We start from the raw sequence: 1,119,151 nt of genomic DNA, 5'->3' as shown, positions 1-1,119,151 counted from the left end.
TCTTTTTGCTTTGAATAACAAATGACTTGTGTGATACCTCTTTGAAATCACTATAAAATAGACAATTTATTGGTGTAATGTGCAGCAGTAGCTCGGTTCATTTTTTTTTCCACTACGATGGGCTAAACTTCATGAACAAAATAATCCACTACCAAAATTTCCAATAAAAATATTTCTCATAGCCCCCCTTTCGGAGCATGTTTTTAACGTAAACGTTGAAATCATTCTTCAGCAATATTTTACTGAAAAATTAACCCAAAAGATGTAAAATTGTACCAACCGTAAGGACAAAACTATTGAAAGGGGCAAAAATTCATTATTTTCAAAAAAAAAAATATCTCGAAAACGGTAAGACTTTTATAATGGGAATTTTGTCATAGCAGGTGGGTTATCCTTTGATCTACATTCTCCCTCGGTTTGACGTGGTCTTTACGGGACACCCAATAGAGTATGCACTGTGTCCGTAAAGTATGGAACAAATTAATTTTTAGCTAAACAGACCATTTCAAGAAATAATCCTGAAACACGTCGATTTTTTTTTTTAATTGACCGTATTTTAAAATAATAATCTAATATACAGGGTGCATTACTTTCGAGTAATGACGTCACCGTCATTTTTTTTTAAATGGAACACCCCCATTTTGTCTCAATTTTCCGATTACTCTAGCTGAGCTGATTACAAAAATGTATCACATGTTGATTCCAATTGGTACAGGGTCGACATTAATATAATAGACGAGATAATTTTATGGCAATCGAAAGCTCCTTATTTGGTAAAAACCCTAAGCCTTCGGCTTCGGGCTGTTACGATAGATACGAGTTTGAGAAATTTGTCATGAAATTATGAGGCATTTGTCAAAGCCCGAGGGATATTCGGGAAAATTTTCGACAGAAAAATTTATGACTTTAGTCTCTACTATAGATGATACCACCATTGCATTGTGGGCATTTCGGGCTGATTTAAATACTATATTGTTAAACGGGTCAATCATATTGTTATAGTCATTATAGTAGGTACTTTTTCTGTACAAAACGTTCCCCAATGTTGCTTTTTCATATTCGGTCCAGTCTTTCTTTCTCATATTGACCGCCCAATATTTTAGTATCAACGTCAATTCTTCTAAGCTCCTATGTTCATTCAATTCATATTGTCATTCGCAGCAAAAATCCATAAATATTCCCCAAATATATTTGTGAATGTTGTATTTCTTGGAATTTGTCTTTGATTAGCGCATTTATACTTTGTTATACTCTGAAGAGTTTGAACATCCGTATTGCCAAAAGGTGCAGACGTTTTGAAATTTATTTGGAATGAAGTTGTCAAACTCAATCGTGTTTTCAAAGTGATTGATAATTGTACCGAATGCAATTCATATGACACAAAATGAGATTGGTTATTAGAACTGTGAAAAATACCAAATTTTTACCCAGTAAATATAATCCCGAATGCTATTAGTTAAAATCATCAAAATGTCAGATTTCGACACGTGAAAAAAATAATCATGGAAATTGTGTCAACCTGAACCTGAGTCTGAGGATATAGTTGTTTCTGCTACTGAAAAATCTAGTTTGTCGGATTCCTTGGCGTTGATAATGAAAAAAAACTGTCAATGCTTGATAAAATCCGCAAGACATCTAATAAATAAAAAATTCTCAAACTGACCTATATCCTATGTAAACAGATAAAGAAATGTTCCGAATAGGTAGAGATAAATTCCAATTTATTGCGTGAACATTACTTCCGAGTGTCAGTGGAGTGCTAAAGATTTGCACAAAACTAACAATTCTGTTATGGTCGAAATCTCATCCCTAAGGTCAAAAGTTGGGGAAATTGGTAATATGATTATCAGTCATCACTGCGAGTAACTCGACTGTGAGAGGTGTTGCTTCAGGTAGTTCTGATGCTGTTCATTCGAGAGAAATCTTGGAAAGGCCTTAGAGATCCCACAATATTATATAGTTCAGTGGCGGCTTGTTCAATGAAGAAAGTGAGGCAGTGCCTCTCCAAATCAATTCTGGAAATTACACGTATTAATCGAATATTTCATTAATTCATTTCAACCTCAATTTCACATCATTCGGACATTCGGTACAGCACTGGGTCTCTGTTCCATAATATTCATCCCAATCTCACGATCCTTGTATATTCATCTCACTTCCTCTTCAAGAAGTAAATGGTCTGTGGGCTGTGGCATGCCTAACGCGCTTCCTGGTCTAGCGCTTCATCTACATTGGCGAGGCGAGAATTCGAGAATATTCCTAAGCCTTTGAAGACGGCTTTTAAAAGTAGATTTGCAATCATTCTGCACTATTCGTGAAAAGATAAATCAGGTTAGTTTTAGCTTTGTTGCCTCATTATTAATATGAACTTTTTTCGATAAGATTTCTCATTTTGTTAATCGGCTCATTTACTACCATAAGGCAAAATGGATTTAGCAGAACTGACTGAGTACCTAGTCTCAAATTACCAAAGTAAATGAAATAATTCGAAGTACTTGTGATTTTGTAATTTTTTAATAAATCAGCAACATTTTCCGAGTCATTCCTATGAGGATAAGTTATAAATAATTGAAGAAGTAAAGTGACCTGTTCCAGATCTAAGTGAAAGTCTTGTGACAATGGGTCGGGTTGGAAAATCAGATCGTGGGTTTCAACTTTTAAAATACATGGCCGTGCATTTGCAATGATATTAACTGTTGATCAATTTTTCCTGGTAATTATGAAACCATTCAATATAAATCAATCCTTTTGGTTGCTGTTGTTATGAATTAAAAAAATTGAAGAAATCTCAAAATCTTCTTTTCCTGAAAAGTTGATGAAACAACTGACATGAGCTGCCATTCACAATTTTCCGTTATGTAATAAATGTCCATCTTGTTGAGAGATTCATGTGATTTTTTGATGGGAGTTCTGGGCGTTCTGTTGAGGATTTATTTCAATTTTTGCCTAATTCGGAAAATTTGACTTGCATTACAAAAAATACATAAATTATACAGCACTCAGAAATGCTTTTAGGATGGAGAATTGGGAAAAGTTTTATTCTTTACACAATGTTGATGAAATGACAGATGAATTTTTTGAAAAATTCAATGTATATTGAGGAACATACCCAAAATATAAGGATAAAAAGGCGGAGTATAGGAAAGAAAAAATGGATAACATCTGGACTTCTTACATCCATTAATAGAAAACAATAGTGCAGCTGAAAGGAAGAAAATCTCCAGGACATGATGGTATACTAGCCGAAACTCTCAAAAAATATCTATAAATGAGATAAAGACTCCCTAGACCCACCTAGTTAATTGTTGTTTAAATAAAGGATACTTTCCCAGAGAATTAAGAATTGGAATAGTGAAACCTCTATATAAGAATGGCAATGGTTTGAAAATGGAAAGCTATAGGCCAATATCACTGATCTCTATTATTGCAAAAACTATGGAGAAATTACTAAAATCAAGAATGATGCAGTTCTGTGAGAAATATGATATTATTTCAGATCATCAATATGACTTCAGAGAAAAAAGGTCAGCCGAGGACGCAATCCATCGGTTGACATCTCACATCTACAATTCACTGGATAAAAGTAATCCTTGCCTGTGTATCTTCATTAATCTTTCCAAAGCGTTCGATACTGTTTCACATGAGAAATTATTGAACAAATTGTACAACTATGGTTTCAGGGGAAAGATCTTTTATTTACTTAGGAGTTACTTAACCGCAAAGAACAGAGAGTATGTATTGATGGAGAGTTAAGTGAACCCGAGTATGTGGCCTACGGAGTTCCTCAGGGTAGCGTTCTAGGACCACCCTTGTTCACGATATATATTAACAGCCTACTGGATGTCAAGATGAAGGGCAGAATCCTTAATTTTGCAGAAGATACAGCGCTTTTTTGTGAATCAGAAACATGGGAATCTTTGAGATCGGGGGCAGAGATATATAAGAGACTACCTTGACTTGAAACATCTCCGATTGGTATATTTTGCGTTGGTCCAGTCGCAGCTACAATATGAAACCATTGGCTGGGGTGGTGTGAATGACAATCACCTGGAAAACTGGAACGTAATACACATATGGATATTGCGAATTATGTAAAATAAACCACTTACATTCTCTAGCGAAAAACTGCACAAGGAATCCGAACTGCTCGATGTGCGGCAACTCTTTTGTTTAAATATGCTGCTTAACTCAAAAAATTCTAAAATAACATCTTGTCCCATTGCACACTGCTACAACTCGAGAAACAGGGCGAACTCTCTAAAGGTACCTTTTTGTGGAAAGAATATAGGACAACGGCACTGTGACTTTCTCGCCCCTAAGCTGTACAGTGCATCCCATTTTGGGTGAGACAGCCAGGTTTCTCGCTTGTTATTTAAGATAGAGCCTTGCGGTTTTCACGTTCCTGTCCTACTTTTTCGTGAAAATCAAGTTGGTCTAATCAGATTCTGCATAACTGTTTCCGTTCAAAAGATACAGGGTGATTTTGGAAATTGATACTTTTCGGACCCCTCATTTATCTCCGAAATCATTAGAAATAATGCTGAGCTGAAAACTACGTCTGAATCAGAATTCTGCGTAGAATCCAGTGGCGTACTCAATATTTTTTTTCGGGGTATGGTTTTGAAGATTCAACACAAACTTATGTTTTTTTTAATAGAACACCATGTGTATCATTACTTCGTTGAATTTGTTATTTTTTTCCCTTCAAAATGATATATGACACTATGTAGGTAGGATGTTCAGAAATGTTAAAAAAACACTAAAACATCAAATAATGATGATTTTTTGTTAATGGGCAATGGATTTCCCATAGAAAAGAAGAATCAATAATGATAACAATAATTTATAGCGATGACAGCTAGATCAGATTGGTTTTTTCCCTCCGATGCCTACTTGATAAAACAATGCTCCCAAATGCATAGTGGCCATAATAACGACAAGGATGTTTGTGTCATCAATGACCTACTACCTTTGAAAATCGAAAGTAATAATCCTCTTATTGAAACATAGAAAATTCATGGCCCATTTACAAAAAATCATCATTATTTGACGTTTTAGTGTTTTTTTAACATTTCTGAACATCCTACCAACATAGTATCATATATCATTTTGAAGGGAAAAAAATAACGAATTGAACGAAGTAATGATATATAGGGTGTTCCATAAAAAAAAATATAGGTTTGTGTTGAATCTTCAAAACCATACCCCGAAAAAAAATATTGAGTACGCCACTGGATTCTACGCAGAATTCTGATTCAGACGTAGTTTTCAGCTCAGCATTATTTCTAATGATTTCGGAGATGAATGAGGGGTCCGAAAAGTATAAATTTCCAAAATCACCCTGTATCTTTTGAACGGAAACAGTTATGCAGAATCTGATTAGACCAACTTGAGTTTCACGAAAAAGTAGGACAGGAACGTGAAAACCGCAAGGCTCTATCTTAAATAACAAGCGAGAAACTTGGCTGTCTCACCCAAAATGGGATGCACTGTACAGCCAACTTCCACCCAACATAAAAATTATCAACAACATAAATTTGTTCAAAAAGAAAACAAAGAAATTGATTATCTCTTACTGAGGAAAACAACTACATGGATTTGTTAATCAGAAATTATGGGTCTAAGAAGCAATAACAGGAGAAGAGAGAGGGTTTTTGTTTTTGTTGTGGGATTGATGATCGTCGTTTCTTAATATTTTTTTTTGTTGAATATTGTTCACTCGAAAATTGAAATTTATTTATTGTTCATATAATGGCATCACGTACAAGCGATGCAAAATATCTAGTTCAACTGCATCCAACGAATGAGGATCGCATCCACCTATAATGTATTTGAATTCAACGAGAAAACACGAAAATGGACTGGCTAGTGGAACTTCGTCGAAGGTAGGATTTGAAGTCATTTTACCATTATTTATACAGTCCACTGAAGTTAACCTACATAATATATAATAATAAAATATTTTCGTACTACCCTCTTAAGTTTCTATTCTATTCTGTTTTTCTATTGGGAGTTTAATCGTATTTGAATCAATATTGAATAACAGTTATTATATTTCTACCAGTTAAATAAAACAGCAGAATATTATCGTCAGGGCCGGCGCCAGTAATTTTGGCGCCTGAAGCAAAGAATTTTTCGGCGCCCCTGCTGAAAAAGTATCACCAAACAAGCTGAAAACATTTGATATTCAACAGTAACTAGTTTCAGATGCAAAATCGTAGGAATTTTCTATAAGTTGAATCAACTGCTTCCAAAGAATTAAAAAGTGAAGGTAGTCTTGTGTTTCGTCTTTGTGAAATACATAATGATTTCATTCCTCTTTCAATGAGGGTTATAGGGAATTCTGTTCATAATGGTTGGGCTGCCATATGTTATTTATTATACAGGCGGCTTAGTGAAGGTGATGTGAAGATTTTAATCGCAGGGAATGTTGAGAAACACAGCGGAATGGGAAAATATTATGTTGTTTTTAGGAATCAAGAAGAAGAAAGAAATATGGAAAAGTGACCAAAAAACTGTGACGAATTGCCGCCCCTCAAAAAGTGCCGCCTGAAACGGTCGCTTCTCTGTTTCACCTATAACGCCGGCCCTGAGTATCGTTGTAATTTGTAAATATCTCTACTCTATGGTAAAAATATTTGGTGGATATAGGGTGAACACTTTTTACGTTGTTTGCATTTCTTCAATTAAAGTGACATTTCAGATATATATTTCAATTACTAGATAAATTATTGAAAATACTCCAATGCCTGTTCTAATAAATGAATCATTACAAGTAATTTTTTTTAATATTCATTGAATATTTTTAGTTTGTGGTTTATAAGTCGTAATAGTATGAAGCTTGAATGATCTTGAATTCTTCCTGTTGAATATGAAAATATTTATTGGCGAATTTGATGGCTTTCCCAAACTTACTGGACGCATTGGATAAACTGAAAAATAAAAACCAATATTAATGTTTTGATTGCCCAACATAATATTTTATAATATGTATGTTCATAGGCTACTTAAAATTATATAAAATTAAAAATAGATGGGACTGATGTGAGTCGGAAGAAATGATTCTTCAGACATTTTCCCAGAATGAACCCACTAATGTAATGCTCAGCATGTCTTGAAGGCACATATAAATTACTTCTAACATCTACATTGGAAATCTATAACTAAATTATAAATCTAAACAAAAAAACAATACAATGATATTTCACTTTCCAGTCATATTTAGAACTTGCTTAAAATGAAACAACAAGAAATATATCATATCAATTTAAGATGAATGAATATGTCTTTTTCATTTTTCATTGACTGAAAAATGGAGGTGTGAATATGAAATAATAATAATGTAGTTTATTGTACCATAAACATTGAATTGAATAATAAAGGAATTTCTGAAAATATTTGGCCATTTGAAACTTATAGACTAATCTAAAAAATTACAGGGATACCGAGATCATTGCTTCAATAACGAAAAAAAATATCTAAAATGGTGAAATGAAAGTCGAATTTTAGGTTCAAGGTTGAATAATATCTACCCCTTACCAGACCTCATTCAATTTTTTTTTTGGGTACTAATTTCAAAGTTATAGACATCGTGATGAAATGATAAAATTATCTAAAATCCAAATCACTCCATGTTTACCATTTCATATACTTATTGGAAAATCTAGAAACATCATAAAAAAAAACTCACATTGCAGGAATTGGTTTGGCTTGGATCCAACAGAAATCACAGTGGGCATTGGATGCACAACTGACGCTGGCGTTTGTACAGGCAGTGAAGATGCTTCAGTTGTTGATTCTGAATTTGTTTGATCTGTGACTGTGTTATCATGTTCGTTACTTGAAACTCCTCCGGAGTGCTTTTTAATCCATCCTAAATACTTGGAAACATCTGTGTATAAACCAAGAACTCCAGGAGCTGCACATTTATACCCAAAGGAAACGATCCCTAGACAGAAAACTATTATGTTTAGATGTTAAGGTGTTTGGTGGATGAATTGGAATGAATAAATTACCTAAAAGCGTGTATCTTCCATCATTGCTAATGATCTGGAGGGGACCACCACTGTCACCCTAGAAAAATAATTTATCATTATGTAGGGACTCTGTCTGCTCACAGATGACGTTATAGGTTTTCGCCCCACACTACTTTGGCCCCGGTGGATTTAAAGAGATCATAGCGTTGCAACAGAGTCACCTCTCCACGATGGTGTGAGAGGGTGTGTCTTAGGAAGAGATCGCTGGATTGCCTAACTGAAGAGTCCACCAGCAATCTCGGAACGAAAGACCAAACCTCTGGGAGAGGGTGCACCTTGTAACTTGGCTTGAGAAAGACTAGCCAAAATTATAAAATGTTTAACCATGGAACTATAGGAGTAATCGTAAGAAAGTTTATTTGATCTTTGAGTTCTTGTTCCCTGAACTCAGTGCTATGTTCAGGGTCATTTTCACGGTGATAGTAACTATCGTGATAGTGCTACAGGACTCACGTACTATCACGATCGTAACTATCGAGTAGTTTACATGGTGACAGATGCTGCGGCAGTTACTAACTATCACACTATGAAAATGAGCCTTTGCTTCGTCACGAACTTTTCACTAATGATCTTGATAGTTTTAAATCTCTTTCATATAGACAGAATTGGATAATTCCGGGAATTTCAGCCTTGGACTATAGCTCTATTTTATGGTAAATGAGTTATAAATATCAATTCAATACCAGATAATATTAAAATCAGTTCAAACCCAAATGCTTATTCTAAGAAATTGTTTAGTTACTTACACAAGAATTGAATCTTAGTTTCAATAATATATTATCATATATATCGGGTGTCCCAAACTCGATGGCCTATTAGACGTTTCTGAAAAACTAATCATAATTTTGAGCTGAAAATTTGCATATTGGGGTTTGAGACAATGATCTTTCTGCCTAAAATATTTTCAGATCTCTACAACTTCCGGTTATACCGGAAACAGACTACTACTTCCTTATTTCAAATGGCACACCATGTACCTATATATTATTGCATCATTAGAAAGCTTTTTTGATGGCGATTTCGGCAATATGCCATACCTTCAAATTTTATTTTCTTTCTGTGTTTTACGGAAGTAACAGACAGTTATTCCCACAGGTTATAAATAGCGGTTTTTCTTCATTTGAAGTTCTTCCCCGATAACTCTTGAAGTATTCATTTTAGGTATAGGGTTTGCTGAAATAACCCCCACTATTTTTGTACGTAGAATCGACAGAAATAATAAAAAATATAGGTTCTAATTTGAAAATCTTGAGTTTTGATGAATTTGAGTTGTCCAAGTTCATGATCCTCTTATAAACACCCTGTACATTTTTGGTCCAAGCCGAAAACAGTCTTATAATACTACGTATTTGCGTAAACGAAACAAAACAAATTTTTTTCGAAAAAGGCTTTTCTGCTGAAATATTCAAAAAAATGTGAGTCCTCATCGCCACCTTTTTTTTCATAAGAATCCCAATAACTCATGAACCGTTGAATTTTTACCCAAGGTATGGCATATTGCCGAAATCGCCATCAAAAAAGCTATCTAATGATGCAATAATATACATGGTGTGCCATTTGAAATAAGGAAGTAGTAGTCTGTTTCCGGTATAACCGGAAGTTGTAGAGATCTGAAAATATTTTAGGGAGAAAAATCATTGTCTCAAACCTCAATATGCAAATTTTCAGCTCAAAATTATGATTAGTTTTCCAGAAACGTCTAATAGGTCATCGAGTTTGGGACACCCGATATACCTATAATAGTATTGCATTATAATCACTGGCAAATGATGAATAAAAAAGCTTTGCTGCCGAACTGCTCTTCTTATTCATGACGTGTCTGGATAATTAAGTGACATACGAGCTCTAGCTCAGTTCATCGTTATTAGATGTGAAATTTGAAATTATTATTCAAGAATTATGTCAGGATGAATTAACCTTATGATTATTATTGATTACTTTATAATTAACCGATAGATTTAACGGGCAAAATCTTGAATAAAAAGTTTCCAATAAAGTTGATTGCGTACATCGTTAATTATTTAACTTTGATGTCAAACTGACATCAGCTAAAAATGAGCCTCTATTAGGTATATATTTTCACCCTCTTTTGAGCGGTCGTTTCCTAAATAGAGTACTCTATTATTCAACAATTGGAACAGAGTATGAAACAAATACATATAATTATAAAAAATAACAACCGATATGGTTAGGTTGAAATTTAGTTTTTGAGCATTCGTTCCCCGCACAAATTGCTTAATTTATGCGCAAGACGTCTTCAATTTTTTAATTTTGTGCTGGAAATGAACTCAAATGGAGAGAATCAATTCACTGATGATGAATCATTCGTTTTTGTCTGTCCGTCTGACCAAAACCTTAGGTAGACTAAGAAGCAATGAAGTTATCACACTTTGTACTTACCTGACATGTGTCTATACCTCCCTGTATGTAACCGGCGCAGAAAGAATTGATAATGCGCGAAATATTTTTTTCTACTTTACTCAACATCGATCTACATTCAGCATCTGGATGAATGAGAAGTCTACTTTCTTGGAGAGTGCATGGAGTATTGCCGTCATATTTCAAAACTCCCAATCCAGGAACTAAACCTTCTCTGGGTCGTTTCGTTATTGCTAAAATATGAAAAAAGCCATACAGATTACAGATACAATTACATAAGTACTGATACTAATGTTCTATAGTAGAATCAGGATAGGAATATATTGATTAATTGATAATAATAATTAGTCGAAAATACACAAAAGTTGCCTCTACCAGACTACCTATAACTCGAAGTTAATAGTGAATTCCAAACCCCGCCGCACAAGTCGAAACGTGTCGGTGAATCGAGCATATTTAATGATGCAATAATTGCATCTGAAGGTTTTGAAGAAGGCCGTAGGAAATATAATTTTTTTAGTATTCTTATCCCGATTCTCCTGATTTTAATAAAATACTCCTGCGCATAAAATTGCAATAATTTCGAGGAATTATTGTCAGGTTGAAAAAATGTTGCCTGAAAAGTATCGAACAATAACAATTTGAATTAATTAACTTTTTTGACGTTTTGGAGTCTAAAAAAGATTCCTTCATCAGACAAACTCTTAAAATATTCAGAATTTGTCAACTGAGATCTGTCAAAACAGAGAGACGGTGGTCTATTTGTATGAAATTTTATATTCTTCAGTAAATTCATCAAATATGTACAGGGTGGGCAAATTTCGATGTTTTAGCACTACAACTTTTGAACCAGATGAGATAGACAAAATCTGATACCCCATTCTCGGTCTCTTTTTCTGAGAAACTAACAAGGGTAGTATTCATTTTTGGCCACCTTCTTTTGTTTTCGAGTTATAAGCGGAAATTGGAAAAATGGCGATATCGAAAAACATTTATATCTCCGCTAATCCTTATAATAGATCTCTGAAATAAAAACATTATAGAGGCACTTTTTCGAGTTGAATCCAGTGGCGTGCTCGTATTTTCAAAAGGGTTCTTAATTACGAAGCTATGACCCAAAGTTATGTTTTTTCGAATGGGAACACTAGATTTTTGTGCCATTTTCTGAAAGATTAAGTTTTCCTGATTTCAAAAATATATAACATCGTATGATTCGGATCGATATAAATAATAGAAAATGGTCAAAAACCTCTTTTCACCTAAGAGTCTCAATATTTCTATGGTTTCAACTGTTGATGAATACAGAAAAATTGAGCTTTCTATAACAAGAGCAGTGTCCTAATCAATCTGATTATTTCTATGCTTTTCACTTATTTCTACAAAATTCGAATCTAGATATGTTTTATAAATTTTTTATCTAAAAATTGATTTGGAAATAACGGAGAAACCACATTTCGAATTTTTCAATCGAAAGAGTTGTATTGAGATGCTTGTAACTGGAGATTATTTACATAGGTCTCCAGAACCAATACGCACAAGTACCAATCCATTTTAAACAGCATATGAAACAATACAAATATGATTGAACTCAACAATTTAATTACGAAGGGACAAACAAGAAATAATATTCAACCTAATAATGACAACAATTGCACAATGCACAGTCGACACCTCTTCTCGATTCAGAGCTCTATCATTAATATTAGCGGAGATATGAATGTTTTTCGGTATCGCCATTTTTTCAATTTTCGCTTATAACTCGAAAACAAAAGAAGTTGGCCAAAAATGAATACTACCCTTGTTAGTTTCTCAGAAAAAGAGAAAGAGAATGGGGTATCAGATTTTGTCTATCTCATCTGGTTTAAAAGTTGTAGTGCTAAAACATCGAAATTTGCCCACCCTGTACAATCTACTCCTTCTCCAGGGAATAAATTACACTGTTCTTTACCTCCATAACTTGAATTTTTATTTGTTTCACGTCTATGTCTTTATACCTTTATACCTTTGTAACTCGAATTTAATCAAGAACGTTTGTTTTTTTTTATCTGACATTCACATTTTCACTTGACACGTATATTGAAATTTTTCTATACGGGTCTGCAATTTTTTTGTGAGCGGATGGAGAATACGAAATCTCAGCAAAAAAATATGTCATTTTAACGAAAATGTGGGACTTCATACTTTCGGAATTTTCATGAATCACCCTATATACAGGGTGTTCCAAATTAAGTCGGCAGCATTGCCAACTCCGTTATTATTGGTGCTACGATGTCGGTTAAATGGTCAAACTGGTAGCTTTTTTAGTGGCCTTCTCGAGGCCGAATAATATAATATATTTCATAAAATGATATTTTTTCAATGGAACACCCTATATTTTTTCATGCATTTATAATAATAAAATGCCTTTATTAAAGAAAAGAAAAATACATATCAAGAGGCGAAGTTTAGCATAGCTACTTCAACTCAAACTCTATAAAAAAACAAAAATTTCTAATAACAAAATAAAAATACAATTCTTGAAAATAGTACGATAAATTAAACACAAAATTATATTCTGTTGAAAACATCAGGAAAAAAAAGGTAAACATATTACATACGCAAACTTATTCACCCTGCAACTGCAACAGTAATTTTTTTAAATTCTGTTTCAAAAACATCTCTGAGCGTGTTTTGTAACACTGGAACTGAGGAACACTGACTGCGTTGTAAGTGAAACCTCGACTCGAAACGGAAAGACGGAAGCTTGGCAAATCTAGAGTATGAGAATGGCGTATACAACGTTCATGCAAAACTCCCCTGTATATGATAGGAGGCCACAAGGACACGATAAACCAGCGAGCTTAAATGGTATTTATACAAGTTATCCACCCTGAGCCAACTAAGTTCATTTATTTTGGCTGATACTCGATCATATTTACGGAGGCCGAAAATAAATCTACAGCAGTAATTTTTGATCAACCGAAGACGATTTTTTGCTGTCTGAACCAAAAAAGAATAACACAAAACAAGGCTGTAATTCAGAATTGACATAACTAGGGTTTCACATAACATTTTCCTCAACTGAAAATCAATTATTTTCCTATGACTATAGAGATTTCTCAAAACAAGGTAGGATTTTTTGACCAAAAATGATATGTACTCCTCGAAACGCAGCCTACAGTCAAAAGTAACTCCCAGACTTCTAGCACTGGAGGAGATCTTCAAAGTCTGATCTCTAATCTTGAGTACCATGTCAATATCCCCACCATCCTCAGTCAGTCCAGAACGAAAGACCATATAGCAGCATTGTTCAGGGTTAAGAAAGAGATTATGGCTTCTTGAGTATAAATCCAAGGAAGCAAGATCGGCGTTGATGAGCAAATACGCATCTCGAGATTCATCCGGTTTATATGAAAGGTATAACTTGGGTAGGTGAAAAAACTTTCAGTCGAACTGCACCTAATACAAACTTTATTGATAACGTGGGTGTAGTCGGAGGACACACATCAGCACATTATGGGATATAGTCCGAAGACTTACATCAGTAGGGGATATAGTCAGAAGACTTACATCAAAAGGGACATGTTTCGAAGGAATAAACCTTCATCTTCAGCCAGAAAAAAGGTCTACAGAAAAGAGAAATATCAGTATTGTGATTAACAGTGAAATTTTTAACCTACCATATGTGGTGGAAAAAATAACTAAGAATATATGTGAATATTAAAAAACTAAAAACCAAGAGGAATTTAACCGCAAAACTTTGCGGGACCCCTAATGTTAGGGGTCGTGGTTAGATCAGGTGAAAATAACATTTTGTTTATATAGTATTAATTGATAAAATTGTGACCATGCACGTGTTGTTTTTGAAAGGGTTATGACAAGGAAGTGACGTTTGACATGACATGAAGTTTGAGGTTGACATCTGTCATCCGAGTGAGACGTCATGAGTCAAGGCGACAGAGTTACTGTCCCATGGACCTATGGTAAAGAGCAATAATCAATCGTACAACATCAACTGACCGTAAACTTGGGAATTTTAAAAAAAGTTGAACTAGAAAAACTGTAATGTGTAACCATGGTTGTTGAGCGAGTGTGAAGTAAATTTAATATAGAAAAGAAAAATTATTAACAAATCGATCAATCAAAACAATAAGGAATTGAATAGTTTTAAACTGTCAAAGTTGGTTTTGCTCGTTTATGCATTGAACTTCTGAATTTTTTTATTGCTTTATTTATTTTTAGGGTCTTAAGTAGATTGAGCTTCTACCCTTTATCACAAACATGTAAAATCTCAACATCAGCAAAAGACTGCACATAGACATGCTCAACTGAGGGCTGTAAATCAAAAACATATATAAGATATAAAATTGGGCCCAGTACCGACCCCTGCGGCACACCCGACGTCACCTCTGAAGCAACAGACAACTCACCATCCAGTTCAACTCTCTGCCAACAACTATTTAAATAAGAAGGAAAGAAATCCACTGCGATAGGTTCAAAACCAATGAAATCTAGCCTAGCGATCATAAGAGAGTGATCGATCGTGTCAAATGCTTTCGAGTAATCGAGCAGTACAACTGAAGTATTCTGGGAGAAGATGGTATAATCAGTGAGTTTTAAGAGAGCAGTAATAGAACTGAAACCCTTACGGAAACCCGATTGACTATTAGGAATTATTTCTCCCTCAACAACATATTCATATACCTGCCTTGCCACAACTTTTTCGAGTACCTTTGACATAACGGGTAAAATGCTTATCGGCCGCAACTCGTTGAACGAAACCGGGTTTGTCTCCTTGGGAATTGATTTAATAATTGAATGTCGCCAAAGATCAGGAAAATAACCGACCTCCAAACAACAATTCACGATGTGAGCAAGGTAAGGAGCAATGACTGGTAAACACAATTTTAACATTTTAGCAGAAATACGGTCAGTACCTTGTGCATTCGACTTTAAGCCCAGAACAATCCTCTCAACAGTGGAGAGTCTAAAAGAGAAATGATTTTGAGGATTGAGCTTATTCAGACTGTATCTATAGACAGTATCCCTGCAAATGTCCCTTGGAGAGAAGACAGAAGCAAAGTGACGAGCAATCTGATCAACATCACGTAATAGGCACGGAATCTCACAAATCGGCTTTCTTCTAATATTGAGAGAGTCAACGGACTTCCACAGCTTAGTGCTGTCAGAGTTTTTAGCATTATAACGAAGAAAGGCTGCTTTTTCTCTTTAACAGCTTCAGTGACAGTATTGCGCAATTTGTTATAGGATATCAAATCGGAAATAGATTTGGAACGTTTATACTTTGATAGGGCCGAGTTACGCAGTCTCAACATACATCGCAAATTATATGTCAACCAGGGAGCTCAGGCCTACGTTACCCTTCTTTTTATGAAGGGAGCATGAACATTAAATAAATGAGAAACAAGATCAGCAAGAAGAAGAACTTTGTGATCAATGCACTCCATGTAAAGTATGCCCTGGAAATGAGTGTCAAACAGGTCATCACGAAACAAGTCAAGAAGAACTTTCTGATCAATGCACTCCATGTAAAGTATGTCCTGGAAATGAGTGTCAAACAGGTCATCACGAAACAAGTCATGATCAAAATTAACAAAGACCCTGAGATTTTGATTGCCTCATTTTTCAGCACAACACCCTCAATATTACTTTTTCAATCCAAAGGGATTGGAAAAAAGGAAAGAAATGGATTCACAACAAATTTCCGGTTTTCAATGACAATCATGGACGCCTTTACGTTTTTCAATAATTTTCATTTTGCCCCCCTGAGAAAAATTTCTGCGGGTGCCCATGATAAGAACGAAAACATAAATATACCAGATTATCAACAAGTTGATTTTCATTCAAATTTCGATTCGTAATAACATTCTCAACAACAAAGCTAATTCGACTTTTTTCGTAAAGGTGAAAATAAGACAGTTGTATTAATAGGAAACATTTATAACAAACGGATTTGATAAAGCGCTATAAAACTTCGAGTGAATGTTCAAAAATACCGCGTTCTTGTTAAACACATATTTGGGCCCTTCTATTGACACTATTGATTCACAAAATGCATGCGGCTAGCGAAATGGCTTTAAGATGGAAATTATCGTTTTGTACATTAATAGCAAATAGCTTAGTGGTGTCAATTGAGTGGTGCAACATGATGATCACGGGTTTCATTCACGAGTTCACATCCCAGCGCAATTTTTCTTTTTACTGTCTTATTTTGTAACGAAATATTGTCATTCATGAAGCGTTATTCGCCGAAACAAATAAATTTTTTGTACTAGTGAAAGAAATATATATTTCAAAATGAGTCGCTCATTTTCCACTTTAGGAAGAAAGATGATATGAGCTTTGTTGTTGAGAATGTTATAACGAATCGAAATACATGAAAAAATATAGGGTGTTTCATTGAAAGAAATATCATTTTATGAAATATTATGACAACGCGACTGTCCATTTTTGTTTTGTTTTCGGCATCGAGAAGGCCACTAAAATTGCTACCAGTTTGCCCATTTAACCGACATCGTAGCATCAATAATAATGGAGTTGGCAATGGTGCCGACATAATTTGGAACACCCTGTATACTCTGAAACCAATATCCTTATGTTTGAGGCCCTCTATCTCCACTGAGCCTTTGTCCTTTACGTCACCAGTCACCCTGTTATAGATAACAATTTCAAGCTTAGTGCAAAAGTTCGCAATGAAAATCATGCAGTATTGTCGGCGATAACCAAGTACAGGTGTCAGGTACAGACAGACAAAAATGAAAAAATACATTTTTGTTTTCTGCTATTTTGTTTCTCTCTAATTTTTTCATGAATTCATACGAAAATGCGTCGAAGATGTTCTCGAACTGTGGTGAAACAATATCTATTTTAATACAATGAACACTTGCGGATAAAAAGTTTAGTTAAAAATAAATTCCCATCAGTTTAGAGGAAAACTGAACGTAATTTTTACTCACCATATTTAGGTAGACATATGGGGGTGAATTGTGAAGCATCTTCTTTGAGTGTAATTAGGGCAATGTCGTAATATGGGTTCTTTTTTGGATAGAGCTCGTGTATTGTTACTTTTTCTGCTTTGAACTCTATCTGCGTGCTCTCAGTTGTACATATATTATATACTCCCAGTTTAATAACGTATTGGTTTTCCAATTTAGTCTTACTAAAAAAAAGGAATATTTATTGAATTCAAAATTTTCCTGGAAAGTGAACATACCTGTTGAAACAATGCGCTGCAGTCAGAACCGTTCTTGAATTAATGAGTGAACCACCACAACCAATTATTTTATCGCTGATGAGGGCTACATACCAAGGGTATTTGTAAAAACCAAGGTCATAGCCCCCAACAATTCTGTCTTTTCTGGTGCCTACAGGAGAACCATAACCAATTGGTTCACCACACTGTGTTTCTGCAAGGAAAAACTTTGTTCCATTAAATATACGAAGTTAAGTTAAGGTAATTTTACCTGAGCACAAACGAGAACTAAGAAAGAGGAGAGCAGTTGAGATCACTTTCAGCATGACATCTGCGAATCTTTCAGCCACACACAACCATTGGAATGGTTCAGGTGAATATTGCATTATCTTATGTAAATTATGTTCGCATTTCAACCTTATCACTCAATGACTTGGTGGACATTCCTCAAATCATTTTGCGAAATTAATACAAGCAGTAAAATTGCTTTAAAGATGATGACACGAAAAATCTTGTTTTGAAGGTTGGATAGTCAAATATTAATCTCCATATTCCTAAAAATTATTCAGACAAGAAAAAAACAGGAATTGATCCATTGGAAACTTGCTTAGTATTATTGTCGAAATTTTATTCATCCCATCAACTGTGACTCATATAGAGTTTGAACGTCATCTGCCAGTTAGTTCATTCATAGTGTTGCATTTTGTTAGTTCATCACAATTCTATTTCGGGATTTCAACAATGGATAAAAATATCCTATCATAAATTTTGCATTGCAAATGGATTTTGCCTGCCGAAGCGAATAACGAGTTTCAGTTCTTGGGCACTTGTTCTTCGAACAGATCGCTATGTTTTCGGATGTGAATACTGTAAAAATTAATGAAAAAGAATATTTATTGAATATTCTACGCTTGTGATAATGAATTTTGCACGAAGCTAAAATAGGAGATGTTCAAATTTTGCATTTGTATCCCCGTTTTCGACTGCCTTCTTTCAACATTTTTGGAAATGAAAATTCAGACCAGTGTAGAAAATTTTACGCCTTTTTTATTTTTCTTAGAACATTTGAAAAGGGGATCAAAAACCACCAGATTAAATTAACAGTTGAACTATTCAAATATTGTCAAGAAAAATGTCACGGAATGTTCAATTGTTTTGGAACCATATTCTCTGTACGATTATGTCAAATTATATCTTGTACATTTTGTGATTTGTTACTATTTATGTACTTAATCCTATCAGCGTAGGAGAGAAAACTCCCCTCGCAGTCGGCTTTCCCATTCTCTGCTGAGGGGAACATTCACTCAATCCCTGACATTCAAAATATTAGGAAAGACCTTGATCGTGTCTAGTCCTCGTGACTCCTCTGGGGTTGACGTCGATCAACATACATTATAAAAACTACAAACCAATTTTTTTTTCAATTATAGGAGAACGAATCGATCAAAAAATAGAGAAATGCTTATTCGTTCAGCCCGAAATCCATTTTTTTTCAGTTTTCGAATAACGAATCGCTCAAACATGTACATGTAGTATTTTTCTTACAGTAATGGGTTGCTATGTCTATAAAACCTTATTAAAAAAATAAACTAAAATAATGGAAAAACATAGGAACAGAACATAATCACAAACTCTCAGATCTATCTACAAGAAATATCAAATTCTTCACATTGATAGATGAATTCAAAACTTCAATTAGCATCAACAGAACACTGCCTCCTGAAGAAATGTTTTTTCAAAATTTTTTTTCCTACGGTCCAAACTTTTTTTGGTAGTGTCGAGGCATCTAAAAACAAATGAACCAGATTATTATAGAGACATTGTTTTGCTATAGGGAATAAATTGAAAAACAAACATATACCTAGTTTATTGAAATTTATACGTGTAGAATGAGATCAAATTATGAATATCTAATGAATGCCTTTTGGCCTCTGCTTTTTTTTCCGTTCCACTTATGAGGAAAATAGGTTACCTTCCTCTAGTCTAGACATTAGGCCAAGGTAAAAGTGACAAATCTTCAACCTATTGCATGCTTGCCTTGCACAACGGCCTAAAATCTTCTGTTGCCTAAATTTTTGTACACTAAAAATGCATGATTGTCTTCAATGGTAATTGAAATCAATTGTGTATAAAGTCGTTATGCTTCCAGAACTGTCATCAGTGTCTTTTCTAACGTTACAGAAAATAAGTTTAGTGCAAGTTTATGAAATTGTTCCATTAATTGTTGAAAAGTTTAGAAAAAATTTTTCTATAGAAAGGTGAAAATCAAAACTCAGTTATTTCTTGTTAGTTGGAAATCATATCTCCAAAATTCGAAATCATAAACTCAATTAACATATTCACAATAATACAATATTTCATAATGATCTTATGTATCTATAGTTTTTGAAATGTTGACATAGAAATCAAGCTTTTTATGCTTTCAATAAGATAATGATTTTGATTCGAACGAAAAAACAAAATTAAATTAATATATTAGAGCTAAGTGATTCGCGTTTCCTTTTTGACCATAAATATTAGAAAAAAAAATTGATAACCTTGTTAGGACCGGTCAACAATGATAACTAACTAATTCTTCTTGGCGATCTTGGAGATCAATGCCTTTAAGTTGGGAGGAATTAATAAATGCCTGTGGCACTACCACTACGCTTCCTCGTCTTCCGGTTCTAAAATTCAGCCCACCACAGAGTTTACGCTCAGCTTATTTCAAAAACCATCCTTTTCGCCATATTTTAGTTTTTATTTCAGCTTGATATCTTGATTCCTTTTGAAGATTCACATATTCAAATAAGAGCATGGAAATGTTTTAGGCAAAAAATTCAATTGATAATGTTTCAATATTCAACAAAAATTTGAAACGAAAAGAAAAACATAATTGGCATTTTTCAATATTTCGTACCCCCACCTCTAGCGGATATACAGGGTGTTCTGATTTGTTTCCGACAAACTGAAACGGGTGATAGATCACATCATTTTAAGCAAAAAAGTTTCTATGAACATGGGTCCGGAAATGCTTCGTTTCCGAGATACAGGGTGTTAAAGTTGAAAAAATAATTCGCGTTTTCTTTAATATGTTTTGACTGCTTCGAAATCATTTCATGAAATTATTTCTATTCAAATATTAAATTTAAATTCATTTTGAAAATTTCTAAGGCGAAATGCATGCGGATTTTTTATTGCCCACTAATAAGTAGAAGTGGTATGCTATGTAATTGTTGTTTTTAAGTGTTCTGAATATTCTGTTTCCTGAAATATTGCGTTGTTGGGATGCTTTACGAATATTGAGTTTTTATTTTCTTCGAAGGTCTGTAAAATCCTATTTCTCTGTAGATGATTTCTTCTTTGTATGCTTCGTTCGGGCCTTTGGTAACCAATACCATTTTCCTGTATTTGTTGATAAGCTATTAACTTAGTTAACTATAATTATAATTAATGACATCTGAACCTAACACACTTTAAATCTGTCATTGTATATTTTGAATCTATTGCCGCAACAATTGTTGAATGTAAAACAATCAATCATTCGAAGATGTCATTTGTGCATTCAACAGAACGGTGGACATTTCGAACACCTTCTTTAAAAATTATTATGTTATTTTGTTTTGTTCTAAATTGTTACTTCTAAAAAATATTTAATTTAAAATTATTACAAATTTGTTTCTACATGTTTTAGAGATTACGAAAATATGGATTTGGCTTTAAATGCGTTTTTCTCTGAAACGGTTGCCCCTAGCAACTTGAATGAGTTATACCTTTTTTAACTAGAAAAGTCAGGGGAATCGATTTTTTTAGTCCAGAATGACGTACAGGGTAGCACAGAAAAGTTGCTACGGTTTAAAGGGGACGAAATGATTGCCAGTGGCGCCCTCTAGAAAATACAACCAAATCGACCACAAATTTGAATTTCTCACCTCAAAAAACCCTATGTACCAACTTTTATGCAATTATTTGGAATCAGTCGAAAGATATTTAAGCAAACGCGAATTATTTTTTCAACTTTAACACCCTGTATCTCGGAAACGAAGCATTTCCGGACCCATGTTCATAGAAACTTTTTTGCTTAAAATGATGTGATCTATCACCCGTTTCAGTTTGTCGGAAACAAATCAGAACACCCTGTATAACTGCGCGCAATCGCCGAAACATCGAATGGATAAAACGAATAATGCGATCTTGAGCAATTTCGTCATATCAATGAATCAATCAGTCGAAACACTCGAAACCATGATCAACAGATGCGATTGATTATACTGTGCTGTTATTTATACAGACTTATGTAATTAGCTTTCATTCATAAATTTCTTGAAATATTTGAGAATATTTTGAATAACAGTGCAGATTCCATTGTATCATCCAGTATTCATCAACTTCAACTATTTTATGTCACTTTCACACAATTCGAAGTTTTTGGATTACTTGAGCTCACTATATTTACATTGATTTCTAATCAAAATATAACCGATTTGAGTTAAGTGATTGCAGATAATTTGCCATTAAAAGAACTGATGAATACGCTTTAGAATAGAAAGTTACGTATTCTGTTTGGAGTGATGTTCCATCGAAATTTTCAAGATTCGTTTATTCGGGGTTAAATGCAATTCAAGGAACGTGCTCAAGGAGTCTGCCAGCTCAGAGCATTTGAAATTGATATAACCTAAGTATTTTAATTTAATGTTGATCTAAATATAGACGCTTATCTCAACCGGATCGGATATGTTGTCAAGGAAATATTGGGTAGTTTTTTTCAATATTTTTCTTGGTTTTTCTATGGTTTTGATGATGTGATCAGCTCAAAATTTTGCATGAGACTTGAAAATATTTTTTATATCAACACCCCAAATCTCAACCAGGGCCGCCACCAGACATTTTGGCGCCCCGGCAAAATAAAAGTTCGCCGCCCTAATTCCCTAATTGTTTAATCGTATCTTTATTGACTGCTATTAAATTGATACGTTTTGTTATTTTCCAGGAAAAAATTATTTTTAGCAGCTGCTGAGGACACTGTAGAACTACCATTCATTACTAAATATTTTTCGATTTAATGAGATACGTATACAGGGTGTTCTACCATTGACGTGAAGCCTTATTAGGATTAAACGCTGAGATTTACGAATTATTTTTCAACTCAGTAACATTAAACTCCATTAGAGCTACATTCTCAAATTCTTTGAAAATACTGCTTAAAACTTACCGTTTTTGTGATATTTCGATACTCCATAAATTAAAGAATCTTAGGAAAAACCTAATAACTTCAAAATTAATTTATTTGTTTGAATCACATTTTGAAAGAGAACGGAGGTCAGTTCTGATGATTTTTTGATAATCATTGAGAACTGTACTGGGTGTTCGTAATGAGACGATTCATTGATGACATATTCATTCGTTAACACTGGGCATACTCCAAATGGCACGCCCTATATTTCTCATATGGTGGAGATAATAAAATTTGCTACCTAATAAGAAATAGAATACATGGTATGCCATTTGGAATAAGCCCAATATTAACGTTTGAATAAGTCATCAATGAATCGTCTCATTTTGAACATCCAGTAGAGTTCTCAATGATGATCAAAAAGTCATCAGAACTTAACTCTGTTCTTCTAGTATCCACTTTCAAAATCTCATTCAAATAAATTATTACGAAGTTTTTAGTTTTTCCAAAGACCCTTCAATTTACTTATGTAAAATCAAAAAATCTTAGGTTTGCATAATATAAAACATCGAATAAAATTGAATTCATTTATTTCATTCCATCTGAAATTTCAATGAAAAACATGGTGTTTCCAAAAAAATATATAGTCATTCACACATTTTTGGTACAATCTGCTTGTTTCCAAACAATTTGATAATATAGTTCTAATGGAGCCTAATGATACTGTGATGTGTAGAAAAAAAAATCTAAATTTCAGCGCTTTTTGAAAATCACCTTGACAAATTTATCAAAGGACGATTTCATCGAAAACTCCCTAAATTTTTCAAAAGTAGAACGCTCTAAAACAAATAGACGAAGGAGTTCTGCATTTCTGTACCTACCTATTCGTATTTTTATAACTACATACTTTACAGCGCCTATTCAGCAAAATTTGAACTTAGTCGTATTTGAAATATTAGGTTTTTTTTCTGTATTCCACTTGAATTTTCTATGGATTTGATGTTAACCACACGAAATTTTGTACGTATCTTGAAAAAGTTGATCTTCATATACACTTAAAATCTTAACCCTATTGGATTTGTAATCACGAAAATATTAGGTATTTCTTTTCCAATATTCTTCTTGAATTTTCTATGATATTTGGATAATGTGATCAACTTGAAATTTTCATTTCATATCAACATCAAGAATCTCTATAGTCGGTTTTGTGGTCTCGGTCACTTTGAGTTCATTTCTAGGTACTTACGTTTGAAAATTATCGTATATAAAATATAAAAACGGCCACACGGACGGGCAGAATCGAATTTGAGGACGGCTCAGTGTATCAAACTTTATCGTTTGAGACTATTCAGTATTCACGTCTCGAAATTCTAAAATTACAAACATTGGAACGAAATCATTTATCAAACAATATTTATTTATTTATTATAATTTGTTCAGTGAACGACCGCCCAGAACTCGATTTGAATATGATTATATTACTTCAATCTGCTCCCAATACACATGCATTCAATGCAAATTATCCCAAATTCTAAATATTGTCAACAAGATACCCAATCGTGTTGAATTCACATTTGCATTTGATATTTTCTACGACAACCTTCATTCATTGATGTAGATAGAGGAAATTTATAAGAGAGGCTTATCTACAGAATAAGCACACATCACATCCACAATTAGTGAAGAAGTAACTCTTTGATCCTGAAGATGACAACATCGTTGTTGAAACCCTTGTTTATGTGGATAATTCAGTAAAATACTTTGTCCACTGTGAACACGAGCAACATGATCATCTTTAGTACAATGCTTACTTCCAGGAAGTCAAAATTTTTCCGTGTTGTATGAAATCTAAACTTCCTGGTCTACCTTGGATTACCAAATATTTGATAGGTTCAATTTGTGATTTCAGCACCAAGGGGAAAGGACATTCTGCATTCATGTCTATCTATTTTGGAAGTAATCGATGTTTTTTTCGAAATACATAAATTTTTACACGGCAGCCAGTGGCCGCAGATGAAGAATTGAGTAGAGAAATATGAGAAAGATAACATTCGGCAATATCTCTCATAACACACTGAATATTACCCTACCCTAGTATAAACAATTCCTTAATAAATATGTCTTTCATATAAAATATCAATTGAAAATTGTTTGTTTTTCTGTATTTTCCATTTTGGTTAATAACCGTAGAAAAGCTTGATTGAAGAGAATGAAATTACAAAATATTATTCGGCTAGATTCATTATTTCGTCATACGAAGAGAGAAAGCATAACTAATTCTTGTGATTTATTAGATACCCACTCACAACACTGAAACAAATAAAACTCTGATACAGACAATAAACAATTATTCTGAAGAATCAAACTGTTAAATTGGCTTATGAATTTGAGTGTTACGACGATAGTAAAATGTTATGGACTTTACTAATATTAATTCTCGAGGAAAAATAACATCTTCATTTGATACTACAGAAGTTTTATTGGAAAGAACAAAATGAATCTAGAAAATTAATCAATATTAATTTGGTTTCTTCATCTTAATATTTCTACACCACTGGTACATAGCAGTTTTTTCACTTTCTTGTTTACCGAATGTATTAGAAAGCATTGTTATCAATCTAATACACAATACACAAAAATGTACAGGTTGTTTATAAGAAGATCATGAACTTGGAAAACTCAAATTCATCAAAACTCGAGATTTTTAAATTATAACCTATATTTTTCATGATTCCAGTCGATTCTACGTACAAAAATAGTGAGGGACTTGAGCAAACCCTATACCTAAAACGAATTCTTTAAGAGTTATCGAGGACTAACCATGAGGAAAAACCGCAATTCCTTACTGTGTGGAGTAGTCTGTGACATCCACAGAAAAAAACTAAAATTCGATGTTTGGATAACTAAATTTCATGAATTATGATTAATTTTTCGTTGGGATTGTTGAGAAATCCATAAACCAATACAATTTTCAATTACGAATATTTCATTACAATTCTTGAAATGTCAAATTTAGTTATGGAAACATTGAATTCTAGTTTCTTTCTGTGTTTTCCGGAAGTCACAGAGTACTCCACACAGTAATAAAGTATTCATTTTAGGCTTAGGGTTTGCTTGAATAACCCCCACAATTTTTGTACGTACTAAAAACCTACGGAATGAAATAATAAAAAATATAGGTTTTATTTTGAAAATCTTGAGTTTTGATGAATTTGAGTTATTCAAGTTCATGATCTTCTTATGAACACCCTGTACATTTTTTATTCAAACCGCAAACAGTCTTATAATACTATAATCGAAAAAGAACAAATTTTTCGAAAAAAGCTTTTTCTGCCGAAATGTTCGAAAAATTGTGAATACTCATCGTCATCATTTTTTCATAAGAATCCCATTAACTCATGAACTGTTCAGTTTTTACCCACGGTATGGTATATTGGTGAAATTTTCATCAAAAAAGCTATCTAATGATGATGATGGGAGTGCCATTTGAAATAAGGAAGTAGTAGTCTGTTTCCGGTATAACCGGAAGTTGTAGACATAATGAAAATATTTTAGGAAGAAAGATCATTGTCTCAAACCCCAACATAAAAATTCTCAATTCAAAATAATGATTAGTTTTCCATAAACGTCTAATAGGGCATCCCGGTGAATACCAGTTATATCAAGTTGAGCGTGGTCTGAGAGTACTCCATGTCTCAAAATGTTGAAATTTGTACGAGACTATCAACAGTCCAAACAAAATAAACACATCAAATTCCTTTTAAATCGGTTGGAAACTGTGGAACATTAATCATAAAGCTTCCTCTACCTACGAAAGCATAAAGATGAGTATTCGAAAAATTCATGAACAGTAGTAAACTGAAATAAATGTAGTACCTATTAAGATGAATATAAATAAGAGACGTCGATATTTTCAGATTTTGAAATCGTTAAATTATTATTGAAAATTAAAATAGGAAGACAAATATTCACGGTTGGCATAGGAAATAATTCAGTAAAAAAAGGAAGGTTCATTTCGAGCTCTAACCAATTTTGACCAATGAACAGCATCAGCACGAAAAAATTCTCAATACGAAAAAAAATTGAATTTCATCATCAAGTTTTTTCTTGCTAATAGCCTCATCTATTACAGTGTTATAAACGAATTCAATTTTTTTCATCAAGTCCCCTCTTCGAAAAAATGAAATTGATAGGTTTCCCTTTCTCCAATTCATTGAATTATATCCGTGCTGTCCCTGTAAATATTAGAGTTGATTGTCCACTGTGTATTAGCACAGTCACTCTTTCTTTACGTAAAATGTGTATCTGAGGTAGACGAATAAAACAAACTATTTTTAAGGACATGTCAACAACAATGGTTCAAGAAGTAGTTCATGTGGGACCTAAACCTGAGGAAAAAGGTGTTAAGAAGTATTTACTACCAGCAGACATCGGTACCGATCCTAATTTCAAGAGGAAAATAGTTTGGAAAAATGTCTTGGGTTTCATCGTGTTGCACTCGGGTGCCCTTTATGGTAGCTATTTGTGTTTTACAGACGCCAAGTGGCTGACTGTTGCATTTTGTAAGTCTTTGATATTCTCTTGTATTTATTTATTTTATTTTTCAATATATTTTTTATTTCTTCAAAATTCAAATCGAGTAATGTTGAGAGGAGTAGCTACTCAAATAAACCCTTATTTGTATCTAAAGAATCATCAAAAATAACATGAAATTGGAATGGCTTAATAATTTTATTTCACGTGAAAATTCTGTAATTGAAATCTCTTTGTGTGATCGTTCTCTGAAGACCATTTCTTCAGAATGTCAATTCGTTTTTTTCAGTAATTTTTATGTTTTACAGTTTATATAATACTCATATCAGATAATAGAAATCAATTACCGTTTTGCAGATAGAGATGAGAGAGTTTTTTAAATGAGACATCTATATAGAGTAAGTATTTGATATGTACATATATTTCAACCAAAGATTCCTGAGGTCGAAGAAAACACTTTTTAACTTTGTCTTTTTTCCATTAGGCTCGATTGAAAAGATACGAAATAAAAAAATGAAATTTTTAGTTTTCTCTCAAATGGAATGGTATCGAAGGAAATGATTTTTGGAGTATAGTTTTTTATTGATGTGATGAATCTTTTGCGAACATAAAATTCCTTCAAATTTCGGCTACCTCCAGAATTTATGCTATACTATGTTAGAAAAAAAGGCAAATTGGAAAAAATAGTTTAGAAAAAAAATTTACTTTTGACCTCAGGAATCTTCGGTTGAAATTCATCTACAAGTCAAAAACTCACCCTGTATATTTTTCAACACAGTATTTTAGCCGCATATTTGTCGATTTTTCGTATTTAAAAAATGTTATCCGTTTCAAAGATATTGAGTTTCTCAATTTCATTCTTGAAATGGGATACCTTATATACATATAGATATATTTAATTTATTTCGAGGTTTTATTCATTTTGTGACTGTTGTATAATTGTAATCAAGTCATTTATAGGATGTGCAATTCAAAAAACATCTCCTCTCCTTGATATCTCTAAAACGTTAATTAATTTCTATGATCTGTTGTGAGTACCATATAAACCACAAAAATTTCTTAAAAAAACATAAATGAATTAAAATAAAATAACGCAATTAGGAATTGAAAAGTTCCTGATTTCACGTCAGTGCATTCTTAATTTTTTAAATTGAGAATTCCACATGTAAAACTGAAAAATAACATGACATATTTGTGCTGACTTCATATTGTCAGTATAGGAAAATTTATATTGTTTCACGTCAATAATTGGCTATTCTCTTCAATAACACCTAAATTAGACTGGAAACTTGTTTCGATAATTATCTGGTATCTCTTTGAATTATTCTTGAGAGAAATGCCATTAACGATAAGCCCTTGAAAATAGGAAAGTTTTCAATTAGGCGTTAATAGAATTATTCAAAATTATGTTGACTAATCGTAATAATCGAGATAAAATTAATATGATCCTCATTACCTATATGTGAAATTTCATAATTTATGCAATCATTTATTATTTTTTTGAATGATATTTAGTATACCTTAGTTGCTCTTTTGGAATTCTGAAAAAAACACAATTTTGTTAAATAAAATTATACACGTGTACCCAAATTGAAGATATCAAGGAAAATAATAGATTCCTTGGATGATTTTAAGAAAAAAGTCCTATAAACATGGGCCTGCAAACGCATTATTTTCGAGATGCAAGGTGATTCATTGTAGTCCTTTTTTTTGTAATGATTATACCGGCTTATCGAATATTTATTAATCTTCGCTGCAGATTCAGTAAATAAGTACCAAAACTATGTAATTTATTCATCTATCACAGCTCACTAACTGGATTTTTTCAATAATTTGGATTTTCCTAGAGAATTATTTCAAATATTTTTCTTGAGATCGGTAGCAAATACGAGTAATACGAGACAAAAATACAAGAAAACAAAAAGCCTAGTACGGGACTGATTTCTTTTTACATTTTTCTAAACTTCCAGTTGTCCATCAAAATAGAGTTCTGGAAAAAAGAAGCGGGCACTATTCCAATATCATCCTGTAGATGATATTGTCACATGATGGAAATTTTAAATTGGATTATCTATGATAAATTTAAGTTGAATACCTTGTGAAGAGAAGGTGCTATGAAAAGAAAACTGAAGAATTCAATATTCAGTATGTCGAAAACAAAGCCTTTGTGAACTTTTGTTTGTAGAAGTTTTTTTCTTGAAATAATCTGAGGAATCTGTCATTTTTCGTTTGTACCTCCAATTTAGGAACATCCTGTACCTATATTTTGACATATCGTTTTTTGTTACCTACATTGTAACTCTACAGAAATCAATTCAAACGTGTACTATGGATTGGTATCCAGTAGGAAACAACATAATTAAAAGTTTTGAAAAATATATTCAGAATTATCCAATTGCTTTTCAAATGATTTTTCATTAAAAGCAGGGGATGTTTAGGACATATTATTATGGATCACAATTCAGCAGGATGGACCAACTTGTCAAATCAGCGCAATTTTCACAAAATAATTACAATTTTGAAAATTTGTGAAACATCGCTTAATGACTTCGAAAAAATTGAGCTAATCTCTAGATAGTGGACAGGAAGCTTTTTCTAATTCACATAAAATGTTAAAATTTGAAGGGAATTTTATTTTCGATTATTAAAAATAATCAATCATAATTAATTTATCGAATTCAATAATAAACATTTGAAATTGTTTGAGGAAAACATTTTCAACTTTCCAAAAATTATCAGTTCACTTACGTTTTGGTATAATTAAAATCCTAAAATAGGATAAATTCACTTGTTCTTTTTCTAAAACTAAAGGATCTATTCGCTTTTAATTCGTTTCACTAAAAAAGTGAAACAGTTGCTCTCTTACATATCTTATATACCATACTTATTTGACACAGCTATCCAGAATTTTTCAAACCAAAAAATCAAATCATAGACAAATAACTCAACAAAATCTATTCAACATATACATTAACAATATTTGACTTCAAAGTGGATACTGCCCCAAATTGTTTGGCAGTCATATTATATGTATTTCATAGTGATAACCCGAAGTTCAAATATTGTGGAATCATTTTTGATTTTTGTTTTTCTCAGTCAAATCATGAAAACAACACTGACAAGAGATTTTCTGTGTTTTCCGGAAGTCACAAACTACTCCACACAGTGAGGAATTGCGGTTTTTCCTCATTTAAGGTTCTTCCTCGATAAAAATTTACAAATTTTTCAAATATATAAATCTTATTATAAAATACATTGTTAATTTAGCCTTAATTTTTTCGTCATTTCAGATTGGATACTGACATTCTTCACTGGAGTAGGCATAACTGGAGGAGCTCATCGCCTTTTCTCCCATAAAACCTACAAAGCAAAGTTGCCCCTAAAGCTACTTATGCTGATTCTGCAGACGATGGCAGGACAAGTGAGTTTGTATATTTGATAGTTCATGTTAAGAAATACTAGAAATCAAACATTTTACCCAATCGAAAGATATTTCTCCTCGTACCATATCTCAAGAGCAGATCAAACATAAAACGCAATCAGATGAAGTAAACACTTGAAGACCTGTGAAAAGAAGAATCTTTGAAGATGCAATAATTCTCCTCTCAATTCTACGGCTGGATTCGAAGATACAGGGGACAAGCAAAAAGTAACCGATATTTTCAAAGATTTCTGATTATTCAGGTCTTCACTAGACAAAAGTATCGGATGTCCCAAATTCATCGTCTAGTGAGGGGATCTCAGAATCCATTTGAGCTAGAAGAAAATGAATGGGCATTCTTTTGCTCGATTTTTGAGAGAATTAATTTGGTAAAAACCCCAACCTCGTGAATTCAACTGTTTTCAAGCTATAAGACAATATTGGATAATGACATGAATTGGATGATTACACCAGTGGATTCTACTGAAAAAAGTGCATGTAGAACGTTTTTGTTTCATGTTGATAGCAATAGTGATGAAGAAGTTATGAAAACTTTTCATTTCACGCCATTTTAAATTTTTCTCTTATAGCTTGAAAACTCAATTTCATGGGGTTGCGATGCCCGAAAATGTGCTAATTTTTTTCTAGCTCAAAGGGATTTTGAAATCTCCTCACTAGACAATCAATTTGGGATACATCTTAAAGTTATAATGAAAAAACGACCGTTCAAAAAAACAGCATTCTACTACGTTATTTTTATTCTACGAAAATTGTTTGGTGACATGACTTCTTCAAGTGAGTATTACTGGATAATGAACTTTGTGACTCAAAGAAATAGAAGAAACAGAAAGATGCATGAAAATTCTATAATTTTCTAAAAAAATTCAGTAGAGTGTGTCTGTTTAAGTCTGTTAGATTAGAATTTGTTTTTTATGATAGTAATATATCCGATATTTTTCTAAAAAACCGTCGGATATTTCATAAGTTGTCATACTATAATTATCATGGACATATACATTTCCAGATAGCAATCAACCATTCCAACAATTGTGATTTCTATCAAATTTCATTTCAATTGATCACTAATAAAAATAACAAAATTGTGGGAATTGTAATCATTTGCAAAACAATATCCTACATATATCATTATAAACAAATGAAGAAAAAATTATATGTTTAACTCGACAGCAAAGTAGAAACTGCCTTGGCTGAATTCCTGAACTATCAGCCGCTGTAGTCAATCTACTACCTTGCTGCCTAGTAAAACAAATATCTATTCTTTTGACTATATAATATTCCATAAATATTATTTGAATAATATCCTGTAGCTAATAAATGTATTGTGTGAGTTAAATTTCTTTTCTGGTAGCTTTTCTCGCGTACCTTGCTTATATGGTACAAAAAACGAAAAGAACATTTAATAGATACAGGACATAGCTAATTTGGATGATATTTATGAAAGTTTAACATTGAATTGAATTGAAAACATGAATTTCAAGTATACCTTATATAGAAAAGTAATTTCAAGCTTCAAAAATAATAATTCTTTCAAAACTATAGAAAATATCGGAAGAAAAATGTGGGAAGCACTGAATTGAAGTCAGGAAATTCTGAGGTCTCTTGGAGACCATATAACTGCTTAAAAGTATAAATGTTGGGCTTCAAGGCTCTAAGAGAGCAATTGACGAATAAATGACGAGCGCTCAAAAGCTTCCGACTCCCTGTCAGTGCTTTGCTCATTTTCAATTTGATTCCCTGTTCTTTTGCTTCAAATTTCATGGATCATGTTCTCGAACTAACATTGTCATTAATTCTTATAGTTCGTGAAGATCATTATCGTCTAGCTTCCAATTTTTGTACCAAATTTCCTGCAAATAGCTCTTTTAGTTTGAGATAAAAGTTCTTGAGGGCGGACGATTTCTATTTCCGTTTCTGATCATTCCAAATTGTATGTAAAGAATGTAAGAATAACATTCCAACTCCGAGTGAGTATGAATGACAGTTTTTACAAATCTGTATAAAAAGTATGATTTGTAGAAGATCATTTCAAAAAACATGACTAGAGTTTATATTTAAGAACAGTAAAAACCGGACTTTTTCACTTAACAACAAAAATTTTCAGAACTGCATGTACATTTGGGTGAGGGACCACAGATTGCACCACAAATTCAGCGACACAGACGCAGATCCACATAACGCAATGCGTGGATTCTTTTTCTCTCACATGGGCTGGTTAATGAGTAGAAAACATCCTCTGGTTATCCAGAAAGGAAAGACAATCGACTTGTCTGACTTGGAGGCAGATGAACTGGTGATGTTCCAGAAGAAGTGAGTTGAATCACTTGGTGCTTATTTACTATTAGTAGAAAAACATATTGGACTCATGCAATTTTGTGGGAAGAATTTGAATTAAATGTAACCACTCCACATTTTGAGGCTTTAAATGCTAATGTAGAGAAATGTTCTAAAAAACTGATCAGAGCCTTTCCTACAAAGTTTGCCAAAAATAGCTGCCTTCAGATCGTCTGTGGCATTTCAAATACTCGAAATCATTTTTTCTCTTGTTTACTCTAGAGTAACTTCAACGTTATTGTTTTGTAAATGGTTATAACGTCTGTGTGGAAATATATTGAATTAATTTCACGGCTACCAGACAAATTTTTCAATTCTGGAAAAAGTACCTTTTCGAGCAGGACTCGAACCCGCAACCTCCAATTAATTAGTCCGATGCCCTAACCACTAAGCCACCGAGGAAGCTGAAGATTCTTCGCAACGAGGAACCACTAATCCCAGAATTGAGTGTTAATATGTCTCACGAACTATTATATATAATTCGGTTATTCTTTTAACATCCTTGAAGGTTTGAACGCCGTGTAATTGAACTAATCGCAGGAGTTGATTCTTCATTATTTGCTATTATAATTCATTTTTGTCTTAAAAGTGTTTTTTTTAGGTACAAACGATTCATCCGACAAAATTATTGCAAAAGTCCCTTGAAAAATAAATTTGGTATTATGAAGAATAATTTCATCGCAATTCAACAACGGCATCAATAAAAATTCGACCATAGTTTGTAGTTCAAAAATGAGCCAATCTCAATAATAAATACATCTTATTCAATCTGCCTGCGAAATTCGTATGAAATTTGAATATTTTCAATCGAAACAAGGAATAAGTTGTCATTACCCCAATGTTTGTGAAGTCGGCCTGTTGAGAGCATATTTCTTGGAATCAAGTTCATGATTGTAATCTAAAATGTTTCCTCTTTTTTTCACAGATACTACAAAACGTTGTACTTCATTTTTGCCCTCATTATACCAGTGTACATCCCTGTGATTTTATGGGGGGAAACGGAGTGGAATTCATTGTTCATAAGCTACTTCCTTCGTTATGTTACTCTTTTACACATCACCTGGACAGTCAACAGCATAGCACACTTCTACGGTACCAAACCGTTCGACAAGTAAGTTATTAATGAGGAAATCTTTCTAATTTTGAAGAGAAAATTTCAGATTTTGGGATAGGTAGATTCACCGATATGCTCTTGTAGACTTTATTATACATATTTCAAGAATGCAAAGTCAAGTGGTGAATGTTTGATCGAAAATTGCAAATAATGTTCTTTTTAATTCGAGTTCTCTGAATGAATCGCTCTATTATTTCGTCATAAGGTCCATATAATTTTCGAATTTTGAGCTGAGAATAATCTCAAAGGATAAAAGTAGATTCAAAGATGTGAATCCGTTCTCAAATTAGAATTTGTCAGTCTAATCAGGATAAGGCCCGGTGCACACATCCGACTTTTGCAGTTACGACACCGTTGCTGTGTCGTACTTGCGGCCTGTTGTACAAAGAATCAAATGGGAGCATGCACACTACCCGCCGTGCCGTTGCGACGTCGTAACTGCCATCATGCGGGCTAACTCTTGATCGGTAAGATATAGAGATGGAGATAAAATTTTGCGTTTAAATGCAGGTTAACATTCTGAAGTTCCATGTAAAATTTCAAGTTGATTGCGTCACCAGAACCAGTTTAAATCCAATAAGAATATTATCTTATATTAATCAATTTTTTTTATTTTATTTAACTGGTGGAAATTCATTTCATTTCTATAGTTTTTTGTTTATTCCCAAGCTCTATTAGCCATAGTGTCGTTTTTCAAAGAATTTTTCACAAAAATTAAGTGTTTTATGTTTTTACATAACCCTTTGGTTTCAACATGACAAGGCCACTTGCCATTCAATCAACGTAATCATCGATATTTTGAAAATCGAAATGCTGAGGTCAATTGGCCGCCTCGGATCTATGATTTGTGTTCGTTGGACTATTTTGTGTGGGGATTCATGTTACGCCAACCATCCAGAAACGATTGATGCCTTGAAACACGAAATCGAAGTCGCCATTTAAGAGATTGACACAAATCGACAATATACAGGGTGTTTCCTAAACATGCGGCAAAAATTCAGGGGGTTGTTCCTTGGACTATTCTAAGAATATTTTGTCCTTTGATGATTTTTGAAAAACCTATTTGTTTCGAAGATATAGGGGAAACAAAATTTCAGATAATAACATTTTATTATGAAAAATTACATGAAAATTCAACTCAACCTACAAAAACTGTTGAAAATGACCACCTCTAGCCAGCATACAAGCATCCAATCTTCTCCTCATTGATAATAGTCATTCATAATAGTCAAAGATAAAATGTTAATTGCTAATACATCACAAAACGAATTCAAATGAAAACCGTGTTTAATCTGTATTCCTTTACCATCTGCACTTATCAATTTTTAGTCAAAAAACTGGCCGTTTTTAGTAATTGGAATGTTGTTAAACAAATTTAAAAATAAATTGTACCTACTTAGTAAACACAGTGCGGTACGCATTTTTATTTAAACTATTATTAATTTTAAAAATATGAAAAATGTTGTTCGCCCTGTATCTTCGAAACAAAGAGGTTTTTCAAAAATCATCCAAGGACAAAACATGCTTAAAATAGTCCAAGGAACAACCCCCTGAATTTTTGCCGCATGTTTAGGAAACACCCTGAAAGCATATCGAGAACTAATCATAAGATTTGAAGAAAAAATCTTTCAGGACTCCCGATAACTTTTTTGATAAGATATCAGAGAACAGGTCATAGATATTTTGATTCGTTCTCGAGAGTCATTTCTGAAAAACTACCATTTCAAATATTTCGCTAAACATATCTTGGTTTCTATTCAAGATTTTCGAAAAATTCTAGAACTTTTCTGTCAGTAATCTTTATGTATGGTACTCATACTTGTAAAAGATCAAAGGAATTATTTATCGTTTTGGAGATGTAGAGGAGAATTGATATCTTTTAAATGGGACACCCCATATTTTTCATCGAAGTTTTTAAGCGTAGATTTGTCGAAAACTAACCGTTTACCGGTTGTTCTTAAATGTCATCCGTTCGAAGATATTGAGTTTTTTGACTTAATTTTATCTCTACTGTATAATTGTAATCAAGTGTCCCATTTGAAAAACATCAACTCTCTTCTATAGGTATCCCTACATATGTGAAACGCTAATTAATGTCTATGATCTGTTATGAGTATCATTACAATAAAAATTGAACAGAAAGTTGGATACAATGAAATATTTGTAAGCAATTTTTCAGAGACGCCCTGTAACTTGAAAACAAAGTAAGATATTTACGATCTGATTTCTGATATCTTATTTCGAACAAAGAAAGCGGGGGTTATTGAAGATTTTTTCTCCAAGTGAGCTTTGAATTTTGGACATCCTGTACTGAAAAATTGGGTTGTTACTGTTGATAGGATGGGGTACTATATGGCCTGTCGTGGCGGTCATTTGAATGCTATTATATTTCCTCCGTAAATGTCAAGGCTTAACCTTTCTAATAAACTAACTTTTGAAAAAAAAGTCATTAATTTTTTATTTATAGGCGATCAAAAATGCAAATCCATTTCCACATTCGATATTGTTTCTTTCAACTGTATGAATAATAATTACACCCAAAATTGAGGTGAAAATTTGTCAACATATCAAGGATTCTCATGTGTGTGCGAATAATTAGTGAGCATTTGCATTTTAAATGACCGAATTTGCGAAAATCAGCACTAGGGGACTGAATCTTCTAAGGATACATTCGATATTAATTGTTTCCTAGATTTAATTTTTTTATGCAGAATATCAATTCTGTTGCGACCTGAAGGTCAGCAGTGGAAGTATCTATACACACCAGCAAAACTAGGGGAACGACACAATCTGAACGAAGTTTGTATATCTAGGTCATTCGCGCTCAAGTCCCTTGTCTCAATTTAGCAATTATTTTTCCTACAAGCGTTCCGAAAGTATTATTTTCCACGCGCCTTGACGTTTGGAAAGTAGTACCTACTTTTCCGAATTCGTGCGGAAAAATCCCCGCTATTCACTTTCCGCACGCATATGCATGCGGAAAGTAAATAGCAAAGGTTTTTCCGCACACAAATATAAAGGAGTGGCATCAATCATAAAATTTTGACATGTCTCTATGCGCCAAACATAAAATTCAAACCTTTCTCTATGCGGCTGAGCGCACAAAAATATAATTTCCTAAAAAGTCAGTCGGTATCAAGACGAAAACTCTCCGTGAAAGTGTTTCATTTACGCTAGTAGGAAATAGTATATTCTAAAACAAGTTGCAGAATGGGCTTCTATTCCAACACGAATGAGAAATTCGAACGCTTGAGTGTTGGAATTGCTTTCTGCAACGAGTATCAGACGATATTTTCTCTATTTCAGTCAAGGTTTCTGAAATATTGACGAAATTAAATGAAAAATTCAGATTATTCATCCTAGTGACTTTTTTATTGTATCTTGCCAGTTGGTGTGACTGTTACAAAAATTGACAGATTACGGAATTTGTATATGAATCGTACGTTTCGAATTTTGAAATAATTTACAATTACGCATTAAATTCGTGAATTATGTCTGACGAAATCGATTTAACATCACCAGAATTGGTAGAAATTGCAAATAATGTTGCAAATCATTTCACTATATCCAAATTATATTATATTGACTATTAATGACGTTTGTTGAAATTTGATAGGATTGGAAGTCAGCATAGACAACCACAAAACGAAAAATATAACTGAAAACGAAGCTGTAATGCGTTCATTACAGCACTACTTTTAGAACTGTAATGAACTCATTACAACACTGAAATAGAGAAAATATTGTTCCTAACTCATGTGGAAAGTATCTTTTCCGCACTCGACAGCTTGACCGAACGACGCGAAGCGGAGTTCACGTATCAAGTATCACTTTCCACACTTGTTAGGAAAATAAAATAACTATTTCGAATTGTAGCTTGATTTCCCAAGAACGTAACTGTTCAAATGACTTTGTTTTTTGATTAAGACAGGTGAACAAAAAGAATGAAACGTAAGCTTTTATTCAGAACACCCTATGGGGGACATTACAAATACTTGAATATTGCCTCATGTTCTCTGAACACATCCTCTTTTTACTAATTGGGATCTTATCTTTGAGATAAATTGAGGCACTTCGAATGGTTCCAGTTAGGGAATCCACTTCTGCACCATAATATCAATCCCGCCAATTGATAACAATATATATAATCCTTGTACTCAACCTATTAAACATGCTCAGAAAAAGGTCCTATGCTATTGAAAACATACTATAGTATAAAAGTGTTCATTTCATGGCAACAGCTGTCAAGTTTTGCCCCAGGTAAACTCGAAAAATCTACCGACAAGTGCTGTCTCACAGTTTTTCCAACAAGAAATTTTTTTTTTTAAATTGAGCGTTTGTGATTGTTGGAAATTAAGTCGATGGTCGGAGTTGTAAACAGCTTCCAAATATGTACCCGTACCCCTATTCCGACTGCATTCAAAAAGGGCTCTTCTAAATTCAAAGGCGATGGTTCACGTCTCGTTGCTGGATTAGATTAGATTATCCTCATCAGCATAAGTGAAATGGTCTTCGGTTCAGGTTTGTGTTTTGTCTTCTAAAGACGTCCCTATTTGCATCCTGTCAGTCGAAATCTTAATTTCATTTCGTAATGTCGATTTTCTATGAAGTACAAATGTATCTTTTTGGCCATTTGTTTTTTTTTTGGCCTGGGTTTTCTAAATACGGTACCATACTTGTCATTAATGAACGGCGCTCTTTTATTCTAGAAAATAAAGCTTTAACCATTTCTTTACTCAATGTCAACTTATAATAACTTTCCAATTTGGTGATCATGAATCGTAGTGTAGTTTCAGCAGTGTTGCATCTTCGTTCGTAACTTATGAGTTGTTTATTGCTTTCTGGGATGTTTCAGAAGACGTTTGTGCTTTTTTTGTCTAATATGCAATTTTAATATTGAATCCCGCAGATCAGCATAGAAAATCCCGCAAATTTGATCCCGCAGAATTTCGGAGGGATCTCGCATTTGCGGGATTGGATTCCCAACCAGAAATTTTCGTTTTTACTTTGGGTATCCAAAAAATCCAGTTACTCATTCCTAGTTCATCATTTTACACCGGCACTTACAAATGAATACTTATACCTCTTTTTTATTGCAGGAACATGGTATCAGTTGAAAGCAGATTAGTGGCTCTTTGGGCAGGAGGTGAAGGATGGCACAATTACCACCACGCATTTCCTTGGGACTACAAAGCCAGCGAGTTTGGGGCAGGACTCAACGCTACTGGTTTCTTCATAGACGTAATGGCACATTTCGGTCTTGCATACGATTTGAAAGAGGCATCTCCAGACATGGTTAAAAAGAGAATTTTAAGAACGGGCGATGGCACCCATAAGTATTTCGGACATTTAGTTACCAAAAATAACAACAACAACAATAACAATGAAAAATACTACGAAGAGGAAAGTACAAATATTGAATATGAAGCTTCAAAGATTCATTAAAGCAGACTAGCACTAGATTTTTTTGCACTGAAAATATGTTTGCTAATATTACAAATATTTAGTGTATACGGTTGTGATATTCTATATGTATAGAAACTACTATCTTATGATGTTTAATGTATCTAATTGATTTGAAATTGTTTTTTGTATTTTCAGAACGGCTAACTCTTTTGATTCAGTTTTTTTTTTATTTTGCTAGTAAGATTTTATATGAAAATCCATATAAATCTGTTAACATTTGCAGGAAATATCTTACTGGAAGTTTGTAGAATAATATTTATTTCGAATCTTTTTGTAAATATTGAAAAGTATATGTATTGATTAGTGTTAATGATTTAAAAAATAATTATTTGCATGTGAGCTACTGAAGTTTCAGGAAATAAATTTTTTAAACTCGTATTATAGTTTTTTATCGATCATTTGATGGAGACGACAATATTGTGAAGGAAACTGTTTTCCACAAGTTTTCCATTTGACCATGAAGACACGCCAAACCTTACACTAGCGTTTATTATTTTATTTTATGCGATAGAATGAAAAAACATCAACTTCAAACTGTGATCTTTAAATTAGTGTTTATATGTACAACCAAATTAAAATATAAATAGTCATGAATTCATAACACCTAAATTAACATAGCTAGGACTTAGCGGTAACATAGTTGATTCAATTACATCCTCGATTTTATCCTAGCAATATACGTTTTCAATTTCATGATACGTAGTTGTATTTTTGTGCTCAATTTTCATGAAAATGAAAATTTACACAAATTCAAAAGTTGATACGAAATCGCTAGAAGTCTGCCAGAGCATTATAATCGATTTTTAAAAATCATTTAAAAATTGTCTTGTTTTGTAGGAAATCAGTTTTAGTCAAATGAACCGTTAGCTCTTAGGTTATAAGACAAAAAAGGTTTAATAATAATAATAATAATAGATATTTTTTTATGATCTTTATAAATACCTTGGAATGAAACAGAATCGACGAATCAACCACCAAAGAATTCGTTATAGTTCCATGGAGCAAAACAGACATCGAAAACTTGCAACGTAAAATGAGAACGTCGATGACAAAAGCAAACAAGCACCATCCGAAAAGCAGCATTGAGAGGACTACACTACCGAGAAATATAGTTGGCATGGGTCTAACGGACATCATGGAACTTGCTAGTGGGCAGATAGAAAGCCTACGGGAATACTTCAGAGATCAAGCAAGTACATCAGAGTTCTACAAAATACTGTGTGAAGCAGACGAATCAACACCTTTACAACTTCACAAGGAGCAATTTTCATACAACCACCAGACAAACCAAGAAAAACTGCAAAGATGGAGAGAGAAGATTTCAACGAGGTAAACCAGGATCATGTCGACATTGAAGCGTCGGACTATTGGTTCACATCAGATGCAATTTACCCAAAAACGGAAGGTTCTCTTTTAGCCATCCAAGATCAATTGATCTCAACTCGATATTACTGCAGGCATATCATAAAGGATCGAACTATTACTGACGATCGATGCCGATATGGGTGTCCAACAAATGAGACAATCCAACATATCACAGGAGGATGTCAAATGTTTGCAGGAAATGAATATAAAGAGAGACACGATGCAACAGGAAATATACTACACCAACTATTGGCAACCATATTAAAACTAATTTTTTCTGAAAAATGCCATATTACAAGTATACCGACCGGAGACCATCCTAGAAAACGAACGCTATAAGCTGTACTGTGATCGTACAGTTTTGACTGATAAAACAGTCCCTCACAATAGACCAGATATATTACTAGTCGATAAAAATCAAAAGACAGCATTTCTCGTCAACGTAGCAATACTAAATAACAACAACCTGCGTCAAAAGGAAGTCGAAAAAATTTCAAAATATAGGGCACTCGTTTACGAGAAAAGTTGGACTTTTCCCTCTTGTTGCACAGTATACTATTGTGCACTGACCGGTTTTCAGCTCCTGATTGAGCACCGTGATTTTATCCGGTCTCTCTATTCTTTGTTGAAGGGTTCGGAATAGAACTACCTAAGTCCTTTCAGCGTTCAGAATCAAGTCATCTTCTTCAAACCAGTGCTGTATTTTTTCAAGCAGGATGTACATTTTTTGTAATAAACTGGGGTAGCCGAGTTAGACGTATCATCAGCAAATATGGTCACGAAACAAGATACACTGTATTCATCAAATATTCCTTCTATATCGTTGATAAAAATGATAAAGAGAATTTGACCTAAAATACTTCCTTGTGGAACACCCCTGTTATTTATCTTTATATCTGATTTAATAGGTTTACCGCCCTTTTTGAAACTTGAAAATTTGTAGCTTATGGTCAAATAACCTCCTTATTATTTTGTAGTATTATTGAAATTATTATTCAGAAGGAAAATACGTTAAATTCAGAAGAGCGGTTGAGACTTGTGTGAACTGATCTTATCTTAGAAGCAGGATGTGTTTATTTTCGATTATTGCTTTTCTTGGTTATCGTCTCACTGCGTTTGGTGAAATCGATATATTTTTCACGGATAAGAAAAATAATTTAGATACGGGGAAATCTTGACTTATCTGAGTTCGATACATATGAAGAACCGTTGTTCCCAAACGACACAGCAAAAAGTTCGTTAAGCAAAATCGAAGTATGGTTCTAGCTGAGACAGCATAATCTTGCTTGAGCTGAGGTTGAAGGTAGGGTCTATTGACGAAAAATGAAGAAGAATAAAAATGTTTCTAACCAATGATCTAATTGGCATGGTATCCTTGATGGTTTTTTTATCTTTTGTAGCCCTAATGAAGAATCAATAAGGTTTCGAAACGTTGGCAAGTTTAATAAAGGTTTTTTGTTTTTTTTTGCTGTTTCACCGGTCCTCAAGCTGATGTGATTACCTATTGTTGATTGATTAAAAGGTCGAGATTTGTATACCATAAATATTTTGAATCATAAATCATTGAATACTCATTTCGACTTCCTTTTCTTTATTCAATTTTCTCAGCGTAGTAATTCTCCCACGAACTTACATCGGTAATCTAGGCCTAACCATTGCGATTAGCGATTGTGATTTGTGAAGCTTTATCGCTCAGTGGTATAAGCAACTTTCTCAACCTTGGATTTATTGTATCCAGACGCAATTCAGCTTATTTCTACGAATGGTTTATCGACAAAATAAATACTATATCCAATTACCAAAACGGATAATTCTATCGTATGAAAGTAAGATTTTACTTCTGTTTTTCTTCGCACTCGATCTACATTCTACGAATTCTTTTATATGCATTGCTCGCACTGATCTTCAGTGGCGTATCGAGGATTAGATGCCCTTCAGCGCCCATTCAATCACGAATCGCTCAATGTTGATTTTTTTTCAATACTATTAACCTAATTTTAACTCTGAATTTAAACATTTTGATTCAATGAAATGCATTGATACATTCCTCTTTTTCGAATTTTTCCAATTAGACAGCAATACTAATCGACGTAGCAATACCAAATAACAACAGCATGCATGCGTCAAAGGGAGCTCAAAAAAATTTCAATATACAGGGACTACAGGGTAAGTCATAATAAAATTATTCAACAAACGAGTGGTTTTTTAAATGGAACACCCCTTATATTTTTGCATATTTTCAATGCTCTTCAATACCTCTATTATGATGCAAAATATAAGGGATATTTTTCCAACGGTATGGATCTTATTCAGAAAAAACTGCAAAATTTCGACGAAACAGTAGTTCGGTAAAAGCCCTTTACCGAAATTGTTTTTTCTCGAGTTTTTCAAATGTACCACCCTGTATTTTTTTCCATGATGATGTATGTACACAGTTTAAAACTTTACATTTTTTCAGAAGTAACCTTAGGATTATTTTTACTCCTGTGTCCAGCAGGTACGGAAAATGACATTTCAACCAAAAATTTCAGTAATAATGAAAATAATAACTAACGGATATTTTAAATGAGTCACACAATGAAACCAAACTGAATGACCAATTCTTGAAAAACTTTAAAACCCTTTCAAAATCATAATCCTTGAAGTTCAACATGAAAATGGTAATATTTGACCGAATAAGTAACACATACATAGGTATTATTGGTAACTTGGTAACGATTACACAGTTTGATCGGCACCAAAAAAAATTATTATTCATGAAATCGTTCATATGATTTTCATGTCGGAGCAGTGCCACAGAAACTGTTTTCAAGTATTGATCAAAATATTGTTATTCAGAGCTCAAAGTGATTTCCGAATACAATAAATTGAGATGAATTTTGATAAAGATGAAATGGTTGATATGATTTTCTCACAGCTCCTTCTGGGTGTTGCAGTTTCTTTGTCAGTTAGTATATAAATAACAAGTTTATTGTTGAAAGAATTTTCTGGACAGACGGATGTATTTTCATCAAGGAAAACAATCTTTTATTGAGAGCCGAAATGAACGTTTCTACTGATGAATAATGCATATCAGCAGAATGTCGCTCGGGTTTCAATACTTATCTCTGAAGGACAAAACTGTTATTCTGAATATAATATGGCTGTGCCTTATTATCTGAACTTGGATGGGAGTAATATAAATATTATATGATATAACGGCCATTAGGGTAGGCATATTTGATGATTTTATTACTTTCCTTTATGAAAAGATAATTCAACCCGAAAATGAAATACAATATTGATTTGAGGTTTTCAGTTCAGACAGAATGCCAAAAATTATAATAAACTTCAGCTGTTCCAGAAATCCTATAACTAGATATATGTAGTTTAAATCACGGGGTATCGATCTAGAAAAAAATAATGTAAAACTTTTTTCATAATAAAATTACAACTTCATCGATGAGATTTCGAAATCAATCAATTAATTCTACTTCAATATTTTTTTCGAATCAACAGCAATTTATAATCATTACGATTTTCATTTGATTATCTCTCTTGTCTAGTTAATATAATTCAAATGAAGGGTGTTTTTTTAGAGCGATAGAACTTTAAATTGCAATAAAACAACGATGGATAATTCGATTGACATGAATTTTATTTATCCGCAAGATAATCTTGTGGCATCACATTTTAAATATGATTTCTGGCATATGACCGCCACGGCTGGCTCGGATGTAGTCCAATCTGGACGTCCAATTTTCGATGACTTTTTCCAACATTTGTGGCCGTATATCGGCAATAACACGGCGAATGTTGTCTTCCAAATGGTCAAGGGTTTGTGGCTTATCCGCATAGACCAATGACTTTACATAGCCCCAAAGAAAGTAGTCTAGCGGTGTTAAATCACAAGATCTTGGAGGCCAATTCACAGGTCCAAAACGTGAAATTAGGCTGTCACCAAACATGTCTTTCAATAAATCGATTGTGGTACGAGCTGTGTGACATGTTGCGCCGTCTTGTTGGAACCTCAGCTGCTGGACATCATGGTTGTTCATTTCAGGAATGAAAAAGTTAGTAATCATGGCTCTATACCGATCACCATTGACTGTAACGTTCTGGCCATCATCGTTTTTGAAGAAGTACGGACCAATGATTCCACCAGCCCATAAAGCGCACCAAACAGTCTTTTTTTCTGGATGTAACGGTGTTTCGAAATACACTTGAGGATAAGCTTCACTCCAACTGCGGCAGTTTTGTTTGTTGACGTAGCCATTCAACCAGAAGTGCGCTTCATCGCTAATGGACGTAGTGCGCGATACGTATTCCGCACAGAACCATTATTTTCGAAATGAAATTGCACTTTCTGCAAGCGTTATTCAGGCGTGAGTCTGAAAATGATTAATTGCCAAACCAAACTGAGAATAAACCACTTGACAGCTGTTCAATCGATCGCCATCTTGAACAGTAATGCCAACTTAAAGTTGTATACCTCGAAAAAAACATCCTATATTTGAGCAACACAAGCATCATTTTTCAAGGATAACAAGATCCTTACAGGGTGAATAAGAATGTCCAATCTTTGAATAATTTAAGTGTATCAATCTAATAATCGGGAATTTTAGATTCTCGATTTACTCGATCTGAACGTCGTCGTGCGGCAGGTAGTCCCATGGCCGCCGCCAGGAGCGGCATACCGGACATTTTGCCGGGGCGCCAAATTGTAGGGGCGCAAATTCAGTTAATAAAACAAGACTTTTGGCCCTCTAAGACATAAATTTTGAAGGGCAAAAACGACCAGCATCTTTTGAAAGTACAACTCTATTCATAAAAAAAAAACCGTCGTACCTTCAAACAATGCAGGACATTTTTTGATGAAATCGACAAAACGTCGTTTAATAAATTTGGGAAGGTGATTTTGAGTTGAAAAATAACGATTTCATATGAAATTGAAAAGATGAGAGGAATAAAAGAGGCTCGTTTAAAGAAAATTTATATAAATAAGCCAAAGCAGGGCGGTGAAATTTTATTTTGCCGGGGCGCTAAAATATCTGGCGGCGCACACAGGTCAATTTTAACCATCTACGCGGCCAAAATTGGATTTTAAAAACTAACGATAATCATTTGAAACAAATTATCGTCGATCAGAAAACATTCCAGGTAATCCTAAATCACTCTTTATAACCACCCCAGGTACATCCTGAGCGTGCACAGATAGTTGGAACTTGACCATCAACCAGTGTGCTCTTCTTCGAGATCACAGAGTTTGGAACAACAACAAATTTGAACATAAATATTTCTTTACCGGTGTCAGTTTTTGGAGTGAAAGTGATGGATTTCGATAACCCTGGTAATATTCTTCATTTCTAATATAATTTACTTAGCCTCAATGCAAAATTAGTATATTTACGTAGTATATAACAAAGAGTGTTTTCTTAAACAAATTTTGAAGTAACTTTAAGCTGCAAAAGTTAATTTGTTGTAGTCCTCCGTAAACCCCGTGATTATTCTTTTTTTATCATGTACCATCCTTTCCTTAGTAAATGTTACAAAAATTTCCTGTGGAAATTTACAGATGATAAAAATAGGGCGATTTTTAACGACATAGTTTTTTTCAACAAAAATTTCAATTTTTTTATTATTTCGCTAATCATTGTTTTTCGTTATTTAAGAAACTACCGGAACATCAGGTGTGAAAACTGTTACCCGGAGTTACCTTTATGGAATAATGAAGGACCAAAATTTATCAAATTTTGAAGCAAAACTCGATTATCTGGAAAATCACTTACTATCGAACTATGTCACTAGTGATGATAATTTAAAAACAATTAAACAACGATTTTAATACATGGAGAAACTATCATTGAAAAAGCTTTGCTACCAATAGGTCAATTGTCGGAGGAGGCTGCAGAAGCGCGTAATAAACATTTCCGCTTATATAGTGAGAATTTCGCTAGAAAGATTGCTAGAGAACAATGCAACCTTGATGTATATCACAGATTACTATTGACTTCGGATCCATTGATAAGCAGTCTGAGGCCCAAAAAAACATCAATATCAAAAATTTTTGTCCTGAAACAATAGAAATACTATTGCCGGCAGATTCCAACTCGAACCCGATTCAGATTGCGAGGAAGATGACTCTTTAATTGAATAAAAATATTATTACTGCACAAAGATAATTATATGTATTTTTTATGCTATTTTGCGGAGAAATTGTTTCACTCAACGTGAAAATGAAATAAATCCAAAATCCAACATTTGTTTTGAATATCACGGCTTTTCATTTACGGAATCCCAAGACGACTTTTTTTTTCTATTCCAATGTTTTTTTATTTACAATTTACGAGATGAACTAATTAAAAAATCTTTAATCAGACATATAATACTGCATAGAAACGATAAATACCGAATATAAATGATAAAAGTGAGAAAATATTTTTGGCCACGCAGATCGTTAAAATTGACCCATGTGCGGCGGCCCCGGGTAGTCCAGATCTTTTTCGAAGACGATATGCACTAATATAAGCATATATGTATAAGCAGTATGCAGAGTCGTAGAAAAACTCAAGAATCTCAGTTCGGGAAGATAAGTTGTCGGGGAATATTACAGTATGTCGCGGAACTCTTAAAGAAAACTAAAAAATCTTGGTTGTCGATACGCAAGAGAACAGAAATACAGATATAAGTATTTTAAATTGTATAGTATATACAGGGTGGCCACTTTTTCAATGGGATTGTATTGGTAACTTTTAAACCATAAGAGTTAGAAGGTCGGTCAAATGAAGAAAAAGTTGCATGCATAGAAGCATTATCAAGCAGTTCAAACAAATCGAGATTATCAGGGCCGGTTTTCGAGATATCATGAGAAAATTAAATTATGTCATTTTGAATTTTCTTTTTTTCCCACTTCATTTCAAATATCATCAAAAAATGTTACAGAAATTTTTATTTGACAGTAAATCATCCTCAATTTGAAGTAATCAGATTTCGTTTTCAACGTTTCGTACTCTCTGGGCCACCCTCAACCTCATTTTTTTCAATACGGACCTGCATATTTTATGACATTTTTCGAAATAAGTTTTAACGCTGAATTCAACGATATATCATACAATGGCATTCAAAGTAGATTTTCAGGTGATTTTGATCCTTATCCAATTTTATTTGGGTCGGATCTGTATTACTTTCATTTAGTTTAATTAACAACATGCAATATGCAATGAATTTCGATAAGAAAATCAACTTACCCATCTTGAACTAAATGGAACATATTAGAATCCAAACCAAAAACCAGTATACTGGTTTCTTGGTTCTTCTTTTATAATAATCATATAAATATTTCAATTCATAATAATTAAACGAAAGTATCATTTAGTGAAAGAAAAATCAAATGATTATTCGAAAGTAAATGAAAATTAATGAAGTAAGTGTTCGAAATGTCCACCATTTTGTAGAATGCACTTTACGGTTCTGAAACCCATACTTCTTATACATTTGCTTGTTTGGTCTCCTTGAATACCTTCCAAAACATTCTCAATTTTCTCGCGAGGTATCACTATTGTTGTATTTGTCATTTGTTCCGTTGAAACAAATTACAGAATCGAACTTTATTTTGAGATCATTGCGATATAATTTTTGCAAGGCTTGGTATTCAAATTTAAAATCATTGTATAGGCGTCTCTTGACTATTTTATTAACAGCAGTTTTTGAAAAATTCCATTCACTGGCCCCAGTTCTCGTTTTTTTTTCTGGGTTCGATTGAATTTGGGTCAGAACATGGATATCGTTAATAGATTTTTTTTTTTTTACATACACACCATTAAATTTGGATGAGGGTCAAAATCACCTGAAAATCAACTTTGAATGACATTGTATGAGATATCGTTGAATTCAGCGTTAAAAGTTATTTCGAAAAATGTCATAAAATATGCAGGTCCTTATTGAAAAAAATGAGGTTGAGGGTGGCCCAATGTACGAAACGTTGGATACGAAATCTGATTACGTCAAATTGAGGATAATTTAATGTCGAATAAAAAATTCCTGTAATATTTTTTGATAATATTTGAAATAAAGTGGGAAAAAAAGAAAAATCAAAATGACATAATTTAATGTTCTTATGATATCTCAATAACCGGCCCTGATAATCTCGATTTGTTTGAACTGCTTGATAATGCTTCTATGAATGCAACTTTTTCTCCATTTGACCGACCTTCTAACTCTTATGGTTTAAAAGTTACCAATACAATCCCATTGAAAAAGTGGGCACCCTGTATACACATCGTTGAGAGGTTCGAATCATTGATAACTCAGACTTAGATCTTTCAGCAGTTCCTTTCTTTCGGACTTCAAATATATTGATCATTAATGCCACATAAGTTGAGTGGTTGACACGGTTTTCAAATTTGTTTTCCAAGGTCGAAATACGCAGTTATGATGATTTAATATTTTCGAATGGAATAAATCTTCTGAGAAAATATTTGTATACAACATGAAATTGCTTTTAATTTCCTCTACTAACAGATCAGTTTCGGAAAAGGAATAGAAAAATACGGCAGTATTGATCGGGTACTCGAGGAAGTCGTAGTAACGGAAAGAAAAAAGTATCGATCAAGAAGCGACTCAAGAAGCGCGCAACGGGAAAAAATATCAATCGGAATGTGATAAAAGTCGGTTGTACGTTTGGCACGTTTCCGGGGAAAGAAAAAAAATTAGTTTGAAGTAGAATCTAATATTTTTGGCAAAGTGAAAATAATTTTTTTTATATTATCTCGAGTGAACACGAATAAAAGGATTATCTTAACTGGACGAAAAGAACTCCGGCATCGAGGGAAAACAGGTCTGAAATTTAATTTCACTTTTTGGTATAATATTGAGTGGAATCCTCCAGATTTTAAGAGTAACAAAAAAACAAATTAGTATAAAAGTCAAAAGTTCTGAAATATCCCAACTATTAGACATATATTGATAAGTGTTTTGTTATTTTTTTTCTTCTTTTTTTTTGAATATCTGGAAAGAGTTATTTGTTTTGTCATAATATGAATACTAAATTCACTAGGCATTATCTGAGCCGAAGATTAGTTCCGATTTCATTTCATTATTAATTCAAAAATCATTCAGATATTCCCCTTTTTTAAACCTTTATCTCATCCTGTATAGAGAAAAATAAAAGACCAAAAGACCTAAAAGACCTGTCTCTAGTGCGACGGGCCGAATCCCACAATATTCCTCATACTGAGGAATATTATAATAACATAATTTTTTTTATGTAGTCACTGGAAAGCCGCTCTTCCATTGACACTATACCCCCAAAAAGAAGTGTCTATTACAAGGGTATAGTTTTGAACACAGTTTAAGAGGATAAGGAGGGAAGAGAAAACCAGTAACCAGAAAACGGAAGCGACATTTGAATTAATAAGTGATTCAGTAGCATGAGAGTTTCATTCTTAATTATTCTCAAGGGCGTAGAAATGGGAGGGGTACTGAGGCTGATTACCCTCCAAGATTTCCAAAATATAAAATTATTCCAAATTTTTCACGAAATTTTCTGCGACTCTTATGACGTGATCAACAAAAGGATCATTACACAAATACGCTTTTGTCGAAAATACAAAATATGATGATATGATATAAAAATGTTGTAATATTCCTCTTTCAACATATCATGAAAACCATACAAAATTGGCGCCATTCAAACATAAACCTGACCTTTGCTCAATATTTTTTGCTCTTTTCAAATTTCTATTCAATTTTTCTTTTTCTCATAATCTCATATACCGAGTGATAATAATGAAATTTTTCAGCTGATGGAGAATGCGATATAATAACAATCCTGTAGAATATCAGCGAAAAATTTGCTATTTAAACGAAGAAGTGGGAGTTCAGTGTCCGTGAAGTTAGCACCCACTTTTTCGAAAATCAAGAATTTTTGTTTTGCATTCGTTAGTAACTATTTGTACCACAAAAATTTTCGTTTGTACCACAAGGATATTAGTGAAAAAACATCGCATTTCGCTGGGGAGCCAACTTCACGTTTCTTTTCGATTTTTTCGATTCTTCCAAAAGAAAAAAATCAGTTAGAAAGTCCATCGTTAGTAACTGTTTGTAACATACAAATTTTCGTTTGTAACCCAATCTATAATGAAAAAAAAAAAAAAATTCCTAGAATGCGAAGTTAGCACCCACTTTTTCGATAATCAAAAATTTTGTTTTTGCATTCGTTAGTAACTCGTTAGTAACTATTTGTAACACAAAAATTTTCGTTTTTAACCCAACCAATAATGAAAAAATGTCACTCTTAAAATGCGAAATAAGCACCCACTTCTTTGAAAATTAAGAATTTTTTTTTGCATTCGTTAGTAACTCGTTATTAACTATTTGTAACACAAAAATTTTTGTTTGTACCTCAAGGATACTGGTGGAAAACATCGCATTCCGCTTGGGTGCTAACTTCGCATTTTAGGAATTTTTTTTCATTATAGATTGGATTACAAACGAACATTTTTGTGTTACAAACAATTATTAAAGATGGACTTTCTAATTAAATTTTTTTTTTGGGATAATCGAAAAAATCGAAGAAAAACGTGAAGTTAGCACACCAGTGGAATGCGATGTTTTTCTACCAGTATCCTTGAGGTACAAACGAAAATTTTTGTGTTAGAAATAGTTACTAACGAATGCAAAAAAAAAATTTTTGATTTTCGAAAAAGTGGGTGCTAACTTCACGGACACGGGAGTTCATAGTTTCAGCATTTTTTCATGGCTCACCCTATATGAATATCCTTATGGGACATTTTAACCAGAAGTCCTCATTCAACTCGAGGTCCTCTATCTCCACTGAGTCGTTGTCTCTTATGTCACCAGTCACCCTATAGATTACTAAAACATCGTCTGGTATTCATTTTGTCCGATACGTGAAAAGCCACGTGATGGTAATCCCTCTTAAATATTCAATTTAATGAACAACTTTGAGATTCAACCGGCATACGGAATCCCCAACGAACTACGGCATTTGAGATCCCATCTTGAATAAGGAACTTGAAAATTTTAAGTTCCAAGCCTTTTTCATGCATTATCTTGTTAACGACGCATGCTCATGTGCGCCCGCAGGGGAGGGCCAGGGGGGGCCATGGCCCCCCCTGAGATTTTGATTGCCTCATTTTTCAGCACAACACCCTCAATATTACTTTCTCAATCCAAAGGGCATGGAAAAAAGGAAAGTAATGGATTCTCAACAATTTTCCGGTTTTCAATGACAATCATGGACGCCTTATCGTTTTTCAATAATTTTCATTTTGCCCCCCCTGAGAAAAATTTCTGCGGGCACCCATGCGCATGCTCAGACTTGTTTTATAGAGTATTCAAGTGAACTTCATGAGCGTACATTTGTTTTTGAACATATTCATTTGAAGGGTGCTTCATTACATAACAAGTATCATGAAAATATAATTTTCTAAGAAAATTATAATTTTCTAAGTCATTATTATGGATATGCAAATGCTGATTCTATAAACAATTTAAAGGCATAATTCCTTGAACTTACTTTTGATTGAGAAATATGAAATACCTTCTGAAATAATTTTATTATTGATATTATTGGCTTGAAAGGAAATTTATGATATAATATGATGACCATATGAGGGATTTTAAGAATGGAGGTGGTTGTGCCGTAGGTTACTGTGGTTAACTCTTAACTTTGTATAGGCTCGTCCTTGTTTTTTCTCCAAAATATTGAATGTAATAGCTGATTTTCGCTGTCTAATTTCACCTACCTGTACATTTTTTCGATGTCTGCAGTCATTGCAATTTTGTGTTTTCGCCATCTGATCAGATTATCTATAAGATCTTTCCCTCATATGATCATTATATTATATCAAAATTTCCTTTCAAGCCAATAATATCAATAATAAAATTATTTCAGAAGGTATTTCATATTTCTCAATCAAAAGTAAGTTCAAGGAATTATGCCTTTAAATTGTTTATAGAATCAGCATTTGCATATCCATAATAATGACTTAGAAAATTATAATTTTCTTAGAAAATTATATTTTCATGATACTTGTTATGTAATGAAGCACCCTTCAAATGAATATGTTCAAAAACAAATGTACGCTCATGAAGTTCCTCGTGAAAGACCCTGTATAATTATATTATATGTATATAATTGAAATAGTCGCGCAACTGCCCTGGTTCGAGATTAGCCAAGCTGAGTTGCATTTTTTTTAATGGGAGTTTCACAGTATAGCCATGTTCGTTCCGTTGAACGGTGTTAGCATAAAATTCTTCGACTAGGGCATTATCGTGTGATGTTTCTTTCGAATTTTCTGCTTCTTCAGTATTCCAGAATTTCTTAAGTTGTGCATTCTCGTTTAAATTTGTGATTAGGCTGGTTATACATAGTTGTGGACTCTAGGGTGCTGTTCCACTTATTATCCATCCGAAGTGAGTGTTCTATGTCACTAGACCATCATTCAGCATTTTGAAACCAGCGTGTATGTATTTTGGGAAGATGCCGACATAGATAATTAGATAGATGTTTATTCCTAGCAGAACGTCGATCGGATCTGGTACATGGAATTGTGGATCTGCGAGTTGTATGTTCTCCCAATTGTTTTGTGTATATATGTAAGTAGATGGCATGTTATTTGTTACTTTGCCTATTATATTGAGCTCCAATATAATCATCACGAAGTCACTTTCGAGGATGGGTGTTATCAAGGGCGAAGATCTTTTTTTTCTTGGGGGCGGGGGTAATCGAAAAAAAAATGTTGACAACATTTTTTACTCATATCTACAGGGTGTCCCGTAAAGACCACGTCAAACCGAGAGAGAATGTAGATCAAAGGATAACCCACCTGATATGACAAAATTCCCATCATAAAAGTCTTGCCGTTTTCGAGATATTTTTTTTTTGAAAATAATTAATTTTTGCCCCTTTCAATAGTTTTGTCTTTACGGTTGGTACAATTTTACACCTTTTCGGTTAATTTTTCCAGTAAAATATTGCTGGAGAATGATTTTAACGTTTACATTAAAAACATTCCCCAAACATTTTAAAGGGGGGCTGTGATAAAAATTTTTCTTGAAAATTTTGGTAGTGGATTCTTTTGTTCATGAAATTTAGCCCATCGTAGTGGAACAGAAATCTACTGAGCTACTGCTGCACATTACACCAATAAATTGTCTATTTTATAGTGATTTCAAAAAGGTATCACACAAATCATTTGTTATTCAAAGAAAAAAGATATGGCTGTTTCTATCCAAAGGTAAAATAAGTACAAAAACTTATAATTAATTTATTTATCACAGCTACCTAACTGGATCTTTATAATAATTTGGATTTTCCTGAGAATTAGTGTAGAGAGCTGTTTAATTTTTTTTTCTCGAAATTGATTGCAGATACGACAAAACTACAACAAAACCAAAAAGTGTAATACTGAACCAGAGTTCCTTTTTAAATTTTTCTAAACTACCAGTGGTTCACAAAAAAATAATTCTGGAGGGAAGAATTGGACACCCTTCCAGAAAAAATTCACCCTGTAGATTTGCATTCAAAATTGATGAAAACTTTAAATTGGAATATCTATGCCAATTCAAATTAAATATCTTATGAAGGGAAGGTGCTATGAGAGAACAACTTGAACTCTAACATATGTATCTCAAAAACAAAGCGTTTGTGGACTCATGTTATGGAACTTTTTTTTTAAATGATCCGAGAAATCTGTTATTTTCATTTGTACCTCCAATTTAGGAACACCTATAGATATAAGCAATTCAAAACTGATGTCTTCACAAATAAATTGCAATGGCTCTCCTGTGGACCATTGAGATGTATTATTCATTTATTTACTTTTCGCTTCGAATCCTGGGTCATTAGCGATTTTGGTACAAAAAATTTACATCTCATTCACAAAGTTTATTTGACATATTTTACTGTTATATGTTGATAACAATTTTTCTAACAAATAATATTGTGTTGAAAGCCTTCGGTCTGTTGATGTTAAGGGCATCATCCATTTTGGAGCTAAGTACAGGGTGGGCAAATTTCGATGTTTTAGCACTACAACTTTTGAACCAGAGGAGATAGACAAAATCTGATACTCATTTCTCGGTCTCTTTTTCTGAGAAACTAACAAGGGTAGTATTCATTTTTGGCCACCTTCTTTTGTTTTCGAGTTATAAGCGAAAATTGGAAAAATGGCGATATCGAAAAACATTCATATCTCCGCTAATACTGATGATAGAGCTCTGAAATTAAAACATTATACAGGCACTTTTTTACGTAGAATCCAGTGGCGTGCTTGTATTTTCAAAAGGGTTTTTAATTACGAAGCTATTACGCAAAGTTATGTTTTTTCAAATAGGAACACTAGATTTTTGTGCCATTTTCTGAAAGCTTAATTTTTCTTGATTTAAAAAATATAAAACATCGTATGATTCGTATTAAAATAAATAACAGAAAATGGTCAAAAACCTTTTTTTATTTAGGAGTCTCAATATTTCTATGGTTTCAACTGTTGATGAGCCTTTCTATAACAAGAGCAGTGTCCTTCCGTCAATCTGATTATTTCTATGCTTTTCACTTATTTCTACAAAATTTGAATCTATATTTATTTTATACAAATAGTTTCGAAAAGATAAACGAACTTGGAAAAAGTTTCCTAGGTAGCTTGAACACAGTTTCAAATATTCATCTATTGAAATATCGAGAAGAGGTGTCGACTGTGAATTGTGCAATTGTTGTCATTATTAGGTTAAATATTATTTCTTGTTTGTCCCTTCGTAATTAAAATGTTGAGTTCAATCATATATGCATTGTTTCATTATGCTGTTTAAAATGGATTGGTACTTGTGCGTATTGATTCTGGAGACCTATGTAAATAATCTCCTGATACATGCATCTCAATACAACACTTTCGATTGAAAAATTCGATCTTGTAGTTTCTCCGTTATTTCCAAATCAATTTTTAGATAAAAAATTTATAAAACATATCATATCTAGATTCGAATTATGTAGAAATAAGTGAAAAGCATAGAAATAATCAGATTGACGGAAGGACACTGCTCTTGATATAGAAAGCTCAATTATTTTGTGTTCATCAACAGTTGAAACCATAGAAATATTGAGACTCTTAGGTGAAAAGAGGTTTTTGGCCATTTTCTATTATTTATATCGATCCGAATCATACGATGTTATATATTTTTGAAATCAGGAAAAATCAAGCTTTCAGAAAATGACACAAAAATCTAGTGTTCCCATTTGAAAAAACATAACTTTGGGTCATAGCTTCGTAATTAAGAACCCTTTTGAAAATACGAGCACGCCACTGGATTTTACGTAAAAAAGTGCCTGTATAATGTTTTAATTTCAGAGCTCTATCATCAGTATTAGCGGAGATATGAATGTTTTTCGATATCGCCATTTTTCCAATTTTCGCTTATAACTCGAAAACAAAAGAAGGTGGCCAAAAATGAATACTACCCTTGTTAGTTTCTCAGAAAAAAAAACCGAGAAGTGGGTATCAGATTTTGTCCATCTCCTCTGGTTCAAAAGTTGTAGTGCTAAAACATCGAAATTTGCTCACCCTGTACAAAGGATTTCCTTTGGTTTTCATAAAGCGGGCATTCTGTTAATATATGCTTGTTACACTTGGACATTACATGAAGTGCACTGTGGAGGGGGGGGTGTTCTTCCTTCAGTATGTACGAGTGGGTACATTTATGACCAATTCTAAGTCTTCTCAGCTGCTCAGCATTAAAAGTTCATTTCTTCTAGTCATGATGGGATAGAATTTGGCGGTAGAACGTTCAATGAACGATTGAGAAATATGAAATACCTTTTTAAATAATTTTATGTGAATATTATTGGCTGGAAAGAACATCATACAAATACCGATCATCATTCTCAGAAATCTCAACAATCCTTTTGAAGTGCGGTGCCGGTAAACCATAACTAATAACTATCGTTACTTTCGAACCGGTTATTTTACGATTGAGGAACTCGCGACAACGTTACTCTTGAATATCGTTCCAAAATCGCGGTATCGAAATAATGGCCCTTGCAAGTGGCGTTACTGTCCCATCCCATCCCTAATACTTATTGCGTAGTAGCCACAGATTACGTAATCTGTGGTAACCTATAATAACATTATGGTGGTAACCGGGTAACCCATAGACAAATAAATCTATGGGGTAACCTGTTGCACTTGCAAATCTTAGAACATTAATAATCTATCTATCTATATTCTAAGTTGCAAATAAATATCAGTTGACAGTTCAGACTAGTATAGAAGTCGTTGGTAATATGTGGTGGTAATATTGTGCCTGTGCCCTGTATTTCGTTTCAGTCGTACATGTCACGTACGATAAAAATGTGTGTAATGTGCCTGATCAAATTCTCTAGCTCACCAAGTGATTTTTTTGTAAGCAGCTAATAATTTATTTTTTTTATATCATGATAGTTCCTTGGAAGTTTGGTGGAATTGTTCAAGTACATTAAATATACAATGAATTATATGTGCTTTATTGAAGAGGAGGAATTCTGATGTCGATATTAAATTTGCCAAAATGTTTCCAGGTATTATATGGTTCTTACTAAAATTCTAGATAATATAAAACGTTCTAAACAAGATGAAATTTTAGAGAAAAATTTGCTTCGGATTATTATGTGATCGTCTAGACTCTAGATAATTACCTCAATATTGTGGGCAATTGATTCACAATTAATCAAAAATAAAAATTTATTCAAAGAAATGAGTTTAATCAAACAGGCAGTAACCAGCTAACTTTACTCCTATTGCTCAGCAGTACTACATTATTAAATTCATTACATGTTCTCAATCTCATTCTCTCCAATCGGCAATAACTGGATTAGAGCAGATATAGAAATTCCTATGCATTTTTTTCTTAACCGGAGACTTGATTAGTAAATCAGGATTTATTGAATATTTGCATGAATACACGAAAACTTAACATAATCATTGAAACAGTATAAAATAATTTGATATATGGATTCATAATAAATGTTCACAATATCCTCCCTTATTTTTTGGGCATTTATAAATTCTTTGTTGTTAGCTTTCAAATATGTTTTCTAACATTTTTGGATAAATATTTTGACAGCACATTGTTATTGCGCTTGCACCTCTTCAAGAGTATAATATTGTATTTATTTTTCAGATATCCAAAAATGCAATAATCTAATGGAGTCAAGTCTGAAGACTGTGTTGAGGAAGAATCCCAGCTGAATTTCTTCATCCTTCAGCTAGTTTATAAATGGTTCTAGCATAAATCTTCTGTACCTCTCACCATCGATGGTTGCTTGAAAAGAAATTGGTCCATGTATTCAATGACAAGAAAGTGACAACCACACACCAACTTTTTGGGAATGTACTGGAATCTCAATGAAATTGTTATGATTCTCAGATATCCAAGGTAATATGCAGTTTTGCTAATTCACAAAACCCGTTAAACCAAGCCTCATCACTAAAAAAAGGCAGGTTCAACAATTTAAACTAACAAGCCGAAACCAATACTATGTATAGTATACTGTCTAGAACAGCATACATATTTTAATTAAACTGAGGAATTTGCAGTAGGGCTGGGACTTTTTCACTTTTTTGTATTCAAATATTCATTGTGAAACTTTGATTAATTAAGTTGATATTTATTTGAATATTCCGCACAAAACACCTAATCACCCATGACAGGACTGAATCTTCTTTAATTTCTGGCAATAAATATGCATAAATATTCGACAGATCTATTTAACAAGCAGATACTACTGAACACAGCTTACTGTTATCCGATGCATAAATGTAAGAACGTTTGTTATTCTTGGAAAGTTGTGAGTGCCTTGGTTATATCGAAAAAATAATCATATTCTTAAAATCAAATTGTTGTTTGCAAAATCCAACAATTATTTCTTTTTACATGACAAGAGAAGATAATTATTGATCAATAAAATTACCCCTTGGTTGAATAGAAGAGGTGAAACCTTGGCTAGGATATGAACCCATTATAGGTATACAGGTATCAAGAATTCCTCTTTGTTTTCTATTAAATTCTTACTTTTCTAGAATTTACTTTATTTTAAAACCAGTTATGGAGACAAAGATCCTTGCCCCTGTTCCCAAATGTATTTTCCGAAATTTTGAGCAGTTGTGATGTCAAAGTAAAAAATCTAAAATTACAATGTCAAAGAAAATAAATATTTCAAAATATTAATAAATGAAAACCGCAATTATTCGAATAAATATTCAATTAATATTCGAAACTTTAAATCATTGATGATTTCTAGCCTTAATTCGAAGTTCACGATATACCTACCATACACTTAGTTTTTTATTGCAGAAGGTTTCTCCAAGTTCTTTGACATGATTCAAGCTGTAGAGAACCTTTGGATTATCCAGAGGTTCTCCCCATTGCATCTGGTCCAGATCCCCTTCAACCCTTGATTGGTTTGAGATTACTCAGAGTCTATGGAACTTCTCTTCATTGTCCACACAGTGTTTGAACAGGCTGATGAGTCTCTGGTCTTTGTAGATACCTACCTGCTGACGCAGGTACAGGAAATTAATGAAGGTAAGTGGGCGTACATTCTAAAGCAACTTTCATTTATCGAACTTTCTGAAGTAATATATCAAGTATGAAGAATGAAACTTACAGTTCTCTAATTAGATAATCCATCTCTCATTTCTTTGCTAGCCAAGGAGAGTGTTTCAAGCATATTTTGAATGGCTGGCGTTTTCCTCTTTAGTTGGGGTATCTCCTTAGCAGTAGAAGTGCTCTTCATTCTTGTCTGCAATTTTTCCCATGGAGCCATGGGTCTTCCTCCTAACTGCTTAAACTTATCAGCAACTGAATCTAGTGTTATACTACAGGCTTGCGACTCAGATTAATATAATAAATAAAATAAATAAATAACAAATAATGTCATCTTTTTCCATCAAATCATGTTGAAACTCATATTGTTTTGTTCTCATCAGCTCAAAGACTTGAAAGCTGTTCTATGGTGCTCTTGATCATCACCTGTGAGAGCTACATATAACCAGTCATACATTTCCTTTTGATTACTGATGGTTAGATGATATGCATCACAAAAGTTTTTAAATTGTGGCAGATCTAAACAGGTTGCAACACATACATTGAAAAATACTCAAAGGCTCCCAGTGTGTAGTAACCTGAGAGGATTCCTAGAATATTGTCACAACATGATGGATGCAATTCCTGCATTTTTGAGATTAGTTCCTTTTACTGGGACCTTTTTTTTGCTCCCGTAGAGATTTATCTTTCCGTAAAGTGGCTGCAGTGTCACGATATCTCACCTGCTTATTGACCACAGAAGGTTTATTAGCTTTCAAGGACTCTTGAACCATTTTCAATTGCACAGATAGTTCATTCTGTTTCATGATGCAATCATCAAGTTTCGACATTGTTGAGTATATTACATCATTATGTTGCTTTATTGAATCATTCATGTCGGCTATACAGAGTGTTCCAAATTAAGTCGGCACCATTGCCAACTCCGTTATTATTGATGCTACGATTTCGGGTAAATAGACAAACTGGTAGCATTTTTAGTGGCCTTCTCGATGCCGAAAACAAAAAAAAATTGACAGTAGCGTTGTCATAATATTTCATAAAATGATATTTTTTTTTCAATGAAACACCCTATATTTTTACATGCATTTCGATTCCCCATAACGTGCTCTCAGAAAAATTTATATTTTCATACATTTTTTTTTTCATGAGATTGAACATTTCTGAATCTGGAGTAAATTCGAAGATTCACCAGCTTCCTTTTATTGTATATAGAATGGAAGCAACATTTTTGTTCGTATATCTGTTTCCAACTTAAGTTTTTATTCTGTTCATTATGGAAAATATTCGTTCACATTTTATATTTAACAAACATAGCATTCGCTCAGCAAATGTGCGATTATTTTTCGATATTGCAGTTTTTAAATTGCCGACCATGGTCCAAAAGTTCACAGAATCGTTGGATTCGCTAAACTACTGTACAAAAATTACCTATTTTCATATCTAACTTAAATTCTCTATATTCATTATCTATCATTCTGATTTCATCTTCTTCCACTGAATTGGAAAATTTTGAAAGCAGAGAACGAACTGATTGAAAACCATGATAAATTGCCACTTCAGGATCTAAGAACTATTCTCATTCTAAACTCATTGAACATCAGAATATAATTGAACAATACCATGACGATGGAATAAATAAGTCAACAAGAAAACACCCTACACAAATTCTTTTGAAAATTTTGAATACCAATTAAATAATGATTATATGTTATAAAATGTATTATATTTAAGTATAAAAAAAAATGTAAATTAAAAGGCTGAAGGACCCTAGGTCGGTGGCCTTTTGTTTAACAATAAATTACAGTTACCACTACTACTAAAATTTTGCCTGAGTACTTCAGTTCAGCGTCAAGCATACTCCTCAAACCCATAATATGCTCGTTCGCATCCCCTACATACATATTGACCTTCAAAAAATTTCCCGATATCTTCATATGACAATCGAACACATTCTTTAATTTTGTACATACACATGTTCCACATTGATGTCTGTACGCATCATCGTCATTTCTCGGAGTCAAATCGAACGCCCCCGCAAGCCATCCTCTGACGAAGTTGGCGGAGACAAATCTGTTGCCATAGAAGAACCGCTTTGAACAGAAATTCATTAAACTCATACTTCAGCCGTTTGGTCCAACTAATACTTGTGAAAGTTCGCCCCTATCATCGAATGCTCTTCCAGAAGATTTCATGTCCTATTTCTGCATTAGCATGAGTATTCGCACTTACTCCTCTTTTCGCAATATTAAAGCCTGGATATACGTAACTGATTTGAACTACGTTGGATGTTCACGCCCATACCACGACATAACTACACCATTTGGCGGTCTACCCATTATTTGCCTAGCAACTCTTCGGTTCAGTAATCGAAACTCGTCACCAATTCCCTCATTATCGCATAACAATACTTCCTTTAATACGCCGAAACTATTAACCGTCAAAACTTCCTTCGGCATAACATTGGTAGGCACCGAGCAGCTGGCGAGGTCCAGCATGGTTTCATCGCTAACAACGTGGTTCGGATTCATCGCGAGCCCATTAACCACTAATACATTTGCTTCTATTTTCAACATGCATGATAATGCAGACAATTAAGTTGGATGACACAAACTTTGGGCTACATATTCTAAGAACTCTCAAATATCTTGAAATAGGGATTTCGGGATGTTCATCCTAAAACCTCTTGCTCTCTGGGACACTGAGGTAAAGGTTGGTTGCATATACAGGGTGGCCACTTTTTCAATGGGATTGTATTGGTAACTTTTAAACCATAAGAGTTAGAAGGTCGGTCAAATGGAGAAAACATTGCATGCATAGAAGCATTATCAAGCAGTTCAAACAAATCGAGATTATCAGGGCCGGTTTACGAGATATCATAAGAAAATTAAATTATGTCATTTTGATTTTTCTTTTTTCCCCACTTTATTTCAAATATTATCAAAAAATGTTACAGGAATTTTTTATTCGACAGTAAATTATCCTCAATTTGACGTAATCAGATTTCGTATCCAACGTTTCGTACTCTCTGGGCCACCCTCAACCTCATTTTTTTCAATAAGGACCTGCATAATTTATGACATTTTTCGAAATAGCTTTTAACGCTGAATTCAACGATATATCATACAATGTCATTCAAAGTTGATTTTCAGGTGATTTTGACCCTCATCGAAATTTAATGGTGTGTATGTAAAAAAAAACAAGTCTATTAACGATATCAATGTTCTGACCCAAATTCAATCGAACCCAGAAAAAAAATCGAGAACTGGGGCCAGTGAATGGAATTTTTCAAAAACTGCTGTTAATAAAATAGTCAAGAGACGCGAATACAATGAGATTAAATTTGAATACCAAGCCTTGCAAAAATTATATCGTAATGATCTCAAAAAAAGTTCGATTCTGTAATTTGTTTCAACAGAACAAATGACAAATACAACAATAGTGATACCTCGCGAGAAAATTGAGAATGTTTTGGAAGGTATTCAAGGAGACCAAACAAGCAAATGTATAAGAAATATGGGTTCCAGAACCGTGAAGTGCATTTTACAAAATGGTGGACATTTCGAACACTTACTTCATTAATTTTCATTTACTTTCGAATAATCATTTGATTTTTTTTTCACTAAATGATACTTTCGTTTAATTATTATGAATTGAAATATTTGAATGATTATTATAAAAGAAGAACCAAGAAACCAGTATACTGGTTTCTTGTTTTGATTCTAAATATGTTCCATTTAGTTCAACATGGGTAATTTGATTTTCTTATCGAAATTCATTGCATATTGCATGTTGTTAATTAAACTAAATGAAGGTAATACAGATCCGACCCAAAGAAAATTGGATAAGGGTCAAAATCACCTGAAAATCTACTTTGAATGCCATTGTATGATATATCGTTGAATTCAGCGTTAAAAGTTAATTGGAAAAATGTCATAAAATATGCAGGTCCGTATTGAAAAAAATGAGGTTGAGGGTGGCCCAGAGAGTACGAAACGTTGGATACGAAATCTGATTACGTCAAATTGAGGATAATTTACTGTCGAATAAAAAATTCCTGTAACATTTTTTGATGATATTTGAAATGAAGTGGAAAAAAAAGAAAAATCAAAATGACATAATTTAATTTTCTTATGATATCTCGAAAACCGGCCTTGATAATCTCGATTTGTTTGAACTCCTTGATAATGCTTCTATGCATGCAACTTTTTCTCCATTTGACCGACCTTCTGACTCTTATGGTTTAAAAGTTACCAATACAATCCCATTGAAAAAGTGGCCACCCTGTATGTAATTGCCAAGAAAGAAGAATACTCCTGAGCCAATGATGGACTCGCTCTCACGGATGAGGCAAGTGGGCCGCAGCTCACCTCTGACACCGGGGGTGCTATCATTAGCAAGTAGCTTGGGGACGTTCGATCACAATCTGCGATTGTGCTCCTGCTTCCGATGGAGAAGCGAAATCAACGGCTGTTGTTTTGAACGTCTTTGTCGCTGATAATATGTTGGATATCGCAACGAGGAATTCTAGGTTGAAGCCTAAGTTTGGTGGGTACGAAGGCATTTCTGCTTCGGTAATCCCGACTTCAAAAGCCAAGTGCTTGGCTTCTGAACGACGATAGCTTAAAAGGCGAAAACCTAATAAATTATCGTTTGGTTGGTGACCGTCGTAGGTCACAGCGGAAGGCTATCTCGCGCGTTTGATAGTGCTTGTCTGACTGCTTTGCCAGTGACACCTAGACAAGGTAATTCCTCGTATAGGTTGTGTAAACTATCGTTTACAGCTGATGCTGGTACAGGAGAAGGAGCTTGTGCTCCTAGGAGTCCTCGTGGTGGCTGGACAGGAGTAGTTGTCCGTAGAAACCTCCTTGGCCGTTCAGAACGGTAGTTGGCATCTCTGGAACCTCTGGGTATAGGTGTTGCTGTATCCTTCAGTTCCTGAATCAATTGAATTTTATAAACTTTTAAATGAAAATCTTTCTTTAAAATTAAATGCATGGGCGATTTTTTTATGTTCAACGATTGGCGGATTTTGACGAATCGACGCCTCCACTTCTCGAATCGTTTCTTATCTGTACCTGTACTTTCGAACATCCGGATCCATTTTCTTATGGAGTCATCACTTGGTGATGATTCTAAATTAATGAAAAACTGGATCAATCACTCCCACAGAACGTCTAGTGGTAACTTTAAGGTCAGTATTACATAATATAATATTCTTTATATTTTTATTCAGTAATAAATTTAACTTGGACAAAAATAAGAAACGTAAATGCTACTAAGTACATTTTGAATTTTTATAAATTATGAAAAGATTCATCAGAAAAATGATTTATATAAAAAGCTATTGATGTAGAAGCTGAACATTCCTGTGTATTTTCAAAAGAACTGGTTGATTTGCTGCTCATCTCCATAAACGCAGTAATGAACTTCTCGTTGTATTTTCATCCTTAATAACATTTTTATTTTTGGACTGAGTGTTCTTATATGAGGAAGAAGACTTTCAAAAAAACACTCATTTTCATCAGATTTCTTCTGTTTACCTAACATTCAAATTTTTTCTTCCTCTAACTTTATGAGAGCTGCTCCTACATTTGAATCATTGGTTACTTTTCTCTAATTTTTTTCGCAATAGGTGTGTGGCATTCATTAAACTCACTTTCTCTTTTCGTGAGAAATTGCTCTCCGATGGCATGCTCACCGATGGCATGTTTGTCGGTCGGAAGTAACTGAAACGATATAATATAATAATAATAATAATACTCTTTATTTCATAGCATGTCTGTACAGTGTACTATACATAAAAGAAATAGTGTCAAATTGCCAAAATCCACAAAAATACTAAAATTAACTCAAATAATCATAAAGAGAATATGGTTCCAAACAAATCAAATATTCTCTGACATTTTTCTTAAAATTCTTAAAATCATTCAACTGTTTAATCCTATCAGGTAGTTTATTATACAATTTAATACACATGTAAGATGGGTGCTTTTCTGATAGAGATAACCTATGTATAGGATAATGTAAGTTCTGCGATCTTAAAGGATAATTACTTTTAATTGTGCGAACTGAAAAAATATCTTTGTTCTTGAAAAAGAAAAGCAAACATTCTAATACATAAATACCAAAAATTGTCAACATTTTATTTCTCTTAAATAATCCCCTACATGATTGAATTGAAGTCATTTTAAAAATATACCTCATCACCCTTTTTTGTAACACAAACAATTTATTGACCTCTGAGCTTGATCCCCAAAATATAATTCCATATCTTAAAAGGCATTCAAAATTTGCAAAATAAACTGTTTTTAAATTATTTAGCCCCAAATACTTTGATAATGTTCTGATTCCAAATCCTACACGACATAGCTTCCCTGACAGGTAATCTATGTGATATGACCATTTAAGGAAACCATCCAAATATACCCCCAAAAATTTAATTGACTCTTCAATCTTGACATTACAACCATTTAAATCCAACACATTTTCCCTCATTTTCTGCGATCTGCTTGTGCTAAATAGCACAGCTGATGTTTTACTTTCATTCATTAATAATTTGTTCTCTGTAAACCACGATTTTAATTTATTATAAATTGAGAGTGTTTTTGCCTTGATATCATCAAAATCATATAATAAGGCTATAAGTGACCCTGTAATATAGAGGAAGTAAGGATACAAATAATAAACAGTATATTCTAACGTCGGACCTAATTTTTAGGATACATAACATATTAAAGGAGTAACGATAATCTTAATATATATATTTCTTGTGTGCGTGTGTATGTGACTGAACTCCTCCTAAACGACTGGACCAATTTTGATGAAATTTTTTGTGTGTGTTCGTGGAGATTCGAGAATGGTTTAGATTTACAGTTTGGTCTACTGGAAAATGTTTTTTCAATTAATTTCTTATTTATAAAGAGTTGTTGATTTTGGAATGTCAAACGATGACATTTTGTGGCTTAGACATAGAAAATCCGTGTTTTTCTCACGGCCAATTGTATGTTGCGTGTTCCAGAGTTGGAAAACCATCGAGTTTGTTTGTTTATACTCCTCATGGACTAACTAAAAATATTGTACATCCAATGGCATTACGATAAATTAAGTTTTTGTAAATTAAAAAAAAATAAATATATATGTTATAAAATGTTTTGAGTGCAAGCTTTTTCACCTTTCATTAAAATGAGTTAAAGTTTTCATTTACGATGCTGTTATTTATTTGACAAAGTAATAACTTTTCAATAATAATTTTCATCAAAGCGGTCCAGATTGTTTCAGCTCATTAAAAAAAGTATGAAATTAAAGACGTGTGTACAGGACAACGTCTGTCGGGTCCGCTAGTAATATAATATAATACTATGTTAGCAATCTGATTGCCGAGACTTATGTATTCCGTTCAAAAATATTATCTTAACTGCGTATTAACCTTGGAAGACAAATTCAAAAGCCGTGTTAACTACTCAATTTATGTGACATTAATGATCCATCTATTTGACGTCCGAGACAAAGAAACTGCTGAAAGATCTAATTATGAGTTATCGACAATTCGAACGTCTCACACTGCATAGAATTTGGTTCGATTTAATTTGGAGGGTTTTACCAATTTCCCATTTATTACATCTTTACGTATATATTGCTTTCATGTAGAGGGCTTTCGAAGCCTTTTACGAGCTTCATTGTTTCAATTTTATAGACAATCAACAAACCGGACTGTTACAGTTTTATATAGTTTAATAGTCAGTTGGCTTTTCAATCATAAAAATATATTATATTAAGGTTTCCATAGTAATAGTAAAAGTTGTTATTTCAAGTTAAACTGTTTTTGTATAAGTCACAGCATTAAAAGTTATTATTAGCCAAAAAATAGTAATTATTAGCCGACGTACAGTACTCTCAACTTTTCCTGAGTTTCTTGTTCATCAAGCTCCTTCTTCTGCTGGATAAGCTTGAGTTCCAGATATGTTTGAAATTTTCTATCTTCTTCTCTGATGTATACTCTGTGGAACATGTCTTTGATGTCTCCTGTGAATGCAATTTTCTTTTGTCTAAACTTGAAGAGTACACCCAGTAGGGAATTTAAAAAATCAGGACCTTTTAATAATTTTTCGTTTAAACTGATACCATTTACCTTAGAGGCAGCATCAAAAACTAATCTTACCTTTCCAGGCTTTTTGGGATTCACAACTCCAAAATGAGGTAGATACCATGATTTTCCATCCTGTATCTCCATATCTATGACCTTTCTTGCAAACCCATTGCCTTCATATTCATTCAATTTGTTTAAATATTCCTTGGAAAATACTGGATTCCGGGCTAATTTCTTTTCCATCATTTTGAGACGATTTTCTGCTGCTGACCTCGACTGAGGCATTTTAACATCATCTTCTTTCCATAAAAGGCCTATCTCCCATCTGTTTCCGACTCTCTTAGCTGTTTCTTCCATTATTTTCATTGCTCTAGCTTCTTCTACTGATATTTTCTCTTCCATCTTCACTCCAAGGCTATCAATTTTAAAAGACATTTTAACTAATTCATGCAATTCTTCATCCCTATCGACATGTAAAATGAATGCATTGTCAACACGACCACGGTGCATCATATTGCAATGAACAACCCAACCAAGCTTAGTACGAGACAATATTGGTGAATTTTTTCCACCCTCTATAACCTCACGTGCAATTATTAAATGAATATTGTCTTGCCCGATTAATATTTTTGGTTGCGCATCTATTAAATCTGGAAGGTTAATTGGTGGCAAATAATTCCATTTTTTCATGAATTTCTCGTAACTAATTGTCTGAGTTGGTAAATTCAGATCGCTGACAGTTCTTACGTTCGTCATAAAAAATTCTTTATTTTCATTTTTGCCTTTGATAGTTAAGTTGATCCTCTGAGAATCGTTCTCTTCATTAACAGTTGAATTTGTCCAGCGCATTCTCAAAGGATCAGTTGGACCTGTTGCTCCCAAAAATGAGGCTAAATCTTTATCTATCATGGTAATAGTGGACCCTTCATCGAATAACGCATATGTATGAACCTCGTTTTCAGGTCCTTTTAAAAGTACAGGAGCTATGCGCAATAAAACTTTCTTTTCTGTTTCTTTTGTATGATAACTCACATTTTCAGTCTCAGAAATTGGTGCTGTGGCAATATATTCTCTCGGAGAATTTGGATGGAGTAAGCTGTGATGGAATTTATCACAACCATCTTTGTTGCACACTTTTTTCTTTCTACAAAACCTAATCTGATGATTGTTACGCAAACAACAGAAACAAATTTTATTTTTCTTTACCCATTCCCATCTTCTGTCTGAATCCAACTGCTTGAAGTTACTGCAAGTATATGTCGAATGATTGTTCATTTTGCAGAACAGGCAATTGAATTTGCGGGTAGAGTTCTCCTCACTGGCGGCACATACGTATTTCTTCTTCTTTTCATTTTCAGTTTCCGGATAACTTAGAACACAACATGCTGCATTTGCTATCTCAGCGAACCAATTAGAAAAATCTGAAATATTAATGTTTTCAGTTTTGACATTTAGACAATTCACTTTTTTGCCCCATTCCAATTTCAAAGAGGTTGACAACTTTGAAACTAGTTCAGTCAGTAGCTGTGGATTGTAAAAATATTGTTGACAGTTGAGACTTGTCACTGTTACTGACAGATTCTGAACTGCTGTGGAGAAATCTAATATAGGTTCTAATTTATCGTCGCGCAATTGCGGAAACTTTCTAATAGAAGCTATCAAATCATTAATAATGAACTCCGACTGTCCATACCTCTTTTCGAGTGTTTCTATTATTTTATCTACTTCACAGGTAAAATTCAATAATGCTTGAACACTTAAGCATATTGATTATCCTTGAAACATTGCTCGGAGATATTAGAAGAGCTTTAACAGTTTCCCTAGCTTTTCCCTTGAGTGCTCTATCAAGACGAATGAGGTTATCCTGGTCTGATAAAAATTGAAAGGTTTTCATCTTATCTTCGACTCATAAGGTCAACTGCGTGGTTGTTGAAAGCTATTCAAGTTTTCAAAGGTACCATAATATCGTTCTCTGAGTTATTACCAGATGAAGTAGACAGAGCTGAAAAATTATGGTTTAAACTTGTACAGGAAGCATGTTTCAGGGAAGAAATTCGAAGTTTAATGAATAAGAAGCCTGTCGATAAAACGAGTAGACTTTATAAATTATCGCCCATGTTGGATAGTGAAGGAATTGTAAGGATCAACGGAAGAATAGGAGAATCAGAAGATATCTGTTATGAAACAAAATTCCCAATCATTCTTGATAGACAGCATTATTTTACACGTCTTTTGATCCTTCATTACCATAAAAGAGCCAGTCATCAGGGACAAGAGTTGGTTTTGAATGAGTTACGACAGAAGTTTTATCTCCATGATTCGGACAGAGGACGAGGGCCTGTGGAGTAATGCCTCAAAGATGAGCATAATGCGATATGCAAGTATCCATTGTCCAAATGCTGGCCTCCTGATTGACAACCTGAATTCAGATCCTTTATCATCTCTTCGACCGTTACACCCATTTCATCAGCCATTTCATTAATATCATCCTTACTGAAACAAGCACCAGCAAGAGGTGTCAAAAGTATGACATCTCTGTTTATTGCAATTGGCACCAGCTGATTGAGGATAACTACAGCAAGCATACTTGCAAGCCTAATGGTTAAGCAGATTCTCTCGTTCTGTATAAAGTTCTTTTTGTAATCAACCCCTCTATATGTTGATACAAGGCATGTTTTGATCCTTATAACATTCCCAGGGGCCTTGTATATAAACTTTAGTCTATATGTTTTGTTCTCTGTCCTTTTCCCCTTCCTTGAATCAGGTGCAATCTCGTAAATTATCCTGCTACAGAAATCTACTGCATATGATGCTTTTGCTGCATCAAGGGGTAGAAGATAATCATCGCAAATAGTAGAGAACTCAGTCTGCAACTCTGCAAAGTCAAATGCCATTGCACCATGATGATCTATAACAAGGAGCAGAAGGTGAATTATGAAGAAAAAATTAAAGTAAAACAAGAAGATCATAACTTATGCAAGTTTTTATCAAGACAGTCCATTCCCAAAGAACTACCAATATTTTCCGGAGATCCAACTGAATGGTTGCAGTTTGTAACAGCCTTCAGGGAAACCACTGAAATATGCGGCTTCAGTGATAGGGAAAATATTGCTAGGCTCCAGAAATGTTTGAGAGGAAAAGCTAAGGTATGGACTACTTTGGTCCAATGAATGTCACCATTGGCCGTCGACACGAAAAACGTTACGGGGTTTTATTTACTTGTATGAGTATTCGAGCCATCCACTTGGAGATTGCAAATTCTCTAACTACCGACTCCACCATTATGGCCATCAGAAGAATGATTGGACGAAGAGGTGGTCCTAAGAAAATATTTGCTGATAATGGTACGAATCTGAAGGGAGCCGAGAGAGAAATGAAGAAGGCGTTGCAGGAAATGAACGAAAATCAGATTTTAGCCGAAATGACCACTAAGGGAATCGAGTGGGTAAGGATACCACCGCTTACACCACACATGGGAGGTTGCTGGGAGAGGATGGTGAGATCCGTAAAAACGGCCCTATCAGTCACTCTCAAAGAGAGATCGCCAAAAGAAGAAGTTTTGTCTACACTTCTCATCGAAGCTGAAAATATAGTAAATAGCAGACCCTTAGTCCACGTTCCAATAGATGCCGCAGATGGAGAAGCTTTGACGCCGAACCATTTTCTTATAGGGACTTCAAGTGCTTCTCCACTTCCTTGCCTCTTGTCGGAAAGAGATCTAGTTACGAGAAAGCAGTGGAAGATATCCCAATATTTTTCAGACTGTTTCTGGAAACGTTGGATCAGGGAATATCTTCCAACTCTCACAAGAAGGACGAAATGGCACAAGAAAACGAAAAATTTAGCCGTAGGAGACGTAGTAATGATAATCGATGGTGACTTGCCCAGGAACTGCTGGATGAAAGGGGTGATCGAAGCTGTTTTTGTTGGAAAAGATGGACAAGTCAGAAGCGCCGACGTCAAAACAACACTGGGAACATACAGAAGACCAGCTGTTAAATTATGTCCCCTAGATATTCAATGAAGTTGTTGTTTTATTTATTTTTGGGGGGGAGAATGTTACAGTTTTATATAGTTTAATAGTCAGTTGGCTTTTCAATCATAAAAATATATTATATTAAGGTTTCCATAGTAATAGTAAAAGTTGTTATTTCAAGTTAAACTGTTTTTGTATAAGTCACAGCATTAAAAGTTATTATTAGCCAAAAAATAGTAATTATTAGCCGACGTACAGTAACACGGACTATAATTATTGCAAAGAAAACGAACTAAATTGACAATCGGAATTAGAAACAGATGATCTAGTACTTCACGATAACCGTGTGGCCAGAACGGACTAATTGTCCGCAAAAAGGGGTTTGCGGTCAATTTCAGATGAATTTTGCTAATAATATTGAATAACCCAAAAAATGTGAAATGCATCTTACCCCAACGGGCTGCAGAAGAAACCTAGGCGAATCACCGCTAAGCTGGTTCCAAAAAGGAGGTTCCAAGGAGGGGAATTCAGGGAAATTACCTTTGGCTTCACCTGCTTGATGACAAATTCAGGGCACTTCACGAAAAGTTGTTCAATATTATTTTGTTCACTAACACTAGTAGATGACGATATAGAAGATAGATGAAAATAAATTAAAATTAATTATGATGATTTATCAGAAGATTAATTGATTTGTCTCTTTTGAAACTTTCCTATATACAGAGTGGACCATTGAAAACGAAACAGCGGCTCTGAAGGTCAGCAGAACCGAGTTATATAAAAACGCTCGGACACATCAACAACATTTTTGAGGGGGACATCGTTCTCGATGAAATTCACCCGAAATACATTCCATCCCTCGGAGCTGTGACCGCCACCCCTAAATTTTTAAATGACACCATATGGCAAGTGATACCTCATTTGAAAGGTAGTTTCCTTCTTAATATCAAACAACAAAAATCAATTCATTTTATCGATTCATTTTCGAGATATAGGAACTTGAAGTTGGGAAATAAATTTTTATTCACTCAATCAATAAAAATAAGATCTAACATTGCAACTGTTCAAAGATAATTATCATTGTCAATGAATTAAATGTTCAAACTGTCTACCACCCATTTCCATACAATAGTACAAGTTCTGTTCAAAATGAGACCTCACATTTCGTAGCATTTCCGGCGTTCTTCGACGGCATTCTTCAATAATTCTACGTCGGAAATCTTCCAGAGATTCTGGTTCGGTTGCATAGATTTTGTTTTTCAAGTGACCCCACAGGAAAAAGTCGAGTGGGTTAAATCTGGAGATCTGACTGGCCACTCTATTCCAATTCTTCTTCCAATCCAACTTCCAGGAAACATTCTATCTAAAAACGCCCTAACAGGCTGTGCATAATGTGCACTGTGGAGGTGCCCCGTCTTGTTGAAATTTCAAGTGGTCTTCATGGTAACGATCGTCATTTTCAATGATGTCTACTAATTGTGGATAAACAAATTGATTCAAAAATTCCAAATAAGTTTCTCCTGTCAGGTTACCGTCGAGAAATACTGGTCCCATCAAACGGTCCCCAAAAATACCGGCCCAGATATTAAGTTTTTGGGGAGTTTGAGTATGGACTTCGTGGAAAACATGTGTATTAGCATCTGACCAATAACGACAATTATGACGATTCACAGTCAAATTCAAAAAGAATGTAGACTCATCAGAAAAGCAGATGTTGAAAAGGAAATTCTCATCAGCATCTATTTTCGTAGTCATAATTTCACAAAATTCCTGTCGCCTATCAAAATCATCTTCATTCAATTGGTGTACCAAATGTATTTTGTAGGGGTAGAATTTATGATGTTTCAGGATTCGGCGGATACTGGTTCTGCTGATATTGGTAACACTAGCCAATTTCTTTGTGCTCAATGTAGGGTCTGCATGAACTTGTCCTAAAAGTGCAACTTCAACAGGTTCATTTCTCACCGGAAATTCACGTTCTGGGTCTCGTTTCTTGTTGGCTACTGATCCAGTTTGACGAAATTTTTGCACTAATTCTAGAACGTATTTTCCAGCAACAAGTTTATCTGGATGCGTTTCATTTAACAAATTAGCTGTACGGTTACCGCACTTATCATTCTTAAAAAAAATTGTTATTATTTCAACTCTTTCCGCGATCGTATACACCATTATTGAGGAAAGAATTCAGCAGCTTTAATCAAGTAATTCATGTATGTTTATTTTTCGAATCTTGAATACGATGTGACTCCATTTCACTTGCATCGATTCTTTTGAACGCTGGGTCGAGCTTTCTTGTTCTCGGATTTTTAATATACGTTGGATTTTCATTTAAGGGACGATCAGCAGATCTCTTCTTATTTGTTTTTTCTAAACGGGCCAAATTTTTCTCTTATCGTTTTTCTAAATGTTTTGAAATATCGTTGAGATTTTCTACGTAGTTTTCAACATAATTTTGAATTTGTTCATTATGAGTTCTTTCAATGGGTAAAGAATAATTTAAATCGGCTTTGACGATTTGCATTGGAGTCATCTCTAGACTCGAATGATTTGAATTTAAATGCTTGCAAATGATTACAACCAGTTTCAGACGACAATAGTAGAGTATCAACACGGGGATCTAACCACTTTCGAGGACAAATACATGTAAATTACTATAGGGAAATCTAAGGTCGATTTTAGCGAAAACGGTTACCTTTTGAGATTTTCTAAGTTCAGTTCAAGGTCATTCTTTGAGATGGCAGGTCCGAATTGATGTAGACGTGTAGGCTGGGTTTTCAGGGTGAGGTGCTGCGAGTTCGATGCTTAGGTGTTGGATACTGAGAGGGTGGAAGGTAAGGGGTGTCAGAAAGCTCCCAGACCACCAGGGGGGCAGATCACCCCATTGACCCGGAAACCAGACCACCAGGGGGGCAGATCACCCCATTACCGGGGGTCCGCCGGGTCCCCCCGGGGGTGGGGTTGGCTCACATTGGGGGGGTTCTTGTCTGTCTGTCTGTCTGCCCGAGCAGCGGCGCGCGATCCTCAGCCTCTCTCTCTCCCCCACCCCCCGCCTTCTCCATCCTTCTACATACACATTTCGTACAGATATTACCGCCGTCGCGGTGTGGCCGAGAGATCCAACAGGCTGATGTCAGATTACAGACACAGGAAGTGTCCAAGTTCGAATCCGAACGGGAGAATCTCGAGTTTTTTTTTAAAAATTACATATCATCATGAAAACAAGGTGTGGTCATCCTTATCAGCGATTGCGCCTGCGGTCAGGTGTGGTCATCCTTATCAGCGATTGCGCCAAATCGCACTTTTTTGAAATATTCACCTAGCACGTATAGGAGACCTATTACGTCACTTCCGGACCACGCCCATATAAGTAGAACTCTTATCGACTAAATGGTAATTTCAATATATTGTGGGTAGGTGGCGCCACAAGGCTTAAACTGAATATAAATTAGTATCCTAGCACGTATAGGAGACCTATTGCACCTTCATATTCAAATTTTCCCGCCATTATTGCGTCACTTCCGGCGGAGAACCCGCTTTGCTCCTTTGTTGGAAGTCAGCGATGATATGTTGGAATGTTGGTCTATAGTTAAACATCATATACCATCGTCATTATCTTACAATTACAATATTGAATCTTCATTTCATTCATAAAAATTAGGTTAGGATTGTTCAGGAAGTCATTCTGATGAGACTTCAAACGCGAAATATAACCTAGATAAATAGCTTTGATATGAAAAAACAATAATATTTATGTGATGTGTGATATGGGTATGCAGGTTGATTATAGGAACTCAGATTTCAACATTTTACCTTCTAACCTCTAGACTATGCAAGCTATTGAAAAAAAAACAGAATTTCCACGTTGTGAGTATGATGTGTTAACCTCTAGACTATTCAAGTTGTTGGAAAAAAGAAAAAATATCGATGGAATGTTAGTCTATGGGAACTGACGGATGAGGATAATGATTGAGATTTAGTTTTTCTATTTACAGGATTAATGTTGAGTTTCAGGCACAAATCTTTAATTGTTACATTTAATATATCTTAACCCCTAGACTATTCAAGTTGTAGGAAAATTAGCGATGAAATATTGGTCTACAGATATTCGAAATGCATATGCTTAAACGTGAACGGAAATTCAACCTTGATTATTAGCTTATCTTTTGCAGTACGAGAAAAATCTAATCGAATATAAAGGCTGTGTAGGTGAATTGAAGCACTAACAAAGAAATCGATCGTTTTTATAAATACAGAAAATATATCATGTTAAATAATAGAATTACATGTCCCTTGAATTAATTCTAGAAACCATAGAGTGTGCCAGCTGTGTGTTTGATAAGCTGTGGCTAAAGTTTGTTATTGATGTTCAAGCTTATATTTGTACAAAAAAATAAAGAACAATTTTAAGAACATTTATTTTTATTGGCTAAACGTATAATGCTCATTATCTACATTGTTCAATACCTTGTTCTTACAGAAGTACATACATTCTAAGATTACATAAAACTTTCAACAGATATGGATTCATTCTACGCGGGTTTATCATCAACGTAGAGAATGTAACAGTGTTTTTCTCGCTGACGATACCACTGATTTATAATGGGATCATCTATGCCCAAGTTTATCACCGCTTTCATAGCTTCAGTCGCTTTGAAATATTTGATTCGCATTATCTATCAAAGAAAGAATAATATACTAGGTGTTTATGAATAGTATAAAAAAACATACCTGTAGAGATCACTTGAGATATTAGGAAGAGATGTCAACTCGAACTGATTCTGAATCGTAGAAATTTTTTCCTTTTTATATTTACTCGTTTTATTATCAACATTCAGTCTGATTACCATACCATCAGGATGTTATGCAATTCGCTCAAAAATTATTACAATGTGATTAGATGATCGTAAGGTATCATTCGACCTTAGATGTTTTGCAATCTTGGGTGCATCCTATTTATGATGATTATGATACGCAATACTAATCAACAGAACACCTCAATTTCATCAAAAAAAAAATATTACTTAGATTGATATGACCATACTCAAAAGAGTTTTTTGATTGCTTTAGTAATACGTCTATCTGACGTGGTAGTTTGAGTAGTGTATCTATTTCACAGCCTTGTTCGGAAATTCACTGAATTCATATCTTGAAATAGGTTGACTAGGATATGTTAAACTCTCTAATCATCTATTTATTATTCAAACCTACCTCATAATACCTGATAATAGGATTTATCAACAACAAACTATTAGCTGGGAATTTTCATATCTTGATGTCACAAACGGAAGCGTTATGATTGCTAATTATGAATATACAGGCTGTGGAGATCCAATTGTGTTCGGGAATAAAAGGCCATCCACTTATAATACGTTTATTCCATAAAGTGTTTTTTCATTTGAAGTAAGAGGTGTTTTACCTATTTACAAATAATTGAATTTGGTTATTTATTATACAATTAGTGGAAAACAATTACAGAGTGTTACATAGTTAATAGTGTTTCCAATATAGTAATCTTCTTCCTTGGCTCATCAGGTTCTTCTGTTTTTCGTTTGTTGATGGAATAATGGTCCCAGGGTAGTGTTTCAAAGGTTCCAGATACTAGATATCGTTTGTCATCGTGAGGGCTGAGAGCGATCTTCTCTTGGGTCAACGAATAAACGGCGAAATACTGCGAGTTATGAAAACGATTATTTTACAGATAAATGTAGAATGTGTGTCCCACCTTCTAAAAAAAAATATATATAGTAGTAATTACGCATTGCAGTTTTCGGATATCTCCCCATTCAATCGGATTCTATTGCGAAAAAATAGGAGATATACTCATATCCAATGAAAATGTTACCTTGACCTTACCCAACCCCACAAGCTTTTTTTTTAGAAAATATTATTTAAAACGACTTCAATCAGTGCTTCATATCCTGAACTATCATTCGAACGAAGCAGCTGATAATTTGTTACAATGTTGCATTTTTATCAGGAATAATGTGGTATCTCTGCATTTCCTTTTGCGGAAAAACGAAAGATCCCTATTATTCAAATCAATTACATTTCTGCACAAGGATAGAGTGGTTGCTTTGTGTACATATTTCTATCAATTATTAGAATAATTCGCTATGGAGTAATATTTTATCTAATAAAATAACTATTATATTATTATTATTACCAATCATTTCAGCCCCTTACTCTTACTATTTTGTGGGGATGGTCAGGAGCGCGAATTCCTGAAGGGGCACATTCGCTTAGTAGCTATGGAGGATATGAAATAGCTTTTTGTGATGGGCTGCTTGGTACCTTCATATTTTTAGTTTCAACTAACTAAAGGTATTTATCATTTTATTTTTGCCAACTTGACACTCTCATATTGTTGAAATTTATTTTGTTCTTCATATCTATATGATTACTAACAAACCTGATATAATCCTCTTCAAATTAATTAGATACATATTTAACAACTTCTACATATACCTTCTTAGATTTGAATCTTGGCTAAATTTAGATGTTTCGATGTTATGATAAGGCATTCGATAAAAACAAAAAAATTTTTAAAAATTTAACCCCTTCAGACGCTCTGGTCATAATTATGCACACTTATTTTATGCAGTCATATATGCGTTCCAAATATAAATTCAGCGCCTGCGACCGTTTAGGCAGAATAATGCACTCAAAGTTTAGTTGGTTGCATAGGTAGCACGTGCGGCTCAAACTGAAATCATTCAAGCTGAGGGGTTGAGTCGGGATAGCGTCGACCAGTGATGACCGTTACCGTGAGTACCATATATTTATCAAAAATTGAATACTTTAGTTCATACCAGTATGAAAAATGTATGTTAAAGTTGCCACATAAGTAAACGAGGAATCATTTAGTAAACATGTATGATTATTCTGTTTCATTGTTTTGATCACATGTCAGCTGATTCTTCGATGTTCATAATTATGCCCAATTGGTATCAAGCAATATATCTTTCAAAATTAAAAAAATATAAACTAATCAGCATCTGTAAAAAAAAAATGAAAAAAATTAATTAAGTATATACATAATTCATATAGTAACATACCGTTTAAGACACCATACCGTTATATTGACGTCTTTCTCTATGAATATGTCGTAGGGGCCCACCGACCCCAACGATATAAACCCCTCTGGGGTAGGGGACGGGTTTAAAACCCCCCCCTCCATGATTATGGTTTGTTGCCTCTGAAATAGAAAATAATTCATAATGAATTGATAGATGATAAAAAATATAAAGCATTACTGAATTTCTAAAAAGGTTGATAACTTTGTAATTATTCTATTGGAGATTACTATAGCCCAGCATAAAAAGGAATGTTAAACTTTCAGAGATGACAGGGATGACATCTGTGGAGGGTTGTAGCAAATAAGATGTGTTGGGCTATAGTAATAGATAACGACCAATGAGTATAAGGTATGAGAAGAAGGAGAAATTTCAATTTCATTCACATAATGGTAGGAGAAGATAATTATTACGAGATTAAGCAATTTGTTGAATGAATTTTGTGTGCACTCACCTCGTGAGTTGAAAGAGATGGTGTCTGTGAATTCACCCCCTAATCTGGTGGCAGAAGGTGGTTAGGTGGATAGGTGAAAGGGATGATTAACCTTTTCTGCACCGGCTTCGTGGTTATCACTTAATTCGAGTATCACACAGTTCACTCGAAATTGCTTAATCAATTTTTAACAGAAGAACAGGAATTGAAATATATAAAGATGATAGATGAATTTTTAAGTAAGCAATGAACTTAAGTTTGATAACTTTTCGAATAGATGAGCACAGTTCGATGCTTGAGAAAATTATTAATTAATGGTGATGTTTACTGACCGGGTTCATTCCGCGGCCGCAGGTGGCGCCAACAAACAACAAATTTTCTCCAGGAGCTACAGGGTACATTCACGACGTAACAGAATTGTTATAACTCAATAATGCTTGGGCTAATTTGTTTTGAAAAGTCAAATTTTTATTTCCAATTGTTCTATGAGAGTGGAATGAAATCTTTCAACTAATGCGTTTGAATTTGGGTTATAATTCGTGATATAATGTATTTCGATTTTATGGAAACTTAATAAATTTTCGCGTAATCCACGATGTGATTTTTTAGTTTCATGGAATTGTTTCATTCTAAGGAGTTGTTCCTCCTTGTCTTCAACATCTTCTACTAATGTTCTCGATATTTTCAAATCAAAGCTCTTATAATCGAATTCATCTTGTAAAATTCGTACAAGAGGTTTTTCTAATTCTAATGATTTAAAGTATAATGTATAAGGACTTTTTGGACGAAGATATTCTCGAATGAATCTACATAAATCTGTTTCGACAGAATTCTATTGGATATTTGGGTTATCAATACAGAGTATTTACTAATACACAGATAATGATTTTGATCGTTTATTCTCAAGACACTCTAGTAAGTCTAACTCTATCTCTAACACAAGCACAGTTCAGAAGGCAGAACAGAAGGGATGTTCAGAAGGACTTTAACACTAAGGTTATGTCCCTGACGTTCGCTCTCGATCATCGAAGATCTATTCTTGTTGTCTCTCTCGATGGCCCTCGATGGCCTCGCCACGCGCAGACTCGCCGCGCCACCGTACGACATGAAGTAATACTTTCAAGTGTAGGGTTGGTTGTCTCTCTCGTAATCTGTTCGGATGAAGTAATATTATAACAAATTCACTGATACAAGAAATCTTAATTTTTCTCCGAACAATTTAATTTTCGTAACATCATAATTCGATGCCTTTTTAAGTATGACCTGTAAATTCGCGGAGTTTATATTTCTCTCCGTATAAGGTATTTCGAAGATAGGATTTTCTACACTACTGTGAATAGTTACATCATCGTGTATAATCACGTTTGAAGTTTCGAAATCAATTATACTTTCATCTTCATTTTCATTGAAATCATCATTTTCACATTCACCTGCATTTAGTCATTCTAAACATTCGTCAAGTTCTTCATTAGAAACTTGATTAATTAATGACACTAAGTCATCTTCAATGCCATTATTTATTTCTTTTATTTCGTTCAAAACGTTCATTTGCATATTCGATGCTTCGATTTGATTTATTTCCATTTATTACCATTTTTATTTAGTGAATAGAATATAGTAACTTTTATACTCAAATTCAGGAAAATATATTTTATCATATTAAGAATTGTAGACCATTTCAATCGGTCTAATCCGCTACTTATACTCGGTATTGCTAAATATTTTTCATAATTTTTTTCACAAATTTCTCTAAGTTCCATTAGAGATTTAAATACGTTTTCGTAAGTAGGTTTATCATAATAATTTTCTTTCGTATAATAAATAAATAAATTATGTAATTGTATTATATTATAAGGTACCGGCGGGTTATAAGGCCCACCTAAGCTTCTGTGAGTGATTTTTTTTTCATTTTAATATATTTTACTGAAACGCTTTATGAAAACCAAACCTTCATTCTTTTTCTGTTCAAATATAAAAATAAAACTTTCGAAATTCAACGTGATAAATTAAAAAAAAAAAACATATAAGAAAAGTAGAATATTGGACCTTATTTCCGGTCGCTCTCGAAATAGGGCCCAGCTTGCATTTATGGAGCACAATCCCAACAAACGAAATCTTCATTATCTTCTGCAGTATATCCAATACATTCTTCGTGTGCCCAAAGATTGCAACTTGTGCATCGACGCATATCAGCCTCAAAATCTTCATGGCAGATGCTGCACATCCACGATTCTGTCACTTCTGGTTGTTTTTCAACATTTTTTTTCGAAGATCTTGAACTCAACGAAATGTTTTCTTCATTTTTATCAGAAAACAAGTCTCTACAAAGAGTCTGTGCCTTGTAATTGATTGCTTTTCTTCTAGGAGTTGAAGTAATTTTTTTCAATTTGCCCTCCGGGGTAGGTAAAATGGAATGAAATGTGTTTTCCTTTGAAGAACAGGCTGGTAAAATTTCCGATGATGAGCTCGGTAAAATTGAAGCAGGAAAACTAGATGATGCTTCTGAGGTTTCTGGAACTGTACCTGAGCCGCTTTCATATTCCCTGGATTTTTGGAGTTTGAGTTTTAATCTCATTAATAGCAAATTATCTTCTTCATCACTTGAGCTTGAAATGTCCGAAATGGGCGCATCAGGGTATGGATTCTCTTGATGTGTTGGTAGAGAAGGCGCAAAGGCAGTCTCTGCTATTGCATTTGGGTTGTAGGGATAGATACCTGTACTTCTGAAGCCATTAGTGATATTGTCAATTGACATACACTTTTATTCCAGGTTGGTGTGAACACGAGTCCGAATCTATCTTTCGTCATTCTTCGATCTGGATATTTGTCCCAGTAGAATAAGAGTTCTTGATCCCAGTTGTGTTCGAACGATCTGAACACTGACTTATCTAGTGGTTGCAATTCATGTGTGGTATTGCTTGGGAGACAGAAAATTGTAATATCAAATTCTTCAGCTTTAAGGACAATATATATATCCAAGTGACAAGAAGCTCCATCAAGAATCAACAAAACTTTACCTGGTGCTTTATAGGTAGCGAAATGTTCCAGCCACTTGACAAATATTTCAGAAGTCATGCTGCCTTTGGGTGCCATAGGGTACGGCCATGGTGAGCCGCTTCTCGCGTCTCGCTTTATCGCGTCTTGCTAGCGGGTAATAAACATACGAAGAAATGATCTGGTATGGACATAGTGCGCCTGCTCGCCCGCTTCCGAGTGCTCAGCCAGCTTCTTCTCGCTTTTACCGGAATGAATTACTTATTCTTTTCTCGCTTGCCGGTAAGCCCGCTTGATTGATTTCATAAAGGAATTTGGACGTAGTAGTGAATAAATATCGATAGGATGGACATTAATAGAGAAATTTTGATTTCTAAAGTGTTTTTAAATAGCGTGATATGGGATATTGTTATTTTATATTATTTTTTTTACTTATTCAATAATTTTAAGAGAAAATTTGATGTTTCAATTACAAGAAATTCATCTACATCTTTCAGTCGGTGGAAATTATATGAGTCGATATATGGCAAATGAAATAAACAAATATACTCAGGGTACTGAACCAATGAACAAAAATATGAAGAGAATTAGGGTAAATGCACTGGTTCTTGACCATTCCGTGATTTGAGATAAAATAATAATTAAAATATATCATGTAGTGCAAAATATTTTCGCGGTACGTGTTCTCGACCATTCTACCCTTCCAAGATAGTTTGCATAGTAGTGGTATAGGTCAAAGTTTTCGCGCTAAAAATTAGTTTATAATCGTCTTTCATAGAAAAGGGTTCTTTCTCGTCCTCTCTTAGAAAAGTGCTTTGTGATACAGTGAAACCTCCCAAGAGCGGACACCGTTGGTTCCAGCTTTTTTGTCCGGTCGTGGGAGGTGTACGCTTGTGGGAAGGTTCAAAATAAATACAAAGAGAAATAAAACGAAATGCATTTATTGAAATATAATATGTATATACTTTATAAAGAAAAATGAATTGCAAAGTATGAAGCTGTTACAGAAACAGTTTATGTACATTATGAATTTCATTCAGAAAAAATAAGTAATCTTGGATTGTGTCATTTTTTTTTCTCTTTCAGAAAGTAGACGTGTTTGAAAGTGGGTCTCCAGATTTTTAACCAGTCGAAAAGCCACAAAATCTTCTTGGGCAAATATTTTCAATTCGCCAATCAATTTCAGTGCTTCGCTATTGGTTTTTATTTTGGTGCTTTCGGAAATAATGCAACCTTCTATGTTGCTCTCCTGTTCAATTCGATCTTCGTCATCTTTCTCTCCATTTTTATCGACAAAATCGGAATGCTCTTCAGTAGTAATTTCTTCGTCTAAATCAATAAATTCTCTATCATCCACTGTGTTGCACACTGCTTTACAGTTTTTGAAAAAGGTGGCTAGTACTGACAAGGGTACGCAGTCTTCTTCGTCATATGCCTCTTCAGAGAGATTCGAAGAAGGCCCATTTTTCTTGAATCCCGCTTTAGTGAAGCAATTTTGGATAGTTCTCTGAGCAACGTTGTCCCAAGCTGTTTTAATGAAATACAGTGCTTCCAGAATATTTATTGATTTCGATAATTCTGAAGCTGATGAAGCACTATCCATTTTTGATAGAACATGTTTCAGTATCAAGTCTCTGTAGAAAAATTTAACATTTTTTATTATGCCTTGGTCCAAAGGTTGACACACCGAAGTGCAGTTAGGTGGTAAGAAACATAGTTTTATATTAGTTAGATTCACATCCTTCGGATGTGAACCAGCATTATCCAGAAATAGCAATATTTTCCTCTTTTGGAACCTCATTCTTCGGTCCATATCTATGAGCCATTCCTTCATTATGACGCCAGTCATCCATGCTTTGGAATTTGATTTCCATGTAACTGGCAGGTCTTTGATTGAAACATTCTTAAGTGCGCGTGGACAGGCGGCTTTTCCGATTACTAATAATTTTTCTTTTTGACCAGTCATGTTAGCACAGAATAAAATAGTGAGCCTCTCTTTTGACATTTTACCGCCAACGCATTTTTCTTTTTTGAGTGCCATTGTTTTATCTGGTAGTGCCCGAAAGTACAAACCGCTTTCATCAGCGTTGAAAATATCTTCTGGTTTATATCCTAAAAGAAGAGATGGCAAATTTTGTAGAAATTCATTTACATTTTCTACATTAACATCCGCAGATTCGCCAGATATAGCTTTGAAACTTATATTATGCCTTGTCCTCCATTTTTGCAACCATACATTTGAAGCACTGAATTTATCATAATTCAACATGCTTGCAATTTCTTTCGCTTTCGCTTTAATCAATGGTCCTGAAACCGGGATGTTCTGATTTCGCACTCGGGAAAACCAATCTAGACAATCTCTGTCAATTTTTTCTGGAATGTTTTTCAATCTACATAGTTTTTGCTGCAGACTATCACCAGATTGCCACATATCGCGAATTCTATCTTTCTGTTTCACAATTGCCGCCGCCTGAGTTTTACCTATGTTGAATCTGAAAAGATTCAAGAAAAAATTACACAACTTATCAAAATTTAAACTTTCTGGTTTGAACAATTGAACTTCTTATAACTTCGGAAGGAATGACTAACCTTTCTGCTAACTTGCGCACTGATGAATTCTCCTTTTCTGCAATATTTATCAGCTCCATTTTCTCTTTCAACGTCAGAAATCTTTTTCTAGGCGCCATGATTCTAATAACATGCGTTTCACTGCTAGCGGCACTGTGTAATACTGTGTATTGAAAACTAAGAACGTATTTGGGTTGTGACGATTATGAACGAAATGAAGGGGGTTCCCCGAAGTTCCTGTTTGCGCGGTTGGGTTAAAATTATACTACAAGATCGTCTTTGACTGGTGGGTACCAACATATTCATTTTTGGCCGCTCTTCAGAATTCCGTGTCCGTTAATGGGAGGTTTTTCGGCACCGCTGGGAAAATTGTGGTGTCCGTGTCCGTCCGATAGAGGTGTCCGCTTATGAGAATTCGTATAACAAGAAAATTGTCCCGAATTTCTCCGTTCCAGGGAAATTGTCCGTTTGTGGGGAGCGTCCGTTTATGGGGAGTGTCCGCCAAGGGAGGTTTCACTGTATATGACCAGAAAATAGTAATTATTTCTTATTTTAAATGAATTATGTGTGTATATTTTGTTCCATATCAACTATAAGATATATTTTCGAGTGTATTTCAATCAAAAAGCAAATAAATGTATATTTTTTTGTCAATATTCGGCGGTCGCGAACTGGTATTGGAAAATTTATACCTTTTATTTCTCGACCAAAGTGGTCGAGAACCAATATGTTACTTCAATAATTGTTTATTCCAACCGATATATTTCTGTTGATCATTTTCATTTTTTTTTCGATACCCTGATCCATTTATATCTACTTTTTGAATATTAGTTTGCGACCACCGAATTAACGTTGAAACACTTATTTCTACCCCAAATAATGTTGTATGAGTTGCTATTTTGAAATATTTATAGAAAGTGGAAATTTTTGCAAAATAATTTTTTTTTACGTTCCTAGTGTTTCTTAATTGATTACCTCATCTGAAACCAATCTGAGTGATAGGTAGTGATGTCGATGGTACGGTACGAAAGTAAGTACTAATCACTCATCTCGCTCTAAAGTTTTTTATAAAATTTTCAAGTGGAGCGGCCACTATTATTAGTGGTCGAAAAATAACACAAAAATGGTCGAGAACTCTGCGGCGTGGTCGAGAACCGAAGGTTATTGAGGTTTTCTATATGTTTTCACATTTCAAAGGTTAAATGCGGAAAGAACGCTTAAAATTATATGACAAATCATTTAAAACTCGCCAAAGAATCGATGAACACCAATACCATTAAAATTTGATAAGTTTATGTGTGAAAAAATCGTGCTCGAAATCGATGTTTCTGTTAACTGGTCGAGAACCAGTGCATTTACCCTAACTTACCTCAGAGTGACCGTAAGACGTTCTTCCGGCAGAATTCTTTGTTGATGAAAGTTGCACCACTGTTTTTTTGAACGATTTTCTATTAGATTCAAAATATACTTTTTTCTGGATGGGCCGTCAGCTGTGAAAACAAGGTATGATATTCACCAACTTTTTGGCGTGATCTATTTATTTCATGAACGTCAGTAGACCTTCCACGTTTTAGTTTCAAAGAAACACTATCACTAGCTATTAAGATAGCCAAAAGATCCTCACGGCATAAATTCATGATGAAAAATGAATTATGCTGCAGCGGCAAACACAACGAGACGTTTTGACGAGCGGTGCACTATGACCACCACCTGCTACAATCTAGCAGGTTCACCAGTCGCCGAGCGCTAGTCTAATCAGCCGCGATAAAGCGAGACGCGAGAAGCGGCTCACCATGGCCGTACCCATATGCACGACAGCTCCGTCAGGCAGATTATCTTTGAAAGTAGGTTTTAGACGCTGTCCTTTGAAAAGAATCATGGGTGGTATTGTATGGCCAACCGCATTTACACAAGCTACAATTGTTGCATTTTCAGCGTGTTCGTGAGCTACCAAATGAACACGGCGGGCACCTTTCTGAGCAAGTACTAATTGGGAATGATGGAGAGTTAACCTGCATCCTTTTTCGTCTAAATTGTATATTCGATGTGGGGAGTGGCGTACTTGCAATTTATCCATAATATTTCCGAGTTTTGTGAAATAATTTTTGACAATAACGGGATTGAGCTTTTGGGCCCTGGCAGGGTTCATACTTTGCGCCTTATGCTTCGACAGTGCAGGATGACGTTTTAGAAATCGCTGGAACCAATCTTTCCCCGCCATTTCTTTCTGAACATTAAACTTGTTTTCTATGGAATTTGCTTTTGTGAAATTGTACACACATCTTCGCAGTTGCTTTGGTGTTAACGGAACTCCTACTTCCGAAAGCCGTATTATACGATTTTCTAGTTCGTTCTCTTGATCAGCAGTCAGAAGTTTTTTGCGTCCAAGTTTCCTTTCTGTATTTCCAGATTTCAAATGATTTCGTAAGGTGCGCCTTGGAATACCACAGTGCTTTTCAACATAACGCTGTGATTTACCTTGTTTCAACAGGTCGATGGCTTCTTCCATCATTTCGGAAGTCCAATTGGCCCGTATACCTCTTTTTGCCCATAATCTAGAAAAATAAACGAAAAAATGCATATCATTCGAATAAATAAAGTAACTGGAAACAAGGCCCACTGACTGAAAATAAGGCCCAGTTGTGGGCCCTATTTCCAGAACAGCGATATTGATGATTTTTAGGTTAGTTTCAATAGAACCCAGGATAAAAACGATACTTACTGAGGAAGAAATTTCACTAGATATTCAATATAATCAGAGCCCTAAATAAAAAACTAGGAAGCATTCACTCAAATAAGTCTGGAAGCGAATATACCTAGAGCAGTATTTATAACAGCACTTAAATATTTAGCGTAACCGAATACAAATGGCTGCGGAATCGAAACAGTGTCCTCTAGCGGCAAAAAAGCAGCTGATATGAAGTTCTTTGTAAGTACTGAACCTATTTTTCGCTTTTGATCCGCTAGATGTCACTTTTTCAACAAAAAACTTGATCTGGGCCTTATTTCGAGCCGGGCCTTATAACCCGCCGGTACCTTATTATAATTAATTAAATAATAATAAATATTTCTATTATCTTTTCGAATCTTTGCAACTCGACCTACCATTTTATTTTGCGATTTCAGATTTTCAATATTTCCGTATTTATTTTTGAAACAGACGGCTATACCTGGACTCATGTGGAAGTCTTTAGAAACACAATGCGCTAATGCGTAATTTCTAGTTTGAATAAATTACCTTCTTTCTCTTTTATATTTGGAGAATCCGTTATTTCATTCATTTCATTCAGCTTTATGAAATTTTCAAAATTGATTTCGTTTTCTATAACAATTCTGCTTAATGCATCTGCATTATTCATTGAACTTTTTCTGTATCTAATTTCATAGTCGAATTCCTCTAATTTAAATCGCCATCGCATAAGGCGAGAATTTGGTTCTTTTAATGAAAATAACCAAGTTAATGGTTTATGATCCGATTAAATTATAAATTTTCTTCCGTTCAAATAGGGTCTAAAAAATTTGCAACTGAATATAATAGCCAAAAGCTCCTTTTCTATGGTGCTATATTTTGTTTCCGATTGGCTAAGAGTATGCTACAGGTAAATCACCTGGCGGAATACCTTGAGAAAGAACTGAACCGATTGCATATCCGGATGCATCTGTCGTAAGCACGAAAGGTTTATTAAAATCAGGGTAAAATAGGATTGGATGGTTTAAAAGGTTACGTTTCAGAACCTGAAAAGCTTCTAAATATTTCATATCATCAATATTAATTTTCGCTTCTTTTTTTAAACACGCAGTTAAAGGTTTTGCTATCTTTGCAAAATTTGGAATGAATTTTCTATAATATCCAACTTAACAACTAAACCGAGGAAAGATTTGATTTCTTTCGGTGTTTTAGGAATTGGAAATTTAGTTACTGCTCCTAATTTTTTTGGATTAGGTTTTATTCTTTCTGTGTCCTAAAAATTCTAGGGATAGAACGATACCGATATTGATATCGGTATATCGGCATATCGGCAGTTGTTGCCGATATATCGTATCGGCAAAGAATATCGGCAAAAATATCGGCAAATTTTTTTTGCCTCCTCAGTGCAAAAATGGAATACTTTATCAAACAAAATAAGATTTTTCATTTTAAGGGAAATATTTTTTATTAAAAAAGGAAAACAAATCAACATTAAACAACTATACTAACAAACATAGGTAGGAACTTTATATGGCAGATACAAAATACTGTACATTAATATATTCATATTCCTAATAACTGAAATTTAATTTCTTGATATTGTGATGTAAAAACACCAACATTTCCGCCCTTTCTTCATTAAGTCTTTTTCTTTTTGGTTCATAAATATTGCCTAATTCACTGAATAGTTGCTCACTAGACACACTGGCAGCAGGCGCTGACAGGTACACCGAAGCTGCGGTGAACAAACAAGGAAATTTTTTCTTTTCTGCCTCCCACCACTCGAAAGGAGATTTATCTTTCGGTTGTGTTGAACATTCCAAATATGTCATTACTTCATTTTCCCATGCTTGCATGTTTTTTGTTTTGGTGGTTTCGGTCGAAGTAGAGGCAATACTGTCAAAGGTTCCCCAGAATGTATTTTCATTATTTAAATCGCTTAAAGGAATATTATCATCTTCCGAAGATTCGAGATCCACTTCAGCTACAGTATTATACTTCCTTTTAATTGAATTTTTAATACAGGTTAATATTTGTCCTTTGGTATCTTTAGGGAAAAAATTCATTTTAAACATTGGGTCTAAGAATGTGGCAACATACAGATTTTCTCGTTGAAATATTGTTTCACCAAGTCTTCTTTCTAAACTTGTTAAAAGTTCATTCTTCATTGTGCCTACACCAGCAAAGATTGGCCCCTCTTAGATAAATATTCTTTTAATGTTACGACTAATGGAATCACTTCAGAAATGCAACATTGCTCTTTACTTGCAATTTTTGTGATTTCTTCAAATGGCCTTAAAATATTGAGGATGTTTTTCACCAATTCCCATTCAGAGTAAGTAAGGTTGGTGAGACCATCATTGTTGGTAATATATAATGTGATCGCTTCTTTTTGTTCCAATAAACGCTCAAGCATATAGTACGTAGAATTCCAACGCGTTTGAATATCCTGAATCAACTTTTTTTTTTTTAAATTCAACTGGTTTTGAATTTGTTCAAGTTTACCACATGCCAATTGAGAATGACTGAAATGTCCCACGATTTTCCGAGATTTTACGATTGCATCATTAATAGCTCTTTGACTGTTGATGCCATCATGAATAATTAGTTGAAGTGTATGAGCGAAACATGGTTCGTAGTTTATATTGACTTCTTGCATTGCTTTTCATATTGCCTGCGTTATCAGCAATTACGACATGAACATCTTTTATAGCGAGATTCCAACCTCTTAGCATTTCTGTTAAACACCTGGCAATGGTCTCACCACTATGAGTTCCCGGAAAACCTTTTGTGTTTAAAACATAGGAATCTCCCCTTTTCGTTTGTACGTTCAATTTAGGAACAACCTGTATATAGACATCTGTCCTTTATTTTGAACATGGAATCACCAATCACCAACTTAAATTTTTCAGACTTGTAATAATTCTGAATGTAATTTTTGAATGTTACCGATGTCATCTTTCAACTCGTGTTGACTCATTAATTTCAATAGTGATTCTTTAAATCTCACCTTCTGACCGCTCCCTCCTGGAAACATTTCCAGCAGAATTCACACATTCTTCCTCTCTACTTATCATTTCTGAGACAGAACCAACAGATATATCTTGGATTGAATTCTCCTTATCTAACTTCATTTTTTTTTGCATTTCCATAGGTCCGGTCATGTACGGTAACACCTCGTTTAGGACTCAAGACTCAACCCAAATGACGTAGAAGGTCCTATTTCATAAACGTCCTTTAGAGTTATATCATGAAATATTGTTTTTTTCGGCTCTCTAAAGAAAATGTCCTCGTGATCTGCAGTATACCCTAGAATATATTATCTATTAGAGGAGAAGGTGGTAATGTGACCCCCCACTTTGCTTTTGAGGGTTCATTTCTAAAATAAAGGAATTAAAAAGATGAAATGAAAAATATTGGGTTCAGTATTTATATGTGCATTCACATCTTACAATGAAATAAAATAAACTCGCTAAATGAAATACAAATTATCATTTATTCTTAAGTAATCAAATTTGGCATCTCGAGATCAGCTGATGGTTACGTGGCCCCCTGGGGGTCACATTAAATGTATTGGCACCTAACGACAGAAGTCACAAATATAATAGTCCCCTTCTGAACCTGCACAGGCAATATGAGCCCATAATTGGCAACTCTGACACTGTATCCATTTCTCTCCAGGTCTGTCATTGGTATAAATGGTTTCGCAAAAAATACAGGGTACATTTTCGTTGTCAGGAACCCTATTCAGATTTATGTCATCAAAATTGACGTTTGTTTCGTCACTGTCGGAACTACTGCTGGGTGTCACATCTCTCTTGCGCCGTACACTAACTCCACTTGTGCTTGCTCCATCATAATTATGCCTGACACCTTGTCCACGTCCGCGACCACGTCCTCGTCCGCACCCTTTTACACGAGTCTCTGCTACTTGTAATGATTCGGTTAATTGGTTTTTATATGGCGATGAAGTGATAACGTTCGCTCGAGTAGTCTTTCTTCCACGATTAGAAGTGCGAGTCTTTGCCTTAGGGATTGGTTGAATGTCTTCTGGGAGAATCAAACTACTTTGCAGCTCTTGTACTTCAGAGCTCACTACTGGAGTACTCTGGGATACTACATCAACAAGGCCTGTTTCTTGGTTATCAGGAGTAAGAGAACTATGAGATTCTTCCGTTAAAAAATCGACCTCACTGAAAACTTGCGGATTAAATGGATAAATGCCTGTTGCACGGAAACCATTTACTGCAATTTCTCCTGTCGTGCTCTTGAGATATGATCGTCCAAAAAGTTCAGCAATGTCGTAAGGTTTTAGCATTCTTTCAGAGTGCAAAAGAAACTTGCGAATCTCCTCACTGTAGTGACTCTTCAAGGCGCCCATGAAAGTCTTGTCCAAAGGTTGGAGCTTATGAGTTGTGTGAGGTGGAAGACTGATGATCGTAACATGGTTTACACGAGCAAGCTCTATTATTTCAATGTTGCGCGTGTGACTGTAATGGCCGTCAAATATAAGTAATATGGGAGACTCGGCACTAGGGTTAGTTTTATCAATGAAGTGTCTGAACCATTCAGTGAACAAATTGGACTGAATCCAACCAGATGGATGAACTTTGCCAATCGCTCCAGGAGGTGCACCTTTCATCAAGATATCCGTGAAGTTTTTCCTTGGAAAAATCATCATAGGGGGCACAAACATACCTGATGCACTCATGCAGCAGACAATAGTACACAAAGAACCTCGTTCAGCAGCAGTTAAGGCTCCTATCTGCCTTTTCCCATTTTTCCCTAACACTTGTGGTACTTTTGATTGCACGATAGTCAACCCAGTTTCATCGACATTGAAAATTCTGTCGGGAGGATAATTCGTTTTACTCATTTCGGCTTCCAAAATATTGAAAAACTCCTTGACTGCTTCACGGTTAAAGCCATTAGCACGAGCATATGATGTCCCCATTGGTCTGCGCAACGATAATTTATCTTTGTGTCGCCTTAAAAAGTGATCCAACCAAGCTCGCCCTGCTACATCATTCTTGAATGTATTCTGAATATTATTTTTCACCGCCAGCTGATAAGCCATTTTTCTAACATCCATCCTAGTGAGTCCATAGTACCTAGCCTCCATAAACAAAATATAATCCACTAACTTTTCTTCCAAGCTAAGTGGTAGTATAGGTTTTCGACCAAGAGGTTTATGTACAAGTAAATCTAAAGACTTTTGTGGATCCTTCACTAACCGTTTCAGTGTAGATCTAGGCACCGAAAACAATTTTTCAGCTTTTTTATATCCCATGACCTTGTGCCTCACTGCATCGATTGCTTTTTTCATTTGTTCAGGGTCCCACGTCTTTTGTTTCTTCTTCGAAGATGGAGATAATACGCTTTGTCTAGGCATCTGAAATCACAAAATAAAAATATGTAAATGCTTAACAAGTCTTATTTGTAATGTGGCCCCCGGGGCCATGATACAACCAATGTCGGGGGGCCAAATTAGAGTTATTCAAAATATTTTGATATACAATCTAAAACATTATGAAATATTAAAAAAATGCATATTTACCTTATAAGTACTGTAGACCACAGTGTCACGACACAATGTTCAAAACCACAGCAAATTTGATCAGTTGTTTTACCAATTAAGGAATAAAACTCACAGTAGTAAAATAAGTTTGGCCGGTACGAGTTTCTACTTGTTCAAATGACGAACGAACGCAACCGCCTCTAGCGGATTTATAGGCTATTAAATCAATAGTACACTAAAATGATCTCGTTGCGCCAAAATAATACTAGATGTCGTTGTGGGAAGTAACTAATATTGAAGGGGGCCAATATACCTGCGGGGGTCACATTACCACCTTCTCCTCTACTTTTACAAACTTCAATAAAACCAAAGCAGAATTTTGCGTTACGCGGTATAAAGCTCCTTCAGTTAATTACCTGACAAATCAATTGCGGGCAAAGAACCTTTTTTCAGCTTTCCATTGCTTTCCAAACAATCACTATGAAAATGGCACTGGCATATTCTAACATGCTTAATTTGATATTTCTCCAATTCCAAAAGTTTCCTATTGTCGATGCGCTCAAGCCACACTTTTCGAATTTTCTCATCGGTAGTGATGGCATATCTACGGAAATAAAATAAATATATTCTTTTTATAGGTACTGCAAATCTTGTGTTGACGTTAAAAAGTTTTCAATTGGGTTTTGAATTCATATTTTATAATTACCTTCTTGCATCTCGATTTTCACATCCAATAACACAGCACGTCTTCACTCTTGCAGGCATATCGAAATTTATTATATTTCAAAAAGAACGTGTCAAACCACTCCTTGTGGCAGTTGACATTTCAAAGGTTTTTTGATAATAATGATTATACATTATACTTACTATTTTCATACATCTCCCCACCCAAGCTGCATATAAACCTGGAGACTTTCCTCCCAATAGACCGTAACGTGTATGGGAGCCATTATTCACGAGTGATCTCCATGAATGCAACGACATCTTACTATCAAATTGAAAATAATTTTTTCGTGTATTAGTATCCTCCTCCGACAGATGGCGCGGAATATACGAGTGGCTCATCTATTTCTTTAGTTTGTCTATGCTCAAGATATCTAAACAGTCATTATTTCCATGATTTTTAGTATATGTTTCAATTTTAGTGTATTGGACATCCCCCACTCTTTTGCGGTTGATAGAGATAGTCAGTACCAATACTGTCTCCGAAAGTTTTTTCAAAGCTCCTAGATTATTTATGTCTGATTGAAGGTCGTTTTTAGCTCGATCGACAATTTGATAACAATATTTGTTGAATAGAATAAGATCCTTTGTGAGTGGCAGCTTCTGTATATTTGTAGAATGTTTTTCTGTCAGGTCTTTAAGGGCTAAGCTCCCCATTTCGAATTTCCAATTGGATTCAACTAATGTTTTGAAATTTCTGATATCTTTCAATGTTTTATTTATGTTATCAATTTTGATCAATGGATTTTTCTTGAGTATCATTGTTTCAGCGGTTGGACAAATTTGGACTAATATGGTTCTGAAATGTAATGCGAGGGAAGGAGCTTGAAAATTTTTTGCTGAATCATTATAACCAGTCAAAATTCTAGCAGCAGAGACCATTTTATCAAAATGTTCCGGTTTTAATGAGTCCAATGTCGATTTTAGGCCGAAAACGTCTTTTAATTGAATTTATTGCCATCCTAGCCTTTTGCATTGTATGTCTAATATCAGACCATACTTGTTTCACACTAAATGCTTGTAATAATCGTATATTTAAGTTAGTTATCTTCCTGGGTGTTATATTCTTTCTGAAAGGTGTATGAGTTGATATGAAATCACTTAATTTTTTCCAGATTCTAGATGGATTACTCTCTATCCATGGCAAGACTTTAAAAGTATTAGAATACACTTGAGATATCAGCGTTCCATATAATTTTTCACTATCTGTATCTAATAGGGATAAATGCACAGGACAAGTCTTCCTAAGGTCCAAAAGAAATTTAGGAACTTCTTTTGTTTCTAAACCTCTATTTACAAATAGAGATCTTAGATTTGACCTTATTGGATTTTGAAGATGAGAATCAGGCACAGATGAAAACTCTTCCATTTTAACGAACTTTCTATTCACATATGTAAAAGATCTTCTTTACTAACTAATTCTCTTATTTTATTGCTTACTAAATTTTTTATATGTGGTCTCCTATGTTGTTTTAAATAATCTTCAGCATATTGACATGCAATAGGATCTCTCATCCCTTCCAAAGCAATTCTGTCAGCATGCATTGTAGAAAAGACTTCTTTTTTCAGGCGCAATTTGTCCAAATATGTTTTTTTTGATTCCTCGAATGCGAGCATCATCAATCCTTCACTACAGTATCTATTTCTTTGACTAACATTCTCATTTCGCATTTCGCATATTTTAATATGTTTCCCAAGGGATTTTTTTTATAAAATCCTTTACAGTACTTACAAGGATAATAATTGAGATTTCCTGATGTCAAAGTTGAAGGCCTTTGAACAGGTCTTATAGTGTTTTCTATATAAAGACTGAAATTACCATCTTTGCTCAATGAATTGATTCATTTTTTTCTTTTTGAATGATTCTTGGGAAAGTTCAAAATTTTTTTGACGCATTCTTCTTCTGAATGTTTCCTGAAAAGAATACCCAGTACCCAATACTGCCTTATGGGCACAATCGAGTAGAACAAAGATTCTCTTGTTCCCAATGGACGGTACGATGAATACAATATCCAGAACTGTAGCCAAATTCAATTATCTCAGACTCAGTTTTTAAATCACAATTGAAAAAGATTCAGATCAGATTTTAGAAAAATGCAGATAATCATCCAATTATTTCTAATGAAGCCAATATGAATTCGCTTGAATAATTATATGATATAACATTTCAGACATATATTTTCTCACAAGAAATTTAGGTATGTTGATTGCATTTAAAAGGACCTCAAGTAATATTGCTTTATTTTAATAAAAATATCTATTCAATATTTACATATTTTATACCTACACTTTTCTGTTTGATGCATATAGAATAGATATTTTTCAACAAAAATATCTATTCAATATTTACATATTTTATACCTACACTTTTCTGTTTGATGCAATGAGTTCCCACCTCTCCAGTTAATGACCTTTGTTGTTGATGTTGCATTGCTGAATGAATTAAACTGAACTAAACCATTAATTAAAAATGAATCGAAACATCCACTATGATTTGCCCAATTTATATTCAAGTGATACGATCCTGGTGAGAATCCCTTAAAACATTTTTGACCATCATGTAACAGATTTCAACGCAGTTGACGGTGTAGTTTTGGGAATATGTGCCAGAATAAAATTTAAAATGGGTGTACCAACTCTTTCTAGAACATCTTTGGATGACATTCGCTCAAAACTCTGAACGAATTCATGATTGATCATGAATTGAAGCATATTTACTTGATTATTTTTACATTACATGAATGATAACTTCATGTACGTTACATTAAAAAAAAAAAACGGAACATATTATGAAAAAAAAATCGGAAGATCGAACATGAGCAAATATAATGGAAAAAAATTATTAGTGTTATCGACTTTTTCATTCCTTTTTGTATTGATTTTGAACAAACACTTTTATTTTCAGCCAATTCCTATTTTTAAATAGTTCCTTATTTTTTGAAATCAGGTCGTCACACTCTCCCCTCTTTGGAGTTCTTTTATTCTTTATATGAGTTTTAAAGTATTCGAGAACAACTTTCTTTTCTGAAGTTGTCCATGGAATGAGAACTCTTTTTTCTACTTTTTGAGTTTTTGGGGTTGCTCTTTGGATATATCAGGAATGTCTTCAATTACATCTTCGATATTATTTTCTTCAGATAAAACTGTTCGTGTTTGTTATCATCTGGTTCCAATATATTTTCTTCTAAATTCAGGTCGATATCGTCTAGCGATTTGCCTTTGAATTTGCCAGCTTCTCCCTTTTCCATTAAACTTGTGATCGTATCTATCTACAATTAAATTTATCTACATTAAATTTGTGATCGTATCTATCTACAATATTCAAACAATAAAGGATACTTACCCTTCTAATACTAAAACATGTGTGAAATCAACACTCTTAGAATCACTACTGACACTATGTAGTTGTTAGTTGTAGGCGACACTAAATTCCGGGAAAACCTCAGAGGCGTTCGGCAAATTCCGTTGACAAACGGTACTTTCAAATAGGCGGTAGATTTGAATATACGCTTAATAAAAGAGCTTGGCGGATGTTGGATCATAGTGCGACTATTCAGACTACATGAATAGAATGTATATATATATATATCGGGTGTCCCAAGGTGAGCGGCCTATTAGATTATTATGGAAAATATTGATGGTAAAGATTTCAAATTTTGTGGATAGATATTTGGCCATGTAAGGTACATTTTTAAAATAATTTCACATTTCCAGTGTTGCCGGATGTATGACAATTTGGCAACAACTTTGTTATTTTGAATGGGACATCCGGTATTTCTATTTTTTTTATGATACTCCATAAAATATTAAATCTATTCACTCTTACTTTTCTTCCCTATCTTTAACGGTTTTTGAGTTATTAATTATTTTTAGAAATTTTAGATCAAATTGGCGTATTACGAAAATGACTCTAGTTCGCTCAATATTTGAGATTCAAGTCAGAAATTTTGCAAGTCGTTAGATATTGATCTGATCTGTGTCACTGCTTTTGAATTATGGTTGTCAATAATACAGGACGGACCAAAAAAAATCATCATTTGCCAAGTTACAAAATTGTAAAAAAGTCTATTTTTTCAAATTAGACACCTAGTTTATTTTTCAATTTTTGGAATCGATACAACACACTCTACAATTTTTCTATTTACGTCCCTATACCTATCTCCACTGGATTCCGAGTTATATGCGTTATATGTGTATATCTTTCTTGAGCCATTATTTATAGAAAAACCTCGGAACAAAACACCTGTTAGGCAATAATTGTTTATTTTGACCTTTATGGATTGAACTGATTCATTGATATATCGATCTATGAACGACATAGAGAAAATAACAATACAAAAGCAATTAACGCTTATTGAATCAATGTGAAATCTAATAAACGCATATAACTCGGAATCCAGTTGAGATAGGTATAGGGACGTGAATAGAAAAATTGTAGAGTGTGTTGTCCTTATTCCAAAAATTGAAGAATAAACTAGGTGTCTAATTTGAAAAAATAGATTTTTTTACAATTTTGGAACTTGGCAAATGATGATTTTTTTCGGTCCGTCCTGTATTATTGACAACCATAATTCAAAAGCAGTTACACAGATCAAATCAATATCTAACGACTTGCAAAATTTCAGACTTAAATCTCAAATATTGAGCGAACTAGAGTCATTTTCGTAATACGCCAATTTGATCTAAAATTTCTAAAAATAATTAATAACTCAAAAACCGTTAAAGATAGGGAAGAAAAGTAAGAGTGAATAGATTTAATATTTTATGGAGTATCATAAAAAAATAGAAATACCGGATGTCCCATTTAAAATAACAAAGTTGTTGCCAAATTGTTGTACATCCGGCAACACTGGAAATGTGAAATTATTTTAAAAATGTACCTTACATGGCCAAATATCTATCCACAAAATTTGAAATCTTTACCATCAATAGTTTCCATAATAATCTAATAGGCCACTCACCTTGGGACACCCGATATATGTGAATACAATCAATTAGGAACGAAATTTTTTTCCTATCGATCCTGAATTATCTAGTTAATAATTTTAATTACATCTTTTTAAAATGATATGAAGAGTACAAGGAAGAAAGGCGAAATGTCAGTCAGATAACATTTCGAGGAAATCGAATTTGGATGTTTGAAAATATAGCATAGCAAGAACAATTAATGTCATTTTTAGGTATTTTATCCTGAGAACTATTTCGTAATATTTCACGAATTAACGCGCGGACCTTTCTTCCATGTACAACTTTTTCATTTGCGTTATAGCTTTGGCTTTTTCTCCGTTCTGCGTGTGCCTTATGAAACTAAAATACTACTTTTTCTCTACATATAGAAAATAATGAAAAATGGATAGTACTACCTGTCTTCCCTGGACTCTTCATGTCTTATATCCTCATGTGCTAGATTGGGGCTGGATTCATGAATGTCTGAATATAACTAAAGATATTTTATGCTGAAGAAATATATAGAGGATAGTTTTTGAGCAATATTAAAAATTTATCATATGAATTTTGAGCTCTCATCATGAGACCCAATAAACTCTTATTAGGTATTCACTTGACAATGTTGATTTTATTATTAATAGTACTACATGCTATATACTATTATTAATAATAAATCGTTTGTGTGGATATGTTACGGGCAATGTAAATAATTCGGCATTGTTTATAATGCCCGGGCAACCTTTTTTTGGCACACTGTGTTTTTTTTCGCAGGTCATACATTAATTTAGATATGTGACAATCATTTCCCTTGTAATGTTTTTATACTTTGAATTTACCTCTTTTTCCATACGGTTTCGACCACCGTGCCCAATTGCTATATGTGCATCATGTAAGAGTTGAAATATCTCTTCCCGATGTACGTAAAATCTTATCTGCTCTTTACCTTCCTCTACAGGAACTATTAACTTTTCCTTCTCTCCAATAGTCATTACATCAAACCTACGTAAACGCTGATAATCCTCAGGTTTTTTATTTACCACTTTGCTTCTAGATGTTTTAACCTTTTCTATTAAATCCAAATATTGAGGCTTTGTGAGAATTTGTGTATTCTGAGCTTTTGAGGAACATAATTCATCCAGACGTTCATTAAAACGATGCTTCATGTCACTGACATCAGTTATTGACTGTTCCTGCATTTTATTTTATAGAAAAATCACTAACACTAAATAGACAGAATTTAAGAGATATATCAATAAGCATTTGTCGCACATAAGCTAAATAACATCCAAAGGCAACGAGAAAACGTAAATAATGCGACGCAAGCCACAGGTACGGACACAGGCGGCGAGCGACAAAGAATGAATGCTGATTGGCCAGCCAAAATCACATCACACGCACGTGGTTGTCCCATTGCTGTCAATTAATCAAAGTGCCCAAATAAATAATAGCAGTATTCATAATGACCGGGCAATGTGAGAAGTTATCGTAAAGTAATTGAAATTTATCAAATTGCCCAATTTTAATGGTCATTATTCATAATAACCAAGCATTATGAATACTGACCTAAATAATTACATTGCCCGTAACAGATATATCATATCCACACAAACGTTTTTGAATACCATCAGGCAATTATTATATTTGTTTTCAATTGTTACCTTGTATAGGAGAGGATTTCGATAATACTGAAGGATAAAACAATAAAATTCGTTGTTTTGTCATAATAGGAATTTATTTTATGGAAAATATCTTTCGAAATTAAAAAAAAATCTACATTGTTTAATGTTCACAATAGCATCAACAGAATCTCAATTCACTGAACCCATTGCAATAAAAAGCCCCTTTATTAACAAAAGCACTAGCAACCAAGAGATTCTAATCCTTCTTCTCATGTACATTATAATTATCGATGATGTTTATCAATGATTAATTGAATTTTTCGAGTATGAAGAACCTTAGCATCGCCCTTCGAAAGGTTTCCACAATGAACACATATTTATTATTACCATTGTTCCTTAAACCATGTTATTACTACCTAATATTTCTGTTAATTTCTGAATGAAAACAAATACTACTCAGGCATTTTAATAAAAAAATTTAATCCGAAGTTTCTATTACAACCCATAAGAAGAAACTTCAAAGAAACTTATGAATGATTCTTGAACCAACACATAATGTAACAATTTACACACACACTTCATAATTTACATCTACATATATCTATATACAATTATATTAATACCAATATGAAACAGTCAAAAAAGCAAAATACAGTACCATCACCTTGTTAGATCAATCACTTAACTTAAAATAAATATGCATGCATGTAACACATATGAAAATAAAAAAAAATTTCACATCTGTCTATTTTTTTTTCTTTGATGCAAAAAATTCTTGCTTATCCAATTTCCTTTTAGTTTAAGCTTTATTCTCTCTTGCCATCACCATAATTTTATCCACAAACCTTATAGTATTTGAAACTCTATGTTAATCTATATGTACTATTTACACAATTATTAAAATTACCTATCAAATTCCTCATCATCCAGAGATCTCAGATAGTTGTTAACTGTTTCATGTTTGGCCTCCCTTTTTGCTTTTCTATCCAACACGTCTGTATCATCATTTTCACATCTCTTTCTCTTTATGAAGTCATGGATTTCTTCACTATTGGCCATTTTAATTTCTGAAGCTTTTTCCAAAGAAAGCTGCACGGCAACATCACCTAAAACAGAATCGCTTCCCGACCTTTGCTCATGCAAACATACCAAGTGTATGTGTTTACACATATTAGTTTTTATGGCAAAATCAGGACATTCACATCTATAACGATGCAAACAAATCTTGCATATCCTACAGAATGATGTTCGGCATTCCACCTCACACAATTCGTTATATTGTACCTTATAAAAAATTATACCTGCTGAAGATTTTACCAAAAATTCTCCGAATCCAACATCTATTACCTCTGTTTCATTCTTTGAAAGTAATTTTTCTGCAGCTTTGTGAGCCTTAGCAACGAGTCTGTCTTGGTAGTTATTGGAATGGGGTCTTTCTATCTATAAAGAATAGTAATGTCTCAAAAACTAAACAGAAGAAATGATTTTAGGAAGAAGTAAACCTTTAATATTCTTTGCCACATTTTGCCATCCACTAAATTTTCCATTTCGTCCAGAAGTCGATCAACTGGTATATTTGCTTTCCTTTTCAGTAGGTTAGTTTTGAGGATGTTATTGAGACTTTCCAGTGCCATATTAGTATTAATTCCTGCATATAATCTGTAGCAATGCGCCCACGTTGCTATCCTTTCTTTACTTTGGTAATAATATCTGAAAAAATAATTTCATGCTTAACAAACTGTAAAAGACATAGAAATTTTTATTTTGAAATATTTGGGGAACATTGCTAGATTAATATACTTTTTGAGATAATTGAGAAACATAAATTCTTCAGAATTTTTCAGTTTTTCAAAGTATTTCTGACTCTTTTCTTCAAATTTGTGAATGTCGGTTTCATTCAGTATTTTCCTCATTTCAATTTTCATTGTTTTCCTTATTTGCTCATTCTTTATCTGAAAAATATATCATATAAATATTTATCCATGGAAAATTATAATTTACATCTCATTACTAACCTTAGATCTGCCTTGGATCACCCTGTTTTTAATCACATGCCAGGTACACAAAAGTCTTCTTGGTCTATTTCCCATTACTTTTACCCATGCATTATAATATTTTGGGTCGTCATCACTCATGAAATATTCCGGCTCTATTCTATCCACAAGTTTCTCACTCAGTGCTTTCATGAAAACTTCTTGAGTCAACTGGTCTAATCTATTGCTAAGAAAAAAGGCCACTGGAAATCCCATATTCCTATCGTCTTTCACAAGCATCACAGTTAAATCCATTCCCTTCTCATTAGTACAGTGGGTTCCATCCATACATATTATTTTTGGGAAATCTTTGATTTTTTTTTTCCATTACCTCATTCATAAACCCTAGACAAAAGTCGTTAGGATGCAATAATGGATGTTGTTCGCCTGAAATAATATGAAAAAAACTATCATACCCTAATTATTCTTCAAATTCAATTTTATTATAACAATAGAAGAAAACACTGATTTTGGGAATAGTACCTTCCTGTTTAAAGAAAAAGCAGTAGTTTTTTCCATCAACGTTCCATTCTTTCACTCTGAGATTTACTGCTATCATGGTATTCTCATGTTTCTTTTGCAGTATATTATGCTTTTTTGACAAATAAGCTATATCTTTCCTATTTATCAAATTCAATCTGTGCAATTCTTCTGATTTCACTTTCCTTGCGTCAGAGATAATCCTTTCTACAATAACACCATCACACAATTTTTTGACAATTTCTTTCTTATCAAGTTTTGATAAGTGTTGTGTCCCTGTATCCTCTTCATGACCTACATGGGTTTTCCAAAATCTTGAAATAGTCTGCCCTATAATATGAAGATTACACTGATTACAATTTTTTAGGAAACTCCTACCTTTAAGGATATCTGTCATTAGAGCATTTTTTTTTATTTATAAATTGGAGAAGTGCAAATAATAAAGTATCTAGAGATTAGATATATTCCTATAAATATTCCAATTGAACGGATTACTGAAATTACCTGTTTGCAGAATCTTAGTCTCAATACGAGATGGACATACTCCATAGATCTTGATGGAACCGCTTGATTTCACTATTCGTTGCGAATTTTTACTTTCAAATCCTGTGACAATATTTACAGTTACTGATATGAAATGGGAAAACAATGTTAATCACCTTTCGAATTGCTTCTGTTACAAACATAAGACTTAAGTATATAATCCTTATATTTTTTCACTCCGTGGACTGCATATCGCACCCCGGCAAGAACAGTGACGCAACTCAAAAATGCAGTATTTGAGAAATAACAAATGAAAGAAAACTACAAAACTCATATTAAAATAGTATAAGCTCCTTTTAAATTTCAAGTAGTTATTTTTGGTAGTGAATTCAATTATAATCTATAGAATAATATCATGGACCTGTAAATCAGTTTTTGTTAAATATGTGGTTTTACCAGGTCAGGTTAGGTCAGGTCTCTGAGTTTTGTCACTTTTCTTGCTTTTCTAAAATCAGTTGTTTTGTGTTGTGACCCCTTGAGTAATACTTATGTCACTTTCCAAGCCCACTTAATTAGAATAAAAAAGGAAGTTTAAATTAAGTGCTTTATTAGCTTATTCAAAATACAAAAAAATTACATGAAAATAGAGTAGTACACAATTCATGCAAACATCGAGTCATAAATGGGCTTATACAACGTGGGAATACTTTTTGCTGAGATAAGTGATTTGATATGAGCTTTCTTTATGGCAGAAATCTCCATTTTTTTCTTATATGCCGGAACGCACTTTATTGTAGAGATGCCCTCTTGCCTTCTCCTGGTATTATTGACATTGATCTGCCCATAATCTTTTTGTTCGTATGTAGTTTTCACAAAAATAATGCCAGGATCAGTCTTCTGCACTTTGAATACTTTTAGTTCGCTAGTTTTTATTTGTTCGTTGTTTGATGTTTTGTTAAAATTTGATCCTATCTGTTCAGAGAGTTTTTTTAAGTCGACAAAATCCTCGTAACTCAATTCTGTTACTTTATACGGATTTCCAGTTTTCCTTGCAGACCGAATTAATCTGACGTAATCAGTAGGAATATAGATGGGACCCGATTTAAGAGCTCTTTTAATTGACTTCTCTATGACAGAGTGCACATTGTCTCCTTCATTTTGTGTGTGTCCCCTGATCAAAAATTTATGTGTGATCGATTTGATTTTAAATTTTTGCACAGCATACAGGTACATGCCCATTATGAATTTGTTCTTTTGCTGGCCACAACAATTATCGGAGTAGAAAACAATTTCAAGGTTATCGTCATTTCTGGTTTTAGCTTTTTCTTCTAAGTATTTCAGAATGCAAGTGCCGATTTCTATGGCACCTCGATTTCCTTGACCCTCATGCCAAAAAAAACACTCGACTTTATCTGACTGAAGTTCATTTATAGTTAAGTTGTAGCTGTTGATTTTGCTTTTATAATAAAAGGTAGACGTATCTCCTCTTGGTGCTGGTAGCACCGCTTGGAGATCGTAAGTGGCGACTATAATTTTTCCTTCGCTTTCTTTTGCCTTCTTTTTATCCTCTTCTTTTTCTGTTCTTGACAAAACTTTCTCCTTCAAATGTTTATCATATTTCTCTTGTATCGCTTCTCTTTCTTCTACCCTTGCGTTGTTATACGAGCTGCATAAGTCGCACTGATCTTTTTTGGGGGTGAAAAAAGAGATGTTAAAATTGGTATTGAAAATTCGGGAATACATCGTCAGATTTGCAAACGGAAGGTTTTTTTCAATGCACTCGTTTTTGTAGTCACGGTGTAAATCAGCCAGGCTTTTTCCACCCTCTATGAACTCCCGAGAAGTTTGCGCGCGCAGGTAATGACTGTCAATTCTTGGGATAGTATTAATATGAGCAACAACACCATCTTTTATTGCAGAATCTACTTTGAAGTGGTGTCCGTGTTTACCCCTTAGATCTTCTTGAAGAAATCCTTCGTTTAATTTGGTTACTACAGTTCTAATAACTCGGTTATTGATGTCCAGCGTGGCCATAAAGAAAAATTTGCAAACACGTACGTTTACTTCGTTGATTACGAAATGGAATGCATGGTTACATTGGCGCCTACTTCCTTCTTTCTTGTACTGATACTGAGGTCTGACGGCGGTCATACTTCTACAGATAAATTCTCGTTGGGATTTCAGACTTTCGAGTGACCAGTAGTTTTCAAATATTTCGAGCCTTTTATTTTCTTCAATTTTTCTTGAACATTTTAGCTTACATTTTTCACCACACGCTGGCCGTACCTTTCTTGCCTGCATTTCTGTTTTGCGAATTGATGATGATGTATAAGGTTTTCCAGCATTTCGGAGAAATTTTGCTTTAGTCTTCTTCCACTCAACTGGATTGGCTTTCCTTTTCTTACCTTTTCGCTTATTATCTGTTTGGGTATTGTCTGATTCGGCACCTTCTTTCTTGTTAGTAATAATATTTTCATTCTCTTCCAATCCTGATGACTCGGACGTGTTTTCAGAATTAGGAGATGATGTATAATGAAAATCTGGATCTATGTCTGAATCATCTGCACTTTCATCTAATGATTCTTTTTGTTGTGGACTTGGTTTGACCCGTTGGAGCCTCAATCGCATTGTATGCAGATTTTCAACACACTGCCATTTCGAATGTGATCCTTGATCTTCTGGTACTGTGTCGTTGTTCAATTCCGTCTCTTTCGTGGCACTTTCTTGTTCTGTGGTTTCTTCTGCACCATACTTTGGTCTAAAATGTGTCGTTTGATCTTCCTGTACTATCACTTTGGAAAAATCCGGCACTTCAATCACATTTTCTTGTCCTTCGCTTTCTTCTATATTATTATTCTCTTCATAAATCTGACTTTCGTCGTCGTTTGACTCAGTTTGCAGCCTTTTTTCGCCGAGGTCTCTGTTAGGTTTCACGCTTTCTAAAGTGTTCTCCACTTCACCAATCAAGCAGGTTTCTTCGACTTCCATGTCAGAAGTTTTAAGTTTTTTGCTTCCTTCCTCGTTTTTTAATTCACAACTCTGCCCACTCTTCGGGATTTTCGTGGAGATTCCAGACACTAGACACGTATGTTTTAATTGCTGAAATTCCCCATTTAGTCCTTTTTCAATTTCAGCAGCAGCAGCAATAGCAGCTGCTAGAATTTTTCTACCTCGGTATCCTTGCTCTGGGTTCATAACGAATCTACAACAAATAAATTTCAAGCTACATTATTGATGTTCATTTCGTAGAGTAATATTATTCGCAATCACAAGGTTAGGTGACTACAATGTGAGACGTACTTTTGAATTAAGGAAAGTGACAACACAAAATACCGATATTCTAAGTCAGGAAGAGTGAGACAAGTCGAAATAAAACAATACAATAACATCCATTTAGAGATAATTCATTCAAGAAAAGTGATACAACACCAAACACTGACCGTCTCCATCAGGAAAAGTGGCACAAATCGAAATAAAACGGTACAAATCAATAGATATAGTGATAATTGATTCAAGAAAAGTGACATAACACAAAACACTAACACTTTCAATCAAGAAAAGTGGCACAAATCGAAATACAACGGAACAAGAAAATAGATTTAGGGATAATTGATTCAAGAAAACTGACACTTTTATGCTTATGACAATATCAAAAATTATATTTCACTTACCTTACTGCACGAAAACTGTCACAACTCGAAATGTTACGCTTTTCTTGACCGACAACATGCACACCTTCCTGTAACAATACTGAAGTGACACTGTTCTTGCAGTGATGAACGTGAATTAGCTTGAGAGTAAAACTGGCACAACTGCCCCCTAGCGGATGGATTGGGACTTAGAGATGTGTCGTTTTTCGTGCACGTGAGGATACAAAATACGCATTCATTGCTGTTATAAGCTCAGAATTCGTATTTTTTGAGTTGGGACACTGTTCTCGCCGGAGTGCGATATATTGGAGTATGCTCACTTGGTGTGGTTCCCTATTTATGACTGTCATCTGTCGCGATTGGAGCGTGTTCATAGGAAATTTTTTAAATACGTGTTGTTCAAGAGAACAGGGCGGTATCCTGAGCGTGGTGCAGACCTTTCTGATGTTATGGAGGAGTTGAGGATATCCTCGTTACTTGATAGACATGAAGAACAATGTGCCAGGTTTGCCCGTGGATTGTTAGCCAACAGGATAGACTCACCATATCTTCTGTCCAGGATGTCTTTCAATGTGCCGAGACTAGCAGCGAGGTCGACACCAGTTTTCTATTTACCTACGGCTCGGACTAATATTTCTGAACGATCTCCAGTTAACCGTATTTGTAAAAGTGCTAATAAACTAAGAGTTAATGTTTTTGGTTGAGTTTCGGGAAGTGAATTTTCAAGTGGGTAATGCATCATGTTGATGTGTTGAATTATTTTGTGTATTCTGCACTGTATATTGTATATTATTTTTACCCTGTAATTGGGATATTCCTGTTGGGTAATAAAGAAATATTATTATTATTATTATTATTATTATTATATCATTTCCAATTTCTCTGTCTCAAACCAATGTTCATAGTTTTCTTCATTAGTGAAGTGATGTGTTTCAAACTCCAATTTAATATCATGCTCCAATGCTAAATGGGTTTCTAATTTCTTATAAGTTCCACACTGCAGCTCATTTTTCTTACAAAGCGGACAAATAATATGCGACTTCGAAGTCGGAGTATTGTTCACTTCATGAATACTTCGCAAATGCCTATTTTTTGAAGAAATGGTAGAAAACTCCACACCGCAAAGAGAGCAAACTTTTTCCTGGTTTTCCATATCTGCCATGTCACAAAATATATCCATTGAAAAACTTCCAAACTTAAAAAACTCAAAACTGCTAACACTGCTGTTTCAGTTGAAAATTCCACTTTGCCGCGAAATCAGTCTGGCAGCTGGCTGTCAATATCCCGATTGTCAACGAGACTTGCCGAAAGCCTCCGAGGTTTTCCCGGAAATTAGTGTCGTCTGTTAGTTGTGATACGATACAAATGATGAAACCGCCAATTTTTTGTTACCATTAATTGTGACAACACTGTCGGAAGAATTATCCACTGCAAAAAGGCAGGAGAAATATACGTCGGAGGAACTATCTATTGCACTTAGGATATGATTTATACAGTGGAAGACGCAAAGATGGTGTTATGGATAAAAGTATACACACATAGAGGAGCCAATGCCGGATTATCGATAGGAGGACCTAAATATAGGAAAGTGCGTTGAAAAAAAAATTTTTTTCTGTGACGGGAAAAAAATTTGACATTTTATCTCTGTTGACAGGTAACAAAATTTGACTTTTCACGAAATTACTTTTTTCCCCGGGAAAAAAGTGAGTACTTTTTTCCCGGATATATATATCTCCATATACAGTCGAACCTCTATAACTCAAACTTGAAGGGAAAGCGAAAAAAGTTCGAGTTATGGAGAGTTCAACTTAGAGAAATATCCAACACATACTTTCCAAAAAAAATTTATTACCTCATAATAATAATATAACAAACTAAAATTCATTTCTGATAACTTGAATCATCCAAACTAGAATATGATCTTAAAACAATAACGAATTAAAAAAAATCAGTTATTAAAGTTTGCCTAAATGTTTTATTGTTTAGACGATAGGCTTCAAATTTCTTGCTTATTTCGAATATGAGAGTTAAATCGTCATCAGTTGCAGCCTCATTCATTGAAAACGCAAGCCGAATGGTTTCAATTGCTTTAGCAACTTCAGCGTCAGAAGGCTTTTGTCTTGCAGCTCCTACACTGTCATCTTCATCGTCATCTTCAGGTATGGTCTCTGAAAAATTTTCCAAGTCTTCTTGTTTATTGTTCACATATTCCAAGATCTCATCCTCTGAAGGATTTTCACTTGTTATAAGATCCACGTCCACATTTATATATTCCTCCAAAGAAACCTTATCATCAGCATTCAATACCTCCAAACATTTAAAAACAGACTCTTGGAGATCTAAAGCTACCTTTTGTTCACTGGTCATAATTTTTTTCAATTCTGATAGCGGCAGTTCGTCTTCATAGTCATAGAAGTTATGTGTCCCAAAACCAGCCTTTCTGAAGCAGTTTTGAATAGTCTCCTGGGTTAAATCTACTCTCCACACTGCCGCCGACGTATGAATGCAATCCAAGAGATCAATTTTGGGGATAGTGCCATTGGACTCAAATCCATCTAGTACTGTTTGTAAGATCCTGCGTTTATAATGAAATTTGAAACTTTTTATAATTCCCTGATCAAGAGGCTGTAATTTTGATGTCGTATTGGGTGGAAAAAAAATCAACTTTATTGCCTTCAATCGATGATCGATATTTGGATGAGCAGGGCAGTTGTCAATCAGTAATAGAACTCTACGATTTTGAAGTTGGAAATGTTTGTCTAGATTCAACAACCACTTTTCAAATATCTCACTCGTCATCCAGGCCTTTTTGTTACTGTAATAAGTAAGGGGTAAACATTTCACTCCTGCGAAACATCGTGGCTTTGCGCTTTTCCCTATTATTACAGGTTTCAATTTCTCACTGCCACTCATATTTGCTGCTAATAAAAGAGTCACCCTTTCCTTGGATAATTTGCCTCCGTAACATTTTTCATTTTTGAAAGTTAAGGTTTTATCTGGTAAGCATTTGAAGAACAACCCAGTCTCATCTGCGTTGAAAATATCGTCAGCTTCGTAAGGAGCTAAAATTGTAGGAAGAACATCTCGAATCCAGTTATCACACTCTTCTTGATTAACAGCAGCACTTTCCCCACACGCTTTTTTTTGCAATACACCATGTCTAAAACGGGAAAAATAAACATGTACTCATGTATCGAACAGAAACAATAAGAATCATTACCTTTTTTTGAATTTTTCAAGCCATCCCGAGCTAGCCTTGAAATTTTCATCTCCCAATTTTCTGGAAAAATCTAATGCCTTCTGTTGCAAAATGGGCCCTGAGATTGGCAAATTTGCTTTTCTTGAAGCTTCGAACCACTTGATCAATGCAGTGTTCACTTTCTTCTTAGGCTTATTTCGCTTCACTACACAAGGGTTATTCACTTCTGCACCAAACTTAGCTATTGTATCTTTGTTTTTTATTATAGTGCATAATGTACTTTTCGGAATATCATATTCTTGGCAAATGATTTTTCTGTTGACACGATTTTCCACTTTTTTTAAAATTTCTAACTTCTTTCCGATCGTTAAAGACTTCAGTTTACGCGGCTTCGACATCTCACCAACTCCAAACATATTTCATTCCAGAATCAGATTGGTGTTATTGTTATGATGTTTCATTCGCGGTATTTCACACTTGGTTGGGGGAATACCCTAAAATGTCGGTAACGCGAGCATCTCAGCCAGCTACGCTGACACCTTGTGGCAAGAAGCCAAAACTCCGATTTGATTGTTTTCGAATGTTCGACTTAAAGAGATCTTTACTCTGAACGGACGCATCATTGAGTTCGAGTTGAAGAGGTGTTCGAGTTATAGAAATTCGAGTTATAGAGGTCGAAATACAGGGAATTTTCGAGAATGTGAAGGGAACGCTCAGAGAGTACGAGTTGAAGAGGGGTTCGAGTTATAGAGGTTCGAGTTATAGAGGTTCGACTGTAGATAAAGGAAGATATTTTATTTCAGAATCTTTTATTGAACATTAGTTACATTTCCTTTTTATCAAAAGTACAATTATTTAATGTGCATTGCGTAAATGACATGTTCCTTGAACTATTCGGTACAACAGACGAATTTTCTTGTGTTGAAATAATATTTTTCTCTGACATGGACACAACTGCTGTTGATGTACCTGGTCGCAAATCGGGTGTTATTTCAGAACGGCCACACGTTCTGAACACTTTATTAGCAATTTCTGTTCTGTGTGCCACTGATTCATCAACATACCCTTCAGCGACCGTTGATGATTTCCAACCGCCATGTTTCTTTAGTGTCATCAAGTCTCCCCCAGATTCAACTAAAAGTGTAGCAGACGATCTTCGAAATGAATGACCTGTATATGAGTGAGCATTTTCAAGTTGAAGAAAATTAGCTACTGTTTCAGGTACCTTATAAAACTGATTTTTACCCACAACCTGATTGATACATTTTCCATTGCGATATGCATAAAACAGGCGGCGATCTTTTGCTGCTGCTGGACGAAGGGCTATGTACATTCGGTAATACTTGATATATTCTTCAGTAACTACGAATCTTCTGTTTACATCGCTTCGCGTCGGGAGACAACATAACCTCGAGCTAAAATCTAATACTTTTTTCCCTTGTATAATAAATAACTATTTCACGAAATTACTTTTTTCCCCAGGAAAAAAGTTAGTACTTTTTTCCCGGATATATATTTATCTACATATGGATAAAGGAATAATAATAATTCGACCACACTGTTGATGGCTTTTGTTGTTGTACCAGTTCCGAAAAATAAGCCAATAACACTGTCTCCGAGAAAAAACTGCATCTTTTTCATTTTCCATTCCATAAATCTTGAATACGCGGTTTCGTAAATTTTCCGCGATTTAGCTGGCAATAATTTTCGTGACGCTACTTGCGCTACTTCTATCAACTCCGGTGGAGTCAGAGAAAACTCGGAATCAGACATTTTTCAACTTTATATTATTCAACAAAATAACTACTAAACAATTATTACTGAGATAATCCTGTGGCATTACATTTTAAATATGATTTCTGGCATATGACCGCCACGGCTGGCTCGGATCTAGTCCAATCTGGACGTCCAATTTTCGATGACTTTTTCCAACATTTGTGGCCGTATATCGGTAATAACACGGCGAATGTTGTCTTCCAAATGGTCAAGGATTTGTGGCTTATCCGCATAGACCAATGACTTTACATAGCCCCACAGATAGTAGACTAGCGGTGTAAAATCACAAGATCTTGGAGGCCAATTCACAGGTCCAAAACGTGAAGTTAGGCGGTCACCAAACGTGTCTTTCAATAAGTCGATTGTGGCACGAGCTGTGTTACATGTTGCGCCATCTTGTTGGAACTACAGCTCCTGGACATCATGGTTGTTCAATTCAGGAATGAAAAAGTTAGTAATCGTGGCTCTATACCGATCACCATTGACTGTAATGTTCTGGCCATCATCGTTTTTGAAGAAGTACGGACCAATGATTCCACCAGCAAATGAAGCGCACCAAACAGTCAGTTTTTCTGGATGTAACGGTGTTTCTACATACACTTGAGGATTAGCTTCACTCCAAATGCGGCAGTTTTGTTTGTTGACGTAGCCATTCATCCAGAAGTGCGCTTCATCGCTAATGGACGTAGTGCGCGATACGTATTCCGCACCGAACCATTACTTTCGAAATGAAATTGCACTATTTGCAAGCGTTGTTCAGGCGTGAGTCTATTCATGATGAATTGCCAAACCAAACTGAGAATAAATCACTTGACAGCTGTTAAATCGGTCGCCATCTTGAACAGTAATGCCAACTTTAAGTTATATCAGTAGTATTGAAGGATACATTAGTCATACTGTTCGCTCAATGATACTTACTATGGTCGGTTCATGGCAGCTAGTATGAGTGCGTTGGGGGTTGGATTCGCACTGCATTTCTTTCCTCTTGCGGTTAGGAATGCTTCAACTTCTACATCGAGTACCCCTGATACAAGGGAAACTGCAGTCTTAGCTCCGAGAGTGGCCTTATCTACTGTCGTTGCGACAGATGAAGACTTGTAGTTTGCCCAAGATTTGGCACCCAATGACTGTTGTTTTAAATGAGCGCAGTAAGCGACATCCGGATAGGAACTCGCTTCCATCCAAGCTGGTCGGTCATTAACGACACAATAATTGTGAAATGCAATGTCTTTCTCTTTCTGTTCCTCTTGGAGCTTGTCATAGTTATACCTCGAAAAAAAAATACCCGTTATTAATACACATATATTCATACATAAATTAACAATTCTCTCAAAATAAAAAACAGTGATTCATAAATAAATTTAAAAAAAAATCCTACAAAATGAATAGACTTTCTATATTAATTATCACAGGTCTTCTTTGGGGCTCATTTGGAGTTTGTAGATGGTGGAGATATGAAACAAAAAATCATTATGAATATGTAGTTAACTGGAAATTAATTTTCAATTTTTTCAGAGGTTTACTCCCTGATAAAATCCTTTGTTTCCGAAAATGCCCTCATTTAATGTTTTAGGGCTATTTCGTTCTTTTGCATACTTGTATAAAAGTAATCTTGAATTCAATTTTAAAATTTACATTAACATCCTTATGTTCATAACTTTAAATGAATTTTTGTTATTATTATTTATTATTATTATTTGCCTATACGCGTAGGATTTCTCCTCGCCGTCGGCTTCTCACTCCTCGCTAAGAGGAACATTCACTCAATCCCAGATATTTAAAATATCAGAAGGGTAGAGCTCGGTCGTGTCCGGTCCTTGTGGTCCCCCTGGTTCTCGTCGAACTTCTGGTCCTCTTACACGTGATCCTTGGACCTGTCCTTCGCTTCCTAGGAATTTTCTCACCGTCCTTGCAGTACCTAAAAGAACAGCTTTTTGCATTATATTACATATATACTCATTAAGTCCCAGTTGCTTGATATTCCTCTTGAGATTTTTGGGCACTATTCCAGTTGTTGAGATGATAATTGGAATAGTTTTCGCCAGGGGGAGTTTTGGGGGTTCAAACCCCCCCGTCGGGTATCGAATGATGAAATAGACTCAATAAAAACGATCAATTTATTTGTATTCGATAATAATTTCAATCGCATGTTGTATTGGATCGACTTAAAAAAATAATCATATTTCTTTGGGAACAATGGTGTAGGTATAATAGGTATACCTATGAAATATGATAAGTAGGTACCTATCCGTTGTGAACTCCATATTTTCAATTCTTGGCAATTTAGGGAATAATTCAATGAAAACATTGACATAGATAATCATTTGGATTTCTCTTCGACATCCACAGGCTAAATTCAATATCGCAATAGGAACTTCTTGACGATTGCCTAAAAGCTCAACTTGCTCAGAGTGACGAGGAAGAAAAATTTATTGTTGGATTTGTTGGAAAGGATCCGAAGCCTGAAATTCTCATGATAGCTGATATAATCTTCACAATCTTCATCTTCGCCAATTCAAAGTCTGGGGTATATTTAATTTATGATAATAAGTTGGAGGAAAAATTTTCAAACCTGTTGTATACCTAGTCCTCAGAATTAGGATGTTAACGCCGCCTATGTTTGTAGCTAGTGCTAAGCGTAGTTATTCTAAACTAAAATTAATTAAATTATACGTTAGAAATAGTATGCCACAAGATCGGCTTAGCAGGTTAGCATGCGCCAATTGCAGCTTTGGAGACCACATATTTTTTTTATTAATCCTTATCGACTTGCCCAAGCTTACACTAGGTATACCTTTTTATATTTCTTTGATTTGTTCGCATTGTAAAACGTCAGTTCTTCGAGAAATTGTATGACAACCGATCCATCGATTTTTTTGCGTTTTCATAGCTGTTGTAATTTTCTAGGAAAAGCCCTGAACAACGGTCAAACAATTTTTTTACCTAATTCTATTTCATAACTTAAGCTAGGTACTAAAATTGTAGGTTTCTGCAGGTAATAAAAATAATCAAAATAAGAAATTCGTTATCTTCCCTTCTAAATAAACAAGAGGATAGACGTCCTTTTTCTCATTTTTCCCCTTCTTTCATGTATTTCCGATGATAACCATAACTCCATTCCATTGGCGGCTCTGCTGTAGGTAACCGCCATGCTGGATCGATAAAACCGGTCCAAGAGTATTCCTATGGGGAATTCCCTTCCCAATTCAGTGAGTTGCGCACAATTGAATACTGTTGGAAGGCGTTTCTCCTTATCGAGAGAGGAAAGAGAGAGAGAGAGAGAGAGAGAGAGAGAGAGAATGTTCATTAGTGGCTAATGGTTATATAATTTTCATAATAGTTTTCATAGTTCACAATGAAAAAAACAATTATAGGTATGAAAGTAAAGGTTGTCCCAACTTCGATGGTTATAATACTTCAAACTAAGGATCATATCTTGAAAACCTGTGGAGATAATTGTACTCGTATGATTTATCTTTCAATGAACTATCGAAAAGTTTTCGAGTCTTTTCCAAATTTATGAATTACTATACAGTTGGTCCGAAAGGGAAAGACACTTCCATTTTTTTTTTAAATGACCTAGGTATAAATAATGTCAAAAAGTCCATTTTTTCAAATGACATACCCTGATTTTTTGCTTATCGGATAGCCTAGTAAATAGTTTCCATTTTTTGTCTATACATGTTATGCCCAAAAAGAATAATTTTCAAAAAACTTTGGATCTGCTCAGATATCCGAAAACTTTTTCAATAATTTCAATTAGATATTGAAATGAGATGCAGTTCGATTTGAAAAAAGTTTGAAGACAACAGAGCAGAGGATAAGACTTTTTCAGCTGAAAATATGCAGTAATTTGGAGCTCCTTGTTTGGAACTTCCAGTTTTCCCACGTGGTCTCTATTTAATTTTATGGAAATGAATGTTTCCAAATATTTTGATGATTTCTTTGGTTTGGTTCATCTTCAATTGGTATTATCAGTAATTATTAATTAGAGTTGAGTTATCTTATTTCTTTGAAGCTGTATGGTTGAGAAGTATACAGCCAGGGATGGTATTCTCGACAAGTGATCTTTCGAAACGTATACGTACTTACAGTGCTCTGAACACTGAATGAACGTATCTGTTTTGAAAGATCACTTGTCGAGAATCAGGGCATGCGTTTTGAAAAAAAGGACTTATAGACATTAAAAATCAAAATTATTATTATTATTTGAACTGGGGTCGTTTTGCTTCGGTGAGCCTTCCGGGAACTGCGACCATGCAGATCTTTTGTTCACTACCCTACTCATTCATAGAAACCCAGGGAGGTCGTCAACGACGTTAATAAAATTGACAACCTCCCTAGGGGCCTTGGCCATTACCTCTCTGGTATCCAGGACCGGCTTGCCCATGTGAATGGTTCTTAGGCCAGCCAGCTCTGGACACTTGCATATCAAGTGTTCAGAAGTTTCTACTTCCGATCCACAGAGCCTGCAAATCTCGTCTGCTGACTTACCCATACGGTACAAATGATGTTTGTACCGACAGTGCCCCGTCAGCAGTCCCACCATCACCCGAAGCTCCGCTCGTGACAGCTTCAGGAGTTTTCTGGTGTAAGTAGGTGAAATCTTCACGAATTTCTTTGCCTGAGCAAGTCTAGGAGTGTTAGTCCAGTGGATTGTCCTACTGTTCAACTCCCATAGCTGGACCGCAGCTTTGTATTGGTCTTTTCCTATCCCACAGAAAGGCTCAGGTCCAGCAGGTCTTAGCCTAGATGCACTTTTTGCAAGCTCGTCCGCTCTCTCATTTCCTTCAACACCACAGTGCCCTGGTACCCATAGTAGAGTCACCTTGTTTCCTCTGGCCAGTTGCTTTATGGTGTTACGGCACTCCCAAGTCAGCAGAGACCCCTGACAACACGATTCCAGGGATCTCAGCGTGGCTTGGCTGTCCGTGGTGATGTAGATATGCGCCCCTTTGAGGTTCATTTTGAGACACTCCTGGGCGCATACATAAACAGCCATTATCTCGGCTTGTAGAATCGAGGGCTCACTTCCCAGGGCTTTAGAGATCCTCAGTCTAGGTCCATATATCCCAATGCCGGTGCCCTTCTCTGTTTTTGATCCATCTGTAAACCATATGGATGACTTTTTGTCTAGACGATTTATGAAACTTATTGCACTATGACGGTCATTTATAACCGTTTCAAAGGGCGTTTCAAAATCGTAGGTGGTTGGCATAATATCTGATGGTTTTGCGAGGAGGTTTGAATCTAGTTGATTCAGTATCCTCATATGTCCAACCCAGTTCCCAGGAAGGAGCTTTCCATTATGGGAAATCCTTATTGCTTCGAGCAGGCTACATTTCCTTACATGTAGGTGTAAGGGAGGCAAGTCTAGTATGACCTCCAGCGCTGCCGTAGGAGCTGTGCGCATAGCTCCTGTGACACCAATGCACGCCAGCCTTTGCATTTTCTGCAACCTGATGCGTGTGGTGACCTCCTCGGTTTTTGTCCACCATGCTAGAGATGCATAGGTGACAATAGGGCGTACCACCGCTGTGTATAACCACAGTACCATTTTCGGTTTCACTCCCCATGTCTTTCCAAAGAGTCTTTTGCATGCCCACATAGCCGCCGTGGCTCTGGAAAGAGTCTTATCTATATGTTTCCCCCAGTTCAGTTTACTGTCCAGGGTAACACCTAGATATTTACACTCACTAGAGAAGTGCAGAGTCTGACCATTTAAGACCAGAGCTCTGAGGTCGAGATTCCTTCTTCTAGTGAACGGGATTATTGATGTTTTCGAGGGGTTGATAGTAAGCCCCTCTTCCCCGCACCAATTTTCAATAGTTTTGAGAGCAAGTTGCATTCGGCTACTTATTGGGCCCACATGCTTGCCTCTAACCGTCACCACTATGTCGTCGGCGTAAGCCTGGACGTTAAATCCGCCTGTTGTAAGCCTCTCCAAGAGGCCATCCATGACCAAGCTCCACAGCAGGGGTGATAGAACCCCTCCCTGAGGGCATCCCCTGCACGTCAGCACAGTCACTTCGGTTTCTCCCAGATAGGCTGTAACGGTTCGTCCTTTCAACATAGCTGATATCCACTTAACAGTGGAGGGTTCTATCCCTTTCCTTTTGGCTGCATTGCATATGGAGGTATGTAGGGTATTGTCAAAGGCCCCTCCGATATCACCGAACATTGCAAGCAGAATCTCCTTTGCGTTGAGGGTGCCTTCCACCTCTCTAAGAAGATGATGAAGGGCGTCTACAGTAGATCTACCCGCCCTATAAGCAAACTGTTTGCTGTGGAGTTTTACAATGCCTCGTATGTTGTTGTCAATTATTTTCTCCATGGTCTTCAGGAGAAAGGAGGTGAGGCATATGGGTCGATAGGATTTAGGCTCTGGGGAGCCTTTTCGACCCTCTTTGGGTATGAATACTACCCTCGCCTCCCTCCATGATTTCGGGATATAGCCCCTTGTAAAGCTGGCCTTGAAGAGCTCAGTTATCGGGGCTATAAGTACTTCAACACCTTTCTGAAGCATGGCTGGAAAAATACCATCCATGCCTGCTGATTTGAAGGGCTGAAAGCTCTTTATCGCCCATTCAATTCTTTCTGGTGTGAATAGTCTACCAGCTTTCTGAGAATCCCACCTGGTGGGGTTGTATACTTCCCCAGCGGGGGCCGCATCTTCACTGGTAATCTGCCTGGAGCCAGGAAAGTGAGTCTCTAGTAGAGCTCTTAGGCTCTCTTGAGGATCATTCGTAAATTCCCCACATGGCTTCTTTATTTGGCCAATTGGGTTTGAGTGATCCTTAGATAGTACCTTTTGAAGTCTAGCTGCTGGGGCCGTTTTATCTATTCCCTCACAGAAGCTTCTCCAGGACTGCCTTTTGGCTTTCCTGACCTCTTTGTTGTAGTTGGTCAGGGCTAGTCTGTAGGCATTCCAGCTGCCTTCTCGCTTAGCCTTATTGAAGGTTTTTCTAGCAATTTTCTTGAGGTTTTCAAGATTATTGTTCCACCAGGGGACGTCTCTGGAGATCGTTTTCTTCCTGAGTGGACAACTGTTTTCAAATGCCCTCTTCAGACATGATGTGAAGTGAGCAGAGGCGTTCTCCAGATCCTCATTGGAGCTGATGTTGTATTTCAGGCCCTTCAGATCAGAACTCATGTGGGCTATGTAAAGTTCCCAGTCTGTCTTCCTGGGTATCCTGCACTCAACATCAGCTGAAGCAGTTGCTTCAACGTTGAATTCTATTGCCATATGGTCTGACATGGATGGCTCTTCTGAGACCCTCCAGTTCTTGACCATCCCCGCAATAAAAGGTGTCGCCAGTGTAAGGTCAATTACTTCCCTTCTGATCGCATTCATGAAGGTTGGACTATTACCCACATTTACTATCTCTATGTTAGTAGAAAATAGAAAGTCAAGTAAATCCTCACCTCTATGATTTATATCTGTGCTGCCCCATACTTTGTGGTGTGCGTTCGCATCGCAGCCCAGAATAAGTTGTTTCTTCTCTATGCGGCACCATTCGATGAGGCGTTGTACTTCCTCCGGTGGTGGGCTGATGGCGTCTCCTGGAAAATATCCTGAGGCGATAACAAGCTGCCTCTTGATGTTCTCAGTTCGCACATCAACCAATGCCGCAGCAAGATCCCTTGTCAGGAACTCTGTAAGTGGAAGACAGGTTAGTCCCCTTCTGAGTATTATTAGGGCTCTTGGACTTACTGCCTTATCGCAGTATATCGTCTGATATACTTTGTTTGGTAGGCCTCTTACTTGGCCTCCATTGATCCAGGGCTCTTGTATCAGCCCTATGTCAACAAGCCTTCTAGATGTTCTCCAGCATAAGGCACTAGAGGCTGCCTTCGAGTGCTGGAGGTTTATCTGAAGGCATGTCAGACATCTATTCCTTATGAGGTAGGTTGTCCGCTAGGCTTTTCGGAAGGGACCGCCGGTTTTTCTCCGTCGGACCCCCCCTTATCACGCCCTTGCGGATCAGCCCTCCCCCCAGAGCTGGTGGTCAGTTTTATGGCCTCTTCATTTCCTGGAGGCTTCACCACCTTCTTCTTTACCTCCCCTTTGGGCCTTTTCGACGCCGGACCAGAGGTTGGGGCCTGAGAAGCTCCTCTCCTCTCGGCCATTGTCTTTGGTCCCTTAAGGCGGAGATTTGTTTGGCCGAAAAAGTAATTTATCTGCCAATTCTTTGCTCTAAGTCTCTCGACCGATGTTCTATCAGCCGAGATGACAATCTCGAGCATGGGTCCTGATGGTCCCCTTCGAAGGACTCTCCAGCTGGAGGTTTTGAGCCCTGCGTTCTGATTCTCTACCGCCTTGAGAATTTTCTCATTGGAGAGATCATGGCTGTCGGGGAGATATCCGACCAGGATCTCCGGGTGAGGCAGTTCTGCCTCTTCGGCTATCCTTAGATCAGCTCCCTCCCAAGGTTTGAGTTTTGGCTGAATGCTCTTCAGCCACTCCACAGTGGCTTTGTCAGAGCATGTCAGCCCAAGCCAGCCTGGCCTCATATGCAGTTGGTGGAACGTAGGCGTTATGGCGTCCTCGTTCCCCAATGCAATAATCTCTTCCATTAGCGATTTTTTGATGGCCATTAGTTTGTCCATTTCCAAAATCACCTCTGGAAATTTTTTGTGCATTATCCCCACCTTCAGACCAGCGGTAGCCTGGCTGTAGGTGGGCCCACCTGATGCGGGACCCTTGGGAGTTCCTAAGGGCTGAGCCCCGGAAGCTCCCGAGGATTGAACTTTGGAGGCACCCGAGGCCTGAGCCCCGGCACCTCCTGAGGACCGTGCGACTTTTGAAGCCTCGCATTTGGCACTCTTTGGCTGCTTGCCTTTAGGCGTGCTGTCCTCCGACCTATTTCTCTTGGTCCCTCGGCCTGTTTTCTGCTTTGGACCAATTGGTTTGGAGGCTTCTTTCCTGGCATCGTCAGGAGCCATCCCTTTCTTTAGAAGGAACTTCATCCTCCTTCTGGCGGCCCCGGAGAGTCTATTTCTCCTGACCGTCAGCTTTTCGAGGCCAGCTACGACCTCTTCATCGCTGCTCTTCAGCAGCATTTCCTCCGCCATGGGGTCAGGACTTGCGCCCTGTTCCTCAGGCTGAGCGAGGCTTTGCACTTCCTCGATTAGCACATTAGGGCTAGTGCTAGACCCTTCTTTAGTTTTTTCTATCTGGTCCATATGAAGTCCCACGTGCAGCTAGGGAATTTCAGTCACCAGAGGCAGAGCCCCGCATGCCCCTGGAAGGCCAATTAAACCAGAGGTCGCCTGGTATCTGGAGTTCGCATATTCAGGACTAGATCCTCCCACTAGCCACGCAGACTTCGGCATACGCTGTTCCACCTTGTCTTGGGGAAAGTTTTTATTGTGTCTTTCATACACTCGGTTCAGGCGGTTAAGCCAAATCCCCCGGCATGTGTCCTCTGCTCGCGAGACATGACCACAGACATCAGATTCCACATGTCGGTATATCAGGCATGAAGTGCTGATCCCTTGCATACCTGGCATCGTAAACCCCGTGCAATACCCCAAGCCACGACACTACAGCAGGGTATGGGGAGTCGCACCGCATTGGTCAGTGTCGGTCGATCACTGTCCAACTCTCGCCCCGAGGAGGCTGCGGTGAACCATGCCAGCACAGACCTTGGCATGGCTGGGGTCGACTAATCCCCCGAGAGCAAAATCAAAATTAAAAAATTGCATTGTCTTTCGGACCACCTGTGGACTGATCCGTAAATTTGCAGATTCGAAAAGTTTTCGGGGATTCAATAAAAAATAAATTGTACAATTATTTTAAATCTTGATATAAATAATATTTATATAGTTATGAGGTGTCCCATCGAAAGAATTGAGTCGAAAAACGCAATATCTTTGAAACGGATGACATTTTTGCAAAACCAGTAACGGATTGCTTCTCAAAAAATCTGCAGCTGAAAAACTGCGTTGAAATATATTGGGTGTTCCATTCAAGACACACCAACTCCGAAACGGTGTGATAAATACCCCTCGTATTATGAGCAACTGGGATGCAATCAAGAATAACACTTCACTCAATAAGACCCTATCGATTTTCAGATTTCAAATGGGTCCAGTTTTCCAGAGAATGTATTATAGGTATAACTGATCTAATCTTAAAGCTGAACATCAGAGGCTTTGGGGAAAGGGGTTTCAGATAAAGAATCAATAGAATAAAACATTTTTCCTTAGCTCATGATTTATTGATTTTTTTTTTAAAGTTGAAAAAAACAATTTCTACACAAACAGGTTGAAAAACAATAATCGCACATACAGTTGAAAAAACAATTTATACAATATTCAGTTGAAGACTACTACTAGAAAAAATATATCTACAAAACTATAGGTATGCTAATAGATGGAGATGAATCATTGAAAAATTGAGATTAATATCATATAATTTCAAGAGATTCAACCAGTGATATATTCAGAAAATAACATCTAACCAAGAATTACCATAAGAAAAGAGAGAATGAACAATTAAAGAATCAACTATCTATTTGATAGGATTCTAATTGATCTTTCCCAGCTTTTGTTATGCCATTCCTGATTTTTTTATGCTATCCAATGAATATAATCACTATCCCATAAAAACGATATTTATAAACTTCAATATTTTCTACCAAAATGATAGATTCCATGTATTAGCATACATACAACTTGGCGGTTGGGTTGGCTGTGTATTTTGTGGTGAAAAATACTGATAACTGTTGCATGCTGCATAGAATAGTACCTATTTTCTTGGGCCATGTTTGTGGGTGTCTCCATTATTTGCTCAGCAGGCGTAGGTTGGATATTTTCCGAATATATTTCTATTTAATATCACTATTTCTTTATAAAATAGTATCTTATATGAAAATATTCAAAAAACTTTACATTATTTCTCTAGATCATCTGCTAAAAAGTTTCGAAAATAAAGTGAGAGATGTCTTCTCTGAAAGTCATAAAACTTTACATTGTTTCTCTAGATCATCTGCTAGGAAGTGAGGAAAATAAAACGAGAGATGTCCCCTCTGAAAGTCATCTCCAAAACTTGTGTATGAAATTTTTCTGATTTGTATCTCAACTCAAAAAATCAAATTCAGTTTAATATTTACTTATTAATATGTTTATATATATATATATATATATATATATATATATATATATATATAAATATGTTTTATCCAACACTATCGGAAAACCTTCTCAGACTAACTGTCGCTAGTTTGGGAGATTCTTATTTATATACTCAAGAAGATAAACCACAGACTCATACGAAAATTCGTATAGTCGGTCCTTTCTCCTCAATGAGCTTAAAATGAGTTTTAGAAAAAAGGGCAAAGGAGTTGAAATTCATTAAACACAGATAAATTATTTAACGATAAGAAATTATGAAACGTTATTATAATGAGAAGAAGTCATATTCTCAATTAAATAAGATTCGCTAGAATGAGATTTACTGTAGGCATATCCATGATGAGATGAAACTCCCTTAATTATATTCTTAGGTTCAGATCAATTATTCCTTACAATGAAGAACAATAGGTGTTATCGGTATTTCACTTCCCTTTTCTTGTAGGGAGCGTTATTAAGAAATGAAAGACGATTTTTAATCCCTTGAATAGGATGCAGCACCTGCTACAAAACTAAATACCGCTGTCATTGAAGATACATTATTTAAGTACTCATTGTATACCACCTTACTTTCATCACACTTAGGTGTGATAATATACTAAAATTTTATCCATTAATATTTTCACTTCCTTTTTCATTGAATGAAATATCGAATCAGCGTGAAAAAAATTATAATGAAAAATAATATAAAATGAATTCGTGGTGAATAAATCAAAATTCTTATCTTTGAAACTACAAGGGGTAGTCTCTTGTTGGAAAATATTGAATAAGCACAGATACATATATACATTAACCATTGTGACTTATGAGAGAAATGAACAATCAGGTATTATAATGAGAAGGTCTTTGAACATGTTATAATGTCCCATTTGGTAATTGAACACTCAATTGAAATGGCAATGTTGGTACCATGTTGGTTGTAACAGGATCAGAGGAGTCATTTTCACAATATTTTTTCATGATCTCATCATACTGTGCGGTTTCTTTGGGTCCGCATTTTCCTTCTTCTAACTCACCTACTGTAATTGGTGTTAAGAATCTACGTTTCTCCAAAATAAAATGGACTAAAGCTTGTAGTTTTAATGATGATGGAGAATTATCAATATAAAAATTCTCAAAAGATGAGTCTTCCCATCTTGCAATTGCAGTTGCTACAATGGAGGCTGTGTGGAAGTTATTTCGATTTAACGCTGAGCACTCATCTTTATCGTGTAAGATCTTGACAAAATACTCTCTATCTGGGTCCAATTTGTCCAGTGTCTCCATAGCTCTCTGATATTTTGTAGGTAGATCTTGGAGGCCATTTAGATTTAAGAATTCTGGGTGCCTATTTATTAGATACTTTTGGATTATGAACAAGTGTTGAAGTCCATGCAACAATTTCTCTCATTCCTCCTTGTATGAATCCTTCTTCACCCATTGCTATAGAATGGATCTCCTGGAAATATGTAGAAAATAATGTTTTAGAGGAAGAGAATACTCCTTGGCATCTAGTTATACTATCTAGGGGGGGAAACATACCTGCTTGGATACAATCAGGTACTTCTTTGGCTCCAATTGCTCCTGAAAATGTTAGCACTCTTTTCCCACACCAAGGTGCATGATAAATCAAAAAAATACAGAATGCATTAAGCTTAACACAAGCCTACTTGTAAGAAAAAAACAAAAAATTGATTCACGGTTAAATTTTCGAAAATGATATTAAAAAATAACAAACAAAGGTTATTTAGTATTAACAGATCTTCGCGGAAGTAGATCATTAAATCTATTGAAGTAAATGCTGGGTATTTCGAACATTCACGTAGAAGTGTTTTAATTTTTTATATAGATACATTTTTATACCTATTGCCATACGCTTAGAGAATAAAATTTTTCATAAAATTGAAGTTCATGAACTGAATCCACTTAAGGGTACATTATGATAACTGAATTCGAATTTTTAACATCTTCCAATTAGGTATGGTGTTTTTGTTTTGATTTAAAATGTTTTTCATCGATTTAAATTTGTCCATTGTTTTCTAGGAAGAAAAAAAAGGATTTTTTCTGTGACGGGAAAAAAATTTGATATTTTATCTCTGTTGACAGGTAACAAAATATGACTTTTCACGAAATTACTTTTTTCCCGGATATATATTTATCTACATATAGATAAAGGAATTTTCGTGACGCTACTTGCGCTGCTTCTATCAACACCGGTGGAGTCGGAGAAAACTCGGAATCAGACATTTTTTAACTTTATATTATTCAACAAAATACCTACTAAACAATTATTAGTTCGCAATTTTTGAAACAAATCACAAAATCAAATTGACAGATATTTGATTACTTTGAAGTTTCCCTTAGCAACGCAGGTCTATTTGCAGCTTACTAGTTTAAAAATTCAAAATTCATATCGATAACATTCTGACTTTAATATATTGTAATAATATGTTCTTTCACTATGAAATTGTCGTTTTTCCTGTCACAGAAAAAAATAGTGTATTATACACGGGAAAAATATTAGATTTTAGCTCTCGGTTTTTTGTCTCCCTCCGCTTCGCGTCGGGAGACAACATAACCTCGAGCTAAAATCTAATACTTTTTTCCCTTGTATAATAAATAACTATTTCGAGACCAATATTAGTGCGGATTCATATTATAAACTCATCAAAAAACCAGTATATGCAGAGAAATCTAATATACATTCATTGGTTCTGGTAGACGACCTATTGCTGGATCATATGAGGAGGACCTATAGATACCGGGATGTATATATATATATATATATATATATATATATATATATATATATATATATATATATATATATATATATATATATATATATATATATATAGTACTACTAGTACTACATAATTAAATTCTATTTCTAACATTCTCCTCCAACATGCCTAACCTAAACTACAAATAACAAAAATTAAAAATTAAAAGTACCTAACTATAGGCATAGTCAGCATTATGCCAATCCAACTTAAGGGGACTGTGGGCTATGAGGAGCCAGGACACTTGACTGCATAGTTGTCTTGGTTTTTACTGTTGCCATCTTCTTTGCTGTAATCTTAAATGTTTCAGCTTTTTCAAACTCAGCCTCAAGAGAATTGAAGTCCATACCCTTTGGCAAGCCACCATGTGCATATCTCGCATATCGCATGGATATTGTTATGGATCGTATATGCAATCTGCGTTTACTTTTTTTGGTGATTTGATTCAAATTTCAATTGATTCGATCCAATATCTGAAAATTTAATACTATATTTTTAATTTTTTTATATCGACTCTTTCTCAGGTGGGTTCAATTTAAATTCAATTTGATTTAAAATTTTAATTAATATTCAAAAAATTTAACTATCCAAAAATTCCTATTCAATAACTAAATTCTAATTAATCTAATTTAATAATTACTTATCATCGACTTCATCCTTGTTATATGGTATCGTCTTCTATGCTCCTAACAGTTCTAACCTCAAATTGTAATCTTAATCTTCATCAATTTGTTTTGGTTTGGAATTATTTTCCATAAATAATGCTGCTTCACTCTTGCTTGAAACCAAGGAACTTTCTTCTTGAAATTGATTGATCGTTTTTTTAACTTCCTTACACAATGGTTATTTTTCAGGTACGTATTTGGATTATTTATATTTTCTTTCAGCTTACGTAAATAACTTCGTTTATAACTTTTCAATTGTTTCAGGTATATTTTCTTGATTCAAGTGATGTGCTCTTAACAATGGTTTTTTACTGACTGAATCGCTGTCATTCGGCTGGGCTTTATATAGTTTTTTTTTTCTTAAACAGTATTAACTTGATTTGACTAATTGTATAAAGTTAGTCATATCGTCATCATCTGTTATTTCAGATAAATTCTCAAATTTTTTGAATTTGTCGTTCATAAGCTTAATAGAAAACTTCTCAAACTCTTCAGCTTCTCCCTTCGTCATATTCCTCGCATCGTGTCCACCGGCAGCAAGGGTCATTTGGGCCTCCCTTATCGATGAATATTCTTCCACAAAGTCCTCTAGTGCTGCATGGAATGGAGTAGTTGTAATCTTGTAATTATCGAACGATGTAGTTTGTCGCCTCGCTATTACAAGCGCTATAGTGTGTGCAATATCAAAGTTCCTCCTATTAAGGACAGCCGTGTCATCTTTATCGCGAAGAAGTTTGACAAAGGATGCTTCCTCTGGCCTCAAACTCTGAAGATATAAAATAGCATTTCCAAAGGTTTTCTTGAACCCTCGAAGAATACTTAGTTTCAGAAACTCTGGGTGTTGTTGGAAGATATATTTATCAATCATAGTAATAGGACCTAAATTATGTCCTGCTAGGAATGTCATAATATCAGCGAAGCCACTTGATATGAAGGTCTTTTGTGTTCCCTTGGCAATAGCTCCAATTAACATGAATAGTTCCTTCTTTACGGTATGATTACCAGATATAAAGCTCTCAAGGTGATTCAATGCAGATAACTTAGGATATGTATTTGTCGTTAGATACTTTGTAGACTGCGAGTCGGGAAGAGCCCCTATAAATGTCTTAACTCTATTTTCAATCCACTTCTCATAATTCTCAGTAGATAGATCTTTGTAACAAGAAAGAATCACGATGCATGTTAATACAAACAAAATTGATTAATGCACTTTGATGTGTAAAAACCATGTTGGTTGTAACAGGATCAGAGGAGTCATTTTCACAATATTTTTTCATGATCTCATCATACTGTGCGGTTTCTTTGGGTCCGCATTTTCCTTCTTCTAACTCACCTACTGTAATTGGTGTTAAGAATCTACGTTTCTCCAAAATAAAATGGACTAAAGCTTGTAGTTTTAATGATGATGGAGAATTATCAATATAAAAATTCTCAAAAGATGAGTCTTCCCATCTTGCAATTGCAGTTGCTACAATGGAGGCTGTGTGGAAGTTATTTCGATTTAACGCTGAGCACTCATCTTTATCGTGTAAGATCTTGACAAAATACTCTCTATCTGGGTCCAATTTGTCCAGTGTCTCCATAGCTCTCTGATATTTTGTAGGTAGATCTTGGAGGCCATTTAGATTTAAGAATTCTGGGTGCCTATTTATTAGATACTTTTGGATTATGAACAAGTGTTGAAGTCCATGCAACAATTTCTCTCATTCCTCCTTGTATGAATCCTTCTTCACCCATTGCTATAGAATGGATCTCCTGGAAATATGTAGAAAATAATGTTTTAGAGGAAGAGAATACTCCTTGGCATCTAGTTATACTATCTAGGGGGGGAAACATACCTGCTTGGATACAATCAGGTACTTCTTTGGCTCCAATTGCTCCTGAAAATGTTAGCACTCTTTTCCCACACCAAGGTGCATGATAAATCAAAAAAATACAGAATGCATTAAGCTTAACACAAGCCTACTTGTAAGAAAAAAACAAAAAATTGATTCACGGTTAAATTTTCGAAAATGATATTAAAAAATAACAAACAAAGGTTATTTAGTATTAACAGATCTTCGCGGAAGTAGATCATTAAATCTATTGAAGTAAATGCTGGGTATTTCGAACATTCACGTAGAAGTGTTTTAATTTTTTATATAGATACATTTTTATACCTATTGCCATACGCTTAGAGAATAAAATTTTTCATAAAATTGAAGTTCATGAACTGAATCCACTTAAGGGTACATTATGATAACTGAATTCGAATTTTTAACATCTTCCAATTAGGTATGGTGTTTTTGTTTTGATTTAAAATGTTTTTCATCGATTTAAATTTGTCCATTGTTTTCTAGGAAGAAAAAAAAGGATTTTTTCTGTGACGGGAAAAAAATTTGATATTTTATCTCTGTTGACAGGTAACAAAATATGACTTTTCACGAAATTACTTTTTTCCCCGGGAAAAAAGTGAGTACTTTTTTCCCGGATATATATTTATCTACATATAGATAAAGGAATTTTCGTGACGCTACTTGCGCTGCTTCTATCAACACCGGTGGAGTCGGAGAAAACTCGGAATCAGACATTTTTTAACTTTATATTATTCAACAAAATACCTACTAAACAATTATTAGTTCGCAATTTTTGAAACAAATCACAAAATCAAATTGACAGATATTTGATTACTTTGAAGTTTCCCTTAGCAACGCAGGTCTATTTGCAGCTTACTAGTTTAAAAATTCAAAATTCATATCGATAACATTCTGACTTTAATATATTGTAATAATATGTTCTTTCACTATGAAATTGTCGTTTTTCCTGTCACAGAAAAAAATAGTGTATTATACACGGGAAAAATATTAGATTTTAGCTCTCGGTTTTTTGTCTATCCAAAAATTCCTATTCAATAACTAAATTCTAATTAATCTAATTTAATAATTACTTATCATCGACTTCATCCTTGTTATATGGTATCGTCTTCTATGCTCCTAACAGTTCTAACCTCAAATTGTAATCTTAATCTTCATCAATTTGTTTTGGTTTGGAATTATTTTCCATAAATAATGCTGCTTCACTCTTGCTTGAAACCAAGGAACTTTCTTCTTGAAATTGATTGATCGTTTTTTTAACTTCCTTACACAATGGTTATTTTTCAGGTACGTATTTGGATTATTTATATTTTCTTTCAGCTTACGTAAATAACTTCGTTTATAACTTTTCAATTGTTTCAGGTATATTTTCTTGATTCAAGTGATGTGCTCTTAACAATGGTTTTTTACTGACTGAATCGCTGTCATTCGGCTGGGCTTTATATAGTTTTTTTTTTCTTAAACAGTATTAACTTGATTTGACTAATTGTATAAAGTTAGTCATATCGTCATCATCTGTTATTTCAGATAAATTCTCAAATTTTTTGAATTTGTCGTTCATAAGCTTAATAGAAAACTTCTCAAACTCTTCAGCTTCTCCCTTCGTCATATTCCTCGCATCGTGTCCACCGGCAGCAAGGGTCATTTGGGCCTCCCTTATCGATGAATATTCTTCCACAAAGTCCTCTAGTGCTGCATGGAATGGAGTAGTTGTAATCTTGTAATTATCGAACGATGTAGTTTGTCGCCTCGCTATTACAAGCGCTATAGTGTGTGCAATATCAAAGTTCCTCCTATTAAGGACAGCCGTGTCATCTTTATCGCGAAGAAGTTTGACAAAGGATGCTTCCTCTGGCCTCAAACTCTGAAGATATAAAATAGCATTTCCAAAGGTTTTCTTGAACCCTCGAAGAATACTTAGTTTCAGAAACTCTGGGTGTTGTTGGAAGATATATTTATCAATCATAGTAATAGGACCTAAATTATGTCCTGCTAGGAATGTCATAATATCAGCGAAGCCACTTGATATGAAGGTCTTTTGTGTTCCCTTGGCAATAGCTCCAATTAACATGAATAGTTCCTTCTTTACGGTATGATTACCAGATATAAAGCTCTCAAGGTGATTCAATGCAGATAACTTAGGATATGTATTTGTCGTTAGATACTTTGTAGACTGCGAGTCGGGAAGAGCCCCTATAAATGTCTTAACTCTATTTTCAATCCACTTCTCATAATTCTCAGTAGATAGATCTTTGTAACAAGAAAGAATCACGATGCATGTTAATACAAACAAAATTGATTAATGCACTTTGATGTGTAAAAACCATGTTGGTTGTAACAGGATCAGAGGAGTCATTTTCACAATATTTTTTCATGATCTCATCATACTGTGCGGTTTCTTTGGGTCCGCATTTTCCTTCTTCTAACTCACCTACTGTAATTGGTGTTAAGAATCTACGTTTCTCCAAAATAAAATGGACTAAAGCTTGTAGTTTTAATGATGATGGAGAATTATCAATATAAAAATTCTCAAAAGATGAGTCTTCCCTGCAATTGCAGTTGCTACAATGGAGGCTGTGTGGAAGTTATTTCGATTTAACGCTGAGCACTCATCTTTATCGTGTAAGATCTTGACAAAATACTCTCTATCTGGGTCCAATTTGTCCAGTGTCTCCATAGCTCTCTGATATTTTGTAGGTAGATCTTGGAGGCCATTTAGATTTAAGAATTCTGGGTGCCTATTTATTAGATACTTTTGGATTATGAACAAGTGTTGAAGTCCATGCAACAATTTCTCTCATTCCTCCTTGTATGAATCCTTCTTCACCCATTGCTATAGAATGGATCTCCTGGAAATATGTAGAAAATAATGTTTTAGAGGAAGAGAATACTCCTTGGCATCTAGTTATACTATCTAGGGGGGGAAACATACCTGCTTGGATACAATCAGGTACTTCTTTGGCTCCAATTGCTCCTGAAAATGTTAGCACTCTTTTCCCACACCAAGGTGCATGATAAATCAAAAAAATACAGAATGCATTAAGCTTAACACAAGCCTACTTGTAAGAAAAAAACAAAAAATTGATTCACGGTTAAATTTTCGAAAATGATATTAAAAAATAACAAACAAAGGTTATTTAGTATTAACAGATCTTCGCGGAAGTAGATCATTAAATCTATTGAAGTAAATGCTGGGTATTTCGAACATTCACGTAGAAGTGTTTTAATTTTTTATATAGATACATTTTTATACCTATTGCCATACGCTTAGAGAATAAAATTTTTCATAAAATTGAAGTTCATGAACTGAATCCACTTAAGGGTACATTATGATAACTGAATTCGAATTTTTAACATCTTCCAATTAGGTATGGTGTTTTTGTTTTGATTTAAAATGTTTTTCATCGATTTAAATTTGTCCATTGTTTTCTAGGAAGAAAAAAAAGGATTTTTTCTGTGACGGGAAAAAAATTTGATATTTTATCTCTGTTGACAGGTAACAAAATATGACTTTTCACGAAATTACTTTTTTCCCCGGGAAAAAAGTGAGTACTTTTTTCCCGGATATATATTTATCTACATATAGATAAAGGAATTTTCGTGACGCTACTTGCGCTGCTTCTATCAACACCGGTGGAGTCGGAGAAAACTCGGAATCAGACATTTTTTAACTTTATATTATTCAACAAAATACCTACTAAACAATTATTAGTTCGCAATTTTTGAAACAAATCACAAAATCAAATTGACAGATATTTGATTACTTTGAAGTTTCCCTTAGCAACGCAGGTCTATTTGCAGCTTACTAGTTTAAAAATTCAAAATTCATATCGATAACATTCTGACTTTAATATATTGTAATAATATGTTCTTTCACTATGAAATTGTCGTTTTTCCTGTCACAGAAAAAAATAGTGTATTATACACGGGAAAAATATTAGATTTTAGCTCTCGGTTTTTTGTCTCCCTCCGCTTCGCGTCGGGAGACAACATAACCTCGAGCTAAAATCTAATACTTTTTTCCCTTGTATAATAAATAACTATTTCGAGACCAATATTAGTGCGGATTCATATTATAAACTCATCAAAAAACCAGTATATGCAGAGAAATCTAATATACATTCATTGGTTCTGGTAGACGACCTATTGCTGGATCATATGAGGAGGACCTATAGATACCGGGATGTATATATATATATATATATATATATATATATATATAAATCCTGGTGCTGATAGACGTCCAGTATAAATCTAGGCTTACAACGTCCATCAGAAATAGTCGGCTTTTTGTAAATTTCATCAGATATATAATGAAGTGTGCCCCTGTGGGTTCAGTAACCGTACTCAGTTTTTCTCATACACCAATTTTTTTTTCAGTTATTTCAGTGCTATCTCATACCCTTTCATCCTCTTTCAATTTGACGACCGAAAGTATATAATGCGTACATCCTGTGTATCTTAGACGTCCCACAGTGTTGCCTTTTAGCGTCTGCACAAGTTCTATTGACTCGGATACGTATATGCACCCAACTGTATTCAATGAGTTCATTTGACGACCAAACGTTTTATTTGTATTACGCATTCGGAGAGGTGCCTGCTTCGTTATTCTGATCCTTCATTAATATTGGGGGGGGGGGTGTAACGTTATACGATTTTATATGCAGGATATTTTTCTCCAAAAATGAAAACGAAATGCAGTATACATGGACGGTGCCGAGATTTTCACATCGAATTATAACGAATTCAGTTCTGAATGGTAGAAAATAATTATTGTAATTGATTATTGATTAACAGGTTATGTCATATTTACTTGGAAAGTTCCTAATTGTCATATTCCAAAAAATGAGGTTTCAGTTATGAATAATCATGTATTGTAAACATTTTATGAAATGATTATTATATTTCTGTCAGTTTGCTTTATTGATGAGTGATGAGATAACCGCCTATGAAGAACCAAGTTTTCAAAATATGAAAATGCATAAAAAAAGCTTTTCCGTGTGAAACTTCCTCAAAATTGAAGTTTCTTTCCCTCTAAAATTCTATTGATATTGGTATCTACTTAAAATACCTCTTTTTTATTATCAGTTCATCGAATTTTTTACTTTTTGAGGAAATGGGAATATATTTCATCTAATTTTTCAAATTTTTTCATTCTCGAAACCTTCAAAACCTCCATATTTTTATCAAGGATTCATGATTTACAAATTTCGGATCATTATTTATTATGAATATTCTCATTCTTTATGATGAATTAATAGGAAAAACATAAGTCAATCGTAATTCAATGACAACTAGACTTAGAGAGAAAGAATTAATGAGATGACTTCACCTATCGAGTAACCTCGATTTCAGTCTTCTTCCCTCTCAATTTCCACTTCCTTTGCTCAAGTCAGTTAAGAAAATATTAGGAATAATCATAACAGATAGATTTTATGGTCCATCGCAGGAATTTCTTTCATTTTCAGCTCATAATCAGTAGACTTTATTGAATTCTCACTTGAGAATCATGGAAATTAGGAATATGCTTTCAAACTTGTTCATATGTTCATATTGACCAGCCTAGCTTTCGGATGAACACTTTGCCTTCTTCAGAGCACAAAAATGAACATTGAAATATTACAGGCTGTAACAATGAAGAGGTTAATATGAACATCAAGCTCATTGACTGACAACCCGATACCTCCAGGGTGATTCGCAAAGACCGTTCGTTAGAATATTTCAGAGAAAGACTAAAGATAAACTCTTATATTTAAGCTCTGTTATAAGAGATAAATACTTGGAAATAATTTCAGATTCGTTCGACTTTCGGTTTAACTGGAATTGATACTAACTTTCATTGATCATTTTATCATTGATAATCAGATTACCCATTGAATTCTACATTGTTTTAATTTTATTTATATATTGTTCTCAGAAAAGTTGTGTGAAATCTGAAAAAAACCTCCAAAATTCCAATGTTAGATATCAATTTGCAGATTTTTGCATAAAAATTCCTAATTTTCTAGTTTCTATCAGAAGACATACCAATGCTTCTCCTACGTTGATTGAAAATTCTATTGAACATGCAGATTGTTTATATTTTAATGTCAGAGTCAGACAACCAAAAATTTTTTTCAAATGAGAACCCATTTTTTTTATTGGTCAGCTAAAATCTATGTTGAGAACTAGTGTGTAAGAAGTATACATAATACTACTAATTTGAAATGCTTATTCTCTAAAATATAGGGTAGAATATTATGGTGCTTCTCGTTTGTATTATTGAAGTTTCATCCATTTTCAGAAGTATGGTAAAGAAAAACAAGAATTCAATCAATAGTTTCATATATCTAATCTTATGTTCCATATGACCACCGTTTTTTTTTTTGCTTTAAGGGATGACATTTTGATTTAGGAAGGATTGAAAAATGTAAAGTGATCACAGAATATGAAATTGTGTTTCAAATAACAAATAGCATAAATTGGATTTTTCAATGAGAAAATTTATGTTCACCTTCATCGAACATATTCAGTAGGAAATTATTGAATAAATACAATAAGTGTCTCACCATCAACTGTCTAATTTTTTTTGTCCAATGACATATGACTTGTTTTCGAAGTATAAGCCAGATACAAGGGTTGAACATCATTCTTGAGAAATATTGAATTGAGTGGAGTCAGTTATGTGCAAGCTTTCAAGAAATATCAGATTCAGGTCATATCTCAGTATTTTTGTGTACTCAATACGGAAAGGGTGAGGATTTTTGAAAACAAAATCGAAATGAAAAAAAAGCTACAAAGTTTATGATTTGTTTTTGTTTGGCAATTTGAATTTCATATTTTTTTCTGAGATTTTCTTTGAAGAAATTTTTCTAACATGGAACACGATTTTTTTTTAATGTCTTCAGCACAAAATTTTTCTGTTATATTCCTCACGATTTTACTTTCATTCTTACCCAACAGGAACATGTACACAGAATCATTAAATATCAAACGGTTTCTCCATCGAAGCCATGCGAATAACTCCTTACAAATCCTAACTTACTTTTTGAAGCAAGGCTGGTTAGGTTAATAGGGCCAAGACTTTGAAAAAATTTGTCATAAAATACCAGATGTTGATATGAAATAATCACAAAGGAATGCGGTAATTTCATGTAGGTATATGAAATCGACGATCCCCTATTAATGCATAATTTTTCTATAATTATAACCAAGGTGAACCCTCCACAGAAATATTCAAAAAATAACAACATACCTAAACATAAATGTCTTGAACTTCGATTTTGTCAGATTTGTCAATAACTTGACGAAATTTTAATTTTTTCATTTAGCGATTTTTTTTTATATCAAATCAAAATGGAGTTGACCGAAAAACCTCTAGGTACTTGAATAATAATTTTCAGGAAAATAGGATTACACAGTCAAATTCTGTGAATAACTTAGCGTTGCTTGGTAATGAGAAAAAAATCCTCCATAGTTATTTTCATTACCAAGAATCGGTAAGTAATTCACAGAATTTGAGAGTGCAACAGAATTTCAACGATTATTTTTATGCAAGTTGAGGTTCAGATAGATGATTTGTATATATTTATAGCATAGGCGTAACGAGAAGTGGTTATTGGGGACATAACCTCACCATTGATTAGAAGAAATAAAAAAATTCTAAGTAACAATACAAAAATTTTTTAAAAAAGAAAGAAAGAAAGATTTTGCTTTTCCAAAGTGGGGTTACCCCTCCCATGAGTCAACTCTAGTTACGCCATTGATCTATAGTGAAATAATTCAGAAGGAAGAATTGCCCTAAGTACTAAAAATAAATACCTATATATCATAATATATATTATTCGATACAATGCAAAACCATTGGATGTTGATATGATATAATCCCCATTTTTATTCCCCATCTATCAATAGTTAATCTTCTGGAACGAGTATTTTCCTAATCTGTTTTTTGGAAAAATAACACTTATTTTCATTCGACTCATATTGTTTATTCTTCGGCAGTGTGAATAAATTAATCTTGGGGTGGAAAAACGATTGCTTTATATTGAATAATACTTATTCTCGAAGAAAAATTCGGATAGGAATATCAAATGTAATTCAAAAGAAGAATAATATGCCTGGTCAGCTCTAGAATCCCCAATATCCTGACTGAGGAAAAAGAAGAAGAAAAAATTAAACCTCGTCTATTCGTGAACCTTTATTCAAGAAAAAACTATTGAAATTGATACAATTTTTCAATTTTAACCCTTACATTTAAGGGTATATACATTCTGTATGAAAACCTTAATTTTAAGCCAGTCCTTGTTCTTCAATAATTCATTATTCTGGCTTATGAGTTTTTCACACTCGATTCTTTTGGGTGGTATCTACTTTATTTCGGATATTGGTTTGGAAAAATTCTTTAACAACCTTCTTCTGTTCCTCTGTCCACGGCGTTCTTTGAATTTTGTTGTTTTTTCTCTTATTCTTTCTTTTCAGAACCTCATCCTTCTGGTTTTCGTTCTCAGATTCTTCTCTTCTTTCAATGTTAATCTGCCTACTACTCCTTTCAAGTGTTTCGTAGTCCATATTACTATCATCATTCACATCGCTTGGAATGGCATCTTCATCTGGTTCTAGTTCATCTTCTAGGTTCTGTTCCAAATCAACTTCGATTTCATCAAGAGTTTTCCCTTTGAAAGAAGCAGATGTACCTGAAAATATTTCATGACATGCTATATAATTCTTGTATGAATTTAGCTCTGAAGTTTATTAATCTGGGCTAATGCATCTAGATTTAACAAAATGAATGAATGAATTCCATTGAATCGGTTTTTAATCATCCGAATGAAATTTTTTCAATGCGAAAATGTTTGAGTATTTCAAATTCATAAACAAAATTAACTGATTTGAAGGATGATAATCTTTCGAAAATCTGGCAAAATTGTAGACACTATACTAGATACAGAACTTCAGAGCAAAATCGAAAAGAGGACAGAATCTGAGTCTGACATATCTCGCTTAGGAAAAGAATTCAATAAATAATCTCAGATATGACTATTTTGTTTCGAAATTGGGTTACTACTCGTTTACCTTACCTGGTTTCAGAATGAAAATAGTTCATTCGCGCTCTTTTAGTGCTTTTTTTTTGGGAATTGAAGATAAACGGTACACACAACTTACAACAAAAAATCCATGAAATTTTTTTGAAATTCAAATTGCTCTGAAAAGCTCTCATTATTTTCATTCTGATAGCAAATACATTAATTCACCACCAACAATATTAATCATCATTATTTTACAAATATGCTTATGCATGCATGGTAGGTATAGATCAATTCTTTCTTTTTCATCATTTCTTCTTCAATCATGTTGCCATGTGAGAAGTACTGTATTATATAATACTATTTCTGGGATAAAATAATAAAATTCCACGTAGAGATTGTTTCGTAAGTGATTTCTGAACTGCAATGATAAGATAATTGACCAATTTAGTATTGGCTTACTAATAGTTGCAATAATATTTTCAATGAGTTATGTGTTTCAAATACATTACCTTGTTCCATGAGGAGCAAAATTTTCACAATTTTAGATGATTGGTAAACGTCATCAGGCAATCTATAAGAATTCTTATGGGTTCCAGGAGTGTGTCCCATAAATGTTGATAATTGCTCCAAGTCCGAATCTGTCATGCTGAATATCTGTGATAGGGTGGCTAGGTGCTTCCTTAGTCTCGTAGATGTAAGTGCATCGTGTCTTTCTGCCCCACAGGCTTTTGCATATTTCGCCAGAACCTTATAACCCACGATATGTGAATCGCTGTCAGGAAGGGCGAATAAAAATCTGTTTTCCTCTCTGACATATTTGTGTCTTATTTCATTCATTATTGAGATGTCTTTCTGAACTTCTGTGCTGAATAGGACAGGAACGCCGCGATTTCTCTTTCCTCTTATAACAATTCTCTTGAATCGATTCATTAAAAATTTTTCCGTAGGTGAAATAGCATCGGAAAATTCTTCATAATTTTGTCTTTTGGATGATTGATTATATAAATCGATTAATAGTCTCTGTAATTCTCCTGGCCTCTTTCTATTAAGTAATAACACCCTACAATAGACAGTTTCAGTTAAAACTTTGTATGCCGATTTGTTTTCATTTTCACTACTTAACTTTTGTTTGGCTTTATCAGCTTCAGTAGTCAGGTAATTTTTCATCAGTTTCAAGTCTTTGGCTAAGGGTATAATGGTTATTTTATTCCATCTTTTTATGTGCAGATTATTCGATGCAACGGTTGAGATATCATACCTCCAGTTGGCTTCAATGAGCTGTGCGAAAGTTTTCATTGCCGATTCAGCGTTTGCTGCAGATACCGTTGCATAAATATGTTTTCTTTTTAGAGCGAATACTATTGCCAAGTCACAACATTGCTTTAATGAAGTTGCTATGTTCATGGCGAATGTTGGCGACAGAAAACATTCTGTAGACTTATCATACTTAGCACAAAGTTTGGTAGCTGTTACAACTGTGTCATAATATTTAGGTTGGAGCATATCCATCATTGTGTTGATTGATTTATCGAGTTTCTTGGCTTCGATTAATAATCGGGAGAGTTCCCTCATTTTTCTTGAAGTCACATTTATGAAATGCTTCTCTCGGTGAACCCTCAAATAACGTGACCCAAAAGCACAAATAAGTGCATCTTGTTGGGCAACTATAGACACTTTATCAGGCCTCATTCTAGGAAATACTTTGTCACGTAAATCAGGATCTGTTTTATGATTTTTGAAGTATAATGCTGAAGTGGAGCTTATGTTATTCTCCAAGTGAGGATTTTCTGTGCACCTCTTCTTGTGTCGCCACAACTGCTTACGAGAGTAAAATCCGAGACAGTAAAGGCTAGGCAAATATTCACTGGTATCTCCACCTGGTGGTTTTTTCATCGGCTTGGAACAAACCTCGGAATTTCTCAAATAATTTCCTTTTTTTCTTAGGCTCGTTATTAGATTTTTTCTTTCCTTACTCTTCACAGGCTTCGCAAGTAATCGCTGCACCTCTATCTCAGCTGAGTGACATCTTGCAATGTGTCTACTAAAATTAAGAACCTCAGTCTCACAAAAGTAGCAATTGTCCCTCTCAGGTGCCTTCTTTTTATATTTTTTTTTCTGTTTCATATTTTTTTCTTTTTCCACAATTTCCAAGTCCTTTGCTTCAGAGGTCGTGTCGAAATTAAGTATATCTGAATCCTGGAAGAAGTACCAATGAGATAAGGTGTGTCAATTTGAAAAAGAACCACCGTCAATATCTCGATCCCCATGCAAAAACAGAAAAAACGCATAAAGAGATAAAGTTTAGTTCGTAGGGATTTTTCCAATCAATTTGTATCAGCCCTGCAAAAGTGAAGACATCAAACCCTAAAATTTTAAATGAAAAGGTGGTTACGTGTCACCTTGTTTCAACCATAATTATAATGCCTTCTTACAAAAACGAAACACTGGCCCTTCCTTGTCAGAACTTCCGAAAAATAAAAACGGTAGCATACCTAGTTACGATAGCAAAAGTTGCAATTACTATAAAAGATTTTGAAAATGTTGTTCATTATTTTGTAGACAAAAATTCGAACCTTAGGTTTTGAAAAACTTGAATTCCTCGGCTTGCAGTGCCTTTTCTTACATTGAATTCATTTACATCTCTGGGATGTGTTTTATACCCAACCACCTTCAAATGTCTCCGGAAAAAGAATTCTAAGGGTGGTAAAAATGGGGAGTGTAGTGAACATTCTACCAATCCAATTTGCTCAAAATTCCATTTTTTTTTTCGGAATTACTAACCATAAACGGGATCACCTTTGAAATAAAGTGACATTTAAAGCCCTTCCTATTCAAGATTTTAGCTGTTGCATGCTCACAGGGTTGATACAAATGGATTGAAATCTACCGTATAAAATGTTTCCCATGAAATCCTAACCTAGTTCTTTTTGCATTTTTTCTGATTTTTCATCATGGCCGAGATATTAAAAGTGGCACTTTATTAAATGGACACACTGTATATAACTTTTATTCATTTTGTGGAAACTCAGAAAGTTTTAATGATGAAAAATCCATTTTGGGAGATTCTAATGAAGTAAAGGAAAACTGGAATTGGGGGCATTCCACGTGAACGAGTCAGAAAAAAAAGAAATTTATCAATATTTGGTTCAATTCTAGTTGTTAAAAAAATTATGAGAAGTCCTGTGCAGAAAATTTTGAGCAATCGTTCATTGTACTATTGCCACAAAATTTTGTATGAGGCTGATGATTGGTGTTAAATATATGACTGTGAAATTTCAGCATGATCGAATTCACAATTTTATGATTATCTGAAAAATCGATAATTAAAATTTAATTCTATGGTTCTGATCATGCAATCCCTTTGATATTTTGCATGTGCCAATTGATTTTAGTTGTTAAAAAAATTGAATTTTTTTTCGATATTTCAATTGAATTTTCTATGATTCTGGTAAAGCGATTGCCACATAATTTCGTATGAAGCTTGAAATGGATATGGTACAAATGACCTCAAAATTTCAATTTGATGGGTTCAGTATTGTCTAAGATATTGAGGGAACAAAATTTCGAATGCCCACTTTCATGGAACACCCTGATTATTTTGGTCGTTAACGAACTCAACTGAAAATTTCCAGTCTCTAGGACATTTCCTTTGACAGTAATCGTGTAAACGGACGGCCCTACGGGCGAAATTGAATTTGACTACGGATTCTTAATCAGTGAATCGAACCTTGTTGTTTGAGATGAGACCATTATCGGTTCGAAAATCGAAAATTACAGACATTTAGGCAAAACGATTATAGCACTCATTTAAATAGAACGAGCACTCAGAAAGCGAAAACACAATTATTTTTTTCTCTGAGTTGAACATTTTGGGTATTGAGCTTTTGGAAAAGATCGTTCTTTATTCTATACAAAACCGCAAATGAACATTTCAAAACAATTTTTCGAAAATTTGATCAATATTTTTTTCTTTGTTGTATTTTGAAATCAGCTCTAAGTAATCTTGTAAGCTCGAAATACCACACAGGTTTTTTTCAAAAGCTCCTCACTCCACCGACTGTTAGAAAGTTTGGTTTTCGTATAGTCCGTTGTTTTCGTTCTTGAAAACCTCTTGGCGTTCATTGATCCCTCAGAAAAAATATTTTGTTTCTACTCACCCCATTTTACCAGTATGGCAGTATGGAAGTTTACATAATACAACTAGCACTTTTCGAGTGAGGAGTGCTAGTTGAATCATACTCAAAATATTAATATGTGCATATGAGAGAATAAAAATTACCATAATGAAAAAAAAATGTAACATGCTACAGAGAATGCTTCACTAACCTGGGAATTGCAATTATCCTCATTCGAGATCTGAAACATGAAAGCAGTCGTATGAAGTTGCAAAATCTCAAAAAATATTCATATACCTCAAAACTGGACGGAACGTAGTCAACGTCTAAATCCGAAAAGGATAAAGAATAAGACAAGTTTTCTTGGACTCCAGCATCATCTGCCTCATTTTCATTCTCTGGGATTTTTTCAACAAATTTCATCTAGAAAATCGAAGACTTTCAGTTCACATATAAAATCGATAGATCAATATAAAATGATCAATACAAAATTGATCGATTAATTTTTCTAGAGGATATGACAATATTGATACACTGTCACATTGAACTGAGTTCTGATTCTCGATTTAGTTCCATTTTCGAATAATGAATTGCAATTTTCTAAGAAGCTTACCTCTTTTGGTACTTCAAAGTCAGAGTTTTTGAAAGATTCTTTAGGGTCAACATTACAAAACTTTCTCCATGAATTGTTTTTCAATTCTTCATTCATTTTTAGGTCTGCTTCTCGTTCTCCTAAAGAAGTGAAAAGCCAAAATGAAAAAAAAGTTCCGAAAAAGAAAAATATGATGTGAAAATTATCCTTTCATTCTTCAGTAATTAGACATTCTCATTCCATTTTTATTTAGAAAATGAAAGACAATGCAAGCCGGCTAGACTAACAACTTCGTTTAGCCATTATTTGGTCATTTCTCCAAATTCAAAATAGTTTAGGAAATGAAAATTTGTCGAAAGTGATCATATTACTTTGCGAATAATTTTTCCATGTATAGTGTTTCCGAATACCACTCGAGATAAAATCTCAGCAGGTGAAATTTCTCGATTGTTATATTTCAAAATTTCGATAAAACGTCTTCCGCGAAATTGCTAAGCAATATTTATTGCCTATTTCCATATTAAAATCGAGAAACTTTGGGTATAGACTATAGAATTTGGTCTCTGTTGGTATTACATAATATTACTCTCCTATTATATGTTATTATTATATGTTTTCCGAAATTATAATAAAATAGCTACTTACCCAATGCGCTCGATAAAATTTTTCGTGCTCTGGTTAGGTGGCGGTTCATCTTGCACTTTCTTATACCTACACTCTCACAACAACACTGAAACGATATCATAGGAACTCCTCAATTCCAGATCTTTTCCCGCTAAAATTTCGCATTTTTCCGGTTTAGTCCGATCCAAATTAATAGGAATCATCGTAAGAATTCAAATGATGCAATGCCGTATTTGTTTCTTTCAAATGTTCTAGTTAAGGTTTGTTGTTCAATGTTCTAATATAAGAACAGTTTCTGTTTTGAATCATGTTTCCGTTTTCGAATATTTCTCAGAGAAATTCATCAACATAAATTAATTCATAATAACATTTTGTTATATATGGACGTCCAAAAAGCGACCCATGAAAATACACCCTAATGAAATGGACGTCGAAAAAGCTGACTCTGTACTGAGTATATACAGTAGTCGGACCTGTTGATACACTCATTCAAGAGCTGGTAAATTCCAATCAAATTAATAAGAGGGTTGTGAAAGAACAAAAAAGAATGTGGGGATGCATACTTTCTAAAATATTGAAATATTCATAAATGATAAGATTTTTCTGGATGAAAATATAGTATCTTATGTCAGTATATACTGCTTACATCAAATTCCATTCGATAAAATTCAGCATGCAGAGTTTTTTAATTCGTTCGGAAGATGTAAATCCAAAGTTATCAGAAAAAGCCGTATATATTTGACTATTAGGAATAGTGTGATAAGATATGTGTATAGTTACGCTAGTAACGGAATATCATAAAAAAAATAATAACATACGAATAAGTCAAAAGAATGTTTTCCCCAATTCTGATTAATCAAAATAAGTTAATATATAGATCTATACAAGTGCCTCTATAGATTCTTTGTAGTTTTGTTAAAAAACCCTAAATCTCTCATTTGGTTGCAATTATTGAATTGATGTATGTCGTCAAATTGAAATTGAATTGGAAATTTATTCATATTGGTCCCTATATTTTCGCCTAATGTTATTCCAAGAATTAGTTGTATCACATTTTTTTTTCGTGAATATGTATAAGCAATAGAATTTAATATATTGTGTTATAATTCATGACCGATCGGAGCATTAATGTATATCAATTCCAATGTGGGTTGAGAATAATGAGATACTAATTCTGAGACAACGTTTTTTTCGAACTAACCATTGAAGTTGATGAACTTTGAAATTTCAACGAGGAAAATATTATATGTAAAAATTCCGTGTTACGGTGATAATTTACGAACTTTTCCGAAACGACTCGACCAATTTTTATGAAAATGTAGTTTGTAGGTATGAAAATAGTCCGCGAGGTATACAGGGTGGAAGGAACGACTTCAAAACTTTCAGCGTAGAATTAAGATTCAAAAAGGAAAGATGAATTCATGAACGAGTAGAATCAAATCAATAGCCCTCAGGGTATTCAAATTGGATTTATCTTTTTCCCAATATAGACAAACGCGCAAAAGCTTCTGATTTCAGGTCAGTGCTTCTTTATTTTTTTTAAATTATCGCCATCAATAGATATGATTATTTCTATGTACTCCTCACACGTTAATTATATTGATGAATATGGATATTGCTTCAATAATATTGACCGTGTGAGGTAGCCTTCAGGAATAAAGGATATATTACTTTCGAAAATATCATACATTCAATCTAGAGAATCAATGATTCGAGTTGTTTGTTTTTATCGACGGTCATTCCAATTTCTGTGATAGATTTTTCTACCACACCCTTATTATTTGTTATTTTTCATTTAATATCAATAATATTTAAAAAAAATAATTTATATAGCAGATCAACAATTTCCATAAAAAACAAAGATATCAATTAAACATCCCATAACGGTTGGTCGTTATGAAATTCACGAAGTTAGTTAATCTATATACTATCATCTCCTTTCTGTCTCTCACATCATCATCACTTCATCACACGGTGATATGTGGATAGACGATTTTCGTGAGTATTCATAAATGCAGCTCCAAGCACTTCATCGAGAAGCGACGCTACGCATGGAAAACAGTTTTTTTTAGATAACAAAGTATAACGGACGTCCCTTGATCGCACTGTATAAGAATTATTATGAGACTATGTTGCCAAACTTTATGTCGTCAAATGCTCTCAATATGAAACGGGGAAGATGTATATAACATATACGCGAGAGGTAGTAGTCAGCGCTACGGTCGTTCGTTGTTTGAACTGAAATATACGATTTTGTACACGATGAGAATACCTGACGTCATCGGCAAAAATTGACATACGCACTCAGGACGTGCCATGAAGTCATAATACATTGAGAATTGGGCAAAACAATTCGACGTCCGTATATCGGACGTCGGATTGCAAGAGGACGTCGAAATGATGGTAAAACGACAATGTATGGCTCTCCAAAGGCGGTTTAATGTATATATATATATATATATATATATATATATATATATATATATATATATATATATATATATATATATAGTACTACTAGTACTACATAATTAAATTCTATTTCTAACATTCTCCTCCAACATGCCTAACCTAAACTACAAATAACAAAAATTAAAAATTAAAAGTACCTAACTATAGGCATAGTCAGCATTATGCCAATCCAACTTAAGGGGACTGTGGGCTATGAGGAGCCAGGACACTTGACTGCATAGTTGTCTTGGTTTTTACTGTTGCCATCTTCTTTGCTGTAATCTTAAATGTTTGAGCTTTTTCAAACTCAGCCTCAAGAGAATTGAAGTCCTTACCCTTTGGCAAGCCACCATGTGCATATCTCGCATATCGCATGGATATTGTTATGGATCGTATATGCAATCTGCGTTTACTTTTTTTGGTGATTTGATTCAAATTTTAATTGATTCGATCCAATAACTGAAAATTTAATACTATATTTTTAATTTTTTTATATCGACTCTTTCTCAGGTGGGTTCAATTTAAATTCAATTTGATTTAAAATTTTAATTAATATTCAAAAAATTTAACTATCCAAAAATTCCTATTCAATAACTAAATTCTAATTAATCTAATTTAATAATTACTTATCATCGACTTCATCCTTGTTATATGGTATCGTCTTCTATGCTCCTAACAGTTCTAACCTCAAATTGTAATCTTAATCTTCATCAATTTGTTTTGGTTTGGAATTATTTTCCATAAATAATGCTGCTTCACTCTTGCTTGAAACCAAGGAACTTTCTTCTTGAAATTGATTGATCGTTTTTTTAACTTCCTTACACAATGGTTATTTTTCAGGTACGTATTTGGATTATTTATATTTTCTTTCAGCTTACGTAAATAACTTCGTTTATAACTTTTCAATTGTTTCAGGTATATTTTCTTGATTCAAGTGATGTGCTCTTAACAATGGTTTTTTACTGACTGAATCGCTGTCATTCGGCTGGGCTTTATATAGTTTTTTTTTTCTTAAACAGTATTAACTTGATTTGACTAATTGTATAAAGTTAGTCATATCGTCATCATCTGTTATTTCAGATAAATTCTCAAATTTTTTGAATTTGTCGTTCATAAGCTTAATAGAAAACTTCTCAAACTCTTCAGCTTCTCCCTTCGTCATATTCCTCGCATCGTGTCCACCGGCAGCAAGGGTCATTTGGGCCTCCCTTATCGATGAATATTCTTCCACAAAGTCCTCTAGTGCTGCATGGAATGGAGTAGTTGTAATCTTGTAATTATCGAACGATGTAGTTTGTCGCCTCGCTATTACAAGCGCTATAGTGTGTGCAATATCAAAGTTCCTCCTATTAAGGACAGCCGTGTCATCTTTATCGCGAAGAAGTTTGACAAAGGATGCTTCCTCTGGCCTCAAACTCTGAAGATATAAAATAGCATTTCCAAAGGTTTTCTTGAACCCTCGAAGAATACTTAGTTTCAGAAACTCTGGGTGTTGTTGGAAGATATATTTATCAATCATAGTAATAGGACCTAAATTATGTCCTGCTAGGAATGTCATAATATCAGCGAAGCCACTTGATATGAAGGTCTTTTGTGTTCCCTTGGCAATAGCTCCAATTAACATGAATAGTTCCTTCTTTACGGTATGATTACCAGATATAAAGCTCTCAAGGTGATTCAATGCAGATAACTTAGGATATGTATTTGTCGTTAGATACTTTGTAGACTGCGAGTCGGGAAGAGCCCCTATAAATGTCTTAACTCTATTTTCAATCCACTTCTCATAATTCTCAGTAGATAGATCTTTGTAACAAGAAAGAATCACGATGCATGTTAATACAAACAAAATTGATTAATGCACTTTGATGTGTAAAAACCATGTTGGTTGTAACAGGATCAGAGGAGTCATTTTCACAATATTTTTTCATGATCTCATCATACTGTGCGGTTTCTTTGGGTCCGCATTTTCCTTCTTCTAACTCACCTACTGTAATTGGTGTTAAGAATCTACGTTTCTCCAAAATAAAATGGACTAAAGCTTGTAGTTTTAATGATGATGGAGAATTATCAATATAAAAATTCTCAAAAGATGAGTCTTCCCATCTTGCAATTGCAGTTGCTACAATGGAGGCTGTGTGGAAGTTATTTCGATTTAACGCTGAGCACTCATCTTTATCGTGTAAGATCTTGACAAAATACTCTCTATCTGGGTCCAATTTGTCCAGTGTCTCCATAGCTCTCTGATATTTTGTAGGTAGATCTTGGAGGCCATTTAGATTTAAGAATTCTGGGTGCCTATTTATTAGATACTTTTGGATTATGAACAAGTGTTGAAGTCCATGCAACAATTTCTCTCATTCCTCCTTGTATGAATCCTTCTTCACCCATTGCTATAGAATGGATCTCCTGGAAATATGTAGAAAATAATGTTTTAGAGGAAGAGAATACTCCTTGGCATCTAGTTATACTATCTAGGGGGGGAAACATACCTGCTTGGATACAATCAGGTACTTCTTTGGCTCCAATTGCTCCTGAAAATGTTAGCACTCTTTTCCCACACCAAGGTGCATGATAAATCAAAAAAATACAGAATGCATTAAGCTTAACACAAGCCTACTTGTAAGAAAAAAACAAAAAATTGATTCACGGTTAAATTTTCGAAAATGATATTAAAAAATAACAAACAAAGGTTATTTAGTATTAACAGATCTTCGCGGAAGTAGATCATTAAATCTATTGAAGTAAATGCTGGGTATTTCGAACATTCACGTAGAAGTGTTTTAATTTTTTATATAGATACATTTTTATACCTATTGCCATACGCTTAGAGAATAAAATTTTTCATAAAATTGAAGTTCATGAACTGAATCCACTTAAGGGTACATTATGATAACTGAATTCGAATTTTTAACATCTTCCAATTAGGTATGGTGTTTTTGTTTTGATTTAAAATGTTTTTCATCGATTTAAATTTGTCCATTGTTTTCTAGGAAGAAAAAAAAGGATTTTTTCTGTGACGGGAAAAAAATTTGATATTTTATCTCTGTTGACAGGTAACAAAATATGACTTTTCACGAAATTACTTTTTTCCCCGGGAAAAAAGTGAGTACTTTTTTCCCGGATATATATTTATCTACATATAGATAAAGGAATTTTCGTGACGCTACTTGCGCTGCTTCTATCAACACCGGTGGAGTCGGAGAAAACTCGGAATCAGACATTTTTTAACTTTATATTATTCAACAAAATACCTACTAAACAATTATTAGTTCGCAATTTTTGAAACAAATCACAAAATCAAATTGACAGATATTTGATTACTTTGAAGTTTCCCTTAGCAACGCAGGTCTATTTGCAGCTTACTAGTTTAAAAATTCAAAATTCATATCGATAACATTCTGACTTTAATATATTGTAATAATATGTTCTTTCACTATGAAATTGTCGTTTTTCCTGTCACAGAAAAAAATAGTGTATTATACACGGGAAAAATATTAGATTTTAGCTCTCGGTTTTTTGTCTCCCTCCGCTTCGCGTCGGGAGACAACATAACCTCGAGCTAAAATCTAATACTTTTTTCCCTTGTATAATAAATAACTATTTCGAGACCAATATTAGTGCGGATTCATATTATAAACTCATCAAAAAACCAGTATATGCAGAGAAATCTAATATACATTCATTGGTTCTGGTAGACGACCTATTGCTGGATCATATGAGGAGGACCTATAGATACCGGGATGTATATATATATATATATATATATATATATATATATATATATTGTCTCCAGATAACAGTCGTACTATAAATATCGTGAATCTTTACGGGAATTCGACTGATAAGAAGGATTTCAGTTTTACTCTTTATTCCTTCTTATCAGTCGAATTCCCTTAAAGATTCACGATATATATATATATATATATATATATATATATATATATAGTACTACTAGTACTACATAATTAAATTCTATTTCTAACATTCTCCTCCAACATGCCTAACCTAAACTACAAATAACAAAAATTAAAAATTAAAAGTACCTAACTATAGGCATAGTCAGCATTATGCCAATCCAACTTAAGGGGACTGTGGGCTATGAGGAGCCAGGACACTTGACTGCATAGTTGTCTTGGTTTTTACTGTTGCCATCTTCTTTGCTGTAATCTTAAATGTTTGAGCTTTTTCAAACTCAGCCTCAAGAGAATTGAAGTCCATACCCTTTGGCAAGCCACCATGTGCATATCTCGCATATCGCATGGATATTGTTATGGATCGTATATGCAATCTGCGTTTACTTTTTTTGGTGATTTGATTCAAATTTTAATTGATTCGATCCAATAACTGAAAATTTAATACTATATTTTTAATTTTTTTATATCGACTCTTTCTCAGGTGGGTTCAATTTAAATTCAATTTGATTTAAAATTTTAATTAATATTCAAAAAATTTAACTATCCAAAAATTCCTATTCAATAACTAAATTCTAATTAATCTAATTTAATAATTACTTATCATCGACTTCATCCTTGTTATATGGTATCGTCTTCTATGCTCCTAACAGTTCTAACCTCAAATTGTAATCTTAATCTTCATCAATTTGTTTTGGTTTGGAATTATTTTCCATAAATAATGCTGCTTCACTCTTGCTTGAAACCAAGGAACTTTCTTCTTGAAATTGATTGATCGTTTTTTTAACTTCCTTACACAATGGTTATTTTTCAGGTACGTATTTGGATTATTTATATTTTCTTTCAGCTTACGTAAATAACTTCGTTTATAACTTTTCAATTGTTTCAGGTATATTTTCTTGATTCAAGTGATGTGCTCTTAACAATGGTTTTTTACTGACTGAATCGCTGTCATTCGGCTGGGCTTTATATAGTTTTTTTTTTCTTAAACAGTATTAACTTGATTTGACTAATTGTATAAAGTTAGTCATATCGTCATCATCTGTTATTTCAGATAAATTCTCAAATTTTTTGAATTTGTCGTTCATAAGCTTAATAGAAAACTTCTCAAACTCTTCAGCTTCTCCCTTCGTCATATTCCTCGCATCGTGTCCACCGGCAGCAAGGGTCATTTGGGCCTCCCTTATCGATGAATATTCTTCCACAAAGTCCTCTAGTGCTGCATGGAATGGAGTAGTTGTAATCTTGTAATTATCGAACGATGTAGTTTGTCGCCTCGCTATTACAAGCGCTATAGTGTGTGCAATATCAAAGTTCCTCCTATTAAGGACAGCCGTGTCATCTTTATCGCGAAGAAGTTTGACAAAGGATGCTTCCTCTGGCCTCAAACTCTGAAGATATAAAATAGCATTTCCAAAGGTTTTCTTGAACCCTCGAAGAATACTTAGTTTCAGAAACTCTGGGTGTTGTTGGAAGATATATTTATCAATCATAGTAATAGGACCTAAATTATGTCCTGCTAGGAATGTCATAATATCAGCGAAGCCACTTGATATGAAGGTCTTTCGTGTTCCCTTGGCAATAGCTCCAATTAACATGAATAGTTCCTTCTTTACGGTATGATTACCAGATATAAAGCTCTCAAGGTGATTCAATGCAGATAACTTAGGATATGTATTTGTCGTTAGATACTTTGTAGACTGCGAGTCGGGAAGAGCCCCTATAAATGTCTTAACTCTATTTTCAATCCACTTCTCATAATTCTCAGTAGATAGATCTTTGTAACAAGAAAGAATCACGATGCATGTTAATACAAACAAAATTGATTAATGCACTTTGATGTGTAAAAACCATGTTGGTTGTAACAGGATCAGAGGAGTCATTTTCACAATATTTTTTCATGATCTCATCATACTGTGCGGTTTCTTTGGGTCCGCATTTTCCTTCTTCTAACTCACCTACTGTAATTGGTGTTAAGAATCTACGTTTCTCCAAAATAAAATGGACTAAAGCTTGTAGTTTTAATGATGATGGAGAATTATCAATATAAAAATTCTCAAAAGATGAGTCTTCCCATCTTGCAATTGCAGTTGCTACAATGGAGGCTGTGTGGAAGTTATTTCGATTTAACGCTGAGCACTCATCTTTATCGTGTAAGATCTTGACAAAATACTCTCTATCTGGGTCCAATTTGTCCAGTGTCTCCATAGCTCTCTGATATTTTGTAGGTAGATCTTGGAGGCCATTTAGATTTAAGAATTCTGGGTGCCTATTTATTAGATACTTTTGGATTATGAACAAGTGTTGAAGTCCATGCAACAATTTCTCTCATTCCTCCTTGTATGAATCCTTCTTCACCCATTGCTATAGAATGGATCTCCTGGAAATATGTAGAAAATAATGTTTTAGAGGAAGAGAATACTCCTTGGCATCTAGTTATACTATCTAGGGGGGGAAACATACCTGCTTGGATACAATCAGGTACTTCTTTGGCTCCAATTGCTCCTGAAAATGTTAGCACTCTTTTCCCACACCAAGGTGCATGATAAATCAAAAAAATACAGAATGCATTAAGCTTAACACAAGCCTACTTGTAAGAAAAAAACAAAAAATTGATTCACGGTTAAATTTTCGAAAATGATATTAAAAAATAACAAACAAAGGTTATTTAGTATTAACAGATCTTCGCGGAAGTAGATCATTAAATCTATTGAAGTAAATGCTGGGTATTTCGAACATTCACGTAGAAGTGTTTTAATTTTTTATATAGATACATTTTTATACCTATTGCCATACGCTTAGAGAATAAAATTTTTCATAAAATTGAAGTTCATGAACTGAATCCACTTAAGGGTACATTATGATAACTGAATTCGAATTTTTAACATCTTCCAATTAGGTATGGTGTTTTTGTTTTGATTTAAAATGTTTTTCATCGATTTAAATTTGTCCATTGTTTTCTAGGAAGAAAAAAAAGGATTTTTTCTGTGACGGGAAAAAAATTTGATATTTTATCTCTGTTGACAGGTAACAAAATATGACTTTTCACGAAATTACTTTTTTCCCCGGGAAAAAAGTGAGTACTTTTTTCCCGGATATATATTTATCTACATATAGATAAAGGAATTTTCGTGACGCTACTTGCGCTGCTTCTATCAACACCGGTGGAGTCGGAGAAAACTCGGAATCAGACATTTTTTAACTTTATATTATTCAACAAAATACCTACTAAACAATTATTAGTTCGCAATTTTTGAAACAAATCACAAAATCAAATTGACAGATATTTGATTACTTTGAAGTTTCCCTTAGCAACGCAGGTCTATTTGCAGCTTACTAGTTTAAAAATTCAAAATTCATATCGATAACATTCTGACTTTAATATATTGTAATAATATGTTCTTTCACTATGAAATTGTCGTTTTTCCTGTCACAGAAAAAAATAGTGTATTATACACGGGAAAAATATTAGATTTTAGCTCTCGGTTTTTTGTCTCCCTCCGCTTCGCGTCGGGAGACAACATAACCTCGAGCTAAAATCTAATACTTTTTTCCCTTGTATAATAAATAACTATTTCGAGACCAATATTAGTGCGGATTCATATTATAAACTCATCAAAAAACCAGTATATGCAGAGAAATCTAATATACATTCATTGGTTCTGGTAGACGACCTATTGCTGGATCATATGAGGAGGACCTATAGATACCGGGATGTATATATATATATATATATATATATATATATATATATATATATATATATATATATATATATATATATATATAGTACTACTAGTACTACATAATTAAATTCTATTTCTAACATTCTCCTCCAACATGCCTAACCTAAACTACAAATAACAAAAATTAAAAATTAAAAGTACCTAACTATAGGCATAGTCAGCATTATGCCAATCCAACTTAAGGGGACTGTGGGCTATGAGGAGCCAGGACACTTGACTGCATAGTTGTCTTGGTTTTTACTGTTGCCATCTTCTTTGCTGTAATCTTAAATGTTTGAGCTTTTTCAAACTCAGCCTCAAGAGAATTGAAGTCCATACCCTTTGGCAAGCCACCATGTGCATATCTCGCATATCGCATGGATATTGTTATGGATCGTATATGCAATCTGCGTTTACTTTTTTTGGTGATTTGATTCAAATTTTAATTGATTCGATCCAATAACTGAAAATTTAATACTATATTTTTAATTTTTTTATATCGACTCTTTCTCAGGTGGGTTCAATTTAAATTCAATTTGATTTAAAATTTTAATTAATATTCAAAAAATTTAACTATCCAAAAATTCCTATTCAATAACTAAATTCTAATTAATCTAATTTAATAATTACTTATCATCGACTTCATCCTTGTTATATGGTATCGTCTTCTATGCTCCTAACAGTTCTAACCTCAAATTGTAATCTTAATCTTCATCAATTTGTTTTGGTTTGGAATTATTTTCCATAAATAATGCTGCTTCACTCTTGCTTGAAACCAAGGAACTTTCTTCTTGAAATTGATTGATCGTTTTTTTAACTTCCTTACACAATGGTTATTTTTCAGGTACGTATTTGGATTATTTATATTTTCTTTCAGCTTACGTAAATAACTTCGTTTATAACTTTTCAATTGTTTCAGGTATATTTTCTTGATTCAAGTGATGTGCTCTTAACAATGGTTTTTTACTGACTGAATCGCTGTCATTCGGCTGGGCTTTATATAGTTTTTTTTTTCTTAAACAGTATTAACTTGATTTGACTAATTGTATAAAGTTAGTCATATCGTCATCATCTGTTATTTCAGATAAATTCTCAAATTTTTTGAATTTGTCGTTCATAAGCTTAATAGAAAACTTCTCAAACTCTTCAGCTTCTCCCTTCGTCATATTCCTCGCATCGTGTCCACCGGCAGCAAGGGTCATTTGGGCCTCCCTTATCGATGAATATTCTTCCACAAAGTCCTCTAGTGCTGCATGGAATGGAGTAGTTGTAATCTTGTAATTATCGAACGATGTAGTTTGTCGCCTCGCTATTACAAGCGCTATAGTGTGTGCAATATCAAAGTTCCTCCTATTAAGGACAGCCGTGTCATCTTTATCGCGAAGAAGTTTGACAAAGGATGCTTCCTCTGGCCTCAAACTCTGAAGATATAAAATAGCATTTCCAAAGGTTTTCTTGAACCCTCGAAGAATACTTAGTTTCAGAAACTCTGGGTGTTGTTGGAAGATATATTTATCAATCATAGTAATAGGACCTAAATTATGTCCTGCTAGGAATGTCATAATATCAGCGAAGCCACTTGATATGAAGGTCTTTCGTGTTCCCTTGGCAATAGCTCCAATTAACATGAATAGTTCCTTCTTTACGGTATGATTACCAGATATAAAGCTCTCAAGGTGATTCAATGCAGATAACTTAGGATATGTATTTGTCGTTAGATACTTTGTAGACTGCGAGTCGGGAAGAGCCCCTATAAATGTCTTAACTCTATTTTCAATCCACTTCTCATAATTCTCAGTAGATAGATCTTTGTAACAAGAAAGAATCACGATGCATGTTAATACAAACAAAATTGATTAATGCACTTTGATGTGTAAAAACTGATTTATTGCACAAAATGAATGATAACTTCATGTACGTAACATTAAAAAAAAAAAACTAAACATATTATGAAAAAAAATCGGAAGATCGAACATGAGCAAATATAATGGAAAAAAATTATTAGTGTTATCGACTTTTTCATTCGTTTTTGTATTGATTTTGAACAAACACTTTTATTTTCAGCCAATTCCTATTTTTAAATAGTTCCTTATTTTTTGAAATCAGGTCGTCACACTCTCCCCTCTTTGGAGTTCTTTTATTCTTTATATGAGGTTTAAAGAATTCGAGAACAACTTTCTTTTCTGAAGTTGTCCAAGGAATGAGAACTCTTTATTCTCCTTTTTTGAGTTTTTGGAGTTGATCTTTGGATATATCAGGAATGTCTTCAATTACATCTTCGATATTATTTTCCTCAGATAAATCTGCTCGTCTTTGTTATCATCTGGTTCCAATATATTTTCTTCTAAATTCAGGTCGATATCGTCTAGCGATTTGCTTTTGAATTTGCCAGCTTCTCCCTTTTCCATTAAACTTGTGATCGTATCTATCTACAATTAAATTTATCTACATTAAATTTGTGATCGTATCTATCTACAATATTCAAACAATAAAAGATACTTACCTTTCTAATACTCAACATGTGTGAACTCAACACGCTAAGAATCACTACTGTCACTATGTAGTTGTTAGTTGTGAGACGATGCAAATGATGAAACCGCCAATTTTTTGTTACCATTAATTCTGACAACACTGTCGGAAGAATTATCCACTGCAAAAAGGCAGGAGAAATATACGTCGGAGGAACTATCTATTGCACTTAGGATATGATTTATACAGTGGAAGACGCAAAGATGGTGTTATGGATAAAAGTATACACACATAGAGGAGTCAATGCCGGATTATCGATAGGAGGACCTAAATATAGGAAAGTGCGTTGAAAAAAAAATTTTTCGAGACCAATATCAGTGCGGATTCATATTATAAACTTATCAAAAAACCAATATATGCAGAGAAATTTAATATACATTCATTGGTTCTGGTAGACGACCTATTGCTGGATCATATAAGGAGGACCTATAGATACCGGGATATATATATATATATATATATATATATATATAATGTATAATGAAGTTGACTGATAAAAAATCACATTCTTTCGTGCTAATAAATATTCATTTAAATATCACAAAGTCAATGATTTTCCAATAAGAAAATCTTGAAAATAAATCTCTATGCATCACAGTGTCTAGAGAACTTTCGTTGATAAAAACTATAAAATATTTCAATTCATAAACAAAATAAAACTTTTCACTAGCAAAATGATAAAAAACTCCCTTTCATGATGCAAACATAATATTTATGTGATTTTCAGTACCACGACGACATTATGAGGCGGCTATAATATGCTATCAAATTATGCATTTTAATGGGAAGGTAAATATAAACAAAAAACAGATTTTCCTGAAACTAGCTAATTGACGGAAGTAATCGACGTAATAACTAGATCGTTTTTAGTCGAGAGGACTGAGCTCAAGAAGGCATATGAAAAATTTATTTATTCAATAATTACTCCGCAATCCGCTGTTATGAAACTTTAGCTTAACAAGACAAAGATAACTAAAAATATAGAAAAGTCCAACATCAATGAAATATTCGGTTCGACTATCAATTCAACTTCCTTATCATTGGTTCAAATCTCCATATTTAATATAGTCTGCAGAGATCACAAATCCCGTTCTTCATTTTTTCATTCAGGGTACATCCACGTGCTATTTCACCCGTTGTCAAAATGCATTTTTGATGACACGATCGTTTACACAACCTGCAAATGAAATCATCTTCGCGTCTTGGGTGTGCACAAAAAATGCAAATGAAATTGACTGGTTCACTCCTCCTCAGTAGTAACCATTTCAGAGAGTTCCTATATACGTCTATACTAACAGGTCCAAGAAGATGTTCATTTCTGACTAATTAAAAAAAAAATAAATGATATAAACACCACAGTTATAGGAATCCTTTTGGATTACATGGTCCAAGAATTCAGTACACCAATTTTTGTAATCGTACTTTTTTTTCTCAAGAAATTCATAACTTGGCCGAAATAGAATGAATATTTTTTGTTTTCGTCGCCTAACGGATCAATGAAAGTGAATTTCTTTTTTTTTATATCCAGTTTAATTAAAATGAAATGGTTGTTTCGAACTATGGGCAAAATTATTTCTGATTTGTCGATTGTTACATTTTGAACGAAAGATTCTGACAAATGGTCACTACAAACAATTATTGTTGATATCTCCAATGAAAATATCTGATATTTATTATCATTGAGCAGATGGAGACAATGATCAATAATGAAACTACTGAGGCACTGTTTTTCGGAAAGTGTGTCAAAATCTTCGATGAAAATTTCTCTAACTGGCAAATCAGAAATATTATTGACTGAAACAACATAGTTGCGGGAATTCTTTAAATTCTTATAGTAGTTGATATCAGATATCAATCCATTCGGCAAAAATTCAATTTCTTTAAATGTCGTCCATTTTTTATCTTCGATCGGTAAATTGGTATAGGGTCAGTTGTTCAACACCCGCGGTACACATTGAACCACATCTATGTACACAGTAAACCTGGACATAGATTACCAAGGATAAAATATATAAACAACATCTAAGAAACTTTATCAACTTTTACTGCAAAAATAAACAATATTTTTCTCAATAATAGAAAAAAAAATACAAAATACAAAACTTTTGATAACTAATTGCACCTTTATTTAAAATCTATGAACGACGCCATAGTCTAACGCATATTAAGTGCATTGAAAGAAACATCAAATTTGCAATAAGATTGTCGTCGAATTGTTCCGCCGCTAATCTGGGGGCTTGGAAGAAGACATTTAATATCCTCTTCTTTAACAGCAGATCTATCTTCAATCGGAGGCAAGTGGAATTGTTCACAATCCTTGGATTTCATCCGTAGAAAGCTAATATAATATTCTTCTTTCTCATTTTTAGATTCTACAACCTTTCCTACAAAATAGACAACTTGTTTTTTTGTTGCGAATGCAACCAGAACATATTGTCCTTCCGCAGGTTTTTGCGTTAATGGTGTAAAAGAATCAGGAGTGAGTACAGTCGGATAATCAGTATCATCGTCGATTTGATCACAGGATAAGTCATCTGTAGAGTGAGAAGAAAAACTTTCAATTGATTCTACATCTGTCTCTTCCTCCTGGAATATTTGACGTTTAACTGTTTTCTTGTTTTTTAGTTCTTTTCTGCGTTTAGTTGCATTTCTTTCGTCTTCGATAAGATTCATTTGCAATCTTACTTTTACCAGCTTTTCGTTGCTTTCTATTATTTCTACGAGGTCCTGCTCGCAGCGGAGGTCTAAAGTCTTCTGGTGATACAAAGGTGGACTGCCAAAATTCGTGAATGGGAAATTATTGCACAAATGAAGCTTCTTGTTATTGACATTACGTGTCTCAGAATTAAAGGAGATGGTGGCCATAGCCCTATTTTCAAATACCTGTGGAGTCCCAGTGATCATAATGCTAGTGCTACTGCAACAAGAAGTGCTTGCTCTTGCTGTGGGGACTTCGATTTCTGGAATATCACCTACTTCATCTGATACAGCAGAGGATGAAGATGCAGCAAACGGGTCGTTTTTTTTTTTGTTTTCTTTGTTTCGATGAAACCTATTAGAGTACTTTGTCTTTTGCTCATTTTGAAACTGAAAAAGCCCATATGTTTTGTTTTATTCAGTGTTATATTTATTTGAAATAAAAGTTATTCTTACCTCAGTAACTGAAAAGCGCTTCACTATAAATCTCACCAATACTGTAAAATTTTCAGGAGAAATACAGGCTCACGCCTTTGTCATAAATTATCAATAACTATAGCTATACACAAAAAATAATAAGAATGCGAAAAGCACTGATTTTATTCGTATGCGCGTTCGAATCTAAATAGGCTTAATTACTGTACGAGGTACGAGAAGAAACTGAAAAAAAATGTTCTCTACAACTTGCTGATGCCGAAAATTTATACGGATTATACGATAAGATTCGGCAAGTGTGTGCAATTATTCATCTGTGGCACTGAAATATCCAGCCCTCAAAGAGTCCGACGAATATTTATTTATTCTCCTTCATCTGGATGTAATAAACAAAAACAAACGATTCAGAGCAGACACCTTTTTTCGCCTAACCGTAGTCCACTCATCAGATTCTAGTTTATTTTCTATGAAAACAGGTGTCTTTTCAAGTGTTAAATTTTGTCCTTGTCTCTCAGCGATTTTAATTTCTGCTTTGTTTTGGTTCGACATAACCTTAGGTATTGTTCCTTTCGACTTTGACGGCTCTGACATTAAACTTTGTGAGGGATGCGTCGAATGCATAGATTTCTCAACCACAGATTTGTCAGTTATTTTCTTAGATGAATTTATGAGACTTACCTTATCTTGTTTACTATTTTTTGCCGATTTATTTTTATTCACCTCTGATTTACCGGTTTTTACAAGGATTTCTAGAGTTTGAATTTTTTCATGAAGCAATCTATTGTTCTCAATCAGGATTAAATTCTTACTTTGAGATTCCTGTAGAAGAGACTTCAGATATGCAAGTTCAATCTTTAGGATCTTATTCTCAATTTTGAAAGAATCTTCAACAGATGGTAGTTTTTCATCCAATGTTTCATGCTGGCACTGTGTTGCTTTTCGGGTAGCAGCTCGCTTTCAACATGATGGATGGAATAACTCATCACATTTTATGCACTTCACATATTCGGTTACCTTTCTTTTACAATAACTGCACTCAGTTTCTGGGTTATCATCTACGTTAGAATTAACGCAGCGCTCTTCAATAGCAACTTCACTCGTCGACATCTCGCAATATTCGTCTGGCACATCTGCTACATTTTCGGAGGAAGTCGAATCGAACATGGATTCCCCAAAATATCTTCTTTCGGGACATGGCTCCGGCAGTAAGGACAACTCTCATTTTGACTTGCCCATTTCGAAATACATTGACGGTTGAAGGAGTGTCTGCAGTTGGTTATGTATATATCGTTTTTTAATGGATCTAAGCAAATTGTGCAGTCTCCTTCAACCAAATTTGTACCAACTTACTCCGAGCATTGTGGACGTCGCGATATATTGGCCGACTCCGTGCTCAAACATTTTTTATGAAACTGATGTAAACATTTCGCAACAGCTACTGCTGGTAGTGATGGTACTAGACGGATTCGATGACGCATTAGGAGGTAGGAGTGGAACGAATTTAGAAGAATTCTTACTTCTGGCATCCATTTGAGAATTGGGATCTTTATCAGAGTCGTCAAAATCACATTCTTCGCTTCGGATTGGTGAAATATTATAATAGTTCGAAAAACTAGAATTTTGTTGCTCTGATGTACTCGGAATTGAATCATTCACGCTGGATAATGCGGCATAGGTTTCCACAGATGGGATTTCATCAAATGATGACATTGTAGGCTCATCTTCTAGGGGTGGAAAAATAATTAAAAGAGTAGATCAGTGACTTATGTATACGGGTTCTATACGAATATAAAATGTAGAGAGGAGTAAAGAGTGAGGGTCATGTATCTTGTGCTATTCATAGGATATGAGATTGATATCGGATTTATCCGAGCCTTTTTCACTCAGATCGGTTGATCCTGAACTAGCACTCATTTTTGTCAGACCATACAAGTGTCCAATATATTTATTATGCTTCTTATTGCTACGTTTTAGCATGATTATAACCACAATTAAGACTATAATTGTTAAGCCTAATGTACAATATATAATGTATCTATGACTGGAAAAAGATCTGTCTGGTAATGTTAACTCTTTGATCTCTTTTAAATCATGCAATGAAAAGTCTAATGTGTGTGTCTCTTGCATTTCATATTGAACAGGTACAGATTGATTCAGATGTAGAGATACATAATTATTAATTAGAAGATCATTGTGTCTTAGGGAATATGTTTTGTCATAAACCAATACAGAAGTTACATTGTGGCGAGTGTATATAAAGGGATTCTGTGTAAATAGAAAATAAAAAATCATTCTGTATAAAATAAAAAGCTGAAAAATTAAATGAGCCACATATCAAACTAATATCTACGACTACCAAGACATCTAAAAATCATAAGCTTCAACTCATACGCCTAATACTTCATTTCAAGTTGCAAAAAGCACATCTCAATTTTTTATGAATAAAGGTACCTCTCAATTAGAGGTAATAATGTGGTTTCGCTTCTATCAGGTACATCCACCATGAAGCACTTCTTTGACCGTCTCTCTATTCCGCCGAAAACCCAATGTTCTTCAACTCACCTTCCACGATGATACTTTCTGTGGAAAAACTTGGATTCATCTATTTCCACTATCTTCGAAGTACCATCTTCATTCACTCCACCTATTGTGACACAGTTGTTCGTCAAATAGGTTTCGCACACCTCCCGACAGAAGTTATACCAGTCAATTATGGTGTGATCTCCCGTTATACCTCCTTGTCGCGCAATATATTCTTGCGGTAATTCTTCTGCCCATCCGTGTATCATCACCAATATCTTCTCAAAGCTTAGTTTGCTTTTTTCGAAGAATGAGTTCTTACGCACAGTCACTAATTTCGTGCACCGTTTGCTGGACCACATATCCATCCACTATTAGTTTTGATCTTTTGGTGCAACTCATCCGAATGTTGCACCTTTCACAGTCACATGAGTTTTTGATCAATTTTCTCCTGGCACACCACTTAAGTGCTTGCATGGTACTAGCACACCCAGAAAAAATTTCTTTTAGTCCAATTTTCTCCCTACGAATTTCATCTGCAGTCATAATTGTAGAAGGGTCCGCAATTTCATTCAAATTGAATGTATTTTCGACTGCAGAACCCATTTTCTTCGGAAATTTAGTCACTAATCACTTCCACAAGTAAATTACTTCACTGCACGCACTTTACTACAATAAACTGCAATATTCTGAATACGACAGTTACACTCGAATTCAAACTTAAATTCAAATATAATTGATAGATACGACCGATGGCGGGAAATCGTAAAATATTTCTATATTCTATGATATACTTCAAATACCTGATTAATTCTTCATCTGGCAACGTAGCTGCCCATTTGACGTACAAAATCGGAAGTTTTTCGAGTGTCCCAAGGTCAAGTACCCAGTCGGCAGGATTACCGGATTCACTTTTCCAATAACATTTCCTCTTCGCTGGATAAAATGGAAGGAGGTCCCATTTTTCTTATAATGGGTGTTTTTCCTCTGAATTTGTCTGACAATGTCATTTTTGGTACCACTTTGAAAGCCTTCGTGGCTGAATAGATAGACATTCCATTTTTCTTGCGTATATCTGAAAAAAATCAGAGTTCGTCAGGTATAGGTCCCTATAATCGTCATAAGATTGTAAGCTTTTCAATTCGACACGTCATCCATAACACACTATGATGATTACTGATTCTCGTAAACTTTGGAATTTCAGCATAACTGTATGAATAAGAGCTAAGTTATTGTGTTCGAACAAATATGTTTTATGCAACTTTGATCTTAACGATGAATGTCCCAGTATTCGTCAACTTCGATGGTTACTGCCTTTCTACATCGATGAAAATAATTTCAGCTCCCTTTCATTTATGTGCTTCATTTCCAGATGTTCAGGTCTGCTATATACCCTTTACTTTTTCCAGTAAATGCAACAGTTTTTTTTTATGCCCCTTCCTCGTGCTCTTTCATTAGCATCAGTAGTTTTTAGTTGGTACAATGAAATTTTTTCAGTTGAAATTGGAATTGACTCAAAGAATGTCTCTGAATATTCTTCTTGGTAATTGTTATTGATTTCAGCAGTTTCTTCAACATTCAAAAGAGATTCTGATGATATCTCAATAGATGGCTGTGAGTTTGATGATGGCTCAATAAATGGCTGTAGATAAGCATCTAATTGATCGCTGTTTTTTTCACCCACACTTTCTTCAGAGTCAGTTGAGTTATCTTTTATGCTGTACGTTGGATCCTTATCATGGTCGTCAGCGGAAAATGGATTATCAACAGAAACTCTGTCTATGTTAGAATGATCTAAAAAAGTTGAAGTGCATTATAGTAAAGGCTAAAGCAAACAAACATTTTAATCATTAATCACATGCCATAGTCGGGTAAAAAGGTAACATGAATGAATTATAGATTTTGTCACAATTGGCTAGACTATAATATTGCAAACAATAGAGTAGCAGAATGTAATATTGTTGGCTAGAGACATATAAGTGTTAGAAATTTCTTGCCTCATCAAATTGATAGATAGATAGATAGATAATTTTCTTTATTTCAAGTTTTACACAACAAAAGCTACATAAAAGATGAAATGACGTCAGAATAAAGAACTTAAATCAACAAGTTTTCAGAAACAAAATAATCCCCATAATTGTAAGGTTCCAAATGAATTAACATTCTCTTAACAATTTTCTTAAATCTATATAAACTATCACAGCATTTAATATAATAAGGTAGTCTATTGAATATTTTAATACACATGTAATAAGGAACTTAACTGTATGCTTCAAAAAAATCATGTATGTTCTTGTACCTTGGTACAAAAGTAATTCACTAAATATTCGACTTCAATTGTTGTCCCTGATGTGCTGGGTGTAATTCTGATTGAAGATAGATCTGATCCGTGATGAACAAATCTCCTGAATTGTTGTTTCACATGGTACATTGCTTGGCATCCAGTTTCGTAAGTTCCAGCATTGTCATTAAAAATTCCGATCCATCTATGAGGATTTCATCCGAGTCTCACTTCGGGCCGGACTCCTATATTTGTGAATCCAGAAGGAGTGGCATCTTTTATTATCCTACATGCTTCTTCTTCAGCTTCGGGTGTGATATTTTCTGTACAAGGTAGCAGATTAGCCATATCAAATACCGGACAAAAAAAAAGAATATTAAAATTTGAAAGCATAGTTTCCACTAATTCTACGTAATTCTCTGCTTTATGATTGCCAAGAAAATTTTGTACTACTTGAACAAATGAACTCCAAGCGTTAGATTCACTCTCGTTCATTGATGTGGTGAATTGTGGATCTTTAACAAGTTGCCTTATTTGAGGACCATCAAATATACCAGCTTTTAGTTTTTCCGTGCTAATGCCAGGAAATTTACGTGACAAAGGTTCGTTGATCACGTTTTGTATTCCTTGAATCATGACATCTCTTGAAGGCCAATTTTTGTTAACCCAGTGCTCATTTTTAGCTCTGCTGTCCCAAAGGCACAAAAAATAAGGATATTTTGAAAACCACTCTGCTGTCCAAGGAGGAAGTTAACCATTTTTAAATCAACACAAAATGACCACTGATGTTCTTCGTATTTAATTTTTCTCAAAACTAATGCTATTGTTTCATATTCTTCCTTCATGGTAGTAGAATGACCAATAGGAATTGAGCCATATTTGTTACCGTTATGTAAAAGAACACATTTTAAACTACGTTTTGAACTGTCAATAAAAAGGCGCCAATCATCTGGAGTGTATTCAGGCAAACCCATTTTTTCTAAGAGCCCTTTTATATTGTTACAGAATACCAAGTCATTTTCCTGAGTGAAAAAAGGCAGCAGATCCTTATCTCTTTTACGATAAAATGTAATATTAGTACCTCGACAAAGTAGATTTTTTTCTTTTAATCTGGATGCAAGTAATTCAGCGGATTTGATGTCCTTTATCAGAAAAAAATATATCATTTAACCTGTAACGTGTATCTCAAAAACTAGAGCTGATAGAAAAAAACTGGTGGCATTTTTGGAATCAGCACATTAAAAACATCTAAAATTAGATGTTAGATTTCTGGCACCAAATTTTTTTTTTCATTTTGTTGGCCTGTGTAATAATTGTTCTGATCATCTGTAACCAAACAAAAGAATTGTTTTCAGCGAATATAGAAAACATTGTTCTTTTGATACTAAATTATTCCACAGAAACATTTAAATAATTCCTCATTATGCATATAAATTTTCGTGAAAATAATTAATGTACTAAATTCAAATTTATTCAATGAACTTACATTTTTGTCTTGATGGGTCAACGACAACACAAACTACTTCTGCAAAAAGATTCCTGATTGCTGCATTACGCAAATTTATATGGTCCGTTGTTCACCCCTCTCGTCTCACTATATAAGATGTCTTTCAATTTAAATACAACTTTACTTCCAACTTTTCCTTCTTGCAAATTTTTAGTATGTTTATCGTAGCACAATTTTTGTTAATGTTGACGTGGTTATTAACTGATTTATTGTTTATTTATTGAGGTTCAAGCAAGGTATCCACAGAAGGTAGATTGTCCTTCGAACGTCTATTATATAGTATTTGTGCTGGTGACAAGCCAATATCTGGAATCGGAGTATTTCTGTACTTTAAAAGATAAAAATCTAAATTTCCTCCCTCAGCGCAACACCTTTTCAACATATTTTTGCAGATATTTACTCATTTTTCCGCTAATCCATTGCCACTTTCAAGTTGGCCCTACCAAAAAGTTCGCAGACATCGAAAAGAGTAACAGCGCGCTGGTTGGTCCTCAAGAAAACTCGAATTTCTTCATTATAAAATGATTTTAAAGCGCCCATCGCTGTTTTATCTAAGGGCTGCATCTTATGTGATGTGTGAGGGGGCAGACATAAAATAGTGATGTAATTTTCTTTGGCCTTCATAACAACAGCCAGATTTCTCGTATGGGTGTTGTGTCCGGCAACAATATTCCAAGCAAAACAAGTATGATCATGATTTTTTATATTGATGCAAGCCTCATTTTTTTTATCGCATCAGGTAACTGAATCAAAGAGCTACCATTCCCCACTTTCGATGTATTTATATGAACTTCAAGCGATATTATTGAATGTAGTGCGTAACCACTGCCTTTGTCTTGAAATTCATGTAATTTATTCATGATCTCATCTAAAATGTATTCTGATAATAGTTTGCCAAGAAGTTAATTAGAATCAATACTGAAATTTTGCGTTTTCAAATGTTTGAAATTTGATTTCCGATTCATCAGATTTCTTGAGAAACTTTCCACAAAAATCTGTTTTAATTTTGAACATTTAGTTTTTTCAAGAGGTCGCGTATTTTTCTTGTGATGAGAACAAAGGCATCTGGTAAAAACCCATTTATATCAAAATTTTCGAGATTTATAACAACAGTTCTAACTCTACCAGAAAATTTTTATTGAAACTATTCCAACATTCTAAGAGAACGTAAATTTTCCCCCTCTTCAGATGAAACATTTGCTTTCAAATTGTTTTGTAACGTTTCATATAGGAATTTGAATGACATAAATGGTTTATGTCCTTCTGAATTGATGGCTATGATATATTCATTTTTTCATCATCTTGTTAAATACAGTGGACTCTCGATAAGTCGAACTCCCAGGGACCACATAAAACTGTTCGACTTATCTATAGTTCGGCTCACCAAACGTTCGAGTTATTGAGGTGGGAGTTCGACTCATTGAGGGAAAAACTCGAGGTAATACATATTGATCATCGTTAGTCAATGAGAAGCAAGCGTATATGTATTTTACATTTAATGAAAAATATGTATACATACATTGTACATATTCTAATCACATATCTTCATAAAATTCATACGGGTTTAAAAAAATCGTTAATTTTCATTTGCTTTAAACGTTTTTTTTCCAATTTGGAAACGACCGAAGATATTTCATTTAGTTTCCTGAAAATGTCGTATTCGATATCTTCAGAACTTTCCAGAAAACATCTGATCGTATCGATAGCTTGTCTAGCTTCTTGAACAGTTGGTGGTGTAGGTGGCTCAATTTCAGGGTCCTCCAAATTGTCCAAACCTGCATCGTCTTCTTCTTCCCTTCCTAACACTTCACGTACGATGCTTTCATCTGTAGGTGGAAAGCATACCGGTAGATCACAATCCACCTCCACAAATTCGTTAAAGTTTGCATCCACATCAAATACAGATGAAAGGATTCCCCATCCATCAATTTCCACTTCTTCTGGATTTTCCAGCGCTGTGTCTGATTCATCGGTGGTAATCACGTCGAATCCACATGCAGAAAAACAATTCTGAATTGTTCGAGGGCTCACTTTATCCCATGCCTTCTTGATGAAATGTAGAGCTTCTAATACATTTATTGGGACTACAGCACGATTTTCCTGTATTTGTCGAAGCACATGGTTTACTACTTCAGTACGGTATTTAACCTTAAAATTTTTAATGATTCCCAAATCCAAGGGCTGTAGTTTCGATGTCGTGTTCGGTGGTAGAAACTCTACTTTTAACGATATAAGAACAGGCAAGGGATTATGAGCTGGACAATTGTCTATGAAGAGAAGAGCCCTCTTCTTTTTTTTTGTCAACTCGTTATCCCACTTTTGCAACCATTCTCTAAAAATAATTCCAGTCATCCATGCTCTAGAATTCGCAGTATACTTTGTAGGAAAGGTTTTAACATTTTTGAAACAACGGGGCTTCAGCGATTTGCCTATAACGCATGGTACATGTTTCACTGAACCACTCATATTAACAGCAAAACAAAGCAAAACAGTTAAACGTTCTTTACTTTCCTTACCACCATGACAATCTGTGTTTTTGAAATCTAATGTTTTGTTGGGTAAACATCTGTAAAACAGCCCGGTTTCGTCTGCGTTGTAGATCTCATCGGATGTGTACGTTTCCAATAAATCCGATAGATGAGCTAGCCATTCAGCACAAGTGTCTTCATTAACGCTAGCACTTTCGCCTGACAAGGTTCTTCCAGCAATTCCGTACCTTTTTTTAAAATTGGATAGCCAACCACTACTCGCTGCAAATTCGTGGCCTAGGGAAGATGCGAATTCCTTCGCTTTCTGTTGAAGAAGTGGTCCATTTACTGGAATATTGTTTTTGCGCGTTTCCTGGAACCACTTTATCAAACATTTTTCAACATCTGAGTGCTGAGGCAATTTTTGACGGTACCGGTGTACTGATTTTCCTTCTGCAGTGGAAGCGATGATTTTCATTTTGTTTTTGATGATGGTTGACAGGGTAGATTTAGGAATTCCGAACTGGATAGCGATGAGGCTTTTACTTTTTTCGCCTTTCTCTACTTCCCGAATGAGTTCCAGTTTATCTGCTACTGATAAAATTTTGAGTTTTCGCGGAGCCATGACTTATAACGCTCTTGGCACACGATGGCTTCATAAACAAATAAGGAATGAATTGAACTAATGTCCCTCGACTCCTGAGCGGTTGAAGAACACATTATGATGGCTGCCACTTGTGGTGATTGGTTTGCGTAACGAATCCTTTTCGCTTTCATTCGTGAGATCAAAAAGTTCGACTCATTGAGGCGATGGTGGTCAGGAGTACGACTCATAGAGGTGGAGATTTCCGCGGAGCCCTTCCAGCAGTTCGACTCATCTATTAGTCTCTTTAGTCCCAAGAACACTGTTCGACTCATTGAGGTGAAATTACATAGGGTAAGATACGCAGGAATCGGGACTGGAGAAACAGTTCGACTTATCAAAGAGAGTTCGACTTACCGATGTTCGACTTATCGAGAGTCCACTGTAATTCAATTCGATTATTTGCAATGACAATCCATCTCGTTTATCTTCGATTTTTTCTAAATGTTCAAATGTTTTTTTCCCATTAACAATAAGTAAGTTGTCCCAATACCATTATAATCCTTGTGAAATAGTATTATATACAAGATAAAATTACCCAATGTGTGCTAGAGACAAAAGAATTAGTTTTTGATATTTCAGAAAAGTGAATTTCCGCAACTAACTATAGTAAGAACATTTGTCGGAAGTTCTTTCATGAGACATAGAGAGCATTTTAGTGTGCTGAAGAGTAACGTTCGCTTCTCTAAATCAGTCTATTAGATTGTCCCTGATAATGATTATTTCGTTAAGGCATGACTCCAATGTCTTATAATAGTGTATAAAAATTTTTTTTGACTCCCGTGGTATTTGTTTATGTCTGTTTTTATCATTTTATCATTTTTAACGTTGTGACGCAATCCCTTTCTTTCCTCCCTTGTACTATCATCATCGAATCGAATACAGGAGAGCAAGAAAGAAAACCTTGCAAGTGACAAAGTGCACCTGAATATGTCTCTTCCCGTTCCATCATTGGCCCATAGAGATCTGAGATCCTCATGTCCTGATTTAAAAATACCTGTTAAATAGAGCAGACCAATGAAAGCCTCTATTTCTTCTTGGTCTGTATTATGAATGAAGGAAGCAGAGAACTGCGATCGGCAATTTCTCCTTCTTTTGAACATTTTATATTTCAGTTGCATATTCTGTATTTTGGAGTTTGTATGTTTTGTGATTTTCTTGAGCATTGCGTCCGAAAAAATTAGTTTCCAGGCTTGCAAAACTGTTGAGGGTGGATTTTTTTTGCGTCTCCCTTCAAGCCAGGCAGTATTGTACAAATATTTTTCTTTTGGGTTTTACCTCTTGTTGGTGCATTTTTCGACCATTTCCTTTTCTTTGCCATAAAAAGCTTGACGATTATATTCGTCAACTTCTTTAGTCTTTCTCTCTGCACCTTCAGATTCTTGTTCGTTATCATGCCATTCAAGTTCGCTATCACTGTCATGTTCGCTTATTTCTTCATGATCACTCTCCCCAGGTTCACTCCTATCTCCTTCATCTAGAATAGCTTCAGTAGCAGCTACTCTGTCTTGCACTTCGAAAATATTTTCATCTTCCTCTGAATTTTCTGTGGAATTACAATTCTCCCAGAACTGTTCATCTTCAACAATTTGTAGGATTTCAGCTTCAGTGAGTGGCCTATTCGTACTGTAGAAAAAAAAAAACAAAATCAATGAATTGATATTGATATAAATTTGGAATGATTCATTCATCCAATTGAATATAAAACGTACCTCATATTCCATATTACACTACCGTTCAAACTACGCACGGGTCAATTTGACCCAAATACAGCAATATCAGCAAACATGGGAACGCACACAGCTCGACTAACACGTCAGAACAGAGATTATGTAGGGCTAGGAGAATTGGAGAATACTAGAAGAATCACCCCACTACTCACACGCGAAACTAAGAATATCGGCTCGTCTTATGTCGTGTGGGGTCAAAATGAACCGTCCGTAGTGACTAAGGGTTAACCATCTTACGTTATTTCTACCATACATGGGTCCTGCTCCAAACGCCAATACTAATCTCTTTCGCCTAGAAAATTTCTCCATCCACGCACGTAAATTGACATTATCTCTCGTTATATAATCCTGCGTCATCGTTTGCAAGCCGTGTAATCATGGATTCAATACAACAAGTATGAGATCGAACTGGCTTTTTCGAATAGAATACAATATCATTTGTAATACTTTGTTGGGACTGTATAATTGAAGGGTAATGTGAAATGATCAATTCAGATAAGTAAAAAAAACCTATCAACTAAAGTTTATTAGTCATGCAAATAACATGTAACATTTTTATTATGTGACCAGCATTTAAAACTTCTTCACCTTCATAAACACTTCCAGAAGTGTTTGTGCCTTTAAGATACCCCAAGTATTCTACTAAACTCAGTCTTGTCATTTGGAACTAAAAAAGTTCCAATAAAAATCCTGTAGTATAATAATGTTGATTGAACCGTTCACATATTATATGCACACGATTGTGATTCGTCATTTTTCGAAGTCTTCCATCTTTGCATAACTTTCAATATCACTATAGACATAGACTGAACTGAAACAAATGATGATACCTACCGCCTTTACCTAAAATGAAAATATTATTTACACAGTAACACACTTGTTCACTATAGAAGTCTGAAAAGTTTTTATATTTATTGTAAAATCAAATTTAAATAAAGCAAATACACACACAACTAATACATTGTCAACATTTATAGTTCTACGTCTGCTCACCTTGGCGCTGCATTCTTATTTTCAGATGCCTATACTCTTAGGCCACTCGTCCTCGGAGCAACTGGTTTCTGATGAAACTGTTTTAATACCGTAGTAACAACCAGTTGGACACTCATTTCTCGTACACGTAGCGACGCAAACGTTATTGGAAAAATATCAGTATCCCATAGTTTATTTTAGCAAAGTACTTTTTGGGTGTGTGTTGTGATAAATCATGGATGATTTAGATGAGATGGCTATTTTGTACTATTACAATCGGAGATATAGACATAGAAGAAGGCGATTCTGGGTTCATCCCTACTTAGAGAAAATAAAACTGTAGATTATTTGTAGCCGCCTCAGAATTGCAAATAGATGATGCAAAGTTTCATATGTTCTACAGAATGACTAAAGAAACCTATAATGAAAATATAATTGAATATGTTTACTTGAAAATGGAAACTACGTTAATGAAATGACAAATTAATTTTGAAATTGTAATACTGAATAAGCTTAAATGTGTGAATTTAATTTTATATGAAAATAAAGTAAGAACCTGAACTTTACAAACCAACCAACGTGTTTTTTCATATAAAACAAAAGATTGAACTGTAACAACCAAACTCCTCTATATCTAAAGGATCTTTAAATGCCGTATCCTGGTTTCTCCTCCGATGTCTTGGTGGATCAACCGTCTCCTTCTTCGCTTCTGGTAGACCAGGTTGGTCATCAGGCCTACTATTGTAGGTCCCGCGACTTCTTCCTCGCCCTCCTCCTCTGCGAGGGTCACCTCTGCCTCTCATTTTCGTGGCGAGTTTGTTAAAACTTTCGTTTAATCTTAACTCTAGTAGGATGGAATGGAAAAGATGAATCATCGATAGCTTTCATGTAAAACAAACTTCACGTTATTGAATGTGTTCAGCCGCCATAAAATGTTTCAATTTTTATCTCTCAAAAAACACTTGTCATGTTGAATAGTGAAATGAGCGAGCTTCAACGCAAAATCAACACGTAAACTCATATACATAACGAAACAAATTCGTAAAGGATAATGAACTAAATTTTAATTTTTTATGAAATAAAATTATCAAAATCTGTTTTTTTGAATTCCAAAGTAAACTATCCCCCCCAATCTCCTTGAATCAAGTGGTATATAATGTCGAGTAATAGTCGAGTATTTCTGGCAGAAAAAATCTTCTCTTATTGAATCTCCGCGTAATCTCATTTATTAAAACAAGAGATCTCATTACATTTCAATCAATTTACTTCCGATAAATGGAGTTGTAATTTTTTTTAACATCAATCATATATATGTACTATCAATATTAGTATTGCTGCTGTTGTAGGTAAACATGTATAGTATATACAAAGTCACTTGGAGGAAGCAAAAATATTTCGATTATACAAGGGTTGTTTTCAGAAATTCTTTTGGTGCCAGTGAATTTATTGCCTTACAATACTTTCAAATAAACCCCGGTATTTAGCGGATCGCAGTATCCACATCAAAGGGACATCTGGCCAAGCGTTTAATTACTAGTTCAAGTGACTCTGGATATACTATACAACGAAGCAATAACTCAGTTAATATGTTGATGAAATCTTCATTATGAGTATCCAACGAAACGCATGAAAAATTGTTTTACAGCTTCACATATAAGTAAATGAATATTGACCGAAGGATATAAATAGAAAGAAAGCGAATTTATGATTGAATATATAAATGAATTGAATAAAATAACCAAGTTTTCTTGTAAAAAACTTTATGCGATATTACGATGTGAATATCTTCCAGAAGACTTTTGGAGCATATCAAATACTCAGTATTCATTTTGGAGTAGTAAAAATATATTTAATTAACAATAGTTTTTCAACATTTACGAGATAGCTTGCAACTCCCAAAAGGTCAGTGAATCTCGTTAATAATCAACATTACTCAAATAGTGAGGAATTGCAAAAACACAAACAAGACAGTTAAACAAAAATTGGACATCTACAATACACGTTACAATATGGTTGATGTGCTGTTTTAATATTTTCATCTCATTATGCAAGCAATATGCGGACTGTAGACTTTTCACTGTAAAGAGTACTCACGAACATAAAGAAATTGTTATTACCAATGAGTAAACAATATTCTAAAGTCCCTATCAACGTACACATAAGGCATCCCTATACTAAACTAGTAAAAATAATACTCGGGAGTCTGTGTTAAATAACTTCTATAAAAAAAAAAACAGCATTGAGCAATGTGAATAGAAGTGGGCTACAATGAAATTGTTGAAGAAATAACTAAAATGATACCCCAGAATATGTTGAAGTGAGTCTTCTTTACTGTGATAGCAGAAGTTCGACTCTATTATTCTAAATAAATAAAACAGGTGAATTCACTTAAAACTTTGGTTATAACAGTTGAAGCTTCATACCGACAGCTTGTAATCCTCTTTTCAGTTGAAAGAACTGTTTGATGGATGTTCAATTTTTACGATATCATACCATCATGGATATTTATCCATCATGTTATTTTTTAGTTTCAGAAAAAACGACCAGATTGATTGATCTTATATTTGGTTCTAGTGGAACAAGCTTATTATTCCCATTATGTTCTGAGTAATTGCTGTGCTACACTTGTATCGGTAATTATTTTAGTTCGCATTCTTTACATCGTATTCTTTCTTATCCAATAGTAATACTACTAGTTATCGTTTGATTCTGAAAATGTTGATTACAAAAAAAAGTTTCAACTCTGTTGAATGGAAAAATTGAAATTTGTTGATCATGTCAACATGTAACAATTCTCTTGTTGTAGAAATGAGTTATTGAAAAACATTTCGAGAAATAATAATGACATTTAAATACTTTCACCAGTCATACCAGTTTTTTATTTTGATTATATTAGTAGTTACCAATATTATTATTGAGTTCATTATACCTTATTCGAATCAATATCAAATTGGCAATTCTGAAAGGATCCCGCGAATAGTAGATTGCCTGCAACAAATATGGATTTACGTCTCATTTTGAAAAAATTCCAGACTCGAGAAGTATGCCTGCAATCATTTCTAGCACCATATTGTTCTCTATAATATATCTCTTCAGCAAAATACTTACTCTTTGCAGGTGGTAAGAATTGCCTCAGAAAGGTTCCCGTGAGTAGACTCTCATCCCGTCCATAAACGTATTCTCGTTGAGGAACCTGTATTTCGAACGCCTCTTCTTCCTTCTTCCATACATAATCTTGGTTTTCACGAGAAGCTATAATATTATGATCTTGATCTTTATAATTTCTTCTCCAACTCCTTATCAACTTTTGTTATTATTATACAAAAAAGAATAAGTGTTCAGGTTCATAACCTATAAACTCAAAATGAATAATATACTGATTGGTACACTTGCACTTGTAACCAACTAAGTGTTTCTCCTCTCTTCAGAGATCTGTTACTTACTAGCTTCAGTGGGAGAGGTGGTCGGGGTTAATAGGTTGTAGCTAGCCCGGAACCTATTTTTAAAAATAGAAAGCAATTTCAAAGGCTTTGGTTCTCACACAAAAACAAATTTATCCACTTTCAGAGATTTATTAATAAGATGAAATGATCCACTAAATTGCTCAAATTGTAATAAAAAGTTAAGAGTGAAATATTGAAAAACAGCTGCTTATAATTGAATTTCAACAATGAAAATAATATGAATAGCTTCGAAGGGAAATGTCTCAAATGCAAAATGAAATAGAGCATACGAAATTATATGAATTGGATATCGAATGAAATTACAAAATACATAGCAAAATACTTCCATTAGCATATTAGCGTACGGTTGGCAACGCTGATTGCCGCGCTTCTTGTCGATGCCTGCCTTGTCCCCTCATTTCGGCTCCTCGCTCGCATCGATGTCTCGCTTGGGTTCAGCGGCGTTGCGGTGTAGAAGGAATGGGCTCTAACACCAATAGAAACTATGAATTATTAACTAAATCTCAAAATTTAATACCAAAAAATATCTATATCAAGAACTCAACTCTGATGACTTATCTCACCAGACAAAGCAGAAAAGAAAGAATAAAATCTTCGAATAACCGATTAATATCTTATCAGCTTGAAAACATGCGCCAATCTGCAAATCTGTATTCTTCGATACACGTACAAATGCAGTGGCGGTACGACAAATATATAATGAACAAATTTAAATTTGTTGTAAGTTGTAACGATCGCATCGTTACACACTTTAAAATTTAAAAGTATGTAAAAAAGATGAAGAAAAGAGGCATCACATGAAACGACACTAGAACGTTCCATCTACCAAAAACTCTGTTAGGAAATAAGATCTGAAGCAGAGTTTTTCTCAATTTTTTCCGCCTCAGTTTATAAACGTGACCTCTGAGATTTGTGCTGTTGAGCGTAAACATATCTCTGACCCCGTCACCCAGAAATCCGCGTATAGCTCGGAATGAAAATATCAAGTCCCCGCCAGCTCTTCTCTCCTCGAAGGATGTCAGTCTCATGGATTTAAGTCTCTGTTGGTATGAGGGTCGAGTAATTCCATAACCAATACGAGTGGCCTTATCTGTGTGGTCTCGAGTAAGTCAGCCTCGCCCCTTGTTATACACCACCAAGCCGGACCACTGTACTCCAGGGTGGGGCGAATGTGGGTTTGAATATAGTACCAAATGTTCTGTCACTGCAACCCTTCGGGTCTACCTTCATTTTTTCATAAAGGAGGTTATTTTGGCGGGTTGTGGAATGGGTTTCCTGGGTGGCGTAGTTTACTCAATGTTCCCAAACTGCTGCATTCAGCTACCTAAATGTTGTTCAGGGTTGGTCTTCGACAGTTACTATATTGTATTGTCCTTATTCCAATATCGGTCTGCATATGGCTTGGTAGATTCTTGATGCTGTATTGTGGTTTATACCACGGTTTTTGTAGGTGAGGGATCTGAAGTGCTTCGATCTAGCAATTATTTCTTTTTTTATTGTTGGAATGCAATTTGAATTTGGTCTTATTGTCCACTGTAATTCCTAGATATTTGGCGTGTTGGGCTGGTTTTATATTGTGCTGGAGTATTCTGATCGTTGGCTAGTTGTCTGATATTTTGTGTAAGCCATCATAATTTCTATGAAATTTGTAAAGTACAAATAGATGAGTATCTTCTACGTTGAATTCAGAAAATAAAGGCAATAAGACTTTTTCATTTGATGTGTTTTGTCTCATACACACGCTTAAAGTAGTTTCTTCTTGATGAATATTATGAGTCGATTCGTTTCCTGAGGCTATTTTTTGAAGTCGAAGCGTCGCCAAATACGAATTTTGTGGGAAATGGCTTTAATTTATTCGAATGATAATCATTTCTCAAATTTGAGGTTTTCTAAGGACCTCTAACATCTTGTTTATAATAACTCATTTCATTCGGACTTGAATCTAGTTGAGTTAATTCCTCAAATGTATATAATGTGATTAAATATCTTTCTGATTGGAATAAAAACAGCTGTGTTTCTCTGTAAATAACAAAGCTTTTATTATCAAATACACTATTTACACTTACAAACATGATCTAGCATATTAATACTACCTGTAAATAACAATATAAGAACATTCAATGTTCTTATTCACTAGGTTGTCGTTAGATAACTTTTACAATATTGCAACTCACTGTATTCGGAATGACTTCATCGATCATACTGATGATATGTTTGCGAATTCAACAATGTTCCGTATAGGTATTAAGCAATCTGATTCATTAACATGATAACGCGAGTAATTCAATCAGATCGAGGAAATTCCTCACATGTATAATTGGAAGTTTGTTCATTAGAATAAAATTTTTTATTTGGATTTGTGTGAAATTGAGCAGAATAACTCGGTCGTTTCTGTGAAAAGTTCCTAGTTTGGACTGACATTTTCTCATGTGATGTTTGAATACGTTGATTTGAATTAGGTTCGAAAACATTTTTTGAATATCCGAACACTTGTTTATTCGTAGGGTAATGATAATTATTTACTGGTCTTTGAGTGTATTGGATAGGTTGTGAAGGAAAGTTAGGAACGGCGTTAGGATTATGATTATTTCCGTAAATATTAGTTGAATAAAAATTTCTACAATTATTTGGGATATAATTTGTCTTATTATTATTATTTTTATTTTTGAGTTTATTGATTTATTATTTACCCTGTTCACTTTTAATTGTAAGGTGTAATTTGATTTCAGGGTTAATACTGAATATATTTATTGTTTATTATACAGGGTGTTTCCTAAACATGCGGCAAAAATTCAGGGGGTTGTTCCTTGGACTATTCTAAGAATATTTTGTCCTTTGATGATTTTTGAAAAACCTCTTTGTTTCGAAGATACAGGGCGAACAACATTTTTCATATTTTTAAAATTAATAATAGTTTAAATAAAAATGCGTACCGCACTGTGTTTACTAAGTAGGTACAATTTATTTTTAAATTTGTTTAACAACATTCCAATTACTAAAAACGGCCAGTTTTTTGACTAAAAATTGCTAATACATCACAAAACGAATTCAAATGAAAACCGTGTTTAATCTGTATTCCTTTACCATCTGCACTTATCAATTTTTAGTCAAAAAACTGGCAGTTTTTAGTAATTGGAATGTTGTTAAACAAATTTAAAAATAAATTGTACCTACTTAGTAAACACAGTGCGGTACGAATTTTTATTTAAACTATTATTAATTTTAAAAATATGGAAAATGTTGTTCGCCCTGTATCTTCGAAACAAAGAGGTTTTTCAAAAATCATCCAAGGACGAAACATGCTTAAAATAGTCCAAGGAACAACCCCCTGAATTTTTGCCGCATGTTTAGGAAACACCCTGTAGAATTGTCACATGAGGCAACGTTTCGGGCAGTGCCCTTTTTCAAACCTGTAAAATATTAAAAAACATCCTTAATAAAACATCACAATATAATATAACTAACAATAAACGGACAAGTTGTAATATAGATAAATTTCTTTCTATATTTTTTTGAATAGAGATCTAATTCCATATGTACAATTATTACCTTCTTATTTAGATATTTATATGCACAATCTATCTTTGTTCCAACAACTCATTTCGTCGGACGTTATTGTGTTATGAAGTGAGGTTATGATGTTTAATAGAGTTGGGTGTTGGTCAACTTCGATATCTTCTTCTTTCTAATGTCCGGTTGTATGTTTAATGTTGGTCAGTAGTGTGGAATAGATGTTTTGTGAATTCTTTATGTCAGTTCTGTCATTGAATGTTGGGGTTGCGTCACAACGTTACCTTGAGTTTGAAGATAGGGGATTTGTTAAGGACTCAAGGGTTATGACTGAAAGGCAGATCGTGTGTAAATGCACTTTATTTCCAAAACTAACAACTATTTATTATATAATTCTAGTGACGTCAAGACCAAGCCTAAATATGATGACAATAGATTTATTGATACAATACAAATTCCAGAGTTCACCGGAAATATGAAAGTAACTTGGTATTTCTCTGTTTAACGTACTTCGAACGGAAATGGAAATGCTGATTTCATAAACAAATTGAAGACACACATCCTTCAATCTACGTTTTATTAAGAAATATGAAATACCTTCTGAAATTATTTTGTATGAATATTATTAGAAAATTATGATATTAATAAGATTTTCTGTACGTATCGTACATATACCCGGCGGCCTTAGTAATGTGGTTGGAGTCATGACGTCCTCAAGGGTATTTTCTAAGCCAGGTGAGGGTTGATCGGTCTGTCATGGGGTGGCTGTAGATTGCCTGCAACTCAATCCCTTCTTCAATAGGCACAGGTTCATTGCTCGTCTGGACTGAGGTTCGTTGTCGGCGTTGTCGCTTCCTTAACCTTGAATAACATAATAATATTACGATGACAGTTATTATGATGACAGTAGCACTGTATGTAGGTGATTGTGCTTCCATTTGTTATTAGATAATTCGTCATCTAGGTCAGTTTCTTCGACTAATAGCTTGTTTATTTCTCCAGGCGTCTGCAGCTTTTGTTCGCTTTCCATATGCCGAGAGATTTTTGGGAATTCTGGTGCAGTCAAATTCATTTTCATAGGATGGATGTACGTATCAATGACGACTTTTCCGTTGTAATTGTCCGATCTCAAGATGCTCCTGTCGGTTTGTATCGTGCAGTGTGTAGATACTTGGACTGTTCCCGTGCCGTTTATTGTAATCTCGTTCCGTTCGCCATTACAAATTATTGATACTCTAACGGGATGGTCGGATATATATAGCCAAGAGTTCTGTTTCTTCAGTTTCCTCCACAGTATGTTAGGTACTTGGTAACTGTAGGAGGGACACGTGTTTTGATGGGGCTCCTTAAATATTTCGTCTATCACGCAGTTAGGATTTTAGCGTGAAGGAGAGCACTTCTAGTTATACAATTGTGGCAATTTATCTCTCACCCAGAAACTATACATTGCCATGTTCTTGGGTCCTCATCACATTGTTCCAGGAAATCACACAAGAAGGCTTCTTGATCATTAGTTCCAGTGCTAATTACTTCCCCACATGCTCTCACAGATATTCCCAATTCTCCATTTGTTCCTTGGCATCTTGAGGCTTTCTTTAGGGTACATGATACATCTGCTTTAGGATCTTGATAGCTGGTGTGTAGTGTGTTCAAAATAACTGCCAGGATTAGTGATGTTGTTTTCATCTTTTCTTTCTTTTATTGTACGGCTGTTATTTTGGTTTATTACAGAAGGTTAATTGTGGAAGGCACTTGTGATTTGTATTTGTATTGTACCAAGAGCATTTGCCTTATGTATATTATAAAAGAAACTGATACAGAAACGGTAGGGAAAGTGATCCCTAAAATTTAACAGGAAGCACTTCACCAAGAGCATCTTCCATATGTATATTATTAATTATGGTATCAAAAATTTTCAATTTGAGGCTTTGGAGCACATTCCCCTAATGAAATAATGATAAAAACAGCAAGTTATAAAAATAAGGTGAGGATTCCGTAACCCAGGACGGGAACCCTAATCAGGTGTTGGCTTTCTCGGGCCAAGGAGCCCCTGGAATAAAAAAAGGCACAATAATCTGACAAAAGGCATTTTTAGATAAACTTAATTTATATTTATTAGTTTCTGCACAGCAGTTTGTAATACAAAGAGATAACAATATACGAGTTTCATGATAAATTATCGATTAATAGTCCAACTCAACAATCTTCTTCAGGAGTTCTCGGGAGGAAGTTATTATCGAATCCTGCTGAATTCATGAAAGAACACATACCAATGAATCAATCTGTTCGTCACAAATACCGAAAGAGTATTCCAAAAACTAGCTAATATCATTATTCCACATCCGAATAATTTATATAAATGTAATACATTTAGTAAGTAAATCCAAATTTCGTATAACTATTGTCATACTTCCTCTTAGGCATTATCAAATAAACTCCGTTTATATTTATCAGGTGCTGCAAAGGAGTTTATAATAGAAAAAGATAAAAACAAACGCGTTTCATGATAATAATTGATTTAATCCAACTCAACAATCTTCTTCAGGAGTTCTCGAAAGGAAGTTATTATCGAATCCTGCTGAATTCATGAAAGAACAAATACCATTGAATCGATCTGTTCTGAATTCATCTAAATTTGAAAATATTGGAGGTGTGCTACTGGATATCATTCAAATTATCCAGATAAAATGAATTTCCAAATAAAACTATATAAGTCACTGAAACATCCATATCCCAAAATGGGGACTCTATATCAAGTAGTGGCTTCCTTGGAGGAAGGAGCCAAAAGAATCTCACGTTGGGCAGGCTCGACTCAATTCCCTGAGGGTCATGTGTCCCATGTTAGCCGTAAAAATTTCAAAATTGAAAACAAAACTCAGAAACAGAATTCGTTTCGTTTCCTTCCTTATCAATTCAACGTCTGCATTATCCTGTGAGCATTTTCTATATTTTATTTCGTAACCAAATTCTACAGGTTTTATTCGCCATCTTATAAATCTAAAATTAGTTTCTTCTAGTGAAAATAGCCAAATTAAAGCTTTATGATCCATATCAATTGAGAATTTTCTTTATCGATCACACTGTTTCGAGATTCAGCTTCATTTAACATTCTACTTGCGAAAGCAATTGGAAGATCGTTGGGTGGTTGATTTTGAGACAATACCGAACCTATCGCATATCCGGATGCATCGGTAGTTAAAACGAAAGGTTCATTGAAATCGGGTTCAATATAAATATCCTATAATATCCGATTAAACCTAGAAATGATTCTCTTTTATTTTTCGGGATTGGAAATTTACTTTCAGCATTTAATTTATAAGGATTAGGCTTAATTCCTCCTGGGGTTATATGGCCTAAAAATTCTATTTCAGTTTTAAAAAAATTGTCCATTTGTATTTCGAAATTCTCTTGCTTGAACGCTTCAAGAATATTATGAATGTCTGCTAAGTGTTTTTCCATCAAATCTGAGAATATAACCACGTCATCCATGTAAAAAGAACAATATAATTTCTCAATTCTATATAAATTTGTCTTTGGAATGAAGCAGGGGCATTTTTCAGTGCGAATAGCATTCGTAGAAATTTCTAATGACCATTTTCAATAGTGAAAGCGGTCTTTTCTATTGAATCATTATCTTATTCTATTTGATGAAAACCAGACGCTAAATCAAGCGTTGTGAAATATCTCTTTTCTCCTATCTTGTCTAAAACTGCATCGATTTGAGGTAAAGGGTATTTGTCGTCAATAGTTTTTTTATTTAATTTTTAATAATCAATTGCAATACGCCCTTTTTGTTTTTGTGATTTCTTTTCTTTGGAACTACAACATCAGGAAAGGACCATGGTGAAATACTCGGTCTGATGATTTTATTTTCTAACGTTCCATTGAGTTGTTTTTCAATTTCTTCTTTATGTATTTCGGGATATCGATGAATCTTACAATGAATGGGAACCTTATCTATAGTTCGAATTCTGTGTTTAATTTTATTGGAAAAATTCAAAGGTTAACCCGGTAATTGGATTGCATCTTTGTTAGTTTGCAACATTTTCATTGAATATATGTGTTCTCTTTAATGGGAGGAGAATGTTTTAGTCTCATAATCGCATTAGCCGTTAAAATGTGGTACAAGACATTACGATAGTTACATGTACCTAACCTTCCCCTTATGAAGCTCTCCTTGTCATGAGCTGTGCTTTCTTTGTGGATGGATGTATATTCTGCATTGTATAGATCTTTGTTATTTCTCTATTCTTTATTTTCGATTCTTTCTTGGAGACTCTCCGGATTTGACACCATAACCAGGAATAGAGCAAAACAAAGACAATAACTGTCACCAGATATATAATGCTTCCTATATAGAAGTAACCTTCAGTCACCTTCACCTCCCCAGGTAACTCTCTCAAGATGGCATCAAAGGATTGGTTGATTTCAGAGTCATCAGGACCAATATCATGCTTCCCTGCATCAACAAGGATATCTGTGTTAATATTAATATTAATATAGCTCTTATCGATAAAGGATATGTCCTTTCTGGTAGACAAGGATATATAATGTAGCCCTCCAGCCCGTTCACTCTCTAGCATATCCAATCTAGTGAATGTCCATTCATCAATCTTTAACCTCCGGTTGTTACTTGTTATCAGGCCCCTAGCTCCACTTCTTAAAATTTCAATTTTGTCGAACCCATAAGTTAAGACTCCTGAGGGGAAATCGGTGTCATTTACAAGCTTTATTATATCTTTATCAATACTTATTCTGTTGTCTGAGCAAACGTCGAATAATAATGGCCAGTTTTTCAAGTAACTTTCCTCCAAGCAGTAGGATCAAGTATTCCAACGAACATCCTGAAGCTATTGCCTCAGAGAAAATTGATCGCACAGCGATATCAAACACCCAATTTTCAAACTGACTCTGACTCAAACTACGTGTGAAGGGTAATTTGAGCCAGAGAAATAGAAATATATTCAATAATATATATTTAATAATAGTTTTTAATAATATGAACAATACAAAGTACTATGATATTTCGATTGATTAACATGTTTAAAAGTTACATGTATTGTGAGAAATAACAAAATAAAATGCACAATATTCAGCCCAAGCAAGCTTCAATGTTATTCAAATACAAAAGATGGAATTACTACCATGTAAAAAATACAAAAATTTCAATTCACAATAATATTATAATAAATAAACACTGTTTATTGTGTTGGATTGGTTTCTAAATTATAGAATATAAGAAACGAAAAACACTAACTAGTTCTCACCTTTACGTTGCAAGATAAAATTTTAAATGGATTATTATTGAAAACAAGTTGGTCCATGATGTCGGAAAAAATCTAGAAAAACGAATTGTTATTGTTTTTCTTTTTCTGTTACGTAAAATAGACATTAACGATAAAAAACAGCCAGAAACCGACCGATCTGTCACGAGTATCAATACACCGATACTAAAATAGTCTGAACCAATAATATGCCTCTAGTTGGGGGTCTATGAGATTAGTTTGTCTATGGTTCTGACTCCACAACCAGGCGTCGACGAAAATGCGTTGCCGGTTCCAGCTCCGAACCGACGCGACGTCCGCCTCTGTTCGCGATCGCACTACGCGGCAAAGAATACGCCATTGCATACGAGAATTATTACCTATTGCGCTTTGCTTCGAAATTTCATTTTCACGAATTTTTTTCTCATCCCTTTGTGTCATCCCTATCGCTTCGTCAACCCTTATTTTTCAACATCGTAATATAACTGATTTATTCCTTCTCGTTTTGAAAAACCCTTCGTTTCGAAAACCGCCTTATTTTCCACCTAAATACCGATATCCCTCATGACTAAATTTCTTTCCTCCTCATAATTTTCCGTCTAAATACCCATGTCCTTAATATTCGCCAACTTCCTATCAACATTGAATTTTTCCAAAATATCATCTTTAAAAGTTAACCTTTTACGCACCTCATTAACTAGTATTTCCTCGTTCTTTTCCTCTTGATATCTATCCCCTGTATATAATACATTCATTCAGATCTTTATTCAGAAATTTAAACTCTCTTCCGCAAATAATTACAGATGGTTCATATTCATAACTAATTTGCGCTTGATTATCATTGAGAAAATCTCTACCTAGGATAATATCAACATCCCCCAAAGTTTCATCTTCAACTGATATCATTGTCCAATTTGTCCTCAATTTCTCTCCTATTGGACTTACCGAAATAATGGCCGTACCCCAGGTACGTAAATTATGCCCTGATACTCTGGTTAACTTACATTCAACCCCGTATTGATTCACTTCCTTTCTCGAAATCAATCCCTTTTTTACAAGAGACACCGCTGCCTCTGTATCTACTAAACAAACACCTATATTTCCGTTAATATTTAATTTTATTAACTTAGGTACCTCTACATAATTTTGCGAAATGACCTTTTTTTCACATAATTGACAAATTTCTTTTTACTCTATGGTCGATATTTTCATATTTGCTAATCTCCCCTGTAACATTCTATTTGTCGTCTCGTATAAAATGATTAATTCTTCCGCTTTATCCAAATTTAAATATTTTTCTTTTAATAGTAATATTCCGACCTCTTTCATTACATCTTTCCGTAGTCCAATTTTGAACTGATTCAGGATCAAATCTTTATTTTTCTTTCGGAATCCTACTTCCTTATCCGCATTTGCACCGGCTAAATCTTCCCTCAATAATTCTGCGCCAATAGTTTTCAATCTGGAACAAAATGAGGGATACATCCTCATCTTGTCTTTGCATACATCCACTTAAATTCCACTGACATTCCCCCTCCAATATGTGTGACGTGAATTTTTGAATTAATCTAAACTTGAGTTCCGCATAGGTTAAAACATTTAAAGGTATATACGATTTAAAAAAGTATATATGCCTCGCCCTCTAATTTGAGTTTCAATAGAGTGAGGGTTTCGTCCTCACTCACACATCAGGTCATAAAATAGATTGATATTTGACACAATACACTCTCTTGTGCTCAGAGTAGTAATCTTCTTGATTGATACTTGGCCGACAAATTTGTCTAACAGTTCCATCAATTAAACCCCAGAAGTTTGGTACTGCTCCTCCCATATTGCGAATTGACTAAAAACAAGTTAATATATAAGTTTATAATCGAAACTACAATTCAGGTAATAGCTCACCTGTGCATATAGCTGATATATATTTCTATCAAGCCACTGATGTGCACTCAAATTGTCTAACAAATGTCCATGGTTTTCCTCGATGAAGTTTGCAGTTGCAGTAATAATCTGGGATAATGACTGAGATTTGTAATTGAAAAAAGCTTCCAAGTCAATTAGTCGATTTGTATAACTCAGCCGTTTCAGAAGTATGCACAGTGCTAGTTGTCTTACAGTCCTACAAATTTTAAAAATGTTAATTGGTGTCTGATGGAATCAGAACTCTATTTACCATCCACTGTATTTCTTGTTTTAGTAACTATTTATTGGGGAATTCTGAGCACATGTCTGAGTCTTCGCAGATCATTTTTTGTAAAACGAAAGTTATTCACATAAAACTGCTCGTCTATTATATTGTCGAAATCAAAAACATGTTCAATTGGTGTAGATGAATTTTCGACCCCAACGGCATTATGAAGAATCAATTCTTCAATATCCTCATCACTGGCCCCAGTTGAAATTGCTAATTCTAATTGCTCTTCCATACTCAATTTTGTACTTATCCCGATAAATTATTCGATTAATCAAATTACAGATCAAGATGACAAATGCCAATTTAAAGATCTGTCACTTTACTGACTTTCGTTAAAAGGGTCTTGCAATAGTTCCCTTTTAATGTCCACGATAGAGGATCCTTTATTACGGGATCCTTTAATAAAAGATCGCTTGTTTGTGCGTTGCAATAACTCTCTTGTCATGAACGGGTTGGTCGAAGAATTTTGACCAACGTCCACTTACCTCCGGTTGAGATGTTCTTTTAACCTCTGGAAGAGCGGCTTTCCAGAGGTCTCGGATAATTAATAATTATATAAATTCACAAGGTGTTATTTGTGAGTCCAGCCCGTCGTTTCAATGGACAGGTCTTTTAAGTTCACTTTCTTTCCCTAGGGACAGGATGAATTTTCTGGGTCAATGAAAGGCAATTGAAATTTTAAACTTAAATATAATAAAGAAAAAAAAATACCAAAATTACAGTATCCACGAAATTTCTATATTTTTGACTCAACGGCCAAAACTTTATGAATAAAGAAAAATTATCTCAAATAATCTATTATTCCAACAAAAGAAACAAAATAACCAACTTTGAACTTGGGAGAATCGGGACTACTCAACTGAACTTATTTTCATCGAAAAGTATTCAAAAACAAACAAATAAAAATTAAATAGCCAAAAGATTGTTAACTTGCCCTTATCCCGCGGTGCTAGGTGAATAATTAGGCCCTGCCTAAACCTAGTTTTAATTTCTTCAAACTTTTCACTCGAAACGTGTAATTCCTTTTCAATAACTTAACTCCCGATTCGCGCACTCCGATCTAATTTAATTTAAACCAATACAAATTCTAAACTTTATCCCAAAAATTCCCTGTTTTACTATTTCTGACCAAATTCAACCTTTCTTAGAGTTAAAACAATTCCTTCTTCTTTAAAAACTTAAAATTCCTTCAACTCTCTATCCTTTACTAAATTTCTTTATTTTTGATTCAACCTTAAAAAAAAATTACTCTGATCTTCAAAAGAAATTGTTTTAATCTAAGTCCGGTTTCGCGACCGACGCACAGTGGGGCAAGATACCCAGAATGTTGGCAAAAAATCAGAAAACTGTTTTTAACTTCAGAAATAATTTATTTATTCATTAATAAGGTACAATGAAGCCCATTAAAAACATAAAGTGTTAAAAACCACGGGTAGAGGTTCGATTTCCGGCAGAAAAGAATTCGAGGCTACTAAAAATTAAGAATTTTAATGAATGATTTTCTCCAATGAAAAACAAAAAAACAACTTTGATACATATTTTGATTATTTAGAAATCAGAATCGGTATCATTATAAATTTTTTCTTCCTCCTCTTCTTCTTCTGATGATGAATCAAATGGAGATGAAACTTTCAACAATTGCAAGCCCTTGGAATTTTTTATTGTTTCCCGGGTCACGATTGAACTGTGACTATTCATTCCACAATGCATAATTATTCGAGTAAGTTCAACACAACAGGTCCACACATGTCGTAATTTAATTTCATCTTTTTGTAATACTTTTATCTGAACGGGTTCACTTTAATAGGTTGTCTCTACGGTCGGACACTCTGCGACGTCACGAATAGACACCGCTGAAATTTCGGCATTTTTATCTGAACAATCGTAAGCTATTAAAGCTTGGGTACCAAGACATAAAGATAGGAAAAAGGTTATCCCTTTGACTAACGTGATCTTGGTGGCGTCTCGTAGTCCCCTATATAAAATTTAATTCTTTCAAAAAAAAAATTTTTTTTCGAATATCCAAACAATAAACTTATCTCAAGTTTTTAATTCAATAATAACTAAACATAACCACCTCAAATTATTCAAAATAAAACAGAAAAAAACATCTCTTTTTTTTTCGTTAAAAACAAATCATAAAAAAAATCCATATAACTATATCCTACACTGGGTATAAACTCTTATCGACAACCTACCATCTTTTTAACAGTTACTCTCTTCTACTATTCAGCTCAATCATCTGAGGAAATTGTTTGATAATAATCTTATCATTATCTTAAAACACTTAAAGAGCGTTCGGCTGCTGAAGGCCACTTCTATAAACTAATCGGTAATAGAAGAGGGGTGAGGATGTCGTCTCAATGACAACTATCATCACCCAGCCGAAGCCCGGACATGCCCACTCTATAGCGCTCAAAATCTCCAAAAGAAAATTTCTGTACGCATATACAAAGTATATGCGTACTTTATTATCATTTTGAGCAATTTGTTGCCTCTAAACCGAAAAATATAAGCATGGTTAAGACCAATTTAAGTCATCTTGTGTCCGAGACCAAAGACACAAGAATCAGGGCATGGAAACTTTTTCTTCAGGTCGAAAAGGTTCAAAAAGACCCCATCATCCTTTTTCATACAAGACGATGTCACAATCAATAGTATTTAAGTCAAATCCAGTATATTCAGCAAAAATCCGATAACCTTTACTTTTATATATATATATATGTCTCTCATATTATTTTTCATTTCTCATTTCTAATTTCTCACCAAAATTTTGAAAAGACTCATTATCCTCAAATCTAATATAATCAATTTATTCTTCTTACTTTATTCTATCGTCATTCCAAAGTTTTAATATCCATTTACTTATTATTCCATAGAAATATTACGCTATAAATCCGCCTTACTTTATTCTGTCGTTGTTCAAAATAATTAATACTCATTTACTTCTCATCTCACAGAAAAGGTTACACTATAAATCAGCTTTACTTTATTCTGACGTCGTTCCAAACATTTAATACTCATTTACTTCTCAACTCAAAAAAAAAAAAAAAAAAGGTTACACTATAAATCCACTTTACTTTATTCTGTCGTCGTTCCAAATATGTAATACTCATTATCGTCTAATCTCATTGAACAAGGGTACACTACAGATCCACTTCACTTCATCCTATGGCTATTTCAAATGTTCAATATTCGTTTGAATTTCCAAATAACACTTTGTGAGATTTCATTTTCTCTATAAATCTCCCGAAAAAAGGATAGAAGTAGATAGAAGTGAAAGTACAAGGGGGGGCATAATCGAAGTGGCGGTCAATATAGAGGTGGCCAACAAGGTGAAGGGCAGTATAGTAGAGGCCAAGGATCAGGTCGAGACAGGAAAGACCCATAAGGAGCCCAGAGGCCGTGGAAGAGCTCAACGAGGGGGACGATCGCGGGGTTCTAATGAACAATCGCAGCAGTCCTCTGATCGTCCAGGAAAGACCAATAAGGAGAAGGAAAGAAGGAGCCACTTGAATCTCACGTTGGGCAGGGTTGACTCAATTCCCTGAAGGACTAGTGTCCCACGTTACCCGATAAATTTCGAAATTGAAAGCAAACTCTGTTTTATATCATCCAAAAATTGCAAAAAAAATAATTATCTTATCTCCCGAACAGCCTACACTACACCTAACCTACAATTTTCACTTCGCTATACTTCCCCAAGTTCCCTAATCTGAAATAAAATTAATCAAATTTCACCAATATTATCAATTATCAATCATTCTACGCAATTATCAAAAGTCTCCAAAAAAAAAAACAAAGTTTCCATAATTCGTCAAACCTAAAAAAAAATCACCAAAATTTCCATTACCTATCCAAAATGTCGAAAAATTTACCAAAATATGAATAATCTATATTACAATGGATTTATCTGTATGTACCGTTATCTATTAATCCCAACCCCATCGATCCGGTGGGCGACGTACTCTAATCGATCTACGTAGAGGGATTTCCTCGTCCTCTATTTCCTCACTTTCTTCTTGTTCCTCATTTTCAAATTGCGCTCGGTTCCACATCGGAATCATCATTGGCGAAAATTCTCTTATCTCAGTACGCTCCTCATCTGACTCGGTATCGCTACCGTCCGTATCTACTTTCTCCGAAACGTTGGGTTCTTCTATATCCGTCTCAAATTCATTTCTAACTCTATAAAGTTTCAATCTATTTACATGAACGACTTGTTCATCTTTACCCCCGCATTTTCTTATTCTACACGTAACTGGGCCAAGAATTTCCACGATTCTATAAGGTCCTACCCAAGGTTTCGTCAATTTCTTTGATATTCCTTGTTTTATCGCTATTTCCTTCAAATAAACTAATTCTCCTACGCAAAATTGAGGGTCCACCGTATTTTCATTGAATTTCTTAACCCTATCTGTTTTCACTTTTTCTGTGGTCTGATACACCTTTCTATATACTCTTCTCAATCTTTCCGTTAATTCCGCTGCGTAATTATCGTCATAATCATACCTAACTCTATCAGATACTATGAAACTATCTGTAGGCAATACTTGTTCTCTACCATGCATGAGGAAAAAGGGACTATACCCTGTTGATGAATGAATATTTCCACGATACGCCATGACTACAAAAGGAATCCACTTGTCCCAATCTCTTTGATCACTACTTATAAAATGAGATAACATATCTTTTAATACCCTATGCATACGTTCAATTTGTCCGTTCGTAGTCGGTGCATAACTCGATGTCTGAATCTTTTTAATTCCTAAAATTTTACATACTTCTTTGAACAAACTTGAGGTGAAATTTGCACCTTTATCGGTTAATAATTTTTCTGGTGTACCATGTCTCACAATAATATTTTCTACAAATGCCCTAGCAATCGTATCGGCTTTTTGATCCGGTAATGGTATAGCTTCTATATATTCCGTAAAATAATCCTGAAACGTTAACAAATATCGATTTCCATTAAGAGAAGTTACAAAAGGCCCTATATCCATAGATGTTAATTCCCAAGGTTTGGTAGTCGGTGTGAAATGTTGTAATGGCGCTTTCTTATGATGGGGAGATGTTTTTCTTTCATTACAAGTCTCGCAACTTTTACAATAATTTATTACCTCTGTTCTCATATTTGACCAAAAATTCTCTTCCTCAAACTACTCAATGTTCTCTGTTGTCCTTGATGACCCGCCATAGGTGAATCATGAAAATCCCGTAGGACTTTTCGCACAAATTTCCGTGGTACAATTAACTTATCCCCATCTTCCTCCGTTTTGTAAATTATACTATCTTTCGAAAGATAAAAATTACCGTCGATATCTTCTCCTGAATTGAAATTTAATCGAACCCCTTGACAATAAGGGTCATTTTCTTGAGCATTCCTTAGTAATTCTCTATCCCATTCCGGCTCTAAATGTTCATTTTCTTTAACATGAATAGATGATACTACCTTACTACCTGTATATATTCGTACCTGAATATCCGAATTATAAAATATAAATTTAATCATTTCCGATACTTTTTTCCATTCTAATTTGTCAAGGCCGCACCCTATCATCGGCATGGCTAAATATCTATCCTCATTCTTTTCGCAACAAACCTTTAAATTTCGAAGTGCATTCCATATTCCTCTATATGATGGTTTTTCATAATAGCGATCTTTCGTTACCATATGAAAAGGATATACACGAATACGTCTACTATTAGGAGACTACTACACTAAGAGACAAAAAAGGAAAAAACCGCAATTATAATTAGACTATAAGGGAGCCTTACGACAAGGGGGCATTTATATCAGAGGGCTTGGTGAAGAATATACGGTCTCTTGAGACCGTCTAGCATCTATCAGATAGAATGCCGGAAAGAATGCAAAAAGGTCTCCTGGACTAAACGCTCTGATCCACAGAGGAATAATTGTTGATGGGGGAAGAGCGTTTTCTGCACAACATGACACTTCTTGTGAGGTCCAGTGCTTTTAGAGCAATTATCATTCTCACCAATATTGGAATTAGTCCGGTAACGAGTCCTGAGTAGAAAGCACTCTCAAAAAACTTAGGATGTGAGAGTGTATTGGTAACCATTTCAACTCCTCCAGGGGATGTATTTGACAGAGTCAACAGCTCTAGAGACCTTAGCCCTCCTACGAATATTTTTGGTAATGTTATTAGAATAACCTGGATAGGATCTCCATCTTCTGCCCTTCTTGAGTACAGAGAGATATTACAGATGTCAAATACAGACGGAATAAGTACCTCATACGGCTGTTCTTGACATGACAGATAGTCTGAGAGTCCTGTACAGTACAGTACAGAGTGAAGATATAAGGATCCATAGACTGAGATATTGTAGCTTTTGATACCTATCCGAGTTGGTTCGTCACATCCTGTGCAGCCGTAAGTATACTCAACCTGGAATTTGCAATAAGCTGTATTCACGACCATAGAGATATCTTTCTGGAATTGTGTTATTACTTGGATTCCCCCATATTGTGCAGGTTCTGTATAATGAAATCTTGGAGTTCCCACCTTGCCAAGTATTCTGTAGAATTTCTTTACCTTGAATAACTCTTGTCTAATTCCATGGACAATATTCCTGATTGGATCTGTAGGGATCTGGCACTCGGAAGCACAGCTTGAAGATGTACATTTAATATCGTATGAAGGAAAGATGTAATGGGAAATATTTTTCAGATCACGTTGTAGGCTGCCTATTTTCCCAAGTTCTGGGTACCCTGGCGAGCTCACCTCTACACTGACTGCCTCCCTTGGATGTGTAGATAAGAACGTCTTAGGAGGTGTTGGCATCCCCCATATAATAAATATTTCTTTCTGGAAGATTTAACTCTGCCACTTCCCCTATATTTTTATTTTGTTGTTTAAGCATCTCTACTGAACCAAAATTTTGTTTAAATTGCAATGCGATCCCAGCCCCCATAGCCAAATCCTTAGATACACAATGGGCCAATGCCCAATTTCCTGAAACTGAAAACAAATTTCCCTCTGATTGAAAAATTTTTCATTTCTGGGATCGTATGTAACCGCTTATATTCTTCAAATTCATCATATTCCATATCTATAAAATTGTCATCCTTACAATACATCCGACTCAACGCATCCGCATTTCCGTGTAATTTTCCTTGTCGATGAATAATTGAAAAGTCATAATCAGCTAAAGTTAATACCCATCTAGCAAGTCTAGATCTAGGATCTTTCAACGTGAGAAGCCATCTCAACGGTCGATGGTCGGAAATTACGGTGAATTTTCTTCCGTATAAATAACATCTGAATGACTGAATTCCAAAAATTAACCAAGAAGTTCTTTCTCTGTTGTTGAATAATTTAATTCTGCCTTTTTGAAATTTCTGCTTGCGAAGGCTATTGGCCTCTCATATCCATCTCTTAGTTGACTTAATACCGCACCTACTCCTAACCCCGAAGCATCTGTTGCTACAATAAAAGGTTGACTAAAATCCGGAAAAATAAGAATTTTATCCGACGTTAAAACAGATTTCAATTTTGATATAGCATCCAAAACTTCCGAAGTAATTTCAAATTTTACATCTTTTTTCGTTAAATTAGACAAAGGAGTTATTAATTCTGCTGCATTTGGAATAAATCTTCGATAGCAATTTATTAATCCTAAAAATGACCTCACTCCTTTCACGGTTTTCGGAATAGGAAAATTATGGATAGATTCTATCTTTTCGGGATCTGGAAGAACACCATTTTGTGTAATTATGTGACCTAAATATTTTACTTTTTTCAACAAAAACTGACATTTCTTCGGCTTAAGCTTCACATTCGCTTCTTTCAATCTATCGAAAACCTTCCTTATCCCATTCAAATGATCTTCCTTCCCAGTGGAATTGAAAATAATAATATCGTCTAAATAAACCATACAAATATCATTTGTAAGCCTTTTTAACGTAATATTCATGAACCGTTGAAATGTAGACGGTGCATTTTTCAAACCGAACGGCATCTTTGTATACCCATAGTGACCTTGAAAGGTACTGAAGCCCGTTAGAGGTATATTTTTTTCCTCCATATGAATTTGATGATAAGCTTCCGCCACGCCAATGACCGTAAACAACGCTTTCGTTCCTGACTGATAATTTTGAATTAAGTCTGAGATATTTGGCAATGGATAATACTCAGTTTTCGTAACATTATTAAGTCCCCGATAATCGATACACATTCTTATTTTTTCTTCCCCATTCGATGATTTTTTTGTAATCAAAACTACGGGAGCAGACCATGGACTAAATGAAGGTCTAATTATTCCTAATTCTAATAATCGATCAATTTCTTTTTGCAACACTTCCCTCTGATGATAGGGAATTCTATATGGAGCTTTACAAATTGGTTGGGTCCCTGGTTCTAACATTATACCATGTTTCACCTCAGTAGTACTAGTCAATTTATCATTGTCGTCCAAAAAAAGTTCATGATATTCTAAAATAAGTTTCTTAAGTTCTCTTTGTGTATCAGCACCTAAATGTCCGAAATCAAATCCGCTAAGTTCCCAACCTTTCTCTTCGAAATTTATACGACCTATTAATTGATCTTTCCGTTTTTTTTCTCGTTCATTACTTCGCAGGACATGGCTTCAGCAAGTTTCTGTCGTTTTTCTAATGTAATTTCCTCATAAGATATATTTACTACTCGAATCCACAATTTTTCTGATTTTTTCATCAAACAATTTGCAACGTAAATAAATCCTATACCTTGCTCCATTGGTTCACATACTATGTCTGTCCCTTCTATATCTCTTTTCAATTTTGCTGGTACTAGAGCTTCCGTACGCGCTCGTATACTATTAACCCTTTTTTCCGAAATAATGTCCGTCTCCCAAAATTTATTCTCCTCATAATTTCCAATCAAGTTTTCTTTTATTCCTTCGTATTCCCTTCGATTATCAATACCTATCGCGTTTTGCTTCAACATTTCATTTCCATGAATTTTTTCCTGACCCTTTTCTGTCATCCCTATCGCTTTGTCAACCCTTATTTCTTCAATATCACTATCTGACTGATTAATGCCTTCTCGTTTTGAAAAACCCTTTGTTTCAAATTCCGCAATATTTTCCACCTGAATACCGATATCCCTCATTGCTAAATTTCTTTTCTCCACGTAATTTTCCGTCTGAGTACCTATATCCTTAATATTCGTCAACTTTCTATCAACATTAAATTTTTCCAAAATATCATCTGCAAAAGTCACCCTTTTCCGCACCTCATCAACTTGTATTTCCTCTTTCTTTTCCTCCGTATATCTTTCCCCTGTATATATACATTCATTCAAATCTTTATTTAGAAGTTTGAACTCTCTTCCCCACATAGTTACCGATGGTTCATGTTCATACTTAATATGCGCTTGATTTTCCTTAAAAAAATCCCTAACTAGTATTATATCAACGTTCCCTAATGTTTCATCGTCCACTAATATAACTGACCAATCTATCCTCAATCTTTCTGTTATTGGACTCACCGCAATATTCGCCGTACCCCAGGTACGTAAATTATGACCTGATACGCTAGTTAACTAACAGTCAACACCGTATTCATTGACCTCTCCTCTTGAAATCAATTCTCTTTTTACGAGACACACCGCTGCCCCTGTATCTATCAAACAAACACTTATCTTTCCGTTGATACTCAATTGAATCAAATGTGGTACGTCGTGCATTCTTGCCGAATTTACATGACCGTACGTTCCCTAATTTCTCTACTAGGTAGCCGCCCTTTTGGCGAACGCAATTCGTTCTGCCTATTTACATATTTGGAGCCTCCGTCCCGGTGGAAGGACTTTGTTCATTGGAGTTTAAATTCTTTCTTTGTGGAAAAGGTGAAAATTTTTGTTTTGGGATCGCACCCGTTGACGAACTATTATTTGACCTATTAAAATCATTTTTTCCAAAAGAATATCGCCGGTCTCTTCCCTCAGCCCCTTGAGGCTTCTTACTTTCATTGTCAACACTTCTATTTTCATTTTCATCTCTTCTATTTTCATTATTGAAATTTTGTCGTTTACTAAGCCCAACTTTTCGGGCATTCCCGGGACATTCTCTCGCCCAATGTCCCAACTTATTACACTGAAAACCTTGAATTTGTTTCCTTGATTTATCATTATCCCTGCAATCTCTCGAAAGATGGCCTAACCTGCCACACGCGAAACATCTTTTTTGAAAATTTTGTCCTCCCTTCTCCCGATTTATCTGAATACTTCTACATACTTTCGCTGAGTGACCTTTCTTTTCACAAAACTGACACACTTCTTCTGATTTTATTGTCGATATTTTCATATAAGCTAATCTTCCCTGTAACATTCTATTTGTTGTCTCATGCAAAATGACCAATTCTTCCGCTTTTTCCAAATTTAAATCTTTTTCCCGTAATAACAATATTCCGATCTCCCTCATTACATCTTTCCGTAATACAATTTTGAACTGATTCAGAATCAAATCTTCATTTTTCTTTCGCAATCCTATTTCCTCATCCGCTTTTGCCCCGGCTAAATCTTCATTTAATAATTCTGCGCCAATAGTTTTTAATCTGGTACAAAATGAAGATAAATCCTCATCTTGTCTTTGTATACATCTACTCAAATTCCACTGACATTCCCCCGGTAATTTTTGCGACGTAAATTTTTCAGTTAGTCTCAATTTCAATTCTGCATAAGTTACTAAATATAAAGTAACATCCGATTTGAAATAGCTGTATGCTTCGCCTACCAACTTCAGTTTCAATAGAGTGAGGGTTTCATCCTCACTCCATCCCTCCAATTTTGCCCTTAGTTCCAATTTATCAAAATATCTCAAAACTTCTTTTCCTGAAAAATTTTCCAAGGTAGTCGACATCATTCCTAGCGAATAACGTTGCATATTTACTATTGCCGGATTCACAGGTGGGTTTCCGCCTGGCGCATTAACTGAACTTGAAGTAGCGCTATTAACAGTACCAGGTAGAGGAGGTGTAATCGACATTTTTAATTAAATTTGAATATCAAAAAAAAATGATAACAATGATACAACCAATACAATATTTTACCTTTACCCTTATATATTTGGTATCCCACGTTGATCAACTGTCTGACCTTTACCTGAAAATCCCTAAATTTCTTTCTAACACCGAAAACTGTAAATTCCAAAACTAGCACAAACCTGACTTCAATGTCTACTTGAACTCTTTTTCAAATTTTGAAAATTAGGGTATAAACCAAAACTTACTTGAAAATGATTTTATAAGAAAATCACTTCAATTAGAAAAAGTCTCAAAACAAATACCTCTAATGAATTATGAAAATTATTTATTTACTTCTACTTCTAGTTGATTTAGAAAATGAACGTTCAACGAAAAAATTAACTAAAATATGATTCAGGCCCAACAGCTGATTTTCTCCAACTCTCTAAATAACATACCAAAATATAAATTCATCAAAATCCAACACACTCCTCCACCTCAACAAAATTTATATATTTTCACTCCTGATATGAAAAATAACAATACGCTCAAAATAATTCAAATTCCAAAATATCAATCATACACAAAAAATACAAGGTCTATTCATCCGAAAGTCTCCCAATTCAACAGTTCCAATCTTAAACTTTATTCTAATACTTCAATGTTATCAACCCTCAAAATTTCAGCTACCAAAAAATAACTTTTTTGAAAAATATCCGATCCCAGACAGAAAAAAAATCAAGTATTATCTCTTAAGCTATCACCAATTTGTCATATTATCCCAGAGAAACAAAAATCAACTAATATCCCACTAAGCTGTCACCAATTTGTCATGAACGGGTTGGTCAGAGAATGTTGACCAACGTTCACTTATCTCCGGTTGGGATGTTCTTTTAACCCCTGGAAGAGCGGCTTTCCAGAGGTCTCGGAGAATTAATAATTATATAAATTCACAAAGATGTTATGTGAGAGTCCGGCCCGTCGCTTCCATGGACAGGTCTTTTTAGTTGACTTTCTTTCTCTAGGGACAGGATTAGTTTACTGGATCAATAAAAGTCGATTTAAATTTTAAGACTAAATATAATAAAGAAAAATGAAAATATTCAAATTTACAATATCCCCGAAATTTCTATGTTGACTCAACGGCCAAAACTTTATGGAAAAAAACAAAAAATGTCTCAAATAATCTGTTATTCAACCAAAAGAAACAAAATACCAACTTTGAACTTGGGAGAATCGGGACTACTCAAATAGACTTTTTTTCATCGAAAAAGCATTCAAACATCAACAAATGACATAAAAATCAAATAGCCAAAAGACTTGCCCTTATCCCGCGATGCTAGGTGAGTATTTTAGGCCCTGCCTAAACCTAGTTTTAATTTCTTCAAACTGTTCACTCGAAACGTGTAATTCCTTTTATAATAACTTACCTCCCGATCCGCGAACTCCGATCTAAAATAATTTATTCCAAAACAAATTCTAAACTTCATCCCAAAAAAAAAAAAATAATAATAATCCCTATTTTTCTATTTCTGACCTAATTCTTCTTTTCTCAGAGCCAAAACAATCCCTTTTCCTGAATACTTAAAATCTCGAAAACTCACACATATACCAATTCACCATCTATTTAACTTTTCCTCATTGAATATTACTCTGATATTGAAAAGAAATTGTTTTGCTCTAAGTCCGGTTTCGCGACCGACGCGACGTTCGAATTCTCAACCCTTCTCAATAAGAGACCCTAAGCGATACTGACTAAAAACTTAAGCCTCATCATTCCTTCTTCATTTTTCGTTAACAGACCCCACCAGCTCAAGCAAATTTTTCTGCTGTCTCAGCTAGAACCAAACGTCGAATATGCCTACAGCCTAACGGATTTTCTGCTGTGTCATATGTGACCAAAACGCATTTACTGAACTTAGTTGAGCTAATATTTAGTTTATTCTTTCTTATCCGTGAAAGATATATCGATTTCACCAACGTGGTGTCGAGACGTCTGGAGACGGTAATTAAGAAAAGCAATAATTGAAAAATAAAACATCCGGCTTCTAAACTAAGATAGGTTAACACAAGTCGCGATCGTTTTTTTGAATTTAACGTATATTCCCTCTGCATAATAATTCCAATAGTTTCAATAATTTCCAAATATCCGATTTACTATAGCTAAACTCCTTATTCTAGCGGTCATTCATTGGCTGATTCGCTGGGTGATTTTCTTGAATTGTAGAATTTTTTTCTTTCTGCGAACACTGAACTTTGTGCTCCGAAATGTTTCGAAAAAGTCTTCAGTAATTCGTCGAAGGGAATATTTTCTGGTTTTTCGGGTAAGCACAAGTTGAAGATGAGTCTGTATGAATCTTCAGATAATAAATTAAGGAATATTGCTCGTCTTCTTCCATCGTCTTTTATTTCATTAGCTTCGAAATAGTTGATCAAACGTGGTTTGAATATGCTCCAGTCGTTGGACTTTGAGTCGAATTCACGCAGATGACCGACTAAATTTTTCTAGTCTTCGCTCATTTTCCGAAATCCTCGTCGCCACTGTTATTACTTGGGTTTACTTATTAATTTGAATAAGTTGATCCTTGTAATTCACTACTTTATCTTTATTCACACTGAAGGAAGGTTGAAATAATTACTACGACGTTGCAGGTTGGAAGTTTAATTTGAAACTGAAACTAACATTCTATCGATGCACCACATGTGCGGTCAGATCAGTTTTTTACATAAAAATATAATAAACTCCTAACACTTGGAAGGATAAAGCGTTCAAATGAGCGGTGAATAAGTGCGGAGAGACCGTAGTTATCATGGAATGGTCGTAAAAAGCTGGAAGTGTCTCCTCAAAGGGCATGATACACCATTGCTCCCAGGGGACAGCATGTATTGCACCCCAATTCATGGTCCTTCGAACCGGATTATATTTTAAATCCAACAAACCAATATTGTGAACGACAAAATCAACGCTTCGCTAGGGTCCCATCTCAAGTGCACTTATGATACGAAGACGCCACCGCTGTTGCAATTTAGCAGCACAGGAAATCAAAGGTCAGTCCTTTCCATTTTATATTACCCATTTCTCAAATAAACCCATAATTTATCCTTCATTTATAACGAGTTTAGAGTATTACTGTTTCATTAATTTGATAAATTTCCATATTCGTTAGTCCATTTAAACAATTACACATAAAAAAATCACTCTTCGGATTTTACTGAATATTTCTCCTTAACACGTTCACTGCGACGATAAATTTTGCATTTTATAAATTACATGCGGAACATGCCCCTGGCGGCATGTCACAATCCATGATCACTGTGCGGCACATGCCCCTGGGGATACGTGTGCCAAATTTTCTTTGAGCTCCATCTAACCAACGGTCAGTGAATTATTCAATATACCAAATAGTAAAAATCATTTATATAGTAGTAATCTACGTATAGGCACAACCGCACATGCCTCCGGTGACCTGTGCCGCACTAGGAAAAGGTTAACTTTATTATCTTTATTAGTTCGATTTCTAGGCAGAATGGAGCAAACATAGAGTAGTTTTTTCTTCATTCAAATACAGTCGAACCTGGATAAGGGAGAGTTCAAGGGACCGCAAGGTTTGTTTCGCTTATGGAGGTTTCTCACTAACCCGAGTTTCTAGCTAATGAAGGTTTCTAAGTTACCATTATCACTCATAGAGGTTGAATAAAAAAATGTAAAACATGTATGTATGTACATATGTGTAATGTATTTCATTCTACTTACAAATAGGAAAAAAATCTCACACATTTATTCAAAGAAATCTTTAATTTTCTTCTTACAAGTACATAGTAAATAATGAATCTTACACATCTTTTAAAAAAAAATCTGTTGTTTTTTCTTACAAATAAAAAATAATGAACCTCGCACATCTATTTAAAAAAATCTGTTATTTTCTTCTGTTTTTCCGTATTCAAATTGTGAACATGCTTTTCTAATTCGTAAATATTATCGAATATTGTTTTATCAACAACCGCAGAGTATTCAAAAAATTTGTGTATATTCTCCAGTGCAATTAAAATTTCTTGCTTCTTTGGAATGTTTTTTACTTCTGTATCCAAAGTCTGCAATTGGTCGGCTTCATCTTCACTGTCATTTCCGTCAGTACACGTTGTAGCGAAATTGTGCACGATATCGTCATCGGTAAATTCTCCAGCGGTAGCCAGGAGGTCGTCAACTTGTACAAAGTCTTCAAAGGTTGGCGTTAACACATCACCAGTATATTCGTGACACACAAGCTTGGCCCAATCCTCATTGCTAGGTCCAGCTTCAACTTCATTATCCTCAGGTATAAATTCCTGTTTATCTGTGCTGATACAAAATCCAGCCTTCTTGAAACAGTTCTTGACAGTAACGTCACTTACTTTGTACCATGCTTTCCTTGCAAATTTCATGGCTAGGAGTACGTCAATATCATGGTTATTGCTTGCTTCGAGACACGTAAGGGTGTGTTGAACAACTTCTCTGCGGTAAAAGCGTTTGAATGTGTGAATGATACCTTGATCTAAAGGTTGAAGTTGACTGGTGGTGTTGGCAGGCAAAAACATGACTTTTACGTTTTCGAATGTTGGTAAGTCATTGTGGGCAGCACAGTTGTCAATGAAAAGCAGGATTTTTTTGTTTTTCATCATCATTTTCTTGTCGACGTTTTTCAACCAATCCTTGAATAATATCTTGGTCATCCAAGCTTTTGTGTTACTTGCATAATCAACAGGTAAAGTCTTGACACCTTTGAAACATCTAGGTCGTTTTGATTTCCCTATCATTAAAAGAGGTAGCTTATCAGTACCGGTCATGTTAACGCATTGAAGAATAGTAAGACGTTCCTTACTTTGTTTACCTCCATGACATTTTTCGCCCTTAAATGTGAATGTTTTATCAGGAAGACACTTGAAGAATAGAGCTGTCTCATCCGCATTGTAAATGTCGTTTGGATCATACCCCTTCAAGAGACTTGGCAGTTCTTCAGTCCATCGGTTACACACGCTTTGGTCTACAGATCTACTTTCTCCAGCGGCTTTTTTGAAAGCTATATCATGACGTCTTTTAAAACCTTCTAACCAGCCATTACTAGCCGAAAAGTTCTGATATCCCAATCTTGTGGCAAAGTCTTTAGATTTTTGTTTCAACAGGGGTCCATCTATGGGGATGTTCTTGTTAAGGGTTTGTTTGATCCATTCTAAAAGGCAGTTTTCAATGTCGGGGAACTCGGAATGTCGACTCCTCTTAATATTTCCGTGTCCTTCAGAGCACTGAGACTTTATAGAGTCTCTTGACTTGATAATTTTATAATAGGTTGATTCTGGTAGACCAAACTCACTCTGAATTTCATTACGCGATTTTCCACACTCAAACGCATTCACGATCTTAAGTTTTTCACTCAGAGATAAAACTCGGATTTTTCTTTTAGACATTGCGCTAGACTTAAGCTTTCTTAGCACTTGATGTCAACTGGGGTAAGGTAGTTACATCGATTGTATTAAAAGTGAGGGCCAGATTTCCACAAAGACAATGTTAGGTAATTCCCCGAAAACATGTGTTTATGTTTTCGGGGAACTACCTCCATGCCAGACTCTCGCTTATAGAGTTATAGACAAATAGCAGTCTTAGTTATAGAGGTTCGAACACAAATATATCTGGCGGTTCACGACTTTCTCTTATAGAGGCTTCTATTTCTCACACATAGAGGTTTTAGGGGCTAAAAATGACGGGACCAGGCAATTCCACTCACTTAAAGAGTTTTCTCGCTTACCCAGTTGTCACTTACACAGGTTTGACTGTATATTAGTAAACTTAACATTGTCATTCTGGTAATTATATTATTAAATGTTAATTTCATCAAAAAAGAGTTATGAATGTGCTGAATTGAAACATGTTAAGCAGTATCCAGGTTGCCCAGGACATTCTGAACAAAAAGAAATAACCCTGCGAACTTTTTTGTCTATTTCTCTATATCCAAACATGAAGATTTCAGAATCTGGCGACATCCCTTGCAAAGCTTTCTTCGTTCTCTACCTGGACCTTCAGGTTTGCAAAAATTATGGGTCCTTCTCCTAGGGGTTTTTGGTTTTTCAGGAGGTTGGATCAGAGAATATGCCAGTTGTCGCCTGAATTCTGTTACGCTCAGCTTCGTCCTTGCACACATGTTGTATATTATCAACGAATTGACAACAGCTGTGCCAAGAATTAGTTCTAACATCACCTTTCTGAAAAATAAAAAATGTGAATTTCAGGAAAATACTGTAGAAAACAGTTCTCACCTATACCATTTCATGCTTTTGCGAAGCACGCTATGGTAGGAAGACATTTGGTCCGAATAATCGACACCTTTCTTAGCAGCATTATAATCTGTTATGCATTTTGGTTTGAGGACATCTTCCCCTTTCCTATTTTTCTTTCCAACTGGAAAAACCTTTGTGTTGTGATCCGAAACGCTTGATATCATTAGTACTGGACGCTTATCCATCCACTTGATAATTTTCACCCCGTCCTTCTCCTCACCAAAAATTTCTCCTGATTTCATCTTCTTTTTCAATTTGAAAACCTTGGGAATGTCTCTCCGATTAGCTCTAAGGGTTCCACAATACATCATGTTTTCGTTCTGCATTAAGTTCTTGACAAGCGATATTCCCGAATAAAAATTATCGGCAAATAATAATTTACCGGATTTGTTCTCTACACATTGGAGCAATTTGATAACAATGGACTGGGAATGTCCTAGATCAGGATTTGTTTCACCTTTTCCAGTATAAATTATTGTATTGAAGCCTTCTGGTGAACAAAGTTTATACAACTTTATGCCATATCTATGAGTTTTGTTGGGTATGTATTGTCGAAACTTTAGTCTTCCTCGAAATGGCACCATTGACTCATCAATGACAAGTATATTTCCAGGTTGAAGGATAGTTTGGAAGTTTTGGAGTAACTTCGAAACTACTTTTTCGATTTTGTACAAACGATTGGAAATGTCACAGGTTTCGTTGTTTTCAAAATGAAGTAATTTCAATAGTAAAAGATAACGATCCCGACGAAACGTATTTGAAATGAATTTGTTGTAAAAAATGTCGTCTTTAGACCAGTATAAATTGATGTGGGGTACTTCCGTCAAGCCCATAGCTAGAGTAACACCCAAAAAAGCTCGGATTTCGCCCCAATTCGTTTTAGTCCATGCATTTAACCGAGACTTTCTTGAATGGTTAGTATTGAGCAGTTGTTGAGCAGCATAATTGTTGGTTTCTGTAACTATGATATCTAATATATCATCTGTGATGAATAAATTGAATATATCGATCGGATTTCTTATTTCACTTGCGTCAATATTAGCTAGAGTACATTTTTCAACTCTGAACTCAGAATTTTCCTCACCTCCACCAATTCTGTTCCATTCTCCACTATCAGATTGAGTTGTTTCAACGTCGTTTGTACTCGGTACTGCGTCGTCAGAGCTGAGTGGAGTTTCAGAATCACGGGCATCATTTTCCCTGATATCGCTATCCGTTGAAGAATCTGGAGAGTAGTCTTTGTCAACTACAGAGTCATCACTCCCAAAAGGTTCATTTGCACTGTCAATGTCGGAAAAATCTAGTTCTTCGCCTTCCATTTCATGTTGTCCTTCTTCCTCATTCTGATAAGTATTTCCTTTCGTTTGCAATTCATTTTCACAAGAAATCCCCGCTTGTATATCATTGCCACTATGGAGATTATTACCTTCAATACTTACAGCTATTTCTGGTACATCATTATTATTTATCTCTGCTACTGAAATGATGGTTTCTTCCCTGTTTCTATTTGTCACTTCTCCATAACATACATTTTCTTCTCTTTTCCTTCTTGCCATTTCCACAATAAATCTCGATCTTTCAGACTTTTTGATCACACACTATTAGGCAATACCCGAAGAACACAAACTACCTAACCACACAGACGCTAACTACCGAGGAGAAATGATACATACGCACTATTCTCTTGCTGTTTGGTCTCAGAATGAACAGGAATAAACAAGAATAAACTCACATGCCCTAGGAGGCATGTGTCGCACTGAACTTAGAAAATATCATTTGTGTGCGGCACGTATCCCCGGGGGCATGTGTGGTGAAAATCATTGAAATAAGTTGGATTTTGAAATAGAAATCCATAGGTCTTTGTTTCGTGTAAATCGGTCAAGAAACAACTTGTTTATGGCTTTCGCACTGGAGTCTTTTATTCATGCATTCCAGACCGCAGTAGCTTTAAGGCACAATACATGCCGCCCGGGATACGTGCCGCAGTGAACGTGTTTAATAAAATGACTGAAAATATTTTTCCGTTGTTTCTCGAGCGAAAATGAAATTGTCTAAGCCCGTAACATCGACCGCCAGTGTCGTATCAAACATCCAATGACAAATGTAAAGCTACCTGACATTAAATTGATAGAATTTAACGGTAGTTATGACAAGTGGACTCAATTCCAAACAACTTTTGATGCTCTTATCAATCAAAATGAAATGCTCACCGATATTCAAAGGTTTTTCTATCTACAAAGTTCTCTCAAGGGTGAAGCTGCTCAAATAATTGCATCATTGAATGCTACCGAGGCGAAATCCAAAACCGCTTGGGACTTCGGGAACGCTATCAAAATAGGAAAGCTATTTTAAACTCGCATATGAAGGCAATTTTCGATTTACCAAATATTCCTAAGGAATCACACTCACTCTTGAGAAAATTTTTAGATGAATTCCAAAAACATTTTAGATGTATGAAAAGCTTAGGTGAGAATGTTGATGAATGGCATACTATCTTGATATTTATACTTAGCTCCAAATTAGATTCGTCAACCAGAAAGGAATGGGAAATCTTCATTAATGACAATAATACCCCAAAAATTGAAAATTTCTTATCATTTCTCACTCAACGCTGTTCTCTCTTAGAATCTTTGGACACAAAAGCCTATACATCTGACCCAAATAATCTATTAAACAAGAAATCTATAAAAATTCGTTCCTACTCTCATTTATTCATGTAAAGAATTTCTAGACACTCCTATAGAAAAAAGATTTGCTGAGATTAAGCGTTTCAGGTTGTGCTCGAACTGTTTAAAACCTGGACATTCAAATTATTCCTGCAGATCAAAATAATCCTGTCGGTTTTGCCGGAAAAAACATCACACTCTACTTCATGATAACTCGAATGATAGCAGCAAAACTCAAATTAATAATCAACCCTCCAGCAATCAGTCTCATACACGTCAAGAGTCTAATTTGAACACGGAGAATATTTCCGAAAATTTGTATACTCATTAAGTGGCATCTCAAGTAAGTCATTTTTCTCACACAATTCTCTCCACTGCAATCCTTAATATTTTGATCTAGACTCAGATGCAGTAAGAATATTCGCATTTGCCGCGCAGGTTTGTGGGAACTTATGCTTTCTATTCTTTGTATGGGTACACTGAGATGAATCCATATTTTTTTTATTAATAAAGCACTTATTTGGTCATTTAGTCACAACTATTACAGCAGATTTATATTTAATATATTCATTAATAGTTAAATTATGTAGTCAAAAAAGTTTATTAATAGGGAATAAAATATTTGTTTACGAGGTATTTGATAATATTTAATATATTTCTGGTATAAATAATTCATATGAACTTACGTTATCTCCACAAATAACATAAATTCATTATCACCAAATTTTCAACTGGTAGTTAACGAACATTTGCTTTTTATAAATAAACTCTTACAAGAATTCAATAATTTATCCACTCAAAATATAGGATTTATTCTTCTTCTTCAACCTGCATTCGTCCACTTCTGGAGATAGGTCTCTTTCAACCGCTTCCATGTCTCCCTATCCTGTGCCACGCTTATCCACCTCTTACCAGCAATCCTCTTAATACCATCCACCCACCGTTTTTGGGGGCGCCCAACACTTCTTTTGGTTTCTCTAGGTCTCCACACCGTTATTCTATGAGCCCATCTGATCTCGGACATTCTTGCCACATGACCAGCCCAACTCCATTTCATCTCTGCCACCTCCTGAAGAACGTCTCTAATTTTGGTACGTTGCATTCGTGCTATGGAACGCCGAATGCTGGATATCTCTCTAGGATTTATTAATAATTAACAAACTAACATAACTCTAGCGATCTCATCTGTGGAAAAGTTTAGGGACATATCCCTCAAAGAGAAGCGCATCTCCTTGAAGGATCTGTCCTTCAATTTTTTCTTTGATTTGAATTTCCTTTTTGAACATAAAATCTGTGTTACTATGGGCTTATTGAACGCCGCTTAGCACATCTGTACTGAATTTTGGGTTTAAATTGTTGTAATTAGTGATGTTGGCAGAACAGTGGTTAGAGGGAACGTATGCGATCAAAATGACTAGGGTTCAAACCCGGATACTCTCAATATGAACTCTAAAAAAATTACCTAATTTGGCAAACAGTTCTTCTCAGACCCTAACAATCGGAAAATAGAAACAACCAAATAATTATCAGAGAAATACGTTAACCATTACTGAATTGAAATATTATTTTTATTCAGCATTGATTCATATTAAATAGTATAAACAAGGTTTATTAATTACTCAATGATATATTAACCTCAACTATATTTATTTCCTTCAAATGGATATTTCTTCAGCATTATTAATATAAGTTATGCATAAATGAAGTGTAATAATATAATGATGATTATTGGTGGGATTTCAAATATATTATTTATTTCTATGAAACTAATATTTGTTTGTCCATATATCCAATAAATTTATTTATTTATTTAAATTAACGTCTCTCGACAGCTATGGTCATTGACACAAGATCACATTGAAAGTAGTCAATATTACATCAAAAAAGATTTAAATAATAGAGTACAGTTCATTATCTTTGAGAAATCGTATGGTTGCTTCGATCTGGGTGGGTGAACTTAGTACATCATGCAGGTGCTCTTTGATACCATATCGTCGGCGTGCATCTTCATAGTATGGGCATAAAGTTATTAGGTGTTTCACAATCAGACGTTCGTCGGGGCAGTGTTCACATTTAGGAGCATCTCCTGAAGACATAAGAAAGCCGTGGGTTAGCTTTGTGTGTCCCATTCTAAGTCTTCTCGCCACTATTTTATCCTGTCTCTTCATATCTAACTTTATGGGGTCGTGCACCATTGGTTGGATAGCGTGCAGTTTTAGATCGGTTGCATCCCATTGCGCCTGCCAGGCATGAAGAGCTTCCAACTTGATTTTATTTCTCAGATCAGTGTGGAGCTGCATATCTATTACAGGGGAGTCAGAGGTTCGCGCTAAATTGGCTGCTGTGTCTGCTTGATCATTTCCAAGTATGCCCAGATGGGATGGAGTCCACACAATAGTGATTGTGTATGACACTGTTCTTGGATTTTTTGCACCAGTGGGTTCTTGGAGAAAATATTGGTGATGGACTGTATTGAAGACAGCGAATCTGTGAGGATTCCAACTTTGCTACCAGATGTTATAGGCGTAAAGAGTGATTTGTAGATTGCATACAGCTCTCCTGTATGTATACTGCAGATGGGTGGTATCTTAAATATTTTTGAAGCTCCTAGGTTATCTACAACTGAACAGGCTACACTATTATGATCAAGTATGGCGGGCGATGACGACGTGTTCTCGGATGCGTCCGATAAAAGTGAAAATGAACAGCAATTCTTGAAATGCTGCTCTACAAAAACGTATAAATTAAAAGTATGTGTGAGGTGCTTCGCGATATTCCATATCGCTTGTGCTAAAAGAAACCCAAACGTTAAATTCCTAAATGGAAACAAAGTGGTGTGCTGTGAAACGCCGAACCATCAGGAGGAAGAAATTAAGAAAGTCCACGAGACAAAAATGGAAAGTCTTGTATTACAAGTAAGGTACCTACAAGAATTATTGGAAGAAGCAAAGGATAAAAATAATATTTTGAAGCAGAACAACGGTCTTCTGTTGGAAAAAATCGAAAATATAGTCGAAATAAATGGGAAGGATGGAAAAAAATATGTAAACAAAGCTGATAAACAACATGGAAACAAAGTCACTAAACAGAGAGAACCATTAGAGATTTCTTCCCCTTCGTATGCAAATATAGCAAGTTCGTCAACTTAACAACAGGTGGAAGCACATGATCAACTAAAGATTACTACAATTCAGGAAACGTCAAATCAAAATAAACAAACTAACCAAACTAATCGTACGACAACAAGAAACAGTCAGAACAGAAATATTATGAAGGAATCAGGAACTCAAGACAATGAATTTATTGAAGTCAGAAACGGGAAGAGAACAAGAAACAAACCAACACAAAAAAACATAGGAACAGGTCAAGAAGAAAATGGTTTCTCCGGACAGCAAAGAAAGGTATGGCTCTATATTTACCGGGTTAATAGAGGCACTTCAGAAGCTATGATTAAGGAATATTTAGCAAAGAAAAACGGCTTTCAACTATCCAACATAATGGTAAAAGAGATTCCCTCGGAGAAATCAAGATTAAAAAGATTTGTGGTATCAGCACCACTTGAAAAAAAAGATGAAATGTATAAATCTGATTTTTGGCCATCAGGAGTTGGTATTAAGAGATTTGATTTTTCCAGGCACACTGAATTTCTTCAAAAGGATTCGGTTTTTTTATAAACTCTGAACCAAATAAGCAAAAAAGTCCAACTGCAGAGGAAACAGAAAAATTCACTGTATTTCATCAGAATATTAGATCGATTGGAAATTCAATGGAACAATTAGAAAACGACAGCACAAATAACAGGGATATCAAGATTATATGTTTGTCAGAACACTGGAAAACAGAAAATGAATTGAAGAACTATAACATAAAAAATTTCATACTTAAAGCCCAATTCTGCAGACTACATGGTGAGCATGGTGGTGTAGCTGTCTATGTTCACACATCTTTGAAAGCAAAGGAAAGAAAGGAAATAAGCTATGTTTCTGTAAAAGGCCTCATGGAATGTGCAGGAGTTGAATTTCGTATTGGTAGAAACAAGGTAATTTGTATGACAGTCTATAATAGTGGTACAACTGATATTTTAACTGAAAAACTGAACGTGCTTCTCAATAAATTTGAAAATGAAAATGCTCAAGTTATAATTGTTGGAGATTTTAACATTGATCTTTTAGGCGAGTCCCAAAGGAAAACTGAATGGCTTATGTTCTTAAGCTCGCATAATATGAAGCGAACAATATTTGAGGCAACTAGAATCACTGGTACAACAGCAACATGTATAGATGGTATTTTTACAAACCTCGACATGCCATACTATACCAACATTATTGACAATCACATCTCGGACCACACAGCTCAGACCATCACCTTAATGAGCCCCCGAACTAAGCAAACTTTCACATGGAAAAGAATATATTCCTCACATAATCTCAACCAATTGAAAACAAATCTGAGAACTTTAAATTGGATATTTCTCAATGACTTAGATGATGTTAATGAACAATTTAACTATTTCCATGATTTATTTATGCAACATTTAAATCAAGCTTGTCCTCTAAAAAAGTTTCCTATACAGAAGAAACATAAGTGTAAGTGCCCAAGTGAATTACAGAGGAGTATGAAGAACAAATTAGATGTTCTATTAGTTTGCAGTAGATCAGACAGGAGATTTCAGGAGCAGTACAAAAAAGCAAAATATGAATATGATAGAATGCTCATCCAAAACAAAAAAGAAGCATATCAAAAAATAATAGAGAGGTCGGACAACAAAAGCAAAGCAACTTGGTCAGTTGTAAATTCCATCAAAAGTCAGCCTGAAAAAAATAATTTCCCAATTGAAGGCAATATTGAAGAAATCTCAAATAGACTGAACAAATACTTTGTGAACCATGCTCTAGATATGACAATGAACAACCCATATATAAATACAAAAAGAAACATCAATATAAAAGCGAATGAATCAATTTATTTGAGGCCTATTAGTCTGCAAGAACTTGAAAATATTATCAAATCTTTGAAAAATAAACAGACAAGTGGAGTTGATGGTGTATCCAACAGCATCATTAAGCAGTGTATGAAAGAAATTCTGGAACCCCTAAGAATAATAATAAACAATTCAATAAAGAAGGGACAGATTGAAGAATGCGATAGTAAGACCTATATTCAAGAAGGGAGATGAAAATGATTTTGGAAATTACAGGCCCATCAGTATTTTACCATCCTTTTCTAAGATCTTTGAGCTGGCTTTTTGTGGACAAGTCATGACATTTCTCTTGAAAAACAGAATATTCACCAAAAATCAACACGGTTATTTGAAAGGAAGATCAATTCAAACGGCCATATTCAACTTTGTGAAAAAAATAACAAGTGCTTTTGAGAACAGAGATCTATCTATGGGACTGTTTCTGGATCTATCGAAAGCTTATGATTGCCTTGATATAGGAAATCTTATAGAAAAATTGGAAAGTTATGGAATTGCAGGACCAGCCCTAGATTGGGTAAGATCGTACTTCACTAAACGGACTCAGTTAGTAGAGATATATGCAGATGGATGTACAATAAGATCAGAAACAGAAGAACTGAAGCTTGGAGTGCCACAAGGAAGCATAGCGGGTCCCCTCCTCTTTATAGTGTATGTTAATGATTACCCATTGAACCTTAATTGGAGTGAGGATAGAGTGAACTTTGAGGACTATGTTGATGATAAGAATCTGCTGGTTATAGAGTCTCTGTGGCCAGATCTCAAGAAATTGGTTGAAGAGGTACTGAAATATACCGAAACTTGGTTTGCTCAAAACAACATGGTCATGAACAAGGACAAAACCAACTTGATTGTATTCCATCCTCCAAATTCCAACTTAGAAGTTCCCCAACATGTAACTCTGAATTGCTGCAAATATGGGGTTTCAGAGGCCACTAGATTCTTAGGCGTACACATCGATGAGGAACTGAACTGGAAACAACACATAGAACATCTGAGTAATAAAATAGGTCCATCCATTTATGCTTTGAGAGTAATTGCCAAATATCTGAGTAAAAAAATTATAAAGACTGTCTATCATGCTACTATAGAGTCAAAATTGAGATTTGGTGTTATTTTCTATGGTTCGGGAAACATTCAGCCTTTGTTTATATTACAGAAAAAAGCTATAAGAATAATAGAAAAATTTTCATTCAGAGAATCATGTAAAGGATATTTCAAAAAGAACGGCATTTTAACACTTTATGCATTGTATATTCAAGAATGTTTAATATTTTTTCATAAACATAAAGATCTGTTTTCTCCATATCTGAATCTCAAGAAAAATTATGACACAAGAACTCTATCATACAATTTACCAAAACATAGCCTTTCAACAACTCAAAAGCAAGCAGAGTACCGATGTTTAAAGTTTTTTAATAAATTACCTAAAGATATACAAAAGATTGATCTACTTAAACCTTTCAAAAAAAAAGTTTTTAATTTATTATTGAACATGGAACCATATAGTATGGAAGAATTTTTTGGATGATTAAGAACCACATTTCTTTTTTGACACTGTTTCATTTCTCTTCTTTTTTGTAACTTGAATTGTTTTGAAATAAAGATTATTTATTATTATTATTATTATTATCGTCTTTAGAGGCATCGGTATATATTTCCTGATCGAAAGCTTCATTATTGACCAATTCAAGGAAGGAGTTTTTCAGTAGAATTTCAGGAGTTATATGCTTTTTATATCTTTGCAGGGATGTGTTGATGTTGATTCGGCGTCTGGTCCATGGGGCTTGCTTTGAAAACGACATGGGAATTGTCTTAGATAGGTCAAGTGAACCAATATTTTGTAGAACAAGTTGTGTAATCGATGAAAGCGTTCTAGGATATATTCTATCCGGGTTCTTAGCTCCATTAATGAGGTGTGAGACTGTAATCCAATAAATGATTTATTAACTATAATGCATTTTCGATAATATCAAATAAACACTTCTCTAAGTGTAAGGCGGCTGATACTTGTAGTTGACGAAGAGAAGGTGGAATTTGCTTCAAAATTCTAACTTGACATTCGCACTATTTATGGAACGCAGACGAGCAGTTGTTATTAGCTGTTGGATTTCTCCCTGTAGTGTTATTGCATCTTCCAATGGAAGACATTGAAGTTGAGCAGCAACATGTTTTCCAAAACTTGTGAACTCATTGGCAGTACTGGATGACGCCATCTGATTGAGAACTGCAACAGCATTGTCCAAAGAGTCATCCAATTTTCTTTTTCTTGTGCGATGACCAGAGCCGCTAGGTCTATCTTGAGAAGCTTGTGACATAATTAGGGGGCTGACCGGACAGGTAATTTGAGTATCTTGCGATTGCAAAGGGTCTTGCTCATCAGTTGTTTCTGAGTCTGCATCTCCTTCATTTGTGTCTTGGAAATAATGGCTTGTCAAAGTCTGCAATACAAAATTATACATATATACAGGGTGTTTCCAAATTAGACGTCAGCCTCAGAGGAGGCGTAAGCATCTCTCATTTGCTGTCATTTGAGCCATATTTATTGATATCCAAAAATCAACAGTTGTGTTTCTTAAAAGATTTCCCACCTTACTTCATTTTTTGTCAATTTTTTCTACGTTGACCAAGTTTGATTATAATTTTGGATTATTTTCATCAGAATAGGATGATTTTGCTTTTTTCCTACATGTCGTACGCTTTTCTGATAATCAAATCTTTTATAAAACACTCAAAAATCAAAATATTTCGAAAAACTGTTGATTTTCGGATATCAATAAATATGGTTCAATGACAGCAAATGAGTCATACTAACATGTCCTCCAAGACTCACGTCTAATTTGGAAACAACATGTATAGTCAAACTTAACAAAAATGTTCAACTTTGGAAAGATCGAGTTGAAGAAACGCCTAACACATATTTGAAAAAAAAAATTATTACTACGCACGAAACAATGAACTAAAATACATTTTGAACTGCTTAATGCTCCAAATTTGAATATGAACTGAAAACACGCAGAAAAATCAGATATTAATCTTTCCTTAATTTTTTTTTTAAGACAGTAGGATTCGAATGTTTTGCTCATTCGTTTTCCTACTGATCATCAATTTTCTCCAATCCAAATTCTCATGCTATTTTTTCCTCAGTCTCCTCTCGTAATATTTTGTTTCTTTTTAGACGTAGTCAATTTAAGACTTTAGTACCTAGGCAATAGTCAACTGCACTTTTTATCTTATTTAGGCTTTGTTTTCTCTAATGAATCCCACTTTTAATAAAATCCAATTCAAGACAAAATAATCTTCAAAAATCGAAATTTCAACTAGTTTATGCGTATATCACCGTTTGTTAATCAGTCCACAGAGCGATAATAAGAGTAGAATAATCAGAAATTTAGTAACTACTTGAAGTTTCTCTAGGTTTTATTCTTTCTGGAGTTGCTTTTGTTTTTTTTTGTTTTGGAGAAGTGACATTTATCTAACTGTATTTTCATATTGTCTTTCACTATAATGTTTTTGAAATTGTATATGGATATCAGCTTAATGCTCTATATTTATATATTCAATTATTTATCTATAAAATAATACACGCCAGTAATTTTCTGAAAATGTAATTATATCACCGATAATCATAAATATGACAAATTTTGCCATAAAATCTTTCAAAACATTGTTCATCAATTGTTGATACCGTTCAAACTGGATGACATTCTTAAAAATTCGTAATGGTCATTATCTACTGTAAAGTCGTCTTTTCTATGAATTCTTCGTCCATTACAATTCAATGAAATCCTGATGCTAAGTCGAGTTTTGTAAAATATGTTTTGTTTTCATATGTATCTATAAATTCATCAATTTGGGGGTTACTAATATCATCAACAACAGAAGGAACAAAATCATCAATAAATTATTTTGTGTCCATTCATCCATGGCTTAGTTACTTCACAATCATACAGAAAATCATCAATTCGAACACAACAGAAAGATTATTTAGAAGTGACTATAAAACAAGAATATCAACATTTTATTTCATTGGCAGTTTAGAATGATTGAATAATAATTAATTTGTAACAGTAGGGGTCTCCGAAATACTGCCGGTTTTACACACTCATAATGACTTATAATGATACACAGGGTGATCCAAAAGTACTTTGACAAACTTCAGGAGTTGATTCCTCACAATATCCATAATCGAAACAAATTTTTTGACGAACGTTTACTCCTATCTGTAATATGAGAAAAAAAGGGTTGATAACGAAGTTTCAACCAAAAATTACTAGAAATACAAGCATTTTTTTGATTTCCGAATCAATTGTTCCTACTTTATACTGGGTGTTCCTTAACTGGAGTTACGAAGAAAAATGAGAAATTCCTTGAATACTTTTAAGAATGAAAAGTCCTATCTTTACATGGGTCCGAAAACGCTTTGTTTCTGAGATACAGGGTGTTTCTTGAAATCCTATTTTTTCGTGATGCTTAGGTATAAAAATTAATCGAATCTTTATTAATCTTCCCTACAAATTGGATAATGAAGTACCAAAACTTATAATCAATTTATTCATCGCAGCTTACTGGATCTTCATAGTAATTTGAATTTGCCTGAGGATAAGTGAGAATTTTCATCAATTTTTTTCTCGAAAGCGATACCATATACGATAAGAAACCAAAAAGTGTAGTCCTGGATAAGAGTTTTCTTTTATATTTTTCTAAACTACCAGTGGCTTACCAAAAAAATTTCTGATGGGAGAAAGCGGACACTCTTCCAGAAAAAATATCACCTTGAGTAGATTTGCATATCACATGACGAATATTTTAAATTAGAATATCTATGCCAAATTTAAGGTAAATATGTATGAGTGAAAAAGTTGGATTTCAACATCTATATCTCGAAAACAAATCGTTTTCAGATCCATGTTATATGACTTTATATCTTAAAATGATCCGTGGAATCTGTCATTTTTGTTTGTACCTTCAATTTAGGAATACCCTGTATAGTCATTTAAATTTTTGGGGTGATTATTACCCCTTCCACATTTCTACGCCCTTGTAGAATATTGTGAGGAATCACCTCCGGAAGTCTGTCAAAATACTTTCGAATCATCCCATATAATTCAATAATAAGAATAATTCAATGAAACTTACCAAACCTGATTCTGTATAGTCTTGCTCTAAATTCTGCCTCAAAAAACTATCTGCTAAGGAAAACCATACTAGCTTAGGTTCATACAGATCTGATCTCGACCTCATGGATTTCTTTCTTTTAGACACTTCTTGATTGTATGTACATCTAAGGCTTCTAATTTTCTGACGAAGTTCTTTAATTGTAGAAAGCCCCGATAACGGTAACAAACAATCTTCTGCCTGGTTTCTTTTCACCCTGTTTCTAAAATCGGCATCGTTTTTTTGCCACAAACATGGATACTTTTGGTATTCTTCTAAAAATTTCACTGTATCAAACTTTTCCGCCATTTGATGACAATAATTTGTTGCAAAGTTGAACGCTTGAATGCACGGAATATAATATACAAACTACACGAGTTGTAGTGGAGGTAAACGCGCTGTCGCCCTTGCATGTATCGACTTATATTCAAGGCGAAATCAGACACGAAAGTTTCCGAACTGTCGCGAGAGTTCTATCAACTATCCAGTCACGACGAGATAGTGAAAGAGCGCTGTCGCGACTAGGGATGCAACGATACCCAGAAGGTATCGATACCATGTACTCATTCGATACTTCACACTAAGGTATCGATACTACTTGAATACTTGTTTCAAAAGTATCGATACCATGAAGTATCGAAGTATCGATACTTCAAAACAAAATTCGCAGAACATACAATAACATATTCTATGATGAAAGTTATCCTGCATTATTTATTATTTAGATCTAACCTCATTCCTCAAATGATCAAAACATCGAAATTCTAAATATTAAGTTGCTCATTGCTCAAAATCATCTCTTTTTTACCTTTGGTTATAATGTTTTATGTGGGCAAGAAAGAAATTCATTAAAGTATTATGAATTTTATTGCAAAAATATAAAAAACTGAAAATGTGGTAGGTATATAATAGAAATGAAAAAAATTAATGAAAATATGAACTAACAAGTTTAGAACTCAAAACCATTCACTTTCAGGAATAGAATTTAGAAACAACAGTTTTCCTAATCGTTTTCCAAGAAGCCTGTTTCTATTTTGAACTAAAGTGGCACCAGCTTTTGAAAAAAGCCTTTCAGATGGAACCGAGGTTGCCACCAAACACATGTATTTGATTCCAACATATACAGCTTAGGAAATACATTTTTAGTATCCTCCCAATATTTTACTGGATCCTTTTTTGAATCAATTGGAGTCAGAGGATTTGATAAGTACATTGCTACTTCATCGGTTTCCTTTCTTGTCTCTGTTTGGCTTGAGACAAGGGTTTTGTGGAAGCTCCAAAAGTCAAATCCTTCTGATGTACTCTCAGCTTGTAAATTATTCCTTTCAGGAGTTTCAGGCATTACATCGTGTTTCAATAGCCTCCTCACAAAGGAAATTGCATTTGCAGCTGCTTGCGAATCTTTAAAATGTATATTTTTGAATCTAGGATCCAAAAGTGTAGAAACAGCCAAAACAGGGATATGTTCTGCTTTGCTCAGTCTTTTTCTCATTTCAGTCAATATGAGATTGTTGAGTAACTTGGACTCTTCCATTTCGAATATATTATTTTCATAGGTATGCATTGCACAATTAATCATGGGAATTACTCTAGAGGCTGTTATGTAATCCTCCCCTGATAGTTCCTTGGACATATATTCCAGAGGCTTCAGAACTTTCATGATTTCTGCAATTGCTTCCAATTCCCCAGCATCGACCATTGGTGGGGCATTACGTCTGCCAAAGTGAATTTCGCTTATAAGCGAGGATAGTTCTATGAACCTTTCCAGCATATAGAAGGTGCTATTCCATCTTGTTTTTACATCAAGAATAACTTTTTTCAACAATCCCTCCTTAACATTATTTTGCCTCTGTCTATTTCTGAGATCGTCACATAAAATCACAGAATTCTTTATCCACTTGACAATATTTCTCACCTTATCTATCAAAGTGGATATTTGTGGGTTGGATAAGGGTGTTTCTGCTATCAGGTTGATGATGTGAGCAAAACAGGGTATATGCTGATTTCCCTCCATCAACCTTACTGCAGCAACCATATTAGCACCATTGTCTGTTACGATAGCAACAACCTTTTTTTCATTGATGTCCCAACTATTCAAAATGATTTTTAATTGTTCTGATATGTATGGCGGTCACATAATTCCTTCACATCCAACGATATTGAGTTTCTTCTCGTTTTGTGGATAAAATGGGCAGTTACACCTAAGAAACTCCTTCCTGTCATCATTTCACTCCATATATCCATAGTCAGACAAAAATGCTCAATCTCAGACATTTTCTGTTTATATACGGAATGCATAATATCATACTTCAGGTCAATATTGCTTTTGAAATATTCTCTCGATGGTAATTTGTACAATGGGCAAACAGTTTTCATTAATTTTTTAAACCCTCCTCCTTCAACTGTTGAGAAGGGGCGGTTATCTGCGCAGATGAAATAAGCTATGGTGTTACTTATCTCACTGTGTTTCACCCCACCGACTACAAATGAAGAAATATTCAGTTAAAAAAATGTATAACAATATCATTTTTATCCTACCTTCAAAACTTTTGATGGTTTTAAATGATTGTAATATATCACTGGTTATAGTAGTGGTACTAACAGAACTAATAGAATGAGTTTCGCAGCCTTCATTGAGGGAGTCTTGTTCTAATTTGGTTTCTTCATTTAAAATAATATCAGCATCTTTTGATGTGCTTGGTCTTGGAGTATCATCTGAATAACATCCTTTTGCTTTGTGGGTTCGTGTATCGATTCCATGACTCTACAAAAAGATATATAGCAGAAATTTATTTTTGTGAAATTTTCTGAATTGAAAAATTGTGAATCTATAAGAAAATTATACATATAGCTGAAATTTATTTGATGAAAATTTTTGAGTAAGAATTGAATGTAACATGCATAACACTCACCTTCAAATGTTTCATCAAGTTGGAAGTATTTCCACTAGTTTTTAAAGATCTACTGCATTGTTTTCAAATTGCAGTAGAAGAATTTAATTTTTTAAAATACGTCCAAACGTCGCTTTTAGGCGGAGGCATTCCAAAAATTTCGATTAAAATTAAGTCAGATGCTTCACTAACGCGGCAACAGAAAACGAAATCGTGAAATATCAACGACGAAAGTATATTGCAAGTGCGGTATTTCCCCTGTTTGTTCCTCCGGTTTTTCCCCGGTTTGAGAAGAAATCTACAAGTTCAAATGTTATTATTATGCCGGTTCTCTTACAAAATAACAGATGGCGCTTTTTAGTGGAAACCTACATTACCGAGATAAGGTACTTAACCGATACCCGGATTTGAAGTATCGATACCAAGTAAGTATCGCATTCAAAGTATCGATGCCAAAATTACTTGGTATCGAAACGAAAGTATCGATACTTCCGAAGTATCGATACTTTGCTTGCATCCCTAGTCGCGACAGTACGATAATAACAATTATAATTAGGAGGGCGGTTTGATAAGTCCGTGACTTTTTGAATTTCCCGGGCAGTTACTTCCAATGCAACAGTATTTCCGTCATCTGTGATATATCAGTGGACAACATTCTAATTTTCAGCAAGTTACGACGTGCAGTTGCTGTTTTATAGCCGTTCAAAGCAGACCACCTCGTGAATTTTTAGAAAATGGAATAAAGTGAATTCCGTGTGCTGATTAAACATTACTTTTTACGTGAAAAATCGATTACTGGAACTAAGGAAAGGTTTGATAAATATTACAAGGACTCGTCACCATCAATTTCAATGGTAAAAAAATGGTTTACAGAGAGTTCCGTTGTGGTCTTACCAGCACTAGTGACGCCGAACGTTCAGGTCGCCCAAAAGAAGTGATCACCCCGGAAATCGTCGATAAAATCCATGAAATTATATTGGACGATCGGAGAATGAAAGTGCGTGAGTTGGCTAATGCTGTATGTATCTCAACTGAATGGGTACGTCATATTTTACACGAATATTTGGACATGAAAAAACTCTTCGCGAGATGGGTGCCGCAATTGCTCAAACTCGACCATAAGCGCAATCCTGTAATCACTTCAAAATAGTATTTAACGATGCTCAGCCGTAGTCCGAAGGAGTTTTTGCGCTGTTTTGTTAATGTGGACGAAACATGGATCCATCACAACACTCCAGAGACCAAACAACAATCGAAACAGTGGGTTGCAGGGGGTGAACGTAGACCAAAGAAGGCAAGACAGAGTCTGTCAGCCAACTAGGTCATGGCCACAGTTTTTTGGGATGCACGCGTTGTCATTCACATTGATTTCCTCGAGAAAGGTAAAACGATCAACGGCGAATATTATTCAAAGCTTTTGAACAGATTCGACGTCTATTTGAAGCAAAATCGGCCGCATTTGGCGAAGAAGAAAGTGCTGTTCCATCAAGACAATGCACGTGTGCACACTTGTCTAATCACGATGGCCAAAATCCACGAAACTGCTACCTCATCCAGCCAATTCTCTAGATTTAGTCCCCAGTGACTATTTTCTGTTTCCAAATCTCAACAAAGGGGTGGGAGGTAAGAGATTTGAGTCGAATGAAGAAGTCATTACCGAAACAAACGCCTTTTTTGAGAGCCTCGAGGAAACCTATTATTTGGGGAGAATGAAAAAATCAGAAAGACGCTGGACTGAATGTATATATATATATATATAGCTTAAAGGTGATTAGGTAGAAAAACAAATTGTTTTTTTGTCGAAAAAAAATTGTTTTATTCAAAAAGTCACGAACTTCAAACCGCCCTCGTATCATTGCATAGCCACCATCACCTGAAAAATAATTAATTGTTTAGTAATGGATATATAAATATTTGAACTTTGTGGGTTCCGGATTGACCGCGTCTAATATTTTGTGATGTTCGACGTTTCGGCTCCGATTTTGGAACCATTCTCAAGAACCGTTGACTTTACGCCAGTGTCTCAATTTGCCTACACCCCAGGTATCATCAACGACAGTATTCTCGCAGGTGTGGATATCTTCCGTCCTGCGAGACGACATGAAATATATTTTTCTACTGTAACCTCTTTGTTACAACTCAAAATGCCCGAGAACAGTCGTTTGTTTGAGTCGTGGTTCAGATCTCTGAATTCACCTAATGAAAGGGACAAAAACCCAGGTCGATCAAACACCTCTTATCTAATATATAAAATTCTTCTGTCACGGGGTGCGTAATCGAACTCCTCCGAAACGGCTCGACCGATTTTCGTGATCCTTAGCGAGGATATTAGTCAGGGGGGAGAATCGGAAAACATCTATTTTTCATCCCCCTAAATGTTAAGGGTGGTCCACCCCTTAATTTTTTTTTTATTTTTCAGACAAAATTTTTTGTTTTTATTTTTTTATGATACATCATACAAAAATACATGCAACCCTAAATTTTCACCCCTCTACGATCAACCCTTATTTTTTATTTGGTAATTAAAAAGTTTTATTTTTTTTGCAAGAATTTTTTTTTATTTTGTCATGACTTATAATGAAAAATCTCATATGACTCTCAATTTTTCACCCCTCTACGTTCAACCCTTATTTTTTATTTGTTAATTATAAGCTTTAATTTTTTGGCAAAATTTTTTTTTTATTCTATCATGACTTTAAATGAAAAATCTCATATTACTCTCAATTTTCACCCCTCTACGATCAACCCCTATTTTTTTTCGTGAATTATAAACTTTAATTTTTTGGCAAAAATTTTTTTTTATTCTGTCGACTTAAAAAAAAAATCTGATTATACTCTCAATTTTTCATCCCTCTACGGTTAACCACTTTTTTTTATTTGTTAATCATAAACTTCAATTTTTTTGGTAAGAATTATTTTTAATTTGTCATGACAGAATAAAAAATTTCATATCTCTCTCAATTTTCACTCTTATACGATCAACCCCTATTTTTAAATCCCGATTTTTATCGTTTTTAATCTATCCACAGATCTGCAATAAGGTTGCAAGATGGCAATCAAATATTATAATTGTAGTACGATAAATTCTTATTCAGAGTGTATAATTTCAAGTTCCTTTTTTTATTTTCTGTTGAATTTTGTTTCTAAAGATGCCGGCAATTAGACGTACAAACTTAAGTCGCAGAACCCGTAATGCTGCAAGTCAAAGAAATACAAAAGCAAGTCAAACTGATGAGCAGAAACGCGGAATTAAGTTGAACGGAATCGATGGAACCGGAACCAACAAAATAGAAATGTTGCGTTTAACCCCTATAGAGCTGCATTTAATTATAACAAAGAAATTGACTACAGTACACTGCATATCGTTGCTATTGGACCAATGAACTTTATTTGTCAATATTGCAAGGCATTTAAGTTTAAAAATGAAGCCCCTGCATTGTGTTGCTCGAACATAATAAAGAAATTAACTTAATTCAGATGAAAAGGTAAGAGACATTTCTTGATTATAGGGCGGTACGAAGTTTGCCGGGTCGCGTAAAGGCAAAGGCCTGTACAGTTCAGAGCGCGAGGTCCGCGCGGCGCTCTCGATCACTCGTGGCTTTGTTTATGAATACGCTGCATGGCAGACGACAAATTCCAGTGTAATACAGAGCCAATAAATTATATATGTCTTTGTGTCGTGTTCATATTTATACGTGCTTAATTAGGTATTTTGCAACACTGCATTTTCATATTATTTTACATAAATTTGGCATATGATTCTGAATTAAAATTACTTTTTGTTTAATTGAGAATATTGTGGCGAAATACCCAATTGAACAGTATAGGTTTGTCTCGTGAATTTTAAAATCTATTCATTCCTACCTTCATCTTCCTGATGAATGGTAGATATTCGTACAATAAAAGTCATATATACATGGGTCATTATATATTTTAAATAACGAAATACAGAATTAAGTTCAATGTAACTTAGCATTTGGTAGGTTATGCGAAATGTTGCTTCCAAGGCTGTGCTTCCGTTTTAGTTTTTCAATTTTGGAAGGCCTGCCAGCTTGAATTCTCCCAGATTGAGGCAATGCTTTGTTTTTACGTCGCGAAATTGACGTTGGCTGCACTCGAATTTTTCTAGATTTTCTCCCGCATATTCGACTTTTAGCTTCCAAAAAGTTTAAAATTTGGGAAGGGGTTTTCAGGCTGTTCATTACTGCATTAAACTTAATGATGGATAAAGTAGCTTCTGGGCTTTGATTGTCTTCGAGCGTACTTGTTATGCGCTCAAATTCACTGCGCATTCTTTTAATTTCTTCTTTAAATCGGCTTTCACATTCTTCGGCGTTCATTTGTAAATCCATTGATGTTGCTAAGTCTACTTCAGCAGGAACAGAATTAGTTGATTGAACTGAGTTTTCAAAGTTTTCAAGATCAGTTGTGTTTGAATCCATATTTTTATAAAATTCCTCTGGTGCTGAATGCCCAACAGCTAATTTGGCTAATTGTATTCTGTCATGAACGCTTAGAACTGGAGACGTTTTAAATAATATACCAAATTTTTGTTCTATTGCGCATAGGTGCTTACAGAATTTGCCACCTGTGCCTGATGGACAATCACAAAAAGCAATTTTAGCATTCACTGTATAAAATAAATTGGAATCTTTTTCAGATGCAACATGGAAAATTGTATTGTCCCTTTGATAAATAATGTTAATATCTTTTGCTCTAAAACACATATTTCTATAATCAATTTGGGGTTTAGATCTTCTTGAATTTGCAAATTCCAACAATTTTCGCTTATAGTAGTTTTCGAACACATTGATGATAAAATCAACCAATGCACAAGAGTTAAAAACCTTGCACCTTTGCAAAACTATATCTTTAAAAATCCTAATTGAAGCTTCAGTGTAATTATTAGTATTGTTACCTCTTGTTATTATATTATTTCTGTACGAAATACACCATTCTTTTCTGCGGACCCACAATTTCTCCAGATGATCATATAATGCTTTGTTACTTTGCACTATATTATTACTCATCAAGAAATCATAATTCTCTTCTGAATCTTGTAATGTTGGAGCGTAAAGTATGTTCCTAAACATTTCCATCACTGTTCTTCTGTCCTCCTTTTTCACGTTATGGTCAGTTTGCCAGAGCCATCTCCATAAAGCTTGACAAAGATGGAATGTACATAGAAGTAATATGGAGTTCGGAAATACAGCTGATAACGCATTGCGCTCGGATGCACTGTCATCAGTCATAAACACTTTTGGATCGAACTTTCTATTTTCTACTTCGATTGCTTCAGTGGCAGACGCAAAAGCTAAAGTATAATTCGCTTCAGTTTGGGATGTGTGAAGAATGCATGCGATAGGAACAGCCCCTGTTTTGTTTGAAGTGAATAGAAATGTGACACAAGTATTTGTCTGATCGCAAGATCCGCTGGAGTCCACGAAAACCATTTCAGTGCATAAATTTTGAAGAAATGCGCGTCGCATTATTGGAGTAATAACAACTGCGATAAAAGGATTTTCTTTGATGACTAGTGTACCGCCGGATTTCTGCAACAAGGACTGTCTGTTCTTGAGAACTTCTATCATACTTTTTTCTTCTCGACTACCGTACTGAGAGAAACGCCACTTATCATACAAGTACTTTATCTGCCTCTCAGTAGGATTTTCTCTAGCATTAGCAAGAAGATATGCTGTACTTACATTCTGTATTTCCTTCGTTTCTTCAGAACCAGATTCAATTATTTTCATTTCATGATAAAATCTAGCAGCTGACGGAGTCATTCCCGAAATAAAGTATGACTCAAAAATGTCTTGTACTGTCTTGTTCACACGCAAGTATCGAAAAGCTTGTGCCACATTTATCCTATGGGAATGTTGAAAATTTATTTTTATCACTACGTTAATTCCGTCTTTTAACAGCACATCATTTTTTATTGTGTTTCTATTAATTTTTTTGAATTTAATGTCTATTTGTGCTTTGCAATTTTTGTTCCTAACTTCACACGACTGCCGTTTTCGTTCAGCTACTTTATTCAATGATGAGTGTTGACACACGTATAGCTTTCGGAATTCATAGCGAGTTGCATTAGGATAACGTCTTAACGTTATCCAGTTTGTATTGGTCGAGTATGAAAAATCTTTTACCCAATTGTCACATTTTTCATCCACTGTGCCCACTCCTGAAAGCTTACACTGCACTAAAATACTGAACTTTTCGTTGTTGTCCACAGCTGTTATATTGAGAATGTTTACATTTTGGCACAAACGCCCGAACAATCTTTTTAAGGTTGATTCATCCATGATGCACGCGATAGAATCAAGAGAAAATAGAAATTATAACCTATAACAACGTGAACGTGTAATATGCAACTAGTAACTGGTCAATATTACGATTCCAAGTGAGGCGGACGAGGAATTGCGACAGTTGCTCTGTATCGTACTGCGATTTGTCAAGGATACATTACATCTCACATCCTCCTAGCCAATAAGAATACTTGAGGCGTGGTCTATTTGGCGCGAATTCAAATTTCGTTTGTTTGAATTTGAGACGATATTATTGTAAGAATGCGAATCGAATAATAATAGACTAATCTATAATCTTTGATGTAAATGAAATTTTGTACTTAACTATATTTAACTGAACGAATAAAAATATTGATATTTTTACTATTCAAATTACTTTCATGCCAGACGCTTTCTAAGGTAAAGGATGAACTAGAACTAATAGATATTGAAATTAATAAATATCATTATTCTTCAAAATGAAACCAGTAATTACGAATTGATAACAAAATGGAGATTTACATCACCAGTATTATGAATGTAAGATATGGGAGTACTTCGGATAAGTATAGATAGTAAGAAGAACGCAAATGATTAAACTAAGACATTTAAAGCTATAATGTTATGAGTGTATCATTGGAGGTGAACATAAAAAATATGTAATTATTTTAACGAGATATAATAAGTTGATTTATTTAACAGAAATGAAATTTCATTGGATTTTGGTAAATTACAAAGTATAGAAACTAGCGATTTCATCGTTAATTGATTAGGAGTAAGGAGATAGGAATATATCTTTGCTTGCAAAATATACTAGGAAAAAATACAAAGAGTAAATTATAGGTTTTATTCATCATATAAATACTTTATTATACATTCAAGAGTTAGTAACTCAATACAATTGAACATATAAAAATGTAACTATGTACAAAGTAACTACATTAATAATTCCTACAGTTATTCATTTTGAAGATATACCTTATAATAGTGGCAATATTTATTAGATAATTTCAGGCTCCCAGCTCCCCTACACCTGAACCAAAATATAATATTTGTATAGGTACAGTACGCGAATCTGTAAAAAAAAATTGATCTTGTTTCAAAAGTGAAAAGTTCAGAGAGTTAATTTTCGGAATGTTATCAAGCCTTCACTAGAATGTTTATTTGTGTCTGAAATTATTTAGAACTATAACTATACATATATCACATTACCACACCATTAAATACAATTGAACATTAACAAAAATTAAACTATATGTACAAAGTAACTACATTAATTATTCCAACAGTTGTCCATTTGAAGATCTATCCGAAGATAAACCCTATAGGAGTTGCAATTTTTTTTAGATAATTACAGGCTCCCAGCTCCCCTACACCTGAACCAAAATATAATATTTGTATAGTAATCTCTAACAAAAAATATTGATCAAGTTTCAAAAGTGAAAATTTCAGTGAGTTAATTTTCGGAATGTTATCAAGCCTTCACTAGAATGATTCTTAGAAAATGAAATTATTTAGAACTATAACTATACATATATTACATTATGCCACACCTATGAATACAATTCAACATATAAAATTTACCTATTTACAAATGAGTAACTATTATAAAAATATTAGCTAAATATAATTACATTATACCACACCCTCAAGTACAAAGCATCCTGCAAAAATTTAATTCTGTTCAAAGTATTGAATAATAATCATAGAATTAACTACTTCAAAAATAAGCAAACAACACCATCACCTTTGATTATATATCAGCAAACAACTGAGAAAAATTTAGCAAATAGTTATGTATATTACAATATAAAATAAGAAGCTGTTATTTTTTGTTTGGAAAATAGGATTGTTTCTCCATTTTCCTTTTTTTTGAAACATGCTCACTACCATCTAGTCCCATATTAGTTCTAAGTTTTGATATCTCTGCCAAGAATTTATAAAGTGTGTCATCATCTAAACTTCTGATAAAATTGGTATGTTCCATTATTGCAAACTGCAAAGCATATACTGTCAACATCTAACAGAAACAAAAGACATATATGATTATGGTCCGTAAATCAACCAGAGCTACTGGACTGGTAATGTTGGTTGTTTCAGTAATTGATTATGCACAAACTTTTTAGCAGTTACGGAACCCTAAAGTAACCAGAGTTGATATACAGAACATCACATATGTATGTATATGATACCTCTCGTCTTTCTTCAGAAGTAATGGACTTATTATTTTCTCTGCTCTCCTGAATAAAGTGATTTAGATCTTCCTGGTATCGCAATTCGGTTCCAGAAGGCTCGTTCACTTGTAATTGATTGTCATCATCTGAATGTGAGGAATCTACAACAGAATCGCTTCTCGCCTCAAACAAAGATACAGCATGTATATGTTTACATAGTACTTGTTTCACCGCATTTTCAGGACACTGACACTCGTATCTATGTATACATATTTTACATATATGGCAATATCCTGCTCTACAATCATCATCACAAAGTTCTTTAATACTTACAATATAAAATTTATCATTGATTGAACAAGATGTTACCTTGAATGTTCCCAATTCTTGTGGCTTTACCTTACCTTCCATTTTCTCTGCCTTTTTGTGTGATTCCACAGTTACCTTGTGTTGATAATTATTAGCGTTAGGTCTCTCAACATTTATTATTTTGGTCCACATCTTTTCTTCAACCAGCTCATCTAATAGATCCAATAATTTCTCAACCCTGTTAACATTATAGTAAATCAATTCCATTTATACAAATAAAAATATAACATACCTAATATTACGTTGTGTTCTCATTTTATTATATTTAAGTACTTTATTTAAGCTTTCGATAGCCATATTGGTATTTATTCCTGCATTAATCCTATGACAGTGGGCCCACATTTTTATTCTTTCTTCATTCTTGAAATAAAAGCTAGAAGAAAGTAATACTCTTTAGATTCATTCTCAATAAACATTTAGAGTAGTTAGTTACTTACCTCTGCAGATACTTGAGAAAATCATTTTCCCCTTCCTCCTCCAAATGTTTGAAATAGGTTTCTTTCAATTGTAAAAATATTGAGGGATCTGTTTCTTTTAGAATTGCTCTCATTTTTTTCTTCATGTCCTGTTTGATTTGTAAATTCTTGATTTTGGATCTCCCTTGAATATTCCAATTTTTAATAACGTGCCATGTACAAAGAAGTCTTCTAGGTTCTTTGTCCGTCTTCATCACTTTGGTCCATGCATTATAATATTTTGTATCGTCATCACTCATAAAGAACTCTGCTTGAATGGATTCACCTAGTCTTGATTTGAGTGCAGTAAAAAAATGCTCTTGTATAGTTTGGTCCAATCTATTTGAGAGCAGAAAGGCAACAGGAAAACCCATGTTTTTCTCATCTTTAACTAAAACAATTGTTAGATCCCAGTTATTCCTGTTGGTTCCATGTGTACCGTCGACACAAATGATTCTTTTAAAATCTCTCAACTTTTTTTCCATAACTCCGTTCATGTAGGCCAAAGCAAAATCTTCATCCCTCAATCCAGGACAACATTCACCTAAAATGATATAAAACATTCAGCATTTTGTTAATTCATTATATAGATTACCTCACCAATTCTTTTGAATAAAAACGCATAATTTTCTCCTCGTCCATTCCACTCTTCTACTTTCAAGGCAGTTGCTACCATATCGTCAGCATCCCTTCTTTTGTCAAGGTTAAATTTTCTCATTAAATATGCTAGATCTCCCCTCGTTATTAGATTTAGTCTATCTAATTTGTCATCTCGTATGATCCTAGCATCTTGAATAATTCTTTCAGTTGATACACCGGCAGTTAACTTCTCAACAATAAGGTTTTGTTGATACTCAGTGAGTCGTTTTGTTCTTAGCTCATCATTATGACCCACATGTGTCTCCACAAATGTGACTGTGACAATTCCTAATAAACAATAATATGTAGAATATTAATTTAGATACTACTATTTATATGTATTGGATATGTTCAGTGAATCAGTCACTGGATTCGTATGCTGGTTGTTTCAGTGGCTGATAATCCACTAAACTTTAAGAAATTTGACATTTAAGAGACCCCAACGTAACCTAGTAGATAAAGGCAACATATACTGTATCCATAGTGTTAATATAGTTACCATTTGTTGCAGTTTTAACTAACATTCTTGAAGGACATACTCCTTGAATGTGAATACTGCCTCCGGACTTCATATGGCGTTTCTGACCTACACATTCGTATCCTTAAAAATAAACAGTTATTTTCTTATAATAATCCATTCAATCAGGTCTTACCTCTATAATCACTTCGGTTACAGTTGTAGTTTACTATTGTTTCCCCATTCTTAGTTTTCAAAGTCCTGACACAGACATAATCAACTTCTCTATTCTCCTTTCCTCGCCATGCTTTAAACTCTTCATTGCTCTGAAAACTTAACATACTTTCTTTAATATTTACGTCATGGCTCGTTGCTAAATGTTTGTCCAAATCATTATAGCATGAAAACTTCTCTCTGTTTTCCCCTGGGCAAACAGAACACATTATATGCTGCTTCCTATTCGTTTTTGCCGATTCGTCATTATGAATTTTAAGAAGGTGCCTCTTTTTGTTCCATACATTGGTAAACTCCTTTTGACATACTTCGCAAATTAGTGGATTCGCACTGCAAAAAATACGTGCATTAATGCTAAAAAACATTTAAATAAGGAAGCTTACCTAACTGACTCCATAATTGAACAATTTAGAATTCAAATAAAGGTATATTCAACTTAGCAGTGAAAACTGCTTTTTTTAAATATTCACGTTGAAGCTTTTCCTAGATTGGTGGTATAGAAAACAGTAATAATATGGAATAACTTTCTTCTGGACACAAGTCAATTCGCTCTAAACAATAGGTGCAATAATTCTGAAGTAGTACAGAAACACACTGCTAACAATCGTTAACTGTCTGTTTCTAAATGGTTTTTGTATAAATCCCGCCAGAAATTCTCCCTCGTCGATTGACAAACGACTTCACACGATCACAGTCGAAGACATGGCGCTGTTGATTGGCTAGGAGGTTGTGAGGTTTAATGTATGCTGATTTGTCACACGCAACGCAGCATATTCATAAACAAAACCACGAGTGATACAGAGCGTCGCGCGAACCTCGCGCTCTGTACTATACAGGCTTTTGCCTTTACGCTGCCGGGTCAGCTAGTATTTACATAAGTATTTTACAATCCGAATCTTTAAAATATCTGGTACCAGAAAAGTCAACATACAAAATTTACGAAATGGAAATATATATATGTGAATTCGAAATTTATAAATGTACAAAAATAAAGAATGAAATTTTCTGAATTTACAAATTACTTCCCTGAAGAGGTAAAAGTCCTCGCTCTTTACTGAGCCAATCTTCCTCCACCGAAGTAAGGAGAGTAAATACTTCGGCTTGTAAACTGACAATTGACAATGATGGGCTCTCTTTTGACGAAGGACTCTCAATGTAATCATCAAACTTTCAACGTTTATCAGGAATACCAATCAGGAATTTAGTGAAGAAAATATACCCAAAAAAAAAACCCTTTTTTTCAGGGTTTTATGAATAAAATAGAGAAAAACAATTATAACAATTTCGCAGCGATAATTATCGATATACATTCAAAGAAACCAGAAAAAGAAAAAATTAGACAGTTTCACTGTATCGGGTACATATGCACGAAGATACGCATTAGCGTACGCCCAGATTTTCATCAACTTTTCTGTTTAGTTGAATATTATTCAATTTACAATGTAGCATGCTACACTACAAACGTAAAAAAATGACAAGGTTCGCGCATTGACAACAATATGCGAAGTGACCCTTTTTTCATTTTCCTTCTTTACCATGACACCGTGCGCGAAATACTTACTTCGCACACTGCATGTAAACTATATGGGATTTTTATATTTTAACCTTTATGTTTCTCAATCAAGCAAATACCTACCCAAGAAATCATTTATTTATTAATGTATAACAATAAATGACTTAAAAGCACAAATACAAAGTATATTTTAACACTAAATTGCATCTAATTTGAAAAAACATTTATATAAATTACCTGTGCCTAAGAAAAATTTATTAGTACCTATTATGTTGACATTAACTATGGAACCATCTTCTTTAAGGCTTAGATCCCCAACATTTCTCCAGTTGACAGTCCCCATTTCCATTTTCTTTCCATTGGAAATGAGATCTTCTCGTAGAGTTGACAAAACATCTGTTAATGCAGATATGAGCTGTGGAATTGATTTTGCTGCAGACGTATGACCGGTTCTCCTATAATTAAGGCTTTCAAATTGTGATAAAATTTAGCACTACCTAATTCTATTTATTATTTACAATGTTAACATTAATGGTGCAGCCAGTGCACGAACCAATATTTATTCATAAACCAGATAACTCAAATTCAGCTCGTGATATCGTAGTTTTGGGAGTTGGAAGACTATCCATTTTTGATTTGCAAGCAACTGCCGTAGAGGTGACAGCACTTGATCCTGAAATTTCACAGTCTGAAATTTTATTTGATATTTGAATTTTATTGTTGATAGAATCTTCCACATATCCTTCGGCCACAGTCGAAGATTTCCAACCTCCATGTCGCTTCAAAACACATATATCGGCCCCCGTATTAGCAAGAAGTATGGTTGATGTTCTCCGCAAAATATGCCAACAGCAGATTTTCGGATATTTTTCTGGCTTTATTTGCTCCACACTACTCTTTAAATTGCTGATATGTATTTTCATATTGGCGCCTCGATTTCCCCGGTCAAAGATTTGATATTGAATTGGCCGAGGAATTGGCCGCATCTGTCAAGTTAGGTGGGATACTGCTTACTTCATCGTCGCTCGAAATTTCCATTATTTTACAGTTATAAATATCACGCACGAAATTAAAGCGAATAAAAACAGTTTGAGCCAGTTCAATACTATTTTTCATATCAAGCTAAGCATGTTACTTATTTTAAAACAATATTTTTGACGTTTGTAGAAAAAATTTTGTTTCCATCTCATGCGCGAAATACTTTGGTGATCTCGACTATTTTCTTTAACTCGGCTGCGCATCTTAAAAAAAAATCAGTGCTCGATCACCGAAGTAGCATTTCGTGCACTAAATTTTCAATTTTTTTTCATTTTTATTTTTTTTTTCATTTTCATTTTTTTCATTTTTTTTTCAACATAAATAAATGAAAAAAAAATTTTACAAATAAAGGGAACGACTATTTACAATAAAAAATAACTTTTTTCTACAAAAATAAATAAAAATTTTTTCAAAAAAAATAGGAGAAAACTATTTACAAATCTCCCATCTCCGAAACTTACTCCATACTCCTCCTCTAGTAACACATTATTTGACAAAGAATTGCAATGGACTAGTTTAGTGATGTTGATAATACTATATTTGACACGATAGAATTAAATATATACAATACAAATATAACTATTATATCTATCTAAAAAATGCAGTTTGGAAATTCATTATTCTCAAAACGTGCTCTATGGTTAGAGTTATTGAAAACTGTGAAATCATTGGCTGACCCAGGCCATCGGGCAACTACATCTAATAACTTCTGGTTGCCGTTACTTACAGCTTGCACATTTATTGAAAAGTATCAAGTAGCAATACGATAAAATCGATGTTTGTTTCTCTTATTTCATTAGGACCAGGCATCTTAATGAATTGGGGATAAAGCCTACCAATAGTAAGAGTCACCTTAACTATAATTCTTGAAGCCGTTGAAAGATCCATACCAATGAAATCTGCAACTTGACTCAAATGTCCAGCACTTGCATAATATCTCAAGGCTGTTAAAAGCTGATCTATTGCAAATGGAAAGTTTTCAACCATGGAAGATATAAAGCAAGCTTTCCACTTAGACAAGACAAAAAGCAGATATAAAATTTTCATAAAAAACCACATGTGTAATACACAGAATACAAAAATCATAGAATAATGTTATTGTGATATATGGAACAGTGTTTCCAACTCAATACACTACAAATACCGCACTTCATAGATTCAAACGTCTTGGAGGCTTAACCATCCTTTTCGGCCTTGACCCTACATTATAATCAGATTGCTGAGAGAAAATATTCTGTCTATCACTTTTCTCTCTGGTATTATTCTCATTTATGTTAGGTTTATACATCATATTATACTCAGAATGATCAGATGAAAGCTCAGAAACAGCTTTTTTGTCATCAAAATCAAACCAACTTGGATCTACATTAACTGGTGATTCCATATGTGTTTTTTGTATAACGTTCTCAACGTTCTCTGGGTCATCCACAGCTTTATTCAGCAACAATTGGTCAACATGTCTTTTCTATATCGTCTCATTATTTATCTATTTACATAAATATGTTTTTGTACCAAGTACTTCTACCACCACAGCAGATTGCCAACTACGTTTATTAGGATTTCTATAATCTCCACACAAGACTTTATCCTCCACTAAAAAGGTTACGTCCCTACTGTTCTTACATTTTTCAATGTATTGACGTGTTTTAATTTTACGATTGAACATTAACTGTGAAGGTGTACCTGTACTACAGTGAACAGTGTTTCTTACACTAAAAAAAATCTATGAGGTAAAGTATCTAAGGAAACTTTTTTATTATTCTAGTCTTTAAGCATCTTCAGAATGCCAACTTTATAAGTTTTAACTGTATTCTCTGCCTGACCGTTCATAGATGGGTGAAATGGTGTTGGTGTTTTGTGCAAAATAACAACGATAACAACAAGAAACATCTTTTCTAACACAGGACCAAAAGTATGTACATTTTCAAAAACACCTGTCTCTCTAGCCCATGGAGTTAGTGTTGATTCACATAGTTCGCTTCTGAAATTTCTACAAACCCGCCAATTGTCTACCATTCTTTCAATCTCATTATCGACCAGAAATACGACCTAGCCACCGATTTCATTTTTACAATCCCTTCATGACAACTATGCAACACTTTCAACAATTGAGCTCTTAGCTTTATTGGAACAATTACACGATACAGTGAGTTCTAGCTTAATAACTTCACCATTGTAAGTACCCAATTCATTTCTGAATAACTCTTCGTAACGGTCAAACAAATCAGATAGCTTAAATTTATCTAAATTCCATACATTTTCAACACAGGCATTCTGAACATATTTTTCAAATAGTGAATAATTGAATTTATGAAACAAATCTCTACCAAAAAGTAATCGTGTAGCTTCCTTTAGCACAGCACAATAAATCTGCACTTTTCAATTGACTTAGTATCTACTTGTACATCAAGAAAAATTTCACCTGCTGGTGTTAATATTTCACTACTTTATGTTCTTAATTGAATATTGGAAGGGGTTCAAAGGAATATGTTTTAAATTATTTGTCTACCAACCATAAGGAATGCATGATATTTCTGCACCAGTGTTCACTTCAAATTTAACCGGTTGTCCATGTAACTGTAGTTCCACATATTAAAGTGGTGTTGAACTCTTACAAACGACAATCTTACACATTTCAACCACTTCTACCTCGTCTGCCAGCTCCACCAAATTATTCTCTTTGACCTTGGATTTGCACACTGCTACTAAATGTCCTTTCTTCCCACAATTTGAACATTTGAAGTCTTTATATTTACACTTTTTGAAATTGTGATCTGTTTTCCCACAACGGAGGCAAAGTAATTCTTTCGAGTTTGAAGACTCTTAACCCTTTTTAGGTTTCTGACTCTGCTTCTTGGAAGACTCCTTACTGAATTTTTGTATGGATTTCACTTCTCTTTCAGAACGCATCTCTTTTAGAATGATCTCATTTGTTAAGGCAATCTCAAATAAATCCTTAAAAGATTTGGTGACTTTTTTTTTCACACAACCTTTCTTGAATTGGTCCTGCTCGTAAACCAGTCACGAATTTATCCTTAACTCGGTCCTCGAATTTATTTCCAAAATCACAGAGAGATGCTACGTTTTTAACTTCAATGAACCAGTCAACTATGCTTTCATTTATTTGTTTTGAATTATCGAATTGAATTCTTCGACGGAATCCTGAGACTGAGTTTGTGTTGGTTTGAGAGTAACGCAACTAATTGATCGAATGTCTTGTTTTTCGGTAGGTCTGGATGACATAATGTCTTCATTGTTTGGTAAACTCCCTCCGAGACATTTGTTATTAGAGCAGCTATTTTGCGTTTATCATCGTCCACACAATTTGCAATAAATTGTTCCAATCTTTCTGCAAATACTTCCCAACCATCTCCTTCTTTGAAATTTTCGATAGAAGAAACATTTCCCAGGTTTTCAATTGACCATATTCACTGTCGCCATTTTGTTGTGCGACAATACCAACTACGCAGTGTTCCCAACGGAGGGAGAAATATTGAGTTTACTAGTTTGTGGCCAAATTCTTTTGATCAATTCATCATTAATTTCAACTCTTTTGTTAATAATTTCGTGAAAACGGCTGGATGTAATTCTTTTCCTTCTCTCTATATACCAGGCTGGACAATCACTCTGTAATCTAGTTCTTTTTTCTAGTAGTTTTGCATTTTTTAAGGAAATACTAACGTTTTCTATTAAATCAATATTAGGAATTTCATCAGTCAATAGGCTATTGATGTAAACATTAGTCCATTTTATTCTTGTTGGAATAACCAATATATCATTTTGCATTTCGTCTGTGGATGATCTACATAAATTGTTGACTGGAAGAGGATTGTATCCATTGCACTTCAAATTTTCACCAAACATGGAGAAGTCATTTTTCATCATTATAATTGCCAATTGTTGGATATCAGTATTTTGTACAGGATTTTTCAAATGTTGTTCGAGAACTATTCGTCTTGTATCTATATTTTTCCATCTTCTTATATTTATTATATGGATCGGGTTTTATAAAATTCGACATTTGAAAAGGCTGCCTGATGGGGTGCCTTCTTGGAACCAGTTCCCCAAAGTCTTGGCTGTGGAGTTGAGTGGATATCTATTGGATCAACTATATTCGATTTTCTTCTCTAACGTAATCAAGTAACTGCCATAGAAGTGCATAAACATGTTTTTCAACGACCTGAGACTAAAAAACAGAAGCAGGCACCTTTTAATACTTATCCATGGCTTCTCAAGTGAACATTACACTTATATATAAGTTTTTTCATTGCCGCTTTCACCTGAGCTTTTATGATAACACCATCGGCACTATAACTTAGCAAAACATTTCCAACTTTATTTGCCTTATACATGCGATAACCCTGTACGTGATGTTTAACACTGCCTTCTGTAGATTTCTCTTCGAATTTCAAAATATCATCTTCTTTATATGTTTTTGGAAAATCCAAAAGGTTTTTTGTTTACGGCCTATTAGGTAGACTCATAACTATTACTTAGCGTTAATAATATAATTCAACTTATCAACTTATTCCCTCTCACCTGATATTTTTTCAGTAAACGAATTTGGAATGCATTTTACAAATATTCTCATTGGTGTACAAACACTTGTGCCGTTCGTGTCGTGTTTTGTTCGTTACACGATGACTGAAATAACTCACTATATACATACATATAAATTACTTTTTTCTCTTTTTACTTTTTACTCCTCACATTAATATGTTTTGCCATTGATAGACTTCAACAACCAGTACTCACCTACAAACTGTTTATGAAACGTTTTTCAAATAAATCATCGTTATAACATGTTTCACCAAACATGGAGAAGTCATTTTTCGTCATCATAATTGCCAATTGTTGGATATCAGTATTTTGTACAGGATTTTTCAAATGTTGTTCGAGAACTATTCGTCTTGTATCTATATTTTTTTCGTCTTCTTATATTTATTATATGGATCCGGTTTTATAAAATTCAACATTTGAAAAGGCTGCCTGATGGGGTGCCTTCTTGGAACCAGTTCCCCAAAGTCTTGGCTGTGAAGTTGAGTGGATATCTATTGGATCAACTATATTCGGTTTTTCTTCTCTAACGTAATCAAGTAACTGCCATTAAAGTGCATAAACATGTTTTACAACGACCTGAGACTAAAAAACGGAATCAGGCACCTTTTAATACTTATCCATGGCTTCTCAAGTGAACATTACACTTATATATAAGTTTTTTCATTGCCGCTTTCACCTAAGCTTTTATGATAACACCATCGGCACTATAACTTAGCAAAACATTTTCAACTTTATTTGCCTTATACATGCGATAACCCTGTACGTGATGTTTAACACTGCCTTCTGTAGATTTCTCTGTGAATTTTAAAATATCATCTTCTTTATATGTTTTTGGAAAATCCAAAAGGTTTTTTGTCCACGGCCTATTAGGAAGACTCATAATTATTACTTAGCGTTAAAAATATAATTCAACTCATCAACTTATTCTCTCTCACCTGATATTTTTTCAGTAAACGAATTTGAATGCATTTTACAAATATTCTCATTTAAACTTTCGCGGTCCTAAGAAATTAGTAACTTTCGTTATTCGATGTTGAGAACCCTGGATAGTGGATATTGTCGCACAACAATATGGCGACGGTGAATATGGTCAATGGACAAGTTTTCATTTTTTTGTTAAGGATTTATTCTAAAAATTTAAGTAAAATGAAACAAATATGTGGAAGAATCATTGAAATATCTCTAGAAATGAAAAAGTTATGGGACTTTGAAGTTGCGCTTGGAAGAATAATTTCATAGTACGCAGCGTCTAGTGTGTGACGTCACGCCACTTACACGAGGCGACTGGTATTCGCAGAGTGCTTACGAATTCATTGGTGTACTATCACTTGTGCCGTTCGTGTCGTGTTTTGTTCGTTACACGATGGCTGAAATAACTCACTATATACATACATATAAACTACTTTTTTCTCTTTTTACTTTTTACTTCTCTCATTAATATGTTTTGCCATTGATAGACTTCAACAACCAGTACTCACCTACAAACTGTTTATGAAACGTTTTTCAAATAAATCATCGTTATAACATGTTTCACCAAACATGGAGAAGTCATTTTTCGTCATCATAATTGCCAATTGTTGGATATCAGTATTTTGTACAGGATTTTTCAAATGTTGTTCGAGAACTATTCGTCTTGTATCTATATTTTTTTCGTCTTCTTATATTTATTATATGGATCCGGTTTTATAAAATTCAACATTTGAAAAGGCTGCCTGATGGGGTGCCTTCTTGGAACCAGTTCCCCAAAGTCTTGGCTGTGAAGTTGAGTGGATATCTATTGGATCAACTATATTCGGTTTTTCTTCTCTAACGTAATCAACTAACTGCCATTAAAGTGCATAAACATGTTTTACAACGACCTGAGACTAAAAAACGGAATCAGGCACCTTTTAATACTTATCCATGGCTTCTCAAGTGAACATTACACTTATATATAAGTTTTTTTATTGCCGCTTTCACCTAAGCTTTTATGATAACACCATCGGCACTATAACTTAGCAAAACATTTTCAAATTTATTTGCCTTATACATGCGATAACCCAGTACGTGATGTTTAACACTGCCTTCTGTAGATTTCTCTTTGAATTTCAAAATATCGTCTTCTTTATATGTTTTTGGAAAATCCAAAAGGTTTTTTGTCCACAGCCTATTAGGAAGACTCATAACTATTACTTAGCGTTAAAAATATAATTCAACTTATTCCCTCTCACCTGACATTTTTTCAGTAAACGAATTTGGAATGCATTTTACAAATATTCTCATTTAAACTTTCGCGGTCCTAAGAAATTAGTGACTTTCGTTATTTGATGTTCATAACCCTGGGTAGTGGGTATTGTCGCACAACAATATGGCGACGGTGAATAGTGAATATGGTCAATGGACTAGTTTTCATTTTTTTGTTGAGGATTAATTCTAAAAATTTAAGTAAAATGAAATAAAAATGTGGAAGAATCATCGAAATATCTCTAGAAATGAAAAAGTTATGGGACTTTGAAGTTGCGCTTGGAAGAATAATTTCATAGTACGTGTAAGTGTCGTGACGTCACACACTAGACGACTGGTATTCGCAGAGTGCTTACAAATTCATTGGTGTACAATCACTTGTGCCGTTCGTGTCGTGTTTTGTTCGTTACACGATGGCTGAAATAACTCACTATAAAACAAAAGTCATGGTATAAAACATCTATATAAACCACAACAACTGTTATGTTATATTACTGTATTACGCTAATTGATATTTCACATATCAAGTTACATTCATTAGATATATGTCGTCATTTAGATAAATTGGAAAATAAGTTCATTGAATCTTTGAATAGTGAATGTGATGAGTTCACTTTTTGCGGTACTCATGATGTAATAAAAAAGGTTACCAAAATGTGCATAAAAATTAACTGTTTTCGAATATGTCAGAGAAAAATCCATGACACTTTCTCTTCTCCACAGTTTCTTTTGATAAGTTATTAATATTTTGTTTTTTTTTTCATGAACACTGAGCGAAAACTGTTCAAGGATGAGGCAGCCTAAAGTACTGATGACTAAAGGACTGATGTGATTACTAGTACCTTTTTGGATATAATATGTTTTTTGTTGTTGTTTTTTGAGGTTTATCTATAAAGCAATTCTATGATATTGTTCATTTGTTGTACATAATTCATTTCTTATTCATTTGTTTTAAATATTTTATCACTTGTTCATTTCTTGTACATAATTTATTTCTTGTTGAGTTTTTGTGTTATTTTATATGATGTTTTTATAATTCTTTACTGACATTTTTTGAGTTATTTCAAAAATGTGCAATATTTAACTATATATTTTGTTTGTTTAAAGTCACCGATTATTTTAGAAAAAAAAAATTCAAATAAATGATTCGCTCAAATCAATTTTGTTCATTTCTTGAGGTTGTTCGATGTGATAATTTATTCTTAGAATGCCTAGTTAGAATTATCGATCTTCACAAGTTTGTTCTTATTTTACTTATTCATATTTTTTATTAAACCCACCCACCAAATTCTTGTCTATTATTTATATACAGGTCTTCTTGTGTTTCCTTCTTCCTGTGAAGGTTAAAAAAGAATTTTAATATTTAATAATGGAAGAAAATCGGAACCTAGCTTTGGCTCAGATATTGCATAGTAAATTTAGCATTCAAATTATGACAAAATAAAAAACTCTTAACAAATTACCAAAAAACAACAAGAATAAAAATTTATTTAAACACTTATCAATAAATAATAATAATAATAACTCTTTATTGCCTGAATTATGTGGTATTTACATGACTTGTACAATGAGTGCAAAAGGTGGGCATATCGCTAAAGCGATATCTTCCTGCCAACCTCACAATGTTGAAAATAAATAAAATTAAATTAACATGCTTTAAGGCAAAATACAAAAAAAAAAAAACAAATGCCAGACTACTGAATCGCTCATGGTTAAGGAATTGGGATGGATGGAATATATGGGGGGATGTATGGATAGGGGGAAAAATGAAGACAAAAATGAACCTACGAAACTCACATAACTCAAAGTTCGGCGGTGAGCAATTGCTTTCTGACGGCAACTCTGAAAGATGACAAAGAAGGACGACTTTTGATACTGTTAGGGAGGCGGTTCCAAAATTGGGAAAACCTCAAGAAAAAGCTATTGTTTGCGAAGTTAGTCGTGTGTGCAGGTATTCTCAGTGTAAAGTTTGAATGGGCCCTCGTATGATGATGCTCACCACCAAGTTTCTGGAGACCTTCATATAGATATGCTGGTGACTGTGCCGAGATGACCCTGAACCCCAGTGATAGCAGACGCCAGGAACGACGTTTTTTAATTGACAACAAGTTGAGGTTCTGTCGAAATACTGACACATGATCATATTTCTTTAAGTTGTATATGAATTTTATGCCGGTGTTCTGCAAACGATCAAGCTTGTTCAGCTGCTCCGAAGTCAGTCCAATGTATGAGACATCCGCATAATCGATAATTGGAAGTAACAATGAAAAAAAGAGTGTTTTCCTTGTCTGAAATGGAAGGAAGTTCTTAAATAAGCGTAGCTGATGTAGAGAGTAGTAAAACCTTTTATTTATCGCAGCAATTTGATTATCCCATGATAAGGTTTCATCCATGATTATACCAAGATTTTTGACTGTTTTCGAATAAGGTATTTTACTACCATTTAACTCAATCTCACAGCACCTTCCATCGAGTCCGCTCAACGTTCTGCGTGTGCCAATAATTATACACTGAGTTTTTAAGGTATTAAGAACTAGACCCATACTTGAGGCTTTCTTAGATATCAGAGCCAGGTCAAAGTTGAGTTTATTAACGTCTTCTGCAAATTGCTCCGGTGAGGTGTGTACATAAATTTGCAAGTCATCAGCAAAAAGATGGTACCTACAACTGGTGCGATCGAGCAGGGTTTGTATGTAAATGGAAAAGAGGAGCGGCCCCAAAACGCTTCCCTGTGGTACTCCCGTCGACACATCCATCCAGGCAGAGGCCCCCTGAGCAGTGTCTACCCTGATCTTTCTCCCCTTGAGATATGACTCGAAAAACCTTCTGGTATTCGAAGAGAAGCCTAATATTCGCAACCTAGCTATCAATATGTCTAAGTCGATAGTATCAAAGGCTTTACTAAAGTCCAGAAGCACCAATACTGTGAGCTGCCTCTTATCCATAGCTTCACCGATGTCACTGATAACTTTAGTGAGAGCAGTAGTTGTGCTGTGTCCCCGACGGAAGCCCGACTGATATGCATTGTGCAAGGAATAAGTATCCATGTACGAAACTACTTGAAAATAGATTATCTTCTCGAAAATCTTTGATAAGGTGGGAAGAATGGAAATTGGACGGAAATCAGCTACGTCATCGGCATTCTGTTTTTTGGGAATGGGAATTATCTTAGCCTGCTTCCATAATGAGGGAAAAACACCATTTACTAAAGATACATTAAATACATGATTGAGGACCGGAAGAATTTCGTCGATAATCGGTTTCAGAAGAGCTGTTCCGATATCATCGCAGCCAACTGATATCGAGGTTATTTCATTCAAAGCCAGCCTGATGTCGTTGTCAGTAATTGCCACAAACTCGAAAGAAGGCCTGCTAGGTAATGGTGATGAACTGAGTGATTCCAATGTGGATTTTTTGATATCTCTATCCAAGGGGATGCAGGGTGAAACAAAATGCTTGGCCAGAAGATCTGCATCAAGGTTGCAAGTTGAATCAAGTTCCTTCCTTCCAATTCCAACTGAGCGTATAGTTTGCCAAACTTTCTTAGGAGGTACGTTAAGAAGATTCTCATGAAAAAACCTTCTCTTCTCATTCCTGCACAAGTGATTGCAAGTATTTCTCATTACCCGGTACAATTCCCTATTATCAGGAGTGGGGTTTTTCACGTACAATGATTTCAATTTATCACGTTTCTTCATCATCTGCTTCAAGTTTTCATTTAACCAGGCACACGAAGGACGCCTCACTGTCACTGTCCTCACCGGAGCCAAATCATCATAAATTTCCAGTATCCTTTGGTTTAAAAATTTCACTTTCTCATCAAGTGTAGGCTTCTGGTATACCAACTTCCAATCCACCACTCTTGCCCTATTTGCAATATGGATATCATCCACTATGTTCAAGTTTCGGAACGTGATAACACGTCGCCTGAACTTAGGACGTTTGAAGTTAAGAGCAGCATAAATCAAATCGTGGTGTGAAAACTGATAAGCATCGTGCTGGCCAAAGGTGAATATTTTGTTAGGCATTGATGTTACAACTAAATCAAGCAGTGTATTGGAGTTAGGTAAATGATGGATAGGTTTTTTGTTGATCAATTTCAAATTATAAGAATCGAATATGTTATGCAGAAGTTTGGACCTGCTTGAGTCGCGAATCATACACGTGTTAAGATCACCCATCATAATGATCCCCGAATAAATGGGAACCAACTCTGCCATTACAGCATCAAATTCCTCAAAGTAGCTACACATAGGGGGTGAATAGAGAACACCAACTAAAAACTTCTTGTGTAAATTTATTTCTATGAAGAGGTACTCTAATGAAGGTGTTTTATCCGAACTTGAATGCTTTACAATTCGACAAGAAATGTTATCTTTAACGTAAACTGCAACACCCCCACCTCGACGATCAACCCGATCGCACCTCAGAAGCCTATATCCCTTCAAATCTACCGCCGATGACTGGAGAGATGGTTTAAGCCAAGTTTCACTAACAAGTATCAGATCATGCAAGCAACTGGAGAATGTATTTACCAGGTCATCTCGATGGGCCATCAAACTCTGAGAATTTATTTGACAAATTAGGAAATTGTTTGATGCAACTTCATCGAGCCTATGACCTTCATCTGACATATGCGATGTTACATCTGAGTCGACAAGATTCAATAATTCCTCCTCAATGTCTTCACTTTCAGGGAAATATGTAGGGGAAACAGGATAATAAGAGTAATCATGAGCATTCATAACAAAAATAAATAATTGTAAACAATAAAAATAATAAAACCAAAACCAGCAACCGCATACAATATTAAATGAACACGACGAAAAATAAATCAAACAAATATTAGACCTTCATGCTCCGTGAAATATGAACAAAAGTAATTAAAATATCATCTGCTCACGTTTTTACTTCTGGTAATTGGCCCCGGCAGGGGACGCTGAGTAGAGGCAGGGTCTATATCAATCACTGCAGAGCCCTTCAACCCCTCTATCTGCGACAGAGAGGTAATCCTCATCTTTTCCTTTCCCACAGCAGCGTGAATACTACCATTATATGTCCATGCATTACGTGGGCCAAAGGCAGCCCTTGCCTCATTAAATAGGATCATTCTTCTCCTGGTTAAAAACTCCGTGATCAGGATCTTTGTTCCCTTCAGTTCCTTCTTGGCATCCCAAACTAAGTTTTTATGTCTGTTGTTAGTGAAGGCTACTAGGAGAGGTCTAGGTTTCTTCCTGCTCTTATCCGTTGATTTACCAAAGCGACGGACATCGCCGATACATCCATTAGTGAGTAAACCAGGATCAAGCTTCACCATGGTGATAAGATCCTCAATAACTGAAACGGGATTCTCCTTATCCTTCTCTGTTATGCCATGTACAAGTAAACAGTTCTTTCTAGACTCGTTCTCTAGTTCGTCCGTTCGATTATCAAGATTAGTGAAAATATTATTTATGTCGGCCAGGGCGACCATTATACCATCCTTGAAAGCGGTGAAATCTTTTTGAATGTCATTCAGTGATGTAACATCATCAACTGTGCCGACCGCATGTTGAAGTTTTGTATTGAATCTGTGGATAGAACTATTGAAATGTTCTTCGAGTCTTTTGAACTCCGCGGCGAAATCCATAGTGAAGTATCAATATCCGATGAACGGATAATCCCAAGGAAGATCGTAGTACTGCGATCTCACAGCAGATTCTGCCAATATCCGATGAACACACGGGAACCTCCTTATCTCTTGGTTGATAAACACGAATGTTGATATTTATTTATTTCTAACAGGAAAACTCATAAATTGCAGCAAAAAGGGTCCAACTTTATACGCCAATACAAAGGTACTCACTAGTGAAATTAATTCTAATGGATTTTTAGAATTAAGAGTTTGATGATCAGGTTAATTCACAATTTTTCACAGCAACAAGATAAACGTCTCATCTGTCCATGTCATGAACATATATGTATTATAGTTCGGAAAATTCAGAACTTTGGACATATTTTCAATTATTTTTTTTGTTTGTGGCTTTCAAAATCAGGAGAATCTCGCCAAATTAAAAAAAAATAAAGTAAAACTTTTTTGATCGCCTGGTTAAGATAATCCTTAATTTTGTTTCACTCGAGATAAATAAAATTAAAAAAAAATATTTTCACTTCGCAAAAAATATTAGATTCTACTTAGAATTGATTTTTTTTCTTTCACAGAAAACCGAGCCAAGCGTACTACAACCGACTTTCACGAAATCCCGATCGATACTTTTTTCTTCCCCTTACTATTGACTTCCTTGAGTCTCCAGTAATTAGATTAATTCACGATCCATCATCTCCTTTGATAATACCATGCCTTACAACTATCTTTGAATATTTCTGACTGATATAGATCTATAAAAAATACTTTAAATTGGTATGGTGGTATGTTTCCTCATTCACTACAAAACAACTGAATTAATTTTGCGATATGGGTAATAATGATACAAAAATTCCTCAAAACAAGTGATAAAAAAAAACTATATAAAATCAACAAGTATCAATCACTTCACTTTCCCCAGCATGGAGAATATTCAGTTTTCGGTTTTGACATGCGCCTATTAGAAAAATTTGAGGTCGGAAATAATTCCAACCTCCACAACTCAGGCGTATTATCTGTTGATATTAACTTTTCTCTAAAACCGTAAATTTTAGCAAAATATTACATGAGATCTTATTTGTTAAGAATGGATAAGTCTATCCAAAATTAATTTTATTATTGTAAAATATGAATAATGAAAAGGTTTTGCGAAAAAAGTTTGAGGGGTGGCTTTTTCTACCCTTTGGAATCATACAGGAACACCACCAACAATTTTTTTGAATGCCTTCTCTCTCTCTTAAAATGTCAGTTCAATTTCATTTTTGTGAATTTTTTGGTTTTCAAGAAGAAAAATTGAAAGGCTAGCAATATTTTAAATATTTTCAGATTCCTCGGCATTGCTCGTTGCGAGGCGTATGAATACATGAAAACCATGTTGTGATCTTTCAAATTATTTCGCCTGGTGCTTCAATATTATTTCTTTTGATAATTTTGGGCGCCCCTACAGACGTGGCCGTGGCAAGTGCCACCTTTGCCACGCCCTAGACACGGCTCTGGTGAGGTGTGCAAACCCCAGGCGCATATTGAGAGAGGCCCGATGCCAGACATTGCAAAATACTGCATTTGGGTAATAAATACCTCGTAACCTCGGATTCACGTTCGCATATTGAGACAGAGGTGGGATCGGTGTCGGTATTCTTTGTATTGAAGCTCAGGGGTTGTTGTAAAACACTCATTGTCTTCTTTTTCTTATTTCGAAATGTTGGAATACCTCGATTCGCTTTCTGCATCTGAATCTGATTCAGATGCCGAACTGGAAACTATATTGTTATATCTACGTAAATCAAAAAAAAAAAAAAAGCCGAATAGTGAGTACCTTAAGAAAAGAAATACTCATGGAGAATTTTCTTTAAACAAAGAATTGTGTGATGAACGGTTCATAAACTATTTTCGTCTAAACCGAGAAGAATTCAAAGAAGTGCATACCTTGATTCAACCAATTATTCACTCCGAGGGATGTAATGCTCAGAAACCTATAGGAACTGAAGAAAAACTGGAAGTATTTTTAAGGTGAGCATATGTTTCTCAAATAAATTTGGATATTGAAATTGAAAAAACATGTATGTCATTGTATAAACAATAGTGGAATTACAAAAAACGCTGCAAATTTTCGACTATTCTTTATTAATCGTCTTTCGACATAAAATAATATGGCGAATAGTCGAGAAAATATAAATTAAAAAATTTTTCAAAAAAAAAATATTTTACATAGTATAATCGTGGGAATATAAATTTTCAATTTCATAATTACGTGTTGATTTCGTGAGAAAATAATTTTTTTGACTTTGTTTTTTTTCATTATTTGCTCAAAAATTTCATAAAAAATGAGCTAGGAGGATCAATGCGTTAGTACAACAAATTTCGTGCAAAATTTTCTGTTGATTGAAAATGTCATAGTTTTTATGAATGATACAAAACATTTTGCTCTGAACAATGAAATAATTCATTTTTTATTCGATTTTCGAATTATATACATTTCGAAACGTTATCTTTGAAAACTTCAGGAATTGTTGAATTTATTTTTCTTGGGCCGAATCCAAATTTCCATCAATGAAGATGTGAAACGAATATAATCGCATTTATATGGGATCATAGAAACATGAGTAGTAATTCAAAACATATTAAATTAATTTCTCTAATTCTGTGGTTATTCCGTTCATTCTTCCACATCTTGTAGAACAAAATCGTGCGAGAATATAGCAGAAACGCACAGTTTTCATGGTTATATTTTATTATTCTATGTTGGTTCTCTGAACTTTCCGCTACGGCTTTATCTGTCAATTCATCAATTTGCCTTAAAGAAATCAGTTCTGCCAACCAACATTTTTCAATACAAAAATCACTAAATTGTATTTATGGAAATATTTCATTAATTTCAATGAAAATGCAATGAATTAGAGAAAATAATGTATAATACTCGTACAGAAGGCTCATTCTACCACTCGTTCATTCCAAAACTCGCCACTTCGTGGCTCGTTTTTGAATTTTGAACTCGTGGAAGAATATCAATGCCTTCTGCACTTGTATTATAAATAACTATTCAGGGCATTCAGACAATTTTTCAATTCTGGAAAATGTACCCCCCGAGCGGGACTCGAACCCGCAACCTCCGAATTACTAGTCCGATACTCTCGCCGTTGAGCTATCGACGAAGTTGAAAAAGCTTCGCATTGAGGAACTACTAATCCCAGAAATGAGTGTTAATATGCCTTACGAACTATATATATAATTCGCAAGGGTTGAGGAAAGTTGAAATTGATGGAAAGAACATAATAATAACAACGTCAGTGATCATTACGATTCAACATTTCCTCACTTGTAAATTAAAACGCAGAACATAAATTGAATATAGATCTAATAAAAATAACAGTGAAATTACAACATTTTGTAATTCTAAACATAAAAACATTTGTATATTAAACTGAAACAAAAATGATGAATAATAGATAATGAATGATAATAATAAACATAGAATCATACAAAATAAAAAACAAATCATAAGTAAAATATAGATAACACGAAAGTGAACTTAAATCTATATTTAAGCACAGAACATGAAATATATAAAAAAAATTAAATTAATTTGAATAATGGAATTGTGAAGTCCCAAGCTGAAGTCATTTGATACCTAGTCTACTCGACTGTCGAGGATATGGTGGACTTGTTTTAGAACATTAGTGTCTCCAGGAAAATAGTGTTGAGTTGGGAATGTTGTTTGAGGCAAGCTCAGCACTGGTGCTTCCTCTTGTGAATCATTTTGAATTAAATGCTGAGATGAGAGGCAGTTTTTTGTCATCTCTCAGAAAGACATAAAAAATAGGTCTAGGTCGTATTTTTGCCCCATTTTTTCTTCTAATTTTATCTCGCCTCCCTCCGTTCTTACGACCTCTGATCTCCCTGTTCGAGAGTTTTATGCAGGAACTGTTCAATATCTATTTGATTGATACTTACTTCAGCCAGATCTATCATTTCCACATTTCCTTGGTTCAATTAATGGCTCCATTGGAGGTTCCTCATCTTTGATGGTGAAATTTGTTTCACGTTTCTTATTGACCTCATGCTTAAGAAGAAATTCCATCTGCGCTGCGATTGAAACTTCCATGATTTCAGGTGTGTTGCTGATGCACCACTAACACACTACCTGTGTATATTGATGAATCATCTTAATATTCCCACTTTATTTGTACAGTACATATTTCAAGATTTATTCAAAATAAATAATTTTATTGTTTCAGGTATTTGGCATCTGGTGATAGCTACAAAAGTATTGCACATAGTTACAGGATGGGAGATAGAACAGTATCTAAAATTGTAAACGAAGTTTCCAGAGCAATATGGAAAACAATTCAACCGATGTATCTACCACAACCTACAGAAGAAATGTGGATATCGATTGCCTCCGATTTCGAAACAATATGGAATTTTCCACATTGTGTGGGGGCAATAGAAGGAAAGCATGTGGTTATTAAAAAGCCAAATAAATCTGGATCCTTACACTATAATTACAAAGGCGATCTCTCCATCGTCTTGATGGCAGCTGTAGATGCAAAATATAAATTCACCTTCATTGAAGTAGGACCCATGGGAAGATTCAGTGACGGAAGTATATTTTCAATTTGTGAATTGGAAAAAAAAATGGCTGGGGGAAGTCTCCATCTTCCATCTCCTAGTGAGATACCCAACTCTGAAAATATATTTCCTTACGTATTTGTGGCGGATGAAGGTTTCCCATTACAGATAAACGTGATGAGACCCTACCCAAGAAGAAGTGTAATGCAAAATTTTGAAAATAAAGTTTTTAATGATAGGCTTTCACGAGCAAGGCAAACTGCTGAGTGTGCATTTGGGATCCTAGCCTCACGATTCCGCGTATTCAGAAGACCATTTGAAAATAAAGTTACCAGTGTTGTCGATATCGTTAAAGCCGCTTGCGTATTACATAATTATTTAAGAAGGAATTCTACCGTGACTAGTGATATTGGACAAAATGAATCGAATGAAAACTTATCATCTGAACAGCTAGTTCAAATTCAAAGAAATCTATCTAGAAGTTTGAATGCTGCTTTTTCCGTTCGAAAAATATTCACTGAATACTTCAATTCTGTCGGAAGTGTACCATGGCAGGAAGAGAGTGTATCGCTAAGGCATAATTGAAAGGTATACAGGGAGATCAAAAACATTTACATTGTATTGTAATAAAATTATATCAGTAAAAATAATCATGTGAAATTTATGAACATGTTTAAAAAAATCCTTTATTGTCTAACAGGAGAAAACCCAATTACAAGACAATATGTTGTTATAATAATAATTTTTGTCTATCACACATTTTCAAAAAAATTATAAAGAATAACAAAAAATAATGAAAAATAGAAACTTACCTAACACAATTTTGGATTTTTTTTTTTTACTAAATCATAAAGATTAACAAAAATAATGAGAAGTACATAAATACGAGTACGTTACATGGCAAAATTTTGAAATAAAGTTGATTTTACTTTATATTTGAAATGACCAAAGCAGTCCACACCGATATCTGTAAGGGAGTACATTTCATTTTATTTTTGACATATTGTATGGATTGGGGATTTGGTGCCTATGTTTGTTCTGAGTGAATGTAAATAGAAGCAAGACTTCCTTCTGCCACTCAGGCGTGGAATATGAAAGTAGAGTTTGTACAGCAGATCAGGACAGTCTACCAAACCATGTATAATCTTCATTGCTACATCCCTGCTGGGGGTACACACCATCCAATTTGTAGGTCATATACTTCATGAATTTTCTTTGTCATAATTCCACCAATGGGATTTGTACATTATATCTAGGTGCCCATACTAAGGAACCGTATTCTAGTCGGTACTTACAAAAGAATTGAAAAGTTTGTTGAAGCATTCGATGTTCCGAAAGTCCTGACAAGTGCGGAATATTAGGCCGAGCATTCTTTTGGCTTGTAGTATAGTTTTGTTCAAATGTATGCCAAAGTTCAGCTTAGGGTCAAATCAGATACCCAAATCTTTGGTTTCTGAAGCTTGAGTTAGTTGATGGTTATTTATTGCATAGGAATGTTGACTAGTATTCACTTTTAGAATAAAAGTCATGTATTTACATTTCTGTATGTTCAGTGGAAACTCTTTGGCAGTGCACCAGCTGAATATATGATCAATGTCTTTTTGAAGCATAAGGCAGAGTCATATAATGAAAGAATGGGTAGAAATAAATTCAGATCGTCTGCGAATAACTGAACTCGAGTATTCTTCGCATATATCATTTATAAAAATAGAAAAAAATAAGGAAGCTAAGACGCTGCCTGAGATGGTCTGCTAGATGCTGTGAAGGTATTCTGATTCTTGATTGTTATTGTATATCGGGTGTCCCAAGGTGAGTGGCCTATTAGATTATTATGGAAACTATTGATGGTAAAAATTTCAAATTTTCTCGATAGATATTTGGCCATGTTAGGTACATTTTTAAAATAATTTCACATTTCCAGTGTTGCCGGATGTACGACAATTTGGCAACAACTTTGTTATTTTGAATAGGACATCCGGTATTTCTATTTTTTTATGATACTCCATAAAATATTGAATCTATTCACTCTTACTTGTCCATCCCTATCTTCAACGGTTTTTGAGTTATTAATTATTTTTCGAAATTTTTGATCAGATTGGTGTATTACGAAAATGACTCTAGTTCGTTCAATATTTGAGATTTAAGTCAGAAATTTTGCAAGTCGTCAGATATTGATCTGATCTGTGTCACTGCTCTTGAATTATGGTTGTCAATAATACAGGACGGACCAAAAAAAATCATCATTTGCCAAGTTACAAAATTGTAAAAAAGTCTATTTTTTCAAATTAGACACCTAGTATATTTTTCAATTTTTGGAATCAGTACAACACACTCTACAATTTTTCGATTCACGTCCCTATACCTATCTCAACTGGATTCCGAGTTATATGCGTTATATGTGTATATCTTTCTTGAGTCATTATTTATAGAAAAACCTCGGAACAAAACACCTGTTAGGCAATTATTGTTTATTTTGACATTTATGGATTGAACTGATTCATTGATATATCGATCTTTGAACCAAATAGAGAACATAACAATACAAAAGACATTAACACTTATTGAATCAATGTGAAATCTAATAAACGCATATAACTCGGAATCCAGTTGAGATAGGTATAGGGACGTGAATAGAAAAATTGTAGAGTGTGTTGTACTGATTCTAAAAATTGAAAAATATACTAGGTGTCTAATTTGAAAAAATAGACTTTTTCACAATTTTGTAACTTGACAAATGATGAATTTTTTTGTTCTGTCCTGTATTATTGACAACCATAATTCAAGAGCAGTGACACAGATCAGATCAATATCTAACGACTTGCAAAATTTCTGACTTAAATCTCAAATATTGAACGAACTAGAGTCATTTTCGTAATACGCCAATTTGATCAAAAATTTCGAAAAATAATTAATAACTCAAAAACCGTTGAAGATAGGGATGGAAAAGTAAGAGTGAATAGATTTAATATTTTATGGAGTATCATAAAAAAAAATAGAAATACCGGATGTCCTATTCAAAATAACAAAGTTGTTGCCAAATTGTGGTACATCCGGCAACACTGGAAATGTGAAATTATTTTAAAAATGTACCTAACATGGCCAAATATCTATCGAGAAAATTTGAAATTTTTACCATCAATAGTTTCCATAATAATCTAATAGGCCACTCACCTTGGGACACCCGATATATCATGGTAATACAAGTTATACAACAATTGATAAGTGGTGAACCTTGTGGAGTACCTTATTGTGGCACAAATGGGGCTGAAGTTTCTTTTTTCATTTCAACCTGTAGAGTTCTCCCCGAAAGAAATTTGGAAATTATTTTTGGGAGGTATGTAGGGCATTGTAGTTGGCGTTATTTGAATAAGAGTCTATTGTGCTAGACACTGTCCAATGCTTTTTGGATGTCAATAAATAGGGCTGCCGACTCTTTTCCATTTGCCTATTACATTGAATATTTGATGTTAAAATTGTAAGGAGGTGAGTTGTAGAGGTTTGGCTTTTGAATCAGAATTGGTATGAATGGAAGTAATGATACTGGTCTGCAGTTTTCTATTTTAGAGTGGTCTGTATTGGCTTTTTGTAAGGTGATAAGAATATCTTCTTTTCATTCATTGGGGAAATAAGAGTTGGTGATGCAGAAATAATATAGAGCGTGCCAAAAAATTCGCGTAACTCGTCAATAATTCCTGTACGAAGAATTATTAAGGAAAATCCTCGCACCCGTCGATTTTTAATTTCAAAAGCAATTTATCTTATCCTTTTATGATTTTGATATTTCTCAATGTTCATGATGAAATGTTGAAATTCTTCCTTCGCGGGCGTTCCAATTCGTATTAGGAACATATGAAAAAACACGAAAATACCATCCAAACACAGAAATTCTTATTAGGAACATATGATGAATGGAGGAGGTATCCGGATAGCAGATCTTTTCTTGGCAACCAATCATACACGATAACGTTTTATGTGTTGCCTATTCATCTGTACTCCTGCTTCCTGATATACCTCCTCAGTCTCATATGTTCCTGTTACTAAATTTGGCACCAAATTCTTGATTTTTCGTTCGAATTTATTACACGAAAATACCATCCAGACACAAAAATTCGTATTAGAAGAAAAATCAAGAATTTGGTGCCAAATTTAGTAACAGGAACATATGAGACTGAGGAGGTATATCAGGAAGCAGGAGTACAGATGAATAGGCAACACATAAAACGTTATCGTGTATGATTGGTTGCCAAAAAAAGATCTGCTATCCGGATACCTTCTCATTCATCATATGTTCCTAATACGAATTTCTGTGTTTGGATGGTATTTTCGTGTTTTTTCATATGTCCCTAATACGAATTAGAACGTCCGCGAAGGAAGAATTTCAACATTTCATCATGAACATTGAGAAATATCAAAATCAAAAAAGGATAAGATAAATTGCTTTTGAAATTTAAAATCGACGGGTGCGAGGATTTTCCTTAATAATTCTTCGTACAGGAATTATTGATGAGTTACGAGACTTTTTTGGCACGATCTATATTATTTCTGCATCACCAACTCTTATTTCCCTAATGAATGAAGAAGGAATTCTTATCTCCTTACAAAAAGCCAATACAGACCACTCTAAAATAGAAAACTGCAGACCAGTAACATTACTTCCATTCATACCAATTCTGATTCAAAAGCCAAACCTCCACAACTCACCCCCTTACAATTTCAACATCAAATATTATACTATAATAGAATATGCTAAAACAAGTTGCAGATTGGGCTCATGTTCCAACACGAATGCGAAATTCGAAAACGAGCGACGAAGGAGCAAGCATGTTGGAATTGCATTCTGCAACGAGTATTAGACGATATTTTCTCTATTTCACTCATATTTTGTGAAATATTGTAGAAATTCAATGAATTTAGATTATACATTCTCGTGACATTTGTATTGTATCGTGCCAGTTATCATGGTGTGACCGTTACGAAAATTGACAGACTACGGAATTTGAATCGTACGTTTTGAATTTTGAAATAATTTATTATTACGCATTAAATTCGTGAATTATGCCTGCCGAAATCGATTTAACACCAACATAATTAAGAGAAATTGCGAATAATGTTGCAAATCATTTCACTCGATCCACATTATATTGTCTTGACAATTAATTTTTGTTGAATTTTGATAAGATTGGAAGTGTAGACAACCACAAAACTAAAAATATAACTGAAAACAATGCTGTAATGAGTTCATTGCACCACTCTTTTTAGAACTGTAATGAACTCATTACGATACTGAAATAGAGAAACACAAATACATGTGCACCTTGATGGGTCGAATGAACCTAATTGATATAAGGTATCTCGAATTCAGACACTGTCCTATATTTAGAAATTATTCTGTTTATTCAGCTTAAATAAGATATTCACAAATTTCGAATCAAATTATGATATCTATCGAGCCAAATCAACATTACTATTATTATCAAATCGTCAAAAAGATCAATCCTGTAAGTAAGATTGGTCTAATAACAATAAGAATTATTTGAAAAATTTGCGCAAAAATAAGTGATCATGAAGATTACGGGTCTGTAATTTTCTATCGAAGTCATTGATCCTTATTTATTATACCCGGGAGTTATCACATTTACTTCATTATTTATGTATTATTCTTACTTTACCTTATTAATTTTACTTTTTTTTTTCTCAGGTGCTGAAACAAACATAGGCTAAAGGAGTTATAAGCGAAAATTGGAAAAATGGCGATATCGAAAAACATTTATATCTCCGCTTATACTGACGATAGAGCTCTGAAATTAAAACATAATAGAGGCACTTTTTTACGTAGAATCCAGTGGCGTGCTCGTCTTTCCAAAAAGGGTTTTAATTACGAAGCTATCACCCTAAGTTTTGTTTTTTCAAATGGAAACTCTAGATTTCTGTGATATTTTTTGAAAGCTTAATTTTTCCTGATTTCAAAAATATTCTGAATAAAACCAAACCAGTGTATAACAAAAAAATATATGTATGAACAATTATGTTCATGAGGAATCATCAAGCTACAATGCAAAAAAATAGGTTCAAGAGAAAATGAACTAAGACAAACTATGTTGAGATTTAAGATAATAAATTTAAGAATGGATATTCGAATACAAATAGGCGCAAAAGTTCCAGCCCTAATTCGAAGTAATATCCAGGTTAAAACAATATAAAATCCAAAGCAACTTACTGTTCATGCATTCAATTTTCAAAAAATCAATATTCAAATCACCACACACAAAGAGAACATCAGATGAATTAATGCAATAATTCAGAGCAAGTGAAATTCTGTCCAAAAAAACCTCAAATTTACCCGAACAAGGCCGATAAACACTCTAGATTCTCAAACTCTTAGTATAAATCAAGAAGTTTCAAATACTGCTAATGATTTTCCTGGAAGATCTACAGGTGAAGAAATAATGAAAACTAATTAATAATTACTCAGACACACCCATGGAGTTTTTCGTTAAGAAAAATGAAAACTGAATATATTTCAGATTCCCCTACTAAAAGTTCTGACAGTGAAATGAGAACAGAGAAAACGAAAAAGAAAACAGGTGCACACATTGTGCAAACCTGCATGTCTCTTATACTGATCAAGAAATACAACGTAGTTGGAATCCTGTACATTCTTAAATTCCTAATACTAATCAAGCAGGTATACATTTAACGGGTTCGAATACTGCCAAAATGATTTGCCTGGAAAATCTACAGGTGAAGAAATAGGGAAGACTGTAAAGATTTTTGATTCCCCCACCAAAGGTTCTGATAGTGAAATGAACAATAGAGAAAAGTTTTGAAACAACTTCTATTTCCGAATTAGAATGAGGGTAGATAATCATCAGACTTTGAAATGATTGATTCTGGCAGCACTTAGTATGAAATCATAGATGAGAATAGGGATAACAAAAAATAAAATAATGCACATCTTCTTAAAAGCTACATATGTTGTCTACGAAGACATCTATTGCACTCCTTTTGTTGATTTTCAAGTTCCTGAAGCTGAACACACAATGCTAAATAGATGCACTCATCTAGATTTACAAGTTCATAATGGTAATCATTCTTCAGGGCTCCAAATCTTCAAGCAAAGAGAAGTATTATGTTTCTGTGTGGGTTTCTCCCACAGGATGATTAACAATTTTCACAATTCACTTTATAAATTAGAATTGGACTGCAATAATTTTGGAATATTCATTTTAGAGAACAAGGATGTTATTGTTCTTCTGTAATAGCAAATGTTTTCTCCAATTCAATAAGGCATTAATGAGTTGTTTCAATGTAGTTGGAACAATAGATCAACTTGTATTATTCGAGATGGTTCAGTCTAAATATCTTCAATATTAATTGAAATTTGGATACCTGGCGCAGAAAATATGTTTTATATTAATAGTTACTTGTGAACAGTTCTCTTAAGAAAATTTTTGTCAATAAATAAGAATTATTCCAGTAACCTGGGATGACAGTCTTAACTTTTTTTGTTCTCTATTATCAACATTTTGTGTTTGAACTTATGAGATGATTTGTAATAGAGATTTCTATCAAAACTTAAAATTCATATTTGAAGTGTACAATGAGGGTGCCATCCCTTTTTTTTTATTCATTGCTCATCAAAGATAACAGAATAATCGTTATCAAAAACAGTTTCAGGAAAATTCTCAATTGCAAATCATTTAATGAGTTCAAACACAAAATATCGATGGTCAACATTAGAACAAAATTCAAGACTTAATCATTCCCGCTTTCACCAGAAAAATTTGATTTTTGTGCAAAAATGTTACTCGAGATAGGTTAGTGAACACTCTTAATGAAAATTATATTTTACAATTCATGTATTTGCGTATTTTTGTCAACTGGTTTTCAAAATGTTCAAAAGTTTGTCAATACCTTAGAATCCTCCACATATGTACAGGGTGGGCTAAATTGGACACTTTTGAATGGGAAGTCCTATTTCTATACTAGATAGACGAAAACTGTGTCTAAGGAGCAATTTTCATGAGAAACATATCAACGAAATACCTCAACTCTATAACTATTACCGTTATATATTAACAGGGTGTTTTTAGAAATGTTGCTGTTACTGTTGAAATGTTTTCATTTTTGTGAAAACAATCTTGTAGCAACTTTTAAAATATAATTCAATTACGTTAAATGAATTTTCTACAAACTGATATTTCATGAGATATCGCCATGAAATTTTTGTTTCAAATATATTTCAGATATCAGACACAACCAACTTTTCTAAAAGATATAATCTTCACCATAGACGTTAGATCAGGCGACCTAGCTGGCCATCTTTTGGGACTTCGAACATGACTTCAGAAAAATATCAAGTATGCTAAATTTTTGGAATGGTAATTTTCAGCTCTATTGAAATATGTAGAAAAATACGGAGTGTACCATTTGAAAAAAAAAATTTCATAGTAATATCTTATGAAATATCAGTTTGCGGAAAATTCAATTAACGTCTTTGAATCCTATATAATAAGTTGCTTCAAGATTATTTTCACAGAAATGAAAAATTTCCAACAGTAAAAGGTTACAGCAATATTTCGCAAATGAACATTTTCGAAAAACCCCCTGTAACTATGTAACAGTGATAGTTATGGAGTTGCAGTTTTTGCCAGTGAGTTTCTCATGTAAATTGGTCATCAGATACCAACATCAGTTTTCGTCTATCTAGTATAGAAATAGGACTTCCTGAAAATTACTAACACCGAAATTTATCAATTGAAAATTATACAAATTTTAATCAAAAAGGATACTAAAGATCTAAAACATTTTCTATTTTAATCCATTGTGAACTATCAGAAGTAGAATTTAAACATTCTTTCATGAGAACATATTTTTTATAGTTCATAAAGATTTTGTCACTTGTTTGTTACAGTAATAAATAATCACAGATTTCAGAACTTATTATTTTTATTTTCACATTATATAAGTAAAATCATTTTTTTCTTTCATACCTCCAAACATAAACTGGAGCTCTAAATTTATTGCCTTTTTTCACCTTTTTCGGAGGTAGCACATTACTTTTAGATGCTAATTTTTTTTTAATCGCTAGCTTTTCTGAAATAATGGCCAACTCCTTTTCTCTGTTAATCCTTTTCGCTAATTCATCATACAACTGCTTTCTCTTATTAGTGCTTTTGACTAGAGCATCTACGTCAAGGTCGGGTAATTCCTTCTCCCATAAATTGCTATTTTGTCTGTTTCTAAATGCCTTTTCATCTTCTTTATTGAAAAAAGTATGTTTATTGACTGGCTCCATATCCACACCAATTAAATGTAATTGTGCCTGCATCTTCTCAATTTTCTTGCGCTCTTGATTCCTTTTGGTATCGATGTATTTTAAATCTTGAGAAAACAATTTTGTTTGTTCTATGCTGTCTTCATCTTCATTGTCTTTTTGCTTATCAAAATGCATTCCATTTTTCGTCTTTGAATTAATCATATGATGATAGAATTCATCCGGATTTTTGTTTAAGGCTCTTTTCTTGAGTACTTTGAGAGTTTCTTTCTTTTCATTTTTATCTTTCGCTCTCAGAATATAATCTTTTTTCTTCTCTAATATTCCCAAATGCTTCCTCTCTTCTGGTTGATGCCGTTCGGCATGAATTCTCTGGTGCGCTTTTTGGGCTTTTTTCCAAACTGACATGGTGAATCTGGTTTAGGGAACAAACTTCAACTTTAATAGATACACTTGATACAGGAAAACACTAATTTCTGAAATGCCACTAACGAATTATGTTATGAAATTTGAAGTAGGGTTATTGTAATAAATTATCCATCTATGACCTATAGTCACAGAATATGAAGAATTTTGACAAGTCATTTCTATGACTAGTTTTTTTCTTAATGAAATAGTCTATATACATTTGAAGGCGTGAGAGATTGATAATAAATTAAATGAACAAGAAAGAAATTTATTGTGGATCCTATTCCGTCATGATTTTTTCTTAATTTTTAATAGCTCAAGGTTAGGTGGTGACATCAGGGACGAACTACTCTAAATGGGTAATACCAGTTGATGTTGTTGTATAATTGTATATACTAAGGAACAATACAAATTTTAAACAATTTTTCCGATTGAGCTGGTGAATTTTTCTCAAAAGAAGAAAAAATGGGGGTAAAACAATGACAACGATGTGTCAAAAATTAAACCACAGATTACTAGTTAGTCTGTGATTAAACACCGTGTTTATTTATTTTCATCAGATATTGATCAGCTGTGTTGTAAGGAGTTAAAATTGGAGTCGAATAAAACATAATATGAGGTGAATACAATTTTCATAATAAATATCTATGCCTAACACGATATTACTATACTAGAGATGTTATTCCTGAGAAATTCTATTCATTTTACTGGAAATTACAAATCACTCTTTAATTTTACAGTTCGTTGAAGCTCCAAAAGAGGCTAGCAGCCTCTGTAATGAGATGCGGTAAGAAGAAGGTTTGGTTGGATCCGAACGAAATTAATGAAATCACCAACACAAATTCTAGTGAGTTGAAGTTTTGAGTAAAATAGAAATTTTCGGCCATAAAGACCCTAACCCCCCTAGGATTATTGAATCATATTTGTTTATATCCTTTATTATGTTGTGACATAAAATCGCTTTTGAAAAATATTTATATTTAAAATATATGAAAGTAAAAACTTTAAAATTATTAATGACAACATTTATCTGATTTCCATATTATGCAATAGTATAAAGAATTCTTAAACAATAGCAATAGTGTACAGTCTACACTTCACAATTCGAAATCTTTTACCTAACTGGAAATATATTTGGTTCTAGTTGGCCTAACTTCATGTTGAGACTCTGCATATACTTCTATTTTTGTTGACTCATGTACAAAGTACTCTAACATTACTTCGTGGTAAGAAGATTTGGAAGAATATCAATAAGCTGATGAAGTCGAAGGTATATTTCCTTTTGGGTTTCATATCCATCAGAATATCAAGTAGTATAGGGTCATTCTCAATTTGAGAACACTTGATATATATTTTCTTCTGCTTGTTTGTATGCTCTTTGGGAATATTGAGGGATAGTTCATACACGACATTTCCAATCTCGGCAGTAATCCTTCCAGGTTTCCATTGGTATCTATTGTTACATTAAACTTGGTAATAAACCACTTCACCAACTTCAAATAATTTGGAAGATGTAGCATGATTGTTGTTCCCACATTTCTACTTTGTTTTCTGGTTCAGCTGGAATTCAGTGATACTTTTGCCCAGAGTTTGCAAACGAAATTCTTCACTTACTTCCATAGTTTTGGATGGCACTTGACTTGATTTGAAATTCTGATTTAAAGAAATTCTTGCTGATTTTTCATCCATTGTTTCTGCTGCAGCTAACCTGGACTTCTTGAGCTTCAAGAAATATGGTGATGATTTTCTGGAACTGGTCTGACATGGTTATTCACTTTATTGGGTCTTTTTCAAATTCTTGTCACAACTTTAATGATGCTCTGTATAGTATGGAAACTCTTTTGTTTATATATTATATTTCAAATGTGTGAAAGTCTTCTTCTTCTTCCTCTTTCGATAGGACTGTGTCCTGTTTCTTTCTGCCTTCTTCCTGTTATTGTTCTATGTATGAAAGTAACTTCAATATTATTATAATGACAACAATATCATATTTCTGCAAAAAAAATTAGTACTATTAATAAAACTATAATTTCGAATTGGTAGTTTATTTATGGCCTTACATGGTGTGTTTTTCTATCAATAACGTTCTACCTGGAAAGAAGTTTCTGCAAGATGATAACATATTTTCTAATGTCTTCATTTATTCATGTTTTTCCAGGACAGAACATAAGAAAGCTTATCAAAGATGGTTTCATTATAAAAAAACCCGTAGCTGTTCATTCTAGAGCCAGAGTACGTAAAAATGATGAAGCACGTTCGAAAGGACGTCATTGTGGTTTTGGTAAACGTAAGGGTACCGCAAATGCTAGAATGCCAACAAAGGTTAGTCTAATGACTAAACTAACTAATTGACCATATAATTATGGCCAATTTTATTATTCAATATTGCTAATCAACTTCTCAAGAGAACCTATGGTCATCACTAATCACTCTCTGTCCTATATAATAACAATTTATTCCATTTTTCCATATACATAATAATATAGGACCTTTAGGGGGCTATATTGCCTCTACATAGGATGGCCCTTACAAACTGAATTTATTTAATATATCATTTTATTTCCTCCCTTTTGCACCTTTTTATGTGACCCTGGTTCATGTATTCACTTTATACACTTTTTACATTTTTATTTCAATTATGTCTTTAGGCTTTTCTATCACAAAAACATCATTGTTCAATGTTCCAATGGTTCTAGTGCTGTTTTATGTAATCATCCCCGTAACATAACTGTAACAGTTGGTTTTTTGAAAACATATGTCAATTCTCATTTGATTTTTGTTCTAGGAATTATGGATTCAAAGAATGAGAGTGTTGAGAAGATTTTTAAAGAAAAAGAGGGATATAAAGAAGATTGACAGGCACCTCTATCATACCTTATACATGAAAGTTAAAGGTAATGTTTTCAAGAACAAGAGAGTGCTGAATGACTTCATCAAGAAGAAACATTCTGAAAACAAACGTTCAAAGCAGTTGACGGATCAAGCTGATGCTAGAAGGTTGAAGGTGAAGGAAGCAAGAAAACGACGTGAAGAAAGAATTAAAATTAAGAAGGCAGAAGCTATTCAAAATTATGCTAAAGAAGATGAGTCCACTGCTGCATTGAAGAAATAATATGACTTCCAATAAATTTTTGGAAATTAATAATTTCTTCATTTCAGTCTTTCTTCATTCCAGAAATTCAGAACATGTAATTTTTACTATCTTGAAATAACTTTTGGATTTGCCACGGAGTGGTAATTTGAGTTTTGGAAGTAGAAGAAAATTGGCTGGTACGATATCTGGGGAAGAGGTTGTTTAAGATTTTGTTCCAAAATTCGTAATGTAATTTTTCCATTGTAATGAAATTCCAATTGCAAATTTTATAAAAATTGCAAAATATTAATGAATTGACACAATCTAAACGAGAGGTAACTGAAACTCCCCATCAGTACAGAGGATACTTTTGTCAACTTAGTGTCTAAAAGAATATTGACGATTCTTTTAGGCAGACTTTTTGAATGATGTTACAAGTCACCCCCAGCAGCCAATTGGACCATAGGGTGTTGACACTGTATTGTACTTTCAGAATGTAATTTTTTTATAGTTCATTAAGGATTTATTGACATCGAAGGAGGCCTTGAAAATTCAATCACCGCTTTATTTCTGGTTACAAAATGTCACTAAAAATTGCTGTGGTTTTATCATTGAAAAAAATATAAAGTGAATAATACAGATGTCAAGTATTATTACAAGTCTCTTGTCATGAAAGAATGGCAACATGGGAACAGAGTATTGCAAAATTGAGAGAAAAAAAAACATCAGTACTAAAAAACAGACATATACAAATTCATGCCGTCGAAAAAACGTAGCACTCAATATATATCCACATTGCAATGAAATACTGTTGAACATTTTCTCAATTTCAAGAAATTCGTAATGAATTGAGCACCAGCAATAACTTGGAATACTTACTGAAATATGAGGCTAAATCTAAAAGGAAATTACTAGAATTTCTTGATCTAATATAATTATTTGAAAAAAAATAATTTGCCCCCAAAAATGAGTATTGAACTATTCAATCATATACTACATACAATGTTTTGTGATATATTTTCATGTTAATTTATTTATTTATTCGTTAAGGTTTTTTTGTTACTAATTTATATTCACATGTTTCATTTTAATACCATTTGTTACAATTTTGTTTTTATTTTATTATTATTGTCCCATTTATATTTTTGTGTTTTCACTTGTATTTATATTTTTTGTATTCCTTCACATTCAGCATGCTGGGAATTCATTAAAAAAACATCTATATAATTTTTTTCTGTAGATTTTTTTTTGTATACATAATATGCATGAGATGATTCAGCTATCCCTCTAGGTGCCTTAATTCTAAGATTGGATTTTATATATCTTGCCTATCTATAGATATTATCAATACAGATATTTTAGTTTTGGGTTTATATGACCAAAAATCTAAAAACATAATGAATTCAATAGATGATCCGTTCTCTCTTTAATCACGTACATCATACTCAGTGTGAATGCAGTTTTACATCTGAGTTACTATTCTAAAATTTGGAATATTCTTCATGATGATAATCAAGAAAAACATTTATAATTTCAATATCTAGATATTCTAGATGCTAGGAATACTATGAGATGTCTTTAACTGGTAATAAATTATATAGGCGTCTCTGAAGTCAAAGTCAAGCCGGAATAGGGTAACAACAGGCTAAGTCATAAGAGTTATCAGAAAAATATAAGAATCTAAGTCGTGAATTTTTTCAAATAATTTTGCATTTTTCTTTATTCTAAAAAATGCAAATCCTGTGATGGATCTTTTAACTCCTGTTGCTCCAAATTCTTACTATTTTACAATTTTATTTCTCTTATATATGTTATCCTAAATAGAGCTCCTACAACTGTTAATTTTAAGCCAACTGCTCCAGCTTGAAATCAAGTGTTAGGTGTGTGGCTCAATTTTGTTTCAGTATTTTGTGATTAGGTCAACAAAAACTTCTGTTGGTATTAGTGTCGGCGCGAGTAATTTTGGCGCCTGAAGCAAAGAATTTTTCGGCGCCCCTACTGAAAAAGCATCAATAACAACCTGACCTCCCTCAGAATCACCCCACAATAAAAAAGCATCTGCTACTATGATAATACGGAACTTTCCAAAGAAGAATCTTGCGTCTATGGGGCCTTTTTTTAACGATTTCATCATTTAAACGATCCAATAACGCTAATAATAGCTGTTGAAGGTCTGGCTCTTTTGGAGGTAAAAAATGAATATTATACCTTGCGCATCCCAGAATACTGATGCCATAATCTTGCCAGCTGACTGTTGTGTTTTTCCTCGCTTTGGATTCGGTTCATCATCTTGTGCAGTCCACTCAGCTGACTGTCGATTGGATTCCGGAGTGAAATGGATGGAGCCATGATTCATCCATTGTCACATATCGACGCAAAAATTCAGGTTTATTGCACTAAAACAACTTCAAGCACTGCTCAGAATCATTAACACGTTGTTGCTTTTGATCTATTCTGAGCTCGCGCGGCACCCATTTTGCACACTGCTTTCTCATGTACGAATATTCGTGAATGATATGATGTACACGTTAAGATGATATCTTCACAATGTCTGTTATCCCGATCAACTTCATTTTACGGTCATTCAAAATTATTTTGTGAACTTTTTGGATTTTTCGTCGGTGACAGCTTCTTTTGGGCGTCCACCACGTTTGAACTTAGCATACCAATCAATGATAACTGATTTCCCTGGTGCAGACCCCGGAAACTCTTCATCAAACCAAGATTTTGCCTCAACTGTATTTTATCAGCATACGACATTCTTTTTTTTTCCATCTTTTTTCAAATAACAAAAGTAGCTAGACTCACAACGCAATATCTTACAAACTAATGGTCGAACTGCTGTCAAATTTTGACACGTATCGTTTGAAGGTTGGTACTAACTAAAAATCATATGGATTCAATAGTAGCACCGCCATCTGTGCATCAGACCGGGAACTTTTCAATTGGCCTAATACTTTATGTTTTTGTCGCTGTATGTATCTTAACTTATTTCTGGATTTCTTTGACGCCGATGAATAATATGTAGGTAAGTACTATAGGCTAAAGGTATTCGATTTTCACATCCATATGACACTGCGTACGATCGAAGATACGAAGTTTCAGTATCGCTTCGATTCCCATTTGGGATTACTCTGAAAACATTTGGCATTCAACAGTAACTAGTTTTGAAAGCAAAATCGTAGAAATTTTCCATATTTTTCCATCGACTTCCAAATAAGTCTGAAGCGAAGGTAGTGTTGCTTTCCGTCTTTGCGAAATACGTAATGATTTTATCCCTCTTTCAATGAGGGTATTAGGGAATTCTGTTTGCATAGGTTGAGTTGCTATGTCTTATTTATTATGCAGGCGGCTTAGTAAAGGCGATTTTAAGAATGTTATAGCAGGGAATGTTGTCAAACGCAGCAGAGTGGAACAAACTTATGTTATTTTTAAGAATGAAGGGTGAAATTTGAAAAAGTTGCAAGCTGTTCCGAATTGCCGCCTTTCAAGTAGAGGTGCCATTTTTAACCAGATTTTAGGTTATTTCATGTCTCTCATATCCATTCATGTATCGTTCTTCCCACTATTTTGAGGTCATAGCATTTTACGTGTTTTCCAAATGAACAATAGGTAGGTTAGGAGTCAACTGATGATGTAGGTCACCTTTTATATCTATTTTATTTTGGCGAGCCCAGTTTATGTAGGTCTCTCAAGGCCAAGGGATTACGGTGTTTCGTCCCGAGATAGTTGGTGGATTCTTCAGTTAGGCAATCTAGCCATCTCTGCCTCTCACACCATCGTGGAGAGGTGACTCTGCTGCAACGCGGCGGCTCCGTTAAGACCGCCAGCGCCGCATTACAGTGTGACGCGAAGCCCATAACGCCACCTTTCGAGCAGACAGAGTCACTACATTATTTTAATTTTTTTTGTGTGATATTGAGTTTTAGGATGTTCATAATTCTCAATCATAATTCAACTAAGTTCATTTTGTTTCGGGAATGTTATGTAACATCATTTGGTAGATTTATTCTTTTCAGAGCCCCGAGGATGATTTAAATATAATTGAAACGTCGGCAGATTTCCATCTAATTGAGTTCTCTCACCCTTGACCTCTTCCAATTAATTAATTATCTAATATCATAGATATTGAAAGTCATTAAACTAAATACTGTGAATACAAATATTTTTCTGATTACCTACCGTTATGTTATGACCTGTTATAGCTTCCCCAAACATAGGCTTTGCCGTTTCGAAGAATTCATTGAGGCCTTATCATAAAATTATCCCTAAACACTTGGTCCGCACGGTACCTAACTTATTCTTTTGCTCCAAACTCTTACTATTTTCCAATTTTATTTGTCAATTTTTCTGTATTTTATTATCAAAGAAGTTAGTGAACTCAAGGTTAAACCTTCCAAGGAATTTATTCAATTTTTGATAATCTATACTTGAACGCGGTGGAAACGTAAAACCAACAAGAATTCACTTACGTAAATTTAGCCTACGTAAAAATTACTGAATGGTCTTGGCGGACCATTTGTTTTGGGATAGTTTTATGATAGGGCCTCAATAAACTTATTAGAATGGCAAAGCTGTAAAAGATCGTAACCACGGTATATCTTTAAGGCGGCCACTCACGAGGCTACCATGTTCGAGCGTTCGGATAATTTTACAGTCGGGCAGCTCGGGACACGACCGCACGACTGTAAATCAGAGAATGAACTTGACTGCCCGACTGGAATCTCTTGAACGCTTGACGTTCAAAGTCTCGAAAAAACGCTTCTTGAGTGGCGGGCTTGAAGGAACCTACAGTGCCGCTGCCAGACATTTTGGCGCCTCGGCAAAATAAAATTTCGTCGCCCTGATTTGCCTCATTTATCTGAATTCTCTTTTAAGGAGCCTCTGTTATTCCTCTTAGGCATATTCTCAATTGAACATAAAATTGTCTTTTTTAACTTAAAATTACCTTGTCAAATTTATTGGAGGACGTTTTATCGATTTCATCAAAGAACGTCCTGGATTGTTCAAAAGTACGACGCTCTATGAGTCTATATTAAAAACACGACATAGCTTTTAAAGGTGCATTTTAGTATCTATTTGTATATTCATACTATAGTTGAGAGCGCTTATTTGATTTCGAAAACATTGGTCATTGAAATTTTTTTTTTATTTTAATACTAAGAAAACAGTTTTATGTCAAAAAGTATGTCTTGTTTTATCAACTGACTTTGCGCCCCTACAATTTGGCCCCTCGGCAAAATGTCCGGTTTGCCGCTCCTGGCGGCGGTCCTGTGAACCTATACCCAATTCTGGCTTGACGTCGACTTCTGGGTCATTCTGTATGATCCTTTGTGGTCTTAGAGAACCGTTTCGAATGTTTCGATAATAGGTTTGATCGGCTTCTTCAAAGATTTCATTTTCTAGGTACCTACTCTACGTAAAAATATTATAAATACTATAACAAAAATAGGCTCTAACTTTCGAAACAGTCAACCGACCTAGGTGATTTTTTAAATCAGGAATGTCATTTTTTTTTTGACAGGAAAGATAAAAACATTATGTATTAGTGTTCAGGAATATTCGAATGCAGATATCAGAAGAACAGAGAAAAGGGTTTCAAATCCATGTATCCATCAAAATGGATGGCATAAACTTCCATTGTTATTTTCTGACCAGTAAGTCAATATTTGTGAGTAGCATGCTCTCTGTGATTTTCAAATTATGAGTTGAAAATAGTCTCAGGATTGTAACAATATTTACCGCAATAATTTTGCTGATTCCAAGTTTTCTCGAGGAAACTCATAATGGTTTCAACAGTCCTAACTCCTGTATTTTTTCAAAATAACTACATTTTTATATTTTGATATTTTATTTGGTCCACATAATTAAATACAATGATATAGAATAATACAAATTTCAAAATAAATTACATTTGTTGAATATTTCGATTGACGATGTAGTAATATATATTCACTCTGATAAAATTATAATAACTATACATATGATTATAGTTACATATTTTTATCGCTACGGAAATACAGGTAAGCATCATTTGACAATCTTACTGATAAATAGTTATATTTGAAGGACAAAGGGAGAATCCAGTAATTAATTTATCTTAAACTCAACTTGGAATTATTTGTGTTGGAACTATTATGCATTACTTAATTTTGAATTGTTTTCTCTGGGCCCCCTTATATACCTATTTACCTTTCAAATAATTTTAGTTTTTGTATTCTCTTTGTAACACAGATTTCATCATAATACAGTTGAATTATTTTAGGAAAATATAAAGTTAGGCAGTTTCCTAACTTTTGACACTCTCATTGAAATCATAGAATTAAAAAAATATATGAGTTATATTATATAATACAGTTCTGTTGAAGATCAAATGGTTCTTTGAGTTGATACATTTTTTACTTAACACGAAGAATTGAAGAATACGTCCACAATGTTCCTTTCTTGAACTCAGTAGATGGATATGGCAAAATCTTGGAGTATCTGAAAGATGAGAATTATATGGTGAAACATCGAGAGTCAAATAAAAACAGAATGAAATTTTTTTCGCATATTGGTTTATTATTTCCAATAAACTTTTGAAATAGTTGAAGGAAAAAAATCAGCCTTGTTCTTGGTCAACGAACTCCAGCAAAATTTCAGGTGGCTGAGTTTTTTTTTGCCGTTGAGTGTATTTAAATTCCCTAGATGACCGCAGATACATAAAGAATTGCGTTATCCTGAGTTTCTTGGTTCTTGATTTTTATGAAACAAAGTCATTTGGGAATTGCAGAAATTATAGTCTGGTCCGGCATTATCTTATGATGATATATATTATGAACAGATTTGCAAATATTCAAAGATTGCGAAAAATTATGTTTACTCCTTTTAGAAAGTTGAAAAATTTTAAAAATCCAAACAGTCATATTTGAGAAATCCCTAGACGGTTTTTATTTTTTTTTTAGCGAACTTAACCTCACCATTCGAGATCTGAACTTATAGTATAGGGTGTTTCATTGGGAAACGGAAATACTTCACAGGTGCATTGGTGGCACCAAGGCGGTTCTAGAGATACCCCATTTATTGGGTCTTACTGTCTTCGTAGTCGAGATACAGGGTGTTTTATGAATTTTGCCCGTTTCTTTCTGAGGCCATATCAAACGAATCACATGGTATATTTTCTTCATATTTGGCAAATATGTTCCTAATTGAGAGCCCAAACGTATTATGCAATAACCGCCTTGAAAATCCAGGTCCGGGTTAACAAAACATTATGAATCGTTTGAATCCTCGAAACAACACCCTGTACATCGGAATTTTGAAAATCTGTTTCAATATTCGGAAACACCACTAAAAACTAAACTGAGACGTGTACTTCAAATTTTCGCGTAGATAGTTTTACTGCACAAATTTTCAACGTAAAAGTGAAGTTTTTAAGAACTTGGATAACTGAAAGTGGTTTGAAGTGACTTTTAACAATGAATTATCAAAAATATTGAGTCCATAATTTTTTCAACATTACTTTGTAATTCAATTTTACATTGATTTTCGTTTTTATAGCTGTATACTATTTCAGTTTCTATTTATTGAGAATTGAGTTGCATTAGGTTGATATCGTATATTTTGGAACACTTATGAACAAAGAAACATAATAACAAAATAATTAGCTAGCCAGAAAATGAAAAACTATCGAGATGTGATTTGGAAAGCAGCTCGAGATATTCTGAAACGAGCAAGAAAATGTTCAGATCAAAATGGAGGTAATTTCGAGCCGTTTTTGTAGTAATTTTTCGAATTATTTTTTTGTTCATTATTTATTCAAAATATACGATATCAACCTAATGCAACTCAATTCTCAATAAATAGAAACTGAAATAGTATACAGCTATAAAAACGAAAACCAATGTAAAATTGAATTACAAAGTAATGTTGGAAAAATTATGGATAATATCGCTACAAAGCATTGATCTATTTCAAAGATATTCGTGAAAAATATCCTACAAAAAATCATTAAAACGCAAAACCCTAATTTTGTGGAAATTTATAAAAATACTAGTAAAGTACTGCCTTTCGACGAGAATTGGCATTATTGTAATAGTCCTAACTTCTGCTGATTAAACAATCGTTCTGGCAACAACGCGCATTATTTTTGTTTATATTGACAGGTGGTGTTCCTTCTTAAAAACTATAATTAGATGTACTGACCATTCGGTAACTTTGAATACCTCTTCAGGGCATGATCGAATCTCTGTTTGGAACAGGCTCATCTGGACTTGGACTATCAGCTCTTCTCGATCTCACCCTCACCACCTGACGGTGACTACCCTCATTAGGATCTGGCAAAACGTTGCTGCTGGCCCCGCCATACTGCATATTCATACCGGATCCAGCCAGAGGCTTCTTCTCTGAATTCTCAGAGTTGGATGTGAATAGAAATCCGAGATTGAGCTGGGGTATATCGTAGAAGACTGCCAGAGTCACCATTAGGTAGGTGATGCCCAAATATAAAAATACTGAAACATAAAATTTCGGATTATTGAACTGTATTATTTGCATATTGCAATACTCTTCAATTTGCATGGCCTATTAGAATAATCTGCAGGTTGCTGCTCATTTTTTGGTCTCCCTTGATGTTCATTAGGAAAAACGAAAAAATTTGTTATAAGATGACTAGCAAAATACTAATTTGAGGAAAGATGTGAAGGACTCCTCTAACGAGTTGGTGAACACATTTGCTGAAAACTCCTTTGAAAAGGTCGATGTGTGTATTGCTGACTAAGCCCGCTTAGGCGATATAATTTTCATCATCTTGGAAAGTTATGACAGTCAAGATTAACTGCTTTTGTTTCATAGCAATAAGGTCTGTATATAATCTTCTTTTGTACACATATATAATCTTCAAATTTCGCACGCAGTTTGATCTATACGCGTGGACTGAAGTTAAATTGAGTATGATAAAAAAAATCAGTAGACTTAAGGGGCCTAGTAATGCTCAATTATAAATTTTGACTTATTTTCATATTTATATTCACAATAACTTAGTCATTTTTATTGTAACTTTTTTGTGGAAGATGAAAAACCTCAAAGATGTGTAATTATAACTTAGTCATTTTTATTGTAACTTTTTTGTGGAAGATAAAATATCTCAAAAATGTGTGATTATAACATTGACCTTAATGGTTGAATAATTACTCACCTGTTGTTCCTATTTTATAGAGAGGCCTGTAGGGCTGATTTGGGGAGTCACCAGGTATGTAATCTCCTAGACCAATGGTGGTGAGTGAGATAAAGCAATAATACAATGAGTCCATGTAATCCCAATTTGGTTCTATTCTAGCGAAAACGGCTGCTGGGAGCAGCAAGAACACCACAATCAGAATTATAACTGAAAGAAAATCGGTGTTAGACCAAAAGATAAACAATCTGGAACAACATAAGTTGGATATTTGTTTAGTTGACTATTTTATCAATATCATTGGAAAATGGGATGGGTAATTTCGAATGCCGAGAAAAAAATGTATACGGTTGTCGGCAGATGCTGTCAATGCTGTCAGCAAAGCACTTGACCAGTGTAGTGGAATATCAAAACCTCAGCTGAAGCTTAAGGCTTCTGTAAATATTTCGAAAATAAGTGAGGAAGGGGCTTATGTAGTATTATTGAACATCCATATAACTACTATATTAAAAGTCTTAGGAAGCTGAAATCCTATGCATCATGTACGTGTTGCGAAAGAGGCTTTTAATTATACAGGGTCATTCAAAATTCGATGAGTTACCGAGATCTACAAAAAAGGTTGAAACTGCATTTTTTCAAATGGAATTTCCTTTCGAATTAGAAGCGAGTTTCTATGAAAGTTACATTATTTTGCAATATTTTTGTATTAGGTATCTTTGAAATGAACTAAAATGGATGGTAACGATTCAAATGAAGTTTTGATGAAATTGTTTATTTTTCATGGACAATGTGACCAAATTTCAGAGAGAACATGCCAGAATGTTCAATGAAATGTTTCCCGATGAACAACCACTGAACGAAATGGTATGCTATGATTTGCTGAGAATGATTATGCGGTAAAAATTACCAAATCATAAATGACATTTTAGAATATGTTTATTCTTCGAACGATTCGGTGGTACTAGCCAAAAAAGAAAAAAATTTAGTCTCTGATGCATGCACAGTGGCGGAAAACGAGAACGACTCTATAAGCAAGTTTTTGTTGTTTTTTTTAATTGACTGAAATAGGCTTTGCTCATCTTATTAGAAATGACCTCAATAAATTCCAGCGTTTTGGTTGTCAACGACTTTGCGATACAGCCATAGATCATAGATCAAATTAATGATACGCCTTTGGAAAAACGCACATTTACATAGAACGTTTTAAAGTTGAAGTGAACAACAAAAACAACAAAATGGGACTGCTGTTTCCAAGTTATGAATATCAGAAATTTATGCCAATTTTCATGTATCACCCTCATGGCAGGTGCGAGCAATTTTGGCGCCTGAAGCAAAGAATTTTTTGACGCCCCTGCTGAAAAAGTATCAATAACAACATGATTTCCTTCATGAACACAACCGCCCCCCCACCAAAAAACATCACCTGCTCGGATGATAATACAGAACTTTCTACTTCCGATGAAGAATCTTGTGATCGCGCTTAAAAAAATTGAATTCTAGTGAATGAAAAACATCGAAATATTTAAATATATAATATTATGCCGGGTTTTTCAAGGTTTTTCAATTAAATAAAACAGCTACTTCCGCTGTTGGTATCTTGATTTATTCCTGGATTTCTTCGACGCCGATGAACAATGCGTATGTAATATATCTGATTTTCACATCCACAAGACACAGCGTACGATCAATGAAAGATTACCTATCACAATACAAGATACAAAGGGCGGTAGGACATGCAAAGCTTCGAAAACTAAATGGGATTAGAAACATGTGTTCCGCTGAAAACATTTGGCATTTAACAGTAACTAGTTTCGAATGCAAAATCGTAGGAATTTTCTATATGTGGAATGTGATAATTCGAAAGGAAATATAGTGGTGTTTTTCGTCTTTGTGCAATACATTTCACCCCTCTTTCAATTAGGGTGATGGGCAATGCTGCTTATATTGGTTGGGTTGCCATTTGTTATTTATTGAACAGGCGGTTTAGTAAAGACGGTTTGAAGACTTTTATTGCAGGTAATGTTGATAAACGCAGCGGAGCGGGCTAACCCCATGTTGTTTTTAAGAATCAATCTTTTAGAGATATAAAAAAGCAGCCACAAACTGGACTTAATTGCTTCACCCCTAACGCCGGCCCTAATCACCCTGTATCTCCGAAACCTGCATTCACCACTAGTCAACCACTCATGAAATACCCTGTATTTAGGAATAAATCATATAAATCATATTCTTTCAGCCAAACATTTTGATTTACAGCTCGAAGAGGAATTTCCATAGTGTGAATATTGAATGAACGTCAGTCGGACATTTTTCCATCGATTTTCTGCATACCCGAGTAAGAATATACTTTCAAGCTCGCACGCACAACCTCTAAAGGGTAACGATTCTGAATTGTTGAATATCTTTCGTTCAAATAGGGACGCCAAAGTGGTTTATTCTATGGGCCGTCGTGTCCCATTACCACTTGACAGCTTTTCCATTCTGTCGACAGCACGCATGATTTATATGTGATTAATCCGAGCTGGAAAAATCTGGAATACGTTTCCTTCCACAAATTGAACATACGACAGAAGGATTTGAGGTTGGAAGGGTTTTGATATATAGATGTTAGGAATAATCCTTTCGGGGTAACTGAAAATTTGAGTAAAACTACTGTCCACTTCACGAAATGAAGAATATTTCGCTAAAAAAATTAAATTATTTACAAAAGAATGATGATAAACTATACCTACACACCGGCAAAATTAGGGAAACGAGCAAAATCTCAACGAATGTAACGGGTGTTTTTTTTCGAGGTATATAACTTTAAGTTGGCATTACTGTTCAAGATGGCGACCGATTTTACAGCTGTCAAATGATTTATTCTCAGTTTGGTTTGGCAATTCATCATGTATACTCACGCCTGAACAACGCTTGCAAATAGTGCAATTTTATTTCGAAAATAATGGTTCTGTGCGGAATACGTATCGCGCACTACGTCCATTAGCGATGAAGCGCACTTCTGGTTGAATGGCTACGTCAACAAACAAAACTGCCGCATTTGGAGTGAAGCTAATTCTCAAGTCTATGTCGAAACACCGTTACACCCAGAAAAACTGACTGTTTGGTGCGCTTTATGGGCTGGTGGAATCATTGGTCCGTATTTCGGTATGGAGCCATGATTACTAACTTTTTCATTCCTCAATTGAACAACCATGATGTCCAGGAGCTGTGGTTCCAACAAGACGGCGCAACATGTCACACAGCTCGTGCCACAATCGATTTATTGAAAGACACGTTTGGTGACCGCCTAATTTCACGTTTTGGATCTGTGAATTGGCCTCTTGTGATCTTGTGATTTAACACCGCTAGACTACTTTCTGTGGGGCTATGTAGAGTCATTGGTCTATGCGGATAAGCCACAAACCCTTGACCATTTGGAAGACAACATTCGCCGTGTTATTGCCGATATACGGCCAAAAACGTTGGAAAAAGTCATCGAAAATTGGACGTCCAGATTGGACTACATCCGAGCCAGCCGTGGTGGTCATATGCCAGAAATCCTATTTAAAATGTAATGCCACAAGATTATCTTGCGGATGAATGAAATTCATGTCAATCGAATAATCCATCGTTGCTTTATTCCAATTTAAAGTTCTATAGCTCTAAAAAAACACCCTTTAGTTCATTTTCTCGTGAACCCTTTGTCCTATTTCAGCAAATATTTTATTGAATCGTAGTTTGATTTCTCGGGAACATAAATGTTCAGATGCCTTCCTTAGTTACTTTGTATTATGTTATACATGATGAAACATGGGTGACTGACCATGGCCTAGTGGTGAATGCAGGCCATCCAGGCCTTTCAGAAAAGTTGCTTGTTTTGTATCCTAAGACTGTTAGTTTCGGAGGTACAGGGTGATTCATGAAAATTGACCTAAATTTCTGATCTCCATAACTTGGGAATCATCAGTCCAATTTTGTTCAAATTTTGTGGGTTTATTAACTACGTGCAACCCTTCGAAACGATCAATGTAATTCCAATCTTTTCAGGTCAGTATTCAGATTATCGACTTTTTCCTTCAGACTTCGAAATCTATAGTTTTTACACGTTTTAGGGAAATATCGTTACTGGTATGAAAAAATACATAATTCAGTCTGAAGAACTCAATTTTTACTTTGGATGGCACACTTTTTTCAAAAGAGTAGCAAACGAAAGAATTCATGTGCTACGTAAATTTTTTGAAATACGGTCTTGTTTTTTCTTTTGTGATAATATTTGATGTTATCTGATAATTTATTCGGATATTATAGCTTTCTGTCCAATTCTCTTCCTTTGTAAACCCTCAGCACCTACTGATTGTTATACCTAACAGGCTGCTTAAAATAGTAATTAGAAGTATTCTTGATGAAATTGTAAATCCTTTTGAAACTAGATATTGAATTGAAAACAATTTGATGTAAACGATATTGAAAAATGTGTACCGTAAGTGTTTTATATAAAAAATAAGTCTTAACAATTATTTTTTGAGAAAATTTATAGCTATTCATTTTATTTCATAAGAGTAGGTATTGAATGAGAAGTATCGAAAGAAATTCTGGAAAAGAAATCTTTTCTGGATATTTCCTGGCTCTCATTAAGATATTATTAATATGCCTTCGCCAATATCGCATTTTCTCTTAGATCTTCCCCAGGCTTTTTTCCGTGAAGTGATTTCAGTGGCATATAACTCATCTTTTAAATGACTTCACAGAAAGTAATCGAGAGGAATTAGGTCCCGTGACCTTGGTGGCCATTTATTTGCATAGTTGTCATTCAGATACTGGGTTACACAAAATCCTTTCGAAATACTCATTATTGGTATTATTCTGAGCCATATGGTTCAATTTTTTATCAAATTATTTGTTTTGACAGCTATGTTGAGGAGCATAAAATGTCTTTCCTTTGCAGTTTTCCGCCGAAACATCACAATAATGGCGCGATACATGGCCAACTACGTCCATTTCTGTTCCTGGTATCATATTTTAATATGAGACACAATCCTCAGAATAACAGGAAGGATAATAAATAATATCTTGATTATAGAATATGAAGAAATTAAAGTATTTCATTTCCAAAATTTCTTTTGATACTTCTCTTTCGATATGATGTTATGAATTGAAATAAATATGTATAAATTTTCTCAAAAAACTGGACTCATTTTTGCTGTGAAGCAAATATAATCAGGGTTGTTACATTTTTCAAGATGGGTTACGTCATTTTGTTTTAAATTTAATATCTAGCTATTCACAGATTCATCAATCATACTTCTAATTGATATTTTAAGCAGCCTGTGCAGCCTCAGTAGGTGCTGAGGGTTTACAATGGAAGAAAGTTTAACAGAAAGCAATAAATCCCGAAAAGTTATTAGATAACATTAAATACTATCACAAAAGGAATAAAAACAAAACAGTATTTCAAAAAAGTTACATAATAATTACAAAATTCCTTCGTTTGTTACTCTTTTGAAAAAAGTGTGCCATTCAATGTAGAAATTGAATTCATTAGACTGAATTATGTATTTTTTCATGCCAATAACGATGTATCTCTGAAACGTGTAAAAAATTTAGATTTCGAAGTTTAAAGGAAAAACTCAATAATCTGAGTACTGCCCTGAAGATATTGAAATAACATTAATCGTTTGGAAGGAATCCATTAACAATGATGAGTGAATTCATCAACACAATTAACCTCTTCATGAAATTCGTACACTTTTGGTTCAGTGAAACAAGTGAAATTAACTTCAAGAGCTTTGTGATTCAAAACATTAATTTCTCTTTCAACAATGGGACTATATAAAATACTGTAATTTTTCTGATTACTAACTCTTTGCCGAGCTTAAAAAAATGCTCCAGGGAAAATACGAATGGAGTACATGCACCACTTTTGAAGGTGACTATGTTGACGAATCAAGATACATTTTCAAGAAAAAATATGTTTTCACTGGTTAGGCCCGGGAGTAATATAATGTACAGGGTGTCTCAAATTCGGTGCTCACTGAAAGAATTTCAAAAACTTTCTCGAAATAATAAGATATCAGGAAGCAGATCATATACAGGGTGTTTCCTAAACATGCGGCAAAAATTCAGGGGGTTGTTCCTTGGACTATTTTAAGCATGTTTTGTCCTTGGATGATTTTTGAAAAACCTCTTTGTTTCGAAGATACAGGGCGAACAACATTTTTCATATTTTTAAAATTAATAATAGTTTAAATAAAAATGGGTACCGCACTGTGTTTACTAAGTAGGTACAATTTATTTTTAAATTTGTTTAACAACATTCCAATTACTAAAAACGGCCAGTTTTTTGACTAAAAATTGATAAGTGCAGATGGTAAAGGAATACAGATTAAACACGGTTTTCATTTGAATTCGTTTTGTGATGTATTATTATTATTATTTGTTTTTGAAAGGGTTCGGCAGTCAATGAGGAGAAGATTGGATGCTTGTATGCTGGCTAGAGGTGGTCATTTTCAACAGTTTTTGTAGGTTGAGTTGAATTTTCATGTAATTTTTCATAATAAAATGTTATTATCTGAAATCTTGTTTCCCCTATATCTTCGAAACAAATAGGTTTTTCAAAAATCATCAAAGGACAAAATATTCTTAGAATAGTCCAAGGAACAACCCCCTGAATTTTTGCCGCATGTTTAGGAAACACCCTGTATATCTAGATTCGTTCTCGAGTTACAAGGCGTTTCTGAAAAACAACTATTTCAAATATTTCGCGCTATATCTTGGTTTCTGTTTGATATACTGCAAACATTGTTAAACTTTTTTAAAGAAAATTTTATGATTTATATGATACTCATAACATATCATTTAAATTAATTTTACCGTTTTAGAGATATAGAGCAAAGTTGGTTGTTCTTAAATACCATATTTTTCAACGCAGTTTATTTATTTCGAACAGAAAAAGAAGATATAGCGAAATATCTGAAACAGCAATTTTCACTCGAGAAGATATATTTATGATCTGCTTTCTGGTATCTGATTAATTTGAAAAAAGAACTCGGGGGTCCTTGAAGATTTTCTCTCTATGTCTTATAAGTATAGTTCTCGAGATGCTTTCAGTGATCATCGTCTCCCTGTACTATTAGGGATCACTTCCATCCCTACCAGAGGATACACGTTTATAATTGAATGTCAAAAAGAACTAGAAATATCTTCCCGCATATATTTCATTTTCGGTTCACTGAATGACACAGACAACGTGAATTTCTGCTGTTGGCAGATAAATTCGATAAATTCACGTTGTCAGTGACATTTAGTAAACAAGGGGTTTACATTGATATTGATATTTGTTTATTCCCTCTAACTTACCCATTACGGAGAGATGCAGCAACCGAATATTGAAAGGCTGATATAAGTGTCCTAGTCTTGAATTCAACCACTGCAGAAGCCATATTGTAGGAACTAGTATTCTAGTTACCAGAGCTGATAACAAAACTAGCGTCAGAGGTATTCCTATCACGGCATAAACGATACAGAATATTTTTCCTGCTTTGCTGAGAGGTGTGACGTGACCATATCCTGGAAATTAAATGAAATTATTAAAACGCAATTGTCAATTCTCTGAAAGTATTTGAAATGCTTTTTATATGAGGGTTTTCGACAATGTTTTGTTTACCCGCCAGTATGAAAAATTAATATTTTGGCTTTAGAAATTCAATCGGCCAATTCAATTGATTGAATTCAGTTGAATTCATTCAAAATATCCCATGGTTTTGATAAAAAAAAGGTCAGTTATCTGGATACGTGTAAGCTTCATATCTTATCAATATTATTATATTATTATATTATGTATAGGTAGTTGAATATCTATTTTAATCAGATTATTTTAAGGATAAAAGGTATCTACCTAAAAGTACCTTTCGAAATGTATACTGTGAAAATTTCAGAAGTTGAATAATTTTTTTCTCAGACTTGAATTCGATAGAGATGATGAAAGAATGCAGCTAGAATGATATATTCTCGCACGATTTTGTTCTACAAGATGTGGAAGAATGAACGGAATAACCACAGAATTAGAGAAATTTATTTCTCTAATTCTGTGGTTATTTCGTTCATTCTTCCACATCTTGTAGAACAAAATCGTGCGAGAATATATCAGAAACGCACTGTTTTCATGGTTATATTTTATTATTATATGTTGGTACTCCGAACTTTCCGCCACGGCTTTATCTGTCAATTCATCAATTTGCCTTAAAGAAATCAGTTCTGCGAACCAACATTTTTCGATGCAAAAATCACTAAATGATATTTATGGAAATATTTCATTAATTATTATTATTATTATTATTTCAATAAGAATGCAATGAAATAGAGAAAATAATGTATAATACTCGTACAGAAGGCCCATTCTACCACTCGTTCATTCAAAAACTCGCCACTTCGTGGCTCGTTTTTGAATTTTGAACTCGTGGAAGAATATCAATGCCTTCTGCACTTGTATTATAAATAACTATTTAAAACTTATTTGAATTGATACGAAACAAGTGAAGAATTTGGATTTTGCTTTCAGTCTATATGCAAAACCTTCTTGAACTTTTCTCTTTTTATATTCTGCGCGCACCTACATGCAATCAAATCTCATGAAAAGTTTGATAGGAAGCCGAAGATTTCAAGTGCTGAGACGCGATGGGGAAAGTTTTGGTATAATCCTCTAACGATGAAATTTTTATCTTACTCATCCGTGGAATCGTCCAAAAATTTAATTCAGTTGCACGTTGACATAAGACACAGATGTCAAAGTTACGTTGGTCCATCATTAGACATTTTTAAATGAACTAACGTAATAATATTATGGAATAAAAGTAATTCTGTGAAACCATTTGTATAAGAAGGCGCTTGTCCAGCATTATTTCTGTTCAGGGTAAAAAGGATCTGAATTCACGATCCTCCTAAAATTTTGCATCAATATTCGAGTGATTATTTCGCATATTCTAACTGAATTTCAACCTAGGCGGATGGTTGAGGAAATATTGTTTTTTTCGGGCATAAACATCGATGGCGCCTACCTCAATCATCTGAGATTCGCAGACGATATAGTCTTGTTGAGCACAGACATTCAAGAACTGAACACCATGCTAAATCAGCTCAACGAAAAATCTAAACGAATAGGCCTAAAAATGAACCTAAATAAGACCAAGATAATGAGCAACAATGAAAATAACATTACCATCGATAACGTTACCATAGAAAATATGGATCATTATATATATTTGGGTCATAAAATCAAATTAGGCAAAGAAAATCAAAGTGTGAAAATAAAACGCAGAATCCAATTGGCATGGGTGGCATTCGGAAATATGAAATATATCTTTAAAGACAAAGAGGTACCCATCAACCTAAAGAAAAAAGCTTACCACAGCTGCATCCTACCTGTTTTTACCTATGGCTTGGAAACCATGGCAATAACCCAAAAAGCAGCAGAACAACCTAGAGTTGCACAAAGAGCCATGGAGGGAATAATGTTGGGAGTTACCTTGAGGGACAGAATTCGAAATAGCCAGATACGTGATAGAACCAAGGTAACAGATGTTATTAAAAGAGTAGCAAGCCTAAAATGGCAATGGATCGGCCATGTGGCGAGACAGGAGCCGGACAGATGGACCCAGAGGGTGATACTATGGAGACCAAGAGGGACAACAAGAAGTGTGGGCTGACCTTAAAAAAAATGGATTGATGACGTCAGAACAGTAGCGGGAGGACAGTGTATGAGATTGGCAACAGATCGTGTGGCATGGAAAAACCTGGAAGAGGCCTATATCCGACAATGGATGGACAGAGGCTGAAGAAGAAGATGTTTCTCTCAGGATGTTCTTCTCGTTATTCAGGTTCTATTCTCTATGGTTCTGATTTCGCATGAAGCTTGATACTTCTTTTTCATTTCTACATGCGAAAATTCAACTTGGTGGGATTTGTGTCACTATTGAGTACTTTTTTCTGATATTCTCTTTAAATTTTTTCAGGTTCTGCTGATATAATCTATTTCTAAAATTGCAAATTCCCAGGTTTTGCTGTTAACGTGTTTCCGGTCGAACGATAACATTGAATTTAACCATGGATTCGTCATATGTGCGTCTAACCTTATCGTTTGAGGCCATTTTAGGCTCAAAATTAAACATTGCAGACATTGTGAATATTGTGATGAAACAGTAAGGCTATGTTCGTTTTTTCAACCTTTTTCAAGACTTTTTGTATAATATTTTATGTGAAAATTCATGAGAAAATAAATGCTTGTTCGGAAAGTTATATCATGCATATATTTATTCTTCAATAAAAATTCATCTGATTCTTTTTCTTCCATTCCAAGAAAATTAATAAATAATGACTTACCGCAATGACAAACTCTTCAAAATGAATAATAGTGAAAACCTCACATTAGGCCAATTGAAAAATCCCCGGTCTGATATGATTTTAAGTTAGTTCCAACCTTCAAACGAGTCAAAATTTGATAGCAGTCCGACCATTAGTTTGTGAGATATTACATGCTGAATGTAGCTACTTTTGTTATTTGAAAAAAGATGGAAAAAAATAATTTCGTATGCTGATTGAATATTGCTTTTTGAAGGGAAAAATACAACTGAAGCAAAATCTTAATTGGCTTGATGAAGAGTTTCCGGAGTCTGCACCCCTGCAACTATCATTGATTGGTATGCTAAGTTTAAACATGGTGAAATGAGCACTGAAAACGGCGAATGCAGTGGACAACCAAAAGAGGCTGTCACCGACGAAAAAATCAAAATAGTTCACAAAACAATTTCAAAAGACCGTAAAGTGAAGTTGATCGAGATAGCAGACATTGTGAAGATATCATCTGAATGTGAACATCATATCATTCACGAATATTTGTACATGAGAAAGCTGTGTACATAATGGGTGCCTCGCGAGCTCACAATCGATCAAAAGCAACAACGAGTTAATGATTCTGAGCAGTGCTTGAAGCTGTTTAAGTGCAATGAACTTGAATTTTTGCGACGATATGTGAGAATAGATGAAACATGGCTCCATCATTTCTCTTCGGAATACAATCGATAGTCAGCTGTGTGGACGAGCGAGGAAAAACACAACAGTCAGCTGGCAAGGTTATATCATCAGTATTCTGGGATGTGCAAGGTATAATATTTATTGATTACTTCCAAAAGGGCCAGATCATCAAGACAATGCGCCGTGTCACAAATCAATGAAAACAAATTGCCAAACTGCATGAATTGGGCTTCGAATTGCTTCTGCATCCACCGTATTCGCCAGATCTGGCCCCCAGCGACTTTTTTCTGTTCTCAGACCTCAGAAGAATGTTCGGTGGAAAGAAATTCAGCGCCAATGGAGAAATAATCGCCGAAACTGAGGCCTATTTTGTAGCGAAAGACAAATCGTACTACGAAAATGGTATTGAAAAGTTGGAAGATCGCTATAATCGCTGTATCGCCTTCGAAGGCAACTATGTTGAATAATAAAATCAAATTTTTTCAAAAAAATGTGTTTTACTATGGTTGTTCTGGGACTTTTCAATTGGCCTGTTAAATAGACACATAGACGCAAGATTGTAAGATTCTTCTTTGGAAGAAAATAATTCCTATTACTTTTGATACACCCTGTATCCCCTGAAGTAGGTGGATTTTAATCGAATTAAGGTTTTAAAAATTTCTTTATTTATACTAATGAGGTCAATTTGTTAATTGGAATTCTGCGAATGAGGAACTTCTTCATTTGAACCAATCCGAAAGGAATTGAAATATTATTGCGGTGTTCTTTATCAGATTATTCTACCCGAGTCTCTTCGTCAAAATGTAGGACAATGGACAATTAATTTCTTGCAGACTATTATTCATCTATCGAATTACCGCCCAGAATTGATGAAGTCATTCCAATTAGGTCATTTTGTGATAAATCTTTATCAAATCTTATAATGAACCTATTATTATTGGCGGTAGAACGATTTCTATCGAAGTGTGGACAAAGACTACATCGGACGTTCAGAAAAAAAAAACCTCTCACCGATGCCTAGGAGAATTAGAATAAAAACTTCCAACAAAAAAAAATCATTTCAAAAAACTATCTTCATTTTCGAAATATGTACAAGGTTGATAAATAAGTGAGGTAAGCGGCTATATCTCAGGATCCACTCATCGTAGAGACTTGCGGTAAAAATTTTTACCACTAAAATGTACTGTACAGAAAACACACTGGAAATTATTTAAAGTTCATACCTCTACCGCTAAGGGGAGTAATAGCTATCGTCGAGTAGAAAAATGAATTTTACTAGAAAATGTTTCAAGTCAAGTTGAAGAAAAAATATCATCACTGTAATCCTTGGAAAATTCTCTATCTTTTTTAAATTATCACTTTCGATCACTTTCAGACGAGATCTAATTCGCTCAAAAATTAAGCCAAACTGAAGTTACAGGCATTTCAATCAGTCAGATTTCCCCCTTTCCCCTACCCTTATTTGATGTCGTCAAATCGAAAGTGATAATTTAAAAAGATAGAGAATTTTCCAAGGATTACAGTGATGATATTTTTTCTTCAACTTGATATGAAACATTTTCTAGTAAAAATCATTTTTCCCCCTAGCGGTAGAGGTATGAACTTTAAAACAATTTCCAGTGTGTTTTCTTATACACTTTAGTGGTAACAATTTTTATCGCAAGTTTCTACGATGAGTGGATCCTGAGATATAGCCGCTTACCTCGCTTATTTGCCCACCCTGTACAGTGAATTTAAAGAAAAAATTCATGGCTCTATTTTCCAACAGAATTTTCGCTCAGAATTGCGGTAAATAGTGTCGTGAACTTGTGACGCTCTTAACCGCAGTTCTGAGTGAAAATTCAGTTGGAAAATAGATCAATAAATATTTTTAAAGATTCACTTTAAAGGGGTACTAGAGGGATATCGAAAATCATTAGAAATACAAGGTGGCTGAAATTACAAAAAAGTTGCGTTATTCAGAGATGGGTGTGTTGGTGCAAACAGATCCAAAATATTTCCAATGGTTCCTGAGATATCTCGAAAAAACTAAAAATCGAGATTTCCTTTTTTTTTCTGTATAACTCATTTGTTTTGGAGATAACTTCACGAAATTTGGTTTGTAGCCATTATCCAATATAGAGATTCTAATGGCGTCTTCAGATTTTTCCGTTTTTCATTGTTCTAACCCTTTATTTTAAAATGAAGTTATTTAAAATAAATGATTTTTTCTCTTGAAAATTTTTCATTCTGATTCTCCTGGGCCTCTTTGAAGGATAACGTTTTTTGTAAACGGTACCATAATATTTCGTGTTCTACTAATTTGATTTCGATCGAACTTGGTATGAGTATATGCGTTTAGATATCAATGGTTCTATAGAAATTTCAGCTCTTTTGAATATCTATCTATTCGGTGTGCGTTGTGCATGCATAAATTAGTTCTTCTCAGTAAATTACAATTTTACAATACCAAAAAAACGTATTATAAAGGGGAAAGTTTTAGGAGTCACACCCATTAGAAGATTTTTTTTATTTATAACCCGTTTTTTCAATATTCTATGAGATACGAATAATCAACAAACTATAATTCGAACTTTACATTCTTTCATTGAATAAAATAGAAGTTTCCTACTTTTGTTGAAATTTTAATATATTCATCTCGGTTACCTCAATCAAATATGAGACTTCAAAAAATGTAACTCACCTATTGTAGTCACGACAGTGCTAGTAAAGAAGAAAGACTGCCCAAAACTCCAGTTAGATTCTCCAGTAGCATTTTTTGTAGCAGAGACCCCCCTATTACTGGCTGCGACAACCTCGCCTATTAGTTCTTCTAGTGCTTGATCTGAAATATTGAAAAAATTGAATATACCACGCCATTCAAGTAGTAGTACTGAGCTTCAAAAGATGCGTGTCATCTAGTCTAGAGTTAAGACTGGATCGAAATATTTAAGGTTAAGATATGCTGAATTTGTTGTTATTTGAAAAAATGAAGTTGCTATCAATATGTTGCCCTCTCTATATATATTTTGTTTTGTGAAATCATTTTAAGAAACACTAGTCCATTTCGTGAAACTTTTGTAGAAATAGTAATTTACGTAACAAGTCCGGAAAATAGGGTTTTTTTGGACGAATAGACAAAATCGCTTACGCTCGTCCTGGAAGTCTGTGAGTCCAAAAAAACCATTTTCGGGCGTGTTGCGTACAATATTTTTTCGGCAACCATGTAGAAAAACACTATCGCTGCTGCTTTCCATATTTTATTGCGATTGCGATCAAAAAACATGCAAATTTTTGACAACTAATTTCATATGAACTGTCAGCCGTTATCTCGGTTGCTATGGATTCTATGATTCTTTCCCGGCCTAGTCTGGAAAGTACGTACTTCCCGGACTAGGCCGGAAAGGAAATGCTACTTTCTCAGAGAAAGAGCGTCCGGGAAGTGAGCACTTCCCGGACGGTTGCCGAAAAACATTTTTTTGTACCTCTTTCTATTAACAAAGTTAAAGTTAAAGGGGGGGTCAAATTATGGTGAAAAACCCAATACATTATTTTTTACCACAAACAAAATTTTTAGAATAGACGAAGCAGCGAGAAGATTGAAGGTAAATTTTAGGCGGAAAGTAATAACTGGAAAAAAAAAGGAGAAGGCACGAGTTTGAATAAGGAGTGGTGGAGTTTAATTGCAATGAAAAAATATTCAATTCATTACTTTCCTTTCTTTACTTCTTCACCCTTTCTAATAAAAATATGAAACAAAACTAATGCCTGTATTCTAACGAAATTTTTTTTAAGGGATGAAGAAGGAATTCGGCAAATTTTTCGAATAATTTTGTCATACATAAATAGTGGAATTCGAAACTTGTAGGCAAATTTATATTAGAAATTTACTATTCTTTTCTTTATATACCAACTTTCAAATCATATTAATTCTTATTCTTATTCAACATTTAATACAGCATAGTTTTACTTTTTTTTCATACATACAATCCTTTTCTAATGAGAATAATCCAAAATTCAAATCAAACTTAGTCAAAGAAAATTGACGAAGAATCAAGTGAGGTGAGAAATTTTTAAAACAACACAAAAACTCCAATATCACGTAAACTATTAATTTTCGGTTATCAATAAATAAATATGGCTCAATCGACAGCAAATGAGTGATACACTAACACCTCTTTCAAGGTTCACGTCTAATTTGATAAAGAATATTTATGAGAAACAGATTATGTATCTTTAGCTTCTAAGGGTTGTAAGTTGTGAAGCCCTTAATGAGCGGTTTTGGACATACTTATTTAAAATATTGCTCGACATTTCCGACTCACATTGTATATTAAGTGAGAGATAAAGAAGGAAAAGAGTTTAATTTGTCGAGTTTCGATAGTGATTCATCCACAATGTTCTATTAGACTTTGTGTAAATTGTTCCAAAAATAAGAAAATCACATTCTATAGAAATTCTATCTTATCGAATAAGTATGTATGATTTGTTTTCGGTATGATTTCTTATGATCTACTCGTGATTGGTACTAATTAGTTTCTTTCTATAACGCATGATGTGAATTTGCAGATATGTTATCTCAGTGCGTTAAGACATTCAAGCAATTTTACAATCGGTCATTTCACAGATTGTCACATCTATTGATTTCACTAGTTTTGAGGAATGCACTTTTGAAATAACATAAACATAAGATGTAGGCTTAAAGTGCCAAAATTTACGGGCCGAATTTCAAGCTTTATCAACAAAAATCCCATGAATACAAATCCAAAACATCGGCTGAAAATGTAATTCTTTTATAAACAACTATGACAACAATGAAGGTATGAAGACAAATTTAACATCAAAAACCATCAAAGTTGACGCAAAATGCATTATTCTCATAAATAAATCTCAGATCTCAGGCTTATCGGTGTTCTCTTTGATAAACTTTTTCTACTTTCATTCCATTTTTTGGGCGGCTCCTTCATGTTTCAGGAATAATATTCATTTTCAATTCTTCAATCAGAATGTTGATTCCTTAGACTTCAGAGTTCAGAGGAATGCAAAATATTGGAGAAACGATTCCTTTATATACTTTTTCAATTTACCTCTGTATTTGAGAAATTCAAATGGAGTTAATGAAAGTAGGCTCTATAATTTTTATACTTCAAGCATTCTTTCGACACTGGGTAATAACTGTGAAGTAATACGTAGAAAAGATGGCTTTTATAAAACAGATTTGTGGATATACCGAAGAGTTCTACAAATCATTTTGTGAATAATGACGAAAAAGTAAAATGAAAATCACGGGGTATTTTTTAGGATATCTTCCTTTAGCAAAAACGACTGGAAGTGACTTGGAAAAATTAGCTAACAAGAAAAAAATGCCTCCCAAAAATATGAGAGTACAGAAAAGGAAGAATGTTTATTATTTCTTACCAATCCTAAAATTTTTAGGTGTACAACTTTGCTTCCGCCGTTTTGCAATAGATAGCTGTAGCGGTAAGTGGTAGCCGAAATGAATTTATCGAAGATGTCGTGCAATAAGCTTAGATATTTGTAAACATAACGTCATCGAAATATTAGTCGATTTGTGTCTGCATCATAAAGTTATTCTCGATTAAACATGTCAGCTTACGAGCCAAATTCTTGTCATTTGCGGGAGATTTTAATTTTCTGCTTCAATATGAAGTGATCTGGCCGGCTAATGCTCATCGAATGCTCTCAAATACCTATTGTGAGGCCGCAACAGAACACGACAATTAGAATAGGACCTGATAACAATGAAATGACAAGTGTATTTACGCTTGTTTTAGAGCGTACACATATCAATAGACACGAATGAAACTTTTGAATTTATTCCCTTGAATAATTGAAATTGGACATAATTATGTACTAATATTTTATGCTGTACTTTATATAAAAATACATATGATATATTTCTGCCCATCAAAGACATGAATGGAATGATATAATCGCCTGTTTAGTAAACACTTTCTGAATATGTTTTTCTTCGTTGTCACTTGTCAGAGCTTTCATTTTCTACTATTATAGAAGATGTAATTTTGGCAAATTAGCGACTTTCCCAATTGTTACCACCTATCTTAAAACAAAGAATGTTGGTTATAGAGCAAAGAATTAAGGAATCAGATATTTTCGTTAGCATTTAAATCAACAAATAGCAGATAATGAAATATATTTGATACTAAAGGTAATTTTAACATAATATTACGATTGCATAATATTTATAAATATCAATTTGATTTGTTTTATTTTCAGGCAGCAACAATTATTGGGTTAGACGTTGCATGTATCGACGGAAAGAAATAACAAAACTGTCAATTAAAGATAACAAGGATGACACATGCTTGTGAGAATGCCAGATCCCAAAACAAAGATTTAGGACTTTTGTTTGTAATTGGGCAAGAAAACTTGCTATTGTTTAGAAAAAATATTTATCTTTACGGCCATCCCATACTGCACATAAAAGATTATATTCGTGAATTACAAAAATAAACAATATTCTATCCAATCTGTTTGTATCCACAGTTTTGGGAATCTCAGATTAAAAATCGACAATGTTTGATTCAGCATGTTGTTATCCACAGTTTTGAGAATATCGTATTAATACTCACAGATAATGGTCGAAACATCACAAATTTGCAGATACCTATACGGTGGCTGGATGTCTACCAAAGTAGGTAACTGAAGGATATATAGACACTTCACTTAAAAACAGAACTTAAATTGCAAAGACCATTCAAAAATCAGATGAAAACAATCAATGTGTAACGCTAACTTCACCTTGTTGTTCTGTCTTCAACAGAAGGATTTAAATATACCAAGCATTTCAAACGAATAGATTCCCTTCAATATTAGCAATTGCTCGAATTTCAATGCCAATGTTAATATAAATGAGAATTAGATTGTTTCTGTTAGTACAGTATCTTCTGTTAAAAAAATAGAGTACGTAACACGTTCAAGAACAGTTTTTTTGGACTCGCCAACTCCCAAAATTTTATCTTCTCGTCCAAAAAAACAGTATTTTTCGGATTTGATACGTGAATTACTATTCCCGCTAGGGATTCATCAAGCCAAGTAGCTTGACATTACAACCAACTACTTGAGTTGAAAATTAAGTTCGTGAAAAATTACATACTTGAGCTTGACTTGACTTGATTTTATAAATTTAAGCCTTGACTTGATATCAAGCTACTTGATATTACTTGAGCTTGATATGCACGCGTTGCAGGGCATATATTTCTGTAATCTCGTTCGCGCTTAGACTAAATAAGGGGATTCCTCGAGCGCCGAGAGACTGATGCATTCGCCAGTGTGACTTTATTAGAGTTTTCTCACATTTCTATGAAATCTGTGGGTAGATTTTGGTAGTTTCAGAAATATCTTTTTCAAACTTGGTCAAAATGGCCAACGATTTTTTATCAACGCCACTAATTCAGCTCCTGTTGAAAGACAATTTTCCAGAGCTCTTACAGTTGAAAAAAAAACCCTCAATAGGTAAGGCGACAAATCTATAAGATGCCTATGTGTCTTACATACTGGATGGAAAATTATGAAATCAAACAAAGCCCGGCGGTTGTTCAGTATTAATAAACTTTATTATTTTATTATTTTTATGTTAATTACTGAGAGAATAAACTAGATCATTGTTGTTATAACTAACCTGGAACACTAGGATACGTCCTCAGGAAAGTCTGGACGACAGATTCAACCTTCATCTTAAGAGCAACCTCAGCTGGCTTCTCGTAGAAACCAAACACTAAAGCACCACATATCAAAAACACCAAATACAAAATCACGTAAACAAAAAAGTATATGGATGTTTTGTAGAACCCAAAAATATACAGATTATCACTGTTAGTGACATCCTCGACTTCTTCTTGTATAGGCACCAGACACTCAGTGGACTGATAGTTGTTGTTGTTGTTGTTGTTTTCTCTCGGCAGTTTCACCGTGTTTCCACAAGAACCGTAGTTGTTAATCACCATCTTCAACCGAAATATCGACACGAGAAAAATAATAAATTACTCAATACTGGGGTAAGATTTTGACGTTGGTTATAAGAATTCGTGAAAAAAGTCCAACGAGCATTTTTCACTTAATACACTTGAGAAAGTCCGTATTTCCATTTTACAACTTCAAAAAAAGAACTGAAAGCATCCACTCCCCAACAACTCTACGAACGGACTCACGAAATGACTGGACCGAGAAAGATTGCTACCATTTACTTATATATATAACGGAGATAAAAATTCTGAGATAAAGGCGTTATTTACTTTCAAATGCGAGATATGAATGCCGGTTGTTTACCTATGTATTTTCCTGTTAATTAGACGTGAACGATTGCTGATAATTTGTTCGTTAGTTTCAAGTGTTTCATGACCGTTGTATTTTTGAAAATATTTATTTTGCTATTTAAAGATTTCGAGATATTTCTCACTATTATCGTTTTATACATTATGGAATAGTTTTCAATAATGCAATATGGATAGTTTAGAAAATCCATCATGAATCATTTACGGATAACGAATGAGAAAAGGCAATAATGTGAATTCAAGAGCCTTTGTTTTGCTCGAAAAGAATTTGTTTTTGGGACATTTTAACCCCCAATCCTCATTCAGTTTGAAGCCCTCTATCTCCACTGAGCCGTTGTCCCTTACGTCACCAATCACATGCTACAAGTGGCGAAACTTCAACTTTCCTCACGAGTGAGAAAAAGGACTTTCTCCACATGTTGCACACTAGACTTTTCGCACAACAGCTATGAAAAGTAGAGTATTCTTCATACCTTACTCAATTTCAAAACTATGTATTGCTCATACTGTGGGAAATATTATTTCTCACGGCACTTTGCCCACACCTCGTTTGGTAGACCAATGAAATTGGGCTTTTGAGTCATTTTTATGGAAACGTATCATAATAAATTAGCACATACTGTCAACGAAGGCCATTTTGATTTGGATCAAGTCCATTACTTGAATTATTGAAATTTTTCAGTTGTAGTAAAAGTATAGTGTGCAACATGTAGAGAAAGTCCTTTTCTGGCTCGTGTGTTCGCAGCACTCGCCGTTCAGGCTCGTGCGGCAAATTCCACACTCGCGAGAACAGTTGGACTTTCCCCACTTGTTGCACAATATACTATTTCCTACTACTGCACAAATTTATAATACAAGTGATCAACCTGATCGAATTCAACATGACTTTCGCTGAGAGTATCTATGCATTTCTTGCATTTCCGTAGAAACAATTTTTCAAAAGCTCAATTGCATATTGGCATTATTGAAATTCAACAATTGTCAAGATAATATAATTTGGATTTAGTTAAATGATTTGCGACATTATTCGCAATTTCTCTTAATTCTGTTGGTGTTAAATCTGTTTCAGATATAATCCACGAATATAATGCGTAATTATAAATTATTTCAAAATTCGAAACGTAAAATTCAAATTCCGTAATCTGCAATTTTCGTAACAGTCACACCAACTGCCAAGATAAAATATACAAATTTCACTAGGATGTATAATCTGAATTTTTTATTGAATTTCGACACTATTCCACGAATCTCGACTGATACAGAGAAAATATAATAATAATAACAACACCCTTCATTAGCAAAATATACCATTCACAAACAATGAAATGACAGTGATACCTGAACAATAATTCAATCATAATGCTTCTTAATGTAAGAAATCAATAATTTTCTAAAATTATCACAATTTTTTATTTCATCTGGCAATTCATTATATAAAGTTAATCCTTTTACAAGTGTTGACCCTGATGCAGAACAAGTACGAAAAGAATCCACATAATAGTTATTTCTATTTCTTGTATTATACTCATGCACTTCAGATATATACTATATATTTTCAGACAAATAGTTAGGCAGCATTTTATTTTCAATCTTATATATCATTTCTAATATTCTGAATTTAATCCTTTGCCTTAAATTCATCAAATTCAACGCTTCTAACATCAAATCAATTGGAGTTCTTTCATTACACCTCAAGACTATTCTCATACCCCGATTCAAAATTTATCTATGCTATTCGATTTCAAGTTGAAAAATAATGACGCGCAAAAGTCCAAATGAGGTAAAACGATTGCCCTAAATAACAACGATCTAGTCTTGATATCTATTTCGTCACTAATTCTATTTATGAAATGAATTTTTTGTGCCAGCTTCCCCGCAATATACTCAACATTTAAAAATTCAAATTTTGCTCCATTTTTACTCCCAAGTATTTGATTGAAGTTGCTTCTTTTAATATATTTTTGTTTATTAACACTTTTACATTTTCTTCATTAATTTCCTTTAGTCTAATTTCGCAACCAAAAAACATATATTGCGATTTATTTGAATTCACTATTAGTCTATTATCTCCCATCCAGTCATTTATTGTTTCTAGATCTTCATACATAATATTAACCATATGATTACTATTCTCTCCCGTAATATATAACATGGTATCATCCGCAAATGCTAATATCTTACAATGTTTTTTATGTTTTATAATGTCATTTATATATATGAGAAATAACAAATTTCCCAATGTTGTTCCCTGAGGTACACCATATTCATCATCAAATATCGTCTAATACTCGTTGGAGAAGGCATAATTCCAACACTCATGCGTTGGAAAACTCGCTCCTTCGTCGCTCGTTTTCGAATTTCGCATTTGTGTTCGAATAAGAGCCCATTCTGCTATTGTTTTAGAATATACTATTCTCACAGTATGAGCAATACATAGTTTCGAAATTCAGTAAGTTATGAAGAATACGCTACTTTCCATAGTAGTTGCAAGAAAAAAAACCATTTCAATTTCTCACATAGTTGGGAGTTGAAAGCTGAATCAGAACCATAGAAAATTCGAGACGAAAATTGCCCAATAATTTCGTAACCACAAACCGACGGAATTGAGATTTTGGGTGTTAATATGCTCAATTTCAAGCTCCGTGTGGAATTTCAAGCTGATCAATATATCAAAACTACAAAAGATCGAAGAAAAATAGTTGAAAAAGATATTGAACGTAATCACAAATTTGATCTGGTGGAGATTTTCCGTGTCTGCAAAGAATAATCATTTCAAGCTTCGTGTAAAATTCGGGAAGGCAGCGCTATAATAACCATAGACAATATTGAAAAAAAATTACCCAATAATTTCGTTACAACAGATCGGATCTAGTTGAAAATACATTGTTATATCAACATGATGAATGATAGTAGGATGGAGCGAAAATTGTCGAATAACTTTGTTGACAGTTGTTATGTGAAAACATCACTTGTTTTTTTAAATTATGTAGAACAATTCCTTTAGACATTCGCAGTTGTACGCTATGTACTTATCAAACAGGATTTAGGTTTTTACAAAAATGAAGGGATGGTTTCACAAAACAACTGAACAAAGTAACAAGTTATTTGACAATTCTGGCACTAGCCTACTACTTAAACAAAAAAATAAAGAGAAAGTTCAAATTTGCGTAGCTAGACTCGATATTTTTATAGAGTGTGATGAATTGTTGAACTAGTAATTTTTTTTTCATCACCTGAAAAAGAGAACCATAAAACAAATTGACTATAGTGTCTCGGAAACAATGGAAAACAGAAAAAAATTGACGATACCATTAGATCTATTTCGGATAATGGCTACAAACCGAATTTCATGAAGTTATCTCCAGAAAAAAATGAGTTATACAGAAAAAAGAAAATCTAGAGTTTCAGTTTTTTCGGGATATCTTGGGAACCATTCGAGATATTTTGGATCTGTTAACACCAACACACTAATCCTTTAATAACGAAATTTTTTTGTAATTTAAGCCACCCTGTATTTCTAACGGTTTTCGATATCCTTGTAGTCCTTATAGTTCTAACCCTGTATACTACTATGGATATAGAGTTCTATGGTTTTCAAGGGCGCAATAGGTGAATGGATGACGAGCGCTCAAAAGCTCTGGACACAATCACAGTGTTTTTTGGAATTTATCTCTTTTTAAATCGATTCTCATTTGGAAATCATTACATTTGGAATATTCTTCGAACCAGAAGGAAATTGTGTAAAGTTTTTAAAATTTTTTTTTATGAAATATATTAGTTCAATTTTTTTTGTTTTTACTAATTTTTCAAGAGTTTTATAGTTTATACTCAACTCTGTATTTATAGTAATAGTAATAATAATAATAATAATAATAAACTATCTCATCTTCTGGTCATGACCAACAAGGAGATTATACCCAAGTATCTTTCTGACTACCATGATCTCGAATCATTACACCTTATTGTTAAACAATAATATGTCAGCAACACCAGGAAGTTATCCAACCGTCGAGGATATTGAGAATTTTTGGACAGATCAACTGGCTACACCAACCCCCTACAACTCCCAGGCTGATTGGATAAGAAATGAAGAGAAATCCTGTGAGACAATGGAACAAATGCCGCATAACGCAGTTTCTATAGAAGAATTCCATGAAATATTGAAAAACACACACAATTGGAAATCACCCGGCCCAGATGGAATCCACAACTTTTGGTTGAAAAAATTTTGGTGTATACACGGCAGGCTAGTTGAAACTATAAATGATGTTATAAGTAATCCAACGGAAATGCCCAAATTTTTAACAACAGGGACCACTTACCTCTTACCGAAGGATATGCAACACACAGCGGATCCATCAAAATACAGACCAATTACATGTCTACCAACAATATATAAAATCATCACATCATGTATAGCATCTCGTATCTACAAACATTGCGAGACAAATAATATAATGACAGCACAGCAGAAAGGATGTTCCAAGAATGCACTAGGATCGAAGGAACTGCTGATAATAGATTCCATCATATGCAACCAAGCCTTCAAAAAACACAGAAATCTTTTTATGACATATTTTGACTATAAGAAGGCCTTCGACTCTATTCCACATGGGTGGCTGACAAAAATTTTGGAAATATACAAGATCGATCCAATTACAATAAACTTTCTGAAGTATGCAATGTGCAACTGGAGAACGAATATCGAACTCTCTACGGCGAACATAACTACTAAAGATATTCCAATAAAAATGGGAATTTTCCAAGGAGATTCGTTGAGTCCCTTATGGTTCTGCTTGGCGCTGAACCCCCTTTCTAAACAACTGAATGCTACTGAAAAAGGTTTCAATGTGAAAGGAAACAGAAATAATATTGCACTCAATCATTTGCTATACATGGATGACCTCAAACTTATAACAGGCAACAAAAACCACTTGCAAATTATGGTCAAACTGGTGGAAAATTTTTCGGAAGACGTGGGGATGCAATTCGGATTGGACAAGTGTCGTACTATTAGCGTAGTGCGTGGAAAAATCCAAGATGAACCGATAGCTCTCTCCAATGGACAGGAGATAGAAGCAATGAAATCGGACGATCTTTATAAATACCTAGGAATGAAACAAAACCGACGAATAAACCATCAAAGAATGAAGGAAGACTTAACAACTGAGTTCATTAGGAGAATCAACAAAATTTTGAAAACAAACCTCAACAGCAAGAACATGACGAGAGCTATCAATACATATGCATGTTCAATTCTTACATACTCTTTCGGTATCATTCCATGGACCAAAACAGATATGGAAAACCTGCAACGCAAAATGAGAACCTTGATGACGAAAGCACACAAGCACCATCCGAAAAGTAGCATTGAGAGGACGACACTGCCGAGGAATAAAGGAGGCAGAGGTCTGCTAGACATCATGGAACTTGCCCATGGTCAAATTGAATGCCTACGAACATACTTCAAAGACAAATCAGGCACGTCAGAGATCTACAAAGTACTGTGTGAAGCAGACGAATCAACACCTTTACAACTGCACAAGGAGCAATTGTCATACAACCACCAGACAATCCAAGAAAAACTGCAAAGATGGAGAGAAAAGCCCCTACATGGACGACATTTCAACGAGGTGAACCAGGATCATGTCGACATTGAAGCGTCGAACTATTGGCTCACATCAGGTGCGATGTATCCAGAAACGGAAGGATTTCTTTTAGCCATCCAAGATCAAGTGATCTCAACAAAAAATTACTGCAAACATATCATAAAGGATCGAACTATTACTGACGATCGATGCCGTTATGGGTGTCCAACGAACGAGACAATCCAACATATCACGGGAGGATGTCAAATGTTTGCAGGAAATGAATATAAAGAGAGACACGATGCAGTAGGAAAGATACTACACCAAGAAATGGCAACTAAATTAACACTAATTAATTCTGAAAAAGTGCAATACTACAAGTACCGACCGGAAACCATCCTGGAACTGTACTGTACTGGGATCGTACAGTTTTGACTGATAAAACAGTCCCTCACAACAGACCAGATATATTGCTAGTTGATAAACAACAAAAGGCAGCAATACTCATCGACGTAGCAATACCTAATAACAACAACATGCGTCAAAAAGAGGTCGAAAAAATTTCAAAATATAGGGACCTCGAATTTCAGATAAAGCGCCAGTGGGGAATGATATCAACGAGAACTATTCCAATTATCATCTCAACAACAGGAATAGTACCCAAAAATCTCAAGAGAAATATCAAGCAACTAGGACTTAGTGAGTATATATGTAATATAATGCAAAAAGCTGTTCTTTTAGGTACTGCAAGGACGGTGAGAAAATTCCTAGGAAACGAAGGACAGGTCCAAGGATCGCGTGTAAGAGGACCAGAAGTTCGACGAGAACCAGGGGGACCACAAGGACCGGACACGACCGAGCTCTGCCCTTCTGATATTTTAAATATCTGGGATTGAGTGAATGTTCCTCTTAGCGAGGAGTGAGAAGCCGACGGCGAGGAAAAATCCTACGCGTATAGGCAAAAGTCGATAATAATAATTAGTTAGATCAATGATTTTTATATCTATTCAAAAATAATTCGGAAAATATTAATTAAAAAGTCCAAGGAAATAATCCAGTAACAGCATGCCGATTCAAATCGACATAAAACTGCTCTAGAAGTTGTTAACGCGCTACGACCTAAAGATATTAATCTTGCAATATCATCTCAATTCATTCGTTTATTTCCTGCTATCCAGAGAAGTTAGTCTCATAAAATTGATTGAGAAATTTAATAATATACGAAACGAGCTGAAATTCATCAGATTTAATCAAGCAGTTACACACGAAAATGGGAACGTATCGTTGAGGCAATAGCTTGGTGGCTGAGTAAATACAAGAATTCCCAGATGAGCTTTTAACGCGTTTCATTCGAACCATCTTCTCAGTATTCGCACTCAGACGATGAGGGTTAAGTTTTGTTGATGATCACTGCAGATTATGTCAAATTGAAATGGTTATTTGCCTAACAAGAAGAGTGGCATTTTTCCGTAAGAGTGCAGATCGGCAAGTTCGCTTATGAAGTCAAATACGGAAAATGCGGTATTTTTACACATTTATTTAAATCAAATCAATCTTCATTAATTCCTTAAGACATATTATAACGTATAGGACATGTCAACATAAGAATAATTACAATCGAAGTAAAAAGCACATTATTATGAAATTTAAAATAAAATAATTCAAACAATATAAAAAAAGAAAATTACGAAAATAAACAAGTAACTGAAAGATTCAGAGAAAAATTACTTAGTACTATTGAAGCAATTAATAAACAAAAAAAATAAATAAATTGATCTACTTCTTAAATGTTTTATCATCTAACGATTTCAATCCGCTGGGTAAGTGATTGAACAACTGAATAGCGGCAAAAGTGGGAGATGTTTCATATTTACTAGTATTGTGTCGTGGTATGCATAAAATTCCATCATGTCGAGTCTGGTAGTGGTAGTGATGAAAGTCATAACATTTCATCAACTTGTACAGTTTAGATTTCACATGTATAAGAGAGTTCAATACGTCAAATATCCCTCTTTTGAGTTTTTCTATGCTCAACTGATGATTTTTTACCCCTATATTTACGAAACGTGACCCATTCTTATCAAGACCTTTACAAATCGTTTCATTAGGCCCAACTTCATATGTAACGGAGAAAGTATAAACATCGTCTCTGAAACAATGTAAAACAGAAAAAATCTGAAATTAGTATTTTTATATTGCATAATGGCTACAAACCAAATTTCGTGAAGTTATCCACAAAAACAAATGAGTTATACAAAAAAAAAATAAGAAAATCTGGATGTTCAGTTCTTTCGAGATATCTCGGGAACCAATGGAGATATTTTGGATCTGTCCAGACCAACACACTCATCCCTAAATAACGCAATTTTTTTGTAATTTAAGCCACCCTGTCTCTCTAACGGTTTTCGAAATCCTTGCAGTGGCCCTCTAAATAGTTCTAAACCTCTATTTTTCTTGTTTCTAATATTCCCCTTTTCCGAGTCTTTTTCATATTGAAAAAAAAAATTTCAATAGTTTTTCAAATACAGACAACATAATTGAAAACCCCAAGAACTTCTCGTCTTTTGTGGGATCATTCAGAAGAAATGAAAAAATTCCGCACGTATTGGAACACAACAACAAAATTCTCACCGATGACATTGTAAAAGCAAATGAATTTAGTGGATTCTTCTCATCCCTTTTTGAAGATCCTTATAAGTCGTTTACAAAAAAAAGATTGATAATAACTCTACCATATTTTTCAACGACATTTCTGAGGCAGAGATAGAGGCAAAAATAACATCTTTAAATGTCAGCAAGGGCTCCGGTCCTGATTTGATTCCACTTTTTTTATGAAGACCTGTGGTGCCAGCCTGATGAAACCTTTGCACATAATTTATAATAGATCCCTTAAGGTAGGATTGTTTCTAGACAAGATGGCCAAGGTGGTTGCTATACATAAGTCTGGCAATAAGAAGAATATCAACAATTATAGACCTGTTTTCATTCTCGACCAGTTTGGCAAAATGTTCGAATCCTTGGTGACAGACAGACTCTTTCATTTGTCGAACAGTAAAATTTCCAAAGATCAACATGGTTTCTTCAGGGGTCGTTCAGTATTGACCAATTTGTCGCCATATGTTGATTACCTATCAAAGTCAATGGATGATGGTTTTCAAGTAGAAGCCGTTTACACAGATATGGCAAAAGCTTTTAATAAGGTGCACCATAGTACTTTATTGTCGATATTGGAAGATTTTGGGGTCACTGGATCGCTTCTTCAATGGATCGCATCTTACTTGGATGGGAGAAGACTGTACGTGGTGTCGAATACGGAAAATGCGCTATTTTTACACATTTATTTAAATCAAATCAATCTTTATTAATTCCTTAAGACATATTATAACGTATAGGACATGTCAACATAAGAATAATTACAATCGAAGTAAAAAGCACATTATTATGAAATTTAAAATGAAATAATTCAAACAATATAAAAAAAGAAAACTACGAAAATAAACAACTAACTGAAAGATTCAGAGAAAAATTACTTAGTACTATTGAAGCCATCAATAAACAAAAAAAATAAATAAATTGATCTACTTCTTAAATGTTTTATCATCTAACGATTTCAATCCGCTGGGTAAGTGATTGAACAACTGAATAGCGGCAAAAGTGGGAGATGTTTCATATTTACTAGTATTGTGTCGTGGTATGCATAAAATTCCATCATGTCGAGTCTGGTAGTGGTAGTGATGAAAGTCATAACATTTCATCAACTTGTACAGTTTAGATTTCACATGTATAAGAGAGTTCAATACGTCAAATATCCCTCTTTTGAGTTTTTCTATGCTCAACTGATGATTTTTTACCCCTATATTTACGAAACGTGACCCATTCTTATCAAGACCTTTACAAATCGTATCATTAGGCTCAACTTCATATGTAACGGAGAAAGTATGATTTTTTCTCTTTCAACCAAAACGTCCTTAATGACTTTCTTTTCCCCAACGGCCATGTTTTCCCTCTGAGGCCAATCTTTTCTAACTCAGTAGTGTGTTTTGTCCCTACTATCACAAGAAACATGGATATTTCATGTAACCACTTTGTAGCCCAAGAAGAAAATTCACCATTTTTAAGTCTACACAAATCATCCATCGATGTTCGTGATACTTTATCTTCAGCAAGACCAAAGCTATGGAAAATTCAACAGAAATGATAAATTTAACTCGGCTTAAAAAACAATCTTGGACTACATTCTCTAGTACACACGGCTGTTAGAGACATTTCAGCGTAGTATCAGGATCTGAATATTCTTGTTAAGTTCGTTAACTGACAACAGATATTTAAACATTCTCGAGCGATCCTCTCATATTTTATTCGTTTTTTAACGATTAAATATAAATTGTAACGTGAAAATTTCGAAGTGGTTCAGAAAAATTTCACCTTGAATGTTTATTGCCGTAAATAGCTAATAAAGACCAAAATATAATATATGTAAATCAAAAACTTAATCCATTTAGTTGATGCATTTTATTTGCATAACCAAAGTTTACCTTTTGATTGTCAGCCCTCTGAATAAACGATTAACTGATAAACAATGACTCAGAAATAGACTTTAAAATGTCCATTCATTTCCAGAATCGTTTTGTCTTAAAGACCAAGATCTGACCGAATTCTATTTACGGTTCACCTGATATGACTTGTTTACATGAGGAAATTGATTTTTCAAGCAACATCCTCATTGTTGAAATACTCTGATCTCTGACTTGCGAACCAACTGATTTAGTTATCTTTATTTATGGACCAGTTTGAATCTCGTGAGATTCTGGAATAGGTTAGCAAATTCTATTACTATCAATTACTCAACATTTGAAACTGCTTTTAGCGTGATAAATGTTTTTGTTAGAAAGAAAAGAATACTTTATGAGATATGGTTCTGACGATGCTATCGATACGAAATATCGCAAGATACTTGGCATTTTTATTTATCTATTTTAATGTATGCTCTCAACCCGATTGGAAATATTGGATATTTCTTTTCGTATATTCTTCTGATGGGGTAATCAGTTTAAAATTATTATTTTATGTGTATCGGGTGTCCCAAATTCATTGTCTAGTGAGAGGTTTTCTGAATTCCTTCGAACTAGAAAAAAATAAATGGTATACATTTTCGGGCTCGATTTTTGAGATAATTAATTTGTTGAAAACCGTATCTTTATAAATTCAAATGTATTCAAGCTATAAGAGAAAATTGGAGAATGGCGTGGAATAAAATGTTCTCATAACTTTTTTATTACTGGTGCTATAAACATCGTCTCTGAAACAATGAAAAACAGAAAAAATCTGACGACACCATTAGTATTTCTATATTGCATAATGGCTATAAACCAAATTTCGTGAAGTTATCTACAAAAACAAATGAGTTATACAGAAAAAAAAAAGAAAATCTCGATGTTCAGTTCTTTCGAGATATCTCGGGAACCAATGGAGATATTTTGGATCTGTCCAGACCAACACACTCATCCCTAAATAACACAATTTTTTTGTAACTCAAGCCACCCTATCTCTCTAACGGTTTTCGAAATCCTCGCAGTGGCCCTCTAAATAGTTCTTAACCTCTATTTTTCTTGTTTCTAATATTCCCCTTTTCCGAGTCTTTTTCATAATGAAAAAAAAAATTTCAATAGTTTTTCAAATACAGACAACATAATTGAAAACCCTAAGAACTTCTCGTCTTTTGTGGGATCATTCAGAAGAAATGAAAAAATTCCGCACGTATTGGAACACAACAACAAAACTCTCACCGATGACATTGTAAAAGCAAATGAATTTAGTGAATTCTTCTCATCCCTTTTTGAAGATCCTTATAAGTCGTTTACAAAAAAAAAAGGTTGATAATAACTCTACCATATTTTTCAACGACATTTCTGAGGCAGAGATAGAGGCAAAAATAACATCTTTAAATGTCAGCAAGGGCTCCGGTCCTGATTTGATTCCACTTTTTTTATGAAAACCTGTGGTGCCAGCCTGATGAAACCTTTGCACATAATTTATAATAGATCCCTTAAGGTAGGATTGTTTCTAGACAAGGCGGCCAAGGTGGTTCCTATACATAAGTCTGGCAATAAGAAGAATATCAACAATTATAGACCTGTTTTCATTCTCGTCCAGTTTGGCAAAATGTTTTCAAGTAGAAGCCATTTACACAGATATGGCAAAGGCTTTTGATAAGGTGCACCATAGTACCTTAATGTCGATATTGGAAGATTTTGGGGTCACTGGATCGCTTCTTCAATGGATCGCATCTTACTTGGATGGGAGAAGACTGTACGTGGTCGTTAATGGTCAATCATCAGAGCAGGGTGATGTCACGTCAGAAGTCCCGCAGGGTTCCCATCTTGGACGGCTTCTTTTTTCAATTTATTTCAATGATGTCTCAGAATGTTTTCTTAATGCCCACCATAGCTTATATGCCGATGATTTGAAAATTTATCAAAAATTTGTTAATATGGGAGATGTTGTTGCCTTCCAGGAAGAGATATTTTACGTTGAATGTCAAAAATATGTCAGCATATAACTTTCACAAGGAACCTTAATGTTATCAGATCGTCTTTTTTTCTTGACGGGCTTGAGTTGAAAAGAGTAGATATTGTTAGAGATCTCGAGGTCTTATTTAATAGAAAGTTGTCTTTTGAATTTCATATAGATGCGGTAGTCAAAAAAAGTTTCGGGATGCTTGGTTTTGTTTTGAGAATTACTAAAGATTTCGAAAACGCGAACACATTGAAAACCCTGATAAGAAGCAGCTTAGAGTACGCTACCCAAATCTGGAACCCTCATTACCAATAAGTACATTGACCGAATTGAACGAGTCCAAAAAAATTCTTCGAAAGTTTAAATTATAGATTCAATCCAACCAGCTCACCTACAGGCTGTAAAGGTTTATTAATTGAACATAAATTTTTGAGCCTGGAGGGGAGGAGGGCGCTGCTTGATGTTCTTGTACAAGAAAACAAATAACTTTTTCAGTTATCCGTTAATATGCTCACTTATGATAAATGTACCACAGTATCCTGGTCGTACCAGAGCTTTATTTTGGATTCCTGAATCTAGAACTAATCTCTATTATAATTCAATTTTCCCCAGAATAATGCGATTTTACAACTGGCATAATAATGATCTTCACCTTTTCAATCTTGGTTTGGAAACTTTCAGAAGAAGGCTGTCGGCATATCTGTTCAGAAGTTACATGACTTGATTCCGATTAACATTAATATTCGTTTTGTATGTTTTCAACTTTTATGAAATACTTAATTTTTTTGTCTGTTGGTGTTATGCTCGATGCTTTATATATTATTTTTTAATGATTTTCTCATAGAGTGTGAAATTTTCTTTATATATTGTAATCATTGTGAACTTCTGTTATTGGATTTTCTGTTGAGGTTTCTGTTGTAGAAATAAATAAAAAAATAAACACATAAAACCTACATTCTCAATGTGGCTCCAGCTTTTAGATTTCTGAAACTACCAAATGCCACCGATAGATTTCCTAGAAATGTGAGAAAACTACTAATAAAGTCACACTGGTGAATGCTTCAGTCTCTCGGCGCTCGAGGAATCTCAATTAGTCTAAGCGAGCATGAGATTGCAGAAATATATGCCATGCGACCTTTGTGTATCAAGCTCAAGTAATAATCAAGTCAGGCAATAAATATCTAAAATCAAGTCAAGTGAAGCTCTAGTATGTAATTTTTCGCGAGCTCGATTTTCAAGCCAAGTAGTTGGTTAAAATGTCAAGCTATTAGGCTTGATGAATCCCTAGCTTTAATGTGTACCCAACGACACTAGTCTAACGTGTGGATCTAGAAAATAGCATTGTTGACCGTTGCTTGTCTGTTCCAACGTCGCGATCAGTCCACATATTGGTGACAGTGTTGGGATTTAAGTTGGAGCCGGGGAAAGGAATATGTGCCAATGTTTCTGAACATACTGGTCATTTGTTGGGACCAAAGTGTAGAGCCGGCGTTACAGCTACGAACGATTTTGATTGCGCTTCATATTTCAGCTATTGTTTATCCAAAATTGAAAATGAAATTCTACTTCATGAATAGTGAATAATTTGAATTAAATCTGAAGAGAACTGTGAGATAGAAGCTGTATTGTAGGAAATAATACTCAATCAGGTAATAAATCTAGCACCTTCTGGGTATCCATTATACCTATAGAATGCATATAAATGATCCGTGTATTATTAGCGACATTCATCCGATCAGTCAATTAAATTCAACTATTCAGTCTACCTGATGCCCCTATTTATGGAATAATTGTATCCCGTAATTGATGCCACTGGTGCGTTAACCGAGTTTCTGATAACGGACTGAAAGTTCTCCCATGATATAATTCATGGTTGGCTCCAATCCGTTCAATTAGTATTGGATCAATTTGGTGAACCAAGTGCTCCACAATGGACTTTGATGATTGAAAATTATGTAAATTATGAAAAAAGGTATCCAACAACATGTAAAGAAACACTAATTTTTACTGAACAATAAAAATGCTTTTCTTGTTAGATTCACACTGTTTGTTCACAATTTGTAAGATAATCACGAAGCTGTCTTCCTCGTTCTCTGCCAAGAGGAAATTTCATTCATCCACGATATTTGAACTATCAGAAAGATTGGGGTTGATCTTGTCCGGATCTTATTGCCCTCTAGTCTGAGTTGACAGTACTTGAGACTGTATATCGAATTTTCTCACTCCACTGTCTCAACCTAGAAGAAATTACTTCTGACTTGAGATAGTTTAGCTTTGAGTTTTGAATAAATTCAGTATCTACATGGGTTCTAGCCAATACCCAGACAGAAGCTTCCGGCTCAGGAATTAGATCAAGAGGGCAGCTTTTCTTTGAGTATGTATGCAAACACCAGCGGACTTGGTGAGCTGAACAGTAAGCGACAATATTTAGTTTTAGCCTCAAGTCTTTCCAAAGTTACTTTAGCGATTGTCCATATGTTTTCTTCACTTGAGCCTTATGTTCATTGGTATACCTAAATATTCGTACTGACTTCAGAATTTGATCACTCAGAAGAATCCTCCATCATTTTTCAATGATATTGAGGGTTATTAGAATTCGACATCCTTTATGCTCTATCCATACATTTTATACTGTACGACTAGGCTCGATAACAATTGTAATAGAACTTTGTCTTCTGGTCATCTCCGGCAGATGAAGCTACTTCAGTTTTCCCTATGTAAATAGGTTGAGGTAACCTCAATCCTCCATGAAATCTCAATTCTTGTTTAATACAGTTTCGACAACGATGTTGTCATCTTCATATGTTTGAAATCACTGATGATTAACCTTCAGTTTCTGATGTTTAAAGTTCTGTCAATAACATTCTAGTGAACAGGAAGTATTTCAACTCCGTATTCTATTATATGCGAATTAGAGACCGATTTGCGACAACTCGATCTTTGACTGATGGGTGCTTAGATGAACAAGGCCATCCTGTAACTGTCCGAACGGTTTACCGCCGGATGAGGTCTTTTGGACTGCAGCATTATCGACCCCAACTTGTGTTACCTCTGACGGTTGAGCATCGCCGGCAACGATTACAGTGGTGCAGAGAACTTCAATATTGGAATGTGGAATGAATGGTATCAGGTCGTCTTTTCTGATGAATCTCGATTATCCTTGGGTGCACATGATGGTCAAAGAAGGGTTAGACGACGTCGGGGAGAAAAACTTGAACCTCAGTTTGATGTTGAGCTCCTATTGCACATGCAAGTAGGGCTTTATTCGAGGTAACATGACAGCGCTGCGTTACATTCAAGAAATAGTGGAGCCATATGTTCTCCCTTACCTTAACCGGCTCGAGAATTCAATATTTCAGTAAGATAATGCCCGACCTCATGTTGCTAGAGTTAGTTAAAACTCTTTCGAAGCGACCCATGTGAATCTCTCGCCATGGCCGCCCAGATCCTCCGATCTTTCGCCCATAGAGCATGTTTGGGAGATCATGGGTAGAAGGCTTGGGAATTTACCCCAAAACACACGGACTTTGGCGGCTCTGAGACATGAAGTACAGGTATCTTGGGCTAGTATTCCTCAAGAAGAAATAGACCATCTTATTGCATCACTGTCGAAACACATTATTGACAAATTCATTGAACAAAAATTGTAAAACCCTCAACACACAGGACAGTTTGTTCTTTTTTGTTACAGTTCCTTCGATAAGACCATTTTCCGTTTATTGGCGAATATCTTTTAGGTGGCCGTTATATGAATCCCACTGTCGTTGCCAGGCACAGTATATTGAACGCGATACTGCTGCTTTGAGGTCTGAATATGTGATAGCGGAACTATTATGTGTGGGCTTGTGTGTTGCTCCAGACAAGTGAATATATAAAATATCTTTGTTGTTTGGGGAAGCAGAGCTAAAAATGAACACATAAATACATTAACAGAAATTGGCCTTCATGAGATGTAATGATTCAAAGAAAACAAAACGTAATCAACGAATCTTTGATTGATAGAGAAAAAAGAGAGTTGAGGACGATGAAGTTGTTTGTGAAAGCTTCAAATCGAAATGGAAATTGTTTTGGGTACTTGTCAAAATAATTTCCTGGTATTAGCACGGAAAAAATTGAAGCCGGTATATACTGGCTTTAATTTTGATAGTTTTCAATTAAGGCAACTTGTTGAAGATGAACAATTCAACACGTGAATGAACGACACTAAGAACATTAAAACTATGGAAAAACTATATCAATAACGACCAACGACTATTGTTGGAGCCTTCAGCAAAACTACCCTACTTAGCTCAATGCTAAAAGTCATATAAAACGAAATTGTTCAATGATAAGTGACTAAGGTATGTGAATTTTGCAATAAATACTTAAATCTCTGTGTTAACGTTAATAAATACGTCACTCTATTCGTTCGTTTCATTTTTGAACTGAAAACAGTAATAGTTATGTCGTAAAATGTTCACAAGTTGAAAATAAAAAATGCTAAATGCATCATATCTCAAAAAATTGAAAAATCAAATTCGGGAGTTATTCTAAATTTTGCACTAAAAGATTAATAAAAACCACACCATGGGTTCATGTTCATGGTAAATGGAAGGAACTATTCACTATGAGCAGTTTCAATTTTATTATATCTAGGATCCTACGATATATTACCCAATTTATTTATATTATTCCTGGATTTTGGGATTGCTAATAAGTATATGTAAATTTTGTCATCTTTTGCAGATCACGAGCTGCTACTGCAGTAAACATAGATGCTTTCATTGCTGTTATAATAGAGACATATCTGGTTTGAGTAATGGTGCTGAAAATTGACCTCAACAACAATTTCCCACAAGAATTATGGCCTCTCCAATAGAGGATTTCGCATGTTCCGTACTTAATTGCATATAAAATTTAATTAAACTAGGAATTGAAACCATTCGCAACGTGGCAGAGCGGCTAGTTGTATTATGAAGATGAATTGCAGATATTTGTGATTTTTGAAAAAATATTTCTAGACTGTAAAGGTACGAAAAGTCGTTGTCACGCCACTGTATTTTGTTGATTCGAACCGTTTAGTTGTACGTAATTTTACTATTTTGATACTGCGAATAAGTTCTGAATCTCCTCTATGGTTTCAGTACCCGTGTCTATGGATAATTTCTAACCTGAATTTGTGAGTGGATTTTTCAAGGTTTTATTTGAACATTATGTTTTCTGCAGAAATGTTCTAAATGCAAACAGATTTTGTGTACATGTATAGAATAAAAATTTCAAGCAATGTGAAAAATTTCATGTATTGATAACGTCATCATAAACCATAAATTCAAGCAGTATGGGGAGAAAGATACCTAATATTTTGATAATAAGGGATCCTACTGAGATTAACTTTTTTGAGTGAATATAAAATTAAACCAAGCATTTTGCCAACTTTCCTGTCAGCAAAATAATAGAGTTCCGTTCATCCGCGCTCCAATTGAGCACTTGGAGACAACAGAACTGTGCAAGGCTGCAATTGAAATTCCAAGTCAGTGCTTTCTTTATTCCTTTCTAACAGAGAGGTATTTCAATATAACACTTATCAAGCCATTGCCTTGCTTGTACAGTATTTTATCTTATCAAAAAACAGTGTTTTATTACTTCACGAAACTTGTTTTCATCCATTCACCAAACAACAATGAGTGCACACTATATGGTCCAATTCATTTCAACAATACCATGGAAGTGAGTGAAGAAATGGGCAATACATCAGCTGGTCCAGACGTCATTAAAGACTCCCGACGTAGACGAATTCCTGTGCAGGTGATGGAGTTTACCTTTAACATGATGGTGTTGATGGGGTATGTTCCTGAAGTATTGCGAACCAGCAGAACTATTCTAATCCCAGAAGGAGATCAAAACAGGGAAAATGTTGACAACTGGCGCCCTATTGCTGGGGCATCTATCCTCCTTCGTGTAATTACTAAGATCAGAGCTAGCAGGTCATCCGCGGCTATTGAGTTGGATGAATGCCAAAGAGGCTTCACTAGCGTGAATGGATGCTTCGCAAATACACTGCTCAACAATTGATAGGGATCACTTACTTGTTCTAAATTTATTTCTGAAATATTCGTTCCAAGATTATAAATTTAGTCAGATATCAGAGTATTTTCAGTTGATAATATGGTTCACTTGAGAAAAGAATGAAAAAATGGACAGTTGGAGAGAAAATAGGACTTTATTAGGAACACTCAAAATTCTGTGTTTGCATAACATAAAAATTTTATGATGAAACCACAAGAAGGCTGAAGTTTCGGTTAAGCTAGTACCTAGTTGGTCCCCCACGAGCTCGTCTCAAGCATTCTACCCTACGAGGCATACTTTCGATCAAACGATTTATAAAATTTTGGGGCAAATTCGTCCAAATATCCCGTAAAGCGTTAGAAAGGTCCTCCAGGTTATTGATCGGTTGTTCTAAGGTTGACAATTGCCTAGACATCTCAGACCAGACATGTTCGATGCAATTCATGTCTGGAGAGCGAGCTGGCCAGTCCATCCTATCAATAGCATGAGTTTCTAGCGCTTCATTAACCAGACGACTACGGTGTGGACGGGCATTATCGTCAATTAAAATGAAATTCTCGCCCACGGCAGCCGCAAACGGAACAATTATGGGTTCAATAATCATATCGTGCTATCTCTGGCTGGTCATGATGGTGTTCTGAAGAACAACCAACTCTGTGCGTTGGTTCAAACAAATGCCTCCCCATAAACATATAGAACCTCCGCCAAAAGCTGTTGTGGGTACCATAAACTGTTCTGCATACCTTCGACCTCTTTTCCTCCAAGCAAGAATACGACCATCGGAGTTGAACAAACGAAATCTAGACTCATCCGTAAATAAACATCGGATCCAATCTTCAAGTGTCCAATTGCGGTGCTCCTCAGCCCATTGCCGTCGATGAACCCGGTGTTCCCTATTCAAACGGGGATGTTGTACCCTCATACATGCTCTCAAACCACGAACATGTAGTCGTCGTCTTACAGTCTGGTTCGAAATTAGAACTCCTGTTGCAACTCTCAGTGATCTATTGAGCCGCGACGCCGGGAAAGTGGGATTTCTCCTAGCATTGAGGATCAAAAGACGATCTTGGGCAGCTGTTGTACTGCGCTGCCGACCTTCCCCTTGAACATAAGCTACTGAGTCGTTTTGGATGAACCTATTCCAAGCCCGACTCACGACACTTTGCGAAACATTCAACCGCCGGGACACTTCTCGCTGGGACAAACCTTCCTGTATCCACCGTATGATTTGGTCCAGTTGCACAGGAGCCAAACGTCTTCTCGGCATGACTGATAAGCTGATATTGTTCTCATTTCTTCAATTATTGTCACCTTATTTGTTTGAACGAGAGAAAAAAAACAGATTTAATAACAAATACCACATTGCTTTTCACTCCACCTGTAAAAGCCTACAGATAATTATCGATTTTGTGAACAAGAGCCGATGAAGTGAGGAAGACTTTGATATAATCAACTCAAAACATCTTACTTTTTCCTTAGATAACATATAATGTACAGATATTCACGAGATAACTTGAAAAAAATACAAATGAAGAGAAGTTCATAAGTGATCCCTAGCAATTGTTGATCAGTGTAATATCACACTGAAATCGAGACTCAAAAATAGAAAGAAAGCCGGGAAGTTCACTACGATAATAACTCTCGCACTGACCCATCAGGAGAGTGCTTTGTAGATTCAACATGGACAAGAGCATGGCAGCTTATATTACGGCCAAGTATGAAGATCAGAAGACAACGATCTTCTGTGAAGAGGAAAAAGTAGGCTCAATAAATATTCGCAGAGAGGGTCAAACAGGGTAACCCCCTTTCACCCATAATCCATACTATTCAATATGGTTTTGGATAAGTTGCTGGCCTCTCTGAGGATAAAAAATGGTATTCAGGTCGGCGAGGTTGACATATCGGTCCTAGGATATGCTGACGACCTTCTTCTGATGGCCGAAAATAGCTGCTTAAATATCTTCCGAAATATTGACAAACATTTTATGAAGCTTGGAAGTAGTCCTGGGACTAATTAAGTGAGGTGATAAAAACTCACCTTAAACCAGTGCAAAATAGGTATTGATAATGCAAAACTATGGTTCGAGGTGAACTATTCATTTGGGAATGTTAATTTAAAGAAACTGATAACATTTTGACAAGTTTCTTCAGTTTCTTTATAGCAAATTTCTGGTATAAGAGCCTTTGGACCTTTTATCGAACATACCCTACACTTTCACAATACAAAAGTACATATTCCAATTAAAATATTCCTAGTCAGACTACTATGGATATGGTTATCTCATAATCTACTATTGATTTTTCTCAGACCTATTAATTCTAATTCGAGAATTCCCACGAACTGTTCAATAGACTCAAAGACCACGGTTGGACAGCGTGAAGTTCTAGCACAAAAAGTGCCAAAAATAGACGGTTGATAATTTATTCAAATAATACTTCAAAAGTATTATGGAGTGTTTTAAGTAGCCAGTGAACTTTCTCTGTTTTCTCAATATACTCAAAAACTGAATTAATATCCGCGTTTTTTTTGTATTCACCTAGCATTCCTATGATGTTCAAACTTAGGGAATATGTTTCCATCATTATTGAAGTTGATTTCAATGAATTTTGTTCCAAACTATGGTAGAAATTTTTGATTTCAATTTATCGAATAACCATCAGCGACTCAGATGAAAAGTAATAACTTCTTCTTTTCCTTCTTATATTAGGCCTTAGGCCTGTTCCTTATCGATCTCTATATTTTGTAGGCGTATTTGTGATGTAGTGATGTTACAAGTCTCTGGCCACTCGTGCTAGTCTCTTAGGATTCATTATGCTAACATGCTGGTTCCACTTCCGTCTTTTCTGTTTTCTTCATCGCACAATATCCTGAATGTTACAGAGGTTTCCTATTTGACTATTTCGTATTCGACAAAACAATGTTTTTCTAGTTATCGACACCAACGTCTTCATTTCTGTTCTTCTTGAAATCCTCTTCGTTTCCGCTGTTTTTGATGGCATATGTCTTTGACTTGCACATATATTTCAACCGAAGATTTCCGAGGTCAGAGGAAACACTTATTCTTCTTTACCTCTTTTTCCGATTCGATTCGATTCGATTGAATGTTGTATTCAATAAGATGGTAGTACGGTATTTACTAGGATATAGGAGTAAAAACTCAAATTGAATGAAGTGTTTTCCATATAGAATTTTCAGCTGTGGTTAGCTGACAAATCTATTTGGAAAACTCGTACAGGATTCAAGCCTTTGAGAGTTTCCACAGAGTTCTAGGAGTCTGGAAAGCAAAAATTTAAAATATCGAAAAAAGTAGGAGAAAGCACTGAGGTCTGGAGCTTTCGAGCTTGCTTTCATTAATTCATACGTCAATTGAGATCATAGAACGTTACTTGATTGGTCTCCGAGAGCACAATTGCTCCAGCTTCAAACTTCAAGTCACTGCCTTCCAACAGAGACGTATAAATGGTAAAATAGTTATTTGTTTTACTAGGCAGCAAAGAATGTAGTAGATTGACTGCCTTGGCTGAATTCCAACTATCAGCCTCGGCAGTCAATCTACTTTGCTGCCTAGTTAAACATATAATTTTTTCTTCGATAGTATATAATGCTATATGTGCGATATTGTATTTGCAAATTATTACAATTCCCACAATCTTTCCATTTTTTCTGTCGTGACAAATTAAAACGAGATTTGATAGAAATCGTAATTGTTGGAATCGTTGGTTGCTTTGGAAATGTATATGTGCATGATAATTATAGTTTGACAACTTATGAAATATACGGAGGTTGCGGGTTCGAGCCCCGCTCGGGGAGGTACTTTTTCCAGAATTGAAAAATTGTCTGAATGTCGTGAAATAAATTTGATATGTTATTAATGTACAGACGTGAAACCATTATTCATCTTATGAAATATATGACAGTTTTTAGCAACTAAGTACTTCACTCCTCCAAAAATAAGGAATGTGGGAAAAAGTATTGATTGCCAGAAAATGCCGAATGTTTTATTCGCATTGAGAATAATCACTTTGCTGCCTAGGCATTAAAGTAGTTAATTAAAAGTGATACTTTGCCGATTGATATGTATCTGCCATTCTGCCAAATCAATATTATCTGTCAATCTGAGAAAAAATATCAAGTACCTATTTTAAACAGTTTTTCCAAACGAAACTTTCTCCATGGGCTAACTCTCCGGTATCTTATGAATTATTCTAAATGCATCCACTCTTGCCATTACCATTATCCCTATTTCCATAGGCAGCACAAAGCAATCACGAAATTATTTTCAAAATAACTAAATCCATCAATACGACAAATATTTTTATTTTACTTGACCTTGACGATGGCCTGTCGAGTCATACACGTATCCCCTACTTACTCAATTCTTATCGCTTGTAGTAACAGGCATATTTAACTTTTCACTATCTCTTTGTTGAATAGATGCATTATCGATAGAATTGTTAGTCGTCTATCAATTTTAATTATGCGAAGTTATCGCCGCTCATTACGAATATCCGTCCTACAATGAAATTCGTGACACCGTCTGGCAGGGATCGCGAATTATTTTTGTTGTGGATGGAATGGATGATGGATCGCATGCGGAAAACATGTTTTTGTCGGTTCGGTTTTCGTAATAACCATATGTTATATCATAGTTCGTTGGTGATCGTTTCAACTTGATTCCAGAGGTCAAGCAGACTTTCATTCCATATCGCATTCGTTCGACCTACATTGCCGAGTTGAAAGAACTTATATTTTTCTATGAAAAACATGCGATAAACGTGGCTTTCTGCATAACTTGTTGAAATTACATAAAGTCAAATGAAAATTTCTCAAGGGGATATCGTTGGGTTTAATTCGTTCTTTTTCTTTTAGTGTCTCTTCTAGTGATGATTGGCGAAAACCAAGGCAAATTCGTTCCTCTTTTGTGTGGCGTGAAACAAAGTTTGGATATTCATCCCTGTTCGGTCTCTTATACAGGGTACGTCAATAGTGCTCGATCGATAACTCTTTCAAATTTTGGGCTAGAGGTATTACTCAAATTTTGACAGAATCGATAGCACTTTTTTTCTGGAGCCTGGGATTTTAGAGCTGATTTCAATTACATTTGGGACGCTGAATGGCTGAATCTGTACATGCAATCTGTTTTTCTCTATCAGCTCTACTTTTTTAGATACTTCAACTTATCTACCAATGATCTGAATTAATTGATTTTGAAATGATTATTTATGTGAAACTAATGCAAAAAATATTTTGCAAATTACTCAAAATACATTTTATTAAATTATTAAGTTTCATGTTGGAATCTCTCTTCTTTTGATATTCGAGATCACGCTATTTTTGGAGTTTTTTCTGAATTAAATGTGGGTTTCATTCAGTATATTCATTTATGAGAGTTCTGAAATTATTATATATTCATTAATGTAGGTACAATGGTTTTGTATTGTCAGTCTGTAATTGAGTCAATTCCAGGTTAATCTATAAATAGTGGAACCATTACCTATCAGGTACCTAAATTGACCCTTTTAACTTTCTTACTCGGGTGAGTAAGAGAAAAAATGTGTGCTTAACGAAGTAATTTGTAAAGGCTAAGGCTAAGAATTGGTCATGTTTTGCATATATAGGGGTGAAAATACATCACCTGAGCACAGAAAACCTCAAAGATATTTGACGGCCCACAAATAAGACAAATATAGTTAAGGATCCTGCCTTCATAAATTCAATGACTCAAGTTGAACGAGAATCTTGGACATCATTTGTTGCAGTTGTAGAAAATTTTTTAGGCATACAGCTCAAAACTATGTTGAAATGGTTAACAAGATGCTTAATAGTTTCAAATCCTTAGGGTGCAATATGAGTATTGAAATACACTATTTACACAGCCACGTTTTCAAGAAAATTTAGGAGATATGAGCGCGGAAACAAGGTGAAAGATTTCACCAAGATATTGAAGTTATGGAGGACCAAGGAAGATGGGACATGCACATGATGGCAGATTACTGTTGGAGTTCAAAAAGGGACTGTTTGAAGAAACATTCAATAATGTCGCGGAAAAAAAGCTTTCGAAGTGTTGCGTGACAATTTGATTTCTTCAATGTTTTTTTTTTGTTTTTAAGTACGACATAATATTGTGTTCTGTATAACCGAAATAAAAATTTCGTATCTCCTTTTGTTTACTACACTTACGGATTTGTGATAAGAGTTGAAATAATGTAACTTATATTTCTATAAAATTGTATATCTTAAAAATTCGAGCTCCTAGGTGATATAATAAATATATAAAATTGATATAAAATCAGCGAAGTACGATGTATTTTTTTAATTGCCTATAGCTCACTATTGTTATTTTATATTCCTTTACAAAATCCCGACTCGATCGATTCTATATTGTTATAGAATTATTTTGAGCTCTGAAGATCACATAATGAAGTGTATATGGATATTATAATTCAAAATAAAAACGGAATTATTTTTTGATATCAGTCAAAAAATGTATCCTGATGAAACCACATTGTGATGGAACAATTGTCACAGACAATAAAATATTTTTGAAATTATTTTGTTCTTATCTTATTTAAAATGAAGGAAGGACCGAATCCATTAAATATTATATTTATATCCAGGTCCAAGGCTATAACTAGCGCTAAAAAACTTCTGACTTCACATCAGTACTTGTACCTTTTTTTTAAATACCTAATCATTCTACCAAACAATTATAAACTGAATATAAAATTACTGATTTTGTGGTTTTCATTCCATTCAATGGTCTCCATACTATTAGTAGCCTGATTGTAAAATTAATTTAAATTCGTACGTTAGTGGAATGAAGTAAGTTATGCAGATGCATTGTATGTCATTCCAACGTATTATATTCATGGTGGATCAGAGACAAATGAAAAGGAATACACCGTTTATTCAGCGAGTGAATATAGTGGAGAGGCTTTTGTTCAGATCTGGTCTCAGTCTTCATTTGTTCAGCCCGACTGTTGTTCTCTGGTTGACATCACTCTGAATGATTCAGTTTGTGTCAACATAACCACAATATAACAAAACGAAATGGGAGATAACGAACAGTTATAGAATAATCGTCAAATGCAAATGGCAATACCATAATCTCTTAGATAGTAAAAATCAAGAGAGCCGTTGCTAATGTTCGTAAACAAGGATTCCAGAATTTCGAGTAGTTTCCAATTTGGTGCTTCATAACTTTCAATTTAATAATGCATGGGTTGTAGCCTTTTACAACGTGTGGCTTAACATTCCTTTGGGAAATGTTGAGCATGCGAACCCAATTAAGGTGATAAAATTATCGTGGTGCTTGTAACCTCATACTGCGTCGTGTCTTCACCTCAATGGAAGCCGGATATTTGCCGGTATTGAAAATGAGGGTGTTTGAATTTTGGTTAGTGGTAAGACGAAATTAATTCGTATTTTACCGATATGAAATTTCAGTACCTATCTCAAATTACGAAGTTTACAGGATGAGTCGAACTCGAGAAGAATATCTTGTTTATGAATTGGATCAGTTTTGGTTTGAATATGGGCGTTTGAGGCAGGCGATCAGCTAAAAGAACCAGGCAACCTAATGAAAAAATTGTCTGTTTGAATTTTTCGTATTTTGTAGAATATGACTCCTGAGCAATAAAGTCTGTGGGTCCAACTCTATCATATGACAAGTTATCGAGATACAGGGTGTTGAAGTTGGAAAATTGCATTTCTTTAAAGTAACATTTCTGGTAGGAAAACATCTTGAATGAAACACTTTTGCTCGATAAATATTGCTCACCCAGAAGATAATAATTTTAGCTGGTTCAAAAAAATATATTAGATTAGATATTAAATACGGGGTGAGTTTAAACATTATTCAAAATGAAATTCGTTCAGTTCATAATTCACCCTGTAATTGAAAAAGTCGTACACTATTATAATGTCAAACACTATTGGCCTTGCTATGCCTAGTTTTTGAGATACTCAGGGTGGTATATCGAGTATTGTGTTAATTTGGGTCCTTTTTCTGTATCATTATCCTCATTCAGGATAAAGTATATTTTTCATTAGATGTAATTTTACAAAGTGTATTATGTATCATGGTAATGAGTAGATAGTTTAGATTAAGTCCTTATCTGTACATGATGTATTATTATTTCGTTGTTCAATTTGAAGTAAGTTGTGGATATTGTTTTGGGATTATATCCTGTTGATATCCCTGAGTCTGAATAAATAAATGAATAAATAAAAAAATAAAAGACCGGCGACCATTATTACAAAAGTTCTTCATCTTTATAGACCTCTTTTTTCGAAATAATAAGATAAGAACTTACAAGTTTTTTCAAATTATTTGAAATATGCATATTGAAAATATGCATTACCAACAACCTTTGATGCATTACCAGAAACAATAATATTGTAAAATAGATGTCAATAAATACCCAAGAACTAGGACTTTGGTATGGAAACCATGATATGGAATATATTATAATAAGCACGGTTAATCTTCTTGCACACATAATCCACATACGACCCCAAAATGTTTCTCGAGCAGATGTTCAAGTTTGTCTCAATTCGAAGGATGGTTAATTCTATATATGAGATGTTGGTTTACCGAAGTCCACACATTCTGTTTTTTCAACATATACCATTAAATCATTTTTATTACACCAACTGATGAATTTTTAGGAAGTATTCCAGTCATGCTATGAGATCTGCATATGTTTCCTCTAACACAACTAGCGTAGTACCATCGGCGAACATTACAGCACTTTTAGACATTTTTTGGACACTACACTTTTGGACGAATATGATCCGGTTGATCATTGACAAAATTGAAAAACTTGAGGGGTCCCAATATGGATCCCTGAAGAACACCAATAAGTCAGTCAAAAAAACTGGATAGGACATTGTTGATTTTGACTCTGAAAAGTTGTTCTTGAGACACATCGAAAACACAACACGATATCTTAGACGTCTCTGACTTTCTGACGAGAAAATCGAAATTGAGGCAATCTAAACACGCGAACGGACAAAACACTTGCAGCCGTATGCAGACAAATGCGTGTAGCTGACCTGGTTGATTTTAACATTCTCTTAAAGGCATACAGGTGTAGGTTCAAATGAAAATGAGCGATTTCTTAGATAATTTTCAGAAAAAAATCCCATAAATATGAGCTAGCAAAAGATTTGTTTGTGATATACAGGATGTTTTTTGTATTCCTACTTTTTCGTGATGATTATCTTTATTAATATTTGCTACTTATTGACTTAATAAGTACCAAAACTTATAATTAATTTATTTATAATTTATTATCAGCTTATACTTCTTGAATCTTTATAATAATTCAATTCTCTTGAGAATTAATAGAAAATTTTTCGAAATTTTTTTCTCGAAATAGGTAGCAGATATGACATGTTTTCAAGAGATCAAAAAAAGTAGTACTGGATCAGAACTTCCTGTAGTCTACCAAAAAAGTTCTGGAGGTAAGAAGCGGGCACTGATCTAATACAAATATCACCCTCTAGATTTGCGCATCACATGATATGAAATGGAATATCTATGCCAAATTTAAGTTCATCATCATCATTTATTCACCATCAACTCAATTACATGGCAGGTCAAAAAATATACAAATTGTTTACAAAATAGAATTAACAAATTATATATAGTATAAATAGAAATAATATAGTAAAATCTAAACATAAATAAGGTAAAGACCAGTTAACACAACGTCTACTCATTCAAACTCAATGTCCCAGAATTCTTCAAAACTATACATAGCATTCTGTATCAATGCGCCGTTTATCCTCTTCAGCAATATATGTCTTGGAAGCATCTGCAGTTTCGAGGGAAGTCTATGATAAAATTTAACCCCAAAATGGTTAGGTTAGGTTAGGTTAGGTCTACTCATTCAAACTCAATGTCCTAGAATTCTTCAAAACTATACATAGCATTCTGTATCAATGCGCCCTTTATCCTCTTCAGCAATATATGTCTTGGAAGCATCTGCAGTTTCGAGGGAAGTCTATATGATAAAATTTAACCCCAAAATGGTTAGTACCTGTTAGGGTTTTTTTGAGTCGATGGAACTCAATGCTGAGTTCATTTCTGTGTCTTGTAATATAGTGATGATGGTCGTTATTTTCTCTGAATTTACTTCTATTGTCGTAGAATGCAGTATATAGGTAAGTATAAATACAGAGGTTACGGTGAGTATACCCAATGAACGGAAAAACTCCCTGCACAATATCGTTCTCGGGACTCCAGAATGGCTCTGACAGCTTCTTTTTGTTTGAGGAGAATACTCATCAATCCGGGACTATGACCCCATAATATTATGCCATATGTAGCCGTTTGGTGGAAATTGGCATAATAGGTCAATACAGATATGTCCGATCCTGCAACCTCTCTCATCCTACGTATTGTGAAAATTGCCGTTGAAAGCCTTTTCAAGAGTGGTGTTGTATAGGTGTTCCAAGTAAGTCGGTTATCTTAAGTTATACCCAACCCTTTGATAGACTGAAGACGTTCATTGCCTGCTACTATCAAACGGCAAGACTTATCCACATTGAGCTTCAATCCATTCGTAATAAACCATTTTCAGCACTGTCCAAGGTCTCAGCCCCTCTGATTTCAAGATCTGTTCTGCTAAACGAGAAATGAAGTTTGCTTCTTTGAAAGAGCGAAAAAACATAATTTTTCGTGAAAAATTATTTGAAGATGGTGTTTTACAGTTTTTTTCCCATATGTATACATTTTGCGCACATTCAATGGGTTTTGAAATGGAAGATATATGAAGAACAAACAGGGCCGTCGCTAGCCAAACTGCTGCTCTAGACAGATACCAATTTGCCTCCCTAACAGAAGCTAACTAAGCAGAATGCTAAAAATTAATATTGGATAATCGGGGTCCAGCGCCTGCTCAAGCGTTTCTTTAGTATTTTAGTAGTTTGTGAATTACATTTTATTTTTGTAATTTTGAGTTTATGGGTGGAAACCCCTACTCTATTCTTTTGTGAATAATAATAAAAATTAACTTTTTGCTTTATTTGCTCGGGAAGATTTTTGCAATTTGTGGCACACAATGTTTTGAAATGTTTACTTACCCCGTACACAATCAAACGTCTTCATGAAATTCGCCCTCAAATTCCTGAGTTCCTGAATTTTTTGCTTCTCTTCCGGACTCTCGATGCTGGAGAAAATCCAGGCCCCGAATGCCAAGAACATCAAGTAACCCCATATGAACAGCAGAAAACGGACCAGTCCGTGATTCAAAATTGACATTATTTAACTGTAACAAAAAGATATTCACAATGGTAATGAGATTCGATAGCCATAGGTACTTATCAAATTTCTGAGGATTTTGTTAGGTGATAAAATGAACGACATTTGCTATCAGGTACAACAAAAACGTATCCACCCCAAATATAATGGGGTGGATTTCTCCCCTGAGATTATTTGACAACTAAGAATGTTCGAAATGTCTATTGACGTTCCTAGAAATGTTGACGGTGAATTCTATGCGATATTTATTGATAATTGAAACCTACTGGTTGGAATAATTTGGTTGGAATAATTTGATGACTTTCAGTTTTCTTATAACGGAATTTTGTTTTTATGGAAAAAGACAGGGCTGGAGCGAGCAATTTTAGCGCCTGAAGCAAAGAATTCTTGCGCCCCTGCTGGCCTCCTCCATAATGCCGGTGTTTATTTGTATTGTGGTATTGTAAGGCAATAAATACATTAGCCCCAAAGGAATTTCTGGAAACTTGGACAATCCTTGTAAAATCGAAATATTCTGACTTCTTCCAAGTGACTTTGGATATACTATACCAGAGTGTCATGCTAAATTTTATGCTCTCTTTTGATATCAATAAATTAGCTTATTACAAAAATCTGAGAGCAAGCATAGAAAATTCATTCATAACAGAACCCAGAATTTTATTTCAAACTTGTTACATAATTCTCAATACAATTTTTGAGAATATGTAAACTTGCCGTTCAGTCAAATTAATTGTAGAAGTAGAAGAATATTTTGTGCACATATCCTTCCATTGCTTTCTGATAAAATAATTCGAAAGTCAGCGCATTCGCCATTTTGTGTATAGGTATACAATTATTTATAACTAAGAAGTAGATTCTTTAAATAAGAATTATATGGGTAGAGTACTATCCAAACAAACATGAAATTTGGTGCATCACCTGAAATTGTCATTGTACATTTAAACACAAAATGTCAACTTGGTAATATCTATTGTCTTTGAAATATTAGGTTTTATTTCTTTCATAATTTGCTTAAATCTATTTTTGCTATGATAACACGATCGCAATGAAATTTTTGACAAAGATCGAGAATTTTGTGATATATTTCTTGCAGAACCTAAATTTCGTCGAATTTGTTGTTACTTAAGTAACAGAGGAAGTAAGGACGAACGGAAATATTTGAATTTAACCACGAATTCGTCATCACTGTGTATGTGTCATTGCTGAAACCTTTCCCGGGTTAAAATATTAGAATAACAGACACCGTGACTGAAGGATATAAAGCTCTATTCAAAGAATGAACGTCCTCTGCGAATTAAAATTTTATCATTTGATTTCAGTGTAAGCATATTGGGTATTTATTTTTTAATAACAGGCAAGCGGGAGGTTTTCATATCTCCCTAAACTGAAATAATGAAAATATTCATTGCCTCAATTCACTGTGGTTTGTAATTAAACCTTACTTTCAATAGACATTCAAAAACACTGCACTTTAACTTGTTTTTATGGTTCTCGCAAATTATAAAGGATGGTTCAGATTTTAGTTCAATGACTTGAGCGTCGGATATAACAATTTTTTTCATGGAAAAATTCCTAATAACATATATCCTAACAAGCTTCGTTTTCGAGATGCAGTGTGATAAAGTTTGGAAAAAAAATTTATAACTTATAACTCTAGTATTATTATATTCATTTTTTTCATTTTATTGATGTCTACATAACGTAATGTTTTGAATTAGGCAATTCTCTCCTGCCCAAATGATCCAGTGGCGTAGGTACAGGGGTGCGATGATCCTTTTCCTATTGAAAATACACACAATTCTTTTATTTCTGAAATCAACAGAGCTTTATTATTATAACAGAGCTTCTTGAAAAAAGGTCTCTTGAATTTTTCCCATAGACCATTTTCCAAATAATCGAGTCCAAAAAAACACTATCTTTGCGAAAATAACGATAACTGTCAAAATATATAAATAAACGAAGCTAGTGATATATAAACCACTGATGGTGACAACAATGGGAATATGTAAACATGTAAAAAAAGTTCCAATCTTCTTTTCAATAATGAAATTCAATTTGATATTTCAGAAATTTACGCCATATTAGAATTGAGAACCAAAATATACTAAGTAAGATCTAACCAGAAAATTATATGTCAAAAGTCACAAAACTCACCATACTCAACCAAATAATGACAAAAATGACATTAAACATCCCATATCTGCATCTTTATTCGTAGAGTTTATGGTGAAATATCCTGTATATTTAGTATAATTCCTTTTTAATATCCTGAGTGACCTCTAAATTCTCACCAGACAGCTCTACCAAAATGACACACTCTGCGAGATTGAAATGTCAAAATCCAATGGCGATGTCTACAAAGTACCATTCAGCTGGAGATTAGCAAGCTTTTTTTAACATTTTAATCTACTTGAAATTACCGGGAGTTCACTTGAATCAAGTCCATGTCTTGATGTTCTGTTCTGTTAGAGGTGGAAGAGAGGACAAGCTCCAGGTTAATTCTCGCCTTTTGCGTGAAGCTCTCAAATCTCTGTGGCCGAAATATTCGAGTTGTCAGCCTGTTTAGACGGAAAGGAAATGGATGAAAATGAAAAGTAGGGTTCTTTGATGAGATTAATCTCGAAGTCGAGTGAAAACTCCAAGTTATTCAAGAGCGAGCAGTTTGAGGAATTTGCGTATACAGCTAGTAGTGTAGTGTTTTTGATTGAACTTGATTGAATTAAAATGAATGTCTGTATGTCTGTATATTCAGTCAGTATACATATGCTACTAAAATCACATAAGGAAACATTTTTGTTGAATCTGTGTGATATCAATCTGATGCCAAGATTTGAGAAAAAAAATGAGAAAAGTTTTGTCGAGGTCTTCATTTAAAAAATGGCAATAGGCATTCGAATTTGGAACAGCCTGTGTAGTATACAAAATTAGTGGAACAAATTTCTTCTTTATATAGGTGTATGTGTAGACCGGCGTGAACTTGGCAGCCACTTTTCAGCAGCCGAATTCATTCCAGCAGCCAAACGACCAGTGGCGTCGGTAGAATTTAAAACTAACGAATCGGTTAGTTTTTGGGGTGGAACGCAAGAATTTGCTTTATGAGTTCATTTGAACGACTTCAGTCAAGTTCTTATGACATTTCAATGCACAAAATAATATTATAGATGAACTTGAATTATGCTCATCAATGAAACGACGAGGTATATACAAGTATTTTTACGAATGAAACCTTGAAAAATGTTAAGCCAAGTTGATATTTGGAATACTTACTCTTCAATAGAAACAGAATAATATATTCGAAGCACATTGATTTGCAGGCCGTCTGAGGGATATTTTACACTTGTGAATTTTTAGGAATTTTTGAGAATGACCCTGTCAAAAATGTTGATATTTAGTATAGTTAGTTCGTCTTTTGGTATCTGAAATAAGACCAAGAGACGACAGACTGACTTTACCTTTCCCGATGGCACCTTCCCTTTGACTAACTCCCAAATCACGCGGGCAATTTCCAACCAAGAACTATTAGTTCCGTATATTCGAAAATATTGTAAAAAACAAGAAGCTTCATTTGTGCAATAATTTCCCATTCACGAATTTGGCCTTTTAAATTTAGCTCCAGTTCGGCCGACCATAAACGTAATATTTAGGACACAAGTTTGAAGAAGCTCGTTAAAACTCCTGACTTTCTGTTATTTTTTTTCTGGAATCTTCTGTGTGATATTTTCCAAAATTCTAAAACAACATTTTTTTCCGCTCCTAGCATTACAGGAATTCTTTTTATATATTCAAACAATTCAGTATGTAACTTATATATGAATAAAGCTCAGTCTAATTTCATATTTATATTAATATCTCTCGCATCAGCTTAATTATCGTTTTAGAAATTCAACCAAATTTAAATAATATTTCCATCAGATACAGGGAAATATAATGCCCGCCACTCACGAGGCATTTTCTCGAGCATATGGAAGCCAGGCACCCAAGAGATTCCAGTCGGGCAGTCAAGTTCATTATCTGATTCATAGTCGGAAAATTCTTCTAACTAAAATAGCTACGAATGACTATTCTGATGAGAAATTGTCACAAGAAAAATGGGATCGAAAGCCTAAGAAAAACAATTCTTCACATTTCAATGCGAGATATTTGAAAAATTTTGCATGTCCAAAAAATATTCAAGAAACGTCCATAAAAAAATATAATTTCGTGAGTTTAGAAGAAATTTGTGAGAAATTCTTAATTTCGTTGGAAATTTCGAAAGAAGAAAGGTTTCAACTGAGCGATTCTACGAAGACACAAAGACTATGTGAGTTGTGGAAGCAGAATAGGAAGATCAGAGTGACTGCTTCTTTATTTGGTAGAATCTGTAAAGTAAGAAATGAGAACTCGTACAGGGGCATTGTTGAGAGAATTTTGAATTCTAAACAAATCCGATCACCAGCAATTTCTCATGAAATACAGTTTGAAGAAGTAGCACGAAATATGTATATTCGTGAAACGCGAAACAGTGTTGTTGCGTCAGGACTGTTAGTTCACCCTAAATAACCCTTCGTAGGTGCATCTCCTGATGGATTTGTTGATGGTGAAGGTGTGATCGAGATAAAATGTCCATTTTCCTGCAAAGATATCAATCCATTTGATCATAATTTCAATTTCCTCAATAAGGACCAAAATGGAATTTGTCCAACACATATCTACCATTATCAGATTCAAGGAATACTAGAAATTTCCGATCGTAGTTGGTGTAATTTGGTTATATATACCTTCGAAGGTTTAAAAATTATAAGAGTACATAGATCAACCTCGTTCTGGAATAACATGATAGAGAAATTAAGATATTTTTATTATTTTCATCTTCTTCCTAGCATAATTTCCACAGAATATACCAATTTACCGATCGAAGATAAAAAGTGGACCATTTAAAGAAATTGAATTTTTGCCGAATGGATTGATATCTGATATCAACTACTATAAGAATTTAAAGAATTCCCGCAACTATGTTGTTTCAGTCAATAATATTTCTGATTTGCCAGTTAGAGAAATTTTCATCGAAGATTTTGACACACTTTCCGAAAAACAGTGCCTCAGTAGTTTCATTATTGATCATTGTCTCCATCTGCTCAATGATAATAGATATCAGATATTTTCATTGGAGATATCAACAATAATTGTTTGTAGTGACCATTTGTCAGAATCTTTCGTTCAAAATGTAACAATCGACAAATCATAAATAATTTTGCCCATAGTTCGAAACAACCATTTCATTTTAATTAAACTGGATATAAAAAAAAAGAAATTCACTTTCATTGATCCGTTAGGCGACAAAAACAAAAAATATTCATTCTATTTCGACCAAGTTATGAATTTCTTGAGAAAAAAAAAGTACGATTACAAAAATTGGTGTACTGAATTCTTGGACCATGTAATCCAAAAGGATTCCTATAACTGTGGTGTTTATGTCATTTATTTTTTTTCGAAATTAGTCAGAAATGAACATGTTCTTGGACCTCTTAGTATAGATATATATAGGAACTCAGTGAAATGGTTACTACCGAGGAGGAGTGAACCAGTCAATTTCATTTGCATTTTTTGTGCACACCCAAGACGCGAAGATGATTTCATTTGAAGGTTGTGTAAACGATCGTGTCATCAAAAATGCATTTTGACAACGAATGAAATAGCACGTGGATGTACCGTGAATGAAAAAATGAAGAACGGGATTTGTGATCTCTGCAGGCTATATTAAATATGGAGAGTTGAACCAATGATATGGAAGTTGAATTAATAGTCGAACCGAATATTTCATTGATGTTGGTCGTTTCTATATTTTTAGTTATCTTTGTCTCGTTAAGCTAAAGTTTCATAACAGCGGATTGCGGAGTAATTATTGAATAAGTATATTTCTCATATGCCTTCTTGAGCTCAGTCCTCCCGACCAAAAACGATCTAGTTATTACGTCGATTACTTCCGTCAATTAGCTAGTTTCAGGAAAATCTGTTTTCTGTTTATATTCACCTTCCCATTAAAATGCATAATTTGATAGCATACTATAGCCGCCTCATAAAGTCGTCGTGGTACTGAAAATCACATAAATATTATGTTTGCATCATGAAAGGGACTTTTTTATTATTTTGCTAGTGAAAAGTTTTATTTTGTTTATGAAATGAAATATTTTATAGTTTTTATCAACGAAAGTTCTCTAGAAATTGTGATACATGGAGATTTATTTTCAAGATTTTCTTATTGGAAAATCATTGACTTTGTGATATTTATCAGTCAACTTCATTATATTTTTACTTTATAGTTTTATATATTTGTGTTCCGAAATTATATTTTTTTGTCCTGAAAAAGTCGTATATTTATCTCATACTTTTGATATGTGATCTTCATTTTATTTTTGTTTTATTTTATCTTACATTTTTTATATGTGATATTTATTTCATTTTCTGTTTTATTCTATCTCATATTTTCTATGTGATATTGATTTTATCTTATATTCATTAATGTGATGTTCATATTATTTTTCGTTCAATTATAAAATATATCTTTTTTTTTTCTTGATATGTTTATGAATTTAAGCATTTGAACATTTTTTACAGGTTCATTCGTTGAATTTACGAAAACTTCACAAGTGTAAACTACCCCTCAGACGGCCTGCAAATCAATGTGCTTCGGATATGTTATTCTGTAGATATTTAAGAGTAATAATACCAAATATGAACTTGGCTAAACATTTTTGACAGGGTCAATCTCAAAAATTTCTGAAAATTCACAAGTGTAAACTACCCCTTAGACGGCCTGCAAATCAATGTGCTTCGGATATGTTATTCTGTAGATATTTAAGAGTAATAATACCAAATATGAACTTGGCTAAACATTTTTGACAGGGTCATTCTCAAAAATTTCTAAAAATTCACAAGTGTAAACTACCCCTCAGACGGCCTGCAAATCAATATCCTTCGGATATGTGATTCTTTAGCTATTTAGGAGTAATAATACCAAATATCAACTTGGCTAAACATTTTTGACAGGGTCATTCTCAAAATTTTTTTAAATGATGAAGCAAATCATTTATAAACAACAGAAATATTAACGGTCCCAGCACGGAGCCCTGGGGAAAGCTAAGGTCCACATCATACTCTTCCGAAAAACGATCATCCACTCTAACCGACATGGTTCTCTCGTCGAGAAAACTTCTGAGCCATTCCAAAATTATACCCCTGAATCCTAAACTATAACATTTGTCTAGAAAGAACTGGAAGGAAAGTGTGTCGAAAGCACAGGTTACTATCTAGACACTCGTAGAGTCGTGGACAGATTCTACAAAAAAAAGTGCAGCTGTTGGGTTGGCCGACCAGTACAAAAACCATGCTGAGCCGAATTGAGCAATTTGAATTTATTTAAAAAATCCATTATTCTTGTGAGGACAATCTTCTAGGAAACTTTGGAGGAGACACTAAGTATAGATATAAGCCGGTAATTTCCAATGAAGCCAAGTGCTTTTTTTAGAATTACATAATGAGTATTTCTAATTCCACTAGATCGAATCTGGACCACCTTGTAGACTGAGAATACCTCCAAATTCCCTCATAGATAGAATCCCTTCATGGGGATGATATTGGATTAGGTTATTCACCGTGCCAGTATGGAATAAATTGAATAAATTACTTCTGGATCTAATTATGTCTAGTCAGGTGCTCATTTACAGGGTGAAAGATACGTGATAACATCATAATTGAATATTCAGATGCCTGAGTTGGAGCACATATCGAGCCATCGCTGAGTTTATTTCTATATGTAAATAAGGATGTTTTTCCTCAAATTGGATTCACCCGACAGAGGTGGAAATATACATCTCAAGCTTCTTCAGAAGTATATCTGTAGCAATTTCATTTATTCAGTAGTCAGTCTTATGAACGAACAATACAAATATAAAAACTAATATTCTCGAGTTATTTCAAGAAATTTCAAGGATATTGCGAAAATGAAGAGAATTAAGGAAATAAAACTATAAAACACATAATGATAAAATTTCAAGACGGTACTGTAGTAATTACATGGTGGTATTTTCTAATGTCATATAAAATATACCACGGGCGTAGCCAGGGGGGGGTTTGTGGGTTCAAACCCCCCGAAATATTTAAGATGTCAAAATTTATTAAAACGAAACATCAAGATAACAGGAGGATAACTTACATTCGTAAGTAAATAGTAATGAGATTTTCTAATTTCTATCAATTCTAAACATGCATTGTGGACTCTACAATTTAACGAATTTAATTCGATCTAATTCAACATACTAGTTCAGATCGTTCACTTTGAAACTTTTTTTTCGAAATCTCGAAAATATTTCTTTTTGTAAAAAGTGAATGAAATTATCACTCTCAGTTTAATTCATTTGTAATCTGAAATCTGAATTGAATTACCTCTACGTAATCCAGTCAATTTGTGCTCACATGTGCCCCTCAAGGGAAAGTTATGGGGTAGTTTTGATTTCTTCGATCGAATGTGTTTTTTTTTTTTGGGTGCTGAATCCGAATCTGAGGTTGAGCACCAAAATTCCGTGTAGGAACATTGAAAAAAATACGAAAAAAAAGTTTTTTGTCCGATAAACCTGGCTCAAACGATAGTTCAAAATTGGCGTATTTTATCTATCTCTGCTAAAACCCAGTTGATAGGGTAGTTTTAATTTCTTCGATTTATTTTCTTTGTTTCTGGGGTACGGAATTCGAATCTGAGGTTCGCCACCAAAATTTCATGATAAAACATTGAAAAAATGCAAAAAAAGGTGAAAATTTTATTCCAGTTTTTTGCATATAAACTTTCTACACATAAATTTGAATTTGAGTACTCTGTTGTATAAATACTACGACGGTATTTATTTCCCAAATATATTCATAAGAACCGATGTGAAGACATGAACTAAATTTCAAAAAGTGATTTTGAAAATGCTTTTTTTCTTAGAACATACTCAAGAAATAAAACTACTGAAAATAGACTGAATTGGTTGGCTGTCATGGAGTTGATGTTGATATATTCAAAAAGAAAAACAGAAGATTTTTTTTAAAATACCTATGTAAATTAAATTAAATGTTCTTGTTCTTTTTGTTTTTTTATATGGCTAAGTATATATTTTATAATAAATATGATTATGGTTATGTCAAGCACTTTTATTCGCTTTATTTTCTTGAACCAGTCGCATATACAGATAACGAGTTTGTTATTTTTGCTATACCATGTACATGTAAGCACAATCCAAACAATCTTTTATTTTTATGAAAAAAATTCTTATTTCGCCCATTATCCTTTCTGTATACGCCTTTGTCTTAAAACCCCCGCCCGAAACTGAAACCTGGCTACGCCCGTGAAATATACAATAATCATCACAATATCAGATGTAGTAATATAATCAATTAATTATTTTTCCAATAGATGGCTTTAGTTATCAGTATCTCACGTTCTTTAAGTCCAACGGATTTCTGCGGATTTCGTACTACAAAATCTGTTTGACAGTTTTGTGATTAGAGTTGTTACAGTACAGTTACAGTACAGGCGAAAATACAAGCCATGCTGAAAATATAAATATTGTTTATGATCCTGATAATGTAATATAGTTTCAATAATCAGTAGCGCAGGCCCAGAATGAGAAAATTATTCTTTGTATAACATCAAGTAAAAACTTAGGAAAAATGTTGTTCTATCCAAAACCAAAATTATTGAACTAAAATTTGGGCCACCCTGTATGAATGCCTCATTTTGGGGAGCAGCGCTTTTTATAACTATGTCAAGGAGTCCTTAATGAGTTCTTCGATTTAATACTCTATTCAAGTTTGACTTTTAACGATGCCTGAGACATGTTCAGAAATTCGAATTCGAAAGTTTAGTTCGAGATCAGATTAATATTCGAAACGAGGCAATTAATGAAAATTCATAGCTGTGTTGGAGCAGTACTAATTTCGACTAATTGGAAAGCATAATTTCGAAACCGTTTCATTTCGACGTATTTTCTTTGATATGAAGTATTTAATGGGAATACACTTCAATGGTTCTACTGAAGGAAGTATTGCTCATTAATTCACTCCACGAAAACAATTTGAAATGTAGAGAAGGTGACCTTCACAGGCTTATTTTTCAATGAGCCCTCAAAAGCTTTTGACTTTGAGTCAGTGTATTTCTCATTCTCAAGAGGGATTGCCACAACGTGGTTTTCTGCCTTGTCAAACCTTGGTATCCATTCATTTCCATTCTGGCGCTCATGCTTTGACCAAATTTTGTAGGTTATAGTTTTGTTGGGTGTCCCAAATTCGTTGTCTAGTGACTAGCTAGTAAAGAATGAATGCCACGTTTTTGGGTTCGATTTTTGAGAGAAAGAATTTGGTGAAAAACGAAAATGTTTTCAAGCTGTAAGAGAAACGTGGAGAATGTCATAAAAACCATTTGTTTTTAATTGCAATAAGTTTTTAAGTTATGAAACTAACTTGTGTTTTTTTGTACGTAACACAAGTAATAAAGAATTTATGAAAACTTTTTATTTCATCCATTTTCCAATTTTCTCTTAAAACATGGAAACAGTTGATCTTATGAAGTTGCGGTTTTCACAAAATTAATTTTCTCTAAAATCGAGGTCGAAAATGTGCCATATATTTTTTTCTAGCTCAAAGAGATTCTGAGATCCCCTCACTAGACAACGAATTTGGGAAAAATAAATAGAGGGCGGCACTGTACGACGGTTGATTATTTTTTTCACAAAATTATAGTTTTAGGTATCTCTCTGGTGATGTTCTTTGGTAGTTTTTTTTTCACGAATATTTTAAAGATATATCAGTGTTTTGTACAGTGTACATATCGTCAATTGTTTTGCGAAAAACGAAAAGTTGCACTCATTGACAAGACATTTATTCGTATGGAGATATTTCACGATAAAAGAGGACAAAACCAATAGCATTTTATTTGTATCATTTTAATATTGAAAAGCATCCAAATACGCCTTAACAAAATGAGTTACAACTCTGCAAGTCAACAGCATTGAACACAAATAAAAATTCAGTAGACAAGAGTGTGGTTACATCAATTTGAAACACCAGAAAATCACATAATATCTGACACGAAACTCTATACCGTTCAAAAAGTTCATCTTCAACAGACTGAAAGAACTTTGGTATCTAACTCAAACAATGATTAATAGAAAGTCAGAATAATCCAGGATAAATTCTTTAATCTCGATTATGTGCCCTTATCAGTTCGGAGAAGTTGAAAACTCCCAATTTTGACAGCTAAGGATCATATAGTTGATAATGTGGATGATGAAGAACAGTTTTCCTGAAGTTGAATCAGTAGTCTGATCACACAAACGCTGTCAGAAAATTGGGTTCCTGATATAACCTCGTGATGTTTATAATTGGATTTCAGTCCCAGAAAGATCCATTCTGCTAGGGATGTCATTTGTCTTTCGTTTCACGCCAAAGTTTCCGTTTTCATTTGATCACGAGCGAGCCTCAACGTTCCTTTGTGTAAGTTTGTCTTGGATATGACTGGGAACTTTTATGAAGCGACAAACGGTGTTTATTTCACGATATTCAATTTCTTTGGACGTTTTTTCTTCCATTCGATGCTCGAATCTTCGATTCTCTAGATTGAATAGACGCCAAGATTTATCTTGTCTTGTTCGACTTTCAGTTGGTTTGCTCCAATTGAGTTGTTTCTTTCTTGTTTGGGCACAGAGCCGTTGCTAGCAAAACTGCCTTCCTAGCAGAGATCCAGTTTGCCACAATATTCACAAATGTTTTTACCCATTTATCGAAAATCGAAGCTTCAACAATGTATACAGTTGTGTACCTTTATGAAACAATCTACATCACACAAGGAACTGAGATTTTATACATCGGAAATTCTTTCAGAATTGAAATATTGCTGGCAGCTTGAAATTGACATTTACATTCAAGGAGGATCAATTCTCTTTCGATATTCTTTATCAATTTCTGATGGCTCTAATAAATAAATAATAAATCTGCATTGGCAGACCATTTTTTATAAAGTGAACATGCTGCATCCAAAAGTTCGTTAAAACTGCTGAAGAATAGTTTTTAGGCGCAATGGAACTTATTGGAATGTTAAAAATGAAATATAGTTTGCTAATTTTGACAAAATACTAATATATGACTAATCGTTTACGGTTCTCTGTGTGAAAGGGAAAGCTTTAAACTAGTTGGAATGACGATAGTGGAGTGTTTAGCTATTATGTATTGAGCACTCTTGTTAATTTGAGACCCATTGGTAGATATTTCGGTAAATTATATAAGTAACTTTTAATTTCATAGTATCAACGATTCTGTGGATTAGAGTGTGGTTACCAGGACTCCAATAAAATAGTGTCAGAAAACTTTTTCGAAACGACTTTCGTTAGTTACCGCGTTTGTTGCTTTTATCGGTAGATTATTTTTACTGGTTGCTAAGATAAACAGAACAGTTAGTGAATCACTTAAGTACCGTTCAGCGAACGCTAAGTGAGAATGATTAAATATTCATTGAAATCTCGATTGAAATAATGATATAAATTCACAAACAATTTCAACTTGATTCATTTAATTCGTCGAACGAAAAGTGCAAGATATAATTCTTCATTGATTTGGCTGCCTTTTCCCTGAATTCATTTCTTAAGAAACTCTTATTTGTACCCTAGAAACGAAGTTTCGATTTCACGAGAATACCTGCTGAAAGCCGAAATCCTAGGGTTTTTGAATTTATTTTTCTTCAGAAGATTCAATATATCTCATTTTTGAAGTACCTAAATTCAGTTAATTATTGTCAATTTGACATTCTACAATCAATAAGCTTTCATCACCAATACAACTCCTATTATATTCCTACTCAGCATTGACATTAAATCCACGGCCCACGAATGACTATTTCAATTATTTGATGATTTTTTTGTAGTTTAAGTAAAAAGTGTGTCTATCGTGCAAAGAACGCTATGAGTATCACGCAAGTTAAGGACTACCGATCTCCGACAAAATTGAATTCGTTGTTGCGCTCCACCTCCTATTGTCATCTATCGGTAAAATGTCCTTACCGTTTTAGATACTTGATATACTATATAATAAATTACCCGGTGTGCTTCCATTACCCCAGATTCATTTCCCTCAACTTAAGGGCCGGGAAATTTGAGAGCTTCATCCATATGAATAGGGAATCTTGTGAGGAAGTCGACTTCGAATGAAATCTGGATGAAACTATTGATATCGTTAGTTTTAATTTTTTGGTATTATATCATGTATACACTGTGTCCGTAAAGTATGCAACAAATTCATTTTCAGCTAAAAAGACCATTTTAACAAATAATCCGGAAACACGTCGATTTTTTTATTTTAATTTACCGTATTTTTAAATAATAATCTAATATACAGGATGAATTACTTTCGAGTTATGAAGTCAACGTCATTTGTTATGGAACACCCTCATTTTGTCTCAATTTTCCAATTCAAATTCAATTCCAAAAATGTATCACATGTTGATTCCAATTGGTACAGGGTGGACAAAAATACAATAGTTTTGTGTGTGCTCATAAAGTAACGCGTATCATTCTTTATTAGTTAAATTAACAATATTATCAAAAAAACTTTTTGTCTAGCGGCAATAAACAAATTATGACATTTCACAAAAAACTAGACGACTATTTTTTTTTTAAATTGATAATTTCTTTCATATTTTGTCTGCTTACCACAAGTAGGTACCAAACATGTTTGGAAACAGCTCATTTTTATTAATCTAAAAATGTAACAAACAAAGGGTGTTACATTCAAACCAATTGCCGCTAGACAATCAGTATTTTTGATAATATTGTTGATTTAACTATTGAAGAATGTTACGCGTTACTTTAGAGCACACACAAAACTATTGTATTTTTGTCCACCCTGTACCAATTGAAATCAACATGTGATACATTTTTGGAATCAGCTCAGCTAGAGTAATCGGAAAATTGAGACAAAATGGGGGTGACGTTATTACTCGAGAGTAATTAACCCTGTATAATAGATTATTATTTTAAAATACGTTAAATTAAAATAAAAATCGACGTGTTTCCGGATTATTCGTTAAAATGGTCCTTTTAGCTAAAAATGAATTTGTTCCATACTTTACGGACACAGTGTATACATGATATAATACCCAAAAATTAAAATTAACGAAATCAATAGTTTCATCCAGATTTTATTCGAAGTCGACTTCCTCACAAGATTCCCTATTCATATGGATGAAGCTTTCAAATTTCACCGCCCCTTAAGTTGAGGGAAATAAATCTGGGGTAATGGAAGCACACCGGGTAATTTATTTCGGAGAGTGCGGGAGGTCCTGGTTTGGCAACAACTCCTGGTCGGTTACGGAGATCCACAAAGAGGTTTGAAAGGAATTCCGCTACTTGCTCCGTAGAAACAACATTTTTACTGCAAATTCCGGCGACGTTGAGATATTCAAGGAAACAAAACTTTCCATACAAATAGACTTAGCAATAAAGCGTTTTATTCTTTCATTATTTCTTATCGATGTTTCTAATATAACATTCCGATTCGCCAAATCAATGTTTTCTATCCTTGCTTGTTATGGTGAATTTGTAGTGTGCCTTTGTTCAGGATATTCCATATTTTCAGTCACAATTTCTGTCTGTCAACTGCTTCAGTCTGCCTAATGTGATCTAAATTCTGCAGTTGGCATTATTCAGAATATTATTTTCACTTTCAAAAATTGTCGAAGAACATTGGATCTCTTTCGAAATTTTCCAAAATAGCAAAAACTCCAATGAGGGCTCTTGGTTGAGCAATTCAGTTATCAAGACACGCTTCTGGTCAGTGTCATAAAAGTAACTGCTTTACTAAAGATCCTCAAACTTATTTTAGAATATCAGTAGCAATCTAAGACGATCGTAGGTGTAGATCAGATCAGATGCAGAGATTCAGCGACTATAATGAATTCTGGGAACAGTGAGTGTATAAAAATATGGTCGCAAATGTTTTTGAAAGGAAATATGGAAAACTATAAACCTTTCTTCCTACAACTGCTATGAAAAGTTGAGTCTTCTCCATAGCTTATTCAATTTCAAAACTATGTATTGCTCATACTGTGGGAAATATTATTTCTCACGGCACTTTGCCCACACCTCTCTTGGTAGACCAATGAAATTGGGCTTTTGAGTCGTTTCTATGGAAACGCAATAAATTAGCACTTACTGTTACTGTTTTTTTTTCTAAGGAATTTACATAAAATATATCTACGAGTCAAAGTCTCATCCTGTATATGTTTCTATTATTTTCTTTTTACCAATCCTAAATTTGAAATTGTTGGTTTTTTATTAATGAATAATTACTCTAAGTCATTATCAAGAAGATGCCTTCAATTTCATCATCCTACAGTTCAAATTGAAGCCCTAACAAAAGTGAACTCTGTAGAATACAAAAACTCAGCCAATTCGTGTACACTACTAGATACACTATGACGTCATTTTACAAAGAATGCAACCAAAATCGATTCATGAGTTCGAAACGAACTAGTTGCTATTATATAACTCCATTAGCCTTCATTTTTCAGTAACTAAACATATCTCCAAATGTTTCTGCCGAAATATCAGATTAACAAGCATTATATGAATCTAAATACCTAGTCCGACAACAAAACTCTATAGGGTTTGAAACGGAAATTCATTATTCTTCTCTGTGATCCTCTTATAATTCATATGGCCCCAGGTGTAAGCAAGCAGAGGGCCGTAAATCTCATAAAATATTATGATATAATACCGGGTTATCAGAGGGATCCCAGCTATTAAAAGGGAAATGTTTGAAGGAAATTTGATGTATTAGTGTTCAGAAGCAGTGGAAGAATATTCCTAATAATTTCAATTTTGTCAGATCCTAATATGAAATACAGGCTGACTCAGGTGACAGGACGTATTAGGCCAATTGAAAAGTCCCCGGTCTGATGCACAGATGGCGGTGCTAGTATTTAATCCCTATGATTTTTAGTTAGTACCAACCTTCAGACGATACGTGTCAAAATTTGACAGTGGTATGACTATTAGTTTGTGAGATATTGCTACATTCGTTAATTGAAAAAAGATGGAGAAAAAAGAATTTCGTGTGCTGTTAAAATATTGCCTTTTCAAGGGAAAAAATACAGTTGGAGCAAAATCTTGTCTTGATGAAGAGTTTCAGGGGTTTGCACCAGAAAAATCAACCATTATTGATTGGTATGTTTAAACGTGGTGATATGAGCACCAAAGACCACCCAAAAGAAGCTATCACTGGCGAAAAAATAAGAAAAGTTCACAAAATTATTTTGAATGACCGTAAAGCGGAGTTGATCGAGATAGCAGACATTATTGTGAGGATATCATCTGAACATGTACATCATTTCATTCTCGAATATTTGTACATGAAAAAGCTGTGTGTAAAACAACGTGTCAATGATTTTGAGCAGTGTTTAAAGCTGTTGAAGTGCAATAAATCCGAATGTTTGCGTCGATATGTGACAATGGATGAAACATGCCTCCATCATTTCACTCCGAAGTCCAATCGACAGTCAGCTGAGTGGACTGCACACGATGAACCGAATCCAAAGCGAGGAAAAACACAACAGTCAACTGGCAAGATTATGGCATCAGTATTCTGGGATGCGCTAGGTATATTATTCATTGATCACCTCGAGAAGGGCCAGACCATCAACAGCGATTATTATATAGCGTTATTGGATCGTTTAAAGGATGAAATCTTTAAAAAAGACGCCCCCCCATTCGAAGAAAAAAGATGCGACTTTTTCCTGACCTCTAAAGAATGCTCGCTGAAAAGAAATTTAACACCAATGAAGATGTAATCGCCGAAACTGAGGCCTATTTTGAAGCGAAAGACAAATCGTTCTACAGAAATTGTATCGAAAAGTTGGAAGATCTCTTTAATCGCTGTATCGCCCTCGAAGGCAACTATGTTGTTTAATGAAATCGAATTTTGCCAAAAAATGTGTTATGTTTTGGTTTTGAAGGACAACAATAGGTATTTATGTACCAAGAGTATTAAGTAGATGTTTTTATACCTCGAGGGCGATGACTTAAAAACCCAAGGCCTCTGACCCGACGGTTTGTAAATCGTCTGAGGGCAACATTTCTTTAATACTCGTGGTGCATAAAAACTCTGTCAAACCAGTTAATCACGACATCCACAACTTAGAGAATTTAATGTGATTCTATCATAGAGTGAACGTATTTTAATTTTCCTTGAGATGCACTATCTTTGTTAAAAAAAAAACTGTAAAACTTCGTTCGGAATAAATTGAATGAATGTAAAATTCCCGAAATAGGAAAAAAAGGAGTTGAAAACTTATGGCCAAAAAAGTCATGAATGTATTATAACAGAGAGTACGAAAAGAACCAGGCAGCAGCCTAATGGAAAAATTCTCACCGGTAAATGTTGTAGAAAATTACCTCCTGAACAAGAAAGTCTATGGGTCCAACTCAATCCTATGGCTACTTCTCGAGATACAGGGTGTTGAAGTTAGAAAATGGCATTTCTTTGAAGTATCATTCCTTATAGAAAAACATCTTGAATAAAACACTTTTACGCGACTAATATTGCTCACCCATAGGTTGATAGATATTCATAACAATTGGCGCCCAACGTGGGGCAATTTATATGACGGTCGCCATTCTTAATATATTACCTTTTGTATTTCAAAAACTGGTGGTAGCAAAGCCAATACTGTTTGACATTAAAATAGTGTACACGAACATAGACTAATGACAAAAATTGGAAAATTTTAATTACTCTTTTTTTAAATTTTTTAATTACAGGGTGAATTATGAACTGAACGAATTTCATTTTGAATAATGTTTTACTCACCCAGTATCTCACAATAATTTTTATTAAAAATCAGTCTAAGATTATTACCATATAGGATGCAACATTTGTCGCGTAAAAGTCTTCCATTCCTATGAGAAATGTTACTTTAAAGGAATCTAATCTAATCATATGATTGTTTGGAGTCGTTATTATGTATAGATGTAGAGGATTGTTTTTATGGTATGGCAGATTGTAAGAGACAATCAATATTTAGGAATTCCAGCTAACCAAATATACTATATTCCATAATCATTAACTTGCGTCCTATCGCTAATCATAAATTACTGGTAAAGATTTCATTGGCCCTTATGCTGTTAATAGGAGTAAATCATCGAGAGAGGGGGAAATACTATAATTTGAATCATAAATTCAAAGCTTACCATATCAACGAAAGACTTATGTTTTAATATTAGAAATAAGAATTTTTTCTAAGACTGCATGCCCATTTATAGAATATTCTAAAGCTCAAGTTATGAACCTATCTCAAAAGAATATTTACTTATCTATATTCACTCAGGTGCTTAGCACTGGTATTGTAATGGTATAGATAAGGTATGTAACACCTTAAAATGTACGCTCACAGCACGGAAGCTAGGTCGATATCATATTTATGGTTATTGCAATGAGAATACCTACTGACAATGAACTGACAAGTGTATTAACGATTTGTTTCTAAGTACACATTTTTATTATTAATGAATTATGTCAATAGACATGAATGAATCTTTTGAGCTATTCATTTCTTTGTATAATTGAAAATTATTTTTCCATGATGTTTTTTTTCCTTAAAATTATAATATGACCTTTCATATGAAAAAGTTTATTTCAAGAGATAAAACAGCACTTTTGAATGGCTTCAGTACACTAAAAAATTTGTTCATTATATTAAAGAATGGCAATAATCAACCTGATTTCATTGATACAATATTCATTTCCATCATAATAATGAAATTTCATTCTTTAACATACCCCTATTCATTGATATAATGAATCCCTGTTCGTCAATTTTACTATTCTGAAATTTATATTGAGTGTTATTTCGAAGAATTCTGTTCATTTGTGTTCATTAGATATAAAGTTGTACATTAACTACTTCGAACAATTCCAATGAACACTATAATAGGTACATTTATTGATACATAGTACTCATCGAATAATTAAGCGAACATTGTAATAATGAACATTTCATTGTTTCAATGGAAGTTATTCTTTGATTCAATGACAATTCATCAATATGATGATCGACTTTTTGTTGTATTAATTTTTCTGTTCATCAGTTGACAGATGAATTCATCAATGAAATTCAGTGTAATTGAAATGAACATTAAGAGCTTTGCGATTTTAAACATCCGGTAATTCATTATCCAACAACGGTACCATAATATGAAGTGCTGAAATTTCTCCTAAAATAAAGATATCGCAATAAATAAAAGAAGGAAATGTTCAGAAAAGATCTGAATGTTCGGAAATCCTCTAGTCTGTCAGAGCATAACTCCACAGGGTGTTCTGATGAAACCTCACCTTTCATTTTTTCCCTGTATATGACGGAAAAAAAAGTAAATGAGAATGTCATATGGGCAGTTATGTTTCCGAGCAATCAAGCTGAAATTCAAGTAAAATTGCTGAAACAGGTCATAGGGTTTTAGAGAAAATGAACTGAAAATTTCGTTGAGATTTTGTTCCTTCCCCTAATTTTGACGGTGATTAGAGATTGAATTGAATCTAGATTCATTGAATTTGACTCACGATAACATAAAATAAAAGATTTCTGTCCAAAACCATAATTTCTGATGAATTATATATGTATATTTTGTATGTGGTATCTTCTATTTGAATCGATTTGATATCTATGTATTTGAATCGATTTGATATCATACAATGTTGTTGAATTTGAGCGAATGTATATAACATGTTTAATCTTTGAGGATGAAATACATAATATTTTTAAGTCTGGAGAGATAAATAACGTTTCCAATTTGATATCAAGTCGTAGTAACCACACTCCAATCCACCAACGTTTCGATAACGATGTTGTCATCTTCAGAAACGAAAAATTTCCTAGTATCATTCTGTGTCTGAATGTGACAATAACGTGGTCGATAAGTTACTCAGTAACTTTTTGTTTCTGAAGATGACCACAACATTGTCGAAACGTTAACTGAATGCTTTAAGCTCTGTGGATGAGCGTGTAGTGCACTGGTACTACAATTGAAAAATTAATGAGCATCTTTCAAAGAAAGATTGTATGGTTGAAATGTAGTTTGATCTAAATTCCGCTGCAAGAAAAGACCTAAAATAAAATCTTTTTCATAAAATTTATTGTGTCTTCTTGCTGAAGGTTCAATATAAATATCAAAACATTGGCTTTGTGTCTATTCCTTCACAATAATATGACCTTATGATATATTTGGTTTCTGTTTGTCTTGGAATACAGTTTCAATTTTAAAAATGACAAAATGAATAACCAACCAAAAGAAATTTCAAAATAACTAACACTGTACAAATTGAGTAAACGATTAACAAATTGAATAACTAAATTAACATGACAGACGTAAGTTTCGGAATTTTTGTATTGAATTCAATAATACAATTTTTCCTCATCAGTGTCTTATAGTTTGAAAAATTACTGAATTTGCCAAGTCACCACTTTTATACCTACTTCACACAAATTGCAATTGGGGAACTTCAAACGAACTAAACATATATGTTTCTCTAGTAAGAATTCACAGAGAAAACAGATCAACTGAAGGATAAATTTAAAATTGTTTATTCAATTGTTAATGTCAATTTGTATAATTGGTTCACGAGATTAACAGATAAATAAATAAGTTTATTGAAGCAGAAAAAATATAACAAAAAACAGTTTCTGAAATACAATTAATTTGTAAAGTCAAGAAAGGAATCTATGACTACCTGATGTAATTATTTTCTCTGTGAATCCTTACTAGAGAAACAGTCATGTTTTGTTCATTTGAAGTTCCCCAATTGCAATTTTTGTGAAGTAGATATACAAGTGGTAAGTTGGTGAATTCAGTGATTTTGTTGAACTTAAGGCACTGATGTGGAGAAATTGTATTATTAAATACAAAAATTCCGAAATTTACATCTGTCTTCTTGTTAATTCAGTTATTCAATTTGTTAATCATTTATTCAATTTGTACAGTTTTAGATATTTTGAAATTTCTTTTGGTTGGTTATTGATTTTGTCATTTTAAGAATTGGAAGTGAATTCCAAGACAAAAATAAACCAAATAAATCATATATTATTGTGGAGGGAATAGATAAAAAGTTGTCAATTTTTTGATATGAAATATTTTTTACTAGACTTCCATCGATTAATCAAAATTGTTGCGTTTTTTGGAAGTGGGTATATATTTATAAACAAAAATATCTTCAATAACATAACCTCATTGTCTGGAAAAAAACCGTGCATATAACATCAACAGTTGGCCAACCATGGGCAAATTGAAATAAATGCAGAAGAAACATTCAACAGTGATAGTCTAGAACATAGTGTGCGTCCCAATAACTCATAAAGCTCACCTCAAGGCGACAATTCATACCCGGTAGAATCAACCGAAAATATGCATGATAGCTCCTCGCGAAGAACGACAAAGTTCGCAACCGCACAACCGAAACTACCGGAAGTGTTCGGACTGAGCGCCGAGACGTTCAGGTGCGATTGTGCCGAGATTGCCACACAACGTCGCAAGAACCTGTAGCTTGTGTGATTGCGCATGCTTGCTTCGCTAGAGTTAGATCGCGGGGAGCTGTAAGTCTGGATCTTAAAAAATGTATTCAATCCTCTCGTACGAGGTGGTCTTAACCAGTTTTGATAGCGCGCTCTCTTTTGGGGGATTGCGGGTTTTCCTCCCAGGAGCACTTATTGACTTATGAGCACGGAAAGTCAATGGTCCCTTACTTATAAGCCTTCAGCCATCCAGAGCGTGGTGACTTTGCCAGAGAATGGTTGGGTTATTATGAACCCAAAAGGTTCCGTTCTGGCTACTATTGTGCAGCTTGCGATACCATACTTTTGGCTTGCACTCCCCTACCAATGCCTAGGACGTACTAGAGACAGAGGATAAATGAGGATAGGAGATGTAAAATCCGGTAAGGAGGATAGTCATCAGAGGTCTATCAACAATTCTCAAGAAAGAGGAAATCTGCGAGATCTGGGATTCACCCTACCAACAAGCAAGAAGGGGAAATTCTTCAAGCTGACGCGTTTGTGTGAATCAGTTGTTGCGTTTGATAAACCACTACAAATCTGCCAAAACACAGCAGTGCCATAGATGTGAGGGATACCACCACGCAAAGGGAAACTGTACAGTTGACCCAAGATGCGTCAAGTGTGGATGTAAGGACTCAAGAAGAGAGTGCAAGAACTTAGAAGTCGGTAACTTCACCAGTAAAGTGTGCCAACTGCAGTAGTCCACACCCAGCCAGCTAGAGAGGATATCCTAAATTTCCGGAAACGGGAGAAAAGAGGCTCCCCTGGAATAACGCTTCAAAACCAAGAAGGCCAACGACAACTACCCAGAAGTCCTTATCTGAGAATGCCCCAGACAAAAAAGGCTTCCAGTGAAAAAAAAAAGAGAAATCAATCTTCATCAAAAAGAAGAGCCAAGCACAAGACCAGCTTACCCACATAATCAGGAAATGCCTGCTCATGTCACAAACTGGAAAAAAAGCCATAAACATAAGTAAGAAATGTTAACTATAAGGAATAAAACAAATTCTCTACAGATCGTATTCTGTAATGAAAACGGACATATCAGCGAGAAATGAACTAGAGCAAACTTCCAAGACCGCCGTAACAGAAGCAGAAGCTACCAGGACCAGCGAAGATCAGCCATAGACGGACCATACCCTACCGTATCTTGAAATTGATTCAAGAGAAGAAACCTACAAGAAGAAAAACACGCAGACCCAGAGATACTGTCTACAAAACAACAGTCAAGCAACTCCAATGAAAAGTTGAAAAGGCGTTGAGAGAGTTAAGAAATGAACAATGGCAGCAAGAGATACAATCTTTAACGAGCAAGGAGAAGTTGATCTGGAACAAAACAACAGTCCAGCAACTCCTATGAAAAGTTGAAAAGGCGTTGAGAGAGTTTAGAAATGAACAATGGTAGCAAGAGATACAATCTTTAACGAGCAAGGAGAAGTTGATCTGGAACATAGCGACCGACAGAATGTTGTATGCAGATGAAGACAAAGCTGACAGCCTACAACTTCAATGCAGACAGAACAATGCAGACCTAGACCTCATGGAAAGAGCGGAAAAATACAGGAATAATCTCACAGATAATGCCTGACCAAGAAGACATCATAACACCAAGTACCACGGAGGAAGTTCAAAATATCATTTCGCAACTCACAAGAAAATAGCGCTAGGGCCCGGTGGTATCTTGAATAATACTTTGAAACGGTTACGAGACAACATCGTGAAAGCTCTCAGGTATTTGAAATCATGAACTAAAATACAGTAATACGCGAGGGTCTCATCTTTAAACTTCATAAAGTTAATGTGCCCCTTCCGATGTGTCAACTCATGAGTTCTTCATTTCAAAATCGCTGCTTCAGAGGCTCTCTGATCCTTTGTCTTTTTTGACCATTGGCGGCCGCTCACGAGGCACACATGTTTGAGCAGTCGGAGCACCTTTCAGTCGAGCAATCAAGTTCAGTCTTTGATTTACAATAGGGCGGCCATGTTCTGAACTGCCCGACTGTAAATAGACTAGAAGATGCTCTGAATGCTCGAACAAGGATGATTGTGAGAGGCCGCTATAAGATATTCATTTAAAAAATAAAATGAATAACATTCATTTTCAATAATATAGGTGATAAGCATTAGGTCTCACTAACAGATGTGCCTCCTTTCGATAAAAAAAATCAGCTTATCTTGTGTTAGAATGATATCAATTCTAGACTTCGTATATTCCCTAAGAAATAGTGTGATTATCGATGGATTGTTGTTTATGTACCGTGAATATCTTCATCAATGAAATTCAGCATTGATCAAAGTTTTTTCTTCTCTAATATAATGTATACCCAACAAGTCTGAAAAAAAATCAAGGTTTTTCTCAGAAGATTGACACGCCTACTTGTAACTCTCTTTCCTCGAAGTGATATTGGAAAAAAAATATTGAAATGACCGCATCATACTAACTTTAGTTAACTAAATAGAATTTATTTCTGTTCCTTGCTTTAGATATCTGCTCTATCGAGATGAATCTTTGCCAAAACTGTAAACAGGTCTGCGGTCTGTAAAGACGCGAATGAAAGAACGCTCAAACGCTCCTGAGGTCGTCATCGCTTATCTCTATTTTTTTCATTGTTCTTGGAGTCTCGTCCATTTGGAATTCTTATTGCTTCAATAAAAGTAATAACGTTAATATAATAATAATAAAGTTAATAACGCACCAGAAGAAGCTCAAGAAATATATCAAAAACAGATACATTTCTTTTCGGATATCCGAACTTAAGTTCTGCATGGAACACATAACGGCAGCTAATATAAAGATTTTACATTTACATCAGCAACAAATCGATAGAGCAAAGTATTGCCCTAGAACAGAATGTTGCGCTTCCAATATATATGTGATTTTTCTCCGATTTCGATAGCTCGGATGTCAAAAATATCAATTCTAATTAGCGGTTTGCACTTTTATTTGGTGAATTTTGTATGTACTATTGCACATTAGTGAGCATTGGAGTGTTTTCGCCTTCTTTGGATACCTGATAAGATCTCAAAAAGCTTTCTTGCCTACATGTGGAATCCCTAGCAAGACAGGAGAGATCGCAACAGGAGAATTCCATTCTCATCAATCACTTTACTTTTTAGATTTGAGACGCAGACGAGGATTTAATACATCTCTCGACATCAGAACGACGGATTCAGCTTTGTGCTCTAATGATACTTGGTTTTCATATAATAAAGAAGAGGGTGTTTTATATAAATACAAATGGATCCGAAGTTGTATTATGATATAATAATTATAATGTAGAAAAACCAATAATGTTGTGCATACTGATCTGTAGGCAGTATATATAGGTTGGTCAGATGGATTTGTTGGAACGTGAGTTCGCTGACAAGGAGAGGAGTTGTTGGCAAATTATATCTTTGTAGACAAAATATACAGGGTGGCCATTTGAAAACGAAACAGACGATATTACAGACGAAATAAAGTTTTTCGATAGAAATGCTCGGACAGGTCGATTTCTGTTTCGAGGGGGACAACTTAAGATGTAGGTTACGGACGCATAGCGCTCCAACCCTTGCTGCTACAACCCCCACCCCCAATTTTTGAATAGGGAAGATGGGGTGAGTGATACCTCAATTTAAAGGTATTTTTATACTGATTTCAGCACAGTAATTGTTTTTTCATTTTATGCATTAGTTCTCGAAATATTCATGCGTTAGTTAGTTAGGAAGGAAGCCACAGTCATGGTTGTTTTGAAGCTCAAAATGTCGATTTTTCACAAAACACTACAAGTGCCATGAAAACACCACTTCATTTTCAAATACTTAGTTAAGAATATTTCGAGAACTAATGCATAAAATGAAAAAACAATTACTGTGCTGAAATCAGTATAAAAATACCTTTCAAATGAGGTATCACTCACCCCATCTTCCCCATTCAAAATTTGGGGGTGAGTGTTGTAGTAGCAAGGGTTGAAGCGCTATGCGTCCGTAACCTACATCTTAAGTTGTCCCCCTCGAAACAGAAATCGACCTGTCCGAGCATTTCTATCGAAAAACTTTATTTCGTCTGTAATCTCGTCTGTTTCGTTTTCAAATGGCCACCCTGTATGTATATGTGTGTAAAGACTCAAATACATGACGCGAGTTTACAAGCTAACAAACCGGTGATTGCGGTTGTAGTCTAGCACACACGAAATTGCCGATTTGCGCAGGTCCCAACTAGATGTCATGTGGAATCCACGTGTTGTCGTCTGCTCTAAGGTTAGGTTATAATTTGATAAACTAGTGGTGGTTTCCCTAGAAACTCCAACGTAGAACCTCTTTCAAAGATATTCTGGAACACGACTTATGGAATTCATAAATAAATAAGTCTTTACTTGTCAGGGAGAAGGCGTCGTGGAATGCGCATCTCTCGAAAGACCTCACAGATCTGTGCACAAGATATATCTGTAGGCTATTTAGATCTGTGAGCTAAATATATAAATAAGGTTAATTTGTGGGAAATGTATATCTACCGATTATGTAGATCTACCACCAGATATTTCTATAATAAAGTATATAAAAAAAGGTAAATCTGCAGGCTCAGTAGTTAATTCAATAATTGAAATTTCCATATAATATCGAGTACTCCAAGCTTGTATCTGAAAATTATTGCATATAAGTTCTTAGCATCTTTTCATGGAATTCATAAATAAAGTCTTTGCTTTCCGGGGAGAAGGCGTCCAGGGATGCGAATCTGTCGAAAGATCTCAATTAGATCTGGAGGCAGGGCAGATCTGTGCACAAGATAGATCTGTAGGCGCTGTAGATCTGTGAGCTAGATAGATGGGTAAGGTTAATTTTTGGGATATGTAGATCTTCCAATTTCGTATATCTACCCCCCAGGTATTCCTAAAATAAAGTAGATCTACAAGAAAGGTAAATCTGCCAGCTTAGTAGTTTAATCAATTATTAAAAATTTCCATATAATATCGAGTACTCCAAGATTGTTTAGAAAAATGATTGCAAACAAGTTGTTAGCATCTTTCCATGGGATTCATAAATAAATAAGTCTTCGTTTACTCGAGAGAAAGCGACGTGGGATGCGCATCTTTCGAAAAATTTCTGGTAGATCCGTAGGCAATGTAGATCTTTGAGCTAGATAGATAGGTGAGGTTGATTTGTGGGAAATATAGATCTACCGATTACGTTGATCAAGCCCCCAGATATTTCTTAGATAAAGAAGATCTACAAGAAAGATAAATCTACATGCTTAGTAGTTAACTCAATCATTAAAAATTTCCATATAATATCGAGTACTCCAAGGCTGTATCTGAAAATTATTGCATATAGGTTCTTAGCATCTTTTCATGGAATTCATGAATTAATAATTCTTAGCTTGCTGGGAGAAGGTGTCGAGGGATGCGCATCTGTCGAAATATCTCTGGTAGATCTGAAGGCAGGGCAGATCTGTGCACTAGATAGATCTGTAGGCAATGTAAATCTGTAAGCAAGATAAATGGGTAAGAATAACTTGTGGGCAATGCAGATCTACCGATTGAGTAGATCTACCCTCAGATATTTCTGAAATAAAGTAGATGTATAAAAAAAGGTGAGTCTCTCTTTCACCGTCATGCTGGTCTTCGATGTCAAAATCACCGTTCTTGAAGCGTTAAAACGACTCTCAGCACGTTCTTTCAATTATAGCGGCCACACCATAGATATTTGAGACCAATCAATGAGCCTTCTTCATATTAAAGCAGAAAATTAAAACGTCCCGGAATGACGAGAATTTGACTCGTAAGCTGACAAGTTTAATCGAGAATAACTTTATGATGCAGACACAAATCGAATTCTATTCACAAATACCTAAGCTTATTGTATGACATCTACGATCTATTTATTTCGACTACCACTTACCGCTACAGCCATCTATTGCAAAACGGCGAATGCAGTTATTTTAACTGATAAGTGTTCCAACGTCAGATATTCCTTCCGAAAAACCACATAACGACTAACATAACTAATTATGTATAGTTCATGTTCATCAAAAGATATGACTAGTAAAAAATTAAGCGAGACAACTGTCCGATAACAACACAAATCACATGAATGATGTTTTCAGGAACATAGAAGATTGTGAAACGCCTCAAAAAGGATGTGGTTTTCTGTGGGAACAAGAACTCTTATCGCTAATATCCTAAATGTCGATGTTCGTGAGATTACAATAGAAGCTCTCGTACTGTACAGTGCATCCCATTTTGGGTGAGACAGCCAGGTTTCTCGCTTGTTATTTGAGATAGAGCCTTGCGGTTTTCACGTTCCTGTCCTACTTTTTCGTGAAACTCAAGTTGGTCTAATCAGATTTTGCACAACTGTTTCCGTTCAAGAGATACAGGGTGATTTTGGAAATTGATACTTTTCGGACCCCTCGTTTATCTCCGAAGTTATTAGAAACAATGCTGAGGTGAAAACTACGTCTGAATCAGAATTCTGCGTAGAATCCAGTGGCGTACTCAATATTTTTTTTCGGGGTATGGTTTTGAAGATTCAACACAAACCTATATTTTTTTTAATGGAACACCCTATATATCATTACTTCGTTGAATTCGTTATTTTTTTTCCTTCAAAATGATGGCATACTATGTAGGTAGGATGTTCAAAAGTGTTAAAAAAACACTTAAACATCAAATAATGATGATTTTTTTGTAAATGGGCCATGAATTTTCTATGTTTCGATAAGAGGATTATTACTTTCGATTTTTAAAAGTAGTAGGTCATTGATGATACAAACATCCTTGTTGTTATTATGGCTACTATGCATGTGGGAGCATTGTTTTATCAAGTAGGCATTGGAGGGAAAAAACCAATCTGAACTAGCTGTCATCGCTATGAATTATTGTTATTATTGTTGATTCTTCTTTTATATGGGAAATCCATTGGCAATTATCAAAAAATCATCATTATTTGATGTTTTAGTGTTTTTTTTAACATTTCTGAACATCCTACCTACATGGTATCATATATCATTTTGAAGGGAAAAAAATAACGAATTCAACGAAGTAATGATATATAGGGTGTTCCATTAAAAAAAATATAGGTTTGTGTTGAATCTTCAAAACCATACCCGAAAAAAAAAAATTGAGTACGCCACTGGATTCTACGCAGAATTCTGATTCAGACGTAGTTTTCACCTCAGCATTATTTCTAATAACTTCGGAGATAAAGAAGGGGTCCGAAAGGTATCAATTTCCAAAATCACCCTGTATCTCTTGAACGGAAACAGTTATGCAAAATCTGATTAGACCAACTTGAGTTCCACGAAAAAGTAGGACAGGAACGTGAAAACCGCAAGGCTCTATCTTAAATAACAAGCGAGAAACCTGGCAGTCTCACCCAAAATGGGATGCACTGTACGTGGTCTAGTTATCCAAGTTCAGCCACCACCTTGCTCCTGTTTTAATGAAAGATTTAATGGGGTATTATTGACCCCGACAGACGAACGTCATGGCCATAAGGTGGTCAGTTGGGGAAGATCCTGAGACGTGGTAGGCTAAGGGTCTCCAGATTGATTTTTCCTTTTACGGTTGACCTTCTATGCGGCATAAACCATGCTCTTCACCTTCGCTGATGGAAATCCCAGATTGCTAAAAGTGATATATTATAATGGGTTGTTTGTTTAATTTTGGTTCTAATAATGGCTGGGAGTTTTTCGCCTTTTTGTATTGGAATATTCATTCTTAAATTTATTCAATTATTCGAATAATTCATTGAAACGAATATTCATGTTTGATTATAATCAAACATGAATAATTATTCATGAGTTGTCATGGATATTCAACTATTCATCGAATATTAGTTGAATATTCAATGAGTATTTATTGATTATTCAATGAATATTGATCACCTGTCTTCAGAGAGAATTATCGAGTTAGGCGTGCCGCAGGGCAGTATCTTGGGACCATTGCTCTTTGTTATATTCATCAATGATCTCCCTAACATAATTCTTTCTGATTCCATCAAGTCCTTGTTATTTGCGGATGATGCGGACATCATCATCTCTCATTTGAACATTTTTAGTGGTATAAGAATTTAGAATACTATGGATAGAGTAAATAAATGGTGTATTGAAAATCAGCTTGTGTTTAAAAATGATAAGACCCAATGTATTATTTTCAAGACTGAAAGAGCCAATCGTTACTACCCAGAAAGCATAACCTACCGAAATACTGTAATATCAATCAGCGAATGTGCTAAGTTTCTGAGAGTTCATATCATTCATGAAATATCATAGCCATGCAGAAGAAGTTAATGAGAAATTAAAATCGTTTTTGGCGAGTCTGTCTCGAGCCAAGTTTAATGTGCGCCCTCTCCAGGGGGTTTAGTGTTTCGTCCCGAGATCGCTGGTGGACTCATCGGTTAGGCTATCCAGCGATCTCTGCCTAAGACACACCTTCCCACACCATCGGGTGAGAAGTGAATCGGTTGCTTCGCGTCGACCCCTTTAAATACGCCGAGGCCGATGTTTTGTGGCGCATTACCACCATAGCGCCATCTATGAGCAAACCGAGTCACTACACGTTCATTTTTTGCATTAAGATTCTTAGAGATCAAGTTGATGTTGATGTATTAAAAACGGTTTACTATGCTATTTTTCACTCACAATTAAGTTATGGCATCATATTTTGGGGGAGCAGTTCTGGAGCTCATCAGATTAGGAGAACGCAAAAATCGGCCTTGAGAGTAATATTCCGTCTAGGTTTCAGGAAATCATGTCGTAGTAAGTTCAAGCAAAATAACATTTTGACTATCTATGAATTGTACATTTAAAAGATCTTGATGTTCATGCATAAACACCAGCATTATTTCTGTAGTCATTTTAATGTTAATAACACTAGAAGAATACATCCATTTAATTTTCCGGTTCATTCTTTGTCTTCAACTGATGTCAAACTTTTCAATTGTGTAAATTCTCTGATTAATCAATGAATATTCAGTAAATATTCAGTGATTGAACTCACATGAGTTCAATCACTGAATATTTTATTGGTTCATTAAAACATTTTAATGAACCAATAAAATCCGCGAATTTCCCATAGTTACGGCGTTTTGATGAGTGAATATACCCTTGGCGACGTGGTATAGTCGTTTTGGTGTTTCGCCTCCCGCCATATTGTGATATTTTCCTCGGCTTTGAACGTTCGCCAAAAAAAAAAAGAGTAAAGATCAGTGAAATGTCATTGAATTTCTCCAAAGGCAGCGCTTCGGATATAGTTCTATCGAACAAATAAGGAATTATATGAACCTCTTCACTCGACGTATTTCGCGAAACACCACACGAGTTGCGCTCTCGTGACTCGGTGTATAATCCAATATTGTCTATGCTCTCATGATATTATAACTGATTATTCAATGAATATCAATAAATATTCAATGATTATTCAGCTCATCCTTTTTCGAATATTCCACTCGAAAAATCTAGCCACCGATGACTCGACTAGATCTTCGTTGATATCTAGCAAAAAATATGCATAATAATTTAAAAGATCTATTTAACGAACAGTTAATACTCAACACAGTTTACTGTTATCTAATGCATTAATGTGAAAAAGTTTGTTATTCTTGGAAAGTCGCGAGTACTCTGGTTTTACCGAAAAAATTGTCATATTTTTATAATCAAATTGTCGTTTGGAAAATCCAGCAATTTTTTTAAATTATTTTAGTAGAAGCAGTAAAACCTTCGTTGGGAAACTACAATCTATATTGCCCAATACAGGTACAAAAAGGATGATCAAACGGATTATGAGAATGAGAAATTATTAACTACTTCAAGAATACACATCGTGTTCAATTCTATTAAATATTCAAAAAACTTTGTTAGGGGAGGATGTTGATCCAGTTGATGTGTGTACATTTGTAGATCCCATATTTAAAAGAATAGAAAGATTCGTCAGTTAGCAATTCAGAATCAAACAGTATTTGACCGCTGAAATAGGGAAATGTCTCGAAATGGCAATGCAAACGGAACAGGAAAGCAAAGTTTTAAATGAAAAAATTCTGGAATCGATTAAAAAGACGGCATTAGATTTAGAATGTAGAATCTTATATTATAATTATTATTACTCTTTATGGCTAAATTCATATGTTAGATAGAATCTTATATTCAATTGTTATATTTTTTCATTGATAAAGTCCCAATTCTATTCATGCTTCTTAGGATGAATACTATTGAATAAATAATTTCGATTCAATTGTATCTATCAATTTCAATATATGCAACAATTTCCAGTAATTTTAATATTGATAAAACGATTTGTCCATAGTAAATTAAAAAACTTTGTTTTAATTATTCCTGAATAGTGAGTTAAGTGATCATTCAAACTTTCATTCATAACTTCGCCAATTATTAATAGCTCAACTAACTACTCGTCACCAGTGAATATTTATGAATAGTAACGAATATACATAAACATCCAACTACTCACTGAATAATGCTGTACCATATCTTTTGCATAAAATTTTTCATTACCAATTCGCACATTTGCGGTTGTTTGTCCTTGATAACTTCTCGAAAAATTACACGGCCAAGAAACTTTTTTAGCGAAATTACGATTATTTCGTTGCTTGTGTTGGACGTAGTGCTATCTTGTTGAAAATAAACGACGTCCTCATCAATATCTTCCAATTCCAGCTATAAAAAAAAAGACAAACAGCCGCAATACAACAAGAGACATGATGAAATGATTTTAGAGCATGAAAATGCTCGATTCCATGTTTCGAAAGTGGTCAAGACATACTTGGAAACGTCGAAATGGGTAGTTCTGTCCCACACGTCGTATTCTCCAAACGTTGCTCCCTCGGACTATCACTTGTTTCGAACAATGACACACAGCCGTGCTGACCATCACTTCCGGTCTTATGAAGAGGTATAAAACTGGATCGATTTGTGGATCGCTTCAAAAGATGACCAGTTTTGTCAACGCGGGGTTCGTACGCTGCCCCAAAGATGGGAGAAAGTAGTGGACAGCGATGGACAATACTTGGAATCATAAATTATAACCAGTTTTTTACAATAAAGCCTCGAATTTCGGAAGAAAAAGGCGGAAGCAAAGTTTTCCGCCCATGTGTAATTTCTCTATTTGTTATAGAACAAATAAATCCCAATTATCTTCATCGTACAAAACAGGATTCGAATAAATCGAAAATTCACGTGCGGCAACAAAAGAAATCCAAACATCTCATTGATTATTCGGCTTCTTCGATCTCTCTTTCAGCCAATTTTCTTCCAATTTCGATTGTAAACAGAGCAATTTATCGTCTAATTCGTTCGAGTGATTGGTTGAAGAAGGTTTCTTTGTTTCATTCATACACCAATCCTTCTGGAATTGGTTCCCACCCTTCATTATATTTCGGCTAATTCATTAATTTCCCTTTATTGATGAGTCTTCGTGGTTAATAATTGGGTCACTGAATAATTGAACAGATCTTTTGTAGGAAGAGAGTCTATATTTGTGTGGCCTGAAAAGTTCCGCTCAATATGTATTATGATGATTGTAAGGAAATGTCTTCACCAGACGTGATTAGATTAGATTGGTTTTGTCTATGTCAAATTATTCACTATAGAGTCTGAAATATTGGCTGAAATATAATCAACGATATGTGCTCATCCAATACATAGAATTTTTAGTCTACATGTTTTATCTGTACTCACAACATAGTATTAGGCAATTTATAGAAAAAACTGTGTGATGATCTGCGATTCTCTACACATAACTCATTTATACCTAGGCTGAGGACTGCTAAAGTCCATGGGAAGAAGCAGCAAGTACAACAGCTAATTACATGCTGTCTTATGAAGATAAATTAATCCTGGTAATCTAGTAACCTTAATAGCGATAGCATTCGCGAAGCGCTATTTATGGAAATTTCATAGACACAACTTCTGTTGGCTCTGCTCAGAAACAATGAAAGATATTTGCATGGAATTAAAAACAATTTCACTTATCATACTGAATTGATCCTTCCAACTAGTGACCACTATCCATTAATCTTTAAAGCAAAAAATTTAGTATTCAAATTTACAGACCTTGGTTATAAAAATCAATGAAATTTCAAACATGTAATGGTAGGTATTCTTATAGTGAAAAAAATTTTTTTTACCGCAAGGCTCTAACTCAATCAGTTTCGGAGTTATACATTTTTCAATAATGCCTTTGAATTTAAGGCTGATATTACCAGCATCACAACTATGTAAGTTAAGGGTAACTTGTTCTACAAATTTTGTATCAGCATGTTCGAATGTTTTTTTTCATTTCACAATTCGCCTTTTTTTTAAGAATCTTTATATCTGAATTATATTTTTAGCAGATTGAAATAATAAACCAATTTGTGTTTTTTTTTATTAAAAAGTCGAATCCCATACATTCTGTGAAACCTCTCTTCATTCAGATCAGAATGCAAAAATTCATATTCTAATACTGAGGTTCTCAGTAATTTATCTCGTTGAATGGATTGAGCCCATCAGACTTTGGGTACAAAAGGGCCTCATAAAAGATAAGAGCCCAACTTTGAAATTTCAAAGTCGGGCCTCTTTGCATCTTGATCTGAATAAACGCCCCCTGATTTTTGAACAAAAAACGCTGCATAGGGCTCAAAAAAAGACGAAAAAAATTTGGTTTCAAGATTCAACCAATTCGGATGTAAAATTTGCCGCTGAATTCGAATTTGTAATAAAAAAGATGATTTTGCATTTGAAATTTCAAAGTTGGGCCTCATATCTCGTATAAGGCCCTTTTGGGTCCCAAATCTGATGGGCCAATCAATTCCTTGAGCGAAATTTAAACCCCAGTATCAGATTTCCGATTTTCCACATGTGCTCGAAATAAATTCACCGTTTCCAGACTTTTGAATCACTCGGTATTCAAAATGAAGTATTTCTCAAACTTTATTGCTTATTCAAATTTTTGGTGTTGCAGCCCCCCTTCGTAGGTTCGTATTTAAGCCTTTTGAATGAGACAAAATATGTTCCCTACGATTAATTCATTGGAATTATAATATAGTTTTAACTAATTTTTTATGATCATTCAGTCGGATCAATGTGATGAAAACCGAATCGAATGTAGGTATCTGTAAATTTTTTTCATTTTATCCCTGATATCAAAAACGACAAAAAATGTGTTTTATCATGTCTGCATTCGATATTCCTTTCAAGTTTTATTAGGCTTTCTGATGTCCAACGAAAGGGACGGATAGAAAACACGCGTCGTTTTCATCAAATGAGATCGAATTCAAGCGAATCGAGGATTCTCGAATGCTCATTGCTCTCGAAGATTCACGTCAAACAACAAGCGGAAACTTACCATCTCATCCGCTTATTCGGCTTTTGCGATCTTTCCTTCACCCAATTTCCTGTGATTTGAAAGGTAAACAGAGCAATTTATGGCATAATTCGGTCGAGTAGTTGATTTAGAAACGCCGTTTCATTTCTTTTATCGAGTAAGCCTTTTCAAAATCGTTGCAGTGCTTCCAGCCTTCGTCAGTAGATTCCAGCTTCGAATTTTTATGCCTCGCTTCTTCATTTGATTTTAAATGTACTATTTATACTGCTCCACGAAAGTTAGGGAAGTTCAGAGATTTTGGGACTATTTCAAAAGGTTCCATTTTTTTTCTAAAATTTTCTAATTGTAATAGATCTTCATGTTAACTCACTTATCTAAATCATTTTTTGCCCATTCCTCTATGAGTTTCCTAATTTCAGTTGAAGATTTTTATCAAGGATTTGTAGTAAAAAATCAGTTCACTCAGAAAATTGAAAGGAATAAAGCTAAGTAAAGAGTATGGCCTCCTCAAACATCAACCACAGTTTGACAACGCCTTTGCATACTTTCGATTAGATTGTTGAAATAGCGGTAAAAGCCGTCTAAGTTCTTGAAGCGTTGAGGAGGTAGTTGGTGAGAATCTAAAGCTCTTTGTAGCTGATCCCAAGAGTGTTCAATAGGATTGCGGTCTGGCGACCAAGGGGGTAAGGCCAAATGCAGAATATCATGGATTTCCTGAGTTTCATCAATAATTCTCGAACGATGGGATGGCCCAATAGCAGCATGAAACAATGGAATAATATTGTCAATAACTTGCTCTATGTAAATTCGTACATTCATGGTAGCAACAAGCACCAACAATTCTGTACGTCCATTAAAACAAATGTCTCTCTAAACAATAAGTGTACCACCTCTGAACAGATGAACTTCCTGAACTGGATAGGTTCATACCCGAACACGCCGACTATCCGAAAACCGTCCATTCTTTGACCTCCTCATCTGTTGCAGGGAAATATTTAAAAGGTACCAAATACTCACCATCCCAAACTCATTTATACTTGAGTGTCTGTTATATGTTCACGGAAATAAGGGGCAGATTCCGAAGCACTCTGATAACCACGGCTATGCTACAAGAAGCAGGTATAATTATGTTCCGCCAAGACATCGCCTGGAAAAGACCAAGTAGACATTTTTGTTTCTAGGTACAAAAATGTATGATCACTTACCAGCTGAGGTGAAATCACTAACACCAAACCGATTCAAGCAAAAAATGAAAAAATACCTGAGCGACAATGTGTTCTATAGTATAGAGGAATTTTTGGTGCACGATAATTATACCTAGTTGTCAATTTATTATTTATTATGTTGGTTGTGAATTAAGTATTGTCTTATACACAGTGTATGTTGGTTCACATAAATATTTTTGACAGACCTTGTAAAATTGAAGGAAAAATAAATATATGATATGTGAACAATACAGACCTCCATTGAGCGTTCCAATTCACGTGCTCATTGGCCCATTTCAGTCGCAGTCGCATATGATTTTGAGTTAATAGAATCCTCCTCAAAAGAAGTCAAGAATGTAGGTTAATATCTCGAAGTCTTCGACGAACTGTTTCAATCGAAACCAAAACACCAGAAGCGTTCAAAAGCCGCTGTTGCATCATTCGACAAATACTCAAAGCCTCTCTACGTGTAGGCATAAGCCAGAAACCGATCTTGTGCATGAGTGGTAGATCTTAGGCATCCACTTCTAGGTTTTCCGGTCACGTTTCCAGTTTCTCGATATCGATGGAGTTGGGAAACTACGCTTTCACTAACTTTGAAGAAATTCGCAACATGTCTCTGATTACGTCCCGCCTCGATCATACCAATAGACCTTTTAGCTTTATCCGCACTATGTTTTGAATCGAATTGATTGTAAGAACTCAAAACAATAACTGATTCAAAATTCATAGAAACACAACAGACAAGAACATGCCTAAAATTGAAGAGTTATCAGACGAGGAGCTGAACAACCTCTCACATACAGGGTGGCCATTTGAAAACGAAACAGACGAGATTACAGACGAAATAAAGTTTTTCGATAGAAATGCTCGGACAGGTCGATTTCTGTTTCGAGGGGGACAACTTAAGATGTAGATTGTAGCGCATAGCGCTTCAACCCTTGCTACTACAACCCTCACCCCCAAATTTTGAATAGGGAAGATGGGGTGAGTGATACCTCATTTGAAAGGTATTTTTATACTGATTTCAGCACAATAATTGTTTTTTTCATTTTATGCATTAGTTCTCGAAATATTCTTAACTAAGTATTTGAAAATGAAGTAGTGTTTTCATGGCACTTGTAGTGTTTTGTGAAAAATCGACATTTTGAGCTTCAAAACAACCATGACTGTGGCTTCCTTCCTAACTAACTAACGCATGAATATTTCGAGAACTAATGAATAAAATGAAAAACCAATTACTGTGCTGAAATCAGTATAAAAATACCTTTAAATTGAGGTATCACTCACCCCATCTTCCCTATTCAAAAATTGGGGGTGGGGGTTGTAGCAGCAAGGGTTGAAGCGCTATGCGTCCGTAACCTACATCTTAAGTTGTCCCCCTCGAAACAGAAATCGACCTGTCCGAGCATTTCTATCGAAAAACTTTATTTCGTCTGTAATCTCGTCTGTTTCGTTTTCGAATGGCCACCCTGTATAAGAAATAAAACATTTATTTCTCATTAATGAACATTTGATGGACAAGAATCGTCAATTTTTGAAACGGTCACAAAATTTTCGAACTTGCGCAACTCTATGAAGCTGGAATTTATTTCTCTCATATGAATTAACTTCTTGATAGGAAATGTGACTAAACTTCAGTTACAGAGGTGCTTTTGAGTAGGGCGCTTTGTAATACTCCGCGATTTTCTTTCAGATAGCACTCAATGAAATTCGCTAATTTCTGAAAGAAATTTAGATTTCATGAAAAACAAATTTGATTCATTTAGCTATTTCAATACTCTTCTCATATACATATATCTCAATATCTCTCTTGAGAAAAATTGAAAACGCTTTATTCCCATAGCCATTTAGCTATTTCAATACTATTCTCATCCGAATAACTCAATATTTCCCTTGAAAAAAAAATAAAAATGCGTTATTCCTATAGTCAATTCGTATGTTTTGCCATTAATTAATCCATCCTTCACAAATCTCCTTGATAGTCTGCAAAGCTTAGCGAGTGGAAGCCACGTGAGGGCCAGTATATGTTATTATATGTTCATGTTTGGCTCGGAAAGCTGCGATCACGTTGGAACGTTGAGGCGACTCACTCCCCCGCTCAACGTCACGGCTCCCAGCGTGTTGATCGAACACAAGCTCGCTGAGCCTTGCATTTCCTCCCTCACAACTAGTTAGTGCTCTCCCCCCCCCCCAAGTTTACCTGGGCTCCTTCCCCTCTAGTATGTCGTCGGTACTGGAGGGGAGTATGTAGTAACTTTGTTTGCTCGAGAGGTAGCGTTATGGGTAACCGCGTTGCAGCAGAGTCACCTTTCCATGATGATGTGATACGGTGTCTTCGGCAGCGATAGCTGGATAGCTCAACTTAAGAGTCCACCAGCGATCATGGGACGAAACACCGCAATCCCTAGACAGAGGGCGCACCTACGACATTTAGCTAAAGAAAAAAGACTCGCCAAAACCTTATCAATTAGAATTATTCCAGAAACTCGACCAAGATGAACGCCACACAAAAAAGTCTTGCTGTCCTGCTCAAGGGAATGATCGTACACCCACAAATTAGAAAGTGGGATAAGATACACCCCTCCAAACAAACATTCACTTGTCGCAATGTTTATCGGGAAACTCACTGAAAATGTTTAATTCATCACACATACATATTAAAATGAGCACTTAATACTTATTGACAGCATATGCCGTTCAAATACTCATTTCATTAATCAACAACGTCAAGTTATTAAACCATTCTAAATGATAAAGTCGCCATGATAATGTTGACCAACGATAAATTCCATACAGAGCTTCTCAATGTGATCAGATTACTATATATGTGGCCACCTACTCAACAAAAATCTGATGGCTGCTCTAAGACTTTCAAATACATTTGTTCAATGTACATCATTATCTCTGCAGCATCGTTTTTCTATGCTTCCGTAGGAAGATTTGAAACTGTCTACATTAAGACCGACTTGAAATTCAAAATTTTTTCGATATTGGATCAAATTTCACACACGGTGGTCCATTGTTCCACTTCAGCAGTATGTCTTTATATCTCTTTCGTAAAATTCAAACCTTTTTTGGAATTGTTCGATAAAATTAAAGAATTCAGAAGCATTCTGTACAACGATTGGTATCAGTCGAAGAAGTTGTTCTGGATATGCATAATTTTTCAAGGCTTTATGATGACTGGCTTAGCATCAAATGCATATATTATTGTAAATGAGTTCGGTCTACGGCGATACCTACACTGCTTCTTGAGAGAAATCGAATTTCTTCAATGGTCGCTGAATGCCATTTTGATGTTTTCTTCTATATTGTGCATCAGAATTATGTTTAGAGAATTGAATAATAGGATAGTGGACAAAATGGAGCTCAAACTGAAAGGGAAATTCACTATATATCAAATGGGAATGATGATGTGCAATGAAAATAGGCCACATAAAGTCACTTCTGAATTTTCAAATTCTTATGTTGCTTTACATTATGAACTATCAAAATTGGTGACTCAGTTCAATGAAGTTTTCGGATTGAATATTTTGCTTCTGATTATTATTTGCATAATTGAGCTACTGATCAGTTGTGATGTTTGTGCAATTTATGGATTGAGGTCTAAAAACTTATTCGATGACTTTTTATTTCAGTCTTATTTGTTCATTCCGAGGTTCCATAGAATAGCTTTGTTTTTGGTGAGTAACCCAAACCTTTTCACATTTTGTTTAGTTAAATTATGATTGGCTGATGAGCGGAGAATCTTTTTGGAATCAATTTTTTTTTAAGAAGTTGTAGTTAACATGCTTCAATCCACAAAACCTTTATAGGCGTTCAATGAACGATTCGACAATGTTATGGTCTTCAGAAGAAACAACTGAGAATTCAAGATGATGGAATCATTTTCAAAATGTTCGTTAAACGCTTGTAAAGATTCTATCTTGATAATAAACCCTTGCATTTCTCTCAGTGTGATAACAATTAGTAGAATACTGGTTCTACTTCTTGAGATGCTATAAGTGAGCATCGAATTTGGGAAACCCTGTACAATGTCGTTCATTTCTCAATCCAAAGGGCAAGGAAAAAAAAAGTAATGGATTCATAACAATTTTCCGGTTTTCAATGGAATTACTATACATATATCCAATATCCATAATATACTATACAAATATCCATAATCGGCAGAGGTATTATTTGAATTGAAAACTTTTTTAGGCGCGTTGAGCACTTCTTGGATGAAGAAAAATCGTGGAACCGAACGCAATCCATGCGTGTCAATTTTTTTTAAAAATCAATCTTATATGTACTCTCCTATTGTCTTTAATAGATGAAGGTAAGAAAAAAAGTATTGGAGAAAAAAAAATTACAGATTATAAAAACAATGGATTTTGCGGAATTCAAGATATGTCTATACGAGAGAGCAACAAGAACTCTGGTAATTTCAGTAATCTTTTGAAATTCAGAGTAGACGCTGGAGACAAAGATTTAGAGATCCATTCATTCAACGCAGCTGGTTTAAATTTGGACAAACTTGAAGCACAAGGTTATGATGGATGCTCAACAATGGCTGGTGAAATTCTCAGGGTTCAAAAAATCAAAATATCATAAGAGACAAGTACAAGAAAGCAATTTATTTCCGTTGTGCCTCCTATAGGTTGAATTTAGTAATAAATGACATCAGTAAACTAACTGAGATTCGTAATAGCATTGGCACCGTTAATGACATTATAGTCTTTTTTCGAGAGAGTACCTTAAGAAGAAATCTGATTCCAAATATTCCTTTGTTTTGTGAAACTCTTTGGTCAGCTAAATATAAATCTTTGCGAGTTTTCCCTGAAAACTTCAATACTATATTTAATTTTGCTATAAAATCTGGAGAAATTTCAATGAGTTCTTCATCAACAAAAAGAGCTGCTCAGTTATGGGCTGCAATAAACTCTTTCACTTTTGTGATTTGTTTGACGGTAGCAAGTAAATATTCAAATATATTGGAACCAATAGCAAATACACTACAAGGTGTTTCTATTAATTTTGTAGATTTTCACCTTCATATAAATTCAATCATAGAAATATGTGAAAAACATCGCTCAAATGATGCATGCTTCACAGAATTTTTTTCCAAAGCATCATCTATTGCTCAGAGTCTCAATATAGAGATTGGAAAACCACGAATTTGCGGTAGACAAATGTAGAGAACAATTATTTCAGATTCAGCTGAAGATTACTTCAAAAATCTATATTCATTGGATATTTAGATCATTTGATTTCAGCCCCTGAAACGAGATTCTCGAAAAAACATGTAATGATTTTTTCTTTGTTCAATTTTTTGCCAAAGAATTCAAAATTACTAGATATTGAATCTTTCGCATCTAAGGTCGGCAATATGTATAACATTGGAGATTTAGAAAGTGAATTGAACATTTGGAATGAGTATTTATCTAAATTACAAATGGATGAAATCATAAAAAAAAGATCTTATCGGACAATGTAAATTTTCTCCTGCTATCAAAGAATGCCTTATTCTTCTCCTTACATTTCCATGTAGTACTTGTACTATAGAGCGTAGTTTCAGCGCAGAATTAAATTTTAGTTCAGAATAAAATATGCCTACTCTGTTGTATTAATATTATTTTTATGAGTTGTTTTTATTTTGTTGTTTTTACATTCTGGAGCAATTCTGTGTTATTTTGAATCATATTTTAGTATCATGTTTTAAACTTTATTGTTTGCGTCATTCAGTGTATATATTTTTTATTTCGTTATTACTCGATGATTTTTCTTTATTTATTAGCAATTATAATAATTATTTCATTCCGTTCTCCATATTTTTTATATTTATTTTTTTGTAAAATGTTCCATTGAATGTGACTTGTTTTGAAAACAGTTACCGTATTATTTTCACATCACCCTATGTTGTTGATGTTAAAAAAATGTTGAAGTGGAAAACTTCATAATTTTTATTTTGCACAGTCCTCTCCCCACTTATGAATATAAATACAGAAATAGAAAAAAACGGAATACTAATATCGCCAACGACAATCATGGACGCCTTATCGTTTTTCAATAATTTTCATTTTGCCCCCCCTGAGAAAAATTTCTGCGGGCGCCCATATTCATTGTACAATGACAAAGTAACAATAAGTAAACGTCACTATGTCTCTTACTGTTACTCTGTATGAAATGTTCATTGTAGATATACAACTTTTTGATAGTTTTTGTAATAACGGTCGCCCCTCGCAATATATTGCCCTGTGTATCTCAAAAGGCTTTTTAAATTGGAGGGTGAATTCACAGGGGAACAGCTGTTTTGGTGTCGAGGTTTTTTGAGCTGATTCTATATCAATTCGATGTCCTGAATTCAAATAACGTATTCATTTCTACCTAAAAGCTCAAACTTTCATGATATACAATTTTAGAGAAATATAAGTTACATTAGTTTAACTCAAATCCGTAATTGGAATAAACAAAAGTAGATACGAAATTTTCATTTTAGTTATACAAAATAGAATATTATGTGGTACTTACAAACAAAAATAAAACGTTGAAAAAACCAAATAGTCACTCAACACTTCGAAAGCTTCATCTCCGCGACATTCTTGAATATTTTTTTAAAAAGTTCATTTTTAAACTCCAGCAGTAATCTGCCATCATGTGCATGTCCTATCTTCCTTGGTAGCGGTCCTCCATAATTTTAATATCTTGGTGAAATCTTTCACCTTTTTCCTCACTCATGTCTCCTGAATTTTGGCCGTGTAAATAGTAAATTTCAATACTCATATTGCACCATTAAGATTCGAAACGACTGAGCATCTTGTTAACCATTTCAAAATAGTTTTGAGCTTTATGTTTGCCTAGAAAATTTTCTACACTGCAACAAAAGATGTCCAAGCTTCTCGTTCAACTTGATTCATTGAATTTATGAAGGCAGGATTCTTAACTAATGGTCTTATTTTTTGAGCCGTCTAATATCCCTGCTTTTGTTTTTTTTTCTGTGATCAACTGATGAATTTTTAACCTTATATATCCAAAACATGAGTCATGACCCATTTCTATCGAGAGCCTTTAAAAACTGCTTCATTAAGCCCAACTTTATATGGAACGGGTCAGTTCAGGTACCTGATAGGCATTGGTTCCACTATTTGAAGATTTTCCTGGAATTTACTCAATAACAGACTGACAATAAAACCATTCCACCTAAATTAATGAATATATACAGTCCATTCAGGAATTATTGACATCGAAGTAGGCCATGAACGTCTAGTCGCGGCTTTATTTCTGGTTACAAAAATATCACTAAAAATTGCTATGGTTCATCATAGAAATAACCAGTTTAAATTATTTTCATAATTTTTGTATCCGAAAGATCCTGAATTTTCGAAATTACGATTATTACGAAGGGACGCATACAGTCATGATTCCATAAATTGAAATTCAGATTATATAACGTAAAAATATAGTGAAATGCTATATCATTTCAAGGAAATCCAATGAAGAGATATCTATTCATTTAAGAGTCGCCCATGAAAGATCCCATTGAAGATCATTAAAATATGCATATTCCTTTTCACCAAAGGCTCTTCAAAAATTGTTGCATTACTGATGGACACTGGATACCAACCTGCTTGCAAAATTCTTATCAAATAACTCTTATGGATCATTTTAACTGTGGTGTCTCAACTGGTGAAGAAAACAGAAAAAACTGGTTGATAAATTTAAATATTGTAGCTTAGTGAATGGAAGAGCCATATCATAATGAGACAGAAATAAAATTCAAAGAATCCATTTAGTATATGAAAAATTTTGACATCACAGTTGTACTGTAACTTTCAAAATTGGAACCAATTTATCAGCCGATGTGTGAATTACTTTCTAAAGTCACTATTTATTGAAACTGTTCATAACATGAATGATTGATTAAACTTGTATGAGAAATATAGGTACTATTTGTACTCAAGTTTTCTGTTTTTTATTGAAATGCTTTTATACTAGTTTCTGTTAAATTACATAAATTATTTTGCCCATAACAGCTTTAACTCACTCACTAAAAGCATTTTTGCATCAAATCATTTTTAATTTGTGAATTTCAAAATTTTATTGCATTCTATTATTATCTTCAAGTGGGTAAGAGGTGAAGAAATTCTTGGAAGTTACTCTTCTGAATATATTTTTTGATTAAATACTCAGTAAAAATTCTATAATTGGAATTTATTAGATTTTTGGATTACTCATTGAAGAACAAAAAACAGATATAACAATGCTTAATTTCAATATAGAATATAAATAAACTATAGATGCAATGCCAAGACTTTGTTTAGCAATCCAATTATAAAATAATTCTCTCTTCATAGATTTATATAATCCTCATAATCACCACTGTCAAAACAAAACATCCAGGTAAAAATCTAAATATCCAGCATTCAAAATAGTGCTCCTTCTACTTTTACCCTTGAATATACTTGAAAAACATTCTGTTTTCTTTCTAGAGTCCACTGTTGAATAATGTTGGCATTTTCAAATAACCAAGTTTCGGTAATTCTTTACTTTAACGCCCCCTCGTATTTTTCAGTTTTTTGTTATTTTTCATTGAAAATGTGCATTTTACAATGATTCTTGATGTTTATCAATAAGAATTTTCCTTTTATTAACTGTTTGAACTTGTCACCAATTAAGTTTATGTAATGTTGTCTTTGATTGATTAAAATCCAGATGCTTTTTGGTCAAATTTCATCCAGGCTGATATATAGGTTGCTTTTGGCTCGGCTTCTGGTAACAATAAAATCATTCAATGATTCTTTGAAGGTGAAATCGTATTGCACAGGTTTTCTTCCACTAATAATCCAGGTTGTAATGACTTGCCTTTTTCTTTTTTCAAACAGTACTGTGAGAAATACTCAAATAAACTAATCAATGTGTGTTTGAAATTGATACAACTTTTAAGTTTCAAAATTTCTTCGATCAAAACCATTAACACAAACAAACTGAAATCTAACCTCCTGTCAATGACATTTCCAATGCCAACCCGAAATCTGCAATTCGAAATGTTACTGAATGAGCCAGTACCAACTTAATTTCGATTTTCCAAAGCCACCCGGGATGTCAATAATTCCTGAATGGACTGTAATAATTTAAGACCTCCCATAATTGAATATTCTGAATGGAACCCACATTGGCAGATAAATTGATGTATCTAAGAAAGTAGAGCTGATAGAGAAAAACGGATTGTATGTACAGATTTAGCGTCCCAAATAAAATCCAAATCAGCTCTAAAATCCCAGGCACCAAAAAAAAAAAAACTTTTTTTGCCCTGTGTTATGAACTGAACCAATTTCATTTTGAATAATATTTGACTCACCCCGTATCTAACAATAATTCTCATTAAAAACCAGTCTGAAATTATAACCTTATGTTTGAGCACACGTGTGAGAACATCGCTATCAACAAAATATTAAGAATAGTTATTGATCTTGAATATACACATCAATGTGGAAGTCGATAGAACACTCTGTAAATCTTGAAATTGAAAAATTAAACTCTTTCGAAAAGATCATCTAAACGCGGACCATGGTCCGCTTTTCTCAGATGTTTATCCCTTTCTTATATATCGAACACCCTTTGTGTATATCAATCATAGTTCATTGTTCATAACATATTGAAAACGTTTTCAGATGATACCAGTGATGTTGGCATATGCATGTGATTGCGTGGAAACTGAAGCTAGTAAAATAATACCTATATCACTGACTTACCTGAATGAACTACCGCCTCTGCCTAAAAATTCGGAGGAAATTGCACTCAAAGAGGAACTTACAACTTTGTTTGAGCAAAGCAGTTTGAGGCCACCCATCTTCACTGCAGCAGGTTTCTTCACTGTGAATTACACCATGCTTGGATTCATCATTGGCAGTGTTACTTCCTATATCATCGTTACATTGCAGTTGATTGGAGATTGAAGATTTCCTGGTTAACAGGCCAATCGAAAAGTCTCCGGTCTACCATAGTAAAACACGTTTTTTCGGCAAAATTCGATTTTATTATTCAGCATAGTTTCCTTCGAGGGAGATACAGCGATTATAGCGATCTTCCAAGTTTTCGATACCATTTTTGTCTTACGATTTGTCTTTCGCTTCAAAATAGGCCTTAGTTTCGGCTATTACTTCTTCATTGGCGTTAAATTTCTTTCCAGCGAGCATTCTTTCGAGGTCTGAGAACAGGAAAAAGTCTCTGAGGGCCAGATCTGGCGAATACGGTGGATGCAGAAACAATTCGAAGCCCAATTCATGCAACTTTGCCATTGTTTTCATTGATTTGTGACACGGCGCATTGTCTTGATGAAACAGCACCTTTTTTTCAAATGGGGCCGTTTTTTAACGATTTCATCCTTTTAACGATCCAATAAAGCTAAATAATAATCGCTGGTAATCAATGAATATTATACCTTGCACATCCCAGAATACTGATGCCATAACCTTGCCAGCTGACTGTTGTGTTTTTCCTCGCTTTGGATTCGGTTCATCGTGTGCAGTCCACTCAACTGACTGTCGATTGGACTCCGGAGTGAAAAAATGGAGCCATGTTTCATCCATATTCACATATCGACGCAAAAAATCATATGGATTTAATACTAGCACCGCCATCTGTACATTAGACCGTGGACTTTTCAATTAATCTTTCTTAATCTTCAAAAATACTAACCAAATATTTTTGTTTAATGCACCAATTTAAAAGTATGCACGTTATGTGTTGTGAAGTAGATTAAAGATAAAATTTAATTCAAGAAATTCTGCAGACACGGATATTTCAATTCATTTGCAGTGAGCAAATTGTGTTTTCAACAATCATAACAATCAGTAGATTTTCAGAGAGAGTTTGAGAGGCTTTGTCAGATATAATTTTTTTCTTCGATCGGAAACAAGGTAGTGATATAATATTTCCTATGAATAATTGTATAATAAACAAAATTGCATCATATGTCTCTTTTTGAATTATTTTCCTCGTAGAAATTTCACCTATGGTGCCGGTTAGTAGAGGTCACTCAGATTAATTTTCAATGAATAGCATATTATGTTGTGTAACTTTTCTGACTTCATTTAGAACCGATTGTCTTTCGTTTTACTTCTGCATACAACTTTTTCATTCATAGGGTTCTCAGAAAGATACAATAAAGAATATCTTTCCTCTACCCTAATTAGTGTGCAGGCACCATGATAACATTGCGCAGGCATACAACTTAGAGAATAAGAAAGGAAGAAGAAATTCATGTGATTTTATGTTGGTAACCCATTTCAGGAAGAAAATAAGGAGGTGATGACCAGTTGAGTTATTAGAGGATGTTTCGAAGTGCTCTTCCACAATAAAGTTCTCGTCTGTCGCCCATCAGTGTTTCAATAATCCCCACGAAAACACGATACCGCAATGATATTTATGTCTAATTTTTCTATACTTCTGTGTACATTGACTTGTGGATACTGTTTCGGGTTCGTCCCGAAGTATTAAATAAAAATAAATAAGCACAGCAGTTGCGAGCAGGAAACTATCATTTTCAGCATTGGAAAATATTTCTGTGTATTGCAGGCATCATTCTGTATATTTTCTGTTTATTTTTGATAGAAAGCATCATTCTTAACCCAGCATATTTTTTATATTACAGGAATTGTATCTGACAACCTATTGATACCGTATTGAACTATTTCCTGTGTATGTTATTTTTTCATAAATAATCAATCCATAAATATTATTAAGTATAGGTATTCGAGAAATATAGGAATTGAATTCAATGTTGAAATCCTTACTATTTCAATAAATCCGAATGTTTGTTTGTTACTTTTTCATACCCCAAAGGTTCATCCGATTGACATGAAATTTTGCACACAAATTGAGGTCGGCTAAAGGAAGGAGATTATTTCAATTTCAACTCTGAAAATCTCTAAGGAGAGATAGAGAAATGCTCAATCATTGGAAAATATGTTGCTGTGTCCCAATTGATTACCTGCTCAATTCGTTTATAAAGATCATTTCTCCATTTAAAATCACTCGAAAGTTATACACTAATGTGTTACCATCTTTATTTTACTCATTCTCGAAGATATTTCCGTTTTGTTCAATTTTTAATGCTGAGGAAATGAATAAATGGTTGCGTTGAAAGTAAAATAAAAGATCATTTCTTCAACTGATTAAAGTAGCGAAATAAAAGTTTATTATATCTGTTAAGACTTGAACTTTAAAATGTTCATCTTCACCTACCTTATTATTAATGTTTAAAATTTCCCTCAGAATAAAAAAAAATGAATAGCAGTGATATTGAAATTAAAGTAATTTCTCCAAGTGGTAACTGTTGGATGATATTTAAGGCCGGCATATACCATCATTTCATTATAATTTTATAATATTTTTCTTTGCGAAAACCTAATGTATTCAGAGTAATTAGTTGTGCCTTTAACCACATGAGTTCTTCATTTAGATAGAATAGGTGGAAGTTATTTTCAAAATTCGAATCCAACAAACCAATCCAATTCACTTATATTTTACTACGATATATAATTTCTGAAAAAAACTTTGTAATTCATGGACATTTGATATTCAAAGATTACTTAGTTTTCTGTTATACATTTCTTTTTGACATTTTATATCAGAAATCATAATTAATATTTTTATAATGCCTTCTAGACAGAAACAGATGTTTCATTCTTTTCAAAAAATGTGACTACGCGAACAAAGTTGAGGTTAAAAGCTAATGTAGAAATAAAAACGTATCCTTAGACGAAACACTACATTGAGCTCATCTTCATAATGAAGCCACGTTCCCACGAGGCTTGTCACACGTCACGTGTAATATGTCAAATTTCTGTACACTTGTCTCGACGGCGCTGGGCGTCGGATATGTGGATCAATAGCGGCGCCCGCCCCTGCACCTGCAACGCATGCGTTGCATCCCTCAGGATCAATAGGATATTATCCGAATTTCATCCCCGTGTCAACAGGGTGTCGTCTAAGTACAGATATAATTATAGTTTTGTGTTTTTTCTAGTCGCAAAGGTATGTACAGGTTGTTTTTTTGTTTATATTTATGTATACAGATCTTTTTCAACATTAGTTGATGATTTGAAGGGATGAAGTGATGTAATCATCAACATACTAGAATCAACATACATTAGAATCGTTGAAAATTTCATGGTTTCAAGTGGATAAACAATAATGAAAATACAAAATTTTTATTGATTGCAACTTCATTCTACAATAAAAACTTTCTTCGAATGAAATGTTAAAAATATGAGATTTAAATTTGAGTTTAGACTAAAAAAAGAAATATTTTGTGTTATGACCACTTATTTTTTGTAAAAATTGATACGCAATAGTTTCGCCAATAATGAATAACCATAAGGATATTGGTCAAATCAATTCCTTTGATAGTTACACGTTACATCTTTCAATTTCACCTGGAATGTCAATAGATTTTTTTGCATTATTGTATTCCAATCATCAATATTCGCTCGTCGAATGAGATTTGGTCACTATAAAAACCCATAGACATTATTAAATCATGACATTGGTGATCAGCTACATTATTTCTTCTAAGAGTTATTATCTAATAACTCTTAGAAGAAATAATGTAGCTGATCACCAATGTCAAAAAATTTGCTTCTTAAATTATTTTATTGAGTTTTTATATTGCTGTATGAGACATTTTGTGGGTATATCGCTTTTTTGGTTATCGTGTTGATTGTAGGTATTTATTGATGATTTTCGATGATTATGAAGATATAGTAGGAATGAAATTACAACATTTTAGGAGCCGGTAGGTAGTCACTTATTAACCAAAAAAAAATTTATTTATCTAAAAACGGTCTCTTCTGAACTCAACACTTCGAAGCTTCTTCCATAATATGGGACACTTTCAAGAAATTCTTCGAGATAACATCGCTTAATTATATATTTTTTTTATTATTTCTCATAGATAATGCTATCTGCAAAATATTTAAACTTCTTATCTGAAATTCCGCAAGTAATTGCTATTCTGTTCTAATTTCTTTGAACTTTAACGACAACAATTATTATTTCTGATTAGTACTTTCGATCTTGGATTTGCTATGCGGATAATATTCCATTTCTAGGAATAAATTATTTACAAAATAAAATTCTTCATTCCATTAGTCCGAAATGAAACATACCTAGTTTGGAAAAATTTTAATGGGAGATACAGGACAGCTGAAAGATTCCGCAAAAAACCTCATAATAAGTAGAATCTAAGAGCACTACATTCTCATTTACAGGCTCTTTTTCAAATTTGAATGAAACTTGAAACTACTATATCTCCAGAGTAGAATCACCCATTCATCACATGGTATAAAGATATCTCCCATTAAGTTCAAGAAAACTACAGTCAAATATTCGATTTGCAGGACATTATAACAAATCACCCTGTATAGAATTTTAATGATTCATTCGATATTTGTGGAAACTGTAGTATCCATTTATACAATTTTATCCAAATATTTTCGGATAGCACCATCGAGGTTACCGATTACAAATTTTTCTCATCATGGAGACAATAATTTTTTCTCTTGGACCGATATTTAAAAACTATTCATCTCAAAATGAAGTGAATTTTGAATCTTAATGAACTTCATCAATCGAATATACATTATTGAATGTTAATTTCATTTTTTATTTGACCAAATACATCAATGTTTCAAGCATAACTCAAGGACTAATTTTGGATAAGTAAATTAATTAATATGCATTAAATTAACATGTACCTATGTATATATGTATATGTATCTTCGAAACAAAAGCCCTCCACTTGAATACATTCCTCAGCTTTGTTATAGGTATATTATGTTGATATTGTTTTCTATATCAACATAGGCTCATTCTTATTATCATCTCATATAGTTTGAATTTTTAGTAGAACGGACTCTCCTTTATTTATTTCTACGTTATAAATTTTTGTTCTTCATATAGCAGAAATCCACTAGTCAAATTTCAAACAGCTAACGTGAAATTTTGAGTAGCACCATCGTGTTGAAACCACATACCCTGCCTATTGATGTTTTGAAACTAGGGATTCATGGCTTGACTTGATATTCAAGCTACTTGAATTGATATTTCAAGCTAACTGACTTCAGCTTGACTTGAAATCAACTCAAGTTCAAGTCAAGTAGTAGTTTTTCAATATCAAGTAGTTGTTTATCGATGTCAAGTCAAGTATTTATTTATCAAGTACTTGACTTGAAATTGAAGAACTTTAACTTGACTTGAGTTGATTTCAAGTCAAGCCCAAGTCGAGTAGCTTGAATCTCAAGTCAAGCCGTGAATCCATATTTGCAACATATTAGGAAGTATATCGCTAGAAAATTCAATGCTATACCTTGAAAATATGTGATCCAACAAATATCAGAATGAAATATTACTAAAAATCCAAAACTAAGAAACGATAAAAGATACGACTTTTTCAATTCAATTTTTATGTGCTGCCATGTTTCTGAGGAATATATTTTTCTTTAATGCTTGTTCTTGATCTTAGAGGATCAATGCTTACTACAACCGATTTTTTAAATAGGTAAATGTTTAGCAAAAAGCTTTCCGAGTCGACGGACGAACGATTTTTTTTCAATTATATATAATACATTTTTGGATTCTGTGCATTTCGACACGTAAACTTTCAAGGGGTGTTCCTCTCAAAGATTATTATGGAGAATAAGAAAAAAAAAGAGAATAGTTAAAATACAAGTGCAGAACGCATTGATATTCTTCAACAATTCAAAATTTTAGTTTAGTGATTTTTTGCATTGAAAAATGTGGTTTGGAGAACAGTTTTCTGTATCACAAATTCGACAGATTATAGATAAATCCGTGACAGGAGAAATTCTTCGAGTACCAAAATATAATAATGCCATGATATATGGGTCAAACTAAGATATTCCCATCCGTTACCCGATTATGTTCTGTGCACAAGTTCCTAATCAAGAACTTGTAGGTACCTGCATCTCTTCAATATACTCCAAGACGATATGTACAATCATAAAAAATTTCCTTAATTTGCGTGTTCTCTGCATTCAGTACATTGAACTATCGAATGTTGGCACTCACAAACACCATTAAATGATATCACCCTGCAAATAAATGGTATTGAAAGTCTTCATTTCCTAAAGTCGAATGAACTTATAGATATTGGTGGTGACCCTTAAAGAAGATAAGAAAGATACATCGTAATTATACCTGATGACACAAGTGTTATCGTCAACGAAAGTGTTAACAAAGAAAATTTCTGGTTTTGTAAACAATGATAATAACGAGTTCAATCTCTATCTTGAACTAGTCATAAACTATATTCGGTTGAATATTAGAAGAGAAACAATACTTAATTTCCAATTTTGTTCACAAAAATTCTCTTTATACTTCTTCAATTGACTAATACTGAATACTGGAATGCTAGAAGTGCTAGAACATGTCCCTAAACATACTTTGGGAATGCTGAAGTATTATATAGCATATAACCATTCGATGACGTAGTATCATGCCCAAGTATGTATTAATTAACAAATTTTTTCATTCGCTATAATGCTGATTCAGCCTGTCAGTTATCTAGCTTGCGAAGTATTTGATTTTGTTCACTTGTTCTAGTTAATGGACTTCTAGAACCATGTTGACATTATTGGTCTTTGAGATTCAGTTAATAATGAATAGAATTCAACATAAATTTGTATGTTATTCTAAAGGCTAACACAATTAGGGCATTCGAGTCTGCAAAATTATAACCATGTAGCTGTTGAACATCTGAAATGGATCTTAATACAAAGGCGTAAACTTTGCTTCCGCTGTTTTTTTTCCAAAATTCGAGGCTTTATTGTAAAAAACTGGTTATACATTTATGATTCAAAGCATTGTTCATCGATGGCCGCTATATTCTCCCATCTTTCGGGCAGCGTACGAATCACGCGTTGAAAAATTGAACTTTTGAAGAGATCCACGAATCGATCCAATTTTTAACTAGTTCATAAGACTCGAAGTGCTGGTCAGCCAGGCCGTTTGCCATTGATCAAAACAAGTGATAGTTCTAGGAAGCAACATCTGGAGAATACGGCGGGTGGTGTAGGACTTCCCAGTTCAACGTGTTCAAGTATATCTCGACCATTCATAACATGAGGTCGAGCATTGTCATGCTGGTAAATCACTTTAACCTGTCTCTCGTTGTATTGCGGCCGTTTGTCTTCCAATGCTCGACTCAAACGCATTAGTCGCGTTCGATAACCATCACCTGTGATTCTTTTAACAAATCATAATACACTACGCCGAGCTTGGTCCCACCAAGTACTGAGTATGACATAAAACTGTTAATAAGCGTGGAAGCATAGGCGGGATATCCCAATGTTTTTCTGCAATTGGTATTATCGTATTGAACCTATTTTTCGTCTCCAGACACAATGCGATGCAGAAATCCCTTCCTTTTTTGTCTTGCAACTGTTCACAAGCAAACAAATTCCGGTCAACATCTCGGCTTCAACTCATACGGCACCGAATTTCCTTGTTTCTGAATCATTCCCATGACTTTCAGGCGTTTTGAAATAGCTTGTTGTGTCACTCTCAATGATCCTGCCAATTCTTATTTCGTTTGACACGAGTATTGATCAAGTAATGCCACCAATTCTGCATCTTCAAAAACCTTCTCTCTTCCACCGCCATGCTTCATGGTCTTCGACTTCAAGCGTTGAAACCACTCTCGGCACTTTCTTTCACTGATAGCGGCCTCACCATAGGTAGTTGAGAGCATTCTATGAGCCTCAGTCGCAGATTTCTTCATATTAAAGTAGAAAATTAAAACCTCCCACAAATGACGTGAATTTGGCTCATAAGCTGACATGTTTAATCGAGAATAACTTTATGATGTTGACACAAATTGACTAATATTTCGATGGCGTTATGTTTAAAAATACCTAAGCTTATTGTATGACATCTACGATCTATTTATTTCGACTACCAATTACCACTACAGCCATCAATTGCAAAACAGCGGAAGCAAAGTTGTACACCTAATATTTTTTCTTTTTCAGAAACTATGAGCTGCATAGGGGAGTGTTTGGACTTAGGACCTCCACCAGACTCTATCCTTTTTCTTCCACCACCACCAGCACCCTCGATTCTGCAACATTCCCTGCCAGATCTTCTTCTTAACACAACACCCTGCTCTGCAGGACAATTATGCGATGCCTGGGTACCCCTGAACAAGTTTCCGGACAGTGAAGATTATGTTGAACTATCAAGAAAAGGTAAAATATGGAAAATATAATAATAACAGCAATAATGGTGAAAACTGTTCTTATTTTTGCAGAGGCTGAAACATGGTCTACACTCGATGATACATGGCTGTTGGTTCTAATTGTATCATCAATAGGTGTGCTGCTTCTTGGAGCTCTTTTAGCAATGTTCCTCCTCAAATGTAGAGAGTGAGTATTCAAGTAAATTCATAATTTTTAATATCTGACTTCTTCTATTCTTGAATTTGTGTTCAGTGAGTTAAGTTGTTGGGACATGCTGTACTTCATTGTTTCATGCTTTACATGTTATATTTTTTGTAGTGTGTTATTGTCATTATGACACAAGATTAAGTTAGAACGAAGTTGTCAAAAAAAATCGTCACAAAAGGTCACCTTCCAAGTATTTATTTTATATAATTAGAAAGCAACTCAACATAAGCCATTCAAACTTGATACTCCGATACAAGCCTCAAGAACGTTCAGAAATGGTCAAATCGTTTTATCAAAATTAGTGATCATTTTTCAATACTGAGAGAAATAAAAAAAAATTTTATTTTACGGAAACCATGGAACATACAATTATAAAATTGATCACATATTTTGTTTACATCGATAATATAGGAAGACTCAAACTCCATATTTTTTAATTTTTCCATAAACAGTGCTATCGAATCAATAACTTTTATGTTATCATGAATATTATATAAACCCCCATGAAGCAAAACGAATGCTCTAAGTCTACTATTAATTTCCATAACATCTTCGAATGCAATGATATATTTCTTACGATTTCAATTTCATTATGACCATATATCCAAAAATCAAAAATTGCTGACAGCTCCAGTATTTTGTTTCTCTCAAATTTAAATCTTCGTTCATGACTTGAAACAACATTAACGATATTTTTCTTGCAGGATGAATATGTTCGGCAGTAATGATTGTTCTCTTCACAGCAGAGAGCCTAGACCTATGAAAATATTAGAACAACGTGAATGTACCTCGTCGAATGGTATCAATGGTAGCAAAATGATACATCCAAATGACCCAACTATGTACAATGGAAATGTTGGTCTACAAGATAATCGTATGGTATGGGCTGCTCTTACTCCTGGTGGAGGAACTCAACATTTCATTTCGGAGAACTATCCCAAAGAATTCGTAGACTACAGGTAGGGTTTATTAAAATTTGAATTAGTAGTTATTCAAGTTGCCGCTATAGGTAGTGTTCACCGATAAAATAAGCAGAATATAGTAAAAGTAATGAAAGATTATCAAAACAGGTGACCAGAAGTGAATGAAATTTTCAGGAGTAATATCACAAGAGATTTTTCTAAAATGATTTCTTCAGACAATTTATTGAAACCTTCTTCATTGAAACTTGTTGTTTTTTATAATAAGTAAGTTTCAATTTATCAAATCGGTATATTTCAATTTCTGAAACATAATCAGAAAGTTTCTATGCATTTTCCAGACAGTTATCGTGTTTACGGATGGACCTTATCAAATAACCAAGGTTGATTCCATAAGCTTACAGGAACGGACGCGAGTAAAAAGAACTTTTTTCGATATTCTTCTTGAATTTTCATCAGATCAATTAATGGGATCGAAATGAAATTACATTTGGAGTTTCAAAGTGTTATTCTACATCGAAATACTTACTAAATCTTCGAAGAATTCGCAGTTTTCAAATCGAAATCAAGTTTATAGACGGATCGAATGAAATTTGACGATAGATTCGACATTAGATTATTGAACTTCATCATTTGATACCATAACCTGCTGAAAATTCGAAAATTACCGACATAATTACAAAATGATAGGGTGACCTGTTCGGGGAACGACCGTTCCAAATTCTGGAATACCTAATGAATATAGTGGAACTAACTGACGAAAACTACAAAATATGAAAGAAGAAAAAAGAAGATAACATATACTGTATAATTGAAAAGCATAACTGAATCTCCGTACAACGTAGTAGTTTTAATGTATTGTCGCAGTCACGCTGTACATTTCATAACCTCCTGTAAGCTAGCAGCTGGTTGATATCGTGTTAAAAAGATATCATTTAGTATTTTCCGCCTTCATTTCATTTATCAACTAACAAAATTTACGGCATTGCCAAATTTATCTGAGAATAATAGAGATAACATAAATCAAAGAGTTGAAGAGCAGAATTTCATTGTATATTTCAATTTTCCAATATTTCAATAATAATCGATCCCATCGATTGAAAACTTTGCGTGGTATTATAAAATAACGATATCCAGCCTCGTACAAAATGTAGAAAATAAAGGCAAAAAAAACACAATATATTGATGAAAGGAGATCCAACCGAATTGACATTCACTTACGTGTAGATGTATGAAAACATTTTCAAGCTTTATGCAAAATTTCATGTTGATCTTGTGACTAGAATATCGAAAAGAAAACAATAATTTCTTGAAAACATATCCGACGTGGTTGAAATTTAATTTATACATACCGGGTGTCCAAGTTATAAAGATAATATATAACTCATTTCACATAATAATAAAAAAATTGCTTGGAATAACATCAAAGTACCTTCACAATGATGTATTAAAATGGTTCTTACATTTGACATCCCTGTGGTAGCTACCCCTAACTTTTTATTCTCAAATGGCACCCCCTGTATATTGTCAGTGAAAATTGCGTGTCATTCTATTTGGAATACAACGATAGCACATACCTACTTGGTATTTTTTCATTAATAACAATGAAGAATTAATTGCAACCAAAAAACCTACTATGCAATTCAAAAAACGAAGAAACATTTGCAACAAGTGTTCAAAATTATTTATTATTATTCGGAAATGAGGGCAATGAGGCTATTACAACTGGAGCCACGTAAAAGACAATGTCTATGACAATACTCCACAATCGATTCAAGAACTCAAGGATATGGTGATGCCACCGTAGCTGTGGATAATATAATTTTTCATCGTTAATGGCATAATTTCCTTTTTACAATATTATCAAAATGAAACCTCTCTTTGGAAAACCCTTTACAATTCTACATAGAGCTTTTTTAATTTTATTTCTGAACATCCAATATAAAAATTGAGTTCCACAGCTCCTCGGACTTTCCTGAAAAATCTTTTCGAGCTCTTTGTTCAATTAAGGACCAATTCTCGATGAATGCGGATGACACGTCAGTTCAACATGAAACGTCAAAAATCGTAATAAAAGATATTCATGACGAATTCCAAGATATCAGTTTAGGATTTGTATTCTTCATAGTAACAACAACAACAACAACAACAAAGATATTTATTTCAGAATTATTATCTACATAGTATTTTCAGCTTAATCAGTTAAATTTTTGAACTTTACTGATCGAGCGTGCATATACCTTGGTTTCTGATAGCAATATTTTTCAGGGAAGCGGACGATCACTACGAGACCATAGATAATATTACCATCAAGCCAGCTGTTGCTCCAAATGTCTACCATTCGTATCACAAAGGGATGCCTTATCACACCAACGAGAGGTCCAGTTTCGACAATTCCAACTACGAGTACGAGGAGCCAATGCCACTCATCAAAAGCTACCAGTACAACAGCTTCGACGACTATCAGTATACTCTCCCTGGAGGCAATACGGACATGAGGTGCATCAGCATGGCCTACGCTTCTAACAGCATGCGCAGACACATGCCAGTATCCAGACCAAGGGTGTCATCACCAACGCGCATCGAACATCCGAATCTGCCACCATTGAATCTGTATCCCCTGAAGAGCAGCACGTTGAAGCGGAACAGCAATCTGAGCTACAGAAATGTGGATACAGGGACATTGCCCAAGTATACTTGTTAGTCGCTTAGACCTACAGGTTTTGATTCTTCAGACACAAGACGCGACCCTTACATCACCTTCAGTTCATTTGTAACAAATAGGGTCCAAGCACTTCCATAGCTGCAATATTATATTCTTTTGAAGGATATCTTTAAGAAAGATAAATACTCAGTTTCATCCCGATTCTGTAAATCTTCGTCGAAAAGCTCGTTACACACAATTATTACAATTAGTTGTGATAAAAAAATTAGTTGTGGAAAAAATATTCCCAAAGTATAAAATATATTTTCAAAACATAGTAGGTATCAAAACTATGTTTTTTAAACATCATAGGTATCATTTTAGAATTGTTTTAGGGGGAATATAGGGCCAGGGAACCTAATGGTGTATTCTTACATGTTGCTTGATCTAACTCAGAATGAGAATGAGTGAGTACTTCCTGAGGTTTTGTCATGCCGAACTAAGAAAATTCAGATCTGAATGGGCCCCGATTGACTCTTTGAGATAACCGAAACATTGTTTTTTACATTTCTCGGCATGTCCCTGAGAAGCATAAACCTTGAAGCACTTTATATTCCAATGTCGGAGTTTTATACCCAGAAAAATCTGTAACTGAAATTTTGAAGTGATTCATCTTTCTATTTCTGGTTTCTGAATGCCTTCATGATCTAATATCACATGGGGAGAAGTGATTGTTGGTGCAATAAATGCACACGTTTTTACGACTGTGGTGACCCTGATCTTATATTAAGGAGGGCAAGCTAAAGTAACTCTTCTAACACTTTAAACTTGAGCTATTCTGGAATGATGAGACAACTTGGTCTGCATCACATCTGCAAGTAAGGGTTGAAAACAATTCTGTTCAATGGAATTTAAATTATCAGAATGAGTTTTTCTTTGGAATATATTTCGCGTCGTGATTTCTGGGTTACACATCTACGAGGAAATTACGAAGATCTCTCCCTTGGAATTGGGAAAAAAAATTGGATAAGATCTAATGCATCGGAGTGGAAAGAATGAAAATACGAAGCAGGAAACGCCATCTAGCAAGTGGTAACGCAACGTTTAGGGTAGAGACTCGAATAGGCCGATGCCAGCCCTATCAACCACCTTTACAAGATTATCTATGGGTATCATTCGGTAATGATGTAATCAAGCTTTCATGATTACCTTGACCTGCAAATCAAACATATGATAGGTTAACGACTGGATGCTTTATCTGTACCACCAAATGACCTAGTTAACCTTAGTAGACGAATTCAAGGTTATTTATGTTTATTCAATATATTTCTATCCTGATTCGGCTAGGCCTAACTAACTATATGCCAGGTTTTGCTGAAATTTGATTTAATTATATAGAGCATCCATGAAATGAATATTCCAGAAATGCATCAGTACAGAGATCTACTGGTTCCTACTACGATATTTCTTCCTCTGATCATACCTATGAAAATGAAACTAAAACTTGAGAATAGGGAATTAAAAGATGGAATAAAATATACCACATTCAGCGTATTGTAGATTCCGAATCCTTGCGTCCTAATACATTTTTTTTTTAATCATAAGACGATAATCTCTCAGTTTTCACCCCACTAAACGCACAAAATTTATTTTAATGAATCATTGAATTATAATGATTGATCTATTTGAATTCGAAATGGAACAAAAAACAATCCCAGAATCATTCAAACTGCTGCATTATTTAATCACAGCACTTCGATGTCGTATAATCTATTGTATATTTATCCCTATTTATTTAACTTATTCGTCATTGTTATCATAATTTAATGAACTCTTGTTATAGAATATCATTAGGTATTTGCTCAATTAAACTCATGAGTTTACTCTGAATACTTTCAAGTTCAGCTCCATTATTTTGTGTTGGTTTTTATTTTTGAATATCCATAGATTATAATAATAATCATTCATATGTTATTATATTGTTGATATTTTCAATTCAGTTCCAGTGTGAACAAGAGACCAGAGAAAAATCATTCGATGTTATTGTTATTGTACTACCTTTTTTGTTATTTATTTATTATCTACATTTAACAATAAATCTGTTTTTCCTTGATTGTTTTTCATATAGGTAAGATGCCTATTTCGTTTGTTCGTCATCTTGGGTTAAGTTATGCGGTACTGATGATCCCTAATAAGGGTGAAACCGGTATATCGCTACTCTCCCTTGATGACATACATTTTCCTTGGTTCACTTTCGATTATGATTCCCATGAAATAGCGTGGAAATCTTCTGTTTGTCAGTGGTTTTGTTGATGGCATTTTTGTTGATACATTAACCAGATAGATAATTAATATCGTTTGATATACACACTTGGAAATCATACTTCTTTTTATTTTTGTATTTTCATCGTTTATAATAACTTCTATCTACAACATAATGATTATGATTCGACAGTCATCTTAGGTAACGTCTTAATAATTTTTATTAGGGCTTTTTCGAATTCATTGCCGCACAACTATATGGTTATGATATCTAATAAAATCAAACTCATGTGTCAGTAAACAATTTGAAATTAAAAACATTCTGAATATCTACGATTAAATAAAAAAAGTTAATTCTAAACATTAACAACAAAATAAATTAATGGCAGATGCTAACATGCTTAGCACAAAACTAAAATAAGAATATAATTTTTTGCCAGGATTGTTAGATAAATTTGGGCTAAGGGTCGCCGCCAGGACCTGCAAACCGGACATTTTGCCGGGGCGTCAAATTTTAGGGGCGCAGTCAGATAATAAAACAAGACATCTTTTCTGATATAAAAAGTTTTCTTAGTGAAAATTCCACTGTTTGTAGTGAAATAATAAAACTACCAGGAGCCAATTTTTTTAAATCGAATAGGCGCTCTTAACTATAGTTATGAAAATACAAATAGATACTAAAATGCACCTTCAAGAACTACATCGTCTTTTTACTATAGACTTATGGAGTGTCGTATTTTCAAACAAGGACGCTTTTTGATGATATCAACAAAACGTCCTTTGATAAATTTTACAAGGAGATTTTAAGTCAAAAAATACCTTTCCATATGAAATTGAAAAATATGCCTGGGGGCTATAACAGAGGCTGCTCCAAAGAAAATTCAGATAAATTAGGCAAAGCAAGGCGGCGAAATTGTTTGTTTGCCGGGCGCCAAAATGGGTCCTGTATGGGCTAGGTTCTGTAATGATATGTTTGTCAAAATATTTCATTTAAACAAGTAGATAAAACGATTGATTCGATTTGACGCTATATAATTTTGGAAGACCTCCACGATAGCATTATTTACAGCGTTATGGACTCTACCCAAGATTAGGAAGCAGTTACGGACCATTTGGCTATTTTTGTACGATATGGCTTTCGAGGAAAAGTTTATGAAAGACTTTCAGAAATTAGATACTGTAGTTGAAGACTGGAAAGGACCCGCATTGTACAAACGCGTAACTTCAGAATTAGCTAAGTATGGAATTCTGGAATCAAATATCGTTGCATGTTCATCGACGGAGCCAATAACATGAAAGGGTGTTATAAGAGTCTCCAGGCTCACTTTAAAAAGGCAAATGAAAATATGACGTATCTATCACGTCTTAACCTAGTAGTAACTGATTCAGCAATAAAATTGCTGGTAGGAGAAAACTTGTTTGGATTGGAAAAAGAACCTGCAGTTTTTCTGAGATCATCTTAGAAGTAGGTAAATGGCAGTATGGGAAAATAAACAAAAAAAAACAACATATCGCACACGACATGTGTTAAGGAGCGAGGAAATGGCCAAACCATCTGCAATAACACAAGTTGGAGTCGATAATGCTGCAGTCCAAAAGACCTTAACCGGCGGTAAACCGTTCGGACAGTTACAGGATGGCCTTGTTCTCCTTACCATTCATCAGATCGAGTTGTCGCAAATCGGTCTCTAATGGCCATAAGTCTTAGACGTCGATCTTGAACTTCATTTGTGCCCCTTCGACGTCCAGTGCCTACTCTTCTTCATTTAGGTACTCCTTGCTATACTAGCTATGTTCTACCGAAAAGAAAAAAATTGAACAGCCCCTTCTGGATGTTGCAGTTTCTTTCTCAAATTCAAGCTGTTGCGACAAGTTAGTAATGTGAAACTCTTTGCGTCGCTCAAGAACATTTGGCCGAGTGATTCGACGTCATTCGAAAATGAGGCTGTTGCAAACTGTCACGGTGAATAGATTGCGATACTATTATATTGATGATTTTTTATGGCCGGAATTGGGAGATATTGATAATGTTTATTTTGACAAGACGGTGCTACGTGCCACACAAGCAATTCTTCAAGAAGTTTCCTTGGCGTGTTATTTTTCGGAGAGGTGATCAAAATTCGCCACCGAGATCTTGTGATTTAACACCTTGAGGCCACGTGAAATTCAGGGTTTATGCCAATACTCTTTATTGAGGTTCAAATAATCAAACTTATAATCGAGAATTTTAATTTGAATTAGGGACGTGCAACTAACTAACTTCTGAGTATCCGATACTATCAGGTACTGAATTATTATGTATCGGTACATTCATTGGATACTTGGTATCCAAATGTGTACCTGAAAAAGCCACACTGAAAATATAGGTTAAAAAAACCATTGAATTGAATTCATTTCTTCATTCAATGTGAATAAGATGATATTAAAGATAACGAGCAAAATATATATAATTTATTCGAAAATGTGAAATTATGGTTTTTTCTCAGGAAAAAAAAACAAAACAAATAAAACAAGTGTAATGAAACAAAATGAATTATTTTTTTGAGAAACATAACTTATTGTATCAAAATATAAATATGTAGATATCAATCATGATAATTCATGATTCAATAAATCTTTGATTTCCATTTGAAAACTCAATTTTTTCGCACTCTATACGATTTCAAACGGGGTCTTTTTTCTGACACAATCTTACTAGTTTTAGAAAAAACTCTCTCACTAGGATCTGATGTGGTAATTATACTAAAATATTTCTCTGCTAGATGAGGATAAATTAGTGTTCTCGACTTCCTCCACATTGAAATATTTTATTGTCTGCAAACTGTTGGTTCTTCATTATACTTTCTAAATTCTATAACGCCACCTGATATTGGGTTTTTTTATACCTACTATTTTTGGTAGAAAAATCCATTCAATCTGAAATAGACTCCGTATTCCTGGATGGCAGATCTTCGTTAATTCCAGCCATCTCATTAGATATTTTATTTTTTTCAATATCGAAGTATCTGAAAAAGCATATTTTTTAATCTAGGATCCAGATATGTCCAATGAGCTAAGATATTATTATGTTCATATCTTATGAATCTGAAGGAGATACCTTCTAACAATGCATTTTTGAATCTGTAGCTATAGGTACATTGGCACTGTTCTCACACATATTTTCAATCCATGAATACAGGGAAAAATTTTTGATATGAAGTCACACTTTTCTCTGTACTCAGTTCCACAGATATTTCTCTGAATGGTTTGAGAAGAAAACATAATTCTCTCAAAAAAGCGTATTCCTCAGCAGTGGGTGGATCAATTGGATTATGTAATCAGCAACCACAGGTTTCTGAATGACATGAATTCTTTCAAACATTTCATATGTTGAGTTCCATCGAGTTCTCACATCATTGATCAATTTCAAAGTTTTAGAGATTTGATTTGATTTTGAAAAAGATTCAATTTTTCAGATCTTACTTTGCTTCGATGGAAGTATTCTACAATAGCTTTAACTTTCACCTGAATACTTTCTATTTTTTTATCCCATTTTTTACAATGAGGTACAGAACATATGCCAAGCAAGATAAATTATTGAGATTTGTCAATTTTATTGCATTCGTAATATTGTGTGCATTATCAGTAGCAATAATGTGCACTTTATCTGATACTTCCCCTTCCCTTAACACTCTTGAAATTTCCCCTTTCAAATTTTCACTGGTATGTCCCTCTGGAAAAATAAAACAATCAATGAGAATGAAACACGAATCCTAATTATTACAGGTATCTATGAATTGAGCAGTAATGGACATGTAATTTGATTAATTTGAATATCACGTGGTGATGCACTGATGAACGAATAATAAATATGTACCTCGTACCTCAACGCATGAGCATGCTTTTTTATGAGCATTATAGCCGAGAACTAATCAGGCAAATAATATGCCAATAAAACTACTACACATATACGAATTGTAAACGTCGACTACGGACTACAGAAATAGGAATACAATCGATACCGTTTGACAACATAACTCATTGACTCATCGGTGTCGCTTTTACTTGACGTAAAGAGTAGGGTTAGTTTATTTCTGCTCCCCACTCCTGAGTTGAAATAGTTGGTGTTATCGACTTGCTGCATCGTCGTCGAGACTAGACGAAGTTTACCCATGACTCCGAACAGCTGATCGCATGCACCACGTGTAGTGTTTACCCGGTTGACAAAACCTCAAAAAGTGATGTTCTAAATCCTCAAGAATTCAATAAAGTCAAGTTCAAATTTCAGCAATGGTCGACTCGACGGCAAATAACAGTAGTGGCGATAAATGTAAAATTAAAATAATTCAGAATGGTGCTAGCGAAAAAAAAGATTATTATGACGAATTCACACCCCCTGACGGGGGGGCCAGAAGTTGGTTAGTGATGTTGGGTTCGTTTTTTTGCAATGGAATACTTTTCGGCGTTATCAACTCCTACAGTATATTATATGAGAGTTTCCATGACAATTTGAAAAAGCAGAATGTAACCGACCCTACCAGTAAAGCAGGTAAGGCATTTGGACCTAAATTTCTAACCTGCAATGAAACTACAAGAAAACTGAATGTTTCGTAATGTCTTGAAGATACAATATTTGAATAAACATTATAATCTATGCATTATTCAAAGAATTCGGAGAAAGTACAAGTTAATGCCTTTTGAATAACCAAAAAGCCGAGGATTAAGGTGGAACAGTATTCAGTTTCATTCATAAATTCGGATTAAAAGGACACAAATTCGTATTATGTAAATGGGGAATTCCGGATGTTTATCTAGTCATTGGCGCACGTGAATTCCAGGCAATTAGGTCAGAAAGCCGATTCTCGTACCTACACTATGATTTTACCAGTCGAATTTTTGCCAACCACTTATCGAATTTAATTCAAGGAATTTTTAAGTGAGTCAAATCAATAGATGTAACAAACGAATCTATTGCATCATCGCTTTCATTCACGAAATTATTTGCATTTTTGAAACGTATACATATTGTATTTCATTGTTTATGCATCGATCATTATACCTACAGCTGCAATTTCGAACTTGGTGAATTATATTTCAGACATGATAATAATTCCCAAATGGGACATGCATTGGAAGAACAAATTTGAAATGTTGAACATCGTAACGAAAAACTAGCTTTAAGAACTTCAAATAGGTATATGAATTTAAGGAATTAGTTCTCAGATCTACAGTAAAATGACAACAACAGTAACAATCAATTTTGATAGAAACTTGTTCTATAGAAATCTTAACCTAAACTGTTCCTCCCGAGGTTCCTCCTTTAGGGATAAGGGAATAGGAAAAGGAGAGAAATATTAAAAAAAGTAGTAACACCATTTTAAATCGTTGAAGGATATCTGAAAATTTTGGATGAATAGAATAATTCGATTTGTAGTGCAGCATCGACATATTGACCTTTCAAAATTCAAATGATAACAAGTCATCAAGAGAAAACAATGTGATTTTGGATACTATATATTTAAATAGGTGGAACGAACCGATGGTAAAACCTTTCTTCTTCTGAAAGCATTGTTCTACGTTTGCCTGTTGAATAGCACCCTAGCACGATACCTGAAGCTTGGAATAATGCTACCTGTTCTATATTGATTTATACATCACACTACCACTGTATTGATTCGTCAAAAGGATCGTATATCTGAGCTGGAGAACTCTAAACTAATAAGTATTCTAAGCCATCTATGGAAATTGTTCACTAGGATCATAATAACCAGAAAAAAACTTCTATTAACCAAAAGAGCAAGCCGAATTTCGTGATCGTTTTGGAACAATAATCATTTGCAAAGCTTGAAGACACTCATTGAAAAAAGGATGGAGTGCAATCAACTACTCGCTTAAGTCTTCATATTAGTTCATAACACGAAAATACCTAATTGATACAATTTAACCGTTAGTCCAATACAGTTCTAAACTATCGGTAACTCAATTGGGAAGAAAGAGGCCAAAATCAACACACTGAACTACAATTTTATCATATTCATAATTTTGAAAGGTGAGTAATCTGAAATTCGGGAGAATCAGAAAAACTGAAACAAATCTGAAAACAACGAACTTGACAGACCACTCGAAATCAAGAGTCAAGTTAAGTGTTATAGATAATCCGAGTTTGACTGAAGCTCCTGATTGGTTCATTTGATAAGTGCTTGAAATAACCGTTTAAATGCAACACGTTCATAAGCGTAATTAGATAAGACCGCAAACAAAAGTTTATACAGATTAGATCAGCACTGCATGAAGGCTAATGTGGAAGATGTTTTGATGATCAAGCTTGAAACGCTTTCTAGTGCCACCATGATTACAGAAAAATGGATAAATGTCAAATAAGTCGGCAGTCTTCAAGCCTCCACGCAATCCTTATTTGAACCTTATGGATTTTTTCTAAGTAGTTATTTGAAATTCAGAGTTCACTCCAGAAAACAGCTTTCTCTGTTGTATTAAATGAGGGCGACTTATTTTCGAGACCATTGCACAAAATGATCTATGCCCAAAATATCGATATTATATATATATGATACCGATATTTTGGAAAAATGAATGAAAAAAAAAACGAATGAAAAGTTTTTTGCAATATTTAGTCGATATTGACTACATATTGCAAAAAACTTTTCAAATAGGAAAAAATATTCAGCAACACTTCTTCAAATATTGATAACAACCTCAGTCTCGTTATTTTTATGCGTTTTCCTTCATTATAGGAAATACTATTACTATCAACTACACCAATACGATAAAAAATTGTAGCCCCCTTGAATTTCAACACGAGGACTGGATTCCACAATTAAATTTCTGCAATCAGTTAATTTTGCATTCCTTCCTTGATTATTAAAATAAATAAGATACCCAGAATTTAGTTACTGATTCGATCTATTATTCTCTATGCATTTGCTATTCATAACTGTGTATTCTGTAATTTGAGGAGCAGCTGTATTAACTGTGAAAAAACAATGCTCAATTAATGAAATTAAAATGAAGAATTTTTAACAATAATCGTAGAAACTATAATGGCTATTCCACCAATAGCTGTACATGTGAGGAAAAGAAGTTTTCAACGAAGTTTGAACCAAATTACTCGAAATAATTTTCTTTATTACCAATTTGGTTGATTTTGCCTCATACTGGGTGTTCGTAAATTAAAGTTATGGAGGAAAAAAGAGATTACTTGGATGATTTTAAGAATAAAAAGTCCCATAAATAAGCCCGCAAACGCTTTGTTTTCAAATACATGGTGTTTCTAGTGTGTCGTACTTTTTAGTGATTTTTATATCAGTTTAATAAATCTATATTAATCTTCGCTACAGAGTGGGTAAATTAGTCCAAAAATTATAATTCATTCATTCATTACAGCTTACTAGCTGAATCTTTATAATAATTAGGATTTTCCTGAGGATTACTAGAGAGCTGTTTGATATTTTTTTCGCGAAATCGATAGTAGTTACGATAAAACTATAACAAACCAAAAAGTGTAGCACTGGAACAGAGTTTCTTTTTACATTTTTCTAAACTAACATCGATTCACAAAAAAATAGTTTTGAAGAAAAGAATCAGGCATCCTTCCAGAAAAAATATCACCCTTTTAATTCGCATTCAAAATTAGCATATAACATGATGAAAACATTAAATTGAAATATCTATGTCCAATTCAAATTAATTATCTTGTGGAGGGTCCGATTTTCCATGGACGTGTGGATTTCGAAGAAAAGTAAAATGATTATTGGTTCATTTTTTGGAAAAACTTTCGTTCTTCGTCTTTGCGAGAGTTCGCAATTTTATATTTTGGAAATCTTGGGGGGGGGTACCCCCATTTCTTCGCCCTTGCCATTTTGACACACTTGTTTTAATTCGACAATTAGTTTGCCTCACAGTTTATGATATAGGAGAAACTAAACTAGGTGCAAAAAAAACGTAACAAGTTGCTTAAATTTGATGTCTTATAGTTTTTTATTTTTAGCTTAATTTTAAAAATTTTTCAGTTAACTGTTGATGAAATTATTAACTTCAACTTGCGTATTCACTTTTTTGTTAAATGGTGGCTTATTAGTCACTATACAGGGTTAATCCGAAGTTAGTTGTTAAATCCGAATTTTCCAAATAACCAATTTTCACCAAGAACTATTCTTGTTCAACACTTTGTTTTTCAGTTCATTTCAAAGGACAAATAAACTCCAATAAACAGTATACCAAAATTAAAGAAATTAACAAATTTGGACGATATGGCTTTGCTCATTGGGCCATAATGTCAGTGCATGACTTTATGAGTTAATCAATGAGGAGGCAACAATATGTTGTTCAGTTATAATGATATAATCAATCAGTTCGAAATTTATTTTTACAAACTTATTGAATTCAAGTAAAAATTAAACTTCAAAACAAATCAATTCAACTGTAGCGTAGATAACCTACGGATACGTTTTTTTTTCAATTCAGATTCTTATTTTATATACTCCCTCCATCTCTCATTGCCTCCATACGTCGGTTCATTCTGTCGAATAAATTTCGAATAGCATCTTGAGGAAACTTTCAGTCAAGTAAACCGTTGATGGCCTGTACATTTTTCCCTTGAAAATGAACTAGTGCACATGAAGCCATGAACAAAAAAACATAATAAGAAAAAGGAATGGTTCTTGATCAAAATTGGCAGTTTAAAAAAAAATTGAGCAAGAAATTATTCTTCAGGATGTTTCAAAATTAGGGTCCAACAATAAACTTCTGATTAACCCTATGTAATTACTAATGAGTCAGCATTTAACAAAAGAGTGAATAGGCAAGTTGAAGTCAATAATTTTATCTACATTTCACTGAAAAAAATTTTGAGAATTGACTGAGTAATAAGAAAACTATGGGACCTTTTATATTTATATTTTGCCAAATATAAACTTGTAGTGTATTTTCAATATCCCCGTTGAGATGAGGTTTCAATGTTGTCGCATCATTGCGGAACACCTGTATATATCTCGTTTCCATCTCATTGTCGGTCAAGAATAAACATTCAACTTCTGCTTTACTCATTGTTGACATATCCGCACAAACTTCAATTTTAATATAACAACGAGGAAGAATTCTATTGTCTGGTAGTTGAAGTCGGAGTTTAGATGGACAATGTTTGAATTGTTCATCTTTTGATATGGAAGTGATCATTGTTGAATCAATAAATACTGATTCATACGTTTAACAAATCATTCCGTTTCTTCATTAGATGTAACTATTATTTGAATACTTACTTACAACATGCAGATAAACTGAGGATACTAGAGATTAATTGCTATCAATTGAGCTCGCAGCGACCAAGTCCAAAAAGCTTGTTGATATCGAACTAGATCATTATAATCGACTATAAATTAATGTGTTCCTGATAAAGATGTTCGGTTTCAGAAGCTCAGTATAAAATGTTAAATCTGGAACGAATAATCGTAAATCGTTGGTACGCAATCTATCGAACGATAAATTTGCAAACAATAAGAATAATTTAAAATATTCAAAATTTCTGAAAACATCGGCAGAACTCTGAACTTTGAATTTACTCGAATAGGGAATATTTCCCTCCATAAAAGCTCTAGTGATTTTTTGAATTTTTTTTGTTTAATAACATGATTTTTCATGAAACTTGAAATTGTTGTTTTATATCATCATCCAAACTCTAAACTGCGTAACTTTTGTATTCACGGAAATATTGGGAAATTTTATTTTTTAATTATCTTCTTGAATTTTCTATGGTTCTGATTATGAAATCAACAAGAAAACAAAATTTCATATTGATCGCATTCTCATAACCAGGACCATAGAATGTTCTATAGAATTTTAAAAAAATTGGGAAGAGCACGGAAATTATGTCATTGTATCATTCACGCGCTTATTGCACCATTGGAGACCACAGAACTTATATAGATATACGTGGTCTCGAAGGGCGCATTGGGTGCATGAATAAATGAGCACCCAAAAGTTCTTAGCGCCAATGATTTCCTCATTTTATAATTGGCTTCTAATTTTCATCAGAATTTGCTTTACATTGAGGTAAGGGGAAAAAATGTTTACTGAACTATTATTTTGAAAAAAAATTTCTTCTGTGTTTTTACCCAGAGCTCATCAAATCAATTTAAAGAAATATTATGACCATATGCATAATACAGCAAATTAGTGAAGAAAAGTTTCACAAATAGTACCAAAAAAAGCCCCTCAGTCCATAATTTTTTTTTTAATTTTCTGAATGAAATCCCTAAAATTGAGGATACCTAATTCTTCCTCTGTCCTGTTACGGGGTTTTCTATTATCTGTCAAATTTTTGAGACATACAGCAGTTATGTGAAATCACAATTTTCAATGCAAAAATCACTGAAACATATTCATGGAAATATTTCATTGTCGGTTTGGGAGACGGCTGTGATGCTGAAGGTACCGGGTTCGAATCCCGGCTAGGTCATGGATGTTGTGTATGTCTGGTGGAGGTTTATGAGTTTGATATAGTAAAATATGAAATGTTCGCTGTGTAGATGGCCTTAGTAGCCAAGCACATATAAAGGAGAAAAAAAAAATATTTCATTAATTTCAATAAAAATTAGAAGAATTAGAGAAAATAATGTATAATACTCATATAAAAGGCCCATTCTAATACTCGTTCTTTCAAAATGTTGAACTCGTGAATGCCTTCTGCATTTGTATCCTAAATAATCATGATGTTATTTATACAGGGTGTTTGATGTGAAAATTGAAGGACGTGTTAGTATGACTCATTTGCTGTCGTTTGAGCCATATTTAGTGATAACCATAAATCAACAGTTTATGAGATATGTTTTTGAGTTTTTTGAAAGATTTGTCACCTCACTTCATTTTTCTTCAAGTTTTTTCTACGTTGACCAAATTCAATTATAATTTTGAATTTTTTTCCTGGCCAGCGAGAAATCCGATTTAACAGCGTTAGAATAGACGAAGCAGCGAGAAGATTGACAGTAAATTTTAGTCGGAAAATAAAAACTGAAGATATAAGAAAGATGGGCACGTATAAGAATAGTGGAGGTCATTTCAAACATAATTCTTGATACGTTTTCTACTGAAACTTCGAGTTCAATTGCAATAAAAAATATTTGAATCATTACTTTCCTTGCTTCTTTCCCCTTTCAAATCAAAATCTGCTGAAACAAAACTAGTGACAGCAGTCTAACGAAAACTTTTTCACGGAATAATGAAGGAATTTGGTAGATTTTTGAAATAATTGACATAAATTGTAAAATTCGAAAGTTGCAGGCAAATTTAATTCATAAATTTAATATTCTTTTCTTCATATACCAACTTTCAAATCATAGGTACTAATTCTTATTCAACATAATTTGGAGTTTAGTATATTATTTCTTGTCTGTATTGGAAAGTATTGAAATTGTATTTTGAGTAGCACTCCCTTGATTTTTAGGCATAGTTTTGCTTTTTTTATAAATATTATATCCTTTTCTGATGAGAATAATCCCAAATTTGAATTATACTAGCTCAACTTAAAAAAAATTGACAAAAAATTAAGTAAGAGTAAGAAATTTTTTGAAAAACACAAGAACTTAAATATCTCGGAAACTGTTGATTTTCGGTTATCAATAAATTTGGCTCAATCGACAGCAAATTAATAATATAATAATAAATTATACTAGCTCAACTTACAAAAAATTGACAAAAAATTAAGTAAGAGTGAAAAATTTTATGAAAAACACAAGAACTTAAATATCTCGGAAACTGTTGATTTTCGGTTATCAATAAATTTGGCTCAATCGACAGCAAATTAATGACACTAAAACTTCCTTCAAGGTTCACGTCTAATTTGGAAACACCCTATTAACTTATTGTTTATGGGAACAACGCGATTTCAATCTGGATATATCTCCGAAAATGTGTCTAGACAAGATTTTTTTAAAAGATAGGTCAGCCTCGGTTTCCATGGCAGTTCGCAAATAGATGTTGCATCGCCAAAATAATTCAGCTACTCCGTCTAGGAATCGGTGACGTTTCATACCAGAAATAGATGAGCGCAAAATTGCGATTACGAGCACTTATACGACCTACTATAACATTTTTACGCTTCGCGTCCCTCTGTAATATGATATACATTTCTGAAACAAATCCCGATGTGTTGGATCGGCAGCAGGTAACAAGATAAGTATTTGTTTCAACAATTTAAGCACACGTACGCGATATAAGTGGGTCAAATCGGTTAGTTTTTCATGGTTTGTGGTACGATAAATGATCCGAATTGGGGCTTCACTTCTTACTGTAAAGAATGAGCTTAATAGGATCACATACAGGTTATACGAAATTCATGATCAACTTCGTTAATCTCTAAACCGTGTTGAACATACTATTGCTTTTGGGAAACTTTTTGATCACTTGGAATGATTTTTTATTTCCGAAGATGTCAGAAGTTTGATTTCTATAAAAACTTAGTGCGAGGCAACCCTTGTGGCAAGTTGGTACTTTTAGTGCCACTCAACCCTTCATTCAAAAATCAAAAATTCAAAAAAGTAAGAGGGAGAGTGTTGTGGTCTCCATGTAGCATGAATGATAGATCACTAAATGCTCCTGATTTCACTTAGGTGCTTTTTATAAACAGTTCAGGTGTAAATACACATTAAATAACCAAGTGTAGTCTAACTTATCCATCATCCCTTGAAAAACATAGTCATAGCATTCTTTCGATTAATACCCTTATTTTCATACTGTTGGCTTCAAAAATATTGAACTGAGTGATGTAAATCTTCTTCTTCTTCCCCTTACGTTAGGACCAAGGTGCTGTGTTTGCATCAATGGTTTTCCAGGTGGAGTTGGGATGATGGAGACCAGCTTTCATACCATCTTATAGGTGGTCGTCCAGGTGGTCTAGGAGTATTGGGCCTTTTTTCTTTTACTATCTTAGCTAACCTGTCATCTGGCATTCTATCTACATGGTCTCTCCATTCTCTTCTTCGGTTTCTTGACCATCTTACCACGTCCTGAATCTCACACATTTCTCTTATTTCCTCGCTTCTCTTCCGGTCAAATAGCGTATGTCCTGTTATTGATCTTAGTGTTCGCATTTCGGTTGTTCTTAGTTGTCGCTTAGTTACTGTGTTCTCGGCTCTGGTTTCTATTGTATAAGTCATAATCGGTCTCACGCACGTCTTATAAATTCTGACTTTGCTCCTTGTACTTATGTGTTTATTACGCCAAATTATATCTCTTAGGTAGCCTGATATTAATGGTGCCTTTGTTGTTTGGGCTTTGACTTCTTCTTTCAGATTTCTGTTGCTTGTAATATTCGCCCCTAGATATTTGAATAACATCACTTGCTCTACACTCTGCAGAGAGTTTACATCTCCGTGGTTCTCTAGCTTCAGTTAGTGATTTTGTTTTTTTCAGGGATATTCCTATGTTCAGCGCTTTTGCTGTTTGTTGAAACTTATACAGAAGCCTTTGCAGGTTATCTTTGTCTTCTGAGATGATTACTGCGTCGTCGGCATAGCATATTATTTTGATCTCTTTTCCTCCCATTCGGTAGCCTCTTCCAGCTTGCTTTACTTCGTTGATGATTTCATCCATTATGATGTTGAACAGGATTGGGCTCAGGCTCTCCTTGTCTGATCCCGGTTGTCATAGGTATTTTCTTGCTCAATTTATCTGACGTGCTCACATATGAGTAGTTTTCGGTGTTCAGCTTTTCGATGATTTTTATTATGTTGGGGTATATGTTTCTTTTTTTTTAGGATGGTTATAACATCAATAGTGATGTAAATCGATATATTTATATAAAATAAATGTAACAACACTGAATCCAGACCTGAAAGGCAATTGGGATTGCATGTCACCTTTCGAAGCATTTGGAAACGATACATCGGCCGAATGGAGATACCCTGTACGTCTTTTTCATAAACTGATATCAAAACGTAGTAACAATATTAGATCATCACGACTGTTCTTAGAACCGAATAGACACTGGAAAAGTTAAGCTGACAAATAATAATAATAAATAATAATAATATGGTTTATTCTGTAAGCTACAGGGTATAAACATATAATCACAGAGGCGTGAGCCTGTACATTTTACCTGTTGGAAGAAATACCATAAATGGATGGACTAAATCTGGTGCTGAGGCAATCGGCTTAAATGTAAAGAACAAAAACATAACAAATCACTCTAATAGATCAACTGTTATTAGCGAATTGGCAAAAAGTGATGTAAAGGGTGTTTTTTTTAGAGCTATAGAACTCTAAATTGCAATAAAACAACGATGGATTAATCGATTGACATGAATTTTATTTATCCGCAAGATAATCTTGTGGCATTACATTTTAAGTATGATTTCTAGCATATGATCGCCACGGCTGGCTCGGATGTATTTAAATCTGGACGTCCAATTTTCGATGACTTTTTCCAACATTTGTGGCCGTATATCGGAATCAACACGGTGAATGTTGTCTTCCAAATGGTCAAGGGTTTGTGGCTTATCCGCATAGACCAATGACTTTACATAGTCCCACAGAAAGTAGTCTAGCGGTGTTAAATCAAAAGATCTTGGAGGCCAATTCACAGGTCCAAAACGTGAAATTAGGCGGTCACCAAACGTGTCTTTCAATAAATCGATTGTGGCACGAGCTGTGTGAGATGTTGCGCCGTCTTGTTGGAACCACAGCTCCTGGACATCATGGTTGTTCAATTCAGGAATGAAAAAGTAAAAAGTAATCATGACTCTATACCGATCACCATTGACTGTAACGTTCTGGCCATCATCGTTTTTGAAGAAGTAGGGACCAATGATTCCACCAGCCAATAAAGCGCACCAAACAGTCAGTTTTTCTGGATGTAACGGTGTTTCGACATACACTTGAGGATTAGCTTCACTCCAAATGCGGCAGTTTTGTTTTATTGACGTAGCCATTCCACCAGAAGTGCGCTTTATCGTTAAACAAAATAAAATGGACGTAGTGCGCGATACGTATTCCGCACACAACCATTATTTTCGAAATAAAGCACTATTTGCAAGCGTTGTTCAGGCATGAGTCTATTCATGATGAATTGCCAAACCAAACTGAGAATAAATCACTTGACAGCTGTTACATCGGTCACAATCTTGAACAGTAATGGCAACTTAAAGTTATATACCTCGAAAAAAAACACCTGTTAGAAGAACACCAATTGTTGATAATTCTGGTCATAACAATCAAAATTCTCAAAACCATACTCAAATCTCGATTGAGAACAGCACAAGCTCATAAATATTATGCATGGCAATATATCTTCTATACCTAGTAGAGAAAAGCAACAAATCCAGTATTGAGTTAAATTAATAATGTTACTTTCACTACCTAACTGTGGATTACAATCGTAATCCACGCGCCTAACGAAGGGTTAATGAATGAATAAAAGTCTAAACTTTTATTTAACGCAACTTATTGTGTTGAGGTATAATTTTTTTTTGAAAACATTTTCCGCCGAATATTTCTCGGACATTGACCAATGCCTTATAATTTTATGACAAATTTCTTAAGCTCGCTGCTTGGTAACAGCATTCAGCTTTGGGCTGTTACTAAGACGTCTAAAATACTGGTGTTGTGTTCACTGATTAGATTTTGTTTGAGTTAATTCTGGCGACTAGGCTAGACATGGATCCCTTTTCTTCCTTAAGGTGGCGCTATACAAAAAAATAATCAATTTTCAACGGCATCATTTCAAAATTTTCATTTGGTCTGTACAAGTAGTTTATTGTTGATTCAACCTCAAAACGACATTGACAGAAAGACGACGTGAAACGATGCAGAAATCAAGTGAAGAGAGACCAATACCATTGAAATCCAAGAAGGTTGGCTCCTTCAAAAAGTCGCTACTTTCAAAAAACTTAAGAGGCTTTTTAAGGATATGTGAGAACACCTTTGTTTTAGACATCTTAGCTGTGTCCAAGGAACGAGTTTTTGATTCTCATATAATAATTATCTCGTCTATTATTATCATTACCATAGGGATATTACTACTGACAATTGAACTGTTTTCTTTTTCAGGTTTGATCGGCTCTCTAGCCATGGGTACCGTCTTCTTCGTCTCCCCAGTATCCGGCGTCCTCACAGACTTTGCCGGGATACGGACTACGACATTCCTAGGTGGGCTCATAGCTTCCAGCGGGATGCTTCTGTCGTCTTTCTGCGTGGACAACGTTGTCGCCCTCTATTTCACCTACGGCATCATGTATGGTCTCGGAGGTGCCCTTGCCTACACACCATCCCTTGCCGTGCTGGGCCACTACTTCAAGAAGTACCTGGGTTTGGTCAACGGCCTAGTGACAGCCGGCAGTTCTTTGTTCACCATCTCGATGCCCTACCTGATATCCGCCTTCTTGCACCGATTCGGCATCGAATGGACCTTGAGACTCATAGCCTTCATGTCCAGTTTCATAATGCTGTTCGCCTTCCTCTTCAAACCCGTCAATCCGACGTTGAAGTTCAAGAAGGTGTCCCTCAAGGACGCGTTCAACATGTCCCTGTTCAGGAACCGGAAATACGTGATATACGCGAGTACCGTGGCATTTTCTCTTTGCGGCTACTTCGTCCCCTACGTGTTCATGGTGGCCTTCGTTGAAAAGGTGTTCGGGAAAGGAGTGGACGCCAAACTTACCGTTTCCTGTATCGGTATAGCCTCTGGGTGCGGGAGACTCATATTCGGCTTCATCGGCGATCACCCCAAGGTCAACAAGATATTCCTGCAGCAGTTGTCGTTCCTGGTGATAGGGGTCAGCACCATACTGTTACCCTCGGCCGGAGGTTCTTACACGTTGCTGATCGTCCTGTTGCTGTTCCTGGGATTGTTCGACGGCTGTTTCATCTCCATTTTGGGCCCGATCGCTTTCGATATTTGCGGCGCAGCCGGTGCCACCCAAGCTATCGGCTTTCTGCTGGGACTGTGTGCCGTCCCTCTGACTTTGGGTCCTTACGTGGCCGGGTTGATCTACGAAAGGACGGACTCGTACACGCTCTGTTTCGTTTTGGCGGGTATACCTGCTGTGATCGGGTCGGTGGCTATGTTCCTGACGAGGTGCGTTAAGAGCACACCGAAGACTTTGGATCCTTGTGCCGAAACACTGAATGGGAAACCTGATGAAGGCACAGGTGAGTATGGGTTGGGAGGGAGCTTTGCTTGAGCTTTGGTGGAATGTATTTGGATTAATTAATTTGGGAATCAGCAGAGGACCAGTCTATTGAATGTATGAATTATGGATTATTATTTAATGTTAGTATTGGCTTTTGTAGACCTTCATGCCCTTAATGAGAAAAACTGAACAGAGGACTCTAGTTAACACAGGTTCCCAAATTATAGTAGGGTGTTCAAAGTAGACACATTTCGATAAAAGCTACAAATGTATTTGTGTGCAAGTTTTCTTCCGCCGTTTTGCATTAAAATAACATAACGCCATCTAAATATTAGTCGGTTTGTGTCAGCATCATGAAGTTATTCTCGATTAAACATGTCAACTTACTAACCAAATGTTCGTCGTATGCGGAGGTTTTAATTTTCTGCTTTAATATGAAGAAATCTGGGGCTGAGGCTCATTGAGTGCTTTCAAATCCCTATGTTGAGGCCGCTATTAGTAACAGAACATGCCGAGAATGGTCAGCTGCTTGCAAGCCCAGAAACGGAAGGGGTTTCTGCATCGCATTGTGACTGGAGACAAAAAATGTTCCCATGTCGACGGCCAAACCGACTATTCACGGTTCCAAGGCCATGCTCAGTATTTGGTGGGACCACGTCGGCCGTAGTGTCTAATGTGTTTTTAAAACCGACTGAAACAATCACAATCGATCGTTATCGAACGCAATTAATGCGTTTGAGCATTGAAAAACAAGAGGCCGCAATACAACGAGGGACATGAAAAAGTGATTTAACAGATGACAATGCTTGACCCCATGTTGCGAAAGTGGTCAAGACATACTTGGAAACGTTGAAATAGGAAGTCCTACCCCACACTCCGTATTCTCCAAGCGTTGCTCCCTCGGACTATCGCTTGTTTCGATCAATGGCACCCAGCCTGGCTGATCAGCATTTCTCGCTTATGAAGAAATAAAAAATTAGATCGATTCGTGGATCGCTCCAAAAGATGACCAGTTTTTTTCAACGATGTATTCATACGCTGCCCGGAAGATTAGAGGAAGTAGTGGCCAGCGATGCACACTAATTTGAATCATATATGTATAACCATTTTTTTACAATAAAGCCTAAAATTTCGGAAAAAAACGGGGGAAGCAAAGTTTTACGCCTATGTAATATTTTCATAACTTTCGAATAGAGAACTTATTTGAGTAGTTTTTCCGCTATTTTGCAGCTAAATAGTTATTTTCCTAACAAGTGCGGAAAGTGGTACTTTCCCGCACGAAACTGCCGTTGAGTGCGGGAAAGACACTTTCCGCAAGATTTACGAACAACATTCTTTCTACAAGCGCATGAAATAAATTGGAACTCAAATGATTTGATTAATTATTCACATACACATGAATGACATACATAATTCTGCATATCGTGACCATTGTTATCTCATCCTTGACGTTTATTGGGCGTTCAGTGCATAGAGACATGACATTATTCTTTGCATGCGAAAAAATCCACTGCTGTTTCTTTTCCGTACGCATATGTGTGCAGAAAATAAATAGTAGGGATTTTCCCGCACTGTGTAGGAAAGTGACTCTTTTAGACTCAAAATGAGTGTGGAAAAAAGTTGAAAGCGTGCGCTTGTAGAAAAAAGGATATTCTTTATTGATCGCTGAGGATTTCAATTTGTTAAGGGTATTTATCGTCTTTACTAATGAGTAAGATGACTAGGGTGAAAACGTATCTGCTTAAGCTGTTTTGTTTATACAATGTTTGATTTTTTTTTTTATGTTTTCGGCCTCGATTGCTAGGATCATTAGCCGTTCAAATAACAAAATGATTATATGTGCAAAATTACAAACATAGAACAAGTACAACAAAGCAATTATTCGTTTATTATTTAGTTATTTCATTGGAATATTGAAGGCAAAACAATATAATAACAGTATTCTTGAATGACGCACTAGCAAGTCACTTTGATCTGAAGCAGGGTTCAGCCAGTATCGTCGGCTACAAAGTTGATATGGGTACTTTTGTTTCTTTTTAATCATTTATTACTGTCATGCACTCATACGTCGTCTTGCACGGTGTATCGTGAGGTTGCACCTTCAACTTTTCCAGCAGAGCTGTGCTAGGGTACTTCGTGTTCAGTTGATGACGCATCCCAGAAACCATAAAATGCTTGCGATATGAGCCCAGGTTTCCAACATTCTGGCTCCTGGTTTACCTGTGCAGTAAAAGGCTTCCACTGGATCTTCGATTATGTCTTGACTAGGCCTGTACTGTAACCATAGCAGATGGTTTCTGCGTTTTGTGAAGTGTGCAGTACCCTAGCACAGCTTTGCTGGAAAATTTTTGAAGATGACACCTCACGAAACACCGTGCAAGTTGGTGGCAATAATAAATTATCAGAAAGGAACAAAATTACCCATATTAATTTTGAAGCTGATGATACTGGATGAATCCTGCTTCATAGCAGAGACTTGCTGGAAATTGTGCCATTCAAAAATGCTGTTATTATATTTTTCTGCCTTTAATATCCCAAAGAAAATAGCGAAATGAAAAACGATTAATAAAATTAAAACAGTGTATATGCAAAACACCTAAGCAGTTACATTTTCTGCATAAGTAAAGACGAGCCCTAAAATAAAGAATAGTCTTTATAGCGGCAAAATAGCTAAAAAACTATTCAAATATGTTCCCTTGTTCGAAAGTTATGGTAATATTATACTTATTTGTAGCTTTTATCGCTGTCTAATTTGAACACCCTATAACTTGGGAACCAGCGTTGACCAATGTATTCTGATCAGTTTCTTTTTTAAAATGGCATAAAGGTCTACAGAAACCAATACTAACATTTGAAATTAATCGGTAACCATTTTTATATATATTCAGGTGCCTGGCCTTCATCATTCAGAAAACAAGCTTAAATGGATTATCGAAATTCTACCTCTAACCATTTTCACTATAGGGTTCAGACATTGGAGTTCCTGCCGGAAATAAATTCCTGAATTTGTGAGATCATTCAACAATAAAAAGTGTCGTGTGAATTAGCCATGGAACGTAGTTTATACAGATTCAGTTTTAAGTATGGGACGCCTCAATTATCTCCGAAACGCGTCGCATGATTTTTATTGCTGTACAAAGATCTTGTAATATGGCCGATATTATGGTGGTATTGACATTATTGTCAGATTTTTCCTTTTCCGGATTAATACTGAACTTTGTTAATTCAGATGGATCATCCTGTATAGTTTTTGCTTAGGAAATACTGAATATTTTTCATGGTATGTTCCCTATACCTAAATGCCATCATTTCGTAGTTATACATTATCATCGCCTAAGTTTGAATAATACAGTTGGCTATGACTGCTAAAATATGTTATCTGAAATTCCTGATTTTTCTAGTTGGTACTGAAATGTAGACATACCTCCAACATGAAATAAACATTTGAAAATTATTCAAGTTTATTCAATCATAGCCATCTAAATGTATTATTTATATTGGGCAAAGGGAAAGTAAATGTAGCTTCAACTCTGAAACCTGACATGAAAAATATCCAGTACTCTTTAAGGATTTCAAAAGGCAAAAAATATACGGGGTGATCCATTTGAAAGATCTGACAACAAAGTAAATACCACCAAATCAGCCATATCACCAAATACTTGTACACCAAAATCTAGAAAAATTGTGCCATACATTTTCGAAATAAATGAGGCCTTCGATACTTGAAACTCGCTCTGTATATTATATTCATTTCAGAAATGGCATTGCAACTATTTTGGACCCAGCTAAATATTGTTTTTTACTGCTTGAAGCGTGCATATTATGCTCGCTCTGCTGGTGGCATCAATAATTGACAACGTTGCCGATGCGTCATTCTGATTGCAATTCAAATTTTACGTTTTTATTTCATTCTTTCTGGAGTGGTTTGGTTTGGAAATTTTATTTTTGTTCGTTATGATTAAGTTCTCTCTATCAGTTCTTTACAGAACCAACAAAATCTCAAAGCGTGATAATATTTTTACGACCAATTGTTGATTTTATGTTACAATCGAGAAGAATCCACTTGCTGGAAACGATGCTAAAAAAAATTTCATGACGTCATGGCACTACTGAAATGAATGTAGAGCATAATATAGGGTGCGGCAGCAATTTTTGAAAATTTAATAAAACCCATTGTATGAAGCAAAAAATTCATTTTTTTTTTGTAGGCACATAATCAAAATTTGTTTCACTCAATTTTTGAAGTTCAAATCAGGTGAACTCAAGGGTAGACCTGAGATTTCCGGCGTTTGTCAACATATCAAACGTTATATGTTAGCAATTTCTTATAGAATATTGGTCTTCAAATACAACGTATGTTTTTTCCATGACAGTTTCACAGGAAACTGAAGCCTAATCAGCTTTGAAAATCGATTTGCCTAATCTATAAGAAAGATCTTCAACTGTTCTACCTCCTGTCAATCTCCGTCCGGGAAACTGGGTTGGACATATGGAGATATTGAATCAATTAGATTCAAACCTCTTGGCAAAACCCTTGAATTAGATGCCATCTATATTCGGTTTCGAAGTACCTTTTGAAACGGTCATTGATGACCATCTCAGTTCAATGAACTTCGTAAATCGCGTAGACAAAAAGTCCTCCATAAGGTATACCGATGGATCAAAATCAGAAAGAAGCACAGGTTTTGGAGATTATGGGTCTAAAACGAGGATTTCTAGATTCCTGGGAAGTGAGGCCTCTATCTTACAAACCTGTCCACACTTGCGTTCAAGAGTGTCCCAAAAAAACTTCAAAGGGGTGCGTATTTACATCACCACGGATAACGAGACCATGCTGAGATCCCTGGAATCATATAGTTAGGGGTCTCTACTACATGAGAGTACCGTGATACCATGGAGCAACTGGCCAGAGGGAATAAAGTAAGTCTACTATTGATGGGTACCGGGGCATTGTGGTATTGAAGAAAACGAAAAAGCCGATGAACTTGCAAAAAAAGAATCAAGGTTAACACCTGCTTCTGTGGGCTTGGAAAAGACCAATATAAGGCAGCGGTTCAACAATGGGAGTGGGACATTAGAAAAACCTGCTGGAGAAACACTCCGGGTCTTGCTCAGGCAAAGAAATTTGTGATGCTTTCACCGACCAATATCTGGAAGCTTCTGAAGGTACCACAAGCTGAGCTTCGGGTAATGGTGGGACTGCTGACAGGAGACTTTCGGTGCAAATACCTTTTGTATCACATGTGTATATCAGCAGATGAGATCTACAGGCTCTGAGGAAAGGAAGTAGAAACAGCCGAACACATCCCGGGCTGACTGGCCTAAGAACCACTCACATGGGAAAGTCAGTTCTGGATACTCACGAAGTAATAGCCAAGGCTCCTAAAGGAAGTCGTCGGTTTCATTAATCGTATCGACAACCTCCTTAGGTTTGTATGAATAGGTTGGGTTAAGAACAAAATGTCAAATTGGTCGCAGTTCCCGGAATACCTTCTGTCAAAAAAATAGACTCGCCGCTGAATACTCCCCTTATACACAAATAAAACATTTGTTCTAATACTCAATAACGCGTACATGACTTCCAACTCTAATTTGACCCTAACCATATTTTTCTTTTCTTTGCAAAACCAACATTTTCATTCTGTAGAAAACATGAATTATTCGAGGCAAGTGTTCTTGAGCCGATACCAAAAAAAGGTTTCCAAAAGTCTTATGGTTGGATTACTCATTTTAACAATTTTCATGAACAAACTGGTAGGATTTAAGATTCCATAATTCTCAAGTGCCAACAAACAATTTTTCGGGTAAATTTTCGGAAATTGGAAAACGCACTACAAGTCAGTATCGAAAATTGATATAATCCCGTTTAACTAAGAAATATCATGCATTTTAGTTAACTTCATAATACTTAGCGATAAATAAAAATATAGGTAATCATATGCGGAATAGTCCAGGAGGAATCGGCGCATGAGTACCGAAAACTATTCCACCTCAATTTTTTTGTGTGATCCTCTTCAAATTGTCCTACTGATAATATAAATGCATGTTGTCATGGGGCAACCCCGGGCCATATTGTTTAAACCGAAATTGTTTAAACAATTGCAAGGAATTGTTATTTTTCAAACGGAAATTCTTTTTTATATTCTGTATTGAAATACAAATGAAAAAGGCCCCTTGACTTTTTACGATAAAGTTAATATTTTTAAAGATATGAATTTTTAAAGGTTCGAAAAATTTCAAATTTGGGTACTTTCGACCCATGAAAAATATATTAAAAAAAAAAATAAATATTAATAATATTTTTTTCTTAATTCTTCATACAAGAGTTAATAATATTGTAAATAGGGATCTTAAAAAATTTCATTGTTTATACCTGTTTTTTAATTTTTAATTTCGCGCACTCACAAGTATGCGTCGCTTATCTTTAGGTATCGCCGTCTCTCTCTGACTCATGCGCTGCATCGGCCTCTGTGTCTTGAATCATTATTTATCATCTATCTTAAAAACTATCAACTTTATCAAGATTTTTAAATAGAGCAATGTTATTATCAATTAAATTTTCTACAATTTGTTTTGTATAAATTTTTTTCTGAAATCAATTTTTCAAAAGTTAAAATTAAAAATGACGTTGATGATAAATAAATACTTATTTTTAGATCTGGTTTCATTATTTCATAATTCACCATCTATAACCATCGTTTAAAGAAATTATTTGATGTAATTATTTTCTGTTTTACCATTAAAAAAATAACATAAACATATAAAAAAGTAATTTTAATTACATGTTCCGATTTATGCTTAAATAACTTTTGAAAAATTGATTTCAGAAAAAAAATTTATACAGAACCAATTGTAGAATAGTTATTTATAATACAAGTGCAGAAGGCACTGATATTCTTCCTCGAGTTCAAAATTCAAAAACGAGCCACGAAGTGGCGAGTTTTTGAATGAACGAGTGGTAGAATGAGCCTTCTGTACGAGTATTATACATTATTTTCTCTAATTCATTGCATTCTTATTGAAATTAATGAAATATTTCCATAAATATCATTTAGTGATTTTTGGCTTGAAAAATGTTGGTTGGCAGAACTGATTTCTTTAAGGCAAATTGATGAATTGGCAGATAAAGCCGTGGCGGAAAGTTCGGAGGACCAACATATAATAATAAAATATAACCATGAAAACTGTGCGTTTCTGATATATTCTCGCACGATTTTGTTCTACAAGATGTGGAAGAATGAACGGAGTAACCACAGAATTAGAGAAAATATATTAATAATAACATTGCTCTCTTTAAAAATCTTGATAAAGTTGATAGTTTTTAAGATAGATGATAAATAATGATTCGAGACACAGAGAGGCCGATGCAGCGCATGAGTCAGAGAGAGACGGTGATACTTAAAGGTAAGCGACGCATACTTGTGAGTGCGAGAAATTAAAAATTAAAAAACAGGTATGAATAATGAATTTTTTTAAGATCCCTATTTACAATATTATTAACTATTGTATGAAGAATTAAGAAAAAAATATTATCAATATTTATTTTTTTGTTTTTTTTATATTTTTCATGGGTCGAAAGTACCCAAATTTGAGATTTTTCGAACCTTTAAACATTCATAACTTTAAAAATATTAACTTTATCGTAAAAAGTCAAAGGGCCTTTTTATTTGTATTTCGATACAGAATATAAAAAAAAATTTGTCCGGTTGAAAAATAACAATTCCTTGCAATTGTTTAAACAATTTCGGTTTAAACAATATGGCCCGGGGTTACCCCATGGCAACATGCATTTATATTATCAGTAGGACAATTTGAAGAGGATCACACAAAAAAATTGAGGTGGAATAGTTTTCGGTACTCATGCGCCGATTCCTCCTGGACTAGAAAAATTTCTATCATCTAACCATTATTTTATTTATTACAGAACGAACATGTCCTGCCGAAGAAGAAGGGCGTTTGTGACGACAAACACATCACTCCCATTAACATCATCATTATTAGTAATAATTAATACCTGAAACTAAAAATGGGGTTACCTTTGTCTAATTTGCTAACCACATTGGTGCCACATTATACTAGGAACCATTGAGATTCATACATATCCTATTAACTTATTTGAAATAACAAATTGAAGTGATCTCAATGATGCTCTGTAGTTAGGTCAATTATGAGTTTTTCTCGAACAGATAGCATATATTTTAATGTAGGTATTTATAATCCGATATAAGCATGATTGACTGTACTACACAGTAGTGAATACTTATAGATTCACTTATGATTTCAAAGAAAGTTTGACAATACAGAATATCAATACTGCAGACTCAATTCTCTATATTTAAGGGTACATTAAAAATGCTCTCATGCTTGGGTGTCAATTATGCAGCATAAACACCATAAGCAATATTTTTGATAACACCTGTTTTTAGGAATCTTGTGTTGGGTTCAAAAGAATGATCAGTTACCTAAGGAATACAATTCAATGCTCTCTGTTGACCCAAGAGAATACGATGTTTTGTTGAATACATAAATGAAGGATGTATCAAAGTAGTAAATGGTTATTAATGAAGTGATATTCGCCAACATATTTTCGAGTATTTGACAACCTAGTGCACCAACATGCTCTATACACCTGGTTAAGTTCTGCCAAGTTTACAAGTTCTAGGATGAATTAGAAAAAGAAAATTTTGATTCAGATATTCTGGGGTCAAAAGAATTCATTCAGAAAGTTGTGAATAGCAAAAATTTATTCATACATTCTGGTCATGTATCAAAAATATTTCATTTCAAAATATATTTTTCATTTCATCATATGTAGGTCTCTTTCTTTACGGTGTAGTTATTTTTCGAAAAAAAAAAATAGTGTAAATTTATTTGGCAGGTTTTCACATAAATTGAAATTATCATTGTTTCAACTGCTAAATAATAATTTTAGTGAAATATCAAGAAAATGAATTTATTTCAACCATTCGATTCTTATTTTGGGAAGTTACTATTGTATTCCTATCTAACTAAAATACGAAATTACAGGCAATGATTCGTTAGATCGTTTGAAAGAAACGGTAGATATTTATTTATAAATAATTATCGTAATTTTTTTTCGGATTTTTTTTTTTGATCAACTAAAATACAACTTTTTGGTCTACCATGTTATCTTCATATCAGGATTCGTTTTCGAGAAAAATATCACCTTATTATGCTTTATCTCTAAAGCAGTTGTTCATGATTTCCAATAGAGTTAGGGCTAAATGAGCACCTTATTACTTCGAGTAACTAACAAATATCAATCAAATCGGTTTAAGAATTTTCACGATAATTTATAAATGACTACTGGTTTTTTTGTAACTTCAACGGAAACGAAGCAACTCCGGACACATGTTTGTAAGACCTCTTTTGCTTAAAACCCCCCCACATATAATATTAAAATAAATATTTATTTGATGAAATATAATGTTGGTGCAACAGGTCATAATTGAACAACAATTATTGAAAATTGCAAATATGATGTCCTGTTTTTGCATTTCAGTTACTGTTTTTCATTATTAACGAGTGACACAAAGTACCAAATAATCAGGGAAATGTTTCCGAGTGTTTTATGTATTTTACCTGCATTTTAAAGTTCAAACTAAAATAAACGCCAGAAAAGTACATACACAAGAAATAATATTCTTTAAAATGAAAAAAATGTTCATTTACCTACCCGATGCGAAATTTTATATTCAATTATAGTTATGTATTCAATTTTTCTCGAATAAATAAAAATTAATATTTATGATGGCGATTTAGTGGAATTCTCCAATAGGTATTTATTTTTCCGATTTTTTATAGTTTCTGAGTATTTTTCTCATAATTTATAAGTTTTTTAAGCATAATCATTTTTCTTTTGTATCGAATATTTTCTATTACTGAATTTGTAATTTTATATTCATGGAAATATCTTCAATGATTAACGAGATCAATACATTTTGTATAGAATAAGAGACTGATAATATGAATTACTGTCAATAATCACATTCCTGAATTTCAAACTTTCATCCATTGAATCAATCTGAAAAAAATAGTTTAATATGTAGATTTAAGTAGAAAATTACATTTGAGACAGATATAATGTATATTCTTCATATTTATTTTTCAATTTGTTCTGTCAAAGAATGTTCCTTTGAAAGAATTTTATTTCTTTTATTCGCATAATCATTTAGGAAATGTATAGTTTGTTGAATTATAAAGTAATAGATGAAAAATAAAATATGCTGTTGTTTATATTGTATATTGATTTATTCTACCTCAACCAGTTTTACCACGAACTAAAGAAAAAAAAAACAGATTTTGTTCACACATTTCTGAAAACAGAATTGAAAATGTATTTAATTCCAAGCCAATTTTGGACACTATTTAAAACACTGCAGATTTTACGATATGGTTTATGATTCATTAGTAAAATATCTCATATTATAAAAAAGAAAAGTAAAAAAGTATGAAAAATGGATTTGAGAATCTACATCTCCCACTTAAAAGGTTCGTATGCACACCCCTGAGCTCTTCCTAGTAAGATGCGTGATGAAAAAAATAAATAAATGATATATTCAAAAATTCATAACAATGAACATCATTGGCGTACCCAGACATAAGCCTTGGGGGGGGGATAAAGAAAAAAAAATTTCAAATTTTCCTTCTTTTAAAGAAGTTTTCCAAAGAAATTTGCTAACTCATAATGAGATTTTGATATATAATGTAGATACATATAATGGATATTCCTCCAGGGGGGGGGGGATGTATCCCCCCCCTTGGGTACGCCACTGATGAACATACCTATACATGATATACTTTTTGGAAAAAATATTTTATTCAGTTTTATCAGAACTTTCCTTGCTTCTTTGCTTTAAGAATTCATTGATCGTATTCTTGAACTAGGAGGATCAATACGATATAGCATTTTCTTTCATTTAGGAGATAAAAGGAAGAATTGAAAATTTCCAATTTTCATCGAAGCATCGTAACTATCACATTCTTCATGCTATCGCTATGAATCCGTTGAAAAAATAAATTTCTCTCAAGTTTTTGTGTTCTAACACTAGGTCATGTTTTTTAATGTGAACTTCGATATTATTTCGTTTTTATTTTATGAAAGAATATTTTTTTCTAATTTTAAAAATATACATCAATTATATCTAAAAAATGAAGATATTTTCGTTTTAATACATTTATCTACCTATCGTATAATTCAGGTTTTTCCATATTCCCATGTTAAAAATCTATTTTACATTATGTGAGAATGTGAGTATTTACAGAGAGCAGAATTTACTAACGAAACAGTAGGATACCGAAATAATAAGATTCATAGTGTTTTTAAAATGCTCAGAATGAATATTTAGCTAAGTACAATTGGTGATCAACTACCAAACAATGGTATTCTCCTGTTATTCTCCTCCACTGATGGGATTTCGTAGACCTTAATTTCAAATATTCCTAGAGAAAGGCGTCTAGTGATCTAGGTGGCTATTCTGTTGGCCCTTTCCATCTCTCAGGAATTATTTCATTGAGAGAATGGAAACTTTACAAACGCGAGGTATATCAGATATACAAGAGGTTTTGCTTCAATTAAGTCATTCCTTAGCTGTGACGTACCCAGACAAGCCTTTGGAGGGATAAAGAGTTATAAACGAAAAAATATTGGTTATTCGTTTCTAATATCCTTTGAATTGGAAGACACTTCTTGAGATTTATTTTCACCAGTAGAAGACGAAGTGACCGCTGTTGTATTCAAACGCGAAAAACTTGAAGATTCGCCTGCATCAATTTCCTTCTTTTGAAGAAGTTTTCCAAAGAAGTTTGCTTGCTCATAATGAGATTTTGATTAGTATTGAGATCATGCAACACATATTAAGATTTAAACACGGAATATAAAAAAAAAATTCATTCACCTCAAACTAATCGACAGAACCTACTGACCCATCTTTGCCAGTGAAAATGTTAACGCAGTAATTAATGGAATCCGAAGTGCTGACAAAGAGGTTCTTTGCGACAAATCGATAATTAAATATAATATGATATTATTATTATTTATTTACTTCAGGGTCCTAAAAAATGAGAGAAATTGCCACCGATTCAATTCGAGTATTTCCCAGTTTTTAATTCATATTCCCATTAATTTTTACGCGATTGTTGATCTTCAATTTGGCATTTATATAGCCCGTATATAAATAATGATTGTGTACGACGACAGTCGGGACAGATCGAGCCTTTTGATATAATCTCTGGTTGATGAATTCGTTGATTAAATTATTGAACATTGTGACTTATAATGGATATTCCTCCTGGTGGGGACATATCCTCCTCATCCCGCCCTTCGGTAAGCCAATGATTCTTGGGTAATCGACAGTTTATCTCAATAATGTATTAGCGTTTCCATACTTTTGATGAGAGACTTTGGTTAGAGTATACTATCCAGTAGAAAAACCTATAAGTGGAGTGCAGAGCATCGACTCCAACATTAGAGAGAAAAAGATTAAGCCCTGGGTCACGTGACCACGAGGAAATAGGATAAGGATATTTGAACTTCAACCAATGATAAAGGAAGCCATATCATGTAATCTCAAATCCATTCTATGGTCGATTGGTTCAACCAATCAAAATGCGATTGGTTGAGCCCTGGGTCACGAGGTGTAAAAATCATACGTCTCACCTTTATGTTCAAGTTGATATTCTCCTCTCTCTCGATCTACTTTTTATTAGATTATTGCTGTTTACAAATGAGGAATAATGAGTACCTACGTTCTCTGTGAACCTAGACAATTGATGAAATATTGAAATAGGTCGAACATAAATATATTTTAGAAAAAACCAATGGGAAAACACATAATCCAATTTTGATAAATTCATTATGTGACAATACCCACCTAGGTCCGGATTATGTTTCGCCACCTTGCTTAGTTCTCATTAAATTCAGTCAAATAACTGTAATATGTCATTGCGGTTGCAGTCTCGTAAACTTCAATTAATCCAATTAATTTTAGTACCTATTCATCACTCAAAATTCTACAAGGTCAAGAGCATCATTTTATATATGTTAACATGACGAAAAAAATAAACTAATAAAAATCTGATTAACATAACATGACATAAGTACTCTAATGAAAGGTTCATTTGACTAACCCATTTCCCACAAAGCTAGAAAAATTTTAATATTACTTTATGCTATCGGTCAATTAAGAGAGTACCGTTCTAGCAGGTATCTCGCGGTTGCATCATGAACTCTTAAATTTTTGAAAATATCAAAAACTCCAGCATGCAGGACATGTAAATCAAAACAAATTAAAATTTTAACCATGTTTAAAATTTCAATTTAGTGTAGTATACATATGGTTAATTGTGAAAAGGTGTTTTATCAATACACGAAACTCGGTTTTATCTATTTTTCAAACAGCAAATGTGGTTTCATTTAACCTTTAATTCTCATTTGACACGAATCTTTTGAGGCTTGGTACTAATGAGAAAAAAGTGGTATGCCGGTTACATACCACGGCCTGCCTGTTGCCTAGGTCGGGACTTTTTGAATGGCGTTTGTAGCCAATTTGGAAGGTGCATCCTTTCGCAGAAGATCACGGTGTTTCACCCTAGGAACATTGAAGGAATCATCATTATGGAACTCACTATTCCCTGCCACATACACCTTTCATCTGCATAGCAGAGCATGGTGACTTGGCCGTACAATAGTTGGTTTTATGTTCTAAATGGTAGCGTTCTTCTGAGAGACTTGCAGTCGACGACACCATCTCTGGCAAAGCTAGAAAAGATTCACTAGACTTGCCTGCCAGTATCGACAACGCCATAGCGGAGGAGCAGAATGAGGAATCATGAGCATAGTAATCCTATTTTAATATTCAACATACCCAAAATTGTAAATTTATCTGAACTATTTCACAATATGGAAATAAAGTAAAATTTGATCATTATTTTTTATTATGTACAAAATATAAAAAATTCAACGAATAAATTATTTGAAAAATGATGTCCACAAAATATTCAAATTTACTATTTCTTCTTTTTGGGTAAGGGAGAATATTTTGGTTCTGAGGTTATATTTCCAGGAGATTCTGTAGTAAGTATTTCATCTCCCTCCATAAAATTCTGCAAACTGAAAAATAAATCAAGTAAATATTTAATTTTCAATCACGAAAAAATATTTTGACTAAAAAACGAAAAAAACTTATTTTACAGTTAAGTTGGATATTTTATATGTAAAAATTTCATGGAAAAAAACGCTGCAGACCCAGTTTTTCCAATATCTGACTAAATATCTAAGAACTGAACGTTCAATGCTAATCATCCCCAGAAAATTTCAAATCACGTTTTGGATGTGAAGAATCCAAATTGAATTGAAATATTTACAATATACGTAAAGTTTTCATATTTTTGTTTAATTTCACATTTTGATTGCCATTCTAAAAATTAATTCACAACAATGCAATTCAATCAAATGAAAAATTTGAAAATGGACTTCTGATATTTTAGTTAATTTGAACAAAAATTAAAGAATTAGCGATAGAAAAAAAATTCTTTCACTTACTTGGCTTCTTCAAGACTATTCAACAGTTGGAAACCAGTTTCCAGGGATGAAAGCTCAATTTCACCATCTAATAAATGCACTTCTGGGTTTTCCTCAATTTCTTCTTTTTTGATTTCAATGCCCATCACTCTGGAAATAAGAAATTGAATTAATTTGTAGAATCGATTTTAGTGCTAGTTCTCTGAACAAACTGCTCTATCCCTTTTTCCCGATATCTGTAATTTCTTAATTTTGAGCCGGAAAAGGTCTCAAAAGATGAGCTTCTACTCACTGATGACAAAATCGTCTAAAAATTCTATTCTATCTGGCCGGCTCTAAATACAATAACTCTCGAGCGAAAGACTATTAGAAACCTGTAATTTTCAGGGTAGGTTCGGATCTAGAATGCCGCTGTTAAGAAATCTTTATCTTTAGTAATATCAAAGATTATTTGAAATTGAACTCCTTATTATACAATTACGGAAATATTCGATTGGACTGCTTTATAGGGCCACAGGAAATCGAAAAGGTCAATCTTGGATTCAATCAAAATCAAAACAACGTCTACATAATCAGTCTCACCTCCAAAGATTTTAAACATTCTCCCTACAATGAAAGTTTTGAAACTTACTTTCCAAGGTCATCAACATCAGATGGAGTTTTTTCGGCAAGCAATTGATTGTAGTGGTCATTCAAAACTTGACATCTTCCTCTCAGTACATTCACATACTTAATAACTCTGGATCGGTAGTAATCGTGAAGCCCCTTTACACCTCCCATCCCTAATTCTACCAGGACTCTTTCAATAGCATGCTGTGAAATATATACAATTTAAAAAGTTGAATCAAGAACCTTGGTTAATCCATGGAAGTGATGAGAAATAGAAAGTAAATCGGAAACTGTAACCAGTGTAAAATTTTTTTTTAGGTGAACGTAAATAAGCAGACATCGTTTTATTTGTCCACATTAATATGAGAAAAGTGACTAATTCAGTAGTACAATAAATTGGATAAAAATGTATATAATGATAACGTACTGTGAGTTCACTTATAGTAGGTTTTTTCTCCCTTTCCTTATAACTCTTCTGAAGTCACTGATTAATAAAAATTCCCTTTTTTTTTTCTTGATCTAGGCATAATTGGAAGTTTACAGATTTCACATTAGTGTCCTTTTCTGTGAATACAGAAAGGGGAATAACAACAAAAAGAAACTCACAATATATTCAAATTTGTTTATTATACTTCAACTTGAAACCAAGACATACTTATGAGGAAAATAGATTTCTTATTTCAAAATTTAATCATAAGCAGCTTCCATTTTATATAATCATTGATACAAATGATTTTTCAATCACATAGGTGATCAACCTCTTTAATGAAAAATAAAATAAGTGTTTATTACTTACAGGAAAACCAGAATCATTATGCATCTCGTCATAAATAGCACATTCTAACTTTGAACAAAATATTTTGTAAAATTCTTTCACAACATCAACAAGAATATTTAGTATACTTTCATGGGTGGCTAAAATCATATTTAATTAATATCTTGAAGGTATGGAGGAATTAAAACATACATTCATATCCTAGATGAGAAAATAATGTACAAATGCTCCTTCTCAATACTTTTTGTACTATTGTTTCACTTAGAACAGGTACTTCTACTTCTTTGCCTTGAGTAAAATCACTGAAAATAATATTATATCATTATAATTTATTCTGCTAAAAGTAGATGATTAAATAAGTACAGAGTTATCATAAATTTTTAATGATCAAGTTCATAGGAACATATAAACTTCTATTAATCCCTAAATATTTTCCAAAATAATTAATACAAACTGCGATTTTCATAAGGAACATTAATATACCATAATATTATTTGTTTCATCACTAAATATCCCCATTTATAAGTAAAAATCAAAGGAAACATAAAAAACTAGCTAGCCAACTACTGGCAGGATTGGAATCTGATATTTTTAGTTTTAAGTAATAATGAAATTTTCGGAAATCCAAAAAAAAGTTTATCCTGTTGCTCAAATATCGCTTGAGCAGAGAAAGGATTCAGAATTCGAGGAAATTTATCTGTCTGTCAAGAATCATGATTCTATTCTTGAATGAAATATGGTAGAGATTTTGACTTTTCAAGGTAGGTTTGGGGTCCAAACATTTAGGTTGAGTATATTAATTGGCAAAATCTGTTAGTGGTTCCAGAAAAACAACTATATGAATAGAATAGAATTTAGAATATAAAATAGAATAGAATCGTTAGGTTGGAATATTAAAACAGATTTTTGTAAAATTACAATACGGCAAAACTCAACTGTTAGATTAAACAAAACTTTATGCATATTTGCTCATTGATAACACAAATTATCCAAAAATTCAGCTATTCAAGCTTTTTTTGTATATCTAATGGATTACCATAAGGTTATCGATTAGATGTTGTTCTTAACCACAAAGTATTGTATACAGAACAGACTGATTTGTTACTTAACTTTTTTTTCAGTTTTCAATTTCAAATTATGCTACTTACGTTTCATTTTTAGGTATAAAGTTGAGACAATTAATTCTATGTTTCAACTCAACATTTGGAAGTGGTGGAACTGGAGGAGCCGCATCTTCAGATGGTCTAACATTATTTTCAATAGCAAGTTCAGCTAAACGAATAATCTCTGACATGTGAGTCATGTGCTTATGAAGAGAAATTGCATACATTACTAAAGGATCTTGAGGCATCAAACTAAAAGAAATACATTATTGAAGAACTAAATATTTCTTAAAAGTTGGTATAGTATTAATCAATATCTTACACAATAGAATTATCTGTATTTGGCTCCTTTTCACAATTGGAATTGTATTCCAGTAGAAAAAACTTATCCATTGCCTTCTCAATGTCAGCATCCACATTTGGTATGGATTCTGTCGCAACAGTTGGTATTTCTCCCCAATGCCGACCGTGTGAGCTGCCGATAATATAAATTAATGCTGTTTTCATACATGAGATCACAATATCCTATGAAGTTATATAGAAATTCATAAAACCTTACATATTGCAGCGATCTGCGGTGAGTTTACTGTTGCTAGAATCAAATTGGGATAAGGACATTCTATCTATAGCATTTTTCATATCCGTATTGACATTTGGTATCACTTCTGATGTAGAAGGCTGTATTTCGGCCCAATGTCTTCCATTCATATTCTTGCTAGAAATATAAAATTAAAACAAGTTTTCAACGTTTAGCTATAACCTAAAAATATTCAAATACAAGTAAGTCAAAACAATAACAAACTTAAAGATCTACTACTAAGAGTGTATATTATCTACGACTACCACAGATACTTGAGAACTACTTTCTTGAAATTTATTCATACTACTGATATGTATTCACTCGATGAGTATATTCAGTGATGAGATAATTTTAGTCGCAATAGTACTAAAAATTAATATTATTTCATTCGGATGATATTAGATTTATACTTGGCGATTCAAGGGCTGATTGCGACATTAAAGCCGAACTGCTCTAAATGGGTAATGTGAGCTGTTCTCTAGTAAATACATGACATAAGTGGAATGGGCCCTTGTAGGGATGGCAAGGAACAGAAAACTATCGATATATATATCGTATCGATATTTTCTGACACTATCGAAATGTATCGAAATATGTTCGAGTAAAAATATCGATATTTATCGATATATATCGCTGTAATATTTTAGTGTGGGAAAATTTTGTTGAATTAATAAAGTTTTTCTACCATAGAGGAGAATAAAAGGATTCAGATGACGGGATTCAGTTGAAAATATATATTTAGTAGTTTTCATTATTTCGCATTATGATTTCGACCACACGAAACATATTTTGATCTACTTCCATTAGTCGAAAATCCAGATTTTTAGTAGTTTGCTCCCATTTCATGGAATATTTTCGGTATGCAGAATTTCTGTTTTGCCATTTACATTTCGATATTTAGGTATTTCAGAGTTTTAAATTCGATATTTTCAATATGTCGCATTATGATTCATCGTGACCAGATTCAGTTGAAAACACATTTAGTAGTTTGCTTCCATTTTTATAAAATATTTTCAAAATGAAGTAGGTACTTTCTACATATCGAAAATACTCGATATTTATTTGAAAGTGTCAAATTCGATATTTTTTAATATTTTGCATTATGATTTTGACCACACGAAACATATTATGCTCTAATTCCATAAGACGAAAAATCAGTTTCATCGTGACCAGATTCTGTTGAAAACATCATATTTAGTGGTTTTGCCATCTTTCAATATGTAGAATTTCAAAACTGAAAATGCTTCTTATTGTATGGGTTAATATGGGGTAGGTAAAAGGCAAGATCTATAGATTACACTAAATCTATAGACCTTGGGTAAAAGGGATCTTCGAAATTCCAGCAATAACCAATAAATGGTTCAGGACGTTTATGTACAGAAAGAAAGGTATTTAACAACAGCCGTTAAATTTTATTACAATTTTACTCTCTTTTTTTCTTGAGCTTTCAGCGAGATCGAGACATAACTTTTTATTTTCGATGAGTAGAATTTCAAAACTGCTACATATATCGAAAAAATTCGATATTTATTTTATAGTCCGCTAAATCAGGATTTTCGACTATTGGAACTAAAGTATAATATATTTCGTGAGGTCGAAATCATAATGCGAAATATAAAAAAATATCGGATTTGATACTCTGAAATCTATATAAATATATCGATTATATCGGTTGCAAAAATATCGCCCATCGATAGTATCGAATTAGAAAATATCGTCGGTATTTATCGAAAATTTTCGGAAAAAATATCGATATATCGATATTTATTGCCCATCCCTAGGCCCTTGAGATGAGCGTTTCAAAGTCACTGACATCACGTCAGTGTTTTCCTGATTTAACTTTTTCGATTTGAATAGGGAATTGTCGTGTATTAACATAGAGGTCTCCTAATTTTTTTCGATGTACTCTCTTATGTTAATTTCATATTTTTCTTTATTAACATATAGAATGTTTGCCCCTGATTGCTAATATCAGGAGTATAGTTGAAAATCAAGGAAAAATACTTGCACCATTTGGGACATATAAACCCCTACGGCAAAGTCACCACGCTAGAGATGGGGTGTATATGGCTGGGATCAATGTGTTGCCGAAATAGTGAAGATTCCTTCAGTGAGAGACCTATAGGATAGAATTGATCTAGCGCTCTCTTCAGGGAATGACCCATTATAGAATGGTAAACAGTTTTGTCAAAACAGTTTCAGTATCGACTGGCAGTTCAAAAGCGAAAAAAATAACATTGATGTATTTTTATTTGATTTATTTTATAATAATTATTTTTCCATTCTCAGTTTTTTTGTTTATTTTTGAGTGAATACTTTTCAAGAAGCCTCAAGTTTCTAATGTTTTATTGAAAGATTTTCACAAAGATCCTAGTGAATATATATTTTATGATCGTTCAAAATCATCATTGAATATAACATCATCTGGACTCAGATCTCGTTTCAATACAGAACCAATGAGACCATCATAAAAAATAGCATTAACTCCTTCTGGGTTGGAAACTTTTGTTTTCAGATCTCCCTCTTGAATTATGTCACCCCTTTTCAAGTTTTTAGAGGCGACAAGGCATTTTCCCAGTTTATTCCAGCATGGGATCTCAGAAGGAGTGAGAATTTTCTTTGGTACTCCCAATGAAATTTGAACATTTCTTATTTTTTCTATCATATCTCGAAATTGTTCAGGCAATAAAGAGCATCTATGATCAGATCCTTTTAGGTGTTGATCCAATGTTATGTGTCTTTCTATTATCTGGAAAGGCATTAAGCTGAATTTCAAATTGATAACATATTCGATAAATTTTATTGCAGAAGTTATACATTTTTTGTTCTTACCTGAGCTCCTATAACTGTGGCAGCTATAGATACCTCAATACCTATTTCGTGCCCAGAATAACCAATAACAATGTCAGGAAATCTCCTTTTATAGAGTTCAATAACGCGCAAGTTGATGTCTTCTAAAGGTGTGGGGTAAGAAGATATGCAATGCATTAATGCAAAATTTCTTTTTCCATTATGTTTCATGAAATCGTATACTTCTTTGACGAGTTCGAATGGCTGCATACCTAGAAAACAATTACCTATTATTTATCTTCGACATCGACAATTTCTGTATACCTATAAAAACAAAAATTTAAGGTGAAAGATTTGAAAAATCATGAACAAGACAAGATACGAAGATTATTCGAGAGAAATAGGTACCTACTGATTTGGCGCCATAAGCTTTTGAACGCTAATTCATCAATGAGCATATTGTGCCCTTGGATAAGATATACATAAAAAACTAAATTTCAACTTAGTTGGATCTGTTTTATTGGGAAAATATTGGGTGTTTGATTTCCAATATTCTTTTCCAATTTTATATGGTTCTCTATATGCAACAACTTGAAAGTAGGCTCGAACCTTAGAATTGTTATTGTTTTTTGCATCCAAACTCTTCACGCTGTCGGTTTTGTGGTCACACAAAATATTATTATATTTTTCTTTAATTTTTTTATCTCACAAATTGCAAAATTTCATTTGAATCTAATCGATTATTTCTAAATTATCAGGAAGAAAAATGTTGGTCATGTTCAAGTATCTCTTAGTTGGAACTCAATCGCGGCATTAGAAATCCGAATTTACCTTAAAAATTTGTAGATCTTTCCCTTCTAGAGTTATCGTGTTGACAGACGGATGGACTATAGTCCACAAATTCCTCAAAGTATTTCATCAACAGTGAGTTGAACCCTATCGTTTGAGAAAAATAAAAACATCTTAAGAAAATTTCCTGAATTCCAAAAGTAGAGATGAACTTTTTACGGCTCTAAAAGAAACCTGGTAGAATGTATAGTTTATCCAAAGTCACTTGAACTAGTCCATAAAAACGCTTGGCCATAGATGTCCCTTTGAAGTGGATACTTCGCTCCGCCAAATACTGGAGTCTATTTGAAAGTATTGTTATATAATAAATTCACTGGCCCCAAAGGAATTTCTGGAAATTTATACAACCCTTGTATAATCGAAATATTCAGCTTCCGCCAAGTGACTTTGGATATACTATAGCACTGCAACAACTCAAAGTACCGGGTTTTTCACCATAATTTGACCCCCCCTTCAACTTTGTAACTAAAAGACGTACAAAAAAATGTTTCTTACAAAAGTTTCACGAAATCGAATTGTGTTTTTTGAAATGATTTAAAAAAATGAAATGTATTCAGGGTTGGCAACTTCATTTTTTCAAATGGAACACCCTGTATATTTTTCTATATTTGACTAGCTCTTTTTCCCCTGATTTCGAATATATAACATATGTTTGGTCAATCTCTCTTATTCTGAGTACCACAGAGTTTCAAATTTTCAAGAACCACCTGGCATGCTCAGTAATCAGTTTTCAAGTGGTAGGCTGCGATAACTCAAAAATTTTTTTTTGAGTTATATCGTTGGCAACGATATGATATACGTTTTTCACTATAAACTAAAATTGGATGATTTGGATGCAACTCCATATATTCTCCCCTTGTAGCTTTCTTATTTTTATTGTTCTTTACATAAATTGAAAATATTTCAAATTTTTCCTCTTTCTGTGTATGAAACGTATATCGTTGCCAACGAGATAACTCAAAAAAGAGCATTTTGAATTATCGCAGCCTTCCACTTGAAAACGATTATTTAGCTTGCCAGGTGGTTCTTAAAATTTGAAACTCTGTGGTACTCAGAATAAGAGAAATAGACCAAACATATGTTATATATTCAAAATCAGGGGAAAAAGAGCTAGTCAAATATAGAAAAATATACAGGGTGTTCCATTTGAAAAATGAAGTTGCAATCAATATGTTGCCCACTCTGTATATTTTTCGTTTTGTGAAATCATTTTTGAAAACACTAGTCGATTTCGTGAAACTTTTGTCAAAAACATTTTTTGTACCTCTTTTAGTAACAAAGTTGAAGGGGGGGTCAAATTATGGTGAAAAACCCGGTTCATTTAGACAGTGTTGGGCTGTGATAAATTCTAAAGGGTAGCATACTTTCTACTAACCTACTGAAACTTTTCTTATTGGGATTTTTCGTTTACTTCCGTTTCTAAAATTTTGAAAGCAAACTCCGCATTTCATTAAAGAAAGTGGCCCCCTATCAAATTGGCTGAATTTTTGATATAATATTGTCCAAGTCATTCCAAACAAAAAGTTCAAAAGCACAAGTTTTTGTAAATTATGCTAGTTTTGATGCTAGAGGCCCTGAAAATTCTCATTTGTTTTCCATTGTTAAACAATACAAAACGTTGCCTGAATATTCCTCACTATTATGAGTAATCAAGATGTGAATAATCATTTAATATGAGAGGGTCACTTTCGATCTTCAATAAGGTGTACGGTATCCTTTATGATTATAATTTCAATATTAATTTTGTTTCTAGAGGTAGGTACTTCCATTTCTTTAATTCTCACACAATCATGAAAAAAAATTTTGATTGATATAAATCATATTTTGATATTTTAACTTCGTATTACCAATTATCATCAGAATTTAGATATAGACATTATTGCTAGATTTTTTCCATATCTGTATCTTACCGGTGGAAATAACCAGAGGTCCTGAATATTTCGTGGCCTCCCTTAATAGCTGTATATTATTGGCATCTCCTGATCCAATTTTTATGAATGGTACATTGATGCTCTTCAAAAAACGGAAGGATTCAATATCCATCGCTGAAGCAGTAAAGAGGATATCTTTACTAATTGCATATTTTTGTAACTCAAGAAACTCTTCATTAGAAAACTCGAGGTGTTGTTTGTGCTGACCATAGGTATTGCCCCAAGAATTCGAACCTTCATATGGTGAATCTAGAACGCTCTTTGTGAATTTTTCGTTGATATCAGTTTTTTGGAATTTGACACAATCTGCTCCAGATTTCTAAAAAATGAAAATTTTTCAGTTTATTAATAATTGTATACAATAATTGTATACAATAAAGGCAGAAACATACTTAGTCGCCGCAGATCAGACAGACGTTACGCAAGTATATCTAGAATTCCAGGCATCACTTGAAAAAAATGATTTGACAAAAGTAGGTATGAATTACTATTTCTTCCTATTCCGAAAGATTTCGAGTACTGAATACTTTCTGTGGGGATATTGCTTCTTCTAACTCCTAAGAAAACTCACCAGAAGAACTCCTGCATATTTTGATTATTGTATAATCGTATAATAATTTCACTAATTTATATAATTCTTATATTCGCCCTTCACTTCGATTCGAATGCTCACAAAAGTGAATTGACGCGTCAAGTGGCTCTTCACAAGTATGCACAGTAGGCCAATCGACGCGTCAATCTAGCCATTGTTCCGTCGCGTCGACTGTAGTATGTTTCTGCTGAAAATACCCAGCTGAAATATTCTTAAATTAACAAATTCTTCACATTTTTTAGTTACAATGCATACGTTTGGTTAATTTGGGTCTAACTGATTAAGATATTTATGTATAATGTTAAGAAGAAGTGCCGACATCTAGTTATATACAACAATTTAATAAAGAATAACTTTTACCTTGGCTTCATCGATCAATTTTTTAGCAATGCTGATATCTCCTTGGTGATTTTGTCCAATTTCTGCTATAAAAAACACAGGATATTTATCACCAACCACCTTATTGTTGATTTCAATAATATTTCCTTTTTTACGCAGGGACATTATGTTTCATTTACGAGACTACTAGATAAGTAGACAGAGAAATGAATTAACATGCTTTCATTCCTAATTCACTCTCATTCACTCATTTGTAACACATGATTAAATAATTTCAACAGAGACGGACTTGGCGAGTAATAGTCGAAAATTTTTAAAATTGAGAATTTTCTTTGATTTAAGAAGAAGATAAGGAGAAATTAATAGTAAATGAGCGAATTCAGACTATGGACAAGGGCAAAGGTCATTTTTTTTCTTGGGGGGGGGGGTAATCGAAAAAATTTTTTTGATGACAGCGTTAACTCATATCTGTAATGTGAGAATAAGAAGTTTGAACCAAATTACTCGAAATAATTTTTTTTATTACCAATTCGGTTGTTCTTACCTTATACGAGATGTTCCTGAATTAGAGTTACAGAGAAAAATAAAATTCATTGAATAATTTTAAGAATAAAAAGTCCCATGAATATGAGCCCGCAAACACATTGTTTTCGAGATACAGGGTGTTTCTAGTATGTCGTACTTTTAAGTTATGCTTATATCAGTTTATCAAATCTTTATTAATCTTCGCTGGGTAAATAAGTACCAAAACTTTATATTATAATTAATTCATTCATTACAGCTCACTAGCTGGATCTTCATAATAATTTTTCATTTTCCTGAGGATTACTAGAGATTACTACTGTTTGAAATCGATAGCAGATACGATAAAACCATAAAAAAACAAAAAGTGTAGTACTGAACCAGAGTTTTTTTTAACGTTTTGTTAAACGTTTCACCAAAAAATAGTTCTGAAGGAAAGTATAAGGAAGCCTTCCAGAAGAAATATCATCCTGTGGATTTATATTTAAAATTAGCATATTAAATGATGAAAACTTCAAAATGGAATATCTTGTGAAGGAAAGGAAACTTAAACTTTAACACCTAGATATATCTCAAAAACTGAGTGTTTTGGGACTTTTTTTCTTGAAATGAAACTTGTCATTTTCATTTGTACCTCCAATTCAGGAACACCGTGTAGATATAGTCAATTCAAAACTTCTGCAATTCTGCAATTTTATATTTTGGAAATCTTGGCTTAGGTAATTACCTTCAGTACCCCCCCATTTCTACGCCTTTGGTCATGGATGTACCTATAACCGCATGGATATGATGCGACTATTGTCGTAAAAATACGATGACGTTTGAATTTCAGAGCAATAAAAAGTAATGTAAAAGGTTTTATAATAAGAGGTTTTATTACTTTTGAAGCCATCATCTTTTGACATTTGACAAGTAAAAACTACTCCATCACCAAAATTGGAACAATACACGCTTCAACAACGCGTTGAAGCAGTTGAAATTCACTACAAAAATGGCGAAAATATTACACTGTTATCACTGTTCGCAAAAGTAAAGCACTTCTAGGTCATTGCATCTTTTTGGTCGACAATGGTGAAACTGGTGGAAAATTGAGCTGTTGGGACAAGTGAGTGATGTGAAGAATCGAAGAATAGAAACCGTGTGTGTCGCTCAAGAACAACTGAGAAAATTGCCTCAGTGATTGGACTTCAGTTACTCTAAAATGAGGCTGGTGCAACTGTTACGGTGAATAGATGGCGCTATAGGTATGATTAATGATTTTCTTTTGACCGGAATCGGAAGATATTGATGTTTGATGTGAACTTTTAGTACATAAGTAACGAAACAATCGAAATTTCGCAAGAAAAGTTTCCTGGTCGTGTTAATATTCGAAGAGGTGATCACAATTGGCCATCGAGATCTTGTGATTTAACACCTTTAGACTTTTTTCTTCAAAGTCACGTGAAAGATCAAATCTATACTAATGCTCCACAATCAACACAAAAGACCTTAAAAAAAAGAAGTTACAGTCGCAAATGTGCGTATTAAACATGGAATTCATGAAAGGATATGGTGCTGCAACTGTAGCCGCGGCGGCCATTCGGGTGTTATTCTCTTCACAACGAAATGAACATCCATTGATTTCTCTTGAAATTTAGAGTCTTTTTTTATTCAAATGAAACATCATATTGAGAAACCACTTATTTCATAAGTATGAGGTTCAAATTCAATTTGAACGTTCATCTAGGAAGGAGTGGTCACATTATTAGAATATTAATTCGTACAAAGTACTCATTTTTGCGAATTCCATAAACTACCTAAAAATGGGTACTTACCATGTTTCTAAGCATTTACAGTTACAAGCAGTGAATTTTAGTTCCATAGCTATTCACCACTGTTCACTGGACTCGAGCTAAAAATAATAATTTATAACTAAATTTAAAACTTAAAGGCATTTCCAATTGGCCAGAAATCGAAAATGCTAAAAATTTTCAGATTTTTATTGTTTATACTCTGCAAAATATGCTACGAATGCCGAGTGCTCAGTATAGTGAGAATGCAATTTTCTATGAATTAAACTATAAAATTCTTTTCTTAAGTTTGTTAGTTTGCGACAATGTTTGAACGAAGAGATGAAGAATTCGACCAAAAAAGTCGTCAAGGTTATTTTCTGCAGTAGGTAGCTAGGTACTGTTGATGCAAACTTCATTTATTTTGGCTTGAAATTGTAAACCTCCTGGAAGATTTTTTTGAAGACAAAAACAGAAATAAAACACGAGAATATGGTCCATTTCATTTTAAAGTGTAGCATCAATTGAAATCGAAATAATAATTTTTACAGCGATGTATTAAGTATATACAATAGGAATTTTCAATCTGAATTACAAATTGAATATTTCAACAAGATTACATTATAATATGTATAATATATTTCATGTCCCGATTCAGATTCAAGACAATTTTAGACTTATAATTTACATCATGTATCAACATTGTCATTTTTACAGAAAACATTTAAACTTACATAATTTTACACTCATTTGGTCATTTTTTGTGAAAGAATGAAAAATTAAAAAAGATCTATATTTAATTTAGTCATGAAAGACTTATAATATATTTATATGGTAACGATCTAATAAATGACAACTAGTAATGTACAATAAATAGGTAATTATATATGAATTAACATTTTGTACGTTGTTTTTACATAAAGAATTTTCTAATATTATGAAAACAAAAGGTGAACCAAAATATAATTACTTTCGAAATTTCCAATGACATGAATTTTCCATTTATGTAAAAACTCGAGGAATATACAACAATTGAATTATTTTAGAAGAAGAAATAAGCCACACCTCAACATGATCAAGCAAGTTTATGATATATTGGGTAAATGTAGGTTGTTTGTAATGTTTAATGTTTTCTTATGAAGGTATTTTGTATTAAATATTTCTTGATATCATTTATATTAATCACGAAATTGCTCAACATTTATAAACATATTTCAAGCGACATAACGATCACGTTCTTCAGAAATATGATGATGGAATCAAAGGCATAAGCACCTATATCAGATATGATTGAAGCACTATCTTCAATACAAAGATTAGGGCATTTCAGGTTGATGAATAATAAAAAGGTATTTTGGATAAATTTGGAATATTCAACAATGAGTTAGAAACAATCAATTAGATATTCAATAATTGTATATTGAAATATTTCTGGTTCAGAAATAGAATATGAAATTTATATTCAGCAAATATTTTTCCATGCTGACGATCATACGTTTATATGAATTTTTTAGAATTTTTTTGTCCACTGAACTCAACTCATTAAATTAATGTTAGGTTATTCTTCTTGCATTCGAATTGAAATGAGAATAATTTGATCTATGATAGTTGAATTAAGTAGTCAACGTCACCAATAAAATTAAGATTGTGAAGATATACACCTACCATACATATAGGTACCAAGTTACAAACATATTACGATGAAAATAAGGCATTCATTCTTCGAAGACTGCAAAAATTTTCAAAGCAAAATTATTTGGTCTATAATATCTTTCGAAGTTGCAGAAAGATAATTATTCAAAAAAAAATTATGATTGAAAAAAATATAATAAATGAAATACAGAACATTCGAAAAATTCATCTATTGATCTTTTTGGGTAGGTGAACCGATGAAGAAGTTTCAGAGAATATAATATTCACGTTGATTATTTGAACAATTATCTTTTCCCTTAATCGTGACGGAGAAAATTCAATTACTTAATTAAAAATTGGTTTACCTGTTACAAGACATAGTTATAACAATATTTCGAATGGATTTTATTTCATCGAATGTTCATCAGTTCATTTATATTTCAATAGGAAAAATAAAAGCTGCATTAGAAATAGTTAATCGTTAATTTAAATTCATTACCAGTGGAGAGTTTTAGGATGATGGACTGCTTTTATTCTACTTAAGAATCATTTCTTCAGGTTTTGTTTATCTCCAGTAGTGAGTTCAGCGAAAAACTATTTTTTTTCTCCATCCAAAACCATTTGCAAATTAAATATTTCAATATGTTTTTTGAGAAGACATTCCGAATGAAATGAGCTATATTTCTAGAGAAAAAAATTGGGACATCAAATTTTTTGAACTAAACTAATCATCAAAATTTATTGAATTGATATATTTTAATCCATTTCATTATGATAAATGAATAGATATACCACGATTCCATAAGATAATGGCACAAGATGATATAAAGTTTGGTTAGTGCATTCGAATACGTTCAAAATCTTCAAAATGCCGATTTTAAACTTGAAGTTAAAGTGTTTGATTGAATAGTATACGGAAAATTTCATATTTCATAGGAGAATTACCCTTACAAGTTTCCTTAGTTTCATTCCAACGAGAAATGCACTCAATCTTCAATTTATTCCCTTCCATTCTGTCTATTTCTTCATTACTTCAGATATGCGCCTTTCGAAAATTTCAATGAACTCTTATAATTTCTATCCTATCTAATAATTTCATGATACTATTTCTTCAATTTATAGATGATATGTATGTGATTTGTGTTGGAGATGTGAAGATGATAAGAGTCTGTCGAATTGAGATTACAAGGATAATTTGATTGTGAATCTGAACTTGATTTTCGCTATATGCATGATAAAAAAATTATCATATGAATTGGTGATCGTCGAAATCATGTTGGTAGTGTTAGTGGCTACCTAAAAACTATGATTTTGCAAGCAAGTAATTACATATTGTCCAATTAAAGTCTGTTTGATGATCCATATGATGAATGAGCATTTGAATGAATTTGCAGAAGGAAGTATTCATAGGAAGTATAACACACAAACCAACTAAAACGGAACATATTGCTTCCACCTGGAGTTAATATTTTTTTTTGTAACCAGTCTATTCTGTTCCATTGTCGACGCCAGCTTTCAAAAAAAGGAGGGGCCAGGATTTTGTGAGCTGAGCCAACATTTCCTAGTCCATCTAGTTTTCGTTGAATTCATGTTGTATTTTTTTGTTCATGCGATATTTCAGGGGGCCAGCAAATAATAAGGGAGAACCTACCTCCACCTATCGACACCACTGTCAATTATTTATACGAGGTTATCTGTATAGTGTAGAAACTGGTCGATTCAATTTCATTGCTAGCGTCAGATCTTGTCCTTTTTCTGGTATAATTATAAATTTTATTATTCTAAATGAATCACCCTGTATCTTTTGCTTTTTGAAATCCTTGGGAAATACTGAATATTTTTATGTATCTAATATTTCCTAATTCTTCTACTACTCAAATGTGGACATACCTCTAATATGAAACAATTATTTAAAGATTATTCAAATTAAATGAGTTTGTTCAATCATAGTTATCCAAATATATTATTTTAATTTCGGCGAATAGATTGTTGCTTTTGCTCCGAAATTTTGGAATTTAGGTATAGGGAACATTACATGAAAAATATTCTCATTATATTTATCGAGGATTTTAAAAGGCAGAAAATATACAGAGTGGATTCATTTGAGATATCAAAGTTTATTATTATTCCAGAGAAAGAAAAAATCTCACAACAGTGGGAATACCACTATAATATCGGCCATATGAAAGAAAATTCCCAAGATAAGTCAACTTCCTGATTATGAAAAAATGAGAAAAATTTCCCAAATGTGATCAATTAGCCGATTTTTATTTTGGAATAATTGTGAAAAAAACCGTATTTTATTTTTTTTTGCTGTCGTTAAAATCATATTTTCATTTTATAGCTGAAAAAACAGTTATTCTAGAGATAACTCACAGTTTATTTTCTGAGTTCAATTTGAACTTGTTCTTATTGTATTTGAATAAACTCATTTATTATTATTATCACAAGATCCTTGCACACAATCACTAACAAAAACAAAAATGCAGAATAACAAATATCCTACTCACTTGGTTGGGACAACTTTTCATGCCATTCTTAGATTATCTCCTACCACCGTTTTGGTAAATAGGCTGGATTTTCATGAATATTAACTCCAAGGGTAACATCATCACAGCGAAGAATCATTTTGAAAAAACGCACATTCACATCAAAAAACGCAGTTGGAATAAAATAGATATATCTTGTGTGTAGTCGTAGTATTCAGTTATTAAAACTATTATACACCACAGTAAACAGCCTGAAAATTCTTATAAGGTGACTTAAGCGAATGGATCCAATCGAAGTTTTTTTGTGCAACTAGAGTCTAATCCGAATGTCAATGCTGATCATTCGGATTACTCTGTATGCTTACAAAAATAATTGTTTGTCAATATTTCAATACACGAATAATCTTAGTCTAGTTGAATCACATTTTAAGTATAATAATATTGAATGTATAAGGATTCATAAGAAGTGAAATCCTCGAATATTTACAGTTTCGTGTGTGAATTTTTGAAATTTGATTTTTTTATGGATGGGTAGATATTATGAATATACTGATGCCTCTTTCACACCACCTGAGTCAAATTTGAAATTTTCACTTTAGTCTCGACAGTTTGGTGGAGACTAAAGCAATCAAACAAATCTAAATCCAGAGTAACAGCGACTGAAGTAAGACAAATTGTTCAGTGGCCGAAATCTCTAGATAGGCAATTTTAACCCAGTTGAAGTATTTCTTGTTCTTGTCGAAGATGAATATCACGCCTTTAAAAGACAATTAAATTAGCATTTGTCAATAAAGTTGCATACACTCGAAAAAGCTTGGAAATTGGTCCAGTCGAATGGTATATTGTAAGCTGAAGCAGGTTTTTCAGTGAAGTAATTCTTTCATTTAAAATTTTGTACCTGACAATGAAAAAGATCAAGTGAAAATGTTATAATGTGTTTTGAGCAGCATACTTTTATATGGCCTCTCACCTTCAAGTTTCAAAACTGTCCTTTATAAGAACTAGGTATAGGTAGAACTTTCAAAGATCTGACATTTCTACATATTCGAGAGATCGAGTGTTTGGACAATTTCGACAAATGTCGAGTAATTGATCATATTCACCGTCGCCATATTGTTGTGCGACAATACCAACTACCCAGTGTTCCCAACGAAGAAATATTGAGTTTACTAGAAAAATACCACAATATAAAGTTTATAAGTGAAGTTTATGTGTACCTTTTCTGGCTGCTACGCCAGATAGGCTTGTTTGATAAAATATTTCGCAAAAATTTCACCTTTTGGAAATAAAAACATTAGTGAAAGGTGGTTTTATGAACAAATGACTGTGGCCGAGTGTATAAATGAAGGCTTCGCTCCATTTTTGGAAATAGTCAGTGGAAGAATAATCTTTATCGCTTATAGTATTTTTGATATTAGCGGTATTTTTCTAGTAAACTCAATATTTCTCCGTTGGGAACACTGGGTAGTTGGTATTGTCGCACAACAATATGGCGACGGTGAATATGGTCAATTGGATAAATATATTTGATTCTGCTCTAATTTCAAACTGTTTCCTATCCTGTTTGGCTTCCGGCGGAAGATTTTGCTGACAACGTGAAGTAAAATGAGGGAGGTGCAAATATTGGACCTTAGAGTCGCTTATCCTGTTATGGTATACCCAAAGTCACTTGAACTAGTGACGCTTGGCCAGATGTCCCTTAGGAGTGGATACCGCAATCCGCTAAATACCGTGGTTTATTTGAAAGTAGGTAATATATTGACTAGATCCAAAGGAATTTCTGGAAACTTAGACAACACTTGTATTATCGAAATATTCTGGCTTCCTCCAAGAGACTTTGGATATAGGAGTATACCATTGTTGTTCAGTGAAATTGGCTATCAGGATTCAGAAAAATAATCGTTTTGACACGGTGGTGTTAGTATTTGGCAAAGAAAGCATAAAAAATGTTCAATTTCTGAAGGAATCACAAAGGATTTGCAGCGAATATAACGAACCGAAATAGATATTCGATCAAACTTCCTTGATTCTGTTATTGCGAGATTTATACAACAAGAATATTGTGTTAAGAGAGAACATCATCAATAAGGTTAATGATTATAAACATTTCAATAGATTATTGTTCATACTCATTTGAGGAGGCACATTAAATATTATTTAAATCACGGTGATATCGAACAGTTCCATGTCGTTTAATGAACGTTATATCGAGTCAAATCTAAGGACGGTCCGATCAATTTTTTTTTTTGTTGCACTGTTTCTTACAGCCATGAACACAGTTGTTACTTGTCACTTAATTTAAGGAGCTTGGAATCGGGATTTTACTGGTTTGGAAGCGGATTTTCCTGCCTTATATCAGACTTGAGTTTGACGAATTCTTTTGCAACTTCGTCGTTTGTGCGCTGAGATAGAATCCTGAGGATGGTCCATCCCGTCTCATCCATTTGTATGCGTTTGCCTAGCATTAGCCAGCACGCGCGGGTTCCCTGAAAACATGAAGGTGTTAAATTCAGACTATTCAGAGCCTATTTAGAATTATTGAGATGGAAAAGGCGTCAATTAGAATCCCCTTCTTATAGCCTAGAGCCTTTAGAGTACTTAATATGTTCAATTTCTAGTCGAAAATTAGCGCACTTTTTTTTGTTAGGACTGATTAATAATAAAGGGATTTCCAATAGCATATGATACAATTTAAAAAGGGTTATAATGACAACACTGTGTATTATTTTTTGCATTTCTTATGTCATTTGTTTTCAGTAGGTTATGGCATTTAATCATGGAGAGATACATGCTTCAACTACGTCTAAAAATTGTTGAAGTATTTCATCAAATTCAGTTGCTCATTATTCATTCAATTGATTTACTATTTGTTGTATTGTAGACAAATGTGGAAGAACATTTTTTTTCACGACGCAATAGTTCCAGTCATTTGTGTTCCAATTGTATACTTGGTTGGTACCACTTCAAAATTTGTCTACAATACGACGAAAAGTGATTGAATCAAATGAATTATGTTGTCTGTGAGTTCTTTTTGAATTCCGAAACTCACAGACTACTCCAAACAGTCAGAAATTGTGGTTTTTCTCATTTAAAGTTCTTCCTCGATAATTCTTAGAGTATTCCTTTTAGGTATAGGGTGTGCTGAAGAGACCCTCCTTTTTATACGTAGCATCGATTGAAATAATAAACAATATGAGTTCTGATTTGAAAATCTTGAAATAAGGAAGTAGTAGTCAGTTTCCGGTGGCAACTATTAGATGTTATATCTTATTGGTTATTCGCCGTGCATTCACTTTACAGATGTTACTGTATTGGTTGTTGATCGTGCTCTTTGTTTACGGTGAAATAAACCGCACAGTTTGTCGTACCACAGTGCTTGAAAAGACAGTTACAAAGTTGGCCAGAGGAACAATTTTCGTCATTTTCTGTAAGGGGAGTAGAAAAAAAAATATAGCGAGAGTGTTGCCATTATGACCATTCTAAATTGTATAATTCCTGATCGAAAAATTGTGAGCTTCTCAGATTACAATAAGATTAACTTCCTGATTTTAGCTCTCTGCTAGTATATTTTTCAATTATAATGTTCTTCACTCCATTCATGTGATGATTAAGCGAATGGCTTTCTCGCGCTCTGTTGATCAAGATGATAGGTTTTTCAGATACTTCACAATCACTTCTAAGGCATGAGAGTAGAGTGAGTTGACTATATTTTGATTGAAGTATAATAATCAACATAAAATATGAGGAATACTAAAAACAAACCACTACCAGATGCGATGCTGAATATATCAACATGAAAGAAATAATGACATAATGATAGGTGTGGTTTCATTTTGTGTACTTACTAGGAAAAGGAAAATTTTTATAAAAATACAAATATTTCTAAATGTAGATCAGTTCTAATGATGACGTTTTCATTCGATTCATTAGCTGTTTTTTTTTAATTGCAATTTTTGATAATTTAATTTCATTTTTTTGATTGACGTATCTAATCATTCTGTAATTGTTAAAATTTCTTCCGTACTCATTCGAAAAAAACCTTCGGCCTATTTTCATTTAAATTTTATAACCAGGACAATGTTCACTGACTCAATGTACTGAATTAGTGACTAATATTACATAATGGTTCACATTTCAAACATTCACTTCAATTTTATTGTATGATAAAATATTTTGGTGACCAAATGGTAGAGTTGTTCCAATGAAAATAGCACCTAGATTATCATTTCATTTAAATCTCGAAAAGTAACTCATACTCTGAGTTTGAGTCAAGGCAAATTGAAAACAAAAACAAAGCTTGCTTTAGCTTACAGACCTACGTGTTCACTGAATTTTTTGCTGGAATTAAATATTCTAAAAATTATTAAAGCTATTTGATGGAAAAGTAGGCCAGTACGAAGATAATCTAGGGGACTATGTGATGTCTTGCTATTTGACAACCAGAATCTATGGGAAATTGCATATGCTGAGAAAAGTTCAATGAAAATTTTGCATTATGGTGTACATATATTATTTACAAAAAACAAATTATCTCCACTAATCATAAAACTCTCAATAGTGAATTCAATCTTGTTCTTAAGATTAACTTATATTTATATTATTTACCTTGTCGACGATATCCTTCAATTGCATGACTGCTACTCCAACTAATCTATCTTCCCTTAATAAATAATAATCTTTGACACATATGTGCAGTTCATAGTAGTCCAATGTTTCTTCATTGCCAATCATACTGGAAATTAAATTGATGAATTTAATAAAAATGAAGATTAAAAAACACTACGATTTATTGCCCAAAAATTCAAGTGTATATTTGTATTCTCTTTAGATTTGCATTGAAAAATATCTAGTTCTGGAGTAATTTAATGGGAGGGATATCGTTATCAACATTTTTATCGTGAATCCTTTTCGAATCATTCTTTTCCTCTTGTTGTTTACATATTTATTTGAAAAAAAAACACGTGTTGCTTGTTTTTAAAATAATATCTTCTGCTTAAAATGCAAAAACATTCTATTTTTGATATCTGACCTCGAGATCTTTTACAAAATAGGCGATTAAAAAAAAATTATTGAATAACGTAGTAATTTTTATTATTCCATGCTATAAACAAAGTAACGAACTCCTCCATTCAAAATAAATGGAATTAACGCAGCATCAAGATTATTTACTTCATAAATATCATACTAACTAAATATAGGTACCTACTGTATTTAATTCATTTCGTACCCAGAACTAACGTGTAATTTTAATAATGATCAAGAAATAAACAAGGAAATTATGCGGAAAATTCTCATATTATGGAATTATCAACTTCAATGATCAATCAGCAGTTGATCTTGCGTTATATTTAGTTTTACTTATATTTCGCTATTTTTCAGAACTTGATTTGAATTTTTAGGTTTGCCAATAGAAAACGGATGAAAATTAAGATAAGGGTATACTCACAAATGGAAAGTTTCATTGTATCTAGGTGACCAGTTATTATTTTTCGTCTTGGTTGCATGTTTTCGCTTTTTGTCAGCTAGATGTGGTCCTATAAGGTTTACTTCAACGAATGGCTTGAACATTCCGGAAGTAGCTATCCATTTGAGGTCATTGCAAGCGACAACTAGAAAATATTCATGATCATTTAGGAGATGATTAATGATATACCTACATGAATCAATCAGAAAATTGCGCTAAGCTATAGAAAAGTGGCCGAAAAACAAAATTTTCATTTAGAACATTATCCTCATATAAGAGTATCTTAGTTTTGTCGTTAAAAGGTTAATATGAGATATATTCTTTGCTTGAGCATGAATAAGGATTTTCAACCGATATACTTATCAAATAAAATATAAATTGAATTTGAACTAATTTCAATGGTGGGAGAGATTTTCGAATTTATTGATTTCTTCTGGTTGGATTATTCAATTTTATAGATTTTCATGAAAGGTCTGATAAATAGGAATTATTATGAGATTTTTGAAGTGAAAACTTCCTTTAAAACAATTTCTACAACAGAACATTTAATTTTTTTCACAAAATTTCAATCCGAATTTTTTCACTACAATCATCAATCTGGCGAAAATAAAACTAGGTTTTGTTTGTCAAACTATTTGAAAGAACACTTTGAAAATTCATTAATAAAATTTGAAAATAAATTAATCAATGTGCAATGTTGAGTATGTATACTTAAAATTATTAAAACTTCGGATTTTTTATTTGGGAGATCCAAAGAATTGATCTTTTGGTACAAAATTTAATAGCTTTTAGAGTTTCTATGTTATTCGATTTTTGGATTTTATGTATTCCAAAACCGGAACTGTGAAAATGCCACTTCTTATCGAAGGATTTTGAAAGTTTATAATGAATCAAAAGGTGTGCTGCCATAAATATCATGATACTTGTGAAAATCTCTACACAAACGTTTCATGGAGATGGTAGTGCTCACCTTTAACGGTGACCTTATTCTCTGCAGTACCTGGATGAGTGAATATTTCTACTTGAATTGAAAGTTCTCCTACACAACCTTCTTGTCCCTCAGCAGCCAAATCTGAAAAGAATATGTATGAGATCAGCAGTTCATACTCGATTTCTTTTACCTCCTCTCAATATCTAAGCATTTGATAGAAAAAAAAGGTGATTTCGAAGAATGTCTTATTTCGTTTTGTTCTTGCGATTGTAAATTCAAATGGTGAAGAAACCGAAGAAATCAAAGATAGAAGGTGCAAATTAACAAAGTTAGAAGTTAATTCTGAATCTATAAAAATGAAAATTAAGAAGAGATGTTCAACGGAATCAGGAGATCTTCATCCGCTAGTGATGCCGGTTTAAATCTCTACCAGCTATTCTGGTTGTAAAGAAGAGAGCAGAAGTAGAGGACCAACGGTATTCCCTCTAGGGATCTACATTTCTAAGTCTATAATATGTTCTATATTTTTGTTACCATGCTTTCTATTCTCTCTTATCCTCTTTGAGGTAAATGATAAATATTTACATAGGATTTGCGATTGGTCAAATAATAAGAATGTCTTTTAGTTCAATTCCATCAAAGTTTGTGTAATTGGTGCAGGAAGAAAATTAAAAATAATATATCAGTGAAACTATTCCGGATATAGGTGAATGCTATTAGTGACAAACTTTTGCAGATTATTCGTGAATGAATGATGATAATTTGAAAATAAAGAGTCGTCTGGAAGAAATGATTAGATTTTATTGTTTATATTAGATATGAAAAAGTACAAATGATTTGAAAGAAACATAGATTTTATTTTGAATGAATGGAGAGAGTTTTGATTCATCTGAATGAAACGATTAGTCTAAGATCCAGTGAACAGCAGACCATACATATTTTAGGAAAGCCTAAAATTTCCTTGATGAGTATGTTGTACTGCACCTATAAACCATGATGTGAGGGCTAGCTAAGTGCGGTTGCGGTGGCCTCAGCTACAACCAATAGCGACAGGTATGATAATTTTATGAAATATAAAGTTGCCGTTGAGATATTTCAAAATACACTCTTATAGTTATTCAAAAAAGAAACGGCAGACGATTATCACGGTTCTGAAGTGTCGGCAGAAATTTTCAAAATAATTGAAAAAAATTTTCTCGAAAGTATTTTAGGAAACTTGAAATTCATATACATACAAACATTTTTCTTTGAAGTTTAAACTTCTGAACGCAGACCGGTACGCCGGTTCCTTCGACCTGGCAGACCCGTGAGTATAGAAATACAGGTTGGTCCAGATTTAAGTTCAATAACTTGATAGTCGCATAGAACAACCCTTTTCATAAAAAAAAGTTTATTTAAACATTCTAACAAGCTTTTTTTCAGAGATACAGGGTGCTTAAGTTTAGATAAAAAAATAAAAAATTAGACCTTTGTCAAACACTCAATAAAACATTTTTGTGAGTATTTTTTATTGTTCGAGTATCTGATAAATGTTCTTTTTGAAATGTTCAACTGAATGCCATCTGAATGAAGCGTTATAAAACACTACGGTCATTTTTGTACTTTCATTTATTTCTAATGGGAAAATTTGAAAAAATAATTTTTGTAGATTTTCGTGGAAGGAAGATCCGTTTTCACTACCCTATACCTACATGGTCTGATTTTAATAGAGAAAAAACACACAGTATTATGTGTATAAATATTAATAATAAACTACCTGAATTTATCTTGAATATAATCAATTTTAAACTATTCGAACGTAAAGTCACTGATTTAAATAAAGAAGTTGAACTTTATTCTATTTCGGAATTCTTGAATTATTCTTTTTGAAATTACAGTTTGTAATCTGAGTTTTGTTTGACGGTTTCTCATTTCCTTGTTGATCAATGATTAAAGTAGCTTGTTTATGTTTTCATAAACTATTTTTCATGAAAAGTGTTGTCCTATCGAACGCCAAAGTTATTGAACTAAAATCTGGACCAACCTGTATTTTATACTCGCGGGGAAGAAAAATTTCTCTGTCTTCCTTCAGAAGTTCAAACTTCTGAAACTTCAATGAATAATATATATTAAATATATAGTATTTATGAATTTCAACTTTCCTCGAATACTTTCGATCAAAAATTTGAATACAATTTTGAAAATTTCTGCCACTATTTCAGAACCGCGATAACCGTCTGCTATTTTGCTTTTTAATTTTTTTGCTATATATGTGCTATCTTTACTATTTTGAATAGCCATAAGAGTGTATTTTGACATCTCCAAACGCAGATCTCCTAAAATACTTCTATAGTTCATAAAATTTTCACACCTGTCGCTCCTGATTGTAGCTGAGACCGTAAACGTGCTTAGCTAGCCCCAACATCATGGTTGGTAGGTACAAGAGACCCATTGAGGAAATTTTAATCTTTCCTAAAATAAATGTGGTGGGGGCTGTCCACTGACTCTCAGACTAGATTAGATTAATGACCTGCGGACAATATCATTGAAGCTTTACATGCAAGAAAAATATTCTATCGCTTCCAGCAAGTGGAAGTTGACTTTTTGCTAGGATGTTGCGTCTATTTATCATTATACGAAGCCATAAAAAATTCACACATTGTTTTCGATGACGAAAACGTTTCTGTTCGAAGCTTGTAAGCTATTCAGTATAATATATTGACCATTGAAAATGCATTTGCAATAAACTTGTCAGCGTTTTCTGTATTATTAATATAAAGCATTTATCGAATAAATACTCAAATTTTTGAAATTCAATAAAATCAATTGCCAGCGTTACAACTGCATTTTCAACGCGCCATCTACTTTTCTCGATGATCTAATCTCAAGAAAGCCTTTGAGCCAATAGAGTAATCCACTGGTGCTACGCAGCTCGTTAACTAGCAAAAATTTCGTAAATCGCAATACTCTTGTACCTTGTCGACTTTCCCTTCTCTTTTTAGCCTTAAGGGGCTCTTCTAGAGCTTCCATCCCTGCTTCTGGCTCGTCTCTCTCGAGCGAGAATTGTCTTTGTAGCATTGTTTCGTTAGTGTTAAGCGGCACTTAAGAATAGTAAGGTCAATGAGTTAGGGTGTGGCGTACATGTACGGGGTGATTATCGATGAAATTCAAATATTACTCAGAAATTACTTTGAAAAATTCAAATAAGTGATCTGACATCCTATTGCGATGACCAAACATTATACGGCGTACGAAGTTGTATATTCACTCATCTTCTTTGTTCGAGGCAAATGAGTAGAGGGCAGCACTGTACGATGACTTTCACGAAATTATAATTTTATCTCTTTTGTAATGATTTTTTGTGGGTTTATTTCATGAATATTTTAAAAGTATATAAGTGCTTTATCAGAAGTACATATCATCAATTATCTTGCGAAAAAAGAAAAGTTAAGAAAAAAATTTTTTTCATTCGCAAAAACTATATTTTCAATTTCTTCCATGACGATTATTATTTAAGGAGATTATGTGAAAACCGCATAAAAATCAGTGATTTGTAAGAAGGAATATCTCTAATTTCGTTCAAAACTGAGCAACCACGTGGTGGTGTTCCCTCTAAAATACGTTATCAGTCTTTTGAGGGTAGAATGAATTCTTTTCGGCATGTCGATAATGGTAATGTACAAAATATTTTGCGTAATTTAGATATGTTGGGAAATAACTGCACATCATATTAAAAAAGTACCAACATTGCACTAACTTCTAAATCGGTAATTCTCATCAATTCATTTTTCGATATCTTTGTTTCGCATTCAAGGTTTATTCGTTGGCTGTCTCAATCCATTTCATATAATTTTGTACATTTTTCAAGTCAAACACGTAAATCATGATAACATACTAAAGTACAGAATGTACAGATATTATTTTTGCCGAATGGGCCTCTTGGCAGATGAAATTTGCAGGTTCCAAAATTCGAATGGCAAAACTGAACATGTGCTCTGCAAATTTTTTTAATTGGCTTGTATAGGGACCACGCAGTCAGTTCTTAATCCTTATAAGCATATGAGGATGTCAGATATGCCAACACTATATGTATAGAAGATCCCCTTAGAATCAGCAGATCAGCAGGGTATTAGAACAAAGATAAAAAAGATGGCATTTCTAAAACGCTAAGCACTCGAAAGCTTCAGTACTTCTACTTATTTTAATTGAACTTGTTCTCATTCTATCAACAATATAACATTTGGATTATATTGATACACCCTTGTTATTTATGTTGTGAAATGATTTAATTTTCAGTCATTTTTTTTCGTTTTGTGGAATTCAAAATGATCAATTTCCGGTATTACTAAAAGAATGCAAGAAAAATTCTGTATTGTTCTTTAGAAGTTAAAACATTTAGAGAATGTTGTGCGATGAAAAATTTTTTATTTTTTTTAAGTAAAACAGAAAAAATAGGAATTCCTCGAAAGTCAGTGGTAGATGAGCTTCAACATGATATTCTTTACTTCGTTCATTAATAGGTTGCAAAGTCTATAGAAAGTTTAATTCTTTATAAAATAACTGTTTACGAAGTCACCTTATTATACCTTACTATTGATTTGAAGCGTAAATATTTGAATTTCATCAATAAGTACACATAAAGCAATTCTACCACTAATATCGATTCTCCAACCGGATATTCGGACTTACCTTCATTGCATTGAGTTTGTACGAAGGTCTTGATCAACGTGTCCGTCGTCTGCGTATACAAAGACAGTGCGTATCTCAAGCTCTGGAGCTCTGCGCTCTTATCCAGAAAAGCTTTTTTCAGACCGTTACCTCCAGCGTGGAAGTACTGCTTGATGGTGTCCAGAGCGACTTCCAATACTGCACATTGTCTCGGCGATAAGTTCTTTTCTACTTCTTTAGAGATGTCCATCACGCCGCTGAGCGCTTGTTTCATGTCTTGCTTGCCGGTCATCTTATTCTTGAAGATTCTGGACATGTCTTCGATTTTAGTATTCGCCGCCAAGGTTTTGGCATTGTCGGTGATGCTCTTGAACATCATCTGGAATAGTGAGACATTGATTCAAACTGTTCCTATTCGCACATGATACACATATCAATCAATAGGACAGTATTTGAGTGACACAACAACAGGGTGTTTTCGGAAGAAGGTCCAGAAATGTTGTCAGTTTTAAGGGAACAAATACTATACTGAAATTATCATTCCGGTATTCTTTTTTTAAAGAAAATGGAACATTTTCATTTGAAATATCATTAAAATTGTAAACTATCCTACTCTTATGAGGAAACACGCTTTTGGGCGCTTGTTCGAATTCGTATTCATGTAATTATTTCAAATAAATCTTGTGGTCGTCTCAATACAAATCTGAAGTTACAACTTGGTTGTCGGAATAAATAAATCGTTGATGTTATACTATTAGCTTAGATATTGGTTAACATAATGATATCGAAATATTAATCAATTTGTACCAGTATCATAAAGTTATTCTTGATTGAACATGTCAGCTCACGAGCCAAATTCTCGGCATTTGCGGGAAGTTTTAATTTTCTGTTTCAATAAGAAGAAATTTATGGCTGAGGCTCATCGAATGCTCTCAAATACCTATGGTAACGTAACAAAAATTGGCAAGATCATTGGGAGTGACGCAACAAACCATTGCAAAACGCCTGAAAGTCATGAAAATGATTCCGAAACAAGGAAATTGGGTGCCGTACGCGTTGAAGCCGAGATATGTTGGAACAGCTGCTTGCAAGGCGAAGAGGAAAGAATTTCTGCTTCGCATTGTGACTGGAAATGAAAAATGGGTTCATTACGATATTACCAAGCGTAGAAAATCATGAGGATATCCCGGCCATGCTTCTACGTCGACGGCCAAACCGAATACTTACGGTTCCAAGGTCATGCTCAGTATTTGGTGGGACCAGCTCGGCGTAGTGCATTTTGAGTTGTTAAAACCGACTTAAGCAATCACAGGCGATCGTAACGAACACAATTAATGCGTTTGAGTCGGGCATTGAAAGACAAACGGCCGCAATACAACGAGAGACATGATAAAGTGATTTTACAGCATGACAATGCTCAACCCCATGTTGCGAAAGTGGTCAAGACAAGCTTGGAAACGTTGAAATTGAAAAGTCCCACCCTACCCGCCTTATTCTCCAGTCATTCCACCAAGATTTTTTTAAATGGTCCAAGTTAATAGAAGTTTTTATCATATTTTTGGACGAGCTATCACATCCTGAAGTCCTGCGCAAATACTATGAAACACCCTGTATCTACTTCACTTAAATTCTACATGTCACTCATATCAAATTCCGTTGTCGTTTCTATGAAAAAATGATGGTCATTTTATGGAATGGCGGAAAAAAGGAACTATCAGGAACTTGAGTTCTAGTCGCCCGATTTATCCTAAACAAGAATCAAATCAGTGGATAGACCAGTATTTTTAGACATATTAAGATAACTTTCAAGTATCGTTCAGACAAAAACTAACTTAAACGCTTTGATATACCCATATCAAAATTGAAGGGAAACAGAAAGTGTTAAATGGCCTACACATCACATCAATTACAGGCAAAAATAGGAATGTGAAGAATTCACCAATGGACGGACTCGGGTTGTTTGGATTCTGTGGTTTTATCTCTGGAAATCATTGGAGGGGGTACGTTGAAATTTAGAATATGTTCTTCTTTAAAATTAGAAATAGATCAATTAATTTCTCATTCATTACTAAGTATGTCAAACGAGGTATTTTTTTGATTAAAAAAAAAACAAAGTATCTGTTCTAGCAATTTTCTCTTGAATTTGAAACACCTACTTCAAAAATCAATCTCAACACTCAACATCTAACAGTCGTCATGATGTCAATTACTAATATTCTTCAGATCCATGAAACGAGATCATTCTTTTGAACTAAAATAGTTCATTCATTTTGCAATTTCAAATGTACTTGATATTTCAATGAGATTTTTCTTGATAAATTGAATGCAAAAAAAATTCTCCATCATCAAAATGAGGTGTGAAATTTCGAAGATTTACTTCATATATTGATTAAAAAAAAACTATATATAAACGAAGTAATGATAAGATGAGGTAGTTCAAGATGAAGAAAATAATTAAAATCTTCACATCCCTATGAACAATCAACATAATCCAGGATAGTCAAAGTGAAGCTAGGTAAGAGCTTTGTGCATTTCTGAGGGATCGACATTTATTTCTCATGCTAACACAGTATCTTACTATTAAATCTGGGCCTTCTCTGCATAAGCGAACCTATCGTGTAATAATCAAAAGTTACATAATAAGATTCTACGTTATTGTTTCAATAACATAAACATTATTTTCATCGATTTCATTATAATACAATTATTCTGTCGTCACACTCTTCCTTTATCAGTTATTCATTTCAATCAATAAAAAACTTGAAACTAATAATCATTCATATGCACAAATTCAGTAAAAAGATACAAGGAGTAACCAATGAAAAAACAGGAAATAATGAAAATAATAAGTTCACGGCCTGCCCGAAATATTCTAAAATTATCAAAAAAGAAGATTAGTTTACATTCACTTTTTCATTTTGAAGAATATTCATTATGTCGGAAGACTCGAGGAGACTTAATTTTAGAATTTTATTTTTTATATGGAAAAAAGAATTATTCCGAAAAAATGATTTTTTTGTTGTTATTTTTATTTTCAGGATTAGATTGACAATAATAAACTTTGCGTTATTCATAAATAATATCGATAGCAGCTTTGACAAAGTTATAACAATCAATTTGTATATACGGACACAAATAGCATTAAACGGAGTTGATTTGACATCCATCTCGCGCGATTTTGGGTTAAGAAGGGTTTATACCACGTGACTTTGTCGTGATCTGCCAAAGTTCAACTACTCCTGTCTCCTCAGCGTTTTTGAGATCTCACCACTTTTTGGGTCGAGTAAAGGAATCTCAAACGTTTCTCTGATTTACCGCCTTTCCTACCATATGCAAGAATTCAAAATACATTTTTTAGCCTTTATTTTTAATTTCAGAAAAAACGCATTTTCAGGCTTCCACGAGACTTTTCGTATAATATTGTTATGTGAAAATTCATTAAAAATAAAAGTTTGTTCGTATCTTATCTTATTCTTTTCTTCTATTTCAAATAAATTTATAAAAAAGCACTTTCCGCAATGACGAACTTTTTAAAATTTGATTAATAGCGAAAACCTTGTGGTCATCAGCGCAAAATAAAGCGTACTAATTTTTGAATTGATCGCTGAAACTTAACGACGACATTACAGAATTGTTTAAGGGCCAGTTCAATCGTTTTTCATTTATTTCGAGTTTTAATTCATTTTGTGTCCATTGTATAATTGTAACCGAGTCATATATAGGGTGATCCATTTAATTATAGAGGTGTGTGAATAAGTCTTTCCCGTTTTTTTTCAAATTTTGAGCCTTTACATGGTTACAAATGAATTATTGAAAGTATTGGCCATCGCTAGCTACAACTTTTCCCCATCTTTCTGGCAACATACGAATCCCGTTGCGAAAAAATTCGACCGGTTTGGCCTCTATCCAGTCATCCACCCATTTTTTGGCTTCCTCGTAGGAATGGAAGTGCTGGTCAGCCAGGCCATGCGTCATCGATCTGAAGAGATGGTAATCAGACGGAGCAATGTCTGGACTATACGGCGGGTGGGGTAGGACTTCCCATTTGAGCGTTTCTAAGTATGTTTTCACCGGCTGTGCAACATGTGGGCGAGCATTGTAATGTTGCAAAATAACTTTGTCGTGCCTGTCGGAGTATTGTGGCCGTTTTTCTCGCAGTGCGCGGCTCAAACGCATCAATTGTCGTCGATAGACCTCGCCTGTGATCCTTTCATTCGGTTTCAGAAGCTCATAGTAAACCACACCTAGCTGGTCCCACCATATACAGAGCATGAGCTTGGCGCCATGAATATTTGGCTTGGCCGTCGATGATGATGCATGGCCGGGTAGTCCCCATGATTTTCTTCGCTTCGGATTATCGTAACGGATCCACTTTTCATCGCCAGTCACGATACGATGCAGAAAACCCTTTCTTTTATGTCGCTGAAGCAGCTGTTCGCAAGTGAAAAAACGCCGCTCGACGTCTCTCAGCTTCAGTTCGTACGGCACCCAATTTCCTTGCTTTTGGATCATTCCCATGGCTTTCAAACGCTTGGAAATGGTTGTTCGGTCAACTCCCAATGCTTCAGCAAGTTCTTCTTGCGTTTGACACGAATCTTCATCAAGCAAAGTCGCCAATTCTTGATCTCCAAAGATTTGCGGCCGCCCGGAACGCTCCTTGTCTTCCACGTCGAAATCGCCACTTTTGAAGCGTCGAAACCATCCGCGAACACTTGAATCATCGACACAACCTTCTCCATAAGCTTCCTGAAGCAACCGATGCGCCTCGGCAGCAGATTTCTTCAAATTGAACCAATAAAGTGAAACTTCCCGCAAATGACGTCGACTCGGCTCAAATTTCGACATTTTCACGATTTCAAAAATTTATGATGCGAAAAAATTTCAACTAATGTGTTAGTGTGGAATTGTTGACAGATGAATAAGCTTTGATTATGACATATGTAACCATTAAATACTCGCACAGTATTGGTGGCGCCATCTCTTACAAAAAACGGGAAAGACTTATTCACACACCTGATAGAAGTAAACTATCGTTTTAAAGATAAAGAGAAGAGTTGGTGCTTTCAGAATGAGACACACTATATTACTTGATTACATTTATATAGGATCCATTTTATTGTTCCCTGTGAATAATTGAGATGGTCAACCGGATGCTTGGAGACCTATTAGTCTCTTCAAGTGCCAAGGGCATGACAAATTCAATGAATTTACAGGGAACGAATTGTTATTGTACATAATGTAAAAAGGATGTGTTATTCTTCGGGGTGTCGAAGAATGTGTCATGTCGGTTGTAAAACTTAAGATATTTATGGGGTTGGGAAAGTTCCAGAACAAGACGGTTATGCCAGATGTGTTACATCTTTTTCTCAGGTTCTAGTCCTTCTAGAATATTCGATTTCCACGAATCCGCGAAGATCTTTGGGGGCGGTACGGCAAAAGCCCTTATTGGACTAGGGGGATGGTACCTTCCCCTAAGGGTGTGGTCAAACCGAGAGAGGTCTATATTCGAGAGAGAGAGTAGTTCCAATCAGCAGAGAGCACAGTTCAGATTAAACCGAAGACGGGTACAGACGGTACAGTTTAACTTAAGTCTAAGCCGGGAGACAGAACAAGTTCGGTCGGTCAACTTAAGACGTACGACGTAAAGACGGTTCGCGGACTAGATTAAGACGAGTCGCGAACAAATCAAAGACGAGACGACCGAAAACTTGAAGTACGACGAAGACGTAATAAACGAAGACGTTTCGAGTAATTAAACTAGAGTTAAAGACGAAATTCAGTACCGTAGTAAGAAACTTGTTATTAAGACGTAATTAGGATCTTCTCAATACTGAGTTTGTACTGTATAAGTGTGGCTTTGTAAATGGATGTAAATAATTGAAAAGAGTTTAGTTATTACAAATCCAACAAAGTCACGGAGAAAAAGACGAAAGGCCAGGTAATCGAATCATACCTCTAGACGATCGATTAACCTAGCCTACATTTATACAATGGATACAAAATGAATAAAACTCGAAATAAATGAAAAACGTTTATATACGATGACCCATTAAGAAAAAGTCGAAGAACTCATTACCTGTATCTTCGAAACTAACAGTCTTAGTACACACAAGCTTCTTTTCTTAAAGGCCTGGCTGACCTGCATTCACCACTTATCTATGGCCAGTCACTGATGTTACACCCTGTATAACTTGTTTACTTCTTTTCATACCTTCCCAATTAATATCTACTATCTATGAAAGAGTATTAGCAAATTCTGTTTTTATCAGTTGAAATGTCAAATGACTGATTGAAAGCCACAGTGTGGTGGAACAATTGTTGTCTTATAGTAAAATTTGTGGATATTGAGTTTATAATTATTTTATTTGAGATGAATTTTTATTGGGTGAGAACCGAATCTTTAGAATTTCGTTCAGGGCCTTCCGTTTCGTTTTGGAACTTACCGTTTTGTCAGTCATCGGAGGAAGAACAACAGTTTTCTCCAATATCCTCATGACGATTTTCCACAGCTCCTTCAGCAGTCTTTTGAGTACAGTCTTTTCGCATGATTGAGCATATAAGGAGAGAGAACCATCGAGCAGATCCATGAGTGGCGTGAGCACCGAATCAGCTTCGTTGGCCACAGCGTTCTGTTGGTTTACGTTGGACTGTTGACTTCCGCCTTTGATGGATAGGAGGAGATCGCCTAGTTCCCGAACGCTGGCAGTTATCCTAGGTTCCAAACTGCGAACAAAATTAGTTTTGAATTAGGATGAGAACAAGAAGTATTCAACCCCCCCCCCAAGAATTTCCCATAATGGAAAGCTCCTTCCTGGGAACTGGGTTGGACATATGAGGACACTGAATCAATTGGATCCAAACCTCCTCGCAAAACCATCAGATATTATGCCAACCAGCTACGATTTTGAAACGCCCTTTTAAACGGTTATAAATGACCGTCATAGTGCAATAAGTCTCGTAAATCGTCTGGACAAAAAGTCATCCATATGGTTTACAGATGGATCAAAAACAGAGAAGGGCACCAGCATTGGGATATATGGACCTAGGCCGAGGATCTCTAAAGCCCTGGGAAGTGAGCCCTCGATTCTACAGACCGAGATAATGGCTGTTTATGTATGCGCCCAGGAGTGTCTCAAAATGAACCTCAAAGGGGCGCATATCTACATCACCACGGACAGTCAAACCACGCTGAGATCCCTGGAATCGTGCTGTCAGGGGTCTCTGCTGACTAGGGAGTGCCGCAACACCATAAAGCAACTGGCCAGAGGAAATAAGGTGACTCTACTATGGGTACCAGGGCACTGTGGGGTTGAAGGAAATGAGAGAGCGGATGAGCTTGCAAAAAGTGCATCAAGGTTAAGACCTTCTGGACCTGAGCCTTTCTGTGGGATAGGAAAAGACCAATACAAGGCTGCGGTCCAGCTATGGGAGTTGAACAGTAGGACAATCCACTGGAATAAAACTCCTAGACTTGCTCAGGCAAAGAAATTCGTGAAGATTTCACCTACTTACACCAGAAAGCTCCTGAAGCTGTCGCGAGCAGAGCTTCGGGTGATGGTGGGACTGCTGACGGGGCACTGTCGGTACAAACATCATTTGTACCGTATGGGTAAGTCAGCAGACGAGATTTGCAGGCTCTGTGAATCGGAAGTAGAAACGGCTGAACACTTGATATGCAAGTGTCCAGAGCTGACTGGCCTATGAACCATTCACATGAGCAAGTCCTGGATACCAGAGAGGTAATGGCCAAGGCCCCTAGGGAGGTTGTCAATTTTATTAACGTCGTTGACGACCTCCCTGGGTTTCTATGAATGAGTAGGGTAGTGAACAAAAGATCTGCATGGTCGCAGTTCCCGGAAGGCTTACCGAAGCAAAACGACCCCAGTTCAAATAATAATAATAATAATAAGAAGTACTGAAAAAAAGTGTGTCCACGGTTAGATATTGATATATACCTCAAACGTATCAGTAATTAGTTGTTTGTTGTATTTTTATTCATTTGCAATCTGCATATTCGATTGGTATTTTCCAAAATTTTTCAAGTTATGATAGTTGTTCTAAAAATTAGTTTGATTTTTTTATTCAGTAGTTCCTGGTCATAAAAGGAGAATTGTAACACCATTCTTTGAATTTCTCACACGTGTTATGTTGTCCAGTGATTGGTTGTGCTTATGTTTTATCATAAACTTTTCGTATTCTTCATTAAGATTTTCTTCATGGAATGAATGAAGTCTCCCAAATGATTCGATAGCACGTTCTGATGAATTTAATCAAAGAATTTTTATTCCTTCTCAAGTTATTGAGGGAAACTCCAATATGTGTGCTATTTTTATAACTGCTTCTCTCAAGAATTTAAGGGTGATATAACTCCTTTGGAATCACATACCTTGATGCAAATTGAGAGGCCAACTCATCTAGACACCCATTGAGTGTCTGCTGAAGCTCTTTCAGAATGTTTGCAGCATCTTCTTCTAACCTTTCTCCACCCATCGACTCGAACATCCTCTCAAGTTGAACCCTCAACTGTTGGATGTTATTCATCAGTGTACATGCCTGTAAAGTGATAATGTTAGAATGGAATGCTAAGTTTTACCATCTAGTTTTTGTGGATGTTAATACTACTCACTATTCTCTCTTCTTTCAGATGATCCGCAAACTCTCTCTTCACTATATCAGCGTAGGCTATTAACACCTTGACGATTGTTTTGGCAAAACGTTTCATGTATCTCTTCATGATTTCAGGATCGGGACATTCAAGTTTCGACACAACGTCGAAACATTGCGTGAGTTGGGTGAATACATCCACTACAGAATTAGAAAATAAGGAATGTTCGCTGCTTTTTTGAAACTGAAAAAGAAATAATCATTTCAAGAACCATATGAATGTAGGGTTTTTATATCGTTGTCTAGGGGTTTATATATAAAGGCCGCCGGTACTAAACTATTGTTTATTTACACTACAATTCAACGTCAATTGAATGTACAGCTACTGAACTTTCGTCTATCGAACTATCGAAGCTATTTTATTCCGTCTAATTGTTAATAGTCTAATTATCGAATTATCTAGCTCGCTGCGTCTACTATATTTTACGTCGAATCATATGCGTCTATCACGTCGAATTCTTTAACCTTTTCCGTCTAATCTCTAACGTCGAATACCAACTATGTCCGTCTACTATCTTACGTCGAATTCCACCCTCGTTCGTATGTATCGTACTCCAGTCTTCAGTCTCAAGTACCTCTTCCCCTTACGTCTCCCTATATCGATAAGAACTGCCTGGTCCACCGGATTGATCGCGTAGTTTATGTATCGTCAAGTCAGTAGCGTATGATTCGTTTAGGTTGATAAGAATTTGGATTCCACATAAATTCTAAGAATTGAAATCTCACTTATAACACAAAGAATTTTCATTCATTTTCTTCTTCTTCAAGTGCCCTTGAAAACTACAGAACTGTATACAAAGTTTCTACTTTTAAAAGGGCCAAACTTCAAGGGGAGATCATTTAAGTTATTTTCAACAGAAAATATCATATAATACATGATCGAAATGTTGATGGTTATTCTTCAACTTAACATATCTTGATATAACGATTTACTTCACTTTAGTTTTTCTTCAAAATCAATTTTATTTTAATCATCTTTCTAGTCACATAAAATTTGATCACATATCAGAAAAGGGCAGCAAATTTGCTACGAGATGAGAAGTTTTGTGCGCCAAAAAATTCTTACCGAAGGCGTGGTAAAGAGATGGTTATCATGATAATAAAGTGAACAATATCGTTTATATTTTTCCAATGATTTTATCGATGAGAAATTATGAATTATGGGCATGTTTTCTGTTTTCAGCAAAAAATACCTCATTTAGGGTGCTTTCGAATGACATATGAGCTTTCGTGATAACTGCTCGTTCTCTGTCATAATATCATGGCTAACAAAATAACAAAAAACGTTGAATTATCCAAACCTGAATTTTTTCAAACCTGAAGCTCTTTATGATTGAATATCAGTAGTAATTCTAATGGAAATCATGAATTCATCTGTCAAATCAAAATAATTCAAACGAATGTTATCTTGTTAGCCATGACATTATGGTAGAAGAAGCTAGCACAAAAGTTGATATGTCATTCGAAAGCACACTTAATGAGGTATTTTTCGCTCAAAAAGAAACATGTCCATATATATTAATTTTTTATCGATATTACCATTGGAAAAATATAACTAATATTTTTGTTCACTTCAATATCGTGATATACATCTATGTAATGTATATGAAAAGTTATCTAGCACAGTAGACTAGATCACGCTTAAAATGCACGAAACTTTTCCAATATTATTAGATACTTACGCCCTCTATCTTATCTCTATCGAAGGCACCGTGTAAATACTCCAAAGACACGTCATCATTCTCGTTCAACCACTGCATAACGAAAGGCTCGAACCACGCCGGGTACTCAGGTACAGCTCCTTTGTACGGTGGTACGTCCTTGACGTAGTTCGAGTACAACCACTTGACCTTGAAATGTAGATTCATGTAGTCTGAAGATTTGCACAAGCGATGCTGCTCATGCTCTTCTAAGGCGTATTTCATATCTACCGCAAACAGGGACCACATTGTAGAAGCAGAAAGCTAGAATGAAAAAAAAAAATCACTGGTAGTCGATTTGACACAGAGATTTTCAATAGGTTCAGGTTGAATTTGCAGTGTCGGCACTTGAAATCATTGATGTTGGCGACTGCCAAGGGCCTCACGCCTTAGGAGACATTAAAAAAATTGAGCAATGTAATTTTTGAGTTTAGTTTATCATTATATAATTGATATAATTCTCCATAGAAGTGAATGAAGTTCTCTGAATGTTTTTATGCTCCTTGTTCAGTTAACATAAGAACTCAAGCCGATTAATGACCAGCAACGTCTTATCTTCGCTGATTGGGTCCATGAAATGCATGAGAATGATCTAGATTTTCATCCAGATCATCATCCTGATGAGAGCCATTGTCGCCTTGAAGCCTACGTTGATAAGCAGAGTTGTCACATTTGGGGCTAGGGTAATCCAAAAATGATTCGTGAAAATCCTTCCCATCACTGTATGGTGTGGTTTTTGGGCTGGTGGTGAGATTGGACCTTAGATTAGATTAGATTTAATTTAGGAGGTTTCGTTTCACTGCGATCTATTGTGCCCCTCATCAGAGTTATTCTCTCCATAACGTGATCTACAGCTCGCTTTTCAGTTCCAGAGTTCTGATGAAGAGATTGGACCTTACTACAAAAATAAGTCTGGTACAACTGTAACGATGAATGGCTTGAGCTACCAAGCTACGATTAATGATTTTTTAGGTCCAGCATTGAAGGATATGTATATTCATGACATAACTTCCTCGATACCATAAAAGGAACATCTATTGATTTCTCTTAGAATAAATTTTTTTATATCAAAATGAATCCTCTCATTGTAAAGCCATTCCTCTGTTGCATATAAATTATTCAGCAATGAAAATCGACTATGAAATATAAAAGAAATTACCGTAATCAAAAGATCAAAATGATATTGAAAGGAGAGATTATTAAATGATTGATATCAATTAAATTCAAATAAGGAAGAGAATCTAGTTCGAGCAAACAAAAACTCTTCATTATTTCTTTTATTAACATGCAATAATACAATTATTGCAGTATGACCTTTTGTTTTCTATTAATAGAAATTTCAGGATTGTACTTGACGTTCGAAATATCTGAATAATTGGAAATTCAAAATGGCTGTCAGATCCTGGGCTCCGAGTTAATCTGTTCTATTCAGTGGTATAGTATATTTTAGATATTTGACATCAGGCTTTACAGGTCACCATTACCTCAGTAGATACCTTTAATCTTTGATATTATTTATCATTTATCTGATCTTTATCATTTGAGAGAGGTTTTCAAGAATAAGTGAGCACACCAGTGTTTTAGTCATCTTAGTTATATCCTAGGGCGCCATAGGCGCATGAAAGGGCGAAGGCTCAAAATCTCCAAATTCAATGTCAGTGTTCACTCCATTTTTTCTTTGGAAATTCAACTTGAATTTTCTGTTTTTGACGACGCTATTGATGTGAATGTTATTCATAACAAGTTTGCTCCTATATCAGTTTTCAAGTGGAAATTCGATATTTGGTTTCTATTCAATGATTTTTTGAAAAGGGTACGGAATATGCTGAAAAATTTAATTGAAGTTATACCTAGGTCTGTACGAATAACAAATTTCGATTATAATCTCACGACAACTGATCATGTGGAAGCATTTCGTAGTATTTGTTAAAACTTTTTCATTCAAAAAATTGTTTCATTAAGTATTCATTCCATATTTTCAAATAACATCGCTTTATAAATTCATAATAACTCAAATTGATGGAGTGAATTCGATTAGGTAAAGTAACCTATACTCATTTAACTCGAATCTGCATTATTGGATGATTAATGTGAAGCTCTGATGAAGAGAACTTCTGATTGCATTACTTCAATTAGCTATTTACAATTACCCCAATTGTGAACTTTCAAGATTGATGATGTTCTCGACGAAGAGTTGAAATGGATTTGCTTTATAACTACAGAGGAATAAATATGAGGTTTTGCTCCAACTTCCTCGATTATATGAAATAGTTCAACATGATATTGGTCATTAGTGATAAATGTTATGGACAAAAATATTGATTCAAACCTTGTTCTAAGTAATATGGCATATGTAACATAATCTCACTAGTACTTTTTAGATTTTAGTGGTCGCGAACCTCAAAATTATTCCATAACATTCCCAGTTTAACTGCTCCTCTTATCTTTTCTGGAGAATATTAAAACCAAGATAAAAACAGGAAATTATTTGTAACAAGACGAAATGATCTTTTGAGTCATTCCATCCTCCTTGATGTAGCCAAATGATGAATATTTTTGTTGATCATTTTTGTTTTTCATGAAATCATAATTTTTTTTCACTTCGGTATTTATTTTAGTTTTATTTTCAATGTTTGCTATTCAGGCTCTCCTATAACTCCATGACATCTAAAGTTCAACTAAGAGAACCACAGCATAATTAATATATAAACCACTTGTTTCAATTTCAACTGTCGTTTTTGATCTAATTCGCTAAGAGTTACCTATTCAAGATAAATAATTCAATATTCCATTCAATTTCCAAAAGGACTTCGAAAAAGCGTAGTTCGAAATAAAATAGAATTTATTGAAATCAACTCGAACATTCTACGAATGCCAGATAATTTAATAGAATTCACGGAAATTTTTTCAGTTTTTAGGAGAAGCGCGATAACAGAATTCACTGAGTACAAATAAAAACTGAAAAGTGTTATTTGAAGAAATATTCACCTGCCCAATGTTGAGCTCTTGGGGGAACTGGTTCAGAACTGGTCCGTAACTATTTCTATCTTCTTCTATCACCGAAACAATCAGAGCTATGAGTTTGTGCCAGAACTTCACGGTATCCAGTCGTGGTCCGTGATCTTCTGGCTCTTTCTTAGGCTCGTTTGGTTCCACCATGAAGTCTCTATTGAACAGTTCGTGGGCATTCTCGAATAAGAATTGATATGTCGATCTGAAAACAATCAATAGTAGATTATAACAAGAACCATAGGAGTAGGACTAGGAATATGTTAATTGAAATATGCACTTTTGAAAGAAGTGTAGTCTAATTCTTTTTTCCCAGAAGTTCTTGATTATTAGATTCCACCATATTCATAGAGAATCTCATATGTATATCAAAGATGAATAGATTAACTCGAGAGTAGAGCAACGGAATTCTCTCTTCTATGAACAATCTGAAATCTTTACTACTTTACTAGGGTTCTTACCTAAGGCATGCCTTGACGCAATCCTTGACGACCGTACTGGCCCTAGGAGGACAGGATAGTTCTTGCACTTTCATACGGAAGAAGGTTATGCTAGTCAGGAGATCTACTGTTGATTTCAGGTCCATGAGCTTGTCGGAACTGGATGCTGGGAAGTTGTTTCTGTACATTGATAGATCTATCCTAAGGGAATTGTGAAGCTGATCGAGAAGCTTGACGAATTTTTCTTTCTGAAAGAAAAATACGAAACACATCATCATGTAAGTATGAAAGGTAGGTTGATGCCTTATAATATTCCATTAGAAAGAAAAGATATTAACGGTCCCTATTCTGTTCTTTCTTCAACCACAAAATATCTAAGATCAGTGTTATTATGAAAAAGAAATGCCAGTGCCAATGTGTGTTTGTATTGAGTTGGATAGAATTATATTTTTTGGTATGTGAATCTTTTTGAACTATCACTCTTATTTTCAAATTTAATAGAACAAATTTGAAATGGCTTAAAAAAATAAAGTGAAAGTCCTACTCAAGATTATTTCTGCTGACAGTATTAGTACTCATGAACCAGAAGGAGAATTGAATCTCTAAATAAACCTCAACTGACTTGAGAAAGAGGTGCACAATGAAAAATAGGTCACACGTCAATTTAGAACAAAATGATAATGTGTAAAATGAAACAAATTCAGAGTAGATTATGTTATTTGTTGAATAAACGTAAAGAGACTGTTCATTTGTGTGTATCGAAGCGTCAAATCCATTGGTAGGTTAGGTACCGGTTTCCTAATTTTGAATAATTTTGCTCTAATTCATCATAATATTGAAACTAATGAAGTGAAATGGACATGGTACATGCTCATTCAGCTCGAATTAACATCAGATAATGAATAATGAGCGGTTATAATGAAGAGACCTTCGAAATACGATGAGTTATCTACGAATTAACTGCTGAAGTGAGGGTGTTTTGGCCATGCAGCAGGATTCCAAAAATATTTCGATAATAAAGTACATATAAGAAAAAACACTGAAAATTCACACAAAATTAAGATCGGTCGCAAAGCTGCATATAAATGAAAATAAAATAAGCAGGGAATTCAGGAGCTTTTAAGCGTTGGTTCATACTTGCGCCAATCTCACTCTTGAAGAACACATAACTCTATATAGGTATACTATATCTATTCTCCAAGTGCAATTGGCATAATCTATGATCTAATTATAAAATATTATTCATTGATGAACGCAAGGCCGGCGTCAAGGGTGAAACAGTGAAGCGACTGTTTCAGGCGCTTTTTTTCATAGGGCGACCATTTAGCCCAGTTTGTGGCCACCCTTCCATATTTCTGAAAAAATATAGTCTTGATTCTCAAAAATTACATGAGGTTGGTCCGCTTTGCTGCGTTCATCAACATTCCCTGCAACGAAAATCTCCAAACCGTCTTTACTAAGCCGCCTGTTCAATAAATAACACATGGCAACCCAACCACTATGAGCAGCATTGCCTATTACCCTAATTGAATGAGGGATGGAAATGTATTTCACAGAAGATGAAAAACAACACTTCGAATCACGTGGAAATTGTTTACCTACACATTCAACATACGGAAAATTCTCACGATTCTGAATTCGAAACTGGTTACTAATGAATGCTAAATGTTTTCAGCGGATCATATGTTTTTAATCACATTCAGTTTTCGAAGCTTTGCATGCCTTACCGCCCTTTGTATCTTGTGGTCTGATAGGAAATCTTTCATTGATCGTATGTGATCGATTGTGAATGTGAGTATTAGATATATTAGTTATGAATTGTTCATCGGCGTCGAAGAAATCCAGGAATTTATTGTAGGTAAAAATGTCCGACAACAAAAAGAAACCCAGTGGAAACGACTTTAGAAAGAAACGATTAGCAAAATTGTTAGAGAAATCAAAAATTGCGAATAATCATCGAGGCAGGTGATATTTTTTTTTGGTGAGGGGTGGGGGTGTTTATTGATTCTTTTTCAGCAGGTGCGCCAAAAAATTCTTTACTTCGGGCGCCAAAATTGCTCGCGCCGGCCCTGGATGAACGTTAGTATTATACTAATGAGTCGACTTTTAACCATGAACATGTAATGTTATAATGATGATAGATCTTATTATTTGTACAATAACACTATTAGCTATATGGAGTGACATCCACGGTTACAGTGGAGAAACAATAGTACTTTTCTACAATATTGCCAAAGATATACCTTGATATTGTAGATATATTATGCTGATGAATAATGAATAAAAAATTCCCTTTCTAACATCGCTTTGAAGGAGAGAGTACAAGTAGGCGAAATAGGAATGTTTCGATCTGGATTGCTATGAGTATGATACTGACACCAGAGAGAAAGATTCGCAGGGGTAGAGGATGTACTTTCCCCTTTTCACTAATTGCATTTGCACTATTTATGAAAGGGTATAGGAGGGACAACGTTGTAGTTCTCCGTTTGACTCTCGAAATACTATATGCATTTTCTCAACACATCGAAACAAATACCGACTTCCCAATACCGAATATGCAGAATTGAAGAAAATTGTAGTTGAATAGTTTTATTCTACTTACACCAAAATTGGATGCAGCAAAACGATCACTCGCTGATACTGCTGAAAGACCTGTGGTGTGAGCATAGTAGGCGTTGATATTGGCTAGCAGCATGCTCATAACTGCAGGCACGCCTGGACAAAGGTACTTGGTGGAGAGACAATGAAAGTGCCTGAAAAAAAAGGAATTAAGAATGAGTAAAAACGAACTGAGCTGGATGGTATCATGTCAAATATTTTGTAATGTATTGTTGGATATAATGTTTATTATTTTTATTGTCTGCGCCAGCCGACCGAATCAATAAAATTCAGATTTTTCAATCATCTCGATATATTTTCTGAGTTGGAGAGAAGAGTTGAGTTCTTGACAAAATATTTAAATTTTATGCTTTCTTGACCTAAATATTCATAGAACTGAAAAAAGCGATTTCAATTTACGATTAAAGATCTGTGGACAGATTTCGGAAAAATTTCTCTTAATTGAATTGCATATCTTGAATTGACACATGATTGGAAAACACTACAAATTATTTTTAAATTATGGCTTACTTCTCGATGCAAAATATTTCGAAATTGGAAAAGAAATTTGAAATATTAATGAAAAAATTTGAAGAATATTTCGAAGCGAGATTTAAACCAGACATTTATTATTAGCAGAAATCATTAAATATCATTCCGACAGATGAAAATTTGATAAAGGAGGTAAATAGAATAAATGTTAGATGACACATCAGTAGAGAGGATATTTGGTCTAATTCAGAAAGTTAAGATTTCGGTTATTTTGAAGATCAATTTCTGATATTGTGTTGGTCCCTTGTCTATTACCATTTTTAAGCTGTTTTCTTATTATGGTTTTGCAATTATCTTGATAGGTAACATAAATCTCATTATCATGATAAAAAGTCCCTTCCCCATCCGCTCAAGTATAGTACGTAGGTGCTATATAACAGCAGTAATTGATATTCTTGAGGCGAGCAACATATTTTCCATGACTCTGGAAGCTACACAGCGATACATGGCTTGAATTAAAAATAATCTGTTATAATTTCCTGATATGATACCAGTATATCTGAAACTGGGACAACATGAGCACCAATAATTCATGGCTTTTCCTGGGATAATTATATTAAATCACTCAGATATATGGAGCAGTAACAGAAAATTCAGCCATATATTTTTTTCCATTTTTACTGCTATCAGCTCCACTATCTGCAACGTGCAAAATAGATAATTATTCCATCATTTGTCAGCATGTTCTAAAAGCAATTTAGCATTATTAACGACATTTTCAGGGAGTCCTTGTGAGTTTGAGTTGGGTTGTTTTGAAACTAAGCGGAAACTTTCAACAATACAATCAGATGTAGAGGCAGGTTAGTTATTTGTTCGGGTTTTATTAATGGTCAGCTATCTTTCGTATACAATTCTATTCAACATTCCTTGTGAAGAGATTTGAATGAACTGGAACTGGAATATACGTAATAATTACGTTGGTTGGGAATTAATGTAGAGAAACTATAAACATCTTATATTCAATTTCGGCAGAACATGACTAGAATCTTGAAAAGTAGGGACTATCCAACATTAATGCCAAAGAATAGAGTAGTAAACATAGAAAAAGTACACGCAATTTTTACATGTCTCCAACATGGTTAGATTACGTCGTTGGATTGTGATATATTTTCAAATCCACAATTTTACTATATGGTTATGAATGTAGGTATATTATATTGAATGAAATATATTTGTTTGGGTGATTCCCGATTATGTATGCAAGTTTGAATATTTGGAATCTGATATTCTTCCTAATTGTCCTGATTTACAATAAGCAGAATATTTATTATTTTCTGTAGGTATCTATCAGCTGCAATCCATGGTTTGGCAAATTTTGCTGTCCTAGTGTCGTCAGTTGTTTCAGGTCGTTTGGCGCGTTGAATTTCTGATATATTTAGGTATTCATTTCAATATATTTTGGGTTAATATGAAACGCTGATTCACTTTGGCACATAAGAATTGTGTTCTTTGTGGAGAAACTCGCGAATTGAGTGAAATATCGTATCACTGATATGTTTTCATTTCCGTGAGCCACATGCCAAATTTGATAGTTCATGTTGAGTACAAAATTTGCTTATCGAAAATGACATATGATTCTCCTATGTTTATTACTAGTGCCAAACACTATTTTTTGAATGTCAGTCAACTGATCTCCTATATTCGGACAGCCTATATATGACAGGATAAAAATTATAAATTGCACACCTCGAATAGGAACCAGGATATGGCGAAATATTTGAGAGAGTCATTTTTCAGAAACGCCCTGCAACTGGTTGATGATATGGTATTATTTTTAGGAAAAAGATCGGGTCCTTGAAGATTTTTTCTATAAATCTTATAGTTTTTGAGATGCTTTGAGTGAGCATCGAATTTGGGTCACCCTATACTCTTTTTACAATGATTCGGAAAAGGAAAGGGTCTTCATCTAGATAAGATGGAGTTATATAAGCAACATTTCAAGACTTTGAGTTCATCAAAAATGAATTGAATTAATATGAATGAAATAAAATGAAGCATACCTTCATGTATTCATTACGATATAATTATATTAATTATTTCATTATAGAAACGAATTCCGCCAAAAAATATAATTGTCAAAATATTTATCTTGCAACATCTTCCTTTAACATCGTATTCATAAGTGTTACAAATTTATAAATGGATTTTTCGAGATTTACCCTATTTGCCTTACAAATTGATTCGATATTAACGCGAGTTATTTCCGCATTCAGGTCGTGATACGTCCAAATCTGACCCAAAGAACCAAAGGCGTGATATCAACATCGTGTACAAATATTTGCACTTCGATGATGTGCATTAATGGATAGTATGTATAATCCTGAATAGTTTGACAAGTTTCGCGCTAATTAACCTCTCGTTGAACAAACTGACAGCAGAACGTCGATATTTAGGTATCATGTTATGTTACAAACGTAAAATTCCGATTTCGAGCAAATATCGTATGACATAAATGTCTTTTGCAGTAATGTTTTCATGAATGTAGGCTTGGTTAATCGATCGTCTAGGGGTATGATTCGATTACCTGGCCTTTCGTCTCTTTTTCCGTGACTTTGTTGGATTTGTAGATAATAATTAAACTCTTTTCAATTATTTACATCTATTTACAAAGCCACACTTATACAGTACAAACTCAGTATTGAGAAGATCCTAATTACGTCTTAATTACAATTTTCTCACTACGGTACTGAATTTCGTCTTTAACTCGTTTGTTGATTACTCGAAACGTCTTCGTTTATCACGTCAAGTCAAGTCAAGTTGAACTGTACCCGTCTTCGGCTTGATTTTAACTGTCTCTCCGCTGATTGGAACTCACCCTGTCTCAAATATCTACCTCCCTTCTTTCGGCTTGACCACACCCTTAGGGAAAGTACCATTCCCTAGTCCAATAAGAATTTTGCCGTACCACCCACAAAGATCTTCGCGGATTCCTGGAAATCGAATATTCTCCGACTAGTACCTGATACACAGATTTAACACATCTGGTACAACCGTCTTGTTCTCAAACTTTCCCAACCCTAATAAATCTCTTAAGTTTTACAACCGACATGACACATCTTCGACACCCCGAAGAATTACACATCCTTTTTACATTATATGTACAATAACAATTCGTTCCCTGTAAATCAATTGAAACTGTCATGCCCTCGACACTAGAAGAAAACTAATAGCTTTCCAAGCATCCGGTTGACCATCGCAATTATTTACAGGGAACAATAACTGGATCCTTCATGAATATGAAAGAGAAGGAATTTTACATCGAATTTTGCATAATTTTTTTTTTTTAATTCAGGATATAACTCATGGATTTTGGGGAGAATTGTGTATTATGTCGATGTTAATCTAAACAATGGTCTTATTCTTTCTCCTGATTTCACTAAATCATGAAACTTTGATATTGTGAGAACCCTTCAAGGATTTCTTCATAAATTTTGAACCAAAATTCATGATATTAAATAAATTCATAAATATTAAATTCTGTATAACTCATTTGTTTCTGGAGATAAATTCACGAAATTTGATTTTTACTCATTATTCAATAAAGAGATTCTAATGGTGTCGTTAGATTTTTTCTGTTTCCCATTGTTTCAGAGACGTCAATTTTTTTTATGAGAAATCATCACTGGACTATCGCGTCTCTAAAACAATGAAAAACAGAAAAAATCTGAAGACACCATTATTATCTCTTTAATGGATAACGGCTATGAACCAAATTTCGTGGAGTTATCTCCAAAAACAAATGAGTTATACAGAAAAAAAAGGAAATCTTGATTTTAAAATTTTTCGGAATATCTCGTGAACCAATGGAGATATTTCGGATCCTTCACACCAGAACACTCATCCCTAAATAACGAACTTTTTTAGTAATTTTAGCCACCCTGTATTTCTAACTGTTTTCGATATGCTTGTAGTAGCTCTCTAAATAGTTCTAACCTTGTTTATTTATATATTTTTTATACTTTTATGGATACATGATAACGAATCAAAGAAATCTGTTAGTAACTTATGATTTCAGTATACTCATACGATTCTGCAAGACAGTTTGATTAGGAGAGATGGGTATTAGTTGGGGAAAAAAACCTTTTTGAGTAATCCAACTTGACATTGCTGAAGCGTTCCATATGGTAGTACTTAAAAATTTCTTCTTTCATTTTTGTAAGTGATTGACGTGAGGCTTTGAATGGGCTTGTTTCTAAATAGATTTTGATCAACGGGATTACCTTTTCCGAAATAGCTTATTTCCAGGAAATATCTGGTTAGGGCCACTCCGTGTAGTTACCGAATAATTATAATTATCTTTATCCTAGCGCTGGACGCCCGCCTTGAACCGATCTGCATTAACGAAAATCAAGTGTATTATAAACTGGAGTAATTCCGTCTCTATTCCAGGTACTGAGCACCGTGAAAATCAACAACAGGGACGACTTAAAACGACAAATACCTCTTTTCCGAGCGCCAAACGCCGGCTGAGGTGCAGGAAGCCTGATTAAATAGGAGTAATTTCTCAGTGAAATTCACGAAATTCGAGAATATACTCTTCTAAAACGAACGTTGAAATACGTTATTTATTTGTCGAATCAGAATTTTGACGAATACATGGTAACGAATGAAAAAAATCCGTAAGTAACTAATGATTTCAGCATATCTATACGATTCTAAAACACAGTTCGATTATGTGAGATGAGTATTTGTTGCTTGTTGGGGAAGAAAACCTATCTGAGTAATCCAACTTGACATCGCTGGTATATGGTAGAATTTGAGAAATTTCGGTGTAAAGAATTCTTTGTGAGTTATATAGGAGAAGCATTGAATGGTCTAGTTTCTGAATAGATTTTGATCAACGAGATGATGTTTTCCGAGAGAGCTTATTTTCAAGGAAATATCCGGTTGAGGCCACCCCAGGAGCTTACGATGTCTTGAAAGAGAAAAAGCGTGTAATATTGTGGTTACAGCTTATTAATTGCATTTGAAATTACACTTCTCCAAAACGAACGTTCAAATACGATATATATATTTGTTGAATAAGAATTCTCACGAATATTTGGTAACGAATGAAAGAAATCTGTTAGTAACTTATGATTTCAGTATATTCGAACGATTATACAAGACAGTTTGATTATGTAAGATGGGTATTCATTGGAGAAAAAAAACCTATTTGAGTAATCCAACTTGACATCGCTGAGAAGGTACATACAGGGTGTTCTGATTTGTTTCCGACAAACTGAAATGGTTGATAGATCACATCATTCTAAGCAAAAAAGTTCCTATGAACATGGGTCCGGAAATGCTTCGTTTCCGAGATACAGGGTGTTAAGGTTGAAAAAATAATTCGCGTTTTCTTTAATATGTTTTGACTGCTTCGAAATCCTTTCATGAAATTATTTCTATTCAAATATTAAATTCAAATTCAATTTGAAAATTTCTAAGGCGAAATGCATGCGGATTTTCTATTGCCAACTAATAAGTAGAAGTGGTATGCTATGTAATTGTTGTTTTTAAGTGTTCTGAATATTCTGTTTCCTAAATATTGAGTTGTTGGGATGCTTCACGAATACTGAGTTTTTTATTTTCTTCGTCTGGTCTGGAAATATCTGGTTGGGGCCATCCCAAGACCTCCCGAAGTCCTGAAGTTAAAATTACATGAAATATTGTGGTTACAGGTTATTCATTGCATTCGAAATTACACTCCTCTAAAACGAACGTTGAAATACGATATATATTTATTAAATCAGAATTTTTACGAATACATGGTAACGAATGAAAGAAACCCGTTAGTAACTTATAATTTCAGTATATTCATATGATTCTACAAGACAGCTTGATTATCTGAGATAGGCATTCGTTGGGGAAGAAAAGCTATTTGAGTAATCCAACTTGACATCGCTGATGAGTTACGTATGGTAGTACTTGAGAAATTTCGGTTTAAAAAATTCTTTGTAAGTGATATACCAGAGGGATTGAATGGACTAGTTTCTGAATAGATTTTGATCAACAAGATTACGTTTTCCGAAATAGCTTATTTCCAGGAAATATCTGGTTAGGGCCACTCCGTGTAGTTACAGAATTATTATAATTATCTTTATCCTAGCGCTGGACGCGCGACTTGAACCGATCTGCATTAACGAAAATCAAGTATATTATAAACTGGAGTAATTCCGTCTCTATTCCAGGTACTGAGCACCGTGAAAATCAACAACGGGGCCGACTTAAAACGACAAATACCTCTTTTCCGAGCGCCAAACGCCGGCTGAGGTGCAGAGAGCCTGATTAAATAGGAGTCCTTTCAGCGGGAAAATGCGATTATTCGGGCGACACGACGATTTCACGAATCTCGAGTAATTTCTCAGTGAAATTCACCGGCGAATTTCGCCTACACAAACACCGAAACGATCGCAAAATTAATTACCGAATGCGCTGAGTGCCTTTTGGTCGCTCTATGGCGGCAGATACCGAAGTTGCGACTTGGCGGCATTGTTTCTACGTACTCGGGCTGAATTTCCATCGCGGTGAGTTTCTCGAATCGAGAACTTATCACGAAAATTTTGTTTTCGAAGAGGAATAATTTCTGAACAATGAATTCCTGTGTTATGAATCAAATAAGAAATGGGTATTTCGTTCAACTCGGCCTATTCTTGATGTAAATCCATTTGGATTGATATTGATTATTAGATGAAAAACATTTCAATACTGTGGTTATTTGATAATTTTGTTAGTAAGTTCAGATAAATAACAATTATTTCGCCACATGCAGCGCTTCAAGTCGCGAAATAATGGTTACTTATCTGAACTTATTGTAACTGAGTTAATATTGCAAAGAAACGGATTTGAGCTCTTCATTCCATAAATATGATTTGTCATAAAATAACAAGTTTTATGTAAAAATATGTGCTAATCGCATCATCAGCACATAAGAAAGCCCAATAGTTTCATAACAAAAGACAAATTGTGTTGAATTGTTGAGCAAAATGATCAAATGAATGTTTACACAAAATTTAAGGAGAATCTTACTATCCGATTTCCTCATCGACATAAAATAATCGACAACCATGACATCATAATGAATAATATGGTCTCATATATTACATACAACAGTTCAGATGCATGAATAACCCTAAAAAATATTGACAAGACTGCACTTTTTTCAATTTTTGTGAAATACTGCTATGAAGCAAAAAAGATAGGTATATGTTCTTAACGAGGAATGATATTCCAGCTATAAATTATATCAGGAAATCTCGACCAGAAGAAAATATTCGAAAGCAGTGATTTGTTAATATCTACTTGGTTGTTTAGTAATATTTCACTTTTATTATGCTTATTTGGTCAACTGATTGCTAAAATTATATTATATACCTCTAAAGTTAAAATTTTTCAATAATTCGAAATAATCACCACTTTCCTTAATAGCCCTAAAGTTTTAGAAATAAAGTATAATAAATTGGGAAATTATTAAAGATCGAACAGAAGTATTCAGAACATTGAATATAAAGATCACAGCCTTGTACTTACGCCTATTATATCTAGTGAAAACATTAAAATCTTTCACCATGGCTTGATACGTTATTCTAAATGGATATTCAATGAAATTTTTCAAGTGCTAATATCACAGAAACATCTTTTGGACTCTCTCAATTTTGTCTATGTTGGTGACTGTAAATGGCATCCAAACTCGAATATGTCTCAGTAGGCATATTCTAGATGAGGTCTTACATATTCTGTAAGGCAGAATTGTAGTAGAACAATTGAAATATTTTGAATTCCTCAAGACCAATCCCAAATCCTGTATTCCCTACCTGTCAGGAATTCAAAGTGACTATTGAATTTGAGATTCGGTTGAAATATGACTACTTAATCTTTGCTCTGTGATTTGCTCCCAATTATTTGTGAACCGATTGTATAATTGAATTGTATTATATTTATTTTCCACGTGAAGCTTACAACACTTTTCGATATTTAAGGACATTTTGTTCATCCCAAACCATCGTTCAACTTCATTTAGATCTTTTTGTGAAAGATTGCAATCTGACAGATTGAAAATTTTTCTGGTTTAGTTTTCTAATTAGTTTTAATAGTAATAGAAAAACTAATTTTCGAAGGTCTATATTTTGGCGGACATTATTTGAGAACTTCGGGAAATATTCAAAACTGATCATATCCTTGATTGTTCCCAGATTGTAAGGAAATTCAAGGAAGATATTGAAAGAATATGAAAAATTGGGTACACCACTGAACTGAACTCAGGAGCTTTTGAGTAATCTATCATTTAAGCGTCAATTGCTTCTTTGAGTACCTATACTCATAAACAGTTCTTGGACTCCAAAGGCGTGAGTGTCTTATGAATGAATGATCGCTTGAAAGTTTCACATTAGTACTTTCCTCTTCCTTCAGAAATCATTAAGGTTATAAGATTAATTAATCAAAGCTCACTGACAATAATTCAAAAGAGGTCCAGAATGCTGAAAGAACCATACATATACATATTCAATCTCCTCTAACTTAAAAATTATGGGGTAGCCCAATTTCAAACCTTTATGTCTCGTTTATCGGAAACATATTTCCTAGACGGTATATTCCTGAGGAACACATCAACGTCACAACAATCTGTCATATTCAAAGTCGTCGGCTATGAATACAAATAAAGCAATCTTCCTCCCATTCACGTGCAGAAGACGAGGGTTCTAAGGCGTCTAAAGTCGAGGTGATTTCGTTGCCACATATGCTGACAATGTACTCTACATATTAGACGAAATCTTCTTTTGAAACCAAGGATAAAAGCAGATCGTTCCGCAAATACGGTGAGGTTTTATGAGGGGAGAATAATGACCGTTTTACTCATTGAAACCTGTGCCAAGAATTGATGGATGTTTTCCATCTAACCTGTTGATATGTCTGAAGGTATTGATGGATTAATTTTGTTGTTATGAGGTAGAATCATCGGAAAAAATATCATAAGAGTACTGACACCAGCTCAAACATTTTGGGCCTTCATTCCACTCATTGAGATGTCGTTACCCGAATAAATTTTTCGAATATTCAGCCTGACATGATCTAAAACTTTGAGGTTTCACTCCACCACGAACAAACCTGTTCGTGAGCCTATTTAGCTGTGAACACGATAAATCTCGAAAGGAAAGGTTGAAAAACTTGAAATTTTTACTATACGTTTGGATCTCGAATGCCGCTGTTGGGTTCCTTGATGGGCATAATCCTACTAGGACCGTGAATATGACCGTTAAAAATTTTGTTAACAGAATAATTTTGAAATGACACATTCGATTGAAATGAAACTGCGTTTGTATATGAAATATAAACAACAAGCTTCATTGGAAATTTCATGCTAATGACGTCACCAGAAACAGAAAAAATTGAAAAATATCAATGGAAAATTATGGAATATGTTCGTTGGCACCTCAGAGTAATGAACATAGATAAAGAGAGCATTTATGTCACTTTCAGTAAGCAAATTTTGTCCCCAATATGAACTATCAAATTTGACATGAAGCGCGCGGAAATGAAAACATATCAGTGATACGAAATTTCACTCAATTCGCAAGTTTCTCTACAAAGAACGCACTTCTTATTTCCCATAGTGAATCAACGTATCTTACTCGGTTTCTTATCAACTCAAAATATATTGAGATGAATACCTATATCAGAAATTCAGAAAACAAACTTCAAGCGCGTCGAATGACGTGAAACAACGGATGACACTTGGAGAGCAATAGTTGCCAAACCTTGGATTTCTGCAGGTAAATACAGAAAGTAATAAATATTCCGCATACCATAAATTTGACAATTAGGAATAATATCGGATTTTAAATATTCACATTTGCATATTTAATCGAGAATCACTCAAATATTATATAAAATATATCAAATATATTCCATTCAATATAATATACATTCATAATGATATAGTAAAATTGTGGATTTGAAAATATATCACAATCCAACAACGTAATCTAACCATGTTGGGGACACAATTGCGTATACTTCCTCTATCCAAGTTCATGACTCTATGGTTGCCACAAATTGACTAAGTTAAAATTTAGGGTGTAGATATGAAATGATCATTTCTAGCTCATATCATTTTCAAATTCAAAAGGAATATTGGAAGATATTGAAGTTAACTCCGAAAAAAAACTTATATTAATCAATTATCCTTTTTGCATCGTTCTTTCCCTTTACAATGAAATAGACATCCATTGATTCCTCCCAAAATCTACTTATCTTTAAATACAAATTAACCACCTCATTAGGAAAATTGGAATCATTAATGATATCACTAATTATAGGCCACTTTCTCTGCTGAACTCGTTTTCTGAAGTTTTTGAAAAGATAGTCCTCAACAGAATGATGAAATATATCGACAAATATAATATGTTGAATAATTCCCAGCATGGCTTCAGATCTGGCCGTTCAACCCAAACGGCAGCTGTTCAATTCACTGACTACATATACGATTGTCTTGATAACGGGTTTCATGTTGCTGGATTGTTTTTTGACCTTTCAAGGGCCTTTGAAAGTCTCTCTTTTGACGTTATAATAAAAAAATGTTATAACTTGGGTTTCAGGGGTATATTTCTGGAGTGGTTGAGGAGCTATCTCGTGGGAAGGCCAGCAAATGTCAAAGTCGGGGATACTCTATCATCTGAGTACATATTGAAATTAGGAGTATCACAGGGATTCGCCCTTGGACCTCTGTTGTTCCTTCTTTTTATCAATGAACTTCCTGCAAGTTTGAAAGATGAATTGTTCAGTTTTTGTTCCCAAAACGAGTTACCATCATTCTCGAAGATGTGTCTGATTATTTTGTTTGCTGACGACACATCGTTTGCTGTTAGGGCTTCTTTTTTCGAAGAGCTCCAAATACTGTGCGAGTTTCTACTTGATTGTTTTGTAAAATGGTTCCGTACAAATAATCTTGTAATTAATATCGAAAAGACTGAATGTATTCATTTTTCATTGGGTAAATATAGTGAGAAACTTGTTCTTCAACATCTAGATACTCTAGCCACATCTGAAGATTGTGTAAAATTTCTTGGAATTTCTCTGGATGAAGGTTTAAGATGGTTCAGTCACATTAATTTGGTCTACGGTAAATTGAAAAGTTCATTTTTCGCTTTTTTTTTTTGAGTAAGACACTTGTTTTCCATGTCATCGTTGATATTTATTACAGCTTAGTATATAGGCATTTATTTCACAACATCCTACTTTGGGGAAATTCTTCAGAGGTTAGTAGGGTCTTTATTATTCAAAAGCGGATTTTGCGCATGATATATGATATAACACCAAGGACGTCTTGTAGACCAGTTTTTTCACAAAATGGTATTCTCACACTGTCTTGTATTTTTATTCTTAAAACCTTATTATATATTAGGGAAAAAAAAATAGCATCACAAAATTATCTAGCTTTCATAATTACCATACAAGAAGTGGGGAAGTGCTGTTTATACCAAAACACAGAACAACAAAATTTGAAATGTCGCCCACATATCAGGGCATAAAATTGTTCAATCATTTACCTTACCATATCACGTCTCTGAATCTTAGAGAATTAAAGGCCAGTGTGAAAGCTTTATTGTTAAGAAATTGTTATTATACTGTTGATGAATTTTTCAACGATACATTTGATAATTATTTGTGTTAACTTTATTCTTTTTTTGTGACTTATCTCACACATAATTTCATGTCTTATGAGATCAATAAACGATTATTATTATTATTATTTATATTCTATATCCTCTTACGAACACATAAGTAAATTCGCTTTTTCATATTCTACGAAAATCATGTTGATGATATTACAGTGACTTCTGGTGACACAGGAGATTCTCTTTCTAACTACGGAGTGAGATTGCTATTTGCGGTTGCCGAATGCATTCGAGAGAAAACCATATCATACAACATTTTCGAGTTCCAGATGCATCTTCTGAATATTAGATCATTACATTCGAACCACGTGATATCACTACGGGATTACGTGATCTCTGACATGCAGCTTCTCATTCTCCTAATATCGCTTCAAATCCCCCACATCTCGTCTCATTCCGTCCTTTGCATAAATTTCCTCCTGTTCCAGATGCATTCTCGTCCCAATTCGGACCAAGAATTCAAATTAAAAATTTCTCGGGTATTCCCTAATGTACACGCTATTTCTCCCTTCCTACCTCCACACTTCCGGTCGGACTTCCTTCAATTTTCCTCGGTCGTAATCCGATTATTGTTCCGGTATCTCGGAGAACGGAGACAGGAATGGTGGACGCTTGACTTCTGCGAGTCCTGGAAGTCGAGAGCGGCAGAAAAAATTAGAATTCTGTCGCCGGTTTTATTGAAGTTTGTCGGCAAATGCGACAATTCACATTCTTGTGTATTCTGACTCGGAGAATGAATGGATGTCTTTTCAAGGGAAGATTCTTTTATTTGCCAATCGGCCTTATTAAAACCATTCTGAACTCGGAAGTTGTAGTAACCGTACTCCATTACACATATAGGAAAACAGGGAGAGATGACGCACCTTTTGGAAAATGCGCTGGAAATCTAATGTTTTGAACTGATCGTGGTCCTAAAATCATGAATATTTCATTGGTTATTAATCTATTACATTATAACATCAACATGAGAACAAACTCAAACATTTTTCAAAAATAAAATAAAATACAAAATTCTGATTTTGGCAATCTCCACCGCATCCCATGGGTGAGACGACGCATTGGGTTTGGGAGAGATTGCTTAAGAGGCTCAACACAACATGCTTACTTTTCGGCTATTGTTTCATTCCCACAAGGCATACAGTAGTTTTTTAAGGATGTGCACGTGTCATAAAGCCACCTGCGTCACTCCACGTACTGAATTCATTCCACTGTAGATTTGGTAATTTCGTAGCGCTCCAAGCAACCTAAGCATTCATTTTCGTCAAAAGTTTCGTCGTTTATGGAATTGTTTGTAGAAAACGCATCATTTTCTTCAGAGGAAGAACTTACCAACGTTTCACACGTTTTATTCTAGCAAGGTTGTTTGCCATCAACTTCTTGGGTTTGTTTTTTCTGATGTCTTTTGTAATGTTTTTCTAATTATCTTTTCTGACATTTTATTCTTCTTACGGTTTCCTACTTTTTACCTTTTCAATCTTTTTTTTATCTGCAGACAAAAGCTTGAAATATTTATGCGCCCTTCTTTGTTCATACCTTCAGCTCGGGACATGTATAAATCTTTGGCCTTTCGAATGCTCAAAGTGGGATTTCTTTTTGAAAAAAGTGTAAAAATTCGGTATTTTGGGTCTGAAAATAAAAAGCTTTTATGCGTCATCTGTCCCGAAAAATCATGCGTCATCTATCCCAAACCCATGGGATAGATGACGCACTTGTTTAGGTTACAAAAAATTTCAAAAGATAGAGTTAGCTTAGTGAATATAGCTTTATAATAACCCAATTTCAAACTAAATTCGTCAGAACGCCCACTTTTAGCGGATTTCTAATTAATAGTGGATCTAACTAAACACCTTGCAATCTTTTTAGGTACTTACCAACTATATATCACCAAATATCTTGTAAGTATATCTCAGTTTCAACATGACTTTTTTCCAACAGCAAGAGTAAACCGTCTATATGCACCTGTCTTGGGCAGCCGGCGCTGCGTGTACCAAAAACGCGAATTATCGAATTTAGTCTTCTCTCCCGCCGCATCATGTCTCCCTGTTTTACCCTGATACTCATGAGAGTTTGATGAATGATATTGTCTTCTTCAGAAACTAAAAGATACTAACAACATTCTCCAAATCATCTTCCAAGGTATCTCGAATTATCAAGACTACTCATCAATTACAGAGAGCAATAGTGCTTGGGATTTAAGAACTGATTTTAACTATATTTGGGACGTTAAATCTGTACCTGCAATCTATTTTTCCGAATTAGCCCTACTTCTTTAGATACATCAACTTATCTACCTATGTGGGTTTCATTCAGTATATTCATTTATGAGTGTTCTAAAATTATGATATATTCATTAATGTAGGTACAATGGTTTTATTGTCAGTCTATAATTGAGTCAATTCCAGGTAGATCTTTAAATAGTAGAACCATTGCCTCTCATGTACCTGAACTGACTCTTTTAATCCCCTAACTCGGGTAAGTCTTGTCAGTTTGTGTGTTCTTACTAATGAGAGTAGATCGAATTCGGCGTGTAATTTTATGTAAAAGCTAAATGAAGCAATTTGTAAAGGCTCTTGATAAGAATGGGTCATGTTTTACATATATAGGGGTAATAATGCACCCATTGAGCACCAAAAAACTCAAAACAGACATATTTGACGGCCCGCAAATAAGACAATTAATTAAGGATCCTGCCTTCATAAATTCAATGAATCAAGTTGAACGAGAAGCTTGGATATCATTTGTTGCAGTTGTAGAAAATTTTCTAGGCAAACATAAGCTCAAAACTATGTTGAAATGGTTAACAAGATGCTTAATAGTTTCAAATTTTATGGGCCAGTTGCACCATTTGCCTAAACATTGATTGAAAATTTAAACATTGATTACTCTATGATTTCTTAAGAGAAATCAGAAATTAATCGATGTTTAAATTTTGATCAATGTTTAGGCAAAGGGTGCAATTGGCCATTAGGGTGCAATATGAGAATTAAAATATACTATTTACATAGCCACTTAGACCGTTTCCCAGAAAATTCAGAAGAAGAAGAAGTAAAGAACAAGGTGAAAGATTTCACCAAGATATCAAAGTTATGGAGGAAGAGGGAACATGCACAGTTTAAAAAGGGACTGTTTGAGAAAACAAAACATTCAAGAATGTCGCGGAGAAGAACCATTCGAACTGTTGATTTGATTTCTTCAATGTTTTTTTTTGTAAGTACGACATAGTATTGAATATTTCAATTACTTTGTTTAGGTTTGAAAATTTAAAAGTGAAGCTCAAATTGTATGAATTTAGATGTTTATAGGATAAGGAGATGTACCAACGCGTATTTGATCTTTTAGACGTGATCTTCCCTTAATGAACACTGTTGTTCTATTATGTTTCTTCCAACCCTACAACAGGGTTAACTAATTCAATACTGTTTCCCTCAACTACAATCTTCTAACAAATCAATGTCAAATTATGAGGAAGCTCCGTAATTCAGTTAATGCTTGAAACCTTCAGCAATCGCTGAAAGGAAAAGCAGGCGATGGCTGAGGTTGTATGCATCCTAACAGGGTGGATACATCACATTGGGACATAACAGTGCGAAATGCTCTTACACTTGACCATAAGAGCAACCGTATGAGTGTTTTGGGATGTTCAGTCGCAGTTCCTGGACAGTCCATTTCGACCTACAGGCGTTAGAAGTTGAAGGTTGTTAACTTTCAAGCTGAGTTTGTAGAAATCACCTTTCTTTGTTAGATTCGTGTGAATATTAAGCTGTTTTTAGGTTCTCAAATCTGAAGCAAAACCTAGAAACCGTGGCAAATTCAGATAGCCATTATTCTTTTGAAAGGGATTAAAAATATTTCCACCTCCTGTTAGGGACTCTATTCCTTTTTAGCACTAACTTTCCTGGGCTTTTACTTATATTTCTAGAACAACAATGTGGTTACATTCTTATTCAATTTTCATGACAATTTAATGACCGGAAATTTAGTATTCAGATCTTTTAAAAATATATATAAAAAAATATTCCTACGCTGTCAGGCAGTATTTACCATCAGGAAAAACCACTGACCTATCAAATTAGCCTCGTGTTTCTCAATAAACATATTCAGATCACATTCGAGACCAATCGTCGAACATGTCGAATAATTGAATATCGACGTCGGGTTCGAGACCCCGAACAAAACAATTCATCTTCGTCCCTAGACCGGACGTGAAAATCTACTCACGTCATAGCCTGATAGATCCCCTCGATGCCGTAGCGCATCGCGAACTCGTCCACGATATCCTCGGCAGCCTCGTCGAAGTAGATCCTCCAGGCGTCGTCCCCCTTGGCCTGCGGCAGGCTCACAATCCCGCTGTTCATCTCGCACAGGTGATGGAACAGATTCTCGTGCAAACAGGTGTATTGCACGTGGTACGGTGCCACCTTCTCCTCGCCCTTGATCTCCACGGAGATGTGCAGCCTGATGGCGCCGGAGACGGCGGACTTGTCGGTCCTCTTCTCCAGGTTGTACCAGACGTCCATCTCACCGGACAATGTGCGTACCTGGAACAGATAACGATTTTGATGAAGATCAACTTTGGGGAGAAATAGGGCTTTTTTTACCCCGTATACAGAAAATCACGAGAATCGCACAACTCGCCGACTATATAACTGTCTATTCAAACTCTCTGCAACGTAGAACTGTGCGATTCACTTCAAGGTACACAGAGAACACGATCAACTACCAATACGATAGCAGCTTTGAAGTGAATCGCACGGTGAATAACCAATAAGATAAAACCTTTAGTAGTTTCCATGGAAACGAATAACAAACAGCCCGCGTAGCCGACTTTTTGACGTTTCGTAATGCTATCGCGATTTGACACCATCTTTTGGATTTGCCTAAGTTTGTATGGTAATGAATGCGGTCGTAGAAGAAGAATAGTACACAACTCGAGTTGCAAGGCAATTACGCACTCTAATTATTATTTCTCTATAATTTAATTATCTCTAATTACGCAACTATGATATCATTGTTTTAATAAAATTAGGAATTCTTCATTTTGTAAAAATATATTCAGCTCGTTCTCATATGAAAGGTTCTCAAATGAGAGATTTCACTTTTAAATTGAAAAAAAAGATTACATTTTGGAAGAAATCAATGGTTGATTATTTCATTGTGAGGGAAAAGGAATGATATTGATGATGGAAACCGATATCAGCCAAATGGCCACAACGGTTATGGTTGGCATATCCTTTTTATGAAATTGCCCATGACCAATTCGCAAATTTGTGTCCGTATATGCTTGATAGCTCCACGAATTCCAACATTAAGACCATGAATCGATTGTGGAGCATTGGCATAGACCTTATTTTTCACTCGGCCCCAAAAATGTGAATCCCGGTGGCCAATTGTGATCACCTTTTCGAGAAATAACACGGTTCGAAAACTTATCTTGCAAAATTGTCACGTCCTCAACATCAATATCTTTGAATAGCGGCCTTAAAAAATTATTAATCATAGCTCTGTAGCGAAATGCATTCACCGTAATAGTTGCACCAGCCACAATAGGGATATTGCGTCATATAATAAAATCAAATGAATTTGGGTTTTCCACATTAAAATACGTTTTTAAAATACTAAAATACCATTTTCATTATCTCATTCCTCGAATTCAATTTAATAAAATCGATTTAAATTGTATTAATTCTAACTATTGCCTATCAGGGCAATTTGACGTCATAGCACTGAAACGTTTAGAACATAGACAAATAAATCTTATCTAGAAGTAGTTTATCTTAGTTTAGAACGTCAGATGATATAATCAAACCGACTTGACTGTCAATATCAGCAGATATCAGTTCAGTTCGATAGACTGGTACGTGGTAGATAAAGTTAGTTTGTCTATGTTGGTGACTCTTTTATGCAGTGCGCTCACCATGATACTGTGACAGAATGGAGCGTTTCAGCGGAAATTTTGAAAACTTTTTTATTTAGGTATTTTTGATTGGTACTTTCTATATTTTTCCATGAAAATATTTTTTACATGTTTATGTAGGGCTTATCTACAAATTAAAAGCAATTTCAAAATATAGACAACATTTCTATTATGTTAACACCTATTTAAGCACTCTTGGAGTTGAACTGTGCGATTAACTTTACCGTGAATAGAGAGCACGATTAACAACCAATACGGTAGCACCTGAGAAGTAAATCGCGAAGACAATAACCAATAAGATAAATCCTTGAGTAGTTTCCACGGAAACGAATAAAAAAAAGCCCGCGTAGGCGATAACTTTTTGACGTTTCGTAATTGTAACGCGATTTGCCACCATCTTTTGGATTAGCCCAAGTTTCTATGGTAATGAATGCGATCGTAGAAAAAAAAATAGTACACAACTCGATTTGTAAGGCAATTACGCACTAACCAGCAGTAAATCGTGATATACTATGTCATTGTTGTATTAAAATCAGGAATGAAATTTGAAAAAATGTTGAATCTGACAATTTCGTTAGCCAATTATGATCATCTTTTCAAGAAATAACACGGTGTGGAAACTTACCTTGCAAAATTGTGACTTTTTTGTGGCTCATGTAGTAGCTAGCACGTCTTGTTGGGAATGAAAGTCGTCAACATCAATATTTTTGAAAAGTGGCCTTAAAATTATTAATCGTAGCTCTGTAGCGCAAGGCATTCGCCGTATTAGTTGCACCAACCACAATTCAGAATAATTGAGGTCTAATCACATCACCAAAAAACCGCACCAAACACGTTGAGGATGGAGATACTTTTCAATAATAATTCTTGTATTCTCCGAACACCATATGCAACAGTTTTGCATATTAACATAGCTTCGAAGTGAAAATGGGTCCCATCACTGAACACGATTTTTCGAATGAAATTCGGAATATTTTGATGCATTTCTAGACTCCAATCAGCAAAGATACAATGCTACTGGTGTTCGATTGGCTTAAGTCCATGTACTAACTGAACTTCAAAAGCCTTAAGACCTAAGTCTTCATGCAAAATACTGTATAATATCGTTTGCAGAATGTCCAATTCCTAAGATCCACGAGGAATCGACAAAACTGGGTTTTCGATTCTTCTTGAAAGACGCACATGGTTTCGATTACACCAACTTATCCCAACGTCGCTTGTCAAAATCCTAAGAGGTCTAAAATAAACTCACGCATTGGTGACCAAGACAAACAGAATACAGTGTTGGATGACTACAGCTCAGCGATTTTAGGGCTCAGGCATCAAATCAGATGGCACAAGACAAGCTAGAATGGAGATATGTTAAGAAGGCTTATATCTAGGGGTGGATGAACAATGGCTGAGAAGAAAGAACTTGTCCCAACAGCTCAAATTTTTCCACCAGTTTCGATGACCATCAGGACCAGAACTTGCAGTAAGAGGTTTCATTTAGAGTATCTGGGCAGCTCTCTCTTCTGAAGCTGTCAACTTTCGACAATATTGAGAAAGAAGCGATACACCATTCCACAACGCATTTCAATTGTTAAAATTCGCTACTGAAATGATGAAAATGTTGCAGTCACAGTCGCAAAAGTAAAGCATTTTTGGGTCGTTGTTAAGCACTCTATATACCGGCAATAGTGAAACTGTTGGAACATTTTGAGCAGTTAAGACAAGGTAATGATGTGATAAATTGAAACCGTGTGCGTCACTAGAGAACAACTAAGAATATATCTGCTGTAGCCTGTAGTGTTGACAGAAACCCTGGTTGGTCAATCTTTGTCATTAAACTTTCCACAAACATAACAAACAAAAAACATAACACCATATTCTGTATAAAGGCTAAGGTCTCAAGGCTTTTTGAGTTCAGTTGATAGTGAAGAACTCAAACTGATCGATTTCCAGCAAACGAGATCTCAGGATTTTGAAGTTGAAACTGGTCGATCTTCAGCAACGTCGTATATTCGCTGATTGGGCTGCATCTTCTACTTGTCACTATTTGGGCTTGTGGTGTGATTGGACCTTAATCATTCGAAAATAAGGCTGGTAAAAACTTTATGGTGAATGAATTGCGTTACAGAGCTATGATTCCATAATGTCGAAGATATTGATGTGAATGATGTTTATTCTCAGTAAGCACATAAGCACCGAAACAATTGCAATTTTGCAAGAAAAGTTTCCTGGTTTTATTTCTCGAGGAGGTGGCAACCGACAACTTGTGATTTAACAGTTTTAGACTTTTTTCTTTGATGCACGTGAAAGATAAAATCTATACCAATGCTCCAAAATCGATTCAAGTACAGATGAAATTCGTGAACATATCGAGGACAAAGAACTGCAAATGTGTAAATTGGTCATGAAAAATTTCATCAAAAGGATATTTATAATATGGTGCTACAACAGTATCCATGGCGGCCATTTGAATGATATCATTTTCTATCATTCATGGAATAACTTCCTCTTTACAATAAAATATGATAAACATCCATTGAATTCTCCTAAAGTATACTCAGTTTTTTCAATATCCAAATGAGACTTTTTATTGGAAACCTATTTATAATCGAAGGCTATGTCGAAATGTGACTCACCAAATCAATAGAAACTTATAGTCGAGAGGCCTCTCCCGACAGATATTGCCAGAGGCAAATATTCTGGGAGCCTCTATTTGATGTTGACGTTGGTTTATCTAAGGCATAACTCACCTCTATGATTGTTTGACCCAGAAAATCGTCTGATTCCCTTGTGAGTTTCTGGCGAAGTTTGCTCTTGAGGTCGTTATCCTCGTCCCAAACTCTCACTTTTATCCGATCAGATGAGTTATGGCATTCGCTGGAAAGGATAAGAAATCTTATTTATATTCCAAATAGATGCAATAAAAAGGTCACAAAACGAAAAGCATGACCCACACGAGAATTCGTCCGGAATATTTTGCTATTATTTCGATATGAATTCACACAGCCTCCGAAGAATTAACCTCAAAAAAGGTTTTATGGCGTCTTCCTCTGAACTATTCAGGACAGGGAAGTAAGTTGAAGGGTTACCAAAATGTTTCAATCACACTTTTTTTTTCAATCTCTGCATTTCTCCTCATACTATATCAATGCTCAAAACATGGTCTATATAGGTACTTGTTGCAGATAAAATTGAAAATTTTTTGGAGTGATTCGAGGTTGAATGTTAATATATTTGTTCAACCTTATGGGGTGACATCTCCTAAGTTATACATCAGCAAACATATAAATTTCAGTTGACTGTTGAAAAGTTAAGACCAGCTTCTGAGATAATCTGAAACGCGTTATTAGTTACAACACTTTTTTAGAGGTCGTTCCCCGAACATTAGGAAGAAAAGAAGGGACCTTTTAAAAGATTAGAAAATAAATTAAGAATAACTTGAAAAGAGTAAAGTTTGGTATATTCCAAGAAAGATGTCGAAGAAATTGATCATTCGAGCATCGAAGAAATTCGTTTATAAAATATGTTATTTTTTTATTTCAAAGTAGGTACTCTATCCCAATGAAATTTTGGCTTGCAATTATGGAAAAACTTGTATACTTATAAGAAGAAACAATTCATGTGAAAAATTGTGCCTTTGAAGACCACAATGGTCAAATGGTCCACAATGGTACAATTGGCGCATTGATGAATGATTGGTCAAAAGCTTCTGATGTTTCCATTTTTTTTCAATATTTCTGATTACGCGATCCCCACGGAAATTCTCAAAAACCTTGAAATTGTTATTTTATATTCATTTCTATATAATCTCAACTCTGTTGGATTTGCTTCTATGGAAATATTGATTTTTTTTTGGTGATATTTCGCTTGAATTTTCTGTTTCTGATAAGAATATGTTTGCAGTCACGAAAATATTAAGTGAGTAGTTTTTTCAAATGCTTTTTGAATATTCTGAGGTTCTGATTACGTGATCAAGATGAAATTCTGCACGACACTTGAGATTTTCCTTCAATATTCAAATGAAATTTTTCAATTTGAACGAATTGTTTTCTCCAAACTGTCAATACAAAATTTAGGACGTTTGGAACCAATCCTGGCTCAAAATTCGAAAATTACAGGCATTTTGACGGAAGGATAGAGCGATGTGCTAGGCGAACGAGTGCTCAAAAAGTAATATTTATCATCAAACTTTGTATCAACGAAACGATGGACGATATGTTGAGGTCAAGAGTATGCCCTAACCTCATTTCAACGGGTGCTTCATTCGAGGCTTCATTACACTCCGGGGAGGAATTTCTTTAGTGGGTCGCAGAAACTTGGTTGTAGTGAACTGAAGGACACTTTCTGTAGAAAGATACCGAAGGGACATGTTTCAACCATACGAGTATAAAGAGGTGTGATGAAAGAACTTTATACGAATGTATGAAATTGTATCTTTATACAATATATTTCAAGGCGAATTCCTATCCCTTATAGATTTTATAGCATTGTGTGACGATCAAAAAAAGTATGTGTCAAGTATTTTGTTACAAATTTTTTCATACCATTTCAAAGAGAAAACATGATTTTACGGCAATTTTTCAGAACAGTGTTGAATGTTGGTCGTTTTCCACTAGGTACCTTTCCATCGTTATAAATTTTTTTAGACACAATATCCCAGAAATCTGCAATTGGCCGAACTTGCGCTAAATTTGAGGGTTGTCGTTTTTGAACAGAAAAGGGGGTTGTAAAAATCAACCTATTTTGAGTGTCACGTTCAGGGTGGGCAAATAAGCGAGGTAAGCGGCTATATCTCAGGATCCACCCATCGTAGAGACTTGCGGTAAAAAATTTTATTACTAAAGTGTACAAGAAAACACACTGGAAATTGTTTTGAAGTTCATACCTCTACCGCTAGGGGGCGTAATAGCTATCGTCGAGTAGAAAAATGAATTTTACTCGAAAATGTTTCATATGAATTTGAGGAAAAAATATCATCACTGTAATCCTTGGAAAATTCTCTATCATTTTGAATTGTCACTTTCGATTTTACGATATCAAATAAGGGTAGGTGAAAGGGAGAAATCTGACTGATTGAAGTGCCTGTAACTTCAGTTTGGCTCAACATTTTTGAGCAAATTAGATCTCGTCTGAAAGATAATATTGATTGAGGACAAAATGTACTCATGATAAATTTATTTCTGCTGGTTTCGATAGGGCGCGCTAAGTCATAAATTCATTGTATTGTTCATTTTACTCCGGAATTTCAAATGTAATGATAGGATTTTCTTGACAGAAACAGAAGTTCCATCAAATTTGCATGAAAAAACCTGAAGGTCGCAAAGCGATAGCTTCAGGCAATCTAGAGTTATGACCGAAAAAAGATATTCTTCAACTGATGCACTGCGAACAATCAAATTATGTCTTTAGGTTCTGACAAAAACAGAAATCCCATCAATATTTGTATGAAAAAACCAAAACGTCGCAAAGCGATAGCTTCAGGCGTTCTGGAATTATGGCCGAAAAAATGTGATTTTGTTTAAAATAAAATCACGTCAATAGTAAAAAAAAAAAAAAATATATTCTTCAACTGATGCACTGAAAAACTAAATTGTGTCTTCTTTCGGCAATAACTCCAGAACGCCTGAAACTATCACTTCACGACCTTTTGGTTTTTTCATACAAATTTGATGGGATTTCTGTTTCTGTTGAGAAAATCCTATCATTCCATTTGAAATTTCGGAGTAAAACAATGAAATTTCGGAACAAAACAATGAACATCTGACTAAGCGCCCCCTATCGAAAGTAGCAAAAGCAAATTTATTATGAGTATATTTCGTCCTCAATCAACAAGATATTATCTTTCAGACGAGATCTAATTTGCTCAAAAATGTTGAGCCAAACTGAAGTTACACACTTCAATCAGTCAGATTTCTCCCTTTCACCTACCCTTATTTGATGTCGTAAAATCGAAAGTGACAATTCAAAAAGATAGAGAATTTTCCAAGGATTGAAGTGATAATTTTTTTTCTTCAACTTTATATGAAACGTTTTCGAGTGAAATTCATTTTTCTACTCGACGATAGCCATTACGCCCCCTGGCGGCAGAGGTATGAACTTGAAAACAATTTACAGTGTGTTTTCTTGTACACTTTAGTGGTAAAAATTTTTACCGCAAATCTCTACGATGAGTGGATCCTGAGATATAGCCGCTTACCACGCTTATTTGCCCACCCTGTACGTCAAGTACGGCAAACATATAATATCATCTTGATTCTGGTAGATTTCACAGATTTTACGAATTTTCTTGAACAATTGTGAATGTTACTTTGACTGTCCACAGTTTATCATCTAACTTGCCACACATAAGGCTTCGAAATCCCATAAGATGAATGGATTCCTGGATAACATCTTGAATCCTTTTTTAGAAAGCGCTTATGAAAGATTCTACTTTATCGTACAATTTGAACTTTATACTATACTTATAGTTACAAAGTAAATATTTTGCTTACTCGATTCGAAATAACTACTCCCAAATTTCAGATATTCTGTTAAAAAAGATCACCTTCGATTGAATCGATGAACTTTCTGTTGTCTGTAAAGGTATTGATAATATTTTGTATCTTACTTGTCTTATTGGCTATTGAATTGGGTTCCCATGATCCCTAAAATTCGATTCCCCTTTGATCAAAGCATACTCAAATCGGCCCTTCCAATTATTCACCCTGTAAAATGAAATCTGGAAAGCACAAATAAAATCTTTCCATTATAAGCTTTTTTCTCCATTTTAATTACCAGAAGGGGATCTAATTTTTCAGTGTACCTACTGACAAATTAGTGCTTGCTCGTCGATTTAACTTCCGAGCTTCGTTTCCGTCACAAAGAGAACTGCGTTCAGAATAGAATCAGGCAAGGCCGCAGAAGAAAACTTGAATGAATGAAGGATATTTGAAAGAAATGAGGCACCAGCTGAAAATAACTTGCTCTTGCGAGATAATTTTTGAATGCTGAGTCACTTCAGTTTCATAAAAAAAGCGACCAAATGTTCAATTAGAATATTAGTGTCGTCCTAACAAGATTCGTCATGATCGGGTGCCAAACTTCTGATATCAATTTTGGTCCATCGAAAAATAAGTGTAATTGTATCTTTTTGAGTGCTTACTCATTTAACAACATTTAGCCATGATGTTAGTAATTTTCGAATTTTGAGCTAGAAATGGTCTCAAACGATAAGGTTTGACTCGAAAAATGCATTTCCGACCTCCAAAATCAGCAGTTTATTTCTTTTATAATCTATTGTGGCTATTTCAATCAAATTCAATTGGTTATTCCGATCAAGGAATCTGTCTGATCGAGTAATAAACATAGATAGAGGGAGTATACGCAATTTTTACATGTCCTCAATATGGTTAGATGACGTTGTCGGATTGTGATATATTTTCAAACCCACAATTTTACTATATCGTTATGAATGTATGTTATATCTAATGAAATATATTTATTTGAGTGATTCCTGATTAAATATTCAAATTTGAATATTTGGAATCCGATATTTTTTCTAATTGTCGAATTTATAATAAGCAGAATATTTATTATTTTCTGTATCCTAGTTTGTTTATTGTTTCCTGAATTTCTGATGTATTTAGGTATTTATTTTAATATATTCTGAGTTGATATGAAACGTTGATTCACTATGGGAAATAAGAAGTGCGTTATTTGTGGAGAAACTCGCGAATTAAGTGAATATCGTATCACTGATATGTTTTCATTTCCGCGCGCTTCATGTCAAAATTGAAAGTTCATGTTGGGGACAAAATTTGCTTACTGAAAATGACATTTGTTCCCTCTTTCTATGTTCATTACTCTGTGCTCTGCCTTATTATGTAATAAACTATATATTTACAATTTCTCAAGTTAAATCAGTGAAAAATATCAAGAAAGGAGTCCACTTATGCTAAAACCTCGTCCATGTACTTCACCTTTTTGGGGGGCTGGGGTCAATTTCAGAATTTCAAAAGAAAATGCATGTTTTTTATTGCAGATTCGTATTCTACGGCAAAAATAACGAAAGTTCGTACTCACAATTTTCACAATTCGTCACAGATGGCTCCGCAATCTAATTCGAATTTTCCATCGGAATGAACATTTCACTAATCATTCACATGAAACTCAGACGTTTCCTGTTGAACTGTTTCTTTTCAGTACATGTATTGTCATTGATAATTTTGAAAAAGCAAAATTATTTATCCTTGCTGTTTTTCATTCAACACACTTCCCATTCAATGAAAAAGATAAAATATGAATAAAAGAAAAAAAATCGAAATGGATCTCTTTTATGTGGAATCTAGTGGAAATCGAGCAGTCTTTTTTATACCCAAAACATTTTCTATTATTTCAGAGGATAGTTGAACAATTTACTTCTAAAATTTCATGTGAATGATAGGTTCTCCAAACGAATTCAGTTCCGACTACAGAGCATCTGTGACGAATAGTGAAAAGTTGTTCGTGGAAAACTTTTTTTTATCATGGAACATCTAGTTTTCGTTCGAAACTAGAGTTTCAATTGAAATTCCCCCCTATGGAAATTAAATGGCTTGTAGTAAACCATTATTTCTTCTGTTCGAAACATTTTTGCATATGATGTTTACTTGTCGAGATTCTTAACTGATTCAACTCCTGATTCCTGGCGGTTAACCTATAGTTCAATCTATTGAAAAAAAATTATATCTCCGATATAGATTAATTTAGTATTAAAATCGACATTCAAAGAAATCCAAATGCTTTATTGAGACGGGACGCCAAAATATATACTGCTAGAAGTTTTCTTTATATTTCTTCCTCAATAATTACACCCTGAAATATATTAACATTCAATCTGAAAAACCTGTAAAATCGAAAAGTATCAACCAAAAAAAATTCTACCAATAAGACCTAATAGGATAACACCTTTTTGCGAACTAAGTAATATTGCTGTGAAAACTTACAAGTAGAACTTTTCGTCCCAGACGGGATTCAGCTCCTGGGGCATGGTCCTTGTGCGTTTTTTCACCTTTCCAACCTGAACTGTGACATAGGGATCCGAGGTCCCGCTCTTATCCTTGGCGATTAGACCTTGTGCGGACTTGACTGGAACATTCAATTGCATCTTTATCGAATTATCTCGGGGTGAGGGATGGCAACAAGAAGGTTTGTGGAGTTTTGAAAGCCGAGTCGAGTCGGTGTCGGAAAAATTGGGGCTAACTTGGTTCAGTTAACTTTTTACTTGTTCATTATAACGATAAACGGAGAGCTTGAAAACTCGTGCGAACTGTAGGAATAAATTTTGCATTGCATACAACTAGATTCGTTATATCGAAGTTACATTTTCTGTTAATTCAACCTCTGAAAAATGGGGGTTGAAATGAATTTATGATTTGAGTAACAAATATAGCTCAATTTTGTGTGATTTGGAATACTTATTAGGTGTACAACTTTGCTTCCGCCGTTTCGCAATAGATGGCTGTAGCGGTGAGAGGTTATCGAAATAAATAGATCGTAGATGTCATACAATAAGCTTAGGTATTTGTAAACATAACGCCATCGAAATATTAGTCGATTTGTGTCTGCATCATAGAGTTATTCTCGATTAAACATGTTACGTGCCAAATTCTCGTCATTTGCAGAAGGTTTTAATTTTCTGCTTTGATAAAAAAATCTGCGGCTGTGACTCATCGAATGCTCTCAAATACCTATGATGGAGCCACCATTAGTGTAAGAAAGTACCAAGAGGGGTTTCAACGCTTCAAGAACGGTGATTTCGACGTCGAAGAAAGCATGGCCATGAAAGAAAGAAGGTTTTCGAAGATGCGGAGTCGGAGGCATTACTTGATCAAGACTCAAGTCAAACGCAACAAGATGGGCAGGATCATTGGTAGTGACGCAACAAGCCATTTCAAAACACCGGAAAGTCATGGGAATGATTCAGAACAAGGAAATTGGATGTTGTACGAGTTGGAGCCGAGATATGTTAATCGGCGTTTTTTTGCTTGTGAACAGCTGCTTGCAAGGCAAAGACGGAAGGAATTTCTGCGTCGCATTGTGACTGGAGCCAAAAAAAAGGGTTCATTACGATAATCCCAAGAGCGAAAAATCTTGAAGATATCCCGGCCATGCTTCCACGTCCGAATATTCACGGTTCATGCTCAGTATTTGGTGGGACCAGATCGGCGTAGTGTATTATGAGTTGTTAAAACCGATTGAAACAATCACAGGCAATCGTTATCGAACGTGATCAATGAGTTTGAGCCGAGCATTGAAAGACAAATGGCCGCAAATCAACGAGAGACATGATGAAGTGATTTTACAGCATGACAATGCTTGACCCCATGTTGCGAAAGTGGTCAAGACATACTTGGAAACGTTGAAATGGGAAGTCCTACCCTACCCGCCGTATTCTCCAGACGTTGCTTCATCGGACTATCACTTGTTTCGATTAATATGGCACATGACATGGCTGAGCAGAATTTTCGATCTTATGAAGAAGTAAAAAATTGGATCGATTCATGGATCGTTTCAAAAAACGACCAGTTTTTTCAACGCGGGATTCGTACCCTGCTCGAAAGCAGTGGTCAGCGATAGACAATACTTTGAATCATAAATGTAGGTATAACCTGATTTTCACAATAAAGCCCCGAATTTCGGAAAAAAAAAAAACGGCAGAAGCAAAGTTGTACGTATATGTAATATTTAATTTGAATGGATATTGATCAATATTTGTTGAAAATCTAAACATTCTCTTCAAAAATCATATGGACATTCTGATCTATCAGTTTCATCTAATTTATATTAAGATTAAGATATTTAAGATATTTTTAATTTTTTTTTATTTCTAATATATTTTAATAAAATTCCTCAAATTACAATCACATATTTTGATTCAGGGCTGAAGGACTTAGGTAAAATGCCTTAAATACAGTTATTCTTTTTTATTTTTCATTTTGTATCATTAATTCTTATTCAATTTTTTTGAATTTTTTGATGTCGAAGGAAATTTTGTCGGATGCAAGCCACTTAATTTCGTGAATTCGAGGGGTAAATCATCTATTTTTTATACTACAACTAGAATGAAGCACTCGATATTCTCTTCGGAATAGGAATGATAAGAACAACCTCCTTCTTGTAAGTTAATGAACATCCTCCATTCTAGATTTTCTTCTCATTTCGCTAAACTTCATTTGAAACTATTCTAGCATGCCCCTATTTTCAGAACTTCCTTGAAAATAAAGTGCTTCAGAGATAGTAGACAATGTATTGTTTTACTCGAATACTCAAGTCTCTAGATAACTATGAAGACCAACCCTGCATACAAATTGCGTAGATTCAGTAAGAAATAATGAAACGAAGATTTCTTCTCAAATTAGGGCAGAATGGCTAGAGCATAAGTCCCTTTGTTCGGTATTTTCATATAAAATATTAGTCAAGTTATTCTTTGGATAGAAGAACTCTTTCCATTAGATGTATAAAGTAGTTCATCAAATGCTTTGTTCAATTTCAATGAACAATATAGTACATTATTGATACAAAATGCAACCGATCGAATAATGAACTGAACATTGTTATAACGATCATTTCATTGGTTTGAAATTTTGGCGCTCTAGGCGGCCGCATATACTAGTACCCTGCCTACCCCAGTAGTGTTATTTCTTTCAATAGTGAAATATCGCAATGAATCAAACAAAACATTCAAAAAATATGAGGCATCTGTTAGTTCGTAAATATTCTCGCTTTTCAAAGATTCACTACACAGGTTGATCCAAATAAAGAATAACTTTTTACTTTTTTGTTCACACCTGTATATTACAAAGAACGGAGTGAGTGAGTACGAAATTTGAACAGTTTTGTTCCTGAGAAATCAAGCTACAATTCAAAAAATAATTTCTTAAATCGGCCAAAGAGTTCAAGAGAAAATGACCTATAATCTTCCCTTGATATTGCCGGGTGTATGTTATTTTTAGTTTTCATTTAGTTTTTTTTGTAGAAAACCATCGACTTTGAAGGAAAAATCGATAGACATCTTATCTCCAAAATGTTATGATGATTCAGAAAAAATTGTTTCCTTCTTTACCTCAATAAAAAAAATTGGATGAACAAATAGCTGCCGTCAATTTGTAACCTATTGATTCATTTGACGGAATAAAGCATGAAAATGGGGCAACATTGGACGTTACCAGTGGTGAACATCCGATTGAACATTTGAAAGAAAAAAAATTTAAACGTAAGAATTAGTCCATAATTTTAAAAGAGTATCACTTGGAAGGAAGGCGAAATTATAGGAAAAATATTAATATACCTTTATTTTGATCAAGGAATTACTTTTGATTATTCGACATATCTTTGTCAAACTACCTTCATAGTAATCAATCAATGTTTCGACTTTATTTGACAGAATTACACAAAATAAAAAATTAAATGAATATTATTGAATTAAAAACAATCCTATGTAAAATTTTTGCTTCCCAATTTTTCCTCAAACTCGACTCAAGAATTATTTTAGTGATGAAGCAGTTCAAGTAAAGGGAGATTAATACTTACTACCCACTATACTTAATTCAATTCAACCCATGAAGCACCACAAAAAATCAATCAATATTATTGAACATGCATGAAAAATTTTGACCACATGCATCGAAAAAAAAAAGGTAAGGTGAGAGAAAGCAAGAGAATGAAGCGAAACTTTTCAGATTTGGCAAATTCGTTGCCGATATGTTTTTATTTCAATTTTCTGAATCGGTAATTGTATCCGGTTTATCCATTGGTTGTACCGATCCTGTGTTCCTGGTTATATATTTGAAGACCAACAATCAGATCGTTTGAATGAATCTTATTCGTTCTTTTTCATTGAATGTTGTTTTCGCTGAAACTGTCTGGAAATTTTGAATGGAAAAGATTTGATCCCATCTTTTACTAGTCGATAAAATTTCAATAAGCTGGAGTTTTTAAATATAAAATAGATATTTTGACGTTATTCAAACTCATTATATTCATCCTAAGTTTAAAAGAAGAATACTTTGGAAGTTTTCACTTTAATAAGGTCTATTATCGAAACTTCAACAATCATTTGAATTAAGATACTCAGAATTGATGTTTTTTCAGCTTTTTTTTTCATACATATGAGAAATCTAGATCACTAGTCTTTTGAATTCATATTAATGAATTTACCTCAATCTTACATAAATTATAAATTCTTCTTTCTTTCTCTTATTTATCTCTAAATATGTCTTACGTAATCGAATATTGCGATATTCAATAAGATGAAATCAAATCCAGTCTCTATTATATAAAAAATTCAAATCTGAAAAATAGAAAAAATCGTTTGTGTGTGTGTCAGAAAGTTGAAAGTTTATATAAAAGTGTGAAAATTGTGAGATAAAACATTATGTCAAATGAGTGTTTAGTGCATGTGTTGTGAATATATTCATCGATAGTGTTCCAAATTTTTCACTGAAAATATTGATTGAGAAATAAACAAAATTTTATCTATGAATCATACCAAAGTGGTTGTTGGGGTAAAAACTAGAAACTAAGTTATATAAGTTCATACAAAATTTCCTGTGATACAGAGTTTGGATCGACCCCAGATAGTTGATATTATTATTTAAGAATATCCAAATTGTTTCATGAATTCCAAAAACTCCAAAATTCGAAAACATCGATGAAACTAATTATTGAAGAAATAATATACTTACCTACTTCAAAAAAATTTAAATGAACAATAGGTCTTGTTTTCTCCATTCTGTATCACAAGAATGATATTGAATTCATCAATTTTTGAAGTTAATCTATGGGTATTCTATTGATAAAAATTTTCAGAACTAGCTAGTACTACTGGATTATGAAAATTTGGAACTAATGAGGGCTTTGAACTGAAGAAATAAATTTCTTGCTTATAGTTTTAAACGATTAAGGGTATTCCTTTTTAGGAAAAAATCGCTCACATTACATTTATGTATTCTTCAACCACATTATTTTTATATATAATAAGTGAATTAATCAAAATGATTAATTCACCTATACACCTATTCATTTCGTAGAATGAAAAAGTCAATCGGTTCCAACAGAATTTTCTTAATTTCAAGATAAAGAAATGCCCTAGCGAAATAGAGTTCTTCAGTATTTCACCCAAAAGAGTGTGATAAAGTGGAAGATAAAATCTGTTCTTCGAGCAGAGGATGTGGTTCACTGTTGAAGATCAAAAAAGTAAGCGGTTCTTAGTAAGGTGCTTCCCAACTGTAGAGTTGTCTACTAAATATCGGCTTTCAGGCAGGTCAATTGCTACATTCTATGGGTAAACTTCCAGTGCATATTTTTCTCAAAAAATGACCTGTTCAACAATTCCCGATAACCAGCTGAGTACAGAGCCTTTCCGATTCCGATCTAATTCAAGAATTCAATGAATAAAAACAAATTTGTGGTCAAAGATAATATGAATATTTAAAATAAGTTTACTCTCTGTATTTCAGATGAATATGGATCGAAATTATATTTTTATTATCGTCCGATGAGAATTCTAGCAGTTGTTCACTCCTTATTCTGAATTAATAAAGAATTTCTAACCAACCGAAATTCGGGTGATCAAGAATACGAATTTAATTTAATGAATTTCCATTCAATTGAAGATCGAATCAAAAATAAGCGGATAAAGAATATAAGATGATTTATGCTACATCTGGAAATGAATAATGAGAAAGATTAATTTTCTGGAGGTAAAAACGGTCTCGAATTTTAACGTTGTCATAATTCGTAACCAGTTATATTTCAGTTTCTCGTGAAAATATAGAAAAGAGAAGAATGTACGATTTTTGTTTTTGAAAGTTGATGAAAAAGACGAATATTCGCAAAACGTATACGAGACAATGACTCATTTCAATCAAAAACATAAAAAATTTTTATCTCCATAATTTTACATTTATTTCAGACCACATTCATCTGGAAAAAATTCCCTGAAATTTATATTTGAGATGAATCTGTTTTCATTTCATATTGTGTTGTAGTTTTCAATTTCAGGATTGAAACATGCTAGTAGGGACATGCATGTAAACCTTTTAATATGAGAAGAATCCATTTCTTGCAATGTACAAAATCCAGTACATCCATAGATTGAAAATTTAAGCTCCAGATAGAGATAAAGCTCAAACTACAAAGAGAGTTTCTGTGTTGTTTGGTGTTGAAAATTCGTTAAGTGATTCCACATCATTTTTTTTCATGTACCTTCTGTTGTGTATTTATTTGGTGAAGAAGAATAATCAGACAAGCTTGAGAAAGGCATTCGGTACTTAGCAAGTGTTGTAGTTTTGGTGCATAATGCCAAGCAACTGCTCACAACTGTATGATCGCTATTGATTTTTGTATATTGAACGAAACGGAACTTTATTAATTTTTCTGAATGGATCATTAATTCATATTTTGCGATTGTAAAGACGTTTATCTCTTTTTATAAGAAAGAAGAGCCGAAATGTCAGAAAATAAACGAATTGAGTTAATTTATGTATCATTCATAATGGATGAATAACGCTAGCGTCTGAAAAATGATTCCAAGAATGGAATGGGATACAAAAGAAACGCATAATGTCTCATTAATTTTAGATGAATTTTCAAGGTTCATGTTCTCTAAGTTCTATACTTCATTTTTATCACATGGAGAGAATGAGAATAAAAGGAAGGAAAGAAAAGCAGGTAAGGAAGTTATGCATAAATTTCCGCTGCTACATTTGCAAGATAGTACCTCGGAGGATATTGCATTAAGATTATTTCATTCAAATATTCTCCCTATAGTTGGCTATGTTCCAAACATGGCTGGAAATGCATTATGGAGCATTGAACCTACATGGCTGGAAGGATTCCAGCTTCAATCTGAATGAAGCCATGGAAGATGTTAATTGTTGGAGGAATTTCCGAGGTACGAGTAGAATTAAATTATAGTGAATTGCCCAATAAAAGTTCATTATTAGATTCTAGAATCTCAATTTATATCTTTCTTGATAACAATTATTTAAGATACTTTAGGGACTTCTGTAGCATTTACTGGTTTTCTTAATTATACATTATTATATTGTGTTAAGATTGGCAGAAATATAAATCGAAACTCTTTGTGATTCTCATACAGTTCCTCTATTGAAGCTCGTAATTTAAAAGGCTGATTAGTTAATAGTACAGTGCATCCCATTTTGGGTGAGACAGCCAGGTTTCTCGCTTGTTATTTATGATAGAGCCTTGTGGTTTTCACGTTCCTGTCCTACTTTTTCGTGAAACTCAAGTTGGTTCAATCAGATTTTGCATAACTGTTTCCGTTCAAGAGATACAGGGCGATTTCGGAAATTGATACTTTTCGGACCCCTCCTTTATCTCCGAAGTTATTAGAAATAATGCTGAGGTAAAAACTACGTCTGAATCAGAATTCTGCGTAGAATCCAGTGGCGTACTCAATTTTTTTTTTGGGGTATGGTTTTGAACATTCAACACAAACCTATATTTTTTTTAATGGAACACCCTATATATAAATATCACTTCGTTGAATTTGTTATTTTTTTCCCTTCAAAATGATGTATGATACTATGTAGGTAGGATGTTCAAAAATGTTGAAAAAAAAGACTAAAACATCAAATAATGATGAATTTTTGTTAATGAGCAATGGATTTTCCATATGAGAAAAAGGATTAATTGGATAATTTTAATTTGTGATTTTATTTATAGTAGAGTAAGCAAACAAATATAATACACTCATCACTAATATGAAAAACAAAACGTAGGTACCTACCTAATAGCAACAAATGAATAATACAAAAATTCATAAACATTGCATAATATCTTACAGATGAAACTGTTCAAATTGCTGTCCATTTTCCTTAATACATAAAATATACTACAGTACAAGAGTCAACAGTCCCGAAGAACTTCGTGCATCAACAGAGGCAGTTTTCCAGGATTTATAAAACCGCCCTTTTATAATACTAAATGCACTCAGGCGTATTGAAAAGTTTTGTCAATTATGTATTAGGGGAAAATGGACAGCAATTTGAACAGTTTAATCAGTAAGGTATTTTGCAATGTTTATGAATTTTTTTATTATTTATTTGTTGCTATTAGGTAGGTACCTACGTTTTGTTTTTCATGTTAGTGATGAGTGTATTATCTTTGTTTGCTTACTTTACAATAAATAAAAATCACAAATGAAAATGATCCAATTGATTCTTTTTTATATGGGAAATCCATTGCTCATTAACAAAAAAATCTCATCATTATTTGATGTTTTAGTGTTTTTTTGAAATTTCCGAACATCCTACCTATACATAGTATCATACATCATTTCTTAGGGAAAAAAATAACGAATTCAACGAAGTTAGTGATATATAGGGTGTTCCATTAAAAAAAATATAGGTTTGTGTTGAATCTTCAAAACCATACCCCGAAAAAAAAATTGAGTACGCCACTGGATTCTACGCAGAATTCTGATTCAGACGTAGTTTTTACCTCAGCATTATTTCTAAAAACTTCGGAGATAAAGGAGGGGTCCGAAAAGTATCAATTTCCAAAATCGCCCTGTATCTCTTGAACGGAAACAGTTATGCAAAATCTGATTAGACCAACTTGAGTTACTCGAAAAAGTAGGACAAGAACGTGAAAACCGCAAGGCTCTATCTTGAATAACAAGCGAGAAACCTGGCTATCTCACCCAAAATGGGATGCACTGTACAGTATGATGAGAGCTGACAACTCATCGATATATCATATCCATGGATGAATTAATTATAAATCCTAATGTTAAACCCAATCCTTTTTTTTTCTTCTTCTATTAAATCCCTAATTTCAGTTATGAGATTTATAAGTTATAAGGATTTTCATTTCTGAAGAAGTGTTATTAGTAAGCAGGGATTCACGGCTTGGCTTGATATTCAAGCTACTTGACACAAGCTTAAGCTCAAGTAGCTTGAGCTTGACCTGAAATCAACTCAAGTTCAAATCAAGTAATAGTTTTCCAATGGCAAGTCAAGTATTTATTTACAAAGTACTCTACGTAACATTGAAAAATTACTATTTTACTTGAACTCGAGTTGATTTCAAGTCAAGATCAAGCTACTTGAGCATGAGCCGTGAATCCCTAGTAGTAAGTTGTTGTCAAAAAGCGTTCACTTCTGTGTTGCCTTCAGAATAATACTTATATGCGTATAGATCTAAGTAACTGGCTGGATAACCTATCCGGCAGATCTATTTCTAGCCGGTAGATATCTCTATTCTCTAGATCTTTCTAGCTTATGGGTTTCGATCTACCTAGGTGGCCGATCTACCGACATATATAGACGACATTCTCAATTATTTTATTGAATTTCAAGCATTCCTCATTTTCCGAATTGAACAATAATTTTATATTCCGTAAATAGAAAAACTGATCCATTCAGAAATATTCATTTATCAACTTTAGAATCCTTCAAATGGCGTATCTATGTTGCTTGGCATTGAGCATGGTCACGTACAAGAGTTCTTTGCGGAAGATAACAAAGACAATAGGTAATATAGATCAAAATATGAACAGAGCCTCCCGATAGAATGCAGCCAGCAATACCTGTAATAGCAATCTTGCACGACCACTTGGAGGTGCCTTCAATGGTCATTTGCTCCGCTTGCTCTATTGAATCAATGTGTGTGTCTGGGTCCACAGAAAATGTAGTTCTGCGCGTCGAAGGAACCGGAAACAACAGAATACCGAATACAACACATCTGAGCACAGCAGGCAGGAGTTAGAAAAGGAGTTATTTTAGTTGGCATAGGCTTTAAGGGTATTTTGGTTTGCAGTGAGGTAGGATACATTTTCGAGGTGTTTCAGTTGGAGCAAGTTTTGGTGTTGTGGGGGTTTCGGTATTTGAGTGATTTTGACAAGGTTGTAGATTTGGTTGGAGGATATCAAATTATGGTCAGTATAGTGTCTGTTGTCAGTGTTCAATGTAGAGTTTTGTGGATGAACTATTTGATCGTATAAGTTTCACACAATTTAGCAAGAAGTTTTTTCGCAGAATATAGTATCGTCTTATTGATACTTTTGAGAGGATGTTTTATATTTGCAAGAATCATTCATCATTTTTTGGAAAAGATCGACTAGATTATCTCGGTTCTCATTGAAAATTTTCCTACAAATTTTTCATTTTTGCCTTATAAGATTTCATCGAGAATTCTTCGGCTAGGAAGAATCTGAATAGAATTATGAAATTTTATTGAACATTCGAACAAGGTGCCTCAAGAGAAAAAAATTTGCTGTTTGTCGAAAAAGTGTTATTAATTATGAAAATACACAACTTCAGATTTAAGGAGAGGCACGAATAAAGTCTATAGGCATCAAATCAGGCCTACGGAGGACATGACTGTAAATTCTCCTGGAGATTAATTTGCCTAGCGAAATTTTACGTACACGTAGCAGATTGGATATGAATGTGATGTGAAGTTCTAACCTCCTGGAATCATGTTCTTTGGTTAGAGCTAGGAAAGTTATGCAGTTCAGACTACATAAACTCATATAACCTCCTCAAAAAACGCTCTGAATTCACAGAAAGTGCACACTACTCCTTTTCATTTACAAAAAAGTGAGGGCCGATAATAACTCAAGGTGATATTGGATCCCATAGAGTCTAATTTGGCGATTGAAGAAGTTTCTGGAGCTTGTGTTTTCGATTGGTTGCACTCCAGTAATGACAGTTAGTTTCATCTAAATACCCAATAAGCTTCATCCAAAACTTGGAAACGTTCGTAAGTTCTCAATTGAATGATTTACGAGCTCTAATCTCTGAATTTCATCTTGGGATGTCAATTTCTTTCACCAATTGCATTTTATAATTTTTGTGAGTAGCTTTAGATATTAGTGTAAAATTCGTTGTAACGATGATCTATGGACATTCAAAGAACTTTTATACTTCCGAATGAAGAGGTAGGGACCATCACGAACAGACCGATTAACCCGTTCCACGTTCTTATCCGTTTTCAATAATCTTGGGAGCCTGGGTTTTGGTTTGAAGAGTGTTGAAAACTTTTCACCTATTTCGAATTAGATTTTTTGGCGCATCATTTGAGTGACGAAATTCGAGCTATAGTGGTAGAATTAGTATTTTTGTGAAATTTGCATACGCAAAATGCGGGATCCGATACCGGGAAACGCTCTATAACGACTAGATTCTTATAAGCCAGGCTAACGATATGATATTTAGGATAAATTTTGTAGAATCAAGATGTTACTCGAAAAACAAAGAAGTTCGTAGTACATAAAGTCATTATTCATCGTCAGATATTTACAGAAATCTTCTCATTATCTTGAATTTCACTGAAAATAGCATACTCATGCGAAAACTTCATCCGAATGATGGAGAGAACTACATTTTAACATTACAAAAACAAAACATGTGAAATAGGTGAAGTTATCGAAAAAAATTTATCCCAGAGGAACGAAGCATTTTCATTGAATATAATCCCCCGTAATTTTTGTATAGTTCGATCGTTCTTAGGAGGTCAATAGGGCCTCCACACGCTATAGATATCGCTTTGTGGTGGTTCTAACATCGATGGAATTCCTTGTGAAAAGCTCTCCTAATTTCCTTCAACGATGAAAGGAATTCATTAGGAAATATTTCAAATTCCAGCAGCATTCAATAAGGGATGTTACTGGCATGGCCGGAAAATAATGAATCTTTGGGGCCGATGGTTAAACAGGAGAAAAATATACCATTTTGGAGGTATTTTCCATCTCACAGTGGATAATGAATGGAAATGCCAAGAAGGGATTTTTATTGCATTCTCATCCAGATTATGCTTATGAATATTCCAGTCAGGTTCATCTCTGATATCTGGTCTGGATACCTATCAGTGCCTAAATCGCAGACGTGGAGTATTATACAGATTGGCGCAGATAGAATAGCACAGCTGAAAATTTTCGTTTCAGTTTTTCCGGAAAACGCCGAGTTTAATCAATTTTCATTTGAATCGGGACATTTTTTGGTTGCAAATTCGTGGGTGTACCATCATTTTCCGTCTGGCAATCAGTTTGCTGTGAAAATCTCAGTGGATATCATCGAACAATCGAGTTTCAGAACGAATTTTAATTATTATGGTATTTAAATTACCACCTGTTTATTTTTAAATACTGATAGCGTTTATGTCTAACATTATATCTTACGTTCTGTAATATTTCTGTCAATGATCTGTTAAAGTTTGATTTTTTCTCATAGCAACTTTCTTTCACATTCCATTGTCAAATTTTCATCATGTGATATGCTAATTTTGAATGAAAATCTATAAATTGATATTTTTTCTGGATCAGTGCCCGCTTCTTTCCTTGAGAACTTGGTGGACCACTGGTAGCGAAAAGAGTAACTCTGGTCCAGTATTTTTCTGCTGCTGAATACTGTTGTTCTGTTTGGTTCAATAGTGCTCATGTTCATCAAATTGGTTTACAGCTTAACGTTTCTATGAAAATTATTAGTGGAACTATTAGATCTACATCTTTGGATTGGTTACAAGTGCTATCACATATACTTCCACCATTCGTAGACAGGTCTCAGTCAAGAAATTTTGGAAAAAATTTCATTTCTACCAGAACTTTTTTCCAATTGTATCTTACCTCCCACATTTAGGTTTAATTGAGGAGGTAACGTTTCACTGAGACCTAATGGTCTATTGTGCCCCTCATCAGAGCTATTCTCATCATAACGTGATCTACAGCTCGCCTTCCAGTTTCAGAGTTCTGTTGAACTCCAATATCGGGGATGGCTTCAAGGAGGCTAATTCCTCACTTCTATAAGTTTCGTGTCCAAGGCAGGTTTTGCGTTGGTAAGCGATGGCGAGGCATTCCTCCTCCCCACAGTATCTGCACTGGTCGTTTTCTGTTAGACCCATTCGCATGAGGTGTTTCCTAAGGCGGCAATGCCCTGTGAGGAATCCAGTGAGGAGGTGTAGCATATTCTTACTAAGATCCAGATACTTCTTGGATCTTGTAGAGTCAATGTTTCAAAGAAACTTTTTAAAGTGAAGCAAACCAGGAAGATTCCGCCAGTTTTTCTCTTTCGGTTACCTTCTTATCCTAAAACACTTTCTTGTAGGTACATTTGTCTACACCACAGAAAGGTTTCGGGCCGATGAAAGGAGTTTGTGCTCCTTTTCTGGCAAGTGTGTTGGCCTCCTCATTCCCTCTGATTCCCGACTGGCTGGGAACCCAGAATAAAATGACCCTGTTATTTTTAACCATTTCAATAAGTTTTCTTCGGCACTCCAATACCATTTTAGAATCGATGATATGTGAGCTCAGTGCTTTAATTGCAGCCTGACTATCGGAATATATCGCTATGTCTCATTTCCGATAGCTTCTTGCTATGTTAACCCCCAGATACTAGAACTGCTAAATTGAAGTCACGCAAACCTTTATGAGTTAATACCTTCCTTCAATCTAATGAAAGTGACAAAAAAATTTTGCGTTCGGAATGGAGTTCTTGTAATGTCTTCAACAAAAGTCTTATTGTTGATACTTCAGAGAAAGTCCTAGGTTTCAATCTTCCTAGTGAAATTTGGTGTATTTTAAATCGACTTAGGACTGGTCATGGTCGTTGTAATAGTATGCTCTTTGAATGGCATTCTATCGATAGCCCACTATGTGAGTGTGGTGTAGAAGAAGCCATTGAGCACTTGGTGAATACTTGTACAATTTATAAATTTCATAGTGGTTTCCAAGCTATCCAGTCAGTTTCAGATTCTTTTTTAGAATGGATCGCTAACTTCAAATCAATATAATGGAAACTAATATTTAGTACTCCTTTCTGTTTTTTTTTGTTTTAGGATTTAATTATGAAGTCGTCAACCGTTGGTGAAGAGAAAGGATAGAGTAAATTTTGTTTTGGATGAGGAGGAAGCCCTTCAATATAAATAGATTAGCTTATTCTGTAAACGTATACACAAACCAGTCACTACACCTATACGGAGAGACAGAGTTTAATTATCTTTGCCAGACCTAGAACATAAAACAAGTTTGTTTATTATTGAAAGCATGAATATCAACCCAATTTTGGATTCTGCTTTTTGAGGCGTAACATATTTCGGTTTCTTGCTCTCCACATTTACTTCTTTCTTCGAACGATTCGGTATCTCCTAAATCTTGTCGTTCTTTTAACTCTGCTTTTTTTAGTTCCATTTCTTTCTGAATGAATGACTTCTCCAATTGCACGATCCGGCGTTGGGTTTCAAGTTCTATTTCTAGTTCTCGTCTTCGGATTGGGCTGGTTCTCGTCATCTTCGATAAGGCTTTTGAAGATACTGATTTTCTCTCACTCGAAACCTCTTGATCTTTTGGAATTTTTTCGGGTTCATTTGAACGTCGACGAATAATACATGGTTCGGACATTGCTTTGGGTTGGCTATCATCCCCATATTTTACTGGAGGTACTCCTTAATTCTTCCTGTTCCTTCTACTGACAGACATGATTATTTCCCGAATTCTTTTCGACTACTTTCCACGGACTAGGCAGTTTTTTTCTCGAAGGACCAAATGTTATTGTATGCTATAAATTGGTTAATAAGTACTCTTTTTTGGCTTATAATAACTCTTTTACTGCTCTGACTTATACAAAACTGTTTTACTTAGAATGACAAATTTAACTGTAACTATGGAAACTATATAACATAAAATATTTGAACGATTGAAAGCCCACTAACTATTGAACTTATATAAAATAGTAACACGTTGAAATGTATGATGCCCCGTTTACATTTACTCTGCAGATACTGAGATTACATCTACATATGCTTTGTTGTTTGAAGTTGATAATTTTTTGTATTGCTCTCAAAGAAATATATAATTATCTATCACAAAAGATTAGGAACGAAAACAAAGCGGCGCATATTTATGAAAAATTTTTCTCAAAATTATCCAAAGAATCTATCATTTTCCTCTGTAGCTTCAATTGAGGAACACCCTGTATAATATTGTGCATTTAAACTGATATAAATTCTACAATTCTGTGATATAAAACCCACCAGATGTCTCAAGTTTATGGCACTTGAGAATACTTCTTGTCCGACACACATACAAAGACGAAATCTATCGAGCGGATGCAAATGAGAACCACCACAAACTACACCTCTAGCGGATATCTCGTTACCTGGAAGATCGTTAAGTTTCTAACTGTACCCGATAGGGAAGGTTCGACAATTGGCAATTTCGACGAACAAAACAAAGTGTATACACGTGAAGATCTACTGTTGCCATTAGGATCCGTGAGGTCATCGGAGAGCGGAAGTTGGTATTGTCGAAATTTATCGACTCCCTGGAGAGATTCTAATTGGTGCCAACTTTCAGGAGCTAAAAGTTACTGTACCGTATGGATTTAAGGGACAAATGGAGCACTATATCGAGATTTGAAAAAGGTAAGCGTTTATTGGGAATCAATCGATTTTAGGTACAGGTTCTTTTATTTATCTCATTTTCACTGGCCTGAAAAATGGACTGATGAATTCTTGATTCGACATCGTTCTGAGTTAATACTTTTTGATTAATGTCTCTTAATATTCATTCACGTTTTTGGGAATATTGAAAGTTATTGCGGAAGAGAAATTTATCCCAGTGAAGCTAGCAGCACCACTTTAAATTTCAGTTTTTTTTTTTTGGCCATACTTTTTTTTGCTATTGAAAAACTTTTTGCCAAAAATTGGCAAAGAAATCGCGGGTTCTACTAGCGTAACAATGAGCTAGTGGAACCTTAAAGCCTAATTATGTAATTAAACAGTGCTTGGAAGTTTTTCAATATAAAGAAACTCTTCCTTCCATATTTTTCATTTTGTGTTTCCATTTTAAAATAGTTGATTTTTTCCTTTCTTTTGGTTCAATAAATAAAAGAGTTTTATGCAAGGTTTCTTCTCATTTTGTTATTGATCAGCACACTACACAATAAAACTGCGGAAAATCAAGTAGCTTGATAAAATGTACTTGAGTATTCGATGAATGAATACTCGACTCGATAGTGAAAAACTACTTCTTGACTTGATTTCAAGTCGTGAATCTCTAGGAAGACTCAAAATGCCACCAATATTAGTAATATATCTGTAGGATCCAGTCATTGTTTCCTGTAAATAATTGACATTGTCAACAGGATGCTTGGAGACCTATTAGTTTCTTCAAGTGTCGAGATCATGACAGTTTCAATTAATTTACAGGGAACGAATTGCTATTGTACGTAACGTAAAAAAAAGTGTTAATTCTTCGAGATGTCGAAGACATGTCAGGTCGATTACTCGATTGTAAATCTTCGGAGATTTACTGGAGTTGGGAAAGCTGGAAAACGAGACGATGGTACTGGATGTCACATCTGCGTATCATCTGTTGGTCCTTCGAGAATATTCCATGATCCATGGCTGATGAGATTTCCAGGAATCCGCGAAGAGCTTTGTGTGGGTGGAACGGCAAAACTCTTATTGGACTAGGGGTGGTACTTGGTACTTTCCCCCGATATCGGAGTGGCGCTAAGGGTATGGCCGAGCCGGAAGAAGGGAAGTCGATAGCCAGGGGAGGTCAGTAAGTTGCGGTCGGTGAACAGTTCAAGTTAAGTCTAAGATGAGTTAAAACTAAGTTCAGGCGGTCAAGACTTAAGACGTTCGACGTAAGACGGTTCGCGGACTAGAATAAGACGAGTAGCGAACGAGTTAAAGACGAGTCGAACGAAACCTATAAAGTGAGACGAAGACGTGATATTCGAAGACGTTTCGTAATTAACACTCAAAAATAAGACGAAATTCAGTACCGTTTAAACTATGTTTGTAGTGTAAGAGTGGCTTTGTAAATATATGTGAATAATTCGAAAGTGTTATTACAAACCTGAACAAAGTTACGGAGAAAAAGACAAAGGCCAGGTAATCGAATCATACCTCTAGACTATCCAAGCCTACATAGATATGATGGTTATCGATCTCATTACTAGGATCCATTTTGAAACTCGGCATTCTTATTGGAATTCCATCCAGTCCACCTTCAGGGGTAAGTTATGGGATCCGGATCGGATAATGACATGAGCGTAATGGGATTTATATTACCCGTATTCGCGACATGACTGCCTATGATTGATGGCACTCGAATACGCCAATCGCATCGCTTAGGGTGCAATTGATTTGTACCCGTTCGCAGAGACTAGATGTACATGTGTTTTATGACGGTTGTTGATCCTGTTTCTCATTGAATATTCAAAATTGGGTGGCCGAACGCACGGAACGAGTATGGAATAAGACCTACAAGTATTCAATTACTTTTCTATGTAGCGTGATGGTTCATGCAGCTGATCGAAATTGACGATTTGATACACGTTGAAAACATTTCGTGTTACACGAAGACTAAACCAATTGAAACTTTTGTTTTTGGAAGATAAGCCAGGAAATTTTCCAAGGTTGAGAAAGGCGATGCAAGAGATGAAATAAGATCATGAGAATTTTATCAGTTGTCCAACTTTTGTGGAGTTGCGTCCATGATTTTCGAATTGTTTACAGCACTTCGACGTTTGTTGAGATATCCTGACGGATTTACTTCCGGAGCATTATCGAGAAAATGACGTAGTTGTTCCTTACGATTTATGGTTTTTGATCTGAAACTCGCAATGTTCAGACGAAATTGAAAATTTTTTATATGTGATACGAAATGAATAACTCTGATTACTCTATCTCATCCATTTTCGAAATCTTTAAATAAGAGATGATTTGACGAAATAAGGAAAAATTCTTTCCAGAACTACTACTGGAGGTTAGATCTGAAAACAGCTGTACAATTGATCAGAACGGGCTAGCCCAAAAAGAATTAATCTGGATAAAACAGAAGATCTTCACGATGATTGAGACTGCTAAGAATATTATCCGATTTGTAAACATGATAGTCGATATGCTGAGGACTGATTGAATAGGGTATTGAATTCTAGCTAACAGATCCAAATCTTAATCATAATCAAATGTAATTCAATCTGGAGTGGTTAAAGGATGATCATCAAGAAATATTCTTTCAATATTGAAAAGCCCAAAACACCTTATATATGAGAGGTGAACCTGTCTTGAGGATAACATTGAACAACTCCGACTGAGTGGAGTGTAGGGTAGTGAGACTTGAAAAGTAAGTAGAGATTAAACTCAGATGTTTTGTGCTCAAAATTCTCAATAATGGTTTTGGACTTCATTAAAATACGTCTAATTATACATAATGAACGAGGAAGAAAGCTGCTCTATAAAGCTGTAGACTTCGTACAAGAAAACCAATTAGAGCGCCTGAGGTTTCAGTTCGCTAATTTGGAAAAAATCCCTACATTAAAAAAGAAGATAACGTAGAGTGGGTGGTCGAGAAATCAAATCTGTGTAGATCTTACAACTATGATGACATTTTGTGAGCATGTAATATGGAGCCGTATGGTGCATAATACTCAGCAGAACTTAACCGCTTGAGGTAATTTTCTTTGTATTCCATTGTATTGTAATTTCTTATTTTCCGTTGTTATCATGTGATCCATGATATTGGAGCAGAAAACAAGCAGCTAGTCCAAAAGTTGATCAGTCATTCGAAATATCACTAAATGGGGTAGTTTGTGCTGAAAAGAAAACATGTTCACAATCATTCATTTTTCATCGATAAACCTATTGGAAAAATATGATTGTTATTGCACACCTAAGAATAGTTATGCTTATCTGCTTACCACGCCTGCAGTATGGAAATTTTTGGCACAAAAAAACTCTTGTGTTATAGGCTGATTTCATGCTTTTTTGAGATATGTAATTACATTTGATGAGGCCAGAAGGATAACTGGAGTGTGATTGATTCATTAAAAAAAAATTGAGAATTTCGTAAAACACAAAATGTTGAATTGAAGAATTACCGTCAATATTTCGACCATGTGTTATATGGAATTTTTTGTTGGAAATCATATGTAGAATCTCGTCTAAAAGATTTGGACTGTTTAATGTAGACACCCTGTATAGCATAGGGAGACTCACAGCTCCCACATTTGGAGGAATGCCGAACGCACGCCAATCTTTGATTCCCCCTATACAGTTCGCTGTCCTCACTCATCCCTTCTTACTTCCTCCTCTGGTGTACTGTTGGGGAAGTGTGTGACGACTAGTAGAATGGCCTCGTATGCTGCACAATAATCGACAGTACTACGCCACTCAGGATTAATCAGACCATTCATTACGTTGAGGGAGAGAACACCATGTCAAACGAAAAGTATGAAGTAACCAACGTAAAGGTAGCAGTCAGTCAAATTCAGATTCTACTAAATGAAGAATATAGAACCACGAAATACATTATAACGTTCCAGGGTTTTTCAATTATCCACTTTTTCCGTTTTACTTCCAGAGCACTTCGGAACGAAACAGGGAATATGCCTCTAAACTAACACTAAATGATGGTGATACGGTGATCCTCGTAACCAGGACCACCGGACATAAATCCCGGCCGGATTTACGGCCCATACATCCTACATCCGGTCGGCCCTTTTTTCGCGAACGGCATTTTTCACCGTCGAAGTTACCGCGATACGGGACGCAGAGGACGACGCCGCGTCGTATTAAATGGCGAGATCGCCGTCGGTATCAACGAGGGGAAAATTCAACGTTCTTTTTTTACGAGTTTTCGCCACAATACATGCACACATCTGGGATTTTACAGGGCCATTGTTGTTAGCTGGCCCGCGGAACTAGGACGATGTGAGAATTGTAACTAGATGAGATTTACTGTTCGATGTGACGAGTTACGGCGTTCGGAAAGTTCTTCTTTTTCGTTTTGTCCTGTTTTCAGAGTACCGACGCCGGGTCACCAGCTTCTGTTCGCATACTAGTAATAGTTGAATGACTTTCAGTCATTTGTTTTCTATTGACTACTTAAATATCAGTGTCTGATGATGAACTTGAAATTAGTTCGAAACTACGCGGTTACCCAATGTAATACCCAAAGCTGAAGATAGTTAATGGCAAAACATTGGTTTCGTGAATTGATTGTGTGTGTTTTCTTGTGGATATTCCTCACCGATTTACTGAGTGTTTGTTGTAATTCTTCTGCTTATTTTAGTACTAATAAACAATTTTAAGTATATTTGCTTCGTGTGTAGCTTATAATTGTGTTGTAATATCCAAGAGAATGGTTGGACGTGACATTTCATAGATAAGAAAACATCAAGTGATGTATCGTTTATTTTATTGAATCTTCTCACAGGCTTCCGAGAAATTAAATGAATTGGGTGATGACAATGAAGAGGAAAGACTACAAACCTTCTGCCACAGCCGTAATATGTAGTAATCATTTCAAGACAGAGGACAATTATGTCAATCCCTATGGAACCAAAGTTTTCAAAGGAGCCATACAATTATCATATTGAGAACATGTGTTACTATAATGGTAATGAATACTTTAGGGGAGACTTACAAAATTGTTACTAAAAATTTTGTGTTTAACATTTACCAATCCATTTATGTCAGAGTGAATTTCATGGACTTCGCTCTAACGTTTAGCAATATTTATTAACTGAAAATGGATAATTGAACCTTGATTATGAGTTCTTGAAATTGCCGGTACAAAGTGTCTCAAACCTCCCTATACATGGGAGGCTTGATACACTAAAAGGTAGGTTTGATACAATAATAAATAAGGTACAAGTAATAAAAAGAAATTAATCTTTTATTATCATAACACTACCTAATTCCTACCTAATTCCTACATAATTCGCAAGTAAACATTTTTATTTTACCACTAACACTTGCACAGACTGAATGGCACTTCATTTTCTGATGAAGATCACGATCCAGCTTGCATCTACTGTAATTCATTATTTTCGGCATTCATCAGAAAATTGATCTTTTTAATTTTCGTCATCAGGATCCGAGTCATCAAACACTCTTTATTTTTGTTTTTGCATTTCTGTTTAAAACTTTTCTTTTTAGGTGAGATTTACTGTATCAAACCTTCCTAGCAGACAAATTTAGAAAATATAGGCGTAGACAAATGTGCCTACAAGAACGAGTTTCAGGAGAAAGAAGCAACCGAAAGAGAAACACTCCGGCGAAATCTTCCTGGTTTGGATCACTACAAAAAGTTCCATCGAAACTTTGAATCTGCGAGATCCAAAATGTATTAGTAATTTAGCAAAAATATGCTACATCTTCTCACTGAATTCCTCACAGAGCATTGTCGCCTCAGGAAACACCTCATGAGAATAGGTCTAACAGAAAATGATGAATGGAGATTTTGTGAGGAGAAAGAAGAAACTCCGGATCACCTTGTGATGGCAATGCCCTGCCATTGCTAAGCAACGCAAAACTTGCTTTGGACACGAAACTTGTAGAAGTGTGAATTAGCCTATTTGAAGACATCCCAGATATTGGAGTTCATTAGAACTCTGGAACTGGAAGGCGAGCTGTAGATCACGTTATGGAGATAATAGCTCTGATGGGGGTACAATGGACCATTACGTCGCAGTGAGATGGATCCTCCTTAATTGAATCTAATCTAATCATCCAAAGAAAAAGGCGGCTGAAGATCATCGGAAGCTCCAAAGACGGTGATTCTGGTGTTGACGACCATTCTCGTGAAAGAAGGACAAGAACCTTTCCAAGACACTGAGTTGGAGGTATTGCTCGATGAAGATCCGTTCCAAATGCAAGAAAAGCTTTCTTCACCATTAGGAATTAATTATTTTTTGCTACATATTGTATTATATTTTAGTTTTCGATATTGCACCAAATTTCACTATTCACTTCATTTTATTCTCTTATATTTCGATTTTTAAAATGAAAATGAACATTTTTGGATGAAGAATGAATAGACCTTCCACAGGATGTATCATACTTCTCATTGAAAATTTGAGGGTTGTATCTGTCTTTCGGAATAGGTTCTCCTTTTTACGAAGAACAATAACAATTTGAAAATTAAATTTGACTTGTTTCGAGATTTTCCATGAATATGTTCAGTAACTAAGATTATGAAATTATTCTATTTGGCTTTTTCACATTGTACAAACAAATATGTAATATACCCAATGCCCTTTTACCTCAATTAATTCCCGAATATGTGAAGTAGAAATTTTCATACCTCAATATGTAGTTTTTTATGTCCTGAGGATCAAGTTGTTGATTATCCAAAGTGCCAATGAGATGAGAACCAGAATACTCCTTTCTGGAATATCTTTGTGGAAAATGATAAAAGCCTTCTTCATTAAACCATGAGCTGTTGATTATCCAAAGTGCAAATGAAATGAAAACTAAAATATTCCTTTCAGAAACATCTTCAATAAAATATGAGTATAGTCATATGTAAAGTCTCCCTCATTTAAAGTCGTATCTATTGAATTTTCATACTCGTACTAGATTTTGTTGTGATTCTTTTTCGATTAGGTCAAAATGTACGCTCAAAGCGTATGTGTAAAAATTTCGTGGTACTTTCACCAGGGGGTTTCGCTAATGTAAACGTAACTTTAGGAAAAGGAAACATCAGTGCAGCAGAATTGAAGAGGAGAAAAGGGGGTAAAATTTCAGTCGATGCTTTGAGGATTGTCAGAGGAAGTACTGAAAATGAGTTTTGCCATTGTTAGACCACAATTACCACTTGAATTCTTAGACTGGACCTCGCAATGACCCTTTGGGTGACATCGAGTATACAAATTGATTCTCTCAGAAAAAGGTAGAGCATGTAAAAAATTGGGTAACCATTTTAACTGAAGAGTAAGACTTCAAACAAGCAAGGTTTGTTTTTAAAATTTTGGAGGTGATCATCTTTTGAAATCACATCAGAATTACTCAAGAGAATTCAGATAAATGAAGTCTTACATAGCATCCTGAGCTTGATACGGTTCCATGAACAGATCTCTTACAGAGGAATCACGTACGTTTTCAGATACGTTAACAACCATCATTCCGAGACCTGTTTCTTTTCGGGTTCAGGTAAGCGCAAAATAGGATTTCCGATCCAACAAAGAATTGAATTATTACATCCAATTTTCACGGCGAATCTTGCGTAACTTGTTGTTACGAGAGTCTTAGTGGATTCGAATGAGACGAACTTTTGTCCCACGATACCATAATTATAATTTTGGAGCTAGAGCGGAGGAAGTATGGTTTTCTTTATGAACTCGATTGTTTTCCTTCGCTATTTCTCGGCATCGTAAGATTCGATTTGACTTCGTCTCCTCTTGAGATTCTTCGTTATTATGTTATTGAAACATTGAGAAATACAGAAATTGCATAAACGTTATAATATTATCTTTAGTTGAATACTACAATTTGTCTTTGTTAGTGCTAGTTTTCCAAGCAGATCATTTTTGATCTAGGAATGGGGTCAAGCAATAAGGTTCGACCCACTGTTGACAAATTCGTCCTCAAATTGGATTTTGTCTGGCCCCAAATGCGTTGAGTGATACACGACCATATTATTTTCTGGGTTGCAGAAATCGATGCAAATAACATTCCTTGTTTTATTGATGACAAAATTTGACATTTGTAACGTTAAATTATTGGTTTTGAATGATAAGAAAAAGTTCTTCTTATGTCTTGACCTTCTGGATTTCTAGCTCTCTAACGATTTATTCGAAAGATTTCGAATTCCTTGAAATTCAGATACACTTTCTCTTTGTAAAAATATTCATTGAAGAAGTTCGACGAAATTTCAGTTTTCAAAGATGCACAATAAAAATATCAATATAAGGACATTTGAACTTTGATGAAATTCATATTTTTCATGGAATTTTGGCCCAAAAATCATCAGAATATGCATAGAAAAAAAACAGAAAGAAAACTACCAATATGAAGATCGCGAAATTATTGACAATAATTTCTTGAAAGATTCTATTAAAATGGACTTTTAATGGACATGATTTGGTTATTCTTAATTCCTTTGATTCACATTCAACAAGATCGTGGTGGGTAAATCGATTTAGAGAATTTTCTTCATTTATTATGGAATTCGGGGACGATTACCTACTAAATCAAACGAAATAAAAATATATCGAACGAAATAACTTTGAGGGCTGATTTTACTAGTTGATTCACCAGATTGAAAAACTTTTTTAGTTAGAAATGAAATAATTTTAGGTCCTGAAAATTGACATTCATTACAATTGAATTCTATGGTCTTATTCACAAGAACAATCAGAGCTCATAGGTGTTTGTTTCATACCTCTGTCAAAATAAAAAACATTCTGAAATCCGTTTCAGGGGACATGGATATAAAATCCGTTAAATAATTGGCCAGTGTTTGTAAATGTCTAGTTTATATATATCTACCACTACCTCAAATTTTGCGCCAATATGGCGGTCTACGGGTTTCGAAATCCAATTCGAAATTCACGGGTATTGGAAAAAAGTTTTCGCAATTCTCAGAAGTTTTGAGCCTTTTTTGATCATTTTCGGTCTAAGTTAACTGTGGGTTGTAATTTTCAAGTAATCGATGGGAAACCAGGAAGATATCTGCTCCTTTAAGATCTCACGGAGTCGTGCGATATTGGCTGGAATGCTACAAAGGGTTTCCGAGTTATCCTAGAGTAGCTGCCCGCACCGGCTTCGCACGTTCTGTCAGGCAACCCAGAATGCATCCTTCGATGTGTCAAATTATACTCTATGATTGTTCGCTCGGTCGGAGTAAAAAGAAAGCCTTTTTTTCCGTACGATTTTTTCGAAAATATTTTATTATATTAACCTCTTTATGTTGTAATGAACACAAAAAAAAAAAAAAGAAATATCCAATTTGGTGCAGTCGTTTGAACGTGAGGCCCTTACATAATATCCATAGATCCTCTTTTATATATAGATTTGCAAAATTAATATTTCCAATAGCTACGGCTTTGGTTCATGAAGAAATAAAAATCCCTATCACAAGAAAATTCCAATGATGATACGTCTAACAAAAATGTTGAAATATCAGGAACAATGCGAATTGACCGAAATTTATCTTTATTTGTGCTTAATATAGATTGACGCTTGTCAATCATCTGGGTTGAAGCCAGTGCTTCTTAGGTATACAGGGTGTTTCCTAAACATGCGTCAAAAATTCAGGGGGTTGTTCCTTGGACTATTCTAAGAATATTTTGTCCTTTGATGATTTTTGAAAAACCTATTTGTTTCGAAGATATAGGGGAAACAAAATTTCAGATAATAACATTTTATTATGAAAAATTACATGAAAATTCAACTCAACCTACAAAAACTGTTGAAAATGACCACCTCTAGCCAGCATACAAGCATCCAATCTTCTCCTCATTGACTGCCGAACCCTTAAAAAAAAAAAAAAAAAAAAAAGAGGTTTTTCAAAAATCATCCAAGGACAAAACATGCTTAAAATAGTCCAAGGAACAACCCCCTGAATTTTTGCCGCATGTTTAGGAAACACCCTGTATATCGACTTTCTGATTCACTTTCTGCGCTTCTTGCTTGAATTGTCCTTAGTGGACCAGATATGTGTATCTGTGTGTAGTATTTCAAGTGTAAGGATTGTCTGGGAGCAGTGAAAGGATAAGATGTCAGTTTGAATATTCATAATAGCAAAAGCAGCATTTACACATTCTGCACTGAAGACCCATCGTCGAAACGAAAAAATGAACGTCAAAATGATTCGACTAAATCGCGCATGCAAGCTCAGTTGTCGTTTCGACGTGAGTCTTCACTGAAAAAAATAAATATATACATCGACAAATCTCCAGCTCTAGATCTTCAATACAATTTGTCGTGAACAAACCTGTGATGACTATCTTAGCGGACCACTTGGAGGTTCCATCCAAGACCGACTGTTTCACAGCCTTCATGTGGCCCGCGTGGCTCTTGTCCTCCACTCCGAACACCTCCCTAAGTTACAATAATACAAGAAACAAGTTCATATCTTTCTACGGTAAGATCAGCCAGACAACCTGTTCGGTATGGTTTCGATGACTGTGGATATTTCACTGTTTTCGATGGTTAACTATGATTAATGGATTATGAATTATAAATGTAAGTATATACAGTCCATTCAGGAATTATTGACATCGAAGTAGGCCATGAACGTCTAGTCGCGGCTTTATTTCTGGTTACAAAAATATCACTAAAAATTGCTATGGTTTATCATAGAAATAACCAGTTTAAATTATTTTCATCATTTTTCTATCCGAAAGATCCTGAATTTTCGAAATTACGATTATTACGAAGGGGCGCATACAGTCATGATTTCACTCATGAATTGAAATTCAGATTATATAACGTAAAAATATAGAGAAATGCTATCCCATTTCAAGGAAATCCAATGAAGACATATCTATTCATTTAAGAGTCGCCCATGAAAGATCCCATTGAAAATCATTGAAATATGCATATTCCTTTTCACCAAAGGCTCTTCAAAAATTGTTGCATTACTGATGGACACTGGATACCAACCTGCTTGCAAAATTCTCATTGAATAACTCTTATGGATCATTTTAACTGTGGTGTCTAAACTGGTGAAAAAAAGAAAAAAATGGTTGATAAATTTAAATAGTGTAGCTTAGTGAATGGAAGAGCCATATAATAATAAGACAGAAATAAAATTGAAAAAATCCATTTAGTATATGAAAAATTTTGACATCACAGTTGTACTGTAACTTTCAAAATCGGAACCAATTCATCAGCCGATGTGTAAATTACTTTCTAAAGTCACTATTTATTGAAACTGTTCATGACATGAATGATTGATTAAACTTGTATGGAAAATAAAGGTACTATTTGTACTCGGGTTTTCTGTTTTTTATTGACATGCTTTCATACTAGTTTCTATTAAATTACATCAATTATTTTGCCCATAACAGCTTTAACTCACTCACTAAAAGCATTTTTGCATGAAATTATTCTTAATTTGTTAATTTTAAAATTTTATTGCATTCTATTATTATCTTCAAGTGGATAAGAGGTGAAGAAATTCTTGAAGTTACTCTTCTGAATATATTTTTCGATTAAATACTCACTAAAAATTCTATAAAGAAATTGGAATTTATTAGATTTTTGGATTACTCATTGAAGAACAAAAAACAGATATAACAATACTTAATTTCAATATAGAATATAAATAAACAATAGATGCAATGCCAAGACTTTGTTTAACCATCCAATTATAAAATAATTCTTTTTTCATAGATTTATATAATCCTCATGATCACCACTGTCAAAACAAAACATCCAGGTAAAAATATAAATATCCAGCATTCAAAACAGTGCTCCTTCTACTTTCCCTTGAATATACTTGAAAAACATTTTGTTTTCTTTCTAGAGTCCACTGTGGAATAATGGTGGCATTTTCAAATAACCAAGATTCCTTCAGATAAATGAATTTCACATTTTGTTGCAAATATTCTCTGCATTCACCATAAAATCGTACTCAACTTATTATATTTTTCTGTTTATCAATAAGAATTTTCCGTTTATTAACTATTTTGAACTTGTAATCAATTAAGTTTATGTAATGTTGTCTTTGATTGATTAAAATCCAGATGCTTTTTGGTCAAATTCCGTCCAGGCTGATATATTGGTTGCTTTTGGCTCGGCTTCTGGTAACAATCAAATCATTCAATGATTCTTTTGAAGGTGAAATCGTATTGCACAGGTTTTCACTAATAATCCAGGTTGTAATGACTTGCCTTCTTTTTTCAAACAGTACTGTGGGAAATACTCAAATAAACTAATCAATGTGTGTTTGAAATTGATACAACTCTTAAGTTTCAAAATTTCTTCGATCGAAACCAATACACAAACAAACTGAAATCTAACCTCCTGTCAATGACATTTCCAATGCCAACCCGAAATCTGCAATTCAAAATGTTAATGAATGAGCCAGTACCAACTTAATTTCGATTTTCCAAAGCCACCCGGGATGTCAATAATTCCTGAATGGACTGTACGCACTTCATCTCAGTTAACATAAAAAAACAACCTTTTTTCGTAATGCCATAATTGAGACAGGCCAATGTTGAAAAGATCACAAAAATTATGCTCCTTGAATGAGAATGAAGCGAAAATTAAAAGTAATGGAAAACAAATCTGGGGTTCCAGGAGTATTTCGAACAAATCACAGAAAATTGAAAAAAAAATATGTCGTGGTTTGTTCGGTCATTGGTTGAACATTATCACATCAACTATATAACTGCTATTTTTTATTTATGATGAATAGTTTCTTCGAATAGAATATATATTGAAAATTTCATTCTGAGTAAAGGCACATTAACTAGAAAGCTCCAAGGAGGAGTAATAGTAACAAATAAAGAAATTCCAAAAAGTATGCTAGTCTTTGTTTTCATGCAACTCCACCTAACATATGTCTCAGTCAAAATGAGATTTCATATAAATTTCTAATTTTGATACATCCACTATATCTAACAACAAAGTAGTTATAAACAACTTTCTTCATTTGGATCTTTGAATCCAATGCATACTTTTTAGAAATATGAAAATTGGCATGTTTCTCCACATATTGACGTTAGTATATGAATTGATTCACTGAAATATGTATACATGATCGCTGGTAAAACCGGTAGATTAGATACTGCCATTTAGGAAAAAAGTTCATTCAATCAAAAATATCACTTATACTTTTATGCATATATTTTGAAGAATTATCTTACTCTGCCTATTCATGTATCTGCAATCTGATGATTTGATTGAAAAATGTAATATGCGAGACTACTGAAAAACTCGGCCTGATCGTCAGTAAGACGGTACATGGGCAGGCACCTTTAGTGTATGCAGAGCCGCCGCCAGGACCAGCAAACCGGAAATTTTGCCGGGGCGCCAAATTTTAGGGGCGCAGTCAGATCATAAAACAAGACATATTTCGTGACACAAAAAAGATTTCTCATTGAAAATACCACTCTTTATAGTAAAATAATAAAATTAGCAGGAGCCCATTTTTTTTTAAACGAATAGGGGTTCTCAACTATAGATATGGAAATACAAAAAGGTACTAAAATGCATCTTTAAGCACTACGTCGTCTTTTTACTATAGAGCTTCGTAAATTTTCACTATTTTTGTAGAGATTTTTAACAATTTCAAGTCATTGTCGAAGGCTGTAGTTTTCATCTCTAGTAATGGTGTAGTTTTAACTTGTCAAATTCAAAAGATAATAGCTTCAGAAGCAATAGCTGCTTAGATAACGGGCTATTCAAAATGAAACCTCTTGTTGGAAATCTTTTTATATTTCCCAAAAACCATGAAATTTTGACTTCATTTAAAACCAATGATACTGAAAAAATTCACGGTCAGACTTTCCTATTGATAAATGAGGATATCATAAAAAATTAACGCCTTTTTGTGTCCAGAATTTAAAGTATGCATTTCACTTTTTGATTCAGTAGAGTAATACAAAAAAGGTGGAAAAAATTCCGAACTTAATGAAATTTCTACAGGTTGTTCGAAGGTGTTGTGGGATGACTCTGTCAAGTTATCCAACACGAGGACCCTGTGCTAACTTGAGGACGGCCGAAGAACCTCAACATTTCCGGACTTTTTCAGTTTTTTGCTCATAACCTCTAAACTAAGGAATTTCGACCTAAACGTTTATTTTCAAAGTTGTGGATAATTAAATTCTCTACAATTTTGTTTCCACAAACTGTTTTGTTAAACTAATATAAATTGAGATATAGTCGATCAAATTTATAGTCCAGTAGTCAAAGCAAAAAAGTGGGGTATGCTGGAAAAAATTCCGACTTGATGAAACATCTACAGATTTAATATAAAAACTTTTCAGGTTTGTGGACAATGCTTTATTTCATTCTCACAAGTTTACTTTTGCCAACGTTTCGAGGTGATTTCCTCCTTCTTCAGGGCTAAACGTGATACGCAACAAGGAAATACACGTAGACTATAATTTTACAAAAAGAAAAAGACCTATCTATGGATGTAAAACTTGATATTTGAAATTTCATGTTTGTCTATGTTTTTGTGTTTGACATTTCTGTTTTGATTCTGGCGACGTTATACCTGTTATTATTCAATCCAACAAAGAATTTATGAAATATTGCTTAATTGCTGTTTTCTCGAACACTTGATATTCTTGAGGTTAGTTTCAGGAGCTGTCCTTGTTATTGTTTGTTAAATGTCCTTTTGTTTTTTAGCCCTGAAGAAGGAGGAAATCGCCTCCGAAACGTTGGCAAAAGTAAACTTGTGAGAATAAAATAAAGCATTGTCCACATTCCTGAAAAATTTTTATATTATATTGTTTATCATGGACGAATACCAAACTGACATCTACAGATTGTTCGGGGGTGTTGTGGGATGACTCTGTCGAGTTATCCAACAAGAGGACCCTGTGCTAACTTGAGGAGGGCCGAAGAACTCCAACATTTTCAGACTTTTTCGGGTTATATACAATCACTATTTTCAATTAATTCTTGGTTATTATTTATTGATTTAACCCAGTTGATCTGATTATTATGGTTCAAAATAATTATGGGTAGATAGGAATTTACAGTAAGGTGATAACATGCCACGATAACATTGAAATATCTACTCTTCACATAAACATACGCTTTTAGTCAAAGCTTCCTCCCCCTTCCACCTCCCTTTGTTCAATATGTCGATATTGAGGAGTTGTTTCTATAATCACCATTGAACGTCTGGTATTTCTCAGTTAGAGGGTCAAAACCTTTGTTTTTTGCCATTTTTTGACATTTTGAGAAAATTCCTTTAATTTTGATTGGCTGTATCTCGGTTGATAGAAGTTTTAGAAAAATTTTCTGGTGACAAAATTATAAGAAATTCAATTATCTACAACTTTGAAGATGAACATTTCGGTCGAAAACTAATTAAGTTGAAAGTTATAAGCAAAAGACTAAAAAAATTCCGAAAATGTTGAGGTTCTTCAGCCCCTCCTCCAGTAAGCAAAGGTTCCTCGTGTTGGATTACTTGACAGAATCATCCCACAGCACCCCCAAACAACCAGTAGAAGTTTCATCAAGTTCGGAATTTTTTCCAGCAGGCCCCTTTTTTTTTGCTTTGTCACTGGATTTTTATTTTGATCGGCTGTATCTTGATTGATATTAGGTTTATGAGAAAATCTGTGGACACAAAATTGTAGAGAATTTAATGGTCTACAACTTTGAAAATGAACCTTTCGGTCGAAAACTACTAAGTTTAGAAGTTATAAACAAAAAACTGAACAAAGTCCGAAAATGTTGAGGTTCTTCGGCCGCCCTCAAGTAAACACAAGGTCCTCGTGTTAGATAACTTGACAAAGTCATGCCACAGCACCCCCGAACAACCTGTAGAAGTTTCATTAAGTTCGGAATGTTTTCCAGGTAAAATGTATTTATCTACTGGACTATTCGGAACAACACAGTGAATTTACGAGGTGTTCATCCTACTATTTCGTGTTTAGCTTCTTCATAAAATCCGATATTTCTGAAACTCCTGAACGCATTCCATCCGACGAACGATGAGAGGGAACGACGGAATGATTTCATGAACGTCGAACGGTGGATTTGAATATAGCCATCGGGAACATAAATTATTTTTGGCACACAGTCAAGATCGATGATTCTGCTCTGGTTTCGCATACAGTTCATCAGGATTTATGGATGTTCGGGCGAATTTGAAATTACTGCGAGCACTAACGAAACATCGATGAATTATTATGGGGTACTTTTTCATGTGAGAACGAATAATTCAACATCATTCTGACTGGTTGAACCTTACGTGATATGACAGAGTCGAAGGGGAAGAACACTATGAATTAAATTGCAGTATGCTTATCAAAACTTATACGGAGAAAATGAATGGAAGTTGAATATATTGTTGAAGCCGAATGGGAATTTGAAAAATTCATGATTTTTCGTGGATTCTTTGGATAATATACAGAGGCGTACAACTTTGCTTCCGCCCTTTTTTACAAAATTTGAGGCTTAATTGTAAAAAACTGGTTGTACGTTTATGATTCAAAGTGTTGTCTATTGCTGGCCACTACATTCTCCCATCTTTCGGGCAGTGTATGAATCCTGTGTTGAAAAAACTGCTCATCTTTTGAAGTGATCCACGAATCGATCCAATGTTTCACTTCTTCATAAGGCCGGAATCGTCAGCTAGGCCGTGTGCCATTTATCGAAACAAGTGATAATCCGAAGGGACAATGTATGGAGAATACGACGGGTGGGGTAGAACTTTCCATTTCATCGTTTCCAATTATGCCTTGATCACTTTCGCAACATGGGGTCGAGCATTGTCATGCTGTAAAATCACTTCATCATGTCTCTCGTTGTATTTCGGCCGTTTGTCTTTCAATGCTCGACTGAAACGCACTAATTGCGTTCGATAACGATTGCCTGTGATTGTTTCAGTCGGTTTTAACAATTCATAATACTCTACGACAAGCTGGCCAAACCAAAAACTGAGCATGACCTTGGAACCGTGAATATTCGGTTTGGCCGTCGACATCGAAGCATGGCCGAGATATCTCCATGATTTTCTGCGTTTAGGATTATCATAATGAACCCATTGTTCGTCTTCAGTCACAATGCGATCCAGAATTCCTTTCGTTTTTGCCAAGTAAGCAGATGTTCACAAGCATCTCTCGGCTTCAACTCGTACGGCACCCAATTTCCTTATTTCTGAATCATTTCCATGACTTTCAAGCGTTTTGAAATGGCTTGATGCATGACTCCCAATGATTCTGCCAATTCTTGTTGCGTTTGAAACGAGTCTTTTGGATCAAGAATTGCCATGCTCGTCTCCGACGTCAAAATCACCGTTCTTGGAGCGTTGAAACCACTCTCGGCACGTTCTTTCACTAATAGCGGCCTCACCATAGGAATTTGAGAGCACTCGATGAGCCTCAGCTGCAGATTTATATATATCAAAGCAGAAAATTACAACCTCCAGTAAATGACTAGAATTTGGATCGCAAGCTGACATGTTTAATCGAGAATAGCTTTAAGATGCAGACACAAATCGACTAAAATATTTCGATGGTGTTATATTAACAAATACCTAAGCTTATTGCATTATATCTACGATCTATTTATTTCGACTACCACCTATCGCTACAGCCACCTATTGCAAAACGGCGGAAGCAAAGTTGTACACCTTATATTAAACATTTCTCTATTGATCGCATTTTCAGAATAATAGAAAATTCAAGCGAAAAATCGAACAAAACGGATGGAAAACACTGACATTCATTCATATATGAATACCTTTATCAAGGTTTTTAGTCTCCAAGGAACCAATTGTGGCATGGATGTACGATCCCTCCTAATCTGCTGATTTCACGCTTTCCTCATTTTTTGAATTCATGTTTTTTAATGTTTCATGATTCACGTCTAAATAAGCATTCGGACCATTCGTTTTGTCAGTTGTCACCGAAACTGTTTCGGAAAATCACAAAAAAGGGCGCATTGAAGTCGAGCGTGATAAACATGGAGAATGCCCGAAAAAAAAAGGACATCAGAAATTGGTTGTATAAAACGGGCGTATAATTAAAAAACAATATACGAAATGGTAGAACAATAGCGACCGAGAAAATATCGCCAGGAGCCACCCAAACGTGGTATACGCCATTCAACAGCGGTAATAATTTTAATATGTTGTTGCGCTTATTCGAATCGAACGCAATTCGGATCTCCGGAGTTTTGTGGTGTGTAGCGTTTGGAGCATTTTCATTCAGATTCGTTAGTTTTATTGGGAGGAGGAATGATAATTTGGCCCGGAATTCATCTGCAGCAGCATAAAATGTGGGCGGATTAGCTTCATTTGGAGAGCCTGGTCTTAGCGAAATTAATTTATCAAACGATATTTCATCCGTGCCAACCGATGTAGCTTATCTTTGTGGATTATGAAACATTCTCTCTTTAGTTGATGATATATTCGCCGACTCCTGCTACCAGTTTTGGAAGAGGATTGCCTATCTGCTATGACAACTCTTCAAAATGATTCAACTAATGATAGAATTTTGCGTTTCAGATATTAAGATATCTTTAAGTGTGATCCTTCATAAGGGCGTAGAAATGAGGAGGGGGGTACTGGGGGTAATTACTCCCTCAAGATTTCCAAAATATAAAATTCTCGAATTCAGAAAATTCTCGTAAAGACTAAGAATGAAAAAATGTTTGAATAAAATGAACCAATAATCATTCTACGTTCCTTTGAAATCACATGGAGTTAAAAAATCGGACCGTTTTACGGTTTATGAGTTTATTATCGCTTTCAAGATGAGTATCTACTTTTATTGCACTACGACCAATTCTATGTCCGAGGTTTATTATTTTCCTTCATCTATCCGCTTTGTCGGCCTCTTATTTGCAATCTGTGATTTTTGCATTCGTCATCGGTATACACTTACCCGTTGTTTTCGGTTTTTTGTATCATTCTAGCCAAAAAATTTCAATACTGTAGTTATCAAAGAACTGTACTCAGTGATTCGCATAGAAAAACTCTCTACGATGTGTTGTACAATTTATTGTGTTTAAATCAGATTGCAATTTATTTGTCAAGACATCAGTTTTGAATCGACTATATCTACACGGTGTTCCTAAATTGGAGGTACATATGAAAATGACAGATTTCTCGGACCGTTTTTAGAAAAACTCCTATAATATGAGTCACCAAACACTTTGTTTTTGAGATACAAGATTTGAAGTTCTTGTTTTATCTCTTATAACCTTCCCTTCACAAGATGTTCAATTTGAATTGCCCATAGATATTACAATTTAAAGTTTTCATCATGTGATAGCTATGCTAATTTTGGATGCAAATCTACAGGGTGATATTTTTCGTGGAAAGGAACGTGCTTCCTTCCTCCAGAACTATTTTCCAGTACTACACTTTCTGGTTTGTTACAGTTTTGTCGTATCTGCTATCGTTTTCGAGGAAAAATTTCAAACAGCTCTCTATTAATCCTCAGGAAAATCCAAATTATTACCAAGATCCAACTTGTAAGTTGTAATCAATGAATGAATTATTAGTTTTGGTATTTATAACAGTTTTGGTATTCATAACAAGGATTGATGAAGATTTGTTAAACTGATATAAGCATCACTAAAAAGTACGACAACCTTTGTCTCGAAAACAAAGCGTTTTCGGTCTTCCTATTAATGGGACTTTTTATTCTTTAAATTATCCAAGGAATCTTTCATTTTCATCTGTAGCTCTAATTTAGGAGCAACCAGTATAAGGTAAGAACAACCGAATTGGTAATCAGAAAAAAAAATAGAGTAATTTGGTTCAAACTTCGTTATCAAAACAAATGAAATAATTAATATCGTATGATATTATTACTCTATTGGAAATTGTACCTATTTTTATTTTCGTTATCAAACTTATTCTTCTCACATTACAGATATAAACGTTATCGTCAAAAATTTTTTTTCGATTCAAAAGAAAAAAAAAGATATACGCCCTTGATCTGTCATCGTTTTTATTTATGTTAATGCTCAAACTTTCTCTGACGTATTATCCAGGCGTTTTCGTCTTTCACTAGTGAAAAGCATTAAAATCACTTCGAGCTTTCGCAACACGCCGGGATTGGGGTAAGGAATATATCGTGTGTCCCAAATTCGTTGTCTAATGAGGTGATGAATCCCTTTGAGCAAAAAAAAAAAAAAATATGCCACATTTTCGGGCTCGATTTTAGGGAGAATTAATTAATTACTTAAAATGTTGAAAACCGTAACCTCATAAATTCAACTGTTTTCAAGTTATAAGAGAAAATTTGAAAATAGAAAGTTTTCATAACTTCTTCATTACTGGTCCTATCAACAAAAAACATAAAAATTCTGGACGCACTTATTTTTAGTAGAATCCGTAATCATTTGTTTTTTACTGGAATTAATTTTGAAGTTATAATACGAACTTGTATTTTTTTCAGATTTCAACCATAAAAATTTCTACAGCAAAGAATAAAAACATCAGAAGTTTCAGTTATAATCGACAAATCAACCAAGTGCTTAGCTTTGATAATCTATAATCCTAAGATAATTAAAATATTCGGTCTCCGAATGAAACATCGTTAGATTTTTTCAACATTTTCAAAATGATAAATGTTGGTTTTGAATGTGACCAGGAAAAAATCTGATGGTGTTGAATCCGGAGTCCTTGATGGCCACCTATATTCAAATGATGTTCACAGAATGTAATAGATAGGCACAAGGTTGTTTCGTCATGAGAATCTTAAACTTTTGATCATTTCTATAGAGAAAAAAAGCGACTTATTTTTGTTTCGAAAATTTTTACATTTGATAAACACAGGTTCTTATTATAACTTCAAAATTAAGCGCAATAGGAAGTGAATGATCACAACAATGAATCCTACTTGTTTGAATTAATTTGCAACGATTCTGCACGCTTCATTCCATGTTACACTACTGGAATTTTTGAAGACGCAGTAATTTGTCAATTAATCGTATCATATCGTGTACCATCGGTCGGAACGCAGATGCGCGGGTCTGGAGAGAATCTTCTGAAAGATTTTCAATGATTATTGAGACTTCAGCAAGAATACGTACCTAAGATATAGATTTCAGTCATTATTAATTTAATTTGAGACTCGGAATCTTATTTATCGGCGAGAATTGTGTCGGGATTCTCGCACCTCCCGTGGGATTTGAACAAACAAAACCTCCCGTGGGATTGGAACAAAGAAACCTTCCTTGAGATACAGAATTTGGGATAGTACGTATGTAAGACCACTTAAGTTCCTGAATCTGAAAGAATACCTGCGAAATACCTGGCATTATCACATCAACTTCGTTGAATGAGGATTGGAGTACTATAGCTTCCTGATAAGAACTGGTGTTCAGAAGGCTGAAGATAATTTACAGAAGAGGTTCCAACATAGTAGCAGAGTAACTCCTTTAAAATCGTTTTAAGTTAAGTTTCTATTTTATTATTTGTTTAGAGTGAAAAGGATCGATCATTGTATATTTTAATTTTATTAAATTTGTAAAAACCTGGGTAGGAGTTTTGTTGCCAAATAAGCCAAACCACCCCTAGAAATTAGTCTTTAGAGTCTCATGGGCAATTGTAACGTTACAAATTCTTGATTAATTGATCTGATTTGTTTTCCTCTACGATTTCGTGCCAACAATTATTTACTGAAGAAATTGCCTCAAAAATGTTTTTGTGGTTTGTAGCTCCAGTAATATAATAATGTAATAAAAGAGTTATGAGAATTTTCACGTCATTTTCCAATTTTCTCTTATTGCTTGAAACTAGTTCAATTCAATTAATGGGGTTGCGGTTTCCACCAAATCAATTCTCTTTCATGGTTTCATATCGAAATATAATTGAACAAATTGAATATATCGAAAGGAGAATATTCAACTCTATAGGGTGCGCCATTTTCGAGATACAGGTATTCGGGATTGAAAAAAAATTATTTTTTTTTTGAATAGTTTCAGAATCATTTATTTTACAGAAAAATGCTTTCGCGAGCATTTTCTTATCATAATAAGCTAAGTTATGCGCTCAATTTTTTTTTCATGTCATAATGGGTGAAGGTTTTGAAGGTATATTGGGTGTTTTTCTCCACAACATCCGCGCTAATGAAAAAAGCTTTTGAAACTTCTTTTATGATATTGTGTTGAAGTATTAAGTAATGTATGCCAAAGTTTCCTATTCATATTGTGTTTAGAAGACTAAATCATGTAAGTATAAAATAGCAAAAATCAGTGCCTTTCTATATGGCCTGCTATCATATGGAATTAGGTACCTGCATATCCATATTGATTAAAGAATAGACATAGGAGTTCATAAAAGTTATCATTAGTTAACCATCGAAAAACAGTGAAATAATACAGTTCTAGAATAACTAACACAAAGCACAAATAAAATTTGAAAAAAAAACATTCAATGTTATATACACTTCTTTCTTGGATTAAGTGGCACAGCCGAGATAAACCTTTTTATGTTCATTATATCAATTATGAACATTCTGATGATTCTTTCGAATTTCCTAAATACAGTATTGGAAGCTACCACCCACTCCATCGAACATGAAACCAAATCGCCTGTAGCTACCTTGTGAATACGTTCGAGAGAGCAACTGCATGTTCATTTTCACCACCTATGGAGCCATTCGTTCGTTAGCAGAGTAAATATTTCTGGCTGCATCACGGTTAATTAACTAGATTTAAATTGGGGCACTTATTCGAAACCCAACTTCAGTATCGCTGTTATATGGTAGGAGCGTTTTACTCAACGAGGTAGCTGGAATAATTATGTTTCGTTTATATTTAATGGTTCCACATGCGAACTGGCTGTTTTCGTATGTTATTTTCTCTGAGATGGGTTAACATATTCCGAAGAGATAATGGAAGTAACGAAATTTGTGAACATCTCATGGCTAATTAATACATACTGCTTCAATTGATCTTTCAGATGGGTTGTTTTTCAACTAAAGAAAAAAAATATTTCTATAACCAATTATGTAACAAAAAATAGGTTAAACTGTAGGATCCAGTCATTGTTCCCTGTAAATAATTGACATGGTCACAGGATGCTTGCAGACTTATTACTTTCTTCAAGTGTCGAGGGCATGACAGTTTCAATGGATTTACAGGGAACGAATTGCTATTGTACATAACGTAAAAAGGAAAGTGTTAATTCTTCGAGATGTCGAAGACATGTCAGGTCGATTACTCGATTGTAAATCTTCGGATATTTACTGGTGTTGGGAAAGCTGGAAAACGAGACGATGGTACCGGATGTGTCACATTTGAGTATCATCTGATTGTCCTTCGAGAATATTCCATGATCCATGGCTGATAAGATTTCCAGGAATCCGCGAAGAGCTTTGAGTGGGCAGAACGGCAAAACTCTTATTGGACTAGGGGTGGTACTTGGTACTGTCCCCCAATATCGGAGTGGCGCTAAGGGTGTGGCCAAGCCGGAAGAAGGGAAGTCGATAGCCAGGAAAGAGTAAGTTTGAGTCGAGAGACAGTTTGAATATAGTCTAAGTCGGGTTAAGTTTGAGTTGAGTCTAAGACGAGATAGGAGTAAGTTCGGTACGACGAGAAGACGGTTCGCGGACTAAGATAAGACGAGTCGCGAACGAATTAAAGACGAGACGACCGAAACTAGAATTGAAGACGAAGGCTTGATATTCGAAGACGTTTCGAGTAATTAACACTCTAATTGAAGACGAAATTCAATACCGTAGTGAAAAACTTGTAATTAAGACGTAGTTAAGATCTTTTCAATACTGAGGTCCATACATTCTTTGTTGTTACTTTGTTGTCTTGTTTTACTTCTCAAAAGCGAGAAAATGAGAGAAACAATGACTTCAAGTTAGGAGATTATGCTTCAATGCCACTCTCGAAGATGACATATACCTATATGCAGTTCTGTGGTATCTTAGTACCCAATATGAGCATGAATGAACGCTCCAAACCTCTTGACTTCACGTGAGTATTATTATTTTTTTTTTCGATGTTTCGCCTGAATTTTCTATGAATCTGAAGATTTGGTTGAAGTTGAATATTCTCAGATATATTTCGATTGAAGTTTAAAGAAGACCTCGAAATAAACGTCCTCGTGTCAATATGATACGAGAAGATGCATTATATATATATATATATATATATATATATATATATATATATATATATATATATATAGAAAAATATCAGTTAGTATACCGGCACTGAGATATCAGTTCCAGAAAACGTATTGTATCACCTTGTATTTTCCACTGCGACAATATGAGGAAAAATTTTGGAATAAGTATATTGCTAGCCAAAGGTCTATAGGAGTTCTTTTTTCACACTTCCTCTCCAAACTGTGTTGGTAGTGAGGAAGAAATGATCAACTCCCAATTCTAAGATTTTCGAAGAATTCGATCTTTGGTGACGAAACACAGATTAGGTTATCGAATATGAAGAAAAGGAGAGGGAAAGATACTCGAGATGGAAGAGTTGTAAAACCCAAATGCTTTGAGGAGGCATAATGTTCGATAGAACAACTCCACTTATGAATATACCAGTAGTGTATCACCTCCAAAACATTAAGCACCTTCAAAGCATTAACTCGTTAATGTCATAATGTCATTCACCTAATATGAATCCAATGGATCATAAATCGAATTACCCATTAAGGGTAATTTTCAATGGGTATAATCCACCCTGCTAACATTATTGCTGATACCGATAGAGGCTTAAAATAGAGCTTTTCAGAACTGCGACAATTTGATCTACTTCGCCCACACTCACTCAATTCCCAAAGAGATCCTCGATCATGTTATAAATCTAATAATTTCCTTTGGAGCTTTCACAATCACATCGTTGGGATAAAGATCTGGCTAACCCAAGTGTACGTTTTTGAGGCAGGTAAGCCTAGATATTTGAACTAATATTATGTTTAGCAGCTTTTTTATTCGATTCATAGAGCCTTTGAATTCCATATGTTCACTCAATAGATTACAGAAGATCTTTTCTCCTGATTTAGTTCTGAATTTTTTTTTCAGAGGTATAACTTATTTTGCAGCCTCATTGCTGAGTGGCTGCCCGATAGTGGTTTTTTCCAAGACCACATAAGGGTTCAGGAACAATAGGTTTTCCTTTGATGCTTTTCTCAGCGAGTTCATCAGCCTTCGCATTACCTTCGATTTAACAGGAGAGATTCTTTTTTGCCTTTATTCAGTTGCTTCCAATGAAGCAACTGGTGGCATTTCCAGCTCAACAGAGAGCTTTGACTGATGCGATATTGGTGCACATCTGTTTGAGATCTTTTTTTTTAACAGTCTTTTGTGCATAATTGGACGCTTACAGAAAAAAGTGTGCATGCCCCATGGGTAGATTCAGAGATACTTTATTTCAGTTCATATATTACTCCAGATCTAACTAACCCAAAAACTTATTACTGTTGCCTCGATTTGTCTTTCTGTTGTAAAGAAGTAGGGGTTGAAACACAGGATACCAATGAATTGTAGTGTGTCTCTTTCACAGTTATTTTTTTCCATATCCTGATCTAGTGGAATTAATCTCTGAAGATTAAAAATTAGAATTATATCTCAAGTTTTTATAGCTGTTTCCCATAACATTTCACATTGAAGTTTGAAAGGCTTTAAAAAGTTTCACATAATTCTGCTATAAAGGGGGTGCGAGACTTTTGAAATATAGTGTATAGAAGTGGCTATAACGTTGAAAAAACCATTTTTCAGCACCATGATGGCAGAAGATAAATTTTTGAGTGGTATCGAGGGAGTGAAAATGAGTTCAATAGTCAAATTCGTAAACTTCTGGAAAGTTCAAGTTTAATCGAACGAACTAAAACTTCCATATTTCATGTTCGGAGATGTAACCTTATTATATAGATGCCTCAGTTTTTATTTTATCTCTCTTAATGAAAGTGAAATAACGTTGCTATTTAAAATGAAATCATTTTATGACTTCATCCGAACTTTCAAAAACCACCTTATACTGAAATTAATTTCAGTTCCGTTTGTTCTATTTTGACAAGGTGATATCAAAAATTCAGGTTTTTGGTTTTTTATAATTAAGATTCTCGAACTCGCCAAGGGTGAATTGTAGAATTATTATGTAAGATAAGTATGAGGTTTTTCATATTTCAACCTCCGAATCACATACTGAAATATGTTAAGGTTTAATCTGAATCCCTTGTATATCGAGCAATACAATCCATATTATATACTCATTGGCGGTATCACACAGTGTCATTCATTCAATTCGTGTTGGAAACTGGCAAAATGGATGTAATTCGGGACACAAACATGTTGACTTGCGTGTATGCTTTTATGCGAATGCAACTCGAGAAGCTGTTTTTGCTCTCTTTTTCCCCTCTTATAATTTTCAATGGCATGAAAAGATGCGAAAACGTTCTCAAAGGTATGGTATATTTTCAACTTCCCTTTGAAATTTGGTTGTATGCATTCATTCGTTGAAATGTTCCCTTTCCTCGTGTACCTACCGTAATATTTTGTGGTTTTTTTTTCTGAAAAAACTAACAATATTGAAAAAGGCACGGATTGAGCTTTTGAACATTTTGAAATTTTAATTCGAATTATGATATGGAAAAAACTATACTTTCTTTAGGCAAATTTCACCAAGCATTCTCAATGGAAAAAATTGACCACGATATACTTCATATTCGGCTCTATAACAAGTTCAGAGAAAAATCGATTACAATCAGCCATTCGAAAAATAATTTTTTGCTTTTGCTTATGACTTACGTTGCTCAATACCAAGAGGCTCTTTACAATAACCATGGGTGTAGATTTTCCAAAAAAAAAATGGTGTCATATTGAATATTCCGCTATCTGGGCAGCTGTTACTTTTGTGGCTGTCATCTTTTGACATTTCACAAGTGAAATTATGTCAGTAATAAAAATGAAACGAAACACGCATCAACAACGCATTGAAATTGTTTTATGTTTTTGTCACTACTTTCTACAACCTCTGCTCGAAGAAATGAAAATCAACGCGAGTTAGAACATTTTTTCCACCGTTAAAGTCGGCACATTTCCTTCCATTCTACCTAATCTACCATTCTACCCATGTTTTCATCGATCCTTTTCCAGTTTCACCGAAAAAATCCTTAAAAAAACTCTCCATCCAATTAATTCATGATTCAACCTAAAGCATCTGGGTTATAAGGTTTCAAATAGGGAAACACATAATTTCACCAAACACCGCGATGTTCACTGAAAAATTGATGGGATTCGGAATTGAGCCAATAAACCAACTTCCATTTCTTCATCGACAAACACCCCCAAGTTCTTTGATCGATCAATAAGAAGACGGTTTTAATAAATATATTTCCTTTGCCTTTGAGAACGTAATCCAAACGAAGAAAATGAGTGATGTTCGCAGTGGAAAATGTTTCAGGACTTTGTTTGCATTTCTGGAAGTAAATGCTCATCTAAGATGCTCATACTTAAATGTCGCCCGAATCAGACTTTCGTTGATATGAAAAACTTTTATTCTTTATGAAAAAATTGTGAACGAATATGAAATATTAACAGTAGCTGTTCCTATAATGGGGAGTCCACTTCACGAAAGAACGAAAAATGGAAGAATGCTGTTAGCAAATCTCGAGTGGAAGTCGCGATTCAATATTTAGACGTTCCAAATGCAGGAATATTCAAAATGAATCTCTGATTCGGGCTCATCCACTGTTTGGATAAAAGAACAGGAAAATGTTAAGATTGATAATAATGAAAGATAAGAATAATCAAATTAGTCATTTTAGAAAGAGGTGATTTTATGCAGACAATATTAGAAATATACAGCAATTCTGAAAAATCTTTACGTTCTTCTTCTTATTCAGTGTTGTCTGACAAAAACTTAACACCTCGATTTTCAGACTTTAAAATGAATTATTGATCTACGAGAGGTGAAGTTGTCATTTCCAGAAATCGCTAACCGTACGAACAGAAATCCAACTACCTACTGTTATGAGATGTTGTCAAGCGGACGTCGAAGGGGCACAAATTCAGTTCAAGATCGACGTCTAAGACTTATGGCCATTAGAGACCGATTTGCGACAACTCGATCTTTGGCTGATGAGTGCTTAGGAGAACAAGGCCATCCTGTAACTGTCCGAACGGTTCACCGCCGGATGAGGTATTTTGGACTGCAGCACTATCGACCTCATATTGTGTTACCTCTGACGGTTGAGCATAGCCGGCAACGATTACAGTGGTACAGAGAACGTCAACGTTGGAATGTGGAATGGCATCAGGTCTTTTTTCTGATCTCGATTCTTCTTCGGTGCACATGATGGCCGAAGAAGGGTTAGACGACGTCGGGGAGACAGACGTGAACCTCAGTTTGATGTTGAGCGTTATGTACACCGGACAGTAGGCGTTATGGTATGGGGTGATATTGCACACGTAAGTAGATCATCTTCAGTCTTCATTCGAGGTACCATGACAGCGATGCGTTACCTTCATAGTGGAGCCGTATGTTCTCCCTTACCTAAACCGGCTCGAGAATTCAATATTTGTCATGTTGCCAGAGTAAGATTGAACTTTTTTGAAGCGACCCATGTGAATCTCTTGCCATGGCCGCCCAGATTCCCCGATCTTTCGCCCATAGAGCATGTTTGGGACATCATGGGTAGAAGGCTTGAAAATTTACCCCAGCACTCTCGGACTTGGCAGCTCTGAGACATGAAGTACAGGTAGATTGGGTAAGTATCCCTCAAGAAGAAATTGACCAGTTCATTGCATCAATGCCGAGACGTATTGGAGAGTGTATAGATAATCGCGGACATTATTAACAAATTTATTGAAAATAAATGTAAACCCTTCGTTTTCTCCTTCAAATTTCAATCATTTACTCCTTGCTATACTATTTATGTTGCACAAAAAACAAAATTTGAATTTAAACAGCTCATTCTGGGCGTTGCAGTTTCTTCTTCAGTTAGTATAGTAATGCGGAACACATTCACTTTTTTTTGGCAAATATCGGTAAATATCAAGAAGTTTTCATCCATTTTCATAAATTCTCTTGAAACGTTCAAAATCATCGTGATTCAATTACTCCTAAGGTTGAAGACATTTACTATGTGTCATGCCTCGAACAAGAAACCAACCAGTAAGATATTCATAGCTTAGAACTATTTTTGAGAGTGGCAGCAAGTTTTAATTGAAAGTTCTTAAAAAAAAGGGTTTCAATAAATATTTCAAAATACCGTATCGACAGAAAATCGAAAGAATCATCACAATACTGAGAGATAAAATCAAGTACATTTGAAGAAAAAAAATAAATATTAGGCAGTATCTCGGCTTGTACCTTTTCATCATGTATACAGTCTTTGGAAACTAAATATACAGTATCAACATCTTATATGTTGGAAATACACTCGGAATGGAAAATGGAAATGAGGTTACCTGATAAGTTCGAATATCTCCGGTTTGTCACGCTCTCTCTGTTTCATTCTGTCTTTCATGGCCGTTATGATGCTGATCGCCTTATCTTCGGCGCCATGTTTGGTGCTCTTCTCAGCGGCTCCTGCAAATTGAAGAAGGTCATTTATTTGATGGTAAAAAGCTTTTCTGCATTTTTCATGAAGATGATAGATTTCTTTGAGGCGAATATAACGTGTGCGACTTCCATTTGAAGAATGATTCCTGGAGAACTCTGACCCCGAGTTCAAGCTTTTGCCTCTTAGTTCATTAATCATTCAATAAATCTTATAATAAATCCAACCCCTCCCAGCTACACTAGTGTATTACAAAGTGATCAAGCAATACAGTATAAAAAGTTAGATTTCTATCTTTTTTCCAGTCGGAGATATGTTAAATCGCGCCAGGTCTTGTTTTTGATATTTTAAATCTTATTACCTACATGAATTTTTATTGGAACAACTTGTTTCTATTCGATTCATATTTTTGACTGGCGGAAAAAATACAGTATGAAAGTATAAGTAAAAATAAGCCAAAATTTCGTTACCCATCTTATAGTTGTCATTCTGAGCGTTACAGCACGTTGCATTCAGTTTTTTATTAAATTTTTTTTATTTTTTTATTACACAATTCAACAACTTGAGCCAATTACAGAATGAGAAAAAATATACAATAAATGAAACCTTATCAAACTAAATACATTCCATGTGAAAAATAAAAAATCGGAGACAAGTGAGAGCCATGAAAATGATTACACAAAAAAAATTAGAAATAACGACACACATTTTGTAATCTAATTCAGACTATGATCCAAGAATAGTCCTTTTTATAACAGATGGTCTACTATCGAAAATATCAAAGAAATCCTGAACAGAAAGGTAGCTCTGACATATCCGATACAGAGGCGAGAAGGGAAGTACATTAATGCGCGGAAAAGACATGTAAAAGTTAGTCGCAACACTCACTGGCAATCTGGGCACATGTAGACTAATCAGAAAAAATAAGAAAGGGCAATCAAGCCCTGAGCAAAGAATTTTCTGAAGAAATACTAGACCCATATCGGCCTATCCAAACTATCTACCTTAAATCTGCACAGCAACCGTTCATGTGCTATACCACGGTTCGGGTAGATTCCATCAAGTCTGAAACTAACATATTTCAAAAATCGCCTCTGCACTTTTTCCAAACCAGAAATGTGAATACCGTACCCCGGTTTCCAGACAACGCACGCTTACTCAAACTTTGACCTCACGAGAGCGTTAAACAAAATGAAGAGCGTTCCAGAACTCCTCCAGAGTGCGTAACCAGACGCACGTGGGGTGTGAAAATCAATCTAAAATCAAATACAACATACACCCAAATCTCTGTACTCTTCCACCCTGGAAAGAATGTGACCCTCAATACCATATTGAAACTCAATTGGTGCCATCCTTCGACTGAATGAAATTAAGCAACAATTATTTATGATGACAAGAAGTGAATTTCTCGAGCACCAACGATTCAACCCATAAACATCACCCTGAAGTTTCCAATAATCCTTAACCGACAGAATCCGCCGAAACAACTTGCTGTCGTCAACGTAAAGTGGACATTCACTAATCAGGAAACGGTAAATGTCATTGATGAAGATGACAAATAAAAGGAGACCCAACACCGACCCCTGAGGAACACCAGATGATGCCACAAACTCCAATGAAGTGTAATTTTAGGTGAGAGCTTTTTCGAATCTAAATACCGAATCATATTCAACCAATTCCAATGTGTCGAATATTTCTCCATACGTGTATTTCTAGAAGCACCTGCAAATCGAGCCGGTCTTTACAGGCCAGTCCGAGTTTTGTGGAGAATAACAGGCTTTTAAGGCTTGTTATGTCGCCTCTAAAATGGGAATAAGATCCGGATTTAGGGAACGATTCTCGTCGAATACCTAGCTATAAATCAATCGAAATCATTTTTGTAGGGAACGGCAATTTTTTATAACGATCAAAATGGATGGAAGGAATCAATATACGACGTCACCCAATAAGTCCCAGGCCATGCCCACAATTCGAAACGCCAATGTCATACCCCTTTTTTCTCGTAAGTAACAAGTTACAAAATATGTGTATCGAAATTTCATAGAGTTAAGTGTGGATCGAGATATTGAAGGTTAAGTGAAGTTACATTTGTTTTTTTTATTTTTTTTTTTTTTGTTTGAGAAATGGAGAAACGATTTTCGTCCGACTCCGTTCAATAACTCCCAGAACTCATGTTGAGTGATATATGCCTTATTTTTGAATATCAATAGTTTCTTCGATATTCTGTTGTTTTAACGATTTTCGTCCGACTCTGTTCAAAATAACTCCCAGAAATCATGTTGAGTGATATATCCCTTATTTTTGAATATCAATAGTTTCTTCGATATTCTGTTGTTTGCATTGAAGAAATGCTCCTTGGAATGAAATATTTTTTTTTCAGATTTGACCGCTAAGCAAATGGAGAACTCGTGTACTTGGATAAAACAAAATATGTCCTGATAATTATTACATCATTTTGTTCAATAATATACTTTGTTGAATTTCACTTCAATAGTACCTTCAGTACCTCGTAACCAGTGCCATTGTTATATCAAAAATATTATTCCATCAAGTGGATATGAAAATTTTGTGATATTCCGCTTTCAATATAACATTAGAATCATACAAAATTTGCACCATTCAAATAAAAACCCGATCTTCATTCAATATTTTTCGCTCTTTTGAAATTTCTATTCGATAGTTTTTGATCTCATATACCGAGTGATATTTTCCACCTGACACGTAAATTGAAATTTTGCGATACCGGCCTGTCATTTTTAATTTTTCTTTTGTGAGCTGATGGAGAATGCGTTTAGTAACAATTATGTAAAATATCAGCGTAAAATTGGTCATTTTAACGAAGATACACCGTTAACTTCAATAGTGTATTGTGTAGGTATTTAGATTTGTTGTTTTATTTTTTGTTGAAATTGAATTATTGTTGTTCAGGAACTAGTATGTAAACTTAGTCTTTGATATCAGTAGATTTTGGAAAACGGGAATTAATGAATAATTAAATAAATATAATTTCAGCATTTTCATGAATCACCCTATATATCTGAAACCAAAATCCTTATGGGACATTTTAATCTCCAATCCTCATTCAGTTTGAGGTCTTCTATCTCCTCTAAGCCGTTGTTCTCTACATCACCAGTCAACCTATTTAGCTCATTACAGATCAGCGGTCTCCAAGGGCGCAATTGGTACATAAAGAAGGGAACACTCAGAAACTTTTGACATCATATCAGCGCTTTACTCATTTTAATCAAATAATGTTCTGTCGAAGAAAAACCATTCTTAATAGAAACTTTTGGGCGAAAGAACACATATTCGTTATTACAATATGATTATAGATAAGTGATAATATAGTGGATTTAGGTGAAGAAAACTCGAATTCAATCAGAAAAACAATCAATGAAAAATGGAACGATACAGTCTTAATCGACTATTGAAAAAAATGCACTTTAAACCATTTATCAATCAAAGAACTTTCTGCACATTGTAAAGTATCTCCAGCAAAAGAATCGAATCAATAATTCAATTTAGATCATTGACGATTCAAGAGTTAGATAATATTTTTTATCGATATGCTATTTGATATATTTCGTGCGATATAACGTCTCAAAATGGTCAGTTTGAAAAATGATTCACGATGAATCAATCAAAAAAACGACCAACCCCGTCTATATAGGAAACGCGAAAATAAAAATATGAATGACGCCTTCTGTAATCGCACATAGCTTCCTGTGTTGCTTTCGAACTTGTCCATGTCAACCGTTTTCATACGCCATTTGAGGCATCGAGAATCGTGAAATGGATTGGATACGATAAACGATGGAGTTTGTTTGGTCTTTATAAATCATTGTAATATTTGAGTGCACTACGTTGTTAAAATGACATTTTGAATGTTTTTAAGTTATTCATTGCATGTTTGAATATCACCCCGAATATCACTATATTTCATAATATGAAATTTTTGACATGAGTTTGAAATTTCATCTTAGAAAAAAGTTGGGACTGTCAGCGAAGAACTGCAAAGCCCACGTTAGTGGATAGTGGGTTGTTGGTACTTCAAGATAAACATGTCAAGTAGTTTTCAAACAAGAGTACCTAAGGATAATCACCCTCAGGGGCCTCAGGCAACTTTTTAGTCTCGGTGATGTCGCCTGAAATCTCTAAATTTGGTTCCGTGTTAGGGATGGCCACTGAGTTCATTCCCTGCTTGGAGTTGATTTCTGTATTTGGATTTTCAGAAAATACAATTTCAGAAAGATAAGTTGTTGGAAAGGGAATAAGAATCCTAAGCGCTTTGACTTAGAGAGTAGTCGTTCGGAAGCTCAGTCCAGAAGTTTGGTAAAGATTTAGATTCATTAACAAAATTCGACCTTTGTGAGGTACTCGATAAAACATCTATCAGTTGTTCTTCTTCTTGTAGTCCAATAGGTTTTAATCTCAAATGGAGAGTAATTGTGTAATTTGAATACGTATCTAACATTTACACTATTTTTTTTTCAGGAGGCAAACAGTAATAGGCTGAAAAGAAATATTGTATATAATTGTAACTCATGGTTTGAAGCTTGGTGTTACATTCCATAAATTTCATAACAAATAGATATCTTCAACTTCCATATTTACTCCCCTGATACTGATGAATCCTATTTTCAAGCTCAAAGTTATAGCACAGTCATTAGGAAACACAAAAGCTGAAAACAACTAATATAAGGATTTTTACTGACCATTTCAAAAAGTTTTGGACTCAAAGAAAAATTTTGCCTTATTCTATTCGTTCTCATTGAAATAAACATAAACAAGTCACAGAGATAATTACATATATAATTTTCTGTACGTGACTAAAATAAATATAATATCTATTTGGAGTCATTCTTGGAAATATTAAACCAGATACAAAAAAAAAACATTAACAACATAATTTGACAGAAATAGTGAACAAACCCAGAAATAGTGAACAAACCCAGAAATTAAATAAGCACTAAAGGCAAATAAATGAATCAAGAAAATTGAAATATTTAATATTGAAATATTGTTACCGATAAGCTGGTTAGTTCAAGTTGAAAATATGGCATGCTAGAAATCGAAAATATCTCAAGAAGTTCAATTTATTCGCTTATGACATCGAGTAAATTTTTTCTTTTTCACTTGCAATATTTCTTCCGACATCTGCTGCTGAAAAATGCCAATATTCCGATATTTATGCCGGTTCAGCCGTTTCATGTTTCCCATAAATATCTTGGAATATTGAAGATTTTCGATATCTATAAGTGATATTTCATTTTGACAGTCTGGGAGGAATACATTGATTTTAGTAAGCCTCAAAAAATTTCAATTTTATTCGATTATACGACATTCGCGCACAGCTATTTGTTATCTCACTTTTCTGGAAGGAGACAGGCGAAAAATGGAATTACAATGGGATGCAACAGTTCTTTCATGTCCTGAATTGACGAATATTCTTCTAATTGACTTTAAACGAATTCTGCTCGTATTATATCACCACGAATTTAATTTTAATGAATATCCATGAATTATTAGTTATTAATTAGTATACTGTTGATTTGGCGTTCAAAATTTCAAAAGCAAATTGAATTCTGATACATGTTGGAATTACAGTTTTTCATAAAAAATTATGAACATTATCTTTTGAGTTCAATTGCTATCTAACCCTGTTCGTTGATCACAGTCAACCTAAAACCCATATTTTGCAATCTGACATCCACTACCAAAGTCCCATAAACAATTTTTACGTTTAATGCCAAATAATCCATGACGGAACCCAGGAAGACCATTTTGATGATGAATATGTAATTATCAGATTATAAAAGCTAATTGAGTGTACTTAGACTTCATGCAAAATACGGAGTAATACCGTTAGTGGAGAATACCTAATTCTCAAGCTTCAACAGGAATCGGCACACCTAGGTATTCGTAAACACTACGGGCTACAGAAGAAATATTATTAGTTCTATTATAATTTGTTCCACCAGTTTCACTCTCTATCGCTGACACAGAAGGTGCTTCACCCATAAGTTTTTCGTTTTACGAATTTTCAGCATTTATGCAGTCAATTTTAACAATTTCAATAGGTTGTTCAATTGTGTATCGTTCCAGATTTAGTTATCGATTAGATGTACATGTCAAATGTCAAGAGATCACAGCTTCAAAAGTGACAACTGCCAAGATAGCGTGCATGATATCCTAAATGAAATATCATATGTGAAAACCCTTTATTTTGGAGATTTAAAACTTTTAGATTTATTCGCCCTGTAGTCATCTTATTGACGGATAGCAGGACAGACTAACATATATAAATTTGACCAAGAATTCCATCAGTGAAATAAACTATTCAGTGAGTTCGAACCGTTCAAGACCACTTCCTGCTCGAAATTCTGAAATTATAGGGTGAACAAATGAGCAATCTATTCGGAGAATGAAACTTCTAAGACTATAAGAACTGGTGAGACTTTCTAAACGATTCTGAAAGACTAATCATCAAATCAGATCAATAGACCCTACAAAAAATATAGAACAAGTGTTCATCACATCCAATTGGGATGTTTATGAAATTGATTTAAATTATGTTAATTCTTATCGACAAGCACGTGACTGCGAACGTCAATCAGGGCAATTTGACGTCATAGCCCTGAAACAAACTAATCTTATCTAAAATTAATATATCTACGATTTAAAACGTCAGAAGATATAATCAAACCGACTTAACTGTCAAGTTCAGTTTGACAGGCCATTAGCACGTAGTGACCATAGATAAACTAGTGAGTTTGTCTATGGTGGTGACTCTATTATGCAGTGACGTCACCATAACACCGTGACATAATGGAGCGTTTCAGCGGGAATTTTGAAAACTTTACGTACTTTTTATTGGTGCTTTCTTTAATTTTCCATGAAAATTTTTTTTTCGTGTTTATATACCTAGGGCTTATCTACTAATTAGAAGCAATTTCGATATTGATTGGCACAAATCGCATCAACAAGGTCGACGAACGAGCTTTAAAACGCCACCGATCTCACCCCGCATTTCATTAATTTCGGGATACAAAAATTGTTCAATTTAGCACGTGTAAATAGACGAGACTGGAACAGACACGTCTCTATCGATCTTCGTGAACCGACGCTTCAATTCTCATCCCGTAAACAAGCGAATAACCAATCCATACGAGTTGTTCGCCAACTATTTATTGAGTTTCGAGAAGCTCGGTCTTACGGTTGTTGCGTTATGCAAATCGGAGGCCTTCTTTGCAGTGAACCAATTCTGGATATTCTTCCAGGAATTCGATGCGGGGGAATATCTGGGAAGTTGCGGCATTTGCATAGAGCGGAAATATGCGAACTATATATGAAACTTGTTGAAGTGAAAACTCCTTTAGGCCCACGTCGCTCGAACAGACAGGAGCTGAACTGAAGGGTCTGTGTGCGTTCAAGTTGTCATCAGCAACGTTTGCTGTCCCATAGACAGTGAAACCATTCTCGAACAACGTTTTGTTCAACTATAATATGGCATTCTGATTAATATACTTTGTTATCAAGTTAATCTAATATCCAAAATGCTTTAGAAAAAGCACTGACGTGAAAAATCTGGAGCCTTTGAATGCGTCAGTTGCATCCTTGAAGACTACATAACTGTATATAGGTATATGTGGCGTATATGTAGGTATATGTGGCGTTATGTATGTATATGTGGTGTATATGTATGTATATATGGGGTATATGTATGTATATGTAGCGTATATGTATGTATATATGGCGTATATGTATGTATATGTCGTGTATATGTGGCATATACAGGGTGTCGCGTAAATACCACGTCAAACCGAGGGAGAATGTAGATCAAAGAATAACCCACCTGCTATGACAAAATTCCCATTATAAAAATCTTACCGTTTTCGAGATATTTTTTTTTTTTTTTTAAAATAATGAATTTTTGCCCCTTTCAATAATTTTGTCCTTACGGTTGGTACAATTTTAGATCTTTTTGGTTAATTTTTTCAGTAAAATATTGCTGAAGAATGATTTTAACGTTTACAGTAAAAACATCCTCCCAACATTTTAAAGGGGGGCTATGAGAAATATTTTTATTGGAAATTTTGGTAGTGGATTATTTTGTTCATGAAGTTTAGCCCATCGTAGTGGAAAAAAATATACCGAGCTACTGCTGCACATTACACCAATAAGTTGTCTATTTTATAGTGATTTCAAAGAGGTATCACACAAGTCATTTGTTATTCAAAGAAAAAAGATATGGCGGTTTTTATACAAATGGCTACGTTTCTGACAAAATCAAGTTTGTCAATTTTGTTAGGAAATCTTCGAACGTCTGAAATAACATGAAAGACAAATCCAATGGTTTGAAGTCAATTAGGTCACCCACGCCTGAGATCTAGGAAGAAAATTAAGTAGGATCTTGAAACATTGGGGGACACAACTGGAGCCCAACAATTATGAGGGATCGAATCTGATCGAGAAGAAAGGGAGCTAATTGTTCGGTCATTCAGAACCCATCTAGCTTTCAAGAGTTGTTAGAAGAGGAAAGGTATATTCACGTTTACAACTTTAGAGCGCTATATTCATTTTATATTGTATTGAATTCATACCTATGTTGTAAAATCTGAAAAAAATTTATTACATATGAAGGTATAAAATATATCGCTAGATAGTCAAGAATGACATCAAAGATTCAACATATATTTCCAATAAGGCAGTTATCAACAAGCTATGCGCTCATGTCGTTAAAAATGTGTCCTAGATTTTATATGATAGACAATTCGATAAAATTTTAGGACGCACGAGAAATAACCACTAACGAAATCGTTATCCGACAAGTAATTTTAACGGCTCTCATGAAAATATGTTTTATGTACCTATAATACTATCTGGAAATGAAAATTCTTGAAAAATTGGGTGAATCTTATCACCTTCAATAATTTTCAAGTGCAAATTATCTACTTTTCCAAAATGTGAACGACATTATTCCATAACTAATTTTGTCAATTCTTATTTCCGTTTCATACATTCTTTTTGAGGTGAAATTCATTCAGAAAAATATCATGCCATCATCATCAAAGTTGTTTCCTTCAATTTACTTTTTCACTCTGTTGTGCTGAATTCAGAAATTATTGATATGCTAAAAGCTTTCTTTGCAGACTTGAACCCAATCAATTTGTTTTCACTAATTAATATGTAGGGTGAGCATTTCCAACTAAATAGAAAATCCAAATCTACTCAATACCTGCCTGAAATATTTCTTATCAGTTCTTATAGTGTTACGCACTGTACAAAATTTGGTTGAAATATTAGTACTGATGATGTTGTTATTCTCTTTGTTGACAAAATGTTTATATAATTAGTACTAATAAGTAGAGATGTCGATGGACATCTCACTTTCAATGTTTGACTGTACATCACATTTACTCAATACTCATAATGATGTAGATTGTAAAGTAGCAAAAATAAACAAAAAAAAATATAAGTTGCAGTGTTTACAGATGAATATTATTTATATGGAAATGAGAGATTGAATGCTTATCTAAGTCTTGTTCGAAATGGAATACACAACGAAAATGAATTATATGGGATGAATATCAAAATAGTGGTGGTTGCAAGCTGAATTCGTTATTTTTGAAAAATGAAATAGAAATCACGAGAAAAAGAGGAATTGAATTCCTTTATCGTATTATGAGTATTATATTATATATAATTATAAATATTATAAGATTGTCAAGAACAGGCCTAAGGCCTAACATAAGAAGAAGTATTATAAGTACAACTTCGTTCTCCAAAACGAATGAGAAAAGTGAAATTAAGCTGATTTCCAAGGTTAAAATGGTATATGCTATGCTTCGAAAAACTTCAGTATGCAGGTTTCCAGAGGTAGCATAGCTCATTATGACAATTCAAAAAAGATGGTAAAGGAAAAACGTGTTTCAGGTGGGTCAGAAGCTTCTATTGAGATGTTAAACAAATCATAAACTCACAATATATACTCCACTAAGTTATATTAAATTAATTTTTCTGACTACTACCAGAGGCGTACGACAGAGACTGGTTTATCCCCTCCAAATTATACACCCCTGGCGGAATTGCAATTTAATCAATATATAATACATATTTTGAGTCTCCAATTTCAACTAAGTGAATATTGTACGGTTAGTTTATTCAAGTCAAACATGAAGGCACCCTTATTTCGTCTATATAGTGTATTAATTATGACGATGTTTTGGATTATGCTTGGTGTTATGGATTGTTTGAATACGCAAATCAACCTTTGATCCATATTAAAAAACACATCAAATTATTCATCAAAATTTCTTGAAAAGAACTTTATATATGAATCCTCATGACTTAGACATGACACACAATTTATCTAGGTGATATCATGATTTGAGTTCAGGATTCTGCAGTTTAGTTGAAATATTTCCAATTAGTATAATTAATAACCCTGTAAACAAAGTGTAAATACTTGATTAAGATAACCAATGCCTGAATTCCCAACTGTATCGATACAATTTCTGTCAAGATTAAATGGTTGAACTGAGAATAACAGTTGATTGCCAATACACTATCTATAAAGCACTACGAGATGAGCTTCACGATGATGGAGGTATTAACTTGAATCGGGCTAACTTTCAGTTTATCAACGATCCACTTACAGTCTCAACAAGGTACCAATTGTTCCATTAAGGAATGGCACCATCTTGCCACTGATAGTATTTCATACCCGATGCAACGCTTTCAGGAAGCTTCCATTTCAAACGGTTCACATGAATTATTAATTAATTAACTTTTGATTACCTCCATCTGTTTCCAGTTCCTCTAATCGTATTCCGTGCAGCACTAATGCTGAATAATTGAATTATGACAACATTCATAGCTGGGGAAGAATAAACTTCGAGAAAGCGGTCGCAGCGTTGGAGGGATAGTAGGGGATAGTTTTATTTCCGTATATTTTACATATTTCTTGATAGAGCAACATTCAAGATGATGCTGACGGGATTGTAAGGGTGATTTGTTTTTTTTTATGGCTACATACTGGGACGATACCCAATTCCAAAGAAAAATTGCAGCTGCTTCAATGCAATATTTCTTGGCATGTCCCCAGATATCTAAAACATATGACGTTCAGAGTTTATATTTTGGCAAGATTGAAGAATCATTATTTTATGAAATTGATACTGTTCGCCTAATCTATTGATTTTCATATCAGTGGAATTATGATAATTTGCAATATTGCAGTACAAGATATAATCGGTTTTAAAAAAGTAATAAAATCGAATGAAAAAGAAAGAGTTCTATTCTTTATTTCCTACTGTATATTTTTCCGTTTGTTCCATTAATGATATTTCCATTTTTTTTAATCTCGAATTGAATGAATATATTCATGGAGTGTTGCCATTTATTTCAATTACAATGTGAATTGTACTTTTAATATGAGTTATAGCTGATAATACACTTTTCAATACTGCCATTCTTGTAATACGTACACCTTTTGAAAGGTTATTCATCAGACAATAACAATAATGAATCTTTTTTTGACATATTTCAATTAAAGGAGGCTTTCTTCCTTATGGTTGGGTGCCAAAATTTTTAAAAATTCACAAGTTAAGGATAAGGACAACCATAATAAACTTTCTGAAGTATGCAATGCATAATAGTTGAACAAACATCAAACTTCCAACGTCAAAGATAACTACTGAGCAGATTTCAATTAGGAGAAGAATTTTCCAAGGAGAAACAGTACAGACGCTGTACCTTCTCTTCTTACAACTGAACACTACTAAAAAATGTTTCCACATCATAGGCAATAGTATTACTATTAGTCACAATCATTTTCTATACATGGACGATCTAAACCTAATAACAGGCAACGAGAATCTCCTGAAAGTTATAGTCAAATTAGTAGAAAACTTTTCGAAGGATGCAGGGACCTTGAAGAAGATATTTCTAAATGAACCAAGCGGTCTTCAAAATGGAAATAAGAGATGGAAACAATAGAATCGGTGGATCTTTATAAATACCTTGAAATGAACGACAAATGAAAAATCAATCATTAAGGACTGCAAAAAAGTCTAATCGACTGAGTTCATTAGGAGATGCAGAAAATGTATTGAAAATAAACCAGAACAAACCCATTATAAAGAGATAAATCAATAAATATTATGCATGTATTCTAATGATAGGCGATAAACATCAGAAGACAGCAATACACAATCTCAAAAGATTATCTATAGTTCTGACCTGAAATGTTTTCGGTTTTTAGATCCACAAGTTAGGTCCTTCTCCTTCTCATCAGTGAAGTATGGCTGAAATCCATTTCAATATCCCTCGTTAAATATCTCCCTCACCACTCTCTATTATGTTTCTTCATCGTAAAATCATTAGCGATAACTCGGGACTTCGTCCCTTTGTTCTAATGAACTTGAAGATTTCAAAACTCGGAGTAACATCAAGGCAGCTCCTCGACTGAACATAGAAATTATACAGGAGTATAACTGTTCGTTTTCGCTCACAATGGGCAAGAAATGACGTGAAATAAATGGAATGGGGAATGCAAGCAACAGGATCCATCATTAGGCCTGCCTCAATTTGGAAGAAAGAGGAGCTGTGCTTGGGGAATTTCAATAGAATCCATTGGTATTGAAAAGAAATCGACACATTTTTGAAGATGTTTGCATGATGATCAGTTACAGTAGTTACAGTGAATGAATATTCTTATATGCTCTTTTCATATAGGCTCGATAAACACGATGAATTTGTTGAAAAATGAAATTTTTGTGCATCCTCCGAAGATGCCTACCGCAGTTCTAGGTGGAAAATCAATCTGCAATACAGTATGGGGTCAGAGAGATCGCAGTAAGCTAGTTTAATAAATGGTTATCATTAGTTATCTCCCTTGGATAATAGATAATAGTCGAGATAATTTTATGACAATCGGAAGCACCTCGGGAAATTTGTCACAAAATTGTAAGGCATTTGTCATAGTTCGAGGGATATTCAGCAGAAAATTTGTTGAAAAACAAATTTATCACTTTATTAGTTCTTATATTTTTTATACAGTTTATATATGAGTGTATATGTACCTATATATTTTTTGATTTGATGTTGCAATGAGCTCGCATCTTTTCAGCTAATGACCTTAGTTGTCGATGCTTTATTGCTGAATCAACTAAACTTATGTATTTATTTCGATATTATCAATTCTTTGTGTTACCGTAATTCTTGTAATTTATCCCCTATTCCAAGAGATTATGTGAGACGAAGTACTCTAGCGGTAGATGTCGTTGAAGAGCAATGATTAGAGTCTAGTTAGGATTATTCGAAATATGACAAATTCAAAAATTTGCGCTTCAATTGCTTGACCACCAGCTAATTTTCCAGATCTCACCTTCGAAGAAATTTGGCTCTAATGAAGAAATGGTTGCCAAAGTTCAACCCTATTTCTGAAGAAAAGACTTCCTACAGAAAACGTATTGAAATTTTAGACCGTTAAAATACATGTAACATTCTTGAAGGTGACTATGCTGACGAATAAAATCCAACTTCCAAGTTAAAATGTTTTTTACTTGTTAGGCCTAAAACTTGAGCTGAGCTGAAAGGGGTTAACACTGCTGAACGCCTGGCGATTTACTGATTTGACTAATCCTTCACGTTGACACCTCGCCTGCAGTTCTCCAAAAGAACAAAAGTGAGTGGTTTGAATGTGTATAAGCACTGCACGTTGCTTCAAATACTCTCTACGATGAGCATAAAGCTTTAGGGGCTAGGTTTGGAACAGCAAAGCCTACGGGGAAAATCAGAGAAACAAATATGACTATGCCTCCTGACTACTATATAAAAAAACTCCACCAGTTAACCCTAAAAAGGGAACACCTGAATAATAAACAGCTTTCTATCCAACCCGAACTGGGTTACATCCGACTGTTCAACTATATGGTTACAGTTCATTATCCTTCTCTACACTAAACGACGAACAGGAGCGTTAGTAACGTAATCAGGACGCAGTTTGTTCTTCCATCATGAACAGAATGTGAATAGGCGCTTTCAATTTCCTCCTCGTATTCCAGAACCCTTTTGCATCGTTGGTGCTGCGTATGGAGGTGGAATTTTGAAAACGGATTTCATCAATTCCATGTAAAATTGCAGTAATTGGAATAAGTTTTGAAGAAAAAAATATTTAAGGGCCTTAAGAATAATATGTGCTAATGAGATTACTTTGCTTCAATTTGAACACATAGATTTTAGAATAGTAAGATTTTCAATATTATAAAAGTAGGAAATGCAGCAATCACCCAAGTTATTTGGAACATCAATAAAAGCGAATGACTCCACTTCCAAGTGTAAACCATAGACATTTGTATCTCAACAATTTATTCTGTGTCTACGATATTACCTCTTCCTTGTAGTGGTGTTCGCGGTTTACTAGTGGATTAATAATTGTGGACTAGCAGTTTATTTTGTTGAATTCATTGAACATATATTTAAAATACCTTATGAATGGTTTACTGAACCGTTGAAGCGTTTCCTTGTTAGATTGCTCAGATGGCTAGAGCGTCGAACTAGTAATTCGGAGGTTGCGGGTTCGACTTCCGCTCGAGGAGGTTATTTTTTCAGAAATGAAAAATTGTCTGAATGCCATGAAATTAATTCCATAACGCGAATAATGTTGCAAATCATTCAACTATATCCAAATTATATTATAGTGACAATTGATGTGATGAAATTTGATAGGAACGGATAGATCGAATCAGTGTTGACAACCACAAAACGAAAAATATAACTGAAAACAATGGTGTAATGAGTTCTTTACAGCACTGTTTTAAGTACTGTAATGAACTCGTCACGATACTGAAATGGAGAAAATTCCTTATTGCTATTCTTTTCCACCTGCTATTTGTCGACAATACATGGAATTTGGTGGTTTTAATTGGCATTTCCTCTCAGATTCATGATTTATGTATTACATTTGAAACACCGTGTTTCTTGGGAGCAGCATGAAAATATCTTCGTGTCTCCATTTTCCTTATGGTAATCGAGAAAAATGGATGCTCTGATTGACGTTGAAACTGGCACATTTGTAGTATGAGTTCGTTGACAGGTTCTAATGACTTCGAAGGAACGTTACAAATTATTCAGAGAGTATTAAATTCAGTCCGAGGTTTATTCCACCACAACTTTCTGTTGTTAATTATTCATAGCAATAGCATTTGCATATCTTCGAAATTAACGTTAGCATTGTTATTAACTCGAATGACTGACATGAATCCAACTCATTCGAAACAGTTTAATGGCAGTAATGAAATTCGATTCAAATTGTAGTCATTTTCTGATGGATGTAGTTGGAGCCATACTACAAGAACTCCGTTAGAGTTGTTCGAAATTTATACCAATGTATATTCCAAGGTATTTTCTTTGAATAATACAGACTTGAATTGAGGAATCAAAAATGTAAAACTTGAATAAACTCATCCTCATCTCTATTCTCATAACTCACAATAGCAATTTAATAGCATCGATTTTCAATTCATTTGTTTATCTGAAATCATGTAAAGTAAATTGTGTTTGTTGTTTGTATATATTTTCAAACCTTACGTTTGAAGGAACATTTTTCTAAATTTTCTGAACGAAGAATTTATGGTTGAATAAATGTGAATTTCAATCATCTATGAGAAAATCCATTGAACTGGAGCTTAGTTTTTTACACAAATTCGAACTTCACAGTGAAAAAAGGCGAAGCCCAGTGTTGAGATATATATCTAGGCACCTAGGCACACATCCAGCCCTACTCAACCCTTTGAAATGAAAAAAATTGAACTATGATTTTTAAATACAATGGCATTTATGTAAATTTCAAATATTTACAAAGAATGTATTTGTCCTAACACATCACTCCATTTCCGATAGCATTCCGAAATATAGTGAAATTATCCAGAAACTTTAATTTTTGTACAGACAAATATTATAATATGTGAAAATATTCGTCTTAAATCTACTGACGTTTTCAAATTATGTTGATACCTAATTATTGTGAATGTTTTGCGGGAAAAGATTAATTGAGATAATGAAGATGAAATATTACATACAACTCCAGGAGATAAGTAGCTAATGTTACCATACATACTTTCTTGACAGAAAAATTTAAAAAAATAAAGGAAAAAAAAAACGAGATTGGTGTAGCACTGAGAACATCAATTCATCGTTTACAGAGAATTTTTGTTTGGTATATTTCAGTGAACTTGGCACTAAATATAAAGCATCGTCTCTATAGAATTGCCAAAAAGCGTAATCAATATGAATATTGGAATCAATATAGAGATTTCTTTTAAATTACGTGCACTTATAAACGTCAATCAGAGTAACTAAAAAAGCAACAACCTTAACTAGTTGCTCAAAAGTTATACTTAATTAAATCAATAAACAAAATGAGTAATTACAACTGAAATTAATATAGCACTGTTATTGGTAACTATTGAGGTTCATAGAGTTCTTTTTCTGTATAAAGTAAAGTATTTAACTTGCGGTAATGGTCACAACTCACTTGATGAATTGAAACCGTCGCGGAGACCTTTGAATATCTGGGACACCACTATACCCAGGCCGGAGATACACCCTGCAATTCAACCATTCTGGACTACCAACTGTCCAAAATAATAAGAATGCCCCTCAAGCCACAACAAAAGGTAGATATGGTAAAACAGAACCTTATCCCGCTTACATCCATACACCTCAGTTGCCATCGATCTATCTCAAGATACTGAAGAGAGCTGACAGAATGATTAAAAGATCTTTCAAGAAAATTCTTGAGTTGTCAACGCACTTAACTTAGACTGGAACTTACTGACTCCTCTGACCATCGACTGCTCTTCTTCCAACTTAGCCACACCCGTAGCATCACTCCGATATCGGGGGAAAGTACCAAGTACCACCCCTAGTCAAATAAGAGTTTGGCTATACCGCCCACAAAACTCTTCGCGGATTACTGGAAATCTCAGCTGTGAAATATTCTCGAAGGATCAGCACGTAATACGCAGATGTGACATCCGGTACCACCGTACTCGTTTTCGAGCTTTCCCAACCCCAGTAAATCTCTTAAGATTTACTATCAACATGACATGTCTTCGACACCTCGAAGAATTAACACTTCCTTTACACATTGTTTACAACAGCAATTCGTTCCCTGTAAATCCATTGAAACTCTCATGCCATCGACGCTTAAAGAAACTTATAGCTATCACAGCATTCAGGTAAATGTCAATTATTCACAGGCAACAATAACGGGATCCTTCACCGATAGTGAGTAAAGTATTAAACAGTTTCAAAGTAAAATTTTCGATTGACATATACATTAAGAACGATGATAGAGAAAATATTTCGCCAACAAATTTTGATACAAGGGAAAACCCTTGTGTGAGGGTGAACGTGAGAATTTTCCGCTCGAATGATCGAACCCATTTCAAACAACACCCTGTCAAATTCCCCATATTTCAGCAAGAGGCCGAGCGACAAAATTTCTGACCCAAAAAATGCGGGGTTACTCTACGAACAGGCGATATTTCAACATCTCACTTCACACCAGAAATGAAAGCAAGGGATAATCGTCTGGTGGCATGTGTTCGCGAACGCTCAAGATGGCCATTCAGCAAAAATTGATGATTCTCGAGTAGACAACCTGCCTATTCCAACAAACACAGGTCACCGACAGGCAAAGCCTTCCACTCGGGGTTGATATCGATTCTGGGAACTCATCGAAAGTTTGATATTAGGAAGTTTGCTAAACGACAGATGGACTGTAACGATTATTGGTAGACGACACTCTGTTCATCAAGTAATACCCTTGTGAAGATGATGAATTGAATGAAAACGTTGAAATTATCTGTCGGAATACGACAAGTTAGACCGATGGAGTGGTGAACTAGGTATATGTGGGATAATGCTTGATCTATATTATTCTAGGTGACCCAGCAGCCCCTTGGTATGAAAAGTACGAACTTATTATTAAGGATCATGTTTTGCTTCAAGGAGAAATTGGCTTTCAGTGAATTTGCTGGAATTTCTTCATTGAATCATCGCTATGAAATCAATTATTCAGATTATATACGGTGACGAAAATAACTTGTCTAAATTTCAAAAGGCCATTGTGAAGAAGGTTGTTGGAATATTTGAAACAAATCGAGTATAAGCATATGAATTATTCCTACAATTGATTGAAGTCTGCTATAGAGAGAAATGATTCTTTCATGCATAGAAGATATACAGAGTGAGTCCAAAGATATCAAGTTCTTCAGTGATTACCAAAAAATTGAGCGGTGGAATTTTGTTCATTTTCAGATATTTCGTGGTATATCGATATCTATTGCGATTGGCTATGTTAACATCTCGTGAATTAAACTGACATTAATATTATGTATGTATTTCTAATCAAACTGATTTCGTCCTGCTCATCAACAGTCGACCACAAACTCGATCGTTCACGGTGAAAGGTCACTCGGCAGTAAGGAACATAAAATATGCAGAGTAAATAAAAAATAATATCTTCTACTCATAATTTCCTCGAGATAATTACGTTTGAATTCAATTTTATTGAAACATTCCCACACATATATTTTCGACACACATCTGTTGAGAGATTCTGAACAATTTTCTCTGATATATTTTAATTGATAAGTAGAAACCCATACATACTACGCCTAGGTAGTAGAACGATTCGAGTAAAGGTAAAGGAATCTCGAAAAATAACAACAAAAACATGAAATCATTGAATAACAATATTGAACTGAATTTGCTCATGATTCCTTACAAATACATACATAACAGATATGTCAGTTTAATTCAGGAAATGTTCAGAGGGAACACCACTACGTGGTTGTTCTGAGATATTTTTCATTATTTTTTTATGCAAATATCTCAAACAAGGTGCCTATGCACCTTCGAGGCATTGATTTGCCTCTGTAGATTTTGAATGAATTGTATTGAAATATGCTTGGTGTAAAGAAGTGTACTCTGGAGAATATGTTATTTTTGTCCAATAAACTAATGGTAATAATAATATCACCGATTTTTATGGGGTTTGGGTTTCCACATAATTTCCTTGAACAAAAAACCACATGAAAAAACCACCAAAATTAGTAAGAAATTTTGGTCATCGCAGAAGGGGAAATGAAAGGGTGGGGTACCAAAGTTTGACTGATACACGGAAAACCACGTGTTGGTATCCATCTTAACATTATCAATCGCAATTGATATCGATCTCCTGAGTAATATGTCATTTTTGTTTGTACCTAATTTTCTGATTTAGGTTCACCCTGTATAGGTGGTCTCCAAGAATGTAATTGGCGAGTAAATAGATGCAAACATTTTTTCTCATTTTGTTTTTCAAATTCAGCATCAATTTTCGATGATTTTGATGCCGCTATTTTAATATATTATTATTGAGTCCTACTTTTCATATGTTTAACAAGACAAAACCGTATCAAATATCACATCTTTTGAATACCGTCGTCTACGTCTAACTTTCAATTCCGTCACATCTTCTTGTTCAACAATTCGTGACTTGTCTGATTATAATCCTCAACTTATTCTTGGGTGACTTCAACTCTTAAACTGCTAACCACTGACAACTCTCTCGTCGATACTTATCTATTTTCCCCATCCATCTATCAGGGAATAAAAACAGAAACTGGGAACAGGAACAAGAACAAGGAACAGTTCAAATAACCATCCTAAACTTTCGCCATCCCGCCAAAAAAATAATTCGTAGTTCCTAGAAATTAAGATGGTTTTCACTATGGAATATTCTCGATCCAAGGATGTTCTGCACGTGGTACTTCTATACCATGCATAACTTACTAAACCCTTTTTTAAATCTGCAGTAAATCTTAAAGATTCACAGCAGAAATTGTTTATGTTCTAAAATTGAAACGACGATTTAAAACGACATGTTTTCAAAAATTTAAGGAACTTAATATATTTTCAGGCATATTGATGACCATATGTAAACTATTCACAAGGAACAATAATTGGGATCCTACACTTGTTCTTTTTATATTCACTAGTGAAGCTGTGCCACCTCAACTTCCATGGTGTACACTCCTCCCCTTTTATACTTCCTCACACATCTTCTGTCCGAGCGATTCCAAACAATGCTCAAACTCAACGCAAGCTCTCGGCCCTTCTCGTCGACCTCCTTCCGAAAATTCACAGATTGTTGATTGCGGACATTGTTCCCGAAATAATTAATGCCCAAAGTTGGGGCAGGACGAATTGGCCTCGACGGGACAACAAACACCGAGGCCACCGGATGAATGAATCGGAAAAAATCGGGCAGATATGGAGATCAGAAAATGAATGCGATGAAATGGTGTTTCATTAAATTTCGCGTCGAGTGGGGAAACTCGTAATTCGGTGTCGAAAAATATGGTTGGGTTCTCGAGGGGGTCACGCCGCGAATTTTAATCATGCGAATAATCAACCTCTTTTGCGCCACTTCCATTTGAATATTTTCGGGGCGAAATGTTTTTCAACAGAGTTGGAAAATTCGTGGTGGTCTAGTCGGTTTTCCAACTAACTATGTTTCGGCTACTACTGCGGTAGCATTTTCAGAGGTTTCTAGAACGTAGATTGTATCTGGATTTCTTCAAACTGTATGTCGATCAGGGCCGGCGTTAGGGGTGAAACAGTTAAGCGAATGTTTCAGGAGCCACTTTTCGAAGGGCAGCAATTTAGACCAGTTTGTGACCGCCCTTTCATATTTCTGAAAAAATATAGTCTTGATTCTTAAAAACAATATGAGATTGGTCCGCTTTGCTGCGTTTATCAACATTCCCTGCAATTAAAATCTCCAAACCGTCTTCACAAAGACGAAAAACAACACTTCGAATTACGTGGAAGTTGTTTACACATTCAACATAATGGAAAATTCCTACCATTCTGCATTCGAAACTTGTTACTGATAAATGCTAAATGTTTTCAGCGGAACATATGTTTTCAATCCCATTTAGTTTTCAAAGCTGTGCATGCGTTCATGCCCTTTGTATCTTGTTGTGTAATTGGTAATCTTCCATCTATCGTACTTCTTGTGAATGTGAGAATCAGATATATTACTCACGCATTGTTCATCGTCGTCGAAAAAATCCAGGAATTCATTTAAGGTAAAAATGTCCGAAAAAAAAAAGAAACCTAGTGGAAACGACTTTAGAAAGAAACGATTAGCAAATTCACTATAGCAATCAAAAATGGCGAATTATCATCGGGGCAGATGTTTTTTGGTGGGGGGAGGGAAAGTTTATTGATTCTTTTTCAGCAGGGTCTCCAAAAAATTCTCTGCTTCGGGCGACAAAATTGCTCGCGCCGGCCCTGATGTCGATTGTATCCGGATGAGATATTTACACTTTCTTCATAATAAAAAGATGGCGGAAATGTTACCTACCAATTTTCAGAATTAAATAAGGGTGACTTAGTTGCTTCAATTGGGGATTCACGGCTTGGCTTGAAATTCAGCATTATTCTATACCTTCAAATCGAATAGAAATGGTATGGATCGAATAAAAATGCACCAGAATCGTTTCGAATTTTTATTCTTTGACTCAAGTGAAATTACTATAGAATCAATAACAAATTAGATTTGGCGTTAGAAGGAGAATTGGATACAGAATACAAAATTTGAACGCGATAGAAATGAAACATTTCGATTTCTCATATTACGATCGGGTTCGTTCATTTCTATTCGAGTTACATAATAGGGCCCATTCAATCTACTTGCAAGTTCAAGCTCAAGTAGCTTGAGTTTGACTTGAAATCAACACAATTTCTACTCAAGTAGTAGTTTTTCAATATCTGTTCAAGTATTTATTAAGTACTTGACTTAACATTGAAAAACTTCTACTTGACTTGAAATTGAGTTGCTTTCAAGTGAAGCTCAAGCTGCTTGAGCTTGAACTTGAGTCAAGTAGCTTGAATATCAAGCCAAGTCGTGAATCGCTACCTTCAATTGTTAACGGAACATTGCCGAACCGAAGTTATGAGGAAGTAGGAAAACATACTGTGGAAGAAAAAAATATTTTAGAATTACAGTTCAGATGATCTAATTTTCTTTTATTCAATTATTATTTTCAGTCTGTATCGCGAGTCGAACATTTCTACTCATAACATTTTGACGTACGAGCACAATTTTTGTTGTTTATAGTAAATGAATAAAAATTATTACTTTCGAAGTGAGCTATTAAGAAAAATGCATGTATCGACTAAATTCAACTTTTGAGATGAAGCACGATTCAAAGCCACTGTATATCGCTGGTACACTGAATTCAAACGTGGACGTAGTTCGCTCATGGACGAAGTTAAAGAAGATCGTCCAAAATCAGTCGTTGTGCCGGAAAATATTGAAACTGTGTGTTGGATTCCACATTTGTTGAATTATGCTCAAAAAATTGCTAGTGTCGATTGGTGCCGTAACATGAATTCGAAATACAACTGTGGTGCATCCAAATCGGTATACAAGATCGTCACAGGTGACGGGTCATGAATTTATGCATACGAGCCAGAAAGAAAAGGCCAGCCAACAAAAATTGTTCGTTCTCGAAGCGTTAAAGGCAAATAGTGCAGTCTTTCTTCACAAAAACTGGTCCTGTGATAATTATGGCTCTTGGAAATCAAAAGAACGTTAATTCAGAATGGTATGAAACCATTTGTCTGCCTGAAGTTTTCGGTGAATTCAGAGAAACAAATCGAAAACGACGAATTATCTTGGATCATGACAATGCGAGCTCACCCACATCAAATGCAAAGGATGAGTATTTGTACACACAAAAAATCAAATTAATGGGTCATCCGCCTTATAGCCCTGACTTGACACCGAACGACTTCTTCCTATTCCCAGAAATTAAAAATAAACTTCGTGGACAACGAGGACTCGAAACTATGATATTCAATTACTTGAGAGTACTTAAATTCAGTTGGAGAGGTAGATAGCCGCCTAGAGCTAAGCAATTATATCAATAATTCTCCACTATATCCATTCCAACTACAACATCAATGCAAATATTTTCATAGGTTCACTCACGAAATGCTTTGATCAAAACTTTGGACGTAAGAATTCAATGCAATTGAAAACAAAAATTGAAATGAATTGACTTCATTGATGGAACATCTCTGATCGAAAAATCCACTTGAAATGAATATGATGGTAAATTTGTACTAACCTAGCAATAAAAGCAAATTCGAGATAATTAATTAATTGCATGTACTCCATGATTTGATTTTGATTCAGAATATCGACCTAAACATTCCATGCCTAATTCAATGATAACAATAAAATAAAGATTTTCATTCTGCACGATATATATCGTGTCAATAAAATATCACGAAAGATAAATTAAGCCTTGCTTAGATATTGAACGTCTATTCTCAATATGGAAACTAACTTTCGATTCCATGAATAGTTGAAACTGTTCTATCTCCAATAAAGTCTTATATCATCAGTGCTGACTTGGTAGTTGGATTGCTCCATCGCCAACTATGGGGATGAATGGAACATTTATAACTGAGCTCATTTGATATGTCTGCAAATGAATCCAACATGGATACCGTATCATCTGCCAATTTGCCTACCACTTCCCAGCATCAAATGGTGAAGGGTTAAATAATTGAGGGGCCAAGTACAGAATATTATATAGCGGTCGCCATAAATACTAAATACAGCATATCTTGTTTGTGGGCACAACAGGTTATCAGTCAGTTCATCAGCTTATATAAGTAATTCATATGCGAGCAAATCTGGAGTTTAAGGGTTTCACTAGAATATTATGAATTGCATGAAAATTTAAATGAGGATATTATGGAAAAAATTGAGAGAAGCTCTTGCTTGGCATCGGAAAATTGTAGGCGCCCTTCCATTCATACGCCTATGCCACCCTTTCACAACACTGAATATACATATTAAATGAAGAGTAAACAAAATTTCAATCAATTCTAATCTGTTCTAATAGAAATTTTGGATAATTTTTTCGATATTCTCCTTGAATTTGCTATTGTTCGAAGGTGGAATTTTCATTTCATAATACCTACTTAAAACTTGGACGGATCTGTTGTCGTCAAAGTATTGATTTTTTCTCTGATTGCAAAGCAACTAATCCGACTTCAACTATCAAGATCAAGCCGCACCTCATCCCTATGAACATCCCCACTCCGACATTGAAAGAGAACACGCGTTCATGCGATATAGTATCAGACACATATTCTGATTGTTGCACTGTTTCACTGGACTATTTGTGTTATCTGATATAACGTTGAATATCCTAACTTTCCAAATGTATTTTCCAAACCTGTATATGTGGTCTCCAACGATACACTTGTCGCATGAATTCACGATTCAAATTGTTATTCATCATTTGTATTCGAAATGTTATTCCGATCTTAACTGTTATGCAGAAAATATGTAGGACTTCTTTTCCAATATTATTCTTCGATTTTCTTTGGTCGTCCTGATGTGGTCACCTTGAAATTGTCAATTTATATCTATCCTCAAAATCTCAATTTCGTTGTTCTTATGGTTACGGAAATATTGAGTAATTGTATTTACATATAAATGCAGAATTTTAGTCCGGAGTAAAAGTGTTTCAATTATCAGGAAAACAAAATCTTGAGAGGTTATATTTACAGATTACCTATTCGGTTTACCCTTTTTAGGTACTCTACACTGGCATTTGAATATATCTTTCAATTTTCTATCAACTCTACTCGATTTAATTCTACAGGTTTCACGTAGTGAACGGTTGAAGGCTTGGTTAATCGATCGCCTAGAGGTATGATTCGATTACCTGGCCTTTCCCCTCCTCCTCCGTGACTTTGCTCGAGTTTGTAATAATGAAACACTTCTTACTATGTACATCTATTCACAAAGTCACACTTACAGAACAAACAGAGTATTCACGATAATGTTGATTACTCGAATATCGCGTCTTCGTCTTTAATTCAAGTTTCGGCCGTCTCGTCTTTAATTCGTTCGCGACTCGTCTTATTCTAGTCTGCGAACCGTCTTTTCGTCTTTTACGTCCTATTCTGATCGACTCTTGACTTAGGCAGAAACTTATTCTTGACCGACCGACTCTGAACTTACTTCGACTTAGACCCAACTTAGACTGACTCTCTGACTGGAACTCACTGACCTTTTCTGGCTATCAACTTGCCTTCTTTCGACTTGGCCACACTCTTAGCATCACCCCGATAGCGGGGGAAAGTACCGAGTACCACCCCTAGTTCAATAAGAGTTTTGCCGTACCGCCCACAAAGCTTTTCGCGGATTCCTGGAAATCTCAGCCATGGACCAGCACGTGATACGCAAATGTGACATCCGGTATCACCGTCTCGTTTTCGAGCTTTCCCAAACCTCAGTAAATCTCTTAAGATTTACAATCGACATGACATGTCTTCGACACCTCGAAGAATTAACACTTCCTCTACACATTATTTACAACAACAATTCGTTCCCTGTAAATCCATTGAAACTGTCATGCCCTCGACGCTTGAAGAAACTTATAGGTCTCCAAGAATCCCTGCTGACCTTGTCAATTATTCACAGGACACAATGACTGGATCCTACTTATATATATTAGTTTCGGATTCTACATACAGCGAATATTTTTTCATCCAACCAGTACAAAGCTATATTCTCTATCTTCCTATTGAAATATTTTCATATTATTGAAATGTGGCGATTCTTCAACGGTAAAGTTTTATTGAAGTTGAAAATTTCGTACTTATTGACTTCAGGCATCATTCGAAATATTACTTTATATTGAGGACATGAATAAAGCTTGTTATTTCCATTCGGAATGAAATTAGGGTTGTCGCAAATAAAATTGGAACTTATATCAATTGCGACTGTTTCCGTGGTATTCGTTGTCTGAATACGAGAGTCTCAGCATTATGTAAAACGATCACTGTTGGACGCATTTCCATTGACATCTAATTATACGGACCGTCGAATTATACGAATACCGGATGCAGAATTCCTCATCCAAATCGGATTACTCCGCATAACTTCGTTAAAGTCGGAACTTGTAACGAGGTCCCGCAAACTAAAAGATGTCAACGAAACCATTTGCATCCTGCATTCTTCTGGACCCGATGAAACATGGGAAGAGTAATTTGGATTTTTACGTTTCCACGCATCCAAAGTATGGTGCAGAGCAATAATGAAATGGATGATTTGATTTAGAAATTTCGATAACTATTCAGAGCAGGTTTGTTATTGTTTTTGAATGTTTGATTATCATGTATAGCTTACGGAACGGAAATCGTTGATTCGAAATTGAAATATGTTATTGAACTTCAGAACATTATACAGAGGTAGTATAAAAGATCCCTTGCCGTGATTGTGAAAAGTGCTATATATATAGGAGAAACGAGACAATATGTAAAAAAAAGAATGAAATAGCATGAATCAGATCTGAAAAACGCACGCGAACTAGACAAAACTGCTCCCACAAACCATGCAGTTGAAGAAAAACATCCCTTCGAAATAACACCATTCTAGACAAAGAAAAGTTTACACAGAAACGTGATATCAGTGAAATGTTGCATATAAAATTAAACAACTCAGTAGACTTCAGAGGTGATGTGTACAAGAACCTTAGCTTAGTTTACAATTTTTCATTAGATATGACATGACTCAGTTTTAGCTGTATGATCATAAGTTCCATAGTTCATGGTCAGATTTCATAAGTCTTTAATATAATAGTTTTGACAGTAATTCGCCTCTTGTTTTCTACTTCTATGTTGTTCAATGTTAGTTTTTTTTCAAAAAACAGTGGTCCAGACCACTGCATTAGTAATTTGTGAATTTGTTAGGTTATTTTTATGGTTCCGGCCTGCATGTGCATTTTGAAGATTTTTTAGTTACTTACATGTTCTCAATGTTTTTAATTCTAAATTGTTTTCAAAAGTACAAAATATTGGTAATGAGGGTAACATTTCCTTGTATACTGTTTACCTCGAACTTAGTTTTTTGTTCACAGCCTTGAAAAAGAGGAGAAAAGTCCTCGAAACGTTAGCGAAAGTCCACATTCCCGATAACCTTTTCATTTATCATAAAAATGGATAAAAATCTTGAACCGAAATCATACAGGAGTGTCTCATTTAAAAGTGTCCACCCTCAATAACCCAACAGCGAATCAGAATTTGTGAACACTCAGACAGGTCGATTTTTGATGACAGGGGGGCAAGATCTGGGAAAGAAAGCTTGTTTCTAGTAATAACCCCTTGGAGAGGGTTGCAACCCCATCAGGAATTAGAATAAGAAATGAGGGTAGTTTTGTAGCACGAATATATGCATGGATTCATATTTCTATGAACCTGCAGTTTTTGGTCTATGAAATGAATATTCACAAAGTTACATGGTGTTTTCAATGGAATCATGGTACCGATAAAACTGAATGAAACAGAGATATTCTAATTGATCGTATAATTTCTATTGAAAGAGAAATATTTTCAACAAACTGTATTAGTAAAAATTTACCGCAAATGTTCAAGTGCTCGCCATTAGATTGCATGCAGTGATACAATCGTTCTTCGAATTTATTTCGCACACTTTTTTTCTCAATTTTTAATGGTTCTTATTGAAAGAGTATAAAGGCATAAAAGATTCAGTCAATGCTCTTTGAAATTCTTCATTATATTATTATGGCTGCTTTTATTTTTCGCAGAGATTCCTATCTGGGTAAGGTACATACTTTAATGTATTGAATGCTACATAAATTGAGATTTTTTAATACCTCTTGATGATGGAAAAACCCAAAAATAATAATCATTACCTGAAAATTCCGCCTATTTTCAGACATATCTCTTCAGTTTTTTCGAAAAAAGTAAAACAAATTCACATAACTTGGAGTAATGGGAAGTCATTAAATTTAGAGTAATCAGTGAATATAGTTTCAAATGGAAATATAAAGCCATTGCGTCAGGTGAAAATTTTCGACAAATTATACACCTTAGCCTATCAATTATGTAGCCCAACAAGAAAAGTTCATAATTTTGTAATTAGGTAATGAAATACCTAATTTGAGTGAATTTGCCGATTTTGCACAATACAATGCTCCTAATTACCTAGGATGAAGTTAGAAAATGGCGAAATAATTCTTTAGTATGACACAACATTTCGTTATTTCATATTTTTATACTCAAATAATTTCACCCATAAAAATAAATAATTATGGAACCTTATAATTATCACTAACAGCTTTCACATCTGAAGATATCAAACTCGTTGTGGCAGCGCTCCCTTCAGACCATCCTGTTTGGGACATTTTATCCTGGAACCAGATGAATCCTGAAGAAAATAATCCGTTTTCCAATTCCGTCAAGGATTTGCATTGTTTTCCCGAGAAAAACGAATATATTCGTAATGGAATATGCCATGCGAGTTTGTTCCTAGGGAAATTTATTTCCTACCCGATAGGGAATATTTTTTCCTCCCGACTGCCACTAGATTTATACGAATACATTAATAAGAGGCGGGTCACCTTCGGTTATCTCCAGGGGAATTGATGGAGACAATTCAATAGGAGGATGGAAAGATCGTTCTAATTTTGGGTGGGCTAGATCCTTTATTCAGTGTTTAATGAATTCTACGCTTCGGTTGGTCATATTAGATGAATTTTATAATAATGTGTTCGAGAATTTGAAATGAATGAGTTTTTTAGGATTTTGGCATTCCTAAGATGAATGTTTTGCCCAAAACTTTGTTACGTGCAAAAATTCATGTTCATATACAGGGTGTTCCATTGGGAAACGGAAATACTTTTCAGATGCATAGATGGCACCAAGGCGGTTCTGGAGATACCCCATTTATTGGGTCTTACTGTCTTCGTAGCCGAGATACAGGGTGTTCCATGAATTTTGCCCGTTTCTTTCTGAGACCATATCAAACGAACCACCCGGTATATTCTATTCATATTTGGCAAATATGTTCCTAATTGAGAGCCCAAACGTATCATGCCATAACCGCCTTGAAAATCCAGGTCCGGGTTAACAAAAAATAATGAATCGTTTGAATCCTCGAAACAACACCCTGTACATCGGAATTTTGGAAATCTGTTTTAATATTCGGAAACATCACTGAAAACTAAACTGGGACGTGTACTTCAAATTTTCGCGCAGACAGTTTTACTGCACACATTTTCAACGTAAAAGTGAAGTTTTTAAGAACTTGGATACCTGAAATTGGTTTGGAGTGACTTTTAACAATGAATTATCAAAAATATTGAATCCATAATTATTTCAACATTGAAATTAATTTTGACATTGGTGTTCCTTTTTGTAGCTGTATACTATTTCAGTTTCTATTTATTGAGAATTGAGTTGCATTAGGTTGATACCGTATATTTTGAAACAATTATGAACAAAAAAACATAATAACAAAATAATTAAAAAAATAACTACAGAAATGGCTCGAAATGTCCACCCTGTATTAAATTGATTTTAAATCGATTATTTTCTGAAATTATCGACCAATTATGAGGAATTAATGTGACGAATATGATTGAACAGTAAAAAAACGGTAGTTAATCATTTAAAATGGAATCCTGATAACATTGCCCCTTTTTGTTGATAAATAGAAACAACAGTCATCTTTATTCACGTAAGGTTTGAAAGTAATCTGTTAATTAGTTATATTGCTGCATCGTGTCATTGTGTTGGGCGATTTTTGAATTACAGGGTGACTCATTTAAAAGTATCCACTCTAAATAACTCAACAACGAATCAGAACTTATGAAAACACGGTACCATAATTCCATAAAAAACGTCCTGTAATTTTGTGAATATTCACTTTATAGAACAGACTAGCTCTGCTCGCCGAAGGGGCTCCGCCCCTTGGACCCCGTATTATGCCGGTAGATCCTTCACTGGGTATCCCTCTAGAAAATAAAAGATTTTTTTCGGAAACCTTGTATCGTTAGCTGATTTCAGACGATTCACTCGGTATACTATGCTGATTCTAGGGTGGAATTCTATATGATTTTTCTTCCTAGAACATACCGTTTGGCCCTTGCTCACATGAAAATATTTGATGCAAATAACTTTCCATGACGACAAATCAAGGGCGGTCCTAGCCTTAAATTTTGAGGGGGTTCGCCGTTATGAGCTTCGAGTATTTCTATGGGACCAAATCCCAGATTATACCGATATCAAGCCTTACCTCTCAAAAATATTTATATTTAGATATTCATATGAATATTTATATAAGGCGTACAACTATGCGTCTGCCGTTTTGCAATAGATGGCTGTAACGGTAAGTGGTAGTAGAAATAAATATATCGTAGATGTCATACAATAAGTTTAGGTATTTGTGAACATAACGCCATTGACATGTTAGTCGATTTGTGTCTGCATCATAAAGTTATTCACGATCAACCATGTTAGCTTACGAGCCAAATTCTCGTCATTTGCGGGAGGTTTCAATTTTCTACTAAAATATATAGTGAGAACGATATTGGTGGAAGAACGTACCAACGATATTGTTTATGTCTAGGTTTAGTTATTTTCTGGTACATCAGTAAAATGGCTTGTTCCGTTTGATTAAATAAATAAAGAAATAGATGAGTGGTTTCAACGCTTCAAGAATGGTGATTTTGATGTCGAAGACCAGCATCGCGGTGAAAGAGAGAAGTTTTTTGAAGATGCAGAATTGGAGGCAATAATTGATCAAGACTCATGTCAAACGCAACAATAATTGTAGGATCAATAGGAGTGTCACTAAAAGCCATTTCAAAACGCCTGAAAGTCATAGGAATGACTCAGAAACAAGGAAATTGGGTGCGGTACGAGTTGAACGACGTTTATTTACTTGTGAACAGCTGCTTGCAAGACAAAGACGGAAGGGGTTTCTGCATCGGATTGGGACTGGAGACGAAAAATGGATTCATTACGATAATCCCAAGCGCATAAAATCATGAGGATATCCTGACAATGCTTCCACATCGACGGCCAAACCGAATATTCACGGTTCTAAGGTCATGCTCAGTATTTTGTGGGACCAGCTCGGCGTAGTGTATTATGACTGAAAGAATCACAGGCGATCGTTATCGAACGCAATTAATGCGTTTGTACCGAGCATTGAAAAACAAACCGTCGCAATACAACGAGAGAGAAGATGAATTGATTTTACTGCATGACAATGCTCGACCCCATGTTGCGAAAGTAGTCAAGATATACTTGGAAACGTTAAAATGGGAATTCCTACCCCACAACCCTACCCGACGTATTCTCCAGACGTTGCTCCCACGGACTATCACTTGTTTCAATTAATAGCACACGGCCTGGCTGACCAACACTTCCGATCTTATGAAGAAGTAAAAACTTGAATCGATTCGTGGATCGCTTCAAAAGATGACCAGTTTTTTCAATTCGTACGCTGTCCGAAAGATGGGAGAAAGTAGTGACCAGCGATGGGCAATACTTTGAATTATAAATGTATAACCAGTTTTTTACAATAAAGCCTCGAATTTCGCAAAAAAAGTTGTACCCTTATGTATTTGTTGTATTATAATACCATTATTTACTTATCAGGGTTTTAACCATTCAGGTAGAAATTTAAAAAAAATTACATTGTTTAATATGAAAAAAAGAAGACAACATGGGCGCCCGCAGGGGAGGGCCAGGGGGGGCCGTGGCCCCCCCTGAGATTTTATTTCCCTCATTTTTCAGCACAACACACTCAATATTACTTTCTCAATCCAAAGGGCATGGAAAAAAGGAAAGTAATGGATTCTCAACAATTTTCCGGTTTTCAATGACAATCATGGACGCCTTATCGTTTTTCAATAATTTTTTTTTTGCCCCCCCTAAGAAAAATTTCTGCGGGCGCCCATGGAAGACAATTGGCAACTACATCACAAAATCTAATTTGGTCTTTAAAACTTTGAACCCTTTGAAAACCTTGTAATCACAGCGTCCTCGTCAACATCAATGTCCCTATAAATGTTCAGGAGGACAAAATACTCCATAAAAATGGAAGCAAACTACTAAATATGTCGTTTTCCACTGAATCTTGTCATCTGAATCTTATTATTATCCTCTATGATAGAAAAACTTTATTCAAATCAACAGAATTTTCTCACACCAAAATATCACAGCGATATATATCGATATTTTACTCTTACATATTTCGACACATTTCGATAGTCAGAAAATATCGATACAATATATAGATATCGATAGTTTTCTGACCTTTGCCCATCCCTAGTGTGGATTTGCCGAACGCAGTCATAACCATAAACAAAGATTTCTCTATGAACATAATTGTCAGTCACACGCATGTCTTAAAATTTTGTTGAAATATAAATCGTATATTGTATTCTTTAATAATGAATAAAAAATAACCGATATCAACCAAATTCTCAGATCTCATTTTTCCAGAAATGGCAATTTCTTTCTTTGAAGAATTTGGGAGAAATGAATAATCAAAATGTGAGCGTCAGTCTTTCAAGAAAGTTATTCATGCGTATAGGTTTGTAAAAAAATTTTAGAGAATATTGAATAATAATATAATCCCAACATTAAGATTTTAAATTAGCACATTTCTTCTTTATAGAGACATGTATGATGCATAAGTCCAAATTTAATTGATGATTGGGTGGGAAAAATTGACAAAAAAAGTTTATGTTTGTTAGTTAAGTTGTAATCCTTTTTATGGTCCTTTTTTTTGTTTATTTAATAGTTACAATAGACAATTATTAGCATATTTTTCTCTGAATTTCAACTTTGAAAGAAAATTTGTCGTTTTATGTCTTGCCGATGAAAATATTGATATTCTTGTAAGTCAATTCAAAATGAATAGTAGATATATTTTAAGGGCTATCATTCCATTGGATATTTACTTGTGGGCCCTAAAATGAAGTTACATTTATTCAATTGACTCATTAATAGAAATACTACCTGAAATAAAGAAATTGCATTCAATGTTTATTTTCAGTTTTGACAAATATGGAATTTACATAATCGTTCGATAAGATCTATGAAAAGACCTACAGTGAGATTTTTGTTTTAGGAATATTCAGTATAGCTGTAATAAACAAACTGAAAAGAGGCAGAATGAATAATAGATCTACCTTTCGGATACCCATATCTGAGAAATCAGGTTATAAGAAGTCCCTCATTTCCAAGGTTTATCAATACATTTTTCAGTTGAGCAGCAAATTATTCTTCTATTCCATATTTTGTGAAGAAATACAATATAATTGCAACAATTTGAAGGACCTATTGGAAATTCCTGACGAACTAAGGAGTTTTTTAGTATCTGAAGATTGTATTGATGCTATGTTATAGAACGAGACTTGTGGCTCTGGGTGAATTAAACAGGGCAATTTATGTCCTATATAGTAAATAAAATTTTGATAGATAAAAGTTTCAAAAGATCAACAATTGATCATAGTATTTACATAAATCAAAAAATAACTGGCTTACTATTGTTGCATTGTACATGGATGACTTTTTTGTTTTAACTAATGTTAATTCTGAATGAATTTTCTGATAGGAAATTTTATGATAAAGAAATTAGGGGAAGCTAAAAAATTATTAGGGATGAATATTACTAGAAATTATGGAAAAGGTAGTAAAGCTATCGATTATATTCTTCAAATATGTATTGCAATAATTCAACATGTCTGATTGTGAACATGTGAAAACTAAATTGAATTTTGATTCAACAAAAGAGAGTTGTAATGATGAACCATATAAGAAATTAATATGTTTATTAATATCTTCAGCAGTATTAACTAGTCCTGATATAGCATACTCTGTTAATTTCTTGAGTCAATTTAATAATTATCTCATTGTTGAACACTGGAAAAGTGCAAAACTCATTTCAAGATACAAAGATCATTGTTCAATTTTTACTTCAGTCAAAAGGAACTGAGTATTTGAAATCGGTACTAAAATTGTATCGGCCAATACTATTGACCCATATTAGTGGGTTCGAATAACTACATTGACTTGATTTTTTCAAATGTTAACTTCGGATCTGAATCAATGAATAATTTAATTCTTACCAAAATGAAAAGCAATGAATAAATCAGTAGGATAGCATTTTTGAAATGGCCATATAGCACCTATTCCTATAACGATTAAAAAATTGGAAACTTTAGTGAACAAATAGGTAGGTATCTACATTTTTATACAAATTTGATCATTCATTCATGACATGGAAATTTTCAATAAATAGTTGCTTTTTAAAGTATTTTATACCTTCATTGAATTGCTGGAAAATTGATACCAATTTCGAAAGTGACTGCCATGTTAAAATTCTTCATATACTGAATGATCCTTCAAAATTTATTTCTGTCGTAACATTTTGACTAGTATTTCAACTGATATATTCCATACGTCATTGAAATCAATATCTTCAAAGTACTATTCGAAAGACTTATAATGGAATTTAGAAGAATATGTCTTTCTCAATTTCATAGTCATATATGATATGATGCATAAGTCCAAATTTAATTAATTCACATCTGAAGTGAATGTTATTTTTAAAAATATTCAGTATAGCTATAATAAACCAACTAAAAAGAGACATAATGAATAGACTTGCCTTTCAAATACCCATGGCCTATGTTACCTCATAAGCAATTACCTACAATATCTTATCTTGGTGAAACCTTTTTGAGAAATCAGGTCTCTAATTTCCAAGGCTTGTTAATACATGTTTCAGTTGAGTGGAAAATAATATAACAGGGTATATATAGTTGAAATTATTAGTATGAAAGATTTGACTTATTCATTATAAATTCAACAGCACTGCACTCAAATTCTTCAAAAACGGAGTGGTCACTTATATTTTTGCACTCCTCTGTCGTAAAAGTGTATATTTTAGATATTCAAAAAACTCATGCAAACTTTTGACTGTTATCTGACTAACTTGGCTCTTTTTTTCCAGTAATAAAGCCAATTGTGAATTATCTATAAGGAGTCTTTCTATCTGTTTAATGCTGTTTCATAGTAGCATAACTTTTACTCCAATCCAAGACTGAATTGATGAATGAAGCTTCTATTCTCTTTGGTAGTTCCATCTTCTGTCGCAATAAATTAAAATTCTCACGAAAGGGAATGTAGTTTTATAGATTGTGGAAAATAAACGAAAAATTCCTGAAATAAAGTAACATTCATCCAATTAATTCCAAATAATACAAACCCTTCAAACAAACCTGAATTGAGGAAAATGCATTCGATGTTATAAATGTTCATTTCCAAATTTTGACAAATATCTATCGAATTTTAGATTCGCCGAAGACTTTGCATTTTATCTGTCGGCATTTATTTAAATATTGAATAACAATTTTGGAAACTGCAAACTTTTTCAAGAACTTTCATATATCGAAATGGAATATTCATTATTAACATGACACTGACAGTCAAATTGTCCACAGATACCACAGAAATATGGGACTTGAAATGTCAAAATGATCCGAAACACCCCGTATACTCGAAAACCGCGGGGAGAATCGAAGGTTTGGGATTTTTCCCGGGATCTCCAGACGATTTTGAGGGGGGTCTTATTCTTGTCATTTTTGCTCTAGATGGTCCCGTTTGGGCTGTGATTTTACGTTTAAAGTTTGACGTATATGTGCAAGCGGTTTTATATATACTTAGAAACTCCAGGTTCACACAAATTCAGATCCATGCATACATTTGTGCTACAAAACTATCCACTTTACTTATTTAAATTCCTGATGGGGTTGCAACCCTCTCCAGGGGGTTGCTAGTAGAAACAAGCTGTGTATCCCAGATCATGTCCCCCGTCATCAAAAATTGACCTGTCTGAGGGGTTTCACAAATTCTGGTTCGTTGTTGAGTTATTGAGGGGAGACACTTTTCAATGAGACACCCTGTATATGAGAATATCGATTATGAAAGCCGTTTCTCTATATCTTTCTATTTAGGTGTGAAGTTCTACATTTGTTATTTTTAATATTGGCTACAACTGAATCTGTTGATCAAAGTGAAGGTTGTATAGGCATTTTTCACTTGAAGCATCGAAGCTAAGACAAAATATTTCAGTGTATTATTGAAGTTTACTTTGCAAGATTTTTTATTACTCTCAAGAGGCGGATCCAATCTATCAAATTAAATTGAATTCATGAAGCTGGAGCATCAGGCATCGAATAATGAAAATAATATTGTTTATAGAACATTCTCTCAGTGGATGGCGGAATGATCAGTACGGCACCACAGTGATTCCTGCCATGTTTATCTTGCACTCCCATAACGGAGCATGGTGAATTTAACGTAGAAGGGTTGGCTTACAGTTCCAAGTGCCGTTCTGCCAAAAATTGCGTTGTGTACAACACCATCTCTCGATTTGTCAAAGAACCATCACGCCCTCCCCTGCCAGTACCGACAACGGCCCAGATGAGGAAGTAGAAAAGTATATACTAGGAGAAAAAGCGCGAGCGAGTTGTAAGAGCGTAAATGCGCTGCATATGTTGGTCGATTGCATGCGATCAACACGCCAGGAGCCAGTGATCTTGAGCTGGGTATTGAGTCGCTACAGTATTGTGCAACGTGGTCGAAACTTTCTTGTTCACGTCAGGGTCACTACTCAGGCGAGGAGTTCTCAATCAATTTCAGGAGATTACGGTGTTTTATTTGAGGACTACTGATGGAATCATCACTATGGAAAATCAGTAGTCTCTACCATATGCACCTTCCTTATTATTGATAATGAAATGTGCCTAACAATCAACGAATTATATAATAGAAAAAGTATGAACTCATTTTATGAAAATGTTTTTGTTGCCACTGTTTCTCACATAGGTTCCAAAAAACTCAATTAATCTTCATGCATCTTATTATGAAGGCGATAATAACTTATTCAAAGCAGTATATGAATTGCACGACTCCTAGTTTCAATCTTAGGTAAGAATAAGAACCATATTACTCGCAATATGGATAGTAAGAATAACTTTAGAACTATTTCTCGAAAATGAAAGATATCGATCATGTCATGGTAAACTCTGCTATCACTAAACTGATAGTATCTATTCCAGAGGTTCAGTTTCGCTATTGAGTCACCATCACATCCAGCATCGTCATCACAATGCGATTCGATGGAAAAAATTCGACAGATCTCGTGACATTCTGACCAACGAGGTGAACCTCTACTAGGAATGTCCGATTAGGGACCACCCTGAGAGTAGAGTTCATGCCTCGGGCAGCAAAAAGGACGTGAATCCACAGCCCTTTCGTCGCAAAATCGAATGTTAATGCATCAGAGCCCTCTATCGACGGCCTAGCAACCCAGTAATTAATCCAATTAGCATTGTTCTTGGTACGGTACATTTCCGGAATAGACCGCATGCCGGATGTGACGTTGTCACGTGATTCTGTCGTGGAGCGGAACGTATTATCGCTGGAAAATCGCCACACCTTCGTTGCAGTTTTCTTGGGACGTTCAACAGTAGCGTGCTCTTCATGAAAGCTTGGAAGGCGAGCGTCTTAATTTCGAAATGTACAAAAGCAATAATAATACATAATATTGCTTTTTTTCTTGTTTTGCACTGATGTTTATCCTATGAGCCCTTTTACTCGCTGTTTTGGCATGAATGTGAGCTATGATCTTAGAGCTCATTCCTCGAAAAACTTAATACTGTTCAACATGAGTGGTTGGCAATACGCTCTATTAGGGTGACGTCACACCGCCATATTTGGTTCTCCTGTCAGTGTTCGGAATCCAAACAAATAAATTGTCATTCAAATTAGTACGGTCTCGTTGAAGGAATTGGCTTGTTTTCATAAATAAGAGTATTTGAGGAACGATTTCAGTATCAATTGATAGACAGAAGGAACGAGGATAATACCAGTAAATTTGAATCCTGTATCAGATTTTGTAAAAAGCTGTGTTTATTAGTTGAACTTCAAGTTCGAACTTACTGCCATTAATCTCGTGCATTCTGTCTATCAATTAATAGTAAAATCGTTCCCTAAATACTCTTATTTATAAAAACAAGCCAATTCCTTCAACGACACCGTACTAATTTGAATGACAATTTATTTGTTTGGATTCCGAACACTGACAGGAGAACCAAAAATGGCGGTGTGTGACGTCATCACTAATAGAGCGTATTGCCTAGTGCTGAATACCGGTTATTCAGAAAAGTAGCTTGTTCTGTATACTGAGACTAAGAACTAACCAATCAACGGCATCTATCCGAAATTTTCAATGTTTTGTCGAAAGTAGTTTATTGTTGATTTAACCTCAAAACGACAAACATACAGAAAGACGTCGTCAGCGCCATCTTGAGAAACGATGTGAAAATCAATCAATCCTTGGAAAGGATCCAATACCATTGAATTCCAAGAAGGCTGGTCCATTCGAAAGTCGCCACTCAGGGTTTTCCAAAAGTTAGTGGACACCAGACATAGTTATATCAACATTTCCTGGGCAGTACTCAGTTTTTTCTTTTAAATTTCTAAATATATATTTTTTACACGTTTTTGAAGAATGTTGTTATTGCCATGAAAAAAAAAATATTCAGTGTAATGATTTCAATTTCCACTTTGAATGACACACAATGTTCAAAAGAGTAGGGAACGAAAGAATTCATATGTTTCATGTGAATTTTTCGGAATACGGTTCTGTTTTTATTCCTTTCGTGATAAGATTGAATATTATCAGCTGAGATTTTGAATTTTATTGCTTTATATTCAACTTTTTTCTTTGTTCGAACACCCTCAACATCTACGGAGGGTTGTAATATGCCCCAACAACCGCGAAAAAAGTAAACTGCTTTAGCAAATACACTAACAGTTCGATCATGTATATTTCTGATTAATATTTTAGGTAGCGTATTACGACACTAATTTTGCTGTTTACTTTACAGCAAAATAAGTGTTGTAATACGCTACTCATGAGATGAGCTATGGAATTCAGTTTAGTTGTACAGAGGGCACTTGATTCAACATATGCCAAAGAAAAAGAAGAAATAAAAAGACTCGAAAAAATACTTATATCCTCCTTCATTTACAATAAACTGATAAAATCGTTTTATCAACAATGAATGTGAACTCAGACATGAAATTTGAAAAATTGATAATTGTGGAACATTTTCCCTGTTTTCCGAGCTTCAGATATGCCACTGACGTTCTTAAATATTTACATCGGAAAAAGAAAACTCTTGGCCGTTGGACTAGAGTCTGATACTGGAATTTTCGAGCAGGCTAAATCCCCTGGATTTTTCGAGTTCTGGGTAGAATCTTGATTAGAATTTATGGATTCTGAATACAGGCGGAAGACTTTTAGCACCTACGAGCTGATAAGCTATGGAGTCATCTGGGATCTTCAAGATTTTAGAATGGGAAGTTATGGAAATTGATGTCACAAGGCTTGGATATGATATTCCCAGCGTTCAAACGAAACAAAACCAATTTATGTAGAAGTTTCTATTCGGTGAATGCCATATTGAAACTATCGATTCATACTCTCTGGAAATATTCAACAAAAAAAAAAAAAAAGATGTCGCAAGTCTAGTAAGGGGATTTCAGAACCGCTTTGAGCTAGAAAAAAAAGAATGGCACATTTTCGGGCTCGATTTTGATATAATTAATTTGGTATAAACTGTTTTCAAACTATAAGAGAAAATTGGAAATTTTGTGAAATGAAAAGTTCTCATAACTTCTTCATTATTGGTGTTATTAACATGAAACAAAAATATGCTACAGGCACTTTTTTCAGTAGAATCCATTGGTATAATAAATTATTTTTTATTGCCATTATTTCGAAGTTGAAATAAGAACTGCAATTTTTTTCAAATGTAAACCATTTCAAATTCTATAACAAACAAAATCATTCAATTTTTTGCTCTTCAAAAATATATAATATAATATATAAATTTTTTATCAAACTATTGCAATCATCAGAAGTTTCACTTTCACATGGCAAATCAACCAACTTTAAAACTAATGGCAAGATAAAAATGAATTGTTGAATTGGATTCTACTAAAAAAAAGTGCCTGCAGGATGTTTTTGTTTCATGTTGATAGCACCAATAATAAAGAAGTTATGAAAACTTCCCATTTCACGCCATTTTCCAATTTTCTCTTGTAGCCTGAAAACAGTTGATTTTATGAGGTTGCAGTTCATAACGAATAAATTATCTCAAAAATCGATCCCTCAATTCATTTCTTTTCTAGCTGAAAGGGGTTCTGAGATCCTCTCACTAGACAACGAATTTGGGACACCCGATAAAAGTCAAAGACTAACTCTGTATTTGTGTTCTCTCCTTTTACATTCGATATTAATCATGACGCTTTGATAGTTATCAATCTGATAGATAGAAAGGCCTATGCTCGTGAGATGTAAAGCAATAGAGAAGCCGATAGTTATCTGCGTCCCATGTCCATTGCTCCATTAATATCAATGTATTTCTGCCTATCTGGGTTGAAAACTATCGAAACGTTTCGATAACTTTGCAGCTCATGTGTACATGTGTAATGATGTTCTGATGAGAATAACACGAAATCTACGCCTTCATCAAGTGGACTCAGTTGACCTTTATATTTTAAAGTATTCAAATATTGATTAGAGTCAACATCAAACAATAGAAAAAATCAAATTCCCCAAAATTGTTATTTCAATTGAGAATGTTGATTTGCATATCCATTTCACAGAAGAGTAAAAGAGCCGATCTATGACTACTTGCTGATATTTATCTCTCTTTTTATGTTACCAGAGAAACATTTTCTTTAGTCAATCTGAGGTGTTCTCAAAGAATTAAAGTTAGTGAGATGAATATAGGATTGACATAAGTTATTGTTCTCTATGAATAATTATCACATTGCCACCAGTTATGCTTGGAAATTCATCAGTTTTTTACAGCTTCCAGGGCATGACGTTTCCGATTGATTTACAGTGAAACTCATTCATTTCTATTGTACATAATTTTCAAGATATTTTTCATTAGTTAGTTCTTCAAAGTCGTTTACAATTGAGTTACAGCAGAACAAAATTCGTTTTATAAATCTTGAGAGATTCACTGAGGATTGAAAACGCTCGAGGACCATATGTCTACCATAAATGCATTACGAGCAAAACACCTTTGGGTTGAGAATATTTGATGGTGGAAACCACCTAAATTTCCCGGAGCTGTGCAGTATTTTATGGGCCCCAAAAATTTTTATTGGACTAGAGGTGATGCTTAGTAATTCCGTCAGGGGTGTAGTCCAGATCTAGGTGGAAAAATTAGATAATGATAGTAGAATGAGACGAGGGGGCAGTGATCGTTCAGTCAACAATCAAGAGTTAAGGGTTATCGGTCAGTCAAAAATTAATATGTAAGGGGAAGACGAGTCGCGAATTGAGTAAGACGAGACGACCGAAACAAAAGTAAGACGTTGATGACGGAACACTGAAGACGTGATATTCGACGACGGTTTTGCTTTATTGACAACCAACGAGTGAAGACGAAAGATGTATTGTAATTAAGACGGGAACATCTTCTCAATACTGTATACTGTAATATTGTAAGAATTTGTAAATAGATGTGTATATAATTGAACAAGTGTTATTTAGTACAACCTCAAGCAGAGTCAACCAGAAGATAACGATTGGTCAGGTTATCGAACCATATCCCTAGGCGATCGACAAACCAATCCTACATGAATAAGCAAGTTTGTTGTTTAAACTTTAAGACATTGATGAGAAAAAAAATGTAAACAAGCATTATGAAACATCTCTCTGTCTTCATATACTAATTAAGTTATTCATTTTATCAACCGTTCACTCAATTTGTACAGTTTTGAATAATTTATTTTTCTTGTAGTTGCTTTCAATATTTTGTCAGTAGGAATTGAATATATGCAGGATCCAGTTATTGTTCCCTGTAAATACTTGACATGGTCACCAAAATGCTTGAAGGCCAAGAAGGTTCTTCAAGCGTCGAGGGCATGACAGTTTCAATGGATTCACAGGGTACGAATTGCTGTTGTAAATAATGTGTAAAGGAAGTGTTGAATTTTCGAGGTGTCGAAGACATGTCAGGTCGATTGTATATCTTGAGAGATGTACTGGGGGTTGGAAAAGCTCGAAAACGAGCACGGTGGTACCTACCGGATGTCACATCTGCGAATCACGTGCTGGTCTTTAGAGAATATTCCATGGCTGAGATTTCCAGTAAACAGCAAAGAGTTTTGTTGGCGGTACGGTGAAACTCTTATTGGACTTGAGGTGGTACTTGGTACTTTCCCCGAAATCGAGGTGATGCTAGGGGTGTGGCCAAGTTGGAAGAGGGGAAGTCTAAGTTGAGAGTCAGTAAGTCTAAGCCAAGTGCAGAGTGAAGATTAAGTGCGGTCGAGATTAAGACGTGAAAGACGTGAGACGGTTTGCGGACTAGAATAAGACGAGTCGCGAATTTAATGAAGACGAGACTACCGAAACTTAAGACGAAGACAAGATATTTTAATACATTTCGTGAAGTTAACATTCGACGAGATAAGAAGAAATTCAGTACGGTATTGCGACATTGTAATTAAGATGGTAAAATCACCTCGATACTGTGTTCCTACTGTAATAAGTGTGACTTTGTAAATAGATGTATATAATTAAATATGTTCAATGATTACAAACCCGAGCAAAGTAACGGAGGAGAAGATGAAAGGCCAGGTTATCGAATCATACCTCTAGGCGATCGATTTACCAAACCTACATATATTTAATCAGATAGTGGAGAATTTTGATATTTATCTTAGTGAATTATTCTGATGAAAAGTATCACACTGCAAAAATGTTTCTTGCGAACTGGTTATCAGAACTGATATTGTTAATTCTCAGGAAAGTAGCTTAAAACTCTCTTAAAATCCTCCAGGAGCTCAATTCCAGAATAATAAACCAGGAAGCCCCTCCAGCATCTACCAGTATCCGCCATCATTCGACCGCCCTTCGACTTCGACAAACCGCATCCACCGATATCCAAACAACCCCCCTGGTCGTCCGCCACTTAGCAGGGGGGGCGGCAGACCCTGCAAGAAGCGGCAAACGTCGCGCGAATTTCCATTCGTATCATTTTCACGACCCGCCAGCCCTGGGGATCGTCTCCCACCCCAAAACGATCAATCTGTACCGGGTAGGCAGCCGAACTTGGTTCCCAACAATTCAGAACGGTTATAATTCAATTAATCGTTTTCGATTAGACGGCTCGAGTGATTTATCAAGAAACGGAACCGAATGTGCCGTTTCGACGTTCGTGGCAATTCGGAAGATATCGGGGGTAGTTTGGATTAGGGCCGGATGGAGGTCGACTGGATTGAATGCACTCGTGGGTTATAATTTCAAGAGTTTAGGCTTATTTTGACGTTTCTCTTCGAATCTTCATGGATGAATATTATTGAGGATATTGAATAATTTCGCGGCATTCAGACAATTTTTTTCAATTCTGGAAAAAGTACTTCTCCGAGCAGGACTCGAACCCGCAACATACGAATTACTAGTTCAACGCTCTAGCCAACTGAGCCATCGTAAAATTATTCAATATGTTAATGAATTAAACTTAAACTATTATTTAACTATTATTGAGGATATTATACATTAGGAATGAAGGCAAAAACATGTTGAAAAGGAATGGTTCTTGATGAAAATTAGTAATTCGAAAAAATTCAAGCAGAGGAAATTGTTTCGTAGGATATTTCAAAATGAAGTGTTTAAAACAAGGTTTTGAGTAACTGATTAGTGACTAATAAGCCAGCATTCCACAGAATATTAAATAAGCAATTGGCAATTGGAAATCAATAATAATAATAATAAAGCGTAGTGAGCGGTAAAATTCAAGATGAACCGATCGTTCTTTCCAATAGACAGAAGATAGAAGCAATGACATCGGACGATCTTTATAAATACCTAGGAATGAAACAAAACAGACGAATAAACCATCAAAAAATGAAGTGAGACTCAACAATTAAATTTTAAAAACAAACCCCAACAGCAAGAACATGACGTGAGTCATCAACACATCAATTCTAACATACTCTTTCAGTATAATTCCATGCAGTAAAACAGATATAGAAAATCTGCAACCCAAAATGAGAACCTTGATGACACGAGCCCACAAGTACCATCCGGGAAGTAGCATTGAGAGGACCAAACTTCCGAAGAATAAAGGAGGCAGAGGTCTGCTAGACATCATAAAACCTGCTCTTGGGCGAATAGAAAGCCTACGAACATATTGCAAAGACAAATCAGACACGTCAGAGGTCTACAAAATACTGTGTGAAGCAGACGAATCAGCACCTTTACAACTGCACAATTGCAGCAATTGTCATACAACCACCAGATAATCCAAGAAAAACTGCAAAGATGGAGAGAAAACCTCTACATGGACGACATTTCAGCGAGGTGAACCACGATCATGTCAACATTGAAGCGTCGACCTATTGGCTCACATCAGGAGCGATGTATCCAGAAACGGAAGGTTTTCTTTTAGCCATCCAAGATCAAGCGATCTCAACGAGAAATTATTGCAAGCATATCATAAAGGATAGAACTATAACTGACGATCCATGTCGATATGGGTGTCCAACCAATGAGACAATCCAACATATCACGGGAGGATGTCAAATGTTTGCAGGAAATGAATATAGTAATAGTAGGGATTCACGGCTCGGCTTGATTTCAAGTCAAGCTCAAGTCAAGTCGGATTACCCATACATTATTTCATTTGATTTTTTGCAGTTTTATTGTGTAGTCTCATATCAATTGAAAATAATGAAATGAGAAAGAACCTTACAAAAACACTTTTATTTATTTAACTTATTGTATAACAGAACCGAAAATATCAACTTTTTTGAAATATAAACATATTCAAAAAAAAAATCAGCGATATTTCCTCTTAGTTTCATTTTGAAACTACATAATGAAAGTCCACATGAAAGTCAAGGCTGAAGTTGTAGTTACCTACTTCTTGCAATGAAACCGTATTCTATAACATGTCGACGTCCTCATTTGAAAAATATCGTGGAGTACTTGAGATTATCGATTGGATTGGGGTCGACTGGATGGAATGAACTCATACATAATATTTAAGAGCTTTCGCTGCATTCGCCTTGCGTTTTGCGAACATCAACAAGTGAAGGGAATGGTTGGAGCAATGCCAGGATTAAATGAATGGGTTCACATTGAGCAACACACAGCTGGTATTTTAATGCTAGGTTAAATGAAACGTGATAGTTGAGGTGCCTTTACAATTTCCATTCATATACCTTGGAGGACGTTGACATTCAAATTGAATTTCATTATTTACACTATGCATGCGTTTTACCAAGGATTATATCCTAGCAAAAAATACCTCAGTATTAAAGGCAAGAGGATAAAAAAATAAATGGACATATCTCTTTGGATAATATTTCTTGGAATACATCTCGTACTCTAACTAATCTTTGAGGAGTTATTGGTAGTTTAGGAATCAGATTTTGAATATAACTCTGGGTAATTTTTGAGAAATTTAGATTTATCGAATGAAAATACCAAATTTCAGTTTAAAAAGATTAATTGTGAATATTTGACATCCTACATTCAATGAAATGTATGAGAAATCTGAGATTGCTGAAGTCTGAGGTGGAAGCTTGGGTAGCAAATTTGAAACACATTTTATTGATACATTGTTTTCTAAAACATATATTTTTCTAAAATATCTCCACATTTATTAATATAGAACCATCAAAGAGTCTTAAAATATATGTTATCTCCATTTATAGACAATTCAATTTGAATTTTGATTTTTGGCATATAGTTTTGTGATTGTAAATGACTTGAAGACTAATATGTCTTCATCAACCGTCATTGATTGGTATGCTGAATTTAAGCGTGGTGAAATGAGCACCGAAGACGGCGAACGCAGTGGACGCCCAAAAGAGGCTGTCACCGACGAAAAAATCGAAGAAGTTCACAAAATAAATTTGAATGACCGCAAAGTGAAGTTGATCGGGATAGCAGACATTGTGAAGATATCTTCTGAACGTGTACATCATATCATTCACGAATATTTTTACATAAGACAGCTGTGTGCAGAATGGGTGCCACGCGAGCTCACAATCGATTAAAAGCAACAAGGTGGTAATGATTCTGAGCCGTTTTTGAACCTGTTTAAGTGGAATAAACCTGAATTTTTGCGTACACATCTAACAATTGATGAAGCCTGGATCCATCATTTCACTTCAATCAGCTGAGTGGACAGCACGATGAACCGAATCCAAAGTGAGGACAGTAACAACAGTCAGCTGGCAAGGTTATGGCATCATTATTCTGGGATGCGCAAGGTATAATATTCATTGATAACCTCCAAAAGGGCCAAACCATCAACAGAGATTATTATATAGCGTTATTGTATTGTTGAAAAGATGAAATCGTTAAAAAACACCCCATTTGAAAAAAAAAGGTGATGTTCCATCGAGACAATGCGCCGTGTCACAAATCAATGAAAACAATGGTAGAATTGCATGAATTGGGCTTCGAATTGCTTCTGCTTCCACCGCATTTGCCAGATCTGGCCCCCAGTGACTTTTTCCTCTTCTCAGACCTCAAAAGGAAGCTTGTTGGAAAGAAATTCAGCGTCAATGAAGAAGTTATCGCCGAAACTGAGGCCTATTTCGAAGCGAAAGACAAATCGTACCACAAAAAATGGGTCGAAAAGTTGAAAGATCGCTGTATCGCCCCCGAAGGCAACTATGTAGATCAATAAAAATCGAATTTTGCCAAAAAAATGTGTTTTACTATGGTAGACGTTTCAATCGGCCTGTCACTCTTTTTTTGGGGAATCTACCGCGTATCATTTTATTATTTCGGGTATGTCACTTATGATAACTGGATGACTATACCCATACATATCAATCTCAATAAGCCTAACACGAATATGCACACGATCGCAATCAGGTACAAGCGATTCAATCAAAATCGCAAACCTAATACACCAATAATTTCCCGTTATCGTAATACGAGCTCAAATTTTCATATTATCCCTCGTGATAGACAGAACCGCGAATATTTTGACGCGTATGAAATTTTCGCCCCTGCAACTATTCAACGCTCCTGTGGAATTCGGCAACGTACGGGGCGAAAACAAATTCACCTATGGCGCATAAAAGGGGATGATTGTGTCGTAACGGAGCACGAATTTCCATTAAGTTTAATCAGGAATAAATGGGCAATCCGGAGCAGCTCGTGTTTGGACGGTTATGCACGAAGCGAATGGGTCGGCAACGATTAAGGTTTCGTGGATACGCTACTGGTTTCCCAGATGGATGTTTGATAACTGTCATTTTCTAGTTGACGATTTCTGAAACGTGTCGCATGTTTGGCGCGTTTAAGATCGTTTCGGCTCAGTTTCCGGCTATTTTGTGTGTATGGTTCAAACGCTAGAAGTGCGATAATATCAAGTATTTACTGCAACAAGGCTTCTGGTATAAATTGACAGGAAATTGGTTGGAATTGGGGAATTAGTTTATGGAATACAAAAAATGGAGAGAGCATTGGCGTGAAACTACTAGTAGACCTTGAGCGCTCGTTCATTCATTCGACAATTGAGCTGTTCAAGAATGTAAAGGGTGTTTTTTAGAGCTATAGAACTTTAAATTGCAATAAAACAACGATGGATTATTCGATTGACATGAATTTCATCTTGTGGCATTATATTTTGAATATGATTTCTGGCATGTGCTGGCTCGGATGTAGTCCAATCTGGACGTCCAATTTTCGATGACTTTTTCCAACATTTGTGGCCGTATATCGGCAATAACACGGCGAATGTTGTCTTCCGAATGGTCAAGGGTTTGTGGCTTATCCGCATAGACCAATGACTTTACATAGCCCCACAGAAAGTAGTCTAGCGGTGTTACATCACAAGATCTTGGAGGCCAATTCACAGGTCCGAAACGTGAAATTAGGCGGTCACCAAACGTGTCTTTCAATAAATCGATTGTGGCACGAGCTGTGTGACATGTTGCGCCGTCTTGTTGGAACCACAGCTCCTGAACATCATGGTTGTTCCATTCAGGAATGAAAAAGTTAGTAATCATGGCTCTATACCGATCACCATTGACTGTAACGTTCTTGCCATCATCGTTTTTGAAGAAGTACGGACCAATGATACCACCAGCCCATAAAGCGCACCAAACAGTCAGTTTTTTCTGGATGTAACGGTGTTTCGAAATACACTTGAGGATTAGTTTCACTCCAAATGCGGCAGTTTTGTTTGTTGACGTAGCCATTCAACCAGAAGTGCGCTTCATCGCTAAACAAAATAAAATGGACGTAGTGCGTGATACGTATTCCGCACAGAACCATTATTTTCGAAATAAAGTTGCACTATTTGCAATCGTTGTTCTGGCGTGAGTCTACTCATGATGAATTGCCAAACCAAACTGAGAATAAATCACTTGACAGCTGTTGAATCGGTTGCCATGTTGAACAGTAATGCCAACTTAAAGTTATACCTCGAAAAAAAACACCCGTTATAACTGGTTATAGGAGGAAGTTTAAATGGGGGAAAAACCGCAATTTCTAGCTGTGTGGAGACGTCTGTGACTTCCGGAAAACAGAGAAAGTAACTTGAATTCGATGTTTCGATAACTAAATTCGACTCTTTATGAATTGTAATCAATTGTTCGTTCAGATTATTGAGAAATCCATAAACAAATTAAATCTTCAGTTACAAATAATTGATCACAATAATACAATTCATAAGAGACTAATACACTCATTAAAACATCAAATTTTAGTAACTTTATGTGTTTTCCGGAAGTCACAGACTACTCCACACAGTTAGAAATTGCGGTTTTTCCTCATTTAAAGATCTTCCTCGATAATAATTTGAGTATTAATTTTAGGTAGGTATAGTGTATTCATGAGTTACTTCCCTGCTTTTATACGAAGAATTTACTGAAGTAATGAAAAATATAGGTTCTAATTTGAAAAGCTTGAGTTTCGATGGATTTGAGTTTTCAACCTTCATGATTTTCTGATGAATTCACAAATTCGGACAATTTCACAGGACGATAATACATTATTGATACAAAGTACAACCGAACATCATAATAATGAAGATTTCATTGGTTAATGTCTGAAAAAAGATAATTGGATTCAATAATACAATCTTCAACTTTTTCAAAAAATTTATGAAAACTTTTGGTTCAGTGTATTAATTTGAATTAACTTCACGTTACTTTATCGTTTTATACCATGTGAAATGTTGTAATTTCTCTCAAAATTAAGATACCAAAGCTTATGAACAGTTATGTTTTCAATGAATCAAGCTACAATAAAAAAAAATAATAGCTGAAATCAGCCGAAAGATTCGAGATAAAAATAACTACAAATTTCGTTGAGATTTTGTTCGTTGCCCTAATTATGCCAGTGTGTAGATATTTCAAAGTAAATTAGTATAAAGCCAGTCTTGAATTTTTGAAACAAAATGGCAAATGCGCAAACTTCCAGTTCTTCAACGATAAAGTCAGGCAAATTATTCCATAATATATTACCTACACTATTTCATTGAATTAAGTCTCGTATGGAATGACATTATTCAGTTTTGGAATAGCATAGTGACCATAATCGATCAATACTCAAAATGAAACGACAAAAATCTTTCACCTTCTACACATTTCTCCACGTTTTTCTAAAAAAAAAAAAAGCTATTGAGTAGAAAATTGCGCATTCGCCATTTTGCAACGTGTCATCGTGCAAAGTTGCAAGATGGTGAATGCGCAATTCTCTACTCGATAGCATTTTTTCTCCCTTCATATAAAATCTTTTTCTGACGAAAAATTCACACAATAGACATACAGGGTGTTCTGATTTGTTTCCGACAAACTGAAATGGGTGATAGATCACATCATTTTAAGCAAAAAAGTTCCTATGAACATGGGTCCGGAAATGCTTCGTTTCCGAGATACAGGGTGTTGAAGTTGAAAAAATAATTCGCGTTTTCTTAAATATCTTTCGACTGATTCCAAATAATTGCATGAAAGTTGGTACATAGGGTTTTTTGAGGTGAGAAATTCAAATTTGTGTTCGATTTGGTTGTATTTTCTAGAGGGCGCCACTGGCAATCATTTCGTCCCCTTTGAACCGTACCAACTTTTCTGTGCTACCCTGTACGTCATTCTGGACTAAAAAAATCGATTCCCCTGACTTTTCTAGTTAAAAAAGGTATAACTCATTTAAGTTGCTAGGGGCAAGCGTTTCAAAGAAAAACGCATTTAAAGCCAAATCCATATTTTTGTAATCTCTAAAACATGTAGAAACAAATTTGTAATAATTTTAAATTAAATATTTTTTAGGAGTTACAATTTAGAACAAAACAAAATAACATAATAATTCTTAAAGAAGTTGTTCGAAATGTCCACCGTTCTGTTGAATGCACAAATGACATCTTCGAATGATTGATTGTTTTACATTCAACAATTGTTGCGGCAATAGATTTAAAATGGCTATACACAATGACAGATTTAAAGTGTGTTAGGTTCAGATGTCATTAATTATAATTATAGTTAACTGAGTTAATAGCTTATCAACAAATACAGGAAAATGGTATTGGTTACCAAAGGCCCGAACGAAGCATACAAAGAAGAAATCATCTACAGAGAAATAGGATTTTACAGACCTTCGAAGAAAATAAAAACTCAGTATTCGTAAAGCATCCCAACAACGCAATATTTCAGGAAACAGAATATTCAGAACACTAAAAAAACCAAAAATTACATAGCATACCACTTCTACTTATTAGTGGGCAATAGAAAATCCGCATGCATTTCGCCTTAGAAATTTTCAACATGAATTTAAATTTAATATTCGAATAGGAATAATTTCACGAAAGGATTTCGAAGCAGTCAAAACATATTAAAGAAAACGCGAATTATTTTTTCAACTTTAACACCCTGTATCACGGAAACGAAGCATTTCCGGACCCATGTTCATAGGAACTTTTTTGCTCAAAATGATGTGATCTATCACCCATTTCAGTTTGTCGGAAACAAATCAGAACACCCTGTATATTACCTACACTATTTCTTTGAATTAAGTCTCGTATGGAATGACATTATTCAGTTTTGGAATAGCATAGTGACCATAATCGATCAATACTCAAAATGAAACGACAAAAATCTTTCACCTTCTACACATTTCTCCACGTTTTTCTTAAAAAAAAGCTAATGAGTAGAAAATTGCGCATTCGCCATTTTGCAACGTGTCATCGTACAAAGTTGCAAGATGGCGAATGCGCAATTCTCTACTCGATAGCATTTTTTCTCCATTCAAAATAGTAATTTACGTAACAAGTCCGGAAAATAGGGTTTTTTTGGACGAATAGACAAAATTCCAGGACTCGCTTACGCTCGTCCTGGAAGTCTGTGAGTCCAAAAAAACCATTTTCGGGCGTGTTGCGTACAATATTTTTTCGGCAACCATGTAAAATAACACTATCGCTGCTGCTTTCAATATTTTATTGCGATTGCGATTCAAAAAACAAGCAAATTTTTGACAACTAATTTCATATGAACTGTCAGCCGTTATCTCGGTTGCTATGGATTCTATGATTCTTTTCCGGCCTAGTCCGGGAAGTACGTACTTTCCGGACTAGGCCGGGAAATGCTACTTTCTCAGAGAAAAAGCGTCCGGGAAGTAAGCACTTCCCGGACGGTTGCCGAAAAAACATTTTTTTCTGAAGAAAAATACACACACTAGACATATATCAGCCATCAAAATATCGTCTTACGAGCAAATTCGGATGAACACGCGTCAATAACGCTTTCCCGGACGCGGATGAAGATAAATGAATAAAGACAATAGCTCAAAGGAAGTGTGACTTACTTTGCAGGCAATCGGCGTTAAGCAGCTCCTTGCACTTCTCGTGGCACTTGACCCCGCATTCAGTGCATTTCACCCCCTGTCTGGCGATGCCCCAGAGCAACCCCTCGCACTCGTAGCAGTAGGTGGGCGAGGTTGCCGTCCAAGGGATAAAGCTGTGCGGTGTTGTGCTGCTGATCGGGTAGATGAGGGCCTGAAGGGTCTTCTTGTACACGTGCATTTTCTGTGGGATCAAAGTGGTTAGTTATGTTACCATTTGGAGTTAGGGACTGGTCCGATGTTTCGATTATTGCTTCGGTGAACTCTATTAGAATGATGAAGAGATAATTCTCAAACTTCATATGTTGACTTCTTCTTTGGTCGATTCGTAGTATACAGGGCGTCCTGATAAAGGAATTATGACTGCTTATCTTGATTAATGGTGACGGTTTTTTTCGTTTTAGGGTAAGAACAATTTTTGGTATCAATCTCTGACGCCACGCACTACTTTATTTTTTTTCGATACTGTATCATAAGGTCACATCAATACTACAATTTCAAATTATTTGTAAAAGTGTGAATGACCAAACTCATATTTCTTCTCATGGAACATCTTGTTTCTTATTCAATTTACAGATTAGACACAACATATTAAGAACGTTAAAGGAAGCTGCTTGCACACCATGAATATTCTTCGAACATTATCACACCACCAGTGGGGATGTGACGAAGATGTTTTGCTGAAAATATGAAGATCTCTTATCCGTCCAAAACTCGATTACGTATGTATCCTTTACTCTACATCCAGCAAAACCAACCTCAAAATACTCAACACAGTTCCCAACACAGCAATACGCATTGCCCTCGGCGCGTTTCGCTCCACTCCGTCAGAAAGCCTCCACGTAGAAGCCCGAGAATTTCCCCTAAATAATCGCCGACTGCAGTTTCTTCTATCATACTCAACGAAAGTCTCAGCTTCCCCTAATCATCCAGTCTCACACCTCATTAATGAAGCTAAGAACCCGGATAGAATATATCCTAGAACGCTTTTATCGATTCCACAACTTGTTCTACAAAATATTGGTTCACTTGACCTATCTAAGACAATTCCCATGTCGTTTTCAAAGCAAGCCCCATGGACCAGATGCCGAATCAACATCAACACATCCCTGCAAAGATATAAAAAGCATATAACTCCTGAAATTCCTGAAAAACTCCTTCCTTGAATTGGTCAATAATGAAGCTTTCGATCAGGAAATATATACCGATGCCTCTAAAGACGATAATCGTGTAGCCTGTTCAGTTGTAGATAACCTAGGAGCTCCAAAAACATTTAAGATACCACCCATCTGCAGTATACATACAGGAGAGCTGTATGCAATCTACAAATCACTATTTACGCCTATAACATCTGGTAGCAAAGTTGGAATCCTCACAGATTCGCTGTCTTCAATACAGTCCATCACCAATATTTTCTCCAAGAACCCACTGGTGCAAAAAATCCAAGAAAAGTGTCATAATATTATGGAAGACAGAAACGCCTCAATCACTATTGTGTGGACTCCATCCCATGTGGGCATACTTGGAAATGATCAAGCAGACACAGCAGCCAATTTAGCGCGAACCTCTGACTCCCCTGTAATAGATATGCAGCCTCACACCGATCTGAGAAATAAAATCAAGTTGGAAGCTCTTCATGCCTGGCAGGCGCAATGGGATGCAACCGATCAAAAACTGCACGCTATCCAACCAATGGTGCAGGACCCCATAAAGTTAGATATGAAGAGACAGGATAAGATAGTGGCGAGAAGACTTAGAATGGGACACACAAAGCTAACCCACGGCTTTCTTATGTCTTCAGGAGATGCTCCTAACTGTGAACACTGCCCCGACGAACGTCTGACTGTGAAACACCTAATAACTTTATGCCCATACTATGGAGATGCACGCCGACGATATGGTATCAAAGAGCACCTGCATGATGTACTTAGTTCACCCACCCAGATCGAAGCAACCATACGATTTCTCAAAGATAATGAACTGTACTCTATTATTTAAATCTTTTTTGATGTAATATTGACTACTTTCAATGTGATCTTGTGTCAATGACCATAGCTGTCGAGACACGTTAATTTAAAAAAATAAATAAATTTGTTCGAAGTTCCATATGCTCAAAGGTTTTTGAGATAATTCAATCTTTCATTATTTGGATAGTCTCTGTAAAAACCTAATGACTCCCAAATGAATGAATTTATTTGAATGAGACTTTGAAGGTGAATACTAAAAGAACGGAAGTAAGTACTCACTATTTGAAAATCATTAGGAACACTACTGGATGTTAAAAATGAGACGATTTTTTGATGACTTATTCAAACGTTTATATCAGGCTTATTCCGAATGGTACACACTATATTTCATTCTCTCATTTGGTACAGAATTTTTCGAAAGTAATCAAATATACTGCCTAATATAAAAATGAAATGTAGGGTGTGCCATTTGGAAAGTGGCATCAATGAATTTTGAATACCCACTCAATTTATTGATGATTATCAAAAAGTCAATAATTCCACTTTTAGTTTTCACTTTTGAACTCTCATCTTAATGAATTTAATCAGTCATTATGTTTTTCCATAGACCCTCAAATTTAAGAAAAATTGAAATTTCACAAAAACTATAAGCTTTAGCAAATTGAACTTGGTTTCATTTATTCGATACAATCTGAAAATTCAATGAAAAAAGGAGTTCTGTTGGAAGTATAGTATACAGAGTGCCCCAATGAAAAAAAGATCCCCCTGATATTTCTCATAATATAATGAATAACGGAATATACATATTACTATAGAGTGGATGCTTGAAAATGCAGCCCCTATGAGGTGGTACTACAACCCTAAGAATTTGAATAGGGAACAAGGGTCGAATGATACTTCATCTTGAAGGGATTCTAATTCCCTTTGTAGAAATCCTAGCCAATAGTTCCAGAGAAATGATTTAGCCAAGAGAACGAAACTTCTATATGATATTTGCATTGTATTTAGTGAACATGAAGAGACATTTATTCAAATGTAAAGTTCAAATTGAACGCTATTCGCTTCCATAGAATAAAATAAACGCATTGGGAATATGAGACTTACATTATTCGGGAGTTGACCACATTTGTAGAATACTTCAAGACGACCTCAAGTCTTCCAAAATGTTTCAATCGCGTTTGTATTATTTTTTGAAAGCAAATGGCGCTCAATTTAAACATTCAATTTGAATAAATGTTGCCTAGCGTCACCAAATACAATGCGAAGGACAAACAGATATTTCGTTTTAGTGGCTAAACCACTGGCTCTGAAAATATGGACTTCAAAGGAAATTCGAAACCCTTTAACATGAGGCATCATTCGACTGCTTTGACCTTTTCAAATTCTTGGGGTTGTGGCACACTCTTATAGGGGGTTGCGTTATCAAGCATCCACTGTACATTAACAGGTGTCCTCGTATGAACGTCAGTGAACGTATTGATGTAAATTCCGCTTTTTATTATATTATGAGATTCAAGGTGGCCCCTTTTCATTGGAACACCCTGTATAAGCCGTATTTCTAGTGGCCAATTCAATATTGTAAATCTCGGAAGAATTGAAATGTAGAATTGCAAAGGGGACAATTGCTAATATTGGAAACACGTGTTATCACGCCATCATATTAGCGAGGAAACAATATTATTTATTTATTATAGAGATATTATTGCAACCAATCATATACTTAGTCTTAATAATATATATTACACTGAATAACAAACTAGTTTCGGTTCAATAAATGTGACCATACAACACATGTAAACGTGAATTTCCCTTAGTTACAGCGTATTGATAATATTAATAATAATAATAAAGTTTATTCGAGAACTTCAACAAATAATAATATGATGAGTGAATATACTACTTGACGACGTGGTATAATCGTTTTGGTGTTTCACCTCCTGCCATATTGTGATCATTTCCATAGTAACTATCTTGGATGTTTGCCGAAAAATAAAAGTCAAGCTCAGTGAAATGTCATTGAATTATCAAAATGCAGTTCTTGATTATAGTTATTGAAATTATTCGTTATATAATTGTAACGAATACCACTCGAGCATGGACAATACATTTCGATTATACGAACCTCTTCACTCGATGTAGTTCGCGAAACACCACTCGATCTGCGGTCTCGTGATGTCTCGCGAACTACGTCTCGTGAATCAGTGTATAATATAATATTGTCTGAGCTTTTGTGCTATTATAACTGAAATTTGAATTTGAAAAAGTACCACCCTCAATATCTGGACCCTGTCCGAGGTTCATTATTTTTCTTTATCTATCCGCTTTCTCGGCTTATTTTCCATCTGTGATTTTTGCATTCATCATCGGTATACACTTACCCGTTGTTTTCGTTTTTTTGTATCATTTTTGTCCCAACTTTACAAAATGTAGTTATCAAAGAACTGAACTGAGTAATTCGCATCGAAAAATTTTCTGAGCTGTGTTGTGCAATTTATTGTATTCAAATTGCAATTTACTTGTGAAGACATCAGTTTTAAATTGACTATATCTACAGGTTGTTCCTGAATTGGAGATACAAATGAAAATACAGATTTCTCGGATCATTTTAAGAAAAAAATCCTATAAGACGAGTCCGCAAACGCTTTGTTTTTGAGATATAGGTGTTGAAGTTGAAGTTTTTCTCTCATAGCGCCTCCCCTCCATAAGATATTCAACTAAAATTGACATAGATATTCCAATTTGAAGTTTTCATCATGTTATATCCTAATTTTGAATGCAAATCTACAGGGTGAATTTTTTCAGGTAGGTAGTTCAGAAAAATTTAAAAAGAAACTCTGGTTCAGTACTACTCTTTTTGGTTTGTTGTAGTTTTGTCGTCTCCGCAATAGATTTCGAAAAAAATTCAAACAGCTCTCTGTAGTAGTTCTTAGGAAAATCCAAATTATCCAGTTAGGTAGCTGTGAAAAATAAATTAATTATAAGTGTTGGTACTTATTCACCAACTCTGTAGCGAAGATTAATAAAGATTCGATAAACTGATTAAGCATCACAAAAAACTAGGATACCCCCTGTATCTCTAAAACAAAGCTTTTGCGGACTCATGTTTATGAGACATTTTTTACTGCAACTCTTGCTATTGTTATTCTTTTATTTGTTCGTTTATCGGAAATACTTACTGGCAAAAAATGTGCAGCATTTTGAAAAAAGAAAGATACTGAACCTCTCGTCTGATCTTAGGTGTTGCTGTCATCACGCTCATAGCGTTGATACAAATTGATTGCAACCTACCGTATAAATCAACCTTGTACTTTGCTGATTTTGCATGGCGCCTGAGATATAAAGGGTGGTAACTTTTCAAATTGGCACACTATGTTTAATAAAATGCCAATAAACAGGCGAATAATAGATGAGTGGTTACAAAGAGGAGTGTATGCTATGTTGGCGAATATTTGTTGTCCAGTATTTCGAGAAAATGCATATTTTGGTCAAATTCTAGAACATAGTTTCTCTAATTCTGTGGTTATTCCGTTCATTCTTCCACATCTTGTAGAACAAAATCGTGCGAGAATATATCAGAAACGCACAGTTTTCATGGTTATATTTTATTATTCTATGTTGGTACTCCGAACTTTCCGCCACGGCTTTATCTGTCAATTCATCAATTTGCCTTAAAGAAATCAGTTCTGCCAATCAACATTTTTCAATGCAAAAATCACTAAATGATATTTATGGAAATATTTCATTAATTTCAATGAAAATGCAATGAATTAGAGAAAATAATGTATAATACTCGTACAGAAGGCTCATTCTACCACTCGTTCATTCCAAAACTCGCCACTTCGTGGCTCGTTTTTGAATTTTGAACTCGTGGAAGAATAACAATGCCTTCTGCACTTGTATTATAAATAACTATTCACGTATGAGCTCGAACATTTTGTAAAATATCAGTATTCCGTCTCCGCTCTTAATCTAGATAACACATTTTTATATTTCGATGTATTTTGCTGAGAGGGATAATATAACAGGTTTGCCTCGAATGAAGACGTTGCGGATATTCTGAATCCCTTGTGAATTCCGTAGAAAAATTACGAGTCTAGAGGACTTTACTTCATTTTAGAGTCATTCAGAACCCATAAACTTGAAAATAGCTGTTTTATGACTCGACTCCTTCAGAAATATTTCAGGAGATAGTTCCGACAGACTTGCATATAATCAGATAATATGTTGGAGTTGTTCTCATCACCCTAAAGATTTCATCGAATAAAGGAAATGGAACAAATCTTTAATCATTTGAAAGTGGTGTAAAGTTATATGGGTGACTATGAGTTTAGAATATCGTGACTTTTCGATTAACATTTGAATTTCATAAATTACGCACGAAAACATATTATGAGTAACTGGCTCAAGGTTGAATATTATGCTGAAGTGTGAGAGAATCAAATCATAGCGTCTCATAACATATCGTCCGAGACGATACCTGGCTAAAACTTCAAGAAGTACAGACATTGTGACCAATTGATAAAGCGATTTGTATTGATCTGAACTGATGTTAAATTATAATCTTACCAAAGGTAATACCACGAGTGCTCCATATATTATGGATAATATTTTTTTCCACGAAAACTTGTTTATTTGGCAAAAATACGAAAATAAACCAATTGATACAATCACGAGTCCGTAAGGACGAGTGATTTTTCGGTTTTTGAATGGAAATAATGCACCATAGTGTAATATTTGCAGTTTTCTCATTTAATCAACGACAGAAATACCTCTTTTTTCCTATTCATATAATGATATATTCAAACGTACAATAACAACGTCATATTTTGACTGACAGGATCATCGAAAAGTTCTAATTTTTCATCGCCGGCGCGCCGGAAGGAAAAGTGTTGCCTAGCAATGAATACTATCAACTATTATATTCATGTCTGTCATTATTGATTTAGCATGACAACCGTAACTGGTCAATCCTCCCATTATATAATAGCGATCCTCAATATGAATATTATTCGAAGTTGTATCTCCAGATTTTTATGGATTTCAAAATGTCTGAAAAAAAAACTATTTTATTGGGAACTAGTGACATTTTACGCCTCGCCTTGTGTTAAACCGCCTCACACAAGCTCGACATGAAAAGTGACACTTCTCCTCCTTATGAAATAATATACCATTAATTCATTCTGATCAATCCATTTCTGTAGTGATTTTGTAATAACGTACGATGTTTTTAAAAAATTTGAAATTTCCGAAGTATACATATAAAACTATTGAAACTATCACGTTTTACTGATTCATGACAATATAAAATAGTTTGTTCTTTCATTGAGCACCATTTCTCCATATGTGTTTTCGTACAGATTTGTTAAATATCCTTGAAAACGAAAATAGTTGCAAAATGGCGGAGGACCGCTTCCCGCCTTTTTCCGTTCAAACATCGATCTTGAAGGTGCATTTCAACGAAAAAAGTTATGTTTACACCACCTCATGCGACGCATTTCCTCACATATTTATAAGTAGAGATGAGCACTATTTCACTAACTGTGATTCAATCACTGATATCTCCAAATGACAGGCATTCGCAGTAACTCGGCTATAACGTGCAACGTGATCGAGATCACAGTTTAGAGCTGTGATATCATATCCTAGTCGGCTAGCGCTAGTACGCGAGACGTACGAGGGCGATTTTCCTATATCACCGAAAGAATAACATGTGAGATTCGAGACTTCGCGCCTTATTGTAACGGTCTAGCTCTAATACGCGTTTGGTATTAGTTATTTTCCTTACTGAATACTGTGAATAGTGAATCATGAACTAGTTGTGAATCGTGATATTGTGATATATTGATAGTATAAAAGACTAGTGACCAGATACTTAGTTCTTCAATAAGATTGTGTGTTTTTGGAAGTAGGAATAGTCGCAAAACTAGCGAACTTTAGACTTTCTTCACACAGGTCGATGGAAATTTTGCAACCTGTAATTTATACAGAATTGAATAATCCTTCCTTTTTATCATTAGGGTATTTATTCTACAACTCTTGAACTTATTTATGCATATCTTCATCATTGATACAAATAAAAACAAATCAAAAATTTCTTCGATTTTCATCAAATCCTAACAACAAAGCCTTAGGTAGGTTTATCAGAAATTATTTCGAACCGTGATCACATCACGGTTTGTAATCACTGATATTGAAAAATCACAGTAACGAATCACAACGTGATTTTCAAATCACGATATCGCTCATCACTATTTGTGACCGACACAGTTCACATATTCGAAGATGATACTGCGGAGCCAATTTTATCTCCAAAGCTCGCCGATTTCCAGAGCGATATTTTTCCCCAAGATAACATGCCCGGCGGTAATAAATTTGCCGATAAAACAACCTTGGTGTCTTATGGGACGTTAAGTAATTATCGGACGGGATAAGGCGGATTGACATCCCAATTTATATTCAAATCCGTGTCTGATTCTGCCTTAATTGTGTGTATTGGCGGCCTTGGGGAACTGTTTTCGTTCGATTGGAATAACGGATCGTCTAGTCGTGTCACGTACCAGATCTCAATAAGGTTAATGTATCGAGATAAGGTGCGATTCTGGACTTCTGAGCTCCAACCGGGGAGTATACTGAACGAGTTCTTGTTGTTCGAAAGCCACAGGTATAGGAAACTTGGTCTACTTGAAACGAGAAAGGATTGTGAATTGTATATGTATAAAAACATGTACTCCCTGATTCCAGGGTTTAATGAAAGATCAATAGATAGCGTAGATGGAATATAGTTCGGTTACTATCGAACACTTATAGATTTAATTAAGATAATATGCACTAATATTACGAATTTGACCATTATACTAGATTCACAAAAAATCTTCGAGTGAGATAAACGAAACCAAGTCATTCCTCCGAAATTCTATTGTATAAGATTATCTCTGAAATTGCCTATATTATTCTGTAGTTATAAGGGAATAGAAAAAAAAAACAATTTGATTACCATCTTCAAGACAAAGTAAGATAATTCCAATAAAGAAAACTACAGGCCTATTAGACTTCTACATACATTGGGAAAAATTTTAAAAGAATATTGGGAGAAAGAATCTGCAATGAGATGGGAAAATATACTAACGGACAAAGTAACTGCAACACTCAGAAGGAGCTGTTTAAATTAATTTTTATAGTATATAGTATAGCAGAGGAATAAATTATTGAAATTTTGAGGAAAAAACGAAGAGTTTAAAATTTCTTTCAATAAATTTGTTAATAATGTGTTTGCCTACCGCGATTATCTAAACACTTCCCACCACCTCTCGGCATTGATGCAATAAGATAGTCAATTTCTTCTTGAGGGATACTATCCCAAGCCACCTGTACTTCATGTCTCAGAGCTGTCAAAGTCCGTGGGAGCTGCGGTAAATTTCCAAGTCTTCTAACCATGATGTCCCAAACATGATCTATGGGCCAAAGATCGGGGGATCTGGGTGGCCATGGCAAAAGATTCACATGGGTCGCTTCGAAAAGATTTAAACTAACTCTGGCAACATGAGGTCGAGCATTATCTTGCTGAAATATTAGATTCTCCTCTATTCTTCTATTCTTCGTAATATGTATATTTAATTATTTACGTTGTTTCTAATATTATTTTCGTCTTAGGACGTATTCCGGCTGTATAAGACATTATTGGTCCCACTGCGGTCTTATACAGGATAATTCACTGCGATGACCTAGTAGACATTTATGGAAAACTAATCATTATTTTGTGCTGAAAATTTGCATGTTGAGGTTTGAGACAATTACTTTCCTTCTCTACTCTACAACTTCTGGATATACTGGAAACAGACTACTACGCTATTATTTCAAATGGAACACCTCGTATATTATTCTATTCATTACATAATTTTTTAATGACAATTTCAGCAATATGCCATACCTTGGGTAAAAACTCAACGTATTACATTTTTATGCCTTCTCAGCTTATCACATCAGAGTAAATTTTGAAACACGGAAAAATGGTGAGTCCAAAGAAATCATTTTTCAACAGCAAATGGTTGAATTGTAGGTGAAAAACAAAATATGATTCAAATCATTTTATTATTTATTTTGATTTTACATAAGGAATTTGTGGGAAGTGATGAAAAAGCATATTCCGCTTCGATTTCTAATGAAGGTAGAGGTTTTTTTCTAGTCAGCATATAATCAAGTTAGAAAAAGATGACAATACAAAACTTTCCAAAAACTAACGTTTTGACGGATAGAAATTTAATTGATGTTGAGGAAGATATTCTTCAACTCCAAGCAAACCCCAAATTTTCCAATGATCATTTATTTAAAATTCATTTTTTTCTTCGAGGTGAAGTGCCAAGATAAAATCAATTTTTTCAAAGATCATCTTTCAGAATCTGTGAAAGATAAAGTGACACGTATTACATTGAATCTTTGAAGATTACTGAATTGTTGATACCAACAGAAATGCTTAGTCAAAAGTCATCGCACATGCGTGGCAACCAATAATTTGCACTGAATTCATGAATAAGTTGCTATCGAATCATCGAAAACAAAATTTTGTGTATCGTTTTATTAAGCATAAGTTTCATAGTAGCCACTGTCGTGGTTGAAGAAGAAGAAGAAGCATAAGTTCAGATAGTCATGTCATCAAAAAGAATTATTACACATACTCTTCAAGGACAAGAAGAATCAGCTAAAGCACTGTTTTCGCCATTTCCTCGATCCTCCTTGATTGAATACAAGGACGGGGTGGAGTTGAGAGATACTCATTTGTCCGAGGACTACCGAAAACAAGGCCAATCCTATCCAGACGGCGACTCGTTTCTTGCATGGGGCATTAGCACACTTCGAAAGCCGTTCCTTCGACATCGTTGACATTTTTATTGGTCACTTCCGTCGCGAAACGTCCATAAGTCCTCCAGTTCGGAAATGAGGCCGAGCTCAACATGAATTTTTCAGAGTATCGAAAAACCACTGTCCGAGATTGAATGGAATGGCTCTCGAGAAGGCTGAAGGTTTCACCCTCGAATTTATGTTGTATTGGGAGCTCCGAGCGTTTTGACATAATTGGAATAATAAATCGTACTAATGTATATGGAGGTATTCTTGAAAAGTTCACGAAAACGAGGTTCAATTGGAAAAGTAAACGCATAGATCATCTTGACTTTCAGTAGTGAAAAGATAAATTCAAATGATGAAAAAACGCAGCGACTGATTCTGAGCTTGAGAAAACGGAGCCTGGACGGCAATGTAGTGCACTCGGTTAGATTTCTTGGTTTGAGTTTGGATTCTACGCTCACTTATATGGCTTGTGTGGATGAACTGACATCCACCCTTAAAAGGAATATTTTTGAATTGAGGGTGTTAGGTAATCCATTCCCTCTCTGATGCAGTTTTGAAGATGGTTGATCATGCATTGAGTTCAGGCTAAAATATTGTGTGTTTAGATTTCCGAGACGGGCCATCAGGTTGGTGGATATTCTTGGTTCTTGGATACAGAGAATGTTGCAAGAAATCGAGTAAGAAATTGAGTATACTAACCTTTCCTTTTATTCTCATTTCAACATTTCGATTATAAGAAGAGACTACCTCAGACTGTGGAGATCACAGCAGAGTCCAGACTTACTGCACAGATTCTCTTTATATTAGGATGCCCGGTTGGATGAGAAGATTTTCCGGGTCTGAGTCTAAAGCAAGTTTGTGAGCAATTTTGTTGGATAAAGCTCTTTAATAACTGGAGGAATTTTGTGATTTCAAGATGATGCAGAATTGAACTATTTTATTTTTGAATTGTTCTTGCTCTGTGTGGGACCTATTTGTCACTTTATTATGTTGGTATATTTATCATTTAAATTATACAATATGTGTTTGTTGTGTCGGATTAACTGTATACTTAGACTTGTGTAGGCGATTTGTGTTGCATTGGCACTAATACATTCTTTTCCTCCCCCTCTCTTTTCCTCTCTAAAGTATTCTCTGGTGCTAATCTGTTCAGACGTTTTCGAGTTATAATAAAACCAACTGTTCATTCCTCGTGATTTTTCTTTACTTCCTACTCTTCTAGCGTTAATAACTATAACAAAGGGTGGTATGAATTGGAACAAAGTAAATGGTTATGCTAAATATCTAGGATCTTAGGATCTACTTCGAAGTTTTCACCTCATCACACACTATCTTATTGGTTCCGGTAGTAGTTCCTGAACGTCGAAGCATGAACCCTTCTTATAGCATTTATCTTTACAAAGATATGCTCCAATATATGTTGCATCTATCCCATTTCGACAGATCAGAAACTGGTTATGACTAGTTTAATGGATTATTTGTTTCATCGTTTTTGTTACATGTCGAGTCAGCCTGGAAATCATTCAATATTTTGTTGCTTGTGTGATTGGTAAGTATTAAATCGGTTGTCTATTCGTGGTTATGGAATAATAACATTATTTGAAGAAACGACTCACTTTTTTTCGTATGTTGTATACTTACAATTCAATATATCTTATTATTCAATTAATCTAACACCACTATTCATTTTACCAATAAAAGTCTTATCGGAAAGATTCTTGAGGGGGGAATATGTAATGGCTCAATTAGAATTAGCCAATTATACTCAATGGTTCAAGGAACAAGTTACGTAGAAGATATCTGCGATACTCTGTGAGTGCCACCATGCCATTCATAACTCTTACATGAGACCTATATCGGCCAGCAAAGATTATCTAGATGTAGAGCTCCGAAAGCAGTAGCCCGTAACAAGAAGATGAATCGGGTAGTCTGAGGCATTCAACTTTTATGTTTGGGAATCCCCCATAGGAGTTTTTACCTACTGGCTGCATCAAGAATCGAAAATTTTGAACGGAGTCAATCCTAAAGTTTTCTTTGGAGACTATCGTACCATTAGTATAATTTTTAGTGGAAGTCGTGAAATGTTTCACCTTCTCGGCACTCTGTATTAGACACACTCTAGTAATGATTTTCATGTATTCGTTTCATCAGATCTTAGCAAGAATTTGCTACATCTCCTTGAGGGAATTGATGTAGGGCATTGGCGCCTCAGGAAGCACCTCACGCGCAAGAATAAGTCTATCAAAAAACGACGAGTGCCGACTTTGCGAGGAGGACGAAGAATCTGGTGACTAAATGGCTCGTTATTGCTGGTCAACGCAAAAAAATACTTTGGACAAGAGACTTATAGAAGTGAGGAAGTAACCTTCTTGATGCTATCCTAGATATTGGAGTTCATTGGAATCTCTGGAACTATAGGGCGAGCTGTAGACTACGACGACTAATGGCTCTAGTGGAGGGCGCAATACACCATAGAAATAGAAATAGAATTTATTTGCTCTTAAAACATCACAAATAAATAAAATTAACCTTCAATAATTTACAAGGTGCGTCAATATTTAAAAAAATTGATACAATAAATATCCAATACATAATAATAATAAGTCACATTAAAAACTTCAATAATAAGTCACAATAAAAACTTCAAATAAAAAAACCACAATAAAAAACCACAATGGCAACTGGCTTACCGATAATAAGTGAACTGCATTATAAAATTCAAAATCTGAAATTTATAATCTAAAAATTCTTCAATGGAATAGAATACATTTTTTGTCAAAAACCTTTTCATTTGATGTCTGAAGGAAACCTTGCTCAGTTCCAACCAGCCTTGAGGAAATTTGTTTTAGCAACATAAGATCGTTGTGCAAACATTCGGAATGGAACCGATGAAATAGTAAGATCTCACCCTTTCTCTTAATGGAGGCTATGCTAATGGTGAAGACGAAAACGGCCTGGATGCTCATAAAACCTGGCATTTCAGGGCCAGAAATTTATTCAGTTCAGTCTCCGAATATCGACCATATCTCCTTCGAGCTTTCAACAACCAGCAGTAAAAACGTATCTCCAACAACGAGAAGATCGAATATTTTAACATCTGTTCTGAATTTGATACGGCTAGATACCGAAAACTACCTGAATCCAAGTGACCAACGTCGATGAACTCGTTGTTAGAAAGAAAATCGATTACGAACATATCATATTTCTTAATTGGCGTCAAAATAAATTACAGAATTGCCTATATCTGTTTTATTTTCCTTTTTTTTGTATTTCGCTGTGTTCTCTCGTCAGTAACAGTTCAAGGACACTCAACCCAAAGCAAATTTGAAATGTCATGTTGACCATTGTTTGATTCTTTCTTAGATTTTTTTCGATTGAAATCTCTAGTAACTTCAATTTAGTCTTCAGACTTTTTTCTTCCGCTGAAAAATCTAAATAACACATACACAAAACGCCTTAGTCCAGTTGCCCCACATCAATCAATCGAAAACTAACAATGTGAATGGATAATGACACAGTCCGACATTTTTTCCGAATTCTGTACAAACACAATTAGGAAAATGCACGCTCAATGAAATGAGCATAATTGTGGCCTGTCAAGCGTAATAACCTAACATTTGCAGATCGATAAACCGCAAGGTTTGGTCGGTAGGTTCCTTATTTCCATGTTGATTTCGATTCAGAACGCGCTTCATCGGCGAACGGTAAATATTGGACTTCACCCGTAAAAGAGACATTGGAAAATGTTTTCGGTTGTTGATAAAGCTGGATAAACATCGATATGACCTTTGAAAGCATCCTGTGTCAATTTTACTTTACATCTGACTAGGTAGCAAGGGGTTGATAAGGGTAAAAATTTTACATTTGGAAATGGACGTGAACTGAAACGATCTCAATGCTGGAAATATCCACAGAGCTATCAACTTTATATTCAAACAGTTCAATTATTTAATATGCTTATTTTCAATTTTTTAGTTGGATTGAATTACGTTAAATGAACAGAGTCAATTTTCTTTCAAAAAAAGTGCTCTTAAATTGCTTCTTTGTTTAATTAAATTCTCTAAACCACTCATGCTTTTCGACGAACTATGGAAATAAACATCTTCAAGATGAGAATAAACAACTTCCGTAAAGAATGCTCTTTCACAGAGTCAATACTCTTATATGTTGACACTCATATCAGAAATTACTGATATGGATTGTCTGAAAGTAAGAGCCGTTTTCAAATTCCTCCAAATTTTCGAAAACATTATATACTCCCAAAAGGATTATTGTTCTAGTCGAATACCAGACTATATTTTATCCACGACTATTGAAATTTAAAAAAAGAGAAAACGTTCTCATTAGGGGATAACAATATGAATTCAAAAATATATTTCAAGCGTCGAAACTCATTATGTTTGTATGCGTAGTATATGAGGTTGGGGATTATCCAACACAGAGCTTGAAGAGATCAACATATTTGCTATGTTCATCCGATTTCGCATTGAATTTTCAATGTATGCTTTCATTTCATTGATGATTAATCATGAAAATATACCAGAAACATCCAACCCATCAAATCAGTATACTTTCCATATATATATTCTTTGATTTCCGACATAGTTGTTATACTTTCGGTTTTTACATGAGCAAATTCAATAATTTCAGGTAGAGTATTTTGAAATTCCAGAACTGATTCGCTTGATGCATTCATTTTATTTGTTTGAATCCTAATTGAGGTGATTCAGTAATGAATATGACGTTTTGAAAACTGAAATTGATATGACGATTATAGATTTTATTCTCTAAGTTATACAAATAATTTTATTATATTCATTTCATAATAACAGTCAAAATGCTTTTACGAATGCAATACTAACATATAATTGTGATCAATTTCGAAATGAAAAAAGTAATATTCTATTACCGTTGTGGAGAAATGACTATCAATTCCCTACTCACAAAGATGTCTTCTATCTTTACCTGAGTTTTGTGCCACTGGTCACCGGACACCCTGTATATTTGGTATGAATAATCCCGTATGATTTCCATTGAAACATTCAATACTAAATGGATCTCGAAGAAGTCAACAGATGAATAATACTCAATGACGACATATGTGAATTTTATACTTTGAGTCAATCAAATGTTGTAATATATAATGTAAAATTGAAATATGTGAAACTATTAACTCACCAACTCCTCGTCGTTGAGGGTAGCTCTAGGAACGGCTGAAGTCAATCCGGCATTTCTCTTAGTGGCAGCCATGGTCTGCATAATAGATTATCATCAAATTCTATTTAAAACACAGTTATGATAAATCGTCTATGAAAGGTTGCAAGATCTACTTCTATGTATTACAAAGCGAATTCAAAGCGAAAAAACCTATAATATCTACGAATTCTCAGTGTTTGAATTGTAGTATTTTGGTTGTTAACACAATATTTCAATTATGTGAAAATTCATTCGTGGGAACGAAAAGTGTTTTGGTCCTGGAAAATTCATTTTATGAAATATTAAGGAGACTTTTGGAACTGTAACAGATGTGAAATGGCCTATTATATGAGCATCACGTAATATTCAGAGGATATTCAACGGCATGTTTCGACCCTTCGAAATGCTTTGTTCCTAAAATAAATGATGGAACTTTTCCCTTTATTTTACGAGGAATATCTGGTTTCATTTGTTCATTCGAATTTTGATCAATAAAAATAACACTCATTTCTTTTTACGTGTTGATAAACTGTTCATGTTGTTGAAATGGTCAAAAATTGAAAGGAAACCTGGTACTTTGAGGTGAAAATGAAATTTGTTATTTCTATTAAAAGTTGAGAAGACAGCAGTGAAATATCGACTATAATTTGAAATATCCTTCAATATAACACTTTTAGAATGCAAGTCAGTATGAAACAAAAACTTTCCAGAATCTCAACAAAGCATTTCAGTAATTTTAAGAACCAAAATGAAATTATACACTATCGATAATAATAAGAAAATACTTCCATGATTTCCGAGGAAGTGGAACTTGCATGAACAACCAATAATTTGAAACAATTTCTGTATTCAAGTCGTCGATAATTCTAGCGATGCACTATTCTAAGGATAGTTTTCCTGTAACCTTCCATTATGTCGATTGAGTGTATATTTGCTGAAGCTATCATTTCGGCACCAGTGAGCCTTACCTGTTGCTTTTGCGATGGGTATTTTAGATGTTGTGGTGAGAGTTGAAATAGCTACGAGGAATCATGCCAAATTCTAAGATATCTACTGGTATAGGTGAGAAAAAGTCTATTTGAAATTGGAAAGCAAAATGCCTGCATTGTTTTCATACCACATGTTAGGAACATGCATCTTGAGGTTTGAGTCGAATGGATTTTTTACATACTCATTTGTCTCAACTTATTTTCGTCAATGAGGACATTTTATAGATTATTCCAAATCTTCTAATGACCAGTTTACAAGGTTGAGACATTTATCAAACTGGGATTTTGTGCGAACCAAATCGACACAGGTACATAAAAGCATGTACGGACTGTCTTGCATAAAACAGATATTTATAATGATCGTCAGCACTTGTTCCTCTGTATCTAGTGCACAAGAAAAGAAGTGTCAACTGAAGAGGCGTCCAGTTGGATACTGGATACGCTGGGTAAAATGTGTCATTAGGGTGTAGTAAGAAGAAATCCATTATTTTTGCATGAAACACAAAACTTCAATAACATAGTTAGAATGATACGATTTAGGCCAGATATGCACCGTTCTCTTCAATGACTCGTTGCTATTTTGAAGGTTATTAGTTATATATTCTTTTGAGAAAGAGCAATACAAAATATTAATTTCAAACAATCAAGCATATGTGTCGATGAATCTCAGTATTAGCAGAGGAAATGTAACGGGGCATCATACATTTCAACGTATGATACAAGAGAACAGATAAAAACCTCAGCAAAAACTCTGTCTCCCCGTATCGGTGTAGTGTTATTAGTTATGCCCCCCTCATAGAAGCTCTCGTCCTTTATGGTAATAAACTGAGATAGTCGATTTCCACAAGACTCCGTTGAAGCAAATTTTTCACAAGCAAAATTGTTGGTCATGGACAGGGAAATAGGCATTTGACTAGGCCAGGACTAGAAGGTGGATGCATAAGAACCTCTCAACCAAGCTCTCGGAGCTTCTGGCGAGTCACTATCGATATATGTTGTCCCGTGGGATCACAATTTTTTCTCCTATTGGCCAAAGCTGGCCTCTTCTGGGCGATTGTTTCCTGTGGTACCCAACATCGAGCTTCTTCTTCACACCAGCCTTATGCAAATGGTTCCAAAAGATTTTTTGTGCAATATTTAGCTCTTGGGCAATCAAAACAGTGTGCACATGACGATCAGACTCGATAATGTCTGTGATTTCATCGACATTTTAGACAATTGCCGGAACGGAATAATCGGAACCAAAATTGCGCATAATTGGCTGTTACAGTATCAGGAGCATAAACACTATTCCACATTTTCAAATACCTGGCTTGCATTTTTGCCTTTATCGAAGAAAAATTGTGAAATATAGCGTATTTTCTCTTCGCTTTCTCTTTGACCGTCATGACGGACAAACTAGAGAACTAATCACAAAACTGTCAAAGAAGATTCTGTAGTACGAATAATCATCTTCCTAATGCTAAATAGTAGAACCCGATCGGACTCTTAAAAAGTCTGATACAGATAGCTAAAGCCATCTATTGGAAAAATAATGGATTTCTTTTTACCACACTTGATATGTTGAACGACTGGAAGAATGGTGTATTTTCCAAGATCATTGTAAATCCAATGATCCGAGAAAGATTTGACGAATCTATATACCTCCAAATTATGTCTCAATATTCAAGATAAGGTCCTATAATAGTTTTCGAGAAAAAATCAATTACCCTAGAGAAAGTCTCTGGAGCTTTGATTGGCACATAAAAAAATAGAAGGAATAGGTTATTGAAAATTTCCATAATTTTCTCTGATGAATTCAATCTTTTATTGAAATATAGTATCTTTTATGAGCAGATTCGAGTAAAATGAATGTATTTATAGATTATTTGATAGGAAAATATGTCTTAATCATGAAAGCACGTCATCAACCCGTTAAATAAAGTAGGTACTTCAAATCTTCTACTACCCATAATTATTATCAAACGAATAAAGTGTTTAAAACTAATGTTTCTATGAAATGCATAGCGAATCAAGCCTATTCTATTGGGTAAACAAACCATAATATTCAGTATGTTCATCAAAATATGCATCACTAGTTGAACTATCCCTTCCGGAAAAGTTTATCAGTTCATCTCTTATTTTGCTTAAGGGTGTGTATAACATGAACTCATCTAATTATTTTCAATTAATTACAAATATGAATGAGCGCTCTCAAAATAGACATGTTGTATGTAAACAGGGCAAGACAAGAATAAATCTCCTTCTGAAAGCGATCCATTACAAGAAAAGCAAGCACGAACTGGATACTCGCTATGTTTGAAAATATCATAAATGATGAATATTTCAAATTTCGCATATCCAGTCCTTTTTCTGGAACTAAATGGAAAATATTCATGTGAAAAAATGATTATTAGGAACTTCTGCATGTAAACCATAGTTTTTAATTATGTTTTCTCAGGTTATAAAGCTTTTACTATCTTTCAACTCTGGCTAAGTGTCGATTAATCTTAGACTAAAATTTTCTAATCAGAGTCCAATGAATGAATCGTCTCGTCAATGAATAATAGATCTGTACATATTTTATTACTTTCTCTTATTTCTTGAGATGTTTGTAGAATCGCCTAGAGTTCTATAATGATATAGTCAGTGTATTTCTGCAGTAAAAAGAGGACAATACGCAAGATCGAAAGTTTTCTGAAGCTGTTTTACACTTTTCTCGTTTTATGATGCTTCTAACCTCATCGTTGGAAACGAGTCATACGAATCAAAACGATTTAATATAGAATTTAATCCTTCCTGTTCAACAACAAGTTATCATTCAATTCAGAAACATAATAGTAGTGAAAAGAAGAAAGGATGAAAGACAAAGATGTAGTTCGGACGACCAGCATATTATGACAGTATGCTGAAAATAACAGTATCCTGAATAGGCGAGTTGTATTCAATGGCACCCAGTATAATTTGGGAGATTCTCTCTGAATGGTTATTTTGTAACTTTCAGACTGAAGGAGTGCTGGATATGAATATTCTGTGAATATTGCGAAATTGCGGAAGTTATTAGTTTTTATTGTCATTTATTCAAGCAAAGCAAGAAATACAGTGAATTGGACATCTTTCGTATTTCATTGTTTGAAATATGAGATTCTGGTTAATAACGGTCAATAACAACTTACTTTCAGTTGTACCAACCTATTTCAAAACGAAGTAATATATTCACCAACAATGCGGAAAAATTGTTTAGGATTCTTATTAATTAACTAAAATTGTTCTCTTAATTTCATGCAAGATTTTTAGAACATGAATAATTTCCATTCAATTCTGTAAGCAAAGTACAGAGTAAGAAATTATGGTGTTCTCGAAAGAAATGGAAAAACTAGTAGGAAGTTAAGACCAAATACCTTGAGCACCTGTAGAAGCGGCGCAGGGCAAACCATCAAACAGAGAACAAACGACCATACACATTAGTAAATGAGTCAGTGGAAGTGGAGAATAGGTACACATTCAACACACAAAACAAAGACATCGGGCTGGAATGAATGTGAGGGTGGGATGTACAGCGTCTTTCACAACGACTTGATTTTTATATTCAGGTATGTGGAAAAGCAGCGGGATCAGTTTTCTGAAGAATATATTATGATTTTCTCAGCATTATTAACTTTGTTACTCTATATGGAACTTTCTATATGTAATAACAATGTTGAAATATGAAAAATAACTGCTTTTTATGAGTTATCATAACTTTCGGTTATTTTGTAATTTACCTATAGGTAAATTAAAATCCAAAAATTTTTCACATGATCACCTCCAATAGCAAAATTGATTTTCTCCGATAGCAAAATTGATTTGAGATGCTTTATACAGCATCTCAAATCAATTTTGCTATCGGAGGTGATCATGTGAAAAATTTTAGGATCATCAGCTTTCTCATTTTGCAAACTCGTTGAAAGCTTTCAGTAGCTGCCTCCTCTTCTTTCAGACCAGAAGATTCTACGTTAAAAAGTGGAGATACTTTATTGATACAACTCTGTGTTTCCAAGTAAATGCTAATGTAAAAATAAAAAAATTCCAATATTTGAGATCACTTGAGAATAACGGATAACAATATGAGTGCCTGCCTTTGGAACAATAATAATAATTGAATATATGCACTATTTTCTCAAGGAGTTACCCAATATGAAAAAAACAATCAATAGTCCTTTAAATGATCATTTTCAACTTGTGATTTATCAATTAGTTTTTTTTTTTTGGAAAAAGTGGAACATTCTCGCAGCATCAGTGAAGAAAACATTGATAATGACGATTGATGAATTTGGTTAACTATACACAATGGCAAAAATAGAAGCAAAGACAAAATCTCAACGAAGTTTATTTTCTCTTGAATCTTTCGGCCAATTTTTGCAATTATTTTTTGAAATTGTAGCTTGATTCCTCATAATATATTTATTCAGATGTCATCCTCTTTTACCTCCTTCTTTGTTATATACAGGGGTGAATAATGAAATGTAAGGTTTTATTCAGAACCTCCTGTGGAGTGATTCGTTGTCAAACATAATTATTCACGAACACTCAAATATTCCGTCACTTCCTCTGAAAATTTCTTTTCTTATTCATTGCGTTATCTTCATTCCGAGATGAGATAAATCACAGCATTTCATATAGTTCTTTCCTACAATGGAAAATCTATGTCTTGAATCACAAAGCTCTGGTCAATTAAAATTGATACATTGAAACAAAAAAGTACATAAATTCCAAAAAAAAAGTTAATTGTATTGATGATTATTTTTAACCGATTGAGAGGAACATCAGTTCCAAGAAAAGTTGTACATATTGATGAATTTTTTTGATTGAATCAAGGAACAACTTCCATTTAACCCATGAAATATTCATTGTTACAATGTTTGGTTCATTATTACTATTTATTGAAATTGTTCGAAGTTTTTATGTGAGATCTTAGGTATACATCTGATGAACAAAATTATTTTATACAATGAATATTTTATAGGAACAAGGGAAGCTCAACATTAATTTCAGAATCCTGATATTGATGTTGGGATTCATTACATCAATGAATAGGTGTATACTTTGGAGAAAATGAAATGTCATTATATTGTTGAGGAAGTGTATTGCATCTATGAAATCAAGTTGATGATTCCTATTATTTAATGCAATGACCATTTTTTTTCAGTGTACTGAAATGATTCAAAGTGCAATCCGTAATTTTTCTCATAGTTAAGATTTCTCAATAAATGAAGAGAGGAAATATCCAGAAAAGATGAAGCAAAATCAGAATTTTCGTCAACATCTTAGTCTTTCAACGAATAACTCCTCAGGGTGTTCGGAATGAAAGCTTACTTTTCACTTTTTTTTTCACCCCTGTACATAACAAAAAGTATCTGAGTATCTGAGGACGGCACTTGCAGTTGAATTCCTGAGGCATCAACGCTGAAATCTAAATGATTGTTTGAATTGACCCAAGGGGTGAAGAAAAAACTACAAATTTTTTTGAGATATTATCCGTTCCCTGATGTGGTGTGTATTTTTTAACTCATTTTGAATAAGTGAAATCAAAAAATCCAAAAAAAATATCCAGTTCTTACATTCACCAGATATTTGCGTGGGAATTATTCAAAAGACTTATGATGCAAATCAATGAACATTCCGATAATAACGAAAATAGTATATAACCAAAAAAATTCTTGCTGAGAAAACCATATTTAATTTATCGCTTATAATTGAAAAGGTAAGAAATCCGATCACACTTTTTTTCACAGATCTTATAGTGAAAGACCCTGTATACTTTCGACCAATCTGCAAGTTCGACTTTTCAATAGTTTTCATGATCTCATCTCGTTTATACACATATATGTATGCTATTGCGGAATTCGAGAAGACACTAAAGGTTAAGCCGATCCTGAATAGGAAACCACTTGCTTAGAAGGTCGAATAACACAGGAAGGAAGTTAGGTATGGAGACAGAGGAAACATTTAACGAATGATATGATACAATAGTCATGATGATAAATGGCACATTGAAAACATGTTCCTAAACTGAGCCTAACTGATCTGTTCGTTACCATTTTATCAATATAAATTAGGTGGAATAATCAGCTTTTGCTACAAATTTTTTGATAACAACCCAAATCAGTTGGACTCAATGGGATTTTAACATTTGTGGTTGCCAATTTTCCGTTCGGAATAAGAGGAAAGAGATGGCATATCAATTAACTCCTAGGATCAAACTCCTGATAGGCTCTTTGGAGTTACTTTCAGAACGATACTTTTCATACCAGAATCCTTCTTCGAACTTTTGGAACTTTTCACAATGGCCAAAGTTACTCTTGAAGATGAGATTCAGAGGATGAAACAGTTTATGAAGCAGCGCGTCTAGTTCTGAGAATTTCAGGATCGTCTCCAGTTTCCGATTCGGAAATAACGAAGTCCTACTGAATGTTGAATAAATTTTGGCAGCCTATCAGGAGTTGATCCATCGAAAACTTAAATCATTCTCTTCCATTGGTTGAATTGAAGAAAGTTTATTGTGATTTTATCCCAATTTATTTTTTACAACTTTTAGCATACTCTCAGTTCAGTCTTTATATTTTTTTTCCACAAAAAAACTTTTGGAATTTCCCTGAATTCTTCGATTTCACATATTTTTTGGAACGAACAAAAAATGGAAGAAAAGATAAAAAACATCGGTTTTGTCGTTTTTTTCTTGCATATTACTCGAGAAAATATCAATTTTTCGTGAACGACTTTCCCAACAAAACCTACAAAAACCAAGAAAATTAAATTCCCTACAAATTACTTCCATTAAATTTTTTTCGTCCAATAAACCGTTCTCGCTCAAACAATAGTAGAAAATTATCACATTTTATCGGTCTCTGCAAAAAATACTTCTTGTGGTAGTTATTCAAGTTGCTGAATCCGAATTTGATGTTTTCCACCGAACTTCCTTGATAGAACATTAAAAAAAAATGCAAAAAAAAAGAAAAAAAATTAATTTTTTTGCAGTTTATTCCATATAACTTGGAAAATATGAAATGTCCTCTCCAATGAGCAAAAGTGAAAAAAATTCCCTACCAAATCCTTTATTCAGGTTTTTGTTCGATGAACCGTTCTAGCTCAAACGATGGTTGAAAATTGGCGTATTTTACCTGTCTCTACAAAAACCCACTTTTTTCCATTCCAAAACTTCAATTTATTATAAATAGCATGTCTTCTACTCAATAATTCTTTCTTCCAATACGAATGGGTTAAAACTATAAGCCATCATAAGTTTAGAATAAACCATTTTCATAATCCCTTTTTGAATTTTAGTTCATTTCTTTGTATTGATTTCAATGAAAATATTGAGGAAATGATACTGTCGTAGTATTTATACCAAAGAGTACTCATTATTATTTTCTTTTAAAGAAAAGTAATTCACGAAAAATTAATGTTCTCCTAGTTATATGCAAAAAATACGCCAAAAAAATCCTTTTTTTTAACTATTATTGTAATTTTTTTCCATGTTTTTTTTTGTGAAAAACCTCAGATTCCGATTGTGCGTTCCCAAAACAACTCATGTAATCGAATAAACTAAATTCATACGTCAATTTTTTTAATTGATCTGAATGATTATTTTATATTGGGATAAAGTCAAAATAAACTTTTTACACACATCAAATTTTTATTTGATATGTACTTCCTTGGATAAACAACTAATTAAGTCCTGTCACAATCCGATAAACCAAGAAAATTGTTTTTTTTTTTGATAATTTCAACTAGGAGGAACAATATACTTCTCAATTCCATAATAATACCATGGTTGTTTGGAAAAAAACTGAAATAATTGAATAATATACTTATATACTCTCGTGATTCGAACTAATCGATTGAACACTCAGCAGAAGTTCAAATCAACCACGAACAGTGCAATTCCCAGATGGATATGAATTTACGTAATTAGTTTGCTCCTGGCTGAACTTAAAGGGAGATTAATGGTCGCAAAACTATTTGGAACACATTAAGAGGTATTTATCTGAAATAGGTTCTTGTATCTAAGCGGTTTTCCATTAGGAATTATACAATTTAAAATGGCAACACTGTTTGATAGTTCTTGACATTTTTATCATTTGTGTTCGAAAGATTATGCTTTTTAATCATGGAAAGACACACGTTTCAACAACGTTTAAAAATTCTTAGAATAATAATAATTAAAATGTTTATTTGACTCAAATACAAAATTTCTCACTATCTGTTCAATATTAGGTACTTTATTGAAATAACAAGAGTTTTTTAACTCTCAAAATGTCAAAAAAAATTTGAACAAAAAATATATACCTTTCTCGAAGGCACATCCATTGGCAAGCCACTGGATCTGCCTTGTGTGGAAAATTATTGTTTCATTTACTCAACAACAAAAAGAGACTCAAAGATAAACAAATCTAAATGATATAGAAAAACAAAAAACACCTCATCTTGAAAGGAAAGAAAACCTGAGCGAGCAGGCACATTATCTAAACATGAACAAATTAACTTTTTATACAGAGCATTTCTTCGACCAGTGCTTCTTTGTACAGTCAAGCCACGGTGTATAGAATTTATAACGTGGTCAAACATGATTATTAGATGTGGCGCCACTGTGCTCAACATGGCAGCCTGGCAAACCCCCTCCCCCCTGTCTCAACAATTACACCCCTAGTAGGAGAGACTGAGAGAGTCCTACGCTCTCTCTGGTCCCAACCGTCAGATGATCAACACGTCTCGTTAAGTAACCACGCGCCGCACACCACATTAAGCAATTCAACAATTTCTAAACTTTCTTGAAGGGTGCATCTGTACATCATTAAAGGGCATAAACCATTGAACACAAATCACATAAAATTGTAGAAGAATAACACGCAGTGTTGTCTTTGTAACTGATTCCAATTGTATCTTTTCTATTGAAAAACACTTTATAAGGACTCTTTTGTCTTCTTTGCACGACCAAACCTTTTTTTGCCTGGTTAATTCAACAACAAAATTTCAAATGACAAAAAAAAACAGTAATAATATAATGTCAATCACTTAATAAAGAGATAAAATATTTTAGAGTCCGTTTCTCCAAAGAAACATAGGTGAGCCTCACAACGAGAAATGTTGTGATGAGAAAATAAACCAGTTATACGGTAACTAATAACCGAAGCTTAAGGCGTAGTCAGGGACCGTTTAGGTAATATATAGTTCCTCCGATGCCCCCTACACTCCGCAAAACATCTTACGAACTCTCCTTACATACAGATTCTCATCCCTACACTAATGGGTTTTATATCGATGACACGCAGAACGCTGTACAATGATAAATAATGCTACCTACCAAGTCCGATACGAGTGGAATAGACTTCCTCCTGGGCCTGATATCCGGCATACTGTCGATATTGCTGTAGAACGGATTGTCCCCTGGATGCCTGGAAAAACGGAAGAGAAAACGCCATTAATAACATGTGGTTTTGGACATGATGAATTATTATTTGCCGAGTGGGACAAAAGGATTGAGGTGGTTTTGAAACTTGTAGAAAGACAACAGTGGCGGCTAGTGACTTCACTTCAGAAAAAAATATATTATTCTTGTAATCTACATATAGGTATATTTACAGAGGAAGTTTATTTAGTGAACTTTACTTTGTCAGTTGCATAATATATTCATGAATATATATAAAAAAATATATCACTAATAATTGATGATAATATGAAAATCCTGAAAGGTTTGGGAAATAGTTATTCGTTTTACTAGGCAGCAAAGTAGTAAATTAACTACTAGGAATTCAGTCAAGGCAGTCAGTCAATCTACTTTGCTGCTTGAACATGAATGTAGAATCCGTCGTCGGAGCTTGATCAAATTTCGTCAAATCAGTTCTATTGATGATATGTGAAAGATGAGCACATAAGAGCACTAATAAGAACGACCGAATTGCCTTGTGGCAGCCCAGGTATTATTCTGAGCAATGAAAGTGAACAAATCCACGCATAGTATTTCGATAAACAATCAACTAGCATACTGGGATTTATTCAGAAGAACTGGTAAGCAAAAAATTTCTTGCCACCTAAAACATTTCTGTGAACTTGGAATACCCTTGTATATTAGAAATATTTTGGCATAATTCAAGGGACTTCAACTATAATTTATCCAAATAGGACGAAGAAATCAGTTACACAACGAACTAGAACGAGTAAAATTGCTCTTTTCATTAATCCTTCTACGGACCCAACTGGTCTATATGAAACATAATAGCTGCAGCCAATGAAAGTAACCAAATCGGTACCCGGACGGAACGCGGACTATGTGAGCCAATAGAAACAACCAAATCGACACATTCTGGTTCTATGGACGATCAGCTAAATGTTAGGCAATAAATTCTCTGGTCCCAAATGAATTCCTGGAAACTTGGATAAAGCATGTAGGTATAATCGAAATATTCTGGCTTCCTCCAAGTGACTTTGGATATACCGTAGACTCTCTTAACTCGAAACACCACGGGGCCTAGATTTCTCTTGAAGGTACGTATAATTGCAAGGTATACAAGTCATTCGTGATTGAATTCACCTTACAGAGGTTATCAGATATATAAGTACACCAAATGGTAATTCAAGTCTTAGAGGTAAAAAAATAGTGATATTCATTCCATATAGTAGAAGTAGATCGTACATGATCTATCTGGATGAATTTACTGAAAAATTACTACTACTACTTGAACATTTCAAAATGAAGTACATCAACGTTTCTGTGTGTTGACAAATGTAAATTGGCAAATTCTGAATATTTCAAGGGTTTGTCTGATTCAGATTTCAAAACGTGAAATGAGTAAAAATTTAAAGTAACGTTATTCTTTCTTAAATTTTACGGAACATGTTTTCAACTGATTTACTCCTGACATAGCACTCCATTCAAATCTTAAAGTAAATGGTAAAATATATTAGGTGTACAACTTTGCTTCCGATGTTTTGAAATAGATAGCTGTAGCGGTAAGTGGTAGTTGAAGTAAATAGATCGTAGATTTCATACAACTAAGTTTAGGTATTTGTGCACATAACGCTATCGAAATATTAGTCGAGTTGAGTCTGCATCATAATGTAATTCTCGAGCCAAATTCTCGTCATTTGCGGGAGGTTTCAATTTTCTGCTTTAATGTGGAGAAATCTGCGGCTGAGGCTCATCGAATGCTCCTGAATACCTATGTTAAAGCGACTATTAGTGAAAGAACGTGCCGAGAGGGTTTTCAACGCTTAAAGAACGGTGATTTTGACGTCGAAGACCAGCATGAAGCTGGAAGAGAGAAGGTTTTCGAAGATGCAGAATTGAAGGCATTACTTGATCAAGAGTCGTGTCAAACGCAACAAGAACTTTCAGGATCATTGGGAGTGACGCAACAAGCCATTCAAAAACGCTTGAAAGTCATGGGAATGATTCAAAAATAGGGAAATTGGGTGACGTACGAGTTGAAGACGAGGGAAGTTGAATGGCGTTTGCTTGCTTGTGAATAGCTGCTAGCAAGGCAGAGACAGAAAGGATTTCTGAATCGAGACGAAAAATAAGTTCATTACGACAATCTCAAGCGTAGAAAATCATGGAGATATCACGGCCAAGCTTCCACGTCGACGGCCAAACCGAATATTCACGGTTCCAAGACAAGTTTAGCTCGGCGTAGTATATTATGAGTTGTTGAAACCTTCTAAAACAATCACACGATCGTTATCGAACGCAATTAATGCGTTTGAGCCGAGCATTGAGAGACAAACGGCCGCAATACAACGAGAGACATGATAAAGTAATTTTACAGCATGAAAATGCTCGATCCCATGTTACGAAAGTGGTCAAGACATACTTGGAAACGTTGAAATGGGTAGTTCTGTCCACACGTCGTGTTCTCCATACGTTGCGTACGGCCTGGCTGACCAGCACTTCCGGTCTTATGGAGAAGTGAAGAATTGGATCGCTTCGTGGATCGCTTCAAAAGATGACCAATTTTTTCAACGCGTGGGGATTCGTACCCTGCCCGAAAGATGAGAGGAAGTCGTAGCCGGCAATGGATTAATTTGAATCATAAATGTAGAAGCAGTTTTTTACAAGGAAGCTTCAAATTTCGGAAAAAAATCGGCGGAAGCAAAGTTTTTCATATTGTATATCGAATTCTGCATGGTTATTTTTCGAGGGGATTGAAATCAACTCGAGTTATCGAATATTTTGAGTTAATGAGAGTCTACTATACTATAAGTTTGCTTTTGGATAGCAAAATGTATGAATTTTAATTCCGAAAAAAGTACCTCCTCGTGCGGGACTCGAACCCGCAACCTCCGAATCACTAGTCCAGTCCTCTACCAACCGAGCATATCGAGAAACCTCTTCTCCCAGAATCAAATGTTAGTAGTGCTATCATAATTGATTTCAGACGTTGAAAACCAATTTTTATATCAGATTTTCAAGTTTATTTCTCAAGGTTGCCAAAAAATATAAAAGGCAACTCTCGTATTTATCATGAACTAGGTGAATTCCTCGTTACCGACATCTATCACCGAAAAAAAAATGGTTTCGAAAAAGAATACGCCAACGACTGTCCAAAAAATAATTTCTACCAATCTCAATACGCACTAAGTCGCTATATTGCCTGAGAATTTTTTCGAGAATCATAAAAATCCTCTGTCATTTTCGTCCATGTTTGATTGAATTTTATCAAACCAAATCTATTGATGAGATGTGAAATATGAGCACAACTCCCACTGATAAGAGCGACCGAATTGCAGCATGGTGCTATTTCGAGCAATGAAAGTGAACAAATCCATACATGCTATAGATAGACAGTCAACTGGTATATTGGCATTTATTCATGAGAACTGGAAAGCCAAAAATTCCCTGCTACTTAATACATTTTTGGGAACTTGGTATGTATCTACTTTATCCAAATAAAAAAAATATCAGTCACACAACGAACTAAAACCGAGTTAGTTGAATGTTCCAAACACATATCGAGAAACCTAGACTCAAATGTTGGTAGTGTTATTATAATTTATTTCAGGCGTTAAAATCCAAGTTTTCTAATAGATTTTGGCAGTGTTGCCAATTTCCGAAATATAAGAGACAACCCTTGTATTTATTATGATAGGTAAATTCCTCGTTACCGATATCTTTCACAAAATAGTTTGAAAAAAAATATTTCAACGACGGTCCAAAAAAATGATTTTTCATCAATTTCAATACGCAGTCTTGCCGGACACATGCCAAACGTGGCGCGACCGAGGGCCGATAAAATCGGCGTCCTTTCTACCGCATTTCGGTCGGCGTCGAGATTTTAACACGCGCGGAAAGGCTACGCAGAGCCGACAACGAAAATGAAAAGCTCAAACTCGAATTTCGTGGCGGATTTATGGCATCGCGTGACGTTCGGTCGTGATTTCGACGGGCGCATTAACAGGTGACCCCTTCAAGTTGCGAATGTCGGATGTGGGAGATTCGACGCGTGGAAATAAGAAGATGCTAATGAGCGGTTTCGGCGACGTTTTTATTTCGGTATATTAAACCGCGATTCGACACGTTAACCCGAGCTATTCGAAGTCGTAAAATGAGTAAAACGACTCCCGTTGAAAAGTTCGAGAACGTTAGTCACCTTGCGTTAAGAGCTTTTGGCGCTCGTTATTTTTTCGCCGAGCAGTTTCGTCGATTACTGATTGCTGTTGAGAGGAGACAGTACCACGTGACTTTCTCGTGATCTGTCAATATTTTGCAGAGGAGGGATGTGGGGCGTTGTGCAAAAGATTGAACGATCAGTAGAAGTTAGGAATATCATATTAGTTTCAACTTTCGTCGGAAATTAATAATTTATTATTTTTTTATTATTATTATTATTTAACGACAAAAGCTGAGGCTATGCCTTTGAAGCTTAGAAACGAAATAATCGATACAGTATGTAAGTAAGGACGTATATAAATTTGCTTTCCCGTTCTTTTACGAAATTCGAGACTATATTTTGAAAAAACTGCTCATAAATTTAGGAATCAAACTATTGTCCATCGCTGACCACTACTTTCTCCCATATTCTGGAAAGTGTACGAATATCGCGTTGACGAGACTGATAATCTTCTGAAGTGATCCACGAATCGATCTAATTTTTACTTGTTCCATTGATCGAAGAGTCCGAGAAAGCAACCTATGGAGAATACGGGGTGGGTAGGACTCACCATTTCAACATTTCCAAGAATGTCCTGATCACTTTCGCAACATGGGGTTGAGTATCGTCATGCTGTAAAATCACTTCATCGTTGTATTGCAGGCGTTTGTCCTTCAATGCTCAGATCGAAGGCATCAATTGCGTTCGATAACGATCGCCTGTGATTGTTCCAGTTGGTTTTAACAACTCATAATACTCTACGCCGAGCTGGTCCACCCGAGTATGACCTTGAAACCGTGTATATTCGATTTGGCCGTCGATGTGGAAGTATGGCCGGGATATCCCCATGATTTTCTGCGCTTGGGATTATCGTAGTGAACCCATTTTTCGTTTCCAGTCATAATGCGATGCAGAAATCCCTTCCGTCTTTGCTTTGCGAGCAGCTGATCCCAAGCAAACAAACGCCGTTCAACATCTCCTGACTTCAACTTGTACGACAATCAAATTTTCTTGTTTTTGAATCATTCCCATTACTTTCATTGGTTTCGAAAAGGCCTGATGCGTGACGGGATTAACGCATCAGGCGAGCAAGCAACAAGAATTGGCAGGATCTTTGGGAAATGATCCTGCAAATTCTTGTTGCGTTTGATACGAGTCCTGATCAAGTATTGCCCAATATCTTCGAAAATCTTCTCTCTTCCACCGCCATGCTGGTCTTCGACGACAAAATCACCGTTCTTGAAGCGTTGAAGCCAGTTTCGGCACTTTCTTTCACTAATAGTGGACTCACCATAGGTATTTGTGCATTCGATGAGTTCCAGTCACAGATGTCTTCATATTGAAGTAGAAGATTAAAACGTCCCGCAAATGAAGAGAATTTGGCTCATAAGCCGAAATGTTTACTCGAGAATAACTTCAAGATTCAGACACAAATCGATCAATATTTCGATGGCGTTATGTTTACAAATAGCTAAGCTCATTGTATGACATCTATTCATTTCGACTACCACTTACCGCTACAGCCATATATTGAGAAAAGGCGAAAGCAGAGTTATACACCAATATGAAAAAATTTTAGAAGTGTATTTGTCAAATTATATTGTTCTTGAAGGCACTGAGACACTGGGAGCACAAACCACATCTATGGGCAATCTGTCCAGGTTGAAAAAATTTGTCGCTATAGGGATTCTTGGAGCTCTCTTTTCTCAACTTGTACATGTGTCCTCTTGAGCTATTAGTGTTGAGGGTAAAAAGGGATGATAGGTCGACACCAATCATATCATTGACAGTCCGGAAGCTAAATATGAGATCACCTCTCATAATCTCTCTTCACTTGGAACTTTTTTCTCTTCTGCAGTCAGGCTATTAGCCTTCTGATTGCTCAATCTCAATAAAATTTACCTCTGGTGGCACTATGCCACTCAAAAGATTTGTGTAATCATTACACAATCTTTATGCCAGTAGAAGTTTGGCTTTAATACGCACTTCCTAGGGAAGTGCCATCTTTGGTTTCTTGTGTTTCCTCTGGACTTTTTCGTCATAATCGCAAGCCTTTCTTTTAAGGAGTTTTGAGTGATTTTTGGCTTTGTTGAAGGTCTTAATATTTAGATCTATTATATGATCATATAATAGACGATCGTCCAGGAATAGTATTTGAAGGTCTTCATGTATCCTTACATTGCTGAGAAACCATGGTACTTTACGGCTCCTCTCACGATCGTATTCGGCAAGACTTTAAGTTTCTGCAGATTGGCCTTTGCGGTGTATCCTCAAGCCGGGCCTCAACCTGATAGGACCAGCAAATTCAAGGATTGATCGTATATAAGTGTTAATAGTTTCATATAAGCTAAAACAGACATTGGGGGAATAACCACGAATCACTTTTAGAAAATCAGACCAGTTTTTGGGACAAGTTATAATGATGTGAAGAGTCGCAACCGTGCTGAGAATATTGCTGTTATAGCCTGTAGTATCGACGAAAACACAGGTTTGTTTATTCCTCGTCCATCTGATGTGATTAATGATTTTTTTATGGCTAACATTAGGAAATATTGATAGAGGAAGAATTTGTCATCCATGAGTCAAACCATTCCAGTCAGAAAATTTGAAAATTACACATAGATATTGTCACGAAATTATAGAGTGATCGGTTCGGGGGACGAACTCCCAATAACGTAGATATCGTCCCTTGTCAGATCCGACAGAACTGCAGCATCAGTCGAACAAGACAAGAGAAAACTGATTGAACTCTGAAAGCGAGGTAGATTTTTCGTAATTAGAACATCATCAATGCGGGGGATTCTCCACTTCTTTCCTTACCTTTCTCAATAATTACATTCCCACTCTTTTCCTGATTAAAATACCGCCTTTCGATCTCGCAGAACGTGAGAGTGCAGAGAAAGCGCAGGTATTGGTCTCATCAAAATGTTTCCAATCAGGCAAGCTTCGGAATGCTAGCGTGATCAGCACGGGAAAGATTCGTTAGATCAGTCCGTGTTTTCTATTGTAAGAGAGAATGGGAACACTGGTTTCAGCAGGGGTTTGTTATTCTACATCTGTCCGTATTATGAATCAGGATTGGGTTGCTTCAAGTTATTTCAAAAGAGTCGAGGTGGTTTTTTGTCAAAACAGTTTTTTTTTTGTAGGAGAAGAAACACTGTTCACAAGAGAGTAGTAGACGGTCGATGGTACTCCGTACTGGACTTCAATCCAGAACGGAAGGGACGATTTTCTTAAAAATTTGGGTTCTTCTATCGAACTAAAATATTTTCTACAAAACGGTGTTGACGCTTCGATATTTGAAATAGAACACCTTTTATATCATTACTTTTTTTCGGTTTGCCGTCACTTTTTGAGTGTTTATAGATACAGTTACTTTCTTCTTCCTACTTCCTTTACTACGCTACTACGCTACTTACTTTAGCGGTTTTCAGTAATTGATCAATTTTTTTTATACAAAACAGCATCCATTAGATAGACCACTTTGGTACTTGGAATCTTTGGAAGGTGAAATTTCGGGTATGAATTACAAATATACCGTGTATCATTTACGTGTAATTAAATCAATTCCGAATTATAGAGGAAATTGTTCAAAATCACAGGCTTCAACAAGACATGTTTTGTTTTTCAAATGGAATAACCTGAATATCATAAAAGGTATAGAAAGAAAATGAAATTTCCTTTCAGATATTCTTCACGGCCAATACGATCAAATTGTAGTAAGAACATGCAGAATGATTACTGAAATTTGTACCTATCCTGTCTTAGAAGCAATCAACAAGAGGTAATTTATACTCATTGGCAGTGAAGCATGAATCGAAACCTCATTTGAGTATTTATTGCTTTCCATTTGAATCGTCTGTAACACTTACTGTATTACTGATTGTCAGTTCGTCATAATTCAAAAGTTCCATGGCATTTCATGCATATCTGAAATAAATATATCACAATATTGCTACTGGGATGAAAACTTGCTTTTAATTAGGAAACCTTCAATTTCATTTTTTTTTCAAACATCTTATTATATTCAGGGTATTCCATTTGAAAAGCTCACTTTTAGCATTTTAGTATGTCTCGTTGAGGCCTGTGGTTTTGAACAACCCTGTATGATTAGGTACGTACTTTATTACAGGTGAATGATACACGGAATATTGATAATCTATTATTAGAGCTTTCTTGGATGAATATTCAATTGAAGCTATATTTGGCACAAGAAATAAGTAAACCAATCGATCACTTGAAAACCGCTAGAGATAGAAATAACGAAGTTGATACATATTTAATCCAGAGGCTACAGCAAACCGAAACACGTAATAATATACAGAGTGTCCTATTTGAAGAACTACTTTTTGATATAAGCGGCAAGACTGCAGCACTGATAATATTTTAGATCGAAAGAGCAGTGGTTCCTACCGAAGAAATCAAATTTTCAATGAAATTGTACCTTCCGTTCTCCGTAAAGTCTAGGGTAGCATCGACCGTGGCTCACTCTGTATAGTGACAGTGCATGGATTTTTGTAAGGCTAGAGAATATTTCCTTGACAAAGGGACCATTAGATTCTAGGGAAAAGATAAATGGACTGGGCATTCAATATGCGAGAAAAGAATGTTATATGTAGAATATAAGAAATACATAGTGAAGACAATTTGGAATGTGACGTAAAAATAGTGATGGCAAAGTATTAGAAGGCGTTTGGTATCATTTTCATCCACTCACCGATATGCAGATGATCTTATCAGCAAGGTGCATTACATAAAAATAGAGAAAACAGCTTTAAACGATTCCCGTAAAGAAAATGGAGACTTCAGTGTTTCCCAAAAGTGGCGAATACAAAAATTTTATTCTGAATTGTGATGAAATCATATATTCTGAAACAAGTTGCAAAATGAGCTTCTATTCCAGAATTGCCTTCTGTAATGAGATTTTGACGATATTTTCTTTATTTCCGTCAAGTTTCGTGAAATATTGTCGAAATTCAATGAAAAATTAGGATTATACATCCTAGTGACTTTTGTATTGTATCTTGGCAGTTGGTGTGACTTTTACGAAAATTGACAGATTACGGAATTTGAATTTGAATCGTACGTTTCTAATTCTGAATTAATTTATAATTACGCATTGAATTCGTGAATTATGTCTGACGAAATCAATTCAACACCACCAGAATTAAGAGAAATTGCGACAAATGTTGCAAATCATTCCACTTGATAGGATTGGAAGTCAGTGTAGACAACCACAAAAGGAAAAATATAACTGAAAACAATACTGTGATGAGTTTATTACAGCAATGTATTTTGTACCGTAATGAACTCACTACGATACTGAAATATAGAAACACATTAAACGGATTGCAAAAAACAAGATTTCTCATTTTTCAAAGGAAAAGTGTGAAATAATATAAGAAAAATGGAAAGAATAATTTATAGTCCCATTTTTTCATGAGCAAGGTGGGAAAATCATTAGTCCCATTTAAATAGTTGAAAAAATTAAAACGAATACTGATTCGAGTCCTTGATGATTGTAACAAAGATTTAAAATGGAAGCCGGAAGGTATTAGGTCAGATTTTTTTGATAATTTTTTTGCTATTTCTCGAATCCGATTGAGGAAAACTCAAAAGCTAAGATTTCAAAAAGTTGTTTTTTGAAATTCATAGGTAGCATCACAATGTATGCAATGGAATATTCTCAAATTCAATATAACGTGAATTAAATATAAATTTCAATCAACTTGATTGATACATTCATATTTATTTTATTTATTTACTCATTCCGCTTCGATATCTAGGTCGCAAATGATGAATATCGGTACAAATGGTACATCCAATCAACAATTCACCTTCGGCATCGTTTTATATTTCACATGTTAAGATTCACTCAAATATGCATCTTCGCCAACTCACGAATAAATCAATGAATTCAGGTGGTTGCGAATGGATTTACGAGTATTAATACTGGAGTACTGAATGTACGCTTTAATGAGCTGGTACCATTCATTATATAGCCCATTATCTGAAAATTAACAGAGTCCTTTATGGAGCTATAAAATGTAGAAACAAATTTCCATCAATCTTGAGCACGAACTGCTACAATCGTTGTAATAAAAGTTCACGAAAAACACTAGTTCAGGGAGAATTCTCTTCGAGGAAGATTTACTGTGATACTTGTCATACACTTTCAATTTGCTTTTTTTTTCTGTCGTTTTCAACACCATTAAATCTCGCCATTTCGAGGGGAAAACATTATGTATCAACAGATCTAGAAAAAGGCGAAGTTTCAGCGCCGCTCTAACGACTAGGACGCGCTTCACAATCGAGAATTATTAAAGCTCAGATTAATCTACGAAGGTCTTGGCTGGGCTTCCGCTTTTAGTCTTAATTAGAATAAGTTTTCCGCTTGGCATAGTTTCTAACCCGAGAGCGGTCGTTGATCGAATTTGAGGATCCGGGATATTAATTTCGAGCTTACACATTATATTTAGTGAAAAATTGGAGGTGCCGTCATAGGAAAATCTATGATTCATATACAGAGTGCTCCGTGAAGAATGCGACAAACATGAATGAAGTCCATCATGGAGGACTCGTATCAAAAGATTTCAATCGTCTGAGTGCCTTCGTTTGGGATATACAGGGTCATGTTCATCTCATGAGTGAAATTTCACAGTTCACAAACGTGCGCTTTCAACACTTTTTCCACACGCATTTTTAGTTTTGTCACACTTTACTATCCCCTTCCCTCGATATTCCTGAAATCGAATAAATCAGATCTGAAGTAGGTAAATTCATTTTTTTTTAATTTTCATAATAAACCCTAATGTTTAGCGGATCGACGCTGGAACCAGAATGTTTCATTGGCTGTATCTAACACTTCGTAATCATTCTTCTTTTGATTCGCATAGATCAGTTCAGTCCATAGGCGATTAATGAAATGAGCATTTCAGTTCGATGTGTGACTGATTTTTGCCTTTTTTTTCGATTAAGTATATTCAAAGTAACCGTAATATTTCTATTATATAATTGTTTTTCAAGTTCCCAGTAATTTATTAGGGAGCAGGGAATTCATTGTTTTACCAATCGTTCGGAATAAATTCCAGTTTTGTCTATCGAGATTTAATGTATCGATTTGGTCACTTTCATTGCTCGAAATGGTACTGTGCTGGCGCGTGGCAATTTGGTTGAGGGTTGGACTTATCTAACACAACTCATCAATAAAACTGGTTTGGGGAGTTATTGAGAGCCGTTTTAAAAAATAATAATCGAACACTGACGAAGGATTCTACATAAAAAAGAGCTTTTCAATGATTTCGAAGATGAAATTAGGTAAAATTCAATGGCACATGTTGAAAACACGGAAGATGAATATTTGCAACCCGAATTATTCCTCCAATTGAAATTTTGATAGGCCAAGTCCTGAAGAAAATGATTTCGCACCCTCATGGACGTTTATACCACTAAAAAAAAATTTTTGGTGGAATACGAAAAGGACTGGGTAAGATTAAATAATGTTATTTCCACTACATTTTCTGAATTTATCAATATTACTAGAGTGGCATAATATGACCTTGAGACTCCCTAGTCTGCTACGTCAAAATGGCAGCTACGTTGCCATATCGAAAAAATAATCAGGTATTCAAAGTATTTTATACAAAATAGAATTATTTCACCAATTCCTGCTATCAGTCGGGACAGTTATAATAATATTACCTATATCTTATAATTATTGTGATTTTGAATACGACTGCTACTCATATCATCTTTTGACTATTGCACACCTTTTACTACAAAATAATTATCCAACAAATTCGTGGCTCTAATATGAAATATGTGTAGGAATATAACTAAAATGGAAGGCGTTCTCTTGGTGATGAATGTTTATCCATTGTAGATTATGAAAGTAAAAGTAATGTCATAATTGTCTTCTTCGTATCCTCAGATCGAATTGCAATAAAAGGTTTGTGGCTTGAGGACAGCTTGAGATCCTCAAAGCTATTTTTCCAATAATTTTAATGACAAAAGTCCTAAGGGGCCTTTTGCACCCAACTACTTTTAACATTTTCACTCCACTCTTTTGAATACTAAAATGACTTACATTGCACGAAAAATACCAGAATCGATATGTCAAAAGTAACAGAAATGTTGCAAAGTGATTTGATGCAAATGAACTTTTCTTTGCTTGAGTCATATTATTGTTACTTTCCCAATGGAAATAAAAAAGTGCAGAGTAATTTAGGCGATAAGACCTTGGTTTAAGAAAATAAAGAACAGAGACAATAATGATAAAACAAAGGTTAGAATGTCCAAGAAAAAAATGCAGCACTCACCCATTGGTCCTGCCTGTTGAATCACCACCGATGCCAGATCCATTCTAAAAAAAAAAAAAAAAATACATTAAAAAAAGCAACAAAGTGACCTCCTATGGAGTCAAAAATACAGGTTTATTCAATAAATTCTCAACAACAGTTATGCACAGTTACAGATTGAATAACATACTATCAAAAATATCAGGATTGCCACACACAAAACTGTCATGAATGTAAAGAAATATGAGAACATTATTTTTAACAGATAACATGTTGTTATGAGTGAAATTGTTAAATTAAAATTCGACGTTGAATGTAATGGACAATCAATGAGAAATTATGGGTTTCAACGAATAACTTTACCCTAAATATCTCCCAAATTGTAGCAAATACGTAATTGAATTGAATTTGCTGAATAAATATTAATTCGTGTGATATTCAGCTTTATTTTTATTAGCGAAATTAACGACTTTGCTTGGCTCTATAAAACCAAAAGCTGATATTCAAATTGGATTATTATTGGATGTTATAATCATAAGGTAACTTCTTCCATTTCAATACATTCGTGATAGTTTTATGTGGTTCAAATTTTTCAACATAATTGACGTCATCTTGAAGCTTGAAAATAATACTGCTTACATTGTTATTGTGGATAATACTCAGGAATATTCGAATATTCACTATTTTTTATTATGTTGGTGCATGTGAATAGCATTAAGACAAAAATATCGATAGAGATACATAACATTATTATTTTAAATTCAACATACTATTTAGTATGGATACTGGTGAATGAAAGATTTTGTAGGATATTATAAAAATGTATTTGAGGTTGAACCAAACTGAATTTACTGTTGAGAATGACGAGGCAAATTTTTTCTTCATCTAATAAAACACAAGAAGCTCCCTCTATGTCTATTGATTCTGAGCTGATTCTAAGCAAGAAAACTATTTACTTCAATGAATTTTTGGAAACCCTGTGGAGAGATATATATCATTATCTTAGAAATAGTAGAAACCTTGGACACTGCATTGCATTTAGATATAATTCTATTCACTCATCGATTTTTCCTAATGCTATTTCCATATTCTACTTTATCATCGAAAAAGGACATTTCTATGCCAGCAATATGAATTGAAAATATGATGTGCTGTTTCAAACAATGCTACTCACTTGTGATATGAATAATGATATGATGATCAAAATGATTATGATATTATATGCAAGTATTACATGGGATTCAGGTAATTTATTAGAATAAGTATCGATAATCACCCAGAAATGATGCTAGATTACATAATAACACCCTGCGATTGTCTTTCAGGAATTTTTTATACTTATTTTCGAGATTGAGGGTAGGTCAGCTGAGATTCATTTCATTTCGATGATGCATTGCATACAAAACGAATGACATAAAAAAGACGGTTTTCAATTTCTTGAAGTTTGCTGGTTATTTTGGTCCCACAGCATTCTTGGATTGTTTATTCGCTCAAAATTTAACCCTGTCTTTAAAAATGAATTTTTGTCTCGATACTTATGCAAAGTTCTCGAGATGTTTTCCAGTGAGCATCGAATTTGGAACACCCTGTACAGGAAAATCATAGAATAAATTGTTCAAAATTTCAAAATTGTTTCGAAATTTTTATTTTTTTTCGTCACTTTGTGCTGATCATCTTTTGAATACCTTGAAGAATGTAGATATGATGGATACTCATTTTACTATTATATTTTCAATAGTCTTATCAAATTCAAAGTCCTCGTCTCATTATTCAAATAGAAAAACTAATTTTAATAACCTCGATTTTATAGATATTTATCTGAATGGTGAACTCAATCCAGGGCGATTTTGATGATTTTGTAAACTTTGGGGGAACCCCTCAAAAAATGTTTCGCAGACTTCTAATATGAAATATGTAGAGATTTTTCACAGCGATTGTTTAATTTGAATAATTTTCTAACCCGAATATTTATCTGAAAAATTTAGGAGAAATTACATACTTTTCAGTAATACAGCGTTAGTCTTTAAGTTGTACAATAAAGTCAACAATAGATTGAATGAAATATTTTTTCAATTCGTAGCTTTCACTTGATTATACGGAATGAAATTTATTTGTGTATGAAGTCTTGTATAAGTAGGACGTATATTCTCCAGTTATAATTTTTTTAAGCTTCTAGGATACTGGCTGATCCATGAAATTGTCCAAAACTAGTATAAAAGAGATAATCTGAACTCACTTTTGGAATACTCAACGATTTTTCACGTTGATTCTTCTTTGTTTGTTTAAGCGCATAACTTTTGAAATATTCAAGATTGAATCATGTGAAATCAGTGAAAATCTCGACAAATCAAAAATGTGCTTTGAAATAACAACATCTAAATGTTGTTCTTGAGCCTACAGCTATGCTTTCGCGCTTTTATTCTATAATCAAAACTAAACGATGATTTACTCCGTTCCAAATGATATGCAAAACAAGATTTTTTCATTACTGTTAGAGAATATAATTTTCACAATTAAAAATTCCGCAATATTCACATTAAATGAGTAGTGTATTAACAGCATTATATTGCATAAACATCAAATGGAGAGGAGTACGGTAGCCCATTTTTACCTTAGCCGAATCAAGAAAAATGGTAAATGAAGAAAGTAGGTATTCCATGCGATGAAAATAATTTATATTTGAATTTAATGTAAAACTGGTCGACTCACTCTGTAAAAAGTTGTATTTACTTTGTTGTTTTCCAGCGAATGAAGCTACATGAAATATATAGGGTTGATTAGATTCCAATTAAAACTTAATATATTAATAAGTTGCTTATCGATCTCTGGGTGATTTTCGATCAGTAAAATAATTAACTTATTCAATTTTTCACGCCCTAGGAAGTAGCTATACTTTCAAGCATTAAAAACGTACTAACAAACTTACTTTATTGTTATTGTTATTATTGTTTTGGATAGCAATAGGCGATTGTGGCTGTCAGAATAGTTAACTATCACATATCTAATACAAAAGCGGTTTTTCTGATTACATCAATCTAGCTTTGAGTGTTTATAATCTAAAATAGCAACAAGCTATTTTTGTTCTTCCACATGGTTCTAGATTTCAATTCGGTATAATTTTAAGTTCTAACATGGATTTCATAGAATTTCTGCATGTACCCCAACATACTCACTTTGTCTTTTTCTGTTGGGGTTTCGGTTGGTTTCTCGACGATTTTCTCCTTTTCCTCGGCCTTCTTCTCCTTGAGCGCCTTCAGTAGTTTCCATTTGCTACCAAGTGGTCCAGAGTCCTTTGCGCCCTCCGTTTTCGGTGGAACTGTCTCGACTAGTATCTTGGGTACTGTTGTGGGTTCTTCTGGATGAGGAGGTGCGATTTCCTGCCGCCTTTCTTCTTCTTCTTCTTCCTGTTCTTTCTCACGAATGCTTAAGCAACGCGCAAATGCTTGGTTGAAGGTTGCTTCATTCTCTTCATACTCATCAGTACTGTGGTGAGGACTATCAGGACCAGACGTATCGCCAGATGAATGTTCTTCATCTTCATCTTCTTTTTCTTTTGTTTCAGTGGTAGTGGTTTCAACTGTTTCTTCGTATGAATCTTTGAAATCCAGAGTACCCATTCTTTGAGGTTTGACCCTGGCAAATACCGAAGAATCGAATTCATTGGACATTCTCGAGCTTTCACGTCTTTTTGCAGATTGGACAACATGTAAATTATTGTCTTTTTCATCCAAAACATTTTCAACAACTTTAGCTTTCATTCTCAGTTCTCGTAATACAAAAGACATTTTTTCCTTAACATCCTCCAGAGGCTCGTAGGGTTCATCTTCCAATTCCGGTTCTTCTTGTAGAGCGTGGCCCATCTCAGCTTCTAATTGTGACTGTCTCTCCATTTCTTCTAGTTTCTTCAACTCGTAGCAGTACCACTCATCTTCGCTATCTATGCTATCTTCAGTACTCTGTCTTCTGGAAGATACTCTTGAAGTACTTCTCCAGGAGTGGGTACTTCTATTATCGTCTTCTTCGTGACTCATGCGATATCCTGGTATCTCTAAGCTCTGCTGGTGGCGCGGAAAAAACCTGTTGAATTGTGCTTTCATCGTGACCGCGGAAGGACTACTTTCAGGAACGTGATTTTCAATTTCATGCGATTTACTCGGTTCACTCGATTGACTGTCTGACGACTTCTGGCTGTTAAGATTTTCGTTTTTCTGAATGACTTTTGGTTTATTCGAATTTTGATCTTCCTCCGGTAATGAAACTTCACCATTGCTATACTGATCATCAGATGTAGTTGAAGTTTGTCTCTGTCTGTACTTTCCGAGAGCTCTAGAAACGGCGAACTCCATGGAGGGGTTGCACACTGGAATTTTAATTTTTGTTTCAGGGGCAGATGCATCATCACTCTTTTCAGATGGAGTGGAACTTTTTTTGTTATCCCCTATTTTCGGGAATAAGGAATCTCCATTTTCAGTTGCTGCGTCATCATCTGTTGCCTTGTAAGGAGGTGATGATTCTTTTTGACCAGAAACGCTGTCTATTGTATCTTTTTCATTCGGTTTATCGTTGATCTTCTGCTCCGCTTGAACCTGAAATTGATTTTGTAATTCGTGTGGACTACTTCTCCTAGTACTATGTCTGCTGGTGGACATTTTCTGGAATACACTTTCTCTATCATAAGTATTCTCCGAGAAAGCACTACTGCTATCTTCACTTCTCTCCCCATCGACATCTGTTATCAAGGAATTCGCTCTCTTCATAATCCATTCGTGTTCAGTTTGTTCTGGATCCGATAACGACTGGGTTCGATGTTGGTTGTAAGCCTTCTTCTTAGCTTTTTGAAAAATTCCCGAAACTGTAGAAACAATGGCATTTTTTTTCTTTTTTCTAGGGCTTTCGTTCGATTTAAATGTTCGACGTGTTTTATCCAAGTCTTGACGATGAGCCCCAGGTGGTAACGAGTACGATCTATTTCGTTTGGGGAGATGGAGATCAGGCAACCAATGAGTTACCGAATTCATAGCCGATTTGAGGGTGTTATGACGTTTAACTCTTTTTCTATCTGATTTAGAATCCGTCATACCAGATGATATGGAAATGTATCCCGACTGTGTTATAATGACGTTGTTAGTTTCGGAGCTTTGAATATTCTGAACATAGTCAGGCACGTTTCTATTCCTCAAGTCGAGCTCCAGAAACGGAATCTCTTGTCTTTGGTTCCACTGTTTATTGTACTGGTCAATTTGTGACTGATTCTCGTATATAGGCTGTTCCTGATATCGAGAATCTTTCTGATTTTTATTGTCTCTGTAAGGGCTGTCATTATAATCTCTCATATTTTGTGTTTGATAGTTGAATTGTCCATCTCTATATTCTAGGTTTTCCTGATTATGAGACCAGGTTGTCTCTGTATAATCCATTTTTCTGGCTTCATGTGAATCAGCATTATAACGCACTGGAGTTGTGTGATAAGTTATGTCACCAGTTGGCAAGGCAGATGGATATATACCTGGCTTGTAACTTTCATGATTGTGAAGTCTTTCGGAATCATAAGGATCTGATTGCGCTCTCATCATCTTCATGGGACTTTCAGAATATTCTCCGCTTATATCTGGGTACTGGACATTCGTTAAGGAATTATATACTTGTAAACTTTGGGCGTTTTGGTATTCGTTGTTTTCATAAGGCTCAATTAGGTCAGGATAGTTAAGAGTCTGATTCAAATAATCAGCGCTATTACTCGTATATACAGAAGTGTACGTTTGGGAATGATTACCTGCTACGGAGTAGATTGCAGGTTGATCATTTCTGTACATATATTCACCGAAGGAATTAGCTTTTGTCGCTTGTTGGTGTTTCGATTTTTTCCTCGGACTGACATTGATGTCGGAGGCTGGAGCGGGAGCAGGAACAAATGTTCCATAACCTTCAGAAGTCTCCAGACTGCAAGGAGACTTAACAGAGGTAAAGGCTGATAAATGATGACCACCAGGTAAAACTGTACAATTTGAGTATTGATCTGATGATATCACGGAATCAGTATTTGATTCCATATATTGTCCTCTCATTGAAGGCGCAGGTGATACGTTTCTATACTGCATATCGAAACTAGAATGCCTACTGTCTCCGTAATTCATGTAGGATCTCAAGGAACCATTTTTCGGGGATCCTGGTGATTTTTCAAGGCTCGACCAACCACTCATCGAAGACAGACCGGAGTCTGATTTCGCTGCAACAATATTAGCAGAGTTGGATTTGTGTTTTTTCGGAGAAGTTTTCGGAGATCTAGGTGAGTTTGGAGCTTTCGGACTCAAGTGACCACGATCTTTACTATTAATTGACAAAGGCTGAACCATGTTATGAGTTCCAAGGAAGACTTGACTGGACGCTGACTGCGACTCATTGGTACCATATTTTGGACTGAACGATGAACCGACTTCCCTTGATACCGAATTGGGAGCCGGACTAGCCCTTGAAGGAGGGCGAGTTGATTCATCTTTTTTATCTGATGAACCTATATAGCCATCTTGTCTAGTTCGTATACTACATATGGAAAGTGTCGGTGAGTTTGCCTTTTCCGGCCTGATGTTATAAACTGTAGGAGATTGGTTGGTTCCAGCCTCGTATGTAGCAGCTATCATCGAATTCAGTTCAGATGCACTGCAGTAAAAAGGATTTTTCGAGTTTTGTATGGCTGCTGCAGCCTCAGCATTCTCGGCTTGTTGCACAGCATTACTATAGGCCAGCCTACCGGTCACAGTGGTGAAAGGTGTAGTACACGTATTTATATCTAGGGTTCTTCTTCTTGGTGATGTAGGCGTTCTGATATTACTCGAGAAAACCTCAGCTACTTCGGTATCGGTACCTATGACGCTATCAGAAACTGACAATCTCGAGCTGGGTCTTGAACTAGGTCTTGTATTGTAGGCAGCATTGGGGATTGAATTAGGTAGTTCACATTTAGCGACCGAAATCAGATCGCCGTGATTTTTCGCCTCGTTTGAAAATGTCCAATTTTCAGTAGCAAACATTTGTCGAATTTTATCTTCAAGAAGTTCAGCCTTTTCTTTTGAGTCGGAAATATCTTTCGGTAGGCCAGCCACTGACAGAGGTGATTCTAGTAACTTCCTCTGGAGTTGTCTGATATTAGCCGAATCTTGTTGTAATTTGTTACTCAGTCTATCTAGTTCGTTGAGTTTTTCGATAGCAACGTGATCTAAAGAATCTATTCTAGTTAGTTGAGCTAAATCCTGTTCGCTTACACAGGGTGAGTCACCCTTGTATTCCCTATAATCCATTGAACTGTAAACTTCTTCACAGCTGTTCGGGTCCTGGGACGAATCTGCTTTGTCGCCGATCTCGTCTCCATCTTCTTTCTCCTCCCATATAAGACCTAACTGACTATTCTGCACGGTAGGATCACAGCCGACTAAATCTTCCCTGTAAGCTTGGTTTAGGCTCCTGTAAAACGCCTCGTCGGGGATGTTGAACTCATCCGCGTCTGATTCGTCGAGTTCTTGGATCGAGGCCGTTTGAGGATGGGAGGTTGCACCGGTGACATCAAGACCTTCCTCCAACCCGTCTTCAACGGTACCATTTCCAAGGATTTCGCGGATGACTTCCAATTCGCTTAAGCGTCCTTCTAACAAAGCGACTGCACCACTGGCCATCGGACCCATGTGACTTCCACCTCCAGAGGTGTAGTGGTCGAGTAGTTGGGAGATGACGCTCTGCTGTTCGTACAGAAGACTCTCGAGCTTCTCTAACCGCTCCCACATCTTGATGTATTCCTGGGATAGGAGGTCAAGAGCGCGCCACGCGTACTTCAGTTCCGTCTCTAGAATGTTCAGACGAGTACCTAGACGTTCCATGTACTCGTTTATGACGTAATCGTCGTTACTCTCGTATTTGTTCTGTGAGATCGCAGGCGCCATGGCTTCCGAAGCATGGTCAACTATACGTCTTATTTCGTCACTCATCTTGCCGCGAGCTGCACCTGGATCGAACTGACGTACAGTTACAGACAATCTCGTTACAAGACGCACTCATACTCGCGCACTTTCTTACGATTCGCGCGTCGGTTCCGGAGCAACAACGTTTTCGCACTCTCACGACCTTGGCATTATGTGGTATCTTGGGATTGGTACTTCACCGTTGGAAAGAAGGCCCTCTCCCTGCCGTCGCCATCTGTAACTCGTCCTATACGCATTTTGCTTTTCTACGCGAAAGAGTCTGTTAGACAATCGATACTTTTGTGTTTTCTGATTGAGTTAGTTATCTGCTTGGGAAATATCGTTTGTGCCATCTGTAAGAGAAAATTCCGCTGTTAATATCAATTTGACTTTTTTTGGAGAATACCTCAGTCAGAAGGCTCAGATGGTTCAATGCGCTATGTTTTTTGAGCAAGCAATAATGTCAAAGCTCCAATCGAAACTTTGACACCAGCGCTCAAAAATACCGGTAATTCATGATTTTTTTTTATTTTCAATATAGTTAAATCTTTAAAATAGGTTAAATTTTGTATTGGATGTATAACTCACGCACAGTTAATTCCTTCTGTGGAGACTAAATCTTAGTTTGTTATGGTGTTATGGTAATATTTTATTCTCTTGTCGTGGAAATATATAGCGAAAAAGTATAAAAATAAGTAAATAAAATACTCTTGTCACTTTCAACGACATGAAGGACTTATTGTCGAAAAATAATTGATAAGAATAGCGAAATTCAAAATTTTTTAAGACCGCTGTCATGCAGGTCAAATTCCAATATCCATGTCAGTAGCGATATTTCCGCAAGGTAGCTACAATTGGAATTCATTGTTGAAATACCAATTATTTGTTACTATGTCGTTAATGATTATTTTTAAACTATATTCTGATCGGCTTATATGCATAGTTATCAAAAACTATGCATATAAGATCGGCTTATATGCATAGTTATCAATAACTATGCATATAAGCCGATGTAGGCAGTTGCATAAGATTAGTGCTATAGAGAGTTCTAGATTTGGCATCATTGTTCTTCACGCGATAACTTATGTATTTCGTGTAATGTACAAGTTGGTGATTCTATGAATAAATATTATCTGATACTTCCATGAGTGTATGTCTTATTTACCCGTGGATGTACTGGGACCTGGTAAGAACATCACACCCCATTAAAAGCCTTCGGATATATTATACCTGAAGAAGGGGACGCGTCTTATTTGTAATGATTTATTCACGAACTGATGATGCAAAAGAGAGATTCAAAAAAAAAAAATTCTTCGATCATACTAATGTAGCCTGCTACGTGAATATAGCGAAAATGATGGGCGACATTAAATAAACGAAATCTATACAGTTATATAATAATCATAATGTTTATTCAAAATAAACATAAAAAAATACATGGGTACATGTAGACTATTCAGAGGAATGTACAACACTATACTTATAATTTTCATATTTTTTTAATCAAATCTTTTATTGATTTGAAGTGCGGATAATATATATTGGAAATGACAAAAGTCAATCAACATTGTTGTTTACATTAATGATTAAGAATTGTTCTAGCTATGTCAGTTGACCGACCATTTGGTTTTTGTTTTGAGTAGCGATTGGCTCATTCCAGAGTATTTATTCCTTTGAATCGGATGGAAAAATTAGTAAAGCATTGACATGAAGTTAGGAGCTTTTGAGCGTTTGTCTTTCAATTGGACCACTGAACACCACATAACCATGTATATTCAAAAGGTCTAGAAAAGAGCAAGGGGGGTATGAATGAAAGATTTTCGATATCCAAACGTAAATTTTTATGACGATTCGATATGTATTTCCGATATTAACAGGAAAACCAATTTTCGAAGGACCATATTTACAAAACCCCTACTCGAATTATGCCTTTTAAAGAAAACTTTTCAGGTCTTTCCCTTCGAGAGTTATTATGTTTACGGACAGCCGGAAGGACAGACCGTCATCAGTGAACAAAACTCTTCATTTGGACGAGCGATCAATAAAATTACCTGTTTTGTAAAGAGAAACCATCGCTTCATTTCCATTTCCAGTTGATATATCGAATTATAATCACGATTATTTCTCCACAAATGAGTGTTTCGAGACAACAAAGTGTCATACATAATTCACCTTGATTATATTGTTTTGTCATTTCAGTGATGGAAATGCATTTTTGTCGTGAATAAATGATCGCGATAATGTTATTTGTTGACCTATATCCATTTTTCTAGCCGATAGTGAATTATCATCGATAAAGAGCTATTCGTTTGATGTTGTTTCAACTAATGGCTTTCCGGAAGCCACGTTTTTGACCTCTCACCAACTATCCAACCTGAATTCCCTTTTGAATTGAACTCAGATATTTTGTGGGGTAGATTTGTCTCAATGTTATAGTCATTACAGTACTTTTTTGCAAGAGTTTGCACAAAAGTTCCACATTGTCTTCACTGTTGCTCCTTTATATTCGGTCCTGTCTTCTTTCTTCATATTAACCGCCCAATCTATTAGTATCAAAGTCAATTCTTCTAAGCTTCAATGTTCATTCAATTCATATTCTCTTTCGTAGCAAAAATCCAGAAATATTCCCCAAACATATTTGTGACTGTATGTTGTATTTCTGGGAATTTTTCTTTGATCAACGCATTTCAACAGGGTGCGGCAGAGCCGACTGACGAGTTTCGAAGGGCTATTTGAAAGAAATAGGCGGGCGTCATCAGCGACACACCGATGTAGTCGATTTTGGAAGTTGTTGACCTCTTTTCGGCATACTTCGAGCGTTATGGCCCGGATTTCTTCGAATATTGGTTGCTTGAGTTCTGGCAGGGTGTGTGGACGATAGTTGAAGCAAGTTCTCCCAATTCAGGCTGCAGGAAAGTCTCCAACATCGACACATAACGCTGGGAAGTTTTCCTCCTCGAAAAAATAAGGGCCTATCGCTTCGAATTGAGATACAGCACACCAAACTGTGACTTTAGGTCTATAAAGTGGTCTTTCATGAAGTTGAAGAGGATAACATGCAGCCCAGTATCGAAAATTTCGCGTATTCACTAATCCAGAAAAAGAAAAATGTGCCTCATCACTACTGAAAAAAATTTCTCTTGGGGAGATGCGCTGATTCATTTCCTCAAAACGATTTTTCGGTTCACGTAATCAGCACCCCTCAACTCTTGAACAAGCATGATTTTACACGGGTGGATTGATGAATCTTCATGCAGAATCCTCCTCAAATATCGGCCTGACATTCCCAGAGCTATCGCATGCCTTCGTGCAGAGCGTCTTGCTGAATTCTCGACTGCTACTCGAACAGCCTGCACATTTTCCTGTGTTATTACCGCTCTCGGTGGTTCCGTGTCCTAGCCCTCGTCATGTACTTCCTGTTTACTTAAGTTGAAGAGCCCAAATTTTGATTGTGTTTGCAGAGGGGACTGAAACGTTGAAAAGAATGCCGAAATGCCCGCTTGGTCGTGCACAGAATGGTTATATTCGTAAAACATGCGAATAGCAAAGCCTCGATGCACTCCGGTCCGAAACATGGTGCTGACTAAAAACTAAAAACTCTAAGGAACACAAAAACCCCTTCCACACCTACCTGCATCAACCACATCCCGAGCAATGACAAGTCAAAACTCGTCAATCGGCTCCGCCGCACCCTGTATTTTGTTATACTTTGAATATACGTATTGCCAAAACGTGACATTTCGAAATTTATTTGGAATGTGGTTGTAATTGCATTGAATGCAATTATCAGTTTATTGTTGACATGATTAGGTGAAATTGTTTGATATGACACAAAATGACAAAATTTGATTGGTTGTTGGAAAATTGTTGTTGCTCAGGAAAATTCAACTGGAAAGGCCATAGTACGAAGCGCCTATTGGAATTTTGTCTATTATCGTACTTGAGGAAGCATTTGTCATCAATGAGGCGAATTTCAGCTGGCTTATCTTTCCGTCTCAAAATTCTAAAATTACAGACATTGGGACGAAATATAGTTCGGAGAACCATCGAGTAATTTTCAAAGAAACAACAATTCTTGTAGGAATGAATCATCGGAAATTGTGCTATGTGCTTTACGCTGAAAAAGTTTTGGGATACCTTTATGGATTACCCTGTACAAGTAAAATTAGTTGAAGAATCATAAGAGAAGCCTGTCAAGTAAGCATCCATATAAATTTCCATGGAATTCGGACAGAGATACGGAAACAGGAAGGGATGGACGTTTCCAAAACTAGCCGTAATCAAAACAGAACTAGCGAAGTGAACAATCCCGACAAGTAAATCACTTGATGGAAAGGCGGCTTTGGGAAAAGGACGCAGAAACTCAAACTCATGCAATATTGATGGCTACGTCAAAGCGTCGCTTGCAGTCTGCTTGGCGTCGAGATACACTCCGCATATTTGTGGTTTTTAACGATCGGGTAGGTTTGAACGCACGATTTGATGCCACCCTCATTTTCTACGTGAATATGGGGGCTGCACGACGAAAATTATGTAAATGGCTTTCATAACATCAATCACATACTCAACATGCAATTCCCATGTACGACGACTACGTTGTTGCGCCTTGGCGAATATATTGTTAGCCCCCTTTTTTTGGGGATCGTGTATTTCTTGGAGAAGCTGCGTATCTATAGTGTTCTGTTCTCCATGGAATAACAATTCGGTTCACTCTTATATCCGTTAGATTCACCGTGTTAGGTTTTGTTGCTCTCGTTTCAGGTTGTGGAAAACAAACATTGTCAGACAGAGGAAGTGAAAATTATAATGAAGAACATAAAGTGTGATAGACTCAAACAAACAAGATAATTCAAAGTACATATTCTTTGGAAAATGAACATATGTTATCGTAGAAGATTGCAATAGAATTCTATCTAACACCTTATAAACAAAATTTGAGAACAAGACGAACGTGATACAGTTTGTTCCTAATTTGGAGACATAAACGAAGATAGTTCACTACTTGTGTGATCACAAGAAAAGTTATGCTACACTGTTAACGCTTCATTTGCGATATACGGGAAGTTGAAGTTTGATTGATATCAAATACAAGTTATTCCAATTCCCACTATTTTGCTATGTTATTCAACAATTTTTTCGCTACATAGTAGCTTCCTTAGATTTCGTACATAGGCGTACAACTTTGTTTCCGCCTTTTTTTTTCCCGAAAATCGACGCTTTATTATGAAGAACTAGTTATACATTTATGATTCAAAGTATTGTCCATCGCTGGCCACTACTTTCTTCCATCTTTCGGGCAACGTACGAATCCCACCTTGAAAAAACTGATCTTTTGAAGCGATCCACGAATCGATCCAATTTTTTACTTCTTCATAAAACCGGAACTGCTGGTCTCACCAAATACTGACATTACCGTGGAACCGTGAATATTCGGTTTGGCCGTCGACGTGGAAGAATGGCCGGGATATTCCCATAATTTTCTTTGCTTGGGATTAGCGTTATAAACCCATATTTCGTATTCAGTCACAATGCGATGCAGAAATACCTTCCGTCTTTGCCTTTCAAGCAGCTGTTTACAAGCAAACAAACGCCTGTTTCAACGGCATCCAATTTCCTTGTTTAGGCGTTTTGAATTGGCTTGTTGTGTCACTGTCAATGATTCTGCAAATTCTTTTTGCGTTGGACATAGGTTTTGATCAAGTAATGCCTTATATTCTGCATCTCCGAAAACCTTCCGTCTTCCACCGCCATGCTGGTCTTCGACGTCAAAATCACCTTTCTCGAAGCGTTTACTAATAGCGGCCTCACCATAGAAATTAGAGAGCATTCGAAGAGCCTCAGCCGCAGATTTCTTCATATTAAAGCTGAAAATTGAGAAATCTCCCGCGAATAACGAGAAATTGGCTTGTAAGCTAACATGTTTAATCCATAATAATTTTTTGATGCAGACACAAACCGACAATGTTTCGACATCTACGATATATTTATTTCAATTACGTCTTGCCGCTACTGCCATCTATTGTAAAACGGCAAAAGCAAAGTTGTACACCTAATACATTTCAAATAACTTCAGGTAGAAGGTACTGTGGTTCAGAACAGTTGTTATCTACAAAATAAATTAGTCGAAATTGAAGTCACTCGTATTCAGTATCAATTGAATAAATTTCTATTATATGAAAGACCAAGTCAAATACTTTGAAAAAATATATTAATTTCGATTTTTTCTTAAAAAAATCGGCATAACTCAAGATAAACAGATACAAACAAAGATTCACTGACATCTTGCATTCATATGGATTATGTCACACCTTTTCTCAACCTACTAGATCATCTACATGTATTGATAATATACTCACAAACCAGATGGATTACCAAACCAAGATGATTAATACAAATATGTGTGACCATAATACCGCACAATTAATAAGCATAAATATTTCAGGTGGACTGTCCAGGACAAATCAGTCATGTAAAAGAATGTTGCAAGCTCATAGATTAGATGAATTGAAGCAAAAATTAAAGGTGATGGATTGGAGCCCCATGTATGAGTTGGATGATCATGAAGTCAATTTACAGTGGGAGGCTTTTCTGAGATTATTCACCTCCGAGTTCAATGGAATATGTCCTTACATGAAATATCGACTAGGCATGGTCCAAAAAGAGCAGCGCTTTTTGCTGATAATGCACTTAGTAATTGCAAATCGAGGCTGGACATTCTTTACACCTGTCAACTAAGAAATCCCATTTTTAGGGAGGCCTATAAGAAAACAAAGAAGGAGTATGATGGTTTACTTAAAGGTCTAAGAACCAAAATATACAAGGATCAGATTTTGCAGTCTGACAACAAAAGTAAATTATTTCAAAAGTCCTAAAGAACTTGCCAATAAATTCAATGGACACTATACATCCAGTTCTAGCAAACCTACAGATTATGGTGATTGTACTCAAGTTTCAGAAATTGAAGAAAACTTTGTATTTGATGAGGTCACTGAATAAGATATTTTGGAAATCTGTAAAGAAATGAAGAACAAGAAGAGTGCTGGTCCTGATGGTGTTCCTACCACTGTTGTAAAACACTGCATTGATGAGATATGTGAGCCTAACACTTACATAATTAATAACTCCTTGAAGTATGGTGCTTTCCCGGATGTTTTGAAGGAAGCAGTGGTGAAACCTTTGCATAAAGAGGGTGATGTCAATGAAATTGCGAATTACAGGCCTATAAGTATACTGAGCACTTTCTCCGAAACTTTTGAGATGGTGGTATGCAAACAGTTGACTGGTTTCTTTTACAGGTACAGTTTATTCGCTACCTCTCAACATGGTTATATGAAGGGTCGCTCTACACAGACTGCAATCTATGATTTCATCAAAGTTATTATTGATGCACTTGAATCATCTGAGATGATTGTTGGCCTTTTTGTTGATTTGAGTAAGGCATTCGACAGCCTTGACCTCAATTTGTTACTGAAAAAACTCCACAAATAGGGGGTTAAAGGTACAGCTCTGAAATGATTCAAATCTTTCCTACTGAATCGTACACAAAAAGTTGTGATTTCCGACCAGACTCGAGAAATTAAATCAGATCCAGCTAAAATTCATTCTGGAGTACCCCAGGCCAGTATTCTGGGTCCTCTGCTCTTCATTATCTTCATGATTGATCTTGAATACATTATCATGAAATTTAACATATTCATGATGGATTATGCTGATGACACTTATCTTCTAATGAGAGCTCTAAGGTATCCCGAGATCGTACGGTTGGTCAATGAGGTTATGGTTGAGATTTTGAGGTGGTTTGCTGACAATGGCCTCTCAGTAAAAGCTGACAAGACAAAGGTAACCCTCTTCGAAACTAGTCATGCTGGTTTTGATACTCCACAAGAACTCAAATTGGAATCAGAGAACATCTCCTACTCCTCTTCAGTCAAGATTTTAGGAATGATTGTTGATCAGTCATTGAACTGGGATGACCATATTACTGAACTATGTAAGAAACTTACTAATATATGCTATTCTCTTTATTCTCAGTAACTATCTAGAGACTGATTCACTCAAGTCAATCTATCAAGCCGTCTTCGAATCAAGGATTAGGTATGGTGCAATGTTTTACGGCAGTTCATCTGGCCTAGAGTATGTTACTAGATTGCAAAAAAGAGCTTTAAGAAGAATTTTAGGCCTAGGAGTGAAAGAGTCATGCAGGAACAAATTCAGACAAAATGCCTGCTTTTTCTTTTCAAGAATAGGAATAAGTCCATTGAACTTTCCACTGGAGCTTATAACACAAGAGCAACACTACTAATGTATCCCAAACATAGATTGACTCTGACTGAGAAAAATGCTGAGTATTGCAGCATAAAGTATTTCAACAAGCTTCCAGCCTATATTAGAACTGAATCCAATCTACGGCGCTATAAGAAAAAAGTTTTTGAGTTGTTATTAGAAATTGAACCTTATTCAGTTAGGTAATTTATGGAATATCATTTATGATATCTTTTTGTTTTTTTTCGGATTGACACTATTTCTTTTCGTGGTTTTACAATCATTAAAATATGTCATGTATACCTTTATTAGAAATAAAGATGCATTATTATTTTTATTATTATTATTTTATTGTTATTTGGCTTGAATATTACCAACACTTTAATGTTCACAAGATATGACCTGTCCGAAATTTCAACTTGACATTTACATTAGTCAATATCGAGTTTATTGGTATGCTGATTATGAGCACAAGGATTAAAAAAAAATATTTGAAAGAATAACTTCAGAAAATATCTAGAATTCAAAGATTTTTCAGTAAAATGTATGTATGTACAATATGCTCATTGTATATTTTATATTGTGATGAATAAATTCGAATTGAATTTGAAAAAAAAATTAACTTTCATAGACCTTCATGTCGATAGGATTCGATATTGAGTAATGCAATCTCAAATGTATTGCAGTAAATAAAATCAGGGAATTTTAATATTCGCTGACCTACCAAGAAAACAATTAAACTACCTCATAAGTAGCGAAACATAGTAGAGTGAAATGTAAAGTCCCTTGTCCAAAAATAACCTCCAGCGTAATGATAAATAAATAATGAAACAGATAACCCTCACTGACCCTGATCGAATTGTATATAGTACTACCACAGGTTCAGAGATGTAAACCACAACTCATTGATAAGAATGGAAAAAGGTGAATCCCAACAAATTGAGTTAGGTCATCGTTTCTAGAAAATATATAAAATGTTGAATGAATGTTCGACTTCTTCAATTCAAAAGTTCTATCGATTCTATCGTTAACGGACTTCTGTTCTATCAGTATGATGTTGAAGGGTGTATTTTTCCTTTTTGGAGTATTAGCATTGGCTGCTGGTGACACGTATCTGGTTGAAGATCAGTTTGGATCAGAGTATCTTATGGTTCCAATGCCTCTTCAGCGACAACGAAGGTGAGTATTTCATGTTTGAATAATTTTTGTTGTTTGTGTAGAAATCCTATTCGCTTTGTTTTTTTTTAAGAAAACAGGTTATATTTATATTATCCTCTCCTCAAACCAATGAATAACACCGCCAGTGCCTCATCATTGGTACCGCCAAGCTTCAAAAGATGCATATAGAATTTCGGGATACAGAGTTAAGTTTGGATTGAGATATTGAAGGTTGTGTGACGCTTCATTTGTCGTTGTTTGAAAAATGAATAAAAAGGAGTTTCGTGTATATTGACAGTGCTCCTTATCGCAATCTGGAGAACATATAAGAGAACAAGTTGTTTCAATATTTTACTTTTTCGATATTGCCATATTCGGGAAAATTGACTATAAACCATTGATTATTATAGTTCATAGATCTTAACTATCTAAATCTGTTGCATTGAAATGTATGCAATTCAAACATGACCCTTATAAATCTTTTATATGATACAAGTCACAGGGTATTTTCATCTTTCAAAAATTCAATTTTTCAGACAGACATCAGTGGATATCAACAAGAATCCAGGAGGTACGCAGGTGACTTTAGGACATAAAGGAACTATTTTCGAAAATGACAATCATCTAGTTAGTGGAGGAGGTTTCGTTTCCAAACAATTTAGGCCAACTGGTCCAACAACATTAGGAGGTGGTCTTGGATATGAACATAAACCATCAGGTACACAATTATTTCATACATAAAAATACCGAGAAAAATACCATGGATATCATTTACCTTTATAATTTCCTCCATTTTTTTTCCAGGTTCTGGAATAAACCTGAGTGGTTCTAATACTGGTGGATTTGGAACTGACTTTTCTGCCACAGGAAATGCCAATTTGTGGAGATCCAACAATGGAAATACAAGATTGGATGCCTATGCCAACTACGGCAGACATTATGGAGGACCATGGGGTACTGGAAGGCCTAATTATGGAGGGGGATTACAGTTTTCACACAGATTTTGATATATTAGAATGAAAAATAGTCTATTATATCTTCATTCATTAATCTTTCTGTAAACACTGCCATAAAATAAGTATATTAAACCTATTCAGGAATTGATTTTCAACCAAAGAATAGTTTAATTTTCACCTGAATCTGAATTTGTAAAAAAAAAAGAAGGTAAATGAATTGCATGAACACATTACATTACAATACACAAAAAAAATAAACACACATTTAGATTTGTGAGTTAATATAAATTTTAGGTTTCAGTTAGATTTCGATTTAATTTAGTTTGGGTATTTCGGTAGGAACAAGTCTCGATATTTCACAAGAGCCGAACTGACGTTCTTTGTGTTCTTTTTCTGAGTGCTATCATTTCTTTGGCGAAATGATATCATACAAAAATAAGAATGACTTGCGTAAACTCAACCTAATATTCAATACAAATTCTCCGCGAATTTAGCAAATTCCATAACTAAGCGACATATCCAAACGAATTATTTCCATAGCCAATAGCGATGTAATTTTGTTTTATTGTCGTTTTAACCTATTAGCAATCTCTGATTCGTTGAGTTTCATTGAGAGGATAAACAGATTCATATACAGTTTGTGAATGAAGTGAGAAACCAAATTCACTCCGCTTTCAAATAAAACGCTCGGACAGGTCAATTTTAATTTTCAATGGCGTTTTTCATTTTTATATTGAATACATTTTGGGAACTTTTTCTACAGAAATATTTTGAAAAGTATGCAATATTTCATAAACAAAGCATCGTAGGCGCATGACGATATTCAACATTCATAATTTCCGAAAGATACGCAGCCCATCTCTCTGGCAAGCCAGAGAGTCACTACAATTTCAATGACTGATGTTATTTTAAATGATTCATTATGTTGAAATATTCAATGAAATAATAGTATATTATTCAACGAGCGGTAATGTAGGTCATAACTCACGCAGATGAAGATTGCAGCACTCGCCTGCGGCTCGTGCTGTAATTCGTCAAGTGAGTTATGACCATTACCGCAAGTTGAATACTATACATTATCTATGACTATAACAATAAATACTATGAAATAAATACAAACTAAGGAGAAACAAAAAGTAAATATTTGTGCTCGATCCCGAATACAAGAGAGATGGAAACTTAGTGTCGCAATCGAACTAGCTTCGGCTAGCTTGAATCCAGTACAGAGTACAGAGATAGAATTTTATTGAAAAACCTTAATAGTTACACTATAACTATACTATACAAATTTTAGATTGTAATTAGTCGTTAAGTGTAAATTTTGAACAACCAGTAAAAATTTTGGTTTTTTAGTGTCTGTGATAGACGTTTGAGGAATTACGTAATTTTGAATTCTCTATATCGATTCCAACATTCATGTTGAGTGTGCTTCTTAGCATGGAGTGGAAAGTCCATAGAGATTGAAGACGATGCTCTATATTTAGTGCTAAGTGAACTAAAATATACCAAAAAACATTCCCTACTCAATTTGAAAACGTCAAAATTATTAAAGTGACATTCCCTCGGACATTTCTCCCCTTAATGACAATAATGGAATGTTCCCTTTCGGCAAATCGAATAGAAGCAGAGAAATATAGAAGCACAGATCCATCTTTTCCGATTTATTATAGTGAGTTATAGTAGTGAGTTATTATAACTCACGCTGTTTGTTAATAGATACTATTAATTGCTCAAAAGTAGTTGATGAATGAATATCTAATTCAATAGGAGTAGATAAACAAATTTTATATAAAAACGTTAACACATGTATCGAAAATCGTGTTCGTACGAAATTCATTATTTCCAGACATCGATAGCAATATGTTTCCTGCAATAAGCGCGCAAAAATCGGAGATATAGAGGTGTTTCCATAAGTCCCGACTGTTCCGACTCAAATTTCGATTAACCCCATCTCCGATTCCAAAGCGTACGATCCTCCTGCTCCCTTTAAATTTTTCATGCTAGTTTGCCGTCTATATTTAGACCAGGCGCACGCGCGCCGTTCGCAGAGTGAGACGTGCAGGGAGTTTGTTTGGCAATTCTACGTCCTAATTTGATTCTGTAGGCTCACCTGGAAGTTGTGACAGATGGTAAGAGCAAATAATGAATATTCATTCGTCCGCACGTATGCATCTTCCCTTCCAGATTCGGAAGATCTCCGAAAGAATTGAACGGGGAAATCAGATCATACGTTTCGTAGCTGGATTAGAGAACTCAACCTGCATTATCTAGCTAGCTGGACACTGATGAAAAAATGCGAAAAACACTGAAAAACTTTTGCGCGTTCTTTTATGCGCCAATCGCAAACTTGGAGCTCGCATATATTGCTATAATAGAATAGAATAGAATAGAATAGAGTTTATTCAAATATTACATTGATTGTTTAAACTCTAGGAAAAACTGTGAGTTATTTATAATAACTGTTTACAGTTGTTTAAAATAAATTTCACTCTAACTAAAACAAATTTATAAAATACTAAAATAAAAGTCTTGTTCTGTCCCAGCTTCCTCTCCTCGTCACGCCGTTTTATATATTTCGTCTTCATCGGGTTCACAGTCACGTTCGGGAATATCTGTCACAATCGGGATATTTTCATTTTTCTTAATTCATATTTAATTTTTTTTTTTTTTCATTATCATATTATTATGGTTATTATTCATCACTGGTATTCCTGTCCTCTCTGCCACTACATAGTTGAATATTATGGTTATTCTTTATGTTGAATTTATTATTCTATGTATCATGGACCTATCTTCTGAAGTCAACCAGTTCTTTATTTCCTTCTTGAATTTCTTTATGTTTCTTTGTTCTCTTATTTCCGTAGGCACGTTTGGGTACAATCTAGAAGCTAGGTATGTGCAACTTCTCTGTCCTATTCTTTTTTCTGCCCTCTGTCTTTTATAGTTGACGTTTCTTGTTCTGGTCAGGTAGTTGTGTTCTTTGATGACTAATTTTATCTTCTTCTGTTTGATATTGACTATAATTTTATTGGCATAGATTTGCCTTATATCCAATGCTATAAATAGGTATATGATCCAATGCTATAAATAGGTATATGATCTCCAATGGTGAAAATGTATACTAAAAATCATTTTTTATTGTTGGGAATTCTTCCAATACCGTTATAGTCATTTATAATACAAGTGCAGAAGGCATTGATATTCTTCCACGAGTTCAAAATTCAAAAACGAGCCACGAAATGGCGAGTTTTGGAATGAACGAGTGGTAGAATGAGCCTTCTGTACGAGTATTATACATTATTTTCTCTAATTCATTGTATTTTTATTGAAATTAATGAAATATTTCCATAAATATCATTAGGTGATTTTGGCATTGAAAAATGTTGGTTGGCAGAACTGATTTCTTTAAGGCAAATTGACGATGAATGGACAGATAAAGCCGTGGCGGAAAGTTCGGAGTACCAACATATAATAATAAAATAAAACCATGAAAACTGTGCGTTTCTGATATATTCTCGCACGATTTTGTTCTACAAGATGTGGAAGAATGAACGGAATAACCACAGAATTAGAGAATAGTTATTTATAATACAAGTGCAGAAGGCATTGATATTCTTCCACGAGTTCAAAATTCAAAAACGAGCCACGAAGTTGCGAGTTTTTGAATGAACGAGTGGTAGAATGAGCCTTCTGTACGAGTATTATACATTATTTTCTCTAATTCATTGCATTTTTAATGAAATTAATTGAATATTTCCATAAATATCATTTAGTGATTTTTGCATTGAAAAATGTTGGTTGGCAGAACTGATTTCTTTAAGGCAAATTGATGAATTGACAGATAAAACCGTGGCGGAAAGTTCGGAGTACCAATACATAATAATCAAATATAACCATGAAAACTGTGCGTTTCTGATATATTCTCGCACGATTTTGTTCTACAAGATGTGGAAGAATGAACGGAATAACCACAGAATTGGAGAAAATATGTTCTAGAATCTTTCTAAATTAGACACATCAATTTCTTCGAGAAGGGACTGGAAAGACTCTGGAGTATGTTGGGATCTCTCTTGTGGATTGATTTCCCGAGATTCAAAATCGAAGAACTTATCCATAAATTTCAAAGTAAGTCTGATTTCTGACGTTTTTATATTAGAACTTTCACCATCCTAGCTGTAGCTGTTGTAATAATTTTTTTAAAAGAATTCTAGATTCCTCTAGATTGACACTGGCTATTGCCACAAGTATGAATTGAACCTATTGAGGGATCAAAAATGTTATGCTAAGATAGCATTTTTCCTAGCCTCAAGAAACGATTGGAACACTCTGTTTAAAACTTCAATGCAGGCATTCAGAATAGATTTAGCCGATTCTGACTCAATTAAACTGGTTTTCTTAAGCTTTGTCGTTTCAAATTTGACAGCTAATCAAGGTATCCATAATAACAAGTATTTTTCGATTTGAAAGATATCCAAAGCAGAGCCAATTGGAGCCAATATTTGAAAACAGTTTTTCAGATATTGTGTTTCGATCTTTCTAAAGGCAGACTTGATATAAAACTTCTGAAGTAAATCATTCAGCTCTTCAAAGTGCTTCAAAATTATTTGTAACATATTGAATCAAACAATGAATTCCATCTGGTACCACCTGGTTTATTAAAAAAATTACCTAGAAATTCTTTAAACTGCTCAGCAGATTTCGGCTGATATTCGTGTTATGTAAAAAAATCGGAATGGCTCATAGCTGATACGCATTAGGCTAGTATTTTAGTCGAGGGGCTAATAATTTGATAACTAGAATACTCGCTTCTGCCAAAAATATTTGACACTTTGCTTCAGTACAGTCCACACGTGAGTAGTGTTTTGCAATATGAACAACCTACGTAATCCTACAGATACAGGCAAATATTTAACCATTGAGTAAAATCTGTGCGTTTTTATATTTCATTCATATTTTCCACGAACATTCCGTAGATTTTAACGAACGTTTGTTGGTTATATATTCGTAATCGTGTCAGTCCAGGAAACATACTCATTTTCCAGAAAAAAAAATCCGTGGAACAATGCACTTCTCTATAACTAAATCTTATAAATATAGCTAATAGAACTTTTTGAAAAATACTGAAATCAGATCAAGTATTTGAAATAAGAATGAATATAAATCACCTGATGATATATCCACTTTCTCAAGCTTCATATCACTCATTGAAATTCACATATTTAGTTGTTGATAATGAGAACCTGTGAACAAAAATCGAATCTAAATTTTTTTGTTATGAAAAAGGACATCAAAACTGAATAAAAGAACATAAGAGGTCAAAATCGTTATTGATGATAACAAAATCGACCAGTCAGCTTTGCGGTTCGGAGATCTCACGTGAATATCCAAAATGAATTGGTCAGAGGTGAGAGAAACTATGTTTCACCGCTACGCTGTATTGAAAATAAATGTATTGGAAGTTGTACAGAGGATTTCTCATTCAATAATTGAATATAAGTTCCTGACATTATTTATATTTTCTGTTTAATCGTAGATACTTTAGTATCGTATTTCATATTCTTCCTAATTGTAGTATATCCTATATATTCCTCCTTCATCTTCATGCCTTCATCCTCAATCAATATTGATGTTGTCGCTCCATATTTCTTTGAGTCTCCAAATGCTTCTTGTCCCAGATGGGGATTTGTTCCTTGCTGCCTCAATCAGTCTTTCTCCATCCATTCGGATTATGTATTATTTTTACTGTACATTGATGATCTATTTACTTTAAGTGCTCAGAATCAAATTGTAAGCTTCGCTGACGACACGGTAGTCCTTTATACAGCGCCCACATGGAATTCATTGAAGTGAAAAATCGAGGAAGATTTTACAGAAATACTAGAATTCCTCGACTCCAGAAAACTTACTGTCAATATGGATAAAACCAGGTTTATGTCGTTCACTAGCTTATAAAGCGGAAAGCCCACGTTTCAAATACTCACAGTTAAAAATGGTGATGGGTTACCTTTTCAAGTACGAAGTGCAGAAAAAATTAAATATCTAGAAATAATGGTAGACTCACATTTAAAATGGCAAAAACAATCAAAATTAGTAGTACACGAAGTAAGATCACTTATAAGCAGAATTAAATCCTTGAAAAACATATGCGAAGATGAATTGATGAAAGTGTATTATGCGTTAGTTGAACCTCACTTGAGCTATGGTGTACTGGTATGGGGCGGAATGGCGGATTTTTACTACAAACAAGTGGAAGTAATACAAAAATGGATAATAAAAATCATTTACGGAAAGCCAATCACCTACCCAACAGAAAAATTATATGAACTATCAAGAGTATGCTCCGTAAGACAGCTCCATGGACGTGCTTTATTAAGTTACCAACACAATCAAGGGATACCTCCAAAGGATTATATGGAAATAAGAGGAAATCATCTTCAATTACCGAAAATAAAAAAAACAGTTGCACAAAGATCATTCATATATCTCGCACCACTCCTTTATAATCAACTTCCAGTAGATATCAAAGAAACAAAAAATAACAGAACGTTCAATAGAAGAGTTAAAACCTGGATCAAGAGCAAACCTAAGTCGTTTTGGGATACATTCACGAGCAGAAATAAGTTTGTTTAGTTGTGTGTTCGTCTGTCCATAGAATTGTTGTTAATTTGAATCACAACCCACGCACAAGTGTCATACTTTTGTGGGAGATTTATGTTTGTTCATTCATTAATTAAGGTAGAATTGATGTTTATTATTTTTTTGTATTTGGGAATGAATAAACATTATTATTATTATTATTATTATTATGTGCTCATTCCATTCACACTTCCTCTTCAGCAGCAGCTCATTGATGTTTTCAATCTTGCACTCTTCCCTTCCTAATATTTTCACTGCGTTTATCACCACCAGAGTATTTTCGGCTATTCTGCGTAATACTTTGATTACTGCTTTATCTAAATGCCTCTTGGTTTTAGACGTATATCTGGAAGATCTGTCTCTTGTTTGAATTAATTCTTGATTAATTGATCTGATTTGTTTTCCTCTACGATTTCGTGCCAACCTGGAAGACGTATATGTTGATGTATGCTAATATTGAACTTATAACGGTCTTATAAATTCTAGACTTCTTTTTTTATTATTCTGTTGTTTCATATTGTGTTTTTCAAGCACGTTGCAGTTCTTGTGGCTTCCATAGTTTGATGTCTGATCTTTGTTTCGATATTTCCAAGTTTTTAAAATATTTTTTGAATCTCTGATGATTGTTGTCATACATTCTGGTTTTGTGTTGTAGATATGGATGGACATATTGAAAAGTTCCACAGTGCAGTGAAATGTATAAAGTAACCTGTGAAGGTCATCCCCATTCTTTGCCTCCAACATTTCGATTCCTCATTTTGTAGCCCTATCTAGTCCATGATGAAAATGAAAAGTATTAGGCTTAGAGAATCGTCCTGATGATTAACGTTTTCAACTAAGATCGGGTCTGTTAATTCTTCATTCATTTCAACACGATCGAATATGTTGTCTGTTAGATATTGGGAATATTTTCATAGACGGATTAGTCGTCTGTGAGTAGAGGATTACATTCAGACAATTGCCGGCTAAAATTAAAAAAAATGATAGAGCGATCTGTTCAGGTAACTATGCTCAAAAAAATGTCATTACTTCCACACTTCATAGTAGTAATTATTTACCTAAAAATCGATGTAATTCAACATAATCGAATTGATAAAGTAGATCCAATATTTCCCATATCAAGTAAAAATGGGAACGGAAATATTGAATGAATGTTTCTTAAATGGCTGAGTGCGATCGAAGATAATTTGTAGATTAGAATCGTGAATCAAATTTGGCAATTGAATAATATCTATTAATATTTCCTATTCAACAAACACCAAAACCGCAATCCCATATTTATTCATGTTAATTGTCAGTTATCGATAATCGGAAATTGAAAGTGATTACACAATAGGATTATCCTTCACAATCTCAAACTAATATCCTACAAAATCAGACGAATTTGCGCATTAAATAACGGAAGAAAAAAATCATAAGCAGTTTTTTTGTGTGTCTATAAAAATTTGTATGGGAGTCAGTGGCGTACCCAAGGGGGGATATATCCCCCCCCCCCAGAAGGAATATCCATTATATGTAACAACCTTATATATCACAATCTTATTGTGAGTAAGCAAAATTCTTTGGAAAACTTCTTCAAAAAAAGGAAAAATTGAAATTTTTTTTCTTTATCCCCCCCCCAAGGCTTATGTCTGGGTACGCCACTGATGGGAGTCATTGTTCGCACGAAATTTCGCATGTAAAGAAAGCGCAATTGTCTTGATAATGGTTAGTTTTTCCGGATTTCAAACAAGTACCTATATCTTTTTCACCTAAAATTGAATGGAGATTCACTCTTTCAAGATGAACTGAAATTAAGTATATCCTTCAAGGGGTTCGATGAACTTGACTGCCGAAAAATTAAGTAGCATTGGGAATTAAAATTAGGTTTTTCTGGAGATACAGCTGAATTGGTTACATTCTGTATTCAGATCGTAATCATCACTTGAATGGCTCAGTAATATACGATATTGTCATGGTTTTAACAAGCAATGGGTACAAGGACAAGCGTGAGAAAGCTTCTGAGTCCAATAGACTGCTTTCATCAACTGGTTACAATTTGAGGTTTATTTTTCGTTTCACTACTCTCCCGGAGGTGAAAATATATAAACACCTGAAGAAGTCAATATGTCGTTCACGAAAAAACTGTTGTGATGAATAACAAAAAATTCGGAAATGAACTTGTTAACAAGATCAATTTTTTGTAGTACTGAAACAGTCGAATAAAATAGACCAGAAATAGTGGTCAATCAATAAATCATTATTCTTTGAAAATAGCCCGTTCAATATAAAACGTTTCAGATGGTTGAAAATCATGAAATTTGGTACGACTTCTGTTACATAGGACCTCAAACTACTACTGCGGACAAAGAATATCAATCTAGTGCGTCTCAAATTTCATGATTTTTATTGCTTTATTACCAGTGAAAATAAATAATGGTATATTGTGCAACAAGAGGGGAAAATTCAACTTTTCTTACCAGTGTGGAAACAAACGAGTCAGAAAATCTCCACATTGTGTACACTGTACCATTGATATATATTCATTTCCATGGAAACTCAAGAATTGCATAGGTACCTACTGTCAAAGAAGGCCACACACGTGAGAAAAGTTGAACTTTCCCCATATGTTGCACACTATACTTTTCCTACAACTGTTGTGGAAAGTAGCGTACCTAGGTATTCTTCATAGCTCGCTCAATTTCAAAAATATGTATTGCTCACTTCGAGAAATATTATTCGTCATGGCACTTTGCCACTTCATTTTTGATAGACTAAGGAAATTAGGCTTTTGAAATTGCAGCACTCGCCTTTCAGGCTCGTGCCACAAACTTCCACACTCGTGAGAAAAGTTAAACTTTCCTCTATACTTCTTCTACAACTGCATTATTTTAAATGAAAGAAGTACCTGATTTAATTCGAAATGGCCTTCGTTGACATTATCTATGCAATTTCAAAAGTCCAATTTCATAGGTCCATCAAGAATGGTGTGGCAAAGTGCAGTAAGAAATAATATTTTTCACAGTATAATAATAATAATAATAATAATCTTCATTAATCCTTAAGATTAAGAACATTCAATATAGTCATTAAACAATTATTTTATAGGTGATACACAATTAATTAAATCCACTATCATTCAAGAAATCATTAACATGATTATAACATTTATCCAGTAATATATTTCTCACGCTTTTTTTGAATGCAGAAATATTCTTCAGTTCTCCAATGGAGTTTGGTAGCTTATTGTATAGTGATATACCAAAGTAAGCTGGATTCTGTTAACAAATACTGAGATTATGCCTAGGTATACAAAATTTCTCAAAATGCCGTGTGTAATAGTTATGATAATCGCTATTCCTCTGAAACTTATCCAAATTAGATTTAACAAATACCAGAGTTTCCAAAATATGAATACAGGGTACTGTGAGCAATCTTCACTCAATAAATATGTTCCTACATGGAGTATATCTTTGAACATCTGCTATTATGCGTACAGCTCGCTTCTAATGTTTAAACACTCTCAAACTAAGAGAGGAACATCCCCAGAAAATTACAGCATATTTTATTCTGGAATAAAAATGAGAACAATAATAGGTCATTAATATATTCGCATTAGTTAATTCCCTTAATCTATACAAAGCATAGCAAGTAGATGCCAAGCTATTACATACAGAACTAGTATGGCTTTCCCATCCCAAGTTGTTCTCAAGCCATACCACCAAGAATTTAGTTTCTGAAACCTGCTGTATACTCTTACTATCAATTTTTATCAGAAATGGTTCCATGCTGAGTTTAGTTCGAGGGGTAAAGTTGATAAATACCGTTTTTTCTATGTTCAGGTACAGTCTTTCATCTTTAAACCAATTGACGAATCTCTCTAATATTTTTTGAGCATACATTATGAGTTCTTCCTTATTTTCATGGCTACATAGGTAGCTGATATCATCGACAAACATTTCAATCGAATTTCTCTCATCTATATCTGGTAGGTCATTTACAAATAGTAAAAACAATAGGGGCCCCAATACAGAACCCTAAGGAACACCAAACTCTATATTTTTTTTTAGATCTTACACCATCTATCTCCACTACCTGGGCTCTGTTGGTCAAGTAGGATCTCAGCAGATTATTTACTTGCTCTCTTAATCCATAGGCTATCAATTTTTCGAGAAACAATTCATGATTAACCAGGTCGAAAGCTTTTCTCAAATCCATGAATAGAGTTTTCATGTTTTTACCTATACTGTCATATAGTTTGCTAAAAAAGTCGTGAATGGCTGTAGTTATGAGCATAACGTAGTTTTGAAATTCAGTAACCTATAAAGAATACGCTTCTTTTCATGGGAGTTGTACCAAAAATCCATTTCAAATACCGTGACCTTGAGAGTATGTGGCAGTAATATTTTCTGGAAAAATATTATTCTGACTCCTCTGAGCACTAATATCGAACTCCCTGTTAATAATTTCCACTCAATTCCAGTGGAATTCAATTGCCAATAGAAAGCCATTTATCACCTCCTCTGATTAAAAATGCTCTAGATGGGCTATAAAGACCAATACAAAACCAATTATTACCAGCCAACTAATATCATACCCAATAACCAACACCGTATGTATAATAAATATGGCAATAAGGTACTGGATTCTCATATACAGCGTACTCATTTTTATCGTAACCCTAAAATGGCCAAACACATCATACATTTTACCTAACAAATGGGCTGTCGTTAAGTGGTCGTTAGCAGGCTTAGAAATATGGCAAGCAATATGAAAGTAATTCGTTGTGAAAACGAAAGTTCGGTATTTTTATAGCCACTCGGTTGATACTGATATTTTATGATGAGAATGTGAGGAATAAACCAGTTCGTTCGCTATGTAAGGGAACGACGGATATAATATTGAAACAGCAAAATCAGCTATCACGTTCGAGCTTTAGTACTGGTGATTTGGAATGAGGAAAATACTTTCCTTGTATCATGAATCCAAAATCAAGTTGTCGAGAGAGATGGTGAAGATATAAATCAAGCCACAAGTGTCATGAATATAAACGAGCAGCAGAGTTTTTAACCTTAGAAATAGGCAAAACTAAAATTGAATGGCAGAAGAATACTTGAGTCCTTGCATAAAAAGTCCAAGTATTGTTAAAATGCAGTGAAAAAATGCACTGAACAATGAGCTGTAACCTCTTTGTTACAATTCAAAATGCCCGAGAACTGTCGTTTGTTTTGAGTCGTGGTTCTGATCTCTGAATTCACCAAATGGAAGGGACAAAAATTCAGGTCGATCAAACACCTCTGATATTTACACAAGTATTTCACAATCTGAATCTTTAAAATATCTGGTACCACAAAAATTGACATACAATATTTTACAAAATAGAAATATTTATAAGTGAATCCGAAATTTATAAATTTACAAGAATAAAGAATATAATTTTTCAAATTCACAAATTACTTCCCTCAAGGGATAAGTCCTAGCTCTATACTGAGCTAATCTTCCTCCACCAAAGTTGATAAGAACTTAGGTCTGACAGTTCTTCAACTGCAAGGAGAGTAAAATACTTCGGCTTGTAATAACGTAATAATCAAACTTTCGGCGTTTATCAGGAACACCAATTAGGAATTTAGTGAAGAAAAAATACCAAAACAAAAACCCTTTTTGAGGGTTTTACGAATATAATAGAGGAAAACAATTATATAAATTTCGCTGCGATAATTATCGATATTCATTCAAAAAAACCAGGAAAAGAAATTATATGACAGTTTCACTGTATCGGGTACATATACACAAAGATACGCATTGGCGTACGCCCAGATTTTCATCAACTTTCTTGTTTCGTTGAATAAATTAAATTTGCAATATAGCATGCTACAGAGCATACTGTATCACCTCTGAATAAGGATTTAAGTCGAAATATTGATGAGGATAATGCGCCGAACGAAATAATGAAATCCTGAAAAGTTGAAAGTGGGTTTTGGTGATTGGATATTGGTCCCCTTAATTAATCTCATACGTGCTCAATTGGATTAATGTCTGCTGAGTTTGCTGGCCAGTTCATTCTCTGGATATAGTTCTCTTGACGAATGTTTAGAACCCTTCGTTGCGCCATTGTGGTGAAAGCCAGTCTTGGTGGTGTTTTGCCCCATGGCCGACGGGTAGCTCTATTTCAAGGTGATAGCCGAGGTACTCTTAAAGATCTTCTTGTACCAAAATTTGAGGAATGCAACCATTTTCTTTGAGTACTGGTTGAGACCACTCGTCTATAGGTCCTCAAAAAATAACTTCGAAGGTCTGTTACAGATACCGTTCGATTCTTACGAGTAAAATTTGCGATATAATGGTCTTCTCTTGCAGATCTCACTTTGGGTCGACCAGGCAACGGTTTCCGAGTAACGCTGCCAGTTTCCAGGAAAAACGCAGCTATGAGCCTTACTGAAATCCGCGGAATATTCAAACGATGCGCAATTTGGTGCGGATGAACAAACTTCATTCTTGAAAAAATGTCCTTATGAATGTTATGGACCAAAATTGTCAGAAACGAAAATAATATTTTTTTTGCAAACAACAAATGAATCTCTCCTTTTTGTTGAACAATTTTCTTCCGAAATATTATATCGAAATGATTAGACAACGACATTAATAGCAACATATTTGAATCAGATAAAAGTGGACAAACTATTGAGACATAGAGTAACCACGTTCATTGAAAATCTTATAATTCAGAAGATACTTTGAACTTATCAGTTAATTCTACCTTGCTGGTAGAATAAATTGGTTCAAGGGAAAGCGAGGGAGAAAAGGAAATACCACACCGCTCAGAAACTGAAGGTTGCGAACACTTACGTTTGAATTACATAGTTGGATAAGATTAGTTTAGTTAGTTTCACTTTCTGATGACATTATCTTGAATCTCAAAACATCCAACGGAGAAGAATTTTTGTTTGTGTTTATGTTTTCGATAATCGAAGGAGTTGTTTGATAAAACGAATCGTACAAGATGAATATTTATTTTGGTTTGATTTATTTTGGGGAAATCCGATCCAAGCACTCATTTTTAAAATTATTATATTTTGACCTTGGAGTTATCATTTATTGTAGACAGTGTTTTTATATTAACAGAATAATATATCCATAGAAAGCAAACTTTAGCTACTGTAATAACTTGATCATTTCATTTGTAAATCAAGTCGAAAATAGTCCTAAAGATCAGGTTGAATTAATTGATGGACAATTCGCAGTAAAATCGAAATAAAAAGGCCTTCCTATAGATTTCAATTTTCCGAGCATTTTCCAGGTCTACATGCGGCGGTTGTGATGATTGCTCGGATATGTCAATAATTTCGAAGCTATAGGTCCTCAAAATCTATTTCAAAAATAATTAAAAAAATTCAATGGAATAGAATTGTGGTTAAACCAAAAAGGATGATTTCGTGAATAAGCTCTCAATAAAAAAATTATCCTTGAATATTGCTTTCTCAGAGATTATTGGTTATGAAAATTGAGTCAGTAGCTTTCCTATCAGACAGGAGAGAAGTAATTTTCCAGAAATCGGAAGAAGAAGCTAAAAAAAATTGAAAGACATTCAGAACTCACACCAATATGTAACTATCCTTTAAATCATGTAAAATAAAATCCGGAAATTTTCACTCAGATTGACAGTTGAAGTTCAAATGGGCCTGTTTATTTCTTGAACTACTCCAGAACAACAACTATTATTTGCAGATCCGAACAAGGATGCCTTTTCCAAATTACCTAAGGAAGACAATATAATTCTCAATGACAGTACTAGGCGAGGATGCATTTCGATTGGAAGGGATTGAGCGATAACATTATCATATTATGTGATTGTTTCAATAATTGCGTTAGTTGTATCAGTGCACGACGGTAACCAATTCAAGGAAGATATATTGAAAATGTATTCGGTGTTTTTTTTGGTGGTTATCTGTGCTTCTATAGCTACTTCCACCAATTCTAATCTGCTGTCGATTGTAGTGGTGAGTAGTGAAAGATTTTGAATGGACGTACATTACTAAAATATACCATAATTTGCTCATAGATAAAATATTAATTGAATCTAATGATCAATTTAATTTATAAAATAGAAATTGAGTTGAGCTTCAACGCATTTTTGAAAGAATACAATAGTGTTATCTTACTCTGTGCTGGTTCCATCAAGTTTTTTGGTTTTAACCGTTACTGAATAGAAATTTCATTTATTGAGGGATATAGTAAATTATTCACAACAGGTGGTTTGTAGTTTGCTGCCTGGGATTTACGACCTATATCTGAAGAACTGTTTATATCCAGGGGTGATCCATGAAAAAGACCAGCTGATGAATATGTCCGCAAGCTACTTAGGGATTTTTAGAATAATGCCATGTCTGATCAAATTTTTTTTTGGAGGGAAATATCTCATGATTGCAAATTCGTAAGTGTACAATCAATATTATAAGCGGGGTAGCAGTCCCCCCCAGCATCACTAATGATTCATAAATATGCTGAAGAAATTCTGTTGGCCCTTTTTTACGGTGTAAAAAACTTGTTGGAAGTGATAAGCAGAGAATAGTAAGGTTTCTCAAAGAATCTCAAGTCTTAAGATTATGAAATTGACTGTGATTTGCTTCTATAAAGTAATTGGATTGAATACGGAGAGTTTTCAGTTTATAGTGGACCTAACATTATAATTATTATTTTTATTATTGAAGTTGTAGTTCCCAAACTGAAATCACCTCAGTAAAGTTAGCAAAACCACTTTGGAATCTTTCATATTTTTTACCACAAATTTGGCTGATTTTTAGGCTAGTTTAACACCTGATTGAAGATTTTTTGGTCTTCAATTGTGGAAGAAATTCGCTGATTCTGCTAGCTGGCAGAATCAACAAGTTGATCGACCATTTATGGACAATTTAATTACACAATAATTTAAGGCTGACGTTAGAACCGAGGTTGAACCCCACTGTCAAATTTCTGGATAAACGTTTTTTAAAAAATCCTGGATTATGCTCGCTTCATTGAAAAGCTAGCAGAACCCAATCATCAGGATACTCCTAGGAATAAATTCTGTTATAATGTAGTTTACAGCTATATCAGGCTAATTCATTAACCTATTATGAAATTTTTTGCTCTTCGGTTTAAAGAGATACCACCCTAAAATGGCTGTACCAAATGAGAATCAAATATCTATGCAATAAGTGATTGTAGCATCATTTTAAGCTTATTTGAATCTCATATTTGAATCCACTATTAAATTTCTTGATTAATGTTGTCAAAAAGATATTTTTAAAACCTAGTTTATTTTAAACGTAAATTCAGAATTTTGGCAGTGGGTTCAAACGTAATAAAATTATGGCGTAATCAGATTGTCACTAAAAAATACATTGCTTTTTGTGTCTGCCAGCTTGATCTTAAGCTAGCCAGAACTGCCGATTTGTCATTATATTGAAGATGAAAACAATTTGCAATAGGAAAATAAATTAGCCGTAAATTTTGGCCAAAAAATAATCGAAAATTCCAAAGTGGTTCTACTAGCTTTAGTGGGGTACTTAACCCCCACAGAATCTTCATCAGCGTTTAACGAACGTTTAGAAAACGATTTGGTCATCTGCAGAAACAAAAAGTCACTAACCAAATCCAAAAAAATATTTACAGGGTGTTTTCAAACTACTTTCACTACTTGAAATTTCACGTTTCACCCGGCAACCTGTTACAATATTCAAATCATTTTCAGAAAAGTATTCGATTCCGAAATATGGCATTTTACCGTAATATTTCAAGTTCATCAAATATTAAACCCAACTTTTTCAAGATATTCTAAAAGCGTTCATTCAAAATTTTCAATTTTGAAATCAAATCAAGTTTGTAATTCTTTATTCATTTATCAAATTTATCAAATCAATCAAATATTTTTTCATATCATAGCCACTGGAATATATATAATTCGAATCCTGAAATCTTGAAGTATGTTCAATATTTCCGTTGGATATTGAATATTTATAATTCACGGAGAAGAGGTTTGGGAGTGGTTGATTATTCAGCAATAATTGATACTTTCCCCAAATCTTACCCTCAATCTCTGAAATTTTCATTCAAAGGTACAATAAATCCAAACGAACATTGCTAGATTAATAATTCAAGGATCTGATCGAAATGATGATAGTTCACCTTTTTCTGTCAGGGGTTGATCGATCTATTCAACAAATAATCTTGAGCAGTATTTGTTCTTTAGTTTTTTCCTTGCTTTAATCATAGAAATTACGCGGGCATAAGTCGCCAGCTGAAATAAAGGCGAAAAGAAATAAACTTTCAAGTTTTTTTCACTCTTGATGGTAGCTCTCGTGAACGGTGAATAATTCAAGTGATTATTTTTATTCGGTTTCCGTCACGCGAGCATAAACATGACACGAATTGTGCCGTGAATAAATGAAAATTTGCAGAACTTTTACCTTTTATTTCCGAACCTGAACAATATAGCTTTTGCTTTTATTTTTTACCGCAGATTGCCAGACATGGAGATCGAACTCCTACAGCATTTGCGCCACTGGATCCTTATAAAGATGCTAAATATTGGCCAGCAGAACGAGGGGAACTGACGAATGTAAGTATAAACACTTTTATAGAACTCAAAAGGTTGAACCTCATTGTTTCAGACCATTTTCGCCTAAACACTCCAAAATACACTCATTGCGACGAAATGAAATACCTCAAATGCGTAATAAATAATTTATATTAATCAAAACTGTCATCATAATTATAGAATTGGCAGATTGGAAATCATTTTCTCTATTTCAGTATCGTAAGTTCATTACAGTACTAAAAAGAGTGCTGTAATGAACTCATTACTGCAATATTTTCAGTTATATTTTTTGTTTCGTAGTTGTCTACACTGACTTCCGATCCTATCAAATTTCTATTTATTGACAAAATAATATAATTTGGATACAGTGAAATGATTTGCAACATTGTTCGCATCTCTCTTAATTCTGGTGGTGGTTCGATTTCGTCGAAAATTATTCACGAATTCAATACATAATTACAATTTTTTTCGAAATTCGAAAGGTATGATTCAAATTCTGTAATCTGTCAATATTCGTAACAGTCAAACCAACTGCCAAGATGCAATACAAAAGTCACTATGTTCCATAATCTGAATTTTCGACAATATTTCACAAAACTTGACTGAAATACAGAAAACATCGTCTAATAATTGTTGGAGAAAGCAATTTCAACACTCATGCGTTTGTTCGCCTTTGTGTTGGAATAGTAGTCCATTCTGCAACTTGTTTTAGAATATACTATTTTGTAAAATTTCGATATATACATTAGTTCCACCAGAACTTCTGTCTCCATCGACAAAAGTGAGTTATCGAAAAATTCATATTCATATTCAATATTTTGTGGATCTAATGGGTTGAAAATAATAAATAATAATCTTTCGAAAATAGGAAAATCATAATTTCCTTCACACTAATCTATAAAGTGAGTCCTATTACGATTGAGGTGAAAATGAAAATCGAAACATTATAGAGCTAATTCACTTGTAATTTGCAGGAACCAGCTTCTGCAAGGCAGGCTTCATGTATTATGTAATAATTGATTGCATAATAACAACTATGTCATTGTCCATTCTTGAATACGTACCAGTCATCATTAATTGATTTTGTTATTAGGTACATATTTGTTGAGAATCAATAATTTCAAAATATCTTACTGAACAAAACATATTCCAACGAAGTACGAAGGTGGGCCATACTTCACCTAACCGAAAATTAAAAATAGTTCATTATTTCTTGGAGTCATAGAAAATATGTCAATTTTCTCATGGAGAATAACGTGATAAGAAGGAGAACTGAACTCTGATTCGCCTAATATTTAATTCTGAATTTGGTTTTCAATGAATTATAATTCCGAAATTATATTTATGTATTCAATGTCATCGTATTAATGAACATTTTGCATCTCTTGAAAATTTGAATTTTGAGTTTTTTCAGTACTTATTTTGAACATAATATTAATTCAATAATGTTCATGCCAATTACTTCTATGGACCAGAAGCACATTCCTTCAGGGCTTATGTTAATATTAATATGGAATCCCCCTAATTGATGATTTGCCATTTTTGTAGATATTGAACTTGAATCGAAAAATTTAAGCTAAGTATATCCTAAAATCCAATAGCTGTCATGAAGAAGCCAAACTTAAGATTTGCATTCATATTTGGCTCCCACCAACTTGCAGGCTCTTGACATATTTAGAAAAAATCAGTATTAAAAATTCTAGAACAGTAAAATGAAATGATATGATAAAATTCCCAAATACTAGAAAACGAAATATAATCCTGAACAAATTCTTCTCATTAATTATATTCGCTCGCCAATTACCGCAAAATAACCTTGGTTGATAAGGCTTTGAAATAATATACCTTTTTCCCTGAATTTTCCCTATTATTGATTTAATTGATGAAGCATCCCTGAGGTGAGAATAAGGTTCAGTAATTTCGGAACGGTCATTCTCCAAATAGTACTTTCTATCATTTCGTCAGAATATCTATACTTAACGGATTTTAATGCACGAACGATCTCAAAAGATTAATTTTGACTGTCTGGTGACGAATTTGTGCTAAAAAGACTGGCTTTACACACGATAACTCTCGAACGTAAAAACAAAAAAATATTCACATTTTCTGGTTAGGTTCAGATTTGTTGAGTAATTTAATGAATATAATCTGAGCAGTGGTTCCGCAAATTTTTCTTTTCGGAATAAGGCTTTTCTAACAAATTGAGAACTACAAATTTCTTCTAAAAGGGAAGTTTTATATGTAAAATGATAATTAGAAGCTTCATTCGAAATTTCATTTTGATCGCATTACTAGAACCAGAGATAATTCAAGACAAATATCGAAGAAAATTACCCAATATTTCCGAGCACACAAATCCGATGAAGTTGAGATTACATTCGAATTACATCAACATAATCATGAAATTTTCAATAAGATTCATGGGGAGAAATGAACAATTTTGCCGTGACAAAAAATTCTCTCGATTGGAGTTGTGTAGTTTGTGTAAAATTTCAATTTCAAGCCGCATAAAATGCGTATAGAATTTCATAAAATTAGAAGAATATTTCAGAGATCATTCAAATTTCATATACATTAATTTATGGTTCATCAAAATATAGTTTTATAGGTCGGAGCAGGTACCATATCTTCCAATTTAACGTTTCCCATTTTTCAGAAAGGAATTCTCCGAGAATACCACCTCGGCAAATGGCTAAGACAAAAATACTCGGACTACCTCTCGCCGAAATACATGAAACACGACATCTACGTCAGAGCCTCTTCGATGGATAGATGCCTCATGTCAGCAGCTTCCAGTATGGCGGGATTATATCCACCCACGGAGGACCAGATGTGGAACCCGAAACTGCACTGGAGGCCGGTACCGATCCACTCTCGACCGATGCAAGAGGACACGTTACTAGAAATGGCCATCGCGTGTCCCAGATTCGAGGAGATGTACCAGGATTTGCTCCAGACAAAAGATTTCAAACGGATTGACACTTTAAACGCCAACCTCTATTCCTATCTGAGCAAGAACCTCGGTGTTAAAATCGAAAGTTTCACGGATATTGAACCTTGGTACGACACGCTGAGAGTTGAAGCACTGAACAATATGACCCTGCCCAACTGGACTAAACCGGTTTACCAGGAGATGAAGAAGTGGTCGGAGCTGTCCTTCCAAGTACCCACGTACAATAAAGACTTGGCTCGGTTCGCTACAGGCCCGTTCTTCAACGTGATAACCAACCATTTCCTCGCCGTCAGCTCCAACAACACCGAGGACACGATGGCCAAGAACCTATTCTTCACCGGACACCAGACCAATATCTGTGACATAACGAACACTTTGGAGCATTTCAGGTCGGCACCTTATGCTAGTGCGTTGATTTTCGAGCTTCGTAATAACACCGAGACGTCTAAGCCGTTCGTTAGATTACTGTATAAGACGGAAGAGGGCGCGGAAGTTTTGGGTATGAGGGACTGTAACCTTGACTGTGACCTTCAAGATTTTTTGAAAGTTGTGGAACCTTTTAGAATGAACAAAACCCAGGTTGAGAAAGAATGTTATGCTATGAAGAGCATTTAAATGTTTTGATGTTGATTTTATTTTACATCCCTTACCAACTGATCCTTTTCGAGATTCCATCCATGAGAATCTGTTAGCTAGGGAGCTTAGGGTACAAATTTAGTTTTGGAAGAGCTAAATATGCAATATCTAGCCTCTTATTCTAACAACATTAGCAATATTGTCATTTTGGTATTTCAACAGGTCATATCGATATTATGACAGTTTCCTAAGTGGATTATGAAATCATGATGAAGTGTTTAATTTCAATAACAATAATGCATGTAGAAACTTCATTTAATTCGGATGTGGAGATATATATCAACATTAATGAGACGGAATTATTAAAACGATTAGATAATTGTATAATCAATCGGAAATAATTTTCCTCCATTGATTTCATCAGATGTGTTTCAATTTGCACACGTGTCACAATTGTCAATTCCTTTTCTAGATAACCTACAAATCTATTTTCCGAAATTCATATATGCAGTGGTAGCAACTTTCATAGGGATTTCGTGAATAATGATGTTCGAACTTTTGTTTTCCTGATTATTACGAAACTATGAATTCGATGAAATGTTAAACAATATTTTCAATCCTCATGCAACATTTTTTGAGGATTGCTTCTTCAGAATAAGTGTAATCAAAGATGAAAATCAGAAAAAAAATATTATCATTATATCGGTGTCAACGACTAGGATGAAATTTTGCATGTCACTTGAACCATAAACAATTCAAGCAAAATAACGAAAAACATTCTCAATATTTCCGTGATAATAAATCTGAATAGATTGCAATTTTATTTGTGTTTGTGAAAAAACTACTGGATGCCGAATTTTGTAGCATTCTCCAAAACTAATTGTTCAATAGTTAAGGGAAGAACTATAATATTTTGGAGATAATGTTAATATGAAATTTACATGTTGTCTATTATTTAGAAGAGTTATATATGAAATTATTCAACTATGTGGACAGTACCATACTGAGTTATAAAAGCTCAATTCATCCAGTACCTACAGTTACTGGATGAATTTTTTCAAGTGGATATTATTCCAGAAGATTTTCCCAAAACTTCTGATCGAATAAATCATGGCATTCTTCTTAGGAAGCTGTCTTGCTGAGGCTGACTCCCGATTTTGTGAATTTTTTGTCTCATTTTACGAACAGAAGACTTTGGGTTCAGTGTTTCGGTTTCAAATCTGCTCGATGCATGGTATCCTATGGTGTTAAACAGGGGTGTATACTTGATTCAGTGCTTCTCATTATTTTCGTGAATGATTTGAGTTTGTATTTGTCAAGTTATTCCCTTTTGAATATTTCAAAATGTATTGATGGAATACTAAGGCAACTATGAATTCGGAAATCTCCATATTGCACTCTACTCCTTAGAGTTACCTATTTATCTCACTGTTGAATAAGGAAAGAACAATGCATGAAACTGCTGTTGTGACAAATTTACAAGATTCGTGTTTTCAACGTGAAATTTATCTCTTTTCTTGATCGGGTCATATCTGAGAAGTGCCATAACATAATACTCTGAAAATGGAGCTTTTCAGAATGTTTATAAGCGCACCGCTTTCAGTTTCATCCAATAAACTGAACGAACATTATCATAAATTTGGGAAGTAACACACAAGCGGTATTTTTTATGAGGGTAAACGTATAAATGAAGCAGAGATATGCAATCATATACAGTCGCATGCTTAACCCACAAGATGAAATTTGTGGATAAAGTGATGTTTATCGTATAAAAAATGTACATTGTTGACTCGATTTTGTTGATGGGCGACCTTCAGGGTTATGTATGGAAATGAGAGTGTATAAAGATTAAGGAGAGTGAAATTATTTTTTAATCTGAAAAGACCATCACGCTGAAGACTGAAAGTGAGGGATCGGAGTTTAGTAGCGCTTCGAATTCGTCTTTAGTTTTTTTCTGATTTCACCAAACGCAACAATATAGCTGGACAGTTTTTTATTAGAACCCGATATCGTTCATTGATGCAATATTTCTTGAATATTTGTTGTTTTAAAGCAGAAATACTAAATTGCGGCGAGATAACAAGTTTGATCAGGTTGAGATTTGGCATGAATATAAATAAAAGCATTAAGAGCTTCATGTGGAGAGCATTATCAGAACTATAGAAAATTCAAGAAAAATATAGAAAGAAAAAATTAACAAATCCTAGTTGAATAAGATGTAGATTTAGATGAGACCGTCCGAAATTCAACTTCTCTGTGAATTCCAAAACTTTTGAGCAATTTGCAACGTAAAATTGTGCGATTTACTTCACCGTAAACAGGAAGCACGATCAACAACCAATACGGTAGCACCTGTGAAGTAAATCGCACGGCGAATACCCAATAAGATGTAACTTTCTGTAGTTGCCACGGAAACGAATAATCACCACCCGCGTAGCCGATAGCCATTTGTTATTTCGTTATTGTGTCGCGATTTGCCACCAGTTTTTGGTTTTGGAGTTTTTATGGAAATGAATGAGATCGTAGAAAATAGTATATTCTAAAACAAGTTGCAGAATGGGATCCTATTCCAAGACGAATGCGAAATTCTAAAACGAGCGACGAAGGATTGAATTTTGGAACGCGTGAGTGTTGGAATTGCCTTCTGCAACGAGTATTAGACGGTATTTTCTCTCTTTCATTTAACTTTTGTGAAATAAACTATAAATAAATCCTAGGTACATTTGTATTGAATCTTGGCAGTTGGTATGACTGTTACGAAAATTGACAGTTCACGAAATTTCAATTTGGATCGTACGTTTCGAATTTTGAAATTATTTATGATTACACATTAAACTCGTCAATTATGTCTGATGATATCGATTTAACACCAACAGAATTAAGAGAAATTGCGAATATAATGTCGCAAATCTTTTGACTCAATCCAAATTATATTGTATTGACAATTGATGTGTGTTGAATTTTGATAAGATTGACAACCACAAATCGAAAAATATAACTGAAAACAATGCTGTATTGAGTTCATTACAGCACTGTTTTTAGTGCTGTAATGAACTCATTACGACACTGAAATAGAGAATAGTATATTCTGAAACAAGTTGCAGAATGGGCTCCTATTGCCTATTTGAATATTTGAATATTTTCTCTATTTCAGTCAAGTTTTGTGGAATATTGTAGAAATTCAATGAAAGATTCATATTATACATTCTAGTGACATTTCTATTGTATTTTGGCTGTTGGTGTGACTGTTACGAAAATTTACAGATTACGGAATATGAATTTCAATCATACGTTTCGAATTTGGAAATAATTTATAATTACGCATTAAATTCGTGAATTATGTCTGCCGAACTCGATTTAACATCACCAGAATTAAGATAAATTGCGAATAATGCTGCAAATTATTTCACTATATCCAAATCATACATTATATTGAAAATTGTTGACGTTTGTTGAAATTTGATAGAATTGGAAGGCAGCAGAGACAACCACTAAACGAAAAATATAACTGAAAATAACGCTGTAACGAGTTCATTACTGCACTGTTTTTAGAACTGTAATGAACTCATCTCGATACTGAAATAGAGAAAGTATAGTACACAACTCGAGTTGTAAGACAATTACGCACTCCTAGAATAACTTTTTCGAGTGGTGCGAAATATGCTTCTTACAACTCTTATTATGTATTATACTATAACGTTTTCGTGACATAACGATCTGGATGAGATTTTCCGAGTAAGTCAAGAACAACAATTTCAATTTTAAGTTTCTTGCAAAATATAGCTTCCATAGCATCATCAGAATCATAGAAAGTTGATTCCTGATATCGAAGAAAAACGTAAATGTTACGCGTAATTTGGTGTTCAGCGAAATTCAACCAGAATATTCAGGAAAACATTGAGGTCAAGTCAGGTTACGACAGGAACATTGAGAGAATTCACAAAATCTGCTCGACTCGTAACCCGATCGAAAACATCCAGGAAAAAAAACGAAAATGGCCCGTAACTTTTCCCTTTCATCCCCTTCGAAAAACACGAATCGAAGACGCCAGTTGTGATCGCGTCACTCCACCCTCAAAGGAATCGCCTCAGCGGAGCAAAACCTTCGGAAATGAAATCTCCATCGGACCGCCCTTTGAGGGCCAAAGTCTCCGGCTCAACGTCTTCTCCCGACCTGCTGCATGTTCCTCCCATACAAAATCGCATATCGCCATCAGGACTCCAGAGCCTTGGGGACCAGGGACCTTTCAGGGGTCGCAAAGCAGGGACATAATTCGAGAGCTCTTCGAGCTGCCAAACTCCATTGGAATTCAACTGGCAAAATGGCAACGAGACATCGGGGTGCGAGAGAGACGGAGAGAGAGGCCGAACGAGGCGAGCTCACGTGTTCATTTATTTATCTGAGAGATCCGGAGTGAGGTGCTTGTTGCGAAAAAGGACAGGGGTTCCGTTCTGAGGCTAATTGATGGTTCATTACTTCCTCGGGGCGGGGGCTCTGTTGAAATAGGAAAGTTCTGTTTATGTTGCTTTGGTTTGAGAGCCGGCCGGCGTTAGCGGGCTTTGGTAAAAAAACGGCTCGTGTAGCGCTTTTGTGCGAGTAGAAACGTGTGGCCTCGGGCTGTTGGATGAATGCTCAAGCGATCGCCATTTGTGGAATTCAACTGTTGGCGATTCATCAACAGGAGGGAAGAAACGAAGAATATTTTCACTTCAGCTCACGCAATGCTTTTCACAAGATTTTAACGTTTTTTTTGTTTAACTGCATGATGGGTCTTGTTTATGGTTTGACAGTTGGGAATGTTCAATAAGGTTGGTGAAAATTCATCGTGAATCGTTTTACGTCAAAACAACGTTTCCAAATTATGGAAATTCACTTTGTAAAATATAAATCCATTTGCGAAGTTCATAGAGCACTTCGTGCGTTTTACTCTTAGCATTAGGGATTCATCAAGCCAAGTATCTTGACATTTTAACCAACTGCTTGACTGGAAAATCAAGCTCAAGAAAAATTACATACTTGAGGTTGATTTGACATGATTTTAGATATTAATTGCTTGACTTGATATCAAGCTACTTGATATTACTTGAGTTTTATATGCAGGCGTCGCACGGCATTCTCGTGTGCGCTTAGACTAAATAAGGGGGAGCGCCGAGAGACTGAAGCATTCGCCAGTGTGACTTTATTAGTCGTTTTCTCACATTTTTATGAAATCTATTGGTAGATTTCGGTAGATTCAGAAATATCTTTCCAAACTTGGCCAACATGGCCAAGGATTTTTATCAAGGCCGCATATTCAGCTCCTGTTGAAAGAAAATTTTCCAGAGCTGCTCTTCCAGTAACAAAAATCTGAAAGATGTCTCATGTGTCTTAGATCCTGGATGCAAATTTATGGAAAGCCTGGAGGTTTCTCAATGTTGAAAAATTCAATTTTTTAATTATTTTGTTGTAATTTCTACTGCTGCAATTCATGTTTCTATTTCAAAAAAGTTGATTTTTCGGTTCTTCAATATAATGAGTTTAATAAATAAATGTGTTTTTTGCAAGGTTCCTTTTGATTTCATCACTTTTTCATCGATGTGACACTACACAATGAAACTGCTAATAATCGAGTAGCTTAATCTGACTCAAGTACTTGATAAATAAAGACTTGACATGACTTGAGATTGGAAAATTATAACTTGACTTGAGCTCGACTTGAAATCAAGTCAAGCTCAAGCAAAGTAGCTCGAAAATCAAGCCAAGCCGTGAATCTCTACTCAACATAATCGACCTTCTTCAATTGTTGGCCTTTGTCCTATGTGGATAGTTTTACGTAAGCATCTCACCTTACGTGTCTATAAAATACAGATTGTGAAAAAATTAAAGCCAAATGACTATAGTTTACGTCGCATTTTTGCTCATTGGCTAATTTCAAACTGTTCGAACACGAGCATTTTTACCGAAGAATTGTGTAACGTTACCATTGCCCATGAGTCTCTAAGACTGATTTCAAGAGTCGGTTTGGCTTATTTGGCAACAAAACTCTTACCCAGGTTTTTACAAATTCAATAAAATTAAATATACAACGATCGATCCTTTTACCCTCAACATATAATATTGAAATAAAAAATTAACTTGAAACCTCTTTTGAAGATTATTTTCAGCCTTCTGAACACCAGATCTTAGCAGGAAGTTACAGTTCTCCAATTCCCATTCAGCGAAGTTGATGTGATAACGCCAGGTATTACGCAAGTATTCTCTCAGTTTCGGGGACTAAAGTGGTTTAACGTACGTTCTATTTCAACTTCTATATCGTTGTACTTCTTGATATTTTTCAATCCCAAGAGAGAATTCTGTTGTTCCAATCCCAGTCCCACCATCTCCAGCTTCAACAGCTTTGTGGCGTAGGTAGGTGAAATCATCACGAATTTCTTGGCTTGAGTAGGTCCGAGAGTGTTTGTCCAGTGGGTAATCCTGTTGTTCAACTCTCATTGCTGGACCGCATTGGTCTTTTACTAGCCCACAGAAAAGCTCAGGTCCAGCAGGTAATAATATAATATATAATGTTTATTCATTCAAAGCGAGAAATAAACATGGTTTATAAACAGGTGTTAACCTTGATGCATTTTTTGCAAATTCATCAGCTTTTTCGTTTCTTTCAACACCACAGTACCCTGGTACTCATAGTAGAATGGATTCATTCCTCGGAGCATATACAACAAAATGTTTTGTTAACAAAAAAAATTTTCTTTTGACATCCTGACCTTAAGATTCTCTTCGTCGACTGAATGGATATTGATTTGACATGAAACTGAATTATTTCATTACAATTGAATGAATTGAATTAATTTTTGGCCTCAGTATAACGTCCATTCTATACATAAAGAACAAAGCAGAATAACAGCTTCGGTAGACATATTTCTATCGATTTTTCACACGTAATAAACATAGACCGAATGCGGTAAAACGAAAAGCTTCGTCATCGTTCATCCGCACACATTTACGACAAATCGAGAGTTGTTTTTCGCCATCAAGCACAGAGTTTACAATCGCATTAATCGATGGTGAATCATAACGCCCCCATTCGTAATATTCAGCGTGTTGTGGTTGGAACATTTGAGGCACTTCGTATTCAATCCGCCCTGATTTATCATTTATGAACGGTATCTGAGTTTGATTGATTAACCTCGAGCGCTCATGCGAGGCGGAGTGACATATATACGTCACTATTTTGACGTATTAGTCCCGCGTTGGAAACTAGTTGCGGAACATTAAAGCGCCTTTACGGCCAACTATAGTTTCGTATCAATTCGAACGTGAAATCGGATACATTACGAACTGTTATAACGACAGCCATAATATGTCGGAAACTATTTGCGCAGCATGTCTTGAAATTGGTCGATGAGACTTTCGAGGAGAACGGCTATAGTGGATACTGAACTGAATGAATTGCATAGTGATAGTAATGTGATGTTATTTACCAGTAGGATTCGAAAGTTCAATGATACATGGTTTTTTGTATTAAATCTGCTATGTTTTGATGTCACATGAATATCCTTAGAAATAAAGAAAATCATTTATTATTATTATATTGAGTCGAGGTCGTTGTGGAACTGTGATCACATGAATTTTTTGTTCTCAACCCTACCCACTTCTACAAACCCAGAAAGGCCTTCGATACTGCTAAAAAAACCTTCAACATCATTAGTACCCTGTGGGTATCTAGGACTTTCTCATATAATTGATTCTTAGGAGAGACATCTGCGGACATTGGATATCATGTGTTCAGCTATTTCTATTTCCATTCCACATTGCCTGCGAATATCATCTGCTGACTTTTCCATGCGGTATAGTATATCCAAAGTCACTTGGAGGAAGCTTGAATATTTCAATTATACAAGGGTTGTCCAAGTTTTCAGAAATTCCTTTGGAATTTATGAAAATATTGCTATCAATACTCTCAAATAAACCCCGGTATTTAGCAGATCGTCTTGGAAACAAGAATGTCCCGATTTGATTGATCTTATTGGCTGAATATTTCCCCTCGTTTTCCCCTTTCCACTTTGAGAGCGTTTTTGGTTACACTCATCGGCTGCATCTGTCACTTCTTAATTACTTTCCAATAATTCGCATAGACCAGTGTGGTCCATAGGGGTATTATTGAAATGCATTTTTACGTAGTTTTAGTTCGTTGTGTGACTGATGCTTTTAATGATTTCGACTATGATGTTTGGCACAATTCTATGGCTTATGTAAAAAAAGATGAATATTTCGCAATCAAATCTATTTCTCCATTTACTTTCAAAGTCAGAATTGATATATGACGGAATCTGAAGAAAATGATTTCGCATCCTAAATATTAACCAACAAAATTTTCATTAAATTTTCTGATTTTAGCAATGTTATTACTGGTTTGAGAAATCATATAGAATAGGCATATGATGTTGAGGCTCTTAGTACGTCAAATTAGCAGCTACGTAGCCAGATCGAAAAATCAATCAAGTATTTTATAGAAAATAGAAATATTTCACCATTTCCTGCCATCAGTCGGGACAGTTTTAATAATAGGTTACATATATCTATCGGGTGTCCCAAGGTGAGTGGCCTATTAGATTATTATGGAAACTATTGATGGTAAAGATTTCAAATTTTGTGGATAGATATTTGGCCATGTAAGGTACATTTTTAAAATAATTTCACATTTCCAGTGTTGCCGGATGTACGACAATTTGGCAACAACTTTGTTATTTTAAATGGGACATCAGGTATTTCTATTTTTTTATGATACTCCATAAAATATCAAATCTATTCAATCTTACTTTTCCATCCCTATCTTCAACGGTTTTTGAGTTATTAATTATTTTTAGAAAATTTAGATCAAATTGGCGTATTACGAAAATGACTCTAGTTCGCTCAATATTTGAGATTTAAGTCAGAAATTTTGCAAGTCGTTAGATATAGATCTGATCTGTATCACTGCTTTTGAATTATGGTTGTCAATAATACAGGACGGACCAAAAAAAATCATCATTTTCCAAGTTACAAAATTTTACAAAAGTCTATTTTTTCAAATTAGACACCTCGTATATTTTTCAGTTTTTGGAATCAGTACAACACACTCTACAATTTTTCTATTCACGTCTCTATACCTATCTCAACTGGATTCCGAGTTATATGCGTTATATGTGTATATCTTTCTTGAGCCATTATTTATAGAAAAACCTCGGAACAAAACACCTGTTAGGCAATAATTGTTTATTTTCACATTTATGGATTGAACTGATTCATTGATATATCGATCTATGAACGACATAGAGAAAATAACAATACAAAAGAAATTAACGCTTATTGAATCAATGTGAAATCTAATACACGCATATAACTCGGAATCCACTTGAGATAGGTATAGGGACGTGAATAGAAAAATTGTAGAGTGTGTTGTACTGATTCCAAAAACTGAAAAATATACTAGGTGTCTAATTTGAAAAAATAGACTTTTTTACAATTTTGTAACTTGGAAAATGATGATTTTTTTGGTCCGTCCTGTATTATTGACAACCATAATTCAAAAACAGTGACACAGATCAGATCAATATCTAACGACTTGCAAAATTTCTCACTTAAATCTCAAATACTGAGCGAACTAGAGTCATTTTCGTAATACGCCAATTTGATCTAAAATTTCGAAAAATAATTAATAACTCAAAAACCGTTAAAGATAGGGATGAGAAAGTATGAGTGAATAGATTTGATATTTTATGGAGTATCATAAAAAAAATAGAAATACCGATGTCCCATTTAAAATAAGAAAGTTGTTGCCAAATTGTCGTACATCCGGCAACACTGGAAATGTGAAATTATTTCAAAAATGTACCTTACATGGCCAAATATCTATCCACAAAATTTGAAATCTTTACCATCAATAGTTTCCATAATAATCTAATAGGCCACTCACCTTGGGACACCCGATATATGTATATATTGAATATATATTCTGATTCTGAATACGAAAAATTATCGAGGAAAAACTTGAACTGAGGAAATACTACAATTTCTAACTGAGTGGAGTAGTCTATGACTTCCGGAAAACATAGAAACTAATATCGAAATTTGGATAACTAAATTTGACATTTCATGAAATGTCATCAATTATTCGTAATTGAAAATTTTATTGGTTTATGGATTTTCAACCATCTTAACGAATAATTTATTACAATTCATGAAATTTCGACTTTTTAGTTTCTTTTTATGTTTTCTGGAAGTCATAGACTACTCCATTCAATGAGAAATTGCAGTTTTCCTTGAGTATTGCCATATTGCTGAAATTATCATCAACCAAGCCATCTAATAATGCAATAATATACTGGGTGTGCCGTTTGAAATAAGAAAGTATTACTCTGTTTCCGGTATAAAAGGAAATTGTATAAATTTCCTGCACAATATTATTATTCGTTTTCTATAAACGTCTAATAGGCCATCGAGGTGAATCACCCTGTACATCATTATCATTTAGCCTTCTGCTTTCACTGAGGGACATAAATTTCGCCTTACAATAACGAAGAAATAAAATTCAATTCGGCAACGTAGCTGCTAATTTGACGTAGAAAATTGGATGTCATTCAAGGATCTCAAGGTCATGCACCTATTCTACCCTAGTTTGTCTTATCTTCAGACAGAACATTTCCGAATTCATCTCAAACATTTTCGTGCTCTTATAATTCTATGCAACGATCAGTTCATCACCGCTGATAACGTTCCTTGATAGTATATTACAGGTCGAGAACAAAGAATAATCAAATTATAACACCGTAGAATGACATAGTATTATTTCTGATGTAACAGCAAAAGGTACTCACGTCACCAATTTTCTGAAAGAATCGACATCTGAGTCCCATACATACGCAAAAATATTATTTTCAAATCAAGGGTTTGAAAATTGTGCGCCTATGGTTTATGACTGTTTTGCAATTATCTCTGACCAAGCGTTTTTATAGACTAGTTCAAGTGACTTTGGATATACTATACAATAGTAAATTGTGCAACAAGTGGGGACAGTCCAACTTTTCTCGCGAGTGTTGCAAACACACGAGCGATAGGAATAATATTTCTCACAGTGTGAGCAATACATAGTTTTGAAGTTGAGTATGCTATGAAGAATACGCTACTTTGGATAGCAGTTGTAGGAAAAAGATATTGGCTCCTACAATGGCCTGTCAGCAGTTCCATCATTACCTCAGCTCGTGACAAGTTCAAGAGCTTTCTGGCATAGAACCGGGCGTATTTCTTCAACTTGTATTGTTGGACTACTGTCCTATATTGGTATTAACAAAGCCCACAAAGAGGCCCAGGGCCAATAGGTGGTAACCTTGATGCTTTTTTGGCAAGTTCGTCAGCTCTTACTTTTCCTCCAATACCACAATACCCTGGTACCTATAGTAAAGTTACTTTATTGCCTCTGGTCAGTTGCCTTATGTTATTACAACCCTACCTTGTCAGCAGAAATCCCTGGCTATGTGATTCCAGAGACCTCAGGGTCATCCGGCTGTCCGTAGTGATGTAAATATGGAAAACACTTACTTTGCATCAGAAGATTTTGAACGCTCGTTCTTTCATTCGCCAATTGTACCTTAGAGCCTAATTACCTATACAGGATCAATCAGGAGTAACTCCAGGAGATATTGTTTACGTGAAAATAATTCAAAAAACTCATATATCATTCTTATACGATTCTCATTTATTTTCGAGAGACAGTGTGTTAAAGTAAGAATTTTCTTGAAGTTTTTCTGTAATAGTACCTATCTACACTGAAATTTGGCATAAATATTTACATTGATAGTTCACACCATGTGACATGCCAATTTGATAGAAAATCCACAGGGTGATCTTTTCTCTGGAATACTATCCCCTATTTTCCCCCAGAACTTTTTTTATAACCGAATGACAGTCAATTCAAATTATCTCATTAATTTTGGGCCACCTTTTACATCATTCTATCCAGTGAAATCACAAGTGAAATTTATCCACCAAGAAAAAATTAAATATAAGCCTGATCGAAGAGAGGTTAGTGAATGGTGGTGCTATTTCAAAGCTAGAAAGTGAAAAAAATTATGAGAACCTTAAAATGCATCCGCATAAGTTCAACTTTCCAATCTCTAAGCAGTTTAGTGAGGTTATGGAGTTCATGGCAGTAAATTCTGTTTATAATACTGAGCGACGCTAACAGCAATAATCATCTTTTGCAGGACACGGAAATAAAGAGCTTGAAGAAAATTATATTCCTCCATTTAATGAAATACCCCCAAGAAATTTATTGAAATAAGCTTCTTTCGTTGGAAACTGAATTTCATTGTCGCTTTAATTGGAAAACCAAAATGAACTCCGACATGATACTCGATATCAATGAACTCATTGATGCGAAACTTGAAAAGACGATTACAACATTGACTTGATCTATACAAATATGGAGGATAATTTGCTGACGGGCATCACAATGGATTGGTCCCTGCGAATATGCTGAAGGCATCCGACCAGAACATCATACTATATAACAAACATATGCCAGGGATAATAATCAAATATTCAACTAGATCACTGCACATTGATTTCCCTCCGCTTCTAGCTATCAGAGTGTTAATGCTCGATGCAAAGAGCTGAAAGAAGGGAAAAAAGGAAAAAAGGTAGTCCAGTGTTATAATTGATTAAGCATCGCTCATATCTTTTTTCATAGTTTGTATTGGTCGAAGAGTAATATTCAGGATTTCGGTGTCTATGGGATATAATTTTCGATTCCAGCAAATATATTTGAAAAGTAGAAAATTGTATTTTTTATCGCCATCTCATCCTGACATTGGCGAATTAATGGAAATTCTCGAATAGTATCACATCACGTACAACTTCACTTCTGCCGTTTTTTTTTACGAAATTCGAGGCTTTATTGTCAAACATCTATGATTCAACGTATTGTCCATCGCTGGCACCAACTTTTTCCCATCTTTCGGGCAGCGTACCAATCCCGCGTTGAGAAAACTGGACATCTTTTCAAGCTATCCTCGATTTAATTCATACGAATCCCGCGTTGAAGAACTGGTCATCTTTTGAAGCGATCCACAAATCGATCCAATACTTACTAGAGGCCTATCCCCATCTATAAAAACTACATCATATAATTATATCGAAATAGTGTAAAGTGCAAAGTGTACAACTTTGCTTCCGACGTTTTGCAAAAGTTGACTGTAGCGGTAATTGGTAGTTGAAATGAATAGATCGTAGATGTCATGCAATGAGCTTAGCTATTTTTAAACGCCATCGAAATATTAGTCGATTTGTGTCTGCATCATGAAGTTATTCTCGTAAGCAATTAATAATAATAATAATAATATTTATTGCCATCAAAAAAATTGTAATTACATGGCTCGTCAATAAGAACGTAAATACAAGTATATAACAAACAAATCTAAAATCTATACAAGATAACTAACACTTTAAAATCTAAAAGGAATTTACAATTATATTATATTACCCAGTCAAAAAATTCATTAACATAATATATCGTTTTCTCCAACAAGAGGTTCCTAACTTTTCGGGTGAAACTTCCATGAGGTAAGTTCTTCAGATTGTCCGGAATGCTATTGTAAAATCTTAAACACCAGAAATTAACTGCGACTTGCGTTGTTTTCAGTCGATGATATTCTACCACCAAATCATTCCTCTTTCGTGTGTTGTATGGGTGACAATCGCCATTTCTCAAGAATTTTTCTCTATTGCCATGGACGTATTTCAGACACTCCAATATATATACAGACGTTACGGTAAGTATTCTTTCTCTCTTAAAATATTCTCGACAACTTGTTATCTTAGATATGCCACATAAAATTCTAAGAGCTTCCTTTTGTTTCAGAAGAATTCTACTCAGTCCAGGACTATGTCCCCATAATATAATGCCGTAAGTCGCAATTGAATGAAAATTGGCATAGTAAGTTGTCTTGCAGATGCTTCCTGTGCTGATCTCCTTCATACGTCTAACAGTAAACAGAGCTGTTGATAATTTACCGGTCAAAGTTGTTATGTGGCCATTCCAGCTTAGGTTATCCTGAAAAGTTATCCCCAACAGATTCAAAGATCCCGCTTCGTTGTCACCCAATACAAACTTCAGCTTTTGTGTCTTTGCCATGTTCACTCTCAGTCCATTGACGTCAAACCAGTTCTCCGCCGATCGCAAAGACGCTTCCGACTGCTCCCTCAAGACATCACGGTTTGGTGCGAAATTTAAAATGCTGGTATCGTCGGCGTATAGAGAAATAGCACCAGAGGAAACATTCGCTGGTAAGTCGTTAATGTATATCACGAAAAGAAGAGGCCCCAGAATGGAGCCTTGTGGTACACCCATATTAACACTTCTCTCATCTGAAATACCATTTTTCCATGTAACAATTTGACTCCTGTCTGTCAGATAAGAATTGAACATTCCAAGAGCCATCCCTCTCACTCCATAGTATTCCAATTTCACCAACAATATCTCTCGCACAACACAATCGAAGGCCTTGCTGAGATCCAAGGCCATCACTTCAGATATTTGTTTTCCATCCAGAGCCTCCGAAATTCCCACCACAAGCTCAATCAATGCTGTAGCAGTAGATCTTCCAGGTCTAAATCCATGTTGTGAATCACTGATTGCCCCCTGTTTGTCAAGAAACGCAAGCAATCGACTCTTCAATACCTCCTCCAATATCTTCGACATGGCCGGTAAAATGGAGATCGGCCGATAATTGTTACAGTCATTTATGTTTTCTTTTTTGTAAATTGGGACTACCCTGGCCACCTTCAATCTTCGAGGAAATACACCCTGAACAATACACATATTAAAAATCTCGCAAAGAGTGGATGAAACAATGGGAAATACCCTCTTCAATATTTTAACGTTCATCCCATATATATCTGAAGATTGTTTATTCTTGAAATTCAAAACGATTTTCGTCAACTCCTCCAGTGATACAGGTCTCAAAAACAAGGATTTATATGTTGGTGAACTCACTCTATGAAATTTGAGTAATCGCCTTGCCTCCTCCTCTGAAGATGCACATTGGGCAGAAACTGTTTCACCAACCCCCGCAAAAAAGTCATTCATTTCATCACTGGTCAAAGAACTCTTATTTTCAACATTCTGCCTAGATTTACCGGTATTCCGTCTAATTAGCTCCCAGATTGCCTTCGATTTATTCTCTGCAGCCTCTACAAACCTAGCACTCCTAATCTTTTTGGCGTTCCCATAGCTGTTACGAAGGGCCTGTTTGAGAATAGACAGTAGTTCGTAAGAAGGTTTATCCTTTTTTACTTGATGTATCGTCTGGGCGGCATCAACTGCCCTCTTGAGACCGTCAAGGTCTGATTTGGTACGGGGACGACTAGGACTGTGGCCACTTTGGATGGTAACTTTGGGAAAACACATATCAAAATTGCGCTGAAATTCGTCATGAAAGTTTTCATAGTATTTTTCAGCATCTTCGTTTTTCAGATTTCCCCAGACAATGTTACTCAGGCATTCACAGAATTTTTCAACATTCTCATCAGATATTACATGTTTCACTACAACTCTTTCTACCCTTTCAGGTTCCACGTGATCCAGCACAATCTCCTGAGCCATATGGTCAGAGAGATATGGCTCAGTAACTTCAAAACGGTAAGTTGAATCTTCGAAATTGGTGACAATATTATCAATACATGTGCGTGAACTAGATGTAACTCGACTTGGCTCATCAAAAACAACACTGAGACCATATGAACGAAGTAACTCTATTAGTTCCCTTCTATCTTTACTCTCCTTGAGGAAATCTACATTGAAGTCTCCCAAAACACAAACAGGACTATGATCTGTACTCTGTACCTGGTTTAAGCTCTCGTTGAGTATAGAGAGGAAACATTCGAAATTTCCTCTTGGCGGCCTATAAATTCCAATAACGATCAAATTCCTGTCAGTCACTCGAACTCCAGACACTTCTGCATGGCCCTCCTTAGAAAGCAATTTTAGTGACGGTATTTTCTCAAATTGAATTTTTTCTTTTAGGATAATGGCAACTCCACCATATTTACCTGCCTCTCTAGAAAAACTCTCTGCAACAATGTAGTTTGGTAAGTTTATTCGCTGAAGAATATCGTCAGAAGCCCAATGTTCCGTTACACAGCAAACACTGACATTTCTCTCGCTTAGATATGCAGAAAACATGTCAATTTTATTATTTATAGACTGTACATTCAAATTTGCGATAATAAATTTTGAAATTTTACCTTGTGTTTTGCTACTTTCATTAATCTGTTCTCCCTTGTGGCCGAAAAAACCGAAAACGCCTGACAGTAGTATCCCTCGGCCAATTTTCGCCCCTATATAATTGTTCAATCATCTCCATATTGGCGCCAACCTTAAATGCTCGACTTTTCGCAGTTTCTTTCTGCGGTAATTTCTCGACAGAAAATCTTTTATTAGGAAATTTATTTTCAAGATGCTTGAGAACTGTATCTTCCGTTGTTTCGAGGCTTGCTCTTCCAACGTAGATCCATGCCATCCTTTTGGCACCCTCAAATGTTGATGTTGATTCGGTACCTTTTATAATGTGTTTCCTATGGGTATTTCCCTCTCCCTGCGACTCGGATGATGTGCGTGCCAGTTCCTCCTTTTGGCGACTAACATCTGCGGGCTTAGAGGTCTTACTTGATGAAATATTAACAATATCGACATTCATAGATTTAGAAGTCTTACTTGATGAAATTTTTGGATTATTGGCAAGGGCGTTCAAATTTATTGCCTTATCATTTTTATTCACATCCATTATTGATTTCTGAAGTTCAATAATACTCTTTTGATGGATGATTATTTCCTGTAAACTACTCACATGTTGATTCGCGGATTCCAACTTTACTTTTACTACTTCCATATCACTTTTTAGTTTAACATAATGAATGTTATTTTCGAGGATAGGATGAGGGATTTTCCCGGTTGCATCAAGAGAACCATCTCCTGTCGAATCTACAATATGGTTTTTAACCTTTTCACAAATAGTCACACCATCGGGTAATCCCCTATGAAAAATTATTTCGATTAACTTATTTTTAGTCAATTTATTTAGTTCGCTGTAAAATTCATCCAAAGTTGCCATGGTTGTTTGTATGGTACGTTTATTAATTTATTCAATACGATGAGAAACCTGACGTGTGTGGAGAACTTTAGGATGTAATCGCCTTGCGTCCGTGCAATGAGCAAGAAATTTGGTGCGCCGGAGAAACAATAAAGAGGTGGACGACGTTGAGATTTAGCGGCCTAAAAGTAATGGAATGGAAACAATAAAATACTATTCACTTTCTTGGACCCGTAAGAAAGACTTACACAGAAATGGGAGGGCCACGGTAGTAGGAATAAGTGAAATAAAGGATAAGTTCTATAAAAAAATAAGATCAAAGCTGCCGAATCAGCCGAATGGAACCCCCACAGACGTCAACGTGATCACCAGTTGCCGCAAACGTTAGCAATCCAACCGGTTCGCAACAGTTGACACTTGAGGAAAAACAGACATAAACATAAACAAAGAAAACCGAACTGCAATATCAGCAAGAAAAATAGACAAAAGTCGAAAAAAAAACATAAAACCAGCTCAAGGAGAGCTGTTACCTCGGTGCAGGTGTAGAAAAAAATTATTTTCAAAAGCACAAACAAATGAAACTCAAAATGAAGGAGCACTATCAGAACACGTCCTCTCAACACAACGTAACGTCAAAAGTGCATCACAAGTGCATCAAAATTACCGATAATTTTGCATGACAGCGTGTTGTCATAAAAACTGCATGAGTTCATTTTCATTTTTGGAGAAAGAGCCCGACACCGAAGGTGGAGGGCTCTTTCTCCAAAAATGAAAATGACCGAATGCAGTTTTTCAAAGAAAACACGCTGGAATGCGAAATTATCCGGTAATTTTGATGCACGAGTGTAATTCGGAGGAATATTTCCCGAATAAACTGTTACATTACCTGTCAAACTGATTTAGAATGGAATTGCCATAGATTCGAACTGTGTAAGATGCATAGAAACTAAGCATCTATGAACAGAACAATTATCACAGTGCAGTTTCGCTTCCTACAATGCAATTATCGCTGTAATTTTCGATAATTGTTCTCCAGATACATAGAATTTTCGACAGGAGGGAAATATTCGATTAAACATGTCAGCTTACGAGCTAAATTCCCGTCATTTGCGGCAGGTCTTAATTTTCTACTTTGATATGTAGAAATCTGCGGCTGATGCTCATGGAATGCTCTCAAAAACCTATGGTGAGGCCGCTTTTAGCGGAAACGCTTCAAGAACGGTGATTTTGACGTCGAAGAACAGAATGATGGTGGAAGAGAGAAGGTTTTCGAAGATGCAGAATTGGAGGCATTTCTTGATCAATACTCATGTCAAACGCAACAAGAATTGGCAGGATTATTAGGAGTAACACAATAAGCCATTTCAAAACGCCTGAGAGCCATGGAGATGATTCAGAAACAGAAAGGATACAGTACGAGTTAAAGCCGAAAGACGTTGAACGGCATTTGTTTGCTTGTGAACAGCTGTTTGCAAGGCAAAGACGGAAGGGATTTCTGCATCGCATTCAACAGGAGGCAAGAAATGAGTTCATTACGAAAATCCCACGTGCTGAAAATCATGGGCGGTCCCGGAAATGTTTTCACGCCGACGGCAAAATCAAATAAACATGGTTTCAAGGTCATGCTCAGTATTTGGTGGGACCAGCTCGGCGTAGTGTACTATGATTTGTTAAAAAAGACTGAAACAATCACAGGCGATCGTTATCGAATACAATTAATGCGTTTGAGGGGTGTATTGAAAGACAAACGGACGCTATACAACGGGAGACATGATGAAGTGATTTTACAGCATGAGAATGCTCGACATCATCTTGCGAAAGTGGTCAAGACATACTTGGAAACGTTGGAATGTGAAGTTTTAATTCACCCGCCGTATTAGACGATGCTCCCTCGAACTATCACTTGTTTCGATCAATGACACACGGCCTGGCTGACCAGCACTTAGTGTCTCATAAAAAAGTAAAAATTGGAAAAGTTTTTTCAACGCGGGATTTGTACGCTGCCGGAAAGATGGGAAAAAGTAGTGGCCAGCAATGGACAATTAATACTTTGAATCATAAAAGTATTACCAGTTTTTTTTTACAATAAAGCCAAGAATCCCGGAAAAAAATGGCTGAAGCAAAATTTTACGCCTATGATCCACATCTTATATGTTTTGTTCTGGAGTCAGTTCACAGGCGCATGAATTAACGAAGAGAATGATGAATTTTATTAAACTTCTCCTCCACCAGACGCAGGAAAATTTTTTGAAGATGTGAATATACATTCCTACATAATCATTACCTTCAGCAGTCACGAAAATAGTATCTATAGACTGATTATACTTTTTTCAAAAAGATATTCCACCATTCCTGGTTTCATAACTACCGAAAGTAAAATTATGTGACGAACTTTTGAAATGGAGAGAATTATCTGAATAAGTCACAATCTAGGTACCTTATTTTCCAGCGAAGTTCAGATAATAAGATAGCAGATATAATATATCGTATGTAGACATGTCAGGAGAATAAAGCTGTGTAAATCCATTTATTATCACATCTTCATGAAGTTCGTCTAGCGGCTAGACTCTAGCCCCAAAGAATATTTCCCCTGGTACACTGCTCTACTCTTAATAGTTCCTGCATTATGAATGTCAGATCTCAGATGAGGGAATTCGATACAAAAACGTTGAATACCACCTCGTCTAAAACCACTTAGGAGAATTATTCTTCTTCGTCGTTAGACCTACTTCTCGCTGGCGTCTCTTGAATAGACTAGATGTAAGCTAACATTACTTGTGCAGGTCCGCAACGACTCAAGATTAAGGAGTTTATGCCCTGGCGTCACATACTGTTAATGTTCCGGGAATATTTAGAGTACATTTCTTCTCATTTACATAGCTCGCCGTAATTTAATACACCTCGCAGAACTTCGTCTCCAAATCCGAGAAATAATGACTGTGGGATCAAAACTAAAGCGATCCATCTTACGATCGCATTAGTTTCGATTAGGGAAAGTTGAATGGCGAAGTTGACAAGTCCAAACTCGTTGCACGAAATAAATTTGTTGGTAAGCTATGAAATTTCGTATCACACGGGAAACTTCCAGCAGACGTACCATATTTCATGATCAGAATGCGACAGTTTTATTTCCCAATCATTCTTATTGCCGCTGTTTCTATCGCCGAGTTAAATTGAGTTCGAGGATACGTCATTGCGAATTCAATTATGAAGCCACGAAATAAAGCACTGGGTCCCTCTGATGTTTTATATCGGAACTAATCTATACTTCAGTGGAGTTTCGCGAGATAAGATCATAAAATTCGAGACGAGCATTGAAGAAAGTCGATAGTTTTTGCGAACCTGTCTTCTTATTCCTCTTTTGAAACGCTCGTCATTCCTTTCATCCTTGAAGCAATTGGTTGGTCGTTTATTTTGAAATATCTTTAATCGACTGGCAATGAGATTGGTCGTTTATTTGGGAATATCTTAAATCTACTGGCTATAGTGAACCTCTTTTTGATTGGAATATTCTCAATTTTATATTTTTGAAATATTGTTTTTCACGTCGTAAAATGAAAATTGAACAAAGCACTGATTTCAAGGCTTGAGCCTCTGAAAATTACTGCTTGGAAGACCACATAACTCTCTATAGGTATATTCATGGTATATGGGAAACAAGTGCTTTGCACTTATCTCAAAACCACTTTATTCATATCCAAAATGTAGCCATTTCTTCTTTGTAACCATATTATTGTTTATTTATTCTGAATAAAGTTATATTATAGTTATATTATTCAAGGGTGTAATTGGAGCATGAATGAACAGTTGCTCAAAGGCTTATGGCTTACCGTCACTGCTTTCCTGATTTTCGATATGCTTCTTGAATTTTCTATTTTTCTGATGGAGCTATGAATACGAAATTTTGCACGAAGCTAGAAATTGTTGTTCTATTTATATACAGAATGCGTCGATAGTGCTCGATTGGTTGATAACTCTTGGAAATTTTGGGTTAGATGAATGATTCAAATTTTGACGGAATCGCATACTCAGCACATAAACTTAAATTATTTTAACTCTACATGTTGGTCCGAGATGTATGTGTACTAAAGAATGTTTCGAGTTTTATGGACGTAAAAGGCTACCAACAAAGAAGTACTTCAACGTATGGGTAAACACAAAGAGCTACAACACCATCAAGGAGAGGAAGATTTGGGCCATGTAATGAGAGGCGAAAGATATGAATTACTTTCACTCATCATAGAGGGTGAAATTCAAGGTAAAAGATAGGTGGAAAGGCGTTCAACTAGTGTGCTGAAGGATCTCAGCGGATATTTTTGCCGTTCATCAGCGAAGCTCTTTCGCGCTGCTGTTTCTAGGAATACGATTGCCATTTAGATCGCCGACCTTCGGAAGGGGAAGGTGCAATAAGAAGGAGAAGGCTGGTCCGAAAGTGGTGAAACACGATACCACCCTGTTTTTTGAATGAGGATGCCGAACTTTCATAGCATACTCCAAATCTTCAAGAAATTTTTGTTTCGAAATAGCCAGCCCATTTATCTGTATTCCTTTTGACGTAGGCCACTTTTTTCCAAAAATTGTATAGTTATAATGTCTCAAACTAGAGATGATATCTATTGATGATATTTATTTTTTAAATTCCCAAAGAGTTTTCAAGTCTCCTGCAAATTCACAGATCACTGCATAGATGGTTCGAAAACCACAACAATTTTTGAAAAATTATCTCAACAAGTCAAATGGCATGCCCTGATTTTTTTCCTCTTGGATAGCCTAGTCAGGAATCTTTTTTGTTAGACATGTTGCGCCTACAATGAATAAGTCTCAAAACGCTTCGCTTTTCATGTTTTCTACTGGCGCTGGCAGTATACTTTTCATACAGTGACTTAATAAACCACAGTGGCGACACAAGTGGTCTCGTATTTGATTTGCTGAGCCTAAATATGGCAGGTTTTTGTTTCCATTCTTCGTTTATCTGATATTTAGGATTTATTCAAAATGTAATTACAATAATAATAATAATGTAATAATTAATAAGTCACTGTAGTATTCTTCAGTTGAATAAATTTGTTCTATAAACAATCAAACACTATTAGGCCCAATAATGTTTATTTTTGTAGGATCCAATTATTGTTCCCTGTAAATAATTGCGATGGTCAACCGGATGCTTGGAGACCTATTACTTTCTTTTAGTGTCGAGGGAATGACAGTTTCAATTGATTTACAGGGAACGAATTGTTATTGTATCATACATATAATGTAAAAAGGATGTGTAATTCTTCGGGGTGTAGAAGAATGTGTCATGTCGGTTGTAAAACTTAAGAGATTTACTGGGGTTGGGAAAGTTCCAGAACAAGACGGTTGTACCAGATGTGTTACATCTGTTTATCAGGTTCTAGTCCTTCTAGAATTGTGGCGGCTTCTCATGAAGCCCACGTGTCTGTGACACGGCACACACAATTATACCAAAGTCACACTGATGAGTCCGGTGTGTGTGCCAGGGACGAAACGCATAAGTAGGTATACGTGAAATCCTACAGAATATTCGATTTCCAGGAATTCACGAAGATCTTTGGGGGCGGTACGGCAAAAGCTCTTATTGGACTAGGGGATGGTACCTTCCCCTAAGGGTGTGGTCAAACCGAGAGATGGGAGGTCCATATTCGAGAGAGGGTAGTTCCAATCGGCAGAGAGCACAGTTCAAATTAAACCGAAGACGGGTACAGAGAGGACAGTTTAACTTAAGCCGAAGTCGAGTCAAGTTCGGTCGGTCAACTTAAGACGTGAGACGTGTATTCAACATTCGTGAAATATAGACGTTCTTGTGGTGCTCCGAATATATTGTATTATTATTGCCTAAAAAGCCAACATTTTCAGACTGTAAATATTGTACAGAGTGAGTAGTCTGTTTACATTTCATCAATTAGTTACACCCGAACTCTAGTTTTGAAAATTAGTTCGATTTTCGGCTGATTTAGTTTGTTTTATTTACATTACTTCGACTGCGTGACCTTGACCCATACCGCTGTCCAGAAGCAACATCCCGAAACCGGCTTAGCGCTCGCCAGTCACCTCCAGTGGCGGCGTCAGCAACACTGTGGCTCAGACTCCCGGTGATTGTTCAATTTATTTTTTTTTATTTTTTATTCAAATGAATATTAATTTTCCTTTTTCTTTTCACTTGGTTCTATGAATGTAAGGCTCCTTCTCCCATAATTATTTTACCCATCCGTGGCCTTCCCGATCTGTGTGAGTCTTCCTTACGGGCCCAAGGAAGTGAAGCTTGTTGTTTTTGTTTTCCTTTGAACCTTTATTTTAAGACATTAAAAACAATGCCGAATAGTTGCTCCAAATGTACTAAACCGATTCCAGCCGGTTCTTCTCCCATCAGCTGTTATAAGTGCAGGGGAAATTTTCACCCCGTTTGTGTCAACGTCGCGAAGAAAGATCAGGAGTATTTGAGCGAGACCAATGCCAAATGGGTGTGTCCCTCTTGCACCACCTCCGGCCGTTTGCTTCGTAGCGGTTCCACTTCCACTGATGCACGATCAACATCCCCATCTTCTCCCTCAGTTTCCGCTACAAACGATCCTATTACGATCGTTCATTTCAATGCTCTCATGGAGCAGATGCGAGCTATGAACGCTGGTCTGGAGAGAGTCGGAAAACGAGTAGATGATCTTTTCACTAAGCTGGATATCTGTACGGCGACATTGAACGAACATTCTAGTACTTTGGCGGCTCACGAATCCTCTATTCAGGCATGTAAGTCGGACATATCGTGTCTCCAGGACGCTCACACGTCCCTCTCTAACAACATAACATCAATTGCTGAAAAGATGGAAAATGTGGAGTCAACACTTTCTCTTACCCGAAAAGATGTTCCGGCTGACGATTTGCCTGAGATCTTGGATAGGGTGAAGAAGTCATTCAATCTTATCATCACCAATCTGCCCGAAAGAGAGGATAATAATGATCTGCCTGTCGTTGGTGAAATTGTTGACCTTATTTCTGCCAACTCAAGTCGATATCTAACAAATACCATGAGAATTCAGTCAAAGGACAAAAGAAAACCTCGCTGGACCAAACTTACTTTTTCCAACCCTGAAATAGCTTCAACTATACTGAGAAACAAAACTTCCCTACAAGGCAACCAGAAATACCACAACATAAGAATACAGGATGATAAAACTAGAGCACAGATTTCTACGCTGAATGCTGCCCGCGAGGAGCTCAAGAGAAGACAGGATTTGGGGGATACTGATATTACTATCAAATATATCAAGGGAACTCCAACTGTTGTATCACTACCACCTGGAAGGAAGAATGAAGATTCAAAAAACTAACACCTCTCAATAGCTGGCCCATTTTATATACTAACATACAATCACTTTCTTCAAAATTTCCAGAACTACTCTCTTATGTCCAACTACATAAGCCAGTCTTGATGTTTGTTTCTGAAACTTGGCTGCAACCTTCCATACCAAATTCAATATTTGACATCCCTGGCTATGGGCTCTTTCGCGACGATAACTTAGACTGTCTTGGTTATCGGGGTGTTTGCATCTATGTGAGTTCACACATATCCTCTTCCTTTGGAGTTGATGTAATTCATCATAATTGGACGGGTATAGACAACCTTTTCCTAAAAATAACTAAACCTTGCTTTTCCTTGCTTGTAGGTTGTATTTACCGACCTCGCCCCAGCTCTGCTGATTGGAGCTGTGCTCAGTTCATGCGGCAGTCATCTTTAGATTACAATAACATGTTGATTACAGGAGACTTCAACTGCCCTTATATTACCTGGCCCATAGTTCAGTTGCCTTCAGTGAATTCCCCGTCCTTTCCTTATGCAGAAATAGTTTCTAACTCAGCACTTCAGCAGTTGGTGGAGAACCCCACCAGATATCGCCTCGGACAAAATCCATCCACATTAGATTTATTTTTCACATCAGACCCAGACACTGTATCAGAGATCAAATATTTAGCACCATTCGGAAAATCTGACCATTTAACTTTGGCCACTGAAATCCAGTTACAGGCTCCCACTTCCCAAAATAATCAATTCAAAACCATAAGGAAAGTGAACTATGACGGCATTGCTGCGGAACTGTCATCGAAGAACTGGAGCTTGATCCTTGCAGACGATCAGATGAATGCTATATGGTCTACCTTTCTCTCAATTGTTGAGACTGCTATTGCAGCCAATACGTATACAAAACAGGTTAAATTTAATCCTTTGAGACCCTGGATTGATGATCGTATTTTGGCACTAGTGAGAAGAAAGAAATCTCTCTGGCAGAGATTCTTGAGAACCAGAGCTGATTCGGACTACATAAATCATCGTAACCTTTCCAACTTCGTCAGTAAGGAAATCAAGTCATCCAAGGCAGCATTTGAGAATAATTTGGTCTCGTCCAGGAACCCTAAACGGATGTTTAAATACGTAAGATCCTTCCTCAATTCTAAGGTTGGGGCACCGATTGTTAGAAGGCTTGATGGTAACATGTGTGGGAGTCCTGTGGAGTCGGCGGATGTACTCGCTGATGTCTTCTCTTCAGCTTTCACCTCAGAGCCACCTGGACCTATCCCGACTTGTCAAACAGAACGGTCTATTCCTGGGATGTCACATGTTTGGATTGATGAAGAAACCGTTGAGAAATACCTCTTGGAACTAAAAGTTGATACCTCTCCCGGACGTGATGGTATTACCTCACGTTTACTTAAATATTGTGCTAAGGCTATGGCGGTGCCTTTATCCACCATATTCTCCAAGTCATTCCGAGACTCTTGTCTTCCATGTGACTGGCTGTCTGCCACGGTTACGCCAATTTTCAAGAAGGGTGATAAGCTCTCACCACTGAACTATCGTCCAATAAGTCTAGTCTCATCAGTCGCCAAAGTTCTAGAACGCATAATCTGTGACCAACTTATCAAATTTGCTATGGAACACTCTATCATACCGCGGGAGCAACACGGCTTTATTCCCGGCCGCTCCACTCTTACTAATCTTCTAACAGGTCTGTCTGCTTGGACTGAGTCGTACGACCGCGGCATTCCGGTGGACGTTTTGTATCTTGACTTTTCTAAAGCCTTTGACCGGGTTCCACACAGGCGTCTCATTTCGAAGTTGGATCATCTCGGCGTTCGTGGAAATCTCCTGAGCTGGATTTCAGCTTTTTTGTCCAACAGAACATTTCGTGTGAAAGTGGGTGATGCTTTATCTTCATCCAACAGAACAGTTGGGTCAGGCGTGCCGCAGGGATCGGTTCTTGGGCCCATTCTCTTTCTCCTGTACACATCCGATCTGCCATGTATTTTAAAATCCCCTTGCCTCCTCTTCGCGGATGACACGAAGTTGTACAACAACCCTCTTTCATCGTATAGCACTCTTCAGGAGGATTTAGACCGGTTGGTTCAGTGGTGTTCTGATTGGTTGTTGCCTTTGAATGTTGATAAGTGCTCAGTTCTACACATTGGCAAAACAAACCCATCTTTTCACTACCGTCTTGATGGTAAAACCCTTCCTTCTGTTTTGCATCAGTGTGACCTTGGCGTGACTGTCACGACCGACCTTTCGTGGTCCAAACATATTGCGCATATTACTAGCAAGGCAAAGCAGACTGCTTTCATTCTGTCAAAATCCTTTAACGACTGTAACAATGCTACGCTCAGCAAACTGATAAAATATTATGTGCGACCTATTCTGGAATATGCAGGACCAGCGTGGTGGCCTTCATCTCGAGCAGACGCAGCTCTTCTGGAGTCGGTTCAACGGTGGGTAACTCGATTTCCTTATGGACCCATTAGACCCTCTTATGAGGAAAGACTGCAACTCTTCAGTTTGCCAAACTTTGAAGACAGGAGAACAAGAGGCGATATCATTTTTACCTTCAAAGCCCTTCGCAATCATTTTGGCGACGATATCCGTCGCTTGTTTTCCAGAAACTACAATCACCTCAGGGGCCATTCACTTAAGCTTAGGAGAGAACAGTTCCGCACGCCTCAGAGACAGCAGTTCCTCACAAATAGGGTGTTCCACTTATGGAACAGTCTACCGAGTGATCTTGTAGATGCAGCCTCCACCAACGCCTTCAAGAATGGATATGACCGATGGATTACCCAACCTCGAGAATAATACGTCCTAATTTTTTTGTCATTGTAAACCATAATTTTTGATTTGAGTTATATTTAGTTTCCGAATGTTATTTTTTTTTTAAGTTTGAGTTTATAGGTATTTGTACCTCTACTCTTATTGTAACAATAATAATAATAATAATAATAATAATAAAAGACGGTTCGCGGACTAGATTAAGACGAGTCGCGAACAAATCAAAGACGAGACGACCGAAATCTTGAAGTACGACGAAGACGTGATAAACGAAGACGTTTCGAGTAATTAAAACTAGAGTTGAAGACGAAATTCAGTACCGTAGTGAGAAACTTGTAATTAAGACGTAATTAAGATATTCTCAATATTGAGTTTGTATTGTATAATTGTGGCTTTGTAAATAGATGTAAATAATTGAAGAGTTTAATTATTACAAATCCAACAAAGTTACGGAGAAAAAGACGAAAGGCCAGGTAATCGAATCATACCTCTAGACGATCGATTAACCAAGCCTACATTTTGACGTGTGTCAGTTCAGTTCAGTCAATTTTTTTATGGTTCTATGTCCCCATTCGCCATTTTAAGGCTCAATTTGAACGAATTGAAGCCACTGTGTTTAATTAAGTCACTGTAACTGTTCACGCATACAATTTCGAAAGAATAATATTACTCAACTCAACTACACATCAACTAGTAATATCAATAAATGATAAGCCATATAAAAAATTCATCAAAATATTTGGAAAATTCATTTTGAGAAAATGAAAAGAAGACCACGTGAAAAAACAAAAACATAGTCTAATAATTCTCTTTGGGAGTTCGAAATGACTGCATATTTTCAGCTTTAAAAGTCTTATCAATATTTATCAGTCATATGATCTGCTTAGATGTCTGCAAACTTTTTTCAACGTACCAAACAGAAGTTGCTTTTTCTTTGAAATTTTGTTTTTAAGTCTTCGTTACTAGAGTTCAGGGGGAGTTAAATTGTAGTTACTGTATTATAACCCAATGTATAATGGGTATTATAGATTGCTCATTCGAAATTGAGATCGAACATCACCGATAGCTACGCCGACAGTGTTTCGGTTATGCAGAAATCATCTAATGGTCTAGTTAATCGATGGAATAATGCGGGTCCGTACAGCAAGACGTAACACAGATGATTATAGGTGAGTTATATTTGCTCCCCTGGGTTATGCAGGGACAATAGGGCTGTTTGCTGCGGAAATCAGATTCACGGTTGAGTTATGGGTCTGTGATTCGTGTTGGGGAGTATGTATATCGCTCTCTTGTTTTCCAACGCATTGCACGGAAAGAATTTGCTTCTGGTGTGTTATTGGATGACAGGAAAATGAGGAATGATGAATATAATTCTCGTAATTGTTGATAATTCTAATTTTGAATATCCGCAATAGAGGCTCTGTGATTTGAAATTCGATGATTATACAGAGCAGTGGTGTACACAGACAGAAGCCTTGGGATCCCCCAAAGGTTGTAAACTAAAATAGAAAAATTTTTTATTCAGATATAGGTACTTTTATATAACAAAATAATCGTCTAGGTCGTTTTCTGCAGGTTCATCAATAATTTCATGTTTGAAAATAGGCAACTTTCTATGAATAGGCCTCATTGCTGGTTGAGGAATAAGTGGATTCGATTACAGGATTAAATTATTGAGCAATATATTCATCTTATCCTCCTCCTTGGGTACGTCACTGACACAGAGCCTTTCAAATTGAGTTTTGAGTATAATCAAAAGACATGAAATTTAAAATGTAAGAGTTCTTATTTATTTTTGAAATAAAGAACTCCATAAAATATTTGCCGTTTTTACTGTGAAATTTCTCACCAAATAAGATTCACATCATAATTTTCAACATTTTGAATCACATTCTGGCATAGTTGCGACTCCACCAAGAACTCGAATAATTTTTGCTTCAAAGTTTCGAGAATTAATCTTGTAGACCTGTGCTTCCAAATGGTTCCAGAGAAAGAAGTATGACGGTGTCAAATGCAGAATATTTGTTCATTGTGAATTCTCTGCAAGAAGTTATTATAGCATTTTGAATGTAGTTGGTAGTGTTGGTACAAAGGTACTGCTGAAATGTTTTGATTCGATAATTTATGTAATCTCCTCCTTTAAAAGTTGGTAGCTCAAGCAGAAGCAAAGAAAATTCAGCAATATATATGAATTTAAGAAAATTAATATCCACAGACATCTTATCCAGCTTGTGGTATTAAAGGAAATTAAATAACAGATGAATTTACGGATCAGAGCATCAAGGTTAACACCTATTTGTCCTGATCTTTTCTGTGGGCTTGGAAAAGACCAATATAAGGCAAGGGTCCAACAACGGGGGTTGGACAAAAAATAACTCTCTGGAGAACACTCCTAGTCTTGCTCAGAGAAAAAAATTCAAGTGATTTCACCGACCAATATCTGAAAGTTGTTTAAGCTGCCATGAACTGAGATTTGGGTGAAGAGGAGACTGCTGACAGGCAAATAAGAGTATGTACCGCATGAAAAAGTCAGCAGGTATGATTTGTAGGCTCTGTGGAAAGGACATAGAAACAGCTGAATACATGAGGTCCAAATTTCCGGGTTTTATTGGCTTAAAAACCGCTCATGAAAAAGTCAGTCCTGGTTACTCACTAGGCAACAGCCAAGGCCCCTAAGTATCCTTTTACAGTTCTGAGGTCCTCCCATTGTTCGAATGGGTAGAGCTAGGAACAAAAGATCTATGTGGTCGCAGTTCCCAAAAGGCTTATAGAGCAGCAACTACTCCGATTAAAATAATAATTATTTTGGCTTAATATCATGCGTGTATACAAATAATAATAATTTGAAGCTTCGTACGGAATTTCATGTTCAAGCGGAATATTGAAAAAAAATCCTAATATTAAGTGATTGAAGATCTCATTAAGTGAACCATGTAGATGTGAAGGTAATAGTGATTCACCTGGATGCAACTCAAGCAAAATATCAACAAGAATGAGGACAGCACTGACGTGAGGACAGGTGAGTTTGATCCGATGTATGTAGAGTGGTTTGATGTCCAGGGGCGGGATTGGAGCATGATCGAACTAGTTCTTGAAAACTCCTGTCTTCAGGTCGGCTTTATTCTAAATTTTTTCGATTGCATCATTCCCAAAATGCCATCCCTTCACACAAAGAAAACAGGGGCCATGTGGAACTCAAGATTTGAAATATATTTCATATAATTATTACTTTTTTCACCATGACTTTTCAAGAATGAATGAAACTTCAATAATATAAACGAGAATCAGACCATTCTTTAAAAGAAAATGAGATTTTGCCTTATATCTAGGTAAATAAGCATTTAAGAGTAGTATGTATTACTTTTCTACACTCTTTGTGTAGATGTGACGTAGATTTCACCTGATCATTGAATAGTATATTGTGCAACAAGTTGGGAAAGTCCAACTTTTCTCGCGAGTGTGGAAACACACGAGCGGGAAAAGGACGTTCTTCACATGTTGCACACTACCCTTTTCATACAACTGCACAAATTTCATTAATTCAAGTAATGGACTTGATTCAAATCAAAATGGCCTTCGTTGACAGTATGTGCTAATTTATTGCGTTTCCATAAAAACGACTCAAAAGCCCAAGTCTACCAAGCGAGGAGTGAGCAAAGTGCCGTGAGAAATAATATTACCCACAGTATGAGCAATACATTTGAAATCGAGTATGAAGAATACGCTACTTTTCATAGAAGTTGTTGGAAAAAATAGGTTTCAATTTGAAAAAGTTTCGTTTTGAGGTTTTTGTCATGACAAACTTTGAAATTGAAACACCAAGATGTTCCATTGAATTTTTAACGGAGAAAATGCATTGATAGGTCTTTTGAAGGAAGTTGGAAAATTAGAAATTTTCATGCAAAAATCTCGAAAATAGGGGATGAAGATGTTTTTTCAGATCCCAGACAAATTTTTGGGAAAAATACCCCAATAATACATTGTAACAATGTAGAAATCAATGAAAAATCTGATTATGAATGGAAAACTGGGTGTTAAATTTAATAAAATGAGGTTGGTATGAAAGTCAAACGAATCTGGAATTTTTTCCCAAGCTTTTTCTCGAGTCTTTCCTTGAAATATCCTAACCAAAGATCTTCGTGAATCAACCTGTATACAACGAAAAACACGTGAGTGAGAGATTAATTCATTTGAAAATTGAAAATGAACCCTCTCGAAAGGGCGATAAGGAAACGTTTCCGTGCTCGTTTCTGTCACCATCTTCCGCACAATTTTCCACCCCCCAAGACTGCAAATGTCAGCGGATTCCAAGATCCAGCCGAAATTCATTAAAGTGCTAATGAGTATGACAGCTTCCAATTATACTTTCAGCGTTATGCGAAACGTCTATTTGTTCAAAGGATGTGAGAGTAAAATTGATAAGGCTGAACAAACTCGAGCTGCATCGGAGATCGTTTTTCCTGCTGCTAGGAATATCCTCTTCCTATTTCTGGCTGTCGACGACTTGCGTCCTTGGCCTGACGTCCCGATGAAGGGGGAACAGAGACAGTGAAACAGTCGATAAGTTTAGGGTGTATATGGCTGAACACAAACTCGGGAGCTGCTCGACGTTTTGTTGGGTTGTTGTCATATTTAATCAACAGCAGGATAGCTGTAGTCGGCTGTAGTGAAATATCCAAAAACTATTGGCCTTAGATGATAGATAATATATGTTAAGATGATTCTGAACTAAAAAAATCATTTGAAAATGAGCGTTTATTTCGATGCTTTCAAAAGGATAAAATAAGGATCAAATCGAATAGAATCATCCATCAATGTATATATCTTTGTTATGAAAGTTATAGAATATAAATAGCTTTTCGAGTATTCATAAAGTGAAGATTGAATATACAAAACCATATTTGAGTCTTGTAGGTACAATCTCTGAAAAACAAATTGCGACAAGCTTTTATATCATATAAATTTCATAATGTGAATGCATTTATGGATTTTCTTCGATTCAAAGCTTAGAAGCTCATTTTCGAAAATTATTTTCAATGATTTATTTATTTTATATTTTTCATTCATCGTTTCTTATCCCATTCAATTTTTTCAATGCCTCAATAATACATGGCCGTTTGCCAGTTGCTTTATTACAGTTTAGCTCTTCAATAAGGATTATTTTCGTTCGATCTAACCTGAGAGATTTTTTCTCGTATTGCATCTAAGCGAACCTCTCGCTATTGAGTGACATCGTTTGCTCTAATTTGAGAGTTACTCTCGTTAGCTACTCAAACGAGCCAGTCATTGGTCAGTAGTTCTGCCTTCTCTAACTTTAGGGCAGGGTCGCTGCCAGGACCGGCGAAGATGACATTTTGCCGGGGCGCCAATTTTTAGTGCCACAAAGTCAGTTAATATGAAATAAGACATACTTTTCGATAAAAAAATGTTTTCTCAATAACGTAATAATGAATACAATTTGTTGAAGTAAAAAAAAAATAACGATTTAATTGAAATCGCTCTCAACTAGTTATTAAAATACAAATATGTACTAAAATGCAAAGTAAAAGTCTTTTTGTCTCAATTTTTTCTCAAAACTTCGACAACCAACCTCTGATTATAATATCATATAAGTATTTCTGTTCTCTTGTTTACCAAACGAACCGAGTGTATTTCAAGCCCTCTTCAATTCGTGTGAAAAAAATATATTTCGTATTCCAACGACCAAATCCTTTTTGTGATAGCAGTATCTCAATTCTAAAAATGAAAAACGACCAAGTCAAAAGTCAAGATCATAGTTTTATTCTCATAAATTGGAAAGATTTTCACCGAATACAGCAGCACGTACACTTAAGCCATCAGACATTTCTGTATATAATCATATAATCTCTCGAGCACACTCGACATGTTCTCACAGTGAGGGAATACGAAAATTCCTCCCTCCATTCGTTAAAATATATAGTGAACTTTGCTCTCTAACCCTCCGAGTAGATAAGCATCCTGGATACCCCAAAAACGCCGTAGAAATAATGTGCTCGAGGGTTCCACCACTTGGATCTTTTTAAACCCCGCTCATAGTTGATTTGCATAGTTTCAGGACTGTGTAAAAACAAACACCTCCATACGTGTTATTTCATTCACTCTGTCCCCATTCGATATTTCAATAATAAATCTAAAGAAGAAATAAATCCAAACCCTAAACTCCTAAAGTTTACGCTTGTTTTATGTAAAATCAGAACGTCCAATGAAAAAATCCCATCGTTGTTGGTTATCCGGGGATTTTCTAGAAAGCAACGAAAGCTAATTGCATGCAAATTTTAAACGAAAATTAATCTGCATCCAGTTTTCATCAGATCCGGCTGGAGAATCCGACAAATTTGGTTCGGAAAAGTTCGAAGTTGAATGAGAGAATTGGAGAGTTCAATACGTAGCGTTTCTTGAAATAATCAAATATAATATGAATATTTGTTCCACAAATACCACTCTTACTTTCAATAATTTGGTCGTTATGGAATTTTAGGTATTAGACTCACCAATGTAGGTACCTACTAATTAGAAAAATTGGTTAATGTCTGAAATTAATTATAATGGCAGAATACATGACGAGTGACAGACAGTTTTCAATTCTGGAAATATTACCTCCTCGACCAAGACTCGAACCCGCAATCTCCGAGAAAGTTGAAACTTCCAACGGTAGCTCATTTGGTGAGAGCACTGAACTGTTGATTCAGCGTTTGCGGGTTCGAGTCCCGCTCGAGGAGGTACTTTTTCCGGAATGAAAAATTTTGTGTGAGCCATCATATATTATTTTATCGTAGGAACTAATGAAAATCCTCTTATTCCAGTGCATTCCCTTCAAATCTTCACATTTTGATGATGCTGTATTGAAAACTAAATAAGGATGAGAATATTATTATTGCTTCTGAAAGCACGTTAGCCAAAGAGATCACTCTATTATTTCGTCACAATTTCTGCAATTTTAAAATTTTGAACCAAGAAAGAAGCGGTTGAGTTTGTCGATGAGCAAAATGCGACTAGAGGTTACATTAATATGACCATTGAAAACTTCGATTTCCTGATAATAAGTCGATCGAGAAAAAATGCATTCAGATGTGAAATAACAATTCTAAGATTCATTGAAAGCGTCGTCAGAACTATTGCAAATCCAATCAGAATATCGAAATAATAAGGAAATCACTAAAGAGGGAATCTTTTCAACGATCATCTCATTCATTTTCCAATTGCGTCCTCGCAAACAACAGAATATTGGTATATATGTGGTTGCCAAAGGCTAGTGCTTTCCATTTTATTTGCTGTAAGTTTTGTACAACAGCTATGAATAAAATTTTGTTCATTATATTTGCCTCTTCGCTGTCACAAGACCAGTTGCAGGTTGTCCAATATAAAATATGATACATTATAGGCAATAAAGAATCTTGAATTCAATTTTACCTCTGTTTGAATTGTATCTCCCACTACCCACAAAAGCAGAAAAGACGACGTGGTGCGTCTTTTCTGCTTTTGCTAATTCTTATTCCTTCAAAAACCATTGAGAACCATAATCATGCTATCCTGATTTCGCCATTCAGTCAGAATAATATAAATAAAGTTAAAATAACCTACGATGTTGTTCACGAGATAAAAAGGTCTATATGTTAGATAACTTGAAGGACACTCTATCTCAGTTCAGCTTTCTAGACTGTTTGAACCTTGTGCTAGATTGAATATTCTAAATTGAAACTGAAAGGGTTTGGACCCTGTACTAGCATTGCTGAATCTTTAATAAGTCTTTCTTGTCCACGCAGCAATACAGGTTTCGGAAAAATAGATTGCCAAAACCTAAATCAAACCACTACTCGTGATATCGATATGCTGAGAAAACGATACCTGATTAATATATCTGAAGTTTAAACTGTTCTGCATACTCATGGGGAGTTTAATAGGTAGAAGTGAATAATTACAAGCGAATAAATATGAATGTGAAAACTTGTGTATTTTCAAGTAGGTATCTAGTTACTTGGACCACTATCAAACTTGTTAAACCAAAATTCCAATTATATTTCATTATGTTGGACAAACAGCTTCCTCATTATTTTGTGATGAATTGGAAATTCATGAACTATTGCCTATTGAACAAGAGGCTGAGTGCCATTGAAATACATTGCATTCTGAGGATCTGGCGCATCACGGTAACCTGAACTCATCTTAGCTGCCGGATATGCATTAGGAGTTATTATTATTTTTCTCAGTTATCTCTTTTAGACGTCTCACGAGAATTTTGGCTTATCGGTGTCAGTAATCAAGTTGTATAGTTTTCGGCTTCAAGCTGAGGTAGAGGCTCAAACCAAGTTGAAGGTGGAGACTTTGAAATTGAGAGGTGACAAAAATTAACGAATGATCAAAGTCGGGATGGTATTCTTGTCACTTTTAGGCGGACTTGAGATAAGCCAAAAGCTCATCCGAAGTTACGTTTAAAAAAAAAACATGAAGAAGGGAGGTATCGCTCAGAGTATCATATTGAGAGGCTTAGAACATATACATAAATAAGAGCAGAACAATTTCTTTGAATATTTGAGTAACAGTTAGATTGAAAAGTAGGAATGATGACAATTATTTAATATCTCACATTCTTAATATATTAATGAACAGTTCTGTGCCTTCTAATAGGAGCAAGAATGAATGAGCCTTCAAAAACTCCTGACATCAAGTTAATGCTTTCTTGAATTCAAATTGCTTAGAAGGTATCTAATTATTTTGTGAGACAATTAGTTGCTAATTATGTCGCACCAAATGAATCTCACAAGCAATGGAAATACCTTATCAATGAGATATTGACAGATTACAAGCCGAAATTAAGGTTGAGTCAACTTTAGAGTCGACCAGTTGAATTCTTCATTATTTTTTGCGTGAAATATGGACTTGCGAACTCATAAATTCCTTAGGCACTTCATGAATCTCATGATTAACGGTGATTTTTCCAGTCTGCATTTGAGAAACATACAGAAAGGTCACAAACTTGAAATGAAACCCCCAACCAATGATAAATATCAAGTAACACCACTCAATCTCACATATAAGTTCCCACGAAACAGATGCTGCTCAGGAAGCTCCCTCTCCGGGGATGTAGCACATCATGCATTAGCTCTCAGGCCACTCCACAAATAAACGGATATTGCCTGCTCGAAATCCAATAGAGAGAAACTCAAATCCATCCTAGGTCGAGACGCCGGGTATTTGCAGATTAATAGTTTCGTATTTTGCAAGGGAGGGGAGATAAGGAAGAGAGATAGGGAGAGTGAGAGGAAGAGAGAACCACCCCAAGTACACTAACTGACAAAGAAACTGCATCACCCAGAAAGAGCTGTTTAAATTTTAATATTTTCTGGTAAAACACAAATAGTATAGCAAGAAGTAATTTATGTAAACAGTTTTTGTAACTTGAATATTGTAGTCGTTTTTTGCAAGATTTTTAAATTTTACAACAAACCAGCTGTTCGAGGAGATCCAAAGTCGATGTTTAGTTGTTGTTAAAATGCCTACAGCACGTATACGCGCAATTTATCGCCAGCTATGTGAATTTGAAAGCGGTCAAATTATTGGTCTACGGGAGGCGGGGTTGACATTTCGAGAAATTGCTAACCGTACCAATTGAAATCCAACTACTGTTATATGATATATTGTTATATGATATATTGTCGAGCAGGGTTTGATAATGCCCAAAATCGAAGAAGAGTAGGCACCGGACGTCGAAGGGGCACAAATGAACTTCAAGATCGACGTCTAAGACTTATGGCAATTAGAGAGCGATTTGTGACAACTCGATCTTTGACTGATGAGAGATTAGAAGAGCAATGCCATGCTGTAACTGTCTGAACGGTTAACGGAGGATAAGGTCTTTTGAACTACAGCATTATCGACCCCATCTTGTGTTACCTTCGACGGTTGAGCATAGCCGCAACGAATACAGTAGTGCAGAGAACAACAACATTGGAATGTGGAATGGCAATTGGTCGTCTTTTCTGATGAATCTCGATTATCCTTGGGTGCACATGATGACCGAAGAAGGGTTAGACGACGTCGGGCAGAAAAACGTGAACCTCAGTTTGATGTTGAGCGTCATGTACACCGGACAGTAGGCGTTATGGTATGGGGTGCTAATACACATACAAGTGGGTCACCTTTAGCTTTTATTCAGGTAACATGACAGCGCTGCGTTACTTTCAAGAATTAGTGGAGCTATATGTTCTTTCTTACCTCAACCAGCTCAAGAATCAAATATTTCAACCAGATAATGCCCGACCTCATGTTGCCAGAGTCAGTTTAAACTTTCTCCAAACGACCCATGTCAATCTTTTGCAATGGTCGCCCAGATCTTCCGATCTTTCGCCCATAGAGCATGTTTGGGACATCATGGGTAGAAGGCTTGGAAATTTACCCCAACCTTCACAGACTTTGACGGCTCTGAGACATGAAGTACAGGAAGCTTGGGATAGTATTCCTCAAGAAGAAATAGACCATCTTATTGCATCAATTCCGAGACGTGTTGGGGAGTGTGTAAATAGTAGCGGTGAACTAACACATTATTAACAGATTTATTGAAAAATAAATTGTAAACCTTTCGTATTTTTCTCCTAATTTCAATCACATACACCTCGCTATCCTATCTATGCATCACAAAAAAAAAAACAAAAAATTAAAACAGCTCCTTCTGGGTGTTTCAGTTTCTTAGTCAGTTAGTATATTTCGAATGAAAGACGCGGATGAGATCCTTGGAGAGCGTCAGGCTGAAGGAACGCCGGATAAGCCACAATGTCAATCGATCCAGTCGCTGAATATTCTTCACAAAAGGTGGGCACGTGACGTAGTGGTCGTGAGAAGAACTGGCTTATTGAACGCTCCTGACCCCTGAGAATATCACCGCGGACCCACTTGTTACGAAAACCACTTCTCCTACGTCAATCGGCTTCGGGGTTTGACTCCAGTGTTGATGGAACCAATAAAAGGAGGATTTCCTGTTGAGATTTCATAATGTCACGTTTTTGCAGAGGGAGGAGGACTTTGGATTATCTGATTGAAATATAGAACGGCGTCTCATCTCTCGGTACGTCACTGAATTGTATTACATATTCAGTAGTTTTAATGATCTCTTGAAGTTCGCTTTAAAAGATTTTCCTTAAAGTTGAAATAAACGAATAGTTCAAGCAATTTGAATGAAATTTAGTTTTGTTCAGTAAGCCAGCTGATCTGCCTTATTGGTAAATCTGACTTGCCCACAAATCTATATAATACGTAAAATTTTATTTCAATAGATATTGCAATCATAACTCGTACAGAACGAGAACTCGTACCTTCACAACCACTATGTCATTCTATGAGATTAATTAACTGCTGAATATTCCATATATTTTTTCCCTCTCTCAAAATTTTACAATTCCGCTATAAATAATTATTCATCACATTTGGAATAATTTTTCTTTTCCTCCTGAGAGATATGTTCTCCCAAGAAACTTTCATTTCATAATTTCATCTCAATGGTGTTTAAAACATGTTTTGAATGTTCCATTGTGAATCAAACTTATTGCTTAAAAGTGTATGAAAGATTAGGCTCACCATCCAAAGCTCAAGTAAAGTATCGGTACAGTGTATTCACAAAAAAAACGTCAGCGTTGATTCAGGAAGAAGGTGCCATAAGGTTTCTTTATGCCTGTAATCGCTGTGTTATGCACCCAGTATTCTTACCATTTGGCGGAATGTTGAAGAAAAGTACTAATTGTTGATTTCAAGCTTTTTATACAGCAAACTGTTCCCGAAAGGTCAGTTTTAAAGAGGAAGAACTCATGAATTTTACGCCACGATGATGCACCATATCACATGGTTGACAGAAGTGATTAATTTCGTCTCGAAAAAGTTATTTCTGACATTATTCGAGAAAGGTTCCATAATAAATTCATTATCATTAGCAAAAATGTCCTCCACTCACAAGACGATAATCTGAATGTGGATGCAAAATAGGTACTAGTTATTATTTCAAAATTTGGCTGATTATATAACTCATGTTTTGATGAACCAATAGAATCCGTGAATTTTCCATAGTCATTGATACGTGAATATACCTCTGACAGCGTGGTATAATCGTTTTGGCGTTTGGTCTCCTGCTATATCGTAATCATTTCCATTGTAACGCCAAATTAAATGAAAATTCAAGCTTACTGAAACGTCATTGAATTTTTCAAAATGCAGCGCTAACAAATACTCACTCGAGCATATATTTCGATTATACGAACCTCTTCACCCGACGTGGTTCGCAAAACAACACGAGAGAGCAGCTCGAGTGGTGTCGTGACTCGGTGAATAATCGAATATTTTCTATACTCTTGTGATATTATCAGTTATAATATCACAAGAGCATAGATAATATTCGATTATACACCGAGTCTCGTGACTCTCGTGACGTATATAATCGAATATTGTCTATGCTCTTATGATATTATAACTGTCAATACGGGCTATAGGTTTTTTTTTGGAACGATATTAAAATCTCTATAAATTTGTATTTCTGATTTTATTTGATGTATTTGGTTTTTACTGTTGTCTGTTCAAACATAAGACGGAGCAAAATAAACAGAGGGAATGGTTTGCGTATAGGCAACTACTATTGGTCAACCGGTAATAAATCTTATCCCTCCATCATCATCCTCAACAGAGTACTCGCAACAAAATGTGTATATCAAATATAAATTGATGATTTGTATATCCATTTCACCGAAAAGTAATACAAATAGTTCATTGCTCTATTCGTTGAATATCTCTCATGTTAGATATTCCGTATTATTTGTAGATTAATATAGAGTACAAATTATACGATTATCTGAAATATTCTTAGTTTGACTCTGGACAGACTTACCTCTTCCTATTCAAAGACCCTTCTGTTCATGCGCGAACTTGTTCATATTACTACGTCATATATTTGAGAAGACTATACATGGAAATGTAAAAGTTTCGATTAAAATGAAACAAGAATATATTCTCACGTCAAATATAACAATTGTGGTTCTGTCAGGTATTTTAAGTTTCAACTGATTTCAGTTAGAATTTAATTAACTTTTTACTTTTCTCTCCCAATAAATATACAATACACAATTTATGTAGTCCAATTATAATTTCGAATTTATAATGAATTGAATATAATTTCGAATTTATAATGAATTGAATAAGCTAAACACGTAACGTTGTTTAGAAGCGTACACCAGCATAGGAAAATTCTCATTGCGCGGTTAATTCTGTGAATATCTGCTGTTGTTGATTTCCGTTTAGTTCAATTCCGTATAACAAAGCTCCCTTCCGTTTGTGTATTAATTACTTCGTCGAACATTCAGTAATTAACGTTAGATTTTGGTTGAATCATCACTTCAAGGAATGTTTACTCGAGTCCCTGAACAATATACTATTCTTGAATGGATTTAGTCCTCACTTGTTAGAAATCCATTATCAATAATAATAACTGTTCTTTATTGGATATCGACCGTAGTCCTTCAGCCTTAAATTATTAATAAAATAATAACACAAAGTTATTTCCAAAAAACTTTTGGAAATTACTTTGTCTTATTATTTTATCAATACATGGAAATTGGCAATTGCAACTTCCTAGTCTTAATTCTTGAATTCTCCTCTTGAATTCGAATTTCCGATTTCATTTATCGCATTAGCGAATTGGTATTCCAGTTGTTATTGAAAAATTTCGGTTATGGAAGTTATTTGCTTCAAAATTTTGACACAATATTGGAAATACCGTTTGATGTTTCTTGAATTCAAAAACTGCTAAATTCCCGATGTTCAAAGTTCAAATATTTTCTTCAATCGATATTTCGAAAAATGCAACAGTTGAAATTATAAAGGTGAATTTACCTTTACAATTTAATGTGATCAGATATTGATTAGAGTCAACATCAATCAAAAAATAAAATAAAATTCTCTGAAATTGTTATTTCAATTATACATGAGGATTTGCACATTCATTTCACAGAAGAGTAAGAGAGAAAAATCTATGTATATTTATATTTTCAGTTATCTTACGGTATTCTCTGATGCAATTCATTAGTCATTCAATCAATTTGTACGGTTTTGGACAATTTAAGTTCTTTCCTTCGGTTTTAATATTTTTTCTTTGAATTTGCCATCCTAGAAAAGAAGTATCCATCAAAAAATATCAAAGAATGAAGGTTTTAGCACAATGAGGCCATAATTTTAATATTTATCCAATAATTTGAAACATAATTCAATTCAAGACAAAATCAGAAAAAAATTTAATGACGTTTTCAGAAAAAAATTTAATGACGTTTTCAGAAAAAATATTTTAATCTCAATATAATCGGAAGTATTCAGGTTTCAAAAATATTCTAGATGTGTAGAGAATATCGAATTATAATATCATAAGTATCAAACAACTCGGTTTCTTTGATATATCTAAGGAAGTTTTGTTATCGACAGTAAGAGGATCTTGAATGAATGAATTCTGAGAACTACTGCTGCCGAAGTCTTATGTGTATTCTTATTGACGAAATTAATTGCATGGCATTCACACTTTTTCAATTTTCAAAAAAGTACCTCCTCGAGTGGGACATGAACCCGCAACGTCCGAAAAACTAGTTCGATGCTCTAACCACCTGAGCCATCAAGGAAGCTGAAGAGTTTACGCAATGAGGAACCACTAATCCAAGAATCGAGGAGGTACTTTTTTCAGAATTGACAGAATCATAGCTCACTGTGTCATCGAAAATCAGGATGATATTCAATTTTCTCAAACGAAATGTCAAAAAAAAACTTTTATATATAATGAAATTATTGTTCGATACCACTAATGTTACTACCGCATACTTTGTCGGCTTTTATCAGAGTGTTTATTCTTTCGATAGTCGTGACAGAAATACAAACTCAATGAGAAACGTCATATATCAATCCCTGTTTTTGATTCCGCTCTCGACAAAAGGATTAATGTTCCGGTCTGAAAAAGAGATTTCTGTTCGAGAACAGAACAGCTCTGAAAGCATTAACAATGGGAATGGTCCCATTTTTCTTCCATCCAAGCAGAATCCCGGATTCATAAGAACATCCAGTTTCAATATAACACTTTCAGTACGAGACACGTTTCCCGGCAATTTAGAAGAGATCATTTATTTCCCGTAGACGTCGATGTAGCCTTTGAGTGTTAAGCTCACGTTTGTTCGAAAGATGGCACAATCAGACGGAGAAGGGTCAGTTTGTCGAATCAGCAGGTTTGTGGCGTTTTCTGTGAATTAATCTATGGACTTGGGGATGCGACCATCTGTGCATTCGATCGAGATACGTGCACAGATTTCCGTCTGTTTCTCACGTTAATCGGAACATAGATTCTGAAATGGAGTTCAGACATTCAGAAAGTAAAGTCAACAGAAATGCACTATAGTTTGAGACTATGAGATTGCTTCAATTCTCATAAATAAATGATAGATACTTTTATTCTAGTTTTTCGTTGCATGTTACTCTGCAGATTGAAACGGTAATTGTATTTCGTTTTTCGTATTTCATTTTTTGAACTTCGGTGAATATGATGTTTTGACAAGGATTGGTGAGATTCGACTTTATTCAAAAAGTGAGTTTAAATTTTGTATGCACATATGAAATAACAAGTCTAAGGTGAGTGTTAAAGTTCTTGAGCTTGACTTGATTTCAAGTCAAGCACAAGTCGAGGATATATTTAACAAGTACTTGAAATATACCAAGCTACTCAATTTTAAGAACTTTTATTGTGTAAAAAAACACTTTTATATATCAATTTCATTGTATACAATAACCGAAAATATCAACTTTTTTGAAATAGAGACATAAATTAAATCACTATAAATCATAACAATATAAAAAATAATAAAAAAATGAAGTTTCTTAATATTTAGAAATCTCCAGGCTTTGTTTGATTTCATAATTTTCTATCCAGGATCTAAGACAAATGAGGCATCTTATAGATTTGTCACCTGACCTGTTGCGGATTCTTGTAACTGTAAGACCAGTTCTGAAAAATTGTCCTTCGACAGAAGCTGAGGATGCTGGCGTTGCCAAAAAAATCGTGGCCATTCCTGGTTTGAATATATATTTCTGAAACTACCAAAATCTACCAATTTATTTCATAGAAATGTGAGAAAACTACAAATAATCACACTGGTGAATGCTTCAGTATCTCGGCGCTCGAGGAATCCCCTTACTCAGTCTGAGCGCGCACGAGATTGCAGAAATATATGTCGTGCGATGCGCGCATATTAAGCTCAAGTAATATCAAGTAGATTCATATCAAGTCAAGCAATAAATATCTAAAATCGAGTCAAGTCAAGCCCAAGTAAGTATAAAATGTCGAGCTACTTGGCTTGATGAATCCTTACTAATAATTGATATGAAAATTCAACGACATATATCTCAGATGCGGAAGAAATATTTTATTTGATTTAAATTGAATCGTTATATTTTGAAATATTTCCAATCATTTTTGATGCACTCTGTATAACGTACTAAATGAACATTTTCCTGATTCACTTCATTGAATTGAAGATATTTATTACTAAATTCCTATAATGTAAGGAATCAATCAAGACATGACAATAATATACTTATTTCTAAAGCATGGATATTATCCATAATTTCACTTACAAAGAATGATCTTCAGGAATTCAAAGAATTGCTTTCCATACCAAATTCGTTTTGTTGAAAGGAATAGCGAACATAAAGATTTCTGTCTAGAGGTTCTGACCCGACCGCAATTTCATTAATATTGATCAACCTCCAACACTGCAGAGTCTGCATTCAACGTTGCTCTGAAAGCCATGTCTATTGATAATAGATGTGAATGTTTTTTCGATTCGAACTTTTCTGGAGATTTTAATTCTCTTTGGACTCACAGAGAATTATGGTAATATTTCCTTTGAAGTGGGGAATTATAAAAGGGAAAGAAGCTCTGCATAACTTATAATTGTGGATTATTCAATACACTCAAGTCTCGGTTTTCAAGTACTTTTTAAAAAAGACTAAATCGTATTTATGAAAATTAGTACATTTCACAACGACTTCAACGATTTCAAATGACGGAAAGTCTTGAAGTATTTCTGTTCGGACGATTCTATTGATTACCATCTGCGAAATTTGGAGGTACAATAAAATTAGGATAGCATTGATGTGATGCCAAGAGCTTTTGAGCGTTCGTTCAGTAATGCGTCAATGGCGCTCTTGGAGATCACAGAACTGTATATAACACCATTCAAGGGTACATTTGGCACATTAGAAGGCTCACAGGCTATCGAATTCACGGAAGTGCTTTTTTCATTTTTCTCGAAAATATGTTTGAAAATTTCATAAATCTGATGACGAGGTCATCACGAAATGTTTTATTCAGCTTGGAAAGTCTCAATACACACAGTAGGAACTGTAGTCACTCAAATATCAGGGTTTTCGTTTTGATCATATAACCTAATTGGAAATTTTTTAAACATATATTGTATTATTGGATAATGAATCACATACTTGGTTAAAAAATGTATTATTATATTCGATGTTGATGCTGGTAGATTTATTGACGAGAATCTATATCAATTCAACATAAACATGGTTTATCGGATTCACCTTTATCATTGAGAAATAATCATATAGTTTGTATAACTTTATCTTCTCTAAGGAATAATTCCTTATTATTAGCTTTTGTTTAGTATGTATTCCAACATGGCCGTCAATTTCTGAGCACTTGCTTCCAATTGTTCGGATTGAAATGAATATCATAAGAAACTCCGAATTTATCTTCATTTAACTTCATCTGATTCAATTCCGAGTATAGGCAGAAACATAATTCAAATAACGTGACGAAACGCTGGCTAGACCCGATCGACGCGTCGATTGGCCTTGTGTGCACATTTGTGAAGCATCACTCGAAGAGTGAATTCCCTTTTGTGAGCCCATTAGTTCGTCCCACGAAATAGATATAAAATAATAATTATTAATTATGAATAAAATTAATACGAGTACCCAATAATCAAAATGTACAGTAGCTCTTCTGAAGAGTTTGATCTGGAGTTAGAAGGACAGCACGAATATTTTTTGTGGATACATAGTAGTAACATTACTACTATGTATTCACAGAAAATATTCGTTACACGAAAACTTTCAGAATAGAAAGGAATGTTGTGAATTCAATACTCTTGCCAAATGAATGAGGAAGAAGAATAATTATTAGGGAAAACAGAGAATGCGGATTTATTGTTGATATATTAATTGTGTAAGCTTTCAATAAAACGCGTGTATGACCTCGGCGAATCTACGAAAAGCTGGATCCTCCAGATCGGTAGCCGACAGTAGCCGTCAGTCAGTGTCAAATTGTACTACTTGGTTCGCTTATAGGAAAACTAGTGCTTCTGATTTACATGCAAAACGTTGGTGTGCTCTGCGTTAACTTATGTATGTTTCTGCCTCAACAACAGAATCAACGTATTCAATGAATTCTTTACCTAGATGACAGCTGATAGTCAGGCTACAATTGAAGCACTGAGCTCACATATCATCGATTCTAAGATGATAATGGAGTGCAGAAGAAAACCCAACGAAATAGCAGGAATAATAAGGTCTCTCTAGTCTGGGTTCTCGGCCACTCGGTAATAAGAGGGAATGAAGAAGCCAACAAATTTGCCCGATAAGGAGCACAAACTTCTTTCATCGACTCGGAAACTTTCTGTGGCGTACAAAAATGTACCTACAAGAAAGAGTTGCAGGAGAAGAAAAAAATCGAAAGAGAAACTCCCTGTCGGAATCTTCCTGGTTCAGATCACTCCAAAAGGTTTCTTCGAAATTTTGACAATGCGAGATCCAAGAAGTATCTGGATCTTAGCAAAAATATACTACACCCCCTCACTGGATTCTTTACAGGCCATTGTCGCCTTGGGAAACACCTCATGAGAATGGGTCTAGCAGAAAATGACGAGTACAGATTCTGTGAGGAGAAGGAAAAAACTCAGGATCACCTGGTGACGAAATGCCTCGCCATCACTAGCCAACGCAAAATCTGCTTTGGACACGAAACTTGTAGAAGTCAGGAATTTGCCTCCTTGAAGTCATCCCAGATACTGGAGTTCATTAGAATGCTGGAATCGGGAGGCGAGCTGTAGATCACGTTATGGAAAGAATAGCTTTAATGGGAACACAATAGACCACGAAACTTCCTTAATTGAGTCTAATCTAATCTAGATAACAGCCCTTGGTAAGGAATTTGGACGAGAATTCAGAATGCATTAGTGTCGAACTGTAATGGACAAAAGATTTTTGGCGTGGCGTTCTCAACTAATTTTATTGGTTACCTTAAACTCTCGGAGGATCTCGGGACCATTGATGAAATCAGTAGTATATTAACTCAATGGCCATATACAACTTTCATCATCATATCCTTAGAATGATTGAGCTTATGTCCTTTGTAGTGCCGTTGTGCAGAGTATTGTGCTGCCTATGGCGCCATCTCTCGGTCTAGAATGGAGTCATTACAGATTTCAAACGGAATAGTCGCATCGCAAAACCTTTCAGTAACCTTCCGAAACCAATGAACGTATAACGCAATTCAGTAGCCCACTGAAGAAGGGAACGCGAATGGGCTCGGTCCCGAATCCAAATCAATTTGCAATCATGATAACACTAACGAGGCGACGTATTTCCATTAAGGCAAAATAGAAGACACCGAAGGAAACCGAATTCTAAAGTAGGTACATTCGGCGACGTGGCCTCAAACGACCCGTGCTGCTCGAAGGAAATTATATCGTCGGAGGCCTATTCGGTCCGCCCTCTTCCAAATTTCGACCCGCGCTCGTTCCACCCGATACTTAACGGTCCCGAACGCTACTACGTAAACTGATAACCGCACACACTCTTTCTATAGCCCTCCTGCCCTGCATTTTGCATGAATTCCCTGTAATTCCGCCCGTTTTATGATTGGCCCGGGCTCTCTCAGCTGCTTTCTTTAATACATTTACGGCGCACTGACGTCTCAGTGGGAGCCATGATAAAAGCGTAATATCATTATTCGTGCTCTCCAGACTTGTAATACCCAAAGAAATGTGGCGCATGGAGAGCCGGGGCGGATTTGCTGCCGGAGGCTGTGGACTAATTGGGTGGGTGAATTGGACGAATTAATTCCGTTTGGAAAAAATTTCACACCGGGGTTTGAACTGAACGCGAATTTGATGAATGGACGACGAGGAAAACACCGAAATACTCGACTTTGCGAAACTTTCTTCAGCGATCCGTGTGGTAGTTAAATTGAATCAACGTTCAAGTAGAATTTTAGAGTGAATGGAATAATGTTTCGACTCTTTTGATGCTGACATTTGCCCGAAGAGGGAAAGTTCAAGAATATTCCAAATGAAAGTGAGGTTTATACAATTTTTTTTGCTGATCGCATTTGGTTGAAAAGATGTATACAACAATTTAAAAATTTTTGAGAGTTGTTGATTTCATTCGCTCTTAGTTTGTTCAGCATCTCTTACTGATTTGATATATAATATCTGTTAGATTTGGTATTTTTTGATCCTTGCTTGACTTTTTCCCTCCATCAATTGTTATGAGCATTCAGTAAAATATTTTTGGACTTGGATATTTATTTGATATTGTAAGGTGTGAAGGGCGAAAATATGTTTTTTCAACAATATCAGTTTCAATCTTCTTGGAAGCTTTTGTGGATTATTAATTGAATTTCATGATTTCAGTTCTTGATGCCAATCCCTGAACGAATTTTATGTTGTCTGTTATTTTTTCAAGAAAAAAAACGAAACTTTCCTAAATTAGCAAACTCGATTGGTATTCTACGTGGAGAAATCTCATACACATAATTTCGAACAAAGTCTGGCGAAATTTTCCTGGAGATGATGAGGTTCTGAAAAATAAAGTCTTCCTTTCGATTCTCGCCAAGTTTCTATTTAGATTTACCATGGATGTTCTTCACTTGAAGGAATTTGATTTGAAATGAATTGTTGAATTTAACAGATAAATTGTTTTCACAGATTATTCAATATTTTATATTTTTGTGCTATTTTAATTGAGTTCTTTAATTTTCCCTTGTCCTGGATCATTTTCACTTTGTTCTGGATTTTTTGTTTTTGATGACACTTTTTTCTTCTTACTGTGATAAAATCCCTTGGCATCCACCCACTTGTCTCCATATATTTTCTCTAAGGCCTTTGCCCGGGCGAAAGCTATATTTCCTCTAGGAATGCTGAATATGGATACTTATGAAAACTATAACACCATTTCAATATTATTATTATAAAAAGAAAGAGTTGGCTCTTTTGAATACGGTAGTAGATTGTATGGAAGTATTCGAAACACTGTTGCTGCCAAATAAATTCATAGCAGTTTATATAATTGACAGATACCCTATAACTAGTTTCAGTAGTCAGTTAAAATTCGAATAACTTATGAAGCCACATAATAAAAAGCGAAAAAATTGTTCGCATCCATTCTGAACTAAGTGTTTTTCGAAATATTGAGAATAAGGGAATATCATTACTTGGTAATTAACAGAAATTATTTTCAAATGTACTGTTTTCCAAGTTTTTTCGTAGAACACGAGGAAAATATTTATGTAACTATTTGCAAAATGAAGATATAATTCTGACCGAACGAAAAACAATTTTTTTTCCAAAACCCATTCCAATTCATAATCCACAATATACCTTTTCCATTTGTATGTAATTTTTTTTCTCTAGTATTGGTATTTCACAATGCTTTTTAATTTATTTTCAAGGTGAGATTTTAGAGTCTTCATTTCTCAGAAAGTCCTGCCTCCTTACAAGGCAGATAGAAAAGTTGTTCTGAAACTCTGTATTTTCTCCTCATCAAGGATCGTCAGCTATTTCAAATGTCATCATTGCATGGTTTTATAGCTCAGTTCAACTTCACATTGAAGGTAATAAAGACGTAGGAGAAAAGTAATTCCTTTATAGCCATTCTGAACGAAATTTCGTAGACGATTATATAAGCCTTATATCGAAGGTAGTAAAGTTGAATCGTAATTCATATTTTCTGATTCGCATATAACGTAGACGCCGCTGTCATAAGACTTTCCATAAATTCAGGATAGTACAATAGAGAAAGTTCATTATCTTGCACAACTGAAACTGCCAGGTTTGGATATCCACAACCAATTCCCTGTCATTTCATTATGTTACGATTCTATTGATTTTTCGGCTTGGATATTATTTCGTGTTGTTTGATTGGGTAACTGAATTCATTATTGCTTTAAATTTATCAGTGAAACAGAATTGATCAAACCCATTGAAGCTTGCGAGTTTTTCAAAACTATTCGGATTGTAACATATAAATTTGAGTTGCAAGTAGATATTATGTACTTTTTGAAATACATAGAGCAATGAAGGTATTCAAATATTTGATACCGAATTGTGAACACTGGAATTAAGACGCTTTGTATGATACTTTTCATTTCCAGTTAGTTGAGAATTTATATTGGCATCATTATGCTGTATATAATCAGTGCATCCCATTTTGGGTGAGACTGCCAGGTTTCTCGCTTGTTATTTAAGATAGAGCCTTGCGATTTTCACGTTCCTGTCCTACTTTTTCGTGAAACTCAAGTTGGTCTAATCAGATTTTTCATAACTGTTTCCGTTCAAGAGATACAGGGTGATTTTGGAAATTGATACTTTTCGGACCCCTCCTTTATCTCCGAAGTTATTAGGAATAATGCTAAGGTAAAAACTACGTCTGATTCAGAATTCTGCGTAGAATCCAGTGGCGTACTCAATTTTTTTTTCCGGGGTATGGTTTTGAAGATTCAATACAAACCTATATTTTTTTTAATGGAACACCCTATATATCATTACTTCGTTGAATTCGTTATTTTTTTTCCTTCAAAATGATGTATAATACTATATAGGTAGGATGGTCAGAAATGTTAAAAAATACTAAAACATCAAATAATGATGATTTTTCGTTAATGAGCAATGGATTTTCCATATAAAAAAAGGATAAATTGGATAATTTTCATTTGTGATTTTCATTTTTAGTAGACTATGCAAACAAAAATAATATACTCATCACTAATATGAAAAACAAAACGTAGGTACCTACCTAATAGCAACAAATAAATAATACAAAAATTCATGAACATTGCATAATTGAAAATCTTACAGATTAAACTGTTCAAATTACTGTCCATTTTTCTCTAATACATAATTGACAAAATTTTTCAATACGCCTGAGTATAAAAGGGCGGTTTTGTCAATCCTGGAAATCTGCCTCTGTTGATGCACGAAGTTATTCGGGACTGTTATGTCTTTTACTGTAGTAAATTATATGTATTAGGGAAAATGGACAGCAATTTGAACAGTTTAATCTGAAAGATATTATGCAATGCTTATGAATTTTTGTATTATTCATTTGTTGCTATTAGGTAGGTACCTACGTTTTGTTTTTCATGTTAGTGATGAGTGTATTATCTTTGTTTGCTTACTCTACCATAAATAAAAATCACAAATGAAAATTATCCAATTGATCCTTTTTTTCATATGGGAAATCCATTGCTAATTAACAAAAAATCATCATTATTTGATGTTTTAGTATTTTTTAACATTTCTGACCATCCTACCTATATAGTATTATATATCATTTTGAAGGAAAAAAAATAACGAATTCAACGAAGTAATGATATATAGGGTGTTCCATTAAAAAAAATATAGGTTTGTATTGAATCTTCAAAACCATACCCCGAAAAAAAAATTTGAGTACGCCACTGGATTCTACGCAGAATTCTGAATCAGACGTAGTTTTTACCTCAGCATTATTCCTAATAACATCGGAGATAAAGGAGGGGTCCGAAAAGTATCAATTTCCAAAATCGCCCTGTATCTTTTGAACGGACACAGTTATGCAAAATCTGATTAGACCAACTTGAGTTTCACGAAAAAATAGGACAGGAACGTGAAAACCGCAAGGCTCTATCTTAAATAACAAGCGAGAAACCTGGCAGTCTCACCCAAAATGGGATGCACTGTACTTATTCAATGCGAACTTGACAATTCTGAAGATCATCTTATGGTAATACTCCCCAAAAAGTGGAAACTTACACTTCAATGGATGATGCTCTATTTCTGGCCTTCCAACTTTTCATGTCTCAATTCTGACAAATAAACTTCGACAGAGTCAATCATGCTGGAATCGCTGGAATCTATGATCAATTATTCCTTCTCACTCACGATTTACCTCATATCATTTTACCCATACTGTGTAGCTTTAGCGCTTTCAATTGATTTTCACTAGGAGGTTAATAAGACGTAATAGAATTCTAGTTGAATGACATTCAACACCATGACATAAATAGGTACTGATCCATCTAGAGGATTTTCCGATAGAATAATAGAAATGAAACAACTTCACATGGGTACTTATATTGGCAAGTGTGTATTATATTTTGACATTTTTTATGTCAGTGTGACAGTCACACGCTTCAACAAAGTTCAGAAATGGTTGAATCAATGCTTATTTGTGAATACTGAGAGAAATGAGAGAAAATTATGGACGACATAATTCTGTTGATCAAATCAATGTTCATCGTTTTGTAGGAAAACGTGAAAGGGATTTTTTTTACACGATACAAGAGTACCAGTATCAAGTACTAAGTCGTACTTGGTACGACTGATGACTGGAATAACTGTGTTGCATGAATTATTCCTAAATTTTCCACAAATTAGCACATATATGGTGAAATAATTCAACAAATTCTCAACGTTCCGAAGCGTGTATCATTCCATGATGAAATGGAAAACTACCGAATACAGATGAACTAAGAAATTTCAAAAAATAGTACACAGTGTTGCCAATATAATATTTTCAGATTTTATCATTCGTATATGAAAAGTCTCTACATATAATGAACTTCAAAATATTCTCACAAGTAGGTACTTTGCTCAACTTCGACTTCTCTGAAATAATCTTTTTTCATCTACTATATCAATTGAAACAGTTAATAGAGATGGCGAAATGTTCTACGAAGTGGCGTGGAATTGATTGGACACCAAGAATCAGTTTTCCTATTTGCATAACTTCTAATTTATTCAGTTTCATTGGCGCCACGGCGTTACCACACATAAGTGCGTGAAGTTACTCCAACCTTAACTTTCCTTTCAAGTTCAAGACGAAATATACATCATACTCTATTGGCTTACTGCAGAAAATGAAATTGTTAAAGGTTGAAGCAGATGACATTGTGGAATATTAGCCTGATTTCGCAATTTACCTGCGACTATTCTTTCTGAAGCAGTAATTTTTTTATGACCCGAGGGTATATGAAGCTCTGAATCGAACGATCGTAGATCCAATAAATCACCCCACACAAATCCCCAGTATGTTAAACCGTAAAGCCTGAATATCACTCAATACCTTAGGGCATTTTAGTTCTGGAATAATTTCTCGAGATCGCTGTATCGCTCTGCAGCAGTCGATACCACCTTTCTGCTATTATCGTTCATACGCTTCGATAAACCTTATTTTATATCCGGGAACAGAAGCCTGCATTTCAAGATTGTACTCGCGATATTTAGAAATCTTCCTGAACGTTCGTTTTTTATTTTGCTGGAACTTGAAGTTGATTTATGTGCCATTTGGATAGACTTTAGAGCATGTGTGCCGTATCTGTTTCTTCTCTGTTAGTCTCGTTCGAATTCTATCACGTTCATGATGGGTGAGCATTTGAATTTAGGCGAAAGAAGATTAGAATAAGATCGATTGTTGCCACTTCCATTTTGTTGAGACCTTCTGGAAAATGTGTTGTAAATTTTTTCAGACTAAATGTATATATTTCCGTTTATGAGAATGTCACTAGAGACAAATAGAGATGAAGAAGATTTAGGATACGCCAGCGGCAAAATGCCGCAAATTTTCCTTTACTTGTTACAATTCGTTAGATTTGGTCACCCCTGTTATATTGTGCTTCTAGGTATTCCTTGTTTATGTTATTGGCTCTGTCCACCTACAGTTTTGGCGCCGTATATTTTTTCCGCTCAGTCGGAACTTTTATTGAGTATTGAACTTTTTTGTGATGTGGAGTAATGTGTCATTTTAATTCATTTGCGTTCTTACTGTTTTGTATAACATGTAAATTTCAAAGCACAATTTTATTGACGTATGAATCACGTGAAGGATTAACACAAGAAGAGTTGAAGAATGCTGTAGGAGACGTTGTTAGGGAATTAGCCAAAGAAAAGGAGAATGTGCTAAGGGAAGAATCAATATATGAATTTGATAGTGACGGAAATGTTAGCCTCAGAGACACAGCAGAGCAGATTACATAAAACATATAAAGCAGTTTCACTTTTGTGGTAGTCACAAAAATAACAGAACAAAATTTTTCAAGCAATATGAAGTAAAATGTGTGTAAGAAACACAGTACCATTATCGTCAAGTGTTTAGAATGTGATGATTTACTTGAAAGATGTCAAAAAAATATTTTCGAAAAGTATTTGGTTGTTTACTTTACGTCAGATACAGAAACTTTATGTTTCAGTTTGTATTAATTTCTTTATTATATATTTCAATGGAATGTTTATGAACTGTAAATGGTAAATTCCCTCATTTTACTAAATGAAATATATTTCCGTTATTATTCGTGAGCTAGAAACATAAAAAATCCAATGCGGTGTAAATGCTGCGGTGCGCCCGCTAATTTAATTCTGAAAAACGTATCTACCCTCCAGAGAGTTGATATACAAGGTGTCTCAAAGATAAGTTTATATTTGATCAGCTTACAACATTAACTCAACGATTTAGATTGGGGTATGTCAATCGGTAGCCTGGCTGTCAGGAATCTAGTCTCTATTGAGCGATTCTCGGAAGCGGCTCGCGCGTTGTGCGTACGCTAATTTCACAAAAATAGTAGTTCTGAGAAATTTCTCCGATATTCGAAGTAGTGGTATCTTAAATACTAGGCAATTCCTCAAACTGGAAAATAGGTAAAAAAGTTTAAGGGGGAATTCAACTATAAATAAACTATAATATGATGATGAAGCTTTTCGCCCAAGTTCATTGAGAACGAAAAAGAACGAGCAAAGGGTTCATCAGTCTTCTTGGGAAGATCACGACCTCTTCATTCGGAAGCGTGCAAATGCTTCGAATGTACACAAATCATCGCTACACCACATCTTGCATGAAGATTTAAGTCAATGGGTGCAAGAAGTGAAACCCTAAAATGGCATTCGAAGGTTAGAATTCGTAAACGCAATTGAGCGCTTACAAATTCTCACCAACATCTCGTTTTGGGTTGAATCTCATTTTGAACTCAATGGCCACGTTAATAAGCAGAAATTACGCTATTGTAATGCAACCAATCAGAAACCTCTCCATTCGTCAAAGTAGACCGTATAGGCTGCAATGTCATCACGGTGAATTATCGACCCCTAGTTTTTTTATGATGAAAGGGAATTTGCACTTACTGTGAATTCAAAGCATTATATGAGTATATTAGATGGGTTTCTATTGCCTGAACTCCAAACCTTTCCTGGATATAACTAAAGAACATCATTCGAGCAGGATGAAGCCACTTCATAATACACGTTCGATGTGTTTCAGTTACGAGTTCGTGAAATTTTCTCATGCAAATTAATCGCCAGAAGCGATGACATTCATTGAGACCTCTGCAGTCCTGGTTTGACGCCTATGAACTTTCACCCATGAGGTTTCCTCAAATCTGAAGTTCGCATTAGTGAACTTCCATTAAAACAACATATTCGCCATGAAATGGGAATAATCAGGGAGAACACTTGCTAAGCCTTCATCAGAAATTTTAGTGTTAGATTGAATGAGTGTCGTGAACGCGAGTGTTGACATTTGTACGATTTTTTTTTTGTAAATGAATGCTTATGATCTGCCATGACTAACAAATAAACGACAAAATTACTGAAGATTAAGTTTCAGAATTCCTCGAAAAGAAAACAAGATATAGCGGTGTTTTGTTACTCACAAATACTTTTTTCTTCGTCTCTGTATATTCTTACAATCATTGTTGATGTTTCAGTTTGGGTTTTCATTATATAAGATCATGTCATGTGTAATATTACCATAGGCTAAATAAATGAATAACAGCGGAATATTTGAGCTTTTTCATGCCTTTTTTTAATTATGTTTTCAGCATCGATTAGATCACTGTTCTTGCCATTCTCCGATAAAAATTGATGTATAGTGTACACATTATAATGTATTCCGATTCACTATTTCGACAAAAAAAGCGAGGATTCTTGAAGATATTTCTATTCTATAGTTCTAATAGTTCTTAAGATACTTTCAAACTGTATGAAATTTGATACATCCTGACATAAAGTGAGTGATCAATTCGGTTAACGAACGCTCAAAAAAAAAGTTAGGATTTTGTGCGATCCATCAAGGACGCAATTGGCTGATAAAAGAACGAGCACTGAATTTCATCGGTTGTAATCTTAGAACAGAACGGAAATCGCCTTGCATTTGTTTTGATGCCAACATTCGTCACTCCTTGTCTGACGGTACACTATAGTTGTAGCGTAGCATAATTTGATTAATTTCGAAATTATCATTCATGCTCGGAAATAGTTTACAATGTGATGCACCCATAAAAATTCTTTCGTGTTTCAAAAGGGTCTATGTTTTTCTCAGTTTAATGATTTAGCTATTGTAAAGTTATGAAAAAAGGATTTCTGATAAAGCATTCAACAATCAAATCAGTATTCTCCACGCCTATGGCTCGCACACACAATCGGCTAGCTCGATTGTGATTGGTGACACTAAACTTCCATCTCTCTTGTATTCGGGATCAAGAACCTTCTATCTATATCCTAAGGTTGTAACTAAGTTGTCTAAAATACATGTCTATTCACTGATTATATTTTGTTTAAGATAATTCTGCCGACTCAGTTCTGCATGGGTACCTTTTCTCTTTTCTTCTTTAAAGTGGAGCTATACAAATAATTGGCCAATCAACGACATCATTTTGAAATTTTCATTTGTTCTGTCAAAAGTCGATTAACTTTTGATTTAAAATCCAAGAAAGCTACTCCCTTTATAAGTCGCTACTTTAATCTTTCAAGTGATATATTTTTTTCAACTAGAGCACTGGTGTGCTCACTTACTCTTGAAAACCTTAAAGGGTCCTTTTTCACTTGATTTCCGCATTGTGTCTTATGGTGGCGCTCACGTCGTCTTTCGACACAACAAATGAAAATTTTGAAAGGATGCCGTTGACTGGTTAATTCTTTGAATAGCGTCACCACAGGAACAAATGAGATGAAGGACCCATGCAAAGCCGAGTCACCAGAATTATCTCAAACAAAATCTAATCAGTGCTCACACCAGTATTTTAGAGATCTCAGTTGTAACCCACTGGATTTTCATTTCATGTAGATACATAAATGTAGGGTTTTATATCGTTCCTAGGGGTTATATAAAGGCCGCCGGTACTTAACTGCTGTTTATTCACACTTTGTACATTCTCAACGTCATTGAATGTACAGCCAACGAGCTTTCGTCTATCGAAGTTATTTTATTTCGTCTTATTGTTAATCGTCTAATTATTCGAGTAGATCCCTATATCTAACGTCGAAATTATCTAACTCGCTGCATCTACTCTTTAACGTCGAATCATATGCGTCTAATCCCTCAAGTCGAATTATTTAACTTTTTCCGTCTAATCTGTAACGTCGAATCCTAACTATGTCCGTCTATTCTCTAAAGTCGAATACCACCCTCGTTCGTCTGTATCGTACTCCAGTCTCCGTCTCAAGTCTCAAGTACTTATTCCCCTTACGTTTCTCTATATCGATAAATCTGCATGGTCCACCGTTTTAGGATCGATCGCGTAGTTTTCGTATCATCAAGTCAGTAGCGTATCATTCGCAGGGTTGGTTAAGAATTGGGATCCCACATAGATATATGGAGACGTAGCTAATCAAATACAAATTTACGATAATACGAAATTCCATGCTGAACAACCCAACTCACATTCGCCAAAAGTCGAAAACTAGGTGAAAACCACGTTTGCAGTAACCAACTCTGCGCGAAATAAGAAAGGATAATGGAAAAACAGGAGAAAGGCAATCAATTCATCGATTCCACCAGAGAGAAGATCTCTCCGTGCTCTGGCTCCGTTCCCCTAACATATCATAATGCAATTTATGACAGAAACGTTCAAGCCCGGAACCCGGTTCTGTTCCCCAGACAAATGAAGACAATGGCAATTTACGAAGTGGGTTAATATTCATTCTCGCTGGGAAGCATGATACAGAATTTGTCACACATTTCTAATTACCCGAGAAGGACAATTGAGGGGCTCATTGCTGCAATTATTTCCTTCCACAGTCTCGGGTAATATGGTTACAAGATGACATGGTTATTTTTGGGTTTATTAATTAGAGTATTTTTGCAGTCGACCTTTATATAACAAGATTGTTTAATGTGCATGAAATCGAATTAATGATTGGGAGCTTGGTATAAATGGATGATTTCCTATTATTGTAATGGATTTGGTAATACTCAATAATCGTTGAAGATTCAGCGAATTTCCAAAAAGGCGTTATATATAAGAATTCAAAGAAAACATCACTTATCAGATGAAAAGGAAATATGAAATAAATATACAATGTGGATGATTAACATACAGGGTGTCCCATAAGTGGCACGTCACAGTGAAACCGGAGGTAGGTAAGCTAAAGAGGGACCTAACCAGCCTAACATGACCCCAGTAAAAGTTGCATGGTTTTCGAGTTATTACCAAATTACGTTTTTTAGTGAATTTTCACCTTTTTTAACATTGTCAGGGTCAGAATTCTGCTGGAAAGCTCTCGAAGCTTATTTTTGTTGTTGTAATGGAATCTTAAATAGTTATTTAAGATGATATGAGTATGATTCTGTCAAAAAGTTATGTGGATTTCCGTAAATTAATGGATAAATCTTGATTTCAATTGCTAGCAAAACGAGAACTTCGGCTTTGGACACCTGCTATGAAAAAAAAATCCTTGAAACAAAACGAGCAAGTAACATCAAAAAATTGGGCATTTTAGACAGATTTATAAATGGTACAATACACGAATCTTATGCCCATAAAACTAGGTATTTTCATCATTTTACCGATGCCCTACTTAACTAAGTTGAAACTAGTAACCCCGCTATCAGGTAATTTTGCCGCTTGCTATGACATTACATTTGATACCGGGCTTTGTTATTATTTTTTAAAGTCACAATAGGGAAAAAGATGGATTAGGGGAAGCGAAAAAGGAATATTATTGAAAAAAAAAGGTAAATTAATTAAACACAGACTTAACTTTCGATTATTTATTTAATTCTTAAATCTAACTTACAGTAAATGTTCAAACTGTTTCCCTCGGACTCTAATGCATAAATGACACCGTTTTATGAAATTACTCGCTCGTTTTGTTTCAAGGATTTTTTTTTCACAGCAGGTGTCCAAAGTCGAAGTTCTCGTTTTGCTAGCAATTGAAATCAAGATTTATCCATTAATTTACGGAAATCCACATAACTTTTTGACAGAATCATACTCATGTCATCTTAAATAACTATTTAAGATTCCATTACAACAAAAAAAATAAGCTTCGAGAGCTTTCCAGCAGAATTCTGACCCTGACAATGTTAAAAAAGGTGAAAATTCACTATAAAAACGTAATTTGGTAATAACTGAACATAATTCATTGAAACATTGAATGAATTCCAATAAAAATTCATCGAATCAGAGATAATATTAGGCCAATTAAAAAGTCCCCGGTCTGATGCACAGATGGCATCTTTTTGAATTTCTGAAGGTTATATTCCTCGGGGAACACCTCCCTAGGCAATGTGTTCCAGAGCCTTGCTGTTCATTGGATGAACGAGTCTTTGGAAAGAGATGTTCTGAAGGTCTTCAAAGTGACCGAAGAGAGGTGTGAAGACTGAGCTTGACAATCGATCAAAAGCAACAACATATGAATTATTCTGAGCAGTGGTTGAAGCTGTTTAAGTGCAATAAACCTGAATTTTTGCGTCGATATGTGACAATGGATGCAACATAGGTCCATCATTTCACTCTGGATTCCATTCAACAGTCAGCTGATCAACCGAATCCAAAGCGAGGAAAAACACAACTGTCAGCTGGCAAGGTTATGGCATCAGTATTCTGGGATGCGCAAGGTGTAATATCAATTGATTACCTTACAAAGTGCCAGATCGTCAACAGCGATTATTATATAGCGTTATTGGATAGTTTGAAGGATGAAATCGTTAAAAAACGGCCTCATTTGAAGAAAAAAAAGTTGCTGTTTCATCAAGACAATGCACCTTGTCACAAATCAATGAAAACAATGGCAAAATTGCATGAATTGGGCTTCGAATTGCTTCTGCGATCACCGTATTGGCCAGATCTGGCCCCACCGACTTTTTTCTGTTCTTAGACCTCGAAAGAATACTAGCTGGAAAAAAATTAAGAGCCAATGAAGGAGTAATCGCCGAAACCTGGGCCTCTTTTGAAGCGAAAGACAAATCGTACTACAAAACGGTATCGAAAAGTTGGAAGATCGCTATAATCGCTCTATAGCCCTCGAAGGCAACTATGTTGAATTTTGCCAAAAAATGTGTTTTACTATGGTAGACCGGAGACTTTTCAATGGCCGCTGATGAAAACTATGAAACTTGCGAATTGCTATTAGATAAATGTTATTTGTTTTCGATTGCATCAATAAACACTAAATTTGCGGACAACCGAAAATTGAGAATTCCAAGAAATTCCAGCTGATTGGATTGAAAAACGTGAAGTGAATTGATTTAGAACAAAATTTCACTCAATCATCACCAGTTCAGAGCACAATTTTATCAAATTGATATAATAAATCAGTTTCACTGGATTGATCTCGATTCAAATGACCTTGAACGAAAGCAAAACTTTCAGCATACCTATCCTATTCTTAAAGGTTATGCCGGAAAAATACGAGAAAGTAATTTCCTAAGCCGTTCGGCCAAAACTAACTGGTGCATCAAGTTGATCAAACTTCTCCCTTTTGTACGAACTAATGCGATTCTGTTAGGATTTCGCAACTTCGGAACATTTAATTATTTCGTTAACATTTGCTACGATACTGATCAAATTAGTTTTGTTGCCAGAGGAAACTTGGAATAAGTTTCGCGGTCTTGGGGCTAGCTTTTTTGCTATAAGTTAAACACTAGTTGACATTCATTTCATGTAACTGGATTCCTTTCGTTTAGAAGAATCCAGTGTTTTACATATATAAATTTTCGAATGAATAAACTTTAAATAATGAGGAACTCTTAACGAAATTCCAACTTTTCTATTCGGAAGAAAAATAAATTACTGTTCCGTAGAATATAGAAATTCATGAGAAATAGTCAGTTCAGTACTCAGAAGTCATGAACTTGAAGAAGAAAGTAAGGGAAATAGGTTCTCTGAGGTCAGTTCTCAGTGGAAAAACTCCACCAATAGGTGTGGCAATATTCTCCCTTGTTCCTATGTTTGTTTTGCTCGGTTATTTCCACATGCCTTAGGGAAATATAATACCCACAGCTGAAAATTTTATGGAATCATACGTAATGTCATCGAAATCGTACTAATAATACGCGAATATTGCTACCCTGGAAATTTCAAGTTTGTGAATCAATAATATACTGGTTGTGCTATTTGAAATAAGGAAAACGTAGTCTGTTTTCGGTGAAACCGGAAGTTGTAGAGATCTGGAAATATTTTAGGAAAAAAGATCAATGTCTCAAACCCCAATATGCAAAATTTCAGCACAAAATTATGATAAGTTTTCCATAAACGTCCAATATCGACAAAAATTACGCGATAAGTAAATCACGATTTTAAGCTTCATCCGAATTTTCATGCAGAGTACATCATGAGAATCAGAGAAATCCCAGCAAAATATCGAAAAAAAATATAAATAAAGCACTATCGTAAGGTCAGGGGCATTTAATCATTGTTCGTTCATGCACCGATAGCGTCCTTGAAGACCACATATACCTCTAAACAGTTCTGTGATCTCTAAGGGTGCAACAGGTACACAAATGACCGAGCGCTCAGAAGCTCCTGACTTCACATAAGTGCTATCCTGTTTTTTTTTTTTTAATAAATAGATTTTTCATTGGACAAGTTCATTTTATGTCCTCAGAATGCATGGTGCGTGTTTTCAAGATGGTATTGAAATGACTTTTATACGAATTAATTGCAGCCAGTTTGAATTCCAGAAGCAGAATATTTCATATTAGGTAGACTTCAGTATTAATTTTACGACTCGCTCTGCTCGCCGAAGGGGCTCCGCCCCTTGGACCCCGTCACTATGCCGGTAGATCCTTCACTGGGTATCCGGCTAGAAAATAAAAGCTTTTTTTCCGAAACCTTGTATCGTTAGCTGATTTCAGACGATTCACTCGGTATACTATGCTGGTTCTAGGTTGGAATTCTATATGATTTTTTTCCTAGAATATACCGTTTCGCCCTTGCTCACATGAAAATATTTGATGCAAATCCTAACTTTTCATGACGACAAATCAAGGGCGGTCCTAGCCTTAAATTTTGAGGGGGTTCGCCATTTTGGGCTTCGAGTTTTTCTATGGGACCAAATCCCATATTACACCGATATCAAGCCTAACCTCTCAAAAATATTTATATTTAGATATTCATATGAATATTTATATAAGGCGTACAACTTTGCTTCCGCCGCGGCAACGGCGCGCCGTTTTGCAATAGATGGCTGTAACAGTAAGTGGTAGTAGAAATAAATATAACGTAGATGTCACACAATAAGTTTTGGTATTTGTGAACATAACGCCATCGACATGTTAGTCGATTTGTATCTGCATCATAAAGTTATTCACGATTAGCTGCCATACGTCCCGGTACGACGGGACATGTCCCGGTTTGGACCATTGAGTCCCCGTGTCCCGGTTAGTTATTCAATTGTCCCGGTCAGTAATTTGATCGTTATGAGATTCATATTTCCTTATATAGTGTAGGTGAGACAAAATTTGTTTTCATGGAATCTCAACGGATTCCAGTAATCATAAATCTGAAATGCTGTTTCCGTTGCTCAAACATTATTTTTCAGAAACCGAAGGATTGAAAATAAAATTATTAAAATTGTTCAAAAAAATAGTCTTATGCAATCACTTTATTTTATATTGAATCCTTAGAGTACCTTAATATTTCCATATAAAATATTTTCGCTGTCAGTGCGGTACTTACTTCGAAGTAAAATAAAGGCGAGTTTTTTTTTAATTCGACAATGAAACTATCGGTTGTCCAGCGCATAGACTTCACAATACTGCTTCCACTTCCGCCGATATGATTTTAATTTCTGTGCATTCTATTGGTCTTAAAATTTTCAAATATTTTTCGATATTTTTTGTAAGGGTCGAACGATGAAAGGTTTTCGTGAGTATGCAGAAACAACTTACAGCAATGTTCTTTCTTATTCTAGAATTCGATGGCTTTCACTAGTTCTAGCTATTGAACGCTTGCTGAAGCTATGGGTGCCATTGAAAAAAAATTTCTTAGCTGAAAAAAAGGCCTTAAAAGCTGTAACCGATTTTTTTTGACTCTTTATTAGAACTTTATACTCTATTTCTACACAGTCAAGCATTTCTGATTGACAAACCGATTGAAAGTATTGAAAAATCATTAATTACTGTTATTAAAGATTAAAGTAAAAATTAATTGAGAGGATAGGTACTAAGAAAGAGTTGAATGGAAGATTACTAAATAACTATTTCGGAAACCAAACAAGACAAGTCTACAGGGTGGCCACTTTTTTAATGGGTTTGTATTGGTAGCTTTTAAGCCATAAGAGTTAGAAGGTCGGTCAAATGGAGAAAAAATTGCATGCATAGAAGCATTATAAAGCAGTTCAAACAAATCGAGATTATCAGGGCCGGTTATTGAGATATCATAAAAAAAGTAAATTATGTCATTTTGATTTTTCTTTTTTTCCCACTTTATTTAAAATATTATCAAAAAATGTTACATGAATTTTTTATTCGACAGTAAATTATCCTCAATTTGACGTATTCAGATTTCGTATCCAGCGTTTCGAACTCTCTGGGACACCCTCAACCTCATTTTTTTCAATACGGACCTGCATATTTTATGACATTTTTCGAAATAACTTTTAACGCTGAATTCAACGATATATCACACAATGTCATTCAAAGTTGATTTTCAGATGATTTTGACCCTCATCCAAATTTAATGGTGTGTATGTAAGAAAAAATAAGTTTATTAACGATATCAATGTTCTGACCCAAATTCAATCGAACCCAGAAAAAAATCGAGAACTGTGGCCAGTGAATGGAATTTTTCAAAAACTGCTGTTAATAAAATAGTCAACAGACGCGAATACAATGATTTCAAATTTGAATACCAAGCCTTGCACAAATTATATCGTAATGATCTCAAAATAAAGTTCGATTCTGTAATTTGTTTCAACGGAACAAATGACAAATACAACAATAGTGATACCTCGCGAGAAAATTGAGAATGTTTCGAAAGGTATTCAAGGAGACCAAACAAGCAAATGTATAAGAAGTATGGGTTCCAGAACCGTAAAGTGTACCTATTTTACAAAATGGTGGACATTTCAAACACTTACTTCATTAATTTTCATTTACTTTCGAATAATCATCTGATTTTTCTTTCGTTAAATGATACTTTCGTTTAATTATTATGAATTGAAATATTTCAATGATTATTATAAAAGAAGAACCAAGAAACCAGTATACTGGTTTCTTGCTTTGATCCTAATATGTTCCATTTAGTTCAAGATGGGTAAGTTGACTTTCTTATCGAAATTTATTGCATATTGCATGTTGCCAATTAAACTGAATAAAGGTAATACAAATCCGACCCAAAGAAAATTGGATAAGGGTCAAAATCACCTGAAAATCTACTTTGAATGATATATCGTTGAATTCAGCGTTAAAAGTTATTTCGAAAAATGTCATAAAATATGCAGGTCCGTATTGAAAAAATTGAGGTTGAGGGTGTCCCAGAGAGTACGAAACGTTGGAAACGAAATCTGATTACGTCAAATTGAGGATAATTTACTGTCGAATAAAAAATTCCTGTGACATTTTTTGATGATATTTGAAATAAAGTGGGAAAAAAAGAAAAATCAAAATGACATAATTTACTTTTCTTATATCTAAGTATATATAAAACCGCTTGCACATATACGTCAAACTATAAACGTAAAATCACAGCCCAAACGGGACCATCTAGAGCAAAAATGACAAGAATAAGACCCCCCTCAAAATCGTCTGGAGATCCCGGGAAAAATCCCAAACCTTCGATTCTCCCCGCGGTTTTCGAGTATACGGGGTGTTTCGGATCATTTTGACATTTCAAGTCCCATATTTCTGTGGTATCTGTGGACAATTTGGCTGTCAGTGTCATGTTAATAATAAATATTCCATTTCGATATATGAAAGTTCTTGAAAAAGTTTGCAGTTTCCAAAATTGTTATTCAATATTTAAATAATGCCGACAGATAAAATGCAAAGTCTTCGGCGAATCGAAAATTCGATAGATATTTGTCAAAATTTGGAAATGAACATTGATATCATCATCGAATGCATTTTCCTCAACTCAGGTTCGTTTGAAGGGTTTGTATTATTTGGATGAATGTTACTTTATTTCAGGAATTTTTCGTTTATTTTCCACAAACTATAAAACTACATTCCCTTTCGTGAGAATTTGAATTTATTGCGACAGAAGATGGAACTACCAAAGAGAACAGAAGCTTCATTCATCAATTCAGTCTTGGATTGGAGTAAAAGTTATGCTACTATGAAACAGTATTAAACAGATAGAAAAACTCCTTATAGATAATTCACAATTGGCTTTATTACTGGAAAAAAAGAGCCAAGTTAGTCAGATAATAGTCGAAAGTTTCCATGTGTTTTTTGAATATCTAAAATATACACTTTTACGACAGAGGAGTGCAAAAATATAAGTGACCACTCCGTTTTTGAAGAATTTGAGTGCAGTGCTGTTGAATTTATAATGAATAAGTCAAATCTTTCATACTAATAATTTCAACTATATATACCCTGTTATATTATTTTCCGCTCAACTGAAACATGTATTAATAAACCTTGGAAATTAGAGACTCTCAAACTTATAACCTGATTTCTCAAAAAGGTTTTACCAAGATAAGATATTATAGGTAATTGCTTATGAGGTAACATAGGCCATGGGTATTTGAAAGGCAAGTCTATTCATTATGTCTCTTTTTAGTTGGTTTATTATAGCTATACTGAATATTTCTAAAAATAACATTCACTTTAGATGTGAATTAATTAAATTTGGACTTATGCATCATATCATATATGACTATGAAATTGAGAAAGACATATTCTTCTAAATTCCATTATTAAGTCTTTTGAATAGTACTTTGAAGATATTGATTTCAATAACGTATGGAATATATCAGTTAAAATACTAGTCAAAATGTAACGACAGAAATAAATTTTGAAGGATCATTCAGTATATGAAGAATTTTAACATGGCAGTCACTTTCGAAATTGGTATCAATTTTGCAGCAATTCAATGAAGGTATAAAATACTTTAAAAAGCAACTATTTATTGAAAATTTCCATGTCATGAATGATCAAATTTGTATACAAATGTAGATACCTACCTATTTGTTCACTAAAGTTTCCAATCTTTTAATCGTTATAGGAATAGGTGCTATATGGCCATTTCAAAAATGCTATCCTACTGATTTATTCATTGCTTTTCATTTTGGTAAAAATTAAATTTTTCATTGATTCAGATCCAAAGTTAACATTTGAAAAAATCAAGTCAAACCCACTAATATGGGTCAATAGTATTGGTCGATACAATTTTAGTACCGATTTCAAATACTCAGTTCCTTTTGACTGAAGTAAAAATTGAACAATGATCTTTGTATCTTGAAATGAGTTTTGCATTTTTCCAGTGTTCAACAATGAGATAATTATTAAATTGACTCAAGAAATTAACAGAGTATGCTATATCAGGACTAGTTAATACTGCTAAAGATGTTAATAAACCTATTAATTTCTTATATGGTTCATCATTACAACTCTCTTTTGTTGAATCAAAATTCAATTTAGTTTTCACATGTTCACAATCAGACATGTTGAATTATTGCAATACATATTTGAAGAATATAATCGATAGCTTTACTACCTTTTCCATAATTTCTAGTAATATTCATCCCTAATCATTTTTTAGCTTCCCCTAATTTCTTAATCATAAAATTTTCTATCAGAAAATTAATTCAGAATTAACATTAGTTGAAACAAAAAGTCATCCACGTACAATGCAACAATAGTAAGCCAATTATTTTTTGATTTATGTAAATACTATGATCAATTGTTGATCTTTTGAAACTTATATCTATCAAAATTTTATTTACTATATAGGACATAAATTGCCCTGTTTAATTCACTTCTGAGTAAAACCCAGAGCCACAAGTCTCGTTGTATAACATAGCATCAATACAATCTTCAGATACTAAAAAACTCCTCAGTTCGTCAGGAATTTCCAATAGGTCCTTCAAATTGTTGCAATTATATTGTATTTCTTCCCAAAATATGGAATAGAAGAATAATTTGCTGCTCAACTGAAAAATGTATTGATAAACCTTGGAAATGAGGGACTTCTTATAACCTGATTTCTCAGATATGGGTATCCGAAAGGTAGATCTATTATTCATTCTGCCTCTTTTCAGTTTGTTTATTACAGCTATACTGAATATTCCTAAAACAAAAATCTCACTGTAGGTCTTTTCATAGATCTTATCGAACGATTATGTAAATTCAATATTTGTCAAAACTGAAAATAAACATTGAATGCAATTTCTTTATTTCAGGTAATATTTCTATTAATGAGTCAATTGAATAAATGTAACTTCATTTTAGGGCTCACAAGTAAATATCCAATGGAATGATAGCCCTTAAAATATATCTATTATTCATTTTGAATTGACTTACAAGAATATCAATATTTTCATCGGCAAGACATAAAACGACAAATTTTCTTTCAAAGTTGAAATTCAGAGAAAAATATGCTAATAATTGTCTATTGTAACTATTAAATGAACAAAAAAAGGACCATAAAAAGGATTACAACTTAACTAACAAACATAAACTTTTTTTGTCAATTTTTCCCACCCAATCATCAATTAAATTTGGACTTATGCATCATACATGTCTCTATAAAGAAGAAATGTGCTAATTTAAAATCTTAATGTTGGGATTATATTATTATTCAATATTCTCTAAAAATTTTTTACAAACTTATAAGCACGAATACCTTTCTTGAAAGACTGACGCTCACATTTTGATTATTCATTTCTCCCAAATTCTTCAAAGAAAGGAATTGCCATTTCTGGAAAAATGAGATCTGAGGATTTGGTTGATATCGGTTATTTTTTATTCATTATTAAAGAATACAATATACGATTTATATTTCAACAAATTTTTAAGACATGCGTATGACTGACATTATGATCATAGAGAAATCTTTGTTTATGGTTATGACTGCGTTCGGCAAATCCACACTAGGGATGGGCAAAGGTCAGAAAACTATCGATATCTATACAGGGTCTTTCACGAGGAACCTCACCCATATTTATACGGGAAACTACTGAACGTATTTTCATGAAATTCAGCAGTTATTAGTATTTCACGATGCTGATGAAATCTAAAATATTTTCAAGGCATGAGCACCTCCGGTTTTTCCGGAAATGACGTCAACTTCCGATTTTCAAATTAGAACACCATTTTTTTATTGCAGAAATAGATTCCTTAGAAAATTTCAAGTTATTTTGATGTAACATTTTTCAGTTTTGGTTGGAAAATTCTCTCTGAGCGGGAAAATTGAAAAAAAAATCGAAAATAGAGCTCCGCTGAAACAAGAATAACTTCGAGGTTTTTGGATGGAAAATTTTCATTTTTGGGATTTTTCAGGATGTAAGATTGATGTATCCACTTTAAAAATCGAAATCGCGATTCATGATACAGGGGATGAAAAAATCGCTTTCAAAGTTAGGGATGACAAAATCGTGAAAAATCAATTTTTTCAAATTAGAACCCCATTTTTTTATGGCCGATATTGAATCTACGTTAAAAAATAATGTGAGTGTATACATCACACCCTTGCCCTAAAATGGATATTTTCTGAGTTATTCACAAAAAACTGTTTTTCGTCTTGAATTTTCAGCTATTTCTTTTCCCTTCACGCCAAAAAGTTGAAATTTTCAGGAACTGTTATCTGAACCATGCTGTAGATTTTTCACCCCTTCTTGAAACCGACTTCAAGTTACTATTAGGAGAACCAGGGCAAACTCTCGCAGTTATAACTAGAGAATTTCTCAAGTTTGTCATGGTTCTGTTAATGGTATCTCTCGTTGGTCTGGGTCGGTCAGGAAACCTCTCAATGAACAGTCGAATCGTTCTATCTACAACTTTATTACATTCTCCATGAAGTAGAATGAGATTTAAATAATCTTCATTGGTAACATTAGGCATAGTGATTGATTTTATAACTTAATACGAATTATCACCAAATTAATAGTAAACACAAAATGCTACTGAATAGAGAGAAATTTGGCAGATGTAATTAATGATACTATTATTAAAAAAAAAGAATGTAACATGGTAAGTTTTTGCATATGGTTCATAAGGAATTATTTATTTATCACTGGAGAGAAAACCGATGGCCGATTAGTTGAAATAAAGAGGTTTCCGATACAAATTCGAATCAAAATTCGCCATCTATTTAGGAACAACCTGTAACTTTTTTCTCTTGCATATTAGGGTAGTAAAATCTAAAATATGGTTTAAGTAACAGTTCCTGAAAATTTCATCTTTTTGGCGTGAAGGGAAAAGAAATAGCTGAAAATTCAAAACAGTTTTTTGTGAATAACTCAGAAAATATCCACTTTAGGGCAAAGGTGTGATGCATACACTCACATTATTTTTTAACGTAGATTCAATATCTGCCATAAAAAAATGGGGTTCTACTTTGGAAAAATTGATTTTTCACGATTTTGTCATCCCTAACTTTGAAAGCGATTTTTTCACCCCCTGTATCATGAATCGCGATTTCGATTTTTAAAGTGGATACATCAATCTTACATCTTGAAAAATCCCAAATATGAAAATTTTCCATCCAAAAACCTCGAAGTTATTCTTGTTTCAGCGGAGCTCTATTTTCGATATTTTTTTCGAATTTTCTCGCTCAGAGAGAATTTTCCAACCAAAACTGAAAAATGTTACACCAAAATAACTTGAAATTTTCTAAGGAATCTATTTCTGCAATAAAAAAATGGTGTTCTAATTTGAAAAACGGAAGTTGACGTCATTTCCGGAAAAACCGGAGGTGTTCATGCCTTGAAAATATTTTAGATTTTATCAGCATCGTGAAATACTTATAAGTGCTGAATTTCATGAAAATACGTTCAGTAGTTTCCCGTATAAATATGGGTGAGGTTCCTCGTGAAAGACCCTGTATATTGTATCGATAATTTCTGACACTATCGAAATGTATCGAAATATGTAAGAGTAAAATATCGATATATATCGCTGTGATATTTTGGTGTGAGAAAATTCTGTTGATTTGAATAAAGTTTTTCTATCATAGAGGATAATAATAAGATTCAGATGACAAGATTCAGTGGAAAACGACATATTTAGTAGTTTGCTTCCATTTTTATGGAGTATTTTGTCCTCCTGAACATTTATAGGGACATTGATGTTGACGAGGACGCTGTGATTACAAGGTTTTCAAAGGGTTCAAAGTTTTAAAGACCAAATTAGATTTTGTGATGTAGTTGCCAATTGTCTTCTTTTTTTCATATTAAACAATCTAATTTTTTTTAAATTTCTACCTGAATGGTTAAAACCCTGATAGGTAAATAATGGCATTATAATACAACAAATACATAAGGGTACAACTTTTTTTGCGAAATTTGTAATTTGTAAAAAACTGGTTATACATTTATAATTCAAAGTATTGCCCATCGCTGGTCACTACTTTCTCCCATCTTTCGGACAGCGTACGAATTGAAAAAACTGGTCATCTTTTGAAGCGATCCACGAATCGATTCAAGTTTTTACTTCTTCATAAGATCGGAAGTGTTGGTCAGCCAGGCCGTGTGCTATTAATTGAAACAAGTGATAGTCCGTGGGAGCAACGTCTAGAGAATACGTCGGGTAGGGTTGTGGGGTAGGAATTCCCATTTTAACGTTTCCAAGTATATCTTGACTACTTTCGCAACATGGGGTCGAGCATTGTCATGCAGTAAAATCAATTCATCTTCTCTCTCGTTGTATTGCGACGGTTTGTTTTTCAATGCTCGGTACAAACGCATTAATTGCGTTCGATAACGATCGCCTGTGATTCTTTCAGTCATAATACACTACGCCGAGCTGGTCCCACCAAATACTGAGCATGTCCTTAGAACCGTGAATATTCGGTTTGGCCGTCGATGTGGAAGCATTGTCAGGATATCCTCATGATTTTATGCGCTTGGGATTATCGTAATGAACCCATTTTTCGTCTCCAGTCCCAATCCGATGCAGAAACCCCTTCCGTCTTTTTCTTGCAAGCAGCTGTTCACAAGTAAATAAACGTCGTTCAAACACCTCGCGGCTTCAACTCGTACCGCACCCAATTTCCTTGTTTCTTAGTCATTCCTATGACTTTCAGGCGTTTTGAAATGGCTTTTAGTGTCACTCCTATTGATCCTACAATTATTGTTGCGTTTGACATGAGTCTTGATCAATTATTGCCTCCAATTCTGCATCTTCAAAAAACTTCTCTCTTCCACCGCGATGCTGGTCTTCGACATCAAAATCACCATTCTTGAAGCGTTGAAACCACTCATCTATATCTTTATTTATTTAATCAAACGGAACAAGCCATTTTACAGATGTACCAGAAAATAACTAAACCTAGACATAAACAATATCGTTGGTACGTTCTTCCACCAATATCGTTCTCACTATAGGTATTTGAAAGCATTCGATGAACCTCAGCCGCGGATTTTTTCATATTTTAATGGAAAATTGAAACCTCCTGCAAATGACGAGAATTTGGCTCGTAAGCTAACATGGTTAATCGTGAATAACTTTATGATGCAGACACAAATCGACTAACATGTCAATGGCGTTATGTTCACAAATACCTAAACTTATTGTATGACATCTACGATATATTTATTTCTACTACCACTTACCGTTACAGCCATCTATTGCAAAACGGTGGACGCAAAGTTGTACGCCTTATATAAATATTCATATGAATATCTAAATATAAATATTTTTGAGAGGTAAGGCTTGATATCGGTATAATCTGGGATTTGGTCCCATAGAAATACTCGAAGCACATAACGGCGAACCCCCTCAAAATTTAAGGCTAGGACCGCCCTTGATTTGTCGTCATGGAAAGTTATTTGCATCAAATATTTTCATGTGAGCAAGGGCGAAACGGTATGTTCTAGGAAAGAAGTCATATAGAATTCTACCCTAGAATCAGCATAGGATACCGAGTGAATCGTCTAAAATCAGCTAACGATACAAGGTTTCCGAAAAAAATCTTTTATTTTCTAGAGGGATACCCAGTGAAGGATCTACCGGCATAGTGACGGGGTCCAAGGGGCGGAGCCCCTTCGGCGAGCAGAGCGAGTCTCAATAATAATGCTTCTATGCATGCAACTTTTTTTCCATTTGACCGACTTTCTAACTCTTATGGTTTAAAAGTTACCAATACAATCCCATTAAAAAAGTGGCCACCCTGTAGACTTGTCATGTTATGAGTTTCCATATAGTTTTATAATACGTCATAATCTCAAACAATTTATTAATATGAATTTCTACCAAGTAAAGACCGATCCCATCAAGAAGATCTGGGCATACTGGCAACGTTGCAGATTATTTGGCATTTGACAGACGTTACGTATTGAACATAATTGCCGCCACCGGATATAAACAATGAATAAAATAGTAGTTTTTGACGAGAAAAAGCCATTTTTCTTTAGGGAAAAGCTTGAAATGTGATTAATTAATCATTTCTAACGAGAATCAGTTGATAAAATACAAGAAAACTAGCTATTAATGTGGATAACCTTACCTTCATCAAGCCAATTTTACAAATTTTCAAAAAAAACCAGCAGGATTGAGGAATTTATGTCACCGGATTCGTGATCTAATACCCAAAATTAATAAGTAAGCAAAATTTCATCACTTTTGAATCATTATCAAAATTAATTCTATATAGTAAACATTCACCTGTTTTTCTTTTCAGAAGATGGATTATTATACAGGATTTGGATGGATAATTATACAGGATTTTTATTTGTGGAATATCAATTAGAAATATCTAGAGATGTTGGACCAATTCAAGTCTGAAAATTGAGATTAAAGCTTCAAATTATTAACTAATTTGTAAAGAAATACACAATATTTGATCAACTATTATATAGGGTGTATATATTTGAAGTAGTAATTAGTCATTTTTGGAGAAATGAGACATTTTGAAATCTGAAATTCTCATTTCTCTAGAAATGGCAATTTCTTTCTTATTTAAAAAATTTGGGAAAAATGCATAATCAAAATGTGAGAGTTATTATCAGTCAATAGAAATACTACGTGAAATAAAGAAACTGCATTCAATGTTTATTTTCAGTTTTGACAAATATTGAATTTACATAATCATTCGATAAGATCTATGAAAAGACCTACAGTGAAATGTTGTTTTAGGAATATTCAGTATAGCTGTAATAAACAAACTGAAAAGAGGCAGAATGAATAATAGATCTACCTTTCGGATACCCATATCTGAGAAATCAGGTTATAAGAAGTCCCTCATTTCCAAGGTTTATCAATACATTTTTCAGTTGAGCAGCAAATTATTCTTCTATTCCATATTTTGTGAAGAAATACAATATAATTGAACAATTTGAAGGACCTATTGGAAATTCCTGACGAACTAAGGAGTTTTTTAGTATCTGAAGATTGTATTGATGCTATGTTATAGAACGAGACTTGTGGCTCTGGGTTTTACTCAGAAGTGAATTAAACAGGGCAATTTATGTCCTATATAGTAAATAAAATTTTGATAGATAAAAGTTTCAAAAGATCAACAATTGATCATAGTATTTAAATAAATCAAAAAATAACTGGCTTACTATTGTTGCATTGTACATGGATGACTTTTTTGTTTTAACTAATGTTAATTCTGAATGAATTTTCTGATAGAAAATTTTATGATAAAGAAATTAGGGGAAGCTAAAAAATGATTAGGGATGAATATTACTAGAAATTATGGAAAAGGTAGTAAAGCTATCGATTATATTCTTCAAATATGTATTGCAATAATTCAACATGTCTGATTGTGAACATGTGAAAACTAAATTGAATTTTGATTCAACAAAAGAGAGTTGTAATGATGAACCATATAAGAAATTAATAGGTTTATTAATATCTTCAGCAGTATTAACTAGTCCTGATATAGCATACTCTGTTAATTTCTTGAGTCAATTTAATAATGATCTCATTGTTGAACACTGGAAAAGTGCAAAACTCATTTCAAGATACAAAGATAATTGTTCAATTTTTACTTCAGTCAAAAGGAACTGAGTATTTGAAATCGGTACTAAAATTGTATCGGCCAATACTATTGACCCATATGGGTCAATAACTACATTGACTTGATTTTTTCAAATGTTAACTTTGGATCTGAATCAATGAATAATTTAATTCTTACCAAAATGAAAAGCAATGAATAAATCAGTAGGATAGCATTTTTGAAATGGCCATATAGCACCTATTCCTATAACGATTAAAAGATTGGAAACTTTAGTGAACAAATAGGTAGGTATCAACATTTTTATACAAATTTGATCATTCATTCATGACATGGAAATTTTCAATAAATAGTTGCTTTTTAAAGTATTTTATACCTTCATTGAATTGCTGGAAAATTGATACCAATTTCGAAAGTGACTGCCATGTTAAATTCTTCATATACTGAATGATCCTTCAAAATTTATTTCTGTCGTAACATTTTGACTAGTATTTCAACTGATATATTCCATACGTCATTGAAATCAATATCTTCAAAGTACTATTCGAAAGACTTATAATGGAATTTAGAAAAATATGTCTTTCTCAATTTCATAGTCATATATGATATGATGCATAAGTCCAAATTTAATTAATTCACATCTAAAGTGAATGTTATTTTTAGAAATATTCAGTATAGCTATAATAAACCAACTAAAAAGAGACATAATGAATAGACTTGCCTTTCAAATACCCATGGCCTATGTTACCTCATAAGCAATTACCTACAATATCTTATCTTGGTGAAACCTTTTTGAGAAATCAGGTGATAAGTTTGAGAGTCTCTAATTTCCAAGGCTTATTAATACATGTTTCAGTTGAGCGGAATATAATATAACAGGGTATATATAGTTGAAATTATTAGTATGAAAGATTTGACTTATTCATTATAAATTCAACAGCACTGCACTCAAATTCTTCAAAAACGGAGTGGTCACTTATATTTTTGCACTCCTCTGTCGTAAAAGTGTATATTTTAGATATTCAAAAAACTCATGGAAACTTTTGACTGTTATCTGACTAACTTGGCTCTTTTTTTTTCCAGTAATAAAGCCAATTGTGAATTATCTATAAGGAGTCTTTCTATCTGTTTAATACTGTTTCATAGTAGCATAACTTTTACTCCCATCCAAGACTGAATTGATGAATGAAGCTTCTGTTCTCTTTGGTAGTTCCATCTTCTGTCGCAATAAATTCAAATTCTCACGAAAGGAAATGTAGTTTTATAGATTGTGGAAAATAAACGAAAAATTCATGAAATAAAGTAACATTCATCCAATCAATTCCAAATAATACAAACACTTAAAACAAACCTGAATTGAGGAAAATGCATTCGATGATATAAATGTTCATTTCCAAATTTTGACAAATATCTATCGAATTTTCGATTCGCCGAAGACTTTGCATTTTATCTGTCGGCATTTATTTAAATATTGAATAACAATTTTGGAAACTGCAAACTTTTTCAAGAACTTTCATATATCGAAATGGAATATTTATTATTAACATGACACTGACAGCCAAATTGTCCATAGATACCACAGAAATATGGAACTTGAAATGTCAAAATGATCCGAAACACCCCGTATACTCGAAAACCGCGGGGAGAATCGAAGGTTTGGGATTTTTCCCGGGATCTCCAGACGATTTTGAGGGGGGTCTTATTCTTGTCATTTTTGCTCTAGATGGTCCCGTTTGGGCTGTGATTTTACGTTTAAAGTTTGACGTATATGTGCAAGCGGTTTTATATATACTTAGATTAATCTATTAGTTACTTGTTGCAGCTTTTATTTTTGGTCTCCTTATTACAAACTCATTCCTATCGAACTTTCATAACAGAAAGTAATTGATGATGCAAACAAAATCGACGTTCACTAATACAAAAGGAAGAAAAAGCATCCAAGACCTACTTCAAAAGTTTGAATGTAATTTATCGAGCCGTGACGTCATTTGTTTTGATGGATACCCCAAGTGAACAGTTTTATTTTTCATGCCTGTAGGGAATACATGTCGGAGATATTAATCTTCCTTCGAATATAAAAACTTTTTGTATAATACACTTAAAGTTAAATTATAACAGGTCAATTTATAAAACTTCGGTTATTAATAATTCTCGAACCACTAATTGAATTTGAATGGATTTTTAATAAGTCTCTGATAAAGGTCAATTACCGGTAGCGAGAAGTGGTAAGAAATATTGAATATTCATTGTACAGTTCGAGATAATTTCAGGAAGGAGTTGAGTTTCTTAAGGTTATTCTATTTGTTCGAAAATATTATAGTTGTAGTCAAATTCGATAGATTACAATTTTCGAGAATAATTCAGGACTTAATTTTGTCCACATTCAAGGGTTATATGTTGGCAATTTACACTCTATTCGAGCGTTGAATTCCATTGTGTTAATGATAACAACATAGTTTCTGGTTCCTAGACTTTCTAGTCGTATGCTGGTTAGTTCTTTGCCTAGGGATTTGATTACTTCATACTCATTTACTTCTAGAATATAATTGTCATCTAGTAGAATATGGTGAACAAATGAAATTATGCTGTGATGTAGCTCTGTATTTCGTAGATATTCTTTTTATTTTACAATCGTTTCATTGTGATTTTCATCTCATATATTCTTTCAAGTGAAAAACAAATAGCAACGAAGATAAAATAGGGCAAAACTCGAATACCACCAATTTGTATGAATTCCAAATCAGGACCAATTTCATCAAAAAGGTATACGTATACATCAAAGATTAAATGTGTACCTCTTTGTTGAAATTACCGTATATTTTAGCATCTTTACTAGCTTCAAACTTCAATATTAGTAGGATAATGTATTATACACGGTGTCCATAAAGTATGGAACAAATTAATTTTTAGCTAAACAGACCATTTCAAGAGATAATCCTGAAACACGTCGATTTTTAATTTCAATTTACCGTATTTTCAAATAATAATCTGATATACAGGGTGAATTAATTTCGAATAATGACGTCACCGTCATTTTTTTTTAATGTAACACCCCGATTTTGTCTCAATTTTCGGAATACTCTAGCTGAGCTGATTCCAAAATGTATCACATGTTGATTCCAATTGGTACAGGGTGGACAAAAATACAATAGTTTTGTGTGTGCTCATAAAGTAACGCGTAACATTCTTTATTAGTTAAATTAACAATATTCTCAAAAATTCTAATTGTCTAGCGGCAATTGGTTTGAATGTAACACCCTGTAGTTTGTTACATTTTTAGATTAATAAAAGCAGACAGAATATGAAAGAAATTATTTCTCATTTTAATACATTTTTATTAATCTAAAAATGTAACAAACTACAGGGTGTTACATTCAAAGCAATTGCCTGTAAAAAATAAGTATTTGTGATAATATTGTTAATTTAACTAATAAAGAATGTTACGCGTTACTTTATGAGCACAGACAAAACTAATGTATTTTTGTCTGTTAAGCTAAAAATGAATTTGTTCCATACTTTACGGACACAGTGTATATTATCCTACAAATATTAAAATAAAAACGATTTGTGAAACCTAAAATATGCACAAAATGATGTCAGAAACTATCATATATACACTCATAGTAGTATAGATGGTAATAATAGATGACTATCATTTGAAATATGAGAGAATATATTATTAAGATGATCTTGTTAATTATTGAATTCAAAGATTTTATGTATTCATATAACTCGAAATACATCATGAAAAAAAATTTCATTATTTTCGACAAGAAAAACAGGAATATTCGTTTTCCAAAATGAAGATTTGTTTACTGAAACCGTGAAAAAATCAATCCATTTTGAATAGAATGTAAAATTTGTTGATGAAATAAATACAGGTCATGATATTCCAGGATAATTGGAGAAAGGACGCACCCATATTCAACATTTTAAGAACTTTTTGTTACGCATGACCATCACGTTCTATAGTAAATATCGCAGTTGAAAGAATTATTCATATTGAATACAAATACAAGCTCAGTGCTGGTTCAAAAACTGAAGAGATTCAAATTGAATATGTAAAGATTGTTGTTCTCAAAAATCAGATTCACTCAAAAATACTCAATCATTCATATCTACAACACAGTCAATACTAAAGTTAAGTGACCCCATTTGAACGATAGATTAATACTAAATAGAAAATATATAATCATAAATATGACAGAAAAAATAGCTTCCAATCTATATATTATTTGAAAATGTTCAATTCTAAAAGCCAGCGATCAGACTTTCGATATTTTACGAGGTATTTTAGTAAGCTACATTTTAATGCTAGGTATACTATTTGACTAGCCGTAAGTGTAATAAGAAATCACTATCCCCATGCTCAATCAAAATACGTCAAAATTGACGTGTTACATAATTCTTGATTCATAAAGCGCGTTTTTATTTGACAATTTTATTTCTAAAGAAATAAAAGCCGTATTAAGAGTCCAAAACACTATGTAACAAATTGAAGAGTAACTGAACTCTTGACAATGTAATAGAGTATCATTATTTTCATCGAGGAAAAAATTTCCTCGTTGAACCATAAAATAAACAAACAAGACAAGTAGGGGGGAATACTGATTCGTAACCAACCTCAAAAAACCTCCTATCTCATTAACATTTTCCCGATGTGCTTACAAAGAGGAAAGAATGTGAATATGGAGGAAATCCAAATAAAAATAAGAATACCAACACTTTTTCCTTCTAACGAATTCCTCTGGTAGCTACGCAACCATAATTCTGTGGAATGAAAGAATATTGTTTTATCTCCCGAGTAATTAATTCTTTTTTCATTCGTGTTGAGGATAATTTAATTTTCAGCATGCGCCGAGAATAATTGTTTTTGAATTCTTTCGGTTATTTTCCTCTTCTCAGATTATGAGATCCAACGCGCAGCGCAGTTCTTTGAAACAGTTGCATATAGTGTGTGGTATTGCGACTCACTGGCTATGAATAATTTAATAATTTTGTATTCATAAGTGAATATAATCTGTGTGATATCAGATTCATATCTGTTGAACAATAATATTTCTATCGTTTTAGTGAATTTTTACAATAGAACTCAATATTGATTTTATACCTAATCGAATATAGAAATGACGATTTCAAAGGTATGTTAAAATCGCCGACCAATATCTAGAGTAGAATGTTATTGTTATATGATTATGTAGGAACAAAGTATAAGTATTAATAATATAAGTTATTCAATAATCAAAGTATTCAACAATGAGTTTGTTTTTATGGTGTAAGAAATTACTGGAGCATGTTGATTATTCTAGGAATTATTTTCTGAAGAAGTGTATGTAGGTACCTGTACAATAGAGTAATAGTGATAATGGTATATCGAATCTGTATGAAAAGTTTCTAAAATGCAATGATTCCAAGCTTTTCATATTAAATATTTTTTCGACAACCGTCCGGAAAGTGCTCACTTCCCGGCCGCTTTTTCTCTGAGAAAGTAGCATTTCCCGGCCTAGTCCGGAAAGTACGTACTTCCCGGACTAGGCCGGAAAAGAATCATAGAATCCATAGCAATCGAGATAACGGCTGACAGTTCATATGAAATTAGTTGTCAAAAATTTGCATGTTTTTTGATCGCAATCGCAATAAAATATGGAAAGCAGCAGCGATAGTGTTATTTTACATGGTTGCCGAAAAAATATTGTACTCAACATGCCCGAAAATGTTTTTTTGGACTCACAGACTTGTCTATCGTCCAAAAAAACCTTATTTTCCGGACTTGTTACGTAAATTACTATTTTCGTCAACCGTCCGGGAAATGTTCACTTTTTTCTCTGAGAAAGTAGCATTTCCCGGCCTAGTCCGGAAAGTACGTACTTCCCGGACTAGGCCCGAAAAGAATCACGTCGTTTGTGTCATTGTGTCATGACTCGCTTACGCTCGTCCTGGAATTTTGTCTATTCGTCCAAAAAAACCCTATTTTCCGGACTCGTTACGTAAATTACTATTACCTTTAGTAAGGCCCTTTGTCTGTACGAAATTCTATCAAAGAAAATCCACAAAATTAATCGAATCGAAGTTTCCACATTCGAGTTTTCCACATTTATTAAAACTGTTCTGATTATTTTTGGAATTCGAAACCGAAATACACAATATTTTTCATTATTTTAAGGGCAGTTCATCTGAATGTCTGACTGAGGTATTCATTAGATTCATCTTAAATTACTGAAAAACTGAGAATGGCTGCACTCTTGGGTACTAATATAATGATCTACAACATATAGCGAATAAAAATATTCAGTATAAGAATATTCAAAAAATATTTACAGGATTTTGATTTATCGAAATTCAAAATTCATCAAAAAAGTATTGGTAACTAACCAATACTTCAAAGATGATAGGCCACAAGGACTCAAGTCTTCTAGTTATATGCATATAATGCAAAATTCTATCATGAAAACATTCTTGTAGTATCAGATTGAGAGCCTGAGAAACTGCCAATTCTGTTATTAGTTTGCCACTCTGCAATTCTTAACCGAATGTTAAACAATATACAAAATATCATGCCAAGAGTGCTCTTTCCATCCATAATAACATCTGAACGACTGACCTGAACAGCCAATACTGAATCTGTAGAACACGAAAACACATCGTATCTTCACACTAGTTCTTAAGTATTTTACACCACTTCATTTTATCGACGTAATATCCTTTTATTTCATTGTGCAAGTGTTCAGTCTTCATTTTCGACACTCATATTTGTAGGCACTAAAGACCACTTCGTTTTATTCCTGAAATAAAAAGTCGGCGATTCTCACACTAAACATAACGTAATGGGAGATGAACTTAAAAGCCTGAAGTCGAACTGGGGATCAAGAGATGACTCAGGGAGAAGTGAGAAGAGAATGCTTTCAAGGAGGATATATGGGTCGTTGATATCGAGCTGGATATCCAATTTCGTAGCAGAAAGCTGTAAGAAACTGCGACAGCTTCGCCAGGTATAGTATCTTTTTTGAATGGGGTGAAACATCATTGTTTTCAATTAACAATTTTTACCATTTCAGAGTGAAATAATGATAGATTGGAATTATCTTCCCTATGATGTATAGAATCCTTGAATGATGGTGTTCAAACGTATTTACCCTGTTAGAATGGTGGGATGAAAGAAGAGAGTGAAGATGCACGAACTAGAAGGAATGAAATATTCAGTTCCCTAAGAATTCTCCGAATGCTGAACGCATTAAATCTTGATCAAGGTAGTTGTGTAATGTTCTGTGTACAACAAATGGCATACTGTGAATATATTTTTGTTCCAGAGAAAATGGAATCCTTGAGAATAAAGTTGAGTAGGATAACAAATACTAGATAAAACGCAATTGAAAAGAACCTGTATTTTGCAACTTTTGAAAGACTGAGTTTGCAACGAATTAGTTGAACTATATACAAAAAAAAAGCATTTCATCATTGCGATTTTCGCTTTTGATCCAACAGCTGCTTTCCTATTAGAATTCCGTGAATACCAATTTTTCTGCAGAATTGAATTGAAGTTCATCAATCTCTAATTCTGTTGAGTTATATCACGTCTAAGCCGAAAAATAAAGAAACGTTTTAGTGATGATAACAATTCATTCTTTATAATAATCAAAGCTAGATATACAGATCAATTTCTGAATTGATGTATGTAGTGAAATTTTGACGAAACCAATGACAAATTATCATTACTGTGACTATGCAATGTCATTAAATTTCATTGAGAGGTCAGAAAAATTGATATATAAAGTATTTTAGAAACCTTCTGCTTTATTTTCATTCATTTTTGAAGTTTTAATTTATATTTTCCTGTCCAATCCTGATCAATAAATATTTCAGTTATTCATTTTTGAAATGTTTATATTCTTTTTTTTCAATTCAATGAAAATGGAAGTGATATTCAGTATTTTATTGTTCAAGTATTATTTCTGACAATACCTTGCAAAATAAATATCCACAAGTGGATCATGCGATTGTAGAAATGTTCAATTTGGTCCACTTGATCGACTTCCAGATTCAACTTAATGAAGTCTCAAATCTTTTGAGAAGTTTGAGATTTATATTCAAAATATTGTAACCGCGAAATTATGAAGATTGATGAAGAATATCATGCTCAAGATGATTAGACAATGAAAAAACCTAAATATCAGGTTTGAAGTTATCTGAAATTAAAACGACAGTTTCTAAGAAAAAGCTTTGGTATTCAATGGATCAAGATACAACAAACTAATTGAAAGGTGTGAATGTGTTGACCATATGATGTGGAGGAGGCCTTAGAGGATTGTTTTATAGTAAAGATTGGAAGATTGGAGAGTTTAAACAGTGGTAATTGAAAATTTCAAGAGAAAAAGTTGAAGTTATTATGAATATATTCCATCCCAAGTTATTTTCTATTATATTATTATTACGACATGGTCGACATCTTAACATTCTCATTTTTTCTCCACATATTTTTTTTTCAGAAGGCTGGGGAAAACACTTTTCATGTTTAATATTTAAGTGTGTTTGCTTTTCAATTATCAATTTGTTGCTTTTGATTCCAGTTTGCATGATTGGCTTTCCTGTGTTTCATTAGTAAATACTCAATGAATTGCTCTTTGATAACCTGTTGAAAACCAGAATTTCTTTCGATTCAACTCGTACAGGAAGTTCTGAACATGGCTTCAAGCCAAAAGAAATTGGCAATGAATAGACTATATGCATTCCAAAAAATTGAGCTCTACGGGTTCATTCTACAGGTTCTTTATATATGTTCATGACTCGTGACTGTAAATTTTTGTTCGTTCTTGAGTTTACAACGAGAATGCAGTTTTGTATATTGATTTGAAAGTTTATCAAAGAAATATTCAAGCTTTTTAGGCGGCTAATTATATAATCGGATTTAAATTTCGGAACTGATTTCAGCAGAAGTTCTTCATCAAATATCAAGCAATTCGTCAAATCTCATTGTAGCTGATTTCATCAATTTGAAAAAGAATTATGTATGAAAATTGGAACTGAAAGATGGTATTATTGGAATATTTTGAATTCGAAATATTTCCTATGTTGAACTTCTCTTGTACAAGTACACAGAACACCTAGAGATATAGATTTCAGTGAAAAATGTGGCTCACATGGGTAGGTAGGTACATTTGGGAGGGGAGAATAACCATTTACAATATTCATAAGAGGAAATCTTGCCAACGAAAATGAAGCTGACAAGGAAAACTATAAATCAGCAATATATAGAAGAGCTGGAATCTTATGAAACTGATAGATAGAGAATAACAAATTGAAATAGTAACATAAGAAAATAATGAAACGACGAAACATTCACGTCCTTCAGATTATCATTTCTGTTGAAATGAAGGGGACAAGTTTCAGTCTCGAAAAATTTGGATCGAGATGCTCATAATGGATTTCTTCGTTGAATCTCCTCAAAGTCAGCTAGATTAGCACCAAACTTTTAGATATTTCCTTCTTAGCCCATTGATATTTTCAAAAAACTCCCAACTTGAAAGCATTCCCACAAAAACAAAAATAACAACGTGAGTTTTAGTCAAAAAACCTTAGAAACCACGTCTAGAACGATACTCGGAGTTATCCTACACCAACAGCACATTGACGCGTGAATCTGGGTTACACGTGACAGCCGAAGACGTGGAAACGTAAAACCAACAGCTATCTCGCGACACCCAAAGCACACAGAACTCACGGAAGAACGTCTTCAGCTAGTTGGCGAGCGTCTCGCAGCAGTTGGCCGAGCGGCCAAAGAGGTCCCACGGCCGCCACGACTGATCTACGATTTTCCCGACGACGAGGAGGCTCTCACTCCTAGCACGCGCTTGTGAAGTGAGGCGGACGCTTACTGGCACTCTGGGCTCGAGGGGGACCGGGGCCTGCGCCCCTAAAGCCACCCCTCATATTGATTTTCGGCCCGCCCGCGCCTCCCCGCTCGCACGAAGAATTTCCACGTTTATTGCACGATGATAATCCGTTACAGGGAATTTACGGGCGGCCAGGTGCGAGACCGACGGCGGTTTCTGGAGCTGCAGGTCAAGAAGTCGCTGGTGGAGACGAGGCCAGACGTCGGCGAGGAGGAGATTCTTGGCGGGTCCCCGGTGGTGGAGAACGGTGCCAAAATAGATGCGCAACAGCGTTCCGTTGTTTTGGAACGGTGTCAGCGGTGGAGGAGTTCCATTGAGGCGTATTACTACGACGGCATTGACTGAACGGGCTATCAATAGGGATTGCCCAGTTATTTATGCCGGTATTGGCCACGGTCGATTGGAATTCCACATGATTGTTTCTCTTTGGCGGTGCCGGCGATGGCTTTGAAGTTTTTAGGGGGGGGGGGCGTCATATCTCGTCAATGAGTTTATTTGGGATTCAAAATTCCGCACTAAAACATTGAAGTTCTTTGGCAATTTTGTGTAACATTGGGGAAAAACAGGATCCCAATGTTACACAAAATGTGTGAATTATTTTGAGCAGAAAACGGATCATCTTTGTTGTAATTTGAATTTCATTCAGCGCCCTCAAATAAGAGTTTAGGTAGAAATTGATTCAAAGCGGTAAAATTGTTTCGATATAAACTTGACAACAATGAAGACTCCAATATGTTGAAACTTCAGTAGGATATAGCGAAACAGGCTTAAAAAATAATTGATAGTAATTGGGCGATAGCGCAGTTACTTATGCGATATTGGCCACGGTCGATTGGAAATCCACATTATTGTCTCTTTTTGGCGTTACCGTTAGCTTTGAAGTTTTGAAATAGCCGGCATATCTCGTCAATGAGTTCATTTGGGGCTTATAATTCCGCAGTAACGCATTGAACTCCGTTGACAATTTCGTAGAACTTTGAAGAGGATCCCAATTTTAATCGTGAATAATTTGAGCAGAAAACGGATCATCGATGCAGTAATTTGGGTTTCATTCCGGGTTTTCACATAATAGTGTTGGTAGAAATTGATTTCAGGCGATAAAAACGTTTCAATATTAACTTGACAGAAATGAAGACTTCAATAAGGTAGAACTTTAGTAGGATGAAAAGAAAGAAGCTACAAACATTGAAAGGACGCAATTTGGCGGTAGTGAATAATATGAATTGTTCCAATAGGTATTGCTCAGTTATTTATTCGGTTTTGGCCACGGTCAAATGGAATTACACATGATTGTTTCTCTTTGACGTTACCGACGATGGCTTTGAAGTTTTTAGAGGGGGCGTCATATATGGTCGATGAGTTTATTTGGGACTTGAAATTCCGCAGGAACATTGGGGAAAAACAGAATCCCAATTTTTCCTGTGAATTATTTGAGCAGAAAACGGATCATCGATGTTGTTATTTAAATTTCATTCAGAGCTCTCAAATAAATGTGTAGGTAGAAATTGATTCAAACCGGTAAAATTGTTTCAATATAAACTTGACAGCGATGAAGACTCCAATATGGTAGAATTTTAGTAAGATGTAACAAAACAATCTCAAAAAATATTTGATAGTATACAATTCGGCGAAAGTGCATAATTTGATATGTTGCAATAGGAACTGACAAGTAATGTATGCAATATTGGCCAGGGTCGAATGGAATTCCACATTATTGTCTCTCTTTGGCGTTACCGGCGATAGCTCTGAAGTTTTGAGAGAGGCGGCATATCGCGTCAATGAGTTCATTCGGGGCTTAAAATTCCACAGTGAAACATTCTTTGACAATTCTGTATAACATTCGGGAGGATCCCAACTTTTCCTGTGAATGATTTGATTAGAAAACGGATAATCGATTATGTAATTTTAGTTTCATTTCGAGTTTTCGAATGAAAATGTTTGTAGAAATTGATCCAGAGAGGTTGAATATTTCAATATTAACTTGACAGCAATGGAGAGTCCAATATGGTATAACTTCAGATGAAGAAAGTGAAGCAAACTTCAAAAATTGATACTGCACAATTTGGCGGTGGTAGATAATTTGAATGGCAATAAGTACTTCCCAGTTAATTATGTTTTGTTGGTCACAGTCGATTGGAATTCTACATGATTGTTTCTCTTTGGCGTTACCCGCGATGGGTTTGAAATTTTTAAGGGGGCGTCATATCACGTTAATGAGTTTATTTGGGACTTCAAATAACGCAGTAACATTGGAGAAATACAGAATCCCAATTTTTCCTGTGAATTATTTGAGAAGAAAACGGATTATCGATGTTTTTATTTGAATTTCATTCAGAGCTGTCAAATGAATGTGTAGGTAGAAATTGCTTCAAACCAGTAAAATTGTTTCAATATTAACTTGACAGTGATGAAGACTCCAATATGGTAGAATTTTAGTAAGATATAACAAAAAAATCTCAAAAATTATTTGATAGTATAAATTCGGCGAAAATGCATAATTCGATGTGTTGCAATAGGAACTGACCAGTTATCTATGCGGTATTGGCCACGGTCAAATGGAATTCCACATTATTGTCTCTCTTTGGCGTTACCGGCGATAGCTTTGAAGTTTTGAGAGAGGCGGCATATCGCGTCAATGAGTTCATTTTGGGCTTAAAATTCCGCAGTGAAACATTGAAGTCCTTTGACAATTTTTTATAACATTGGGGAGGATCCCAATTTTTCCTGAGGAGGAATTGAGTAAAACACGGATCATCAATGATGTAATTTAGATCTCATTTCGTGTTTTCGAATAGAAATGTTAGTAGAAATTGATTCGAGGCGATAAAAACGTTTCAATATTAACTTTACAGCAATGAATACTTCAATATGGTAGAGCATTAGTAGGATTAAGAGAAGGAAGCTTCAGAAATTGATAGTACATAATTTGGGGGTAGTGAATAATATGAAGTGTTGCAATATGTATTACCCAGTTATTTATTCTGTGTTGGCCATGGCCGATTGGAAATCCACATATCTGTTACTTTCTGGCGTTACCAAGAATAACTATGTAGTTTCCAGAGAGGCGGCATATTACGTCAATGATTCATTGAAGTCCTTTGACAATTTTGTGTCAACATTGGGGTAATACTGAATCCCAATTTAGCCTGTGAATAATTTGTGCCGAAAACGTATCTTCAATAATGTAATTTGGATTTCATTTCGATATTCCACATGAAGGTGTTGGTAGAAATTGATTCAAAGCTCTAGTCTTTCCGACTCACTTATTTGTACACTCACTTGAGATATATATAATATAATATATAATAAGATAGTAATAATGGTCAAAAATTAGCTTGACAGCGATGGAGTCTACAATATGGTAATAATTTGTGAGAGGTTTCAAAAAATGTTCCAGCAATTGCTACTACCTAAACAATATAACAATAATGGATGAGAAAAATACTTCAATGAGAACTGACCATTCATTTATTATATTCTGGTTCATTTGAATTTCACATGACTGTTTCTCCATGGAGTAACTGGCGATAATATTGTAAGTATTTAGGGGGGCGGCATATCACATAAATGGGTTCATTTTGGGGGCATAAAATTCCCAACAGATTTGAAGTGAAACATTGGAGTCCTTCGACTTTTTTGTATCAACATTTGAGGAAAAAAGGATTCAAACTGGCCAGTTAATAATATGAATAGTAAATGGAGCATTGATGATATTATTTGGCTTTCAAATGAATATGTTGGTAGAGATCGATTAAAATATTAACTTGGAATCATTGAAGAATCCTAAATGGAACTGCTTTAGTGGTAAGTGATGAAACAGGCATCAACAATTGCAGGTATCTACAGAATAGAGCAACAGTAAGTAAAACATATTACATATGTAACTGTATCATAGCTGCTCATTTTTTTCAAAACAAGAGTTAACGCTAAGTTTATACGGGCGAGACTCGTGGTAATTACACATTCATTACTCATTTACTTACTAAGATTGAGTTACAAAATGTCAAACTTATCTCCACGCAACCAACTTCGAAAGGTGTAGAATTCTAAACGATACCATTACTTTCGCACAGAAAGAATAGAGATGAGTATCTTGTTTTTTCGAGATGTTAATAAAGAAACTGCTTTGACTAGATCTGCAAAAGTAGTGTGTATATGTGCGTCAAACCGTTAAAGTATGGAAGGGATAAGATAGAGCTACGAATTTTTTTTCTTCCAAGCCTTGTGTCTCCGTTGATTTCAGACCATTTTCATCTGAAAACGACGGGATTTGGAGACATTTTTATGAGCCAAATTAGGTCGAATTCCATTATAAAATAAAGAGAGTAAACAACATGTTATTCAGGGTATTTGGGTGTTGACGTGATCCTTTGAAAAGGTATTTTCAGCGGACATTCATAACAAATTAAGTCAAGGGGGAACAAAAGTGGATGGAGGGTCAAAAGTGGATGGTTACTGAGGTATGGTGAATTTCCAATTTTTCAGATAATCTCTCAACAACTCAGAGTTGTTTCGGAAAAGCATTGATTGTGTAAAAATTATTATACTGTGAAAATCCAACTTATACTTCATTGAAAGCTGAAAAATGATGTTTGACTTCAGATAAGTGAGGGTTCTTCTAAAACTTATGAATTTTAGAAATAATTTGCGTTAAGTGGTCACAATTTTTTTTTTTGGAATTATCTTTGTAGCAGTTGTGTATTACTTCATGAGACTTGGCCCACATGGCATGCTATAATCATAAAAAAATTTACGAGGTCAATTATTCCTAATTGAACTCGCAATTTTCATACTTTTTGTTGTTTTTTAGTTGAGCAGCACCTGAATGTCCCATTTTCAGTCGCAACAAATAGTACCGTAATGAGGAAATAAACGTTGCTAAATGGCGAATGCGCCGGAATTCGTTCATTAAAATAGTATATTCTAAAACAAGTTGCAGAATGGGCTCCTATTCCAACAAGAATGTGTTGGAATTGCCTTTTGCAACGAGTATTAGACGATATTTTCTCTGTTTCATTCAAGATTTGTAAAATAATAATAATAACTCTTTATTTAGTGAAAAACACTATTAACGGAATTCAATGAAAAATTCACATTATATATCCCAGTTACTTTTTTTTTGTATCTCGGCAGTTGGTGTGACTGTTACGAGAATTGACAGATTACGGAATTTGAATTTGAATCATACGTTTCGTATATAATTTATAATTACGCATTCAATGCTAGAATTATGTCTGACGAAATCGATTTAACACCAACAGAATTAAGAGAAATTGCGAATAATGTCGCAAATCATTTTACCAAATCCATCAAATTATTTTATCTTGATAATTGACGTGTGTTGACTTTTGATAGGATTGTCTGTGTAGACAACCACAAGAAGAAAAATATAACTGAAAACGATGTTGTAATGAGTTCATTACAGCACTGTTTTTAGAACTGTAGTGAACTCATTACAATACTGAAATAGAGAAATTTATATACGTCATGTTTAAAAATCTCTCTTTGAAACAAAATACGAGTAGCTTGTTGCGGAAGACATAAAATGACCCGCTGCAAATGTCATATCCGTTCTTCCTCAAAACGTTCAGTTAGCTCTTCGAGCGATACAACCCTCAGTAAACCAAACCTGAACAATCGCCCCAATCTCGGAAAACTGCTATCCGCAAGTGTTCATTAAACAAAATAGCCGTCCCTTATCCTATGCGTACAGTCACTCCCACCATATCATCTCCGACGAAAAAAAGATTTTCGGAAAAAAAATCCCACAGACGCCCGGGTCCGGAGTTGTAATCTGGAGTAATTTCGTCCGCCTAATTGAGATTTGTTTTTTGCCCCTATCTATCCGCATACATAAAAAGATCCCAGGCAAAAAAGGATTATGAGGAGTGAGATGACGCGGAGAGACATGAAAGGGAACTTCTCCGATATATTCGGGGCGATAGTGAACCGCGAAAGTTGAGCAAGCCTTGACGTGATTTTCTCAGAGGATCGAACCGTTCTGTTCGTTGAATACGGCAACTCGTCCTCAACGTGTGAATTTTCATAGAACAAACTCGAAATAGATTAATGGAATGTTCGTAATATGATTGTGGGGTCTATTGCTTCATTCTGTCGATAAAGATCAACTTTTATGATACCCTTTAGACTATGACAACCATTGTATACATGGTGTTTCATTATAAAATGGACCAACATATATAGTCGCGTAGATGACACCGTGAGAATCTTTTTTGTCCTATGACATATACCTTGTTCTCGAAGCCTAAACGAGATACAGGGTGTTCAACGTCATTTCTGAGAAATACTATAAGGTCGATAGAATATTGCTCAAAAATGACGTTGGACACTCTGTATCTCGATTTAGCTTCGACAACGAGGAGTATGTCTTAAACCAAAAATTCATCTATACGACTATGCCCAAGCTGATACACATACTCGTTTATTTCCCTCAGAACTATACAGTGTGAGTCAATAAAATGTAACACAAAAATTACAGATCTCCTGAACTCGTCTAAGCACATATAACATATAAGTACATAAATCATAAATATATATAATATATATACACATACTAACAACTAAGATTATTGATGTGCAATTTTGTTTATATAAGGAAGAGTGGAATTCCTTTTTACTAACCTGACATCATGTAGGATTTAGTCAATAAACATTATTAGGATTATGATTATCATATACAAAATTTACTAAAGAATACAATGACTAGAATTAATGATTCATGAATTGGCGAAGTTAATTATTCTTCATTGACCTCAAAATATTCAAACGATATTCTGTTTTTGAGTTATGCTTCACAGAAATGTCTAAATTTCAGTTGCAACAAAAAGTAGCGTAATGAGAAATCAAACGTTGCTAAATGGCGAATGCGCCGGCATTCATCTTCATAAAGGGTATATACACTTTAAAATGGTTATAATGACAACACTACGAAATGATGTTTTGACCTGCACGATGCTATTTTCGATAGGATACCTATCATTCTATTATTCACAGATGAACAATTTCTCCTCATATTTTTGTATCAAAAATATTTGAATTATATTATTACAATTCTTCCATTAGACAAATTATTTTTTTCTTATATAAAAACAATAGAACTCTCATTCAAAAATTGTGGAAGTGAAGTTGATTTTTTTCCAGAGGTTATATACTTGAAAACTTCCCCAAAGTTATTGAATCAACTATTCGTTATTTCCATATCAAATTCGATGAAAAATATCAGGAACTTTTCTGCAAACAATATGATTTGCATATTTATAATTGTCTAACAGCTCTCAAAAGCGAAATTCATAAACAATCCACCAACGATACCACATAATTGCCAAGTAACATAACTCAAAATCGCCCTAAAGTACAGTCAAAACATGGAAATCAGTTATTAAAAACTTACCCTTGACAAAATCAGGCTTTAATAAAATAGGTATTCACTCACCTGAAACAAAAAGACATAATTACTAAAAAATTCTTTGTTAATGAATATTTTGTAAAATATAGAAATGAAAAACAACAACGTAATAATTTTTTGATTCAAATCACTCCAACGGTCCTTGTTTGCTGAAAAAAATAAAATCTCGATTTTCAGTATAATCGAGATATCTCCGGAACCATTGGAGATAATTTGGATCTGTTTACACCAACACACTCATCCCTTAATAACGCAACTTTTTTGTAATTCAAGCCACCCTGTATTTCTAACGGTTTTTGATATGCCTGTGTCGTCCTTCTAAATAGTTCTAACCCTGTATAAAATATTTTTAAAAGCACTTAAAAAAGCATCTCTTTCCTCTCGCGAATATTTCGCTTCAAACAAATTACGCCAGTAAAAAATTCCCTTTAATCAATGAAGAATCCTTTACAGTCCCGCCCGGAATCTGAAAATCGCATAACAAAAAGAATACTTCACTAACGGATTCCAAGAGATTGAAAATCCGATCCGTTGCCAGGATCAACAGTTACATTTTCACACGGACTTTTAATCCTACCTGTTGAAATGTGGAACACAAAGAGATGACATGGCGGGTGGAAAGTACCTATCTGGGAATTCCGTTGGTGCGATGCCGAACAAAGCTGACTTGATTATTCTTAATTTTGGCCTCCTGCAGGGATAGACGGGAATTAGCGAAGAAACACGGCGGGTATTTCGTTCGGAATTCAGGAGATTATTATGTTAATTTTTTACTACAGGAACGAAGTTTCTCTTTATTCTAAAGTTAACTGTTTGTATTCATTGATGTTGAGATTAATTCTGAGATGAAACCACTCAGATTTTGTTCTACTGTATATTTGACGAGTGAATATGAGTATTTCACAACAATTATTTACGTCGTTTTAAAAATTTTGAGATCAACGCGAAATTCAACGAATATTGTATCGGGTGTCCCAAATTCGTTGTCTAGTAAGCAGATCTCAGAATACTTGTGAGCTGGAATGAAATGATTGTTACATTTCAAGGCTCCAGTTCTCAGAGAATCAACCTCATAAATTCAACTGTTTTCGAGTAATAAGGGAAAACGTGCTCATAACTTCTTTGTTGCCATTTCAATCAATCTTAATCAGAGATTTTACGGGCCCTTTTTGCAGAAAAATCTATTGGTGTATTCATTTGTTTATTCCTCATTTTCATTAGTTTTGAAGTTATACTATAAACTTTTAATTTTTTTTATCGATAAAAATTTCTATAATTTATAAAATCGATTTTTTCCTTTTCAAGAATATATAGAATGATGTATAGAGTTTCCATTGAACTTTAAATATCATTAAAGTTTCAGTTTCATGCTGCAAATCAACTAGGTACCTCTTATGATAACCTGTGGTTATCGGTGGTTATTAAGGTCTCCGAATTCAACACCGTTAGATCTTTACGAAATGGTATACAACTATAAAAAGGAAAACCAATGTAGAAATGCATTACAAAGTAATCTTGAAATAATTATGGGTTCAATATTTTTGATAATTCATTGTTAAAAGTCACTTCAAACCACTTTCAGGTATCCAAGTTATTAAAAACTTCACCATTACGTTGAAAAATTGTGCAGTAGAACTGTCTTCCCGAAAATTTGAAATACACGTCTCAGTTTAGTTTTCAGTGGTGTTTCCGAATATAAAAACAGATTTTCAAAATTCCGATATACACGGTGTTGTTACGAGGATTCAAACGATTCATAATTTTTTGTTAACCCGGACCTGGACTTTAAAGCGGTTATTGCATGATACGTTTGAGCTCTCAATTAGAAACATATTTGCCAAATAAGAAGAAAATATACCAGGTGGTTCGTTTGATATGACCTCAGAAAGAAACGGGCAAAATTCATAAAACACTCTGTATCTCGGTTACGAAGACAGTAAGACCCAATAATGAGGTATATCCAGAACCGCCTCGGTGCCACTTATGCACCTGTGAAGTATTTTCGTTTTCCAATGAAACACCCTGTATATCACGTTATATATATGGTTTACATGAAAAAAACACAAATTCGTATTATAACTTCAGAACAATGAAACACAAATGATAACATCAATGGATTCTACTGAAAAACTTTACTGTGGAATGTTTTTGTTTCAGATTCATGGCACCATTGATAAAGAAGTTAATAGTATATTGTGCAAGTGGAGAAAGTCCAACTTTTCTCGCGAGTGTGGAAGTTTGTGGCACGAACCTGAAAGGCGAGTGCCGCAAACACACGAGCGAGAAAAGGACTTTCTCCACATGTTGCACACTATACTTTTCCTACAACTGCACAAATTTCAATAATTCAAGTAATGGACTTGATTCAAATCAAAATCGCTCTCGTTGACAGTATGTGCTAATTTATTGCGTTTCCATAGAAACCACTCAAAAGTGCCGTGGGTAATAATATTTCCCACAGTATGAGCAATACATAGTTTTGAAATTGAGTAAGCTGTGAAGAATACGCTACTTTCCATAGCAGTTGTAAGAAAAAGAACTTTTTATTTCACATCATCCAATTTTCCCTTATAGCTTGACAATAGAAGAATTCATGGCACTAGAAAACAAATTTGAGACACCTGATACATCAAGTAATGGTCAAGAGTCATAAAATCAACCAAATTACGTATGCAGGTTTCCAAGATGGTTGGGAATTTTTAATTCAATCATATAATATTTCCAATGCTACAAAGAAATAATTCTAACGAATATAAATGGGGGATAAAATAATTATAAAACAAAAAATAGATACTGCACTCTTTTCTACAAGCAAAAAAAAGAAATAAACATTGAAGTGAAGTCAGGCACTTTTTGGTACTCATTTGAACAGTTTTTTTGCCTCAGTATCGTCCTTCAATTCAGCTTTTCGAATGAAAATTAAATTCGATTTCGACATTTCCTATCCTATGGTATGCCATGAAAACATGGAATGACTTGATACCACAGAAAAAGGTCATTTTTCAAAAATTCAAAAATTTCCCGAAGGATCAGAAAAGATCATAAAGTTGTGAGTCTAGTTGTTCCTGAGTTATCCATGGAATTAAAAAAAAATAAAGGATTAAACTGCGCCATCAGTATCATAAAAAGTCTGGAGATTTTGGAAGATTGTTCATCCATGCGCCAATTACACCTTGAGAACTACAGAACTGTATATAACATGAACTCAAAAGCTAATTACTTCACAGGAATGCTCTTTTTTATAGAATCATACCTCTTCAACACTCACGAAGTAAATTCATAAATTATCTCTGTTTAAAAAAAATATTTGGCTGAAAACACATTGAGTCTGTGATATTCCTCCTATTGAATTTTTCCAACGATCAATATTTCTCGGAAATACTTTTTAAATTTTTCCTTGTTTGCATAAACTCTGCTATAACTACTTCAAGGAAAGCAGAAAAATAAACATAATGACGAAAGTTGAGCAATAACTATTGTATGGAATTGTAGGAAATTTTCTTTGTACACAATATATCCTAGTTACGACCGGCAATAAGAATGATAAAGAGCAATAATAACCGACATCGTGGAAAGAAGAATTCTTCCATTCTCTTTGAATCCCAACGTGAGGAAAAGATGCTGCGAGGATATGAATGGGAGCGATGTCCCCCTCAGAAACAGCTCTTCAGTGGAATGGCGCCATCAAAGGAAATGGCAAACAACTATACACTTCAACTGGCGCTTGAATCTTATCAGAAAATCCATCTGATGATGCTCGACAAATGGATCGGCAAAAATAAATTCTCCGCTAATGGAAAAATCTCATCGGAATTAATTGCAGGTACACAGACGAACTCCTTATCTGAGATGAAGAGGAATATCGTTATTGCATTAGGCCATTATAATATAACAAACCTGTCATAATTTTTATACACTGTGTCCGTAAAGTATGGAACAAATTCATTCTCAGCGAAACAGACCATTTTAAGAAATAATCCTGGAACACGTCGATTTTTGATTTTAATTTATCGTATTTTAAAATAATAATCTAATATACAGGGTGAATTACTTTCGAGTAATGACGTCACCGTCATTTTTTTTCAAATGTAACACCCCCATTTTGTCTCAATTTTCCGATTACTCTAGCTGATTCTAAAAATGTATCACATGTTGATTCCAGTTGGTACAGGGTGGACAAAAATACAATAGATTTGCGCGAGGTTTTGCGTGTGCTCATAAATTAATGTGTAACATTCTTTATTAGTTAAATTAACAATATTATAAAAAATACTTATTGTCTAATGGCAATTGGTTTGAATGTAGCACCCTGTACTTTGTTACATTTCAGATTAATAAAAATGAGCTGTTTCCAAACACGTTTGGTACTTGTGGTCTAGCAGAGTATGAAAGGAATTATTTGTTATCAATTTGAAAACATGTAATGAATGTAACCAACAACAGGGTGTTACATTCAAACCAATTACAATAAGTATTTTTAATAATATTGTTAATTTAAATAATGAAGAATGTTACGCTTTAATTTAACACGCTGTAGTTTGTTACATTCGTTACATGTTTTTAAATTGATAAGAAATAATTCCTTTCATATTCTGTCTGCTAGACCACAAGTACCAAATATGTTTGGAAACAGCTCATTTTTATTAATCTAAAAATGTAACAAATTACAAGGTGTTACATTCAAACCAATTTCCACTAGACAATAAGTGTTTTTGATAATATTGTTAATTCAACTAATGAAGAATGTTACGCGTTACTTTATGAGCACACACAAAACTATTGTATTTTTATCCACTCTGTACCAATTGGAATCAAAATATGATACATTTTTGGAATCAACTCAGCTAGAGTAATCGGAAAATTGAGACAAAATGGGGGTGTTCCATTCAAAAAAAAATACGGTGACGTCATTATTCGAAATTAATTCACCCTGTGTATTAGATTATTATTTTAAAATACGGTAAATTAAAATGAGAAATTGAAGTATTTCAGGATTATTTCTTGAAATGGTCTGTTCAGCTAAAAATGAATTTGTTCCATGCTTTACGGACACAATGTATGAAACAAAATTAATAAGTTTCAGTGGCCGTTTGACCATTATCAAAACAAGTTTTATATGTTCTATGTCGTTTTTACCAATGAAATTGTCTTAAATAAAAATATGTGAGGATCAACTCAAATAAGTTAAGTGCGCTTAGAGAATGTTAACCCCATTTTATTTATATCCAATTTTATTGATAGTACAATCATAGAAAGTAGGTAGGCGTACAACTTTGCTTTAGCCGTTTCACTCCAAAATTCGAAGATTAATTGGAAAAAACTAGTTATACATTTATGATTCAAAGTATTGTTCATCGCTGGCCACTAATTTCTTCCATCTTTTGGGCAGCGTACGAATCCCGAATGAAAGAACTGGTCATCTTTTGAAGTGATCCACGAAACAATCCAATTTTTTTCTTCTTCATATAATCGGAAATGCTGATCAGCCTGGCCGTGAGTGATAGTTCGAGGTAGCAACGTCTGGAGAATACGGTGGGTGGGGTAGGACCATTTCAACATTTCCAACTATGTCTTTAGCACTTTCACAACATGGAATCGGGCATTGTCATTCTGTCAAACCACTTTATTATGTTTCTCGTTGTATTTCGGCCGTTTGTTTTTCAATGCTCGGCTCAAATGCATTATTTTCATTGAAAAATGATTGCCTATGATTGTTTCAGTTGGTTTTAACAATTCATAGTACATTACACCGAGCTGGTTCCACCAAATATTGAGGATGAACTTGAAACCGTGAATATTACATTTGACCGACGACGTGGAACCATGAACAGTATATCTCATGATTTTCTGCGCTTGGGATTATCTTAATGAATTCATTATTCGTCTTCCGTCACAATGCGATGCAGAAATTCCTAGGTAACAATGGTCGTAATACTGTGTTCAGGCAAAGAAAGTGATACATGCTACCTACGGTTGTAGGTAAAGATTATATTTAGATATGAACTTCTGTGATTTTAATATCCAAAGCTTATGGATTCCAATAACCCTCTTGTATGTTTGAAACATAACTTGTTTTCTCATTGTGAAAGAGAAATTGAGATTGTCTCAGATATTTGACAATTTGATTGCGAACCATACAAAACTGGAACTAATATCTTACTTCAGGTTTCTATTGAAGGGACCAGATAAAACATATAATGTATCAAATATTTATCAGACTTCAGCTGTGATATAGGTCATTTTCGAATATCAGTGTTATTTATATTTCCACGAAGTGGCCAATTATTTTATTCATTGTTGATGAACCAATATTTGTTATATGTCTTCAACGATAATTTATGATTTTTTTGTTATTGTATATAAGCAGATAGATTCAGTTCAGTTTAGTATGCTGAATGCAAAGCCGTTATCGTTTTGTACGAGACAACTTGCATTATTGGTGATTCTGTTAATTGGTAATTCTGCTATTAAATCTCCTTTGATACTGTAATGAGTATGTGTCTTTTTTTTTCTTTTACTGAGCAAGTACGAAGATAATGGGGTAGTTCATCGCATCACAAATTTTAAACCATTTTAAGTAGCACAAAACTGATTGATTATTGAGGTTTTTTCGATGAATTGGATTCCTTATAAAACGTCCAAAACATAAGGCGACAGATTTCGACGTATTCTGCACAATATCGTCAATTATACTCAGTAATTACTCGCTTCTGTTAGTTTCATGCTGCTTATGACACGACAAGATAGAATAGAATGTCAGGAGCATTTCCCGAGACAACTGAAGAAGTAATTACATCAACCGCATAGAAAAACCGACCTACATATAATCGTGAGCTATAAAACGAAAACGAAGGATTGTAGCTGGAACATGAAACAAAGTTTATTTCGTCAACCGCAACAGAAAGCAGGGACTTCTGGGATCTATCCACTAATTTGTTACATTTTTTCGTGTTGAAGTGGAAAAACCCAGTTGTTCGTTGCCGTGTTGATTCAACTTTAGGACATGTGAATTGGATCTCGGCAAAGTAAAGTTCTGATGAGTTCATCTCCTATGCCCTGTAGATATTTATAGGTTGAAAAAAAAAGTGGTAGTATTTGTAGAAACAATTGAATAATTAATGAATGATATACAAATTCATCCAAGTTTATTATCTTTCCTCAAAATATGTACAGTTTTTTTTTTAGAAATTGAAGGTTTTATTGTAAAAAACTGATTATACATTTCTGATTCAAAGTATTGTCCATCGCCGGCCACTACTTTCTCCCATCTTTCGGCAGCGTACGAATCCCGCGTTGAAAAAACTGGTCATCTTTCGAAGCAATCCACGAATCGTTCCAATGTTTTACTTCTTCATAAGACCGGAAGTGCTAGTCAGCCAGGCCGTGTGCTATTGATCAAAACAAGTGATAGTCCTAGGGAGCAACGTTCAGAAAATACGGCGAGTGGGGTAGGACTTTTCATTTCAACCTTTCCAACTATGTCTTGACCACTTTCACAACATGGGGTCGAGCAGTGTCATTCTGTAAAATCACTATATCATGTCTCTCGTTAGATTGCGGGCATTTGTCTTTCAATGCTCGGCTCAAACGCATTAATTGCTTTCGATAATGGTTGCCTATAACTGTTTCAGTTGGTTTTAACAACTCATAGTACATTACACCAAGCTGGTCCTTCCAAATATTGAGAATGACCTTCAAACCGTGAATATTCGGTTTGGCCGTCGACATGAAATCATGGCCGAGATATCTCGTTATTTTCTGCGCTTGGGATTATCATAATGAACCATGGTCTTCAGTCACAATGCGACGCAGAAATCCCTTCTGTCTTTGTCTTGCAAGCAGCTGTTCACAAGCAAACAAACGCCATTTAACAGCTCTCGGCTTCAACTCGTACGGCACCCAATTTCCTTATTTCTGACTCATTCTCATTACTTCCAGGCGTTTTGAAAAGGCTTGTTGAGGCCCCTCCCCAATTACCTGCCAATTCTTGTTGCGTTTGATACGGGTTTTGATCGAATGCCTCCAATTCTGCATCTTCGAGAACCTTCTTTCTTCCACCGTAATGCTGGTATTCTAAATCAAAATCACCATTGAAACCATCTCGGCACTTTCTTTCACTAATAGTGGACTGCCAATGATTATTTGAGAGTATTCAATGAGCCTCAGACGCAGATTTATTCATATTTGAGCAGAAAATTAAAACCTCCCGCAAATGACAAGAATTTGGTCCGTAAGCTGACATGTTTAATCGAGAGTAACTCTGTATGCATCGAGAGTAACTTTATGATGCAGACACAAATCGAATGATATTTCGAGAGCGTTATGTTGAGAAATATCTAGGCTTATTGTATAACATCTACGATCTATTTATTTCGACTAACAATTACCGCTACAACTATCCTTTTCAAAACGGCAGAAGCAAAGTTGTACACCATATTTAAAAATATTCCTCAATCAACTTCTTCGATAAGTGTGAATTCTTTTTCATCGATTTATTGATTGAAAATTGTCATATAGAAAAAGGAGGTTAAAGGAAGAAAATGAATTAACCATGTCAGCAAATTAAACTATTTCTTACTATAACCTGTCATATGATATAATTTTTTCCGCTATACAGATTTCTGGTTTATTAAGACACATTGTCGACACACATCAACATTCACATTTGTCGAATAACTCTTTGATAACCAAAATAAAACTATAAGGTTCTTTTGAGAACTCGCCCATATGCGATAATTTCTTGCGAAAACCCAAAAATTATCACTAAACATAGATACTCGAAGCAGAGCAGACCGACGTAAAGGCTCATTTTCACGGTGATAGTACTATCACGATAGTGTGAAAATCTAAATGATTTATTTCCCCATAAGCGAACAAACTAGCACAACTTGACGCTGACGGCGAATTTCGGCTACAAATCTGGAGAATCCAGATTTTCTTCGATTCACGCGCAGAATTAGAAGCATGCACATGAAAAATTTATCAGCATTCTCTGTTTTCCATGCTAAATTTACAAAACTATGGAATTCATCGTATTACTTCCTTTTTCTGATAGGTGTACCGTATATTTCTTTGGGTACATTGTAACACTATAACATAGTAACATAGCTACTGCTGGCTACTTCTTATCAAAATCACCAGAAGAATTACCTTTTGATAATTGTGTACTCGTAATAATTTGAAAATTCCATGCAATCATTTTTTTCACTCTGTACCACGAGGCGAATTGGTGTCTCAAAAAGGTGAATTGATGCGTCGAGTGAGCTATAGAAGTATGCACACAAGGCCAATCGACACGTCGAACGGATCTAGCCAGCGCTTCGTCGCGTTCCTGTATGACCTAGTATGTTTATGGCTTTACTCAAACATATTGCTGGTTTGAAACATATATTTTATCCTATCTGAAGTCTATCCACGAAATCGGAACTTACATAGGAATGAGGTCGCGAAATAAAAGAAAATAAATAAAATGGGCTGTGACGACGGCTAGACGGTGAGCATATTATGAAAGAAAAAAATAAATATAAGAAACTAAGATTACCATAGGTATATAACCATATAAATGACTGTTTTTCACGTCCCATAAATAAATATAGTAACAGAAAGAGGATTCAGATGCGTTATTACAAGATTTCTCAGCGAATCCACCGGAAGACGGTGGACCAACGAGGAATAACCACTTCTGTAAGATGACCCTATTCGAGGCTCAAGGAATGGTTTTATAAAAAATGTTAGTTAAAATGTCTTTCATTCACAGAATATTGCTACATTGATATAATAAACGAATTGATGTTCACTTGTTGGGATTCAGTTGAGCAGGGTTTCGAGCTGGTTATCACCACTACAGCCATCTACTCAGCTTACGTAGAAAATAAATAAAAAAAAAACAAATGAAAGTCGACGAGGATTGAAGAAAGAATAATGAAGAATTATAGGGAACTGAAAAGTATTTCAATAAATTCTAAAGAGACATCGCAAGTAATTCCCAGAAAACAAAACAACGCCAAAGCATTCGGTATCGCATAAAAGAACCCCAAAAATCAGCGAAGTGAAATCTGTGAGAAGATACGTCGACAGTACAACTAAAAATTTTAAAAAAAATTTCGACTTATTGATCCTGAAATTCTGTTTTACATATTCCGCAAACTGATTTACATAATCCTCAAAATGAAAAGAATGTCTTCATCATTTACCATAAAATTTCATTGTTTACTGAGACTGGTTTCACCAGAACTTCGAAGACATCATCAGATACAATGGATGTAACAAACTCTCAACTTTCAAATAACATACATGTAGGCTTGATTAATCGATCGTCTAGAGGTATGATTCGATTACCTGGCCTTTCGTCTTTTTCTCCGCGACTTTGTTGGATTTGCAATAATTAAACTCTTCTGAATTATTAACATCTATTCACAAAGCCACACTTATACAGTACAAACTCAGTATTGAGAAGATCCTAATTACGTCTTAATTACAAGTTTCTCACTACGGTACTGAATTTCGTCTTTAACTCGTTTGTTGATTACTCGAAACGTCTTCGTTTATCACGTTTTCGTCGTACTTCAAGTTTTCGGTCGTCTCGTCTTTGATTTGTTCGCGACTCGTCTTAATCTAGTCCGCGAACCGTCTTTACGTCGTACGTCTTAAGTTGACCGACCGAACTTGTTCTGTCTCTCGTCTTAGACTTGAGTTAAACTGTACCGTCTGTTTCCGTCTTCGGTTTAATTTGAACTGTGCTCTCTGCCGATTGGAACTACCCTCTCTCGAATATAGACCTCCCTTCTCTCGTTTTGATCACACCCTTAGGGAAAGGTACCATCCCCTAGTCCAATAAGAGCTTTTGCCGTACCGCCCCCAAAGATCTTCGCGGATTCCTGGAAATCGAATATTCTAGAAGGACTAGAACCTGATAAACAGATGTAACACATCTGGTACAACCGTCTTGTTCTCGAACTTTCCCAACCCCAGTAAATATCTTAAGTTTTACAACTGACATGACACATTCTTCGACACCCCGAAGAATTACACATCCTTTTTACATTATATGTACAATAACAATTCGTTCCCTGTAAATCAATTGAAACTGTCATGCCCTTGACACTAAAAGAAACTAATAGGTCTCCAAGCATCCGGTTGACCATCGCAATTATTTACAGGGAACAATAATTGGATCCTACATACAAACTAAGAGTCAATCTTTCACCAATAATTCTTCATTATTAGGTCGAAATTCAAATTCTGGAGGATATTGAAAACGACATAATATGTCGTTCGGTAGATGAGAAACCAAAGTCACATGAACATAACATCAACTGCAATGATGTTTTCATTGTTTCAAAGTCATGTTTGAATATACTCGAATTCAGTAAAAAGACCGAATAAGACGGTAACTAATGGAAAAGTTCGGGTTCTGGTAATAAACGAACTAAACTTTGCCTCTTACTACTTCCCGGAATGACTCAAATAATCTTCAGAACGATAACTAAAGATAATGATCAGAATATTCAATTTCCACTCGGTAAATATAATGCCTAACTCGAACATCAAGTCCATTTTTGAAACCTTTGAACGAGTGGAATGAGTACGTGAAAGTAAACACATTCAAATTGGGAATTAGTTTCAAATTGAGACGGCATTTATTGCTGTTAAATTTGATTTTTCCTATGAAATTCAGGCATCTTTCAATGTCAAAAGGGTAGAGTAGCGAACGAATATATGTAGGCTTGGTTAATCGATCATCCAGGTATGATTCGATTACCTGGCCTTTCGTCTTTTTCTCCGTGACTTTGTTGGATTTGGAATAATTAAACTCTTTTGAATTATTCACATCTATATACAAAGCCACAATTATACAGTACAAACTCAGTATTGAGAAGATCTTAATTACGTCTTAATTACAAGTTTCTCACTACGGTACTGAATTTCGTCTTTAACTCGTTTGTTGATTACTCGAAACGTCTTGGATCATCACGTCTTCGTCGTACTTCAAGTTTTCGGTCGTCTCGTCTTAATCTAGTCCGCGAAACGTCTTTTCATCTTACGTCTTAAGTTGACCGCCCGAACTTGACTCGTCTTCGGCTTAAGTTAAACTGTACCGTCTGTACCCGTCTTCGGTTTGATTCGTACTGTGCTCTCTGCCGATTGGAACTACCCTCTCTCGGTTTGACCACACCCTTAGGGGAAGGTACCATCCCCTAGTCCAATAAGGGCTTTTGCCGTATCGCTCCCAAAGATCTTCGCGGATTCCTGGAAATCGAATATTCTAGAAGGACTAGAACCTGAAACAGATGTAACACATCTGGTACAACCGTCTTGTTCTCGAACTTTCCCAACCCCCGTAAATCTCTTAAGTTTCACAACCAACATGAGACATTCTTCGACACCCCGAAGAATAACACATCCTTTTTACATTATGTACAATAACAATTCGTTCCCTGTAAATCGATTGAATCTGTCATGCCCTCGACACTAAAAGAAACTAATAGGTCTCCAAGCATCCGGTTGACCATCTCAATTCGTTACAGGGAATAATAACTGGATCCTACATATATACCAAAGTTCAATATGAAAAAATGCCCTATATCAAAATAAAAGATCCAGTTTATTTGCAAAATTACATTATTGAATAATTTTTACAGATACACAAAGTGAAATAATTAATTTAACATGGAAATTAATGTTGTCCAAATTTGAATTTGATTATTCTCGATTTGAATATATTTATTCCCAAGTTCAAGTTTGAACGTGTTTCATCGCCATTTGAATTTTATTATACCCAATTTTAATTTGTTAAGTTGAGTGTCAATTTGAAGTTGAAGGTATAGTACAGTAAGATCATTTTAATTCGTGGAAGAACATCAATGCCTTCTGCAATTGTATTATAAATATTTATTCCGAATCTGTTCAACCAATAAACGGCCAATATTCAGCAACCCCTAAAAATAGAGACCTTTTATTTAATCTCACCCACAAAGTGGAATTCCATCCATCACCAGAATGCCAATAATCTTAGCGAATTTCGAGCTACCAGAAAAGCTGTCTCCTCCTTTGAGGGAACGACAAGGATTTGTCAATGAAATTCCGAAATGACAACAGATCGGTTCAGAATTCTACTCGAAACGTCTCCTGAGTGATGAGATCTTATTGCCGCCCGGCCTGCTGCGGTTCCGTTTGTCACCTCCCTTGCTCCCAGGATTCAAGAGAGACAGCTCTTGCGCTGCACGGAAGGACATATATCCGTTTCGGGCCTCTCAGAGATGAAAAAAGAATGCTAGAGCGCTGCGAAAGACTTTTTTAGTGGAGGATCTATCGCGAAGTTTCGTAAGAGATATTTGGTTTTGGATGTTGAAAGGCTTTCAACGTCAAGTTATGAACGGTGGTGGAGTTCTAAATGAGGACGGAGTGGGCGGATAGGATGGAAAGATGTTAAAGTTGAGTGTTGCATGTAACAATCGCAAAAAAAAAATTGTGTTCGGGTTTCGAACAAGTTGTGTAGAAAGTTGTTCTTGAAGTTTGCTGGATGTTGTGAATTTCTTCACTGATAGGAGTATTGGGGCTGAGAATAGCTCCACTTAGTTGGGGTAGTTGGGGTTGAAATTAGGGATTTCTTAGGAATCAGTTGAAGAAGACCTTGAGTGATGGAAGTAGTTTAATATTTCTGGTTTCCCAGTACGTTGTATAACGTACTCATTTTATTCGATTGAAGAGCCCAGTGGAATAACATCTCGCTGTGCCTACGTAAATGCGTTTTCTTTATTCTCAGATCCGTAATTGAATTGTGCATACTCTAATATAAGTATATATATATATATATATATATATATAATATAAACGTTTCGTCAACGAAATAGTCTTCAAAAACTAAAAGTCACTGAATGTAGTGATTGAGATTTGATTGTAATTATTCCGTTGAATGATAACTTTAACACCTCTTTTCCATGCAAACCCCCTGGAAAATGGGTGGTTATATTTCGTTTTTCGGTTATCTATTTCTCATGATTATTTGTTCAAAAATAAATTTTTCTCCTCAGGAGTTGAGTCCGTAAATGGCTTGTGGCGACAAAAAGCAATTAGACATAATGTCTGTGTGTAGCTAAATTTGTCGTCACAATACTAAATAAAAATGTACCTGCAATAGTGTAACAATGGTCTTTCGTGGTACTTTCCCATTCATAAGGTTCTCAGAAAGATATAAGAGAGTTTGCTAACCAACAATGACAATAAGATGGGCTTGTTACTATGCACGATTACTTTTGAATATTTGAGTGACTCGATTCGAATTGAAAAGAGCAGATGTGTACTGCAGATAAATCAGAGACCTACGGGAAGTGATGTAACCTTGCAGTGTTTTCTTGAAAGAGCATGATTAAGACAGTTTTCATCAATAGTAGTCGATTATAACACCTCAAGAAACTTTCTCGAAAAACCACTGTTCTATTTGTACATACAGTAATGCAATGCACGTCTCCATATAGCTCATCGAATTTTTGTCTTTCTTCTCCTAACACCATCCTTGGCAGACTCGTGCACAGTCAGTCAAAGTATTTAAAGAATTGCCAACACTACTTATGCCCCTAAAAATACTCGTTGTGCAGGTGATTCAAAACGTACCTTTCTTCTCAAAAGTTAAAATTTCAATTGTCCCTCATAGCAAATCATTTCCGAATTTATACATTCACTGATGCTCTTAAATAAAATTTCTTCACTTATCATGGAATTAAGTATTCCTCAGTACGTATTTATTCCCTATAATCAATCAATCTATGTGTCTCTTTGTTATCTTCTTTTCTTTGTTGGAGCCATGTCGTATGCCTGTCATTTTTTATTTAGTACACCAAATGTTTGTGTGCTTTCTATGAAAGCGTTTCTAATTCAATGCATTTCACGAGTGCTGTTTGATGAATTAAACTGAACTGATCTGTTTTCGTTTCAAGAATTTTCATACACAAGTTATATAGACCATAAGCAGTAAATAATTGCATATTGAATTCATTGGACTACTCAATGTAAACATTAGTTCGTTTATTTCTCAAATAAGGACAGATCAATTGCTATTTTTCTCCCTAAAGAAGAACAGATGTTCATTATGTCCATGCTCAGCTGGTCATAATTCATCATAACCTCTTCAAAAGATATTGGAAAACATTTCAAAACAAAAAGTTTATATATGCGTTTTTGGTACATTTTACCGTTTCATCACCACATCCTTTTGATTGGAAGGTAAGTTTATCAGGGTGGAATTCTTGTTGCCCTTGATTCCTATAACTTTTGCCTCATCCTTTATTTCGGTCGCCATACTTTCCTATCTCTCAAAGCATCTTTATTAATGGCTCTATCTTTCATAGTTTCCATAACATTTTCAATCCAAATTGTTGATGGCCTTCCTCGATTCCGTTTATTCCTTGGGATTGGAATTCTCGCTTCGGCCATCTATTCTCGTCCTCACATTGTACGTGACCATACGATATCAACAATCTAGTTCCTATCTTTTCTGACGTTCTATGTATTCTATTTGTCTTTCGTCTTATTCTACTATTAGTATAATATCTTCAGTTCTTAAAATTTCACACGTTCTCCTCAAATAATCAATTTCAATGGCATTTTTTCTCAATAATCGATAAGCGTTCTATTCGCCATCATTCCAAACTATATGTGAGGCTCTACGATTGTTTTATAAATTGTTATTATGATTTTCAGCGTGAAAAGATAAGACCAAAAAAGAATTTTGGTGATCCTCGAAGTATTCTTTCCTTTTTGAATCTTGTGCTCCATATCTTTATCTGTTGATTATACTCGCTGAACATTCTGGATCTCGATATTGAATTTTTTCTTATATAACTCCCCAAAATACATATACTATTCAAATCATGTTTCTGTTTTGTTGAAAACTTTTGACTCATCCAAAGAATGTTTTCTATACTTTTTTCGAACGCGTTCATCGAATGAATATTTCAATATTATGTTGAATTATTCATATTTCGATTTCAATCCCGCACTCAATAAATGGCAAAATCTCACAGACTCCGTGTCACCAATAACGTTACTTATCGAGTGTCACCAGTTTAGGGCTTGATAAGCACATTACTTCGACACAATTTCATTTCTAATTGTTCACAATGTCATATAGTCAGAGCCGTTGCTAAGGGGTAGGCAGGGTAGGCGGTCGCCTAGGGTATCAAAAATTATGAGCGACATTTAATAACGATAAGACTTGATCAACAAAAATTACATGTGTAGAAAGTCAAACTACCGAATGATATTCAATTAGGTTGGCAACAACAGGAAGGAATATTCAAATAACATCAAAAACGATCAAAGATGCCGCATTATGCTTTATACTCATAAATATCCAGATTCCGCGTAATCCCCTCAGAGTGCTGTTTACAAGTTATTGAGGCTAAAAAAAACATGCACTTATCAGGCTTGTTGGCGTTCGCTTCTTAAACGTTCCGAATTTTATTGCTACTTGGGGCGGCTTCTCGATCATTTTTTTTTCAATTCTCCGTTCTGAATGTCGATTCGAAATGGAATGCAAAACAAACGAGAAACAGTTCTATTTTACTATTTATAACTCATCCTTCTCGAGAAATAAAAGAAGTTCGATTATTTCATACCACATTTCATTATCTCATGATATTTTTCATTTTTCATATCAGATTAAGTACCGTTGGGCGTGGGCACTTTCTTATTTGAAATAATGATTCATCCCCATAATCCATTTGTTTCAATCGATAATCTTAAAAAAAATAAAATGTTCAAGCTTTTTATCAAGGCAAAACTCAGCAGAAGAACCTAAACCCACAGGGTACGCTCTAGTGAGGTGACAAATAAGAGAATAAATAATTCTGGTTCAATTTCACAAATGATTTTTTTATGAAATTCACTAATCTCGAACATCTTTGCATCGAGAGTATCTGCAAAATCTATTCGAATTTAAAATAATGGTTCATTCGCGTCATATCAGAGAAAAAAGGAAATGTTCGAGAGTTTTCTGAAGTCGAAGCTCAGCAGAAGAATCTGAATCCTGAATTCAATTAATATATTTCATCATTTATTCATGAGAATTCAGTAGATCACATTAATTGTTCATTACATTCCACGTTTCCTGAATCGTCTAATCGATTACAATTCGAATCCATAAAAATTATTTCCTCTTGGAATAGATGAAAAATGTGAAGTTTCCCAAACTAAATCTACAATCCAACAAAACAACCCCCTTCCTGGCTCTTTAGCTTAATACAATACCTGTATCAACTGGCCTTGGACCCCGATAATCCAATATTGATTTTTAGCATCCTACAGAGTTAGCTTCTATTAGGGAGGCAAATTGGGTCTCTTTTTAGGGCGGCAGTTTGGCTAGCGACAGCCCTGTATGTTTCGTCTCCAAAGAACAACTACTCGTTGAACAAAGACGTCTAATATGGAGAATGGTAAACAAATATGGTTCCAAAGGAGGCTTCAAACAACTTTTTCTCATAAAAATATATTTAGGAAACTGACAACATCAAAAATGTAATTTCTTCAAAAATTGACAAGGTCAAAAAATTATGTTTTTTATATACAGAGCTTCAAGAGGCAGAATAAAACATTTTTCTGGGTTTCTCCAACCCTGCATATAGTATGATGATTGGCATAAAGAGCATTATTAATTTCTTGATTCTGTTTAATATTTTTTATTTTTTTCTACATTCCTTCTTTGTGACTGATACTTCACGGAACTGACGGAACAAAACCGTGACGTGACTGATGTGTGTGAAACAACCTCAATTTCAAAAAATCTTATACTTTTAGCTTACAGACAATGTAGACATTCATTTCATAAATCACAAATCAGCCAGAGCAATCCTCGAAATGAAATAATATCGTAAAGTTGAGAAAAAATTGATATCGTATATACTTCCGGAAAACATTCCATACTCATACGATACCGTTCCGTGTATATCTCTTCCATACCTAAATGAGATACAAAGCGACCTCAGTCGCGGTAGATGAGGAGATACTGCGGTTTTATTATCTTTCGCAAAATCTCGCCATAAAATTAAACGTCAACTTCGCTTTATCCCGTGCGGTTAGCCGTACGGGCGCGAGATATTAGAATTCTGTGGCTTTCGGGATTCCTGGATTTACATTCGAATTGGGGGGGGGGGGTTTGGAGGGCTTCGTGAAGGGCACCGGGCGAAGGGTCCACAAACTTGTCCCGTTCGATGTTGTTGTTCCCTCGAATTGTGAAGTATTGAATTAGTTTGATTGTTTCGATTGTTTGGGGAGTTGGAAGGTCGACCGCTGCGATCTCCGTGTGTACTTAAGTGGTATTCAATTATATCAGGCCATCCGATGAATTTATAACTGTCTCTCGTTCTTGAGTATACCACTGATAGCAATTATGCATTCAGTGGTTTTGTCGATTAGATATATTCTGTAACAATGTGTATCTTGTAGAAAAAATTCCTTCAAAATTATTGCCGAAATACCCTGTACAGTCCTACAATAAACGCCATCTTAATAATATACCGGTTTGAAAAATAAATTTGGAAAGATAAGATATTCAATGTTATACTGGATAATTCTAGAAAATACTCGTAGTTCAGTCGAACAGTGAAACAATCATAAGTTCTGCGAAATACGATATAGAATTAACAAGTGTTCTCTTTCAATGGCGAAGTAGGGATGGTCACACTTGCAGCCTGTGATGCAGCTTAACAGTAAAATTACTCGAATTAGGCGCTGTCCAACCGTAGTATGCGTTGTAAGACCGTATCGGTTGAGGACGAAGTAGATTCCTCGTAAATCGAAATGTTAAGTGAAAAAAAAACCGAATTATAAAATTGTATTTAATATATAAGTTTAGTGTTTTCTTGCAATTTAGTGTTTTAATGGGTTTAAGGTGTGAAACGACAAAAACCAATTCTTTAGTTGCCGATAGTTTCGATAACTTTCATTAACATCATCAGGGCTCTGAAATGGTACACGTTATTTTACATCCTGGTTTTTGTCATCTTCAGATCTTAAACCCATTAAAACACTGAACTTATATTGAACCAAGGTCACATAATCCAAAACCACGTATAGGTATTATATATGCTATTCAATTGAATAGATAAAAAATTCATTTATTGTAGCCATTGAAAGCCAATACTTTCAAATTCCGATATTTCCGAAATTATTACAAAATTCGAGAAATTCGAAACAAAATTTTCACCATCTTGGTAGATGTGAACTGTAGGTCTATTTGCCTCACAGCAAAAGTAATTATCGAAAATTATATCTTTGAGAAAATTCAATTGCCATTAATGAAATAGTGTCTGTGTGGCATGGACACCAAGATCACCAGTTTCAACTCCTCTCGACTATTTTCTGTGAGGTTATTCAAATGATAAGATATATGCCATTGAAAACATTTACCGAGAGCAGTTGCAACACAGGACAAAAGAAGCTTGCGCAGATGTGATCCTATACACTGAAATTTTCCAAGATGTCTAAGTCCTTTTCTTTAAAATTCAATTTCTAGTCTTAAGAGAATTCACAGTTTGATTATGCATACTTCTTTTCAGTATTCAATATTTTACGCTTATTCAGGATGTGTTGAGGGTTTTAGAAGGAAGAAAAGTTAAACAGAAAACTATAAAATTCAAAATCTCAGCTGATAACATCAAATATTTTCACGAAGGAAGCAAAAACAAAACTCTGTTTTGAAAAAGTCAAAACGAACATGAATTCTTTTGTTCGATACTTTTAAAAAAAGTATACCATTCAAAGTTGAAACTAATTTCATCAGATTGAATTTTGTATGTTCTCATGTGACTAATGACTCTAAAACGGGTAAAGATATATATTTCGAAGTTCAAAAGAAAAAACTCAATAATCTGAGTACGACCCTGAAAATATTGAAATTACCTAAACAATTTTTTAGGCTGTATGAAGTGAACTAGCTCACGAAATCTTAACAAAATCTGATTCTGATTTCCAAATTGTGAATATCAGAAATTCAGGCCACTTTTCATTATGTATCTCTGAAATTAACAGTTATAGGATACCTACACAACAAACTGCTTTTCATAAGGGCCTGGATGAAGTCATCCACACCTTCATAACTAGGCTATGGCCAGCCACTTATGTTACACCCTGTATAATATCAAGTTGTGCAATATCAAGATGGGAAGCATTGTTGTTTACAAATGAGGTAACCAACAGTTGAAAAATCACTACCGTGTGAAAAACACTAAAAGATAAAGAGGGAATGAAGAATATCGATATCTTTTTCCTGACTCGTTTCTCATGTTGTTTCTCAAAAATACTCTAGAATTGATTAAGGTCTCGTGGAATTAATGAAATCGGGCTTTTTATTTCCGACCAACACCAGGTTCGCGACATAAATAAATTGAAATCTCTCTTCATCTCGGTCACACGTAAACTTTAACTGGCACGTAAACTCGATCATACCAGATGAATAAAATAAAGGGGACGCCATTAAAGGAAAGGGTATTTCCAAATGTCACAGAGGGAATAATTGATTCCATTAGTCGATTATGATTCCACTACCCTTCGTTTTATGCTTTCCTCGAAGCAGTTCCAACATGCTGTCAAAAAGTTTGGAGTTAACGTTGATTCAACATCAATTCTGCTGATTTGGAGGAGTTCTGCCAAAATGTCATTAGGAAAGCGACGAAGATTTCCTTTATATTTTAATTATCATCTGACTGTTTCGAATTGATGTCGAGTTTCAGTTATTCGCAGGTTTTAACTGATTTCAATTATAAAAATTTGATTTAAAATTGTAACTACTTCTTAATTGTTATAGCATTTTATGCATTGCTGTCGTTGTTTTCACTGAAGATCACATGAAACTCATAACTATAAGAAAATAATTATTTCGAATTCCTTAAGTGTAGATCATTTTCACCAATTTTTTTTCACTTATTCGTTTACATTCATATTTAAAAAGAATTGAATATTATGTAGTTTTTGTTCAATCTTCTAATTTTTCTGTGGGTTGGACGATGAGTAAATTATTGAAACGTCTGAATGTTGTCTGAATGTGATGGTTGTACCTAGTCTAGCGATCAACATGAAATTTTATATTTTCAAATAACACGAACATGAATTTTTGTACGAGACTTTGAATTATTAGTCGGCATCCAAATGAACATTTCTATTTCAATCGAGTATGCAGTTTTAAAATAGGAGCAGAACAGTTCCCCTAGCCCAAATTTGCCCATTTACGGAGTTTGAGATTGGTATCTAACCTTGAAATTTTTTTTGGCTCTTTCCATTGGAATATTATTGTCTATAGGAGAACGAACAGAATCGAATTGAGGACGAACTTGTCAGTGAGACAAAACTTATTCTATGACATTCAACTTAGAATATTCCGAGAGAAAGCTATTGGGCTATTTCCATAAGAGCCAATACGAATTTTCGTCGATATTGTGTTTCTGCTATTCTTGCATTCCAATTGCCACAATATTCAAACTGGAATCGATTAAATATCTCGATTGAATAGCTACACTTTCGATACACTAAGAGTCAAAAAACATAACCATAACAATAGTTTGAATGGCAGATCAGACGCAGGTTATATCCCTTTGTTCAATGATTTTACGCTAGTAAAATAAGCAAAGAAAAAATATAGATATAAATGTTAAATAATTCAATTTAATTTTTTTGTTGAATTAATCAGTAGAAAATATGCTATTCAATTTAATTTTTTTGTTGAATTAATTAGTAGAAAATATGCTTCTTTTGAATATTGAAACTTTTTTACAGGGTGTCCAAAATCCATGATCATTGAAATATCTTGAGAACTGGATAAGATTCAGAAAAGATTTTAAAGGACCAACTATCTCTTCTGTCAAAAAAATGAGATATCTGAAAGCAAATAATAGATATCTTGACTCGTTGTCGAGTGTTCCTGAAAAATGGCTTCTTTAAATATTTCGTTATATCTTGGTTTCTGTTCGAGAAAGTTGAAAAATTTTAAAGCGTTTTTTTCAGTAATTTTCCTAGAAGTGGTATGTGATAAGTAAAACTTCATTTATTGTTGTCAATTTGAGACTGAATTCTCATCAACCATATCCTCATAGATGCTCTCAGATATCTGTATTCGACTCCGTTTCAATTTTGAAGTAATAAAAGTAAGTATATTGCCAGTAATTCTATTCTGCAAGCTTCAATCAATCTCTCCCATTCCGCCCTTATAGTTTATTATTCACTCCAAGCACCAACAATGAAGCTCTTAAAAATTTTGATATCATCCGAGAAGTGTTGGATTATAGCCTCTGAAATTAATTCTGAAAGTTCGTCGCGAGCAGGCTATGATTTTCCGGAAACTTTCAACGCTGGCTATGCTTTCAGAGGGGTGGTGGGCGAATTAACAAAACAATGCGGAACTGTCGAGTTGTGAAAAAAAAAGCCCAACTTCGGTTTTTCCAAGATCATCATCAATAACGACAACGTGCAAGGAATAAGTGGATATTTGTCATTCGCAGTAGGTGATTTAGGTTGAATGAAGATAATTATGTTTACGGCTTCGAATCACGCAATATTTCAGCTAAGTTCGGGAGTTATGTATCACGCTTATCATTGGACCGAAAGAATATACTTTGTGGAAACAATAACCCGCGTTGTAATAGATGGTTCACGATGGAATTGAGCCGAAGAAAATTTATCGAGAATCAATGGGTAGCCCAGGTAGCAAAGGCTTAGTTTCATTGTACTGAATTCGCATATACTGTTTGTCGAGGTCAATCGACAGGCGATACGGAAATAATTGATTATTTGATTTTATTCGGTACTTTTTTTCTCTATTTAAAATGGGTCTGAATTGTTTTTGAATTTGTTCGATTTTTTATGATAATTGAATGTTAATACAATAAGAGAAAAACGTATTCCTCCGATGGTATGTCTCACGAATCTAAGGTGTTGGAAATGAGGCGATATTATTGATATCTACAACTGAGGTGCTTCGCCAAGATGAAGTCACCATTCACCAAGCATGTCATGATTATTTCACCCAATATAGAAATTTCGTGATAACATTTTGTCGGCAAACAACTCAAAATTTTGAATCACAACATCTCGGTGTTCAATTGCGATTGCATCGTTGCTTGTGTGTCACTTAGCGCCGTTTTGTTGTTATTAATAAAAAATTTTTCACCAACATAAAAGACAAAACCCCTCCTTCCATGCAATCTGGCCTAGTATATAAAATTCCATGTCAGGATTGTGATAAAGTGTACATGGGCCAGAAAAAACAATACTTAAAAGATAGGGTTAGACAACACAAGAATGATGGAAAACATTTAGAAGCCGAGAACAAAACTGCCCTCTCACGGCATACAGATAGAGAGGGACAAAGATTTAACTTCGAAAATGTAACTATCCTAGATAGAGAAAAACATTACTTTAGACGTCTTTTAAGTGAAATGATATACATAAGAAGAAACAAGAGTGTAAATTATAGAGAGGATACAAATAACTTGAGTACTGTTTATGATTACATGATATCTAGGATAACGGTACCTAATGGATAGCAATTTCGTGTTCGTCGCCAGATTAATGTTCGCCTCTTGTGTTCGTGTTTGTTTTTATTTTTGTGCTGTGTATTTGCTGGTTCGAATAGTTGAATAAGCCGAGGCTAAATTTGAAAATATGTGTCAATGATACATCGCACCAGAACATATGTAGTCCCGATTTTTGTTTTTAATCTATTGACTGACATACGTCGAAACCGTTTGTTTATTATTCACTTTGACTAACTATTTCAAATATATATTTTATTAATTGTATGATGAGGTATGAAATCCAATGTTTAATGTTTCTATTTATGATTTATAAATGCTTTATTTTCAGCCTTGAAAAAGGAACAAGACGTTCCGAAACGTTGGCAAAATCATAGTTGATTATTTATTTCTGACCAAATTCCTGTGATAAATTGCTTAATTTTTAAACACGGACGTGAATAGTACAGAATTATCAGTTTTTTTTGTTGTATGGTGAAATTTGAAAAAAGGCACTGCCCGAAACGTTGCCTAGCAAATGACAGTTTGAATCTTTGAAGAATAAATATATTCAAAAACAACCCTGAAATCAAATTTCACCATACAATAAAAAGTGAACAGGGTAAATAATTAAATCAATAAATATTATGAGTTATTCTCACAGACGGTTTCTTCACCAACTTGGCTCTTTTGGAGTTTCTATAGAAACGACTTTTCAAATGCCCAATTTCTGACACTATGAGCAATACAAAAATTTGAAACTCAGTAAGCTACGCTACCTTTAATAGCAGTTGTAAGAAAATTATAGGGAATAACATGTGGAGAAAGTACTTTTTCTCACTCGAGTGTGAGGCTCGTTGCACAATATACCAATTCTACACAGCCTCTAAGTTGATAAATTCAAGTGGAAATTCATGTTATAAGTATAAAATGAACAACAAATGATATAATTTCAACATCAGCTTGAAGCATTCAGGAAATAATTCAGCAGAATATCAACTTGAACGGATAAATCTCTGGTCTTATATGAAATAACGCACAAATATTGAAAGCAATTCGAGCTACATATGACTTCAATCAATCATTGATTACAATGAAATGTCCAATAATTGGAATCAGTGCAGGTTTATCCCCTTAGCGCTTGGGGCGGCGCCTAGGGACCCGAGGCCTGAAAAAGCCTTCACTAAAACAGAATTTTTCGTTATAACTTTCGATACCCGAGATGAAAATTTTTCAGGATGTTAGTGAATGATTTGGCTATAATATTCTGCGATTCCCTTGTTTACGCTCATATCCGCATTTGTCATAAAATTTAATAAGTGACTCAATACTACGCCAGTTAGCCAATAAAAAGTCCCGAAGGAGAATTTTATGAATTTCAATTTTCTTCAAATGATTTTGAAATTTTATTTTTCATTTTTATAATTACTTTTGATAGAAGCCATTTTCTTCATTCTTTGATATTTATTTCCACAATAAGAATTGGTTATTCAAAAGACCAGTATCAAGGCATTCCATTTTCAGGGTCCAGTCCAGAAAGACCTTAAACTGGCACTGATTGGAACACGATGTACGGATGTAGTAGGTATTCTTGAAACATAAACCAATTCCAAGTTGTCTTCCTCAGGCAAAAAGCGAATAAGCTGAAATTCGAAATCTCCAAGAATCAAACATACATTAGCAATTGTGCAACAAGTGGAAAAAGTAGTGCATAGCTTAGAGCTGAGAGTCCTTTTCCTACAACTTCTATGGAAAAAAGCATACGTTTTATAGCTTACTCAATTTCTCTCGCAATTTCAGAACTATGTATTGCTCATACTGTGAAAAATATTATTCCACAGGGCACTTTGCTCTCACCTCGCTTGGTAGATCAATGAAATTGGGCTTTTGAGAAGTCATTTCTAGGAAAAAGCAAGAAATGAGCAGATACTTTCAACGAATGCCATTTTTAATAAAATTAGGTATAATACTTCAATATTTCAAATTTGTGTAGTAATAGTAAAAGAATAGTGTGCAACATGTGGGGAAAGTCCTTTTCTCACTAGTATTTTTACGGCACTCGCCTTTCAGGCTCGTGAGAAAAGTTTGACTTGCCCCACTTATTGCACATGATAAAAATTTCTCACTCGTGTGTTGGCGGCACTCGCCTTTCAGGCTCGTGTCACAAACTTCCACACTCGTGAGAAAAGTTGGACTTTCACTACTTGTTGCGTAATATACCATTTCCTACAACTGTATAAATTTAAATAATACTAGTAATGTACCTGATTCAATTCAAAAATACATTCGTTGCGTTTCCATAGAAACAACTTTTCAAAAGTCTTATTTCATTGGTCTTTCGAGCGAGTTGTGGGCAAAGTACGGTGAGAAATGATGTGAGCAATACATAGTTTTGAAATTCAGTGATCTATGAAAATACACTACATTTCATAGCAGTTGTAGGAAATAGTATATTGTGCAACAAGTGGGGAAAGTCCAACTTTTCTCGCGAGTGTGGAAGTTTGTGACACGAGCCTGAAAGGCGAGTGCCGCCAACACACGAGTGAGAAATTTTTATCATGTGCAATAAGTGGGGCAAGTCAAACTTTTCTCACGAGCCTGAAAGGCGAGTGCCGTAAAAATACTAGTGAGAAAAGGACTTTCATCACATGTTGCACACTATTCTTTTACTATTACTACACAAATTTGAAATATTGAAGTATTATACCTAATTTTATTAAAAATGGCATTCGTTGAAAGTATCTGCTCATTTCTTGCTTTTTCCTAGAAATGACTTCTCAAAAGCCCAATTTCATTGATCTACCAAGCGAGGTGAGGGCAAAGTGCCCTGTGGAATAATATTTTTCACAGTATGAGCAATACATAGTTCTGAAATTGCGAGAGAAATTGAGTAAGCTATAAAACGCCACAACACAAGAGCGAGAAAAGGAGTTTCTCCACATGCTGCACACTATACTTTTTCTAAAACTGCACAAATTTTAATAATTCAAGTAATGGACTTGATTCAAATCAAAATGGCCTTCGTTGACAGTATGTGCTAAATTTTTCCATAGAAACTACTCAAAAGCTCAATTTTATTGGTCTACCAAGCGAGTTGTGGGCAAAGAGCCGTGAGAAATACTATTTCCCATAATATGAGCAATACATAGTTTTCAAATTGAGTAAGCTATGAAGAATACGCTACTCTTCATAGCAGTTGTAGAAAAAAAATATTTCTTACTACTGTCCACCATATTTCCCCACTAACTTTTATCACTCATGCGAATAAGCCAATGTCCCCTACCCGAAGAAACTTTCACAGGGAGTTTGAGCTCCAGTTGGTCATCTCAATGAATTCAACTGGGATAAATTGCGTCGTTACGATGGCAGAATGGCAGGGAACGCCAGCTATGAAGAAGGAAGGCTATAATTTATGAACAGTAAGTTTGCTGCTTGCGCATACTGGACCAGAAAATTTATTCGACGTCCATCTCGGCAACGGTGTGAATATTGTAGAGGGATAGAGATGAGTTATATGTGAAAAGGGTTGTCTTCATTGTTTAAATTAACTTTGTTGTGGAGAACTTGGATGAAACTTCCCAGAAAGTGCTTTTCGTATGACGTGAGCAGCGTTAAACGAGAGAAGGAAAAAATTATAATTTTGAGAAATCGTTGAGATAACTTGGTTACGCACTCTAATGGAATCATAACTCTACTTCGCATATCTTTTCATCTTGAAATTTGTCTACTGTATCTAAGATTCAACATTGAATGTTTTCTTAAAACTATGTCGATTAAATACGTTAATGTATTGAATAAAACACAGAATATGCATTATTGATTATTCATCGTATAACCTGTAAAGTAGGTCAAATTCAATATGATACACATCTACTACCCAAAATCCAAACACTAAATCAATTCTAGCACCTCTTGAGAATTCACAGCAGTACAATCAGAGTATTTTTTTTAGAAGTCAACTGGAAGCGAATCTTCCGCTATTTCAAGTTTTGCAGTAGATAATTGCTCGATGTTTTTTGGAGGATTCATGAATTTTTTCGAACACATGATATCATTTTTGAAAAAAAATTTAAGTTAAAGAAGTTTTCATTACGTTGGAATATCAGATACCATATTTCTTACAAACTGAGAATTTTTTGAACATTTATCGAAAATCGAAGCTTCAAAAAGTACACAGTCGTTTACCGTCATGAAACAATTTTTATCGCACAAGAAATGAAGATTATATGCATCGGTACTCCTATCAATGTAATCATAATTAATAAAAATAAAAACATATCATCTAGACCGCTCTTAAATATACTAGACCTCTAATGGTTAACTACGGGATTTTAATGAGCTCCTTAGGACTTTCCTCTAATCATAGAAATCCATTGTTGATATATGTACCAGGCAGCTAACATAAATCAATTGCTTTGAAAGAACTGAATAGTTGACAATTATTTGCGTGAAAAATATTTAAGAGAAATCGTTCCAATCATTCTCGATGTGAAAAATTCAATCTTGAATAGTATATTCTCAGTAGTATCATGAGATATGATATTTTTGTTTCGTTTATAAATAAGTAAATAATTATGAAATTTCGTTGAGTCTACCCTATGAAGGTTCAATATAAATATAAAAAAATGAGAACTTTGTGTCTATTCCCTTCACAATAATTTATCTCCATAACATATTCGGTTTATTTTTTCTTGAAATTCCCTTCCAATTCTAAATATGACAAAATTAATAACCAACCAAAAGGAACTTTAAAATAACTAAAACTGTACGAATTGAGTAAACGATCGACAAATTGAATAACTTGATAAACATGAAGACAGACGAACGTTTGTGTATTCAATAATACCATTCTTCCTCATCAGAGCCTTATAGTTTATAAAATTACTGAATTTACCATCTCATCACTTGTATACCTACTTCACAAAAATTTGCAATTGAGGAACGAACTGAACATAACTGTTTCTCTAGTAAGGATTCACACAGTTATTCTCGTGAAACAATTATATAAATCGACATTTACAATTGAAAAAACAAATTTAGAAATTTTGAATTTACCCTCTGGTTCTTAATGACTCTTAATAAACGATAACTTCTATCGCAATTTTTGTGAAGTAGGTATACAAGTGGTGAGTTGGTAAATTCAGCGATTTTTCAGACTATAAGACACTGATGAGGAAAAATTGTATTATTGAATACAAAAATTCCGAAACAAACGGCTGTCTTTATGTTAATTTAGTTATTCAATTTGTTAATCGTTTAGTCAATTTGTTCAGTTTTAGTTACTTTGGAATTTCTTCGGGTTGGTTAATAATTTTGTCATTTTCAGAATTCCAACATAAACATTAACCAAATACATCATGAAGATATTTTATTGGGAAGGGAATAGACACAAAGTTGTCAATTTTTAGATGAGAAAATAATTCAATGTAGGTCCAACCATACTGATCAATAAGGACATTCATAGGATTCACTGCAGCTGTTTTCCCCATTCAGTTTGCTACAAAAATATTCTGAAATGAAAAACTATTGATACGTTTCCATATCCTGAAATTCTAGACTATGAAAAATGTAGGATTAAGGAAGGACACTGACTCTATCATAAAAATTATTCAAAGTTAGGAGCTTCATGCGCCTTGTGCACTCTTGGATAAAACAGAATTGTTTTAAGGGGTCACGGAAATATCAGCTAATTTTGTTCTTAGATATTCTACTTGAATTTTCTATGATTTACTCTACGCAATCAATATGAAATTTACACGCGACTTGAAATGGTCCTTTTTCCTCCAAAGGCAATTATAGTTTTGAAATAGAAAGGAAAACAACGAACAGCGTTAATTCACCAAATTAACGGACAGAAGTACCACCACAATTCGTGTGAACAATACGGGATCCATATATCCCAAAGATCCGGCCCATTATACTCGCAACAAAAAAACAAAAAGAAACAAACAGTTTGACCTATTTACAATAGGAAAATATTTTTCCAACTAAACCCGAAGACCGCAAAAAATTCGCCGAAATTTCAATGTTCCCGACCGGCGAGTTTTCCCTATTTGCCGGATGTTCAGAGCAGATATCTGTGTTTAATTAAGTTGAAACCGATGTCGGAGCGAAATCCCCTTGATGGGGAAAACAAATCTGGACGATAATGAACATGAAACGGCCAAAACAGGGAGTTCGACCACCCGGATCGATGAGAGGGCTTCCGAAAACCGTCCAGACATTCATCTTTATCTAGAAATACGCTTTTTATCGGGGATGATCCGACGAGAACGTAGGAAGCCTCTGTTTTTTTTCTGCTGGGAGGGAATTAGCCGTATCAGACGTTTTCTCTCTGCTTCTATCTGGTTTCGTGTCTCGACAAAGAGCGTGGGCTCCGGGGAAAAATATATTGCAAGCAGAGCATTGAGTTTTAGTTCATCATACCGAAGAGTAAACATTTTCTCGTACATAGAAATCCTAGAATTTACTTGGAACGGGGGCAGTATCGCAGACGAGGATTTCTTACTGTATTGAGGAACAAGGAAAGTAAACAATTACGTCTGCATCTCTATTGATGAAGAAATTTAAGAGGTTTTCTCCATCCTCGGGTAGAACAATTGAATGACCTATTAATCTTCAATTAATAAGTGGAATGTATTTTTGAATGATAGAGATATATTGCACAAATATTGGCTAGTGTTGCTAAATCTTCATCTTACTTTCCACGACCAATACGCTCTATTAGTGATGACGTCACACACCTCCATTTTAGTTCTTCTGTCAGTGTTCGGAATCCAAACAAACAAATTGTCATTCAAACTAGTACGTTTTCGTTAAAGAAATTGACTTATTTTGATGAATAAGATCATTTGAGGAACGATTTTACTATTAATTGATAGACAGAAGGAACGAGATTAATGCCAGTAAGTTCGAACTTGAAGTTCAACTAATAAAAACGGCTATTTACAAAATCTAGGGAATGATACAGGATTCAAACTCACTGGTATTAACCTTGTTCTTTCTGTCTATCAATTAATACTGAAATCGTTGCTCAAATACTCTTATTTATGAAAATAAGTCAATTCCTTCAACGACACCGTACTAATTTGAATGACAATTTATTTGTTTGGATTCCGAACACTGACAGGAGTACCAAAAATGGCGGTGTCACACAAATATAGCGTATTCCTACATCTGCAGCTGTATCTCCTCGATAACGAATTCCCTCTGCAAGGTCTTGAATGGATTGTGGACCATTGGATTAGACGTTATTTTACATGAAGCCGAAAAAAAAGTCTCGAGGTGTTAAATCACGAGATCTTGGTATCCAATTTTTCCTTTTCCAGAAATAACACCACCGGAAAACTTTTTATGTGGACTTGCGATTGTTTCGTTGTTTATATGTTGTTGTTGTTGATATTCAACGTCTTCCACATCAATTCCACACACACACATTCAATTTCAACCCTAAAAAATAATTAATCATAGCTTGGTAGTGAACTTCATTCGCCATAACAGTTGAACCAGTCTCATTGTCGAATAACTAAGGTCCAATGACACCACAAATGAGATAATTCTGCTTATTAGCCTTCAAGGTGGAAATTGGCCTCTTCACTTGATATGATTTTTAGATGAATTTCAGGGACCAAACGGCTAAAACAAGTTGCCGGTGATCGACTGGGTTGAGTTCTTATGTCAAGTGAGCTTCAAAATCCATCAAACCTATATAAGTTTTCATCCAAAATGCGTAGTAATGTCGTTCGGGAAATACCTAATTCCAAAGATCGACGAGGAATCAACAAACCTGGTTTCTCTACAATACTATGGGCTACAAATGCAAATATTTTCAGTTTTTCTTGAGCGACACACAGAGCTTCAATTCTTCACATCAGTAACTGCTCATATTATTTTTTCAGATCCAATATTGCCGACCGAGAAAGTGCTTGTCGACGCCCCAAAAATGTTCTACATTTTCAAATTGTGACTGGAAAATTGTCACCATTTCTGGTGTTAATTCAATGACAGCTTCACAGATAGCAGTCAATCCAATATAAACTCTTTCATTGAAGAACCTTACATCAACCAAGAAAAACAAATATTTTTCGAAATTTTTTGTCTTCAATCTCTTACTAATGATTTGCATATTCGTTCCACATAAAAATGAAAGCCACAATTCATCACTATCCTCAATGAAGACAATTCAGACTATCATCAGTCATCATTTAGTTAGAATAGGTCCGAATTTGTGGTACAAATGTACAAATTAGTTAAGTTCCACAATTGTTCTAAAAAATACGTAATGTTTTTCCATCATTCATTATGTAAATTAATTCATTCAATTTATGTCTTCAATTTTGTCTGTTGAAATTGCAGTTTTAGACAAATCAATGCGTATACATCAAATACATATATTCGAAATTGAAGGTTTTACAAATATGATGTGATAATTAAATTTGATATTTATTCATAACATTGGTGCTTGTTCGGTATAGAATCACAGTTAACAATTATCACTCGATAAAAACATTTTGTTTATTGAAAAAACGTTACTGATAGGATGAATTCGAATCGCGTCACAGCTTTGAAATATATATTTGTATTTATATTAGTTTCGAGAGAAGGTAATTCCGTTTTTCGTGCTCTTTTTTCGAGTAAATATCGCTGTTATTGGTGACTTCATTGGTGAATCATACGATACGGAGTTGTAAAGGAAATTCAAGAATATATTTCTTTATATTTATCTGTGATGTCCTAACATTCACACATTCAATTGAGAGGTTTGTAATGATTCTTTGCTAGTCCAGCAAAGTCACCCATAACACGCTGAAATTGTCAGTTCACGTTAGAATACATACTAAACTCAAGTAACGCTGAGCGCGGTTAGGACTTGGATTGGTGACCAATTTGGAACACCGCGAGCTGTAAGCTTCACCGTATAATGTGAACTATATTTGCACTGAGTGCCAAACTGACAGTTCTATCAGTGATCTCAGGATGAAACAACGCAACCCCCTCAAAAATTAGCTTAGATTGAGTACGACCAAACATTGAATTTTTGGATTGTATCAGGAATATAACCACAACAATTCATACTTATATAATTTTTGTTATATAAATAACTTGAATATATAAACAACTCTTCATATATTTAAGTGTTTCATTAACATTTCTGTTGATAAAAACCGTATTTGTACCTTCAAAGACAACTTCGAGAAAATAACCGCTATGTCCTGCGACATTTCAAATGATGAATAATTTTTGGGGACCCAGTCATTTCACAACGTTATATCAACGTACCAGTGCCCATTTGGCTTACATCCAACCTAAGTTTTCTCTACAAAGATGACTCAACCATCCAGTAAACTATATTTATACTTCAATATATATGTAGGATCCAGTAATTGTTCCCTGTAAATAATTGAGATGGTCAACAGAATGCTTGGAGACCTATAAGTTTTTTCAAGTGTCGAGGGCATGACAGTTTCAATGAATTTACAGGGAACGAATTGTTATTGTACATATAATGTAAAAAGGATGTGGAATTCGTCGGGGTGTCGAAGATATGTCATGTCGGTTGTAAAACTTGAGAGATTTACTGGGGTTAGGAAAGATCGAAGACAAGACGGTTGTACCAGATGTGTCACATCTGTGTATCAGGTTCTAGTCCTTCGAGAATATTCGATTTCCAGGAATCCGCGAAGAGCTTTGTGTTCGGTACGGCAAAATTTATTGGACTAGGGGATGGTTCTTTCCCTAAGGGTGTGGTCAAGCCGGAAGGAGGAAAGGATATTCAGAGTGGACGGGGTAGGTTGCGGTCAGGAGACGAGGTAAGTTCAAGTCGAGAATCAGTTCAAGTTAAGTCGAAGACGAGTTCAGTTCGAGTTCAGTCGGTTGAAACTTAAGACGTAAGACGAAAAGACGGTTCGCGGACTATATTAGGACGAGTCGCGAACGAGTTAAAGACGGGACGACCGAAACTTGTAATAAGATGAAGACGTGACATATCGAAGACGTTTAGAGTAATTGAAACTAAAGTTAAAGACGAAATTCAGTACCGTATAAACTGTGTTTGTACTGTAATTGTGGCTTTGTAAATGAATGTAAATAATCAAAAAGAGTTCAATTATTACAAACCCGAACAAAGTCACGGAGAAGAAGACGAAAGGCCAGGTAATCGAATCATACCCCTAGACGATCGATTAACCAAGTCTACATATATAATGGCCAGTAACCTTTCGAAGTACTTCGTTATAATTATGCGAATATTCGCGTCAGAATCATCATTGTCCCCCATTATCAAATCGTCATCCAAATTCCACAGTCTCCAATCTCGCCCATCATCCTCACGGTGAATACGCGACAAAAAAAGCGCGGAATAATTTTCCGACTAATAAGAAAAAATCACGAATGAAATATTCCCCCGGTTGAGGCGACGTGAAAAATAATGAGGCCTCCGAACGATCCGTCCAAAGATTAAATTGAGCCTCCCGACAAGGGCACAATAAGCGAAAATGGCGTGTGATCCAATTAAAAGCGAGACAGAATTGTTCATTCTGACATCTCGTCCTTCCGGCGCACTGTTTACGGAATACAAAAGACCTCCTTTCGGACCCCGAATGCCATCCCAGCGGCCGAGGAAGAATTCGAAATGAAACCGCGGTTCGTGCCATGTGGAAAGTTCGGAATATAAATGATTTTTTCCGACTGACGTCCGACAAATCGCTAGACGACAACAAAACGTCCAGGAATTCCGGCCGAAGATGGCGTGTGCAGAAATTTCTTATCAGCATCCGCCGAACGCTTTCTTCGGGGTATTTCCTTCTTCGAGAGTAGAGCAAAAACGATTGTAGTGTCGTTTAATTCGATTCTGGCCCATCTGAAGATTGACGAGGAAATGAAAAATAAAATGAAATTGAAATATAAGGGAAGCACTGACGTGAAGTGGAGAAATTCGAAACCCTCTCTCATGCGTCAATTGTAGCTACTTATAAAACCGCATAACTGTTGACCGGTTGATTTTTTGAGTTGAATAAGTCGAAAATCTAGGAAAAAAAACATTGAAGGAAAAATTTTTCGAATAAATGATGATTTTGAAGGGGAAGTCCTTTCTTCAATTTTATAATCCCTTAAGGGAGATACAGGGGTCAACTTTTAAAGGGAACTCTTATTTTTAATCGCAAATTCGTATTCTACAACAAAAGAGGAATCTTGCGTTCTGGTGGACAGTAAATGCTCAAAGACAGGCCAAGTCACTTCTCTCCCACTCGACAAGCTGGACAAATAGTTTTCTCATTCAGTAAACAGCAAATGAGGAAACTGACCTGTGAGGTATCATCTGAAAAACATGGGAAAAGCTTCTGAGGACACATTTTGCTTCTATCAAGAAGCCATTGATACATCCAAACACTTGCTATGCGAATATGAAGCTGTTAACCGAAAAACTATAACTCTCTGGCTCTTGTTTTTTAAAGTCGAAACAATTGATGTATGTAGCCCCCAGAAAAGTAATAAAGTTCATTGAGATATTATTGCCGGATTGGTAAACAGTGCGGAAGTGCACAATAGATATTGAGGTCAAGGTGTTTGCAGGGTCGAATGATCTAACACACCTCCTCCGATCTAATCTAAAAGACATGTATTAGGCCAATTGAAAAGTCCCCGGTCTGATACACAGATGGCGGTGCTAGTATTAAAATCATATGCTTTTTAGTTAGTACCAACCTTCAAACGATACTTGTCAAAATTTGACAGCAGTCCGACCATTAGTTTTTGAGGATTTGTATTGTTAGTATTAGCAGACATTGTGAAGATATCATCTGAACAAATACATCATATTATTCATGAATATTTGCACATGAGAAAGCTGTGTGCAAAATGGGTGCCGCGCGAGCTCATAATCGATTAAAAGCAACAACGTGCTAATGATTCTGAGCAGTTTTTGAAGCTGTTCAAGTGCAATAAACCTCAATTTTTGCGTCGATATGTGACAGTGGATGAAACATGGCTCCATCATTTTACTCCGGAGGCCAATCGACAGTCAGCTGAGTGGACTGCACACGACAACAGAATCCAAAGCGAGGTAAAACACAACAGTAAGCTGGCAAGGTTATGGCATCAGTATTCTGGGATGCGCAAGGTATAATATCCATTGGTTACCTCCAAAAGGCCCAGACCACCAACAGCGACTATTATAAAGCGTTATTGGATCGTTTAAAGGATGGAATCATCAAAAAACGGCCTCATTCGAAGAAAAAAAACTGTTTCATCAAGACAATGCGCCGTATCACGAATCAATGAAAACAATGGCAAAATTGCATGAATTGGACATCGAATTGCTTCTGCATCGTTATCTATTGATAAAGTTGATGATTTAGTAGGATTCAACCACTGGTTAAATTTCTAGGACTTATTTGGTACAAGTGGAAGTCGAAGGTATAGTTGCCTTCACAACTGCTCAACAAAATTGGTCAATTTTATCCACCAGAATCATGCTCAAGATAATATTGTTTTGGCCGCGACACTCTGAATTGGTTGAATGCTCACATCATAATTTTTGTGCCAATCTCCTATTTTGTCATCCCAAATTTGACGGAAACGCGGCATAGTTCCAATTTCTATACCGCGTAGTTATCATCACTGAAGGACCACAAAAACTTGGAATATCTATGGAGTTTCCGCTGCGGATGACAGACGCCTGAAGGTTCAGGCTTACCTATCTGCCTGCATTGCCTCATGTCGTTAGGTACGTGAGGGAAATAACTCAAGATGTTACTGGTGCTTCGAAAGCTGAGTGGTAACTTGGAATTTAGCGAGGCGCCAAAACCGGAAGTGCGAGATATTGTAGGTGGGTTTCGATAACGTAGTGCCGCGGATATTGACGGTTTTACCCCAATTCGGCGCTGATGGAGGGTGACATGTCGAAATGGATACGTTGGATTAAATCCTGCAGACATACATTGGAGGAAGATGAAACGCTGATGATTTCCCTATCGGATAAATAGATCATCAGCATGTCTGATGCTATCTGTAGAAGTTTCCGAAAGTCTTCGAATAATCGAGACGGTTCGTTGAATGAGTATGTCTTACGAAATGGTGAATACGAATTATTTTGATCGGTATAGTACATGAAAGAGAATTGACAAGAGTTGTTTTCAAAGATGTTCCTGTTACCACAGTTCTTATCATATTATTCGAGTTATATCATGTGAACACATTTGAATATTTTATTTACAAATAATGAATACACGAATATGTTTGTATCAGTGCCACAAGTCTTTCTTGGTCTCTAGCATATCACATGATGAAAGCTCTGAATTACAATATCTATGCCAAAGTCATTGAGAAAAAAATCTCGAACTAATAATCAAACTTCAAAACCCTGTATCTCGAAAAAAAAAATGTATAGGACTTTTTTGTTTAAAATGATCTGAGAAATCTGTGATTGTTGTTTATACCCCCACTTCAGGAACTATGATTTAGATGCGATATTGAAGTACAACAAAATTATGAGAGGAAGTGGAATCCTCCAAAGTTTTTTTGTGCCTTGTGTGTTTTATGAAGATCTAACAGAATAACTGTTGTATACACGATCAGGTATATTGATAATTTTTTCACGAATGAGCAAATCCTTATTTGCCATTTTACATAATAATAATAATATGTATCTGACTGATTCGTAGATAAATGATACACTGTGAATTCTTTGAGTATTTAAATAAGCTATAAAAAATAATATCAATAAGTATGAACGTAGTACAAGACTCTTTCTTTTATAATGCATTCTTCCTATCCTTTACCGAAAGACCGTTCTTACATCTGTGAAATACTCATGACTCTGCCAGTGGCGTGTGAATAATTAATAATTATACAAATACATAACAAATATGATGAATGAAGGCGAATGCGTTTTGTTGTATTTTCAACAGAACTTAAGAAACTGCAGGGAGATGTGCTTTGGATTATAATTGTTTAATCAGTTTTCATTTTCGAATATATGGATGTAAAGTTCTTCAGGTTTTGAGGAACCTAGCGTAAGTCGCCAAGATCAGATAAACTGTTTGGTCTTTCGAGAAGTAATGATGTTTTTCAATGATCCCGATGACATAATAAAAGTTGAGTTAATAGTGCTCGATCATTCACTTAAGCTCAAATTATTTTTGATTGTACAGGCTGGTCCGTAAGTGATGAAGAAACACGATACCAACCGGTTTTTCTAAATCAAAATGCCCAATTTTCGAATCATAATAATAATATTTATGAAACTCTTATTTCGATATACACCAATTGTCAATGAATTCTCGAAAAGTCTTCTGCATATTTACGAATCTCTCTCCAGGTGTTCCGAAAAATTTGCATTTTCTTAAAAATGAACCTCAAAAATGTCAAGTCCATCTATTCGAATGGCATACCATAATTTTTTTTTGTCTGTCGGATACCTTATTGGGAAGTCAAAAAGGACCACAGATAAATGATGACAAGAGGTGTATTCTCATATCATAATTTCATGGAGATTAAAAATAAAATATAAGAATTGAGCATTCTCTTCTGAAAAAACAGAATGCTATCGTGTTTCACCATTTTATACCACCTTACAGAGTCAAAACAACTTCAAGGATAAGCACCGAGTACTGTCGATACCGTCAAAATTTGAATCATTCTCCTAGTAAAAAATTTCAAAGAGTTATCGACCGATAAAGAACTATCTACTTACCCTGTATAATTATTATCATGCAGAACAGAGAATGCGAAATCTTTCATTCGGCGGAAATTTCTAGTGTTGCATTTAAATAAATTGTAAATGTGTTCGATTTATGTCCTGGAAATTCAAAACTCTCTAGGTTTCGAGAGACCTAACGTTGATATAGCAAATCAGAGATTTTTACAAATTGATTATCAAAATATCCTTCATCTCTCGAAAACTCTCTAAAGGTTTTTTTCAAGACTAATCCCTGAACAGATACTCGATGCAAAATGGCGAATGCGTAATATTGAGTGTGGAGAGAAAATTGATTGTGTTTTGTATTGACCAAGATTTCTAGCAGTAAACTACAATTTTTGAAAATCATTTTCTACGAATTATATACTTTCTAGAAGGAAAAACCTAACCCTACAAAAAAAAATATGCTGATGTTCTTTTTGTCGAATGAATAATCAGGATAGTTTTGAAATAAACGACAAGGTTCCATTAAAGTTGCTAAATGGCGAATGCGCCAATGTCTTTTTATGTGTGAAATGCGCAGAAATGAGGTAGATGGCTTGATTCGGTCACTTGAAAGACTCAGAAACTTTTACTCTATAATTTAGCAAATCAAGAATGTTTAAGTTGTTAGAAACTGTGTGCCTAAACAGTACACTCAAAAATCCTGATTTCACCCACTATTGCAAACCATGAAATACTGTAAGTGTCGTGAAATACAAGAATACATAGTTAATAGTTGCTTTGATTTCACTTTCAATCTCACAGCCACAATTAACACATGTAACAAATTGTAGAAAAGCTTTCATTGGCATCAAAAGCTTTTAGAGACATCTTCAGTCATGTATTTATTACGCTCTTGGAGGCCACACAAGTGTACATAGGTAATTGGTATCTAATATAATTGCTATCTTGAGCATTTTTTAATTCTTGCCGACCTTTCTATAATTTACGTGAAGCGATGAACATAATTTTCCGCATTTGGACGATTGTGTTCAATTCGAAAAATCAATTATCATGAAATAATTCAAATATGTTTATACAGCTAATTTGTTTGCATATTTAACAAAATTTCGTATCGATGAATGAAATCATTCGAAACATTAATTAGTTTCGGCGTATAATCCTGTGATACAATACAATAGGATTCTGCAATTTCAATGTGAAATTGTCTGTTCATAATACCAAACAACCGTGACTTCCACGCTGCCGAATCATCGGCGATTGTTCACATCTGATGTAATAATTATTATGGGAACCGGCAGGCATTTGGAATAATTCCTGGAACTTATATTCAATTAACCAGGATTTGTCATTATGATTTATACTTTGCGTATTATGTAGCTTTGGATATCATTATTTTGAATTATGAAAGTAATCTGCCAGTATTATGGGTATATCTAGTTGAAATAGAATATTCAAATTGAGGTTAAATAAATTTTTAATGTCTATTTTTGTATGTTGTGAACCATTTTGAATTCATTGAAATAATATTTTCGATCTTTTCAATTTGCAGGTTTCATTTAATTACAAACACAATAAATTTTCGGAGTTATGTTCCACAATTTTTCCATGAACTCATGGACATAAAAGTCTAGCAGTAATACGAGGGCTACTATTTATGTATTGAGAATTGGCAGAACTGATATTGCCAGGTGAAATCTGTTATGGACATCGTAAAATTTGATATTTTTTGTATTGAAAGTACTCATAACGTTTTGACGTACAAGCAGAGTTTTTGATGTTTACAATAAACTGAAAATTTCATCTCTGCCAAAATATGGATTCTACTCGTGAAAATTTTCGAGCTATGAAAATTATGACTTTCGACGTGGTCTAACTTAAGGAAAATAAATTCATCAACTAAATTCAACTTTTGGCGATGAAGCCCGATTCAAAGCCACTATACAGGGTGTTCCTAAATTGAACGTACAAACGAAAAGGGGAGATTCCTTAAGTGAGTTTAAGAAAAAAAAGTCCCATAAACATGGGGTCGCAAACGTTTCGTTTTCGAGATACAGAGTGTTAAGTTTGAATTTTTTTCAAGTTTTTTTCTCATAGTATCTACACTTCACAAGATATTCAACTGAAATTTGGCATAGATATTACATTTGAGAGTTCTCACATCGTGACATGGCAATTTCGATAGAAGATCTACAAGGTGATATTTTTTCTGGAACACTGGGATAGCGTTCCATGTAAAGACGCCTAGCTTCCCTTGAATTTCCATTTGCAAGGCCATACATGAAATGCATATCAGTCATTTCGGAATTCATGAACTCCGGCATGTTTTGATATTGAATTATGAAGAGGTTCTAATTTCTGATCAAATACTATTGTTGTGGCAGTCATAAAAATCGTAATGAAAATAGTAGTCTAACTACATTAAAAAAAAATGAATAGCCACAAATGCAACCACCTTCACTTAAAAAAAAAAACAAACGTTCAATAATTTGATGTGTCAAAACTGGCACTGAATTCATTCACCACAGATTACAAACTGGCCTTCCTATCATAGTTACGAGAATTTCGAGAGAATTGTTCAAATTTTTTTTCTCGAAATCGTTGGTAGATACGGCAAAACTACAAGAGATCGAAAAGTTTAGTATAAAAACAAAGCTTCTTTTTACATTTTTTCATATTAACAGTTGGTCACCAAAAAAAAGTTCTGCAGAAGAACAGGTGGCAGTGTTCCAGAAAAAATATCACCCTGTAGATCTCCTATCAAAATTGCCATGTCACGTGGTGAAAACTCTCGAATGTAATATCTATGCCAAATTTCAGCTGAATATCTTATGAAGTGTAGATACTATGAGAAAAAAACTTGAAAAAAATTCAAACTTCAACACTCTGTATCTCGAAAACGAAACGTTTGCGACCCCATGTTTATGGGACTTTTTTTTCTTAATCTCCCCTTTTCGTTTGTACGTTCAATTTGGGAACACCCTGTATATCACTGGTATACTGAATTCAAACGTAGACGTAGTTCGCCCACGGTCCACGGACGAAGTTAAAGAAGGTCTTCCAAAATCAGTCGTTGTGCCGGAAAATATTGGAGCTGTGCGAAAACTAATTGGAGAAGATCGTCATGTGACATATGAGAATATCGAAAGACGTTTAAGCATTAGTATAACTAATATTCTTGAGATTTTGCACGAACATTTGTGTGTTCGGTAGCTTTGTGCAAGTTGGATTCCACTTTTGTTGAATGATGCTCAAAAAATTGGTAGTATCGATTGGTGCAGTAAAATGATTTCGAAATACAAATCATGGTGCATCCAAAGCGGTAAACAACAACGGGCCAGAAAAAAAAGCCAGTCGGCAGTTTAGGTGTTTCAATGTGAAGCAAAGCCAACAAAAGTTGTTCGTTCTCGAAGCGTTAAGAAGCAAATGGCGGCGTCTTTCTTCACGAAACTGGTCCTGTGGCAATTGTGGCTCTTAAAAATAAAAAAAACCGTTAATTCAGAGTGGTATGAAACCATTTTCAGCCTGAAATTTTCGGTGAATTGAGAGAAACAAACCCAAAACGACGAATCATCTTGCATCATGACAATGCGAGCTCAAACACATCAAATGCAAAAAATGAGTATTTGGGCACACAAAAAATCAAATGAATAGGTCATCCGCCTCACAGCCCCGAATTGGCACCGAATGACTTCTTCCTCTTCCCAGAAAGATGCGGTTGAGGCCTTCAAAACGCATGTTCTAGAACTACTATCTTCTGACTGGAAAAAATATTTCGAATGATGGTTCAATTAAATGCAATAGTGTATAGATTTTTGAAGCATTTATTTTGGAAAGCAGTAAAATTTTTTTGCATCAAAATCGCTTGTTTATTTTTTGTACTCTCAATACATAGTATAGTAGCCCTCGTACAGGTTCTCAATTAAAGGTTCTTGTAAATATTTTTCTCTAATTCTGTGGTTATCCCGTTCATTCTTCCACATCTTGTAGAACAAAATCGTGCGAGAATATATCAGAAACGCACAGTTTTCATGGTTATATTTTATTATTCTATGTTGGTACTCCGAACTTTCCGCCACGGCTTTATCTGTCAATTCATCAATTTGCCTTAAAGAAATCAGTTCTGCCAACCAACATTTTTCAATGCAAAAATCACTAAAATATATTTATGGAAATATTTCATTAATTTCAATGAAAATGCAATGAATTAGAGAAAATAATGTATAATACTCGTACAGAAGGCTCATTCTACCACTCGTTCATTCCAAAACTCGCCACTTCGTGGCTCGTTTTTGAATTTTGAACTCGTGGAAGAATATCAATGCCTTCTGCACTTGTATTATAAATAACTATACTCAAATGGTCACCAGTATGCTTGGAACTTTATAATTTTCTTAAAGTGTCGAAGTCATGTCTTTTGAATTCAACGGAATCAATTTATGTTGTGAATCTTAGAGATTCATAGAGAGTTGAGAACGCTCGAAAACGAACGTGATACGAACCACATGTCTGCCATAAAAGTACCACGTGCAAGACACAACTAGATCGAGAATATTCCATGATGGACACCTTAATTTTTAGCAACCACGAAATATTTTGTGGGTGGGTAGCAAAAGCTTGCTATCGGATAGGGTTGTACTTGGTACTCTTCCCCGACACCGGATGATGATAAGAATATGGCCCAGAAGAAGTATAGCCGCGTGGAGGAATGAGAGGAGAGGGAAGTAAGTAGTCGGCAGTTAGCAGTCTCTCAAGAGTCAGTCAAGGCTTCTTGTTAGACAAGGCGCGAACTTAAAGTCAGACGAGTTGCGAATTAAGTACAAAACGAGAAGGCAGAAATTCAACTGTTAGGCCCAGTTTCACCAAATGCTTTAATCTTGACTTGGCTCTTAAGTGAGGCCTAAGATCACGATTAATGTAATGTAGCGTTTCACCACACTCCAATGCGCCATTTAATCGACCAATCGCGATTTAGCACTAATCGGCCATTTTTGGAGGATTATAACCTTTCAAGTTGAGATTAATTATTATTTATCAGTATGGAACTCTTATCTATGTAATTATTCTTCCGGAAATTTCTAATTTTTGGGTCAATTTTATCAAAATATGACTATATCTATAGGCTCAATATTTCCCATTTAAAATACACGTAAACTTTGTTTTTGTGTGTTATGAAATTTATTGCAAAGAATAATTTATTGATATGTTTGATTGAAATATTATTTAAGAAGCAGTTAAACTTGTTAATAAAAATAAATATGTTAATAAAATTACTTATATAGTTTTTTTCCAGAATGTGTGGTTTTGTGAAATGGGATAATTCCTTTTTAACTTCTACAAGTTTCCGACATTTTCGGCAAAAATTAACTTTGTTTTTTGTTTACAAGATGACAAATGATTTGAAATGTTATGAGTTATGAATGAATGATACCTGACACCTAGCGCCAATGGTGGTCATCACTGCTAATACGGTACAGAACACTATATAACTTTTTGTTCACAATGTTGCCAAATGGTTTGACTATTTAATCGCGATTTGGTTAATCGCGATCATCTTCGGACGGGTTGATGCATGGTCAAACAGAAAACACTGTTAAGCCTGCTTTAGTAACAAGCGGAGTTTAATCAATCTGGGATCAAGTGCTGTTTGGTGAAACTGGGCCTTAGAAGTAGACGGCAATTCTGCTTTATTGGCGATTAAAAAGTGGGGACCAAATTCAGTACCGTATTGAGATATTGTAATCAAGATGAGAATATATTTTTTCTACAACTGCTATGAAAAGTAGCGTATTCTTCATAGCTTACTCAATTTCAAAACTATATATTGCTCATACTGTGAGAAATATTATTTCTCACGGCACTTTGCCCACACCTCGCTTGGTAGACCAATGAAATTGGGCTTTTGAGTCGTTTCTATGGAAATGAAATAAATTAGCACATAGTGTCAACTAAGGCCATTTTGATTTGAATCAAGTCCATTACTTTAATTATTGAAATTTGTGCAGTTGTAGGAAAAGTATAGTGTGCAACATGTGAAGAAAGTTCTTTTCTCGCTCGTGTGTTTGCGACACTCGCCTTTCAGGCTCGTGCCACAAACTTCCACACTCGCGAGAAAAGTTGGACTTTCCCCAATTGTTGCACAATACACTATTAAGTAATGTATACTTATAGATTGAAAAACTGAATAGATAAGAACCTGAATCAACCAAAAGACGACGATTGTCCAGGTTATCGAATCATACCCCTAGGCGATCGATAAACTAAGCTTACAATAATTTCAACGTCTTTTGCTCTTTTTATCAATGTCAAAATGGAAGGAAAACATTCAATATAATAATTTAATCAGGCCATGAAAAAATGTCACTTCAACATTGAGCTCAATGATTAATTCAAGTAATATTGGGAAACTGAAGAAATAAAATGGAACTTTTTAACCCAACCTTTCGAATAATTCCTTGAAAGCGTAACAGTGCCTGTAATTCTATGGAAATGACAGCTTCATTGTTATCTGTGTCAAAACTATAATTAATTATCCATAGTTGAGGTATCGATCTATTTCAATGAAATAACATCTGCTTTGTTCATTTGAAACAGAACATACTTCTGGTGATAACAATGACAAGCGGAAGGTAAACAATTCGTTTGTTTCTGGTTCTCGCTATCTACAAAGAAAACATGGATGGAACGACCGTTATGGTTTGTTATTTCCAATAATACATACATTCAAAATTGTTCAAATGTATTTTCAGTACTTTGATATGTTCGGAATTCTTAGAATAACCCTAGAATCGAATAAAAATATAACTACAAATTGAATCGAACGGTCTATAATTTCCTCATATCGAATATCTCAATGTGTTGGTGAGATATTACTCGAAACAATAATTTCTACTGACTTAAACGGCCTTTCCTTAAATTTTGAGTCATAATGTCAGTAATTTTCGAATTTTGAGCTGGGAATGGTCTCAAACGATGAGGTTCGGCTCACTGATGAAAGATCCATCGTCCAATTTTCGTCTATCCGTTCTACAAACTTGAAAGATTCAATTTAGATTCGGATCTCGAATGCTGCGACTAAGTTCGTTGATAGGTAAAATTCGACTAGGGGCTACTGGAAAATTTTGTTTTCTTGATAATTTTGAAAGTACGAATTCAATAAGCATGAGATATTGTACTAATTTGTCAAATAACAGTTTCAAGCTCCATGCGATATTGTATGTTGATTGATACATCAAAAGCAGAGAAAATTCGATAATAATGTTTCCTATTCAATAAACCCCAAATGTAGTTGAGACTCTGCAGTTAGACATTGAATTACTTTTTCGAGCTTATTTCAAAATTTCAAGCTAATCACATAGGTAAAAGCATAGTATATGTACATGTGTATGAGAGGGTAATAACCATTTCAATTTTTGTGTAAATTATTGAGTTGATAGCGTTGTCTTGACCATAGAAATCTCAACCAGAATCGCTAAAAAAAAATTATTTCAGTGGAAAGCAATCCGACCAAGTCGACTTTTTGCGTGTAAATATATATAGAATAACAATTTCTTATTGTGGTACTGGGAAGGTCAATCAGGGCAACTGAGAAGATTTTAAGCGTTCATTCATGCATCAATGGCGCCTTTGAAGAACATATGGACCCCTACATACATTTATGTGGTCTGCCAGGGCACAACTGATGTATGAATGAATGAGCGCCCAAAAGCCCGTGCCTTCATGTCAGTTCTGTCCTCATTTTCTTCACTGGAAAGATTTATAGTACTAAAATACGATAACAACATTTATTTTTTTTACATCTTCTGCTGATATTACTCGAAAGAAATGTTGTTAAAATTAATGATCAGTTGATGAAGTTAGTTTTGTTGTTGCTGATGAGCAATGAAGTTCACCTCATGAAATTCTGTCGTCCAAACTTGGTTGGTATTTCGAAGAAATAAATAGTTTCGAACATCTCATTACGTCTGTCCATGCAACCTAGTGTGGAATGGTCTAATTTCATATCTAGCCACACAATTTACTATTGTTCGATTTAGTTTCATGAACATGAACAAAATGGCCAAAAACAGTCGTTCTGATTGATTTCTCGAAAAAAAATCAAAACTTCAAACTTCCCTGGTTTTTATGAAAATATGAAAAGAATATGAATATGAAAATAAGGATGGTTCTCTGAAAAGTCTGATTCTGATCAATATCTCAAAAATGGAAATAAATACCGACATACGATTTTCACTTTCTTTTATCTAAAAAAAAGAGCTCGAAAATGTACTATCCCGTTTTTATATCAGCTATCAACATAGGGTGGCCACTTTTTCAATGGGATTGTATTGGTAACTTTTAAACCATAAGAGTTAGAAGGTCGGTCAAATGGAGAAAACGTTGCATGCATAGAAGCTTTATCAAGCAGTTCAAACAAATCGAAATTATCAGGGCCGGTTATTGAGATATCATAAGAAAAGTAAATTCTGTCATTTTGATTTTTCTTTTTTTCCCTCTTTATTTCAAATATTATCAAAAAATGTTACAGCAATTTTTTATTCGACAGTAAATCGTTCTCAATTTGACGTAATCAGATTTCGAATCCAACGTTTCGTGCTCTCTGGGCCACCCTCAACCTCATTTTTTTCAATACGGACCTGTATATTTTATGACACTTTTCGAAATAACTTTTAACGCTGTATTCAACGATATATCATACAATGTCATTCAAAGTTGATTTTCAGGTGATTTTGACCCTTATCCAAATTTCTTTGGGTCGGATCTGTATTACATTTCGGTACCTTTAGTTTAATTAACAACAAGCAACATATTTCGATGAGAAAATCAACTTACTCATCTTGAACTAAATGGAACATATCAGAATCAAATCAAGAAACAAGTAATAATTATTTTCATATTTCAATTCATAATAATTAAACGAATTATCATTTAATGAAAGAAAAATTGAATGATTATTCGAAAGTAAATGAAAATGAATGAGGTAAGTGTTCGAAATGTCCACCATTTTGTAAAATGCACTTAACGTCTTCTTGAATACCTTCCAATACATTCTCAATCTTCTCGCGAGAAATCACTATTGTTGGATTTGTCATTTGTTCCAGAATCGAACTTTATTTTGATATCATTACGATATAAGTTTTGCAAGGCTTGGTATTTAAATTTAAAATCATTGTATTTGCGTCTCTTGACTATTTTATTAACAGCAGTTTTTGATAAATTGCATTCACTATACAGATCCGACCGAAGAAAATTGGATAAGGGTCAAAATCACCTGAAAATCAACTTTGAATGACATTGTATGATATATCGTTGAATTCAGCGTTTAAAGTTATTTCGAAAAGTGTCATAAAATATACAGGTTCGTATTGAAAAAAATGAGGTTGAGGGTGGCCCAGAGAGCACGAAACGTTGGATACGAAATCTGATTACGTCAAATTGAGAACAATTTATTGTCGAATAAAAACTTCCTGTAATATTTTTTGATAATATTTGAAATAAAGTGGGAAAAAAAGAAAAATCAAAATGACAGAATTTACTTTTCTTTTGATATCTCAATAACCGGCCCTGATAATCTCGATTTGTTTGAACTGCTTGATAATGCTTCTATGCATGCAACTTTTTCTCCATTTGACCGACCTTCTAACTCTTATGGTTTAAAAGTTACCAATACAATCCCATTGAAAAAGTGGCCACCCTCCTGTATAACATCAAATTGGACCACCTTTCATATGCAGAAAAAGGGGATGGGATTCATATCCTGTTGATTTATACAGAAAGTTAAGGGGCTGTGTGAAGCAACATTCGTCATATCCCCCAATAAAAACTGACATTCTGAAGGAAAAGAACAATAATCCCGCGTAGAAAAAAGCGGACCATATTCACGCTTTCCTGCACTCCAACTCTTATGCAACCACCTGCGCCATCTCTTGCTGAACCGTCAAACCATCTGTTACATAAATCGATACATTCAGTTTCCTCGGAATCTGTATAACCGCAGTTCACCCGCTCCTCTCGAAGGAGTGTAACCCGAAACAGGCTTCCCGGCGATGATTTTTTGATGAGTAAGCGTTCCCGAATAATAATCACTTCCGGCAATGAATATTGAAATTGAGCGAGAGGAATTTATTTCAGAAAATTATGTATCCGCTGAGGAAATTCGATTTGAGAGACAGCGATCAAGTTTGAACCATGAATATAAATTGAGCTATCATTAATCTATTGCAAATTAAAAAAAAATAGAAAGGAGCACTGACTTGGCATGAGGAGTTTTTGAGTGCTCATACATTGATGCGTCGTTATATACATATTAGTCTTTGTTTTCGAATAAAATATCTAGATGAGGTGTTTTGAATACGATCTTATTGAAATTCAGCTTCAACATTTGGATGACATTTAAAAACTTAATTTCATTCAGTTAAATGAATTGGATATTGAGAATTTCATTAATGGATTCGAAGTTTTCATAAAGATAATATAATGACAGGGTTGAAATGATTGAAATCATGCGTCCAATTTGAACTAAACCACTTTCGTCTAAATATTTCTGTAGGATTCAGTTACTTATTGTTTCCCTGTAAATAATTGCGATGGTCAACCGGATACTTGGAGACCTATTAGTTTCTTTTAGTGTCGAGGGCATAACAGTTTCAATTGATTTACAGGGAACGAATTGTTATTGTACATAATGTAAAAAGGATGTGTTATTCTTCGAGGTGTCGAAGATATGTCAAGAGTTGTAAATCTGGAAGATATTTATGTGGGGTTGGGAAAGTTCCAGAACAAGACGGTTATGCCAGATGTGTTACATCTTTTTCTCAGGTTCTAGTCCTTCTAGAATATTCGATTTCCAGGAATCCGCGAAGATCTTTGGGGGCGGTACGGCAAAAGCCCTTATTGGACTAGGGGGATGGTACCTACCCCTAAGGGTGTGGTCAAACCGAGAGAGGTCTATATTCGAGAGAGGGTAGTTCCAATCGGCAGAGAGCACAGTCAAGATTAAACCGAAGACGGGTACAGACGGTACAGTTTAACTCAAGTCTAAGACGGGAGACAGAACAAGTTCGGTCGGTCAACTTAAGACGTACGACGTAAAGACGGTTCGCGGACTAGATTAAGACGAGTCGCGAACAAATCAAAGACGAGACGACCGAAAACTTGAAGTACGACGAAGACGTGATAAACGAAGACGTTTCGAGTAATTAAACTAGAGTTAAAGACGAAATTCAGTACCGTAGTGAGAAACTTGTGATTAAGACGCAATAAGGATCTTCTCAATACTGAGTTTGTACTGTATAAGTGTGGCTTTGTAAATAGATGTAAATAATTGAAAAGAGTTTAATTATTACAAATCCAAAAAAGTCACGGAGAAAAAACGAAAGGCCAGGTAATCGAATCATACCTCTAGACGATCGATTAACCAAGCCTACATTTCAACTTCTCAATTATGATATAAATATGATTCATACTTGGAATTTGATTGAGCCTTAGAATATAGATAGATGGTATGGAAAGTAAACATTTGTGCTTTATCCCGAATACAAGTGAGATGAAGTTTAGTGTTGCCAATCACAATCGAGCTAGCTGATAGCCGCAAGCACGCATAGGTGTGCAGAACCCTGATTTAATAGTTTAATGTTTTATCAGGTACCCTTTTTTCATAACTTCTCAATAACTTTATCATTCAACTGAGAAAAACATTGACCCTTTTGGAGCAAGAAAAAATTTTCATAAATAAATCACATTATAAAATGTTTACAATAATTTAGAAATAAATCAAATTAGGTTCCGCTACAGCTTTAATGTTCTGTTAGACAAGGAGCTACGAATGTTGGCATTTAAACAACGGCATCAGTTACAAGATGATTTCCGTTTCTCTTATCAATGATCTAAGAATTGGGCCAAGATTGTATTAAATGCCATTTTGACCTTCAATGTCTAAAAATTCCAACATCGAATACAATACTGATGGGTTAACCGCTAATGAAAATTTTGTTGAGAAGCGTATGATTTCTTCAACACTTATAGACATATATCTTCCCGTTGGAAGATCTATGCCCATAAGCCACCCTCCTCAACTCCTCAACTTCTGAAGAGCTATTTACAACGGTAAATAGCTCTTCAGAAGTTGAGGAGGGTGGCTTCACCTCTGAAGATTTAGAGTACCGTTGAACAATAATTATAAAATACGTCTAGGTACAGCTTTGAGTTCGTATTTTTTTAAATTGAAAACTTTGCAGTGCAGATAACACATCAGGACGTGTTTCATGCTCATAGATATACTATTAAAAGAGATCTTAGCATCCTTACAGTACCCCAAGAGGGAACGAGGATCCAAAATATTGAAAGCCTAGGTATCCTATACTGGTGTTAAATTCTCAGTCAATATATTAGGCTCGCCCTCTCTTTGGAGAATGCTGTATAGAATTCCAGGGCCACTAATTGAATCATCGTAACACAATTCAGTGGTTTTTGCCTTATTCATTTTCACACATCGATACCAAAGCTTGTTGAAGAGAACGCCAGAATTTATATTCGAAGTGGCGCCGATCTGCCGAGTATTACGCTTCGTTCAGCGCCATCAGTCGGTTTTGCAGGGTCACCACATTTCAAACTTCCACTGAATACATGTCACAATTTTGAAATATTGTGAGTTATACAGATACACTTGCTATAATTATATGGATCCTAGTTCGATTCTTTGAAATTTTGTTGGTCATTGGTAAAACTATGATCATGAAAACTTGCATATACAATTTGTCAACCCAGATAAAGAGATATACAGGGTGGCCATTTGAAAACGAAACAGACGAGATTACAGACGAAATAAAGTTTTTCGATAGAAATGCTCGGACAGGTCGATTTCTGTTTCGAGGGGGACAACTTAAGATGTAGGTTACGGACGCATAGCGCTTCAACCCTTGCTGCTACAACCCCCACCCCCAATTTTTTAATAGGGAAGATGGGGTGAGTGATACCTCATTTGAAAGGTATTTTTATACTGATTTCAGCACAGTAATTGTTTTTTCTTTTTATGCATTAGTTCCCGAAATATTCCCAACTAAGTATTTGAAAATGAATTGGTGTTTTCATGGCACTTGTAGTGTTTTGTGAAAAATCGACATTTTGAGCTTCAAAACAACAATGACTGTGGCTTCCTTCCTAACTAACTAACGCATGGATATTTCGAGAACTAATGCATAAAATGAAAAAACAATTACTGTGCTGAAATCAGTATAAAAATACCTTTAAATTGAGGTATCACTCACCCCATCTTCCCTATTCAAAAATTGGGGGTGGGGGGTGTAGCAGCAAGGGTTGAAGCGCTATGCGTCCGTAACCTACATCTTAAGTTGTTCTCCTCGAAACAGAAATCGACCTGTCCGAGCATTTCTATCGAAAAACTTTATTTCGTCTGTAATCTAGTCTGTTTCGTTTTCAAATGGCCACCCTGTATATTTCTCTCCAGCCTCCTGATTTTTCTACCGTCTCCCAATACGTACTCGTTTTAACGACTCCTGGTCATCACAGACCTAAATCCAAATTGTCAAAAATTCAATAATCGGTCCCCAAGCTCGGCTCAGATCTCAGGATGCGCGTGATAGAAAAACGGCCATACGAAAATTGGCAATTCGTTCACGTGATGGGTCTCGAAACGACGTTTTTCATCCTTTAATGACACTGGAAACTCAGAAATCGGCACGGCATTCGAGCCCGGGCATCGCCATAACTGAACACCCTAATGACAGGCTTTTTCCCCGGTAACTCCCCATAACTTACGACGTGCTTCCACCGACTGGAGGAAGCCCATTGGCGTAAGCCTGTATGGGAATGGAAACGTTCTTGTCGAGGTGAAGCAGGCTTTTTGTTGATAATCTCGTATTGTGAAGAACATGAAAATTATTTAGATTTGGCGATGCTTTTCGGGTTATGCTGATGGTAGTCGGCCAGTCGGGTTGCAAATATAAGTTTTAACTGGAGAAGAGGTTTATACAGGGTGATTCCGGAGGAAACCGTCAGATTTGAGGAGAACTTTAGACTAGTCAAGGCAGTGTCGAAACAATGTTTGGTTTATGGTTGGGGGTCTTTATTGAGAGTCTACAGGGTGATTTGTCCGATTTGACCGATTTTTCTTTTATTCATAATATTGATGAAATTTTCAGTGTAGAACAATATGATCATCTACTTTCAATAATTCCAACACTTCTTCAAAAATTGGAAATTATGATGAGTTCAGATTAAATTTGAAGATTGAAAAAACACCCTGTACATTCCGTTTTCAAAAATTCGCTACCTGTTTCAGATTTAACCATAAGTTTTTATGTTTCTTGGTACACGTCCAGCTTTCCTAGAAAAATTTTTTAAAGATGAACATTATCGTTATTTCGCTCCAAGGCAGTGAGAATATTCTGAACTATTCCGAATTAATGAAAAATAGTTTTTATCAAATTGAAAATTTTTCATGAAACTTAAATCTCAATTTAAATCAAGTTCGTTAAGATCCATGGTTACCATCACAGTGAACCACAGAATAATAATATTAAATAAATAATCTGTTACAAGAGTATTTAAATAAATAATCTGTTACAAGTGTATTTCAACATACCCCAATTATTTACTCATGCGGATTATGCAGATTTGATTTTTGTTTATGATTTTTGTAACGGAAATGGAAATGAAGCCAGAATGGAATACCAAAGACGATTTCCCAACTGACGTCAACCAAATAAAGGTACTTTTGTACAAGTATTCCAAACATGAACATGGGCAATATCCTAATAAGGCAGAGCACATTGATAGGCCTACTCAAAATGACATTTCCAATCAAATTGTTGAACGGGTATAAAAGGAACCGTCTATTAGTACTCGTCAAATTAGTTCCGAATTAGGAATTTGAGGTTGAAATTAGAAGTAGAGCGCACCTAATTGGAAGAATTTTCGAGGAATGTAATATCTTAAAGCAAAATCAATTCCTTATCAGAAGGTCAATTGGAAATTCAATGAAAAGGTCGCGAATATGTATTCAAAAAAGAGGAAATAATTTCGAATATTCTATGTAAATTTTGAGTCAATCCTTAGTTCTGCCTTTCATAATATGTTTCGAATGTTAATTCTGTATTAGTTGTTGTAGATTTTTTGATTTACTTAGGTACTTATAAAAATATTTTCTGGATGAAATGAATTTATATATATATTATATCAGAATATGAGAGATGAAAAACGAATTTCGAATTTGGAAAAACTACTTTAGAACTCAGAAAGAGCTTTGTATCATTGGACGATACAGCTTTACTATCTAGTGCAGAATATTCTCACTGCCTTGTAGCGAAATAACGATATTGTTCATGTTTAAAAAATTTTTCTAGGAAAACTGGACGTATGCCAGAAAAATGAAAACGTTTCAGTAATGTACACTTATGGTAGAATCTTATGTCAGTAGTGAGTTTTTGAAAACGGAATGTACAGGGTGTTTTTCCAACCTGCAAATTTAATCTGAACTTATCATAATTCCCACCCTGTATTTTTGAAGAAGTGTTGAAATTATTGAAATTAGATAATTATAATGTTCTACACTGAAAATTTCATCTATATTGATCATGCCATAGCAAACTTATAATTAAAAAAAAAATCGGTCAAATCGGACAAATCACCCTGTAGACTCTCAATAAAGGCCCCCAACCATAAACCTAACATTGTTCCGAAACTGCCATGACTAGTGTAAACTTCTCCTAAAATCTGATGGTCTCTTCCGAAATCACCCTGTATATTTAAACAATTTATATTTTAATAATGAGCCCATGTCATACTGAGATCATAAAATACAAGGCAACTCATGCCGAGGCCATAATTGTCAGAATCAATCACGCGCATGATTCTCTATGATCGAACCCAATCTGCAGAGCAGGTACATAGGTACTGTCGCTTTAACTAGGACACTTTATTGGTATCACTTCGAATCAGATTCTGTAGAGTAAGTTAGTTCAACTATGTTTCTTATAATAAACTCTGCATACTGGATGCATTATGTATCTAATATTTTTTAAATTATAAGCTTTGAATAATTTCACTTATATTTATTCCGATGAATCAACTAGAAATCTTAAAAGTCTATTTGGTTTTAGGTGTTTCCTTTCCTGATAAATTGAATTAAGCACCTTTGTTATCATTGTGTCAATCACAAATTCGGAAAGTTGTAAGATATCGTTTGTGTTATTTCTCTTATTGAAGCATTCAGTTCAAGAGAAGTCTTATTGGTGTTTGATGAACAAAATATATCCATTCCGAACTAATGCCTCTCATTCTGGAAATTCAGATTTGGATTGAATTTTACGTTCTTAAAGATTGGAAATAGAGTCACAGTGAGTTCCGGGAATAACTGTACATACTCTTACCAGAGCATAAGTAGGACTACGTATTGACTACAAAAAATTAATTTCTGCCTTTTCTCAGAAAGGAACAGAATGAGTTATCATATTCATGAGACTATCATTAGAACCAAATTTATCGGCGGTATTCATTAAAGTTTGGGATGTTATTGACACATACCGATGTCGAGTCAAAGAGGTGTCAATATTTCAGCACCGGACGCATTATACCTCATTCGAAGTGTTCGTGTCAAAAATTATCACTATGTTTTCAATTCATGGTTCAGATTTCCAAAAAAAAATAATTATTTCAGATTAAATATGCGTTAATACCCAAAGTCGTCACATTTAACTTTTTTTTTCATGAATATTCAAAATAGGACAAATAGGACAAAGTTCGAAAAATCTGATCAATTCACATAACAGGAGTGGGATCTCTGGTAATTGAATATCAAACGTGAAATTCTTCCTAAAAAATCATTAGGGAATTGAGGAGCTTCAATAAACTGGTTTAATAATGAAACAACAAAATTAAAAACATCAAAATACCGTAAATACCGTAGTAAAAATAAAAGAGAAAGCAAATGAATTGCTCACATTGGAATGTAGAAGTTATTTAAGAAGTAGTTCAAATTGAAAACCATTTGCTCAGACTCATTTTTTTTTTGTAGAGTTTACAGAATGGATGAAGCATATCTCCATTATTTCTCAATTTATCGCAACAATTAATAATTTTTTTATCAATTAGTCTCTTGACTGGATGTATTCACCATAAGCCATATCCTCCAATTTTGCCCACAAGAAATAATCAAGTGGGTTGAAATCTGGAGATCTGGAGAAAGCCATGAAACGGGTTCTACTCGTAATATCTCACTTCTAAACCAAAATGGGGTCCAGCCCGATGGGGCATGATGATGTTGATCATATATTACGGTGTATAATACTGTAATAATGCAATGTAGGATGCCGGGTAAAATATTTCGTGAGAAGTCAAGATGAACCGAGCTTGCCAAACGATCGTCACAAATCTGAGTATCAAACACACCATCTTTGGTGAACTGAGTCTTCTTACCTTCCACATAACAAATACACGAAAATAATGTCAGGATATTCTCTATTTCTCAAATTCGATAATTCCAATATTATAAAATACTATTGAACACAATTCTACAAATCATCAATACATGGATGAATATGTTTAATCGTGAAGAAAAAGCTATCTCGAATCCTAGTGAGCATCTTTTCAACATAGAAAATGACCACAAAATGTATTTCGAGGAATATATACTTTGTGTTTCGGAAAAGATTTTTTTTGCTTGCTTTTCAATGCTGCTTCTCTAATGATTTATATCATATATTATCAAATTCTTATCATCTTTTGAACGTTTACTTCTTGAAGGTATCAAATTTTTAGAATTTTCAGTGAAATTCATAGAAAGAATGTTAGATCTGACAACTTTGGGTAATACCGCGTATTGGAGCTGAATTTATGCTCTTTTTGGAAATCTGAACAATGATTTGAAATTCAAAATACAAAATGATAGTTCGAATGAGGAATGATGAGTCCGGTCCTGGATAATTGAAATGATTCATAGCTCTGTGATGTTTGATATAATTTCTTATTCAACAAAAGTAAGCTCTACTGCACCTGCCAAATAGACATCAGTTACTGTTATGATTAGAGCTGGTATTGATTTGATATCACCACGTTTTAAATTCCAACAGATACTGAATAGAAAATGCATCATTCTTCATAAAATGTAGTAGATACCGTTGAACCTTTAAAGTTTTCTATGAGAAATATGCATGCTTTTTGTCACCTAATTATTTGAATGAGTTAGTGGCCTAAACTGAAGAGAAGCATATAAAAATATTCGATATGCCAACATAAAAGAAAAGGCACCACCTGCATTCAAACAAATACACAACAATACACAAGCCATTTCCTCCTAAAACAAAAACTCTTTTCTGCCAATTCTGCTTTTTGTTGGTACCAAAACATCACACCCTAATGAACAATTCATTGTTGGGAAATAACTGCGACACGTCCCTGCTTCTGGGGCGCATTCCGAATCAGGGTTCACACCCTAATTATACAGGACTCTGAACGACATTGGATTGGAACAGAGGACATCCTGAATGGATGCGTGTTCAGCGTTGCATCAATAATAGATTTCGGAAATGTTCATGGACGAATGAATTTGGGTGTAAAGGAGGAATTGCCAGGAATTATGAGGAGCAAACTGGATTTACTCAGTGATACTCCCACGCGGATATCGAGAGAAGGTGGAGGTTCTAGATAGAGCCTATCCCGAATAAAAACATATAATTTTATCTTCTCGGCCCTTTACTTTTTTCACTTTTCTTCTAAAAAGTAATTCAGAGATAGTCCGATGGAGCAACGTCTGGAGAATAGGACGGGTGGGTTAGGACTTCCCATTTCAAAGTTTTCAAGTATGTCTTCACTACTTTCGCAACATGTGGTCGAGCATTATCATGCTGTAAAATCACTTTATCATGTCTTTCGTTGTATTGCGGCCGTTTGTCTTTCAATGCTTAGCTCAAATGGATTGATTGTGTTCGATAACAATCGCCTGTGAGTTGGTTTTAACAACTCATAAAACACTACGCCGAGCTGGTCCCACCAAATACTGAGCATGACCTTGGAACCGTGAATATTCGGGTTGGCCGTCGACGTGGAAGCATGGCTGCTATATCCTCATGATGCGCTTGGGATTATCGTAATGAACCCATTTTTCATCCCAAGTTACAATGCGATAAAGAAATCCTTTCCGTATTTGCCTTGCAAGCAGCAGTTCACAAGCAAACAAACGCCGTTCTGAATCATTCTCATTTCGAAATGGCTTGTTGAGTAACTTCCAATGATCCTGCCAATTCTTGTTGCGTTAGACACGAGTTTGGATCAGGTAATGCATCCAATTCTGCATCTTCAAAAACCTTCTCTCTTCCACGTCTTCATCACCGTTCTTGAAGCGTTGTAACCACTCCCGGCATGTTCTTTCACTAATAACGGCCTCACCGTATTTGAGAGAATTCGATGAACCTCAGCTGCAGATTTCTTTATATTAAAGCAGAAAATTAAAACCTTCCGCAAAAGACGAGACTACCTATCTTTTCAAGAAATATAGTATCAAATAATAAATTTTGGATTATTCGAAACATTCTATACACGTTGAGAAATCATTGCTGCCTCAAATTTTGATTTAGTTTACATACTCTTGGTATATGTATTTGGCCAGTAGAGTCGATATTTTTCGATTTAATCAGCAGGCTTCTTCGCGAAGTGAGGGACACCTCTTATAGAAAGAACCGTAGAGGACATTTCATTTCAGCTCTTTACTTGGGATTTCAATTTCCTATCGAACAAGTAATTGTCAGATCAACCATCTGATCATATTTGAGAACATAATTCATAATAATCTAATTCTTAAGGAGTTTGTGCTCATTGAATGACTTCCACGTGCGTTGAACAGGATAGATTAATCATTTTGTGATACAGCTTTGGACCACCTCCAGTGGACAGTGAGGAGAAAAATCTGAATACATCGTTGACATCTTGTTGAAAGTAGATAGACACCCCTTTAATAATGATAATACTGAAGGTATTGAAACTGACAAAGGGTTGACTGGCATCAGATTTGCTAACATTTTGTCTTATGACGAAGGAATTCATCGTCTAGAATTTGAGATGAAGCAATCAAGATTTTTTGTACCAGAAATGGATGAAGGAAAATCAAAAGACCTCCTCCACCAAATGAGGAAACGGGAGTTCTGAATGACGTCAAATTATGTATGGTATTTCGCCATTTTCGATTCAGTTTTTTAGGAATGATTGATAACGTAGGGAGTTTTTGCGGCTTCATTCTTGTCGGATTTTCACAGAACTCAATTTCGCTGCTTCGATAGAAGCGAAGGAGCATTTGTCACGTTAGACGCATCCGCGTGTAGAGTTCGACAATTTATAATATTCTGGAAGGTTATCGAGAGAATATAGGAGATTATTATCACTAAACGCAAAATGAATATACAGGGTGATTCACCGGGATGGCCTATTAGACGTTTATGGAAAACTAATCATAATTTTGATCTGAAAATTTGCATATCGGGATCTTTCTCCTTAAAATATTTTCAGATCTTAAGTCGACACAAACTTCCACACTCGCAAGAAAAGTTGGACTTTCCCCTCTTGTTGCACAATATACTATTCTGACAGTTGAGAATTGTTGATTTGTTTCACCATCGTCAGCCTTGATGATACAATAAGCTTGAAAATACAAGTCGAACAATGTGCTAATTAAAATTCTCGGATTTTTTTAATCGATCATTACGTAATTTTGAATAAGATTTCGTATCATTATTTCAAAACTAACTATAAATTTCTATTCAGATTGAAAAATAGTTCTTCCAGTTATTGAAAAACTTAAAAGTTCAGATCGTTATACATCCGAAACCGGTCAGCAGATTAAATTTCGAACTCATTTTTATAACTCAGAACAATTTTATGGGACTACGGATAAGAAGCTCCAAACGCTTCAACAATCAGAATATATATGATATTAGTATTCATCGAAACTATGTCAAGATCATTATATCCCGTATATGACTAATTTCCACGACCACGTGAGCTGACAGAATCCGAAAATAAAAACTCATCAAGCGATATTGCTGGGTATTCCCGCAAACAGTAATGAGATACATTTCTGTATTGACAAAAGCAACACGGAAAACGTATTGCAGAACATTTTACAGGTTTATCTTATCGGATTCCATTTGCGATTTCGCTCGTGATTGTTTCGATATCCCACATGATATATCTGGAAATGCAATTACGCACAGGATAGTTCCTATTTTCTCGCTTTATCAGCCTGATTGACGGAATAATCTGATGGTGGATTCGGATCCGACGGTAGTGACCTGTCTCAATACAACAAATAGAGCTTTTCAAATAGGACTGCTATATAGGGATGATAATGAAGCAGTATTCGAATGAATATGTTTGTATCAATTAATTAGTCATGCTGCTCAATTTGTTAGGGAGAATATAATAATAATTTTCGTGTATTCCGTAAAGACTAGTGAAAATTGAAAAAAAATGTACATCAATGTCGGCATAGATGAGATTTTTTTGAAAATAAACTTGGAAATTTGATTTGAATTCTTTCATGGTAGATATAACAAAAATATTTTTTTCCTTTCTGGTTTCTGTATATTCCGAAAACTCCTTGAAGTTTTTCCGAAGTTATACAACCGATCTTTTTGCTTAGATTATATTCGGGCTCTATTGATGTACAGATTTGGGAAATACATTGGTAAAGAAAGGATGTTCAACGTTATTCCAGAGAATACTCATGATCCAGTGAAACAATGCAATAAACACATTTACATGATTATATATCGAATAAACCAGTTTTTTCTTTCAATGGCGAAGAGGGAATGGTCGCACTTGTGGCCTGAAAATTTTTTGTTGAAGGACAACAAGAAATTGAAAAACGACGAATATTAACCAACTGAGATTGTAAATAATTCTACTTTGTAGCAAAATAGTAACTATGTCGAATCGACTCAGAGATATGATATTATTTCTTTGTGATAGATTTGGCCACTGTAAGGGTCAATAAGATGAATTACCTGAACATTTTGAATTCGTCATTCTTTGTTTGAGCACACCAGTTATAGCGAGGAGGAAATTATTTGTACCATTCATTGTTTAAAGGAAACGCCTCTCATGCAATGCAATAAAATTGTAGATTTGGTTATTATGATCTCACAACCCAAACCACGGGTTGAGTGAAACTAATACTAATATAAGACTATCAAATCACATAGCACGTCCCAAATGCGACCATCCCCACTTTGTCATTGAAAGAGAATCGTATCACGGAGATGTTTTGATAGTTGCACTTTCTCACTGGACCATTCTCTGGATTAACGTTGAATATCCTATCTTTCTGAATGAATTTTGCAAACCTGTATAAATTTTTTATTTCTACCTCAGCTCCAACAGATATATGAATTATTATTATATCAGTTGCTCCTTTATCAAATTAAAAATGGGATAATGTATAATATAACCATTGATTTGTATCATTTTCGAATCACCTCCCATGAATTCCAATGAATTCCAAATTCAGTTTTATTATACGTGGTTGCTTCACGAGATGAGTCTGTGAGATATTGAATTTTCACCCCCTTGGGGGCGAAAGGGGTCATTGGTAACAATTGTTCTACAACGGAACCACTTTCCGTAACTCTAGGAAATTGGGGTCTCTGAATTTTTGGACAGGTCATGAAAACATTTCAGTAACAAATATGCTGTAATCGACACCATATGACGGCAATAAAAATGTTCAAGTCAGGCAAAATAAGCAAAGATTGGTCAGAGTAGTACTCATATTTCTGGGCTGTAGGGGGGTGTGGATCAGTATCGAGAGGAAAACAATAGATAAGGTTATCAGAAAGAGATTACTAAGTATCTTCGAAGCCAGGAAAGGATCTAAATTTCTCCACAAACCACTGATCAATCAGCCTCTTTTCATCAATTCTGAAAGGAGCTGCATGAATAATCCACTTTCCCTTGGACCACATCATCAGGCTCAATAACATTCTCTCAGACGAAAAGTTTCGATTTCGTCCCAAGCACCCCACCAAGGAGCAGCTGCTTAGTCATGGAATATCCACCAGCCGGTTTTGAATGGAAACAGGTAACTAGTGCACTAATTTTCGATATTCTAGAGCTCTCGACATTGTATGGCACGAGGGTCTCGTCTTCAAACTTCATGAAGCGAAAGTAACATTTCCGATGTGTCAACTCACTGGCCCGTTTCTACAAAATTGCTAGTTAAGGTCAAAATCTCCAAAACAATTTCTGACCTTAGAGATCTCAAAACTGGAGTCCCCCAAGGTAGATTGCTCCCTTCTTCTATATTCAGCATGAACAGCAGACATCCTTCAGTCTAACTGAACTTTTCTAGTGATATGTGCAAATGACACTAGTATGATAGCCAGATCAAAATCATCCCGATTGGCAACCAAATACCTTCAAGATGACGTAAGCCCTCAGGAAGAATGATAACGCAAATGACTATTCAAGGAGAACCCAAAAAGAAGCGTTGCTCTTCTATTGTCAAACCATTTGAATAAGTACAAATGTACGGACGTGATGTCCCCTGTAAATCCCAAGAAAATCATTGGGAATCATCTTGGATGGGAAGCTAACATTCAAAAAGCATCTCGACTACGCCGTACGACACGGTTCTAGCTAAATTTTATGTACTGCTCTGTCTTCACAGGAGCTTCTGCCCTCTAAATATTTAACCATACCGAGAACTATTTTCCGTTCCACTGTAACTCACACAACTTGTTGGGCGTTCGAGTCCTCCGCAACGAAGTTCTACCAAATGATCCCAAATAGATTCCCCAGGGTTAGCAATTACTTCGTGGGTATCCAACGACTTTCCCATATAAGTCACCTTAGGCAAGTAAACCCCGGACATTTGGACTCTATGTGTTCGGCTGTTTTTACCCCCTTTCCACAGAGTCTGCAAATTTCATCTGCTGAGTTACAACGATACAAAAGGTATTTGCACCAACAGTGTCCCGTCAGCAGATCATAACCAGAAGCTTGGCTTGTGGTAGCTCTAAGAGCTTCCTGATATAGGTCGATGAAAGCACCAATAATTTTTATGCTATTGTTACTATTGTTCCACTTCCATTGGACCACTGCTTTATATTGATCTTTTTCAAGCCTACAAAATCACTCTGGACCAATAGCTGTTAACCTGGATGCTCGTTTCGCAAGTTCATCGGCTTTTTCGTTGTGTTGAATATTGTACTGGTACCTCATTGTTCTGAATTACATATTACATTATCTGAAATCAAATTGATAACCTCTGAAATACAATTTTCCTATCCTGGAAAATATTTTGCTATTTCTGAAATTTCAATTAACTATTCTGAAATACAACTTTGTTTTACTGAATTCTTACTTGCTAATCCTAATCTTTAGTCCCATTTTCTTGAAATTAAATCAACTATTTAAAATCCAATTTCTCTTTTCTGAATTATACTTTCCTATTCTGAAATAAAAGTTTCATCTTCTGAAATTCGACTTTGATTTTCTGAACTACAATTGTAAAAGGTGTAGAATCGAACTCAGAAATGATTTGATTCTAACAAAAACCCATAATAAGTTCAAACATATTGTTGTTTACTGAAGCTGTTTTCATTTTCCTCACAATTTTTGTACGGTAAGATAGTTAAGAGTTTTTTATTGTGGAATTAGTTGGAGTTAGAGAATTCGTAGACCAAAAGAGATTAATGACCAATCATAACTCATATATTTCAATGGAGTTTTCTCCAAAAACACTTCAATTAATTCAAGTGAATAGTAACATAGCAAGAAAGAAAGAAAAAGCATAAAAGCATAATGATAAAGACATAATCTCAAAAATACCTACCCTATTGAGCACGACCGACCTCTGCTGCTTAATCAGCCTGGAAAGCTTCTGAGTCCTCTGCGCCACCGTCAACGGTCCCAAAGAATCGAACTCCTCCAAAGTCTTCTCTATGGACACATCACAAGAAACTGCCGGCGGTGAATGTCTGGGCGTGACGGTAGAAAGAGGCACCGTCTTAGCTATCAAAGTCTCGCTCCTCACGCTCCACTGGCTGCTCCCAAACTTCTTCTGGTTCATCAAGTCGCCTATGCTCCCCCTGATCGAGGTCGCGTTGCTGCTCATCAGCGACCTCGAAAGGTAGGGGCTGTGAGGCAGCGAGGCTGGGCTGAGCGACAGCTGGTGCTGAGCCGTGGTGGACCTGACCAGGTCGGGAAGCGAGCTGTCGGCCAGCTTGTCGAGCTCGGAGAGGCTGGAGCCTCTCCGCATCCGTATCCTCTCATTCTCCGCCACCTTCTTGGAGTTCGTCTTGCATTTCAGACGGTCCGTCGAGTGACTGTTCGAGGACTTCATCGAGAAGAGGCCGGTTTTGAGGGGGAAGAGCAACGCCCACTCGGTGGTGTGACTGCGTTTTTCACGGCCGGTCTCCATCAGCGGTTCTTTAGTTCGTTTAATTACAAGTTCTCGACGAGATGAGTCAATTAGGCCTATTGAGTGAAAATTATGAGCCTCGAGGTGTTCGTTAGGTGTGGGGGGTTGGCTGGGAAGGTTGACTTCGTTTACGCGCGCGGTGAAGATATATTTTGAAGACTTATTGAAAAGAAACAACGAATATCTCACGTTAGCACTATTTTTAAATGCTGTTACTCTTTCAATTCATGAAATACCTAGAGAACCAATTCCTTCAAGATTTGTTATGTAAAATTTCCAACATTTTTTTCTTCATTGCTCCTTCAGGTTTTGTGATCACTTTTGGAACACATGTTACGCTTTTAAGGTTTATATCATTCAGTATGTCGAGTGATTATAAGAATCAACAATATTGATAGGTATCATATTATTTCAAGTAATAATCCCCTTTTCACCCAATAAATAACCAGTACTCCACCAAAAAAATCTTCCAAAAAATTGTAAGAATCTATCAAGCAATTTCCGCACAGCATCTGCACTTGAGAGACCTAGTGAAAAAGGTAATGTACACCCATAAATGGAAGGAATAACAATAGTATATTGTGCAACAAGTGGGGAAAGTCCAACTTTTCTCACGAGTGTGGAAGGCGAGCATGAAAGGCGAGTGCCGCAAACACACGAACGAGAAAAGGACTTTCTTAAAATTTTGGACTCTATACTTTTCCTACAACTGCAAAAATTTCAGCAATTCAAATCAAAATGGCCTTCGTTGACAGTATGTGCTAATTTATTCCGTTTCCATAGAAACGACTCAAAAGCCCAATTTCATTGGTCTACCAAGCGAAATGTTGGCAAAGTGCCGTGAGAAATAATATTTCCCACAGTATATACATAGTTTTGAAATTGAGTAAGCTATGAAGAATACGCTATTTTTCATAGCAGTTGTTGCTCCTACCGTGAGGAGGATTATTCCACACTGCACTTTGCCCATACCTCGCTGGGTAAACCAATGAAATTGAGCTTTTGAAAAGTTGTTTTCATGGAAACGCAAAAAAAACTATCAACGAATGCCATTTTGAATTGAATTAGGTACATAACTTGAATTTTTTAAATTTCTGCAATTGTAGGAAAATTGTAGTGTGCAACATGTGCAGAACAGTATATTGTGCAAAGAAAAGTCCATATTTTCTCACGAGTATGGAACACACGAGTGAGAAAAGGACTTACTCCACATGTTGCACACTATACTTTTCCTACAAATGCACAAAATTAAATAATTCAAGTAATGAATCTCATTCAATTCAAAATGGTCTTCGTTGCCAGTATCTGTTCATTTCTTGCGTTTCCATAGAAACGACTTCTCAAAAGCCCAATTTCATTGGTCTACCAAGCGAGGTGAGAGCAAAGTGCCGTGTGAAATAATATTTCTCACAATATAAGCAATACATAGTTTTGAAATTGAGTAAGCTATGAAGAATACGCTACTTTCAATAGCTATTGTAGGAAAAGTCCTTTTTTCACTCGTGTGTTTACGGCACGCGCCTTTCAGGCTCGTGTCACAAATTTCCACACTCGTGAGAAAAGTTGTACTTTCCCCACTTGTTGCACAAAATATTTTTTTTTTGTCAAATACTAGTGAAAATCACCGGAGACAAACAAGTTCATAAAAATATATTTATATAATTAAAAAATTTTACTTTTCAGAATTCTTTAGCTGGACGACAGAAACATTATTATGGAGGAAAAAAGGACTTGACTTCAGAATGCATATTCTTCTGTTGATTATTACAATCACTCAGCTCGTTCCGAGGCTGATGTAACAGTTCTGTGAGCATCTGAGTTCTTTTACGAAGAGCAGGTTGCTAACCTCACCCTTCAACCCTCCTCCAGGACTCCGTCCTATTACAAGAGGAAGAAGAAGACTCGGCACGCTGAATGATGTGATCCACCAAAGATGTAAGCTCAATTCAGAATAAATATCTTCAAATACAATATTCCGCAGTTTTGTAATGAAGCGTTAAGCGTTAGGCACAAGTATTATGCAGAATTTCATGATGATGTCATCATCAAAACCAAAGAACTAAAGAAGAATATTGTAAAGAATCTCATCAATATTTCCATTACAGTAGACCCTATCTAGTTGAAAATGTTAAGATTTCGCATGTTAATAGATAATAACTATTTCGAGCATTCCGTAAAATTTCATGTAAATACTGTAACTAGAATCATCGAAAATTCAAGCACATTATGGAATGAAAATACCCAATATTCGCATAACAAAATAAAGGTAGTTTGTATTTAAGATGAAAATGCAATATATCCAGGCCTCAATTGTATCGGTATGTTTGAAATTACCAGAAAAACTTGTCGTTGCCGCTCAAAATAAAGAGGTTCATACAAAATCAACGTTATCGGTAAAAATGCCCCTATATCATTCGGAACGATACATTTCCTTCCCTTCATTATCATAAATAGCAGTCAATTGTATGATAATAGAAGAAGCAGAGCTGCAGTTGAATCTGATAAAGCTGTTGGGAATACTAAGTAGAGGCCTACTTTAACATTGACCTAGTTGTTGAACAAGGATGGCGCCAAGAAGAAAAATGCACAGTATGCAAGGAAAATAATCTGGTTTGTGGACACTATACGATATCTGTTGCGTTTCCGGAATATTTATATGATCAAGTTGATGTGAAGCAATTCTGTTTGAAGAGCCAAATTACGTTCAACTGTATAGGTTGTCCCAAATTCGTTGTCTAGTGAGGGGATCTCAGAATCCCCTTAAGCTAGTATAAAATGAATGTCACATTTTCTTCGGGCTTGATTGTTGAGAGAATTAATTGGGTGGAAACCGCAACCTCATAAGTTCAACTATTTTCAAGCCATACATAAGATAAAATTGGAAAATGGCCTCTAATGAAAAGTCCTCAAAACTTCTTCATTACCGGTGCTATCAACATGACTTTCTAGTCACTTTTTCCCGAAAAATTCATTAGTGTAGAATTTTTTTCTTATAGCAATCAGTTTTGAAGTTATAATACATTTTTGTGACGAATGTAATCGCTTTCTTTTTCCTTTTCAGAAATATATAACATAATATATAAATTTCTCGTCAAAATTCTTAAATTGTGATGAGTTTGAGTTTTACTTAAACTTTTACTTTTTTTGAGATATTTAAAATATTCGGTAGTCATTAAACTCTCCCGATTCAACATCGTTCAATTTTTTTCTTTGGACATATTTAAAAACAACATTTATCAATTTGAAAATGTTGGAATGTTGAAAAATCGAACGATTTCGAATCAAGATACCTTGGTGGCCACCGAATATTTCAATTATCTGGCTAATTTGCTCCGATACTTTGATGAGAAATGTATTTATCATGTTATATATTTTTGGAAAGGGAAGAATTGAGCGATTTTATTTTTTATTAAAATTTGTAAGGTTTAAAACAATCTATATTTTTTATTTCTTCAGTCAATTTCACGTATAAAAAAATGGCGATTACTTCGGCAAACCAAATACCTAAAATGAAAATTTTGAGAGTTATCGGGGAAAAACTTGATATGAGGAGAAAAACTGTAATTTCTAACTGAGTAGTAGTCTGTGACTTGAAACTTGAAATAAGGAAGAAGTGGAGTTGTATGTGATGGACAACATAGAAATAAACTAAAATTGGATGTTTCGATATAGTTATTTTTCTAACGAGTGTGGAAAGTGATACTTCTCCGTAAGAGACTGCAGAGTGCGTAAAAGGCACTTTCCACGCATGAGTTAGAAATAATGTTTTTACTACCAGCGTAAATGAAACACTTTCACTTTCCTCTTGATACTGACTGACGTTATATGACGTTATATTTTTGTGCGCTCAGTCGCATAGAGAAACGTTAGAATTTTATTATTGGCGCATAGAGACATGCAAAAATGTTATGATTGATGCGACTCTTCAATATTTGCGTGCGCAAAAAATTTACTTTCCGCACGCATATGCGTGCGGAAAGTGAATAGCAGGGCTTGTTTCCGCACGAATTTGGAAAAATTCTACTTTCCAAACGTCAATGCTTATGGAAAGTAAAACTTTCGAAACGCTAGTAGGAAAATATATTTGCCATTTCATGAATTGTAATTGATCGTTGTGATTGTTGAGAATCGATAAACCAACAAAATTGATTTCAATTCATAAAATATCTAATTCAATAATCCAAACATCGAATTATAGTTTCTTTCTATGTTTTCCATCAGCGACTATTCCACTTCTTCCTCATTTCAAGTTTTTTCTTGAAAGCTCTTAAAGTTAAGTATGAGTAATCCTCCTTTCTTTTATACATAGAATTGACTGAAAGAATGTGAAATATAGGTTGAGTTTTTATGAATTTGAATTGTCCAAGTTCATGATCTTCTCATAAACTCCCTGTACGTTGTTGGACCCAACCGCAAACAGTTTTATGATACTACGTATAGGCCGAATCGAAAATGAAAGAAAACAAACTTTTTCTGCAGAAATATTAAAAAAAGGGAGTCCTCATCACAACACTTTTTCGCATAAGAATCTATTCAACTCATGAACTATTGAGTTTATACCTACTCAAGGTATGGCATATCGCTGAAATTGTCATCAAATAAACTATCTAATGATGCAAAAATATACTGGGTGTGCTATTTGAAATAAGGAAGTAGTAGTATGTTTTCGTTATAACCGGAAGTTGTAGAGGTCTGATAATATTTCACGGAGAAAAATCATTGTCTCAAACACCAACATGAAAATTTTCAACACAACAAATTTGATCAGTTTTCCATAAACGTAATAGGCCATTGCGGCGAATCGCCCTGTATAGTGAGCACGAACATGGTACCCGCCTCCTCCCTCACAATGCGATCTTTAATTGAAATTGCCAGCCACTTTGGTCGGTGAATTGATAACGCGGTCTCGTATTCGGGTTACAAACTCTGCTCTTCCGGCGGCGCGGCCTCCGATAAAAGCCCGATGTGTGCTCATTTCGATGCCCCTTTGAAATTCAAATTTAGCACTGCGTCGGTTATCGTGCAGCCGAATTACTCCGTTTTTTTTTGTCGCTCGGTTATCGGAACCTAGAAACTTCCACTGCGTCATATCTCTGGTGCTGATATCCGAAGTTCATTGTTGGGAGTCCCGGCCGAAGACTGTTCGAGGATTTGATTGTATTTTTTGTCGTATCCGAGCACATTATTTTTCTCGAGACCAATCCGTCTTGTCGCGCTGGAGAGTCGCAGGAATTGAAGTCATTCAAACATAAGGAAAATGAGGAAAGCTGATGTGAAGTTTGGGCCAATTGCGCTTTTTGAGACCTGTCTATTGATGTGATATGTGATTTATTATAATGTCATTGCTGTTTGTTATTTAGACGAGCGCATCTGATGAAAACTTTTCGAAAGTTCTAACAGCTATTCAAATTTTGTCATTTTGTGTTAATCATGTCAACATTACGTTGAAAATTTTTTGCTCTAGTGGAAATTCGATGGAATCAGTTAATTTGAGGTCATTTTATTGAACGCAACCAATAAGAACAACATTATAGGTACTAAAATTTTTTGACAGTTCTAACAACCAAACAAATTTTTTCATTTTGTGTCATATGAAACAATTCTACCTAATCATATCAACATTACACTGAAATTTTCATCCTGCGATTATCAACCATCAGGACAACACGATTGAGTTAAACAATCTCATCCAAAGTATCTTCTTCTTCTTTGTATGCTATCTGTTAACGGATTTTTTGCGACCACATTTTCCATTGCGTCTCTATCCCTATCCCTATCTATTTAATTCAAAGTATAACAAAGTATAAATGCGCTAATGAAAGAAGAACTCCCAAAAATACAACATACAGTCATAAAATTATTTGGGGAATATTTATGGATTTTTTGCTGCGAGAATATTAATTGAATGGACATAGGAGCTTCGAACAATTGACGTTGATACTAAAACGTAAGGTAATATGATAAAGAAAGATCGAATATGAAGTTGCAACGGTGAAGACAATGTGGAACATTTTGTGCAAACTATTGCAAAAAAAGTACTTCAGTGACTTTAATATTATGATTGACCGTTTCAACTAACAATATAGTATTTAAATCAGCCCGAGATGCCAACAATGCAATGGTACCTATTACATCTATTGTAGAGAACTTCAACGAACCTAATGCCTCATAATTGTATGACCAATTTCTCAAGCTCCTATCTCGGTAACAGCCTTTAGTCTTCGGTTTCGAGCTGTTACTAAGAAACGAGCTTTCGATCGTCATAAAATCAACTCGTCTATTATTACCAATATCCTGAGGATATTACTACTGTCAAAAACTATTTGACTATTTCAAATGTCAAAATCTGATATTTTGGTGATTTCAACTGATAGCAATGCATTATTCCAGCCAATCATTCGGGATTATACTGATAATACTACCTCCTCATCGATAACACCTTTTTCACATTGAAACGTCAAAATTTTACTTTGAATTCATCATCATTGACAGCTTAAAGTGCATTAGTGAGAAATGAACACAAACCGATTCAGTGCTATTACACAATAAAATATTGAACATTCAAATTGTTGGAAAAATAATCCTCTCAAATACAACTCGTTCTTCAAATCAGATGATTTTTATTTTTATCACTCAAACTTGTTTATTTGAGGCAGAAACATTTCAAACAAGCCGAAACTCGTCCGAACGGACTCGTGATTTTATCAATCGGTTTGTTTTCATATTTTTGCCAAATAAACAAGTTTTCGTGGAAAATCGAAAATTTTCGATAATATTTGAAGGACTCTTGGTATTATCGTTGATTATTGCATTCAGTGCAATTCTCAATCACTACGACAACACGATTGAGTTTGACAACTTCATTCCAAATAAATTTCAAAACGCCATTCTTTGGCAATGCGTATGTTCTAAGTATAACAAAGTATAATTGCCAAAAATACAACATAGGGTCGCAAATATATTTGGAGAATATTTATGGATTTTTGCTGTGAACGAGATTAAGAATTGAATGAACAGGAGCTCAAAAGAATTGACGTTGATACTAAAAGATTGGGCGATCAATATGAGAAAGGAAGACAGGACCGAATATGAAGAAGCAACGGTGAAGGCAATGTGGATTGTTTTAGGAAATTTTAGCAAAAAAGTTCAATAATGACTATAACATTATAATTTGCCCGTTTAATAATATAGTTTTTAAATCAGCCCGAGATGCCCAAGCCGCGATGGTATAGTCTTATATCCAAAATCATGAAGGAAGCCAGAATGTTTCGACTATACAAGGGTTGTCCAAGTTTCCAGTAACTTTATTGCTTAACAATACTTTAAAAACAAACAGTATGTAGCGTATGTAGCGGGTCGCGGTATCCACTTCAAAGGGACAAAGCGTTTTTATAGATTAGTTCAAGTGACTTTGGATATACCATAATATATCATCTATAGCAGAAACAAACGACGAATGTTATGTTCAGTTGAATTTTAAAAAAATTCATAAATTTTTTCATCAAAAAAAATATATCCTTCGAGCAATGGGAAATGCCTCATAATTTTATTACAGAATTCGTAAGCTGTTATGTTGTTGAAGTATATGTTTCACTCTGGACTGTGATGATGATTAAAGTCGAGGTTTCGAGGAATGTAATATCTTAAAGCAAAATCAATTCCTTATCAGAAGGTCAATTGGAAATTCAATGAAAAGGTCGCGAATATGTATTCAAAAAAGAGGAAATAATTTCGAATATTCTATGTAAATTTTGAGTCAATCCTTAGTTCTGCCTTTCATAATATGTTTCGAATGTTAATTCTGTATTAGTTGTTGTAGATTTTTTGATTTACTTAGGTACTTATAAAAATATTTTCTGGATGAAATGAATTTATATATATATTATATCAGAATATGAGAGATGAAAAACGAATTTCGAATTTGGAAAAACTACTTTAGAACTCAGAAAGAGCTTTGTATCATTGGACGATACAGCTTTACTATCTAGTGCAGAATATTCTCACTGCCTTGTAGCGAAATAACGATATTGTTCATGTTTAAAAAATTTTTCTAGGAAAACTGGACGTATGCCAGAAAAATGAAAACGTTTCAGTAATGTACACTTATGGTAGAATCTTATGTCAGTAGTGAGTTTTTGAAAACGGAATGTACAGGGTGTTTTTCCAACCTGCAAATTTAATCTGAACTTATCATAATTCCCACCCTGTATTTTTGAAGAAGTGTTGAAATTATTGAAATTAGATAATTATAATGTTCTACACTGAAAATTTCATCTATATTGATCATGCCATAGCAAACTTATAATTAAAAAAAAAATCGGTCAAATCGGACAAATCACCCTGTAGACTCTCAATAAAGGCCCCCAACCATAAACCTAACATTGTTCCGAAACTGCCATGACTAGTGTAAACTTCTCCTAAAATCTGATGGTCTCTTCCGAAATCACCCTGTATATTTAAACAATTTATATTTTAATAATGAGCCCATGTCATACTGAGATCATAAAATACAAGGCAACTCATGCCGAGGCCATAATTGTCAGAATCAATCACGCGCATGATTCTCTATGATCGAACCCAATCTGCAGAGCAGGTACATAGGTACTGTCGCTTTAACTAGGACACTTTATTGGTATCACTTCGAATCAGATTCTGTAGAGTAAGTTAGTTCAACTATGTTTCTTATAATAAACTCTGCATACTGGATGCATTATGTATCTAATATTTTTTAAATTATAAGCTTTGAATAATTTCACTTATATTTATTCCGATGAATCAACTAGAAATCTTAAAAGTCTATTTGGTTTTAGGTGTTTCCTTTCCTGATAAATTGAATTAAGCACCTTTGTTATCATTGTGTCAATCACAAATTCGGAAAGTTGTAAGATATCGTTTGTGTTATTTCTCTTATTGAAGCATTCAGTTCAAGAGAAGTCTTATTGGTGTTTGATGAACAAAATATATCCATTCCGAACTAATGCCTCTCATTCTGGAAATTCAGATTTGGATTGAATTTTACGTTCTTAAAGATTGGAAATAGAGTCACAGTGAGTTCCGGGAATAACTGTACATACTCTTACCAGAGCATAAGTAGGACTACGTATTGACTACAAAAAATTAATTTCTGCCTTTTCTCAGAAAGGAACAGAATGAGTTATCATATTCATGAGACTATCATTAGAACCAAATTTATCGGCGGTATTCATTAAAGTTTGGGATGTTATTGACACATACCGATGTCGAGTCAAAGAGGTGTCAATATTTCAGCACCGGACGCATTATACCTCATTCGAAGTGTTCGTGTCAAAAATTATCACTATGTTTTCAATTCATGGTTCAGATTTCCAAAAAAAAATAATTATTTCAGATTAAATATGCGTTAATACCCAAAGTCGTCACATTTAACTTTTTTTTTCATGAATATTCAAAATAGGACAAATAGGACAAAGTTCGAAAAATCTGATCAATTCACATAACAGGAGTGGGATCTCTGGTAATTGAATATCAAACGCATATGCGTGCGGAAAGTGAATAGCAGGGCTTGTTTCCGCACGAATTTGGAAAAATTCTACTTTCCAAACGTCAATGCTTATGGAAAGTAAAACTTTCGAAACGCTAGTAGGAAAATATATTTGCCATTTCATGAATTGTAATTGATCGTTGTGATTGTTGAGAATCGATAAACCAACAAAATTGATTTCAATTCATAAAATATCTAATTCAATAATCCAAACATCGAATTATAGTTTCTTTCTATGTTTTCCATCAGCGACTATTCCACTTCTTCCTCATTTCAAGTTTTTTCTTGAAAGCTCTTAAAGTTAAGTATGAGTAATCCTCCTTTCTTTTATACATAGAATTGACTGAAAGAATGTGAAATATAGGTTGAGTTTTTATGAATTTGAATTGTCCAAGTTCATGATCTTCTCATAAACTCCCTGTACGTTGTTGGACCCAACCGCAAACAGTTTTATGATACTACGTATAGGCCGAATCGAAAATGAAAGAAAACAAACTTTTTCTGCAGAAATATTAAAAAAAGGGAGTCCTCATCACAACACTTTTTCGCATAAGAATCTATTCAACTCATGAACTATTGAGTTTATACCTACTCAAGGTATGGCATATCGCTGAAATTGTCATCAAATAAACTATCTAATGATGCAAAAATATACTGGGTGTGCTATTTGAAATAAGGAAGTAGTAGTATGTTTTCGTTATAACCGGAAGTTGTAGAGGTCTGATAATATTTCACGGAGAAAAATCATTGTCTCAAACACCAACATGAAAATTTTCAACACAACAAATTTGATCAGTTTTCCATAAACGTAATAGGCCATTGCGGCGAATCGCCCTGTATAGTGAGCACGAACATGGTACCCGCCTCCTCCCTCACAATGCGATCTTTAATTGAAATTGCCAGCCACTTTGGTCGGTGAATTGATAACGCGGTCTCGTATTCGGGTTACAAACTCTGCTCTTCCGGCGGCGCGGCCTCCGATAAAAGCCCGATGTGTGCTCATTTCGATGCCCCTTTGAAATTCAAATTTAGCACTGCGTCGGTTATCGTGCAGCCGAATTACTCCGTTTTTTTTTGTCGCTCGGTTATCGGAACCTAGAAACTTCCACTGCGTCATATCTCTGGTGCTGATATCCGAAGTTCATTGTTGGGAGTCCCGGCCGAAGACTGTTCGAGGATTTGATTGTATTTTTTGTCGTATCCGAGCACATTATTTTTCTCGAGACCAATCCGTCTTGTCGCGCTGGAGAGTCGCAGGAATTGAAGTCATTCAAACATAAGGAAAATGAGGAAAGCTGATGTGAAGTTTGGGCCAATTGCGCTTTTTGAGACCTGTCTATTGATGTGATATGTGATTTATTATAATGTCATTGCTGTTTGTTATTTAGACGAGCGCATCTGATGAAAACTTTTCGAAAGTTCTAACAGCTATTCAAATTTTGTCATTTTGTGTTAATCATGTCAACATTACGTTGAAAATTTTTTGCTCTAGTGGAAATTCGATGGAATCAGTTAATTTGAGGTCATTTTATTGAACGCAACCAATAAGAACAACATTATAGGTACTAAAATTTTTTGACAGTTCTAACAACCAAACAAATTTTTTCATTTTGTGTCATATGAAACAATTCTACCTAATCATATCAACATTACACTGAAATTTTCATCCTGCGATTATCAACCATCAGGACAACACGATTGAGTTAAACAATCTCATCCAAAGTATCTTCTTCTTCTTTGTATGCTATCTGTTAACGGATTTTTTGCGACCACATTTTCCATTGCGTCTCTATCCCTATCCCTATCTATTTAATTCAAAGTATAACAAAGTATAAATGCGCTAATGAAAGAAGAACTCCCAAAAATACAACATACAGTCATAAAATTATTTGGGGAATATTTATGGATTTTTTGCTGCGAGAATATTAATTGAATGGACATAGGAGCTTCGAACAATTGACGTTGATACTAAAACGTAAGGTAATATGATAAAGAAAGATCGAATATGAAGTTGCAACGGTGAAGACAATGTGGAACATTTTGTGCAAACTATTGCAAAAAAAGTACTTCAGTGACTTTAATATTATGATTGACCGTTTCAACTAACAATATAGTATTTAAATCAGCCCGAGATGCCAACAATGCAATGGTACCTATTACATCTATTGTAGAGAACTTCAACGAACCTAATGCCTCATAATTGTATGACCAATTTCTCAAGCTCCTATCTCGGTAACAGCCTTTAGTCTTCGGTTTCGAGCTGTTACTAAGAAACGAGCTTTCGATCGTCATAAAATCAACTCGTCTATTATTACCAATATCCTGAGGATATTACTACTGTCAAAAACTATTTGACTATTTCAAATGTCAAAATCTGATATTTTGGTGATTTCAACTGATAGCAATGCATTATTCCAGCCAATCATTCGGGATTATACTGATAATACTACCTCCTCATCGATAACACCTTTTTCACATTGAAACGTCAAAATTTTACTTTGAATTCATCATCATTGACAGCTTAAAGTGCATTAGTGAGAAATGAACACAAACCGATTCAGTGCTATTACACAATAAAATATTGAACATTCAAATTGTTGGAAAAATAATCCTCTCAAATACAACTCGTTCTTCAAATCAGATGATTTTTATTTTTATCACTCAAACTTGTTTATTTGAGGCAGAAACATTTCAAACAAGCCGAAACTCGTCCGAACGGACTCGTGATTTTATCAATCGGTTTGTTTTCATATTTTTGCCAAATAAACAAGTTTTCGTGGAAAATCGAAAATTTTCGATAATATTTGAAGGACTCTTGGTATTATCGTTGATTATTGCATTCAGTGCAATTCTCAATCACTACGACAACACGATTGAGTTTGACAACTTCATTCCAAATAAATTTCAAAACGCCATTCTTTGGCAATGCGTATGTTCTAAGTATAACAAAGTATAATTGCCAAAAATACAACATAGGGTCGCAAATATATTTGGAGAATATTTATGGATTTTTGCTGTGAACGAGATTAAGAATTGAATGAACAGGAGCTCAAAAGAATTGACGTTGATACTAAAAGATTGGGCGATCAATATGAGAAAGGAAGACAGGACCGAATATGAAGAAGCAACGGTGAAGGCAATGTGGATTGTTTTAGGAAATTTTAGCAAAAAAGTTCAATAATGACTATAACATTATAATTTGCCCGTTTAATAATATAGTTTTTAAATCAGCCCGAGATGCCCAAGCCGCGATGGTATAGTCTTATATCCAAAATCATGAAGGAAGCCAGAATGTTTCGACTATACAAGGGTTGTCCAAGTTTCCAGTAACTTTATTGCTTAACAATACTTTAAAAACAAACAGTATGTAGCGTATGTAGCGGGTCGCGGTATCCACTTCAAAGGGACAAAGCGTTTTTATAGATTAGTTCAAGTGACTTTGGATATACCATAATATATCATCTATAGCAGAAACAAACGACGAATGTTATGTTCAGTTGAATTTTAAAAAAATTCATAAATTTTTTCATCAAAAAAAATATATCCTTCGAGCAATGGGAAATGCCTCATAATTTTATTACAGAATTCGTAAGCTGTTATGTTGTTGAAGTATATGTTTCACTCTGGACTGTGATGATGATTAAAGTCCAATTTTTAAGAATGAATGAGTTTTTGATCGTTATGCTAGGGACTCATTGGGCGAAGTGTTATAGCGTGCCAAAAAATGAACGCAAAAAGCTCATAATTCTTGTATGAAGAATTATTAGAGACAATCCACACACCGTTAATTTTTATGTTTAAAAGAAAGATACGCTGAGCATTTTTCAATTCGATATTTCTCAACATCATGGAAATGTTTCACTACTTTGATATTACGATAATCAGTACTTCATATTACCCGATTCTGGAACTCCGAGGAGCCGTTTCTCAAGTTGTTTTGTCTAACTGTCTATCAAATTCTGTCAACAATCTCGCATCGCTTTCATTGACCCAGACAAATTTTTCAACAAAACCAATCTCCCTCATTCGAAAGACCCTGAAAGTTCCAGGAAACGTTGAAAAGGATGAAATGCTTAAGAGGTTTCAGAATGAATCAAGACAGAGGAATGGTAACGACAGACGAGTCATCAGCTTTCCAGGGGGTCACATAACAACTTTTCTCCTAACACAGTTCAATAAGCAGACAAGAACTTTTTCTTGTTGTTTTCATACCCTAGTGAACGCTCGAGGATGTTTCTTCTTCTGAAAAATCTCGACGGCACGATTCAAATTACTCAAGTGGAATTCATGAATATTGAGGTTTCAGATAGCATAATGTTCCGATAAAGGTGTAGATTTCTCCTTTTCCATCGACAATTTTAAGGTGTAAATGTATTCTTGCTGTTCCATTTCTATTCTCACTAATGACCTAGCATATGTAGAGGTAATTTTATGTGTTTTTATGAACCGCTAATTTGATGTATCAATAATGTTTTCATTTTCCACCTGGTAAGTGAAGAAATACCTTTTTAGAACTACAGTTCGCAGAGACGTTCAACTCAATGTATGAAAAATTTGAACTTCTGTTGCCAAGAATGTCTCATGCAATTTACCTGGAGGTCCAACGAAAACTTAACACCTCGATTTTCCGACTTTGAAATGAAAATGTGAAAAATCGCTTGGACCTGTCAATTTCTGATTTTGAATCTGATTCATTTTCTTGATTTTGAATAGGAATGAAAGGTGGTAAAATAACTAATTTTTAAGATCGAATCGAGTACTATCTGACCCTCAAGTTTCACTCTAAAATATCCATTGATAATGAAATAACAAAGCAAATAGTAAAAGAGGCAGTGAGGAATTTATCTCGAGATTATTATTCGTATCCGACACATTTCAAAGGTATTTGGTATTTATGTTGTTAATTTCTTCTCCGAGAAAGTAGACGGACCATGTTTTTCTTCTTCTTCTTTCTTATATGAGCTGGTAGTTCATATAGGTAGGCGTCTGCCTGTTGATAAGAAAATAGACGTACCATGTTTTTGATTTACATTATTCTATCGTGAAATTTTAAGAACGCGATTCTAAATTTGTTGTGAAATGAAAAGGTTGGAAATGATTTATTCAACGATATCTCCGAAAAAAAGAATCCGCTGCTGATGTTGTGCAATTGTTTGCCTAATTTGACGCTAGTGGTTCAGTCGGAAACAAAAAGAGGGTGCATGAAAGAGACAAAGCGAGGGACGTGGTTGTCTTTGGTTATGTAGCAATGGATCTGATCTTGAGTACTAGGAAATTGTCCGATGTTCCTGATGTTTCACGCACAACAATCATAAGAATCTTGAAACAACATAAGATAAATGGGCGAGTATTTATGGTAGTCACATTATCGGCTCTTTTTTTATATTCTCACTGGCCACATTTATTTAGATTTATTGGAGAACGCTTTTTATGAAGCCCTCGTGCAAGTATTAGAGAATGCAGAAGACCATCAAACGTTGATTTTCCAACAAGATGGCTCACCACATTCTTTCGTTCAACCGGTGCGGCAGTTCTTAGATGAAAACTTTTCTCACGCCTGGATCAGAAGAACTGATTGGTCACCCAGATAACCTGATCTGGCTCCCACTGGACTTTCTTCTATAAAGTCACCTGAAATCCAAGATTCACGCTACCCAGCCTGAGTCACTGGATGATTTGCGAAGTAAGATCATTGATGAAAGCCGTCAAATTACACCAGAAATCTTGAGTAACGTACATGAACGTTTTCAGCAAAACTTACATTACTGTATGGAAGTAAATGGAGCCCATTTCCAGCATTTAATGAACTAAAGTAAGTACTCTTCCACTATTTTATTTTTCATTTTCATTTCGTTATTGAAGAGAAATTTCAGGATCAGATAGTACTCGATAGATTTTCAAAATGAGGTATCGCAACACCTCTCATCCCAATTAAAAACCAAAGGATTGTATACAACTCTGTTAGGGGGTTGCAGTTTAGGGGTTGCGAAAAACAGAAATTGACGGGTTCGAACGATTTTCCACATTACCGAAAATTGAGGAGTCAAGTTCTCGTTGGACCAAACTGTATAGCTCGAGCAATATAATATATTGCATGTGTAGACGCTCCAGTTCGGGTGTATAATATATAAGTACAATACTTTGAATATGTGAAATAGTTCCCGACATGCAGAGTCAGTTTTAATAATCCTTTTAGAATGGCATAGGATTTATCATGTCTATATAAAGGACACTATGAATCTGGATTTTTTCAGAGCTCTTTCATCCAAGGGCCGCCTGTACGGCTTCAGATTTTGTCAACATTTGTAGACACATTTTTCGAAGTAAAAATTTCATGTTTTTGCCTGAATGACATTTGTGATTGAAGCAACAAACTTTTATAACAATCGAAAGTTTTACCTTCAGAATTTCCTCTCTTATAACTTACGATATAACTCGAACTTTGTTCCTGTTTATTCCTCAAACGCGACATGGAAACAGTGTATTGCTATTCTTCAACCAGCAAAAATAGGGTCATGATGTTATGAATGATCGCTACCAGCATGGACATTTCCATTTTGGTTGCCCATCGATTTCTTATGAATTGACGAAATTGCGTGTATGTTTTCATGTCTTACTCATCTTCGTGTTATCAAGCACGTTGAATAGGTCGAATATTAAACTGTCAGAAATAGGGTCAAGAACACAATTCACCTGTCGGGTTCGACATGGTTTCAAATTATGGTGGCTTATTAATTGGAGGATTTTCACGATATCGATTGGGAATCGCGAGGTTGAATTGTTTGTCGGAAATTTAATAGAAATGAATATATAAGCTTATTTGATTCATTATTCAATGAGGTTTTGTACCTCGCCAGTAATCAAATAAACTTCAAATGGTGAATCTATTAATTATTAATTTAATTATTCATTGTTTCTGCGTCTTTCATATTCCGACAGTGAAGGAATAACTATATCGGGTCTTCCAAATTCGTTGTCTAGTGAGGGGATCTCAGAACCCCTTCGAGCTAGAGAAAAATGAATGGCACATTTTCGTTCTCGATTTTTAGGAAAATTATTCTGGTGAAAACGTCAACCTCACAAATTCAGCTGTTTTCAATTTAGAAGAGATAATTGGAAAATGACGTGATATGAAAAGTTCTCCTAACTTCTTCATTTTTGGTTCTATCAACATAAAACAAAAACATCCTAAAGGCATTTTTTTATTAGGATCCATTGGTGTAGTAATTAATTTTTCATTGCCTTCTTCTCGAAGTTATAATACCAACTTGCATTTTTTTTAAATGTTAACCATAACAATTTCTTCAACAAAATAAAAACGCTAAATTTTTCCCCTTTCAAAAATAACTAACATGATATACGAATATCTTCCTAAACTATAAAAATCATCGAAAGTTTCAGTTTCACACATCCAATCATCCTAGTGTCTATCCATAATAATCTGTAAAGTTCAAATAATTAAAATATTCGGTGGCCACCAAGGTCTCCAGATCTACCTACCACCGTTCACCGACTTCTGAAAAATATCAAGTGTGCTATATTTTTGGAATGGTAATCTTGATCTCCATCGGACCATGAATAAATATATGGGGTGTCCCATTTGAAAAAAATTCATAGAAGCATCTCATAAAATCAATTTGCAGAAAATTCAATTAACATCATGGAATTCTAAATTGTTTTTACAGATGTGGAAAATGTTCACCATAAGAAAAGTTACGGCTACATTTCGAAAATGAATATTTTCCAAAAACACCCTGTAACTATGAAATGGTGATAGCTATGGAGTTGCGGTTTTCTCCAATGAGTTTTTAATGAAAATTGGCCTTCAGACACCGACATCAGTTTTCGTCTATCTAGTATAGGAATACTATTTGACACTATTTCATTTCATTTCATTTTGTAAACTTGAGAAGATTCTGAAATAAAGAGTATTTATTATTATTATTACTACTTCTCATTTAGAAATTCTCCAATTTGGCCCACCCTGTACTTATTCAAGTTTTTGAGGAATAAATTGTTTCGACTTCTGTCAATCTTGAAATTCGCTATTCAAGCGTTGATGAGTTTTCCTATTTAATAGGATAACTTTGGTATAATAATAGTTATCATTATCATATTTCAGGAAAATAGCTTCCATACTATCCGAGAAAAACTAGGAAAACATGTTCAATGATTTATCGGTCAAGAATATATGTCGGCAATATCCAAGATTATTGAGGGTGTTCCCCAAGGAAGCCATCTCGGACCTGTTGTTTTCGATCTATACCAACGAAATGCCAAACATCATACCATCGATCAAGGAGAATTTTGTGAATTATGCAAATGATACTAATTTCCTTCATCGTGCGAAAAATCATAGAAAACTTCAGAGCATTCTTTCACTTTAAAGAAAATATCAACAGACATACGATTGAAAAAAAAACTGGTATTGATGTCGTTTGAGAGCTCTTTGATTTAAAAATTTTAAAAAATATGAAAAATTCTCGAGAGCGAGGAAAACGAAATAACGCAGCTCTAACGGAATAAAGAGTATTTTCAGAACATGCCTCTGTATGACTTTGTAAGATATATAAAAACACCCAATATATGGTAAACACTATTCAACAAGATAACGAAAAAACTGGACAAAAGGTCACCAAGCTCGAATCGGAAACCACACCACCTTCTTCTTCCAATTGAAAACCACCTGTTGCCCTCCTGGTATTCGTAAAGAACACATAAATTTACAATTCGGATTTTGTGACTTGAAAAACAATATGATAATTTTCGACTCCATAACCGTAGAATGGTTTAATTTCGAAATATTCTCGCATATGAAACGTCCAGGGAAAACGAAATCGGTAACAGAATTTAGATGATAATTATTTGGTATCATGCATGTGTGCTCTTCAATTTATATCATATTACTAAAGTTTTACAACCTACTCTGACTCCAGTTATGACATTATGACTGGAATTGTTGAATAGGATGGTAAAAACTTTGCTGCAATATAACGGGGTTACGCTAGTTATGAATAATTTTGATTACCTTAAGTTTATAGTTATTGTAACCTCAAAGTATTAATGTTATGAAATGAATTTACCTTGGCATGATATGAGAATACATAAAAGCATAAAAGCTTTTATTCAACACGAATTATTCAATTTGATATGTAGAGCTCAATCAAACTAAGAGTCAAAGTATTGACAAAAAAAAACGGTGACAGGAACTTTGCTTGTTGGTGATTTGAAAGACTATGATTTTCCTTAAATTCTCACGAACCTCCAATGAAATGTGTAAAATTTAAAAATGCTTTCATGAACTGTTCGAAGCTCTTCTGTGAAAATATAAGAGTTATTTGAATGAAACTCAAATTCGTCTTGGAAGCTGGGATTCATAAATTACGTGGGTGTCAATTATCTAACATTCAAATGAAATAATCGGAATGCAATTATTTAGGTTAGGCAATGATGAATATGATTAATATGTGTGATTTGTATGAGACACACATCATTGTAATTTTTACAGAGTATAATAATAATAGTCATACCTCACCATAATGACTGAGTTTAGCTTATCAAAGAAAGTCAATATTCTGCACAATTTAAATTCATTGTTCAAGAACCAGTTTCGTAAGGGAATTATGAATCCAATGAATATAAGAGGCATATGCTCTAATGGAAAATTTTTTCAATTTAATGGAGTAGGTGTATATTTAGGCACCTAACGAATTTAATGAACAATCGATTATGCAAGTGACAATTCGGAGTACCATGGAATTGTATTTAATGAACCGTAAAAGATGTTTGATATCGTTTTTATTGGTTAATGGAAGTTCTGATAATAAAAAAAAAGAATACTACATTCTTTTGTCTGATAACAAATTGGCGAATGCGCAAGGATGCTCAGGTAAACAAGTGTCCCTGAAAATATTTATTGATGATGAATTATTTGGATGAATTAAAGCAGTTCATGAAATAGAGATATGATTTGAAGAATTCATCTAAAAAACTTTCACCTCCGTGACAATTATAGCCGCACGTCTCAACCATAGAAATATTATATCGGTCGAAAAATTTCAATAGGCACAAGTTTTTCTATAGACTAGTTTCAACGCTAGAGGCTCCTGAAAATTCTCATTTGTTCTCTATTAATAAAAACTAAAAATTTTATCCTGGATAGTCATCACTATTATGAGTAATCTAGATGTGAACAGTTATTAATATGAGAAACTCTCAATATTCGGTTCTTTGACGTTGTCATTGCACATAACACTCGAAAGTGGTTGACAGTCCATGACAACCCACCAAAATTACCGCAAGCTCAGCTATTTGAAGAGTTCTCCGCTTTTTCGCACTGAGGCGAGTCAGAATAACCTATATTTAAAGGGTCTATCTCTCCTTATAATCAAGATACAGAGTGTTTTATTGATTTTGCCAATTTCTTCAATTACCCTTAACTTTCGAACCACCCTATATATTCTCATGATATATAGTGCGTTAATTCTCTGTAACTACTTCTTCATGCATACATAGCAACTGAATGTTTTTTTCAGGTCCGGCATAGGAAAAATTCATAAATAACACAACCCAAAAAGCACTCTGTATATCAAAATTTTCTTGAATTCGATAGGACATTCGAATGAACGAGAAAAAACTGAAGTCAGCAAGATATTTCTTGAACTTCCGCATGCTTTTTTAATATTCAATAAATCTAGTAATAGTAATAGCAAAAGTTCAGAAGTTAGAGTTAGACGATGAAATCGCTTGACAAGTTTTAGGGAGTATATTGCGAAATCGAAGAATTTTATACAGATCTTCATTTATCGATGAAGCACCAATCATCAGAGATGGTATTAATGATTTTAAAAAATCATACGTCTGCGCCGAACCAAATCCTTTTGCTACAAAACAACCTCATTCCCAATACAATGTTTTCAAGGTTTTTCATTGAGATGTTAATTTATTCGATAAAAAAATTCAATCCTCGATGTTATCGTTTTCAGTGGTGATATCAAACTCAAGATTTTTTATACATAGGATGTTTTTTATTTGAGTTGAATCTTATTTATCAATTTTTTTTAGACCGGACCTGAAACAAAATTCAGTTGTTACGTCTGTACGAATTAGTTGTTGCAGAGAATAAACGCACCAAATATGGAAATATATAGAGTGGTTCGAAAGTTATGGGTAATTAATTCTGACTCGCTTCAGTGTCCTGTATCTACCTTCAGCTTCCGCCCATTTACCCTTTATAAATGAGGCTTGTAAATTAAAAAAAAAGCAACAAGATGCGAATTTTGTCGAATTCTGAAAACTAATTTTCGAACGGTCCAAGGTTTGATGCGAGATGTACGCAGAAGATATTTCAGATGTATATGCATATTATTGAAAAACATGAACCTTAACATTCAATCTAAGATGAAAATTTTGTTGTTTATGAATCATTTAATTGAATATGCCCTGACAAATTGCCGTAAAACTAATTATACAGTATGAAGAAATTTCAGAGATACGTTTCAACTTAGGAATTAAATGAAAAAAATCATTAGACCTGTGAACAGAATGAAATGGTAGTAAATATATAATCAAACATAACTGATCGAAAAGAGAAATGATACTTTGAAACATTCGTTTTACAGATAAACATAGGTAATTACGAAGTAATGAGATTCTGAAGAACTTTTGAAGAAGTGTGGGGTAGATAATCTCAGGTCAAAGCACATTCGAAAGATATTCTTTTATTATTGAGCTTTTCTGTGTTGAGCTAAAGGAGCAATAATATATTTTCATCCAATGAACGTCAACAATTTTTTTAGTACGAAATCTGTAGAATTGGTTTTCTAAGGAAGGCTCATAATTCAGAAAGTCCCTGTACCTTGACTAAAAAAAAATGGGAATACTAAAAGTCCCCCCACACCTTTGTCACCCCGAAACGGCTCATCTCAAGGACGCCACATTATCTTTCCACTTCACAAACTAATCACAACGGAAAACAAACGATAATCGACGTGTGTGTATCACTCAATCACGGTGCGCTCTTAGAGGGCACGCAGCATATACCCAACAAAAACACCGACGATGACTAGAATGCTTCAACCCACGACACCTTCGACATAATGTTTCGGAAAAGTGTGTATCAGGATAAAATAATATTGAGCAAGGATTTCGCCCCACTCTACTCACAACGGTGTTCACTTTAACTGCTCAGCCAGAGACTAATGCGGTTATCGTTCGCCGTGGTCATAGGCCGCTTGATACCGTGTTCTCGTCATCAGATGCGGATACATGTTCGGCATCAACATTCCTCTTTGAGGTTATGAGATGAAACAGACGCTGATTTTTTTTTTCGTATTTATACGCAGAATTTTGTATGTGGTGGAATCTCTGATTTTTTCATCATTCGACATGAAAAAACCTTTTGTTTTATCTAGAATTCAGCAAAGAAGGGATTTCAGCAAAACAAAATCAAATTATTGAATTCCAAGAAATTCTTTGATTACTGATGTTTCAGTACTCAGAATAAAAGTGGCACCGTCGCAATTATTTTGTTAGCTCAGAGTAATAAACAGAGATAGAGAGAGTGTATGTCATTTTCAGTAAGCAAATTTTGTCCCCAACATGAACTATGAAATTTGACGTGAAGCTCGCGGAAATGAAAACATATCAGTGATACGATATTTGACTTATTCGTGAGTTTCTCCACAAAGAACGCACTTCTTATGTCCCATAGTGAATCAATGTTCATTTCAACTCAAAATATATCGAAATAAATACCTAAGTATTTCAGAAATTCAGAAAACAAACTTCAAGTGCGCCAAACGATGTGAAAAAACCGATGACACTAGGAGAGCAAAAATTGCCAAACCTTGGATTTCAACTGGTAGATACCGAGTTTAATAAATATTCTACCTAATTAAAATTTAACAATCAGAAAGAATATCGGATTCCAAATATTCAAATTTGCATGTTCAATCGGGAATCACTCAAATAAATATATGTCATTTAATATAATATACATTCATAACGATATAGCAAAATTGTGGAATTGAAAATATATCACAATCCGACACCGTAATCTAACCATGGTAGGGACATGAAAAATTGCGTATACTCCTTAAGACTATGTCCTTACTGTGCCGGTTGATAAATTTGATCTAAGTGTTGAATATAGTGTACTTAATATGTTTGAGTATGTGAAGGGTATATGAAGGGTGAATTAATGAGATTTCAACATTGAACTGAGAATCGACAAGGACCTATACGCAGATATGTAAGTAAAAATGAATTGTTAAAGAAAAAAAACAATGTCACTGATATGATTCTTGAAAACAAGGAACTCCACTCATCCAACTTTCAAGTGGATTCGCACATGTCACATCGATTAATTGAAAATTGGGAGCTGCAATTCGTTCACAACGAAATCACAGGAAAAAGTTGGAAATGGCTTCCATTAGAGACTATCTACTCTAATTTGCGTTAAATTGTCACCCACAAGATCTGGAGTCTAACTAAAATATGAATACATCCAAAGACGGCGCGAGTAATTTTGGCACCTGAAGCAGAGAATTTATCCCTGCTGCATCCATGACAACATCAACTTCCTCTTAACCAACGCTTCTCACCAAAAAAAAAAAAAACAGAACCTGTTCCGATGATCATACAGAACTTTCTTCTTCCGATGAATAATCTTGAAATAGTGCGTCAAAAAAATTGTATTCTAGTGAATGAAGAATATTGAATACCGATGAATAATCCGCTAGTATTATATCTGATTTTTAAATCCACATGACAAAAGATTACCTATCACACCACAAGATACACAGGGCGGTAGGGCATGCAAAGTTTCAGTATTGCTTCGAAAACTAATTGAGTTCACAACCATGTGTTCCGCTGAAAACATTTGGCATTTAATAGTTCCTAGTTTCGAATTCAAAATAGTAGCATTTCTTCATATTATCGGCTTCCAAATAATTCGAAACCGAAGGTAGTGTTGTTTTTCGACTTTGTGAAATACATAATGATTTTACAGTTACAGTTGGGCTGCCATTTGTGTAAAGGCAGCTTAGTAGAGGTGGTTTGGAGATTTTTATTGCAGAGAATGTTGACAAACGTAGTGGAGAGAAACAACCATATGTTGTTTTCAAGAATCAAGATTGAAATATTAAAAGGCGGTCAGCAAACTGGATCGAATTGCCGCCCCTAAAATATAGGTGCCCGAAATGGTCCCTTTACTGTTTCACGCCTAACGCCGGTCCTAAATATATTTATTATTATTAACCAACATTTCAAAAAATAAAGGGAGTGTAACTTCGTTTTGCGCGAAGAAAGTAATACAGATTCGAATCTGCTTTTCATACAGATGAAGTGAGACAAATATTTATGTTTTATTCATGAGGATACGATTCGCAAGACCCTTCATTCGGCCAGTCATCTGACATGCAAAAAAGGGCATAGGTCTTGTCAGATAGCAGGAGTATATTTTTAGAAAATCGCTCAGACAGGTCGAATCTATTCACGAGGGAGGCACCTTTTCAACCATGAAAATTTCATCTCTTTTTAATCCCTCAGTAATTTGAATAGGGGATAAATAATATATTCTTATAAATCCGTGGTTGTCTGTCGGCACTATAATGAGAATAAAATTGCAATTTACATTTTCTTTTCAGAATTTTCGATAAAAAATATGCGGAAGCTATAATGGTTATCATGAATGAAATTAATCATTATTTATTTATTTCATACGTAATGAAGGTTGAGCGTGGTTAAACCTTTAAACCCAATACACGAAGTAAATCTAATAAAAAAAACAATGAAATTGGTACCACCCCAAAAAAAGTAATAATAATAGGTAGCAAGCTAATTAAAACTGAATACATATCTACATAACAAACTTGAAAATATTTCTTGTCAATCAATATATTTTCCCACCTTCCTTATTTCTGGAGGAGAAAGTACTTCAGTCGCTATCACTGTCCTTAATATGAATATATCCGATATTTTTCCAAAAAACTGTCAGATGTTTGATAAGTTGTCAAAATATAATCATCATGGACATATACATTTTATAGCAACCAACCATTCCAAACATTTCGATTCCAATCCAATTTCGTTTCAATTTATCACTACAGAAAAAGTAAAAAAATTGTGGGAATTGTAATAATTTGAAAATACAATATCCTACATATATCATTATAAACAATCTAAGAAAAAATTAATATGTTCAACTCGGTAGCAAAGTGGATTGACTGCCTTGGCTGAATTCCAGAATCAGCCCCGGCAGTCAATTTACTACTTTGCTGCCTAGTTAAGCAAATAGTTATTTTCTTTTTGAATAAATTTATCATTCTGGCGATTCAAAAGAGCACGTTTTTTGGAATATTCTGAATTCAGAATTCACTTTTTTAGCATGGACTAATTTAACTATAATATATTTTAAATGATGCTTTTAACATCCTTATCGCAGTCCGTTTCGAATATTTTTGGATGATAAGTAGACATAAAAGCAAAATAAGTTATTATTATCTGACTTGTACCTCAACGATAAACGAGTCGAAAAGCTTGAAGAATTATAACGTAAACAACTTGTAAAAAAGTGAATTGGCGACCACTCTTCCAGAAATTGCACTCAGATAGTTTTAGACAAAAGTGAATTTTTCAGTATCGGTTTTGTTTCGGATTTAATTGTTATTTCATTCAGTATACCGGAATTTTTCAACATGTGATTTTTTTTTCAATTTGGCGAATTGCATACCCAGACTCTTTTTCGTTGAACGATTATTTGGAATTTGGAACACTTAGGGGGGCTTGACCTTGACCCCCCAACTGAACCGTCAGTGACTTTGCTTATTTTATGAAGTCCCACTGTCATATATTGCTCATTGTTATATACAGGGGGATTTTTTATGACAATTTCGGCAATATGTCATATCTTGGGTAAAAACTCAACTGCTCGTGAGTTTTTTTACAAAGAACCCTTTTAATTTTCGAATCTGCCAATACGTAGTATTATGAAACTGTTTGCGGTTTGGACCAAAAATGTACAGGGTGTTCATCAGAAGATCATGAACTTCTTGAAATGTATAATTTAGTTATCGAAACATCGAATTTTAGTTCCTTTCTGTGTTTTCCGGAAATCATAGACTACTCCACACAAGAATTTGCGGTTTTATTAAAGTTCTTCCTCGATTACTCTTGAAGTATTCATTTCAGCTGTAGTGATTGCTCATGTAACCTCCTATCATTAAATTCGTAGAATTGACTGAAATGATGAAAAATATAGGTTCTTATTTGAAAATCTTTAGTTTTGCTGAAATTGAGTTGTCCAAGTTCATGATATTCTGATAAGCACCCTGTACATTTTTCGTCAAACCACAAACAGTCTTATAATCGCAGAATCGAAAACGAATAAGGTTTTTTCGAAAAAATCTTGGTCTACCGAAATATTCAACAAAATGTGAGTCCCCGTCGCCACAATTTTTTTCATAAAAATCCCATTAACTCATGAACCCTTCAGGTATGGCATATTGCTCAAATTGTTACCAAGGAACCTATCTAATGATGCAATAATCTACTGGGTGTGCCATTTGAAATAGTGGAGTAGTTTTCGGAATAACCGGAAGTTTCAGACATCTGAAAATTTTAGGGAGAAAGATCATTGTCTCATACCCTAACAAGCAAATTTTCAGCACAAAATTATTATTAGTTTTCCATAAAGGTCTAATAGGCCTTTGCGGTGAATCACCCTGTATATCTTGTTAATGCGAAATTTAAAACAGTCAAATTGGTGACGTTACACAGTTGTTAGAAATAATTGGTAAATAGTTATCGAATAAAATATCAATGAAAAAAAATGTTATATCTGTCAATCGTTATGATTATCATTATTGAAGGTATGATGATAATTTCAACTTGGACCAACTAAGAATAATTTCTTCCTATATCTGTAGGCTTGGTTAATCGATCGTCTAGAGGTATAATTCGATTACCTGGCCTTTCGTCTTTTTTTTTGTGACTTTGTTGGATTTGTAATAATCAAACTCTTTTGAATTATTTACATCTATTTACAAAGCCACAATTATACAGTACAAACTCAGTATTGAGAAGATCCCAATAACGTCCTAATTACAAGTTTCTCACTACGGTACTGAATTTCGTCTTTAACTTTAGTTTTAATTACTCGAAACGTCTTCGATTATCACGTCTTTGTCGTACTTCAAATTTTCGGTCGTCTCGTCTTTGATTTGTTCGCGACTCTTCTTAATCTAGTCCGCGAACCGTCTTTTCGTCTTATGTCTTATGTTGACCGACCGAACTTACTCTTACTTCGACTTAGACCGAACTTTACTCGTTTTCGTCTTAACTTGAACTGACTCTCTGACGATTGGAACTTACCCTGTCTCGAATATCGACCTCCCTTCTTTCGGTTTGACCACACCCTTAGGGAAAGTACCATCCCCTAGTCCAATAAGAATTTTGCCGTACCGCCCACAAAGATCTTCGCGGATTCCTGGAAATCGAATATTCTCGAAGGACTAGAACCTGATACACAGATGTGACACATCTGGTACGACCATATTGTCTTCGAACTTTCACAACCCCCCCGTAAATCTCTTCAAGATTTACAATTCCATGACATATCTTCGACACCTCGAAGAATAACACATCCTTTTTATATTATATGTACAATAACAATTCGTTCCCTGTAAATTCATTGAAACTGTCATGCCCTCGACACTAAAAGAAACTAATAGGTCTCCAAGCATCCGGTTGACCATCGCAATTATTTACAGGGAACAATAACTGGATCCTACATATCTATATATAAAATTGGTAGACTCGTTAAAATCATCACCACTTTGAGTTCTGAGCTTAGAGATGTCGTCCAGAGATCTTATATAGTCGAAAAAATAAATCAAAATTTGAAATGATCATTGTCATCTAAAGCAAGCTAATTTCAAATATCGCACAGAAAGCTGTCCAATAAAATATAGGTGGTGATGAAAAATTGAGATATCATCACGATAAGAAGCGAACAACAAAACTTCGACCGAAGGAAATCCAAATGGCTCCCATAAAATCGAGGCATTTCCACCGTTCGCGAGAACTATCGTAAAGTGGAGCTGGCTCGAGTTCACAATATTTCCGTTTAAATTCGGTATTATGAATTATTGCCACCAATTCTCCTTCAGTTTCACCGTTTTCGTCCCAATTGAATTGTGGCGGCAGTCCATCTCGTTCTAGAAAACTTCCGTTGATTGAATTTCATTTATGAGAAAACTTCCACTGGGAAATTCCGCAAACAGATTTTATGGCGCAAAAGCGACGCTCTGGGTATCAAGTGAGCTGACTGAAATATATTGAGGAATTTAAATTTTTGCCACTTACGATCCTCCGCAATAAACGATTCCTGTATATACAGGGTGAGTCGAAGATGGGTAGCGAGCTTTCTGGGGTGATAATACATTGAAAATTAAGTACGAGTATAGTTTGATGAATGAACTTATGGCCCAGAATGCATATTTAGGGAGATATATCCTTCCAAAGTTGATAACATTTGAAAAAATTTCTCCGAATAACTTCTAAACGGTAAATGACACCAGATTTCTTGCATAAATGTATGTTGTTAAAATACATTTTTATTACACTTCTACATTCCTGATATTGTTATAAGGGTAAGATGTTTTTAGAGGGTAAGTCTTGATTTTTTTTGGACCTAGAACTTGTAACACTCTGTAGAGTTTCATTATCAAGTTGGAATTGAACTTACACTCAGCATAATCATTTTTCAACCATTTTTTCCTGATTCTAAGCATTATCTTTTTTATTACTAGAGAAACACCATTTTTTGGCATAACATCATTTTATTGAATTTAATTAACATTTTCATCACGAAAGTGGCAGCATATATCTTGACATCTAGACTTAGTAGCAGGCTATGGAAAAACAGAGAGTACCAGTAATTGCCAATTGCGAATGCTTAGTGTCAGTGTAGTATATGTTGCGAATTCTTTAATTAATTAATATGCATCGGGGTACACTAAATCTTACACACGAAGAATGCGCTCTAAACAGTAATATTGTTTGAGGAAGGTTGCAGTTATCGAATATTTGGTGAAAGATTTCATGCTAGTCACACAACTGTTCTATTTCTTTGACTGGTCGCATAGAACTTGTCATCGTCAATGGAAAACTTACAATTACAAAAGGAATGTAACTTGAATACTTTGAAAGACGTACGGTAGGGACAGATTGCAATTTTGGAAACCTGGACCGCAATGGCATAAAGTCCCTTATTTTAAGCATAGACCGTCGATGCCAAGAAGTTATTCGTACCAGAGATGGAAATACTCGCTAGTGACATTTTATTGTATTATTATTATTTTATTGTAAGTTAGGTATTTTCGTTGTTAAATTTGAATCCTCATTTTACATAAAATCATGTTATGCTATATAATGGTGTTTCTTGAGTAATAAAAAAGATAATAAAATAAATGAAAAATTAAAATGTTGAAAAAAGATAAGGCTAAAGTAATATACTAATCGAATTGAGTGAAATATCGTATCACTGAAATGTGTTTTCATTTCCCCCCTCATGTCAAATTTGATTGGAGACTAAAGTGACATATGCTTCCTCTATCAATGTTTAATACTCTCAGGGTGAGCTAAAACCATTCTTCAGTCATAACTTTGTTCATTCGGCTTTACCCCATACGGATTCCGATCCGCTGAAAATCCAATAAATCATCCGTATTTTTCCGCAAATCATTCAAATCGACATAGTAGGTACTCGTGAATTGAGCATCGTCAGCAGTCGGACTGCCCACCGTACAGGGAATTACTTTCGCCTTGAAGTAGGCGGGAAGCCAAGCTTCGGCTTTCAGTAACCAGCGTGTGGTTTACAAGACCCCGCTGTCGCCACTTTAATCCAGTAACAGTCTCCGCAATTTTCAACTTTCCAGGACACCGACACGAGGACAGGTTACTGGTACAGGGTGTCGTTTATATGCATAAATCTAAATGGATAACTAGATCACCTCAATTCGGCAATCGTGGCCTGAATATCATATAGGTCAATCATCGCGAAAGTTGTATTTACAAAATTGTTTGTTCAATATTGAGGGGAATGGGAGGTACAATAGATCACAAAAATCACAAAATATTTCAATTCAAAGATCATATATGCACATGGCGGTCGCTAGCCAAACTGCCGCCACAGGCAGAAACCGAATTTGCCACCCTTTGCAGCATGCTGAAAATTTTCTGTTTCTGCCGCCCCGGCAAAAATAAAAGTCGGCATTCTTACAGGTTTTGGATTTTGCAATAAGCAAAAGTGCAATAGTGAGGATGGATTGATGAATTAGTATTCGTTAATTTAGTGTGGAAAACTCCACATTTTTTTCATAAATGTATTTCTAAGAAGATAAAATGTATTTTAAGTGTAATTATTATTTATGGATTCAAATTTGAATCGAATAAATGATTTCGATAATATGGAATGTAACGAACAATAAAAGTGATCAAATGATTTTTAATGGATAAATGATGAAATACATGAATTCAATTCAGGTTTCAGATCCTTCTGCTACGTTTCGACTTCATTATAATAATAATAGAAATTTATTCTCAAAAAATCGCTAAATATATATAGAGAACACGTCAACAATAGATAATTTAACTAGAATATTATAACATAGGTAGATTACATACTAACGAAGTGTTATGTTGTGTTGCAAGGAACATAAAACGCTCAAACATTCGTTTTTTTTTTTATATGAGTAAATGAAACAACCGGATGATGCGGACGAGCCGATATTTCCGATTCGAATATATGTTGCAGATATCCTCTATGAAAAGATGTTTAAGATTAGTTAATTTGATGAAAAAAATCATACGTGAAATTCGTTAAAATTAAGAAAAAAAACTTCTCAATTCCGGTAATCAAGGTTTTTCGTAAAAAGTAGATGATGCTGCCCTCCATTATTTGCCGTATTTCTAGAGCGGGCGACGTGGTTCATGAAAAGCTTGAAGATTTTGTTTTTTTCTTCTTCAAGATTTTCGAGTTGAACAATTGTATGAACATTATTTTAAAGTTGAATGTGCCCACACCCATTACTAGTTAATCAGATTCAGATAATTATCTGTGAAATTCCTTGAAATGAAAAAAAAAAATTCAATTCATTTTTCTAGGAATCCAGATTTCGCAGAAGAAGTAGACAATGCTGCCTTCCATTATTTGCCGTCTCTTTAGAGCGGGACCAGCGTTTTAAGATTTTTCTGCTGAGTTTCGACTGTTCAGCTTTTATTGAGTAATAGAAGAATATACCTATCCAATTCAATATTTAAATATACATTGGATATTTATTCTGCTTTGTACTCAAATTGTACATTATATGAATGTAAAACCTTCCTTGGGATGATACTCTTCATTCTTTTTACCGGCATCACCAGAATAAGTCATCATTCAAGGTTTACACGTCCAAGATTGATGTATTGCAGGTATTCTAACCGTATTTTTACCTAGAAGATCATTGGTGACAACCGACATTTATAGTCAATTGACAGTGCTGAGGAGTCCTATGTGGTACTACTTCATAACCTGATATTGAATAACTACTCGGCAGTATAGAAGGGTACGATCTGGTATGATTTCTATGAGATATCATGGAAAAATTCCAGAAGAGGTGAAACAATGACAGAAAACTTGAAATTCATATTAAATTAGTGAAAATAAGCCACCCATAAAAGATCATTTACCATTAAAAGAGTTAAAGGATGGAAACCTCCAAGATGTGCTCTAATTCTGCAAAGATAATCGTGGTTTCAATATTAAAAACTAACGACGGTCAAAAAATATATAGTTCGTACTTCGGCATAAACGGCGATTTCCTAGAGTCAAGAGACAGTTAAGGTTAACTTTCAACCATTGTGAATAACTGCCACTTTTCATATGTCTTCCCTAAATGCATATATTATCCATCAGTCTTGTGCCGATGTCGATCGGTTACAGAGACTTGTTTTTTGAAAATGCTAGCTACACAACTTTATGAACCACTTTCTCTTGAATGGCATCAAACAATTAATTCACGAATTTTGAAGATTGCCAATATATTAACTGTAATGTTCTAGAAAAATGTGTATCCATTGTATTGAAAATGTAATGTTAAGCCATGAAAATTGCTTCCTCTCAAGCATTCTTGAACCTTTGTCAATTTATTCAATCATTTGAGAATTAAAATATTTTTTTTTACTCCTAGTTCGAACACTGCTCACCATGTTCTATGTACGATGAGTTTAAATTTCTTCTTTGTTTCGAATTATAGATCAACTAGAAGTTCATTGAGTAGAGTGGAATTTTAATCCTTTTTTATTATTTTTCGATCCTCTTCTCTTGAGGTTGTTATCGAGAGAATTCCAAATATAAACGCTCATTCCTAAACATATGTGTTATTGGTTGCACAACAAAACTTCCTTTTTTATTGAAATCAAAGGCAAAGAGGGTCAAAAAGACGTTATTCAATGGAGATGCTGTTTTTATAATAGAATAATCTGCCTTTTTGTTAAGGCGAAGTTTAAAACCTCTGGTATGAAAGATGTAAATATTGAGGTGAATAATGATTGCACCATATTTTCATCTCCTTTTTTCTTTATACCTTTATGAGATGTGTAGAACGAGAGGAAGTAGTTGGATTTATCATATCATGCCCCTAGACAAAGGGTCCATATGTTCGCGACTAGATTTCAATTATCTTTGTAGATACACAGTACCTACAGACGAAATACCTATAGGAAAATTTAATACTCACATTAAGCTGCATTATAATCTTGTTGTACGCCCATAACCACCTCTGTTGCGCCGTCACCTGGGGCCTCTTCTGCTTGTCCTCCTCCCCGTACGGAACGGTCTTCGGTTCCGACGATCCGACAATCTCGCCCGTCACCGGAGCCGTCACCTCGATCGTAGGAGGCTGTTCCGTTATGGTCTCGTTAGAGGGCGACTTTTGTCGTATCGACGATCGTCGCTGGACGACCGAACAATAGCTATCGACCGAAGGCTTCCGTGATGCCAACGCGTTCGAACCGTCATCGTAAAGTTCCCCGGAGATACGCCGGTTGGAGAGCTGCGGATAGGCCTCCGGCATCATCGAACCACGTCTCGATATCGGCACGTAGGCTTCGTCCGGAGGTCTCTGGACCGACGGATGGTAAGGATCTATCACTGTAACCTGGGACGACCCCCGGCGAAGACTCTTATTGTCCTCGAAACTATCTACATGTATCACAGACACGGGAGAGTCGTGGTTTATTGCTATTTTGTAATCCTTGAAACCGTCAGACGTCTCCTCCACGTAGGTCTCCACGGACTCCTGTGGAGGCAGGTAGGCGCTGATGTCGTCTTTGTCCTCGTATTCCTCCTCCCTACTGTAGAACTCCTCCTGTATGGTCTCCTGCTGCTTGAAAAAACCTTTAGATTGAACGCTCACAGTGTTCTCGTTGTGTATTTGCGCTACTGTTACACTAGCTTGTACATTTGCGCTATTCGCTAAACTAATCTGCTGTGGTATTGCTTTTGGTTGTGATAATATTTGGTCCCCTTGGTATTGCATCAGATTCTCTGTCTTTGAGTCTAAACTACTATGCGCATAATAAGTGGTATTTGTCATAGCCGTGTCGCCCGCTGTGGCGTAATCACTGTACGTGGATTTGTTGAACATCGACGTGCCACCGGAAGATATGGCGGTATCGAAGGAGTTCCTGAGGTCGTCATCACGCGATTCTAAACTGTCCGTCTTCTGCTCCTGCAGCTCTCTGCGTATACTGATGGATTCCTTCTTGGAGACTTGCGAAGGAGGATCGAAGTAATCCCTATCGCTGTACTCCTCTTGAGGGCTGAAATACGCGTTGTCGTAAGATTCGTAGCGAATGTGATTATCCTTCGGTTTGGTATTATCTACGACAGCCGTCATCGGACTGTCATTCGAATATGGTAGGGCGATATTAGTCACAGCATCTTGTTGATTGGGCAAGTTATCTTCTATACTCTGATATGCGTAATTATAGTCTTCGTTATACATCTCATCTGCGCTGTTCGCCCCGGGTCTCGTATAATAAAAAGTGTTGTATCTATCCAAGTCCTCCGCGCATTCGGCTGAACTGGTGCGCTTGATGAAACCGTTTCTTTTCGACTTGGCACTGCGGTGATTGAGATTTGGCTTCGGCAACTGCCGCCCGGGCGTGGGCGGCAGGCTGTTAAAGTTTTGGGTCGCCTTCGGGGTCTTCTTGATGATCTTGGAAGTCTTGGTGGGCGTTGGAGGAAGACTGGCTCCCCTGTGCGACAAGGTTTGGTAGCTATCTAAACGGTCGATGGAGGATTGCCTGGAGCTGCACTTGGTGGGTATTTGGGGCATTTTCCTCCGAGGCGTTGGTGTGGTCGACTTTCCCTCGTCGTACACCGAGTAGAAGGAGTCGTTGTTGACGTAGGAAAGTCGAGGTTTGGTTGCGGTCTGGGCGGGTATGGCAGGAAGTTTTTTGGAACCAGGCGCTTTCGTTGGTGGCAGGTAGTCGTACCCTCCGGAGTCCCATTGGCGATCCTCTTCGTCTTGACCGTACATCTCCTGCTGAAAAGGTGCAGAGGATGTGTCGTAAAATTCATCGTAGCTGCTGTTCTGGTAAAGCTTGTTTGCTGGAGGGCTGAAAGTATGATTTACGTTAGATACCATTTATTTCAGGACTATCAGATATATTTCAATGATAAAATAGAATAGAGTTTATTTAGTACAAATACAAAAAAACTACATTTCTATCGAAGTCTTCTGTTTGAAATAATAATGAAAGCACAATTTCACAAAACCAGCCGTATTATTGTTATGCATTCAGTTCGAATTTCAAATCGATTAGATTTAAAGCTAAGGATATCAGAAGCTATAAATGATTCTTAAATGCAGCACCTCTTCTGAGCCCATTATTTCGAATCTTACACTCTGTACCTCAGCAAAAACATGCTCCTCAATTTTCTACTCTTCCAAAGAAATACCCTGCATAATATAATTAGAGATCAAATTCAATTTCCATATTTCTGATAGAAGATACAAGTATCCTCGAAACATGACGAGTTTCATTTTGAAATAGCTTCTCTACAAATATATAGCCTATTTCTTTAGAACTGCAATTATTAATTTTCAAAATAAACAGTTACTAGAGATACTCCACGTAAAAGTCATATCCCAAATCAACAGATTTCAGAGCTCGATTTTCGGTTTAATAACAAAAACTTTGGTACCGTTCTTCTTGGGTAAAGGATTAAATTCTCTCTTAGAGTGAACATCGTACTGTTTCTTCCAAAAATATATGAGTATTTGAATAAATACCATGAATAAGTTTTCACCCAACCAATACATTTGTTGAGTAAAAACAATTATTTTGTGAATTTATTTCCAGAATATATCTTCCAAAACCAAACATCGTTTAGAGATGGTGGTTTACTTTCATACTTGAGTTTTAAAATTTTATTCGACCTGAAATTTAGTTATGGTACATCACATCATTCTAAAATGAGTAGCCGAGTTATAATACGTTATAATTTATTCATTATGATATATTGATTCAGAAATAATGCATAAACTACTTTGTACTGAAGAGTCTTCATAATACTCACTTGTAATGAACATAGTTCACTTGGGTTATTGTGGGATTATGATAAATATTATCAGTTTCACAGTATAAACTATCATCATAAAGTGTTGTTTGTCTTTCTAAGCTTGGTCTGCGGGTACCTGCAAACAAATTTATCATATTTAATCAGGATAATCAGGATTTTGATTGTTCAAACATCATAAGCATTAGCCCAATATAACAACGGGTTCGTTAAAACTTTGATTTACCGATTAACTCGTTGATTGTAGTTTGAAATAGTGTTAAAAAAACTGAAATTGAAGATAGAATTTATTTGATCGAGCAAACCACCAAGATAATAGTTCATAAAGCCCACCATAAACCTTTTTTGTATATACTTCTGAGCTTGACGAAGCATGCTCTTCAAATGCACATACTTGAAGGGCTAATTTTGAGCTTGAAGGTGAGAAATTCAAAAGGATTGTTTCCTCCAAAATTTCAATAGCATGTTGTGTAACATAATTTTTATCTCTTTGGCAAACACGACTTCATTTTAAAAGGACAATGTTTATAAAGCGTCCCAGACGTATAATAATATTGTACAATGTTGAACGTGTGTTTCTGTTATTGAAACATGACGCAATATATTGTACGAGACCAAAATAATTAGATAATAAATGGGCAATGCGGAAAAATTTCGCATCATCTATGGGTAATATTGTGCAATGTGGCACACACGTTAAATATAGTTGCACAACTCTTTATATTGTAGTATATTATTGTACGTCTATGGGATACCTCAATTTTTTTTGTGCAATCTCTGTGCACAATATTATCATCTCAAGCCTCTTTACAGTCATAATTTGAGCTTGCACTACAAGAAATTTAATATTGAGCGATCATACATTAACAAACAAAACATAATCTGAAGAATCACTTGAACTTATACCTGAAACAAGAACAAAATGTAATGGAGCCAGATATCTGTCAGGAATTTACTCAAAAAAAAGTTGTCAAATTATGTACGACATAGGCTCAGAGTTATACGGGGTTTTATATCATAAAACCAAGAAAAGTTCGAGTAAGAGAGAATGGAAGCAAATTGATTTGAACCCATTCGAAAACCGTTATATTTTGGGGCATATACATGCTTTGAAAAATGTCATGTTCTCTTTCCTTTGAGCTGTCACAGATAATAAATTCTAAAGAACTCTTCTAAAAGACTCTTTCCAAATTCATTTCTTATTCAAATTTCACGGAGATCCTTGAAAAACTTTCACAAATTACTTGAAGTTCCTTTCATTTCGTATATTGAAATGAATCAATATGAATCATTATGAATCAAATGATGAAAATATATTAAAATGAATCACACTATTATGTACCTATTTACTTTCCAATATTTTTCATTAAATCTCTATGGAACATAACTTCAAATTGTTATTCGATAGCTTAAAATCTCAACTCCATCGTGTTTGTGATCGCGAAAATATTGGATGATTTTTTTCGATATTCTCCTTGAATATTCTATGATGAACTGAACCACGGCATTCGAGCTGAAGCTACCATAAAATTTTTCAGTTTGAGGACTCATTCGTCATAAGTGAATCTAATTCTTTGGTTTGCGATGGGAAGTTTAACATCTCAAATTTTGAAGATAGCATTCATTAGGACGAGATGATAGGGCGGTCGGTTCAGAAAACGGAATCTCAAAAAACCCATTTGAATCGAAATCCTCCAAGATATAGTGACTGAATAAACCACAGTGGCGACAAGCGTGGTCACGTTTTCGATTGGCTGAGCCTAAATATGGTGGTTTTTTGTTAGAATCTCCATTTACCTAATTTTTATTCAAAATGTAACGCCCATTTTTTTAACTCACTGAAGTATTCTTCAGTTGAATACATTTGTTCTTTATACAGGGTGGCCATTTGAAAACGAAACAGACGAGATTACAGACGAAATAAAGTTTTTCGATAGAAATGCTCGGACAGGTCGATTTCTGTTTCGAGGGGGACAACTTAAGATGTAGGTTACGGACGCATAGCGCTTCAACCCTTGCTGCTATAACCCCCACCCACAATTTTTGAATAGGGAAGTGATACCTCAATTTAAAGGTATTTTTATACTGATTTCAGCACAGTAATTGTTTTTTCATTTTATGCATTAGTTCTCGAAATATTCATGCGTTAGTTAGTTAGGAAGGAAGCCACAGTCATGGTTGTTTTGAAGCTCAAAATGTCGATTTTTCACAAAACACTACAAGTGCCATGAAAACACCACTTCATTTTCAAATACTTAGTTGAGAATATTTCGAGAACTAATGCATAAAATGAAAAAACAATTACTGTGCTGAAATCAGTATAAAAATACCTTTCAAATGAGGTATCACTCACCCCATCTTCCCTATTCAAAATTTGGGGGTGAGGGTTGTAGTAGCAAGGGTTGAAGCGCTATGCGTCCGTAACCTACATCTTAAGTTGTCCCCCTCGAAACAAAAATGGACCTGTCCGAGCATTTCTATCGAAAAACCTTATTTCGTCTGTAATCTCGTCTGTTTCGTTTTCAAATGGCCACCCTGTATAATCAAATACTATCAGGTCCAAAAATTTTGATTTTGACGTGTGTCAATTCAGTTCAGTCAATGATATTCTTAAGTTTTATGGTTCTATTGTCGCAACTATGTTCAATTGAGTCACTATACTCCAAGAGCACAACAGAGACATCTATTTTTCAGGAGCAAATTAGACTTCAACCTAACTATTGATTTTCTCTCGCCATCTGGTGGACAGTTTCTCAACCAATCCGGGCAGATTCATGGAATCAAAGAAAAAAATCCATACTTTGTAATTGTTGAAGTTTTCTTCGTAAGCAACAGTTATAGGATAAATACATTATTTTGATAAATTTTAAATGATACCGATAGAATGGATATAACAACAATATTTCAGAAATTTGTAAAGAATAATGTTCAACAGAAAAGATGCGGCAATTTTTTTGATATTGTCGATATATTTTTGTAACGCACTAAAATATAAAACTTTTGGTTGGTCTTCAGTTGATCAGCTTCTCCTAGAAGAATCTATTTACGATAACGATGGATTATCTTATTATCAATTAGGTTGAAAATTACTATGTATAGAAATGTTTATCTACACTGTGAGTAATATAGATTTTTTTCTTCAAATTGAAGTTGTTAAGTAACCTTTGTTGTTTCATTAGGTTTATCATTCAATTTTGAGGTTCATATGAGCTTCAGAAGCTTTTATGACGAAAGCTTGTTATTTAAATTTACAGAAATTCTGTACATAGGCATCAATTCATCATATTGTGAGATAAACTTGGAATAAGTCATTTTGAAAGCTTTTTAAACTATGAGGAAATTTTTCGAAGTATCTGCACGAATAGAATTCCTAAAAGTGAAGTTATTTCAATACACAACCAAATATGCACTCAAAACCAATTCAATATAAACATAACAATACATCTTGAACAGTTTTTACTGTTTATTCATCAGATGAGTATTATCGAAACATAGAAAGTATAAAACTTGTTCTGATCGCTACACATCTGAAATTTTAGAATCTATGATCCCATTTATTTTCACTCAAAATCAAACAACCACACATCAAAACTTGTCACGTACAACAAAATTCACGTCCCTCACATTTCAGTCCAAAAAAAATATAACATCATGACGCGAGGAAACCAACGAGAAGTAGCACGATCCAAGAACCTGAAGAAGAAGCAGGACGGAAAAAAGAAGAAGGTCGCCGAAGACGAAATGTCCGTCGAGAAGAGAAAAGAACGAGATGCCGAAAAGATGAGAGAGAAGCAGACTAGGAGCGAGGAGGGAAAACAACCAGAAGCAGCAGATAAAAAGTAATTAAAAGTCATCATTTTCACAAAGGAACCATTTTCGAAATGATTTGTGAATTTATCGAATAAAATTTTTTGGACTGACAGTTGTTTGAGTAAATGTCGAATGTTTTTTGAACGATCCAATTTTAGCTACCTCGAAAACTGAGTACAGTGAGTTTTTTGCGACTATGGGTTAAAAAAATAGCTCACTTGAAGCAGATTATTTCATCATTATTTTTCATTAATTCACACATCTATGGATATTCTCCACATCTTCACTCCCAATGTAATAATATGATGTTGAAAACGTCAAAATTTGAATTATAAAATTTATATAAAATCAAAATTCTTTTCGTTATTGTGTTATTTAATTGAAGGAATGCAATTTCCTCAAAGAACAAATATCATCATCATCATCATCAACCAGCCCTTTGCATCCACTGCTGGATATAGGCCTCCCTCATTTCTGCCCACTGTCTCACATTCTGAGCACTTTGCATCCAGATTGTGGTAATCCTCTTGATGTCAGTCCATCGCGTAGGAGGTGTTCCCCTGTTTTTTTTGTCGGCTCTTGGTCTCCACTCAAGCAGCCTCTTTGTCCATCGTACAATATAACAAATATAAAACATGAATTTTAAAATTTGAGAAACCAAATTAAAAGAAAAATCCCAAGAAAAGACTAAAAGTTTCAGTAGAATTATAGAGAGTATGTCCCCCTCTTAAGTTCTTCATCACAGCTCTACACCACCAGGAATTCTTGAAATTAAATTCTGGAATTGGTGTTGTGTTATTTTCTACCATGCTTATTGTAGAACAGTAAAGAGTTATTCTCTACTAAGAAATTTATTTTGACCGTGAGTAACTCTTCTTTTTATCATATCTTATGCATCCTCAGTCGAAAATGAATCTGGGGTCCACGGCAAAACTGGATACCTGGGTTATCTGGAAAATTTACTGTTAGTATATGCTGCATTCAGAAATCCTTTCAAATAATGTTTCAAATATGTTCTACCATTAAATGAAATTTCGTCCCAAATAACAACAGTTCCATCACTAGAACTGTGAACTTCTTGTATCAGGTGTCCCAAATTCGTTGTCTTATAAGGGGATCTGAGAATTCTTTGAACGACAAAAAATGAATGGCACATTTTCGGGCTCATTTCATTCTTAATACAAACTCTTCAGGGTTGGGTCCAAACCTTGACTAATCAGAAAATAAAACGTTCGACCAATTTTCAACCAGTTTGTTATTAAATCCACTGTGACCTAGCTGCGCAATTCTCTCTTGTTGAAGGTTAACTTCTCCAAAACCTTCTGGAGTACAGGTGAACCTATAATTGGTTGCCAATGGTTCTACGTGAAACACTTGCTGATTTTTGGCTTAATCTATTATGTGCTGCTGTTTTGATACTAGGACAACCAGGATTATGCTCTCTCACTCCTTCGGCTCCTATTTTTGTCTATTGAGAGTGAGATAAAAGCCTGACTAGTGTTGAGAGCTCAGCCTACATCTTCCTGCTTGGATCTTAGATGTAGTTCTATTCATTTTAGCAGTATTCAGATGGTTGCAAAGCAATTATATAAGGGATCTGCATTGCAACTGTACAAAACATGAATTATCGAGTCGTATTGTTATTGAATAATCTGCAGAAATGAGTGTTTTTTTTCAAGAAAACATCATAATTTCATGACTACAATATGGAAGCAAAATATTGTCAACAATTGGTCTGACTTAGGATAGCCCAGCATACAATGATATATCGATCTTAGTACGGACATGCTACACCTCCTCATTGGCTTCCTTGTAGGACCACTGCCGCCTCATAAACTCAAGAAACCAGATTCTTGCAGGTAAAAAACTCCTGATAACAAAAACTGCCTCGCAATTGTATCAAACAAACAAAAAATCTTTGGAAGAGAAATTTATAGGAGTAAGAATTAAATATTCCTGGAGTAATCCCAAATATTAGAATTTATGATTAATTTCGATACCTTTCCTCAAGAAAGAATCATCTTTGCTTTCGAAATAGGATTCAACTTCGGCAATCTTAGTGCCTTATTTCTTACCCTGAAACATTTTTTTAGGCTTGCAAAAATCCAGCAATGGCTAGGAGTTGAATCTGGAAAATGAGCTGGACGGTCAATAATTAGTTGGAAGCGCAATTTTTTCAATTTGACTATGGTTTTCATCGTTTCATGACAGACAGCATCAACTTGGTGAAAGAGAATTATTGTTTCATTTGCAATTGATAACAATTTCCGTTGATTTCTGAACTGAATCCATCCACTAACGTTATAAAGTTTTCTTTGTTGAAGGTTGTACCTTCGTTAGGGTAGTCAATATCAAATCATTCACGTCTCAAAACATGAATACCATATTCTTCCCAGCCAGCCAGCCAGAGATTTTGGCTGGCTCTCACCGACTGCTCTCAGCTGAAGTTCTCAGTGTCTTTGGAAGTTCAATGAATTCATGCTTTATCCACTGTCGGAATCGACTATTTATTGTTGCTTTCGATCAGTGGTGTTCAAGAGCGGCACCCATTTAGAGAAAAACATTCTCATTAACAAATATGTTCAAGGAATACACTGATGATATCTTCAACTCCACTGCTATATCAAACTAGGATAAATTTTTCAGATCGATGTTTCAAATTATAATAATGTAAGGGAAAATCGCTGCCACACCTACTAATTAAGGGTACTTAATGCTGGATAAAATGAAACTGATGAACCAACTGTTATCATCGATGTTTCGTATTCAATCAAATAGTTGCAGATCTATAAGAATTTTTCTTCAAAACCATTCTCACCTCATCAGTTGTAGAAAGTCTTTCTATTTTTTTTTCATTTGAAGATCATGGTTATAATATAAAAACAATTAACAAAGTAGTGATTCATTTTTTTCAAAATATTTGATATAGGGTAATGTTATAACACAACCTGATTCTTTCGATTCACTGTTGGATACACAATTGAATATTTAAGGTAAATTGCTTTTGTCATGAATGAGAAGGACATATGTGTTTAATGAATGATTGACAATTTCATATATGATATATTGTGTGTTATTATTGGCGTGGTTGATCTCACTTTTTCCTTATGATTATAAATTAAATGAAAAACATTAAAATTTAGCAGTTTTATAACGATATTAATTTTTCAAATTCTTGTATAACTATAATAAAAATATCTAATATAATGGGCTAGTCAAATAAAACTTTATCGATCCTACCTATTCTAGTGGACGAATAAAAACTCGAGTATCATTTTTCCTAAATTGCTATTCAAAAATGTGTTTTGTCCGGATAGCCTGAAAAGAATTGGTGAAAATCTAAAGTGAAAGGACTTATAATTCACTGATTAACTGAGTTACAAGAAAATACGAAACGGTCCAAATTTGTCCTGAATCCACTTTTATTATATCAGGAGGGAATGTAGTTGAATAGCATTAGGAGTTTTGTTGCATACCATATTCAGTTAGAAAAGAACTCGGAAAATTCAGTAATTTTCCAAGATACAAACCTTTATTGATCTTGTTTTGTGAATAGTATTCTGTATCTACGGAGTATCCAACATCAACGCTATCTGCACTCTGATTATAAAAGCTGCTCTCACAACTGACCCAATTGTCTTGACTGAAAAAATAAGGAACTCATTAACATTTTCAATTAAAATGGGTATGAAACTAAAACTCAAAATAAAATTACAACTTTAAATATTCACTCAAAAGAAATGTAGGCCGAAAATTTGATGTCATTTTCCATTTCATAAGATTGTTGTTTTCACTTTCCGCAACATCCTCAAGAATTTAACGTTGAAACTATTGAGAATGAGATTCATTCATATCTTTTTGGGCAGACTATATATTTCACCTATTTGGATTTTGGAATTATGAGCTCATGAATGCGATGAACTAGACAATCTAAACTTTGAGGTTTTTTTGATCATGGAGTTGTAACCATAAAAAACGCGATTTACTCCAAATTTATAATAGTGCTGGAAATTTTATTTTATAATTACTTGCAAAATATCGAGGTATGTCAGATCATTCCCAATAGGCACACGTTCGTTGGTTCAAAATTGTATCATTGAAATTTGTTTGTAATTTTTGTTCAAAATATAACGTATTTCAGATACGTATAGGAAAAGTTATATTCAACGTATTTCTTCAACGGTTAATTTTGAAACTAGTTTTCTTATAACTATAATACGTTCTATTGTTATTTGTATAGATTTGCTGATATCGGGCGTTATTTTATCTTTGCATTGGAAAGATTCAATAACCATCACATATCAACAGTACACGGTAATTTTGAGTTTTATAACTACTAAATCATATAACATTTTTATTTAACGTTGATATAAACATATTCAAACTTTCTTTCGAGTATGTAAATCTGGATATGGAGGAAAAATTTTGGGTGAGAGCGTCTAAAATGTCGGAATATGATAGGAGCATTAGTTAACATATTGAAAATTACACCTGACCCCTAAATAATATTTCTGCTTATGTGAAATAAAATGTCTATAACTCGGAAACGAGTAGCCTAATTTGGATGCAATGAGGGCCATTTCAAAGCTAAAGTCAGGAGCCTTTACACCGGAAAAAAAAAAGAAAATATCTGCCGCGGCCTAAAAATGTCTGATTCGAAGAGTTGAAGTCACTGTGGAATTCTGATAAGATTGCATTGGCCAAAATAACATCTGAACATGGTTGTGACGTTGTTGGTAGATTGAGTATCAACATGAAGAAATCACGTGTTCCCCAATTATACGTCGACTCCAGGCGCTGCATCCTTCCTGGGCTCCTGTGTTCTGAAAATTCAAAGAGGAAAACTTCAAAGATGACTCCGAGACGGTATTGCATACTGTAGTATAGCGAAGGGAAGTTGGTGGAATCAACCTAAAACGAAGAAGGCATTAGAATTCATTATTAAATAATGCTCCACTACCCCAAACCCTTTCCTCTGCACTCCACCATAAAAATTAAGCGAAGACAAAGGAAAGGCTATGCATTTATAACATTCGACATCCACAAAGCATTCGAGATCCTGACCCACGCCACTTCAGAAAGAGTCCCGAAGAGAAAAGTTGTGGATATCAACAGTCCTGTGCACCATGGAAAATTTCACTGATGCAATGACAGTCATCAGCTGCGCCGGTGAGGAAATCGGTACTGTTCAACTAAAAAGAGACACCAAAAAGGGAGACCCCATGTCGCCAATATAATGATGGAATAGCTGATAGAGGAGCTGGAGGGAATACCAGGAATTTCGGTTGAAGACCAAAAAATCAGCTCTTCAGCATACGCTGACGATCTGATACTCCGCGCCGACGACGTCAAAGTGGCCAAAAAGCTACATTCGAAAAGTCAAGATTTCTTTAATGGGCGTCACATGAAGCTAAGCGTTGAAAAGAGCCACACAATATCGGTCGGAAAAGCTCCCGGAAGAAGGCTATTCGTCCACTTCACTTTCCAGTTCTTCATCCCCGGTATGCCAATCAGACAGTTGGACCGTGGAGAGACGATAGAGTACCTGTATGAAAAATTCACATCCATGGGGATCACTAAATGTTCGTTTAACAACTTAAGAATAAAGATTGATAGGATTCTCAGGACACCTCTGAAACCGGCGCAGAAATATGAACTCATAAAAGTGCACCTAATCCCTAGATATATCTATGCGCTCCAGATCCCCCAGATGCACATCAAACCACTAAAGTCAGCGGACAGGGCAATACGATGAGCAGTCAAGCGCTCTCTTCGCCTACCAACTCACGTCAGCAATCACAGCATACATGCCCTTCAGAAAGAATACTAGCTTCACAGATAAGAAGGTCCCATCATCAATACCAGACTTGACAAACTAATGGGACAAAGTTCTGCCCTCGTCGCGGTGCTTCGAATCTCGAAACCCTGGATGGAGAGAATAAAAAAGATGTTCAAACCACCTAACTCAATAACGACAATGAAAGACAGCGCCAGGGCGAGAAACTTACATTCGTCCTTCCATGCAGGTGGCCTAGGAGAGATGAAACACCATCGAGCCTCGAACTATATCGATTCTCCACCCAGATATTGGTCGGGGGAGGAATAAGTGAAGGCCTTCCAACTAAGGTCCCATGTACTGCCAACAGCCGGCCTATCTTATAACAGAGGGCCGAAGGTGAGATGCAAAGCAGGCTGCGCAAGACATTAAACCCTATCTCATGATCTTCAAAAATGCCCCATAACACACTGGGAAAGGATCAATAGACTACGTAGTGACCAAGGTCAAAAATATTGTCCCAAAGAAGAAGTGGCACACATAAGGGACTCTAAAGGAATTCTCCTCAAGTCGCATCTACTGCTTATTGAGGAAGATACTAAGGAACTAGTCATATCTGATATCCCGGTCAATTGGGAGGCACCTGAACCATTGTGCATGAACTATAGAACGAAGAAGGCAATTTACAGAGTTCCAGCCTTCGTGGAAGCCGTGCGTGCGAAATATCCAGGGAAAACGGTACGCGTGTGTCCGGTAGTGGTTGTGCGAGAGATGGTTGGTGCCCGGAAAATAGTGAGATGGTTCTGCTTCTCGGAATATCGCATTCTGATATCGTGGACATTATCCATACTGCCATCAGAGGAGGATGCGTGATACATATTAGTTAAATCAGCTGATCTGGCGCAGATCCTGCAGGGTCAACTAAATCTTGTACTACTCCAGAAATATCCCAGTTGTATAGCTTGCGATCGGTTGCATACACGAACATACACGTTCGTGTTTGACATTATATCATCGCTCATGTTGAATATATCTTTTAATCGACCTCTCAATCTTTTTTGACTCAAATGGTTGATAGTGTTAATGGAATTTCCGTTTTCAATCGATTATGAAACTACGATCGAATAATGTTACTGTACCACGCTGATACATGCGCTATTATATTTACATTATCAATCAAAGTTATTTCCCCATCGTCACAGAATCTTTCAACAAATTTTCCATTTACGAGAAAACCGGAAGTCCAAATGAAATAAAATGGTTAGAAATTGTCTCTAAAGCATTTGATTTCAAAAACCGGTCCACTTCGCAAAAAAATTTTGTTGTTGTTGAAAAACGGGTTTTTTCCAATAACTTCCCATGCATGTGCTCTGTTCGATAGTTTTCCCGATGAAATATTTGGATAACCCATAGAAAATACTATCATATTGATGGGTCACTTTCTAATTCTGCTTGAAGAATTATTTACACAATCCGCTTACGTGGACCACTCAATAATAAATTTGAATTTCTATTATGTTTCTTATTATGAAGAAATTCTATAATACAGAAAGCTTTCTTGGGTACAAGAATGATATTTCTTCATATTAACAAACATATACCTTTGTGGTAACTCTTTGCTAGTCCAGCTAAGTCACCCATAACACACTGAAATTGTGAGCAGCATCTGTTTTCACGAAATTATTAGGAATTTGTTTTTTAATCTGGTCCTTGAATGTTTTATCGTATTGAAGACGCTATCATCCCGAAATTCCGCTTGAAGATTGAAATTCTTATTCCCAATACTCAAGTAAATTCTCATTTGTATCGGATCTCTGGAAATATTACGTATTTCGTTTCCAACGTTTTATTTGAATTTTATATGGATCTTATGATGTGTTCAGATTATACGGAGCTTGGAATTATTTCTATCGGTTAAGCGTTCACATAAATATTGGATAATTTTTTCGATATAACATTCGATATTTTTATGGTTTTTGTGGCTCGATCAAGATAGAATTTCACGAAGGGCTTGAAATTATAAATTATGTTGCATCCGAGTGAAAATTTTCGGCTCGATGATAAGTTCTACAGAACACCTAGTCGAATTATGCCCATCAACGAACACAACCGTGGCAATCGAGATCCAAACCTATTCCAGAGAATTTCAAGTTTCTAGGTCTTTCCATTCGAGAGTTATCGTGTTCACAGAGTGATGGTCAGACGAGAAGACGTAATCGAAGTTGAAGACCATTTCGTCATATATGACTGAACCTTATCATTTGAGACCATTTTGGACAGAAATTTCTAAAATTACATACATTATGATGAGCAGCGATCTGTTGAGAGAAAGAGCGCTCAAAAATGAACGATTAATTCATTGATTTTTGTTTCAAATATATGGAGTCACCCGAAAGTTGGCTCTGGCATATTAACTGTGCAATGTGATGTGAATGAAGTAAATTATGGGAAAAAAAACAGAAAAAAATATGGATCGATAAAAATGTTTGAATTTTGAAAAATTTCATTACAGGGTTTAGTGTTGAAACTTCTTTCTGGGGCTGCGCTTATCCTTCAAATTTTTCTTTTCGGTATACCATTATCTTCTGTAGAAAGCAAAAATGATTTTATAACGTTTTAATGATAATATTTTATTCATTTTTCTCTCTTTTGTTCCAGATAGTATAACACTTCTGCAGTGTACCCTAAGAAAACAAATAGCGATTTCGTGGACATTCATACATAAAAAAATCTTCCTTGATAGAAGCAGGAAACCCTCACCCCCAGTTACGTAGATAGCAGTTTTGTGCCGTCAAATTGAGGCAATTTCACCTCCCATAAAATGACATGTAACATCCTTCCGCCATTTTGCTGAAGGATTTGTTCAGTGTTATGTATGCGGAATGGGTTTACAAACATCGATTTGAATATAACAAAGTACGTGACGTCGTTAACGTCACGCTGGAGATTCATTGTTACCTACTCCAGATTTCTGACTTTGTATGTCGGAATCCGCGCAGGAATGAGAAGATGTGGAATCATTCTGACGTTGGAATTTATCATGCCGTTGGTCAGGGTCCTTTACGACGAGCTCGACGGGTATACAGGGTCTTTCACGAGGAACCTCACCCATATTTATACAGGAAACTACTGAACGTATTTTCATGAAATTCAGCACTTATAAGTATTTCACGATGCTGATGAAATCTAAAATATTTTCAAGGCATGAGCACCTCCGGTTTTTCCGGAAATGACGTCAACTTCCGTTTTTCAATTTGGAACACCATTTTTTTATTGCAGAAATAGATTCCTTAGAAAATTTCAAGTTATTTTGATGTAACATTTTTCAGTTTTGGTTGGAAAATTCTCTCTGAGCGGGAAAATTCGAAAAAAAAATCGAAAATAGAGCTCCGCTGAAACAAGAATAACATCGAGGTTTTTGGATGGAAAATTTTCATTTTTGGGATTTTTCAAGATGTAAGATTGATGTATCCACTTTAGAAATCGAAATCGCGATTCATGATACAGGGGGTGAAAAAATCGCTTTCAAAGTTAGGGATGACAAAATCGTGAAAAATCAATTTTTTCAAATTAGAACCCCATTTTTTTATGGCAGATATTGAATCTACGTTAAAAAATAATGTGAGTGTATGCATCACACCCTTGCCCTAAAATGGATATTTTCTGAGTTATTCACAAAAAACTGTTTTTCGTCTTGAATTTTCAGCTATTTCTTTTCCCTTCACGCCAAAAAGATGAAATTTTCAGGAACTGCTATTTGAAAAACGGAAGTTGACGTCATTTCCGGAAAAACCGGAGGTGCTCATGCCTTGAAAATATTTTAGATTTCATCAGCATCGTGAAATACTTATAAGTGCTGAATTTCATGAAAATACGTTCAGTAGTTTCCCGTATAAATATGGGTGAGGTTCCTCGTGAAAGACCCTGTATATGTTCTGGTAAGTATACAGGGTATTTCCCGAACACATACATATTTGAATCTGATGAATATTAAAACTGAGCCTACTATGAGCTGTTGTTGATTTCTGAATTATAAACGATTTCTTTCATGAAACCAGATGGAATGAATTAATTCGAATTTTTCTCGCCTCAAAGAACCACGCACCTATCGAAGGGAGAACTGGTCCTAGGTGGATTTGCTCGATTTTTTTATGTGTATATCAAATCAAATGGTTGATGAATTCAAGAATAGAATGAAATAGATTCATTCATGTTCACACCAAGTAGTTCTTAGATTTCAACAGAGTATTGTTATTCAAAATTTACCCACCAAAAAAAAAGAGATATATGAAAGGATAAAATTATATCACTCAAGGTATTTCGTTCTTCGAATGGCTGATGATTCTAGAAATAGATGCCGGAAACATTATGGAAAATATCACATTATATCAAACACAAATAACTTCAAAATTGACAAAATCCAGAAAAATCTTTTATGACTTCAAGAGACATAAAATTGAACCTTCAAAATCACCTTCTGCAACCGTCACCATTGCTGACCTACAATTGTTCACTGAGACCACCTGATATCTGTTTGATACGAAAATCTTTGAGCTCTGCAATAGTTTCACCTGAACCATAATAATTGAATTTTTGCGAAAGGATCTCGTGAGATACACAGCAAAAACATTGGTCAATTCTAAAAACAAAGACAGTGTACACTACCCTCCTCAAGACAATGAACATCAAAACGTACAACAATGCAACAATGGAACATTTTTAGAAACACCAAAATGTAAAGATTCAAATAAATAAATTATTCGAAAAAGTAAAATTTAATTTCATTTATTTTCAAAGAGATTGAAAAATATAGGAACCAGTGAAATGGTCATGGCTCAGTTTTATTATAATAATTGCAGTGTTCTGACCTTATCCAGTTTGTTTGTTGTGAACTCATTGAACTAATAATTGGTTGCTGTTTTCAGAGACAGTTGTGACCGGATAAGGTCGGAATACTGCAAAACTCAGTAAATAGATGATTCTATTTGATTGTCATACATTATAATTTCATACACAAAAAATATGTGCATGATTCTGAGAACAAAATGAAAAAGACCGCTTTTGACAAGTTCAAAAATACCATTGACACTTTTGTTTTGAGCTCCTAGGCAGCGTGAATTCGTCTTCCGTAATTCAGATTTTCAAACAGAAAAATTTGAATTTTCCTCTATATTTTTCATATATTCATGTTTGATGTGTTTTCATAACAATTTTTGAGATTTTCTGATTTTGTGTAGATTTTGCACGCTTCATTCCATGTTACGCTACTGGAATTTTTGAAGACGCGGTAATTTGTCAATTAATCGTATCATATCGTGTACCATCGGTCGGAACGCAGATGCGCGGGTCTAAGGAGAATCTTCTGAAAGATTTTCAATGATTATTGAGACTTTAGCAAGAATAATAATAATAATATAGTTTATTCTGAAATTCAGTATAAACGTTCCACACGGAGGTATAACCTGTACGTGATACGTACCTAAGATTTAGATTTCAGTCATTATTAATTTAATTTGAGACTCGGAATCTGATTTATCGGCGAGAATTGTGTCGGGATTCTCGGTAAGTGTTAACATGAATATTTGTATTCAATAAGTAATAATCTCACCAGAATGAATCAATTTAATTTGAAACAGTAGTTTTTTTTTAGAGTCATCCATCTTGTCGAAACGTATTTCAGGTTTGGTAGAATTCTTTTTGTGTCAAATAATGTCAGCAAAACTTCTTCTCAGGTTTATTTGATAATAAATGTAATGATTTCTTTGTAATTTCTTGGTTAGAAATCCGAGAAGGAGTTGTAAATTCAGTTAACATATCCTAATATCGTTGTTCATTTTCTCAAAGCACCTTCCGTGGGATTAGAACGAAGAAACCTCCCGTCAGATTGGAACAAAGTAAACCTCCCATGGGATTGGAACAAAGAAAACCTTTCTTGGGATTGAAAGATATCAAGAACTACTTCCTTGATATACAGAATTTGGGATAGTACGTATGTTAGACCACTTAAGTCCCTGAATCTGAAAGAATTCCTGCGAAATACCTAGCATTATCACATCAACTTTGTTGGATGAGGACTGGAGTACTATAGCTTCCTGATAAGAATTGGTGTTCAGAAGGCTGAAGATAATTTACAGAAGAGGCTCCATCCTAGTAGCAGACTAACTCATTTAAAATCGTTTTGAGTTAAGTTTCTATTTTATTATTTGTTTGGAGTGAAAAGGATCGATCATTGTATATTTTAATTTTATTAAATTTGTAAAAACCTGGGTAGGAATTTTGTTGCCAAATAAGCCAAACCACCCCTAGAAATTAGTCTTAGAGTCTCATGGGCAATTGTAACGTTACAAAGGGTTTTGGAAAAATACTCGAGGTTGAACTTACATTGGCTCTTATAACCCAAATAGAGCGGAATTCCCCGTTTACAAGGAAACCTACCCAATGAAAGAATCACGAATTTTGAAACCGAATGAAGGGTTGAATCGACAAAGAAATCGATGCATAACACTGTTAATGAAATGCTATACATAATCGATAAAAATTTGCAGTTATGCCGACTCTGAAAATATATTCCCAATCCCAAAATAAAACGATTCCCGGAATAGCTCTCCACCCTTCATCAGCGAGCACGTTGTTTTAGTTCCAACAATGACTCTCATCCAAACCGCTCAAACTCCCCTCTAAACCATTCAAACAACTCCCTACCAGATCACACAGAATTCGTAACAACGTCTTCATCCTTCGAGCAGATAACGATGTGGTATCTTCACAATTTATCGAATCGGATAACTTTCTGTATCTGTTCATTTCCAGTATGAATCCGAACTTCGCGTGACCTAGTTGCGTTATTGAATCAACCTAGACTCAGAGAACTTATATTATTCACAGATAGAATCGTCAAGCCAGACACGCCAGCGTAGAAGAAACACTCAAAGCGATAATCACGAGGACATTGTGAAACCTTGTCGTTCCTCCCAAAACACTTGTAACGACATTTATTCTTCATGACGATTTGCATTGCTTTATCTACGAAAAGAGATTCGTTTGAAGTGGCACGATAGAAGTAGAATCTATGAAAAAATGTGGAAATGTGTGATGGGATGAAATTTTGCATGAAACAATTGAATAACTCAGTTCACCTGCAATTTAATAATGGTTTAGAAAGTAGAATATTTTCCATTTCATATGTAGAATTATACTATATTAGCTGAGATACATCTAGATAGAGTAGATATCTAATGCAAGGAAAAGATTATATGACCTTATATAAGGCGTAGTAAAAAGAAATTCATATTTTTGCATGAAGAACAAGGCTTTAATTACCATAGTTGAATGTTCGATATTCTGTTGCCATTTTGAAGGTTATATCATTATACCTCTCTCATAGAGGTTCTCGTCCCTATTGGATTTTCATTTCAATTTTTCACCAGTAAAATTGTTCGCCATAGACGGAAACAGATAGTAATTACTTAGTGCCAGTTCCGGACTATAAGATGCATAAGAATCGCCCTACCAAGCTCCTGGAGCTTCGGGCGAGTCACTATCGATATGTTTGGCGTTGTCCTGATGGAACACAATTCCTCTCCTATCTGGCCGCTTCTGGGTGATTGCTTCCGATCATCCAATTTTTGACAGCAAATTAGGGGAGCAGCTCACAGTGAATTATTCCTTGCTTATCCTAACAAACTCTGTAAAACCTTCCTGGCCTCAATCCTAGCTAGCCACCGTTTTCGCCGGCTCACCGCTTTTCGACCACGACCGTTTTCACTTGACGTTGTCGTAAGTGATCCACTTTTCATCATCAGTCACCAATCGCTTCGAAAATGGTTCGATTTTGTTGTGATCCAGCAGCGATTCGCAGATGGAAATTTGGTCCATGTGGTTTTTTGTGTTAACTCGTGTGATACCCATACATCGAGCTTTTTCTTGAGAAAAGCCTTATGCAAACGTTTTCTGTGAAATATTTAGCTTTTGGGCTATCGAAACAATGTTCATATGATGGTTGGCCTCGACAATGTCCATGATTTTTTCGACAATGGACCTTCCAGTGCATCTTATACATCGAAATCACCGGAAGGGAATCGACGAAATCAAAATTGCGCATGATTGGCTGTGATAGTGTCAGGACCATAAACACTATTTGCATTTTCAGCCGCCTGGCTTGCATTTTCGTCTTTATCGAAGAAAAAGTGTAAAATATAGTAAATTTTCCCTTTGCTTGTGTATATCTTTGATGCGTGCTCAAACTAAACTGAGTCAACAAATCACAAAACTTTCGAAAAATTTTTTGTTGTACGAAATCTTATCTTTCTAACGCCTTCTATTGAAACCTGATCGGACTTTTACAACGCGAGATATAGATAACTGAAGCCATCTAGGGGAAAAATATTGGTTTTATTTTTCTTCATCTTATATGTAACTACTAAACAAATCGTGTACAAAGAGATAAACATGGGAAATACATTCAGCGTACTCTCCTGGAAAACCTTAAGCAACGGTCTTGGTATCATTGTTTTTTCTAATTTGCATTAACAGTATAACGAATATACCGCATTCTAAAGTGATTCTTATATGTAACACTGATGACACAGCATTTTATTCGCAGGAAAAACTTGGGACAATATAAACCAAATGGTAGAGGATGATTTAGGGAAAATTTACACATGGTTAGGTTAGGTTATGTTTATGCGCAAACGAGATTACTATCTACATTGAAAAAACCAAACTAATGATTTTTACTCCCACTATCATTAACCAACCTGAAAACATCTCAATGAGGTTATGTTTCGCAAAATAGTGAATACACTTTATTTCAATGTCTTCAATTCCACCGCTATCACACGCAACACAAATGTAGTGTCTCTTGATCTTCAGTATCTCGATCGAGACTTAACTCTATGCCAGTCCATCCTCTAAAATTTTTTCACGTATCTGTTGAAGCTTGGTACTGAAGAGAAAAAAACATGTATTGGCTGTATGACATATGTGTGACTGGCCTGGGATTTATTAAGTCACATAGTATCAATAAAAATGTAAATTAGTAGGTAAGTATTAAATGTAGTGAATGAAGAATAATACCAATTGAAAATCGCGAAAATTCCGAATATTTCAGCCTACATTTCCACCAAAATGGAAGACTAATTTATATGCGGACCAAAAGGACTAATGTACCTTGAATATTCCCTCTTGTTCCTCGGTCTGCTGTTGTAAAACAGGGGTTCAGAATCGATATTGTTCTCCTGATAATAGCCTCTATTGCTTGGGTCAGTATGCGAAGAACCATAGCTACTGAAGTCATCTGCATTTGGAGAGTATCTCTGGAAATACATCAAACATTAATTCTTGGTGGAACAAATAGATACCTAGATAAGTCAATTAATCTCATTTAAATTGAAGATAATTATATTTGTCTGCGAACGGAAATCTCAACATGTTGACAGTCAGACTTTTGAATATAGAAGAAATATAACGCTTGCGTCAAATCGGTTAAAAAGGGACTTCTATTGTGACTACTAGAGACTTTCAAATGAGTGTGCCGAGGCACATTTCAAAGATTACATCCAAATTGAAGTTTTGTCGTGTAGTCCTAGGTGAACGAATATGAGTGATATAAAGAATGTAGAACGTGATTCCTCGTCGATCTTGAGAATAAGGCATATCACAAACGATATAACATGTTATTTGTCATGTCCAGAATTGGAATATGTATATTGATGTGGGCGATGTTTATTTTCAGCAAGACGGCACTACGCACCACACAAGCAACGATATAATCGCAATTTTGCGATGTTTCCTGGCCGTGTTATTTCTGGAAGAGTTGATCACAGTTGGCCAATTAGATCTTGTGATTTTAGACCTCTTTCTATAAAGTCGTTTAATATTTCAATTCTCGATTCGAGATCATTAAAATAGAATAGAATAGAAATAGAAATGTACATTCATTGTTTTCTCTTGAAATACAATACTCGTTTTTTTTTAATATCGAAATAAAATACCTTCTAAGAAATAACTCTGTTTCAATTCAACCTCCAGTCGAATTTTCAATTTTCACCAAAATAAAAGTATGAAATACAGCAATTAGACATGTTATCTGTAACTAGGAAATCAGAAAAAAATGACGAGTCTTCCAAATTCAACCCATCCTACTTTACCAATAATCTTATATTCAATGTCTATGATTCAAACCTACCTTGGCTCGTTTTGAAATTGTGATGTTACAACTCCAGGTGTTCCGATTAATTTTTGCATTATTCAATTGTTTACTGTTGGTTTAATGATAGTAAACTAGCATTCAGTATATTTTGTTGGCTTTCTTCGTTCAACATTGACACAAAATACTCAATGAAAAGTTATGGAGATTTATTGGTAATAAGTGGACACCAAGAAACCTATGACCATTCGACAATTCAATAAATTGTTTACTGTTGGTTAAATGATAGTAAACTAACATTCTGTATATGTTGTTGACTTTCTTCGTTCAACATTGACACAAAATACACAATGAAAAGTTATGGAAGATTTAGTAGGTAATAAGTGGGCACCAAGAAACCTGTGACCATTTTAACGCTAGATTCCAATTCAATAAATTGTTTACTGTTGGTTAAATGATAGTAAACTAGCATTCTGTATATTTTGTTGCCTTTCTTCGTTCAACATTGACACAAAATACACAATGAAAAGTTATGGAAGATTTAGTAGGTAATAAGTGGGCACCAAGAAACCTATGACCATTCTAACGCTAGATTCCAATAGTCTGCCTAAAAACTTATTAGTCATTCTTCGGAATGATTTTTTAAAACTGAAATAGTAGTCCCCCTAATCATTCCGATGAAAAAGATCCCGAATACATTCGACAAAAGTCAAGTTTGATTATTGTATTACCTGTGTGTGGATTGAAAGTTTTTTCTTCTTGAAACTCACTGAGGAAAACTGATAGAAATGATAAAACTACTCAATGAATACGTCGGTATCCCTCATATTGCGGTAAGGTTCGGATGGTAAAACTACAGCAGCGGAAATGAATAAATAATGATATCAACTTTTTGAAAGTTTTACTTCGAAGTGTATTACACGAAGTCGGTTTAATTATTCCTTCGTTATGTTCTGAGTTTGGGAAACTTTTTTGATTGCTTTAGTTTGGTCTAACGAGGCTGCGCGCATTGGGAATAGGTATAACCAATATTTTTTTTTTTTGATGTTTGAAACATATGTTTTCTGGCTTATGTTATCAGGCTTTTCGAAAGTTTTAATCTTATTGAATTGAAACTTTGGCGAGGCATTCTCGAGCCAATTTCGAAGGTGCTCCCCCTCTCTAGAGATTGCGGTGTTTCATCCCGAGATCACTGGTAGAATCGACAGTTCGGCACCCAGTGATCTCTGCCAAATACAACATCCATTTCCATTATGGTGATTCGAACGTACTCCAGTTCGATTATACCCCCAAAGGTGCCGAATTATAGAGTGACGCGAACCTCATAACGCCATCTCTCGCAGGCAAGCTTAGCCATTACACACATTTCCTTCGGAAAAATAATAATAATAATAAATAATGAATACTTGGAGACAATAAGGAAATCGCTGATGATTATATCGAATTTTATCAATCAGAACCATTGGAAGTATATCAATGGTAGGATCGACGGACCACTGCTTCATATCTCTGAGTTAAGAAGTTCGAGCCTTGGAAGTAAAAAAATTATGAGTTGTGTTCTGATTAGACACAATAAATCCAACACACAAAACAATATAGAACACAACAAAGAATATAGAAAAACAATATGCAATATTTCCATATCAACAAATCCGACTAGACTAGATCGAAGTTCAAATTTTATATTTGAAACAATCAATCGAATGTTCATGAGATAAATGATCTGATAACCAGGGCCGGCGGGAGTAATTTTGTCGCCTGAAACAAAAAACTTTTTGGCGTCCCTGCTAAGAAAGCATCAATAAGAACGCCTTCAAAAAACAAAATTTTCGCCTTATCCGATGATGATAATAATTCTTTCGATAGAGAATCTTGCAATCTTAAAAAAAAAAAAATTCTAGTGAATGAAGAATATTGAAATGATTCAATATATGGTATCAAACTAATTGATTGACACTGCGTACGATCGAAGAATGATTGCCTATCACACCACAAGATACAAAGGGCGGAAGGGGAAGCAAAGTTTGAGTATTGCTTCGAAAACTTATTGGGATTACACATGTGTCCCGCTTGAACATCAGCAACATTAACTAGTTTCGAATATAAATTCGTATGAATTTTTCATATGTTGAATATGTGAACATCGGCTTCCAAATAATTCGAAAGCGACGGTAGTGTTGTTCATCGTATTTGTGAAATGCATAATGATTTCATTCCTCTTTCAATGACGGTAATAGGGAATTCTGTTTATATTGGTTGGACTGCCATGTGTTATTTATTATACAGGCGACTCGAAGATTCTTATTGCAGGGAATGTTGACAAATGCAGCGGAGCGGAACAACCTTATGTGTTTTTAAGAATCAAGAATGAAATATGAAAAGATGGCCAGCAAACCTGGCCGAATTGCTGCCCCTCAATTGAAACGGTCGCTTCATTGTTTCACCCCTAACGCCGGCCCTGCTGATTACAATGGAAGGTATAGAAAATCACATCTCATTTAGATTCTTGAAATGCATCATGGGCACATAAAAAACCAGCTCTGAAAGCTCCTGAAGCATAGTCAGTCGAGGTGTTTCTGAAAGGCAAAAATAACCCTCGATTGAGATGTGCGCTCACTTACTTTTGAAAAATCTTCAGATTAAAGTGGCGACTTTTGCAGGGTCCAGTCTTTTACGATTTAATAATATTGGTTCCTTTTCACTTGATTTCAGCATCGTTTTATATGGCGGCACTCAGGTCGTCTTTCTGGTCAATATCATTTTGGGGTTAAATCAACAATAAACTACTTTTGACAGAACAAATAAAAATTTTGAAATGATGCTATTGATTGGTCAATTCTTAGTATAGCGACCCCTAAAGAAGAAAAGAGAAAAGGGACCCATGCCGAGCCGAGTCGCCAGAATTAATTCAAACAAAATATAATCAGTGAATAAACCAGTATTTTAGACATCTTACCCTCGACCTATTCGACAGTTAAACGAAAATATCCGCTATGCAATATAGCGAGTTAGTTTGTAGTTTCTTGCTTGCAGTTTTGTTGAAGTGGATATACACGTGGTGAGTTTGTAAATTCAATAATTTCGTTGAACTATAAGGCCGGCCATCCACGTACAGTTGAAACTGTCAGTTTCGACTGAACAGTTAAAACTGTCAGTTTCAACTGTGAACTGAGATGTGCACACATGTGCAGTTCAAAGCTTCAGTTTGTTCCATGATGGATTCGAGAAGGTCCGACGATCTGGCGGTCCTCGGTTTAATTTTTGCAATTTTACCAAGAATAAAGAGAGAAAGCATATACAGTGGTGCAAGCAGTGGCTACAAAAAAGAAATTTATCTTCACACATAAATTTATTGAGAGAATTAGGAGAAGAACCAACTTTTTCGCCAGTCTGCTGTATGCCGCATCTTTTTTGGCGCGATCGTGATAATCAGCCAATGTCACTTGCCATAAACAAGGTTCCGACCTATATAGTTCGATAAAATCGACTATAACCTGGTTATGTTTACGCGACATTGTGATGCGCACCCTTGCTCGACACGAAATCAACTGAGAACTCCACAGTTGAACCCCCACACACTGTCAGTTCAGTTAAACCTTTCAGTTAAAAATATGAACAATTTCATTTCTCTCAGTTGAACTGTTCAGTTGAAAAATTCGAGTTGAACTGAGACTGAAATACCCACTCACGTAGAGTTTCGACTGACAGTTTTAACTGTTCAGTCGAAACTGACAGTTTCAACTGTACGTGGATGGCCGGCCTAAGGCACTGATGAGGAAAAATGTATTATTAAATACAAAAATTCCGAAACGTACGTCTGTCTTCATGTTAATTTAGTTGTTCAATTCATTAACCGTTTACTCAATTGGTACAGCTTTAGTCATTTTGAATTTTCTTTTGGTTGATTATTAAATTCGTCATTTTTAGAATTGGAATATATTCCAAGACAAAAATAAACTAAATATATCATACAGATATATTATTGTGAAGGATTAGAAACAAAGTTGTCAAATTATTTGATTTATATTAAATATCCTTCATCAAGAAGACTCATTAAACTTTTATAATTTGATGTAATCATTTATTGATTAGAGAGTCAGTATCAACCAATTGATAAATTCAAAATTTCTGAAATTGTTTATTCAATTGTAAATGTTCATTTGTATGTGTATTTCAAAAGAATAACAGGAAAGAAATCTATGACTACCTTCAGTAATGACTTGCTCTGCGAATCCTCACTAGAGTAACCGGTACGTTTAGTTAGTTTTTAGTTTCTTGCTTGCAGTTTTGTTGAAGTGGATATACACGTGGTGAGTTTGTAAATTCAATAATTTCGTTGAACTATACTCAATTGGTACAGTTTTAGTCATTTTGAATTTTCTTTTGGTTGATTATTAAATTTGTCATTTTTAGAATTGGAATATATTCCAAGACAAAAATAAACTAAATATATCATACAGATATATTATTGTGAAGGATTAGACACGAAGTTGTCAAATTATTTGATTTATATTAAATATCCTTTATCAAGAAGACTCATTAAACTTTTATAATCCATCATTTTCAACAAATGTGTGAGATTAGGCCATAATTCGAAAGCAATCATCTTCATAAACTCATATATTATGCATCGAAAAGCAATCATCTTCATAAACTCATATATTATGCATACTTAACATATTCAAGTCCAGTTCTTGAATCCATTGGAATGTAATGAAAGTTTTCCATCCACTTGGAAAGAATAATCATCGAACACCTAATTTGTATGGAAAAATCCCAAACTATAAAGTACTTTCCTCCGAAAAAAAATTATCCAATAAATTATGGCAATTTCCAATATCACCCAATGTGCGACGTAGCAACGCCGCCTTGTTAGACTGAACTCGAGCAATCAAAAAAAGTTCCGCAAACTTAGGACATAACGAACGAATAATGAAACCAACTCGGTGTTATATGCTTCGAAGTACAACTTCCGGAAAGCCCGTATTATTATTTATTCATTTCCGTGGCTGAAAGTTCAGCATCCGAATATAACCGCAGTGTGTGAACCTACGGCTCTAATCAAACAGAGAGAAAGTTTTCAGCTCATTTTTCTCTCGTAAAGCGGCAGAAAAACGGATTATTTCTGTTGAAACCAGTTAACTAGCGGGGAGTTTTATCGAATTTAGAGAGCTGCCACAAAACATGAGCAATCACTTCGTTAACTGAAAGTCGGGCTTTTTGGACTGTCCCTGGAAGTAGCCGACTGATGAACGAGTGGTGTGTTCTTTTCTCCTACACTCGATTACTCTGTATTTGCTGTTTGGATGGATGTAATCACCGCAATGTTTCCGATAATGGTTGTTGAACATTTGTTGCGGATAGGTACCTCTATTACACAAGATTTTACGAGAAAAAGCATCCGTTTTTAGAACACCTCAAGATACGAGTATATTGGGTTTATTCTGTTGAAAATTTTTGAAACCACATCCATTCAAGATAAAGGAAAAAATTCTAATATACATTTTTACGATCATTTATTTATCTATTCATTTATTTATCACACCAATCAACAGCCTTACAATAACAAAATGGATAAGAAATTGTGAGAAATGAAATCTCACTAAAACTAAAATAAACTAAATACATTCCATGTGAAAAATAAAAACCCAAGCCAAGTGCGAGTCATACAAAAGAAAAAAGAAATGCCCGTCACCGATCTCCACATTTTGTAATTTGATTCAGACTATGCTTGAAGAAAAGTCCTTCTTATAATAGATGGATTACTCTCGAAAATATCAAAAATATCCTGAACAGAGAGGTAGCTCTGACATATCAGGTACAGAGGCGATAAGAGAAGCACGTTAGTACGCGGAAAAGGAAGGTAAAAGGTATTCGCATTAAGCACGGGCAATCTGGGCACATGTAGACTTATCAGAGAAAGTAAGAAGGGACAATCAATCCCTGAGCAAAGAATTGTCTGAAAAATACTAGACTTATCTAGGTGTGACGCCTATCCAGACTATATCGACCTTAAGGCCCGGTGTTCACATCCGATATTTGCAGTTGCGACTGCATACAACGGTTGGGTAGATTCCATTGAGTCTGAAATTCAAAAAAAAAAAAAAAACTCAAAATCGCCTCTGTTTTTTTTCCAAACCAGAAATGTGAACACCGTACCTCGGGTTCCAGATAACGCATGCGTACTCAAACTTTGACTTCACGAGAGCGTTCAACAAGACGATTAGCGTTCCATAATCGATTAACCACTTAGAGTTCCTCATCATTAAGCCAAGCTTCTTGACTCCACAAGACATAACCTGACGCACGTGGGGTGTTAAAGTCAACCTCGAAAAAACACCCAAATATCTGTACTCATCCACCCTGTAGAGAATTTGACCTTAAATATTATATTGAAACTCAATACAATACTTCAACCGGATGAAATTAAGCAACATTTATTTATGTTGAGAGGAAGTAAACTCCTCCCACACCAACGATTCAACCCATCAATATCACTCTGAAGTTCCCAGAACAACTGAAGTTCCACCAAAACATTTTGCAGTAAAGTTTTTGTAAAGTAGACATTCACTCCTCAGGAAACGGAAAATGTCACTGATGAAGATGACAAATAAAAGGGGACCCGACACTATAACATGAGGAACACCAGATGATGCCACAAACTCTGATGAATGAATCCGAAGTACTGAACTTACAGCGTCCTGTTGGTAGGGTACGATTCTAGAAAATGAATGAAATTGAAAGTCAATCCAAATGATGTCAATTTTCAAGAAGGACAGCATGTTCCAGGATATAGAATGCCTTAAAAAATTCGAATAAATGACGTCTACCTGGGCAAACTCACCGAAGCAATAGCAGTATATTGTGTGATTCAAGTTAAATTGGTCACAATGGATCGACCATTAATCAATCCGTGCTGATTATAAACAATCTCACCGCTGACATGCGAATAGAGAATACTATGAATAACACTTCCAAAAACCTTGCTGCAGTTGCTTAGGATTACAATTGGTCTATTATTTTCAAACGAGTTTTTATCACCTTTCTTGAAAACAGTACAAATCCTGCCCTCCTTCCAGATGGTGGGAAAACAAAATGTTGAAGGTGATATGATGTAAATAACATAATGGTTAAGCGAATATTATTGCTCGATCTTTCAGCAGAAAAGAAGAAATTTCGTCAGGGCCAGCGGTCATCTTTGACTTCCACGCTCACAGAGAACCGAGCACACTATCCTCGGTTACCTCAGGAATAGCCATAATCTGCACATAGGAGTCCCCAGAGGCATCAGTCCGCCGGTATGTATGTTCAAACTATTAGCACCATTCTTATGGAGAGTATATGATATATGTATAAAAGTGGCTTACACTTAGCATCACTAGCTCAACTACTGGGGAGGCTTGGGACAGCAGTCCTCCAAAAATACCGACAATTGAAAAAATGTTCATCAATGGAAAAAACATCAATTCTCTAATGGAGTTTAGTTTATTATTTATAACCCACTATCATTTACTGCTTCGATCGGCAACTTCAAAAGATAAAAATAGAATTTCATGGGAGTTACTTCTCAGAGATAACCATAAAATTGGAATTTTATTGCCACCAGGTAGTAGTTCAGTAGTTGAACACCCTGCACGTCCTACAAAAATATTTCCTGAAGCCGACAAAAAAGCCGATGAATGCTGGGATTGCTCTATCGTGAAAAATTGTGCAACGAGCAATAGAAACATTTGGCTCGAAATAACCGCTTTCTCAAAGATCAATCTGTGTTTTATATCATCATTCACGTGTTTGATTGATCAGAGTAATGACTTTTCGACTGATTTAAAAAAAATTTACAAAATTAGATGAAATGGATTTAAAAACAATCGACGAAATAACCCTTGAATGTGAATTCAGAATGGGGAAGAAGGAATTATCAAGAATTGTCGATTCAAAATTTAGTTTAATATCTTCTTCTTCTTCTTCTTCAGCCCCTGTCCATCCATTGTCGGATATAGGCCTCTTCCAGGTTTCTCCATGCCACACGATCTGTTGCCAACCTCATCCACTGTCCTCCTGCTACTGTTCTGACGTCATCGATCCATCTCTTTTTAGGTCGGTTTAATATCTGTACTTTCTAAATATAAGGAGCAGTTATTCCTTAACATATTATGCAAAATATTTTGTATTCACCAGTATCGACGGCCACGCTGAAATGAACTCATTTTATCCTCAAGAGACTGAAAGCGTATTTGAGGAGCAAATGGGAATTGAGTGAATGACTGAGCTCCTTCTGTTGAAATTTTATTATAATTTTGAATTCGATATTGAGAAATTATCAGATATACCAGGAACATCTGGCAAAAAAAACGAATTTATATTTGAAAGTATTTATTTTGCAAAACTGGCAAAACTTGCGAGAAGGACATCAAGGTTAACACCTGATGATCATAAGCCATTCTGAAGACTTGGAAAATATAAGGCAGTGGTCCAACGATTGGAGTGGGATAATAGAAAAACCCTCTGAGGAAACACTCCGAGTCTTGCACTGGCAGAGGAATTTGTGGAACTTTCACCAACTCATACCAGGAAGCTCCTGAAGCTACCACGATATGAGCTTCGGGTAATGGTGAAACTGCTGATAGGCTATTGTCGGTGCAAATACCATTTGAACAGCATGAGAAAGTCAGCAGATGAGATCTGGAGGCTCTGTGGAAAGGAGGTAGAAACAGCCGAACACGTAGTATGCCAATGTTCAGGGCTGACTGACCTAAGAACCACTCACATGGGAAAGTCAGTTCTGAATAGTTACGTAATGGTAAAGCTCTCATGGATGTCGGCTGTTTCGTTAACAGTAACGACGGCCTCCTTGGTTTTGTATGAATAGGAAGTCTTAAAAACAAAAGATCAATTTGGTCGCAGTTCCCGGAAGGCTAACTGAACCGCAGCGACCGCGATCGAGTGACCTAAGAACTACTTACATAAAAAAGTCAATTCTCAAATAATAGCCAAAGCTTTCAAGGATGATGTCGGTTTCGTTAACAGTATCGACAACCTCCCTGGGTTTGTATGATAACTTAAGGTTATGAACAAAACATCAATTTGGTCGCAGTTCCCTGGAGGCTAACAGAGCCGCAACGACCCCGATTCAGTGTATAATACTCAAAAAGGTAGCAATGATGATTGCTATCCATCTTCTCCGAGTTGACACTTGCAGAACATTCGACCTACCTGCTTCCTCGATATCGACCCCGGACTGAGATGGTGCTGATGCTTCGCCGGCGGCTGAGGCAGGTGGTGCTGGTGCTGGTGGTTGACTCCATCTTCCCTTTCGTAGGAATTCTCCCGGGACGTTTCGAGCGACCGTTGCGGCGTGCTCATCTGGTGCGCAGCCGCGCGGAACTGGGATGCTGACGAATTGGCGTGTTGACCTACGGGATAATTCAAATCCGACGTGTAATCGCTATCTTCTGAGTAACCCGCTGAAATGTCATTGTCAAAATCATTACTACATGCTGAAAAGACGAGAATGTGATTAAATATTCGATAGGCGGTAAGGGGGGTTCGGTAAAGAGACATTTAGCACACAGAAAAGTGAACGGTGAACGTGCAACTGTCCACTGTGAGATGTGATTATTTTTTGCAAAACATGCAGGTGGAGCTGTAAAATGTTCGGCGTTTATGAATGGTGCTATCAATGTTTGAGGGTTATGGAAGGATCCAAAAGAAATATGTATTCGCTGTCGAAATTCATAGCCGTATAGTAATCGACAGAAGCACCTATTTCAAGTTAGCAGCGCATCCTCTTTCATTTTAGAGGGAGTAGGGAAATGAAGACAGAGTCTGAATATTGTTACTTCGATTTTTCAATTCACGTGGAGTTCAAGAGTTATCTGTCTTTCAATTCGTTGGCAGTTTTCATTTTGTTAAGTGGTCTCAAGAGTGTTTAAGATGACAAGATAGGTCGACCAAGGTCACGAAGAAAAATCAGGATATCTTTTTGCTCTCCAAAAATCGAACTGCTATTTCGAAGCAACCCATTTTGGGTTACCAATACATTGGTACCATTGTACGAGTTAAATGTAGTTAACGTTTACCTGGTCTAAAAGGAAATATACAGAAAACACTTTGAGTTTAAAGTGATGTTGTATCATATTATTGTATAGAAACCATAAATCACGTTGACAGTTATCGGCTCATATCAATTGCAGTAGAGACTTTCCAAGTATCACCGAAAGTTGGAATTATTTCAATACTCCTAACTTCTAATGATCATTTGATCAGTACATTATTTTTATCTCTCATCCTATGGGCAAATATTGATACATCACTAGGAGGTAACGTGGTGATGTTGCCTCCTAAGCCAAGAGCAGGAATCAGGTCCACTAAGCCTTACCCATGTTATTATTATTGCAAACTCATCTGTTCATAGCCTGCCATATCATTTTGCCCTTGCAATCAGAGCTCCTCTTCAGTATCAAAGAAAGACCAGATACATAGGGCATGTGATAAGGGGTACGAAATATGAGCTTGTTAGGTTGATGATAGAAGAAAAGATACAGGGCAGAAGATCGGTGGGTAGAAGACAAAATTCTTGGCTGAAGGATTTGAGAAGATGGTTTGGTTGCACCTCCACCGACATTTTTAGGGCAGCTGCATCTAGAGTTTTGATTGCCAGATGGATCGCCAACCTTCGTTAGGAGACGGCGTACTAAGAAGAAGAATCAGACCGTTTCAAATGATGTAATCATCGGAATGCAATAAGCGAAAAGTAGTATTGTATCATCAACACTCCTTAACAGGCTTAGTGGATCTGATCCCTACTTTCAAATTAGACGGAAATATCACCACGTGATCTTTCATAATTTTCCCAGAGGAGGAGAGACAAAATTAGTCTGCGGTGTTTTTAGAACGATCTTATACTGATTGTATAAGACAGAAATGTTACAATAATTCGAGTCGAAGGGAAATACCCTTGAAATGAGATCCGGATCTATAGTGGGCCACCCAGTATAATATACCATGCAATTTTCTCCCGAAATGTACATTGACAACACCATTTCATAATAAACTGTGTGATGGAATATTAATGGAGAAATTGTGAAGGATATCATGTGACTAGATGAACAAATCTTCTAATCGAAGAAGCATGATAATGGTGAGATCTGGATTAATATAAAAAATCATTCCATAAAATTTTCCAACTCAATAAGAATGACCTTAATTTGTGCTATGAACATTAAATATGATTATCTTCATATGGTAGTTGCAATGAAAATCAAATTGAAACAAGTGCTCTTAAATAAAAGTGATTACATATCGTAAAACATTCACTTGATTAGTGCTCAAATATTTTTAAGACTGAAATCAAAAAGTTACATTTATCCGCGATTGAGAAACCTACAATGTCCGACGAATTGCATTTGCCTTCTTGCTTGCTCTGCTCTCTGTTCTTGATCCATTATATTGTTCAGCATCTCCAACTTCCTCTGCAGTTCCGAGGCCTCTATATTTTCTGGATCTGAAAAGTATCAGAAAAATATTGAATAGATTAGATTTTGCCATTGTTAATTTATTAAACAGAATGAAAGAACAGTATTTAATATATCGATTAGTTCAAGATTCGAATCCTTTGACAGTCCTTGCTCGGGTTAATATCATATTAGTATCAGCTAAGATATTCTGAGAATTCTGAAGTACATATAAGAGCACTTGGAACGTCAACGTAATTAAATAATTGTAGGTGCGCAATTAAGTTTCCGCTGTTTGTCAACAGATGGCTCTAGCAGTAATTCCTGATCATAGAGAAATATACATAGAAAGAGGAAGTTTTTATATGTTCCCAACATCCATAATTTTACTATATCGTTATGAATGTATATTATATTGAATCAATGAAATATATTTATTTGAGTAATTCTCGATTGAATATGCAATTAAAATATTTGGAATCCAATATTTTTCCTAATTGTCGAATTTATAATAAACACAATATTTATTATTTTCTGTATCTACCTGCTGAAATCCAAGGTATGGCAACTTTTGCTCTCCTAGTGTCGTCGGTTGTTTCACGTCGTTTTGCGCGCTTAAAGTTTGTTTTCAGAATTTCCGATATATTTAGGTATTCATTTCAATACATTTTGAGTTAATATGAAACGTTGATTCACTATGGGACATTAGAAGTGCGTTCTTTGTGGAGAAACTAGCGAATTGAGTGTAATATCGCATCACTGATATGTTTTCATTTCCGCGCGCTTCATGTCAAATTGGATAGTTCATGTTGGGGATAAAATTTGCCTACTGAAAATGACATATGTTCCCTCTATCTACGTTTATTACTCTGAAGACCTGGTCGATTTTGGCATATCCAAAACGTCATGTACCCAGCTTAGACCTATGGTCAATAAACTGTTTTAACACATTAATGATTTTGTTTTGGCGTCCTATATTTTTGGTTTTGAGAATATGTCTGATTTCGTAATAAATACTCGTCATTTGTAGGAAGTGTTGCTGTTCTTCATTCATTCGATAAAAATGGCGGTTGAAGCGCATCGAAAGCTCTGAAAAGGTTGCAGAGATGCTGTTTTAAGTGATTGATTCCTCAGCTTCAAAGACGGTTATTTTGATGTTGACTATCGTCCGCGTGAAGAAAGAGCAAAATTTTCGAAGACATTGAATTGAAAGATTAGCTGGATAAGGATCCGTGCAAAACGCAAGCAGCATTAGGAGTTTCCTGCTGAGCAATCTCCAAGTGACTCCATCCGTTGAAATGATTCAAAAACAAAGAACTTGGATTCCTTATGAATAGAAGCCAAAGGACGTTGAACGTGTTTGTGAACCACTGCTTCAGCGGCAAAAAAGGGGGTTTTCTTCGAAGCGCCGTGACGGCTGATGAAATATAGATCTTTTACAGCAACCCAAAGAAAAGAAAGTCATGGGGACCGCCCGGTCATGCTTCTACGTTGTCGCTCCTACCGAATATTTACGCTGCTAATGTTATGCTGTGTATTTGTTGTGGCCAAATCGGTGTTATTCATAACGTAATGTTGGAATCCAGTTGAACTATTACTATGAAACGGAATCGACTTCAATTTGAGCCAAGCACTGCGCGTAAACCTTTATAATAAACCTTTATAATACAATCAAAGGCACATGACTACCGCATGACAACGATAGGCCTCACATTGCTAAACCCGTTAAAACCTACCTGGTAACTTTTAAATAGAAAATCCTTCCCCAATCGCCGGTCGATGATATGGTCTGGCTCATCAACAGTTCCACTCATATGAAGACATCAAAAAATTGCTTGCTTCATGGATAGCCTCAAAAGAACACTTTTACCGTAACGGTATTCGAGCTCTACCAGAAAGATGGGAACCTCTTGGTCCACATGTCTTTTTACACTTGATGGGTTTACTCTGGCATCTCTATTTTCGTATTTAGTATTATTTCATAGGTAGGCAAATATGCCTCCTAATTAAATGCATGAAGTAAAGTTCCATGTGAGCAGAGAGTTGGCTAAGCAGGAAAATCTGAGAGCTGTACTTCAATTGATTTGGTGCAAAAAATAAATGGATGGTTTCGCTTGTAATGAATGATCAATACAAGATAAAATCAATCAAAAATGAAGAAAACATTAAACCTCTCGTCGAAGCTAAATCTATAGAAAATTAATGAGTGTCTTCACAATACCTTCTAGTCAAAATAATTCATTTGATAAGAACATAAATTCATCATTTCATCAAACAGTAGTTTTCCCATTTTTAGCAGCAAATAATGAGAATTCAATAATATTCACTCAGGAGGAACACACAACTAAACAGAATAATCGATAACATTTTATCCAATCAAACATCATGGAATTATCGGATGTCAACAGGGTACGTTTCGGAAATTGTGCGCTTCATCCCTTAATTCCTATTGATAACCATATTGTTTATTGATCTTGAATTATCTACGTCAGCTCTCATATTCACTATGTCGTTCATGGAAATATGCATCATCTCTGAGATACACCAATTTTTTTATTAATTAACTTGTGATCACTTGTGTATTCTTTAGGTCATCAGCATGATTTTCATTCAAGTGATTGCAGTCAAAGCTGCTTTCCATTTTTACTTTTTTGATAGACCTACATTCATAACAATGTTAGTAAGTTTAATACTTTTATTTATAAATATACTTTCGAGTCCAAACTATCAGAAGTTCTGTCATTGTATTTAGTGAGAGGAGAATGGAAACTTTTGAAAGGGTAAGAAGCTCGTCTGAACGAGAGGGTCATGGCATTCGTCCATCTTGACCTATCCATTTATTTGGGAAATTCTCATTTAATGAAACACCTATTTGTCTCCCTATGTGTGGTGGTGCAACATCATGCTGATACCACATTTTTCGACAATGTTGAGGTCTAACCCATTAATGAAGTCGAAAAAGTTGTGTTAAAATATTACATACAACAAGTTTAGACTGAATGCTAGACAAAGACTCAAGACCAGCTACGGTGTTCAAGCCATAATGAAATATTACATACAAATCTGCCCTTAAACGTTTATAACATATACTGGCATTGAATCCTTGTTGAAAATTTCAGCCCAAACGTTGGCAATAAAACGTTACTGACATCGTCTCGATTTAATGGCATATGAATTTTGCAGTTCCCATAGGTACTCATAATGCTAATTTTTTTTAAGATTTCAGATTTAATTGAGGAGGTTTCGTTTCACTGCGACCTAATGATCTATTGTGCCCCTCATCCAAGCTATTCTCTCCATAACGTGATAATGCTCATTAGGGTTGTTGTTGATACCGTCATTAGTTGAAAAGGTCCCGTCAATCCACATGGCAAACGGAATGAATCAAGAGGAAACACCACCACGTGGCTCTAGTTCAAAACGAAATCAGAGATATTTCTTCTTACATATCAGCGATTTTTATAAGGTTTTTATATAATTTCCTCAAACAATAATCTTCATTGTAGAAAGTAAATATTTTTTATTTTCGAATGAAAAGAGGATTTTCGTTGCTTTTCGTTTTTCGCAGAAGAATTGATTATATGTACAATGTGCAAAGCTCTGATATATTTTCAAAATATTCAGGAAAAACACCTACAAAAATCAATACAAAAAATGTAAATGTATAATTTTGTGAAAAAAAAATCGACCGTCGTACAGTGTTGACCTCTACTTATTTGCTTCGGAAAAAGAAAGGAGATGAAGTGAATGTACAACTTCGTACACCATACAAAGTTTGATCATCGCAGGAGCGCCAAAGGGGAAATTAATGGGTACCAAAGTTTGACTGATACCCGGAAAACCAAGTGCTGGTTATCCCTCTTAATCCGTGCATGTTGTTGAACAAAATTCGAATCGTTGTGAGGCATTGCCAGAATGTAAAACTTGAGTTTGTCTTCGATGGATACGAAATTTGGTGATAAATGAAGGTAAGTAACTGCACGCCGAACACTAATCAGAGAGTTGCCTAGGACAGTTTCTATTGCATTTTTGTCATATTTTACATTGACTTCAGTTGGCCGAATGCCATTTTTCGGAAAAGGATTGTATTCCGATAAATACTGTGGAAACAGATTGGTGTCATTTAGATAATTTCTTCGGTATTCTCGAGTTGCTCTTCTAGAGTTTCCGTCAGAATGACCATATTCGGATAAATATCTGCCTACGCCTGATTTTTTGAAGAAAGCACCGTTATTCAGAACGTACCCAAAATATGAAATGAATTATTGAAATGAAACTAGGTGCTATTACAACTGATATTTTTGTTAGTCGGCTTTCATTTTAATTCATACATAAAAATGAATTATTTCAAATTTTTGTAACTTTTTAAACTTTGGAACAGAAAAAAATGGGACCTTTGTTCATAAGACAAAAAATAAGACTCAGCATTCGCTACTCGAAACCCAACCAACACAAAGAGCCAGTCCTAAGTACTAAGAGTAACAATCGAGCCTGATCTTAAGTTCACATGCCATATAGAAGATATGAAGGGGAAGCTATCCAAATCAATATTTACTGTGAGAACTCAACAACTTGCTTCAGCTACTTTCACAGTATAATCTCCTACGGCATCATCTTCTGGGGTGATAGTCCACATGCTGTGGAGATATTTATTCAGCAAAAACAGGCCAGTAGTGCAGGGCGCCTGGATAGATGCAGAGGTTTGTTCGATAGGAGTCTATACTAACGTTAGCATCTCTCCTGATCCTGGCATGTGTACTCTATGTTCATGATAACCTAGATATTTCTCAGAAGAACAGCTTTCATCATGACTACTCTACCAGACATGCTAACAACCTTGCCCTTCATCATCATAGAGTAGAATCTTCCCAGCTGATCAGCAATGATACAGCACTTCTTCTTCTTCTTCCTCTTCTAGTTCCATCTCCTATCGGAGGTTGGAAACCATCACAATAATGCGGATTTTGTTAACCGCCGCACTAAATAGTTCTGAGCTGCTGCATCCGAACCATTCTCTCAGGTTCTTGAGCCAGGATAATCTGCGTCTACCCACATTTCTTCTTCCTCTTATTCTGCCCTGCATAATGAGCTGCAGCAATCTGTGTCTTCGCCCTCTCATGATATGTCCCAAGTACTACAATTTTCTCCTTTTGATAGTCAACAGCATTCCTGGTTCACTTCCAATTGACGTAGCGTCAACTTTTTATCTCGACAACACAAGAACTTCTTAAGTTTAATAAACGTGCAATCTCGATTCGGGTTTTTATTTCCTAAAGAAATAAAAACCCGAATCGAGATTGCACGTTTGGTCTATATCCGATGTTATCCATGTTCCCAAATACCTGTAGTCGTTAACTCTTTCTATTATCTCGTTTTCAATGACCAGGTGGGAGCTTGCAATTGTCGATTTAGTGATGACCATACATTTAGTTTTCTTTAAATTGATCTTGAGGCCATAGTCATTGCAACGTGCATTGAGACGTTCCATCACGTTCTGTAAATCGCTTTCATTATCTGTCATTATTACTGTGTCGTTTGCAAAACGCAAGTTGTTCAGAATTTCTCCATTTATAGATATGCCCTCTACTGAATCGAACAGCGCTTCTTTGAATATTTATTCGCTATAGATGTTGAAAAGTATACAGCCCTAAAGGTTTATAAAAACTTACCCCAAGGTTTCAGGCAACTAACAAGAACCCTGAAAAGCCATTCAAAGAAGTATCGACTGGAGAAGTCCTTATACTCCATGAATGAATATTTTCTGGATCTGTGATTTATCTGTTCTTTGTTTGCTATTTGTGTTATTGATGTTTCTGTCAGTGTTAATTTCTTTTAATTTGGTTCTACCTCAGATGTTATCTCTCCATGTACTTTCGATCGGTTAAAATAATCTTCCATGTATTTATTAGAAGGATGAATGAATAAATAAATGAACGCATAATGAGCACGACTATCATCTGTCAAGTATTATTAGTTATCGAAAAGTACGTTGTATGTCACTCCCTAGAAACAAAATAGTTCATGGTTTTTCATCTTCCTGCGCTTTTAGAGCTAAGAGTTTCGACCTGCCAAATGAAAATTTCCATCCAGCTACATACCTCCGCTCCATTTCGAAACAATCCCCCGTCACGATGAAGAGTTGAAGAACATAAATATGTATCTCGACCGCATCGCTTTTCGCGTCTCGGCGCTCAAAATACAAAAGATATCCGTCAGTGGCGTCAGTCAGGCACGTGTGTGTTATACATCGCGGATCCGAGGTGTTGTGGAGTAACAAATTATGAACGTTTCCACTTGTGCTAGTTCCCGGGCGTGATATTTTCATTCTCTTGGCATGGTAGCGTGGGGAACATAACTCAAAGGACCACTTTCGAAGGCTTAATTCACCGCTTCGTTGCAGTCTAGCTTTGTTGACTGCTACGTTTCGCATTTCTTTGTCCATTGAATTAGTCGAGAAGTGCTTGGAACGAATTTACTATACGTACCGGGCTGCGAGACTATTAAAGTTCATTTGGCGACCTTTTCGAAAATTTCCTTTGGGGTGAAAATTCGTACTTTCCGGAATTGTTCATATTTTACATATCGATGACGACGAGCGTTCGTCTTCAGGGTCCTATTTCATGAGCAAAGATTTCTTTTAAGCGCGCTTGTATGAAGATAACAGCTGTGTTGAGTTGCTTTCTAATTATATAAAATAAATACTTGGAAGGTGACTTTTTGTGACGATTTTTTATTGACAACTTCGTTCTAACTTAATCTTGTGTCATAATGACAATAACACACTACAAAAAATATAACATGTAAAGTATGAAACAATGAAGTACAGCATGTCCCAACAAGCTGGATATCATTTGGTGTATAAAGGACCAGGCACCTGGTTGTATGAAAAATGACTGGTTAATCTCAAATGTTCTTAACAAACTGCATATACCTAGATGCCTGAAATTCCGAAATAATCGACTACCAACTCGTTCCCGATTACAATTCACTCTCAGTTAGGTTAAGTTAGGTATGTAAAATATACAGGATAGATAAGCCAATGGTGTCGTTTACTGATAATTTCCTCGCAGAATTAATCGAACAACTTTGCTTCTGCCGTTTTGGAATAGATGTCTGTAACGGTAAGTGGTAATCGGTGGTCTGCATCATAAAGTTATTATTGATTAAATATGTCAGCTTACGAGCCAAATTCTGGTCAATTGCGGGAGGTTTCAATTTTCTCCTTTAATATGAATAAATCTGCGGCTGAGGCTCAACGAATACTATCAAATACCCATGGTGATTTTGACGTCGAAGACCAGCATGGTGGAAGAAAGGAGGTTTTAGAAGATGCAGAATTAGAGTCATCAATTGGGTGCCGTACGAGTTGAAGCCGAGAGATGTTGAACGGCGTTTATTTGTTTGTGAACAGCTGCTTGAAAGGCAAAGACGGAAGATATTTCTGCATCGCATTGAAGCTGGAGACGAAAAAATCGTAGTGGCCAGCGATGGACAATACGTTGAATCATAAATTTTCAACCAGTTTTCACAATAAAGCCTCGAATTTCTAAAAAAAAATGGCGGAAGCAAAATTCTACGCCTGTGTATAATTACAATTAATTTTTCACATACATATATGTATTCGACACAAATTTTTTAGGAGATTTTGAACAACTTTCTCTAAAATTTTTCGATTTATATGTATAAACCTATTTATTTTACGAGTAGGTACGTAGGAAGTAGGAGTGAAAAAATATTCGAAAATTTTTCATTGTTTGAGTGTCTGACAAATATTCTTTCTGAAATATTCAACTGAATGGCAACTAAAAGCGCTCTAATAAACTACGTCAATTTCATTTAACACTGAGGGAAAAATTTTAAAATTAATTTTGTAGATTTTTGTGGATATCGTTTATTTTTAGTCGGTCCTCTCGGAAACGCTACATTCTATGAAAAAAATTCAAGAGACCTTTTTTAGTGAAACTATTGATTTCAGAAATGGAATAATTTTCTCCAAATAAAAGACGGTGATGTAGATTTTGAATAGGGAAAGGATCATTGCATCCCTATATCTACATCATTAGATAATTTGGCACTTACCTGATCGAAACATTAAATTATCTAGACTTCAATACCTAAAGATTAAAACAATGAATGTAATAACACTAGAGTTTAAATTAAAACAATTCCTCTTTTCCAAATTCAAAACTCTGTATCTATAGAAGGAAGTTTGTTAGGATATATGTTTATATGAACTTGCTTCATCAAAAAAGTTGTTTTATCCGACGCCAAACTAATTGAACGAAAATCTGGCCACCCTGTATATAGGTTCGAACATATCTATCAAAATATTTCAGAGAAAATTTTTCAGAATCTCCCAAAAAATGTGTTTCGAACACATATTTGTGCAAGAGTTTGAACGAAATTATAATCAAACGTAAATACTTCGAAGAAATCATCAGTAGACGACACCTGATCCATCCTGTATATTTTATTGACCTATCTGCCGAGTGAACTTTCACCGTGACGATCGAGGTGGTGATTTTAGGCATATAGATTTATGTAGTTCATAAGAAATACATATATAATAGATATTTGAGTTTAATTTGGTAGATTTTAACATCATCAACATTAACAACACAAAATATCTGAAGATGAATGAAATTCCACCGCTCAGATTATTGGAAATCTCCCTGTAAATCTTCTGTATGTGCAATAATTATTTTCCTCTGAAGAGGACTTTAATCATCTGTATATGAACAATCGATGCATACTGGATTTGGTTTTTACAGGGTGCCTGCGAATAAATGCGAAGGACTTCACGACATGATTACTCAATGAAAACTAACAAAAGTAGATATTTTTCGAAATCGATCCCCTCCCCGTTTTTGAGTCCTTCGCTTTCATTGATAGACACCCTGTATATTCGAAAAAGTTTCTTGATAATGACCATTTGAAGTTTTAGAAACATTATTTTTAGCACCCTATTTAATCTGAATCATTGAATTTACAGCAGTAATGCAATGAGGAAATTTGATCAACATCAAGAGTTCTACCACATATAAAAAATTCAAACAAATTCACTGAAAGCATAAAAATATTTTTGACTCTTTTTCTTTCCTTGTAACAAAATCTCAATATTTCAAATAATGGCCGAGGAATGAAGCAAATATGGTAAACATCATCACATTTCCATCAAACAACCATTCCACATGCACTTTATATTTCATCTTTTTCAACACAGATGTGCTTTGAGATCGAGAAAAGTTATTCGGAAGAGAGGAATAAAAAGTAAATAAGGACGAAGAAAATAGTTCGGGATTTTTGATAGTAAGATAAAGAAGATAGCGAAGTGAAGAGAAGTGCTATTGTGCACACATCTAACTGTAGCTTTACCTATGTGCAATTCAACTTCATCTCTTTTACTGTCGATTGCAACTGTTGAATCAAGTAGTTCCCTCCACCCAGTGGGTGGATCGTAGGGTCCTGAAGAGTAAAATTATAAATAATGAATCCTTTCTCTGATAGAAATAATCTTTCACACTGAACACTGAATTATCATGTATTCAAGTTACAATATAATAATAAAAAATGGCCGAATAAAATAAAATATTGTTCTGAGTAAATTATTGATTTCGTTGTTTTATGGCCTCTTAGAACTCTTTCTTTCATCATTGTTGGATATTTCCTTGGAAATTTACCAATATGATACTAAAAATATGAAATATTTTCATACTTTCCTATATTATCAGAGAAAATCTCTACTGACAATCACAAATAATATTGGATTCAGATAGCAATAACCAAAAATCGATATACATTGAGAAAGCAGAAAAGTACCACATTCCTGATTAAACCAATTCGAATTATAATGCATGATCAATATTCAACAACGATACTGTTATGATTGGCGCCCCACGTGGGGCGCCGATTGTTATGATTTCGTTTTCTGAAATTGTTCATTTTATGTTGATTATTTATTTTTAGAATTTCTAGAATTTGAAAGAAATAATAAATAATCGATATCGGATACGTACCATTAATTTTTCGATATATTCTCGATATGAGGTGTAGTAAATTACATAAGGATTGTTTTTTGTTTGAATTATTGTGTCTCGATAACTAGGCCGTTGACATTTGATACAATGGTCAAAATCATCATTCATGGAATACATGACTAATGATTCCGACAAAATCCTAAGAGAATATTTATAAATGATAATAACAAAGATAGTTTTGGCGTCTTTTTGGGCGTTCATCGATAATAATTCCGTATCATATTGTTTTATCAACAAAAAAACAAAAAAAAAGTGATGGATTTTATCTCATACCCAATCTCTTATCTCATAATGAAATTTGGCACCCAAATCGTAAAATAACAGTCTTATATTTCGTATCAATACAACACCCTTTTTCGGGGTATTATTATATTTTCCCGGTAGGTTTTTGACAACTCTCTGAGTAAGTTCTATTGGTTTGATTTAACTCAGAATGGAGAAGTGTTATGATCCGTTACACCTAATAATCACCACTAATATTGTTGCGGAAGTGCAAGAAAACAATTGGACCCAAAAACTATCATCTTCTTTTTAATGTTCTTTATTTCAAACCACTATCCATTGATATAGTTCGTATCGTCTCTGAAGATGTATAGTTATATTTGGATGCACAGTCCTTCAGATAATAGAAAATAATTTCAAGGTTGGACATAATAACATTTCTTTTATATAGATTATAGGTGCATCATACACTGCCTAACGCTATCTTCAGCAAAACCATCCAGTTAAATTTTTGATCGATACTTTTTTGATTAACGGAATCATCAACCATGTATCCGCTATTAACAAAAAGTGATATTGAAGAATAAGTGATTTTTGTTAATTCACTTATAATATTTGTATGCCATTAAATGATTAAATAGGTACTATTCTAATCTTTTAGAGTGTCATTATGTTAGACACGCACTTGGCATGCGGTACAGATTCGAGATCCTCCAAATGTTGCATATTTGTTGTTCTGAAAATTGTCTTCAGAGAGCTGTTTCTAATTCAAATCGAAATAAAAAATTCTGAACAAACTGAATTCAATTTAAAATGATCATGTTTTCACAGAGCCACTGCCAATACATTTCATAATTTGATTGCTTGCATTGGTCGATATTTGGCGCGCGCTCCTACTATCGAATTCAGCATTCGTATGTGGAACCCAACTCAAACTATGGCTCTCTATTTAAGTTCGCTACTACCAGACCTAACGGTTTGACGAGAAAACAGAAGAACAGCCATCAAATTGAGAAGTCTATTGATCATTTAGAAATAGATCCACCTCATCAATAGCGTAAAAGAACACTGAAAGCTACTTTAAATGCATTTAATTTTTATATACTTATATATATATATATATATATATATATATATATATATATATATATATATATATATATATATATATATATAAATGCTGAAAGTCAATGATTTTTCAGAAAGAAGGACTCTATGAGGATAGGCTGATATAATACCGCGATTACTTATTTTGAAGTTGAGAAAATAAGATCTATACCTAATTTTCCTATGAAGATATGAAGGAATTCCTGTTATGATTATGCGATGACAAAGAACTAACGCTGAGAGTCTAGTTTCTAGTTTCTTGCAGTTTATGACTTATTCTGTCGAACCTCCTTAGGTATTCCATAAATGAATCTCAAACAAGAATTTTCTATTTTTTGGAACCTATCCATCGATTTCAGGTCGAAGCAGGCAAAATAACACCAATGATTAGAAAAAGTGACCGTTCTTTGGAAAGAGATCTTCTGTGGGGATACAATAGACGCAAGCTTTCAATCGATTTTTGTACACAAGAGGCAACATGTGTTCTAAACCGAAAGTTATTATCCATAAAAAGTCCCAGATTTTTTGCACCACTCTGTATCGGAATCAGCTCGTTCCTCAGTTTAAATTGAGCACTTTCGCTTGACAAGTTGCATATACTGTCATTTGAAAAAAATTGCCCTAGGTATGCCATATTCGGCATCATCTCCTCGAAAACTGCAATATAGCTGTGAATCGTCTGCGTAAAAGTGCAGTACGCACCGTAGAGCGGTGTGACTTTACACCACTTTTTATAGTTTTCTTGGTGTAACTTTTTCGTTTTTTTGTGAAATGAGTCCTGTGCAAAGTATGTTTCATTTGAACATTTTAGTTGTCGACTGATGTGGATAGAATCAAATGAAAAGGTGCACACTTCTTTTTTTTTATTTTTAAAAATTAGGCAAAGTGACCATCATATTGGTGCGAGTTTGCCAATGCCTTAAAAATGGGTTTTTTTGGCAATTTAATCTCTAATCGCCAGCACTCTGCTGGCGGTATCTGTTAATGCACTAATGCCTCCGGGTCCGCCCATATCATTTTGTTAATTTTTTCCAAAGAGTTCTTCTGAGAATGTTGTACACTTCGGAAGCTGTCTGTATTGAAATGTTTTCATTTCAAACTGCATTGATTGCTCGGATTTGTGTTCTTTCCGTATAATGCCTCAAAATAAAACAGGTGAAACAAATTTTTTATGTGGCAATAGAAAAATGGCACAATAGAAAAATTTCCCGAAATGTCGAAATCCTCTCAAACAAATGTTTTCAATTTTTTTTAAAGTGACGTTTAATGAATGTAAAGTGAGCTGCTGAATATATTTCAATGTACCGTTCGCCATATTTTCTGCACAACATATAACATACCGTAGCACACCATTCAAAGTACGCCAGACGACTGCGACGGTTGCAACATGTGGGTATATAGTGTGGTTAGAGGATTTGATTGTTGATTTTTGTAATATTGCCAACTTTACGAAAACAAAGTGAAACTTAAAATATTAGGTAGTTCGGCAAAGTAGCCTCCGTTTACAAAGTCACACCGCTCTACCGTAGCTCAAAAACCTTTGTATGTAATAGGTGTAAAGCACGAAAAGTGAAGGTCCTAATATAGATCCCTGGGTACACCAACCAAAACTATTAAAGTATCGGAAATCCTGTCATCACATTTCACCTGCTGATTTCTCTGAAACAGAAAACTCTCAATAGGAGCTCATGCACTCAATGAGAAACCTGTGAAATCCACAATCGCGAACAAAATTTTATGAACCAAGAAATCAAAAGCCTTCGAGTAATCCAATAATATCAGAACAGTAATAAGCCCTAGATTCACCAAATACGAAGTCATCGATTGACAGGCACCATATGATGCCAAATATAGGTCCGATCAGGCTTATATTTTACCCCAGAGAACTGGATTCAGCCCTCGAGTGGTTAAAGAAGCAAATAAAACTCCATTCGACGCGAATTTCATCTTACTCGATACAGAAAAACTTGAGACCCGAAGATATCAATTAAGCAGCTTAGGTCATCTAGAAAAGATTGAAGGCAATAACGAAAGGAAAGAAGATCAGTTGAAGTAGTTCGGGTTTCAAAGCCAACACTTCAGTGTTCAACAAGTGCACCGAGTAGTGGAACAAATCACGGATGGCCTCAATCGCAAACAAGTAACTGAGGCTGCGTACTTGGATGAAGCCAAAGCGTATGATAAAGTATGGCACAAAGGATTGATATACAAACGATTTTACATTCACCATGGTTGAACTTGTAGCCTCTTATCTATATGCTAGCAAGTTCAGAGCCAAATTTGACGGAGGACTGACTTCAGAAAAGGGCTTCTCAGCCGGAGTCCCGCAAATATTTCTGCTGTCTTCATAACTCTTCACAGTTTATGTGTCCGATATGCAGGAAACGGAGAAAACCTCCATGGTATTGTATGACGACGATTTCACCATTCTTCCAGTGGTTTCCCAAAATGACAACAAAATATCTGCAAGAATCCATATCAGGACTTTAATCCCGGTTCACAACATGGAGAATTGATATAAATCAAATAATTTGACAACTATTGTGTCTAATCCTTCACAATAATATATCTATATGATATATTTCTGTCTTGGAATGATATTCCAATTTTAAATGACAAATTTAATAATCAACCAAAAGAAAAATTCAAAATTACTAAAAATGTATCAATTAAGTAAACGGTTAACTAATTAAACAACTACATCAACATAAAGACAGACGTACGTTTCGGAATTTTTGTATTTAATAATACAATTTTTCTTCATCAGTGCCTTATAGTTCAACGAAAATTATTAAATTTGCAAACTCACCACGTGTAAAATATTCAATCAAACTGCAAGCTAGAAACTACAGACTAACTAAACGTATTATTTACTCTATTGAGGATTCATAGATAAACATTACTGAAGGTAGTCATAGATTTCTCTCTTGTTATTTTTTGGAATATATATACAAATCGACATTTAACATTGAATAAACACTTTCAGGAATTTTAAATTTATCAATTGGTTGGTAATGACTCTCTAATCAATAAATGATTACATCAAATTATAAAAGTTTAATGAGTCTACTTGATGAAGGATATTTAATATAAATCAAATAATTTGACAACTATTGTGTCTAATCCTTCACAATAATATATCTATATGATATATTTCTGTCTTGGAATGATATTCCAATTTTAAATGACAAATTTAATAATCAACCAAAAGAAAAATTCAAAATTACTAAAAATGTATCAATTAAGTAATTGATTTATATTAAATATCCTTCATCAAGTAGACTCATTAAACTTTTATAATTTGATGTAATCATTTATTGATTAGAGAGTCATTACCAACCAATTGATAAATTTAAAATTCCTGAAAGTGTTTATTCAATGTTAAATGTCGATTTGTATATATATTCCAAAAAATAACAAGAGAGAAATCTATGACTACCTTCAGTAATGTTTATCTATGAATCCTCAATAGAGTAAATAATACGTTTAGTTAGTCTGTAGTTTCTAGCTTGCAGTTTGATTGAATATTTTACACGTGGTGAGTTTGCAAATTTAATAATTTTCGTTGAACTATAAGGCACTGATGAAGAAAAATTGTATTATTAAATACAAAAATTCCGAAACGTACGTCTGTCTTTATGTTGATGTAGTTGTTTAATTAGTTAACCGTTTACTTAATTGATACATTTTTAGTAATTTTGAATTTTTCTTTTGGTTGATTATTAAATTTGTCATTTAAAATTGGAATATCATTCCAAGACAGAAATATATCATATAGATATATTATTGTGAAGGATTAGACACAATAGTTGTCAAATTATTTGATTTATATTAAATATCCTTCATCAAGTAGACTCATTAAACTTTTATAATTTGATGTAATCATTTATTGATTAGAGAGTCATTACCAACCAATTGATAAATTTAAAATTCCTGAAAGTGTTTATTCAATGTTAAATGTCGATTTGTATATATATTCCAAAAAATAACAAGAGAGAAATCTATGACTACCTTCAGTAATGTTTATCTATGAATCCTCAATAGAGTAAATAATACGTTTAGTTAGTCTGTAGTTTCTAGCTTGCAGTTTGATTGAATATTTTACACGTGGTGAGTTTGCAAATTTAATAATTTTCGTTGAACTATAAGGCACTGATGAAGAAAAATTGTATTATTAAATACAAAAATTCCGAAACGTACGTCTGTCTTTATGTTGATGTAGTTGTTTAATTAGTTAACCGTTTACTTAATTGATACATTTTTAGTAATTTTGAATTTTTCTTTTGGTTGATTATTAAATTTGTCATTTAAAATTGGAATATCATTCCAAGACAGAAATATATCATATAGATATATTATTGTGAAGGATTAGACACAATAGTTGTCAAATTATTTGATTTATATTAAATATCCTTCATCAAGTAGACTCATTAAACTTTTATAATTTGATGTAATCATTTATTGATTAGAGAGTCATTACCAACCAATTGATAAATTTAAAATTCCTGAAAGTGTTTATTCAATGTTAAATGTCGATTTGTATATATATTCCAAAAAATAACAAGAGAGAAATCTATGACTACCTTCAGTAATGTTTATCTATGAATCCTCAATAGAGTAAATAATACGTTTAGTTAGTCTGTAGTTTCTAGCTTGCAGTTTGATTGAATATTTTACACGTGGTGAGTTTGCAAATTTAATAATTTTCGTTGAACTATAAGGCACTGATGAAGAAAAATTGTATTATTAAATACAAAAATTCCGAAACGTACGTCTGTCTTTATGTTGATGTAGTTGTTTAATTAGTTAACCGTTTACTTAATTGATACATTTTTAGTAATTTTGAATTTTTCTTTTGGTTGATTATTAAATTTGTCATTTAAAATTGGAATATCATTCCAAGACAGAAATATATCATATAGATATATTATTGTGAAGGATTAGACACAATAGTTGTCAAATTATTTGATTTATATTAAATATCCTTCATCAAGTAGACTCATTAAACTTTTATAATTTGATGTAATCATTTATTGATTAGAGAGTCATTACCAACCAATTGATAAATTTAAAATTCCTGAAAGTGTTTATTCAATGTTAAATGTCGATTTGTATATATATTCCAAAAAATAACAAGAGAGAAATCTATGACTACCTTCAGTAATGTTTATCTATGAATCCTCAATAGAGTAAATAATACGTTTAGTTAGTCTGTAGTTTCTAGCTTGCAGTTTGATTGAATATTTTACACGTGGTGAGTTTGCAAATTTAATAATTTTCGTTGAACTATAAGGCACTGATGAAGAAAAATTGTATTATTAAATACAAAAATTCCGAAACGTACGTCTGTCTTTATGTTGATGTAGTTGTTTAATTAGTTAACCGTTTACTTAATTGATACATTTTTAGTAATTTTGAATTTTTCTTTTGGTTGATTATTAAATTTGTCATTTAAAATTGGAATATCATTCCAAGACAGAAATATATCATATAGATATATTATTGTGAAGGATTAGACACAATAGTTGTCAAATTATTTGATTTATATTAAATATCCTTCATCAAGTAGACTCATTAAACTTTTATAATGGAGAATTGAAGTGAACCCTGAGAATAGCGATGCTGTTCTCTTCAACAGAAAGAAAAATGATCTCCATGGACATGTAATGTTTAGTAGTAGGATCGAATGAAAAAACCAGGCAAACTATCTGGAAGTGATATTTGACAAGAAGATCACTATAAACAATAAGTTACATAAGCTGTGACTAACAACTTAACTGCAAAAGAGTTTAAAGTTCAATGTATCTTGGACAATTGAAAATTATTGAACAAAATGAACTTGTAATCTGCTGTAGTATCACTGGAAACTTGGACAAACACTGTATGTGATTTCAGTTTGAGTCTAGTATATTCTGAATGACTGTGCAAAATCATCTATTAATACGTAGTTCAAGGCGATCGATTCAGATAGGAAAATATCTATGCTGAATTAAGGAATAGTGAAAGCTTTTATTGTTCTGTTGGAAGTATAAATGAGACCGAATTGTCTAAGATACTTCTGAAAAGTGTCTATTTGAAAGATATGTAACTCTGGCGAAGAGTATCTGATATTACTAACTAATTACTATTTCTTGAAAGAAATATCTACTTATCGAAGGTAAGGTACTTTATCAAATGCATTTTACAGTTCTTCCCTACATAAAATAAATACAGGGGAGAATTTATATCATATGTAATCTCCTGAAGGATTTCTTGGTGTTGTACATCTAATAAATTTATGTGGTGGTTAAGTGATTCTATAATATCAGATAACTCAGTAGGTATTTAAGAGTATCCTTGCTTTTTGGTATACCGAACACTTTCTGGTATCTGGGGTACTTTTATCCTTTTGACCTGGCAGTTCCGTTTGTAGAGTTTTTGGGTTACCAGCTACTAGTCCCATCTCAAATATGAGAAACTAGGATTCAGTTACTTGGACACTTTAATGTCCTTCAACTGAGAAACTCCCAGACAGCTCTGAAAATAGATATAATGAGCCATCTTTCATTATAATGGAACTTGCAATGTTCTTCGCCCATACTAGTTGATTATCAACAAGTTCACAAGAGAAACGTTGACAATAAAGATGATCTGCCTCTGCATAACAAAAAAAAAACCTTTATAGCCCTTCATTCGTGTATCCAATATGGCTGGAAGATACAATCAATTCGAAATGGAAGTCAATCTACAATTTATCGGAGTTTTATTACAGCATCCTCAGGATCGTACGCTCTATAGATAAATTGGCAATAAATGGCACATACGTAAAACGCTCCTTAACTACCAGTCCGTCCGTTGCTTTTATTGTTCCTTGCGAACGCAGTGAAGTGGAGAAAGCATCCAGTAATAAAAACATGTCGAGTATTCTATATCAATCTCATCGACACCTTTTGTACGCCTTCTCGAAGACTTGAGTGTGACACTTTGATTACTTTAATACGAGGGTAACTATTTATGTATTGAGAATACAAAAAATATACAAGCTAATTTGGTGCAAAATATTTTTACTGCTTTTCAAAATAATCGCCTCTAAGATCTGCATATGATTGAACCATCATTCGAAATATTTTTTCCAGTCAGAAGATGTTAGTTTTATAGACCTCAACCGCTTCTTCGGACAATGAAAATCGTGTTCCACGAAGTTTATTTTTAATTACTGGAAAGAGGAAGAAGTCATTTGGTGCCAAGTTTCTCTCAATTTACTGAAAATTTCAGTGAAACAAATGATTGCATACCACCCTGAATTGACAGTCTTTTGATTTTCAAGACCCACAATTGCAACAGGACCAGTTTTCGTTGAGAAAGACGCCACCATTTGCTTCTTAACGCTTCGAGAACGAACAACTTTTGTTGGCTTTACTTCACATTAAAACACCCAAACTGCCGACTTGCCTTTTCTTTCTTGGATGCACCACAGATATATTTAGAAATCATTATACGGTACCAATCGACACTAGCAATTTTTTGAGCATCTTTCAACAAATATGGAATCCAACTTGCACAGAGCTACCGAACACACAAAATCTTATTTATGTTAGTCATACTAATGCCTGAACATCTCTCTATTTTCTGATGTCACATGAGGATCTTCTTCAATTAGTTTTCGCACAGCTTCATGACTAGCACAATGACTGATTTTGGAGACCTTCATTAACTTCATCCATCAGCGAACAACGTCCACGTTTGAATTCATTTAACCAGCGATATACAGTGGTGCTTCATCGCCAAAAGTTGAATTCAGTTGATAGATGCATATTTCTTAAGTCAGACTACGTCGAAAGTCATAATTTTCATAGTCATATCAGTGTTGCCAATTTTCAATATATAAATAGTAGCCTCCGTATATTCAGTTATATTAGAACCGTTTTACGATTACATCTACACATATCATCATCAAAAGTCTTGGCCCCCAAAGTTTCTCTAGAAATAAACAATCTATATTCTGGTATTTGAGTATTTTCCTCTGTTTCAACTGCAATATATTTGATAAAAAAATCCCTGTTTGTATCTCTTTGCTCTATGCAGGATGAGACAAAATAGTAAAAATAAAATAAAAACTATATTTATCGATTATTTATTTTCGATTGTTTATAGTTATTCCACAACTGAATTCAAACTCGATAGTCCGTTTTACCACCTCTTCTTTCAATCAACTGCCCAATACGCCTAGGCATCCCACGAATCAAATCATCAATGAAATTTTCAGGCATATAGTTCCATTCTTCCTGAAGGGCATTGAGTGATTAGAAAGTGAAGATTCCACATTGTCATATTACATTCAACAAGTTGAGAGATGAGAGGGTTCAAGGTGGTCAGGACTTTTAACGATGTGTATATTTTGTTCATTGAAAACATTATTATTTTTAACCGAAAATGATCTCAAATCATAACAATCAACTCTGATGACCAATTCGTAACATTTAATTCGTTCTGTGACCTAATTTGACTATTCAGAATTCTAAGATTAATCCTTTATTTCAATTTTGATTCAGTATCCTCAATTAAATCTGATGGTTTGGATGTGAGTTCTCCTCGAGATTCTGAAGTCATTATTCCAAAGACCTGTCGAATAATCCCATCGACAAGAATTGTTTCTGTTGAATGTTTGTTGGAAAATATAAAGGGAAGAAGTATTCTAGTGCCTTCGAATCACATGCAATTTTTAGGGCATTAATAATTATAATGGCCCCAAAATGATCCCCTGAGGCATCCCATATCTCACAAGTTTGCGAATAATAAACATTCAACCAATTCGAGTATACTAGATTCTCTCTTCCGAATATTTGTTCATTTAATATTTGTCATTCAACGAGGTAATCTGAATAAACATGTCAAAGTTACCGACTATCTCACATCACATCACCCCTGCGTACGGCAAACTTCTCTTATACAAACGCCTTATGGAGCTTCCGTAAGTTCTTCATTAGTTGTTGGTTCGAACCTCCATTACGCTGCAATTGTCTGCAGGAGCCCGGTTCCCACCTCCTTGTTTATGCTGGAAAATGGATTATTCACCATAAAACTCCACGGAGCAGCATCCAGTCTAATTTAATGATAACGCAGTGAACAGGAAGTCGTAAGAAAGTTTGTGCAAGTTCTCACCTTCCGGTCTAGAGGGAAAAAAGTTGATGCGGTAATGAGTGCACAAGATTACGGTGAGGTTTTTTCATCCATTACACATCGTCAACTTGGCGTTGAGTGAATTTAATACTTTACTAATGTTCGTGGTCCGGAATAGGCAAGGCTTAGAGAATCTAATTAAGTCGGATCAATTATTCAGATTACTGCTAAATTGGCGAGTACACATTCAATTTCTAATCGTACACTATCTTCCCGAATTGAACCGAAATGAGCTTCCAGTATATAGATGGTACAGGGTTTTCCAAATGCAATGCTCACTGAAAGCATCTCTTGGAATAGAAAATGCATATTATAAATATTTGTGAAATTAAAATTCATCAATGAAAATCTTTGTTCTGATCCAAATTGTCTTCAAGATTTGCGTTTTCTAAAATCATTAGAAAATAGTCTTCTAGTATTTTGGACTGATTTATGTTTTCAACCCATGCTGACATTATGCTCCGAATAACAAATATTTTCACCACTATGGTATTATTGTTAACAATGCTACAATGTATATAAATGGGAGCTCTGCATTGAACAGAATATTTATTATTATTATATTAGGTATACCTAGTAATGAAAACTGGAGATATGTCTTCAGTAATAAAATTTAATGTCTTTATGAGAAAGGAGATTGGTCTCCAGTTTCCAAGTTTCAAGTTACCCGCAATTCGTCTATGAATTGTTCAATATGTTTAATACTGGCTTCTTTATAAGTCAGCACTAAGGTTAGACCAAAAACTCATGGGTCCCTAAAAATCTCGAGATGCGATGTTATTTTTGCTTCGGAAAAAGCTTTTACGGTATTGCTTGAAATGATACTCTAATAGGCTGCTGATCTTTACTAACCCCCAATAAATGTTTCATTCATGTACAAACATGAAAATCTTTCAAGAAGAGGAAACCTAAATACCGAAGGAGTTATACTTCTAATAGTGTAGGTAAATTCAACATATGTAAATCATTCAAAAGAATGGTGTAGCATCGTAGCGATCATGTTACATATCAGCAAAATACTTCTCATATCAGGAAAAATAGTAGATCATAATTTTTTAATTTTACTTTTTCGGAAATTTCTCTGCATAGGTTGTCCCAAATTCGATGTCCACTGAAAGCATCTCAAAAACTATAATACTGAAACTTCGAAAGACCCCAGAGCTCTTTTTTCGAAATAATGGGATATCAGAAAGTAGATCATAGATATTTGTTCTCGAGTCACAAGACTGTTTCTGTTTTTTTTAGTAATTTAGAGTCCATAAGATACTCATAACAGATCATAGAAATTAATTACCGTTTTAGATATATAGAGCAAAGTTGATGTTTCTTAAATGGGACTCCTTATATTTATCAAAGTTGTTTTTTTAGCCACAGAAAAGGTATTCCGAAAAGTATTACTTTGTTGGTTTTTGAACAATGTCATCCGTTTCGAAGTTTTCAACTTAATTTTTCGATGGGACACCTTATATATAATTATTTTTCATTTGATTTGAGGTTCAATTCATTTTGTATTCATTGTATAATTGTATTCCAGTCGTATAGGGTATCCTATTCAAAAATCCCAACAATCCTCCATATCTCTGAATCTGCGGAAAAAAACTGCGTTGAAAAATATAGGGTGTCCCATTCAAGAAACACCAACTTCTTTTACATTTCTAAAACGGTAATTAATTTCTATGATCTAGTACGAGTATATAAACCATAAAAATTACTGAAAAAAACTTTCTTGAATTTTTCGAATATCTCGGGCAAAGCAAGATGAAGCGGAATTTTTGAAGCAGTCATTTTTCAGAAAGCCTTGCGACTCGAAAACCATTAAAGATATCCATTATCTGCTTTCTGATATCTTATTATTTCGAAAAAAGAGATGGGAGGTCCTTTAAAATTTTTTCTCTAAGTCTTATAGTTCCCGAGATTCTTTCGGATAGCATCGAATTTGGGATAACTTGTACATCATTCAGAACTGTTATTACCCTTTATGTATAATGTAGAGCTGGGAGTCATAAATGAATGATATGAATATTCGAATATTCATTGAATATTTATTCGAATAATTGTGTTTTGCATTATTCGAATATTCATCAATAATAACTGAATAGTTGGATATTCTATGAATAGTTGAGTATTCAGTGAATAGTTGAATATTCAGCGAATAATTGAATATTCAGTGAATAGTTGAATATTCAGTGGATAGTTTTCTACTTATGAATATTCGGTGAATAGTTGAATATTCAGCGAATAGTTGAATATTCAGCGAATAATTGAATATTCAGTAAATAGTTGAATATTCAGTGAATAGTTTTTTATTCAGTGAATAGTTGAGTATTCACTGGATAGTTGAATATTCAATGAATTGTTTTCGATCCATGAATATTTGAATATTCAGTGAGTAGTTGAGCATGCCATTTAGTAAATAGTTAAATATGCAGTTCTGAATTGCGAACAGACGAATATTTCTATTATTTCAAATCTGGGGTCCAAATTGTGCACACATCACCTAGATTAACATCCTTCCCTAACAAAACTGAACCAGAAAAACAAAGTTTATTGAATCTTTCGTAGAATTGTGTATTTTTGAAGGCTTTAATGTTCTCAAATTCTGTTTGATAATCATTTTTGCCGATAATATTTCTTGATAATGATGGAATTATTGGCATGATCATTTGATTTGTCGGTTGAGATTGCGTTGATAATACGACATCAAAAGGTTTCAGTGATTGCAAAAAGCGGGGAAAAAGTTAAATCATATTTTGTTATTCGCTACATTTAAATGAATTTTTTAACTAAAGGTGGGAACCTATTATCACAATGAAAACAAATACTCCTCATATTTGGTTTGTGACCTAATTTACAAGTTTCCTCAAACATTAACTTAAGAAACCTAAAGTACTTCAACCTTGATTTTGAAATCTCGTAAACTTAAAGAGCTATGAAGAAAACACCTAAAAAAAACCTTGAAACCAACGCTATGTAGCCCGGTAATAAATCGTTTGCGGATACATACTCATGGCAAAAAATTATTACTTTGATCTGAAAAAAACGCCCCAAAAATCTTTATTCGAATCTTTTTCATTAAATAGATCTGTAAAATATTCTTACACATTTATTGATAGAGATCAACCAAGATCCAGCCCTGTCATCAGCGGCTAGGTTTTTAGTGTAGAATATTCGAAAAATTATAAATGGAATAATTAGTGAATATTTATTCAATAATTATCGAATAATCATTGAATATTTGAATATTCATAAATAATCGAGCATAAATATTTGTTTGAATGAATTATTTGAATCATCAAAAAATTTAATAATGGATATTCGAATACAAAGATGGTAAAAAGTCCTAGCCCTAGTATAATGTTTTCTGAGGTTTTCCACCTTTCCAGTACCTAATCTACAACACTATCATTCGTAAGAAAAAAACACAAAGACATCGTCCCGTGTCATTCTTCTCTAAGACTACCTACATCAATAAAAACTGCACTTACCGAAAGGTAACTCGAAGCGGCAGTCCACCAGCAGCGAATGTCCGGTGGGATTCTCCGTGCCCACCACCTCTCCGTCGCTCATCAGCAGCTCTGCCTCCAAGGGCAGCCACTGACCGCAGCCCTCCTGTAATTACGTGCACAATGCTAGTGTCTAAGAATCTAGATCCTTGATGGTGTGATTGTGTTCGTGTGTTGTGAACGGGTCATGTTTACGTGTAGCTAATAATCTCGTGTATAACTGCTGAGTTTGTGATTGTTGTTGTGGTTACTAATCGAGCAATCGGGATCTAGAGCTAGTTTGCGTTGACTGTGCTCTATATCAATCAGTTGGGGGAATTGGGGATGGTCTAATGTAACACTAAGTGAACTATGACTAGCTAGATTATTATTGTTATGTTCTGGAAGGCAACCTTGGAAATTTCAGAACGTGATGAAGAGTACCAATAAATGAAGTAAGAATCACGTCCTTGGTTATTCATGCTGAGTACTTGGACAGGAGACGTCGGCATTGAGTTCAACTTAATCTCGTTCTTCACCACCTATCCTAGCTCCTGTCGAAGTACTCAGCATTAGTACCAATGACATTGCTTCATCTAGAATATATAATTAACACGTTATTTCAGAATAGGCGGTACAAACAAAAATGAGAGTATGCTTTCCATTTCAAGAAAAAAATGCCACGAACTCTTTATTTTCGAGATACAGGATATATCGTGTAATACTCTTTATTTGTGATTATATATCAGTTTATCAAATCTTGATGAAACACTGTTACAGATAATAAATGAATTGAGTGAAAAAAATAATAATTCACTAATCCATTACACCAAGAATACGAATCGGATTCTTATGATAATTTGGATTTTCCTGAGGTTTTCGAGAGATATGCTCAGAACTTGTGGCGACAAAAAGCAATTAGAAATAATGTCTGTGTCAAGCCGAAATTGTCTTCACAATACTTAATATAAATGTACCTGCATTAGTTTAAAAATGGTCTTTCGTGGTACTTGTGCATTTAACTTACTCATTCATTAGGTTCTCTGAAAGATACAATAGAGAATATCTTTCCCCTACCCTAATAAGTGTGTAGGTACCATGTTACCATTTCGCAGGCATACAACTTAGAGAATAAGAAAAGGAAGAAGAAATTCGCGGTGTACTATATGATTTTATGTTTTTAACCCAGGTATAAAACTGGGAACAAGAGAGTGAAGTAAGTCACGAGGTGATGACCAGTTGAGATAGTATGCACTCATCAAGTGCTGTACCACAATAAAGCTCTCGTCTGTCGTTTATCAGAGTTTTGATAATCCCCACGAAAACGCGATACCCGAAAAAAAAATTTCTCGAAATCGGTAGTAAATACGACAAAATTGCAAGATCAAAAAGTTTAGTATTAACACTACACTCAATTACTTTCGGATCTAAGAGTAAACAAACATTTTTTCTTGAAAATTCTACTTTATTCGTTAACATAGTAATCTTAAAGAGTAATACAATGCTTCTCTAACTTTCTGATATCTTTTCGGTGTTAATATTCGTCTACGCTTCCGAAATAGGGTTTAACCTCTTTAATCGCTTCATTAGAGCCAAATTTCTTTTACTGGAACACTTTTCAATCGTTGTTGTCGGTGGAGCGATGTCTGAGTAACTTTTATCAAGCCATTGTTTTGCTCACACAGTATTTTTTCCCATCAAAAAAGAAATGTTTTACCAGTACACGAAAATCATTTTATCGATTTTTCAAACAACAAATGAAGTTTCACTCAACCTTCAATATCTCGATTCAGATTCAACTCTGTAGTAAAATTTTGGCACGCATCTTTCGAAGCTTGGTACTAACGAAAAAAGAAGGTTCCAGCCATAACATAACTAGTCATGTTTTTGATCATAGTTTATTTTCATCTTCTTTTGAACTACCAGTGGTTCACAAAAAAAAGTTCTGAAGGAAAAAAGCAAGTACTGTTCCATGAATATGTTTGTTGAATTTCAGTGGAATTTCCTCCAATACATTGATATAACCATCCCAACCTACCGTTTTGCCAGTACTGCATATGATGTCACATCATAATGTGACATCTGTAGTTCAACAGTTCGAATAGTGGCAGATTTACTTTGAAAGCCTTATAAATCTTTTTAATATATTTATTAGTATCAAATCTTAAACAATATCAGAATCAATATCATCGGTTGAAATGAAAAGTAAATGAGTAATTTAATATCATTTCAGGTAATTCTGCAACCAGACATCTGGATCGGAAGCAGACTGTGGAAAACAATCCCAGGAACAAGTTTCTAGAACTTTTGACAATTCCTCGAGAATAAGATTTCAATTTCCTGAGCTCCATCTTCATTACAATGAACTTCCAGAGTTTGCTATGAAATATTGGGATATTCAATACACAATGAGTATCCCTGAATAGCTAGAGTATGGTGTTAGTTTTTCATGTTTGATAACTAAATTGTATATATTCAACTGTTTGAGGTTGAGTAGATGAGCGAATATATTTTTATTTAGATCAGAACCTCTAGACGAAAAACCATAAGAGTCAAGGGATCTATGTTTTTCCACTTTTTCATTCTGTGTCAGAAGGTTTCGCTACATCGTACCTTTTTCTGCATTTCTATTAACTGAGTTAATTTCCTTGCTTTAATGAATGAGGAGGAACTACTGTGAACTTTATGAAAATGATTAAACCTAGAGCAGAAATTTCATTTTAAAGATTTGAAGAGTCTTACATTTTGAAACACTAGTGTTTCAAAATGTAAGACGCTGTCAATCACATTTGAAATCAGTTATTAAATTTCCCAGCTACATTTTTGGATTCAAGAAATTAAAATGTTTTGAATCTCATTTATATATTTCCATAATTTCTAGACAGAGAAGTGAGTTAATCTAAATTATATTCAACAGAATTCCCGAAAACAATTCAATGTTTCCAATTATTGCGGTCTTCAACTTCAAATAATGATCTTCCATTGAGGACGCCATTCACTTTGTGAATATTTAGAAACACCAAATGACCCAATCAACAAGTCTAATGGTTGTAAACTCTGCCTGATAGAATGATACAGAAGTTAATTACGTGTATAATTCCACTACAAATACAAACAAATCGATGAACGAACAGAAAAATCCCAACGCTTCACATTTCATGCCAAATTAAATTCTGGTTAACAAGTAAATTAAGGTTAACTTCATTACTACTATCTTGTTATTCGACGTGGAAAACGAGGGTTTTTTTATTAAATTCCTCAAGGTCAGTGTGGAATGAAGGAAGAGGAAGAACTGCGATCAAACCAGGGGTAGTTTATTTGTGAGCTGTCGTTCAGAAGATATCTTTCATTAGATTGTTATGACTGCATTGTTTTCTTCCGATATACAGTTTATTGGCTATCAAATTAATTCTCAGTGTCTTTGCTGTCATTCATCGTAAAAATGAAGCATTTTCTCGTCCATGAATTTTGGAAAGGACAGTACTCAGTGCTGTTAAAAGTTACATATCGACAAGTAATGATTTTTTCAATTCGATTTTTTTAAATATGGTGTTTTCCGAAAAGAAAAAAAAATGATCCGAAAAAACTTATAACATACATAAAATTGCTGAAATATGCCAAATGATACAAGAGAAAATGAACTACAAGATATTGTACCTTCTCCTAATTTTGAGATTGTGTATATAGTCCTGGAAATATTGGATATTTTTTTCAATATTCTTCTCCAATTCTTCTGAAAATCTGATGAACTTGAAATTTTGCACTTAGCATGAAATATTTATTTCATTTCAACGCTTTGAAACCTTAACTCCTTCATTTTTATGGCCAATAAAATATAATATATTAACAAAAAAGACCAAATGATTCAAGAGAAAATGTACTATGAAGTTTGTGAATATTTTGTGCCTTCTCCTAATTTTGCGGGTGTATATATATACAGTTTCATTTCAATGTTCGGCTTGAATTTTCTGATTATTTCAATGACATTATAAAGAAGAAATATTGCAAGATCTTCAGTCCTAAAAATATTGGGTATTTCTTTCCAATATTCCCCTCGAAAGATTCTGAAAATGTCCTCCTTGAAATCCTTGGAATTTTGCCCTGAGCTTGAAATTGTAATTTCTTTTCAACGCTCTGAAATCTTAACTCCTTCCCTTTTATGGTGAATAAAATATATAAACAAAAAAGCCAAATGATTAAGGAAAAATAAGTACAAACCTTGTGAAGATTTTGTACTTTTTCCAAATTTTTCGAGTGTATCTACATATAGAATTTCATTTCAATGTTTTGTTTGAATTTTATATTGTTCTGATGACGCTTCAAAGAGGAAATATCGCAAAAAGCCAGATCTTCAGTCCTGGAAATATTGGATATTTTTTCCCAATATCCTTTCCGAATGGTTCTGAGAATAGGATCATCTCAAAATTTTGTACGGAACTTGAAATTGTTATTTCATTTCAACGCTCCAAAATCTTTACAGCGTCCGTTGTCAGTCATCAAAATATATAAATTAAATATGCCAAACGACTCAAGAGAAAATGAACTACAATCTTGGTAAAGATTTTGTACCTTCTCCTAATTTTGCGAGTTTGTACATAGAGTTTCATTTCAATGTTCTGCTTGAATTTTCATAGTTCTGATGAAGCTTTGAGAATATATTCCGATATTAGGTATTCTTGAATTTCTTTTGGTGCTGGTTATACGATCAACATAAACTATTGCACTAGTCTTCAAATTACCATTCCAGATCTATATGCTAAATTTCATCGTGATTGAATGGCAGTTTTGAAATTAACAAAAAAAAAACAATATTTCGAATAGCGATAGTCGGAATTTGCCCGATAACGATCTCAACCGAGGCATTCAAGATCCAAACCCCTTCCCTGGTAATTTCAAGTTGCTAGTCCATATAGTTCGAAAGTTATCTTATATACCTACATACGTCGAGAATTTCAGGGTGTATTCGACATCAGTGAGTCAAACCACATCGTTTGTGCACGGTCTTGACTGAAACATCCAAAATTGCAGATATTGTGACCAAATCTTAAATTCGGATAAAAAGGTCCAAAAAATATACAGTTCTCTCAGCAATGAGACTTTTCTTTCTAAACTAACGCATCGATAAGCTGTGAGGTTAAGCAAGAAACCTTCATTATAAAGCCATTATATCCATAAAAGTAACAATTTAGTTCTAAAGCAAGGAAACGATTGGTCAATTATAATGTTTCTGTCAGTCCAAATGGTATAGATCAAAGTTAACTGCCTTGGTCTTAACTCATTTGGAAAATCCAATGTGAAAATGCGTTACTTCTACAAAAATACTGCAAATTTTTCATTATAGTTCATTGTTTCTTCCAATTCTTAGTATATCGATATCTTTGAAAAAGCAGAACGTCAAAAAAAATGGTTTTGCATATATTCAATAATGCTCCGTCAATATTATCATTTTCAAATATTTTTATTAAGTATAAAGAGTCTGAGGTTAATATGAATTCTTTTGTTGAAAGTATCAAAAGCTGTTCAAATCTGTTGACTGATTTATAAATTCGAGTATAATTACGCATATAGGTCCGATGAATATGGTTCAAAATTAAAAGTAATGCGAATTAAAATACCATTGAAAAATATTGTACATAGTACGATCACGCCAATAATTATTTGACATTTCAGTATTATGAGTATTATATTTCTCCAAATATTAATTTTTCATAATTTCATTCTTTGATTTTTGTCATTCAAAATTCATAATAACTGATTTTCATGTGAATACCTCTCATATTTTTGAGAAAAGCTCTGGACGGCGTACATCAAACGGACGGATTTTTTATTCGGTTTTTGAATTCTACACAATCAAAAACGTTAACTCTGAAAGTTTCACAGTTTAAAAAATTCATCTTGGCACAATACTTAAGATTTATCATTATAAATAATGAACCAACATTAAAATATTCTATATATATTCTAAAGAGTTGAAAATCCTTCATGTACGTAATAATTATATAATTATTACATTATTATTATATAATAAAATAATTCCTTGAAGTAAATAGATTATCGGAAATTAGACTTGCGATGCGTTTTAAGAATACACGGGTTAACCATGCCCATCAATTCTAATAGAATATGCCTGTAAATAGCGCAAATATGATATGTGGCATCGATTTCATGCTTCACGCCGAAATTGGTATATGTGAAAGTGGAAATTTTTACCCCCTTAGGATCGAAGGAATCTTTGGTCATAATCGATTCACAACGGAACAAATTTCCGTTGCTAAATTCAAACCAAATGATATATTGGGAGTTGGTGAGAAGGCTTTAAGCATTAATGTGCTGAAATGGTAAATATATGAAGGCAATAAATAATACACCCCTGAATTTCTTTCGTCCCAAGGATATGTCAAGTACTTTCCATGAAACATACCATTTTCTTTGGGCGTAGTTGGCATAAGGTTGTCGCTGCTCAGGGTGTTACTGACCTTTTTAGACTAATGGTTTTCCAGAAGTATACAATAAAATTATAATGACGAATATTATCCAAGAGTTCACGCTGAAAACAATGAAATATAGCACATCTGACCACAAACCAATAGAACTCAGATTGGGACGCGGGCCAAAAACAAAAGAAATGCAAATGCAAAACTTCGCAGACTGAAAAAAAAGGGTAACACTACGAAAGAAAATCACTAATAATAACTCCTGAAAATCAGGAACACAGAGTAGAAAAACTAGAGAAGAGAATAAGACAAGCCCACGAGAAGAAAAAAATAGAAAACTCAGGATACAGAACTTCAAATGGAAAAAAATGAAAGAGCTGAATCAACACAGCCAAGTGATGAAATAACCACGGAGAGTTCTGAAAACAAACAGATAGAACAGGAGGATTAGACAGCTGAACACCATTGACTAGTCAGCTTAGAAGATGCAAAAGTACTTATGGCGTGATAAACGTGTAATACAACCAGTACATGAAGCAAGTGCTAAGCATATTCAAAGGACTCGATGTCACAGGAGACAATAACAGTGAGAAGACAAAAGACACAGCACACAGTCCAATTCAAAAGGGGAAGAAGAAGACAAGTGATAAAAAAAATACTGTCATGAGCTACAATAGGTACATATAACTTAAATTTGTAAGATAGACCAAATTTCTCTCAAACTGCATATGAATTTTACAATGTACGGCCGTTACAAGAAGTTGCCTGTGAACTAAAAAAAAATTGTCAATAAGTGTGAAAAATTCAATTCTTCAATATATTTAAGTACTTCCTTTAACAATATCGTTTCGACCTTGCCATCCTTTTATAGTTTATTGAGTTTGCTGGTGCATTTCCATAACACCCTAAGGCCGATATAAACTGGGATTTATCCCAAATGAAATTATGTTAATCCGTTCGATCTAGGAAGCAGAATGTAAGCAGATAATATCCTAACAAATTTTGTGTTCAGCGAAGATAATATTCATGCAAATAGAAAAGCATATGATGCTATTTATTATGGAAGAATTCCGAGAGTATTTCCTTTGGAGATAAATATACAGAAGGGAATGCTATCACAGTGATTTAATCCTATAATATGGGACTTGCTTTGAAACACCCCTGTACGGGACCATCGTAAAATTTACAATTTTTCAAAAAACTCTTCTGGAAAAACTGTCGACACATATTTTTGAAGAAATATTTAAAAAATTCACAAAGTTGGTTAGACTAAAAAAAATTAAATATTAATTAGTTGGTGCTACATTCGAATATCAGGTTCGCAGGTTCATCAGTGCTCGATATTCGCCCAAGAATGTTGAGTAGAAGGATTGTCTGTCCATTTCTACTCTCTCGGGTAAACTTTCACGCCCCGAGGATGGCAGCCAGAGGTTCTCCAACTTTTAGTCTACCCACGCCTCGGACCAACATTCTCCAACGAGCACCAGTGTATCGGCTTTGTGATTGTGCTAACGAAGTTAATATTAGTCTATTGTAGTTGTTTATTATATATTTTTTTTTCCTCTTCAATCTATCATTTTTTTGAAGTACTTGCCATTTCATTTAGTTTTTTAGGGAATTCACATGTATTTTCTTCGAGTTGATGTCATTTGTTACACGGTTACTGGGAACTTTCCTGTTGGGTAAATAAAGTTATTTTGTTATATATCACTACTCTATCACTACAAATCGGATATCCACAGTGCATATTTGTCGTGCTTTTTGATTGGGACAAAATAAATCTCGTTGAGGGCTTTCAAGATCTCCGCGAACATTGGGAAAAAGATGTGAAATGTCTGGGAATATGCAGACTTGTTGCATGTCTGAGAGAACGATCAGCTAAGTCACCTCTAAAATTCAGAAGAAGGCGAAGATAAATAGGTAATCCAGTGTCAAGCATCTTATGTACCAAATTAAGTATGTGAACCTTTACCCTGTTCTCCATTCTCAGCCAGCCAAGTTCGTTTATTTTTTGAGATATGTTGAGGGAATACTTCGGTAGATCCAAAATGGATCTGCACCAATAGTTTTGAATTCGTTTTCTGTCCCAAGCGTCGAGACAGAAACCATACACAAAGTCACCATAATTGAAGTGGGACAGTACAAATGATTCCACTCACTTTAAACGAAGACCTGGGCTGAGAAATTCACGATTTAAATAGAGGAGTTTTAAAGCAGCAAAAGACCTTTTCAGAAGGGATGTCACATGACCGCTGAACTTGAGCTTGTGGTCAGTAAGTGAACCCAAATTTTTTGCACTCTCCACAATAGGAACGCAAGTTCCATTGATTGATATATTGAAATTTGCTTTTAGAAACTTGATACGCTCTTTTGGGCCAAATAAAAGGAGTTTAGATTTATCTGAATCCAATTTCATCTTGTGTGCAGTGCACCATGAATATATTAGCTCAAGATCACTCGAAATTCTATCAGGTTCATCCAAATAATCATCAGGTAGAAAACCCTGATATAACTGGGTGTCATCGGCATAACAACGATTTTGCACGCTTCATTCCATGTTACGCTACTGGAACTTTCAAAGAAGCGGTAATTTGTCAATTAATCGTATCATATCGTGTACCATCGATCGGTCGGAACGCAGATGCGCGGATCTAGAGAGAATCTTCTGAAAGATTTTCAATGATTATTGAGACTTCAGCAAGAATACGTACCTAAGATTTAGATTTCAGTCATTATTAATTTAATTTGAGATTTGGAATCTGATTCATCGGTGAGAATTGTGTCAGGATTCTCGCACCTCCCGTGAGATTGGAACAAAGAAATCCTCCCGTGGAATTGGAACAACAGAAACCTTTCTTGGGATTAAAACATATCAAGAAGTACTTCCTTGAGATACAGAATTTGGAATAGTACGTATGTTAAACCAACTTAGGTCCTGAATCTGAAAGAATACCTGCGTAATACCTGGGATTATCACATCAACCTCGTTGAATGAGGATTGAAGTACTATAGCTTCCTGATAAGAACTGGTGTTCAGAAGGCTGAAGATAATTTACAGAAGAGGTTCCATCCTAATAGCAGAGTATCTCATTTGAAACCGACTCAAGTTAAGTTTTCATTTCATTGTTTGTTTAGAGTGAAAAGGATCGATCATTGTATATTTTAATTTTATTAAATTTGGAAAAACTTGGGTAGGAGTTTTGTTGCCAAATAAGCCAAACCACCCCTAGAAATTAGTCTTAGAGTATCATGGGCAATTGTAACATTACAGCATCTTGCAAAATGAACAATTCTTGAACACGTCAGATGTATATATTATAAATAAAAGAGGTCCAAGGATGGACCCCTGAGGTACACCAGCAGAAAGAATATGCTACTCAGAAAGTTTGTTATCCAACCGCGCTCGTTGAGAGCGATCGGACAAATAAGTTTCAAACAACCTGAGAGCACTCTGATCAAAGCCATAATATTCCAATTTAGACAAAAGTAGTTTATGATCTAGAGTATCAAAGGCCTTGCTGAAGTCTAAAAGTATCAAAGCAACTAGGTACCCTTTATCTTTAAGTGATTTTCCATAACATTCTTGGACATTCGCTGAGTCGAGCTCAGTGAAATGTCATGCTTTGGTTATAGTTATTGGAATTATTCGTTAAATAATCGTAACGAATACCACTCGAGCATAGACAATAAATTTCGATTATACGAACCTCTTCACTCGACGTAATTCGCGAAACACCACTCGAGCTGCACTCTCGTGATGTTTCGCGAATTCCGTCTCGTGTATAATCGACTATGCTCGAGTGATATTATAACTGAATATCCGATGAATTCCAAATCCATACCCCAAATTAATTTTCACCAATTTCCCCTGCGCTCACATTCTCTAAAGACCAGCTCGGTGAATACGAAAATATCACGCATATTTTCCATATGAATAGTCGATGATTTTCAAGTTCACGCTCCAAATTCATTTTTACCAATTTCCTGCACGCTTTCATTTTCTGAAGACCGGTTTAATCAATGCGATTTCCCCCTGTCCTAATCGCATCGTACAGTTGAAAAGCTCTGACGATCTCATCCAGCGTAGCTTCTGGCCATTTTAAATGATTTTCCGGTGCACTGGAAGCCGATTTGAATCGAATAAATAATTTAGCTAAAAAAATCTCTGAGAATCGACGAATCTAAGGAGTCTCCAAATGATAGGGATATTCAATTATTTCCGAAGGGTAAAAAAGATTCGAAGAGCCAATCCTTTGTTCGAATTTCTAAGAGATCAAGAATCTGCCAATTATCCATCAATAGTGATTATTCTTTTTGGAATGGAAGTATCCACCGCAGATTTTGGTAACCGTAGAGTATTAAACATAGAGGGAGTATACGCAATTTTTACATGTCCCCAACTTGGTCAGATTACGTTGTCGGATTGTGATATATTTTCAAATGTATATTATATTGAATGAAATATATTTATTTGAGTGATTCCCGATTAAATATGCAAATTCGAATATTCGGAATCCGATATTTTTTCTAATTAACGAATTTATAATGAGCAGAAAGTTTACTATTTTCTTCTGTATCTACCTGCTGAAATCCAAGATTTGGCAACATTGGCTCTTCTAGTGTCATCGGTTTTTTTCTTGTGGTTTGACGCGCTTGAAGTTTATTTTCTGAATTTGTGATATTTAGGTATCAATGTAGGATCCAGTTATTATTCCTTGTAACGAATTGAGATGGTCAACCGGATGCTTGGAGATCTATTAGTTTCTTTTAGTATCGAGGGCATGACAGTTTCAATCGATTTACAGGGAACGAATTGTTATTGCACATAATGTAAAGAGGATGTGTTATTCTTCGGGGTGTCGAAGAATGTGTCATGTCGGTTGTAAAACTTAAGAGATTTACGGGGGTTGGGAAAGTTCCAGAACAAGACGGTTATGCCCGATGTGTGTGTTACATCTGTTTCTCAGATTCTAGTTCTTCTAGAATATTCGAATCATACCTCTAGAGTCTAGACGATCGATTAACCAAGCCTACATTTATTTCAGAATATTTTGAGTTAATATAAAACGTTGATTCACTTTGGTACATAAGAAGTGCATTCTTTGTGGAGAAACTCCCAAATTGAGTGAAATATCGTATCACTGATATGTTTTCATTCCCGCTCACTTCATGTCAAAATTTATAGTTCTTGTTGGGAACAAAATTTGCTTACTGAAAATGACATATGCTCCTCCCTCTATCTAGGTTTAATACTTTGAGTTGGTAACTAATTCGGAGTGTATCAATAAAAAAGAGAGAGAAGCATTTACTCTTATGTTAAAATTCATTTAGTTTTTTACGAAACTTTGCGTGGAAGGTTTTATTTTAATATGTAGATAGTAGAGTTGCTACTTGATCGTATATAGAAAACCTTCATAAGCTTTCTTTGTGGTAGGTCTAATTCACCTAAAATTAACCAATAATTCCATCCACACCTCAATTATCTGATGACAAATTTCTAAGTTGCTGTTTATCAAAATCACATTCGTTCAATTCATTTTTTCCTCTCTTTTAACAAAATAGTTCAATATTTATGTTGAAACTGATATTATTGAAGGTATACAGGGTGAGTCTGGAGGAACGGGCCAAACTCCAGGAGCCTATTTTACACGTGAAAATAATTAAAAAAAAACATATATTCGTATACGATTCTCATTAGTTTTCGAGATACCAGTTGAAGTTTAAATCCATTTTTTTTAATGATTATACGAGTTTATCGAATCTCTATGAATCATTGCTACAGATCGGGAAAATCACCATAAAAACTTATGATGAATTTATTCACCACAGCTTACCTGGATTTTTCAGGACAATTTAGATTTTTCTGAGGATTTCGAGAGAATCGTTTAAATTTTTTTTTTTAGAAATCGGTAACAGATACGAGAAAACTACAAGAAACAAAAAAGTGTTCATAAATTTCATAAAGTTTAGTATATCAACAAAGATTCTCTTCACATTTTTTTAAATTAACAGTGGCTCACAAATAAAAATTTCTGGAGGAAAACAGTGGACAGTGTCCCAGAGAAAATATCACCCTGTGGATTTGCTATCTTAATTGGCATGTCACATGGTATGAATTCTACTACTACTACGATAAATGATACTATTTATGCCGAGTTTCAGTTGAATATCTGGTGAAGTGTAGATATTATAAGAGAAAAACTTGAGAAAAATTCTAACTTCAACGCACTGAATCTCGAAAACAAATGAGAATCGTATAAGAACATAAGAGTTTTTTTAATTATTTTCACGTGCAATACGCTTCTGTAGTTTGGCCCGTTCCTCCCGACTCACCCTGTAAAATGATAAGAATTACACTCATTCTCCTATATATAAACAAGGCATCTGAAGATGAAAATACAGGCCAATGTTAAAATGCTATATTTTGTCTACAAGTATCGTGGAGCTGCAACAACCTATATGTGTTTATAATTCACATTCCGTGTATGCAATACATTTTGATTATGAGTGATCGCCTGAGAACTACATCCTATTCATTTGACACAGGCCAATATAATCTATATCTATAGCTTGAGATTGAAATGAATAAAATCAACTATTGCAATAAGGTATTATGTGAGGTAACAGTATTGAACTGATTCCAATGTTGCGAATACAGTGAAAAGAAAAAAAAAGTTAAGTGAACAAATAAATTTAGCACATTATCCTGAACCATTTAATTCTCTGAAGTTTCACTTCTTCGCTTTTCTACTTTTTTCATTGCAAATAATTCTATGCCAGAAACATAAATGAGTTAAAGGCGATAAAGATGCAAATCGAGAACATTTGCGCCAGTAACAACCGTATGTGCGAGAGATAAACTGTATGCGAATGAAAATTCGAAATATCAGTAGCGGCAATTAGTCATTCTATAATATATCCAACGGAGGCGATCCATTCTATAATGATCGTTCTCGAATGAAAACGTTTGAATTTATAGAGCAATCTTAATCTATTCTACATGTCTTGTAGCTCCATGTCGTGATGAAGTCTTATTCTGTTATTGAGTGAGTTCATATTGAAGATTGAGAGAAGATACGGTTGGTTGAAACATATGTGTAAAAAGTTCCTATAATAAATATCTTCAATTACTCAAGAATATCTCAAGATAAATTTAGTTTCAGAAATACGGAATTATTGTCCAACAAACGTTAACTTCATTAACGACAACTCTATCTTCTTACACGAACGGCTTTATATATTATAGATGTTTAATTGTCTAGAGTTTCTACTGTTAGAAAAAATACCAGGATGTAGAGTTAATTATAACAAACACAGTTGTCCTACTATACAAGATCTAAATCTAAGTGATACCAGTGAGAGCCCTGAGCCATGTCGAAAATGTGTGTTAGAGCGATGGCACCTTGATACCTGCCCTGAAGATTAGGTTCGATCATAGTTTAAGTAAGCCACCCTGTTACAACAAACTACTTCTGAATTAGATGGAATTTCAAAATTTCAAACGGTGATGAATATCAAACCACTCCCAAATTTGGATCATTAATTAATTCAGTTTTAAACATACCCCGAAAATTTGAAGGTTTCTGTTTCCTTTCTCGAAAGTTATCCTGGAATAACTGAGGATAGAATGATTGGTGAAATAAACGCCACCCCACATTTTATACAGTGGTTTATTTTTTAAAGGTACCAATGATATACATAGATCTGTAGTGACTCGGTTTGCTCAGAGATGGCGCCATGGTCGTAATGCGCCACACAACATCGGCCCCGGCGTATTTAAAGGGGTCGACGCAAAGCAACCGATTCACTTCTCACCCGAGGGTGGGAAGGTGTGTCTTAGGCAGAGATCGCTGGATAGCCTAACCGATGAGTCCACCAGCGATCTCGGGACGAAACACAATACCCCGGGAGAGGGCGCACCTAAATATTGGCTCGAGACAGACTCGCTAAAGATCTTTCAGATCGACAGCCATGACCAGCTTTCTACTGGATTTTCAGTCGAATGTAAAATTCCACAGAATCATTTCGATGGGAATGGAGAATTCTGATGTCTGTAATTATTCTGCCAATACAGGAAAAATTTTACCCATTCATGACCCTGAGAATATTTAAGTTATTTCCACCCCAATGGGTGGAAAAAATTTGCAACGATCAAATCCCTGAGATTGAAAGAATGCAGCAGTGTTTTCATCCAACTACTTCACAATTTTCCCTTTATATCTTGTCAAATTCTCAAAGTGAACATATTACTGTTGCACCACAATCCAATGATAGAGCCTATTGCACCAAATCACTTTACAACTTTTTCTCCACTTTTCTCAACGGGATTAGAAATTCTATGACAAGATAATTTATCAGATTGATATTTTGGATTAAGACCTTCCGCAAACATTGAATAGAATCTATAGTTATAGTAGGTACTCAAAAATTAACTGGCTAAGTGAATTGTGACATGGTGTTTGGTCAATTAATCTGCTTTAAACCTCGTCCTAACTCTAAGGCCCAGTTTCACCAAATGCTTTAATCTTGACTTAGCTCTTAAGTGAGGCTTTAGATCACGATTAATGTAATGTAGCGTTTCACCACACTCCAAAGCGCCATTTAATCGACCAATCGCGATTTAGCACTAATCGGCCATTTTTGGAGGATTATAACCTTTCAAGCTGAGATTAATAATTATTTGGAACTCTTGTCTATGTAATTATTTTTCCGGAAATTTCGTTAAAATGGCCTTTCGACGAGTATATGATCTTGCCTTTGAAGATGATGATAGTGATGAAGAATTTGTCGTTCGACGTCCTCGATGGATCCGAGAAAGAGAAGATCATTTCCAAAATTTGGACAATGCGGATTTTGAGAAAAGATTCCGTCTCTCAAAAAAAGCTGCACTCTAAATACTGGGTTCAATTGAGGAACAAATTGAATTTGCAAACGACAAGTAAGTTTTAATGTTTCATTTTCCTTTTGAATTGGCTACTGATATTGTTGAGGTTATGTTTGCTATATAGTTTGATACACTGATTTTGCGTTTCCTATTGATTTCCAGGAATAATTCTGTTTCTCCAATGAATCAGTTACTATGCACCTTACGATACTATGCTACTGGTTGTCACCAAATTACAGTTGCAGACTTCACTGGAATTAGTAAATCGACAGCCCACAGAATAATTCATCGAGTGAGTACTGCTATTGCCTCTCTCCGTCCACTGCATATAACATTCCCTGAAACTCAGGAGGAAATTCGAAAAACACAGACTGAATTTTTCGGAATTGCAAGCTTTCCAAGGGTTTTGGGTGCCATCGATTGCACTCATGTTAAAATTAAAACTCCAGGTACGTCCTTCTTTCCTCCTACATGTAATGATTCTTCTCCCACTGTTTCATTAAATTTATGTCATTTTTCAGGTGGTGATAATGCAGAGCTGTTTCGTTGCAGAAAGGGTTACTTTTCACTGAATGTTCAGGCTATATGCAATGCCAAACTTGAATTCACAGACATAGTTGCGAGGTGGCCTGGAAGTAGTCATGATTCCACCATATTCCGTAATTGCTATCGGAAAGCTATGTTTGATGATGACAGATATGGAAATGCTGTCCTAGTAGGAGATAGTGGATATTCCTGTACCAAGTATTTCATGACTCCTTTTGAAAATTGTTTGAACCCTGCGGAACAATTATACAACGAATATCAAATCAGAACGAGAAACCCTGTGGAAAGAATGTTTGGAGTTTGGAAAAGACGCTTTCCTGTATTATCGTTAGGTTTTAGAATCGATTTGGATAAAGTATTTCCTGTAATAGTGGCAACGGCTGTACTTCATAATGTCCTACGAAGACGTGGGGAAGATGTCCCACCTTTTGATGCTGAGTTTGAAGCCAACCTACCAGCACCATGGGATGTTATAATAGCTCAGGGAGACATGGGACAAAATCCCATAGCAGTCTTAGGTCATCCATTGAACGAGAGGAGAGATTACCCTGAGCACCGAGAAAGACGTACTATGGTTCATCAATACTTCACAAGGTTTGTGTCCGGCCTGAAGATTATTGAACATATTTTGGCATTTCTATAATAGCAAAGCAAATGCTAATTTATATGTATATTTCAGGCTGGTAATGCTAGAGCGACAGCGCAGGGAAATTGGAAGGGTTGTAGTGGAAGAACATGAAGAGATTGCGGAAGATCCACATCCAGAAGTGAGGCAGGATCAATAGGACTTAAGACATTGAAAACAGCTGACAAAGAAAAAAAAATCACTCGCAGCCAGCAAATTTTTTTCTAATTTTATCAAAATATGACTATATGTATAGGCACAATATTTCCCATTTAAAATAGCCGTAAACTTTGTTTTTGTGTTTTATGAAATTTATTGCAAAGAATAATTTATTGATATGTTTGATTGAAATATTATTTAAGAAGCAGTTAAACTTGTTAATAAAAATAAATCAGTTAATAAAATTACTTAAATAGTTTTTTTTACAGAATGTGTGGTTTTGTGAAATGGGATAATTAAAGCTCTCAAGTACAAAATCAACTTTAATTGTATAACAAAACATAAAATGTGAATATTTTTTACATACATTCAGTCAAAAATCATTAGAGGAAACCAATAATTTACATTAAAAAATATAAATGAAAATCTTGTTTACTTATTAAAAAAGTGATAAATAATTATTTTCTTATACAAAGGCTACATAAACATAACTAACAGGAACTTGGCTGATCACAGTAAAGAGCATATATTTCAAAACTCAACAAATATTATATGTTAATTTTTTTTTACAAATAAAACTAAATGAATGAATGACACCTGACACCTAGCGTCAATGGAGGTCATCACTGCTAATACGAATACAGAACACTATATAACTCTTTGTTCACAACGTTGCCAAATGGTCTGACTATTTAATCGCGATTTGGTTAATCGCGATCAACTTTGGACGGGTTGATGCATGGTGAAACAGAAAACACTGTTAAGCCTGCTTTAGTAACAAGCGGAGTTTAATCAATCTGGGATCAAGTGCTGTTTGGTGAAACTGGGCCTAAGTCCATAGATAGACACATCGAAATTATGTCTTCTTGATAATAACAACCGTGATTACCAACAACAGATTTTCAATTTCAGATTTCTTTGTCTTCAATCTGAAATTGAAAATCTATTGTTGGTAATAACAGTTGTAATTTTTGATTGTTGTCTGAGTGCTAATCTGTATGAGTAAACTAACATTAAGGTTAAGCTCAACTTAATCATTCCTGAAAATGCTAATAAAACAAGAAAATACAAAAAGAGAAAGAAGAAGTACAATTTCAAGTGTGTAATATCATACGATATTAATTATCTATTTGGGGTATCTGGTTAATGTATCAGCAAAAATGCCATCAACTTAACCATTGTCAAACAGAAGACTTCCACGATATTACGTAAAAATCATAATCGACAGTAACCCAGGAGATTTTCCTAGTTGACGAGTGAATCTACTTTTTTGAGGTTCCCGTGGAGGAAGTAGTTAGGTTTTTGTCCGCTGGGTGGCGCATCGCAGTAATCATACTGCTTTGCGTCTGCCAGCGTTCAATAAGGTGCCTGCTATTTCGTTTGTTCGTCATCTTGGATTGAGTTATGCGGTACTGATGATCCCTAACACGATCGTTATATCGCTACTCTCCCTCGATGATATGCAATCTCCTGGGTTACTTTCGATTATGATTCCTACGTAATAGTGTGGAAGTCTTCTGTTTGATAATGGTTATGTTGATGGCATTTTTGCTGATACATTAACCAGATAGATAATTAATATCGTATGATATTACACACTTGAAATTGTACTTCTTCGTTCTCTTTTTGTATTTTCTTCATTCATTACCAAGAGCAGGTGTCAGCCATTTTTATATTATTTATACTAATAAAACAGTTAGCCAAAGCTAGAATGAATTAAAAAGAGTCTTCTAATTCTAACCTGACTGTTTATCCCAATAATTTTTGTTGTCTCAATCCTACAGTCGATAACTTTTTTCAACTCCATTATCACGAATATACTATAATCCCTGCCGATTATAAAAAAAAAAACGTGTGGGAGTCGTTTTTCATTAGCAGGCCGTCCTCGTCATTCTGACATTCATAACAGATGAATGCTGAAATTGCGCTTGGTGGTGTTTACTGTATAAGCATCGACACATTTTCTGGATGAACTGGAACGAACATGTGGGACTCACAATCATGACGAACAGCTGCTTTGACCATGTTCAAAATCCCGTAGTTTATTATTTGAACGTGTCTATTCATCGACCATACGCATTTTAGGGGTTAGCGCACCATCAGTTAGTGTGCTGCTGCTGCATCTCGCCTATCTCCTCAAAGGACCAGGCAGCAACGTAACGGAGAAGTTGTCACCGGTTAATTTTTTTGAATTTTTAGTATGCTGAACAAGAAAGTCTATGAGTCGAACATTTCCCGTAAGAAAACATCTTTAAACTGTAAACTGTTGTACAGGGTGGGAAAATAAGTGAGGTGAGCGGCTATATCTCAGGATCCCCTCATCGTAGAGACTTGCGGTAAAAAATTTTAGCACTAAAGTATACAAGAAAACACACTGGAAATTATTTGAAGTTCATATCTCTACCGCTAGGGGGCCTAATAGCTATCGTCAAGTAGAAAAATGAATTTTACTCGAAAATATTTCATATGAAGTTGAAGAAAAGAAATCATCCCTCTAATCCTTGGAAAATTCTCTATCTTTTTTAATTGTCACTTTCGATGTTACGACATCAAATAAGGGTAGGTGGAAGGGAGAAATCTGACTGATTGAAGTGCCTGTTTGGTTCAACATTTTTGAGCAAATTAGATCTCGTCTGAAAGATAAAATTTCTTGTTTGTGCTTCTTTCGATAGGAGGCGCTGAGTCATGAGTTCATTTTTTTGTTCATTTTACTTCGAAATTTCAAATGTAAAAGGATTTTTTCAACAGAAACAGAAATTCCATCAAATTTGCATGAAAAAACCTGTAAGTCGCAAAGCTATAGTTTAAGGCGTTCTGAAGTTAGGGCCGAAAGGAGATATTCTTCAACTGATGCACGGCAAAAAACCAAATTGTGTCTTCAAGTTCTGACAGAAACAGTAATTCCATCAAATTTGTATGAAAAACCCAAAACGTCGTAAAGTGACAGCTTCAGGCGTTCTGGAGTTATGGCCGAAAAAAGATATTCTTCAACTGATGCACTGAAAAACTGAATTGTGTCTTCTTTCGGCCATATCTAACTCCAGAATGCCTGAAGTTATCGCTTTGCGACCTTCTGGTTCTTTCATAGAAATTTGATGGAATTTCTGTTTTTGTCAAAACCTAAAGAACACAATTTGGTTTTTCGCCGTGCATCAGTTGAAGAATATCTTCTCTCGGTCATAACTCCAGAACGTCTGAAACTTTCACTTTGCGACCTTGAGGTTTTTTCATGCAAATTTGATGGAACTTCTGTTTCTGTTAAGAAAATCAAATCACATTTGAAATTTCGAAGTAAAATGAACAAAACAATGAACTTATGACTTAGCGCCCCCTATCGAAAGCAGCAAAAACAAATTTATCCTGAGTATATTTTGTCCTCAATCAACAAGATATTATCTCTTAGACGATATCTAATTTGCTCGAAAATGTTGAGCCAAACTGAAGTTATAGGCATTTCAATCAGTCAGATTTCTCCCTTCCACCTACCCTTATTTGATGTCGTGAAATCGAAAGTGATAATTCAAAAAGATAGAGAATTTTCCAAGGATTAGAGGGATGATTTCTGTTCTTCAACTTTATATGAAACATTTTCGAGTGAAATTGGTTTTTCTACTCGACGATAGCTATTAGGTCCCCAAGCGGTAGAGATATGAACTTCAAATAATTTCCAGTGTGTTTTCTTGTACAGTTTGGTGGTAAAAATTTTTACCGCAAGTCTCTACGATGAGGGGATCCTGAGATATAGCCGCTTACCTCGCTTATTTGCCCATCCTGTACAACCTTCTTTGCAATAAGGAGATAATAATAACTTCATTTAAGCAAGTTACTCAAGATAGCATTTCGTATCATCCATACTATTCTCTACTATTCTACTCATTTCTCTTCAACAATACATTTCCATTATTCTCGGGAATGTTTCCATAAACAGCTTCATATTCCCAACTTTATGAATTGAAATATCATTCAATGTATTGATGTTCTCTTCTCCGAAAATGTAAATGGAACTATAGCTAAAACCGCAGAATGTAATCCTCACTATATGAAAAGTAGTTCTACTGAATACGCATCGAATACATATACATGATTCTTGCTTCAATAAATGAATACTAATAGAATGTTCCTAGTTGGAAGTATCATACAGCAAGAGAAATAAGAGAACAAAAAATCATCTCACTTTAATCCGAATTTATATGCCGTTGAGCATTCCAGCAGTCGGCTAGGGTTTATATCAATTCATTTTCCGGTAGATTGGATGCATATTTCATCGGAACTTGTACTGGAATCGATTTTCTGTTCAATTTCAGCGAAATGGTATTCGGTGTGGTGGTCCTTCGCGTAGAATATTTATGCATACTATCAAATATTCAGTATTCTCTTGTCATAATATTTTTAGTAAAAATACTGAAACTGACATGAAACGTTCATATACTGACCTTTTCCAATCCTGTTTGTTCAGAGTGGATCGATAGTTCTTTGATACTTCGAACAATCGTAAAAATATGTGATTTGTTCAATCATAAATATTTGAATTCATTTTTATCACAAAATTCAATTACTGTTTGACGCTCGTTCGCTGAAAAGAGCCCTATATTTTGTTACGATGAATTTAGAGCTTGTTATTATATGAAACGATGAAATTCGATTCACACTTGACCAATTCGTGATCGAAATAAATTATGTTGCAAACAAAAAAACTTGGAATTTTCAGTGCATCTTCGTTTCTCGAATACTGCGTTGGTGTTCCTTAATGGGGAATCCTTTAATTTATTCGTTACAATATTTGTTCTCCCTGATTATAGGAAAAAACGTATTCAATGAAAATGAAATTCAGAAAAACTCATAATTGCTTTGCCCGAACAGCAAAAAATTCAAGCAGAATATCGATTAAAACTGAATATCACTATGACATCAGATCCACCTGAATTGAAATATTGTATTGATCTACAATTTCCTGCTTTCTCCAAACATTCATGTGTACAGGGTGTTCCGCCATTGATACAACGCTCTTTTACGGTTGAGCACTGAAATTTTCAATTTTTTTTTTCGACAGGGTATCATTGTAGGCTTCATCAGAGTTACATTCTCAAATTAATTATAAATACACGGAGTGTACCAAAAAAGTGTAAATGTCCAAATGAATGTTTTTTCTTCAAATAACACCCTGTTTTCATTGAATTTCCAGATTGTTTAAAATTGTGTTAAGTTTCGTTTTTCTAAAATTTGTTCGAAGTTGGTATGCTTAAAACTTACTATTTTTGAGATGTTCCGATTTTTCAAGAATTGGTAAGTCTTTGGAAAACACTAACAACTTTGGTATAAGTGAATTGAACTATTTGAATAATATTTTTGAAGTGCATACTAGAAAAACAGACAAGTACTGAGGATATACTAAGAATTCTTCATGAGTGAGTCTCTAGTTATCGTTTGACGCTAATGCTAATTCAACTATGGAGTTCGAAAATTGCATACAAATTTAGGGTGTTCCTCAATTGAAGGTAAAAACAAAGATGGCAGATTCTTCGGATCATTCTGAGAAAACAAGTTCTATAAATTTGGGCTTGCCCGATCGAGTTGTTTTCGAGATGCAAAATGTTGAAATTTGATTTCTTTTTTTTTCATAGCACCTTTCCTTCATAAGATATTTAACTTAAATCGGTCATAGTTATTCCAATTCGAAGTTTTCATCATGTGATATGCTAATTTTGTATACAACTCTGCAGGATGATACTCAAATCATATCAAGCTACTTGATTATTAGCAGTTTTATTGTGTAGTATCACATCAATAAAAAAATTATAAAATGAGAAGGAACCTTGAAAAAACACTTTTATTTATCGAACACATTGTATAAAATAACCGAAAATATCCATTTTTTTGGAATAAAAACATAAATTAAAAAAAAAACTATGAAGTTTCTCGATATTGAGAAACCTCCAGGATTTGTTTCATTTCATAATTTTCCATTCAGATACATAAGTCATCCTATCGATTCGCCGCCTAATCTATTGCGCGTTTTTGTAACTGTAACACCAGCTCCAGAAAATTGTGTTTCAACAGGAGCTGAAGATGATGGAGTTGACAAAAAATCCTTGGCTATTTTGGTCATGTTTAGAAAGATATTTCTGAAACTACCAAAATTTTCGAATAGATTTCATAGAAATGTGAGAAAACTACTAATAATGTCACACTGGCGAATGCTTCAGTCTCTCGGTGCTCGAGGATTCCCCTTATTTAGTCTAAGCGTGCACGCGATTGCAGAAATATATGCCCTAAAACGCGTGCACATCAAGCTCAAGTAATATCAAGTAGCTTGATATCAAGTAAAGCAATGAATATCTGAAATCAAGTTAAGTCAAGCTCAAGTACGTAATTTTTCATTGATTTTCAAGTCAAGTAGTAGGTTAAAATGTCAAGCTACTTGGCTTGATGAATCCCTACTAGCAATACTAAGAAAAATCCAAATTATTATAAGGTTCCAGTTAGTAAGCTGTGATGAATATTTTAATTATATATTTTGATATTTGTCTTCCCCATATGTAGAGCAGATTAATTTAATTAAATGAATTAGTATTTTTATTATCATAAAAAAGCACTACCAGGACAACCTGTATTTCGTAAATAAAGCGTTTGCAGGCACATGTTTATGGACTTTTCTCCCAAAATTATCCAAGGAATCTATCATTTTCCTTTGTTTCTCTAGAAACACCCTGTCTGAAACAGTTAAATGAGCAAAACCATTGGAAATATCAACGTTATACAAGGTGGCATGACCAAAGTCAGCCATTCCCTTTCTAATCTGGTATAGAAACATTAAGAATTCAAACGAGCCATGCTTGACTGAAACGGTTTCGTGTCTAAACGAGGTACATGTCACACACAGCAGCTCTAACTCATTCGAATGAAAAAATCATGAATATTTACTTTTACCCTCCAGGATGAAATGGCCAAAATTAGAATTCGTGACTTTAATGATACGCCTTTCTTTTTTGAAGAGGGGTTAATCCTATTTTATGAATGCTTCAGTAGCGTTAACAATGAAGTTTTGTAATATTGAATTATTCATTGTTTTGTGTGGTAGATGGAGCAAAGATTTCGATATCTTGATCATTGCCCACACAAGATATGGAAAACAGGTACTCGATTTATTTTTTATTTGAGTTTGCCGCAACTTTATTTCGACTCATGGGATATTGTGAAGACTATTTCGAGTAAAGTAAAATGGAAAAACCATTGGAGACATAACTGCAGACCCGAAGTGAGGGCAGAGATATGGCGCGGTGTGATTTTCCCTTGCACGTGATTTGTCGGAGATAGTGATTTTTTGAATCCCGTGATATAGAAGAAAACACGAATAAATTCCTAACTGAAGTTCACTCATCTCATTAGCATCTCATGAAAAATCATAAGACAGGGAATATTTATTTTACGTCGGGGCCCTCCGCCAACCCTTAACATTATCTATCCCTATTTTTTTGATCTTACGATGTATTAAGATTTTAATGTGATGTTTATTATGCGGACTGGAACGAAATGCAATGAAAACAAAAAATTATGAAATTATTACAACGCGTACGTGAGGAATATTTTCTTTCTCTTGTTCTGTCGTTATTCCGTTCATTCTTCCACATCTTGTAGAACAAAATCGTGCGAGAATATATCAGAAACTCACAGTTTTCATGGTTATATTTTATTATTATATGTCGGTACTCCGAACTTTCCGTCACGGCTTTATCTGTCAATTCATCAATTAGCCTTGAAGATATCAGTTCTGCCAACCAATATTTTTCAATGCAAATATCACTAAATTATATTTATGGAAATATTTCATGAATTTCAATAAAAATGCAATGAATTAGAGAAAAAAATGTATAATACTCTTACAGAAGGCTCATTCTACCACTCGTTCATTCAAAAACTCGCCACTTCGTAGCTCGTTTCTGAATTTTGAACTCGTGGAAGAATATCAATGCCTTCTGCACTTGTATTATAAATAACTATTTTGTGGGTGATTTGGGAATGAGAATCCGAAATATGATGCTTTTTTCAATAAAAATAGGCCTACTTGCCAATAAGACGAGTCTGTTAATTTATGCTATTATAACAATTGTTGAGCTTTCTTGGGAAATCATAGAAATTAAACGATTGCTTGGATATTATGAACTGAAATGGCAGTTCTCTACTAATAATAAGCCTTCATTTCCAACAGATATGATACCCAATTACAGGGAATCAAACACAACAATCAATACAAAATTAATAATAATTTCTAAAAAAAAATTGATGCTATATCTAGAACGTAATCTAATAAAACAATAAAATTAAAATATGAACAGCTCATGTTTATAACACATGTTCCTATACAGGGTGAGTCTTTAATTCTCTTTTTCTTCATGTGGCAATTTTCAGTTATGAAAAATGAAGATCTACGGTAAAAGTGTTCATCGAAAAATACATTATAGATATTCGTGAAGGATTATTCGATTGAATAATTCATTCGTATAACGCAAATTTAAAAAATGAATCCTCAATTTTGAGTCCAGTAAATTGTTGAATAAAATATTCATTGAGAACTTATTTACAATTTTGCCAAATATTTTTATGACATTGGGAATATTTTACATATTTTGCCGGTATTGGTTGCTTATGCCGAACAAAGTTTTAGTGTTTTAGCAAGCATAAAATTTTATGATCATTCTTGTTCGGCTCTATCAAGAGTTTCCGGAGTATTGACATTCGACTCTATGATTACAATTGGATTTAGCCCGAAAAATTGACCTAATTATCGAGTCCTTTGCTACAGTCTAGTCCAGAAAAGCTTAATCTTAAAAGCCACTTGTGTATTTAACGTGATATGATTCATTTCAAATCCACATCTACAGATCTACATAATATGACCTATGTTTATGTTATGCAAATGATAAAAGGATATTTTTTCATCCATTATCCTCGTGTTTTCAGTATATATCGAATTGTGAGTTAAGCGCAGATAAATACTACCTGATAAATTTGAATACATATCAAAAAATTACAATAGTATGAAGACACAACTTGCTACTTGGGGTGACGAAATATCACTTCAAGGTTTTTGAATAAAATAAAACAACAAAACAGAACAAAGACATTTACAAAAGACAAAAATATGGGGCTGTTTTAGTATTGCTTCGAAAACTAGTTCGGATTGCAAATATATGTTCCGCTGACATTCGGCATTCAACAGTAGCTGGTTTCGAATGCAAAATCGTAAGAATTTTCCATATGTTGAATGTTAAACATCTGCTTCCAAATAATTAGCAAGTGGAGGTAGTTTTGTTTTTTGTCTTTGTGAAACACATAGTAATGTTATCCCTCTTTCAATGCTCATATGGGTTGGAGATTTTCTCCAGGGAATGTTGAAAAACGCAGCGGAGTGGAACAACCTTATGCTGTTCTTGAGAATCAAGGACGCAATATGAAAAGGCGATCAGCCAACTGGGCCGAATTACCGACCATCAAATAGAGGATCCTGAAACGGTCACTTCACTGTTTCACCCCTAATGACGGCCCTCCTGGTATAGCTAAACATATGGTCTCCAAAGGTACCAACCTCAGAGGAAAGAAAAGATAGAGGTGCCTTATAGCATTTGTTGACATCGCTATAACATTTTTGTTTACAAACACTTATAATGTATTGCGTTGCCATTCTGAGGAAGAAGTTAACTTTTCTCCGTTCTGTGGCATAGATGTTTTGCGAATATTCGGTGGATTTGGCAACACGGTTCTTTTGTTGTTATTGCACGTGACAACTAGAGGTGCGTTAAGGGTTAACTGTTCATTTTAATTTCACGTTTGTAATCGGCGTTATTTCATACAAGTTTGTGAATTTTAAGTTACATATTGTTGATTTTAATCATGGTAAATACTCGAAAAACATGTATAGTGTGTAAAACATCGGAAATGAAAACCTAACCTATCATAGGTAAGTTCACGTTTTGAGTCCATAGGCGTAGAATATATCTCGTCTATGGCGTAGTATTTGTGAGATATCGAAAACTTAATTCAATGCTAACATTTGTGGGTTTCCTTCAAATAGAGAATTTAGCAAAATATGGTGCCACGCGTTAAGATTGCAAATGAACAATTTGCCGAAATATGCATATGTTTGTTCCAAACATTTCACCACCGAAAACTTAATAAGAGGCAGTAAGAGAACCATTGACTACGCCACTGAAATGTTTACCGTCCCTTTAGTTGTCAATTTTGAAGGTTTGTTGTCCTTTCTCACTTTATCATCATAATTGATTACAATACAACGCTATTTACTTCTAAGGGCACCTCTATCCCTTCTTTCCTCTGAGGTACCAACTGAATGAACAAGCGCTCAAAAACTACAAACATTCTCATTTCTTTCCATCAGATTCAAAGAAGTAGACCTGAACACATAAAAGTCACAAAACTCCTTTCAATCAAATCGAAATTCCACTTTTCCCTAGAGGGCTATGCCTCCTCGTTTCCGGTAACGCGCGGTAACTCTAAATGGAACTTCATAATAATTCCTCAACATCCACTTTCTTCCTCGTCCGGAACCCGAAAACGGACTCATTCGAAAATATACAACCCAGCAGCGAGCTCGTCGAGAGGGTGATCGTGAACAGTTTCAACGTTTTATTCATGACCTCGGAGACATTCTGACAAAAATATCTGAGCCTCGCGTGTTGCAGGCCTTTCCAAGGCTTCATTATTTATAACTGCGAATAATAAAAAGGCAGCCTTGAAGAATTTGCGTCTCTCATAATCCGCAGCTTGTACAGTGTTGTGCGTTATCGAACCGATGTTGGAATATCCGGAAAATTTTATTCTTTATGCTGCTTTTCAGGCGAGTCGCCCGAAAGCGGGGCCATTTCCTGATTCCTGCCAGTTTCCTTGCAGGCGAAGGTCTTTTGTTGTATTATTGCCAATAATGATCCTTTGTTGCCTCCTTCTGGTTTTTCACAATTCGCACTTTTAATGGTGGAAAATCCGAGTAACGAATGCGAAAAACAGAATATTAGTATGAAAACACGAGCAAAAGTTTGAACATACTGAGATGTGGAGAAGTTCCATAAAGCGTTTGTGAATTAATGAAAGAGGTATTTCTTCATCAAATATCATGAATGTAGGCTTGGTTAATCGATCGTCTAGAGGTATAATTCGATTACCTGGCCTTTCGTCTTTTTCTCCGTGACTTTGTTGGATTTGTAATAATTAAACTCTTTTGAATTATTTACATCTATTTACAAAGCCACAATTATACAGTACAAATTCAGTATTGAGAAGATCCTAACTACGTATTAATTAACAAGTTTCTCACTACGGTACTGAATTTTGTCTTTAACTCGTTTGTTGATTACTCGAAACTACTTCGTTTATCACGTCTTCGTCGTACTTCAAGTTTTCGGTCGTCTCGTCTCTAACTCGTCTTAATTTAGTCCGCGAACCGTCTTTTCGTCTTACGTCTTAAGTTTACCGACCGAACTTCGGCTTAAGTTGAACTGTCCTCCCTGCCTATTGGGACTACCCTGTCTCGAATATCGACCTCCCTTCTTTCGGCTTGACCACACCCTTAGGGAAAGTACCATCCCCTAGTCCAATAAGAGCTTTGCCGTACCGCCCACAAAGATCTTCATGGATTCCTGGAAATCGAATATTCTCGAAGGACTAGAACCTGATACACAGATGTGACACATCTGGTATGACCGTATTGTTTTCGAACTTTCACAACCATCCAGTAAATCTCTTCAAGATTCACAACTCTTGACATATCTTCGACATCTCGAAGAATAACACATCCTTTTTGCATTATATGTACACTAACAATTCGTTCCCTGTAAATTCATTGAAACTGTCATGCCCTCGACACTAGAAGAAACTAAAAGGTCTCCAAGCATCGCAATTATTTACAGGGAACAATAACTGGATCCTACATGAATATAAAACATTGACAACGTTGTGTCTATTCCTTCAGAATAATTTATTCATAAATTGTCAGCTACTGAATATAATATATTTTATTTCAGTATTAAGATCTATAATTATCTTCCTAGAAGAATAAGAGATATTTCTGATTTTACTTTGTTCAAGAAAACTGTTTCTTCAATTTTAATTGACTGTGAACCATATTCGATATTTGAATTTGAAATGTACTGTGAAAATAAAATTTGGAATATGTTTTTTTATGGGTAGAATATCTTCTTTTCTGTTGTTGTATTATTTAGTTGATTTTTTTCCCTAATTATGACCTGTTTTCCTTTTGTTATTTATAACAATTTTGAGAATATATATCTATTTATCTATCTCTATGATATATTTGGTTCATTTTTGTCTTGGAATGTAATTCAAATTTCAAAAATGACAAAATTAATAATCATCAAAAAAAAATTCCAAATAACTGAAACTGTACAAATTGGGTAAACGTTAAAAATTTTATAACTAAATTAACATGAATACAGACGTATCAACCAAAGGATTAATTTGAAATTTTTAAAATTGTTTTTTCAATTGTAAATGTCTACTTGTATTTGTATTTCATGAGAATTACAAGAAAAAAATCTATGACTACCTAAAGTAATTACGTTCTCTGTGAACCCTCACTAGATAAAAAGTTACTTTCAGTTATTAGTTTGAATGTTCCTCAATTGCAATTTTTGTGAAGTAGATATACAAGTGGTAAGGAGTAGATATACAAGTGGTAAGGTGGTAAATTCAGTAATTCTGTTGAACTATGAGGCACTGATGAGGGGAAATGTTATTATTAAATACAAAAATTCCGAAACGTAGGTCTGTCTTTATGTTAATTTAGTTATTCAATTTGTTAACCGTTTATTCAATTTGAACAGTTTTTATTATTTCGAATTTTCTTTTGGTTGATAATTTATTTCGTCATTCTTAGAATTGGAATTATATTCCAAGACAATAATAAACCAAATATATCATTAAGATATATTATTGTGAAGGAATAGACCCCAAGTTGTCGATATTTTATATTCATTTAGATTACTTCATCTATACCATAGGTTCTGATGAATCGATACTTCTGAAATTCTGTAAGAATATTGGAACGATTACTTCTTTAAGGGTTTGTCAATAAGAGCTTCGTTTGTCAATATGGTCACCCCGGAACACCATGACGTTTTCTGACATAAATACAGGTGATCTAGATTTTAGGTCGATAACTTTGGCGTCGGATAGAACAATTCGTTCCATAGAAAAGAGGTCATATAAACATATATCCTAACAAGGTTCGTTTTCGAGATACAAGGTGTTGAATTCTGAAAAAAAAATCAGTATTTTACTTTTAACTCTAGTAATATTGCATTCATTGTTTTAATTTTCAGGTATTGAAGTCTTGATAACGTAATTTATCGAATAAGGTAAGTGTCATTTGCCAAAATTATCTAGTGGCGTGGATGTAGGGATGTGATGTTTCATTTATGAAATCAACGGGGCTTCTTAAAAAAAAGTCTTTTGAATTTTTGATAAATGAAAGTACAAAGATTGGGGTAGTTTATTATAACACTTTCAGATTGCTATCATTTTATGAGAAACATTTATCAGACATTCTACAATAAAAAATTTTGGTAGATCTTTGTGTATAATATTTAATTTTTACTCGATTATCTCGAAAACGGTACTTTCTTTGAAAAAAATCTTTTTTCAGTAAAAATATTGATTTCAGAAATGGAATAATTTTCTCGAAAAAAAGACAGTGGTGAAGATTTTCAATCATCCTTCTTTTCATGAAAAAAGTTGTTCTAACCCCAAAGTTATTGAACTAAAATTTGGATCACCTGTATACTACTCAACAGAATTGAAAGGAGTTTATGTATTTTGTGATGGTTTCAAAAGTTATCTATTCTTGTCCACCGAAAGTACTTTTATGAAAAATCTTATGTTAACTTTGTTATATCTGAATGGTTTTTTTCGTACTCGTTCGATTACTTTTTCACTTTCAGGCAAGTTCTTATCGTTTGAGAAGAATTTTTCATCATTTTGATTTATAATCTGAAAATTTGTTTGACAATAATGCCTAAAGGTAACCTTAGTAGTGGGATAAGCACATCGATTCCTTAGTGGTAAAACTAAGGTATCTACTCTCAAAATTCATATACCTGAAGAATTACCTGAGCGTTTCGAATTTGGAGCTGATTTATACTGCCTTATGTCAGTCTCAGATTCAGTATGGAATATGGGATGGGGTGGAGCTTATAATTGTCACATGAAAAGAGTTGAAGTAATCCAGAAGTGGTTGCTTCGTATTATCTATGGAAAACCACTTTTGTTTCCATCCGATGATTTATATGAAATATCCAAAATTATGAATCCTCATCAGCTATTTGTACTGAAAATCTTATCCTCCATAAGTTCGAGAAAAATTCAGATCCAACCAAGAGAATACTCTTATGACACAAGAAATAAGACGAACAGATGCTTTGCACCAAGAGCAGAAAAACGTATTGGCCAAAGAAGTTTCAGTTACCTTGCTCCGCGATTATACTCTACGGTTTCCAAAGTGTTGAAAATGATAGTAAATCCTAAAAAACCTAGAACTGAATTGAAGAAATGGGTAATTGAAAGAGGAAGGGAATATTTTAATTCAATTATCAACCCATAATGAAAGATCGTTATATATTTTTCAAAATATTATTCTGAAATGACAACTATATCATTGGTTCGACTATTTTGTAGATGAGAGACCAGAGACCCCTTTTTGTCTTGATGCTTTTCGTTATTGAAACCATTCATTATGTAGGATTCTAAATGAAGCTCTACTCCTGTCACATTAGAATTATTATTAAGTTTGTATGTTTTATATTGGCTGTGGTTAATTTTATAAGTTGTTTTACAAATCACGTACAGGCTCACGCCTCTGTAATTAATTTTTATCGAGAATAAACTATATTATTATTATTATTAGTACGGATGACGCCAATAGGAATTATAGGTATGGTCAGGGCGTTACGTTTCAAGTTAGTGGAAGGCGAAAGCGTAGTTTTCCGACTCGACCATCGATATCGAAAAACTGGAAAGGCGACCGAAAGACCTAGAAGTGGACGTCCGAGTTCTACCAATCTTACACAATGTTGGTCTCTGACTGTATCTACCCGTAAAGAGACTTTGAGTACTTGTCGAATGATGTAACAACGGCTTTTGAACGCTTCTGGAGTTTCGGTTTCGATTGAAACAGTCCGTTCGAAACTTCGAGACGTTAATCCACATTCTCGACGACTTTTGAGAAGGATTCCACCAACCCAATATCATTTGCGATTTCGATTGGAATGCACCAATGACCACACGAAGTGGAACGATCAATGGAGGTCTGTTATGTTCACAGATGAATCTAGTATGGACGGTTTTCGGATAGTCGGCATGTTCGGGTATAGACCCATCCTCTGGTGTCCAGAAATCGCAGATCGATGTTCACATAGTTACAGTTTGAGGAAACATTTATTCCAATGGCTCTGCCAGCACGGTCTTCAGACATCAATCCCATTGAACACGCTCGGGATCGGCTACAGAGAGCTTTGGATTCTCATCAACTAGGTACCTTCATCTCAAAATATGTATAGAAGGAATGGAAAGTAAACATATGTACTCGATCTCGAATACAAGAAAGATGGAAGTTTAGTCACCAATCACAATCGAGCTAGCTGATTGTGTGTGAGCCATAGGCTTGGAGAATCCTGATTTGATTGTTGAATGTTTTATCAGGAAAGCTTTTTTCATAACTTCACAATAGCTAAATCATTAAACTGGAAAAAAAGCTCACTCTTTCGAAACACGAAGAAATTTTTATGAATAAATCACAATGTAAACTATTTTTGAGCATGGATTTATAATTTCGAAATTAATCAAATTATGTTACGCAACTGCTTTAGTGTCCTGTCAGACAAGGAGTGACGAATGTTAGCATAAAAACCAATGTATCAGTTACAAGGCGATTTCCGTTTCTCTTATTAATGTTCTAAGACCTCCAAATACACTTCAAGAAGTCAGATGGCTTTTACCGCAACTCTGGAGTAACTGGAGTTGATCAAGGCTACTTCAACAATCTGATATAAAGTATGCATAGACGTTGTCAGGATGTGGTTGATGTTCAAGAAGATCATATTCTTCACTGAACTCAATTTTTTCAATTTTTCAGAGAACTTACTACAAATACTGAAAAAAGAAGTTAATATGAAACTGGAGCACTTATAACGAAATCAGCAATTTTGAATTTTTCCCGTAAAGCTAAATGCTCTACCAATCCTTCTCTCGTTTGCACTGTAAGTATTTCTTTTGGGTAATCAGAACACCTCGTATGAGCTATTTAAGTAAACCAATCCCTGAAGCTCATCTCATCTATTAATCGTTGAGTACATTACACTAATTTTCTGTCCAATAATTCCTATGACCTCATACACATTCGTTGCTTTCCTATTAACTTGTAACATATAAGCTTCATTTTGTCAATGTGAAACTACCTTGCAAGATTAAGACTGAATGTGTAGGTATGTTGCAACAAACTACCTTGCAACTTCTCACTCTGCAAATAAACTACGTTGCATGAAAAATAATGAGATTTTAAAGGCGCGATGTGAAAAATCAAAGAAAGTAGTATGGTTCAGCAGGCATATTCTTTTTAATTTTTTTATTTGAATGTATTTTTCTATATGACGAAACGGTAAATCTGATAACTATTATATCAACCTCGTATCTCTGAAGCTGGCTTTCAAGTGAACTACATAACGATATTTTCTATCATAATGCATTCTGATAATGTAAATGTTTTTATTTCCACTCGAAGCGCATACCAAATTTGGGAATATGATGAATATTCACCGAAAAACATTTTTGGGGTGCTTCTCCCATTTATTCATTCATTTTTTCAAATAGATATTGCAGAGAATGTATTTCATCTAAGAATTACTTGAATAATACAATAAACGGTTGGATCGACCTATGAACACCACAAAAAAAAACTGTTTATTCAATCATTCCACATAAAACTTCATTTGAAATTTAATTGAAAATAGTAAATTCAGAAAGCTGATCATTTTTAGCCTCGTTACTGTCCTCGTTTCTTATCGATATTTCTGTTAAAATCCCAAGACTCAAAGCCATTTTGTCAAATGGTTAACCAGAACTGTTTTCTACAAGCACATCGTTTGTCCATAAAATGAACACTAAAACTTCATTTCGACTAAGATGGAATCAGATTGCGAAAGTTTCTTCATACTCTTCGGCTATCATCACTCATTGTAGTCGACATCAAGAATCATATTTCACATATGAGGATTGGAAATATAATCCTCATATCCAGGAATATCCTTCAGAGTAGCTTATAAATGGAAGATGACAAAAAGAGTTCTTTATGAAATAAAGTTGAACAAACAGGCTCTTCATCGTGAACTTTCAGTTGTCATTTTTCATGAACAATTTGATGCATCGTTAACTTTTATAACCGCAGTACTTTTATAACAGCAGTATCAACAGAAAAAGCCGTTATATCGGGTGTAGTACACTTTCTTCTGAATATTTGATATACAGCGTGTCCCTGAATTAATGGTTTGCTACCATATTTTCCCATCAGAAATATTCGGGTAGGTACAAACATTTTTTTTTCGAAGAATGTTTTTGGATGGAACAATAGCTGCTTAGAAGGTGGACTTTCCTTCATTTTCTCCGGAGTGAACAAAATTTATCATTCAAAAATTCATTCATTAAATGGAAATTTTCAAGGCCTTTGAAGCAACGTATTTTTTCCGTAATCCCGAAATAAATAAATTTGTGAACAATAGAGTTCCACTAATTGAGATTATTTCGAATAGGTAATCAATGATTTTTTGATATAAAAATGTTCGAGTTTCACCAATTTCTTCTATCTTTCCATATAATGTTTTGGGGGTTTACTGGCTCCATGTGATAGTTTTATCATTAACTCCACTTTATATATAAAAATAATAATTTTTCAAATAATCATGTACCAATTCGAAAAATTATTATCCTAAGGTGAAATAGGTTGATGGACAAACATTTGTGTATATAAAAGACGTGTAAATGTCACCAGGAAATTCATTTTTAAATTTTACATATAGCCCGATTCCGAAACATAATAGAGATATGGGGATTCAATGTATATTTTGAGCAATATTTCATGTGTAATCTTTGGGAAAATGATTCCCATTCAAATCTTAGGATTTTCTGGATCTCACTTCCAATCAGGTCTAGAATTCTGAAAAAAATATTTCAAAATTGCGTGAGACATGCAAGGTTCGCGATTTTTATTTCCAGATTCCAAATTGAATTTCATCATTCTAAATTCTTAGGATTTCCGGAACACAACATTTCAACACTTTTTTCATGTACATTTATGAAAAAAAAAAAGAGAAAATACTTCTGAAAACGATATCATCATAAACTTTCTTATGAAGCTTGAAATTATTCATATTTCGAAAACCTTCACGTAAAATTTCAAACGGTATTTTATTGTTATTGAAATAATAGGTTTTTTCATATTCTGCTTGATTCTGACATAAGGAATCTGCCATTCTAAAATAATTAATTCAAAATTCTTCACCATATTTGAATTGAGTATAAGAAAACTGAAATGTGAAATGGTGGAAAAGTTCCATTTAACTATTCGGCCACCAATAGTGCTCGAAAATGATATTAAACTATACCAAAATATCACCTATGCTTTGAAGGCGAGCTGTATTTCATAAGACAAAAATGATTTTCTTAACGTTACTATACAGAGTGATCAGAATAACCTCAGAAAAGGTCATGTGTTTATACCCGATGCTATTTTTCCAGCTTACAATGAAGCATCTTGTATACCGCCATATGTAGATGAATGTGTTATGAGATACTTACCTCGTTGGAGTATTGAACTGTTTGAAGAGGGATGTAATGGTATCCCATAGCACGATCCCAAAGCATGCCCTTGCTCCATACTTCGATGAGGAGTCCCGTATTCAAGTCGTTCGTTTCGCTATAAAGATATTAAATAAGGATGAACATGAATTCATTCCAACAAATTCATCGATTTAAAAAAATAGCATAGAATTCTCTTTCATGTAAGCTTGTGATGTGTGAGTCTATGACACGAAATATTTCAAACTAATATTCTTCTACATTAAATCGTTGAATTTCGCACAGGTATCAGTTCACATAAAAATATAATGTTTCAATTAGTTTGTTCAGTTATCCTGAGCCTAGTTCGCCATTATTGACAATGACAAGTAATAATACGCATTCGCCATTTTGCATCTTCGGTTGCAAAATGGCGAAGGCGTTAGTTCCGAACGTGAACTCGAGTATCGTGAATATTGGGGTAATTAGCTGTATTCATAAAACTGAAGGATATCCTTGTAAATATAAGGTTTTGAGTCGAAGAAAACGGTAGGTCCATAACATTTCCTTTTCTTTTTATTCATATTGATTGCCTTATTCTTGCAAGGATATCCTCCACGTCTAAGTGAAGGGATGTTGGCTTGTGTGTGCTGCGACAAGTTACAACCTGTTTAGGATGGTTTCTTTATTTATAGTATTTTTTTATCATCTGTATTATTTGAGCAAATTATTTCGATCAGAGGATATGTATTCGTTAAGCAGCGATAGTGAAAAAGATAATTGTTTAACCGAACTGCAGTTCATAGGACCTTAATCGGGATTTCTGGATGGAGTCATAAGCCACAGCTCTATACCATCATCAGCAAGTAGTAAAACGTTGTGTTCATTTTGTGGATAAATTCTTATTTGTGAATTTTTCCCTATTCTTGAACCGTGGGCCGATTCAGGTCATAATCGTACTAATGAACATTTCTCTTGAATCACAACATTAACATTAACATTAACATTCAGTGCTAGATGACTTTTCGGCTGACATAAAAAGCTGATAGCTCCTGGTTTCCTTGCCTCATCAGAGTTTCCATTTAAATAACCAATATAGAAAATTGAAAGTAACTTTCAATAATTCCGTATCGAATTATAACTACACCCCCAAATATGTTAAACTTGATTCTTCTTTGAATTTTAAGGTCCATTTGGAAAATTTGTATATAAAATTGAAGTCCAGGAATAATATTCTTCAGAAATTACTTGGTTCTTCATGGGTTGTGGATACCAGCAATCTTCCTACGGCAGCTTTTGCCTTGGTTTTTCTGCTGCTGAATACTGTTGTTCTGTTTGGTTCAATATTGCTCATGTTCATGAAATTGATGCACAGCTTAACGTTTCTATTATAATTATCAGTGGAACTATTAGACCTTCACCTTTACATTGGTTACCAGTGTTTTCACATATACTTTCGACTCATATACGTAGACAGGTTGCAGTCAAGAAATCTTGGGATGAATTTCATTTCTACCCGAATTTAGTTCCAATTGTATCTTACCTGCCAGATACTAGAACTGCCATATTAAACTCACGCAAATCTTTATGGATTAATTCTTTCCTTCGATATAATGAGAGTGACAAGAAAATTTGGTGTTGGGAATGAAGTTCTTGTAATGTCTTCAACGAGAGTCTAATAGTTGATCCTTCAGGAAAAGTTCTAGGTTTCAACCTTTTTTTGGTGTATAATAAATCGACTTAGGTCATGGTCATGGTCGTTGCAATAGTATGCTCTTCAAATGACATTTTATTGAAAGCCCACTATGTGAATATGGTGGAAAAGAAACCATTGACCAGTTGATGATACTTGTCCAATTTATAAATTTCATAGGGGTTTCCAAGCTATCCATTCAGAAACAGATTCTTCTTTAGAATGGGTCGCTAACTTCAAATCAATATAATGGAAACTAATATATTTATTACTCCTTTCTGGTTCTTTTTCCGTTCATTTCAGATTTAATTAAAATATATATGTCGTCAACTTTTAGTGAAGGGGCAGGATGTAGGAGATTTTGTTCGGATTAAGAGGAGGCCCTTCAATATAAATATGTTAGCTTATTCTTTAAACAAATACAAAAGCCCATCACTACTCCTATACGGGGAGACAGAGTTTTTGCTAAGGTTTTTATCTGTACTCTTGTATAGTATGCTGAAATAATATATGATGCCCCGTTTACATTTCCTCTGCTAATACTGAGATTTCATCTACACATAATTTATTGTTTGAAGTTGATAATTTTTCACATTGCTTCATCACAAAAAAATATATCGATGGTGTAGTGCAAAAAACTTGTTCTCAAAAAAACAACTTTTAAGGTTTGTCATCATCAATCGATTAAACTTATGACTTCAGAACTTCAAGAGTGACATTATATTGTTTCTAGATAGATATTACTTACATTACCTCCAAAATATGAATATAACAAAAATAATATCCGAAAATATAAATTATATCTGAATTCACTTGGCACAGATGTACGCTACGCCATCGATATATACAGCGTGATTTACCACGATGGCCTATTAGACGTTTATGAGAACTTATCATGATTCTGCGCTGAAAATTTGCATGGTGGGTTTTGAAACAATGGTATTTTAGGTGGAAAGATTATTGTCTCAAACCCCAACATGCAAATTTTCAGCACAAAATTATGATTAGTTTTCCATAAGGCCGGCCATCCACGTACAGTTGAAACTGTTAGTTTCGACTGAACAGTTAAAACTGTCAGTTTCAACTGTGAACTGAGATGTGCACACATGTGCAGTTCAAAGCTTCAGTTTGTTCCATGATGGATTCGAGAAGGTCCGACGATTTGGCGGTCCTCGGTTTAATTTTTGCAATTTTACTAAGAATAAAGAAGAGAAAGCATAAACAGTGGTGCAAGCAGTGGCTACAAAAAAGAAATTTATCTTCACACATAAATTTATTGAGAGATTTAGGAGAAGAACCATTAGATTTTCTCAATTATTTGTGCATGACTGAAACAGTGTACCAAAAATTAACATTGTTGGTTTCTCCTTTAATTGTGAAAAAAAGATACAGTCATGAGAACTGCAATATCTCCACATGAAAGATTAGATACGTGGATGGCCGGCCTAAAAGTCTAAGGCCGGCCATCCACGTACAGTTGAAACTGTCAGTTTCGACTGAACAGTTAAAACTGTCAGTCGAAACTCTACGTGAGTGGGTATTTCAGTCTCAGTTCAACTCGAATTTTTCAACTGAACAGTTCAACTGAGAGAAATGAAATTGTTCATATTTTTAACTGAAAGGTTTAACTGAACTGACAGTGTGTGGGGGTTCAACTGTGGAGTTCTCAGTTGATTTCGTGTCGAGCAAGGGTGCGCATCAGAATGTCGCGTAAACATAACCAGGTTATAGTCGATTTTATCGAACTATATAGGTCGGAACTTTGTTTATGGCAAGTGACATCGGCTGATTATCACGATCGCGCCAAAAAAGATGCGGCATACAGCAGACTGGCGAAAAAGTTGGAAAAAATAGAACCTGGTACGACCAAGAAATCGGTGCTGTCCAAAGTAAACAGCTTGAGATCTGCTTACCGCAAAGAAAAAGAAAGTTGAGGCTTCGAAAAAATCTGGAGCATCTGTGTAGAAAATTTCAGGCACTCATACGAGCGTCCTGTGGCTAAAAATCTCAGAGTAGCAGCTAATCTTTCATATGGAGATATTGCAGTTTTTATGACTGTATCTTTTTTCACAATTAAAGGAGAAACCAACAATGTTAATTTTTGGTACACTGTTTCAGTCAAGCGCAAATAATTGAGAAAATCTAATGGTTCTTTTCCTAATTCTCTCAATAAACTTATGTGTGAAGATAAATTTCTTTTTTGTAGCCACTGCTTGCACCACTGTTTATGCTTTCTCTTCTTTATTCTTGGTAAAATTGCAAAAATTAAACCGAGGACCGCTAGATCGTCGGACCTTCTCGAATCCATAATGGAACAAACTGAAGCTTTAAACTGCACATGTGTGCACATCTCAGTTCACAGTTGAAACTGACAGTTTTAACTGTTCAGTCGAAACTGACAGTTTCAACTGTACGTGGATGGCCGGCCTAATAGGCCATTGCGGTGAATCACCCTGCATATCTCGTCAACTTTTGGTGAGGAGGGAGGATATAGGGGATTTTGTTTGCATGAAGAGGTAGCCCTTCCGTATAAATATGTAAAGGTATACACAAAACCAGTCACTACACCTATACGAGGAGGCAGAGTTTTTGCTTAGGTTTTTATCTGTTCTCTTGTATCATACGCTGAAATGTATTATGCCCCGTTTACAATTCCTCTGATACTTATTTGTCATCTACACATGCTCTTTTGTTTGAAGTTAATGATTTTTAGTACAATCTGTGATTGAGGAACCTCTGATGATATCTACAACTTAAAATTCGTGAAACGTAAAATTGCCGATCAATTCGTCTCAAACACCTACAACGCGATTATTTAGTAACGCCACCGTCGTCATTATCCCGAATGAAGTGTCATAAAGGGCGTACGAAACCGTCGTAACTTCAGCCCCCATCTACCTATAATAGCCCCCCATTTCGCCCAGAAAATGGAGGTCGCGCCAACCGGCTATTTTTGCCGGGAGACGGAAGCCGGCTCAAATGTCCAATTTCCCATTCATCCGGACGGTCCAAACGGGCAGAACCCTCAACATTTAACCCCCGTATCATTTCGGAGGGGGAGGTCGATGCAGAGGATTAGGTCTGGAAACGCTAACAAGTGGTTTGTTCGGAGGATAGAGCGGTTGGCAAAATTTAATTCCGGTCTGCGCGGATTAAAATCAGAAAGTTATGTAAATCGCGGCTTGGGGGGAGATGAGACAACTTCTGTCTGTCATAAGAGGAACGGCTGCGATGCCGTTATCGTCATTGGGAAATTTGGGAATTAGCATAAATTGGGGGATGATAGGTGTTCGGATGGATCGCGTCGAGATGGCGTTGTTTGTTTATTGCGATTACAGTGACTTTATTAACCACAGTGGCGACAAGCGTGGTCTCGTTTTCTATTGGCTGAGCCTAAATATGGCGGTTGTTTGTTTACATTTTTCGTTTACCTGATTTTTTGGATTCATTCAAAATGTAAGGCCCATTTTATTGAGTTATTGTAGTATTCTTTAGTTGAATAAATTTGTTTTATATACAATCAAATACTATCAGGCCCTATAATTTTGATATTGACGTGTATCAGTCAATTGTATTCTTAAGTTCTATGCTGAAACCATATGGTTCACCATTTAAAGGCTCAATTTGAACGAATTGTTGCCACTGTGTTTCATTAAGTTACTGTAATTCCGATAGGAGGTATTGATCGAACGTTAGGATTGTCGAGATCGAGTATCTTATATTCTATATTGCAGCAGCTGATGTGCAAATGTATGTGTTTCGATAGTTCTCTATCATTGCAAACACTCAAAGACGACATTTTTCAGAATTGCAAGAACGACATATGGGATAGGTAGGATCAAGTTGGGGTTTAGCTTGTGGCGGCTTCTCATAAATCTCCACATAGCAACAATAAACACAGCACTCGGTGGCCTAGAGGTTAAGAGTGTAGACTCACTCACCGAGATGTGACAAGGTGCCGGGTTCGAGTCCCGGCGGCTCCCGATAATAATAAATTCCCCAAGCGTCTGTGACACGGCACACATAAATATACCAGAGTCACACTGATGAGTCCGGTGTGTGTGCCAGGGACGAAACGCATAAGTAGGCATATGTGAAATCCTACAAGCTTGTGGGTGTAGATGGTCTTCTAATTAATAGGAATTGTAGTTACTCAATACACACAGTGGCGACAATTCGTTCAAATTCAGCCTACACATGGCGAATGGCGACATGGAAGTATAGAACATAAGAATACAATTGACTGAACTGAACTGGCACTTCGTCGAAATTGAAATTTTTGGACCTGATAGTATTTGATTGTATATAGAACAAATTTATTCAACTGAATACTATAGTGATTCAATGAAATGGGCTTTAGACATTCTGAATTAATCCCAGAAATCAGGTAAATGGAGAATAAAAACATAGAGCCGCAATATTATGCTTCGCCAATCAAAAACGAGGCCATGCTTGTAGCCACTATGGTTTATTGAGTCACTGTAATTCTGAGTACAGATACTTAATAAAACACAGTGGTGATAATACGTTCAAATTGAGCCAAAAAATGGCGAATGGGGCGGGGCAAGAATACGATTGACTGAAATGAAGAGACATTTTGTCAGCTTGTAAACAAACAATTTTTTCTTATTCTAGGAAAATGAGTTTATAGAAATGGTTAAGATTCATCCAAAAATTCTTCCAATTAGGTTTTTCTCATTATGATTCTTTCAACTCTTTCTCGTCATTTCTATTACAGTTATATTTGGTTTTGTTTTTCAGATATTCTGCCATATTTACTTTTCCTGTTCAATCTGTTCTATTGAAGTTCCTATTCCATCAGGATATGCCTTTTCCTTTTTTCCGATTCTTGACACAACTGAATACTTCCTTCAAAAATTTCATTATAATACGCTTGATTTTATTGCACAAATCCCCTACTCCTTCTTTTTCTCTGATTCGAATCTCCAACATTTTATCTGAATTCCCCTTTTATCTCTTGTTGTCTCAACTTATCACATTCGCTATATTCTTCACAGCATATAATTATCATTCTCTCTTTCCACCAATATGTGATGTATAAATAATTTATCTGTCGCCATTTTTATGAACCTAACAAGTGAATTTGTGTATATCTCTATAATTATAAAAATTATTCGTTGAGATTTATTCAATGTGCATTACTCTGAAAGTCTTTCACATTTTTCGTTTGCGTTTTTGATTCATTTTATTTATCCGCTATCCCATTTTTTTCCTCTTTTACCTGCATTCATGTCCCCACATATTGAAGCATTTCCCCTGCTTTCTTCTGTTTAAAATTTATTCCTCCCAGAATGTATTCTCCTCTTCCGATTTCGCTTATTCATTTGAAGCATATTCCATCATTATAGTCAATAACTCCGATTCATCCCCCCTTCAACGTATCATCAAAATTCTCTTCGAATAAACCTACCTACTTTCCATATTATTTCTCCATGTCACATTGATTATGCACCCGATACCTTCTGCTGCTCCATGTTTCTGATATTCTACTACCCCTCTATCATCAGATGTCCGATCTCCAACACCTGTTCATTCTTGCATTTTTTCTAAGTCTCCGTTATCATCAGTATTTATATCATATCTCTAAAACTCTTGAATCGAATCATATTGTCACCTCTTATTACCGTCACATTTCACGTTGCCAACTTTCAGTATTCTTGTTGCATTCTCCAGTGTACTCAATTTTTTCCTCTCGTTCTCTTCATTTGTGTTTTTCCATAATATGATATCTTCCCCATATATTAGCTGTGTATATCTGTATTTCATTACTTATTTTCATCAGGTTTCTGACCAATGAGCCCAGTTTGTTGTTTTCATCTCTCCTTTTTCCTTGACTACTCATTGTCTGAATATTTTTCTGTATTCAACTCTTACATATTTCCCTTATTCTTCTCTACTCTACTCCAAACTTTAATTTTAATATTAGCCTTTTATTGACCGTTATATCATTTTCTTTCAAACATTATTTTCCTTTCAGTTTCTGTTGATTTTTCATGATATTTTATCTTTGATACTATTTAACATTTTCCGCTTATATTATCTCGTTGTGAAGAGGGAACACCACAACGTGATTTCTCAGTTTGAAACGAAATTAGAGATATTTCTTCCTACAAATCATTGATTTTTTTTACATTATTGCAACTTTTCATTTTTCGCATAAGAATGGATGATATGGTATTGTTGTATTCAAAATTCGTGAAAAAATATTACAAAAGTGAGTAAAACTCTAATTTTTCGAAAAGTTACAAAAACACTTTCGACCTTATTGTGAACTATTGTAATATTTATGATTATGTAACATTTATTCATCATTCAATCGTTCCAGCAACACTACACATTATTTTTGACCCTCCTCCTCTGGACTAATATTGACTGATCTCGAGAATGTATAGTTCTATCTACTTTCCATCTTCATTTCATCACTGATAACTTTCTTGACGCCTCCTTTTTTGTTTTCCATCATCAACCTTGTAACCACATATATTATTTTTCATCTCAATTCTTCCCTCTCGATCAATAAATTCAACACCATAATATGGCGTGCAAATACATTGAAGCTGTTGCTTATCGTCTAGAATATGCGGTCACATAGTTGTCGCAAATTAAGGGAAACCCAGGTTCACTGAAATGTTGTAGTTGAAAGTGAGGCCCTACCTGAGGGTTCAACATTCTCCATGGTGTGTTATTGACTTAAAAAAAAACCGTTTGAACCGAGTTAGTAAGTGAGGCGGTAGGAATTTCATCGACATTGCTGTCAAAGTCATATGATCCTCGTAAGCGTCTGACTGATAATCTGAGAATTATCCAATATCGAAATAACTTTGGTATCATGAAACGGATCCTCGAGTTATCTACCTCCTCTTTATTAACTCTTTACCTGCTACAAATTCACGATGTAGACAAGGTTCAATTGAACGTGAAAAAAAAGGCGATTTATATGAATGGTTCGATTCAATGCGAGAAAGGCTTGATCTGATGCTAATTCATTAATTTCAATAGAGTCCAATCAACATTCAACTTGGCGAATTTCTAGATCAAAAGGTTCTGTTGATCTTTAACATTTTCTATCTCGACTCTTCTACCCTCTCCGACAAAAAAAATCGGCCACCTAAAATTTTGCTAGAGCTCCTTGTCCAAGAACTTTCCAAATTTTTCATCGATATCGAGTGTTTCTAATCCAAATTGAAGAAAAATTCTTTAGCATTAAAACAAACTCCAGAAAAGTTTTCCAAAAGTGTTGATAGCTTATTGATACAGGATGAAAACAAAAACATGTGTTCGTAGTCTGTTTCTGAACACCCTGTGAAATAGTTCGGGAAATTTACGCTCCCCCTAAAAACCATGAACTTATTATTCGAAAAATGTGTCCTCTTCAAAATTTTTAACTGATTCATCCAAAAAAAACCACCCAGTATTAAAACTAGCAAAGGCGAAGTGAGAAGCTTATTGGCTGATTTTTTTATGATTCTGAATAAGCGATAAATATGAAATTCCACAGGAAGCTTAAAATTTTTATCCTATGGCAAATTTTCAGCTCAATCGAATCTGCAGTTTCAAAACTGAAGAATGTGATATTTAGAACTGTTGACAATAAAACATAACATAGTAAAGAATTCTACAGCAATTATAGTCTCTTCTGGTAGTCTCTCGAATAATTCATTATTGCCAAAAACTAAAGGTAGATAATTAGAAAATTATTCATGAATTAACTAGAAAAATATTCTTCGATTTACCCATATAGTTTATAATTTTCCATTCCAAAGACTTATTTATTATCTGTCAAGATACCTACATCGAAAGTATTTTATTAATTCTGTCTTCACTCTCTGAAACCAGGTCGATTCATTTATAATCTTGGTCAAAGTACAATACCCTGTTCTATTGAATATGTTACGAGGAATTGATGTTCATCACTATTATTTTCACACATATAATGGAATATATGAAGTCTTTAAAATTTCAACAGACTTATTTATGTTGTATAGTTATATCATTCACTTTTGATAACGGATCAATGAATATTTCTGCTGACTAAAAACTTCCATTTATGATACAATTCTTAGGTATATATAGCTACAAAGAATAATGTATGGAAATAAAATGAGATATATCATAAAATACTCACAATAGAAAATCTTGCTCCCAGCATGGTGTCGCTCCTTTGACAGTCACAGTTGTTGATTTGACGTTTTGAAGCTTCAACGTAACGTATGTGTTGAATTGTGATGCTGAAACATAAAATTCAAATATGAATATCTATGACTAGGTGAACAAATACAAATCTTAAAGTTTAAATTTAAAATATTCTTTCATCACATTCCGTCGCAATGTCTATATTATTCGTAGAATATGTATGTAGAATGTAGAATGCTAAATTTCATGTTGATCGGATTGGACACATAAAAAAACCACTGAGTACTATCGGAAAATATATACCGTGACTACAAAACTGAGGGAGTTGAGATTTTGGATGTTGATTTCACATACCAAATTTTGAAGCTCTGTGCGATATTTTGATCTTATCCAGAGAGTAGTTTATTACTCTAAAATCTGATCTTATCATCAAAATCATAGAAAAATCGAGAACAGAAAATAAAATAACCAATATTTCTGTGACAACAGATCCAAACGGTTGATATTTTGCGTGTATATGGAATTAACATTTCTACATTTCTGAAAATTTTTGGGTTTTACGCAATCAGAAGTCAGAACCATAAAAAACCAAGAAGAATATAAAAAAAACATTACCCAATATTTTAGTGAGTGAAATGGAAGAATACTGACGTCTAGTGATTAATTTATCACAATTGACAGAACAATTATCATCGACAAACTATTGAAATATTACCTAGAAGTGTCAATATAAATATGCTCCATTCCGTATAAAGAGCTGGTAACGTTATAAACCTTTGTTTAGAAACGTTTTTCCTTATATCATGTCAATGAACCAACTTGCGTGACAAGGGTTGGAGAACTATTATAGATCGTATCTTTGTTAGTAATGAATAGAAGGAATGAGATTTTGATTCTTGTTTCTACTGATAATCGTTTAAATTCAAGTCATGATTTTCGCACATATTACAGCAATATACAGGGTGGCCATTTGAAAACGAAACAGACGAGATTACAGACGAAATAAAGTTTTTCGATAGAAATGCTCGGACAAGTCGATTTCTGTTTCGAGGGGGACAACTTAAGATGTAGGTTACGGACGCATAGCGCTTCAACCCTTGCTACCACAACCCTCACCCCCAAATTTTGAATAGGGAAGATGGGGTGAGTGATACCTCATTTGAAAGGTATTTTTATACTGATTTCAGCACAGTAATTGTTTTTTCATTTTATGCATTAGTTCTCGAGATATTCTCAACTAAGTATTCGAAAATGAAGTGGTGTTTTCACGGCACTTGTAGTGTTACATGAATGATCGCTCAGTATTATTTGTATCGAAAATTTTAACAATTCGAAATAGCCATACTTCTGTTGAAATTTGAAGTTTCACCAATCTTCATTAAATCCAAAAGGATTGGTCACTAATTTATCTTGAGCTCTTTCAAGTATATAGTATTACCAGAACTTATAAACACCCTACTCATGGCAAAAATTAAAACAGCCAAGTTTTCCATGGCTGATCAACAATAGTTTCAACTGAATGGTTGATAAATCAAAAGCAAAGTTTATGATACTCAATCATGCTATAACCTCATGCCGTAATACCATAAAGCAAATGGTCACAGGATATAAAGAGTGACTCTACTATGGGTACAGGGGCATTGTGGTATTGAAGGAAATGAAAAAGCTGATGAACTCGCGAAAAGAGTATCAAGGTTAACACCTGTTGGTTCTGAGTTCTTCTGAGGGCCTGGAATAGACCAATATAAGGGAGCGATTCAACAATAAGAGAGGGACAATAGAAAAACCCTCTGGGAAAACACTCCGGGTCTTGCTCAGGCAAAAAAATTTGTGGTGCTTTCACAGACCTATACCAGGAAGCTCTTGAAGCTACCACGAGCTGAGCTTCGGGTAATGGTAAAACTGCTGACAGGACACGGTTGATGCAAATACCTTTTTTACCTTATGGGTAAGTCAGCTGATGAGATCTGCAGGCTCTGTGGAAAGGAGGAAGAACAGCCGAACACACAGTGTCCAAATGACCAGAGCTAGTCAACTAAGAACCACTCACATGGGAAAGTCAGATCTGTATACTCACGAAGTAATAGTCAAGACTCCTACGAACATCGTCGATTTCGTTAAGCGTATCAACGCCGACGGCCTCCTTAGGTTTGAATAAATAGATAGGGTTATGACCAAAAGATCAATTTTGTAGTAGTTCCCGCGAAGCTAACAGAGCCGTAATGACCCCGATTCAGTGAATAATAATAATATATGTAGGATCCATTATTGTTCTCTGTTAATAATTGACGTGGTCACCAGAATGCTTGAAGACCTTCAAGCGTCGAGGGATGGCGTTTCCAATGGATTCACAAGGAACGAATTGCTATTGTAGAGAATGAGAGAGAGAGAGAAAAAGTATATTTATTGCTTAGCAAATGGCTAACGACTTGCGTCTCTCTGCCCGTGTGAATTACATTTTGTACAATATTACGGACAGTAAAATAACTAAGATATTCTGTTTGACAAAAAAAAAGAAAGAAGAAATGTATGTGTTTACACAAAAAAGGGATTTCAATGTGTTGATAGCTACAGTGTTTCTGAGAGGTGCTTTATAACATCCATTAGTGGTTTAGTTGGGTACTTTCGTCTGTGTTGTCTGCTATCATTTTCTTGTATCGTGTTGCATTGTAAGATTAGATTGTGGGGGTTGTTTACAAATTTTTTCCCTAATGTTCTGAATTTACTCAATATTGGTTTTATCTTAGTTTTCTCATACAGTGGGGTGTTGGGTGGGTTATAGAGTGGGTTTTCTGGATGACGTATCTTGCTCAAAATTCTCATACTACTGCGTTCTGCCACTTCGATGTTGTTCAGGGTGGGTCTTCTAGCGTTGCTATACAAAAGATGTCCATATTCAAGCATTGGTCTACATATAGTCTTATATATTTTAGAGGCTGTTTCGGTGTTTATGCCACGATTTTTGTATGTGAGAGACCTAAAGTGCTTTGATCTAGCAATTATTCCTTTCTTCTTCTTGAAGGAATGTGTTTTTAAGTTTATTTTATTATCAAGAGTAATTCGTAGGTACTTAGCATGTTGTGTTGGTTTTATATTCTGTTGGAGCATATTTATCCTTGGTGACATGTTTGATAGTTTGTGACCAAATAGTATAAGTTTGGATTTCTCCTGGTTTGGTAGAGAATGTGTAAAGGATGTTTGTTGATTCTTCGAAGTGTCGAAGACATGTCGTAACGATTGTAAATTCAAGAGATCTACTGAGGGTTGGCAAAGTTCCAAAACGAACACGATGGTACCGGATGTGAAATCTTGCTTACCACGTGCTGGTCATTCGAGAATATTCCATGGCTGAGATTACTAGGAACCAAGGAGCATTTTGTGGGCGGTACGGCCAAGGTCTTATTGGACTAGGGGTGGTACTTGGTACCTTCCTCCGATATCGGGGTCATGCTAAGATGCATGAAGGGAAGTCGAGAGCCAGAAGACTTCAGTCTAAGTTAGTTAGAGTCTTAGTTAGTTTGAGTTACTTATCGTTTAGCCGAACCTCAAGACGAAAAACGTGAAAGACGAAGAGACGATTCGCGAAGTAGAATTAGACGGAAATACTTACGGAACCCCTTGTCGACCAAGTCGGATTTCGACGAACTCAACTGCGGCATTTAATATCTGAATCAACCCTAAAAATTTCAAGGTTTAATGCATTTCCGTTCGAAAGATATCGTGTATATCGTCCAGACATAATCGAATTTGAGGAAGTATTCGTCATAATAAAATCGAACCTTCTCGTTTGAGACTGGCTCAAAATTCTAAAATCTGTTCACAGAACGAGACGTCACAAAATATGAACATTTTTACGATATATGGAACGATCTGCTGAGCTCTGAATCAATCTCGATATTGAGCTGAAACTGCTGAAAGAACTCGAAAATTCCGAACCGTGAAGAAATTGAATAAATTTCTACGTTCAGTTCCCCCAACATTCCCATTCTTTTCAGTATAACTGCGAGGCTTTCGTCGCTTCATCCGAAAACATGATTTAATTATCTGAGATGCCTCTGATTTTTACGCCAATCTTCCGTCGAAAATGGGAGGTATTCCAAATCGGAAAATGAGGAATGTGTGACTTCGGAATTCTTGGAGTTTCGTATTTGGAGTTAATTTGCAGAGGAGAATGGATGTTCAATATGTCCGGAAATTACCAGGAATCCTTCATGGAATGAAGAAATAGCCGTTATTCTTCTTGTCAATAGATGGGAGCAACTACATTCAATACACACGCGGAAATTGAGCGTCTTATGTGATTGAGTATGTTTAGAGTTTTCTAATTTGACAGTTATTCTCGATTTATTTGATCGCTAAAAATTTTTAAAATAATTTGTCGAAAAATGCAGAATTTGTTGTTTCGAAGTTTTTTCATATGAAATGTGTTGGAGAACTTTCAGGAATTGTTATCTTAAGAATAAAATTGCAGAAATGTTTTCCCTACTCATTTGATGCAATTATAAATTATACCCACTCGGGCAGATTTTTTACATTTTCTGTTGTTTCTGTTCGTTTTCTGCGACCAAATGGATGTTTTGTTCTTAACCCTCCGAATCATATAAATCCAAAAAGGCCGCCGATACTGTTAACAAAACCGACAACATCCTGAAGAGCCTAAGCTGTTATCTCGTGTTTATCCAAGACTTTTCCAAATGAGTAGTTCCTAGGCCAGATGTATTAGGGAAGAGGTAGCAACCGGGAAAAAACCTTAGACAGACCACACATGCACTGAAAAGACAACACGAGGGTGGACCTGACAACAATGGGAATACTTCACGATCCAAAATTGATGAACGACTGTAAATCGTCGAAAGCATTAGTGCAGACAGCCAAAAGCCATAAAGGGTTGTAGAGCTACAGAAGAAGAAAATTCTTAGGCCAATCAATCGTTCAGCTATTTCTTTTCTCGTTTCGCAGAGCCTGAAAATCTCATATGCTGACTTTTCCATACGGTACAACAAATATTTGCACCTACAGTGGCTTGTCAGCTGTCCCACCATTACCTGAATCAGCTTGTGGCAACCTCGAGAGTCGAGAGTGGTATAGGTCGAGGAAGAACCACAAATTTCTTTTCCTGAGCAAGGCTAGGAGTGTTTACCCATAGGGTTATTCTATTATACAATTTCTATTGTTGGATTGCTGCCTTATATCAGTCTTTTACAAGCCCAAAGAAAAGCTAAGGGCCTACAGGTGTTAACCTTGATGGTTTTTCGCAAGTCGTCGGCTCTTTTTTTCTTCAATAGCACAATGCCCCAGTAAAAATCCCTTCCTATGTGATTTCAGGGACCTCAACGTGACCTGGTTGTCCGTAGTGATGAAAATATGCGCCCTGTTGAGATTTCAGTTAGGGAACTTAAGAGTGCACAAACAGACGAGCTAGTGTCTTGGTTTGTGAAGTAAAGGGCTTACTTCCCAGGGCTCTAGAGATCCTCAGTTTAGGTTCTCATGACCCAATGTCTGTGCCTCTCTCGGATTTGGTTTACCACGGACTTTTTTTGTCAAGAAGAATTGATGAATTTATTGCACTGAAATGGTTACCAATGGCTTTTGAAAAGGTTGTTTTAATATCAGATAATCATATCCAATGGTCGAGAGACGAAATTACTGATTTTATTAAATCTGGTCGGTCGATTACAAGCGGAGTATTATAATGAAGATATTCTAGCTTTCTGACTGGTTACGATTAGAAAGGTGCAAAAATTCAGCAGTGTTCACAACTCATCAGATACATGATGTATTATTTTTTAATGCTGGCCGTCCATGAATGTCTTCCAATCAATCATCGCTCAAATAGAGTGAAAGATAAAAGATTTCTGACCAAACTTCCAACAAAAAATTAACTGAACATCAACCGCAGTTTAATCATTTAGATCCGGGCAGCTTTTTTCTATTTCGTGACCTCAAGTTATCATTCGATGGAAACCATAACTTTTTGATAGGAAATAAAAGTGAACAAATTTTGGCAAATTCATCGAAAAATTTAGATAAAAGCACTAACTTAACGTCACGCTCATTCATTCAGAGCTATCGCACTTGAGACCAAAGAAATGTATACAGCTATATGATGTCGTTGTTGTCAGATTGTTTATCTACTGAGTAGTTCTGATGACAGAATACTCCTAGAATTCGGCATGAGCATTCCAGTTATTATAAGTCAATCTCAAAGTAGTGGGATCTGTTTTTAACAACTTCCTGGACAACTTCCTTCGTTATGCCACTTGAATTTTTCATGCTTAATTTTCATGGTAATGCGATCAACTTGAGTTTTTCAAAAAGTACTCGCTTATCTGTCAGATCTTTTGTCACTTATTAGGTTTCTTTTAATATTCTACATGAATTTTTAAAATTCTAGTGACGCAATAAACTTTAATTCCGCGCGAAATTCAAAATTTGCTTTTTACACTACTCGCAGAATTTACGGTTACTCCTGTTGCCACTCATATATAAGGGTTTTTTTGATATTTTACTTCGATTCTTTTTTCATATATTAAATAAAAATAGAAAAAAAATTATTTTTTCGTCTATTGACAGCAAATATTGATATTGCAGACACGTATCAATCAGCATATCTCCTGCCTAGAAAGCAAAGTAAGGACTTTCCAGTCCAGGCAGCAGAATGATTATTCTCAATGTAAATAAAACATTTGACATTTACGACAAACAATATTTTTTTCCACCTTTCTTATTGCTGTAGGACTAATTACTTCTAAGTCGCTATCACTGTTCATGATATAAATATATCCGATATTTTTGAAGAAAACTGTCAGATATTTCATAAGTGGCCAGCCAAACTATTATTACTATAGACATATACATTCCCATAGCAACCAACCATTTCAACAATTGCGATTTCTATCAAATTTCGTTTTAATTTATTACTACAGAAAAAATTATAAAATTGTGGGAATTGTATTAAGTTGCAATAACAATATCCTACAGATTACATTATAAGCAATAAAAAAAAACTTGTTGGCTGAATTCCTAGCCGAGCATATCGATGAACTATCAGCCGCGGCAGTCAATCTACTACTTTGCTGCCTAGTTGAAAAAATAACTATTATATCCTTCTTGTGACTTCAGATTTGCAAAAAATTCGAAATTACTGTATTAACATTACTCCCTTAATTTTAAGTTAGATCTGTTTGTTTTTTTTTTTCATTAAAACGCCTCGCCAAACAAAAAAAAAGCATCAGAGATTTCTGGTGACAAATTAAAGAAACAATTCAATAATTATTTTCAATTCGAAAAAATTCATTTGGTGTACTATATCGTTTTTCAAAAAATTGAAAACAATAAATAGTCAGTATCCTCGACACACATTTCTTGGGAAACGATCGATTTGTAATTAAAAGTATCATAATATAAAAAAGCGTGTTTATATTTTCTGCAGAATCACCGCTACAACAATTTTGCGGTGAAAGAGGAAATCATAAAACAAAGCATAAAATTGTCACTGTTATTTTCGAACAGTTTTCTTTCAAAATAATCAATTCGGCTTGTGGCTTCAAGTTCCACTGAATCCGTATCCCCTCCTCAAATTGAAATGAATTTTAAAAGTTGAAAAACCAGCGTGGTCACCAGCGCGAAATTGAGAGCAATGAATAGTCAGATACTTCAACACCACATTTTTTGGAAAACGATTGATTTTCAATCAAAAGTAATAATAAAAGTGTGTTTATTTTTTCTTGCAGAATCACCCCTGAAGCAGCCTTGCGGTGAAAGAGAACATAAAACAAAGCATGAAATTGCCACTGTTATTTTCGAAAGATTTTCTTCCAAAATAATCAATTCGGTTTGTGGTTTCAAGTTCCACAGAATTCGTAACCCCAACTCAACCTGAATTTAATTTCAAAGTGGAAAAACTGGTGAACACGAGCGCGAATGAAGTTCCGCAAAACATCAACTAGGCAGGGCTGAGTGCAACACCAATATCCAAACAATTAATCCACCACTCCCCAAACATACTCGTAAACAGGATGTGCTAAATTGATCCCTAAATTTTTCCTCCCCATCGAGATAAATGCAAATTCGGTCCACGCGAATTCAATTAGCAAGCATTTTGGAGTATGGATGAGGAATAAATTGGTCCATTACGTCTTTTTCTGCACTGCGCTTGCAAATTCCATCCAATTCCACTATTTTAATATAGGCAAGAATTGCTGTCAAGAACTGATGTGCATCATACGAATTAATTTCAATTCATAAATTCCTTTCTTCATGAGGTGTTTAAGGTTCTGATGGTTTCAATCGAAAAATGAACTATGATTATACTTTTTTTGACGAATACAGATATTCTGACTGAGCTTCTTATGGTTTCAATCAAAAAATGAACTATCACTATGTAGGATCCGGTTTATTGTTCCCTGTAAATAATTGAGATGGTCAACCGGATGCTTGGAGACCTATTAGTCTCTTCAAGTGCCAAGGGCATGACAAATTCAATGAATTTACAGGAAACGAATGGTTATTGTACATAATGCACAAAGGATGTGTTATTCTTCGGGGTGTCGAAGAAATGTGTCAGGTCGGTGGTAAAACTTAAGAGATTTATTGGGGGGTTAATAAGGTTCGAAGACAATACGGTCACGCCAGATGTGTTTCATCTTTTTTCTGAAAGGTTCTAGTCCTTCTAGAATATTCGGTTTCCAGGAATCCGCGAAGATCTTTGGGGGCGGTACGGCAAAAGATTTCATTGGACTAGGAGATGGTAGGTACTTTCCCGTAAGGGTATGGCCAAAACGAAAGGAAGGGATATTCGAGACAGGGTAGATCCAATCGACAGAGAACACAGTTAAGATTAAACCAAAGACGTGTACAGACGGTACAGTTGAACTCAAGTCAAAGACGAGACAAGTTCGGTCGGTCAACTTAAGACGTAAGACGAAAAGACGGTTCGCCGACTAGATTAAGACGAGTCGCGAACAAGTTAAAGACGAGACGACCGAAAACTTGAAGTACGACGAAGACGTTTCGAGTAATCAATTAAACGAGAGTTAAAGACGAAATTCAGTACCGTATACCGTATAGTAGTGAGAAACTTGTTATTAGGACGTTATTGGGATCTTCTCAATACTGAGTTTTCACTGTATAATAGTGGCTTTGTAAATAGATGTTAATAATTCGAAAGAGTTTCATTATTACAAATCCAACAAAGTCACGGAGAAAAAGACGAAAGGCCAGGTAATCGAATCATACCTCTAGACGATCGATTAACCAAGCCTACATTTACTATACTTTGTTCGACAATTACAGATATTCTAAATGAGAGTTAGCTTGAAATTATTCCAGAGCAAGTACAAAAAATTCCATAACATTCCTAATGTCATAGAAAACAACAAAGAATATAAGACAGATTCCGAAAAGGCAGAAATATTTGCAGATCACTACAAACAAGTTTATCAATAAGGCAAGATTAGGAATTTTGATGCTGAAACAGAGACAATGGTTGAGAACTGCTAGAGGGATTATTTCAACAACCCAGCTGTGGTCACTGAATCAATCTAAATAGAAGAAGCCACCTACTATGAAATTTCCCATAACACCAAGAACAGAGCACCAGGATCAGATAAAATACCATGGAGTATCGTTAAAAATCTACACCAGAACATACATGAACATATAATGAAGTTATAATAATAATAATAATAATAATAATAATATATTTATTGATCCCTTAAGACATACAAAATGCATAGGATAAGTCAATTGGAAAAAAAAAAAATGAAATTTCTGAAACTAATTCTACAAACAAAAAACTTAATTAAGCTGTGACAACACACTTGTCATCCAGATACTCCTTAACACTATAATAACATTTGTTATGTAAAATACATTTGATAGTTTTTGTAAATTTTATTTTATTGAGCAACTTAACAGTATTAGGCAGATGATTGAACAATGTTATGGCCTGATATACTGGGGAAGTTTCATATTTGGCTGTTGTATGTGATGGAATGTACAAAGTAGCATTATTTCTGGTAGAGTAACCATGAAAACTGGATAATGTTACCATTAAGTGTTCATGTTCCTTGATATAGGTTAAACATCTATAAATATATAGAGAAGGTAGCGTTAAAATCTTATGTTGACGAAAGAAAGGTCTACAGGAATCACGTGGGTGTAGGTGGAAAATCAGACGCATAATTCTCTTTTGAATAACAAACACCCTTTTAGCATCGACAGAGTTACCCCACAACAGAATATTATAGTTCATATGACTATATACCAAGCTATAGTAAACAGATATAACCGACTGGAATGGTAATGAATTATTTATCCTACTAATCGCATAGAAGGAACTACACAATTTTTTGCAAACAGCATCCACATGGAAATTCCACCTTAAAGAACTGTCCAGATGAATACCTAGAAACTTTATAGTCTCTTTCGATACAACATCTTGGTCGAGGCATCGAATAACTAATCGATTATTATTAATATTTCTGATACTGAAATAAATGCATTCGGTTTTGTTTGCATTGAGAATGAGCGCATTTGAACGACACCAATTTACAAAATTGAGAATCAATGTATTGCAAAGCTTAGACAGTTCCTCAAGACTCCGAGCCGAGATCCACACTGACTTATCATCAGCAAATATAATCATTAATTCGGATATAATGTGTTCAGGTAAGTCATTAATGAACAAAAGAAATAACAACGGACCAAGGACCGAGCCCTGAGGCACTCCCAAATCGACACTAAATTTTTCTGACCAACATTTATCAACTCTAACAGTCATCCACCGATCGGTTATGTAGCTTAAAATCCACTGGAGAAAAACACACAAATGGTGTCTCAATAACCAATCCTTCCCGGAAGTATGGAAAACAGAAACAATCGCCCTCATGACAAAACATAACAAAGATCACAAAAAAACAGGAAATTACAAACTTATAACGTTGCTACCTCTACTTGAAAAGCTATCTGAAAAAATAATAGAAACCAAGCTTGGAGAACATTTCCACGAATTAATTCCTAACTATCAGTTAGTTTCCGCTAGAAAAAGGCCACTGTTTATCCACTGACTATTTTCATATCAAACTTACATAATGCACAATTGAACAAAAAAAAACCCAGTAGTTTGCATTGACACCAATAAAGCATTCGACAGTGTGTGGATGAAAGGATTACTGTATAAAATTTTTAAGAAAGACCCACCTGCATATTTGATACATATAGTAAGAGCATATCTGGGGAACCGAAAACTAACAATTTAAATCAATGAAGCAACATCTTCTTCACCCCTATGCAAGGAACACCTCAAGGATCTCCCCTATCTCCTCTGATATACAACATCTATTGCAGTGACATGGGCACAATACACGACCAAAAACAATACATTCTACAATATGCGGATGATACTACAATAAAATCACACGAGAAATCATCGAAAAGTTGCATTGATAATCTACAAGAATACATAAATACATTAATAATATGGTTTTCCAAGTGAAGGTTGAAGATTAACCCAGAAAAATCCCAACTGATAATCTTCAACCATAAAATTAATCATTAATCAGTCACTATATCAATAAACAACAGATTAGTCAAACCAACACATTCAGTGAAATATCTGGGAATTCAAGCTGATAATAAAGCAAGCCTAAAAATACACGCAAATAATACAAAGAAGAAAATTATAAGCAGTGCCAAACACTTGGACTGAAGGACCTCGATCGATTGCCCTTTGATAACTAGTTATCAATATAGATCAGTTATTATTATTATTCCAAGGAAAAAAATACGTTCAATTATTTGTAACCCTTTATAACAATATCTGAAATGTAGAAGTGAAATAAAAAAATGTATTTATCAACATACATTTATGCAGGAAATTTCAATCTGGTGGTATTCACCGTTTAGAAGTCATGAGGAGAATTTTTTTTTTATTTTATCAACTTTGGAAAGATATTGGGCCATAAGATTATTCATCAAACTATACTTATCCTTCAATGTACTATGACCCCCAGAAAGCTCTGTACACATTTTTGACTTACCCTGTATAACATTGTCTCAGGGCTGAAAGACTTGATCAAAAAAATTGCCATTGACAAGTCTATTCCAGTACAAAGGACAGTTATATGAACTGTTGAAATATGTATAAAATACCTTCTCAATGGCAAGGAATTTTGAGATATTTTTATTATTTAAAACAATTCATAAAAGTTACAGGTTTATTATATAGAGTAATAAACATTTATTATTATTACTAATTTTCAGTCTTCCTGAAATTTTAAATCTACATTTCAAAATATGAGCATTAAGTAAGTGTTTTTTCTCATTCAGATTACCCATTTCAAATCCCACAAACAATTCGGCTCGAATACTTAAAATAGAATATATTTCATATTCGTTCTGCAAACATACAAATTGGCATTAATTCACATAGCATATTCATGAACATATAAATTCAAGTTGATAAGCTCAAAAATGCAAGAAGGTGCCAAAAATTATTCAGTAGTTCATATTTGGAGATCTCTCTCAGATAATAAAAAAAATAAATGAATTTATGAACACGCAAAGTTTGTATCAAGTGAACTGGGTCCAAGAATAAACCGCGATAATGCAGTTATGATGTTTCGCACTAATTGAATGAAAAAGCATAAATTTTAAATGGAATAAATTCATTATCATGCTTACTGTACGTATTTATAGAAAATCCTGTAACAATTCAAATTGTCATTCTTCTTCGTAAAAATGCGAACTCTACCTTTAACACCATTCAAAAGATAGATACAATTCCTAATTTTTTTTATGAGAAATTGTTGCAATGTGAACACTATAATAATTATTTTTGAAATTTTTAATAAATCTGCTAGTGACTAAACAGGTATATTTAGAATACGCCACATGAAGAAGAACACCTTAATTCTAGGAGTAAGAACTCATGACATGAGGTAAAATGAGGAAATGCTTTCAAGTTTTTTATTTATGATTTGAGAAAAAAAAATTTTATCACTTGAGAAAAAATTACAATTCAATTTTTTCAAGTTTGTAAAAATGGCTTGATAAAAATGGGCTTGTACATTGTAAAAATAATCGAAATAAAAAATTGATTTTTGGTGGAAACGGTTCATCAAAATTTCGTTTTTCATACAACGTTGTAGAGAGGCTCCCATGATTTTTCAAATGAAGTTTCTCTCAAACCCTCTTCCCTATTCAATTTTGAGGGGTTGAAGCGCCCCCTCTTGGTAGGTTTTTCGTTCAAGCCTCAAATATACGTCAAAAGATGTCCCCCAAACAAAATCATTTGACGTGTTTCAGGAAATTTTCCTAATCACTATGGAATAAGAAATATACAGGTTCAGCTCATCTGAGATGGAACACCTGCATGAAAATTTCAATGTTGATCGCGTTATCGGAAAATGAGAAAATTCAAGAAGTAGATCGAAAAAAAAATTTCACCCAATATTTCCGTGACTACCAAACCGACTTATTTGGGATATAACATATAAATATGAAGGAGAATGTCTATCTTCATGCCAAATCTTCAACAAATCATCTCATCAGAGCCAAAAAATATTCAAAAAGGATATAGGAAAGTAAAAATGGGCCAGGTTAATGATTCAGAAGGTAGTAAAGTACAAAAAAACCGATGGTATAGAGAGCTTTGTATTTCTATTTACATAATCATTCGTATTTGATAATTATTTTCGGTTTCTAAAGATGACAGCATTATTTGAAAATTGGAAACACATATACTAAATGAGATCTTGCCATATAGAAACTTCCACTTATGTTTTCATACGTGAAGCAAAGTCAGTATAATGCTCCCCCTTGCTATTGGGAAATTCCCAAAGCAATCTATACTAGCGAGGTAAATTGCCGATGTCTCCCCAATATTCAAACTTCATGTAATATATTTCAGACGATAATATCGCATTCGAGCGAGCTATTAATTTTGTTTGTATACGGTCATAAATATTCATATCTGGTTTACCACTCTAGTGTTGAATTCGGTGTTGAGTTCGAAAGTGAATTCATCTCCAACCAGTTCATATTCAGATTGTTTAAATCATTAAGAGTTTATGAGAAAAGCTATTACACCCTCGGAGACAACAGATCTATATAAATATACCTAGAGAGCTGATGTATCATGTCCTTGGTGTTGATTAGTTTATCTTTGTTTGGTATGGATATTCTGTCCTAATTTAACATAGTCGATCTTAATTTCAATCCAGTCAAATCTATTATTGTTACGGAAGATTGAGATTTTTGACGCAATCAAAATGAAAGTCCAACTCCCCAGAAATAACAAAAATTTAGGGAGTTTGTTAATGGAAAGAACATTAGATCCCTACTGGATCATTCATTTATTATTTTCAACCAGATCCTCAACTATACTGCGTGTATTTTAAAGGCAAGGATTAATGAACTAAATTTAATAACTAAAATTGAACATATTTGATAGAATCCTTACTTTTTGTCCTAGTTACCAAAATGAAAACACTGGTTTCAAAGTACGTCGTTCATTACAAGTTTTTCGGATCCATTGAATAATTTTTTATCTGCATTGAAATGTTTTTCAGTATAAAATTATTATGAAAATTGGAATCCTCCTAACTGTGGTCTAATCATACGACGCTGGAAATCCAGAAATCATTTAAAAATTTTGAACAGTCCAACATTATTATGAAAATAATGAATTATAGCGCAAAGTTCTATGAGTTTCTCTAGTTTGTAGTACGATTTACCTATATCTAGATGATATGATGTGAACTTGAACTTACCTTGGGCTCCTACGAAATGAGCTTTCTTCACTGAAACAAAACAAACAACGATTAGTTCAAGAACTTCAAGGAAAATAAATGATTTATGAGTATAAAAGGCAACAGAAATATCGAAATTAATGTCCTCAGATAACGTTCAAATCGTTTGCACTGTATTGTGAAGCATGATTCGGTAAATTACAAATTACAACGAAGTATTCAACCCGACAACTTTGCAAATCATTTATAGTGAATATTTTGTAGGAAGGATGTATGTAGGTATAGCTTTTCACTAAAGAGATTGTTTACAATGTTGAGTTTATGATCATTTTACGTTCAATGGCTTCAGATATCTGAAGATGAACACATACATAAAATCAAAATTTTTCATTGAAATCACTTTATACAATATATTGTCATATAAAAACAGAATTTGTGTATTTTTTTATGAGGGATTACTACCATATGGTCGCGTTTCAGTCAAACTTTGGAACCCTTTCATTTTCCTTCTGGCGCCCCTGCAGGGACCAAACTTTGCACGGTGTACGAAGTTGTACATTATCTTCTCCTTTTCTCTTTTTTTGAAGCAAATAAATACAAGTGGCACAAATGTATGACAACTTTCACAAAATTATAGTTTTCCTCTTTTGTAATGATTTTTGGATGTTTTTCACGAAGATTTTAGAAATATTTCAGTGCTTTGTACAAAAAACACATCATCAATGTTTCTGCGAGTAACGATAAAATGCCAAAAAAAAATTTTTTTTATTGCAAATTAGAAATATCTACTTTTTTCTATGTATTTTATTTTCTGAGGAAATTATGTGGAAACCCCATAAAAATCGGTGATTTGTAAGAAGAAATATCTCTAATTTCATTTTGAACTGAGCTGCCACGTGGTTTGGTCTCAACAGATCAGTAAATCACGAAGAAAGATATGGTGCTCATTTTGGACACGTGAAAAGTCATTCAAATAATTTTATATTTTTCAAAATCCATATGGAGAGATGCAAATAATTGGAAAGGAAATAAAAAAATTCATGATGAATTTCCAACCCAATCATTCGTATGACTGTTCACATGTCCACAATTTTGCTGGAGAGAGATAGAGAGCAGATGCTGAAACACTCTAACAAAAATGGTAGAAATAGTCCAAGAGCCCGTGAGTGCCAGACCTTCGGATTTTCATAAAAGCTGAAAATTTTTCTATGTGTGTCCCTAGTACAGGTAAGAATGATCCCCACCCATGAAGCTGAGGCAGCGGTGGCTTTGGCAGGTAACAGGTAACAAAGGTGTATAAAATTCCATCTCAAATTTATCATAAAATAAAACTTAATTTTTTTATATTTGATTCATAATAATATCAAAACTCGCGTTGCTCATTGCCAGACAGTTAGTATGGTTGCAACCCTCTGCCGGACACCCTTAAACTATTATAATTTATAATTATACTTACGTTATATTATAAAATCTCAATTTTATATATAATTTTTTGGGGGCCTATTAATCTATGTTTACATGATAGCCGGACAGTTTCGACGGTTCTATCATCTTGCTAGACGCATTCAAAGTGAGCAGTAGTTCGGGGAGCAAGGAACGTATACAGTAACTAGTGCGAGTGAGACAGAGTGCTTGGTCTATTGCGGTCCTTCACTGCGCATCCACTGTTATCAAGTTCAAATTGTGCAGCTTATTTTTTTCTTAGTCAAGAAATTTCATTAAATAAATTTTTACAGTTTGAATAACAAATATTTAAAACAGTACTCAGTAAAATTGTTCTAATACAACTCCAATCATATCGAAACTCTAATAATTTTATTTATATTATTTTTCATTTTTACGAAGTTTATTATTTTCAATTCTATCAAAATTGTAAAGCCAATGAATTAAATGAATGAAATTAAATAAAGTAAATCAAATTTTATTGTTTATTATATCAAAGGGCAAATTTTTTTTAAAATAAAAAAGTTACAGAAAAATATATTTATTTTAATAAAATCTTTAAACATTTTCATCATTTTCATCGTCGTCGTCAATACATCCATATTCCTCGTCACTATTATTCCATTCTGTGGATTGATCGTCTTCAATATCGCCTTCTTCATTGTTTTCTGCAATAGTAAAAAAACCAAGTTAATTTAATTACAAATAGTCCAAAATTAATGTATAATAATTTAACATAATTATCAAATACCTGGAACTGTTTTTAGAGATTCGCTGACATAAGTCGGTAATTGATCTCCTTCAAACCATTTAAAATAGTAGTGGTCATTTTCCAGTATCCAACCATTATTTACTGGTTTATATGCTGTTGGCTTTTGTAAGTGAGCGTTGTTCCATATGCTACATATGTAATTCGCTCGCAAAAATTGCTGCCATAGCTCACTTTTGCAAGGTGGTAAACAGCTAGCATCGAAATTTTGCAACTTTTTTCGATTAAAAGCTTCGTTCACATCAGATACTGTATACGAATTAATAAACATTTGTAGCCTAGCAGCATCAACATCATTGATATCATTCATATTGTATAGATAGCATACAAAACTTTGAATTATATCGAAGATTAATACTTGTTCATTGTTATTTTCGATGATTTTGCTGTCACCAAACTTCATGAATGCTTGTTGAAACTCTACATATTTTTTTAACAATTTAAACGGTTTTAATTTTGCTTTTCTGTAAAATGCAGGATTGTAATCACATCCTGTGAAAGCGTGTAGTCCAGGTAAACTTCTGCAAATAGATTCTCCTAATTTGGCGTGTATATTAGTTAGGTCCACATATCTTAAATTATTTCCAGCTCCTGTAAGCATCCAAACATGTGATCCATCATTAAGACGATGCATGTGACTTAGCATTATAGCAGCAACATCGGTGTCAACAGTTCGAATCACAATGTTTGCTTCATGGTTAATTTTACACGCGTGGTACACTATTTTGGTGTCTGCTTCTTCATGCTCTGGGCAAGACAATTCCTCATTTACACCTGACATCACTTTTTTGGCCTCATTAACAGTAAACGAATGACATTTTCTGAAATTTATATGTATCATTTTATTGCCAATAAACGGCGCCATTTCGTCAGAAGCCCAGTGTAAAATAAAAAAATCAACTAGAGCTTCTTTAAAATTAGAATTTTTTAATTCTTTGACAAAGTCACTAGGACGGACTTGTTCAGGACCAGCAATAGTATACTCCAATTGTGCAGATTCAAATCGCAGAGAACGTTCGTATCCTTTTATCGATGGGGTAAAATACTGGTCGAAAACGACATCAATTCTTGACGCTTTTAATTGAGTTACCATCTGCAACATTTTTTTAGAAATGTCTCCGAATTTTCTAGGAACATTTTTCATTGTATGTAACAAAAAAAAACCGTCAATTATTAGAATATCAATTTGAGATGGCTGTTCATGCTCGGCCTCTTTCTCTAAACATTTCATCAAAGCAGATTTATCGGTCTTGCAAACGGTCCCATCCAAATGACACATTGACAACGGTACTGAAGTAATCGGGTAGGATAAGATTTTTGAAATGTCAATGCTGTAATCCATTGAGATTCCCAGCATACGTCCAAATAAATCCCTTTGAATTTTAACTTCTTGAATTTGTCCACCGACTTTAATTTTTTTTTTTTCATAATCTTTAGAAAAATTATTAATAGATTTTTTTTTAATAGCTTTTTCAAATCGCGTAATATCAGATTGGCATTCAGAAATGAATGTTTTTCGAAGGCTATCGCCGTTAGCTTCTAAATTTAATAGAAATTCTTCTACTGGCAGTGATGCGGACTTTCCTGATGAAATATTTACTAATTGGTCTTTGGGAACTTCTAAACTGAAAGGATTGATAAATTGATCGAAAGTTGCGACAAATTGTTGTAATTGTTTGGCGTTTTTCCTGATATTATGGGGATTCAAATCTGCTGAAATATCTTGATGTTTTTGTAGTCCAAGTTCAAGATAAACTTGACTTATAATTGTAGATCTCACATCATGGTTTCGAGCCCACCGTTGTCGCGCCGAAATTGAGTTAGTGAAGTGTGTAACACCTGTCAGCCTTCTTGCAGCTTCTGCATTTATAGTTTGCTCTAGAACCAGGTCAATAGGTTGTCTTGAAAATGGCTTGGTAGTTCTTTTAATTCCAAAACAGCCTTTTAGGAATCCTTCATACAAATCAGGATGAGTTTTGTCAACTTGCAGTAGATTATCATAATATTTGACGCTCCACCTAGCATAGTTTTGTTGATTCAATATAAAAAAAATGCTTGTAATTTTAGGTAACACTGATTTAAAGAGTTGAAAATTTCCAGCACGAATACTTCGAGACAAGTCCAAGTAATGATGTATAAGATTTATATAAATTAGATAAAATTGTGACGTTTTACCATGCTCCCCGTTAAGGGTTTGTTGTTTGTAGATACCGTAGTTATTTATCAGCTCTTTAAGGCCATCATTTTCAATTTCAAACAAAGAAATTTTGCAATTTTGGAGTCTTTTAACTTCATCTATTATATCCTCAGTTAAGGTAATGTTATCATTTTGTAAAAATGATTTAAAATGTAGTATTTCTAGTCCTAATGCTACTAAAGGATGCAATCTTTTGCAGCGATTAAAGTGTTTTCCCTCTAAAAACCCATTAACTGAACCGTTTGCCAGCAAATTACTCTCAACCATTACAGTAGTCAACCCACAATCATTAATTACTTTACCGATAGCTTTGAAGTAAGCCATCATTATATGAAATGGTCCTAAATGAATGAATAAATTATCAAATGTTGGTTTTTCTGTAGCTTGTATTTGTAACGCTACTTTAGCTATAGCTAGATCGTAGGTTACCTGTATGTAGGGTTGCTGTAAATCTTCAGCTATTTTTTGGCTTTGTTTCATAGTTTCTAATACGATTGGTGTACTGGTTGGAGATGCATTTATCGGCGTCAAGTAAGATATATGTTGTTGTGGACTATCCTGATCATCAATCTGACTATTGAAACCAACCCACATAGGTACATCAGGTAATTCTAAAGCGTGACTAATCATCCATATGTTGTCAATTTCCGTGTTTATTTGAGAGTCTATACATTCTATATCATCGACTGATAATTGTAACTCACTTGTCATTTTGGGTTTCTTAGGGTATGGCATTTCATCTATATTTATTTCATCAAATGTTCTTCTTCTTCTTTTTTTATTCGGCGAAGTATTTTCACTTGAAACTTCGGACATTTCAGGCTCGTCAGTTGTATCTGCATCGATATTTTGGTATATTATTCCGACTGTGTCGTGTAAAGTATCCTTACCACTAGAAGTTTCAACAAAACGATCAAAATTATCGTATGCCACACCAGTAAAAAGCTCTGGTTTTTTTTTTATTTTTTCTGGACATAAGCTAGACTTTTTCATTGATGTAAATGTAGTTTCAGTTTCTAATTCTTCAACGCCTTGATAACTAATACAGTGTCCATATCTGTTTATAATGTCAATTATTTTTCTGCTGCTTGTTAAGCTTTTTAGAGTCATACCTAACATGATATGCTTTGACGTTTTAACTCGACCATCATGAACTCCGAAAATAACATCTTGACAATAAGAACGAACTAGACGAGAACATTTTTGGCCAGTCTTTCGTTTTTGGTTACATCCACCAAGAAGGGTAGAATAAAAGTCTGATAATTCTTCTGGTATTGAAACTTCTCCGGATATTAAATGCTGTGATGTTATATTTTTTGTTGATAATTTTTTTTTTTCTATTTGGAGTATTATTTTTCTCAGAATCAATGCAGATTTTTGTAAAATGTTTTCTTGTTGTAAATTATCCAGTACTGAATCATCGATGGCTTCTAGATATTTTGGAGCTAGTATTTTTTTATTACGAACAGTAAAGAATTTTATATCCTTAGAGAATACTTTTAAAATTTTTTCTTCAAGGTGGTGTGCTGTGAAAGTAGCTGTCATTTGAATAGAATTTTCTTGAAAAATTTTTTCTAATAAATCGATATATGATTCATGTAAATACACTAATAAAAAACACCGCCCTTTTTTAATCACATCTTCTTTAATGATTGTACTAATTTCGTTAAAAACTGTTTGATGATACTCCCGGTGATAATGCCACTCCGTTTTGCTAGGCGTTGCTTTTAATGAAGATAACTTATTATTAAAATCAACTCGGCATTCAGTATGATAATAGATTTTTGAGCCAGAAAAATTATCCAATTTATTAGAAAAATCTGTAAACTCTTCATGACTTTCAATATTAGGTTTGACACTATCTTTAAATTGCTGAACATCAGCTGCATGAAGCAGAATCATTCTCGATCGCACTTTTTTCTTCTTTTTATTACAAAATATACAAACAACTTCATTATCATTTTTACCAGCAATATTATCAGTCGAAATATTAACATCTTGAGTTACAAAATTATTATCAATAACTTCTGGTTCGAAAACGTCAGCAATATCTCGAAGAGTTGCAGATTGTAGACCTATTGATTCACAAATTGGAGCTGGCTGAGATGTCGTGGGAGATTCTGAGGGTACAGACTGTAAATGAGATTCATTTTCAGATGTCGAAGGTTGTGTTTCTGTGGACTGGGATAGTAAAATTAGTTGAGATGAAGATTCTGTTGACGAAGATTGTAGATCAGGTAGTTCGGAACTCAAATCTCGTATCGACGACAAGGTTGAAGATGAGTTGCTTGTAATTACACAACTCTCTTGTTTTTTTCCTTTTTGTTTTTCAGCACTTAATGGTTGAGAGGTGAAATATTTTTTCATAAGACCTGTAAATACCTTGTAACATACTCTGTGATAACCACTCTCGGTGTATTCACTAGGTAAAGTAATGTCTCTGTATTTTAGCTTATGTATTTTTCGTAATTTAAGAATAGTCTGGCATTTTTTTAAAGTTTCTTCAGAAAATAATATTATGTGTTCATCACTTTTCTTACAAACAAAGCAAACTATTTTTTCGTCACTCATGATAGCACTTTATTACAACTGATCACATTTATTTTATAAACTGCACAGAAAAATAATACATTTATTATGAGCATAGCCGTTCACCAGATAGTTACAATAAACAACAGCTGATGCGCAGTAAAGGGCCGCAATAGACCAAGCGCTCTGTCTCACTCGCACTAGTTACTGTATACGCTCCTTGCTCCCCGAACTAATGCTCACTTTGAATGCGTCTAGCAAGATGATAGAACCGTCGAAACTGTCCGGCTATCATGTAAACATAGATTAATAGGCCCCCAAAAAATTATATATAAAATTGAGATTTTATAATATAACGTAAGTATAATTATAAATTATAATAGTTTAAGGGTGTCCGGCAGAGGGTTGCAACCATACTAACTGTCTGGCAATGAGCGACGCGAGTTTTGATATTATTATGAATCAAATATAAAAAAATTAAGTTTTATTTTATGATAAATTTGAGATGGAATTTTATACACCTTTGTTACCTGTTACCTGCCAAAGCCACCGCTGCCTCAGCTTCATGGGTGGGGATCATTCTTACCTGTACTAGGGACACACATAGAAAAATTTTCAGCTTTTATGAAAATCCGAAGGTCTGGCACTCACGGGCTCTTGCTCTAAAACATATGAGAAAGTCACTAGTTTTGATTGTTATGGAATTGCGCAGAAGAAGTAAATATTCAAATACGTATTATATGTATGTAGGATCCAGTTATTGTTCCCTGTGAATAATTGAGATGGTCAACCGGATGCTTGGAGACCTATTAGTTTCTTCAAGTGTCGAGGCCATGGCACTTTCAATGAATTTACAGGGAACGAATTGTTATTGTACATATAATGTAAAGAGGATGTGTTATTCTACTAGGTGTCGAAGATATGTCAAGAGTTGTGAATCTTGAAGAGATTTACTAGGGGGCTGTGGAAGTTCGAAGACAGTACGGTCGTACCAGATGTGTCACATATGTGTATCAAGTTCTAGTCCTTCGAGAATATTCGATTTCCAGAAATCCGCGAAGATCTTTGTGGGCGGTACGGCAAAGCTCTTATTGGACTAGGGGATGGTACTTACCCTAAGGGTGTGGTCAAGCCGAAAGAAGGGAGGTCAATATTCGAGACAGGGTAGTTCAAATCGGCAGAGAGACAGTTCAAGTTAAGACGAAGACGAGTAAAGTTCGGTCTAAGTCGAAGTAAGAGTGAGTTCTGTCGGTTGAAACTTAAGACGTAGGACGAAAAGACGGTTTGCGGACTAGATTGAGAAGAGTCGTGAACAAATCAAAGACGAGACGACCGAAAACTTGAAGTACGACAAAGACGTGATAATCGAAGACGTTTCGAGTAATTGAAACTAGAGTTAAAGACGAAATTCAGTACCGTAGTGAGAAACTTGTAATTAGGACGTTATTAGGATCTTCGCAATACTGAGTTTGTACTGTATAATTGTGGCTTTGTAAATAGATGTAAATAATTCAAAAGAGTTCAATTATTACAAATCCAACAAAGTCGCGGAGAAAAAGACGAAAGGCCAGGTAATCGAATCATACCTCTAGACGATCGATTAACCAAGCCTACATGTATATGGACAAAATCACAAGTGACGTTCTATATATCAATAGGTATATTCAATAATGACGTATTTTGAGTTTCGTAGAACCCAATGCATTAGATAGCAATGAAGCATACTAATAAATGTTATTATCAACCATACACGTACATCAAACAGTCAATTTTCTTTGTCGATGAATGAGAAATCGATGAAAATGTATTGGAAATGACAAATCGCTGTGATATAGCTCTAATTCATTTTTCAATTCTAATGTTCACATAAATAGAACACTCGAAAAAGGTAGCTATTATTATCATTCATTTTATGACGGAAAGATCAGGTATTGTTCATTTATTATTCGGACTTTGTCATCGATTTCTAATTTAACATACGTCAATGCATTCCCTCCTAGAATTATACTGGAAAATTTCCCGACACAAATTGGTCGTTCTGCAACCCACGGTTGATTGTGAAATAATGGAAAAGCACCTGTTATAAATTGCTTACTTTCGAGTTCAGCATTATTATGGAAATTTAATGAATAACCCTGAGCCTACCTTAGGCTTTTACACCATGCAATACCTTATATAGGAGTTCTGATAGAAAACCTTTTTCGATTTTTTATATCCGTTACTAGAGTTTTCTTCTTGGAATGATTATATCGATTCAGACTGCCGAGAATAAAATACATTAAAATGTTCTGGGATCAGTTGAATTTTGGCCATCGATCGTTATCGTGATGCATAATCTACATCTCTCTTGTGCTTTCTTGCAGATTATTTTTATTTTATGGATGTTAAGTGCAATCTTTCGAATGCACTCTACATCCTATTTTCGATGCACTCGATTCTCTTTGAAGCCCATATAAAACAACCAATTTCCTCTTGGAATGCCAAATCAAAGACTTATTTTTTTCGATATTCGAATAATGCATTTTACATATATTGTTTTACAACTCATTTTTGTAGATGTTGCTAAAACGGATACTGCATATAGTGGATCAAGTCGCTTGCTATTGGAGATAAGAAAATTCATAGATACCAGCATTGTCTTTTCTGAGTCACTGAATAAGTCAGTAATTTTAGTTTGATTGGAGATCTCAGTTCAATACGAGCTATTTATTCTTCTTCACCTTCAATACTTGTAAATGATTTTGTTGTTATAAGCGCGGTTTCCATTGGTAAAATCATAGTTACACAACTTCATATCTACACGCCAATCTGTTCAAACATCTCAGAAATTTTGGCATTTCTCTTCCAATATTCTTCATGAATTTTCTATGGTTCTGATGAAGTGATTAGCTTAACATTCCAAATGGATCCTGATTATTAGCTTTCTCATTAACACTTGAAATGTCTACTTCGTCGGTTTTGTGGTCACAGAAATATTGGATTATATTTTTCGATATTCTTCTTGAATATTTTATGGTAGGACTATTTAGGCAATAAGAATGAAATTGTGCACAAATCTTAACACTATCATTTTACATCCAAATTTTCGTTCTCGGTCCAATATCAGTTTCAAGCAGACAAGTCCATATTTACGGAACCCCTATTTGGATTTGGCTCATCAACCAACATTACATTAGAGTTTGTTCAATGTTATATCGTTCTTGAATAAACTCTCTTATTATTATTATATAACCGTGACTTCTGAGAATTTTGAAAGGATGAATGAATATTAGATTTTCTAGCACACATGGATTAATCTCTCATTGTCTGGTTAACAACCAGACTCTGAATATCGTTATGAAAACATTATAGAAACCTTATTTTTCGCCGTTCTCTGCAAATCCTTCAGCAACAAACGTACTCTACCAAACTCAATGACGTCTCAGCTTAATCCTACTGAATTCAACTTCTGCCAGAAGAGTTGCTAATTTTGGACGCAGATAGTAGGTAACCTGAATATTTTTTAAGATCGGATATAATCTTTGCTTCAAATATTCGAAAAACTTGAAAAATATCAATTACCAATGTCAATATTCTCATTTACCGTTAGGTCTTGTTATTATTTGGACCATAAAGAGCACGGACAAAAGGTTTCTTGAGATGGTGTTGAAGTATCTGAGCAGCACAGTTTCATTAATACATTCTACACAATTTTCTACGAAAAATTTTGGTACTCTTTGTCATAGGAGTTATGTCACCTTTTTGGTAACAACTTTTATACTATTTTTTTTTCGGTAATCATGAAAATTTCCTCAATGATCACTTTTCATGTTCGACTGTTTTTAATAAAAAAGGTTGTGCGTCTCATAAAAAAATTATATACTTTCATTACGAAAAAATTATTTTCAGCTGAATCTTTTATGTAGTAACTCATTCAACGGTAAGACATGAAAGTTTGTATGCACCATGGGTATTAAGAGAGGGTATTAAATACCTCTGGGCGATTTACAAACCCTCGGACCAGAGCTCTCGGCTTCGTAAGTCTTCGCCCTCGAGAGATAAACATCTACTTAATGCTCTTGGTACACAAATAACTATTGTTGCTGAAAGCTTTTCAGTTAGAAGATCGTAAAGTAATAATGAATGAAGGAATTCATGTAATTATATAACTGTCAGTTAACTGCGAAATAATGGAATCGCTCTGTTTTGAATCAACTTTCGAGTTCAGCTTCATTGTACAAATGTAATGACAACTCTCGAAGTCCATCAGAAGTTTTCAAGGTGTACTCGCAATTATTCGTCTGAAATCGGCTTTTTGAACTTTCCTTCATTATAACCGAACGCTAGTCGAGGGTGAAACATCCTCAGGTACTTCAAGAATTATGAGTTTTTACAAGATTCAGAACTTTAGGGAGTCTGGGACTTGCGTGGGGAATCGGACGAGCTGTTATTAGAGAAATGAAGACATCTGCGAGTTATTACTACTGTTTCATCCAGTCCCCCGAGGTTTTAGGGCTTAGGACTTTTGAGTTTTTAATTAAGTATTATTATAATCCGACTGACCGTTTCCTCTCATTTTCAATAAGGATGGAGCCATGGAAAGGTTTCAGGTTATGATGCCTGGTTTAAGCTGGACAAAAACTCTCGTCAATTCCTGAGCTATGTCATAATTAACTCAGTGTACTTTAGTTTTCGAATCCGTCATAAGCTTGTGTTATACCCATATTGCCTATAACATCATAATATGGAGAAATTCTGTGGATTTAACAGAGTATTTATATTCCAGACGTCTCATTAGAATGATTTTCCGAGTTGGTCCTTGTGAACACTGTAAAACTTTATTCGTTGCCAATAGTATTTCGACTGTACCTTCTATATTTATGTATGAAAGCTCATTATTTATGACAGACACAAATCTGACTTTTCCAAGTTGAGTTGAGTCACATTGTTATTCTACAAAAAGTCCCGAAACTCTGCCTTCGTCACAGAATGAGAGGAAGACATTTCGCAAGAGAGAGAAAGAACATTTTTTCTACAAGCACATGAAATAAATTGAAAACTCGAATGTTCATGATAACTATCCTAATTAAAATGACATACATAATTCTGCATATCGTTACTATTTTTATATCATCAGTTGCGTTAATTGGGCGTTCGGTGCATAGATACATGACATAATTTAATTTACTCTTTAATATTTGCATGTGTAAAAAACACTTGCTATTTCAGGGTTTTTTCCCTCGCGGTGTAGGACAGTTACTTTTTGCGACTCAAAATATGTACGAGAAAAGGGTTGAAAGCTCACACTTGCAAAAATAAAATTGTATTATTGCTGTTGAATTCAAGGATATTACAAAGGCGTACAACTTTGCCTACGCCATTTTTTCCGAAATTCGAGGCTTTATTGTAAAAAAATTTGTTGTACATTTAGGATTCAAAGTACATCCTCCCATCTTTCGGACAGCGTACGAATCCCGCGTTGAAAAAACTGGTCGTCTTTTGAAGCGATCCACGAATCGATCCAATTTCTTGCTTCTTTATAAGACCGGAAGTGCTGGTCAGCCAAGCCGTGTGCCATTGATCGAAACAATAGTCCTACTCCGAGAAAGCAACGTCTGGAGAATACGACGGGTGGGGTAGGACTTCCCATTTCAGCGTATCTAAATATGTTATGACTATACACGCAACATGGGTTCGAGCATTGTCATGCTGTAAAATCACTTTATCAGGTCTCTCGTTGTATTGGGGCCGATTGTTCTTCAATGCTCGGTTCAAACGCATCAATTGCGTTCGATAACGATCTCTTAAGATTGTTTCAGTCGGCTAATTAGTACACAACGCTGAGATGGTCCCACCAAATATTGAGCATGACCTTGGAACTGTGAATATTCGGTTTGGCCGTCGAGGTGGAAACATGGCCGGGATGTCCCCATGATTTTTTGCGCTTGGAATCATCGTAATGAACTCGTTTTTCGTCTGCAGTCACAATGCGATGCAGAAATCCCTTCCGTATTTGCCTTGCAAGCAAACAAATGCCGTTGAACATATCTCGGCTTCAACTCGTACGACACCCAATTTTCTTGTTTCTGAATCACTCCCATGACTTTCAGAACAAGTTTCGTGTCGTTTGACACGAATCTTGATCAAATAATGCCTCCAATTGTGCATCTTCGAAAACCTTTTGTCTTCCATCACTATGCTGGTCTTTGACATCGATCACCGTTCCTGAAGAATGATACCACTTTCGGCACGTTCTTTCAATAATAGCAGTCTTAACAGTATTTGAGAGCATTCGATGAGCCTCAGCTGCAGATTCTTTCATATTAAAGCAAAAAATGAAAACCTCCCGCAAATGACGAGAATTTGGCTCGTAAGCTAACTTGTTTAATCGAGAATAACTTTATGATGAAGACACAAATCGACTAATATTTCGATGTTGTTATGTTTAAAAATATCTTAGCTTATTATATGAAATTCACGATCTTTTTACCGCTATAGCCAAAAAAACTTATTCCAATAATTCTGAATATCGTGTTCCACTGCAGCTACATATAAGGAAATATTTATCTCATTTTACTGGCATAGAACGACGCTACTTACTTTTTTCCATTCCTCATAACTCGGGTTTATTGAATGGGAACATAACTGGCTATTAACGACTCCGAATAGACAGCATAAACATAATTCCATCAAGAAGATATTCCTTCCGCGCAGTGAAAATATAAACGCTTCTCAGACGGATTACTTCTGAAGGGGAGAACTGTTTCAAACAAAGTTTCATGACCTCGTGTTGCATTAAACATGAGGAATACCCAGACGTACTTGCTTTAGAGTGAGCCCCAGCTCCAAGCAACGCAGTTCGAGAAAAAAACTAATGCGGATTATAATCAACTTCCTTTCGAGATGACGAAATTAAATTAAAGCTCGGCACAGTCTGAGATTCGAAAATTGATGTTTGTTCATCAGATCCCTGTAACTGGGAACCTGCTGAATGGGTCTCATTTAAAATTCGATTTATTTGGAGCCGACGCCTTAGGTGTTTGACCCTAAGCCTGAGCGATGTTTCTTGCGGAATTCATTTTTCTTCTCGGTAAAAAATCCGAATAGATAAAGTGGAGGGCTAAGAGAATAGGAGATGATTATTTGGTTTTTGCGTGCTGCTCTTAGGGGAAGAGAGAACATTATTTCTCCCAAATTAATGAACGTAAGATTTTATAGGAATTCATAACCCAGAAAATATACAAAGTGTTCGATATGAACTTATCCTAGAAAAAAAACGAAAATTTTGCAAAAGTTGCAATTTGTTTCTCAACATAGCCTTCTTTTAGCTCGATACATTTGTCCCCGCGATTCTTCAACTTCTTTGACCCGTCTGAATAGGGATTCACGGCTTGACGTTGTATTTGAGCTACTTGACTTGAAATCAACTCAAGTTCAAGTCAAGTAATAGTTTTTCAATGTCAAGAACTTGACAAATAAATACTTGTGTTGATATTGAAAAACTAGTACTTGACTTGAACTTGAGTTGATTTCAATTTCAAGTCAAGCTCGAGTGAAGTAGCTCGAATATAACGTCAAGCCGTGAACCCCTATTCAGACGGGTCAAAGAAGTTGAAGAATCGCGGGGACAAATGTATCGAGCTATAAGAAGGCTATGTTGAGAAACAAATTGCAACTTTTGCAAAATTTTCGTTTTTTTTCTAGGATAAGTTCATATCGAACACTTTCGTATATTTTTTGGGGTATGAATTTCAATAAAATCTCACTTTCATCAATTTGGGAAAAATATTGTTCGCTTTTCCTTGACTTGAGCTTGACTTAAAATCAACTTAAATTCAAGTCAAGTAATAGTTTTTCAATGTCAAGAACTTGACAAATAAATAACTTGTGTTGATATTGAGAAACTAGTACTTGACTTGAACTTGAGTTGATTTCAAGTCAAGCTCAAGTCAAGTAGCTTCAATATCAAGTCAAGCCTTGAATTCCTACGTCTGAAGAATATGTTTTCGGGAGGACCGATATTGCAAATTACTTCTAGGGCTGGGAATCATGAATGAATGATTTGAATATTCGAATAATCATTGAATAATTATTCGAATGATTGCATTTTGCATTATTCGAATAATCATGAATATTCACTGAATAGTTGAATAATCAATGACTACTTTCCTATTCATGAATAATCAGTGAATAGTCGAGTATTCACCGAATAGTTGAATAATCAATGACTACTTTTCTATTCATGAATAATCATTGAATAGTTGAGTATTCACTGAATAGTTGAATAATCAGTGAATAGTTGAGTATTCACTGATTATTCAGTGAATAGTTTTCTATTCAGTGAGTAGTTGGATATTTATGAAGTTACGAATGAAAGATTGAATGATCACTTGACTCACTATTCAGGAATGATTAAAACAAGGTTTTGTGATTCACTACGGACAAATCGTTTTATTAATATTAAAATTGCTGGAAATTACATAATATTGAAATTGATAGATACAATTGAATTAAAATTATTCATTTAATAGTAGTAGAAAAAGGTATTCAGCCAAAGAAAAATTAATAAAATTTGGATTTCATCAATAAAAAAATATAAAAATGGAATATAAGATTCTAACATATGAATTTAGCAATAAAGAGTTCTAATAATAATAATATAAGATTCTACATTCGAAAATGTAATCTTGCCTTCCTATTCCGTATGCATTGCTATTTCTAGACATTGCTCTATTTCAGTGGTAAAATATTTTTTTATGTATTCTGAATTGCGAACCGACGAATCTTTATATTCTTTTAAATCTATGGTCTTAAAATGTACACACATCGACTGAAATAACATCCTTCCTTAACAAAACTGAAGCAGAAAACAAAGTTTTTTGAAAATTCCGTATAATTGATCACGAAGTGTATTCTTGAAGAATTTAATGTTCTCAGAATCCGCTCGATCATTCTTTTTGTACCTCTACACCTGTAAAGGGTCTATGTAGATTGTATTGTCCCAGCGAAGGTTTAACTGCGTCTATTTAAGGATCTATTGTATTTGGTACGTTGTCATGTGATAAAAAAATCTCTGTATTTACCAAACGATAATTTGATTATAAAAACGAGACCGTACTAATTTGAATGACAATTTATTTGTTTGGATTCCGAACACTGACAGGAAAACCAAAAATGGCGGTGTGTGACGTCACACTAATAGAGCGTATATGGCGAGAGGCAAAACATCAAAACGATTATACCACATCACAAAGGGTATATTCACTCATCAAAACGCTCGGATTTTATTGGTTCATTAAAACATGTGTTTAATCACTGAATATTGACTGAATATTCATTGAATAATCACTGAATAATCATTGAATAATCACTGAATAATCAACGAATAGTTGAATATTCATGAGTACTCATGAATAATCAAGCAAGAATATTTGTTTGAATGAATTATTCGAATAATCGAATAAATTTATGGATGAATATTCGAATACAAAAAGGCGAAAAAGTCCCAGCCCTAATTACTACACGATCGTTATTTTTTTTGCAGCATCTGGCGTTGAGGCTCAGTACTTATCAGGCCTCCCTCGTATAAAAAATGTGACACAGAAATCTGTAAATTACATAATATTCTGAATCTTCGAACGAAAATTAAAAAATTTTCCCATTTTCAATGAATTCAAATCAGTTAAACAAAATCATAATTCGGAACAATCACAGCGAATGATTGATTACCTTCATAAACGATCACTCTCAGCAATGCATCGTTTCCGTTCTGCCAACAATATATCAATAGAAATAAATAGGGTCTCATCGCTGTCTGGAGCAAGTTCAAAGCTTAATTTCAGGTTGCCCTATTTGTAGCTCGAAGCGTTTTTGTTTCATCAATCATCCTCGACTGAACATGAAGATGAGTTCGGAACAGCTGCCTTTTCAATAATTCGGGTTTCTTGTCAAAGAGGATCAGTTTTCCAAGAAGGAATCTTCAAGGAAACTTGAATTTCCAATTACTCAGGTCTTTCTGTCAGAAAAAAAGTGTTTTGTTGAACGAAGTAAAGTCTTTTTTGTTGTTCTTTGTTTTCTATCCTGACTCGATCTGAAATACCTCTAGAGCCTAGAGCTTGGACGATCCAGGGAGACCTGGTGTGTTCTGGGTGGGCTTTAAGGTTTTACACAACAGCTATTGGTTGGTTGATCCCCCTTAACCAGAATTTTTTTTTCTTTCCGCGGGCATCGAACTCCCGACGTTTGGCTCAGTATTTTAGAAGGAAATTAATTAAGAATACCAAAAGCCAAACGGAGATTTGAAACGTTTTCCTTTCACTAATAGTGAAAGAATAAATAGAGAAAAGAGAAGAGTCATCATCTACCTCCGAAAAGATGAGATATTACTCGTATATCGAAAATTTCAATGAATTGGTAAGAAAAGAAATGGTGCAGCTTAGATCAGTTTTCACCGTCAATGAATTTTACATATTAGAAATATTTAATTCATCACAGAAGATAAAACGGTTATAATCATAGACAAACTCCGTTTAGTTAGTCTATGGTTATAATCATATCGGCTGACTGAATCATAGAGATTCATAATTCAATCTCGACGAGTATCGTATTTTAGAAACACAGAAGATAAAACGGTTATAATCATATCGGCTGACTGAATCATAGAGATTCATAATTCAATCTCGACGAGTATCGTATTTTAGAAATTCTTTACAACGATGTCGTCTGAGAGCAAATCCACTCTGAGCTCTGATGTTATTAGCTTAAAGATAAAAAATGGATTGTTTTGAGAATTTGAACAACTGAATAAGGTAGCCTTTTGTTGTTTATTGAATATTCAATAGCATTTTTGGTTCGTCAAGAATTAGTTTACAATTCATACAAGGCGAGCCACGGTCGATGTAACATTGATGTTTGACAGAGAACGTGGAAGTTACAATTTAATTGAAAATTTGGTTTCTTGGGAAGGAAACACTGCTCTATCCACCTGGAATGTTTTCAGCGTTGCGGTGTTGCCGCTTATATTAAAAAATACTAAAAACGGTATTTATAATAGAATAACCTGTTTATAATCACTTTTTTCAATTTACCATAGCTTCTTAATTATTTATGTATTGACTTTAAGTTTTGTGAGTGCTACTTCCTTGTCCTTATTTCTACGGGTTTTGTGCAAAACATAGCTTCAATTAATCATAATGTATCATTTACGTATGTTGAAATATGTCCCTAATAATACAGGATTTTTCAAAATCACAGGCTCAACGAGACAGACTAAAATTATGAAAAGTACGTTTTCCCAAATGGAATGACCTGCATATCAAAAGATGTATCGAAAGTTGATGAAAATTCGTTTCAGATGATATAATATGTACCTATTCCTAAATTGTAAGGTTTCGTAATCAAGTTTTCATCTCAATGGCAATATTAAGATTTCATCAGTTCATTTGAAAAAACGGAAGCTTTATCATTTTAGTATGTCTCGTTGGAGCCAGTGATTTTGAACGAACATGAATGATTATTTCAACTTTCTAGGATACCAGATACCGAAGTCTAATTGAAACTTTTATTTGAAGAAAATAATAAAAAATCCATCAATTACTCAAAAACGGATAAGGATAGGGTCAAGGAAGTTCATAAATAAGTATTCAAGAGGCTACGGTAAACTAAAATAAATAATAATATACAGGTTGTTCTATTCGAAATATCGAAGTTAATAGTACTTTTTAAGGTACGCCCTGACAATATTTGATATCGATAGAGCAGTGGTTTCTACCTAAGAAACCAAATTTTCAATAAAATAATACCTTCCGTTCTCCGTAAAAGTCAAGGGCACGATCAACTATGGGCCACCCTGTATATAAATATCTTGATAAATGTATATTCTCTAAGGCTGAATAAATATACGAAAGTAGATTTCACTAATTAGAGGTATAGATAAGACTGATACAACTCAATTTCAATTACAAATAGTGGTTTAACATCTATACATTTGGAATTGAGCTTGCATACAATATTGATGATTTGATTATAACCAATTTAAAAAAATCAATTTCAGCATTGTTATCCAGTCGAATGGAGAAATTCGATATGATTTCGAACGTAATAACAACGTAGTCAGATCAGGATTTCCACCGAATGGAAGCAGACTCGTCAGAGTGGAAATTGAAAACCACTAATGATTATACGATGCAAACGATGTGATACCGGTATTGTAGAAACTTTCTGTTGGATTTTCCCTGTTTTTATAATCGGAAATTCCCCCGTAATAAGATAACATCTGACGAGGCAGAAAAAAATTCCAATCATTCATTTTTGAAATATTGTTCAGTTGATACTTTTGTCAGTAGATGAATAAATACTATTGCGCATATCGATATTTCCTTTATAAATTCACAAGAGCAAAGAAGTAATGTGAAATGAGGAGCTCTTGAGCGCTCGATCGTTTTTTGTGCCGTTAGTGACCCCGTAACTTCTTAAGAAGCTGTCGATACCAAACTTTGCAGGAATCTTGAAAAAAATACCTAACATCTCATTCACAATCTAAGATCCATCGGTTTTGTGGCCATTAAAATATGGACTGAATTTTTTGGATATTTTAGTCGCATTTTCTTCGCTAATGATCACGAGATCTTCAATGAATTCTTAGTCTTGAAATTTTAATAGAACCAAATTCCAATCGTCCATGTTGCCCTTTAACGAACTCAATTCGAAATCCGAACCCACCCCAAAAAGTTCAAGTTTCTAAGTTTTTCAGTTCGAAAGTTATCGTGTATACGTCTGGACAGACAAAATTTGGGGACGATCTTGCTACAATTTAGGATGAACAGGGTGTTTCACGTGAGCAGGAAACTGGATTTTGTGGCTTATCCATCAAGCAGAGTGAAAAGTTACCCATCATTATGATAGTATTTTTCACGGGCTATCCAAATATGGTATTATATTGGAAAAACTCTCGAACCAAGACTTCGAAAGTTATTGAGGAAAAACCGTTTTTCCAAGAAAAATGTTTTCATAAATTTGACTGGTTTTCGAAATTAGAAGGTCTAGAGACAATTTCTCACTATTTGTTCCTCTATTTAAATAACTGGTTTTCTAGAAAACAGACAAATTTTTCTTGCAAAATATAAGTCATAATATGTTCCCACATTTTGTGAATGCCCTAGTCAATTCTGAATCCGAATAAAATGTGAATATAGCGGTAGTTTTTTTTTTCTTTTCAAGCTATTCCATTCAAAATCAACCATTGGAAATTCAGATTCCATATACGAAAAATATATCCAAGTTGTCTATGGTTCTACAAATATTTGATTATCGAATTTTGAAGTTGTCAATCTTGATTATAATAAAAGCTGAAATATAAAACTTGAATTTTCATTTGAAGCCCACAATTCTCACTTGAAGATAGATTGGAAATATATATCAAAAACAACAAAAATGCACTTTTTGGCAAGGCAAGACTAGGACAAGACTACAGGACTAGAACAAGACTATAGCACTGAAACCCAATCAAAAAAATATTCCGCATATTCTTATATTATTTCATAAACTTTATGAGCAATGGAGAAATAAAGTAACGGTATGCAAAATTTTTAAAAATCGCCCCAGAGATATGAATGAAATTAACCAGAAAAAAAGGAAACGAATCTAGCAATGCGTGGTCTCAAAATGTACGAAGAAGTGAGAGGCTGGCACAACTGTTTCTGTGAAACTTGTTACTTCCAATAAATATTTCCAATTTACTATGTGAGTTTGACTGGAATAAGTCGGTAAAAAAAGTGCTATCGAATTTCTTTTCACGCGTGCTCTGGAGTTTTGGTTGATTATACACAAGTTCAATGTTCTACAAAAATAATTGTTTAAAGTGGATCTAAAAAAAGATCACAACATCTTCCATAAATAAGTCACAATTTCGTATATTGTATGAAAATAATATACAGGGTGTTCTGATTTGTTTCCGACAAACTGAAATGGGTGATAGATCACATCATTTCAAGCAAAAAAGTTCCTATGAACATGGGTCCGGAAATGCTTCGTTTCCGAGATACAGGGTGTTAAAGTTGAAAAAATAATTCGCGTTTTCTTTAATATGTTTTGACTGCTTCGAAATCCTTTCATGAAATTATTCCTATTCAAATATTTAATTTAAATTCATTTTGAGAATTTCTAAGGCGAAATGCATGCGGATTTTCTATTGCCCACTAATAAGTAGAAGTGGTATGTTATGTAATTGTTGTTTTTAAGTGTTCTGAATATTCTGTTTCCTGAAATATTGCGTTGTTGGGATATTCTGAATATTCTGTTTCCTGAAATATTGCGTTGTTGGGATGCTTCACGAATACTGAGTTTTTATTTTCTTCGAAGGTTTGTAAAATCCTATTTCTCTGTAGATGATTTCTTCTTTGTATGCTTCGTTCGGGCCTTTGGTAACCAATACCATTTTCCTGTATTTGTTGATAAGCTATTAACTTAGTTAACTATAATTATAATTAATGACATCTGAACCTAACACACTTTAAATTCGTCATTGTGTATAGCCATTTTAAATCTATTGCCGCAACAATTGTTGAATGTAAAACAATCAATCATTCGAAGATGTCATTTGTGCATTCAACAGAACGGTGGACATTTCGAACACCTTCTTTAAAAATTATTATGTTCTTCTGTTTTGTTCTAAATTGTTACTTCTAAAAAATATTTAATTTAAAATTATTACAAATTTGTTTCTACATGTTTTAGAGATTACAAAAATATGGTTTTGGCTTTAAATGCGTTTTTCTCTGAAACGGTTGCCCCTAGCAACTTAAATGAGTTATACCTTTTTTAACTAGAAAAGTCAGGGAAATCGATTTTTTTAGTTTAGAATGACGTACAGGGTAACACAGAAAAGTTGCTACGGTTTAAAGGGGACGAAATGATTACCAGTGGCGCCCTCTAGAAAATACAACCAAATCGACCACAAATTTGAATTTCTCACCTCAAAAAACCCTATGTACGAACTTTCATGCAATTATTTGGAATCAATCGAAAGATATTCAAGAAAACGCGAATTATTTCTCCAATTTTAACACCCTGTATCTCGGAAACGTAGCATTTCCGGACCCATGTTCATAGGAACTTTTTTGCTTAAAATATTGTGACCTATCACCCGTTTCAGTTTGTCGGAAACAAATCAGAACACCCTGTATATAATGAAAAGGTTATTTTCGAGCATCATTATGAGGAAAGCGTTTGAATTCTTACATTTACATCATCGTAAAGGTAATTTCATGAAGATGCACTTCGTCCCCCAAAATTTTTCAGTTCGACGCATACTTTGAGAGATAATGATTACTATTACTACGAATGAAGTGGGCGTGGCGTGACCGCTTATAAGTGTATCAATACCGAGCTACCCTCTCCAATTCTCATTACGTATTTTGACTAGAAGGACTATTGAGAGCGTGAGGTATCTAACAACTGTCGATAAAATAGTTCTTTTTAGAAATGAATCACGTATGGAATCAGCTACCTTCTTCTCAACTCTCCTATTCCATCATATTTCATAAAAATATTTTTCTTTCTTCTTAGAATTAAACTGAATCTTCTTAAGTGTTTACCTGTATATTGAATGCTACTCGACGTTGGAAAGGTTATATTTTATTCAGTTTATTTTTCTTTCTGGTTTTGTCCATTCATGCAGTTTTTCAGAGTGCGGTCAAAACCGCAGGCTTCAGCCAGTTGATTATACAGAGCTTTCAGGGCGTTCGAAAAAACGTCCTTAAAAACCCCGAACTCCAAATCGAAATCTGCCAATAGCGTTTTTCACTTCGAATCACTTCGGTACGAACCTGGCTCTGATGACCGAGATACGGTGTCACTCAATTATAAAAAGGGACGCGCCGAACTGAGCCCAACAGGATCGAGGCAACTAATTCAAATGTGCACCGGAGGTTGTCGCGTGCAGATTGATTAATGATTTCTTCGATACTTCAATTACAACTTTGCCGAAGCAATTTTCCGGAGCCTCAGCGTTCCGGTCGTTGTGAGGATTATCGCTCCTGGGAAACCTACGGTCTAAGCTGAGTTGCTCCGCTTTCAGGATGAACTTTGAGTTATTTTTAGGTTAGTGTTCTTTGAATATGTAAAATTATGGTTTAGTATTGAGGTAGCGTACTTCGGAAATTATACAGGGTCATTCACCGCAATAGCCTTCCAGACTTTCAAGGAAAACTAATCATAATTTTATTTTGAAAATATGCTTGTAAGGGTTTGAGACAATGATCTTTCGCCTTAAAATATTTTCAGATCTCTACTCAACTATAAGTTCTGGTTATTTATTTATTTATTTATTTATTTATTCAATACATATACAATGTTCTACAGGTTTAAACCCAACTACAGAACAAGGAGCATAAGAAAAATAATGTTACATATTCTGAGAAAAAAAAAATAACAAGAAATCAGTCAAAATAATCTGATATTTGAAATGGAACAATTAAAAATATCCAAGTGAGAACAGTATTACAGGCATCACACAAACTATGAAGAGGAGAATACTTCAATGTATTCGTACGAGGTGTCGGCATATAAAATGTATTTCTAACTCTAGAGGATGGTCTTGGAATAGCAAAATTTAGTTTTTCGAGAATGCTAGAATCTTTAATGACTCCGTTTATTAGTTTGTGAGCAAATAAAACTGAATGACATTCTCGTCGACATTTCAAACTATTCATGCAGTGTCTGCTCAAAAGCAGGTTCTGTGGAAAACCGATAGGCGGGTAGACACCATCTGCTCTATATGAAAACAGTTTTAGACAATGCCGCTGCACAGACTCAACTCTCTCAATATGGACCTGATAGCAAGGATACCAAATTATAGACGCGTATTCTAATTTTGATCTGAAATATGCGTAATAATGTTATACCGAAAACAGGCTCTCAATACACTCAGTATATTATTGCATACTCAGAGGCTCTTTGCTCTGGGATTGCATAATTAGATAGCTGGTTTGATGACATCTACAGCAATATGCCATATCTCAGGTTAAAACACAATGCTTCATGATTTATAAGAAACAAAGTGGAGACGACAAGGATTCATACATATTCCTGCAGAAAAAGTTTATTTCGAACAAACTTTTTAAATTTCGATTCTGCCATAACGTACTCTCAAGAAACTCTTTGCGCTTCGGGCCAAAAATGTTATGAGAAAATCATGAATTTGAACAAGTCAAATCCATTGAAATTCAAAATTTCCAAATTACAAACTATATGTTTTATTCTTTCAGTAATTCCACGTATGAAAATAGTGGGGTTACTTGAGCAATCCCTATACCTTAATCAAAAACATTAAGAATTATTGAAGACTTAAAATGAGGATTAACTGCAGTTTTAACTGAGTGAATTAGTCTGTGACTAGAAATTTTCAAATTATTATAAATGAAAAATCATTCACGGAATGACAATTTAGTTATCGAAACACCGAATTTTAGTCACTTTTTTCTTTTTCCCAGACTACTTCCACTTAGTTAGAAATTGCAGTTCATCTTCACTTCGAGTTCTTCTTTGATAACTATTAAAGTTTTCATTTTAGGTATAAGGTGGTGGTGAAGTGACCCCCTAGTTTTATACATACAATTGACTGAGGAGAATAAAAAATATAGGTTCTAATTTGAAAATCTTCACTTTTGATGAATTTGAGTTGTCCATTTTCATGATCTTCTCATGAACACCCTGTTCATTTTTGGTCCAAACCCAAAACATCCTCATGAGACTACGTTTTGGCCGGATCGAAAATTCAAAAATTTTTTTCGAGACAAACTTTTTCTGCAGAAATATTTGAAAAAATTCGAGTCCTCGTCGTCATCATTTTTCCGAAGAGAATCCCGTTAACTCATGAACCGTTGAGGTTTTACCTAAGTATGGCATATTTCTGAAATTGTCATCAAATCTATCTAATGATGCAATAATTTACTATATGTACCGTTTGAAATAAGGTTGTAATGGAAGTTATGACTGGAAGTTAGAGAGATATGAAAATTTTAGTTACAAAGATCATCGTCTGAAACAATGAAATATTTCCATGAACGTCTAATAGACCGCGGTGAATCACCTTGTATAAGGAAGATTTTAACAAAACTGAAGCTCTTGTTGCTTGGTCACTTATCACACTTTCATTTATTCTTCTCACTCTTTTTTTTTTCAGGAAATAAATGTAGGTAGGCATTTCCTTATCGAAGAAGAGCACTTTTGAAGCACGACTGAAATTGTCGCTGCATTGAAATTGGTTGAATTAATAAGAAATCATGAAACTAAAATAACACAAAAAGCTGCTAGCTTGCGATGGAGGTTTTACTTATTGTACTCGAACCCTTCTGTGAACTTGGAAGAGAACAATACAGGGTGAAGTTCCTTCAGTAGAGATTGAGATGAAAAATAACCTCTGGCGGAACACACCAATACTTGTGCTAGCAGAATGATTCGTAGTTTTGCTGTCCTGCACCAAGGAAGGTTCTGAAGGTTGAAGGTGCAGACTTTTGGTACATCAAATGTTAATTTGATGAAATTTACAGCCTCTGCAAACCGGATAAAGAAATAGCCAAACAAGTGCTGTGCAATTGTCCAGAACTGGCTGTCCTAAGGACTACACATCTGAGCAGGTTCGTTCCTTATGATGTAAAGCTATTAATCCAAAGGATAAAATAATAAAACGAAGGAATTTCCACTAATCGTAAGATGAGATATTACTTTGTTTCATTATTATTCTTAGGATATTGTTAGATTTGCCAACACGATAAAGGATCTCCTTAAGATTAATTGAGCAAGAACAAAAGATAAAAAATGGTCGTAGTTTTGAAACATAGCTCTAGCCAATGAACCATCAACCTCTACGATAATCTAATCAAGATAAGTTCCTTTTTTCCTCTTTCTTCTTTCTCAGCCGTCATTTATCAACTCCTGGACAAAAGCCTCCTTCAAATTTCGCACTCTTATCAGTTCTGTGCCACTCAATGCCAACCTGAGCCTTGATATCATGAAGCCAACTTCTTTGTGGTCTTCCTCGGTACGTTTCGTTTGCCTGGGTCTCTCAGTATGACAGTTTGTTCGTACATTGGTTAGGTTAGGCGTCTTGACTTGCGACATGTCCTACTCATTGCCATTTCAGATCTGCAATGTGCTGGAACTACAACTTTTGTTTTTTGCCGGATTTCTGCATTCTTGGTCTTGTCTCCTAGATTCTCACACTAAGCATCGCACGTTCCATTGCTCTCTGCAGTGCCCTAATATGTTAGTCAGTGCCATTGTTAGCTTAGGTTATTAATCCATTATTTCAAATGTTTCAACCATAGTTGCCAGGATCCTAACGTATTCACGATAGATAAAGGATATGGAAGAACAAATGACAAAGCAATATTTGATCGATTTTTCTGGTTTTATTTCATTTCACATTTAATTCACTATGTCTGATACCATAATTATATCAACGAAGAAATATTCATGTTTGTATTTTCTCCATTTCCCAGAGCGCCCAGTTCCATTGGGGCTATTCGTTCCATGTCGAAGAGAAAAAAAACATTAATCTATGTCATATAACAACAATACAATTCGACGCGATACCAATTATTGTCAGAGCAGACGTAATATCAGATATATGGCCATGACGTTTGCACAATACCCCGGAGGTTCAAAACTTTTCGTACGATGGCACATTCTGCTTCTGATCGAACGTTGAAGTTTCACTGCCCTTCTGCCCTTTTGTGAGGAAGTGAAGGAATTCTGGAAGCACCATCTATCATCGATAACGAAGCTCCTCCAACTTTGAAATCGCTATGACAATTATAGAGGAAGGACTTGAAATGAATGGTGAATAAGCTTTACTTGGGTGATTAGCAGTAGAGGATCCCTCCCATCTGACATTAAATGCAGTTTATATCATAATTGTTTTTTAAAGACATTCAAACGTATGTTCACGGTGTATGACCTAGATATTCAAATCGGGTGACCGTTTTTTAGCCGAAATATGAATTCACTTTGACGACATTGTTTACTCATATCTTTAATGTGAGAAAAAGAGGTTTGATAACGAAGTTTGAACCAAATTACTCGAAATAATTTTTCTTTTGTTACCAATTAGATTGTTCTTATCAGTTGGGTGTTCCTAAATCGGAGTTAGGAAGGAAAATGAGAGATTCTTAGGATAATTTTACAATTAAAATGGCCCATAAACATGAACCCGCGAACGCTTTGTTTTCGAGATGGGTGTTTCTTGTATTCCTACTTTTTTGTGATTCTTAACCAGTTTATCGACTCTTTATTAATCATCGCTACAGAGTTGGTAAATAAGTACCAAAACTTATAATTAATTCATTTATCACAGCTACCTAACTGGATCTTTATAATAATTTGGATTTTTCTGATAATTATTATAGAGAGCTGTTTGAATCTTGAAATCGATTGCAGATACGACAAAACTACAACAAACCAAAAAGTGTAGTACTGTAACAGAGTTTCTTTTGAATTTTTTTAAACTATCAGTGGTTCACAAGAAAATTAATGCTGGAGGCAAGATGCGGGCACCCATACAGAAAAAATTCACCCTGTGATTTGCATTCAAAATTGGGATATCACATGATGAAGGAAAGGTGCTATGACAGAAAAACTTGAACACCTGTATCTCAAAAACAAAGCGTTTGCGGACTTATGTTATAGGACTTTTTTTCTTGAAATGATCCGAGAAATCTGTCATTTTCATTTGAACCTCAAATTTAGGAACACACTGTAGATGTATTCAATTCAAAACTGATGTCTTCATGAATAAATTGCAAATTGAATGAATTACAATAAATTGTACAACACACCTCAGAAAATTTTTCGATGCGAATTCAGTTCTTTGATAACAACATATTGAAAATTTTGTGACGAGAATAATACAAAAAACCGAAAACAACAGGTAAATATATACCGATGACGAATGCAAAAATAACAGATGGTTAATGAGGAACGATGCCGAGAAAGCAGACAGATGAAGGCAAATAATAAACCTCGGACAAAGACGAGCTTGTAGTGTAATAAAAGAACTCATCGTGAAAGCGATAATAAACTCATAAACCGTAAAAGGGTTCGATTTTTCACTGACGTGTCGATTTCAAAGGAAAGTAAAATGATTATTATTATTTTGTTCATTTTATGGAGAAATTTTTGTTCTTCGTCTTCACGAGTTCTCTAAAATTTTTTATTTTGAAAATCTTGGGAGGGGGGGGGGGTAAATTACCCCCTGTACCTCCCATTTCTACGCCCTTGCTGTCAGAACAAAATGATTACCATCATACACAACTTCGTAGCAAAAGTTAACAATTGAACGTTCCCCGCCTAGAGATTTATCTTACAATTACAATAACCAAACTTCTCAAATAGCGGAAATAATCAAGTGAAAAAACACACACACACACTCTGGCCAATTAATTTTTAGCTGTGGTCTTTTTGCCCTGGCTAACTAAAAGTCCTAACAAAAAAGTCTCGTTTCATTCACCTAATGTAATTTTATTTTTTGAGGAGTTGCTACGTTCGATATTGTAAAAACTCCGATGATGTCGTTTGTTTGTGTTTTATTGTGGAAAACGAATGTGTGATGTCTCTTTATTAGCAATATTAATTAGTCGTTTCCTCTGCTATTCCGATATTTTTCATCTTTCGAATTCAACCAGATATGAATATGTCAGCTTGATTCAGCTCAGTTCTTTATATCATATCATTATCTTTATCATGGTTTTGCCATTCGAAACTGCATTTATGTCATTTCAAGATCACGGTATTCGAGACTGTCCATCTTATTGTCGATCTATTTATTATAATTCATTTCATTCGATTAGTTCGGTTCAAGGACTGTTTATTTGATTAATCATTTTGGGACATTAGACATCAATCATCATCTCGTTAGAAGGAGAATCGCTGATTTGGCTTTAGAAGATTCTGAACGCTCGATCTTTTATTCACTTATTGAACCGTTGATGAATACTACAGAACACTATAATTTTTCCTTTTGAAAGTTTGAAAGGCCGAATGGATAGAGATTCATTAATTTTCCAGCGTTCAGTTTATCAATTCACTTTCAGTTCAGGTTTCAGTCTGTTGAATATTAGTTGTACAACATTGCTTCCGCCGTTTGCAATAGATGGCTGTAGCGTTAAGTGGTGATCAAAATAAATATATCATAGATCTCATACAATGAGCTCAGATATTTGTAAACATAATTCCATCGAAATATTAGTCGATTTGTATCTGCATCATGAAGCTATTCTCGATTAAACATGCCAGATAACGAGCCAAAATCTCGTCATTTCCAGAAGGTTTTAATTTTCTGCTTCCATATGAAGAAATCTGCGGCTGAGGATCATCGAATGCTCTCAAATACTACAGGCCGCTATTAGTGAAAGACCGTGTTTTCGAAGAACATCATGGCGGTGGAAGTGAGAAAGTTTTCAAAGACGCAGAATTGGAGACATTCCTTGATCAAGACTCAAGTCAAACAAGAAAAGGCCATTTCAAATTCCTGAAAGTCATGGAAATGATTCAGAAACAAGGAAATTGGATGTCGTACTAGTTGAAGCCGAGAGATGTTGAACAACGTTTGATTGTGAGCAGCTGTTCGCGAGGCACAAACGGAAGGGGTTTCTGCATCGCATTTTGAATGGAGACGAAAAATGAGTTCATTACGATAATCCCAAGCGCAGAAAATCATGGGGATATCCCGGCTATGCTACCACGTTGACGGCCAAACTGAATATCTACAGATTCGAAGTCATGCTCAGTAATAGGTGGAAACAACTCAGCGTAGTGTATTATGAGTTGTTAAAACTGACTGAATCTTATTTTAAGACAAAACATTTTCAAGTTCTTCTTAAACACTTTCGTGCGCTTATAATTCCGTGAAACAATCATGTCATCATTGTCAATAATGTTACTTGCTCGTATATATTTTTAATTGTTCCATTTCAAATATCAGATCTTATTATTTTGACTAACTGAGCATTTTTTGTTATCGTTTTCATCATCAGAATCTGTAATATATGTGTATAAATTATTTTTCCTATGCTCCTTGTTCTGTAGTTGGGTTTAAATCTGTAGAACATTTTATATAATAATAATAATAATAATTTATTCCTCCTTTAAGACATCATACAATGTATAGGAATAGTCAACAAGAAAAAAAGAAAATAACAAAATATTGAAAATATAAAGAGAACAATGTTGGCAAAAGTTAGTATTAAAAAAGTCTTAAGTGATAGAATTAGTAAAGAACTCTTGAATATTATAAAAGCAATTGTCAATCAACATTGATTTTACTTCTTTCTTAAATTGTTTTTCACCAAGTCTCTTATAATATTTAGGCAAGTGATTATACAATTTAATTCCTGTGAAAGTAGGTGACGACTCATATTTTTTAGTGTTATGCTTGGGAATACATAAAATATCCTCATGCCTAGTATTGTAGCTATGAAAATCTGTACATGTTTTAAGTTTTTTTAAATTTTGGTGAACATAAATTAGACAATTGAACATGTATATAGAAGGAAATGATAATATTTTATTTTCCTTGAATATAGGGCGACATGAGTCTCGAGGACTCAGGTTGAAAATGAGACGAAGTACTCTCTTCTGTGCAACAAATACACGCCCAGCATATGGGGATGAACCCCACAGAACCACGTTATAGCAAAGGTGACTATATACACTACTAAAATACACCCCAACGAGAGAATCTAATGATAGTGAACTCTTGAGGCGGGAAATAGCAAAGTAGGATTTACTTATTTTGTTACATACGTGATCAATGTGGAAGGACCATCTCAACCCACTGTCCACACGTACTCCCAGAAAACTGACACACTCTGATGACCTGAGGCTGAAGTCTGAAAGGTCCACAGTGAAATCAAGACCGTCCCTTATCTGAAATTTGATGATTTTGGTTTTCTCCAAATTTACAATCAAAGAGTTCCCTCGGCACCAGACAATAAATCGTTTGATAAGAGATTCACAAATCCTTATCAGTTCTTCAAGATTACGAGCTTTAATTGCCAAGGAGGTATCATCAGCAAAGAGAATTATAATGCAAGCCACAATATGATGAGGAAGCTCGTTGATGAATAGGAGAAAAAGAAGTGGCCCTAAGACTGAACCTTGGGGAATACCTAATTTTGGATAATATCTTCGGGAATGGGAGCCACCCTGCTTAACCACCATAGACCGGTCTGAAAGAAAACTACGAATCCAATCGAGGAATACTCCTCGGAAACCCATTTGATACATTTTCTCAATAAGAAACTCTGGTTGAATGCAATCAAATGCACGAGTTAAATCGAAAAATATTCAGGCAACCTGATATCCATCATCTAATGAGGAATAAACGAATTCAAAAAATTCACAGCAGGCACTCTGAGTGGATCTTCCAGCTCTAAAGCCATGCTGACAACTTGTCAGGATGGAAAATCTAGAAAGATAATCATACATTCTATGGCAGACTATCCTCTCTATTACCTTCGATAGCTGACTTAGTAACGATATTGGACGATAATTTTCCAAGTCATTAATATTACCCTATTTATGAACTGGTTTTACTACTGCTTGCTTTAAAACTGCTGGAAATTTACCCAAGGAAACAGAGAAATTAATTAAATCAGAAAAATGCTCCGCAATAAGGGGAGAAATGTATTTGAGCACTTTAGAAGAAACATTATCGGGCCCAGACTCACCGCAATTTTTCAAACCTGAGATAACAGATATGATCTCTTCAGGAACAACAGGAAAAAAGTAAAAATTCGAGTTAACCAATTTCTGGGTGGTGCATGAGTTCGAAATTAAATTTCCGTATTCACCTCGTAGTGCGAGCTCACCCATAGTAGAAAAATAGTTCCCAAATGCGTTGGCGATCTCATTGGGATCTGAAATAGTCTGTTCATTAATCGTAAGCGTAATATCATTGACACGACTTCGGTTCTTAGTACCTAACTCTATGTTTACAAGGGTCCATAAAGTTTTGTTGCGATTGGTTGATTCAGAAAGAATATTATCATTATAATTTTGTTTAGAAATTTTCAATAACCGATTGTATACTGTTTTAGCTTTCTTGTAATTTATCAAAGCATCTCGGGATTTCAAGTTCTTAAAAACCCAGTGAAGATTCCTCAAATGGTCTCTTGCTTGAAGTATTGAGGAATCTATCCACCTCGGTCGACACCGAGAAGTAGGACGCAATGATCTCAAGGGACAAGTAGCTTCAACCGAAGAAGTTAATAAATCCAAAAATATTTGAAATCTAGTGTCTATTGTGTCGAAATTATCCAATACTTGAAAGTTTGTATTTGAAATCATAGAGAAAAGATTCTCCAAATTTGAGTGGGATATCAATCTGAAATTTATAAAATCCTGTTCAGCTTCAAGTTGGTCATTACAAATATAGTCGAGAATGAGAGCTTTATGGTCACTAAAAAAGGGCTCGTGAACAGACACCGAAATGCTCATCCTGTTAGCATTTGTAGCTATATAGTCAACCTTGCTAGACGAAGTTTTTGCGTTTTTATTTGTAAAGACTCTCGTAGGCTCCAAGGAACCCTCCAATAAACCAAAAGAAGTAAAAAGTTCATCAAGAAGTTTTTTCCAAGAGTCATTAACTGAAAGGAAATCAATATTCAGATCACCACACAAAAACAAAATTTCTGAAATGGAAATACAGTAATTAAGAACATATTCTAATGTCTTTAAGAATAGGGGAATATAACCTGACGGAGGTCGATAAACACTCAATACACAGTAGGTAGTTTTTGTAGTCTTGATCTTTATAGCACATAATTCACAATGCATCTCAATAGAATACTTATCAATATTCAGGCGTTGCACCTTATATCCCGATTTAACATAAATAGCACTACCTCCATGTTCTCGACCAGGTCTAGAGTAAAATGAAGCGACCTGATAACCAGATAAAGTCATATACTCAAAACGATCCGATGTGCACCAGTGTTCCACTACACTAATACAATCGGGATCAGAAGAACTGAGGAAGAGCTCCAAGTTGTTCAATTTATTTGGAAGACTTTGTACATTTAATTGTACAATTCTCATTGAATTAATTTCTTCAGTGATGTAGTGTTCTATTGAAGATTCAGACTTACCAATATAAGTATCATCTATGTGATATTTTGATTCATCGTTCTTCGTCTTAAAAAAAATTTATTAATCATTATACCTTCCGGCCAGAGCTGAGGATCCATAAGTTTGGTTTCGTATTCAGAAGGAAAAGATATCTTGAATGATGAGTATATATCAGGCTGCTTAGATTTTAGTTTTTCACATGTTAAGTCTGTAGCAATATCACCGAGAAATTTATTTATATCTTCAACCGATGTAGAGGGGCTGAGTCTAGAAATATGAATATGTGATAATCGCTTTCTTGGAGCACTGTGAAGAGCAGTGGAATTAGACGAACCAATAATTGGCCTGATATAGTTACCCTGTTTAATAGTAGATAATAGTAGATAATAGATATCAAATAAGTAAATAAATGAATATTTCAGTTCGAGAATATAAAATAATCAAATCACAGAAAAATAACATAGTCTGTGATATTGATGATGTGACAACAAAAGCTTTCACGTCGCGAATTATCTGAAAGAATCGAAATCAGAGTTCACTACAATCGCTTTGATATTATTTCCAACTCTAGGTTTTAAAAATCGTGCACCCATAGTTTATGATGGTCCAACTCTTCATACTCAAACATACTTGTTGACACTTTCTCAAGAAGTGTCATGAATTGAGGTTGATATATTCTGTTGAGCTGAACTGCTATTACTTCAATTCAATTCAATTACATTGTCAGAATCACTGTCGAATCGTTTTTCAGCAATGAATTCAAATTACATCTCCTTATTCTCACCTTACATAAAAGTATCGAGTCATCGAACCAGAATATATGACCAAAGGCAACTAATTTTCGTACTACTTAGTACTTACATCCAATTCAATAAATTCCCATAGTTACCAAAGTTACATAGTTAAAAAAGTTCTGAGCTGTATACAGACGGAATTTAAGGTTTATTATTTCCAACTGAAGTTTTCGAAGTTTACTTTACCCGGTAAGAGATGGAGGAAGCAGTGATGCTATGTTCTGCTACGCTCATTCTAACTGAGTTAATTAATTCACCATGAACTTCTCAGATAAGTATAGCCGTCTGTGAAAAAAGTCGATAAATGAATAAATGTCCTTTTTCCAACTGATAGAATATGGGTTACGTTAGCTGATATTAGCAAATACGAATGTAGGATTGGTACAAGTTGAATTATCAAATAATTGACCGAACCCTTAAAATTAAGCAGGATGTCAGCAAATTTTAGGAGACCACTTTCCTTTATGAAGTGTGCGGTGGTTCAAATCCAAAATCCTCATTTTGGATTTCAAAGGACACAGAATACATGCAATATTCAATATTTTTCAAGAGGCAATGAGCTCAATGGAATTTGTAAGTATTTTGGTCGAAACCATGTAGAAAGAACATATTGACTATCAAACATATTCCTCAAGCTTCTCATACTCTTTTTATTTTCACTTATTATCAACGAAACTCAAACCTCTATTAAAGAAGAAATTTGCGCACTTTGCCAATAAGGATCTTCAACTTTTATTTTATATCATCTAGCTAAGATAATGCTGTGAAGTTTTGTTTTTCTAAGGCAGAAAATATTTCAGCTACATTCACTGGTTCGGTCGAGATGATATTTTCCACAATCATTCTTCAACACAAAATGTTTTATTGTAAGAAGGATCAAATAATAATAATAATAATAATAAAGGTCTTTATCCAATAAATTTCATGAAAAACAATAACAAAACTCTTACAACTATAGAAATACTTGAAAGGGCGAGATCCAGCACACTGCATCGAGCGTACTGTTCAATGTAACCCCCTGATTCATTGACAAAAAAAAATATAGAAAAATTCATCTTAACAACTAAGCTCATACTAAACCCTCAAATATATTCTAACCACCCAAAACATGACAAAAAATCATATCACAATTGTATGAAAAATCAAAATATATGCAGACCCAAAAGTACAAATATATATCCTCACAAATATCAAACAGATAGAATAGCCATCTGCTCATCCTTAAGCTTGCTGAATATTAAGGCCCGTAGACGTCTTATATTACTAACTCCTCTGATGTCCACAGATAAACTATTTATACAAAGCGTGATATAATATGAAAAAGATCTACGAAATAATTGCGTTGTAAATACAGGCGGTGTAAGGGTACCTTTAAAACGTATGTTCAAATTATGGACATCAGAACGAAAAGTTATCTTATTATATAGGTAAATATTGCAATGACCTTTCATCATAAGCTTTGGCATATACTGCTTTAACATTCATGAATACCTAATTCTTCGATCCATTTGAACTTTTCGACTAGACGGATTTCAATGGTTCCTCAATTATCTAATGTGTGTGACCATGTATAATATAAGCCGCATCAAAATCACAATAGAAGCAAATGCAACATTGTGTGAAGGCACAACGGGCGTTATGACCACAAAGCCTACGGTCGACAAACAACACCCCAGTCAAAGGCTTCCGAGTTTACACTGTCGACCTGAAGCATTATTTGTCGTAAATCGCCGTTAATAAGTCCATAGCTATTATGGAGTATAAATTCTCGAATATCCGATATTACAACCAATTGAATTTTTCAGTGGTTGTTCGATAATCAGATAATTTTATCATAAGGTCTGTAAGTTTCTAATTTTAAACCGGGAATGGACTCAAACGATAAAATTCGACACGATAACTTCCTTATGGAGAGACCTACGAGGTTCGGATCTCGAATGCCGCAGTGTAGTTCGTTTTAGGGTGAAATTCAACTAGGAATCTCTGAAATCTCCTGAAAATTTCAAAACAGCACATCCAATCTTAATGAAATATTCCCTTAAGACTTGAAGTAACAAGTCCAAGCTTAATTCCAAATTCTATTTTGACCGCTTTACCAGAACTACAAAACAGTATAGAAGAATAAGAATATCACAAATTGAATACCCCATATTTCCGTGATAATAAACCGACAGAAATTGAGATCTTGATGGTAGATATAAAAAACTACTTCAATCTTCGTCGAAACTTTGAAGCTGATCGCATCCTTAAAGTCAAATAAAATTAAAGAAGATAACTGGGGAAGAGATTTCATGGGAAAATCGTGAATATGAAATGAATAGAATACCTTGATTTGTTTTCCGAATATTGAAATATTTCAAGAAAATCATTGCTTTTGTCTGTTACCATAATCCCTCGGAATTTATGACATTATAATTTATTACTGATATTGCCATAAATTATAGGGATTCTGGTGAAAAATGAACGCAATGTTTTCTGTAAAATTGAACAGTTGAGAGAATTTCAACATTTATATAGGAGAGCGAATCATTCACCATACTTGATAAAACAGTATTTCTAGTTGATAATATATCGTACTTATTAAGTTTTCGAAATAAATTCCTAACTCTGCATTACCCCGTCCTCAAACCCAAGGGTACGATTATTCAATGTGTATTTAACGTTGTATCGCTGGAATTCATGTGACTAGTTGAATTTCCAACGTTGTCATTTTGGTTTCAAAATCTAATGTATTTCAGATGCGTGTAGATGGAATTATATTCAATGTATTTTTTCAGTTCGTTTTGAAACTGGCTTTCTAATAACTGTAATACGTTATTTTGAATATATTCTCCATATACTGATATTGGACGTTATTCTAACATTGCAATGAAACCAGCTATCCATAGAACACGTTGATAGTACATTTTCTAATCACTATACCATCACGTTTCCATTGATCGTTAGTATAAATATATAATTCATACTCTCTGTTGTCTATTTCAGTAACATACATGTTTATATATTGAATACATCTTTTGATAGACCTCTCAATCTTTTTTGGAAAAACGAGTTTTCCACAATAACTTAGCATGCTTGTGTTCGATAGTTTTTCGGATAAAATATTTAGATAGTCCGTATAAAATACTATAACATTGATAAATCATATATTATATAAAAAGTTGTAGTGACTCTTTGCTAGTCCAGCAAAGTCACCCATAACACGCTGTAATTATCAGTACGCCTAAGAATATTGAAGCCAAGCGCGGTTTGGATTTTTTTTTGTGTAAGCCTCAAGTTTATTTCACTTCAGGCAGAGTCTCCCGCTATAGAAATGGAAGGTCTATTTAAAATTGACGATCCTATCATATCGGGATATCAGGATGAAATAACGCAATCTCCTCAAAATTAGCATGGGTCGAGTACGTCTGGCCAAACATTGTTTTTGGAATATTCAGAATGTGCAGGAATATAACCAGAATTTATACGTTCTAACCTAACCCAACCAGAATAATTCATACATGTCTTTTTTTGTCATGTGAAATACCTAAATATCTGAACAATTGTTAAATATATTCAAGTATTCATAACACCCATAATGAAATCGTATTCGTACGTTTGAAAACAACATTCAATATTGACATAATATACGTTATTTCCCGTGACATATTTACGGTTGGTTACCCAACCATTTCACAACGTAATATTATCGTACCTGTATTCCTTGGGATTATTTTGTTCAAAACTATCACATCACTCAGTAGGTCCAGACGCGCAGACGGCATCACCAGTGCCAAACCATTTTTTTGTTAGTATCATGCTTCAACAGACGAGATAAAGTTAAGTCTAGTTATAAGGTTGATTGACGCTATATTTGTTTTTGCTGACCTCAAAACAATACTTCAGGGAGAAAAATTTGGCTCTAATGAAGAAGGGATTGCTTATTGAAATCTATTTTCGAGGCAAATTCAACTCTCTCTACAGAAAATGTATTGAAAAGTGAGAGGAGCATTGAAGTACTGGTATCAACTCTTCAAGGTAACTATGTTGATAATTGGAGTCGAAAAATATATTTCTACTGGTTTGGCTCGTAAATCATGAAATGAAGTATTATATGAAGGACTTGATTCGACAAGAACCACTCACTGAAAAACATTTTTTGAATTTTGTACTAGTCCAATATGCAAATAATATTTGCATAAAATTTGGGTACCCGCATTGATTCGCCTATTTATTTTCTCCCAAGGGTCAAGTCAAATATATTCCAGTCGAGGGCTTCAACCTGCTCTACCTTGCAAAAGAGATGAATCCTTAACATTAAAGGACGAATGACGAAATACATATGCATGAAGTTTGTAGCTTAAGCGAACCTGCCATAAAAAATAACTACATGCAATACAGCTTCCCATCACCGTTGCTTTTTATGACAGAGATTTGCTTTATCCAAGAGCTGTAATATAAAAACAGTCTCGTTCTCTTAGAGTCTCGATGTTAGGGGATATTTTCTTGTGAAATAACACTGCAGCGAAATGTAATCCCCCTTCTCACCTCACTTCTGCAATTCAGTTGTAAGTAACTCTTATTGTTTCGCTTCATTTCGAAGTGTATACCTGTGGATTTTGTACGGAAAATTCGAGATAAGAAATCCTTATCGCAGTTCAGAGCTTTTCTCTTGAAAAATACGGCCTTTTCGTTCATGATATCTTTATATTTGTCGAATGAAGATATCTAGATACAGGGTAGGCTGAGATTCCAAAGTTCGTTAATCCGACTAAGGTTGAGTATTATGAAGATATTTTTTGTGTCGGTTGTACAACCATCGGTTATGACCGAATTTATTTTCGTTTGCTATAGTACTTGTTCAATTCTGGCAGTTTTCCCTTAGATTTCCTAGTCCGAACACGGAAATAAAAAAAAAAGGAAATTCAATATGCCTCAATGTTTATAACCTCATATTAATTTGTTGACGCTCGGTTGAACTCAACCGACGGTCAACCATCCTTTATAATACCGGCTTCAAGTAGGGATTTCCTAAATGTTACCTTTTATAATACAATTTTCGTGATGAATTCACGACAGAACGAACAGAATGAACGTTGACCTCCATGTCTTCATTTATGTATAGGACCCGATAATTTGAGGCCTCTATCGACACAAAATTAGAAAATGACAAATATTTGGGGAAAATGATATCCTGATGTTCTACCGGAATAGAGGCCGGAACTAGGCACAATAAGAATGTAAACTATGCTTAAAACTAATAAAATCAAATTCTACCTGTCTCCTTCAACTGTGAGTAGAGGATAATCTTTTAAGCCGATAATTACGTTACACTTCAAAGCTTGTTATCCTGGAGTGGGATTATAAATGCAATAGATCTATAATGTTGAACTTATCAAAAATGTAAATGTGTAAGGCACAAACCTGAAGTCAGAATCTTAATCCATGCTTATGTTCTCAGAGACTTCATACCTATATACAGTTCAGTGGTCTTCAAAGGTGCAATTGGCGCATGAATTACGAGCACTCAAAAGCGCTGACCTTACTTCATCTTTTTTTTTTAGTTTCTTCGATATCCTTTTTAAAGGATATTCTAGGACTTTCAATAACATGGATACAATGATACGGTCAAGAGGATCAATTTTCAATTTTCTTAAATGAAATGTATCTAAGGATGGGAATTCCGACAGAATAGATGTTGCCTTTTCAGTTTTGAAATTTCTCTGTTTTTTCATTCTGATTCTTGAAATGATAAGGGTAAAAGGTATTGGGTAAGTACAATTGATTCAGACTTTATTACTTCCATATTACAGTTTTCTCCATCTTAGTGTACCTTCTCCATCAATGGAGGTTGGATATAATAATTGCAAATTTTGCTTTTTTTCGGTGGCTCTCATCAGCTTCTCATAACCAAGACCAGTCACTGCTGTATATTTCTCATGATAGCTTTCTTCTTGCCAGCCCGCGCCTGCCTTTAATTTTTCCCTTCACAATGAGTTGAGCGTATCAGTATTTGTCGTTCGTCAGGATATGGCACAAATATGGTGCTTTAGTAGCTTTCATTCAATTTTCAACCAGCACAAGACTTCTTCGTTCGTTGTGTGAGACCTCCATGATTCAGCATTCTAACGAAACCTATCCAATTGTTCCAGAATCTCTCCGTCTATCTTAAACGGCCACGGTACATTTTTTGATCGTTTAGTGGGCATTACTTTGGACTTTTCATGTTTATTTTCACACCGAACTCCTTACAATATCAGTGAACAGCGTGGGGGAGACGTTGTAGTCCTACACAAAGCATCGTGCGTTTATTAAATGGTAAACATAGTTTACCCTCATGCCTTCCAAGATGTCCACCAAAGATCTACTGAATATAAGCTCCGAGTACACTTTGGTTCCAATATATATTTTGCATCAGAGCTAACTCTTTCAAGTCCAATCCCACATCACGAAGGGAGTTCATTAACAGATCATCTCTAACTCTGTCAAATGCCTCCTCGAAATCGATGAAGCAGATGTAAATGTCTCGTAGTTGATCGTAACATTTCTAAGCCAGCACCATCAACCTGAATAAAACCTCCCTCGTTTCCATTCCGCTTCTGAAACCAAAATCATCATCTCCCATATTCGCTTCGCAGTTATGCGATTATGGATTATTTTCTGTAGAACCTTAAAAACATGGCTCATTAGGCTTATTGGGCGGGAGTCTTCATAATCTTTGAGGTAGGTTAACAAACAAGTCAACATTATCCACGGTGAAAAGTTTCAAGATTTCGGGGTCTATTTCGTCTGACCCTGGGCTTCAACTTTGGATTCCAGAATATTACAGTTATACGTATAATTTTGTTCAAATAAGCTGATTTTTCACACAGCTGTTATGGATAGGCATCATCCAAATTGCGACACACTCACAAGCAATTGGTCTCGTATAAGGTCTTTAGAGTATGCGAATAATGATGAAATGGTAACCCTTGAAAAAGCGCGATAAGTCCTCTGAGATTTCCGAGAAAGACATGCTGGTCCGTTGAGAACTTTCCAGCCGGTTCGCGACAGATTCATAGACTTACAAGTACAAAAACCCCAAAGCTGCCTGCTAATCAATTAAATACTTAGCTGCAGAATGTTCATAACGTATTAGCGATCAAACGGGAGAAACAGTTTACGGGAGGCTAGCCTTAACGCTAGACGTCCCCTCAGAGTTTCTATTCTTTCCCATGGGAATCGCACTAGGAAATTAGGTTGGGCTGTGGAACTGAGGTGAACAAGAATAGGGAAGAGTATTGCTCACAGAATAATCCAGATTTCGTTTGAAACCAGATTTTAGAAAAAGAAGAGTATGGAAACGCTTTGTTAAGTTGCGAATTCAGAAACTATACATGCAGTTTTTATTCAATTTTATTCGTCAATAGGTATAAATATACATCAGACAAAAACTTCACTTGCAGAAATATACAGCCTAAGCAAGCTTGTATGCTGTCATTATCTGCTTCTACAACTGATGAACATTCTCCCCAGTTATACAAAAAATCAATACATTTGTTGAAAGAGAAACAACAAAAATGTAGATTACCAATTGAAAGGCATAACAAGCCAAAGAAATGCAAAAAAAAAAACAGAAAACAAAAAATTATGCCGATAGGATGGCTTCGAATCTATCAAAATCAACAATTACATAAATTCGGAGATGATATCTGAAAATTTTCCTTTTTACATTGATTGCTGATTTAAGTTCTTGGGAGAGGAGGTTATGAAATTTTTTATCAAACTCCAAGGCAATTTAAATATAAAATCAAATCATCACAATTGTTTCGTATAATACGTATATTAAAATGTACCATATTCATATTCGATAGACATATCGAGTTCAATCTCCTTTCTAGCATCATCAACACTTAAATATTTGTTCTCTGTGTCATCCAATTCTGATTCGAAGCAATCCATTATACAACTACAATAGCAAAAGAATAGTAAAAATATGGTAAAAAAAAATTCCACAATCAAACTCTACAACAATTGTACAGTGAAACTACCCCGATAAGCGTATAAGAACCAAACCTAGAATTGTGGTTGGAATCTCAAATAAATAAAATTGAAAATAAAATTGAAATATATAAATCACCTACATCATACAACATAATAATACAATTCAATTCAATCATTATCAACTTATTCAAACTAAGGAATCTACGTCGATTGATTTCAAATCAAATCAATTGATTGATTGATTGATACTAAGGCGGACACCAGTCTGCAGCTTATTAATTTACCTTATGCTGCAGATTTAGGTGGAAATACTTGTGCTCATATAGGGCACATAGTTATTAGTTTCTACGTTACCTCAGAGGGCGATAGAGCGATTATCTTGATCTTCCAACTTTTCGATACCATTTTTGTAGAACGATTTGTCTTTCGCTTTGAAATATGCCTCAATTTCGGCGATTATTTCTTCATTGGTGCTGAATTTCTTTCCAGCGAGCATTCTTTTGAGGTCTGAGAACAGGAAAAAGTCGCTGGGGGCCAGATCTGGCGAATACGGTGGATGCAGAAGCAATTCGAAACCGAATTCATTCAATTTTGTCATTGTTATCATTGATCTGTGACACGGCGCATCGTCTTGATGAAACAGCATCTTTTTCCTTCAAATGGGGCCGTTTTTTAACGATTTAATCCTTTTAACGATCCAATAACGCTATAAATAATCGCTGTTGATGCTCAGGCCCTTTTGCAGGTAATCAATGAATATTATACCTTGCTCATCCCAGAATACTATTGCCATAACCTTGTCAGCTGACTGTTGTGTTTTTCCTCGCTTTGAATTCGGTTCATCGTGTGCCCTCCACTCATCTGACTGTCGATTGGACTCTGAAGTGAAATGATGGAGCCATGTTTCATCCATTGTCAAATATAGAAGCAAAAATTCAGGTTTATTGCACTTAAACAGCTTCAAATACTGCTCAGAATCATTAACACGTTATTGCTTTCGATCGATTATTATGAGTTCGCGCGACACCCTTTTTGCACACAGCTTTCTCATGAAAAAATATTCAATATTCATGTACACGTTCACATGATATCTTCATAATGTCTGCTATTTCGATCAACTTCACTTTACGGTCATTCAAAATTATTTTGTGAAACTTTTTGATTTTTTCGTCGGTGACAGCCTCTTTTGGACGTTCACTGCGTCCGCCGTCTTCGATGCTCATTTCACCACGTTTAAACTTGGCATACCAATCAATGATGGTTGGTTTTCCTGGTGCAGACCCCGGAAACTCTTCATCAAGCCAAGATTTTGCTTCACCTTCATTTTTTCTCTTCGAAAAGCAATATTTATCAGAACACGAATTTTTGTTACAACTTTTTTCAAATAACAATGGTAGCTACACTCACAACGCAATATCTTACATACTAATGGTCGGACTGCTGTCAAATTTTGACACGTATCGTTTGAAGGTTGGTCCTACCTAAAAATCATATGGATTTAATATTAGCACCGCCATCTGTGCATCAGAACGGGGACTTTTCAATTGTCCTAATAGGAACGTTATAAGTTTTACTCCTTTCTGAGTTAGGGCAATGTTTCTTGTTGGCCCCTGTAGAAGAAGTTCGAATAATAATAATAATAATAGTTTATTGTGACATACACATAAATCGTAGAGGCTGAAGCCTGTACGCGATATACAATTAACATATGAACAATATGAAAGTAGCCACATTTGAAATAAAATCTAATTCTGAATAAAAAACTGAATAAATAATGGATTCAATCGAATCATGTCAAAATGAGGATAACTTGTGTCAAGAACTCAGTGATGACTCTGTAGTGTTGTGACCTTGGTGACATGCATTTGAGGATTACCGGAATAATAATTCCATAAATTCATCAATCATAAATTCAAATCAGTTATCGAAAACAAATATAACATTGAAATGAAAAAACAATATAAAATATTGCCCGGAGCTGTGTATCAATTCCATTCAACTAAATTATCTACGGTCTGGTAAAAAATAAATAAAGTCGAAATCGAACTGGAGATGGGCACACACACAATTGCGTGACCTTTTCCAGAATGTCGACCTCGAGCTATCTTTCGTCGGCTCGATTTTCCAATATTTACCATGATAAAAGTTGTTTTCGAACAAGGGGCTGATTTGAACTGGTGGAAAACGACACAAAGTCATAAAGGCCAAATGTTACTTTGTTATTTCAGAAGTTGAGGCTGTGGAAGATCGATGGAACGGCTACAATACTTTCAACGTGTGGGAGTTGGAACGTGTCCACAGGTGACTGGAAAGATCCCGTTTTCAAGTGGATTTCGTCATTTATTTTCAGCCGTCGAGAGAAAGGAAGCCTTTTTTTTCTTACAGCATAAAATTCAGTTCTGATTTTCACTTCAATAGAGTTACATGAAACGGATATGTTGTAGTCGATAGACGAAGATAATACTTTCAAATGCAAACTATTTGAAATAAACATCATGAAGAAAAATAATATGAACGGAATAAAAAGCGCTTTGGTAGTCCTCAAAGAGTAAATCTTAACTTTGAATCCGAAGAAATGTGTAAAGCATTGACTTCATCAATTGAATATAAACTCAGAAAATTTCAATGAAATCGGACAGATAACAAAAATTTACAAATGATATATTTTTTTTATTTGCAATTATATTATTCGTCATGAATTCATTAATCATTTGGTGTATTCTACAAAAAAATACTGAATTATAAATCAAATAAAAAGGTCATCACTTCGATGATTTCAATATAAATTATTTCATAAATAAATGTCTAAATTCATCGTTTTAGAAATGAAATTAGAATTTTTTCAATATTACTTCTCATGGCATTTGAATTTCTTAAGTTATTCAGCTTGTAGTTACTCTGTCTGCTCACAGATGGTGCGATGAGTTTTCGCGCCACACACTTTAGCCCCGGCGGATTTATAGGGGTCATAGCGTTGCAACAGAGTCACCTCTCCACGATGGTGTGTCGCAGGCGGAGATCGCTGGATTGCCTAAGTAAAGAGTCCACGAGTGATCTCGGGACGAAAAACCAAACCCCTGGGAGAGGGCGCACCTCGTAACTTGACTCGAGAAAGACTTGCCAAAAGCTGAGATTCAGAATAGATATTACACTCACAGATCTGCATCAAATATCAGAATTTTTCGTGAAATTTAGAGGGTGATAATTATCCCCATTTTGCCTTTAAATTGTTTGAAGGGTAGTTTGAAAAATAAAGAAATATTTTGTTTCTGTAGAAACATGCTGATTATCAGTAATTTTATTGTATTTCGTTACTACCATTTGAGCGATATGGAATTCATTCCAATCGTCAGAAAAATCAGAATTCAGAGGGTTCTATCACATTGGACTGAATTTATCTTCGATTAGGTTTTAGTATTTCCAGCTATTTTCTTGATCTGAGGTTTTCGTTCATAAAAATTCGAAAAAATCGTACGATTCTACTGAATTTTATGGAAATTTTTTTATTTTCCTGGCTATTTAGAGAAAACTTCTTGATATTATCTCTCCAGAAACAGTGGCACATACAAAATGGTGCTTTCTTACATTTCTCACATTTTTCAGATTAAGTACCTTCCTGTATCACTTCTGTAGCATTTATGAAGAAAAAATATTTTTTAATGTATACCATAAAATATAATATATTTTACCAATCATACTATAAGGCAAAACATTGAAAACACTGCACACTGTAGTTAATAAGTTAATTATTTCCTTTTCAACGCAATATATGTTGGCACCTGACGAAAAAAAGTCAAAATGATCAATAAAACAAACTTTAATGGATATACAACGGTGGAATTAGAACACGGGATCATCAGCTTTGAAATAAATTCAATTTAGTATCATCACAAGCGAAACATTTTTGGGAGTAATGAATTTTTTATTTCAATTTTGAGCTTTGAAAATTTATATATCATGTTTTTGAGCTAAGATTATCAATACGATACAACAACTGATTTTTTCATATACCTCTAATCGTTTTCGAGAAAAGTTTTGGACGGCGTACATGTAACAGATGTTTTCATTCAATTATTGGATTCTACACATTCCAAAATGTTCGCTATGAAAATTTCAAGGGTTCATTTTTTTTATTCTAGAACGCTACCAAAAGTTTATTATTGAGAAAAATAAGCCAAATTTCAAACCTTAATTTCAAAAACGAAGCTCTAGCACACCCATGTTCATTAGATTTTTTCGATTTCTCAATTAAGAAACACCTATACGCGAATAGGTTGAAAGAAAAAAAATTGATGTATATACAGTAGAATCCCGATTAGCCGAGCGAGGATTATCCTCGGGATTATCCGGGCTGTGGATTATACGTGACATTCTTTCCAATAATCGAAATTGTGTTTTTGAAGTTCTGTCGAAAGAGCGGTACCGTAAAACACTCAACGGAAACTATGTAGTATCATTATTTTTATTATTTTGTGTAGTTTACTTTTCACTAATGAAGAATTATATTTTTGTTCTATTATATTTTTATGCAATACCGACATATAAACTGAGTTTGAACTTATGGCACCTTTTTTTCTTTTGTCTTACATACATATGTTTTATTTACATATGTATAAACATAATATTATGTAGGTAACAATGGAATGTTCGGATTAGCCGTGCTCTTTATTTATTCATCACTCGTTTGGTCTCGTAGAGAACAGATAATTGGGATTCTACTGCATATACACAATATTCTGTATCACTCAAGTCACCACTGATCAAGAAATATGTTATCCGCAAGGCGAGGAGGAAGTTCAAATATTTACCGTCGATGTTAATCCCTTCTCGATTCAATCTGTTCAAAGACATCCTCAAACGCCATTGCAAACAACTTCGGTTAGATCGCATCTCTCATATTTTTCATAGTAAATATTTTAGATTTTATGGTGTCATCTTCATAGGTATGTAGTAAACTATGAAAAAAACATAATAGTCAGATAATAACCTATCACCGATATAGGAAGCATTTCGTCATTTGATTAAAATGAATTTCATAGACTAAAATATTCATATCCAAATTTTAGCAAAAAAGGGACTGTCGGAGTTACCCATTATCACACTTGACAAATAAACGGAATCATCGTGTTATAGTTCTATATTGAAAGATATTTCAATATCCTACGGTATTAGAAGGGCATATCAGCAAAATAAGTAGTATAGTATATCCAAAGTCACTCGAACTAGTCCATAAAAATGCTTGTTCATAGATGTCCCTTTTAAGTGGATACCGCGATCCGCTAAATACCGGGGTTTATTTTAAACTATTGTTAGACAATAAATTCACTGGCCCCAAAAGAATTTCTGGAAACTTGAACAACCCTTGTATAATCGAAATATTCTGGCTTTGGATATATACTATACAGTTTTTAACCCATTATTGTCTTGACTCCTCAAGCAAGGAAACCGAATGCATTCTCGGTTTCATACTCCCTATTTCTAGACAATACTACCGATACACACATGTTGCATTCTCGTTTGCTTCCAAAGTATCTGAAGAGTCGCATAAGCGAAACTATACTCCAACATTATAGACTGCTTCGTTCAATGCATACCAATGCAAAACAACACCTGCTTTCTATATTTAATGAGTTAAATAAACAGAACGTGAATTTCTAGGGATTCATCTCAATTTTCCATGGTACGTTTCAGCGTAGATTGATCGAGAGCTCTCAGAATGCAAAACAGCCACCTGACATAAAGTAGGAATCCAATACTCATTCCCCATTATTATTATTATTATTCATTGAATCGAGATTGTTTTGGTTCTGTTGGCCTTCCGGAAGCTGTGACCAAATTAATCTTTAGTTCTTAACCCTACCAATGCATACAAACCCAGGGAGGCCATGGATACTGTTAACGAAACCTACGACATCCTTAGGAGCCTTGGCTATTACTTCGTGAGTATCCAGAATAGACTTTTCCATGTGAGTGACTTGCACACTATATGTGTTCAGCTGTTTCTACCTCCTTTCCACAGAGTCTGCACATCTCATCTGCGGACTTACCTATGCGGTACAAAAAGTATTTGCAATGACAGTGTCCTGTCAGCAGTCCCACCAATACCCGTAGCTGAGATTCAGGAACTTCCTGATATAGGTCGGTGAAAGAACCACAAATTTCTTTGCCTGATCAAGACCCGGAGTGTTTCTTTGTAAGGTTTTTCTATTGTTCTACTTCCATTGTTGGACTGCTGCCTTATATGGGTCTTTTACGAGCTAACAGAAGGGCTCAGGACCAACAGGTATTAACCTTCATGCCCTTTTTGCAAGTTCATCGGTTTTTTCGTTTCCTCTAATATCACAGTGTCCTGAAACCTATTATAGAGTTATTTAATTCCCTCTGGTCAATTGCTTTATGTTATTACGGCGCTTCCATGTCATTCTCCATAAAATATAGTCATTGAAATGATTCTGAAAGTAACACTGGCATAAATTATAACCCTTTATGTCCGCAGTGAGTTCGAGTATGCGTTCTACATAATGTAGTTGGGCCTTTGAATCGGCCATGTCACATAAGCCAAGAGCATTTCATCATTTTAATGCAGAACGTCGCTCAAACGTAATGCAGACTGCAAGCCTACTCCGGGCAATTGCAGCCTTCATGGCGCAAGGCGAAATTCCACCTCAATTTGTTCGTCCGCTCCCACGTAGATCAAAATATGTTTAAAACAAAAAAAGAGGTTACATCGAACATTCAGAAATAATAACCTTTTGATTCACAAATGAGTTTGCCTGGGTGCTTTTACAGCACTCTTATCTCGGAAATAAATGACTTGCCAATGTTATTGTTGTTCTAATTTTCGTATGAAGTATTCGAATGAATGCATCATGGAATCAAGTGAATTATGTTGCTCACAGGTTGCTATATTCATCAAGGAACCATTTTTTTTCTATTCCGTGCGAACTTCCCAGCAATTTATGTTTCGTTAAGTATCAAAGTACAGAATCATGGACCATGGTGCTAATATTGGAAATCATACATTTCGGTGTATGATACAAAAGAACAGATGAAAACCTCAACAAAAGCTCTATCTCCCCGTATAGGTGTAGTGATTGGTTTGTGTGTTTCTCTACTTAATAAGCTGACATATTTATATCGAAGGACTTTTTCTTCACCTAAACAAAATTCTTTCATCCTTCCTTTCCATGACGACGCATATATTAGGAGTAATAAATGTTATAGTAGCCATTGATCAATGTATATCACATTAAATGATGGCACTTGATATCACTACAATAACTGGAAGAATAAGAATCATATCGAAATTATAGGCCAAAGACTATTAAGGGATTTGATAGTAATGAAAAATACTCCGTTAACTTCACCTTTCCGAACTAATGATTTTTCTACATAACAGGGCAGACCATAGGCAAAACTTAGTAGGCAATCTATTAATGCATATCCTGTTGAAAATCCCTTTTCATGGAGAAGGGTTAACCGCGTACCTATTTATTTCTAATGTCGACGAAAAAAAAATCCTTCAATATTCAAGTAAATAATACCTTTTCTGTTCTTAAATCGGGAGGATTTAAGAAACCAGGACAGACCATAGACAAAACTTAATAGGCAATCTATCAATGCATATCCTGTTGAAAATCCTTTTTCACGGAGAAGGGTTAACCGCGTACCTATTTATTTCTAATATCGACGAAAAACAATCCTTCAATATTCAAGTAAATAATACCTAATCTATTCTTAAATCGGGAGGATTTCTCAAACCAGGACTGATTCTCCAAGCGATGATTTTTTAAATCCTCAAGTGTACCATGGTTGCTATAGGTCCCTTATATTTGGAAATCATCTCCCATAGATTTATACTGATTGTAATCCATTGGAAAAACATTACAAAAATACAAAGTGAATATATTTCATCAAATATAATCGTTGAAATGGCCGTAAGAGCTACCCCGGTATAATTTCAAGCTTTCAAATCCGGTCAGACCTATATGTCCACATTGAGTGCGAGTAGGCGTTCTGAGTAATGTAGTGGGGCCTTTGAGTCGGCCGTGATACATATGCCAGAAACATCATTGTTATGCAGAACGTCTCTTAAACGTAATGCAAAACACAACCCATACTCCGAGCATCAGAGCTACAGGGGAAAGCCGTCCTACTTTGTGAATCATCTAGATCAGAATAGATTAATAATGAAACGAAGGAAGAGGGACTTCAACAATTCAGAAATTGATTCTCAAAGAGTTTACCTAGGTGCCTTACAGAACTCCTAACTGGGAAATAAATGATTTGACTATTCATTGAAAATTTTCCAAGTACTTATTTTTCAAGTGAACTGTTAGATATCTAGAGCGTGGTGCTGATCTGTATAACATCATGGATGACATGGAAATATGATCTTTACTTGGAAGACGTGAGATGTAGTGTGCCAGATTTGCCCAGAGACTAATTATTGGCAGAATAAAATTACCATATATTATTGTCAAAGATGACTTTTAATGTCCCTAGGTTGTCCACAAGAATGGTCACTATCTTCTATAGAAGATGATGATGGAAGTGCTGATAGACTGGGCGTGGATATGTTTCGTTGGGTTTTGGGAGTGAACTTCTGTTTATTTTCTTAGGTTACTTGTGGAATTGTCCACATGTATGTTTCTGTATAACTGTTTCGTTCATGTTGCTCAATTATTGTTTCACGCATGTTGATAATATATAAATATTTGCTGGAACGTGTTACCCTGTAATCGGAATATTTCTGTTGAGTACAATATAAGAACTGTTATCATTTATTTGGGAATAAATGATTTGACTATGAATTGTTGTTTCAATTTTAGTATAAAGTATTTGAATGGATGCACAATTGAACCAATTGAATTATGTTGTTTTATCTCTCAAGAAACTATTTCATTCGAACTTTCCACCCTTTTTCGTTGAGAATAGAGGTTTATATGTGTTATATGTTTATGATGCGAGTCTAATCATTTTCAATTTCCATACCTAAGGAAATACGACGGAATTTAAACAAAATAAGTAGTACAATTTGTAACCCGTCATCGTCTTGGTTTACCAAGTAACGACATTGAATACTTTCTTGGTTTTTTATACTCCTCAGTTCTAGAGAATAAGCTAAGCACATGTAGTATTGTCGATCGCTCACAATCTGAAGAGTCGCATAAATGGAACAAACCTCCAACATTATAGACTGCTTCGTGGTATGCTATTCTGCATACCAATGCAGAATAGCACCTGCTTCCTACATTCAATGAGTAAAATAAACAGAACGTGAATCTCTAGGGTTTCGCCTTTGTTTTTTATCTCAGCATAAATCGATCGAGAGCTCTTATAATGTGAAACAGCCACCTAGCAGAAAGTAGGAATCCAATACTCATGCCCCATAAAATATAATCGTTGAAATGGTTGCAAGAGCAACCCCGGTATAATTTCAAGCGTTCAAATCCGAACAGCACAATATGTCGACATTGGGTGCGAGTATACGTTCTGGGTAATGTAGTTGGGACTTTAAATCGGCCGTGCCACATAAGCTAGGAGCATTTCATCATTGTGATGCAGAACGTCACTTATTGGTTATGCACACCACTCCAAAAAATTGAAGCCCTGATGGCGCTACGAAGAAAAACACATTTCTTCATCATCTCTAAGTTAGATTAAAATAGATTATTAACGAAACGAATAAAGAGGTGACTTCAAACATTAAGAAATAGTAACCTTTTGATTCACACATGAGTTAGCCTTTGTGTCTTAGAGTACTTCTATCTCCATAACACTAACTTCATCAACTACAGTACTCCTATATAGTCAACACCCTTCACTTAGATACCATTAGTATCAACACCGATAGTTACTGAAGGGGAGGACCACTCAAGTATGTCCACGATTCCCAATAGAGCAACAGATGATGGTCTTCCATCCTTCGTTATAAAAGATTGCAGTTCTGTCATATCACTACATCTTTCTATAGATTTGAGCCAGCAGTGTTGCTGGCAGAAGGAAGCGAGCTCGTGAGGTTCCCATTTCCAAAAAAGGCGAAAAATCTCAATTTGATAATTATAGAACCATTCTGATTTTGTCTAACTTTGTTGAGGTCTATGGAGATGTGCTATATGAGTATATCTAATTTGATGATATTTTCAACAAGACAGCACTGGTTTATTCTTAGAAGATCTACGGTAACTAACCTGGCCATGATTTCACAGTATACTGTGTAGAACATGGATGATGGTGGTCAGGTCAATGTGAGATAAACCGATTTATTGCAGGCATTCGACACTATCGATCACAGTGTTCTCCTGGCAAAACTCTCACCGTTAGGCTATAGTCCAGATGTTTTGAGTTTGAGCTATTGCGTGGAGTTTCACAAGGATGGAATTTGGGACCACTATTATTCAATATTTATACAGGGTGTTCCTAAATTGAACGTACAAACGAAAAGGGGAGATTCCTTAAGTGAGTTTAAGAAAAAAAAGTCCCATAAACATGGGGTCGCAAACGTTTCGTTTTCGAGATACAGAGTGTTGAAGTTTGAATTTTTTTCAAGTTTTTTTCTCATAGTATCTACACTTCACAAGATATTCAACTGAAATTTGGCATAGATATTATATTTGAGAGTTCTCACCACGTGACATGGCAATTTCGATAGAAGATCTACAGGGTGATATTTTTTCTGGAACACTGCCACCTGTTCTTCTGCAGAACTTTTTTTTGGTGAGCAACTGTTTATTTTAAAAAATGTAAAAAAAAACTTTGTTCTTATACTAAACTTTTCGGTCTCTTGTAGTTTTGTCGTATCTACCAACGATTTCGAGAAAAAAAATTTTGAAAGATTCTCTCGAAATTCTCGTAACTATGATAGGAAGGCCAGTTTCTAATATGTGGTGAATGAATTCAGTGCCAGAAAAAATATCACCCTGTAGATTTTCTATCGAAATTGCCATGTCACGTGGTGAGAACTCTCAAATGCAATATCTATGCCAAATTTCAGTTGAATATCTTGTGAAGTGTAGATACTATGAGAAAAAAACTTGAAAAAAATTCAAACTTCAACACTCTGTATCTCGAAAACGAAACGTTTGCGACCCCATGTTTATGGGACTTTTTTTTCTTAAACTCACTTAAGGAATCTCCCCTTTTCGTTTGTACGTTCAATTTAGGAACACCCTGTATAAATGATCTCTTGGTCTCTCTAAGTAGTTCAGCTATGACATATGATGTAGTAGAGATTTACCAGAGGATACATGGTGCTTCAGATCTGATATTGCTTTAATCTAACCTGCTGTATATCTGCGACTGGTTTTTCCTTAACAAGCTGACGTTGAATGTAGGAAACTGCTTCGAAGTCACTTCCACTAGAAATTCCGTAAAACTAGATAATAGTTATCATATAGCTAAAACTTGCATTGTTAATAAAGATGGAATGCGTGATCTTGGAGTTTTGTACAACTTTGCCTTAACCTTTATTTCCCATATCGAAGAATTGTAGCCAGTAGAACTTCAGGCTTTGTATCGGGAAGAACAAGAGAGATCCATGACCTGTCGAAGCTTAAAAATGTAATACGGTTTCCTATTTATCAGTGTCATCTTGTCCCTCTGAAAAGCATATATAGAAATTTTTTCAAGTACTTATTGTTCAAGTGAACTGGTAGGTATATAGATCGTGGAGATTATTTGTCTGACATCATGGATGATTTGGAAATATCATCATTACTGGGAAGACCTGGGATGCAAGACAGATTTGACCAAAGAATAATTGATGGCAGAGTAAACTTACCATATTTATTGTCAAAGATGGCTTTTTTTTAGTATCGCTAGGTTACCCACATGGAAGGTGTGAACCTTCTATTCACCAATGCCTCGTACTAATTTGCTCGAGAGGATATCAGTATACTATATGTGTAACAGTGCTGATAGTGTGGGTGTTTGGTTAGATTTTGGAAGTATGCTTTTGTTTATTTTCTTGAGTTACTTGTGGAATTGTCCACATCTGTGGTGCTGGATCACTGTTTCATTCATTTTGCTGAATGATTGTTTGACGCATGAGGATAATATGTAATTATTTTCTGAAACTTGTGACCCTGTAATTGGGAGATTCCTTTTGAGTACAATAAAAGGTCTATTATTATTTTCTCGGGAATAAATGATTCGGCTATGCTTTCGTTGTTTCAATTTTCGTATTAGAATGAATGCACAACTGAACCAATTGAATTCTGTTGCTCTATCTCTTAAGAAACTATTCATTCCATTAAACCTACTTTCGTTAAAGATATAAGTTTAGAATCATGATGTAATATATTTATGATGAGTGGTTAGAGTCTGATCATATTATATTTCCATACCTAAGGAATTACGACTGCATATAAACAGACTGGGTTGTAAAATTTGTAACCTGTCATCGTCTTAGTTTCTCGAGTAACGACATCGAATGCTTTCTTGGATTTTTATACTCCTTACTTCCAGAGAATACTCCTGATAAACACATGTTGTACTGTCGTTCGCTCCCAATCTGAAGAGTCGCATAAGTAGAACAAACCTCCAACATTACAGACTGCTTCGTTCAACGCATACCAATGCAAAATAGCACCTGCTTCCTACATTCAATAAGTTGGATAAACAGAACGTGAATCTCTAGGGTTCCGCTTTTATTTTTCATCTCGGCATAGATCGATCGAGAGCTCTTAGAATGCGAAACAGCCACCTGGCAGAAAGTAGGAATCAAATACTCATGCCTCATAAAAAATAATCGTTGAAATGGTATAATTTCAAGCGTTCAAATCCTAACAGTCCAATATGTCCACATTGAGTGCGAGTATACGTTTTGGGTAATGTAGTTAGGCCTTTGAATCGTCCGTGCTCCATAAGCCAGGAACATTTCATCATTGTCATGCAGAACGTCACTCAAACGTTATGCGCACTACTCCGGGTAATTGAAGCCCTTAAGGCGCTAAGGAAAAAAGCCGGTTTACTTTTTTCATCATCTCGGAGGTAGATCAGAATAGATTAATAACGAAACGAATGAAGAGGTGACTTCATACATCTAGAAATAGTAACCTTTTGATTCACAAATGAGTTAGCCTTGGTGTCTTACAGTACTTCTATCTCCATAACACTTACTTAACTAACTACAGTACTCCTATATTCTTAACATCTTCCACTCAGCTACCGTTAGTATCAACACCGAAAGTTGCTGAAGAGGAAGTCCGCTCAAGTACGTCAGGTTTTCCCAATTGAGCAACAGCTGGAGATAATGGTATTCCGTGCTTCGTTATAAGAGATTGCAGTTCTGTTCTATCAGCGCCACTACATCTTTCTATGTATTTAAGCCTTAAGTCATGCATTTTTTCGAGCAGATGGAAGTGAGCTCGAGAGGTCCACATTTCCAAAAAAAAAAAAAGAGACAAGTCTCAATTTGATGATTATAGACCCATTTTTATTTGTCCAACTTTGCTAAGGTCTGTGAAGATGTGCTATATGGTTATATCTACTTGAATTATATTTTCAACAATGCAGCACAGATTCATTCGAAGAAGATCTATGCTGACCAACCGGGCTACGATTTCACAGTATATTATGGAGAGCATTGGTGATGGTGATCAGGTTGATGTCATATATACCGATTTGTTGCAGGCTTTCAACGCAGTGTTCTCCTGGAGAAACTCTCATCTCATCGTAAGGCTTCATTCCAGGATATGCGAGGCTCATAAGATCATATTTACGAACTGACCTTATTATATTTTCTACAATTGCTTTAGATGATTTGAGTTTGGGCTCTTGTGTGGAGTTTCACATGGATCGAATTTTGGACCACTTTTATTCAATATTTATATAAATGACCTCTTGGCCTCTCTCAGTTGTTCAGCTCTAGCATATGCCCATGATGTAAAGAGATCTACCAAAGGATACAAAATGCTTCAGATCTGATGTTGCTTCAGTCCAACCGGCTGTTTATCTGCGATTGGTGTTTTCCTAATAAGCTGACGTTGAATGTGGGAAACTGCTTCGAAGTCAATTTCACTAGAAATTCCATAAAACTAGATTATACGTAGTTATCATATAGCTAAAAATTGCATCGTCAATGAAGAAGAAATGCGTGACCTTACAGTATTGCACAACTTTGTCTTAACCTTCAGTCTCCATTTTGAAGGATTGTGAGCATCAGCAAGCTGAACTTCAGGCATTGTATTGAGGAGAATAAGAGAATTCCATGACCTGTCGAAGCTCAGAAGTGTATTATGGTTTACTATTTATCAGTGTCATCTTGTCTCTCTGAAACGCATTCATAGAAAATTTTCAAGTACTTATTGTTCAAGTGAACTGGTAGGTATCTAGATCGTGGAGCTGATCTGTCTGACATCATGGATGACTTGGGGATATGGTCGTTACTGGGAAGACCTGAGATGCAGACAGATTTGCCGAAAGACTAATTGATGGTAGAGTAAACTCACCATATTTATTGTCAAAGAAGGCTTTTAATGTCTTTATGATGCCCACAAGGATGGTGTCTACCTCATATTTACCAACGCCTCGTAGTTTTTTGTTCGAGAGGCTACCAGCGTATTATATGTGTGAAAGTGCTGATAGTGTGGGCGTTTGGTTAGGTTTTGGAAGTATGCTTTTGTTTATTTTCTTGAGTTACTTATGGAATTGTCCACATGTATGTTGCTGGATATCTGTTTCATTTGTTTTGCTGAATGATTGTTTGACGCATGATGATAATGTGTAAATATTTTCTGAAACTTATCGCTCTATAATTGAGAGCTTCCTGTTGAGTACAATGAAAGGACTATTATTACTTTTTCGGGAATGAATGATTTGACTATGCTTTCGTTGTTTCAATTTTCGTGTAAAGTATTTGAATGAATGCACAATTGAACCCATCAAATTCTGTTGCTTTCTCTCTCAAGAAACTATTTCATACGAACTTTCCATTAAACCCTTCTTCGTTAAGAATAGAAGTTTTTATGTGATATATGTTTACGATGAGTGGTTAGAGTCTAATCATATTTAAGTTCCATACCTAAGGAATTACGACGGCATATAAAGAAACTGAGTAGTACAATTGGTCATCTTCTTGGTTTCTCAAGTAACGACATCAAATGCTTTCTTGGTTTTTATACTCTTCACTTCCAGAGAATACTCCTGATAGACACATGTTGTATTGTCTTTCGCTCTCAATCTGAAGAGTCGCATAAGTGGAACAAACCTCCAACATTATAGACTGCTTCGTTCAACGCATACCAATGCAGAATAGCACCTGCTTCCTACATTCAATAAGTTGGATAAACAGAACGTGAATCTCTAGGGTTTATTTTTCATCTCGGCATAGATCGATCGAGAGCTCTCAGAATGCGAAACAGCCACCTGGCAGAAAGTTGGAATTCAATACTTATGCCTCATAAAATATAATCGTTGAAATGGTTGCAAGAGCAACCCCTATATAATTTCAATCGTTCAAATCCGGCCAGCTCAATATGTCCACATTGAGTGCGAGTATACGTTCTGGGTAATGTAGTTGGGCCTTTGAATCGGCCGTGCCACATAAGCCAGAAGCATTTCATCATTGTAATGCAGAACGTCGCTCAAACGTAATGCAAACTACAACCCCTACTCCGGGCAATTGGGGCCCTTATGGCGCTGGGGAGGAAAGCCGTCCCAGTTTGCGGAGGCGCTTTTTCGCCAGTGTTCAATTTCACTCATCCGGCGATGTGTTGCACTTTTTTATCGGTAATTTCCGTCTGAAACGTACTCGGGTAGGCTGGAATTATTCGGATATGAACTTTTATGTCTCGTTGAGGATATCGAGTAGGCGGATTGTCGGGGTTGGGTAGAATTGATGCTTTTTGTGTGGGTGTGTTATTAGCTTTCAAAGGGTTACTTGCAGAGTGGTACATAAATGTTAACATATTCGAAAGAACTGTCTCATTTGCGCATCGTATTTCCTGATTAATTCGAAATTATTGATTCAATCGGAATGAAAAATATAATTCGAGGTTCCATGCGAAATTTCATGATCACAAAATCACCTCATCCATCCCAAACCAAATTATCTTCATGAAATCTATCTAATGATGCAATAATATACTAGGTGTGCTATTTGAAATAAGAAAGTAGAAGTATGTTTCCGGTATAAACGGAATCTGAACGAATCTGAAATTATTTTATGGAGCAAGATTATTGTCTCAAACCCCAATACGCAAAATTTCAGCTCAAAAATATGATTAGTCTAATAGGCCATCCCGGTGAATCACCCTGTATATGAAATCAACTTTTCAAGCTTCGTGCGAAATTTCCAGCTGGTCACAAGAGGTGAACCATAAAAAATTCTCGAAGAATATCTTTAAAAAACCAGTCACTATCTACCTGATGACAAATCTGACCAAATTGATATTGTGTTTGAATATAATGGAATAACAATTTCAACCTACGTGCAGAATATTTTGGTGATGTCGTCTTCAGAACAATAGAATATTCAAGCAGAATATCAAAAAAATAGATAAAGTTAGGAATAAACTCTCGATATAATAAGAAAAGCACTTAAGTCAAGTCAGAAGCTTTTGAGCGCTCGTTCATGAATGCGCCAATTACATCTTTGAGTATACTAACAGTTCGGTGAATGAACTTACACTCAAAAGCTGCTGGCTTCACATCAGTCCTTTCCTTATTTTTGAGCGTTTTTTCCCTGAACAGATCAATCTATTATTTAGTCTGTAATTTTCGAATTTTGAGCTGAAAATGGGCTCAAAGGAAAAGGCTTGACTTACTGACCGGTCTGATAGGGACGTAAATATAATAACTCCCGGAAGAAACTTGAAATTTCCAGGCTAGATTCGGATCTCAATGCCTCCATTGGCTCCCTCTGTCATAAATTTCTTATAGAAACTGATAAAAAAAAAGATTTATTAGAACTTACGCGATCCAAGTTGGATAGTGAAACCGCAAATCCGTATAGAACTATATTCGATGTTCGACAGTACGTACTGGAGATTACAGATACTTATTGCTTCGATTTTTAATAGCAATTCCTAATGTGGATCTATGTTATTTGAATATGTTTCCACACATAACTCCTGTCTGTTTCTATCAGCGATTCCAGGGATGATTGCTCTATTTCTTTATGAGGACATGCAGTTTAAAAATGAATGAGAAGTGATTCCATAGCAGTTAATCATGAGGGATGATCTAAGGTATTCATTTGTGGTTCTCACATATATCACCCATGGAAATCACCAGAAATTTTGGTTTATAGTTTATATCTGTTCAAACAAAAAGTTAATGAGATGAATGAGATTGAAATTGGATAGTAAAACCCCAAATCCATATAGAACCATATATACCTGAGATTGAAATTGGATAGTAAAACCCCAAATCCATATAGAACCATATATACCTGAGATTGAAATTGGATAGTAAAACCCCAAATCCATATAGAACCATATATACCTACTATATTCATCAGTACACAACATAGATGTAGGATCCTGTCATTGATCCCTGTAAATAATTGACATGGTGAACAGGATGCTTGGAGACCTATTAGTTTCTTCAAGTGTCGAGGGCATGACAGTTCCAATGAATTAACAGGGAACGAATTGCTATTGTACATAACGTAAAACGGAAAGTGTTAATTCTTCGAGGTGTCGAAGATGTGTCATGTCGGTTGTAAATCTCAAGAGATTTACTGGGGGTTGAGTACCGGATGTCACATCTGCGTATCGAGTGCTGGTCCTTCGAGAATATTCGATTTCCAGGAATCCGCGAAGAGCTTTGTGTGGGCGGAACGGCAAAACTCTTATTGGACTAGGGGTGGTACTTGGTACTTTCCCCCGATATCGGAGTGGCGCTAAGGGTGTGGCCAAGCCGGAAGAAGGGAAGTCGATAGCCAAGGAAGGGCAGTAAGTTCCAGCTGGTGGACAGTAAAAGTTGAGTTGAAGTTCAGTCTAAGTCAGGTTAAGTTCAAGTCAAGTCTAAGACGAGTTGAGAGCAAGTTCGGTCGGCCAACTTGAGACGTAGATTAAGACGAGTCGCCAACGAGTTGAAGACCGAAACTAGAATTAAAGACGAAGATGTGATATTCAAAGACGTTTCGAGTAATTAACACTCTAATTAAAGACAAATTTCAGTACCGTAGTGAGAAACTTGTAATTAAGACGTAATTAAGATCTTCTCAATACTGAGTTCGTACTGTAAAAGTGTGGCTTTGAAAATAGATGTAAAAAATTCAAAAAAGTTTAATTATTACAAATCCGACAAAGTCACGGAGAAGAAGAACAAAGGCAGGAAATCGAATCATACCTCTAGTCTAGACGATCGATTAACCAAGCCTACATAGATTTCAGATACATATCGCTTCAATTTCTGCAACCTAAATAGTATAAGTATACTTTTAGGTTACAGAGTTTCCTCATAGATCCTTTCAAATTTCCATATATTGCCTATATTTTTTCATGAGATTTCATATGATATTCTTGGCAAGGTCATTATGTTCGGTAATGTTCAAAATCCGACATTATTTTCTGTGAATATGGCCTTTCAAAAGTCGAAACGGCATATCATTTCTACATTCAAATGAGAAATGAACAGCTATATTCGAAAATTCCAGTTGATCACGTCACGAGAAAACTTGAAAAATAAAGAAATATATCGAAAATGGTTGAGTGTAGATATAAAATAACATTTTCCTGCTAGCGTTTCCAAAGTATTACTTTCCACACGCATTGACGTTTGAAAAGTAGTACTTTTCCAAATTTGTACAGAAAAGGCCCTGCTGGGTTTTTTCCGCACGCAAATATTGAAGAGTCGCATCAATCATAAAATTTTGGCATGGCTCTATGCTCCAATCATAAAATTCAAACGTTTCTCTATGCGGCTGAGCGCACAAAAACATAATTTCTTATAACGTCAGTCGGTATCAATACGAAAACTCTCCGAGAAAGTGTTTCATTTAAGCTAGTAGGAAAAATAGTGTTGTAACTCATGTGGAAAGTGCCTTTTCCGCACTCGACAGCTTGAACTGCGGAAAAGTATCACTTTCCACACTTTTTAGAAAAATAACTAGTGTTAAGTGCAAAATTTCATGCTGATGACATCATCAAAACCACAGAAAATTCAAGAAATCTATTCTAATAGAATAACTAAAACAAAATTCTAATATTTTAGTGACAATAGATCCGACCAAGTAGAATATTTGCGTTTCATAATAACAATTTAAAATTCCAACGACCATTTCGTGTTCATCAAAATAATGAAAAAGTAAGGAGCAGTTGAGTTCTCGTTCGTTCATGAGCCATATACACTCCTGACTTCACGTCAGTGGTTTCCTCATTTCTTGTGCTCTACCTATTACAAACTGGATTATATATCGTACCAATAATCCAATATTCAATCTCTTATCGAGGTCGGAGCACCAATTCAATTTCCTCTTGCGGTATGACATCTATCTTCACCCAGTTATGAGCTCTATAACAATTCGATATACGTATTACTGGAACATAATGAGCATGAAGATATTGAATCCCCTCGTATAATCGTTTCTGCTTGAGCTATTCCCCTGTTGAAAAATGCAATAAATGAGAGACATATTATGTGGAGGATGATAATAAGGAACTTGATTTCTTTCAAAATCGTGAAATATTCTTATCTTGCGGCTATTGTACTTCACGAACAGGGAATTCCGAGAGATATACAGTATAGTGATTCATTAGATTCCCCCATATGTACTTCAACACTTAGGTAGATCATTTATATTTTGGCGAAGCATTTTCAGCTAATTCTGCATATGCGCAATCTATCAGAAGATTGTGGTTTATGTCATATACACCTACCATCTACATGGTCGAACGTGGTGACTTTGCCGCATAGAACGGTTTCTTCCTCCTTCTCACAGAGTTTGCACTCGTCATTTTCTACTAGACCCATTCTCATGAGGTTTCCTAAGGCGACAATGCCCTGTGAGTGAAACAGTGAGGAGGTGTGGTATATTCTTGCTAGGATCCAGATACTTCTTGGGTCTCACAGTGTCAGAGTTTGGAAGAAATTTTTGGAATGATCCAAACTAGGAAGATTCTGCCAGAGTGTTCCTCTTTCGGTTTTTCCTTTTCCTGAAACTCTTTCTTGTAGGTACATTTGCCTATACCACAGAAAGGTTCCGGGCCGATGAAAGGAGAGTTTGCTCACTTTCTGGCAAGTGTGTTGGTCTGTTCATTCCCTCTAATTCGCGAATGGTTGGAAACCCAGACTAAAAAAACCTAGTTATTCGTACCTATTCCATTGAGTTTTCTTCCAAACTCCAATACCATCTTAGATTCGATGATATGTGAGCTCAGTGCTCAGGGTCGAGGGGGTCATGACCCCCGTTCCAAATATGGAACCACCTAACACTTAAAATGCGTTTTAAGCAGACAAGGTACGAAATGGTTCCAACTTGAAGTCCATAATTTAAGGTTGGGGCCGCCCTTGACCATCTGTGCACCATTTAATAGTATTCTTTTTGAGCACTTGGATTGTGGACTCTCTTTTCCAATCGCCTTTTCTACTTAGTATCGTAATGAAAGTTTTCTCGATGCTAATTTTCTCAATTCTCGACCAGGTAGGTATCGGTTATTGTCCAACTAGAGCTCGAAATACAACATAAATTAAGTAATACCGGAAGATAATGAGAGCTAGAATTCTCGCATACAGCAAATTAGAGTCTCTAACCTCTTTGGAGTATAATACAGTGGCTTCGAAACAGAGAATTCCAAATTTATAGACACCAAGAGAATATAGGGAATCTTGCTAACTTAAAAACTGACCTACTCATTCCCAATATGAATGAAGGATTTGAACTTGAAAATCCATTGAATTATATCTGATTATGTAATAATGAAGTTCGAAGGTAGAATATTTCTATGCCATTTTATACAGCAGACATATCTTGACAACTGAATCACAAATTGAAAGTGGCAATTTTCACGATTATGTATTATAACTTGGTGGTCTATCGAACAATATAAATGAAGGTATCTTTCAGTACCCACCTTTTTTATTTCAATGTATTAGAGAAATAACTAAAACAAACTCTAGACCAAGTACGAGAACTACGTTCAAGACAAATAAATTGAACCTTTGACAGATGTAGTTAGTTCTCGAAATAGTTAATAGAATATTCAGGAAACTCGCGTAGTCTGTTTATTCTTCCAGAATACTAGCAATAAACTTGTTAAAGGATGTTACATGTCGTATAATTGCAATCCCAGTGCTGATCAACTTTCTCAACAACTCATGAAGTGAAGGTCGGATTTATTTCATTTTCATGGTGAATACCGATATGTGAATGTTCTTTTGAATTAGGTTCGAAATTTCTGAAGTCAATGAATATATTTCTACTAATTGAGCATTGAAATTCAAAATATTTGATGAATGCACAGTAAGCAGTCTTTGAAAAAGTTCTCACATCTAATAGCTTAACCTCAGAGGTGCCTTGATATGGTGAGCTTTGAATTGATGATAATTATTTTCAAAAGTCCTTCATTTGATTGCGTTTCCAATCAATAATTATTCAAATTATTTCATTACTCTGCCTCCTAGTTATGTATACCTCTTTACTAAATGAGGTCATTTCAAGATATCTATTATTCAAATAAGTATTTGTCATCAGTGAATCGAACATTGTTTGAGACAATTACCGAATCCAAATTCGAAATATAATTCATCTTGACGAAATTATCTAGCTTCTATTCCGGTAACAATTACTCAAAAACATTATTAATGATATTAAATTTTCATGATATATATTTCAATTTTAAAAAGGCGATCAAAGTTGCCCTCGAACCTTTTGGCAATTATTTAGAGTCTACTGGAACTTGAAATTCATTCTGTTGCGATCCTATATTATCATGAGCGAAACTTTTACTCGAAGTCTTAAACACTTAAACTTTCAGTAGAATGAGTTTGCCAGGTATAATTCCATCAACATTTTCAAAAAGAACCATCTGGTGGAATTGGGGTATAGGTAAAGAGTGTAATAATATCAGTGACGTAACATATAGGGTATATGATCCGTATATCGCCAAGAATTTAAGAGCGGTTACTAGCGGTTTCCATATTTAATTTCCATATTACAGACCGCTTGACACTTGTGATTGTACTACAAAAGATTTTTTTGACAGAATTTTGTAGATCATGAATGGCTAATCCCTTGTAATTTGTAAAAAAACTGAAAGTTCTTATTTGCTCTGAAGGGTTTTTTTTTCATAACTAAAATAATAAAGTTTTCAGTGTCGAATGACTACAATGACAACTGACAAGACGGGTAGGAGGAGTTAACGAACTTCATCAAAATAAAAGTACGGTTACTCTGGTGACAGATAACTCACTAAAGTTTGAGGAATTTGATATATACGGACCGCCTACCTACTATCTATAGTAACCAAGGTGATCTACCGACCATACCCATAATGAAATATTGATTTCTTCAGTTTCTCTTTGAGAGTCAAATGAGAGGAATTCCTAATATTCAGATTATTACCAATGCAAACATTCAACGTACAACTGAAGAGGAATTCTGTGGGGCCTCTCTATAAATATTAATATACATAAACTCTGGTAGCAATTTCTATTTGAGCTTGGTTTTAGTTTCAAGTTTTCCTTTGTATCTCCCGTCGCATATCCCCTTTGTCGACCGGAAACGGCTGCTTCGACATGGTGATTCAACTTTCGGAAAGAGATAAATTCAGCCGTATAGCCCCATCAGAAGAATAAAGTGGTTGTTCGTTCACATATGTTTCTAGTAAGAAATTCGTTCACAGACTTGTCGGATAGTACATTATTCCGGCGCTGAAATAAAGGATTTTCTTTCCACAATTCTGGGTGTCTTGAACAAATCTACTACTCAAAAGCTTATAACAGAGTAAAGAAAGATTACCACGACGTGGTTTTTCGCGTATCTATGAGTCAAACATTGGTACCCAATAATTTCCCTCTGTCGCTCCTGCGATGACCAAACTTAGTACGGTATACGAAGTTGTACATTTATTTCATCTTCTTTATTTTTCCGAAGAAAATAGGTAGGGTCAGCACTATACGACTTTCACGAAATTATCGTTTTACCTTTTTTGTAATGATTTTTGGTAGGTTTTTCACGACTGTTTTTAAAATATTTGTTATAAATGTATATTCAGTCTATTTCATTAAGGATACCTATTCAATATAAATATCAAAAAATTGACAACTTGGTGTCAATTCCTCCACAACAATGAATCTTTATGATATATTTGGTTTTTATTGTCTTGAAATACAATTCCAATTTTAAAAATGCCAAAATTAACAACCAACCAGAAGAAAATTCAAAATAACTGAAACTCTCGTTGAAACTGTACAAATTGAGTAAACGGTTACCAAATTGAATAACTAAATTAACATAAAGACAGACGTACGTTTCGGAATTTTTGTATTTACTTTTACAATTCTTGCTAATCAGTGCCTTATAGTTCAAAAAAATTACTGAATTTACCAACTCACCACTTGTATATGTAATTCACAAAATTTGCAATTGATGAACTTCAAACTAACCAAACATAACTATTTCTCTAGTAAGGATTCACAGAGAAAGCAATCACTTCGGGTAGTGATAGATTTCTCTCTTTTTATTCTTATGAACTACATATACAAAACAAATCGACATTTGCAATTGAAATTACAATAATAAAGATATATTTTTTTGAAGGAAATGGCACAAAGTTGTCAATTTTTGATATTTCAAAATATTTCCTTTGTGTTTTGTAGAAAGAAATTACAAATCATCCTTTTTTGTTGCGAAAAACAAAAAAGTTTCCAAATATTTCATTTTTTTCCATTCGCAAATCAAAAATATTTACTCTCTTTCATGTAAATTTTTGTTTGAAGAAATAATGGGAAACCCCATAAAAATCGGTGATTCGTTATAAGAAATTACTAACCATACAGTTCTCTTGAACTGAGCAGCCACGTGGAGGTGTTCCCTCTTAATAGATTTTGTTATTAATGGTTTCATCTTCTAGCAAAAATTCCGATTTTGCACCACATTTATTGAATAAAATTTACACTACACTCACAGATTTACATTTCTCGCATTTTATCGATTATTCTGTAAATAAAATAAAACGAAGTAATTTCCACTATGTTATTTAATTGTTAGCAACAATTGTTTCGCCACACTGTGGCTTCATCAGGCTACATTTCTGAACTGATGTTTTATTTTATTTATAATGAATTTCCGCCAAGTAAGGACCGAATCCATTAAATGATTATTCTGTTCTTCATATCACACAGAGTTTTGTGAATATGAATGTACCAGCCAACAAGCAGGGGCCTACAATGCGTCATAAAAATTCAAATGACTCAATGCAAGCGAATCAGTGAGCTGTATCTTCAATTTCTGCGACAGGAAGTGTCTATGTAGGTAAAGCCTTCTCTGCCGTCGAACGGTCAGGTTTATATCCCAAGTAGTTCCGATCTTCTGAGATGTGGGCAGCCATCTCTCGGCATGCAAAAGAGACACTACAAAACTTAAAAACAAGAAATCTCTCTTTGGTTAGGCATTGCCGTTGTCGATTTTTCATTTCTGCCGACAGGAATAATAGGTGGCACCAGACATATTATTAGTTGAACCTAAATCAATAGACAGACACAATTCGAATTGGGAGGGATCTATAGCTTTTCAGCGGTCAGTTCTAAAATGAAAACGCTTTATCTTACGCTTCAGACCATCGATTTATATGAGGTTTTCACTATAATTCATTTTCTTCATTGCGCAGAGTCCTTTTTTACAAATTTTTTTCGAAAGAAAAAAAATAATCAGATCAATTTTCCATTGAACCATGAAGATAAGTAAATATAACTTTCCGAACAAACATTTCCTTCATTACAAAATTTAACATAAGAATATTATACGAAAAGTATTTTAAAAAATATCGGGTTTTTTCAAAACTAAAATAAAGATGTAATAGTATTTTCTGAAACTAGTTGCAGAATGGGCTCCTATTTCTATATGACTGCAAAATTCGAAAACGAGCGACGAAGGGGCGAGTTTTTCAACGCATGGGTGTTGGAATTGCATTCTGCAACGCGTATTATCCGATTTTGTCTCTATTTCAGTCAATTTTTGTGTAATATTGTCGAAATTCAATGAAAAATTCAGATTATAAATCCGAGTGACTTTTGTATTGTATCTTGGCAGTTTATGTGACTGTTTCAAAAATTGACAGATTACGGAATTTGAATTTTTATCGTACGTTTCGAATTGAAATAATTTATAATTACGCATTGAATTCGTGAATGATGTCCCACGAAATCGATTGAACATCAACAGAATCAACTGAAATTGGAAATAATATTGAAAATTATTTCACTATACTCAAATTATATTATATTGACAATTGACGGGAGTTGAAATTTGATAGGATAGTCTGTGTTGACAACCACAAAACGAAGAATATAATTGAAAACAACACAATAAAGCGTTTTTCTCTATTTTAGTACCGTAATGAATTCATTACAGCACTGAAAACATTGCTGTAATGAACTCATTACGGTACTAAAATAGAGAAAAACGCTTCATTTTGAGCTAGAGACCATCGATTTATATGAGGTTTTCACTATTATTCATTTCAAAGAGTTCGTCATTGCGAAAAGTCGTTTTTATTAATTTTTTTCAGGGTGAAAAAAATAATCAGATGAATTTTTCATTGGAGAATAAAGATATGCCAAATTTATCTCTCCGAATAAACATTTCTTTTTTCACGAATTTCCACATAAAAATATTATACAAAAAGTTTTGTCGAAGGCTGAAAATACGGTTTTTCCAAAATGGAAAATAAAGACGTAAAAACGTATTTTGAATTCTTGCAAATGGTAGAAAAGGACGATATTGTCAGGAAAACGTTTGAGATAGCTTCACTCATCCTGGAATGTGGTTGAATCTCAAAAATTCTAAGGTAAAACGAGTAGTTGAACTTTGGCAGATCACGTAAACGCCACGTGGTATAAACCCCTCTCAACCAGTTTTCTAATAAAAATACTGGCCCAACTTCCTTTTTCTCGCCACCCACATCCCGTTTCCACTCCTTGGCTTCTTTCATCATATCAGATCGCATTTTCATTGAATAGCGAATATTTCATGGAATCGGATGAAGTTACCCCCATTTCTCAATCCGGATATCCACAGAGAATTATCCGACTCCACGAAGGGGCGCTCATTTTTCGCCGCGAATGGGTTCGGACGCCGGATAAATTTCTTTTCAGGGGTAGAAAGCGATATTTCTCGCCCCCGGCAGCGAAATCACTGATAGATGGGTCGCGCCGAGAACGACCCTGAAGTAGGTCAATTCGCGTAGAGGGAGACCGTCACGAAATCTGTCGGCCAGTCTAGGTAGACAACCAGAAAACGAAAAAAATAACTGAAAACAATGCTGTAATAAGTTCATTGCAGCTTTTTTTTAGAACTGTAATGAACTCATTAAGATACTAAAATAGGGAAAAACGCTTTATTTTAAGCTAGAGACCATCGATTCACATGAGGTTTTCACTATTATTCATTTTAAAGAATTCGTCATTGCGGAAAGTCCTTTTCATTAATTTTTCTTAGGACGAAAAAAAATATTAGATGAAGTTTTCATTGAAGAATAAAGATATGCCAAATATAACATCCTCAACAAACATTCTCTTTTTTACGTATTTTCACATAAAAATATTTCACAAAAAGTCTTGTCAAAAGCTGAAAAAACGGTTTTTCCAAAATTGAAAATAAAGACGTAAAGACGCATTATGAATTCTTGCAAATGGTAGAAAAGGACGATATTGTCAATGAAACGTTTGAGATAGCTTCACTCATCCTGAAAATTGGTGGAATCTCAAAATTGTTGAGAAAAAAGGATTAGTTGAACTTTGCCAAATCACGCAAATGCCACGTGGTATAAACTCCTCTCAACCGGTTTCTAATAAAAATACTGGCCCAACTTCCTTTTTCTCGCCACCCACATCCCGTTTCCACTCCTTGGCTTCTTTCATCATATCAGATCGCATTTTCATTGAATAGCGAATATTTCATGGAATCGGATGAAGTTACCCCCATTTCTCAATCCGGATATCCACAGAGAATTATCCGACTCCACGAAGGGCGCTCATTTTTCACCGCGAATGGGTTTGGACGCCGGATAAATTTCTTTTCGGGGGTAGAAAGCGATATTTCTCGCCCCCGGCAGCGAAATCACTGATAGATGGGTCGCGCCGAGAACGACCCTGAAGTAGGTCAATTTGTGTAGACGGAGACCGTCACGAAATCTGTCGGCCAGTCTAGGTAGACAACCACAAAACGAAAAATATAACTGAAAACAATGCTGTAATGAGTTCATTCCAGCTTTTTTCTTAGAACTGTAATGAACTCATTAAGACACTAAAATAGAGAAAAACTATCCATATTAAGCTAAAGACCATCGATTCATATGAGGTTTTCACTATTGTACATTTTAAAGAGTTCGTCATTGCGGAAAGTCCTTTTTATTAATTTTCCTCAGGACGAAAAAAATTTCAATAATGAATTTTCCATTGAAGAATGAAGATATGCCAAATATAACTTTCCGAATGAACATTTCCTTTCTCACGAATTTTCACATAAAAATATTATACAAAAAGGCTTGTCGAAGGCTGAAAAAACAGTTTTCCCAAAATTAAAATAAAGACGTAAAAACGTATTTTGAATTCTTGCAAATGGTAGAAAAGGACGATATTGTCAGAAAAACGTTTCAGATAAAAAGTGGTGGAATCTCAAAATTGCTGAGGGGAAAGAAGTAGTTTGATTCTGGCTAATCACGTAAACGCCACGTGGTATAAATCCCTCCCAACCGATTACTAATAAAAATAGAAACCCAACTTCCTTTTTTGTCGCCAGCCACATCCCGTTTCCACTCCTCGGCTTCTTTCATCATATCAGATCGCATTTTCATTAAATAGCGAATATTTCATGGAATCGGATGAAGTTACCCCCATTTCTCAATCCGGATATCCACAGAGAATTATCCGACTCCACGAAGGGGCGCTCATTTTTCGCCGCGAATGGGTTCGGACGCCGGATAAATTTCTTTTCGGGGGTAGAAAGCGATATTTCTCGCCCCCGGCAGCGAAATCACTGATAGATGGGTCGCGCCGAGAACGACCCTGAAGTAGGTCAATTCGCGTAGACGGAGACCGTCACGAAATCCGTCGGCCAGTATAGGTAGACAACCACAAAACGAAAAATATAACTGAAAATAATGCTGTAATAAGCTCATTGCAGCTTTTTTTTTAGAACTGTAATGAACTCATTAAGACACTAAAATAGAGAAAAACTATTTATTTTGAACTAAAAACCATCGATTCATATGAGGTTTTCACTATTATACATTTTAAAGAGTTCTTCATTGCGGAAAGCCCTTTTTATTAATTTTTCTTAGGACGAAAAAAAAATCAGATGAATTTTTCATTGAAGAATAAAGATATGCCAAATATAACTTTCTCAACAAACATTCTCTTTTTTACGTATTTTCACATAAAAATAATTCACAAAAAGTCTTGTCAAAATCTGAAAGAAACGGTTTTTCCAAAATTGAAAATAAAGACGTAAAAACGTATTTTGAATTCTTGCAAATGGTAAAAAACGACGATATTGTCAGGGAAACGTTTGAGATAGCTTCACTCATCCTGAAAATTGGTGGAATCTCAAAATTGTTGAGAAAAAAGGATTAGTTAAACTTTGTCAAATCACGCAAATGCCACGTGGTATAAACCCCTTTTAACCGATTTCTAATAAAAATAGTAACCCAACTTCCTTTTTTGTCGCCACCCACATCCCGTTTCCACTCCTTGGCTTCTTTCATCATATCAGATCGCATTTTCATTGAATAGCGAATATTTCATGGAATCGGATGAAGTTACCCCCATTTCTCAATCCGGATATCCACAGAGAATTATCCGACTCCACGAAGGGGCGCTCATTTTTCGCCGCGAATGGGTTCGGACGCCGGATAAATTTCTTTTCGGGGGAGAAAGCGATATTTCTCGCCCCCGGCAGCGAAATCACTGATAGATGGGTCGCGCCGAGAACGACCCTGAAGTAGGTCAATTCGCGTAGACGGAGACCGTCACGAAATCCGTCGGCCGGCCTGTGTTATCTCGGCCGAGAGGGAATTGATGTGTATGTGTGCGGTCTGAGCTCGGACTCGATAAGCCCGGTTCATCCCGATTTTCTTTGTGGATTGTTGGTTCGGAAGTATGGGGTGACCGGGAAGCGTATTGGCATTGTTTGCTGTGCTGCAACGCGTACATGCTGTTGCAACGCGGTAAAGAATAACTGGACTATAATAATGCTCTCTCTACCCAGAAGTATCTTACCACGACTCAGCACAGGCAGGTGTTCAGACGTACCTAGTAGCTATTGTATTATTGATACGCTGCCATTCTCAGCACATTGTTGGAGTCCAAACTACATTCAATTTTGCCTTTTTTTTCAGTTTGCGTTCTTAGAAATAACAAAACTATCGCCAAAAATAGTTTATTGAAACACACTAAAATACAAAAACTAGTAAATAATACTAATGTAGGATCCAGTTATTGTTCCCTGTCAATAATTGAGATGGTCAACCGGATGCTTGGAGACCTATTAGTGTCTCCATGACAGTTTCAATGAATTTACAGGGAACGAATTGATATTGTACATATAATGTAAAAAGGATGTGTTATTCTTCGAGTTGTCGAAGATATGTCATGAAGTTGTAAATCTTGAAGAGATTTACTGGGGGGTTGTGAAAGTTCGAAGACAATACAGTCATACCAGATGTGTCACATCTGTGTATCAGGTTCTAGTCCTTCGAGAATATTCGAGTTCCAGGAATCCGCGAAGATCTTTGTGGGCGGTACGACAAAATTCTTATTGGACTAGGGGATGGTACTTTCCCTAAGGATGTGGTCGAGCCGAAAGAAGGGAGGTCGATATTCGAGACAGGGTAAGTTCCAATCGTCAGAGAGCATAGTTCAAATTAAGCCGAAGACGGGTAAAGTTCAAATTAAGCCGAAGACGGGTAAAGTTCAACTTAAGCCGAAGACGAGTCAAGTTCGGTCGGTCAACTTAAGACGTAAGACGAAAAGACGGTTCGCGGACTAAATTAAGACGAGTTAGAAACGAGACGACCGAAAACTTTACGTACGACGAAGACGTGATAAACGAGGACGTTTCGAGTAATCAACAAACAAGTTAAAGACGAAATTCAGTACCGTAGTGAGAAACTTTTAATTAAGACGTAATTAGGATCTTCTCAATACTGAGTTTGTACTGTATAAGTGTGGTTTTGTAAATAGATGTAAATAATTGAAAAAGTTTAATTATTAAAAATCCAACAAAGTCTCGGAGAAAAAGACGAAAGGCCAGGTAATCGAATCATACCTCTAGACGATCGATTAACCAAGCCTTCACTAATGAACAGGGTGGGCAAACTTCGATGTTTTAGCACTACAACTTTTGAACCAGAGGAGATAGACAATATCTGATAACCAATTCTCGTTTTTTTTTTTTTTAGAAACAAATAAGAGTGGTATTCATTTTTGGCCACTTCCTTTTGTTTTAGAGTTATAAGCAAAAATTGGAAAAATGGCGATATCGAAAAAACTTATCTCATCCAATCCAGATGATAGAGCTCAGAAATTAAAACATTAACAGGCCAATTGAAAACTCTCCGGTCTACCATAGTAAAACACATTTTTTTGGTAAAATTCAATTTTAATATTCACCATAGTTGCCTTCGAGGCGACACAGTGATTATAGCGAACTACCAACTTTTCGATACCATTTCTTAGTACGATTTGTCTTTCGATTCAAAATAGGCCTCAGTTTCGGCGATCATTTCTTCATTGGCTCTACATTTCATTCTAGCGAGAATTTTTTGAGGTCTGAGAACAGGAAAAAGTCGCTGGAGGCCAGATCTGGCGAATACGGTGGATGCAGAAGCAATTTGAAGCCCAATTCATGAAATTTTGCCATTGTTTTCATTGATTTGTAACACAGCGCATTGTCTTGATGGACCAGCATCTTTTTTTCTTCAAATGGGACCCTTTTGGAGGTAATCAATAAATTTTATAGCTTGCGCATCCCAGAATACTGCTGCCATAACTTTGCCAGCTGACTGTTGAGTTTTTCCTCGCTTTGTATTCGGTTCGGGTCGAATCGTAGTATTTGTACTCCGTGGGTACCACAATCAAAGGCTTCTTCTATGGCTGTACGAGCACAAGTACGGACAATACTTGACAATTATTGAAATATGAAATGACCTTTTCTGAAAGCAGACGGAATAGGAGTACGGAATAGGAAAAGGAGTTGGAAGCTGTTTACAACTCCGACCCTCGACTTAATTTCCAACAATCATAAACGCTCATTTTTGATAACGAATGGTTTCTAGTTGAAAAAACTGCGACACAGCTCTTGTCGGCAGATTTTTCGAGTTTACTCACGGCAGAACTTAACAGCTGTTGACATGAAATAAATACTTTTATACTATAATATGCGTTAATAGCATAAGACCTTTTTATGAGCATGTTTGATAGGTTGAGTACAAAGAGTATACATATTATTAACAATCCCGTATTCTTTGCGGAATTGTTATTTGCGAGATTGGATTCTCTAGTTGCAACATGGTAGAGAATGACTGAACTAATGCTCTCTCTAACCAGACATATCTTACCAAGACTCAGCACAGGCAGGTGTTCAGACATAGTAATTTTTTTATAATTGATACACTGCCATTCTTGAGACATCGTTCACCGCGTAAGAGTCCAAACTACGTTCGAATTTACTTTCTTTTGCAATTCCTCAGTTCGCGCTCATAGAAAGAACAATGTAGGTACTGTCGCCAAAAATAGTCCCTGTTCGCATTGTTCTACAAAGATGTGAAGCATTCAATTCTTGTGCCTCGGTAGATTTCGTCGCCAATGTTTTCGAGTCCTATCAAACACGACACTTGCTGTCATTTGCCAATTTCTGGGTATACCGTTAAGAAAAATGTCGCACTCTGCAAATGTGACTATTCAAAGAAGCGAGGAAATAGTTATTTTCCTACAACTGCTATGAAAAATAGCGTATTCTTCACAGCATACTCAATTTCAAAACTATGTATTGCTCATACTGTGGGAAATATTATTCCCCACGGCACTTTGCCCACACCTCGCTTGGTAGACCAATGAAATTGCGCTTTTGAGTCGTTTCTATGGAAACGTAATAAATTAGCACATACTGTCAACGAAGGAAATTTTGATTGGAATCAAGTCCATTACTTGAATTATTGAAATTTGTGCAGTTGTAGGAAAAGTATAGTGTGCAACATGTGGAGAAAGTCCTTTTCTCGCTCGTGTGTTTGCGGCACTCGCCTTTCAGGCTCGTGCCACAAACTTCCACACTCGCGAGAAATGTTGGATTTTCCCCACTTGTTGCACAATATACTATTTTCTTACAAGTGTGGAAAGTAATACTTTAACGCAAGACTGCAGTTGGTTAGGTCAAGCAGTCGAGTGCGGAAAAGGCACTCTCCACATGAGTTGGGAACAATATTTTTCCTACTAGCGTAAACGAAACTCTTTCAAGGAAAGTTTTCGTCTTGATGCCGACTGATGTTATAAGAAATTCTATTTTTGTACGCTCACTCGCATAGAGAAACATTTGAATTGTATGATTGGCGCATACAGACATGCCAAAATTTTATGATTGATGCGATTCTTTAATATTTGAGCGCGGAAAAAAACCCACTTTCCGCATGCATATGCGTGCAGAAAGTGAATCGCAGGTTTTTTTCCGCACGAATTTAGAAAAGTACTACTTTCCAAACGTCAACAGAGTACGAAGGTGTACATTCACTTTATCTCCTTTTTTCGAAGCAAATAAGTAGAGAGCAGCACTGTACGACGACTCTACCGGAATTATATTAGGTGTACAACTTTGCTTCCGCCATTTTGCAATAGATGTCTGTAGAGGTAAGTGGTAGTCGAAATAAATAGATCGTTGATGTCATACAATAAGCTCAGGTATTTTTAAACATAACACCATCGAAATATTGGTCGATTTGTGTCTGCATCATAAAGTTGTTCTCGATTTAAATCAGCTTACGAGAAAAAATCTAGTCATTTGCGGGAGGTTTTAATTTTCTGCTTTAATATACTGAGGCTCATCGAATGCTATCCAATACCTATGGAGAGGCAGCTTTTAATGAAAAAACGTGCCGAGAATGTTTTCACAGCTTCAAGAACGGTGATTTTGACGTCGAAGACCAGCATGGTGGAGGAAGACGAAATAATTTCGAAGATGCAGAATTGAAGGCATTACTTGTTCAAGACTCGTGTCAAACGCAACAAGAATTGGCAGGATCATGGGAGTGATGCAACAGCACTTCCGGACTTATGAAGAATTAAAAAATTGGATCGATTCGTCGATCACTTAAAAAGATGACCAGATTTTTCAACGTGGGATTCATACGCTGCCCAAAAGGTGGGAGAAGGTATACAACTTTGCTTCCGCCATTTACCAAATTTGGCTTGTGAAAATTGGTTGTTCGAGTTTTCTACCATTAGGAACATGGGCTTTTACGAGACGGGCATTATGAAGTTGTATCCTCGTTGGCAACAAGTTGCCAAACCGAATGGGGCACATTTGATTTGAATTAGATAATTGTAACACTTTTTATGGAGTTATGAAATAAGCCATAAATTCACAATTACATTTTCGCCAACCTAATATTTCATCCCGTATTTTCTAGAACGAATTTTCCACGTACGCGAAATCAATGCTTTTATCAGTATTGTTTGTAGAACGTCAATAAAAGGACACGTCCCGATCATGCACTTCAAAATAAATATTCGTTATCAGAGACCATTAGTTCATACCCTGATAAAATCCATTTATTGGCTCTGCTGCCAGCTTTATCTCATCGATCGTTCATTATTCTAGTACGAAAAGAAAGGAGATATTACGTAGTTCATAATTAATGGCCACATTGACGTCAATGTATTATAAGTACAGTATAGAGATAAACGCAGTGATGCTCGATGTACAGTTGCATTGAATGATCAGTTTTCGTACTGATAACACCCTCATTAATCTTCCATTAAACTCGAGGGAATAAGCTAGATGTCAGATTTTGAAATTTCCCCCTGTAATGTAACAGGCCAATTAAAAAGTCCCCGGTCTACCATAGTGAAACACATTTTTTGCCAAATTCGATTTCATTATTCAACATAGTTGCCTTCGAGGGCGATACAGCGATTATAGCGATCTTCCAACGTTTCGATAACATTTTTGTCGTTCGATTTGTATTTCGCTTCAAAATAGGCCTCAGTTTCAGCGATTACTTCTTCATTGGCGCTGAATTTCTTTCCAGCAGGCATTCTTTTGAGATCTGAGAACAGGAAAAAGTCGCTGAGGGCCAGATGTGGCGAATACGGTGGAAGCTAGTCAAAGACCAATTCATGCAATTTTGCCATTGTTTTCATTGATTTGTGACACGCCATATTGTCTTGATGAAACAGCATCTTTTTTTCTTCGATAAGGGCCTTTTTTTAACGATTTCATAATTTAATCGATCCAATAACGCTATATAATAATCGCTGTTGATGATCTGGCCCTTTTGGAGGTAATCAATGAATATTATACTTTGCACATCCGAGAATACTGATGTCATGACCTTGCCAGCTGACTGTTGTGTTTTTCCTCGCTTTGGATTCGATGCATCGTATGCAGTTCACTCAGCTGACTGTCGATTGGACTCCGGAGTGAAATGATGGAGCCATGTACCATCCATTATCACATATCGACGCAAAAAATCAGGTTTATTGCACTCCAACAGCATCAAACACTGCTCAGAATCATTAACACATTGTTGCTTTTGATTGATTGTGAGCTCGTGCGGCATTCATTTTGCACACAGCTTTCTCATGTACAAATATTCGTGAATGATATGATGTACAAGTTCAGATGATATCTCCACAATGTCTGCTATCTCGATCAACTTTATTTTTTTGCTTCAACTGTATTTTTTATTTTCAAAAAGCAATATTTTATCAGCACATGAAATTCTTTCTTTTCCATCTTTTTTCAAATAATAAAGGTAGATACACTCACAACGCAATATCTCACAAACCAATGGTCGGACTGATGTCAAATTTTGACACGTTTCGTCTGAAGGTTGGTACTAACTGAAAATCATATGGATTCAATACTAGCACCGCCATCTGTGCATCAGACCGGAGACTTTTCAATTGCCCTAATACAACTTCATGAAGGAACAAAATCAATAGTAAAAATTGGAAAATATCTAATAAAAGAATTCGCGGTCACTCAAAAAACAAGTGAATTCATAATATTATAAAGTCTCTAAATTAAAAAACTTGAATTGAATCAAATTTCGTGACTAATAAGTTTTTTGTGGCGAAAAGGGCCTGAAATATGGAAGGAGAATTGACAGCACGAAAATTTTATCTTACTTACAATCCCAATCAATTTTCACCAGAATATTTAATTTAGCATTTTTTGAATTTACTACAATTCAAATCGAAGAGTATAATAGGTTACCTGTAGAAGTGCAAAATTCTCCAAATTTATTTATTTTCAAAAAGAGGTTTAAGTCATTACTTTTAGAAAAGAATTGCTATTATATTTCTGAGTTTTTTGAATGAATGTATTTATTTTGACGTTTTCTTTTGTTGTATGCTCTCGCTCTGTATATTGAACATAAGACATAAAGATGATTATTATTATTATTATGAATGAATCGTAAGGTTATGTTGCGCGTTCAAGTAACTCAGTAAATTAGATTTGAATTGATCACCATCACTGAACAACTGAAAGTGCCTACTATATCTTACATATCTGATCGATCTTTCAGAAGCACCATTGGGTTTCTTCGGGTCACTGCCCTTTCGAAACATATTTTTTTATCATTCAATGAGGTGAACCAAACTCAAGCCGGTTGTGCAATGGATCATGTTGAATTTCCTGGAGTAGAAAATCGTTGAATGAGTTTCGCGTTGCAAATAACCTGAGGAATATGCCAAAGGTAATTTTCAAGCTTTTCTCACAATGGTTTTGAACAGTTTTTAGAAGACAGCTATATATACTGGAATGTCCTATGGGTTGTTACTCACCTAAAAACAAGAAAAAATGGAAATTCTATGCTCTTGTCCTTTATGCAATAACGATAATGAGACATATTCGGTGTCCATAGCATTTGTTCAAATTCCTGATTTATATTTTATTTATCCTTCATCATCATTAATTATTCATGATGCAGTAGTTTTCACCAGGAATTAATTTATCAGAGATACGTTGATCTAGAAGATCCATTGCCCTAGCAATTTTTATTTGTGCTGGTTAGATCAAATTACGAAGTTAGGTTCCTGGAAGTTCAAAAAATAAATTTCAGTAGTACATTTTGAAAATGTTATTTCTGTTGTAGGTAAGCTTAAAAACTTTCGAACAAATCACTCCTTTGCGAAATGCAATTCCAGCAATATAACAAACAAATTTGGTAGAAAAGATTAAGTGTATGGAAAAAGAATCAAAGAAGAAAGTTCTGAATACCCATTCGGTGAAAATGGATTTTATACAAGATGGTTCACTGGGATGGCCTAGTAGACGTTTATGGAAAACTGATCATAAATTTTAGCATAAAATTTGCATATTGGAGTTTAAGACAATAATCTTTCTCCCTTAAATATTCTTAGATCTCTACAACTTCCGGTTTTACCGGAAACAGAATACTACTCCCTTTTTTCAAAAAGCACACCCAGTTTATTAGAGTCGAAAAAAAAAATTCGAAAAGAGCTTTTTCTGCCGACAAATTCAAAAAAAAATTGAGTCCTCATCGCCATCAATTTTATCATAAGAATCCTATTAACTCATGAACCTTTGAGTTTTTACCCAAGTTATACTTATTACCGAAATTGTGATCAAACAAGCTTATGATGCAATAATATACTGGGTGTGCCATTTGAAATAAGGAAGTAGTAGTCTGTTTGTTGTAAACCGGAAGTTGTGGAGATCTAAAAATATTTTAGGGAGGAAGATCATTGTCTCAAACCCCAATCTGCAAATTTTCAGCTCAAAATTAGGATTAGTTTTCCATAAACGTCTGATGATAAGAGGCTTCGAATGGTTGTGAAGAACGTAAAAGATGCAAAGAACGATAACAATGAAATGGCCACCTTGGTTACAGCTGCAGCATCATATCTTTTGCATGAAATTTCCATAACCAGCTCACACATTTGTGGTTGTATGTCCTCGATAACTTCACGGATTCAATCATTAGGTAATGTAGTCAATCGATTGTGAAGCATTGGCATAGTCCTAATCTTCCACATAGCCCAAAAAGGTCCAATTGTGTTAAATCTCGGTGGCCATTTGTTTCGAGAAATAACAAACCAGAAAACTTTCCTTGCAAAATTTTAATCTTCCCATTCCGGCCATAAAAATGTCGTTTGTGGAATTCCTAAAACTCAAGATCGACTAGGAATCAACCGACGTGGGTTTTCGTCAACACTACGGGCTTTAGCAGCAATATTCCCAGTAGTTCTTGAGTGATTCTTCACATCACCAACTTGTCCCAACAGCTAAAATTTTTTCGCCAGTTCCACTATTGCCAATTGAGAGGGTTCTTCACGATGACACACAAGTGCTTCAATTTTGCGAACTATCTCTGCAAAATTTTCACAATTTTTGTACTGAATTATAACCATTTTAATCCACTTTTTGATGGCGTACCTAGATACGCCTTTTATTTTTAGTAATGGCGTAGCTTTCACTTGTAAAATGTCAAAAGATGTCAGCTTCGAAAGGCTGATGAATATGAAGCCTCGTATTGGAAAACGTGAAGTATATAATGTTCCTCATGGTGCATCATTTTTATAAAATATTCATGTTGATATGGTATCGTTCATCACATTAAATTCAAAGAAAATTTTCAATCCCATCAGCATCAAGAGGAAAAGGAGGGAAATGTGATTCATATGCCATTCATTGAATTGATTTTTTCCCGTTAGGGAAGTGGAGTTTAATTTTCGGAGTGTATTTTCAACCCTGTCGAAGAGCACAAGTGAATGGAAGAATGGGCCTCATTCTTTTTTGGGAGTAGGGAAAAGGATACGATTCGAGAAATAAGCTGCAAGCATTGATCTTCTCACAGTCAAGAGTTTTAGGTAGGTGTACGCAGAAATTTCTCATTACGTTAAGTATTTTCTGATTTAATCTTTTGAAATCATTTGAAGTGAAATGAATAATTGAGAAGCTTTTATCGCTCATCTGGAAGAAATCAGTTAACTGATAATATTTGACAAAACATTTCATATTATCATTTTTAATTGTTTCCGCATGGCCCTTCAACAAGATCATTTAACCTTCTTACACACATTAAAATACTTTATGAAGTGAACCATGTTTTATTCATAAATGACAAAAATGCAAATAGCTTATCACGCACAATATTGTTTTCGTCGTTTCAGTTCCGGTAATTTCGATGTCAAAGATGAACCCCTCAAAGGAAGACCAATTGTCGAAAATGTCGATGATATCATGGCCATTATCGAGTCCGACCGTTATGTATCTAAGCTTAATTTCAAGTGTCAAAGAGCTAAAGATGGTGAAAAAACGTTTAGAATCATTTGCATAAGGCTTGTTTTATGAAGAAGCGCGATGTATAGGTACCACACGAGTTTATACAAAAAAAAACCTCATGGACTGAATTTTCATCTGCAAATCGTTGCTGAATCGACCTACTTTTGAATCAGTTTTAGACTGGTAATGAAAAAATTTACACCTACGACAACTTCAAGTGAAAACGGTCATGGTCCAAACGCGTTGAGCCGGCAGAAAAAGCGGCCAAGCTAGGATTGACGGCCATGAAATTTTGAGGAGTGTTTGGTGGGATTGGCTGGGAATTTTCTACTATGAGCTGCTTCCCTACGGCAAAAGTGTTAACTCGGAACTGTACTGTCAACAATTAGACCGTCTGAAAGAAGCAAACGAATAGCTTTGGCCAATAGGAAAGGAATTTTGTTCCATCAGAACAACGCCAAGCCACACATCGATAGTGACTCTCCAGAAGCTCCGGGTGCTTGGTTCGGAGGTTCTTATGCATCCACGATGTCTGGACCCGGCAGAAAGTGATGACCTTCTGTTCCTGTTCATGGCGAACAATTTTGCTGGTCCACCGGCTCTTGGGAAATTGTTTGCCTATGATGACGAGAGATTCTATGAGAAAGGCATAATGATATCACCTTCAAAATTTATTGAACAAAACGCCGAATATTTGACATAAATCATGCAAACTATGGAAATTAAAGACTTTTTTCATGAAGAAATGAAGAATAATATTTTTTTTACTACATCTTTCATACATATGTAGTTTCAAATCTAACATCTAGGGGAACATGAAATTCCTACTAGGGTCATCTGATTTGACCTCTTTGATGCTTTTCAAGTGGATTTTCTCCTGATCGCAGATTTATGCGAATAACCCCATCTTATACGTATTCCCTAAGCCAACACAAAACCAATATCAATTCATCTGAGAGAATCTGCTGAGATTAATGGATTTTAGGAAACGAATCAATAGTTGTCTTTAGATTTCCATAAAAATGTGAAATTTTTTGTTTTCGCTTTTTGTATATTTATAACAACGAAAAATCTAGGTCAGTCACGTTTCCCAATTTTTCCCGGAACTCTCCAAGTTCCGTTGGAATAAATCACATCATTCAGTATATTGTCTTGTCGTTTCTTGATGGGCATTTCGATCTTTTCCTGAAATTTCCATACAAAGTAGTTCTTACCCCAGCTCTTCTTGTATTGACTTATAACGTAGTCAAGGCAAGTTGCTATTTCGACATCGTGAATTGAAAATTCACGGTGATTCTTCTAGTGAAAATACGTATCGATGTTTTTGGCGATCGTGTCTTGAACAAATCGCTTTATTATTTCGTTACAATGTCTGTCGTTTTCGAATTTTGACCCGGGAATGATCTCAAAGGATAGGGTTTGACTCATTGTTGTCGATGCTGTTCTCAAATTCGATTCTGTCTGTCTGATCTCAAACACAATAACTCTCGAAAGGAAAGATGCTCTAGTCGCACCCTTGGATAAACCTATATAGTATACCCCTGACTTCACGTAACAGCATACCTTTTTTTATTAGCATTCAGCAGTATTCTCCAGACGTTGCTCGATCAATGGCTCACGTCCTGGCTGACCAATACTTCCGGTCTTATGAAGAAAAAAATTAGATCGATTCGTGGATCATTTCAAAACACTTTCAATGCGGGATTCGTACGCTGCCCGAAAGATAGAAGAAAGTAGTGGCCAGCGATGGACAATACTTCTTCAAAAACGATGATGGCCAGAACGTTACAGTCAATGGTGATCGGTATAGAGCCATGATTACTAACTTTTTCATTCCTGAATTGAACAACCATGATGTCCAGGAGCTGTGGTTCCAACAAGACGGCGCAACATGTCACACAGCTCGTGCCACAATCGATTTATTGAAAGACACGTTTGGTGACCGCCTAATTTCACGTTTTGGACCTGTGAATTGGCCTCCAAGATCTTGTGATTTAACACCGCTAGACTACTTTCTGTGGGGCTATGTGAAGTCATTGGTCTATGCGGATAAGCCACAAACTCTTGACCATTTGGAAGACAACATTCGCCGTGTTATTGCCGATATACGTCCACATGTGTTGGAAAAAGTCATCGAAAATTGGACGTTCAGATTGGACTATATCCGAGCCAACCGTGGGGGTCATATGCCAGAAATCATATTAAAATGTAATGCCACAAGATTATCTTACGGATAAATAAAATTCATGTCAATCGAATAATTCATCGTTGTTTTATTGCAATTCAAAGTTATATAGCTCTAAAAAAAACACCCTTTATAAACAGTTTTTTACAATAAAGCTTCGAATTCCGGAAAAAACGTTGGAAGCAAAGTTGTACGCCTATGTAAGTAATAAATAATTGGTGTCTTTCTCGCTGATTTCATCATTATCATTATAGAAAACAAGACTTCAGAAATACATTTAAGGAATACATAAATTGGAAAAGAGCAAGTTTCAAACAAATATCATTATGTGAAAAACAATTCAGTAGGGATCATAACAGCATAAAGCGAGACATAAAGTTTTAGTTGCCCTATAAATCAGAAACCTACGTCTGCCACAACTTGCGTAGGCAATTCTCCCACGTGCGCCCATGTCAAAGGGAGTACGAGATGTTTAACTCGTAATTAATATCAACTAATAATTGATTAGTAATTGAGAAGTTGCTGCGGCGAGCTTGGGCAGCGGCGACCAGGGCCAAATTGCTATCTGGCCGTTTCGTTCGCCCACCGAGGCCAAACAGAGCAAACAGGGGTGGCCTTTGGGGATGGCAAACAACGCAACTGCCCGGGGCCTCACGCAAAAACTCAAGTAGAAGTTGTTTGAGTTTCACGCTTTCTGACGCGCATTATGGAACTAACGACACGACAATGCGTTGACAGCTGCATTTTCACTGCAATAAATGATTTTTTTCTGTGGTATATCGTTTCCAATTCAGAAACTTTGCAATCCTTTTAGGAATATAAAATTTCAACCTTCCCTCATATTTTCATTGTTTACTCTTCAAGATTTATATGAAGTTTGATTCACTTTGATGTCGTTCTTGTCTTTCAGTTAAAAGATATCTAAGGGTAGGATGTCAAAAACACTGGTGTGCTAACTTACTCTTGAAGAACCTTGACATTAAATTGGCGGCATTTGAAGGGACCAGCCTTCTTTCCACTTGACTTCAGCATCGTTTCTCATGGCGGCGCTCACGTCGTCTTCTGTCAATGTCGTTTTGTGGTTAAATCATCAATGAACTACTTTGATTGGTTTATTCTTTGTAAAGTACCACCCCTTATCGAATTTTTAGCGATTATTCTGGCTATTATAACCAACCTACCAGATTTCTCAAATATTTTACATATACAAACTAAATTTTATCCTTGTCGGATCTATTGCTACGCTTTTTTTTCACTTTATTTTCCTCGAGTTTTCTCAATCAACTCGAAGCTTTTTTATTCAGTTCAGAATGTTCAGATCTGTTGTCTTGGAAATATTGGGTATTATGTGATAGTCTACTCCAATTTTCTTTTTAAGCTTTTCAACATCATGCTCATTTTTTTTTCTGCTGATATATTCCATCATTCAGATTAAGTTATTATCATCTATATTTTTTAAGCTTTGTCTTCAATGGTCTTCTTTGCTTGCTGACTAAGGTAGAGACTGACTCTCAATGCTCCAATAAGTGGTATACAGAGCCTCCAATTCCGCAATCTCAAGATACAAAAGTGATCCAATCATTGATCCCTGCAGTACTCCCTTCAATACTCTTTCCTCTGAGAGTCTTATTGTGTCTATTACTATGTGATGTCCTATGTTCTTCAGAAATGATTTTATAAGAGAATATGTCCCTTTTCTTCAGTTTTTTCAAGAGTAAATCGTTATCGACTATGTCGAACGGTTCTCTCAAATCTAAAGCACCACTATCCCATATTTTCTTGCATCTATACTTGCACCTACTTTTTGTACTAGATCTGTTGTGGCCCCAAAGGTTGAGCTATTACTCTGAAAGCCTTACTGATAGTCGGAGAAACTGGGTTCATGGCTTAGTTGGTGCGTTCCTTTTTTTTAGAATAGACAATTTCAAGAACAAACAACTGTTCGCATTTTAAGTTTTTACTAATTGCACCATAATTGTTATTTCTTATTTTATATTATTATTTATGTTATTGTTGAATTTTGAAGAAGGTCCCAATCAAAACATCGAAATGACTTATTGAATGAAGTAGAGATTTCAAACAATAGTTTTCCTACATCCTTTAAACGTAGACCATTATAGGGTCTCCAAGGATAATTGGCGCATTGGAGCAACTTCATGTCAATGTTTTTCTGTCAACTCTTGTATTGTTATAACTTAGCGTTTCCCGTTAGAGAAAATATTCAGAACTAATTCTGCAAAACGAGAACCTGGCAAAGCTCTATTAGCTCGAGCCTCGCAGATGCTAATGCCGCCCCTGAGAGCACGTTTGGGTCGATATTCGATATTCTGTAGTGAGTTTAGCGTACAACTGCCGCCTTACGCTGGCGAATCTGTATTCTGCTCGGGTTACACGACCGCGAGACCATCAGCCACGTTCGATTCGTAATTTCGACAGTTCGAGATGATTTGGTTGATTCAGAGGCTACTTGAAGGGGGCGCATCGATCGCGGTTTCACAATTCGCCAATCCGACAGGTTTCAGTGGTGCGATTAGCTTCTGGCTTAAAATTTATGGCATGAACCTCAAAATTGAAAGCTTCTCGAGAACAATAGGACTCAGAGGAAAAATCTCCAAGGACCCCATATCTCTGTTTTCGAAATAATGTATGTAATATATCAGAAAGCAGATCATAGATATCTTGATTCGTTCTCGAGTTACCTCTCGATTTTAATGAATGAATCGAATATTTCACTATATCTTGGTTTCTGTTCGAGATGATCTAGCTGCGCAGGGAATACAAGGCTCTGATGTTATCAGAATGACATCACACCAAACAAAGAAGTCACTATAACCTAATTTTCATCTAACCCAAAATAAAAAAAAGTAAAATGCCTTTATAGGATCAACTGCGTTGGGAAAATAAAAAATGACAATATTAAACCAGGCTAATATTAGAGATGTTAATGGTCATGCGAAAATTAAATGTACCATACCACGGAGGTGCGCAAAGTGTTCAGAGCCACACAACAGCAAAGAATGCAAATTATCTGAAGAAAATGGGGAGAGTAGATACCCTCTGCGGTGAGAAAGGACACCCAGTTCGCTATGAAGGATGTAGTAAATGGAAAATAGTCACCAATAAGAAGAAAGTAAGAAAAATTATTGAAAGAAGAGAAGGCCAGAAAAAAAAGACAAAAAGGCCTCCTCCATTCAGTGAATGGGATAAACAAAAAGGATTTGAACTTATTAATGCATTCAGCATCTAATGCAAAGTCCCAAAGATTATATCCGAAAAGCAACCAGATATCATGGGTATTCAATAGACGAGACTATTTATAAGAAATAGGATTTCATTCCCCAACTATAGTGCTCTTCAAGGAACAGGTGAACACTCCTATTCAGAACAATAATCATACTATCTGGAATTCGAACATTCAAATCAAATCGGGATGATCGAAATGAAATCATTTTATTCAATTCATTTGGTTTTATAGGGAGTCTGAATATTTGAAGGAGAACAGCATTCGAAAAAATTTAATTATTTTTAAACGAATTTGCAGTGCAGATGTAATGAAAGTATATGAAATAGTTTGCCAATTCTTCCTCACTTTAGTACTTTTAATTTCAATTGCATCAATGGTGACAGAATCCTGCTCATCAGAAGCTGCATTCAGGTTCAGTGAAGCAGAACTTGCTTTCAAGTTTTATTGTAGTTTGTCTTTTTCCTTTGTTATTTACAAAGGAAGAACTTCTCTTAGGCTTCTGTAATACCTCTCAGAAGCTCAAGGTTTGTTCTATTTACAAGAACCGGTTGTTCTCTGCGTAGGCTTTGTTAATATCTCCCTTCAGACACGACACAGTTAGTTATTTACCCAATAGCGAACTTCTTCTCTAATTCGTTCGACTTGAACATATCATTTCAGTTGTCAATTTCAGTATTTCTTCTATTATTTCTTATAGCACCTTTATTTCCCTTCTTATATGTTCATTCCATCCTTTATTCCCCAGCAGATCTTCACCAGTTATCCATTTTTAGTGTCAAGTCGACGTTTCATCTGGGATTTGCTTATCTGTCAACTTTCACTTCCATAAAGGGTTATGTTCACGAATTAAATGTATAGCTAGTCGAAGAAAAAATCCTTTTGGTCTCTTGTTCGAGTGACTTGTTTGAGAGGTCCTGCAGATTATAAGAAAAAATAGCAAAATAAAGTTGGGAGGTGAGTGCTATGAGAAGGGAAGGATTTCTAGAAGATTTCGATGCTGCCCTACCAGCTTACGTCATAACCATAGCCCTCTAGTGCCTTGAAATTATTCTCGACTCTCCCAAGGTCAAACATATATAGACATATATGGTCACATATTATAGAGGTGTGACAGATTTCGCTTAATAAGTTCCTGCAGTAGGGTATTTGATAACATTATACCCATATTGATAAAATAACGAAATCATACTGCATAAAAAAGAAGGTATATAGTCTCAATTATTTCTCTATTACGTACTGTGCGTGCCTTGGAATTAATCCGATAAAATTCTGAAATATTCAAATTTCCCTCGTCGTATTCAAATACTCGGAATTTTATTAATGAAATATCATATTACGTATAATTCTTGTCTGGATCCCTCTTCAGATTCAAACCCCTCAGATTTCAAAAGAAGAAAACGGGAAGCATCGACATTCTATAGAAGCCAATTTCACATAATTAGTTTAGTTGTTTAATTTGTTTTCATGATGTTTGTTACATTTAATCAACAAAGGATGATAATAGGAACAAGGAAAATGAGACTGACTTGAAGATATTAAAGAAGCGAAGCGTTCAAATTTAATAAGGAAAGGAAATTTCTCTTCACTTGAATAACTACAGGATATTTTCAGCATTGTCATGAATTATCGATATTTTATATTGTAACTATAGTTATTCTTGAAGAAATCTGAAACTTAAAATTACTGCGAACGCTATTAGAGACAAAAATTCTTTAGACGCGGAAAATAGTTGGTCACGGTAAAAATAATCAAATCATAATAGTGCAAATTAAGACTTTGTTCAATAATTTGATAATTCCTATTGAATTTCGTTTTTTGTTTGAATCCTTTTCAATTTCAAATGGAGTCTTAACAAATTCAAATTGGGATAATATTTATTGCTATTTAATTTTTTCCATGGAATTTAGGCATCTTTGTATGTTAAAAAGAAGTAGCGAACAAATCTATATCAAAGTTTGATTCGAAAAATGATCTATATCAAAATGGAAGATCCTGAATATTTTGAAAATTACATTATTTAATGTTTTTTACAAATACAAAAAGTGAAATCATAAATTCACATAGAAATTAATGTTGTTCCAATTTGAATTTGATTATTCACAATTTCAATGTGTTTATTCACAATTTGGACTAGTTTCGTCTCAATTTGAATTTATTATTCTCAATTCGAATTTGTTTATTGTCAATTTGAAGTTGAAGAGGTGTAGAGCTAACTCTCATACTACCATTTTATTCAATGTGAGGAATTTGGAGATTTCATCTAATACTCATAGAGAAGACAATGACATGTTATATTTTTTATTCATTTGATACTACACCATTCTACAGCCTAGGCCAATTACAGAATGGGAAAATATACAAGAAATGAAACTTAAAAATGAAAACAAAGAACAAAATGAAACTCAAAACAATCAAATGGAGCTAGACTTGAGCGAAAAAAAAATTCATTGAGTAAAAAGCTTACGCCTAACTACCCACAGTAAAGCCGTGAACCCAGAACAGCCTTCCTTATATCAGATTGATTACAATTGAAAATATCAACAATATCCTGGATGGTCATGTAGTCATTACATAAAGGATACAGAGGCGAAAAAAAAGGACGTTAGAGCGTGAAAAAAAAAATTTCGTGTGCATATAAAATATTGCTTTTTGAAGGGAAAAATACAGTTGAAACAAAATCTTGGCTTGATGAAGAGTTTCCGCGGTCTGCACCAGGAAAAGCGGCTGTCACTGACGAAAAAATAAAAAAGTTCACAAAATAATTTTGAATGACCGTAAAGTGAAGTTGATCGAGATAGTTGACATTGTGAAGATATCATCTGAACGTGTACATCATATCATTCACGAATATTTGTACATGAAAAAGCTGTGTGAAAAATGGGTGCCGCGCGAGCTCACAATCGATCAAAAGCAACAACATGTTAATGATTTTGAGCAGTGTTTGAAGCTGTTCAAGTGCAATAAACCTGAATTTTTGCATCGATGTGACAATGGATGAAACATGGCTCCATCATTTCACTCCGGAGTCCAATCGACAGTCAGCTGAGTGGACTGCACACGATGATTCGAATCCAAAGCGAGGAAAAACACAACAGTCAGCTGTCAAGGTTATGGCAGTAGTATTCTGGGATGCGCAAGGTATAATATTCATTGATTTTCTCCAAAAGGGCAAGACCATCAACAGCTATTATTAAATAGCGTTATTGGATCGTTTCAAGGATTAAATCGTTAAAAAACCGCCGCATTTGAAGGAAAAAAAGGTGATGTTTCATCAAGACAATGCGCCATGTCACAAATCAATGAAAACAATGGCCAAATTGCATGAATTGAGGGGCGAATTGCTTCTGCATCCACCGTATTCGCCAGATCTGGCTCCCAGCAACTTTTTCCTCTTCTCCTCGAAAGAATGCTCGCTGGAAAGAAATTTAGCACCAATGAAGAAGTAATCGCCGAAACTGATGCCTATTTGAAGCGAAAAACAAATCGTACTACCAAAATGGTACAATTGGCCTTAGTTGAGAATCACCCTATTTAGGAGGAGCATTTTAGGACTGAAGAACGAGGAAGAATAGTGCCACACCCATTGCCAGATAATATTTATTTATACTTCTGTAATTTGAAATTGAATATTATGATTGCTCATCAGGGGCCAATACTATAAAATGTTTTGAATAGAACTACAGAAATAATAATCCCAGAAACTGTTTTCTTCTTTCCTATCCAAATATCCCCCGAACCTCTGAACAACGCAGGATCATACCATTGGCATCCCGCCTAACGAATCTCCCTGTTAATTAGTATTTCGTTCCAGGCTAAGGATAAGGTGAAAATACGATAAAATAACAAAAGGTAATTAAAATTTCGTTAGAGCAGTTTCTCGCTCGGATCTATGAGCCCAGAGCGTCGTCAGAGAATTAGCGAAGATATTTTCAATTTAACGGTAGACCAGGTAGATAAATGAATCATTAATTTGTACCGAACTCAGTCTGCAATTCAAAGACATGTTAGTTCATAGGAGGCTGGATTTAACGTCTAGGTATATTGGATACTATGGCGGAGGTTGTTTGTCGGGTTAGCTTTGTCATGTTCTGATGATGGCTGGGTTCGGTTATTCAGATGGCGTTTGTTTGTAGTTTCTAATTTCGGCTGAATGATTAAATTGAATCTGATCGCATTTATCGATCAGTAGACCTTTCAATTCAGGCTCTATGTGTAACAAGCCAGAAAATAGTTGATTCAACATTTATTATAAACTCGTTAGTGAGGCTATTTGGTCGAAGACATACGCAATTTCTGCTTCCTTTTTTTGCTTTTTCACATTAGTTATTAATGAGGACCAAAATAAACGGTACCTGGTACAGCAAATCCAAGAGAATTAGGCCTCAAATATTGATTCTTTCATGACGTTTCATTGATTTGGGAATTTATAGGTTAATATCTGAACGTATAAATAGAAAATTTTTTTTATCAACAGGCCATGTCGAATTTATACTCAGTACATTACGTTCTTCACTTTCAGAAAGGTCTAGTAATATTCAACAACAAAAAATTAATAATGTGTAGCTGAAAACACAATTTGTGCACGCTATCTATGATAAACGGTCGATGTCTGCTTGTGACAACTCATTTCTAGCAACTCGATCTTGATGAATCAACTCTACCAGAGTATGTGGAGATTATTGCAAATGAGTCTACTACCCCTCATATTCCACACATAATAATAATAATAATTCTTTATTGATTCCTTTGACATTACAAAGAATGTATGGAACAAGTCATATATAATGAAGTATAAACTAATAAGCTATTTCTAAGAAAATGAACACAAACATATAATATAATCTTAAAACATAATAAATGAACAAAGATTATCTGAATTGACCCTCTGTCATGTATTCCCTCACACTGTAATAAGCTTTTTCAATCAATAAACGCTTTATGGCATCCCTGAATCTGAACTCATTTAAAATCTTAATCCTCTCAGGTAGATTATTGAATATTTTAATGCCCTTATAAAATGGGGACAGTTCAAATTTTGTTGTCCTATGTTGAGGAAGACACAATGTTCTTTGGTTTCTCGTGAAGTAATTGTGATAGTTCGACAATCCAACCAAGTTTCTCAGATTACGTCTTGTATTCATAAGAGATTTGTATATATAAATACAAGGAACCGTAAGGATGCGATGTTCAATAAAGAGCGGCCTGCAGGAGGAAAGTGGGCTGACATTGAAAATCATACGCATTATTCTTTTTTGAGCTATAAATATTCTGTTTACGTCGACAGAAGCTCCCCATAATAAGATGTTATATTGTAAATGACTGTAAACTAAACTGTAGTATACATCCAGAATAGAATTCAATGGCAGACATAGTTTCAATTTATTTATAGCGTAATAGGATGTATTGAGTTTTTTACTCAATACATCAATGTGTTCGCACCATTTCAAATTACTATCGAGATGTACACCTAAAAATTTTACAGTTTCTGTAGAAGAAATTTGTACATCTCCCAACTGAAGGGTCAATGGGACAGAACCCCTTATGCCAAAAGATATAAGGTTTGTTTTTTGAATATTTACAATAAGCGCATTTGCTCCACACCAATCAATGAAGCCCCTCAATAGACTGGTACAGCATAATTGGAGCTCATTAATATCTCTAGATGCTACGGCAATAGAGGTGTCATCCGCAAACAAAACTAATTTAATCAATTTATAGCCATTAAGATATTCAGGCATATCATTCACGTATAAAATAAACAAGAGAGGCCCCAACACCGATCCCTGAGGAACACCGATATTGACACCATATTTACTCGAATATGAGTCACCCACCCTGACAATCATGGATCTTCCCGCCAGGAAGCTATGCAACCATTCTAAGAAAATTCCTCTAAATCCTAAATTATATAATTTATCCATTATGAACGGTATAGTTAGGCAATCAAATGCACGCGATAAGTCGAAAAAGATACCAGCGACACATAGGCCATCATCCAACCATCTATAAGTTTTTTCAACAAATGACACAGCGGCGGTCTCAGTTGAGCAACCAGCCCTGAATCCGTGTTGACAACTTGTGATGATATCGAATTTATTCAAATAATTCAACATTCGCTTCAAAACTAATTTTTCAACAATTTTGGAACTAGCACTGACAATTGAGATTGGCCTGTAATTTACTATTTCATTTACATCATTTCGCTTATGTACTGGAATAACAGTGCTTATCTTCAGTGCAGATGGAAATATGCCGGTTGTAACTGACAAATTTATCAGGTGCGCAATATGACCCGCAACATACACTGCCGAAACCTTTAATATTCTTGAAGAGATGCAGTCGATACCAGCACTTTTTTTGTTTTTCAAGCAATTTATGGCACTTATGACTTCTTCCATAGCTACTGGTCGGAAGTAAAAGCTATGGGGCACCAAGTTAGATGTTGTGCACATGCGAGATATGTCATTTCCATAACATTGTTGCAAGCTAACATTTGCAATACTAGAAAAATATTCAGCGAAAGCCTCAGCAATCGCATGGGACCCCGAACAGACAGTTCCATGCAAATTGAGGGACATTACACTTTGATTTTGATTCCCCCTACCTGTTTCCCGGTTTACAATACCCCAGACAGCTTTGTTTTTGTTTGTCGAATTTTCTATCATATTTGCATAAAAGTTTGCTTTTGTGACTTTTAATAGTGAATTATAATGCTTTTTGAATTTTTTGTAAATCTCAAAAGAATCTTCGGATTTTAATTCAGAATGTAACCAGTGCAAATTTCTCAAATGTAGACTTGCCTGCCTAACTTCACGTGTTACCCAGCTTTTATTCGGGGAGGTTATGCGCCTGACTGGAAAACTCTCGTGAATCAAATGAGTAACAGTATTCAAGAATGCCACAAAACACGAATCTACATCGCCGCTCTTATAAATTTCATCAAAGCAAACCACAGAGAGGTCTGTCACGTATTTCATCATTTTATGTTCAGAAAACGATCTGATATATTTTTCATTAGACAGTTGACTGCTTGAAAATTTCTCTGGAATTTTGAAGACCACTGAGAGAACTTCATGATCACTGAGGTTTGCTTCAATTACTCTTGCCTCACAATAATTCAAGGCAATATTACTTAAAATATAATCTACTTTCGAGGATGATGTTCTTCCCGATATATTTGTAAATATTCTTGTAGCATCCTGTGATGTCACATGTAAATCAAAGCTGACAAGTACATCAAAAAATAATTTTCTTAAATTACATTCAGGTTTCAAAAAATCTATATTGAAGTCACCACAAACAATTAGGTTGTCTACAGACCCACAGCAAAATTGCAAAACAGCAGTGAACTTTCCTAGAAAATTTTCGAAATTTCCTGATGGCGGTCTATAAACACTGATAATCCCTATTTTCACACCCCGATACAGTACTTTCGCGCCACATACTTCGAAATGCATTTCATCCGAATATCTGGAAACCATCAAATTATTTACCTGAATGTCGCACTTCACATACAACACTGTACCGCCATGGATCCTATTGTGGCGACAGAAGAAATCAGCCTGCTGGTAGCCTGGAATCACCATCAGCTCGATGTTGTCAGAGCTGCACCAGTGTTCAGCGACACTAATGATATCAGCTTCCTCCTCAGACAGAAACACTTCAAGGTTATTCAGTTTGTTGGTGATACACTGGATATTTATTTGCATGATACTCAACTCAACCTTTGAGGAAACTCTTTCAGATTTAATCTCGTTTCATGCTTGCGTCGGCTGCGGATTTCGGCGTTGGAAAAAGTGATGGACGCTCACATTTTTCGGCCATCGAGATGCTTCAAGAGCTCTATCAAATTGACTCTTTGGTATAAGTACTTTGAATGATGCGTAACTCTCTGGATATTTAGATTTTAGGGCTTTACATTTCACATCAGCGAAGTTTGGTTTTAGAAAGGCCAAAAGTTTTTCAGGCGTAGTATCAGGCTTTAAGTTCGTTACATGAAGGGATTTATATTTTTCAATCCCTTCGATATCAGATGTTCCCGAAAAATTTCCCACTACCAAAGCCTGTCTAGAATCCTTTTTTTTCTTTCCACGAGTCACAGTCTGCCAATTCGTGTTCGATTTGGGTTCATTCACACTTTGATGAGATTCAAAATTGTATCCCTTATTACTAGCAATATCTGGAATTTTCGTTGTGCGCAGAGCATTATTTTCTTCAGATGAAGTGATAATCCGTTTAGTTACTTCTGTTTTATTGGCAGTTTCTTTCTTGCGATCTTTTGCTACCACATTTTTAGGTTCTCTGACATTACCTGTAACATACGTGTGAATTGCCGCGTTATCTATGATAATTTTATCGCCTCGTATGTTTACTATTTCTTTCAAATTAGATATCTCATTTTCTAGATAAGTGATCTTATCTTTCAATAATGAAGAATTCTCAATCAAAATTGAGTTTTTGACTTCTAATTCTTCTATGATTTTCAGAAGAAGATCCTGGTAGGTAGACTCACCAGAAATTTGTGTACCTCCAGACCCAGATTCGCCTGTTACACTCGCCAAATAGGTGTTGTTTTGACTTGGGAATGGAGTCAATAGATTTTCTCCGCAACATAATTTCAATCTCGAACCACATCTAGGATGATATACATTGGGACAGAGATTGCATTTAAAACCAACTTTTAATGATTGTTTACAAGAACCACACTTAAGCAACTCAGTTTGTAGAGCGTCGCTCGTACCAACCTTCTTGTTCGCGGACATGTTTAAGTTATTCAATGGAATTCAAATACGGTGAACGAGGTGACCACAGCAAAACGTTAACGTTTTTTCATTTTTTAAATCTGTGACAAGAATCTCATTCAAACACAAAAACCGTAAGGAAACAGATTCAATCAAATGTTATTGTCCAAGGAGTCTCTAAGCTTATCGAAAATCTCACCAGAAATGCATGTGTCAATTCACAATTTAGCTAGAATTGTCAAGTTCTCTAGGTGCCTACGTGATCTCGGGATTCAGGATTTTTATTTCGTTGGCCACTTTTCCATTTTTGTCGAATGCAATGCATGTGTTCAATTGAAAATAACCATTATCTTGTCCAGAAGATATTGAACACAGGACTGCGATGTAGGATCCAATAACGTATTCCTCTACTGATATCAGCAAATGGGAAGATAAATTAGTTTTTCGACAATTGAGCCCTTTTCAAAACTACTCGGGGTTATGTATCAAAGTATTCATCCTAGTATTCAGTTGTATTAATAATTTCAGAGGCGGATACTGCACTCGTTTTTCAATCGCAGATATATGTACCTATATGTTTGATAAAAAATTCGGGTCAAAATCGTTAATAACTAAATCATCAAATTTTCACCATCGTCCTTTACAATATTCCTAAAATTTCACAAGAATGTTTCATAGCATTCAGGACTGACGCTTACGTCGATTTTATGAGATTCCACCACATTTTCCGTGGTGTAAAATGTTTATCGTGATACAGAAACGTTACAAGAAGAAATGATGTCGAAAGAATAATGGAAGAATCACCAAGAAACCTACGTTGGCGTAATCCTCTATAGAGACTCGTATACCTAATATTGGGAGAAGGAATTTCATGCAGTATTTCGACTCGAATTGTAGGAACGATTTTTGTCTTTCGATGTCAAACTTGAAGTAATCCCAATTGCAACCAAGCCGTTCAATGTAATTCTGAAGAAATGAGAGAAGCATTGTCGTTAAGACAGAAGCTGTTGAACGCTCAATCATTCATGGCAAATAGATCCTTTAGTAGCCACATCGATTGATCTCCAAGTACGTAATTGGCGCATGAATAAATGAGCGCTCAAAAGTTCCTGACTGATTTTTCTATGGTTCAGACAACGTTATCAACACGAAATTTCGTACTAAACTTGGAAACGTGTTAAACACGCAAAACCTTAAATCGATCAGATCTGTTATCTCTGCTAAAATGTTCTAATGTTCTGCTAAAATTTTCTAAGCTTCTACGCCTTATTTTGATGAATATAGCATCGAAGTATTTCATATCCTTTTATTATTTGACGGAACAATGATTTTATTTGATATTTTATAGTATCCTTCTTGCATTGATAAAATAATTTGTTGTATGAAATACAATCTCATATACTTATTAATTTTATTAGCGAGAGAGTTAATTCAGTTCTATTTATATCGAAAGTTGAGCCCATACCGCTTATCATGCAATGTTTAATAGTTCTTCAACTTATGGATTGATAAACTGGGGCACGTCTATTCATATATCGAAAATATTCATGATTCAAAAACGAGCTATCAGAGCTTTGGCTGGAGTAGTACAACTGAAGAGCTATAAGAATTAGTTTATACAGTTCAATATATTGGCCCTGCCATCATGTGTAACATACTGTAATTTGATACATATTGAAGAAAATTCACAAAAATATACTACAAATGGAAACAACCATTCATATAATACTCGGAACAGGGTTGATATTAGAGCACCAAACCAAAGATTAGACATGACAAGGAGATGTAACTCATGCATATTATTATACAACTCACTGCTCCAATCAATGAAAAATGCAACTCTCGCCAATTTCAAAAGGAAACTGAAAAAATACCTCTCAGAGAATGCTTACTATGATGGATCTGACTTCAGCTTCACCGAATGACTATCGTTGATGTGGGCACTGCCTCTATGCATCTCTGTTTTTTTTACGTTTATATATTTACTCATTTATTTTGATTTGTTTTGTATCATATACAATCTTACTGAGTGACTATTGTCAATATATTGTCCCTATAGCTCTTTGTTTCAAATTTATATGTTTATATTCCTTATTCTGTGCTCGTATCGAATACAATTTTTTAATCAACAATTTACTGTTTCACGATAAAAGTGATATTTCAATTGTAATCTACATTCACTGATACTATTAACTTGTCATAGTACTAAGGTGTAATTATTTGACCAATAAGAAATCTAATCTAATCATCATGTAAAATTTGCAGTGTCTCCATCTGTGGCAAATATTGATAACATGACCCAAAGCAGAACATAAGAAAATCTCATGATGCTGAACTTTATCACAAAGAGCAACATGGAAACAGGCCATTTTCCCTTGAGAAAAAAACAGTCATGCACGAAATTGCATCAGATGGATTATTTGGCATTTCTCCCCCATCCCTTAGCCAGCGCCAAGCTATTTAAAGCTCTCGTTTCGACGTCAGCTAGACAACCTCCAGGGATGGAACACGGTAACTTCAGGGCCATCTGGTAAAATTCTCAAACGTTTTATATGGAAAAATGATCGTTTATTTTTATCTCTAGAGTTGCCGAATAAATTTTGTCCTTTTTCGGCCAGGAATTCATGGAAAGAACGGAAAAACCACAAGGGGTGCTATAAAAAAGGAAAAAAGTGGAGCGCATTACAGTGTTGGGAAACAAATCGAATTTTCCAATCCTACACCTCTTAAATAGTTTTTACCCTCTCCTGGCATATTTCCTCCATAACAATCTTGAAATTGCACTGAAAAAACTCAATATTACTTAACTGCTTCTCTGTCAAATAAGAGCGCTATAGAAAAAAAATATTGTTTTTTTTTTCAAAGTAACATTAAGGGTAGCCCACATAAAAACAGTCCAGCATAAAATTTCCATATGTATGAGTTTTTCCAGAAAACGACGAGACAGGTCAATTTTTATTCTCAGGAAAACATTTCGTGATTGCAAATTCGTTGGTGTACGACCATTCCCTTAAGCCGGAGAAGCAACCCCTTGAAAGCCATAACTGTAAAACGGCCATAACATCAAGGTTTTGCAATTTAAATTATAAATATACAGAGTGAGTTTTGAATATGAAACGCCTCTATTATCTCAGAAACAGATCGAACGATTTTTATAGATTTTGGTGGACAAGGATCTTGTCAAATGGCCGATATTATGGTGGTATTTACATTGTTGTCAGATTCTTTTTTATCCGGAATGAATATGAACTTTGTTATTTCGAATGGGCCAACCTATATATTTTTTCTTTTTTTTGCCGAAATCCTTATGAAATTATAAATATTTTTTATACGTAATGTCTTTTCAAATATTTATAGTGTCAATTTGAAAAGATACCACCTCAATAACTCGGCTCCCATGAATGATCAGACAAAATGCACAAAGAGATAAACTTTACTTCATAGAGGGACATTTTATACGGTAGCTCCTTATCAATTTGTATCAATCCTAAGAGCGTGATAACAGCAATCTCTTCAATTTTTAATGGAAAGGAGATTGAGTGAAACTTTGTTTTGAAGGTATTTTTGAATGATTTTTAAAAAATTTACTAGGCTTCACCCCTTTTCTGCGAATAAAATAGTTTTGAAAAAAAGCAATAGTTGCAATGAAAAAATTTTTACTATAGAAGATTTTCAAAATGTTCTCCATTATTTTGTAGCCAGATAAAATCTATTTTTTCCGTTCCTCACGTTTTGAAGAACTTGATTTCCTCAGTGTGTATTCTTATTTGCAATAATACTCTATATCAGTGTTGTTTTTCATATACAACCTTTGATTGTCACCAGAGGAAAAAATCTGAAGGTGTCGAATCTGCAATTGCTGAGTCTTCATCGGGTGCTCCTCTACAATAAAGCCTCTATTGCTGGGCTAGAGCTCTGTCTGTGGCAAACCCCGTAGAGGTTAAGGGTGGTGGCGCACATGGAATGAGATACTCAAATGCCTTCCCCAATTTAGGTTGATTCCATCAACTTCCCTACGCAATACTGCAGTATGCAAGCTCTCACTCGGGCTGGTAGTAGTGTGCCGTCTTAGAGTTATCGTCAAAGCTTTGATAGTTGATTTCGCTAGATGATTATCTATTTTCTTTGCTTTCTTAGTTCAGAAATGTCCATTGGGGCCAACGGACAGCTAGCAAGGGACCGCGCAGAAACATGGTGGCAGGGTATGTCGAGTAAATGTTTACAATATCATTCTCTCCTCCACACATGAATGGTATTCTGGTCCAAATTAAGGTCGCCTGGCAGCAGAAAATGTCACCGATGCTTCCGAACCAACGTTAATGTGCGACAGGGGAATATATATATCAAACACCATCAGCACAATCCCAATCCCATAATTAGTTTCCTCAAATAACCTAAACGAGTTATAGATATCATTCGCGCATGCGCATTAGAATCATAAGAAAGGCTCTATTTCCAGCTGTAATTTGATGTGCTATTTGTCTAAATAGGGCCAGTCGTTTCGGAGATATTCCGGTTTGGGTCTGCGCACGCGTACTGCTGGATTTCGTTTGGAAACGATGATGTTCAGTCTAAGCTTTCGATTGGTGGTATTATCTCTCCGATCGGTCCAACTGTTCTATATCTCTAGAATTTCAGTAAGCATACGCAATCTAAATAAATTATGGTGTGGGTCAGCGACAATCTTACATTTGTGCCTCTCGCTAGTCCTCCACATCAGGATCAACTGGATCTGGAGCATATGGATGAAAATATGTTGGGAATGCTCCTGGGAGGGATATTTTATTGTATTTCACTAGTCAGGCCATCTTGAACAGTTGTTATACCAATTTTCATTCAGGGGCATTATTATGGCTTGCCAGTGTATGCAGGTGCCCTTTATTTCGGACAATATTACCACGATGTTTTCATAGTCCGATGAAATTCCAATGAAAAAGTCAAAACAAATCGTTTTTGCATAGACCGTTATCAAGTCCAGGCACTTACATGAGAAATTCGCTGTGCACTTAATATTTTATATTGCGCCCTTCGCTGGGTCGATCTTCCTGGAACAAACACCATCGCACAGAAAAAGTCATGGAGCACACAATGGTGAAAACCTCACTGCACCCGGTGCCTCTTTGGGCACTAAAAAACACCATCCATGAACGGGTATTTGGATCGCAGCATCAGACTCACATTGAGAATACATTTCCACTCATAACTTTCTCTAGAGTCGACCGATTTCATTTTCACTGAAAAAATTATTTGTGTCATTCATTGTCGCAAATTAATTTCTCGCATATAATCGAATAAATCCTCCATCCTACAGTTGTTGGGCGACTTATTTTCAAGCGCAAGAGCAGGCGACAACTGTGACCATCCCCACTCAGCCATTGAAAGAGAACACTCGTTTATTCGATATTGTATCACGCAGATGTTTGGATTGTTATACTGTTCCACTGGACCATGAGTATTCTCTGGAATAACGCTGAATATCCCCTATATTTCAGAATGTTTTTTCCAAATCTGTATATCAGATCGTATTGTGGATCACACTATCATTTCATTGTTAGCATTTTTGATGTGGGTGGGTCTATGGACCCTCTAGCTGTGAAAGTGTCCTGATGGATTTTATACATGTTGTATGCTGCGAATTTCATCTAGTACAATGATGACTCCCAATATAATAAGTTATATAGAGCAAAAATGATGTGCACTAATGCTCTTGTTGGTAATAATCGATCCTTTAATCCTCCAGGATTTTTTAACACTTCCGGAAAGTCATGGAGCCATTCGAAAGAGGAGATAATACGTTAATTAACGATCTAACATCAACAGCTCATTATCCTCATTGCTTATAATTGAACCTGGTGCTTAGCATGATTTTAACCTGGTAGGGTGAGAATTAGTTGATAGGGGGTTCAATTAAATCAGTCTATTAAGGGAGGAATGGTGTTTATGTTGAAGAAGTGTAATAGTATAAAGTAGTAACTTGATTATGAACCCCGCTATTGCTTTTCGTTTGGTTTTCGCTCCTTGAATTTTCCTGATGCTTCAATTTAAGAGAAAATCTTGCGATCAGTTTCCTCCTTTAACCTCATCTACCTCTTTTTGTCACTAGACGTTTCGTGGCGTAATTCGAAAGACTATTCAAAATTGCATATTTGTTATAAAAGAATTTCCATTTCATTTTGAAACTTTAAATAAGGACAAACATTATTCAACCAATAGTGAATTGAACTATTCAAATTGAATTTAAAAATTTGTAACCAATTTGTCCATACAGAATGATACTTTAACAAATTTCAACAAAAGTTTATTGCACAATGCACATACATCAAAAAACTTTAATCAATATTCTTATTTTCGCTAAAGAAAAAACAACAATTATTGGGATCATTCAAATAAGGTTGAAAACCTGCAGTAATAATACAATATTTTTGAAATTTTCTTTCTCTGTCGTACGATTAATTTTCACTACAGAAAGATCTAGAGCGTTTTTCTCACCGCACCAAATATTTCTCCAGAAATATGTACTTCATTGATAAGGGATCTTCGGTGTTTGCTTCTGCATTAGAACTTGAACGCCATATTTCTTCAAAACTGTCCAACCTGCCTAGAATTCGCGAATAGGATTTCAAAAAAACACCTACTTTTGGTTGAGTATTTTAGTTTATTTTTTTCACACCCACAGACTGGACACTGCTTTTGTTCAGTCTGTGGGTGTGAAAAAACATGTCCACTGAATTCACAAAGTCCTTAGATCTCCCTTATACTGAACCCGAAGTAGGTGTTATTTTGAAATCCTATTGGCGAATTCTAGGCAGATTGGACAGTTTTGAAGAAATATGGCAGATGGCGTTCAAGTTCATCTTTTATTGGCCTCAAGTTCATATATTTGCTGAATATATCAAGCGTAATCACCATTGTAAGAGTAAAAACTTTTATCTTATATGCTTTCTGAACAACCAATATGCTACCTCGATCTTCGACAACATCTATTATTATAGCCACAAGCTCTTCTTCAATTCTACAACCTCCTTGATCGGCCATAATAAAAACATAATTCATCAAAAAATGTGGCTTATTTGAAGAGGTATTCAAAAAGTATTCAAACCCTCATTTTGTAAGCACCTCTGATTCCTTTGCATTGTTTCCTCTGAAATGTTGCTTCAAAAAAAATTTTGTTTGTTCACACCAAAGGCTTTTTTATTATCTCTTATTCATTCGATTATTTATTTCTTCTCATGAATAAACATTCGATTCAGTCACTTGTTGTATCAATTGTATTAAATATATTTGAAATATTTCGATATCTTTTTCTGGCATTACTTTTACCTATATAGAAAACAAGAATATTTTTGCAAAGATTAGTTTTTATTCAACTGTACAAAGAAATACTCATCATGGGAATGTCGTTTGTTCAGCTGAAGACAATATTTCCTAGGTTTTTAACATTCTACTGAATTAAAAAAGTCAAGTTGCAATCTATTTTCTCCCAAAGAAGAGAGCTACCTAGATGAAAAGGAGCTAACAAGAATAGCGCATTTAACTAATAAAAAAGTCGTAAGTAACTAAACTATTATTAACGGAATCTTTTTATGTTCGAATATTAATTGTAAATTCATCAACTGAGATCTTTGAGCTAAGGATTCCAGAGCATCCCAAAAATCAGATTGATGAGTATAGATACGTACATATTCTGTCATATTGAATAAATTCACAAATATGAGTTGAATTTGATTTTCTTAAATCATAATATTAGTAGTATAAAGCTAGTGACAACATCCAGTTGTTTTGTTAATCCAGAGGGAAGGTTTTGATTTGCAAGGTATCTAGGCTATAACTCCCTGAGATCTTGAGTAGCTTTGTGATCCATGAAGACCATCTTCTCAATGTCTTATAGCTCGCTTTGTTCTCGTTCAATATTACATTGTACATTGAGCAACGATCATGTTATGATGCTATTAATAATCATCACATTAGAGTATATGCTATTTTTTTCTACACCCGATAAATAATGAAGAACTATAAATATTATTAATATTTCTCCAGTCCATAAACCGTTGATACAGTTTCTCGTAAATTTTCTTAGTTTTTGGGGTAAAATATTTTGTGCAGCATTTTCTGCTTTCTCCGATATGTGTAGAAGAGTCGATGGTAATTCTTTTATATCGCTGATATCAGACATTTGGATAATATTATCGAAGTTTAGCTATATTCTATGAAAATTGAAAATCTTCTGATTTTGAGAGAGGGAACAATTAGATAGGACTCTAGGAGAAATGTAAAATGCACAGCATGCTTGATGAAAAATTCATGGGTTTCTATTGGTTAAAAATCTGTAGCGTTATGACATATCTGTATCATCATGGATCTTTATGAAATGGATTATGGGCATAGTGTAATATTATATTACGGGTATAGAAGAAATACATAATGTAACACAGCTTGAAATTGTTATTCCAAAATCTCAATCCTATCGTTTCTGTGGATCATTCTATTCCAACATTTTTCTTGAATTTTCTATGATCCTGATTATATGATCAGCTTGAAATTTTGCACGAAGCCTGTCAATATTTTATATCTTCTTATAAAATCTCAACTCGGTCAATTTAGTTGGATAGGAAATTAGTGTATTTTTTTCAGATTTTCTATCAATTATTCTGGTCAGATAATCAATATTTTTCCATTAAATCTATAGTAATAGAATTATGAAGGGCCATATTTATGGAACCCAAGTCGGATTCTGCCCATTAACGAACTCAACCACAGCATTCTAGATCCGAACTTACCCTGCAAATTCCAAGTTTGTCTTTCAGTTCGAGAGTTTTCGAGTTTGTGAGCTACGGAATCGAGGTTGAGTATAGATCAGTGAGCCAATCCTTTGAGACTATTCCGGTTGAAATTTGAAAAATATCGATATTTAAATCAAATGATGGAACGATCTATTTAGGAATCGAGCGCTCAAAAACAAAAATTGGAATTTTGAGTTTCCACCTAATACAGAGGACATCGATAAAATTGAATCAATCTACTGGCTCTTTCTTGCTAATCAGAGTTTATAATATCAAGTTTATTGATTGTAGATTGTGTAGGTACACCTTATTTCCTTGTTAGTATTCTCTAAGGGAACTATTCGGAAATCAGATATAACATATAATTCTCTTATAATATGTTATGTCCTACTCCTGCAAAGCTAGCGTTGGATGAGGTCAGTATCTGAATGAATGTTGTGTCTGTTATACTGCGTAGAGCTTCCTTGAAGTGTCAGTTATACAATGCACAGCTTCCTTGATGAGTAGCTCGGAAATTTGAATTGTTCGGAAAATATTTCTGACTAGATAAATTGACATATATAAGCAGGAGCTACCGACTCAATTTCAGTGATTTTGACGATATTTCTTCTACGTAAGGTTTGTAATTGATGATTTTTGTTTTTTTTTAACTTTGATTTTTTTTGTCAAAAAATTTGATTAGAATGAATGGGAGATGAATGAACGAATTTTTGTATTGATTGTGAGATCCCTTTCCTTTGATACGTGAACTGAAATTACCGGGCATTGGTACTTTTTCTCCATTGATGCAAATGACAAAGTGAAAATAAAACCGCAAACATTCAGACTTTATTTCATCAGAATCATACAAAAATCGATTCAAAAAACTTAGTCAAGTAATATAACGTTTTGTGCTATGGGCAACTGAAATTGTACTTCCAACCCAATTCAACAAATCGCAATGGAACTTTCAGATAAGAATTTATTTGTTGAGCACTTTGTACCTCATAGAGATCGAGGTATTCAGGTATATATTATGTAAGATGATAGATTTTTATATTTGTTCAATCTTAATGAATTGATACTTGAATTGAAAACAATAAAATTTTGAGAAGTATATACTTCAACAATATGAGTAAAACTAGAAAGCGAAGATTAAAGAGATGCATCCTTAGCAAGCCCAAAAATGCGGCCTGAGAGCACAAGAAGCCCCAAATCAGCTCCCCATGCGAAAGGAGGTTATCAACCGAATTTTCTCGACCTTTGCATGCAGCGCACTATCGATTGGTGCGCTGATCTAACACGTGGATACCTACAACCCCAACTTCATCCACCGGTCTACCGTGTGCATCCCCCAATAAGCAACCTATCCAGCACTTACCTGTGACACTGAGCAGCGACATCATGCGGTACAGGAAAATTGGACGTCGTCTTCAGCGACGCTCGGTCCAATGCACCACCAGGTCTCAAGCACTCACAGACACCAGAAGGAACAACCAGAATCGCCCTGTGGTCAGGCGGAACTTGCGACGAGACATATCCAGATCGGCACTTGTTTCACAACACGTGACGCCACAAGATCTTGCGAATAACTGGAGAGGACGCCATTATGCTACGTAGACGGATTTTCCGACCGATGCGCAGTGGTAGCCGTACGTCCGGAGGATGGAGGGTTGAAAGCTCGCTGAGGAAAGCGGCTTGGGAAATCGGTAAGTGGGAGGCGACGTCGATTTTCCGATAGGAGTGCTGCATTTGGGGTCTTTGGTCTTAGGTTTATTTTTAGACGGTGGAAGAGGTAATAAGCGCTCTGTTGGGGCAGTTGTAGCTATTTATTTAACTGTAGTTATTCAATTAAATACTCTTCTGGAAAAGAAATCTGGACATTTACGTTTTGCATATTTTTTTTGTAAGTGTTGAGCACCTTGAGTGGAGAAGAAGTAAACATAGAAAATGAAAGGCGAATATTTATAACAATGATACCTAACCTGATGAGCTCTATAATCATGGAAATATCGGGTGTTTCTTCTCCAATATTCTTCTTGAATTTTATATGGTACCTATGATACATTTTCTATGGTTGTAATAAACTCAAAATTTTATATTCAGGAATAATTATTGACATCCAAGGCGACTGTGGAAAATCGAAATTCGGTTGGTGATAGCGCAATCAGTAATATTTTCATTTTCAGAATTCATGTTCATATCAGAAATGCAATTGACAGGAGATATATATTTTGATTTTTGAATTTAGTTTGGTTTTTGTTATTTGTTTTGATCCAAGAAATTGCGAAAATAAAATAGAATAGAATATATCTTTATTTCTAAGTACTACAACAATAGCAAGAAGAAATAGTATCAATACAGATTCACAATCTATGAGCTACATGTTATTGAATTCATTCATATCATGGGGTTCTAAGTTAGTCAACATTTTATATATGACTTTTTTTAATTTTTTGAGAATGTTTCTTTACGTAGGTATATGTATAGGCAATCTATTCAATAGACTTAGACAAGAATAATGGTAGTTTTTCTCAGTGTGAGTTGGTGTTTAGGATATACGTAATGTGGATATCTACTTTCGTTTCTTCTTAAATTTACATTATTGATGAAGAATGTTTGTTTTGGAAAAAATTAAGCATTTCCTTAGACTGTGAGGATGTTATTGTTTCTGAACAAACCTCTACAAGATTCTCTATATTTGAGACCGAATATAATCCTCAGGACCTTCTGCTGAGTTGTGAAGATGTTGATGATGTTCCTATTAGATCCAAAAAAAATCATTCCATATCTCATTCTCGACTCAAAGTTGTCAAAATATTGTGTTCTCAAAGACGCCTTGCTTAGGTATTTGGATAATACCCTGATGGAATACTGAATTAAAGTAGTTATTGAGAGATTCTTTATGTTCATCCCATGTTAGGTATTCATCAAGTGTTATTCCTAAAAATTGAGTTGTTTTCTATAGCTCAAAGTTTGATTCTTTGATTTTAATTTCCTCTGGTATACTCTGCCTTGAATGATGAGTTCTGAAGCATATTATTGCGGTTTCCTCTGCATTAAGTTCCAATTTACCAGATGGTAACCACTGTTCTATCTCGACGAAAATATTTGCTGCGTTGGTCAATAACTTTTGGAAGTTTTCATCCTAAAGTAACAAATTTGTATCATCAGTAAACAAAATAATCAGTTGTCCCATATCAGTTATGCGTGTTAGATCTTTTATATACAACAAGAATAGAATGCATCCCAATATTCTTCCTTGTGGAATACCCCGTTTGATGTAGTTTTTGTCTGATTTTATTCCTTTACCTTTTCCACTATCAATACTTTCTGTTCCCTGTGCGTTAGGTAATACCTAAACCATTTTGATATATGTGCTCTTATTCCATATTGCTTCATTATTTCCAACCATACTTCATGATCATCAACACAGGCATATGCCTTCGAGAGATCGAAAAAGGGTTTAAAGATGTTCATTTTCCACGATTTTTTCTGATGAACTGACAAATAGCAGTATTTGTCGATTTACCTTTGACAGATCCATATTGGTTTTCACTCAGTGTATTGCACTTTGCCAAAAAAATTTATAAGTTTTTCCCCCATTGCTACCTCGAAGATTTTTGAAAGAGATGGCAATGGACTAATAGGCCTATAATTTCCAAGGTATCCTTTATCTTCTTTGTTGAATATTGGTTTAACTAATGGAATCTTAAGGTTTTCGGGAAATATACCATACTTAATTATCGTCATCTTCACTGCTGTTCTTATTTTTAAGTTTCCTGACTAATTCTTTGAGTTCTGCTGAAGTAATTGGGTTGCAGTCCATGCACTGTAAAACTGTTGTTATTGTAGTTTGTCAAGATGTTATCTATACAGGTTTGTGACGGTGTTATTCTTATGTTCTGGAAAATTGTTTGATGGGGGTTATGAAACTTTAGTAGATTCACAAATTCAAATTAGTTAATTTGAGTATTTATTCATTCTTGAGCTATTAAAAATGGTTGGAATTAATCAAGATAACATAACAACCAGGAAACGCGAGGCTAGAGTGTTACGGTGAGTTTGTCAGAGATTCAGCAGATATTTCCTCTAGCATTAATCTTGTTTCCCTAGTTTAGTAAACTAATATTTACCTATTCAAGGTGCATATGCCTACTGATGAGTGGGTCTTATAATTTCAGATTTCTCCCAATACTGTTAGAAGAATTTTAGAGAGGAAGGGAGGCAAGACATTACAGCCTGGAATTAATTGTCTAGATATTGATGATGGACTATATATCAGATAATTTATTGAGCGCACAGATGATGGAAGCAGTCCAATAAACTATCCAAATAGTGAAGAAAACCTGTGCAATACGCTTACACCTTCTAAGAATCATTGAAAGTTATTTTTACCAAAATCAAAAGCAACGAATATATCAGTCTGGATAGCGTTTTTGAACATGTGTCAATCGAAGAGAACATTAAATAAAATCTCAAAATAAAATGAAATCCTCATCGATAAACAGAAAAATATAATAGAGTACGATTTTGTGCTAAATACAGTGAACACTTGCAACAAAATGCGAAATCATTCATCTAGATGGAACTTGAATATTTGAAATTAGTAATTAGACTCGTTAGTGGACTTTAGAAAGCAAGCCAAAAGGTTTACCAAGTATATTCAAGGGTAAAGACGGAAGGGACACTATTTCGAATGTTGGAACAATTCATGGGATTTTAACCCGTATGTGATTCAACTCTTGACAGTGGAATGAGGAAAATGTAAAAATTAAATTTGGCATATTTAAACCTTGTTTTGGTTCTTCTACCGATGCCTCAAAATATATAGAAGAATACGTAGCGATTTGGCTATTTGAACTTATGAATAAAGAAAAGTGAAGATGGAAATAGAGAAAGGAATTGAAATCTTTTGGAGAAGAAACAAAGATACAGTAAAAGAATAGATGAAGTAGAGGATATCTTTGGGAATGAGATCAACATAAAACTTTCTTGAGTTTGAAAATCCAGCAGATTATCTTTATATTTCACCTCGAACACAATTTCATCAATCCATGAATAATAGCTGCAGCGTTATGCGAGAAATATGTTTTGTGAATTTCTTTTCTATGAGAAACTTAGGAACAGGAATAAAATCTGCTTAATGAGACGCATATTTCACCAACCTTTTTTTGTTAACCCTTCTTAATATAAATGAAATAATTCCTATATAATTCTACGTTTTTATCATTATTATTTTTATTGACAAATGGAGAGTAAGAGTTTTCACCCCATAAACTAATATTCAATGTTTTTGATAAATATGGATAATACAAAAAATGAATTGTTATATTATAGTTGATCTATTTAATCCGTTTATCCAGAAATTCAATTGGATGAGGTTTGTGGATTAAACTCGGTTCAATTCCAGTCACGTTTGTTTACACGGTATTTACATCGATAGTATGAAAGATTTAGCAGCATTTACGTCGATCTTCTGAATAATACAATAATGTACACTTCATTGAAGTGTACCTACCTACTTTTATTGAAGGTGAAAGGCTGTATTTCTAATAATTAACTGGAATGGAGTTCTGATGATTTTATTTTCCCCATGTAACTTTTGACGTCTAGCCTCTGTTAATCGATATAATGAATAACAATCGGTTCGATTATCGATACCGGCTCTGTACAATTTTTAAATAAATTCACGGGGGATCAAGGGGGATTAATCTCCTCCCGAAATAAAAAAAAAGGTTATACACGCTGATTCACCGCGATGGCCCATTAGACGTTTATGGAAAACTAATCATAACTTTGTGCTGAAAATTCGCATGTTGGTATTTGAGGCTATGATACTTTCAAATGTTTACAACTTCCGGTTGATTACTACATCCTCATTCCAGATAGCACACCCAGTATATTATTGCATCATTAGATTGCATTTTTGATGACAATTTCAGCAATATGGACACCATGGGTAAATACTCAACAGTTAGTGAGTTAATGTGATTCTCATGAAAAAATGGTGGCGACGAAGACTCACGTTTTTCTAATATTTCTACAGGAAAAAAATTTCTTCGAGGAAACCTGTGTCATTTTTGATTCTGTGAATACGTAGTATTATAAGGCTGTTTGCGGTTCGGACCAAAAATGTACAGGGTGTTCATCAGAAGATCATAAACTTGGACAGCTCAGAACTCAATATTTTCAATTTAGAACCTAAATTTTAAATTATTTCATTCAGTTCTACGTATAAAAAAGAAGGGGGTTACTTAAGTAAACCCTTAACATGAAATGAAAATTTTGAAATTCATCGAGGAAAAACTTCAAATGAGGAAAAACCGCTATTTCCAACTGTGTGGAGAAGTCTGTGACTTCCGCAAGATACAGAAAGAAACTAAAATTTCATGTTTCGATAACTAAATTTGACATTCCTTAAATTGTAATCAATTATTCGCAATTGAAAATTTTATTGATTCATGGATTTCTCCAGAGTCCCAACGAACAATTACTTATAATTCATAACAAAATTTAGAAATTTAGTTATGGAAACATGTAATTTTAGTTTCTTTTTGTGTTTTCCGTTGTGTTTTGTTGGTAATTGTTTTTGCCTCATTTGAAGTTCCTCCTCCATAACTCTTAAAGTATTCATTTTAGGTATAAAGTTTGCTCAAGTTTGCCCTCTTGTAATAAGTAGAATTGACGGACATAATAAAAAATATATTCTTATTTGAAGGTCTTGAGTTTTGATGAATTTGAGTCGTCAAAATTCATGATCTTTTGATAAACACCCTGTACATTTTTGGTCCAAACCGAAAAGAGTTTTATAATACTTCGTATTTGCAGAATCGAAAATGGGAGAGGTTTTTTCGTAAAAAAAAATTTTCGTAAGTAATATCATAAGGGCATCTAATTTTTCCGAAAAGAATCGAAAAAACACGTTGCTAAGTAATATTTTGACAAGAAGCATGAGTGCTGGTGGCAACAAAAATCCGAGTCGAAGACGAGGATTTTTGCACCTGCACGAATGCTTTTTGTCAAAAAATATTACTTTGCAATGTGTTTTTTCGATTTTTTTCACAGGAAAAATTAGATGCCCGAATGGTATTTGACAAGACTATTTCCTGAGTAATAGATAATTCTGCATGCATTACCTATGTATAGGTATTAATTTGAAAACTGAAAAACAGATACTCAATTTTATTTCAGCCAAAATACTACAAATTTAATTATTTATGGTACAATTAAAATATAAATTGCAATTTTGGTTCACGGTAGGGGTATTGTTTGAAACTCTTGTTGATTCATTGAAGATGTGGGGTGTAGGTACATCATTAATGTAATCTGTTGAGTGAGAAGCGGGAGGAGTGACTGCAGGATCTTCTGTTTTCTGCTTTTTAGCTGGAGGTTCTTAGGCGTCACTTCTAAGGGTGTTTATGATGTTGGAGTAGTGCTCATTATCCATTTGCAGATAAGGTTTAATTGAGTTGGTCTTTAAATGGGTCAAAAGTTATTTTCCACTTCACAAAATACATTTCTTGCATTTTTTTTGCAACGGTGTTCCACATTGTTTTCACAACTAGTTCTTTGTAATTTTCACCGTTTTCCTTCTTCATATTTCACGCCCAATCTTTCAGAATAAGGTTTAGTTGTTCTAAAGTTGTGTTTTCCATAAGCTCATAGTTCTTTGCTTTGCAGAATGTCATGAACTGTTTCCATATTGAAGTATGAGTTCTGAGGGTATTATACGGTATACTTTTCTCAATCGCCAAATCAATATTAGACAAAGAATCGCTTCCAAAGCGACTCATTTTCACGATAATAAAATCAGAAAAAATTGTTGAGCGTCGTTTTCTGGTGTCCTTGGAGATTATAATTACGTTTGTTTTCAAAGGTATTGTAATTTTTGGTGACAACAACTGTCAAGTTTTGCCGCGGGTAAACGCGAATAAACTGCTGACAGGTCCTGCCAAACAGTTTTTCCACCTAGAAACCATTTGTAATTCAAAATTGCGCGTTTCTAATTGGTGCAAATTACGACGAGGGAAATAGTCTGTTGAAATATTAAAAAAAATGTGAGTCCACGTCGACAAATTTTTTTTCCATGAGAATCTCATCAAATCATGAACCATTGAGTTTTCACCCAAGGTATGGGATATTGCCGAAATTTTCGTCAAAAGAGCTATCTAATGATGCAATAATATACTGGGTGTGCGATTTGAAATAAGGAAGTAGTAGTTTGTATAGGCGGGAGTTGTAAATATCTGAAAATATTTCGGGGAGAAAGATCATTATCGCAAACCTCAACATGCAAATTTTCAGCACAAAATTATGATTAGTTATCCGTAAGCGTCGAATAGACCATCGCAGTGAATCACCCTGTATATTTACTGCGACCATCTCACTCTGTTTTTAAAGGGCTTACACAATGACAAAAATTTTGCAAACAAATTTGAAGATATAATTTCTTTGAAATTCTCATCAAAAGTTGTACAGGGTGGGCAAATAAGCGAGGTAAGCGGCTATATCTCAGGATCCACTCATCGTAGAGAGTGGTAAAAAAATTTACCACTAAAGTGTTCAAGAGAACACACTGGAAATTATTTTGAAGTTCATACCTCTACCGCTAGGGGCGTAATAGCTACCGTCGAGTAGAAAAATGAATTTTACTCGAAAATGTTTCATATGAAGTTGAAGAAAAAATATAATCACTGTAATCCTTGAAAAATTGAATTGTCACTTTCGATTTTACGACATTAAATAAGGGTAGGTGAAAGGGAGAAATCTGACTGATTGAAATGCCTGTAACTTCAGTTTGGCTCAACATTTTTGAGCAAATTAGATCTCGTGAAAGATAATATCTTGTTGATTGAGGACAAAATATACTCATGATATATTTGTTTTTGCTGGTTTCGATAGAGGGCGCTAAGTCAGAAGTTCATTGTTTTGTTCATTTCACTCCGAAATTTCAAATGTTATGATAGGATTTTTCTAACAGAAACGGAAATTCCATCAAATTTGCATGAAAAAACCTGAAGTTTCAGGTGTTCTGAAGTTGTGGCCGAAAGAAGATATTCTTCAATTGATGCACTGAAAAACTTAATTGTGTCTTCTTTTAGCCATAACTCCAGAACGCCTAAAGCTATCGCTTTGCGACCTTTTGGTTTTTTATACAAATTTGATGGGATTTCTGTTTATGTCAGAACTTAAAGACACAATTTGGTTTTTTGCAGTGCACCAGTTGAAGAATATCTTCTTTCGGCCATAACTTCGGAACGCCTGAAACTATCGCATTGCGAACTTCAGTTTTTTTCATGCAAGTTATATGGAATTTCTGTTTTTGTTAAGAAAATCCTATCATTACATTTGAAATTTTGGAGTAAAATGAACAAAACAATGAACTTCTGACTTAGCGCCTCCTATCGAAAGCAGCAAAACAAAATTTATCATGAATATATTTTGTCCCCAATCAACAATATATTTTCGCTTAGACGAGATCTAATTTGCTCAAAAATGTTGAGCCAAACTGAAGTTATAGGCATTTCAATCAGTCAGATTTCTCCCTTTCACCTACCCTTATTTGATGTCGTAAAATCGAAAATGACAATTCAAAAAGATAGAGAATTTTTCAAGGAGTACAGTGATGATATTTTTTCTTCAACTTCATATGAAACATTTTCGAGTAAAATTTATTTTTCTACCCAACGGTAACTATTATGCCCCCTAGCGGTAAAGGTATGAACTTCAAAACAATTTCCAGTTTGTTTTCTTGTACACTTTAGTGATGAAAATTTTTACCGCAAGTCTCTAAGATGAGTGGATCCTGAGATATAGCCGCTTACCTCGCTTATTTGCCCACCCTGTACGATTAAAAATGAAAATTGACTTGTCTCAAGATCCTCCTCGAAACTCAAAGGATTTTGAGAAATTCTTATATTTCCTTATAGCATTTAATTGTAAAAAATGCCTGTATATATCTCGATCTTCTCAATATTTAAAAAGTTCTATCAGGTAAGCCTCATTCGAATTTATATAATCCATCATTCCCAATGACAAATATTACAGTCCGTCCTGACAAACCAAATTCATCATCCCTTCCAGAACATTTTACTGTTTCCGTTCAGGATTAGGAAAATCGGATTATTAAATGGAAAAATATCCATCCTAGACCGCATAAATTGAAATACCCGACCCGAATGAAGCCACGGCAAGAGGAGGAAGATACCTACCATAAATCCAGGTAATACCATAATAATGAAAATTTCGGATGGCCGCATGATGAAAGCGGTTAGAGCTACTAATATATCAGAATCTAATTTTCATACATCTTTGTCGAGTTACCTTTGGAAACCCATATCCTGATGGCGCGGCCCAAAACTGCTTCAAAGGAGGTATTGATTTCGTTATGGAAGTCCGGGACTAGGAAACTCCCGTGGTGAATTTATGGCCGCAACGTCACCATTCTATCGCCCTTTCAAGGGCTCCATGCCCTTTGCCAAGCCGTGAATGGGGTTTGTAGGGAAATAACTGCAGAGAGAAAAACCTTGGCGAGAAAGTTAACTGGAAGTGCTGTTGTTTCGTCCCCATTTTATTCATTTATGTATATTTTCATATTTCGTTATTTTTAAGCGCTCGTTCTTTGAACAGAGTGCTCTATCCTATCGTCAATATATCCTTAATTTTCTGAATTTGAGCAAGTAACAGACCCGTCGCTAGCCAAACTGTTTCCCTAGATGGAGATCTAATTTGCCGCCCTAACAGAAGTCACCTCTGCAGAATGCAAAAATGGATATTGAGTAATCGGGGTCTTCTACCTCGAAAAAATTAAAGGAATTTCTTTAAAAGATTATTGATTTCAACATAGGGGAAATATTCATCAACAAAAGCCAACAATTTCAAATCTGTACAGAAAACTTAATTTATTTTAGGATTGAAAAGAATTAATGAATCTTTGTCTCTTCCTTTTATATTACTCACATTATCTTTTTATGTTCTCACATTTTTAAGTGGTAGAGACATTTTGTTTAGTTCGATGCCTTAACTTTAAAAAATTGCCTCCTGCCGTTTTTCCCAGAATCCATAATTCCATTGTTTACAGAATGATTTGCAAAAATTTTGGTTTATCCATAAATATGCAAAACACTTCTGACATTTCTTTAGAATATTAAGCTAACGAACACACAAATATTCCTGCAAAATCTCATGGATACTAGTCATACTAATGCTTAAACATCTCTCGATTTCCTGATATGTCTTATGACGATCTTCTCCAATTAGTTTTCGCACAAATTCAAAATTTTCCGGCACATCGACTGATTTTGGACGACCTTCTTTAACTTCGTCCATGAGCGAACTACATCTACGTTTGAATATAGTTGCTTCAAATGGTGCTTCAAGAGTTGAATTTAGTTGACAGATGCATTTTTCTCAAGTTAGACCACGTCGAAAGTCATAATTTTCATAGCTCGAAAATGTTCACGAGTTAAATCCATATTTTGACAGAGATGAAATATTCAATTTTCTGTAAACAACAAAAATTGCCCTCGTATGTCATGACATTATGAGTACGTATAACACAAAAAATGTCAAATTTTACTATGTCAATATCAGATTTCACCTGGCAATATCAGTGTTGCCAATTCTCAATACATAAATAGTAGCCCTCGTATACCTATACACAGTTATGTGAATATCAAGCGTACATTTGGCTCATGAATGAATCAGCGCTCAAAATCTAGTGACTCCACATCAGAGTTTTTTTGGTTTCGATGAATACATGTTTGGTTGTTATCATAAGATTGCCTATCATATAACATAATGGAACACGTTCCCTCGACCGTGTAATTAAGAGAGATAGTCACAATAGTTTCCACAACTCGTTAGTTCTCGTTCGTTGCTTATTTTCCCATTCGTTGCCAACTACTTTTGGCAGAAATTATTTAACTACGCTGGTCATAGCTGCTATGGGGCCAATAATATCTCCTAATTCAGCTGAACGACTCGTCTGATCATACAAATATTCAATAACATAAATTCAAATGGGAAGATATACTCAAATTTAATGTTTATCTATTAATTGTAGCACTACAAATGGTTCATGAATTATATAAACTATGTTGAGGGTCGAAACTATTAATTTAGTAGTTTAATTTATTCTCAGGATCTGCGGAAGTACCAACTTCGTGAATTTATCAAATATCTACAGGATGTTTCATTGTAAACTGGGCAAATACAGGGTGCGGCAGAGCCGATTGACGAGTTTTGACAGGTCATTGCTCGGGATGTGGTGGAGGCAGGTAGATGCGGAAGGGGTCTTTGTGTTCCTTAGAGTCAGTAGTTTTTAGTCAGCACCATGATTTGGACCGAAGTGCATAGTGGCTTTGTCGTTCGACGTTTTACGAAAATAACCGTTCTGTGATCGCGACCCACAGGGCATTTCGGCATTCCTGTCAACGTTTCAGTCCCCTTTGCAAATAGAATTAAAACTTAAGCTCGTCAACTTGAGGAAACAGGAAGTACACGATGAGGGCGAGGATATGGACGACCGAGAACGGTAAGAAGAGGGGAAGATGTGCATGCTGTTCGATTAGCAGTCGAGCATTCACCAAGACGCTCTGCACGGAGACATGCGATAGCGGGAATGTCAGACCGATCTTTGAGGAGCATTCTGCATGAGGATTTATCATTTCTCCCATAAAATCAAGCTTGTTCAAGAATTGAGTGCTGCTGATTACGTGAACCGCAAAAATCGTTGTGAGGAAATGATTTAGAGCATCTCCACAAGAGAAACTTTTTTCAGTAGTGATGATGCACATTCACATTTCTGGAACAGTGAATAAGTCAAATTTCCGGTACTGGACTGCAACTTCTGGACTTCAACTCCATGGAAGACCACTCCATTTACCTAAAGTCACAGTTTGGTGTGCTGTGTCTCAATTCGTGATAGTGATAGGCCCTCATCAAGGTTTAAAATATCCTTCAAATTGTCCAAGGAGTAACCTCTTAAATTTTTGCCGCATGTTCACCTTACATCCTGTATAATATGTTCCCATATCTTAAAAATAAAATAAAACAGTTCGCAACAATAGTATTTCGGATTTATATCTTGAATTCATGCCAAATTGAAGTTTCCCAAAGCGTTGCTTCCCATCCAACCCAGGAATTGTTAGGATTTATGTCCGCCCACCCTAAAAACCTTATCTTATTCTGTGTTGGAAGAGAATTGAAAATAACGCTAATAATTAAGGGAGAAAATCACAGTAATTCTAATTTGAAAAAACCAACAATAACGTTCTCAGAAAAGTATTGACTCACAAAACCATCAGTTTGCTGACTTGATAACTCCTCTATTGTTATAACTAAGATGTCTAAAAACATGGTGAATGCACTCGTCAAATTTTGAATGCAATGACATTCGACCAAATTGAAAATATTAGTTTTAGTTCGTGGCGGCGCCGCAATGTCATACTTGTCATTTCGATCTTTTTCCGTTGATTTTGATTGGATACATTAATTAAAACCCGATACTGACCAATCAAAAGCGACGTGTAACCGAGTATGATCGTACAAAGTCGTGAAACAAAACACGAAACGTTTACTGGAATGAATTAAAATATTTGTAATAGAGAGAGTTTATTGGTATTTCAATTACAAGAAATACTTCCATAGATCAAACTATAATGAAAGATATACATATAGGTACATAATGACACAAATCTCGAAAATAATAAATAACAAGAATCTTACAGTTGAAGCTTAACTAATATTCTCAAAATTGGCAAAACAAAAGCTAGTCAGTTCATACACCTGGTTTTTAGACATCTTAGTTATAACCTATAATTCTGAATCGGCCTTATTAATCAGGCATTCCAAATCACGTGACCCAATATGGCGTCTGTAGGCAAAACAGCTTTTAGTAGTGTCATAAGAAAGCATGTGGTTCGTTGTGAATAAATCATTCAAACGGCATTATCTCCAGAGTTGTGTGACTTTGTTGTTGTTGATAGACTTTTCAAGATGCAGAGTGAGTATTTAAAAAAATTATTGTTGGAAAATCCAGATATTGGTAAAAGGTAAGCTGAAAAATCCAAATTGTTTTTTGTTTACACAACAGTTTGTTTCCTATATGTGAAGTGAAATGTTCATTTACAGATATCAAATGAAGCTGAAGTTAGTAAATGATGTAGACCCTTTTACATTGGACATTCAGGAATTAGATAGTAATAGTAATAGTAATCTTTATTGATCCTTTTAGATTGAAAACATTCAATATAGGACAAGTCATTGAACAATTATATTAAAGGTGGTACACAATTAATTAAATTCACTATCATTCAAGAAATCATTAACATGATAATATCATTTATCCAGTAACATATTTCTCACGCTTTTTTTGAATGCAGAAATATTTTTCAGTTCTCCAATGGAGTTTGGTAACTTATTGTATAGTAATATACCGAAGTAAGCTGGATTCTGTTCACAAATACTGAGATCATGCCTAGGTATACAAAATTTCTCACAATGCCGTGTGTAATACTTATGATAATCGCTATTCTTTTGAAATCTATCCAAATTAGATTTAACAAACACAAGAGTTTCCAAAATATAAATACAGGGTACTCTAAGCAATCTATACTCAATAAATATGTTCCTACATGGAGTATATCTTTGAACAGCTGCTATTATGCGTACAGCTCACTTCTGAAGTTTAAACACTCTCAAACTAAGAGAGGAACATCCCCAGAAAATGATACCATATTTTATTCTGGAATAAAAATGAGAACAATAATAGGTCATTAATATATTCGCATAAGTTAATTCCCTCAATCTATACAAAGCATAGCAAGAAGATACCAAGCTATTACATACAGTACTAGTATGGCTTTCCCATCCCAAGTTGTTCTCAAGCCATACCCCCAAGAATTTAGTTTCTGAAACCTGCTGTATACTCTTACTATTAATTTTTATCAGAAATGATTCCATGCTGAGTTTAGTTCGACGGGTAAAGTTGATAAATACCGTTTTTTCTATGTTTAGGTACAGTCTATTATCTTTAAACCAATTAACGAATCCATCTAACATTTTTTGTGCATACATTATGAGTTCTTCTTTATTTTTATGGCTACATAGGTAGCTGATATCATCGACAAACATTTCAATCGAATTTCTCTCATCTATATCTGGTAGGTCATTTACAAATAGTAAAAACAATAGGGGTCCCAATACAGAACCCTGAGGAACACCAAACTCTATATTTTTTTCTTTAGATCTTACACCATCTATCTCCACTACCTGGGCTCTGTTGGTCAAGTAGGATCTCAGCAAATTATTTACTTGCCCTCTTAATCCATATGCTATCAATTTTTTGAGAAGCAATTCATGATTAACCAGGTCGAAAGCTTTACTCAAGTCCATGAATATTCCTAGAGTTTTCATGTTTTTACCTACACTGTCATATACTTTGCTCAAAAAGTCGTGAATGGCTGTAGTTGTTGATCTATTTTTCAGGAATCCATGTTGCGCATTGTGAAGGATATTGTTACTAGTCAGGAATGAAATAATTTTATCGAAAAGAATTCTCTCAACTATCTTAGATATGACGGACAGTAGAGCTATAGGTCTAAAATTTTCAACTTTTTCTGTATCTCCCTTTTTATAGATTGGAACAATTTTCGCCAATTTAAGAATCTCTGGAAATACACCTCAATCCAACATCAAATTTATGAGGTATGCCAATGGGTGGGCAATCAAATCTGCGCATCTTTTCAAAACTTCCGTATTTATGCCATCCACTCCAACGCTATTCGAATTTTTTAGATTTTTCAGTACATCCCTGACAATTTTATCATCGACTAGCGTAAGAAACATTGAATGAGTCCAGTTTTTTATTCAATTCGACTGGAATATTCACGAAATAGTCATTGAAATAGTTGACAATATCCTTTGTTTCCGAAATAGTGTGATTTTCTATTCTTATTTTATTTACTTTACGATTTTTGTTACTTTTATGTGAAATATTACTGCTGATGACCTTCCAAGCCGCTTTTGATTTATTTTCAGTTTGTTGGAATATGCTGATATTCTGCCTCTTTTTTGCTTCATTGATAACTTTGGAATAAATTCTTTTGTAATTTCTATAGTAATTTAGTATATTATCGTCATAGTTGCTGTCTAATAATTCACAGTATATTCTTTTCAAGTGTTTTGATGACGTGCGAATGCCAGGTGTTATCCAAGATTTTTTGTTGTTGTGTAGATTTGGCTTGTATTTTCTGAGTGGAAATGTTATATCCGTGTAATATTCCAAGTTTCAACAAAATTCGAAAACGCTTCATTTACCTCCTGACATGTGAAAACTTCACTCCAAGTTTCTTTTAATAAATAAGATCGAAATCTATGATGATTTTGTTCCGTGAATGACCTAGCATACTGCGTCAATACGGGTTTATTGATATTTTCGCTTATGGTTAAGATTTGTGCAGAATGATCAGATAACCCATTTAAAATAACGTTGCATTTCAAAACATTTCCTGAATTATTTACACAAATATAATCTATACCTGTTTTTGAATTTTTTGCGACCCTCGTTTCAGTATTTATCAATTTAGAAATGTTGAAAGATGATAGTACATCTGTTAGTTCCCTCTTAGCAGTGGCGTCGCCTAGGTTATCGATATTTAGATATCCACAAATTATGATCTCATTATTGGCATTTCTGCAGACTGAATTTAGAATAATTTCCAATGACTTGAGAAATGGAGATATCTCACCGTGAGGAGGGCGATATACAGAGATAATACACAGTTTTTTGTTAGTCAAATATACCTCGATTGCACTTATTTTTACTATATTTTCAGTTGACATTTCCTTTATCTTTTTTAATTTTTTAACATTGTTTATTAAAGATTCTTTACAGAATATGGCACTACCACCACAATTTTTCAGAATTCTACAAAATATACTACCTAGTTTATAGCCATATAAAGATATATACCCTGACAGTTCCTCTGTTAAATGATGTTCTGTAAGACAAAGTACATCAATTTCCTCATTCATCAGAAATATTTCAAGCAAATCTAATTTATTTCTCAGAGAATTTATATTTTGATGCATTATGATGAGGTTGTTATTTTTAATTGTTATTGACTATTATTAACAGGTAATTTGATATATTTTCTTTTCGCCTCAACTTTCCTTAAATATACTGAACAATTCAAATCAAATATATTATGTTCTACATTCAATTTTAGTGAAAACTTTCCATTCATTAATACACAATTATGACACTTTACTTTCTCATTACAATTTTCAGTTTTGTGACTTACTGACGTACAAAGTAGGCATCTATCTTCTTCTGTGCACTCACTGGCCTTGTGATCAAAATTTCCACATTTGTAGCATCTGAATACTGGTACATATTCATACACACTGCATCTGGACCATCCCATACTCAATTTTCCACTCTCGACAAGAAGACTAAGACACGAAGGATCGCATTCTGCAATGGCCATATATCTAGTTCTTATCTTCTTGATTATTTGCACATCTAAAAGGTGATGTTCTTTGATAAGGCACGCATTTTGTTTTCTAATCATTTCCTCAATTGTTTCTTTATCCATATCTTCCTCTATTCCTACTTCTAAGGTACCTTATTCCTACCTCTAAGGTAGCAGGGTTGCAAGATTTCATTAGGGCTTCTTTAGTAATTGAACTTTCCTGCTTTCGTTTAGGTTTTATCACCAACAGCTCTCCTGTAGCTTGCGCATAAGTTTTTGTTTTCGCATTCTGCTCAGCATTTTTTGTAGCAGTTAACTTGTTTTCAATATCAACAATTTTTTCTTCAAATAGTTTTTTTTTATTTCAGCTAAGTTTATACCATTTTTCAAAATCAATTCGATGTACAACAGGCACTGATTACAGTACCATTTTGCATTTGTAGCATTTGATATCGTTGTCCACGCATCATCCGCTAAATTGGCACAATTTGGATGAAATCTCCGCTTGCATAATCCATCGCATAACACGACGAAGTCTTCTAATTTGTTTTCACATTTATCACAGTTCATTTCCATTCCATCCGATTTTCTTTGTGGGAAACACTTCTTGAGTGCGCCACTGGCTGGCATATTCAGAATTCAGCAAAATTGTTCTTGTTAACACAATTTGCCATAAAATATAATAATCAGCGGAGGTGGTTTTCACTGGATCATTTACTGTTTTTAAATGAATATTTCGTATGTCTTGAAAAATAATCAACAAGATTATTTTCCGTTTTGAAACAATTTGGAAAACATCGATCAATTATTCGCCCCGATAAATATCATAAGGAGCACCAAAAAACACGTCTACTCAATATGGAGAGAATACTCAGATAGTTCAATTCATGGAATTCCACCTATTACAAATATGGATATTGTTTCATATTTAGTGCTAACCCATAGCTATTACACCAAAGAGCAAATGAAGGCCTACAAGAGCTTGCATTCATTCAAGTATTTTGAGTCGGACTTTGTTGTAAATGTGGGGACAAAAGTGGTGAATGGTTTCTACATTGTAGTGGGAAAGGTAAGTTTGTTTTAACTGTATGCAGACTCTCTTATTATTATTATTATTATTATAGATATAATTTCGTAGTCAAGTGTTGTTTGTGAAACATGGACCATGAGTACTATCTTTACACACAGCCCAGGGGACCAGTTGAATGTGTATGGCATTTATGCACAAAGTGCTTAACGTGTAAAGAACATTGTGTTCATTTCTATTGACTTTTGTTTATTCAGCAATTTTTTTAGGTCAAACATTCTCAGAGAGGAAATGAGAAACCATTGGACGTTTGGTGCATTGTGGCCAAAGATGGAAGTGTATTAACAGCACATTGCACATGTATGGCTGGACACACAGTGAAGTTTGCAGTCATGTGGGTGCACTTTTATTTGCAGCTGAATATGCAAATAGACGAAAGGCTGAAGTATCTTACACAGACATACTGAGCAGTTGGACGATGCCATCATCCTCTTCACAAGTGCCCTTAGTACCAATCAGTGAGATGGATTGGGGAAAACCTTCAGCTAGTCAACATAAAAATAGGGATGTTATACCCAAACCACTAAACATACAAAATCTCTTGAAGAAAATGGAGCAAGTGGGACATAATGCTGCAATTATGCGAATGGTAGAACCATTTGCTAGTGGTATAGCAGCACAAGTGAACAAAATTCTACCCTCTGTGCTAAATATATTTGATGAGAGTCGCACAACTAAAACCTTCCTGGAATATCCAAGACATTTAATATATCATTAGATAATGAACAAATTATGAGTATGGAAAAATCTACAAGAAACCAATCTGAAAACCGAAATTGGTATATACAAAGGGCAGGTAGGATCACAGCTTCAAAATTCAGAGCTGTTTGCAAAACAAACAAAACAAAACCTTCTTTGTCACTTATTAAATCTATTTGTTATCCAACAAAAACTTTGTTTTGCAATAGAGCTACTTTATGGGGAATAAATCATGAACATATAGCTGTTGAACAGTATCAAAGGTATATGAGTGAAAATTATGACTCGTTTCGAGTCGACGAAGTCGGATTTTTGATAAGCAAAAATTGGCCTTGCCTTGGTGCATCTTCTGATAGACTAGTGTTTTGTGAGTGCTCTTTGGGGGGGTGTCTCGAAGTAAAGTGCCCTTATTTGTTATATACAAATAATTGTACAGATATAAATGAATATGTATCTTTTAAAAGTTCCTGTTTAATTAGGGAGAATGATAAGGTTACTTTAAAAAAATTAAATAGTTACTACTATCAAGTACAAATGCAAATATTTGTAACAAAATTGAAATTTGGTGATTTTGTTATTTGGTCACCCAACATTTTTTTCAAAGAAAGAATTTTTCCAGATTTCGAATTTTTTGAAAATGAGAGTCAAATTGCTTTGAAATTTCATGCAGACGTCATATTGCCTGAGCTCTTGGAAAAGTATTTCACAAGGAAAAAGGGAATGGCTGAAGTAAATTATTGGTGTGTTTGCCATAGTGTTGATGATGGGAGACCTATGATTCAGTGTGATGGAGAAGACTGTGAGATAGGCTGGTTTCATTTTGAATGTGTGGGATTATTTGATACCCCAAATAATGCATGGTATTGCCAAAAATGTAATTTTCCTACTAATATGTTATAATTTGTTTATATTTTGAAGAAAAATTTAATTATATACTACAAAAATTGTTACTTTGATTTTGACTGTTATTCTGGTATGTGTAAAGATAATTACAATTTACATGACAATTACTGTAATTTTTTATTGTAAATTTGTGTATATTTTTTCTATATTTTCTCAACTATATTGGCAGAATAAACTGAAATAAAACAATAAAGTAGTTTTCATTTTTATTCTAGGCTGATATAATCAAAATCTCTAATACATATTTGGTGTAGGGTAGTAATTCACTTACATACTTAGAAAAATACATTCATAATACAATAACAATTTTATATACTTAAAATTAATTTTTATTATTCAGAGGGGGACAATAGGAGGGGAAATATTAATTAAGCCACAAGAAACCATTTCTATTTTATCTAAAATATTCAAATCATCAGGGTCATTTTCCTCTTTTATCAAAGATATTGGTATGGCATCTTTAAAAATATTGAATTTATTTTTTAATATACCAATTATTCTTTCCACATTCTTACATGAGCTATACATGTATGTCTGTATGAGCTATACATGAGCTATACCTGAGCTATACATGTATGTCTGTATGTCTTGTAGCCTCAATATCCAGAGGATGTAACTGCTTTTCAACCTTCGTGAAGGCAGGGATAACCAATTTACTTTGTAAAACTCCTAAAGTTTTTTTTATTAAGAAACCCCTATCAGCTAAAACAATATCCCCAGGGGTAATATGATTTAAAAAATCACTGTTCTCAACAATTTATTTGTCTGAGGTACGCCCACCCCATGCCTTACTAATATAGCTTACTGTACTTTGTGGTGTAATTCCTATTAAAAATTTTACAGTGTTGTGGTGTTTATAATGTGACCATCATTGCATCTGTGTTTTTAAAGACGCGGGTTTTTCAATAAAAACTTCAAAACAATCTAAAATGATGGTTGTTTTATCTTGAAACGCTTCTTGAAAACATGATGGTATATTTTTGGAGGCCACTGAACGCTCAGGCCATATTATTAACTGCTGTAATGTTTTATGGAGAATATCTATGACCTTTTCAAAATATGTTGAAGCAATTGATCGGGAAAATTTAAAATGAAAGGCTAAGTCTCGAATATGTAAATTTGATCTCAACTTAATTAGAGTTAATATTAACTGATTGAAAGAACTCAGAGCAGTAATACTTGTTGTGGGAATATCATCTTCTATAATCTTATATAATATACCTTCTACAAAAGAATACGGAAAACCTGTATAGTAAATCCATTTCATATCATTACTAGGATCGTTTTTGAGCTCAAATGGCGATGTGTCATTTTTTTTTCAAGTCTTTCTATCGTTTTTGAGGCAAAACTCAATTGGTCGAATTTTAAAGTTAATTCTTCCATAGTAATGTCCGTCTGAGATTCAACCCCAGTATCGAAGTTACTACCATGGTCTGGGGCCTCTGAATTAAGTTCGACATCAATATCTGCCTGTCAACCTGCAGAAAAAATAAGTTTTTATTTCCTTTGCAAAGAATGATATAAACGTATTGATTGTATTACTTATGCTCAATTTCCTCCGTTTATCTAATCTTCCTTTCCTCTCAACATCAGCCTGTTTCCTATGAATTTTTTGAGATTTTTGCCTCATTTTCTGTGATGGAACCCAATCCGGATGATTTTCATCTTCCAAAGCAGCAGGTTTGCCTAGAGGCAATTCAGACTGGTGTAAAATACTTTAATGTAAATATCGTTATAACACTTGGCCACTTAGGTTGATATAATTGGTCTATTTCTCTTATTCTGAGTACCACAGAGTTTCAAATTTCAAGAACCACCTGGCAAGCTAAGTAATCAGTTTTCAAGTGGAAGGCTGCGATACTTCAAAATGCCCTTTTTTGAGTTATATCGTTGGCAACGATATACCTACGTTTCATACACAGAAAGGGGAAAAATTGTAAACATTTTCATTTTATGTGAAGAACAATAAAAATAAGAAAGCTAAAAGGGGAGAATATATGGAGTTGCATCCAAATCATCCAATTCCAATTTATAGTGAAAAACGTATATCATATCGTTGCCAACGATATAACTACAAAAAAAAGATTTTGAGTTATCGCAGCCTACTACTTGAAAACTGATTACTGAGCATGCCAGGTGGTTCTGGCTAGTCAAATATAGAAAAATATACAGGGTGTTCCAATTGAAGAAATTAAGTTGCTATCAATATGTTGCCCACCCTGTATATATTTCATTTTTTGAAATCATTTTAAAAAACACTAGTCGATTTCGTGAAATTTTGTTGAAAACATTTTTTTGTACCTCTTTTAGTAACAAAGTTAGAGGGGGAGTCAAATTATGGTGAAAAACCCGGTACTTGTCCTTCTAGACGGAAAATTACATGTCGAGCGTAGCTCGAGCTTCAAACTTAGATACTATCTGGCACGCTGGTCTCATCTCCAAACTTTTTCATTTAAAATGTCCCATTTATTTGACAAATATAATAAACAATTTCCTTCTAGACGGAAAATTACATAATATGTAATCACCATTTACTTGAATTGGAATTGAAAGTTGATGGGTTGTGTACTTTGCAAGTTTTTTAATTGCTACCTCCTGCATTTTTGATCTCCGATTTCATTGCAGGCCTCTAGATATGTATTGGATATGGATTGCAAAATCATGTCATGAATATCAGTTTGTTGAATTTTCGTTTTAGAACTTTGATCTTGAGTAGTCTGATATTCACGAAACATGTGTTTTTTTTATTCTTATCAACATAATGAGGTAGCGAGGAAGGATTTGACTGAAGTATCGTTTTTTGAGTATCGGTATTTCCTCTGTTATTATTCTTCATTTAGTGTTGTGGCAAAAAGTTATTTACTCAGAAATAATTTCAATCTGGGGTTCAATCATTTCAAGGATTCTTGTATTCGCTTCTTGAATGTTGCATTCCTCATTTAGTAATTTAGTCTCTTGATTGTATTCTTCAGGTTTTTTTTGGTATCTAGTGAGAATTCAATTTCAAGGTGATCGGAACCTGAGTCTGGGGTGAGGGTTACATTTCAAATATTGTCTTTCATATTTATTGTAAACATCAACAAGTCTGGTGTGAAGTCTGGGTTGTTTTCCATCAGAAATGTTGATAGTTTATCCATTTTGATGAATTGCATATTTTCCTGTTTACAATGAAATAAACATCCATTTGTTCCTCTCAAAATATACCTAATTACCTAATGGTTTTTTCTAAATAATAAAATGAAACCTCTTTATGGACAACCCTATATTATTTCAATTCATTCTATCGTCATATTCTTGTGGGAATGCAACTTGATCTTATAAATCACATATATTTGATCTAATTTTTCATCGTTCGAAATAAAAAAAACATCTCATCAAGATGAAAAAAGGCAGATAATAAAGAGACGAGAATCGGATCCTAAAAGGAATAAGGAATAATCTATTGCTACTTGCCCTAGCATATTTGAGGCGGAAATCCAAGCAACTGATGGATGTATTCAATTTAATTTAGAAAATAGCATTCAGTGATGCGACATTGCTTAATAGAGCAGAGCCTATAAGACGCTGGGCTCTTATACCATCAATTGGAAGATAGAGGAGTCGAAATGAACTCGACAATAATGAAAAATGGGGAAAGCTCTTCCAGGACGTCAGGAGCTCGTTTTCCTCATTTTTTCTTCAATATTTTATCTGAATTTGGTTTTGAAGATGATATCAAAACGAAATTCTGCGAGAAGCTTGGAAATGTTCTACTTTCTACTGTAGTAGCTTTGTCCTTATCTGAGAGATGTTATCATGGGCTGCGCATTATCCTGTAAATGGTCACCGCTGGGTATATGAACTCATCGCACTACGGCATAGTAATAATGACAAATATTAATTGAGAATTTCTACTGAAAATCTTTATTGAATAGCATTATAATGAAGAGTGTCAAGAAGTTGTCATTTTTAATTTGTATTTTTGTGATATATTCTTAATAGAATATAATCAGTATAAATCTATGGGAGATAATTCCCTGATATAAGGGGCCTGTAGTGATCCTAGTATACTTGAGGATTCGAAAAATCTTCAGAAGCGGTCCTGGTTGACGAAACCATCCCTTTTTTCGGAGCAGATCTGTTATTATTATTTGAATATTGAAGGGATTTCTGTGTACAGAAGTGATTTTTAATCAACATTGACGCTAGTGATCCTTCACAACTCCGTGAAAGAGGATTTTTAGCAGGTTTTATATTGATAGTTTACCTATTGTGTTCTGTTTATGGTCTGGCTTGTTATGTTGAAAAACCATTAGTAGGTAAGTAGTTTTGAATTGGTCTGGAAGGTGAAGTTTTCTATAATTTCGTGAGTAATATGTACTCTGTGGCCAAGAAATTTCAAAATGATTCTCTTCAATTCATTGTCGTGATTTCAATTGTCCTCATTTAATGTGGTATATGTACAGGGTGGGCAAATTTCGATGTTTTAGCACTACAACTTTTAAACCAGAGGAGATAGACAAAATCTGATACCTCATTCTCGGTCTCTTTTTCTAAGAAACTAACAAGGTTAGTATTCATTTTTGGCCACCTTCTTTTGTTTTCGAATTATAAGCGAAAATTGGAAAAATGGCGATATCAAAAAACATTTATATCTCCGCTAATACTGATGTTAGAGCTCTGAAATTAAAACATTATACAGACACTTTTTTCCGTAGAATCCAGTGGCGTGCTCGTATAGTCAAAAGGGTTTTTAATTACGAAGCTATGACCCAAAGTTATATTTTTTCAAATGGGAACACTAGATTTCTGTGCTATTTTTTGAAAGCTCAATTTTTCTTGATTGGTATAATGTTTTAATTTCAGAGCTCTATCATCAGTATTAGCGGAGATATAAATGTTTTTTGATATCGCCATTTTTCCAATTTGCGCTTATAACTCGAAAACAAAAGAAGGTGGCCAAAAATGAATACTACCCTTGTTAGTTTCTTAGAAAAAGAGACCGAGAATGAGGTATCAGATTCTGTCTATCTCCTCTGGTTTAAAAGTTGTAGGGCTAAAACATCGAAATTTGCCCACCCTGTACAATGGAATCTATAAATTTATTACTCCTATCTGGTTCTTCTCTTCTTTGTTTTCAGATTTAATTATGATATATGCTTCGTCTTCTGGTGAAAAGGAAGGATGAAAGGATTATGTTTTGATGAAGAAGGAGCCCTTCAATATAAATGTAGGCTTGGTTTACCGATCGTCTAGAGGTATGATTCGATTACCTGGCCTTTCTTCTTTTTCTCCATGACCTTGTCGGATTTGTAATAATTAAACTCTTTTGAATTGTTTACATCAATTTACAAAGCCACTATTATACAGTACAAACTCAGTATTGAGAAGATCTTAATTACGTCTTAATCACAAGTTTCTCACTACGGTACTGGATCTCGTCTTCAACTCGAGTGTTAATTACTCGAAACGTCTTCGAATATCACGTCTTCGTCTTAAATTCTAGTTTCGGTCGTCTCGTCTTTAATTCGTTCGCGACATGTCTTAATCTAGTCCGCGAACCGTCTTTACGTCGTACGTCCTAAGTTGACCGACCGAACTTGCTCTTAACTCGTCTTAGCCTTGACTTGAACTCTCTACCGGCTGGAACTTACTCTGTCTACTGACTGGAACTTACTGACTTCCCCTGAATATCGACTTCTCTTCTTCCGGCTTGACCACACCCTTAGCACCACTCCGATATCGGGGAAAAGTACCAAGTACCTCTCCTAGTCCAATAAGAGCCGTACCGCCCACAAAGCTCTTCGCGGATTCCTGGAAATCGAATATTCTCGAAGGACTAGAACCTGATACACATATGGGACACATCTGGTACGACCGTCTTGTTTTAGATCTTTCCTAACCTCAGTAAATCTCCTAAGATTTACAATCGAGTAATCGACCTGACATATCTTCGACATCTCGAAGAATTAACACTTCCTTTGACCTTTCTACAAAGAGCTATTCATTCCCTGTAAATCCATTGAAACTGTCATGCCCTCAACGCTTGAAGAAACTAAGAGGTCTCCAAGCATCCTGATGACCATCTCAATTATTTACAGGGAACAATAACTGGATACTACATAAATATGTCAGCTTATTTTGTAAACAAATACACAAACCAATCACTACACCTATACGAAGAGTCAGAGTTTTTGCTCAGGTATGATGTATGATGTATGATGCCCCGTTCACATTTCCTCTGCTAATAATGTGATTTATCGGCACATGCTTCATTGTTTGAAGTTCACAATTTTTTATTGCTCTTTCCCAAAAGAATGCGGATATATAAAATGAAATATCTCACTGGACGTTATTTGCATCTAAAAAAATATATCTCTCAACATTAACTTCCTTCTTACGTTTGATTCCGAAAGAAGTTGTTTCTCTTATACGGTTGGAACTTGCGGCTTCCTCGGTAGCTCGATTGGTGCGAGCATCGAACAAGTGATTCGGAGGTTGAGAGTTCGATTCCTGCTCGAGGAGGTACTTTTTCTGTAATTAAAAATTGTTTGTCATACCAATATATTTATTCTGTCATGTATACATTGTTTCATTATATGAGGTATGGACGATAAGTATGTATATTGTATAGAATAACCATGTCAGGCTCCTTGCAAAATTTCGTGTTGATAGCGTCATCAGAACCCTAGAAAATTTAAGAAGAATGTGGAAAAAAACGAATAAAACACTGACGTGAAGTCAAGAACTTTCAAGCGCTCGTTCTTTAACGTGCCAATTGTTTTGTTGGACAGCACATTTACTTACATTTAGTTATGTGGTCTTCAATGGCGAAATCCTCTCTACGAAACCCCGTTTTTTTTAATGCCCAACCGATTGATTTTGTTCAAAAACAAAAGAAAAACGTTTTCACCACCAATACTAACTACCATTAGTTATCATCTCAGAAAAATCCTGTAGAATTTCTAGGAGTATTTTCTGATCTTTCGCGTAGAAATAAAAACTCCCACTATATGTAAGGAACCATTTACCATAACGGAAACTTTATTCAATAAATTTGACGACGTTTCATTCTATCGCTTCTTCCTTATTACATTTCTTTGCTGAAATATAGTTGGAACTCTCAGTTTACTATTGATCTGTTCTGAAGAGCTTTTCTATGTACATCCGCTGAAGTCGCTTCTAGGCCACAATGTATCTATGGAATATTTCACAAAGATATTTTTCAGCATTATAACTTTGTTTGGAATTCGAATTCTTGGATGCTTACAAAAATTCAAATTTCTAAAGGTGCTCCTAAATTCTTTCAAGTTTTCTAATGATAAAATTATCATATATCACCAATAATCGAAAAATATATTAACATATTAACTCGAAACTCTGTGGTCTTCGAATCATCAAAAAATATGTATCTAAATATGGGGAAAGGACTGATATGACATGAAAACATAGAATTAAGTGATACTTCCAAAATCGTGATTCTGATTTTAAAAAATTAGTAAAATCTTGAAAATGCTCTGACATGACATGAAAACATTGAGTACGTTATACTTCCAACAAAACTTTATTTAGGTATCTCTTTCTCGGATCAATTTTCTTGAGGAAACGAAAATAAAAATAGAAATAATGAATGCCTGCTTGAAATATCCGACTCTTCCTGTTTCCACTGACTGTTTCATCGGCACCAAATCACAGATGATGAACATGCACTTTTCTCTATTTAGGATGAAATCGATCTTTTCATTGACTTCACAATTTTTTCGAGAATGAATTCTGCTTCTTCTTGTTGTGAACTCGACCCACCAAGAAATTTCATTCTTATGTCCATTAGGCAAATAAACGAAGATAATCTGTTGATTAGAGATTCAGAGTTCATCATCTGTGAGTCCAAATCAATCATTCAAATGCACAAAAGTTGCTCCTGACTTTACTTCAGTGCTTTATATTCTGTTAGACCTATGCTTCTATTATTCACATAACAAAGTATTATCGATATTTACTTGCAGAATCATACCACTTTGAGATCTGCTGTCACTGAAATATTAGGTTTTTTCAATATTCTACTATCCTGTGGTACTGATGGGGTTAGCAACACTGAATTACACACGACGTGACGTTTGAAAAATTGGTTTGCTTAATATATTTACCTACTTACCTACTTACTTACTTACTTACTTACTTACTTACTTACTTACTTACTTACTCACTTACTTACTTACTTACTTACTCACTTAATTACTTACTTAATCACCTACTCACTCACTTACTTACTTACTCAGTAACTCACTTACTCACTCAGTAACTCACTTTCAACTCACTTACTTACTTACTCACTTATTCACTTACTTACTCAATTACTTACATACTTATTCACTTACTTACTTACTCACTTACTTAATTACTCACTTGTCTACTTACTTACCTATCTACTTACTCACTTATCAACTTACTCACTTACTTACTTGCTCACTTTACTTAAGGCTTGAATAATTGCTTTCTAGCTTCATGTGACACCTATCGCCAGGAACCCATCTCATGTTCATCTATCTGTCATCGAAATCTTCAGATCTACTTGATTGCTGGAAATCCGTAGAAAGGCTCTGATCCTATGGAAGGAGAAGCTACATATCATCTGGTCATCTGGTTAGTCATTCCCTTACCGTACAACCTAAAGTGACAAGGCACACAAAGTAGGTTGACCTGATTATCTTCTTCTAGAAGCCAATACTCACTTCCAGATTAGCTACAGAAGGCGAATCAAAAGCTATTAGAACTGCTTTGCTGTCGGATACTAGGTAATTATTTCATTTTTTCAATTTTATTCGCATTTCGCGCGATGCGAAAAACACTTCCATATTGTTGTTTTTTTTGCCTGAAATAGTGATGGACAGAAACCCATTTGAATGGCTTATTCGATTCTAGAACTACAGTTCCTTCATAAGGATAAGTCAGTTCACTACTGAATAAAATAAGTCCAATAAAACTAAATAATAATGAATCAACTATGTAGTATAGTATCACACAAAAAGGTTCGGTAATCTCAAGGAATTCAGAGTTCTAGATAATAAGCAATATTATAAAGATAATAACATACTAGTACGAACGAAGTAATATCGGATCGTGAACTCCAAAATAAAAAAATGTCAAGCGTCGATATATTTCGAAAATCAATTCCATTTAACCTTCCCCATAGTTGTCTGTCTGGGTCCACATATCCGTTCTTTTCTTATCTGAAGTTCCACAAAGGAGCATCCTGGAGAGCAGACACAGAAAAGATTCTCGAGAGATGGTTGACCTCCTTTCTTGGAGCCGCATATTTCCCAACGTATACGCTCCAGATTGAGTAGGCGTATGATCAGATACGCCTTCTTCAATTTCTTATGTTCCTCGAATTATCTTCAATAAGTCATTTACGATGTATTCCCGAAAAATGTTTACATTTAGATTCGTGCGAAAAATTCTTGTTTTGCCTCTCTTAGAATCTTCAGTTTGAAGAAATATTATTGTGGAATAAATATCATGCAAAATTAAGGCATAAATACATAAAATTATTTCATTTTATATAATTCTGAAAGCTTTCATTGCCGGATTGTTCAATAGAGTTGGAGAATTTTTAGCTTTCCAGACTAATAGGTTTCTCACCTACTTTTCGCTCACAACTAGGAATCACAAGTAGGCATCTTCAGACGTTTCGCGGTCGTATTCCTGGAATCGGATTCGAATGCTTTTTCTTTGTAGTCCACAGTCAAAAATATTCTATAATATTCAGTCTTGGCAAACTTGTCAATTTCACGCTTACCATCCCTTGAAACTTAATACCTTAAACCTTTCAAGAATGAAGATAATTCTTATGATAAAAACGTTCTGTACTACACTAATGCTCTGCATAGATAATTAGCTACTAAAGATGATATTTTCGCTTCGGCTCTTTTCACTACATTACACAAAAGACAACGAAAATGTAACTCAAAATCAAAATTTAGAAATATCATTTCAAACCAATATAGGTAAAATCATTTTGATTTTTTCCATTATTAAACAGGTTTGCTAAATACATTCGGAAAGATAGGATATTCAACGTTATTCCGGAGTATACTCATCTGTAAAACAACTGCGTGATACTGTATCGAACACTCGAATGTTCTCTTTCAATGGCAAAGTGGGGATTGTCATACTTGCAGTGGGGTGAGTTGTACGACTATATCAGTTGATAATAAAGTAAATAGATATATTCGTAAATCGAAATTCCTGATATAAAACCAAAATTTTACCATCGAAGGCTACTTTAATGAGCAGAATGATCTCATTTGGTGCTGAAAAATCCAAGAATAGTTTTATTTGAGTTAATTGTTCAGTTTGATAGTTTAAAATGATTGTTGAAGAGCCTCTCCATCCTCAACGTGTCACTATTTGGTGTGATTTTTGGGCTGGCGTTAATGGGATATCTTCCTGTTTACAATGAAATAGTTATGAATCCATCTGCATTCATTCTTTCAGTAAATCCTCTAGTCCTTAAATGAGAAATATTAGTAAAAAGTGGAAAATAATTCTCATTGTTTCTGTGGGTAATTTAAGCAAAACTACAGATCTCTGTTCAAATGAAAATATCATATAATCTGGTATCAGAACGGTATTTCATATACCATGAGTGTGCAGTTTCCTGGAATCTCTGACAAATTGAGAAATGAGAACTGAATTAGCGTTTCCTAGTGATATCGATCTCACCAGCAGGAGGAAATTGTGGGTAGTTTTCTTTATGTGAAGAAGAATCAATATTTCTATAACCACCTTCATGTTCTCACCGTCAGATGTCGGTGGCTCTGAAAAACGTGAATGAAAAATTCACACAATATAAAATACTTCAAGGGCGTATATGCGGAAAAAATTTAATTTTAATTTTTGAAGTTTTGTCTCCCTTTATTATCGCCTTCGTTTTCATGGTATTCCTTTGTCGCATTCTTCCCGGGACACGTTGTATGTACTGCAGAGCAAATAACATCATGGAAGGCATGTGTGATCATTCACCTGTAATCAATAGCAGTAAAACAAAATTTTACCTAGCAATAGATGAAAAATCATAGTCAATTTTGGAAATTGTCAAAAATTTTAAATTCATGTTGAAACTTTCTAGTTTCTATGTTCACGGTCATACGCACAATTCAATTATAGGACGGATGCGTCATCAGTTACTAGAACCTAACCGTTTGAGATCATTCCTGGATCAAAATTCTGAAAATACAGACATCGTGAGAAAATGATATTAGGTGGTGCTCTGTTCGAGAAACGAGCCCTCAAAAATAATTGCCTCCGGGGGAAATTATTCTTGAACATAAACTACACAATTCCTATCAATAATTCATCATTATTTTTCTTCTTGACTCCGGTTCATTCATGAGTATCTTGTTTGCAACTCATTATCTGTTATGTACTCACAATTACTGAGATCGAGCTGATCTACGAAATATAACTTCGAGTAGGTATTCACCAATATTTTACGAATAGTATTAAGTGCAACATCAATTCTATGAGAAAGTTCATAATTATTCGATAAATTCTACAATCATGTGGAGAATCCTGCTAATTCTCTTCATTTCTAAAATCTACCAAACAGTAACTTCAAACGAAATGTTTAAGCAAGAGCAGGCAGATTATAAAACTCAGTATTTCCACAATCTTCTCACATTCTACAGGGGATTCGATAAGATATTCCACGTTGACACGGCAACTTACAAAGAATCAAGAAAATTTTTTTCGTTCAATATAGATTATCCCTTGAATATCATGGTTTACAATCACGATCAGATCCATGAAAAATTGGAAAAACCAATTGGAGGAAACATTCTGAACGTCTTTTTCTTCGACGATGTCAACAAAATTTCTAGATATATAGATGGTTACTCGAATATAAGTGGAAAAGATATCCTGATGGTAATAATGCATAATATCACATTCGGAGAGAATTTGCCAACCAGTATGAGGATCAAGCATGGACATGGTGCAGGAAATATCCTTATCCTAAACTTCACACCCCATGGTATCGAGTTCTATCACATTTGTTTGTACTGTGGAGAGTACGAGTACCGTATCACCACAGTACAAAAAACCAATACCAGCAAAGTGGATGTGGATCCAATTTTGATTTGGCCTAACACCTTCCGTCATTTCTACGGCAATAAATTCACCATTCTGTTCAATCAGTATTTCCCGTTCATGCAGTGTTTGAACTACAAGCCCACAATTCACCTTAACCAAACCTACAACAGATGTCTGTGGTGGATAGGTACTGAAGGGAAGCTGTTATACGCACTGTCCAAGACTATGAACTTCACGTATGATTTAATCGCTTTGACTGAGTATATTACCGTTACTAAAATAATACCCTACATTGATAAGAATAAGAATATAGATTTCGCCATAGGCGGAATAGGGTTATCGGCTCCCAGGATCAAAAAATTACTTTTCAGTAGGATGATTAACTATGAGAAGGTGGTGGCGATGTATATGATCCACAATGGATGGCAGGAAAGATTGTTTGCCTTCTCTAATGCCCTTCCTGTGGATATATGGTGTTTGCTTGGGGCCACATCGCTTGTGGTTTCTTTAGGCTTGTTTAGTTTCATGAAAATGGTTTACAAAGAGAGAAATGGTTTAACTTTTCTCGAATTCATACAGGTGGGTTAGTCAAAATTTTCAAAAATTTTCTAATTCGGTAAATATTCTGAGTAGTTTTCTGATTCATTATTCTCATTCATTCTTTACTTTCTTCACCTTTATTTCAAAGAGTATATCTTCACAAAAAAAAATAAAAATGGACATCCCTCAAGGCAAAGTGCTTACTGTAGACACGTGTTTCGGGATTTCGGCCCTCATCAGTACGGTGAAATAAAGTGCTCCACATGAGTAAGGGATATTGACTTAAATTGCAAAAAAATTTAGTTTAACTGAGATTTTTGTGATGAAAATTAATATTAAGATGATTTTAAGTTGCAGGAAATGAAATAATGTTAGCCTGTAGGTCTGCAGCGTATACAGGGTGGTTAAGAAAAATCGAAATTTTATTCTCAGAGAATTCAAGCGTTTTAAGACTATTAATAATACAAGGTATGGCCTCCACGGGCATCAATAACAGCTTGACATCTTCTTTGCATACTACACACGAGATTGTTGAACATTTCTTGACGAATTTGGTTCCATAAACGGGGCAGAAGCTCTCTCAGATCATTTAAGGATTCTGGGGTAGGTTGATGATTATCTAATCTTCTTTGGAGCATATCCCATGCATGTTCTATGCAATCTATGCAATTCAAATCTAGTGAGTGCGGAGGTATTGGTAAATGTGGAATACCAAGCTTCTCGCGCGCATTCTCAACTATGGCTGCACGGTGTGGTCTAGCGTTATCGTCTAGAAATTGCACCAATAGCAGCGTGAAAATTTGGCGCAACATTGTCAATGACATGCTTCCTATTGTGTAAGGCAGTCATATTCCAAGGACAAATGTGTAGATCTGTGCGCCCGTTGAAACTTATCCTGGCCCATACCATAACACTACCCCCTCGGAATGGATGGACTTCTTGGACATATTGACGATTACGGGGTATGCGTTGGATTGTCCATACCCTTATTCTTCGAGAATCTGAAAATCGTCGATATCTAGACTCATCAGTGAAAAGGACACTACGCCAATGATATGTTGCCTTGCCCATTCCAGTGTTTGCGCTTATGGTCACGTGTTAATGGAACTCCTTATAATGGACGTCTATAACCTAGATTCACCTCTCTCAAACGTCGTCTGATGGTTTCGATGGAAACTTGAACCCCATCTGCATTTTGAAGAGTGTTCCGTAGCATTCTACACGTAGATGTAGGGTTTCTTCTCGCTGAAACGGTGATGAAACGATCCTGGGCAGGTGTTGTTTTTCGTCGCTCCCCAAGTCTTTGTCTTTCCAACATGGAGCCTTTCTCCCTGAACCTATTCCAAAGTCGAGATATCACATTTTGGCTGACTTGGAGCCTTTCTGCTACATCAACCTGAGTTAAGCCACCCTGTAGCATTCCGATAGCCCTATTAGCCTCAGCGTTTGTTAATTTACGTCGTGGCATTTTCAGAAAACTCGTTTCAAATCGAAGCCGTTAATAAACTGACTCCATTTCAAAATAGGAACATTCAGAAAAAAAAAGGTGACCAGATTGACGAAATGTCTCATACTGATTTTTATTGGATCGATTCAAGTTGTTATTGAGTTTTAAATGATTTTACTGTGATTTTCTCGAAGATTACATACTTTTCAAAACAATTGAATACGATATCCCTAACTCTTGTGGAGCAGTATACTTGCGCAAGGCGTAACTCACAGATCCAAAAGTATTATCTGCTTTGAGCTTTGAATCTTGCTAAATGTTCCCATAACTGTCGCCAAAGTATACAGAAGTTTCAGTTCATTAAAACTTATCAAAACACACCTACAGTCTACTATGTATCAAGAAAGACGTCCGATCTTGGTATTTTGTCTTCTATCGAAAATGCTATCGCCCAAAAGTTGAATTATTGCGACTTGATAAAAAAATTTGCGAGCACTAAAGCGAGAGGAGTGCATATGTAGGTTATTTTCAATATTTTTATTTCTAATTCAAAATTGTGTGCATATAACATTAAATAAAAAGTTGTTGTTAGTTTTCATCTGTAACCTTTCACATCACATATACTCGCATAAGCTAATTAAACGAACTTTGTCACGATTCAACATAAATGACAGTAGTTATTTGATTATTATTCAATCGTACACAATAGAGTTTTGTATTCAAAGGGACGGCACTTTTAGATCTCGCATCACCTAAAAATTGTTATAGGACCACCACTGATTATAGAGACATCGGTAACTCCTAAAGAGGCGTCAGTAAAACTGCTTACAGACGCTTCAGCGTACTTAGCAACCAGATACCGTAAATATCCAGAAAACTAGATCGCATAAAATTGTATTCAATTTCAGGTACCTCCACGTATGATAATTGAACAACCCGTCTTCGCAGCTTGCCTTACCAAAAACGTCAAGACTCCAGTACTTTTAGTTCTATTTTTTTGGATGTTTGGCTGTTTAGCCTTCAATACAATTTACAAATCCAGCTTATCTAGTCAAATTATACATCCACCAGTTGAGAAATACAGAAATGTTTTCGAACTGGCAGAGCAAGGTTATAATATTGGAATGGAACAAGAAAAAACACCGTTTTTGGGTTTGATATTTGGTAGGAGGAATTATAGGAACATGAAAGAGTAAGTGAGTCACTATGACAACAAAATATAAAACAATCATATTTAGAATGATTTTTTTCAATATAGGGATGGAAATGCTATACAGTTTTTCGAAACTACCCTCAATTTTTATCATTGATGAACTCAATATGCACTCTCAAACCTACTCTGAAAATTTTATGTCTCTTGGTTTTTCTTGTTTTGTTTCAATACCTTGGTGCAAGAATTGAGTTGGATAATAAATATTTTCTCTTGTTTTGTGAGACCATTTTAGTCGAATAATTTCTTAATCACAGGCATACATTAAACAAGAGCCAATTCATAACTATTTATTTCCTCTTAATTTAACCTGTAACTTCCAATTCAGCTGTTTTTTGAGATTGATCTTTTCATCCCTTGGGTTGTCTGTCTGAATGTCCTCTAGTCTAAGGTCGCCAAACCTGCACAATTTGCGCTAGCCTGCTTACATCCTTCTGTTTACGTGGTCATTTCATTCTGGTCGATGCTTTTTCCCAATCTAAGCACGTCCTCGATCGTACTTACCTCTCTTATGTCAGTGCTTCGCTTCATATCTCTCAGATTGTAGTCTGCTATACTTCTGAGGATTTTCATTTCTGTTGTTCTTTGATTATCTGCTCAAGTTTCTATAGCGTATATCAGTACAGATCTTATAAATATCGTATTTTAGGTCTGTTATTCATGTACTTGATATTCTATATCAGTTCTTTCAGTGACCTAGCTCTTCTGATGGCTTTGTATGCTTGGTCTCTCACTTTGTTCGTCCTATTCTGACTGTGGATAAGTTGCACCCCAGGTATCAAAACTCCAAAGCTTAATCTACCGAATTGTATTCAACCACAAGTTTACATAATATGGGTTCTTTATCAATGACGAGTGTTTTGTATAGACGTACAATTTTGCTTCCGCCATTTTTTCCAAAATTCGAGGCTTTATTGTAAGAAACTAGTTATACATCGCTGGCTACTACTTTCTCCCATCTTTCGGGCAGCGTAAGAATTGAAAAAAGTTGAAAAAACTCGTCATCTTTTGAAGCCATCCACGAATCGATCCAATTTTTTACTTCTTCATAAGACCGGAAGTTCTGATCAGACAAGCCGTGTACCATTGATCGAAACAAATGATAGTTCGAGGGAGGAATACGGCGGGTATGGTAGGACTTCTCATTTCAAATTTTCCAAGAATGTCCACTTCCGCAACATGGGGTCGAGCATTGTCACGCTTTAAAATCAGGATCTTCGATAAAGTTTTCTTCAGAGTAAAGTTTCTGGTAACTAATTCTGGTATTCATCTTGGGTTTACGCGTATTCACTTATGTCTAACAACAACATCAATTTAATTTTTTTTTCAGGAAATTCTTCAACATAAGCATTTTATGTTCAGCAATTCCTAGGGTATTCAATGAAAAAACAGCAATTGCAGGTGAACAATCTTTTTTACAACATCATTGTCAAACCAATTACAAACAAAATTATGGTTTCGAAGTAAATTATACACCGGAACCCTTGTCTATTGTAACGCACGGTTGGTTGTTCCGAAAAGGTGCTCCATTTGTGGAATCGTTCAACGAGAATATCATGAGAATTCAAGCATGTAAGTTTATTAATTTTTTCGAATAATTAACAGTTTCTATGCTCTGTTCCTGATATTTATGCGCAGCCTCCATATTTTCATTCATTTCTCTTTATACAGGATGACATATAAATTCATTTTGAGCGGATGCCTTACCCAAAAATAAGAATAATTTGTCTCATAATTTCTCCTCGAATTTTTTTTCCCTATCAAGATAGACTCCTTCAAAGCTTATAGAACACTTCGATAATTTTGATTTGTTTTTGCATTAACTCATGATAGTGGAGTGACTCTTTGCTTGCTACAGAGATGGCGTCATGGGTTACGCATTTATCGGAAGGACGGTACAGCATGGGAGTTAAAGACACTATTATGGCGATGGAAGGTGTACATGCAGTGTTCCCAACTGCAGGGAATTTTCCCTTTTTGGGAAATTTTATCATCCAAAAGGGAATTTGTTTTTTTGTAATCACTGAATTGAATGATGAAATTTCATCATATTTATTAAAATCCTGGTATAGGCACTAATTAGATATATGATACTTTTTTAGATTTTGTTTAACATTTACTTGTCAACCATAGAACACTAATTGTCAATTACGTGGCTGTTTTTTTCTTTGTTCACTTAGTCTAAAGAACTTCTGTAATGGTGATTTCTCAACTTCAACCTCATATTTGTAGGATCCAGTTATTGTTCCCTGTAAATAATTGAGATGGTCAACCGGATGCTTGGAGACCTATTAATTTCTTCAAGTGTCGAGGGCATGACAGTTTCAATGAATTTTCTGGGAACGAATTGTTATTGTACATATAATGTAAAAAGGATGTTTTATTCTTCGGGGTGTCAAAGATATTTCATGGAGTTGTAAATCTTGAAGAGATTTACTGGGGGTTGGGAAAGTTCGAGAACAACACGGTCGTACCAGATGTGTCACATCTGTGTATCAGGTTCTAGTCCTTCGAGAATACTCGATTTCCAGGAATCCGCGAAGATCTTTGTGGGCGGTACGGCAAAATTCTTATTGGACTAGGGGATGGTACTTTCCCTAAGGGTGTGGTCAAGCCGAAAGAAGGGAGGTCGATATTCGAGACAGGGTAAGTTCCAATCGGCAGAGACACAGTTCAACTTAAGCCGAAGACGAGTCAAGTTCGGTCGGTCAACTTAAGACGTGAGACGAAAAGACGGTTCGCGGACTAAATTAAGACGAGTTAGAGACGAGACGACCGAAAACTTGAAATACGACGAAGACGTGATAAACGAAGACGTTTCGAGTAATCAACAAACGAGTTAAAGACGAAATTCAATTCCGTAGTGAGAAACTTGTAATTAAGACGTAATTAGGATCTTCTCAATACTGAGTTTGTACTGTATAAGTGTGGCTTTGTGAATAGATGTAAATAATTGAAAAGAGTTGAATTATTACAAATCCAACAAAGTCACGGAGAAAAAGACTAAAGGCCAGGTAATCGAATCATACCTCTAGACGATCGATTAACCAAGCCTACATATTTACAACTATTTTTTTTTTTTTTAATTTCAACAATTTTATTTATAATAGCTCGTTTTTTTGTATTGTCATATTGAAAACAATGTATTCGTTGTTTTTGTGTATATCTGGTAAATGAGTAATTCGAAAATTTTTGGCAATATAATAAATATGGCAATGGCACAAATGAAAACCTCGTTGAAACACTTATAATCAAATTTTTCTAACCCTTCGCCATACTTGAGAGGTATTGAAGGCTTTTAATTCATTGAATGAGGTAGCATTGGGACGAAATTTGGCAGAAATGAAAACCTCGTTGAAACTCTCATAATCAAATTTTTTTAACCCTTTGCCGTCCTTAATTAGATTTATTAGATTAGATATAAAGGTCTTTCAATTTATTGAATGAGGTTTTGAGTTGAAATGAATTTATTGATTATTATTTTTTAAACTTTCTTTGCAGCTGGTTTGATGGAAAAATGGTTGAGGGACATCCTATGGAAAAGAAAACAATTCTTCAGGTCAAATGAAAAGAACATTGAACGTGTGAAACTCACTGAGTTCACCTCTCACTTCACTCTATATACTATCGGAATCAGCATATCTATCTTAGCATTTTTGTACGAGCATATTAAATATAACATCAAAAAGAGAAATAAATGTAAATCAAGTAAAATTTAAAATACTCACATAGAATAAAATGAAAACTTGCAGTTATGTTATTACTCGTGATATTTGAAATCACAGTTTCAAATATTCAGTAGTTACATACCGATCCGAAAATCGATTGGAGTTTTGCAACATCTGAGCGTTGCATGATTACATTTATTTTGGATTTTCTTATATAAGTTTATCTCGTTCTAAAAGGGTATACTTACAAAGCTGAAGACAAGAATGATTTGTTTGTTGATCTTTCTGAAGCATTTGATAGTGTTGACCATAGGCTACTTTTAAGTTAACTAGAGATGAAGGGAATTAGATAGATACTTATCTATCTATTAGAGATAAGTAATTTAGAATTACTTGATTACACATGTTCATTTACAATTTATTTTTATTTTTTTCTTATTACAATAAATTTGAGAATATATATTATTTTTCAAAAGTTTTTCCAATCTTCTTCAAAAATGAATATTTTCCTTTGAAATTTCGTGGTGACCCCTAGACCATTTTTATGTAGATATTTTTCATGTTGAATTCTTCCATAAATTTTGTAATGTTATATTTTCAGTATTATTTGTATTTTATATTCCTTAAATCATTATATTTTCATGCTTATTACTACTATACATAAGTAAAAATGGATTATTTTTAACTCACTTCATCTTGGCATTCGAAAAAATTGTGAAATAGCTGAAAAACCCGTGACTCTGATCTGTCTCGAATCGCCACTGGTTGTTTGTTGATTTCAGAAAGAGAAATACCGCCTAATCCGCTATCTTCATCTAGCTAGAAGATCCAACATAATTTGGTTCATGAAATTAATTATTCCGGTGATAATTATTCGTGAAGTTTGATTAAGCAGGAAATACAGGCCATCCTCAAGCAAATGAAAAAGTAGCAAGGCAGCAGAAGTGATCCTGCTTTTCAAAAAAGGAAATACAGAAAACTATCGGCCAATTAGCGTCTTATGCCTTATCCATAAACTCCTCACCAAGATAATAACCAATAGACTAACCGATAAAATGAACAGTGCCGTATCTAGGGCGTGGCAAAGGTGGGACTTGCCACGAGCGCAAGGTTCGTAGGGGCGCCCAAAAATATCAAAAGAAAAAATACTGGAGCACCAGGCGATACAAAAAACGAAATCAACTAGTAAGTGTATACCGATGACGAATGCAAAAATCACAGATGGCAGATATGAAAGCGACGCCGACAAAGCGGATAGATAATGGAAAATAATAAACCTCGGACATAGACGTGCTCGTAGTGCAATAAATGTACTAATTCTGAAATCTTATATTTTGGAAACCTTGTTGGTATTTCTTGACAAACGGTAACATTAATTTTTGTGTGCGGCTTCTTTTTCTCTGTTTCAATTTTATAACGATCGGTTTTTTGTTCTTCAAGAATTATCTCTTTATATGTATATGAAATATGTATTTCAATGATTTCAATAAAATAAGTAAATATATACAGTTTTTATTTCTTTAATTTTTTTTTTGAAAACAAAAGACCTTTAAAGAAATTGTTGGTGGGGTTCATTTATGATTCCAAGCGGTAGAAAAAGCCACCCCTCGCACTTGTTTCGCAATAACTTTTCCTTTATTCATATTTAACAATAAGAAAAATAATTTCGGATAGACTGATCCCTTCTCAAAGAATAATGTCTCTTGTAATATTTTGCTAAAATTCACGGTTTTTGAGAAAAAAAACTCAACTGGTAATACGCCTGAATTATTGAGGTTGGAATTATTTTCGACCTCAAATTTATCTAATAGGCGAAAGTCAAAATAATATCTATATTGACAACTGGTACGAATATAAAATAAATGTAAAAAAAAACCATGAACTTTTCATAAATTAAGAAGGACTTCTCGCCATCTGGAGGCTCAAAAAAAAGGCCCACCCAATTTTTTAACAAGCAATCGCTCCCTGAATTTTTTCCAAACTATTCATATACCCCCGTATAATATTGTGTATTATTTTAAAACTTTAACGAAAATATATGACTCAAAATATGAACAGAATAACTAATATAAGAAAATATAATGGATGAAAAGAAATCTTCGAAAATGGGGGGCGCTGTCTGATATATTGCCACAGGCAATATATATATATATATATATATATATATATATATATATATATATATATATATATATATATATATATATAGGCAATAGTACCTAGATACGGCTCTGAAAATGAACGCATACCAGCCGGTAGAATAAAAAAGGTTCCAGCACTATAGAATAGCTACAAGTAATTAGAATATTGATAAAAAAGACAAGGGAATATAACATAACAAAGCGTTCGATTCTATTGATCCCTCTTCCTACAAGTTATGGACGACGGTAGAATAGATGCATGGTAAACAAACTTCTTGAAAGCCAAGTATAAAGACGCCACCTTTCCCGTTACGATAAACGAAGATTTAAAAACAGAAAAGATCAAAGTGAATAGGGTAGTATGTCAGGGCGAATATCTCCAAAATGTTTCAGTCTAGCTTCAGAGAACATTTTCAAAAGGCATAAATATCGACGGATCCTATCTGAATAACCTTCGATAATGAGTAGTCGTATACAAGATTTGAGCAACGTAATAAAACAATTAAATGATTCTTCGAAAAAGATCGGTTTGAAAAAACCGCAAAGACCAAAATAATGAGTAACGTCGAAGAATCGATACATATAGATGATACAAAACTGGAAAACGTGGAGAAATGAACTATATATTTAGAAATAACAGCACAACCACACACGAAAATTTTTCGGCAAATTAAATTCAATCATTAGAACTCCCTCCTCTACTTTTCTCATCAGAGCAGATGTGAACACGTCTCTTTCCTGATGTGAACTCTAATAAATAATGAAATAATTTCTCTATCATAAAAACTAAGCAAGCAAATACCCAATAAATTATTATACTGGAGAAAAAAGATTCTAAATCTGAAAATCCCAATATGCCAAGTAACTTTTTTGGCGTGATGAAAGACACTTTGGTGCTGTTGTAAAACAAGGACAACATCCATTTATCCACAAGACCTGAAGCTAAAGCTCTTCCTATTATTTTATCTATCTTCTTCTTGAAAGGAATGGTTTTGCGCATAACCATAACCACGGGATAAGAAATAAACTTACGTCTTAAGCAATAAAATGGTCGACCTCTTCCTCGATGATTTTGAAGGATGTAATTCATATAATTTTTTCCATGACAGACAACTCCTCTTTTACTTTCATACGAATAATTCAAACATTTTATAGCATTCTCACAGTTAATCCAAAGTTTCGATATTTTTTTTGTGATTTCATCCTTTGGACCCTCAATAAAGCGGCGGTTTTCTGGATGGGAGTAGATATTCATGTTTTTGTCGAGGATATCGTCCCCTGATTTTATTACTTGATTGAGATTTCTGTTAGATAAATTACTTGTCAATAAAGACTGGTAAAAAGCCATATAAAAGAGCTCAAATATAATTATCATTAAAAAAAGAATTCGCACTCTTTTAGTCCTTGGGAAACTACTAACAGAATTTCCAAACATGGCTGCGAAATTATTCAGGAAGATTGTAGGCCACCTTTTATAAATCTGTAATTCGTTTTTATCGAATTTTGTTGTGAACCAAATCAAAAATGTTATCAATACAAGAATGCATAAAATTATAACATCTACTTCAAAGATAAAGTTGAAGACGAAACTATCATCAAAAGGTGCACAGCATATCAGTGCCTCATCAATGTAAGATGAGCTTATTGCGAAAAGAAGATACCTAGACATAGTCGCTGTTAGTGAACCTATTACTATATCAATATGTCCAGTTGTGAGCTCCTGCATAGATTTAGTTGTACTACCGTTGAAGAAGGATCTACCCCAATCTTCTTTATACGATGGGAAATATTCAACATTTATTCCCAACTTCTCTGATAACAAATTCATCAGTTCCACTTCTACACCACCCATTAGATGTTTTTCAACTGGTTCAATGTTGGAGGTTGAAAGAGTTTCACCTTTGTAGAGAATAAAAGGAGGCCATACAATGGCCTTAACTTTCAATGAACAAACAGAAGTACCTTTGAACCGTTCTTGAAGACCTGATATGTTACCAAATCGACAACTGAAAAAATGTGGGTACTTGGTGTTGCTACATTTCTCGTTGACTTCTGATGCCCATTGGTATACCCGAAGATCGGGTGCATTTTTTACGCTAGGTAGCATGGTTATAACATTACTAAGTACGTTCTTGTGTATGAGACTGATCAAATGGAAGAATTGATCAGACAGATTGGCAGGAATGATTGATGAGAAGAGGAAGATCTTCTGATTTGGATTCCAGCAGTTTTTTCGCTTGATAATCTGGAATACTGATACAGCATCCTCGTAACTTCCAACTTCCAGGAGATAACACTTGTCGTAACAACGTAAGATCTCAGACACGAAATGTGGATCAGCAGAGTAAAAGGTCCGATTGAAGTTTTTCTTCAAAGCTGAAAGAAAAATTCTCGGATAAAGTCTGGAATAACACTGCAAATATTAAATGAGAAATTCAAAGCTGAAAGAAAGATTCTTGAATGAAGTCTGAAACAACACTGCAAATATTAGATGACATCTAACCAACTCGTAGAATATTTCTTCAACTAACCAAAAAATAAATTTACATATGAATACAGGTTTTTTATAAACGATCGTAACGTCGTAGTGACTTTCGAAATGTTCTTTATTGCTTTCTCACCGTAATTAGTTATAAATTGTGTATTTTAATTTCAGTCAAATTTTGCATTTATTCTGAAACTATACTATTTTTTCTTTACTAGTAAACTTTAGTAGTCGAAATAGAATTGAATACACGTAAATATTCCTTGGGAATAATTCATAAGGAGTTTCCGAGTAGGTTTAACAAACTGATTGGGTAGATAGTAAGTACTAATGAACTTTTAGAATCAATGTCTGCAATTAGTAGGTACTCAACACCATTTTCACAGTCCGGTGGCATCCATCTGCAGAAGCGAATGATTTCCCCTCAGTTGATGTATTTTTTCTTCTATTGGTCAGTTAAGTTATGAACAAAAATAGGTTGAAACATGAATTAAAAAAATTTTGTACAAAAAAGCCTTCTACACTATGAGTGAGTTTTGGATTAGCCATTTTGAATAGTTTGTCATGTATGTAATATTTGTCTTATACTCGATTATTGACTATCAATGTTTTAAGATTCAGCCTCTTTTGAACGTTAATTTATTGATTTCATTTAATTTATTTCAATGTTAATTTATTATAAATTTTGACTTTATTTATATTTACTTTTAATTATTATAGATTTGATGAAACTTATTTTAATTGCTTTGAACTAGAATTTACTGATGTATTGACGCCCTATGGATATGTTGATGGATTAAAATTATTCACTTGTATTTATTGTGAATAAATAAATAAATAAGGAAACAATTTGTTAAGTAGAAACTGATTTTTTTTTAGCTTTGTTAGTTAAATCACCTCAGCTGACGACGGCTAGAGGCATTGTTATACATTTGTAAATGTATTCAATAAATTTTTCTTTATTGGGCGTGTCAGGTTTCTAATGATAGTGTTTATTCCATATAAAGATATTAAATTAGACGTTTCGGAGAGAATCTCCTCCTTCAGTAGTTTCATATATGTATTTGTATCTGTTTACAACTCTAATTGAGCATTTGCCTGTTGAATGTAAAAAGATGAATAAATAACAGAAATTACACTCTTGGTTTACTCACCTTTGCCTATATCCAGCCCTTCATACGTTCCCCTGTTTCTCAAATAAATGATGTCTTTATTGTTATCAAAAAAGTAACTTCCTATTGTAAGGATGCATTCTCTTAAGGATAAGTCTAAGGAAGAGGTGCCCTTTATCCTTGAAAATAATACGGACCCGTTCAATTCTGACATGGCACCAATGATCATAAGGAACACTAATTCAATTTTCATTTTATGAAACATTTTAAGACTAGGTACTCGTATGAGAATAGTGGGAAACCTATTCCTATTTTCCCATTTTTTCTTCATGAAGTGTAAACTGCATAATGATAAGTATTCAGTAGGAATAATTAATGAAATTTATCCTTTCGCGTGTCGATTGCTATATTCAGGGGTGACTCGTTCGAAGGGTCGTTTTACCGATCCTCATTTTCGATGATAATCAAATATTTTTACAAAGTATATATAGGTTCTAAAAGGTGTGCCATTTTTCTGTACTGTACTTTTAAAAAAATCAAAGCTCTGTAACCTACCTATTCATCAGATTTTGTTGGAGTATTAAATTGATATGTTTTGTTATTTATTATTATTATTATCAACCATAGATAGGAGCTGAGGCTAGGCCTATAGGCAGATCTAAATATACAAAATCACATCAAATAATCAGTTGAGAGTACACTTCACAGTAAGAGAAAGAGTAAAAAAAAAACACAAATATTTGAATATCAGAAATCATCACACATATATCCCAGAACCATTTTCCGAATGAAGTTGTCGTACAAATTCTTGAAGACGTTACAGAAATTTGGCATATAAATGGTGTTTTTTTTAGAGCTATAGAACTTTAAATTGCAATAAAACAACGATGGATTATTCGATTGACATGAATTTTATTTATCCGCAAGATAATCTTGTGGCATTACATTTTAAATAGGATTTCTGGTATATGACCGCCACGGCTGGCTCGGATGTTGTCCAATCTGGACGTCCAATTTTCGATGACTTTTTCCAACATTTGTGGCCGTATATCGGCAATAACACGGCGAATGTTGTCTTCCAAATGGTCAAGGGTTTGTGGCTTATCCGCATAGACCAATGACTTCACATAGCCCCACAGAAAGTAGTTTTGCGGTGTTAAATCACAAGATCTTGGAGGCCAATTCACAGGTCCAAAACGTGAAATTAGGCGGTCACCAAACGTGTCTTTCAATAAATCGATTGTGGCACGAGCTGTGTGACATTTTGCGCCGTCTTGTTGGAACCACAGCTCCTGGACATCATGGTTGTTCAATTCAGGAATGAAAAAGTTAGTAATCATGGCTCTATACCGATCACCATTGACTGTAACGTTCTGGCCATCATCGTTTTTGAAGAAGTACGGACCAATGATTCCACCAGCTCATGAAGCGCACCAAACAGTCAGTTTTTTTGGATGTAACGGTGTTTCGACATACACTTGAGGATTAGCTTCACTCCAAATGCGGCAGTTTTGTTTGTTGACTTAGCCATTCAACCAGAAGTGCGCTTCATCGCTAAACAAAATTCGCTTATGAAAATCGGGAACAACGGCAATCGCACAGAACCATTATTTTCGAAATAAAATTGCACTATTTGCAAGCGTTGTTCAGGCGTGAGTCTATTCATGATGAATTGCCAAACTAAACTGAGAATAAATTACTTGACAGCTGTTAAATCGGTCTTCATCTTGAACAGTAATGCCAACTTAAAGTTATATACCTCGAAAAAAAAACCCCTTTATATTCCAATTTTGAGTTTTCATCATGTGATATACTAATTTTAAATGCAAATCTACAGAGTGATATTTTTTCTGGAAGAGTACCCGATTTTTTCCACCAGAATTTTTTCGGTGAATCACTGGTAGTTCAGAAAAATGTAAAAAGAAACAATCCTGTCAAACAATTCTTCAGTTATCCTCAGGAAAATTAATTATGAGTTTTGGTAGGTACTTATTTACCCAATCTGTAGAGAAGATCAATAAAGATTCGATAAACTGTTATATACATAACAAAATAGTAGGACTACAAGAAACACTCTGTATCTCGAAAAAAAAAGCATTTGCGGGCCCATGTATAGGACAATCTATTCTTACAATTATTCAAGGAATTTCTCATTTTTCTTCGTACATCCAATTTAGGAACAATCGAATGGTATGAACAAACGAATTAAAAAAAATGCTATCTTTTCGAGTAATTTTTGGTTCAGTCTTCGTTATCAAACCTTCCTTTCTCATATTAAAGCTATGAGTAAACGTTGTTAAGTTGAGTTTTTCGATTGGCCCCCCAAGAAAAAAAAAGATCTACGTCCTTGATTATTACCCAAAATGAATCAAACTATGTTTTCCTACAGTTATCTAACAAAATGAGCATATTAGAATATTTCAGAAAAAAGTACTAATTATACCAATGTACAGGTGGGCCAAATTGGATAGTTATGAATGAATATTTGCCTATTTCTATGCTAGATAGGCGAAAACTGATGTCGGTCTCTGAGGACCAAGGTGTTTTTCGAAATTGTTATTAAATAATAACAATATTAAATATTTTATTTTGAAGGTTATTATTGGAACTCAAATATCTCTTCTTTTCCTCCCAAGTATTCGAATCTCTTCAGTAAATAGGGTATATTTTTAATTTCAATACTTCAGTCGAATTGTATCACAATCCTGAATATCCGCCACCACTGATGAAAATTCAATAAACGCTTCGATTCATCGTCGGATAAGAAAATTCGAAGAAGGGTGAATTAAAGGGTGTGAAATATTACCCTTACTATCTACGATCTAGTAATTATTCAGTCATAGAAAAATTTCACACTGCAATTCCACGGTTCCTCCAGTAGGTATTTAAGTTTAATATACCCCGGATAAACATCTCTAAACATTGAAAAAAAGGTATAAAGTTCAAGTAATTGAAACTGGATGTTTTCATTTATTTTTCATAATTGGATACAAGGTGTCTCGAGAGAAATGCGACAAAAAATTCAATTTCTTCTTTTCAATTTGATTCATCCTATCTTTTACACATAAATATATCAAATATAAAGGAGCATCAATACGCAGTCTAAGCAAGAATGCTTGTATACTGCCATATCCTGCCTTAATTACAAATGAATTATTAATTCTCTCAAATTAAATGAAATCACTCTTGCAAAAAACGAAAAAAGAACCAAAAAACTCAAACAAAAAAAAAAGAACTATATTGAGAAAACCTTCTTTATATATCGTCAAAATAATCTACTATATACACTTTGAGTCGTCTTTTATGCATTTTACTCCTCAAGTAAATCCAACCCTCATATCAATCGGAAGTAGATTATACAATTTCGGGCCATAAATATGACTGACTATGTTGTAAACTTGTCTTACAGAAAAACGATACTATCAAATTTAATGTTCATTTCTGTGACTTGTCTACTTAACTAATACTGCTGTATCTTTGTCTTATTTTTTCAGTTGGTTCATTACTATTGCAAACATATAAAATTGCCTCATGTTGAGTTGTTGACTCTCCACAAACTGTTTGTTAGAATAATACATTTTCCCTACTTTCAAAATAATTTTTAATATTGATGAACCCCAAGATATTTTACTGATTCAGCCCTTTCTACTGTTGGACATGTACAATTTGGTTGTCCACATCCTCTTCTGTGTATTGCTAATCTCTGGAATCTCGGCTGTCCACTAGCTGTGAGAAAGAAAGTAATAAACTTTTTCTTTTTTGGCTTCACAGTTAACAAACTGGTGGACAGTAAGTTATTCAATATTTTCATTCTCCCCTCAGCCAACTAATAGGTCTCATCCCATGTTTTCCCTGCAAGGGTCACTACGGAATTATCCGCATAAGCTATTTTATCCAGGCACATAGATCTAATCAGCCAATCAACAAACACAAAAAATAACACTGGATCCAGTACAGTATCCTGTGGTATACCAGATTTCACCTTCAACAGCTGACTCAAGACACCACCCAGACTGACACGCTGAACACGATCACTCAAATAGTTCCGAAACAACTCAAGTGCCAATCCTCTAACACCTACCACCTCCAACCTTTAAAGAAGAAGACCATTTCGAAGGTTAAATCCAAAAACATAGCCAATACTTTGTTATTTTCGTTCAAAGATAAAGCAATTTTCTTCCTGAGCTCCTGAATAGTATCGGATGTTGACATGCCCTCCCTGTTTTAGTTTCACTTTATATATTTATTGAAACACTTCTTGTTTTAACTATTTATTTTATTATTATACAAGTCTGTAGTTGTTGTAGTGTGCACACGTGCTAGTTGGGAGAGGACCTAACCTCTCTCATCTCGAGGTTGTTCGATATTCTGTGGTCATAGAATATTGCCACAGAATATCTTTATCTTTTTACAAAATACAACATTTACAATATACAACACGCTTTCACTTTTTTTTATCTCAAATATGAATTTATCTTAACACTCAACCTAAATTTATTTGTGAAACTTAATTTAACTTGAATATATAAAACCTTAATACATAACACGCTTTTACTTTTTTTTAGTTAGTTAGGTGAAAAATAAAATATAATATAGTCTTAACTGAGTACTCGTGATCAAAATCATTTTCTAATCAGAAGCAAATGGACTGGATTTTCCACTACAAGTGGCTGAAAGAGGACTGGCACGAATGGAAATTCCAGTCATTGGCCGAAACTTCTTTTGAGCTTCGTTCTTCTCATCATCTCAGCCTTTTACTTGCGCCAGCAGGGCCCCCGCAACCGCGCGTTCAACGCGTGCACCGCACGCGGGCGCCACTCTGAAGGGGCGCCAAAATCTCTTATAGACCACATGAAAAACTGAAAAACCAATGGTTTTTGAAAAAGTTTTTTTTTTATTTTTTCAACAATTTTCACCGTGCAAAGACATCTTTTACACATCCAAACAAGTTCCCGAACCCGAAGGTCGCAATCCCCATAAAATAACCTCGGCCACAGATTGCAATTATACGATTCTTTTCGAGTAAACAAATCATAAAAAATCATCCCTTTGTCGGTACGGGATTTTTTTATGGACCACCTGCACCGGACGGCGGACACCATTTCTTCGATCTTCACTAAAACGCATATGGTACACATAAACAATCATAAATACCGAAGCAATAGCGTTTAGCCAGGGGAATTACTGAAACTTTCGCCACCATCTGTAGGAAAAATACTACAGGTTACAGAGAATTTCTGAAGCTACCAAAATCTGCTTGCTATGCTATAACATCCAATAACTATCCAAAGAATAGTTATTTTGTTTCGAAACGTTTAGGGGTTGAGCTTGAGGTCAAGACGCAAAAAATTAAAATACTCAGATAATTAAAAAGATTTGTATTTTGTGTAATTGTGGTTTGTTTTACTGTTTCTTGTTGTGATTCAATTAAATTTCATGAAATGGTAAGTACCTATCCACATACAGTATTAGCATTTTTATTAGTCTATAAAATTCGATATTTTTTTTTCTGTTTAAAATGGTGCACATCCTAAATTAGCCCATACCTATATACTATAATATTATTTTTATTTGCTTCAAATAGGGAAGTATTTGCCAAAAATTAATTATTATAACAGGAACAGGGTATGTGCTTCAGATCGGTCTTAACTTATTATTATTAATATTAACTCCGTTTAGGTTTAAAGGCTCGGATTTAAGGTTTAAATTCATAAAAATGAAAACATACGGGTTATTCTCAAAGAGATGGCGCAAAGTAAATCATGGGTGAATGTCCTTACCAATTTTGGATCAAGGTTTTCTTAAATTCTAGGAGCCATACAAGAGAAAACGACCTTCTGGTGCAAAATTTCGACAGCAAAAAAAAGCTAGACTTCAACAAAGGGAGAAGATGGCTGGGATTATGTTCTAATACTGAAACGATAGAGGGAGAAGAAATTACAGTTTCTAAAGTGGCGCCATCGCCATCTTCTGCAATATGTGAACCATCGACATTAACAAGTATTGAAAATCTAGCCTCTGTAGAGTCGGCCATCCTAACAACTACGACTACAAGCGACACTTTTGACGATTGTCACAAGAAAGATTATCTGGTTTGGCCATCTTAGCTATAGAGTAAGAGATACTCGATAAAATTGATTTTGATGATATAATAAAAGAATTCGCAGCAGCCAAATCTAGAAAAACATCCATTCAATTTTATCCTTTAATTGAATATTTTATTTGTTATTTGTTTATTGTTTGGTTTATATATTTATTAATAGATTAAAGGAGAATAAAGCTCAGGTTTTGAAAACTCTGCAGTTTCATTACAAAATTAAAATAAAATGCGGTTTTGATCGAATGCTTGAATAAAATAATGAAAAATTAAAAAAATGTATTATGCAACAACTGACAGCATAAAGTTCTTAAAGCATCCAATAAAGGTTGCTGATAGTTTTTTTAAACCTTCTACAAATAAATTCCTAACAAAAACTGAAACATTTTTTGCCGATTATCCTGCGACGTTTTTCTCTACTTCCCCCCTTTAAGGGGCGCCAAAATATTTTCGGCACGCGAGCGTTGATGTCCCTTGCGGGGGCCCTGTGCGCCAGAGTAATTTTCAATTTCTACACTTTCTTGTCCATTTCCTAGTTCACTATCTATTGTTTGTCCTTACTTAAAAAGTTCTTTACTTCCTTTTGTTTATTTTCTTCCCTCTTCTATCTGAGGCATTATCATCAACAACACAATTTCCTCTTGAACTACCTCATTCACTTACAGCATTTAGATAAATTCTTTTCAATTTCTTCTTCTGCAAAGACTATCTTCCAATTTATTTTTCACCTTTTCCACGTATTCTTTGTTTTTCAATTTTTATTCATTTATTTGTAATTTGTTATCTTTTATGTAACAGGTCCTTTTTAGTCCTATCGTCTTCTTTGTCTTGTTAATTGGGAAGGCGGCCTGCTTTCTCTTCTGTTTATTTTTGAACCTCAGCCGTCCTAACCCTCTTTTTGGAGCACACACTTGACACCATGTTTTAGTTTCACTTTATATATTTATTGAAACACTTCTTGTTTTAACTATTTATTTTATTATTATACAAGTCTGTAGTTGTTGTAGTGTGCACACGTGCTAGTTGGGAGAGGACCTAACCTCTCTCATCTCGAGGTTGTTCGATATTCTGTGGTCATAGAATATTGCCACAGAATATCTTTATCTTTTTACAAAATAGAACATTTACAATATACAACACTCCCTGAACCCAAATTGTCTATCACTCAACAAAATACATTCACCGAGGAATAAAGAGTCCCTCCTTTAAACACCTCTCAAAAATTTTTGAGAAACTATTGGTCAATGATATAGGTCGATAGTTCGTCATAACACATTTATTCCCAGACTTAAATACATCAGGGATAACATTGGACTCCTTCCATTCTCTCGGTATATTTCCACTCAAATAAACCAAGTTAATAATATGTAGGTACCTACCAGTGGTGACGCTAGGGGGGCAGGGAGGCACCTGCCGCCCCCCTTAAATTCTACTGACCCCCCTTAAAATGAATATACTAAGGCTAAAATATTAGCAAAATTATAATTTCGCTTTACTTTGGCCCCCCCAAAAAAAATCCGGCCCCCTCTTGGCCACCCCTGTTTTTGAAAGCTGGCGTCGCCACTGGTACCTACCAACGTTTTAGTGTGAAATCTATGTAAAGATTTTATGAGAACTGATGTGATACCGTCGGATCCAGGACTAGTGTTGCTTTTAGAAACGCTATGTGAGCTATTATTTCTCTTTCATCCACTGGTTGAAAGAAAATGGAGGACGAATTGACAACGGAAACCATGAATTGAGTTCAAGAGGTTTTAATCGCCTGAGGGCTTTGATTCATGATGTATAGTTGTTCAGATAAAAAGTGAAATTTCATAGTTCAATGAGTCTCGAACTAATATCAGTAGATTAGTGAAATAAATAATAAACAAATTTGTAGGCCGTCATGTACAGGACGATCTAATGATGATTGTAGTTAATGTTTGAATATTAATTATGATCACTCTGTATTATCCAGAATTGAATTTTTTTTCTGTATAGAAGTAGCCAACATATTTACTCGAAAAAACATTGATTGTATCGGAGGCGTCAATAATTTCTTCATTAATTACCAATTGAAAAAAATTTTTTTTGCCATTTTCTGGTAAATCGTGCTTCTGAGGATAAAGCGATCTGAAGAAACTCATCATTATTTCATATTTGAGCTTGCGATTCCATTTCGAAGGGGGTGTAACTATGAAAAAAGCGTATCTTTAATGTGGAACAATCTATACAGGGTGGCCACTTTTTCAATGGGATTGTATTGGTAACTTTTAAACCATAAGAGTTAGAATGTCGTTCAAATGGAGAAAAAGTTGCATGCATAGAAGCATTTTCAAGCAGTTCAAACAAATCGAGATTATCAGGGCCGGTTATTGAGATATAATAAGAAAAGTAAATTTTGTCATTTTGATTTTCTTTTTTTCCCACTTTATTTCAAATATTATCGACAACTGTTACAGGAATTTTTTATTCGACAGTAAATTGTTCTCAATTTGACGTAATTAGATTTTATATCCAAAGTTTCGTGCTCTCTGGGCCAACCTCAACCTCATTTTCTTCAATACGGACCTGTATATTTTATGACACTTTTCGAAATAACTTTTAACGCCGAATTCAACGATATATCATACAATGTCATTCAAAGTTGATTTTCAGGTGATTTTGACCCATATCCAATTTTCTTTGGGTCGGATCTGTTGTGAATGCAATTTATCAAAAACTGCTGTTAATAAAATAGTCAAGAGACGCAAATACAATGATTTTAAATTTGAATACCAAGCCTTGCAAAACTTATATCGTAATGATATCAAAATAAAGTTCGATTCTGTAATTTATTTCAACGGAACAAATGACAAAACCAACAATAGTGATTTCTCGCCAGATTGAGAATGTATTGGAAGGTATTCAAGAAGACGAAATAAGCAAATGTATAAGAAGTTTGGGTTCCAGAACCGTTAAGTGCATTTTACAAAATGGTAGACATTTCGAACACTTACTTCATTGATATTCATTTACCTACTTTCGAATAATCATTCGATTTTTCATTCATTAAATGATAATTCGTTTAATTATTATGAATTGAAATATGTAATTAATTATTACTTGTTTCTTGATTTGATTCTGATATATTCCATTTAGTTCAAGATGAATAAGATGATTTTCTCATCGAAATGTATTGCATGTTGTTAATTAAACTGAAGGTACCTAAATGTAATACAGATCCGACCCAAAGAAATTTGGATAAGGGTCAAAATCACCTGAAAATCAACTTTGAATGACATTGTATGATATATCGTTGAGTTCAGCGTTAAAAGTTATTTCGAAAAGTGTCATAAAATATACAGGTCCGTATTGAAAAAAATGAGGTTGAGGGTGGCCCAGAGAGCACGAAACGTTGGATACGACATCTGATTACGTCAAATTGAGAACGATTTACTGTCGAATAAAAAATTCCTGTAACAGTTTTCGATAATATTTGAAATAAAGTGGGAAAAAAAGAAAAATCAAAATGACAGAATTTACTTTTCTTATGATATCTCAATAACCGGGCCTGATAATCTCGATTTGTTTGAACTGCTTGATAATGCTTCTATGCATGCAACTTTTTCTCCATTGGATCGACCTTCTAACTCTTATGGTTTAAAAGTTACCAATACAATCCCATTGAAAAAGTGGCCACCTTGTATATGAAAATAATTTTGAATTGTGCTTTTAACTACCGTATACACATCACAAAAAAAATAGATAATAGAATAACAATAATGTTATTAAGTTCGT

General features: G+C 34.7%; 29 protein-coding genes, 5 long non-coding RNA genes and 3 pseudogenes across 50 annotated transcripts; 14 read left to right on the top strand and 23 right to left on the bottom strand.

Moving 5' to 3' along the window:
- Positions 1-5,810: 5,810 nt before the first annotated feature.
- On the top strand, positions 5,811-40,021 carry LOC123675700 (acyl-CoA Delta-9 desaturase-like). Of its 2 annotated transcripts, none has more exons than XM_045611165.1 (6): positions 5,811-5,885; positions 27,099-27,321; positions 30,583-30,713; positions 32,836-33,041; positions 33,991-34,176; positions 39,279-40,021. In XM_045611165.1, exons 1-6 carry the CDS (start codon positions 5,826-5,828, stop codon positions 39,622-39,624), a joined length of 1,152 nt encoding a protein of 383 aa, XP_045467121.1. In that variant the 5' UTR covers positions 5,811-5,825; the 3' UTR covers positions 39,625-40,021. The 2 variants fall into 2 exon arrangements, with proteins under 2 accessions (XP_045467121.1, XP_045467129.1); XM_045611173.1 differs by lacking the exon at positions 5,811-5,885 and adding an exon at positions 19,758-19,865.
- LOC123675686 (trypsin V-B-like) lies at positions 6,693-19,409 on the bottom strand. Of its 2 annotated transcripts, none has more exons than XM_045611145.1 (7): positions 17,879-19,409; positions 17,629-17,821; positions 17,372-17,574; positions 10,437-10,648; positions 8,016-8,073; positions 7,691-7,960; positions 6,693-6,932 (listed from the first exon to the last, which is right to left on the bottom strand). In XM_045611145.1, the coding sequence occupies exons 1-7, from the start codon at positions 17,991-17,993 to the stop codon at positions 6,793-6,795; spliced, it is 1,191 nt and encodes a 396-aa protein (XP_045467101.1). In that variant the 5' UTR covers positions 17,994-19,409; the 3' UTR covers positions 6,693-6,792. The 2 variants fall into 2 exon arrangements, with proteins under 2 accessions (XP_045467101.1, XP_045467110.1); XM_045611154.1 differs by having other exon boundaries at positions 7,691-7,948; positions 17,879-19,405.
- Positions 40,022-56,921: 16,900 nt separating the features above from the next.
- LOC123675664 lies at positions 56,922-60,100 on the top strand. Its single transcript, XR_006746804.1, has 3 exons — positions 56,922-57,562; positions 58,165-58,419; positions 59,338-60,100. It is a non-coding gene; the product is annotated as an uncharacterized LOC123675664 (long non-coding RNA).
- An 8,219-nt stretch (positions 60,101-68,319) lies between these two features.
- Positions 68,320-69,152, bottom strand: LOC123673841. The gene is made up of 4 exons (XM_045608563.1): positions 69,140-69,152; positions 68,882-69,096; positions 68,423-68,833; positions 68,320-68,325 (listed from the first exon to the last, which is right to left on the bottom strand). Exons 1-4 carry the CDS (start codon positions 69,150-69,152, stop codon positions 68,320-68,322), a joined length of 645 nt encoding a protein of 214 aa, XP_045464519.1.
- A 6,895-nt stretch (positions 69,153-76,047) lies between these two features.
- Positions 76,048-78,960, bottom strand: LOC123675670. The gene is made up of 3 exons (XR_006746805.1): positions 78,707-78,960; positions 76,380-78,646; positions 76,048-76,324 (listed from the first exon to the last, which is right to left on the bottom strand). It is a non-coding gene; the product is annotated as an uncharacterized LOC123675670 (long non-coding RNA).
- Positions 78,961-83,128: 4,168 nt separating this feature from the next.
- Positions 83,129-84,976, bottom strand: LOC123675630 (tigger transposable element-derived protein 6-like). The gene is made up of 2 exons (XM_045611070.1): positions 84,741-84,976; positions 83,129-84,643 (listed from the first exon to the last, which is right to left on the bottom strand). Exons 1-2 carry the CDS (start codon positions 84,836-84,838, stop codon positions 83,188-83,190), a joined length of 1,554 nt encoding a protein of 517 aa, XP_045467026.1. The 5' UTR covers positions 84,839-84,976; the 3' UTR covers positions 83,129-83,187.
- Positions 84,977-90,578: 5,602 nt separating this feature from the next.
- LOC123675656 lies at positions 90,579-93,796 on the bottom strand. The gene is made up of 3 exons (XM_045611103.1): positions 93,633-93,796; positions 93,343-93,530; positions 90,579-90,717 (listed from the first exon to the last, which is right to left on the bottom strand). Exons 1-3 carry the CDS (start codon positions 93,689-93,691, stop codon positions 90,590-90,592), a joined length of 375 nt encoding a protein of 124 aa, XP_045467059.1. The 5' UTR covers positions 93,692-93,796; the 3' UTR covers positions 90,579-90,589.
- A 6,169-nt stretch (positions 93,797-99,965) lies between these two features.
- On the bottom strand, positions 99,966-102,139 carry LOC123675646. The gene is made up of 3 exons (XM_045611092.1): positions 101,718-102,139; positions 101,123-101,655; positions 99,966-101,060 (listed from the first exon to the last, which is right to left on the bottom strand). The coding sequence occupies exons 1-3, from the start codon at positions 101,847-101,849 to the stop codon at positions 101,015-101,017; spliced, it is 711 nt and encodes a 236-aa protein (XP_045467048.1). The 5' UTR covers positions 101,850-102,139; the 3' UTR covers positions 99,966-101,014.
- Positions 102,140-102,857: 718 nt separating this feature from the next.
- On the bottom strand, positions 102,858-107,013 carry LOC123675606. Its single transcript, XM_045611007.1, has 4 exons — positions 106,883-107,013; positions 103,388-106,413; positions 103,233-103,334; positions 102,858-103,058 (listed from the first exon to the last, which is right to left on the bottom strand). Exon 2 carries the CDS (start codon positions 106,404-106,406, stop codon positions 103,872-103,874), a length of 2,535 nt encoding a protein of 844 aa, XP_045466963.1. The 5' UTR covers positions 106,407-106,413; positions 106,883-107,013; the 3' UTR covers positions 102,858-103,058; positions 103,233-103,334; positions 103,388-103,871.
- Positions 107,014-108,689: 1,676 nt separating this feature from the next.
- On the bottom strand, positions 108,690-110,853 carry LOC123675622 (tigger transposable element-derived protein 4-like). The gene is made up of 2 exons (XM_045611058.1): positions 110,082-110,853; positions 108,690-110,021 (listed from the first exon to the last, which is right to left on the bottom strand). Exons 1-2 carry the CDS (start codon positions 110,474-110,476, stop codon positions 108,800-108,802), a joined length of 1,617 nt encoding a protein of 538 aa, XP_045467014.1. The 5' UTR covers positions 110,477-110,853; the 3' UTR covers positions 108,690-108,799.
- Positions 110,854-136,418: 25,565 nt separating this feature from the next.
- LOC123673837 lies at positions 136,419-145,022 on the bottom strand. Its single transcript, XM_045608547.1, has 5 exons — positions 141,989-145,022; positions 141,673-141,798; positions 141,587-141,616; positions 137,770-139,456; positions 136,419-136,927 (listed from the first exon to the last, which is right to left on the bottom strand). The coding sequence occupies exons 1-5, from the start codon at positions 142,082-142,084 to the stop codon at positions 136,575-136,577; spliced, it is 2,292 nt and encodes a 763-aa protein (XP_045464503.1). The 5' UTR covers positions 142,085-145,022; the 3' UTR covers positions 136,419-136,574.
- Positions 145,023-166,201: 21,179 nt separating this feature from the next.
- LOC123673829 (tigger transposable element-derived protein 6-like) lies at positions 166,202-167,740 on the bottom strand. The gene has a single exon (XM_045608534.1). It carries the CDS (start codon positions 167,738-167,740, stop codon positions 166,202-166,204), a length of 1,539 nt encoding a protein of 512 aa, XP_045464490.1.
- Positions 167,741-196,805: 29,065 nt separating this feature from the next.
- LOC123673822 (tigger transposable element-derived protein 6-like) lies at positions 196,806-201,297 on the bottom strand. Its single transcript, XM_045608521.1, has 3 exons — positions 199,933-201,297; positions 197,286-197,307; positions 196,806-196,876 (listed from the first exon to the last, which is right to left on the bottom strand). The coding sequence occupies exons 1-3, from the start codon at positions 201,295-201,297 to the stop codon at positions 196,806-196,808; spliced, it is 1,458 nt and encodes a 485-aa protein (XP_045464477.1).
- Positions 201,189-204,271, bottom strand: LOC123675616 (piggyBac transposable element-derived protein 4-like). The gene is made up of 2 exons (XM_045611048.1): positions 202,144-204,271; positions 201,189-202,089 (listed from the first exon to the last, which is right to left on the bottom strand). Exons 1-2 carry the CDS (start codon positions 203,718-203,720, stop codon positions 201,825-201,827), a joined length of 1,842 nt encoding a protein of 613 aa, XP_045467004.1. The 5' UTR covers positions 203,721-204,271; the 3' UTR covers positions 201,189-201,824.
- A 3,216-nt stretch (positions 204,272-207,487) lies between these two features.
- LOC123675680 lies at positions 207,488-208,520 on the top strand. The gene is made up of 2 exons (XR_006746807.1): positions 207,488-208,231; positions 208,465-208,520. It is a non-coding gene; the product is annotated as an uncharacterized LOC123675680 (long non-coding RNA).
- Positions 208,521-211,875: 3,355 nt separating this feature from the next.
- On the bottom strand, positions 211,876-215,274 carry LOC123673812 (annotated as a pseudogene).
- A 9,702-nt stretch (positions 215,275-224,976) lies between these two features.
- Positions 224,977-229,223, bottom strand: LOC123675615. Of its 2 annotated transcripts, none has more exons than XM_045611021.1 (8): positions 228,855-229,223; positions 228,434-228,801; positions 228,280-228,381; positions 227,742-228,068; positions 227,124-227,685; positions 226,919-227,059; positions 226,336-226,864; positions 224,977-226,139 (listed from the first exon to the last, which is right to left on the bottom strand). In XM_045611021.1, exons 1-8 carry the CDS (start codon positions 228,866-228,868, stop codon positions 225,969-225,971), a joined length of 2,214 nt encoding a protein of 737 aa, XP_045466977.1. In that variant the 5' UTR covers positions 228,869-229,223; the 3' UTR covers positions 224,977-225,968. The 2 variants fall into 2 exon arrangements, with proteins under 2 accessions (XP_045466977.1, XP_045466988.1); XM_045611032.1 differs by lacking the exon at positions 224,977-226,139 and adding an exon at positions 226,146-226,282.
- A 6,266-nt stretch (positions 229,224-235,489) lies between these two features.
- LOC123675675 lies at positions 235,490-238,021 on the bottom strand. The gene is made up of 2 exons (XR_006746806.1): positions 237,793-238,021; positions 235,490-235,561 (listed from the first exon to the last, which is right to left on the bottom strand). It is a non-coding gene; the product is annotated as an uncharacterized LOC123675675 (long non-coding RNA).
- Positions 238,022-245,120: 7,099 nt separating this feature from the next.
- Positions 245,121-248,699, top strand: LOC123675638. Its single transcript, XM_045611080.1, has 2 exons — positions 245,121-245,438; positions 247,664-248,699. The coding sequence occupies exons 1-2, from the start codon at positions 245,128-245,130 to the stop codon at positions 248,580-248,582; spliced, it is 1,230 nt and encodes a 409-aa protein (XP_045467036.1). The 5' UTR covers positions 245,121-245,127; the 3' UTR covers positions 248,583-248,699.
- Positions 248,700-256,928: 8,229 nt separating this feature from the next.
- On the bottom strand, positions 256,929-257,814 carry LOC123688932 (probable U3 small nucleolar RNA-associated protein 11). The gene has a single exon (XM_045627686.1). It carries the CDS (start codon positions 257,680-257,682, stop codon positions 256,972-256,974), a length of 711 nt encoding a protein of 236 aa, XP_045483642.1. The 5' UTR covers positions 257,683-257,814; the 3' UTR covers positions 256,929-256,971.
- Positions 257,815-258,211: 397 nt separating this feature from the next.
- On the top strand, positions 258,212-261,685 carry LOC123688813 (60S ribosomal protein L19-like). Its single transcript, XM_045627535.1, has 4 exons — positions 258,212-258,301; positions 258,423-258,529; positions 259,841-260,004; positions 260,468-261,685. Exons 1-4 carry the CDS (start codon positions 258,297-258,299, stop codon positions 260,792-260,794), a joined length of 603 nt encoding a protein of 200 aa, XP_045483491.1. The 5' UTR covers positions 258,212-258,296; the 3' UTR covers positions 260,795-261,685.
- Positions 261,686-266,587: 4,902 nt separating this feature from the next.
- Positions 266,588-346,123, bottom strand: LOC123685032 (potassium channel subfamily K member 1-like). Of its 5 annotated transcripts, none has more exons than XM_045624627.1 (7): positions 346,108-346,123; positions 318,452-318,636; positions 283,600-283,740; positions 277,248-277,457; positions 269,931-270,119; positions 268,940-269,247; positions 266,588-267,238 (listed from the first exon to the last, which is right to left on the bottom strand). In XM_045624627.1, the coding sequence occupies exons 2-6, from the start codon at positions 318,627-318,629 to the stop codon at positions 268,964-268,966; spliced, it is 1,002 nt and encodes a 333-aa protein (XP_045480583.1). In that variant the 5' UTR covers positions 318,630-318,636; positions 346,108-346,123; the 3' UTR covers positions 266,588-267,238; positions 268,940-268,963. The 5 variants fall into 5 exon arrangements, with proteins under 5 accessions (XP_045480583.1, XP_045480558.1, XP_045480574.1 ...); XM_045624602.1 differs by lacking the exon at positions 346,108-346,123 and adding an exon at positions 340,041-340,190; XM_045624618.1 differs by lacking the exon at positions 346,108-346,123 and adding an exon at positions 318,689-318,831.
- LOC123673801 lies at positions 322,827-323,546 on the top strand (annotated as a pseudogene).
- An 11,936-nt stretch (positions 346,124-358,059) lies between the features above and the next one.
- Positions 358,060-364,747, top strand: LOC123673790. The gene is made up of 2 exons (XM_045608475.1): positions 358,060-358,314; positions 364,384-364,747. The coding sequence occupies exons 1-2, from the start codon at positions 358,060-358,062 to the stop codon at positions 364,666-364,668; spliced, it is 540 nt and encodes a 179-aa protein (XP_045464431.1). The 3' UTR covers positions 364,669-364,747.
- A 2,881-nt stretch (positions 364,748-367,628) lies between these two features.
- LOC123688891 lies at positions 367,629-378,854 on the top strand. Its single transcript, XM_045627628.1, has 5 exons — positions 367,629-367,750; positions 372,766-372,981; positions 373,044-373,158; positions 373,884-374,138; positions 376,368-378,854. Exons 2-5 carry the CDS (start codon positions 372,771-372,773, stop codon positions 376,801-376,803), a joined length of 1,017 nt encoding a protein of 338 aa, XP_045483584.1. The 5' UTR covers positions 367,629-367,750; positions 372,766-372,770; the 3' UTR covers positions 376,804-378,854.
- A 2,710-nt stretch (positions 378,855-381,564) lies between these two features.
- On the bottom strand, positions 381,565-383,004 carry LOC123682276. The gene is made up of 3 exons (XR_006747805.1): positions 382,869-383,004; positions 382,103-382,717; positions 381,565-382,010 (listed from the first exon to the last, which is right to left on the bottom strand). It is a non-coding gene; the product is annotated as an uncharacterized LOC123682276 (long non-coding RNA).
- Positions 383,005-383,079: 75 nt separating this feature from the next.
- Positions 383,080-406,379, top strand: LOC123682260 (monocarboxylate transporter 10). 3 transcript variants are annotated; one of them, XM_045620807.1, is made up of 4 exons: positions 383,080-383,222; positions 383,273-383,533; positions 395,041-396,141; positions 404,549-406,379. In XM_045620807.1, exons 2-4 carry the CDS (start codon positions 383,275-383,277, stop codon positions 404,647-404,649), a joined length of 1,461 nt encoding a protein of 486 aa, XP_045476763.1. In that variant the 5' UTR covers positions 383,080-383,222; positions 383,273-383,274; the 3' UTR covers positions 404,650-406,379. The 3 variants fall into 3 exon arrangements, with proteins under 3 accessions (XP_045476763.1, XP_045476771.1, XP_045476756.1); XM_045620815.1 differs by having other exon boundaries at positions 383,099-383,533; positions 404,047-406,379; XM_045620800.1 differs by having other exon boundaries at positions 383,132-383,533.
- A 3,681-nt stretch (positions 406,380-410,060) lies between these two features.
- Positions 410,061-413,944, bottom strand: LOC123681344 (STAGA complex 65 subunit gamma-like). Its single transcript, XM_045619702.1, has 8 exons — positions 413,711-413,944; positions 413,474-413,626; positions 413,197-413,403; positions 412,241-412,350; positions 412,070-412,188; positions 411,296-411,477; positions 410,686-410,814; positions 410,061-410,253 (listed from the first exon to the last, which is right to left on the bottom strand). The coding sequence occupies exons 1-8, from the start codon at positions 413,857-413,859 to the stop codon at positions 410,151-410,153; spliced, it is 1,152 nt and encodes a 383-aa protein (XP_045475658.1). The 5' UTR covers positions 413,860-413,944; the 3' UTR covers positions 410,061-410,150.
- Positions 413,945-415,974: 2,030 nt separating this feature from the next.
- Positions 415,975-420,458, bottom strand: LOC123680853 (sialic acid synthase). Its single transcript, XM_045618970.1, has 4 exons — positions 420,254-420,458; positions 419,281-419,620; positions 416,564-416,793; positions 415,975-416,480 (listed from the first exon to the last, which is right to left on the bottom strand). Exons 1-4 carry the CDS (start codon positions 420,395-420,397, stop codon positions 416,118-416,120), a joined length of 1,077 nt encoding a protein of 358 aa, XP_045474926.1. The 5' UTR covers positions 420,398-420,458; the 3' UTR covers positions 415,975-416,117.
- Positions 420,459-428,650: 8,192 nt separating this feature from the next.
- LOC123670744 (protein unc-13 homolog B) lies at positions 428,651-1,066,247 on the bottom strand. 7 transcript variants are annotated; one of them, XM_045604288.1, is made up of 33 exons: positions 1,065,833-1,066,247; positions 961,112-961,141; positions 946,330-946,432; positions 936,512-936,629; positions 900,997-901,120; positions 876,920-877,036; positions 874,747-874,997; positions 864,555-864,700; positions 853,141-853,253; positions 845,801-845,918; positions 842,952-844,836; positions 616,903-616,946; positions 604,303-604,393; positions 598,361-598,369; positions 593,974-594,048; positions 577,949-578,168; positions 526,019-526,139; positions 506,923-507,029; positions 481,172-481,313; positions 474,959-475,085; positions 470,522-470,841; positions 454,102-454,252; positions 451,521-451,747; positions 451,039-451,264; positions 448,033-448,314; positions 446,313-446,534; positions 446,073-446,239; positions 444,130-444,409; positions 437,708-438,065; positions 433,079-433,180; positions 432,091-432,253; positions 431,250-431,376; positions 428,651-429,130 (listed from the first exon to the last, which is right to left on the bottom strand). In XM_045604288.1, the coding sequence occupies exons 1-33, from the start codon at positions 1,065,855-1,065,857 to the stop codon at positions 428,966-428,968; spliced, it is 6,756 nt and encodes a 2,251-aa protein (XP_045460244.1). In that variant the 5' UTR covers positions 1,065,858-1,066,247; the 3' UTR covers positions 428,651-428,965. The 7 variants fall into 7 exon arrangements, with proteins under 7 accessions (XP_045460244.1, XP_045460240.1, XP_045460238.1 ...); XM_045604284.1 differs by lacking the exons at positions 842,952-844,836; positions 845,801-845,918; positions 853,141-853,253; ... (6 more) ...; positions 961,112-961,141; positions 1,065,833-1,066,247 and adding exons at positions 620,055-625,183; positions 736,371-736,612; XM_045604282.1 differs by lacking the exons at positions 842,952-844,836; positions 845,801-845,918; positions 853,141-853,253; ... (6 more) ...; positions 961,112-961,141; positions 1,065,833-1,066,247 and adding exons at positions 620,055-625,183; positions 640,372-640,647.
- LOC123670748 (attacin-B-like) lies at positions 634,085-635,366 on the top strand. The gene is made up of 3 exons (XM_045604293.1): positions 634,085-634,271; positions 634,787-634,968; positions 635,055-635,366. The coding sequence occupies exons 1-3, from the start codon at positions 634,144-634,146 to the stop codon at positions 635,255-635,257; spliced, it is 513 nt and encodes a 170-aa protein (XP_045460249.1). The 5' UTR covers positions 634,085-634,143; the 3' UTR covers positions 635,258-635,366.
- LOC123670746 (lysosomal acid phosphatase-like) lies at positions 649,661-655,970 on the top strand. The gene is made up of 3 exons (XM_045604290.1): positions 649,661-649,818; positions 652,320-652,418; positions 655,054-655,970. The coding sequence occupies exons 1-3, from the start codon at positions 649,738-649,740 to the stop codon at positions 655,963-655,965; spliced, it is 1,092 nt and encodes a 363-aa protein (XP_045460246.1). The 5' UTR covers positions 649,661-649,737; the 3' UTR covers positions 655,966-655,970.
- LOC123670747 (putative nuclease HARBI1) lies at positions 916,022-917,671 on the top strand. 2 transcript variants are annotated; one of them, XM_045604291.1, is made up of 4 exons: positions 916,022-916,365; positions 916,474-916,760; positions 916,833-917,451; positions 917,537-917,671. In XM_045604291.1, exons 2-4 carry the CDS (start codon positions 916,493-916,495, stop codon positions 917,640-917,642), a joined length of 993 nt encoding a protein of 330 aa, XP_045460247.1. In that variant the 5' UTR covers positions 916,022-916,365; positions 916,474-916,492; the 3' UTR covers positions 917,643-917,671. The 2 variants fall into 2 exon arrangements, with proteins under 2 accessions (XP_045460247.1, XP_045460248.1); XM_045604292.1 differs by having other exon boundaries at positions 916,351-916,760.
- On the bottom strand, positions 963,059-966,711 carry LOC123670745. The gene is made up of 2 exons (XM_045604289.1): positions 963,285-966,711; positions 963,059-963,201 (listed from the first exon to the last, which is right to left on the bottom strand). The coding sequence occupies exons 1-2, from the start codon at positions 966,616-966,618 to the stop codon at positions 963,092-963,094; spliced, it is 3,444 nt and encodes a 1,147-aa protein (XP_045460245.1). The 5' UTR covers positions 966,619-966,711; the 3' UTR covers positions 963,059-963,091.
- Positions 1,066,248-1,082,871: 16,624 nt separating the features above from the next.
- On the top strand, positions 1,082,872-1,083,736 carry LOC123673782 (annotated as a pseudogene).
- A 15,847-nt stretch (positions 1,083,737-1,099,583) lies between these two features.
- On the top strand, positions 1,099,584-1,103,644 carry LOC123688677. Its single transcript, XM_045627301.1, has 3 exons — positions 1,099,584-1,099,871; positions 1,101,220-1,101,461; positions 1,103,391-1,103,644. Exons 1-3 carry the CDS (start codon positions 1,099,600-1,099,602, stop codon positions 1,103,606-1,103,608), a joined length of 732 nt encoding a protein of 243 aa, XP_045483257.1. The 5' UTR covers positions 1,099,584-1,099,599; the 3' UTR covers positions 1,103,609-1,103,644.
- Positions 1,103,645-1,105,797: 2,153 nt separating this feature from the next.
- Positions 1,105,798-1,108,213, bottom strand: LOC123686710. Its single transcript, XM_045626951.1, has one exon. It carries the CDS (start codon positions 1,107,803-1,107,805, stop codon positions 1,106,375-1,106,377), a length of 1,431 nt encoding a protein of 476 aa, XP_045482907.1. The 5' UTR covers positions 1,107,806-1,108,213; the 3' UTR covers positions 1,105,798-1,106,374.
- Positions 1,108,214-1,119,151: the final 10,938 nt, after the last annotated feature.

Source organism: Harmonia axyridis, chromosome 1, assembly GCF_914767665.1.
Source record: "Harmonia axyridis chromosome 1, icHarAxyr1.1, whole genome shotgun sequence".
NCBI lineage: Eukaryota > Metazoa > Arthropoda > Insecta > Coleoptera > Coccinellidae > Harmonia > Harmonia axyridis.
Note: the sequence above shows the minus strand (reverse complement) of the source record. Positions and strands in the feature narration are given on the sequence as shown.

What these genes read in the sequence shown, in the direction of transcription:
- LOC123675700 (XM_045611165.1), top strand. Translation starts at nt 5,826, where the DNA reads ATGTATTTGAATTCAACGAGAAAACACGAAAATGGACTGGCTAGTGGA. An exon ending in TGCAGACGATGGCAGGACAA is followed by an intron (nt 30,714 to 32,835) that starts GTGAGTTTGTAT and finishes AAAAATTTTCAG; the next exon opens with AACTGCATGTACATTTGGGT. An exon ending in CTGGTGATGTTCCAGAAGAA is followed by an intron (nt 33,042 to 33,990) that starts GTGAGTTGAATC and finishes TTTTTTTCACAG; the next exon opens with ATACTACAAAACGTTGTACT.
- LOC123675686 (XM_045611145.1), bottom strand. Translation starts at nt 17,993, where the DNA reads ATGCAATATTCACCTGAACCATTCCAATGGTTGTGTGTGGCTGAAAGA. An exon ending in TAGTTCTCGTTTGTGCTCAG is followed by an intron (nt 17,822 to 17,878) that starts GTAAAATTACCT and finishes TTTTCCTTGCAG; the next exon opens with AAACACAGTGTGGTGAACCA. An exon ending in CATATGTCTACCTAAATATG is followed by an intron (nt 10,649 to 17,371) that starts GTGAGTAAAAAT and finishes TTCATATTTTAG; the next exon opens with CAATAACGAAACGACCCAGA.
- LOC123673841 (XM_045608563.1), bottom strand. An exon ending in CAGACAGAAGATGGGAATGG is followed by an intron (nt 68,834 to 68,881) that starts GTAAAGAAAAAT and finishes AACAATCATCAG; the next exon opens with ATTAGGTTTTGTAGAAAGAA.
- LOC123675630 (XM_045611070.1), bottom strand. Translation starts at nt 84,838, where the DNA reads ATGGCGCCTAGAAAAAGATTTCTGACGTTGAAAGAGAAAATGGAGCTG. An exon ending in GTGCGCAAGTTAGCAGAAAG is followed by an intron (nt 84,644 to 84,740) that starts GTTAGTCATTCC and finishes GAATCTTTTCAG; the next exon opens with ATTCAACATAGGTAAAACTC.
- LOC123675656 (XM_045611103.1), bottom strand. Translation starts at nt 93,691, where the DNA reads ATGCCTGCAAGAGTGAAGACGTGCTGTGTTATTGGATGTGAAAATCGA. An exon ending in GAAAATCGAGATGCAAGAAG is followed by an intron (nt 93,531 to 93,632) that starts GTAATTATAAAA and finishes TTATTTCCGTAG; the next exon opens with ATATGCCATCACTACCGATG. An exon ending in GCCCGCAATTGATTTGTCAG is followed by an intron (nt 90,718 to 93,342) that starts GTAATTAACTGA and finishes AATATATTCTAG; the next exon opens with GGTATACTGCAGATCACGAG.
- LOC123675646 (XM_045611092.1), bottom strand. Translation starts at nt 101,849, where the DNA reads ATGGCACTGGAAAGTCTCAATAACATCCTCAAAACTAACCTACTGAAA. An exon ending in TGTGGCAAAGAATATTAAAG is followed by an intron (nt 101,656 to 101,717) that starts GTTTACTTCTTC and finishes TATTCTTTATAG; the next exon opens with ATAGAAAGACCCCATTCCAA. An exon ending in GATGATGAGGAATTTGATAG is followed by an intron (nt 101,061 to 101,122) that starts GTAATTTTAATA and finishes AAATACTATAAG; the next exon opens with GTTTGTGGATAAAATTATGG.
- LOC123675606 (XM_045611007.1), bottom strand. Translation starts at nt 106,406, where the DNA reads ATGAACCCAGAGCAAGGATACCGAGGTAGAAAAATTCTAGCAGCTGCT.
- LOC123675622 (XM_045611058.1), bottom strand. Translation starts at nt 110,476, where the DNA reads ATGTTTGGAGTTGGTGAGATGTCGAAGCCGCGTAAACTGAAGTCTTTA. An exon ending in CTTGAAAAATTCAAAAAAAG is followed by an intron (nt 110,022 to 110,081) that starts GTAATGATTCTT and finishes TTCCCGTTTTAG; the next exon opens with ACATGGTGTATTGCAAAAAA.
- LOC123673837 (XM_045608547.1), bottom strand. Translation starts at nt 142,084, where the DNA reads ATGAATGAAGAATTGAAAAACAATTCATGGAGAAAGTTTTGTAATGTT. An exon ending in ACTTTGAAGTACCAAAAGAG is followed by an intron (nt 141,799 to 141,988) that starts GTAAGCTTCTTA and finishes TCGATTTTCTAG; the next exon opens with ATGAAATTTGTTGAAAAAAT. An exon ending in TTTGCTCCTCATGGAACAAG is followed by an intron (nt 136,928 to 137,769) that starts GTAATGTATTTG and finishes AAATATTTTCAG; the next exon opens with GTACATCTGCTTCTTTCAAA.
- LOC123673829 (XM_045608534.1), bottom strand. Translation starts at nt 167,740, where the DNA reads ATGGCTCCGCGAAAACTCAAAATTTTATCAGTAGCAGATAAACTGGAA.
- LOC123673822 (XM_045608521.1), bottom strand. Translation starts at nt 201,297, where the DNA reads ATGTCTAAAAGAAAAATCCGAGTTTTATCTCTGAGTGAAAAACTTAAG. An exon ending in TGCAGACTTTGGATACAGAA is followed by an intron (nt 197,308 to 199,932) that starts GTAAAAAACATT and finishes AAATTATTTTAG; the next exon opens with ATCGGAGTTCGCGGATCGGG. An exon ending in CGGAGTTCGCGGATCGGGAG is followed by an intron (nt 196,877 to 197,285) that starts GTAAGTTATTAT and finishes TCCTGTCCCTAG; the next exon opens with AGAAAGAAAGTCAACTAAAA.
- LOC123675616 (XM_045611048.1), bottom strand. Translation starts at nt 203,720, where the DNA reads ATGGCAAGAAGGAAAAGAGAAGAAAATGTATGTTATGGAGAAGTGACA. An exon ending in AAAAGCATGAAATGGTATAG is followed by an intron (nt 202,090 to 202,143) that starts GTGAGAACTGTT and finishes TTTATTTTTCAG; the next exon opens with AAAGGTGATGTTAGAACTAA.
- LOC123675615 (XM_045611021.1), bottom strand. An exon ending in AGTTAAAACTGCAACAAATG is followed by an intron (nt 228,069 to 228,279) that starts GTAACTATATTA and finishes ATTGTTTATTAG; the next exon opens with GAATTGTCACAGTCACATTT. An exon ending in GTTTTTATTCAAAAGAATTG is followed by an intron (nt 227,686 to 227,741) that starts GTGAGGTAATCT and finishes ATATCATTTTAG; the next exon opens with GTGAATGTTGTCCTGGATTG.
- LOC123675638 (XM_045611080.1), top strand. Translation starts at nt 245,128, where the DNA reads ATGTTGGAATACCTCGATTCGCTTTCTGCATCTGAATCTGATTCAGAT. An exon ending in AAACTGGAAGTATTTTTAAG is followed by an intron (nt 245,439 to 247,663) that starts GTGAGCATATGT and finishes TTATTGTTTCAG; the next exon opens with GTATTTGGCATCTGGTGATA.
- LOC123688932 (XM_045627686.1), bottom strand. Translation starts at nt 257,682, where the DNA reads ATGTCAGTTTGGAAAAAAGCCCAAAAAGCGCACCAGAGAATTCATGCC.
- LOC123688813 (XM_045627535.1), top strand. An exon ending in AATCACCAACACAAATTCTA is followed by an intron (nt 258,530 to 259,840) that starts GTGAGTTGAAGT and finishes ATGTTTTTCCAG; the next exon opens with GACAGAACATAAGAAAGCTT. An exon ending in ATGCTAGAATGCCAACAAAG is followed by an intron (nt 260,005 to 260,467) that starts GTTAGTCTAATG and finishes TTTTTGTTCTAG; the next exon opens with GAATTATGGATTCAAAGAAT.
- LOC123685032 (XM_045624593.1), bottom strand. Translation starts at nt 288,883, where the DNA reads ATGGTGATTAACAACTACGGTTCTTGTGGAAACACGGTGAAACTGCCG. An exon ending in CACTGTCGTGACTACAATAG is followed by an intron (nt 277,458 to 283,599) that starts GTGAGTTACATT and finishes TTTAATTTCCAG; the next exon opens with GATATGGTCACGTCACACCT. An exon ending in GCTGCATCTCTCCGTAATGG is followed by an intron (nt 270,120 to 277,247) that starts GTAAGTTAGAGG and finishes ATTTTCTTTCAG; the next exon opens with TTATAATTCTGATTGTGGTG.
- LOC123673790 (XM_045608475.1), top strand. Translation starts at nt 358,060, where the DNA reads ATGTTTAGAGAATTGAATAATAGGATAGTGGACAAAATGGAGCTCAAA. An exon ending in AGCTACTGATCAGTTGTGAT is followed by an intron (nt 358,315 to 364,383) that starts GTTTGTGCAATT and finishes AAACGTTTTCAG; the next exon opens with ATGATACCAGTGATGTTGGC.
- LOC123688891 (XM_045627628.1), top strand. Translation starts at nt 372,771, where the DNA reads ATGAGCTGCATAGGGGAGTGTTTGGACTTAGGACCTCCACCAGACTCT. An exon ending in TGTTGAACTATCAAGAAAAG is followed by an intron (nt 372,982 to 373,043) that starts GTAAAATATGGA and finishes TTATTTTTGCAG; the next exon opens with AGGCTGAAACATGGTCTACA. An exon ending in TTCCTCCTCAAATGTAGAGA is followed by an intron (nt 373,159 to 373,883) that starts GTGAGTATTCAA and finishes TTTTTCTTGCAG; the next exon opens with GATGAATATGTTCGGCAGTA.
- LOC123682260 (XM_045620807.1), top strand. Translation starts at nt 383,275, where the DNA reads ATGGTCGACTCGACGGCAAATAACAGTAGTGGCGATAAATGTAAAATT. An exon ending in CGACCCTACCAGTAAAGCAG is followed by an intron (nt 383,534 to 395,040) that starts GTAAGGCATTTG and finishes TTTCTTTTTCAG; the next exon opens with GTTTGATCGGCTCTCTAGCC. An exon ending in GAAACCTGATGAAGGCACAG is followed by an intron (nt 396,142 to 404,548) that starts GTGAGTATGGGT and finishes ACCTGTTTTTAG; the next exon opens with GAATCTTGTGTTGGGTTCAA.
- LOC123681344 (XM_045619702.1), bottom strand. Translation starts at nt 413,859, where the DNA reads ATGAATGGAAGACATTGGGCCGAAATACAGCCTTCTACATCAGAAGTG. An exon ending in AATACAGATAATTCTATTGT is followed by an intron (nt 413,404 to 413,473) that starts GTAAGATATTGA and finishes TATTTCTTTTAG; the next exon opens with TTTGATGCCTCAAGATCCTT. An exon ending in TTCTCATCTAGGATATGAAT is followed by an intron (nt 412,189 to 412,240) that starts GTATGTTTTAAT and finishes ATATGATTTTAG; the next exon opens with CCACCCATGAAAGTATACTA.
- LOC123680853 (XM_045618970.1), bottom strand. Translation starts at nt 420,397, where the DNA reads ATGTCCCTGCGTAAAAAAGGAAATATTATTGAAATCAACAATAAGGTG. An exon ending in AATTGATCGATGAAGCCAAG is followed by an intron (nt 419,621 to 420,253) that starts GTAAAAGTTATT and finishes TTCATTTTTTAG; the next exon opens with AAATCTGGAGCAGATTGTGT. An exon ending in CCACAGTTATAGGAGCTCAG is followed by an intron (nt 416,481 to 416,563) that starts GTAAGAACAAAA and finishes ATGCCTTTCCAG; the next exon opens with ATAATAGAAAGACACATAAC.
- LOC123670744 (XM_045604284.1), bottom strand. Translation starts at nt 624,857, where the DNA reads ATGAGTGACGAAATAAGACGTATAGTTGACCATGCTTCGGAAGCCATG. An exon ending in GAGATATTCGAACTTATCAG is followed by an intron (nt 507,030 to 526,018) that starts GTAACCTCATTT and finishes ATTGTAACTTAG; the next exon opens with GGAGGTGTTCGGAGTGGAGG. An exon ending in TGAAGGATATCGTCGACAAG is followed by an intron (nt 429,131 to 431,249) that starts GTAAATAATATA and finishes TCATGTTTTCAG; the next exon opens with GGAACCCGCGCGTGCTGGCT.
- LOC123670748 (XM_045604293.1), top strand. Translation starts at nt 634,144, where the DNA reads ATGATGTTGAAGGGTGTATTTTTCCTTTTTGGAGTATTAGCATTGGCT. An exon ending in CCTCTTCAGCGACAACGAAG is followed by an intron (nt 634,272 to 634,786) that starts GTGAGTATTTCA and finishes TCAATTTTTCAG; the next exon opens with ACAGACATCAGTGGATATCA. An exon ending in ATATGAACATAAACCATCAG is followed by an intron (nt 634,969 to 635,054) that starts GTACACAATTAT and finishes TTTTTTTTCCAG; the next exon opens with GTTCTGGAATAAACCTGAGT.
- LOC123670746 (XM_045604290.1), top strand. Translation starts at nt 649,738, where the DNA reads ATGTATTCGGTGTTTTTTTTGGTGGTTATCTGTGCTTCTATAGCTACT. An exon ending in ATCTGCTGTCGATTGTAGTG is followed by an intron (nt 649,819 to 652,319) that starts GTGAGTAGTGAA and finishes TTTTTACCGCAG; the next exon opens with ATTGCCAGACATGGAGATCG. An exon ending in AACGAGGGGAACTGACGAAT is followed by an intron (nt 652,419 to 655,053) that starts GTAAGTATAAAC and finishes CCCATTTTTCAG; the next exon opens with AAAGGAATTCTCCGAGAATA.
- LOC123670747 (XM_045604291.1), top strand. Translation starts at nt 916,493, where the DNA reads ATGAATCAGTTACTATGCACCTTACGATACTATGCTACTGGTTGTCAC. An exon ending in TGTTAAAATTAAAACTCCAG is followed by an intron (nt 916,761 to 916,832) that starts GTACGTCCTTCT and finishes GTCATTTTTCAG; the next exon opens with GTGGTGATAATGCAGAGCTG. An exon ending in GTTCATCAATACTTCACAAG is followed by an intron (nt 917,452 to 917,536) that starts GTTTGTGTCCGG and finishes TGTATATTTCAG; the next exon opens with GCTGGTAATGCTAGAGCGAC.
- LOC123670745 (XM_045604289.1), bottom strand. Translation starts at nt 966,618, where the DNA reads ATGTTAGGTATGACTCTAAAAAGCTTAACAAGCAGCAGAAAAATAATT. An exon ending in ATCTCTAAAAACAGTTCCAG is followed by an intron (nt 963,202 to 963,284) that starts GTATTTGATAAT and finishes TTACTATTGCAG; the next exon opens with AAAACAATGAAGAAGGCGAT.
- LOC123688677 (XM_045627301.1), top strand. Translation starts at nt 1,099,600, where the DNA reads ATGATAATTGAACAACCCGTCTTCGCAGCTTGCCTTACCAAAAACGTC. An exon ending in AATTATAGGAACATGAAAGA is followed by an intron (nt 1,099,872 to 1,101,219) that starts GTAAGTGAGTCA and finishes TTTTTTTTTCAG; the next exon opens with GAAATTCTTCAACATAAGCA. An exon ending in TATCATGAGAATTCAAGCAT is followed by an intron (nt 1,101,462 to 1,103,390) that starts GTAAGTTTATTA and finishes CTTTCTTTGCAG; the next exon opens with CTGGTTTGATGGAAAAATGG.
- LOC123686710 (XM_045626951.1), bottom strand. Translation starts at nt 1,107,805, where the DNA reads ATGCTACCTAGCGTAAAAAATGCACCCGATCTTCGGGTATACCAATGG.